Genomic DNA, 923,148 nt, shown 5'->3' with positions numbered 1-923,148 from the left:
CAAATGTCCCTAATACTGAGTGTAGTCAACTCTTTTATTAACAAGTCTCACTCAGAGGCTGTAATTTTAGTTTCTACACTTGTTAAATGTAACTTAATGGTTACCTTTGACTTTTGTACTCACTTAGCTTAAAACAAACCGCCAAAATATACAAGATAGTAGATGCTCCAGAAATACAAATAAAAACAGCCACCATTATACTTCTTGCAGAAGCCTCAGGTATTATTTAATTAATGGTTATTTAAATTCTGGGACTTTAAATGTCAAGTGTGAATATGTGTGTGTGTGTGTACAAATGCCTATTCATTTGATTATAGTATCTAGAATCAGTCTTTTCTAACTGCTCAGTCAAGTATGAATTAAAACCACAAAAAATAATGTAATGAATACTTACAATAGTGTCATTCCTTTCTATTATAATTCTCTTTCCTAAGACTAATCTAACTCACTGAAAGAAAAAACACAAAACATCCTTTTTCTGAAGAAAATGTAACCTCCTATAACTTCACTTTTACATTTGTATAGTGGCGATCTGGGTTAAATCATTCGCTACCCCCAAAAGTGAAACAATCAAACATGTAATTGATCTCAAATAAATTTCAATTTATTGGGATCTTCCTTCCTTCATATTCTAAACTGACGACAACAAAAAACTGTTCTAGGTACAAGCAGTCTTTTTGTAGTTAGGTTTTTTGTATTATCATTTTGTCTCCAGATGTCACTGAAAAATTATGACTCCATTTTTATTAAAAAGGTAACCAAATGGCATTGCTATTCTGCTCTAGTTAATTAGTAGTGTTATTCTAAACTGGAGACTTTGTTTGAATTAAGGAAAACAGAAATAGTTGAAATTGGCAGTGCCAAAGTTTTTTCAGTTGTAGCAAAAACAGAATTGCAACAAAATGCTCCCAAAAAGAAAAGGAGTGACCAAGCTGAGAGTCAATGAGCAAACCTGCAAACCATCTGTCATTTTCTCAGGAGGAATGCATCTGATGAGATCCTAAGACCTGGCTGAGAGGAGTGGCTTGCTGGTGAGGCAAGGTGATGATACAGGCTCTGTTTCTCTTCCTAGTCAAAGATGCTTCAGGATATCATGAGTCAACATGAAACATCTTATTTTGCCAGAGTTCAAAATGGTAGCAAGTTTAGAGGAAGTGCTACTTGAATAGAGAAAGGTGCACACCTGGCCCCAACCATTCTCAAGTTGTCTCTGGATTCCTGGAGACACACCTGCAATAATAGTTAAGAGACATTAGAGAGACAGCTGGACCACAGAAAAAAGGTGAGGGGAAGGAAATGCCAATATTTGTCACAAATTCAGAGATCATCTTTTAATAAAGCTGCTCAGAGAAGTGTACACCTCATAACTAAACTCCGTATCATTCCCACAAAACATTCTTCCTTTATACAATAGTGAATGACAAGTCAAAATTTGTATGTAACATGCGATACTGGAACCATGGAAGACAATTTATTGGTGTCAAACATGATAAAAAAATGTAAATATCTATTTTCTACTATACAGTGAGGGATGGTTGTTTTATAAGGGAGGTAGCTAACTCAAGTTCTGACCCAACCTTACACAATGGCATACCTACCACTTACCTTTGTCCTAGAACTCCTACCAACTTCAGATTCCATTAACACAGAGATCTAGCTAAACATAGAATTGTTTTTGAAGCACATGGGAACCCACCTGGAAAAGTCAACATACTATGAATGTTTGGAGTAGTCTAAAACAGATCAATGTGGTGTTCGATTTTATTTGAAGTTGCTGAAAATTACTTTTTATATTCCCTTGTAGGATGAAAAAAAATGCATTTTCAGATATGACAGAGAAAAACTTCTTTTGGGTGGGGGTATCACAAAACATTCAGCACTTCATAACCAAGAGTCAGGCACAGGAATTCTTGTGGGGTGGGGTACCAGGCACACCCCATCTATCCTTGTGGCACTACGATGCTAACATGAAGAACACACATCTAGTTCCTTACCTGATTTCCTATGATCTCTCATGACTATGACACAACCCTGACAGGCAGGTGAGAATTCTCCCCCAAAACACCTTGATGTGATACACCCTCCAGCGTACTGTAGCTATGAGGTAGGCATCCAATGAATTTATATAAAGCAATTGTTAAAACACTGTGTTTTCTATTGTACTACTTAAAACAGCTCCTTACAATAAGCCATTTTCCTAGCCTTCACAGACAAGGTGCAAAATAACATGCTCTGGAGGGCTGTGGCAGGACATTGACTCTGATTTCTCTCACTGGATGGCTGGCTGTTTGTATCTGCATTAACATGGTAAATAACAAGATGTATGTTAGAAAGTGAATGTTCTGCATATCTATGATGATAGAAGAAAAAATTCTCAATTTAATAACACAGTAGTAAATTCCCTCCAAAATCATTTAAGGTACAGCCTTTGATAAGTGCAGCCATCATTTACACTTAGGGTCTCACTACTTTTGGTGTTCAATCTGAAAAAAAAAAAAAAACCCACCAGAGGACAAGTAATTTTCAAGTTCCATGAGTACTTCTAAAATCAGAAAAGGCTGATACTGAAGATGTGTTATCATGATTCCACAAGGTGTCTGCATGAAGAAGTTCAATCTTTTGCAATTTGGGGAAGAGTCATCAAGGAACATGTATGAAGGATCCATGGACAAGCCAAAGGCGGTGGGATTGAGGGTAGGAGTTGGGGGTGAGTGAGGTGGGGGAGGATGGTGTGGGGAAAATGAAGACAACTATACTTGAACAACAATAAAAAAAAGAAAAAAAAAAAGAATCCTACTAAGGAGTAATGACTCTACCCATCATGGTGAGGCAGGACTTGCAAGGGGCCTGCAATGAAGACTAAAGAAGCATATCACTAACAAGATAAGCCAGATTCACGGTCAAGGGAGGGGTATAAAGTATAAGTGTGTATTTGAGATTTGTGATACTATGTTTAATTATATCTACCTTGAAGGAAAGTGGCATATTTTAAAAATGTATTCTATATTTTAAAAATCCAGTAGATGCTAGTTTAAATAAGACAACTTTAGAAAATTTTAAGACTGATTCTTACTTACATCAGGAGCATTGCTTTTAAAAATAAGTTAGCTATTGGTGTTAAAAACAAATATAAATCTCATTACAAGGAAATTTGGGGAAGTGAAAAGAAAATACTCAAAATTTTTTGACAAGTACAACTACTGTTAGTAATGTATTTGCTTACAATCCTTTCCCCTGTGTAATTTTACTTAGGGAAATTTTTAATGACATTTTAATAGTTTCCATTAAAAAAACCCTAAAATTAGTCAATAAAATTGGCATTCATGAGGGAACCAGTTCAGCCACTTTTTATAAACAACTTTCAACATCTTTTTAAGTCCATTTTCTCCAAAAACATGACTATGAACTTAAAAGTATTTTTAAATATGTTTTATTGACTATGTATGCTATTACACTTGTCCCATTTTCCCCCCTTCACTCCCCTCCACCCTGCACACCCTCTCCCACCCACATTCCTCCACTTTAGTTCATGTCCATGGGTCATCCACATAAGTTCTTTGGCTTCTACATTTCCCATACTATTCTTACCCTCCCCCTGTCTATTTTCTACCTACCATCTATGCTACATATTCTCTGTACCTTTCCCCCCTCTTTCCCCCTCCCACTCCCCTGTTGATAATCTCCATGTGATCTCCATTTCTGTGGTCTGTTCCTGTTCTAGTTGATTAGTTTGGTTTTGTTTTAGGTGTGGTTGTTAATAATTGTGAGTTTGCTGTTATTTTACTGTACATATTTTAATCTTTTTCTTAGATAAATCCCTTTAACATTTCATGTAATAAGGGCTTGGTGATGATGAACTCCTTTAACTTGACCTTATCTGGGGAGCACTTTATCTGCCCTTCTATTCTAAATGGAAGCTTTGCTAGCTAGAACAGTCTTGGATATAGGTCCTTGTCTTTCATGACTTGGAATACTTCTTTCCAGCCCCTTCTTGCCTGCAAGGTCTCTTTTGAGAATTCAGCTGACAGTCTGATGGGAATTCCTTTGTAGGTATCTGTCTCCTTTTCTCTTGTTGCTTCTAGGATTCTCTCCTTCATTTTTACCTTGGCTAATGTAATTATGGTGTGCCTTGACGTGTTCCTCCTTGGGTCCAACTTCTTTGGGACTCTCTGAGATTCCTGGACTTCCTGGAAGTCTATTTCCTTTGCCAGAATGGGGAAGTTCTCCTTCATTATTTGTTCAAATAACTTTTCCACTTGTTGCTCTTCCTCTTCCCCTTCTGGTACCATATAATTCGGAGGTTGGAACATTTCAAGATGTCCTGGAGGTTCCTAAGCCTCTCCTCATTTTTTTGAATTCTTGTTTCTTCATTCTTTTCTGATTGGATGTTTCTTTCTTCCTTTTGGTCCGCACCATTGATGTGAGTCCTAGTTTTCCTTCCCTTCACTATTGATTCCCTGTACATTTTCCTTTATTTCACTTAGTGTAGTCTTCATTTTTTCATCTAATTTGCAACCAAATTCAACCTATTCTGAGAGCATCCTGATTACCAGTGTTTTTGAACTGTGCATTTGATTGGTTGGCTATCTCTTCCTTGCTTAGTTGTATTTTTTTTTTCTGGAACTTTGATCTGTTCTTTCATTTGGCTGTTTTTTTTTTGTTTATTTGTTGTTGTTGTTGTTGTTGTTTTTTTTGACATGCCTGTTACGTAGTGAGGCTCAGAGCCTTAGGTGTTCACCAGGGCAGGGCAACCCAATCACTGGGTTGTGACGCTGTATGTGGGGGCAGGGGTCCGAGAGAGGACAATGGTGCTTGCTCCACTCTCTGCCAGATTTCAGTGACTTCCCCCACTTCCCACAATCAAATTGGGCCCTTCTGGTACTGATTCCTGGTTGGGTAGGTTTGTGTACCTTCTAGGACCCTGTGGGTCTCTCCAACAAGCTCTCCTGTGAGGCTGGGAGTTTCTCCAAGCACCTCAACCCTCACAGGTGTTTTCAATTGGTGTTTTGAGGCTCTATTTTCCTGAGCTGGGACCCTGGGTTATGGGGTCTGTCCCGCTACCCAGTTTCACCTGGTTTACCTGCGTACAAGTGTGGGACCACCTGGTCCACCAGCTGCGGCCTTGCACGCCCTAGTCCGCCAGCCACTGCTTTGCCGCAAGCTGCCTGACTCTGCCTGTCTTACCGGTATGGAAGAATGTCTTAACTCCTTGGTTGTCAGACTTTCATAGAGTTTGATTTTCTGTCAGTTCTGGTTATTTTTTGTTTTTAAATTGTTGTCCTTTTGGTTGTGCGAGGAGGCACAGTGTGTCTATCTATGCCTCCATCTTGGCTGGAAGTGCCACTTAAAAGTCTTTTTAAAAGAATAGTAAAAGAACTGAAATCATGAGAAAATAAGAAATAGGAAATCTACCTTTACCTAAACTTGAGGAAAAGACAGAATATTACTAGTCAAAATAGCCTATTTCTGATGTACCATTAAAACTGGTATTTTTCTTATTTTTTGCTTTTTATTGACTTGCCCCTAAAAGATCCTTCCACAAAAGATTTATCTTCACCCTTGTTATACTAAACATTGTTACAATATTTTTAAAAAATAGTTTATTCCTGAGATTAGTCTATATGCCTTATATTTAATTGTATATGTTACCTAACTTTTCAATCAATAAATGTCTAAAAATCTTTCCTCTCTTAATTCCTTTAAAAAAGAATGATTCCTACCCACTTCCCCCCTCATCCCTTTGCCCAGTTGTCACTGGTACATTTTTTGTTTGTTTTTATGAAAAGCTCTTTAAAACGCATATTTTAATGTTACCAAATTTTACTTATTGCTCTGTAATTTTACCTCTATGTTGCCAAAGAGAAAGAACACAAAATAGAAACATACATGTTTAGGATGAAGTCTGATATCCTGGATATACACGTCATAAAACGAAAACAAAAAAACTATTATAAATCAAGCCATTCTGGCCACTGGAAAAATTTATCAGTGTTATGATATTAACCATTGCTGACCTAACCTTTAAGTCAAGAAGTACTGACAACAAACTAAGTTCTTTTTTATCTGTCACCACTTTAAGATTAATGATTTCATTCAAACATGACTATTTCATTTCAGGACAGAAGAATGAGAATCATTGGAAATTTTAGTTCATTTACTATTAAGATGAATGATAGTGTAATAGGTGTAAATTCAAAGCTGGACTTCAGATTTACATTTCGGTGCATTTAACTGCTGGAAGTGCTGAGTACATTTCCATTTTTTCAAAAAGCCTATTGTTTGGTAGAACTAAATCATATGATCCAAAGAAGTTAGCCATTATCTATTAATTTTTAACACCATTATGCATTAAAGTTCACTTGATCTAATTTAGATACTTTTGAAAGGACGGGAATTAGATTTACTAAATCTGGATTGAACATTATATAAAGATTTGGAGGTCAGAATAAAAAAAAGTAGAATAATTTTCAATTCTAATTGGAGACTGCTATGTAGGGATGTTTTTGAATAAGGAACTTTATTATATACTTTTTGGTCTATGTTTATTAGGAATATTATTTTTATGATGAGTGATCACTGGTTACTTTGCTAATTACACTATTTGATCTTAATTCAGCAAGTGGTTTAAAAAGCCAGAAGAGTTCATTAAATCTGATTTTTAAATAAAAATATATGTGTGTGTATGTATATACACAGGGTCCAGCAGCAGTGACATCTGCTTAAGCATGGTTGGTGGGGTAATATGGGTGTAATCATTTATAGTTTTAATTTGAACATTTCACCTAAAATGTCAAATGGTGTGCTTGAGAGTGATATTGTTATGTTATAGGATTACACGCTTATGATTTTGTATTAAAAGTTTTTGTAATAAAAGAGGAACATTATTTGTGCAGTACCCTATATATTCAACAGTATTACAACAGCATTACACATGCACACACAGAAAGAAAACCATGTAATGTTAAGGGTTGTATTTCAAGATTTTTATTTAAAAAAAGATAAATCTAACAAAATAAACTCACAAAGTGGAGACAGACTCATGGATACAGTGAACAGCTCTCGGAGAAAGAGGGCGGGGCTTGGTGTGATGGGTGAAGGGATAATATAAAAAAGAAAGACTCCTGGACATAGACAGGAGTACGGTGAATGCAAGAGGGGAGGGATTCAGGGGAAGGTAGAAGAGGGAAAAGAAGGGTAAAGGAGGTATAAATGGTGATGGAAGGAGACTAGACTTGGGGTGGTAAACACAGATCCAATATATAGATGATATATTGTATACCTAAAACCTATAATTTTATTAATCAATGTCATCTCAATAAATTTGATTAAAATAAAAAAAAAGAAATAAAGGTATGTAAGAGTACTTCTAACCAAAACTATATACATATACTAAGAAAAAGACCTATGGAAGTGAGTTCAAATATTCAAAATATTGGAAAATATTTATATATCAAATATATAAAATATAACATAATACAAAAGTATAAACAAAGAAAAGACTCGTCTGTAATAAAAAGCTAATCATTTGAGTTTGTGATTGAGAGACATTATTAAGAAGTTTCTTTTTCAAATGTCTTAATAGAATATTTCTCCCTTAAGAATTCATATTCTCTCAAGAAACAAAGATGTCGCTTTGTGCTTTCATAAACTGGGAAACACGAGTACATATATTTTGAATATTCTCCAATGTTACTGTTTACTTAAGAGGGAAAACTCTTTTTTTAAACATCTAACAATCAATGGCGTAAAAATATCTTACATTTGTTTCCTCTGAAAAGGTCTCGTTTTAGTAGGATTTGTAGTACCTTGAAAGATGTATACCTGGAACCAAATAAGACAATACCACAACCTTTTCTAATTAATAGTCTAATAATCTCTAATTCTATATAAGAGCAAATAACTATCAAGGTATATTCTCCCATAATTTGCTTTAATATACAAGGTGAATTTTTCATAATTTACAAGAAATATTTAAGTATTACATTTTTCTAGTTTTGACATCAACAGGGACAGCCGAATTTCAACAATGCCATCACTGACTCAATCCACATGTTATAAAAACAATTATCATTCTCAATTCTGCAAACTCCATGTCAGAAGGAGGTATGCCTGGTGTGGAAGCTACGTGAAGAATGCCTGAGGGAAAGAGTGCCTCATGTCACTCAATGATGACCCTTTCCTAGTGATTAAGGAGCAACAGTGACAGGCTCTCATCAAGTTCATCACTTAACTAGAAAGGTGTGTGAAGTCATATGGACTGTACATTCCACCAATAATTTTCTCACATGGAGGTGTTCATTTAAGTCTCTATAAGAGCATAAACAAAAATGGCGAACATTTTCTGGTGTTTATATACACTACACTAGTATTAATGCATTTGTATTTATCTAGGAGTGAGTCCTAGTTCACTAAGGATGCAAAAGCATAGCCCACAGTCCATTCACTCTAAAATAAAATTGCCGAAATCACACTGATTGAGGGATTAAAACATCAGACCTTTGTAATACTCACTTTTTTCCTTTTTTTTATTTTAAAGATTTTTTATTTAGTTTAGACAGAGGGGAAGGGACAGAGAAAGAGAGGGAGAGAGGCAATCACGTGTGGTTGCCTCTTGCATGCCCCCTATTGGAGACCTAACCTGGCCCACAACCCAGGCATCTGCCCTGACTGGGAATTGAACTGGCAACCCTTTGGTTCACAGGCCGTGTAATATTCACATTTAAAAACTAAAAGAGCATCATTACTATAAATTTTAGAAATGCACAAAGCTAAAATTAATTTTTTCAAGAGCCTATAAAGATAATAAAACTAAGAATATTTAAGGTCAGTTTACCTTTCTGGACTGTAAGCTTTTCCTTTTTTATTGTGGTTAGCCCATCAGGCAAACCACCTGACACATAATAGATATTCAGGAAAAGATAAATTAAAAACATTGATTAATTCACACTTGATTTATACAAGAATTAGTAATTCGTTTTCCTGGTCATCTTGGAGTTAATAACAGAAAATGTATACACTTCAACTATTTTATTTTGCACACAGAACTAAGAATTAACAAGCTAAAGAACTCTAACTTTATAGAGACCCTTGCTAGGGAGTTTCCAGTTGACATTTTAAATAATTTATATTCCAAATATTTGTGGGGATTATGCATAATGAAAACTTAATTCCAACAGCTTAGAAATCTCCTTCCAGAACTTTTGGTCAAGATGGAGGTATAGGTAAACAGCTTGCCTCCTCACACAACCGCAGCAAAATTTACAACTAAATTACAAAACTACTATCACCTATAATTGTCAGAAAATCAAGCAGTATGGAAGTCTGACAACCAAGGAATTAAAGAAGTCATATTTACTTAGGTGGGTAGGAGGGGTGGAGATGCAGAATGTGCAGTCCCACACCCATGTCTGGTGGATACAAATCAGGAAAGATACCTCAAGAGCAAGGGATCCTAGCCCCACACCAGACTCCCCAGCCCAGGGTTCCAGTGCCAAGAAGATAAATCTCCATAACCTCTGGTTGTAAAAAACAAGTGGGGATTGGGGTGGCAGAAGAAACTGTGGGATTCTCAAGCGTCTCCTCTGAAAGGGCCTGCAATGGTCTTAGGACTTATACAACTCATTCCCTCTTGGCTCCAGCACCAGGGTGGTAGCTGGAAGGTCACCACTGACATAAAGGGAGCAACTGAAGTGTCTGGCATGAGAGCAAGTGCTGGGGGACAGTTTACTCCTGGTCAAAACTAGAGGCCAGGCAGTGGCATTGTCTCTTTTCTGAGACCCAACCCCCGCCCCCCCCCCCCTGCTCACACACACGCACACACACAGAGCAACAGACTGGCAACACCATATTTGAGACTCCATCAAAGTGGTTAACACAGGTTGCCCTACCCTGGTGATTACCTAAGGTTCTTATCCCATCCAACTTACCAGTGCACTTTTCTACAATAGGCCATGCTACTAAGACAGGGAGTCAAAGCAGCTCTACCTGATACATAGAAACAAACAGAGAGGCTGCCACAATGGGGAGACAAAGAAATATGGCCCAAATGAAAGAACAGAGCAAAACTCCAGAAAAAGAACTAAACAAAATGGAGATAAACAATGTATCAGAGGCAGAGTTCAAAACACTGGTTATTAGGACTCATTGGGTACTTCAACAGCATAACAAAGACCCAGGCAGAAATGAAGGTTACACTAAGTGACATAAACAAAAACTTATAGGGAACCAACAGTGCAGTGGTTGAAGCTGAGAATCAAATCAATGATTTGGAACATAAGGAAGAAAAAACATTGAATCAGAACAAGAAAAAAGAATCCAAAAAAATGAGGACAGGATAAGGAGCCTCAGGGACAACTTCAACTGTATCAACATTAGAATCATAAGGGTGCTGGAAGAAGAGAAAGAGCAAGAAATTGAAAACTTATTTGATAAAATAATGAAAGCAAACTTCCCTAGTTTAGTGAAGGAAACATACATACAAGTCCAAGAATCACAGAGTCCCAAACAAGTTGGATCTGAAGAGGACCACACCAAGACACATCATAATTAAAATGCTGAAGGTTGAAGATAAAGAGCGAATCTTAGAAGCAAGAAGAAAAAACCAAAGAGTTACTTACAAAGGAGTTCCCATTAGACTCGTCAGCTGATTTCTCAAAAGAAACTTCTCAGGCTAGAAAATACTGGCATTCGAAGTATTCAATGAAAAGCAAGGACCTACAACCTAGATTACTCTATTCAGCAAAGTTATCACTTAGAATCCAAGGACAGATGAAGTGCTTCCCAGAGAAGGTAAAGCTAAAGGAGTTCATCATCACCAAGCCATTGTTACATGAAATTTTAATTAAAGTGGTTTAAGAAAAAGATCAAAACAATGAACATTAAAATGGCAATAAATTCACAACTATCAAAGACTGAATCCAAATAACAAACTAACCAAACAAAACGGAAACAGAATCATAAATATGGAGATCATTTGGAGGCTTATCAGTTGGTAAGCCTCTTATCAGGGGTAAGGGGAAGAATGGGGGAAAAGATGCAGGAATTAAGAAGCACAAATTGATAGGTACAGAATAGACAGGGGGATGTTAAAGAACAGTATAGGAAATGCAGAAGCCAAAGAACTTACATGCATGACCTGTGGACATAAACTAATGGGGGGTACTGCATGCAGAGGAGCAACGGGGTAACAATTGGGACAACTGTAATAGCATAATCAATAAAATTTATTAAAAAAGGAAATCTTCCAGGCTTTCTTTATATTGTAATAAGGGCTCTTATAGGCTTTTAAATGAAAAACAAACAGATAAAACACAATTCCATTGACTATGATATAAATTCTGGGAGATTGCAGTGAAGAACTGCATTACTCAGCCTTGTCTTCAGCTACTGTAACTGAGACATCTATGACTAAAAACCCAGGATTCAAAGTCTATAAATTTTATTTTATTTAATAAAATTTCTACTTCCTCCATGTCAAAGATAGACTTGAGGCAATTATGTTTTCGAAAATAAAAGAAATTATATTGGAAATAAATGTTCTCATTGCAGATTTAGGTTCATTTACATTTATTGGTACTGCTAACAAGGCCACAGAGCATAGTTAATGTAATGTTTGCCAAGTTGTGCTTCTGCAGAAGTGCAAAACTGCAATACCTTCCCAAAGACGGAGTCTTCAATGACATTTAAGTGCTTAATACTTCATGTCATCATGGCTTGTAGAAGCTAGCAGTTAAGAAATGCAAATATAAAATATACTAATAGAAAGTAAATGAGTATTTCTTTGGAACACTTAGTTTTCAAAAACTGTTTCTTAGCAGTGCAAACCCCTAACTTTTTACTTAAATGATTCATTACAACTCTAAAGAGGAGGTAAGAACCAGAAAGGAAGTAATATTTACTAGTGCTATGTAAGGTGACAGACTAACTTAATTCTATCACAACAAAGATACCTGGTACTATTTCCATTTAACAGGTAAAGACACCAAATCTCAGGGACCCCCTCTATGGTCATAGTCTAATCTGTGCTTTCCTGTGTATCACACATGCACTCCAGAGGGGGTATGAGGAGATGAAAGTATATGCAAAAGGTTGAATGCATGCACCATATACCTCTGCTTTTGTTTGTTGTTTCAAAATGCTATATGAATATTTCTGTGCTAAATCCTATTAAATAAGAAGGGGTTAAAACCCAGATGCTTTATATTAATTTGCAATTATGTATAGAGTAAAGCAGTTTAAACTGTAAACAAACACACAAAAAAATGAAACAACGCTCAGAAAGGAACTTGCCTTGCAATTTAGTTAATAAGAAATTAGACAAGGATATTAAACTATGTCTGTCTGATGTCAAAGTCTATGTGTTTAAGTTTATATTACTTTACAGTGAAGTAAAGGGGTTATTCTTTGGAATAAGAATGTTCTTATTCATCACCTGGGGAATCTATGAGCATTTTAATGTTCCTTAGATAGGTCCTCTCATTACATTTTCTTTGGGGCTTTGACAGATTAAGTAGAGATTAAAAAGAATTTGTATGATGTCACATCTGAAGCTAAGTAGAAAGAATATTTCTTAGAGTATGTAAAAAATTACTGATTTAAAATTATAGAAAAAGTTGATTTTTAATCAGAGCTGATACACTAATATAGTAGTTTTCAGTTTAGATTATAAATACAGTAACAAAATACTCAGCATTTGTATCTTGTTACAAATACAAATATCTATATTTCTATCTGTTAAAAGATCTATTTGTAAGATAAAACTAAAGTGTGCTTCTTTAGGAGATTGATTGCTTGGAGATCATCACTTTAGTTACATAAAAGCTAAATGAAAGTTTTAATGTTTTTTTTCTGCATCACAATGTAATTTATTCTCACTAGCGAAGCAACTCCAGTTTCAAAAGCTGCTGTTATCCACACCCTTTCTTTTCGTTTTACTATAAATTGCTATTCAGAAAAAAACTGAATTGAAACATTACTACTCTGTAAATTCATACTGTGCATTAAGATTTTAGATAATCTGAAATCTATTATTTAGTTGCCATTTATAACCTTAATATTTAATAAAACTTATGCAAAATGTTTTATTTTATACTCACAGAATATTGATTACCTAAGTAGAAACAACCTTTATACATAAATTGCTCTAATAAAATAGATCAAGGGATCATATAGTGAAATTTTGCACATTCACTGCATTTAAAAAATCAGGAAAAGAATATTGTAAATTTTAGAAATGTTTATTTTAGAAACACATAAAACTAAAATGGGTATTTTAGTCCAAGAGACTACAGGGAAGAAATAGGGAGCTACATGTTTATAGGTGCACATTTGCATGAATATTCTCACCATGATTCTAAGACCTGGAACACCTAGAATAGAGAACATTACAAAAATATTTAAATTAACTTTTTTACATATATAATATAAATAGATAAATAATATCACTTTTGGGACACAAAATAATCATAAACATTAGAGAAAGCAGTGTATTCCAAGCAAAACTATATTTACTTTTGAGTCAAATTCTATACCGGAAAAAGACAGAAAAAACTATACTAAAGTTTTCAAGAAGTTGTTGAAGTGCTGTTGAAATTCAGCAAGGCTGCAAATTGTCACTAAATCAAATCAAATCAAATCAAATCAAATCAACATTTGGTAACGAGCTATGAAGTCCATATAAATGACAAAGCAAGCTGAACAGGTTTAGAAAATTGACTCATTTTTTGGCACCATCATGAAAACTCTGTGGCTGACCGACACATCATTTCCAATGTCACCAGTAAGGCCTCGGTGTGTACTCCAGGACACACTTTTAAGTTCTCAGGCAGTTCCTTAAGAATACTTGGGAGCTTCAGCAAAGTTTTTATATTTCTAGCATAAAGATCCAATAACCAGTCAGTATGAGCACTGGTGGTTTCCTTATAATTCTTACAAGCCATAAGCAGCTCATTTAGATGAGTTAACCCTTTGAAAGCTAAAAGGAACTCTGAAGATAAATCAAAAATTGAACAAAAATTTAGCAACATCCTACTAAGTAAAAATGAACTGAATTCAAGTTGCTGGTGGTAAAAATGTTTCTCTGCTTGTGCATGAAAGTTCTCCACTGTATCTTCTATTTTTGTGATAGCAAACAGTTCTTCCTTAATTTGAGATGATAAAACATAATCCAAGGGCAACTCCCCCTTAGAGTTCCTCTGCTGTAAAAGCACTGGGCCTGTGAAAAAGAGAATGCAAAATATTAAAACATTTTTATTTTGGCAGCTTCACAGCTGTTTTCTCTCTCCCTTTATTTAAAGCATCCAGAGATTGGTTTACAGTCATATTTTGTACTAACTCATGTTCATATAATTAACTGGCTATGTGTATTGATGGCCTAATAAAGGTACATTTAGAAAAACCAAAATTCTAGTCAACCACCTAAGAGAGTTGCCTAAGTAATATATAAATTATAATGAAAAAAATCTTTTATGAAATTTTATAAATTACCATCTTCAAATAAGAATTTCAATGCTCCCAGAAGAAACTAATCCATATTTTCATCTTAAATTCTGCGTAAGTCTTACAGGTATCTCATAATGTCACCAGAGGGAAAGTAGCGTCCCCTCCAATGGTGATAGGGGACTGCACAACCTCACACAGACACAGGACACATTTTTCATTTACCCTTGTTCACATTCAATTTTTAATAGAGGTAACTTGGCTTATAAAAAATATAATGTTAACTATGCTGTGTCAAACTCAGATTTCATTCATCTATCTTAGAGTAACCATCTACTTAGAAACTATCCTCTGTGTAGTAAAGGATGATGAAGGAGGAGCAAAAACAACAATAATTCATTATTTGGTCACATAGCAAAGTACAGAAATATCTCTATATCTGTCAGTCAAGTCCTATAATTATTTATGCACTTTGCCATAAAAATGTTATAAAGAATATAAAGGTTTTAGTACTGGCATACAATCAGAATGTCCTACCATATAACACAGAACATAATGTCACAGAGAGAGAATAGTTTAACATGCCAAAACTCTTAATGATGAATCTGACCAGACATAAGTAGTGGTCTAGATAAAAAAATGTATTTAATATATTAAAGATGAACCACGATAATATACGATTTATATGTAATTTGTGAAAAAGAGAATTCTAAATCAATACTAGGTTTCTTTTCATTATGTCAATATTAAAAAATAAAAGTACTACAAGTTACTCCTGCTAAAGATAATTACAACAAAATTATACACGCGAGATACTAAAACAAAGGTTTTGGAAACACAAATAAACTCTTAAAATTAGTGTTCTCAAGATTGAATGACTAGCAATGAAAAGTAATCTAGGTACTAAAATGATGGTATCAAACCATTTGAGAGGTCCAGACCAAGAATATGACTGAGGCAAAGAAAAGTCTTTTTGATTGCCAAAGGACTGATAAATGCAAGTACAACTAAATTTCCTCTTAGGATAAGGGATTCATCCTAACCAAAGACCCTAGAAGAATTCACATTGGTTGGTATGATGCTATTCTCTTCTGAAGAGTTGTACTTAATATAATAATGGCTGTTATATCACTGAGAACATTTGAAGTGAGGCCAAGTATTGGCTTGGGATGTCAGATACATGGTTATAGAAAAGTAAAACACTTAGGAGACAGAGCATTGTTCAGTAAACATACAATACTAAAGAATGGAGAACTAAAATACATATGGATTATGAAATGGTGTCAGTAAAACAGACACACTAAGGCCTTTAGGGGGCAGGAGAAGACTATAAATAACCAAACATCTTAAGCGATCATGCTATACAGTATTTCTGAGAAAGAGAAAGAGCGAGAGCGAGTGAGGGAAGGATAGTAAAAAGACATCTAAAGGAAATATGCTTTTTATTTTTATGCAGAATCAAATTACTAATTATGGGGGGAAATAATTTTAAATTTCAAGATAAAATTGGTCCAAAAAACAGGAAATTGTATAAACCTTCTGCATCATAAATGAGTCATCAGTATTCCTTTGTTTTTCTTTTAAAACAAAAATCAGTTCTGAATATTTTGATGGGAAATTTATATTATTAAGTTCATATATAAGAAGAATGCCACTGAAAAGGGGTGGGATCATGAAATCAGAGATAAAAAATCAGCAGAAAAAGCAGTAGGTAAATATTAAGCTCAAGTTGCCTCCATCACAAAACCTCTGCACAATAGTTATCACCATTTGAAAATCCTCCTACTTTAACTTAATTGACTGCAAAATGTGAATGAAGATACTCTAGGATACCTTTTAATAGCCTGAAAGAAATGATTCATAAAAAAGATTAATTGAGTTGGCAGTTATATATAGGAAATGAAACAAGAATGAAAAATGCAAGTAATCACAATTGAACATTTATACCCACTTATTAATAAGCTTTCAGAAACAGCTATTTCACAAAGACATTACACACTTTAAGTAAAAGTGTTAATTTAAAACCAACACACTCAATTCAAAATACATTCTCATAGACCGACCTAAAGAGGCTTAATAATACAATAAATAAATACATATTATAAAAAAGCTTTTAATTCCTTCCAAATAAAAGGTGCTTATATTCTGGGAGACTTTTTATCTTTACCTTTTCACTAATATAAAATAAAGGCATCTTTCCTTACAGATCTTAAATATATAAAACGCTATCTACTTCTGAAGGATACATCAAAAAAAAAAAAAAAAAACTGGATAATTTATCAAAACCGGTTTAGCATAAACGCACTCACCCCCATGCTGGAGTAGCAGCTTGCCAATTTCTACATGTCCATTTGACAGTGCATCATGCAAAGGAGTCACCCCGTCCACTTGAGTGAGCAGATCTACCTCTGGACAACGTTGCAAAATTTCCTGGACACACACTGTGTTGCCATAGTTACAGGCTTCATGCAAAGGCGTCCAGCCAGCATTGTCTAAATTAAAAATCAAGACAAGTTTTAAAACAGTAAAAGTAGGACTTTTGGTAGTAAAGTAATGATATTCTACTTCTCTTATCAATGTGATCTGCTAGGTGCTTCATATTCAAATAGAATGTTCTGATAAAAATGCGTAGGGTGCAATCATATTTATAATTTTAAGAAAACTAATTAAAATATATTAAAACAATTTTAAGACACTGATGTTGGAATCTGATCAAAATATGGACACCAGAAAATGTTTTTTGCAGTATTAGCTATAAATCAATTTATTATGAATTTCTTGATTTTGCTATTAGTAATATTTTAAAGATATGTTAAGAAAATATACTTAAGTGATTTTTATTAATGTTGACATTTAACCATTTAATATCACAAATATTAAGATATTGGATTAGACCACAAAGATTTAGAACTTACCTTTAACATTGATGTCTATTCCTGGCAAAGAGAGAAGAAGAATCAATTTCTCCACTTGGTTATTTATGCACGCTCTATGGAGGGCTGTTTCTCCTGCCATAAAATATTAATAGATTATTCCAGAGAAGACAAGATATCAACTAAAGAAAATAATCAAAGGGCATGAACTAGGAGATCTGGCCCCATGACAGAAAATTATTTATTGAGTTTTCCTTTTGACTGGTTTAAACATCTCTCACATTAAAAAAGAGGTGGGGGGGGAACCCCACCAATCCATAGAGCTTCTGTTCTATCAGCAATTCAGCAATGAAATTTTACTGCAAAAGATTTAACACAGGCATTGTCTCCCCCTAGTTCAAGGTTTAAAGCTTCAATCCTGCTATAAAACCCCAAATGATCAGAGAGCACCAAAAATACTGGGTTTTACAGCAATAAAAGTTTAGAGTGCAATTGCCCTCTTTTAAATTTATTCATGAACCTACATTAAATGTATGGCTCTTTTTAATACAGCATTTATAGCTTAATTCAAATGAATGTTTCTGGCTAAGCACGAGTGCCTCTACACACTCAAGTATAATTCAGAACTTCAAATCCATTAGATGGTTTGCTGCTTCTCAATAGGCTGTCTGGCTTGGCTACAGCAGCACATAGAAGAGGGAATGGGAGAATCTTTATATAAACACACACACACACACACACCCACACACACACACGGAAAAAATCCCAGTACCATTTAAACCTGAACAAGAGTGACAAATAGAATGGCAAAGTTTTTTTTTCTAGGGGAGATGCAATTAGTGCCTGCTGGCTAAAACTGTCTACATCTATCTCTGTTATAACCAAGATTAATAAGATGTAAGTGATAATTTGAAGGGGAATTAAAAAAACATAAAAGTTAGTGCTTAGAAAACAAATGAAATACTGAATCGAATTCTTTCTTGCTGTAAAATACTAGGCACATTTTTACAGTGTTCTATTTTACAGACTATCTCCATAAGTCCTACCAAAACATTTCTTCTACATGCACTGAAGAGCTTTTGAAGTTTTTCTCTATTTTCAATTCCCTTCCTTCCTCAGTTCCTTCTGCTGTTCAGCCTAAAGTCATTCATATTCATTTTACTTTCTAACACAATAAACAAAGAAAAAGGACATTGTTTTGAAAATTAATATCTGAATTCTCATTTAATACATTTTTCTCACACTTTGAGCCAAATTGACAGTTATTTTGAATTTGTAATATGCAATTATGAACTTATGGTGAGAGGGTATAAGAGCTTCACTGTTACTGTTTCTACTGGTGTCATAATGGTAACATTTGTGTTACAGAGAAAACACAGCACATAAGCAAGAGACTCAGAAATTTACTTGGGCCAAGTACAGAACCCCTTAAAAGGAACTTATATTTGTGAGTTAGGAGATGAATAAGTAAAAGGGGTGCTGGAGTGAATTATTACAACACTATTCTTGTTACTCCATCCTTTAGGTACTTAGGTTCCAGTATAGTTAGAACCAAAAGCCAAACACATTTCATAGTCTGGGCTCAATGCCTGGAAGAAAAGAGTCCATATGCTTAACACAGCTATGTAACATAGCCTAGTCCTCACTCTTTGTTCACAAAATGTCTAGGACTGAAAGAGATGAAGACTGAATTATACTTTTAAATCAAAAGATACTGACTGATCCTAAGCAGCAAAGGTTGAGGTAGAATAAAAAAGTAAGGCGGGCAAGTCTGGGAAAAGCCTTATGTGAGCTACACACTGCATTTAGTATCTGAGAGGCAGCAGCAGAATAGAAGGGAAGGGATACTGTATTATATGGGTATTAAAAATTACTTTCTTTATATAAATGACAGTTCAAAAAATAGTATGCTTTCCAGGAAGGTATTTCTGGGATGTACTCTAACAGTTATGTTCAGGTATTCATCAGAGCCAGTGTGTAAAACTTGCAAATACTGATTACAACTATGAAAAGTTTTTTAGGATAAATTAATTTTGACACTTGGAATACCTTTTAAATTAGTCTTGTGGAAATTCATCTTTCTAACTAAAGAGGGGCAATTCTCCTTGGAAAAGGACAATTCTCCTTCTGACTTCTTTTTCCATCTTTTTAATGATGAGGAACATTTAGCAAGGTTCAGTTCTCTGAAAAGAAAAGTAACAAATAATAAAAGCTTGTTTTTCACCAAGGAGCATAATGGCAGCATACATTAGCTCGTGAGTATTTTTAAAAATCTGGTCCTCTTTTAATTTAAACTCCTTTATTATTCAAACTTTACTGCTTTCTATTTATATTTATTTCAACTATACATAAATAAATTTTAATGCATTAACTAACTCTCATTTTATTAACTTTGTACCTCCAACTGTCCACTGAAAAGTTTATGAATATGGAATGTCATTGGAAAAAGAGACAAAGTAAAGGTTACTTGGCTGAGAGAATAAAGCAAAATGCTAAAATTAAAATGCAAGCTCCTACTCCCCATTCTTATTTTAATATTGGATTCTATTCTCTTCTTCCTAAAGACATTTCTGGTTTTTTGAGTTTTATATAATACACTTTTAGAGGATGTTTTTCATTTGGGGGAAGCTATTATAACCATACAAAGTATCTCACATGACCATGCATTCTGAAATCTACCTTTATTATATACAAGTAGTAATTTAAATCACAGGGCAAAAATTATGTGGAAAATGATGTGATGAATAGTTTTATTTCTTTCAGAAAGCACTTAATGTCAATAGGAAGAAAATATATGCCTTGAACTAAAGAAAGCAAAAATCTGGGTCGTGTGTATTCTATAGTTATAAAACTGAGTTTTCTGTTAATCAGTATAATCAGAAAATACCGCAAATAACCATAGAGTTCAAGAAATGTATCAGAAAAAAAGGGCCATACTCTAACACAGCATAGCTGGTATATAGGCATTACATACGGTAACTGTGGTAGCCCTTCAACTTGTTTCTGTTTAGCACCATTCAGCATTAGTAAGGCCCTCTGAGATTCAAGGCAAGGCCGATGTCCTATTTTCTTTTGTATCTGCATCTTTCCAGTCCCAAGAACACCAGTTTTCCCCAAAGCTGGCAAATAGGAATATACCTGTTGCAAAATAATATTACATTGGTTTCTCAACTACAAAGACCTGGAAAGCAGTAAAAATAAACTACTTAATTCATTTCACCATTAAATTTGGTTGTATTTTTTTGGTTTCAACACTATGGTTGTCATATATTCTCCTTTAAACATGCTAGAATATTAGGACAGCTACTAAGTCAATATGATATTGCTAGAATATTAAGATAGTCATTAAGTCAATATGATATATACAAGAAAAATGCCTTCCTAAAAAAATTATTTTACAAACTCAGTGGCGATCCTCATTTAGAAAAATTCTTCTGATTAGTTTTACGCCCAACTTATTATAATTTATTTGCATATTTAAAATATTTATAGCTAATATACAACTGGTATTTTGTCATTTCCATTTTAATAATGTCTTCCTTCAACAGAAAACAAATCTGGAATAAACAGTAAAGAGTTCAAAAGTTGTTAAAGACAAGGACTGTTGCAAAATAGTCCGATTAGCAACCGTATTTCTCATTTGTTAAAGAAAATGCTAGAGATACTACATATTAATGATAGTTTAAGACAGTCAAGATAAAACTGGAAAAATGTGGATCAAATGCAGCTTACATGTGTGTATACAGAATAAAAGGGAATATTGGACATCATTTGCAATGTTCATTTTTAAATACTATTAAATACTATGTAGAATTTTGGGGGACTCTAGGTCTTCCTTCTTTAATTCAATTTATTTGAGTGACATTGATTAAGACCCTATAGGCTTCAAGTATAGATTTCTCTTACACATGATCTGTATATTGCAATCTGTGAACACCACCCAGAGTCAAAACATCTTCCGTCACAAGATATTTGGCCCCTTTCACCCTTACTCCCCCATTTCCTTTCTTCTGGTAACCACCAGACTATTGCCAGTGTCTATGAGTTTTAGTTTTATATCTCACATATGGTTCTTAGTTTTTTCTGATTGACTTATTTCATTTAGCATAATATTCTCAAGGTCCTTCCATGTTATTGCAAATGGCAATAGGTCTTTCCAAAATAATCTTATGTGCTATGGCAAATCACTAAAAAACAAATAGTCTTGACTTATTTTCCTGTTATCAATCTTAATTACTCTCAAGTAATTAAACTTTCTATTCACTAATTACTTGATTTTTAAGGTAGAAAAATACATCCTCTTACATTGAAAGATTTATGACTAATATGATCTAATTACCAGAAACAACTAAGAATGTTTTACAATTAAATTTATGGACTCACTTCTTAGAAATTAAAAGAATTAGAACAGAGTGATGCTTACCATTTTCTGAAGAGAGAGTGGCTCAGAAGAAATACTGATCGAACTCTGTAAACACAACTTTTTAAAAATTGCCTCTGCAACAAACATTTGAAGCCAGGAGGATGAAAATGAACAAATGAAAATCTCTAATTCATGTGAAGAAAAGTCTGTGGAAAGCAAGAGAAGTAAATATAGTTATTGCTACACCGTATAAAATTTCTTTCTATAGACTGTATCTTCCATGGGTTTTATTCATGCAAATGATGATTCCTACACCAGTAAAATTCACCCACATAATTTTAAACCATGAAAAACAGATAATATTCCTATTCCTTGCCTTTGAAGAGAAATTGTTTTATGGCAATGTTCTCACATTTGAAACAATCATTACTTTTTATTATTTTAAATAAAAGCCATGAAATTATATATATACACGTGAACAGACTGATAATAAATGAGATATACATGGGATTTATCATTATATTTTCCAATTAATGTGAAAGATCTCTTCCCACAGTAGGGCTGCACTTTTTGAAAACTAGTACTTATTTTTCAAATGGGCACAAGTGTATTTAATTTGTAGTGATGAGTCTTGAGCTGATAGGAAGCAATAAAGTATTACCCCCCCCAACCATACCCATGAATCCCAACACCACAGAGAAAGAGAAAAGGTAAAGAGGGAAAACGTAACATAAGAGAACTTCTTTAGGTTCTAATGCATAAGGACTTTTTTAGAAGTTTGCACCCACTCAACTATAGCAAGTGGGGGGAAAAGTATAATATTAAATGACAAAACCAAAACTAAGAGTCTCAAATATCTTCTTTCCAAAATCCCCAAATTCTCCGATAACATGGAAATGTATAAGCAAACACATGAATCAAAAGTGATAATGGACTGGAGTGACTATTTCCCATGTAATCTATTTAATATTATGAGTTCTCTATTAATACTTCCTATATAAGAATGAATAATACAGTGGAAAAAATTCAAAACAAAACAATAGCATATAAAAGAGCTAAAATTAAGCCAAAACAAACAAGATAAAAATGCTGTAGTATTATATAAGGCAGATTAACTATAAACACTAGAAATATGAAGAATGGAGAAAAGGTCAATAAAATTAGCAAAATAAACATAATAAGTAAAAGACATTTTAAAAATTGGACAGAATGACTACATAGACTTGAGGTTCCAGTCAAGACGATGGAGTAGATAACACTGTGGTCATCTTTTTCCATGATCACATCAAAATGACAACAAATTATAGAACCACCACCCTTGACCACTTGCTAAGCAGCCCAAGCCCAGCACTAGTGGCAGCCAGCCCTTGGTTCCCAGGATAGCATCTCCCAAGTATATCCAAGTCTAACATAGGCAGCTAGCAACTCAAGATCACTTTGCAGCTCCTACCAGGTGGCCCCTGGTTAGGTTCAGGCAGTGACTGACTTTGGCTTGAACTGAAGCGCCTCCCAAGAGGCCCTAGAACTAACACAGCTGGTGGGTGACCTTAGACCACAATATAGCACCACCCAGTTAGATTCACAAACTTCACACACAAAGGGCTCTGTAGGCACCAGAGCTCTGCTGAAACAAATCCTGCTCTAGGACAAGCCCTCCAACAACAGTGAGTCCGCTAAGTCATGGCCAGTCCTCATGAAACAGACCCCAATGAGTTCCCCTGCCCACTGCCGAAAAAATACTGTGACTCCCAATGCCAGTCTTATGAAAAGGAAAGGAACTATTTCAAAGTTAAACAGATTTAGAAAAATGGTGGAATTCTGCTGTAAATCCCACCCCCTGTAGAAACAAACAAACGGAAAAAAAAAGACCCACCCATAAACATACAGTTCTGCCTCCCTTTGCCAAACCAGGTCAGTCACAAGTACTCTTTCAGGGAAAGAAAGAAGTCTGCAGCTCAGCTAGGCAGGTTCCTGTTTGGCTTCTCCCAGTCCACAGTCCTTGGCTAGGCTCCTGCTCTTAATCCAAAACTGCAGGGCGCCTCCCCATGGTTGGCCAGTGGGAGTCCTCCTGCATGGTGAACACTGCATTCTACACTCCCAAGATGCAGAGTTAAGCCCTAGCATAGCTGCCACGCTTGAGTTTAAATCCCAGCTGGTTCTTCCTCCATAACCCCATTTCCGCCTCCTCCCACAATGGGTTACATCTGCTTTTCTTGGCTGCCACTGTTAGTCTGGACAGATGTGGTCCCATGACCTAGGAACCTCCTCTAAGTCTCTCACAAGGGTGGTATAGTAACAGGGGACTACCTCCTACATGCATCCCAGGTAGGAGTCAGGTTCATCTCCTTGGCTCCTGGCTTGACCAGCACAGCTTATTAGCATTACTAAAACACTGGCCAGGATCTTTAGACATGCAAAGTAACTCTGAATGACCCTGCTCCCCTTCCTCTTCTCCCAAGCTAGGTTAGTGGGGGCACTTTCCCATTTTGGGGACCTCTACATTCCCTGTTAAACTCAAGAGAGTCAGCATGATGTGACTGATGTGGTAACAGTAATTATGGCTCAATTACAGCAGGAGGGCAAACACAACTCACAGAAGGGATACCTCCGAAGGACCCAGCTCATGTGACAGGTGACTGATGCTGGGACTCACAGGATACCTACTACATAAAGACACACTGCCAAAACTTGGAGGGGTAGAAGATCTACCTAATATTTAGACACAAACACAGGGAAGAAGTAAAAATGAGAAGATGGCCTTCTGAATGGGTGAAGATATTGATAATAATACATTTAATAAGGGGTTGATGTCCAAAATATACAAAGAACTCATGCAACCTAATACCAAAAACAAACAAACAAATAACCCTCTTCAAACAATCCAATCAAAAAATGGGCAGAGGACCCAAACAGACATTTTCCAAAGAGGATATATAGATGGTCAACAGACCTCTAAAAAGATGTTCAAGGTCACTAATCATGAGAGAAATGCTCATCAAAGCCACAACGAGATATTACCTCACACCTGTTGGAATGGCTATCATCAGTAAATCAATAACCAAATGTTGACAAGGACATGGAAAGTGGGGAACAAACCCTTGTGCACTGTTGGTGGGATCACGAATTGGTACAGTCACTATGGAAAACAGTATGAAGGTTCCTCAAAATATTAAAAATAGAACTACTATGTGATCCAGCAATTCTATTTCTAGATATTCACCTGAGAAAATCCAAAACACTATTCAAAAAGATGTATGTATCCTTATGTTCACTGTAGCATTATTTAAAATAGTGAATATATGGAAACAACCTAAGTGTCCACCGATAAGACAACTGGGTGAAGATGTGGTGCATACACACAATGGCATATTAGCCATAAAAAAGAAATCTTGCCATTTGAGATAACATAGATGGACCTAAAGGGTATTATGCTATGTGAAATAAGTCACACAGAGAAAAGACAAAAGCCACATGATTTCAATTATGTGTGAAATGAAAAACAAAATAAATGAATAAAAAACAGAAACAAACTCATAAATACAGAGAATTGATGGCTGCATGTGGGAGAAGTTTAATGGGGCTGGGCAAAAAAGATGCAGGGATTAAGAAGTACAAGTTAGCAGTCACGAAACAGTCACGGGATGTCAAGTTAGCATAGAGAATATAGCCAATAATATTGTAATAATATATATAGTGCCATGTGGGTACTAGATTTATCAGGGATCACTTCATGAGTTACATAAAAGTCTAACCACTATGCTATACACTTGAAACTAATATAACATTAAATATCAACTCTAATTAGAAAATAAATTTTTTAAAATAAAAGTAAACTAGTGTTTCCTAATAGAAACATGATACAATCTATATTATAATTAAAAATAATTAGACAATGATAAACATAATATCAATATAAAGTATAAAACTGGCCACCTCCCTCAAGGGCTGAGTTCCTTTGGGCTGTCAGAGACCCAATGAAAGTCCTGTCTGGCTCAAATGCCTTCTCAAAAGGCTCAGGCTCTCACATAGCTGCAGTCCTTAACTGTTTATTTTTCAGTCCCCTGTGTGTGTATGGCGGGGGTATAAAAGAATGAGGGATTAAAGGGGGAGAGTAGGGTCATTCCCAGAGAACACCTGGCAATTTTTGGTTGTCACAACTAAGGAAGTGCTATTGGCCTCCACTGGGCAAAGGCCAGGGATGTCACTAAACATCCTACAATTCACAGTTCATCAGGCCTTAAAACATAAGCAGGGCCCAGGCTAAGAGAGAAACTCTGCCTTGACTAGAGAGGCTTGAGGTTCTTGCCTTGAGACAGACTGCCATGTGGGCAAATGGCTCCAGCCACATGTCAGGTAGGTCTCACCTACTTCCATAGAGACAGGATTGCTGAATTCAAATAACCCTTTTCAAAATGGCTTCAACCATTTTTTGCAAGAAATGGAGATGTAAAAAAGTAGTTATTTACAACCTTTTATTATGATCGACTACTCACAACCTTCTAAGCTGTTAGTATTATCTGAAACTGTACAAGCAGTAAACTGAAGGATTATCTTTTGGACATTAAATCTCAAGTCATATACATTTAAAAAATCATATCTATTGTCATGGAGTTTATTATAATCAATTGATCTCTTAACTTATCAACTCTAAGCAGAGGCAAAAGCAAAGCATATATAGCTTGTACTATACAGTTCAAATGACATCATTCACCTTGGATCTTCCAAATGTAGTTATTCAGCTAGCAAGAACATTTGATGGGTTGAAAGAAATAGGAAATACAAACTATAATGGATCCAAATAGTACCAAGCAGCATCACATGCAAAGGGAATAATAAACAATAAACAAAAGAACACAAGAAACTTAGTTCCTGGACTGTAAGATCTTTAAAAGGATTATTTTTGTAGCCCTCAAAGCTTGTAACAGGTCACCAACCTGCACAAAATAAACAATGATAAATGAATGAACAAAAAATGACTGGCAGATAGCCATTCTAGGACTGTCTTTATTTTAATCCTCATGCCAGGATATGTTTTTATTGATTTTGGAGAAAGAGGAGAGAGACAGAGAGAGACATCGTTGGGGGACATCGTTAGGGGAGACAAACATCAGTCAGTTGCCTCGGATCCGCACGCTGACTGGGGATCAAACCTGCAGCCTCAGTGTGTGCCCCAACCAGGAATGGGACCTGGGATTTTTTGGTATACGGGATGACGCTCCAACTGATGGAGCCATGTGACCTGGGTCAGGAGGATCTTTTTAGGAAAGTTAATCAGATTGTGCCACTTCCTTGTTTTCTAACTCCTTAACATATCTTAGAAGTTCCTAAGCAAAGTCCACTTCCCCTTCTTTGGCTTTATTCTGGCCTCTCTTCTCTTTACTGCTTATTATCAGCCAGGTACCAGGTTTCCAACAAGACCAGCTCTTTCCTATCTCAGTTTTGGTAAATGTGTCTTCTGACTGCAACACACTTCTTCAACTCTGCCAAACTCCTACTTAGCCTTCAAGTTCTGCTTTCCATGACCACCCAATAAAAGTTAGTTCAACCATCTCTACACCTAGTTTTTCTCACTGGAGCACACAGCATTTTTAAATGACATATTTACAGTCTGCCTCTCCCACTGAAAGCTCTCCAAAAAAAAAGCAAGAACCACGTTTTGTTTCCCTCTTCCACTGCATCTGAAGTGTAAGGATCCATGATTGGTACAGGGACAATGAAAATATGTTAAATAAATGAAGGGAATAGAAACATTTTGATAGTAAAATCATAAAATTTAAATTCTGGGAAAAGTTTGAACCATGGAGAAAGATTAGAATACAGATTTTAAAAAGGTAAATAAAGGTTTGAGAAAACTATCAGCAAAAGATGATGATATAGCTTGACAAAGGCAAAGGAAGCTTTATTAAAGTTATCCAAAGGTGTGAAAAATGTTAGAGATTTAGATGATGTTTTATTCCCAATGAAATCAGGAGAAGAAATAAGTTCAAATTAGATATATGCAAACTATGTCCTGCTATTATTATGAATAAAGTTTTACTGGAACACAGCCACGCTCATTTATGCATTGTGTATCACTGCCTTCTTACTGTAACTGTAGAGCTGAGGAGCTGGAACAGAGATTACGGAGCCTGTAAAGCCAAAAATATTCACTACCCGGTGCTTTACAAAACAAAGTTTCCCAACCTTAGTTTAAGTCAATACATCAGGAACTTCATCTAAACATAAAAAAGAAAATTCAGATCACTTGATCTTAATGTATATAAAGGGATATAAAGAAACTCTGTTCAAAGTGTTTAGAAATAAAGAATGGCATCTATGTGAGAGTGATGGACATGAGATCTCATGAAAAGAATTTTACTTATCTACTAAACTATCTTCTGTCTTAATTTTCTATAAAACTACTAACAACTAACAACAACTTTACCAAACTAAAATTAATTTACTACATCTGAATCTGAGTAACATCATAATATGAATTTTTTTCTTTTAGACTAGAGAAAACCAAAACATCCAGTTTGCCATAAGTGAAACAGATGAACCAATAGCTTCAACTGGAAGTTTAGAGCAGCCAAATTATAACATCTTTACTAATGACTTAGGAAAAGCAAAAATAGTAACTGAGCTAAAGAATAGTGCAAAGAAACATTAAAAAAAAAAAAAAAAAAGAAAGAAAAAGAAAAGAGCCCTGTCTGGTGTGGCTCAGTGGATTGAGTGCAGGCCTGGAAACGGAAAGGTTGTGGTTGATCAGCCAGGGCACAGGCCTGGGATGAGGGCCAGGTTTCCAGTAGGGGGAGTGTGAGAGGCAAGCACACACTGATGTTTCTCCCTCTATTTCTCCCTCCCCCTCTCTCTAAAAATAAATAAATAAAATCTTTAAAATAAAAAGAGGGTATATTTTTAGAGAAAAAAAAGTGGTTATTTATCAAAGTATCAACACACCGACAAAAAGAACATTATTAGAACATTTTCTTTAGTTCTTGAGATAAATATATTACTCTACCAGCTCTATAATAAACACTTGAATTTTGCATGTGAGCAGTAGAAAAGCTATTGCTCTCTTACAGATAAAACTACTCACTTGCATTCTCTCTCTTGACAAAGGTTAAAAATTCAGACATAGCAACAACAAAAATTTAGGAAGATATTAATTTGAAGTACTTTGAAAAATATGTTGCTTTTTTAAAACTGCCTATCTGTAGCCTAATCTGAAGTCTAAAGAACCAACTGTGTGTGTTTGAGAAAGGTAAGGAATAGCTTAAACATACTTTCAAACATGGATATAGTTTAAATCCCATCTAGAGTTTTAAATATTAGTGATCAAACAGATTCTGGAAAGCAAAATAATCACTCGATTGACAGAACTTCTATGCTAATGTTAAACTCTAAGTTTAGACTAAGTCACTTACAGGCTCAAACTTGTGTTTAAACTTGTCACATGAAAACTAGGAATAACAGTGAATAATATTACCTTAAAGTAAAGGGAATTCAGAATATGAGTAAAGAAAGCACTAAGGCTGATGCACCCTGTTAATATTAGAACCCTGTTAACACAGGCTCATTATTTCATGCTTTTGGCTAAAACCAATAAAGGAAACCAATACATACAGGAAACAACACATAACGATGTTGATAGTCTCTAAAGTCACTGTTATTCCTGTTTTGAGTTGCCAAACTCAGAGGTTTTTGTTTGGAATGAAAACTGGGAATCCTTTTAAATGAATGTTTAGTTATCACGCTAGCAAATAATGACAGAATTCTGCTGTATCTAAAATGGGGGGGGGGGGGGGGGCAGAAAATGGAAAAAAGCACCTAGTAGGAAGGGTGGGGAAGAAATGATAAGAAAGGGTTCTGAGGAAGACTGAATCTGAGCTAAAAAATGTTAAAAACTCATACAACAAAGGGCAGATCCTCCACAAAAGAAACAAAATCACCCCTTAGCTCAATGAAAGAGGAAAAGGAAAAAACAGATAAAATGCTTTAGATAAAATTCTTTTGACCTCAGTAGCATAAGAATGAGACCTCTCACTTTGCAGAGGGCATCATCAAATAAATCGTGAACTGGATTCTTGTTCTAGATTTTCTTTTCAAAGTATTAAAGTGACTGGCAGCATATTCAAAAACTTTTTTTTATATATATATATATTTTTTATTTCAATCATTGTTCAAGTACAGTTTTCTCCCCCCTACTCCCGTTCCAGCCCCTCCACCCAACCCTCCCCCCTTCCCCCCATTACCCCCCACCCCTAGTTTTTGTCCATGTGTCCTCCAAATTTGTTCCTGTAATCCCTACCCATTCCCCCCTGAAATTCCCTCCTCTCTCCCCTCTGGCCACTGTCAGACTATCCCCTATTTCAGTGTCTTTGGTTATATTTTGCTAGTTTTTTGTTTTGTTTTGTTTTGTTGTTTAGATTCCTGTTAAAGGTGATATCATGTGGTATTCAAAAACTTTTTTTTACATATAAAACCAAGCCATGCTAAAACACATGTAACAAAACATAATATTTACTAGGCAGTCTAAAATATGTTTAAGTACATAAAAATCATCTTTTATATTTGAGAGCCACAAAAAGCTCACTAGGTTTACAATCTGTTCATATTAGGAATGGAAGGAATGAAAGGAAGGAAGGAATGAAGGAAGGAAAGGATTCATAGTTCCCCCAAACTGGCGTTGAAGTTTAGGAGTATATATAAGGTCTTATGAAAGCCTCCAGTCTCTAGGAGACTCAAAACTGGTAGAACCTTTCATAAGGTGAGAATGTGAAAATGACTTTTGTCATCATTGCTTAAATGATATTCTACCTCCCACTTATTTGAGAGGAGACTTTGAAGTAGATGATGGGAAAAAAGGGAAGAAATAAAAAAAATTGATATATAAATTATTTCTATTTGCTTCATCCATGCTCATCTGTTAGATTACTGGACTCAATAGAAAAAAAATACCAGCTACTTTTTATAAGAACAATTATATAGCAACAGGTATATAGGAAAAATGTTTTAGTTAAATAACCCAAGAAAATGTATGTTACTTTAAAACATGGTAAGCATTCTGATTCAATGTACTTCATTTTTTAATATTGTCAAGTATTCATTGAAGAAGAGATCTAGGAACTGTTCATATAGCACAGATAAAATTAGAGGACTACAATGCTTTTTCCTCAATTTTAATGATCAGAAGTACTGAAAACACTGAAAATAGTTCTTACCATGTGAGATTCAAAAATACTATATATAAACAAGCAATCTCTAACACATGTAAAAAGAGAATATACTGATTTGAAATTTGGTTAAATGTTTGCTTGCATATGATGGTTTAACTTTAATTTTTAGTTGTAGTATTAAGGGAAACATCAATATTATACACATAATTTACTTCCAAGTACTATTTCCTATAATCTAATACTATAACCTAATTTTAGTTTTCATAAAATCATCCAGATAATATTTTAAAAAAATTTTTATTGTTCAATTATAGTTGTCCCCACTTTTCCCCCATTGCTCTCCCCTGCCCTGCCCATCTCCTCTCCCATATTCAATCCTCCCTCCCCTGTAGTCTTTATCCAGGGGTCCTTTTTGTGTATCTTCCTTGACTTGACCCTTCCCCTTCTCCACTCCCCATTACCCACCTCCCCCCTTCCCTCTGATCACTATTAGTTTGTTTTATACTTCCATGTCTCTGGTTCTATTTTGCTTGCTTGTTTATTTTTGTTAAGTTTGACTTCTAGGTGAGTTGATAATATTTCTGAACAAATGATGTATGTGGTGGGTGGGGAAGAAGGCTCATGTAGTATTTGAAGAAAAATAATAAAAATTACATATATAGTATGAGCTTTGCTATGTAAAAAAAGCTTAGAAATACTAGAAAGAAATACAGTCATACCTCCATACTGGTCGGCTTCAGAACTTGTCAGACCCTGTACTTGTATTTTGACGAGTAAAAATGTTTCAGCACTCGGTGCTTGCTTGGGACTCATCAAACTTGCTAGAACTTGTATGAGTCATGACACCACCCCGCAAGAGAAAATGCTTCATGATGTGACATGTTCTGTACTTGTCAGTTTCGGCACTCATCATGAGTTCTGGAAGGTATTAACGACGAGGACTGAGGTACCAATGTATATTAAGAGCTTAACAATGGGCCCTGGCTTGTGTGGCTCAGTGGATTGAGCACTGGCCTGTGAACCAAGAGATCACTGGTTTGATTCCCAGTCAGGGCACATGCCTGGGTTGCAGGCTGAGAGGCATCCCATCGATGTTTCTCTCACATATTGATGCTTTTCTCCCTCTCTTTTTTTCTCCCTTCTATTCTCTCTAAAAATAAATAAGTAAAATCTTAAAAAGAAACCCAGCTTAACAGTGGTTATCTATGTGGGAAAAGTCATTATGGGTAATTTTTACCTTCCTTTTTATATTGTCTACATATGTGTACGTGTGTATATATAAATGGTTTAAGGGAAGCTTCATATGAACATATGTTAAAGATTACGGACTGCCTAAAGGAAACTCAAAATTAATTTTCACAATAGAAAACAGAAAAAAAAAGACACTTACCATCACATGAAAGGGAAACATAACTTCCGAAGTCATCGGACATGTGTTGCATCACATTTCTACCCATTTTAAGACCAAGGAAGATCCAATAATCTATTGCTGCTCCAAGAATTCCAGTCAATAAGTAAGCTAGTTCATGTTTGAAGACCTAACATTAAGATGAGAATCATATTAAAACATATGGATTCTACGTGTATTTATTTTGAATTACTTGTCGAGACAAAACTTAGCTACCATATTTTGCCATGGATAATGTGCTCTTTTGTATAATGCACACCCACGTTTTGGTGCACATTATACACGAGATTATTATACCTACAGCACGTAATCACTATACCCATGTAAAATGTGCATCCTTGTTTTCCCCTCAAAAATTTGGGTGTGAAAGTGTGCATTATACACAGCAAAATCTGGTACTTAAAAACAGACTACACTGATGATAAAAGGTATTCTTAAGAATCCTAGCAAACCAACTCCCTCTATTCTCTTCCTTTACTTCCTTCCCTATTCCTTCTTCCCCATCTATATCCATCTATATAGGACAAAACAGTTAATAAAACAAAATTTCCAGGATTTATGTATGGATAGCTTATAACAAACTTTTAAGGTTACTTAAGCCAATGGTGTCAAGTGTTTTAATCAGGCAATAAATTCATTAAAACAGTGAGGAAATAACTGACTTCAGTGGATTTCTATTAACAGGAATATATGACTATAAAATGACTATTTAAAAAAATAGATTAGCCACCCTTACTGTTTATATTTAAAATTAACCTTTATGTTTTTATAGAAATACTTGAAACACATGATAAATAAAAGCTTTGGCAAATGAAATTATTCTGTTATAAACTGATTCAAATTTTAATTATTAAATTATATCAAACACCATTACTTAATTTAGAGATGTACAGAGATACTAGTTTAAAAATGAATACTGTCTATATTATCACTTTTATAGTAAATATTATTTTGGGGGGTGTTTTAAAATATATTTTATTGATTGTGCTATTACAGTTGTCCCATTATCCCCCCTTCATTCCCCTCCACCCTGCACACCCTCTCCCACCCACATTCCCCCTTTAGTTCATGTCCATGTGTCATAAGTTCTTTAGCTTCTACATTTCCCATACTATTCTTGCCCTCCCCACATAGATTTTCTACCTATCATCTATGCTACTTATTCTCTGCACCTTTTCCCCTTCTCTCCTCCTCCCCCCACTCCCCTGTTGCTAACCCTCCATGTGATCTCCATTTCTGTGGTTATGTTCCTGTTCTAATTGTTTGCTTAGTTTGGTTTTGTTTTAGGTGTGGTTGCTAATAATTGTGAGTTTGCTGTTATTTTACTGTACATATTTTTAATCTTCTTTTTCTTAGATAAATCCCTTTAACATTTCATATAATAAGGGCTTGGCCATGATAACTCCTTTAACTTGACCTTCTCTGTGGAGCACTTTATCTGCCCTTCTATTCTAAATGAAAGCTTTGCTAGCTAGAACAATCTTGGATAGGTCCTTGCCTTTCATGACTTGGAATACTTCTTTCCAGCCTCTTCTTGCCTGTAAGGTCTCTTTTGAGAATTCAGCTGACAGTCTGATGGGAAGTCCTTTGTAGGTTACTGTCTCCTTATCTCTTGCTGCTTCTAGGATTCTTTCATTTTGACCTTGGCTAATGTAATTATGGTGTGCCTTGAGGTGTTCCTCCTTGGGTCCAACTTCTTTGGGACTCTCAAAGCTTCCTGGACTTCTCGGAGGTCCATTTCCTTTGCCAGAATGGGGAAATTCTCCTTTATTATTTGTTCAAATAAGTTTTTCACTTGTCGCCCTGGCTGGTGTAGCTCAGTGGATTGAGCGCGGGCTGCGAACCAAAGTGTCGCAGGTTCGATTCCCAGTCAGGGTACATGCCTGGGTTGCAGGCCGTGACCCCCAGCAACCACACATTGATGTTTCTCTTTCTCGCTATCTCCCTCCCTTCCCTCTCTAAAAATAAATAAATAAAATCTTTTAAAAACATTTTTTCACTTGTTGCTCTTCCTCTTCCCCTTCAGGTACCCCTATAATTTGGATGTTGGAACGTTTAAAGATGCCCTGGAGGTTCCTAAGCCTCTCGTTATTTTTAATTTTTATTTCTTCATTCTTTTCTGATCCCATGTTTTTTTCTTCCTTCTGGTCCACTCCATTGATGTGAGACCCAGCTTTCATTCCATTACTATTGGTTCCCTATGCATTTTTCTTCATTTCACTTATTGTAGCCTTCGTTTTTTTCATCTAATTTGCGACCAAAATCAACTAATTCTGTGAGCATCCTGATCATCAGTGCTTTGAACTGTGCATCTGATAGGCTGGCTATCTCTCAGTCACTTAAAATTACTGGCTGTGGGGCTTTCATTTGTTCTTCTGTTTGAGCCATCTTTTTATCTTTCTTTGGTCTGGTAGCACCAGTTATGTATGAGGGGCAGAGCCTTAGGTGTTCACCAGGGTGGAGCACCCAGTCTCTGGGTTGTGACGCTGTATGCAGGGATGGGGACCAAGAGGGAACAATGGCGTTTGCTCTGCTCTCCGTTGTATCTCAGTCCCTTCCGCCACTTCCCCCGAGCAAACTGGGCCCCTCTGGTGCCAGCCAATTCCCGTGTGGGTGGGCTTGTGCACCCCATGGGACTTTCCAATTCACTCTCCTATGAGGCTGGAATGGAAGTCTCTCCCTGTGCCTCAATCCCCAGAGGTGTTTTCAATCAGTGCCCCGAGGCTCTATTTCCCAGCACTGGGATCCTGGGTTGCACACAGTGCCTTGCTTCACAATCACCACTTTGCTGGGTCTGCCGGTTGCCACCCCTTGGCCAGAGTCTGCCAGCTGCTGCTTGCTCACCCAGGATCCACCCACTGTGGTCCTGCACGCTCCGGGTGCCCTATGCAACTGATCCCAATGCTCTCTGCTCTCTGTGCTGCGCACGACCTGTGCCCAGCTGCCCGACTCCACCCCTCCTACTGGTCTGGATGAAGGTGTCTATTTTAATTCCTTGGTTGTCCGACTTCCATACAGTTCAATTTTCTGTCAATTTTGGTTGTTATTCTGTTTCTAAATTGTTGTCGTCCCTATCTTGGTTGTGCGAGGAGGCACAGTGTATCTATCTATGCCTGCATCTTGGCTGGAAGTAAATATTATTAAATTCTTATAGCAAGACATACAAACCTTACTTATAGTAAGTGTGCTTTAACCTAGTGTTTGAAAATATCTTTCTAATATGTAAACTATAAAGATGAAGTATAAAAATAATATTTTTAAACACCTTGGATTTAGATAAAAACTCTTTTTTTCACAATGACATTAAACTTGTATCACTGAAATTCCTATTATTTTTGCTGATTTTGTTTAGGCATGAAAAAAATCACCAAATTATCAATAGTATAGAAGGCATGTGAAAGGGTTTCAATAAATGTTATGGTATCCAAATAGATTATAACTGCTATATTTCTGCCATCATACTATGCCTAATAGGGGATCAGTGACAAAAAAATCCCTAGCACTTTGAACCTTCAGTGACTGCTGGTTTTCCCCCCTGCCCTCAGCAGACAAGGTTCTTACAGGTATATACCTAAAGTATTTCATTAGGGAATCATTCATTATCATAAGGAACTACTAGTTAAATGATTTCAAAACTGAGATGCTATTTCTGGTTTGTTGTGCAAACAAGGGCAAATGCTCAAGCAGCACATTCATCAGGCATACCAAACAGTGTACTGAGGGAAAACTCAGAGTCAGAATCCTTAGCAGGTGTGCAAGTCCTCTGTTGCCCTATCACACTATAGGGCAAGTAAGCTGTACTCTAGCAGGGCTACACATTAGAATCTGGGAGAGAGACTCTGAAGAATGGGGCCAAGAGGTTTTTAAGCTTCATGAGTAGGGAAGCACTGTTCTTCATCTGATATGATCAAGGGCCACGATAAAGAACCTTGACTACAGCCTGATCCTGTCAGGTCAGGATACATGAGTGGAGCATCAGTACCACCACCTCTTTTGCCTCGGTTTGATTACAAGGCTGGACTTAAGTCATTAGAGTCAGAGTTGTGTGACTTGGGAAGCAAGCAGCAGGACAGGCCTTAGCAGGATGAAAAAGTACCAATGCCTCTCCTATACCCTAGTAGGGTCCAAGCCTTGCAGCTGACTAGGACTAACTCCTTAAGCACTGGGTCTTAGTCAGTCTTCAAAGAACTTTGCAGGAAGCCAAATTCATTTTTTGTAAAGCCAGTGTGCAGATGATCACTCTGGGCAAATTTTACTTCTCATGGTTCAAGTTATGAAGAGAAAATAAGACAGGATAGTGAAAATCTATGTGTAAACTAGTACACTGCTCATGTCAAGATTCACGCCACAGAATGCTCATTCCAATATAATGTGTATCTGAACACTGGCAATGACTTCTCAGGAAGAGAGAGGCTGGTAAGTTTTGATTTCTCAAAGCATTCTCCTAGCTCAAGTGAATAGTAGGTCAGAATCACTTCAGATCCCTGGTCGTAGGACTGTAAATAGGGAAAAGGAAGGTTAGCCTACAGAGTTAATAAGCCTCATCATATAAAACCACAATCCAGCACTCCCATCAATTAAAAGTAACTTAAAATCAACCAGTTGGAACTTTTCCTCTTTCCTTACACAAATACATGTACATATGTACCTGGTATCACAAAGAAATATCAATATTACTTTATATTCAATTTCCCTTGATATTATCATTATTAAACAGTTAGAAATAGACAGGTCTTGCAGTATTACCATGAAATGACTACAGCTCCTTTACTATTATTAACAAAGATCCTGCCAAAGTTATTCTTATCTGTGTGCTATTAGCTAAACATACATGAAACATAGCACATATTCACAGCAGAAAATTTTTATATAAAAGACCCTTTCAAATCAAGGTTCTTGGATCTTATTATATTATATTCTTAACTATGACACTATCAACATAGGGCCAAGACATTGTGCTATGGATTGTATTCACTGTGACTTTAACAGGGTACAAGCAAAACTATCATTTCTAGCACATGCTCTAGAAGTGGATTAGTGAGAAAAATGATAAATAAACCACCAAAGGAGAAAAGTATTTATGAAATACTGAAATGTTTGCTAAAACTTAAAGAACAGAACATGAATACCCTAAGAATTAACAAAGAAATAAATAACATGATTTGTACATTTGACATATATTTATTTATAACTCATTTCTAATATGCTAAAGTTTATTATCAGACATTCTGTCAATACAGTTCTCTATTATCTGCTAGTACAAGTAATCTCCAGTTTATAAACTTGACAATCTTCTGAAAATTGACTAGCATATAACAGAACAAACCAGTATCTTGGCCATCTGATTCCCAGGTAGGGCTTTCTAAAATATTCCACTGAAACAGATGATGAACTGCTCCTCTAGTACCTCTGTCACAAAGATGCGAACATAATGACCATATTGCATCTCTTCCTGCTTTAAAAACTTGCATTTGAATGAAATCAGAAAAAATATGCTGCAGTGGAGATTTGGGCTTTGCCTAACAGGCTGAGAACACCTTGTATATTTAAACTCTTTAGCCTCCATTTTCTTATCTTTAAATACAAACTAGGTTCTGTTTCTACCTAGAATTGTAGGGACTACCATGAAATAACACTTACGGACATCACAAAGAAAAGTAGGACTAACCACCAAGCTTAGAAAGATTTGTACCTCTTCAATAACCTTGACACAGCCCACCTCTGCTCTTTGCCAAGGAAAGCCCAAAGCTTTCTCAGATTAATGACAATGAAATTCACTGCCACGGTGTCACTTGGCAATACTTGCTGATTGACATTATGACAAAACAATATTAGCATAAACTGAGGACTTCTGTTTAGCTAATGACTTAAATTGAATGCTTCAACTCAGCAAATCAAGAAACAAATGCTTTACAGTACAGAAAATGATGTCTGTGAACATGCATGGAATTCTTGAAATTGAAAACTGCCAAAAAGATTTAATTAAGTACAAGAATGAATTCTAACAGATAACACAACAAAAACATACTTTATATGAGTTTAAGCAATTAAAATAAATAAAATATTAATTTGCAAAGTTTAAAACCAGTTCTCATGTTGCAACTGATCCTACAATTTATTGCAGAAAAATTCAATATATTTATGAAGCAATTTATAAATGTGAACAAAAATCTTCAAGGTAAGTATGTATAAATCTGGTACTATTTACATAATTATTTCCTGAGTAAATTCTTATCCATGTTAGTCCTTTGGTAATTTAGTAAAATTGTGAAAATGTTAGTTTTACTGTTCTTAGTGATAAATGAGCCATTTCGTTTATGCAATCAAATGGATAAAAAAGAAACATTAAAAATGAGGAAATGTTTCCTATTCTTAATGATTATTGTCTAAAAAATACATACAAAGGCAGATGGTAATAAATAAGAATGTTTTCAGTTTTAGTTTAGAAATATTATAGTCAACTGGCAATGAAGTTTAGATCTATTTCTGTTGACTATTTAAAAGTTTTATACATATTTGTATAATCATATTCTTTTTAAACCAGATACATGTACAAGAAAATGGCTACTCACCTAGTTATTGCTATGTAATAGGATTACTTGATCACAAAGTCTAGCTACACACCAAAAAACATCTTTTTAAAAAATGTCAATTAAAAAAACTTAGGGACCTCAAAAGAATTTTCTTTTAAGGACCCCTCTCCACCCCACCCCTGACAAATATAATTTTAAAAAACTAAGTACTTCTATTTTTGATAATGAAGGCCTAGGTAATTCAGATAAACCCTATTAAAAAGAAAACTAAAAATGAATAAAATATGTAAAATACCTTCTGGAAAGTTATGAGGAATTGCTAAGCCAAGATCTGGGAGAAGGTAAAGGCCAAGTGAAGCACTCAAAGTAGCTGACGTTGCCCTAAGACCATTTTCCTAACCCCAGAAAAAGAGCTGAAGTACAGAGGTATGGTTTTGGAGCCTAGGGAAAAAGGAGTATAAAAAGCATAGCCCAAGACCTAATAGCTCATACTCTTACACTCTGAAGGGTTTCACCCTCAGAGTAAGAGTGAATAAGAAGCAAAATACATGTATATGTAGCCTTGTACTTCATTTCAACCATCCAGTAATCCTCCAACCTAAATACTGGACTAGAGTAGTCCTCAACGGGACTACATCCAGGCACCTGGCAGAAACAAAGACAAATTTTCTGGGAAAGATACTCAGTGTCTTTGCCACAATTATTTCGACAGACAATTTTTCAAATGCAATTTACATCTCATAGCAAACAATAATTAGCTTGCAAGGGAATATGAAAGACATAAGATAGCAAACACCAGAAACAAATACAAACAGATCCACAAAGACTTCGAGTTTGTAATAATCAGACATGGATTATAAAATAATCATTACTGCCATGTTGAAAGACAAAAAAAAAAAACCTTGAAAATTTTGTAGGGAACTAGAAGCCATAAAAATATGTAATAGTAACTTTGAAGTAAGAAGGCCTAAAACTGGAAAAAATACAAAAATTCAAGTACAACTGTCATGTTTAACAACAAATTAGATACAGCTGAAAAGAGTGAATTAAAAATTGGATGAAAAGACACTTATAGACTGTTCCAAATACATACAAAAAATGAAAATATAAATTAGATTGGACTTCCAGTCAAGATGGAGGTGTAGATAACATGGCTTGCCTCCTCATACAAACACATCAAAATTACAACTAAACTATAGAACATCCATCACTCAGACTATCAGAAATAGAGTTGAATGGAAGTCCAACAATTACAGAATTAAAGAAACCATATCCATGCAGACTGGTAGGAGGGGTGGAGACAGGGAATGGGCTGGTCCCACTTCCATGTATGGTGGATAAAAATTCAGGCAGGATATCTTGGGAATGAGGAGTTTAAGCCACACACCAGGCCCCCCAGCCCAGGGTTCCAGTGCCAGGAGGCTAAGTCCCCATAACTTCTAACTGCAAAAACCAGAGGGGAATGAGTCAGTAGAAGAAACTTTTGGAGTCCCAAGAAGTTCTTCCTAAAGAATTCACACACAGTCTCACTTAGACGCACTCCCTCTGAGCCCCAGCATTGCGGTAGCAGCTTGAAAGGCACCAGTGGCACATGGGGAGGCATGAAGTGTCAGCAAGGGGCCAGCATTCCCACAGACAGAGGCAGGCATTGTTCTTTTTCTGAACCTTCCCCACGGGGAGCCACAGAGTCTGCAGATGGATTCCATATCTGAGATTAAGTATTAGTCAGATTGACCTACCCTGGAGATCCCCTGAGGCTCCTTTCCACCCAACTCACAGGCCCAGACAGCTGTTAATAGTGACTCTTCCATATGAATGGCTGGTCTTGGCTCACACTTCACAACTTCCCAAATCTTCTCAAACAAGCAACAGCTGACCCAGTGAGCTCCCAGCCCTCATACCTCTTGCAAGGTGATCCCAGGCCTGACACTAGCAGCAGTCAGCCTAGATTCACAGCTTAGTTTCCCCTAGGAATCTCCAAGTCCAGCACAAGTAGCAGATTGTACTCATGCAGAGTGGCCCCAGGCATAACAGAAGTGGAGACTGACCTTGGCCTGCACCATCCAGGGAACCCCAGGGTCTGTGCACCCAGTGGACAGTTAAAGACCACATCAGAACACCACCACTGTGCCTCTCTGTACAGCTGATCCTCCATAGAGGGCAGAGGTTAGTGGTCCATGGTCACAGTCAGTCCTTGAAGCTAACGGGCCTGGGTAAATCCCCCCATTAACCTGCTAACAATAATCAAGGCTCAACCAAGGCTCAACTACAAGAGGAGGTTGTACTCAGCCTACACTGAGGGTGCATACCTCAAGTACCCAGCATGGGTGATAAGGAGGCTGTGCAACTGGACCCTACAGGACACCTACTACATTAGGCCATGCTATCCAGACAGGGAGTCATAGCAGCTCTACCTAATACACAGAAACAAAAACAGGAGCCTGCCAAGATGAGGAAACAGAAAAACATGGCCCAAATGAAAGGAGAGATTAAAACTCCAGAAAATGAATTAAACAAAATGGAGATAAGCAATCTGTCAAATGCAGAGTTCAAAACAACAGTTATTAGGATGCTCAAGGAACTTAGTGAGGACCTCAACAGCATAAAATAGATCCAGTCAGAAACAAAGGATACACTGATTGAAATAAAAGACAATTTATAGGGAAACAACAGTAGAGTGGTGGATCCAAGAATCAAACTAATGATTTGGAACACAAGAAAGAAAAAAACACCAACCAACCAACCAATCAGAACAAGAAGAAGAAAAAAGAATCCAAAAAATCAAGGATAATGTAAGGAGCCTCAAGGACAACTTCAACTTTTCCAAAATTCACATCATAGGGGTACCAAAAGCAGAAAAGAAAGAGCAAGAAATCGGAAATCTATTTGAAAAAATAATGAGAAAGAACTTCCCTAGTTTGGTGTAGGAAATAGACATGCAAGTTCAGGAAGCACAGAGAGTCCCAAACAAGATGGATGTAAAAAGGCCAACTCCAAGATGCATCATACTTAAAATACCAAATGTTAAAGATAAAGAGAGAATCCTAAAAGCAGTTAGTTACCTATTGGAAAGTTCCCATAAGACTGTCAGCTGATTTCTCAAAATTGGTAAGAAATATTCAAAGTCATGAAAAACAGGGACCTACAGCCAAGGCTGCTCTACCCAGAAAAGCTATCAATTAGAATCAAAGAGTAGATATAGAGCTCCCCAGACAATAATAAAAAAAATAATGGAATTCATCATCACCAAACCATTATTATATGAAATGTTAAATGGACTTAAGGAAAAAAAATCAAAAGTATGAATAATAAAATGGCAAAATATACAAATCTATCAACAATTGAATCTAAAAAACAAACTAAGCAAACAAGAAGAACACAGACAGAATCATGGAGCCAGAGAGCGTTTTGATGGTTGCCAGATGGGAGGGGGGTTTGGGGGAATGGGTGAAGAGGTGAGGGGATTAAGTACAGATACGTAGTTACAGAATACCATGGGGATGTAAAGCAGAGTAGAGGAATGGAGTAGCCAGAGAACTTATATACATGACCCATGCATATGAACAATGGTGCTGGGATTTCCCAAAAGAGTGCAGGTGCTGGGTGGAGGGCGGCAAAATGGAAAAAATCAGGATAACTGTAATAGCATAATCAATAAAATATAATTAAAAATATATAAAGTATAAATGAGAGGGTAAAAGAGAATACAAAGAGGAGGTAAAATATAAGTTTAACTGAACTTAAAAAGTAGGAGAAAATGGATCAGAAGAATTATTAGAATAGAAACTATATATGAATTTCCTTTAATCTTAAGGTAGAATAGATTTTATGACATTTGACACCAGATGTATGCACCTTAGTTACTATACTAACTGTTCCTGAAAATATTACCTAGCTGGCAATTATAATTGTTTATCAGTCATGAATGATAGGATGGCATTACTATATATAAAAAAGAAGCTGTTACAAAAACAAAACAAATGAACAAATTCACAAAGTAGGTTCAGAAGAGTTACTTAGAACAATTATCAAGCCTGAGCTAATTAGGTGATACAGAACACTGTAAAACAGAGAAAATACATTTTGGCCCTAACCTGTTATGGGGTCAAAAAGAAAAGTTCAGTTATTTCAGAAAGCAGGTATCATATAGGGCTCATTCCTTAACCAAAATTCACTATTAGAAGTTAACAACAAAAGCATAGACAAATAAAATCCATTAACAGTAATAAAACTCACCTAGTTAGAAGTTGTAAAACACTCTTACAATATTTCTTGGATCAAAGGGGAACTTACTATTGAAAATAAAAAATACTTTTGAAAAAAAAACAAAACAAAACAATAAAAGCAGCCAAAAGTATCAAAACCTGTGAAATAGATCTGAGTGTATTCAAAAGTCAGTGTATATTAAGTGTATATGTTACCATAAAGACTAAAAAGAAAAAAGACCGAAACATTCATGTAGAAAAGACACTAAAATAATCTTAAAAATATAAGCAGAACTTAATGAAATTAACACAAAAAAGTAGATAATAAAGTCCCAAAGGCAGATCATTTTGAAAAGGAGAAAGGTAACTAGTATTTATTTATTTATATATTTTTTAAAGATTTTATTGAAAAGAGAGAAACATCAGGGTGTGGTTGCCTCTCCCATGCCCCGCAACTGGGGGCCTGGCTTGCAACCTAGACATGTGCCCTAGACTGGCAATCAAACTGGTGACCCTTTGTTTTGCAGGCTGGCACTCAATCCACCGAGCCACACTAACCAGGGCACATAACTAATATTTAAAATGAACTCAAATTGAGGCACAGTATGTTGCTGTGTACTTTATATATTTTACTGTATTTAACCTTCCCAACTACCCTAATACACTAAAGCTAATACACTAAAATCACTCCATGTTAAATTCCTAATGACAAGCAAAAATCTACCTATAAACAGGTAGTTCAGGAAATAACATCCAGAAAGGTAGTTTTAAAAATAAGTAGGAATTATTATTAGCATGCAAAACATTGTATAAAATCATAGGTTACATTATAGAAATGTACAAAAGTAAAAGTCTACAATGACAAGTAATATAGATTTCTTTTTGTTGTTTTTCTTTTTATTTTTTTTTTAGTTCTTTTACTGGAGTTTTGATCTGTTCCCTCATTTGGGCCATATTTCTTTGTCTCGGAACACCTATTACATTGTAAGGGGCACAGTCTTAGGTATTCTGTAAGGTGGGGCAACCCACATTGCTGCTTTGTGGTGCTGTCTGGGGAAGGGGCCACAGAAGAAACAATGCCACTTGCTTGGCTCTTGCCCCACTTTCCATCACTTCCCTGACTTTCCACAAGCTGATGGTACCCTTTCAGGTGCTGATACCCAGGTGGGTGGGTTTGTATACCTACTAGGACCCCGTGGGCCCCTCCATTGGACTCTCCTGTGAGATTGGGAGTTTCTCCCACTACTGCAACCCCCATAGATTTTTACAGCCAGAGGTTTTTGAGTGTTTAGTTTCCCCCAGGAACTCTGGGTTTTGCAGTCTGTCTCACTCCCCAGTGGTTCTTCCCAGCTTACCCACCTGCAAATGTGGAACTGCCTCATCAGCCAGCCCCCACCTCACCCAGTCTACCACCTTGCAGGTCATCCTCTCTGCCTCTCCTACCAGTCTCAGTGAATGTTTCTTTAACTCCTTGGCTGTAGGACTTCCACGTAGTTTGATTTCCTGACAGTTCTGGTTGTTTTTTGTTTTTAAATTGGTTCTAATCCTTCTTTTGGTTGTGCAAGGAAGCAAAGCATTATCTACCTATGCCTCCATCTTGGCCAGAACCGCATAACTACAGATTTCTCGTCATTAAAGATCAAATAACTATCTCTAGCTCCTACATCCAATGTGAGATAACAAACAAAGGAGTCTCCAAAAAACCTTTTATCTTAAAACGAGATAAATAAATAGAAAGGGATGATATATTTAGGTTTGTTATAATTTTTTTCAATTCAAAAAGTAAAACAAAAATGTGTAATTCAAAGGTATACTTTTTTCACATAAAATTATGTATCTGGAAATTAATTCTACTTACATCATTGGACTTATTTTTTTCCTTGTGAGAATATATAGTCCACTCCAAAAGCATATTTACTTGTTTGGTGAAAAGCCCTGAGTTCTCACTTCCTGACCAGAAGATTTCAAGGAGAATTGCCTTTCCCGTTATTTTCAGACTCTGAGAATCTGACCAGTCATACAACCTAATGAAAGTATGAACAATAGTATATCTTTATAGTCAATTTGATCACTACAGTTATTAGGCATAATATCTTGTCAGTAAACAAAAAAAAATATCAGCAATTTCTGATACAGAAAGGTCATAATACATAAAAATTATAATATGTAATTTTAAGAAAGGACAATATAAAAAATGGCCCGAGTTCAATATAACCACCAATAAACACACATAGTAATCTAACTTTGCTGAAAACATCATGGATATTGGGTTCAGTGTTAAAACCTAGTATAACTTTTTACTTAAGTAACTGAATTACTAAAGAATTAAAAAATACATAAATCATGAAAAATAAAAACACTCTCACCCATTGAAATATACAAGTTAGTGAAGGATAAATATGTGAACTAAGGATACACTAAAAAGAGTATATAAACCTCTACTGCCACTGAAGTACTGTGTCTAGAAAATATGTTTAAAAAATAAATCTAGACTAGAAAACTAGGTGATTTCTTAAAAAATATGAATAAAAGTGATTAGATGCAATTAAAACTTACTTTTGACTCAGATGTCGTACTTCACTTTCAACTAAATTAAAGAAAAATTTGAGCAATGTCAGGTGGAGTACCTTAGGGCCAATAGTATTTTCTGAAATTTGATGACAAAAACTTTCATTGAAGAGGCAAGACCTGAAATACAAGAACCCAACAAAAATGCAATCAATTTATTGAGTAATTTGTGGACAAAGTATTTTTTTTTACAGCATTACTGGAATTTTAATGAAATGTTTTTTAAAAATTTAAAGCAACTCCAATAAAATTTTATTCATATTTTCTTCCTTTACAATTTCAACCATGTCAACTATTTCATAATAATACAGATCTAATGTCTATATTTTTCAATGACTGTAATGTTTAACAATCACCTGGTACTCTCCCTTTGTACTCTTCATATCACTGATAAAGAAAAAAAAATGAACTTCATTAAATCCTTTTAATTTGGATGACCAGCTATACTCTCAACTTGTAACTCTCCATAACTATCCTCTTATTCAAGATAACTTCTTTCATTAGTTAGTAAAATAAGTAATTTTAGGGCTATTTTTTAAAGTTCCAAAAATCCAAAATATATTTTCAATCTTCATAGTAGTCCTGTAAAACAGAATGTTCTGAGATGATGGATATGGTCGCATTGTCTTGACGAAGCTGACAATCACCAGTTGCCCATAGCTGTGGCCTTCTAAATCATCCAAAGAGTTTTTGTGGAGGAATGTTCAATCTTAATGCAAACTTGATGCAGACTCGTTGTTCTACTTGCTCAGTCATTTTGAATGTGACAGCCACACAGTACACATGCTCACTCGGTGGCGTCTACGGCCCCCACTGACTAGTACAGTGAAGTCATTGTTGTCAGGTCACATCGATGTGGCACAAACCATTCTCATTATATCAATAGTGGTTGGACATTTTCTGGACAGACCTCATAGAGAGGGGCTAAATCGTGAAGGGTCTTACATGTTTTTCTTAGGAATTAAAACCCTCCCCTATAGATGATATGTGAGTTAATGTAGGACTTTTATCTGGGAAATGAGAAGATCACTTTGAAAAGAGCATACTGGGGTACTTTGGAAGATAAAGGGAAAACAGTGAAATCAAGATCAACAAAGCAGGTATTACAATAGTTTACATGAAAAGCAATGAGGGCTTTTAAAATAAAGGGAATGACAGGTTTGGAAATTAGGAAGATGTCCACTACATAAACCATATATCCTCAAATCCTATACCTATGCTGGGCTAGTACTATTGTGTTAGAATTGTGTTTATATCCCAGTCACCTTCAAAAGTGCAGGAACTGTTTTTTATATTATTTATCTTTTTATCCCTGAAATGTAGCACAGTGCCTGGCTCCCAGTAAGTATTCAATAAACATCTGTTGAAAGAATGAATAAATGCATGCTAGCTAGCAGTTTAGCTCACTTCAAATATATCACAACTCTATAATCTCAAATTGATAACCAAAGGTTAGGCAGACTTTGCCTGGCCAGTCAAGTATTCTTTCTGTCACCACTATGGAACCCCTAAAACTGGAACCCCTGGATAAAAAGAAAGGACTTCCCAACAAAGGAAGGCTATCAGAGACATAGTGTATCAGAAAAGAATGGGAAAAACAATTAGTTCTTTTTGGGAGAAAGGAGAATAGGAAGGATTTCTAGAGAGTAACATTTGTAAGACAAAGAAGAATCATCTAGATAACAGCATGTACAGAGGCACAAAGAGATGACATATTTAGAAAACAGTAAGTTCAGTTTCAAAATTCAAATTACTAGTTGAAAAAATACAACAAACACTGAAACTGATATCGTATACAATTAAAATTTTATACTTTTGATGACCACAGTTTGACGTTGATATGCATATTCGATAAATTATTTTCCCAATTAATTTTTAAAATATGCAAACATTTTGTTAAAAATAAAAACAAATAATTTAGCTTTCTTGTAAGTCCATTTCGTGCATTCAATAAATATTTATTTTTTAAATAAACTGATTGACAAACATGACCAATTCAGATGGGGACTTTTTTATAAGAGTTTTGTAATAAACACAACGCAAACATTCTATACTCATATACACATTAAATTTTCAAAGACAGGTATTGTACTTCTTTCATGAATAAAAAGGCATAACTACTACTAAGTTAAATTAAAGCCTCATCTGGGAAATTCCTTACCTGATAAGCACTTCTATTAGAGACCATGTTCCTTTCATACAGGTTGGACACTGAAACAATTCTAAGTAATATCTTGACATGGCTGGGGACTTCCACGGAGGATGCAAGTGAAGAAGCGCCGACAATATATGGAAGTATCGACCAGAATATGTATCTATGTTATCCTATTATTTAAAAAGAAACAAACAAATAAAAACACTACAGCCAAAAATATAGTTTCACCAGCTATTTCCGTATAAAACTCTAATAACCCTGGCCTAACTTTCTTGAGAAATATGTGTTTGAACAAAAGACCAGATGAAAGGATCACATTCAGCTAATTAAATACAACAGAGGGAGTCACACTCTAAATATGTATCTATACATTAAGTAATCCTAGCTTTTGGGACTAACTTATATGAAATGTTTGTTTTACTTTTACTGATTGTGGTGAGACTAAGAGTTCCCAAATGTGACCTAAAAGGAACTGAAGGTTAGAAATTTTCTTTTTCTTTTTTTTTAAAGATTTATTTATTTATTTATTTATTTTTAGAGAGGGAAGGGAGGGGGGGAGACAGAGAAAGAGAGAGAGAGAAAGAGAGAGAGAGAGAGAGAGAGAGAGGGAGGGAGAGAAACATCAATGTGCAGTTGCTGGGGGTTCTGGCCTGCAACCCAGGAATGTATCCTGGCTGGGAACCGAACCTGGGACACTTTGGTTCCCAGCCCGCGCTCAATCCACTGAGCTACGCCAGCCAGGTGAAGGTTAGAAATTTTCATGCAACATTCTTACTTATTACCAACGTTAGTCTGACATAGCTTACATCTGTTATTTCTTCAAACTGGCACTTAGATGATGAACATGATTAGAGAGTTACCTTTCACACTGTTCCTATTGGTTTTCATAGTTTAGAAAGCATGTTGTCTGTCTATACTATAAATAAAAATAATTATTATCAATGTACTAAAGGAGAGGTTTTACCAGATGGCATCCTAGATCACTGTAGTCAAATTTTGATGTTGGATACTTTACTGCCATGGGAAAAAAATCAGATAAATTTTATCCAAGACAAAATTACCCTGGAAATTCTGATAAAATAATAAGTTAAAAGCACTCAGTAATACCCAGTAAATAATTTAAAACCAGAAGAGAAATGGTAATATACGGGTATCACATTTCCTATTAAAATCAGGGAAGTAATGAAAAGAGAAAATAAGCTGTAACCATACAAGAAATGAAAAAAATGTTCACATTTAACATTCTTTGAAACACTGTTTTTACCTGTAGAATGTTCTCTAGAAGAGCATGAAGAAGGCATACAGGAGGGATATAATGTGCTTGCAAAGAGGAAAGTTCTTCAATCGCTTCTTTAAAAAACTGGCCTTCTATGAGACTTTCGATTAAATGTAATACACCTCTGGGAAATTCAGCATTTTTAACCTAAGAAAGGAAAGATTCTTATGACTAAAAGATAAGGGTCATAGAATTCTGGGATCAAATCCTGAATTATCAAGGAGCCGTAATCTCCTCATCTATATAAAGTGATGATAAATCCTGCCTTTACAACTTCACAGAATTGTTACATGGCTCAAAAAGAATTATTTATATAAATGTGTTTTACAACTATAAGGCACTGCAAAAAATATATTACTGTTTTATTTATTATTCTCTGTTGCCTTACAAAGTAAGGGGAAATACGATCTCTAAAAGAAAACCCTTAAAAGGCATTTGCAATGTCTGGCTGATAATGAAGAAATCTAAGTCAGAGCTGCAACTACACATAATTCACAAGTGTAAAATTATATTTTTATCTTTCTTTTAAACCTATAAGCAAACTATGTCTCTTAAGATACACTAAATACATGAGAATTCATCAAGCACCATCAATATTTTCTGAAACAACTTCTATGATAATCATAAAATCACTCTGAGGGTAGACATAAATATAATTCTAAGAGTTCTACCAAACAAATTCCCCTTGGTCAAAATATTTTTTAATAATAAAAGTACTTTGAACTAGTCAAAAACCAAAAATACTCTTTTTAAAAGACTACGTGAAATAAAAGTCATTTTAAAGAAATGAATAATTATATAAAGGAAATAGACATTTGTAAATATATTACAACTTTAGAAGTAGTAATTATAAAGCTATAAAATGTGAGAACAGGAGTATAAAACTCACTTGTGATGAGCACAGCTAAGTTTTTCATTCCTGTTATTAGCTTTTACTACCACATAAAATTTTTTCAAGCTTTGACAAAATAGTATTTTTAGTTTTCATTTCTAGTAAAAAAACTACAGTAAAACTTAACAGGAAGCTTTGTTGTGCAGACCACACATTCCTTTACATCACATAACTAAAAATAACAAAACACAAAGCTTCATTTTTGCCCCTGTCAACACCCTACTCCCTGCCCTTACCTCTACATTGTACACTGGTTGTTTATCCATTCTAATGCAGCTGTATCTGATAGCCTACAAAACAGCAATCAGATTAAAATTAAACATTTTTAGTAAAAAAAAAAAATACATTTCAGCTTACCAACTTTGGCCAAACTTATAAAACAGATTAAGGAAGATCCATTATGTTCATAATGGATCTAATACTCATGTATCCTCAGGCTAGGGATATCTATCATTTAAGGTAATGGTACTCTGATGAGTATGAACATTCTCTATTTTCTCCTTCTAAATTAAAATAAATTAAAAGGTAAAGTCATGTTTACTTTGAAGACCTGGAGAGGTCCAATGTCCTTAGTATTCTAATAATTAGAAATATAAATAGGAAGGACATTTTGTATAAGGGTCCATAGGCAAAAAAACCACCGTCATATTTTCTATATAATCAGTTATAAATCTTCCTCTATTGTTTAAAAATACCTGTAACTGTATTTGTTTAAAAATAGAAAAAATATCTATAACAAATACAGAGATACTATCCTGATTATATAAAAAGCTAAAAACTTTACCAAGTAATTTTTCTTGAACCCAATAAACAGCAGAGGCCTTAGTGCAATCAACTAGACTGAAGTAGAAGACAGACAGGAGCCCCTAATGATATGGAACATGAGAATTGATTTTTCTAAGACAGCATGATAGAAAGAGGAGGCCTCCATTAAAGAGGGTAAAAAAATTTCAGCTAAAACTTTTCACCACTAGCTAAAGGTCACATGAGTGGTGCAAGACAACAGAATCCCTGGGAATCTAAGACATCAGGGGAGGCTGCACTTCATGGCAGGATCTTCTCCAAGGATCTCACCAAGTGCTTATGCAAAAGAAAGGAGACAGGATGGGAGACTAAAGAAATCCTCCCTCTAGGTGAAGAAGGCCTGGGCTGGGTGAATGAACACTGGTTGCTGTGGGAAAGGCAGCAAACCTTGTTACACATAATTTATCTGTAATCATGGAGGTATAAAAGGCAGAGAATCATCATATTTACTATATGGCCAAATATGTTACTAGTGGTAACAAATTAATGAACTAAGAAAATTATTTTACAACATTTAAACATAATAATGAGCAATTTATTATTACTACTCTTATATTTTAGTTACAATAGGGAAGAACAGGAAACTATATAAAATTTTCAGTATGTCAAATTCTACCTGAGCTCTATATATGTGCTTCCTTAAGGCATTTTTTATTTCAACAATATCCACATCTGTCCTGATATCCTTGGTTTTTGAGTCTTTGGCATGATCAGTAAAAACAGAAATCTTCATTTCTTTCTGCATGGAAAGAAATGGAAAAAAGTACCTTAGGCAGTGTGCAATAGATAGTGTCAACACAAATGATTAGTATCACAATGAACAGTATAATACAAGACATATTTAGGCAGTGTTAACCAAAGCAAAGATAATACTATATAAACATTATATAATGAAATTAAAAAATTTTAGCCTTGGCTGGTGTGGTTCACTGGATTGAGCACTGGCCTGTGAACCAAAAGGTTGCCGGTTGCATTCCCAGTCAGGGCACATGCCTGGGTTGCAGGCCAGGTCCCTAGTAGGGGGCACGTGAGAGGCAACCACATATTGATGTTTCTCTCCCTCTCTTTCTCTCTCCCTTCCCCTCTAAAATAAATAAATAAAATCTTTAAAAAATAAAAATAAATTTTTAAAAACAAACATTTTGATTTGGAAAGTTTTACCTGATATTTACATATGTATTTTCTTAAGGTATTTTTCATTTTAGCCTGTCCCAAATCTTTCCTAGAGCCTCTTTTGTTTCTTGGTTGCCCTGTTCACATAAAACATGATCCATTATTTCTTTGCCCTCATCATTCTCTGAAGAGCCTCCTGAATATATATATTAACATGCTGTGGTTTAAATTGTAATGTAAAGTTATATGCTAGAAAATTAACCTAAGAATGATCCCATTTAAAAGACGAGCTATCTTACTAAATATGTCTGTATTACACTAGAAAAGAGAAAGGTAAAAACTAAGCATTGGATCAGAATGTGCCAACCAAACTACATACACGTTTTGTCTTAAGGTACTTTCCATTTTAAGAATTTTAGCCTCTTTTTTTTTGTTTGTTTGTTTCTTTCTGTTATGTTCAGGCAAAACAAAATGTAAATGAATATCCTGATTATTAACTCCAATTTCTTTGTGTATACATGTAAAAACACTTTCACTGTGAAACAAAGTTAATCCTAACATTAGTTATGCATATCACACAAGGTTAACTTGTTTTTGTTTTTTTTAATAAGATGTGTAGGCTATATTTAACACAGTGAGCAATCATAAAAATCAGACTATTTATGTCTACATTATACTAGGGAATAGCCAGAAAAAATAAAAGCTGTTTAGCTTAGCTTACAAAGTTTTACCTGATCTCGATATGTGTGCTCTCTTAAGGTACTTTTAATTTTGTCATGTTTGATGTCCTTCCTGGAATATCTTTGTTTTTCTTTTTTGTCTTTTTTCCTCAAAGCATAACTCCTTTGAATGTCTTCATCCTTTTTCATTTCCCTCTGCATGTATTTAGACTACAATTAAACAGATGTCAACACGAATGCTGTATGTTCTAAAATCCAAATAAACTTAAGACAAGTATAATACACTTAAAAAAATAATAGTTATATGCAATAGGAAATCTCATCCACTGTTGGAAGGGGTATCCCATAAGTAAAATATTTTGGAAAAGAGTTGGATATTATCTAGTACTGTTGAACACGCAAAGTCTTTATGGCCCAGCATAAGAATTCTACTCCTAGGAATATATGGTAAGCTAGAGAAACTCTTGAACATGCACTTAAAAAAATGTTCACACTATTGCCCTGGCCTGTGTGGCTCAGGTGGTTGGAGCATTGTCCTGAAAGCTGAAAGGTCACAGGTTCAATTGCCAGTCAGGGCACATGCCTAGGTTTAGGTTCAGTTGCAGGTCAAGATGTGTATGGGAGGCAACCGATTGATGTTTTTCTCTCACACTGATGTTTCCTTCTCTCTCTCTCTCTCCTTCCCTTCCCCATTCTCTAAAAATCAATATTCATGCCCTCAGGTGAGGATTAAGAATGAATAAATAAAATTTAAATAATGTTCACTGTTTATGGCAGAATTGCAAAAATCAACCCATTAATCAAAAACAGACCAACATAAAGAAATCCAAAACTTATCAGTAGTAAAATAGACAAAAGATAAAATTGTGAAAAGATGGAAAATTATATATACCAGAAAAAAAAAAGCAAGTCAAAGATTTACAAATACCATGAACTGAAAAAATTCATTAACAGGCAAAACTAAAGTGAATACATTGTTAGAGATATATATCATTAGGAATTACAGTGATGGCTGGTAAAACTATAATGAAAAACAAGAAAATAAAACCAATTCTAAGACAGAGCTCATCAATGGGTAAGAGGAAGAAAAGCAGATGCAGTGTGGAAATAATGCACATATGCAAGGAATACTGTATTTCTTAACCTAGTTGTTGGATTAACATAGTACTCATTTTTGTATTCTTTTAAAAACTATATACAAATGCTTTAGAAATACTTTTGTACATATAGTTAAAAACAATTTTCATGATTGATATATTTGGTACATTTAGGAAAGAACTATAAAATCAATATCATTTTTTATTTGGAAGATCTTACCTGATTTCTATCTGTGTGCCTTCCTAAAGCTTTTCTTGTTTTAATAAATTTCAAATCTTTACTGGACTCTCTGAATTTTTCTTTTTTGTGATGTTCAGTGAAAACAGAACTATTATTAAGATCTTCCTTATGATTTTGAATTTTTTCCTGCATGTTTACAAAAATATTTTAGTTAGACTATAGGTTAACCATAACCTTAACACAACCAAAGCAAGTCACAACAGAAAAACCCACTCAGGAAGGTAGCTTTTGTACAACATACAGGTGAGATTAAATGTACTAAGAGCGTTGTGAACTACATTACATCACAGTTTTACTATGAAGCAGAAAAATGAAGATTTTTATTTCACAAAGGCTTATATTATGTTTACATGTACATTTAATTAGGTGTTTTAATTTTATTAACTTAATCTTTCTAGGAATCTTTTTTTTCCTTCTATCATATGATTAGTCTAACAGAATATAGTTAATTTCATTACTTTACTTTTCCAAATGTTTGTAAAAATAATTGAGGCTGCAGATCGAATAGAATCTTGCCATTATTAGGCATATCAAATGAAACATCAAGAAAATCATTTTATAGTACTTAAGTATAATAACATTAAACAGAGTATGGTGTATCACAAACTATATTATTATATTAAGAAACTTATTTTATGTCCTGGCTGGTGTGGCTCAGTGGGTCAAGTGCCAGCCTACAAACTAAAAGGTTGCAGGTTCAGTTCAATTCCCAGTCTAGCGCACATGCCTGGGTTGCAGGACAAGTTCATAGAAGGGGGCATGCGAAAGGCAACCACACATTGATGTTTCTCTCCCTTTCTCCCTACCTTCCCCACTCTAAAAATTAATGAATAAATAATTTCTTTAAAAAAATAAATTTAAATTAAAGAAAACAAATTTCTATATGAATTATAAATGTATCCTCAAATCCTAAAAGGAGTTCAAGGTGTATATAAGCTATATTTTAATAAGTTCTATTTCTTTCATAAAATATCCTTTTGATTCTTTTTTTCATGTTCAATCAAAAATTTATTTTAATAACTTCATCATTCCTTTCTGAATTAAAAAAATTTATGTTGTGGTCTACAATTGCAAAAGACACATCAACTCAAATAGCCTCTTCTTAAGACCATGTACATGTAGTTAATAATAGAAAGTAGTGGTATTCTCATGCTGCCTGGTATGGCTAAGTGGACTGAGCACCAGCCTGTGAACCAAAGGGTCACCGGTTTAATTCCCAGTCAGGGCACATGCCTGAGTTGTGGGCCAGGTCCCCAGTTGGGGGCACGTGAGAGGCAACCACACATTGATGTTTCTCTCCCTCTTTCTTCCTCCCTTCCCCTCTCTCTAGAAACAAATAAACAAAATCTTAAAAAAAAAAAAAAAAGAAAGTAGTAGTCTTCTAAGTCACATAAATATCAATTATACTTTGGAAAATCCAGAAGAAATGTGAAAATATTTTAAGCTCTTAGAAAGTTTTATCTAAACTCTCCATATAAAATTTCTTAAAGTACTGTTCAGTTTATTAATTCCAAATTGATCCTAGAATTCTCTTTGTGAAATTTTTGATAAGATGCAATAAAACAGAATTTGTTTTTAATTCCTTCCTAGTCACATCTAAATACATTTTAGTTTAGACAAGTAATAATTACTGGACTAATGATGTGGTAAGTTAACTCAAACAGTCTGTTCTATAAAACAGTATGAAACTGAACTAATCATGCCTTTTTACGGTTGCTGCTATTTAAAAATTTTTACTTGACAGCCATGTATATGCTGTCTTAAAGTTCTTTGCTTCAAGTTCAAAGTCATTCTTGTTTTTTGTTTTGCATTTTAATCAAAATAGAATTCATTTGTGTCATTTAAAAACATGTGCTCTATATTCAGTAAAATACTTGAATTCAGACAATGAATTATGAATATACATTATGCTGATAAAAATCCTTTATGCAACACATTATATTAAGCATAGAGAAAATTTCTAAGTAATTATCATGTGTTGGGAATATACTCTGTATTAGGAACTATGTTTCCATATGCATACATACATTATTTCAAAAAGAATCTCAAAACAGAGACATAGGCAATATCCTAATATGCTCAAATCACAGCCTTTAAAACACAGTTGGGTTCAAATACCAGGTCTGTGGTTCCAAAATCCATGTTATTTCTACCATATATTGCCTCTCAAACAATTCTGTAAGAACCAGAAATGTACATTTTTTTTTTTAGTCAAGTTTTACCTGGGTTCTACACATGGTCTCTCTGAAGGCATCTTTCATCTCAAGAAAACCTGTATCTTTCCTGAAATCTTTGTTACTTTCTTGATTGCTATGTTTAGTCCAAACAGAACTGGTTTGGGAATCTTCATCATTTTGAATTTCCTTCTGTATGTATGTAAAAATGGTTTAGATAATTAAGTATAATTTTAACATAATTCTACTTTTATGGTATTCAACTTTATCTATAATTGCAAAATACTTTGGTAGCCAAACAAGTAAGTGAAAAAGCACTCTCCTAAATTAAAGATTATTAAACCTTAGTGAATTTTTTCAGGGGGAAAATCATTATAACAAAGGTTCTGAATAATAAAGTGATTTCCAAGTATCTCAATAAAAGCTAATGCTTTGTTGGTCTAGTAACAATAAATCCTTTTTAAAATAATTATTAACAAAATGACTTTAGCAGTCGCTGTCCAAGTTAAAGTTACAATCTAGATACATTTTCAGATTATAGATTACTTCTAACATTATTTTTCAGTTTTTTACTGATAAAGAGTTTTCATTTGCAAGTATTCCATACAGAGAGAAAAACAGGCTGAGTAATAGCTTCACCTAAAGAAATCCAAATTGGCTCATAAACCACCTACCAATAATTTAAAAAATGCTTGCATATATACATGTATAAATAATTCTAGAAGTTTAGTAGAATAACAGTCGGGAGCAAAGATGAGTTCATGACAGTTCCCAAATGCACTTATGAAAGGGTATTCAGAGAGTCACTACCTTTACACAAAGAGACTAGAAAAATCACTGTGCTCCTAGGGAACAGTTATGACATACCACATTTTTCGGACTATAAGATGCACTTCCCCCACGAAATTTGGGAGGAAAATGCGGATGCATCTTACAGTCCGAATGTAGCTTTACATTTACATTGGTGAAATATTATGTTATTTATGCTATTAAATACTTTACCACATTTTTTGCTTCAAAAATGTTTTTTTTCCTATTTTCCTCCTCTAAAACCTAGGTGTGTCTTATGGTCTGAAAAATATGGGTAAGCTAGAATGTGGTAAAGCCTGTGGTGCATCTTTGGTTCCTTTCCCTTGTACTAAGCTTCCTGTGTAGGTACCAGGCTCTTTACCAGGCTCCAATCCTGCAAACAGAAAACAATCCCTGAGAGTAGCTGACTGAATTAAGTGAAACTGAAAATTAAAACAAAAACAAAAACAAAAACGAAGATGTTTCGTCCTTCTTATTTCTAGCATCAAGGAAAGAATTACTCTGTACAAATAACAATTTCTGTTGTAGACAACTTGAAGTGGGATAAAATGAGTTTTTGGCTTTAAATTTCACATGGTTGACAAGAAAAGATAAATCCTCAGCCCCACCTCATCACGAAATGTCTTAAAATACAAGATAAATTAACCCCATATAGATTCCGGTTACACATAAAATGCAAAAGAACATACCATTATCATTAGCAATTAGGCAAAAACATGCTTTCTAATCTTGAATACATTTACTTATGCATCCATTTCAGATGCCATACATTGATCTGTGAATTAGGAAATACACCACAAGCACCCTATATAAATTAACTAACTCAAAATTATAACCTGATAAACTATTGCGTTTGGAAAACTTAAAGTGATCTGTTTTCTGGAGAGCCAAACAAATGATCAACATATCCATTTTTCCAAGCAACCAATAGTCTCTCCAAATGGCTGCTCTTATGAAATTTATAGGAATTATTTTATTTATCTATAAATATTCATTTCTTATTTCCTACTATAAATATTTCCTTTATTCCAACTACATACTTTTAGTACACTCTGTTAAGTGATGGTCTCCTATATGATGTAGGAAAGAAAGGCCATCTCTAGTCTATTTTATATAGCATAATGCCAAGTATATTCCAAACAGATGACCAAAAGCCTATCACTCAGTAGATCATTCTGTTACCTATGAATAGAGCAGAGCAACATGGCAATGACTGTTGGCCTGGCCTGATTCAGATCTTTGACTTGGTTACCTGTTCTGGACAAGGCAGAGATATAGTCTGACCTTCAGATCTTATTACTTGATTTGCTATGGCATTTGCCATACAACTTGAATGAATTCGTGAGACTGTACGGAGAGCCAGAGAAGTCAAATAAAAAAAAAAAAAACAAGATTCTTTTGAGTGCTCTGTATGATCCTTAACTCGTATTTATACCCTAATTCTTAAATGATGTATCATTATCCTCTGATTAACTACTAGTGTATGGTATTGTTTTTACAGAATTCATTGGATATTTTTAACTACTCAGAAAGAGACTAGGTGAATACCAAGGGAACCTAATAATGCCCAAAATGACAGAAAGAAAGGGATATTTGAGGAGGGAAGCCTTAAAATTTACTGAGGGCATGGCCTTAAATTTTTGATATGACATAGTCATGGGATCATGGGCAAATTACTTAACCTGTACCTCACATCACTAACTGCAAAGGGGGCCATAATGCATAGCCCACAAAATATCAGATTTAAAATAAGATTAAGCATTGAAAATACTTAGCATGGTAATTAGTAATTACTTAACAAATATTAGCCCAAAGTAATAGTTGTAACAATTCTCACAAAAATTAAAGTAAGGTAAGTATTATCTTCTATATACAAAAGAAACTCATTCACAGGATAAATAACTTTCATATGGTCATGAGTAAATTACAAATCTGGGTCACAAATTTGTGGATCTGTCTCAAAAACTGTATTTTTAATTATTCCTACAACATTTCCATGAAATTTTTCTGTGGTTAATTTCATTTTCTTCCTTAAGCAGGTAGTTAAATATTCCTAAGTATGCTCTCCTTTCTGCGATGCCTTCCTTGGGTTAAACAAATGAGACACATTAGTCATTTTTATTTCTCTGCACTCCTGAACCTTGAACACCATTTTACCAATGCACGATATACACTAACTGTAATTAATAGTTTCAATGTACTGTTTTCACCACTAAATGGTAAGTACCTTGAAGTCTGAGGTGTGGTATTATTCATTTTCCCTAGTACATTGCATATTGCCTGGTACAACAAAAGATTTCAATATATATCTATAAACCTGAACTAAACAGATTCCTGATTCTGTTACTCAGATTTCTAAAAGGTGTAATTATGTTAAACAAAAGTTTACTTGAACAATTTCCTAATTGTTACTTTTAACTCAGTCATTTTAATAGCAATTTTTAGAGGACAACTCAGAATCCATCTAATGAATAATGTAAATATATTCTATGCCAAAGTTGTAGAAGAAAAGTGAGACATCAAAATTAAGTATTTTCTCCTTGGAAGTGATCACAAAATGCCTTTATTTGGACTGAATGGTTATGAACTCCTAGCTGTCTTAAGCCAGAATTTATAAAACAATGTATCCTAAAAACAAATATAAATTGGAGATTATCCGACAGTTTTAGTTGATATATTATTGCTTCCCTCCACTATGTCAGCAGCTCAGCCTGAAGTTACTGCAAAAAAAGATTGTGGATAAAACATATTGTATTTTAATCATTTCTTTCCATGAAAAAAGGAAAACTCAGGTACTCTTACTAACCTGTGTATTTAAGAATGGCTTTCACTCTGTTGACTCTACCTTTAATTCTACCTTTAAGATAATTCTAAGTTAATTCTACCTTTAAACTGTTCAGATATGTAAATCAGGATGCTTTTGGCTGCAATAGAAAACCAACTCAAACTAACTTAAATATGGAAATATGCTACCTCACTGAATGGCAATGTGGTCTAACACTAAGGTTTCAGGGTTAGTTAATCCAGCAACTCAAGTATCTTAACAACAAGGGCCCAGATTATGTCTCTACACTTTTCTCTCTAAAGAGTTGGTTTCATCCTAAGGCTACTTCTCCTCATAGTCAAAGAATGGCTACTAGTAGTAATTTAGGTTGCATCCTTCCATCTTCACATTTAGCAGGAGCCAAGCTACCAGTGGCTTTCTTTTCAGAATGACGAATAGACTTCCAGGAAGTTTTCATATATCTCTTTTCATGTTGTGGAGATCAGACCTGGTTCACAAGCCCATTCCTGGATCAATCGCTTTCAAGGGCCATTCCTTGAACTAAGGTCAAATTTCCAATCTACAATGCTGCTATTCAGTAGGAAAAGGTAATTATAGAATAATATGCATATACCTTTGGAACACTCAAATATTTTTTATAATTTCCCTATTAACCGGACAAACAAAATGAGAGCTCATGTACCAGGCTTTATGCATGATTCAGATATAAGTATAGAAAAGACATCCTTGAGGACATGGTGGTGCTTTTGGTTTAGTAGGGACATAGACATTAACCAAGTAATCAGCCAATTAATTATAATTATGATGGGTGTACTATGGGTGTAAACACCATAATTATTTTGGTGTTTACCAAAATACCAAAATAATGGTATAAGAACACCACTATAGGTGAGCCTAACTTTATACAATTATAAGGAGGCTTCCTTGAAAAGACAACATTATCTCCAGAACCTGAATGATGAGCACAGGGAGTGAGAGAGTAGTGAGGGGAACATTGCCAAGCAGAGAATATAGCTATTGAGAAGACACTGAGGTAGAAAGTAGCTTAGCCTGTTAAGAAACTGGGAGAAGGGAGTTTTGTTATAGTAGAGTGAGCACAGAAAAAAGTGGAGCAGGATACACTTGAAAAGGTAGGAGAGACAGAAATCCTATGGGAATCTGTAAGCCATATTAGAGGTTTAGAACTTTAACTTAAGGCAATGGGAGACCACTGGAGGGGTTTAAATAGGAGAGTAACAGGATCAGAATTGTTTTAGAAAGAACACTTTGGCTCTTCCTTTTGAATAAAGTACCATGAACCAGAGAAAGAAAAGGGAAGAGTAATTAGGAAATTAGCAAGAGTGTTAAGATAGGGTAACAGGAAGACTAATTAGGACTCTAGTCCAGGAACACAGGGTAAAGAGGATAAACTCAGTATGATGGTAGTATAACATCAAACTAAAGCTTTTGCACAGCAAAAGAAACCATCAACAAAATTAAAAGACAACACACTGAATGGGAGAACATATTCATCAATAATACATATGATAAAGGGTTAAGATAAAAAATTTATAAAAACCTCACAAAACTGAACAGCAAAACAAACAAAAAACAAAACCTAAAACAACTCAATTAAAAAAATGAAGCTGAATTAACACTCCTCCAAACCTAAGAGAACATATAGATGTTCAATAGACATATGAATAGATGCTCAATGTCACTAATCATCAGAGAAATGCAAATTAAAACCACCATGTGCTATCACCTCACACCTGTCAGAATGACTACCATCAATAAATCAACAAACAAAAAGTACTGGCAAGGAGTAAGAGAAAAGGAAACCCTCCTTCCACTGCTGGGGATATGGGCTGATGCAGTCACTATGGAAAACAGTATGGAGCATCCTCAAAAAATTAAAAATGGAAATACTTATGACCCAGTAATTCCACTTCTGGGAATTTATCCAAAGAAACCCGAGACACTAATTAGAAAGATATACAGGGTAGGGCACATATAGGTTTATAGTCATAAGCACACAAAACAGAGTTTATTCTTGTATTATTTATTGTATTATTTTTCCATAAGAACTACTGTAAACCTACTTTTGCCCCACTCTGTATCCACCCTATGTTCACTGCAATGTTACTGACAATAGCCAAGATGTGGAAGCAGCCCAATTGCCCATAAGTAGATGAGTGGATAAAAATCTGTGGTACATTTACACAATAGGATACTAACAGGCCTTAAAAAAGAAGGAAAATCTTATCTTTTGTGACAGCATGGACAGACCTGGAGAGTACTATGCTAAGTGAAATAAGCCAGTCAGAGAGAGACAAATACTGTATGATTTCACTTACAGGTAGAATCTCATTAAAAAAATAAACCAACAAACAAAATAGAAACAGACTCATAGATATAGAGAACAGACTGGCAGTTGTCAGAAAGGAGTTTGGGGGGCTGGGTGAAAAAGGTAAAGGAATTAAGCAAAAAAATATATAAAGACAGAGACAACAGTATAGTTATTACCAGACAAAAAGGGGGGGGGGGCAGAGGTAAATGGGAGGAGATAGAAGAGGGTAAAGACGGGCTAAATGGTGATGGAAGGAGACTTGACTCTGGGTGGAGAGCATATAATACAATTTACAGATGATGTACTATAGAATTGTACACCTGAAATCTATGTAATTTTATTAACCAATGTCACCCCAATAAATTCAGTAAGTTTAAAAAATAAAAATGTTAAAAACTTTAAAAAATAAAAATAAAATAAAAGGAGAAAAGCAATTTGATAGAAGAGGCATTTGAAATAAAATCAATAGGACTTGGTAACTAACAATTAGGGAATAGGGCAAGGAAGGTTTCAAAGGTGATTCCCAGGTCTCTAACATGAATTATTACACAAAAGCTTATTGTTTCTTTTGAGATGAAAACACCAAAAAGGAGCCAGTTTTTTCTTGGAAGATCAAGGATCAGTTTCAGGTAACTTAGGTTTCTCTTCTACTTGAGTGACCCTTCTTTAAAATTCTTCTCTGCTTAATCCCAAAGGGGTTCTTCTAGGGTTGTTTCCATTCAAACTACTTAAGCAGTGGTATATGCACCAAGTGGGAAAAGGTAGGCAGGAGAACAAGAAAATATTTCTAAATCCTTAGAACTAGCTCCCTCTTTAAAAAACTGTATAAAATAAACCCCAAATTCCCATATGATAGACAGTCCATTGCTATTTTATTTATACTTACATTAAAATGCTTAAAATTATTTTGTGGTAAACATCATTAAAGCACTTGAAACTCAAAATAAGACAATTTTAAATTTAATAAGCTTCTTTTAGAATTATCAAAAGTATTGTTGAATACTTAAAATAACTGAGTGCAAATGTCCTAAAATGTCACATTAATTACTTTCAATCATTATATTTTCAAAATTGAGAACATTTTATTATACAAGGGGACACACACACAAAAAATGGAATTATCTTCTGGATGGTGGGTGCCTTGTAGACTGGCTTCCCTCACTAGGTGAGTGTTCCCCCACTAGGAACCCATCTGCAACCAGCTGGCATTGTTGTGAGAAGCTGCATTCAGCTTCAGTGAATTTTTTCTGAAGATTCTTTCAACATATTTGCCCATTTCATGATGGGTGATTTACAAGCACACCTGCTAGCACTGTACTAAGCATTCAGCAGTTTTTAACCAAAAAAACCCAGCATGACCCCTATGCCCCACCCTCCTCCTATTCACCTGATCTTGCCCCCAGTGACTGTTTTGCTTGTTTCCCCAGATGAAAAAGTCCTCCAAGGGAAACATCTTGCCATTGTGGAAGAGATAAACAAAAAACAGCAGAAGCACTAAAAGGAGTCAACATTGATGAGTTTAAAAACTATTTTGAGCAGTGGAAATAGTCTCTCTCAATAGGCGTATTGCATAAAATGGAGTGTACTTTGAAGGTGACTACTAAAGTTTAAACCTGTAAGAATAAATACACAATTTTTTATAAATAAATCCTGGCTTTTATAAATAAATCTGTGTCTCACATTACTACATGGGTAATTTATAAAATAAACTTTAAAAAATATGTTCATTTACTGCACTTACCTCTAAAAGAAAATCCCCTAGATACTGAATTGGATAAAATGGAGCCTTAAAGTTATCTTTTTCTTGCTCAGCCTTGATTCTTGCATTACTGGCAATCACATGAGTTATTCCACTTGGTGAACTTTTCGGTAAAATAACATTTGCTTTTCCAGCCTCTAAAACTCTAAATAAAAATGTAAACAGTAAGTATATTCAGTCAAATTATCTAAATCAATTATACTTCCTTGGAGTAGGAGTACAGTTTTCTGAAAGGGGTTAAATTCCTTTGGTATATTTAAGTGCCATGAAGAATAACTATTGCAGTAATTTCTTAAATTATAAATTTCCAGAGCAGATGCTTAAGAAATGAAGCTATTCATCTTATTTATCAATTGCTTGATATGGAATAGGCTTTTAAAAATCAAAATTAAATTTACTTACTCAGTAAAAATTACCTTAATAAGCCAAAGAAACAAAGAATTCTAAGGAAGCAGCTACCTCAGATGGCAATGCACTTCCAAGGAAATAATTCTGAACCACAAAAAAAAAAAAATGGAACTTGTTGCCAACCTTCTTCTAAATAGCTTTGGAAAAAGTTTAATTCTAATATACATTAGGAAATATACTTTACATTTAGAGTCAGAAGACATACACACAGACATACATATCCCTAAAGTTTCATGAAAAGTTCTGGTTCTGGCTAGGATTTAGAAAGCCACAAGAGAACACCGCTACCACCTAATAAGAAAAAGTCAAATAATCTATAAAAATCATAATTTTGCCTGAACCTGTCAGAGAACTGAAGAAATAAGCCAACCAAGAAACTGAATCTCCATAGAGATTCCAACATTCGAACTATTTCACTTTTGCCAAGGTGCAGGAGAGAAGTGGTTGTCATCAAAGCAGGTAAGAATCCAGAAAAATTTTTTAAATTTTAGGCCAAGTGTAGGTAGAAAGACAGTTTATTCTTAAGTAGGAGTCCTTGACACAATGAAAGCCCACTCTGAAATGCAACCTCTTTGCCACATGTAAAACCAGACGCACTTCCCTGGATCCTGCCCTGTCATATACAAGAGCCTTAAGCCATTTGGGTACAGGAAAAAAGTATTCTACCATCAGAACCGAGGAAAGGTGCACTGCTTCTGCTGAGACTGGAAGTAAACCCATCTGCCAATGTGAAGGGACAGGAAAACTGCAGCGCAGCCCAAGAGAAGATCCACTGTTTCTGGTTGAGGGATAGAACCAAAAGCTATCTTATCCCTGGAAGAGGGGCAGGAATGCCACTAAGACTGAGGATCCTGCACCAATACAATGCAGATATCTAACACTGGGTAGTGGATACAAATTCTTTTTATGCCCAAGACCCTATCCATAGATAGCAGGCAGAATATGGTTGCCTTGGGGGACTGAGACACAAACATTGAGAAAGTCCTAATCCCAGGAACCAAAAACACAAAGAATGATTAAGACTGGAGTTTAGCCAGCACAACTCAGATTACACGAGCCCTTAAACCCCACTACGGAAATGAGTAACAAGCAAGACAGGAAGAGGATGAAGAAAGAATCCTTTTATGAGTCCATTTAAGAGTCTTTTCAGTAGTATAGGGACAACAGAAAGCTAAGAGTGAAGAAAGAAAACTAATTAAAAACCCTCTAGCAACCCAGGTCCCACACTAAGCCCAAAGATATGGTAGTCCACTGCTGGAATAAATTGAAACGATGCATTGAAGGTGACTATACCATTAACAAAACCCAAACCAAGCTCAACTGACAAGGTTAAGTCAATCATCCCTACTTAACTGCCTTACAGAAGGGTCAGAATATGTTTTTGGATATAAATACAAGGCATGCACAAAAAGCAAGGGAAAAAAAAATCATTGTCAAGATATAAAGAAATAAACAGGACACAGAGATGATCCAGACATTGAAATCAGAAAGTGACTTTAAAATAACTGCGACTGAGATGTTAAAAGATATAGGAAAAAGTGAACAATCTACATGAAGAGATGGGGAACTCAGAAGAGAGCACAATGGAAATGGTAGAAATAAAAGACACCATATCAAAGAAAAATTTCTTTGACAGTGAACTGCACAGAACTGAGGAAAAAATCACTTAACTTGATGATAGGTCAATAGAAATTATACAATGAAAACACAAAATGAAAAACAAACAAACAGAGCAAAGCATGGAAAAACTGTGTAAGATAATTACACGGTCCGAAACATGGGGACAGCACTCCATAAGGAAAAGAACACAACAGAATGAATACTTAAATACAATGGTGGAAAATTTTCCATAATTAATATAGGACAAAAACACCTGCACATGTTCAAGAAGCTCAGAGAACCCCAGGCAAATAACATAAACACAAATTAACACACACACATCTGGACACATAATCAAACCACTAAAAAACAAGTCATCTTAACTTTTAAATTTTAATTTCTAATTGTTCATTACTAGAATATAAAAATGATTTTTATATATAGTTATCCTGTGATCTTGCTAAATTCACTAGTCAGTACAGGAACTTTTTTTGGTAATTTAGTATATGACCATGGCTTTCAGAATAAAAACAATTATTTAGGGTTTTTTTCTTTCCAACTCTATGCTCTTATTTAGTTTCTTTGCCTTATTGCACTGCCTAATACTTGTGGAAGTGGCTACAGTAAGCATGCATGTCTTGTTCCCAATTATGGGGGGGGGGAACCATGATATTAAGCTGGATTTTGTCACAGATGTCATTTTTCAGGCTGAAATTACAAAAATCCTTAATAAAATATTTGCAAATATAATCAGTAATTATTAAAAATGAATAATACACTATAATAGTTTATCTCAGGGATAAAAGTTTGGTTTAACACTTAAGAATTAGAAGAATATTTTACCATATTAACAGAATAAAGGAGAAAAGCCAATTATTTCAATAGATGTAGATAAAACTTTCAGAGCAATCCATTTATAATAGCATCCCAGAACAGTGAGTACCTAGGATTAAATTTAACATATGCACAAAATTTATACAATGAAAACTATAAAACATTAATGACAGGAACTTAAAAATAATTAAAATTAAAAAAAAATTAAGACGGCTTTGATGGATATACAATTTGATAGGACAACTCAATATTGTTAAGATCTCAATTCTCCTCAATCTGACTTCAATACAATTCCAATTAAAATTTCAGCTTGTGTCTTTGTAGAAATTGGCAAGCTGACTCTAAAATGTATATGGAAATATAAAGGATCAAGAATCACTAAAACAAATTTGAAAAAAACAAGACTGGAAGATTCATACCACCTGACTTCAAGGCTCACTATAAAGCTACAGTAATTGAACAGTGTATTGTTGGTATAAGTCAACACAAATATCAATGGAGCCAAATTAGAAGCCCAGAAACAGACTACACAAATATGGTAAACTGATTTTCAACAACAGTGCCAACTATAACTGCAGAGCAACCAGAACTCGCATTCATTGCTAGTGGGTTTGAACAGTACAACTATTTTGGAAAACAGTTTGGTATTTCATATAATGTTAAGCATACAACAGCCACTTGAGCCAGCAATTTCATTCCTGAAAGCTTATCTCCATGAAAACTTGCACTGAAATGTTCATAGCAACTTTAGTCACATTAGAAAAAACAAACAGCACAGGCCAGTGTGGCTCAACTGGTTGGAGCGTTGTCCTATAAGCCAAAAGGCTGTGTCTTTGATTCTTGGTCAGGGTACATGCTTGGGTTGCAGGTTCAGTTCCCAGTCAGGGTGTGTTTGAGAGGCAACTGATTGATGTTTCTCTCTCACATTCATGTTTTTCTCCCTCTCTCCCATCCCATCTCTCTAACATCAATGGACATGTCCTCAGGTGAGTATAAAAAAAAAGAACAAAAAAACAGAACCCCCCCCAGGAAAAATCCCATAAATGCCCATCAATGGTTGAATAAATAGACTATGATATATCCATAGAGTAGAATACTACTCAATACTGCTGCTTCATGATTTTCATATATCTCAAAATAAAGGGAGTATTATACAATATAATCACATTTATATGAACCTCTAAAGAAAAATAACAAATCTAATCTACAATGACAAAAAATATCAGTGGCTGTCAGGTATTGGTGGTGCAGAGCAAAAGTTACAAGATAATGTAAATGTTACAGATCTTGATCTTGATGGAAATTAATAAAGGTGTATAAATTTGTCCAAACTCATCAAAATGGACACTTAAAATGTGTGCATGTTACTGTCTATAAATTACACTTCAGCTAGTGACAAAAAAAGTCTTTGTATCCTTCCCTCCTCCCCCAAAGTCATGGCAATCTTAGAATTTACCCAATAAAAAAACTTTTAAAAATATGATATAAAGGATAAAAGAAATGAAATTATGATGTTAACAGTATGAGCCATGAACAGTAGACTATATAAACCCAGAGAAAAGATATTGTGATAAAGTAATATTTCCCTTGCAAAAATCTGCAAGTGCTGTAAAGCTGAGGGGCGGGGGTAGCCTTGGCTGGCCAAAAGGAAAAAGAATGGAAAGTAAAATAAAGAACACAAGACTAATTTATAACAATATTAGAAAATACATTTTGATTCATTAGACAGATACACTTAAGTGTGTAGAATGAATGGCTTAACTAAGAAATCAAAGAGTAAACCACCATGGCTCATTTGAACTAAATAGTTGCAAAGAAATACTAAAAGGTATTCAAGCAAATTAAAATTGTTTTTGCAGAACTGCTTTAGCTTTTATAAGGTCTGATCTTACCTTACAAGAGAATCACTTCGTTTATCAGCTCTAACAAGAAGGACAACTTTCCATCTGTGAAAGGCTCCTGGAGCACCAGTGCGTTTCAGTTCTTCACGCCATCTTTTGGGTGCAGATTGCATTTGAGGTGAATAATGGGAATCTTTTTCAATTTTATATCCCCATTCATAAGTTGTTTCATCAAGCCATCTGCCACTTTTGGCACTATGAATTATGTAGTCCTTAGTTAGTACCCACTTTCCTGAAAAGCAAATATACTGTCAATAATAATTCTAGTTCTGATAAGTGGTAAACAGTAAAGACCAAATGTCAAATAAAATTTAAACTTTCTCAAAACTTAAAACACAATAAATGAAAACATACACCATGTTCACGGACAAAAAGAATTAGCATCGTTAAAATATCCACACCACCCAAAGCATTCTATAGATTCAATGCAATCACTATCAAAATTCCAATGGCATTTTTCACAGAAATAGAACAAATAATTCTAAAATTTATATGGAACCACAAAAGATCCCAAATAGCCAAAGCAATCTTGAAAAAACAAAGTTGGAGGTATCACACTACTTGATACTGAACTATACTATAAGGTTACAGCAATCAAAACACCTGGCACTAGAATAAAAACAAACACATAGATCAATGGTACAGAAAAGAGAGACCAGAAGGAAATCTATGCTTATAGGGTCAATTAATCTATGATAAAGGAGGCAAGAATATACATTAGGGTAAAGAGAGTATCTTCAATAAATGGTGTTGGGAAAACTGGGTACATTGAACAAAATAAAATTAGGCCATTTTCTTACACCATATGCAAATATAAACTCAAAATGGATTAAAGGCTTAAATATTAAGACATGAAACCATAAAACACCAAGAAGAAAACATAGGCAATAAACTCTCTGACATTAGTCTTAGCAATATTTGTTTGGATACGTCTCCTAGGGCAAAAACAAACAAATGGGACTATATCAAACTAAAAAGGTTTTGTACAGCAAAGAAAACCATCAACAAAACAAAAAGGTAACCTACTAAATGGGAGAAGATATTTGCAAATGATATACCTAAGAAGAAGTTAATATTAAAAATATCTAAAGAATTCATACAGCTCAACACACAATGGAATAGTACTCAGCCATAAAATAGAATGAATCTTGTTGTTTGAAATAATATGAATGGACCTAGAGTGTATTTTGCTAAGTGAAACAAGATGGAGAAAGACAAATACCATATGCTTTCACTTAAGTATGCAACAACCTAAAAAAGAAAATAAACAAACTCATTGATAGAAAAAAACTGATGGTTGCCAAATCAGAGGGGGTTTGGAGGGATGGGCGAAAAAAGTGAGAGACTGAGATATACAAATTGGCAGTTATAAAAACAGCCAAGGGAATTTACAAGAAGGGGACCCAAAAACCCCAGTATTTATTTATTTAAAATTCTGTAATAATTCTTACATGTTTAAACTTCAGTCATCTTGAAAGTACTCTCCATTTGATGCAACATACCTATCAAGATACTTTTTTTCAACTGCTCAGAACAGATTTTGGACTTGTCAATTGTGGTGCCTTTTAGTGCTTCTGTTGATTGTTCCACTTTTTCCACATTTGCAAAATGTTTCCCTTTGAGGACTTTTTTCATTGGGGAAACAAAAAAAAGTTGCTAGGAAAGAGACTGGGTGAAGGGAGAGGGTGGGGCATGGGAGTTCATGATGTTTTTGGTCAAAACCTGATGAACATTCAGCCTGGTGTGGGCAGGTGTGCTCGTAAATTACCCATCATGAAATGGGCAAATGCACTGAAAGAATCTTCAAAAAACTTTCACTGAATCCAAATGCAGCTTCTTGCAGCAATGCCAGCTGGTACAGTGATACAGATGGGTTCCTAAACACTCACCTAGTGGGGGAAGCCAGTACTATAAGGGGCCTGTCCTCCAGAAAGCAATTCCATATTTTTGGGGCAGCCCTTCATAAAGTACAACAAGGAAATATAGTCAATAATATTGTAAAAACTATGTACGGTGACAGACAGGTACTAGATTTGTTGGGGTGATCACTTTATCAGGTATATAAAAGTCTAATCATTGCAGTTTACACCTGAAAATAATATAATATTGGTATATCAACTATAATTGAAAAAAGTTAACCTTATTCAACATGGGACTCTTAAACTACTTAACTATTACCTTTGAACTATGTTCTGTTTTCCTGAATTTTTTGATATTGAAACCTACAACATCACTGAACATTGTATTTAATCTTTCCCATGATAATTCTAATTCTAACTAAATAAAATATAAAGGCTTAGTAAAATAAAATGCAGTATTATTTAAATTATGATTACTTCTTAGTCCCTATTTTAGGTTAGATTTATATTCTCCCTCATGCTAAAAACTTTTCCAATAATGTTGATAGCATTGTTATACTTTGTAAAACAAACTGGTAAGGTAGAGAATTTTTCAGGGTATTTACAAACATTCTATAGTTTCTTTATCTGGGAATGAATGATCTTTTTAAACAAAAGGGAAAATGTATGCTTTCATTTGTGGACGTAATAATGAATCCACATATTTTTCTGGTAAGTTATTCTAAAAAATGGTAAATTCATCTGAGTTAAATACATTTTTATTTTTTTGCAACCTGCAGACTACTAAGACACAAGACCAATCACAGTAAACTATAAAATGAACATCAATGGTGTCAAAGAGAGAACAGAATTTAAAATCTTAGAAAAATGAAGTAGCATGATCATCATTCATAGCATGGATGGGAGGGTAGGCAGCAGAAGAGTAAACACATTAACTAATTCTAATGATAGATCAAAGAAAAGAAACTTGAATGACAACAGCTGAATATACAACAGCTTTTCTTTTTGCATTTTGTGCCAAATCTTTTTAAAAAATATTTTATTGATTATACTATTACACTTGTCCCATTTTTTTCCCTCTCCTTTACTGCCTTCCACCCTGCACCCCCTCTTCCACCAGCATTCCCCCACCTTAGGTCATGTCCATGGGTCATACATATAAGTTCTTTGGCTTCTCCATTTCCTATATTATTCTTAACCTCCCCCTGTCTATTTTGTACCAACTGTTTATGCTTCTCATTTCCTGGGCTTTTCCCTCCCTCCCCGCTGATAACCCTGCATGTGATATCCATTTCTGTGATTCTGTTCCTGTTCTAATTGTTTGCTTAGTTTTTGTTTAAAGTTCAATTGTTGATAGTTGTGAATTTGTTGTCATTTTATTGTTCATATTTTTGATCATCTTCTTTTTCTTAGACAAGTCCCTTTAACATTTCATATAATAAGGTCTTGGTGGTGATGTACTCCTTTAACTTGACCTTATCTGGGAAGCACTTTATCTGCCCTTCCATTCTAAATTAAAGTTTTGCTGGATAGAGTAATCTTGGATGTAGGTCCTTGCCTTTCATGACTTGGAATACTTCTTTCCAGCTCCTTCTCGCTAGCAAGATTTCTTCTGAGACATCACCTGGTAGCCTTAAGGGAACTCTTCTGTAGGTAACTGTCTCCTTTTCTCTTGCTGCTTTTAAGATTCTCTCCTTCTCTTTCATCTTGGATAATGTAATTATGATGTGCCTTGGTGTGTGTGCTTCCTTGGATCCAACTTCTTTGGGACTCTCAGAGCTTCCTGGACTTCCTGGAAGTCTATTTCCTTTGACAGACTGGGGAAGTTCTCCATTATTTTTTCAATTTCTTGCTCTTCCTCTTCTCCTTCTGGCACCCCCATGATCGGATATTGGGACAGTTAAAGTTGTCCCAGAGGTTCCTAAGCCTCCTTATTTTTTTTAATTCCTGTTTCTTCATTCTGTTCTAGTTGAATGTTGACTTCTTCCTTCTGCTCCAAATCGTTGAATCCGTTTCATCCCTGTCACTGTTGGTTCCCTGTACATTTCTCTTCATTTCCCTTTGCATAGCCTTCACTTTCTCCTCTATTTTGCGACCATACGCAATCATTTCTCTGAGCATCCTGATCACCAGTGTTCTGAATTGTACATCTGATAGGTTGGCTATCTCTTCATTGCTTAGTTCTATTTTTGGAGCTTTGATCTGTTCTTTCATTTTGGCCATAATTTTTTTTTTTTGTCTCTGCATGCCTGTTATGTAGCAAGGGGCGAAGCCTTAGGGATTCACCAGAGCAGGGCAACCCACATTTCTGTGTTGTGATACTATATGTGTAGAAGGGGTCCAAGAAGAAACAATGTCACTTGCTCAGCTCTCAGCTGGCTTTCACTCACTTCCCCCTTTACTTCCAAGCAAATTGGGCCCTTCTGATGCTGATTCCTGGGTGGTTGAGCAGCTATGTGTACGTTCTAGGACCCTGTGGGTCTCTTCAATGAACACTCCTGAGGCTGGGAGCTTCTCCCACCACCACAACCCCCACAGGTTTTTGTAGTCAGAGGTTTTGAGGCTTTATTTCCCTGCGCTGGAACTCTGGGTTGTGCAGTATGTCTCACTCCACAGTTGTTCCTCCTGGTTTTCCCCACACACAAATGTGGCACCACCTGCTCTGCTAGCTGCCACCTCGCCAAGTCTGCCAGCCTTTTCTGCCCAGTCCTCCGGCCACTGCCTTGCTGCATATCTTCTCTGATCCTCCTATTAGTCTGGATGACTGTTTCTTCTTTAACTCCTTGGTTGTTGGACTTCCATACAGTTCGATTTTCTGGCAATTCTGGTTATTTTTTTTGTTTTTAAATTGGTTGTTGACCTTCTTTTGGTTGTGGAAGGAGGCAATGTATATCTACCTATGCCTCCATCTTGCCTGGAAGTCAACCCAAATCTTTTCATTAAAATATTTTTTCTTACACAAAGTACTGACATGAAAATATTTGGTGAAAGAAATATTTATGCCTATTTAATGTATTTCTCATGTGTTACAAAGTTTGACTCAGAAAACAAAGAAAAAGAATATCAAAAATAGATATTTTCAGATAAATGTCAGAACATAAACATACCTCTTTCTAGGGGGCTATGGTGCTTTTTCTTTATCATAAAGATTTTTTTTTTTACATTTTATGATGGAGGGAAGGCAGTTAAACTTACCTGCTGCACAAGCTGCTAAAAATTTCTCACTCTTACATAGGCGTTCAGCTATAAGATGTGTACAATTTTTGTATTTCTGAAAGGACAAATCCACATGAAAAAATGTTAGAAAGGTAAAATTTCCTTCATGACACATTCTTCTTATTCCTAAAATATTAAGGGGACATCTTATCATTTTTAGGCAAGTATTTTAATTTTTCTATGTCAATATTTGGTAAGTAAAGTTTCTGTACTCACCTCACTCTTAATAAAAGTACAATCTAGTTTTAAAAGCAATTTGCCTAGAGCTTCCTTTTCTTCCATCTTAAATCCTGTCATCTGAATGACATGCTTTGGGGCACCATCTTCCATCTAACATACAAACACACAAAGAAAATAACATGTTAGAGATATTATTCACTGGGTTAAAATGATTATTTTTCTTATTTAGGAATGCTAAAAATAAAACTAAAACCATTAGATTAAATATATAATGAATTAAACCAAGTTTTAAAACCATTAGATTTAAATATATAATGAACTAAACCAAGCTATAAATACCAATATTAAAATTGCTTATGTAAATAGAAATTAGTTTTAAAAGTTGTCTTCTCAAAATGTGACCTTAAATAGAGTGAGATTTTTTCCCTAATTTGAACATGGAAAGTTTGAATTACTACATTACTTTCCACTAATATACACTGATGAATATAATTCTAATTATATTATACATCAGTTATATATCATATAAATATCAGCATAATATTAGCTTCATTTTAAAAGTACCATTTTTTCAGGGGTTTTTTGTAGGGAGACTAGATGAAAGAGGTAAAGGGATTAGCCAAAAACCATATATACATAACTCATATACATAACCATATATACATAACCCATATAAAACTGACAACAGTTTTATAGTTGTTGAAAGTCACTTTTATCGGAGGAATATGAGTGTTTTAACCATATATAATTTACCTGCTACATGCATTTTATTTATGTATTCAGAGTTTCATAAACTGTTTAGGAGGCTATTTCAAGTAATGTTGTTAAGGAAGAGAAGTTTGGGTAGGTTTAAAAACCTAAAATCTTGCCTAAATCTAAAACCTGGTAATAGAGAAACCAGTAATAATCAGAATATATAGAAAGCAAGAAGAAAATCACTGTAATGCTACTCAAGTTTTATTTAAAGGTAATCCTTTAAGTTTATTGTTTTGCCTCCTGAGATTAAATATATTTTCTACAGAATTGTAAGAAAAATAATCATAGTATGTTCCTCTTCTAGATAAAATAGCTATTTTACAATTTGAATGTTTATCATTAACAAGGTGACATTTTATCCCATTTTTTGGTTTGATGCAAAAATGATTGATTTAGACTTTCTAGAGTCAGTATATGATGCAAGGTTTTCATCTTAAATCTTATAGTCTTTATAATGAAATAAATATACCCATTTTGTATATTTAACAACATTTTGTGTCAAAGAGTCCATAATACAATAAAAACAGGACCACTTGTGCTTAACAGTAGAAATCAGCAAAGGCTTTGTAATTTTTTTACTTGGAAAAACAATTAAACATGAAACTGAAATTAAACAAGCAAAGAGGAAGGGGAAGAAATATAGTTTAAATAATAGGGCATCCTGGTTCAAACATTATGAATATTAAAAATGATTCATTCATATTCATTAAAATATGAATATTGAAAATAATCAGAATACACATTTATTCACAAGTTTATCTGAAAAATTGGGCCATCTGCTTAACTTTCACAGATTTTTGAATCCTAGTGATAGCATACAATAAGTAGCAAAGATTAAAGAGCAAATTCCAATAACCTAATAGCTTCCTATAATAAAATGATCCACTTGAAGCCACAGCATTTACAATACATTTAGCGATGCTTCTTAATATCACATTGTATGATGAATAGCTAGATCACAGATCTAATTCATACAGTTCCATAGGAAAATTGATATCTACATATATAAAAATAGATACATATAAATATATGGATAGATTTATATTTATAAAATTAGTGGTTTAATGGTTCTTTCTATGACCCTGCAGGATTAAGAAAACAATAAACAGTAGCCTAATATGTCAATGAACCCAAACAGAACACTACATACAACCCGTGTGATACCTATCAATGACCCAAGTCCTTAAAAGTAGGGTAAAGTTTTGTATAGGTCATATGTTCTGGAGTATGGAAGATTAAGAGATAACTTCTAGAAGTCTTCCAACACAAGGAAGTAAATATTCTGCAATGTAATTGTACCAGTGGCATTTCTAGGGAAATTATACATTTTTCTGGAACTTATAAGAGGTGGTCCTTCAAGCATTCACACAGAAGACTGTACCCTAACACAACAAAGGAGAGGGGAGTAAAAAAAAAAAGAGCATTTACTTAATAGTTAAATGTTATCTTTACTATGAAAAAATTAAGAATTATATACTAGATTTTTAATTACAAGGAAATGCTTTTGTAGTAATTTTTAAAAATACTGCAGTAATTAAAAAAATCTAGCCATTTACCTTAAACCATATAATACACACAACTAAGGAGATAATGATTGTGAACAGAGCTGGCATTTATGCAGAGCAAGCAACTGTCTCTGTGGTGTGGACTTTCCCAAAATATCTCCCACATGGGCCTATCCCTGATGCCTGAAATTCCATTGCAGTCGGTGCCAGTTAGAAATGCAAATAAACCTATAGCATTCATCATAATTAAGAACATTATGCATTTGCTTTTTGGGTCTTATGAATTCTTTATGACATATAGCTGTAATATGCTGAAAAGAAAACTCAGAGAAAAGTAGAGACAGGAATACAGATTATGAATACAAGAGGGAGAATTTCAAAGTGCAAGTTGTAATAGTTGCGTTAAAGAGGAAAATGCTACAAAAAAAAAGAGGGGCTAAAGAGATGGTTTAAAAGGGGCCTGTGGTAGGAAAATAAGGAGAAACTTTTCCTACTGTGCATTAACATTTTTTTTATGACCACTCATAGGGTATTATACAACTTTTGAGAATATAATGCATCTTATAAGTTGTATGCTATTAACTAAGATTACTAAGGGACTTATAAAAGTTTATAAATCCCTTAAACTTTGTAAAAGTTTATATAGTTTATATTTGCATTTAAGAACTAAAAATTTTCTTCAAAATAAGTTTTACTGATTTGTCTTTGTCTAAATTAACATATGCTTATTATAGAAAATTTGAAAAATACTACAAAGTATAATGATTAAAATCATCTCTAATTCCTTCACTCTATACCACTGTTAAGATATGGGGATGGGGAAAGGAGTTTGACTTGAAGGTTTTATGCATGTGTATGAATATATATATCACGAAATGTAAATATCATATAGTTCTCTTAGTTTTTATATAAAACTATATTTATATTATGATTATTTTTCCATGCCACTGAATATTCTTTATAGTTTTAAGGCTCTACAGTTTTAGGGCAAACCAGTGGTTTCTTAATGTGTTATTCAAGTGAACTATTTTAATTTTGAAACTACTTTTTAAAATTTTAAACCTAAGCAGAATATCTTTAATAACCTCTCCTGGAAAGAATACAGAATGCCTTGAATACAATCAATATTGCTGCTCTGAATTCAAGTTTGAAAGCTTTTCATGATTCACGTTACCTAAGGAATTTAACTGGGAAAATAAAAAAATGCTAAAACTAAAAAAAGTCAGTTAAAGTGCTGATCTCTGTTTTAACTAATACTGCAAAAGTAGGCATTAATCACAGTAGTCATACTGTGTGAGTAAAATACTATTTGGCTCTGAATGCTATAACATCAAGCGGAGTTTACGAATTCTGTACTCTCTGGGCCGAGGAGTCAAATTAGACTTTTGTCTTAATTTCATTCAGTTGGCCTTTGGATTTTTTTTTTTTAAAGAGATATAGAGTTTGTTTCCTGCCCCATCTTTCTAACATATGGAATGTGCCTGTGTGTGTACAAATATAAATTAATTATTTTATTGAGGTCTGCAGTGGAGAGATGTGGGGGATGTTCTTACTTCAATGACATTATTTGGAAAAGAAGCAGTCATGATCAGTCTCTTAGACAGTAAATTTGGCAGTACAGGAAGGAAGTGGAGAAGCAGTAGCCAAGTGACTATAGTCAGGAAGAAATGATAAGCTAAGAGGATTTATGGAGATATCCATTAAATTTAGTACAGAACAAGGAACAAGCTAGATTGGAGTTGCTAGCTTTAGTGATAAAGGGGCCTTTTACCCCTAAGGAGGTTTGCTCAGGGAAAAAAGAATGAATGGAGATTAAGTATTGGTTAGCCACAGCGATGACAGTCCCACCCTCTTCAGCGTCCTAGGAACTTTGTATTACTTAGTAGAAGCAAAAGGTCTAAAGCTGAACAGGTCGGATTTCAATTGAGGACCTCCTGCAGTCTATACACTTCATATATTTAGTTTATTTCCTTCTCAACAATTTAAGCGTTTACCCTTCATATACAAGTTAAGGATACTGGAGAATCTGAGAGATTAAGAAAGTAGCTCAAGGCTATACAACTAGTAAATGGTAAAACCAAGACTCAAAAATCTAAAATGGTGAAAAAGCTATATGCCCTTTCTGCAATACCATTCTGAATTAAGTATCAGAATCTTGTCTAATACTTTAACTACAATATAATTTTACAAAGCAATCTATTCTCAGCTAGTCTAAGAGAAAAACAAATTGCACAGAAAGGAATCTGCTATAAGGGTGGGGAGACATTTAGATCAGTAACATCACTGAAAATATTTAAACAATTATAAATTAATTTCAGAAAAATAACACTAATGTCTAAACTTTCAAAGCATTTCCAGCAACAATTGAAAGAGGGATCTTTTTTCCTTATAAAAAAGTAAGTTTTCATTACTTTCCTCTCAAAATGGATTTGGCATTAATCACTAGACTAATGCATATGGGCTTTTCAGCTTCATCAAAAAATATTTTTAAAAAACTTTTGTTTAGTAATAACAATTGCTACCTTTTAAAAAATTGTGTATTTTTATTTCAAATAATTTTGATATAAAGAAAGTAAAAATTATGTGAACCTAAAAGTTTTAGGAATATTTTACTTTTAAGCAGGATGATGTCCTTAAAGGGAAGAAACAGTACTTAGTGTATTTTGTAGCATATATTTCCTATTAGTATATTTAAGGAGAGTCAATCACAAGAGTAACATAATATTCCATTTTATATATTTTTGAGGGACAGGGTTCTTCACCATCTTTAGGTTTTATTATTCAGAGTCTATAGGGGATTGCTTTTATTTTACAAATTTCTAAATACTGAAGACTATCTTAGAATAACCAAGAAAATACTGTCTAATTAATAGGCATACTATTGTTTTTTTTAAAACCAATGTTTTTAGATATTAGAGGAAATTGTGGATACTTATTAAGAAATCTTAAGAGTTTCAATTTCAATTATGAAAAGTACTCACAACTGACCACAAGATTTATGCTTTTCACTCTAGGGAAGTAGGCAAATATTTAATCATATAATCTAAACTTTAAGTGGATAAGGCAAAAGATAAAGTGGATTTAGAAATCAGATATAATAGGGGCCTATTTGCATTACTGAAGGCTGTCTTCACAATTAAAATGTACACATTCAAGTATCTGAACATCCAAGTTCATTTAAATGGACTCTGAGTTAACTTAGACATGACAAATTAATTCCATTATAAAAATCCACCCCAAACTACCAATTTATGTACTGAACACCTTGCAATACAGGTTAGTCAAACTTTCCTAAAGTTGAGAACGTCTTGCACATCAACAGATACTTCTAGGAATTGAGGCATGACGTAATAAAAAGTTCACTAGGTACAGTGTGTCACACGTATACTGTAAACACTGTTAACTTTCCACCCCTAAAGTCTCAACGGCAATTTTTTTTTCCTTTTGTTGGTATAGAATAGTCATTTGTTTAAAGAGAGAAAAAGAGGGAGACAGTGAGCGACCACGCTTGGCGCTTCCAAAATCAACTCTAATTTCTGCGTCAAATTCTGATTTGGAGTAACGGAGTAAGTCCAACTTTTTGCCAGTATTTAATCAGAGGCTTTGGGAGTGAAAGAAATCTGAGAATTACCATTAAGTCTTGTTCCAAGCCTTCACGCAGCTAAAATATTATAATATCAAGGAAAACAGGCCTCCCCCCCCTTTTTAGGAGATCGTGTGTACGGATGTTTTGTTTAAAGGCCTACAGTAAGCTGCAGAAACATGCTACCATTTGAATACGTTTAAAAATTCTACTATGAAGAAAAGAATGACACCATTTTCCTCGTCACAGGGAGGTGGGCCTGGGGGATCCCAGCCACCTGCAGTGACGCGAAATTACGGAAAGCAGCCAAGAATCTGGGGCTCAGGGAGAAGCGTCCCGGCCGGTTCTATGGAAACGATAGATGCGTAGGCCTGGCTCCTGGCTTTCACAAGACAGAGCAGCCGAGCAGCGCAAACAGGAGGCGGGGAAGCCGCTCAACCCAGTCCTGCAGAGGGGGGTCGGTGGCCGTCCCCTCCGCAGCGCGGGCGGAGCGGGGCGGGGTCTGGGGCTGTAGCCCACCTACGCGAGGGAGCCTCCTCCTCCTGCGAAACAGAAGGAACGGCGGCTGCGAAAATCGGAAGAAGCAGCGCCGCAGCGGTTCACCCCAGCCCCTTCCCAGCCTCACAGCCGGAGTGGAAGAAACTTTGGGGGCACGCAGGAAACATCCCCACAGTCAGGGTACACTGTGTCTTCCGAGCTGAGGCCCTTTACCTTCCAGGACGGAGTGTCTTACTTCCTTCGGGTGGCGGTGGTGAAGAGGAAGACGACTGGCGCCGCAGCACTCGCTGCTTCGCTAATCCGGGCTCTGGGAAATAATTTCCCGCCGCGCGCTCTTGGCCCCGGAAGCTGTTGTTTTACTTCCGGGTGGTTGTCAGTGACGCTATCCAGCCGTCGTCAGGTGGTCACAGAGGGCGCCCCGCTAGATTCTGTCTTGCTGGCCAGCCTCCTGCTAGACCGGCGTAGGAGGTGGGATACGGTAAGTGATTTTTATGAGTTGCCTCCTGGGCCTGCTATTTCCGGTCAGGACAGTACAGCATTTTCCTTCGACCTAGAAGTGAGCGGGAGAGGGTTGAACCAGAGAGTCCCCATCCATCCCTGTGGCGCTTAACCGCCTGTGCTGCTAGAGAAGGCCCTGTCATCTCGGCTTACCATCTTTTGCACTCGCAGTATCTATCTACAAGTTGGAAATTGACCTCCCGTCCCCAAGTGTCCCTGCTAGGCAACGCCAAAGACACAGGTACCCCAACTCGGTTTAGTACCTAGTCTCTCTATCAATAATCAGCGTTCTTACTCTCCCGTTGGCAGGGTTTGTCATTCTCGATTTTCGAGAATTGCTTTGCAGTGCCTGTGAAGGAGGCAGTCGTGGACACCTTTTTACCATTTTGGAAGTTGGATGAGGAGGTTGTGCCTGATTTAGAATTGATTCAGCGTTTCCGCTGCAGTTTTGAATTGTGTGAGAATGGTCTTTATTTTCCTGGTTGCTGTCCCCTAATGAGAAAGAGAACAAGTCAAAAATTTCAAGCATGCACTTTAATTACATGTTTCATCTTTTGAAAACACCAGTGATCAGGAAGTATGTGCACCTTCTTGAAAGGAGTGCTGACTTACTGCCAAGGCTTCCTTGATGATGAAGGATTCATGAGAATTTTGGTTGGAGATCTGAGGTAGGCAGAATAGTTGTAAAGAGAAATTGCTTCCAGCAAAGGGATAATATGAGGCAAGGTGCTCATTCAGCCCAAGATTAAAAAACAAAAATTCCAAAAAAAACGCAATGTAGTAAACCTTGGAGACTTTCTTTGAGTAATGCCGTTTCTTCAGGTAAATACTTTTCACTCCTCACCACCTTATATTTAAATAATCTCTCTGTCTTTCAGAAAAGTCAGCTGATGGATTTTTTTTCAAAACATCCAGTTGTAAAATAAGTTCTAAGGATAACTACCATAAATAACAATGTAATAAGTATGTTCAATTCAAGGCCTCTGATGCATCAGCAAGTGCCTTTTCACTTTTTGAAAGTACTGCATCGTGTTTATCTTGCTGATTAATAACAACAAACTTTTTATAACCTCCTTTAATCCTAGTTTTGCCATTTTTATTGAATCTTGTGTTTTCCCTTTATTTCTCCAATTGAAAAGACTGTAATAATTTAAGGGAGGTTACGTGTTTCCATATAGCAACTAGTTTTTAAGTAGGCACTGATTTGTTTTAAACTCATGAAAACAAATGATTCTTGATTTGTGATACCTCCTTTCAAATTAATATAGCCAGCCACTAATACTAACCACAAAGAGCTACTGCCTGCCAGGCACTTTACATTCATTATGTTATTTAAACTTACTACAGTTCTACAAGAAAAATCATATTATCCCTATTTTGCAAATGTTTTATATTGAGACCTAAAGATGTGTGACTGATAATTAAACATGTTCCCACAAATTATGCAATTCAATGACAATTGAGATTTGAACCCAATTTACCTGACTCCACACTTTGGCTTCTTTACCATGTTCATAATAATCATAACAATCATTTTCACTCTCACATAAAATTGGATAGATGATATATCCCATTCTTGTGTTAAGGAAATAAAGAATTAGTTTCTTATGTTAATGTGTTAAGGATGAAGGGATGTATTAGGGATTTTAGGAATTACCATAAGGTATGACATACGAATAATTCAATTTCTTTTATGTGTTGATCCTTGGCCAGTTTTATTATCCTAACTCAAACAAATATAAGCAATCTAGAGACCATCAATATATTGGTGACCCTAAATCCAGCTATATCGGCTTTTTCTTTAGGCAACTTTGCACACACATTTATATACATTATACCCTTATGCATGGTGTGGAGGTATGGAGAAAGAGAAAGTGAGTGAATGAGCACAAATTCATAAAATTGAATTTTGTAATGTCCTGTAAAGAACTGTTACTATTTACTGGTTATTAGGAAAACTATTCTTCCCTATTCATATAATCTTCAAACAGATGGTAATTATCATACGTTTTAAGGGAATGTGCTTAGTTAAACCTGCCCATTCCAATATTCTACTTAATGTAGAGAAATAGAAATAGCCTAATTGTTAGAGAATTCACTAAAATATAGTTGAAATGATGAATACTGGAAATGACAGAACAATTAAAAAAAATCATACTGAAAGACACAATTATAAAACAATATACATAACTAGTTTCAAATTCTAATGTGCATTTTATTATATTGTATTAACTAACTATATGAAAGATATTTGCTTTGCGTATCCCACAGGTAGGTCTCAGCAATATTTTGTTTTCAGTCACATTTCAGTGCTTATGAAGGTTAAGGTTATATAAGTTTTTTACCCTGCCATGTAGCGCTCTGCCTAACATGTAGTAAGTAGGGTCTTAATAAACAACTGAATGAACAATTAAAAAATAGTCCACAGAGAAGTACTTATGTATGTGTTTTTTAAAAGGGACTTATCACATAGATAAATGCATACTTATTGCTACACACTTTGACTTTGAAATACTATGTCCACTTCACAGTTGTGCAGAAAAGGCAATGGTGGTATCTTATAAAGAAAACTGGACAGTGAGATAGGCTATAAGAGACTACCTAATATTTATTGTTGCTTACTTCTATGCAGTGTTACATTTAACCCTCACAGTGCTATAGGATTTTATTATCCTCCTTTTATAGATGAAAAAACTGAAGGAGGGATAAGATTTATAAATCATCATAGGTTACAAGCATGAAGTATCAGAGCTATGATTTGAACCTGTGCTGACTCCAAAGACCATCCAAAGACCAAACTCTTTTTTTTCAAGACTTTTTTTTGTTGTTGGATTAGTTGTCCCAGTTTTCCCCCATTGCTCTCCCCCACTCTACGCCCCCAGTCAATCCCCCCATGTTGTCCATGTCCTTGGGTCCTTTATACATGTTCCTTGACTAGACCTTTCTCTTTTTTTTCTGCTGTTATCCCCTTATTCCCTTCCCCTCTGGTCACTGTCATTTTGTTCCTTATTTCCATGCCTCTGGTTCTATTTTTCTCACTTGTTTGTTTTGTTCATTAGGTTCCACTTATAAGTGAGATCATATGGTATTTGTCTTTTGCTACCTGGCTTATTTCACTTAGATAATACTCTCCAGTTCCATCCATGCTGTCGTAAAGGGTAGGAGTTCCTTCTTTCTTTCTGCTGCTTAGTATTCCCTTGTGTAAATGTACCACAGTATTTTCAAAGACCATAATCTTAACCACTTCGCTATATGCCTCCAATTGGATTTCAATCCTGGCTTATCTGCTAACTAGGTATATTTATACACAGGGAATTTTATTTCTCTGAAGATCATATCTCTCATCTATAACATTCAGAGGTTGGATTAGATGGTCTATAAGGTCCCTTCCAGCTCTAAAATCCACTGACTTTAGTTGACTCTTAAGTGTTAACTCAATACAGCAGTTCTAGTGTGCTAGAAAACCATGACTGGAGTTTTACATTTATGTATTTGTTTCTTCAACATTGGTAGATGTACAATTATGTTTTTGTAATGGAAAGAACAAGATCAAAACATAAACAAAACAACTCAGCCATACTTTTGGCTAGCTTATGACCCCAGTAAGTCAGTGAACCTTGTGAGCTTATGTTTTCATATGTGAAATGGATCCATGAGAGTGCTGTGTGGGTTAAGTGCAATGATATATAGAAAGCCTCAACACACTGTCTGGCACACAGTTGCCATTAAATGAATATTAATTTTTCTTTCCCCTAATCTTATAAGGATAAGAGAAGATTGGTGGATATAAAAATGCTTTATAAATTACCTAAAGGTGACAAATCTTTTCACTTATAGTCTACTAGGAAAGATAAAGGTATGTACACAAATAGTTATTGTATTATGAGGGACAGTTTACATATAATCATTGAACACAGAACATGATGGGAAAACAGACAAGAAATTTGCTTCTAGGAGGACAGATAGGGAAAGACATCATGAAGAAGGTAATGCTGGATTTGGACCTTAAAGGATGGTAAGGATTTTGGTAGGGAGACAAGATGAAAAAGTGTTCCTTTGAAGGATGAAAAGGTGACAGAAAAGAAAATAGTGACTACTTTACTTCATATGTGTAGGCTAATAGTAAAGAGAAAAAAAGCTGAGTTTAGGGTAAGCTCTGGATAACAGTGTGATCATGCTGAAGATACTAGGCTTTTCACAATAAGCAATGATTTGTGTGAATTATCAGGGTGAGGTGGGGGATGGGGTTGCCATTTGATTTCTTTGTTGTGGAAATAACACTCATTCGTTACATAAATAAGAATGTATAAATAAATGAAAAATTGCCCATGATCCCACTCCAGCCTCAGCTCTTCACTTGCCTGCTGACCCCCACCCCTATGCGGGTCCCCTCCTTGCTGGGGAGCACCCTTCTCTTTTTGGTGAACTCTGCACAGGTTGGCCCAGGGGTGGGGGGGAACTCTGAGGGGACATCTATCTCCCTGTATCTGGGCCTCCTCCCTAAGGGGACATGGACTCACATTGGGACTGGTCCACAAGCACATAGCGAGGGTGGAGGCTTGGTGCTGGGACCCAGCTGTGATGGCACTAGGGTTCTGAGCCTCTCAAGTTCTGAGGTCTTCTTGCCCCTTCTTGTTGTCTCCTCTGTGGCTCCTGATCTTTCCTGATGTCTGTGACTCTAAGCAACCATTTGCTTCTCTCTGAGCCTCAGTTTTCCCTTCTAAAGTCACAGGGTGATCTGGGTAGAGGATCCTTAGGCTCTTCTCTCCCAGGAGTAATTCTAGGATCACCGTGGTGAGGTCAGACTTGGACGTGCCTCTCCTTCCTGTGCTCTGGCCCTCCTTTCTGCTCCATGACCTTCTGCGATGCCTTCTCTACAAATAGCAAAACGAAACAAAACAAAAAACCCCACAAACACCCCATCCCCTTTCTAGCATTCAAATACCATTGAGTTACTCCCAGGCTGTTCAACATCAGCCTCTGCCAGTCAGAATGCTGATCGCTGCTAGGCTATATCTTATTTTTTTCTGGGAAACAGGGTTTGTTCATTAGAAGTAGAGATTCTGCAGACTGCTGACTCACCTCATCAGTTAACTCTGGTTAAGGGAAGTTTTTGAGTCTGGAGGCCCAGGCAAAAATTATAATTATATTAAGAAGCCTGAGAATGAGGAAGAAGAATACTGCCTCCCAGCCTCGATTGTTGATAGGTTACTGGGGACAGATTTTTGAAACAATGCTCAAGCTATATCCCCATAAACTTGAGTTAAAATACAAGTAAACAAGGCGAAAGGCAGCTTAGGAAATATTCTAAATGGCTGCTATAGTATCTCTATATTTACATATACCCTCACAGGAATTGAGAACAAACATACAGCTGTTTAAATCCTTTGGGGACTTTTTGCTGAATTAAGTTCTCATGAAAATTATCAAATTGCCATTTTGATTAGTTAGGTAAAGGAGTATAATGTAAAAGAGCTGAATTCAGAGACCACCTGAGCATTAGCTCAAACTCACAAACTTCTATGATCTTAAGAAGTTACTTAAATTCCTTGAGCCCCAATTTGTCTATTTGTAAAATGGCAACATGAGCTGTATGGATTTATTAGGATTAAATGTGATAATATATATAAGCACATAGGCATCAGAAAAATTATATTAGAGATCAGTCTTGTATTTTTTGTTGTTATTTAGTGAAGTCTGATTGCTCTAAAATAACGTCTGTAGCTCCAATTATGAAGTCAAACAGAACTGAGTTCAAATCCCAGCTCTGTCACTAGTTGTGTGACACTGGGAAAGTTACTTTTCTATTCTTATTTTTAAAATGGGAATAGCAATAATATCTTCACAGGGCTTTTGTGGAGATTAAATGAAATAATGATGCATAAAGTTTAATATGGTGGCTGGACTTGTCAGCACTTTATATTGGCTCAGATTCTCAAAGAAGCAGATGCCAAGAGGGGTTTGGATATGCAAGGGGAAAGTGCCCATGAAAGATAAAGAGGGGAGCAAGAGTGGGGAGACAGCGCCTTTAGGGCAGGTCTAAGTATCTGAAGGACTAGAGAAAGGAAGGCAGGAGAGAAGGGTCAGTAGTATCTCAAACTGCTTCTTAAACCAGGCCCATGGGGAATCTTTGAGCCAAACTCTTCTGTTAGAGGCATCCATGTCACCCCAGTACTTGATATACTATTAGCTATTAGTAAAAATAATTAACAGTTGTCACAAGCTATAATTTACAAGTGTGTTTAAATTTCAACTCTTGAATTTCATTGCTTGTCCCCACTTCCCCTAAGAAAAGTATAATCCCTGCTGCCAGATGTCAACCTTATCATTTGAGGCACATGTTCTCAGGCTAACAACATCTTATATTTTATAATACAGTTTTGTTAGCCAGAGTACTATTAAAGGAATCAAAAGATCTCTTCCAAGTAACACTTGAAAAATGCAAACAGCTAAGCAACTGATTTTTTGATATTACATGGTTGAACACAAAACTGCTGTCTAAATTTCTAAATCCAGGTAGCCAATAAATATAGCAATCTTTTTAAAGATATTTTATTGATTATGCTATGACAGTTTTCCCAATTTTTTTCTCCCCTTTATACCCCCTCCACACTGCAATCCCCCACCCTCCAGCATTCCCCGCCCCTTTAGTTCATGTCCATGGGTTGTACATATAAGTTCTTTGGCTTCTCTGTTTCCTAAACTATTCTTAACCTCCCCTCATCTATTTTATGCCTTCCAATTATGCTTCTTATTCCCTGTACCTTTCCCCATTCTTCCCCTCCCTGTCCCTCTCCCCACTGATAACCCTCCATGTGATCTCCATGTCTGTGATTTTTTTCTTGTTCTACTTGTTTGCTTAGTTTTTGTTTTTGTTTTTTAGTTTCAATTGTTGATAGTTATGAGTCTGTTATTTTATTGTTCATATTTTTGATCTTCTATTATTAGACAAGTCCCTTTAACATTTCATGTAATAAGGGCTTGGTTATGATAAACTCCTTTAACTTGACCTTATCTGGGATGCACTTTATCTGCCCTTTCATTCTAAATGATAGCTTTGCTGGATAGAATAATTTTGAATGTAGGTTTTTGCCTTTCATGACTTTGAATATTTCTTTCCAGCCCCTTCTTGCCTGCAAGGTTTCTTTTGGGAAATCAGGTGATAGTCTTATGGGAACTCCTTTGTAGGTAACTCTCCTTTCTTCTTGCTGCTTTTAAGATTCTCTCCTTATCTTTAATTTGGGTAACTTAATTATGATGTGCCTTGGTGTGTTCCTCCTTGGGTCTAATTTCTCTGGGACTTTCTGGACTTCCTGGACATCTATTTCCTTTGCCAGACTGGGGAAGTTGTCCTTCATTATTTGTTCAAATGAGTTTCCAACTTTTTGTTCTTATTATTCTCCTTCTGGCACCCCTATGATTCGGCTGTTGGAGCACTTAAAGTTGTCCAAGAGGTTCCTAAGCCTCTCTTTGTTTTTTTGAATTCTTGTTTCTTCATTCTGTTCTGGTTGGATATTTATTTTTTCCTTTTGTTCCAAATCCTAGATTTGAGTCCTGGTTTCCTTCCCTTCACTGCTGGTTCCCTGAATACTTTGCTCTGTTTTTCTTTGTGTAGCCTTCATTTCTTCTTTTTTTTTGTGACTGAGCTTAGTCAGTTCTGTGAGCATCCTGATTACCGGTGTTTTGAACTCTGCATCAGATAAGTTGGCTATCTCCTCGCTACTTAGCTCTTTTTCTGGGGTTTTGATTTGTTTTTTTATTTGGGCCATATTTCTTTGTCTCCGCACACCTGTTCTATTGTGAGGGGCAGGGACTTAGGTATTCAGCCAGGCAAGGCAACCCTCTTTGCTGTATTCTGGCACTGTATATGGGGGAGGGGTCAGAGAGGGAACAATGCTGTGCCCTCCACTCTAGCCCCACTTTCCAGTGAACTGTCCTGTGAGAGTGGGATTTTCTCCAGCTGTTGCAACCCCCGCAGTGTTTTACAGCTAGAGGTTTTGAGTCTTTAGCTTCCTGTTCAGCCAGCCCCACCTTGTCTGAGCAGCCCACCACCTTGTCATGCTTCCTCTCCACTGGGCTGCCTATCTCTGGTCTTTGCCCCTCCTACCAGTGTGGATAAATGTTTCTTTAACTCCTTGTTTGTCAGAGTTCCATACAATTTGATTTTCTGGCACTTCTGGTTGTTTATAGTTTCTAAATTGGTTGTTACCCTTCTTTTGGTTATGCGAGGAAGCAAAATGTTTCTACCTATGCCTCCATTTTGGCCAGCACCAAATATAGCAATCTTAAATAGCTGAGTAATGTTAATATCTATAGCCTAAATTTGAATTTCCATTTTCTTTCTTAACAAAGATACCTCTTTGGTTAAAAAGATCTAGATATTATAGTTTTGTTTGTCTGGGTCCTTTCCTCCTTAATATTGTTTTTAATAAGCAGTTGTGGAGATCAGTCAGTTCAATGCTTTTCAAATGGCAGGTCACAACCCCATCAATTTGGTGACTATGAGCCTGCATTTTTGTTTCAGATATGTGTGGCTTCAGAATTTGGATATAAAATATTTATTATTGTGAATCACAGTTGAATTTTAAAGCAAAAGATTAAACTAACTTCCTTTATTTTACATTAGGAATTGAGGACTATAGAGGTGATTTAACTTGTCCAGATAACCTGAAACATGTGACTTGAACCAGAAGTTAGGTCTCAAGAATCTAAATTTAGAGCTTTCTTTTATATCATGCTTCCAGGAAAAGGCTTCCTGTTTTTAAGAAGAGGCTTCTTGTTTGCTTTACTTACAGTTACTGTTTTCCAGTTGGCTAATATGGTAGGTTTTTTTCCTGTCATTTTCATTATTTTTTGCTAAGATCTACTGAGAACTCTTCCCTGACTCTAACCATTAAGTGTGAGGAAGATGGTTTCTATCATTCAGCAGCTGTGCTGAATTTACAGTCCATTTTTTGGGGGTAGGAGGAACAGAGCTAATGCCACAGTTTAAGACTGGAGTTTACCTGATTTAAACTAAGGAGTGAAGGAAGTTCTTTGAGGCTCATTATACTGATAAGGTTTTAATTCTTACTAATACCAGTGAATATCATTTTGTGCTTCATTGTTGTGACATTCTTTACCCATTCTTTTTTACATTTTTAGGCTTCAGTTCACCAAATACTTTTCATTTTTAAAACACAAGATTTGTGTAAAATCACATAATTTATTCATTTATAATTTTAAAAAGTATATTATTCTTTCATTTTCTAGCATATATTCATACCTGCCCTTAAAGATGCCTATGAGCAATTTGACTGGGGAAAGAGTTTCAGAAAGGACTATTTACAAAAGGAGCTGTCTTCCTAGGCTCAGTTTTTGTGTTGCCTGCTACACCCTGGTATCACTGAGGCTGTCTGTGCTCATTGTTTTGACTAGGTTTATGTGGTAACTTAAACTCTTTCTGGGGTTTTCTCATTTACTTAACTCAGCAGTTCTCAAACATTCCGTTTCTGGAGTCCTTTACACTTAAAAATTATTGATGACCTCGAGGAATTTTTATGTATATAATTATACTTTTATTTATTATAAATTAAAATTGATTATTTTTAAAAGATGTAATTCAATAATAAAGCCATACATAGTAACATAAATATTTTTTTAAATAATTATATTTTTTTCCAAAACAAAAATTGTAATGGGAGAGTAGCATTATTTTATATTTTTGCAAACTCTTCAATGTCTGGGTCAATAGAAGAGAGCTGAATTCACATTTGTTTCTGCCTTCAGTCTGTTACAGTATGTTTAGGTTAAAGTTAACAAAACCCAACCTCATACAGACATGTAATTGGAAAAGAAAGAAGTATTTCAATGTCCTTTTCACCAGAACAGTAACAAGTGATAGTTTCTTAAAGTTTAATTACAGTGGGGAGTCTGAAATCATACCAATGAACTTTTTGTGCTCTGTTACTTTAAAATCCCTTGGTCTGTCTTGAACTTTGAATGAATCTTTACAAACTTATGATTTTGTCACATAATGCATAGGCCATATGGGAAAAAAAAGGACTCATTGAGGTATGCTGATCTTTTGAATCGTAATTCATTTCATTATACAATATCAAAAAAAAAGAATGTTAATATCACCAGCAGTCTCATTAGGAAAATCTTAAAATACTGGGAAACTGTCCATACGACAATATATGAATTTTCCGAAGTTTTTATTTTTGCTTTGAAAGCTCTAATGTTATCATTAACAACACTAATATTTTCCTTGAAATGACAGTCCAATTTGGTTGATTTTGAGAAAATCTGTGGTATACTTAAAAGGTTAATAGAATTAATTACTTTTACTGTCTGATTGTTAAATGAACCTGGCATTTTTTTTTTTCATTGCAACTGTGTGGCAGTGAAGAAATATGACCCCTTAAAATGCCTACATTCAACTCCCTGGCACCTGTGAATGTTATATGGAAAAGAAAATTAAAGTTGTTAATCGGTTTACTTTAAAATAGTTTATTTTGAATTACCCAAATGGATTCAGTGTAATCATAGTGGTTCTCAAAAATGGTAGAAGACAGAAGAGGAATTCAGAGTGATTCAATGTGAAAAGGACTCCACCCACAAAACTCCTGGAAAATGGGGGAAATGGGCCAGGATCCAAGGAATGAGAGAAGCTTCTAAAAGCTAGAAAATGCAAGAAAACTGGATTCTTCTCAGAGCCTCCAGAAAAGAATGCAGCCCTGCCAGTCATTGGTTTTAGCCTAGTGAGACCCAGTTCAGACTTATGGCCGGGAGAACTGTGAGATAATAAATTTGTGGTAACTTTTTACAACAGCAATAAAAAACTAATACGACTAATATAGTTTGGGGGACTGCACTTTGTGCTAGGGCATTATTGCTTTTGCACTATTAGTACAAATGTCAACCTAGTGAAATGGCATATAATGTCTTATTATGAAAATAATATTGACTTTGACAACCCCCTGAAAGAATATTGAGGCTCCACCAGGGAGTGTGTACCAGACATTGAGATCTCCAATGTAACTTCTTCTGTATATTTTCTCTGTGTCAACCTTATAGTTTGGGTTCTGGGATGCAAAAATAAAGAAGAAACAGTCCCTGTTTTAAGAAGATTATAATCTAGAGGTTGAAAGAGGTAAATAAATCAGTGATTGCAGGTACCATAGAATGATAAGTGCCCTAACTGATCATATCCTCGAGGGAAGGAAAGAAATCTAGTAACTGTCTTCATGTGCTTTCAGTTTAGTGGGCGAGATCACAAAACTAACTACAAAATGCAAAGTGCTATTAAGGAAATGTCTTCACTGACAGGGCAGGGGAGAGACATTTCCGTTTGGCAGTGTTTGGGACTTCATTTTCTCCACACCTTCCTCAACACTTGTTATTGTTTATCTTTTATCTTTAGCTATTCTGGTGAGCTGTGAAGTTGTACCTCATGTGCTCTCAATTTGCATTTATCTAAGTCAAGAAGATTGACACCTATGATTTCTTTTAAGAATTTTATATATTTTAGCATTTATATTTAGGTCCTTGATCAATTCCAAATTAATTTTTGAACATCTTTTGATGGAGTCTGACTTCATGTTGTTGCCTGTTGCTGCTATCCAGTTGTCAGCAACATTTCTTGAAAAGGCTAATATTTCCCTATTGAATTTTCTTGAAACCCTCATCGGAAATCAATTGGATATCATATGGGTTTTCTGGACTCTGAGTTCCATTGCAGTGATTACATGCCCACCCTTATGCCTATCTTGCCACACAGCCTTGATTACTGTAGTCCTGTAATAAGTTTTGTATACGGGAAATGTGAGTTCTCTAGCTTGGTTCTTTTTAAAGATGTCTTGTTACTATTCTGCGTTCCTTGCACTTCCATATGGATTTTAAGATCAATTTGTTAATTTTTGCAAAATAGGCAGTGGGATTTTGATAGGGATTGCATTTAATCTGTAGATGAATTTGGGAAGTATTGCCACTTTAACAATATTAAATATTTCAATACATAAGCATGGACTTTTCACTTACTTAGATCTAATTCAGTTTCTTTCAAAGATGTTTTGTAGTTTGCAATGAACAGGTCTTGCAGTGTTTTTGTTAAATTTTTCCTAAATATTTTATTCTATTTGGTGCTATTGTAAATGAAATTGTTTTCCTAATTTTATTTTCAAGTTGTCAATTGTTAGTGTATAGAAATATAATTGATTTTTGTTTACTAATCTTATATCCTACAAACTTTGTTGAATGTACTTATTAGCTCCAACAGTTTGAGTTTTTTGTTTGTTTTAGAATCCCTTAGGATTTTCTACATATAAGATCTTGTCATCTATAAGTAGATACTTTTACTTCTCCCTTTCCAGTCTTGATGCCTTCTACTTACTACTTTTGCCTAATTGTCCTGGCTAGAACGTCCAATAGAATGTTAAATAGAAATGCTGAAAGACATTCTTGTCCTGTTCCTGATCTTAAGAGAAAAGCTTTCAGTCTTTTACTATTAAGTATGAACTCAGCTGTGGGTTTTTTATAGATATCCTTTATCAGTGAAGAAGTTCCCTTCTATTCCTAGTTTGTTGAGTGCTTTTATCATTAATGGGTGTTAGAATTTAACACATTCTTCTCTGCATATACTTAGATTATTATGTAGTTTTTGTCCTTTATTATATTAATAAGATGTATTACATTGACTCACTTTCCTTTGTAGGTTCAACTTTACCATCATGGAATAAATTATGCTTAGTCATTGTGTATAATTCTTTTATTTATTTGCTAATATTTTGAGTATGTTGCCTCTATATTTCTAGAGACATTGGTCTGCAGTTTTCTTGTGGTGTCTTTGTCTTATTTTGGTATCAGGGTAATACTGGCCTCAGAGAATGAGTTGGGAAGTGTTCTCTCCTCTTTTGGAACAATCTGTGAAGCATTGGTGTTAATTCTTTTTTTTTTTTTTTTAAAGATTTTTTAAATTTATTTTTAGAGAGAGAAGGGAGGGAGATAGAGAGAGAAACATCAATGTGTGGTTGCTGGGGGTCATGGCCTGCAACCCAGGCATGTACCCTGACTGGGAATCGAACCTGAGACACTTTGGTTCGCAGCCAACGCTCAATCCATTGAGCTACACCAGCCAGGGCGCATTGGTGTTAATTCTTTAAGTTTTTGGTAGAATTCACCAGCCAGTGAAGCCATCTGGCCCTGGGCTTCTGTTTGTGGAAAAGTTTTCAATTATTAATTCAATCTGCTTACTTGTTAAAGGTCTGCTCATGTTTTTTTATTTTCCTGACTCTTGTCAGTACTTCATGTCTTTCTAGGAATTTGTTCATCTAGATCAGGGGTGTCAGACTCATTTTCACTGGGGGCCATCAGCCTCACAGTTAGTTGCCTTCAAGGGGCCAAATGTAAATTCAACTCCTTAACTGTTAAGGAGTAGTTACATTTATACAGTCCTAAAATTATTTCGGCCCTTTGAAGGCAACCACGAGGCTGATGTGGCCCGTAATGAAAGAGTTTGACACCCCTGATCTAGATTATATATATAATTTAATGATATACATTTGCTTTTAGTATCCCTTCATAGTTATTTCTGTAAGTCAGTAATAATGTACCTTCTTTCATTCCTAATTTTAATAAATTGAGCTAAGATTTGTCATTTGAACATGTTTTCAAAGTATCAGCTTTAGTTTCATTAATTTTTTTCTATTGGATTTCTATCCTTTTTATTTATTCCCAGTCTAACATTTATTGTTGTTTCCTTTCTTCTGCTTGCTTTGGGTTTTACTTGCCCTTCTTTTTTCTAGTTTCTTAAGGGTGAAGGTTAGCATATTGATATTAGATCTTTCTTTTTTAATATAGGCAGTTAACCTGCAGTTTTATGTTTTTGTGGTGTGTTTGGCTTTCTTATTGAGGTAATACTGTCACTGAATGAGTCAGGAAGCTTTCTTTCCTTTGTTTTCTCAAAGAGTCTGTGAAATGTTAGTATTATTTCATGGAATTCACCAGTGAAGCTCTTGTAACTTTTCCTTATGGGCAAATTTTTGAATTAGTATTTCAATTTCTTTACTTGTTTTAGGCCTATTCCATTTTCAAATTTCTTAAGTCAGTTTTAGTCATTTATGTCTTCTAAAGAAAATGTCTATAAAGTTATTCATCCTGTTGTCTTAGAATCCTTTGATTTCTCTATGGCCAGTAGTGGCATTTTTTCATTATTTTGGTAATTTGTATCTTGTTTTTCTTGATCAGTCTAGCTGAAGGTTTACTATTTTGTTGATCTTTCCAAAGAACCAGCTTTTGATTTTATTTTCTCTATTTTTTTCTATTTTATTTCAGCTATAATCTTGTGTTACCCCCTTCTTGCTTTGGATGTGGTTACTCTCCTTTTTCTAGTGATCGAATGTTATGTTATCTATTTGTAATCTTTCTTCTTTTCTGATATAGGTGGAATTATAGATTTCCTTTTAAACACTGCTTTTTATGGATCCCATAAAATGTGAGGTGTTGTATTTTCACTATCATTCAGTAAAAAATATTTTCTAATATCCCTTGTGATTTCCTTTTTGACATTGTTATTTAGAAGCATGCTTTTTAACTTCCAAATGTTGGAGGCTTTCCAGGATTTATTTTTGCTATTGATTTAGTTGGATCTTGCTTTTTTTATCTAGTCTGACAGTTTCTGCTTTTGGTTGAGATATTTAGACCATTCACATTTAATGTGCTTGCTGGTGTGGTGAGATTTACATTTCCCATTATGGTTCATTTTTATATAACTCCTAGCTTTTTTTATTCCCTTTTCTACCTTCACTGACTTCTTTTGTATTAAATAATTATTTTTAGTGTATGCACATTTAGATTTCTAGTGCAACTTTACCTTTGAAAAAGTTATCTTCTAAGTGTTTGGTCTGGAGAATACAGTCTACATTTTACTATACCACAGCCAACTAAATACAATCCAGTTAATACCAACTTACTTTGGACAAAATGTAGAAGCTTTGTTCTAATGTGGGTCTATTCCTTCCTGCCTTTTCTGCTATTGTCATATGTATCATACCTCTACATGTTATAAACTAAATAATATATTTTAATAGTTATAACTTTATACAATCTATGCCTTTTTAAAAAATCAATAAAATAATATATCACAGTCTTTCGTATTAACCCACAATTTCACCATCTGATGTTATTTTTCTTTTAGCTTGAAAAATTTCCTTTACTATTAAAGACTGCTCTGCAAGTAACAAATTCTCAATCTTTATTTTGTCTTCAGTTTTAAAAGGGATGGTTTTATTTTGCCTTCAATTTAAAGTATAGTTATTCTTGATACAGAATATATGCTGGACAATTTTTATCCAGCACTTTGAGCATTCTCATTCCACTGACTTCTGGCCTCCATTGTTTTGTCGGTGCTTACCTTTCTGTGAGGAGTCACTTTTCTCTTACTGCTTTTCATTTCTTTGTCTTTGTCCTTTAATGGTTTGATTGTGTTATGTCTGGATATTGATCTCTTCCTGTTTGTCCTACTTGGGGTCCTTTGAACTTCTTTGATGAGTAGATTATTTCTTTTCATCTAATTTGGTATGTTTTTGCCCCTTGTTTCTTCACATATATATTTTTCTACTTACTACTCTGTCTCCTTCTGGGATACTAATACATGGTTATGATTGTCCCAAATACCAGTGAGTTTTTGCTCATTTTTTAAAAAATTCTTTTTTCTCTCTGTTTTTTCCAGATTGAGTAGTTTATGTTAAGAAATAAAAGGAAAGTACGACAATGAATTAAAAAAAAAGGATTCTCAATATTTTTGAACAAAATGGAAATTTTGAAGTTACAAAGTCCAGTATATAAAAAGAAAATTCACTAGAGGAACTTGAGAGCAGATTCAAAATGACCTGTAGAAAGAATTGGTGAATTAAAGATAGTTAAATATGGTTATCTTTGGTTCTTTAAGTGTATTTATAATAGCTGCTTTAAAGACTTTGTTTAAATCCAACATCTAAGGACACTCAAAATGTTGCTATTGACTGTTTTTCTTTTCATATTTCATGCCTCATAATTTCTTGTTGAAAACTGGATATTTTTTAACATATATAGTAGCAGCTCTGGATTCTGATTTTGTAATCTCTGAATGATGTTGTGGATTTGTTTATTTGCTGATTTCTTTGTTTAGTAATTTGGCTAAACTTAATCAGTGGCATCAATCTCCTTTGTAATGTATGGCCACTGATGTATCTGGGTTTTTATTTTAATATTCTCATCTTGAAATTTACATTTGACTCTCTGGGACTTGGCCCTGTGTCCTTGTAACTTAAATGATAAGCCGATGCTTGGGCAGTGGTTGTGTCTAAACTCTTGACGTCAGTAAGTCATTTCTCATCTTCCCGTGGATCTCTCTGTCCCTGCTTTTGCTTTTCTCCTGGGTTCTTTCACATTTCCTCTGTGCATGTGATTATTCAGCCTCAGGAATGTGTGGCTAGTTTTGTTTCTTTTTAGTCTCCATCGCACATACTTAGCCTTAGCCAAGAATATTCTTGCCCCAATTTTGACAGTGATTTTGGACTAATAGAACTCTTTGGCTCTTCCTACTTGCCTACTTCTAAGGTTATCACTTGCACTGAGACACTCCTGAGTTAGACATCACCTACCACTCAAACGCAGATGACCACCCTTAGACCACAGTAGAGAAATTTCCAGTCCTTCGATCTTTCCCATCCTGGAAGGACCTCTACACAGTCTGAGCTGTGATTGATGGTAATAAGAGTAGCTCCAGGCCAGAATGCCACAGGGTCCTAGTGTTCTAACCTAAAGATGAACAGTTTTTCAAATGTAAATGTTTCTCAAATTGTTATATTTCTTTGGTCAATTTCTAGAACACCAAAATAGTTGTATTTGTCAATTTTGTCTAGCTCTATAATTTCTTTTTTGGAAGTGTATTTGCTGATCACAGTCAGCCATACCTGAAAAATCCTGTTTCTGGTCTTGTGTTATATATACACTTTTTCCCTTTATTCTCTCAGGAAGATGAAAAATTGACATGTTCTATTAACTGATTTATCTCTGTTTTCTTTGGGGTAAACTTTTGTTTTACATTGATCTCAAATGTGAATTTTTTTTTCAAATGCGCAGTGGTCCTTGGCTGTGCATTCTTGTTGGAAAAGAAAAAATTAAAAAGCTGCTTGGAAATTATATTTGGATGGTACTGATTTGACTTAGATGGGTTGCTTTAGAATGAATAGATGGGGGGCATTAGTTTACTGGAAGTCAACTAAAGGCCGGAATGAGGCCAACTTCTTTTTGAGGACACCCATATCTGCACTCTGTTCTCTACTTTCCTAGACAATTCATTTCCTCAAACACAACACTTCTTTCATTTACTTATTTGTTTTCTTATTCACAGTCAGATATTTGACTACAGATAAAAAGAAAGCAATTGCTTGCACAAAAAGAAAGGGGAAGGAGATTCGGTGTTTCTTGGACAAATCTTCAATTGATTGCATATTTTAGCCTCACTTCTTACTCCACACTTCTGCCAGGGGTATCTGGTTTATTCCCTTCATTGCAGTGCTCTGCGCAGACATTCTGTAATTTGGCTTTTCCTGCTAATTCTCCTGTGAATGTTTATACATCTGTCTTACCTTGTACAAATTTATAGGGAGAGCTTGCTCATTATCTTCACAGTTAATGGGTTTACATCCTCTCCCTCCACCCCAATATACACTTTTACGATCTTTTTAAGGGGATCTCTGGAGGGAGATGGAGAAATATATACACACTGATTGATCTTTCTAATGAAAAATTTTGTGCACATATTTTTTAAAGATTTTTAATTTATTTATTTTTAGAGAGAGGGAAAGGGAGGGAGAAAGAGAGGAAGAGGAATATCAATGTGTGGTTGCCTCTCACACACCACCTACTGGGGACCTGGCCCACAACCCAGACATGTGCCCTGACTGGGAATTGAACTGGTGACCTTTTGGTTTGCAGGCTGGCAGCACTCAATCCACTGAGCCACACCAGCCAGGGCTTGTGCACATATTTTTAAATAGTTGCGATATAGTGTGCACATGCTGTCTTGGGTTCTGTTCTCACTTCTCCATTTAAGCATGTTCTATATTGCCCTACTTCTTCATAATTATTGTTTGTAGTCAATTGTGAACACATTTTTAATGAAACAGTTTACTGTGTTTTTACTACTACTATAATGGTTATTATTTTAGTTAATGCCTCCTTTTTTTTCCTTTACCCTCTCCACCATCCTGCCATCATGTATATTTACCTTTCCTCAGGTAACCAGTGTTAATTAACATTGACAGTTTGTGAAATAGTAAGTGTTAATTTTTTCTTTTGGTCAAGCTGATTGAAGGAGAGCTCTCAGAAAGAACAATTCACCCTACAGCAGACTGACATTGTCATCAAGAAAATAACTTTAGGTATTTATGAGTTTTCCAAAAAAACCCATGTGATTTTAGCTGTGGAGTTAGGCTGTGTACTATACCTCTAAAGTGGCTTCCTCGCATTGGCATCTCCATGTTAGTTCTCAAGTGGGAGTGAACCGCATCCCTTATGATAATTCCTCTGTTTCCCCTTTTGTTCAGATTTATTTCTCAAGTGCTAAAGTTGTCCATGAGGGTTCTTATCTGTTTCTGATGAAATATAAATTGAAAAATCACCTTGGGGTAGTAGATGTTAGTAACATTAAAGCTCTTGTATGTCAAGCACCAAAAAAAAAAAAAAGCCAAGAATATGAGGACAATGAATAAATGTCAAAAGAAACACAGAATCTTCTTCACATCAGTTTTCTAGTCAACCTAGGCCTGCCTAACCAAAAGATCATTTTGGCTGATTGTAGATAACAAAATATTCTTTTCTATTAGAAAGTATATTTATTGTTTCATTATTTTTTCTTTTAGTAAGGCCAGATGAATAAGAAGTATAATTTTGGGAATGAGGTAAAATTCATTATTTGTACATGATATAAAACTACAGAAAAAACAATAGAGTTTAACAAATATCCTATATAAAAACATCAATAGACAAAATTATACAAATATATATATGAACAAAAATAAAAAAAGCTTTAGTAGAAAGATACTATTTAAACTAACATTCAAAATATGAAATGCCTAGGAAAACATCTAACATAACAAGCGATATACAAAACTCCCATGGGAAAATAAGGAAGCGTTGTTGTGTAGTCAGTAAGACCTCAATAAGTGGAAGGATATAAAATACGCATGACTTGGAAAAGTCAACATTTTATGGATTCCTAATTTAATTAATGAAATCTCAGTCAAATTTCTATTTATTTTGATGGGAAAGAGAAAATACTTGACAAAACATTCTAAAATTATGTGGAAAGACAAAGGGTCAATCGCTAAAAGTAACAGCAGTGTACTGTGGTGCAGGAAAGACAAAGAGACTGGTGGAAACTCACTAGTGAAAGTGTATCCTGTGGACCCGCCCACAGCATTGGTAACATTACTTGGGAGCTTGTTAGAAATACAGAATCTCAGGCCTCAACCCCAGATCAATTGAGTCAGAATCTGGTTTAACAAAATTCAGAAGAGTGGAGGAAAGATGGTTTTAATACACTGTTATAGGGCAACTGACTGCTTGTTCTATATTGTGCAACCCTCCCTTATTCTCTGTGATCTGCATTTCTTTAGAAACATTTGAAAAATCAATGAAAATAAAAGGAATGTTTTAAATATTCCCTTTCCCAGGAGCCTTTGTTACCCATGTATTTGTAACCTGTGGATCATCTTGTTAATAAGCTTTTCTGAGGTCCTCCAACTTAAGTGTGTCTTTATGTATCTTCAGCATCTCGTGGATTGAGGCCGTATGTCATAACCTAATGAGAGTATTGTCACTACCTATGTGGAGAACTAATGTTGTGACTGTGACCCCTCCATTGTGACAGTAATAAAGTTTTATCTAATTATTTTATAGGTACCTTTTGTATATTTTGGGAAAAAAACTGCTCTGCTGAAAATCATAAAGACAGGGCAGCTTTTACTGACAAATCAGAAGGAAGTAATTTTCCACCTACTTAGGATTAGAAGACCAGCTCATTCTTAGCATCTTCTGAAACAAATTAGGTAAGAAATGTTTTCCTTCATATTCTGAATAATTTGTACACTGCCAGCTTCATTTCCTTGAAGGTTTCTTTAATTCTATTCCTTTAGCCTCTAACAGAAGTACAGTTCACATTTTCCTTTAGGAAGTTAGCTTGCTAGCCAGCTGTCAGCCTCATGATGTACTTGATCTCCTATGTCAGGGGAAGCACAATTCAATTTTAAACTAAGTCTGTACAACAGTGCAGCAGGGCTGCCAGCATCTCTCTTTGTTTCTTTCTTTGACATTCTTCCTTTACCCCAACAGTATAGTTTTATTTTTAAATCCTTTGTGTGAGATGAAACCACCACTAACTATCTTTGCATGTCTTTAGTTAAAAATCAATGAATTGAATGAAATAACCTGTAACTATTTCTGCAACCCTTTCTCATTTCTAGAAAATAAAGTACCACTGCTTGTTTAACTTATGACTTGTCTAAACATGTTGAAAGCATTGACTATAAGGCATAACACTCAGACCCTGCAAGGGAACTGTGACAAGTTCAGTCGAAAGGGAAAGAGGAATAATTTATAAAAGGCACTGCAGATAATGATGCCAGCCAGTTATTTTAAAATGCATCCATCTCACCTTTTAATGAATTAGATTTATCAACAGCGAATGTTTTATGCACCACTTCTAATAAAAATGGCACTCTGGGAATAGAGTGCTTTGAGGTTGGTTTCTTCAAAGCTTTATGAGTATCTTCAATTCAAAGATACTTTTTTAAATAATAGATATTTACAACTATATTTAAATAATATTGAGGTTGTGACACAAACACCAAATGACAATATTCAGGAGTTTCAAAGCAGAAGCTGACATGCCATCACTATTTCACATGGTAACTGTTTTTTAAATTAGGAGTGTAACAGGCTGATTTGGGGATTGTGTGTCAGTTTAACTTTAAATTTTCTTGTTGTTTTGGTTGGTGTCACAACCTTAATGTCAGCTTTTCAAATAGGTTTCCACATTTCCTTTGGTTTGGGGTCATTAAAAAATGCATACGATAAATCTAAGAGGCATAAATAGGTCACACTGCAGAGGAATTCCTTGCTTCTCTGGTGTTGAAAGACAGCTAATATCTGCCTTGTACGTGGAAAAAGTTATCTGAGGCATTTAGTGAATTTCTGCTTCTCAGGAATTTGATTTAGGCTAATATAAACCCAAATAATAAGACATGATGTTGGTATAATTCAGTTCACACTCTATTATTCTTGCACCATTAATGCTAACCATTTGGTCTTGGTGGTTATCACCTCTGTAGATGTTAAGAATCACAATTCCTACAATTGCTTTTTTCCCCCCACTAAAATTACAAGTTAAACCTGATAATTATTTCACTCGAAGAATTCTTATGCAGTATAATTGAGTATAGGTAAATCATGCCTTGAAAAATTTCATATGGCAGACATTTTTATAAAACACTGTTGTGCAGATTTTTGAAAATAAAATCTTGCTTTCTAAAGTAAGTAGCACTTGTTACTTGTGTTATGAATTTTTCAGATACCACACCAGACATTAAAGGAGCAGCCAGGAGTGTTCTGGAGGGAAAGAAAGAAAGGGAAGAGAGGAGGGGGAGAATGATCTACTTACCCAAATTCCTCTCCTTTTCTGATTTTTATCTGCCATGATCTGCCAAAGCAAGTCTTCATTGCCTGTGCTGAATCTAGTTTTAATTTAGAGAAATGAACATTAGAATCTATCATATAGTTGTCTTTTTTCAGCACCTGCGTTAGAGAAATATAAGATCAAAAGAGAAGCAAATTGTTTATTGATCTTTTCCTGCTGACTCATAATAATACTGACGAATCCAAAACACTTCCATAGTGTTCATCTCCTCCTGGATTGAACCACCAGATTTTATCCTTCCTGTTTTTTGTGAACGACTGGGCAAAACATTGATAATCTTTCTTTCCTAGTGTACTTCATCTCCTATCGCTTATATATACACGTGTGTATGTATCTTTATTTTTCAAACAGTGTTGAATTTGAGAAATTTCTAACAGTTTTCATTTAGAACAGTGCTATGGAATTTTGTCTTCATTCCTGGTCCTAATTTTACATTTCCTACTCCCTGGTCCTCCCATATCTCATCATTATTAAATCATCACAATTCTAACAAGTAGTATTCGTTCTCAGTCCCAGTCCTCAACAATAAGAGGTAATCATGCTTTATTGTGTAGTGGTTTGAAAATGTATACAGTTGTGTATGAAGGTTTTAGCTAAGTTCTCCAAACTCATTTAAGCTGCACTAGTGCCTTTGTTTGAACAAATTTTTAAAATTATTGTCTACACTAATACTAGTTCAGATTTCTAGTTGATAAAAATAAGATTTTTAACCAGAAATTCAGAGAAAGCTTTCTAAAATCAGAGGAAAATATTCAAATAAATGAATTATAATTCAGTGTACATGTGCAATATAAAAATTTTTCTGACAGAGAAATTAAATATTCTCCCTAAACATTATAGGCCAACCCAACTTCTTGCAAATTCATTTAGAGCAGTTTCAGATTTTTGTATTTAGTAAAGCTGGGTAGTGATTCTAACTTATATATTTAATGTCCTTCAATGAACAGTCATATTCTAGTGACTGCCTGGAAAAGAATGATGAAATTTTATGTGTTGTTTCTGTTACATCAGTCAATTCTATAAATGGCTTTCTAACAGGGTACAATATATGCTTTTATTAGTTTTCTGTAATAGTAAGGCATAATGTGTATCGAGTACTTTTCTATATGCCAGCAACTGATCTAAGTACTGTCCATGGATTATTTCATGTAATCCTCATAACAACCCTTTAATGATCTCACTATTTTATAGATGCTATGGAGGCACATGAAGAGAATGTTACAAGACTAGTAAAATAATGAAGCTGGGACACAGACACAAGCAGTATAACCCCAGAGATCGCACTCTAAGCCCTCACTGCTCAAAGTATGGTCTCCAGGCCGGCAGTATCACTGTTACCTGGGAATTGTTTGAGATTTAGAATCTCAGGTTCCAACCTAGGCCTACTGAAGATTTACATTTTGTAACAAGATTTCTAGGTTGTTGGTAACTTAAAGTTTGGGAAACCTCTAAATCACGATGCTAGCCTGCCCTTATACAAAGAATTAAGTATCTTTTAAAACAAATTTCTGTTTTTATTTATAGTGTGTTACTAAAAATCCATCTTTATGCTCTTTTGGGTATTCCTATCATAGATAAAGTTCCTTATAATAAGATCTAGTAACTAAACATGAGTAGGGATTTAAAGTAGACCCCAGTTACTTTGAAATCAATTGTATAAAGAATAGGAAAAAAAAATCCCAGATTATAAACAGCAAGTCTTTCTGCATGGCAACTAACTACTTCAACAGCTGAGACTTTCTATCAATATAATCACAGTGAGGCACATTGCCTTTGAGTATGGACTTTAGAGACAGGCTGCCTGGATTTGAATCTCAGCTCCTACTTCTAGCTGTGGGAGCTCAGGAAAGTTATACAGCTTCCTCAGCTTCACCATCTGGGAAATAAAGTCTAAAATGGTGCATCACAGGATTGTTGTGAAGAAGAAATGAGTTAATCCAGGTAAAGGATTTAGAACAGGGCCTTATGTGGGTAAGTGCATAAATGTAAGCTTCTGTAGTTGTTAGCTATGGTTCCTATCTTGGAATAGAATAGGTTCACGTCTTGGCTATTACTTAGCAATAAACTGACAAATATATATCTTAGGAGAACTTATCACATAAAGGCATACTTTTGCTGTTAAAGTCCAAATTACAAACTTCAGTTTTTATATTTTCTGAAAACTATTACCCTGTGGTACTTCCTGCTTATGAGTTCTGCTAAATGTCACTTGATGGTGACATTTAAACTGTTAAGTCCAGTGAGATCAGTTCAAAATCAAAATAAAATGTGTTAGCGGTAAATTGAGTTTTTTAATTTATGTGCTTTTAAAGTGAATAAAGGTCATGATTGTAAGTCCAGTTGGCCAACCACTTGCATAAGCAATACAGAAAAATTAGATGAATAAAGATGTTTGTTTAAAGGATGAATGCTCCAGGAAACTTTTTTGTTTCCTTCAGGATGAAGATAATTCTGAAATTAATCATTCTAGTCTTTAGGAAAATAATGGTTTTGTATGCAAGTACTCACTCAACAACTTTTCAAGAATACCTCTAACATGTAAAGTAAGATTGCATGTGTCTGGAAAATACCATTTTGAAAGCTGATTTGTTAAAAGCACTAAGATAAAAATACTTGGTGAAAAGAATGTTCTCAGAAACTTTTAAATTGCCAATCCCAGGACCCACCTCCAGAGAGTTCCAATTCACTGGCCTAGAATGGGGTCCAGGTATTTGAATTTTTAAAAAATTTTTTAAAGATTTCATTTATTAATTTTTAGAGAGGGGAGGGAAGGAGAAAGAGAGAGAGAGAGACATCAATGTGTGGTTGCTGGGGGCCGTGGCCTGCAACCCAGGCATGTGCCCTGACTAGGAATCAAACCTACGATGCTTTGGTTTGCAGCCTGCGCTCAATCCACTGAGCTACGCCAGCCAGGGGTATTTGAATTTTTAACAAGTGGCTAAGGTAATTCCACTTCTTAGAGTACACTTTGAGAAACACTGCAGTAGAGGCAAAGACATAAATTGAAAGAAGCTTTTTTTGACTACCCACTCCTCTTTCCAACATTGTCCTCTTTTGATACTTGTTTTCCCCCTCTTCTGATCCTCTTTACTTGATCTTCTTTGGTCTTTCTCCTACTTCTTGTTTGTATTCCCCATTCTAATCCTTGATTTTCTTTTCTCTTTACCCTTTCTCAAAGAACATCTCTTCTGGATTTGTCAGTTGTATTTGTGTAGATAGTTCTAGAAAATGACCACAAAGTTCTCTTTGTAACCTAAAAATCTTAGCCACAATGTACATATTTAAATCAGTTTGAAAGTTGTGTGCAGCATTAAAAAAAAAAAAAAAGAAGAGTAGTGGAAAGAGAAGGACGAGAGTAGAATAAAACAAAAGTACTAAAGGTAAGTAATATTTCATGAAGCTTTTGTCTAAGATATGTGCATTCACATGTACACATTAGATTGCTGTGCACTTCTTTTAACCTGGGGCTCATAGTCCAAAAAAGTTGAAAGAGACTGTCTGACTCTTAGTGTTCTGAACTTCAGTGAGACATTATAAGCATTATGTTTTCTTATGCATTTTCCTTGCATGCCTCCTCCATCTCTGTTCTGGACATTTTCATTCATATAATCCACTCAGAATTGTCATGTCTAAAACTGAATTTGTAATGCCTTCTTATCACTATTTTCCTCCTAAGTTTTAAAAATCTATCCATAAAGTATCATTCTGTCATCCATATTCAGAATTTCAGAATTTCCTTTATAATAATTTATTCCTTGCTACATAAATTTCCCTATAGCCTCATCTCACTGCCCTTGCCTGTTCTTGGACTCCAGCCAGCAGAATAACCATAGTAGTTAGCCGCTCCCCAGCTAGCTTTTTGAAGGCTAGCATGGACATGCACTGGGTGGTATTTTTGACTGTCTTCAGCAAAACTGTATGAACATATGAGCCTTTGACCACAAGTATGCCCTGCTCTGTATGATGCTCATCTCTTTTACTTAGCTACTACTGTCACGATTGGTCTTTCCCTGCACTGATTTTTATTGTCTAGGAAGGACCACACCCTGGCTAGTGGACCACACCTTTTGCTAGTTTCTAGTGACATATCCACAAGTTTCTGCCTCCTAACATGACTTTATGATTTCCAGTTGCCCTGCTTGGCCTTTCTGATGAGGTGGGTCTAAAGTCCAAGCTTGTTGATGCCTGAGATGTGTTACACCTGCTTGGTTTTCCTTCAGCTATAATTTCCTGCCTCAGTGACTCCAAGGTACCTACTTATGCTCTGGAAATTCTTTACAAAAGCTGTCTTTCCTTTTCTCATGGCCTCATCCTCTTCCTATTCATGTCCTTCAATTGGATTAATTGACAGTCCTCCTAGTTGATATTCCCACTTCTATTTTTTCTCCCCACGCCAAACCATTGTATCACCCTGTTTGATGAATATTTATAAATACTTGTCATGTACTGCCTTAATTAAAAACACAGGACTCCCTGTTTTGTACAGGATAAAGCTCAAATGTATTTTTCCTGGAGGAAAAAAAGCAGGGTTTAGCTTACCTAGCTGGCCATAGCATACTTCTTTAATTTTACCTTTCACTGTTTTCATCCATAAATTGCCTGCTCCAGCTTCCCCAGACAGTTTCATTTATGCTCCAGTGATGTTCTCATCATTTAAATTACCAGGGACCCCTGCTGGTGGTAGTTCATGAATCTGGAGCAGCTCCCTGTGGCTAGGGTCTAGGAGTGGAATCCCAGTATGTACAAAGAAAATTCAAGATAGGGACCTAATTATACATTGGTAATACACAACTGAGTGAAAGCCCCGGCTGTGGAAGAGAGGTAAATAAGTAGTAGATAGACTCATTATTTAATTCTCAAGCTGTTGTATGTCTAAGGCTTCTTATGTCCTTCCTTCACTAGTTATTGGATCATTCCTAGGATTGGAGAACACTTGAACCTGTATACAGTGAGAGACTAAACGTCTCCACCTGTGGTTCCTGCGAGGCTTTGGGGACGATCACCTTTAGAATGCCTTCATCTTCCGATTTCTTGGCAGCTTGACATCCTGATCTCCATCTACCCATATGGAACTTCCCATTGCAGGATTCTAGGTCATTTGTTACTTGTACCACTCAGTTAATACTAAAATAGTTAATGTTTTATAATATTTTTATGTTTTTACATTTTTTGCTTCTTATGTGTCACAAATAAGACATGCCTATTATAGTAAGTTCACACAAAAATAGAAGACTATAAAGAGTAAAAATTCCCATTTCCCTTTCCCCTTTTAGTTCCATCACCCTTAGATTGTCACTGTTAATAGCTTTTGAGTATCCATTCTCATTTTTTGGGATGGTTTGTCTGTTTTAAAAAATTATTATGCTGTATTATAGTTCTACAACTTACTTTTTAAAATGAAATAATACAGTTTTCTGGAAATCTTTCTGGGTCATGCCATAGATCTAGATGATCATTTTTTATAGGCACATAAGTTCCACTTTATATATGTCATATTGTCATTTAAAATAGCACATCATAATGACATCCTTTTATATATACAACTTGCCCAGAATAGTTTCATTTTATGCCTTTTGTCCTGGTATTTCATCTAGTTTACCATTTGTGTCAGATTTTTCATTTTTGAATGAAGTATTATTTAAAAATTGCATGTAAATAAACTAGATTAGGTTTAAGTAGACCTACACTTTGTATCTCCACATTGTGACACGATTTCATATGTGAGATGTCAGTGTGGTGAACAGAATTCTCACTTTAACATATGGTTAAATTGGCAGTATCTCATTTTTCTTTTCCAGCTCCCTTCCAGAAGTAATACTATAAGCTAACACTTTTTTTTTTTAAGGGCATCATAAAAGGTACTTGCTGGTAAAATGATTGCACTCTGGCATGAGCAGTTAGGTACGGCTAACTTTTTCAGCTTTTGTGTGATGGTGATGGCAGAAATATTCGATGCTACCACCTCTGCTGGTCACTTGATGTGCCAGCCAGTTCTGCTGGACACATGCCCTGGCCATGGATTGTACAGTTTTTCAGCCTTTATTTAATCTTGCCATACAATGAGTACACTAAACGCTGTTGCTACAAGAGTTTTATCATGTATCATATAGTATAAATCTATAACTATTTATTTTATTATTAGGTAACTAACACTTTTTTATTTTGTAATAATCCTTTTGATGATAGTAATTGAAAAAAACACACAGCAGTGCACATTTAACAGTTAGTACTGAATTTCCTATGACTTGCTGAAAAGAATTCATATATAACTCACATTCGATGGGGGCTGTAATGACATCACTGATCTCATGAAAACAAGAAGACATCGGCCTGCTGAAGATCAACATCTACTACACAGCCTTCCTTAAAGACTGTCCCTGCAAATACTACATTTTAATACTTATCTGCAGAAGGTGTATTTGTGTACCCCTCTGTGAAACATGACTTTACATTTAGATTAAGTGATGGTTCTAAATTGATATCACTCAATCTCAGTTTCAAATTTTCATGTGCATGTATGAAAAGTAAACAACAGCTCTTAATATATTGGCTTCATTAAAAAAATTCTATCTACATTTAAATGATACCAGTTTTACATTAGTATCATTGACTATTTCTAATTTTAAAAATCAATTCCATTAACTCAAATTTTGTGTCTAATTCATGGTATCAAAACATTTAGATATTCATTCTGTAAAAGGTAAAACAGCAAACGTTCCATATTATTATAATTTGAAATACAAACTGCAACATGATAAAATTATTTGGTCTTGGTGATGTTAAAAATATGTTGTGGTGGAACATGGCATCATAAACATTTTTAAAATAAATGTAAAACCTATGGGAAAAACTGTGCTTGGAATATGTTGTGATGCACATTGTAATTCATAATAGCATCCAAAAATCTGCAGAATCTACCAAGCTAAGTAGAAGATGTAGTTGTCAAAAAGTACAAATGTGTTTATACATAGACAAGATAACCAACCTACAGATTTTGGTGATTGGACTGATATAAAGAAAACAAAAATAATTTAGCCATGGCAGTATACATTTTCTCTCTTTGGATTTGAGAAATGTTTGAGACTTTAAAAAATTAAAGTCTCCACTGGAAAATTTTGCTCTGAACTTAAGAAATTCATTAGGTAGCTTAGCACCTCAGGGAGGGTATATTGAACAAACAGTTGAAGGCATTAACAATTTAAAATTTACTGACCCTAAAATGTAACTTGGAAAAATATAAAAATAATACAATAATGTAAAAAATACATATTTCAGAGAAATAACTGACAGATAGAACTAAGAAATTGATTTAAAGTATATGAAAATTTATCAAGAATCATATTTCTATATTTTAATATTCAAATATGAATATTTTTACTTTTATGAGTACAGTTATAAAATTTTTTAAAAGAATGCTATTTTTGAAAAAAATTTTGAATATAATTATGTATAGGTCCACAAATATAATAAAACCACTCAATTGGTTAGTATATATACATTTCAAAAATTATATAATTTTAACTATTTTCAGTACCATTTTCACACAAAAAAATATCCCAGCTTGGATAAATTATATGGTCCTTTTATGTATATATACATCATTCTTTGTTCCTCAGTGCAATTAATTTCTCCCTATTCAGTTGCTTTTTATTTATACATAACTGTAATATTTGTAGTTCAAGTTTATTATTTCTCAAAAACTCATTTCTCCCTAGAGATTAACTCCTTCCTTTGATTTCTCTCTCTTTTAAGAGGATGACTTTACTCTTGGTCACTTAGACTTAAAAGCTTGCTACACCAATTCCTCTCTCTGTTTTACAAAGATCATTCTGGTGGTAGGACAGAGAATGAGTTAGAAGGAGATGATACAAAATATAAGGGAGACTCTTTAGGAAACTGCTGCACTAATCCAGATGATGGAGTTTTAACCTACTCTCAAGTAATAGGAGGAGATGAATGGTGTGAGAGATACAAGGCAAGACTGATCCTTTGGCTATGATAAGGTGAGATAATGTTGGAATGTGGGAGATGACTGTCACATTTCTGACTTGAGTATGTAGATTGATAGTGCTGCTCACTATCATGAGGACCTCAAGAAAAGAAAGAAGTTTCAGAGGGAAAATAGTACGATGGACTGGGAGCATGTTGAGTTTGAGGAGCCTGTGGGGCTCTGAGGGAGTTTTGCAGTGTGGAGTTGGATAGTTAGAACAGGAGCTTTCACACACAGCTTGTAGTGGTAGATAAGGATGTGGACGAAATTGTCCAGTCAGAAGACCAAGGGAAAGAAAAAGCAAAGGGGTAGTAAAGGAAACTGAGCTGCAGTGTTCAAGATGGAGCTGGGGGAGAAATCATGCTGGAATAGCCAATGGGTCGCCCTTGGAGAAGGAAGAACCTAACACGAGAATCAAGTGTGGCAGGGTGGAGCAAACACTGGACAGACACTTGGCGATTATGAGGTTCCAATAACTGTAGGGGGAACGCAGGCCTAGCGCAGACAGAAAATGCTCCCAGAAATACTTTACCATTTGAAACTTTTAGACTTAAGTTTAACAAATCAAACTTCCGAGATATAATAGTCCTTAATATGGTTTACACTATAACTTTTATGCTAATAGTCTACAAACATTTATTCTAATTCTGGCTTTTTGGAAGGTTTACATTGAGTGTATAAGGGCACATTAATTAGTATAGAGTGGACTTTTTAATACTTGTCAAGAACATCAGATTTATTATAATCAGATGCATAGAACTGTTCTAGAAATTTGACTTTGAAGTGAAATCAGTCTAAAACAATTTAAAAATCTTTTTAGATTTCATTCTTAGAACCTGTTTTTCCATGGTATCTTAGAGTAAAGTTTTAACTTTTACATTTTAGTTTTACTTAGCTGTTACTTTTAAAAATTACATCAAGGTGTATTGTATATATTTAGACATGTTTTAGTCATTAAAGCACCTAATGTAAGTAGTTTTTATTTCTGAGATCTATGTCTTCACATTATCTCTTATACATTCATTTTGATCCCTCAGCTTTGGTATACAATTTATCTTTTAGTATAGAAATGTTGGGTTCTTTCATCACAATTACAGTCATTGGTCTGATAATCCTGTGAGTCAATCTACACAAAACAAGAAGCTAATATCAAACTCCTGGCAGGTTTAGTTAAAATTAAAATTCATGCTCAACTGTAGAGATTGTCAAGTGTGGAAATAATATTTGTCCAGCTGGACAGCTTTCTTTTGTAGTTGCTAAATGAAAGTTGAGATTCTGTCTGCTCCTTGAAAGCTTCTGTGTCATGAAGGTAATTTGGACTGTTTGTGGTTTGACAGGGATTATTAAAATCAGATGAAGTGAAGGGAAGCAAGTGTGAGAAAGCAAAATTGACACTGACACTCTCTATTATTTGCAGCTTGAATCATGATGACTATGTTGATATGATAGATTCACTGCTGAGATATGTTAAGCAGCAAATAAAGTAAAAAGCAGGCATAGTGATAAATTTTTAGATTTAACATGAAGAACTCCAATACTTACTTTCACTGATTGCCTTTTAAATAGTATTTTTCAGGTCATTCCAAATTTGCTTTAACCAATAACAAATTATGTTATTGAATTATAGAATTAAAAAGTGTACTGCAAAGGCAAGATTAAAGAAATAGACCACATGATAAAAATAATACAATTTTAAAACTAAGTTTTAAAAGAATATAATTATTTATTTTTTCTTAAATAAACTAGAACGTGTTTTAAGGCATCACATTCAAAGTTTATTTGATAGCGTAAATGTTAAATCCTGATTTTTCATTACAAGTATATTTTATTACCATTCACAATTTCTAAAAAATAGTTTGTTGTTAGAAGGGACTTAACAGTTTAAGCCATAATTGTAGATGACCTTTTTCTGTTTAAAGATAATATACAAATTATGTTATCATAGTTATATGTTGCCTATAAATAGTATTATGAACACTGATAAAGTCAATGCCCTCCATGAGTGTGATTTTCAGCTAAAACCATCCTTAGTAGAGGGAGTTATAGCTAGGAAGCTATTTCAAGATGTCAGTTAAGGATAGTAATAGTAGAAAAATATAATTAAATATAAAGAATTATATGTAAAACAAAAACAAGGTAAAGAACCTAGAGTTGCCCTATGCATTATAGAAATCCAGTGAAATGATCTGATTTGGTTTGTAAAACAAGAAGTCTATTGCCAGTATGTACTGTGGACACCAACCTGGTATTCTGTAATTTAGTTCAGTTCAATTCTAACACTAACCATTTGGGCTTAGTGCAAACTCCACAAGTTAAGGGCTCAGTCCAATGAGACTGCCCCCACTTCAGACATGAGCCACAGGTAGGGTCTCCAAGGGATAATGATTTCTGCTTGGCTGACTACAAATTTTGGGGGGTTCCTATAACCCCCTCCCCTCTAGTTTATTCATTGGTATGATTTACACATCTCAGGAAAGCACTATACTTCTAATTATAGTTTTATTAAAACCATACACTCAAGAATGGCCAAATTAAAGAGATACATAGGACAAAGGAAGGGGGTGGGAAATGAGGGGCAAAATATATATTTTTATTATACCACAAGGTGTGAGTCCTGGAGGCCATATAAGAGGGGTTTTTTCTTTTTTTTTCTTTTTTCAGCAGGCAGGAAATAACATCAGTTTGGATATACTGGTAGCAGACAGAGGGAGAAGAATTTGAGAGTATTTGGTGACCATTAATAAGGGCACTGGAGAAAAAGGATTAAAGAATCTGGTGACTATTGAAGACAGGGGTCAGCAAATGTTTTCCATTAAGAGACAGATAGTATATATCTTAGGGTTTACGGACCATATATAGCCACTGTGTAATCTTTTCTTTTGTTTGTTTTTATTTTTACAACTCATTAGAAATATAAAAACCATTCTTAGCTTACAGGGCATGGAAAAAACACTGCACCATCATTTGCTGACACCTCATACTAAGATACTAGGGCAAGGGAGAGGGTGATTAGGTAGGTGGTGACCCCATAATATAGGAAGAAAAGCCAGATTTAGGAAAAGATTTTGAATTAAACTTTGAACATATTGAGTGCAAGGGACCTTTGAATCAGTGAAGTGAAATTGTCTAATAAGGGCTCGGAAATATGTGTGGGGTTTTGGAAGAAGAACTAAGTTTAGAGATACAGACTGAATTTTTATCATCAAGATAATAGGTGAAAAGCATGTGGAATACAGTGAATATCAAGAACGCCAGCATAAAATGAATAAGAAGAGAAGAGGAAAAAAGATTTATTCATTTTCCTTCCCAAGTCAGGCAAGGAGAAAGGAAATTTGGGAAGACTACAGAATGAGAATTAATAGGAAAAGTTGTTTCTAAGGTACAAGGAGGAGAAAAATCCAATTAAGAAAAATAAAACAAAATTTTTAAAATTAAAACTCTTCAGAGAAAAACACAAATCTACTCTGGTAAAATTATATGAGAAGAAGGCAGTGGCTTTGAATGACAAATGCTCAGGGAAAGTATTTAAAATGAGAAGCAGGTCTAGAAAGATCCCTGTGGTGAATATCAGTGTTTAACAACGGAGATGAGAGAGGAACCAATCAAGATATTCATTAGTTTAATAAAAACTACTTTGGTTAATTTAAGAAAAAAAAAGAAAGAAAAACTGGTTGTTGGCAATGCACTTTCTCTTGGAGGGTTGGAGTTAACTTGATCAGTTTACCACCAGTGACTTTCTTTCCCTTCCTTCATTCCAAATTTCAAAATTCATTTTGAAATTTGAAATAATATGAATCTGACACTTAAGCATGGGTCAAATGTTTAACCCTAGAACAATTAGTTATAACTAGGAAAGGTGGATGAGTCCTCTAGCATAGAAATGGACAGCATTGTATATCTGTATATTTCAGATTAAAAAGAAGAAGAAATTTTGTGAGCTTGCCAGCTACCAAAAGTGGGGACTCTTACCCAGAGCACATGAATAAATGTGTGAAAGACAAGAAGAGAACTGGGAACCCATAATACTTAGGAAGATTGGCAAGAAAGGAGACAACTTCAAGGAAGAAGTAGGTATCAGTTCCAAATAGTGCAGAGATTAAGTACGATAGGGACTGAAAAATATTTTGTCAGTTTCAGTGTAAGGATAGAAGCAGAATCCAGATTGCTCTGGGTTGAGAAATGAATGAGAGTTGAGAATATAAAATAAGGAACTATGGACTGTGATTTTAATGTGCTGGGCTATGAAAGGAAGAGGGGGGTGTCCAATGGTGGGTTTTGTTTGTTTCTAAAAAGCAAGAAACTTGAACTTGTTATAGTCAGCTGGAAGGGATATTGATACTATAGCACACGATAATTGATGGAGCAAAAGCTCCAGAAATCATAAAAGAGTATTTCTTCTTTTTTTTTTTTATAAAGGGAGATAACCTTTTTTTTTAAAGATTTTATTTATTTATTTATTTATTTAGAGAGGGAAGGGAGGGAGAAAGAGAGAGAGAAACACCAATGTGCGGTTGCTGGGGGTCATGGCCTGCAACCCAGGCATGTACCCTGACTGGGAATCGAACCTGCGACACTTTGGTTTGCAGCCTGCGCTCAATCCACTGAGCTACACCAGCCAGGGCATAAAAGAGTATTTCAAAGGAGACATTTATCCATCAAATTAATGTTAATAACATTATTAACATTTAAGAGAACAGTATCACATTAATATGGCTAGCTAATTAATATTAGTAACATTTCAGAAGAAATTCTTAAACCCTTGAACCATACTTAAAGAACCCTAAATCTTTTAGAAGTACCCATTTATATACAAAGTATATGCTAAATTCAAATTATTCTAATCTAGTTATTAAAACAAAGTTCCTTAAAATGTAATTGATATCTCACAAGCTATGTTTGTTGTTATTCCCACTTAATACATAGTACAACTGCCTTTTTAAAACTGCTCCATCTCTTAAACTTTCTATTAATGCAGATGTACTATTTTCTTAGTAAAATTACTAAGATTTTACTACACTTGAAACTTCATTAGTTAATCATTGCTTCCATGATTTGTGACATTATTTAGATCTAATGTCAAACTATATGATAATTTCATAACTTTAAAATCATGTGAAACGTTTGCATGCAAAGTTATAAAAAATCAAGAAATTAAAATTTGTTTTCACATATCATAGTTTAACTGTTACATTAAAGCAAGAGATGGCTAGGATTACATATTGAAAACAATAAATAGTTATCAAAATGAAATATTTTCTAGAAAGAAGTGCATTGAAAACTAAAGAAAGCACTGTCAGATTTGGTGAGTAACGCATATGACAATTAATTCTGTTTACTTGTCAAACTACAATAGCATATCCTGATGATCCTGTCAATTTCCACTTCATACATACACATATATACCGGTACATCACTAATATAGGAGCCACAATGAAATATTTTGTATTTTATTAAAGGGGATTTTAATAGCTGTAGTATGTTAATGTGAGCAGTTATGGGCTCTATATTAATAGTCTAGCCCATATAATTATAATAATAATAACTTCCACAATTATTTATGGAAAGGGTAGCAGTCTGGAGGGAAACCTGATATACAGGTGAGAGTTGAAAAATGAATAGAATAACAAGTTTTTATTTTCTAATACAAGATTTTAATGCATAACGTATTCTAAATGACTGTCAACAAATTGAGATCCCCATGAGTTGCTTCTCAGTCTTCTAGGGAAGCTAAAATATTAAATTTTTAACTTCTAGTTAGTAACTGATTAAAAGAAATGAATTACAACTCTGAAGTATCACAATGGAAGATCTATCCTTAAAAAAAATTGGAGGGGAGATTATATAGGTTTCACAGTGAAGAAAATTTATAATGGTTTTAAGGAATGCAGTCAAATATATAAGCCAGTAAACAAATCAACACATGTAAGAGGTAAAATAATTTTTTTAAACTACGAGTATATACAGAGAGACATTTTATATTTAGCATTGCGATTAAGGGCAGATGTTGAAGCGGCCTGAATCCCAGCTTTGCTACTTCCTATGTCAGTGATTTTGGGCAAATCATGAACCTCTCTATGCCTCAGTTTCCATACCCTTCATATGGAGATTATAATTTTGTCTTTGTGTGGGGGGATTGTTTTATTTTGTTGTTCTTTATTATTTATTTGACTTTAACTTTTTATTGAATTCATTGGGGTGACATTGGTTCATAAAACCATACCCGTTTCAAGTGTGCAACTAAGTAACACCTCATCTTCACACTGCATTGTGCACCCATCGTCCCAAGCAATGTCTCTTTCTGTCTCCTTTTTGTCCTGCTTTTTCCGTCTCCACCTACTTCCACCCCCTTTTCCTTTGGCTACCACCACACTGTTACACTGTTGTCTATGTATATGTGATATGCATGTGTGTGTGTATCTGTGTGTGACTATGTTTTGGGGGTTTAATCCCTTCACCTTCTTTCATCCAGTCCTCCATCCCCCCTCTCCTCTGATAGTTGTCAGTCTGTTCCGTGTATCCATGCTTCTGTTTTTGTTTTGTTCATTAGATTCCACATGTAAGTGAAATCATATGGTGTTTTGTCTCTTTCTTACTGGCTTATTCCACTTAGCATAATAATCTCTAGGTCCATTCATGTTGTTGCAAAAGGTAAAATTTCTTTTTTTCTTTTTTTTACTGCCAAGTACTATTCTATTGTGTGAATGCACTGCTTTTATATCCACTCATCTATTGATGGACATTTAGGCTGTTTCCATATCTTGGCAATTGTAAATAATGGTGCAATGGACATAGGGCTACATATATTCTTTTGATTTGGTACTTTGGGATTCTTTGGATATATTCCCAGAAGTGAGATTGTTGGGTCAAAAGGAAGTTCCATTTAAATTTTTTGAGGGAATTCTTTAATATTTTCCACAGTGGCTGCACTAATCTGCATTGCCACCAACAGTGCACAAGGGTTCCCTTTTCTTTCATCCTCACAAGCACTAGTTGTTGGTTGATTTATTGATGCTGGCCATTCTGAGAGGTATGAAGTGATATCTCATTGTGGTTTTAATTCGCATTTCTCTGATGATTAGTGATGTTGAGCATTTTTTCATATGCCTATTGGCCATCTATATGTCCTCTTTGGAGAAGTGTTTATTGAGGTTCTTCATTCATTTTTAATTGGATTTTTTGTCTTCTTGGTGTTGAGTTTTGTAAGTTCTTTATGTATTTTGCAAATTAACCCTTTTTAAGATATATCATTGGCCAGTATGTTCTCCTGTTCAGTGGGTTCCCTTTTCATTTTGTTGGTGGTTTCTTTCACTGTGCAAAAGCTTTTTAGTTTGCTATACTCTCATTGTTTATTTTTTCCTTTGTTTCCCTTGACCAAGTAGATGTATCGGTAAAAAATATTGTTACAAGAGATGTCTGAGATGTTTTCTTCTAGGATTTTTATGGTTTCATGATTTAACATTTAAGTCTTTTGTCTATTTTGAGCTTATTCCCTGTGTATGATGTAAGTTGGAGGTGTGGTTTCATTTTTTTGCAGGTCCCTGTCCAATTTTTCCAATACCATGTATTGAAGGGACTGTCTTTACTCCATTGTATGTTGCTGCCTCCTCTGTCAAATATCAATTGACCATAAAGGTGTGGGTTTATCTGTGGGTTCTCTGTTCTGTTCCATTGATCTAGCTGCCTGTTCTCATGCTTGTACCATGCTGTTTTCATTACAATGGCCTTATAGTATAGTTTGATATCAGGTATTCTTTCTCAAGATTGCTTGCGCTGTTTGGGGTCTTTTGGGTTCCATATAAATTTTTACAACATTTTTTCTAGATCTGTGAAATATGCCATTGATATTTTAATAAGAATTGTATTGACTCTATATATTGCTTTGGGTGGTATGGGCATTTTAATGATGTTAATTATTCCAATGCATCAGTATAGTATATGCTTCCAGTTATTTGTATCTTTCTTACCTTTAAATTATATCTCAATGAATGAGTTCACTAACTTATATAAAATTTTATAGATTTAGTAAAAATTAAATTTTGAATTATATAATGTTGGCAGGACTTTGTGAATGATACAGGAAGATTAATTTGTAGTTAGATATAAATGGAAAGTAAAAATGAACCAGGCCAGAAAAGGCTTGTTCAGTTTAAGAATGATGACATGATCAAAGTTAATTTTCACTTTGCTTTTAATCAGATCAGCAACTCAAGCCAAACCAACAATACAAAAAATAATACCAATAATATAAAAAATACATAAGGATATATGATGCTTGTGAAGATATGATTTTCCGATGTTGCCCTTTTCCTTCTGATGTTGTCCAAAGTCAGTTGGTCTCAGAAATCTTTTATTGAGGAAGAGTGTGCCAAGTCAGAGTAGCTCAGAAACATGGGCTAGTTGCTTCATAGAATATTTTAGGCAGCTGGGATTTTGGGGGTGGAACAGCAGTGCAAAGCAGCTATCTGTTGGGAACTGCCCTGCCTGGTTTCAGAAGCTGTAATCCCCCATGGCTAAGGCTGAGTAAAAAGACCTTGGGACCATAAGCCATTAAGGAGACAAAGCTTATCTTCCTTGTAGGGGTGCCACCTCTGCCTCCTTTCTCTTCACCCTGCTTGGCCCCGGGCGGATGACTGGTTAGCCAATGATGGGTAAGAGTCCTCAAAAGAGGGATGACCTAGACAGGCATGCTTGTGAAGGGGCTCTCAGGGAAGGACTTGGAGGGCTATAGAAAAAGGGGGTGATGGACCCTCACCCCTCGGCTTGGACATAGCCTGAGTCTTCTTTCTGTCTGAAAGAAGTCTCCTAATCTCTTGGCTGCCTTATGTCCCCTGCCTGACTTAAGCCTGAAACAATGCTGGAGGTGGGTACAGCCCTGTGTTGGAAAGGGTGGGTTCCCTAGGGCAATTAGGCCTAAGAAAGAATGCATAAAATCCTATGAAACCTACTTTGCTAATACTCTCAATTTAAATGATAAGGGTCTAAACATGAAATGAGTTTGTTCCCCAAAGTTTTATAGCCCTTTAACTGTCTGACCCTGACTCAGAATAAGTCCTCAGAGTTCTTTGAATGTTATCTGTTGTTTAATCATTTCTGCCTGACGGTGATTGATGAGCTTTACGTGTACACGCTGTATTCCTGTGCAAATTGAATCTAATAAAAGCTTGTCAAGGCAAAGGTCCAGGTGCTCTCCTCTTGAGAGAGTGGCCAAGGTGCTCCGAGGCTTTTCTCCTCTTGAGAGAGAAGCCACACTGTCCCTTTTCCTCCATAGGACTCGGTAGTCCATGTGAATTTGTCTCGTCTCATCCATAATGCCACAGACCCCAGGAGCCAGGATCCATGTCATCTGTTACTATAAAAGAATGTCTGGATTCTTCACATTTTTTTAAACATATTATTTCTTGCTAAGCTATAGGTATCACTTTAGCTTTCTACGTGATAGTCCTGGGGAAGGAAAAGGAGAAGAGTTAAAAAATGGATCTGAGAGTCCAAGATACAGGAAAAATGATGGTTTTGACAAATGAAATAGTCTACTGGAAGAGTTAATTTAGGGGGTTTAGGAATATGTACTTCTCTTATCATTTCTTACAGAATGCAACAAATTTTTAGCTAGAAGAAACCTTAGAGCCTATAAATCCATTCACTTCATTTTATAAATGGGGAATGTGAGTTCCATCCCTCTGAGTGACTTACCCAAATACACACAGACATGACAGAACCAGGATCAGGACTCAAACCCATTGATTCTTTGTTCAGTACTGTTTTGAATTAAATGTTTTACCATTCTGCAACATTTGGAACTTGTTGAGTTATAGGTAGAATGTGTAGTTAATTTTCAGTTAATCAGAACACTCCACTCCCTTACCATGTTCTTTACTAGTGTTTATTTTAGGTGAGACAATGCTATTGAATAGTAAGACCTCAGGTGAGTTAGAGCCGGTGGCAACATTAAGTCCACAGTCTGTGCACAGAAGGTATATGACTCCCTCACTGGGTTTTTTTGCAGAGGAAATATCACATGGTCCTATTGTTTCCCTTTATTAACTCAGTTGCAATGTGGATTTCTTCCCAATGGTTAGTTTTCCAATCTTCTTTCCAGTCTTTTCTAAGCATTTATTAGTTGGTTATAAGAAAAGTGGCACTCTGCGTTTTTCTTATTGAAGAACCAGAAAAAAGATAATATAAGGACTTTAACCATTACATATGTTTAAATTAGAAAAAAAGAGAAGACCATACAATAGAAAAGTATCATTTTAAAATACATTAAAGGACAAGTGAGATTTCAAAATTTTTTTTCAGGGGGAGCTTTCTTTTGGTCACAAAAAGTATGAAATTTTTTATTGCTTTATTATAATGTTTTCTGGCAGTGCTTATAATGTGTTCATATTTTATTATAGTCACTGTTCTTAGGAATTTATAACTCAATTGTTACAATTTGCCTATGGCTGAAACATGATCTACAGATGTTTGACTTAGATATATTTCTTCAAACATAACTCATATTTAAAGGCAATGATTAATATTTGATTGGACGTTTGTACATGTTTGAAATATTAAGCACTGTTTTTAATCATATACAAAAAGATAATCAGAGACATTATAGGAGAATGACCATTTAAAAACAATATTATAACAGCAATTTCAAAAATAAAGTTATTGTACTTTGAAGAGCTATAGCTCCCATTTTTGATTGATCATGGATTAGGATAATAGACCTCATTCGTTATGTCATATTATTGTTATCTCCCTGATGACAATTTAGTATTTGGAAATATAGAAACATAAAGAGGTTATAAAAGCTGTATCCTGGGACACAACTTCACCGCCTCTTCTCCCCCCACCCCCCAAATTTTATAGTTCCACCTTTCTTTTTTTAAAAAAAGATTTTATGTATTTATTTTTAGAGAGAAGGGAAGGGAGGGAGAAAAAAAGGGAGAGAAACATCAATGTGTGGTTGCCTCTCACATGGTGCCCCCACTGGGGTTCTGGACCACAGCCGAGGCATGTGCCCCAACTGGGAATCGAACCAGGGACTCTTTGGTTCACAGGCCCATGCTCAATCCACTGAGCTACACCAGCCAGGGCTGTTCTACCTTTCTGAAATAACCCTGGAGTATTTGCCAAATTATATTGGTCCCTCAATAATTTACTTTTCTGTTGTTGAGGTCATAGTTATGTTTTACAAAATAGCAGGTGATCTTTTTACTGGCTCCCTTTTTTATGTCTTTATTCTTTTTACTACCACTGCTCCTTGTGAGGAGAGACTGTCCAGTCTCTCTGTGCTCTTTCATGATGCCCAGCAACGGAAGAAATACTGTGGGCCCACAGAGTGCATGTAAGGAAATAGGAGATTGGTGTCTATACTCATGCCCACAGTCTTGCAGGGATCACTGCCAGTCTAAAGAGAAAACTTCCAAGTCCAAGATTCAGCATTGCTTACTACAGTCTACTCTCCATTATTTATCTCTTATTTCATCCTGTGCATCACTATTTACTTGGGTTAATTTTCTTATCCTATTGATAATATTTTACCCATCATATTTTTTTTCACACAGCATATTAAACTTTCTGCCTCTTTACCTAAAAGGTGACTCTTGTTTCTCTTATCATTCATCACCTTGGAACTGTATAAGTATGGAAGCATCATAGATTTATACCAGTCACATGAAAACCCTGACCTGCCATCATTCTGGTGCCCTTGGTATCAAATGACATTCCTTTAATGCATTCTCTGTGTTTATTGATTAACTTTTCCACAATGGTTAGATAGAGAAAAATAACACAACCCTGTAGATAGGGAATCCTTCAAAATCATGATTACCAGCCTTATCTGAGTACTCTACATGTTGCAGTTTACTATTGTTTTACTCCAGACCTGATTTCAGTGAAGAATGTAACACACACATTCAGTATCAAAATAATACGATTTTTTTTCTTTTAACAGCATTTGCAAGCACAGATAATATAAAATGTTGGTGAAATGGTAGTAGTCAAGAGATATTTAGGATTTGTGTAATTTTTTAATTGGATTTTGAAAAAAATGATAAACACCAATTAGCAAGAGAGAATTATTAAGGATTTAAGATGTTTCAAATAAAGAGAGATAGAAAATGTAAAGTAAAAAATCATAGCCCCCTGAGAGCAGGGGTAATTGTTTTTTAAAGTATTTTTACCAATTATATATGAAATGATAAGTACTTATTGCAAAAATAGGAAAATGTTAAGTATTAAAAAAGTCAGTAAAAATTAGCCATAGTCTAAATATCCAGGGACAACCATTCTAACATTTTGGTTAATATAATTTCTAGAAAATATGTTTTATATGCAGTAAGTGGTTAATTTCTCAAGATACGAGCATCCTCAAGTTTTAGAGCCAAATAGACAGGGGTGCAAACTGTGTCCCTGACACTGATTAGCTGTGTCACATGGACATGCTAGTTAATCTTTTTGGGCCCAAGTTTTCTCCTCTATAAATTAGGATATGAAGTATTTGTAGAGTTATTATGAGAATTAACGAAGGTGATGTATATAAAATACCTTGTACAGAGTAGATATACAACAAATCATATTGCTATTTTGCTATTATATTTAAGCTTAGTTCTATACATAATTTCTTAAGTTTGGAATGTGTTATATGAATTAATGAGGCTTTATAGTATTGAAAAATTGGTACAATTCTGAAACAGAGTATTGATACTGTAACTTGTAACTCCTTATAACAAAGGGGTTTGCTATGAACAAAATATTTACAAAGTTGGAGTTCTGTATAAGAACCCTCAGCCATCAAATCTTTTTATTACAAAAGTGAATTTTTTTTTGCAACAATTTTTGAATAATTCATCATCTGAGGAGTTAGACTACCCAACATTATTTAAATGTATGCAAATATAAAAACAATTTATTATTAGTAATGATGGCTATTGGATTTAGAAATGACTGTTCTGATAATAGCTGTAGATAGCTGAGCTGCTAGGAAGATATGAAGATATCAAACTTATTGATTATATAGAAATGTTGAGGTTTTGGTGTTCTAAAGAAGTATAACTTCCGATGGACATGAGATTTCCTACCATTTACCTTACGGTTTTTTTGTTTTGTTTTGTTTTAGCCTGATTTCAATTTAATATTTCTTATGGCAAATTATAGACAAATATTTGTTTTTAAGTGAGAAATTATAGCATCTACTGCAAAATGCTTTGAATGAGAAATATCCAAATGTGTTAGGATTTAGCTATTTTGTTTTATTTTATATTTTTAAGTATATTTTGTTGATTATGCTATTACAGTTCTCCCAATTCTTTCTCCCCTTTATTCCTCTCTGCCTGGCAACCCCTCCCACCTGCATTTCCACTCCCCTTTAGTTCTTGTCCATGGGTTGTACATATAAATTCTTTGGCTCCTCCATTTCCTATACTATTCTTAACCTCCCTCTATTTTGTACCTACTATTTGTGCTTCCTATTCCCTGTACCTTTTCCCCCATTCTCCCCTTTCCTACTGAATACCCTCCATGTGCTCTCCATTCTGTGATTCTGTTCCTGTTCTAGTTGTCTACTTAGTTTTTGTTTTTTAGGTTCAGTTGTTGATAGTTGTGAATTTTACTCACATTTTACTGTTTTACTGTTCATAGTTTTACTGTTCATCGTTTTAATTTTCTCCTTTTTCTTAGATAACTCCCTTTAACATTTCATATAATAAGGGCTTGGTGATGATGAACTCTTTTAACTTGACCTTATCTAGGAAGCTCTTTATCTGACCTCCCATTCTAAATGATAGCTTTGCTGAATAGAGTAATCTTAGATGTAGGTTCTTGCCTTTCATGACTTTGATACTTCTTTCCAGCCCCTTCTTACCTGTAAAGGGTCTTTTGAGAAATCAGCTGGTAGTCTTTTGGGAATTTCTAGGTAACTCCGTGCTTTTCTTTTGCTGCTTTTAAGATTCTCTCTCCGCTTTTCTCTTGCAGTTATGATGTGTCTTGGTGTGTTCCTCTTTGGGTCCAACTTGTTTGGCACTCTCTGAGCTTTCTGGACTTGCATGTCTATTTCCTTTGTCAGATTGGGGAAGGTCTCCTTCATTATTTGTTCAAATGACTTTTTAATTTCTTTCTCTTCCTCTTCTTCTTCTGGCACCCCTATGATTCAGATATTGGAATGTTTAAAGTTGTCCCAGAGGTTCCTAAGCCTCTCCCCATTTTTTTGAATTCTTGTTTCTTCATTTGTTCTGGTTGAATGTTGATTTCTTCCTTATGCTCCAAATTGTTGGTCTGAGTTTCGGTTTCCTTCCCGTTACTGTTGGTTCCATGTATATTTTTCTTTATCTTATTTTGCATAGTCTTCACTTCTTCCTTTATTTTGAGTTCATACTCAATTATTTCTATGAGCATCTTGATTACCAGTGTTTTGAGCTCTGCATCAGATAGGTGGTCTATCTATTCATTGTTTAGTTCTTTTTCTGGAGTTTTGATCTATTCTTTCATTTGGGCCATTTTTCTTTGTCTTGGAGCACCTGTCACATTGTCAGGGGCAGATAGGTATTCATCTTGGTGGGGCAACTCACATTGATGCATTGTGGCACTCTGTGTGGGAGGGGTCAAAGAGGGAGCAATGCCAGTTTCTTGGTTCTCAGTCTGCTTTTGGTCACTTCCCCTACTACCCACAAGCAAATTGGGCCCCTCTGCTGCTGATTCCTGGGTGGGTGATTTTGTTAATGTTGTAGGAAGGACCCTGTGGGTCCCTCCAGTGGACTCTCCTGTCTGAATGGGAGTTTCTCCCACCACTGCAACCCCCACAGATTTTTATAGCCAGAGGTTTTGAGGCTTTATTTCCCCTCACTGAAACCCTGGGTTGTATGGTCTATCTCATTTCCCAGTTGTTTTTCCTGATTTATCTGCACGTGAGTGTGGGACCTCCCAGTCCACCAGCTGCCACCTTGCCTGCCCGGTCCAGTCTGCTGGCTACCACTTTGCCACCCATCCTCTCAGCCCTGGCTTCCCATCTCTGCCCCTCCTACCAGTGAATGGGTGAATGTTTCTTTAACTTCTTTGTTGTCAGACTTCCATACGGTTTGATTTTCTGGCTGTTATGGTTGGTTTTTTTTGTTTTTAAATTTGTTGTTGTCCTTCTTTTGGTTGTGCAAGGAAGCAAAGGATATCTATTTACAACTCCATCTTGGCTGAAATATTGATTTAGCTATTTAAAAATATTATATCTATGCTGTGGGGGAGGCTGAAACTTCTACCCTCAAGGTTCTTTCTGCTGGTCTAATAATTAAATCCACATAGGACAGATTAACAAGAGAGAATAACCAAATGTAATATATATGCATGCATGGGAACCCCCATGTATTCATATGCACGGGAATACATGAGTGATTCGAAGTCAGAAAGGGAAAATGAGGTATATACGACATTCTGAGCTAAGGATCACCTTGGGGCTGCAGAGAGGAGGAAGGTGATTGCAGGATGATAGGAAGAACAGATCTTGAGTAATTAGTAGTTTGTCCTGTCATATAGGTAGCTCAAACCAGATTATCTCTATTATCTCTTATGGGCAAGGCCCTAATTCAAATTTTTCTAGCTAGTTGGGTGAAAATCAAGGGGTAGAAATTTGTCTTCAGATGGCAGGATCTTTGGTGTGTCAATGCAAGAAATGTCCAAATCTGTAAGAATTTGTATGAGTCTATTTGAGCTAAAGTGACAGCAATTGCCAGGAAGCAAAACCTCAACAGATTGAGAAAATGCTCTGGAAAATGGCTGTTTTGTACCTTATTTTATGCCTTATAATCAAAAGAGGATGCATAAGTGGGTTACATAATCTCCATTGGTGATTGGTTAGGTAGGCAGGAAAAAGCAAAGCAGGGAAACTTCTGGGATTGGATAAAAAAGAAAATGATAGCCACATACTTGTTTACACAGGTGGGTACAGGATAGTTAACAGTCATGATAATGACAGTAATGAGGGGATTTGTGGTCTCCCTCTGGTGTGGTGCCTGTGCTTTGATAGGTCCCAAAAAAGGAAATATTACATTCCAAAGGTGTGTTATCAGGAGATGCAAAAAGACAATAGACAGGCTCATTTAAGGTAAAGATTGGCTTTTGTCCTGGAAGATTCCAACCTGCCATAACTCGCTTTCAGTTAGAAAGGTTTTAACTCCAGACCATCCATCCTATGTGGTTACTTTAGGTCTCTGAGTTTGTAAGGCCTTCATGCAAGTCTCCCCTGAGCTGTCAGGTTTGATGGGTGGCCCCTTTCATCCAAAGTTGCCTTTAGCTCAGAATAGCCCATAAACCAATGAGGTACATCTTGGGGTGACTCTTTTAAACCACTATGGTTCTTGTTCTATATTTGGAACTAATTGAATTTACAAATGACAAATCTTGTGACACTGTAGACTTTTACATAAAAACATTTTAATTGTGTGTTTTTCTTTTAAAATAGTATCTTTGAAGTAAAGTAAAAGCTTTATCCTCAGACTAATTATTCATTTTAGATAGGACTTGGAAATCTTCAGCTTTGCTTTCTCCCACCTCCCTAATCTGTCACCACTGGATTCCATGTAACCCACTCATGTGTCTTCTATTTGATTGTAATGTACAAAATAAGGTACAAAACTGCCTTTTTTCCAGAGCGTTTTCTTAATCTGTTGAGGTTTTGCTTCTTGTCTATTGTTGTCACTTTACCTCAAATAAATTCACAAAAATTCCTACAGGTTTGGATGTTTCTTACGTTGACATTTCATTATAGTATAATAAATTAGCTGAAACTATTAATAATTAAATAATTAAAGATGATGAATTTCATTAGTATTATAGCCTCTACAAAACTTTTTAGACAGTTTTTCAAGTAGTATTGTGATTTATCCAAACTAAAACCACATTTACCTAACCTTCTTTTGTTAATATTTATGTCATATGTACCTGTTACCATTTAATGTTTAAATTTATCATTCATTTATACCATCAGTCATCAAAATATTTTATAAGCACTATTTTATGTCCAAAAATAACATATCCCTAGATAAAACAGTTCATATGTAACAGGGTACAGAGCATGGGTCCCTTGAAAGTAGAGGAAATCCTCAGTCCTGCAAAAGTCAGGAGGGGGGCAGGGAAACAGCTAAAAGTACAGTGTTTAAGGCACATGGCATAACAAAGGCAGATTAACAGCTCTGCCATCCTGAAGGGAAGAAGGCTGCTGCCTGGGGCAAAATTGTGTACTTGACTGTGAGAACAAGCTCCAATGGAGTGACCCCTCATATAGGGGGCAGAGGTGGGGGAGCTGATACAGAGCCTGCTTGAGCTATGGGTGTGGATATGCACCCAGTTGCCCGTGTATCGCTGGGAACTCTTGCCCTGACTTAAGATGGCAGCCAAAAGAGAGTCAAAGACACTGGGGAGCTGACAAAAATGGTGGACACTAAGGTGCCATAGGAAGAGCCAGATGTTCGGTCACAGAGGAAGGTCTGAGCCAAGCATTTAAATTATAGTGGGCCAAGTACGAGGAGGTCTGAAGGGAAGTCTGCCACAAGTTCAGGAGTCTGCCACAAAGGAGGTTGGGAAGTCTGCCTGGAGGTCTAGAGGCAAAGGCAACAGAGCTGGTGGAGCTGCAGGGACCTGCAGAGCACACAGACATATGGGAGATGCTTGGAGCTACACTGTGACCAGGAGACCAGGACTTAAGGAGAAGTCACTCTCTGGGTATGGAGTCTCTTGGTACGGGATTTCAGAACTTGATGCAAGTTCTCTCCCTCTGTGTTTTTGACATTTGGATGTTCTGGGCTTCTGGCCCTGCTCCGCACATGGCTGGGAGCACTCATGGGACCAGGAGATGTGGAGCCCATCAGGGACTGAGACCTAGCAGGGAATGGGGGCCCACTCTTGGAGGCAGGATCCCACACTTGGTTCATGTGCCTCCCTGGGCTCCACCCTCTGTAACAAGGTAGCACAGCACATGGTTTCCTGAACCGCTACATAGAGACTGAGAACAGTACACCACAGATACTGAAGGAGAGAGCTGTTGCAAGAGAATGGCGACCCTGAAAACCACAGGTGCACATTTGAGAGATGATGGAGATCCATTTGCGTGACCAGCGTAATGACAGATAAGGAAATGGGGAATTTCTGGGCCTTTCAAGGAGCAAGGAAAGTTCTGGGTCTCCTGGGAGAGAGGACTTTGAGCAGTAATGCTCTCAGCAACCCCCAAGGTTGGAACCCTGTTAATAAAAACCTATTTCCTTTCACACAAATCATTGAGTCATGTGACTCAAAGGTGCTGAGTGGCCAAGCCCCAGTTTGCATGGTTATGCACACTTTGTACCAACTCTGTCTTTCTTAGTCTATCCCATTGCCCTGATCTGCTTGTTCATATAGCACTATTCACCATGTGCCCTAATGTGCTAAACAGATAAAATATATCTGTTTATGTATTTTTAAAATCTACTTCCCCACTGGAATAAAAACTCCATAAAGGCAAGAGCTTTGAATTGTTGCAGCTATATCCCCAGCTTGTACAGCAGTGCTTCTTCCTACTTATCAACCATTTAATAAATGCATATGGAATGAATGGATGAATAATGCTTTGATAGTGGGAAAGTAGGTATCTTTAAGGAGTAGCATATTTAAATTTTATTTATCAATACATATGCCAGAGAGGAGAATTTCCTGCCGTTTCCATATATAAACAGGGACAGGAGATGAGACCTGAACAATTCTGAGGTTACAAATAATTTCTAGATCAGTTTGAAGGAAGGTGTTAAAGTCTCTCTCAACCACTTTTGTTCACAGTGGTCTGTGAGGTTTTGTGATTTCCTTTGTCGCTCTTGGTACAGTGAGAAGCACCATGATGTTTGTTAGTAGTCTCTGAGGGGTGCTGTTTTGTTCAGCATTCAAACTATTGAAAGGTGTGAAAATGAGGTCACACCTCATGAAATTTAAATAACAAAACACTTTACCCAGCTTAATAATATCCTAGTTCTTCTACTGCTGTATTTCATTTTACCTAAAGTGGGAATTATTGGTTTTGATTTACTGTCACAATTTGAGATAGGTTTTTTCTTTATTATGGTGTAACTAACATGTTTTTTTTATTCTCGTTCCTCAGAATGGATTGGGGAGATGAATATTCCCATAATTCTTTTGACCTACATTGTTTGTTAAATTCATTTCCTGGAGACTTGGAGTTTAAGCAAATCTTCAGTGACATTGATGAAAAGATAGAACAAAATGCTGCAAGGTAAATATTGCTAATTATTTAAAGCAAGTTGGTTTTATGTTCAACTTACATGAATTTTATCTACTGTTTCCTACTGTTAGATGACTTTCGGTTTTCATTCTCATTAACTTTGCTGAAAAAAATTGAGACCTTCCTCCCTAAATTTTAACGTGATTTTCCTTATCTGATTAGTACTTTAAATAAAACTAAAAAAAGGCACTGCCTTCGAATAGGTAAATTAAAGTTTATTGAATTGCTATTAATGATTTCTTAGATTTTGCCAATATTGTTGGCCTAGATTTTCATTAATATGCTTAGAATTAAGCATTCTTATCTGATGACTAATGCACAAAATTTTTAATTTGAAATTAATGTATTGAAATAAAATAATGGTATAATACCATGAATTGTTTGAGTTGCTGAAAACAGAACATTAAAAATTATTTGTATGTGTTGGGGGAAAGCCCTAAACGTCTAAATTCTGGATTGATTCCAAAGAACTGGCGCGTAGCCCACCTTTACTCAAATTCATAAGAGCTTTAATAAGAGAAACTTGCATACATGGGCAAAGCAGTTACTATTCTCAGTGGTAGCCGGGAAAAATCCTCCTCCTCTCAGGACTGGGTCCCTTTTTATAGGGGGCTAATAGTAAAACCATATAGTCATGTAGACCATCAGAAAGAACTATACATTCCTAAGATAACATTAGGCAGTTATCAAACTTTATATATTCATTAAACTCCTTCCTGGGAGCATGACATTGCTTTGGGTAGAATTCCTGTTTTCTGGGTAGTCAGCCAAGGCTGAAGCTACAGAGAGTTAAGATTCCAACATTTCCCAGATGCCTTTGCTGCTGGAGCCATATTGCATCTAAAGTGAGTTCTGCTATATGCAAAATTTGTCATTTTAAGCCTCCTTCTCATTTACTTAGGGGAATAGAGACTCCACAGTAAATTATGTTATATTAGCCTTCCTTACCTATTGCAGAAGTGTTAAACACTGAGGGAAGCTGGGACAGCTAAGTAGTTTCCCACTAATACATGTTCTTTGTCTTTATATGTATTTCTGAGCCCTGAAGTCCTCAGTTCAATTATTTAAATCCTTTTGGTCAAAAGTTCTAATAATTAACCTCATATGGGTTATAAATATGCAAGCCACAGTAAAAATTTCTATTGTACAATAACAGTATTTCCTTTTTTAAAATTTTAACATAGTGTTACATTGAATTGTCAAAGAACTGAACCAAGCAAGTGAAATGTTCTTATGATTCTCAAGTTTTATATGAGAATACAGTTAATTTTTATCATTATAATAATGAATATAGATAACAGATTCAAAAGATAGCACATTGTTGGGGAATTATAGTAAAGACAAAAAGTCCTCCCATCCCAGAAATCCTCTCCAGAAAGTGAGAAGAGAAAGAAAACACTTTTATTATTCAATAACCCACCATGGGCATTTTGCTAAGAGATTCCAAAGACAGAAAGGAATCTCACCCCTTCATGTAGTTGAGGAGCTACAACCCACTACATATATGTTTTCATGGTAACTAGTCCTCAAACATAGGATTTCACAGCACTTTTTTTCACACATAGTTTATGCTAATTTTATCATGGTTAAAAAACACCTGTGTTAGCTATTTGGCTTTATTATGAGGAGAAACAAACTTCACATATCTTTGTGGTAAGAAGTCATTTTGTAAATTAGAACAACACAGCCACTGAAGTAGCCTCCTAACTTCCACACAAACTGGGAGATAGGGGAGCTATCTCCTTTGGTGGTTTGTTTGCATTTGGAAAAGATGGCTCCCAGGTTCTTAAGAAAGACAGTTCTGGCTAGGAAAGTTGACAGAAGGCCTATCTAGTCTTCCAAGGGATTCATGTCAAAGAGATGGAAAAGTGCTTACGATTATAAATTTTAAAGCTAAATACTTTAAGAAAAAGGAAAAAAGGGAACCCCTTTTCCTTAAAACAGGAAGAATTAAGTCTCTTATTTGTAATTTGTATTTGCCCTTAATCTGCATTTATATTTTTATTAATTATTTTGTTGTAGTTTTTCATTGTCATTTAACCCCCTTATACTGCCCTCCTGCAATCACCACACTGTTGCCCATGTCCAAGAATCCTTTTTTTCCATCCCTCCACCCGCTCTGTCCCCCCACAGAGCTGTCAGCCTGCTCTCTTTGTATGAGTCTGTCTCTATTTTTTTGTTCATTAATTCAGTTTGGTTCATTAGATTCCACATGAGTGAACTTGTATGGCTGCTTCCATATCTTGGTGATTATAAATAACATTGCAGTGAACATAGGGGGGCTTATATTCTTTCCCATAAGTGTTTTGGTTTCTTCGGCTAAATTCTCAGAAGTGGAATCACTGGGTTAAGGCAGTTCCATTTTTAATTTTTTGAGGTATCTTCATACTGCTTTCCACAGTGGTTGCACCAATCTGCATTCCCACCAAAAGTGCAAAAGGGTTCTCCTTTCTTCACATCCTCGCCAACACTAGTTGCTTGTTAATTTATTTATGATAGCAGTTCTGACCACTGTGCAGTGATATTTCATTGTGGTTTTAATTTGTATTTTTCTGATGATTCGTAATGTTGAAGATCTTTTCATTTGTCTATTGGCCATCTGTATGTACTCTTTGGAGAAAGGTCTTTTCAGGTCCTTTGACCATTTTTAAGTGGATTGTTTCCTTTTTTTGGTGTTCAGTTTTATATGTATTTTATAAATTTTGGATATTAACCCTTATCAGATGTATCATTCAATATGTTCTCCCATTCAGTGGGTTGTCTTTTTATTTTGTTGATGGTTCCCCTTGCTATACAAAAAGTTTTTAATTTGATGTAGTCCCATTACTTTATTTTTCTTTTGTCTCCCTTGCCTAAAGAGATGTATTAAAAAAAAATTGCTACAAACAATGTCCGAGATTTTACTGTCTGTTTTCTTCTAGGATTTTTATGGTTTCAGGTCTAATGTTTAAGTCTTTAAACCATTTTTAATTTATTCTTGTGTGTGGCATAAGAAGGTGGTCTAGTTTCATTTTTCTGCACACATCTGTCCAATTTTCCCAGGACCATTTATTGAATAAACTATCTTTAGCTCATTGTATGTTCTTTATTCCTCTGTCAAATATTAATTAACTGTAGGGATAAATATTTTTCTGGGCTCTCTATTGTGTTCCATTGATCTGTGTGCCTGTTTTTATGGCAGTACCATGCAGTTTTGATTATTATGGCCTCATAGTATTGTTTGATATTAGATAGTATGATTCCTTCAAATTTGTTCTTTTTTCTCATGATCACTGTTGCTATTAGGGTCCTTTTGTGGTTCCATATACAGTTCTGTGAACTGGAACAAATTGGTGTCTTGTTAGGAATTTCATTGGTGTCTTGTTAGGAATTTCATTGAAGCTGTAGATTGCTTTGGATACTATGGACATTTTAATGATGTAATTCTTCCTATCCATGAACTCTGTATGTGCTTCCACTTATTTGTATCTTCTTCAGTTTATTTCTTCAGTGTCCTATAACTTTCTGAGAATAGGTCTTTTACACCCTTGGTTAATTTATTCCTAGGTATTTTATTCTTTTGGAATCAGTTGTGATTGGGATTGTTTTCTGAATTTCCATTTTTGTTAGTTCATTATTGGCATATGAAAATGCAACTGATTTCTGTATATTAATCTTGTATTCTGCTTCTTTGCTGAATTCATTTATCAGTTCTAGTGGTTTCTTGGTAGAACTTTAGGGTTCTCTATGTATAGTATCATGTCATCTGTAAATAAAGACAGTTTTACTTCTTTTGTTCCAATTTGGATGCCCTTTATTTCTCCTTCTTGTCCAATTGCTATGGTTAAGATTTCCAGTACTGTGTTGAGTGAGAGATTTGAAAGCAGACATCCCTAGCTTCTTCCTGATCTTAAGGGGAATGCTTGTAGTTTTTGTTGATTGACTATGATGCTGGCAGTGGGTTTGTGGTATATGGTTGTTATTATGTTTGGGTATGTTCCCCTCATTCACACTGTGCTTAAAGTTTTTATCATAAATGGGTGCTGGATATCAAATGCTTTTTCTACATCTATTGATATGATCATGTGTTTTTTTTTTTTGTCCTTCATTTTGTCGATATGGTGTTTCACATTTATTGATTTGTGAATGTTGTACCAACTTTTCATTCCTGGGATAAATCCCACTTGATCATGGCATTTGATCTTTCTGATGTATACTGTATTTGGAATGTTACTATTTTGTTGAGTATTTTAGCATCTATGTTCATCAGAGATATTGGTCCATACTTTTTTTTTTTTAGTGTCTATCTGGTTTTGGGATTAGAATAATGTTTGCCTCGTAAAATGAGCTTGGGAGTCTTCTCTCCTCTTGAATTTTTTGAAATAGTTTGAGATGAAGAGGTGTTTGTTCTTAGAATGTTTGACAAAATTTACATGGGAAGCCGTCTGGTCCAGGGCTTTTGTTTGTGGGAGTTTTTTGATTCCTCCCTCAATTTCACTAAGTATAGTCTGTCTATTTAAATTATCTAATTCTACCTGATTTAGTTTTGGAAGGTTGTATGTTTCTAGGAATTTATCCATTTTGAATAGGTTGTCCAGTTTGTTGGCATATAGTTGTCCATAATATTTTTTTAAAGATTTTATTTATTTATTTTTTAGAGAGGGAAGGGAGGGAGAAAGAGAGAGAGAGAGAAACATCAATGTGTGGTTGCTGGGGGTCATGGCCTGCAACCCAGGCATGTGCCCTGACTGGGAATCGAACCTGCGACACTGGTTCACAGCCCGCGCTCAATCCACTGAGCTACACCAGCCAGGGCTCATATTTTCTTACAATCCTTTGTGTTTCTTTGGTTGTCAGTTGTTATTTTTCCCCTTTCATTTCTGATTTTACTTATTTGAGTCCTCTCTTTTTTTCTGGCTGAGTCTGGTTAAAGGTTTGTCAATCTTGTTTATATTTTCAAAGGAGCAGCTGTTGTATTCATTGATCATTTGTATGTTTTTTTTAGACTCTGTTTTGTTTATTTCTGATCTGATATTTATTATTTCCTTCTACTCATTTTGGGCATTGTTTGTTTTTCTTTTCAAGTTCCTTTCAGTGTAAAGATAGATTGTTTATTTGAGCTTTTTCTTTTCTTGAGTTAGCTGTAATGCTATGAATCTCCCTCTTAGGATTGCTTTCCCCACAGATTTTGGGTTGTTGTGTTCTCATTTTCATTTGTTTCAAGATATCTTTTGATTTCTTCCTTGATTTTGTTGTTCACTCATTCATTGTTTAATAATGTTACTTAGCTTCATGTCTTTGTATATTTTTCAGTTTTCTTTTTATGACAGATTTCTAGTTTCATGGCATTGTGAGCAGAGAAGATGCTTGGTGTGATCTCAGTCTTCTTAAATATTTTGAGACTTGTTTGTATCCTAACATGTTGTCTATCCTATTAAATATTTCATGTGCACTTGAAAAGAATGTATAGTTTGCTGATGTGGGGGTGAAATGCTCTGCTAATATCATTTAAATCCATTTGATCTAGTGTATCATTTAGGACCACTATCTCCATGTTGATTTTCTGTCTGGAAGAGCTATCCATTGAAGTCAATGGGTTGTTAAAATCCCCAACTATGACTGTATTTGTATCAATCTCTCCCTTTATGTCCATCAAGATTTTTTTTACATATTTAAATGTTCCTATGCTGGATGGCCAAATGCTTACTAGGGTTATATCTTCTTGTTGGATTGTTCCCTTTATCATTATGTAGTGTCCTTCTCTGTCTATAATTATAGCCCTGCTTTGAAAGTCTATTTTGTCACATATAAGTATTGCTACCCCTGCTTTTTTCTCCTTTCCATTTGCATGAAATCTCTTTTTCCATCCCCTTTCTTTTAGTCTGTGTGTATCTTTTGTTTTGAGGTTGGTCTCTTGGAGACAATGTGTGTGTATGTGTGTGTGTGTGTGTGTGTGTGTGTATGTGTGTGTGTGCATGTGTATATATAGAGAGAGAGACAGAGTTTTATTCTCTTATCTATTCAGCTACCCCACATCTTTTTGATTAGAACATTTATGCCATTTACATTTAAAGTGATTATTGCTAGATATGTATTTATTGCCATTTTATTTTTAAACTATTTTCCTGTGTGTTTTTTTTTTCTTTTTCTTAAAACAAGCCTTTTAACATTTGTTGAAATCTTGGTTTGGTGTTAACAAACTCCTTTAGCTTTTTCTTATCTGGAAAGCTCTTTATTTCTTCTTCTATTTTAAATGATATCTTGGTTGTAGGTCTTTGCTTTTCATCACCTTGAATATTTCATGCCAGTCCCTTCTGGCCTGAAATGTTTTGTTGAGAAATCAGATGACAGTCTAATTAGAGCTCCTTTGTAGGTAGCCAACTGCTTTTCTCTTGCAGTTTTTAGGATTCTGTCCTTGTCTTTAAGCTTTGCCATTTTAATTATGATGTGTCTTGGTGCAGGTCTCTTTGGGTCTGTCTTGTTTGGGACTCTCTGCACTTCCTGGATGTGTATGTCTTTTTCATTTACCAGGTTAGCAAAGCTTTCAATCATTATTTCTACAAATAGGTATTGATCTCTGGCTCACTCCCTTTTCCTTCTTGTATTTCCATCATGCAGATGTTGTTACACTTCATGATGTCCCAAAGGTTTTTAAAACTCTCCTCGTTTTTTAAAATTCTTTTTCTTTTTGATGCTGTACTTGGGTGTGTTTTTTTGTTTGTTTGTTTTTGTTTTTTTATAATTTGTCTTCCAAATCACTGATCTGATCTTCTCCTTCATCTGACCTACTGTTTATTTCTTTCTATGTGTTATTCATTGCAGATATTGCATTCTTTATTTCTGACTGCTCCTCTTTATGGCTTCTATGTTCTTTTTCATGTTGTTGAGTATTCTTATATCATTACTCCAAACTTTATATCTAATAAATTGCTTACCTCCATTTTTTTACTTCTTCTGGAGAATTCTCTTGTTCTTTCATTTGGTGTGTGTTTCTTTGTCTTCCCATTTGGCTGCCTCTTTGTGTTTGTTTCTATGTACAATTTTAGGTAAATCTGCAAAGACTCTGGTGAAGATCTATGTCAGACGCTGCCTATGACTTGCCCTGGGCAATCTGTTTGGACTCTCAGTGATCCATAGCTTGTGGCTCCCTCTTCTGAGCCTGGTTGTGTGTAGACAGAACCATGGCTTTTATCAGCACCAGTTCCAGGGAAGGGTCAGCTAAGGTCTCAGAGCTCCTAAAAATCCACTGTAAACTGCAGGCTTTCTGTTAGGCTTTTTCTCTGAAATATCCTCCTACTGTTTTCTTCAGCAGCCAGGCTTAAGCTCCACAGATCAGGGTGAGAGAGATTCCTGCAGGCAGGGCTATTGCTTCCCCTCAGGATATTGCATGGAGGGGAGTGCTGTACCTGAGAAAGATGGCTTCTGCAGTGTTTGGAGTGACAGAGCTCACGGTTTCTGGTAGCTGACCCTTCAGGTCTCTACCATAGCCATCAACCCTAGTCTCTCCTCATGCACCTCTAGTACACTGTTCCCCCATCTGCTGTTGCTCAGGGTTAGTGGCTACAAACAAATTTTTTGTACATTGGCCCCTTAAGAGGCTTTCTGCCTCTCTAGATATCTTTCCCTATTAGACAGGAGCCCCACTGCTTTTCATAGCCACATGTTATTTAGGTCCTTTCTCAGTTCTGGTGCTCTAGGCTGGGGAGTCCAGCTTGGTGTTTAGACCCCATACTTTTCAGGGTAACCCTCTCTGCCCAGCGCCTGAAATATCCCTCTGGAACTTAAGCCACTGCCCCTGGGAGCCCAGCTAGCCCTCTCATACCTCTGCACTTCCTACCAGTCTCCATGTGGTACAGTAGTTTCTTCAGTAACTCCTTAGTTATAAGGCTTCTCTCCAGCTTATGTTCAGTTGGTTATTCAGGTTGGTTGTTCTATAATTTAGTTGCAATTCCTGTTTGGAACCTGGGAGGAGGTTAGTATAGCATCCACCTACTCTGCCGCCATCTCGGATCCTCCCAAATATACATGTACTTTTAATTAAAAAATGATACTCTGTATCATATTTTATTAATACAGATTTTAAATATAGCATATTTATGACTTAACCACACATATATATATATATATATATAGCTACTGTATATTATAATTCATTATATATAAAGTAGCTGTATTGAACTATAGTATAGTTATATAGTATGGAAATATATTATATTATATATTTATATATTATAAGACATAAGTTTCTAAGTCAAAGGAAATTGTAAATGAAATAGATGAACAGCCATTTATATAAATTCCAGAGATGGTTATATTAAAACAAATTTTAGTATTTTTTAAAAGGTAACCTTCTTCATTCATAATTGCATTTAGGTTCCAACAAAACAAAATAAGCTACTGGACATCATAGCTTTTGTTATAGATTGCTTCATTTTTATTTGCTGAACCATCTGTAGTTAATTTCCTGCCCTACCTGGTCAATAAGAAATCATATTTAGAAGTAAAACAGTGATTAAAATTCTGTATTTTGCATTCATAAATTGTTATGTAGGTCAAAACTCAGATGTTATTATTAAAAAGAAAATGTGACATGGAATATAAGGATATAATTTTTAAATTAAAAATATTTTATTGTCCATATATTATAAAACAAACCTTGAGCAGAACCACCTCAAGTGACCATTGATCTTTACAACAAATGAAATAAGGGAGTAGCTCTATGTACTGCATGCTGAATTTAGAATCAAGTCTATTTTTCATCAAATTCAATTATGTTTTTATTATACTCAGGAGAATAAACATAATAGTATAGGGTATATATATTTTTAAAAATAAAATACCGAATAGTTACCATAGTTCAGAAGAGTGTAAATCATTTATGCACTCATTTATTGCCCTCTAACAGAATAGCTTTTAGAAAATTGTATGTCATGACGAATCAGTTATGCCACACTTACACTGCAGTAGTTGAATTACCTTTGGCATTTTTGTAGTCAAACAGTTCTATTTGTCTCTCAGTGGTGCACATTGAATAAGTAATGAGCATCTGTATAATATGGGTTTTCCCAATACTTTTTAAAGAAAAAAACATTAGTAGTTCATTTTTAAATATGGTATTTTTCCATACCCTTAAATTTTTAAAGTTGTATTTCTAGCAGTCATCTTGAATTTTAAGTGAGAATTCTTTCCTTCCTTTTTAATATCATCAGGTTTTATGACCCACAAGGTCTTTTGCTTCCCCAAAGCAGTGATTCACCAGAATGGACCAGAGTGCCCAGGGGTCACTGAACCTTCACCTGCCCTTTAGGAAGCTGTCATTCCCTCAGATTATTTTTACTTTTACACCCTCACTTCCATTCAAGTCAGAGCTAGGTGTCTCCTAGGTCTGATGATGGAAATCAGTGAGAATGAATCATTTACTTTAAACACATCTCCACATTGGCAACAAGAGGGTAAATAATCTGCCAAAGAGGAATATATGAATGTTGTACCCATAGACTCAGTGAGTTCAGTAAGTGAAAACTGCACACAGCACTGAAAATGGACCTTATTAGTTTAACAATATGTTGGGATATAGTGTTCTCTTGGACTCACAATGTGAGATAAGATGATTTTTCTCCTGTTAACATTCAGTTGAGTAGATAGAATTCTATTATTATGAGTTTATTTTACCTTCTGTTTTGTAATTATAGACAATCTGTATGAACCTCACAGGACATCAGTTTTGCAGGTACCACAAAGATTACTCCTCTAATGTAAAGAAAAAAAACAAGAAGTGCTAGCATCAATATTTGTCTTAATCCAAGAGATCAGTTATGGGGGTGGGGTAGGGGGTGGCATCAACTTTTGTAATAGGATATTGTGTACATGGTTTTTATAAATTTAATCATGCTTATTCATAGAGCATACCTATTCTGTAGATTATACTTACTTCTCACGTAATGCTTCAGTTTTTTGAATTTATATCCACATTTTCTTTTGAGTTTCCACATGATGGCCTAAAGGTCTAGAAGAAGTAACCAAAACGAATCTTCAAATATGCTATTAACTTCAGATTTGTCATGGACAATGACAAATCTGCCAATGGGTACTCACATGCATTAATATATTTTATGGCCAAAGAAAATTATATAAGATGAAAATTAGTCATTTTAAAGACTATATTGTGTATTATGATTTACGGGAACATTTTGGTACTTATTTAGTGGTAACAAGAGGATGCAAATAAATATTTGCTTGTTTTTTAATTTCCTGTGTCTGTACTTCTCTTTTGTACTTCTCTATTCTTCTGTACTCCAACTGACAGGATCTCTACCTTTTCTCATACCCTACTGATCGAGACCAGGCCACATTGGAAAGATACCTGAAAGGTTTCCCATCTATGCTTGAACCCAGAGTAAGACCTTAACAGCTACTTTCCAGTTTCTTCTGTCTGGGTCCTTTTCAGTATTCACATCTTCCTCAAAATAAAAAATGCCTCCAAGGCACATGGCATCCTGGCCCTCAGCAGCTCAATAACCTAAATTTTCCCCAGCCCCATTCATATGTTCTGCTCTTTAAACTTCTCCAGTCTTCCCACTGAAGCTCCCAATCTGGAGTCTGGTGATACATAAAGGTAGAAATGGGGGTAAGTAAGAAAAAGACAGGCTACTCTCTGTTTCATGGTGGCCTTTTCCCCCACTATCTTCTCATCAATTTCTGTCACTAATGGAGCTAATAGTTGCTCCATTATTTGAAAGTCTGTGATATTTCTAGCACCCCATAGTTCTATGCTGTGTGTATTCAGTGCTTCCCTTAGACCTCTGAGTAACCTTACTCACCATCCTAAAATGTGGGATCAGTATGTAGCTCCATTAGATGATTGTTAATGGATTCTTTCAAGTAATACAGAAATTTTAAGTGCTTGACATTTTTTAATAGTATAACTTATTTTTAAAAGTGTTAGCTTCACTTACTTTTGGCCAAAAAGGTATAAAGCAATAGAAAATTGTCTCCCAGAGCACCAGGAGGCAAAATGATATTCTGAGAAATCAATTATAAGTAGACTCAAAACTTTGGACCTTTACTGGGGTTACTTTACTCCTCAGAATAATAATGCCTACCTCACAAAACATGTGGGTGAAATGAAATTTGTGTATTTCAAATGCTTATCATAGTGCCTAACATAATTAAGTTCAATAAATTTTAACTATTTTACCCATTTTCTACTAAATATGGTTTCTTATAGGTTAAATCCATTGTTAAATCACTTATGTAGTTTAGAAATATTTTACTAAATACATCTGAAAAAAACCACACAGCTCTGGTATAAATTCCTCATTGAGAATGATGATACCCTGTTTATAAAATACATTTACTCATTTCAAGAATGAGGTGGGTGTCTCTTTTAGTTACTGACCACAGCTGAAAAATGGATCAATTGGACAAATAGAAGGAAGCCAGCAAATCTACAGCTATAAATATCAACACCTACTCCCAGAAATAGGGAGACAGATCCAAAGCAGATTATAGCTACCCAAGAGAGATACCAAGAAGATTTATTTGCATCGAGGGAGCAAGATCAAGGTACCCAGAAGACCTTTTTAGAATTTCCAATCATATCTGGAGAGAAAAAAGAATTATTGTTTGAGGATACACCTAAAGATTGTTATTGTTAGTATCTTTCTATGTAAAATAAGAAAAGGCAAGTGTCTGCTTGTTTATAAACTGTTACGATAGCAAAAGTATGAATAATATTGTACTAAAAATCCAAACCTGATAAAGAGATTGAGCCAACAATAGTTAGGCCACTAAGAATCATAGTTGATAGGGCCTCTAGCCACTAGAGGGAAGTAAGCCCCCACTTCTGAGGTAACAACGTGGGGTGCCAGTGAAGACCTGGATCAGCTGTGAGGCCAAGACCAACAAGAGGGAATATGAAAAGGGGACTGGGCCCTGGTAACAAGATATGACTGCTCTGGCTGGCTTATCTTCCTGTTAGATGACTGATGCCTTGTTTAAACCCAACCCTGCCAGCATTCCCTGGAAAAGGGTCTTGTCAGAGATTCATCAGAGTCAATACCTTGTGTAAAAATCATCACTAGCACCACCACCATTGCTAATCACAGTCCTAATTTTAGAATGTCACAACTAAGAATATCTCCCTGTAGCACCTGGGATGGGAGCCAAGTGAGGGGGCTGGAAGCTGGTGCTATTACTTCCTTCATTTCTATTTTAAAGACTTTAACCTCTCCTTCCTGTATTCCCACTGCCTAAAACAGCCCTGGCACAAAGTCAGCTTGAAGACAGTCAGTAAATTTGTGTTGGGCACATTTGTTCGGCATGTATCATGTATCCTTTATCTTAAACTCATGAGAAGTTAGATGAGTAGATATGATAGAAGAAGCTGTCATCAAGTACTTTTTCATTAAGTATTTTTACATCATTAAAGTAATACATTCTCATGGAAACTTTCATTTAGTAGAGAAGCAGATACAAGGAAAAGTTCAGTATGAAGAGAGATGAGGAAAAATTTCCCTCCTCCTCTGACCCTACTAGTTTTGTTCTTCAGAGGTGGTCTATATTGATAAATTATTGTGAACTATCCAGAAATATGCTCTACATATATAAGCATGTACCCCAAAGTACATTTTCTTTTTTTACCCAAAAGGGAATTATATACAGCAGTAGGCAAATGTAGGTTTATAGATGTATGTGAAACACAGTTTATTCTCGTATTATTATTATTTATTAATTATTATATTATTTATTTGTATTACAACTGTAAATCTACTTTTGCCCACCTTGTATGTATATATCATAATCATACATTCTTAATATATTTTTAAAAATCTCTCCATATAATTCTACTTCGTTCTTTTAAATTTTACTTATACGTGTATCCAACAGTTTATTAAGCCAATTCCCTGTTGTAAGCATTTACCTGATATGCAGCCTTTCTTCCGTTACCACACACCCACATGCACAAGTGTGCTTCCTCAGGAGCACTGATCCACGTGATAGTCTCTTAGAGGTTACAGAGTTACTCTCGCTAAGTTGTTCTCCAGCAGGGCTGCCGGGTCTTTCCTAGCATTAGCAGTGTATGAGAATGCATGCTGTTTGTCCTGCCTCCTTACAGTGTGACCATAGGTTTTATTGAAACCCTCAGTTTGTCACTTCTAGTCAAATCTGTTATCTGGCTTAGTGGTTGAATTTCTCCAGGCAATGGAGATAGACTAAGAGCATTACCAAATCTCTTCTAATTCCCACTATTATTTTTTAAGTTTTTAAATATATTTTATTGATTATGCTATTAAAGTTGTCCCATTTTTTTCTCCCCTTTATTTCCCTCTGCCCTGTACCCCCCTCCCACTAGCATTTTCCCACCTTAGTTCATGTCCATGGGTCATACATATAAGTTCTTTGGCTTCTCCATTTCCCACATTATTCTTAACCTGCCCCTGTCTATTTTGTACCTACCATTTATGCTACTTATTCTCTGTACCTTTTCCCCCATTCTTCCCTCTTCTGCTCCTCACTGATAACCCTCCATGTGATCTCCATTTCTGTGGTTGTGTTCCTGTTCTAGTTGTTTGCTTAGTTGATTTTTGTTTTTGTTTTAGCTTTGGTTGTTGATAGTTGTGAGTTTGTTGTCATTTTGCTGTTCATACTTTTGATCTTCTTTTTCTTAGATAAGTTAAGTCCCTTTAACATTTCATATAGTAAGAACTTGGTGGTGATGAACTCCTTTAACTTGACCTTCTCTGAGAAGCACTTTATCTGCCCTTCCATTCTAAATGAAAACTTTGCTGAATAATCTTGAATGTAGGCCTTTGCCTTTCATGACTTGGAATACTTTTTTCCAGCCCCTTCTTGCCTGCAAGGTCTCTTTTGAGACATCAGCTGACAGTCTTATGGGAACGCCTTTGTAGGTAACTGTCTCCTTTTCTCTTGCTGCTTCTAGAATTCTCTCCTCATTAAACTTGGGTAATGTAATTATGATGTGCCTTGGTGTGTTCCTTCTTGGGTCCAACTTCTTTGGGACTCACAGAACTTCTTGGAATTCTTGGAAGTCTATATCCTTTGCCAGATTAGAGAAGTTCTCCTTCATTATTTGTTCAAATAACTTTTCCACTTGTTGCTCTTCCTCTTCCCCTTCTGGTACCCCTATAATTCGGATGTTGGAACGTTTAAAGAAGTCCTGGAGGTTCCTAAGCCTCTCCTCATTTTTTTGAATTCTTGTTTCTTCATTCTTTTCTATTTGTTTCTTTCTTCTTTCTGGTCCACTCCACTGATTTGAGTCCCAATTTTCTTCCCATCACTATTGGTTCCCTGTGCATTTTCCTTCATTTATTTCACTTAGTGTAGCCTTCATACTTTCATCTGCTTTGTGACCAAAATCAACCATTTCTGTGAGCATCCTGATCACCAGTGCTTTGAACTATGTATGTGATAGGTTTGCTATCTCTTTGTTGCTTAGTTGTATTTGCTCTGGTGTTTTGATCTGTTCTTCTGTTTGGACCTTTTTTTTTTGGTCTTGTTGCCCCTGTTATGAAGTCAGGGGCAGAGCCTTAGGTATTCACCTGGGCGGGGCAACCCAGTCACTGGGTTGTGACACTGTATGTGGGGGCAGGGTCCGAGAGGGAACAATGGCACTTGCTCCGCTCTCTGTCAGCTTTCAGTCCCTTCCGCCACTTCCCCCAAGCAAACTGGGCCTTTCTGGTGCCAATTTCCGTATGAGTGGGCTTGTGTACGTTTTAGGACCCCATGGGTCTCTCCAACGCACTCTCTCGTGAAACTGGGAGTGGCTCCCTGCACCCCACAAGTGTTTTCAATTGGTGATTTGAGGCTTTATTTCCCATCACTGGGAACCAGAGTTGCATGATCTGTCTGGCTCCTCAGCCTCACCTGGTCTATTTGCACATGAATGTGGGACCACCTGGTCAGCCAGCTGCCTTGCAAGCATTGTCTCGCTTCACGATTGCCAGCTCGCTGGGTCTGCCCGTAGCCATCTTGCACCCAGGGTGCCTTGCATGCCTGGTGACACTGTTTTTTGGGCCACAACCTGTCTCTGCCCGGCCATCTGACTCCACCCCGCCTACCAGTCTGGATGAATGTGTCTGCTTTAAGCCCTTGGTTGTTGGACTTCCATACAGTTCAATTTTCTGTCAGTTCCGGTTGTTATTTTGTTTCTAAATTGTTGTTGTCCTTATTTTGGTTATGGGAGGAGGCAGTCTGTCTACCTACACCTCCATTTTGGTCAGAAGTCCTGATTCCCATTATTATGTATATTCTCCCTCTTCCTTTTTTCTGTGTCTTTTCAGGAAAAGAATCAGGGAATTGGCATAGAGTTAACACTAGTGCATTCCCTGCTTTTCTCCTGATTTCAGTTTGTTTGGACTCAGGATGGCCCACATTCTAACTTCAGTAACTGTGCTAAGAGTACTAGACAAGCTTCCATAGACAAAAAAAGAAGGAACATTAACTTATTCTGCCTTGTCATGGGTATTAAACTGTCATGTCTTCATGTCTCCTTCGAACATTTCTGGAAAATTTTTTTCTAGAATGTTAACAAAGCCCTGTGTCACGTCTGTCTAGGTCTCATAACTAGTCTATGAAAAGTGCTTCCAAGCAGATATAAATTTAAGAGGGAGAAGGAGAGATCTAACTGTGTCTCGGGATATAGTGCCAGGCTGACTCTGGTCAGTCCCAGCTCATCGTGGTAGTGCCAGGACTACTCTGCCATTAACTGGAAATTTGGAAAGTATTTCCCAAGTTATTGACTGTGTTGAAAGCGCTTTAGATATTGCAGGTTGGCATAGGTACACACTGGGTCTGAGCTTTTTCAAAGCAATCTGGACTATTTAAGAGCCTCTAAGACTTTGTGGTGAGGATTGGTGGTATAAAGCAACAAACTACAGAGGGTCCTAACTCTGAAGTTTCTTTCATACTATGTTCCTCCTAGAATAACTGAAAAAAGGAGGGTTAACAATAGAATCTTGGGAGGATATTAATATAGTCCAGATGACAGATTAAGAATCTGAGCCCAGTCTTTCAGGATAAAAATGGAAGGGGAAGATACATTTGAGAAAGATTTAAAGACATTGTGTTAACAAGATTTGGTGTCGAGGAGGTTTTTTCCTTGAAAGTGTAGGTAAAACATTTGAAATGACCAAAGCCTCTCTGAAACTGAAAACAGTTCAGCATTAATGTTTAATTTCTTACTATACGTTTTAGCCATTGTAGGTGTTTTATGAATCCTTTCCTCAGCCTTTAAAAATATTGCTCAGAAATATCTTTGTCTCAGGACAATGAACTTTTATTTCATGGCTTACTTATAGTTTACATACTAGATCTTAAACATCAGCCCTCTTCACTATCAATTACCTGTTATTTCCATGGAATTTTAGTTATCTAGTTAGACAAGCAAGACTTAACTAAAACCCAGAAAACTTTATCTCACAACTGTTTCTTTGTGCTTTTAAACATATGATCGAATTGAAAAAGCCTTTTCCTTAGACTGAATGTATATTGTGGATAAGAAGTATAAACAAGATCATCAAAATGTAACAGTATTATAAAAGTATTCAAATGTTTACCTTTTCCATACTATAGAAATAGTATTTAATCTGTCATGACACTGCTATCCGATTTTAAAAATAAAAATTTTAACCTTGTATGAAAGCAGACATGAATGTTTTCCACAACCTTTGCATCAAAAAAGTTTCCATAATTTTTACCGGTGAAACATATTTTTTCCTTTTATCTATTTTGTGGCTGAATAATAAAGACTATCTGTTTTAAATCATAAATGAGCTTTTACAATAAGCTTAAATTTTAAGATTTTGTGTCATAATTATTATCTTTTTCTCAGTTCCTCTCCTTGTCCTCAACTGCACTAGCCCGCTATCATTAGGCTCTTGTGATAATGTTGTTTTTCAATTACGTCTGTTTAATTGAAGGACATCTCAATCCTTCAGAGGTACAGTAGTGCATATATGTGTACATACATATGAGAATAAGTGTAGTTGTAAGCATAAAGTAAATTCATATTTTTATTATCCAAATAAATATAGTTTTAAAGTGACAGAGCATTAAGATTAAATGATCAACACTGAATTCTCAGGGGTCAAGGGTCAGGGAATTCTAACTACAGTGATTCCATTAATTTTCTTTAAGTATTAAGACCCTTGCACATAATGTTCTTTTACAAGGAGAGGCCTTTTCTACACCTCCTACTTGCACATTTAGTGGCTTCCTCCTGTGCATTGCCTTCACATATTATACACATACCTTATCAAATCTTACTATATAGTCATTTATTTATTTCTCTCTCTCACTTGCTGGAATCCTTTAGGTTTGGGACCATGTCTTACTCATGTCTGCATTCCTAGATCACAGTGCCTAACACATACCTACCATTCAGTTAGTGATTATCAAACATGCCTTCTTTCAATGAGTAATTTTTATACTCAAGGAACCTAGGTATGAATGGGAAAATTACCACAGATATCCTTTTAAAAAGCATTTTGCATTTTAAAAATGTTCCATAAATTGATTTACATACAGCCTTTCAGTAATGCAATCCACTTGCGTACATCATTAACTTGGATAATTCTGAGTTATTTATAATTAAAGCACTTTGGGATTCAAATTTATTAAGAAATGTTGAGACATAGGAAAAGGCATATAGAGGACCATGATAAACAGTCATGCACCCACTATTCAGTTTAAGGACCAAAATGTTACCAGTTACCAGTACTGCTAAAAGTACACCTCTCACCAGCTTCATCCCACCTCTATTCCCACTCTGGATTTGGTGACGTTGCTCATTCCAGCACATTCCCTTACACTTTCACCACCTATACTTGTAATTCGGAACACTATATAGCATTGTATGCCATATTTTCAAACTCTTATATGGATAATATCACACTGTGGTTGGTATTCATTGCTAACTTTTTCCTCCTCAACATTATATTTGTTAGTTTCAACCGTGTTGATAACTATATTTTTACTTTTTCATTGCTCTGTTCTGCAGAATAGATTTAAGTAAGCATTCTCCTGGTGATAGCCATTTAAACTATTTTTGGTGGTTTTAATATTACAAATAAAGTTAAAAAGATGCTTTAAAAAGTCCTTATTAATAATCCAACAAATGGTATAAATTTGGAGGTTTAAACTATTTAGGGGAAAGATTCTACTTCTGATTTATGTCTTTACATTTTTTTGCCTAATGTTTGGGATCTAGCAATAAATGTGCTAATTGGATTTCTGTTTGCTGAATTACCTTGGGTATTTTTTTCATGACTGACTTTGCTTCTAAAGAAAATTTGAAGCAACTTACAGTTAAACAGAAAACACTTAAACCAAAATAAAGGCAAGTACCATGTTATTTCAGAAAAACAACTAAGATCTGCCTTATCTAAGTCTAAGGATACCTAGACCTCCTTCCACCAAAGATTACTATCCCTATATTATTACCATATAAAAGAGTTACCTTTTACAGGTTGGCAATTAATTTTTAATTTAATTTCGACCTAAATTAAGGAAGATAAATTGTCAGAATACATACCAAATTGGCATTCATTCTATTTTTTTCATTTTCATGTTTTTTTCCCCATGGGCACTAATTTTTATTTTTTTGATGAATAAAAATCATGTACATTTAAGGTATATAGCATGATACTTTCATATGTGTATACACTGTAAAATGATGACTGCAATCAAACCAGTTAACATAACCATCACCTCCCATAGGTATCTTTATGTGACTGTGTTGTGAGATTACTTATTTCTTCCCGTAGCAAATTTCAAATATACATTATTAAATGTAGTCACCTTATTGTAGACTTAATGTACAGAACTTTTCATCTTATTACTGAAAGTTTGTACCCTGTGACCAATATCTTCCCTTTTCCTCTAATCCCCAGCCTCTGGTAATCATCATTCTACTTTTATTACTACAAGTTTAACTTTTTATTTTTTTTAATCCCACCTGTGAGTGAGATCATGTGATATTTGTGTTTCTGTGTCTGGTTCATTTCACTTAGCACATTGTCTTCCAGATTCATTCATTTGTCACAAATAGGAGGATTTCCTTCTTTTTTAGGGCTGAATAATATTCCATTATATATTTTGCCACATTTTTAATTCTTTTGTTGGTTGATGGGCATGTAGGTTGTTTGCATATCTTGGCTACTGTGAACATTGCTGCAATGAACACAGGAGTGCAGATACTTCTTTAAGATACTGATTTTATTTCCTGTGAATGTATACCCAGAAGTAGAATTGCTGGATCATATGGTAGTTCTATTTTTAATATTTTGAGGAAACTCCACACCATCTTCTATAACAGCTCTACCAGTATGCAATACATCCCCACCAAAAGTGCACAAAGACTCATTTTCCTCCACATCTTTGCCAACACTTGTCTTTTGACCTTTTGATAATAGCCATCCTAACAGTTGTAAGGAGGTATCTCACTGTGGTTTTGATTTGCATTTCCCTGATGGTTAGTGATATTGAGCACCTTTTTATATACCTGTTGGCCATTTGTATGTCTTCTTTGGAAAAAATGTTTACTCAGTTCCTTTACCCATTTTTAAATTGATATTTTGTTTTGCTGTTGAGTTATATTAGTTCTTTTTATATATTTTAGATATTAATGAAGAGATTAACCATGTATCTGATAAAAGACATCCATTTTAAACTTTGAAAAATTTATTTTGAATAGTAATCAGGCAATAAATCTTTAGACTTCAAACCGTTACACTTTGAAAACAAGATGTATAGACAGTGGAGAATGGCAGGATGACAAGATATCTAGCCAACTAAAAACCAAATCACGTGCAGATAATGAGTTCTGACATTTTAAAATTTGTGACAAAATACTTTTAGAAGACAACTCACCTGTCTCGGTTTCTATCAGTGAGGGAGGTCCTCTGAAAAACAACTGCTCAATCCCTTTATCAGTGTTTGGGCAAATTGCTAAAATATCTAGCCTTCTCTAGGCTTTACTGTATTTATAAATTGTAGTTATTGGCCTCTACCCAGATTCAGATGTTAGAGATTAGCCCCAAAGCTGAGTCCTAATTGAAACCGACTTAGGCAGACTAACCACTGAGCCTTTCCAAGTCACCTTGCTGTAATCTGTTTACATTTCACCGAATGACACACAGGAGGGCGCTGTGATAAAGACCTTTGATAAAGGGCCCCTAAAGTCAAGGTGTATGTTTAGGGTGTCATGTTTCTCAGTCCGTAGAGGTGCTTTCGTAAGTTAAGAAAATATATTCCAATCTCATGTTAGACTTAGAACAGACATTCCAGAATAAGACTGTTTCATGAGGAAATTGAGTGGCCTGTGGCCAAAGGAGGTATTGGTTTTCTCTTAAATTCTTTGTTTTCATAAAAAGGCTCTCTGAATCTCAGAATGTATTTGTTGCAAGATAATTCAGTCTGAATTCACTTGCGCTCAGAAGTCTCCTGAAAAGCCTTCCTTAAAGTTTTATAGTATATGTTTTACAGATAACACATACCTGATGAATTTTGAAAAGTTTCATATGCCATCAATTTTAATAATCAGAGCTGGGTTTCCAAAGCCTACACTTTTGGTCACATGGATTCTATCATTATATTTAAAATATAATGATATTTTAAAAGCAGCAGGAAAATTTTAATAACACATCTTTCTTAATACTGTTAAGAGGCAAATGCATAGCTGTAAACTTTGGTTTTAAGAGGTTCAGCTTCAAATGAATTTTCCTTTTTATAAGCTTTCTCGCAGTTTAGATATGCTGCCATCAGGTGGTAGTAATATGTCATATCCATGGGGCTCCATCTTACCCCACAAAGATTTGTATCATGGATGGACAGACTTTTATATAAAAAGTAAAATAACATAGTATATCTGCTTCTTATCAGAGCTAAGGATACCTTGAAAGAACCTTTAGAAGCAGATACGTATTGGAATATTCAATTGGACATATTTTCTCATTTCCCCATTTATTTATTTATTGAATGAAGAATTTTGTGTTCTAAAAATTTTGAAAATATAGAAAAATAAAATTAAAAGCCCCAAATTTTATCATTCAAAGATAATTGCTATTAACCTTATGTTTTATTTCCTTCCAGTCTTCTTTTATATGCAATTTTAAGTATGTTTTTATTTTTTGGAGTAAAGTTCGATGGCAGGAAAAGGTACTTAGCTGTAGTAACAGTATTATAGTAACAGCATATCTGTTTTTCAACTTTTAAAATTATAAGCTCATTGTATCTGCTTTGTCACTTCTTAATATTCCATTTATTGAAGTTTTCCATTATTTTATATTGCCACTTGCCTATTTTTAGATAATGTACATTTCTGGTCTTCAGTCATCAGAAGTATCCTATCTCAGCCTTCCATCCACAGCCTGTCAAGAAGGCCATTATTTCATTGCATCTATACTTGATTTTTGTTTTAACACAAAATAATTTCTAATTTATCTCTGAGCAGCTATGTATCTTATATTTCCTCTGTTGCATTTGAAATGAAATTTCCAGAAAATTTTAACTTTCAATTTCAATTATGAATGAAAATATAGACTTTGTTATTATTGCCATATCGTATAAACATTTTATAATTTTGTAAATTGTATGCAACCAGGTACCCCATATAAACATTTCAGGGCCTGTGATATTATAAGACAGAGCGACTACCTACTTCCTACCAAAGTAACTTTTTCTTTTCTTTTTTTTATAGCTTAGAACATTGCATTAAAGAAATACAATCCGAAGTTAACAAACAATGTCCAGATGTGCGTCTGCAGACAACAACTGACTGTTTTGAATTGTTAAATAACTATAATTCATCTGAGTTACCTTCTATTCCACCTGGAGATCTGATAAACTTTCTCAAAACACTGGTAAAAAAAAAAAATCTTTGTTTTGTAGTGAAGTGGGGTGGGTGAACAAGAAATACGGTTCCTTCCGTTTCTATTTGTGGTTATTTATTTTAGTGTCCATGTTAGCCTGCCATATCTTGGGGTTTGGGTTTGTGTCTTGTTCTGTTTCTGTATCCCCAAGTGGACTCCACTGAGCTATTTGATTTTTTTTTATGATGTTTATCAATAAAATGAAATTTTATATAGAGATTAAACATAACTCCTGCGTGATTTGTGATTTAACGTTCATCACAAAGTATGTACCACAATTGTCTATCAGAAAAGTTTATATTTATTATATTTTGTGTTCTTCCACAACTAGTCATTTTCTCTCTGTGCTCATTATTAAGCATAATAAGATCACCATTGATTTTATCTGTTAAGTAGCCTTGTCTGTCATTCTCTTTATCCCTAACCTGCAGACATGTCCAGTTCTTTTAATCAAGGCAGCAATTTATATGAAACTATTGTTCATTTGTGGAAAATTATTACATTGGTTATTTCTTGATACTGACCACCCTCTATGTTAAGTAAATTTTTGGTTATTTCATCACTCCTATATCTACAAGGGTGCTTAACTTGCAAAACAGTTTCCCAAAGCGGCAGCACAAGTGTTACAAAGCACTATTTCTGTAGCTATGGTTTTGATTTAATTTAGGAAAAAAGGGGACACCATTTTTGTCTAAACATCAAACACTGGCTAAGGCAAATGTGGAAAATATCTTGAGGTTGTAGATGGCTTGGGATGACAGAATCAGTGAAAATAGTTTTTGGCTGTTATTGCAGATGTCTCTTTAATGTTTACAAAGTAATAAAAGGAAGAGAAAGGAAGACTATGTGCCCCGAAGCCTTATTCTTTTAAGAAAATCCTCTCACCCATTATCTCTTGAAGGTGGAGCTTTTAAAAATAAATATGGATATAGTTATTCTTTTAATTTCTATTAAGAGCCATGTGTATTGAATTTCATTAATATTGATGTAATAATGCTTTCTCATTTAATTAAAAGCAAAAGCTTTTAATTATCTTTTAATTTGTCACACATAAGTCATTTTCTATTCACTGCAGGGCAAAGGGCCGCCTTAGTTTTGCTCAAATTCATTAGACTGATAGGCTTGTTTGAGACCTAGGGATTTATTTTTACATAATTGATCATGTAATTTTGAGGAAACACCACATTATTAAAATAGATACAGTTTAAAATGACCTTATTATCAAGTTTTTACATGATAAAATTGTCAATCTCAACAGCATTTTTCATACAACTGTTTTTTATAGAAAATTTTGTTTATTAATTATCTAGCTGTTTAAATAAGAAACAGGTCCTCATTATGACAATTATCCTGAAGTTATTTTTAAAATTTAAGCAATCAGATTAAACACATTTTTTTAAATCTCTGTAATCTATTATACTTTGCTTGATCAAATATTTACAGTTATTGACTGATTTAAAGAAACCCTAGATTGTGGCACTAATATGACTCACTTGCTTTATACAATTGACTATAATACTGATTTCCTGGACTCTAGCTAAGGACATTTCTCTTCTGGAAATTTCAAAAGAGTAAGTACATGGCAAAGAGAGAGACGCTTCAGCAAGGCCATGTACTTTGCGGCTCTGTAGAGTGCAGTAAGATGAACGGGGACACGGAGAATGGAGCAGGGGGTCCATGGGTTCTACACTTGACTGTGACATTCGGAAAGGAACTTAGACGTGGACTTTAATGCTCTTCTCTGTAGATTGGGTTTTTACAGACCTATGTCACAGTGTTTTCAGGATAAATAAGCCAGAAACTGTATGGAAAAGTGCTTTTTCTACAATAAAATTCTGTATAGATATTGGGTATCATTTATCACAGATACAATATTAAACTAAACATTACAATGCTTAGAATGACCTAAAGCAAATTTCTGGAATATGTCTAGGAGTTGTCCCTCATTTGGAATCACACATAATACCTGTGGTATTCTTGTCAATAAAAATTTTCAACACTAGCCTTATTTTATGCCACTTGAACTTTGCTTCCATTTTCTTATAATTAGCTTGTTGCTACCTAGAGAATTTAAACTAATTTCAGTATTAACTGAAGTAGATATAATTAAGAAAGTGAGCATGTAAAGAGAATGTGTACAAAGTCCAAAAAGAAAGTAATATTTTGTCCTTTTGGTATTCATAATTACACCTCCCATTGGTTTTTGTCAGCATGGAAAGTATAAAGGAATACTTTCATATCATCTTTTGGGGAATGATTCTGAGAGTGTTGTTTCCCCATTTTGAGTTATTTCTTTGGAGAGAACTTAAATGTTCTCAGATTAATTTCAAAGCAAAATCTTTCTTAACATGGCTCTCAAAAAGGAATTTAAATGAAAGTCTTTAAATGTGTTAAGTTTTATTTCTCAGGATAGCAGCTATTAGTGACCTCTCGGAACATACTGTATTTTAAGGTCTCCATTTTGTATGTTCATTTGGGGTTTTCTAGCAATAAGTGCACTCATTCAGGCACGGAAATTATCTACCAGGAACTAATTAAGATATGATCTTGAATTTATCTTGTCTTAGGAATACATTTCAGAAGATGTTTTACTATAGGTTTTTATTTGGAATGTGTAAGCTGCAGTTTTTACAATGCCTGGGTCATACCAAGGTCTGGATAACAGCGAGGGCTAAAATCTGTATGTCTGGGAATTGAATTGAAAATATAGTTTATCATAAGCTAACATTCTAAAATACCTTAATTGATTACATTGTACGTGTAAAAGTAATCTTGAAGAGAATCAGAGTATTTTAATTTAAAATGAATTATGAAATTTTATGATTGTAGAAATAATATTTTGCTGTCACTCCTATAGTTAATCACATTTCTAACATTATAATTTACTTTTATTAGCAAGATTTGTTGAAGAATGAACAAAGTCAAGAAGAAATGATACTGAATTTACTCTGGGACCTCTCCTGCCAGCGCAGCATTTCATTTCCATCAACTCTGAGTGGAACCTCTTTCCACGTCCTCTCTAGCACTTCTCTTCATTCTGTTGAAGATCATTCTTCTATGGATGTGATATCTATATGGGATGATATAAGACTACAACTTCGACGCTTCTTAGTTAGCAAATTACAAAACCATAATGAAATCAACAGTTTGCAGCAAAAAATTTTGTTGAAAAATGAGTGCATACAACAACTCTTGTTTCTTTATCCAGAATCAGAAGTTATAATCAAGTATCAAAGCATACAGAATAAACCGTTGGCTAAACTTCTGCAAAACTGCTTTCCTTCTTACAGCAGAGAATCAAATTTAGACATAATGACTCATGGATACCAAAGTGCAATGCTTAAGTTATACTCAGTGATAAAAGAGGATTTTAATATACTGCATGAAATTTTAGCTCCATCCTCAACAGTGAAATTCATTAAAGAAACTTACTTGGATACTATTACAGAAGAAATGGCAAAATTTCTTGCAAATTTTTGTGAACTGCAGTTCAAAGAAAGTGCTGTTGGTGTGATTAAAACAAGCAAGCGCTCCAGCAGGCATAGAGGAGCAGTGCATGCTTTGGGTTAGTGATTTTTACAATTTCTGTTTGGTTTAACTTAAGCCTTTTGATAGCTTTAAATATCTAACATTTTTCTATTTGGTTAAACCTAATTGCAAACTTGAAAATAAAGAGGAAAATAAATGTTATGAAATTTTGCAGAACACATTTCTCATATGCATTCCTTTTTCTGTAAGTAGTAATAGAAGTGTTTTCTTTCCTGTTATTTAAATTACTAAAGATAGTGGAAATATAAGTCAAAAGTATTGCCAGGAAGACTTTTAAGTTTTTTGATTGCATAAATTATTTGGTGAAACTGTATATGTGTGTATATACACATGCATATACAATAAACACACACATATATTCAGTTGTATTTACATATATATAAAATGAAAAAGTATAATTTTTAACCCATTGTATCTTCCAAAGCTGAAGTATTATTATGTAAAAAGAATTGTTGAAAATTTGTTGAAATTTGCATTAAGTGAACTTGGAAGTTTAAAATTATAATATTTCAGTCAGTCAATTCCAGTAAAAAGCTATTATGAAATACTAATTATGAATTTCTATACTATAATTGGTTATAGAGGCATAGCATTTTAACTGTAGCTGTTTCAAAAGTTCCTCTAATGTAATTTCTATAAGAATATATACAAATAAAAGATAATTTGAAAATCCCTGATTTTATTCAAAGGATAAAAAAAGGAAAGAAACTATTGTGAAGTAATAAACTATTTCCTGTCATCATTTAAATTTTTCACCAGTGGAGAAAAATCAAGGTAAAAAAATAATTGTTTTGATAATTATGATGTCATGATTTTATGTAAAATTCAGGTATATTTCTAAATAGGTTCACAAACTGTATTTTTTCAATATTTGCAAATGATCTTTTGCTAAATGCTATCTTTTTTTAATATATTTTATTGATTAGGCTATTACAGTTGTCCCATTCCCCCCTTCACTCCCCTACACCCTGTACACCCTCTCCCACCCACTTCCCTCCACTTTAGTTCATGTCCATGTGTCATATTTATAAGTTCTTCAGCTTCTACATTTCTCGTACTATTCTTACCCTCCCCCTGTCTGTTTCCTACCTACAATCTATGCTAGTTATTCTCTGTACCTTTTCCCCCTGTCTCCGCCTCCCGCTCCCCTGTTGCTAACCCTCCATGTGATCTCCATTTCTGTGGTTGTGTTCCTGTTCTAGTTGTTTGCTTAGTTTCTTTTGGTTTTGCTTTAGGTGTGGTTGTTAATAATTGTGAGTTTGCTGTCCTTTTACTATACATGTTTTCTTTTAATAATCTTTTCTTAGATAAGTCCCTTTAACATTTCATATAATAAGGTCTTGGTGATGATGAACTCCTTTAACCTGACCTTCTCTGAGAAGTACTTTATCTGCCCTTCCATTCTAAATGAAAGCTTTGCTGGATAGAGTAATCTTGGATGTAGGTCCTTGCCTTTCATGACTTGGAATACTTCTTTCCAGCCCCTTCTTGCCTGTAAGGTCTCTTTTGAGAAATCAGCTGATAGTCTGATGGGAAGTCCTTTGTAGGTTACTGTCTCCATATCTCTTGCTGCTTCTAGGATTCTCTCCTTCATTTTTACCTTGGCTAATGTAATTATGATGTGCCTTGGTGTGTTTCTTCTTGGGTCCAACTTCTTTGGGATTCTCTGAGCTTCCTGAACTTCCTGGAAGTCTATTTTCTTTGCCAGTATGGGGATGTTCTCCTTTATTATTTGTTCAATATGTTTTCAATCTGTTGTTCTACCTCTTCCCCTTCTGGTACCCCTATAATTCAGATGTTGGGACATTTAAAGATGTCCTGGAGGTTCCTAAGCTTCTCCTCGTTTTTTTGAATTCTTATTTCTCCATTCTTTCCTGTTTGGTTGTTTCTTTCTTCCTTCTGGTCCACTCTATTACTTTGAGTCCCAGTTTCCTTCCCATCACTGTTGGTTCCCTGTGCATTTTTCTTCATTTCTTTTATGGTAACCTGCATTTTTTTCATCTAATTTGCAACCAAAATCAACCAATTCTGTGAGCGTCCTGATCACCAGTGTTTTGAACTATGCATCTGATAGATTGGCTATCTCTTGGTCACTCAAAAGGATGAGTTCTGGGGCACTGATTTGTACTTCTGTTTGAGCCATCTCTCTCTCTCTCTCTCTTTTTTTTTTTTTTTTTGGACTGGTTGCTCCAGTTACGGTGAGGGGCGGAGCCTTAGGTGTTCTCCAGGGCTGGGCACCCCAGTCGCTAGATTGTGATGTTGTATGTGAGGGCGGGGTCGAGAGGGAACAATGGCAGTAGCTCCATTCTCCCTGGGACCTCAGTCCCTTCCCTGGGATCCTGGGTTGTGCGCTCTGCCCTGCTCCACAATCGCCGCCTCACAGGGTCTGCCAGCTGCTGCTTGCACACTCAGGGTCCACCTGCTGCGATCTTGCATGTCCCAGATGCCTTAATGCACTCCCGGTTGCCTTATGCGCCCTGTTCTCCGTGCCGCGACCCCGAGCCAGGCAGCTTGTCTCTGCCCCTCCTGCCGGTATGGATAAATGGGTCTATTTCAACTTCTTGGCTGTCCAACTTCCATTCAGATAAATTCTCTCTCAGTTCTGGGTGTTATTCTGCCTCTAAATTGTTGTTGTTCCAATCTTGGTTGTGCGTGGAGGTACAGTGCGTCCACCTTTGCCTCCATCTTGCCGGAAGTCTAAATGCTATCTTTGAAATCATGATCACTTTATGAAAATTTACATAGCTCGCTATATTTTTGTTTACCTTCGTAAAATACAAGAATGCCTAATTATTCTGATATATGAATTTTCAAATAATTGAATGTTTTCTCTTAAAATTTTTATTTTCCTTCAGAAGCTGTATCTCATTACAGAATAGAGTTGCATCACCAAATTTTAGGTTATGGCAGAACACAATGTAGGTTAATTTAGGAACAGTACCATTTTGCTCAAAGCAAATAGAGTTTCATTTTAATTGTTAACACAAATTTTAAATGCATTCCATGGGTGTACTTATTTTCTAAAATGTTTATATCCTCCAAAAAATCTGCTTACTTATAAAGTGTTTGCAATGTAAAAGTTTTATATGTGCTAAATATAAGTTTATAAAAGAAGAAAAGATCAATATGGTTGAAAATATAAGTTGCTATGAAGTCATGAAGGCTGATACTGAGGTGTTTTCCCATTTGTGAGAGAAAACTATGTGTGTTGGTCAGTTTTAATACCAAAAATTGATACTTTTTTCACAAGTCCAGGTGCACTGATCTTTCTCAAGCTCCTTTATCTGAACTTCGGCATAAATCACTTGTTACATGAATGAGTTCCATATGTTGGGCACTGTGCTAAATACATCACACTTCTTATTACTCTAATTTCATAAACAAAGAAGGACACTTAGATTCACTTGCTGTAGATCTTATTATACAGAGGCAGGATTCATAGGGACGTCTCTATGTCTCTAAGACCCATGAGCTTAACCATTAATGCTATTGGACATTTTCTGAAAGTATATAATTAAATACTTGTCACTTGTAAAAGAAATTTTAAACAGTACTTTTTGCATGGGCTACCTGAATATCTATTCAGTTCAGCTCTTTGGGGCACCTACTATAAGCAAGTCATTTAGCAACTACCATGTTTAAGGTTCTGAGCTAGACACATTAAAGGGAAGAAAAGTAAATGAGTTATTGCTAATGCTGTATATATGGCTAAACCAGTTCCAAATTGATCAACATTGCTAATATTTGACCCAATGACCAAATTTTATTTTTTAAGGAAATACAGTTTAAGGTAAACAAAATTATAAAAATTATTCATATTGATCAATAAAAATTACAGTAATTTATATTCATATTTGAATAAAATCTGTACCAGATTGACTGGGTTTTATGTTATATCATCTCTAGTATACACGTTATATATCTTTATGCTCACTAAGTCTTTGATATTTTGTCTGAAACTATAGAAAGACATTCCTTAAGTTACATTAGCTAACATTTATTGGATCAGACATAGATATATGTTATCTCGTTTAACTCTTCATTATCTCTTCTAATCTACTCAACAAGGTGGGTACATTATTTACTATCTGTATTGTATAGTGAGGAAACTAAGGCCTAGAGATAAGAAGTAATTTACTCAGGGTTCCAAAGTGCAGCCAGGATTCAGACTCCCATCTGCCTTACTCCAGAGCTTAGAAGAACAGGGTGGAAGTAGCACATCCCATTAAAAACACCTCCCAGTGGGCAGACTCAGCTTTAGTGTAGTCTTTGTTTTACTTTTCTCTAAACTACCCTACACTCTTTTCATCTGAAGACTATATATTGCCATTTTGAAAGATTTTGCTTATAATTCCTCTTTTGTGATCTATTGATACACCTTAAACAGGCCTTGTATGTATGCTAGCCTTTTTGTTTCAAGTTTTATTGTGATATTAACATCTAACATTGTATTAGCTTGAGATGTACAGTGTATTGATTTGATATACATATATTGGGAAATGGTTACCACTGTAGCATTAGCCAATACCTCCATCACATTGTATAACTAGTGTTATTTTTCAGTGCTGCAAAGAACACTTAATATTTACTCTATTAACAACTTTTAACTATATAATATATTAGTGTTAACTGTAATCATAATCAAGTACATTTGATTTCTAGAACTTACTTATCTTCTAACTGGAAATTTATACCAACATTTCTTCTCTTTCCCCATTCCCCATCCCTCGGTAACCACCCTAAAACCCTCTGTTTCTCCAAGTTCAGTTTGTTTGTTTTTACTTCACATATATGCAATATCATACAGTATTTGTCTTTTTCTGACTTCACTTAGCATAATGCCTTCAAGTTCCATCCACGTTGTTACAGATGGCAGGATTTCCTTCTCATGTGTGTGCGCGTGCATTTACACATCTCTATTCATTCATCTGTAGATGGAAACTTAGGTTGTCTCTATATTTTGGTATGGCCTTTATGATGTTGAGGTATATTTCTTTATGTTCATTTTGTTAAGAGCTTTTTTCATAAAAGAATGTTGAAATTTGTCAAATACTTTGTATGCATCTATAGAGATGATCATATGATTTTTATCTTTCATTCTATTAATGTGTTGTATCATATTAATTTGCATATGTTGAACCATCCTTGCACAGGGATAAATCCTTCTTGATCATGGTGTATAATTATTTTAATGTGCTGTTGAATTCAGTTTACTCATATTTTATTGAGAATTTTTGCACCTGTGCTCATCAGGGAGGGATATTGGTCTTTAATTTTTTGTTTAGTGTCCTTATTTGGCTCTAGTATCAGGGTAATATGCTAGCTTCTTAAAATGAGTTTGGGAATGTTTCCTCTTCTTCAATTTTTTGAAACAATTTGTACACAAATCTTAATGAGCTAATGTCCTGTCTGTTTATGCATGTATCTACCATGTTCTCAATGAGCTAGACACTTTGAGCATACTGAATTTTTAATTGACTCTGATTTTTCTAGTACATAGAGAATTAATTAATTCTTCCCTGAATGATCTTTACATTATCTGTCTACACATAAGTATAAACACATACATGCTTATATTTATAGTTATAAAATATACATAAAGGAAATATGTGAGCATCAAAATTAACAACTACTAATTATTTTGTATAAGGCTTTACATGTGTATTCATTTAATCTTCTAAACAGCACTTAATGTTATTCATATTTTAAATATGAGAAAACAAGGCTCGTAAAGGTAACTATTTTCCGAGGCCACACAGCTAATGGTCCACAGAAAGAGGATTTCTCCTTTGGCAGTTGTTTGGTATATTTTCTGATGTGCTGCTAATCTCCATGGCAAAAACTGTGCAAGGCACTCTCAATAATTAGCAAAAAAACTTTTTTTACTTTTCTTTTTTGATTTTTTTACAGATTTTATTTATTTATTTTTAGAGAGGGAAGAGAGGGAGAAAGAGAGAGAGAAAAACATCAATGTGCGGTTGCTGGGGGTCATGGCCTGCAACCCAGGCATTTACCCTGACTGGGAATCGAACCTGCGACACTTTGGTTCGCAACCTGTGCTCAATCCACTGAGCTACGCCAGCCAGGGCTTCTTTTTTGATTTTTAACATTTCTGTGTTTTACCCCCATTCAGTGTTTTTGCTTTTCTTTTTTATTGGCACTGATTCATAACTGACCCTTTTTCTCCCCCAAAATTATGCTTTTATTTTGTTTTTTCTTTTTTTATTGTTGCTCAAGCACAGTTGTCTCCATTTTCACCCCACCACTCATAACTGACTCTTGATTTGCTCATGCTTATTAACTCAGAAACTGAGTTAACTAGGCTGACTAGATTCAGCTTTTATGCTATTTTATTTTACCAGCTTTCCTTTCTGATGGTAGTGTTCACCTGAGCATAGCGTGAGTTTCATCTGTAACCATGTAGCTGGGCGTTGATTCAGGGTCTTCTGTACATGTACTTAAAATATGGTGACAGTCTCTCTCACCATTTTCTTGTGGTGTACCAAACAATTTTATTTACATATAAGCTTATCCTCAGATTTAAATTACACAATTTGGCAATATATAGTAACCTTTTCCCCCCTTTACATTCATATGAATTTGAACATTTTATTTAGAGGGGGGGAACTGTGTGCTGTTTTAGTATTACAATACATTTAGAAGCATATAGCTTTTATATTTTATTATTTGAGGAAAATAATGAAATAGTGGTAATATAGATTTAGAGAATCTTTGTGATTTGGTGATCTATCCTAGAAAAAAACATTATTTTTACATATACTCTTTACAAAGTTTCAAGGAAGATTTAAAAGCCAAGATATTCTCAATAACTTTTTTTAATTCACATTCTTACAGTTTTTTAAATAAGTGTTCAGGAAAATTATCATTTTATTAAGGCTTATGCTCCATTTTTAAAAATTTAGTTTAGAAGGCTGTAAAGTCAAAACAACCAGCTTTCAAAAAGCTAGAAATTTGCACCCAGCACTTTGACTGTAACCTGACCGTCGTTATCTGGGAAGCCAGATTCATATTTACCTGTGCCCAGGTGTCATTTACAGTCCAGGAGAACAGTGCCATTCTTCTGTGTTTACACTTGCAATGGATAGTTGATCAAATTACTTTAACTTTTAAAATTATAGTTTCTTTAGATTTAAGAAAAGTTATTGTTACATTTCTCAGTGCTTTAAAAAAAGAGAGTTTTGTTTCTGTGTAGAAAATTTTGTTGAATAAATCTTATGTATTTTAATATGAAACGATGTGGATAGGATAAATTTCATGGTTCCCTGCACATTTTATTCTGACTTTCTTTGAGTTTATTGTTTGCTTGAAAGATAGAGACTTAAGAGAATGTGATACATGCCTTTGAATATTTGGAAAGTCTAACAGTCTGCAGTGGGTGAGAGGGTGAAACTGAGTGTCTCTGAAGCCCCTTTTCTTTCACAGCCCCTTGTATTTTGTTTAAAAGAAATAAAGGGTGGGAGGAAGCAAAGTCCATCTGGGGATGAAAAGATGTTTACGGGTAAAGAAAGCTCTCAAACCAAAGTAGAGGTAAAATTTTTTAAAATCACAAATAGGATTTTTTGTTTGTTACCGTAAAAAAGTCTGAAGTTTAAACAGACTCTTGGACTGGGGTTCATATCTATCAGTTCATTCAGCTGTAGTGCCTGTCTCATTCACAGTAGCTTTTCCAGAATTGCTGCCATGAAGCTCCATGAGCTTTCCTCATTAAACCTGGGCTCCTTCAGCATTTTGGTTTTTCTAAGACATCATGGAGTGGGTAAACAGATTGGAAAGCTTTTTCTATGTCTTCCAATGCTATTTAAAATCAGTTTATTGACCATTTCTTAGAAGTCATTTGTCTGTACCTCTCAGGTCATGATTTCCATCATCATCTTCTGGATTTGGTGGACCTGTTGATGCTGAGCATCAGAGGTGTTTGAATCTGATTTTTGCATTTTTTTTTAGTAAAACCAACACAGAACAGATGAATAAAATAACCATCAGTAGTCTTGACATCAACATGAGCTTCAATCATGGTGTGCCAGTTTTTGACCGTGGAACACATTTTTGTTATGGGTAACATCCATGCCATGGAAAATAGGTGGGCAGTTTTTGCCCTGAACATCCTCAGTAATAGTTTCAATTTTCTAAATGCAATTTCATCATTCTATAGATCCGCTAGGCACACTTCAGAAACACGACCCTTGAGAACATCAGATGCAATTTAGGTTCCTTGAGTTCTTATGACCGGTGTTTTTCCAGTATTTCTTATTTTGAATGTAGCTGGTGCTTTCACATCATACCAATCTTAGAAAATGGACCAATCACTTCTCCTTGGCTCCTTTTGTAAGGTGCTTATTCTTGTCAACCACCCTGGTGCTGCTCAGAGAGCCAAAAAGTACAGGTAGAATTCTTGGTTAGGGAGACACAGATCGCAATTGGAAAGCAGGCCAGGCAAAAGTCACCCTGTCTCTCTCTTACTCTTCAAGTAGCTATGACTCCCTGAGTGATAATCTCAAGGAAAGGTACAGATGTACACTAAGGCCACCATGTACAATACATACAAAATGAAGCGTTTGTATGACTATTGTTACAGAAGAGACCAAGACTGCTAGACAGACACCACCTCTCTTGACTCTTTTGTGCTCTTGAGACAGAAGTAAGGATCTCTTAGATCTGATGAAAATTATGCTTGTTACTAGTAGTAGAAGGTAGAATTTCAACTAATACAAAACAGTAAGTGGAGGAAAAAACTAATGAAACTAATATCTTAGTTCAGTTATCACTAATTATTTTTAAATGGTAATATAGTTTCAGGGCTTTTTGCTGTACCATTGTCGAAAATACGAATTGATTAGGGTTTCCCCCACCCTCACTGCTTTATGATAATTGCTCTTTTTAAGTGAAATACCAGTGCATTCTGTGTTGACATTTACTTTACTTGTAGAAAGTGCGAAGTACACTTGATTGAGAGTCAAGGGTGCTGGTCCTGAATTTCCTACCTCCTTGTTTTGTGTGGCCTTAGATAAGTCATTTAACCTCTTGGACTTTTTCTAATAAGATAAAAGGGTTATAGTAGGAACTTTAAATTTAAACTTTTACTGAGACCGTAAGTGACATTGAAGTCCTTCCACAACCAGATTTTATGCCTACAATTTGTCTTTGGAAACAGCCAGATTTACTTTTTCTACTGACATTACAGATGAATTAACTGGCTAAGCATGTGGCTTTGTGTGCCACAGTAGCAAGTAGAAAATTCTTTAGACTTTACCTGTGTGATTTTTCTTCCCCAAGTGAAACTTGAAAATAATATCAAAACTGCCCACCTCCTGTGGATGCATTTTTTAATGAGGGTAGGGGGTATGAGGAGGGAGGTAGATAATTAAACAAAAACAGGAAATTGAGTCCCTCCTTTCAGCTTATATCTGAAGCTATTCCTAGTAATTCCTTCGGGGATTTCCCCTTTGGTCCCATAACCAAGTGTTTTATTCTGTTGTATTTTTTAAAATATATTTCATTGATTATGCTATTACAGTTGTCCCATTCCCCCCCCTTTATTCCCCTACACCCTGCATACCCTCTCCCACTTGCATTCACCCCTTTAGTTCATGTCCATGGGTCATACATATAAGTTCTTTGGCTTCTCCATTTCCTATACTATTCTTAACCTCCCCCATCTATTTGCTACCTACCATTTATGCTACTTATTCTTTGTACATTTTCCCCCATTCTTCCCTCTCCTGCTCCTCACTGATAACCCTCCATGTGATTTCTAATTTTGTGAATGTGTTCCTGTTCTAGTTGTTTGCTTAGTTGATTTTTGTTTTCGTTTTTGTTTTTTTCGGTTTGGTTGTTGATAGTTGTGTTTGTTGTCATTTTGCTGTTTGCAATTTTGAGATTCTTTTTCTCAGATAAGTCCCTTTAACATTTCATATAATAAGGGCTTGGTGATGATGAACTCCTTTAACTTGACCTTCTCTGAGAAGCAGTTTATCTGCCCTTCCATTCTAAATGAAAGCTTTGCTGGATAGAGCAATCTTGGATGTAGGTCCTTGCCTTTCATGACTTGGAACACTTCTTTCCAGCCCCTTCTTGCCTGTAAGGTCTCTTTTGAGACATCAGCTGACAGTCTTATGGGAGCTCCTTTGTAGGTAACTGTCTCCTTTTCTCTTGCTGCTTCTAGGATTCTCTCCTCATTAAACTTGGGTAATGTAATTATGGTGTGCCTTGATGTGTTCCTTCTTGGGTCCAACTTCTTTGGGACTCTCTGAGCTTCCTGGACCTCCTGGAAGTCTATTTCCTTGCCAGTTTGGGGAAGTTCTCCTTCATTATTTGTTCAAATAAGTTTTCAATTTGTTTCTCTTCTTCTCCTCCTTCTGGTACCCCTAAGATTCGGATGTTGGAACGTTTAAAGATGTCCTGGAGGTTCCTAAGCCTCTCCTCATTTTTTTGAATTCTTGTTTCTTCATTCTTTTCTGGTTGGATGTTTCTTCTTTCTGGTCCACAGAATTTATTTGACCAGTTTCTTTCTCATCACTGTTGGTTCCCTGTGCATTTTCCTTTATTTCATTTAGCATAGCCTTCATTTTTTCTTTTGATTTTGCTACCATACTCAGCCATTTCTGTGAGCATCCTGATTACCAGTGCTTTGAACTGTGCATCTGATAGGTTGGCTACCTCTTCGTTGCTTAGTTGTATTTTTTTTTGGAGCTTTGATCTGTTCTTTCATTTGGGCCATTTTTATTTTTTTGTCTCAGTGTGCCTGTTTCGTAGTGAAGGGCAAAGCCTTAGGTGTTCACCAGGGTGGGGCAACCCATGTGGCTGCATTGTGATGCTGTATGTGGGGGAGGGGTCTGAGAGGGAACAATGCCAAATGCATACTCTCTGCTGGTTTTCAATCACTTCCCCTGCTTCCCACAAGCAAATTGGGCCCTTCTGGTGCTGATTTCCTGGTGGGTGGGTTTGTCTAGGTTCTAGGGCCCTGTGGGTCTCTCCAAGAAACTCTCCTGTGAGGCTGGGAGTTTCTTCCACTGCCGCAACCCCCACAGGTGTTTTCAATAGGAGGTTTGAGGCTTTATTTCCCTACATTGGAACCCTGGGTTGCAGGATCTGTCTAGCTCTCCAGCCTCACCTGGTTTGTCTGCACGTGAATGTGGGACTGCCCGCTCCACCATCCAGCGCCTCGCTGGTCCACCAGCTGCACCCTTGCCTGCCCTGGTCCACAGTCTGCCGCCTCGCTGGGTCCTCCAGCTGCCGCTTTGCCATGAGTCCTCTCTACACTGGCCGCCCGTCTCCTCCCCTCCTACACATCTGGATGAATGTTTCTTCTTTAACTCCTTGGTTGTTGGACTTCCATACAGTTCGATTTTCTGTCAGTTCTGGTTGTTTGTGTTTTTGAATTGTTGTCCTTCTTTTGGGTGTGCAAAGAGGCACAGTGTGTCTACCTATGCCTCCATCTTGGCCAGAAGTCCTCTCTTCTGTTTTATTTTTACTCTCAGTTGTAATTTTTTGCAGGAACATTTTTAATCAGATAATTGAAAATTAAGATCAGAGGCAAGAACTGGAAATGCCATTATTATTCTGTATTGTTAATTGAAAAGAAATCTATAGGCCTTTTCTGTGGCATGCAAGGCAGGGATTCAATAATAATTTGTGTTTTGGCCTGGGGAAGGACCAGCTCAATTCTGCAAGGCTGTAGGCAGTAAGCATGGACAATACTTTTTCATAAAACGCATCTCTGGATCCATACAAATCCCTGTGTAAGTACAAAAGGAAAGACTCAATTAGACCTATAAAGCATGGAAGATTGATATTCTCCTGAGTCTATGGATAAGAATTTCACAAGCTATATTATAATGAAACAGTCACATATGTTAAACATTTGAAAATAATTTTAGGGTGTTTTCCTTTTTTTAGTATGTAAAGAAAATCAAAAGTGATTTGGGTTTTGGCATAACTGAAGTTAAAGCCTTTCCTTCTTTCTGTGAGTTCTGTTATGTGGCATGTTCAGTGCCTCCTGGAGGCTTCTCTTTGAGTGTGCCAAGTCCATCATGCCCTTAGTAGAGAGAAGGGGGCTCATCTTCCCTTTCTTTGAGCCAGGAAGGCATTCGCCATTCAGTCTGATTCCTTTTTGTACTGCCCATCTTTCCATAGTAGAAATACACAAGAGGAGCCATTGGGATAAATGTAAAAATTAGAACTATTCATTTTTATTTCATCTTTTATATAGTAAGCAGGACAGGACACATTCTTCATGCCATTTAAGACTGTTTTTGTATGAAAAGTCATTCTCAGCCATTCTGATTTTTTTTTTAAGATTTTATTTATTTTTAGTCAGAGGGGAAGGGTGGGAGAAAGAGAGGGAGAGAAACATCAATATGTGGTTGCCTCTTGCGTGCCCCCTACTGGGGGCCTGGCCCGCAACCCAGGCATGTGCCCTACACTCAGAATCTCACCAGCAACCCTTTGGTTCACAGGCTGGCGCTCAATCTCCATAGCCACACCAGCCAGGACAGCCATTCTGATTCTTGAGTTTCAGTAAGGCACAAGTAGCTTAGGTTTTATTTTGTAGGAAATGTCTGAATGAAGTACATACTTTGCTAAATGTGCTACTTAAAACATGAATTAAACATTAATTTTTGTTAATATTGTCCTATTGATCATCTTCATTTTTCCTTATCTGTTTAGAAGTATGTTAAGTCATTTATATAATAGATAATGTTTTAGGTACATTTTATTCACCACGTAGCATGCTAAGCACTTTATGTACTAGTATACCACTTGATTCTTGCCTCCTCTTTGAAAAGTTGGATATTACCCCTATTTTATACATACAAAAACTGAGGTTGGACAAGTTAAGCAGCTTGCCCAGAGTCCCATGGCTAGGAAGTCTCTTGACTGGGATTCAGATCCTTTTCTGAATTATGACCAAGCTTACTACTGTGACTTTGTCTTTTGCAAACTAAATTTACTTGTAAGATAAAGAATCTTTCTTTCATTTGAAGAGTAATTCCCATTTTAGCCACAGATCCTGATTTTTGTGTTGGACTTTCTGAAATTGTACTATATATATTTTTTCTGCATATAAAATTAAACTTGAATTTTGGAAGGAACTGTAAAAGAGTACAAAGCTATATCACTGGATTTTCTGTTTGGGAATTATTTGGAAAGACAAAAATCCAAGTAATACATATCAGTACATAAGAAGGAAAATAATACATTAATATTTGAATTAATGTAAACAAGTAGGAGATCAAGACTCTTACTCTTAGAGATTCAAATAAGCTGCTTACATTTAAGCTTTTTTGTTAGAGCTAGGCTAAAAGTAACTAAATTATTAAAATAGTTGATGTAATTATGGCTAGATTTGAGATTCTTTTTATGATTAATAACACCATTATGTTTGCAAGATTCTTCCACATTTTTGGTTTTTGTATACGACTTATGTTTGCTGTGTAACCACTCAAATTAGTGCAGAATTCTAGTTCTCATTTTATGGCTGAAAAACCTAAGGCATTTTTGCTGCCTAACAAATCAAGTTTGAGACTGAACTAAGAAGTATCTTTCCACTGTACCTCAATGCCTCATAAGAAAATAAGCAGAATGTCTAATATTAGAATATTCTTTCCCTAAGGAATTGATGGTGCTTTTAAGTTCTTTCAACTAAAGGTTGTATAATATGAAAAATTACTTGATTAAAAACTATGATAAAAGTGACTGAACATGTATGTGTATTAGAGGGTGTATATTATGTGCTTGAGTATGTATATGGTATATATTATGCATGTGTGCACATATTTTTATTTACCTAAAACATGTTTTCTGCTGTGTGAACTCTTATTTCTCTGACCCAACTATTCACCATTAAATGTTATGAGGCCTCTGATTTTTTGTTCTAAAGACAGTAGAGAAAGACAGATGGAACATATATTTTGGAAGAGAGAAAGCCGATACAATGTAATTCGAATAATATGTTTGCTTCCATACAGCAACAATTAGCAAATAGTAAAGTGTACTCAATTATTGACTTCCTCCCTTCTTAGAACAGCTGTATTTTCTTCCTAGGGGTAGAAAGAATATTTCACTTGTTACATCCTCTAATTACGGCATTCAAATACTGAAGATGATAGATAAAAATGACTCAGTTTGGTTTCTCACGAGGGGGTCATAGGTCATTTTGAGATTTATATACCTTATTACCCAATAACATTTTTTAAAAGATTTTATTTACTTATTTTTAGAGAGGGGAAGGGAGGGAGAAAGAGAGAGAGAGAAACATCAATGTGTGCTTGCCTCTCATGTGGCTCCCATAGGGGACCCAGCCTGCAACCCAGGCATGTGCCCTGACTGGTAATCGAACCTACAATGCTTTGGTTCACAGCCCACACTCAATCCACTGAGCTACGCCAGCCAGAGCACCCAGTAACCCAATAACATTTTTAAAACTGAAAAGCTAAAAGAAGCAATTAAAATACTGAGATATTAAAGTCATATTTTTTATCTGGAGAAAGAAATCATCTAAATGATTACTTAATTTTGAGTAAAATTATTTTAAAATGAACGGATTTATTTTGCAACTATCCTATACTGAACAAAGAATATGAACAAGTAATATACATGAAGTTGCTGCAAGCAAGTTCATATTCTTTAGAAAGAGTTGCTAACTCACTATGGAAGCTTCTTAAAACTTTTCTGAATTCTGCTTTCCCTTGTGAAAATTGTTTCTCTAGATGTTGAATTTGTGAACATAAAAATAAGTGTAGTTCTTAGTTCTATTGTTTTTTATGAAAACATGTATAGGTTTTTATGTGTATATGTCATGGATCCCTAAATTCTTGTTCAATGTATGGTTATTTTCCAGTGATCTATTACGATGTTGAATATTGTTTAACTTTTTTTTCTCAGGTTCTCAGAAAATGTAATATTTGGCTTCTGGTTATTATACTATTACTCAATTATTAGTACCCCAACTTTTTTTTATAAGGGTTCAAGAAAAGGTTAAAAAGTGAACAATCATTGGTAAGATTCCTTTAAAGGTGGAATCTTTTTAACTGGAGACTGAGAATTTTAATGCTTGATCCCACACTGCAACATCCTTTATTAGGAAAATCAACTTTAAAATGTACATTATGTTAGAACATTTTCATTGTCATTATTTATATGTAGGTATGAAAATCTTCAACCATCAGTGTTACATCCATGAAGTCACACATGGTTTGATTCTGAGTCAGGGCACAAGCCTGGGTTGCAGGCCAGGTCCCCAGTTGGGGGCATGTGAAAGGCAACCAATTGATGTATCTGTCAAACATTGATGCTTTTCTCCTTCCTTTTTCCCTCCGTTCCCCTCTTTCCAAAACGTAAAAAAATAAAATATTTTTTAAAAATAAAAATAAATAAATAAATAAGCGAGCAATGAGGGGAAAATGCCCTCAGGGGGTGGGGGGGAAGGTATATTGCCTTCATAACTGATCAATGTCTGCTTTTGAAATCTCTCTTCAACATTGAGTAAGACACATAAAGCCCTTGCCTATTATTTAGACAAATGTAGCTTATTTTACCCTATTACTAGTTTAAGCATAACAGAACAGTAGTAAGTACTAAGTGAGCAGGTAAAAGCTAGTGAAAGACAAGCTTTTAATAAGGTTTTATAATTTCACTAAAATATAAAAGACTAAATAATTTGAATTTTTGTTATTTTTAGATTTCTGTATGTACTGAGCTCATTTTAGAATAAGTGGCATTATATGGTTTGTCCTCCAAGGTAGAAATTAAGTTTAAAATTCAGTATTAACGTTTCCATTAGCAAAAAAATAACAGTGCTAATTATAATAATTACTGGAGTAGACACCGAGGTTTGAGAAATAATCTGTCTTGAAAAGGAGAGAAATTACCTCCAGATTTTATGATGATGATTGTCAGAGAAAGTTATATTATAAAATTGTTTTATAGTGCCTTCTTGTATCTTTTTTCCAACTCATACTGAAATCCATTATAATCATCATTTTCATGTGTTTTTTTGAAGCACTGTAAAATTGTAATCCTTCAGCTATTTGAAGAGAGTGTACTTTTTTTTTTTGACTTTTTTTTTATTTCAATCATTGTTCAAGTACAGTTTTCTCCCCCCTACTCCCGTTCCAGCCCCTCCACCCAACCCTCCCCCCTTCCCCCCATTACCCCCCACCCCTGGTTTTTGTCCATGTGTCCTCCAAATTTGTTCCTGTAATCCCTACCCATTCCCCCCTGAAATTCCCTCTTCTCTCCCCTCTGGCCACTGTCAGACTATCCCCTATTTCAGTGTCTTTGGTTATATTTTGCTAGTTTTTTGTTTTGTTTTGTTGTTTAGATTCCTGTTAAAGGTGATATCATGTGGTATTTGTCTTTCACTGCCTGGCTTGTTTCACTTAGCATAATGCTTTCCAGCTCCATCCATGCTGTTGCAAAGGGTATGAGCTCCTTCTTTCTTTCTGCTGCATAGAATTCCATTGTGTAAATGTACCATAGTTTTTTGATCCATTCATTTACTGATGGGCATCTAGGTTGCTTCCAGCACCTAGCTATTGTAAATTGTGCTGCTGTGAACATCGGGGTGCAAAGGTTCTTTTGTATTGGTGTTTTAGTGTTCTTAGGATAGAGTCCCAGCAATGGAATTGCTGGGTCAAAAGGCAGATCCATTTTTAGTTTTCTGAGGAAGTTCCAAACTGCTTTCCATAATGGTTGTACCAGTCTGCAGTCCCACCAACAGTGCACTAGGGACCCCCTTTCTCCACATCCTGAAGAAGGTGTACTTTTAATGAACATTTTTTCTTGTCGTTTTTCTTAGTTGTGGTTACAAAAGCCATAAACTTCACAGTTATTGGGACATGAGTCTAGAAGTTGGTAGAGCCTAGACCCTGAAGAGAAGTAGGAAGGCACAGCAATCACAGCCCTTTTAAGATTTAATAGCTAAGATCTGATGTGAAATCAGTATGCAAAAATGAGAGTAATCTTTGCTCGACTTTATAGAAAAGAAATTACTGCATAGGTTTGGTTGAAGCTTGTGTTCAGCCAGTCCCTCCAAAGACCCATGTTGTCTCTACTGAGCTTGAGCAGTGATGACCTTAATATTTCATTATTTAGATTAAACAGGAACAAATTTATACAAGTTTTCTTTGTTCATCAGTGAGTGATAATCTTGTATTTTGCCTTATTTCTGTGACATACAGAGAACAACATATTAAGTACTTGTAAGGATTTGAGTTACAAAAAAAAACATTCTTGGCGTTTATGATTATATGTGAAAACAGAGTTACTAAAATACAAAATTTAATGAAGGTTCAAATGTAATGAATTTGTTTTTTGTTTTTTGTTAAATTTTGATAATGTGTCAAGGTTTCTGGGCCACCAAAAGGAAATCAGAAATCAGACAGATGTTTCAAAACATTAAATACCATGATAAGGTTTGCATCCTTGTGGTTTCTCTGCTATCCTGATAGTTCTTTAAGGTTCTGTCATTTTCAGTCAGCAGAGAGTACATGTGATCGGTATATCTGATAAACTTGTCAATGCCTCTTTAAAGCAGGATTCCCCAACCTATTCAGTTCAGACACCACTGCTTCATTTCAAGTATCATCTTGATAAGACAGAGCTATGTCACGGGCATCTGTGTATAGCCAGCTCAGTCTACAACTAATTTGTGCAGGAAAAAATTAAATCAGGAGGTAAATTATTTCATGATTGCTCATTCCCAACAGAGTTGGGCATCATTCTGAAGAAAATATCAAATAATTGGTTTCAGGCCGTGTCAGACACATGCAATTCCCTTCTCTAATGGCTGTGTGTGGTAGCAGCAGGCCTCAGGGGTCAGCAAAGAACTGGAAATAGCTTAGTGCCAGGCACTGCAATAGAAAGACGGAGCACACAGGAAATGAAGTGGCAATAAGTGCAATCCATAGGGGAAATGTGCTTCACTTGGAGTTTAATATATTGGTTCAGAATCTGGCAGGAAGCCATGCAACAATTGTTTACCTTTTTGTCAGCATCTGCATCTGTTCTGTTTTGTAAACAGCACTTAACTCTCAGTAAATGGTGGAATCAATAATAACTGTTAAGGGATTTTCTAACCCCCCTCCTTTTTTATATTCTATAACAAATGTACGCTACAAACAATGTTTGCCTTATATTAACAAGAAATAGACATTAACAGGGTCAAAGGGATTTGGTCGGGAACATTTTATAGTTTCTTAGGTTTCCAGTAATTATATCTGTGTGATCTGAATGTATTTTGTAACCTATCCAAATTAAACTGTTTTAAAAATGCTAGCAAGCAGTAATGAAGATGATTTTTTATAATTATCTTAAGTACTGTGTATACAAAACTGCTGGCACTGTTTGTAATAATTTAGTTATGTGCAATATTGTATATTACAGCTGCTATGCAGAAATATTAAGTTGCCTTTTTCAGTTTTAGGAAATTAGTGATTATATCCAGCAGTGCTAATTATTTCAAATATACAGTTATTTTAAAAAATTACACACCACGGTGAGACATAAAAAAGGGTCTATCTGTGACTAGTGCCTATAAAACTAAATACATCATTAGTAAATGCATAAGAAAGAATAACGCTACCTTTAAGTTCACTGTCTTTGGGGACCTGAGTAGATGAATACTGCCATAAACGCAGGATTGTTACAGTAGTTATGGCATCACTTAAAAGTGAGTATCACCAAGATCAGAGGAACACATTATTGCTAATGGGATTTATGTATGCATCTCCCCATGTACTACTTTGATAATTTACTCCTTAAAATTTCCCCATACACAATTACTAAGTTGCCTTGTTTTTACTTTATAAAACTGCTCTATATCTCATTTAACCCAAAGCTAACTTTTTCTTCTGTTTTTACTTATATAATAAGCATTAAATATTGAGCTTTTCCATTAATTTTTCTAAATGCTTAACTTTTTAAATCTTTCATTAGGATACCATAAGCCACAAATAAAATTTGGATCACTTAGTTAAAATTTGTATTTTTCTTTATTTTTTTCACCTTATACCTTTAAGTGTTTGGTATGGCTTTTTCAATTTTCTTGCCAATCATTTGCTGTTTCAGTTATCTAAATTATTTTGGCTCACATTTTTAATAGTTTGTCATATTTTTTATTGAATAGGTTTAATTAGAAATGAGAATTTGGAAATTTGGTTAATATTTTTCTTAACTCCTCTTAAGACTAATAAGTACTTTGGCTTCACTTTCTTGACTGTACATATTCACTTATTTGGCACTGTGTATGATAGTAATTAATTGATAGTGATACACATGTAAGCATTATATGTACATTGTAAATTCATGGTTATGATTTAGAATATCTAGATTTTGATGCTTTCATCATCAGCTGAATTATAACCCAGATTTCATAAATTTTTACTTCAAACCCATTATTTGAATGAGTGTAGCGTATGTTTAGGCTTAGACAGTCAAGCAGAGCTGCCTTTTGTAACTGTACCTTTGGTCCTAAGATCAAGATCTTATGACATTTACATGATTCAGTAAAAAGAAAACAATATTGAACATGCTTTAATCTATGAATATAAAAGAATATATTTTAATAGAAAGGTTTGTCTCCAAATTAGAGTCTTCTGTTGAAAACCACAGACAAAATTTAGAAGTCAGTTTTCAACTTTTATAATTATTTTCTTTACCAAGAATAATGGTTACATGTTACCAAATCTCTCTCTATAGTTTAAAAAATATAAAAGTTTGTGCTTTGCCTCTTCAAAATCTACTTTATAGAAATTAATATCTTTTGGCACCTCATGTTAAAAATTTTAAGTCATGCCCTAATCTTTTAATATGCAAATTTAAAACTGTTGATTGAAATTTTCATACCAAAGGTCAAAATGTTCAAAGTTTTATAGTTCCTAAAATAATCAAAGTGGCTATTCTACATTTATGATAGCATTTACTCTCTCTGGAAGAGCTTGAAAATTGTAATGGTTATCGTGTCCTGTTGGAAGATGTAAGGCACTTGTGGAGTGATGAGCATTGTCTGTGGATCATTAGCTAATTTTTAAAAATTGATTGTTAAAGGTGGTCCTTTGTTGTATTAGGTGAAGGCAACAATCATTATTCCCCAAGCAAAGGGAAAATTAAGTGCTAATTAGCAGGTTATGAAATGTACAATAGTAGTTAGGGCATAAGCAGCATTTTCCCACTGGTAGCAAACACTGTCTAGGGATAATAGTCAACAAATTGGTTGCTGATAACTAGTTGTATTTTTCAAACCCTGCAAACATACTAAAGGTCATGAGGTTACTCAATACCATAGCAAAGTTTTGTGTTGACATCTTAACTTGTAATAAAGTTTGAATTCTCTGCTAAATTATTTTAGAATTTATTCTATGTGTATTTATTATTAATTGGACCTTTCCCATTAAGAATTTGCAGTCTCCATTCAGTGATGTTTTATTTTCATGTTTTTTATTTACAATAGATTTTTAATACAAGATAGATGTGACCCTCTTTATACTAATTTTAAAATAATTTGCAATAATTTTCATAGTCATCAAATAAAATTGCGTAGTTGTCTATGTTTTCACAGTTTGAGGCATTTAATCTTCATTGCTGATGTGGCAGAGATGACATATTTCATGCTTAGTTATTATACCATAACTGAGATTTGATTTTCGCTTCTTCAAAATTGGCTTTTAAGATATTTTAAGTTGGTATCTCCATGAAATAAAGGGTTGAGTACTGAGATTACTTTTTAATATCACATGGATATAATTCTAAATGGTAATTTTGATTTTAATTAATATAAGATAATTTTAAGTCTCTGTTAATATAGCTTTGTGTTTTCTCAAGAAGAGAACAGAGTTGTACTTTTTTCTCAGTAGTTAGAATTTATAAAATCTGGTCTTCATCTTGAATCACTCACAAAAATAAAATTGTTCATCTAATATCACTTTGGCATCACTCCTGCAACTTTGTGATAAAAACAGAGAGACACAGCTGCTTCCACAGTGAGTCCCATCTAGCCTTCTAGCCTTCTAGCCTTCAAGTGGATTACAAGCATGCAAGTCTCCCTTGCACGCACTGGAAGTCTTGGCTCTCCAAACCACTGTAGATGGCTGCTTTCCAGTCATGCTCGTCTGGTATGAGAGACAGCAAATCCCACCCATGATTAAAGAGAGAGGCTTTACAGCTTTCTCTCCAGTATATTATTCATTGTCCCTCTACACTTTTGAGACAAGGACCACCCTTATAGCCTTATACGAAATTCCCATTTATTGCTCAAATTTACTTCTTCTCTGATACTACTTCTCCAAACACCTTGGAGAAATATGATCTTTTTAATAAATGCCTTATTTAAGAGATCTTTAGGGTGTGATAATATTCTCTCCATATCATTTGTTAAAGTTAGAGCAATTTGCAAACTGATCTAAATGAGGTTCTTTCTTCCCTTAGGCCCCTTTGAATTATAGGTACGTTTGTGATCATAATCCTTGGTACTCAGGCTGAAATCATAGGCTTCTCCCACAGCATTGCCTTGCAGAGCCCTGCCACTTTGGTCTAATGGTGAGGGAGTCTGGCTCCGAGATGTCTACCAGCCTGGAAGATGTGAAAAGTTGGAAAAATCAGAGTGGATGCTTCCTTATTACATACTTGCTTCTCAAGTGGCAAGACTTTCCTCCTGAACCCTTAGGAGAAATCAGAGAGGTTTTTGAATTGAGTTTCTCTAAAGATAACCAGGAAGGGAAAGAGAAATGCTTAAGGCATGAGTAGGCTCTTAGAAGCAGGAGTAAGACTATGAGATAGATAATGGAGTGTGAGTGCTGTGGAAAGAGCTGGAACAGAGATGAGATGTTCCTGCTAAGGACCTTAATGTGAAGACACATCCTGATTAGTAGGGCAGGGGAGTCTCACCAGAGGCCTTCCCAGTTAGGCAAGAAAACTAAGTTGTACGGTCACCAGAGAGGAGGTGGGGCCAGAGAGGAGGCGGCTCCACTTCCCAAATGAGCCCAAGAGCATTCCTAGAGCCCAGGCTGTTTGGTTTGTTTCAGAAATAATACAAATTTGTGAAAAACTGAAACTTTGTGGAAGCCTTGATTATGTTTCCTCACATTAACAAGGGGGAAGAATTGATAAAATTGAGATTGTTTATTCATGAAAATGTTGTGGAAACTCATTTACCGTGTAGGAAATTATGTGAAGAGGGTCAGATTTACATTGATAGTGGGAAGAAAGAAAAACTAGTATTGTAAAAACACATTCCAGTATTTTTACCTTTTGTACAGTCCTTTGTGCATAATTAAATATGTAAAGTTATGCTGAATTACAGATGTCATAAACATGAATCTGAAATTTTTTTCTAGGACACTTTTGTAGATTTTATGATACCAAATATTTAAGACTGGAATAAAAGATAAATAAAATGATCAACTGCTGGAAATACATTCTGTTAGGAATGATTTTATTACTTAAAAAATTATCAGAGCAATACATTTCATTATAAAATGTTAAAACATCAAATATATATTAAGGAGAAAGTAAAGTCCTTACATTTTCTCCCCTCCATTCCCAATTCCCAGGATCACCAGTCTTATTTACACTTTGTTGAATATTCTAGAATTTTATTATGCACATATAAGAATTAATATATAAATCTGATTTTAAAAAATGAGATCAAACTAGACATATTGTTCTGCAATGTGCTTTTTTTCATTAATATTTCATGACCTCCTCCCATGTCAGTGCAATCTGGTCTGACATTCTTTTCAGCAGCAACATGGTCTTCCGTAATATAGATGTAGCATAATTTATTTGCAGAATGCTAAATTTAAATTGATTTTATTAGATTTGTTGACTCACTAGATTTAGAAAAATCTTAATTTTTTTCCAAAAGCAATACGTGCCCACTGTTATATATAAATGTGTGTGTGTGTGTGTATACATTTTAAGTATATAAAGTAACAATTGTTAGGTCTCTTTCACCTCTCTACACTTAATTGTTTGCACCCTAAATTAATCCCTATTAATGATTTGGCTTGTACCCTTACACACTTATGCACGTGCATGTACTATATACCTACATTCTACAAATTCCTCTTCAATTTTTAAAGACTTAACATATCATGGACCTCTTTTGTATAAATTTTGCCAATATATACAAAATGGTCTACATTATTCTTTTTACAGGATATTATATGATTATATCATTTTTTAAAGATTTTATTTATTTTTAGAGAGAGGAGATGAAAGGGAAAGAAACATACATATGTGGTTGCTTCTCGTGTGCTCCTTACTAGGAACCTGGCCCACAGCCCAGGCATGTGCCCTGACGGAATGGAACTGGTGACCCTTTGGTTCGCAGGCCAGCATTCAATCCACTGAGCCACGCCAGCCAGGGCTGATTATATCATTATTTAAATATTTAACTAAGTAACTTCTGTTGATAGATATTAGGACTTTCACAGTTTCATTTTTTTGTATGCTCATGTTAGTATCTCTGGAAGTATTATTCCTAGAAGTGATATTCCTGAGTCAAAAAGTAAGCTAATTTAAATTTTGATATGTAAATCAAAACTGCCCTCTAAAACCATTATACTCACTGGGTTTTAAATATAGTATTCAGAAGCATGACTATCTGGATTGATGCATGTATTCATTTAGACATCAGTTTGTTATGAATTATTTTCTATGTTAAAATTTCCGTACTAGCCTGCCTCCTCCTGGATTATCCAGGTTATTGCTTTTTTGCCAGATATCCTCTCATGATGGCAAAAAAGGGGCAAAGGGATTGAGTGAAAAAGAGGAACTTAATGCTTATGTCTTGGAACTTTGGAGCCAGATGGACTTGGCTTTCCATTCCAGCCTTGCCACTGGGCAGCTGTGTGTCATTGGACAGGTTGCTTATCTTCTATGAGTGTCAGCTGTTTAATCTGTAAGATGGAACTGATGATAAAACCTGCCTCATGGTATCTAAGTATTAATATTGATATTATACATAAGTGTCTGGCACAAACTAAGCACTTTGTTATATTATTTAAAACATATGCATATATACATTCACATATATAATGTTAACCTGACAAGGCGAGACTTGCCATCAAACTTTAATGTGGTGTTCCTAAACACCACTATGTGACAAAGGGCTATGCATTTGTTATTTTTCAATCAATTTCTCATTGAATGTTTTGTTTTATCTTTAGTGCTCCATATAATATTCCCTGGAAGTGCTATAGTAACTTTTTTCTGGTTAAAATAAATAATAGTCATGAAATCAGACTAAATTAGAATAATAGATGTATCTGGGGATCTCTTTTGTTTTTCCTCGTGACTGACTGGCACTGTGTGTGACTGGCTTCGGAGCTGGCTCCAGCGCTGGTCCCACCCCACAGCTTCCTGCTTCTAGATCTAAACGCCTGCTCACTTGGTCCCTTAGATGTTCCACTTCAAACACAGCATGGATAAGCCAGAGCTTATTATTCCCCTGATCCCTGATCCTCGCTCCTCTTCCCCAGCTCAGGTTAATGCCACCAATGATTCCTCAAGCAGAAACTGTGACTCATTTTCCCTGTCTGACCCCCTTCCTTACCATCAAAATGATCATCAGGATTATTTTGCCACACCACCTAAATATTTCCAAGTCTATTTCCTTCTCTCTATTCTTGCCATGAAGGCCCAATTTAGGTCTTTACCACCTCTCATTGGGACCATTAAAATAGCTTTGTTTTACAATTGGATTCCTTATCCTTATTTTTATTTACCTCTAAAACATCTGCCAAGCATACACCACTCTCCTGTTTGAAGCTCTTCAGTGGGCCCTCATCACTGTCAGCATAAAACCCTAGCTACTTAGTATCAGAAGCCAAGCCTTCTTTCACCTAGTACCTGCCTTCTCCAGCCTCATCTCATGCCTCTCCCCAACTCATAGTTTTCAGCCTCTACTAACACAGAGCTGACAGGGTGTCAGTTCCGTATTAGTAGACCCTGTCAATTCAGTGTTGTACGGTCTCCTATCTCCTTACCCTCTTCTTCCCTTTTGCCTAATTTCCATTGATCCTTTATGCCAGCTCATGTGTCATTTCTTCCAGGAAGTTTTATCTGAGCTGGAGCCCCTAGCCCATGCTCCCACAGCATCTCCATATGCCTTGTTCAAAGCTCTTAGCATATTCTATTAAAATATCTAATTAGGGGTCTGCCTCCCCATATGCACTCTAAGCACCCAAGGGCAAGTGTTATTTATTTTCCTCAGCACCCAATCCACTGCCTTACACACAACAGGAGTTCAATGAATATTTCTTAACTGAATCATTTTCTTCATTTCCTTGAAATAGATCAGTGTCTGGAGATATAATGTAGTCACCAACTTACTAATTGAGCCCTTACTATTTAAAAATATTGTGCAAACATTAATGGGGGTTTTAAGAAGTAGAAGAACCTTACTTCCCATCTAGTCTGAGAAATAAAATATGAATATATGAAAGGCTGCTGGGAGTTAGGCCAACAGGCAGTTGCGGAGTTCTGAGAAAGTGATCCCAGGAGGTAGGGGGTCTCTTCTGAATTCTGTGCAGGATGATCAGGATGAAATGGAACTGTGTTGGTTGCAGATGGGCAGTATCTGGAGTAACAGAAAGCAGGAAGAAATGAGCAACAGTGTTGACTTTCTGGTGCTTTCCTATAATGCAAAGTAGAGCGTGTATACAGAATGGAGAGTTCATTTTGAAGGCATAACAGAAAAGAGTCCTGGACCATGTTTCTCAGGTCTTCTGGCTTCTCCCATCTCATCACTCGACCCTGAGTGTTGTGACAAGGTGTCTTATTGTGTAGCTCCGACCTACTCTCCACCACATACCCTCACCCCCAGCTCAACTCTGGAGCAACTAATTATATTTCTTTTATGAAAACCTTTTCTCCAAGCATTTTTTTCTGAAGTTTTGAAATCAATTTAGTGTCTTCAAGTGCCTTCAAATGAGTACTAAATAAGACTAACCCACCAAGCAAAGGAAAAAAAGTATATAATACTATATTAAATTATCAAGTGATTTATATAAGACTTTAAGTACATAAGGAATTCAGTGAAGGGAGATTTTTGCGTGAGGAAGAGCAAGCTAGAAATACATGATGAAGGATTTGAACTTGAGTTTGGTCTTGAAGGATGAGTAGGCCTTGTATAGGTAGAGGGAAAGAAAAAGAGTTTTCCTTACACTTCAGGCACACCAGTGGTGGAGGTTACTGTTGGAGACAGTGAGGAGAGCGGAGACCGGCACCTGGGGCCTATTCTATATGTTATTGATAAAGACATTAGCCAGGACTCTGTCTTTGTTCCTCTATTTCTCATCTCTGCCTTTTATGTCAAAGAACGGAGGGGCATTTATTTTTAAAAAATGTAATTCACAGAATGTGGAGCTAAACAATTAAACATCTGGAAGAACAGAAACCAGACGATATCTGGAGACCTGAGCAACTTGTACTTAGCTTTCAAGCTGTATTTCACCATCTGTTGTTTTGATTTCTCCCTCATGCGATGACTTCATTTTTAGGCCAGTTTCTCCACTCAGTAGAGTATATACCCATGGTAGCCTCCTGCTCACATCCTAACAGCTAACCTGTTAACCTCTGTTTAAAAAGTCTCAAGGGAGGCCTCTGATTGGCCAAGGGATCAGCTCGTTACTACAATAGAAGGATAGGAGTGCTGTGCAGACAAAAACTAAGATATCAAATAAATGGTCAACTGTGAATAATATCATATGTAGCATAAGGGCAGATTACAAAGAGTCTTGAAAACTAGTCTTTGATATTGAAATTACACATGATAGTTAAAGTTTTTGAGCAGAAAAGTAACTTGAGAGAAGTGTTTCAGGAATAGAACTTGTCCAGTGATGTGTAAGATCACCTGAACTGGGAAAATGATGGAAAGAAACCCCCTAGAAGACCAGTTTTCCCCAAGAATCCAAGTAAATTTTGATAAGAGTTTATATTGAAGAAAAGCCTTAAAAATTGAGAACAAGGCTATGGCTGGGTAGCTCGGTTGGAGCATCATCCCAAAATCAAGGTGGCAGGTTTGATTCCCAGTCAAGATGAATGCAAGAATCAAGCAATGAAAGCATAAATAAGTGGAGTAACAAATCTCTCTCTCTCCCTCTCTAAAATCAATCAATTAAAAAATTGAGAACAGGATAGCTAGGTGGGAGTACATAGAAATAATAGGCAATACAAGGTCTGTTCAGAAGGTATCCAGTCATGTAATATGAAAAATAGAGACATTTATTGAAGAAGATACAAGAAACATTGTTCATGGGACAATGATGCCTCTGTCCCCTTCAAAGTAGGCACCTTGGGACCTCACACAGCTTTCCCAATTGCCATCAGCTACCCCGTCACATTTTCTGAATCTCAGTGACAGTCTGAAACCTCTTCCCTTTCAAAGGTGATTTTAGTCTTGGGGAAAGCCAGAAGTCACAGGGCATGAGATTTGGGCTATAGTGGGGCTGAGTCACCTGGGTGTTTTGATGTTTCACAAAAAGGACCCTGTACAAGATGTGATTCATGAGAGAGCATGTTGTTGGGATGAAGCTGCCAATCACCAGTTGCCCATAGCTACAGGCTTCTGAATCATTCAAATAGTTTTTGCAGAGGAATATTCAAGCTTCATGCAAAATTTGATGCAGACTTGTTGCTCTACTTGCTCAGTTATTTTGAATGCAATGACCACACAGTACACATGCTCACTCAACGGTGTCTATAGCCCTCACTAACCGGTACAGTGAAATCATCATTGTTCACACATGCTCATTCTAGACCACTCTCCTTGGCTGCCAGATTACATCAATGTCTTGCAAACTGTTCACCTTATAGAAATAGTGGCTGGATTTTTTCCGGACAGACCTTGTAGAGAAATAGTTCTCAGAATGTGATTTCCAAATCAGCAGCCACAGCATCACCTAGAACATGTTACAAATCTATATTCTCCTCAGGCTGTACCCCAGACTCTGAATTAGAAACTTAGGGCGTTGTCTTGCAATCTGTATGTTAACCGCTCTCCAGGTAATTCTGATACCTGCTACAGTTTAATACCAGTATAGTGTATTTAAAAAGCTACCTCTGAGTTTTCTGGCCCTGAGTAATTTATTTAATCTCTTCATGCCTTAGAGCTAAATATGAATATAAGTGCTTTCCTCGCAGGGTTTAGAGGATTAGCGTAAATACATGAAAAGTATTTATAACAGCTTCTGACACATTGTAAGCAATATGTATTTTCTGTTATTATCATTGAGTTTGAAAGACAGAGAAAAATAAAAGATAATCCCTAATTCTACCTAAAGTGTCCGTATTAGTTCAATATGGATCACACAGATTCAAACTGTTAGTAGAAATTTTCTCCTGATCCCCAAACTTTGTTCTTCACTTAAAATCTGGTGTCATTGCTGTTTTTCTGAAAGACTAAGTTTACTTTGTCCTTCACTGATGAGTAACTTACTTTCTCTGAACCTCAGTTGCCTCATTATGGTTTCACTGAAGATTAGAAATACCGTACATAGTTTTTACCATATAGTGTGTACTTAGTAAATTGTAGCTATAATTGTTCTTATTTCCATTTCCTCTTTCATCCTCCCTCTTCTGCTTTTAACCATGGTTTCTCCCTTCATGTGTCAGTTAGTCTGTGACTTTCTTTGGTCTTCTCCCTGTTCTTCTAAAGGCAGAGCTAGCCTTTTCTCTGAAAAGATATATAGTTGATATTTTAAGCTTTGCAGGCGGAGAAATGCTATAGTCTCCCCCTTTACTACTCAACTCTGCTGTTATATTACAAAATAGTCATAGACAGCATGGAAACAAAGCAAGGTGGCTATGTTCCAATGAAACTTTATTTGTGGACCCTGAAACTTAAATTTCATATAGTTTTCACATCATGAAATATCCTTATTATTTTGATTTTTTCCCATTCCATTTACAAAGAGAAAAGCCAGCTTCGCTCACAGACCACACCAAGACAGGCCATGGACTAGACAGGTCCCACAAGCCATGAGTGCCAGCTTCACTGACTTTCTCTTTTTCTCCCTTTCTATCTATTCTTGTCTCACTTCCTTTTTTGCCACAACCCAGCCACCAACAACACTGGACCCAACATGCAATACAACTAAATTTTAAAGTATTGGTGTTTATCAAAGTTTTATGTTTTTATTGTAATGTAAAAATCAGGCCCTGGCCAGTATGGCTCAGTTGGTTGGAATGTCATTGTGTAACAGAAAGGTTGCTTGTTCGATTCCCGGTTAGAGTACGTGCCCAGGTTTCTTGAATTTTCATGTAGTTTCTATTTACTTTTTGTAATTAAAAAAAATGTGTCCTTGAAACATAGAGCCCAATATCAACCATTTGTATCAAAACATAATCACAATCAACTCCTGCTATTTTCTTCAATTACAGTTTTTATCCAAAGACTTTCCTAGCTATGAATGTTTCTTGTTTATTGAACCTAATATGTTGTTCTTGCCTGAACTGAAATAGTTAAAGAGGGATGACTATACTCTGCAGAGACAGGGATGGCCACAGGGAGCTGATGCTGAAGGGGGTGAGCTGTGGCCTTTGTTGGTTGCCCTACTCTGTTTTCAGATCTCACCCTGAGCTGAAAACATGTGTATGTCGCATGGTGCCTGGTGCATTGTAGGTACAAGGCAAATCTTGGTTGAATCAGTAAATGAAACTCACTTAAACATGCTATTTGTGGCTCATAGGCCTTTGGAGGCAGGACGGTGTAAAATGTAGTATCTGCCACCAACGTGCTCTGATGTCATATTTGAAGATTTCTGGAAATACGACTTTTATGACTAAATAACTATTTCTTAGGTGAGAAAGGCAGCTAAAGAGGTAAAATTAATTATGAAATTTACCCTGTGAAGTGCCATCAAACCTGAGAAATGGCTTTCTACTCTCTGTTAGAATAATGAGTTCATGAGTACAACTTTCTGGGCGGGTACAAAAGATTTCTATTATCACCATGGCTATCACTTTTCATTATTAATTTTGATATACATTGATAGGTATTACAATTTGCCTACCTGTTAAAAAAGTATAAAGAATATCTTATTCTTTATTTTTTAGTATAAAAAAGGGAAAATGTTCAATTTCCTTTGAAAGGTTTATGATTCAATTAGAAAATATATCAGGAAGCACACTCAGCAGGTGTCAACTTAAATCCATCTTTTTGATGATAGCGTTTTTTATTCCAGTACTAAATTTTTTAAATTAATTTTAACAAGTTATATTAAGAGCTGATAATGTAACCTCTCTCTGTCATAACATATTTCTTTCTTTAAGAATAAATTATTAATACTCAGATACAGCTTTAGACTTCAGTAAAAATGAGTGTCAGTTTAAGTTTTTTCTATTGGTTAATTTTTATTTTTTTATTTATAGGTTAATTTTTAGTCATGATATTAGAAATAACACATATGATAAAAGATATAATTAACTGCACTCTAGCAAAATTGAGACCAAGAAATGAATATTAGGGAGATATTTTGTTAATAATGTGCCATTAGCATACATTACTTAGAATTTAAAACCCATTTTATTACACTGTACATATCTTTTTTATTAAGACATTCCCTGAAAGGGTCAGCATATCTAAGTATTTATAACTGGGAATTAAATCAGTATAAAACAAAAGTCAGTAGAGAAAAATATTCAGAAATTAGTCCTGTGTACAATTCTCAATTTTGGCTGAATTCAAAGGTAAACTATTCTTTGATTATCATCTTCAACTAACAGTGACCACATCAGGAGTCAAATATCTCTCTCATGTTCTCAGTCAAACAAAACAAAATAAGAAAGGTAGAAAATAGGAGAAGGACCCTGAGTATTATACCCTTGGCAAATGAGCAAGAAGTCTGATTCCTTGTTCATGTAATACTGACAGCTTTTGCCAGAGAAGATGGAATGGAGCGTGGGAGAATTTTGTTATCATTTAACAATATGTGTAGGTAACATCCAGTTGAGCCAGTGTTGTTCTGGGAACTATAAAAGGGTAATAATAGAAGCTGTTTCTTTTCAGTTTTCTCATTGACCCAGAAGAATAGCTTCAAGGTGACTCTGCCACTACTCTTTTCAGCCAGTTAGGCTTCTCTTTGATGGTGAAACAAGGATATATTTGCTGTTTGGGCCCCTCCAAAGGGATTGGCAAACCTCCCTGTCTCGTAGGGGCTTTTGGTGGGTTGTCAGAATTTGTTCCAAACATGGTGGTTCTCTCTGCCCATATGTCTACCTGTCTTTAGATCACTATTGTTGATCTTGTCTTGGCCTAGAACAAGCAGAGAAAGGAGTTACAGAAGATGCAGATGTAACAAATACCAGCAATTCATTCTTTTCTAATAGAATGTTCTGGTTGTCATATACCACTATCAAAACAGTGGCCACTTGGTACTAATTGGGTGTTTGTCTAAGTTTCTGAAAGGGTGGAACATTAGTTATTCCTCATTATATCCCCTTACTTTAGGCAGGGACTATGTCATAGTTGGCAAGAGAGTTAGTTATCTGTTTAAAAGTTTTGAGACCTTTTTATTTTATCATAGGGGGAGAGTAATAAGGAGATTATAGAAGACAAGCTGGACAGGACCCATCCCTCTTCCACAAAGGGAAGTAGAAATGTCTAGCAGCTGTAGGTTTCCTTGGTGGGTGGGAGTGCTGTGGGGCCTACTTCTGATACAGTCAGGCAGACCGAGGGCAGAGGGCCTTCAGCAGGCGATCAATAGAACTCTCAGGACTCAAAGGATTGGTAACCTCCTAGAATTATGTGCCAATAATTCTAGCCTCCTAGAATTGTTTTTATGAACATAGATGCATAGACTGTATTAAATTCTTAAAAACAGGTGATGAGCACACAAAAACAAACCCAGTGCCTTGAAGGGTTGGCACAACCAAGAAGTGGTGGAAGGTCTTGGAGTGTGGCCACCGTTCAACTTTACACATGTTTCAGCTTAGATATGGAGTCTATAACAGAACAGTAACACTTAAAGTAGTTCATGTGAAAGAGTCTCCAATGTGATGTTTGTGGTTCTTTCCTCCCAAAATATTTCCTGTTCAAGTTGACACACAGTAATTGATGTTAACCTCATTAAAATCATTAGTATTTTCCTGAAGAAGCATGTTAATGACAGGAAGAAAGCCAAACAAAGTGGGTTAAAAGCAGTCAGTCTTGTCTCTAACACTCAGCAATATGTAACATTTTGAGATTATTCATTCATGTAGACACTATGATGCACAGTGGGAATGTCATAATGGGGAAAAAGATCTTTGCCTTCCAGGAGATTAAAGTATCTGGAGACCTCCCAAACTAACAATTAGAATGTGATGTAGTAAGAGCTAAAATGAAGTTATGTGTGGTTTAAAATAGAAGGAGCACAGAGAATAGGAAACTAAACTGGCCTGAGATCTGAGGGCAGGCTCCACAGAGGTGACATCCAAGTGCAGTGTGAATACCTAACATTTATACAGCACTTACTACCTCTCTGTTACTACTGTTGTATGTGAACTCAGGTGAGCATCATGCACTATTGAGGCATAGAGAAACTAAGTAGATGTTCAGAGTCACACAGCTAGTAGAGAACAGTGTCAGGATTTTAACCCAGGCCAGCTGGCTCATAATTCTATGTGTTAACTACTCTACTCCCTCTTGTGCATCAGGTGGTGGTTCCACAAAGAGCAGTATGCCACATAATAAAACGTGGGGAAAAAATAGGAGTGGGAGAAAGCCAGAGAGAGTCAGAGGAGTCCAACTTCCATCTTCAAAGAGTTAAATGTTTTCCGACTTCAAATTCAGATTCTTTAACTTTGATGAGGTTCAGTTTCCCGGTAGTTCCTTCTTCAATCTCTGACCACATAGAAGAGGGCTTCTGACACTTATCTGTGGTATATCTAAATTTGCACATCTTCAGCTTGTGCCAGGTTGCATTTTCTCTCAACTTCAAAGATGATCTCTTCGTCCTTTGAATCATTTATTCACTCACTCATTTATTTACTTGGTTTATTTTAAAGTTTTACCCTGGCTGTTTTGGGCACTACTTATGAAGCTTCCTCAAAAGAGAGAAGAAACAATAAATTCAGTTTTGAAAACTAAGATGCAAATATATATTGTCTTAGTTTGACCTTAGATGCTTTCCTAGTCATACAAATTTGAAAAATAAGTTACAAAAATAATGCTGGAGAAAGCGGGGGAAAAGAGCTTCAATTTCTTCCTGGTGTTTGTGACAAAAAAAACAATGCCTGCAGGTCCTTCATGATTTTCCAGCTACTAATTAGGCGCACATGACAAAGAAGGATCTTCATAGACTCAGGGGTATGGTGTTTGTATTCTGCTTCTTCCCCTGCTCTCCCGCTCGGTGGAAGCAGGTGCTCAAGGAGCACGGGGCTCCTTCAGGCCACAGCAACGTCGGCAGTGCGCTCCCAAGTCCCACCCGATTCGGGAAGTGGCCCGGGTACTGGCAGAAGTGCTGCTTATTACTTGTTCCTATGTGGTCCCTCTTGGCCTCTTATTGTAATAATGATTAAAAGTTTTCTTTACTGGAACAAATATATTCTATTTGGATTATGTCATGAATTTCATCTGGAATAATGAGACTTTCAGTACCTTTTGTGTGTCACCTCTTTTTCACATCACTTGTCTGGTGGCACCAAGAATACTTCCTCACTGAAATATATCCTTTTGCATTCAATCATAGGGTGGCTAGTGTTCGTTTTTCTTAGGAAAACAAAAATGTGTGCCTTTTATCCTATTATACTGATCCACCAGCCTCGGATTATCTGATTTCCTAGCTTCTCATTTTCTCCTGTATCTTAATGCTATTATTGACAAGAATTCTGTTGCTAATGGTTTTGAAAAATAATATGTGTGCTTTTAGCCACTACCTTTATTTTTATGGTTTGTCTGATTTAGCTGGACTTTGATAATTATTCCAAATGCTGCTTTGTTGTGGATCAAATGTGAGGAGTCCTAATGTCCTTCTAGATTTATTTTCAGTGACCTTGATTTTGCTATGTGAGAATGGAATTAATATTTTAACTCTTCATCACTAGGTGAGAAAAACCTCTAAGTGTATAGTCTGTAGTTTATATCATTTTTTTAAAGAGCTTTTATTTTCTGTGTAATATAGCCTATATTCTTTAATATCTTTCACTCTGTCCCCACATTTCTAGGCTTTATTTTATTTTATTTTTTTACTTTACAACAATACTTCTATGATTATCTATGCATATTTTCTTCATGGTGAAAAAATTTTTAAAGTATACTCAGAAGGAGGATCCTCTTAATTTTTCTGAGAAAATCCTTGATGTTAGTAGATGTGTTAGTAAATGTATTCTTTGGTCAAAAAGTTTGAGAAACATTGCTTTTTAAAATTTTACATTACTGTAGAGGTAAATAGACTTTAATATGCTAATTTGAATTGGAAATCACTTTTAGGGTTATTTAGTATGTAGTACTTTTCAAACCTATTTGACCATAAATGCTTTTCAAATGATAATCATTTTGAGAAGTGTCCTGTAACAGGACAGACCCTGAGTACAGCACAGAAATAAGTAATTTTCATCATAACCCTGTCATGAAGAAAAATTTAAGTTGTGTTTAAATACTTTAAATAATTGGAAAGCAGAGAATTTTATATTTTAGAAAAAAATTAATAAAATTATATAGAGGGAAAAATCCCCTTATCTAGTTATTATTTACATGGACTTATTCATTGTTAGTTGATGGTAAATTAAAGTCTTACTTTAAAACACAAATTTAATTTTTTTTATGTAGGACTTAGGAGAAATTTGTACTTCCTAAGAATCATAGAGCTTATCCTATATAAAGTAATAATCATTATTTTAGATATTTTATAGCAATGATTGGTGGCCAGCTAATCATAGTTGCCTGTGTGTAAACATGTATGTCCATAATTTCTTGAACAAAATAGTTTGACAGTGATAAAAGCAAAAATAAATAAACAAAAAACAACAAACAGATAAAGACGAGATTGGCTTAGAGGGGGAAGGAAAATTCCCAATTGATTATATCCAGATACTGTTTTCTGGAAAGGTGACTTGGAGGAGAGCAGCAAACAGTATCTTGAAAGAGAGATTAATTTAGTGAAGGTGATTTCTACTGAGGAAACTTTCCCCATTTGTTAACAGTGAAGAGTCCTAGAGAAATAGAAATGTTTAGGTAATTAGAAATTAGGTAACAGAGAAATAGAAATGTTTAAGTAATTAGAAATCATGAGCTAAGATGTGATGATTAGAACACTAGTCCTATGAGATACTATGGGGAAAATAAGACAGATAAATTTGTGAAACGCTATTTCATCCTTTGAGTTTAATTTGGCTTTAATTGAACCCTCACAAAATGAGTTTATCACAGAAGTATTTTCCCCATAAATTAAGAACCCTTACAGTACCTCTTGGGAGAACACTGAGCTAAAAGTAATCGGAAATAATGACTACTAATTAATGGACCTCTACCACCACCACTGTTTCTTTGGGACAAAAATAATGAGATTTAGGTCATATGTATTATTTGGTTCTCTTTCATTAAGTTAAAAAGATGCATTGAATTGAAATGAATTTATCTTTCAGTGTTGTTAAATTTATGAAATACAAGATCCTTCTAAATCCAGGTCATGTAGTTAAGACCTCTTCAAGTAGAATCTTCAGACTCTATATAAATTTTAAACAAGTAGCACTGTCAGAGCAGAGCATTTTTGACTCAAAGATTTTTTTTTCAAAGGAGAGGGGGAACTTTTTTGCTTAATTTATAAACATGTATAATACTTCTAATTTAGAATTGATTGACACAAAACCTTTTTTAAAATTATTTCATTGTTTAATTAGAGTTGTCTGCATTTACCCCCAACCACTCCCCCAACTGCCCCAGCCATCCCCACCACCCTCCCCTGCTTCCAGCCCCTCTTGGTTTTGTCCATGTTTCCTTTACAGTTGTTCCTGAAAAACCTTTCCTCCCTTCCCCCCATTATCCCCTTCCGTCTCCTCTCTGGTTACTGTCAGATTGTTCTTAATTTCAATGTCTCTAAAACCTTCTCAAGTATGTTTAATTTTCAGTCAAACTATCAAAGTATTAGGACAGATTCTTAGTCTTTGAAAATTTCCAGTTCTAAACATTCAGTCCTAAAAGCAACATCTTTAAGATTTAAAAGGCTAAACAAGCCCTTTTATATATGAGCAAAGCCTAAAAGAAATTAAACAGGCCAAGTAAGAATCGAGCAACGGCTAAATGAGTCATGATATACTTATTCTCTTTTCTCATGATTCTGGTGGCACAACCACAGGTGTGTGTACTGGCTGCCTGAGTTTGTGTTCTCTGGCTTGCCTGCGAAGGAATGGTGGACATGAGCAGGGCTGCTTAGAGACAGACTTCCTATGTAGGACGAACATCAATTTACAGATGAAATAGTTTTTGACAGGTTTCTCTCATATTATCTGCAAAGATACCATGACAGTTTTGGTCCTTGGTGAAAACTATGTCAAATGATTACAAGTTTGTTGCAAATATTTTAAAGGTCATGCATGAATTACCCATAAAATTGCCACATTACTGGAACCTTCCCTCTAAGTCCATGTGATGAAAGTAACCTACTTTTCCATGGAATCACCAGATCTTACATCATTTCTAGGTAGCACTCTTTAATTTTTTCCTCTCCAAAGGAACTTTATGCTCATTTTATAAGATTATACAAATTTTTTGATCTGTAACTAAGCCTCAAAACACTTCTTAAATGTGTGTTTTAACAAGTGGCAATAATAAAGAAAGAATTTTTTACATCTTTGAAAGCTTGGTCAAAGGTGACATTTGGTGATATCAGTCATTCTCCATAGTGTGGAAGATATTTTTCTATCATATTAAAATAGTGGTGTGACTTGATAAGTAGCATAATTATAAAAGGAAAATAATCAACCTTCTTTATCTTAAATTGTTTTGTTCTTATGAAAGCAATAGATATCACAATTATTTATACAGGTTATATTTTAAAACATGGTTTCACGAATTATATAGTCTAGATTCAACAACTAAGTTAATTTGCTTGTTTTTAGTGATATAGTAGCAACACTTCTAAGGTCTTGAAGACCTTTATCCTTTATGTAGTCTTTAAAAAAATTGTTTTAATTTCAGAGTTACAAAAATATTCAGATCCCTCAAATGTTAATATTTTACCACATTTCCACATTTTCATTCTTTCTCTTTAAACTATTTTTTTCCTTTAAATTGAGAACAACTTACAGGCATTTACCTTAATATACTTCAGTATGTATTTCTTAAACATAAGGCATTCTCTTTCATAACCACAGTATAGTTATCTAAATCAGAAAATTAACTCATGCAGTAATAGCATTCAATTATAGACTGTACTCAGATTTCATCAAATTACCCCAATAGAGTCCTGTATAATAAAATGAAATACTGATTGCATATTAATTTCAGTTGTCATGTTTCTTTAGACTTCTTTTGAATAGAACATTTGTCCAGCCAAAATCTAGTCTTCATGTTTCTGGACACAATACTTTTGGAGAATATAGATCAGCTATTTTGTAAAACGTACATCAATTTGGATTTCTCTTATATTTCCTTGTGACTAGATTAAAGTTGTGCCAGATTTTTTAAAAAATAGAATTGTATATAATTTCATGACAACAAATCACCTTTCTGTTTATAGCTCTGAGAATAAATATAACTATTTGTCATATTTGCATTAAAGAGAATACTGATCTCCAGCATCTCAGAGGAAAAGACTCTCCTAGGAAATTTTATGTATACTCGTATTTCTTCAAGAACAAACTTGGGTTATTTATTGAGGATCTTGTTAGTTTTGATGGTTTATGGAATCACATAGATCATTATAGTATTTACTGAACAAACAAATACAATGTATATTGATCTTTTCTTTTCATAGTTACTCCTGAATGCCCACAGAAAGAAAGAAACTTTCTCCTCTCCTTAAATGAACTTGAATTCTTATCACAGCTCATAAAATCCTTTTTGAAGCTGGAAAAAAATGTTCAAGAATTGTTTGAAGAAATGTTTTTGTCACTCAAGATACTCAGGAATAAATCAGGTAACATGCCCTTTTGTTTAAATTTGTTTAAATCTGTCATTCCTCTACTTTTACTTCCTGCCACTGAATCTATGCCATTACTTGAAAAAATATATATTATATAATTCTTTAAATAAATGTAAAGTCCGAGAGAAACATTAAGTAAAGAAAATTCTATTAACATAGAATTACATTTTTTCCTTTATGCATAGCAAATTCCATAATTCTACTTGGCAAAGGGTCATAAGTCAATTCCAAATAACTGTCTTTAACAAAAATCAGATCATTTTTTTTATTTCAAAGAAATGCAGCCTGGCCTATGAAAAAAATTAAGCAGACCTGATGATCTAGTAGCTCCTCTTCTGCTACTAGTAACTGGGTGGATGACCTTGAGCAAAATATTTAGTTTCCTTAGACCTCAGTTTTCTCAACTTCACAATGATGGTATAGATCTAAATTCATTTTCTCTTTGTTTTCTTTTGCAGTTAGATGCTTTAGATTCCAATATATTATGTAGGGCCATGGGAATTGAATGATGCACTGTATGTAAATTATTTAAAAGAATGTGCAGCATATCATAAACTGTAAGTGTGTTGTTCCAATAGTAATTAGAATGCAATTACTATTGGTAATTACATATAGTACATTATAGTACATATGGTAATTACATACAGTAATTACCAATAGTAATAGTAAATAGTAATAGTTACTTTAATTTTAGTCCTCACAAAATCCTTTTGAAGAAAGCTGTTCCATGTGTTTTGGGATAATGTTTCTAAAATTAAAGGTAGAATTCAAAGCCATAATAGTTAAGATATGTGCTCCATGTTCATATTTTTACTTATGTAGATTTTCATTTATATCAGAATGAATGTTACAAAATTATCTTTCACATGACCATATATCATTTTTAGGAGGAAAAATAGTGGTTGCATTTGTAAAACAAATTTATGCAAGCAAATGAATCTGCAAATTTCAAAAGCTAGTATCTTAGAAAGGAATTATATTTAGTTTAATATATTTACTTTTGTATTTTTATGTACTTTTCCTGGGTAAATAAAAAAGTTAGAGGGTTGGAATTTGTTTGTTTTATTCTAAGCATACCTTACTGGCCTTCTATGTTTCAGGTTAAGTTTACATAGTATTAAATTATAAAGTAAATACTGTAGATCACTTTTCCACATTTAGAGATAATTTGAATAAAAATGAAGGTGGATTATAGATTTCAGAAACACAATAAAACAATGGGAGAATAGTAAAATATAAGACATGAAATATGAAAGTTAAAAGACAATGAAAAGCAGATTTAATTAGGAGATAATGTGGGCTATAGAGGGTCTTCTAGATGGAATTCACTGGGTCAACAGAGATCTGAGTAAAGAAATATGCCATCCTATTTTCTGATTGACATGTTGCTGCCTGGAGCAGTTGGCACTGGCTAGGTACTCATCCATCACACCTAGCTAAGATTTGACGATCTTTTCTGAGGTGTGGATGAAGAAACTAAAGGAATTCCAATAAGTCTAGACCCTCACCCATTTGGACTCATCTTGTATCAGTCCTAGGCCAGGCCCTAAAGAAATGAGGTCAATTCTGAGAACTTTATTCCTCTTAAAAGCAATGCAAATTCATAATTATAATTGTGTTAGAGAGGTATTGTAAAAATATAAAACTGAGATAGCCAAGGATTGAAGCAAAGGTTTTACATGGTGATTTCAGAAAAAAAGAGAAGATAAACTGGAAATAACTTTATTAAAATAAATTAAGTAACATTGAGATTTGGCCAGTGCTGTATATTCCAGAACAATAGTTGCCCTGATTGAATAAAATTAACACAGCAAATATTTAATTGTGCCACAATATACTGTCTTATTCATCATATCATCAAATAAGCAGCATGGCAGATAAAAGCAACTTCAATATCAAATTAATAGTAGGGTACTATAGAAACATGTTTGTGGATTATCAACATAATATAAAAGGAATTTTGAAGGTATTGGAAATGTCTAAGTACTAGAACATCCTCTTGTGATACATATCTTCTTTATTGTTAAAACTTATATTTTTTGTACAAAGCCCGGATTGATTTAATCTGTCATAACTTTATAGCTCCCTGCAAAGAAAGATCTTGAAGGAAGTTGTCAAGAAAAATCTTAAATTTTTTATTCCATGTAAGTGAAGCCAATCAATTCTTATCAAAATCTTTGTTTCTTTAATCTAGAGGAAAATACCCCCTTGAAATGGATGATTAAAGAAACCAAATGTATCTTAAGTTATCCTTATAGTTAATCTTTTGCTTAAAAAATCTTGTGTGGGACAGAATGGGGGAAAAAAGATCAAGTCATTTGGTTTCCTCTGTATTTATTTTGATTGGAGCATATTTTGCTAATAAAGATCTTGGAAAGCGTTGACCACTATGTCTGTGTAACCAAAACAATGTGATGAAAAGTGAGGGTTTTTTTTTTTCATTATCCAGATGTTTTAAAAATATCCAGGTGGTTAATATCACATAGAGAAAATGTAAAGATGCTTAACCAAATAATTTATTTTTTACTTTAAAGTTTCCTACTGTATCTTCAAGTTAGTTAAATTGGCACTGTTCTTAGTAATTTCATATGATGCAAGAGATGCTATAGAGACACAAATAGTTTTTGAGAAAGAAATGGTATTTAATCATTATGTTTATTTGCTTTTGAGGGGGTCATAATATGGTGGTTTTCTATTTTGGTCATTTCAGAAAGTGATAATGTTATCACTGTTCAGAAAGTGATCATGTTAACACTGTTCAGAATGTTATTTGACTGTTATGGTGCCCTACTGTATTTCTTTTGGGTGATTATATCTTATGGAGTAGCTTCAGGTTTGATTTATGGGGCACTTCTAGTGCTCCTTCAGAATAAAGTTGTTCTTCGGGCAGTTCCTCAAATTTTCCAAAGGTGGCACCTGAGATTTATCTAAACCAGGAGGTTTCTTGGCCCTCATTTTTCTTTAGCCCCAGCAATGACAAAGAGCAATGGCTGCTTCAATTGGATGTAAGAAGATCACTTAGGGTTTGTCTCAGAAGAATCAAAGATTTCAGATCTTCTGAAAGATTGTTTGTACTCTTAGGGGGTCTTAAGAGGGGTCAAATGGCTTCTAAGAGTTCCTTAGCTAGATGGTTAAGGGATTGTATTAGGGAGGCGTATGTAGTTAAGGTAAAGAGGCTCCTAGGGTTTGTAAAGCTCATTACACTAGGACTTTAGCTGTTTCTTGGGCAGAGAGGTCGAAGGCTTCCACATTGGAAATTTGCAAGGTGGCCACCTGGGTTTCTCTTCATACTTTTTCATAGTATTATCTCTTGGATGTAGTCTCTTCTACAGATTCAGCTTCTGGTGGGAGGTTGCTTGTGAGCCAGAAAAGAACAGTGAAGAAAAGAAAGACTTGTAGTTCCCACTTAGAGCTACCAACAAGGCAAGTTGCTTTGTAGTGTGCACAACGGGAGCCTATGAAGACCAATTTGGGTGTGAAAGTGGATGTCACAGGGAAGTACTGCCAACCTCTACTCTCTATGAAAGAAAGTGACAGTGTGGGACTAACCAGACATGTAAAATGAACCACAGCAAACTCTGTAGGGGGAGGCTGTTTGGCAGCTAGCATTCCTGTGACTGTCTGCACTCTACTGTGGTCCTTGATCTGGGCATATTTTTAAAGAAACCAGTGTTGATTACATGCAAATAACCTATGTTTTAGAGCCTTGAGCCCAAAATGGGATACCTTCTCTAGACAATGCTTGTAGGTGTATAGATTTTCAATATATTTTTAAATAGGTGAAATAATTTGTTGAATGTTCACAAAGGTTATAAAGTTTGACAATATAGAATTTTGAAATTGAACATTTTGAATTCCAAACAAATATAAAATGCCACAATTTGTTAAGACCTCAAATATCAGATATCTTATTAGTTTAGATTCAGTGGTACTAATCCTGCCTTAAAATGATCCCTTTTGCTTCTCTAAGTAGAATTAAAGTTTTTAAAAAAATCTTCTAAAAGTTTTTTGGTGGGGAGACTGTATTATAAAGGTTATCAGAATTATTTGATAATTTATTTTCAATCTTACTATAGGATTGCTCACCAGCAAGGAAAGGCTTGGGAAGCTTATCTTTTTATTTACTAATCTTGAAAATAGGCAGATGGGTTATATAAATATCACAGCATGTTACTTTGAGAGAATAAGCATATTGTATTTGGGAGTGCAATGGTAAATATAAGATAATTAACTTTTTTCATAAATCTTAAATTATAACTATATAATGGTAGATAGTTATTTCTGGAAATAGATCTGCAAGCTTATACTTCAAACTAGTGTTATTTTTCCAGAGTAAATACCTCTTAAATTAGCTGGTTTTGTGAGCTGTCTATAGAAAAGTAAAGTGACATTAAGAATCCAGGTGTTGTTCCTTCATGTCATTAACTTGATATCTACTATTTTTTCTTCTTTAAGAAATATTTTTTGAGGCCCTGGGTGGTGTAGCTTAGTGGATTGAGCACAGGCCTGAGAACCAAAGCATTGCCGGTTTGATTCCCAGTCAGGGCACATGCCTGGGTTGCAGGCCGTATCCCCATATGGGGTGTGCTAGAGGCAACCATACATTGATATTTCATTCCCTCTTTCTCCCTCTCTTTCCTATCTCTTTAAAACTAAATAAATAAAATCTTTAAAATGAAAAGAAAGAAATGGTTTTTGAATAGTAGCTCCACATATAGTAAAACATTTAAATAGAACAAAAGAGTATGGTAACAATTATGTGTTTTTCTATTCCAATTCTCTAGTTTTGCTTTACAGAGGCAACTACTTCCATAAATATTCCTATGTTAAAATAACACAAAATTTTGGCATACTATGCAGAGTTTTTCATTGTGCAGAAACACCTCATTCTTTCTAACAGCTGAAAAGATTTCCATTGGTGCACTTAACGAGGTACTCTTTGATAGATACTTAGGATTCTTTCTTCCTAAACAATGATGTGACAAATTTTCTTGAACTGTGTCTTAATATGTGCACATGTATTTCAAAATGGTTAATTTCTAAAGTGAAATTGCCAAGTAAAAAGGTATGGTCATTGAGAAGATGAAAAGATTAGCCATAGACAGAAAAAATATTTGCAAAACACACATCAGATAAAAGACTTGCATCCAAAATATACAAAAAAACTGTTAAAATTCAACAAGAAAACAAAAAGCTCAATTAAAAATGAGCAAAAGATTTGAACAGACACCTCAGCAAAGAAGATATACAGATGGCAAATAAGCATATGAAAGGACGCTCAACATCATATGTCATCAGGGAAATGCAAATTAAAGCAAGGAGATAGCACTAACATTTGAAACACCAACAGCACCAGTTCTGGCAAGGATGTGAAGCAACAGGAACTTTCATTCATTGCTGATAGGAATGTAAAACAGTACAACCTCTTTGGAAGACAACTTGGCTGTATCTTACAAAGCTAAACAGTGTCTTATATGATCCACTTAAGTACACAAATGAGTTGAAAATTAATGTCCACACAAAAACCTGCAAATGAAAGTTTGTACCAGTTTATTCATAATTGCCTAGGGAATTATAATTCCCTAGGTAAATTTGATGAACTGTGGTACATCAATACAGTGAAATAGTATCCACTGATAAAAAATAAGATATCAAGATACAAGAAAACATGAAAGAATTTTAAGTGCACATCCCTAATTAAAAGAAGCCAATCTGAAAAGACTACATACTATGTGATTCCAGCTATATGACATTAATGACTTTCTCAGAAGAGAAAATATATAGAGAGTAAAAAGATCAGTGGTTTTCAGGGGATGGGAAAAACGAGAATAGAGGTGAATAGGTAGAGGACAGTGGATTTTTAAAGCAGTGAAATCATTCTCCGTGATACAATAAAAGTGGATGCATAATGTATTCATTTGAAAAATCCATTGTACTACACAAAGCAAAGAATGAACCCTAATGTAAACTATGGACTTTAGTTGATAGTAATCTATCAATATTGTTTTATCAGTTTTAACAAGTAGACCACACCAAGCAAGATGTTAACAATAAGGTAAACTGAGGGTGGAGGAGAGAGAAAATGTGGAAATTCTGTACTATCATCTGAATTTTTCTGTAAAGCTAAAAATGCTCTAAAACCTAAAATCTATTAAAATTTTAAAAGATATGGACATTTTAACAGATTTTAAGTCAATTTGTCATATCTATTTTGACTGCTAATGGTATTTTTGTCATGCAGAATTCTTTTGTGTGTTTCAGAAAAGTCTTTACACTGATCTTTTGAAAAAATATCCCATATTTTTAATGGCCTTATAGTTGCCTTTTTCTTTATTTAAAAATCTTTGGTTAATCTGGATTTTATTTCATTGTTAGAAGGGTTCCTTATTTATAGTACCATCTTCTTTAAAAGACTTAGTAAAATGCAAGCCGTAGAGCAAGCATCTTAGGTTAACTGGTATAACACTGATCTCAAACCTTCTCTGTGTTGTGATATCTGTTGAGAAATTAAGCAGGATCCCTAACCTGCAGCCCCCTGAGGTTCATGAATGCACTTTACAGGGGGTCTGGGAATCCTTAATAGCATGTGTGAGTGCATGTGTGTATTTACCATGGAGTCATATTGTGCATTTTGGATGGAGTGTTCTTTCACTTTAATACAGTTCTCAGAAGTGTTCACAAATCCAAAATGCTTAAGAAACACTAGAGTCAAGGAAAACTTTTCCTCAGAATAGATAAATTCTGATAAAATTTCTCCAAAAGATGTTATCACCTACCAAATATAATATTTATCTCTCTAAGGAATGTTTCATTGAGCTGCAGTACATAGGAATCATTCATGATTGAACTTGTTGAACTATATTTAAAGATTTAATTTAATTTATTTTTAGAGAGACAGGAAAGAAGGGAGAAAGAGAAGGAGAGAAACGTCAATGTGTGAGGGCCACATGAACATGTTGACTCTTGCACACCTCCGACTGGGGACCTGGCCTGTAACCCATGCATGTGCCCTGACCAGGAATTGAACCCGTGACCTGTTGGTTTGAAGGCCTATACTCAGTCCACTGAGCCAGGACATAGAACGATATCTAGAAAAAAACAAACAAAAAACTCATGCATTTTCCAGATGAATATATTGGCCAGAAGTCCTACTGAGAAGAATCAGTAAGATTTTGAAAAGTGTTTACTCAGGGTGTAAGGAGAAACTGATTGTTAAGATTCATGAAAATTTTAAAATATTACATAATAGTTGTAATTCATCATCATATATCAATTATAAGAAAAAATAAAATAAATGCAAACTTGTTCATATCAAATTAAACTGTAATCAATAAAACCTTAATGGAAAAGTGGAAGAATTTCTTTTTCACATATTAATTTATTATATTTTGTAGTTTATTTTTTTCCTATAGGAAAAAATTTCTTAATTCTAAAAACTAAAAGTTGAGAAAATATTTCCATTTTACAGAGTAAATATTATTTCTTATCTGTTCCAGTGTTTGTATTTTTCCAATGAATTATTGACATGCTTATGAAGAGTATAATTTTCCCTGATATGTTGATGTTTCTCCATGTACTTTTGTTCTTCCTTGTTTCAAGAAAGGAAGTATTAAAGTACTAAGAAAAACCACCAGTTTTTAAATGCTGTACTTTAGAATTTAACTTTTTACATGAACAAGGTAATTAATATTTACTTTGTATTCTTAACTTATTCTACATTATCAACATGAAAATAAATTAATAACAAAATGATCTGTATTTTATGGATTTTATATATATATATATATATATATATATATATACATCAAGTACAAATATAAGTAGCTCATAAATTTTACTAAGCTGAATGTATGGAAAAGTACTCAGTATATTCTGATACTGTCATCATTGTAATGGTGACATTGCCTTATGTCTTGTTGCCTGTATTCTCTGTATCTTCGTATGTATGTATGTGTGTATATAGTATAGGTAGAGCTTTTTTACATAATTTTAAGCTGAATCTAGTAAATACATCTAGTATGGTTTGTTTTTCTTAATGTATGTTTGCGCGTTTGTATTCTTTTCTGTTGCATAGGAATTTTGGACACACCCAGTCGAGAAGCCATAAGAGAGAAACCTAGAGCAGATGAAACCAGTATTTCCTCAGAGCACTTGCTAGCAGGGAAAGAGGTAAATAGTATAAAAGGGTGGTATTTCTTTATTCACATATAATAGCATCATCATATGTCTATGAATCCATTATAAATCAAAATGTCTGGCGTTTTCCCCTTCGACACTAAAAAAATAATTCTTGGTTGAAAATTGGCTTATACACTTTGACAAAAATTGAGTTTAGTGTATTCACTGCTCCCTTACACAGTCTGTTCCATGGACAGATTATGAGGAGGGAGCTGGAAATGAGGAGGTTTTTGTTCTCATCCTAAATCAGGGTCTACACTTGAGAACTTGGACTGTAGATAATTGTAGAAAAGGGAGAAAACAGAGGTTAAAAAGGAAAGGAAAGAGGGAGGAAGAGTTTGAACTGGCCTTAATTTAGTGTGTCCAGCATGTACATGTGTGTTCTCAGGTCCATTACACTCTTCCCCTGCTCTGCTCTATATTACAGAGAGTTACATGTTCCACGCTTCCTTGCTTTCTCGATACTGAGAAGGTCTGGTCAATGAAAGGCATTGGTGGAAGACCTGGAGGATAGATATAGGAGAAAAGCAGGTTTTTCTTCCTTTCTTGGTGTCTTAGGGAACATCTCTAGTAGTATCTATGACTCCTTCTTTTCCTCCATGGGCTATGCGCCCACCACACAGTCCTCCCCCCAGTTCCAGTTCCACCTGGCAGTCTTACCTTTAGCTTTGACTGGTGGCCCCAGAAACTGGACTCCCATATAGTCCCTTTCTTTTGTTCCTCCAGCCCTAAGAGTGGTGGTGGCTTCCTGCTGCATTAATATCTGCCTTGCTTCACAACTCATGTTTGGCTCTCAGAATGTCATCACCTTAGTAATTTACATTAATTTTCTCTTCCTCTTGAAATACTTAGAGTGGCTTCTGTTTTCTGAATGGAACTTGACTGACAGGTAAACACTGGAAAATGTACAAGAACATAGGGTTTTAACACTTTCAATTTAGAAAGCAACAATAATAATTAGGAAAATGCAAAGTTATACATTATGTTTTAACCAAAAATCAGAGCAGGTATTAAATGATTATCATGAGGTAATAGAATAAAGGGATTCAGTAGGTACCTACTCTGTGTACAGAACAGAAAGCCACATTATTTCCTTTTTTCTTCTTTAATCAACTAGTAAATGTTCTCTATTCTAACTGAAATATTTTTGCTGCCAAACATCAGATGAGAAGAGTAGAAGGAAGCAAATAATATTTTATGAAAGCAAACAGACTTCTAGGAGAAAATTTAAATAGTAGAGGTTTTTAGTTTTCTTTTTTAAGAGCAGCTATTAATGTGCTTAGTTTTCTAAATTTTGAAGAGAGAATTCAGATGGGCCAAGTTATTATAATCACATATAAATGATCATGGACCAAAGTAATCATCATTGCACACACACAAATTATCACTGCAGCTGTGGCAATTACTGGGAGTTCTCACCAGAATATCTTTTCCTGGGTGAATGACTGACTGACTGACTGAATGAATGAATGAATAATTTCAATGGACATGCCCTGGTAGGGAGAACAAAAACCAGAGTTTTATTGTTGTTTTTATTAATTTTCATGGGGGTGGTTTTCTTTTTACATTTCTGTCATAAATGTGTCCTAAGGAAATACTATTATAGCACAGTACTATAACCATGGTACTTCTAAAGTTTCACTTATAAGAAGGGAGATTATATGAGCTGAAGAGGTTCAAATATTGAGTAATTTTGTGTGCAAATAAGATGAGAGATGTGTTTTCAGACTCCATGATGTTAAAGGTTGAAATAAACTTTAGAAAGTTCAATCACAACTTGATTATAAGCATGATGAGAATGAGAGCCACTTTTTCTAATTACAGAATCATGGACTCTTAAAATTTTCACTGTAGAAGAAGAATCACCTTTATTTGTGTAGTATATACAAAAAACATTAAATTAATGATGAATGATATGTGTGTACAAGAAAATGAAGCTAATGATAATAATCTCAGTAATTTTAGACTGAAAGAGACCATAGAAATCATTAAATTCAGCTTTTATATTTCTAACAAAAAAGTTGAGACCTATAAAAATAAGTAATTTAGTTAGAGGTATTGAACCTAAGGTCTTCTGATGTTGGAATAGGGAAATTATTACTGTAAATAAGATTATATTAAAACAGAGAGCTTAATTCTAAGCATAGGTTCAGCCTACTAGTCATAATACTTTTGGTACTGTAAAGAACATTAGAGGACTTGGGGGAAGTAGACATTCATAAATACACTGCCATATGAGACAAAGACTGAAAGAGAATAAAGAGTACCCTCATCCACCCCAACCTTCCCCAATCCTCTCACCCAGAGTGATGCAGATCATTTTAGTTTTTCATTTTCTGAAACAAAAGTAGTGCCATGTACCAGTTTGTGAGTAGAGGAACAACATAAAATTCTAAAGAAATAAAAACGTAGAAAGGTTCAGTGGTGTATTTTCTCTGAGAAATTTATTTTTTATTGCTATTTTTTGGCTTGTCTGGATTTCTGAGAGTGAAAAAGAAAAGACTGAATACTAAATGCTGTCTTAGGTTGCAATACTTGTTAACAATAAACTATAAAGAAGACTATAAAAATCTAATTTAGACTTTATTAAATATATTGAATTTAAAGTTTGTTTTATGTGATAAATAGTAAGTGTAACTTTCAGCTCTCATAAAGATGGTTTTATGGAACTATATTTAAGAGATTAAATTTTGAAAAAAATTTTTATTAAATCCACTGATGAATTAAAATGAAATGTCAGTATATTACTGTGTGTAAAGAATACACATGTTTTTGTATATTGCTTTATACACTGGGTAATATTTTTCAGGTTGTAAGAATGACTTTTACAGTTTATCAAAGAATATCTATATTCAACATGCCAAAGGAAAGCAGTAATTTTATATCTAGAACAATAGAAGCACTTGTTGCTGAATTAAGATTACTATAATTTCATATAAATTTGTATTTCAGACTAGTTTACTAGATTTTGCCTGGAGAAGTGCATTTAAAGAAGTGTCTCTTCCCGTGGCATATTGTATAACAACGGCAATTGAAGATTTTTCCATAAAAGTTCTACAACAGGAACAGAATGAAAGGTCTTCAGCTGTGACCTATGCTATGAACCTTGTAAATGTCCAACGAGTTTGGCAAGATGGCTGTGTGGTTCCTGAGGAGGACCAGCCAAAGAAAATTGCAAAGGCAAGAATCAAATGAAATCCTTTCAGAACTGTAGACTGGTATAATGAAGTGGTTTTGTTTGTTTGTTTGTTTGTTTGTTTGTTGTCATCGTTGTTGTTGTTTTAACTATAGCTGCTGCAAAAGGAACCTGTAGAAAAATGGTGGAGGCTCTTGGCAAACACTTGGTACTGGACCCAATGCCAATTTTTTTCTCTGGTATCATGGGCCACTCCTAAGAAAAGGGGTTTAAACCTGTTACCACCTTGCTGCTTGTTTGGGTTATATCTTTGAATGACTTCAAGAGAAATTTAAGAGATTGAAGGAGTTACTGTCTTTTATTGGTTTGGGCAACTTTTAATAGCCCCTTAGATTAATAGGGGCTAATAATCTTTATTAGCCCCTAATGAACATTCCATTTCGTTAGCATCAGTCTTACATGTTTACAAGTGCTTTGAAAGTCACAGAACATAGTAAAATTACGAAGTCATTGTGCAAATAGATAAATACAGTATCTCAGTACTAAGTCCACAATGAGTTCAGCAACCCATTATTGAAATGCTTTTTAGTTCTTAAAAATGGCCTCACGTTCTGCTACTGACACCCCGACTCTCCAGAACATTCCCCAGGGAACACTGTGGACTAATCCAGAGTGGAAGCAAATTTTGCCTTCCCATTCACCACACTTCCTTTGCCACTGAAAAGAAGTAGATTCGTAATAACTAGTGAAAGGCTGGGCACATTACTTCTAAAACTTGTTTGTGCCTTGCCAATAAGAAGATGCCGCATGAGATTGTTTCTGATACTTCTAGATTTAGTAAAACTGATATAGCCTTATTTTTATGTGATGATTAATGAAAAAATTTTATGAAAATTAAAATAAATTCAAAAATGATATTTTGTTAGTATCAAGGATACATATTTTCTGACTTCTATTAACTACAGATAAAAGTATTGACATGTAAAGCTACTTCATGAGTTTTTCATAATGTCTGCATGGTAAGCATAAGGTTTGACGGTTATATATAGAGAGGCATCATTTTGGTATTTCCTTATTTGACACAAAATGTTTAACTTTCTACAATTGATTACTATAAAGTTGTGTGATTATATTTATGTTTAATGCCAAATTCGTTATTTAAGAATTTGGCTCCCCTGTACATAAATTACATGGTGCTGTCAGAGTACAAATAACTCAGTGCTACATTTATTTCTCCCTAGTTCTGTTCTGACATCATGGAAAAACTTGACACAATGCTTCCACTGGCTCTGGCATGCAGAGATGATTCTTTTCAGGAAATTAGAGCAAACTTTGTGGAGGCCTGTTGTAAAGTGGCAACAGCTGTTCTGGCGAGACTGCAAGAGAGAGGCAAGGAGTTTCCTTCCAGAGCACCCCTGAAAAACTTGCATACATTGCTCTCCACGGCGGTTTATGTCTTCCAGCATTTTATGCAATATGATAATTTGATGAAAGAAAATGCTAAGAAGTGAGTGTCATGTAAATTAAGTTGATGGCCATGTTTACAGTAACATGTAATCTTTGGATATCACAGGAGTGAAATTTTGATGATGATATTTGAGGAGAAAATAATAATTAACATGGTGAATTATTTTCACTTGTCTTAACTAGGAAATGTCAAAAAGGTGGAGCATGGGATACATTAAATCAGACACATAGATAGTGAGAAAGATATGTATTTTCTCTAAAGGCTCACTCAAAAGACCCATACATTTTCCATATTCTAATCAAGAACAACAATTTTCTGCACGTTCTTATGACGTGACCAATAAACCCTTTTTATTTTGTAAGGCACATTGTATCCACTACAGTGAAAAGGAAGAATCAACTTTTTGTTTTCCCATGTATACACAATTGTGAAATATGTACTTCTCTCTTTCTTTTCTGAGCCAACAGGATGTTAGCAGCTGACATAGAAAATAAATGCCTTTCAATCTATTCTATTGACTAAGCATATTTCAGAACATTGATTTAGTAATAAACTCTCCTTAATATTTGAGGAGGAAGCATCTGGCAGTCCTAAATCTCATGTATTAGTGGTCTAAAAAGATTATATGTTTTCTGTATAGACAATAAAAATGACTGCAGGTATTATCACATGGTCTTTCTGGCTATCCTTGAACTCACTCTCTAGAAGACAGCACGGCCCCTTGCAGAGGGAACATGTGGACTTGGCAGTCTGGTGTAAGCCCAAGAATCCATTCCGCATTACGTATTCAGCCTTTGCAGTTCCTTACTTGTGAGAGAAAGCATAATACAAATAGCTAAAGATAAAAGTAAAATAAATTTGATTTGATGTAGAATATCACTATGATAGTTCTTTAATTCTCATAAGTAGTCAGATGTTGTTATTCATGCTTGAATTTATAAACAAATGTGCCAGAAATCACTTTATTTCTGTAGAATATTTTATAACAGTTTATGAGATAATTGACATCTACAAAATTACAATTTCTAAAATAAAAAGAGTATGTTTTTAGGATGTGTGATAGCTTTATAAAAGTTGGTTCTGACAAATGCATGTGTTCTCTATAATAATGATAACCTAATGCCTAAATAATGCACTGATCTCTAATAATAGGCTTACAAAGAATACTTTTATTTTTGAATGATGTATTGACAATGCAGTTTGTCTCAAGTTGAAGTGCATATTTGTGGAACAGCAGATGTACATTTTCAAAAGACTTGCAAAACAAAGACCATCTTTTTTTTTTCTTTTTTCTTTTTGGAAAGTGAATGTGGATGCAGACTTCAGCATTAGGAGGAAATGAATGATTGATATCTAATAATCAAAACCATTTGTAGTACTGGAGATTGTTACCTCCTACTACACAGGCCTTAAATCTCTGTCTCTTTGATCATTCCCTCTGAACAGACCCATATTCCTGGTGCCTGTCCAAGGATATCAGGAATTCATCAACACTCTGCAGTTTCAGGTTACGGACTACTGCGTCAGAGTTTGTGCTACAAGCATTTTACAGGATGCTGAGAGCCACCACTGGGATGACTACAAAGCTTTTTATGAGGTGTGAAGTTAAGTTTACTATCCCTCCTTTTTACACAAATATGTTTGACTGCCTACCTGCTTTCTGGCTAATTAGAAACATGAGCTTGGCGTTACTAACACACGGAGGCTGTTAAGATAATATTTTTAAAATATTGAATTTGTACTTAGCAAAAACGCTGTTTTTAAAAAACCTGGAATAATTAGACATCAGAGCTCTACTGCTTAAAAATAAAAATAACTTAATTTGAGCTGCAGTGTTTCATTGCTGCATAATGAATCAGAATATAATGGGATACAATGAAATCTCGAAGAGATAACAATGCCAAAATGCTACAACCTTGTATTTTTCCAGAGGGGCCAGTTATAGATATCTTTGCATTTTTTTTCTTGTTATGCATTTCCATCTGTGTTTGATAAATATTTTTATTAAGCAGCTTTATTTTTTATACTTCTCCAAGTGTGTTCTTGTGAGTGTGCTGTAAGACCCATCCGATTATTTATAGCTTGCCTATTTTCATTTAGCCCATGTTTTGAAATCCCAAATTTCTACTGAATTATTTTTAATGATTCCCAGTGCAACCAAAACCTAGGATCAATTAAAATTATTCATCATCAAGCTTCATTGGTTTAGCTTCCCCTGCATCCCGTAAGCCACAGTATTTGAAATTTTTTGAAGTTGATTCCAGGGCAGGGTGAAACATTTATAATATCTTAATAAAAGATAAGATGATCAGGGTTTTTTAAAAATTCATCAGTCAAACCCAGCTTCGTTAGCTTTTTCCATTTACCCTTTCCTCTGGATTGAAGCTTATGATTTTTGTTTTCCTGATTGCTCTAATCACTATGAGAAAAAAAGAGTGGAGTTTTATTCAGTGGAGTCACTTTTGTCATCTCCCTGAAGATTCCTGTAGCTCTACTTACGCCTGAGTTATTATCATAATAAATGTTTTCACATCAGAGAAGAGCAACTAATAAGAAGCTCTTTTAAGGGACTTTCCACTTTTTCTAAGGCTATTTCATCTCTCTCTTAGAGGCCCTCCCCAGATACTTTTCCTTTTTGCAAGAACATCCGTACAGAGTTTTCCTAACCTGACATGCTTCAAGCTGCAGTGAGCAGAGTGAAAACGAAGGTACTGTGGTGCACCTGGTCACCTGAAATAAGAAAGTGTAGGCCTTCTTTCCTGGCAGCATGGCAACTTCCTTATTTGCCTTGAGGTGAACAGAGAGGTTGAAAATTAATCCATCACGTTTCAAACTATTTCAATATGTCAGTGTCCTAATGAGCAATCTTATATGATGTTTTCATTGAAAAATACCTATTATCTCACTACATGTCCAACAAAGAGGTATTATGTTTCCTCTCATGCAAATTAGGGGCTTACTAGTTTTACAGTATAAATAATAAGTGGATGCATTGCAAATCTGTTATTGAAGTTACAAAGTATTTAAAAAAAACAAATTGCCATGTAACATGCAGCTCTTAGATCTTATGACAATGCTTTAGCTTCAAAGACAGAAATAACAAGATAGTTACCCTGTGATTACATGGTACTGTGGCTTCCATATACTTACATGGTCAGTAGTTACAATTTAATTGCAGAGTTAGTGGTTGTTATTTATGCTCAGGAAAATAAAGTGATACTGCCTTTCTATTTACCATAAATAAGAACCTTCTAAAAATAACACAGATTTTAAACTGTTTTGACAACTGGAGTACCTGACGTGGTTTTTATCCCGTTTACTGCACCCCTTTCTCCTCCTCTTCCCATTATTCCAACTGATTTGTGAGACAGCACTAGTTTTTTTGGCAGGGCTGTTTTGAGAGGAGAGGAGATGAAATCTACTAGACCGAAGGTGAAGGGTAGGAGAGAGAACTCAGGGGAACCCATTGCCATGTGCAGAAGTGTAGTAAAGAAACAAAAAAATAATTTACAAGATATGAAGCAGTATTTGCTCGTTTTGTGATATCAAATGAGCCCTAGATACATTATTTCCATTTTCTAAACTGTCAGGTTGAGAAAGTCAAAAGAGTTGGGAATCTCTCTGATGAGGTGCTGGTCAATGGGTGTTCGGATTACATGTTTAAAATCAGGCATTTAGTATAGTTGACATCTGCTCAATTTTAGCAACTTGTGTTTTCCAACAGTCAAAGAATAAAGAATTGTCTGCTCAAAGATAATATTGAGTGGCTTATATAATAAAGCCCAGCTGTGTGTTTCCTGATATCTAATCTAACTAAAAGCTCACATCTGTTTACATTATAGTGGGCCTACAAAAATAACAGATGTTTATTAGCAGAATACTTTTGAAAGGACAACAAGTAGAGAAACAGGTCAGAAAAAAATAAATGGGTCACACTTAGCTTAATAAAAACCCTTGTGTACATTGAAGTTACATACATTTGGAAGAGAATTGTGAAAATAATGACCAGTTTGGAATGTAAGCTTGAAATTTATGTTTTAAAAAGTCTTAAAAATAAGTATTTTTCACTTTTAGGAGAAGAAATCCGTATGCCTAAAGTTATTTTATTTTCTTATTTATTGCTTAAAGGTTGCTATTAAGAATTTTTTTTAATATTTTGAAAAATATGAGAAATCCTGTTGGCCGTGTGTAAGCACTATCCATTGCCATGGAAAAAGTGAGTCTAAATCATTCATACTAGTCATGACATCAGCTGGGGTCAGTTTTGCTTTAATTAACATACTACAGTACATCAAAAGTATAGGAAAATTTATCTTTAAAATGCTTTTCTTATGGATGGAAAAATATTCCATGCAAATAGACATGAAAAAAAAAAAAGCTGGGGTAACAATACTTATATCAGACAAAATAGATTTCAAAACAAAGGCCATAACAAGAGACAAAAAAGGTCACAATAATACTTAAGGGAGTAGTCCAACGAGAGGATGTAACGCTTGTAAACATATATGCACCCAACATAGGAGCACCTAAATATATAAAGAAAATATTGGAAGACTTCAAGAAAGAGACAGCAATACAGTCATAGTAGGGGATTTTAATGCCCCACTGTCAATAATGGATATATCTTCCAAACAAAAAATGAACAAAAATATTGCAGCAGTGAACAACACTCTCAGGGGTATCCAACCTTTTGGTGTCTCTTGGTCACACTGGAAGAAGATAAGTTGTCTTGGGCCACATATTAAATACACAAACACTAAGGAAAACTGATGAGCAAAAATTCATAGCCATCCTGGGCTGTATGCGGCCTTTGGGCCATGGGTTGGACATCCCTGGAAGATCATGTGAATTTAATTGATATTTACAGAATATTTCACCCCAAAGAAGCAAAATACACTTTCTTTTCAAACACACATGGATCATTCTCAAAGATAGACCACATGGTAGGACACAAAACAAGCCTTAACAAATTCAAGAAAATTGAAATTACATCAAGCATCTTCTTAAATCACAATGGCTTGGAACTAGAAACCAACCTCAAGAAAAAAACTCAAAAGCATTCAAATACATGGAAGCTGAATAACATGTTATTAAATAATGAATATGTTAACAATGAGATCAAGGAATAAATCAAAAAGTATCTAGAAGCAAGTGAAAATGAACACACAATAACTCAAAACCTACAGGACATGGAGAAGACAGTCCTGAGAGAAGTTCATAGCAATACAGGGCTGTCTAAAGAAGATAGAAAAATCTCAAATAAACAGTGTAACCCACAAAAAATGAAACTTGAGGACCAACTTACACCATACACAAAAATAAATTCAAGGTGGTAAAAGATTTAAATATAAGTCGTTGACACCATTAAAGCCCTAGAGGAGAACATAGGCAGGAAAATCTCAGATATTTCATGCAGCAGTATTTTCACTGATACGTCCCCTAGAGCAGAGACATAAAGGAAAGAATAGACAAATGAGATCTTATCAAAATAAAAAGCTTCTGCATGGCTAAAGAAAATAGTATTAAAATAAAAAGAGAACCAACCATATGGGAAAACATATTTGCCAATGATACCTCAGACAAGGATCTCCAAAATATATATAGAACTCACACAACTCCGCTCTAAGAAGACAAACAACCCAATTAAAAAGTGGGCAAAGGATTTGAACAGACACTTGTCCAAGGAGGACATACAGAGAGTCCAGAGACACATGAGAAGATGCTCAGTATCCATAGCTTTCAGAGAGATGCAAATTAAAACCACAATGAGATACCACCGCAGACCAGTCAGAATGGCCATCATAAACAAAGCAACAAACAAGTGTTGGAGAGGTTGTGGGGCAAGGGAACCCTACTGCACTGTTGGTGGGATTGTAGACTGGTGCAGCCACTGTGGAAAACAGTATGGAATTTCCTCAGAAAACTAAAAATGAAACTGCCTTTTGACCTGGCAATTCCACTGCTAGGATTATATCCTAAGAACCCTGAAACACCAATCCAAGAGAACCTATGCACCCCAATGTTCATAGCAGCACAATTTACAATAGCTAAGTGCTGGAATCAACCTAGGTGCCCATCAGTAAATGAATGGATCAAAAAACTATGGTGCATTTACACAATGGAATTCTATGCAGCAGAAGGAAAGAAGGAGCTCCTACCCTTTGCAACAGCATGGATGGAGCTGGAAAGCATCGTGCTAAGCGACATAAGTCAGACAGTGAAAGACAAATACTATGTGATCTCACCTTTAACAGGAACCTAATCAACAAAACAAACAAACAAGCAAAATATAACCAAAGACATTGAAATAGAGAACAGGCTGACAGTGATGAGAGGACAGGGGAGGGAATTTCAGGGGGAAAAGGTAAAGGGTTTGCAGGAACAAGTATAAAGGACACATGGACAATAACAAGGGAGGCGGGGTGGAAACGGGAAGGAAGTGGGGGGTGGGCTGGGATAGGGGAAAAGGCAGAAAACTGTACTAGAACAACAATTAAAATAAAATTAAACAACAACAACAACGTAACCCTACGTTTAAAAGAACTAGAGGAACAACAACAAAGTGCAGAGGAAGCAGAAGGAAGGAAATAATCAAGATCAGAGCAGAAGTAAATGACATACAGACTAAAAAGCAATGCAAATGATCAGTGAATCCAGGAGCTGGTTGTTTGAAAAGATAAACAAAATGGACAAACTTTAACAGACTCATCAAGAAAAAAGAAGAGAGAGAGGACCCAAATAAATAAAATCAGAAATGAAAGAGGAGAACCAACAATTGTTAGCACAAAAATACAAAGGATTATAAGAAATTACTATGAACAACTATATGCCAAGAAATTGGACAACCTGGGTGAAATACATAAATTTCTAGAAACATATTATCTCCAAAACTGAATCGGGAAGAAGCACCAAACCTGAATAGACCTGTAACAACTAGTGAAATTGAAGAAGTAATCAAAACACTACCAGCACACAAAAGCCCTGGACCAGATGGCTTCATGGGTAAATTTTACCAAATATTCAAAGAAGAAATAACACCTATTCTTCTCAATCTATTCCAAAAAATTCAAGAAGAGGAAAGCCTCCCAAACTCCTTTTTTTTTTGAGGCCAGCATTAGTCTAATCCTGAAACCAGGTAAAGACACAACAAAGAAAGAAAATTACAGGCCAATATCTCTGATGAACATTCTCAACAAAATACTAGCAAACCAGATCCAGCAATAAAAAGATAATACACCATGATCAAATGGGATTTATTCCATGATTCAAGGATGGTGCTATACTTACAAATCGATAAATGTGATAGATCACAAAATGACAGATAAAAATCACATAATCATATTGGTAGCTATAGAAAAAGCATCTTATAAAGTCTAGCACCTATTTATGACAAAAGCACTCAGCAAAGTGGGAATAGAGGGAACACATGTCAACATAATAAATGACATATACGAAAAACCTACTGCCAACATCATAATCAATAGAGAAAAATTGAAAGTGTTTCTTTAAGATCAGGACCACAAAAAGGGTGTCTGCTTTCACCCCTTTTATTCCACATAGTACTGGAGGTCATAGCCACAGGAATCAGACAAGAAGAAGAAATAAAAGTCATACAAATTGGACAGGAGAAAGTAAATCTGTCATTATTTGCAGATGACATGATAGTTTACATAGAAGACCTGGGATGCTTCACCAAAAAAACTACTCAACCTAATAAGTGAATTCAGCAAAGTAGCGAGATACAAAGTCAATATTCAAAAATAAATGGTATTTTTGTACACCAACAATGAACTATCAGAAAGAGAAACTAAGAAAAAATCCCATTTACTATAGCAACAACAACAACAAAAACCACCTAGGAGTAAATTAACCAAGGAGATAAAAGACCTGTACTTGGGAAACTATAGAACACTGAAGAAGTAAAATGAGGAAGATACAAATAAGTGGAAGCACATACCCTATTCATGGATTAAGAGCTAATGTCATTAAAATGTTCGTATATCTAAAACAATCTATAAATTCAATGTAATTCTTATTAAATTGCCAATGGCACATTTCACAGATCAAGAACAAACATTTCAAAAATTTATATGGAACCAAAAAAGACCTCAAATAGTCTCAGCAATCTTGGGAAAGAAAAGCAAAGTTAGAGGGATCATGATATCTGATATCAAACTGTAGCACAAGGCCACTGTAATCAAAACAGTCTGGTAGTGGCATAAGAACAGACATATAGATCAATGGAACAGAATAGGGAGCCTAGAAATAAACCCATGTCTCTATGTTCAATTAATATTTGAAAAGGGGGGCATGAGCATACAATGGAGTAAAAATAGCCTCTTCAATAAATGGTGTTGGGAGAACTGGACCGGTACATGCAAAAAAGAAAAAAAAAAGAAAGAAACTAAACCACCAACTTACACTATAAACAAGAATAAACTCAAAGTTGCTAAAAGACTTAAATATAAATCTTGATACGATAAAAGTCCTAGTGGAAAACATAAGCAGTAAAGTATCAGATATCCCATGTAGCAATATATTTGCCGATATATCTCCTATGGCAAGGGAAATAAAGGAAAAAAATAAACAAATGGGATTATATCAAATTTAAAAGGTACTGCATGGCTAAAGAAACCATCATCAAAATGAAAAGGAAACTGACTATATAGGAGAACACATTTGCCAATGATACATTGAACAAGGGTTTAATCTCCAAAATATATAAAGAGCTCATATGATTCAACAACAGGAAGACAAACCAATTAAAAAATAGGTGAAGTACCTGAATAGACAATTCTCCAAGGAGGACATACAGATGGCCCATAAACATCTATAAATGCTCAATACCACTAGCCATCAGTAAGACGCAAATAAAAACCACAATGAGATATCACTTCACACCTGTCAGAATGGCTAACATTAATCAGTCTGTTAACAAACAACGAGTGCTTGCCAAGATGTAGAGAAAAGGGAGCCCTAGTGCACTGCTGGTGGGAATGAAAACTGGTACAGCCACTGTGGAAAACAGTATGGAATTTCCTCAAAAAATTAAAAATGGAACTGCCTTTTCACTCACCAATTCCATTGCTGAGAATATACCTTAAGAATCCCTAAACACCAATTCAAAAGAGTTCATGCACTCCTCTGTTCACAGCAACACTATTTACAATAGCCAAGCATTAGAAACAGCCCAAGTGCCCATCAATAAATGAGTGGATTTAAAAAACTGTGGTGTATGTACCTAATGGAATACTATACAGCAGAAAGAATGAAGGAATTCCTACATTTTTCGATAGCATGGATGGAACTGGAGACTGTTATGCTAAGTGAAATAAGCCAGTCAGTGAAAGACAAATACCATATTATCTCACTTACCAGAAGAATCCAATGAACAAAATAAACTAACAAGCAAAATAGAACCAAAGACATGGAAACATGGAACAGACTGATAGCTGCCAGAGTGGAGGGGGGAGGGAATGGTGGAAAGAAGAGGAAGGGACTAGCCAAAGAACATGTATGAATGACCCATGGACATGGGGAATGGTGCGGGGATTAATTTTGGAAGGGGGGTGGGCTAGGTGGATGAGGGCAAAGGGGAAAAATTGGAACAACTATTATAGAATAAATAAGAATACAAACATAAAAATAAATAAAAATAAAATACCCTTCTTACTCCAGGAAATTTTAAAAAGCATTCTTTATTGCAGAACATAACATAGAAAGCATAAGGAACTATAATGGTGTTCCTTTGGCATTAATTTTGTAATTTTTTCTTAAGTATTTTTGATACACATCTAGTCAGAAGCCAGTAGTCAAAATCCCCTCAAGTTTGAACTTGATTCTTTAACATTTGATACCCAAGTTTCCCACCAAGGGATAACAATTCTACTCAATTACAAACTCCATTTGAAAGCCAATAAATAATAACTGTAAATTATTATTATGCAGTAACAACAAAAGATTTTAGTAATTGAAGAAATTACTGGAAGAACAGTATGTAGGGAAAACACTAATAGGAGCATATGCATAAGTAAGTATTCACTTTTTGTGTAAAACAACAGATTTTTTATATAACATTTGTTTGAGATATATAAGTAATAGGTAAAACAAAAATTTTAAGTCAAGAGGATTACTTGGAGATAAAATCAGAAGTTTTACTAGTTTAACTTTTGATATGGTAAAATCATCAGGATAATGTTTGAAGAATGCAGTCTACTTCTATTTCAAATATAATCTTTTTATCTGGTTGGAAGAAAATGAGGTCAAGCTACTAGCATACCTCCCTAAGAGCAAGTTAACTAATTAATGCTTGTAAATCACTTGAGGCTACCTCTCATTTCTGCCTGTTCCCCTTGGCCTTGGCCACTGCTGGGTCTCCTTCTGTGGTCAGGGAAAATTTGGCACACAAGAGAGATGTACAAGGGGATGGAAGGGAATGAGACTCTGGCCCCTTGGAAGTATAGTGCTATAAAAATACTAAGAAATAATGGTAAGGTCTGCTTAGGCTTTTCAAAATCTTATAAAATCAAACTGTTATATTATCCATTTCTAGTAGTTATTAAAACACCATGGATAAAAGAGCCTGATGTAATAATCTTCAGTAGTTACCCGTCCCCTTGGTTTCATGCATGTTGATAAGTGTACAGTATGTATGGTAATTTTTGTTCCTGTTGTTTCATTATAGTGTGAAATCTGAAACATTTGTAATATTATCTCAGTCCTGCTAATACTTAATTTAAAAAATTAAATTTTAATCTTAGAAAAATCACCCAGTATCTTAAACTGGCATGACATGTGTAGCAACTGTAAAGCCCATTGTTTAAAAGTGCATTTTAAACCTCAGGCCAGGATATCCTAGGTGAAATGCTTGCAGTCTGGATTTGCATTAGTGTATCTGGTCTTGTGATTGAAATAAAACATATGTTCCTTTGTCAGTAAGGATGTTTTACATCTTGTCAAAAATCTTTCTTGGTCATCTAGTGTGTCAAACTCTCCAGCTATTTCCTTTCAGCCTGAACTAATTAGGTTCATAGGAAGCAAACTGACATTTTGGAAGATGTGATTCTATTGTTTAATGTGTGGTGGTTTTGCCAGGGGGAAAGATGCTCCTTCTCACTCCAGATGTGGCATTATTTCTTCTGGGCTCTTCATCATGATCTCTGGACCATTCTGCCCCCTAAGTTAGCCCAGAAGATTCTAGCAGAAGTTCTTGAGAAATCTTTGGGTCTACTGGCCTCCAGATATGCTCAGGCCCATCCCAGTTATAAGAGGACTCCACAGATAAGGTAACTGATGTGAAAACCATTGCCTTTCATGAAAATTTTTCACCATTTAATGTAAAGCAGAATGTAATTCTGAATCTCATGACATGATGCCTTGTATATGTAACATGTTTCTAACATCTGAAAGGAAATTGTATTCACTTTTCTGAGATATTTAAGTGAAATTGTGGAACTTGAATCAAATAATTTTGCTGTTTTTTTCTTCTTGAAATTGTGTATAGGACCCACTTTTTCTAAAAAATGATTGAAGACATATCTACAATATATATGTCCTTATTTTTAACCTTCATGTATGCACATATGAAGGTTAATAAATAAGATAAAGAGAAAATTAAGGTACTAAAATGCAGAAAAAATGCAGTGTTGTGATAGACCAGTCAATTTGACTGAGATTCTAAGCAACCAGGGGATTTTAGTTTCTTAGGGCTTTTTTTTTTTTAAGCCTTTAAGTAGTGTAGTTAATCTCCATTAAGGAAACTCTTTTGTCTAGTCATTTTTCTCCTTAATATATTCTAATTACTTCTTTCCCCTTTTACTTTATTTCTTTTTTTTTCATTATATATTACTAAAAGCCAGTTCAATGAAATGTGAAATCATGGAAAATAGGAGCCACAGTCACTGTATTAAATTAAAGACTAAATTATGGTCCAATTCCACAAGTTATCTAGGCAATGAATATTATAAAAATGTGCCTACATGACAACAACAGTCTGTATAAAGAGAAGACTTTGTTTTATAAACATTCTGACTAATGGAATTAAGACCTGTCTTTTAAATATAGGTATGTATAAATATATTTTAAGAGAAACCTATAGACCTCAGAAGCTTTTTTGTTTTCTTTTTTTTTTTTTGCAGTAGGAATCATTTCCTGATCATGTTCATGTTCTTGTAAAGCTGGCTGCACTTGAAGGGCATTTAGGTCCTGCTACAGTGTTTCATAAATATGGTGTTTTGCACGGGCTGTTTTGAATTACTGACCAAGCATTTTTTTTAAATTGAACTGTGAAGAATAGATGGAAAATTCCTTTTGAGAGCAAAGACTACCTCATTCTTTTTTCTTATGTAGTAAATCACTTTTGATTCTGAGGTGGCAAGTCATTATGAGATGTTTAGGAAATGAGATTAACTGTTAGCTCATGAAATAGGTAGCATATTTAATTAAATAACTGTATTATAGAGACTTTCATTTTTTATTTTCTGTGTGGTTACATAATAAAGCCAAGCAGAGCTAGAGGTATTTCTTCTAGTTTTTCTAAGTAAAATAAATATTTTTACTTCTATGTTTAATTCTAAACTACCATTCACATGGAAATCAGATTATTCACTTATATGTGTGTCTGATTATGCATTTGCATAGGTGTATATACACATAACTTGGATTTGTAATTGTTTAATCAGCAATGAAAGTAAGTAGATGCAAACTACAATTAACCTTCCTACAGGTGATTATTGATGCTGTTAGTATTCCAGTAGCCTCCAACTGTCAAGAAACCACAACTGTATATATGATTTATATATAATATGTGATATATTATTACTATATGTATAAATTTATTGTACATATAATAAAATTGAAGCAAAAATATCATTTTAAAAGATTCTTATAGTTATTTTCCTTCATATAGTTTCAAAATTTTCATTTTCTATTTCTTCAATACTGAATAAACAGAAAAGAAAAAGAGGAAATTAACTATGGTTTGTGAAATTTAATTGTGTACCAAAATAACCTTTAAACAGATCTTTGGGTCCCAATTATAGCTCAATAAAGATAGAAACAAGATTGAATTTCTGAATAAGATAAATAATTTAACATATTTAAAAAATTTTTTTAGTATTAGAAATTTCTGAAACTATAGGCTTCTATTGGGTGAGCCAAAAAGTTCGTTTAGTTGTTTTCTGTATGATGGATGGCTCTAGCAGTCCTTAGTTGTCTTTAACTTCCTTTGAAACAATTTTGTTAGATTGTATTGTGGCAGCTGTTATATCAGTATGCATTTAAAAAATACTTATCAAAATTGGTGAATTTTTGTATAGCTATTTTAATATTGAAGATTGAAGAAGATATGCAACATTTTTAGTGTATTATGCTTTATTATTTCAAGAAAGATAAAAATGCAACCGAAACACAAAAAAAGATTTATGAAGTGTATGGAGAAGGTGCTGTGACTGATTGAACATGTTAAAAGTGGTTTGCAAAGATTTTTGGTATTTTGACATTTTGGCCAAATAATTCTTTTTATTTTTTAAAGATTTTATTTATTTATTTTTAGAGAGGGAGAAAGAGCAGAAGAGAAACATCCATGTGTGGTTGCCTCTCACGCCTCCCCACCTGCCTCACTGGGGACCTGGCCTACAACCTAGGCATGTGTCCTGACTGGGAATCAAACCACCAACCTTTGTTTCACAAGCCAGCATTCAATCCACTGAGCCATACCAGCCAGGGCTAGCCAAATAATTCTTTGCTGTGGGTCTGTCTTATGCTTTGGAAGATGTTTAGCAGTACCCCTGGCCTCTTCCCACTAGAAGTCAATAGTGGGAGATAGGGACAGACTCAAAATATCCAAATCAATAAAGTTACTGGTGAAAATGAAAAATGTGTCTTTTATTTTATGGAAAAAAAAAACATATGGACCTTTTGGCCAACCCGATACATTAGTGCTTCTGATGTCATTTTTTCTTATCTCCCACTTGCTTGGAGAACATGTGACCCACCTGGGTGACTTTCTTTTGACAGTTTGTACTTGGATAAGCACAATTGTTCTATCAAATTTTTATTTACCATGTGAGTTATAGCAGATTTTCTTTTAATCTGGCTTTTCTTTTACTGGATGTATTTCAAGGAAAGTATCTTAAACTTCTTGAACAATATTCTAATAATTACATATATTTATATAAATATATTTATATAATAATTACATATATATATATTTAAAGCACTCCTGAACTACTTCACTGTTATAGACCTCACAATTCCTAAAAGTAATAGTATTATGAGTCACCTAACACCTGGAAACTCAAAACCTAATTTTGATTCATTCTGTCTTTCATCTCTGAAACCCTGGTATCTAACCAAATTACATATGTTTAATATAAGAAATAGAGATGATAGTGTATATACCAAGTAGAGAAGCAATTTTGTTAACATAATTTTTTTCTTTTTCTTTCTAATAGACTTGATATCACAACAATTTTAATATGCACTGAGAACATGTTATGGTCAGTTTGCACATCTGTACAGAAACTTTTGAATCCTCATGAATATATAGATGATAAAATTTTTAAAATCCATACCCATTGTAATAACCTGTTGACAACGTTAGTCATTTTGACTTCTCCATTAACTGAATTATATCAGTAAGTATTAAATATATTTTCTTTTTAGCTATTATCATTTATAACATAATGTGATTTAACAAAGTTATTTTCATACCCTTACTGAAGTGTGTATAGTAGTACATGGAAATTTTTGAGGTGCATTTCTGATACCATGAATTAGACCATTTCATAAAACAAATGCTAAGCAGTAGGGGTTTCTTTATGCTCAAACTAATTAGGTCCTAATAATGTATCTCTATTCATCAATTCTATTTAGTTAATAAGGCTGCAATACAAACAGTACCACTTTGGGCTTTACTATTTGAGTTATTTAAATGATCAAATTATATTAGTTGGTTGGTTATTTTAGTCATAGTTTGAAATTGTGAAAAATAAAATCATATGTAATGCTTTTTTGCTTTCTTAAAAATATTTTTTGTTTTCTAATTTTATGTAAAATGACTTGCTCTAATAAAAAACTAAAATTGAAAAACAGTTCTAAAATATGTCCAAATCTGGAAGAGACCTAATGGTTCCACACTGGCAATTAATCTACCATGGATTTGTGTTTTCAGTGTTTGGCTTTGGTGTCTGAGCTAGTAATGACAAGTAGAAATAGAACTAAGCAATTACATTTTTAAAATGGCAATGTAGCTTTCTTAATAAATAAGATTTAGGGAAATTAAAATTTCTGAACTTTTTTGGTTCATTTGTGGTTTATTTAATTCAAATTTGTAATATAAAAAAGGTTGGAGTAGACTTATAATAAAATAGTAATATAATTTTGTTTAAGCTCTCTTCCAAAATAGTCACTTTATCTTGAAAGACTAGATAATTGCATGCTCTTACTTCATGAATAGTAAAAATTAGACATACAGTATTTCTATTTCTTAAGATAAATGAGGTAAAGTATTCCTTTCTTAATACTCTGGTAAAGGCAATATATAAACCCTGATTTTCAGAAAATTTTGAGGTTGTTGGTTTAGAAATTCTTAGAGTAATTAACAACTTTGATTCCAGTTTCCCCATAATTTTCACCCACTATTTGACTTTCAACTAACCCATTGTTTACAGATTGTTCCTTCTGGCAACCCTGTGTTGAAAACTAATTTTAGAAATGGAGAATTCTTTCAGAAAGGGGGAGAAACAGTGAGGTAAATTGCTAGAAGTTTGGGATTAAGTACATAATCATTCACAATCATAAGCTTAAGGTCTGAAGCCCATAGTAAATCCTAGTAAACTAAACTGATTTACCATAGATGAAAAAATTGTTGTGCTCTTAGTTCAATGGGTCATTTCATCTAAGAGTAAGTCCCTGTGAAAATCAGGAACAAAGTTGACAAATTTCATGGATTGGTCATGGTGAGCAATATTGAATTTCATGGTTGGTCACAGATGAATAGAAAATTTTTAACCCCCAATGCATTTGTAAAACAAATAAATTATTATGAAAGATTGCATATTTTAATAGTAATAATGTATTATACATTCATTATTGTTAACTTATAGCCTTTTAATACATTTTTAAATATGCAAGCACTTAAGTCTCTGTCATTTGTACATTAGATATTGCAGTGTAACCTCATTTAACAAATTTAAATTGCTAATTTTAAACAGGATTATAGAATATTTTACATCATGTACTGCCTCTGGTTATTCTTAATATAGAACAGATAGCTATATTGCTTTGAAGCATGAATACAAATCTAGATATGCTTTAATTCTTTTAAAATTATTCTCACTTCAAAAAAATTTTTCACAAATTTTATACATTCATGTTGATTTTACTTTTATGATGGTTTTCTAAGAGTATACATCTAATCTTTGACATGTATTTTGCTTTGTATTGGCAAAGAAATCTACAGGTCAGTATGTTCTCACCAATTAGGAAAAAATGTACATGCATTGCAAGAACCCTATTGACTTATTTAGCTTCCTTTCATAGACAGGGTATGAAATTGTCATATTAGTGTTTTAGAAAACAACTGTATTTCTATTTCACAGCAAAAGAAAGAAACAGCTATGGATTGTATTGATTTTTTTTTAATAAACTATATGTGACATTTGTCACTCTATGTGATAAGCCTTTTAGGAGGTGACTTCCTTTACTCCAAGTAGTTCTGACAAATAAACTGAATGTATTTTCCTTTCTGAGCTTAGCACAGGACTGCTCAATCCCAGGGCTGGAATGCATGATTTTAAAAATCTTTTCAGGAAGCATAAAGTCTGTTTGCAAAAACATGTGTTTTTTTTAAGTCTCTTCTGAAGGTTTCTTTGAGAATGTTGTAAAAGGAGTACTTTAGGTTTGCTCTCTAGGGAAAGAGACCCACTGAAACATGAAATATTCACCATGTATTTTCCAAAGTGCTCATCACTTGTTCTGTCATAAAGGCATTACACTGCACGTTCAGAAGCATAGTCAGTGTGCATTCACACACACACCCACAGAGTGGTTCCATGTTACATTTTTCTTGTATAGAGTGTTAATTTTAGTTTGTGTGGAGCAAATTCAAAATTAATTCTTAGAATTTTCAGTAAAAGCAATTTAGTTTCAATTCAACAAATGTTGTTGCCTCCTTGCCCCCTATGATTAAGCACAAGGATATAGCAGTGAGTGAGAGGAAAGAAATATCTGTCCTTAATAATTTTTAAAAGTCTGATAAAATTTTTAATGATAAAACTAAAAATGTTTTAATGTATCATATAAAAACTCCTTAAAGTGGAAACTTTATGAAAGGTGACTATCCCCAATGTTTTAACTTTTAATAACATGAAAGAATATATGTACAACATGAGAGGCAAAGGCCGAAGTCATCAGAAATAGGTCAGAATGTAGGTCACTAAACCAAGAACAGCAGACCTATTTTGGGGTTCACTGGTGTCACTCACTTGGCTTTTGCATCACTAAATTCCAAGGTATTTATTGTTGTGTCTCTAGTTTCAAACTCATGCTAGGTCTTTTGAAGTTATGGTCTTCTTAGCTTGTTATATATTTTTAAAAACTATTTCACTGACCCCACAAAACAGAATATGTTGCTCTAAAACTTTGTTTTTTATATCTCCAGAATGTCTGGCAAACTTTGGAAAACAGGTAGTTCATCAAAATGATAAGCATAGAATATGCATAAGTAAAATGTTAAGCATTTGATCATATGTCGCAGCAATTTTACTTTAGGTTTACACCAAAAAGAAATGAAAACATGCGTCCACACAAAGATTTGTACACAAATGCTAATAGCAACATTTTTTGTAATAGCACAACATGGAGAGAACCCAAATGTCTGTCAGCTGATGAATGGGTCAACAAAACACGGCGTACCATTGCAGCAGAATAGTATCCAGCAATAATAAGAAGTGAAGTACTGATAGATGCCACAACAGGGGAGAACCTCAAAAATACGCACAGTGAAAAAAACAGACATAAGAGGACACAAAGTATATGATTCTATTTACTAGAAATGTCTGGAACAGGCAAATTCATAGAAACAGAAAGATGACTAGTGGTTGCCCAGGGGCTAAGAGAAAGGGAGAATAGTTAGTACCTGCTAATGGGTACAGGATTTCTTTTGAGGATAATGTTATAAATTTAGACAGAGGTGGAGACTACACAACTCTTAATATATTAGAATCCATTTAGTTGTACACTTGAAATGGGTCAATTTTGTGGTATGTGGATTATATCTCTCAATAAGCTATTAAAATGAATAAAGGCTGAATGGAAATAAAAATTTTAAATATTTTTTAAAAGTGTCTTGCAGAATACAAAATAATCCAGAGAGTAAAATTTCCTGTTTGGCATTTTGTGTTGATTAAATGACTACCTTTGTTCCCCTTCCCTCTAAACATTATTTTAAGAGGAAATTTCTATTAAAAACCAAAAAACCAACAAAGTTGAACATCTTTATGTGTGGTTTTAACAGGGTAAAAACACTGGTAAAAGGCTAAGAATTAACTTTTGAGAAGGCTTGTGTCCTGAATCTTTGACTAGCTGGTTTCTGCTCTATTCTCAGGGGTCAAGTCTTATTCTGCCTTTCTACCATATGTTCTATTCTCAACCTGCCCATTAGCTCTTTACCAGCTAAGATTGCTCTTCACAGATGGCCCCCCAAATTCACCCTCTTTTCCACTAAGCAGGTGCTGACAATACCTTTATTCATACTTATTTACTATGGTTGACCTTTACTCTGGCTGACTACAGGCCAAGCATTGTGCTAGTCATTTTCTAATTTTAAATTGTCATTTTCTAACCTCAAAGAGTTATTTTCATTGTGAGAAACACAAGCCAGGGTGGGGGGGGGGTTGGTGAGAGAAATGTGGGGAACTATATTTTACTCCAAGTATACCTTGATTTCTCTCACTTAATGAAATTTAGGCAACTACTTATAATCCCAGGGGTAACACTGGTTTATGAAAGCAAAGCAGTGACTTAATATTATGTCTAAAATGGTAAAGTAGATTGAGTTTGGCTCACGTGTCCTCGGTAATCTGAACTGTTCCAGGGCTCTCTCAATAGTTCATTTTCAAACTAATTCTACTCCTTGATGTTTTTATTTATTGAGCACCTCTGAATGGCTCGGGCAGAGTGGTAGGCACAGATGATGCAAGACATCCGACCTGACCCTTGGGCTTCCTTGTTTCCATCTTGGAGGTTTATTTTATTAGCATGATATATTGAGACACAGTTCTCCTGGGAGGGCAGCCAAAAGCAGGGTGGCACAAGAGCAGCATAAAACCTAGCCAGCTCTTTTGCTTATCACTTATTCTCACTTTTTATGTGCATTGGATTTATTTCATTCTAGCAATTGGCTACATAAGCTCAAGGAATCAATCAGATTTCTTAATGCAAAAAGGAAGGAAGTTAGCATCATTGTAGATCAGAGAACCAACAGACTGAGTCTGAGGTACAGTGCTCAAGTGGTGAGGTGGGATGAGCCCGGGGCAGTATTAATGATAGGAAATGGGCAAGGGTCAGTTAATGTTGGAAGAAGGGCAAAGGCAAAATCATTTTTCTCCCTTAACAAAGCCATCTTTACAGTATGCTAATTTGGGAATGTGAATAAATGTATTCTGTTTCAACCTATAGACAATCACTTATTTTTTAAAGGACTATTAAATTTGTGATATCAAAATTCTTTTGTCTGGTAGAAAATATAATTCTGTGGCTCATACAATTGTGTTTTACTCTCCACTATGAATTATTTAGAGCATCCTCTATTTTAGCTGCATACCAAAACATCATTAGAGGTTATCTAATAGCTAGCTCATCATTTCATTCCCCCACTGAGGCTTGTGGGCCAATTTTCACCCTGTTATACTCTCCAGAATAATGAAACTAATTTGGGATCTTGCTGTGGAATTAAATGCTCATACAGATCCCACCCCCTATGAGACCATAAACATCTGCCATAACATTTCGTATAGCCAAATAACCTTACTATTACCAGTACGACTGAGAAACCATTAGTGGAGTAAAAGAGGTTAGGTACTGGCAGAAATGTTCTGGGAAGTGTTATATTGCCAATGGTTTGTAGTCTAAGAAATTTTGGCACCAATAACCATTCCATTATTATTAGATCCTCCATTATTTTTTCTAATCTTGATGATAAAACTGTAACTAGGCAATCATTTAGACTTTTAAGAATTTCATGTCAGTTTTGAGATGGTCATAGACCTTAAGGAGTATTAACAACTGTCATCACACCGATAATACCTTATATATGCTGAGCCCTTATTATATATAAGGTACTTTGCTAAATCCTTTATATGCGAGTTATCTCAATCATCCCACTGAGCCTGTGAGGTTAATATTATTATTATTATCCCCATTTTATAAATGAGAAAACTGTAGCTAAATAAGTTGAAAAACAAATTACACATCTAATAAAAAGCACACTCAAAAAACAAACCCAGGCTGTCTGGCTCCATGGTTTCTGCATGTGCCTATGTACTGCCTCTAAACAACCTTTAGGACTACCTGAACATGACAGAGAGAGCATTCTGGGAAAAGTATATATTCTTAGAGAAATGAGGTGTCTCCCAGATAATTGGACACATGGGAGTGAAAGCAAAGGCCTGAAGAGGTAGGCAGACAAGTAAGCAGAGACTGTGAGGCCACAGTCTCCAGGCCTGCTCTCTTTTAAGCTCCCCCCATCTCTTGTCCCATTCCTTTCCCTCAGTCTGTCACTCCCTTTGAGACTACCTTTCTTTGCAGACCACTTGCTGCATCTCCTTTCGTGTTATTCCAGACCTCTCCTCTTCCTAGCCCCCTTGCTATTACATGTTCCTTCTCTGCATCCTTTCTTTCTTGGCCTCTCTACCTACATCCTGGAACACTGTTGGCAAAAATCACTGAGCTGTCCTTTTATACCTTTTGACAATCCCACCTTGTTCAATCTCTGAGTAGCTTCCTCTTCCATCCTTTACTTCGGCTGACCCCACTTCCATCCCCCCATCCCACTATTTGTTAGCAGATGGCCTTGTCCCTGTCCTTCTCTGAGAGAACCCGACCGTCATGAATGTACTTTAACTTCTCATTTCCATTCGTATGAATTATCTCAATCCCAATTCACCTCTATATGCTTTGATAGATGATCAATATATCTCTTACCATCCAAAGTGAATCTTTTCCTACTCTGACCACATTCACATCCTACTCACAATGTAGAATATTCCTTCTAGCTCCTGGTTCTTACCCCAAAGCCTCTCCTGTATTAAAATTTATTCCTTATTTACTGCTGTTTTTCCCTTCAAAACATAGTTTGTGCTCATTGTCTCCCTTTTTATGCCTATCATTTACTCAATACACTCATCATTTAGACTTTTAATATAATTGCATCACTGCAATTGCCCTCATCTTGCTAAACAAACAACCTGGGTCAGGTCATCCTTGCATACCCAATCCCTCACTCCAATTTTTGTTTCTCCATTTCCTCACTCTCTACTCTCGACACGATTAGCCATTTCTTTTCCTTTGGCTCCCCTAACATCACTGTCTCCTGGGTCTTTGACGACTTCCCTGATTACTCTTTCTTGGCTTCGTTTGAGTGGTGCTTTTTCTCATCTTGCCCTTTAAATATTAATGTATTCCGGAGTTCTTTTCTTGACCATCTTTTCACTTTACGCTTTTTTGGGGGGGGGTGAGTCACCTGTTCCCATAGTTTCAGTATTGTGCTAATGACTTCCACACAAATATATTCAACCCGGATGTCTCTTGTATATGCTAGATTTATAAATCCAAATTCCTATTGCATGCCTCTTTTTGGATGTGCTTCAACTCTCCACAACTCCCTCAAACATATCTAAAACTGAAGTAAAATACCTGCAACTCATCTTAGGCATCTCCTTTTCCCTTAATTCTTCTCCCTTCTGACTTCCCCTCATGCCATCTCCAACCACATGTCATTAGGATATGAACATTTTTCACTCTATTAATTTAATTTAATTTCATATTTGTTTCCTATTCACTATCTCCTTTGTTTCTTACTACAGGACCTTGTCCTCTTCTGCCTAGTCTACCACAATTTCACCTTCAGTATCTTCCTTCCTCCAGCCTGGGTCCAGTCTATTCTCCTGACTAGTGCTCAAGGGATTTTTCTAAAAGGTGAAATTGGTAATATCACTCCCCGGCTATAAGCTCTTCAGTGATCGCTCATTGCTGTACAAAGTCCAGACTCCCTAGAAAATATCTTCTGTTACCCTGACCTAGCTTCTGTTTACCTGTGAAGGTCACACAGTGGAATGCATGGAATGGATATAGCCTGATTTTGAAACCTGCTTAAGGAATTTTGTTCTATTCTGGAAATTAGTGAGGAAAAATGGCTTTCAAAGAGATGATAAATTAAGTCTAAAAATTGTCTAAGTATATTTAATTAGAAGGTGTTTTACTTGGCAAGACAAATAGGATGAGAGGTCAAATTTAGAAAATGCAAGGATACAAGAAGTAGGATGTGAAATGACAATAAGGGGTGGGTTTTCAAGTGGAATTCTGTCTACATATTATCTGAAAGATGCAATTGCTCCTCTTCTTTATATAAAGCGAAGTAGCACCACTCCAAACACTTCCAGTTCTGAAGTGGCCCAATTGTCATTCTTAACTCCATGTAGGCAAATACAGTCTCTTGTTATTATAAAATTTTTATTAACCAAGCTCTCTACTAAAGATTTTATGTGACAAATACTTTCTTTTTAACTCAAGATTTATTGCTGAATTTGGGCCAATCTGGAAAAATGTTACACTCACTTCTCCAGAGATAGTTGCAGACCAGATATTCTGGCCAAATTGATCTAATTTTAAAATCATAGTAATATATTTTGCAGTTAAATTCTTCTTTACAAACTCTCTGTGGGACTTTAGGAGAATACCAAATTATAATTAATTGTTTAGGTTTTATAAATCACTTTAAAGAGTTAAAAGAGGTACCTTTATGCTAAACATTTTTACATTAAGCAAATATGACAAAAGATTAATATTGGATCCAGGCTAAGGAAGGAGGGATAAGTGATACTCATTGTACTATGATTTATACATCTTTTTGATGAATTTTATAATGTGAGATGTTTTAACAAATTCAATGATAGTGATATTGTCAAAACCTTTCCAAGGGTATGGATTGTGATACAGAAGCCTCCAAATCACCTATTAAGTGGATGACATGGGTGCATTGTCCATTCTAACACAATACAAAAAAAACCATTATCTTTGAATACTAAGTAAAAATAAAGTGTTGATGGTCTTCATAGTTAATGTTCCCTAAATATTCTGAAATAATTCTTTTTATTTCCCTAGGACTTTTCAGCATGGCATAGATGATTCTGCTTCAGATTCCTTAAAGCCGTTTTTCAGGCAACCATTACATTGGTCTTCTTGCATATCACATTTCTACCCTTCTTTACTCAGGTGAGAACCTCTAAATGCTATATTATCTATAATTCTATAATTCTTTTTAAAGTTTAATAGAAACTTTTATCCATGGAGGTAAATGCATCTTACCAAAAGAACTTACAATGTTGTATAAGACACAGGTAAGTAAAAAGTATTGTTTATCTCTTTTTTTTTAGCTCAAGAATCCAAGATAGAGTCCTTATAATTATTCTACTAATTCATAGCTTTGCTGATATAGTGGGAAAATGGTAATTTGGGGAATTTAGTTCTATTTTAGAGAATTGCCTAGTCACTTAAAAAGTCATCCTTCTTGACCCATGACTGGGGATTTGGCAGTTCTCCAACTAATTATCAAAAAGACAGCAAACGTATTAATTCATGTAACTAACTCAGAACCTTAGTGAAAGTTGAATGAGGAGTAACTTTTAAAATTATGAATAAGGTAATTCACTTTTATTATCTAATTAACAGTTTTTAAATATAGGAAAAATCATTTAAAGTGTGAAATGTACTTCTAGAGTAATCTGATGACATTTTGTGGCATTATGTGGAAAGTCAGTTTGATTCTTTGCTAAATATATCATTAGGAAGTATCTTTTCTTGGTATCTGTGAATAACTATGTTATGTATAACTAAAGAAGATACTGTTAATCCACAACAATTCTTTTTTCCTTTTTATTGAATTTATTGGGGTGACACTAGTTAACAAAATTATACAGGTTTCAGGTGTACAATTCCACAACACATCATCTGTACACTGTATTTTGTGTTCACCACTCCAAGTTTCCGTCCATCACCATTTATCCTCCTGATACCCTCCTCTACCTCCCTCTACCTCCCCTCCCCTCTACAATCACCACACTGTTGTCAGTGTCCAAGAGTTTTCTTTTTTCTTTTTTGCTCAGTCCCTCTTCCCCCCTACAGCTACCAGCCTGCTTTCCATCTGAGAGTCTGTCACTATTTTGCTTGTTAGTTCAGTTTGTTCACTAGATTCCACATATGAGTGAAATCCTATGGTATTTGTCTTTCTCTGCCTGGCTCATTTCACTTAGCACAATGTTCTCTAGGTCCATCTATGCTGGGGGACTCACAAAGAGTCCCCATACACTCTCGATTCTCAATTCATCTTGGAAATACACTGTGATTTCACCATCTAAACTGACTGAATGTATTTCTCTCTTGTTCTTGAGGAGCAAGAGTCCTACACATTAATAGAAGGTTGAGAACCTCATACACAAAGTCTCTATATGATTTACCTGTTATTTTCCTATTATATAGGTAATGGAGACTCCAAGATCAAGGAGATATAGACCCTACCTGCAAAGACCCTAATGTACTGTTGTTACTCCACTTATATATGAAACTTTTCACATCTCTGATTAATTCCTTATGACTGATTTCTGGAGCTGGAATACCCTCAATACTCTGTCCCCTGGCATGTAAATATACACTTACATCATTGAGAATTAAATAGCTAACTTTTTAATACTCATTATTGGCAAAGTAACAAATTAAGCAACTAGATATTTTATAGTGTGAGTTAAGCAAGCAACTGGTCCTTTTGATGAGTTCCCAAACTTCTAAACACATTTGTTTTCCCTGTTATTTTCGGATAACTTTGATTCATCTGTATTATCTGCTTATCTTAACCTTAACCATTGGAGTTATATGGTCCTTTATGTATCACTCTGTAAGACTTCAACCTGCAGGCTTGCCCTGTTCAGCCCAACTAGAGGCCTGAGAAGTGAGCATAGAAATGGCTTGTCTATCTTTCAAATAGTTACATCTTGTAAGAAAGTTCTTCCTCTCCTCTATACTGAAGGCAAGCATAAATGTAGTAAGACTTTTCTTTCTTTTTGCTCTGTGTAGCAACCAATCTCCAGTATTATCCTAACAGAAAGATTAAAACATGGGGTGGCTAGTGAGCTCACAGAAGAAATGCAATTTGATATAAGCTTTCTGAAGGGTATTTTATGAGCTGTATCAAAAGCCTTAAAAATATTTGTGCCCCTTTATTCGGCAATTCCATTTCCAGAAATCAATCATAAAGAAGTAATCAGAACTGTTGAAAAGTTTTATATATAAGGATGTTCATGGAAGCATTATTTGTGAAAGGAAAAAATGGAAATAAATCTCCCACAATATGGAATTAGACAAATAAGCTATGGGTTAGCCATAGGGTTGACTAATGTGAAGCCATTAAAAAGGTTGATATAAGAAATATTTTAATCACAAATAATTATGATTTATAGTTTAGGGGGATCTACAGGTCCAGTTTTTACAGTGAACTGCATACTAGACATGCCAAGTGCTTCAGTTATGTTATCCCTCTCAGACCTCACACCAGTCTGTAAGGTAAGCACTTGAGTGCCCCTTTGTGGAGCATGAAGTTGTAAGAAGAGAACAAAGCTGGGAGGCAGACTCTACACCTAGGTTTGTTCCCTTTCAAAGTTCAAGCTCCTGACAAATACACATCCACTTTTCAAAGGGGAAGCAGCTCAAGGATGTTAACAGGTGTTTGTGAAAAACCTAAGATTGTTAGTTATCCATTATGTACAGTCCTTTTTATGTTTCAGCTTTGCAGGGTTTCTATTATACTAATGTATAGTGTTTACCTCCAAGGGAGGGATCTAGAATGCTGACTCCCCAAGCTTGCAGGATGAGAGAACTCCTATATCCCAGAGGGTGAACATTTTTTGAAATGTAGGATACAATTGAGAAGTATTGAGCCCTGCTACTATGCATATAGCATTAAAAATGTATGTATAAAAACAAACATTGAGAGAATATATACTAGAGACTGAATAGTTTTTATATTTGTATGGTAAGATTGTGAACAATTTTAATTTTTTATCTGGGTAGTTCTCCATATTTCCCAAATTTTTATAACAAAAAATTCATTTTAATAAGACAAAAGCTTTTTAAAAGTAAAAAAAAAAAAAAACAGTTTCATTGCTCTGTTCACATGGCTTAATGTATAGCCTCCATACAGATTATTTCTAGCTCCGAGCACTTGCCTTTACCCCAACATTGTTTGTCCAACTGTCCATATTTTTTAAATGACCCACTGTATCACTGGAAACCCAATATGATGTCCTTAACTAATTTTTCCTTCCACTCTTCCCCCATCTTCATGTATGTTGTCTTTTCTCTTAGGAGTGTCATCATTCTTCCATACTTTGATGGTGAAAACTTGAGTATGGTTTCCGTGTTGAGCTGCCTCTTTTCCTGTTCCTAGAATGTCATCCTGTTCGGCTGATTTTTCCTTCAACGTTCTCTTAGAACCATCTTTTCTCTTGAACCCATTGTAACAACTTCAGTCCATTGTACTCTTATTTGGCATTTTTAAGATACTGTCTTCATTCTATCAGTCTCCTGCTACTGTTTTACCCACATTGTCTTATCCTGGCTTATTTCCTGGAACATACAAGAGTTTTCTGTGCTCCAGCTGTTGCTCTCCTTGCTTGCCTTTGAGACACAGTTATTTCATTTCTTTAACTTTTATTTAATGGTTATTATTAGCTCCAGGCCTTTCATTTATGTAGTTTTTTTCACCTGGAATACTTTTGTCTATCCTTTGCCATTCTAAATTCTCCATGTAAGGTACAGCATGATTACATCCTACACTGAGTGCATAGTTTATGCCAATTGTTGTCTAGCAGGTCTATACAATCTGCTTAAAAAGACATGGCCCATGCAATTTATGATTCAACATGTTCAGAGCAGTGGTATGTCAGAGGAACCCAGGACAGTAATAAAAGTAATTTCCCATTAACTCAAGTTATTGATTTGCATTTGTCAGACATTGCAATGGGAATTCCTAGACCACCATCATATGACCTTAAAAATCTCCACTTTTCCATCTATTTCTCTCACATGTGTCAGCTGTTTCAATGTGTCTTTTATCCCTAAATTATTCCCCCAAATTTTATTTCTCACCTGGGCAACTAAAATTAACTGTTCAGGAAAATACGTGTGTCAGATGAAGACAAACTAAAAATATATTGGGCCTCTTTTTTTTTTTTTTTTTAACTGGAGGCTTAGAGGAGCAGTAACTGAATTATTTAATATTATGGAGGATCTTAGTAACTTATTTATCTATTTGCTTATTTATTTCTACCTGTTTATTGTTTCAGAAAGAATTTCAGTCAGCTTTTATTTTTTAAACTTATTCTATTGATTATGCTCTTACAGTTGTCCCATTCCCTGCCCCCGCTCCACCTTTATTCCCCTCTGCCCTGCACACTCTCTCCCACCTGCATTCACCCGCTTTAGTTCATGTTCATGGGTCATACATATAAGTTCTTTGGCTTCTACATTTCCTATACTAGTCTTAAGCCCCGCCCCCACCCCCGTCTATTTTGTACCTACCATTTATGCTACTTAGTCTCTGTACCTTTTCCCCCTCCCTCCCCCTCCCACTCCCCCGCTGATGACCCTCCATGTGATCTCCATTTCTGTGGTTCGGCTCCTGTTCTAGTTGCTTGCTTGGTTAATTTTTGTTTTTGTTTTAGGTTAGGTTGTTAATTACTGTGAGTTTGTTGCCATTTTACTGTTCATAGTTGTGATCTTTTTCTTAGGTAAGTCCCTTTAACATTTCATAAAATAAGGGCTTGGTGATGATGAACTCCTTTAACTTGACTTTATCTGAGAAGCACTTTATCTGTCCTTCCATTCTAAATGAACGCTTTGCTGGATAGAGCAATCTTGGATGTATGTCCTTGCCTTTCATGGCTTGGAATACTTCTTTCCAGCCCTTTCTTGTCTGCAAGGTCTCTTTTGCTGACAGTCTTATGGGAACTCCTTTGTAGGTAACTGTCTCCTTTTCTCTTGCTGCTTCTAAGATTCCTCCTTCTCTTTCATCTTGGGTAATGTAATTATGATGTGCCTTGGTGTGTTCCTCCTTGGGTCCAACTTCTTTGGGACTCTCTGAGATTCCTGGTCTTCCTGGAAGTCTATTTCCTTTGCCATATTGGGGAAGTTCTCTGTCATTGTTTTCAAATAACTTTTCAATTTCTTACTCTTTCTCTTCTCCTCCTGGCACCCCTATGATTTGGATGTTGAAATGTTTAAAGACATCCTGGAGTTTCCTAAGCCTCTCCTCATTTTTTTTTTAAATTCTTGTTTCTTCATTTCTGTTCTGGTTGAATGTTTATTTCTTCCATCTGGTCCAAACCATTGATTTGAGTCCTGGTTTCCTTCCCATCACTGTTGGTTTCCTGTACATGTTCCTTTATTTCACTTAGCATAGACTTCATTTTTTCCTCTAATTTGAGACCATAGTCAACCAATTCGGTGAGCATCCTGATTACCAGTGCTTTGAACTCTGCATCTGATAGGTTGGCTACCTCTTCATTGCTTAGTTGTATTTTTTCTGGAGCTTTGATCTGTTCTTTCATTTGGGCCATTCTTGTTTTTTTTGTCTCGGTGTGCCTGTTATGTAGTGAAGGGCAAAGCCTTAGGTGTTCACCAGGGTGGGGCAACCCATGTGGCTGCATTGTGATGCTGTATGTGGGGGAGGGGTCCAAGAGGGAACAGTGCTGCTTGCTCAGCTCTCTGCCAGTTTTTAGTCACTTCCCCTGCTACCCACAATCAAATCGAGTCCTTTTGGTACTGATTTCTGGATGGGTGGGTTTGTGTACATTCTAAGAACCTGTGGGTTTCTGCCACGAACTCTCCTGTGAGGCTGGGAATTTCTCCTGCTGCTGCTTCAGCCCCCACAAGTGTTTTCAATGGGAGGTTTGTGGCTTTATTTCCCCTTGCTGGAACCCTGGGTTGCAGGATCTGTCTTGCTCTTTGCCAGCCACTGCCTTGCCTGCCCTGGTCCTCTAACCATCACCTTGCCATGAGTCCTCTCCTCCCCAGCTGCCTGTCTCCACCCATTCTATGGGTCTGGATGAGTGTTTCTTCTTTAACTCCTTGGTTGTCAGACTTCCATACAGTTCAATTTTCTGTCATTTCTGGTTGTTTTTTGTTTTTAAATTTGTTGTTGTCCTTTTGGGTTTTCAAGGAGGCACAGTGTGTCTACCTATACCTCCATCTTGGCCAGAAGTCCCTCAGTCAGCTTTTAATAGTATTAAATATATTAAGATAATGAATTAAAAGTACACTACAAGGAAGAAACAGACAAGGAGGAAGATAAAAAGTTATGACTTAAAAAAAGAGTTACAAATGCAAAAACAGTTGTATGGGTCATACTTTTTTCTGTAGGATTACTAGAGAAAACTATAAAGAATAAAAATTGGGAAAAACAGAATTTTCATGTTCTCCTAGAATCCCTGTAACAGTGTAGAAGACTTTGCTCTCAGGAAAGCATATGTATTTTCAAAACAGTAAGTAAAATGTACTTGTATTCATTATTCCCAGCAATCGCATAGGCTAACGATGTGAGCTGATTTAAAAAGGGTAAAGAGTTTCCTATTAGATGAAACTAAGGCATGTGGAGAAAATATTAATCTCAAGGTTAGTCCTATGACACCATACTGTCCTTTCATGTAAATGTTCATGGCAGAATAATATCTTAGTCAACTGTACTGTGATTTGTTATAAAGCTTTTCATTATTTTCCAAACTTTCATCTTCTTGCATATTTTAAAATATTTCCAAATATTTTTCAGATCTTCCTTAGCTAGGTAGGTCATGGCTGCACACTGACCCCAATGAGCATGATCAGTGTGAGTGAGCTGCTCATCTTTTCTTACAGTGACAACATGATGTTCTCCTTCATGGCCAGTCCAGTCTAAGCTATAGATATTTATTTCTATTCTGCTTTTATTTCTATTACGCTTTTACTAAATGTAATCCTGTTTTAGATTTATATGCTTTTTGCCTTCCCTGAGTGTATTATGCTACTTTTGACTTCTTTATACTGTATGTTATGTGGGTCTTTTCTTTTTTTCCTTTGCCAAATTAAGGAAGTTTCCTTTTATTGTTTTTTCAAATAAGTTTTCAATTTCTTGCTGTTCCTCTTCTCCTTCTGACATCCCTATGATTCAGATATTGGCACATTCGGGATGTACCAGAGTCATCTTATTCTCTCCTTGTATTTTTGAATTTTTATTTCTTCATTCTGTACTGTTGACTGTTTATTTCTTCCTTATGCTCCAAATCATTCATTTGGACCCAAGCTTCCCTCTCTTTACTCTTGGTTCCCTGTGGATTTTTCTTTATTTTATTTAGTGTTGACTTCATTTCTTCCCTTATATGTTTGCCGTACTCAGTGAGATCTCTAAACATCCTTATCATCAGTGTTTTGAACTTGCATCTGATAGATTGGCTATCTCTGTTTCACTTAGTTGTTTTTCTGGAGTTTTGATCTGTTCTTTCATTTGGGTCATATTTGTTTGTCTCCTCAATTTGGCAGCCTCCCTGTGTTTATTTCCATGTATTAGGTAGAGCTGCTTTGATTCCCTGTCTGGGTGTACCTGTTATGTTATAAGGGGTGGAGCCTTAGGTATTCGTCAGGGTGGGGCCACATGCTTCGCCTATTTATGGTGCTATATGTGGGGAGGGGTTGGAGAAGGCACAATGCTGCTTGCTTGGCTCTCACCCCATTGCCATTTACTTCCCCCACTTCCCATATGCGACTGGTGTCCTTCCAGCTGATAGTGCTGAATCCCAGAGTGGGTGGGTTGTGTATGTTCTAGGTCTGTGCAGGCCCTTTAAACAGACTCTCCAGAGAGACCAGCAGTTTCTTCCACTGCCCTAACTCCCACTAGTTTTTACAGCAAGAAATTATGAAGCTCTGTTTCCTGGCACTGAAACTCTGAGTATGTGGTCTGGCCTGGGGCTCCCAGGTGTCCCTCCTGGTTTTTGTCTGCCACATGTGAATGTGGGACTTTCTGTTCTGCTAGCCACTGCCACTGCTGCCTCGCACTGCATTCTCTCCAACTCAGCTCCCCATTTCTACCCCTCCTATCTATCTGGATGAATATTTCTTATTTAAATCCTTCGTTGTGGGATTTCTATACAGTTCAATTTTCTGGCAGTTCTGGTTATTTTTAATTTTGAGCTTTGTTGTGATCTTTCTTATGGTTGTGTAAGGAGGAGAGGCATGTCTACCTATACCTCCATTTTGGCGGAAGTCTAAAATGTTTTCTTCCTCCTTCACCTGGCAATACCAACTTATCTTCCTATCTCAGCTCTAATGTGACTTTTTTGGGAATGCCTTTCATCAACCCCAAAGACTAGTTCACTTCTTATTACTATATTTTCTAATAGCATTTTTTGCTTTTCCTGCACAGAGTTCTCTTAGTTGTAACTTTAAGTATATTTGTATGATTATTTAAACTATATATTTATATATATATTCTCTTCTAAATTCCATAAAAATAGCCATTGGTTTTTGCTTACTATTGTGTCTCTATAGCCTACCACATATAAATTGGCCAACAAATATTAGTTGAGTGAACTAATGAGTGAAAAGAGGAAAAAATGTGTTCAAAGTAGTATTGTATTAGGTATTACCATATTCAGTGGGACTTTTAGCTCTTTTCAAACATTTGCTCTGAGTGGTGAAGTTCAGTCTTGGAAAGCATGGTCTTATTGAGGAGGTAGCTTCTAGGATCCTGAAGAGGGAACATCTGGGGAGAAGGGTGGAAAAAGAGCTTTGGCCTCCCAGCTACTGCTGACAGCTGCTCCACAGGAGTGAAGAAAACAGCTTCAAGAGCTTGTACTCTGATGAGGTGCCAAGCTTGGACATGGAGCCAACAGGCAGGGGGAAAGCTATGAGAGTTTTTTGACACAAACCTCTTAAGTGGCTGTTCCTGAATGTGGATGGACAAGCAGCTGGATTTAAAAAAAAAAATTCAGAATGAAGGTCACATGCCTATGGAGCAGTTATTAAAAGAAGTGAAAATATCAGTGAACTAGGTACTTGATGCACCCAGATATCTTAAGGTTTATATCTATTTATATTTTTCTTTTTCTACTATGGTTTAAAGGTATTATGTAAATAAGAATATAGCAATGGAATCAGCAGGGAGATAATAGAAGACAACTAAAGGTTTTCGCCTTAGACAGACATGGTTTGTAGGCGTATGTAGTTTTATGATCTTGGAAATCGAGTTAGCCTAAGTGAGCTTTAGTTCTCCAGTACTATATGAAATTGTTTATATTTTGGTGAGGAAGTTGAGACATAAATTCAATACAATCTTGTTGATTCTTAAAAACAGCATGCAGTATAACTGGCTATTTCTTTCATCTTGAAACACCTGATTTCCTTCACTTCTGAGATACTTTCATGGTGCAGTCATGATTAATAACTAAACTAATGTGCCTATATGGCACTTAGCACATAGGTTCTTACTAAACAATCAATCAATACTGTTGTGTTAGTTGCAGATTTCAGAAAATTACAGATTTTATCAACTATCTAAAGATGTTTTAAAAGACCCACTACAAGTGTAATAAAGTGTAAACAATATTGAACTGGTTTCTTATTTGGTCTCTGCACTTACCAGAGTTATGATGCTAAGGGAGAACTTTCTTGATCTCCCTGTAACAGGGTATTAATTACCTGGTAGACAGGGACCAATACTAGTTAAAAGCTCTAGAAATGTAACTTTTGCTCCTCAAAAGAGGTGGTTGAGTCATTTAGTAGTGTCCAGGGTCTCAGGTGCTAGATTAATACTTCAGACAGAGTTTAAAACAGCTGAAATGTAATATTATTTTAAAAGTTAAAATTAGATTTTCTGAAATGGGTTATGCTAACTTGTATAACATTAAAGTAAGGAGCTAAGCTCTGACTTGTAGGTACTAATATCTTTGGATGGTTTGGGGAAAATTGGGTCATCATAAGTTAAATGTCTACCCTCTAAGTTGTACACCAAGTAATGTAGATAAAACCAACTCTGAAAAAATGAGACATATTAAGAGTGTCAACCTACCTTATTGAACAAAGTTATTTACAATCAAGTCAAATCCTCTGTATATACACTCAGGTGAACCCTGTCTAATTTCTGTTTATTGGGTCATCTTTAATTATAAAGCTCAGAGAGACTTGGTTAAACCCATCATAGAGATTAAACTATATATAAAAATTTCCAGTGCTATAACCACATATAATATATACAATCTTGGTTAAAATGATGCAGAAAATATATTTTGTGTTCCCCCCACCTCAGCTTTTTTCTCAGGGGCTAAAATTATTTTCTTAAAGAAAGAAGACAAAATAGCTTTAAAGATTTGTCTTTACTTATTTTCCTAGAAAGATTTTGAAGAATCAGCTTTGGAAAGCCAAGAATGATATAGTTTAGTAATAGAGGGGGCTTCACCTCCACCCTCATTTTCCCACTTTAGGGCTTTTACTCTTAGTTTCTCTTTAGTCATGCCCTTGTCTTTGTTCTCTGAATCATGTACCTTATGGGCTCTGGTATTAATTTGGCCCAGTAATCCTTGACAGGAACCATCTGGTCAAAATCAGTCCCTAGGTACCTTGAATAATGTGTCTCCAATTTAGGAATAAGCCTTGAGACCACAAACTTGATTTTGGGTCAAAAACACGGTGTCCTCAATCAGAAGATGAAATAAAGCCAAACATCTTCAATGCTGGAAAATACAACTTACCCATCAAGTAACAACCAGGTTGAATGAATAGAAGCCTGGAGTAGTAGAATTAGCATGGGTTCTAAAGTTGGAGAGACATGGGTTCAAAATTCAGCAGCCACATTTATTAGTTAAATGAACTTGGACGAGTTTCTCAATAATCTTGAAATATGCATTAAGTGAGATAAATACTACTAGTTTCCATTCATGTCTTATCTTGGATATCCCCAAGAAGCATACCCTGAGACAAGGATTCAAGGATTAGAAAACAAGTAATTTATCTTCTAAGATGAGAAAACACTGGAGTGAGCAAGTGAGACAAAGGAAGAGAGCAAAGAAAGATTAGTGTAATCAAGCCAACTACCAATGAGTAACCAGAACTTAAACCTTCTGGGGAAACTCTTGGTGTTATCCCACCAAAGTAGCAAGGATGCTGAGATATTAATACAGCAATTTTTATAAATATTGATTGAGAGCTGCACTGGGGTGTTAACTCTCTGGTACTTCCTGAAAGGAAGAGGAATAAGAGCTCTTACATTCAGAAGTCAGGCCAATGTCAACTAAGTAGTAGTAATGGCAAGAGAATGTGGGGAAATTGACAGCATCTGCTTTGACCTCCTCCTTACACCATGGAAATTCACCCATACCCCTGTTAAGTTCTCTCAGCCCTATCATTGATTCTTCTAGGTGATGGCTGGCCAAAATTTCTTTCTGTCTTTTTTTTTAAATGTACTATGTCAGAGTTAGTGGGGTAAGCTAGGATTTCCCCTGCTGCAATTATTTCAGACTTTACAAGTGATGTTCATTATTATATTCCTCTACCTCTTATTTCAACTTTCCCTCACCATCTGCTGATTTGGCTCCTGTTGTTGCCAAATGGAGTCATGGACACTTTTGTCCCCAGAGGATTGAACCCCTGGCTATCATTCACCTATCAGAGTGTGGTTACTTCAGTCACCTATTTATGGTGATTACCAGTTATGAAAGCAAAAGGGACAATCCCTTGAATTGCAGACATACTCCTTCCTATCCACCTTATGATAGCTGCTAATAATATATAATTAGGGTTAATGTAGCTTCTCATGATAATTAGGGTTAATCACCTTTGCTAGTATAGTAACTCCTCTTTGCCCAATAGACTGCTGTCATGGAAAGCCTAAAATGACCAGATGGCAACTATAAATTTAGTTTAGTTGAATCCTTAATTGTCCCCTGGTAGAGGACCACCACAGAAGCCAGGATCTCTACTCCCATAATACATATTGGAGCTTACAAAGATAGAAAACACAAATTCCCTGACTGAATTATCAGGAACACTGGTGAAAGTGACCCCTTCTTCTTTCACCTATCGCCTCCCAGATCCATGTAGTTTATCTGTTGGGGACATGGTATCATATAGTGGCTGATGGTTCAGAGAAAATATCAAATCTTGAAGGACAGTACCCTAATACCACAGGAAGCCATCCCCAAGCTGTGCATTTCAGAATCCATTCCAATGTTCTACTAGTCTGTCATATATATAGTCTTTCTGGAAAAAGTCAAGTCATTGTTACTATAGCGAGAACAGTTTGTGAGACATTGATGTAACCTGGCAGCCAAGGACAGTGGACTGGAATGTGCATGTGTGAATGATGATGACTTCACTGTATTAGTCAGTGAGGGTGGTAGTCACTGTTGAGTGAGCATGTGTACTGTGTGGCCCTCACATTCAAAATGACTGAGAGCAACAAATCAGCATAAAATGTTGTGTTAAGCTTGAACATTCCTCCACAGAAACTATTTGAATGATTCAGAAGGCTGCAACTGTGGGCAACTACTGACTGGCAGCTTCATGACAACAATTCTCCTGCTCATGCATCATGTCTCATGGAGACATTTTTGGTGAAATATCAAGTCACTCAGGTGACTCAGCCCCACTACAGCCAAGATTTGGCATTCTGTGACTTCTGGCACCTTTCAAAGGGAAGAGATTTCAAGCCATTGATGAGATTCAGAAAAATATGACGGGGCAGCTGATGGTGATTGGGAGAGCTGTGTGAGGTCCCAAGGTGCCTACTTTGAAGGGGACTGAAGTGTCATTGTCCTATGTACAATGGTTCTTATATCTTGTATCTTCCTCAATAAATGTCTCTATTTTCCATATTACATGGCTGGATACCTTCTGGACAGACCTTGTATAGTATAGACAAAAACAATGACATGAAGAAGAATAGGGTAATTCAAATAAAAAAAGCATCTCACCCATCAGTTAATCAAACTTTTCAAATTTTTTAAGTGCCTCACCTTGAAATATAATCTTGGTCACAATTCTAGTTTGTTCCATGTCATTAAAAAAGGCACATAAAACTGAGTTATGCTTTGTACATTAAAAGGGTATCACTCACACCCCTTTATTACCTTGGATTTCAATTCTGGATTTTTTTAAATAGAGGTAGCTTGTCTGTTGAACCTCATATTGTATCTTTCTAGCTGCCTTCTTATACCAGATCATATATGATTAACAGTAGATACGAATACAACCCAGTGGCCCTTATAGTTACACCATTGGGTACTAATTGTGGTCATCCAATAATAAAATATTAAAGGACATTATAAGGACCCAAATCCACAATCTTAGTCTTACTAGTACCTCTCTAACCTCTGAGCAAACCAACCCTAAGCACATTATCAACCTAGACTATGCTTAAAATAAACATTGAATGTTCTGTAAAGAAATGGAACAGCCTAGACCAGGGTGTCTGAGTTGGTTGGCCATCATCCTGCAAAGTGAAGGATGGTCGGTGTGGGTTTGGTCCCCATTGGGGCACATGCAAGAGGCAACTCATCGATGCTTCTTATTCACATTGATGTTTCTCTCCCTCTCCCCCTCCCTTCTTGTCTCTCTAAAAATAAATAAGTGTAAAATTTTTAAAGAAATGGAAACATATCATAAATGCTTTACTTCAGTAATCTTCCTTCATTGTGATATTTTTCTCTACAGCAAAAAAGTATATCTATTATCTGTATTTTAGTATCTAGCCTACAAAAACGAACTGTTCTCAAAAAAAAGGAAACAGTACAGTGTCAGAGAGAGCAGCACGGCACTGCACTCTCTAACTTGCCTTTAACTCAGCAGTGAACTTTGAGCAAGTGAGTCATCTGACACCTCACCTGTAGCAAATTAGCTGATTTTAATTTGTCACAGGATGATAAGCAAAATCGTGGTACAATTTTTCATTCATTAAATTAAAGCACAATAATCAACTTAAAATGAGCTGTATAAAAGGAACAGTTAGCTATCTGTGGAAACCCAAGAATTTTTAATAGACAATAATAGTATATAAGGCATTCAATGATTTTTAAAAAAAAGATGTGTCACCTTTAACTAATGGGCCATTAGCCATTTGGATTAAAAAACTCCCTTTCCATCTTAAACCAATAATCTAAAATATTTTTTCACAATGCTGAACAATGTGAAATTACACAATTACTCAGTGAATTACTCGATTAAACCTCATTACTTTATGGATAGAAATTATGTGATATGTGGTCTGAAAAACTTATAGTAGGCTATATAGACTGCATACCTTCCAAACACTAACTGTTGAACTTGACAGACTGACATATATTACTTGATGTACAGTCGGTCCTACTGAATTAGCCAAGGCCAAGTGACTGACTTCTGAATCACATGCTGAGAAGCAGCTGGTGATTTGCACTCTCTCACCCCATCCCCCATTCCATCCCAATCTGTGGAGCTATATTCCTTTCTGTCACTTCATTTCTGGGTCCCCTCACCTCTGCTGTCAGTTCCAGTGCTCACCATCCATTACTATTGCTGATCTTTGCCACTCTCCATCTAGACACATCCGAATGCTATACTGCTATTCAACACTTCTTTTCTGTTTCTTGATTAGTTTTATCTCTTCTGTTTCCTGCTCTTCTCAGGTACCAGCCAAAAGAGATCTACTTCACAGGGATAGTCAGCCAATCAATCCTTCCTCTAATTAAAAAGAAAAAAATATCAAAGCATATCATGATGATCTTTGGCTTTTCTGAACTGTTTCATCACAGTCTGATGCTCAAAATTTCATTCATTGTTGCAAAGGATGCTAGAGTTTCTTTTATTCCCGAGTTTGGAGTTATTGCAGATACTTGGTCTAGACACTGGAGTTTTTACAAGTATAGTATTTTAGGGTTAAAAAAGGAACAGAAGACAGCAGCTGCATTCTTTAAACCTCAAAAGATTTACCAAAAAGAAAATCTCCAAGAATTTATATTAAAATCAAATCTTAAAACAAATTGATAGTACTCCAATGAAGATATACATATGAGACCTGTCCATAAAGTAACCAGCCATGCAATATGAAAAATAGAGACATTTATTGAAGAAGATATAAGAAACATTGTACATAGGACAATGATGCTTCAATCCCCTTCAAAGTAGGCATCTTGGAACCTCACACAGTTCTCCCAGGGTCTCTTTCACTGTTTAAAACACTCTGCAAAATCTGTTTTTAGAATTATCATTAGCCTGCCCCATCATATTTTCCTGAATCTCATCAATGGTCTGAAATCTCTTCCCTCTCAAAGGTGATTTTAGTTCTGGGAAAAGCCAGAAATCACAGGGCACCAAATCTGGGCTATAGAGGGGCTGAGTCACCTGGGTGATTTGATATTTAGTGAAAAAAATGCGTGAGACATGATGAACGTGCGGGTGTGTTGTTGTGTTGAAGTTGTCAATCATCATTTGCCCATAGCTGCAGACATTTTCGTTGTATTGCATCTCTCAACCAACAAAAAACATTGAGGTAGTACTTATCATTAATTTTTTATCCTAGAGAGGCATACTCATGATGGACACCTTCCCAGTCAGAAAACACAGTCAACATGGTCTTGACATTGCTGTGACTTTGCCGTGACTTTACCATGCCTTCTTTGAGGGTAGAGAACCAGGCAACTTCCTTTGGGATGACTGGGCCTTCATTTTGGCAGATTTTTTGCTCTACTAGCTCAGTCATTTCAAATGTGAAAGCCACACAATACACCTGCTCACTCAATAATGTCTACTGCCCCCACTGACTAGTACAGTGAAGTCATCATTGTTCAAGAATGCACATTCCAGTCCACTCTCCTTAGCTGCCAGTTACATTGATGTCACACAGACCTCTCTCGTTGTATTAACAATGACTGGACCTTTTCTGGACAGATGTCATAGAATCTCAGTGAATCCCACAGTCATGTGCTCTGAGCAGTAGGGCTGCTCATTTTGCAGTGGGAACTCAGGCTAGTGGGCACTAATAGAACTAAGATTTCTTTTAGCTTTCTATTTCAGTATAAATACATGTTTTTAAATTGCAGAAATTATAACTGAAGTGCTTGATAAATAATAATAATAATAATAAAGTAAACATACCTGAATATAGATTTTGCATGATGCTTCCATAAAAGTAATTTGTTATTCTCATAAACCAATAAATCTCATTATTATCAATAAATATCATTACTGTATCATTCCTTACCACCTGGATTTGAAAAATTATTTAGGCCAATTCAGGCCCCAGAAATGTAGTACTTATTGGAGTATAAGCCTAATATAATCTAGTCATAAATTCGTCCTGTCTCCCAACACAAGATTTATACATTCCAATAGACTTATACATTTTTGTTCTCTTCTTTGTATTATAGTGGAATTCAACATGTACACATTTGATACATATATAAATATATATGAAATTTCTCTTTCTGTCATTTTTTGTGAGGCTAATCTCACTTTCACAGCTCCGCCAGCTCCAGGGATGAGGGAACATATGCTTCTCCATATGCGCAGCACAGACTCCTCAGCGCATGCATCTCTTGGAGCTTGGTGATTGAGGAATCTTTGTAATATTTTAGTTTTCCTTGTAGTGAGTCATTGTACTGTACATTTCAAAATCTGTGATAAGTTGAAAGATCCCAGAATTGATGTACATCTCAACAAACAGCTTCCTATCTGGCAAATGCAAGGTTTTATTTATAACCAGGTATTCAAATACAGCGGTATGAAATTACACTCCAATTATTTTGTTTTATCATGTCTAAATGGCTGAGCAGAAACACTAACCCCCTCCAATCTATTTTCCACACTGCAGTCAGATCAAGAAACTCACCTACCTTAAACTTTTAAAAGGGCCCAAGTCTCCACTAATGAGGCCCCCTATGATCTAGTGCCAACCTCCTTCTTCCAACTGTCTCAGAGAACCCCCTCCTTTTCTATACTCCATCAAACTGGATCTTACAATTCATTAAATGTGTCCTTAAATCAACACTTGACTCAAGTAAAATCTGCAGGAAATGTTCAAAAGCTAAGTCAATTTTAATACACCACTTGCTACCAACTAGCTGCTTTTCCTTGCTGAACCACAGGCAAGCCCCCAAGAGTCAGCACTTGGGGCTTAGGGGAGGAATAGGGACAGCCATTGTGTGGATCTGCCTGATGTTTCAGTCTGAAGGGCTCTCTTAGTGAACTGTTCCCTTGCTTGCATATTTAAAACTACTTCAAGAGGCAGACCAATTTGGGAATACTCACAGTAATTCACAACTCCTGAACTGGTGGACGTGGTTCCTCAGGGCAGGAGTTTCCCTCCAGCCATGCTTGTCAGAATCTCACGTGGGAAGCCTGAGTTGGCCCAAAGTTCAGATGCAGGCTGAAGGAGTCTGTGTATCATAAGGTTGTGAAATGATCCAAATGCCAAGCCAAGCCAAGGAGTGGGTGTTTTGAAACTTCTTCATTTTATATCTTTGGATCATTTCACTTTTGCTTAAAACAGCCTTTTGGCAAAGCATCCTCTCTTTTTTTTGTTGTTTTAAAGAGTTTGCCTACCCATTTATGAGCCTATGATCCAATCAGCTAACATTTACAGAGCCCTTAAATGTGCTTAGTTCACTGGTAGGACATTTGGAGGTATAAAACAAATTCTTGTGTCCTCACAAGGCTTGAATCTGATAGAGAGATAAACTTTTAATTGGTGAAATGTTGAAGTGCTAAAATGTGTATACTTGTCCTAAGTGCTTTAATTCAGACTCACACCACTGTGCAGAGAAATGTTTGATGGAGACTTAACAGAGATTTTCACTGCAAATTGAAAGATGGATAGGGTTAAGATAAGTAAAGGATTATTGCAGGGGTGGCAGCCAAGTTGGACTTGAATGAGCACAAAGGCACAGAGGCAGGAAGATGACGCTAGGTCCATCCTTACGACCTATGCGCCAGGAAGCACTGCCTACCACAGTGGTTCTCAAAACTGAGCATACATCAGAACCTCCTGCAGAGGGCTTGTTCACACACACATTTCTGGGGCCCGTCTCCAGAATTCTGATGTGATGGGGCCTGCGGATTTGCATTTTTACCATTTCACAGGTGATGCTGATGCCACTGGTCCAACACCCAGTCTTTGAAAACCACTGGTCTAGACAATGTTGATAACTGGATGGTCCACCACTCTGTAAATTTTGTCTGGAAATGATTCTGCAAATTGTTTCTCTCAGCAATGTGCTTTGGTCTGCTTTTTTTTCCACGCTGAAGTTTATAGTCCTCTCATTCACATGTTTACATTGCTCAGTCACACCTTTTCTTCCCCACACTGCCATCCCCACCATTCTTACGGCTGCAGCCTGATTGAATTTGATCGTTTTTTGCCTTTTTGTTGTGGTCATAAGCTGATTTTAGGTGTTGTGACCTTTAGCCAATCTAAATGTTAAGATTTTAGAAGAAAAACATGAATTATGTTATCAGTTTTCAGTTTCTACTTTAGCCTCTTATCTCCTGCTGATTCATTAGTAAATGGAAGTGGTGATAAGGGGCCCTGACTTTGATTTTCTGTTCAACACTGATGATAATTTCCCAAATAGAAGTTTATTTGCCTTGGAAGTATTTTCTTTGATGAAATGATTACCCAAGTTGGTAGCAGCATGACTGTTAGAGTGGTTCTGATGATTGCATGTTGATTTAAGGCTTTACATATTAAATAATTAGATTATGGTTGACCCTTGACAGAAGCTTTGAATTCCTTTGGTTTTATCAGCAATCATAGTACATGACAAATTACAAAGTAACTAAACCCTATTGGAACTTCTTGCCATGAATAATGAAAGGAGTTAATAGCATGCAGTGGACACTCATATGGTTGGTGAATGAACAAATAAATGCATAAATGATTTGTATTCATTCCATGAAACTAAAACAGACATAGTTCTGTGAAATATAGGCATGGTTATTTTGTATCAGTTTTAAATTTGGCAGGCTACCAAATGTTAATTTGCTTTTAGCTAGTTGAGATTAAATGTAATTTCTTCCCTGAGCAACCCTAAAGTAAGCAAGCATGAAAGCATTTTCTGGGTAATCTTGGAGGAATTGACATTTAAGGGAGTTAGCATTACATCTGTACTTTAAGGCTATTAATTTCATAGATAAATTAACTTCATTACTCCATCTTTATCTTGCATTTTGAAAGGACTTCATCAGCTGGACAACTGACGACTGAGGGGTACTTGAAACTGCTGTTAGCCCAGCCAGGTTGTAACTGGAACCTGCTTCTGGAAACCCTGCTGCATCAGAATGGTTTTTTACTGAGAATCTTGCTGAAGAGCTCAAGTGAGTGTTGTAATTATGAGAATGTCCTCAAAAAACCCTGTCATTGTTTGAGTTGAATGAAATTTTTTTTCTAACTTGAATGTTGGCAGAGGGCTATAAACCAATTGCACTGTATTAACAGTCAGTGGGGTTAGCAGCAGGCAAAATACAGAATTGCTCTATAAGCCTATTGGAGAGATTTTTATTTCAGGGACTCTGAATAAGGGAAAGCAATATTTTGATGTAATACTGTCTGTCATAATTATCAATATCTGGGATTTGTAATGCCTAAAAAAGTTATAGAAACATAGTTATATGTCGAAAACAGAGTTTCAATTAGACCTAAGAGAGAGCCAAACAGAGAGAGAAAGATTGCATTAGAACTGCACTAGAAATTCAGTGGATCTTTAAGAGCACTTATATAACTTATAAACAAGCAAGTTGTGGCTTACAGCCATATCCATGGGGGAATGGAGACATAATCATGAGAAAATTATGAATGGAAATTGAGGAGTAACAGAAGACTATGTTTCTCTTAATTAGATTTTTCTCTGTAAGTGTTATTCTAGAAAATGGTTAGTGGTGTTAAGTTGATCTAATACATCCCACTGCTCTCCTGCAACACTTGTGAAGAATTTTCTAACGACTTTCACATACCCCCACACATTTCTCCTTCTATTCCGTACCACCCAGGAAGCCAGGTTGATTTCATCAATCACCAGTTTCAGTTTCCATTTCCCAAGTCAAAATTGTTTTTTATCTAGCTCCCCATCACCTACAGGACCAAACCCCTGCCCTTAAGCCATTCAGATGTGGTCATGCCCTAGTTTTCTAACCTTGTTTCCTATTATTCCCTTGCGTGCGCGCACGCGTGCTCGCTCTCTCTCTCTCTCTCTCTCTCTCTCTCTCTCTCTCTCTCTCTCTCTCTCTCTTCAGCCATTCTCCCCAAAGCCCCGGGCACATGCTCCCTGGAGGACCTGGCTCACCCATTTTCCTATTTGAAAGACCCATCACTAACAACTCGGTTTCCACCAGCCTGCAGGGACCAGCTAATGTTCCAGATCTTTGAAGTCTCCAGTTCACATTGATCTCTTTCTTGAACTTCACAGTATCTATTATCTTGGTTGCTTATTTGCTCTTAGCACATTCCACCTTATATTGTTATTATATCTGCATATGAATGAGGCAAATGTCACCAGGCCTTACCCAGCTTGTTGGTATTGAAATGAGATTTATAGCATTCTCCTGTCCAAACCACTGGTCATTTCAGGAAATGTTTGGTTTCTCATGTCTGTTCAGGACCAGTTCCCCATGTTTTCCTCTCCCATCCACCTTGATGTTTGCTTCCCAAGAGCCACTTAGGGAAGCCGCCTCGCTCCTGAGCCCCTGTGAGAATATTGCTTCTCCTCTGGAGAAGCAACTATGGTGCTCTCAAATCCAGAAAATTCATAGTGTCAAAGTTACCACTACTCCTCAAGTTTTACTGTGTTTCCTGCAGAAGTATGGAAATTACCGCTCTCCTAAATCCTGAACCTGACCTTATTCCTCTGGACCCCAAGCAGCACTGTTGGGCCTGACATTTGACAAAGGTCACTGGAGAGCAATTTCTTTAGCTTCAGGCTGTGACTCCACCTCCTAAAGGGAAAACAGGTGCTGGGAAACTGCTTCCTCAAGTAGCCAGCATTTATTTTTTGGCTTGTTTAGGTGTTAGGCTCTGTACTAAGTACTTTACATTCGTCATCTTCTTTGATTCTTATCGTAACCGTATAAACTATGTACTGTTGTTTAAAACAACAACAGGAGAGATTAAGATAATATTACTTGCTTAGAGACACGGGTAGGTGGTACACAAAAGGATGGATAGACCTGGATTTTGAACTGAAAGAGAGGGTTTTGTCCCCTGCCCTTTCTGGACAAATTCTTATACATATTAAATCCTGGAGTGAGTTTTAGGAGTATTTGGAAGAATTGTAATCTGTCCACTCTCATGTTGAATCAACCAGGACTCCCTGATGCCTGTGTATTATTAACTGGTCTTTCCAGCTAGGTAGTTAGGGCTGATCATAGATTTTTAATATTCTTCTTCAAACTATCACAGTGCTTTTCATAGGAAATGTCCAGTAATTGGCCAGTCAGTGATTAGTTAGGATATAAATGTGAAACAGGGTGGCTATGTGACATGGATAGTATCTGACACGGCTGGAGCATTTCTCTAATATCAGTATAATCAATGAAACTCATGGGCATAGTCCCAGAAGAAAAATTACCTCCTATGATACAATTATATAGAACAGCCTGGAAAAATCAAGTGAGATCAAACATTTTTACTATACTGATATAGCCATTATTACAGGAAGAAGGATTGTGGTTATGAATATTTAGCCATGTTTTCTTACAAATAAATCTCACATTTGCTTATTAAAAGTATTAGACCCACCTTCTGGTGTGTATGAGAGACTTCAGCTATCAAATGCACAGAGTTATATCGCCTTCCACTTGGTGGTCAGGGACACATAGGTGTATTTACCCGATCTGTTTAAATGCCCATCGTTTTCACAAGGTCTAGTAGGTGTTTGATCAGGGTTACATAACCATTCTGGCATTGTCTTATGTTGAGTTTATTAGCCAGTCAAAAAACTGTAAGGATGAAGTGACAGAATTCACTAATCAATTGATTGACTGAATTATTGAGCTCTAGTAAGTCTTGTCACTTTGAGTTAGAAACAATATACTGATGGAATCTTATTAACTAAACTAAGATAGAAATTCTTATGTAATAAAAATAATTTTGTAATATTTTGCAAAGACTTTCATTTCATTTATTTAAAAGTCTTAGTATTTCAGAACATCATTTGGTAATTTAGGAGTTTAATGATATTTTTAGGAAAGCAAATTTTAGAGTAATATATGCTGAATTAGGTATCTCAAGCAACCTAATTATCCACTTCTTTTATGGGAGACTTTTTGTTTATAAATAGTGTCTTTACAGTCTAATTGATAAAATTTAATTTTGTGTTAAATTGGCTCATGAATAAGAATAAAGAGATTTCAAGTAGATATTTTATTATACATATTTTAAAACAAGGTTCTTTTCATTCAATAAGCAGTTATTAAATTCTGTTAGGTACAGAAATTTTTTTGATAGACTACCATACAATATAAAGATTAAAGCATATGGGGTTTAATCTTATAGTCAGAGTGATGACTGAAGCTTTTGGTTTGGCTCTATGAAAGTGATTTATCAGAATTTCTATTTAGTCTAAAAGAATCAGCAGAACATATATAGAAAAACTATCTTGTAATATGACACACAGCTTCACTGAGGGTCAGAAAATAGCCAAATTAAATAAATGAATTATAAAATTTTAGTGTATAATATGTGCTCCTCTGGCTGCAGCTTCTAGGAAGTAAAATCATGTTTTTGCCGTGGATGATAATTCCACATGTGAAAGTGAGGGAACGCTGCTGCTAAAACTTGGTAAAAATAAACTGAGTTCCTGTGGTAGGCCGTTTATAACATCCTTCGGGTATAGATCAGTTAGTACGAGACAATTCATTTGGTAGTGTTTGTTGATGTTATTTTTAAATTAGGCCATCTTAAATTTGAAGAAAAATAATTCTCAACTACAAATGTTTATAGAAGAATTTAAAATTGTAAGACACTATTTTGGATTACTGACTTAAAAAAACCAAAGCAATTGTTTTGGTAGTTATCTCAGTGAGGCCACATGGTCTAAGCAGTTTCTCACATGTGGCATCAAAGGAACAAATATTTGGCAATTTCTCAATTGTTAGCAGGTGGCCTTTTCCTGCTGGTGACATTTGAATGAAGTGTGACTAACATTCTTTTCTTTGCCCATTGCCCCAAGAATGATTTCCAGTGAAACTTCTTGGCTTCTTGTAATTTGCTGTTGTAATATAATAACAACAAAGTAGCAAATACATAATGTTTAACATGTTCCAGACATTGTTTCTAAGTGCTTTGAATGTATTCACGCACTGAATCCTCATAACAACTCTGTGGAGTAGGTACAATGATTCCATTTCACAGGTTAGGAGACTGAGACACATAGAATTTAAATCCCTTATCTAAGTGGCAAAGCAGGATGTGAACCAGACCTCCGACTTCCAGAGACTCCTTTCACCCTCCACACCACACCATACCGCATCCAAGCAGAACCACTGAACGTTTACTAAATTGTAAGTTGCACAATTCATGGGATCTGTCAGGAACCTTACAATGGATAATTTTGATAGTACATTTTGTATTTTCAACCTTATAACAAGTGTCTAAAGATGACCAAGTAACCACTTAGCAGAAAATTCTAGCTAAAGGGCTGCTATCCCTACCAAGCAATGCTTCACTTAAAATGAATGAATCAATTCAAATTCTCTTCTTTTATAGTTAATATATTTCCTGATCTTTTAGGTCATGAGAAGCATATTAATGGTAGAAGCTTGGCATTCTTGACTTTCAAGTACAAACACCACCTGGGGAGTCAGTTAACATGGAAGATTCAGATTCAATAGGTGGGGCCTGAAAACCTGCATTTCTAGCAAGTTCCCGGGTTTGCTGCTCCCGCTGCCACTGCTCACTGCCCCACCTTTTGAGTAGCAAGGCCATTGATGGAAGTATCTGTTGCTATAAAAGGCAAAAGAATTGAGTATGTGACTTGCTTACTTAAGAACATTTCTAAACCATTTTATCAGGAAATTCACAGCAGCATGAATAAGTAAGAATGCATGATCTTATTCAACTACAGAGCTGAGTATGTTGCCCCCCTGACAAAAGCCTTTTGAGGCTGCCCTCTACTCATCCAGTTAGGACCCTAATCCCTGAGGAACGAGCAGTGTGCCCTTCTCCGGCTGTGGCTGACTTGTCCAGCATATTGTGTCCTGCTGTCCTCCAGCTTATCATGCTCCAACTCATGCATATTGTGGTCTCGTTTGTGCAGCCCAGATTTGTACATTTGTAACAGCAACGTCTCTGCCGAAATGTCTTGAGGAAAAAGGCAGCTGTTCCAACACCAATGACCTTTCAATTGTCCCATATATGTACCAAGTTCTTTCCATGGACAGAGCCGTTGAAATGTTAATTAGGGGGCCTAGAATCTTCCTCCCCTCCATTTCCTGGCAACTGCTAGTCATCTTTTAGCTTAAACACTACTTGCTCAAAAGTTATCTTTGATTGTTCCATAAGGTCCCATCATAATTCCTTCTGTTATACTTGTCACAATTTTAAGTGAAAGATTAATTCACACGATTGTGTATTTAATGTCTGTCTCAGCCTCTGCGAGCTCCAGGAGGCAGGGACAGCTCACCATGTATCCCCTGTGGTTGGCCTTGTTCTTGATGTTTCAGACTGGTGTCAAACACACAGGACGTGCTTAAAAAGTATCAGTTGAATGAATTAATGGAGGCTTCTTAAATTTCTATGACAGCAGTTCTGTTTCACTTATTAGCTTTAGGAGTTCTCTGACCTTCAGTCGCCTCATTTCTAAATGGGCTACTAATATTGACTTTATACATTCATTTTGAGGTTTTAAAAGTAAACACAAAGTGCGATTGGCACCTAGGAGGCACTTAATTTATATTAGATTCTTTCCTTCTTTTATAGTGGAAGCCAGGAAGATATTCCTGATGTATTTCTCTTCTGCCATCACTCTTCCTTGGCTCTCCATGCAGTGGTCTCTCCGTCGCTTCCCACAACTCTCCCCTCTGTCTAAGCATAAATTTTAGAGTCTCCAAGGAGGTGGACTTCCCCTTTTACACCCGTTTGCCTGACATGGGAGTCCTCATAAGGAAATGAAGACCCAAAGAAACCTGAGTTATACCTGAGTATTTTTTTTGCTAGGTTTAATGAGGAATGGACAATTGTGGAGAAATATGGTAGGTCAAGGAGAATGAGGTAAGGGTAGTAGATTGGGGAAAACATAGCAAAATTTGCTTTTTAGGATTCTTCTCAGTGTCCCTTTGACTTTAGAGGTGAGAGTGCTCCTTTTCTGCTGGTATAGGGAGAGTGCTCTCACTTAAGCGCCTTATGACCTATTTCAGGAAAGAAGGGAATTGAAGAAAGTCAGAGTAATTTTCCTACTTTTGCTATTTTTCAAACTCCTTTAGCTGAAAATATTAAATATGACAAGGTGCCATATTTGGAATAGCATGTCCTCAACCCATCAACTGTATTGTAGCAGAACTTTATTTATGATCACTGAAATTTGAATTCCCATGCGTTTTGCATGTCTCAGAATGTATTCTCTTTCTATTTTTTTCCAACCATTTAAAAACCATCCTCAGCTTGTGGACCATAAAACAAAAAACAAACAAACAAACAAACAAACAAAAACAGGTGGCAGGCTGATTTGTCTCCTGGGCTGTAGTTGCCAGCCCTCGTTCTGGCATGTTGTGCATCACCCGAGCTCCTGGGCAGCTCTGTCACCTCTCTGCAGTGTGCTCACTTGGAGAAGAGGCCTGCGTAGAACCCTAGCATGGCACGTTTAACTTCTCTCCCAAGGCCTGAGTAGACATTCTGCTAGACAGGCAGGCTTGGTATCTTCCTACAGGAGGAATTTCCCTCTGAAATAGCTTTAACTCAGTTCTCAAAACTTACCTCTTTCTCTTTAGAACTGCCAGCTGCAGAATTTGGACCAATTAGTCCATCTATGTGTAGTGGTCATCAGACATTGTCTGGAGTACAATTGTCTTTCTTGGCAAAAAGTGTTCAGAGAGATATGGCCCCCTTAAGAGTCAATACAGAGAAAAACGCTTACTATGTTAAGTAGAAGCCAGGTTATACCTTGCCTAAATAAGTTAGGTATATCTAAATTTGGAGAAGAAAAGACTAGAGGAAACAAGATAGCTATCTTTAAATATTTTGTCTTCATGTAAAAGAAATAATAGGCTGTCCAATTCAACAAGTGCGGATGCTGGGGAATAATTTAGAAGGCCTTGCATTTTGACTGTCAATCAGAAAACCTGAATTCTCATTCCTAATGATAACTAAGGAAGTCATTTACAACTCTGAGCTTCTTTTCTTTATCCATGGAAGAGGTTGACCTAGATTTTGGTAGTCCTTTCCAATAAAAGTGATTATACACACACACAGGGTCCAGCAGAGATAACACCTGCTTCAGTGTGGTTGGTAGGGTAATAACACGGGTGTAAGAATTTATGGTTCTAATTTGAACATTTCACCTAAAATGTCATATGGTGTGCCTGAGTGTGATGTTGTTATGTTATAGAATTACATGCTTATGATTTTGTAATAAAAGGTTTTATAATAAAAAGGGCTGTTATTTGTCCTGGGCCGTGTGTGTGTGTGTGTGTGTGTGTGTGTGTGGCTATATATAGTTTGTTTTTGTTTTTACTACAAAACAATTTGGTAACTTGAGCTGTCTAGCAGAGGGACTGGCTACCTTGAATGACAGTGTATACTCACCACTGAAAAATTTCAAAAAGAAGCTAGGCCACCACTTCACAGATGCTGGAGGACTTTTTATTTATTCACTCAACAAACATATATTCATTTATTGACCAAATACTTACTGACTTCCCTATCAGGTACCTGCCAATCATAAAATCTCATTATTTTTCTTAACCAGACAGTTAGAACTTGGAAGAAATGTAGGGGCTTAGGAGGTGAAGTTTTTAAAAACATGCTTTGGCTGTGCTTCATTATTCTTGCCAGTGCCTACTACTCATGCAAAATCCCTCTTTGCCCCACAAATAATTCATTTGAACTAAAATTAAATCCAACTTTGGTGACCTGATTAGCAATCACTTCTTTTCCAGTTGACAATCTTAAGCAGAACAAACCTTGCTTCCTTATCCTTAGAACTGCTCACCTAAGGGGCTTGCAGTTCATTTGAGTCCATTTGCAAACATTAGAGCTGCAATTCCTATATTTAATTTTATAGTAGCCTTGCTAGATGCAATACTAGAAAAGGGTTTCATGGTCAAAAGTATTGTAGAAACACTACATGTTGTATACTAAATTCCTTTCTTGGAGAGTCACAGGGCTCATGAATAATTAAAGCCTCTGATTAATCCTACAGAAAACAAAAGCATTTAACATTGTTGAAGCCAGCAGTTTCAGAATGTATATACTACTCATTAATATCCCTGAAATGTACTTTGAAAATCTTACCTCATAAAAAGTGTGTGGGGAAACCCTAGTAGATATAGGCAGATATAGCCAAAACTGTTTCAAAGAGGTCTGCCTATGTACATTTATAAATATGTAAATAATATAAAACAATTTTAAACATACATAATTCTGTGTGTGCATGTGCAGATGATCAGTTTTAAAGGAATTGGAATCAATTGCCCAGTTATAAGCTTTTATTGGAGTAGCTATTTTCTTGATGGTTGAGAGTGCTTTTCTACCTTATTGTGTCAGCCTCTTTATGACTCAGTTTCTTGATTTGTTAAAAAAATGGAGACCAAATTCACCTCATAGAGTTTTGTGATGATCAGGATAAATGGGCAAATGTATGTGAAACACTTCATTTGGTGCTTGCACCACTGTGGACACTCAGGAAAGACCTGTCTCCCATGTCTCTGTACTCACAGCCCTGAATCAAGATGTGGGTATTCAGAAGAGAGATCTGAGGTTCAGTGCTTATTTGGTTACTTAAGAAAAAAGCATAGAATAAGTCATTAGTGCTTTCCCCCAATTTGTATATAAGCATTTTAGAACATAAAGGAAGAAAATAATTCCCAGCATAAAACTTGGAAAAGAGGAGCTCTAAAAAATTATTTTTTGTCTTCATATGTTTAGGACCCATTACATGAGGTTTTTCTCTTTTTTTTTTGGAATTTCAAAATTAACCAAAATAAGAATAGTTTAAGGGGAAAAGTTAATAATTAAATAATATTTAATTGAAAACATAAATAAATGGCAGGTCTTTGTATCTATTGTTAGCCTTTCATAAACAAACTGCAAGATTTTCAAAACCAATTTTTAAGACAGGTTTCCATTTTATTTGTATTAATTTCCATAGTGAACTAGGCTGTGACTTTCAAACTCAGTGCTTCCCTAAGGCAATTTTCATGTGCTGCTCCACCCCCTTTTTCTTGGGTATTAATTTATTGGTCTAGTGTTTTATCTTTGGAGCACTTGTGTTACATGCATTCATACACTTTCTCTCTCATACCTCTGTCTAAAGTGAGGCTCTCTTTCTCCCCTTGGTTAGGGATGCTCTTTAGTGCCTGGTTAATTTGGGATCCCTAAACTCATGGCACACTCTTCCAAATATTGCTGCCAAATCCATTTCAGTGACTCAGCAGGAGCTTGTCATTAGCAACATTCTTGCAGAAAGTAAAAATTAAGCAGTCTTGGAAAGCAGAGTGCTAGTGTACCATGCATGTGTAAATCTTCGGGAGCAATAAACAGTTTCCTGGTGGGTTGGGTGTGAAGGTCCTCAGTTGACACCACCCTTCCTTTGAAGCACTAACAAGTTCATTCCACAAAAGGAGTTAAAAATAATGACTGCAGTGAAAAGGGCCCTTTGTGTTATTGAAAATACAATCTGTTTCCAAATCTTATATTTGTTTACATAATGTATAAACCACTTGATAGATAAAGGAGAAGGCAGATGGAATTCAAAATAGCAGCTTTATTTTTGGTAAAACCTAGGTCAGAGAATACAGCTTTAAATATGTGGCTTGTCAACACTGCCCTCCAGAATAATCCCATCTCTCCATCCCTCCAACTGCCCTAACTTCCCCCCGCCCCCTGCCTACCCACTAAACACCCAGCAGAGCTGAAAACTACAGGACTCTCTTACAGTGGCAGAGTCTGCCCTGGTAGCCTTCACAAAGGGGGAGAGCTGGCCAGAATTCAGCTCCTTGCAGTTAGGTGGGCCCCAAATGCAGAGCCACCCATGTCTAGCCTCCCCTAGAACCCTCACACAAGCTCACCACTGAGATGGGTCCTTCCTTCCTCTTCAGAATGAGGACTAAGGGAGACAGGAATGTGTTTCATACTAAAGGGAGGACAATAAGAGAGTCCAGGCCTGGGTTAGATGTTGATCCGATGGGAAAATACCTCTTGAGTAAATGAATTGATTGAGGGAGTTGAGGCTAAGTGGATGAGGACTGTTCGAACAATGGATACCTCAGGAAGATCTAGAACTCACTGAATTTTATTCCTTTCACTACTGACAATCCATAAAGACACCGGGGGATTTTTTTTACTTAAACAAATTTCTTGTCTAGAAGCCGAGGAAACGAAAAAGGAGAGGGCTAGAGCTTCATGTGGAGGAGAAGGGAAAGGACTGACTAAACAAGCAAGTTAAGGGCAGTCCCACATGCACATATGGTGTATAAAATTCAGGAGGGTTACCTTGGGAGCGAGCTATCCCAGGTCTAGGCCAGACCACACAGCCCAGGTTCTAGTGCCAGGAAGATAAATCCCCATAACTTCTGACTGTAAAAACCAGAGGGGTTGGAGCAGAGGGAGAAACTGCCGGATTTTCAGGAGACTCCACTTAAAGGTTCCATGAAGACTTAAAACATATGCAGACCCCCCCCCCCCCCACTCTGGGATTCAGCACCAGGAAACAGCTGGAAGGGTGCCAGTTGCACAGGGTGAGTGCCAGGCAAACCTCCAGAAGCCAGGCAGCAGCATTGTCTCCTTTCCAAGCTCCCCTCCAACACAGAGGCACAAAGTGGTGAAGCAAGATGCCCTGCCTTGGTGATTAACTAAGGCTCTGCCCCACATAATTTACAGGTGCCTTTTCTATAATAGGCCACACTACTAAGGTGCAGAGTCAAAACAGCTCTACTTAATACACAGAAACAACCACAGGGAGGCTGTCAAATTGAGGAGACAAAGAAATATGGCCAGAATGAAATAACAGAACAAAATCCCAGAAAAACAACTAAATGAAATGGAGATAGCCAAACTATCTCCAAATGGAGATAGCCAGAGTTCAAAACACTGGTGATCAGGATGCTCAAAGAACTCATTAAATATGGCAACAACATAAAAAAAGACCCAGGCAGAAATGAAGGTTACACTAAGTAAAATAAAGAAAAATCTATAGGGAACCAACAGTGGAGGGGCTAAAGCCAGGATTCAAATCAACGATTTGGAACAAAAGGAAGATATAGCCATTCAACCAGAACAGAATGAAGAAACAAGAATTCAAAAAAAATGAGGCTAATATAAGAGCCTCTGGGACAGCTCCAAAAATACCAACATCCAAATCATAGGGATACCAGAAGGAAAAGAGGGAGAATAAGAAATTGAAAACTTATTTGAAAAAATAATGAAAGAAAACTTCCCTAATTTGGTAAAAGAAATACACATACAAGTCTAGGAAGAACAGAGAGTCCCAAACAAGTTGGACCCAAAGAGGACCACACCAAGATACAGCATAATTAAAATGTCAAAGGTTAAAGATAAAGAGAGAATCTTAAAAGCAGTAAGAGAAAAGCAGAGTCACCTACAAAGGAGTTCCCATAAGACTGTCAGCCGAGTTCTCAAAAGAAACTTCACAGGCAAGAAGGGACTGCAAGAAGTATTCAAAGTGATGAAAAGCAAGGGCATACAGCCAAGATTATTCTATCCAACAAAGCTATCACTTAAAATGGAAGGGCAGATCAAGCCATTATTACATGACATGTTAAAGGGACTTATTTAAGAAAAAGAAGATCAAAACTATGAACAATTAAAATGGCAACAAATTCACAAATATCAACAACTGAATCTAAAGAAATGAACTAATCAAACAACCAGAACAGGAACAGAATCATAGATATGGAGATCATTTGGAGGGCTACCAGCTGGGAGGGGGTAGAGGAATAGTGGAGGAAAATGTGCGGGAATTAAGAAGCACAATTCGTAGGTACACATTGACAGGGGAATGTTAAGAACAGTATAGAGAATGGAGAAGGCATAGAACTTATATGCATGACCCATGGACATGAACTAAGGAGGGGATTGCTGGAGGGAATGGGGGTACCAGACAGAGGGGACAAAGAGGGAAAAATTGGGACAACTGTACTAGCATAATCAATAAAATATATTTTTTTAAAAAAGAAACAACCAATCAATGCAAAAGTAAGTGGAACAACAAGTTTATGTTTCTCTCTCTCTCCCTTCTCTAAAATCAATAATTTCTTAAAAGAAAAAAAAACAAGCAAGTTAAAATTATAAAGCTCTAGCTGAGTCTTCTTGAAAGGAATAGGGGACATCATGATGAAAGTGTATGTAAAAGCCTATCCCAATAGTGGAAGGAATTCAGAAGTTAAGGAGAGAAAATGTTCATGGGTGAAAACCTGACAAAGGTGTTGATTTTAACCAAGTTTTCTAGAAGGGCAGCTACTTCAGCCTATTTGGGTTTTTCAAATACCAAAAATCCTAGCAAAGTAAACAGGAACAGACTACTTTAGTTTATGACAAAGGAAAATGAGCAAAAATAAAAAATAATATCTCATTGAAGTGTCTTGACACATTTACACAATAACAATGCTGCTACTACTACTTATTACTATTTGTTGTTATTTTTATTATAACTGTTTCTCATATCCATCCCCCTTTCTTCATCTGCACTGTCGTTGCATAATTCCTGGGACCTTCGATTGTTCATACTCTGTTGATTGCCTGGCTTCATCTCCCATCCCCCTCACACCAGCCACACTTCAGTCATGCCAGCCTACCAGCAGCTACCTGTCTTCTCCCCATTAGACCAATTCTTCTGTCACCTGGAAAGCAGCTCCCCCACCTCAACCTTGTCATGCCAATACACTTCAACTCTTCCTAAAAGACTTGGCTGAGACATGATCTTCTCTGCATGCGCCCTCCCCCCATTTAAATCATCATCTTTCTTTCATGTTTCCATAGTGCCTAATGTTTAAGGCACTTAGACTTAAGGTGACCAAATAATTTGTCAGCCAAGCTGGGGCACTTTTAAGAATGAAAGAGGATGCTACTAATATTGATAACTGCACCAGAGCAACAGGCATAAGCCAGGAATGCCCCAGACAAACCAGAGTGTGTGGTAACCTTACTTATCCTTACATTGCTGTAATGATTGTTACATTTCTATCATCTCCTGCCCTCACAAACAAGCACATGTACACAGGCAGTGAGTCCTGGGAAGGTATGGGCCTCAGCATCTAGTGTAATGACTGCTGCCACATTCATCAATTAATTAATTGAATCATGGGAATACTGTTGGAGGGGAATGTTCTAGACTAGTAAAATGGCATAAACAAAAGGAAATGGGAAGGGATATTTGCAAGGAAAGCAAGGAAACTAGTCTGGGTGAAATGGATGTCTGGGTGAAATGGATGTCTAGAGACTGAAATATAATTTGGCAAAAGATTATGGAAATTGATTGTTAGGCAAGGAATTTCCAACAAAGTGGAGGGACGGGATATAGGGGAATGCCATGAATGATAACTGATAATTGTATGTAAGATGAATTGCGGGGAGGGAAAGGCAGGGAGAACTGCAGAGCCTAGATAAGAAAAATGAAATTATGAATGCCCAGACTATTACTCTTTGTCATTTAACCTTTTATACCTTATGAAAATGTCATGACTCTTGAGATAGCAAGTGACAGAAATTAACCTGGTTTAACCGAACAGGAAAATTTATCAGCTCAGTTAATATAAATATACAGACATTGCTAAATTCAGATTCTCAAACAGTGATATCTCATCAGTAGTGTTCTCTCCATCTCTTGTAGCTTCTTACTGTACAGGATTTGTTCTCAGTCAAGTTCTTCCCAGAATGGTCATCAGTGACTTCCAGCTTAGCAAGCCCAGTTCAATGAGACCACTTTACCAATAGTTTGGCAAAAACCCTGAGGGATATTCTCATTGGTCACCCACATATCCCTGAACTATTAATAGGGGTTATTGGGGGTGTCATGCACTGACTGGCCAATACTTGGTCATGTGCCCACCCCAGATGATGGAATCAGCTTCATCCAGCCAAATGAACAGAGTGTGTGTGGAGTGGGTGGGGGTGCAGAGGAGGGCTGAGAATGGAGGCAAGGAGAGCTTGCTTAAACTAACTTGTTTAAAAAGAGAGAGAGAATGGTTATTGGAAAACAAAAACAATAAATTTCCTCTACATAAAGTCTATGGTGCTATTTCTTAGTTTGCAGTTAGCATTGAGTTCTAGAGCATGAAAATCAAATCAGAGAAATAAAGTTATCAAGAAGAAACATAAAGTGATGAGCTTCTAAATGAGGAAGAAAAATCTGAACTCATTCCAAAATAATCTACATTATATTTATTTATGATATTTAAAATATGAGATAAGATATGAGAGTTATTATTTTCAATTCAATGAACATTTTTACATATTATGATACTGGACATATGCTAATTAACCAAACAAATTAGAAATTATTCCATTTTTTTCCATCAAACTTATAGATACAACAGTATAGGAACTTCTGATCACTAATCTTTGAAGAAATCCTAATGGAGCCAGAGGAAAGCTGAAAAGAGAAATTAAAATGGCTACATCTTTGTGGGAATTCCTACAATAGGTTTATGGAGAAACCAATTGATAAATCTCTTAATTCTGAAATGACAGGACCTATGGGTTTGAAAACACATGTAAATGTATTTGTAGAGCTGGTAGCATAATTCTGAGAACACTATAAATGTGAATTTTCCATGAAATTTATGTTCTAAATAAAGGGTTTAGTAGTGCTCAGAACATAAATCCCAAAGAGGGATACAAAGATTCAACTAGCTTTAAATAGATTTTAGATAACAAAGGGGTATATAAAGAATAATTGTATTTGGGATTAAGTTATACATACCTGTATTCATTTATGTATATTTGTATGTAATATGAATAAAATACTGCATCAAATGTAGTGAATATCACGTATTGGTAGGATTTGGTACAAATTTAGTTTCCTTAGTTGGATTTTTTATGATTTCTAGGATGAATGTATATTACTTTTAAATGAAAAAGAAATCAAAAAGTTTTCTTAAACAGTAAAACATTTTAACATAGAAGGAAACTAGCATTATTCTTTGAAGTGATGTCATTGTGGTCTTTCTCACAGTCTTTCTTCTACATATATCCATGTATAGCTCAGATAAAAGATTGGGTTAGACGGGCCATTGGTCTCAAAGAATGTGGCTTTTCTCTTATTATTAATCAAATACATTTTTACAGCATTATGCCAGGGTGAGTGATATGAATTTAATCACATTACTGATACCTATCTTACTAAATCATTTTTATTCTTTTTAAGAATGCACCTTTCAAGAACAAAGTTCTGATACAGAAAATAATATGAGCCAAGTATCTAGCTTGGTGGAAGCCATCTTTAAAGTACTATACTATTGCAGTTTTTCTCCACAAATATTTGGAAATGTTTTTGTGAGCTACATGGAAGAAGAACAATTATGGAACTTTTTATATAACATTCCAGGTATGAGAAATTTATAATTTTAAAAGAAGCATTTTAAAGATAACTAAATGTACCATTAAATGTGTTTTAAAAGTTTTATCAATATCAGTTTTGCAGAGTCTGTTATTTGTAAAAGTTTATCTTACATTTTCTTACTATAAAATCTCCTTTTGAAAGTCATTAGCCATTAGTTCCTGTCAAAATTTAGTATACTTGGGACAAATGAGGTGACAAGGAGGTTGAGGGGGAAAATTATGTAATTCAGCTTTTCTTTATTATTATTAGGAAATATACTCTCATAAAAAATTAACTTACTATTTGCCAGAGATTATGTTCGCTATTGAACATAAAGGCATTAGTAAGATGTAAAAAAATATTTTGTGATTCTTGGGTGCATTTATTCAATGAACTGATAGACAAAACTACTAGTCAATTTTCTTCAAATGCAAAAGGTATTTGTTATGGTGACCACGGTGCCTCTCTCTACAAGGCGTCATTCCCTTGGGGACTGTATGTTTCCCCCTGTGTATTGTTCTTGAGCAGATGTTAAAGACAGAGCAGGTTACCTATCTGAATGGGAAGTGCTCATGGGTTGCCCCACCTTCAGGGCGAGTTACAAAGATTCTCGCATTGTTTCCCTACCTTTAAATCTCCGTATTTAATATTTTGAGAAAACAAAGGATGAGAAGTTAGTGGTTTCCTGTTAGTCCATTAACCATTTACATCATTTACACTAGGCTTTCAGCCTATAAGCTATCTCCTACACTGTTTTGGAACTGCCATTTCCATAAAATATTTTCTAGGATCCATATTTTAAAACTCTAACTGGATCACAATCATGGTTTCACTCTTTTGGCTATCCTTTAGACTCGACTCAAATATCTTTTTATCTATTTTAAAGTCATATTACATCTTATTATCTCTGCAAAATAGCAATAGATAACTATGTAATGATTTCAAAAATCTAAATCTGTCACATAAAGATTCTGTAATGATTATCTCCTTTTAACGTGGTATCTCGCAGTTTTCATGCATTCTTTCATTGCTCCCCCTTTAACCAAAGGGGGGTAATTTTCTAGCTAATTATAATGAATTACTTCTGATGTGGACTTGACTGGACTGAAAGAAAAACAATTTTGAAAGCTCCTTTAGCCCCTACTGGTTTTAGTTGCTTCTGGTGAAATAAGAGCTGAATTCTCTCACAAGATTGTAAGGAATTGGTGACTCAAATGCTTCAACCATTATTTTATCCTTCAACTCTTAAGTTCTTGACCCTTTTGACACTCAGCACAAAACAGTCCTGAAAATTACTTAGAAAATATCAGTGGAGTTCAGGTGCCGGCATGAGAAAGCAAAACTACTATTCAATCCTAACTAGTCTTCTCTCTAGACTTTGAGTAAATCCTCCTCCATAAGGTCAGACAAGTCTCTTTAGACAGGTATTGCTCATAGTTTATATGAGTTGTTTTTACTCGTGTGTGTGTGTGTGTGTGTGTGTGTGTGTGGTTGCTCCAGAGTTTACAATATATATCTTTAACTCATCAGTTAACCTTTTAATAATATTATAGAACTTCACATATGAGAACTTTATAATGAAATATTTCTATTTATTCCCAGCTATCTTTTATGCTAGGGTTGCCAGGCATGGGGTTTAATGTTATAAACCCCACAATTCATTGTTTTATTTTTGTTTCAGTCAATTATATTTTAAAGAAATAGAAAATGAAAAGTAAGTCTTTTACATTTATCCATATATTTAGCATTTCTGGTACTCTTATTGGTGTAGATCTGCATTTCTAACAGGTATAATTCTCTTTCTATGTGAAACACTTCCTTTAATATTTCTTGTACTATGAATCATCTGCCATCACTTTATTTTAGCTTTTAATTGCATGAAATAAGTACTTAGCCTTTATATTTGAAATATTTTTATTAGATATAGAATTCTGTGTTCAGAGATATTTTTCTTTTCCTTTTTCATTTAGCACTTTAAAGATATTCTATTATCTTCTGGCTTATATTGTTCCTGATGATATATCAGTTAATAATAAGATGTCTTTTATATAATGTGTCTTATTTTTGTGGTTGATTTTTAATATTTGCACCTTTATCACTACTTTCCAACAATTTGATATCATTGTACTTTATTTTACTTTTCTTTGTATTAACTCTGCTTAGGGTTTGCTGAGCTGCTTGGTTCTGAGGATTTTTAGTTTTTGTTGTATTTGGAAACATTTCAGCCATTCTTTCTTGGGATAGTTTATCTTTTGTCCCCTCAACCACCACTGTTTTTCTGTGAGTCCCATTTCGAGAATACTAGACCTTTTGGTATTTTCCACATACCACTGAAGCTGTGTTCTTTTTGGATTTTTTTTGTTATTGTTGTTTGTTTTCTGTTTTTATAGACTTCTTTTTCTTTGTGTTTTGACTTGGATACTTCCTATTATATCAATTCAGTGGTCATTTCTTCTTCAGTTTCTAAATTGCTATTCAGATTATCTAGTGAATTTTTTTCTTCTTTTTTAAAAAAATATATTTTATTGATTGTGCTATTACAGTTGCCTCCCTTTTTTTCTTCCTTTATTCCCCTCTGCCCTGCATGCCTCACATCCTACCAGTATCTACCCACCCCCTTAGTTCGTGTCCATGGGCTGTGCATATCAGTTCTTTGGCTTCTCCATTTCCTATACTATTCTTAACCTCCCCCTGTCTATTTTGTACCTACAGTTTATGCTTCTTACTTGCTATACCTCTTTCCCCATTCTCTCCCCAACCGTTCACCGTGGAAAACCCTCCATGTGATTTCCATTTCTGTGATTCTGTTCCTATTCTAGTAGTTTGCTTAGTTTGTGTTTTTGTTTTTGTTTAGGTTCAGCCATTAATAGTTGTGAGTTTGTTGTCATTTTACTGTTCATATTTTTAATTATCTTCTTTTTCTTAGACAACTCCCTTTAACATTTCATGTAATAATGGCTTGGTGATGATGAACTCCTTTAACTTGGCCTTATCTGAGAAGTACTTTACCTGCCCTTCCATTCTAAATGATAGCTTTTCTGGATAGAGTAATCTTAGGTGTAGGTCTTTGCCCTTCGTGACTTTGAATACTGCTTTCCAGACCCTTCTTGCTTGGAAGGTTCCTTTTGAGAAATCAGCTGACAGTCTTATGGGAACTCCTATGTGGGTAACTGTCTCCTTTTCTCTTGCTGCTTCTAAGATTCTCTCCTTATCTTTCATCTTGGGCAATGTAATTATGATGTGTCTTTGTGTGTGCTTCCTTCGGTCCAACTTCTTTGGGATGCTCTGAGCTTCCTGGACTTCCTGGAAGACTATTTCCTTTGCCAGATTGGGGAAATTTCCTTTCATTGTTTTTTTCAAATAAGTTTTCAATTTCTTGCTCTTCTTCTTCTCCTTCTGGCACCCCTATGATTCAGATGTTGGGACATTTAAAGTTGTCCCAGAGGTTCCTAAGCCTCTCCTCACTTTTTTTGAATTCTTGTTTCTTCATTCTGTTCTGGTTGGATGTTTATTTCTTCTTTCTGCTCCAAATTGTTGATTTGAGTCCAGGTTTCCTTCACTTCATTGTTGGTTCCCTATATTTTTCTTTATTTCACTTTGCATAGCCTTCACTTTTTCCTATATTTTAGGACCATAGCCAACCCTTTCTGTAAGCATCCTGATTACCAGTGTTTTGAAGTCTGCATCTGATAGGTTGGCTATTTCTTCATTGCTCAGTTCTGTTTTTGGAGCTTTGATCTGTTCTTCCATTTGGGCCATTTTTTTTCTCTTGGCACCCCTGTTATGTTGTAAGGGGCAGAGCCTTATGAATTTGCCAAGGCAGGGCAACCACTTTCCTGCATTATGGCACTGTATGTGTGGGAGGGGTCAGAGAGAGAGCAATGCTTCTTGCCTCGGCTCTTGGCCGGCTTTCAGTCACTTCCTCCACTACCTACAAGCATATTGGGCCCTTCTGGTGCTGCTTCCCAGGTGGTGGTTTTGTGTACGTTCTATGACCCTGTGGGTCTCCAGTGAACTCTCTGGTGAAGCCAGGAGTTTCTCCTGCCACCACAGCCCCCACAGGTTTTTTTCAATCAGAGGTTTTGAGGCTTTATTTCCCCACGTTGGAGCCCTGGGTTGCACAGTCTGTCTCACTCTCCAGTTGTTCCTCCTGGTTTATCCACATGCAAATGTGGTATTGCCTGCTCTGCCAGCTGCTGCCTCCCCCACCCCAGTCCTCCAGCTACCGCCTTGCCACAAGTCCTCTCCATCCTGGCTGCCTGTCTCTACCCCTCCTACTGATCTGGATGAATATTTCTTCTTTAATTCCTTGGTTGTTGGACTTCCATACAGTTTGATTTTCTGGCAATTCTGGTTATTTTTTGTTTAATTGGTTGTTATCTTTCTTTTGGTTGTGCTAGGTGGCAAAGTGTATCTACCTATGCCTCCATTTCAGCCAGAAGTCTGACTTCACTTTTGTTGGTTTTAACTAAGCATTTTATATGATTTTATTTTTTGTCTTTTCTTGTCATATCAGTTATATTTCTTTTTTTACTCTTTAAAGTAGATGCCCTAGACTTTGCAGCATATATAGAGAGTGTGAAATTAATCCAAGTTCACTTTCTTTTTGAAATATGGTTTTTGTTTTTGGAGAGAGAAAAAGGAAGAGAGACAGAGAAAGAGAGAGAAAGAAACATTGACGTCAGAGAGAAACATCCATCGTTTGCCTCCCATATAACCCACAACCTAGGCATGGGCCCTGATGAGGAATTGGGATGATGCTCCAACCAACTGAGCCACACTGCCCAGGACCCAAGTTCACTTTCAAATACTAATACCTCACAATTGTGTATCTTATAATAACAAAATAATTCTAATTTCTCCCTTTTGTGCCATTGCTATTATTCATTTCACTTATAAATAAAAATATAGAAGTGTACTCATATATATGCATATATAATATATGCATGAGTTAATACATTGTTGGTATTATTATTTTGAACAAACTTACCTGTTAGATCAATTATGAATAAGAAAAAAGTTTTAATTTTACCTTCACTTATTTTTTCTTCAATGCTCTTTCTTTATGTAGGTCTGAGTTTTTGATTTATATTATTTTCTTTCTCTCTAAAAAATATCTTTGAACATTTCTTGCAAGGCAACTCACTGGTGTCAGATCTTCTCAATTTTTGTTTCTTTAACAAAATATTTATTTCTCTTTACTTTTGAAGGATAATTTTGCAGGATATAGAATTCTAGGTTGATTATTTTTCTTTCAACACTCTGAATTTTACTTTACTCTTTTCTTAATAGCATTGTTTCTGAGAAGTCAAATATAATTTTTCTCTGTGTTTCTCTAAATGTAAGGTGTGTTTTACCATATGGCTTCTTTCAGGACTTTTTCTTTATGTTTGATTTTCCAAGAGTTTGAAGATAATATGCCTAGTTATAATTTTTTAAAGTATTTATCCTCTTTGTGTTCTTTCTGGGTCTGTGGTTTGTCAATATTAATTTGGGAAAAATTCTTTTTCATTGTTGTTTTAAATATTTCTCCTGGTTTTATTTTCTCTCTCTTTTCTCTCCAAGTATTCCCATCATATGTATGTTACACTTTTTATAGTTGTCCCATAGTCCTTTCATAGTCTGTTCTGGTTTCTTTTTTCTAGTCTTTGTTCTCTTTGCTTTTCCGTTTTGGGGGTTTCTATTGAGATACCCTTAAGCTCAAATATTCTTCCATCAGCAATGTTCAGTTTACTAATAAGCTGTTTATTTTTGTTACATTGCTTTTGATGTATAGTGTTTGGGGGGTGGGATTTCTTAGGACTTTCATCTCTCTATTTACATTGCCCATTTGTTCTGTCATGCTATCTATTTTATCCATTTATACGTTTATCATATTAATCATAGCTGTTTTAAATTCCTGGTCTGATCATTCTACCATCTTTGCTATATCTGTTTCTAATGCTTGTTCTTTCTTTCAAATTTTTTGTTTTGCCTTTTAGTATGTCTTATAATTTCTTTCTTTTTTTTTAAAGCTAGACATGATATACTGGTAAAAGGAACTGCTCTAAATAGGTCTTTAGTAATATAGTGGAGAGGTGTTGGGGGGAGGGTAAGCTATTTATCGTCCTACGATTAGGTCTCAATTTTTTAGTGAGCCTGTGCCTCTGGATAGTATACTTCACAAATGTTTCCCAGTTTTTTCCTTCTGTCTGAAATAGGAAAGTATGGCTAGAATAGGCATTTCTCTTCACCTAGGCTCTGAAAACCTCACTGGGTTAGGCTCTGTTTTAATAGTTTCTCTTGAGGGTAGGCCTTCAGAAGAACAGAGTGCTCTAGCCTATTTCAAAGTGTTTTTTTTTTTCCTCCCCATGCTGGACGCACTAGGGGATTTTTCTCTGAAATTTAGTGGGGGAAATTAGTGGAACTCCTGGAGGTAAAATTCACAAAAGTGTAGAAGCTCCAACTGCCATGCCAGGTATTTCTGAAGTTTTAACCTACAACTTGTCTGCACTGAACCTCCAGCAATTCATCAATTACAGTTGAGATTTTCCCATCTTGGCACTGCTTCTCGTGGTAGCTTCTGCTCCACCCTTTGCTCCAGTGAGCCATGACTGCCTGTATTTGCCTGTCTGTTCTTTTTTCCTTGTCTTTACTTCTCTTACATTTTCAAGAAGAGTTGTTTTTTCCCATTTGTTCAGCTTTTTATTTGTTGTTAGGATACAATAGCGACTTCCAGGCTCTTTATATGCACATTTAGAAATGAGAAGTTCTTGTCACTGGTTCTCTTTTTTCTATTCCCTCTTCTCCAATTTCTCCTTTAAAAAAATCTGTATTTTATTTCTACCATTGTCATCTGTAGCTATTGCTTAATCCTCCCCATAGTATCTCATACTCAAGATGTTTTAGACCCTGAATCAAGAGAATATTATGCCGCCCAATATTACAACATTTGAAGAAAACTCTTAGGCAATAATAGCAAATATATGCATAATGCCTACTATGTGCCAGATATTATACACAAATTAATTTCTATAAATTTTAAGTAATTATTTGAGATAGAGCCATTATTTTATCCTATTTTTAGTATCTTGATTTTATTTTAAAAGAAATAAATACACTCTTTTAACAATAAGAAATAGAACTTCTGAATTTCTAGAATTTTTAGATACCTGAGATGATTTTAATGCATGACTCCAAAGAGTTGAACCAAAATGAATATTAATTATTAATACAAGAAGAAGGGTTCTTTATTCCTTTCAATGAATTAAAGACTTGAAACATCATTAAAAAGACAGCTTACCTAACTGATGATTGTGCCATGTTAAAAATTAGAAACTCTCACTATTTGATATTACCATGGTCCTCTTCACCATGGTCATTTTAACAATGGCTTGAGTAACTTGAGAAATGTCACGTTGAAATTTGAAGGAGAAAAAAAGCGTATACATACTTTTGTATCCTGATTTAAGTGGCGGCCCCAGGACATTGCAGTTACTTTTTAAAAAACTTGTATTGCATTTATCACACAATATCATAGTAAGTAATAGAAATAGAAAAAATAGGGCAGGCTGGAAGAAAGATGGAAGGGAAAAAGGCAGATCTAGAGAGAGAGAGGGCGGAAAGGCAGGCAGAAAAATTAAAAGAAGTAAAGGAAAAGGAAAATAATCATTAAACTGTAGAGTTTATCTTTTAACTTTTTCATATGTGCATGTAGATATGTATTTTTTAATAAAATTGCATGTCGTACTCTTTCAACCCAGTTTTATTTATTTATTTATTTATTTTTAAAGATTTTATTCATTCATTTTTAGAGAAGGAAGGGAGGGAGACAGAGAGAGAGAGAGAGAGAGAAACATCACTGTGCGGTTGCTGGGGGTCATGGCCTGCAACCCAGACATGTACCCTGACTGGGAATCGAACCTGCGACACTTTGGTTGGCAGCCCGAGCTCAATCCACTGAGCTATGCCAGCCAGGTACCCAGTTTTATTTTAATCCTAAACAATATATGACTTTATTGTATAGATGAATGTACCTTGGTTAATTAAACAAATTACCAATTATTAGACATTTAGATTATTTCCAATTTTTATGTCTTTTATATAACTATAATACATTTCTTAGGATAAAGTCTTAGAGAAGAATAAGTAGATAAACAGGTAAGTAAAATGTTAGGGCTTTTGATATTATTGCTAAATTGTCATCTGTGAAGGTCACATGATTTATATTTTTACCAGTAGAGTTCCAAACTACTAGCAAATATACTTTTTCAGGGTTAATTTCCATTCCCTTTATTATCAAGAAGAATTTTTTAAATGATTATGAACTGTTTATCAGTTATATGATTTCTAGTTTAAAGCCACTCTCCTTTCCTATAGCTTTACACTAGATCATTAAGAAAGTGTGTTCCCAACTGAAATTTTGTGTTCAACACAAAATTTTGCCAGATTCTGCTAACTGTAATGTGCTGTCTGATTTTGAAGTTTCAACATGCATGGAGTCCGAGCTAGAGGTCATCCGATGCTTGAGATTGGCACTGACCGACGCTGTCAAGGACATTGTAGAGCACATAATATCTGTGATGACCTCTGGGAGATACAGTGAGACAAGCCTAAACAAGCCTGGTGTTCCTGAACGTTTGCGCGAGAGCATTCCCAAAGAATGGAATTATATTCCCAAAGAAATGAAAAGGAAAGAATCAAGCAAAGGTATATCTGTTTTTCTGTAAGGAAGCGTCCCTGAAGAAGCAATTTTCTAGGATATGAGATCAAGTAAAATGCTAAAAATAATAAGACTTGCAAACAATATTAGTCTTATTTTTACCATGTATAGCTTTACCATTTCAGAGTCTTTGTTCATTTCCTGAACAACCAAACAGCAATTTGGAACGTAATTTGGAACCCATTATTTTCTTTACTGTGAGTCATATAATCAAGGAAACTAGAAATAAAAATGACTCAAATGGTCATTTTCTTTATTTAACTGCCGATTCTGAATTTTCTGTAACATACTGTGTTCATGTTAGTCTCCACAGATTATTCACATGATTTTGACTAATTTTCTTTAAATCTATTGAGTAATCTAAAATTCATATTCTCAAGAGGATTGCTGTTATATTCGGTTTAATTATTTTTTCCTTAAACTTTTCCTCCTAAATGACCAATTATAACTTTGTTTTCTCTTGTTAACACACCCATATCTGTGGCTTTTAGGTCAAAAATAGCACCCAATTTAGTAACCACATATTTTTCTGACAAAGTATTTTTCCTCTAATTGGTACGGTTCTGAATTTATTGCATTGTTCCTGCCCAAGGCAGTGCATACCAATACACTTGGTATCTACCAAGAGCCAGTGGTTACTTGCAATATTCACTTACTTTGTTAATCAAGTCTTCTTTGAATGTTTGTTTCTGCCTAGATGTTCCTACTTTCTGAGAAGTTCACAAGATTCCTTTGCATGTATATTATGTACCTCTCTGTATTCATAAACCTTCTTTAGGATTTTTAAAATCAAACTTTTCCTTTTCATAGTCATCCTTTTTTGACAATTATTTAAAACATTTATTAACAGGTGCTTGCCATTTATTGACTTTTTTGAAAAAAATCAAGTTGTAAACTTTTATTACAAATTTAAAATGAGCTTCTTAAAAAATCTCAACTTGATTAGACAGTAAACAATTTAAAAACCTTTAAATGTATATTGAGAAAAAAACAGACTTTAAAAAACACATTTGTTATTTCCAAAAAGAGGCAACTTTAGGTAAAAATTAACACCCCATGCTGCGTAGATAATGCAGGTAGTTCCAGTTATCTGGTCAGTGGGCAAACAGCAAGCACTTGAGGTCTTTAGCTCCAGTCTTTTGTTCATTTCCTGAACAACCAAACAGCAATATATCCATCAATTAAAAGCAATGTGTTTGTGTGTGTGTTTGTGTATATATGTACTAATTCTAAAGGAACTGTCAACAGTAAAATGCTCCAGCGCAACTCACTGAAGTCAATCAAAGGGACTAGCCTTTCTTGCATCCTTCTTCATAAAGATCCTAAATAGTGTGGCTTTTATCCAGCAGCCTGGTATTACAAACTCAAATCAATTACCTATCTGTGACCTTTCACAGTAATGTTTTAATTCTGTCCAATCCTTATTAAACTGCCTTTGAATCTAGTAAAGCCATTTAATTGAAGTTGGAAACTGTCAGCTTTTCATTACTTAAGTTCTTCCTTGTCTGAGTTGTTGCCATCACTCTTCATTCTAGCTTTTGGGTATTTCATAGATTTTGAGCAATTCAGGAGGCATGATCTATAGTTAACATGTCATGTCATAGAGGTAACACTATTCTGCTTGTGGCTTTCAAGTTTTCTATTCATGAACAATATTGCTTTATAAAAGCATTTTGGAATTCTTCTGTAACATTTCAGAGTCTCTAGTTCCAAAAAAAGAGCTTACTTTGTACATATTAGCACTACCAGGCAAAAAACCTGCAGATGAGCTGCCTGCCATCAACAAATGACAGACTTATGAGGCAGGTGCTGGTGCAAAACAAAAGAAGTTTATTCAGGTGCTGCACAACCTGGGAGAATGGTGGACTCCTCTCTCAAAGACCATCTCAATCCTCCTGATTGAGCCAGAGGTTCTTATAGGGATAGGGAGGGGAATGCTTTCCCCCACCCCATCCAATTATCTTTCCAGCTTTTGGCATGCTTGGGGCCCTATACATATTTCTAGCTCTTGGCGTGCTTGATTTAAGAACCTCACCCAGCCACCATTTTGACCAATGTGTAGGGCACTCTCCTGGTGCTCTGTTTCGTGGTAAGATTAGGTCTTGTGGTTTTCCTTAATAATCTTTGTAAAATTATCGCTAAGAGTTGAAATACAACACTTCCACAATAAACAGCCATGAAGGGGTGCCAACTCACATAATTATATAAAAGTAAGTGGTGGAGAAAAGCAACTTTATAAAGCATTTTGTGCATTTCTGGTGGATATGACAATAGGAGAATACCATTGTTTTTCATTTCTGTCCTCTTTTAGACTGATAGTGCTCAACCTTTATTTTTACTGCAGTGTAGAAGGAAAGATAATATTGCTTGGCCAGGTAGCTCAGTTGGTTAGAGCATCATCCAGATACGCCAAGGTTGTGGGTTTCATCCCTGGTCAGGACACATACAAGAATCAACCAGTGAATGCCTAACTAAGTGAACAACAAATCTCTCTCTCAAAAAATATTTTAAAAAATTTACGTGCCATGCCCTGGCTGGTGTGGCTCAGTGGATTGAGCACTGGACTGAAAACCAAAAGGCTGCCAGTTCAATTCCCAGTCAGAGCACATACCTGGGTTGCAGGCCAAGTCCTTGGTAGGAGGTGTACAAGAGGCAACCACACATTGATGTTTCTCTCCCTCTCTCCATCCCTTCTCCTCTCAATAAATACATAAAATCTTTAAAAAAAATTTACATGCCAGAAATTGTCACTTTTTCTTTCAATAGATATTTACTAAGTGAATTACTACCACCTCCCAGGCACTGGGGTTGAGGCCAGAGATAAACTATAAATAATATATCTCATCTTGGTACTTGAAGACTATTATAACTTTCCAAATGTATACAAACACCTTGAGGTATATACAAGAGAATTATGTGATGTGTGAAGAAAGAAGAAAGAAAGGAAATACATTCAACTTTACTAGACTCTCACACAGAGATCATCACTGGAATTCTCCATCGGTCTGTGTGTGAGCTAGCCCTGTGTTGGGAGCAGTATTGTTGGTGGGGGGATAGATAGGGCACCTCAGCCTTTCATTAGATTTTAGCACACAGTAATGAATCAAGGTTGTCATGTACATTTCAGAATCTACATTTAAGAAAATTAAGCTTCACAAAACACACTGGTGGCTTTAACTTATTCCTATAAACCAACAAATCAACTGTAGTTTAAAACTAACACTGAAATTCTGGGGAGTCACAGACTAGACATACTCCAATAACTCTGGGGATGCAAGGTAGAGCTGATGACAAAGTGAAAAAGCTCACATTTCTAACCCTAACATGAGCTTTTCTCAGCCTATTATAAAGAAAAACAACAATAATCTCATCAGATTTGGCCAAAGGAAGAATTAAAAAAAAGGAAATATGTGGGAAAAGTATTTGAAATATGGCTTCCCTTACATTATTATTAAATACAAGTCCTTCCTAAAGCAAGTACTGTACCTTGAACTATTTATTAGATAAAAATAGTTTGAAGTCATCTTGATTAGCAAAAGATTTCAAAACAAACATTTAAAACGTGAAGACAAAACTCTGTAATCATTTCCAGCAACATTTCAAGTCAAGTGTATTTAATCCAGTACTTAGAAAAATTTGTTGAAATAATGATTAATATTTAGAGAACTTTTTTGAAGATTATGACTTATTAAGAGACAAATAGTCAGTAGCTTAAGGGAATATTTGCTCTTCTTGACACAGTGAAAATGACAGAATGTGGAAAACACTGTGGCGACAAACTAAAATGCACATCTTTATTTCAGCAAATACTGTTGTCAGCAAATACTGTTACATAGAAAACACCAAAGCTTTAAAGAAATAAATGTTACAATAAATTATACAAAGTAAGAGGCTTACGGAATTGAGTTCAATGAAAGTTCAGATGCTTCTTATATCGATCAGCTTAGGTATTTGCTCCTTTATTTCAAAAAGCATGTTCTTTTGTTTCTTTGACAACAATTCAATGAAAGATATACTGGGAAATATATTTCATTAGCAGTAAGTTACTTTTCAAAGAAAAAGAATACTTTGTGGAAAATTGTTGGAGTAACTGCTGTCAGGGAAGCTGGATTCTGGAGAGGACTCAGAGGTAGCCCCGCAAGGAAAGCATGTTCTTGACGATGTTCGCATGCAGATTGTTGAGGAAGAGACTGGTGGCAAAAACATGTCAAGTGCCGTTGGGAGTCATGCAGGCAGTTCATTCTATAAAAACCAGAAATATCCATTTTATCAAAACCACTATCACCCATAAAAATATTACAATTGCATACCTAAGAGCTTAGAAATAGAATTCCCTAACATGACTAAATTATTCCAAATAAGAGTTTAAGTGATTTTTGAACATTTTGCTTAAAAATGCAAAAAATATTTTTCAGTTTGTGTGCAAGAACAACTAATGGACATCTTGAATGATGAATAGTTATGAGTAAATTTCAGCACCAGCCTTTTCTTATTTGGTGGCTGAGACTGGAAAGCAAGGGCCATGACTTTGCAAGCACAGTTACTGATACATGTGTTCCATGTGGGTCTGTGTGTTTTTGTAGTGGCTGTTCCCCCATGACCCCTATTGAAACCAAGTATGGAAACAAACCAAACATAGAACCCGACCTTTGAATCACCATTTCATAGAGTGTTGAGCACAGGTGTTAAAAATAATGAAGCATATTACATCATATTGTTCTCACTCAAATTATTGTTGACATTTTATACCATTAATAAACAAAAATTTTAATTAACATTAAGACATTCTTTTGTCTTTACCTCATCCATTGTTAACTTTCCTTTTGCTTATTTTATAATCTACAAAATGTATTACAGTCAGGACTACCTCACAGGAAGGAAGAAATGATAAATATATAAACATACATATCATTGAATTTCTTCTAAGTAATACAGGTGTGTTTTTTTTTCAAATCCATCAGCTCTGAACTTGGGATATCTCTTATGATATATTACATATATACAGCTTAGATAGGAGTCAGGTTATTTAAATAAAGACAGAAAAATAAGTATGTAGCATTCCTAAAAGATTCCTCCTGGTATGTTGTTAACATCATTATAGACTCAGAGTCTCTGAGATTAGTAGAATGGATTTATTAATTTGTCATCTACCTAATGGTTCTGATTAGAATTCACCTTAAGTTTTAATGAAGTGTTGGAGATTTGAGTACCTGGCATCTTCAAATTTCATAAAATATCACAAGTACAGGTGTGAAGAGAATTGGTAATCCTTACCTGATACCTACTTAGATTGTCAAATATTGTTCAGTGTCTGCAGTTAAACCCTCTCTAGGGTAAACAGAATATAGGAAATAATCTCTAACTCAAATATCTGACAGTAGAATGAAGAATATGAGATAGGGTCACATGAAGAAGCATAGAACATATAAAATAATTTAAGAATACAGAGAAGAGGGGTCACAAAGGAGTCTCTTATTTGCTTTATATTTTAACCCTCATCTAAACATTTTTATCTGAATTAAAAGAAAATACTTGTTGAGAAGCTATTTTTTGTACCAAGTACTTCTCTAGGTGCTTTCACATTTATTATTTTATTTAACAGAGCAGTTTTATGTGATCATTCAAATACATGTTGGATCCAGTTAACAAACTTAAAAAGACTGCTCTAGTTAATTTTTAAAATGTTTCTGAAGTTGTCATGAAATTCTGTGGAGTCACACACTAGACATAGGTTTTCCAAGAGCTTTGTACTTTTTTAGAGCAGTTGACTTCTTTAAATGTTGCAAATAACTTGAAACATCTTTCACATTGTTTTATTAGTTTCATTCAGTAAAAACAGTAAATGTGTTGCTGAAGAACTCAAAGTGGTGTTCTATTGACTTCTAACTTGTTTCCAAGGTTCAAGTTAATTTATACACATAGAGGATTAAAACACAGTGCCTGGCTTTGTGGGATACTCAAGAAGCAATGAGATTTTTTTCCCTGCTCTTGAGGAGCCTTTAGCCTATTGGTAAAGGCAACTCATGAGGACATAAGTAACAATAAGTAACAATATAACATAAACATAATAATATATGGTAATACAAAATATGGTACAACATGAGACATATGGACATTATTACCAAAATAGTCATGTAGACATGTTTAAATGAATTAATAGGAGGAGAAGACTTTGAAGCAAGAGTTGAGGGATGTGGGTGACCCATGAAAAGAGAGTGCATTCCATGTGAGAATGCTGAGATATTCAGAACCCTAAAGTGGGCCAAGCCAGTTTGTGAGAGAAACAATGAATTTGGTTTTAGTTATCCTGAGTTCATGATGACCAGGGAAGAGAAATGGAATACTCAACAGGGAGCTGAAGTTTTAGGATTGCTACCCCAGGGAAAGGCCAAGACTGAAGATTCTGGAGCCACCTGGAAAATTTTTCTCAGCCAGGAGAGATTTTGCCCTTGGAGACATTTGGCAGTACTTGGTTGTCACAACCAAGGAGGGTGCTGCTGGCTCTAGTGAGTAGAGGCCAGAGATCCTGCTGAAACATCCAGCAGTGCTCAGGGCAGCTCCTCACAATGAAGGATTATCCAGCCCAAGATGTCAATCATGCCAAAGCTGGGAAACCCTGATACAGAGAGGGAATATCAGTAGATCCTTCAGAGAAGTAACAGCGAACAAAGGAGAATGTAGAATCGTGGGTCAGTGAGCCATGGATTTCTTAGCAAATTCCCCTCTTTAAGAGTTGTTAGTAGGAAGTGAAACTAGCATAAGACACAGAGAAGCACAAGAGGAGACACAGAGAAGAGTAATAGAGGTAACCATGAAAGCTTGTTCACTCATTTATTCAAGTATTTATTGAATGACTATTATACATGAGGTACTAAGTGCTAAGGATAAAGCAATGGCTTCATGGAGCTTAAACTCTAGTAGAGGCTGACAGATAATGAACAAATGAGCTAATTATTAGGTGATACTAAGTGCTATAATAAAAACAACAAACTGGGGTCTAATGATAGGGAGGGAATTGGGCTGGGAAAGAAAGGGCATGAAAGGACTGCTTTAGCCGGATGGTGAAAGAAGGCTCTGTGAGGAGGTGATGTTTGGGCTAAGAACTGAAAGAAGAGGAGCCAGTCTTGGTCAGAGCTCAAATGATGCCGACATGAACTCCAAGGGAGCAAGAGAACGGCTTACAGAAGTAAGGACCACAAAGAGGTTGAACGGCATTTTCTTGCTTTTGTGAGTTGAGAACATCTGAGCCTTTTAAATCTGCCGTCTTAATATATAAAGATATATAAATAGTAATTCTGAATTTTCTAATCTTTATTTGTGGGAGAAAAAAATAAGTTTGACATTTGGGAATTTTAGGCAGTACTGCAGGGGTCCCCAGTCGAGTTCTGGCAGAATATGTCAAGCTCTTCTCAACAATTTTCTCCACAAAAGTTAGACATCACCACACAACACTCCAAACAACACAGTGATGCAACACAAATGCTAATATTAATCATACCTTTTCTTTCTTTTCCTCCCCAGGCGTCACAAGGCTTGCTGCTGAGGCAGTATCTATTGTAATCAGCAAGTTACCTACAGTGATTGCATGTTTGCCTCCCCCAATTAAATACTTCTTTTTTCTGTCTGAGAGAAAAATGTCAAAAAACTTTGTTGACTTGAAGAAAGCTAGCCTGCTTGTCTGGAACTTGATTGTAATTATATGTCGGATATTTGAGGATGGAAACACTGTGGAACTTTTAACAGGTGCCTCCCTTGACAGAATGAGGAAAGAGAAACTGGGTTTAATCTGTGCGTGTTTGGAGAGCATCATGGGAGAGCAGACAAGTAGCCCTAATCAAATGGCCCAAAAGGTCATTCAGAGCATCGAGCAGCAAAAACCCAACTGGATTAAATGCCAATTGCTGAAAGCAAGGAAATTGAGCACCGAATGGTAAAGCAATGTTTTTCTTTCACTAAATTTAATCAAATACATTCACAATAAAAAAAATCCCAATAAACAACAACAACCAAATATTGTCAGATAAGCGGCAATGGTCATTTTGGTAACTTCGTGGGAATTTCGATGAATATCAAAAAAGATAAACATTGCATTAAAAACTGGGTTGTTAGACGTTCCTTGTCTTATTAAAACTTGAAACCCATTGATACACGGGAACATTATACTTGTTTGGTCACCATCGAAAGGTTTCTGATGAAAAGGGTGGTGGTTAAACCCAGGAGAATCTGGTTTCACTCCTTTTCAGTGTGCAAACAGGTATCTAGTGGATAGCCTGGAGCTTTTTGTAAATGGATTGGGCATGGAGATTAAATTAAGAAGGAATTAATGGATATAAAAGGCTTTTTATTGCTTTCTGTGTACCTGATTGTCAAAAAGGTACACATTTTTCATCTGGTAATGTAAGAATCCCAGAGGGCAACTGGGGCATATCACACTTGAGCTATAAACACGCCCAGCTGTTTCTGTATGAAAATGTCAGCCTTCTCATAGGTTTGTCACCGACAGCTAAATGATTTGTGGTAGTGCAGAGATTTTTAAGGGTCCCTGATGAGTTTAAATATGTACATAGAGTCCTCCTTTGTTAAAATTAGTCTTTGGTATAAAATTGCATGATATCTGAAATTGCAGATAAAGGAATTATGGTTCATATGGTCTGCAGATCACTAAGCCAGTGCCTCCCTCCTTTTTTACATCACTCACACACACTGTCCCTTTTCTTTTAAAATATGCTCATGACTCCAGCAGATCCTATTATAACTTTCTTTTTGAAATGATTACAAGGTGTTAATTTTCCTGGTACACGGTGGCAATAAAGAGCGCAGGCTTTGGTATCAGAAGGACAAATATAAGTCCCTTGTAAGTGGGCCATTCTGTGCATGTAATAGAGACTCTCAAAGCCTCATTTTCTGGGTTGATTCCAACCTGGCAGAGTTATTCTGAGAAATTAAATAACATTCATAAAGTTCTTAGCATTAAACTTAAAACTAGTGAACATTTACTTATAAACTCTTAAAATACACTGAACTCACTGGTTAATATAATGAATACTCTTTAGTGGTTTATACTAATCTGTAAAACATTCCCCATTAATCCAAATGGGGAAATGTCAGTAATCATAATTTTCCTGGTCTTGTCATACTGATTTCTAGAAATTTACTTCTAGTTCATCCTGCGGGTAAAGATATCACTAGCGGTCGGGTAAAACCTTAGTAACATTGACAATGACCTTCCTAATCTTTACATTTGCATTCAATACCAATGTACAGTCTTTAATCCAGTGACTTAAAGATTAAGGCCAGATGTCATTATCCATGGCTTTCACTGTGAAAGGCAGAGAATGAAGATGAGTAAAAACAGTGGACCTGATTATACTTACAAAGTTAAGTTTGTGATCCTGCTGATTTAGGAGCCCTTCTAGCAATAAGATAAGTTTCAAGCATGTCTCAGTCAGACACCTGAGGCTACATATAGGAATCCATAAGTAAAATGGTTTCCTTAAAAGTGCAGTGTAAGTATCTTACAAACAGCACCAACACACATGGTATCTCCTATGTGGGGAGTTTAGCCAGCGTTTGGCTGATCAGCTATCTGTTGCAGCAGGCATCCAAAACAGTGAATTGCTGACTTTTACAAATGTCTTATACCCCTCAGAGATTCTCAGTATGTATTATGTGATTATGTAATTAGCACAATACTATGTCCTTCTCTATTTCTCAAATGACAGCAATATAAAAAATGCAGATTTTAAAGTTATCACATTTATTTGAAAAAGTTCAATTTGACTTATTAATTCACTTTAGGTAATTTCTTACAGGATTTGGATGTTATAGAAATGTTTCTTCTTGACTTTGATTTCTAAGTTATGTATCAGGTATACAAGTAAACTTCCACCTCTACATATTTCTCATAAATTGACAAGCATTTATATCATCGATACTATGAGGAAAATATATTTTAAACAGTGATACTGTATGTAGGGGGAAAGTTGCCTTAGCTTTACCATTTTTTTAAAGTCTGGGAATTAAACTAAATAGTTCTTCCGTTAAGATAGATGAAATCTTAATTTTCCGTGAAGATTATCTTGGAACTACACAATATCATTATTAGCTCGATTTCTTTCCCTTGCACCCGGATTTAACTTTGATTTTATGGAAATCGTGCAAATAGCTGCAGTGGAAAGTGGCAGCCGTAAGCATTGCTCATCTTGCATACTGCCTGAAAGCATTACTATTCATTAAAATAACCTTCACTTTGTAGTAACACTCAAGCTGTAAACAGTCAACTTAGATTCTGGAGAACACACAGCCCAAAAAGTAAAGAAATGTCTGTCTTGGCAAAGTAATTTGTCGAGTTGAAGATTATTGTTTTTCATCATGGTGACCCTGACTTGGCTGGCTGGGTGCATATACAGATTAAGATTAATGCAGTTATTCCTTGGCTAAGGTCTGCCTCTTTCAGGGCACATTCTCCCTAATGACATGATTGATATGCAGTCCCAAATCCAGAGAGGAACTCATTAATCATAGCATTGACTGAATCCAATCATTTGCTTCACCTGCACAGTGATGGACAGGAAAGGATACAATTCAGGGGCTGACACTGAGGCACTCCTTTGTCAGAGGACCTCAACTTTTTCAATGTCAGCTTCTACAAAATCTGATGAGAAATTTTGCTTGCAACCTGTATGCTGCTTCAAGATATTTACTCTAGCTAATGAAAATCTCAGAGTAGGATTTGCTTTATTTTTTAGTGAGGCTTATATGATCATAAAGTTTTTTTTAAAGAAGGATGTTTTGAAGCTACATGTGGAAGCAATATAAAAGTTAATGTCCAGCAGCTGGGTATCATTTGGTTCAGTCTTCAGGTCAGCGGCACTGACTCTTAGCAGAACTAATTTTATAATCATGGCAAAATCTCAGTAATGAACTGCAGTATATAGCTGATTACACCACAGTAAATTTCATTTAGTCTGGGAAAACCATGTGTTTTCTTAAGAATATTTAGATTGCAAAGCCTAACATGATCCAAATAGCATTTGCAATAAAAAAAATTAGTATGGAATATATATGATTTAAGTTGAATGTCATGATTTAATTTGCCCTTTTAGTTTGGGAACTTTTAAAAAAATATGCCATCCATTATTGCTATGTAAATAATGTTTAAAGTCAATAATAAATGTATGACTTCTTATGATAGAAGAAATATTTCCCTAACATAACTTGCACATTCCCAGGGTAGTGATAACAGACCCTTTTCCTGGAAGAATAATCAGGGTAGTGACTTGTACTAAGTATCTGTTACCGAGAAGAAAATGGGAGAGGGGGCATGTACTTTTAAAAGGCAACAAGTGTCAAAAGGCCAATTTAAAATACCCAGTGGTAAGCACACTACCAGGAAGCACCCAGCCTATATTTAGCATAATGGGTTCCCCCTTTTGACACTTTAATTAGTCCTTAATGTGTTCTAGGACAGGTGTATAAAGGAATCTACAAAAGACAGAATACCAAAGCTATTTCTGCATCAAAGATACTTTTTATCCTCAAAGAGAAAATACAAATTATTTCTTACATGTTCTTAAAAAGAAATGTTTTGTTTTCATCCCATGATTATGGCAATTTCAATAATTGCAGTAATGGGAAAATGTTTTATAGATTGGAGTATAAATGCAATAAAGAAATGTTTTAAAAGAAATGATTCCATTTTTTTAAATGCTTTCAGGTGCTTCATTCTAAGGCACTGTTTCAATGAGCAGCAGCAGTTTGGGAAGGCTTACCTCTTTGAGCAAAGTCTCTGTGGGTGTTTTGAATACGAGACTTGCATGGATTCTCCTCGCTCAATCTCTGATTATTTTCCGTCTTTACAATTCTTCATCACTGATACATCTATGCTTTCTTTGTATTTAGTGTGTTTATGACAATAGAGAAAAGCACAGCCTTAGAAGAAGGAGGTATTGCTCTGGAACTGACTGAGCAGAAAATAAACATGATGGTCCTGGATATCTGCCACAAACCAGGTGGCAGCGAGTACCTGAGGCAAATTTATCACATCATGCGGCTCAATGAGGTAGGGAAACGGCCTTTTTACCGAGCAATTAGGTGTGTACTGGCCTGAGGCAGCGTCTGCTGGCAGCTAAGGGTTAGTCAAGGAGGTGATAATACTTCTTAAAGTCAATACCAAACTCAATATTGTATTATTAATAGAATCTATTCAGACCTGGCTCTCCTGCATTTGTATAACAGAAGCTTCACCAAAACAGTGTAGGTTTTATTTGTATGGTTTAAACAATAACTCGAATCATAAACTCAGTTCAGTTCTGAATCGTATAGACTAGAGGTGTAGTTTGGGAATTGTGTGTTTGTGACTGTTAAGCTAATGTTAGAATTTGGTGTTTACGAAATGAAGAATTCTCTGGACAGATGTAGCTCTTCTCCTGTAGACAGCATACTTGAGTTGGTGAGGTTGGAGACTTCTTACATAATGAGAAAACATCAAAAGAATATTGAGCCATATTCAGGAGCAATTAGCTTAACCCCAGACAGTGCATTAATGCGCAGACACTGGCTAGGACCCGTGTCATGCTTGTCTACCTCTCAGCTAGGTTAAGCCTCTGCCCTTGCATGTTTCAGTCAGTTTTAGCAAATACGTGAAGAGCAGTATCACAGTTATTTACTTTAAACAATACAAGCTTGCTCACTTAACCAGGTTTTTAATTTGATCATATATATCTGAATTAGAATGCAACATGTAATGTGACTAGAATTATGCTTATATCTGCAAACACAGTGTAGTTTTTGGAATAGTAAAAATTGAATTATATGAATGATGTGAAGATACAGTGTCTATCTCAATGAAGTAGGCCTTAATACATTTCTAAGGAATGAATTAAATTGTCACAGCATTTTACAACTGAGTTATATAAGTGTTCTTCCCACTATTATCTATTGAAAGTTACTTCAAGTAAATCTTGTTTCCTGGCTTTCCAACAGCTAATCAAACAGTCAATAACCAGGTGATATAATAGTGTATTTCATGATCACTGGGGAAGGAATTAAGGAATTTGTAGCTATGAAAATGGTCCTGTCTCTAGGGCACTAGAGTATGGAATTCTTACAGAGTAAAACAGACTATTCGCTCTTGCTAATGGTGTCTCACACCTTGTTTTGGATTTCTATTTGAGGAACTTGGGAACTCTACCGGTCTTGGCTAACTGAAAGACCTCCATTTCGAAGTCATGTTCTTTATTGGCACATCCACCTGGCCACCCCAATTGGCCAAAATCACTGGTAATTACTGAGGAACAGATGTTGCGGTGGGATTCACTCAGAATCTTAGTAAAATGACATTACAGTAGATCTGAGGTCAGCAATGGCTGGTATAGATTGCCAAACTGATAGGCTAGTCAGTCCTCTTTTTGAAAGGCCCATATCACAAGAAAGATCAGTAATCAGCAGTAAGTGGAATCAACAAAAATTAAATTGGATATTCAGGAAACTCAAAGGCTATTTTCTCTTGAGTTCGTGGAACTCTCAGGTGGTTGTTCTGAACAGGTGTGCTTTGAGATCTCATGTATGTAAGATTCTTTACTGAGCCACCGCCACATTTTGCTCAATTAAGTTCAAAGTTATGATGTTTCTTTCATTACAACTTAATATTCTTACTTGTTTGGTATATTTGTTTGGCATTTGCTTGATATATCTGTTTGGTCTATACCTACTTGTTTGGCATTTGTTACGGCAATCTCTATCAGATGGGATGTCGAGCTCAGTACTAGTGCTCAGTGAGACTCTGTGCTGCAAGGTAAGATGCGTAATGTGAAGCTAGAACCAAAGAAAGTAATGAGAACGTTGCCTTGTGATTACTAAAACAATGCAAGCATTAAACCTATATAGCAACACAGGGGTGACTAAGTGATTAGTATAATACTTATGGCTGCTTTTGTACTGTGAGGTAGCCTTATGTTGTAGGCGAATTTGCACTGAATGGTCGTTCATTTGATGAGCAGCACTATGAGTCTTCAGCACTTTGAATTGTGCTGCTAAACATTAAAATATGTGAAACAAATATAGAAGCATCTTCAGGAACAGGCCCAGGTGAAGAGAACAATGTGTGTGTCATTGAGAGACAGCGAAGTTATGGGAGCAACTGAGTTTTAAAATGTTATGAGCATGGATGTTCTGGCCATAGGCACAGGTGAGGAAGGCCGTGGGTATATGCATCCGGTGGCCTTCCGTGAGTGTGGCAGTTCCAGTGATGAGGCTGGTGGAGCTTTTCAGTGAAGAGAAGTAGAGAAATGACCGGTGGATAAATAAGCTTTGATTTAACTTCACAGGAAAGGTGTTCAAGAATGAATGTTCAAAGAATATTTCTTCTAAAGGATATTCCCAGTTGGCAATAAATCTGGTTAAGGCAATGTCACAGAAAATCTGAGACTTTTAAGAAGTGGTAACAACAAGTGCCAATATAGCAGAGAGGTCAGAGGAATTAACAAAGGAGAAAACACCATTGTATTTACAACTGGCAATAGAGCACTTTTTTTTTGAATTGTGGAAACAAACAAAAAACCCCCAAAATATAGTCATGTAAGAGGAAATCAGTGAGAAAGATTATTAGCCAAAACAAAGCAGTTTTTCTAATGGAAAGGGGCATTTTATTTCTTTTTAACATTTTACTTTCAGAAATCATAATGGAGAAAAATTTGCTCCTGCTGAGAAATACAAATATGGGCATAAAATTATCTTCTGATGGCTTTATTGATATCTAATAATTTTAGTAAGAATCCATGTGTCTATCTTATAGCATAGAATTGATTTTTTAAAAGATGTGATCCACAATGAACAGGGTAAGGAATTACTATCATTGTTAACTTAAGTAGCATTTTTTTTTATTATGAGGACTTTAGGATCTGAAATTTGCATTTTGCAATGCAGTGGGCATTCTCCATTCACAGTGATATACAGAAATAGGAGAAAAGCACACTGGACTGAGACCAGAGATGTGGCTTCTGGCCCCCAACTCTACCACTCACCCCTGAGTGACCTCAGGCTTGCCCCCTGACCCTTCAGAGCCAACTATTGAATGTGGCATGAGCTAGAGTTTCTCAGACTTTCTCATGTGCCTCCCAGTCTCCTGGGAAGTGTTAACACTCAGATTCTGACTTGGTGGGGCCTGAGATTCTCCTTTTCTAACAAGCTCCCAGTTAAGGCTGATGAGGCTGATCTGTGCATCAGACTTAGAGTAATAAGGGTTTTGTAGAAAACTTCTAAAGTCCTTCTTAGTTCTAAAATTCTGAATCTAGTCTTCATCCTAATCTTGCAGAAAAAAAATTATATTGTGACATACTAAAAATCAGGACGTTTACTTATTGCATGACTTGCTTATTAATAGTAAACATTTAATAGTTTATTGGAAAATTTTAGTCATTTTTATTTGTTGTTTTGAAAAAAGAGATCTATAAAATAGATTAGGATTGTTCACCTTATTTATTTAGGGATGGAAAAATGAGAAGTAATTCAGTAGATTGCCTTTTTTAACTCAAGCTGGTACGGGCAGTTGGGAGACTAGAATTACATACTCTGATCTTCTTTTGTGCCTTGATAGTTTTCAGGCTACAGCATGGAAATAGAGTTTAGGCACTTGCATTATAATTAATTCTACATAGAATGAGGCTGTTTGTAGTGAAATTTCAGAGTACTTAGCACTCTGATAAGCATGGAGTAGGTAACAACTATGCTTAATAAATGAATAAACTGTCTTGTACTGTGAGTAATTATGCCCCTGAGTTAAGTTTTGGTAACCAGATATGTTAACATATAAACCAATGAATGACAAGACAATGCATATTAAAAAGATTTGGATGTATCAATCATACATTCCTGGTGTAAAAATTTGTTAAATGTTTTCTAATGTATCCTATATATTAGGTGAACCTGTTTTTTGATGGGTTTATTGCAAAGCTGATTGGTACTCAGCTATGTTTTCCCTGGAAATGTATTCTATCCTGAGGCAAGTAATTCAGTGTAATCTGGCAAATGTACTCAAAGAGTAGATTTGGGTATTGATCAGTTTATTTTTAAAGAGAATATATGCTTTCCACCAAAATGACTTGTAATTTTTTTCCCCTCAAGGAGTATTTAAAAGAACAGCTGTTTTCCATGAATGGTTCAGAGGAAAAGCCATTACCCATCCGACCTTTAAAAACAACCTTGAGGAGTGTGGAAGATCAGCCTTCTGCTTTTAACCCTTTCCATGTGTACAAGGCATTTAGTAAAAACATGCTAGACCAGGTATGTAATGGTAAATTTAATTTAAATGTGTGGTTTCTTTACACTAACAACAAAAAAAAAAGGTCTGTGTTTGAATATTTACTCATAAACCTTTTTAGTAGGAAGCAAAAGGCCTTGTATTTATTTGCATGGTCTGCACAAAATGACTTTGAAAAGTTATTTTACCTTTTTCCTATTTGTCGAACTGATTCATATGTTTGGTGTGTAAAATTCAGCTTTTGACCAGGTCAGTTCACCATGGGCAGAGGGAACGTCTGTCTGGCTGTGTGCACAGAAGGACCAAAAACCGAGGCATTTTGCAACAGTCTTTCCCTCCCTTGCTGCCTTCCACCCCCATCCCATAATACCCACACTCACAAACACCTTGGAATCTTTATCTATCAGGCAAATTATAAAATATTTTAAAAATAATTATAAACAGATCACTGAGCTCCTATTTTAGGTTACATGAAGTAAATTAGCTTTTTAAAAAAATATATGTATAACCCTAAACACATTCCTAAATTTAAAATGAATTGGCTAATGATCTTAAAGTCAGGATGTTTGAAATAAAGTCAATGTGATAAACACCACACATTTTTAAATGTCAGATTATGCCATTGTTTAAGCTGAATGTTTCAGTAGTTACATTAAAAACATCAATTTTATTATGCCAAACTATTTGAAATCTCAAGTCGTTTTTGCTTTAAAATTCATTCCTTTGGTAGCTTTTCTGAGAAGCTTCTTGACAGACTATTTGAACTAACAGGACAGAGGAGAAGGATTGCTTGACCTAGAGCTCTTACGAAAATAAGAATTAAAACAATGGCCTAATTCGGGATGCAGATAATATTTTTGCCATGCCTGTTCTAGCCGCAGTCCACACTCATCAATACCGTGCAGAATAAGACCTTCAAATGCTGACAACCCGGGGCAGAATTCTTCTGCTCTGTGACAGGACCGCAGTGCTCCATTAATCAGCAGGTGACAGAGCAGAGTTCTTGTTGGATTTTAAATATCAGCCTGTACTCTTATTATCAAAACTATTTAGTTTAAGGAGCATAAGCATCTATAATCCTTTAAAACCAAATATATCTTATAAGTTTGAGCGTATTGGCTGCTTTCCGGAGTTGTACATTAGATTGCTCCAAACCATAAAGAATCATTGTAGCTGTTCAATTATCCTCACTTCATTTAAATAAATGGCATGTTTTATTCAGCTCTGAAATATGACATTATCTTTCACAGTAATTTTTCTCCTTACTCTGTTGTGAAATTATCTATTAAATTAGAAAAAAAAAAGAATCACGTTATTTCCACTTAGAAGCCCTTATAATTCCCCCTTTAAAGCATTCTTAACCAAAAAGATAGCATTAATATCACACTCTAACTAAGCAGTGTTATAATTTGAGTTGTAGCACTTCCAAGTTTGTTTTCTTAGTCAAACTTCTGGGTGCTAAAAAAGACTATGATATGTAAAAAAGTTACCAATTATTTTGCTTCACTTTTGAAAGAGTCACCCTCTCAGAGAAACTTGTTGGGCAAATGCCATTAGCACTTGGAAGAATAACGACTCAAGAAATTGATTTATATTTTTATAAATAATGACTACATCCCCAAATGGATTTATAAATTAATTGCTGTCTTATTGGAATAAAAACCTTCTTCTGTGGACATGATTGATGTTATCTGTCTAAGTCCTTGTTCTGGACCCCCCTCCTTCTTAGTTAGTCTATCACAGCTGGAGCTCTAATTTACTGATCATATTAACTCTGATTAATAACTAACAATAGCATCTTCTCATTTATCAACAGTCAGCCATCACAAAATGGAACTGGAATTGGTCAAACTTGCTGCCAAATTATCTGGGACTGGATAAGATGACCTTCAGTGTACTGCTCAAAAACAGGTAGGACTGAGAGTGACAGATCTGGTTGGGGGAGAAATAAATATATATATATATATATATATATATATATATCCCTTTATATGTAGACTATGTGTGTGTGTGTATAGGTATAAAGATCTGAAATTATATAGCATATACTTTCTAATTGCTGTTTTTACATAAAGCATTTGCATAAGGCAGTATAATTTTTCTGAAATGAAATTATTTTATTTTAGTTTGAATTTTAAATATTTTGACTGTGTATATAATAGCTCAGTATTGTAAACAGCTAAAGTTATTGACTTGAATGCCATTATAATACTATGCCTTTGTTTACAACAGTAAATAGTAATTTAATGAATGCATACAAAATGTCAAGCCAAATCAACTAGTCTAATCAGGGGAAACATAGAAGTAAAACTGTCGTGATTCAATGTTTTGCTTTTCAGCTAGTTATTGTGGCTCTATCTCACGATAGCCTCAGTTGCACAGTACTTGACACACACAAACACACATACTCCAGGGCAACCTGATGAAAAATTCTATTTCAGCCTGGGAATCTAACCATGTAATTTATTTTGCACAAAAGTATGAACATTTTCTTTATATTCTGGATTAATTAATATGGTTTTAAAAATATGTTTAAAGTTTTCAGTGAAAAGTGTGCAAGGTATAAATTTTATATATCGCATTTCTCTATTAAGTATCACATTTTCACATAAAATATGTGTGCATGAGACACCTTTTATTACTCAAGTATAATCTGCTTATAGTTACATATGAAAAGTCTATATAATCTTCATGATGTAGAATGTATTTCTATGTTTATTGAAAAATATATTAAGTATCATTTTTTCTGAAAGACAGTAGTGACAATGATACAGAACAGTTGTCAAGTTATCCTTGAGAAATCTAGGTGCCCATAAGAAATATCTTAAAAGGGAAAGAGAAACTCCAGTATTTCTCAGAAGGATGCTTTGAGGAGGGGAAAAAAAAGGCAGCTTTATTGCCAATAACAACTGTGGCTTAAATGTGCAGCTACAATGGCATTTCTAATATTTCACCCCCAAATGAAGTTCACTCACTCACCATGTCCAAAGCTGAACAATCCAGAAGCTTCCATATCAAGGGCAGAGCCTTCTCCCAACAAGCTTACCAGCTGGCAGGCAGTAGTCCAGAATGCACCCTATTCATGCCTAGTGCCCCAGGGGTGCTCCTGTCCTGTACCAAAGCTGTGTAGAGAGGTGGGAGGTAGAACTGGTGGAAGAGAGGCCAGATCTTGTGTTGAACCTATGGTTACATGATATTTACACAATGTTAAATGTGTATCTGGAACCAAACTAGGAAAGGTAAGTCATTTGTTTCCTGCTACTTGCAAAGTTTGGGGTTTATAATATGTTAACTACATTATAAGGTATTTTACTAAGTTTTCTTCAGCTGTAAATTGCTGCTTCCGATCCACTAACTGGTACTCTAGGGGCAGCACATCCTTCAAAACTTACTGCGTTTGCTCTGCGTTTACAAATTCACTCAATATTATATTTTGAGTGAATTTGTGTTTTCACCAAAATTGCATACTGTTATTTTTAACAACTTTAGATACACTTCAATTAGGTTAATAGCTATTAAAGTCTGTTTCCCTAAAGTATGCAATGTTATGTGCAGGAGTGAGTGGAAGAAAAGAACTTGCACATATTTAGCCAGAAGTAACAGGTCAAAACAGTTCTCTGGGAAGAGGGTCATGAATTTTTAATAGAAACAGCTAGAATCTCATATTAATAAGAATCTTAGATTTTTGAAGAATGGTACACAAAGCATTCTACTCCAAACTACTATACACCACAAACTACAGTGAACATAACTGATCTATTTTAAAAGGATGGAAGACACCTGAGAGTTTTTATCTCCTTTAGCTCATTCCCATTTATTTTCAGAACATTATTTATGAGACTTGATCAATATTGAACTGGTAAGGAAATTGTTTTTGGTGTTTCTTCTAAAAGACTCTCTTGTTTTGCCTTATCTGAAAATGCTGATTTAAAAAAAAAATAGTGCATTGAATTTTTGACAACATAGTTATTTGAAAATGAAACTTCAGAACCTTAAACTTTTAGAATCAGTGTTACATGTGCCCTCTTACATCCTTTGCTCATTATCAGGCCTCATCTCAAAACATTACCCTTCATTTCAGGATGTTCTAAGTTCATTGCCTTCTTCCTGTTCTTTGGATTCTTCAAGCTCTTTCCCATTATGGTCTTTGTAATTGCATTTCCCTCAGCTCTTCATGTGGTTGGTGCTATCTTGTCCATTTAGGGTATGTGCTACCTCCTCGGATAGGCCTTTCCTTACCACCCATCTAAAGTTACCCTGCAAGTAACCCTAGCATTCTACTTTACTGTGCATTCTTTTTTAACTTTATTTTTATTGTTGACATTATTACAAATGTCCCCATTTTTCCTCCTTTTGCCCACCTCTACCCAGCCTTCACCCACCCTTCCCTCGGGCCATCACCACACTATTGTCTGTGTCTATGGGTTATGCATATATGTTCTTTGGCCAACCCCTTCACCTCCTTTCATCCAGTCTCCCTTCCCCTCGGACAGCTGTCAGTCTGTTCCGTGTGTCCATGCCTCTATTTCTATTTTTGTTCATCAGTTTATTTTGTTCATTATATTCCACATATAGGTGAGATCAGAAAAAGACAAATGCTGTGCTTTCTTAATTGAATTATCACTATTTGAGACCTTAGTTTCTGTGTTTTGTTGTCTCTTAATCCTAACCCTGAGGGTAGAATACAAACTCCATGAGAATAGCCCTGAGCCCACCTTATTCTATATCTTCCATACCTCTAACAACCCTTGGACATATAACAGGTTCTGAATAATATTTGTTAAATTAATTAACAGACAAATGAGGAATGCAGAGAAAAGTCAGCTCCTGACAGATGAGCACAAGGTAGGCTTTCTCTAAATGTGATGTTTGATCAATCGTAATGTATGTACGATATATACTCTGGAAAAATCTCAAGTAAAAAATTATCTGTATGCATATTCATTCTCTTCATTTTTCAAATTTGGACAAAAATCAAGTTAATTAAGCTGCAGATTTTAAAATACCAGTTAGTATTATTATGTAAAGTTTGGCTCAGATTAAAAGCACAAAACACTGGTCTTTATTTTTAATTAGTTGATCCATTTCAAGCCATAACCTCTTCAGCAACAAAGTCTGTTCTATGCTCCATGGTTCAGAAGTTCTTTGGCATTTGGGTGATAGGGTTAGTATTTGTTAAATGATACTAAAGACACAGATTGAGAATTTTAAGGTAGAGTTAGCTGCCAAAAGTATTCAGCCAAGACTTTGTAAATTTGTGATTTTAGTCAAGGCATTTGAGGAAATAATGCAGTTGCCAAGACCTCAGAAAAGAGAACCTGAGTATATATTAATTATATGTTTTTCAACTTAGAAAGTTAGCCATTCTGGAGAAAAAAGACTTCTCAGAGGTTCAGAAAATCAACATATATATCAGTTCTACACCTTTACCTTTAATGCTATATAAGATTGTGCATTGATCTTTTGAAACTATAAAGGTACTTTTCAGTTTCTTACTGTTAGTTTCTTACTTGCTTTCTCACCCACTTTAAAATAAATCCAGACTTGGCGAAAGAGATGGGGATTGCATTTGCAGGAGAGCATACCGAAAAACACTGTATATTCCTTCATTCGCGGCAAATCTCCAGATTGCCATTTTGATATTGTTTTCCTTGTCACTGGAACAAATTTACATTGCTTCTTTTTTCTTTACCTTATTTATTCCAGACTAATTCCCAAGAATTGTGGTGTTGAAAGTAATCTGTGAATACAGTAGAATGCTATGCTTTTTTAACCATCTAAATATACTGCATATGGGTTTGGCTTCAAGTTGAGCAAACAATTAAATATGATGGCAGCAACAGCAGAAGGGGTGGTGGTGGCAGATTCCTGGCTATCACTCTGGGCCCTTTCCAGGTGGACAATAACCATACATCTGAGAGGAAACAGAGGTTAGAAAACATGTTTTAAAAGAGTTGTTGATCTGTGGAGTTGATTGTTTTTAATAGTAATAATTATTGAAGTACCTTTGCACTCTATCAGATCATAGTGTGTACACCCTGTGGTGTGTGTAGGCAGTCAAAAACACTGTCTCTGGCCTGTAACTGCACACACTGCACTCTCCAATGCTGTTCTCAGGCAGTGCTGCCATTACGCAGTGTTTATAGTTGCTCACAGTAGTAAATTCCTGATGTAGCAGCAGGCTGCCTGGTTATGGAGAGGTAGGTTTAAGAGAATGGGGAAGCTGATTTTATAAATACACACCTCTGTGCTGTTACTTTTACCATGACATTCAAATACGGTTTTTTTTCGTGCTCTAGCTCCTTAGAAACACTTTTCTTCCCTCCTCCACCGAAAGGCCTCAAACTCAGTGACTCACTACTCACCTCCACCATCTTCTCAAACAGGAGCAGGCTTCCCTCCCATCCTTAAATCCTGAAGCGGTGTGTTTTTTTGCAGAGATTGTCTAATGTTTATTTCAGATGTATATATTTAACACTCTGATCCTCAGGATTTCCACAGGTTAGGGCTTTAGTACATGAACCAAACAAACCCATACATGTATATTTTTTTCTGACTGACAACTTGTGTATGTTGTCCTTTGTGGTGTGTAAAGTACTTTCACACAAATCTCCTTTGACCCTCACTTCTGCAGTGTAGTGAGAGACAGGTACCAATGAGGTTGCAAAACATTAAATGACATGCCAAGTCACAGATCTTAAATGACATCTGGAACTCAAATTGAAGTCTTCTGCCTGTAGCTGGTGCTTTATCTACTATACCATATTTCTGGTCAAATTTTCCCCCTGTTTTGTTGAGATATAATTGACCTGTACCATTGTATAAATTTAAGTTTTAAGTGTTGATTTGATACACTTATATATTACAAAATGATTACCATCATAGGGCTAACTAACACCTCCATCACATCAATAATTACCATTTGTTTTTTGAGAACATGTCAGATCTACTCTCTTAGCAACTTTCAAGTGCAGATGATCTTCCACCTACAATGAGCTGACTTAATGAGCTGATTTTTCAACTTTATTCTAGTGCAAAGTGGTATGCATTCAGTAAAAATCATACTTCAAATTTTGAATTTTGATCTTTACTTGGGCTGGAAATATGTGGGATGGTGCTCCCCTGTGATGCTGGACAGAGGCAGCGAGCTGCAGCTTCTCTCAGCCATGTGATCACAGCGGTAAACAGCCGACACTCTACAGTGTACTTATTGTGTTAGATGATTTTGCCCATCTGCAGGCTAATATTAGTAACATCTGAGCATGTTTAAGGTAGGCTAGACAAAGCTGTGATGTTCAATAGGTTAGGTGTATTAAAGGCATTTTCAACTTAGAGTGGACTTATCAGGATGTAACCCCATCAAAAGTGGAGTAATATCTGTATTTAATACAGTATTATTAACTATAATCACTATGCGGTACATTAGATCTTCATTATGGAACTGGAAATTTGTCCCCTTGTTCACTTTTTTTATTAGCTATATATTCACTGTAATAATACTGATAAAGAAGATAGTAAATGGAGATAGCACTTGCCATAGCTGGCATAATTTAAGTGAATTACATACACGTATTTAACTGTAAAGCATTACAATAACATTATAAGGGAAGTACCATATTATCCTCATTTTCCTGATAAGACACAGAGTTCCAAGAGATGGTGTTCAGATTCTGGCCCATATCCATGTTTTTAACCACTCGCCTCTGCCGCTTCTCTAGAGCTTTGCTTACTTTATTCACTAAAGAAATACTTGGGAGTATTTACTGTGTGAAATACACTTATTTAGAATGAAGTAACAATTTACTAGAGAATGTCATGTAATTAAAGGGGCCTTGAGTGCTACTCCATAAAATTTTTAATTCATTTTGAACTTTCACTTTGGTTGTCACAAGACCTATCTCATAAAGCCATCTAATACAGGGTGGGGAAAAAGTAGGTTTACAGTTGAGACTACATGAATAGAGTCTATTTTTTTATTATTATTTATTATATTGTTTTCCATACAAACAACTGTAAACCTATTTTTGCCCCACCCTGTGTAAATCTCCCAACTTTTCTTCCTAAACCTCAACTTGCTTTCTATCATCTCTAATCCTTTGCTTCTTATCTCTGGCCTTGGAAAAAAAGAGTTTTCTTCTAGCTGAAACTTGAGAGCTAAGTTGACTTTTTAGGTTGTGAAGGGCCTGAGGGCTAAGAAGTTTGGACTTTGACTACTAGTTTTGGGGGAATCACCAAAGCCTCTAAGTACAAAGTCGTGACAAGAACAGAGAGCTACTTTAGAACATTAATAACAGCTAGAGTAGAGGGACAGAATAACTAAAAAGAGGGAAGATCAGGTTAGAGATTACGGCTGGAGACTGAGAAAGAGAATCTATATCTGAGATATAAAAGATATTCCCCAGGAAGCTTGGTAGCTCAGCTAAACCCATTCCTAATTTGCATAAATGTTAGGTATGATTCTTTGTGAAGACAGTGTGACCCAGGTGTTCTTTCAGGGATGTCTAAACAGTGGCCTGTGGGCCACATGTGGCCCAGGATGGCTATGAATGTGGTCCAACACAGAATTATAAATTTACTTAAAACGTTTTTTTTGCTCACCAGTTTTTGTTAGTGTTTGCGTATTTAATGTGTGGCCCAAGACAGCTCTTCTTCCAGTGTGGCCCAGAGATGCCAAAAGTTTGGACACCCTGCTAGAGAAGTGCCATGCTCACCATTTCTTCAGAGTGCATGTATTGGTTCACATCCTCCAAGCAGGTGCTATGATAGGGTTAGAGTTACAAGAGGATTTGTGTTTTATTTTGGAGGCGGGGGGCAGGTGACTACAGGGAAATGCACAAAAAGAATAAAGAGCAGAAAGGAGGAGTCAGCAAAAAAACTCTTCAGACCAAGTTATAGGTATGTACCTGTGAAAGGAGAGGGGGAAGGAGAATTGGGTAGGAGGAATCTCAGATAGCAGGATAGTTCTCAGAAAGCTTTGACAAGGTTGATGGGGATTCCTTGAGCTACAGTCACACACTGGAGAGTCTCATGTCCTGCAGGACCCGGATGGCACTAGCACCTCCACCATGCTCAGACACTGGCTGAGATCAGCTTGGGAGAAGCATGGGTTGAGCACTACTGCAATGGTAAATGCAGAGGAATGACAACTAGGGCCATTGGTCATCATGCTAACTGTAGCAGATGTGAGTGGTACATTTCCACAGCTACCATAGTGGGATGCAGAGTGATTCTCTTAGATATAGAGAGATTTTATGTGTATGTGTTATGCAAGTTAGGGCAGGGATGTGATTTAAATAAAGGACTCCATTACTTTAGTGAGGTAGAAATCAGACAACCTAAAAAATATGTTAAATGCTATTGACAGAAGTGCAGAATTGGCAACATCTTGATGAAAGGAAGGTATAATAATTTTCTCAAAAGCAGCCATGGGAGAATTTTTTGCTTGTCAAGTTGAACCAAAATTCACTTTGTAATGAATTTTCTTCTACATAATTATGCATTCACATACTGGCACTTTGGGGTTCTTGCAATGGATCAAAAGCTATTAAAAACTTGCTCCTATAGAGTACATTTTTTTCTGATAACTATTCTTTAAGTCTTTCCCCTGTCAAATTCTGTGTAGATCCCAAAGCATTTGTGACGTTTTTCTACAAAAAGTTTTTGCATAGGTTCCGCCAGGAGTAGCTGTCATAGGCTCACTGATTCAGTTTGGCTGAAGATGAAAATTGACTACTTACAGGCTTATGGTCATCACTAAATATCACAGTTTGTTTATGTTGCTATATTAATATAAACAGAGGAAATTATCTCTTTGAAGATATTTTTACTATGACAAAATTATAAGTGAAATTAAAATGCCTATTAAACATAAATATAATAACAAATCTGAATAACTAATAATATTGTTCACTTTAAATATTAACGTTTATAACATTTTTGTTATTACATTACATTTCTGATGACTTGTATATGAAATTATTTGGACACCTGTAGCACCTTCATATACTATAAAGGTACCTTAAGGTAATAGGATAATATGAAAGGTAATGATAAGATTATGAAGTCTGGGGCAAATTTATTAAATTGAGATTTTTTTATATTTAGAATATTTGTATTAATATAATTTTGAAATTTATTTTGTAATAAACTATAAGCAGTGCATACACATGTATTATTTCAAGTGGTATTGGAAGATAAGATATAAAACACAAGAGTTCCCTTCTCTAGCTCCTAAGGCGCACAAATCCCACTCCAGGTATAACTATTTGAACCATTTCTGGTTTTATTTATTTTGGTTAAAAATATAAGCAATATACTATACTCCTAATTTTTAAAAAAGTATTAATATTATTTATTCCTTGCAATGAAAAATAGAGAATTTAACTTATACTAACTTCTCCTTTCCCTTCCCCTGATGATAACAAAATTTTAGTTTCAGTTTTTCTATTGGTCACCTTCACGTGACATAATATAATCCCTATTTTAAAATGAATTTGGGTTTTTTTAATGTTTTATTTTTTAAGTTTACATAAAGTCAGATTCACTCTTCTTGGTGTATAGTTCTAAGTTTTAACAAATTTATAATGTTGTTTAACAATCATCATGATCAAAATCAGTCCCAAAATATTCCCTTCTGCTGGCCCTTTGTACTCAGTTTAAATTTCTAAAGAAACTATATTTTCCTGTGTTTTATGCTGCCTATGAGAAATTTGATGCCAGACTGATTCTTTCCCATTATCATCTCCCTAGATGTTTAAAATAACTTTCCCCTCCTGGTCATTCTGAAATGAGATTACATCTGCGTATGAGTCTTTGGTTCCTCTTGGTACTGAGTAGGCCTCTGCAATATTGTGATTTTCTTCAGATCTGGGAATTTTTTTCCCTTCTAATATTGATTATTTTCTCTGCCCCACACCCAGTTACACTTATATAGTTTCTGAAATTTCTATGAAAGACAGATGTTCTGATTCACTGTTTCCTCATATACTGCAAAGGTCCCTTTGCCTCAGTCCTCCATTCTTACACTCTCTGTATCCTTCCTGCCTCTTTTTCCATAGTTAACTACTTCGACAGCTTTAAGGGACTACCCCAGGTATCAAAATCAAATGCCTTTAGGGGCTGGACCAATAAAAATGTGAAGGCAAGGTATAATACAATAGGGAAAAGTGACTGCATACCTAGATAAAAACATCAAATTCTGTTTTTAAAAATGCTATGTTAGCTAAATAATGCATGTCATCAGAATGGATTAGACTCGATGATATGAATGTCTAAAACTATGCCCCTGAGTCATCTGAGGCTCCAGTTCTAATTGTTTAATGAGACTCCAGATCACACACACTTGGATTTTGTACTGTAATAATATTTTAATGTAATAATTCTCAACTCCTACAGAAGCTCTAACATCATAATTATCTTCATCAAAAGGCTGCCTCCTCTTTAGAGTTGTGAGATTTCAATTTATGACATTAACATTTTTCTAGCCTCAGCCTAGAAACCTTGAATTACTTTGCAAAGTTTCCATTTTTGGTCATTTATATTCTGTTGGACACCAAATGTCCTCTCAACCTTCCTCACAGCCATTACTCTTTATTCCCCAATGCCCCACTCCAGTTCCCTCATCCACTGATGTCTAGATGTCTTGTTTATCATTAACTTTTAACCCACTTATCTCTTTTGGGTTAATGTGTTTTTATTTTTAAATGTTCCTTTGTTATTAAAACCTGTAGAAAATAACACTAGCATGTTAAAACACAAAAATAGCATGTTTATAAGTGAATCCCACGGTCCTGTTCCAGCTCTTCATTTCTCTTCATCCTCTTTGAATGCACACAACATGCACCTCCTTCGGCACAGTCACAGTGAGGAGGAGTCAACTCCTACCATTGTGAGCCCTACAGCTTTCACAAAACTTATGTTGTCATTCATTCATGCAAAGGCATAATTTTATTTTTAATGACAACATTATACCAAATCACTGAAGCACAATTTAGCTAGCCCTTCCTTTATTACTTCCAGATTTTTGCTTTGCTCTGTTTCCCTATCACACTCCATGAATGTGCAGATTACTTCCTGATGCTGATAGAATGAAGGTGGAACATAAAAGGGGCACAAGCAAACTGTTTTACAAATTGCTAGATAGTCAGAGGAATAAAAGCTAGAGTGAAATATAGAGATTTGTAAGTATCAGTTTTCCCTGCCACTCTTCTGCTTTAAAACTTCAATGTGGCTGCACATTGGTTATTGCAGTAGACCCAAACTCAGCCCTAGTTTCAAGGCCTTCTTCTTCCGACCCTCCCATTCACCAAATGTCTCCTTTTTTAGGGGACCCTTTGTCCACTCTGGAGTATTAGAACCTGTGATTCAAAATCACCCTCCACTGGTTTATCTAAGCCTCCTTTTTCTTTTGCCTGTAATAAGAGATCATAAGAGCACCCTTCTTTTTAAGTGGGCTAATCAAAAAGGGTGACACCCAACCAATATTTAGCACAAGGTCTGGAACACAGAGAATGGTTTATAAATAATAGGTATGTTTTTACCCATTAATTGCTTCTCATTTTCAGAGTAAACATGGGGCCAGGGACAAAATAGTAAGGCACAACCCAAGCATCCTGATAACCAAAAAATGGGGAACAATGGACCAAGGAGAAAGAACAGAAATGAGAAAGACATTTAGAGCACTTTTTATTAAAGTGCTGGCTGTGTGTGTGATACATGGGTTCAAGGCAGAACATGAACTCAGGAAGCTGATGTCTGGCTATTCATCAGCCCAAGGCAGGGAAGGAGTGGCCAGATTTATTCAATCAATAAATATAAAAAAGAAGTTGCTGTGCACCAGGTCCTGTGTTCAGCAGAGGATTATGAGTTACTTGGAAATCAGGATCTAGACATGAAGTCTGAGCAGATGACATCAGCATCTGTGATGAAACACTGTCATCCCCCACGTCTGCCTTTCTAAGACCAGGTCAGTTTCAGCATTCAAGCCCCTCACCAGTCCCATAGCTTTCAAACATCTCCCATTTTTTAAGTTCTCAGGGCACTTATAGACTGTTACACATGTTATTGTTCAGCCTGTGAATTCTTGGGATGTTCACTCATGTTTTTTTGGTTATCTTTCTCCCCAAACTCTCAGCACAAGGACAGTGGGCATCTCAGGCTCCTCTTGTTTGATACATGCCCTGCAGACCACAGTGGTGAAAGTGGAGGCCTGTACAGGTCATGCTTTTTTGTTCCCAGTCTAGATTTTCCATTTAATTTTTTTAGACCTTTCCGAGGTATGGAAATGATCACCAAGAGAAGGAGGCTTTGTTAATTCACTTATTAAAAATTTTGCTGAACTATTTTAAATTGCATGTACACTCAGTAGAATTTAAGCAATACGTGCGTTACGTAAAGTAAAAGTTAACTAATCTCTTGCTTTGCCTCACCATTTACCTTATAATTCCAGCCATCTGAAGCAACAAAGCTGTCCTTTGCTTTCATTCTCATTTAAACCTTAAAATATCCTTTTAGCATTAAGTCATTATTCTGAATAGAATTGTAAAAGAAAAACTTATCAGGATAAATATTATGATTTAGAAAAATAGCAGGTTAAAAATAGAATATTCTAGTTTCCTATAAAATAAATTTTTTAAATAAAATTTACAAAGAGATATAAGATTTAGCCATTGACCGGGAAGTTGGTAGATCTTATTGTCAAATAATTGATATTCCAGGTTAATGACTTAAAACTTATTAATAGCGACCTAGGCTACAAGAATTGATCTGTCTTTGGAAAGGAGTCAGGAGCCTGATGCAGATTTTGTTGTTTGCCTGTATCATTTTCCCACAAGGCTCTTTTCATCAGGATTATTTGTTCATTTGACACAGCCTAAAGCATGTCAGTAACATCTACTTACCCATTTTAGCCAATCTGGTCTGTAAAGGATGGCTTGGAAGTAGATAACGCGTGTAAAGGAAAATTCAGACCCTTCTTATTTTGTTATACAGAGAATACATTTGCTAGCAGATGAAAGTAAAGTATTACATAACCCATGAAACACAGTGCTGATTATAAGAATACTTCCACCCCATTATTCAGTCCAGCAAGACTTTGAGTAAATAGGAGGATCTGCGACTGTTCATTTCTCCACCCATCAAACATTCACTAGGCACAGCAGACAAAGAAATGAGCCAGGCATGGCCCCTGCTGTCAAGAATTTGGGATCTAGTAGAGGAGACAGACTAAAGAAATCAGCTGTTATGGAAATTCTAGAGGTTCATGCTAGTTACCATAGAAGTACAGTGGAAGGTCACAGAGGAGGGAGAGCTAACTCCTAACGCAGGGGCAGTCAGGAAACACCCACAAGATGGGGATGCTTCTGCTGAGTATTGACAGTTGAACATGAATCAGCCAGGCAGCCAAGGTGAGAGGTGGTCTAGACAGAGAAGTGGTTTGACATATTTAGTGACACAACATGAGAGAGATAGTATGTTGTATACAGGGTTTTTTTGTTGTTGTTAGAGTTATGGTCTCCTCACTGCATTTTTCACTTTTAAATCAGTTCTATTTGCAGCATATAGGTCCAGTTGTTGAATGTTAGGCTGCTTAGGACACAGTCAGATGCTGAACTGAGTGAGGGGTGGTGGTAGAGAAAGGGGACAACTGTCCTATGTCATAGGCCTGCAAGTGGAGAATATTAAGAGTTACAGGTTCTTCCCTTTGAATCCTCGGCCTCATCTGACCCTGAAGGTCTCAGGCATGTGTAAGCAATTGTAGGGCTGTGTAATCCATAGGTCAAATGGCCTGATAGTCTGTCACCAAAATTCTGTCTGCCTTATATGGCTCAGATGGGATGTACCTTTTTGAGGGCACTCTTGCTGCATGATTGATGGCACTTCAGACAAGATGTGCTAGTCTGATGCCAGCCTTGGTCAGGTATGAGAAGTGCACCTGATTTGTCTTGCTCTTCATCTCTCTGTGTACTTGCAGCTCATTCTGGAGCTGCACAGTCTGTTCTTCACTTTCTCTCTGGCTGTTGAGTTACCTGACAGTGTGGTGGGAATGCCCTGAGGTGGTAACAGTGCCTCCACATCAGCAGATTCATGTCTGTTGCTCTGAATTGGCTGGTCTGAGATGGCCTCAAACTAAATTTATAGATCCTGAGGGGTTTCTGGAGAAGATGGTGTATGACATCGTATCTTAAAGCCTTGTTCATTTTCCCATTTCACAAATAATCTGACAGGAGTTTTAGTACCGAATTTTTATTTCAGCAAAAGTATGTACATTTCAGCTATAGATGTTTGCTCCTAACAACTCTGAGAATGTGGATTATATGTGTGATTTTAATGCAGTCGTTGGAAATAATGTTGTTTTTCACAAAGTAAAAAGCATTCGTAATTTTGCTACAAGGAAGAATATTTGCGTCCTCTCACACATTTTATTTAATAATTTTACTTCTTTAAAAGCAAAACAACACACAATTTGAAAATGAAATTTCCCCAAAGTGTTCAGTTTGCTAATATGTTTTTCCTTTCCTTCATTATGCTATAGTGGAATGTTGCCATACTCAGAAGTGTGCAACTTCTCTCCCTGGAGGCAGCAGATGGTGTGACTAGGCTGCCTTTTGGTACACGGTTTGTCCTGAGAAACAGCACCTAGGGCTGGCAGAACTGGGGGCCCTGCCCTCAAGGAACGCTGACTTTATTCCTGCTTATACCATTATAACATTTATGTAAATTATTATTTTTAGATATTAAAAACCTACAAAACTGGAAGGGTTTTGGCATTTTAAAGCTTCTATTTTCTTAGTTTATATAAGGAAATATTTTATGTAAGAACCAATTATATTTGTAAGTGTTTTCTTCACTGAACACCTCATTGCTAGAGGACCAGGTGATCCCTTGGGCAGAACATGATTTTGTCGTTATTTCCACCCTAGACTCAGACCTGGCCTTCAGCTTTGAAAGTCTGGCAGTTTGATTTCATATAGGAATATTGACTCACACTAACCAAACTCAAAGGAGACATTTGCAAAACCAGAGTTTCATTTTACTAATTTACTGTGAAAAATACAACTTCAAGCAGATTGGTCATTCTCTTCTTTGAGGTGAATTGACATCGTAAGCTAGCCTATGGCAAAACAAGTTTGTTTGCTGAGCAGGAGTAGGCCCTCCCTCCATGGGACTGCATCGCCTTTAGGACCTGACCTACCTGTTGTGTTGTGAGTCATGGTGGCCTTGCTTCTGAACTGCACCAATTTTTCATTCTTTCTGCACATCTCTTGTCCTCTGCTGACTATCTTGTGTATCATCCATCTTTTTAAATAGAACAGTACAGGGGAGGAAAAACTTTCCCTCTACTCTCCTAGATTAGAAAGCTGGGTCTATGAAATATGGACAACAGGTAGCTTAACAGAAGAAAAGGCGTACTAATGTATTAATTTTAATATTATATGCATGAAGGCATTACAGGAAAAAAAATCAATACCTACCAACATAGTGAGATTTGAGAGTTTATATACCATCTTAATAAGGCAAAGGGGGGAGGGACATAGGCCTCATAGGGGAGACGAAATGATTTTTTGAAAGGATGAACAGCCCTTAGAAGAGCAGAGAGGAGGCATGATGGTTTATGACAGAGTTTGTCTGGGTGTGATGTGGACAACTAGTCTCCTCTCTTGTAATGACTCCGTCTTCCTTGGCTGATGAGATTCCCAGGGAGGGGATTTATGTAGCAGCTGAGTTGCTTTTGGAAGACCTGTCTTGAAGCAGATAGCAGGAGTTCAGAGAGGCCTCTCTCTGCATTTACTGTTCTTCAAGTGTCTTCAGCTCAAATTAATCAATATACCTAAAAGGCATATTTTGGGGTGGCATGTCCTGAATTCCTCCCACAGCTAATAGGCACGCTTAATTCACAAATAGAAAGTAGTTTTATCTTAGTGAAAACTGCAGGAGAGTAATGTTTTTCAGTAGTGCTGTGATCTCTTAGTGATGTCTGCCACAAACAGGAAAGGAAAATGATGATGCACAATTAAGTGATGCACATTTGCTCACCCTAGTTTAAATCTTACCCTAGTGTATAGAATCAAATACGTATTCTGATTAGCATTTGAGGACAGCATTTTGCAGTCTTGGAAGTTATTTAAGAACATGCTTTTAAAGCTGAAAGAAATCCTAATATTTTTACTCTGTAGCTTAGAAAACATTTGTCTTGAGGGACTTACTGAAGTGATAGAGCTAATAAATAACTAAGCAATGACTCACACCTTGGGTTTCTGACTTATAGAGGTCTAGCTTATTTTCTTATAAACCATAGTAAAGATCTAAGAATCCCAAAGACTGATGATTTTATTTTCCATCTTAATTTGAGAAATCTCTTTCCCCTGGTAGGATTAAGATTTTTATCCTTTTAGTCAGCAAAATAAACATGAAGATTAGATATCTGTAGATCAATCATACTTGCTCTTGGGTGCACATTAGAATTATTGGGGAAGAGTATAAAAAAATCTACCAATGTCCAAGCCTCTGGTTGACCAATTAAATAAGCATCTCTGGGCTGGAGCACAGTACTTGGTACTTTAAAAAAGTCTTCCATGTGATTTAACTGTGCATCCAGAATTGAAACAGTTGGTATCACAATTTGGAAATTTGCATGATCAAATACTGTGTGAGTGTTTACAAAGGCATTGTTATACAGAAAACAGACTGGCGATTGCCAGAGGGGAGGGGAGCTGGTGCCAGAATTTAAGGGATTGAGAAGTACAGTTTGGTAGTGACAAAACAGTCACAGGGATGTGAAGTACAGCATAGGGAGTATAGTCAGTGATATTTCGATAACTATGTGCGGTGCCAGTTGGGTGCTGGAAATATCAGTGGGACACTTTTTAAATTATGTGATTATCTAACCAGTATGACTGTACATCTGAAATTAATACAAAATCGTTTTGAAAATAAACTATAAAATAAAAAAGCCATTGCTGGCATTGATAAGTTGTTGAAGGAATCAGTATTTTTACCAGCCAAAATCAATGCTTTCAAATAAAAATCACAGAATTACACATTAAGAGTAGTAGACTATGAAATATTTTTATTCCCTCATTCTAAGTACAGGTATGAAATGAGAAATTGGAAAAATAGCAATGATGGTAATGATATGCACAATTATTTCAGATTATTCCCTGGTAAAATGAAGAAAAATATTTCTTTGTATGTCCTGGGTAGAACGTTTAGAAAAGGCATTCACTTTTAATTTAGTCTGTGTCAGGTTTCGGTGATTGCAAACACGGAAGGAGAGATCTGAGTAACTGCACCAGAAAATCACACCAGTATGCCCTTGCAATTCAGAGAACTGTTCACTGCTTATGTATGCAGTGATGCAAAAATTTTGTTAATATCGTGGATCAGAAAATGGTAACCAGAATGGAAACCTCTGGTTTTCTCTGCTCATTTATTGATAGTACTGGGAGTGTTGTGAATCTCTCTGCCACTTGCACATAGCTAAACCTTGTTCAATAAATATATATGTAGCTCCTGGAGGAAATGCTGGTCCAAAATCCAAAGTAAGGAATAGCAGGTATTTACCTCTAAAATGAATTTTAGTATTTAGTTAAGTATTGTTGATGTTTGACAATTCATCGTGCTTCAGAAATGGAGCAGTAGTAGGCAGCCCTGAAGGGGACAAGGTTTCTATCTTTTACATTTCCTTGGTTTCCCATTACTTTGCCCTAAACCAGACTTTTGCAGTAGGCCTCCAGGATCCATTCTTTGAGTTTCTCCCTCTCTTTGTCTCTCTCACTTTATCTCTTTCCCTCCCTCCCTTCTCTGTCCCCTTCTTTCTAGTTCACATTTTTAGAGGAGGTCCTCACCTTTGGGAGGACCTTTAAATGTTTTTGTTCTAAAAGGCTTTTCAGCTTCTAGAGTAGAACTGGGGAAACAGCAGCTGCAGTGCCGCCTTGCTCATGAGAAAAGGTTAGAAGTACAAGCGGACACATTTCCAGGGGACCGGCTACAGGTGGGGACCTGGAAACAAGGCTTAGAATTTTCCTGATTAAATTAACCATTTATAGACAATTAAAGCTAAATTGGTATCTTATCATGAACGAGAACCTTCCCAGTTTTGATGAAAATAGAACCTGGGTGTAGTGAAAGAGCTGGCATTGTAGAAGCTCTCATATAGCACAGAGAATTCTGAATTATCGCTCTAAAAGCTGACACTGAAATATGTCATTGAGGAAAGCTTTTTTTGTGTTGGTCTTGGAATTGGCAGGTTATGACAAAACTACATTCATGTTACTTGAATACATCTTTTGTCTTAGTTTTACATGCTTTTTTGACTTGTCTAGAAAATGACATATTGAGGTTTTCATTAGCTTTAACCAGGTGTGATTTTCTTATGGAAGATACCTCAGCAGGACTGCAGTTTAAAGCGAATAAACCAGTGAAGCTCAGAAAGGCCATAGCCCTCCTTCAGATGGTAGCAATGAGCTGAAAGACTCATTAATCAACCACAGAGTCACAGGTGTGATGGCTTGCCCACAAACTGCCAACAGACTGTGAAAGTCACATCCGACAGGCTAAATTGTCAAACTAGACCCATCCATAAACATTTTAACACAGCAAAACCCCAACTCTTTTGTCTTTAAGGCAAAATGAAATGTTAAATGTCCTCCAAACCTTCTATGAAATATTACTTACTTTATTTTATAAAATTCAAATTTCTTGAGAAAGAATCAATTTGGCATTCTTTCATAAAAGTTTATTAGTGTCTTTATATCTTGTTTTATTTTTCTTAATGCTTATTTACTCTTCTTGATTTTAAAAATTTATTCTCCTGTGCTACATGAAAGGATCGAGAATGAAATTTGCCAGTGTCAAAGGTTTATCAGTAGTGAAAATCTGCTCTGTTAGATGGAGAATTTTAGCAAGCTCTTACATAGGAATTTTATTTCCTTTTCCTTTTTTCTCTATTTTTCATTAAGGTAACATTGGTTAATAACATTATATAAGTTTCAGGTGTGAAGCATCACAATTTGATATACATTTTGGCATTCTCACCACCAAAAGTCTAGCTTCCATTGTCACTATCTCTCTGGCCCCCTTTACGCTTTTGAGCTCCCGCCACTCCCCTTCCCTGCTAACCCCCAGTCTGTTGTCTGTACCTATTCATTTGTTTTTTGTTTTATTGAGCATGTTCATTTTTCTTTGTTGTTTTATATTCCACATATGAGCGAAATCATATAGTTTTTGTCCTTTTTAAATCATATTTTATTTATTGATTATGCTGTTACAGTTGTCTCAATTCTCTCCCCTTTGCCCCCCTCCGCCAAACACCTGCCACTGCCTCAGGCAATCCTCACACCATTGTTCATGTCCTTGGTTTATTTCACTTAGCATAATACCTTCAGGGTCCATCCATGTGGTCAAAAATGGCAATATTTAATCCTTTTTAAATGTCTGAGTAGTATTCCATTGCATGCATATACATATTTATATATTCCATGTAATTATATATATATATATATATACAAACACATATATATAAATGAGTATATGTGACACCTGTAGCTATTCATTTATTGATGCACACTTAGGTTACTTCTGTATCTTGGCTATTGTAAATAATGCTGCAATGAGCATAGGGGTGTACGCATCTTTTTGAATTAGTGTTTTCATATTCTTCAGTTATGGTCAATGCCCAAAGTGGGACTACTGGATCATATGGCAGTCCTGTTCTACACTTTCTGAGGAAACTCCATCAACAGTATATGAGGGTTCCCTTTTCTCCACATTCTCCTTCAAATGTGTTAATTTCTAGGTTGTTTTTATAACCATTTTGACAGGTGTGATATCTCATTGTGGTTTTGATTTGCATTTTCTTTTTTTTTAAAGATTTTATTTATTTATTTTTAGAGAGGGGGAAGGGAGAGAGAAAAAGGGGAGAGAGACATCAATGTGTGGTTGCCTCTCAAGCACCCGCTACTTGGGACCTGGCCTGCAACCCAGGCATGTGCTCTGACTGGGAATCAAACTGGTGACCCTTTGGTTTGCAGGCTGGCGCTCAAGCCACTGAGCCACACCAGCCAGGGCTGATCTGCATTTTCTTGATAATTAATGATTTTGAACATCTTTTTATGTGCCTGTTGGTCATCTGTATGTCTTCCTTGGCAAGTAGTCTATTTAGATCCTTATTTATTTATTTATTTATTTATTTATTTATTTATTTATTATTCTCATTGAGGGTATGTTCACTGATTTGAGAGAGAAAAAGAGAGATCAATGTGAGAGAGAAACATCAATCACTTGCCTCTATACACTCCCTGACCCAGGAATCATACCCAAAACCTAGGTACATGCCCTGACTAGAATTCAACACACACAACACCCCCACTTTTTTTTTTTAAATGTATGGGATAATGCTTCAACTAACTGAACCACCTGGCCAGGGCTTCTCATTTTTTAAATCAAGTTATTTGGTTTTTCTTGTATGCATTCTTATATATTTTGGATATTAACATCCTATTGGAAATATCATGTACAGATATCTTCTGCCATGATATAAGAAGACCATGGTTGTCTTTTTATTTTGTTGGTGTTTCCTTTGCTGTTCATAAACTTTTTAGTCTGATGTGGTCCCACTCATTTATTTTTGTTTCTCTTTCCCTTGCAATTAGAGTCAAATCCACAAAAACATTCTTAAAATGAATGTCTAGTAGCTTAGTGTCCATGTTTTCTTCCAGATATTTTATGGTTCCAGGTCTTATACTTGTCTTTAATCCATTTTGACTTATTTGTGTGTGTGTGTGGTATAAGGTAGTGGTTTAATTTCATTCTTTTTCATGTGGCTGTCCAGTTTCCCCAGTATCATTTATCAGAGAGACTTTTCTTTCCTGATTATATGTTCTTATCTTCTTTGTTTTAAATTAGTTGTCTCTGCATATGTAGATTTTTGTCTGGGCTCTTAATTCTATTCCATTGGACTGTGTATCTGTTCTTTTGCCAATATCATACTATATTGATTATTACTTTGCAGTATAGTTTGAAATCAGGGAATGTGATGCCTTTGGCTTGCTTCTTTTTTCTCAGAATTGCTTTGGCTATTCATGGTCTTTTGTAGTTCCAAAAAAATTTGAGGATTTTTGTTCTATTTCTGTGAAAATGCTTTTGGGATTTTAATAGTCATTGCACTGAATCTGTAAATTCTTTTAGTTGATGTGGCCATTTTAACCATCTTAATTCTTCCAGTGCATGAACACAGACTATCTTTCCATTTCTTTGTGTCTTCTTCCATTTCTTTTAACAATGTCTTATAGGTTTCAGTATACAGATCTTTCACCTCCTTTGTTAAGTTTATAACTAGGTATTTTATTATTTTTTTGTAAGTGGTATTGTTTTCTTTATTTCTCTCTCTGATAGTATATAGAAACTCAACAGATTTTGTATACTGATGTGGTACCCTGCAACTTTACTATATTTGTGTATTTTTCTACTAGTTTTTGGTGGAGTCCTTAGGGTTTTCTATATGTAAAATCATGTTATCCACCCTGGCTGTTGTGGCTCAGTGGCTTGAGTGCTGGCCTGTGAACCAAAGGGTCACGGGTTCGATTTCCAGTCAGGGCACATGCCTGGGTTGCAGGCCAGGTCTCAAGTAGGGGGTGCTCGAGAGCCAACCACACATTGATCTTTCTCTCCCCCTTTCTCTCACCCTTCCCCTCTCTAAAAAATAAATAAATAAAATCTTTTAAAAAATCATGTCATCCACAAAGAGTGACAGTTTTATGTAAATGGATATTGAATCTTCTCAAATGCTACTTCCACATCTGTTGAAATGATAATATGCTTTTTACCCTTTATTTTGTTAATGTGGTGTATTATGTTGATTGATTTGTGGATGTTGAACCATCTTTGCATTCCTGGAACAAACCCCACTTAACCATGGTCTATAATCCTCTTAATGTGCTGTTGTATTTGGTTTGCTGATAATTTGGCTGAGAATTTTGTATCTATGTTCCTCATAGATAATGGCCTATAATTTTTGTGTGTGTGTTTTCTTGTCTAGTTTTAGCATTAGGGTAATGTTAGCTGTGTAAAATGAGTTAGGAAATGCCTCCTAATCTTGTGTTGCTTGGAAGAGTTTGGAAAGGACAGGTATTATATCTTCCTTGAATGACTGGTAGAATTCACCAATGAAGCTCTCTGGTCCCGGGCTTTGTTTCTTGGAAAGATTTTGTTGCTATTTCAGCTTCCTTACCAGTGATTGTTCTAGTCAGATTTTCTATTTCTTCAGGATTCAGTGTAGGAATGTTGTATGATTCTAAGAATTTGTTCAGTTCTTCTAAGTTTTCCAATTTGGTAACATATAGCCTTTCATACTGTTTCCTTATTACCCTTTTACACAAAAAATTTAAACAAAACTCTACATTTGATATCAAGAAATATGGAACCTCTTCACAAATTTCTAAACTATATTTATGAGCAGGAACATTTTTCTAGATATTTGCTGTGAAGTTACTATTTTCTTTTAATGATTAATGTGGTGCTCTCTATCTTATTATATCAGAGATGATCGTTTTCTGTTTGAAACTTAAACTTTTGCAAGCTGACTATCATTAACACACTTGCTCTAAAGAAACTTCTTTGAGGGGAAAAAACATCACACTAAAATTATCAGGAATCCATCACTATATTTATGCTGAAAAAGAATGAAAAATAATAGAAAGTAAATATGTAGACCTATATAGTCTATATTTTATTTTCTGTACTTAATCAATAGACCTCAAGTTTTTGCCAAAATTAGGCTATACAGTACACTGGTGAATAATCATACAATTTATCTTTTTCTTCAAGAAAAGCATTATTTATTTGCATATTTTATTAGTTCAAAGGTTTTTTCCTGTGTTCATGTTGACATTATTACAGATGCCCCCATTTCCCCCTTCTTTGCCCACCTCCATCCAGCTCCTATCCCTGCTCCCCTCTGGCCAGCACCACACTATTGCCTGTGTCTGTGGGCTGCACATGAACATTCTTTGGCTAATCCTTTCACCTTCTTTCACCCAGTCCCTGTGCCCCCTCCCCTCTGACAGCTGTCAGTCCACAAACTTTTGCTAAATTCTACTTTTTCCTACTACAACATGACTTCATTAAGGAGCTTAACTAATATTTATATTTCATATAAGTTAGGCCTGTATACCTCCATGTGCCTTTTAGAGTAGCTAAAAGTCAATAACATGTATTTATCATGAACCTTTTTACATGTGAGGGTAATTAATGTATTATATTTTATTGCAATAGTACTGCATTAGTGTTAGTAACTTAATCATTTGCACTTATTTTCTTCCACTGCATGAATTTAAAGTGATATAAGAAAAGTATACTCAGGAACCCTGTGTTGTGAAAATATGAAATACATATGAATGCTCATAATCAACTGATACTTTATGTTCGTATTAATTTCCGTATTTGGATGAAAATTTTTCTTTAATCACTTTGTATAAGTAACTCAGCTAAATTAACCATAGAAGTATAAGTAAGAATGTATCATAAATTAATTCAACATTTTATTTACAATATCAAGAAAAGCCTGGATACTATTTCTCAGTGCCAGAAATTAAGCACATACACATATTCCAAGGTGGAAAAGAGAATAGAGCATTTTAAGCACTAAAATAAGATTTTTGTGTCCACACATAAACATTATGAAATTATGGTATGTATTTAATCTTCTTTAGGATGGTAGTCCAATTTGGTAGCAGAATAAGACTTGTCCTTTTCTAGAGTATTTTAATCCTTCAACTGAAATTGTAGTATTTTTTTAGTTCTCTTCTTAGTGGATGCTCTGGATATTAAAATATGCACCTTTTTACAATTTACTTTAGATTGATGCCAAATTAATTTTGGTAGAATATAAAACTTTGCTTTCCTATATCATTCCATTCTCTTCTTCCTCCTTTGTGCTATTATTGCCATACCTATGAAATCTATGTATGTTTTCAACCTAACAATACAGCTTTAATTGTTGTTTTATGTGGTCTTATGTCTTTTAAAGAACTTGAGACAAGAGTAAAGAAAGATTAAGAATATTTATTTAATAAACCCAAGTCTCTATGGTCAATTAATATTTGGCAAAGGAAGTCACAACATAAAATGGAATAAAAATAACCTCTTCAACAAATGGTGTTGGGAGAAATGGACAGCTACGTGCAAAAATGAAACTAGAGCACCAACTTACACCTTATACAAAAATAAATTCAAGGTGGATAAAAGACTCAAATATAAACCGTGACACCATTAAAGTCCTAGAAGAGAACGTAGGCAGGAAAATCTCAGATATTTCACGCAGAAACTTTTTTACTGACTTGTCACCTAGAGCAAGGGACATAAAGGAAAGAATAAACAAATGGGACCTCAAAATAAAAAGCTTTTGCACAGCTAAAGAAAACAGTATTAAAATAAAAAGAGAACCAACTGTATGGGAAAATATATTTGCCAATGATACCTCAGACAAGGGTGTAATCTCCAAAATATACAAAGAACTTACACAACTCCACTCTAAGAAGACAAGTGACCCAATTAAAAAATGGGCAAAGGACTTGAACAGACACTTCTCCAAGGAGGACATACAGAAAATCCAAAGACACATGAAACGATGTTCAATATCACTAGCTATCAGAGAGATGCAGATTAAAACCACAATGAGATACTACTTCACACCAGTCAGAATGGCCATCATAAACACAGCAACAAACGAGTGTTGGAGAGGTTGTGGAAAAAAGGGGACCCTAGTGCACTGTTGGTGGGACTCCAGACTGATACAACCACTATGGAAAGCAGTATGGAACTTCCTCAGGAAACTAAAAATGAATCTGCCTTTTGACCCTGCAATTCCACTGCTGGGACTATATCCTAAGAACACTAAAACACCAATACAAAAGAACCTTTGTACCCTGATGTTCATAGCAGCATAATTTACAATAGCTAGGTGCTGGAAGCAACCTAGATGCCCATCAGTAAATGAATGGATCAAAAAACTATGGTACATTTACACAATGGAATTCTATGCAGCAGAAAGAAGGAAGGAGCTCCTACCCTTTGCAACAGCATGGATGGAGCTGGAAAGCATTATGCTAAGCGAAATCAGCCAGGCAGTGAAAGACAAATACCACATGATCTCACCATTAACAGGAACCTAAACAACAAAACAAAGAAATAAGCAAAATATAACCAAAGACACTGAAATAGAGGACAGACTGACAGTGACCAGAGGGGAGAGAAGAGGGAATTTCAGGGGAGAATGGGTAGGGTTTACAGGAACAAATTTAAAGGACACATGGACAAAAACTAGGGGGAGGGTGATAATGGGAAGGAAGTAGGGAGGGTTGGGTGGGTGGGCTGGAATGGGAGTGAAAGGGAGAAAACTGTACTTGAACAATGATTAAAATAAAAAAAAAAGAAATACAGAACAAACTGACAGTAACAGAGGGGAGGGGTAGAGAGATAATGTAGGAAAATAAGGGAAGGTCCATCAAGGAATTTGTATAAAGGACACATGGACAACGCTAAAGGGGATAGGGTCAAGGGTGGGAGGCTGGGATGGGTTGGGTGGAGAGTGTGGTGGGGTGAAAATGGAGACAACTATACTTGAACAACAGTAAAAATAAAAATTAAAAAATATTAAGTACAAAAAAAGAATATTTATTTAATATTTTGTAAGTATTTCCCACTACACATATTGGCTATTTTGGTGCTTTTTTTTTTTCCTCCTGTGAACTGTAGTTACTATCTGCTATCATTCCCTTTCAACCTCAAGGACTTCCTTTAGTGTTTCTTGTAAAGCAGGACAATTTGTAGTCTGGAAATGGCTTCCTTTTGCATTTGTTTTTGAAGGGTAGTTTTGCTGTATAAAGAATTATTGGTTGACAGTTTCCTTCTTTTAGCACCTTTAATTTGTCATTCCATTTCCTTCTGGCCTCTGTTGTCTCTAATAAAGGATTTTGGAAAAAAGTTGATGACTATGACAAGAAACTAATAAAAAGGAAGCATGAGTACTAAATCTGAGAAAACAAAGTGAATTAATAACAGGGGTGGGCGAAAGTAGGTTTAAAGTTGGGAGTACACAAACTCAGTTTATTCTTATATTATTATTTTTAATTATTTATTATTTTTCATATGACCAACCTACTTTTGCCCACCTCTTTAAATAGTATGACAGCAGATGTGGAAATTTAAAAACTGGAAATTATATTTACTTTCTAATATTGAGTAAATATGAATGTTTTGATATATTGGATACTTTCTAAAAAATTCAAATCACCAATACTTATCAAAAATACGTATAAACCTGAAAAGAACATTGTCTAAGAAATGGAAACTATTAAATGTTACCTTTCTTCACACAATTGGACTTAAACCTTCAAGAAATAATAATTTTTATGCTATTTGACCTTTTTTTAATAATAAAGAAATCTACCCAATTATTTTATCAGTCCTAACTTTAAAACGAAGCCTAATGAAGATAGGCCTCCAGAAAAACTGGCAACTCTCCATGATGACTACACATGAGAATATGTACTACTCTATGTATTTAGTGCTAAGTAAAATATGGTCATTCCCTGTTACCTGTGTATAGAGTGAGATTTTCAGTCTCAGGCTCTTCCTTGGGTTCTGTGTACTAACAAAGCCTTTGCTGTGTTACTTTGGGTGTGTTCTCTGCATACAAAGCTTGTCAGGGAGCCTGAGACTTCTACTGATTTCTATACAAAATTAGGGATTCCCTACTTACAGTCTCTTCTCCCAGGAATTTCTCCCCATACTTTCTGGTTTTCAGGGGCCTCTTTTCCTGGTCCTCTGGCCAGAAAAGTTGAGATCTCTCAGAGTTTAAGCCTTTCTTACTGTCATGCAGCTCTTCATTCCTGTCACTGCCCATGCGGTGAAGCAGCAAGGAATAAAGGAGATAATAGAAATTCACTCAATACTATTGTACAAGGTTTTTCTTTTCCTGGTCCTCTATCCAGAAGGATAGACTTTCCTAAGTGCTGACCCTGCAGCTGCCATTGCAATGCAGATGGGTGGTTAAAGCAAGCTGCAGAGCAGGACTGAGGGAGAAAATGCAGAAAAAAAAGAGTTGAATATAAGGTCTGTCCAGAAGCTATCCAGCCATAGAGAAAATGGAGAAATTTATTGAAGAAGATGCATGATATAAGAAACACTTTACATGGGACAGTGATGCCTCAGTCCCCTTCAAAGTAGGCACCTTGGGACCTCACACAATTCTCACAATTGCCTTGAGCTGCCCTGTCGTATTTTCCTGAATCTCATCAACCTTCTGAAATCTCTTCCCTTTCAAAGGTGATGTTTGTTTAGGAAAAGCTAGAAGTGGCAAGGCACCAAATCTGGTCTGTAGGGGGACTGAGTCACCTGGGTGATTTGATGTTTTGCCAAAATCTTTGCATAAGACATGATACATGAGCGAGCCCATTGTCCTGATAAAGCTGCCAATCACCAGTTGCCCATAGCTGCGGCCTTTTGAGTCATCTGAATAGTTTCCACACAGTAATGTTCAGGCTTAATTCAAAATTTGTTGCAGATTTGTTGCTCTACTCGCTCAGTCATTTTGAATGTGAGGACCACGCAGTACACATGCTCACTCAATAGCATCTACTGCCCCACTGACAAGTACAGTGAAGTCATCATTGTTCTCACATGCTCATTCCAGTCCACTTCTGCCAGGTTACATTGATGTCATGCAGTCCATTCTTGTTATATTAACAATGGCTGGACCTTTTCTGGACACACTTCATATGTTCAACTCCCTGGCTCACAGGGACTATTTTTCTCTCACCTCTGGCCAGAAGGATGGCCTTTTCTATGTTTTTGCTGATTACACCTGACACCGCATTGTTGATTCAACCTCAGTTTTATTATTGTGAGAGGTCAGCCACAGTGGACTTATTCCATTTTCCCCATACCTAGGACTTTACATTTTAAAATATACCACACTTTAAAACAATGTGGACAGTGTTCACAAAGCTTGTATGTGGGTGGAATTGCCAGGGCTTCACTTGATTAATTCCAGCTTTTGAAATAATTTGATCACAATGTGAGCATTTCTTCCATGCTATTTAAATTTCATTTACTCAACAAATATTTATCATATACTTAATGTACATCAGTAATATTCCAAAGCCTGAAATGTATAATAGAACTTACTGTATTTTATGCTATGTGATTTATAGCATAGGAAATCATTATTTAAGATTATACTCAAAACCATTTGTATTACCAGGACAAAACTCAACTTAGTTGTAAGGCAGGAGTGTCCGACCTGCAGCCCGCAGGCCACATGCAGCTCAGGATGGCTGAGAATGAGGCCCAACACAAAACGTAAATTTATGTAAAACATTATGAGATTTTTTTGTGATTACGTGTTGCAAAGTATTTAATTTATGGCCCAAGACAATCTTTTTCCAGTGTGGCACAGAAACACCAAAAATCACACTTACAATGTAAGGCATTATCTGCTTAGTTTTTTATTAAATTTGACTCACATTTCACTCAGTTCCTCAAAAGTCTTCGCTTTCTCTTATTTCCAGGCTTTTTCCCCTTATAATACCTCTTGTTTGGTGTCCTCTTATTCTGTACATACTTTCAGTGGCTCCTTCAGTGGCTCCTTTCAGTGGCTCCTTTCAGTGGCTCCTTCCCTGTTCCCATTCATTCTTCTGATCCTAGTTTTAGTGTCACTTCCTATGGGAAACATGAATTTATTCTAGGTTGATTAGCTATGAAATGCATCTCATATACCCACACCAAAGTGTAATTTGGGGCTTACTGGCCTGTCTGCCTAGCAGAGAGAGCTAAGGCCTGGTGGCAAGAAGAAGCACAGAACTTTTAAGGAACAGGGAAGAGCCCAAAGTGAACAGAATAAAGCATGCATGGTGGAGAGCAGTCCTCTGTGAGTCATAGAAAGAAACTGCCCAGGTTTTGAAGTGCTTTAATGTTGAGAATCTTAAATGAAGAACATTTTAGTGAGCATGGGTGGGAAGACCAACATGATCAAATTTATATTTTGCTAAGACTCACATTAAATATATGTTAGATACTTTTAAGTTTTAAAAAGTATCTTTTTAAGTGAATAAGTGAAGCCATAGATATAGCGTAAAAATCTAAGGTCCCAAATAGATGAATCATGAAAATGAAGGCAGCTTTCCCCTGCAAATTGTTTGCTGCTGTTAATTCTTTTAATGATCACTCTGAGTAACTACAACTTTTTATAACATTTTAAATCATATTTCTTAGTCTTATCTATCGACTCCCCACAATGAACAATGACAAAATTAATATCTGCAACTTCCTCCCACCTTTCCCCTCTAATCTCCATATTCTTCACCACCTAATTTTAATTAAATATGTTATTTGTCTTAGTTGTTTTACTATTTACAGTTATAACTTTAAATATCCTTATACTTAATTAAAGGTTATCTCTTGACCTACCATACAGAAGATAAATAAATTAATGTGCCCACCTTAAGCTTAATCTTTTGTCTCAGTTGTTGTCAAGAAAGTTTTACTTCTATTGTTTAAAAATTGTGATGGTTTTAACATGTACATTGTTTCTTAACCATAACTCTCATAGTTATTTTAATCTTAGTTTTATATTCAAATGGATTCAGTTTTCATGGTCATCTTTTTGCCATGGTTTTTCCATTCATCTCTCATCTGAAATTCAGTCTTTTGTAGTTTGTTTGAGATGGGATCATGATCATTGTCATTCTTGAATATTACATATTTAAATATTTCGTGTCTGTCACTTTTATTCCTGAATAACAGTTTGGGATGGGTATGTACAGATGGCACAAAAATAGGTTTTCTGTTTTGAGTACATACTTTCTTGTATTATTATTTATTCTTGTATTTATTCTTGTATTATTATTGATTAATTATTGTATTATGCTTGTATTTATTCTTGTATTATTATTGATTAATTTATTGTATTATTTTCCATACAATCAGCTATAAAACTATGTTTTCCACACCCTTTACCTATTGGATAATGCTTTATTTCTCAGGAGACTTCATAGCCGTAGCTCCACTCTTCCTGTACATAGCTGAGGAGCTATTTTTCCTCCTTCAACACCTTCATATTTTTACCAGAAAGGTGAAATAATTATTTCTTTGTCTTTGAAAATCATTCCTCTCACCAGTATGTCTTGTTGTTTATCATTCTGTCTGTCAGTTTTCCCAAGGAAATGTGTTCTTTCAGTTTGTATATTCAAGTCTTACTTTATTTCTGGTAAGTTTTCTTAAAGTATATCTTTGTATATTTTGCACATTGCATTAGTTTATTTTTTTTAGGGATGCCAATTATGCTTATGTTGAATCTCCTTCAATGCTTTCCATGTATGACATTTTTTATCTTCAGTTGTTTGCTTATTTCTATTTCTCACTTTTTAAAATACTTCTGTGTCCTTCTTTTTGCTTTCCCAGCATGGCCTCCAAAAAACACAAAGAAAACCTTTAATACATAATTAAATAATGTGACAAAATTTCCATGTCTTTGTATTGAAAGTTGATGGCAGGATTTATTTTGATATTCTTCTTGTGGCTTTTGGGAGGTTCATAGTAAAATTTTTCCATAGCATCTTACAAATCTATTTCTAAAAAACAAACTCAAGAAAACAATAAAATTTACTTTAGAATTATGACTTTACTTCTTTATATCTATGTGTATAGTCGTATGGAAAATATATTTTGGCAGTTCAATACATAATTCTGGTAGTTGAATTATACACTTGTTATTATCCTTATTAAAATAATTGCTTTAACATTTGAAAAGATTTAAGTCATATTATTGTAAAGGTATGTCTGTAGTCACTTTTCATAGCTTACATTTTAATATTTATTTTATTATACAAAGTGTATTTTACTCAGTATATCATATTATAGTTTTTACTTTATTTGTCAAAATATTTGTTGTAGTCTTAAATATTAGCAAATAATATAACAATAATGGATTATTATACGTTTTTCTTCTTATTCTTATTTTTTAAAATAATGACAATAACAGTTTTACATGCACTATATCCTCAATTAAACAAGATCCTTTTAAACAATATCAAGAAAATGTAATATTAATTTCTAAATAAAGATTGTTTATAGAACTTTATTCTATATGATTCTGTATTGTTAAAGTGGAGAGCATAGAATAATTTTTAAAAATATGTTCATTTCAAATTTCAATCTATAAACTCTATCAAAGCATCTTATTTCTACTCTAAAAGCATATGAACCTAATGGAAAACACCTGAGAAATTTTTATGCACATGAAATTGTTGACAATTGCATATAAATTCAAACTCATTTCTATAGGGATGGTTTTTATATGTTTTTTATAAATGAAAATAAATTGATTCAGTGATAAAACAAAAATATCTATGAATGAAATTCAGCAACGTATGCGTAAATATCATCTGAGTACTATGTCAGGAGACTTGTGCCCACCATCTCTTGTAGTTACAGACTGTACAGTATTAATCACTTGAAAAAATCAGAAATGAGTTAACATATTAAATATTGATTATAAAACAAAATCTGAAGAACCTGAGTTTTTATTCTAGGAAAATCTTTTGAAAGTATTAGTTTATAACCAAAATAATATAGATTTTCAATTTGAATTTGATCTTGTTGCCGTTGAGTGTGCTACTTCACCAAGACTCAGATGAAGTAAAAACACGACTGCAAAGCACATGTGATTTTCTCCCACCAAGAGAATTAGCAAAGTCATGATTTCTCAGTGCGGACAACAAATGTACCTGTAGAGACTGCGATGGAGAGATGGAAATGAGTTTTTACCCCTCTTTTCTCATATTAAAATGCCTGTAAAACAAGAACAAAAATCCAAAGCTAGTTTTTCTTCTGTACTAAGTAATATTCAAGTTCTGTGCTTTACTGGAAATATAAATAAAGGCAGAAACCTGCAGAATGAGTTTTAGCATGGCTAGATTAATCATTTCTAAAGGAACCAAAGATTGCATAGAAATGTGTAACCTGTGATTTAGCCATCTAGCAATTAACATTTAGCCACCCTGCTTATTAACATTTGCTGAATATCAACATATAGAAACATCGACATCTTAGATCATTTAATGCAGTCTTGCCAGAAATCTGTGGGTAGCATTTCTTAAGTGTGAGAACTATAGGTACCCTCAAACACAGTGTTCGGCTTCTGCATAGAGCACTTAGCATATTTCTTTTTTCTCTATAGTTTTAAATGTGTGGGAACATGTGATCAGGGTCCTTTTTATATTTAAAATGGGTCAGCTTCTGTCTAGAAAGTGTCTTATTGTCATGATGTCACCACATCTCAAGATTTGTGACCTTTTGCACCATATGGATTCATGGTAGTCCCCGTCCTAGCTTACAGGCCAGAGTGCTTTTGTGCCCCCGCTAGGGGGTATCAAAGGCTTTTGGTCTGGAATTTCAAGTACCAATAGATTTGGAAAAACAAAAAGTAATTTTTATATATCTTAAGAACCGCCAGATGTCGCAAAGGCATCACTGATGAAGCGGTTTTTATCCAAAATGTGGCACTTATATAAGGAATAGTAGTATTGTGTTTGAGAGTCGTAGAGGCCATAACAGGTCAGTGAAATGTCCTTCAAACATCTGATTTTTACATTCAAGAATGGGCCCAGATGAAAAGATAACCACATATCTGACATTGACGTTACTACCATTTAGACAACCGATTCAATTGCCTTAGTCAGTGAGATCAATCAGGCCTTTATTACTTTGAAAAACCACAGAAAGATATAGTTTTTCTTTTTCTTTAGAGATCATGGTTTGGAACTACATCCTACCACTATATTTTAACTATAAACATTGCATACTCTGTAGAAGCACGTATAAACTTTGGTACCTTTTCCTACCCCCTAAGTTTAAGACATTTTACGGTATGTACAAAATTTTAATAATGAAAGAAATGGTGCTGAGTTAAATTCTGCTGAGCCAAACTGTACACATAAATTGGCAGTTTAACAAGTAAAACTTGGAAGCAAGCATTTGATGATTGATTTTCTTTAGACAGAACAAGCATGATAGTGGGTAAAGTGATTTTCCTTATTTTGAGAAAATACAGTGTTTTTCAACATGTTTCTAGTATGAATGGAAGTCTTGTCAAAAAAAACCAGAGCAACACATGATATCTTTAAAAAGGTAAATTAACATAAGTGTATCACTTATTTTATGTATCAAATTTTATACTTGTCAGTTTTATTCAGAATTTTATAAACTTTATATCATAAAGATGGTATTATTACCTTTGTTATATCTTGAAAAAAGTCTGATATTAACTGCTTTGTAAGTCAATTATAAAATATATTCAGTTGAAGAAATAAAATGATGAAAATTAAGGCCAAAATATGTGTTCATGGGTAGATCTTAGGCAAGTCTCCAGTAATTTTAAGTACTTGAAATACATTATTCAACAGGTAACCTGCTATATATTTGTATATAGTAGGCTCTGCTTGAGAATACAAGAGCTGTCAAGATAAAAATAAGAAACATGCATCATTCAAATTTAATCATAATTCATCAAAAAATTCTTCTGTTGTATATACTACAGTGAGATGTGTGAACTTTCTTATAAACATAATCAATTACTAATGTTAATTGAGATTTGCTGTTAAAATTTTTTATATAGTTTTCTATTGCTTAAAAAATATATTCAGGCACACAGTAACACACATGCATACATGCTGAATGTTTGGTTTACATGTACTCTTACTGCGTGTATTGTATAGTCACATCCATGGGAAAATTTTAATGACAAATATAAATTTGTTTATATAGAGGGTTCTTTCCAAGTTTGTAAATGTACATTTATTTCCAATTGTGTTTTCTAGCTAAATTTGTAATTCTACTTAGCTGTGGATATATTATTCCCACTTGGAATGAAATGTATAACAACATAAGGAGGCCATTCTCATGCTGTTTTTCTGGATTTAATTAGTAAGCAACCTGTGAATCCATGGCTCCTATTACATTTGTGTATGTATATCATGAGTCCATGTTCTATATGAAAGATTATCTCTATTTTATTCTAAGACTTTATGTATATTTAACCTTTAATTTGACTAGCAGGTTGTATGATTTACATAAAAAATAGATCAGCTTTGAATTCACTGAATGTTATTGGTATAACATAATCAATCATCTCTAAATGTTAATGGTGTTAAAGAGCAATGAGAGCATATGTCTTATATTTGTAGTCCTGTGGATTTATGAAATTATTCAGGATGTCTAAGAGCATTAGATCATGGCATTGCTCTGTGATTACAGACTGAAAATTTTTGAATGGTGGGTTGCATTCTAATAAAGTTGATGAATCAAACAAATATAAGTACTTTTTTTAAAACCATGAATTACCTAGTAGGTGTCTTGATGACTAGAAGATTCTCATGAAGGAAGCTATGTGGAGACTCCTATACAGTACTTAAAATGCTGTGACTTTGTCTCATTCTCTTTTCACTATCTTTTAATAAAACATGACTTTTATTGGTGTTATCCTAATTACATCATGCACACAATTCCTCAATGAAATAAAGTCGATATGTGAATGACAGTAGTAAGGGGGAAAAATAGGATTTCAAATGGTAAAAAGCCTGTCCTGGTAACAAAGACTGAATCAATCCCTGTGTTGCATAGCAGCTTGATCATATCTTTAAAACTGATAGTAACAAAGAATATTTATCTGTTACCATACTATTGTAGGACTTATTTTTAAACTCAAATCTCAATTATCAGGAAAATTGTGTCCTCTTTATCTCAACAGAAGGGCACACTGCATCATAGCATATTTAGTTATTGGGACTATAACATTGTTACCTTGCTTGAAACACATGGTCTCTCTTGATATACAAGAAAAAACTGAATCCATTTCAATAAATTAATAGGGATGAGAATCCCAATCCATCCTTCTTTTCAGAGGTTCGCATACATTGTAATGAAATGCATTAAGAGTTTTCTTCACTTGAAATCCAAATGAGACCCATTTTGGCTCACACCTTGACAGTCTCCTTTATAAGCGTTGCCTGTCTCCTGTTCTTGTGTGGGCCTGGTAAAATGCTTCCTTTGTGAGATGCACAGAGACAATATAATGCCACGAAAGACGAAGGTGTCAAAACACAAAGTTAGAGGCAATCTAATCAATGCCTCCTGATTTAGCCTTTGAAGGCTTTCTTCATTAAAACTCTTTAATGACGAGGCTTATCTTGAGGTAGAGCTGTTACTTAATATTTTTCAGTGTCATTCTTTGGACAGTCATTTGTACCTTTTAAATGTGTATTCAGTATTCATTGTTTGGTAAATTGGATGTCTTGTTAGCATGGCGGTGGTATGAATGACCTGCATCAAAATGATCGAAGGTAATAGTGTATGAATTCTTAGTACATTTTTTATGCCCTAATCCTCATATTTTCCTCTGATAAAAAATATTAATTTATTTTCCTTTCAGAATCTCAGGTATAGGATGTCATTCAATGCTTTCTAAAAACAGGCATTTAGATCTTTTTCCATATCCAAGAATCTGAAATCTAAGAATAACTCAAAGCAATTAAAATTTCCACTTGAAAGGAGTTTATTACCATTGCCATCCTTTTACTAAATTTACTTCTCAAAATAATTCTCTTTTTATCTAGAGCTTTGGAATAAAGCAATGTGAATCTCAGTAAAGTGATGGAAAAATCCTAAGATGTCCCAGGCTCTCCTGAGTTGTTGTTTCCCAGTAAGGGTGTCAGAAATGCTGAGAGAGGGGAGAGGAGAGATGTGACACCCACCCAATTCCAGTTGAGGCTGTGAACTTAGGAATTATGTCTATATCACACATTCTCTAAAATGTTTTATTTTCTTAGGTGTGAATGAAAATATACAAAATATAAAATGTTTTGAATCTTCAATTCACTAGTCCTCTCCTCCGGTAATTTGTTCAAATTTGAAAAATGAAAAGCTTTAGATTTTCTTTTATATGTGGACCATATGGCATTATGGGATTTGAAAAATACAGAGAAAACACATTGAAGAAAAGCTTATTAATGACTTATGTGTGCATTTATATTTAGACCCATTTTATATACACACACTGTGTGTGGAAAGCCATATATATACAGCGATGAAAATGCTTTATTTTTGTTTGTTTATTTACGGAATGTGTAGTCCTTCCAGTAGACAGATTTAACAAACACATATGGTTTTGGACCAGAAAATGACGTCAGTCATTTAAAGAACATGAGAAATCAATTTAACTCCCTTTAACGTCCCCAACTTAAAAAAAAGTGTCCCTTCCACCCCAGTGTACAATTATCAGTAAAAATAAGTAATTGACAAAATGCAGAAAATATAAAAAGATAAAACCACAAAATGCATGCACACAGTATCTTGAAAATAGAAAAGAATTCAAGCAACTTTGACCTGGTTTTTCAATGACTGCTGCAGTGACTACAGCTGCTCCAGCCCAGTAATTATTTGTGATCGGTGTTTTTGAGTCCCATATGTATAGCAGCTCTAGGCCCAGCCACCTCATTTGCTGGCACGCAAACAGCTTCTTCCAGGTGCTGAAAATTAAATTTTAATGTATTATTTAAATATTAAGAGAATTACAGTTTCAGTAATTTTACTGCTACAGCTGCAGTGCAAAACATGCCTGTGAAATGCAGTGTTGGACAGTAACATATAGGAAGTTTACAGGATTTTAAAAATTAATAGCCCATGTAGTTAATAGGTGATTGCCCTTATAGATGGGTAACATTGATCAGTTGTTGGTAGTTTTTGACACCCTTTAAATTATTGCAAACTATTATTTTGGGGTATTTTTATGTGGTCTAGGTACAAAGAGAAACATATCAATGGCACACAATAGCACAGAAATTCAAAATTTTAAAAGGTAGATGATTAAGAAACCTATGCCTCTTATGGCTTCTTAAGAATATATAGTTTCCTGTTCTGAAAAGAGCTTTAAAGCCTGAAATAGTGTATCTGTTATTTCTACTTTTCAATCTCAAAGTTGTTAAAAATCAGGGGAAAAGTCAACAGGATCAGAGTCTTTAAGACCCTAGAAGCAGGACTCATCATTAGCGTGCCTCTTAAATTTTTTTGTGTGGCCTTTGGCCCATACAAATTATATAAAAACCAATCTGAAATAATATGTGTGTGTTGGTAAGATGTCTATAGTTTGTTTGGAATGTAGAGTATGAAATAAATTCAATAATAGATTTTTATACATTGTAAATCACCTGCAACTTAATTTTTATGATAAAAATCTTATTTTTCTAATTATTACACTCATTCTACTTTTCATGTAAAAACCTCTGTTTTGCTAACTAAAATATAGTTTGCTGGCAGAATCATAAAGCAAACAGCATATAATGTAACTCCATGGCAGTTAACATTCCCTGGAGCCAAATTACTTAGGTTCAGTGCTCAGCTCTGATGCCTTCTAGCGTGACTTTGAACAGCCAACTTTTCAATGCCTCAGTGTTTTCATCTGTATAATGGAGCTACTTTGGAAAGTTGTTACGAGGAGTAGATGAATTTATCGAATAAAAGACTTCAAATAGTACCTGGCTCAAAGTGAGAATTCTCTATCAGCTTTTTTATTAGTATTCATGTCACTAATTTTGAGTTCATGGTATAAACAAATAAACTGCAATGCTCACATTTATGATTCTTAAAGGGTTCCAGCATTTATTCGAAGTACTTCTCCTAGACAGCCAATAACTTGAAATTATTTAACCCATTAATATAAATAAACTCTTTACCCTTGGGATTTCTAATACTTTACCCAACCCTTGGAATTTCTGCTCTAGATCATTATAGTAGCCATTTATAGTTTCATTCATAACTACAGGGTAGTGTGAAAAACTGTGACACAAACTGTCAAATAGTAAATTATTTAACAAAGTCTCTGTAGGAAGAATTACATAATTACCTCTTAAACCTCAGAATACATTTTAAAAATACAAGAGTAAAGAATTTGTCAGTCTTTTCATTTTTCCTTCTCTTAGTGCACAATTCTAAAAAGTACTTACTTTTAAAGGTCTTAACTGCTTTTAAAAATTCCACCTGTTTTTGAAAATGACTGTAAGGAAAACAATCATGCAAGTCATATTCCAAAGGATGGATTAAAAGCCATGTAACATTTTTCCTCTGTAAAACATGATGTTTTTGTGTCAATATGAGTAACTACTATTTTTTTAGTAGTAAAACCAAAATCTTTTGTGTTTTACAATGAGCAATTGTAAAGCTTGTCAAAATGAACAATTAACACATATGTATTAAGTACCTACTAAGTCAGGACTATTTTAGGCTCATATTTGGGGCAGGACAGAGCAAGCTGGGCACAATCCTTACCTTCATAAGGATTACACTCGAATGATCAAGTGGACAATAAACTGATGAATATGTAAAATAATGTCAGGTAGTAATGAAGGCTATGAAATAAAGTAAACCATATATGGATATGCAGGATAGGTGACCCTTTAAGTAGACAGGTAGGGTAGCCAGAGAAGGAATCTATGAGAAAGTGTATTTGACCTAAGGGAGAAAGCTATGATTATTTCTGGAGAAGAGCACATCAGACAGAAGGAACAACATGCCATTCTGTTTAGAAACACAAACAAGATCCAAATGGTGTAAGAAGAGCAAGAAAACCATTATGACTAGAGCTAAATGAATGAGGGGAGAGAGAAAGGAGAGAAGGGCAAAGAGGCAACCAGAGGACAGATCACATAGGAATGCTTGGATTTGTGCATATAAGAAGTCATAGAGGGTATCTAGCTTGAAGGGATGTAATGTGACTTATAACTTTAAAACACTTGTGATTGCTATGAGAAGAACAGAATGTAAAGGTGAAAAGGATGTAAAAGAAAGAATGCTGCAACCGTAGACCTGAGTAGAATTAGACTGATGGTGGGGATAAGAAGTGGTTGGACTTTGGCATCTATTTGAAGATACTGAGTTGAACCATATCAAAAATAGAACTTGAAGGATTGCTGGCAGATTGAGTGTGAGGTGTAAGAAGAACAATTCAAGGAATTTGGGTATTGGCTCCAAGCAACTTGTGAATGTTGTGAATATGGGTGTGATTTATTGAGATGAGGAAACATGGGAGAGGATTGTGTTGGGGGAATCCAGAATTCTATTTTGTACTAGTCCATCCAAGATGCCCTTAAGGGATCCAGGAGGAGAAGGAGATGGACATAGTAACATGGAATGCAAAGGAGTTTGGAGTTGGAGTTGTTGTGGCCATAATCATACTTCAGACAGTACTGATGAGCATCGTCTCAATTGAGATCTGAGGCCCAGGGCACTCAGACACCCAAACGCTGGGAGGAGGAAGATTCAGTTGAGAAGAATGGTCAGTGGAGTAGGGGGAAAACTAGCAGAATGTGGTATTCCAAGAGCCAAGGGTGGCTCTCATAGAGGGAAGGGGTGATCAAGTGCCGCTGGCCATCTCCCTTGAGCCCTCACTTTTGTCACTTAGATCACACATGTTCACAGACAGCCCATGGCTTTGGGTATCCCTCCTTCTCCTCTTCAGTCATGGCATTTCACCTTGTTTCCTTTCCCTTCCTTCCTCAATACCGACTCAGATACTACCATCTATAGAAATGTATCTTCCTCATACCCGGATTCCTCATGATGCTTCCCATTTTGCTCTTGGGTCAATTTAGGACTAACTCCAGACCATCTTTGAGGGGACACAAGAAAGGAGTTACTGCCAAATGAGAAACATTCCTCTTAAGCCTCTCCTCTTGTTCCACCTACCACTGCAGCCACAGCGCCAGCTTTCCTGGTCCTGTCCTTACTCCTCAATCTCCTCCACATCCCACAAATCCCAGCCTGCTTAGTTCTTCCATTGAATGTTATCCTGGCTAGTATTTACTAACCCTTTATTATATGCCAGAAAATAGAATATCTGTCTTCATCCTTTATTCCTGATCCTGATCATCTGACTTGGGTGTTTCCTCTAAATTGGCACCTGCTCTCTGCACCCTCAGAGCTCAGTCCATTGCAGCACCCACTCTTTCCACCTCTGCAATTGTTGGTGGAAGAGCCTGGGGTCACCAGCTAGGGCAAATGTGTATTTTATACAGGAAATTCTCCATATTTGGTTATTAATCTCTGGGGTCAATTATGAGTCACATGGATTTTTTACTGAGGTTTTCTGGACCCACCACATCATATTAATGTTGTTTCTATGAGAAAATATATCCCAAGTTTTTAATAAGCAATTTACTTACTAATGAAGTTTCAGAATATAATTTATTTACATTTGAGGAATTGCTTTGTATATTTACAGCCATCTGGCCATATTTTGTATCTGTTCTATGTACATAGATATACTATACATGCTTAGATATAATCTATAGTAGATATAACTACTAATGATAAATCTAACATGATTCAGATAATCATTTTCTGAAATATGAAAACTAGAAATTTTATATTAAAATTATTTTAGATTGCTCTTAGTTTTATTTAATTATAATTTACTAAATCATAGAACATTTAATTTTTGCCTTTGACTAAGTGTCTAGTTTCTCTTTCTAAATTATGAGTTCAAAAGCATATTCCATTGCAGAAAAAATGGCATGTAGGAACTACACATTTTTAAGTTAAATACATTCTAAAATAAATACTTTCTATAATAAAATAATTTTTAAATTAATGCTTTACACTTTAAGTTATATATTATAAAACTAAATTAGTTATGATGTGTAAATTTGAAGAATTTAAGGGGAAACATAACTTACATGGCAAAATCAATATGCTTGATTCTGATTTTTAAAATATGGAGTCTATAGGGTTCGGGTACCATCTATCGATACATACATTTTAGAGCGCATTCCTATCTCCCCTCTCATTCTCACTGCACAATAACCCTAGGTGGAGGGCTGATATTATGATCCCTGCTCTTTAGAGGAAGACATAATGGCTCAGAAGGTCACTTAAGAGCTGGGTGCTAGCGAGAAATGTCTGACCTTGTCATTCTGACTCCAAAACTAGGTCTCTTCTCACTGTCTTACACTGTCTTACATTTTCTGAGGTAAATTGTCTTTAAGCTATATCCCTGGGGTTATGGAATGCAGCATAGGTTTCAGTAATGTGTTTAGCTTTCATCTTGACTTACTGGATACCCACGGAGCTGATTTAAGCCTTGAACACCAAAATCAATGAGCCACTTGGTGTTTGGAGTAGATCTGTGCAGGGCTGAGCAAAAGAAGAAACTGGCATCATTATGCTTTGTATTTTCAAAATATTTTACACACTTAAAGGCAGGGCTTTCCTTTTACAATCCAACATGACAATATGGTGCTCTGGTGAGGAGTATGCACTGTCACTTCTAGATTGTTAATCACATCAAGGAAGTTTCTCGCATACCATGGAGACTGGGAGAACATGGAAGATTGTGACTTCCAGGCCCTTAGAAGGTTGTGTCACTGTTGGGGAAGGAACCACCTGAATTACTTCCTCCCTGCTCCAGGGTTGTGGCTGTTGATGATTAAGAGGTGAAACAATTACTTCACATGTCTTACTATCTAATTTGGGTATAGGAAAAAAACAGAAAAATTTGCTCTCTCCTTTCCTTTCTCATACTACCTTTTTATCTTGGGCCAAAAGGCAGAGGATAAGTGAAATGTGATGCTTTCAAAATGGTTTTATGTAAAGAGGTCTGAAAAGATAGATGTATAACCAATTATTGATTTAAAGATGGCAGTTCTTGTAAGGGTGTTTAGTTCAAGGGATGAAAGGAAGCTTTTGAAATATTTTTGGCTTTTGTGTGACAAGGCTTAATTACCTTGAATTTAAAAAACAATAAAAGAAACTTTTTTAAAAAAGATTTTATTTATTTTTAGAGAGGGAAGGGAAGGAGAGAGAGAGGGAGAGAGAGAGAGAGAGAGAGAGAGAGAGACATCAATGTGTGGTTGCTGGGGGCTGTGGCCTGCAACCCAGGCATGTACCCTGACTGAAATTGAACCTGCGACACTTTGGTTCGCAGCCTGTGCTCAGTCCACTGAGCTATGCCAGCCAGGGCACAATAAAAGAAACTTTTAAAAATTATTATTACTCACTCTGAAAGAATGCAAAGACATACTTCCTGAACTTAGAAAAACAATAAAGCCTTATTGGGGAAGAACAGTGTACCCCCCCCCCCATCAGAGCGGACTGTTTCTATGTGACCCCCAGGACAGCTGGGTGAGGTAAGGTGCATGCCTGTACCTCCCAGGTATGTGCTCACGTTCCAGTAGAGCTGTAGGAGGCTGCAGCTATTCATGCGAACTCTGAAGTTGATTTACTTACTGTCTTCACTGTGAGTTTTGGGATGAAATTGAACAGAAGTATAGTGAAGGGGAGAAATATTCACTTCCCAATAGAAGCATAAATGTTTTCTCCTAGTTCCCTGAAGTTTTTCAGATAACTAGAAAGGTTTTTTTGGAGGGGAGGGGACATTTTAAAAAATATTATACTTCAACTTTTTTGAGGAAAAAAGTAATATTTCAGGTGGTTTACTAACATAACCTACAATAAAACTTATAATAGTCATATCCTATTTTGACCATATTAACATATTATTATACAGAAAGTAATAATAATTAAAAAGTAATAATTAGTAACTGCTAATATATGTTTGGCTTTTTTCTATCTTTTGCTTTAAATGCAGACTTTTTTATATATACAGGTGTAAAGCCATATTTACTATGGGAATACTTATGTATTATAGACACTCATTTCCTTTTGGGTTTAATTTAACTTCTGTTGGTTATTTTGTTTGCTGACATTCTAAAGATGGATTTCCTCTGACAAACCAAAAATGTACATGGATTTGCTTGATTTTATTATATTGACTGTTTTGACTCAAAATTAGAGAAAGTAGAATCATTGCCAGTCAGTTAATATCAAAACGCTGGATTCTTCATTTTTACCTACAATACAGCAACTAGCAGATACCAAAGAACTAAAAAATGCTAAAAATAACATGTGAGGAATCGAAATATTGAGTTTACTTTTTTAAAAGACAAATCCACTATTTTTTTTACAGATTTTATTTATTTATTTTTAGAGAGGGAAGGGAGGGAGAAAGAGAGAGAGAGAGAGAGAGAAACATCAATGTGCAGTTGCTGGGGACCATGGTCTGCAACCCAGGCATGCGCCCTGACTGGGAACTGAACCTGCGATGCTTTGGTTTGCAGCCTGCGCTCAACCACTGAGCTACGCCAGCCAGGGCAAAATATTGGGTTTACTTTTAATAATCCTCTTATAATGTGAGTCCTCATTAGGTCAGACCCTTGAAACTATCCAACAAGACCTTGACTTTCATTGTTCCCTGAGCCCCACATTGGGGGAAACAACAGTTAATGCAACTGGGATTGTAAAATCATGAACAAATTAAGGTTTGAAAATAATTATAATTTGTATCATGTGTTGAAGTAGTTATTTCTATTTTCACTTGTATTTAAAGTAAAATAGTAAGAATTTGAAAACTCTGACATTGTAAGGCGATAGTGATCTCTGAAACTTATGTTTACCATTCATTTCTTTTTTCCATGTTCAGTAATTAAAAATGGCTATGGGCATTTTTTTATCCACTGAGATTTACCAACTGCTGTAGCTTTCAACATTTATAGAAGGATTTCTACACCTGCTTTTTTTAATGAAATTACCAAATATTAGAGCAGCTTGAAATGTTTTCTTTAAAAAAAAACAATAAGTTTACCTCTAGGCCTCTGGTTTTCAGCAGATAGAAAGCGCTATCATTAGCCTACCATCCGTTTTAATTTGAAATCCTAAGAACAAAAGTCATTAATAAGTCCTTTGTCATGGATTTTAAAAAAGAAGACGCCTTTTTAGTATTTGTATGTCATCATGCCAGGCCTAGAAAATTAGGCTAATTTATTATTTAAAACACTGGTGGGATTCCTAATTGCATTCATCATTAGATATGACATGTTTAGAACTGAGAACCGTATCCAGTGAGAATTTTCCAGTTTGAATTTTGAAATAAAAATATTTTTCAAGAGATCCCTAGCTATTGCCTGTTACCATGGCAACAGTCCTATTTGTCTGAGAGCTCTGTCCGCTGCCAATGAGAGAGAGAGCAACGTCAACTAAACATACGAATACATCAAAGACAAATTCATATGCTCAATCTGATCAGCTCAATTAATGTAAGAACAGAAGCTGAAGGGGGTTAAAAGAGGGCACCCATTCAGGATAGATGAAGCCCCTTTTAGCAGAATATACACGCCGGCCTTTTGGGGGAGGAATTTAGCACACTGTCAAAAACATTATCAGAAAAAGAAAGTACTAGGCCTCCTACACCTAACAGATATGAAGCTGTCAGACAAAGAATAGCACTATTCATTAAATGACACTTATTTTCTCCCACTTTACAAGAATACAGCGAACAAAACAAGCAGGGGAGCAGCTGAGAAAGACACTTTTTTCTTTAGCTAGTGATGACAGACATGCAGCAATTATGGTGATAACTAAGGAATACTAAACAAGAAGCCAGCCTCCATTCTGTTTATCACCTTAAATTTTATGTTACTAAATTTGCATGCAACTCCTGTTTTTGTTTTATTATTTATGTCTAGGATAAATTAAATGCCTTTGTTTTTAGCATGGTGCCTTGAGTTTAGCGTAGCATACTTCTAAACTCTGTGAATTCTCTCACTCTATTTTCGTTAAATGGCCATATCAAGTCGAGATGCTTTCAAAGTAAAACATTCCCACAACACAACAAAATGGTTATTATCAATGAAAGGTGTATGTGAGGCTTGGGGGGCTGTGTTCATTTGTGTTAAGGGAATTATTTGTGCACATATTTTTAAAGAGATGAAGTTATATTAATTGCCGTCTATGCTTTTATACTACAGTATACATGGGGATATGTATTACGGTATATGTATGTTTACTACACGTTTTTTTTCTTCCAAAGAAGTTATAGTGGTAGGTATAGAAACTGGTCTGTAGGGTTTGTAACAGGTACAGGCAAGTAGGAGTTCCTGCGAGATTGCTGCCTTTTAAGAATCTTATGCTTAAACCATGATGATCTGATTTAAGGCCCATTATCAATAGTCTGCTACTTATATCTGCATGATTATGAATTGATTGATACTGACTTTGTAGCCATGTGCTCCATAATGCGCTGTCAGGAAATGCTGACAGAAGCAATGAAAGAACAATAAATGTGGGGCAGCCGTAATGTAAAGGTCCAGCCAGGCTGTATGAAAACTGATAGCAGGGATATTGGCTCCTATGTTACCGTATACACCAGTCCCGTTGAGAATTTAGCTGGTGAGTGAATTAAAATGGTCTCCTGATACCCAGAAGGGAGGGAAAAAAAGATCTTCATTTAAGGAACTTGCCGACTTTGCCAAAACATTGCTTTATAAAAACAGAGCCAAGATTAAAAAAAAAAATCTCTTACTCAAAAATCTAGGCATGTCTGACACATCTCAGAAACAATTTCTTAAAAATCAATATACACAAAAAAGCACTGTATCCACTTTTTATGATATTTAATCCATTTGTATATAATTACAAAAGAAGGCATTTTATTAGAATTCCTATTTGAAATGTAAGGCACTTTATCATATTTATAAGAATTCTTGATCTTAAACTTCATGCATGAATATAGCTTGCTTTTTGCCAATGCAGTTTTTAACAAATAATTAGGATAAGTCAATTTATTTAGCCATAAAATTTACTCTCATTGTCCTAGTCTTAAAATGTAACTTTGAATAAAGTTATAGTCATGCTTTTTCTTGCTTTCATATTATTTTATAGTTAACCTCTGCTTTCTTAAGCATCACTTAATAATTCTTAGTATTTAAAGATATAGTCAACATTTCAAGATGGACGTTTCAAATAAACTAGAATCCTAATACATTACAACAAATCATTTTTTCAAAAGTAAAATCACCAGTTACTATATCTTTAAAAATAAACATAGACGCTGATATGTGAGCTTAATTTTTCTTCCTTTGATTAGAGAATGTAATAAGTACTTACATATTTTCAATGCTGAGCCTTTTAAGGGTATGTGCATTGGGGTGAATTAAGGTCAAATCTGCATTAATAATTTTGGCTTGTTTCCTTCAAGAAGAAAAGTAAAAGGTATTCTTCTTTACAAATTTATCTAAAATGTTTTGGGGAGCCCTGGAGAATCTAATTTGACTTAAATGGGGGAATGCAAATAATTTGCATAGGTGAATTTAATTTTTGATTCAAACCTTTTTATGGTATTAACTTGCCACATTTAAAATGACATTTAAAAACAAATTTTTTGAATGACAAGAATGTATTCCAGCAAGATTTGAAAGACGCTATCTTCTGAGAGTACTCAAAGAATATTCTAAGCCGATCATTGACAAAACATGCCTATGACAGACTATGACTGTATACATTCAAGAGAGTGACTCTTTTATACCATATTATTGACATAATAGATTGAGTCATCATTACTGTCTGATATGCAAAGGCCTGGTTTAGAACTCTTCTGTGAATCCTCTTTAGCACGCAAAATATTGACACAATAGACGATAATGGCTCCTTTGGAACCATTAGGGTCCATCATGTCAGGGCCTGCTCAGACATCTCTTAGCAGGTAGCACACAGGCTCTTGACATGCTAGATCATAACAAGTCCAAAGGAATAATTACCATTCCTTAGATTACACCATACTTGGGAATTTCATAGTGTACTAAAATTAGGGCATATTATCACCAATGTGAATACTAAATAATTTATTAATTATATTCTATTATTAATACAGATTTGATACAGATAGGCACCCACCACATATATTATAATTTACATGAACAAACCAGATCACATGCAGTTATGTACACTTTTCCCTGTCTAGGAACTTAAGAAGTTCACACTGGTTGTTATGAATATTCATAAAAAGCAATTCATTCTCAGCCTTATACCTTTTATGCCAAGAGTCAGCCTTAAGCAAATTTTATCATCCCCAGCCTAGACCTTTGAAAGCAGATAGGCCTAATGGAGAGAGTGACAGAGCCTGAGTGACGCTGCCTCTGACAGGCGGGCGATCTGGTGGGCACCCACATAATTAGATCCTTTGTGTGGTCTGGTTAGCTAAGGCAGAACTTGATGTTTTACTAACAAAATCCTTTAAAAAGAAACCACCTTCCCCCAAAGTTTAGGTTTTTGCCAAGTAAAGAAATGAAAATAAAAATATGCAAGGAAAAATTCCCTGGTAGTTTTGGATGCTTTGTATTGTCTGCAGTGTAAAAGATGGAGTGAGTCATGTTGGGCTGGCTCACAAGGGACGCGTCATGCTTTTTCTTTTCATGTGAATAGTTTTTATTGTGTTGAGATTAGAGACAAATAGAAATTATATTGTACAATGTGGCAAGCCATTAGCTTTCATAAAAAGAAATTTTACCTACAGTGAAAAGCTTTTGATCTTGAAGACTTTCTAAAAAGCTTTTTAAGTTTGATTTTTGGTGGTGTTAGTTTGTTATTTGGTGTAAGTGCTGGCATCAGTGTGTAGAAATTATATCAGGTAGTTTCATTGTTTGCGTGGCTGTGTGTCGTATTTAAAGAATGTCCTTTTGGTATTTTCATTAAAATGTAAATTCAGCTTATTCTCTAAAGCTTTAATGAATATAAGTCCTAATCAGATCATATATAAGAAAAATAGTTTTCTTATTGTTATTAGCCACTGAGTCTTTTCCCATGGTTTTTGCTTTTTTCCAGTTCCAAGCAACATCATAAGCCTCAAAACAAACAAACAAACAAAGCAATTGCTTTGAACTTACAAACTCATTTTGACACAGAAAATTTATTTTTCCCTTTTCGTTAGCACTCTTAGAGAACTGGAGTAGACCAATGCACATGTTCTGTTCCTGAAAGAAATCCAACAGCATAAACCTATTGCACACTGGAGGTCACCCTTGCTATTTACAAATTTTCTACACTTTTATAAAACAAAAGTAGATACTGCGTGATTTCACTATGCATCACAGTTTTCATGATATTTTGATATAAATACATGGATGTTATGTGTCTTCCATCTATAGTTAGTCATATTAAGTGCAATTAAGGAACCCATTATAAAAATCTTATGGTTGTCTGATTTTTCTGATGAAATAAGCAAATGACAAGAAGCTTTTCAAAACAAAACTAGAAGGTTTCATTATATATGATATATAATGGATTTTGAAAATCTTTCCAAATTGTTATAACAGAATTCTAGAGTAGAGTTCATATGCATCTTTTATTCAATAATTTGCGAGATTTTTTAACCACATCATTTCTGGAGATAACTTTACCCTAGTTAATGCTTACTGCTTGTTGATAAGAAAAATTACTTCTGTAGTAATTTTATTTTTGCATAATTTGTTGTGTATGCTAAACAGGTGACCATGTTCTGCAGTTTCCCCACCGTGTTACTTTTACATTTTTATGTCCATTCAAAATAAAAATAATAACATTATATGACTATGAATAAAAATGCATTGCTTTAAAAATATACTTAGAAGCAAGAACATGTATAAAATATTTATTAAACTCAATAAGCTCTCTGGTTTTTGCAAATACCTCAATAACAAAAGATGAGGAAAATAAACATTTTGTCTGCATCTTGAAACCATTCAGAATAGGAACCTAAGGTAGATTGAGAAGTGTCTGATTCCATTCAGTGAGAATTTTCTGAAAATGTAAGGGCTCATCATCTGGGAGCTGTAACAAGCAAAGTTTAAAGTTTACGGAGGAAAAAGAAATACTTTTTATCAATTTTTTTCTTAAGATGGAATAGGAATACCTTGAATTTTTCCTGATGAATATTACTTCAGCGTACATAGCCAGTTCTCTTTCTCAGAGTTATTTTATAGCACTTTTTAATCTTTCATGAAAAGGATTCTTATATCCAGTTTCATAAATGTTTAACACAATATGTCAATTATCTGGCACAAGTGTCAGAGGTCAGAAGTAAGTTAAAATATGGGAAGATGTCTTTAACAGATTCATATGAGGAGGCAGGATCAAGGGAGCAGAGGGCGCACCATCACGTTCCCTACTCAAAGCCTAAAGACATCCAGGGATGTTTGTCCACTAACAGCAACTCGAGCCTTCTCTGCTGTTTATACCACGGGAGGCCTCACTCTCTTTGCCTCTTTTTACTCAGGGTTCATTGGAAGGAATTGATAAACCATACCTCAAGCTCAGATGGTTGATTTTTACAAAGAGAAACAACTGCATAGCATCTCCTTTTTTCAACTTTTTTTCTGAGACATTGCCAATGTGTATCCTATTTCTCAAATCCCCCTTTTTAATCTAGTCATCCCATCCATTGTTGAAGGTTCAAAGCTGAGTGTCTCCGTGAAGCCTTCCCCAGACACCCTTGCACTGTGACCATCTCTCTTTCACACAGACCCTAGAGCAGAGTGTCCCACTCATTTTGGGTTTGATACATGCATCTTTAGGTTTTTATTTAACTAGAAACTGTGTGTTTGTTTCATGCTACCAGTGAGTTTGTATGCCCAGTTGCAGCAAACACTATCTCTCTTATCCTATAATCCTCACTGCCCTGAGCAGAACACTGGACACTGAACAGCTGGAAGTAATCTCTTCTGCCTCTGACTCTCATAGCACTTCCTTTGCACCACTTCTGTGACCCTTATCACTTCATACTTTGTGTTACAGTTATTTAAGAATGTGTTTTACCTCCTCAGTTAAAATAGAAAGTCCTTGGGAGCAGAACTATGTTTTATGCATCTTTGTATCCCACAATATCATCTCCAAAGCAAACACATTTGGAACCATGTTTTCAATTAAAATTTTTAGCATCTTAACTAGAATTTATTGAATTCCTTTGTACAGAGCACTGTGTTAATTGCTGAGGATGATACAACATAAAGCATTATTGTTCATTCCCCAAAGGAGCCTAAGTACTGTGGTGAGAGACGAGTGAATGTGAAAAATACAAGAACATGACCAGAGCCGAGTGAATGGAAAGAGCCCTAAATGGGGGCTAAGAATGAAAGTGACCAGTTTCGAGCTTTCTGTTGGATATTTGGTGATATGGTGTATGTTGCCTTTCAATCCAATTTCAGTGGCACAGTCTATAGTAAAGACTTCTCTCTGTGGGGGACAGAGAGAAGCTTGAATGGAAAAGATTTTTCAAGCAGCCCCATTCCACCAAAAAAAAAAAAAAAAACAATGGCCAAAGGCCTCTTAAGCTTGAGTACCTGAATCTATCTCAGGCCAACCTGAAGGAAACATTTTGCACAAAGCCAGCTCTCACATACTTGTTGAAAGACTGAATGAAGACAGGCATCACTGTGATATTTACTGACTAAATAGATAAATAAGTAACCCCATCTTGAAACAATATCATCTCCACAAGCATTCTTTGCATTCATCAAGGACCTTTATGCTTCAAATATTATCATAATACATTTTATTTGCTTCTGGAAATTTACTAACTTCCCTTTACTTCAGTCCAGTACACTGAGTGGCTGCTTAATCTTTTATACTGATACTAGATTCAAAGTTACTTGACAGAAGAGGCTGCAGCTGATTGTTCTATCTCACACAACTGCCTAACTTCTCCTTTAAATTAGTTTTAAAACAGAAAAAATAATTTCAAGTGTGACATACGTAAAGCACAGTATTACATACCGAGGGGTCATAGAGTGACTGCCCCTCCAGTACCTGAGGTCAGAGTATCTTGCCCTTAGCAGATACACTTGATAAATGTTTGTTCTATTTAATTTTATTTTGCCGTGAGTAGCACCTGAATCTGTCTGTGTTGCAGTGAGGCTGAAAGATTTAGTGTAGAAAATCCCTTTTAAATTTCCATTCACTCTCCCGTGAAATGATTAAACTCCTGCTTATCCGCAGTGGAAAGACCCATGCTCTTTGATCCTGTAGCTGTTTTACTCTACCACCAGTGATTTGATTCTTAGTAGACTACTAAAGAAGTGATTCTGTAATACCAATCAATAAATATTTCCTGAAAGTGTGATTTCCAAAAAGTACTGATGGAAATAAAAAGATGGGGGGGAAAGGGAAAAGAGCAGGAGATTCTGCAGAAAAAAAAATCTTTAAAGTAATGAAAATACAATGTATTATGTATGGAGTCGCAAGTGACAGAAGATTCTATGAGGAACCTGTAGAATGAAGTCTCTCACTTTGGTAGGGGCAGGAGTGTAAACCAGAAAGAAATGGAACTTGAGCAGGAATTCGGAGGATGAAATCTTGTTTGGGGGGCAAAGATTTACAGGGATGGCTGTTAGCATAAAGCGAATGATGTGAGCAAAAACTCACGGGCTAAAGCGTTCATTACATTTGGGGAGACCAGGGGCAAACTCGGCGGGAGTACAAGGAAAGTAGGCTGGAAAGACAGGACCAGGTCACAGTGCAATGTAAGACCCATTCCTTTGGTTCTTTGGGCTTTGGGGCACAGTCACAGGATGAACAACATTTTTGAAATTTGAGTTTTAAAACCATGGCAGCTGAAGGAACACCATGTATCAGACCGATGAGGGCAGATTAGTAAAGGGACCAGAATCAGGAGCCAACATGAAAATGAGGAGAAGAGGCACTGTCAAGGCACAAGGAAGAAATAAGCCAGTTAAAAATTCAATGTTACACAGAGTACTTCCCTTACTTTTCTTCATTGTCTTAACCCATAGCCCCTTACACTTACCTCTTATTTCTGAAAAGGAGGGGGATTTCACTTAAAAGTTATTAGGGATAAATAAGAGAATGTAGACTAGAGGTTTTTGAGAAAATTGACCTGAAAAGATGTGAATCACAAATTGTCATATTAAATTCTTTACCAATATCTTGAGGGAATGGGTAGCAAGTGTTGGTATTAATCAGAATGACCTATAGAAATGGGTGCAGGTACACATACCCGAGACCAGTCCCTGAGGTGCCTAATCAGAATTCCACGGGCATTAGGCCTGGGCATCTCTACTGGTAATTATTTTTGTGAATGATTTGGATGCATACTGCTGTTTGAAAACTAGGACTACATGTTCTTTCTATCATACTTTCTTCACTCATCATTGTTGAAACAATTAACTACCTGAACAAATTATGGAAAGGAGTGATGGCTACAATATTTATACTTAAAGATTAATATCACTATTGATAATGACATCTTGATAATTTCCATTTAATATCTCTATATCTTCTCAAAATGATGCAGTAAAGATCACTGAGAAGGAAAGAATTTCTAGTATCTTTATTTTCAAGCTTAACTGCAGGCAGAGTGAGTGCAATGAATTTATTATTAAACCTACCTACCTGGTCAGGATTCTTAACATGCTGTGAAAGTAAAATATTTCACATTTATCAAAAGTTCTATGGAGACAATTCCCTCATGTGAAAAAAAATGGATGTTACCTTCATAACATTTTAATGTGGTTCTGGAATTTCCCAGACAGTCCATTGCACTAAATCATTTTGTTAATTCTTAAATAACGAGTGCATATGAAAACTAAACAAACTCTTTTCCAATGTATTTAGTATCTTCTGAATTCAAGATTTTGTACTTGTAATTGTGTACCTATTGGTCTGGATGACTCTGAAAGTTTATTTACAATAAAATGTAAATATATTCTTAATTTTGGGACTTACGATGTAGTCAATTTTCTAGGAAATAATCTCTCAATTGAATTTCATATTCCTCATTTTATCTCTAAATAAAACCAATCATGTGGTCATATATGTACTATACACATTATTCAACTCGTTACCACTATTTTGCTTTATTAACTACTTAAGCTTTCCAGGGTCATTGGAGAGGTAGGACATGGTTCATGGAAAGGTAGTAATGTATATAGTCTTCCAATAGGAATGAGGTGTCTAAAACAGCTTTTAAGTGTACTAAAATAATTTCCATTGTGACACGTTCTCTATCACTTGTTTAAATTAAAAGTGATCACAGAGTAAGACATCAGTTTTGCTTCTGGCACTGTCTGAATATCTTAGTATCTTTGGATCCTTCTATTGGTACTTGCATAATCACCTTTTAGATTCACAAATAAGTTACTGAATCTCTCTGTTGATCGTCATGAAAACAAATTTTAATTGAGTTTGGCATGTCAAAACACTTTCTTGGGTTTTATGTTTGATGTAGCATGCCACATTTCAATGAATAAAAAACTGCCTCCTTGCATATTTATTACACATTCCCAGTTAGTGAGATTTTGTTACACAAGCAGTTGCCTTATTATTTTTTACACCTGTACTTTGATATTACAGTGGTTCATTGTCAATCGACGTAATGTATCAGAAGTAGCACAGCTAATGAGCACACAGGTTGCCTTTAGTTCATTTTACATTGTGAAACCCTGCTGGGGAATAGGCTGTAAAAGTTGGGGGAAGGGTGCTGACATTTTATAAATGTCATATGTCAATCCTGCATAGTGGTGGCTGTGAAACACTGCATTCAATGGTATCATAGTCATATGATGGGCAGTTTTTACTAGCGGGCAATGAGTTTTTTTATTGTTATTATAGCCCTAAAGAAAGGTGGAGGGGTGGAGTGAGGGAGGAAGGAGAGTAGGAGGTTTCTGTTTAACAAGTTAACTGTAAGCTTTTTGGCCTGTGTGTATGAATCAGGAAAGATTGGTTATTTTATTAATGTACATGAGTAGAGATAAAATTTGGGTTATTTAAAGTAAAAAAGAGGACATCAAAACTTAAATTTTACTTTTCTATTATTACACAACATTTTGATGTTAGAACAACAGAAATTGTGATATTTTCTAGTTCCATAAATTTAAACTGAAATTTGTACTGAAGGAGTAGACAGTCAGGGCATGTTATTTTAAGCTTAGCCTTTATTTTAACATATGTTTTAAAACTTGTTGTAGAGATGTTAACAGGTAATTTAGTCCATTATTCCTCAGTGCATGAGGATTTGGATTTTGTAAATAAAGGAAATTGTATTACTAATTGCAGGATAACACATGCATTTTTATTTTTATTGCTTTTAAGATTTTATTGACCCTCCTTATTCTTATGATAACTATAGAATTATGAATATAGAATATGATAGCAAAGGGTGAATGGAATATTTTCAGTTCTGAAATGCCTTTGTTTTTAAGCTGGTTAATTTAATATTTAAATATAGTTATTTTAAAATTGGAAAATTCCTTTCCTTTGAGTCAGTGGGTGTGTGTGTGTGTGTGTGTGTGTGTGTGTGTGTGTGTGTGGTGTTGTCAGAGAGGTTCTCAAATGGCCCGTTTTGGTCATTATCTGACTGAACTGAAAGCAGAGAGCGTAAAGGGGAGTGTGGGGCTGTGGCCCGGAAGGCAAATAATGACAACACAGTTCAATGAGATGCAGAAAGTCTTCAGATCAACGAACATTTTGATTAGAAACGTCGTTGACCAGGTCAGCATCTTCCAGTGTTACCTCTTCACTGGTTGATGCGTCTCTCCCCTCATATTATTCCCTCTCTTCCCAGACTAATAGCAGGGAAGTAGTATACTACCCTGCACTCATATTATGCCTTACCAGTGCCAGGGACTAATCCGCTCATGGAACTGGGAGGTCGGCATCATATTTTCCCCTTTAGGAGCAGTGACTGGTTCTGGTTTCGTGTAACTCACAAACGGCAGAACCAGGAGTATATTATAACTTTTGTAATTTCTATCCTAGTATTCTTTCTATCCCATCAAGTATTTGCCCCATTCATATATCCAGGTTTCTTCCCTCACATAATAATTCATAACCTGAAGCAGAGGCGAGGTTCCGTAAGTATCTCCTAGGCCAAACAGGTGTGCATCATGTGGGCCATGTTTTCTGGGTGTGATCTAATTTCAACTGCAGTATTTAATGACTGTCATTCAAAGAATATGGTGAGAAATCAATTGCTTTCTAAAATCATGATAGTAGGATACAGCCTTTCTAATGAAGCTCTTCACAGCCAATCTCAGCCTGGTGACTAAAGTGTGTGGCACACCTTGGGGACTGCTGTCCTGTTTCATTTACCACGGACACATTAGGTATGGGTGGAGGGGAGCCTGGCCGTGGACAAATCACTACAGCTTTTCCCCTTCCTTCTGTTGTCCACTGAGTGCTTCTAATAACCATATTGCGGGGGTGAGACTAGTGGAAAGGACAATGGGAATGATTTGCTGTAGTTGTGCTAACTCTGCTAACTTGCCAAATTTGAACACTGTTACTTTATAGGAACTCAGTTCTCCTTTATACTGTAACAAATATATATTTCCAATTTTAAAAATGTCCCACTTCAAAATTTAAACTTAACCTTTTTTGAAATGTTTACTTAAAAGACCATTTTGGGGAAAATTGTAGAATCATATTTACTAATAAATGCTGGTATTATTGCTAGACACATTTCAGTTTATTTTTTAAGAAAGAGGTTTGTTTTTCACTGCAATTTAAAATCATTTTTAACATATGAACTGACTTTATTTGACTAAATATAATAATATATTTCTAAGTAAATATATATTATATATGTATATAATATATATACATATATTATATATATATATATATATTTTTTTTTTTTTGCTGATTTTGGGTTTAGGATTCCTAATCTGATATTTTAAATTTAGGATTATATGATATTTTGGAGATACAGCTGGGAAAATTTTTGAGATATGTTCTAACTTGAGAAGATTTAGAAAATTCTTAATCTTAAACCCAACAGGCTATTTCTGTTTGAACTAAATAGAAACTGCAAGGACTAGAGTTTTTGTCTGGTGAAAGTTAGGCCTCTGTGGCTACGTTGCTGTTGTTATCAACTTGTCTCCTTGGTAAATGTTTATGCATGCACTTGTGTGTTAGCTGGATGTAGTAGTTTTAACTTGTCTATCATTGAAATTCTTCATGTGAATGTCTTCTTTTCAGAAGTTAAATAATATTAGTTTTATTTTTAAATGTAGCTGTTACCTGACAGAGCTTGTTGCTTTTCCATCATCTGAAAATAATTATAAGTTTCATCTTCTTTAAAGGAAGGAGGCAACAATTCAAAAATATCTTTTTCTCATAAATGCTGAAAATAAGAACTTTTTTGGCAGTATTGTTATAAATAATCTGCCTAAATTATTAACTGTAAATATGTTGTTAGAGACTTGCCAAGAGTAGACAACCCATTAATTTTTTTTTATTTAAAACTATCCAGTTCTGTTGTTGGATAAGACAATTTATTCATACAATCATATAAAAATCATATTTAATAAAGAACAATCCAAGGCAAAGAGAAAAAAATGTCTTTATCCATAAGCAACCAGATGAGAAATGGATTTTTATTCAGTCAGATCCTTTTAGTCAATGAAACAGCATTTTCATGCATATTGCACTCAAGTGATAATTAATATAGTCTAATCCAGGACATGATGCCGGAATTGATGGACTGTCATCAGGGCCCCGTGTTAAAATCAAACCTTGACAGAGGTTTAACACCCTGGAACAGGTCATCATATGATAATACTCTTTGCCTCTCAGTATTTGTCTTCAACCAAGCAAAGTATTACAAGATGGGGTAAGAAAAAAAGGGAAATAATTACAAATGAAGAGTGACGCAGGATGTGAATAGAACATATGTTAGGCTAGGCAGAGGCATCAGTGAATTACATCGTTTCATGATGAAGCGGCACTGGGGCTGAACGGGCCTATTTTAAACCTTGATGTATTTTATCTCTACTGTATTTGGACTGTCATCTTTAGAGAAAGACTTGGTGTAATTGAGAGTCAACTCCAATCTGCATGACTCGTGCATGAAGTGGGGGCCAGATGAGCACTGCTATGGAGGCCCAGGAAGCTACTAATAAGATAAAATGAACAACCACCTTTATCCCTTACGGTTACAAAAGCATTTGGTGAAATGCAGTATTCAGAGTTATGGCGTACAAATGCCATTCATGTTACAAAGTTTGAGAACTGTTCTAATAATTAAGATCTACAAGGAAATGAGCTCATTTTACTGCTCGCTTTAAAAGAGATAGAATCAAAACCTGGTCTACGTTAGTCTTGTGGAAAGCTATTAGATGTAATCAGTACAATTTGGTCATAATGTGTTTTCATTATATTTGATTTCATTTGGCTATTTCTTTAAAATCTTTGCCATTTTTGCACATAGTAAGCTAAATACTCTAATGCCCACTCACATGCCCCCTTCTTTTCTGAAATTTATCTTCATAACTTCTGCCAGAAGAAATCACTCTGTTCTCTGATTACCTCACAACTGTGGTCCCCATTCCATGATGCTTTCTCTTTACCATGCACATGCAAGTCTCATCACATCAGCTAGACTGTGAGCTCCTCAAGAGTGCAAACCATAGGTTCACACTGCGCATCTACTGCAGTTCTAGGTATTCAGCAATGTTAGATGAGTAAATAGTTTTGGTCTGTGGGTATTCATATATTATAAATACACTATATCTGTTAGATTTGGGAATAAGTAAGAATTCTCACATTCATCCCTTTCCAACTAATCAATCAAGATTGCATTGTTTAGTTTGAAAAAATTGTTAAATATCTATCTGCTACTAAATTGGAGGCTGTGAAGCTAGGGATAAAATTAAGTATGAACAGTTGCCCCTACTATCTGTATAGGATTTACATTCTTTTTATTTCTATCCATAAATTATCTTCCATACTTATGGGAAATTCACAGGAAATAGCATTAGCCCAATCTTAGATTCCATATAGAGAGGTTCACAAGTGGAATAGGCTGTGCAAAATTGTTAATGATAAAGAAGGTCAGAAAAACTCTGTGACTCAGTAGTAGGTCTAGACAAGCCATATTTCCTGTGCATTTCCTGTCACCCACCGTTAATGCTCTAGGAAAAGCAAAAACTGACCCATAGAGAAGACAAGGAAGTTTCAGCTCTCTTCATGGAACAAATCCATCAAAGTAGGGAGTATTGATGTCTCTCTCTCTCGGCTCACCTGCCTTCCTCTATCCTCTTTCCTCCCTCCCCCTAGATTGGGCTACCTGCCAATTGTTTTCTTGCCCACCTATAAGAGAAAAGTATTGGAAGAATATTTAGCAAGATCCATAAAACATAATTGTAATTCTGTTTAGCCATGGCCTTTGATTCTCATTTTTTATAAAGGCAAATGCAAACATATCTTGCTGTTCTTTTCTGATTTTGGAAAGTTTTATATAAACTTTAATATGATTGATAAATTGTTACTGTTTCCTGCTATAGTGTAGTATATGTCTAGCAAGGTTACCCTTAAAAGATAATTGAAATATATCAGTTACCATCTCATTTTAAAAATGCCACAAACTCCAAATATTTAATTTGCTTAAAACTCTGATATTTGGTAAATGTAATTGAAAGAAATTAATGTATATAGTATCAGTAATTGACTGGGGACAATTGACTCAGATCAAATTGCAAATTAAAAATATGTAAAACTTAGGGGCTATCCTAGGAAATACCTTACATAAAAATGAATAGATTTTATCATTTTAATGTGATTTAAACCAATATTAGGTATATACACTTTACAAAAGTGTTAAATTTTAATCTTCAGGGAGAAAGACAGATTATATGTCCTTAGTGTATGGCATTTTTATCTTAGCACTTAAATTATTTTGATATATATTAAATATTATTATGACCTTTTAATATATAAATGCTTAGAATATTATTTTGGTAGTTATTGTATGTGACATAGTATGGTACCAATGTTGTCACTTAAATTTTTTATAATTCTGTTTTTCATATGGAAAGTATAACAAGAGGTCTCAGGGAAAGTATATATATAAGAATTTGCCCCCAATGGTCTATTTTAAAATAATTTTGTCTAGGTCAATTGCCTATAAAACACTAAAGTTCATTTTGTTTTAGGTATGTGATGTGCCTTTGTTTTCCAAATGAGAATCAGGTACAATATTTGTAACAGCTCTAGTTAAGGAACTCATAAATGCTGACGCCCTGTTCCTTATTCTAATACATTTCAAAAATAAATTCTCTCATTTTACTTAAGCTCCCCAAAGCCATTTAAACTTACATAATTATTATTAGGACCATATCTCCTCCACCTTTGGTGTTAAACTTTTAAACGTGAAAATAAAATTCACATTATTAGAAATTATTATATAGAAATTTCAAATTATGAGGGAAAGTAGAATTTCCCTTAACAATTTAATAGATATGAATTTGAGTAACATTATATATAAACCTGAAACAAGAAGGATTTAGGTGTACACATGTTAAATATAAGAATGAGTCCATAGTTATCCAGCCTGTGCCTAGTCCTTAGGAAATAGTATAATTTAGCTTGTATGGAATTTGATGAATTAAATAGGAAAGAAGGGGAACTGCTCTTAAAACTGAATGGAAACAAAAAAAAATAAAGTGTTTTGCTTTATAGGTGATTGTGCAATATGCTGAAGAGAAAGTGTTGAGTTTATACTGAACTGCTTATTGCATACAGTGCAGTATGGGGGTTACTTCACCCTGTTACAGGCCCTCAAAAACAATAAAAAAAGAAAGGTTGGGCCATACCGAATGTTTCTCTGTGGTGACACATTTTTTCTCTCTTCACAACTAACTACCCTGCCAGCTGATTCTCCAGCTGCTCACATACAAGATGAACATATTCAAAGGAATCTCACTGTTGATAATTTCTGGAAGGAGGCATATCAGTTCAAAAATTAAAATACTCAAAAGAATCTGATTTTTGGCATCTCTGTCGATTCAGAGCCCTCCTTACCTTGTTTCTAATGTACAAGTGACAGAAATCTACATAAATGAGATCAGAAAAACAAAGGGGAAAGGAAAAGAAGAATAAAGTAATCCAACAAATAACCTGGAACCTCAAAAACAAAATACAAAAATCCCCTATGGTAGTTCAAACGAGTTCTTTCAGTTCCCAAATGGAGAGTGCTTAAATTCCACACAAATAAGCATTGCCTTCAAAATTCTAGGCAGTCTTAATTGTGGCTTCCTCTGAGCTGACAGTAACTTGAAGAGATCAGCAATTTCCACCAGTCTTCTAAATTGTGCATTTTTATCATAACTGCACTATGGAAGAAAGAAGAAACTAATGACATCAGTAAATTGCATGAAGTTCCTATTTAAGTCAGTGGCATACTGAGCACATTTGACACCTGGAGGAGATCATTCTTAACACCCACATTCTATACAACACAAATTATTTTCAGCAACAATCATAAAGTGAAATGAGTAATAACAGTGATGATGATGATGATGATGATGTCTGAGGGTAACATATACGATGAACATCGAACATTTTTTTCAAAATTTCAAATGATTAAACTTTGCGCATATAGTCATGTCAATAAAAATTATAAATAATAAATATTTCAGCACCATAAAAGGAAAAATTAATCAATACATTAAAAGTACACTAATGCACTTTTGGAAAAAAGAAAAAATATTTACATTAAAAATTTTCCAACACAAATAAAAACTCCAAGTGGTCATGTAGATGCAGAGATTAAAGTAGTAAAACAAGTTCTGTTTTTTCATCTTTGTCTCTCTGTGCTGTCATTGATTATTTTAAATCTGCTGTTTAAACAAAGCAGTGGTACAGCACAGGAGTTGGAGACACCAACTGCACATGAAGCCAGAGTGAACAATTTGGAGTGGTGACTATCTTACTCTTGAACTTAGTGCTGCAATGACCGGGTGCAGCTGAGCTTCCATGTGTCTGAGCTGACCGTAGGATGCTAAGTTCTCTGAATTATTTCCATGTTGAGTAAAATGATTTAAAGGATAAGTAATGAAAGTGTGCGCATTTTTAGAGGTTCCCATTATTATTTTAAGTTTGGGGATAGTTTATACTTTAAATTTTATTTTTTCAATTACCATTTGCATTTAATATAATTTTGTTTTGTTTCATGTGTACAACATAGTGGTTAGACAATCATATACTTTACACAACGTGTTTCCCCCCAATATTTCCAGCACCCACTTGGCACCATGCATAGTTATAACAACGTTATTAACTGTCTTCCTGATGCTGTGCTTTCCATCCCTGTGTAACTTCCAATTTGTCCTTCGTATTTAGGGCCTGAACTAAATTTTAAATGAAAGTCAGTCTTCTTTTCTTCAGTACAATGGTCATTTATCTTATTCTTTTCCAAAAACTATTTACGTGATTATAGTTATCTAAGAAATAATGAAAACTCTTCTGTCTTCTGTAGCATTGTTTCTGGAAAGCAAATGCAAGCATCTAAAGGGAAAGTTATAGAAAATAACTCTGCTTATGGATACTCCTGTTCTCGGCCAATGACCTTTTCAAATGCCATTACTCCCAAAGGGTAAGAAAAAGATGGAGGGACAAGGACATAGACCTTAAGTTCCATCAGCAGCAACAGCAGTTCCCTAGAATCTGTCAGTCAAGAAAGGAATGCTGATCAACATTACACCCATATATTGGGCACAGTCATAAGAAATGTGATTTGCTGCCAAACACAGCTCATGTTTGGGGTCGGCCTTTAATTCAGAAGCCTTAACATAATTTTAAGAAGTTGCTGATAGAATTATAATTATTCCTATGTTTAAATAAGTTCCACAACTCTTAACAAGCACAAAACCTGTAGCAGCTTTTGCAGAATTGGCACATTGTTTGACTTGGCAAACAGGGTGTTTAAAGCTGTTTTTACAAAAGTTTCCATTATTTTTACAAAAGCTGCTGCAGAATTTAAGCTTTTTTCACATTTCAAACATATGTGTATTTGTTTATGGACAGATAAAAACAAAGAGAAAATAGGAAAGCATCCCAGGTTTTGAGCTAAATTTCTACCCAAATAGGACATATTAAGAAGACTTGCAACTGGAGCTTTACAGATTAATAAGTATCTATTCAGATTGCTAAATAGACACTTGATTTCTCTAATGGAAATTGTTCTTCCAGTGTCTATATTCTTTAGCCTTGATTCTTTTATTATAACCATCCTCTGAGTATACCTGAATCTCTATTTGAAATTGATGTTTTAATTTTTATTTTATAATTTTTCCTTAAGAATGACCCCAATTCTATTTTAAATACTTTTTTCCTATTATTAGGAAATTAGCATAATTCAGAGACAAGAGAAAGAAATCTGAGCTGACATTTCACGTTCTTGAGATGGTTGACAATTAAGGGCTTACAGAAATGTTGTAAACTCACCCACTATGGGCCCACTGCTTCATTTCCTGCTTCCACTACAGGCCTCCCAGTTTTCATCATTTTGATGAAATGTTGGCTGAGGAATGCTGGGTGAAAGCAGAGCTGGCCTAACCCAATGGCCTTTAGCCATTTTTTCCCAAAAGACAATCTTTACAAGAGAGCTGAATGAACAGGCATGGCCGTGTCCCTTTAAACCTTCTTCTTCGTGATCTTGGTTAAAACTGATGAAACTGAACTTGTGAGTCACTAGGATGGGTCTCAGGAGGCCCCATGTTGTCCAAGTGCCCCCAGGAACAACAGCACAGACATCTGACAGATCCCTGGAGTAGTGAGTGATCCAGAAACACAGTGAAACACTTTCTGCCATTTAGCCTCATGATGCAGCCTGGCACAACCAGTAAAATAACTTTTAAATTCATATTTAATTATTTAGTCATGACTACTAAATGTTTAAATTTAGCACACTTTTCTAAAAATTCAGTGAGTGGGAAAACTGATATTTCACAGTCTTTTATTAAAATGTTCAGAATGAAGCTGTCTTTAATATAATAATTTCCTTTGGTTTCTAAATATATTTTGGAGAGAAAAAAAGCCTTATGTTAGTTCATTATTTCTCAGGCACTTGAAATCTTAAAATGAGTAATATAGTCTTGGATGAATATATTGTAAAATTCATAAAAGTCCTGATTTCACAAATAAGTTGTTGAGCGTATATCTTAGCGCCTCAGAATAATTATACTTGTTTTCCAAACAGAAGGAAGATGCAGCAGCTGAATTAGTTGCCCATTTTTATTTATAAAATGATAATTAGTGAAGGTATACAATCTGGCACATTATGATTCAGGAAAGATTTTTTATTTTTTTGCTTTTAAGCATTTAGTGAAGTGCTAGTTGTCTTCTTTTTTATTGCTGTTCAAGAACATTTGTCTCCATTTTTACCCCACCACACCCCCTGCCCTACCCATTCCTGCCTCCCACCATCCAGCTCACCCCCTTTGGCTTTGTCCGTGTGTCCTTTATTCCTGTTCCTTGATGCCCCCACCCGCCCCGCCACCATTATCCCCTATTCCCCTATTATCCCCCTCCCCCCTCCTTTCTGGTCACTGTCAGTTTGTTCTTTATTTCAGTGTCTCTGGTTGTATTTTGCTTGCTTGTTTTGTTGATTAGGTTCCACTTATGGGTGAGATCATATGGTATCTCTCTTTTACTGCCTGGCTTTTTTCACAGCATAATGCTCTCCAGTTCCATCCATGCTGTTGTGAAGGGTAGGAGCTCCTTCTTTCTTTCTGCCACATAGTATTCCATTATGTAAATGTGACATACTTTTTAATCCACTCATTTACTGATGGGCACCTAGGTTGCTTTCAGCACTTGGCTATTGTAAATTGTTCTGCTATGAACATTTGTCTTTCATATTTCAAAATACATTGCAGACTTTTGTGTCTGTAAAAACTGTCACCTTTCTAGCTAAAAGTCATCTGAAGACTGATCTATGTATTTGTAGCTATAGGTGATATTGGTAGAAGTGATTTGATAATAGTTTCCATTTATTCAGGGACTGCTATGTGCCAGGAGCTGGTGACAGAGGGTTTATATACATTATCTCATTTCATCTTCATGACAGCCATTCAAAGTATAGGCATTATTATTCCCATTTAACATACGAGGAAACTGAGGCTCAGAGAAAATAAGTCATTTTCTAGAGCATACAAAGCTAGAAAAATTGGGGCCTGTGCTAACTCTTATTCTGGACACATGAACACCTGGAGCTCTAGGTGTGAAGTGAGCAGAAGGACATGTGAAACTGACCTACAGGCTGTAGGGGTGAGAGCTGTGGATGGCCTCAGATGAGAAGCAGGGCAGAGAGTTGAGGTGCAATTTCCCTGAATATAGACCATAGTCTCAGGCCACAGGCCTCCAGAAATGGAGCCAGGATTTCAATCAAGCACTGTCTAGGTAAAATCTTCTGTTATCTCTCTGATTGGTGAAGCATCCACTAGGTGGCTAGTACAATGGGATATAGAGGTGAGTAGGACCTGTCCCTGACCTCAGTGGGCCTACAATCCAAAGGGGGAGACTGACGCATAAACAAACATTACTCATTCATGGTACTTGATCACTGTATGTATATATCAAATGTCAAGCAGCAAAGATGTATAGAAGTTGGGGTGGCAATTAGTGAAGGCTTATTGAAGAATTTATCTGAACTAAATTTTTAATAACAAATAGTAGTTAATACACATGTCTGCAAGCACACACGTAGTCTTCATGAGCCTTCATATGCCACTTTGACTAAGTCTGCTAATCAGAAAGAAAGATAAGAAGCAGATGGATGAATGCTGTCAGCACTCAATATGTTGCTTGGTCTGACTTTGTAGCCATGTTGACACTACACTTGATCTACTCTTGTCCTAAACGACATGCTGACTTCTTGATTAGGGGTTTCTGTTTTGTTATCAGTGCATTAGGCAATGTGCCACTCAGGTAGCAGAATTTGATTATAGTTTTCATCTTTGCTTTCTGAATTGCTCTGGGTTTGCTCTCGTGTTGGCTGACATGTGACCTCTATAGTTTTTGACTTGAAAAGTTTCCTTCAGAACTTGCAGGAGGATGGACTAACCCCCACCTCAGCTCCAGCTACTGGTTTTCTTTACTCTTTCTGGTCGTGGCTGTCTGCACTGTGTTTAGGAGGGCTAAGCCTATGATTACAGGGCTGCTTTATCTGAGAGCTGTGTGGAGTGGATCAAAGTGATACCGTCAGCTCTGGCATGACTAGTCATCACCTAATGGACTCTCCAGTCTTCTTAACTTTCTCAGCTCAGTTATAGTTGGGCAAAAGCTAGAAGCTAAACCTGCTGATTAACTTTAGTTAAATCGTTTTGCAAGGTCAACATATAGATAATAGCTCTCTTCATCATTGACAACATGAAACCATATTATCTCCTCAGGAAAGTTCACTGGCCTCTCTCTTTGTAATAAGGTATTTAGGTATGCAAGACTCATGCTCCATATATGAGTAGTTTCATATTTTTCTTAATATCTCTGATAGAGACATTACCAGCTATATGTAAAAAAATGAAATTGGACTAGATTTCTTTAACTGGAATTTTAGGGAATTGAGGGTGAGTAAATATCTGAAGAACGTATAAAAAGCCCAAACATGTTTGGAAATAACTGCATTTTTGGTATTTATTTGTTTATTCAATTAATATTTGTTAAAAGACTACTGATATTTCATTAAGCACTTGGAATGTTTCAGTGAACCAATAGGCATTATTCTGTCTTAAATGTATTTATTATATTTTAAAAATATTTTCTCTTTGAGAAGTAACTATTTCTATATCCAGGCTGAGCTATAAGTTCACATAAATTGCAAGTACAGCTTTTGATTTTATTCTTTACCAATTTGACTACCTTGTATAATTCCTCTAATTTTCTTCTTCTCCTGTGTCCATTCATTTAATGAACATGTACTGGACCCCCACCGAGTGTGGGTCACCAGTGTACGCCAGGATAGAGGCCTGCCATAGGACTCTGATGGTCCAGTAAGAGAAACCGAAACTTGCACACAGACAGCCATATGGAAATTAATACATGATACATTCAGTGAAAGTCATGCAATGTTTCTATGGAATTAAGAAGGAAGCAGGGGAAGGAGAAGTGGGGGAGATGGGGAAATGAAACTGTTAATCAAGGGGTACTATACCAAGAAGGTAACATTTAAGGTGGACCATTTGAGGAGCTATTATTGACAAATAGCTTTGCAAGCAAAGGTTTAAAAAAAGGCAAGTTATATTTAAAGAATAACAAAAATCACAAAATTAACTGGTGCATATTAGTACTAGAAAGTTATATTAAATCCAGATTCTGGACAGAATTGAGTGACAAGCTATAAGTTTGTACATATTTAATAAACATTCAGTAGAAATGAAGGGAGGGAGGGCACTGATGAATTTTTGCTGTAGAAATGGCACTAATATGTTATGTCTAAAAGAGTTAAGCTGATAGGTTATTTGCAAGATGATTGGTCCCAGCCAAGTACTCTGTGGTAGTTAGAATGGAAGGGATTCTGTTTGGTGGCAGTTTTCTTACAAGGTGTATTAAGGTATAATTAAGTATCATTTGGGCCAGTTCAGAATGGAATGACAGAGGCATGGATGTTGGCAGAAATTTCAAGAATGCCAGCTTCTTCCTATAATTTCAGAACATAATTCTGCCGAGGTGACACCTTTACTAAAGACAAATTGGTTATTGGTTATAATTAAATATTGGGAAAATATTAAAAATTTGAGAACATAAAATGTCTGATAAGAGAAAAATATCAAATGGGAACATGGCTGATGATTCATGTCTCCTTAATTGATCATAGGGAATTCAGCCCAAATACATAATTTCTATATAAATTTTATGATACAAGTTTACTTGGGAGGATGGTTTTAAATGTCACTGTTTTCTGTTTATGTTCGATCCAGATGGATAACTGCATTGGCAGACTGTTCAATCAATAAAAGATCAATTATTTGTAGTCAGTATGTAATTGAATAACTGGATGGAATCCTTACTTAAAAATATATCAACACTGGATTCCATCAGTGTTTCCAATGCTTAGGAAAAACAGAAGGTTGTCCCTGCAGCACTGGTTTGGGTGTTCCGTTCTCCCATTTGTGTTTAATTGGTCACCGCTCTCTTCATATGAATGTTTAGAGCATCGAAAAGATGTGTTAAGCATTATGCTAAGTGAAATAAGCCAGGCAGTGAAAGACAAACACCATGTGATCTCACCTTTAACAGGAACCTAAACAACAAAACAAAGAAACAAGCAAAATATAACCAAAGACACTGAAATAGAGAACAGGCTGACAGTGTCCAGAGGGGAGAGGGGAGGGAATTTCAGGGGAATTTCAGGGGAAAAGGGGAAGGGTTTACAGGAACAAGTATAAAGGACACATGGACAAAAACTAGGGGGGGTGGAAATGGGAGGGAGGTGGGGAGGGCTGGGTGGGTGGGCTGGGATGGGAGTAAAAGATAGAAAATTGTACTTGAACAACAATTAAAATAAAATTTTTTAAAAAAAGATATGTTAAATTTAAAAAGTCATAAGCTATACATGAGGTTATTTCTTAGTTTGGATGTAATTGTTTCATAAAATACTAATTGGACTTGCTAGGAACTCATTAAGAAGACAGGTAAATAAATTATTAGGGACTGAAAAATGGAGTTAAAATGTTTAAGTTAAAAGACCTTCCAATTTGCTAATTGCTGCTGAAATTTTGCCGTGTCTACAATTGGTCTTATTTAAATAACAAGTTAAGTTTTTCTAAAAATATTTAAGCATTTGAGTATTTTTAATGGTTTTATTAGTGATAGAGCATGAACATGAATCTTAACCAAGGCATAACCTTCATAATTATCCTTTAAGAACCTACTTCATTCCTATAGTAAGTTAATTATGGATCATTTAACATGAGACAGAAAACAGTCTCTACACTGGATAGCAGAGAACTTTAAATTCCATTTTCAGCATTACCATTGATTAATTGTGACAATGAACAAGTCACTTAAGCTTTATATAACCTCAATTTCTCCATCTGTTAAAAGGAAATAATATCTGTCACAAGATATTTTCAGAGCACTTTGGAATCACTAGCATAAAGATATTCAATAAATCAAGAACAGTATTATTACTCATCCAAAATATAATAAAAGATTTTTTAATGTAGTAACCATCCAGCTCAGATTTAAAGATAAAGATTCTGAATTTAGAATTTCTTCCTACTCCCGCCTTTTAGGCTTAAATGTTTACATTATTTCCTTGAAGCTGCAATCCTGTGAGGGTAGTTATTGCATTTTTCTGCTTCCTTGAGAATTATTTTATGGTTTTCCTTAACTTCTATTTTAGCTACTTTCTTCTTCATTTTCATTTTACATACCCTCTTTCCACCCCCCAAATTTTTACACCTTGTGTCTCTTTTACTTTACACTTTTTATATTTTCATTTGAAAATATTCTTTATAATTTTCTTTTCCTTTAAATAAACCATTGTTTAACTGGTGTGGCTCAGTATATTTAGTGCCGACCTGTGAACTGAAGGGTCACTGGTTTGATTCCCAGTCAGGACACATGCCTGGGTTGTGGGCCAGGTCCCCAGTAGGGGGTGTGTGAGAGACAACCACACATTGATATTTCTCTCCCTCTCTTTCTCCCTCCCTTCCCCTCTATCTAAAAATAAATAAATAAAATCTTTAAAAAAGAAAACAAGAAAACTCAATTAAAAAGTAAATAATTGGACTTCCGGCCAAGATGGAGGCATAGGTGGATGCACCGTACCTCCACACACAACCAAGATTAGAACAACAACAATTGAGAGGCAGAATAACACCTAGAACTGACAGAGAATTTATCTGAATGGAAGTTGGACAGCCTAGAAGTTGAAGTAGACCCGTTTGTCCAGACTGGTAGGAAAGGCGGAGAGGAGCAGCCAGGTGCTGGTTCCGGCGCGCAGAAAACAGGGAGAACTGGGCACATAAAGCATCCAGGAGCACGTAAGGCATCTGGGGCATGCAAGATTGCAGAGGGTGGACCCTGAGTACGCAAGCAGCAGCTGGCAGACCCAGTGAGGTGGTGATTGTGGAGCAGGGCAGAGCACGCAACCCAGGATTCCACAGAAGAAACTGAGGTCGCAGGAGAATGGAGCTACCGCCGTTATTCCCTCCCACCCCCGCCCCAGCCCCCACCCCAGCCCCCACCCCCGCCCCCACATACAACGTCACAATCTAGTGAGTGGGGTGCCCAGCCCCAGTGAACACCTAAGGCTCTGCCCCTCACCGTAACAGGAGCGACCAGACCAAAAAAAAAAAAAAAAAGAAAGAAAAGAAAAGAAAAAAAGAGAGAGAGAGAGAGAGAGAGAGATGTGTCTCAAACAGAAGAACAGATCAATGCTCCAGGACTCATCCTTTTGAGCAACTAAGAGATAGCCAATATATCAGATGCACAGTTCAAAACACTGGTGATCAGGAAGCTCACAGAATTGATTGATTTGGGGCACAAATTAGATGAAAAAATGCAGGTTACCATAAAAGAGATGAAGGAAGATGCACGGAGTACCAATAGTGATGGGAAGGAAACGAGGACTCAGAACAATAGAGTGGACCAGAAGGAAGAAAAAAACAACCAAACAGGAAAGAATGAAGAAATAAGAATTTAAAAAAATGAGGAGAAGCTTAGGAACCTCCAGGACATCTTTAAACGTTCCAACATCCAAATTATAGGGGTACCAGAAGGGGAAGAGGAAAAGCAACAGATTGAGCACATATTTGAACAAATAATAAAGGAGAACTTCCCCATTCTGGCAAAGGAAATAGACTTCCAGGAAGTTCAGGAAGCTCAGAGAACCCCAAAGAAGTTGGACCCAAGAAGAAACACACCAAGGCACATCATAATTACATTAGCCAAGGTAAAAATGAAGGAGAGAATCCTAGAAGCAGCAAGAGATAAGAGGACAGTAACCTACAAAGGAGTTCCCATCAGACTGTCAGCAGATTTCTCAAAAGAGACCTTACAGGCAAGAAGGGGCTGGAAAGAAGTATTCCAAGTCATGAAAGACAAGGACCTACATCCTAGATTACTCTATCCAGCAAAGCTTTCATTTAGAATGGAAGGGCAGATAAAGTGCTTCTCAGATAAGGTCAAGTTAAAGGAGTTCATCTTCACCAAGCCCTTATTTTATGAAATGTTAAAGGGACTTATCTAAGAAAAGACGATAAAAAAATATGTATAGTAAAAGGACAACAAACTCACAATTATGAACAACCACACCTAAAGCAAAACCAAAAGATACTAAGCAAACAACTAGAACAGGAACAGAACCACAGAAATGGAGATCACATGGAGGATTAGCAACAGGGGAGTGGGAGGAGGAGAGAGGGGGAAAAGGTACAGGGAATAAGTAGCATAGATTGTAGGTTGAAAATAGATAGGGGGAGGGTAAGAATAGTATGGGAAATGTAGAAGCTAAAGAACTTATAAGTACGACACATGGACATGACTAAAGGGGGGGATGTGGGTGGGAGAGGGTGTACAGGGTGGAGGGGAGTGAAGGGGGAAATGGGACAACTGTAATAGCATAATCAATAAAATATATTTTAAAAAATAAATAATTGTTTAGCCTGAAATTGGCTTTTTATACATTTGAAAATTCCAGTCAAAGTATTTGCTTGTCATTGGTAAGTCCCACAAACATTTCTTACATTAAAGTGGCCAGTTGCATTTTATTAAGCAACCAGGTGAAAAGCAACTTGGTTTTGAGGATAAAACTGACAAAACAGAAACTGAGTTGAAATTATTTGAGAAAATCAAACCGTAACTGTGAATTTTAACATTTCCTACCAAGAGGGCTGGCCATATAAGATTTCCTAGTTGATCATTCCCCTCGCTGTGCTAAAATTGATCTGTGGTGCTACTTTACTCACTTATTAATTTACACAGATGCATGAGTCTATCTCTAAGTTCTGTATGCAGTTCCATTCATCAGCTGGTCTATTTTTGTGCCAATTCAGTATGATTTTTATTATCATGGCTGTATTGTGTAGCTTAATATCTGGCAGGTCAAGTCCTTCTTCTTTAAGATGTACTTACCTGTATGTGGCTATAGGCTTCCATGTAAATTTTAAAGTCAGTTTGAATTCCTCCAAAAAATCCAGCTGGAATTTTAATTGGGAGATCCAGTATCGTATTAAGTTGTATATGACACTGCCTTATATATTGCCTGGTAAAGTCAAGAAGGGCAAGATGACAGTTTAAAACCTTCTGTTTAAAAAAATTCTGTGATTGTAAATTAAGCAAAAGACAGTTTCTTCATTCCTTCAGTGGGCTAGTAACTGAAGGAACAGTCTAACTGAGGACATCCTCCACCAGGAGAGACAAGAATATTTGAGAAGCAGCTTGCTAACATTCTGAAGACAAACATGCTGAAATGACAGAAAGAAAAGGAAGACAGGATGGGTGGGGTCATTGGAGAAGACTTCTGGGCAGAATACTTATATCCAATGGGGAAGGTAGGGATAACATGGAACAAGGCAAGGGCAGGCAGTATGAAGAGAGTGAAATAGCAACATATGGAGACTACAGGGAGGTGTCCCTACAGCAGCTGCTGAGAGTCAGCTAGGAGAGGGGGACAGGGGGTACCCTCCTAAAACAGTGAGGGCTTAATTTTGCCTTTTCCACCTCAGGGGACAATTGCCAATGTTTGCAGACATTTTTGATTGTCACAACTAAAGATGAAAGGATTGCTACTGGGATGTAATTGGTAGAGGCCAAGAATACTGCTAAATATCTTATAATGCACAGAGAAGCCCTCACCACAAATAATTATCTGGCCCAAAATGTTGACAGTGCTGAGGCTGAGATTCTGACTTCATTGGTCCAGGATGGGGCCTTGCATTGGCTGTTTTATAAGCCTCCCAGGTTGATTCCAATGTGCAGCCTAAGTTGAGAACCACTATTCTGCATCCATGTAGTTAAGAAGGAGAGACAATTTGATTTAAGAAATTATTGAATACATTTGTGTACTCTTTATTCTCACCACCTTTTAGAAAAGTCATATTTCTGTACTTCAAATGACATAAAGTGCGAGGACATGCTTTTGGTTGATGTGTGTGCTTGCACACATGCATGTGTAAAATTATGTGACTTTCTATTGGAATTCAGGAAGATTATATGTAGTTAAGATTTCATATTCTCCCCTGCTGCCACCGAAAGACCTGCTCTATTAAAACTGCCACCTTGTAAATAAATCCCATAGATGCATACTTGAACTCTGTTTATTCATCTACTAAAGCAAACCAATATTTTTATCATTTATGGCTTTCTCTCTATATTGAGATTTCAGAATGATAGCATGAGCACAAGCTGAATTGTCAACACTTTTGTCAAATTATGCAACTATTTAGTATGAATTGGATAATATCTTCATGCTCAAAACACTGATATAACTAGTTTTCTCATGTTCTGGAGTTACGTTATTGATTTTGAAATGGGCTCCCTTTTCCAAACTCCAAATCTATGGAGCAGCTGGTGGTGGTTAGTGACCGTCTGCACCAGCAGTCTCATCTTTTTAGCACTGAAAATTAATTTTTCTCATCTTGGCACATGAAGAACTCAAGTGTGCCCTTACCTCATTACCTGACATGTTGCAGTGGCACCAGCAGCAGGGGCGGGGGGTTGGTGGACCAGCTATTTGGGCATGAGAAGTGGCAGCACTGAGATATCACACATAAAGGAATTATACCAGGAGAAGACCCTCACCCTTTACTGTGAAAGTGAGAGGCATATACTGACATGGATTCCAAACATCTGATAACAATGAATATAACATCAAGGACTCTGGTTGGAAATTTCCTTCCCCCCTCAAATGGCTCATCTATATATGCAAAAGACGAGCGTGTCATGCCAAATTCTCATGATAAATGAATATTGAATTGCTCCTTGTAAAAAATTTGCAGCTGAGTTCCCAGAGCTCAGTAATCTGATCATCCCAAAATATTTATCCTTCATGGATTTACGTGTAGTTAACAGAGCCTACAACAAAAAATGTTTCAGTTTTACCACAGGATAGGAAACCGTATTTCTGGTATAGTGGGGAGAGTTTGGGGCAGGGAGTGGAGAAACCTGGGGTTTGATTCTGAATCTACCAGGCATGTTGTCTAATGTTCTTAATCTTAGGATCACTAGGCATTAATCATCCCTCACCTGGAATCCAGTAAAAAAAAAATTCCCAACTGATCTTCAAAACTCTAGTGTTATTCTTTTTGAAACCACCTTCTGCTCTGATGCCAGCATGACATTCTATTATATAAGATTAATCCTGTCACTCCCCAGGCCACCAAATGTGTCTGTGCAGACTGTTTCTTATACAGATATTGTTTGATGCTTTCTGTTCCCTGGGTCTTCATTCATGTTTTCTTATCTGCCTGATATTTATTTGTCCATTTTTCCTAGATAATCCTGCTCCTGTTTTAAGGTACCTCTCAGGTTCCCCTCCTGCCACCCACAGAAGCACAGGAGCCTGGGGTGTGGGATGAGTCTCCAGGTTGTCCCTGACCTTGCTTCTGCCACCAGTGGGCACTGTGCCCTCCCAGGTCCTCCTGAGGAGCTACCTTGTGGGTGCCTCCCCTTCTTTGCATTTTTCCTGTTTCCTTATGATGTGAAGAAATGAAGTTGGTTGTTGATTCTTGCCAAGATGTTAACTTCTTGTATTAATTCTGCAATTCTTTGTGATTTATTTTTATCTAAGTTGACACATAAATCAAGGTGAACCTATGATTTCCTGAAATATTGGACTTCTCCCCAAATTAACAAAGCCAGGAAACTATGCAACTTCCTTGTTCTTGAGCATTTATGATAGGATTTCAAGTTTTTTATTTAAGGTAGTAATTAAAGATGTGTTCCCATACTTATATGTAAAGATATATGTATTTACAGGTTCTGTATCTAAAAAGAGCTAGTTAATAATCTACTGCCAATAGACTTTAAAATTTGTATAATATTCCAGTGAAAGTTCTTACTGGTTGTCTGTCACTTCACATACCATGTGAAATAGATACACAGATAAAGAGCATGTCTCTTTAACCACACTTGTAAAGGAAGTTGTGAGCACAAGTTTTGTATCTTAAAAAAAAAAGTGTCTCGGGAATCATCTCATCCAGCAAGTCAGCTAATTTTTGGTGCCTGTCCTCAGATCTCCTTTCACTTCCATTGTAATCATCACACTGAAGGACAATTATCCGTTACTGTGTTGGCCCTCCTACAAAGATGGTGATGGGTTCTTTGAAGACGGATAACTGATCCTATTTATCTTCTCTTGGAACATAGCATGATGACTCACAAGGACTGGGCATTCAGTAGGTAATACAAAGGAAGGAGGGAAGGAGAAAGAGAGGAAGGAAAGTTGAGGAGAGAAGAAGGAGGGAAGGGATGTGATGGAGAAAGGAGAGATCAAATAGGATAGGAAAAGTAAAAAGAAAAGGAGGGGGAGGAATGATGGACAATATAGTTGGTCTGTGGTGATTTCTAAGGTCTAACCCATTTTAAATGTTTGTGGCTGTATACCATTACAATATTGCATGTAAAGCCTACTTTTCCCATGCTGTTGTATATAATGTACCACATTCATTCTTACACTATCTCTTGGGTTTGAATGGACTGTCTAGGAGTGAGCCTGGTGGAAGGTCAAAGTCAAGATCAAAAAGTAAATGTTCAAGCTTCTCTAAATTTTGCTTTTTTTCACTAAACTCTGCTGATCTCATTTTGAGTTTTTATAGTTCATATTAGTCCCTTGGTATCTCCTCAGCAGCTTACTTAGATGTTATGCCATGTAATGGGTAGACAGTACTTATTTAAGAATATATGAGCAGAAAATTTGGTAAATTTTTAGAGCTTCTTGTTAATTAATACTTTATGTTCATTAACTACTTAAAATATAGGTGGTTTATTCAACCTGCCCTTTAAGTGGCTTAGGCTCATGTGTATAGTTCTGATAGGGCAGTGTTACATTTTATTTTGGTAAAAATAAAGGAATGATAGTGAAAAGGCTCATTTATATGATCATTTGGTTCCCATCTTAGAGATAAACTAAGGGTAAGAGGTAGGGAAATCTGTAACTTATGTAGTGACTTTCATAGTTTATTAGTTTACATAGGATATCTCAGTCTTTAACACTGAATGTTTTCAATAAGAATGCTAGATGTCTTTCCTCTTAGACTGAAATCTCTCTATTTCTGCTGATGGATGTCTTTATATCTTTCTAGTGAATCTTCAATTTACAAATAAGTTATTCGAGAATATTTTTTGCAAGTTGTTAAAAGTTCAGATGCCTTTTTAAAAAGAGGCAGCAAAATATTATTATAATAATGTTACAATAAATTAGAGGTTTTCAAACTACCCCACAAAACCCTACCTGATCCATATTTAATAATATCTAAATATGGTATAGTAGATAATACCCAGTACTCTAAGCCACATTATAAGAAATCGACATTTCTAATACTCTGAATGTCCAAATGAGCAGTCAGACTCCCTCCTGTTTAACCCTATCCATCACAGAGGTGATGAGCACCTTGCTTTCATTGCTGATTTTTCCTTGAATGAACAGACCTTGGACTTTCTCTGGGTTCAGCCTCTCCTTTAGCCTAGTGTTTGCCTCCTTTGGTTACATGTCCTGGGTTTTATGTGTCTTCTTTGTTGAGTGCTTTATATAATGCTGTGTCGGATCCTCAACAGGACTCCTTTCAGGTCTGGAATAGTCCCAAACACCAGAATAAAGGCCAAAAAATATACTCCCGTGCTGTTGGGATACCTAAGGAGTCCCAGTAACCTATACTTCTCTCCCCCACCTTGGTTGTGAACAATGAAATCTAAAATCGAGCATCAAAGGAAGCCAAGAATCTCACCTTTGCTCTAAAAAGTGATGGAGATGTGGTTTCTGAACCCACAGTTAGACAACTGCCTAGTCAGGCAGATCACAGAAAGAAGCAGTGTGGAGCTAGGCACAGTCTACTTCGTTATTTACAACTTTACCAATAGGTTAAGCAGCATCACCCTCAACTGAACAGAGTACAGAGACAGAGAGAGGCCAAGAGTTCATTTAGGAAAATAATTCTCATTTACTGGAAAGCAGGAGTAGGGAAAAGGCTGTTTTCTTCACATTTCTGAGTAGAGAACAACCATGACTAGTGTAAGGCCTTTTAACAATGGTTTCCTTCAATTCCTCTCTCTTCCCACGCTTCATGACAGTAGCAATCCACCTACCTGTATGCTCTTAATGTAGAAGAATTTTTCTCAGTCTGTATGAATTATCACCAGTCTTTCTCCCATTCCACTTAGCCCTTTCTTGTGTGTGTAAATAGGAGCTAAGTTCCCCTGTCTTTTGGTGTATGAACCTCCACAGGTGAGTAGATTTAGTAGAAGCCAGGGATCTCCTCCAGTGGTCTCCATACTTCTAATAGCTCACCCTCCGTGGGACACTGGGGTGAGGGGGACACTTTCTATCTTCATAGAGTCTTTGTCTGGGCCTGAGAATCAAATTGGCATGAAATAGATTAACAGGAGAAAGTCACACAAATTTTTACATGTCCATGGGAGGCTTACTGGGAAAATAAAGACCCAAAGAAGTGACTAGACCTAAGTGCTTATGTACTGGGTTGAACAAAGAGTAGTAATTGTGGGAAAGTAACTAAAATATGTGGGGAGACAATAGGTGAAACTGAGTCTGTACAGATTTCTCTTGGACTCTCCTTTCTGGTAATAAAAATGTTTCTTCCTGGTGTAGGGAGGACACCCTTCACCAGAGAGTTTTATCTCCTGCTTCCAAGAAGAAAAAGGGTAGTCAGAGTAACCTGGCACCAGCTATATTCAATTGTCTATAGCTCAAAATAATCCTTATGCCAAAGACATATTTTATGTAATATATTCTGCCACCCTCCACCCTCCGCTCCATAACACTGCAGTTCCAAACACAAATGTGATCCTGTGTTCCCTTGTCCTGAGCCCTCAGGGATTGTGCATCTTTTATAGGATCGAAATCCTGAGATCTGCACAGCACATGCACCATGAGCCAATCTCACCCCAGAGTACCTTTCTCTCTTCATCTCCTACCTTACTTTCTCTGCACTGTTTAACTTTGAATTCTTTTCCCAAACTAGAAAACAAACTACTTTCCCATACATTTTTTTATACGTGCTTTTCCATCTATTTATTTTTCCTACTATTTTTCTGCTCAGATGTCATTCATCCTTCAGGGTCATTTTGAAGGAGACAAGCACCCATCCCCCAGACTTTCTGCATTCCCCAAGGGCTCCCCTAATTACCTGAGCTTTCCCTTTAGTAGAAATTAGTCAGAGTTTATTTTAATTATTTTTACTTTTATCTCTCCCTTCTTCAGAGATGGGGACACATCTTATTCATCATCGCATCTCCAGGTCTAGCAAAACACCCGGCCCATAATGCTAAACACATTGATTTTAATAAGATTTATCTATTTTTTATCATCTAAAATAATGTTCACACTGATGTTTTCTAAAAATACTACGCAGACATTTCACCAAACTAGTCCTTGTCAAGCTGAGAACAGCCTCACTAATTACTGATATCTGGAGTTTTCTTTAACCTTCTAATCTGATGTATAAGTGGCAGAACAAAAATGTTCATCTAGGCTTGTCAAACCCCACACCTTTCCCGCTACACCTCTGGCTTCCCATGACAAATGGCCTTGCATAGCAGATATGATCTTTTCCATATTCTCTGTAGAAAGATCACCTTTACTCCATCAATCCCCTTTTCTCAGGAAAGAAATCTGTGTCCATTAAAAAAAAATACAACCTGGGCAGTTGGGAAGCCCACTAGGTAAATATTAAAGGAAACGGCTATGGAGCCAAATGTAACTTTAAAACAATAAATTACACAAGGCAGGATATTGAACAATACTTGCCATGCCCACATCCACTCACATTCTCTAATTTTCTTTCCCAGTTTATGTTCTTCCATTAGACTCTGAGTTAGACTTCTATACATTACTACACACTTAATAAAGATATTTCATTTTTCCTGGTGCGCTTCCAGAGACCTAGCATGCAGTGAAGGTTTTATAGTCCTGCGCGGTGCAGCAGATGTCATTCCATTTGCCTCAGTCCTGCTGACATTTGGAGATGTGGATTAATTGAGCTACAGAATGAAATTTAATTAAAATTAAATACAGACTTGGCCATTGTATCTATTCATTTCCTGCACTCCAGTGCGTGTATTTGCAGGCAGCGCCATAGTTAATTTGTTTAATCAGGATGCTCTGTGGGGGAAGCTGCACTTTGTTTTATGCTGAAAGACCGAAGGTGTGGTGGATGCCAGATTGGAATTCATTACACACAATGTGAGCTGTGCAAATGATGCTACTGATGAGCCCCGGAGGGCTACCTGAGCGAGCAAGGTGGCTCCATAGGAACCTGTAGAGAAACAACTTGTCGTAGACACAGTTTAGTGATGGCTTTTAAATTGACATTACATGACCACGGGAATCTCATCTATTACCCATTAACATGTTGCCAATAGTAGTTGTTCATTCAGACATTTATTCATCAATTCATTCAACCAAGATTTTTTGAGAGCCAGCAATGTGCTAGGCCCCGAGTTTAAGGTAGGCACCAATTATTTCTCCATATATTTTTAACACAAGATAATATTGCTATTTAAAGGTTATCCCAAAGCAAGAAAAACTATATTACTTTAGGTTATGATGAGACTGTATTAGGGCAGATAGGTCTAACCCACACTTTTCCTGAGGTCATTTGAAAGGCCACCTCCACCTGGAGGGCTTCCCTGAATGGTACAATAGTAAATGAACTCCACTCACACAACTCTCCAAGAGGCAGAGGAGCTCTCTGTGTTTTATCTATATATCTTCCTATCCCCCTTTGTAGATTAGCAGCTTCCTGTCAGCATCTCTTAAATCTAGACAAATGCTTAGGCTAGTGCATCGTCCATCTCTACAATGTGTTCAAAGACAGTTTCTTCAATATATTGTCAAGCATGTATATCCCTAGTTAGAGGGCATGCTGTTTTAGCAGCCCAGCATCACCTTCTTCTTTCTGAGGTGACAGTACCCTGGCTCAGCTTTGGGAAATCACTCCCCCCTCACCTGTGTGCCTCAGGTAAAGGAAAGTGTGCTGAAGGCTGAGCCAGTCAGTACATTTGATCTCCTTAGCCTCTGAAATTGGTTCAGCATTGAGCACATGATCCACATCAGCCTGATCAGGGCTAATAATACTGCATTCTAAGGCTCTGATTCCTTTTCTGTTAAAAGGATGCAACCCATGAATGAGTTCCCTTTTTCTGCAAGGGAGGAATTGTCTGAAGATGAAGCCAACCCAAAGGAAGCTAAGCTGGAATCAAGACAATGGTTCCCTGTTATTCTTCATAGTTCTATTGCTGCTTTGTTATCTTAGTTAATGAGGTTTTTTTAGTTGGTGAGAGTTGGGCTTTCTGGCTCTAGCATATAAAAGAACCATTCCTGACCAATCGCATTGCAACTGTCATAATGCTGACACTTCCTATTCTGTGAGATCCTTAAAGGGCAGGAAACTTGCCTCTTCATTTATGTATTAACTAGCCCAGTGCCTAGAATAATGTGTACTCAATAATTATTTTGTTGAAATGAACTGATAAATGTAAATTCAGGTGATTATGTGACAGTGTCAATAAATAATCTTTGACTTTGTAATAAAACTAATTAAATTGGCATATTGCTCACAAATCCTGTTACATACTTTTCCACTGACGTTCATATGACCAAAAGGGTCCTGAAGGGTCATCCAGCAGTTTCTAAGGGTGAGAGGGATAATTCCTTCATGTCATATTGATAATTAACCATGTATCCATTGTATACATGGCTGTGCAGGAGCCAGTCCCTAACTACTTCGTGGGGACACAGAGGTGTGAATAGCAGCAAACAGGGGCCATCAAGAACTCTCATGCAGGCTGCCCACCATGTAGCACAGGGTCTGATACCAAGTATCACAGGAAGCTACAAAAGTCTTATGACATGGGTGACAACATCTAAATATTTCTTAATTTTAACCCCTTAAAAGTGAAGACCTTAAGATATGGCCCAGGCGGGGTGTGACTTTTACAAAATTACATGACTGAAACTTGGACATTTTTTTTATTGTTCAATTACAGTTGTTCCCATTCCCCCACCCCCATTACTCTCCCTTGCCCTGCTCACATCTCACCTCCCACACTCAATGCTTCCCCGCCTCCGTTGTCTTTGCCCATGGGTCCTCTATACATGTTCCTTGATGACCCTTCACCTTCTCTCCCCCATTATCCTCCTCCTCCATCTCTGGTCACTGACAGTTTGTCCTTTATTTCCATGTCTCTGGTTCTGTTTTGCTCACTTGTTCGTTTTGTTGATTCCTTTTTTAAGTGGTATTCCATGCTTCATCCCATCCCTTCTTGTAATTCTGACATCTCTGAGTCTGCATTATCACATGACATCAACAAAACAGAAAAGCAAACAAAAACTCCAAAAGGGAACTTCACAAACCTATTCTGTTATATATGCCAATATTAACTAATCTTGTTCTTTATATTCCCTATATGAAACATGAAGCTTGTGAGCACTTGTGAATTCCAAAGTAAGCTCTTTCTCAGTTGAGCTATGTTGCTTCCAGCTGTGGCTCAATAAATGGGCACACCACGTTCTTCTGGCACATTTTTTCCTATTCTGCACCAACTACCCTATTTTATAGGCACAACGGGTTACTCATCCTTGGAGTCTTGGTAAAGTAAGTCTAACATGTTCTTCTTTTTGTGTATATCTTTTGTGAAATTTGATTCTGCTTTTCTCCTAACTCTCTTTGTTCTCCATGTCTTTTTCACCTTAACATCATCATCATCTAGCACATTAACCTTGAATGTGGTCAGGGCTTGGTAAATATTTGCTGGATGAACCAATAGATGAATAAGGATATGACAGCAGGGTTTTGACAATTTTACAATATTAATGAAGCTTTTTTGCTCATTTTAAATGGGATTTATTCAACAAGTATTTATTGAGTACTCACTATGTTTATGGCACTGTGCTATGGGGTAAGTGGTCTTCAGTAAGTTTACACTTAATATGGAAGCAGCAAGTTTGTTAAAGTATAACTAGAATGCCAGGCTGAAAGCAATTTATGGCGTAAGAGGCATAAATAAAGTGTGAATGGAACTCTCAGGGAAAAAAGGATGCCATTTATTCATCAGAGTGCTTCATTTTTCAAAATTGGGCTCCTGGTATCTATCTGTGCAGGTGTGGCTGAATAGATAAGCAGAGCATGACCAACAATCCTTTTCTCGTAGAATATATTATAAAGATTCTCCTTTGATATGGGGCTGCAGCTGCTATTTGCCTCTTAGTCTCTTTTGGCCCGATGCCTTTGCTCAGAAAGAGCCACCCTGTTTCTATTTGTGGCATAGCAGACCAGTCTGTCACTGCTGTGGGTTCTCGGCAGTCAACAACTTTGCCACATGTTTTTGACATTGTAATTCAGTGCTCCTTTGAAGTGTTGCTCTTGCCCCCTCCCCTTGTGGTTGCCCCACTTTACTTCACTGTGCAGCAGCTGCTTGAGTATTCCTCTGCCATCCGTTTCCCACACCACCCCGCCCAGAGGGGTTGTGTTGTGACAGCGCAGCTCCGATGCTAGTAGACTGGCCACTTTCCAGTATTGTGCACTGGCAACCCAGCCTCCCAGGAAGATACCCAGTAGTTGTATTCATAACTCCCATTTTCTAAAGCAATGTAAGGGAAGTCCAAAAGTAGGTCTCAAATATCTTGTCTGATCTTTAGAACCAGTGCAATATGAGGGAGGCATTTTCTTTGTGAATTTGGAATTTTTATTTGGAATTTTTTAAGAATAATTAGTCCTGCTTCCATTTAAAACAGTTTCATTTGACTTGTCTATGATGGAACACCTCATTGCTTTCTGAAACTGAGTAGGATTTAATCCTTATTCACTACACTAACAACCAAGTATTTGAGGCAGCCCACAAAAGTGAGCCCCTCATCGTGTAACTAGGCTTACAGAATCACAACCTTCCTTGTTTCCTTTGTATTCCTTCACTGTTCACTAACTCACCAGGTGTTTGTTATGCACCTTCAGCAGTGGTTCTCAAATGTTTGATCTCTGGACACTTTTCTGGCCTTAAAAATTACTGGAAACCCCAAAGAGCTTTTGTTTATGTGGATTATATTTACTAATACTTACTATATTAGGAATTACTGAGAAGTGTTTAAAATACTTGTTAGTTCTCTTGAAAATAACAAACCAATACATATTAACCTAACAGGTTTTATGAAACTGTATTTGAAAAAATGGTGATGAAAGTGGCATTGCTTTACATTTTTGCAGATTTCTTTAATGTCTGGCTTAACACAGATGGACTCTTATAACTGCTTCTGCATTGAATTTTGTTTTGATATATTGCTTTGCTTTGAAGTAAATGGAAAAAAATCTCACCTCACACAGATACATATGAATATTTTTTTAACCACTTCAGATAATTGTGGATATTCTTTTTAATACTATACCAAACCTCACCAAGTGGTGGCTTCTTAAAGTTTAGCTGCATTGTAAATCTGAAACTATATCTTGGACTTCAAATGGATATGTCACATTTAGTAACTTCATGCATTGCTCATTTGGGAAAAAATTGTTTGCTGAGTTATACAGATTTTTAAATGTTGACACTTTTCTCTATACAATATCAAAAATTATAATTGTTAATATCACCTCTGACCTCATCAGAAAATCATTAAATATTAGGGAGCTGTCAAGCTTATGGTGGCAGACACAATTTTCCAAAATTCTGATTTTGCTTAAATGTTTGAATTTTATCATTGGCAACAAATACTGTCGGTTGCTTTTCTTGAAATAGCTATCTCACTTTGTCCATTTTTGAGAAGATATCTACCAGATACCCATCCATTGTTCTTTCAAGTAAAAATGGTGTTCTGTGACAAAGGTGGCTAGTTGAGCCTGCAACTCTATCACACAAGTGCTCCTCAGAGCAACCATTGCTCTCCCGTCCACAGTGGGGGTGCTTTACATGCACTTCCCATTTCATAACACAGAATATTAAATTGATGTGTACTTGAGGGTCTTGATTTAATAAAATTGATTATTTTTACTCATTCCTCAAGGGCATCCCTAAGTCAGACTGGCTTTTTTTTTTTTTTTCAATACAAGTGCATAGCAATGAAGAATACAATGAGCACTAGTAGAGTTTTGTGCTCCTGCATTGGTTTGTGCAAAGTCACTTTACTTACCATTGCTTTTGTACCATTGATGCAAATTTCAACACAGTGAAAAGGCAAATAATATTTTAGTATTATTATGAAAATTATTTTGATATTTAGTGACTCATAAAAGGATCTTTGGGGCCCATTGGGGTCCACAAAGCTCACTTTGAAAACCTCTGGCCTACTGTCTGCATAGAGTTGTACCCAAGAAAAACACAAAAACTTTTATAACATAGTAGCTTGTCTTCAAAAAGTTTATAATTGAGTAAAGCCAAATGAAATTACCATTTTTATAGATGCAAAAGGTTTGAATATTGTCAATTTCATATGGTTCATACTTTAGAAAATATATACAAGTGTGTGTGTGCATAATAAACTATGTGATGAATCATGTCATAAATATGGTGTGGAACTAGGAGACTGCAAACTAGTACACAACCTTCTAAGTTGAAAGAGACATACTTAGAAACTTTATACAGGTAGGAGAGGTAGAACCCTTTTCAAGTAGGAGAAATAGGGAAGCAGAAGTTCAGGAATATTGTATTTTTCATTCTATAAGATGCACACCCTCCCCCCCAAATTTGGGAGGCATAATGGTTGTTAATGCTGCTGTTGAGTTCTGTTTACATTTACATGGGGGAAATATTATGTTATTTATGTTATTAAATATTTTACCACATTTTTGCTTCAAAAATTTTTCCCCTATTTTCCTCTTCTAAAATCTAGGTACATCTTATGGTCTGAAAAAAATGGTAGATATAAATGCAAATAAAGGATATTTACAACCCACATGAGACACAGAACACTGTTTCTGAGGCATGAAAAATAAGTAATATTGGGGAAGGAACAGACAATTTGAGTCCTTCAACTGCTATTCCCACAAAGTTAACTTTGATGGAGAAAAACAGAGCAATAGTAGGCATTGTTTATTCCACACACATTGATTCATTCATTCATTGCACACACATGTATGAAGTGATTAGCAGGTAGCAAAGACTGTGCAAGGCCCTGGAGGAGACAAAACTCATATTTTCACCATGAAACTCCTAATTTAGCAAGTGAACCAGCTTTGTGCTTGATCACATAGTAGTGACTGTCCTAAACAGCTGGTCACAACACATTGTTATACATGTCCTTGATTGTGTTATCAGAATGCTAGTGAGCAATCAACTAATTCAACTTGGGGGCAAAGAGAAAAAAACTGCATGTGAGAGATGACTTATGAGATAAAACAAAAAGAGTTATACGAGTTGGCCAGCTAGAAAAAGGGAAGACATATGCTGGACTAAGGAAATTGCATTAGCAAAGAAAGGCACAGACAGAGATATGGAAAAAACTGGCACTATTTAAAAATAGAGAATGTGGTTCATTATGAGAAAGTAGGAAACAAGGGAAGTGTGGTTGAAAGTGAGACTGGAATGTCAACTGGATTCAGGGAGCATAATCCCATAACCTACGCTCTGAAAAGGCTTTGGAGACTTACTATGAGGCTGTCAGCAGATCAGCAGATTGTCTAGAGAGGGAGGTACTACAGTCCTGGAAAACTAAAGACTAGAGACTTCTGAGAACTGGAATTCCTACAGTGTAGCAGGCATGAAAAGGGAACAATTTGGGAAAGCTTTGGAAGAAGAATTAGTAAAATACTTTAAGTAATTGTGGGAAAAGCAAAAAAAATAGTGCTTATAGCTTGACCCAGTCAGAGCAAGGTAATGGCATTAAGAAGATGAAACGTGTGGAGAAAAAGCTCTTGGGGAAGGAGAACAAGTTTGTTTGGGAATATATTGAGTTTCCTCTTGGAAACTCAGTAGAAAGCTCGGGACTAAAACATAAATGTGGGAGTTGTTAGTGTACAGGTGATTGTTGAAGAAATGGGAACAACATATGGAGTGGGAACGAGTGCCAAGCACAGGAATATATTCTGGCAGACGTGGGGGAAAAAATATATCTTAAGTAGGAAAGAATGAAGTTAAAAGTCAAGAAGTTCTCCAGATAAGAAGTGATGAGCACCTACAAATGGCAGCAGTGGAGATGGAATGAAAAGGACCAATATGACAGACCGTTGATAGAAGATATCTTTGAGGACTTGGGTACCGGGACGGAAGGGGGAAAAATGAGCCAGAGGCTATTGGTATTATGGCAGCTGGATGAGAAAGACAAGCAAGTCTTCCTATGCTATTTTCTCTGATTGGATATCTTACTTTTCATATTTCTTTTAAGATTTCTGAAGCACTAGTGGTCTAGAACTCAATAATACTTTCCTGAAAGTTGGACAGGTTCAGGCACCATGTAAAACTCTAGCAATAACGTCTCAAGGCATCTCAAGGTATTACACACAGAGCTACAGAGAATTACCTCTAGTGTGTTTCCCCATGTCCATTTCCAGAGAGCATAGCCACTCTAGATGAGATCTGAGATGGAGTCCTTACAGAGTCACAGAGAGGAGAAGGTTGAGTCTTCCTTTGGCCAGAAATGAAACACCTGTGTTGAGGAACTGCATCCCCCAGTCCCCTGATTCTCTTGTTTACATTCTTGCCCTCAACTTAGAAAGCCCTTCACCTCTATTTCACATTATTACTTCATTAAAGGCTAAGTTAAAACCTCACATTCACCAAGAAATCTACCCTTATCTATCTCTTCCCATTGTGTTCATTTACATATTCCATACCTTTTTTTTAACCCCTTGATCAATTTTAGATGTTTCTTTGCTATTGTTATATGGTTGTAAGTATTCTGAGCAATTGTGTGTTTTTACACCCCAAACATGCTACCCATTTTCAGCTCATTATTTATTTTCTCTTTTATTTCCAAAATCACTACTAAAGATCAGCCAAATTATAGCTACTTAGCAATCCTTAAATTAATAAGTAAATATGAATATAATCTCTTTTAATTCATTCTTCTTATACACATCCACTTATTCAAAGACCAGGCATTATGTTAATCCCTGAGATTTTAATTGTGAGCGAGAGAGGCATGGTGCCTGTCCTCATGGAGCTTGCAGTCTAGTGGAAGAAAAGATGAACTGTTACATGTTAAGTGTGTTAAGTGCTAAAAATAGAGATAGGGAGATCAGAGAAGCCTTCCTGGCTAAAGAGACTTTCAAGCCGAGTTCTGAAGCATGAAGGTGTAGCTAGGAAAAGGTGAAGAATGTAGAAGGAACTGCTCCAAGTGCCTTTGAGGAACTGAGATGTCCATTGTGACCAGACGCGGAGTTTGAGAAAAGCGGGTAATAAGAGAAAGGGTCACTATGAGGCTTAGTCCCAGTTTTAAGTGTCACATAAGCTTTGTTAAGGAACTTGAATGTTATCCCAATGGTAATTAGGAGACATTATTTTTTTTCAGGTGAGAATGGCATGGCAATGTTTGTAATGGTTATACATAGCTGTTTTTAATTATTGAAAAACTAGCATGTGTACCAGCCTAAAAGTGTTCCCCAATGGCAACTGCTGTGAACATCTCATATGCAGTGTTTCAAAGAATTTCTATTTATGCATACACACATATATATCTTTTTTTACACAAATAAGAGCACACTATACAAACTGTTCTGCACCTTTTTCTACTTGCCAGTGTAACATGGAGAATTTTTCAAATGACCTGGTGAAATTTATCTTATTCTTTTTAACTATAGCTTAATACTTCAGAATATGGATTTTATATAATACTTAGCCAAACACTACTGATGCTATAATAAGCTCCCTCAGTTATTTATCTTTGTGTAGATATATCAATGCTTCTGAACGACATGTTTCTAGGAGTAGTAATGTCTAATTAAAGGAAACTTATTTAAAATTTTTAATAAATAAAAATGTTTAAATTTTAATAGATATTCCAAATTTTCCTCCAAAGAGGTTTTGCTAGTTTATATGGCCATCAATAGTGTATGATAGGACTTATTTTCCTCACACACTCAAATTTTAATATTTTTCTCAATCTGATAAGTAAAAAATGATATCTAATTTTAATTTGCATTCCTTTACAGTGAGTGAGGTTAAGCATATTTTTGGATTCTTAAAACCTGTTTTGTTTTTATGCATATTTGCTGCTTATGTACTTTGCTCATATTTCTTTTAGATACACATTTATGAGAAGCTTTATTGATTAGGAACATTGTTTATTCTATACATTGCAACTATTTTTCTCAGTTAATGATTTATATTTTTATTTTATTTGGTTATCTTACTCAAGAGATTTTTTTTAATTTAGATACTCATATTGATCAATCTTCTCTTTTACTATTTTTTTATTTTATTGTTCAATTACAGTTGTCCCCATTCCCCCCCCATTATTCTCCTCCACCGTACACCCCCATTGTCTTTGTCCAGGTTCCTTGAGCACCCTTCCCCTTCTTTCCCCCATTATCCCCTCCCCTCTCTCCTGTGATTACTGTCAGTTTGTTCTTTATTTCCACGTCTCTGATTCTATTTTACTCGCTTGCTTGTTTTGTTAATTAGGTTCTACTTATAGGTGAGATCACATGGTATTTGTCTTTCACTGCCTGGCCCATTTCACTTAGCATAATGCTCTCCAGTTTCATTCATGCTGTCATGAAGGCTAAGAGTTACTTCTTTCCTTCTGCTGTGTAGTATTCCATTGTGTAAATGTGGCACAGTTTTTTGATCCACTCATTTATTGATGGATGCTTAGGTTGCTTCCAGCACTTGGCTGTTGTAAATTGCACCACTGTGGACATTGGGGTAAATATATGTTCTTTTGATTGGTATTTCAAGATTCTTAGGATATAATCACAGGAGTGAAATTGCTGGGTCAAAAGCCAGTAACATTTTTAGTTTTTTGAGGAAATTCCATACTGTTTTCCACAGTGGCTGCACCACTGTGCATTCCCAGAAGTGCACAAGGGTTCCCTTTTCTCCACAACCTCTCTAGCACTCGATGTTTGTTGATTTATTAATAATGGCCACTCTGACCGGTATAAAGTGGTGTCTCATTGTGGTTTTAATTTGCATCTCTCTGATGGCTAGTGATGCTGAGCATCCTTTCATAGCTCTCTGGGTCCTCTGTATATCCTCCTTGGGGAAGTGTCTGACTGTAATCAAAACAGTCTGATGCTGGCATAAGAACAGACACACAAACCAATGGAACAGAATAGAGAGCCCAGAAGTACACCCATGTCTGTGTGGTCAATTAATATTTGACAAAGGGGCAGGAGCATAAAATGGAGTAAAAATAGCTTCTTCAACAAATGGTTTTGGGAGACCCAGACAGCTACATGCAGAAAAATGAAACTTGACCACCAACTTACACCATACACAAAAATAAACTCAAGATGAATAGAAGACTTAAATACAAGTCATGACACCATAAAAGTCCTAGAGGGGAACATAGGCTGAAAATTTTTAGATATTCCACACAGCAATATTTTCACTGATATGTCCTCTAGAACAAGGGACATAAAGGAAAGAATAAACAAATGTGACTTCATCAAATTAAAAAGCTTCTGCATGGCTAAAGAAAATATCAGCAAAATGAAAAGGGAACCCATCCTATGGGAAAATATATTTGTCAATGATATCATGGACAAGGGTTTGATCTCCAAAATATATAAAGAACTCATATGACTTCACACTATGAAGACAAACAATCCAATTTAAAAATAGGCAAAGGGTCTTTTACCAATTTTGAAAAATGGTTTGGAAGGATCTTCCTTCTGTAACATAGAAAATAGATCAACCAGAGTGAGGTAAAACCAAACAGGAGGTTGTTAGGATCATTCTATAAAGAAATGATGATTTTCTGAACTAGGAAAGTGGTAGTGGGAATAGGTGAAAATGAACACGTTTGTGAAATAGGAGGTAAAAGCTTCTGAGCTTGGAGATTGGTTGGATATGGGAGAGGGAAGAAGTATGTTTCAGGAATGAGACAAAGGTTTCTAGCTTGGGCAACTGAGTAGATGGTTCACTACGATGAACACCCAGGGAAGAATATAGTATTCGGTTTCAGGGAGACTGTAGAAGCCAACTTCAGCTTGGGGCACTTGGAGGTTGAGGCTCCTGTGTAATGTCTGAAGTAGATACTCAGTGTATGGGTCTGGACTTCAGTATAAAGACAGATGTGAGTCATCAGCAAGTAGATGCTAACTGAAACTCTGAAAATGGATGAGACCACCCAGGATGCAGTGGGTGAAATATGACATAGTGCTGAAGTATAACTGCCTACTATAGACTGAGAAGAGGGAGAAGACCTGGAAGAGGGTGATGTTTTTGAAGTAAAGGAAAGAAAGTATATATTTTACACATTAACTTGGTGTTGGCAGAGCTGAGCCTATGTATAAACTACTAACTGGATCCCAGCAGGATAAAAGTGTACTCAAATTATTAAATAAATGCAGCAATAGGCAGCTACAAAAGCAAAACAGAATCATAGGAAAGCAATGTTAAATGTGAATATGAGCAGTAAATGTGGAAATTTATGAGAGAATGTTTTTTTAAAAATTATTCCCTTGGACTATTTTTTTTTTACCTGCCCTGTTTAAGCTGCCTAGAACTTTATTTTACAGGTGACCACTGTCGGTCCTTGCTTTCTTATCCTATCAACCTACCAATATTAATTTGTATATATGGTTAACTTATCCCAGTTCCACTGGGTTATTCTACTGCTTTTCACAGATAAATAATTATGTTAATCATCTCAGATAAGAACTTTGTTTAATAACTCTTAAGGATTACATCTGCATCCCTATGTATTCAGTCAATAATATTATGAAATTGTTGTATGTGATTTTAAAACTTAATTGTGCTCTTATCAAATGTTCTCAGTATTATTTTAAGAAGAGATAGAAAAAATGAATCATAATTTAAAAAATATATAACATTTTACTTAACTTGAAAATGGAAGCTTGGATTTTAATATTTTGATTTTAGAGTAAAAATGCCTACCTAATTCTTGCTGTTGGTTTCCTTTGCAAAATTGCCCATTGAAACTCCTTTTACATGGACGAGCGACAAATCATACCAGCTGAATGCTGCTGAGTTCTCTTACTGTAATTGAAATCACATTAAAGTCAGGTATAGTACCAGCGTGAACTACAAACACCTCTTCATTCAAGGAGAGAGATTACAGTAAGCGGCAGAGACCAAATTAACTCTGTCTTTCTTGTGCTGTAATGTATTTCTGTAAATAAGAAATATACTTACATTGAATATATTCTGACTTCAGAAACTTACAATTTGAAATTAGAGACCTCCAGAAGTATTTTGGAAAGACTTTTAAACCTGGACAACTCCCTGCTATTATAAAGACTGACGGTGCTTCTGAACCGTAACAAGGAGATTTTATATAAGACTGTTCTTACTGGAACCTGCTTTATATAAGAACATACTTAAAAAGCTAATTTCTTTTCTCCTTTTCGCACAGCTATCCACAAAGTGTGACTAATAATAGATTTAAATTTGCTAAGTGCATTCACTCCTTTGTGCCATCATAAAGAGAATCTATTACTGTAAAATTGAGGCTTAGTTCCAAATTGCGCCATTATGAAGTTTTCTTCCAGCAATGTTTTGTCTCTAATACACTTCCCTCATTGTAATTCTATTGCAAACCTGATGTCTAGCATCAAGTCTCACAATAATTATTTTAAATTGCTACTAGGAACAGTAGTCCTGGTGGGATATATTACTACCATTCTAACAAGATGAATTTCAATGCACTTGTAACCTTATTATAGTATATTATTAAAGAAAGAAAATCTTTGAGTTTTATACATATGGACATGCATGTAACACAAAAATAATTTTTATAAACTTCAAAATACTTTATATTGAACTAATTATAAGTCACAAGAACAAATTAGGATATCTAACTACATACCCCATTAATATTGTGCTGGGTGACTTGAAATGAATAAATGATTATAAATATAAGATAATAGTAATGCTACTGCTTAGAAAAATTATGCATGGTAATCATATATTTACATGATATATATTAATGATAATGTAAATTAGATTACCATAGAATAAAGGCACCAGAAAACTATTAAAAATGAAGCAGACACAAACTTTACTTTTAATTTAATCTTCTCCAAGGTTTTGGGGTCACTTAAATAAATGAACTACCCCAAAAATTGTGTTTAAACATAATTTATTGTGCAATAGAAACTTCAAAAAATTCAAACATATATGCTCAGCAGTATAAAACATTGAGTCATTAGTTGGCTAATACATCATAGATGGGAATACTGCTACACAGCAATGCAGAAAGCACCAGAAAACATTTAAAGTTACCCTGAAACTTTGGTGATTGTTTAATAGCAGTATTGCAAAATACACTGTGTGTTTCATGAGTGATTTTGCATCCTGACTGAGGGCATTCTAAGCTTCACCTTACTTATAAGTTGCATACAGGCTTACAAATGATTGAGACGATGATCAATTTAGATTCACTAAAAGTATGAATGTCGAATTTGAGGCATAAAATATTATTGTGAAGAAAGTAGAGCCATGCTTTTCTGTTATAGATAAAATAATAGTCTGAAGGCAAAAGTTAGTTCAATCTTACTAATTTAAATAAGTTGGCACACAAAATTGAGAAGAAAGTTCATGTGTCAAATCTGTATCTGTAGGAATTCTTTTTTTAAAATTGTTCACATACACTTAGCTACCTAACAAAATTTAAAGTTACTTCCTGGAGTCAACCAAATGGGAAAAGTAAGTCTACATACTTTACAAAAGGGGCAGTTGAATTACATTAACAATTTAGTTTTTTACCTTATATAATAATGGAATGAACTGTTGAGCAGCATGGAGCTGCCCGTTGAGTAGTGAGAGATTGCACCAAAATGCCGCATGGCCCCCTTTTCATCATTCAGTGCCCACTGATGTGCAATAATACAGCCATTCTGTAGTATTTTCAGCATAAAGAAAAATCTAGAAATATATGAGTAGGTTTGGGCATTACCTTGTAGAAACCTAAGGAAGTTCTCTTCTCACTATTAGGTCACTCCTCACACTACTGATACTGCCTTGAAGCTTAGTTTAAGCAATCACTTTTCAGTGCCCTAAACCTAAAGTCACCTACTGTTGATTAGGAAACATTCATGTATGTCAGTCCATGTGTTGTTCTCTTTGCTTTTCCTCCTTTATATGTGCGTGTGCATTGTCTTAAATGTATTGTAATGTTATTAGAATAAAACAAAATCCAAGGTGAAATGCTCATTGTTAACAATGTTTTTGGTCATAGATCTGTTCTTTAAGTGATCAAATGTAATATATTATTATATGGACAAATGCCTCCATAGAACTAAGTATAAGATTTCACCCCACATTTTCAGGTTGGGGGAAAAATCCAAGTTAATAGAAACATGATTAGAAACAGAAGGTGTCTTGGCTCTCAGTTTTGTTAATCAAAAAAAAAAAAACCCTCATAAACCTTTTACAATTTTCTACCAATACCATGCCCTTCCTCCTTTTGAATTAAAAGCTTTTTTTTTTTTTGAAGATCCAAATAGGACCAGTTATTCAGAAGAGCATATTAAATGAATGTTTCCTAAGAGCATGACTGAAAAAGTATGCCAACGCTGTGCTTATCAATGCCTTTTGAAATCAGTACTGATTTTTAAAGGCTGATATAGAAAGTTGTTATTTTTAATATCAAACACATGTTTCCTTCTATTCCTTTACATTTCTTGACAGTGGAATTTTGAATTAACTCTTTGAATGCTGTGTTGAATACTCACCAACAATTAACTTCGTGATTAGAAATGTATTCTCGCAGCCTTCAAGTAAAATTGATTTTAGGCAATTGAAATCTTCAGAAGGAAGGAACTATATGCAAACTAGCCAAAATGCAAAATCTTAAAGGACTAACAATATGCAGTCTTTCAGATTTCCTTAACTTGTGTGACCCTCAGAGTCACACGGATCACTACTTAGACTATGTATTCCCAGTGCCCTTCCCTGGTCATTCTGTTTGCATTGACCTGGGATAGAATGAAGACTTTTTTTTGCTTCAGTAAGATTAGATGGGCTGAGAAACATTTAATTTATCTCAAATCCAACTTTTTGTATTTAACGCAATTGGGAGGAAAGAAAAAAATAAAAGGTTTGGGCAAGATTAACTTGCTTTTGAGAACTCAGTGAGCTGATGGCACAAATCTAAACAGAACCCAGTTTTCTATCATTTCACCCCCTGTGTCTGTGTTTGTGTGTGTGATGGGGATGTTTTGGTTCAAAATAGGTTTCCTTTTTTAAAAAAACAGGTTAGTTAAACATAGTGTGTGTATGATGTGTTTGATTGACAATGAATAAAAATAGTTAATTTACATCTCTCAGAAGCACATAGCAAAGGGATCACAGACTTGTAAACGACCCCACGATCTCTAATCTAGCATATTCCTTCCTAGGAAGAACTACACCTCCTGCTCTTAGAAAGAGGATTTATTTTCATCTCAGGTATCTCATGGAAAGAGGTTTCTCTAACTGCCCCTGTTAATCTTTCCCAATGCTCAATCTAGAAACACTATAATTAGTGTAAATTTTTAGTTTTGATGTGTGTCCCTTTCCTTTCTTTTTCCTTGTTAGAAACAAAATACAGCATTTTTCACTAATTTAAATATCCCACTAATTCATAAGGAAATTATGTTGAACTAAATTTGTATAAATAGATCTTTAATTATTACAGAGATGAATATTAATTTCTTACAAACAAATACAAGCTACAGATCTAGAGTAGTGATTCATACCCTCTTTTTCTTTTGGAAACAGGAATTCCTTTGAAGTTCTAAGAAAAGCCTTCTGCTTAGAAACATGCAACCTATGCATATACTCCCCCAAATTTGCATATAATTTAAGGAGGTTCATGGACCCTGAGAGCCTCCTATGTCAATAAACACTAATCTGGTGGTAAGAGACCATCCCTGAAATACTGGTGCCCAGTACATTTTCTCATACATTTAAAGAGGCAAATTATCATCAAAGCTCAAATGACATAGAACACTAATTCATTAATATCTTAAAAATCAAAAGATGAAAATTGAACTGTATTGACCATACTGAAATTTGCACTTATACTTTCTAATGGTTTGTGCAGACTATTCATATATAAGAAAAAATAGAGTGATTATCCCTAACCACTACAAAAGTTAGTGATAAGATCAGCTCATAAATTTCAGAAGGTTTTTTTTTTTTGAGGTCCCAATACCCAGAGGTTCAATGGTGAGAGAGATGGACAGGTAGGGATGACTGCATCAAAATGACTAACTCGGATTGGCCCATGTCTGGGAAGCATGCATGTTATGCCTTGAGTTTGCTGCTGAGGCGGCCATTTCCTTTACGGATTGTATAGGTGTTAAAACCTATTTCCAAAATAGCTCCTTATTTTATAAAACAATCCCAATAGTTCTTGACTTGATCCTTTACTAAGAGAATCAAATCCAAGTCAATAACTCAGGGAGGAAAAATCTATACAGGTGTACTTTCACAAAATGGCCATATTTCTGAAATGTTCTAGGTAAATCCATTTTATCCAAAGATTCAAGCATGAGAAAAGTACAATGCAGAATCATCTTATGAATAATAATTTTAAAAAATAAAAATATGTTTACTTCTCCTCTCCCACCCTGCCATCAGTTGTTTGCCTCTACAATAATGAGCAACGACTTTTTTTTTTTTTTGAGCAATGACTTTTTTTCACACACCTCTTCCTCATGGGCAGGATGCCACTAGGTCACATGGTGAGGTCTCCACCTCCCATAACTGCGTCAAGCTGCCTCTTCCTACTCTGCTGTTCAAGCATTCTACTGTTTGCAAAGATTTTCCTTAAGTGTATTATCTCTGTAGATCCTCCTAATGCTTAGTATCCAGGATATGTGTTAGGTTTTCTTATAAAGCTTCTGCATATAATATATCAAACTAGAATTGCTATAATTAGAGAGGCTCAATACAAAAAATCCATTTTTGCCCAACATCAAGAAGCTTATCTCATCACCTATTTACCATTCCCATAGGGTATAAAGTCTTATATTCTCCTATTCCCCTTCAATCACATGTCATTGTAATGAATAAATATTTACTAATACCTATGAATATGAATTCAAAGAGATTTAAAACATGGTTTGGTCCCTGTGCTTACTGTCTAGTTGGAAAGGTAGGGCATGAATAGCATAGACTGTATGAGACATCATGCCCTCTGATTTATCTATTTATAAATCCAAATTTATACACATTTTTGTTGCTTAAAGGGAGATAATCTGTACCCCGTGAGTCACATGCCTTTTCACTAAGCTTGTGTCTTCTAGCATAATGAACAATAATGTGATAATATAGTGACATACAAGTGTGACTTCAGGCCAGAGGCAGAGCAGTCTCATGGGTACCTCGATGGAATGAGATATAGAAGACAGGGACTCTCGTCTGAGAAATGCCCCTGACATTTAATGTGACCTCAGACAAGTGACTGAACCTCTCAGTTTTGAGCTTTATGATCTGTAAAGTGAGCTTAATTAAACTTGCCAACATCATAGAGATGTTATGAAGTCTAGTTAATTAAAGCTCATTAAATGTTTTGGAGATATAAAGTGCTTGCTTTGCAGTCATAACCAAGAAGGGAAAAAAGGTTTTATATGAAAATACTAATTTTTGTAAGATATTTGCAAAAAGATAATACTGATGCCCTCTAGAGCCTAGTTGGAGGGATGAATGTGCACCAATCGATCAATACTCTCTTATTTGGCTATTTTGGTGACTAATAGCACTTAAGACAAGCTGGATAAGATGAGGTATTCATTTGTGACCACAGAACAAAGTAAATATAACTGGTCCCCCTGGAATTGAACCAATGACCTGGGTCTCATTAGCACTATCAGCTAACCTAGGTCTCATTAGCACTATCAGCTAACCAACTAAGCTAATTGGATACCACATTGATAATAATATATTTGAACATGGTTTGGTCCATTTTTTCCCAAAGCTTTTCCTAGATTTAATTTCAATAACCATAAAAAAATAGTGTGAGCAATTAGAGCCAAAGATAATAAGCTAGACATTATTAGATATCACTAACATCCAAGGGACTAACTCTTTCTGTCCCCGACAGGCCTGGAGTCATTGGTAGGTTCTTGAGCACTATAAGAAAGTGAAGTTTGAGAGTGACAAGGCTAATAAGCCCCAGCTCCTCCCGATGAGATTAGAAAGGGCTCTTGTGCATCTCTTGCTCACTAAGACTCTTATTGACAAGAATTAGAAATTGTTCTGGTCTCTATGTCCTTCAGTGGCTAATAAAGTAACAATGAAGATACATTGTGCTACAGAAAACAGTCCTAAGTACTAAACAAAAAAGCCTCAACCCTGAGCTCATAACTTCTCCTCTCGGGATTGATTATATCCTTCCGCTGAGATCACGAAGCAAGACTTAATGAGGAACTGAGTTTAGGTGGGACCATTTCTGTAATTCTTAGTTCTTTGAACTTTCAGGCAAGGTTAATATATGTGCTATTTCATGGAATAAAACAAAAAATATATGATTTTGAAATATTCCCTTTCTAAAAATACAAGAGTAATAGAATCCTGCAGTGCTAACAAAGTAGCATGTAAATCTTAGGTTGTATACTTCAGGTTCCAAGTGGAATAAATGGCCTATTTGGCCCAAACTAGGTAAACTTGAATTCTGCAAAGCTAAATGCTGGAAATTAGCTCCGTAATGTATTAACTCAAATAATAATGTTCCTGACGTAAAAAAAAAGATGGAAATTAAACATCTAGTTATAAATACTGTGTCTGCACAATGTGCTGTATGAACCGCATGTGTTAGAATTTCTTCTCAGTTCTTTTTTTAATCTTTTATTCATAGCATTGCAGGTGATGAAAAATTTATGCCTTGAGTCTGGCATTGAAATTAAATGCAAAATGAAAACAGAAGCAGTTTATACTGACAGCTTAAATATCTTTATCTAGCATACGGTTGCACTATAAAAATCACTGGGTGACTTTTTAAATCTCCCACATGTAAAAAAAAAAAAACCAAGAGTTGTGCAATAATGAATAAAGTTATATATCTAAGATATCAACAAAAAGTTGTATTTTATGACCACTTTATTAATTTCGTTTTGCTCTGTTTTGCCGTTTTTGTTTAATGGCATAGGCAGATGAACATAAGCTTTTAAAAATACTGCACAACTTCACTGTAGATATTAATTCCTCAGAGTGGCAGGAAACAATTGATTTTTGTAGTATATTTAGTGACTGTGATTTCTCTTGTAGGTTTATATTTTAAGCTGAATAGAAAACATTAATCTCTACTTAAGGTAATTATGCTGTAGTAAAGGTTAATTATTCAAGCGAATCAATTTGTTCATCACTGTATTAATATGAGTGATGCTTTGGAAGAATGGTGATAATTACAATAGAATCCATAGTTAGTAGGTATGTGAGTTTTCAAGTGTATTTCCTTCCTTAGGATAGTTGCAGGTAATTTGGGACACATTATTTTATTAGTCACAACTCTGTTCACAAAATGGGGACCCCTATTAAGTGGTTTCTATTTTTCTAGAGACATTAAGTCTTTTGTCCTAGGCATATGTGTGTATGCTATGCTGCATTCAGATGTTCTCTGTGGCTTTTGTTGATGAACTAATGTTGAATCTCAAATAGCTCATAATGTCAATTAATTGAAGAAAACAAACGCCTGTTAGTTTGTGAATAATTCATGCAAATTTAAAATACATTGTCTAGATATGTTATATATCTATATATTTACAAGAATTTACGAAATAAGTATAGCATTTAAATAAGTAAAGCATGAAATTTAGAACTGTTTACAGTCACAGAAAGCACCAATACTAAAAAGCCACTTAGATTTCCAAATTTAGAAGACTTCAGCCCACAGCTTAAAATATTTTACACTCAGCCTCTGATCTGTAGCTTTTGCCCAGATGTTTTATGTAAACATTCTGTGTATAATTATGCAGATAATTTTATACAATATTAATTGTGCTAAGAGCAGAGTGAAAGTTGTTTAATGTGGCAATTCATTTACATTTTAATGATTTTAATAGCATAAGATTACCAAATCAAATTAAAATATCTCTGACCATTATATTATATTGTGTGAAGAGTTCAAATAGTTGTACTGTTCTGTATTGTTCAGAATATATTTATCACATCCTGTTACTGACAACCAAAAGGAGTCTTGAAATACCCATATTGAAAGAATTAAAAACCATTTTCAATGTGTTTTAATCTAACATTAAATATACTTAAAGAGTGGGGCCCAAAAGCCTCGACGCAACAGATATCAAATTTTAAAGTATGTTTAATATCTGTTTTCAGCATGTAAATTGTCGAGCTGGCCTGCATCTTTGAATTGAAGTTGATAAGATATATCATTTTTTGTAGGCATCCTGTATAAAAAAAATGCATTTGATTTATTCCTCTTTAATGTAGGAAGAATAATTCAAGGTATTTATTCTGGGAAGCGAGTGTATGTACTAACTTTTACATGTAAAGATAACATCTAAAGCCACTCACCAAATCAACCAATTTCAGGTTAACATTTCTTTCTTTCTTATTTCTTTTATCATGTACAGATTTAATATCATCAGGAATAAATCTAAATTGTTTGCTCCTTTCCTCCTAATTCCTGAAGCAATGTAAAAGCCTGGAGAGGTTTGAAATGACAGGATTACAAGCAGTCTTTTGCATACATGGCCTTTAGGGATAAGCGGCTACCTTGCATCTAATAAACAAGAAAGTGAATTCGTTGAATAATGAATTAAGTGGCATAAGTTGTGATAACAAGGAGCAAATGTAACTTCAGACAAATGGTATTTGCTTTGTGTGGGGTTATCTGAGAGGGCTGATGCTCTGCCAAGGGAGACTGAAAAAAGGCTCATTATATTAAGATGTTCTTTTACAGAACACAGGCTAAAATGATCTTGCAGTACCCCCCACCCCCGCCCCCGATTGCTGAGCTCCTTTGTGAGCTTCCATCCAATCACCCACCTCCACCAGGGGGATAACTAGGATTCTTTTAGACTGTTGAGTGCTGTTTAAAATGAAAATTCCTAGTGAGTTTTAGATGGGTCACTCAACAATTAAATAAAGATGTCTAATTGGTTCATCCGTATTAGGGTCAGCAGCTGGCTACAGAATAAAAGGTTGCAGTGCCCCATTGCATAGTTCTAAACCAAATTAAATTATTAATCTACTCGTTGCTTCAATGTGGCTTCACGGGGATTCCTAACCTGCCATGCTGAATAAAATGGAACGACTGCTTTACATTTTCATTATGGAAAATTATATTTTAAATTGCAAATGCTCTCCTATTTAGCTTACATTGCATATCTCATTGGATATGTAGAAAGTCTTCAACAGTCACTGCTTATAAGTCGTTTTGTTAATTTCTTGTTGTAGCTAGAAACTATGAAATCACCAACAAAGGTGATCTGCATGCAGTGCCCACTCTCTAGCTAGAACCAACTGAGCCATGAAAGCAAAGTCCAGAGACTTAGAGGGACATTATCTTTGACCCTTAAATTCAAAAGATATAATTAAGTAAGTATGTTACAAGAGGCTTTAGACAATACAACCAAAGTTATTTTAATGATAACAGTTCCTGCAAGGGATCAAAGTCCTAGTTTTTGTCATCTTTTATAATTATTTTGATTTTTTTTTGTTACATAACTACTCTAAAGTGATTATTAGTTTTGTGGGGGGAAATGATAGCTGCATTCAGTTTTCTAATAAATGGTTAATATCTTAATAATTATTGACATATTCTATTATAATTGTTAATCTGGTCTGTTCATTGATCCATCAAAGCATATTTAGTGGACATCTACTATACCAAGCATATTTGAGGAGCCACATGAACAAGTGAAAGTGAATGAATTAAAGTTCACTTCTACTGTGGGGTTTACAGTGGGAAGAAACAAAACAATAAATGAGTAAATAAATAAATTAGTAAGAAGGTAGCAAAGCAAAGTATTGGAACAGAAGCAAGATATAGAGTGACCCCCCCAAAAGAGGCTTTTATAGACAGAATTGTCAAGGAAGGTCTCTCTAAGGAGGAAGCATTTTTGCTGAGACCTCAGACATGAGAAGAGAATTCCAAGCAGGGAGAATAGCAAGCACCAAAGCCCTGGTGTGGGGATGAGGCTGGCATACCTGAGAAATAGAAAGAAGCAAGGTTGGCTTCCTGGGCACGCACCCTGGGTGGCCACACAGGGTTCCAGGCTTAGAAGGACCCCAGGTTAAGGCTCTTCTGTTGCCATCTTGGAATTCTTATGTTCCTGTAAATTATGCAGCCAGCCCTGGAAAGAAATCTAATATAGTTAGAGGGGTGTGTGTGTGCACGCACCTGCACGTGTGTGTTTCAGAATGGGGCAGGTGTGCACAAATAACATAAGGTCAGTAAGCAATACTTCTGGGCATTAATATAGTTTATGAAGGATTAGTTGCACTTTACAATGCAGCCATTTTTGTCTGCTGTGTAGAAAGTGGAAACACTATTTTGTTCTATATTTAGCCAAATCTTCACATACGGATGATAAACTCCTCAAGGGTAATCTTGATCTCTTCTGTATATTGTGTACACTTCATAGCACTGTGTGATTAGCTATTCCACAAACACTAATTGCAGCTAAAAGGAATTTGCCTTCTCTTTTAACCCAATAGGGCTTTTCTGGAAAAAAAAATGAGGCATTTAGTGTTCATATTTGAATTCTTGCTTCCTTCCATAGTTAAATTGTAGTACCAAATCTGCACAACCATTCAACACTCAGGCTGAATCATATCAAATTGCCCATATTCAACCATATTTTGGATGTAGAAAATGGCAATTTCAATAGTTCATAGCAGACTGAAATTGCACGTTTATTTAAGGAAGTAAAATAGAAATCTGACAAGCATCTTTGTAACCCCTGCAGGATTTATTTAAAAGAGGAAGAAACAACTAGTTCAGGGCTGTCAGGTCTGCACCTGTGGGACTCCTCAGAGGTGAATCCACCCTGCAGCAAGCCTTTCTTTCAGTCAGCAAACCCTCTTCCCCCAATAGCAGAGTCTGTGGCTCGACGACACCCACTTTCTCCTCCACTTTGCATTATAGCGAGTGGTGAGTAGCCTGGAATTCCTGTGTGAGTAGCCTAAGTCCCTGCTGTAGTTCAGAGCTGCGACAGGTCACAGGGCTTTGGTCCACATGTTGTTATTTCCATATGACCTTTCCTCTGAGCAAACCTATTTGCATTTACTGATGGTTATGCTGATTTACCTATTGAGTACTAAGTACAATGGCATTATGGGATCATGTGACCTAATCTGGCCAGCAGGGGTTTATGTCCTATCAGGATGTCTCTGGTCAGCACTAAGAGGTGACTTTATAATTCATGCTGACGAATTCTCAAAATATCTTCTGCATGAGGTGCTTTTGTTGTTTGCTTCTTAACTTTTCTTTTGCTAATTGGTTCTAAATAATCATTGTCAAGTTGCTTCTTAATCTGGTATTCTTTTGCATTTTAGCAATACACAAAAATCCATTAGTTTATGATTCTTCCATTCACATGTTCCATTTCTGTATTTTATTACTTTCTTTGGATTCCCAAAGTCTCCTACACTTTGAATCACACTTTGAACCACACTTTGAACATTTTGAACCTAACAGCACCTTTTTGAGTCAGTAATGAGATTATGAAAACTTTCTTAGTAATCTAACAAAAATTAAAAACTTCTAAGAAGTTTTGTCTTACCTCAAAAATATTTCTTAAATATATTTATTATTTCCTGTCTTATTTTCCCAGTAACTGTCCTTGGCCTTCTGCTGACAGGTGACTACATATTATCTACTCAATCCCAGGCCCTTGAGGTAGAAGTTTGCATTTGGTTGTTTTCCTGTGTAGGAAAACAGGACCAAGCTACACAGGACCTCCAAATTTCTAAAATGAAAAAAATCCAACCATTTGAAGAATGTAATCTATATAGTTTCCCTCCTGAACTTTACCTTGGCACTAGAAATCTTCCTTGAATGAATGAATGAGTGAATGAATGAATGAATGAGTGAATGAATGCTCTCGAGGAACTTCTGTCTAGTGATGGAATCAGACACTGATAGCAAATTAAGATGTGCTCTGATAAAGGGAGGTACAGGCCTTTACAAATATTTAGAGCAGGGACTTGCAATCTGGTCGTGGTAAGTCAGGGAAGACTTCCTGACATTCAAGCTGAAATTAAATCTATTCGGAAAGTCTTCCCATCTCGCTTTCCCCCAGGTTCATGCAACCCTAAACCAGTGGCTGGTGTACTCCAAGATTGCTTTCCACATAGCACCATGCCCCTTCCTGTGTTCTACTCCTTTCAGTTTTCCATTCCCGAAGCACCGTTCTACTCTCTGGCTGCAAAAGGCTTGTTCAAACATTTCATGCTGCTTTATTACCAACTAAAAGTTGTGTGTTCTGTGATTAATTACATTGGGCACATAAATTTTGAGAAAAAGTTGTAAATAATGTGGTAAACTGCTTTGTTTGAAGACAACTTTTAGAGACAAAGCACACTTAATCCAAAGGAGTGACTCTCTAACGTTGGTATTTCAGCGGCTGGCTATGGCAGATGATGGAAGGTATTCTTTTGAATCATGTGCTATTCAGGAGCTTCCCCCATATTCCACTAAGTAGCAAACTGCACACCTTTGCCACCATTTTGTACCTCAAGAGCTGAACTTCTTATTTATTCAATGGGGAAAATAAAGATGAGGAAAATAAAGTAGTGAGGAAAACTAAAGAGGTTTAGGAACAAAGTGGAAATATAAACAAGGACCACATTCCTTCCACCCTCCTTTCCAATTGTTTTTCTGCTGCTTAGAATAAGCGGCATCTGTATTCTACAGAGAGCGCATGACACTGTGTGGAAGGGGCATGGACTCTCGTATCATGGAGTTTGGGGTTTGAATGTTGGTTGTGCTCCTGACCAACTGTATGGCCTTGCAAGTCACTCAACCTCTCTGCACCTCAGTTTTGCCCATATATAAAAACATTAATACCTCACTCACAGAACAGGTATGGGGATTATATGAGATACCTAACATCTGCTATACATATGTGTTACAGTAGAGTGATCATTATAATGGCAAAGTTCTACTAGAATAGTTTATGAACAAAGGGGACAATTACTGTAAAAATAAACAAAGTTATAAGTTCAGAACAGTTTTCATCTTTAAGAGAATTCCTGCAGAGTTTTATGTGCTTATTTAATACATGCATCCCACCTGCCCCAACCCTCCTGCTCAAACTCAATGCAGGTGGATTAAATTAGAGAGCCAGGGTGAAGGAGTAGAAGAGGAGGAGTAGAAGAAGAAACTTGGTTTGCTAATAGGAAGCCAGTCAGTGTTAATACTCTGTGACCAAAGATATCCTTTTAACCTCTCTCACAACATGTAGAAACCCTTGCCCCACTTCTAGGGACTGGACACTTTCTGCACAGGAAAGAAGGCTCTTGTCCACTTTGTCACTTAGGAAAAAATTTAGAGGTACATCTTCCTGCCAGAAGGAGAAAAGGTAGCTCACTTTTTCTGTGATTACTTCATGTTTTATTGTCCCATCAAACAATAAAAAGCTCCGGAAAATTGATCCCAGGATTTGTTTTTATACGTAAGGCAGAAACTCTCACTGTTGAACTGAAATATCACTAATATGACATTATTCACTGAGTTTCTGTTAAGTTTAGCTCTCCAAGCAGAAGACATTATGAATCTGTCATGCAGAGTTGAGGTGACATTTAAACCTTTCTAAAGGACTAGTTAACTTGGGAAGTTGCTGAATCAGAACTTTTTAACAGTCTTCTAATAAGAGTTTAAAGAGGAAAGAGTAAAATATCCCCTAACTCCATCTTCCAAAAATCAGCAGTAAGAATTGTGATTTTTTAAGACAACTTTTATACTCAAAGACAAATCCGTGAGGGTAGAAATTGTCTTCACCACTGTATGTCACAGAGTGTCATCTCAGTCAAATAAAGTTCTGAGTTTCCTCTGTCTCTGCATCCTCCCCACAGCGGTAGTTTAACCCCTGTGTCTAACTCAGACTCAGAAGGTTAAATTGTTTCTCTGGGAAGAGGAAAATATTTGCAGCTAGAAACAGACTTGTCAATGGGCAGCCTAGGTTGACCAATTTAGACGGTCCTCAAAAAAGAAAGCAAAAAATAGGTTTAAATTGGCTTTCCTTTTAAACCTAAGAATTCTATATTTTATTGTGACTTTTCTATTCAAAAACTGCTTAAAGCAAGCTTGAGTTTTAGACCACTCATTTCTCAACCACAGTCTGAATATACCCAACCAGAACAAGTGTTTGCCAAGGGACTTCTTAAAACTTTGAAGGTAATTTCAGTTGAGACTCATTTTGACATAATAACGGTGATTGCTCTAGAGGAAATTTTCATTAGATATCTTGCAAAACACTGCCTTGCTATCTTGATATATTTCTAGAATTCAAAAACTGGAAGGCAAGCCATGTGTATGGTAGTTCTACACCTCTGCCTTTTATTCTTAACCAAGAGACTTTTTAGTCTTTGGCCTTCGATTTCCTTAAATGTGAAGGGAAAAAGAGACCAATGTTTACTTTGAAAGATGATTTCCAATGCTATTCAGCTCTAAACAACTAGTATGTTTTGGCTTCTACAGGTTTCATGACAATGCACTGAGTTAAGTTCACAAACACTGAGATAAGTATGTATATTACTCTTAAAGAATTAATTATTTGATGAGGGATGTTAGGTGGCGCATAAGTACTCAATGTAAACATAAATCTATAGAAAGAGGTACCATAATTGTGTTAGTGTATATATGAAGTAAGGATAGACTGTTGGTATTACTAATATGGTTCCATACAGTCAACCTTAAAAGTAAAACAGCCAGTTATTTTACAGCAATAACAGCAAAATCGTTTTATTAGGGAATAGCAGGGAGTTGCAATTTGGAGCAAGCAAGCTACAGCAGAACCATAGGCAAATCCAAAGAGCAAGGGAGGGAGGCTTGCTTTTATTAGGTTTTAGGAGGAAATTGGGAAGGGTTATTTTGAACAAAAATTCATTGGAGAAGAATAAAGTTCTCATTGGCTGCAAGCAACTGTTCATGCATTGTTGCTGGGGCAAGGAGGGATCTTCCTCCTTTTTAAAAAAAAAGCAGATGAACTTCCCATGTGATTAATTAATGTCCTTTTTTCTTCCTGATGGTTATGCAGGCTGCAGTCCCACGTGAGATATTATGTGCGTGAGATATTATCTCTTCAGGGCTTTGTGATTCTGTTTTAAACAAGGTTTCATTTCCTTTATTTACTTTCACAATATTAATTGAAGAGTGAAGTATCTAAAGTTTATTCCCTATTATTTGTCAGGCAGTTTATGTTACTTATCTCTTAGAGTCCTCATATCTGTTCTGGTAGCTGGGTATTATTATTTTTATATTGAACAAAACTGAGGCTCAGAAAAGTGACTTGTCCAAGGTCACATAGTTAGTATGTGACAAAACTAAGATTCAAACCCCAAACTCCTTCCACCCAACGTAGTGCTGCCTCAATCAAGAAACACAGCCTGTAGAATAAAGATGTCACTAATTCTAAGACACAGCAAAAACACAGTTGGAAGGAATGGAGTTCTTCCTGGTGCATAAACATGCCTGGGAAATAAACAGCAAGGGCAGTTGGAGGACGACTGTCTTGGTCACTGTAACTGATCAGGAAGACTGCCCAGAGAACTCTATGGGTTAGTCTGAAAGGAAAGAGCCAGGAAGCAGAAAAGATAGTAAAATATCTCTGAAGAGGTAAACACACATAGCAAGTGCTGTAAGACAATTTGTAATTAATACTTAAATTGTGCAGGAAAATCTCTAAATGCTTCAGATATGTAAACAGTAGAATGATCTTTGGAGGCTAGGTTAGTCAAAAAGTCTGTGGAAGAGGCTAGTTTCTTAAACTTAGGGAAAAAACTCTCTTTGAATTCTTTGAGTTTAGGGACTTGAGATGACAGTAACTGAAGTGTTAGAGGATAAATGGTGCATTTTAAGGATGAAATGAGGGAGATCCTTTGGGGTGAATGGGGGGAGATGATTAGAAGCACTGCAAAAGCTGGGAAGAGGGCCTGACGTCCCACTCAATGTAGAAGATGGACTGCCCTCTCTGTTTGGGAAGTGATAGGATGGACAACATTGTTTGGAAGTTTTTAGTTGGGCTGGAAGATACATGATAGACTGGGATTGTGTGCAGTGTCATTCAGGAAACCCTTCTAGAAGGTTGTGAATTATGCGTTCATTTTGATGGTCCTTTTCTTTACCACCCAGAATTAGATCAAGGAGCATTTGGGAATACATCTCATGCAATGACAAGCTACATTTATAGAGGTCTTGCTGCGGGCCAGGCAATCTGCTAAGCATTTTACTTTCGGTTAATCTTAACTGTCTATGGGGTACAGAAATTTTTACCTTCTTTACTTTCTATTATTAGTAAATAAATAAATAATCAATCAATCAATCAATCAGCTGAGTTGGTACATGGCAATGGTCAGGATACAAAGACAGGTGCTATGGCTCCAGACTATTTAGCTCAGAATTTGATGCCTGGCCCACCAGCTGGGATAGTAGGTAAACCTAGTGTAAAGCCCCTTGGAAATACCAAACAATGGTTATTTTTCAACATATGAATGTTGCAACATTTATAGGCCCCTGCCTCATACACTAATATAGTAAATAAAAATTTGAATATTCACAGGCATTGTTCTGCCTATTTTATGTGCATTATCTAATTTTAAGGAGAAACTGAGGCTTTAGTTGGTTATATAACCTGCCCACAGCCACATAGCTAGTAAATGGCAGAGACAGGGTTTCCTTCGTGGTATGATGAGGGAAACAAAAAAAATGTTATAGAGAATGAAGTAAGATCTCACATGTGAGTGAGGGAATAAGAAAAAATGTACAAAGGGGTTGCATTTGAATTGTTATTTGACGGATTCATAGGACAGCAGAGGACCAGAGTTGGGGGGGGTGTTGGGAAGACCAGAGGCAGAGAGACTGCTTGTATTAGGTACTCCCACCTTGCTGAATGAATGAACTGGAACACGTAAGAATGAATTGGCTGGGGCTGCAAAAGCATGGTGACTGTTGTAAAAGAAGGGAGAATAACAGAAGAGGCACTGTGAGGCAGATTTACGGAGATTAGCAGTGGATTGGGATGTGGGTGAAAGGGAGCCAGTGAGAGAATGTTCAGACTTGGACAAGTTGGATGTAAAGTGACAGGCACATATTATGAAATGTTTCTCAAAGAATGGAAAGTGACATCTGGAATTTGGAAATAAGGTCATCATACACACCTGTCAATTAACTTAGTTGCTAGTGTTGCAAAGAATTAATTTTAGAAAAAACTTTACAACTTAAAAAACACTTTTAGACCTTTCCTAATTTTGTACACTGCTACCTTTCCAAATAAATGAGTTATTTGTGCTAAAAAAAGAAGGTTGAGAGAGACAAAGTAAAACAAATTGACTAGTGACAAAAATACCACTTCAAGAGAAGGTTGTGTTTGCACATTTTAAATAGCTGTCTTCCCTAGTCTTGGAATTATATAACAAGTGAATGAAATTTAGCAAAGAGGAGTTGTGACCAGGCCAATTAGAACATTTCCTTTTAATGCTGAAGTTCTGGGAAACTGATTTACATTGAGGAGAAATTTGAGGTAATGTTCTGGGAATGGGAGACCAAAATTTCCTATCTGTCAAAGTCTGTAGGAGAATTGTATAGGTTCTACCTAGAATTTAATTATTGGTGTGACCTCTTTGGAACTCCCCAAATAGAGGAAGGTTTTGATTTTGCTTTTTAAATGCTTAAAATTCTTCACATGAACTACTGGAAAAAGAAAAGATGATGATAATTGATTCAGAAGTAATCTGTTCATTCATCATCACATGGACAGAGCCATGTCCTAGCAGGGAACGCTCCTTAAATAACTCATCATCCAGTCTACATGAGAACTGTGTCCACAGTAGTTAGGACAAATGTCCAGGGAAATAAGAACAAGAGGGAACTTTTGGCAATGGTAAGCTATCAGTAGATACAGATCGGGGGCTTAGATCCTGTCATGAGTGAGGCTTCAGATGTTAGCGAGGGCCGTGTAAAACAGTCCGGTATGGAAGCATCTTAGATAAAATTCTTGTAATTTTTTGGCCAGGAACCTAAAAATTGCTTCAGTCTGTGGCTGTAATTTCTGTGCCAAATAAGAAAGCACTTTGCTGGCTCTTTCTTTTACAGAAGGACCAAATGAGATAGATCGGAAATATGTACTTTGAACAGCTAGGCAGAGTCTCAGGAAGTTTGCCAAACAAGATTTCCAAATAAAATGTTTGGGACAGAAAACAGGGATGGACTTTGCAGATGTTGGATGGGTTCCACCAGCCATCTGTGCAAAGAGTTACTTGGTATCACATCAGCTGAGAGCTATGAAGTGGCACAAAACTGTCAGTGATAACTTCACTGTTAAATGGGCCCCTTTATTTACCAGGCAGATCTCTCTTTACCAAGATAAAGTATCTGAATGTATCTGCATTTCCTGTGAGAAACAATAACGATGACTGAAATTATTTAAACATGAAGGAGTTTCATCCATCGAACTGTTACCTCAGTGCTGATGCATTAACAGTCAGCGGAGGCAGATTAATTTACTTACGGTGAGCTAAGTGCATTCTTGGCTCACAAAGGGGAATCATTTGCTCACTTAAGCCAGAGATCCCATTTTTGACGGCAAATGTCACTGCCTGGATTTCCCTTTAACAGTCTGGCAACCCCACACCCCTGTTATAGTATCCATTTATTTGTCTTATTTTCAGCCAGATTAATCCATTCTGTTTTGACAAGAAGACTGATGGGTAATTGATAACTGTGATAGACACAAACAGAAGAGTTGGATGCTGAATAATTCAGCACTTTTCAGTATCAATAAGAGAACAGGTTGAAGAATTTGTGTCTCTATTTACACTTAAACTAAACTAAGTCAGCCCAGACATTTATGCTGCCAGTCTATCAGAAAACCAAACAGTGTACATTCAGTTTCCACCCGACAAAATGTTTTATAAGCTTGTAACAATATGTGTGGAGCTGCCAGAATAATAAATAGGTGCGGCAGTCCATGCATGCTAATGTTATGTTGTAAGCAGTTTTGTTGACAAGTGCTAATACTTCTTTCATACTATCATCAAAAGCAGCTAATACAACAGCCATTATTTGCTGGCTTTCCAAGCAAGACATGATGGATTGTGACCTTAATATGGGTTAGCCGAGTTTTGAAAGTTAAACAACTTGCAATAAATCATAGAATTATTACAATGCAGTTTAATTGGTTAAGGACTGTTTATTTCCTAAACAGGGTGAAAAATTTCTGTTTCGGCACTTTTAATTTGCAAAGTGCATTTTCATTATGAATGGCAGTTTAATATTCTGCTCTTTTGTCATGCAAAATATGCAACACACAGGCAATCTATTAATTGGACAAAAATGCATTGCAAGCGTAAATTATCCTTTATATCATCACTTGTGAGCTTTTACATCTATTAAATGTGTTAAATGGAACATAGTTAAAGACTATACAACTTGCAGGCTACTTCTGAAACTTAAGTCATGCTGCAAGATGATTTTAATGACCTTTATTTTTTGCAAAATAAAGTAATTAAGTAATTGTAAATATAAAGGGCAATTAAGAGTTACTGCTTCTTTAAGGCACAGGTGCAAATGTTATATTGTCTCAGGAAACAAACAATAGCACTGGTACGTGTTGATATGTCTTGAGAAATGGAATCCACCTCAGTATTTACTTCTTCCTGTGCTACAGTATAATTTCTAGAGCAGAAATTTCCATTGGCAAATGTGCAGAAAAAGGTGAGTAAGACAGCAGCAAATTGATACTGCAGCATAGCTCAGCATAATGGAATAGTCGCCCCCATATGTTTTGGTTCAATAATGTGCCTTTGCATGGGGCTAGTTAGAGCACAAAAATAGTAATGAATTATTTTGTACCAGAAATGTTGCTATGACATGTGCTTGACTTTAAGAAGGGCAGATATCTCAATGTATTCCTGCAAGACTGCCTTAAAATGTATGCAACCTCTTCATTCACATACAACTCTGAGCACATTTCTCATATTTATTGACACCTGGGCAGACCTTTTACAAATGTAAAGCTTCCACTGGCTTCAAACATGTTCTACAGGTTGGCTCAGCTGAATCAGGACTACTTTTGTGGTGCCGCTCCAAGTCTCCTTCCAAGGTATCGATTGTCAGCAATATGAACTGAAAGTGAAAAGTGTACTTCAGATAGACATTCCATTCATTTTTCCTAGAGGAAAAAAATGTTAATGTGATAATGTGCATTCTGTTGTTATAAAGGACTAAAAAACAATTTTTCCATTTAAAATAGTCACAAAGCAATACATTTAAAAAACTGTCTAGAACTTAAGTGATGAGAAAAGTGGAGACCAAAATGTGTACAAATTGAAAAAAATTGTTTATCTTTATTCATGCTATACAGAAGCACAATAATGCTTCAGGATCTTAGAGATTTCATACTAATAAAAAAGAGAAATCGAGTTATAGAATTCTAATCTTGTACTAGTGTTAATCATTTCCCTTCTCATTTAAATGCCATGCTTACCTAAACTGTACAGTTTCTCTGTATCAGAAAAAAAGAGATAGGGGAGAGGGAGATGGGAGAGAGGGAGAGAGAAGAGAGAAGGGCAGGGGAGAGGACGGAAGAGAAGAGTTTCAGGGGAGACGATTGCTATAGTCTGTTGATTGCACTTTCTTGCTGTCACTCATGCCCTATAAGTAATAAGTAATTATTTTATTCAGTTATCATTAAGCATCACAAAACACTAAATTTCAATATTGATTTAATGTTGTAATTTTATTTACTGAATTTTATAAATAAGAAAATAGAAACATAACCAATATTAAGAGAATATAGGTAAATATAAACCAAACTCTTAATTTATGAAGCCAATAAGAAGTTGAATTGATTCTACTGTATCCTGGGGCACTTTTCAAAGTCATTAATTAATAGACTGAATCTGTATTCTGTGTGAGGATTAGAAGATTTCCTGAAAGCTCAGACACATAAAAGTGAAAGTATAATGACTATCAACTTAATAATTTTTGTCAATATGATTGTGTTCAGTTATTTTTTAAGTTTTTTGATTAAATTTCTTGGGGTAACATCAGTTCATAGAATTATATAGGTTTCGAGTGTACAATTCTATAATGCATCATCTATATATTGCATATTGTGTTGTGTGTGTATCATCCAAAGTCAAAATTCCTTCCATCCACATATATTTGACTGCCTTTACCCTTCACTGCCACCCCGGACCCCCTTTCCCTCTGGTAACCACCACACTGTTGATGTGTCTATGAGTTTTCATTTGTTTGTTTGTCTTGTTTGATCATTTTTGTTTTTAGTTTTATATGAATGAAACCACATGGCTCTTCACATATGAATGAAATCACATGGCTCTTGACTTTTACAGTTATCATTTTCAACTAACTTTTTACCATATTTTATTATTAGATTTTAAACATACAGAAAAGTTTAAATAACTTTACACCAAATGCCCAGATACCCATTACTTTGATTCTGTTATTTAACTATATTTGCCCTTTCACATACCTATCCATCTTTCTATCCATCCATCAACCCATATGCATTTCAAAGTCAGTTGCAGCCATCAGTATACTTCTCCCTGAACACTAGTGTGCATATCATTAACTAGAATATAATTTTATTTACTGTTTTTTTCTAAATCTGCATATAACATACACTAATCTTAAGTGTAGCATTTGATGATTTTCAACAAACTTTTATTCTGATGCACCCATATTGATGAACTCTCTTAGATGTCAACACAGAATTAGGTTCAGTGCATACAGAACACTCCAAGGCCTGGTCTTCAAACTGCTCACCATGGCTAGGATGAGCTCATCAGCAGGGCCACCTCCTACTTGGGACGTTCAGCTCTGGAGGTCTCTGGTTCCTTCTGTTTTGCAAGGATAGGCAGTTTATATAATTGGGCTCCACAACAGTTACTGTACTATCTGTTGTGTATCTGTTATGTGCAGAACATTTTGCTAAGTGTATGGAGAACACAGAGGAGTCTGAAGACACAGGCCAAGCTATGGAGTCTGTCAAAGGGCATTAGGTCAAATTGTATGCGACACAGCTGAAGTGGAATAGTTCAAGATTGCACCTACTTAAAAGCCAGTTCAGTGAGAGGGGAAATTTTGGGCAGTTCAGAGGAGATAAGAATGTCCAGGAGTGTTCTGGAGGGTTCCCTATCTTTCACATTATCCATCCATCAGCTACCAGAGTGACCATTTAAAAAATAAATCAGGTTCTGTCACTCTCCTGACATTAAAACCCCTCAATGACTTTGCAGCACAATTGGAAAAACTGCCAACTCCTATGAGACCCTGTGTGACATCGCTTCCCTCCCACCTAATTCTGTGTCTTCTCACTTCCCACATCCTCCTTGCTAGCCTCCTTTTCCTCAAACACACCCTACTTGCATCCCCACTACAGCCTTTTCTCTTGCCTCCCTCTTTCCCTGGAACACTCCTCCCCCAACCCTTCAAACAGCTGATCCTTTCTCATTATTCAGGTCTCAGACCAAATGCTTCCACGGGAAGGTCTTCTCTGCAGAAAGAAAAGCACCTACCACCCTGTCCCAAGTCAAAAAATATTCTGTGCAGGGATAGACTTGCTTGGATTTTTGCAGTCTCCTGGAAAATGAGTTTAGAATGTGCAGACAATTATTGGAGGAGCATCTGAATAAAATTAGTAATAAACTAAACCAGAAGAGTCAAAAATTAAAAAAACATATAGATAGGACTTGATGAACATAAATATGTGGATACAAAGGCAATAATCTCAGAAAACACCAAGATAGCCAATCGTGAAAACTAGAAAGAATAGAAACTCTAGCAAAAGTAACCAAAATTGGTATCAGATTCTTGCAATATTTATCGTGCAACATTTGTTTACTGGCACAAAAGAGAAATGAATGACACAGGAAATTTATTTTAGTACTGTAAATAAGCAGGAGAAGTTTATAAGCCTACCTAAAACTTTTTGCTACAATGAAAGTTGTTAACATAAATGAGATCAGGAGGGAAAAAAACCCTCAAACTATTTTTTCCCCATGAGTGATATATTAGTGACTAAATTAGCTATTGTTTGCAAGTCTGATGTAGTTATTTGACTATTTAAACCTGAATTTAGAAGTATATAAAAATAAGATTTACAATAAGAAAATGTTAATGAGTGAGGCAACAACTGGTAGTGAGTCAAAGCCATTTAAGATTATATATTCAAATGTCCTTAAGGTTTGCAACATATGGGACCTTCAGAATGTTCAATGTCATAGATGACATCTACACTAGGCAGTGTTTCTTTTAACTATTCTTATAATATAACTTTTTTCTTTTACTGTTTCCATCACATCAGAAATACATGTACAGTGTAAAAGCTCCTGCAAGACTTTTCAGTGTTGGTCAGTTTGCGAAAGTGCACCTATGCATTTGAAACCTCGAATACTTTTGTATGCTTTCACTTGGAGTGGCTTTTGTATGTATTACATAATTTTATCATCACATGAACCTGTGAAATAGACATTGCCCTTAAATCCGGATTTTAAAAAAACTGAGACTTGGGGATTTTATTTCTTCAAGTTCTAAGCACAGTTTACTAATCTGCAGCTCTTCCTTCTGTGTGAGGAGGACTGAGACAAAGCATTGGCACTACAGCACAGCACTGAAACCCTCGTGCCCTGCCCTCTTCACCACCCTTCCTATGCTGCCCCCCGCCCCCCGCCCCGTCCCTGTCCCTGACTTATTCACTGTTTCATCAGCCCGGTAACTATCCTGAAAAGTTGCATTGAATCTTGGGCAAGTACAGACTTTGAAAAAAAATAGGTCGTTCAAAAAATGTTTCCAGCATGTTCTCATCTTCACAAAAATCAGGGATCCTTGAGGTGTCAAGTTGACTAATGCACGAGCAGTTGAAGAAGCTCAACATCAAGATGTGAAAGACAAACGTAAATACCTGTCTTCTGTTTCCATAGGTGTGACCTACTCCCTTGAAAAGGCCATTTTAATCTTAAATTTCCATTACTGTTTATCACCCAAAAACATTGTTCAGTAATGCCTCTTGCCTACTCAAGAGCTCCCGTATTTCCCAAGGAACCATGTCAGTATGAGTTACAGTACATGCTACTTACATATAGTAGAAATAAGTTTAATCTGCTTAGGATATTAGATCTTTTCAAAGCTGTTCTTAATGCTATGAAAGAGAAAAATCATAACAAGTTAATTTGTGGATTCCCAATTTTTAAAAAATGTTTTATTTATTTATATTTTTAATATTTATTTATTCATTTATTTATTTTTAGAGGGAGGGGAAGGGAGGGAGAAAGAGAGGGAGAAAAACATCAATGGTGGTTGCTTCTCATGTGCCCTCAACTGAGGACCTGGCCCACAACCCAGGCATGTGCCCTGCCTGGGAATCAAACCAGCGACCCTTTGGTTCACAGACTGGCACTCAGTCCACTGAGCTTCACCAGCCAGAGCTATTTATTTATTTTTAAAGAGAGGAGAAGGGAGGGAGAAAGAGAGGGAGAGAAACATGGATGTGAGAGGGAAACATCAATCGGTTGCCTCTTGGACACACCCCAACCAGGGACCAAACCTGAAACCCAGGCATAGGCCCTGACTAGGAGTCAAACTAGACAGCCACCTACAATTTTATGGAATGATGCTCAACAAACTGAGCCACACTGGTCAGGGTGGATTCCCTATTTTTATGTTCCTTGATCTTGCCTCGACTATTGACTTAAGCAGAATTTTTTTCACTTATCAAAATCATGTCTGTGTCCAAAATCCCTCATTATCAAAATTCCATTATTTAGTATTAGAAATACACAATTGTGAAAGTTAAAATAACAGAATTATTTCATATAAATATAAAAATTTATATAAGTAAATTTATATAAATTAACTTTATTATAGAATTATCCTATGTAGGATTTTAGTCCTTAAAATCCTTACCAATTAGATGTTAATATATTTAAAAATATTCTTTCATACCTTGATTCCTAACTACTTTACACAGAAAGACAAATGAATTTATTAAGAAAGAGAAAAAAATCTTTTACCTCCTGTGAGTTATGTGAGGAACAAGAAATATATCTGTATGAAATATTTTCATTGCAACTATGGAATCTCTCACAATTTTTTTTTATTAAATTGCAATTCCATTACTCTTTATTCCCCAGGGATGGAAAGAATGCACTTTTTTTTTTTGGCAAAATAAATAAATACCCTGAATTGGTAAAAATATCAATTACAATAGTGTCTATCCTAAAAGTCACATTCATTTTGTTTGTTATTACAAGTTATTAAAAGGCTTCCAGGCATGGATATAAAACCTGAAAAACAATGGTCAGATCCTTCATATTAAATTAAAGTCTCTCCCTAAAAAAGTAAACCCAAGTAGTTTATCAGTCAGGGAATGCCATGCCATCCCAGAAGTCAATACAAATAAGACTTTATTAAAAACATAACTAAAATGAAGTTCCACCAGAACCCTCAATGGGAATCATTCTGCTTTAGATGCAAATATGGAGAGTAAGAATATATCAACTGACTTTAATTTCCTTAAAGTACAAAAGAAGAAAAGAAAAACACATTTCATGGCCAACAACAGGGATTACACTTCAGGAAGAAAATATGGCCTCGAAAAGGTATATGTGAAATATAACCACATTGTAATCAATTTAGACAACTCTCTGCTTTCAAAACAGACGATTCATACTCTCTAATATTTGTCCTCGTGCTAAGTGTCTTTGGCTATTTTTCTAATACTTAATGTACCTTCAGTCAATTCCTGTAATTTTATGTAGCCACCATTAGTTGGCGATCCAGGTCATTTTCTTCTTTAGTTATTTTTTTATTTCTTGTTATACCATTAAATGTTTTTTTTTTTTCATGATAGCTTTCTATTTTTTTCCCCTGAAGCAACTGGCATGTTCTCCTGTAAAAAATTCAAAAGATGTACTCAAATTTTGAGAAGCAGGCCGTGCTGTAGTTAAGATAATTTTGCAGATGCAGTTGCCAGCCTGTTAGCTGTAACTCTTTCCATTCCCAACCAGGTAAATAAGTATTATCATACATACCCCATCTGAAAGTTAATGTTCCATGTTATCATGTGAGTTGTCTACAAAATAGTTCATGGAATGGATGTCCCATGCATATGAATAATCTGCAACTGAATATTTACCTGGTCTGTAATATTTTACTTAAATAATGACATGAAAAAAATCTAATAGTTTTGAACATTATCTAGATAGGTAATGGTTAAAATATTAATATTTTTCATATGTAAACAAAAATACAACAAAAAACCAGCAACCATTTTCAGAAAGCTGTATAGCAAAGCAATTTTCTAGATAGTTAGATAAAAAATATCTATTATTACTCTCAGCATTTCTGCTTTCTTGTATACCCAGTGAACTACAGAAAGCAAAGTAATACAAATGGTTTTAAAAAATTGTTTGAGTCCTGGTTGGCATGCATCATTCCATAATCTGAAAAGTGGCAGGTTCCATTCCTGGTAAGGGCACACACCTAGGTTGTGGGTTTGGTTCCAGGTTGGGGCATACATGAGAGGCAACTGATGGATATTTCTCTCTCATGTTGAAATTTCTCTCCCTCTCTTTTCCCCTCCCTCCCCCTCTCCCTAAAATTCAATAAGCATGTCCTCAGGTGAGGATAAAAATAAAATAAAATTAATTAAAGTAAGATAACATAATAAAATAAATTATTGGATTAGCTCTTAAAAGAAACAGCTCCCCTAACAAGCAGTATGTAATTTTTTACACTGTCTCCCAAATATGAAAAACATGGGCACACTTCTGCAAACACAAAAAGGGACTTCTGCATTGACAACGGCTGACGTTGAAGGACACACCACTGCACCGCCTGCGTGAACTTCCTCTGGCATTTAGGTGAGAAGTGGGCCTACCTGGAACAATGTCATTCAGCACAGAGATGTACCGTGAGGCCTAGCGCTGCCTCATGCAGCACAGGTTCATGTTATGACTTAAGTATGTTGAAGAAAGCAAAGTACCTGTGAACCCAGACAACTCTCCAGGACAGCGTTCCCCATGCGGTGACAAAGCAACCAAGGCCACTTCCATTTTTGAACCTGCCATGTCAGAATCCGGCCTCTTTTGTTGCCATGGCCATGAAAAAGTCCACTGGAGGGTTCCTTCCCACTGACAGTCAGATGCTTTGACACCTGGCAAATCTGCCCCCAGTCCACAGCCAGCACTAGTCACATGGCCCCATTGTAATGCACAGGGACAGACGGACTATTTATCCAACATGACAGTCACTGTCACAGACTTTGTGAGGTCACATCATCAAGTTTTTTTTCCTTCTAGTTTTTGTCATGGCTATTCTAAAAATATGGATGCTTGAGAAAAACCTTTTTACAATTATTTTTTGTTATAAAAGTTGAGCTCTAGTCCAACAGGGTGCAAGGAACAAATAAACTAAGTAGAAAAATTTTGGTGAAGACAAACAAGGCAGTAACAACCAGTCCTGGCCAAAGGGAAAGCAGTTTGCTTCCCTCTAGCAATAATTACAGTATGTCCCAGGTTTATGATTTTCTTTTTTTGTTTTCTCAATCCTAGAAGTAGCTGCCATTTCTAAAGATCTTTTTTCTTATACCCACATTTATACATCTATAACTTTATTCTCCTTGTTTGAATTTAATAAAACTGTTTATTATCACATAATTGGTATGTTCAGCTTTCTTCACTTAGGAGATTATACAACTTCAGGGCTTTGAACACTAAAGGTAATCAATAAACATATGTAGAAAATTTGACTGTTTATATAGCACATGTATTTTTATTTTAAGGCTATTGACTAAGAGAAATGTAAGCAGAGGACAACCTCACCCTCTTAGAAACACAGTTGGGTCTCATACAATAATCAGAGTAGAACAAGATAGAGAGTGAGGTCAAAATGGCTAAAAGGGCAGAATTCAGACAAAGCATGATCCTAGCTTAGAGACAAGGAAGGTTCCCCAGGCCTCCCTAGGAGATAACAGGGAAAGGAGCTCCCTCTTGAAGGGATGGAGTGAGATTGGAACAGTTCCAGAAAAGGGATATTTAATCATCAGCAGGACCCAAATGAGAGTCCACAAAGAGGCATATATCTTCAAAATACATCTTTGGACACCCAGGGTCCCAAGCTAACATGTTTACTGTATTACCCTTGTCCATTGTTAGGTCTTATTGCTTTGTAACTCTTCTTTAAGAATATCATAAATTGCCCTGGCTGGTGTGGCTCAATGGATTGGAAGCCTGTGAACCAAAGGGTTGCTGGTTCGATTCCCAGTCAGGTCACATGACTGGGCTGCAGGCCAGGAAAGGCAACCACAGCTTGATGTTTCTCTCCCTTTCTTTCTTCCTCCCTTTTTTTTTCTATCTAGAAATAAAACAAATAGAATCTTTTAAAAAAAGAATAAATTACTCCTATATAGTTAACATAAATAATCTTTAGTAATTATAAACAATTGATAGCTATCTCTTCATGGTTCAGTTCCCCTTCTCTAGTCCACATAGATTGAAGTAGGGAGCCATGAGGCCTTTGCTGATAGAGAAAGATTTTAAGGCTATTTAAAGAAAATTTAAAAAGTATTTCCTTCTGACAAATTTGTATTCTGGTATTTTATTTGTATATTTTTTAATGTCATAACAAGAAATGGGTTGGATTTTGAAGACAGTCATTTTAAATAATTAACCATGAATCATTTTAATTAACAGAAAATAATTATAGGTTGGATATAAACTCTTATGAATGCAAAGGATAAAGACTATTGGAAAAATAATACCACCTGATAGATGTTGAAATGAATCCAAAAGAGGTCTTTTATTTGGATCAGTCTTCAACTAACGCATTTTAAATGCCTCCCATTAGAAAACATTCATATTTCTGCAAGACAAAAATTATTAGGAAGCATATGTTGTTGGTTAAAGAATATTTAGTATAACAATTAAAGAAGACATCTTACTGCTTCCTGAAAAGGAAAATAATTCACTCGTTCTTTTCATAACACTTTCTGGGTCAGAAGAAAATCTTAGACAGACTTGGAATATCTGTACAGGAGTGCTTAGAAAACTATTTGTGGAGTTTAACACATTCATTTCACTTGGAAAATGTTTACTGAAAGATTGACATGATAGAGTTAACATATGTGGCTTCTGTTTTCTAAGAAGAGCTTGTAGGGACAGAACATGTGGCAAACTGATGAGCAAACCACAGACGTATTCCACTGGTAGTTGGTTTCTGTGAAGACCACCAACAGAACGTCAGTGAGAATTCAGAACAAGACGCAGTCCCCAGGGATGCATTTTTTAGCTAAAGGGAGCCTGGTGTGAGCCTCAGGAGACCTGAGCCCCTGATATAGTGACACAGATAACTAGCTAGTCCCTGACTAACTCTCTGCCTTGAATAAATCACATATTGATGTTTTATTTGTTTATAATTAATGCCACCAGGATTGTAACATGGTAAAATGAAATGTGAAATTAACTTTTTAAGGTCAAAAGCAGCAGCAACAAACGATATAGTATTACCTCATCAAAATGTACTTTTAATATATTGATTTTTATTAATGCAAACATTGACACTATTAGAAATGAAGAGTATCTGGCATATGAGTGGTTAAATAAAGCATAACTTATTTTCATGTGAGCATCATAAAAAATAAATGATGCCTTATTGCACTGAGGTGTGTTTTTATGATCATTGAAAGCTAATTGTGCGAGAGTGTATCTTTGCACAGAAATATATAGTGGCATTCCGATCACTGGTCACAAATGGTCCCTTGGCACATTTCATTGTGATTTTGCAGGTTAGATTCCAAATTAGAAAAATAACTTGGTCACTACTTAAATTGTTGCTTTTTTTCTAGATTACTCTCTTGCCACCATCTAGAAAGTTGTTTTTCTTGGTAATAAGTGGGGTCAAGTTTTATGCATAGGACAAAATGCTGCTCCCACATTCTAAAAACCATCACAGCACCCCTCCGTCCTGTGCCATTTTACTGTCCTCTTCTCTCCCCTCTCACTTGAAGTATGGAATGAAACATTGTCTTTAGTGAATCACCACTAAAATATGTTGGCTGCCTGGGAGAGAAGAAGAAGGACTAAGAATCTCCTTAGATCTTCACCCATTGGGTGAAGTGAGATTACCTTATACAATTAGCTAAAACAGTTAGCTTTGTAGCATAGGACAATTGCTCTTCTTGGCCTTGGATTTGAGTATAATCTATCCAGTGGTTGTAATAGGTGACTATCAATGTTTCTTTCAACCCTAAAATGTTTTATTACAAGTAGTCCTGTGTAGTCCAGGGGTTGCTTAAGGGAAAAAAAGAAAGTAGAATAGTAAATGGAAATGAAAAGATGAGATCATCAAGGAGAATTACACACGGCAGTTTTGCCTGGAACAGATAGGCAAAGGCATGAGTGAGAAAAATGAACCCTGATACAATAGATAACAAGCCACATACCTCGTAACTTGCCAACTCTTACACCTATTCTTTTTGAGCAGGGGAAGTGGGTTTCACCAAAAGAAGGCAAGGTTCTCCAGGGAGAAGGGGAAAGAAATGAGAATGTACTTGTTCCTTCAATGATAGGAGGAACTTACCAAAGAATAAGACCGATGCCTCATTCCTAGGGACTACTTAGATTTTCCATGACAGTGAATGTGTTTGTGATATAGTCTTGTCTATAGGTCAGCCAGGCAACTGCTCAGCTAGCTGCCTGCTGAGCAGCCCGGTTCCAAGGAATAGACAAGAGTCACGTACAGTAACTATGCTATTCACTCAGCTTTTATTGAATGCAGGTTCACTCAAAGTAGAACATCAATATACATTAATATCCTACTCACACTCTAACAGTCTAAGAGAAATACAACACACACACACACAGAGCAATCAATGGGAAATAACAAAGCTGAGCCCCAGAGTCTCAGTCTGCAGGTGCAGGAGGCAGCACAGTGAGCAAGGGAGTCATCAGCATCTTGCAAGGAAGGATCTCCACATCCAAGTGGGCAGCAGGGCAGCTGAAGTCCTCAGTCCAGCAAGGCAGGGCCGCCAGTGACCAATGTCAAGGGTGGTCAGCATGACATGGAGCAGCACTCTGGTGTGTGGAGCTCAACTGTCTCAGCAGTGCTGCCTCAGTCATACCTTGAAAGTGGTGTGTTCCACCTTTCTGGGTCCTTCTGGTAAATGTCTTGGCACCCCTGATAGCAAGTAGGGAATTTCCCCAGGAGCCTATCTATGCGTGTTCCCACTCTACAGACATGGCTGTTCTGAGCAGATGTGCAGATAGATATCTTAGGTGTGTCTCCTTGCCAGATGTGTCTGTTCTGACTTAGATGGTTCTGCTCTTGAATCAAAGTCTCAAGGCTGACTGGCAGCCATCTTGGTTGACATGAGTGACTCCAGTTTGTTTTATATACTTCATGTGGAAGGATAAGCATTATCAGCATCCTCTCATAATGTGATTGAAGCCCAATACTTGATTCTCCTGGAAGAGAGAAAATGAATTGTAAGAATTCTAATAGCATAGCTTTATTTTTTTAATTATAAAAGGAATAAAAGAAATCAGTTGACAGCTAGTGAGGGGGTCTAGAGGATGGAGGGTTTGAGCAGAAAAGAGAAAGGACTTATGGACATGGACAACAGTGTGGTGATTGCTGGGGGAGGGTGATATAGGGGACTAAATGGTAATGGGAAAAAAATAATAAAGATTAAATTATTTAAAAATCAGATATGACTGGGCATGTAAAAATTCACACAGCTAGATCAATGGTTAGTAAAGAGGCTAAAATATAATTCATCTTAATGCATATTTGTTTCAAGGTAGAAGAGTCTGCTTTAATATTTAAAATATAGGTAAATATTATTAGTTTTCATTCCAATGTTAAAATAGGCCTAAAACTTTTAGTGAAGTTTATCCCTTTTACATTGGCTCACCATGTATAAAAATGTGTAAAAGAACCAGATCAAATTATTGATTATGAATTATTTTTAGGGGAATTTAAAAAATAGCTTTACTGAAATATAATTGATAATAAACTATAGTATTTAAAGTGTACAAGTTAATAAGTTTTCAACATGTCCACTATCTCCCAAAGTCCCCACGTGGCCCTTGATAGTGTCTCCCACCCACCCTTCCCCATTCCCAAGCAACTACAGATCAGCTTTTAGTCACCATAGATTAGTTTGCATTTTCCAGAGTTTTATATGAATGGAATCACACAATACATACTCTTTTTTTTTCATTTCTTTCACTCAGGATAATTATTTTCATGTTCATCCATGTTGCTGTAACAATATGTTTGTTTTTATTGCTTTGTTTATTTATTGTTTGCCCATTCATCTGTTGATGGACATTGGGGTTGTTTCCAGTTTTTGGTTATTACAAATAAAGCCACCATGAACAATCATGTGAAAATACAAATTCTTAATTAATAGAATCTGTTGGGATTTGCAGGATTTTGTTTAGGTAGTTGTCTCTTCTTATCAAAATTTACTATATTGAAATACTGTGAATATATTTTTGTAATCTTCTCATATAGCTCATAATGTCTTAAAAGAAAACACTTGTTTTCTTTATAATGCATGATCATAGCAAGGTAATATTTATAATCTATTTCTGATATATCATTATTAAAATTGTCTTTGCTTTAGGTTAATTGCATTCAACTAGAGAACTAAGTGTACTTAGTATGTGTAAAGCTTAGTGATAACCAGTGCAAAAGCAAAAAATGGATAGGAGATAAATACTATATAAACAATAAGAACCTGAAGTTGAATAAACAGAATTTCATAGAACCACCACAACAAAAATCTATGAAGTAAGGTCAGGAATAATATCCAGTTAGAAAATAAGGAATCAATTCATTGAGAACAGGGATTTACTGGAGACCTTGCAGCATGGGTATGATTTAGCAGGTGATGTTGGGAAGACACATGCAGTGGGAAGGAAGGAACATGAATTAGAGCCTAGAGGCCAGATACATGGGGTAAATTCTTGGACAAATCGCTCCAATGTTATTGTAGCCCAGGATCAACTCGGGATGTCAGCAATCTCCTGTTTCCTCAGACCTCTTCTGGAATGTTTGATTGTGCTATTTGGTTTTGTTCGGCAGCCATTCTTGGAATGCCCATGAAGTAACAAGCTCTGTGCCAAAGAAAGGGAATGAAAGATGAAAAGATACACACGTTCTCTGCCCTCAGATCACTTACAGTGTGGCAATTACTTTCAAGTGTTATGGTTTCTACAGATATGTGTGGAATGCAGTTGAATGGAGAAGAGCCCCTCACCCAGGCTGTCGAGTCAGGCAAGGCTTTCTGAAAGCAGGATGGCTGGAACTCACTTTAGGTGGATGAGTACGAGTTAGGTGTAAAACAGAAGCAAGGCACAGGGTAACAAAGCATGAAAAAAGGCAAATGGTGCGAAGAGCACTTGGGTTTGGGAAACTAGTGATATTTCAAGATTCCAGGGCATTCAGGTAGTTTCTGGAGTGTCATTACTTCTCCAATGCTTTTGGTTTTTTATATGTTTGTTTGCTTTTTGATGTGGCATTAATATAGGAAGATTGTTCTATGGTTTCCATTGTAGGCACACAGCCTTCACCTAGAGACCTTAGAGTTACTAATGGTGTTCCATTCCCAGAATGTATACATATTTATGTTAACTGTTATGTTGTTATTATACTCTGTGATGATTTTCTAACCAAACACTGCATATATTCAATGTCCTCCAAATTTCATTACCTTGATTCAATGAGTCCCATGAGTGTCCATTATTGAACGGTATACCCAAGAGTTATCAGAGAATCCAACAATGAGATATTTGTACAGTTCTCACCTTCTTGTTTTTTTAAAAAAAAAAGGTCTGGGGCTCTATAAGTGACTCGGATTACAATTCATACCAACCCTAAGAATCATGGGCTCCCGGTCCCATGCAGGTGTTTATGTTCTCAATGGTGACACTTTAAATCTCCATAATAGAATTTTGTCCCTTAAAAAAAAAAAGGAATACTGATATCTGAATATGTGAAAAGCAGAAGAGTTCTTTGTAGACCATAGTGCTGAGTTTTCTACCCTGGTCTAATCACTTTCTATCTTTGAAATGTTCTTTTGTTTTGTTTTGGTTTGGTTTTTGCTTTTTGAGAGAGAAACAGAGACAGAGACAGAGAAACATTGACTTGTTCCACTTATTTATCATGCATTGGTTGATTCTTGTATGTGCCCTGACTGGGAACTGTTATGAGGATGGTGCTGTAACCAACTGGTTTACCTGGCCAGAGCCTGAAATGTTTTAAGACAGTAAATTTAAGCCAAAACTGCCATTCTAAAATACAGGTTTATCTACAATATGGTACACATAACTAAATATTCTGTGGGTCACTTGTTCAGCCCCAGATGATCCTGAGTTTGTCAATAACATATGGGACAACAGGGTTTTATTCACTACTTGGTTTTGCTGTAACTGTGGATCACTGCGGAAGCTCCCTCTTTATGGCTCCTCATTTGTGGGGCTCTGCTCATCTCTAATGGAAGCTACCATGTGCAAACGCAGTGAAATCAGATGCCACTTAGAATGTACATTTGCTCATTCATAAGAGTGAAGTCCTTTATTTCTTCCAAGTTCTTAGATTATGCTATTTCAATTTTAAGGCAATAAGAAATGACATATAAGTCATTTGAAATTGTTCTGTACTCACCAAATAAAATGGAAAATTAAAAATGTGAATAACTTAAGTTTGGAACATATTTGAACTCTGACATATTTGAATAAGTCCCTCATATTCAACTCCTACATGCATGTACAGTAAAAGAAAGAAAAAATCCTTTGAAATGTTCATATTTTCCTGTGTCAACATCAACTTGTCATAATATTTTTATGGGACTCATTTCCAGTTGATGCAGAATTTTAAAGTGAAGATAATCACAATAATTAAAGAGTAAATCTGTAAATGAGGGCCTGATTTGAATTATTTAATTAATGGAGATTCATATAAATTTGGCAACTGAGGATTAAAATATAGATTTTAATCTGATTTGTTTCTGTACTTTTCGGTTCCCCTAAACTGTCACCGAAGAAAGGGCAATAATAAGAATTTGACATGTATAAAAAGAAATCAGCAAATTATTTACTGTTCTTTTTAGCTGTCTGCCTAATGCTCCTGCATAGGAAAGTTCTTAGAGAAAATCTCTGTGACCCTTTTCTATGAAGGAGAAGTGAGGAAATGAGGAAAAATGGCTCACCTCCCCCGGCAGCTCCAGCAGTGTTCATACCAATCTGCTCAGGACAGACTGAACCCTCTAGTGTGAATGGGAACCTAGTTGGCCTGGCCCAGGGTCCTCCACCAGCCAGTTCCTGCCTTTTATCTCCTATCATTGCAAATGAATTGCTTTATTCCTTCTGACCAGTGTTAAAAGCCAAGTAATAAGCCTAAATGGCAGCAACTAAACGTTATCTTCTACCCCAGCTAAATGGAACTGGCTCGCACCAACATTTCTCTCGGCATGTCTTTCACGAATGCTCCTTTTCTATCACCACTACTACTACTCCCCTTTTTATCCCAAGAGTCTCAGACTGAATTTTCAGTTTCAAACTAAATCCCTTCAATTTACTTCAGAGTGATCTTGCTTAAACATTGCTTTTGCTACATTCTTAACTTGCTCTCTGTTCCCTACAGTTGGAGAGAACCAATACAAGATAGGACTCCCAAAAAATCAGAAGTATCTTCTGGAGGGTGGGACTCTTATAGTACAGGCTTCCCCTGCTAGGTGAGTGTCCCAGGAACCTATCTGTATCTGTACCAGCTGGCATTGTTGTGAGAAGCTGTGTTCAACTTCAGTGAATCTTTTTTGAACACTCAAGGCATGTTTGCCCATTTCCTTATCTGTGATTTAGGACCGCACCTGCCCAAACCTCACCGAGTGTTCAGCAGTTTTTGACCAAAAACAGTATGACCCTATGCCTTACCCTCCCTATTCAACTGATCTCTTACAAGCTATGTTTTTTGTTTGTTTGTTTCCTTAGATGAAACAAGTCCTCAGAGGGAAATGTTTTGCCAATGTGGAACAAATGAAATAAAAAAATGGCAAAAGCAATAAAGGCATCAAAATCAATGAGGTCAAAAACTGTTTTGAGCAGTGGAAAAAAAATTTCAATAGGTATATTGCATCAAATAGAAAGTATTTTGAAAGTGTCTGAAGTTTAAACATGTACGAATAAATACACATTTTTTATAAATAAGTTATGGGTTTGGGGGGATCCTCTCCTATGTCTACTCAGGGTCAAATGAACCAGCTGATCTATCAATATAATTTCAAAGTGACAGAATAATGTTAAGGTGATATATTAGGGGTGCTGGATCAGTGTAAACAAAGCATGCTTGAGCAGACTCTTTCAGATGGGACAACAGACCTTTTCTTCCCTAAATACACCAAAATTACAATAGAGGAGCCCAGTGTGAGGTTGGGAAGAGGCACCGATATCATGAATGCCAGTCTGGAGATTGAATCTGAAGACCCAGGGGTCATTTCAATGGAAATATCTTGAGTTGCAAATACAGGTTTGGAGCTTAACAGGGAGGTCAGGAATGTGAGAGTCCTCGAGGATGCCTAGATGTTTATTTGACAGGATGTGATGAGAAAGTCAAAGAAGGTTTTGTAGAGTTAGGAGTAGGGGGCTAGAGCTAGGTGAAAGAGGAGCTAGAGGGACTGATAAGACAGGGAGGTGGACAACCAGGAGAGAAAGGAAGCAAGAAGCAAGAGAATTTCATGAAAGAACAAGCATTCATCAGTTCAAATGACAAAGATTAGATTAGGACTAAAAAAGTACATTGAGTTGGGCTAGGTAAACTAAGTAACCATGAGAAAAAGCATTCAACAGTGAGGCCCACCTTTTTCAAGAAGCTTAAGAAGCAAAAAGTCAAGATACCAAGTAATGGGAGATAAGGTAGAGAAGATAACCAATAAAGCAATAACTAGAATGATATATCAAATGTCTTTTAGGAAGCTTAATCAGGGAAAATGGAGGACATACAGAATACAAATAGACTATTTAAGCAAATGAGATTAGCAATAATAAAAATAGAAGGGATTTTAATTCCTAAATCTTTCTTTCCATCTTCATCTTATATTTAGCTCCAAACATATATCTACATTCTTTGTCCATATTTCAGCTTATCAGTTTTTTAAACTATTTGACTGTTCACAGCACCACACTCCATTTAAAGTCAAATCTTCTCTGTTCTGTGCTACCTTGGGAATTCCTTGCCTCCACTCCCAAATCAGTGGCGTTCCCTTGCCCTGCTCGCACCAGTCAGTCCTCTCTCCTGTATGAGATGCACCTGCTGGAGGAACATTTCTGTGTCATGAGCACTAGGCCCATTTTCTTACTTTTATTGGTTTCTGCCCTTGTTTCCTCTCGACTGCCATTCTAGCCCTCCTTTTCAATTTCCCTCACTGTCATCCCATTGTGGTTTGATTCCCTGCATATTTGTCAATTGTGGACTTCTACAACCAGAAAAGTTGTCTTTCTGAAAGCCTTCACTTCTAGTCTCTTGTTCTTTGAAATTGTTTTCCTATTTTATTTCATTAATGAATTACTCAATAGAAAGAGAAGCGAGTTAATGTTGCTGTAACGTTTTTATTTAGATTGCCCTCTCCTTGCTCAGATATTATATTTCATGCATATAATTCAAAATATTGTGGTGATTTTTCTTAGTCAAAATTCAAGCTAGGCCCTCACATAAACTTAGGCAAAAGAGTTTGACTAGAGATTATTTGAAGCATACATAAACTCAGTAACTTGTCACAGTTGCTTAAGGATTTACTATTATCTTTCCTTTGAATTGAAACATTTTAACTCCTAGACTTCTAAAACAATTTCCTAGGTCACTAGGAGCCATTAAAACATCAGCCAGTGTTATGTTTGCAAAGAATAATAAAAAGAACTGAGGTTTGATTAAGGCAAGAATAAGGATGGTCCAGGCCCAAGGAATCTCTCAGACAGCAAACCTGGGGGTCACTGGAGTGGAGGGCTCTGGGCAGCGAAGCTCAGCAGGATCACTGGGTATCTAATTAGTGGAAGAGGCTGGAGGAGAAGGAAAGTGATGCTAATCAGCAAAGGGTTTTGAAGTGAGACAAGGCTCAAATGAAAATGAACTTCTTACAGCATAGGCTTGCCTCAATGAGTAAAAGTCTATTTTGAAGAGTTTCCCTTTTTTCCCGCCTGAGGGATTAATTTCTATTTCTTTTCAGATATATCCCTGATTACTTAATAAGGGAGGGAAAAGTCTCGCCTTTATAAAGCCCCTCTTCTCCATGTGTCACGTTACTTGCAGGGAAAACCATAGGAGACATAGTTTACTCTTCCACTAATTTTGCATATATTCATTCATTCATTAAAAAGTAGTGAGAGTATGCTAGGCACTTTGACACTTTGCATAGAATGACAAGCAAGACAGACACAGTTCTCTTCCTTCTGGGATTTAGAGTATTGTGTGGAAACAAACAGAAAGTCAGCCACAGTCCCACATAGGTGCCATGGTCAGAGAAATGCAGGTGCCGCCAGAAACACAGAGGAAGGAGACTGAATCCAGATTAGGGGCAACAGCAAAGACTTCACAGCAAGAATGATATTTTCAGAATTAAAAGGATTGAAGTTGGCCAGGCAAAGCTGGAGGGAGGGACAGGAAAGTGAAGGCAGAGAAGCAAAGTAATATTTCAAACTGGAAAACAGCTCCCTTATCACTCAAGGTGAGAAAGAACACTGTACTTCCACATATATGAACAACGTTGTCTGGGATGGGAAAACAGAGTTGAAAGGTTAAGAAGGTAAAAAGTGAGTCTGGGCCCCCATTATAAAGCACTTATGTGTGTGGTGCAAAGAATTTATTTTATACTGAGGACTATAGGAAAATCACTTCTGAGATAGGGAAATGACTTAACCAGGTCTGCTTTGTAGCATTTTAGCTGAAAAGACGAGATGGGATTAGAGGGCATAGGAAAGACAGGAGACTGCAGGACCGATTTTCAAGTCACTATGGCAGTGATTCTAGCCTGAGATATTGGTGGCCTAAATTAAGTTAGCAGCAGAGGAGATTAATTCAAGAGATATTTGGTTGATAAAGTAGGAGTTGGTGGTTTATTAGACAAAAAGAAAAATTAAAGAAAATCATGATGCCAAAATGTCTCATTGGACCACAGGATAAATGGTGCTGCCATTCACTGAGACAGACAACACCAGAGAAAATGGCATTTGTTGGAAGAAACACTGAGATGCCTAGTAAAATTTCAGATTAAAAAAAATATGACACTCAGAGACAGAAGCCAGTGTTATAGATCCGGGGGGTCATCAGCATATAAATGGCAACTGAATCTGGGGGAATAGGCTGATCCAGGTCAGGAGTGCACAACTGTAGTTGAACATGAAATTGTGTATTATTTGTTTAATATCGGTCATCATGACTAATTTTAAGCTCAGTGAAAGTTATTACACTATGTCTGTTCACTAGCTCCAAGCATAGTCCCTTGCCTATAGTCGACAAGAATTTTTGAGTGAATGAAAAAATATCTGTGAAGTCCATAATCAATTACCAAGCAATGCACAAGTGTATGGAATTAACATTGATTATAACCAGTCAAACGTAGACTTGGTCCAATACCCTATTAGGAGCTACATTTTATGCCTCTTTTCTGAAATGCATGGGTCAAAATTTGGTTTTGACTAGTTTATTACATGAGAATTTAATACCATCTATACAGCATACTGAGAGTAGGCACTGGAGTCCAACAGGGTAACCCTCATAGGTCAAGGCAGTTAGAGTGCCTCAGTTTTCCTATGTATGTAATGGGGATAATAGTACCTAAATCAGAGAGCTATTGATAGAATTAGAAGATATAATATACATAGTATACTTTATATGGCAATGTGGGCCATAGAAGTAGCTAATGTTATTAATATTCATATTCATTTTATTATACAGTGATATCATTACCCAGTCTACCATTTATATTTAACATCAAATGTTACTATAACAATTATTAATGATTAATATTAATTAATAATATTACTAATCGTGCTTAAAAATTTGTTGAGGTGGGAGTTCTCTGCGATGTTTCTACCTATCTAGTGATAACTTTTGTCCCAGATTACCTTTTCAATGATGTTTGCATTTCAAAAATGTTTGCATAGCAATGAGCCTTGGAAGGTAGAGGTAGTGACTCCCTCTGGACGGAGAGCAGATTTACTGCTTTACCAGTACTGTAATAAAGATAATGGCTCCCTCAGAGGCAAAGTTAGGTAGGTTTGCTAGCAGCTCCCTTATAAGCCTGGGTTTCCAAAATGTGAGTTCTTAGCTGCAACACAAACCCACTGTGTCTGCAGCATCTACATAGGCCACTATGCACTGCCTCGTGGGACCTGAGGGGCAAGGGTAGCCAAGAGGAACACAAAGCTGATGTTTCTCATGGTGCATTGAGTGATTAAAGTCTTTGCCTCTTTCCTAAAGTCTTGCATCTTTTGTTAGCATTCGTGAAACTATGGTAAGGCCATCTTGGTAGTGTTTATGGAGGGTAAAATCTCAGACTCTTCACTTTTCTAAATAAAGTTATCTCTTCAGTGTAACTTTATATATTATAAAGCCTCAATGCACTTATTTTGTAAGGCACTACTTCTCAGTCTTAACACTGCATACTTTTAATAATTCTAATTATGAACAATATATAAACAAGAGTGCAAGAGGAAAGATCATTTATTTTCACTTTGAAGATTTCAATCTTTCTGCTTATTTGATTGGGAAAAGTTTGAGAAACATAAGAATACTTTGTGTTTAAAATTTTATTCTTTCAGCCACAAATCTATGGGGCACAGATGTGTGTAGTACAATCCTTGTCATCTAATAAATATTAAACATCGCAAGAACACATTCGAATTACACAAGAATATTTGTAGTATTAACAGCAATCATATGTGTTAATGCAGAGAAACAACCATGTATTTATTTATTTCTGTATCAGGTACTCTCTCTTGTCTAGGTTCACAGTGTTTATTCAGGCATGGGCACAACATTTCTAAAAAGACAGTAATTTTTACTTGGGTACATGTGTGCCTGTGCCTGTGTGTATGTGTGTGTGTGTGTGTACAAAAGACATGGTCACATCTCACAATATAGTTAAGGATTAACTTTGTAGGAAACTTGATGCTCTAGGAATTAAGATGAAGAAGCTCCATTTGGATCAATGTGAGCAGATGAGATTCAGTAGAGAACAGTGATTGTAAACAATAACAACAAAAGAGAAGCAAATAAGAGGTAGGTCTTACTTGAATATTCCTAGACAAAAATGAAATAGGAGAAGGAAAACATTCTGTGCTTTAACAGAGGAATCTGGAGACACAATACAGGGTGGGGAGAAATACGGCCTTGATCAAGCAAGACTTTGATGGCAAGGACCACTAACCACATGAAAGGAAGGATTAGCCATAATGATATGAGAGTTTAATCCAGAAGACAGAGAGGTAATTTCAGAGTGCAAGAACATTAGGTCTCCAAACACCAGAAGACAGTGGTAACTCATGCTAGCAAAAGAAGAAGCAACTACTAAGAATTTGGTAAACCAAAATGTCTGTGATACAGGGAAAAATTTGTATGCATTTGAATCACTGATAGCAAGGAAAGGCATTGTAGCGTTCTTAGTGAAACCACAGGTGACACTTTCTGTGACAATGGCGAAACCTGAGCTAAATTAAAAGAACATGAAACTACACTAATGGTTTTTCTAAATGGGACATTGTTTGAAAATTTAGTTGGGGCATCCATTTCCAGGCTAAAGATTGGACAATGAGATGGAAAAAACAATCCACAAAGAAGGCTGGAGAGATTGGAAGTTAGGAGCTAGGTTTTGATCTTTACTGACAGTATTTTTCCCTCTTCTATCTTTGGGTAGTGGTAAACAAGATACGGCAATAATAAAAATAGCTTAGTTTTGGAGACATGGCCAGAAGCTAAATCACTATCATATTTAAAATAATTAAAGTGACAGGCATTTTTTTACTTGTACACTACATCTTTGCTTATTATTTTCCTAAATAAAGCTTCTTGTCATTAAACTGCAGGCAAAGCTGTTAACAGAGAAATGCAAATCCACACCCTGGACCTAATTTTTTAATATAGTTTCCTCTTTGATCTACTGCATCTCTGGATTTAATTATGAGGTCTAACTTGATGCCCTGCCATTGTATCTTTTGCTTTTCTTGCTCTTTTTTTGTAGTTTGTAATAAAGAAGAATTTTCTGTTTCTTTTAAAGCAAGCTCATTTTTCGTTAGTTCATTGAAAGGTGTCACCTTCTACTTCGTGTTGCTCCTTGGGTCCTTTTATTCTTTGTCTCCTGAACTGACACAAGTACCATCTGTACATTCTGCAAATATGACCTGCAGAGTGGGTTTCCTAGGAATATAATTTTCAAAAGTGCCAGACATAAGAATGACTCAAAAGCCATTTGATGAGTTCTCTGTTACATCTCTTCATTTGCTTCCTGCCCAAAGAGATTTTTGATTTCTGCCTGGAACATTCTTATCAGCTTAAAGGTATGCAGCATCATTATATTATGAATATTTTTTTCTGTGGCAGCAAGTGCACTAACCTTGAATGAAGCACTTGCTAATCATGTTGCACTAAGCAAATAAAAGTCAGAAGCGACCTAATCTTGCTTGCTTAATATCAGTTTCTGCAGACTTCAAGTGTAATGTTCTAATCACTGGCGCAAAACAGCCAATTAATTTGCTTTCCCTATGTGTTTTTACTGGCCAAGATGCATGGGGGAGCAGTGCGTTAGATTATAATCATGCTCCACAAAGATGGGAAATGTTCCCTTTGAGCTTCCAATCATTAGGCCAGCTGAAGTGAAGACAAGCCCATTGACAAGTGAGAATGGCAATAATTTATTTTCTATTGATGGGTTGTGACAAATCATGTCGAAGCAGTGGCTGCATACTGTGGGGCTCTGCTAAGGAAGACTGTGATGGGCAAAGATGAAACCCTTCACAGCTCATTTAGTCCAAATGTAGCCACCTGGGTGGTGAATCGGTTCAACATACCAGCCCAGGCATTCCAGCACAAAATTAGATCGCTAACAGGCAGGCCATATAGGGGTTCCTACGAGGCATTAATCAACAGGGTTGAGCTGTCAAAATGCAGAGTCTGGAATTAAAAAACACCAAAAGGATAAAAATGTGGCAATGCTGTCAAAAAAATCAAGAATGTGATTCCTACTATAGGATTCTAACTACCATTAAAAAAGCTCAGGAGAACAATGCATTATAAAGGGGTAAAGAAAGGCATTAACCCTGTGGAAAATTTCCCTAAGATTTTTACAAATGTTAATTAGTAAAGCAGCATGAAGATTTATGTAAGCATGAACATATGCCCTTTCAGCTTATTACTGACAGATCAGGTTGCATATAAGTCCTTCTTACCTCTCTACAACATAGTTCATCTCTTATTTAAATTTTTTTTCTACCAGAACTCACTGATATGCAAAGCATTTGATGTCTCATGCTGCTTCTGAATATAGACACTTCAAACTCTGCAGAATTCTCAGGCTAGCACAGCTGATTTTCTGAATACTTTTTTTGGTAGAAGAGAGATTCCTTGCATCTGGAGGTGTGAACTCTTCCTCTGTGTGTGTGTGTGTGTGTGTGTGTGTGAGAGAGAGAGAGAGAGAGAGAGAGACAGAGACAGAGACAGAGAGAGACAGAGAGAGAGAGAAATATCAAATTTTATCAATATCTTTTGAGGAGCTCGTTATCTGTTTTCATATTAGGAAAAGTATTTAGTGCCATAAACAAATTCAAACAATCAGACTTTCTGAAACTAACCAAATTTTCACTGCTTAAAAAAAACTTGCAAAAGCTCTATTGCATAAAAACATGGGGTCTAAATCTTGAAGAATTGCTTACCAAGCTCCACATGGGCATCTCTCAAAGTGTAGTCTATTGACCACCCACATCAGGGTGCGATCTAGAGTGTTCATGGGGAATGCGCGTGCAGAGACCTACTGCAGACAAATCCTAGATGGGCCTGAGAACTGACATTTTAATGGGATGCCCAGGGTAATTCTGAATGTACAATGAAACTGGAAGAAACACTTCTTATATGAATAAGCTCTAATCCATTTTCAAGTACAATATAAACTCTTGCTTCTTTCCACTGCAAACACATCTCCCCCTTGGACAACCTGTACTTCCTTTGTTGATAAACTCTCTAATATTTTTACATTTCCATACCTTTGATCATGTTATGCCCTTCATATGCCCAAGCCCCATCTTTCCTGTCCTCTGAGAGTCAACTCAAATGCTTCCTGCTAATGTGAAACCTGCTCCATCACTCCTATCTGGACATGAATATTCTGGCCTCCCTGCTATCCTAGCCATTAGTTTGTACCTTTTATAGTGTTACCACCTCTGTCTTCTATTCCAGTTACCTGTACATGTGTTTCATCTCCCAGTTACTAGCTTGTTCACTCCTTGAGGTCATATCTTGTACATCTGCTTATACCTCATTCATTTGAACTCATGACCTCATGGCTTATGTATACTAGATGTCTCTCAGATTGAACTATTGAATAATAGGTGTTAATTCAAATCCAGGCTTTGTAACTTTAAGTCATTCACAGAGATAAGTGTTCTCTCTCACTGTGCACTCAGAATTCTCATTAGAATCTTTGAGTGGGTTCCCCACAGCAAAAATACCTGAGGGCTGTTATTTTGTTTGTTGGTTGATTTTATTTAACTGCCATTTGTCCATGAAATGTTATTCTCCTTTAGATTTTCTAAATTAGCTTTAATGATATTTTCTTTGAAAGAATATTTGTTAATATTTTGAGTACTTAGCTGAAACAGATATATAAAGTATATTAATTATGCTGGAAAATAAATTACATTATAGTATGCTACTATAAGCCATTTGTTTTGTATTTCAGATGTTCATTTTACAAAAATAGGAACTTATTGGCCTTAAATATTTATAGCTGTGTACATGGCCTTATACATGGCCTTAAATATTTATAGCTGTGTACAATAATTAACTAGCAGTTGGTGACTATAGTTGCTTATGCCTAATTTGATTTAAAACTAATATCATAGACCATAATATAGCAGAAAATATATGAGCTATGGTTGGGATTTCCATGAGCTAAGGAGTAAGTTCAGGCTGATTGTAAGCTGAAGACGTGTTTTTCTTTGAGCATCCCTATGTTCTCGAAAGTAGTGTGTCTAATAAATCCATGTTGTAATTGTTTTAAAACTGCCCTTTACTGTGATACTGCTGCATGTGTAGGCAGCACAGAAACAGGGAAAAAATGTTTGCAGGATACTTGAGAATATTATGCTTGAAAAAATGAAATAATTCAAGCCAGTTTGAGCCAAACCTGTTCTGGTCATAATAATAGTCCTTTATCTACCTCATTCTTTAATTACAGACACTCTAGATGAGGAGCAAGAGTGGAGGAGATCATTCTCGCTTTCCTTCATGGGCAAAGGTAACCAGGACAGACTAGAGCCAGGGTGAAGCTGCTGGGAAAAGTTCTAAAGGTCTGGGAAAGTACGCTGTTAAAAAGACGAGGATATGTAAGCTTTCTTCTCTCTGACACCTGGGGTTCTTTTCAGACTGATATGGAAGTGCTTTCTGGGACCACACATTTCATAAAGTTTCTATCACAGATTAGTAGTCATCTCAGTGGGTTTTTGCTTTAACTCAGTTGATAATTACAATAAAACAGAGAATGATATTACACTTTTATTTGTATTAGAGTTCTTGGCCATGGGCACCTAGGGAGCCCCTGGATATAACTAAAACTGAATTAGGAGAAAAGAACATTGCTGATTCAATTTCTGAATTGGAGAGTAAAACAAACATAATAATCATTGAAATAAAAACATGAAATCACCTCAAAATAAATAACTACCTTTAAAATGATACTACCTTTGAGATATGCCCTCCACTTCTCCAACCGAAAAAGAATAGCAATATGGTATTTTCTAAAGTAAAGCCAGTTTGATCCTCTGCTAATTCCTCCATTTCACTCCTTTAAAACTATTTTCACAAACATCACATGTCACATGGGGACACGAGGAGTGAAAGCTTAGTCCACAAATGGTTGACGAGACTCTACAGAGAGGCCTGAAGGGGTATGGTGGATAAGCACTGGCAAAGGGAAAGCAGTGAGAATCAGTCAGGCTCTTGGTCTGAGTTTCAGGAAGCCTTTGACGTGTGAGAAATACTGGGACATTGAACAAAAAGTTCTTAACATTGACTTCATGATATTCACGATACAAGAATTAGAAGAACTCAGAGAAGATAATAAAAGTAAAACTATTTCAGGCAGACTTCTTGGAAGAAGCCACAGAACACAAACAAAAGACTATCCTTCGGAAAGTTTTCTTTCTGCTGTATCAGCAAACAGAAATCACCCTATGCATGGAACCGGGGAAAAAAGGAATATTATAGCCCAAAGACATATGAAGAATATACATCTGAAGAATAGCACAGGAAAATTTCCTAGTCTTAATAAAATTACAGACAACATGACCTTTTGAAAATAATCAAAAGAGAGTTTAGAAAGTGATAAAATAAAATAATAGAAGATTAAAGTTGAGCTGGAAAACTCAGGAAAGAAATGAAGGAGAAACTAGAAATCATTATAGAAATGAAAGCCTCACTGAATGCAAAAAAAATAAAATCTTATTCCTGGAAACAAAGCCATGGAGGTCAGAATTGAGAAATAGAAATGAACCAAATTAGGAAAAAAGATAATGTAAAAATATTATATAGATGATAGATAAGGCAGAAAGACAAAGGAGAACAATAAAAAATTACTATTTTAAAGAAAATAGCAAAGCAAATGGAACAGAAAATTAATAATAGGAAAAATTTCCTTAAAAAAGATATAATCTATATGTTGCAAGGGCCCTTTATATTTGACACAACGTGAATACAAAATAATGAACACCAAAACATATGGTAGTACAATTTCTGTTTTTTAAGGATAAAGTTATATGGGCATACTAGCAAAAAAGTGAGTTATATAAAATGGGAAAATCAGGTGTGTCTTAAATTTCTTCAAAGCAGTACAATGTCAGAGAAAAGTGGGGCTGTGCTGTATGTTTTACAGGTCATGAAAATATGATCTAGGAATTTTATTCAAAGACAAGTTATTTTTCAAATATAAAGACAACATTCTCAAGCAGGTAAGAATTTAGGGATTACAGCACCCATGATGATTATTATTCGCAAGAGATGAATCAAAATAAAACACTATATAAAATATTTAAGATTAAACAATCATGAAAATCTTGTTATAAATGTTATAAATCTTGAGAGTACAGAAAGGATTATGTGCATGCAGCACACATAGGAGCCACTGAGGGGTGGAAGGAAAGGGAAGGGGTGCCAGAAAACATTGATGTGTTGGCATATCTTTACATTCAGCTGTTGGAGGTACTGACTTAAACTACTTTTAGTTCTTTCATGGTATTTTGTTCCTATACTTAAATAAATTTTTAAGGAATTCCAACAACTCAGTGCAAAAGGGTTTCTTGGAAGTCCAATAATTTTCTTTCATTTTTCCCTTTTATTTGTTATTTACTGTTGAAGTTAACAGTTGTAGAATTATTTAATTAAAAAAAATTTCCATCTCTTTGTCTTTGTACAGAGACTTATGCCTGGTAAGACATTCCCCAAATATTACAGTTATTTCTAGATGGTGAGAGGTTGAGTGACTATTACCTGCCCTCTGGAGATATGCGCATATATATAATTTTTTATGAAATTTTAAATATCCAGAAAAATAGATATGAACTAAATACTGAGAAAACTGGAGCATCTTCCTGACATTTCCTTTTGTATGTTCTTCCTTTTTATTTTTTCCTAAAAAGAAAAGAGGGGTGAAAACCAATCGGAGTAGCACAATGTTAATCTTTGTAGAAATACAAAGAAAGTGAAAGAGCCCTGGCTGGGGTGGCTCAGTGGACTGAGTGCCGGCCTGCAAACCGAAAGGCCACTGCACATGGATGTTTCTCTCCTTCTCTTTCCTCCTCCCTTCTCTCTAAAAATAAATAAGTAAAATCTTTAAAAAAAATAAAGGAAGCTAAAGAAAGTTGCTTTTCCATAAAAAACTTACAATTTAATTTGATGGTCTTTAGTTTTTTGCGTTATGATGCTACCTTTGTATAACAGAAAAAGATTTGCAAAAAATGAAATTGTGATATCTTTGGAAAGCTCTCTTATTATTCCCTGTCCAGCAAACTGGCAATATTTTTATTTGGGAATTAGTTAAGATATAAGGCAACATCTTGGGGAGCTACATTAATTTGGGCCTGAAAGGAAAAATGTCTATTTACGCTCTCTTACCTGAAGAATATATTTTAGTGTATGTCTCAAGTCATTATTTTGGTTTAAAGGAAATCCTTGACTGAACTGGTGATTACCAAGAAGTGCAGATTTCTCATATTTGCATAATTCACATTGTCCCAATAACATAAATGAATGATTTGATTCACATACTGTGGCCTAGATTTTGTAAAACAATTTGTTAATACTGTTAAATTCCTTTTAAGATGAATCTGTTAAGTTGTTCACAGATAAGCTAGTTATCCAAATGTTTTGTTTATAATTAGACAGTTTGATCTTTTTTTTCTGAATATACTGTCATGTTTGTGGGATTCTGATTGCGTAGTTCAAGGGGCCTCACTCTGTTTTTTATCATTTTCATGATAGAAGCTAAAATTATGAAGATTATGATAGTTCATGACTGTCAAAGCTCCCAGCTTGCCATGTTACTTCTTAAAATGTATTTTAAAAGACAGGATGATGGAAGGAATCAGCAGTTACCCAAATTTACTTGCGTAAAATGCATGGGAAAGAGATGAGGAACTGTGTTTAATATGATGGATAACTTAATATTTGCACAAATCAGATACAGAAGCATCTGCTAAATGGGCAGGCTTCCACTTCACTCGCAATTTAGTTTGATTTTTTTAGAGTAAATTTAAACATCTGATCACTCTCTCTATGTCTTTACTCAGGATATATCTTCAGTTTAATTGCAGAATTCAAAATGCTTTCTTAAAATCATGAATTTTTATCTATTAAAATGAATCATATGTGATATAATCACAAAGATGATCATTCACAGTGAAGACTATTACTACTTCTTAAGTGGATAATAACAAATTGCTCACTGTAGTTGCTTTTACAACTTTTAGTTTTGTATATTATTTTGTCCTCCAAGGTAAAATGACAGAGTGAGCATATTGCATAAAAACCAAGATCATCACTCTTCCACTGCCTATCATCTTGTTTATGCTTAACCAAGCATTTATTTATTAGTTCTTAATGGTAAGGGCTACAAGGTTACTACACCTGAGAGAAAATCTGTAAGACTGGCTTTTTAATTAATCACTAGGAGGGTTCAGGAAGGTCTCACTATTTCCGTAAACTGAAGCATTTATGCACCCCATTCCAAATGTTGATCATAAGACTATACTTTGAGGGATCATTTCTATAGTTCATTACCAAGTGTTGGTCGCAAAAAACGGCAGGTGTGCTTTCCTTCTCTAAGTTTCCCTACTCCCATTAGGAATAATGAACCCTTTACACATTTCTCTGTGTGTATGTGTAGATACCATGGCTAAAACTAGGACCCTGTCTGCCTGAGGACAGAGACAGTTCTAAGGAAACAGAACAGTAGAACCAGTATTTTAGAAATGATACTAAAATGCCACCCAACGTGCTCTGAATTCAGGATCACCACCTCAGGACAACAGACACTGAGACAAAGTAATCAAGACCAACGAACCCCAATAGTCAGGAGTTACCCTACCCAGCACCATCTGCAGCTAGTCAAGTCAGCTGGAGCATTGTTCCATTTGGTTCATTTTACTAAATCTACAAATGAAAACTGCAATATAATTCACAGCAGTACTTCAAGTAAATCATAACTTAATTGACAGTTATGTTTGTCCTGGGTCACTGGGTGCAATAGGGATAGATAAAATGACAAGTCTTGCCATAGTTGTAAGTCTATTTGGGAACCAACACTTTTCTCTCCAGTCCTTGGCATCTGCTTTGGCATTTCCTTGTGCAGAAGCCTCTGTGGACAGAAGCAAAAGGTGTTGCAGATTTAATAGCCTGTTTCTTCTGTCTCTAGCTAAGTCCCTGACATTGGCAGAGGTTACCACACTGCTGGCATAATTTATCTCTTAAACACAGTAAAGTTTATTTCCTAAGCCCAGCACATGTAAGTAGTACACACAGAGATGTGTCCTCCTTCTGCCTGTGTGCATGTGCCTCAAATGTGGCCCGGACGTCTAATCCTGCACACACTACCCTGCCATGTTTCTCTTCTTCCTCTCCTCTATGTCTCCCCACTTCTACAATCCTGACATTCACATTTTAGGTGCAAGAAATGCCACAAACAGTAAGTTGTCACTGTTCAGAATCTATGTAGGTGCTTAGCATACTCCTGGCAATGCTAAGAGCAAGGCTTTGGGCACAAGGCCCTACTGCATTTCATTAGAAAAAGGCATCCTCCTCCTCAGTGGCTGCAGCTTTCTGTCCGGTTCTATACAGTGATGGAACCTCTAAGTCACCTCTGAGCCTCAAGCACTTGCCCTCTCCACTTCAACCAAAACAACTCCATTTTTTTAAAAGATTTTATATATTTTTAGAGAGACAGGAAAGGAAGGAGAAAGAGAGAGAGAGAACCATCAATGTGTGGTTGCATTTCACATGTCCCCAACTGGAGACCTGGCCTGCAACCCAGGCATGTGCCCTGACCGGGAATTGAACTGGTGACCCTCCAGTTTGCAGGCCAGCACTCAATCTACTGAGCCATGCCAGCCAGGGCACAACTCCACTTTTTATGGTTTACATAGCATGCTTTCACAAAATAGTTTTTATGCAGATGTCCCTACAGTTTAATAAAAGAACTGTCTGTAAAATTCAAAGACCTTAATCACTTAAGGTCTTTTTGTATGTGTTCTACATTTCTGGGAAATTAGCAGCTCTGAAGAGCAATGGAAGTGTGATCTGTAGGTGGGGAATATAGGGAGAACAAATTAAGAAGAGGAGGTTCTGTACAAGGGAACACAGAGACAAGGAATTGGAGTAGGACATACTAATTATACTGGTGTGGGAACTTTTCCTTTATGGGTTGGTTTAGTTTGGTAAGTGGTAGAAGGAGAGGTGTAACTTTATCCAGTTTGCAGGCCAGTGGTCATGAGTTCGAGCGCTGGTTCAGTTTTGCGTGGACTGTTGCACCTGGCAGAGGAGACTGTGGCAACCTGAAAGCAACCCTCCAGCAAAGATGCAGGGGCTGGCCATCAAATATTTCAAATTGGATGAAATTATTTTTTTTAATCTTGGTAGTGTATTTCATGTTCTAGCTTGATAATATAAAGTCATCAATTCAAAATATATATTAGAATTTATTGGATTTTTAATAGAAATCACTGATGATGTATTTATGTATTCATTTGTTTATGCTTTATCTTGTTTGGAAGGGGATTTAAGGTAATAGTTATATATATGTTCCAGATTATAACCCAGATTATTTCATAGGGAAAAGAAATCAAACTCTGGAATTTAGAAAATTAGTTGAAAGAAACTGGATTTAGTCAACAAAGAGCAGAAAGATTATTGATCTGTGCTCAGACAGAGGTGGGTATAAATGTTATCTCTGCTATTTTGCCCTGTGAATTTGATTCATTTTATCTCTTGAAATTTTAGCATTTTTATCTCTAATCTAGAATATATAATGAGACCCCATTATATAATCAATCCCACTCCGGGAGGGCTCTGTCTCTATGAGCTGATCGCTTCCCCAAGTTCCCATCTCTAATACATTCACATCAGGGATTAGGTTTCGGCATATGAATTTTGGGGCAATGCAAAACCTTCAGTCTTTAGCACTCAGTGATAAAATGAAACCTTGCTAGATAAAAGAACAAGAGCAGAAACAAAGGTGTGAGGGAGTCGTGGTGAGGCAGAAGGCAGTAAGGCCAATTGGCCCCAGGTTATCTGCCTGTGGTCTGGCAGTGACCAAGGGACGATGGCAGGGCACTGGGTTGGCCACTGACCATTCACTTCATTTTAAAGTTCTAGGACTTGAGGTAACAAGATGTCTGATACTGTGTACCCCACATAGCTGGAGATGAGGTCATTCTGAAGAGGCCACAGATTTGGAGGTCATCTGTTCTTCCATTAAGTGTTTTGAATTCTTTATTGAGCAGATTGCTTGTCTCCACTTTGTTTAGTGGGATTTTTTTTTTCTTGAGTTTTGTCCTGTCTTTTCATGGACCATGTTTCTTTGTCTTCTCATTTTCACTATCTCCCTGTGTTTGTTTCTATGTATTAGGTAGATCTTGTAGGTCTCCCAGGCTTGGCAGAGTAAGCTTATATAGAAGGTGTTCTGTGGGGCCCACTGGTACAATCTCCCTGGTCACCTGAGCCCCAGGGGTGTCCCCTGTGTGGGTTGTCCATGCCCTCCTGTTGTAGTCAGGCTCTGATTGCTATTGGCCCATCACTGGGGTGGCAGGGGGGGGGGGTGGCCCTTGGGCTCACTGGCTGTGAGGGCCAGTCTAACACCAGTGGCTCAGCTGTTGCTCGGGGGCTGACTCCACAGAGCAGGAGTCACTGTCGCCGAGTCTGCCCTTTGGGTGTCATTTGTGGAGCTGATTGATTGGGTGGTACTCTGGCATTACCTACGGTCAGCAAGTGGGTATACTGGGTCTGGAGCCTCTTGGTAAGGGCTCTGTGTCAAGCCAAGATCAGTCTCTGCTTATTTTGGCCTTGGAACCACTTGGTAGGAACTGCAAAGTTATATGGAGTTTGTTTCTGCTTGTTCTGGGCTTGAAGGTGCTTGGGAGAGGCTATTCTGTACCCACGGCTGGCTGCCACTTGTCCTGGGCTTGTGGCCTTATAGTTGAAGCTATGTTCCAAGCCAGGACTGGCTGCCATTTATGCCAGGCTTCTCCAAACCTATAACTCATGGGAGTTAAAATGAAGTTGAGACTCATCTCCACTTGCACTTGGCTTGAGGCCACTTAGCAAGAGCTACAGGTCATGCCAGGCAGGGCCAGTTGCAGCTTGTTTGGCATTTATGAACCCTTGAGAGATTTTGGGAACACTGGCAGCATGAGCCAGGGAGGGCTGCTTGTGTGGAGAAGTTGCTTCAGGCAAGAGAGTTTGATGGGACAGGTTCTCAGGTAGTCACCAGGGTGGGGCAAAAGACGTTAGCCAGGTTAAGGGAGGGCACAGATTTGGCTCCCCCTGCACTGTACAAGCTAGATGAATGCAGCGCGCAACAAATGAACAATGGTGCATGCCAGTGCTCCCGTCCCCAAAGAGAGTTGTCTTTGTCCCTCTAGCCCTTGCCCTGAAGTAGGCCAATTTAGTTCCTCCCCATATGTTCCTGGGGCTTTATTAGCTGCTGCTCCTGTACTGGAACTTTGAGTGTGTAAGTCTGTGTGTAGGCCTTTTAAGAACAACATCTCAGTCTCATAGCTTTCATGTTTCTAGGATGCAATCCCTCTAGTTTTCACAACCAGATGTTCTGAGAGCTACTCTTCCACACTGGTACCCCAGGCTGGGGAGCCTGGTGTAAGGCTGTGACCCCTGGCTCCTCAGGAGGGACCACCACAGCTGAAATATCCCTCCCAATTCTTAACCACCACACTGTCAGTGTGTGACCTGCCCTTCTGCATCTCTGCCCCTCCTACCAGCCTCCAGAGGGCTGCTTCTTTATGACCTTAGTTATTGGATTCTGGTTCAGCTGGTTCAGGTAGTTCTCATTGGTGGTTGTTCTATAATTTAGTCATAATTTTGATGTGATCATGGGAGAAGGTGAGAATAATATACCTATACCACCATCTTGACCAAAAGTTCTGTATGTGCCACACTTTTATACAACTAGCAGGGCAGTAGGTTTGTTTATAGCAGTGTCAATATGAACACATGAGCAATGCTTTGTACCAGGACATTATTGATGACCATGAAGTCACGAGGTGATTTTTCAGCTCTGTTATAATTCTTTGGAGCACTGTTGTGTATGCATTCCATTGTTGACAGAAATGTCTGAAACGTTGTTATACGGTGCCTGACTCTGTATGAGCTCTTAGATGAGTGCCTGGCATATTTTAAATCTGACATAAGCATTTGCTATTGAATAAGTACAGAATACAAAGAATTGAAAGAGTAGTATGCATAATGGCTAAGCATGTAAATAGAGCCAGACTGTCTGGATTTGAACCCCATCTCTGCCATTTGCTAGTTGTGTGACTTTGGGCCAATTACTTAACCTTTCTGGGCCTCAGCCTTCAGGTATAAAATGTGGATATACTACTAACTATTCCATAATTGTAAAGATTGAAAGAGTCACTACATATCGTTATTAGTAAGTACTTAATAATTAATAGCCATTATTATTAGCTCTGTAGATTAGCCATGCAGCGTTCTGATCACTAGAGATCAAAGGTACCATCCCATTTTACACTTCACACAAACAAAGAGGGGACTCTTCTGGGTCCTGGCAGCCTCTTTCACATCCTTACCTCTTCACAGTCAGGAGCAGAATGAAAGGACCACCTTTCCCTCACCTTAGCCAGCTCAGATTTCTTCTCTAAGACCTACCCTTTTTTGGGATGAGTGTGTGTATTGGCCTCACCCTTCAGGTGTACCTTTCAGATCATTTGGTGGAGGAGCTTTCTCTTCGAGTAGAAACCATATATAACCACCTGAATTAGCATTCATATGGTTTAAGCATAGTAAAAATGAAGATCCTAAAGTCATGAGTAGAGGAGAGGAAGAAGGGAATTTTGTTATAGGAGTTTAAGGATCACAGTCCTGAAAGATCTCTTCTTTAAAAGAAGAGACATGCAGGTAAGCCCATTCCGCATCTAGAAGGTCTGGCAATAGGTTCTTATGACAAAGAGTTGGGGGCTTTTCAAATCAGGGATAGTGTACCCAAGGAGAAGGAAATCTTGTTACAGGTGAATCCTGAACTCAGCTCTATCTGCCCAGAACCACCATTTATTGTACTTATGTCTCCTGTATGTATGGTGGGTAGCTCCAGCCTAATTGAATCTGTCATCAGACAAACATTCTGCCACCAGAAAACACAAAGGTAGTTGAGAAAAATTCTTGTTGACTGAATAAAGAACTGCCTTTGTATCCCATCATTAGGATGCGTCGACTTCCAGATGTGCAATCAGCAAGTGTCCATATGAAGATACTTCAAATACTCATTTTCTCAAAATAAACAATCTATAAACATAAATAGTAATTTCTTCTTACCATAAAAGAAAATTAGATATCAGAAACAGAGGCTATAAATCATATGTGATATGTCTGGACTTTTTATGTACCATAATAACTAATCACTTGGCTATCAGGGCACTGGGGAAATTACAATAAATTATATTTTGTGGGGTATGCACCACATGAATGAAGCCAAGAATATTATAGAATGACCTTCACCTTGGGTGATGTCATAGAAAAAATGATGCTGCCCTAATAACTTCATAGGGTTAATTAGTTTCGGAGAACACACAAGAGGCAGCGATGTCCTAGAGCTTTTTTATTTTCTTTCCCATGGGAAGTTGAGCTAATAAAAATGAAAAATATTTCAAGTAGCTAAGTAAGAAAGAAGAGTTGCACAGAGTTAGAAGGAAATGCTTTAGTACTGTCCCCTTATAGGCCTAGTTCTCCTTTCTGTCAGCTGCAAATCTTATTCTTTTTTTGTGTGCATTTTTTCCCATCAATTTGGAAACCTTTCAAATGACCATTGTTTCCAAAGCCTGCGTTGACAATGGATTTTTAAAGAATTTTCTGATGAACATGAATTCATTTAATCAGAAAGGGACCTCTTCAGATAGGGAGACATTTATCTGTATAAAATTTGCAGCTTTGTTTAGTCTGGCCACTTGGATCCCCAGTGGGGGTGGAGGTAAAGTTTCCACAGTTACGTTGATTTCAGATGAATGGGTTTGCTGGTGTCAAAGGCAGGCTGCGGCCCTCCACTGGCATCTGGGGTACAGGAGGGCTAATTCTTCTGAATAGGAGCCATTGATGATTACATTCAGGAAATTTAATCATAGAGTATTAGGCTTAATTTACAAAAACTTACAATTAATTGGACCTTTTATACAACTTTTTTGTTTGATTTAAAGTACCATGTAGGTTAGTTGTAGAAACTTAATTTAAATATGGGTTTAATTGGAATTGTTTTATGATTTTAATGAGTCTTAAAAGTCTTTTGATGAGCAGCCTGTATAATTATGGTATTTAAAATGATTGAGTAAATGCATACTTTTATAATTTACCTTTCAGGAAACTGTATTTTTATGGAGGCTATTTTTTGCATGATGAATTGTTTCATTTTATGTTCAGTTTTTGTGGGAATGGTTGTTTAGTCCTGCCTCTAATCACCCAAATGTTTTCTCTTTAAAATGAAATTAAAATTTCACAGAATCAAAAGCATCAGGCAGTAGCCCAACACTATAGTTAAATGTAATCACAGACATATTTTTATTTTTACTTTAAAGGAGACTGAATTACTGCTAAAACCTTCAACCAGGGATTCAGTTTTCTTGTGTAATCAGACACAAACAAGTTACCTGAAGACAGCTCTTTTCCTATAGAAAAAAAAACCTGATTTTAGGCAAATGACTTGAACTCTTTAAAAAAATGAAATGCAATATTGAGTTATCAACTTTTTAATGTGATGTCAGAACAAATGAATACTTTTAATAAACATAAACATTCTTAAATTAGAAAAGAAAGGAGAGCATTAGATACTGTCCTTTGAGTAGGTCCTCTTCTTACCTATACTAAATCAGATAACTACTATTTGAAACGTTTCTGCTGATTAGGAAAAATAATGGTATATTAAGTAAGTAATACTAAGACACATGGTTTTATTTTCCATTTTTAATGATATTATGTTCTGTCCTTCACTTTATAGTTTAGGTCAAATTATTTACATGTGCTTGAAAATCAATCAATGCAGTTTACCATATCAAAGAGTATAGGACTAAAACCATATGGTCATTGCAATAGAGGTAGAAAAACATTTCACATAATCATTTTGTGATAAAAACTCTCAGCAAACTAGAAATAGAAGTGAACTTACTCAACTTGATTAACAGCCCCTATGAAAAACATACAGCGAACATCACACTCAAAAATGTCATTTATTTAACACTTACTAAAGGTCCTAGCCACTGCAATAAGACCAGCAGAGAAAATAAAAGGCATGGAAATGGGAAATGGAGAAGTAAAACTATCCTTATTTGCATGTTACATGATTATATAGGTAGAAAACCCTAAGGAATCCACAAAATAGCTATTAAATCTAATGAATAAATTTAGGAAAATTGCAGGATCCAAAGTCAAAATAAAAGCTAGCACTTCAATATATTAGTAACAAACAAGTGACAATAGAAATTGTTTAAAACTCCATTTAAAATAACAAAAATATTAAGGAATAAATTTAACAGAAGATACACAAGGCCTGAACACTTCAAAATATAAAACATTGCAAAGGATAAATAATGGAAAATAAAGAACTAAATAAATGAGAGCTACTATGTTCATGGACTGAGGACTCAGTATTTTTTATGACAATCTTTCCCAAATTGATCTATAAATTCCATGCAATCCCTATCTAAATCCAAGCATTATGCTTTGAGGAAACTGATGACATGGTTTAAAATTTATACTAAAAGGTAAAGGATAATTTTGAAAAAGGAGGACAAATTGAAGAATATTGCCTGATTTGAATACTTACTATAAGGGTACAGATCAACACATTGTAAAATTGGCATAAGAATAGGCATATATGAAAATAAATTACAATAGTCCAGAAATTATCCCACACTTTCATGGTCAATTTATGTTTGAGAAATATACCAAAGTATTTCAATGGAGGAAAAAATAGTCTTCAACATATGGTACTACATACAACTAGATACCTGTATGGGGGAAAATATTAGCTTTGATCTTTACCTCATACCTTCCACAAAGATTAACTCAACATGAATCTCAAGCTTAAGTAAGAGAACATAAACTACTAAACATAGGAGAGAAAATCTTTGTGACACTAGGTTTGGCAAAACTTTTTAAAATAGGACATAAGAAGCACAAACTATAAAAAGAAGAAATAAAGTTAAATGAACTCTCATCAGGATAAAAAAAAACTTTTTTCAAAAGACACAGAATACAAAAAGGCATGCCAAGTTGAATGAAATTTTTATAGAACATTTCTCACAAAAAGCTTGAATCAAGAATATATAATGAACTCTTACAACTTAATGAGGAAAAGACAATTCCATTTTTAAAGGAGAGTTAAGATTTAAAGAGCACTTCACAAAAGATGTTATACAAATGGGCAATAAAAATAGGTAAAGATATTCACCATCACTAGTTATTAAGGAAATGTAAATTACAACCAGAGTGAATTACCTGAATGGCTAAAATTAACAGGACTAATAATAATAAGTGTTGATATGGATGTGGAGTAACTGGAAATTCCATACATTGCTGGTAGGAATAAAAAATAGTACAGCCACTTTGGAAAACAGTCTGATAATACTTCACAAAGTTAAACATGCATTTGTCACAGAACCCAGCAATTTAACTCCTGTGTATTTTACCCAAGTGAAGTAAAAACACATGTCCACACAAAGATGTGGTTGCAAATGTTCATAACATTATTCAAAACAGCCAAAAAAGGATGCAACAGAAATATCCATCAACTCTTCAGTGTATAAATAAACTGCTATATCCCTACTATGAAATACTACTCAGCAATAAAAAGAACAGAGTATTAATAATTAAAAACATGAATAAATCTCAAAAATATAAGTGAATAAATTGAAAACAAAAAACTAGGTACCATATGATTCCAATAATACAAAATTCCAGAAAAAGAAAAACTGTGGCATGAAGTATATTAAATGACTGTCTAGAACCAGAATTGAGAAACATCATTGAGAGCAAAGAGTCACGAGAATTTAGGATGAGGAAACTCTTGCACCTTGTTGGTGGAGGTTAAATCGTTTTAATTCAATTGTACAAAATTAACAAATTTGTTCAACTGTTCACTTAAAATTTATGAATTTCACTGTATGCAAATAATATTTCAATAAAAGGCATTCCTTTAAAAAAATTACCCCTGGAGTTTCTCCTGAATTCAAATGGTATAATTTATCTGAGGTCTCTTATCTATCCTGTATTATTTCATCTTTGAAGATTTGATTTGTGCTAGTATTTTTAAAGGGCAATTTGATTATGTACTTTTGTGATTATTGGGGCAATGAAGGAGTATATTCTTATTTGTTTGCCTTTCTATGTACCTCTTTAAAATGTCTTTTCCCAGTGTCATGCACCTTGATTCTCAGTTTAATCAACCTGATATGCAACTACTGGTATTATTTACAGAAAGTCAATATTATACACACAAATCATCTACTCCCTACAAGTTAATATATTAACCAAGATGGCACTGTTCGAATATGGTTATGCAAATACAAATGTACTGCTTCTTTTTGGCTTTCATCCGCTCTCTCATGGAGTGTCTCTTATCTTCAACACTGTATTTTCTAAGCTAATACTAAATTACTTAAGAGAAACCTGAGCCTTTCAAGGTCTTTGGAACAATGCAGAGTCAGTTTATTGAAGGTAATCATCTTAAATGAATGACTGTGATCTAACAGATATTATCTAAATAATTATTGAGCCCTGGTTGGGGTGTGTCCAGTGAGTTGAATGCTGGCCTATGAACCAAAAAAGTTACTGGTTCAATCTCTAGTCAGGGCACATGCCTAGGTTGCAGGCCAGGTCCCCAGTAGGGTACACAAGAAGCACCAACTACACACCTGATGTTTCTTCCTCTCTGTCTCCTTCCCTTCCCCTCTTTTTAAACTAAGTAAATAAAATCTAAAACCAATAAATAAATATTGAATTATTAGCTTTTTTATATTTTGCTTCCTGTTTATTATATTAATTTTTAGTGCATTTCAGTGTTTGAGTGTATTTATTAGATTTTTCTTTTAAAAGAAAAAATCCTCCTGGCTATTCTATGCAAACAAATTACTAGCACATACTGAATTAGGGTATTTGCCATCTTAAATATCTAAATATATACATATGATTATTATGAAAGGACATGATATGTGCTTTCAAATATGTGAAAGGCTCTTACTACCACAAGAGAATGGGTCTTGGGTTTTGAAATTTTAAAATGTACGTTTTATGAATTTTGGTTATTTATACAATTAAGTTGATTGTATCTCCACAATCAAGATAGAGAAGAGTTTCCCCTCCTTCCAAAAATTTTGTTGCCTCTTTGCTCGCAATAACATTTTCCCCAATTCTGGCTATAGAGGCAGTCACGTAGTTGGTCTTGTTTAGCTGTTTCGGGGGGTTATTTTTACTGATTGGATATGAGTTAAAGAGATACCAGTATTTTATAAAGACTTTTCTAACAATTAGATGTGAACTTTCATCATTACAGAGGTCTAAATACTTGCAATTTAAAACCAATGCCTCAAAGTCTCTTCCTATTCTAGGGTTCTAAGACTCTTTCTCCTGCATTGCTTTGGAACGACATGTTTTAATTAAATTCCTGAAAAATCTTAAGTTAACTCTGAGTAACTCTTTATACTTTTGGTTTCAACACTTAGGTGAAAAGTCTTTATCAAATGTCTTACCATGGTGTACTGTCTTATTTTCCTGGTGTATGTTGTGCTAGATCTGTAGTCCTTTAATGACTGAGAATGTGGTGACCTGGAAGTCACCATCATTTCTCAACATGAATGTCACTGATAAAAATTATCAGTGTAGATTGTGAGGGAGTTTAGGTCCTGTAATTTGCTTTATTTTTTATTGTAGCTATTTTTAACATAATTAATTAATTAATTAATTATCATTGTTGGTCAAGTACAGTTTTCTGCCTTTTACTTCCATCCCAGCCCCCCACCCAGCCCTCCCCACCTCCCTCCCATTTCCACCCCCCAACCTTGTTTTTGTCCATATGTCCTTTGTACTTGTTCCTGAAAACCCTTTCCCTTTTCCCCCTGAAATTCCTCACCCTCTCCCCTCTGGTCCTGTCAGTTCCGTTCTCTATTTCAATGTCTTTGGTTACTTTTTCCCATTACATCTCCCCTATTACCTCTTCCACCTCCATACATCCCACTTCCCTCCACAGTCACTACTCCTGTTGTCCCTGTCCATGGGCTCTTTCTTTTTTTTTTTTCTTTCTTTCGTGGCCATCCTTCCACCCCCACACCCTCCCCTACCAGAGCTGTTTATCTGCTCTCTACCTACAGTCTTCCTCTATTTCGTTTAAAAAAAATCTCTCCCTGCTCTCGTGTTTCTGTTTTCATCTTTTTCTTCTTCCCCCCTAAGGGACTCCTCTTTCCACTGTCCAGTCCAAAATTCCATAAAGAGGTTTGCCAATCTAAATCTGAAATGGCAAAAAAAAAAATAACAAAAAACCAGTTCCTTTGGCTATTTGTCTCCAGAACTTTTAACACTTACCTGTTCTTCCCTCCTATTCAACTCTCGGCCCTTCCTATCTCCGGTCTTACCTTTATTACATGTCTGCATGGATTATTTGAACAGTCTTCTTGTTTCCAGTTTCTTCCTAATTCTGATCCACCTTGTATTTCACTATTAAACTAAGTTTGAACCAGTTCTAAGGATTCATCCCTCATCTCAAGAACTTGCAGTGATTTCCTATTGCATGACCCATCAAGTCCCAAAACTACTCCCCTAGGTTTTGAAATCCCTCCACAATGGCTCTACTACATGACTTCAGATGCATTTGTGGCTCTGTATTCACTGGCTCTTCTCTCTTCCCCCCAAACCACTGTTGCTACCCTCAGGTCTTTGATTAGCCTGGCATTGTTGCTCAATCATTTTTCTCTATCCAAACTTAAGGCATCCTTCAAGTACTTCTTCTTTGCAAAACCTTCTCTGGAAGCTCCTGGCCATACCAAGCCCAGTTGCTCTTTTTCAATTTCTAGTGAATGGAGAACACGTAATTCTCAATAACCCCTTCTATTTCACATTAGCTCTATTCCTGTGCTGGATTGTGAAGTCCCAAGACAGAGAACAGAAAAGAAACCCACTTAATAAAAAATAAAAACATAATAATAAAATTATGAATTATCCATTCTATACTTTATAAAGCCATCCTAACAACTAAGTAATCAATGTAGGACACTTTTTAAAAAATTAAAAATTACTCTACTTTATACACAAACAAAGAGACCAAAATCCCTTATCTGAAGAACTAAAATACAAAAACTCTTCACTGAAAATCTTCATATGTTTATAATCTTCATTTATTCCACTTAAAATGAATGCTTAGACATCAAATTACAACTAAAATTAGAGAACTACCATCACTCAGTAACCATCAGAATCAGTTGAATGGTCTCGACAACTACCAAATCATGGTATGAAAGAAATCAATCATCCAGATTGGTAGGAGAGGCAGAAATATAGGATGGGCTGGTCCTACTTCACAGATGGTTGGATAAAAATTCAGGAGAGAGATCTCAGCAAGCGAGGATCCCGCACCAGGCCCCCAGCCCAGGGTTCCTTGCAAGGAAGGTAAGTCCCTATCAATTCTGGCTAACAAGACCAGTGGGGAATGAGTTGGTGGAAGAAAGTGCTGGAGTCCAAGCAATTCCTCTAAAAGAACCACACAGTCTTATTCAGGCTCACTCCCTCAGAACTCCAGCACCAGGATAGCAATTTTAAGGCACCAGTGGCATACAGGGAGGAATGAGGTGTCTGGAATCAGACAGAGCTGGGAGATAGCTTTCTCCCAGACAGAGGCAGGACAGATGGAGGCCAGTGTCCCTTTTTGGAGCACTTTCCCCATAGAGCCACAAGCTGGCAGGCCAGTGCCATATCTGAGATTCTATCAACCTGGCTAACATTGTTTGTCCAACCCTGAGATCCCAGAGACTGTCCCACCCAACTTACAAGCCCACCCCAAGCTCCTTTCACATATAAATGGCTGATCTTGGCTCATACTTCACACTTCCTAATCCTCTCAAACAGTATCAGCCAGCCTCAGTGAGCCCTCTGCCCCTATACTCTTGCTAGTAGCCCTAGGTCTGGCAGTAGCAGGTAGCCAACCTAGATTCACAGCTTGGCTTCACCTGGAAATCTCAAAGCCAAGCACAAGTAGCAGCCATCTCAGATTGCTTTATAGCTCATGTGAATGGCCCCAGCAGAACACAGGTAGGGGCTGACCTTGGCCTGTACCACCCAGGAAACCCTAAGGGCTGTGCACCAAGTAGATTTCTACAGATTACATCAGGGCACTGCCCATCCTGCTCCTGCACAGCTGATCCTCCATGGAGGGCAGAAGTTGGTGGTATGGTGGTCACAGCCAGTCCTTGCAGCTGACTGGCCTGGGTAAATCCCTCCATTGACCTACCAACAGCAATCAAGGCTGAACTACAAGAGAAAGTGTACTCAGCCCACAAAAATATCACACCTCAAGCTCACAGCTTGGGTGAGAAGGGACACTGTGCCACTGAACCCTACAGGACAACCTACTCATTAAAATTGAAATGAAATGAAAACTGGAATAGCAATAATTATATCAGATAAATAGACTTTAAAACAAAAAAAAATCACAAAAGGGACAGAAGGATATTATGCAATTATAAAGCAGCCAATCCAAGAAGATACAGCAATTTGAAAATATCTACATACCCAACTAGGGAACACCTATGTGTATAAGCAATTATTTTTATTTATTTTTTATTTTATTTTAATCATTGTTCAATACAGTTTTTCTGCCTTTACTCCCATTCCAGCCCCCCACCCATCCCTCCTTACTTCCCTCCCATTACCACTCTCCCCCTAGTTTTTGTCATTGTCCTTCACATTTGTTCCAGTAAACCCTTCCCATTCTCCCCTGAAATTCCCACCCCTCCTCCCCTCTGGTCACTGTCAGCCTGTCCTTTATTTCAGTGTCTTTGGTTATATTTTACTTATTTCTTTGTTTTGTTGTTTAGCTCCCTGTTAAAAGTGAGATCATATGGTATTTGTCTTTCACTGCCTGGCTGATTTTGCTTAGCATAATGTTTTCCAGCTCCATCCAAGCTGTTGCAAAGGGTAGGAGCTCCTTCCTCTTTCTGCTGCATAGAATTCCATGTGTAATGTACCATAGTTTTTGATCCATTCATTTACTGATGGGCATCTAGGTTGCTTCCAGCACTTAGCTACTATAATGGTGCTGCTATGAACATCGGGGTACAAAGGTTCCTTTGTATTGGTGTTTTAGGGTTCTTAGGATATAGTCCCAGCAGTGGAATTGCAGGGTCAAAAGGCAGATCCATTTTCAGTTTTCTGAGAAAGTTCCATACTGCTTTCCATAGTGGTTGTACCAGTCTGCAGTCCCACCACAGTACACTAGGGTCCCCTTTTTCTCCACAATCTCTCCAACACTTGTTGTTTGTTGCTTGTTTATGATGGCCATTCTGACTGGTGTGAAGTGGTATCTCACTGTGGTTTTAATTGCATCTCTCTGATAGCTAGTAATATTGAACATTGTTTCATGTGTCTTTGGATTTTCTGTATGTCCTCCTTGGAGAAGTGTCTGTTCAAGTCATTTGCCCATTTTTTAATTGGGTTGCTTGTCTTCTCAGATTGGAGTCATGTAAGTTCTTTATATATTTTGGAGATTAAACCCTTGTCTGAGGTACCACTGGCAAATATGTTTTCCCATACAGTTGGTTCTCTTTTATTTTGATACTGTTTTCTTTAGCTGTGCAAAACTTTTTATTTTGATGAGGTCCCATTTGTTTTACTCTTTCCTTTATGTCCCTTGCTCTAGGGGAAATATCATAAAAAGTTTCTGCATGAAATATCTGAGATTTTCCTACCTATGTTCTCCTCTAGGACTTTAATGGTGTCACGGTTTATATTTAAGTCTTTATCCACCTTGAATTTATTTTTGTATAAAGGTGTTAAGTTGGTGCTCTAGTTTCATTTTTTGCACATGGCTGTCCAGTTCTCCCAACAACATTTGTTGAAAGATGCTATTTTTACTTCCATTTATGTTGCTGCATCCTTGTCAATATTAATTGACCCATAGAGACTTGGGTTTATTTCTGGGCTCTCTGTTCTGCTCCATTAGTCGATGGTGCCTGTTTTATGCCAGTACCAGGCTGTTTTGTTTACAGTGGCCTTGTAGTGTAGTTTAGTATCTGATATTGTGATCCTCCTACTTTACTCTTCTTTCTCAAAATTGCAGCAGCTATTCGGGGTCATTTATGTTCCATATAAATTTTTGAAGTGTTTGTTCTATGTCTGTGAAATAAGCCATTGGTACTTTAATAAGTATTGCATTGAATGTGTAAATTGCTTTAGGCAGTATGGACATTTTGATGATATTAATTCTTCCAATCCATGAACATGGTATATGTTTCCATTTGTTTGTATCTTCCTTGATTTCTTCCCTCAGTGTTATATAGTTTTCTGAATACAGGTATTTACCTTTTGGTTAGGTTTATTCCTAGGTATTTATTTTTCTTCTAGCTATTTCAAATGGGATTTTTTCTTGATTTCTGCTTCTGCTGTTTCATTGGTGGTGTACAGAAATGCCTTTGATTTCTGGATATTGACTTTGTGTCCCGCTGTTTTGCCAAATTCGTTTATCAGGTCAATCAGCTTTTTGCCCAAGTCTATAGGATTTTCTATGTACATTATCATGTCATCTGCAAACAGTGACAGTTTTGTTTCCTCCTTTCTGATTTGGATGCCTTTTATTCTTTTTCTTGTCTGATCACTGTGGCTAAAACTTACAGTATATACTGAATAGAAGTGGTGAAAGTGGACCAGCCTTGTCTTGTTCCTGATCTTAGTGGAAAAGATTTTAATTTTTGCCCATTGAGTATGATGTTGGCTGTAGGTCTCTCATATATGGCCTTTATTATGTGGAGGAATGCTCCCTCTATTCCCACTTTGCCAAATGTTTTTATGATAAATGGGTGCTGTACATTATCAAATGCATTTTCTGCATCTATTGATATGATCATGTGCTTTTGTCTTTGCTTTTATGTGATGTATCACATTTACTGATTTGCGAATATTGTACCATCCTTGCATCCCTGGGATGAATCCCACTTGGTCATTGTGTATGATCTTTTTAATGTATTTTAATGTATGATATTTTTAATGTTGGATGCAACTTGCCAGTATTTTGTTGAGGATTTTAGCATCAATGTTCATTAGCGATATTGGCCTGAAGTTTTCTTTCTTTGTTGTGTCTTTATCTGGTTTTAGAATTAGGATGATGTTAGCCTCATAAAAAGAGTTTGGGAGTCTTCCACCTTTTTGGATTTTTTGGAATAGTCTGTGAAGGATAGGGGTTAGCTCTTCCTTAAATGCTTTGTAGAATTCTCCCGTGAAACCATCTGGTCCAGGGCTTTTGTGTGTTGAGAGTTTTTTTTATTTCTGCTCCAATTTCTTTTGCTGTTATTGGTCTGTTCAGGCTTTCTGCTTCTTTTTCATTGAGTTTTGGAAGATTATATTTTTCTAGAAATTTGTCCATTTCGCCTAGGTTTTCAGATTTCTTTGCATACAGTTCTTCATAGTAATTTCTTAGAATCCTTTGTATTTCTGTGGTATCTGTTGTAATCTTTCCCCTTTCATTTCTGATTGTGTTTATTTGGGTCTTCTCTCTTTTTTTTTTTTGATGAGTCTGCTTAAAGGCTTGTCGATTTTGTTTATCTTTTCAAAGATCCAGCTCCTGGATTCATTGATCCTTAGAATTGTGCTTTTAGTCTCTATGTTATTTAATTCTGCTCTGATCTTGGTTATTTCCTTCCTTCTACTTGCTCTGGGCTGTCTTTGTTGTTGTTCCTCGAGTTCTTGTAGACATAGGGTTAGGTTGTTTGTTTGAAATATTTCTCTTTTTTAGGTATGCCTGTATCGCTATGAACTTCCCTCTCAGGACTTCCTTCACTATGTCCCATAAATTTTGGGTTGTTGTAAGTTCATTTTCATTTGTTTCCAGAAACCTTTTGATTTCTTCCCTAATATCATTCTTGACCCATTCATTGTTTAATAGCATGCTATTTAATCTCCATGATTTTGAGTGTTTTGGGTTTTTTACATAGGGGTTGGTTTCTAGTTTCAGTCCCTGGTGATCTGAGAAAATTCTTGGTATGATTTCAATTTTCTTGAAATTGTTGAGGCTTGTTTTGTGTCCTATCATGTGGTCTATCTTTGAAAATGTTCCGTGTACTTTTGAAAAGAATGTGTATTTAGCTTCTTTGGGATGGAGAGCTCTGTATATATCAGTAAAGTCCATTTCATCTAGGGTATTGTTCAATGCCACAATATCTTTGTTGATATTTTGTTTGGAAGATCTGTCCATTTTTGACGGTAGGGTGTTAAAATCTTCCACTATAATTGTGTTGCTGTCCATATCTTTCTTGAAGTCCTCTAAGATTTTCTTTATGTATTTGGGTGCTCCTATGTTGGGTGCATATATATTTACAACATTTATGTCTTCTTGGTGGATTCTTCCCTTGAGTATTATGAAGTGACCTTCTGGGTCTCTATGGCCCTTTTTTGGAAGTCTATTTTGTCTGATATGAGTATTGCTACCCTGGCTTTTCTTCCCTGTCTGTTTGCTTGAAAAATTTGTTTCCAGCCCTTCACTTTCAGCCTGTGCAGGTCTTTTATCCTGAGATGGGTCTCTTGTAGGCAGCATATGTGTGGGTCGTGTTTTCTTATCCATTCAGCTATTCTATGTCTTTTGATTGGAGCATTTAATCCATTTATGTTTAAGGCTATTATTGATAGGTACTTATTCATTGTCATTTATGTACGTGTGTTCCTCTCTCTCTGTCTGTCTCTCTCTCTGTCTTTTCCTTCCTTTCCTTAAAGCAGTAGTATCTCTTGCAGAACTGGTTTGGTGGAGGTGTATTTTTTTAGACTTCTTTTGTCTGGGAAGCTTCTTATTTGGCCTTCTATCTTGATTGAGAGCCTTTCTGGGTAAAGTAGCCTTGGTTGCAGACCTCTGGTTCTCATTACTTGGAATATTTCTTGCCATTCTCTTCTGGCTTGGAGTGTTTCCATTGAGAAGTCAGCTGTTAGCCTTATTGGGGCTCCCTTGTATGTTACTTTCTGTTTCTCCCTTGCTGCCTTTAATATTCTCTCTTTGTCTTGAAATTTTACCATTTTAATTATGATGTGTCTTGAGGTGGGCCTCTTTGGATTCCTCTTGATTGGGACTCTCTGTGTTTCCTGGATTTATGTGACTTTTTCTCTCATCAAATTAGGAAAGTTTTCCATTATTACTATTTCAGATAGGTTTTCGATCCCTTGCTCTTCTTCTTCTCCTTTTGCTATCCCTATTATATGGATATTATTACATTATATTGTCCTGCATTTCTCTTAATCCCTCTTCATTCTTTCTCAGCCTCTTTTCCTTTTCTTGCTCTTTCTGGGTGTTCTTTTCTACTTTGTCCTCTAGCTTGCTGATCTGATCTTCTGCTTCATCGATCCTGCTTTTCATTCCTTCTACTGTGTTCTTCAGTTCAGAAACTGTATTCTTCATTTCCTCTTGGCCCTTGTTGATAGTTTCTATTTACTTTTTCATGTTGAGATAGTTTGCAGTGAATTTGTTGTGGCTTCCCTGTAGTTTCTGGTAGCTCATTGTGAGTTCATTGAGCTTCCTGATAATCATTGTTTTGAACTCAATATCTGAAAGTTGAGTTGCCTCTATTTCATTTAGCATTCTTTCTGAGGCTTCCTCTTTTCTTTTCATTTGGGGATTTTTTCTTTGTCTTCTCATTGCTCCTGAGACTCTTCTTGTTAGCCTCTGTTTCTTAAATTGATCTGTTCTGGTTCTCTGTGTTTATGGTGTGAACTTCTGTGGTAGAATACCTGTGAGATTCAGTGGTGCAGTCTCCTTCATGTATCCTGGTGTTTACAACTTCCCCCTATTTGTTTTTGTGATCATTTGGAGGAAAAAGGCAAAAGTGGTTTAAGAGAGCAAGACAGTATTCTATGATATTTACAGTAGCAGCCAGTAGAGAAGAGATAGGATATCCTTTGGCTATGTATAGTGTTAACCATGATCTTCCACCCCACTAGCCACATTTTAGAAAGGATGGAAAGAAGATAAGACTCTTATTGGGGATGAAAAGATTGTTAGTTGGATCTAGAAAGCTGTGGGGCTGTGGGAGGTCAGATTCTGAGGTAGGGTGGGAATAAAGATTAGTAAATAGGAGTAGTGTGTAGAAGAATAAAGACAATCCCCACAATAATATAGTTCAGGAAATTGCGAAGTGGGCTGAGATCAGCGAGGGGTGTTGAGTAGTATTTACAATTGTATGAACTAGGTCTTATTTACAGTAATAGTAAAGCAACAATCTTGTGGCAGAATCTATGAGATCTAGATAACAAGAATAAGGAGTATAGAACCTTGAGAGGTGTACTAATGGAACACAAATGAAGGACAGTAAATTAGCAACACACTGTGAATGAGATAACAGGGGGAACCTATCAAAGGACAGTATAACCAGCCAAGCAAAGTAGATTATATAGAAAGAAAAGTAACACCAAAATACTATTAAAATAAAAAATGTCAGAATAATGAGAAAAAGATAATGCAAATTTGCAGTAACTTGCAGGCTCAAAAAAAAAAAGGAAAAAAAGCAGAAAGATTGGAATACAAGAGGGAAAAATTTGGAGTCGAAGGAATAGCACTAGGATGAAAGGAAGAGAAACACAAGGAATTGAGAGATATAAAAATAATAATAATTAAAAAAATAAAAAGTTACTTAAACAAGATAAAATCAAACAACAACAGTCAAAAAAACAAAAAAACAAAAAACAAAAACAAAACAAACAAACAAAAAACCCTCTTGTTGGTTTCTAACTGGCCAAACCAGGTTTTCTGGTCTTGCTGGCTTCAGCAGACTGAGGGGCGATTGGAATGCTTTTCACCCTTCCCAATCAGAACTCAGTCTGGGGCATACTGTCCCCAGGGATAGCTGTGCGCTCTCCCCAGAGCCAATGTGATGCTTTAGATTCATGGTGTAAGCTCCGGGGATCACAAGGGGTCATACCCTTCCCCCAATTTCACTGCCGTGGGCTCTATGTTCCTGTGAAACACTCGCATCTTTTCCAGGTTCATGGTGTAAGCTCCCTTCCCCCACTTCCCTGATGCAGGCTCCAGGAACCCGTGAAGCACCGTGTCTTTTCCAGGGTCACAGCTCAAGAGTTGGGAGTCCCAAAGGGGTGCATGCTCCCCCGAGTTCACCACCGCAGGCTCCAGAAACCCCAGAACACCTGTGCCCTTTCCTTGTTCAGGGCTGTGGGGTCTGGGTCTTCCACAGAACCACACTCTCACCAGGTTGGGGGAGTGGCGGGCAGGCACACAGCCAGGCAGCCCTTGGTCACAGGCTGGGGTACTTACTCTTCCCAGGGTTATGTGTGGGTGCTCACAGCCCCTATGTGATTGTCTCTCAGTCTCACTCCCCACTCCGTGCCTTCAAGCAACAAGGCCCCCGCCCCATACTGCTCAGTCCTTATTTGGATGGGGAGGGAGCTGTGACTCTGCTCTCCTGGGTGCCCTGAGGCAGACCTAGGAGCACCGGGCCTGGAGGATGCAACCTCCCTGGTCCCTGCACTGATCCCTGGGCCCTTACTATCCTGAAGCAGTCTTCTTATCATCTGGTTTTTCAATGTCTGCTATAATTTTTGATGTCCTGTTTTCATAAATGTTGTGATATCGTAGGTCCCTTGCTCTGCTCCTCTACAGATCTGCGAATTTCTTTCCCGTGCATAGAGGAAGGGGAATGCGCTCCCTCCTGCAACACCATTTTCCTACTATAAAGCAATTATTAATGGACATAAAAGGAGAAATCTACAGTAACACAATAACAGTAGAGGATTTTAATACTTCACTCACTTCAATCTGAAAACTGCAGAATATACATTTTTTCAAGTGCCATGGACACTTTCCATAGACCACATACTAGGCCACAGTGAAAGCCTCAATAAATTTTAAAAGGTTGAAATTATTGCAAGCATCTTTTCTGACCACAACAACATGAAACTAGAAATCAGTTGGAAGAAAACTAGAAAAAACACAAATATATGGAGACTAAACAACATGCTATTAAACAGCCAATGAACTCAAAAGGAACTCAAACAAGAAATCAAAAACTATCTTGGAATAATCAATAATGAAAACAAAACTTTTCAAAACTTATGGGATATGGTAAAAGCAACTCTAAGAGAGAAGTTCGTTGTTATGCAAGCTCATCCTAAGAACAAGAAAAATCCCAGATGAACAATCTAATGCTACACCTAAAGAAACTAGAAAAAGAACAAACAAAACCCAAAGTCAACCAAAGGAAGAAAATAAGTTCAGAAAGGAAATAAATGGAATAGATATTTAAAAAGCAATAGAAAAGATCAATGAGTTGTTTCTCTGAAAAGATAAATAGATAAACCTTTAGCCAAACTCATCAAGGAAAAAAGAGGCCAAATAAATAAAATCATAAATGAAAAATAAGTTATAACTGACACCACAGAAATATAAAAAAGCCCCAACATTAAAGAATAATATAAACAACTATATGCCAAGAAATTTGATAATATAAAAGAAATGAATACATTTTTAGAAGTATATAGCCTTCTAAGGCTGAGCCAGGAAAAATATATAATCTAAACAGACCAATATTTAGGAAAATATTGAAGCACTAATAAAAAAACTCCCAACAAATAAAAGTCTAGGTCCAGATGGCTTCACAGATTAATTTTACCAAATATTCAAAGAATTCTTAAACTATCACAAAAATTAAAAGTGAAAAAATTCTTTCAAATTTTTTGGTAAAACCAGCATTACCCTGATGCCAAGACTAGATAAAGACATTACAAAAATAGAAAATTACAGGCTCATATCCTTGATGAACATGTATGTAAAAATTCTTAACAAATTTTTAGGAAACGAGATTCTACAATACATTTAAAAGGATTATACACCATGACCAAGTGGGGTTCATCCAGGAATGCAAGAATGGCCCAACATCTGTAAATCAATTAATGTGATAATGAAATGAAAGCATAAAGGACAAAAATTATATCATTATCTCAGTAGATGCCAAAAAATCATTTGACAAAATTCAACATTCCTTTATAATAAAAACTCTCACAAACTAGGTATATAAGGAGCATACATCAACATAATAAAAACCATATATGGCAAACCCATAACAATATCATACTCAATCGTGAAATGCTGAAAGCCTTTCCTGTTAAGGTCAGGCCTAAGATAAGGATCGCCTCTATCAGCACTTCGATTCAACACAGTATTTGAGGTCATAGCCACAGAAATCAGACAAGAGGAAGAAATGAAAGGTATCCAAGTTGGAAGAAATAAATAAAACTCTCATTATTTGCAGATGACATAATACTCTTTGTAGAAAATCCCAAAAACGTCACCATAAAATGATTAGAAATAACAAATGACTCTAGTAAGGCTGCAGGATACAGAATCAGTATACAGAAATGTGTTGCATTTTGATAGACCAATAACAAGTGATATGATGAAATTAAGAAAACAATCCCAAGTATAATTGCTTCAAAAAGTATAAAACACCTAGGAATATATTTAAACAAGGCAGTTAAAGTCCTGTAATCTGAAAATTATAAGACTTTATAAAATAAGTAGAAAAGTAGATAAATGAAGGAATATATTTTGCTCATGAATTGGAAGGATTAATATTGTTAAAGTGTCCTTTTTACCTAAAGTAATATACAGACTCAATGGAATCCCTATTAAAATACCAAAGACATTCTTCTCAGAACAACTAATCCTAAAATTTACATAAAAATCACACACAAAAAATCCAAATAGACAAAGAAATCTTGATAAAGAACAACGTGGGAGGTGTCATGTACCCTGATATCAAACTATGGTACAAAGCTACAATAATCAAAACAGCATGGTACTGACATGAAAACATATAGATCAATGGAGTAAAAGAGAGAGCCTAAAAATAAATCCTTCTTTATGTGTCAGTTAATCTACAACAAAGGAGGCAAGGATATACAATAGGGTAAATACAGTCTCCTCAATAAGTGATTTTAGAAAAACTGAGCAGACACATACAAAAAAGAAAATCAAAATGGATTAAAGACTTATATGTTAGGCCTGAAACCATAAGATTCCTAGAATAAAACAGAGGCAGTAAACTCTGACATCTCTCCTAGAATTATCTTTTTGGATATATCTCCTTGAACAGGGAAACTAAAGAAAAAAAACAAACAAATGGGAAGTTTTTGCACAGTGAAGAAAACCTTCAACAAGACAAAAATACAACTTATTGAAAGGGAAATTATATTTGCCAATAATATATCCTATAAAGGCTTAATATCTAAAATATATGAAGAACTCTCACAATTTAACATCAAAAAATAATCCAATTAAAAAATGGGCAGAGGACCTGAACATGCTTTTCTCCAAAGAGGACATACAGATGGCCAACAAACATACAAAAAGATGTTCAACATCACTAATCATCAGGAAAATGCAAATTAAAACCACAATGAGATATCACCTGCCAGAATGGCTATCATCAATAAATCAATAAATAGTAAATGTTGACTAGGGTGCAGAGAAAATGGAACCCTTGTGCACTGTTGGTGGGATTATAAATTAGTGCAGCCACTATGAAAAACAGTATGGAAATTATTCAAAAACTTAAAGATAAAGCTACCATATGATCCAACAATTCTACTTCTGGGTATTTAACTGAAGAAAACAAAAATGCTGATTGAAAAAGATATAGCATTTATATGTTCATTGCAGCAGTAGTAGTAATAACCAAGGTATGGAAGCAACCTAAATGTCTATCAATAAATAAATGGATAAAGAAAATGTGGCATGAATATATCCACAATAGAATATTATTTGCCAATGAAAAATAATGAAATCTTGCCATTTGTTACAACGTGCATGGGCCTAGAGGGTATTATGATAAGTGGAATAACATAGACAAATACTATATAATCTCACTTACATGTGGAATCCTAAAAACACAAGATAGATGAACAAAACAAAGCAGCAACAGACCTACAGATACAAAGAACAAGCTGATGGCTGCCAAAGCAGAGGGGTAAGGAATGGGAATTGAAGGAAAAGAATTAGAGAGTTTATTGATTATGGAAAGGATATAGCTTGATCCGTCCTTTTAGACTAACAGCAGAAAGCAGATAAAACATTCTAATATAAGTAGTATGAGGTATATATTGATGTTAGTGCTTAATTTGTTTAAAGGCAGAAGAAAAAATAGAGAAACCATGAATGGGATGGCCAGTAGGTTTACAGAATGAGAATGCTTCTAAGAAAATGACAAAAGAACTACTTAAGTACTGGGGCTGTGTTTTACTTATTTTTATTTTTTAATGTGTTAAGTACTTTATTCTTAAAATATTTTATTGATTATGCTATTAGGGTTATCCCATTTTTTGCTCCCCTTTATTCCTCTCTGCCCTGCACTCCCCTCCCTCCACCATCCCCTACTTAGTTCATGTCCATGGGTCATATATATAAGTTCTTTGACTTCTCCATTTTCCATACTATTCTTAACCTTTTAGACATGCTTGCATGCCATCTGTTCAACTTGGTGTTTGACCCACAATAAATGCCAATAAATGTCCAATAAATAAATGACTACTAAATGAAGCTAAGAATGATAAATACACATAATAAACATATATTTCCAAAGCTTATTGTTTAAATTTGAAAAACAAAACTGCATCAAGTTTAGGATACTCACAGAATGTGTCATTACAGTTTTTTGTAGAACTATAAGTTCTTTAATTAACATATTCCAAGAGCACTAAGTTTTGAATAAGCCAACTCAAATTTAAATTCTAGCTTGCCCACTGGTCAGCTGTGTGGCCTAGTACAAATTATGTAAAGAACCCAGTTTCCTTAACTATAAAAATGGGGATAATAAAATTTACTCTGAATACAGTAAGTCCTCAATATTGTTGGTAGGTTCTGTGACTTTAAACAAAATGATATATAATAAAACCAACTTTACCACAGGCTAATATATATAAATAAGAGTGAAGTTCCTATGGCATTCTATCAATGTTAAAATGAAATATTATTTGAGGATCTGCTATAGTTGTTTTGGAATTAAATGAAGTAATATATATGTAGAAGGGATAACATAGAATCCAATTCATGATAATCCTACCTGTTCTTGGCTTTCTCCTTTCCTTCCTTCCACCCTTAATATTCATAAGAGCTTTCCAAAGGAGCAGCCTCAGAATGTACTTTTGGTGCAGTCTGAACCTGGGTCAGAAACAATGAAAACAAAAAAAAATTCTCTTTCTTGCTCTTCTGTATGCAGGTCCACAAAAATGCTTGGGGCAGAGCAGGAGGGAGTTGACAGGAAAGGCTGTGATGACTGAGAACCTGTTCTGCACCCTCCTAGAGAGACCACTGTGCTACTTGCCTATTAATCATTCATCCCCCCAATATTTGCTGAGCAGTATTACTAGGTATTTCACTAGATTCTGAAATTATTGTGATAATAGATTCATTCTGCCCTCAAAAAGGCAAAGGATAACATGGTAGGGGACACAAAAGTTTAAAAATATAATTGCAAATAATCTGTCAAGGTATGTAACATTAGAAGTAATATGACATAACTCAGTATTATCATAAAGGAAAAACTAGGATAATTTTCCTGGCAGAAGCTGAGGAGGAGACTAGAGACAGAGGTGGATTGAGAAAACTTGGCCAAAGAGGGGATATTTTAATTTTTATCCTGAGAGATCAGTAATTCACAGGGAATACTTAGCTATTCTCTGGCACGTGCAAGGGGTGAATGTGAGCCAGCAGAGTCTGCAGGGAGAGATGAAGTTCTTACTGACAGGGAGGATGGAAGAAGCATGGTGGAAGATGAGGCTGTGTGTATGAGCAAGAATAGAATCATAAAGGAATTCTATACAGTAATCAGGAGTTTAAACATACTTTCAGGAGTGATGAGACACTAATGAAAAGCCATTTGAAAGATGCAACTAGACTTCAGGTCACAGAGAGAAAGCAGTTCCCTACAGCTGGTGTCCAGAAAGCAGAAGGATGACAGAAGTCTAGTTAAATCGTAGCTGGAGACATAATTTGTCCCACACTCAGTATCATCTAAATCGAATGACAAGCTTTAAAATCTCTTAGGACTTTTTCATCTTTTGCTGTGGTTAAACTATAAAGTATGAAGCCGATGCATCAAAATTTCAATGAATGTTTTGCTCTTTGTTGGATCAAGTTTTACAATATGCTGCTTCCCATTCTCTTTACATTGACAGAGTTTTGTTCTCTCCTAGCTATCCAACTGGCTGTATGGGCCACAGCATGTCTTACAGCAGTAATACATTAGATTAACAAAGCAATTATTTAATTGACTCTAATTTCATTGGCATTCTTATTAGCTAAAGGAAAGGAGTTTAGTAATTATTTACATTTGTAAAGCCAATATTATGATTTAAATTATAGCCTTTGGATAAATTTGAAAAATGAAGACTGATAATCCTTAAAACAATATTTACAGAGGGTTCTTTGCTTATAAAGAATAAAGCGAATGGAAACAAGGGCACATTAAATCAGAAGGCCTTTTAAATATTCATTTTGCAATCAGCTTCATTGGTTTCCAGGCCACTGTCTAACTTCATAATTCTTATTGTGGAGAAGTAACAGATCTCTTGCTTTAATTTTCCTGTGAAATATAAACTATTACATCACATTCTTTTTTTCTGATTCTGGATTCTATTATATATAGGGATTTTAGATATAATGCTTACAATGCATATATTCTTCCTCAACAGATATTTTGGGTAGGTAGCTCTGATTTAAAATGTGCTCTATCTAACCACCCCTAATGAAACTCTTTGAACCACCTAGAACAATAACTGTAAAAACACTAAAACTGATTTTTAAAAAACCTCACAGCCTCAAAATCAATCAGGAAACCTGTTGTCGATGGTTTTCTGTGAATCACAGGATGATGGAAGTGATCCAGACAGACCTCTCCTATCTAAAAGATGAATTATCCAATGAACCAAATGGTGTTTGTGAATATGTGCTCCAGCTGAAGAGAAAGTGAAAATTACCCTGAAAAAAAAATGCCACAGAAACATGCTTAATATGGGAATTGGACAAAAATGTTAGAACACTGTGGTTTTCTCAGTTCCTTCTATAAGACACAGCCTCTGTGAACAAAGTGCAGAAAACCTTAGGTTACAACCTGTACGGCAAAAAAGAGAAAAAAATTAGATACAATAAGAGGCCAAATGAAAATGAAAATGGATAAAATTTGGGAAAAAAAAGATTTTAAATGACCCTACAGAAAATCAAAGTAATGTATAAAACTTAATTCCAAGTAAGAAGAAATGGATTTAAAGCATCCAGGCAGGGAAAAAGAAAACACCTAAAAAGGGATGAAAATTAGTCTGGCCTTCAACTTCTGTGAAGCCATTAGATGATGGCACATCTACAATATTTTTTGGTGCTATCTTTTTTATTTTGACTTATAGAAACAGCAAAAAAAGTACATAGATTCCCCATAACCCTTCACCCAGATTCCCTTTATATGTACCATCTTACATAACCAAAAATAAAATGAAGAAATTAACACTGGGACATTACTAACTAAAGTAGAGAACTTTTTTAGATTTCACCAGTTTTTCTACTAATGTCCTTTTGTTATTTGCATTTAGTTGTCCTGTCTCCTTATCTTCCGTCTGTGGTAGTTCCTAAATCTTTGTCCTTCATGACCTTGACATGATATTTTATATTATTTTATGGGTCGTGCCTCATGCTGGGTTGGCCTGATGATTGCTCATGATTAGATTAAAACTGTACATGAGGGAGAAGGAAACCTAGAGGCCATGGGCCCTTCTCCGTGTATCCATGTAAGAGATTAAACGAAGTGAGTGTGTCTTACTAGTGCTGATGCTTGGCCACTTGGTTAAGCTAGTGTTTGTTAGGATTCTCTACTGTTGTTGCTATTTTTCCTTTATAATTATTAAATATTTTGGAGGATTGCTTTGATCTTGTGCAAATGTCCTGTTTTTGCATTAACTTTCACCCACTAATTTTAGCATCCATTGCGTGGAAATTATTACCGTGGTGCTTTAAGGATTTGTTTACCTCATTCCTTCATGTTTACTAATTGGAACTGTTATTAAAGGAAAAATTGTCACTCCTTCCCTATTTATCAGTTAGTTATTTATTTGTGTTAGTATAATGTAATGTTATCGTTATATATTTTGTTGCTCATTCTGTTCTAACTTTGGTAACTGGCAACTCTTCCAGGCTCGCTCTTATGCCCTTTTTTTTTCTGCCCCCACTTTTTTTGGGCCTCCTTATTTTCTGATGTTCCAGACTTATATTGTGTTTTTCCTGCCCCAGCCCTAGAATCAGCAATTTCTGCAAAGTCCTGCTTTTTCTATTTAGAATGGAATTAGAAACCAAGATTTGGTGCTGGCTGTACTTATTGCAGCTGGAGTACTGTGCATCCCCTTTCAATAGACCAACCTAGAAAATACACGCATGGAGCTAGTTCTCATGCACAAGTATATTTCTGTATCATTTATGTGTGTGTTTTTTTTAAAAGCTCATACTGATATCTCCAATTTTAATCCAATACAACATAGCTCATTCTAGACTTTCTCCCTAATGTAACTTCTTTCTCTTGACAGTGAAAAAACTGACTCTCGTTTTCTAAATTTATTTAAGTCTACCCTAGTATATAAACAAAAATAAAATGTCTTTTAAAAGCATCTGAAATACCTTTAAAATCTAAAATCTAAAATAAAATTCTGAAAATGTAGTTTTAGATGTCCTAACCCATTTCTCCATGAGGAACACATTACCAACTACAGAATAGTGATAGTGAACAGTTGTTTTTTTGTCTTTAACCTTAAAGTATTCAGTCAAAACATAGCTTTCCAGAGTTTCTTAGCTCAGCTCCTTTCTCCCCCACTGCCTTCAGGGCAACTATGTAATTCATTTGAAGTATAGTTAGATTCCCTTGTCATGGTCTGCATTCCAAATCCCCCCTGCCATCTGCACTGATTCTGTTGTTGCTTTCCTACCATAAAATTCTCTCTCTGGTGTACAGTTCTATGTGTTTGGACAAATGCATAGAGTCACATGTCCACCAGTGTAGTTCCCTACAGAACAATTTCATCATCCCCCAAAACAAGAGTTACCCCTTTATCAATAATCTCTCCTTCCACTCCAACCACTGGTAGCCACTAATTTTTTAAAGAGGGGCACATAAAATAGAATCATATAACATATAGCAACTTGATTCTGTCTTCTTTTCCTTAGGAAAATGCATTTAAAATTTATACAAGTTTTGTGAACCAGCAGTTTGTGCCTTCTTATGGATGCATGCTCTTCCATAGTAAGAAATGGTTTAAGGACATCTGTGTGGTTTACAGTTTGGGGTTATTGTGACTAAAGCTGCCATAAACTTTTATTTACAGGGTTTTGTGTGAACATAAATTTCCATTTCTCTTAGGTTGATACCTAGGAGTGGGATGGCTGGGTTATATGGTAGGTGTATATTTAACTTTTAATGAGCTGCCAAAACACTTCCCAAAGTGGCTGTACAATTTTGCGTTCCTACCTGTCTATTGCATATTAAGGAGAAAACTTGTAACCTAAGAGTTATATGACCTCCTAGATGTTTATGTGTGATGGCAGCAGAATTCTCAGTTATTCAAAAATTTATAGATTATAGTACCAATGCCCTCCTTGAAAAAAAAATTACTTAAAGTCATATTCTAGACAACTGAGAGAGAAATAGTAATTAAGACTTTGAGGCCCTGGCTGGCATAGCTCAGTGGACTGAACGCAGGCTGCAAACCAAAGTGTTGCAGGTTTGATTCCCAGTCAGGGTACATGCCTGGGTTGCAGGCCATGGCCACCAGCAACCGCACATTGATGTTTCTCTCTCTCTCTCCCTCCCTTCCCTCTCTAAAAATAAATAAATTAATTAATTAATTAATTAATTTTTAAAAAGAATTTGAAAAAGAGTCCATTCCTAATAAATAAAATCTTAAGGAAAATAAATGAAGGAAAGATATTTCCTTATCATAAAAAATTATATCTAAGAAGGCAGGTCACATCATATAATATTAATTATAAAACCAGAACTCATATTAAAATCAAGGGGGGATGGAATTCCTCATCATCTTATTCAACATTATTGTAGAATTTCTAGCTAGTGCAGTAAGACACAAACCAGAAATAATGGACTAAGTGTTGGAGAGGAAAATGGAAAATGATCAGTAATTGCAGAGTATTCCTTAGAAAACTCAAAAGTGCCACATAAAATCCTCTAAAACAAAAATCAATAAGGCTATGAAACACACAAAAAAGTATCAATACCCTAATAAGAAAAAAGATATCATAGAAAAATTCTCTGAATAATAGCAATATATACATCACAAAATTCCTAGGAATTACCCTAACCAAAATATATAGGATCCATGTATAGAAAACTATAATAATTATTGAAGTATAAAGGACCTGACTAATGGCCCTAGCTGGTGTGGCTCAGTGGATTCAGTGCCATCCTGCAAACCAAAGGGCACTGGTTTGATTCCCAGTCAGGACACATGCCTGGGTTACAGGCCAGGTCCCCAATAGGGGGTGTGCAAGAGGCTACCACACATTGATGTTTCTTTCCCTCTCTTTCTCCCTCCTTTCCCCTCTCTCTAAAATAAATAAATAAAATGTTTTAAAAAAAGGACCTGACTATTGATTTTTACAATACTGCCACTCATTAATTCATTCAATTTGATTATTTCTCCAAAATTTCATTTTTGCCACAAATGTAGGTTCCACAAGGGGCAATAATTGGCATGTTCAGTTTGTTATCCTTCATGCTTATATATTGCCAAAACTGTTTATTTTGATCTATCAAAATTTTGTTCAATCTGTTCTATGGACTGTGTATCGCTTCTAAGACTCATTTATTAAGTGGTTTAGTAGTTTTTGAAAGGAGTCTAGACTAGTTGATTACTATTACCTCACACATAAAAATAACCATCCATTTGACTCCATCACAGCTCACAGTTTTAAGCATAGGTACCCCGTACCCTGCTTTCCTATCTTTCTTAACTTTCTCTCCCTAATATTAATGGATTCCACAACACAAGAATATTAAAGCTGAGGGGAGTTTTGGGGATTTTAGAAATGGCTCTTCTTTATAAAGAGTTTGGTTATACTTCATCAATTTAATTTTCAGATCCCAGAGGCAATTCCAGGTTAGTAGCAAATGAATGGGAATAAAATTCTAGTTATTAAAAATAGAAAAACCCAGAAAAGAAACCCACAGAATCTAGGAGCAGGTTAATGTGAAATACTTCACAGTTTGCAACCTGAGCCTTTTATCTGAAATCTTTTCTGCTTTCTATGTGATACAGAAATTAAGGTTAATGACACAGAGTATTTCATTTCTTGATAGTTCAGTTTCATTTCATAATTAGTTTGACATTTTCCCTTATTTTATTTGATCACTAATATTTTCTTATATTTTAAAAATAATGGGATGATGCAATAACATTGGCTAAAGTTGGCTGACTGGCTGAACCATAGCTAAGATAAAGCATTTTCTTGATTATACTTATCATTCTCCAATGTTTTATTATCTATGGGTGTGTATTTGTGTTTCTATGTATTTGCTGGTGTAGGGGGCTACTGTGTAGTAACTTTCCTGTTGTGCTTTTAAATAGGATTTCCTACGAACACTAATAATGGTAATGTCATAGTTATTTACTGAGAGAACTAATCTGGATTCTATGGAGATGTGTGGAAGTTTTGTGAAAATGAAATTACAGATGCAGCATATCTCAGCAGTAATGAATCTGTTTTGTATATACAGAGTTAGGTTAAGAAAAAGCAATTTTTCAAACTCAGTGTTTTTTTGATGGTCAAGTGTTTATGCATTGAGTCATTAATGTACAATATTCCTTGGGCAGAGTTCATTTTCTAGCTAATGTTAAAGAAGAGCTGGCCTGTGACAGGTTTTTCATATTTTTAAATGATAATTCTGATTTGTTAGGTAAGATCCTCTTGAGTACACACTACCACGTATAAATGAGAGAGCTGGCAAAGACTCTCTTTTTTGTAACTAAATTTACAAAAAAATTTACACATATTAAACACCAATACATATTATTGGTTCTACTGTATATTGCTGAACCAATGATAGATTTTAACAGTAAAGAGAATTTAATAAATTTGATGTGGAACTCAGAATTGTAATAGAGTCGCAGGAACTCATCACAAAGCTTTGTACGTCAATGAGAATAACCTGTGAAAGTTAAGTGCCTATAATTGAATTAGACTTGCTATTTTTTGCCAAATACATAGGTTTTTGTAAATAAGGATAGCTGGGCAAGATAGAAGTAACTATAATGACTTTGTTTACTAAATATCTCATTGTCAAATGTTTATTTTTAATTCTTCTGAGCCATTTCCATAAAAAGTAACATTCAACCTTTAATTTGTATAATTAAACATAGAAGGAAGTTATTTAACTTGGTCAAAAAATGGACTCCTTTTGGAAGTTAAATTAATGGCAGTCAGCTGGTACATTTGAAACTAAGCTTTATATTATTAGGGAGAAGAACTCAGAAGAGGAGTAAAAGTCAGTGCTATAAGACTGTAAAGTTAAGGAAGAAGGCTCTGTAGCCCTGGCTGGCATAGCTCAGTGGATTGAGTGCAGGCTGCGAACCAAAGTGTCGCAGGTTTGATTCCCAGTCAGGGTACATGCCTGGGTTGCAGGCTATAACCCCCAGCAACTGCACATTGATGTTTCTCTCTCTCTCTCTATCTGTCTCCCTTCCCTCTCTATAAATAAATAAATAAAATCTTAAAAAAAGAGAAGGCTCTCCAAAGTAGGGACGCCCTCTCTCAAAATATTAGCAGTTGTGCTGGGTTAGTCACCTGACAGTCATAGAAAGCGATAACACAGTACTTGATTTACTCTGGCTCCAAGAAGCTCTGGGAATGTCAGTCAGAATTTTCTGTATACCGCAATAGGTAAGGTGCACCCACTGCAAAAATGAAGCATTATTAAACACAATCACACGTTAAGCTGAAATGACAGATGTTAAAATGACTATGAACAGTACGGTTGAAGTGGGAAAGGGTCACACGCAATTGTCTGGGAGCAATGAGACAAGGATGTGTGGAGAAATAATCTATTCTCTAGAGAATGATAGGGTTTTTGGGTATGAGAGATAATGGATGAGATCATTGGAAAGACAGAGCAAAGGGCCAGTTTCTAATTAAATTGACAGTTTATATAGGGTTTTCTCAGGGAAAATACCAGTGGTCCAAGTTGGGCTCCATTTAGTGCATCAGCTCTGTAGTGAGAGGGCTAGAAACATGGCACAGCTTTCGGGAGCAAGACTTTTTTTCCCACTACCTGTCAAGACAAATATCATTCAGATGATGTGTCCATGCACCAAATGGTAATGAAATAGAGAGAGGATATCCAGGGTGAGAGCTGTGGGGGTTAGTCAGTGTATACATTCTGCTTAACAAGGAAGGTGTTTAAATTTGGGGTGGGGGTGGGGAAGCTGTAAGTATTAAAGGGTATTCATGCTGTTTTCCTATTATGACACCCATCAGACTAGAAGATATATCAAAAGAAATGGATTGATAGGGTTGGCGATTGGATGTAGTTAGAAGAAAGATGAGTAAATGAACAAAGGACAGAGGGTTTTTATCATTTTAAAAGGATTATAGTTTTTAGATGTTTGACCTCTTAAGGCAGGAAGAGGTTGATTGTGTGTGGGGGGGGGCAGTACTTACATATGAAATAGTATCACAAACATTTTTAGCTAGCACTCAAACAGGTTCCATATTACATACAAATGGGGAAAATGCAATTCGTAAATGACGAGGTATGAATTTTTTATACTTTAAGCCATGAGGCTGCCACATCAACAAATGTAATCCCTTGGCAAATATGTCTTATGTTTATATCTGTGAAATGTATACATTTGACACAGAACCCAAAGGGAACAAGTAAGCATTTTATATGTATACTTTGATTTGCAAACTCCATTCTGGGAAACATTTATTAAATTAGAAACAAGGAAGGAGTGCAAGCAAAATGAGCTTAGACTTGGTGTCACTTTCATGCATTTTGCCAAACTTGAACTCAACTTGGTCGAAATGTTTTTTTTAATGTATAGAAAACTACTCTTAAAAGTTAAAATGATAAATTATTAAACTTAAAATTCATTGATGGGAGCCCCACATTGTAGTGGTTAGTTCATGTGAAATATCATAAGCTGAAATAGCAAGAAGAGATCATGCCAAGAATCTTGGAAGGAGGGACCAACTCTGGACACATGATGCACTCCACATTTGATGTAGCTGTTGATGAGGGCACCAGAGCTTACTGAAGGGCCATAAGATAGAATACTTTCTTGAAATAAATTTGAGGCCCATTTGAGTGAAAGTTCTATGAGGGTAAAGATCTTGTTTATCATGTCTCTCAACCTCCTTGATGCCAGCATGAAGTTAGAGAAAGCAGCACTTCCTGCTAGTCTCCCAGGAGTGAAGAAAAGAAGTGAGGGGGCAACCCTTTCATTCCCCAGGAGCTGAGGCAAATGTCGGTTATTTTGAAAGGCTCTAATCTGCCACCACTGTGAAGCTGATGGCATTTCAACTCAAGTGGGTCTGAAACATACTCAGCTCAGATACAATTATGGCCTGGCACATGGGGTGCAAAGAGACCTTTTTTTTCTCTATCAAATAATTTTCTGATATATGCAGAGTGGATACAAAGTCTTATCAAACTGTGAGTTCCATGAGAGCAACTCATATTTCACTTATTGTTACAGAAGACGTAGAAACAGAGAGAGACACAGAGAGGCAAGGGTTGCAGTAGATGCGCTACACTGGTTAAGAGCATTTAACTGTAGAGCCAGCTGCTTGGGTTAGGACCCTGGCTCCACCAATGATCAGTGTGTGACCTTGGGTAACTCTTGGCCTGTAGCAGTAATGACAGTTCATGCATCTCATAAAGTTGCAATGAGGGCTAAATGAACTAATAGATACAAAGTACTTAGAACAGTGCCTGGCATGTGGAGACTGCTAAATTAAGTATTAGCTATTATTATATGCTCCAAGCCTTCACAGTGCCATAGTAAGCATTAAGTAAATACTTTGATTACTGAAAGAATGAAAGGAAAGAACTTTGGAACCTATATGAATATAAACATATAGGCAGTGACTTAATGAAGAGTAATGGCCCTATTAACCATGTAGAGCTCTGGACTCTAGAAGAGTTTTAATCTTTCTAAATTCTTAGTCAATTTCAAATAAAATATGAGCTAGACTATATTTTGAGTGCTTTTCTAAATACAATGTTGCTATTAGTAACAGAGGCTGCAAACAGGCTCTTTAGCCATTGGACCACGTGTTTCAAAACAGTGCTTTCATTCAGATCGGTATCCCAGGGAGTGGTTGGGCAATGGGTAAGCCTTGTGCCAATCTCTGTTGCCAAAACAAGATTGATGCCTATGTTGGCATCAGCTTTATGTTGGCTAGTCAAAATATACTCGATTTTTGGAAATTTTGAGATATAAATGCATAATCCTTTCCTTTTTGATGAAAAGAGAACTTTTCTCATTTGTACAGCAAGAGCTGTATTGCTTGACACCGCTTAAGTACCTTTTAACATAAAAAAGTTAATAAATGGAATAGATGCCAATTGTCTATAGAGCATAGTCCATGAACATTTCCAGGTGTACCAAATTTAACTAGAAAAAAAAGACTTTTTCTTTAGATTCATTAAATTATACATTACACTGAGAAAAATCAGCAATGTGGTTCTGGCAATATACAGTATTCCTGACACTTCTCTTAGCAAATGGCATTTCTTCTACATCAGCATTCAATGCTGGCCAAATAGCATGACCTTGGCCTTCTGTCTAAACTCTTATAATTTTAAAAATCCACTGGTGGGAATGAATTCTCTTTGGAGATATGGATGATTTACAAGTAACAGAAAAGTTCAGCTTCCATTACCACTGATGGCTATGCTTCCATTTATGTTTTCCCTGAGCCATAACTATTTAAAATGTTACTGTTAGCATTCTAGTTGTCCTATTTGTCGGTATATAACTCTCCACTTAAATCTATAGAACAAATCATATTAATTAAAATAAATTGGTTAGGACAGTTAAGTTGTATTGCAGATTGTCTCTGAAGGCTATAAATTCAAATTAAGGGTTTTGCTGCTTATTCCTGAGCTTGGAAATAGTCCTTTTACTGCATTAGTAGTAGCAAAAGAAATCTACTGCCTTACAAAAGAATATTAATTTAAATTCCTGCAGAAATAGCTGGACAAACTGCAAATATAGCTATTTATCATAATTATATACCAAACTCTTGGTTGACGCAAGCAACCAAACTGCAAATTTATTATGGCAAGTATTGATATTTAATAGTCTAGAGTATGGATTTTTCTTAGACGTACTGTATTTATTTCTATATATTTCAAATATACATTCCTCTGTATATTTATATCTATCCTATTATTTCTATATATTATATGTTAGGTATATATAATATTGGGTTACAGGAGTTCTAAACTGTGTACTACATTAACAGTGATATAATTTTTGTAAAATAAACCTTATTTTCTGAATATTAAAATGTTAAATTAGGCGACAAAATTGTGGGGACTTGGAATAACTTTGATCATTTTAAGATAATCCCACGTTATATAAGTTCCCAAGGCAAAGATGGGTCTGCTGTTTATAGTATTCTGTAAAAACTGAAGGTCCTTTACATTTCATGGAAATCTCCACGATAAAATTTTTAAAACTCTGCCTTTAAAAATGAAAATAAGCAGTACAAATCAATAACATTCCTGTTTTTGAACTCTTTTTGTAAGTAAATTTTCTTAATGCCTTCCTATTTCTACTGAATTCTCCCCAAAACTAGCATACATTAATTAGCTTTAGGGGATAGCTAAATTATGTTAGAAAGAAGTTTATAAAGCTCTCTTTGCTCTTATACCAGAGTGAGATGTTTATTATCTATTCATTCCCAAACCCCTACCTGAAAGCAGTGTAAAGACTTGTAACCCTCATGTAGGATCCATGTTATTTAACTATTGTAGAGATTCAATACAAAGTTTGGAGAAAAGCCAAACTTCTAAACTATTAAAAATTGCAGCCTACAAGGAAATTTTAAACTGTTATATTGTAGAGAAGATAAAGCTAAGCAATAAAAAAAAAACTGTCTAGGTTACATGAAAAAAATAATGTTGATTTCTCCATCTCCACTAAATGTATGCTAAAGGAGGTGGACTGGACTATCTACATTTCTTAAAACTTAGCTTTTTAAACATGAGGCAAAAGTGGTTGTATTATAGATTGTATCATCTAGAGAATATATCAGAAAGAAGGTGGGTTAGTAAGTATAGTATTGCAAAGACCTATTTCCAAAGGAAGAGGCTTAACTGTCAAATCCTGTGTGTTATGTGAATAAAAAATAGTGCCATTTATATTCAAGGTGATTACATTCAAAGCTGATATTCTGGTTTATAATAGATTTCCCATAACTATTCATGAATACCCATTAAGTTATTCTCAAGAGTAGGATAGCCTCATATATGTTTCCTCCCTAAAGTTTATCCTTTGGGACTAAGTGCTATTCAGCATCACCTCCCTACAGAAATATCTTTAAAGAAGAACATCAAATTCTATAGTTTCCAATTTTACCATAGAATTTAATAATGACTTTACTACTCAAAAAAATCAGGATTCTTTCTGTCATTAATGTTGCTACATTATCAATGAGTAAGAGCATGAATTACTCCCTAAAGCTACCTCAGGTTACATCATAAGGAAAGGCCCTGCATTACTGAATGTGGCAGAATGTATATGAACGGTGAGAATAACTGAAGTGAAAGTGGCAATCACATTTAGAAAACCTGGAACAAAAATGAAGTTTAAAGATAGTGAATTACAGTGTGGGAGACAGATGAGTTACAGATGGAGAGACAACAGCCAGATAGTGGGAGTAAATGTGAGGCTTCCCGAGGGAGAAGACAGGATGGTCTAGGACTGAACCTTGGGCAGGCCCACACTCACAGGACAACAGGCAGGTGAGAACACAGGCAGGCTTGTCCCCTCTCATTTGAACCTTCCTTTGGGGCCAGTCTGCACTGTTGTGCAGAGGAGGAGAGAAGGGCAACAAGGTTTGTTTGAAGAGAATAAAATCCAATATGACTTCATTTTTCACTCCTCAGCTACAAGCTAGTAGGACGATTTGAAATCATTTGTTTGACCAGACGGTCGATGTTGTTTAACAGTGCAGTTAACAAATAAATAATTGTAAAGCACTTTGTAAATATAAAGTACTACATAAATGTTTAATAATATCATTAAATCAGGATGCTTATTTCAAGTTGCATTTTTATATCCAAGTATTTTATTGGTGTTTCAGGGGGAATGCCAATAATATTATTAAAAGTTATTATAGAATATATGTGAAAGATATAACAAAAGAAAACAGAAAGAGCCTTGGCCATGCTAGGCTGAACAGAATGAACAAATACAAAATTAAAGAAAGGAGGGAATGACAACGTGAACACAGAAATGTGTAACTGAACACTGAGTGAAACTACCATAATAATTGGTAACTTCATTTTACCTACATATTTATCAGAAAGAAAACTGATCAGATAAAACGATGGGAAGGGCAACAGAGCAGGAGAAGAAACATCAAGTCAGGAGCTCTGGGGAAGCCAGTTGATTCAAGCAGAGTCTCATAAAATAATTAGCCAGGTTTCATGAATTCATAGCTTACTTGCTCTTTAAATAATGCATTAGATTAATACCATTAGCATCCTCTATCCTGCATATGAAAAAACTGAGGCACAGAGAGGTTATATAACTTGTTCAATAGGTCATAGTTAGTAAAAGGCAGTCAGTGTCTGCCAGGAAGGATCTGGGAAAGGTTTTCTGTCCCCGATAAAGAGGACGCATGCAGCTTGTGTGCCCCTTCTTCCATTCTCCTGCCTCAAAACTAGGGCATGATGCTGAAGTTGCAGCCACCCTCTTGCAACCACGAGGCAAAGGACAAGAGACATCAGGTCTATGTGCCTGCACCCCTGGATGCCTTGCTATGTGAGAAACGTAACCGCCTATTGATTCAATCAATCACAGTTGGGATTTCTGCTATTTGCAGAAATTTGAGGTGATTCAACTTTAACCAGCATGCAAAAAAAAAAAAAAACAACATGCTAAGTTATCACTCATTGAGTGTTTGCTGTGAACCATATACCATTTTATGTTTTATGTGTATACAGTTGTTTCATCCTGATGGCAAGTCTACGAAGCAGGCAATGTTATTATTCACATTTTATTGATAGGGAAACAGAGGTGCAATATCTGGCTTGGCCACAGCCACATAGTTTAAAAGGGATTCAAGAAGCACCTGGCTTCTCAACCTCTGCTCCTTAGCAAACAATATTCTAAGCAGCGAAATACTAAAACCATTTCAATTAAAATCACAAACTAGATAGGGATGCTTCAATACCCTTTTGGAGACTGTAGAACACATATTTAATTCCTCCATGGCAATGCTATTAACATTTTGGGAAGAGAACTCTTTATTGCTTGGCATTGTTGCATATTAAAGAGGCTTACCATCTCTGTGCCCAGCCCCAGAAGCACGCTCCAGACAGTGTTAACCAAAAACGCTCTCTGTACTTCCCCACAGGGACTCAGTGCCAACCGAGTGCAGAAGCGCCATTCCAGAAGAGCAGTCAGCAAACATTCTCTGTAAAAGTCCAAACAGTGAATATCCTGGGCTTTGTGGGGGATTCATACCCAGTGGGTCTCAGCCACAACTTCTAAACCCTGACATTATAGAATGAGATCAATCGTGGCAATACAATCGTGGCAATTCTGTGTTCCCATACAGAAGATCAGGCAGATGCCTCTGGCCTGGGGCTGAGTGTGTATGTAAATCCAGGAAGACCCACCAAGGCTGAGAGCATTCATACCAATCTGAGTAGTGCTGGTGAGCAAAGCTGTGACTGCTAGTTCTGTTAATGCACCTCAGCCAAGGTTTCAGAGTCTTCTGTTGTGTTTGGGGAAGAAAAGGGACCCCTGGTTGAAGACAGGCCAACCTCCCACATCTATCCACCTAGGAGCCCTACAGATGGACACATTCCAGAAGACAGCTAAGATAATGGTACAGATAAGTGGGGTCTCTTGGGATTTTGCTGCTCATCAGTGTCTAAGATGCATGTTCATTGTCACCAGTAGGAGTGGAGGTCAGGTTGTAATTCTTTTACCAGAGTAGGCAGGTGGGGAATTTAGTAATAGTGAAAAAGAGCAGGCTTCCAAAGTTGGGAAAAAACCAAAAATGTAATTACTTCATAAAGCTGATTTAAGCAGAACTAGAATGTGTTGGTTCTGACATTTTCTGGTTTCTGTAGGGACATGCTTCTACTACAGATTTTAAATATATAGAGGAAACTAAGGATAGAAATTTTAAACAGATTGCCAGTCAACTGTGTTTAACAAATTGATAGATTATTTTCTCTTCCCATAGTTTTTGATATAATTATTTTTGAACTGTGTTAACAAAGTCTAAGTGACAATGGAATTAGAGATAGAATTAGGAGTGGAATTAAGAACTTAAACGTAAAAAATAGCAATGCTTATGATAAACATGCATTTCAAATCGCTAATACTAATAATCAGTAAAAGTGAAGTATTAGGGTAAATGTAGTTTTAATACTTAGTTTTTCCTATCTTTGTCATAATTTCTTATTCTCTTATGAAATTTTTTTTCTTAATAAGCACAAAGCAAATGTAAGAATTTTGTGGTAGGTAAGTAGCTTTGTCTAATATCATTGCTAACAGCTCAATTATACTATGAAATGCCTATAATTGTAATGAAGCTTCAAAAATCCTTTTCTTAGATTCTATTGTGCATACAATTCATTTAAATTACATTAATTATAGAGATTTTTTAATGAAGCAGAGAACTTGTGTTTTCAATTTTCACACATAGAGACAATGATCAAAATATTTATGAGCATATTACATATTTTGTTGACATTCAGAAGATAATTCATTTACTCAGTACAATATTAGTACCTTTACATGGGAGAAAAGGCAAACCTAATTTGTCATGTTTGGGTTTCTTTAAACAGTATATGAATTTTAGCCTAGGCCAAGTAGCTCAGCTGGCCCAATGCCAGCTGAGCATCATCCTAATGTACCAAGGTGGTGGGTTCAGTCCCCAGCCAGGGCACATACAGGAATTGACCAGTGAATGCATAAAAAGGTGGAAAAATATATTGATAATTCTCTCTCTCCACACCCTCTCTCCTTTCCTCTTTCTCTAAAAATCAATTTTTTTAAAGTATGGAAATTTTAGAAAGTTTCTTTTTTAAACTATCTAGCCTAATTCATGCCATATTTTTTAGGAAATGTAATATTTAAACTATTTTAACAGTAATTAATGATACCCGTAAAATGATTTTAAAACCATGATTAGTGTTGCATTTACAAGCCTGGACTCCAGAGTCTGACTCCCTTGTTTCAACTCAGTGATACCTGGGCAAGTGACATTAACATTCTGTGCTTCAGTTTACTTCATGGGATAGGAATAATAACACTTTGTAGTAAGGATTTAAAGAGTGATATGTCAAGTGTTTAAAGCAATGCCCTCATACATAGTTAGTACTATATAAGTATCTTTCATTATGTATTTTCCTGCTTGGAAGGAGTTCAACTTAATATACTAATTCAGGATGCCCAAGTTCACCTATATAAAATGGGTAGGGACCATTCTTTAAGATCCCATGAAAGCAGTATTGGGTGACCTTGTGGGTTAAATTTTAAATCCCAAAATATTGATTTCAGGAGTACCCCCTCTTGTAACATGGCTTTGAACAGTGCAGTGGTGACAAATCTCTACCTTTCAAGTTGTTAAAACCAGTATGACCAGTTACTTAACTCTGACCATATGGGAACATATGGAAAAACTAACAGGACTAGAAATAGCAGTTCTTAGATTCAGCCAAGGTTGGTGCTAGGAGATGAGGAGAAACCCAGGCAGAGGATGAAGAAATGTAAATTAAATCCAGGTCTAGTCTCTCAGATAATCCCCCCTTTCTATCCGATCTTTCCTTTTTTCTTCTCTCTTACATATCCCAGCTCCCAGGGTTGGTCACAGCATGTTGAAACTAGCTCTTCAACAAGGAAACCTGTGTGAGAACAGGGATCCCACTAGGAGTTTTCTATGGAAATGCAGTGCCCATGCTTCCTTTTCACCACTCAAACCAAACCAGACGCCCCCAAACTTAATATGCGTTCCTCATGTATAACAGACAGTTTGTTACCCAGAAATTCTAACTATAATAAAATAGGGGGCTTCTGGAAGACATTCATTGAATAGCTGCTTGTTTATTGTTAGAAATACTATGATACTATGATTCTATATATAAGCAACCCTAAAGACTACACCAACAAACTATTAGAAACAATAAATACAATAAAGTTGCCAGATGCACAATCAATATACAAAAATCCATTGTATTCCTATACATTAATGATAAAATATTAGGAAAAAGTGAAGAAAATTCCATTTGCAACTGCAATGTAAAGAGTAAAATACCTAGGAATAAACTTAAAGGAAATGAAGGACCTATGTACGTTGAAACTACAAGACATTCTTAAAAGAAATTGAATACATAAGAAAATGTGAAGATATTCCATGCTCATAGACTGGAAGAATCAACATAGTTAAAATGGCCATATTACCTAAAACAATATACAGATTTAATGCAATTCCTATCAAAATTCCAATGGCACTTTTCAGAGAAATAGAACAAAAAATTCTCAAATTTGTATAGAACCAAAAATACCCCTAAGGGGGGAAAAAGGTATCACACACCCTGACTTCAAATTCTACTACAAAGCTACAGTAATGAAGACATTATGGTATTTTCAGAAAAACAGACACACAGACCAAACACAAAATTAAGAGCCCAGAAATTAAGAGCCCACATTTATGTGGCCAGCTCATTTTAGACAAAGGAGCCAAAAACATACAATGGGGAAAGCAAGGCCTCTTCAATAAATTCTGTAAGGAAAACTGAAAAGCCACATGCAAAAGAATGAATCTAGACTACCAAATATGAAAACAAAGATACTAAAGTATGGGACTTGGTCTCAGAAAGGAGTTTGTGAACTGGACCCCAAAGACAAGGGAAGCACAAGCAAAAATAAAAGAATGGGACTATATCCAACTAAAAAGCTTCTGCACAGTAAAAGAAACCATCAACAAAACAAAAAGGCAACCAACCAAATGGGAGAAGACATTTACAAATGATACCTCTGATAAGAGATATATTGATATCCAGACTATACAAAAAACTTCTATAACTCAACAACAACAAAAACAAAATATGCTATTAAAAATTGGCAGAGGACCTCAATGGACATACAAATAGCTATTAGATATATGAGAAGACTCTCAACTTCACTAGCTTTAAAAGAATTGCAAGTCAAAACCACAGTGAGATACCACCTCACACTTGTTAGAATGGCTCTTATCAAAAAGACAAGAAATAACAAGTGGATGTGGAGAAAAGGGAACCCTCATACACTGCTCATAGGAATGTAAAGTAGTACAGCCACTATGGAAAACAGTATGCAAGTTCCTCAAAAAATAAAGAATACAGCTACTGTATGACTCAGCAATCCCTCTTCTGGGTATCTATCTGAAAATTTTAAAAACATTTATTTGTAAAGATATATTTACCCCTATGTTCTCTGTAGCATTACTTATGGTAGCCAAAACATGGAAACAACTGAAGTGTCTTTCAGTGGATGACTGGATGAAGAAAATGTGGAATATCTGTACTACAGAAGACTACTCAGCCATAAAAAAGGGTGAAAAACTGCCATTTGTGACAACATGGATGGATCTTGAGAGTTTCACACTAAGTGAAATAAATCAGTTGAAAAAGGACAAGAACCATATGATTTCACTCATATGTGGGATATAAAACAGAAAGCAACAAATAAACAAACAAATAAACTCATAGACATAGAAAAGTGTATGAAATTTACCAGAGGGGAAGAAGGGGTGAAGGGAAGGATAAAGAGGGTGCAGGGAGTCAAATACATGGTGACAGGGGGAGACTGGTAAAGGGTGGGGAGCACGCAATGCAATCAATGTAAAGATGACATGTTATAGAATTGTGCACTTGAAAATTACATAATGTTATGAACCAACACCACTACAATAGTTTTTCATTGAAAAATGAGCCCTGGTTGGTGTTGTTCAGTCAACTAGCGCCAGCCTCTGAACTGAAAGGTTGCCAGTTCAATTCCTGGTTAGGGCACATGACTGGGTTGCAGGCCAGGTCCTTGGTTGGGAGCGTGTGAGAGGTAACCATTGTTTCTCTCTCTCTCTCTCTCTCTCTCTGTCCCCCTCCCTCCCTCCCTTCCCCTCTCTCTGAAAATAAATAAATAAATAAACTCTTTTAAAAAATTAAAAATGAAATCTTATCCCCTGGGGACCTTACAGTAGAGGTCTTTTAGTACGAATCAACATTGGTTTCTTTCCATGACAGCATATCATGATGGATGGCTTAGGTAGAACTACAATGAAAAGAGAAGAGAAATACATGCAGATAATTCCTTGTTGGGGTGCTAGGTTAAGTATGCCTGACTATTCCAGGGGAAGTCCCATATATGAGAGAAGAAGGAGGGGAAGGATACATTAACTGTATTTGGGTTATTGTGATAATACTTACTTTGCAAAATTATATGAGCATATACATACTTTGCTCCATGTTCTTAACATTATTTTGTCCTGTAGTTCCCAATCACACAGAATTAGAAAGCCCATCATTTCTGTATTTCTTTTTACTTTTAGCAAATTCTCTGTGGATCCTTAATAACAATCTGCAACTTTTCTAGATTTTATTTATATGCATGTATATCCTGGTAATCCATATACTTTGTTTTAAAACCTAGAACTGCAGAAACCTCATTTAAAATAATACTTTAAAACTTTACCCTGGAGTAGAGCTGGTTTGACTATTTTCATCTCCCATTCTCCTGGCCCACTGTGCAGAAGCAGTGCCAATGAATTGTGTTGCCCAAGAAGTAGTCAGTAAAAAAAACAAACAAGGAGAAACAGATGCCTCAATAAATCAGTGAATATACATGTTCAAGTCTTGAACAACTGAGTGTTGGCTGTAGTTTGGACGTTACAAAAATACTAAGATGTGATTTTTCTTTTAGGTGGGAAATGAGGAAGGATGAAAGACTAGAAGAGGAAGAAAAAGCAATGCTGGAATATTTAAAACAAATTTGCAACATCCAGAACTCTTCTGCCTCAGATAACACAGAAGAACAGTAATCTGCAGAAAACAGCAACAGCTTTATTTTAGGAAATAATCACATATAATGGAGCAGGATTTTTACTACAGTCAGGATGAACCTCAGTTGTGTTGTGAAGCATGAAACCAATGACTGAGTAATCTCTGAAGTGAAAAGAAATATAGCACATAAAAAATAAAGTGCTACATATATTTTATTTTAAAATTAATTTCAAATGTTTTTCTTCTCTCAATCTTTCTCCTTAGATGATATAACTGCTGCCATCTCGTGTTCCCTTGAATTATTTTTTTCTTTCAGCCTTGAAGTATCTATGACAACAGGCAAAATGTTTGGATATCTTTTCCCTAAGGATTTTTAAATACAGCATTTGGATGTTAAGTTGAATGGCATCACATGGCCCCCTGAGAGTCATCTGAAATTTTTTATCTAATTTTGTAGCTGTATCCCAAGTCCAGGTCTTACCAGCCTTCGTTCCCACAGCCTCTTCATGTCCAATTTATCTTAATCATCCCACAAAGAGCACTCCCCTGAACTATAGCTTTATTCATATCTCTGCATATAGTGGTTTTTTAAACATCAGTTCCAATCATATGCTTTCAGATACTATACCCAATGGCACCATGTTCAGGCAACTGTGAGCCATCCTCTTGGCTCAGGCCACACACTTGCCATTTTCCTCAACCAGAAACCATTTTTCTCACAAAATTATGTTCAAAACAGACTACAGCAATCTCTACTCCTCAGGTCATTATCTACAATTTCTGTTCTCTTATTTCCATTACCTTACACACACAAAGGAAATGGAACGTGTTCTAGCACCCTGTACACCAAGTAAAGCTATATATGCTGTAAACTTCCTAGCAGTGTCTGATATTAGATTATAAAAATTTAAAGGCCTTCCTGTATAATGCGAGGTCCCCTTTTATAAGAGTAGTCTCTCCAAATACCTACTACAAAGTCATTCATCTAGTCAGCAGTTAATAAACACAGTTGTTTGAATGTCATTGAAAAAAGACAATGAAGACTTTTAGGCTACTGAGCAATCTACTGGACACCTGGGAGAATATATCATGAACTGTTTTAGACCGTATGACATTGCATATCATGGTTTCTGATGTTCTCAGATTGTCCATGTTCCCATGTTCTATAATTTTGATAAAATATATGTAGACTTCATGATAATCAAAGGAAAGGAATTAAGCATTTTTCAAAGAGTACAACCTTGGAGTTTAAAGGGGGCCACCTTAGAAAATCTCTTGCATTATTTCTTTTCATAAAGACATGTAAATGACCATATAGCCAGCTGTCTGCCAGATAACACATTTTAATTTTGAAGAATCTGCTGTACTTTAGATGACTAGTACAGGATGGGGCAAAAGTAGGTTTACAGCTATTCATATGGATAATAATACAATAATAAATAATACAAGAATTAACTTTATTCTATGTACTTACAACTGTAAACCTACTTTTGCCACACCTTGTATGATCTCATGAACCAAGCATTTTATGATGTAGTTGAAATAATTTCTAAAAATTTGATGTAGGTTACTTAAAAATTTTTATGAAACTTTTATGAGAATTTGATTTTCCATCTAATCTTACCTATAAGCAGTTCTATAACAACAAAAGGCAACAGTTGACTATTCTCTCAGCTTAGTGATGGTCTGTGCATTAAATCTGCATAACTCTGTTCTACTAGGAGAGACACTAAAATAGAAAGTCAAAGTAAAGATAAATTGATCAATAACCTAAATGAAATAATCTTACAAAATTATAGGATTTCACATTTAGGTTCCTTTATCTTGCAACATACCTAAAGATCATCTTTTAACACTATTTTTTAATTAAATCTGTATTTTCTATAGTAATCCTGGAAGTGATTTAGTTCTTCTAGAAAAAAAATTTCTCTATGACTCCCTTTTCAAAGAACTATAGAGGAGAATGGGATAAGCTGGAAAGAGAAGTAGAAAAGAGAAAAGAGCTTGCAGTTGAATTCTCTTTTGTACTTGCCCAGGGTAATTATTATAGCCATAAATGTAATAAAATTTATACCTGGAAATGTTAAATGGTAAGTCACTGATTTATCAGATCACTTTGTATACTTAATGTTTCTTAAAGTATAAGAAGTGGTATTTCAAAATGTTTTCCTTTCTCAGAATTATTTTGCATTTGTATATATTAACAACAGGAATGAATACTTCATAACTTTCCATATGCTTACTACAAAAATATTATTATCTTCCTATAAAAATTATCTTCCTCACTGTTCTATTTAACTGTATTTTTGTAATTATAAAGGAGTATCTATTTTATTATTCATTTAGCAGTTACTATGTGGAAACAATATGAATTAATTTTTAATAAAAGAGATGGTAATGTATAGTTCAGATATTTTACATTTTTATCATTATAGAACTACCAAACTGTTATAGAACTACCAAACAAGAAAAAGGAACAACTTATCTCTTTTGTGTACCAATATGTGATTACTCAAAATGTCCTATTATTCCAGTTCATAAACTGTGAGTTCAAGAGAACTTCAGGTCACTTGTAATTAGAATATTTTCAACAAAAAAAATCTTTAAGATTTTTTATGCTTCTCATTATACTTGAAATATTTCATAACAAAAATATTAAAAAGCTTCATTCAGACTTAAAAAGAAGAAAACACTCATGTGCTATGACATGAATGAACTTTGAGGATACTGTGCTAAGTAAAATAAGACACACAAAAAGACAAATAGGTATGGTGCCACTTATATGAGGCATCTGATGTAGTCAAATTCATAGAAACAAAGTAAAATGGTGATTACTTGGGACTAGGATGAAAGGAAAAGAGTAGTTTAATGGGCTTAGCCTTTCATTTTTACAAGATGAAAAAGGTCTGAAGAGCTGGTCCACAACAACCTGAATATACATAACACTACTGAACTATACTACAGATGGTTAAGATTTTATGTTATGCTTTTACCACAACTAAAAAAGAAAAACTGCTGTGGGAGGAATCTTCACAAATAAACATTCCTAACATGACACCTGAAAGCTCTTAAATTTTAACAGAGAAATGTGAGACCAGTATATTCTACATAGGGATAAAAAACTACTACCTGCTTTGTTTTTCAGAAATGTTTTCAACAGCATTATTAGTAAAGCAGTGAACTCTTGTTTCTCCAGAATTTAAAGAATTCAAAACATTATAAAACCTTTTTCCTCTCAAAATAGTGTTATAATTATGTATATGAGTAACAATCTATATTAGTTACTTCTTGAGATCTCACAAGATAGTCATGAAGGTGTCAGCCAGGCTGTTGTCTCACCTAAGGATCAATTGGGGAAGGATCCCCTTGAAAGCTCACACAGTTATTGATAACATTCATTACTTAGCAGGCTATCAGACTAGGGCTTCAGCTTCCTGTCCTGTGAGTCTTCCCAAAATGGCCTCTTGCTTCCTCAAAGTCAAAGAGAGACACAGAGTCTCCTCGAAAGATCAATATCACAGTCATATGTAACATAATCAAATGCATTTAATTGTGAATGATTCATCGCTTTTACCAAACTCTAGTGGTTAAAAGCAAGTCACTCATCCCAACCATGCTCAGAGGGAAGGGGTCAATTACACACTAGTGTGAATTCCAAGAGGTAAAGTTGATGGGAGCCACCCTGGAGTTTATGCACCATAAGGTGGAATTTCGGCCCTGAAAAACCTTATATGGCGGGGAACCACTAGGGAAGTGGAAACAGAGCTAAGCCAAGAATAAGAAGAGTCATGAGTCAGTGTTTGTTGCTATTTATTAAGCAGCTATGATAAGCCAGGGTCTGTGCCAGACTCTCCATAAGTAGACAATTTAATCTTCAATAAACACTTATTTAGGTCTGTTTTGAGAGCCTTATTTGAAATAATGCATAGAAGAGTTGTACAGATGTGAAAAAACAGACCCAAATTATAAAGACAGACACAGAGAGAGATTCTGGTCCCAGATGGTGATATAGGAAGATCTACTTCCTCCCACAAACACACAAACCATACCTACAGATAGAACAGTTTCCTCTGGAAAAAGAAAAACTTAAAAACTGCCTGAGTGATCAGATGTCAGGCAAATGAGAAAACATACACACACACACACAATGAAGCAGGTAGGAGAAGCCTAAGACCCATCTTGCCAAAAACATTACCCATTGCAGTGTAACCCACAATGAGAAGGGAACTCAAGACCCAGAGATCCTCTCTGGGGAGCAAAGGTTTGAATTACACATTGGGCATCCCAGCTTTTAAGATCTGCACCTGAGAGATGAGATTCCAAAACATGTAGCTTTGAAGACCAACTGGGCTCCTGTATAAAAGACCCACTAGGCTATTTAGTGTTCTAAAAATAACCCTTAAAGGGCTCATGGCTCTGAACTCACTTGCCCCAGGGCCAAGTGCAGAAGCAGTCAATTTCACCCAAACATGTATGTGAAAGGCTTATTTGCTAATCTTAAAGCACTGACCTGAGGGTCAGGAAACTAACTTAATGAAAATTTGGGGCATGCTGAAATACCCTCAAAAAGGCTGGTGGATGCCATCTTTTTTTTTCTTTGAACAATTACTATGAACAATTACATGTGAATAAATTCAACAACCTATAAGAAATGGATGAATTTCTAGTCACATAGAAACTGCCATGACTGAGCCTTGAAGAAATAGAAAATCTGAACAGACTGATTACTAATAAAGATATGGAATTAGTAATCAAAAATTTCCTACAGACAAAAGTCCAGGACCATATGGGTTCACTGGTGAATTCTACCAAACATTTAAAGAATTAATATCAGCCCTCTCCATATCTTCCAAAGACAGAAGAGGAAAGGATGCTTCCAAAATTATTTTATGTGATCAGCATTACCTTAATACTAAAGCCAGACAAGGATGCCACAAGAAAAGAAAATTACAAGCCAATATCCCTTATGAACACTGATTTAAAAATCCTCAACAAAATCTTTTTAAACATATTTTATTGATTATGCTGTTACAGTTGTCCCATTTCCCCCCTTTATTCCCCTCCACCCTGCACACCCCCTCCCACCCATATCCTCCACTCCTTTAGTTCATGTCTATGGGTCATAGGTGTAAGTTCTTTGGCTTCTACATTTCCTGTACTATCCTTAACCTCCCCCTGTCTATTTTTCTACCTACCATCTATGCTACTTATTCCCTATACATTTCCCCCTTTCTCTTCCTCCCCCTCCCCCACTGATAACCCTCCATGTGATCTCCATTTCTGTGATTTTGTTCCTGTTCTTGTTTGCTTAGTTTGTTTTTATTTTTGTTTTTTGGTTCAGTTGTTGATAGTTGTAAGTTTGTTGTCATTTTACTGTTCATATTTTTTAATCTTCTATTTCTTAAATAAATGCCTTTAACATTTTATATAATAAAGGCTTGGTGATGATGAACTCCTTTAACTTGACCTTATCTGAGAAGCACTTTATCTACCCTCCCATTCTAAATGATAGCTTTGCAGGAGAGTGTAATCTTGGACATAGGTCCTTGCCTTTCATAACTTGGAATACTTCTTTTCAGCCCCTTCTTGCCTGTAAGATTTCTTTCGAGAAATTAGCTGATAGTCTTATGGGAACTCCTTTGTAGGTAACTGTCTCCTTTTCTTTTGCTGCTTTTAAGATTCTCTCCTTATCTTTCATCTTGGCTAATGTAATTATGGTGTGCCTTGGTGTGTGCTTCCTTGGGTCCAACTTCTTGGGTATTCTCTGAGCCTCCTGGACTTCCTGAAAGTCTATTTCCTTTGCCAGATTGGGAAAGTTCTCCTTCATTATTCGTTCAAATAAGTTTTCTATTTCTTGCTCTTCTTGAGTATGGAGTTTTCTATTTCTTGCTCTTCTTGCTTGAATATGTTGGAATATTCAAAGTTGTCTTAGAGGTTCCTAAGCCTCTCTTCATTTTTTTTTAAATTATTTTCTCTTCATTCTGTTCTGGTTGAATGCTTATGTCTTTCCTCTGCTCCAAACCATTGACCGAGTCCCTGTTTCCTTCCCATCACTGTTGATTCCTTGTACATTTTCCTGTATTTCATTTTGCATAGCCTTCATTTCTTCCTCTATTTTGTGACCATACCCAACCTTTTCTGTGAGCATCCTGATTACTAGTGTTTTGAACTGTGTAGCTGATAGGTTGGCTATCTCTTCCTCACTTAGTTGTATTTTTTCTGGAGCTTTGATCTGTTCTTTCATTGTTTTTTTTTTTGTCTTGGCAGGACTGTTATGTAGTAAGGGGAAGAGCCTTAGGTGTTCACCAGGGTGAGGCAAACCATGTCGCTGCCTGGTGGCACTGTATACTGGGGAGTGTTGTAAGAAGAAACAATGCTGCTTGCTCGGTTCTCTTCTGCTTTCAGTTACTTCCCCTGCTACCCACAAGCAAGTTGGGCACTTCTGGTGCTGACCCCCAGGCGAGTGGGTTTGTGTATGTTCTTGGACCCTGTGGGTTTCTCCTATGAGGCTGGGAGTTTCTCCTGCAGCTGCAAACCCCACAGTTTTTTTTCCAGTCAGATGTTTGAGGTTTTATTTCCCCACATTGGAATCCTCGGTTGCTCAGTCTGTCCCACTCCCCACTCATTCTTCCCAGTTTATCCACAGGCAAATATGGGACTGTCCATTCCACCATCCACTGCTTGCCCAGGCTGACAGTCAATGCCTTGACTGCCCCAGTCCTCCAGTTGTTCCCTTGCCAGGAGTCCTCTCTGCCCAGCTGCCCGCCTTCAACTGGCTGCCCATCTCCACCCCCCCACCAGTCTGGATGAATGTTTCTTATTTAACTCCTTGGTTGTTGGACTCTCATACAGTTCAATTTTCTGTCAGTTATGTTTTTCTTTTTTTAAATATGTTGTTGTCCTCCTTTTGGTTGTACAGGGAGGCACAGTATATCTACCTATACCTCCATTTTGGCCAGAAGTTCTCTTTTACATGAAAATCTTGAAGGATTTTTCACTAGACACAAGATTCTGTATTGATGGATTTTTTTCTTCTAGCACTTTAAAGATGATTCACTCTTTCCCAGCCTCCAGTTTCTGTTGTGGAAACAATGATACAAATGATTGTATCATTTGTATCATTGTGTTATTTTATTCTGTCTACTTTCAAGATTTTCTCTTTATTATTGGTTTTAAGCAGCTTGACTGTATTGTATATATTTATGATACTTTTACATTTATCTCTCTCCAAGTTCACTGACTATCTCTTCACAATTTCTATTCAGCTCGTCCAGTAGATTTTAAAATATTCAGATATTTCATTTCTTTAAAGTCCTATCTGGTGATTGCAACATTGAGGTAATTGGGGAATCAGTCTCCATTGTTTGCATTTTCTTTTGAGAATGAATAACTGTGTTGGGGGAGCCTTCAAGACCTCCTCTCCATTAAGAGATTAGCTAGGGAATCTCAAAGGACTAATTATGTAGTTGTCCAGTCACTGCTAAGATTTATTAAAGCAAGAGAGAGACAGAGAGAGAGGGAGAGAGAGAGAGGGAGAGAGAGAGAGAGAAGGCTCATTATAAAGATGTTGGAATGCAACTTAAAAGCCCATTGACCATATTCAACATCTAATATATCAAGTTTCAGTGAAGACTGGAAGGTAGAGTATGTTTCTGGAGATATTTGGAAATAATCAGGTTGCACACAACAGAGACATCAGTGTATGAGAGGATTAGAAAAAAGAAGGGTAAGAGTCAAGTTTGGGCTTACAGGAGTAATTGTAGAGAACCAGGAATAGAGAAGCTTAGGTGTGAGACATAAACTGGAAGGGAATGTGAATAGGAGAGGAAAGGTACCAAGAATGTATTGAAGAATTACACAGTCCTAATATTTCAATGAGGATGTACCATTACAACCCTGAGAATGTGATATTTATATAATTATTCAACCTAATGTACTAAACATGAAAGTTTCTCTATCTTATAGATATCTTGATGTAACTCATATTTTAAATATGTAGCACTTGGTGGGGGGTAGGTAACAAGAAGATAACCTAATTTTTCTCCAAGTAACTATAATCTGAAGCTGCTTTGTCAGATCTCTCTCTCCCCGTTTTATATGACAGACATGCATTTTGGCTTTTCTGGTTGCAGTAGGATATTTTAGAACATCTCATTTTTACTTATTTAAAAGTCCAATATAACCTAAATTACTTTATCCATTGCCCTTGTTCTTGCTGTGTTTTTCTTCCAATTATTCCTGCTTCCTTTGATTTTAATTGAATATTTTATGATTCTAATTTCTCTCCTCTTTTAGCATTTTAATTAGACTTTTAAAAAACATCTTAAGGTGTTTGTCCTAGAGTTTGCAAAGTATGTTTACAACTTATTTAAATCTACTTTCAAATGTCATGCCATTTCATAGGTAGTGAAATTACAGATTATTTCCAATTCTTCCCTCCTGTCTCTTATAACATTGCTGTCATTCATTTTACTTATTCATAAGCTATCATCCAGAAAACAATGTTGATATTATTTTAAACAGTGTTATCTGTTAGATCCATTGAGAATAAGGAAAATAAAATATTTTATTTTACCTCAATTTATTCCTCCTCTAAAACTCTTCCTAACTTTATTTAGATCCAAATTTCTAGCTTGCATGATTTCTATCTCTTTAGAAAACTTCTAACAATTCTTGAAAGGCAAGTCTACTGGTGACAATTTCTCCCAATTTTTATTTGTCTGAAAGTCTTTATTTCTTCTCTACTTTTGAAGGATAATTTTACTGTTACAGGCTGCTAGGCATTCCCCGCCCACCCCATCCCCCCGCAACACTTTAAATATTTCCTTCCACTCTCTTGTATTTGTCTCATGAAAAGTCCAACGTAATTCTTATTGTTTGTAGGCAAGGATGTTTTTTGTTTGTTTTACCTCTGGCTTCTTTCAAAATTTTATTTTCTTGACTTTCTGCTCTTTAAATATATATGCCCAGGCATAGGTTTGTTTTTGTTTTTTTTGTTTGCTTATTTGTTTTAGTATTTATTGTGTTTGAAATTCTGAGCTTTCTGTATCTGTGGGTTTGTGGGTCATTAATTTTGAAAAATTCTGAGTTGTTATTACTTCATATTGTTCCTCTGTGCCTTTCTCCTCCTGGTATTTCCATTAAGCATATGTGACACCTTTTGTCATTTTCCCATGGTTCTTGGATAGTCTATTTTGTCATCTTGATTCTTTTTTTCTAAGTTTCCCTTGACATAACCTCAAGTTATATTTTTTCCTTGGTTGTATTCAGTCACTTATCCTTTTCTTTTCTGCTAGAGTGTTTTTTTTTTTATTTCTAACATTTCCTTTTGATTCTTAGCATTTTCATCTCTTTCCAGTACTCTTCTGTTCCTGCATGTTTTCCACTTTAACTCCACTTTGAGGGCTAGAAGAGGCTGGTGTTGTGTATTTCCATTCCTCTAGGTTGCTAAATGCCCAGTTGGGTAGGCTCTGGTAAAGTACTTTCCCTTAAAGGCAGGCTTTGGTAAGGAAAACAGAGAGCTCTGGGCATATTTCATAAAGGTTCCTTTTCCTCTCCCACTGTCAGATTGTTTTCTCCTATGTTTTTGAAAGAACCTGGCAGGGCTCCTGGAGATAAAACTCACAAAAGTGTGGGTACCCCCTCCCACACACATGGTTGGGGCCACTTGGAGTTTGAAACTCTCAAGGTAGTCCACACAGAGCCTCCAACAATCCATTAATTACAGTTTTGAAGTGTTCCTACCCATACTGGCTTCCACTGCTGGCTTCTGTTCACAGTAAGCTGTGCTTCTCTTTATCCACCTGTCTGTACAGTTTGCGGGGGGAAGGGGGCAGGCTGCTTTGTGACAATTCTCTAACAAATCTAAGGAGAGTTGTTGACTTCGTTAACCTTTTTTCTTGTGAGGATGGGACTGACCAATTTTCAAGTTCTGAACTCTTTCCATGTTGGACTGGAAACCTTTAAGTCACTTTAAAATATCCTCTTTCCCAGCATTAACTTGACTGACTCACAAATATGGTTTGAAAGAAGAGGGTATGATCTATTTTGTCTTAGTTCCTTCACCTTTTACTTCTCTGTGTCCCACACTAGTTTTTCGTTGAGGTCCTTCAGGGTAGCTTAGGGGTGCAAAGAAAAGGCTTTTGTAAATTGAGGTTGTTATTCCTTCTGTAGCAAATGTCCAAATGCTGGTATTTTCTGTCCTTTTTGTACATTTTTGGAGATTCATCCAAATCCAGGAACTTCAACATTACCATTCCCTGATACATCAGATGAATGCTCCAGCCAGCATTGCAAAAATCCCATGTGACACATTTTTATGGTGGCCTAAACAACCTTGTTCTGCTGGTTGACATGCTTCCTTTCTTTCTTTCTACTGGAATTGTTCTCTCCTTTTTGAAAACAATTTCTACCCTAGTGTTATGGATTGAATTGTGCTCCCCCCACCCAAGATACATTGAAGTCCTAATCCCAGTACCTCAGAATGTAATCTTATTATGGAAATTAAAACATTAAAGAAGTAATCAAGTTAAAACTAGGTCATCAGGGTGGGCCACAAACCAGTATGCCTGGTATCTCTATAAAAAGGGGAAATTTGGACACAGAGACAGCACACAGAGAGAATGCCATCTGAAGATGAAAGCAGAAATTCAGGTGATGCATCTACAAGCCAAAGGGGATGAAAGATTGCCATCCAACCACCACGAGTTAGGAGAGAGACATGGAACAAGTTTTCCCTTAGAGCCCTCAGGAAAAACCAACCCTGCTTACACCTTGATTTTGGACTTCTAACCTCTAGAATTGAGAGACAATAAATTTGATGTTTTAGCCACCTTGCTTGTGATATAGCAGGTCCTTTGAATAACATCATTTTATTCAACATCATTTCATTATAACTGGTGAGAGGGAAAAAAAATGATTCCTGTCTGGGGCCACATTCCTATGTGGAGTTTACTCATCTTCCCCATGCCTTCACCGGTTTTCTCTGGGTACTCTGGCTTCCTCCCATGTTCCACAGATATATACAGTAGGTTAACTAGCATGTGTAACTTGCCCCAGTATGAGTGAGGGTGGATGTTAGGGTGTGTGAGTGAGCTCTGCAATGGAATGTCTCCTGCCTAGGGTTGGTTTCTGCCTTGTTCTCTGAGAGACCAGGATAAACTCTAGCTACCCATCACACTGAGCAAGTCTGAAAATAATTATTTCACTTGTTTGTATTAATCTCTCTTAAATGTATGTATTGCCTACTCATATTTATTACAATGTTGAATAGTGGAAGCATTTGGTTCTTTATTTGGAAGTTTGCTGATGTTTTTGCGACCAGAAGTATGCTATAGGAATTTATCTCTTATTTATATCAATTAGCCTATGTTAAAATGGGTTTTATTATTCCTTGCTTTGCTTGAAATAACAGTTTCCAAGATCTTATCAATGATGTCAGTTGAGGATTCACTCTACTTCCTATGGCAGCCCTAGAAAACTAATACATACAGTCATGTGCCAACATGTCTACTATGTGTTGGGAAAATTTGACAGTTCTTATCTTTCTATTCTATCATAGGCACCCTTAGTCAGTGTCTTGCCTTTAAATATTTCCATGTGAGTGAGCTGGCAATCACACCTTTGGGACTCCTGTTTCCCCAAATCCAAGGTTATTGGACAAGTTTTCCCTGCTCCTCATCCCTACCAAAATCTCTTGCCACCCTTTTCTTTGGTGGAGGCATGGGGTGGACAGGGGCTATATCATGCAGGATGTTATGGATTTTTGCAAACAGTATCCTATTCTATTTGTGTAGGGAAGCTCTTAAAGGTTTTTAAGAGGAAACTAACAAATTCTGATTTGCATTTTATTTTTTAAAATATTTTTATATACTTATTTTTGGAGAGAAGGGAGGGGAGGGAGAGAGGGAGAGAAACATCATTGTGTGGTTGCCTCTCATCTGGCCCCCACTAAGGACCTGGCCTGCAACCCAGGCATGTGCCCTGACTGGAAATCAAACCTGTGACTTTTTGCTTCAATCCACTGAGCTACACCAGCCAGGGCTCTGATTTGCTTTTAAAAGGATTGCTACAGCTGCCAGTAGACTAGACTGTAGCAAGGCAAGAATAAGTAGAACAAGTAATAGGAAGCTATAGCTTTTAGTGAGGACTACCTTTTGAATAGAGAGCCAACATATTTTTCTGAGAGGTTGAATATGAAATGTAAGAAAAAGAGAATTCAAAGGATGATCTGAACAATTATAAGGATCAATATGTCATTTACTGAAATGGAAAGACATGTAACAGAACAGGTTTTGGAGGTAGAAAATTTGGAGTTTTAAATGCATGTTAATACCCTAGTGGATATGCTGAATAGGAAGTAAGGTATAGAAATTAAAGAATTCAGGGCTGGATATGGGTATTTAAAGGCCATCAGCATAGTGATGCCATAAAAGAGACAGTGAGGGAACAGACGATATGTCCTGGGGAATGATGTTGGATAACCAAGGGAAGAAATCTGGGGCACACTAACATTTAGAAATCAGAAAGAATCCAGCAAAGAAGAATCAATAGAGCACTGTGATTTCACAAAAGCCAAATTAAAATAATATATTTCTAGAACAAGGATGTGCTTAACGGTGTCAAATGCTGCTGAATGGTCAAGCAAGATGAAGACTTAAGAGTTGCCCCTAGAATTTACCAGGATTGTTTAAATGCCCAGATATCTACACTCAAACTCCCCTTGCATTCTAACATTCTAACTAGCTAAGAGATCTCACATTCAATAGGGCACAAGAATTAAAGATCTAAAGTTTGCACATAACATCATGTATTCTATACTGTGGACTTTTTAGGACAATTTCATGGGTAATTTTTACTATCGGGGTTTTTTTGCCATAAAGGCTGAGTACAAATCCCTGATAACAATGTGACTGTAGCTTTCCACAGCTATTTTCAATCTATGTTGTTACATCCCATGTTACTGTACCACGCTTCACAGGTGTTACGTTTTTTAGCAAATTGAAGGGAAGATCCTCTACCAATAGAAAAATCAGAACTCGTTTTTTGGCCGAGGTATGCCTGTATTCAGCGGAAAGGAAAAAGGGCAGGCTCAGGGAATCTATTCTTAACTTCCTAAGCCTAATTGAGAGGGAGATTCTATCTTCCCTCTCAATCTAAGACTTTCTCATTTCCCGTCTTTTCTTGGGTTGAATGGACCGGTAAAGACAGATAAACTTCGGGGATGGAGTGGGCATTGAGCTGCACTGACACTCCGGGAATTGCTATTTAAATTCCGTTTGGAAAACCATACAGAGGGCGGCCCCAGGAAGGGGTGTGCTCGGACCGTAGGAGGAGCAAAGCCCGCAGGTAATTTACGCGACAGCTCGCACCTCCCCTGGGCCTCTAACCCAGCCTACCTAGCACCACAGGAACTTTGCCAAGGACCACGCCCCGCCTATTTCCGGATTGTCGCTGTCGCATGCGCGATGACGTTTCAGTCTTTGCGGACCCCGGAAGTGCAACTCGAACTTGTTCGGGGCGCGGATCCCGAGAGAGAAAGTCAAAACAACCGCACGAGGGAGTTCGTTCGGCGAGCTGGAAGGCCACGCCTCCTCCCGCCTTCCCCCACAGCCTTGTAGCTGGGGGCAGAGCTCAGGTAGGACCTCTGTTTGCGGGGTTGTGAGCTCCCGCTGCAGGCCCTGGCGGTGATCAGAGTAGGGGGCTGGCTGGGTCCGTCTCTGGTGGGCGTTGCTGGCTCCAGGGCCAGAGGCTCCCCGGAGCGACGCTGCGTTTCCTGCGGACACCTCTATTCTAGGTGCTGGACTCCGCAGATGGGCAGTTTCAACCTGCCGTTTCCACTTCCGTGGCGGGGCAGGACACGTGTGTTACTAAATGACTTTCCTTACACCTGGACGTTGGGGGTTCTGGGAGCCCTACAGACCCTAAAGTAATTGGTCCTCCTCTGCTTTCTCAGGAGGGGAGGTATTGCGGTTCTCTGGTTAAAGGTTTTTTTCCTACAAAAATTATCGTCAAAGCCAAAGCTTTATTAAATGTCGTTTATTGCAGACAGAAGGCTAAAGTGCAACTATAAAATGTTCTGAAAAGTTGCAAAGTGGAAGAACACTGGTGGGGCATTTAGATGGGATGGATCCTTAGTTGCATACTTTTGACTTAGATACAAAGTTAGGTATATTTTGGAAGCAGTCTTTCCTTCATCCAGAGATTTAACATATTCTTCTAGTGCTCCACAATATGTATCTGTTGGGCCAAGTAATCAGTTACTTAATTTTTGGCTGTGTATGTTGACAGCCAACTTTCTTGCATTTGTCCATTTTCCCAAGTCCTGTGAAAAGTTGTAAAGAGAAAATACTGTGGTTCTTAGACCACCAAGTTCCTTGTAACTTTTATAAAATATGTGCAATGTGATGTTTGTTATGCAATACATAGTATCTTTTTGTCTTAAAGCAGTATTAGAAGTAAGTTCTTTTTCCTTGTTCTTTATCCAGCATTGTGAGGGACAGATATACTGTATTCATTTAGTGTATTTAGAAAGTGAGTCAGAGACAGCTGTTTGAGGTGCTTAATTAAGGTCTTACTGTCACTGCTGATACCAGGCTTCTTTCTGACTTTTAAACTAGGTGTTCCTTCTATGTCACCAGTGAAGCCTAAACAGAGATTCTCCGGAGGGCTTTAAGGCAGTGGCTGCTATGAGGCTGGTAGATGGTACCAAGGCCACAAGGGAAATATGGGAAGCTGTGAATATCTTTCTATTAATTTAACAAATATTTATTGGCTACCTTCAATGTGCCAGGTAGTTTTCTAGGTGCTGGGAATACAATTGTGTCCAATAAAGTTCTTCTTGTGCTCCTGCAGTTTACAATGTAATGGATGAAGAAAGAAAACGGGTGTGTGTATGTGTGTGTGAATGATAAAAGCAATGAAGAAAAATAAAGCTTGCTATGGGGAGAGAGATGATGGAGGATGCTATTTTAGATAGGGTGCTCAAGCTCAGCCTCTGTGATAAGGGGACATTTTTTTTTTTTTTTTGAGTAGAGATCTGAATGAAATGAATGAGGGGGGACAGGTGTTTTAAGCTCTAAGGCAAGAGTATGTCTGGGAGTGGGTGTGAAGTAGTGGCTCCTGTGGTTTAGATTTGCATTTCTCTAATGTTCAGTGATGTTAAGCATCATTTCATATGCTTTGGGGGCATATGTATATCTTCTTTGGAGTACTATGCATTTGTTTTAAGATCTGATTTTAAAAGGAATTCTTGGAGATTTATTGGGGGTGAGTCTTTTAAGGGTTAAAGAAGGCAGCCACTGTGTATTCTGCTCCTTTTTTAATCCTAAAATACTATACTTGTAAAAACTTCAATCTCTAGACCAAGTATCTGCAGTAACTCCAGAACTTAGAAATAAAAGAAATGATAGCATCTTTTGTAACAATGAATGTAAATTTGAGCATCAGATTGTGATGCAAACAGTTCAGAAAAGCCAAAGATCATCATGACATGCTTTGATATTAATTTTTTTCTTTTTAATTGCAAGGAAAGGAGAGTATGTATTGGCTGACTGTGCCTGTGAAGTAGATCTCTTTTGTCTGGTACCTGAGAAGACCAGGAAACAGAAGGGATAAAACTAATCAAGAGCCTTGGCTGGTGTGGCTCAGTGGATTGAGTGCTAGCCTGTGAATCAAGAGGTTGCTGGTTTGATTCCCAGTCAGGGCACATGCCTGGGTTGCTGGCCAGGCAAGGTCCCAGTGAGGGGTGTGCAAGAGGCAACCACACATTGATGTTTCTCTCCCTCCCTCTCTTCCCCTCTGTCTAAAAATAAATAAATAAAATCTTTAAAAAAAAACTAATCAAGAAACAGAAAAAGAAGTGTTGAATAGCAGTATAGCATTTGGATGTGGCTACATGGAGAGTGGTAAAGATTAGCAATAGTAATGGATGGTGAGCACCACCAGAACTGACAACAGAGTTGCGGGGACCCAGAAACAAAATGACAGAAAGGAATATAGCTCCACAGATTGGGATGGAATGAGGGATGGGGTGAGAGAGTGCAAAACACCAGCTGCTTCTCAGCATGTGGTTCTGAAGTTAGTCACTTGGCTTTGGCTAATTCAGTAGGACCGACTGTACGTCAAGTAATGTATGTCAGTCCGTCAAGTTTAACATTTAGTGTTTGGAAGGTGTGCAGTCTCTATATAGCCTACTATAAGTTTTTCAGACCACATATCACATAATTTCTATCCATACAGTCATGAGATTTAATTAATTCAATGAGTAATTGGTAATTTAACATTGTTCAGCAATGTGAAAAATATTGTAGATTATTTAAGATGGAAAGGGATTTTTAAAAATTTATTCTTTATTATATTTTTTCCCATTACTATTTAGTCCCCTTGTACTCCCCTGCCCCACCACCCCCAGCAATCACCACACTGTTTATTTAATCCAGAATGGCTAATAGCACATTGTTTAAAGGTGACACATTATTTTTTTAAAATTATTGAATGTTTTGTATATTATCATAGTCTATTAAAAATTCTTGGGTTTCTCTTAACTATTTCAGTTGTAAATGTCATTTAAAGCAGTTAATTGTACTTTAATTTTTTTAAATTTTTAAATTATTTTATTTTTATTGTTGTTCAAGTACAGATGTCTCCACTCTCCCCCAACCATTCTCCCCTTTGCCACCAACCCCCATCTTCCACCCTTAATCCTGCCCACCTTCGGCTTTGTCCATGGGTCCTTTATACATGCTTCCTGATGTCACTTCCCCTTTGCCCCATTATCCCCTCCCATCTCCTCTTTGGTTACTGTCAGTTTGTTCTTTATTTCAATGTCTCCAGTTATATTTTGCTTGCTTGTTTTGTTGATTACAATCCACTTGTTGATGAGATCATATGGTATTTGTCTTTCACCACCTGTTTTCTTTTGTTTAGCATAATGTTCTCCATTTCATCCATGATATCATGAAGGGTAGGAGTTCCTTCTTTCTCCTGCATAGAATTCTATCCTGTAAATGTACCACAGTTCTTTGATCCACTCATTTACTAAGGGGTCCTTAGGCTGCTTCCAGCACTTTGCTATTGTAAATTGTGCTGCTATGAACATTGCAGTGCATAGGTTCTTTTGAATTGGTGTTTCAGGATTCTTAGGGTATAATCTCAGCAGTGAAATTGCCAGGTCAGAAGGCAGTTCCATTTTTAGGTTTTTTTTTGTTTTGTTTTGTTTTGTTTTTGAGGAAATTCCATACTGTTTTACACAGTGGCTGTACCAGTCTGCAATCCTACCAACAGTGTACGAGGGTTCCCTTTTCTCCACAACCTCTCAGTACTTGTTGTATGTTGATTTTTTTATGATGATCATTCTCACCAGTGTGAAGTGGTATTTCATTGTGGTTTTAATTTGCATCTCTCTGTGGCTAGTGATGCTGAACATCCTTTCATATGTCTCTGGACTCTCTGTATGTCCTCCTTGGAGAGTGTCTGTTCAGGTCCTTTGCCAATTTTTTAATTGGATTTTTTGTCTTCCTGGTGTGGAGTTGTGTGAGTCCTCTGTATATTTTGGAGATCAAACCCTTGTCCAAGGTATTGGCAAATATATTTTCCCAGATAGTTTATTCTCTTTTCATTTTGCTGGTGTTTCTTTAGCCATGCAGAAACTTTTTATTTTGATGAAGTCCCACTTGGTTATTCTTTTCTTTATGTCCCTTGCTCTAGGGGACATATCAGTGAAAATATTGCCTTGTGCAATGCCTGAGATTTTCCTGCCCATGACTTTTATGGTGTCATGACTTATATTTAAGTCTTTTATCCATCTTGAGTTTATTTTTTTGTATGCTACAAGTTGGTGGTTGAGTTTCATTGTTTTGCATGTGCCTGTCCAGATCTCCCAACACCATTTGTTGAAGATGCTATTTTTACTCCATTTTATGCTTCTGCCCCCTTTGTCAAATAGTAATTGACCATAGAGATGTGGGTTTATTTCTGGGCTCTCTATTCTGTTCCACTGACCTATGTGTCTGTTCTTATGCCACTACCAGACTGTCTTGATTACAGTGGCCTTGAAACATAGTTTGATACCAAGTATTGTGATCCCTCCAACTTTGTTCTGCTTTCTCAAAATTGCTGTGGTTATTCGGGATCGTTTATGGTTCCATGTAAATTTTTGAAGTGTTTGTTCTATATCTGTGACATATGTCATTGATATTTTAATAGGGATTTCACTGAATCTATAATTTGCTTTGGGTAGTATGGACATTTTGATGATACTCATTTTTCCAATCCATGAACATGGTATATGCTTCCATTTATTTGTGTCTTCCTTAATTTCTTTCTTTAGTGTTGTGTAGTTTTCTGAGTACAGGTCTTTTACCTCCTTGGTTAGGTTTATTCCTAAGTAGGTTATTGTGCTTTAATTTAATGAAGGAAAAATTGTACCACAATTTTGCTTATCACTCTTTAGCAAATTAAAATTGATTAATTTGCTACAGATGAGGTGTCAGATGATTCACTTATTCAAAATTTTACTGCTAAAAAGTTATAAAGACAAGTTAGAGACAGCAGTGTTGTGCTCCTTTCTTGGATACTGTATTGTTTTGTTTTATGAGAACAGTTCATTTTTTTAGTATAGATACTATAATATAGATAATTTTTGCTGTAGAGAAAAATATGACAGATCATTGAAGTAAAACAGTTATTATATGTGTCCATTTCTTTTCTTTTTAAATTATGTTTATTTTTAGGGAGAGGGGATGGAGGGACAAGGAGGGGAAGATGAACATCAATGTGAGAGGGAAACCTTGATGGGTTGCCTCTGCCACGCACTGGCCAGGGATCAGACCCGCAACCTAGGCATGTGCCTGACTGGAAATCAAATTGGTGACCCTTCAACTTGCTGGAAGACACCCAGCCACCTGAGCTACACTGGTCTGGGCTGTTATCATTTCTTTATAGCACATTGGGTGTTTATTTTAAGTATAGTCTAGATGTTGATAATGTACTTGAGGTTGATTTGCTCTGATGTTAGAAAGGTATTAGTAAGACTAAGATTGTGGATTGAGCTCTTGTAAGGTCCTTATTTGATAGCTTATTATTGAATGATCACAATTTATATCAATAGTAACTACTGAGGGCTATGGGTTGTGGGTAGTGTTCCTATCTGCTGCTAATCATAGTGCCAACATTTGTGATCTGAATAACTGGAAAGATACTATATTTAGTTCAACAGACACACTACCTCTGTTTAAAAAGCAATTTAGAATTAATATCCAAGGTAATGAAGGAGTGTGAGTCATACCTTTTTAATATACAAAGCATAGTTTAGTTTTATGTGCTTTTTTAGGACATGGAACAAACTAGAATTATTACCAAGATTATATTTCAAGGTGAGGCATTTAAAAAATTTGAGAAGTTTGATTAATTGATGAGTGAGATGCTCTTCTGATTTGGGCAATTCTTTGGGGCAATTCATCATTTTTATCTGTACCATATAAATGCTTCTGGTGCTAACTCCAGAAGTTTGGAAGTTAATTAAACATCTTGATCCATTTGGCTTAACACCCTCTAGTGTAGTTGGAATACTTATCTTAAATGGTCATATCCAGGAAGTGGGTAGGAAGGATCAGTCGAGAAAATTGAGGAAGTCCAGGTAGAAAAGAAAGGAGGTCTGTCACTAGGGATTAGATGAACAGGGATAGGACTCTGGTCCCAAAAGAGATGGGGAGAAGGGAGGATAAACAGGCAAAGGCCCAAGATGTAGTATATTTTTTGGACTATAAGACACACCTCCCACCCAATTTGGGAGGAATAATGGTTGTTAATGCTGCTGTTGAGTTCTGTTTACATTTACATTGGTGAAATATTATGTTATTTATGTTGAATATTTTACCACATTTTTTGCTTCAAGGTTTTTTTTCCTATTTTCCTCTAAAACCTAGATACGTCTTATGGTCCAATAATATGGTGAATTACTTGAAATATGAGGGAAGAAAAACAGGGCCCTAGGGTCGCAGTTATTAGAATCAGTAAAAGGTGGGTACCTAGTCATAAGGCATTTTGGACCCCACATTTGAGGATCTTACGTGCTGGTTAGCATGCCTGCTATAAAGGTAAGACTTCAGCAAAATATTTTGTATTACGATAAAATTATGTATAGGATGCTGTAAGAGAGGCCCAGTGCCTTGCCTGCGGTTATATAAAGGCTTCCTTGAGAAAATGATGCCTAAATTGAGAACTTAAGAATCAGTCAGTTAAATGTGAAATGGAAAAGCATTTTAGACAAAAGAAATAGTTATCAGCAGTCTGATGTTTGTAAAGACAAAAAGGAATTTGCAGTTACTAGAGCAGAAAGTTTGATTGTAGTTAAAAATGGAGTTGGAGGAAGAGATAGAAGCCAAGTTATTGGCGGGGGCATAAGATGTGAGGAGAGAAGGCTTGTGAAGTTTGTTCTGGAGCTCAGACTTGGCCTCCCTAGGCAATGGGAAATACTGAATGGTTTTTTTTTGTCTGCTGTGTAAAGAATTTAACCTAGTTCATAAAGAATTCTGGCCTTGTCCTTAGCTTCTGGGATGGTAATCTCTAGCATCTTTATTTGCCTGGGGGCTCTGGGCCACATTGTAGAATAATGTAATTTATTTAGGGTGGGGGCTGGCCATTCCCCTGTAGTCTTAGGATGGGGAATGTAGTCTTAGGACTGCCTACCCCAGAAATGATGTGGACCCTGCCTGGCAGGAGTCGTGTGTTTTGGCCGAGCGGGACAAATTCACATGGACTACAGAAGTCCTGTGGAGAAAAACGGATGGCATGGTCACTCTCTCAGAGAGAGAGAGGGCCCTGACCGCTGCCTAGACAGGCTTTTACTGCTTTTCTGGGTACATTACATTGAGGATGGTCCTCATTTACTGTGCTGCAGGTGATTGCCTTTTACGGATAACAAAGGAAAGAATGTCACTAATTACTTCAATGAGAAGGATGTTACAGATCAAGGGGAAAAGTGGTTGAACTGGTTACACTCCATACTTGGGAGGTTTAGCACAGATGTTAGGAAGTTACTTTAAAGATATGCAGTAAATATTTGCTGCCTCAATCCAGGGTGAGGGAGTTTTAGCAAAAGCAAGTCTTATAGCAGCCTAGGTACAATGCAGGCCTGATTCTTCTCCGGAGAACCTGTCTGTGGGCGTGGCTCCTGTGTGCGGGACCTCACTTCCCACCGGCTTTTCCGAGTGGGAGCTGGCCTACATTCCCACGCCACGAGGAATGGTTCCCTATACAGAAAGACTAACTATATGATTTAGGGTCAGGGCTTTGCGTCCGTGGTATCAGCTGACCTGGGAACTGAGATCGACCATGTAGCCAGTCATCCCCACCGGAGCCCTAACAAAACTCTGAACACCGTGTCTCCTGTTAGCTTTTGCTTGGCAACACTTCATGCATATTGGAAGATGCGGATACTGGCAGAGTAACATGTCTGTGAGTTAGTCCATTGGGAGAGGACATCAGGAGCTGCGTGTTTCATTCTTTCCTGAACTCTGTCCTATCTACTTCTCTTCTTCCATGTAAATCTGTATCCTTTCCCTGTAATAAACCATAACTGTGAATATAACAGTTTTTAGTGAGTTCTTTGGGACTTTAATAATAACAGTAATAATAATAATTTATTATCTACTAATAATTCTAGGGGGTTAGTGACTCTGAGGGGACCTTGGGAATTCTCAGCACTTGCAGTTGGTGTTTGAAGTGGGGCTAGTCTTTTGTATGGACTGTGCCCTCTAACTCGGTATTTGTCCAAAAACTTTCACATCTCCTTTCTCTGTTCCTTCCTTTCTCTGATTAGGAACAAAGATGGCCTTAGAACTTGAAAGCAGGACCAAATGAAGTGATGATGTTGAAGTAACCTGTCTTCTAAGATTAGAGAATATTTGGGAAAGTATTAAGAATATTATAACACAAACGTCCCTGAACATAATAAAATCCTCTAATACTTTCCTTCCTAACTGATATGGACTGAGTTGTGTCCCCCCCGCCCCCCTTCCCAGTTCATATGTTGAAGCCCTAATCCCCAAGAAAAAAATAATTATGCTTAAATGAAGTCATAGGGTAGAACCCTGATGTAATAATATGTGTTCTTATAAGAAGAGTTGTCAGAAATCTCCCTGGATTGTTCTCCCCACCCAGTGAATACATAGGATGAGGTGGCTGTCTATGAGCCAGAAAGAGACTTCTCACCGAAAACCAACCCTGCCAGGCCTTGCTCTGGGATTTATGGCCTCCAGAACTGTGAGAAAATAAATTTGTGATGTTTAAACCACTTCATCTCTGGTATCTTGTTGTGACAGCCTGAGCAGACTAATAAACCAGTTAATCAGTGATTGGATTGCTTGTGCTTTAATAGAGGAATGTTTAGAGTTTGATGAATTTAGTTTCCCATATACCCATTTTAAAGTGAATCATCAGAAATTGTTCAATAACTTGAAAGAAGAAATTGATGAGAAAGAAGACATTAATAAAGAATTTTAGATATATGCCATCTAAAGTGAGAAAAAAAGAAAGTGCATGAAAGTTAGAAGAAAGGAAGAAGGAAAATGTAATGAAAGATGATAGGAAAATAATGCATTGTATAATGCTTTAAAAAGATCCAATCTAATTTTTTCTCTACATTTTGAAAATAGTTCAATTGAGAAATTTTACCTTCTTACAAGATTTATTAGAGATTTCCTTTAAAGATTATTTTTCTAGAGCTGTCTTTGGATAAAGGGTGGGAAGTAGGTAACTGAAGTCTCACCTGAATAGCTTCTGTTTTATAATCTGCTGTTGGTTATTATGCTGAGGACAGCCACTTTTAGATATTGCATTTTTGTATGCCTTATGCAGAATGGTGGGTTTTTTATTACACGGAAATAAAAAACTCTTGGGGAATTAAAAAAAAGGGTCCTTTAAGACATTAAAAGATGAATGTAGCCTGGGTTTATTAAGAACTTAACCTGCTAGTTAGGTATTCCTAGGACTTTGAGAATGAATAGAGAGGTTCCAATTAGATATAAAATCAAAGCAGATTTTAATAGAACTCAAATAAAATTAATAGATAGGTGTCCATGTATATTTTGTGTGAGTTCCTGTTATTTCTTGGCAAGATGGAAGCATTTTTTTTTTTCAGTAAATAACAGTGAAAAATCTAGGAGGGAATATAGGACCTTTCAAGTTTAGAGAAACTAAGTATAATATATGAATTACAAGCAGTAAGTTTTTACTTGTGGATATAGAAATGGTATAACATTTTAGAAATTTACTAGTAAGATGTCAAAAAACTTGGAATAGAGAAAAATGAAACAAAAATAAGACTTGGAATTATGTGTTTGCAAGGAATGTAATTATAAGCATTGACATTAGAATTAGTCATAGATAGTAATGATATGTCAGGAACCATGTTATCCAAATGTAGATATGGCATAGGGAGATATATCATCAGTTGTAAATGATGAAGTTTCAGGCACATGGATATATACATAGATGGTAAATACCTGAGAGCAGAGGGAAATATTAATATAGTTTAAAATTTTATTATATTTAAAAATGCCAACCAGGTTGAAGAAGTGTCAGTTACCTGTGCCATTATAGGAGAGACAAGGTTTTACTATTCCAAAAATGGGAGTAATCATGTAGGCTTGGTTTCGTAAAGTACTTTTGACCTGATTCCACTTTCTGGGGAATTATTATTATTATTCTGGGATCACTGCAGTCTTATTTTTATTATTACTAGTATATTTGTTTTTGCCCTGGATGTTGCTGAACTTTATGGGAGAATACTAGATAATTATGCCCCCTATAATTCTGCATAAAGCATAGTTTGCAAATTGGAGGCCTCCAGGCGAAATGGACAATCTTTAATGTTGTAAAATTAGTTTCCAGCTAATTTATGTAAAAATCTAGGTTTTTGTTTCTTCCTGAAAAATATGAACTTCCAGCACACTGGACCTTCATTTCATGTTGCAGCAGTGAGGCAAATGGTAGTTCCCATGAAGTAAGGCATAGGTTTTCCAGTTTGTTGCGGTCTTCACACTCATCCAGGGTAAGCTTGACTTTAGAGGGCCTCACTGCTTGCATTTACTCTGTTAATTTTCTGGTCTCTGTGGACATTTGAATTTTTGATTCTTGCCTTACAGAAGCTGGAACATGGATACTGCTTATTTTTGCCTTTCTGTGGCTGTACTGCATCCTTTTACTTTTATTTTCCTAGTTACCTACAGTGATTGGGGGATGGCGTTCATTGTAGACTCACTCTACAAGTCTTCTGTGCCTGTGTTGTAAATTAGATTTTTTAAAATCTTGTGCTCCAGTGACCTCCCTTAAGCTGTCAAGGTAGTGGTAGGATCTTTTCTGTAGGTTTATTCTTGCCTGAGTTTTAAACAGGATGACTCCAGATTTGGTTGTAAGGATTCAGCAAAGTTGATTTCATTGGAGACCATTTTGTACCTCTTTGTTCTAGCATCAAAGCATTTTTAATCTATATCCTGATTTTGAAGGTCTTTTCTTACCATTTTCTAGGTGACTAATGTTATAATTTAGTTTATGCTAATGTATTTGATAGGTAATTGTGATTAGAACATTGTTTATAAATAATATTATTTTGAAAGTATGAGTGGTTATGATGGTGAAAATTTTATCTGCATTAGAATTACTATAAGTACTTTTAAGAAAGTAGACATTTCATTGTTATCATTAAAAACAAACTGTTTAAGGCCCTGCTTGGTTGGAGTGTTGTCCCAGTGCCCCAGGGTCTCGGTTCTACCTCTAGTCAGGCACATACAAGAATCAGCTGATGAATGCATGAATAACTGGAGCAACAGATCCACGTTTCTCTCCTCTCTCTCCTCTCCCCCCCCCCCCCCCCCCCCCTCCCCTCTCCCCTCTCCCCTCTCCCCTCCCCTCCCCTCTCCCCTCTCCCCTCCCCTCCCCTCTCCCCTCTCCCCTCCCCTCTCCCCTCTCCCCTCCCCTCTCCCCTCTCCCCTCCCCTCCCCTCCCCTCTCCCCTCTCTCCTCCCCTCCCCTCTCTCCTCTCCTCTCTCTGTGTCTCTTTGTTTCTCTCTCTCTTTACTCTTTCTCTAAAATCAATACATTGAAGGGTTTTCAGGAACAACTATAAAGGACACATGGACAAAACCAAAGGGTGGGTGGAAGCAGGGGAGGGGAGTGGGTTTGGCAGGGGTGGGGGGTAAATGCAGACAACTGTAATTGAACAACAATAAAATAATTTTAAAAATAAATAAAATATTTAAAAAATCAATACATTAAAATGTAAAGCAAGCTTAATTCTTATGAATATTTTTCTCAATAAAAATATATAATAATTTTTATTCAAACAAAGTGTTGGTGTCTTTAACTGTTCTAATTAAAAATAATGTCTCTTTCTCTCAATGAATAAAGAATTTCAGCAAGATCAGTTCTTATACTGAAAATACTGAGTTATGTAAGCTAATTTTCCACTCTTTTTTAAATTCAAAGACAGGAAAAGAAAACATTCTTGATTTGGTAAGTCCAAAGGAAGTGGACTTACATAAAAAGTAAATTATCGCTGAACTGGAAAATCAGTAAGCAGTTCAGTGATGATGAGAATGAATGAATCTGGGAGCTTAAATGATGCCCCCTAGTTCACTGCAGATTCAAATATATGTCTATTGTTGTGTAACAAATTATCCCAAAATTTAGCAGCTGAAAAATAAAGACATTTATTGTCTTACGCACCCTTTTAGGTGCAGGAATTTTGGAACGGCTTGGGTGGGTGGTTCTGGTTTAGGATCTCTCATGAGATTATGGTTATAGTGTCATCCAGGGCTGCAGACATCTGTAGTTCAGTTGGGTCTGGGGTATCCACTTTCAAGCTCACTCATGTGGCTGTTGGCAGGTAGCTTCACTTACTATATAGGTCTGTCCATACAGCCGTTCACAACATGATTTCCCTACAGTGGTGACCTGAGAGATAAAAGAGCACCCAAGATGGAAGCCACAGTCTTTTATAACATTAACTCAGGTGTGATACTCTCACTCCTTGTGTTTAGTACTGGTCGTACAGATCAACTTTGGTACAGAGTGGGAGGAGACTACATGAGAGTATGAGTAACAGGAGGTGGAAAGCTGCCTGCCACGGTCTACCCTTCAGCCCCCGGTAGTTTATGTCTTTCCCACATGCAGAATAAAGCTGCTTCTCAAGGCCCTCAAATGTCTCATTCTGTTACCATATCATCTCAAATTGTGGAATCTCATCTATAAGTCAGGTCCAGGTAGAGACAGGGTTCTTTCAGTACAGTTCCTTAAACATAGCTCCTTGAGGTCAGTTTTGTCCACTTACCTCTCCTCCCCCCAACATTCAAATATCCCACATGCTGTGGTGGACAGGCATAGGGTAACTGCTGTAGGTATTCTTGTTCCACAAGGGAAAAAACGGAGACACAAAAGTATCACTGGTTCACAGCAGTTCTGAGATCCAGTTGGGCAAATATTGGAAGTTTCTGAATTAGGCCTGAAGCCTGGGAATAGTCATGGTTCTTAGCCTTGCCTCCTGTATTCTTGGTTTAACTACTTTTTTTTCCATGAAAGATAGCAGGTATTTTCAGGCTACTGGTTTCTGCAGCCTGCATTCTGCCAGAGGTCTCTCTTCATTTAAAATACATTAAGTCTTTTAAATATGAAGTAAAAATATATATTAATATTTTATCAGTCTTGTGGAGGTTCTGTGAATTCTATCGAGATAGATTCTTGTAGGCAAAAGCCACACGTACACATTTCTTCCAAGATAAATCCTTGTACACTTTGGGCACCCCCTAAGAAGGCTAAGGGACAATGCCCTCAGGCTTCCTAAAACTTTAATTATTTGAGAGGATCAATAAAACACTCTCTATTCTCTTTAGAGGGCCTTTTGTCTAACTGACTAGTATTTTGAGGTACCACCTTTGGTATTTTTGAGGTTTTAGCAGATTTTTTCAGTCATACCCTCAGCTTCATTTTTGAACCATGTTTTCCTGGCAGTGCCCTGGAATTAATCTTTGCTCAAAATCCGTTTCTTATTTTTATCATCATTTGATTTCTGGAGAGAAATTTTTAATAGACTTTATTTTTAAATGAGTTCTAGGTTCAGAGTAAAATTGAGTGGACAGTTCAGAGATTCCCCGTATCTGTACTACTCCCACACTTGCACAGGCTCCTCAACTATCAACATCCTGCATCAGGGTGGCGCATTTGTTGCAGCCGATTAACATAGCATTGACATACCGTTATTGGCCAACGGCCATAGATTACATTAGGGCTTAGTCTTACCATAGCACATTCTGTGGGTTTGAGAAAATGTAGAGTGACATGTACCTACCATCACAGTATCATACAGAATAGTTTGACCTAAAATAGATTTACTGCCTGTCATCCTTCCTTCTCTCCTACCCACCCCTCAACTGCTGTTTTTTTTTTTTAATGGCTCAATGGTTTTGCCTTTTCTAAAATATTATGTAGTGAGAATCATATAGTATGTAGCCTTTTCAGATTGGCTCCTTTTGCTTAGTAGTATGCATTTGTTTCCTTCTTCTTTTTATGGCTTGAAAGCTCATTTCTTTCAGTGCCAAGTAGTATTCTATTGTGTGGAGGTATGTACCACTGCTGATGTATTCCTTCACCTACCGAAGGACATCTTGGTTATTTCTAGGCTTGGCATTAATGAATAAAGCTGCTATTAAAGATCTGTGTTCGTGTTTTTGCAAGTTTTCAGCTGATGGGGGCAAATACCAAGGAGAGTGATTCCTGGATTATAGGGTGGGAGTATATTTAATTTTGTAAGAAGTTATCAAATTGTCTTCCAATATGGCTGTACCATTTTGCAGCATTTGAAGTTGTCAGTGTTTAGGATTTTGGCCGATCTAAGAGGTGTGTAGTGGTGTCTTCTCAGTATTGTAATAATTTATAATCTTCTAGTGACATGTTGAGCATCTTTTCATTATCTTATTTGCCATTGGTATATCTTTGGCACAGTGTCTGTTCAAGTCTTTTGCCCATTTTTAAAATTGAGTTGTTTTTTTACTGTGCAGTTTTAAAGAATTTGTTGTATATTTTCAGTAGGATACCTTTATCAGATATGTCTTTTGCAAATAGTCTGTAGCTTGTATTTTCATTCTCTACCAGGGGTGTCCAACCTTTTGGTGTCTCTGGGCCACACTGGAAGAAAAAGAATTGTCTTGGCCACACATTAAATACACAAACACTAATTAAAACTGATGAGCAAAATAAAGGTTTTAAGTAAATTAACGATTTTGTGTTGGGCCACATCCATAGCCATTCTGGGCTGCATGAGGCCTGTGGGCTGCGGGTTGGACACCCCTGTTAGACAGTATCTTTTCTAAAGCAAGTCTTTTTTCCTTTTTTTTAGAGTCCTTTCACTATTTTTTCTCTTGCTTCTCACATTTCACTATAATTATCAAAGAGAACCAGGTGGCACACTCAACACTCTGGTTGGAAATCTCCTTAGCAAGACCAGCCACTTCATTAGGTACATTTTCTACTTTCTGTATAACTCTGTGGGACAGTATTATTAATGTGTCTTCCACTACATAACAAGAATCCCCCCTTCCTTGAGTTTCCAATAACATTTACTTTGCTTTCTTACAAGTTCTCACCCACAGCCTTATCAAAGGCCATGGGACTTCTATTAACAGGTTTTTCAGGGTGTTTTAGGCTTTCTCCAGCACTCTTCTCAGAGCCCCTTGCCTGGTTCCAAAGCCACTCTCATATTTTAGTTTCGTGAAATAACAACATTCCACTTCCAGGTACCAAAATGTGCATGTATTGATGCTCTGAAAGAAATGCTTATGTCCTACTTTTTAAGGTTTCTGTAAGACAAATCATATGGGTCACTGACTCAGCAAAATTTGAATTTGCAGCTTTGAAGGAAAGAGTGGGACTTTGGTAATTGGGATGGGTACATGTGGGCAGATTCTGATGGAGCTGGGGGCCTTGGATCACTCAATTCTGTTGCACCTCTTTTTGTCAGTAGAAGCAGTCTTCCTATTCCTTCCCAGTAAGTCTATATTTAAGATATAAATTTACTGTATTTTAGAAATGTATCTTTGATATAGTGTATTTTAATTGTAAGTTTTATTAAATTTGCCTTTGGCACAAATGTCTGAATTCTTTCCATATTTGTTGTTACTGGTTTATTTTTTAAATTCCTTTTCTTAATTTAGGTGTTCCCTATTCAGTTGAATACCTTGTGGGATTAATTTCTGTTCTCTAGTGAATTTATTTTAGTTTACACCTCTTCTCTTGTTTTTTTTTTTCTGAATGATTCTTATTCCAAATTGACATTTTTGTTGGCTAACTGACTAGGAGGATTCTTGAGTTTAAGAAGTCAACTCCAAAATATTGATTATGTCAGGAATCATTTTAAAATGGAAGGGATATATCTACTTTTTGTACTATTTTAGGACTTCACACAAGCCTAATGTATATTATGCAGTGTATAAGCACTATTAAAATAGAAGCTGGGATTGTGAGAACTCACCTCTATGCCCTTCTATTGTATAATTTTATGTTTTGAATCTTTAAACGTGCTTTAAATAATTCTCCTTTACTCAGTGATCTTTAAAATGTCAGCACTGGAAGTGTGCAGCTTACTTTGGGATTTGTGTGTGTGTGTGTGTGTGTGTGTGTGTGTGTGTGTGAGAAACCAGGTTTATATCAACAAATATAATGAGTGTTGTCATTAAAAACTAAACAAAACCCGTCAGCCACATTAAGAGCAATGCTACAAGTTTATAGAAGCTCTGCCAATTTATTTTTAGTAGGACTGCACGTAGTAACTTAGGGACTAAATAGTGCCTGAGGCCTTATAGCAAAAATCTGTGGCCTTCACCTGGTAACTCAGTTGGTTAGAGCGTTGTCCCAATACGCTAAGGTTGCAGGTTTGTTTCTGGTCAGGACACATACAAGAATCATTCAGTGAATGAATAGATAAGTGGAACAACAAATCAGTGTTTCTCTCTTTCTCTCCTTTTCTCTCTCCTTCTACCCCCTTCCTTCCTTTCTTTCTTCCCTCACACCCTCTCCCTTTCTTCCTTCCTCCCTTCCTTTCTCTCTAAATCAATTAAAAAATAAATTAATAAATCCTAAAAAATTTTTATGGATAATATTTCAAATGAACAAAATACAGGCTTATTTAAAATAAAACATGGGCCTTTAAATATACACTTAGACTAAGCATTGGCGCTAATTCTTTGTTAGTTCAGGCAGCTTTATAATTTTCTTACTGCTAATTTGTGTACCAATAAAGGATGGTTGAATCAACATCTGTTTTTCAGTGAAAGGAAGTTTAACACTCATGCAGAAAAAGCAGTATTTTCAGCATTTGTCATTTAAACAAATAGAAATGAGTTTAACAAAATGTTATGTTCAGACAAAGCACCAGATAAAATGTTTTACAGTTATTTTATTCTCATTCTAACAAGTCCTCTCTCCAGTGGCTGCTGCTACAGCATTTTCTTTTTTCACCTTATTTTGGGAAAACAAGAAAAGTTATTTTTTTTCTCTCAGAGTTAAAGCCCATTTTGTGTCATGTTGAAGGACTAGCAGATGATCTTCCTTGAGAAATATGCCTCTGTGACTAGATGAGCTCATCTTTTAGTAGCTGGGGGGTAGATAATTCTGAATTGAATTCTAAGTTCTCATCTTTCATTTTCAAGTTGCTCATAACTGCCCCTTATGCCAACATTTTAAAATTTTAGTCGCTTGTATATCATCAAAAGCAGATTTTACTTGTTATATTTACTAAGGCCAGTATATAAAGCAAAGAACAAAAACATAAATGACAGTTGACATTTTCAGAAGTATGTCATTGTATTTTAAAATATTTTATTACAAAGTTTTGGGATATTTTTTCACACAGGTTTAAAAAACATTTACAGTTTGTCTCTTTAAGTAGCTGATGAGGAAGCTTTTGAGGAAATTCATTTTTATTCAAAATAATGTTAATATTTCAAAACATGGAAGGAGTCAGTTGAGCTTTAATAATGCCATATTTTACTCCTATGTAATTGTTTTGAAATTTACTCAATACCAGTTCATCCTTCATTCTTACATCTTCTTCTTCTACTAGGGCTTATTGTCAGCAGGACCCAAAACTTCTGGCTAAATAGATGGAACTAGACATTCAGCTTTATGTTTAGAGGAAAATGCCCCAAAGAGCAAATTATAAAAGGTGGTGCTACTAAAATTATAGTATTCTTTTTCTTTTAATGTTTTTCTTTATTATTTATTTTAAAATATATTGGTGATAAAAAGATTATATGCAAACAGGATCTGTTTGTGATTATATGTACATTATATATCAGTTCAAAAGTGGCCATTCTATGCAATTATAAACCATAATGATAGAATGAACAACTAAATTCACCACTAATCCCAGACTCAAAACACTATCAATAACTTGCATTGACCTATGTGTTTCTTCTGGTCTCATGTCTTCCCACTTTCCAAAGGTAACTACTATTCTGAATTTTGTGTTTTTCTTAAGGTTTTTCTTAAAGCTTCATCATTTAAATGGTGATAGCAATAAATTGTTTTAGTTTAGTTTGTTTTTGAACTCTGTATAAATGGTATTATACTGTACGTAGTTTCCTGAGACTTGGTTGTTTACTCAATATTGTTTTTGGAAAGCCTGTCCATGTTTTTGAGTGCAAGTCTGGCTCCTTCATTTTCACTGCTATTACTGTTCATGTCTATTAATATACTACAGTGTGTCTGCCCTTCTATAGTTAGAGACCAGCCTTTTCCAGGTGTGAGCACCAGACTTGAAGATGGCCCTCAATGATCTTTGCTTCTTACTATTATGCCTTTGTGTAGATGCCTTCCTGTAGTGAACAGGGTTTAGCTTCTGTGCCAGTAGAGTTATTGAGGAAGTGATAGTGAGACTTTTGTGGCTTTCCCTTAGCTTTCTTGGCTCTATCTGGAGAAAGCCAGAAGCCATGTCACAGTGATACTCAAGCAGACCTGTGAATAAACCCATATGGCGAGGTATTGAGGCTTCTAGCAACAATATCACCAATAATTTATCTGTGTGAGTGAGGCATTCGTAGCCCCATTCAAGCCTTCTGTTGACTCCAAACCTTGCCAGTATCTCTTGATTACAACTTGATGAACCTGAGTCACGACCCCCCAGCTGAGCTGCTCTCAAATTTCTGATTCATAGAAATGGAGAGATTATAAATGTTTATTGTTTTGGCAACTGTATACTTGTTATCAGCTATAAGTAATTAATAAGCTGGCTTTTTAATGATGTGAACATTTTGTGAACATTTTCATACCTGTTTCCAGACGTGTATGTACAAGACCAGGTAATGGACCAAGGTGTAAGATGGGGTTGAAGACTATGAGAATGTTTAACTTGAAGATCTCATGCCGATTTTTCAAAGTTATTTTACTGATTTATATTTTGACAAGCAATGTCAGTCAGAATCTCTATTATATTCCATTCTCTTTAACTTTTGGTACTGTCCGACTCTAATTTTTTCTAGCTTGGTAAGTATAAAATATTTCATTACAGTAGTATATCCTGTCCCAACACCAAAACAGTAGCATTCTATATTTTCTCCTAAAAAGTGTAACATTTTGATTTTCACATTTATACCCTTAATCCATCTCACCACTGCCACCATGTAATGTCAGTATATGGAATGAGATAGGTATTTACTTTAATTTTTTTATTAAGCTGTTAAACAATTGTCCCAATTACTGAAAAGTCCATTTGCCCCCCTTGTCTTCTGTGTCCTGTGGATCTGTTACGTGGATCTGTTTTGGAGCTTCATTCTGTTGGTCAGTTTGCTTATTCCAATACTAATTACATAGTGTCTAGTTCTTTTTGATTCTAGAAAATCATTTTTCTTCATTTTTCTTGTCAGTTGTTTTAGGTGGTCATATCAGCTGCAAATAATGATAACTTTGTTTTCCTATTTTCAATTTTTATACTTTTTTTTCTGTATATTATACTGGATATAACCTCCAGAAAACTTGGACTAGAAATGGTAATAGTAAAGCGATAACGATGCACATTCTCTGCTGGTACCTGATTTTGAAGAAAATATTTTTAACATATTACCAAGAAGAGTAATTTTACTGTCATTTTTTTTATTTTTGTTGTTTGTTTTGAATCCCTGAATCATGTTAAGGATTTTCCTTTTTATTCCTAATTTGCTATGACGTATCTTCCAAAAATGAGTAGTGGATTATATCAAATATTTTTTGTGCAGATATTGACATCATTATGGCTTTCTTCCTTTATGGTTAGTTAATTTATAGATAATTCTAATATTTTATAATGTACTTTCTGACTTTAGTTATTCTCAACAGGTCAGCCTCTCTGGGGGCTTTAGTATAATGTTGCAAGTGAAGTCTAATGGTAAAATTCTTCACCCTTGTGGCCATAGGAAGGGATTCTACCACCTTGTGCTTATGTAGACAGTAGCAATGAGAGCTCTTTGGCATTGTGTGTTTAAGCATAGATCTATTAACATAAATGGCTTAATGTTTCACAAAGTATCCTTGTGCTGACACCTTTGGTGCCGCAGAGTTAATTTCCTGTAATTAATAGTTTGGCTAAGTGATGGTTGTCTTCTGTGGGGGAAAATATTTTGTGGGAGCCAGGAGAGTTCAAATCTTTGTTTTTGAAATAAGAGAATTTTGCTGCCTCAAATCCTTTGTTAATTTAGGCAAGGTATGAATTGTGTGTACTGTTTTCTGAATAAAATAAATAATCACTGTAACTAATATGGTAGCTTAAACAGGTTACTTGAAGTTTCAAATTCCTAATTCTCTCTTTTAAATATCAGATATGTGTACTATCACAGCAGTGTAGAGACTCCTCATATCTTGCTTAGTTCGTCTCCTGTTAGTCCCAGGTTGTGTGTATTGTTAAAATATGGTACAAACATGAAATTCTAGAAAACACTATCTCTTCGTAAATAACTGAGAAATTCTAGACCAAAAAGAAATTCATTCTGAAGGTACTAGAATAACATTCTTGGTTGTTGACATATTTAGGTAAAGTCAGGCTTCACAGAGATTGTTCCCTTAAAAAACAATAAGGAGTCACTGCTGGTAGACATCAGTTAAGAGTGGAACTTAAGTGTCTTATTTGCAATATAACTGTGATCTCCACAATGCATATCTTTGCCATTAAACTTTATTGCTGGTGTTACTAGTATAGTTTACTGGGCTTAAGAGTAAATTGCTTGATTATATGCTCAAGTTTTTCTTCATTCTTTTTCTGTAATAAATGGTATGTTTCTCACTTTGAAGTTAGTACAATGTGTGGGATCAGTTGAAATAATCAAATGATAATATTAATACAGCAGTTACTACAAATTTCAGTTCCTCTTAGAAGTTGGCTAAAAGTGGGGTGCTATTAGGTGATATGTGGCCAAGGAATTAACTAAAGCATGACCAAAATGAATCAGTGCTCACGACCAGATTGTCATTGGAAGCTGTGTGTAAGGCACAATGACAGGCCATGGAGGCAAACTACCACTGACAAAGAATCCCCAGTGCAAAGAATTAGAACAAGTTAGAAGTGAGCTCTTTATTTACAAAACTTTATATATAATGTTCACCTTGTATACCTAGGAAATAATGTGTTTGCCCCACATGTATAGGTAGAACAGGCCTAGGTAGTTGCCAACCTGGCTCTGGTGAGAGGGATGGTAGGGACATTTGAAGAGAGACGTCCTTTGAGTCTGCCTGAAGTGCCCTTATCACACCTGTTTCATGGAAAGAAAAGAGAAGAGTGAGTGAAACGGTCGGTCCTTTTCCCTTTCAACACTGGGCCTTGACCCACTTTAGCATATAGGTATGGAGAAGAAGAGATGGCTAGAGAGAGTCATTTAATACACAAAGGCACACTACAATGCAAACTTACCTCTTTGGGACTACTGGAATCATCACTTCAGATGGAACCATGCACCCATTAGTAGTCACTCCTCATTCCCTGCCCCCACCAACTTCCAAAAACATTCATCTGCTTTCTCTTTCTGTGAGTTGCCTATTCTGGACATTTTCTGTAAATAGAATTATATAATATATGATCTTTTGTAACTGGCTTCTTTCACTTGGCATAATGTTTTCAAGGTCATGTTGTAATATGTATCAATGCTTCATTACTTTTTAATTAAAAATGTGCTGTTGTGTGGATATAGTACATTTTGTTTATCCTATCATCGCTTGATAAACTTTAAAGCTGTTTCTGCTTTCTGGCAATTATGAGTATTTGTGTATAAGTTTTGGTATGGGATGTGTGTTTTCATTTCTCTGATGTGTATACCTAGAAGTGGAACTGCTGGCTCATGTGGTAAATCTATGTTTAATGTTTTGAGGAGATGACAAACTTTTCAAAACCGGCCGCACCAGTTTACATTCCTACTAACTATGTACAAGGACTCCATTTTCTGCACATTGTCACCAACACTTGTTATTGTCTTTCTTGTTTATAGGCATGCTATAAACATGGGGTATGAGGTGGTTGGTGTTTTATTGTCTTTGATTTGCATTTTCCTAGTGACTAGTGATATTGAACACATCTCTTTGCACATTTGTATATCTTCTTTGGAGAAATGTGTATTCTTTTTCCATTTTTAAAATTAGATTGTCTTTTTATTATTGACTTGTCAGAGTTCTTTATACATTTTATATACATCTTGTTTCAACATCAGAAGGCTTTTTTTTTAACATTTGGAAAAAAGGCATTTAGAAAAGTACATTGTCACAGCTTGGATTTTTCAGAAGCAGTTGCTGAGACAAATTTGGGGTGGAGGATGTTTATTATTAGAGATGGACATTTGTGACAAGAAGGACAACAGAATTGGTCAGAAGGGGAAGTAGAACTTACTGCAGGCCTGATAAAACCTCAGCCATCCTGGCAGAGAGCTCTGGAGCAAATCTGCCTGTCAGAGTTGTCCTGCCTCAGGCTGAAACGGCTGGGCCTTCCTGTTGCCACCTGCCTTAGTGAGTAAGCATCAACCTGCAAAAGGTGTGACCTAGAGTGAGACAATTCTGCATCTGTGGCGGACTAATGTGGTGAACAACTGCAGGCTGTTTGCTGACTGCACTCCCTGCAGCTGAGCAGCAGGTTCCCCTTGAAGGGGCATCTGGAGAGTTCACCTTAGTGTCTACCGCATGCATGTTGTATTTTAATATCTAGTTTAGACCTTGAATCCACAAAGCTTAGAAAAGTTGCTACTAAGCACATTTATGGGATAAGAAAATTGGATGCAGCCTTTGTGAATATGTTATTACTGCTATTTTATAGTATTGAATACTTTGAAATCTAAGAAGGTAGTTTCTACTTTTTCAATTTGGCCTGGAGTTATGTGCATTCATAATATTAATTGTGTTTTATTGTTTATGTTTACTATACAATTAGAGTGCCCTAAGCAGCTTATATGACACTTATATTTGACCCATAAAATAGAGGCTACTATGTGTTTGACATAGTATGTTTTTCTAAGATTTTGAACATATCTTTGTTTTGAGAATTATTCTTTCCTTGGCCTTCTCTCTGCTATTTCTGCCCCATGTTATGAGAACTTCCTAAAAGACTACTTAAATTAAATTATTTTTTCTTGAGGGGGGGTGGGTTAAAACTGAGAATTGTCTTAAGAATATTCTTAGTCTTTGTTTAGTTTTTTAGCATTATGTTCTAGCATTATCTTGCAGACATTCTAAAATCTTTGCATTTCATACTCCTTAACTTTTGACTCTTTTGTATGTAGCAAACCTACTGTCTAAGACAATTTTGGTTGATTTTATATATTTTTATGTGTGTGTGTGTGTATAAAAATTAACTACCTCCAACTTGCTCAAACTCCAACTTGTGATTCTTTCTGATCATATAAATTAGTGCACACGAGTGAAAACCTATAGAATAAAGAAACCAGAATTGTTTTTCTAGTTGAAGTTGAGTGGTTTGACTCTGCCAGCGTAGTAGAGTTGAAGGAGCTCAGAAGGAAGTGTCAGAAGGTCAGAGTTAGAATCTCAGCCACCCCCTTACCATCTGGGTTGCCTTAACCAGGTTACTTAGCTTCTCAAAGCCCTGGATGCCACGTCTCTAAAATGTAGCTATGTCAGTCCCTGGGTGCCATATCTCTAAAATGTAACTGTGCCTACCCCGCCCAGTTGTGGTGATGACCTAATAAGATAATGGACCTGAAAGGACTTGGCGACTTTGTGGCCAACGTGTGCATTCAGGAGATAGTTGGGACAGTGTTCTTCTTTGGATACAACTTTAATATAAATGAGGGTGGAACTCACAGCCTTGAACCTTTTCCAGACATGCAGTTTAACAAAAGTAGAAAGGAATATAAACAAATTATATGAAAAATTAATTTAAATTCCATTATGATTCTCTTTTATATAGTTTGGAAACCTGCCAGCAGATATTTATTGTGGAGTTTTATTATGTGTTCATAGAATTTCATCCAAAAGTTTCTCATTCCTGTAAATTGGACTGATTTGGATATCCTTAGAATTGGAGCACAGATTAATTGGAAATCAATTAGTTCTGACTTAAGTGTATTCCAGATATTTATACAGGCACTTATAGTTTGCAAAATGTTTTTATGTGCATTCTTTCATAAAATCTTTATAATTGCCCTATAAAAAGGATAAAAAGGAAGGTTTTTTTTTGTGGTTATTATTCCCATTACTTAGGTTAGAGAAGTGACTTTCTCAAAGTCACTCACGTACTAGATGGTAGAATTGAGATTTTAAAAATACCTGATTTTCTCATTTTGAACCTACAATGTCACATTGCTTGTGAAACTAAGGAATTATTTTACATGGGCTTGGTTTGGAACCAGGTATTCTTAGTCTGAGCCAATTTTTGATCCAAACATAGATTCCATTCTCCATAGAAGCCACTGTTTTCTATGCACCAAAAGCTCCCGTTATCCTGGGCTTTGTCTTCCAGGTCTGTTCCAACCTGATGCCCCTGTTCTCTAGCCTCTTCCCCTGTGTCTCTGTGTCTGTGTACACATACACAATCCAAAACATCTAGTTTTTACGCTGTTGCCTTGTAACTATAAACTGTAATAATATGTAAGCAATATACACAATACTCCTGGGTTTATTCTGAATTAACCTTTGCTGATGAGCAACTTCTGAATAACACGGATATTTTAGCTATAATTCGGGTAGGTCATTTGGTTTCTCACAAATCTTTGGTACCAATTCACATACTGTACTTTCAATTGCAAGTAGGCTATTATGAGCTGGATTTCCAGAATGTGACTTAGTGAGCATAGATTCTTTGGGACCAGACCAGCTCCGGGAGTTCTAGGAATTAACACAATTTTACTTGTCTTGTGATATATTTTGTATATTCATTATTGCTCTTAGAATTTGAAGTGGAAAGGCCTTCTGTTGCACAAATTATCTATATCTAGTTCTCATTTATACTTGCCTAAAAACAAACAGGCCTAAAACTAAGGCTTCTCTATGTCTTTCTGTAGTTTTTATAAGTGCTCAGGCCATATTTTGAGCAAACAGGGCAAAAAGAAATACTCTACTGCTTCATGTTTTGAAATGCTGACTAGATTAAGATTACACATGACAAGTTATTTACAGCTTTATTTATACATGCTGGATTCTCTGTTGGAATCATAGAAGAGAAGAAGATATGATAATTGCTTTGTATAGTTCACAGAATGAAATCGCAAACTGAGATGTTTTGAATCTAGTTTATACTGTAACCATTTCTAGGAAACCATATTTAAACAGCAGTGGTTATCATGAAGTATACAACATGTCAACTGTGTCTCAGTTCATATCAGTAAAAACCTTCCACCACTTTATTCCCTATAACCTAACCTTCATCAGATAATACTAAATAAACTATGTCGAGTGCACATATTAATATATATCAAAGGTATCAAGCAGCTTGCTGGCTGCATTTTCAGTGGTGTTTATCTGTGGTCATACAGATTATAACTCTGAATTTTTATTAGGAAGACTAAATTGAGAATTTGTAATGTTCCTGATTTAGTTTCACCAGCTGTGCCACTGTGGTGGAAAATAACTGGAGAGGGTAAAAATGTAACTGAATAAGAGAGCAACAAACAAATGGCTTTTGCTTTGTATTTACCTGCTTCACATCTGCTGCTGTAAGGTTTAGGGTTTCATATAGTAATTAGTAGTTTCTTAACTTCTATATCATCACTTCAGTGAATTGTAATGTCTATTTTTAGTTTTCTCCTATAAACTAAGAATATGATTGTTAATTGATATTTAATCTTGGGAATCTTGAAAATGATTCTTTTAAAATTGAATCTTTTCTTATTCCTCTATCTTTTACTCATTTATTTGTAAATTTGACAAGTATCTGTTGAGCTACACATGCGCCAGACATTGACCTAGGGACAGACATGATACCTGTCCTCATGGAGATCAAAGTCTGGAGGGAGGATGTGTTATTAAACATTGTAGAGTACATAGAGCTTTTTAAAAGCCTTATTGAGATATAATTGACATATAGCATTATGTAAGTTTAAGGTATACAATGTGCAGATTTGATATACTATATATTATAAAATGATTACCACAATAAGGTTGGTTAACACACCCCTCACCGTACATAGTTACCTTTGTGTGTGTGTGATGAGAATGTCTAAGATCTCTCTTAGCAGCTTTCAAGTACACAGTGTACTATTGCTAACTGTAGTTGCCGTGCTATGCATTAGGTCCCTAGAACTTTAAAATATGAATCTCGAAATGATTCTAGCACCAAAAATATTTTATAATTTCACTTTCATTTAAACAGTCACAATGAAATAATAGTATAAATTGTTATGTTTAGAAATCAGACATGTCGAGGATAATAGAAAATAACCGAACACTTTATATTTAGAAGAATTATACTGAATTGGCAAAGGGATTGAGTAAAAAATGCAAGAAGTCCCTTGTAGATAGTTATTTTAGCTGTAGAATTGCTAGCAAAGAGCACTGTGTAGAATCATTCATTATGAACAGTTTTATTTATTTTGTATAACAAGGAGTTGCTGGTAAAACGTGCACAAACTTGTAGTCAGTCAAAAGACTGATAAGAATAATTCTTGACGTATTGTAAGTAGATAGCCCTTACAAATATTGCTTGTATGTAGTAATGTTGCAGCTGTCAGTCAAAGTCTTATATATTTTATTTGTGGTTATTTGGCAGTTCGATTTGGCAGCTATAGAGGGAGCCCCTACTTGGACCATGGCCATGTCTGTTTGACTCACCACTCACCCTTGTGTTTTGCATATTGCCCACCCTGTAGTCTAGGATATGTTACCTAAAGAAATGTAGACACATTTCACTTATGTAGAATTTATACAGTTTTAAGTTAACTAATCACAGAAGAAAAGTACATCCATGTTAAGTAACAGTACTTTCCCAATCAAAAATAGTGTTATGTTGTAGTTGTTGCTATTAGGAAACCTCACACCACTGAGAAGCAATAATACTGCTAGTAATAGCAATATCAGCTGCATATACCTTCTATAATATTAGTTCTTAACCATTATTATATGAGCAATATTTTATAAAGGAGGAAACTGAAGATTTGGGGTACTAAGTCACTGTGTCCCTGGCTCAGAGCTATTATTAAGTGGTGAGGCTGGATACATTTACAACAATTAAAAAATACAAGCCAACAGATATTGAGATCATAATTATGCACCAGGCACTGTACTAAATGTTTTACATTTAACCTCAGTGACACTATGAGGGCTGCATGATTATCAGTTCTGTTTGATAAATGTGGAAAATGAGTTACCCAGAAGTTAAGCAATTTGTCAAAGGCATTTGGCTAGTTAGCGGTAGAGCTCGAATGCTCTTCCTCTCATACCACTCCACCTACATCCAGCATTGAGATAAGGGCAGCATTGAGTTATGTCTGTGGAACTTTCATAGTTTAAGAATGTTATTTTTGGTATTAGTTTTTAAAAATACAGTAATATCTGCTGTACTCTGCTGATTATGAAAATGCCTCAGTTTTAAAGATAATTATAAAATGTACCTCTGAATGGAAACATTTGCTTAGTGGGTAGCAAATCAATTGGGTTCCTCAGTCAGAGGAATATTCTAGTGTATTATTGTCCTGAACGTAGTTTTTATATAATTTTACTAACAGTTATGTATTGACTAAATTAGTTTAATTTTTTTCATTGTATAGGTTGCATTTTTTTTCTTTTAATTTAGGAATAGTGCTTTTTTTCTACTTTTACTGTGCATGAAAACCATAAGAAAGCTATTTGTAGTTTAAATACAGAGATAAACTTTGATAAATTATAATTTATGTTATTACTGATTACTGGATTGCCATTTATATAGCATAGTTTGCAGACATTAAATGTAACATAGTTTCATTTTTAATTAAATTTATTGGGGTGACATTGGTTAATAAGCTTATATAGTTTCAGGTGTGCATTTCTATGATACATGATCTGTATATTGCATTGTGTTCCCACCTCCCAAAGTCACATCCTCTTCCATCACCGTATATTTGGCCCCCTTTACCCTTTATTATTCTCCCACTCCCCTTTCCTCTGGTAACCACCATACTGTGGTCTGTGTCTATGATTTTCAGTTTTATATCCCACATAGGATTGAAATCATATGGTTCTTGGCTTTTTCTTTTTCTTTCTTTTTAATTTATTTTAGAGAGAGGGGAAGTAAGGGAGAGAAACATTGATATGCAAGAGAAACATCAGTCAGTTGCCATGCCCTCAACCAGGGATCTGGCCTGCAACCCTGTGCGCTGAGTAGGAATCAAACTGGAGACCTTTTGGTTTGCAGATGACCAGTGAGCCACACCAGTCATTGTGCTTAGATTTTTCTGACTGACTTATTTTGCCTAGCATAATATTTTCAAGGTACATTGTTGCAAATAGCAGTATTTCATCTTTCCTTATGGCTGAGTTATATTCCATTATGTATATGTACCACATCTTCTTTATCCAATCGTCTATCGAAGGTTACTGTGGTTGTTTCCATAATTTCATTGTCAAAAGGGCTAATTTTTTTCTTTAAAGTTATGTTTTGAATTACATTAGAGGTAATTTATAGCTACTTTTTATATTTATGTACTTTTTTCCTTCTGATGTCTGTATGTTCCAGGAGAAGAAATTCTGACCTTGTAAATGGCATATCTTACAATTTATTTTAAAAGAAATTTAAAGTTTTTGAAACTACTTGGGAATTTTTTTTTTATGAAATGGGTTTAATTTTTTTTTAAGGTTTTATTTACTTATTTTTTTAGAGAGGGAAGGGAGAGAGAGAGAGAGAGAGAGAAAGAGAGAGGGAGAGAGAGAGGGAGAGAGAGAGGGAGAGAGGGAGAGAAACATCAATGCGCAGTTGCTGGGGGTCATGGCCTGCAACCCAGGCATGTACCCTGACTGGGAATCGAACCTGCGACACTTTGGTTCGCAGCCCGCACTCAATCCACTGAGCTACACCAGCCAGGGCGGGAATGTTTTTTAATTAGATGATAAAGAACTAAACCTAAATACTGCCCTAGCTGGCATAGCTCAGTGGATTGAGCGCGGGCTGCAAACCAAAGTATCACAGGTTCGATTCCCAGTCAGGGCACATGGTTGGGTTGCAGGCCACAGCCCCCAGCAACCACACATTGATGTTTCTCTCTCTCTCTCTTTCTCCCTCCCTTTCCTCTCTAAAAAATAAATAAATAAAATCTTAAAAAAAAGAACTAAACCTAAATAGTAAGTTTTGCTGAATTCAATTTAGCAACATTGGGAACTGTATGTACTATAAGGTACTATGTTTGGTGACACGAAAGATACAAGGATGAGAAAACTTGATGCCTTTGTCCTGGGGCTTATATTCTGTTAGTTGACCCAGACAAATATATAAATAACTACAGTGCAAGGCAGGCTTCAATATGTATTATAGTATAGACATCAACAAAGTTCAGTGGGAAATCAGGATGGATAGATTAATCCCAAGTGGGAGGATCAAGAAAGTTCTCATGGAGTAAGTAGGATTGAGTAAAGCTTAATTTATTGCTTTCATTCATTCTAGACTGTCTTCTGAAGATTGATGTCTATTTCCTTGAGCTTTTTAATTTTGTACCCAATTTGGATAAACATGGCACAAATCCAGCAGGGAGGTCCAGATGAAAAAGAAAAGACCACAGCACTGAAAGGTACATACTTAATTTGTTTTTTTTAGGATACTTTCATTGTGCCTGACAACAGTATAGGAATATTTAGGTGACCTCCAGTTATTTCAGTTCTAAAATAAAAGTAGTACTTAATCTATTTGTAATTATTTATATCCCTCACAGTAACTATCTCAGTGTCTGAGCAACAGTCTATATTTAGTAAGTAAATCATATAATAATGTATTTTTACAGCTATAAGAATTCTTAATGCTTTTTTTAATTCAAGGCTATATAAATATATGGCAAGACACTGTAGATAGTGCCCTTATCATATTTTTGTTGATTGCAGTGTCATAATAGTTTAGGATAGTGATCTGCCTAACTGCATTTTATCTTTGTGGCATTGGCACTAGGGATATATTATGAGAGGCCCTTCATGTTAACACCTCAGAAGGAATCTGCCTTAGACATTCTTTGGGAATTTTGAGTTCTAGACATTAAAAACCTACAATCTAAAGTAATTTTACTCCTAAAAGAAATATTCATTACAGACCTGTAAGGTTTCTTTATTATCATATTCCAGTCTACCCATCTAGGGACTTGCCTAAGATCAGATTATCTAAGTAACTTGTGCAAGATCTCACAGTTACTTTCCTTTATGGTGGAAAAATTATCTTATGGGTTTTATAAAAGTCGAGATGCCAACTATGCCCGATGATAAAAGTCTCTTTTATTTGATTCATCATAGAGTCTATCTGGTCTTTAGCATGCTTTTAGGAGATACCCTGGCTGAATATGTACCAGACTGTCTTAGCTATGGCCACTTCTGTGAATTCCTAGCTGCTGCCCTACCCTGCTGTGCCAGGCTGGCTAATAACGATATCTCAAGAATCTCTCTTATTACCTTCTGTCTTTTTTCATAAAAGCCTAAAGCATACATGGATAAAGCAACCAGTTTCTTAGCTCAGTGTAGCTAGCCATGTCCCTGCTTTTAGAGCAAATAATCTATCAAAAAGGATGGTGTAACTAGTTCTCACCTACAAAAATGGAAAATGCCTAAGAGCATTGCTTTCTCCTCACAAATATGATGTCTGGGTCTAGGGAGGTAGCAGGAGGGATGATAAAGAATAGACAGATTCTGGTTATGGTTTGAAGGATGACTGGCTTTTTCTTTTCCTCTTTTCTTCCTCCCTTCTTTCAGATTTTATTTATTTATTTTAGAGAGAGGGGAAGAGAAGGAAAAAGAGAGGGAGAGAAACATCAATGTGCAAGAGAAACATCCACATGCCCCCAACTGGGGACCTGGTCCACAATCCAGGCATGTGCCCTGACTGGGAATCAAACTGGTGACTTTTTGGTTCTCAGGCTGGCACTCAATCCACTGAACCACACCAACCAGTGCTGATTGGCTTGTTTCACTTAGCATAATGTTCCCCAGGTCAATCCATGCTATCACAAAGGGTAAAAGTTTCTTCTTTTTTATGACTGAGTAGTATTCCATTGTGTAAATATACCCTGGTTGTTTTATCCACTCATATACTGATGGACACTTGGGCTGCTTCCAAATCTCGGTGCTTGTAAATAACACTGCAATGAATATAGGGGTGCTTATGTTCTTTCAAATTAGTGTTCAGGCATTCTTTGGGTAAATTCCCGGAAGTGAGATCACTGGATCATAAAGCAGTTCCATTTTTAATTTTTTGAGGTAATGCCATACTACTTTCGACCATCTGCATTCCCACCAACAGTGCAGATGTTAAAAAAACAACTAAGATAACTTTGAAGGTTCTTGGTGTAAGATAGGTGTCATTAATTGGATTCAGAAAACTGGATAAAGCAGGTTGCAGTGGTGGTTGTAGTGGAAAACAAGAGTTAGCTTTTAGATGTATTAAATATTAAACAGAGATGCCCGTTAAACATTAAGGTGGAGAGGTAGAGTGTGGAGTTTGGGAAATAATCATTTAAGGAATCATTAGCATAGAAATAATATTTAAAGTTATGGTCATAATTGAGATCACCAGGATGTCAATGTAGCCAGAAAAGAGAAGATATCTGCAGATTGAGCCTTGGGGCATCTCAACCTTAAGGTCAGGACGATAAGAAGGAACCAGCTACAGAGGCTGAAAATAAATTTCTACTAAGATAGGCTGAAAACTAGGAGCAAGAGAGATCCTGAACATCAAATGAGGAAAATGGGAATAATTAATCATGATCATGAGTCAGGTTAGATGAGAACTGAGAATTTACTTTTGGATTTGACAGTTTGTGAATTGATCTTCACAAAAAGCTGTTTCAGTGAATTGTTGAAAATGAAAGCATATTGGAGAACTTGAGTAGAGACCAGGAATAGAGGAATTGGAGACAGCGCTAGACAACCCTATGGAAGGTTTTAGTGAATGCTTGTGTGCTGCTGCGAAAGATCAGTACACTCAGAAAAATGGTTAACATAGGAGAGAGGACAAGGAATGTCTGTCATTTTCTATCTAAACAGACTCTCTTGGTTTACACCTCGATAGATTTTGAGCATCTTCAACTTTATGTGATAATGTGAAAATTTGGTCTCTCAAGTCGTTGTTCCAATCTATAATTCCACAAGCATATACAAGAGTTCAGATTGATTTTCTGGATTTTGGAAGTAGCATGGTGACATTAAAAGAGTATGGGTAGGATTCTAAAGATGGAACTATTTGGATTTAAACTCAAGTTTTTCTGCAAGTTGGTTAACTGAAACTTTTTCTTCATCACTGCAATATGAATAAGAAGGCTTAGTACACATGAGCTTGTGATGAAGAAGTATTAGAAATATTAGAAATATTAGAAGATAAAATGGCAAATGCATAGGAAAATAAAAATTTATACCTAAAACAGTCTGATTTACCATTTTTTTCTTTTATGAATTATGCCTTAAGTGTCCTGTCTTAAGAACGTTTGGCCTATGAAGATTTTCTCCTATGTTTTTTTAGCTTTAGACTTTGTATTTAAGATATTCATTCATTTTGAGTTAATTTTTACCTAAGGAGTGAGACTTAAGTCAATGTGTAATTATTTATTTTTTTGCTCATTGATATCCAATTGTGCCAGGACCATTTGTAAAAAAGATTCTTTCTACTGTTGAGTTACTGTCTGGCCTTTGTCGAAAATGAGTTGGGTGTATTTGGGTGGGCTTGTTTTGTGGCTCTCCTTTCTGTTCCATGGGTCTTTTTCTATTTCCTCTCTAGTACCACACTCTTGATTACTGTCCTATGTAGTAAGTTTTATAATTGGGTAGAATGATCCATTCCACTTTATTCTTTCCCAAAATTGTTTAGCTGTTCTAGATCCATTGCCTTCTTTTGTGAATTTTAGAGTTAAATGGTTTATATCTGTAAAAGATTTTTTTGTTTAGATTTGGATCAGAATTATGTTTAAACCTATAGATGAATATGGGGAGAATTGACATCTGCGCTGTATTGTCTTCCAATCCATTAACATGGTATGTCTCTCAATTTATTCAGATCTTTGTTTTTTTCATCAGCATTTTGTAATTTTTTCCATTGCTATTAGATTTATACTTAAATTTTAATTTTTTAAATTGTAAATTGTGTTGTGTTTTAATTTCAGTTGCCACATTTTTACTGATAGTTTATGGAAATACAGTCAAGTTTTGTGTGTTGATACTACATCCTATGACTTTGCTGTTGTTACTTATTAGTTCTAGGATTTGTTTTGGTAGATTCCTTGGGATTTTCTTGTATCATGTCATTTACAAGTTAGACTGTTTTGTTTCTTCCTTTCTAATCCATATGCCTTTTCTTTCTTTTTCTTTTTTCTTTTTTTGCTGACTGGGCCTTCTAGTACTATAATTAGTAAGAAGAGTCAGCGTGGACATTCTTTCTTTGTAGGTCAGTGGTAAAATAGTCATTTTTGACTCTGACTATGATGGGTGGCTGGGGAAAGAGGCTTACTGGTGTTCACAGAATGGGTCACCCTATCCACTTGATTATTAAAATATTTTATTGAACCTTTACTTGGGAAACAAATATCTTCACATTTGTTGACCATTCAGAGGGGTCTTTTCACATACCACTTCTCTATAATTCCTTGTCACCATTTTTCCAATTATGTTCATTCCAAGTCCCTTACCATCCAGCCAATCCATTGGCCACAGCCCGTGAATCAATATATAATCACATGTCTGGCCATATCTCTTTCCAGAAAACTTAACAGCCAGGTACACTGCTCTCAGTTCTGCTCAGTGGGAGGATTTCCATTTATAGCCATCATTCAGCGATGCCCCAGAAAAGGGCTCTAGTGCTTCACCTGTCTGTCCACTTTTGAGTGTGCTTGAATATATTGCAGAACTATCTATAAGCAGACCTGAGTTCTGATAGGAACTCAACTCATGATAGGAACTCCCCGTGTGGAGTTCATGCTGGTAGATAATAGGCAGTACGGTAGGAGTGGAGACCATTTGGGCTACTTCTTCATTTAACTTAGTTTTGACTTCAGGGCCTGCCCAGGCCTGATCCTGTATATACCACTTCTATATGATGATGGAGTGCTGTTAGTACACACCTAACTTTATGACTTGTTGGGTCAGCTAATACCAAGTTCATGATGGGCAGCTAACATTACACAATAACCTGGTAGCCCATGATTAAATGTTCATCTCTACAAAGGCCCAGAAGCAGACTGACAGCTGTTTCTTAAAAACAGAGTAGTTATCTGCAATGTATGGCAGGGCTTTGCTCCAACATCCTAAGGTCCTGTGTTTGATTCATCTTAAGGGGCCTGCCAAAGATTCCAAACAGCATCCCTCTCTGCCATTAGCACCACTGAATCTGGGAGATTATGTGGTTCAAATAACAAAGTACCATATACACCTGCAGAGCTTTCTTTTGTTCTAGGCACCACTCAAAAGTAGTAACATTCTGGATAAATGGGCCAGAGTAACACATCCAAATGAAGACTATGTTGCCTCCAGCATCCGAAGAAACCTCCCCACCTTCAGTCATTGTGCCTCTTTTTTGTTGGTAGGAAAAGCCCATTACAAGAACTTACCCTTTGCCTTAGCAAAGATAAATTGACATGGCCCACATCATTGGCCCCCCTAGAAATTACACTGGAGTAGAAAGCCCCTGAATTTTTGTGAGATTTATTTCTCACCCTCTGACACACAGGTGTCTTGCCAATAAGTCTAGATGGCTGTTGCTTCTTGCTTACTAGGCCCAATCAGTATAACGTATTAGATCAGAGTGATACCATATGGAAGGGAAAGGCGATCAAGATCAAGCAAACTAAATTGTGACTTAGGTGGGAGAGTCAATATATCCCTGAGGTAGGACAGCGAAAGTGTGTCTCTGGCCTTGCTAGCTGAAAGCAACCTGATTCTAGTGGGTTTTATTGACAGCGATGGAGAAAAAGGTATTTGCCAGATCAGTGCCTCCTTACCAGATACCAGGGGATGCATTAATTTGCTCAAGCAATGAAATTACATCTAGTATAGCAGCTACATTTGGAGTCACCACCGGGTTAAGCTTAATGATAATCCACTGTCATTCTCCAAGTTCCAGCATCTGTCTTCTGGACATTTCAGATAGGTGAATAGCGTGGGGATGTAGTAGGAATCGCCACCCTTGCATCCTTCAGGTCCTCGGTGACAGAAATCACTGCAATGCCAGGAATGCCATATTTCTTTTCGGTTACTATTTTCCTAGGTAAAGGCAGTTTGGGGGGCTTTCACTTGTTCTTTACTACAATAGCCTTCATTCCACAGGTCAGGGAACCAATGTGGGGATTCTAGCAAATAATGAACTGGGGAAATAACCACAGAATGGGTTCAGAAACCCACTGTGAGATGAATCTGAGCTAAAACTCCATTGAACACCTGTCTGCCATAAGCCCCTACTCTGACTGATGAACCATAATGACCTTTTGGGTTTCCTGGAATCAGTTTCATTTCAGAGCCAGTGTCTGCAAGTCTCTGAAAGGTCTGATTCCATTTTCCCCAATGCTGTTACCCTGGTAAAAGGCCGTAGGTCCCTTTGGGGAAGGATGGGAGAAAGCGTAACTGTAATATTTGGCAGTGTACCTGGGTCATTCCTTAAGGAGTTTTGGCCTCTCCTTCTCCCAAGATGCTCTGGATCTGTAAGCTTGCCTAAGTCTGGGAATGATTGTGACTGTTTTTGATTCAGTTTTGACATTTGTTCATTTAACATAGAGCTTTTCTGCTTATACATATCAAGTAAGAATTTAGTAGGCTTCCTGTCTTATTTCTAAGAACAACATGCTCAACTAGCCATTGCCACGGTCTGTGTTAATCAGACTTCTGATCGCTGCTTTGACTTTGCTACCCATTGTGGTAACCATGCCCACCTTGCCTTTGGTGGTCGAGTGTTCCCTCTTGTCTGCTACCACCCTAGGAACCACTTACCCCCATTGCATTTAGATTTGTTAATTCAGTGACTTTAGTTCCCACTGTAAGGTCTAGCATAAGAGAAGGGCCACCACAGAGCTGTTTAAGGATGTATGAGTTCTCCTCATAAATTTATTTCTCATAGTGGTGAAAGGTATGTCTTCTGGACCCTCCCAGGGTAGGTGAGTAGGTCTTCAATCCACCTAAGAGTGGACAAATCCACTCTTAACATTTGTATCTCCCTAAACCTTTGAATCACTTCCTCTGCATTAAACCAAAGCAAATTCACTCACTATGGGCCACCCTTTGGTCTCTGTTCCAGCCAACCAGAGCCCTTCCTAACTCCCCAAGTTACAACTTTAAATATAGTATCTGTACTTGGTGAGCCTTTATCAATAAATATGCCATGATTGTTCCTTCCACTATTATCCCATACCCTTAATATCCATTCTCCTACCTATTCCCTGGATTTCTGTTTGTATAAATTTTTATTCTATTCAGACCTTCAGTGGATCAGATGAGGGTCTTCTATGTGGGAGAAAGGCAATTTGCTTTACTCAGTCCACGGATTCAAATGCCAATCTCACTCAGAGACACCTTCACAGACATACTTAGAATAATGTTTAACCAAATACGTGGGGGCCCCATGACCCCATGAAGTTGACACATAAAATTAATCACCACACCATTCATCCTGGTTTGTTTCTACCTTTTGGCTATTGTGAATAATGCTTCTGTGAACATGGTTGTACAAATACCTGATGAGTCTCTGTTTTCAATTCTTTTATGTATCAAATGGTATTTTTATCCAGGCATTGCATATGCTTGGTTGAAGTTTAGAGTTCTGGTTTCTGAATCACTAATCACCAGAGGTATGAATTGGGGGAGGGGAGGGTGTGTCACATCTGATGCATGTTTAGGTTTTTATGGGTTTAGTTGTACTGTATTTTATAGGTACTAAAGGGATTTTTCAATGTAAATGTTACATTATTCTTGAGTTTTACCTAATTCAGTGCCCACTCTCTGTGTGTAAACTATGGTTATACAGTATTGCTTTCCTATTAAAAAGCAGAAAAATAATCTCTGACAATTTCTACATGTTTCCTTAATGCTAATGAAATTTTTTTTTAAAAAAAACCTATATCTGGTTCTCTAGTTGAAAGAGAAGTTTGAGGAATGCCTATTTATTTAGTTGTTCTTTTTATCATTTAAAGGAAAGGAACATTTTGAGCAAGATAAAACCATATTTCTGTATTTATAACTATTCTTTACAAGGTAATAAACAGAGGGGACAGAATATTTTAGGGTTGATATGGCACATAGAATAAATGTGGTAATTTTGAAAGAACACTGAGTTGGGTATTGGGAAACATTTATTTTTTTCTTTTTTAAAAATCTATTTTATTGATTATGTGATTACAGTTGTCCCATTACCCCCCTTCATTCCCCTCTACCCTGCACACCCTCTCTCACCCACATTCCCCCCCTTTAGTTCATGTCCATGTGTCATAAGTTCTTTAGCTTTTACATTTCCCACACCATTCCTGCCCTCCCCCTGTCTATTTTCTGCCTATTCCATGCTACTTATTCTCTATATCTTTTCCCCCTCTCTCCTCCTCCCACTTCCCTGTTGCTAACCCTCCATGTGATCTCCATTTCTGTGGTCCTGTTCCTGTTCTCTTTGCTTAGTTTGCTTTTGTTTTTTGTTTTAGGTGTGGCTGTTAATAATTGTGAGTTTGCTGTCATTTTACTATATGTATTTTTTATCTTTTTCTTATCTTCTTTTTCTTAGATAAGTCCCTTTAACATTTCATAAAAGAAGGGCTTGGTGATGATGAACTCCTTTAACTTGGCCTTATCTGAGAAGCACTTTATCTCCCCTTCCATTCTAAATGAAAGCTTTGCTGGATAGAGCAATCTTGGATGTGGGTCCTTGCCTTCCATGACTTGGAATACTTCTTTACAGCCCCTTCTTGCCTACAAGGTCTCTTTTGAGAAATCAGCTGACAATCTGATGGGAAGTCCTTTGTAGGTTACTGTCTCCCTATCTCTTGCTGCTTCTAGGATTCTCTCCTTCATTTTTACCTTGGCTAATGTAATTATGTGTGCCTTGGTGTGTTCCTCCTTGGGTCCAACTTCTTTGGGACTCTCTGAGCTTCCTGGATTTCCTAGAAGTCCATTTCCTTTGCCAGATTGGGGAAGTTCTCCTTTATGATTTGTTCAAATAAGTTTTCCACTTGTTGCTCTTCCTCGTCTCCTTCTGGTACCCCTATAATTCGGATGTTGGAATGTTTCAAGATGTTCTGGAGGTTCCTAAGCCTCTCCTCAGTTTTTTGAATTATTCATTCTTTCTTCATTCTTTTCTGATTGTATATTTTTTTCTTCCTTTTGTTCTGCTCCATTGATGTGAGACCCAGCTTTCTTCCCATCACTATTGGTTCTGTGTGCATTTTTCTTCATTTCACTTATTTTTTTCATTAGTCTTCATTTTTTTATCTAATTTGCGACCAAAGTCAACCAATTCTGTGAGCATTCTGATCATCAGTCTTTTGAACTGAGCATCTGATAAGTTGGCTATGTCTCGGTCGCTTAAAAGTATTGGTTTTGGGGCTTTCATTTGTTCTTCTGTTTGAGCCATTTTTTTTTTTTTTTTTTTGGACTTGTTGAGCCTGTTAGTATGAGGGTCGAAGCCTTAGGTGTTCACCAGGGTGGAGCAACCCAGTCACTGGGTTGTGATGCTGTATGTGGGGGCGGGGTCTGAGAGGGAACAATAACTCTTGCTCTGCTCTCCATCGGACTTCAGTCCGATCTGCCACTCCCCCCAAGCAAACTTGGCCCCTCTGGTACTAATTCCCATGTAGGTGGGCCTGTGTACCCCGTGGGTCTTTCCAACAACCTCTCCTGTGAGCCTGGGAGTCTCCCTGTGCCTCAACCCCCACAGGTGTTTTCAGTCAGTGCCCTGAGGCTCTATTTCCCGGCACTGGGACCCTGGGACTGCCAGCCGCATTGCGCGCAGTGTCTTGCTTCACAATCACTGCCTCACTGGGTCTGCCGGTTGCCACCCCTTGGCCAGGGTCTGCCAGCCACAGCTTGCACACCCAGGGTCCGCCTGCTGCGGTCTTGCGCACCCGGGACACCTTATGCCAGTCCCAACACTCTTTGTTCCATGACCCCTCTCCGGCTGCCCAACTCCGCCCCTCCTACTGGTCTGGATGAACATGTCTATTTTAATTCCTTGGTTGTCCGACTTCTATACAGTTCAGTTTTCTGTCAGTTCTGGTTGTTATTCTGTTTCTAAATTGTTGTTGTCCCTATCTTGGTTGTGTGAGGAGGCACAGAGTATCTATCTACGCCTCCATCTTGGCCAAAAGTCCCTGGGGAACATATTTATTTTACTAAGTTCACTTTACTTTTAAGGTATAAGTTTGGACAAGCCATTTTACTTCTTTGAGCTCATTTCCTTGTCTGAAAGACAGCAAAGATGATAATATGTGCTACTATTTTATAGGGTTGTGATGATTGAATGAGGTAAAGTAAGTGAAATCTTTAAACTGATATATGGATGTTAGGTGTCATTTTATGATCTGACCTGATAGAAAGAGAATATGGCCATTAGACATAATACATCTGCTTACATATTGTGTGTCTGATGACAAGATTTCTAAGTTTTGAACTGTAGAAGGTGACTGTAAAGTGAAGTAATCGGATTTTGCCAGAGGACCTCAACTCATTGGAAGGAGATAAATGAGAATCTTCTAGCTACTCCAAGCCAGTTTTTGCCACTAAAATATTTTACCCTTTGCGACAGCATGGATGGAACTGCAGAGCATTATGCTAAGTGAAATAAGGCAGATAAGGCAGGCGTGAATGACAAGTACCATATGATCTCACCTATAAGTGGAACCTAATCAACAAAACAAACAAGCAAGCAAAATAGAACCAGAGACATGGAAATAAAGAACAAACTGACAATAACCAGCAGGGAGGTGGGAGGGGGATAAGGGGAAAAAGGTCAAGTCAAGGAACATGTATATAAAGAACCCATGGACAAGGACAAGGCAGGGTTGAGGGGTAGAGCAGGGCAGGGGAGAGTAATAGGGGAAAGATGGGGACAACTGTAATTGAACAACAATAAAAAATTTTTTTTAAAGGTTAAATAGAAAAAAATCTGATTTTACTCTGTTTTGTGAAGATTTACATGGTGTTGAGAACTTTACTAATGAGTCAGGAAGTTGTCAGCATATACCTGCTTTGTAGCCCAGTATGCATATTATGTGACATTTCCCTCTTACTGGAAAGTTCACAAACATTTTTTTTGTGTTTGTATATTGAAGATATTTTTTGTGTGTGTAAATTGAGGTTTATTTGATATAGCAGTTTGAAGACTGCCAATGATTTTTTTTATAAGTTTTTTGTTGCCTTATCTTTGTCTCCAACAGAGAGAGACTAGAGAATTGAGAGACTAGACTAATTTTTTCTCTAGATATTTTGATGAGCCATACAGATGGATTGGTTATATCCCTGAGAGAAATAGAAATAGTGTTAATTCTGGGATACTTCTTTTGTAGAAAATGGGACTGGTGTGCCTTACTACATATCCAAGGAGCTTTTTCTCATCGGGAACTTGTGTTAAAAATGAAAAATCTCAAAACTTAAACTTTAAAAAAGATCATCTTTTGGAACTGAATTTGAAATTTATATTTTTATTTTTCTGAGTTTCTATACAACTGTATGAAGACTTAGAGTGAGCATTTTTGCCTCACAAATAATATAAGCCAAAATATATCATTAAATGATCACTGACAGACTGATCAGACTGATTCTAGGGCTGGGGAGAGAAAACATAAGGTAAGCTTGGAGCATCTTGTAGTAGCAGAAAGTAAGGAAATGCTCAATAAACAAAAAGATGAAAGCATGTCAAAGGGATATGAGAGCTAGCGGAGAGTCAGGTGAAAGAGTTGACAGTGGCCAACAGTGTCACAATTTGAGCAACAAAGTAAATGACATAGTAGTAGGTTGTAACCCAAAGTATACAATAATATCTGTGGGTCCATACTGATATAAATAAATGATTGACTAAATATGTAAGTGGAAGAGAGGCAAAGCTTCCATATAAAGGATTACAAGTAATATTTGTAAATGTGCTCTACTCTAGGAGGTGGAACATAACTCCTCCCCTCCGTTTTTGAGAGTGGGCTAGACTTAGTCACATACAAGAATAGATTGTGGAAAGGGAAAAACAATAACTTTATCATGAAAAAGTCGGGCAAACACTGTCTTAACCAACTCATGAAATTTTATATCCCAGTGATGTGATGAGAAGGGTAGTTCAGTCTGTGACATTCTTTTTATAAACTTATAACCCTAGCCTAATCCACCCCCCCCCATACACACAAAACAGACAAATTTAAATTGAGGGTCATTCTACTAAATACCTTATTAGTACCCCTCAAAACAGTTAAGATCATAGAAAAGAAGCAAAGACTAAAAACTGTCATAGAACTGGGGAGACATGACGACTATATACAATTTAGTACATGATGGAAAAACCGATGAATAATAATATCTGAGCTTAGTTAATAGCCATGTACCGACATTGATTTCTTCATTTTGACAAATGTACCATTGTAATGTAGGATGTTAATGATAGAAGAAACTGAGTAAAGGATATACATGTACTATTTGTACTATCTTTCAACTTTTCTATAAATCTAAAATTATTCCAAAAAAATCTTTATTAAAAAATTGTAGACAAATCTTTTGGTCACACAGAATCAAATGATGTGAAGAACAAAAACTGCTTTGTGTTAGCCAATTTATTCAGTTACCATTTTTTTAATATTGTAATTTTCCCCTAAAATGAAATAATAAGCTGTATTGCTACCAGTTAGATTTATAAATTTCCTTATCTATAAATAGTTTTATTTATATTTAAAATTTAGTGACATTTTAAAAGTCGTATTAGTATCTGAAACTTGTAAAACAATAAAAGGATGTTAATAAAGTCCAGTTAGTAATTGTATATTTTGAAGGGAAGAAGTTAATAACTTACTGTAGTGGCACATAGGATCTGACTTGTGATTATCTTGAGAATGATAATTTTGAAAGTGCTTATGTTATATTGATATTGTACTTCATTATAATATAGAACTCTGGGGACTTAACATATAAAAGTAATATAATAGAACAAAAGAATACTTAAAATAATTTAAAATGTAGTCCTTATTAAGTGTGAAAATGAATGTAAGTAAATTTCTTATCTTTTTTTTCAGATTTATTATCTAGGATAGATTTGGATGAACTAATGAAAAAAGATGAACCACCTCTTGATTTTCCTGATACCTTGGAAGGATTTGAATATGCTTTTAATGAAAGTAAGTGGTCTATGTTACATACAATACTTACTTAACAATGCTAATAGAATCATAGGACAGAAGTTATTTGCTACTTTTATGTGACAGAAAGAATGTTTTATGTATTTCTTTTGAGAAATAATGTCTAATCCTTTTATGGTGAAATTCTTCACTTAAGCAAAAGAACCAAATTATAATTTCCAATAAATTATAAAGTCACTTAAGCCAACAGACATGATTTGAGCTTCAGCTTAGGTATCTCAACCCTGAACGTTCAAGTCCCTGGTGTCCAATCAGAATTCCCAATTATATTACATAGACATGTGCTACTATTTCACATGTTATTTCAAATGAAGTGACTGGCAAAGATTATCTGTGGTGACATTTTAAGCATAATATTCAATTTTGTATGGTATTTTTCAGGAATCATCCTTATTTTAAAATTTATTAAGTTCTGAATCAAATAAATTTTGCAGTTGGGATTTAGAAGGATAGACTATAGATTGCAAGGATGTTTCTGGAACACAGAATTCTGATTCATTGGGTAAATAGCACACTATTACACTTTAAGGGTAACGTTATGGCACACTAGGCAGCGTTTCAGTTTGAGCTTTCTAGTTGTTGCTTTGCATCAACTTAATTGGAGATCTGTCATCACTGTGTTGGTGGGTAGCCTTTTACAATATCAGTTATACTAGAATATTAAATAAATTTAAATAGAAGATACTGGCAACTTTGATCTCTTCTGGTATTATTTTTCATGCTTTTTAAATAAAGGCTATCTAAAGCCAACATATATATGAGTAGTAATATTTTGTTTTCTTAAGTTTCTTATATTTTAATTAACAAAATCAAATGAGCACTGTAACATTGCCTCTGCCCCTTTGAAATGATTACTGTATAGATTTTTTTCCAGAACAGGACTGGAGAGTATGTTGATAGTGTGAGTAACTCATAGAACTGTGGTTGCTTTATGGACATAGGACATCAGTTTTCATTGAAGCCTGTCTTTTGCCTTCCTTGAACATTTCTTAAAGTGAGTAGAAAATACAGGAGCAATATACTTTTATCTCTCCCTTTCTTATCAGATACACTCAGATGCGCATGTGTGTATACACACATTTTGGCATGTATTTGTACACCCTTGCATGCATGTGCTCTCATACTTTTGTATACATCTACACCTTTGCACATGCATGTGCCCTTCGTGTACGCACTTCAAATGCACATGCACCCTTGCACACACTTACCATTTCTTCTTAAAATATCCTGGACATTGTGTTGTGTAAGTATAGACTAACAGAATGAAGCAAAGATGCTTGCATTCCAAGGGGAGAATGCCATTTTTAAGGATCTTATTTTTAGCATGATAGAGTTCACCTTTGAATTCAGCGTTAATGGTGAATACTTGTTCAAAGAGGTGAAGATTTGGAAGCAGTAAACTGGGTCCCAATATAAAGTTCCTAAAAGAGTAAGTCTAACTTAGTGTCTTTGGGGTTTCTTTTTCAGGTTTATAAGGACTAAAACTCTTATGAAAGCCTCAAAATGAAACTTTAATTACCTGATTGAAGAAGCTTCTAAATTTTTTTTCACATTTTTTTGTTGTTGTTCAAGTACAGTTGTCTCCATTTTCTCCCCACCACTCCCCCCAGCCCCAGTCATCCCCACTTTTTAAAAGTGTTTTAAAGAACTTACTTGGGTAAAAGTAAAATCAGGATACAAAAGTTCACTCTAATCAAAAGGAGAGAGATTCTTTTTACCTGAATCAGACTGATAACTTGCTCTTTCAAATCACTATGCCTATTTAAATACTCCTTTGGTTTTAAATGTCTATTTAGCCATTCTCCAATTGTAATTGTATAACTCCCAGCTCAAATGTCCTTGCTTTGGAAGATAAAGAAATTGAATGTTTTTCCCATTTGCTCTTACCCACACTCCTGCCATGGATACCAGCCCCCAGCATCCACAGTGCTACGGATGAGATACGAGACAAATTCACACAGACTACCGAGTCTTGAGGAAAAGGGTCGGCATGGCTTGTCTTTCAAGGGGAGAGCAAGCCTCAGTGGGCCTCAGCCACTCTCTCAAGAGGAGAGCGCCCAGACCCTTGTCTTGACAGGCTTTCATTGGATTCAATTTGCACAGGAATACAGACTATATACGTAAAGCTCCCAGTCATTGTCTGGCAGAAATGATTAAACAATAGATAACATTCAGAGAACTCTGAGGGCCTATTTTGAGTCAGGGTCAGATGGCTATAGGGTCGTAAAACTTTGAAAAACAAACTCACTTCCTGCTTGGACCCTTATCATTTAAATTGAGAGTATTAGGAAAGTAGGTTTCATAGGATTTTATGCATTCTTTCTTAGGCTTGATTGCTCTAGGGAACCCGCCCTTTCCAGCACAGGGTGGCACCCACCTCTAGCATTGTTTCAGGCTTAAGTCAGGCAGGGGAAGTAAGGCAGCCAAGAGATTAGGAGACTTCTTGCAGACAGAATGAGGACTCAGGTTATGCCAAAGCCGAGGGGTAAGGGTCCATCACTCCTTTTTCTGTAGCCCCCATATCCTTCCCTGGGGGCCCGCTGTGATTGTGCCTGTCTTAGGTCGTCCCTCCCTTGAGGAATCTTACCCATAACTGGCTAACCGATCAAGCATTGGGGGCCAGGCATGGTGAAGTAAAAGGAGCAGAAGCTGTGCCCCTGCCAGGGAGATAAGCTTTGTCTCTTAAGTGGCTTATGGTCGGAAGGTCTCTCACTCAGCCTTAGCCATGGAAGGGTTACAGCTCCTGAAACCAGGCAGGGCAGTTCTCAACACACTCCTACACCCTAGGGCAATATTATGAGGAAGCACACTTTTGTATCACCAAAAAAATGATTGGATTTATTCATAAACCTTTTGAGTTTGAATCTTGTCTTTCATGATACCTGATATTTATTAAATTCTCACAACAGGAAGTACACTGTATACTTTCAATTAGTTGTTTCATTTAGGTCAGTGACATGATCTGATAAAATGTATGTATTAATATACACTTGCCAGAATAATATGCATTTATATACACATTTAAAACTTTATAGCTGATTTTAGGGGACCCTAAGCTATAGTGTTCCAAATCAGACCTTTGACAGTTGCTGGAGAGATTTTTTCAAACCCTTGGAAAATGCCAGATTTGCAAATACCACTGTAACATAAGTGATTGAGATATGTCTTATGCATAAGAATGCTCACTTTCTTTGTCTTTTTACCCTCTTTTCACTTTTCACACTAATGCTAATAGTTGGCTATTTTGGTGAAGCCTACTTTTTCCTAAAGAATCAAAATCTCTATCACTTTATGAGAATTATGTCCAAAATGACTAGAGAATTAAAAAAAAGCCATCTCTTTGAGATGTAGATATAAGTGGGCCGTTAATTTTACTTACTAGCTAACTAAGTTCTCTTTCACACATTAGTCTCATAGAAAAACACTTCACGTTTCTATATACCTTACTGTATGCCATGTACCTTGAAGATTGCTCTAGTCAAAATCATAATTGTTAGATTTGCAGATGTTGTCAATTTACTATATTGATATCTTATGTGGGTATATCCCTTTTCTAGAAAGAATAACAGATTCATCGTTTAATTTATATCATCCAACATAAAAGAGTGATAATGATCCAGTGTAGTGTCTCATGTTAAGAGTACTAAAAAGATCTTTATGATAAAAGATTAGCCTTTATTTTATACATTAAAAATACCCACATTTTATATGTGGTAAAATTGATTTATAAAACTAGCGAAGTAGTAGTTTTACTTGGAGTAGTATATTTCCTGGGTTCAGTTTTAGCACCATAACTTTCAAGCCTTTTTTCTACTTCTGCATCCCCTCATTGGATAAAAATCACATATTAATTCCATTCATCTTGATCATATTCCTCTTCTGCTTCTAAACTTTTTCCTGTGTCTCACTGCTCTTGGACGAAATCCAAACCCAGTAATTTGGGCCTTCTACTATTTGATCACAACAGGTCCCCCAGTGTTAAATTTTATTTGGCTCAATACTTTTTTTGTTCCTGTTAAACTGGGTTGTTCCCTGTTGTTCCCTGTTACTTAAATTTGTTGTCCATTTTTCATTATTTTGTTTATATTGCTGGGGGGAAGGGAGAATTAAAGCAATTTACCTGTGGTCTATTTCTCCCCTAATGACCACAGGAATACTCCTAGGGTGAGAAAGAACAGGCAGCCTTGTCTTATCTCTTTTGTAAACGTGCTCCTAAGTTAATCTTTTAGTGAATATAGACTAATGTTTGCTATGAGGAGAGTCCTTATCTGTGGCAGTATTTAGCAGGACGACTTGTTTGGTACTGCTCATGATAAACAAACCTACAATCTGTGGATATGTGAGGCATGTTTCTCTGAAGAATACTGTATGGGCAGTGCCACTAGTGCTCTGGCACATAAAATGAAAGTATGTTGTAACCAAAATGCTCACCAATGTGTGGGGTAAGCTGCATGGATCAGTTACAGAGCTTACCTACTGTGGACCAGAAGAAACACCCAGGCTCTTTCAGACCTCTCCCTGTTTTGTCTGCCTCTTAATTGCTTATACCCCTGAAATTGTTAGTAAAGTTACTTATTATCAGTAAAAACTTTGGATTGAGTGATTCTGACTTAATAGTCCAAACCAGTATTGCCTCACTGCCTATCTCATTTCTACTTGAAATTCTACCCGTATTTCAAAGCCTAGTTGAGAAGTCTCACCAAAACCTTCTGAGCCTGTTCTGGCCTATAGGTGTCCTTCTAATGAATCCAAAGTCATTTTAGACTTTATTGTCTACATGAACTGCTTGTGGTAGTTTTTAGATTGTTGACTTATTTCATTCTTGTTTAACTTCTTGAAAAGTTGCTTAACTTTTTAATACTTAAACTTGTACTCTTCAGATAGCCTGTAAGTTTAAGAACTGGGACCTTATATATTGTAGGCCCTCAAATGCTGATAATTTGGATTAGAGCATGAAGATCAGAAAGCATAGCATTTGAGTACTTGGGCTGTTCTATTAGCATTTTTATGTATTTTCATCATATTGATAGTTGAAGAAAAAAATCTAATGAAAAATTGAAACAGTTCTGAGAAAGCTCTTTTAAATTTTTGTTAGATGTTGGTTTTACTTCCCATATTACTATATGTGTACTCTGAGTCTTAGCAATATTGTTTGTTTATCTTCTAGAGGGACAGTTAAGACACATAAAGACTGGGGAACCATTTGTTTTTAACTACCGAGAAGACTTGCACAGATGGAACCAGAAAAGATATGAAGCTCTAGGAGAGGTATGGTTATATATACAACTTCAGCCTTGTTTTTCTCAGTTTTAAAGAGTCTGAATAAAAGTTTTCAAGTTGAAGCAGTTTATGTACTTATTCTACAAAAAGTGATTTCAAAACGCTTAGCTTGTAGCAGGTTAACTTGTTAGCTTGCAAGCAGGGTAAAATGTGAGGCTTTCACAGTTTTGATATTGTTCTCCTGCATTTAAAATTTAATTATATTTAATGCCCTGAATACTTTCTTCTGCACATATAAGAAGTTTGCCCATTTTCACTTGAATTCAATAATTATATGCTGTGAACTTGTAGTATCTTTATTATAGAGTGTTTATGCTATATGACCTTAAAGAAGAGCTAGGTTTGTTTGTTTTATTTCTACATTTTATTCTTTTGCATAAGCCCTGTAGTCTTGTTCATTTGGACAAATTCTGTTCTTCAAATGTACACTGTCCTTCTTGGCATCTGCATCTTTTTCATTCTCAACCCCTGTCATCCAATATCATCTATAGCAAAATCTAGTTAGTGTGTTTTATTAGGTAATCTCATGTATAACTGATTCCTTTCTCTTTACCTAATTTTTGGACATAGGGAGAGTTACAGATTATTTTTGGTGAAACTTACTCCATGATAATCAAAATATTTTGAGTTTTCGCTTTAATGATTACATATGTATATAGAGAAAATATTCTGCATTATCTAGATTCTACCCCTTTTGCCTGCATTCACATTAGTGTTCATGACCTCATTGGCCCCAACCAATCAAACAAAATCAGAGGATTTAACTTGTAATGCAGTATTTTCAATTTAGATCATTAGACCCCTGAGCTTCATGTATCAATCTCTTTTATTCCCCAATATATTGATCAATAGTAAACATCACTTTCCAGCATGAAAGTGAGCACAACAAAGACCCAAGGGTTGGAGAAGACAGGCAGGTTGTTATAACATTTGTTACCTTTCATCTTCTTGTGTCTTATTTGAAATACTTGATTTCATTGCTAATTTCACTGTTGAAAGTTGGCAATTAATTGAATTTCATTTTGTACATCTATATAACTAGTACAAGTTCTAGTTATATACAAATAATGACATAATTTTCACTACATTGAATATGTTTAGAGATTATTATAGTAGGATTTAACATATATGTGGACCTGTCTTTTCACACGTATTCCTTAATATCTGTTTCTGACCTGTGCCTTCAGGTCTCAAGTTAGATTTAACCAACTTACTGTCCTTCATTTATACTGTATACTTTTCTTACACTGTTTTCTCTCTTTGAAATACCCCCCCTTCCTTGTTCATGATACCCCTCCCTCCACAAGCCTTCAGGTATTGGCTCAGATGTGTCCTCCTTTAAGAAGCCTTCCCTCATCTCTTCAGCTGTGGTCTTTCTCTCTTCTCAATTTCCTTTCTTCCTATTGTCTTTTTCTTCCAAAAAAATTAAAGATGGATGCCATTTAGTGCAATTACAAGTTAAATTAAAAATAAAAAGAAAATAGCCCTAGCTGGCATAGCTCAGTGGATTGAGTGCGGGCTGCGAACCAAAGTGTCGCAGGTTCGATTCCCAGTCAGGGTACATGCCTGGGTTGCAGGCCATGACCCCCAGCAACCGCACATTGATGTTTCTCTCTCTCTCTTTCTCCCTCCCTTCCCTCTCTAATAAAAAAATAAATAAATAAAATCTTTTTTAAAAAAGAAAATAATGTTAGTAAACTAAAGGCATGAATGAGTTTGTTTTATTTTTCTGAAGGTACTTCACTATGTATTATATTTGTATACACATCTTTAAGTAATTGGGAAAAGCTTTCTGTGTCTTCATGATATTTGAAAATAAACGATTGTGAGACAAATATATAAACTGTTTAGTATAAATTCTGGATCTATGCATTTTTAGGGAATTTCTTAATGTTAGGAATTTAAACATAAAGACATGTATTTAATTATTGGAATAAAAGAAAGTGATCTGTTAATGATAATTTTCCTATTTGTAAAGCTAAATAATTTTAATTGTTTTATTCTAGTTCCCATTTAAGTTCTAAAAGTTTGAGACTCTTAAAGCTTTGCTGATTAAAATTACTTGATAAAAAATAGACTCTATTTATGACCTATTTTGTTGGGAAAATTTTAACCTTTATAGTAAAAATGTAGACTATGTTACTGTAATTAAGAATATGTAAGTTCTTATATAACTGCTCACAGTTCTTAAAAACAAATAAATCTTTGTATTCAACTCCTACAAATAATGTAGTACTTTGTATTACCAATAAGATCTTTAGTTCCATTAAGCAATATCCTGTAGAAAGCATGTCACCATGTTGTCGACATAGAAGCACTGAAAACCTCCTTCTCCTCCTTGATGGATAGGGCAGAATTCAGTAGATAGTGCAAATTTGAGTTTATTGTCTGGCAAACTGCCTTAAGAAACAGCTTTTAATATACTTAAGATTAAAGTTTAAAGGAGACAGGTTTTTACTTTAGTCAGCAATCTAAGCCAAAACTCCTTCTGATTTTGTAGTGTTTTTTCTGCTAAATATCAGATTTTTCTTCAGCTGAGAACTGTTATACAGATTGGGTCAAAACTAGGCTTACTGTTGGTTGTATGGAAAATGATACAATGATCAATAATAATACAAAAATAAACTCTGTTTCACATACAACAGTAAGCCTACTTTTGCCCCACCCTGTATGTTTCACTACTGCTGTTTTAGTTTTATTTCTCATTTAAGATTATTATAGTAGTCATTCAGCAGAAATTGTTTTTAAGACTTGCTCCTGGAATGCTCTATCATTTGTATGTAAATTAAGCTTATTGTGTAAATAAAATAAACTGAGATGTCATTTTGTTTATAGAATACAGTGCCCTAACTACACAAAAGAATACTCTTTACATTCCCATAGTTACATTTTTATAGTGAAGCATACGTTCTTGCTTATATGTATATATTTTTTACTAGGTATTTACTATAGCTTGATAAAAAGTTTGTATAACTTCTCTAAATTTAGAAAAATAACTATCTGTTGAATGAGGTATGAGAGTTGTGTGAAAGGATAACTTCGAAAGTAGAAGTCTTCAGTGTATATATATTGGGGCTGCATACTAGAGAATGTTTCTGATAGACTCAGTCAGAAAGACTATAAAGGCTATCATGTTAAGTAATAAATAGGATGGTAAAAACTCAGCATGTAACTTGTAAAATTTTCTCAACTCTTTCATGTCAATACTGAATTACTATTAAATGGAGAATTTATAATCCAGCAGAAATTATAATGAAAGAGAGATTCAATTTTCTTGCCTAATTTGGGTCTTTGCATTTCCTTTGATATTTATCTTGCTTACCTCTTTAAGAAGTAATTAATTGTCAATGTGCTTAAGAAGAGAATAGCAGTGATTAGGTAGTAGTCTTGGCTCTTTCTTTATGGATAGAATTGCACTTACAAAAAAAGCTAAGGGCATATTTTTTCCCTGCACCTGAATTAGTAATATATCTTGTAAAATAGTGGAAAACTATTGAAAAATGTTACATTTTAAAAATGGAATTTATTAAAGAATATAGACCAGTGGTGTCTTAAAGGTTTTTACAGTGGCCATATTCAGGTATTTGAAATAGGAGCAACTTAAAGTAAGGAACAGTAATATAAATTATATTATTCAATATTTAAATATTTTAATATAATGTAATTTTCTATATATATTTAATGCCTTCATATAATGTGAGATTTACTGTCTTAAACTGTGATAGAAACAAAGGGCTGGCTATTAGGAAATCTCGGACCTAGTTGTGGTCAGTCACTATCTGTGTGACTTTAGAAAAATAATTATTTCTTAGCCTCCACTGTAAAATGTGGGTGAAATTTTCTGTACTATTGTGAGGAATAATAACATACATGCATGTGATATTTTATATTCTTTACTGTGCCTAGCAAATGTTAGGAGCATGGAATGAAAATGGAACCTATACTATTAAGATTTATAGTTTGCCTTTATTAGTAACATTATGAAGGTTTAATTTCTTGTGTTTTTTTCCTCTTTCATTTCTCTCCCTATCTAATTGTTATTACTGGCATAAAATTTATATTTCGCTGGTAGAGACAAAGAAATTACCATTGGTCCGGAGTTGGTTGCAATCTCCTTGACTTCCATCTCTTTCTAGTATTCATTCCTACAAGTGGTGTACTATATCCAGGATGGTATCAGTAATTAGACATCTTAGAATTGAAGAAACAGTCATTGAAATAATGAGAAAACCCAAGTGAGAACAATTGTAAGCCTGTTAGAAACAGACACACAGACCAATTGAACATAATACAAAGTCCAGAAGTACACTGAAAGTTAAATACACTTGGAAATATTGTTTATGTTATGGTTCAATCAGATCATTGGAACAAAAAGGACTTTAAGTAATGAATAGATAACAGTTCTACATGAGAAGATAAAATTTGACTTTATATCACAATGTACATCATAAAGAATTCCAAACAGGTCAGAGATTTAAATACAGAAAATTAAATAACACCTATCAACCCTACAGTAGCACTGATGGTAGTTTTGAAATACCAACCCAGTATCAGTGATTATGGTTTCGAGATACTGCTTCCCATTAAAGCAACCTGATTTCTTTGGAGAGACATTGGATTCCTGTCCAGGGCAAGAAACAAATGACGTGAGCCTGGAATATTATGTCATATCAGATAGCAAGGAAGCTGCCAAAGATGACTATCCCTTCTTTAAAAAAAAGGCAAAATAAAACCAACAAAGTACCACTCACCAATGGGCAAAAGGCAAGCACTTCCAGGTGTGGGAGGGGCTAGGGGAAAGGAATGCACATAGCCGTTAACATACGATAGGATGTTGAATCTCATCCATAATAAAAGACTATACTGAAATAACATTTCTCACCTGTCAGGTTGACAGACATCTATAAGCTTAATACATACTTACTATATAAAGCAGTAGAGAGAAAGGACCTCTATTATCAACATGTAAAATAGTATAATCTCTTTAAGAGAGGAAATTGCCAATTCTTACAAAATTACAGATGCATTTCCCTTTTGTGTGATAAAGGAGGGAAAAGAAATGTATATATTCGTTTGTTTACTTTTATGGAAAAACTAGAAAGATAAAATTAGTGTTTATCTTTGAGAATGTGGAGGAATGAGATGAAGGAATGGCATTGAGGAATTCTTAATGCTTTTTTGTATAGTTTTGATTTTTTCAACCATACACATATTTTAATACGTTAAGGGCAAAAAATACATAAATGAAAAGAAGTCGAAGCTAATGAGCCTAAGTATACATCATATATCTAGTTGGTAATATAACCAAATAGGAAAAAGGATTATTTCAGAATGCTTTTTGGATACAGTACTTTGTACTTCCTTTGCTGGATTTGTCTTAAGCATAAGAAGAATGGCTGACGAAATACTAAAATTAAATCAGTGTTTTTATTGTAATTAGCGATATTGATATAAAAATTTTGATACTGCCCTGGTTGATGTGGCTCAGTGGATTAAGCACCAGCCTTTGAACTAGAGGGTCACTGGTTCATTCCTAGTCAGGTCTCATGCCTGGGTTGCAGGCCAGGTCCCCAGTAGGAGGCATGTGAGAGGAACATCAACCTTAAATTGACGTTTTCCTCTCTCCCTCCTTTCCCCTCTGTCTAAAAATAAAATAAAATCTTTAAGAACCATTTTGATACTATTTTATAAATATGGTTAAGTATTAAAACATATAAGTAAATGTAATTATAAACTATGATTTTCAGGATTAGAGAAGGGAGATACAAATATAACATGAAAGCAGTTAGGAAAACCCCTAACTGAGTAAAACATAAATTTTGAAATATCACGGTAACTATGCAAACAAGGGGTCAGCCACTTGGTGCCCTTAATTTACATGACTCAACAATTGGTGCTGAAGGAAACAGGTTCCTGTTAACAGGGTTCTAACCTTGTGGGGACCAAGAGCACTCCTGTTCAGAGCCTTCTCCCCCATGAGACCCAGAGCTTCCCTTGCTCCCCAAAAGGCCACAAGCCAAAGCCATGCCTAGAAATTCCCATATCCTCATCTGTCCTTAAGCTGGACACGCAAACAGCTCTCCATTCTTTCTGGAATGTGCACTTGTGGGTTTCAGAGTCACCATCCTATCACAACAGCTCTCTCCTTCAGTACCTAGGGTGCGCCGTTCTCAGTCTCCATGCAGCAGTCCAGGAAACCATGTGCCACATATTGTCCCAGCCTGGGACCCCTCCTCCAGGAGTGGGCTCCCATCCTTTGTGGGGTCTAAGCCCCTGGTGGGTCCTGCATCTCCTGGTCCCACGAGTGCTCCTGGCCATGTGGGGAGCAGAGCCAGAAGCCCAGAATGTCCAAATGCAAAAAACATAGAGGGAGAGGGTTTGCAGCAAGCTTGAAAGTCCTGTACCAAGTGTGCCCATACCAAGAGAGTGACTTCTCCATATGTCCATCAAAGAAGCAACAGTCTGTAGCTCAGCATTCTTGGTCACATTTCAGCTCCAAGCACCTCTCATGTGTCTGTGTGTGGCCTGGCGGGTGCCCTGTAGCACAGCCAGCTATGTCACCCTCTTCTAGAGGCAGACTCTCAGGCAGGCAGACCTTGTGTCAGTCTCTTCTGCAGACCTCCCTGCAGACCTGTAGGCAGAGCTCCTCTGACCTCAAGGCAGTCCACTTTAATTTAAATGACCCACTCAGAACTTCCTTCTTGGTTTAATATCCGGCTCTTCTGAAGGTGCATTAGTGTCTGCCATTTTTTTGGCTGCCATCTTTAGCCAGGGCAAGAGTTCCCAGCCACATACAGGCATCCAGGGAGGGCATCTGCCTTTGGCTATGCCCAGGAGCCATGTCACTATACAGTTCCCCCCAAGCAGCAGCCTTCTTCCCTTCAGGAAGGCACCACTATTAATTTGTCTTTGTTATGTTATGTGTCTTAAATGCTGTACTTCCTGCTCTGTGGGCACCCCTGCTACTCCACATTCTGTCTGAAGGTAGGAATATGGGGGTATTCCCCTATTATTAGAGGATCCCATGTGTGCACCCCATTACATCACTGCAAACTCAATTATTTTTAAAAATACATATTGTAGTTCAACTCACTAGAAAGGCCAGGTGATTGATTCCTTAATAGCAATGAGTACACTTAGTGGTAAGATCTTGGTTCCTAAATGCCTAGTTGCCTAGTAAAAGGAGCCAGAGCTCCTTAGAGAAAAGGATGATTCCAGATCTGGAACTGGGGAAATAAAAGATGAACAAACAGTCTAATGGAAGTACATGATAAGGACAGAAGAACCAACTTGAAAAGGGCTTCCAAAATTGGGACAATTTGAGGATAAAACAGAACAAGGGTTCTAGTGATTATAAGGACAGCCTTGCTTGGGTGTATCATTAGGCACCTTATATTCTGCATGTGGGAAACAGAACTGGTCATCTTTCTGCTCCCCAGGAAACATGTTCCTATGTGTCACTAATATATCTATTTAGTCATCCAGACCAGCTACCTATGAGTTACACTTGGGTTTCTTCTCTCCCTCAATTTGTAGAGCTTGCCACTATTTCTAGTTTCCTACTAACTGTTTCTCTAATCCATTCATGTGGAGTCCACCCTAGTGTAGACTCCTTTTCTTTACTCATTCATTTATTCATTCATTTAATCATAAATTTAACCAGTATTTTGACTGTCCACTCTGTGCCAAGCAGTGTTCTCAGTACTGAGGAAATCACACAATCATCAAAACATCCCTGCCCTCACAGAGATCACATTCTTGTGGAGAAGGGGCAGAAAGATAATAAATAAGTAATATATATATAATTTGTTTTTCAAATTTATATTTCAATTACAGTTTATATTAAATATTATTTATATTAGTTTCAGATATACAGTATCACTATACTATGTAATCATATACTTTACAAAGTGGTCCTGCCCCCCAATATTTCAAGTACACACCTGGCATCATATATAGTCATTAATATGCTTTTTACTATATTCCCTATGCTGTATTTTACATCCCTGGGATTACTCCGTAAGTACCAATTTGTACTTTTTAATACCTTCACCTTTTTTACCCAGCCTCCCCAGTGGCCCTCCCTTCTGACAACCAAATATGTCTGTTCTCTGTATCTATGAGTTTTATTTTATTTGTTTATTTTGTTCCTTAGATTCCATATATAAGTGAAATCATGGTATTTGTTTTTCTCTGTATGACTTATTTTATTTATCATAATACCCTCCAGGTCCATCCATGCTGTTGCAAATGGCTGAGTAATATTCCATTGTGTATATATGTACCACAACTTTTTTATCCAGTCATCTATTGATGGGTACTTGGGTTGCTTCCATTGTCTTGGCTATTGTAAATAAGAGTGCATAAAAATATATATTACTTGGATGATGATAGTGCTTTGGGAAGAAATTAAAGCCATGGGTAGGATGAGTTCAACAATGGAAAGAGTATACATAGAGAAAAATTTCAAGAACTGGGTCCAGGAGCACTTCAGCATTAACCTATTGAGTAGATGAGAAATCAGCAGAGGAGATGAAAAAGAGCAGGCTGTTGAGGCAGGAGAAAAACCATGCCACCCTGATGTACTTAAAGCCATGTGAAGAATACATATCAAGGAGAAGGAATGCTGATTTCTGTAGATTCAGTCACATGGAAATCAGTGAAGGTACTCTGATTGGAGTATTCTGGATTAATCTTCCTGGCTAAGTAGAGTTCTTGCCACCATCATCGTGAAGACAAATGTTATTACAGAGTTAAGAACTTTATTATCTTCTATTTCTCAATGACCTTAGGAAAGGTCAGACTACTTCATATGGCTTGCAAGGCCAGAGCTGACCTGTGTAGCTTCATTTTCCTTTGTCATACTCTACACTCAAGTCTATATGAACTTCGTGAGTTATTTGAAATTTATTTTCTCACAGCCTTGATAAGACCTCTCCTCTTTGCCTGAAACACTCCTTGTCTTCTTCTATGTAACTGCTACTCATTCTCAGGAAGTAAGTGTCACTTCTTTAGTAAGACCTCTGGTCCAGCAGTAGGCTAGATTCTGAGATTCTAGTATTTACTGTCATAATTCTTGTCACACTTTTTTGAGTTTATTGTATTTTTTTCTCAAATACTTCTTTCTCTCTAAACCGTAAGCTAAATGAGGTCAGAGGCTCTGTTCACTTGGTTGACAACATTATTCCTGGCACCCAGAACAAAGCCTGGCACAGGAATGTCACTTAACATTTTTTGATTGAATATTAAATAAAATGACAATGTGATATTTTCATTTCAGTACTGTTATGGGATTTGAAGCATTTTTTCCTCTTCTGACTTCAGATTATGTACATTTTTATGTAAAATGGGAGGGTTTGACATTGCAACAGTAATCTACTTTTTTTTAACCTCACCCAAGAACATTTTTTTACTGCTTATAAATAGAGAAGATGCAAGAGAGGAACATCTATGAGAGAGAGAAACATCGACTAGCTGCCTCCCATAGGTTCTCCAACTTGGGATCATATATATCTGAACCTGGGATGTACACACCCAGACCAGGGATCAAACCCACAACCTAGGCATGGGCCCTGACTGGGAATGGAACCCCTAACCCTTGGGTTATGGGATGACACTCCAACCAACTGAGCTATACTGGCCAGGACAATATTCTACTTTTTAAGAGTCTGCATTGGATATACAAATTTAGCAGGGAAAAATATCCACAAAATCCAAAGAATATGAGATTGAAAGGTAAGGTATAATGCATTCCTTCATTTATATAGACTGGAGATGAGAAAACTCCAGAAAACTTGATCATAGTTTATAGATTCCGTCAAGGTAACACTATAAATGAAGGAAGGGAATTATTTTATTCTCTGAAGATTGTGGGAAAGCAGCAGTTGCCTAAAGCTAAGGAAAGAAAAGTTTAAGGTGAAAATTAAAAAAAAAAAAAAAAAGCTTTCTGCTTATACACTGAGAGAACTGACGGACAATGGAATAGCCGTAGAAGCACTCAGGGCAGTGAATTTTGAAGGTAGCATATTCAAGAAATAATTAGCTGTAGCCTTAGGGAAGTACTGCTTTCTCTTGTGATATTTTGAAGAACTGATTGTACTTCATTTTCTTTATATTCAGAACTTACCCTATGTTGCATGACTTTCAAAGTTTCCTGTGAAGATTTTAAATATGACTAAGTAGAAAAAGGAAAAGATAAAGGGCTTTCTTAGGAACGTTTAGTGTGCTATTTATATAAGGTCCTATATTCATACTTCTTAATCACATTGGGAACTTTGATCTAACAGTATGTTTATGAAGAATTTTTTAGTATCTTAGATCTAGTGTTATGGTAATATAATGCATACATTTTTATTTTAACATAGTTAAATCTTGTATTTAAAAATATTTAGGCTAGACCGTTCTTTGTAATGCTCTAAATTAGTATTTTGAACATGGTAAATTCTTTCTGTGAAGTAAGGTGGGCACTTAAGAAGGTCATTGCTTTTTTTTTCTTTTCAAGACATTTTTAGTGAATTAGTTCTTTAGTTTATTAAAGGATAATTTAGTGATTATAGTACTTACGATTCAATTTAAGATAGTGATTTTTAAGAGTTCTCCAAGAAAACTTTGCTGATCTGCCATTTTTAAAAAAATTTTATTTATTCACTTGAGAGAGAGAGAGAGTGAGAGAGGGAGAGAGGAACATCAATGTGCGGTTGCTGGGGGTTATGGCCTGCAACCCAAGCATGTACCCTGGCTGGGAATCGGACCTGTGACACTTTGGTTCGCAGCCTGCGCTCAATCCACTGAGCTAACGCCAGCCAGGGCTGATCTGCCATTTTAAAGTAATCTTTGGACCAGCCTTTGAAAAAAAAAAATCACACAGGAGGTTTAGCTAATAAAGGAAATAAAATGGAATAAAAATTTTAAATAAATAGTAGAAAAGAAGCCTGGAAAAGAATGAAAATGGAACAAGGGAGACTTGAGAGAAGTAGTCAGAATTAAATTTAACAATGTCAACAATTATTTTAAATGCAAATGGTCTAAAATGGCAGATGTTATTGGATAAAATAGAAAGACTTAGCTATATATAATTTATAAGAACCCTCTTTAAATATAAAGACACTGGGTGTAAAAATAAAAGCATGGAAAAATGATGTATCATGGTAGCTTTAACCAGATGGAAGCTGGAACAAGTATATTAACATGAGACAAATTAGATTCCAGAGTACGGAATATTACTATTGCTAAAGAGGTCATTTAATCATGATAAATGGATTAATTCATCAAGAGAACGTAATATAAATCCTAAAAGTGTACACACCTATTAACAGAGCAAAATACACAGAGCAAAAAAGTTATAGAACTGAAAAAAAGATATATTAAATTGTAGGTGGAGATTTCAGCACCCTCTCAATAATTCATAGATAAAAAATCAGAGGATATAGAAATTTGAAATAACATTATTATTGCCTAATGTTATTGAATAAATATTTTCAGAACACTTTATCCAAAAACATAGGAATATACCTAGTTTTCAAGTGCACTTAGAACATTTAAAAAATAGACCATATTCTTGGTCATAATGGAAGTCTCAACAAAATTAAAAGGATTCAAGTTGTAAAAGGTGTATCCTCTGAGCATGCGCAGTATGTTCTCTCTGATAGGGAGCGCTCTGAAATATCCCAATTTTACTGTTTAAAACTAAACATTACAGTTTGAATAACCCATGAGTCAAAGAAGATATTACAAGGTAAATTACAAAATATATTTAGTTTACTGAAAATGGAAATACTGCATACTGTTGGAGTACAACTAAAGCAATGCTTACAGGAGCACTTATAGCATTAAATGTTTATATAGAAAAGTACAAAGGTTTAAGATTGATGACCTCAGCTTCAACTTTTAAGAAACTACATAAAAAGAGCAAATTAAATCTGAAGTTAAAGAAAAAATAATAAAGATAAGAGCAGAAATGAAATAAATATAAAACAGAAAGGCCTTAAGGAAAAAAATCAATAAAACAAAAAGCTGGCTCTTTGATGGTATCAGAAGATTTGATAAACCTTTAGCCAGGAGACACACATGGACAATTTAATGTGTAAAATAGGGGTTATCACTACATATCGTACAGACATTTAACCAATAGTAAGGGAACATTATGAATAATTTTATATCAATAAATTCAGCAACTTAGAGAAATGCATAATGTCCTGGAAAAACAACTATAAATTCTCACTAAAGAAAAAAATGGATGGCCCGAACAGGTTATTTTAACTATTTTTATTAAATTATTCTAGTTTTATTTAACAATTTCTGTTAAGGAAATATTTCTTTAACAGAGATAGTTAAAAATTGTTTCTCAAAGAAAATTATAGACCTATGATGGTGTCAGTGGTGAATTCCACCAAACATTTGTAAAGGTCACACTGGAGAAATTATAGTTATGTTACTATAGATTTTAACCCTTTCTTTAACATGGCTCTGTTTTTTTCTTTTTTTTTTTAAGATTTTATTTATTTACTTTTAGAGAGGGAAGGGAGGGAGATAGAGAGAGAGAGAGAAACATCAATGTGTGGTTGCTGGGGGTCATGGCCTGCAACCCAGGCACGTACCCTGACTGGGAATCGAACCTGTGACACTTTGGTTCAAAGCCCACGCTCAATCCACTGAGCTATGCCAGCCAGGGCTGGCCCTGGTTTTAATATGAAAACAGATAATATATTAAAAATTGTTTATATAATTATGAAAACCAACATAAGCTGTGAAGTGTTTGCTCACTTGTGAGTCTCTTAAAATCTGCCTTTTTCACAATTGTTTTATTTAAGGTAGATCAAGAGAAATAATTTATGGAATAACTTTGAATTGATAATTTTATTATTCATCAGGGTTATTGAATATATAAAGATCAGCTGCTTTTAAAAGATTTTAGTAGATGGTCAGATCACTGTGAGATGTTTTTATTTGATGAGTTTTTATGATCTTAATATCCAGACTTCTGTGCTTATGCTGAGGAATTTTGAATAGCAAAATCACAGAAAGGAGTAATGGCAATGATTGTGTATTATTGATATATTGGCCCATTTATTGAAGGTGGGAGCTAGGTTTTGTTTTTTTTGGATGAATCAGTTTTTCACAATACCATGTTTTTGTGGGTAAATGCTTGATTCTGAGTAGTATCCTTTATTAATAGTCTTTTTTAAAAACAATATTGTACTTACTTTTAGAGAGGGGAAGGGAGATAGAAAGAGAGGAAGAGAAACATCAGTAAGGTAGAGAGGGAGAGAAACATCAGTGAATTGACTCTTGCACGCCCCCTAATGGGGACATGACCCACAACCCAGGTGTGTGCCCTGATCAGGAATTGAACCCACGACTCTTTGGTTCGCAGGCTGGCACTCATTCCACTAAACCACACAAGCTAGGGCCCTTTATTAATATTCTAAATAATTTGAAGATATAGACAAAGTTTTTGAGTGTGAACAGAACCATTTGGCATTATTTTCTAAAAGAATCATATTACTTAGGATTAAGGATTTCTAAAGACAAATTGATTTTGAGAGGTACAATGATCCTGACATTTCTTTCCAGAAAACAAATTAGTTTATTCTCAACATGCAAGTTTTCACAACCCTGTTAAAATGAGTTTATTCTCTGAACTTGTACAGAAACCTACATATTGCTAAAATGTTATCAAAAGACCTTTTAAAAAGTGCCAAGAAATGAATTATATATTTAGGTTTATACTTAATACAAGCAGCAGGAAGAGCACATTGTGAGCTAAATTGGTTAACTGAAGTTGGAATCAGTACTACCTTTATACATAGATTATGTACGAGAAGATAATTAAGAACTACGTTAAGATAATCTTGAGGACCAATGTGCTCCAAATATTTCTGTGTGGAGAATGGCACACAGATAATATTATATAGAACATATAGGCATATGGATTGACTTAACATTAATTGAAAATAATTTTTTTCATTATTAGCCACAAAGTAAAGGCAGAATACATAAGTAGCAAGATTTTTTTTCTGTGACATAAAATTTCAAAATCTCATCTGTTGAACAAGTTTAGAGTGTAATGCACCAAAGAATTCATATAGGCAATGGTTTGACAGTCAGTTAAAATCTTGTAACCCTTGCTATTCAAAGTGTGTCTACTCAAACCAACATCTGGCAGCTTATTAGAAATGTCCTCCCAGGCCTCACTCCAGACCTACTGAATAAGAGTCTACATTTAATACTATATCCAGGTTGATTATATGCAGTTAAGAAGATATGAGAAGCACAAACAACTTTGGGAGAGGTATGAGCTTTTTGTGGGGCAATGGCCTTATCTCTGAAAAGTTTTTAGAAATTTTAACCCTCTTATTTCCAGGTATTTCTCATACATTTCTAACACTTCAATTCATGTCTCAGACTTCTGAAGTTAGGTTGCTTTATAGCAGTTTGCAGTCTCACTGATGAATAAAAGATGCTTATTGTTTTTGTAGATTGTAGACACAAATTAAGTGAACATTTGCATGGTGTGAATGTACACTAATATTTAATTTCTTTGTGTATTTCACTTAGAAATACAAATGTTTTATAATAATTCACTTGTTTAATTACTTAGGACTTACATTTTAAGTTTCTCTGAAGTCTTCTGTGTGGTGTAACCATTGTTCCTCAAGAAAGAATAAATGCTATTGTTGAGGAAAGCCATGAACTTTCCTGTACATTCTTGCTGAGTTTCTCATATTGGAAGATTTACCCATCTACTGATTTGAGAGAGTTTCCTAGGAGAGTGGGCCTGGCTTGTTTGCAACAATGTTTGCTGCTTGCTCAAAAGGTGCTGGGCCCTTGGCGAAGTGCTCCTCTCCTCGGCAGTAATGCAACCCTGAAGATGCGGTGTCATCTGAACACTTTGTGTTGCCCCCCATGGGACTGTGGGGGTAAAGGAAACTGACACAAATATACTGATATTGCTTGCTGTGCCATGGGTAATAAAGGCCATTTTTTTCAGACCCGTGAGGCTTGTGCCTTTGCCAGCATCTTTGAAACAGTAGTATGCTTACTTCTTAGCCTGCAGACTCCTCGCAGTTTTGAGAGTTGGAACTTGTTCAGCTTGACTAACCTAAGATGTGGTTTAAGATTTTTCTATATTCTGTAGTACAGATGATGTTAAAGTTTTCATTGCAGCTATTGATTTTTTCTTTTACACTTTTTAATCTTTCCCAACTGACATATATCATTGGCTGTATCATTAAAAATAGGAGATGGATTAATGTTTCCTTGATGAATTGTGTGGCTTTTTGCAATATGTTGTAAATAAAGACAGTGGTGCCAATCTAAAATTCATCACTTGGTTTTGTTTTTTCTTTTCATTTCTTCCCCATGCCCCCCTTTTTTGGAAGAAGAAAGAGATTTGGGAATCATTTCAGTCTCTTTCTTAGGCAGTATGCATTTGTCAGATGGTATGTCAGAGATGCAACCAGTGGCCAGGAAATAGAACAATAACTGTTTCTATAACTGAATCAAATTTGTGACATTAGAGTCTTTAGAACTGAATTAATGCCATGCTTGCACTCTAAACCAAAAGATCCTTGATTTTAGTTGTAATTTTTAAATAATTCTCATTTTCTGTTGATGAAGAAAGAATAATGAAGTAGTTTTTATTGTTGTTCTGGAAGTTTAAAAACAAATTTCTTTTGTGTAAGCAATTTTGTTTTAATACTTTATTATTTTACTTTAATGTAGTTTTTCTAGTCACTTTTTAAAATGCATACACCTCTTTTAACTTAGGTTTATTTGTAGTAAAATAAAGACTATAAGTTTCACAACTAATTTCTACCCCAAGAAAACAGTATGATATACTGAATAAGATAGTTGAAAATGTAACTGCATTTCACTGTTTTAATTAGCTTTTTAATTTGTTATAGCTGTAGATTCATATGCTAATTGTAGAATGTAGATGTATTGTAGATGTATTGAAATAATACAGACAGATTTTGTGGGTCTTTATTCCATTTTCCTCAATGCCAAACATCTGGTAAAATGATAGCACAATAATGCAGCCAAATATTGATATTGATACAGTCAAGATACAGACAATTTTCCATTACCAAAAGGATCTCCTGTGTATTCCTTTTATAGCTAGACCCACTTTCTCCCTACCCTAGCCCCCTTCTTAAACTCATGGGAATCATTAGTTGGCTCTTCACTTCTGTAATTACATCATTTTAAAGTTCAATAAATGGGGTTATAGAATTAGTATGTAGCCTTTTTGATTATTTCTTTTCACTCAGCATAGTTTTTCTGAAGATTCATTCAGGTCGTTTCATTTGTCAATATTCTTTTTTTTTTAATTGCTGAGCATTATTCCATGATAGATGCACCATAGTTTGTTTAACCACACATTTATGGATATCTGGATTGTTTCTAGTTTGGGACTATTTTGAATAAAGCTGCTGTAAACATCTGTATACAGGTTTTGTGTCAGAATAATTGCTTATTACTCCGGGATAAATGCCCAGGGGTACAATACTGGCTTGTGTGGTAGTTACACGTTTATATTTTAGAAACTACCAAGCTGTTTTCTAGAGTGGCTGTATCATTTCACAATCCCACCAGCAATAAATGAGTGATCACTTTCTATGTGTCCTTACCAGCATTTGGTATCATCACTAGTTTTTATTTTAACCATTCTCATAGATGTGTAGTGATATTTCATTGTGGTTTTAATTGCATTTCCCTAATGGCTATTGATGTTGAACATCTTTTTGTGTACTTATTTGACATCTGTATCTCCTCTCAGGAAATGTCTCAATGTCTTTTGGCCATTTTCTGATTGGATTGTTTGGGCTTTATTACTCTAATATTTTGAGAGTTGTTTATACTGTATATTCTGGTTAATAGTTAATTTTCAGATGTGCTTTGCAAATAGAGTTGGTCAATACTCATTATATTATGGAATTTGTATTTGTAAATTTGACTACATGTTAAAATTAATTTGTAACCCCAAATCAATACTTGTGTTGATTTTAGTTGTTTTAAAACATTCACAGAATGGCAAAATGTTGTCACCTGACATGCCCATTTCAGCTGGGGTCCAACAAGGTGATGTTCTGTCTTCTTGTTTTAACTTTCATATTGTAAACAGGTGTTCATTTAATGGATTCTTTTATGCCACAGTTTTGTATATTTGTACTGTGATGTGCCTTACAGAGAAGATATCTTCATGAGACAAGCTTTGTTGAGGCATGAGTGATAATGCTGTCTTGGGCATGAGTTCAATTCTAATGAATCACTGTATATTCAAAAAGGTGACTTTGAAACAGAAACACATAAAACAAGTTTATATATTGATCAGTTGATGATAATGTGTTACTGGAGGCTTATAGGCATCTGTATTTCAGTTTATTCTAATTTGATGTTCATGGAGAATTGGTAGAACTTAACTACCATGAATAATGAGAATCAGTTGTACATTCTTTTCATCCTTTTAAACAAATCCTTCACATAACAAAAGTTTTTAATTTTGATGAAGTACAGCTTACCCTTTTTTTTTCCTTTATGGATCATGCTTTTGATGTCAAATCTAAGGACTCTGCCTACTCCTACATCCTGAATTTTTTCCTAGAAATTTTTATAGTTTAGTACTTCACATTTTGAAGTTTTGTATAAAGTATGAGACAGGCTAGGGTTCATTTATTTTTTTCCCTATGGATATTTAATTTCTCTGCTAACGTTTGTTTAAAAAGACTATTTTTCCTCCAATGATCTGCTTTTTCAAACTAATGTGGGCAATATGTGTGTCTGCTCTTGAATTTTCTGTTTTGTTTCATGATCTGTATGTTTATTGTTCAGCCAACACCACTTCATTGGATTGCTGTAGCTATATGATAGGTCTTTGAAGTTGAGTAGATTGATCCCTCCCCACTTATTTTTTTTCCAAATTGTTTTATCTACTATAGGTCCTTTACCTTTCATATATATATTTTAAAAATAATCTTGTCTATATCTAATATCTTGCTTGGATTTAATAGAAATTTCATTAACCTGCTTATCAATTTGTAGAGAACTGACATCTTTATTATGTTGAGTCCTATATGAACATAGTATTTCTTGCAATTTCTTATGTCTTTGATTTCTTTTATCAGTGTTCATACGTTTCAGGATACAAGTCTTGAACACATTTTGTAATTTTACACTGGATATTTCATGTGTTTGAGTGGTTAGAATGGTATAATAATTTTAACATTCATGTTTCATTGCTGTATATAGACATATGATTGATTTATTTTTATTTTAACCCTCACCCAAGGATGTGTTATTGATTTTAGAGGGGGGGGGGTAAAACATTGAAATGAGAGAGAAGCGTCATTTGGTTGCCTCCTGTACATGCCCTGACCAGGGACTGAACCTGCAACCTGGGTATGTGTCCTGATTTGGGAGAGAACCCACAACTCTTTGGTGTATGGGATGATGCTCCAACCAACTGAATCTCCTGGCCAGGTGTGAAATATGATTGATTTTTCTAAGCTTATGTTATACCCTGCCATTTTCTGCTGCGTTCTTATTTATTCTAGGATTTTATTTTTTCATGCTGGATTCTCAGGAATTTTCTCTGTAGACACACATTATCTTCAAATAGGGGACAGTTTTCCTTTCTTGCTACCTTTCTGATTCATCTACCTTTCATTTCCTTTTCATATTGCAGTGGCCAGAACATCCAGTACTATGTTGAATGAGATGTTGCAAGTATAAATCTTGCCTTGTTCCCAGGCTTACAGAGAAAACAATACATTAAATATAATGTTAGATGTAGAGTTTTTGTGGATGCTTTTATCAAGTTGACTAATATAATTGAACATGTAACTGCATTTCAGTTTCAAAAAGGAAGTATTTATTTTGCCTTGAACATGATCTATTTTGTGGTTTATTTGTCATGGTGCCAACAACTGGAATTTGTGTACAGTTATTAACATTAAGTAATTTAAGTGCCCTACAACATTATTTAAACTTTCCAAATATGGGGTAAAAATTTACCATTGTTGATACTAAAGATGCTATGAATAATGTTGTGTTATGTGTCCAGGGTTGCTCCCCCTATCACCCGTTAGATTGCTGCCTGGTTCCTTAGAACTCTCCCTTTGGCCTTGCTACTATAATTGGTTGTGCCTTATCTTTTCATGCACCCACTTTATGAACATGTACTTAGGATTAATGATTTGCTGGAGTATATCCTGGTGCTTACTTCTTTTACAGTATACCAGCAATTCCCTATAAATCAGTACTTTTACAAGTTATTTTCCTTCAGTGGATTTTATGATTTTAAAGAGTTGACATAGATTAAAAAAGGAACACTTTCTGGGCAGCACAAGGGCTTCTTTCTGTGAAATGTTTTGAATATTTTAGATATAAAGAACTCTTTTTTTTTAATAAAGTTAAATTAAAATGCATCGATCAATAGATTGCTAATGCATTAGACCACTAAACAGCCAATGCCTTCTGAATGGAATTCACTCAGTTCAGACATTTGATCTGCCCTTTCAACCCTTGATAGCGCTTCAAGGTTTGCCACTACGTGTGAGAATGCAAGATAAGCCTAAAACTTGGATTCTTTCTGAAGGTATAATGAGCTACCACCCCAGCCATTTGGCACATCACCCATGTTATTTTAGAAAAAAAAAAGCCTTTCAGTGGAATGGGATTATTTTTACTTTAGCAGTTTTCTATGTTATAAACTTTAATTGCAAGTTTAAATGAACAGAAGTAATTTGTGCCCATATGGCATTAAAGTATGTTAACTTTAGGGGAGGGAAATAATATGAATAATGCTTAGAGATGTTTTTCTGTGCCAGAAACAAAAGCATAGCATTCTTAAAATTGTATTTTGACTGAATTGTACCTGTCTAAGGAAAGAATAATATGTTTTACGCTATTCTTTTTCTTGGATCATGGACACTTTAAAAGTAGAATAAGATTTGTAGCCTAGTAATGACTTTACAAGCATCATAGTAGCTGGGCAATAACCTATTGTAAATTTCCTACATGTCTATTGATGTCATTAAACACAAGCATATTGTCTTTCAGAATTATTTAGTCATCTTCACTGTTTACTAACAGTTGGTGCATTAGTTCATGTTAAAGGGAATATCTCTTTAAACTATTCTTGGCATTTTCAAGGTTAGATGAATTATGAATTTGATTATTAAAATTAACCTTTTATGTTCATCTGGTATGTTGTTCTGAGCCAATGTCCTTTTGTACTAAATCTTTATGTTTCTGTGCTGTGGAAAAAATCTTTATTCAGGTAGATATTTAATGCAAAGTATATTTTGCATGAAATGTAGTTTGCAGTGTATGCAGTTTGTTTTTACATGCAAATATTTTACAAATATATTTTGTATGAGCCAGAAGAAGGATGGATGTGTTCTAAGTTTGTACATCTTTTTATTTCTTTCTTCCTTTCCTCAAATTGATTAGAATTTTAGAAATGATAAAATGAATTCTACTATTACCAATAAAGATAACTATATTAGACTTCCAAAATGTATGTTAATTGATATCCCCATCATCTCTCCATCTCAATACTCTCTAGGTTTTAAGAACATTTTGTTAATTAGTTAAAGGGAAACGATTCTAAAAAATCATGCTTGGCTATTATGTCATAGGCAGATGGGACTCCTCATTACACTCTTTATTTTATTCCTCTTCATGAATTTGTCAGCTTTCTGGGGTTTTTTTTTTCCTATTTTTAAAGAAGAGATGGCACAAATGTTCCTTGAACCTCTTTTTTCCTTTGGGGATGCACTTACGCATCCACACGTACCCATATTTGTGTGTGTGGTGTGGTGTGTGTGTGTGTACATGTACACATGTATCTCTGGGAATGTCTTTTTTGGGCATTTATGAACTGTTTGATCAGAAGAGAGGGATTCTGATTATTTTACAGTGAGATATGGAGTTTAGAAAGAGTTCTGGACTTTTAGGCAGAATTTGAGGTCAGTATAACACTATTCAAAGTTTTATGGAATACTTTAACTAAAAACTATTATAAGTCAGTGACTATAAGTTGGTTTTAAAGTATTTTCCAATGCAGAAAGTTGAGTTTGGCCGTTTTTACCAATGAAATAGTCTGAAATAGAGGTTAACTGATTGCATGAAGTTATGAAGTCTTGAATTAGAAAGTCATATATTTCAAGGGCATTTGAACTCCTTGTTCAGGAGTCACTTTTTCTAGGAGGGAGAGCAGATGTAACTTGAAGGAGTTGAAGACCAGTTTGTGAAAGTGTTCACAGGCATTAGGTTTTCCAAACCTAAGATTAAATGTGGGTTTTGATTGCTAATAAGTATGTAGACTGTATTATGTAAAAAGACTGTATATACTTTTTAGCTTTGTCTAGGGTCCTGTTGAGTACAGAATAAGTAGTTGAAGCTATGTTGGAGTTCTTAGAAGACATATTCTGCGTTCACCTGTGCTAATTTCTCATCTAGCTTCTAGATCAGTTGTCTTCATGTTATACTAATGTTAAATCAACCGAGGTATACCACCAGTGTATCAGATAAAATATTTGTTTGCTAAGTCCTAAACTGGGTGAGCTAGACATCTTTAGATCCTACAATAAGTCACTGAAACAAGTTATGTTTAGTAATGGTTGATTTGGTAGAAATATTGAAGAAAAATATAGTGTGAATATTTACAATTGGGAAGTAAAAACAGCTGGCAGATCTACCTGGTACACAGAAACTAGAAGTGAAAGGTTCAGTCAGGAAATATGTAGGATATGAAGTGGTAAAGAGGTATCCTACTTATTGTTTACTTTTTAGCATCTGTCTCCTGAGAGCAGATGCCTTTTTCTCTTCTGTATCCCCTGTGCCTGGATCAATGTTGGCACATAGCAGCTTCTCAATAAGTGTCTGTCGATTTAGCAAACTACCTGACAGAGAGCATGAATTAGGCTTCGTGTTGAGCAAAGCTATATTCACTGCTGTAGTCAGTGTAGAATGCTTTATGCAGAGGGTTAAGAATTATTTTTGTTCGCTTTCAAAACAGGGTTATTAAAGTTATCTTAGATCATAAATATTTCTTAGAAAATAAAAACAAATTTATGTATTTACAAAAGAACATTTTCAAAGCATCAGTTCTTCTATGGAAAATAGTGAAATGGGAAAATCTAATTTTAGGAAAGTAGTTTCTCTTTTAGGTTTATAAAATAAGTAACATTGGAAGTCAATGGTTTATAGAACAATTTAGTAGATCCCAGAACTCAAGATGATCTCTGTGTGAGATATTGTACAGAGGCGCCTTGTGCAAGAATTCTGACTTGGAGTTGTGAACCTGTGAGAGTTTATTTGAAACACCTCAGTGACACTGCATGATCCTACATCTTAGAACTAGTTGAATATTCTAGCTCTGTACATTCTCATACAAACTTTAGGTCTGTAAACAATGTACTGCCCATAAGTTTAAAAAGGCTGCTGCCCATTGTTTTAATGATTTCATAAGGTATCTGTTCCTATTTTAAAAACAATGTGGCTGGTGTGGCTCAGTGGATTGAGTGCTGGCCTATGAACCAAAGGGTCGCCGGTTCAATTCCCAGTCAGGGCACATGCCTGGGTTGCGGGCCAGGTCACCAGTGTGGGCACGCAAGAAGCAACCACACATTGATGTCTCTCTCCCCCTCTTTCTCCCTCCCTTCCTCTCTCTCTAAAAATAAATAAATAAAAATCTTTTAAAAACTTTAAAAACCCTGTGTGTGTCTGTGGAGAAACAATTAGTAATTAATTTTTGCTAAGGGCAGACCTTATTTAATACCTAAACACTGTATGTATGTATGCATGTTTGTGTATACACATTTAGGTATGTAGATAGATATAGGTACAGGATATATCTAATATATTATTAGATTAAAACTGTTACATGGTTTCTAATTAGATTTTCTGAATAGTTTCAAAGATGATGTAGGCTGACTGTCCTTAGAAAAGAGTTCCTGAAGTCAGTAGAGAGAGAGTTATTCTCCACATATTTGATACTTCTTCAAGCATTATGCATCTATTTAGGTAAAAGCATTTGGAAGAAAATGAAGGGACCATAGTTTCTGTGACTTTTTCTTCAAATCACTGCATATCCAACGTGGTACTTCTCCCAAAGTTTCTTCTAGTTCCAGCAAATCTTTTATGTTTGTAATGATATGGGACAGGGCTATGAAATTTTTATATCTATCATAAATTGTGTGTGTGTGTGTGTGTGTGTGTGTGTATATATATATATATATATATATATAAAATTGTGGTAAGAACCCTTAACATGCGCTCTACCCTCTTGAAAAACTTTAAGTGCATAATACAATGTTATTAACTATAAGCACTATTTGTACAGCAGACCTCTAGAACTAATTAGTCTTGTAAAACTGAAACTATACACTCATTGAATAGCAACTTCCCATTTTTCCCCTTCCCCAGTCCCTGGCAACTACCATTTACCATTTGTTTCTCTGAGTTTGACATTTTTCACTCAGATAATGTCCACTAGTTTAATTCATATGTTGCATATGGCTGAATTTCCTTCCTTTCTAAGGCTGAGTAATATTTATTGCATGATATGCCGTGTTTTCTTTATCAATTCATCCATCTATGGATTGGCATTTGGGCTGTTTTTCTATCTCCATCGTTGTGATAACGCTACAGTGAATATGGGAGTTCAGATACCTGAGAGGTCCTAATTTCCATTCTTTTCGATATATACCCAGAGTAGGACTGTTGGATTATGATTCTATTTTTAACTTTTTAAGGAACCTTTATACAGTTTTCCATAATGGCTGCACCATTTTACATGCCCTCCAACAGTTTACAAGGTTTCCAATTTCTCGATGATTGTGATTACCACTCAGAATATGTTCTTGGCATCTGCCTCAGATGGCCTGTGCTTATTTTGCTATATTCTTTACAAATAACTTATAAAGGTGATTATTTGTTTCAATAGTAAAATACCGTACACTTAAAAATGAATTTTCCGTTTTTGAAGCTTTTTTATGTGCATTATATATTGTTATATAGATATAGATTGTTCTATAGATATAAATACAGATTTGATTATTATGTGTGATCAGGCTCCTCTTAGAGTTGTTAACTGGGAATTTTTTAAGAAAACTGTTGTGCATTTTAAATTTAAGCTTTATTGTTTAAACTAGTCTCTGCAAAATTGTAAATAGTTTGAAAGTTCTTATTTAATTAATAGCTTTGTAATTTATAAATTTGAAGATACACTTCCACTACCATTTTATGTCAGTGCATTTATAGAATTGAGCAAAAAAGTATATAGTAGATGGGGTGAATATTTTATTTTAGGTCTGTAATGCAAAAGAACAACAAAAATGTGTGGGGGATTCTGTTATGAGTTAGTAAGACTGTGAGTTTAATTTGAATTCACTGAAGAGAGTGGCCTTCGTAGATTACAGTTAATGAGCAATTTTTCTTAAAGTATTCTGTCACTCTGGGATTGCATACAGTTAGAACTGACAGTTGGAAACGTGCTGAGATGGGGAAACCAAAAAACAGCTGCCTCTCTGGGCAAACGCTGCCAGCTGGTGAGGCTTGCCAAAGCAAAATATTTTATACAATAAAATAGCTTTCAGATATTTCTGAAGTTACATAGTACATATTTAAGGTAATTTTTTTTAGTTTGTTTGCTTTTGTCAAGCCAAAATACTAAGAGTTTTTTCAGTTAAAGAAGTTTCTATTTTAATGACAACTAATCTCTTTAGTTTGTATTCATTAAGCTAATATATATGCCTTAAGCAGGGGTGTCCAACCTGTGACCCAGGTAGGCTATGAATACCACCAAACACAAAATCGGAAATTTACCTTAAAACATCATGAGATTTTTTTTGTGATTATGTGTTTTAAATGTATTTAATGTGTGGCCTAAGATAACTTTTCTTTTTCCAGTGTGGCCCAGAGATGCCAAAGGTTGGGACACCTTCTAGAGTTTACTTTTTGAAGTTGTGTGGGGATCTTGGAAAGATGTTTTTGTTTCTCATATGAACTTTAGAAGTAGAACCATATTTTTTCTTTTAGGCCTTTTCTAGAATGCAATCTATGTTTTAAATGTCTTGAATTATATTAGAGGTGAATTGTTAGGGTCTCATACTCTGAGATAAGATTTATACCTCTGAATCTTAATTTAAATTTCATGATTGTCATTCCTTTGATATTATCAGATCTGACAAAGTTATCATTTAAGTTGTGAAAAATTATCTATATATGTTATCTGAGTAGAAAACTATTTTCTTTTTTGTCAGAATGGTATTTATTGAATTTCTGTAATGCCTATATTCTGTGGTTCTTTAGTGTTCATACAAGTGAAAACTTGTAAAATTAATGTTTGTACAAAAAGAAGTAGGTAGACAGTTAGTGTATTACAGACTTCAGTAGAAGTTTATCCTTTACTCATAAGAAAAATCTTAGCTAAAGTAATAATTATAACTGAATGTAGTATATAGTTGGTAGTAATACATTTAACCTCCTCTTTTGGCTTATTAACTATATATTTTTTGTTTTACTGTACTAGAAGTTGCTATGGGGTTTATGATACACATTTTTAACTTACCAGTTTATCTTCAAATAAAATTATACCACTTCACATATAACATGAGATCCTCTTAACATTGTACTTCTATTTCTCCCTAGTATGTATCTAGGTTTCCATCTGGAATCATTTTCTTTAGCATAAAGAACATTGTATAATATTTCTAGTACCAGTCTGCTGGCAATTAATTTTCTTGGCTCGTGTTGGTCTGGAGAGGTCTTTATTTTGTCTTCATTTTTGAAGGATATTTCAGTGTATGTAAAATTCAGGTATGGGGTATATATATTTCTTTTCTTCGATACTTTAAAGGTGTTTCCTCATTTCTTCTGGTTTATATTATTTTCTGCTGAGAAGTTGGTAGTATGTCTTATCTTTGATCCCCTCTACGCAACATGTTGTTTTCTCTGGCTGCCTTTGAGATTTTCTCTTTACCACTGGCCTTCAGCAATTTGATCATGAACATGCCTGGGTTGTTTTTTTGTTGTTGTTGTTGTTGTTTTTTTTTTACAGTTATTTTCTTTGCTGAGCTTCTTGGATAGGCAGATATATAGTCTTTCAAATCTGGAAAGTGATTGGCCATTATTGTTTCAAACATTTCCCTTTGCTTCTCCCTGACTTCCTATACTCCAGTCCAATGTGTGTTGAGCTGCTTCTCATTGTCTCACAGGTCGCTTGAGGAGCTTTTTATTTTTTCAGTGTTTTCTTTCTTACATTTTGTATACATTTTATTACTATATATTCACATTCCTGATTTATTCTTCTGCAATGTTTAATCTGATGTTAAACCTATCCACTGAGTATCTTATTTCAGTTACTGTGTTTTTCAGTTCAGAGTAGTTGTTTTTGGTTCTTTTTTCACCCATTCTCATATTTATGTATCCCTTTACATCCTTGAACCTTTTCATAATACCTGGTTTAATGCTCTTATCTCCTAATTTCATCATATCTTAACATTTCTAGGTCTGTTTTTACTGACAATTTCACCAGTTATGGATCACATTTCCTGTTTCTATGAATGTCTGTAATAATCTGTACTGGATAATGGGCACGATAAATATGTTGGTGAGTGTCTGGATATTGTTTGTCTTCTTTGAAAGACCATTGTATTTGTTTTAGCAGCAGTTAAGTTTATTGTGGAACAGATCATTTGTAGACCTGTTTTAAAGCTTTGCTAAAATAGATCTAGAGTAGCTGTTATTGTAGGAATAGTTCACCTCTCTTCTCAGGCATGGCCCTTCCTAGGTCACCGCTGAATACTCTTGAGTTTTTGGTGAAACCTTTTCGTTCTGTCTGGTTTGAACTCAAATGTCTCTGAACCCTGTATGAGCTCTCGGAATTGTTCATCTCTAAACTGTCAAGTGTTTTGTTTGTTTTTTCTCAGTAGTTTTCTTACTCTGGCCTCTTGAAAGTTTTATCCTATGCATAAATAACTTAGCCAAAGCTTAAAGAAACTTATATGTAGATTTCTTAGAGCTGTTTTTCTGCCTCACTCCCTACCTTTGGTATTATGTCTTGCAAACTCTAGTTGTCTCTGTCCCCCTGAGCACCATTCTCTGTCTTCTCAACTCAGCGAGGCCACTGGCTTCTGCCTGGGTTCCTCCAGTATGGCCACAGTCCAGAAATTTTTTTCAGGCAGAAAGCCAAGATGATTATGGGGCTCATCTCCTTTGTGTCCCTTTTCTTTGGGATCACAGATCTGTTATTCTTACCTATTTTCCCATTCTCCAAAAACAGTTAATATATTTTATACATTGTCTGTTGTGTTTATAGTGAAAAGGCAGGTCCAAATACTAGTGCAATTATGTGCTGCAAGAAGACATTTTGGTCACCATCAGACTCAGTACAACAATTGTCCTATAAAATTAAATGTAATGAAAAATTCCTATTGTCTAGTGACATAGCTGTCCATAAGGTCGTAGTGCAAGACATTGCTCATGTGTTTGTGTTGACACTGGTATAAACAAACCTACTTGCACTGCTGGTCATGTAAAAAAGTACAATACATACAATTATGTACAATACATAATACTTGAAAATGATGACGAATGACGATGTTACTGGTTTATGTATTTACCCTGCTATACTTTTTATCATTATGTTAGATTGCAGTCTTTCTACAAGACTTACTGAAGAGTTTACTATGACACGGTATGCTGTGTTATGCCTGTGGCAGCCTCATACATTTCATATTACTATCTTTCTTGATTGCATCATTTCTCTTGTGCTTGATTTAATCTCATGTTGTTTTGACGAGTAACATGCTGCACAGTCTTGTAGCCTAGGAGCAATGGGCTGTACCATATAGTCTAGGTGTGTAATAGGCTATACTATCTAGGTTTGTGTAAGTACAACTCTGTGATGTTCTCCCAATGATGAAATTGCCTAATGATGCATTTCTCAGAACATCCCCATTGTTAAGCTGCACATGACTGTAATTCCACTATGGATGTCTGGAAGCTAAAGTATAACAATTTTTTGGATGTTTTTGCTTGTGTTTGTTTGTTTTTGCTTATAATATAGTAGAACAGAAAAGAAGGAAACTACTCTTCCTCTCTCTCAAACAGTGGTTATAAAACAGAGTATTGCCTCACTTAATAAAATAGCTCATCTTTCTTAGCATAGTGGTTCCTAGTAGAATCCACAGTATTTTGTTCACAGAACTTGGCTTCTTTTCTAGCTCAAGAAAGACTTTCTTGTTAAATTGATAAAACTCTCCATGTGGAAAGGTAGAAGGAGAGTGGTGATTATAGAACCCTTTTTTCCCCTGCCATCTTGAGAGGGGTAGACGAAGGGAGAGAAACATCAATTTGTTGTTTCTTGCACATGCCTCAACCAGGGAGCGAGCTGCAAGCTAGGAATGTGCCCTGACTGAGAACTGAACCAGTGCACTTTCAGTTTGTGGGATGACACCCAAACCAATGGAATCATACTGGTCTGGGCATTCTTTACCTTGTTTTGAAAAAAGATAGAGAAGCAAAGTATTATTTCTAATACAGTTGCTGATATTTTCTCATTTTCATAAATTCAGATGGCATAGCAAATGCTACTCTGAGTTTCTCAGTGTACCTGGTATTTTTCCCAACTACAGTGGGTCTCATTCTTTATGTGAGTGATTTTTTTTCCCCTTAGGTAAATAATTTATAGGAAATTTATTATTTGCATGTACTATTTATAATTTATAGCTTGTTTCTTTTCCTGGCTTACTGATATCTATTATTAAACCTTGTATTTTCATGTATTGGTCAACCTTAGATGTGTGTATTATATGTTTCCTTGATTATGTTAATAAAAGTCTACATAAAATCACCCCCAACCTATTTATTTGCCATTGAGACAAATTTTATAAATATTTACTTTAACAGAGAGAGAAGAAAAAACGATTATGGAAAGTTAGAGGGATTCTTTACTTAAAAGCATGTCATAGTGATGTTGTTGTCATGAGTGCCCGAGTTCAGTAACCATGGTGTCTTCATTCTTCTTGGTTTTGAAACACAAATAGTGATATTATTTTATTATTATTTTAATCCTCACCTAAGGACATATTTATTAATTTGAGAGAGAGAGAGAAACTGAGAGATAGACAGACATTGATATGAAAGAAACATCAATCTGTTGCTTATCATATGCATATCAAACCAGAAACCTAGGTATCTGCCCTGACCAGAGTTTGAACCTGCAATCTTTTTTGGTGTATGGAGCAATTATCCAACCAGTCGAACCCCTGGCCAGGGCATGGATATTGATATTATTAAGAGAAACGGGAAATATTGGGCCCTAGTGTTTCATACCAAATCATCTGAATATACCCAGTATTAAAACTAAAATCATATGAATTTATATGGCCAGGAAATAAATCTAAAGCAGTGGTTTTTATGGTGGTACATCTCAGAAAAGACCCTGCTTTGACTGTTTTTTTCCTTTTGGGCCAGAACAATGCATGGGAGGACTCTGTAAACTCCAGGTGGTACTGTTAAACCAGATATTCTTAACCAAAGGGGGTAGGATTCAGGTGGGCTTCAAAGTCTGTGCACCTCAATGGGATAAAAATACATCTTATTTTTTCCTAACTGCTAACCTAAAGTTTTTTTTATTATAAATGTTGGTGTAAAAAATAATAGTATTAGCCTTTGACTTCGTCACAGGTAGAAACCACAGATGTTTTTTATATGATATAGTACTCTTGGGGATATCAAAATTCATTATAATAAGGACAATATATCCCGAATGTGGCTTTAAAAAAAATTGGACAAAGTAAGAATGCCCAGTTTAGGCAATGAAAGTTACCTTTTTTTTTTTTTTTTTTTTTTACTTAAGCATCCTCTTTTGTTTATGTGCTTGTCTATGGTATTAGGTTACGAATAACCCTTAATTTCAGTTTTGTATCCACTCTCCCTTAGCTTCTTTATTTTTGGACTTTGAACTAGGGAATGGAATTATCATGTAAGTTCAAAACGTATTCCAGACTCCCAGGCAGGCAATTTGCCTGGGTTTGAATTCGGACTGGTGACTTATTTGGCTGCATGACCATGGGCAGGTTATCTAACCTTTTGAATGCTTTGGTTTCTCCTTTACTTCAGAGGGTTGTTGTGAATATTAAAGGAGATTTATTAAAAGCCCTTATGTCAGATTGAGTGCTTTGCATATGTTTGCTATTGTTTGTGCCATTGTTATTGTTCATTTGAAAAAATTGACTGCCATTACATGAGTTAGGCCCTAGACCTTTAGCCCAAGACAAATATATATAGTTGCGTTTCTTCCAAAAACTTAAAGTTTAGTGTCACAGACAGGTATTGGAAAACACATTATTAAACAATCTAACTGTGTGGAAGGAGGAATACAAAATTCCTAGTATGTTCTGAGGATATGTTGGGATGCCAGGCAAGGCAATGTTAAAGCTAGATAAGTAAACAATGGGACAAGTATTCTAGGCAAAGCATCATTTGCAAAGGCTCTGGGGTGAAGAGATCCTTATGCATCTGAGAATTTAAAAGAAAGAATTTAAAAGAAAAGAATTATACAATTCAGAGAATGAGGAATGGTATGGTATGAAATTTGAGAAGTAGGCAGGGGCCAGATCTGGTGGGGCCTTGCTGGATTTAAAGACTGGGGCCTTATCTTTATAGTATTGCAAAGCTATTAGATTTGCAGTTTAGAGGAGTAATATGTTTACTAATGAGAGATATGATCTGAAGGAAAGTTTGCTGTTTTAGACATAGCAGAATTAGGCTTCACAAGCAATCAAAGAAGAGATAATACCTGTTGATAGGCTAGAATGTACTGAAATGGTCATAGTAGAGATTGGGAAATGTGGAGATCTTTCAATATTAGCTTGAGGGACTTTATTGATTGTAAGGGATGGAAGAAGGACAAAGAGTCATGATATTTAGGCTTGGAACTGGAGCAGTTAGGTGGACGATAGTGCCGTTTATGGAGTTGAATGAACACAGTGGGGGAGAAACAGGTTTGGACATGTGTAGATGGGTTTCAGTTGGAACATACTGAATTTGAGATGGCCTGTGAAATCACTACAAGGAGATATCTGTAATTAGTTGGACACATTTATAAGTCTTTGTCTCTGGTAAGTTATTTAAGAATCTGGTTATTGGGGAGAAAGGCTGGCTTAGAGTAAGGAGGACTCTTCTTTAGAGCTCGTAAAAGGAAAATGTGAGAGCAAGTGATCTGAAGCACATGTAAATGAAGGACAGCTGGGGATATAAGACTGGAACTCCAGGGAATGTTAATGAAAGTTGGAGGAGTGAATTTTATTTCAAAGATATGCTGAAAAAGCAATTACTTCAAAAGACTTTTTAAAAGTTTAGAATGTACCCATGAAGAATGAAGTATAAAAGATTTTAAGGGGAAAAATAGGGATGAGATGAAGATGATTTTAGTGAAATTTAAGATGTAGTTCTGACTTAAGAGAATATACACCCAGGGTAAATGTTCTTTAGTTCTAATTAGACAACTCATTGCCATTCATATCATAGTCTCTTTAATGTAAAGATGCTAGAGGAGCCCTTTTAGGCTTAGCCAAACTGACATTATTGAATAATATTAAACCTTAATTATTAAGAAACTTTATTTTTTATCTTTCCTTCTTTTTTCCCTGTGTTCCTCCTCCCTTCCTTCATCTTACCCTCCTTTTTTCCTACTCTCCCTCCCTCCATACCTTGCCAGGAGGGAGCTAGGATGAAATGTGGAGTTTCTATAAATGGGACATTAAAAGGGAAAGGTGTTTTTCCTTTTCAAATAATTAGGTAACTTGCAGGGTAGGTTTTTATTTTAAATGATTTCTAAGTTCCAAAGTAATAACTTTGTGTAAATTTAATTGGCATAGAATTTAATAAATAATGCTTAAGGTTAGGTATGTTCTTCTTAGTAAATATTTTTGTGAAGCCTTAAGTATTTTCAAAAAATTTACTAAACTGTGGTACATCCACAGAATGGAATACTATACTGGTGAAGAAGAATAAAGGTCTCTGTTACTGAGAGGATAGATCATCAGTATAGATTTGTGAACAACAAAGTAGCACAGTGTATTTAGTCTGCTCTAAGAAAGAGAAGATAAGAATAAATTGTGTAACACTGTGTAGGATGCTTTTATTTTTTAAAGAAAGTGAGGGAAATAATACATTTTTATTTGCTTATATTAGCACTAAGAAACACTGGAGGATACATAAGAACCTGAAAGATTACCAATAGAGGTCAGAGTGTGAGGCGTACAATGGAGGAGGGTAGGGGTGTGGTGTCTATTGTCTCAATGTCTTTTGTGCTATTTTTTTAACGTTTAAATGAAAATCTTGTGAATTTGTATACAATACAAAAATTAATTTTAAAAATATTTTAAAATATTGCTTATTTTTAATAAACAGAAAAGTCATATGTTTGTCATCACTACTGATTATTTTTCATCCATTCATTGTCCGTGTATGTTGCATGTCAGTGACGCTGCAACAAAGTAGGATGTGTGTGATTCTTATTTATAAAAGGACCACTTTGGTGGGCCAGCGAGAATGTGACGTAGCCACTATGGAATCCTAAATGTCATAAGAAAAGCATAGTCATTGGCAGGATCAGTGAAAACTTCAGGTAGGAGGTGGCATTTGAATTGATATTTGAGCAATTAGAGAAAAATGAGGGAAGTTAAGAGAATTTTAAGTGGGGATAAACATAGGCATAGACATGGAAAACTATAGAACTTGCTCAAGTCTTTGCTTTTGATTAGCAATAAGGGATGAAAATTATCCTTATGTAAAACTAGCCTTATAACATTTCAAGACATTAAAATGTTTTGATGAAAGTAAATTGTTGTTACCCTGTTTGTCATTTGCCTTATATCTACTGAAATACTTGTGGAAACACATGCAGTCTCAGTAGCACCTAAACTAGGAATATGTACAGTACAGGAAATTTATAAAAACCTTTTGTTTTGGTATAATGCACACAGAAAATTTGTGTGATTACAAGGACCATATATTTTACATTATATAATTTTTTTGAACTGTTTGAGGGTAAAGTTGGAAACCTTATGCTCTTTTACCCCTATTACATTGATGTATGTTTCCTAAGAACATTCTCTTTGTAATTACATTAGAGTTATCAGAATCAGGAAATTTTATATTGATCCAGTATTATGAATCTACAAGTCATGTTTAAATTTTGCTAATTGTCACATAAAGCACTTAATAGATGATATTCCTCATCCAGGATTAAATCCAGGCTTACACTTTGCATTTAGTTGTCATGTCTCTCTTCTTTTTTAATCTGGAACCATTCCTTAGCCTTTTTTCATCTTTCTTGATACTGGCATATTTTGAAGTATAGGACATTTGTAGAAGGACCCTCAATTTCAGTTTGTCATATCTGTTCTCATAAGCAGATTCAGCTCATGTGTTTTTGATCAAAGTACCTTAGATGTATGTGATCTTTGTCCTCATGCACGATATCAAGAGTACATGATTTCGGTTTGCTCCAGTATTGGTGATGTTTTCCAGGTTGTACCATAAAGTTACTGTTACTCTTTGTAATTAATCAGTAGTTGAGGGGAATATACTTGAGACTGTGTTCTTTATGAAACTTCCACTTGTTAATTTTAGCATCTATTGGCTTTCTAACTCCGTAAATTATTCTGTATGCATTAGTTGGCATTCTACCCTAAGAAAGAACATTCTTTCCCCTTTCTTTTTTACTTTATTTATATCATTATGGACTCATTGATTCTTATTGTATTCAATGTGTCATATAATCCATTGCTGTCATTATTTTGATGCCTAGATTATTTGAGGTTTGGCCAGACGGCTTCTCATTAAGCAGATTGTGTGTTCTTTTAACATTTATTCATCACTCTTTCAGTATTTTCTTTCTTCTTCTTTTTTTTTTCTTTTGTGCAGAATTTTTATTTTCAGACTCACCTTTCTGTGCTCCAGGACCTGATTCATTGTTTTCTCTTAGGATCCTTGGGTCTTCTTCCATCTTCAAAACCAGTGGCCAATCAGGGCCTTCTCATTTTGCATCTTTCTGGCATGCTGTTTTTCCATAATCTTCCACTTTTAAAGATTCATGTGATTAAATTAGATATACTCAGATAATCTCCCCTTCTTGAGTTCTTAACATTAACCATATCTACAGAGGCCCTTTTACCATGTAACATAACATTTTAACAGGTTCTGAGAGCTACAATGTGGACATCTTTGGGTAGTCATGTTTCTGCTTATCACAGACAGTAATACTCACTGGTGTCTGACTTTGCTAAATCAGTTTCCCTTTTCTGTTAGAATCTTCCAACCTTTTCCTCCTTGATTCAGTGAAAACAAAAGAGGTGTTAGGATTCAGAGTCACTATAGTACTATATTAGATATAATGGCTATAGAAAAATTATAGAGTAAACAGATTCTAGAAATACTGACAAAAGAAAATATGCTCAGAGTATTGCTTTTAAAAATAAGAAGTCCTTGTTTGTGAGTTTATATTAACTTGTTCTAATCCATAGTGTTAAAGCCCATAGTTATTCATAAAGGAACAGGAAGTAAACTATTACAAGTAATCAGTAGACTCTCTCAATTTAGTGTAAAAAACATTCCAAAATAGAGAGATTCTCATTCAGAACAATAAATAATAATAATTCATGTGAATTTTGCTAATGGAAAACATTGCATCTTAATATGTTATTTTCTTTTCCTACCTAGATCATCACGAAGTATGTATATGAGCTCCTGGAAAAGGACTGTAATTTGAAAAAAATCTCTATTCCAGTAAGTCCAACTTTAAAAATTGTTTATATTTCCAAATAAAATGATTTTCAGTTCAGAAGGAAACTTTTATTTTAGGTTAACTATGATAAGTTTAAATGTTAAGGTCTTCATGTTTTGATATTGATAAAGATGATATTAAATTCCTGTCAGTATGCCTAATCTCGTTGTACATAATTGTTCTTAAAAAACAATAATCTTCAGAACTTTTGTGCACAATGAGATAAGGTATACTACAAAATAGCTGGGGGGATGTGAAGTTCAGCATGGGGAATATAGTCAGTATATTGTAATGACGGTGTGTGTGCCAGGTGGGTACTAGAAATGACAGGCGGAACACTTTGTAAGGTGTATGATTGTGTGGCCACTAGGCTCTACGCCTGGAAACTAATAATTTTGAATGTAAGCTGTAATTGAAACAAATAAAAGTACATCTATAGGTAAATAAACACTAATACATAACCTATAAAAAAAATTATTTCTAGTCTTTTTGAAAATGATAATACAATTAAAAGGACTACCTTTCTCTCTCTCCCCTTTCCAATTTCATTGATATAGTTTATTTTTAGTTATTTATTTGAAGTAAGAAAACATCTTTCTTGTCTCATTAGATATTCACCTTCTCTTTGTTTCATGATTTTTAATTATATGTTTTATTTCTATGTTATTTCTTCTACACATTCTCAAAGTCATTCCTGATGCTTCCTGTTTGGTGATATAGCTCCTTCCTTTTTTGGCAGAATACTTCCCTTTTTGGGCAGAAATTTTGCACATTTTGCCATTGCAGAATCAAAAAGTTTGAAATTCATTCTCAAGAAAGCCTTTTTGTTTTTAATGTCAAACATGAAATATTAAGCTTTCAAATGAAGAGAGACTAATCTTATATGTGAAGTGGTAGTGGGACTAGATTAGAAGATCTTTGTTGTCCCTGACAACTCTCAGATTTTATGATATATATGAATCTGGAAGACTTACTAAAAAGTAATTCATTTAAAGTATAAAACTTTGCATATAGATAATTTTGTTTGCATTAAATTTTGCATAAGATTTAAAAATTTGGGGGTTGTTATTCTACTATGAGTTACAGGATTTGAGGATTTCTTTTTTTAATTTTTTTTTATTTTAATCATTGTTCAAGTACAGTTTTCTCCCCCCTACTCCCATTCCAGCCCACCCACCCAACCGTCCCCCCTTCCCCCCATTACCCCCTTTTTTAAATTTTTAAAAAGATTTTATTTATTTATTTTTAGAGAGGAGAAGGGAGAGAGAAAGAAAGGGAGAAAAACATCAATGTGTGGTTGCCTCTTACACACCCGCTACTAGGGACCTGGCCTGCAACCCAAGCATGTGCCCTAGACTGGAATCGAACTGGTGACTCTTTGGCTCACTCAATCCACTGAGCCACACCAGCCAGGGTGAGGATTTCTTTATCCTCACAAATTATCCCAAAGTTAATTTTTAAAAACAGAAATCTATTTTATGTTTAATTTTCTATGGATAACCTCAAATTTAGATCACATTGTTAATTTTTTATTCCTTTGTTCATTCATTCAACAAATATTTATGTAAGGGTGCCAGGCGCTGTTCCATGTGCTTGTGAAATACTAATGAGTAAAAAACATTTTTAACAACTAGGCCCACCGTTATTGATTTGGAAACTTTCATTCCTTTAGAAATATATGAAAACCAAAATTTCAGTGGTCTTTTTGGGAATGAATATACTAGTTCTTTTTGGATTCTAACTCTTTGGTTTAGTTTTGACCTTAGGTCAAGTGTGTTACTTTATTAAGACTATATATTGCATTTGGTATTCTGGAAAGTTAATGTAGGATTTTGTCATTTTATTCAGTCATTTCTGTTAATTTTATTTCTTTCAAAGTTTTTAAAGAACAATATTTAAAGAGCCCTAGGTTAATTCATTGTTAGTATACAATTAATATTGAGTCCTTTAACTCTATAATACTTGTAGTTTCATGAAACCTTGACACTCATGTCAGTCCCCTAGATATCCAGAACAAATCACAGGATAATTGCCCATATAGATCATGTTATATGAATGTTTCATTAATTTTCTTTATAGAAGGTCTGAGATTAGGTTTAGAAGGACTTTTCTCTTTGATCCAATTATTTCCCTCTCATTTAAATTTAGATTATAAAACTAATATGCAAAAACCCCCAATATACATAGAAAGAGCATTACATTATATGAGACCTATAAGTGTCAAGTCCATTTCTGGTTAGCAAAGATTTCCTGGTTTTATACATCAAAAAGCAACAAAAAATGTTTATTTTAGGAATTTAATTTCTTTAAATTATCATCATATATTTTATGTAGTTGTGAAATTTTTCTTCCATAATTTACAGTTCTTTTCATGAGTTGTCTTAAATCCCAAATAGATGCTAGCAGTGAGAGTGGGTTTTTGTTTTTCTGTTTTGAGGTTTTTTGGTATAGTTGTTCTTTTTATTACAGAAATACCACCAAATTTTTTTCGCCCTGATAATGAACTAAGTTTTTTTAGTTTTATAGTTGAACTATTTAATAAAGGAAAGAAAAACTTATTTTGTTTCTTTTTTAGATGAGAACAGTTTATTCAAGCCCATGATTTCATAGTAAAGATCATAATCATGTCTCACCACCCTCATATATATATCTAACTACAAAATATTCTCAATTGTGTTATGTCACACTTATATAGAATATTAAATTAACTTGGCTACAAATATTCTTCAGTTTATTCAGTCATGTTTTTTGTTTTGCTTTTTTCCTTTTTATTAAACTCATTGGGGGTATACTGGTTAACAAATTCTACAGGTTTCAGGTACACAATTCTATAACACATCATCTGTACACTGTATTGTGTGTTATCCACCCCAAGTCAAGTCTCTCTCCATCACCATTTATTCCCCTATAACCTTTTTCACTTCCCCCCATCCCCTTTCACCTGGCCTTCACCATGCTGTTGACGGTGTCCATGAAATTTTGCTCTCTTTTTGGTGCAGTCCCTCCACCAACACCCCCAACCAGCCACCCAGTCATTTTTAAATGAACATCACAATTAGTGGGGTTCATTAGCATCTCCAAATGAGTTGTTAACAGGTAAAATTTGTTTGGTGCAGTCTCACTAACCAGTTGGTCTTTGAAATTGATTTGTAGTAAGGGAGGTGGTATGTTGGAATGACCTTTATATGCATGTATTCTTTAATGAAAGCTCAGCTTAATGAATTACTATTGTTTGAAGATAAATGGACTTGGGACAGCCATTTCCAAACTTAAGTTAATGAAGAAAAAGTTATTTTATTCATATAATAATTTCACTGTTGAAAGTTAGCATTAACTTTTTACAAGTAAGTTATAGTTACCAACTGCAAAGTTCAGAATTCTGTGTTAAATTCATATGATATTAGCCAATAACCAGTTCAAGTACTGCCATTACTCCTTAATCATTAATACCATTACATTATTCAGTTTTATTATTTTTTCATTGAATTTTCTAATGTTCTCATATTTTTGAAGTCAACATTTTAGGATACTTAAATAAAACTTTATATACTTATTCATGGCTACCTTAATTTGTAGCCCCTTAAAATGTTTGAACATTATAATAAAAACATATTTTTATCTTTGGAAACTCACTACTTTTCCAGTTTTAAAGTGATTACTGTAGAATTTAAAGGACCAACACTTAATTGCTTTAAAAATTGACTGGGTTTTTTTGTTACAGGGGACTTTGGCAAATAGTAAAAAGAAATAGTGATCAAGCCCTTACTGGCAAGTCCAGAGCAACTGCTGTTTTCTCATTGAGATAAACAGATGTCCATTTCCTTAGCCATTCCAGGATCCTTTAAGGCCTCACTGATTTTAAGAGACATTTTTGTTTGTACATGTTTAGATGTACTGTTTGGTAAATGAATGCCTATAGTTTCTAGGCATTCCTAGAATCTAGGAATGAATCTATGGATTCATAGAAAAGAATCTATGGATTCTTTTTTTGCTGAATACTGACAACTTTGCTTTTTAATTTTTAAAGCCACTTTAATTGAATCATTCCTCTGTTTTCATATAATGTTCTTAGGTAAACAGGAATTACCTAGAGTTGGTTTTCTTCTTTCTTCCATCCTCTTTTCTTCCTCTGCAACTTCAGTCATACCTGTTGTCATTATTGTTGCTTGTTTACTCAGGGCATCTCATGCATTCAAAGCTAATGTGACTCTGTTACATTTCATATCTCTCTTCCATTGAGGGAATGAAGAACTATTGCATGACATAGCAGGTGAATTTACCCTCTCTATTTGAGGATGTGTATGTTACCAGCTTCTGTCTCTGGCCAGGCTGCATAAAGGCTTCCATTCCTGGGTACTTGCCACTGCTGACATGAAATGTGATTCAGTGTGTGCCATGCTGCATGTAATAATTGGGAGTTATCACTTCCTAAAAGTCTTTTGAGTCTCTCAAATCTAATCATATATTATCTAGTTTAAACTGAAATATTAAGTGACAATGACAGTGAATAAAAATATTTACTTTTTATCCCATAGGTAACTAGCACATAAAATAATGTTATCAGAGCACATAAATAATATTCTTTCATTAAATAATCATTATATAATCTTATGTTCATATTCTAAATGTAATTTTAAAGTTCATTTACATAGAACAATAGGTTTTTGAATTTTTAAATATTTCTCTGTCCCATCTTTGAAAAGTTGGTAGTATTTCTGAGTAATATATGATTTTCTAAAAGGTGTATCCTCCAATTGGTTTTCCTGTTCTGTATTTTAGGTACAGTATACTTCTATTTTTGAATTGTAGACTTAATAGCTGTTTGACTTTGGGCAAGTTATTTAAACTCTCTAGATTTCAATTTCTTCATTTACACATGAGAATAATCATAGCACCACCTCAATAATATTGTGATTGATACAATATTTTTAAAACATTTTACATAGTATCTGGACAATAGGAAGTACTCAAAATTAATGATTCTTAAAAATAATGATTCTTAATATACAGCAGTAATGTAGGGGCACATATATTTCTAATTTTCTTTTTTATATTTAAATTACTATCATGTCTCTTTTACTCATCCACTGTATATGTAATTGTTAATCTCTAATGAGTATTTTAATTTTACTTTAAACTTTTTTAACCCTATAATTCTTTAATAACCACTGTATAATTTATAGGAACCATTAATTGTGCTTTCATTTATGTTTATGCTTGATCAGAAAACATTTATTATTTAACTGTTTTTAATTACAGATAGATGCCACTGAAAGTGAACCAAAGAGTTTTATCTTTATGAGTGAAGATGCTTTGACAAACCCACAGAAACTTATGGTTTTAATTCACGGTAGTGGTGTTGTCAGAGCAGGTCAGTGGGCCCGAAGGCTCATCATAAATGAAGATCTGGACAGTGGCACACAGATACCATTTATTAAGAGAGCTATGGATGTAAGTGTGATTTCTTTTATATTTGGGGGGGCATTTTATAACTCTGTTTTGTGTTATAATTTATTTTAACATGTTTCTTCAAAAGTATATCCTAAATGTATTCTTACCTATTAGTTATCATTTATTGGTAATGAAAAATTGTTTTTCATTATGTTGCAGTTACAACCAAAAAGAAAATACATCTTAAGTATGTAAAATATTACATAATGTCTCTGAAATGAACACTTATTCTAATTTTTTGTTTACTATTACATGAAATATCACTTAAACTATCAACCACTTATCAATATTATTGAAATACTTCTGAAAAAAATATCATGACTGCTTTTGTAAATCTTTTCCTACCTAGTTAGAAACTAAAAAAAAATTGCTACTTTAATTTAACCTCTTATTCTTTAATGAAGAGTTGTTATAACTCGGTATTTTTTGTAATTTCTTTAAAAAAATCTCTTTAGAGGCACAAATAAAATGCTTTCAGCATGAGACATATATACTAAATAGTAAATTGTAATATTTATTGAATTACTTTCTTGAATTCAAACTTTTAGAAATTGGTGTTTTAAAATTGTGTTTAAGATTTTTATTTTCTGGCCTAGCATTCTACATGTAAATGTTAGGCTACTTTTGTTTTATTGTCTTATTCTTGGGGTCTTTTGAATAGCCAAATTTTGCAAAGTGTAGGTTTCTTTTATAAATAAGTATAGTTTTTCTTCTGGAAAAAAAGTAAAGTGGAATCTTCTATTAGAATGTAAAGTTTACTTTTGTAATTAAAATTGGGAAAGAATTCTTTGGTAACTCCAATGTACAATTCAATGTCAAAGGTAAGATGTTTCCTCCTGTGTTAAATCTGAAATGTTAATACAGTTAATCCTAGAACAATGGTTGGGGGAGGGTGGCAGTGGGGATTGGAGGAGCGTGGTTAAGAGTGCTGGCACTTTACCTTCATCCTGCACACAGTAAAAAATCCATATGTAACTCCTGACTTTCTCAAAACTTAAGGGTTAATAGTCTACTGTTGACCAGAACCTTACTTATAACATAAACAGTTGCTTAACACATATTTTATATATTATACATTTTACATACTGAATTCTTATAATAAAGTTAGCTATAGAAAAGAAAATGTTATTAAGAAATCATAAGGAAGAGAAAATACTTAACAGTATATTTTGAAGAAAACCCATATGTAAGTGAACATGCACTATTGAAAAGCATGTTGTTCAAGGGTCAACTGTATTTAAGGCCCAGCCAAACTCTTAAAGAGTATTTTTATTAATAGATTTTGAGGATCTTAAATGCTTTAGGTAGAATTTCTTAGGTTAATTATGGGTTTTTTTTTCAGTCTTCATGGGTATGCGAAGAACACAGTGGCATTATTTCTTGCAAACTTCAGTGGTGTGTTTTTAGTAGAATTTAAGTAACTAAAATAAATTGAGGTTTAAGTTGAAGTAACTCATAAAATATATTATTTCTTAATTTTATTAAATGTGTTGTGTTAACATTGGTTAATAGGGTCATAGGTTTCAGTGTACATTGCAGATCATGTATCTCTGTATTATTTAAACTGTTTCATACTCAGGGTATGAATAGTGAATGAACTTTCTGACACAGAAGTTTGTGGTTAGAAGAGATCCTGTCGATCTATTTTAGCATTATATGTGAAATATGACCATAATTCAGTGAATATTTGAAAGTATAATTAGTAAAAAAAAGTCAGATGTTCATATGCCTGAGGACTAGCTGAAATACTTTTTGTAATTATATTGTCCCTGCTACTATATCAACTAAGCCTTTCCCATTCTAGAATTTTTTTATTGTTATATAGATTTTTTGAGGTGAAAGAGTATATGGAAAGCTATAGCAAAAATCTTCAAGTTGATTCTGTGTTAATATCCCAAACAGGAGGAAGGAAGTTTGTCAGTAACATAGAATGGTTCTAATGCATAGAAATCTTGTTCTTATACATAGGAGTAGTGTTTTGGATGTAACAGCATTCATTGCCCTGTCATTTTTTTGTTTTTCTCAATCATAGCAACTCATCATTCTTTGGGAAAAATAAAAACAGCTGATTTCTAAATACTTTAGTATATAGTATAGTTAGTATGCTATATGCTTTGAAATTAAAACTTTTTTAGCTTATATCCTTCTTTTATTTTGTAGTAACTGCATGTGAACTTTATTGTGGTAATTTTATACATAGTGAATATTTAAATACGATGTCTTTTTAATCTAGATAAAGTTATTTTATTATTTTGGTTTTACCTTTCCTTGTGTTTCTCTGGTAGTTCTTAAAGAGTTGCTCTCTGTTTTGGGGATGGTGCAAGGGGACAGGTGGTGGAGACGAATGGTATTTAGGAGGCTGGCCGAGGATGAGTAATAGGGAGGAAGAAGTTGCCTCTTTCTTACTTTTAAATCAGAATAGCTCTGCTTGTTTTTATTTTTTGGACATTTTCAAAATGTATTTATAGAAAGGTTTCTATAATTTACAAAAGGCTGAGAGCCACTACTCTGTTTTTACGGTTTGTCAGTTTTCATATCACAGCTAAGGTGAATTCTTAGATTTTCAGGTTGGACAGTATCACTCTACTCAATGTTGTTAATACTTCAGTTATATTTCTTGCAGGTATTTTATTTATATTGATATAAGGCTTTTATTTTACCCAAGTAATAATTGATATTGTGCATGGCAAAGCTCTGAGATCTGCATCCCATTATCTGCTTTTAAATCTTATTTATTAAATTTTTTAAACTAAGTCAATTAGGGTGATGTTGTTAATAAAATTTTGCAGGTTTTTAACACTTCTATAATGTCTCATCTGTGTATGGCATTGTGTGTTTGCTACCCAAAGTCAAATCTCTTTCCATCACTGTATACTTGAACCCCTTTACCCTTTACTACCCCCCTTCTTTCTGGTAACCACCACACTGTTTTTTGTCTATGAATTTTGTTTATTTTTCCTGTTTTTTCATTTATTGCTTTCAGTTTTATGTACCATATATGAGTGAAATCATATTGTTACTGACTTTTCCATCTGACATCTTTTACTTATCATAATATTCTCAAGATCTATCCATGTTATCACAATCTTTCCTTATGGCTGAGCAGTATTCCACTATGTATATGGACCACATCCTCTTTATCCAGTCGTCTATCAAGAGACACTTCAGTTGCTTCTATGTCTTGGCCATCATTAATAATGCTGCAATGAACATAGGGGTACATATATATTATGAATAAATGTTTTCAAATTTTTCAGGTAGATGCTCAAGAAGGGGGTAGCTGGTATATTCTTAATTTTTAGTGTAAAATTAAAGGTCCTGAAATTGTATTCATATCATCGTGAGGACACCCTTTTTTAAAAAAACAGTAGCATTCTGCCTATAAGTGGACTGTTTTGTAATATATATTTAATTAACTCTGTGGCGCGTCTTTGGTTGACGGTGGGGGTGAGGATTGGAACCATCTCCACAATGCCCCCTGAGATTTCTTCCTTGGAGCTAGTGTCTCCATATATCACAATTTGAAAATCAAATCACAGATATTCCAATTCTTATATTTTAGATATTTCATAACTTGGTTATCAAAAATTATGAATATTTCATGTTGGAGAAGTAGCGCATATCAGATAAATTTCCACAATACTTCTGAGGTTGCCATAGTTAGTAATTTTAACAATCTTCATTGCATAATATATTACTTGGAATAGGAAATAGTATATCTATAGCCAAGTACTAATTATTCAGTGTCTGATTGTGCACTTTGAGAGTTGCTCATACTTGTTTCTTCTTTTATCTTTTCTCATATGCATCTTTTTGCAGAAAAGGAGTGAGGAAAGTAGGTGACACTTTAAATCATTTAATCATTAATTGCAGGGGCGGATCAAGGGGGAAAATTTTAAGGAGTCAATCACTCTCAAGGTTGTGCAGTACTTGTAGGACACTGAGTGTTAGTGCCTCCTTAAATTTTATACCCTAGCACCTCACTGATCTCTTCATGGCTCCTTTGACTGATGGAGATGTACTGCCAAAAAGTTTTATGGAGAGCAGTTTGGGAGTCACTGGTCTATAGGTTCAAATTTTACTATGTGTCAGAATCCCCTGGTGAAACAAATTATCCTGGACCAGTCCCAGATTTTCATTCAGAAGATCTGGTTGGGTCTGAGTATGTACATATCTCAGGTGATGTTTATGCTGCTAATCTGGGCACTGCGCTAGAACCACTGGTGTAAATTAATCCTCTTTGGAGTGGTAAGGGTTTATTTATAACTTTCAGGATATAGGTATAATTGATAAGTTACAAATTGTAAATTGATATTTAGTAAAACAGAGAGTAAGAAGTCCTAGAAAATGTTTTGTAATAAAATCAGTAGAATTAAAAGTTTATTCAGTCATTTGTTTTGTTTTCCTTTTTTATTGAATTTATTGGGGTGACACTGGTTAACAGAATTATACAGGTTTCAGGTGCACAGTTCCACAACTCATCATCTGCACACTATGGAGTGTGTTTATGAGAGTATGATGAATGAAAATAAATCTACACTGATACATGCAAAAAATGAAACTAGTCTACCTTCTTACACCACACACAAGAAAAACTAAAAATGAATTAAGACTTAAATGGAAGGCTCAAAATCATAAAATCTGAGAAGAAAACAGGCAGCAAAACCATGGAGATTTCTCATAGTAATATTTTTCTGATACACTTCCTTCGGCAAGGGAATCAAAATAAAAAATAAGCAGAACCTTTTTAGTTTGATAGTTCCATTTGACTGATACATCAAGAAACAGCACTATAAACTTGAATGTGAAATAGCAAATATAAGCAACACTAAAAGTATTGAGAGTGATTGTATCTAAGGAACAGAACTAATAGATGGCAAAGGATTAGAAAAGGATAATTCATTCTTTGGATATGTACCTTTTGCTTTTACTTGACTTTAAGATTATATACATGTATCCTCTGATGTTTTACAGTTTATTTTAATAAATTTTAAGTGCAGATTTGTTTATTTTTACATTTTAATTGAATTTATTGGGGAGACATTGGTTAATAAAATTATATAGATTTCAAGTATACGGTTCTGCAACACATCATCTGTTTATTGTATTGTGTGTTCACCAGCCTAAGTCAAGTGTCCTTCCACCACCATTAATTCCCTCTTTACCCTCTCCTATCTCCCCACCCCCCTTTCTCTCTGGTAACCATCACACTGTTTGTTGTCTGTGTCTGTGATTTTTTTGTTTTTGCTTAATCCCTTCACCTTTTTCACCAAGTCCCCACCCAACTGCCCTCCCTTCAGACAGCTATCAGTCTGTTCTCTATATCTGTGGATCTATTTCTACTTTGTTTATAATGAGACTCCACATATAATTGAAATCATACGGTATTTGTCTTTCTGTTGGGCTTATTTCAGTTAGCATACTTTCCAGATGCATCCATGCTGTCACAAAAAGTAAGATTTCTTTCTTTTTTATGGCCCAGTATTATTCCATTGTGTAAATGGACCACAGTTTTTTTATCCACTCATCCACTGATGAGTGTTTGGGTTGCTTCCAAATCTTAGTTATTGTAAATGACACTTCAGTGAACATAGGGATGCAAACAGGGTAAGGCAAAAGTAGAATTACAGTTGTTCATATAGAAAATAATACTATAATTGATAAACAATAATACAATGAACTCTTGTTTCACATACTCAAAGCTGTAAACCTACTTTTGCCCTACTCTGCATATTCTTCCAAATTAGTATTTTGGGTTTCTTTGGATATATTCCTAGAAGTGAAATTGATGGGTCATAAGGCAGTTCTCTTTTTAATTTTTCAAGGACTCTCCATATTGTTTTCCACAGTGGCTGCACCAGTCTACATTCCCACCAACAGTGCACTAGGGTTCCCTTTTCTCCACATCCTCACCAGGCTTTGTTGTTTGTTGATTGTTTATGATGGCCATTTTGACCAGTGTGTGGTGATATCGCCGTGGTTTTAATTTGCATCTCTCTGATGATTAGTGATGGTACGTATCTTTTCAAATGTATATTAGCCATCTTTATGTCCTCTTTGGAGAAGTGTCTATTCAGATCCTTGGCTTATGTTTTAATTGGATTTTTTTTTTTTGGTGTTGAGCTTTATAAGTTCTGTTATGGATAGACAAGAATCTCTTTACCATCCTCAGTTTTTAGATTAAATCAGCAAGCAAACTTTATAATATCACTGCTTCTTTAATATTGCTTATGGCTGAACCAAGTAGGCACTGTGCTTGTTTTCTTGCTGTTTGTTTTCATGGAATTTTTAATTTTGTAGGATTTAAAATATTTTTCTTTGAGTTTATTGTTAAGTCAGCTCTTTTAGCCTCTTAGTATTTTTTTAAAACTTTTTTAATTAAAAAAATTTTTTAAAGACTTTATTTTTTTTAGAGAGGGAAGGGAGGGAGATAGATAGAGACAAACATCAGTGTGCAGTTGCTGGGGGTCATGACATGCAACCCAGGCATGTACCCTGGCTGGGAATCGAACCTGCGACACTTTGGTTCACAGCCCACGCTCAATCCACTGAGCTACACCAGCCAGGGCTAGTATTTTTTTACATGGTTAAATTTATCAGATAATCTTCCAGTTTTAAGCTTTTTAGAGAATGCTCTTTTGGAATTCTGTGGACTTTTGTTCCATTCTTGACTGGTCATTTTCAAAACCTGCCTTCCTGTCTTTCTCATTATGGGACTCCCCTTAGATTCTTTCTTATCTGTTTCCTGGATCTAATGAACCTCACTTTTGGAGAAATGCCTTCATTTTGTTGGAGTCATCAAAGAGTGAATATAAGATAAAACTTTAAAACCATGTATTTCTGAACACTGCCTTTATTTTTTTCTTTAAATTTTCTTTTTATCCTCACCCAGGTCTGCCTTTCTCCCTTCCTCCCTTCCTCCCTTCCTCCCTTCCTCCCTTCCTTCCCTCTCTCTCTCTCTCTCTCTTTCTCTTTCTTTGACAGGGAGGAAGGTAGAGAGAGAACAACAAAAAAAAAACTATGTCAGCTGTGAGAGAGAAACATTGATTGATTGCTGCCTTGTACATGCCTTGACTAGAAATCAAATCAGAAACTTGGGTATGTGCCCCTACTGGGAATGGAACCGCAACCTTTTGGTTCACTGGATTATGTTCCAACCAACTGAGCCACACCCTCCAGGGCTGTTCACTTTTTAAAAAAAAATTAAACTAGGCATAGAATTCTAAGTCAAAAATAATTTTTGTCCTGAAATTTTAAGGCTTTGTTTCATTATATTCTAGCTTTCAGTGGTTCGATTGAAAATTTTTAATCTTTTTGTTCTCCTTTATGGAAGCTTCTTTTCCTTCTTCCTGGTGTTCAGGAAATTAATCATATTGTTTTTAAGAGATGTTCTATGCTTTAGTGTGGATTTATTTTTGTTTTTTTTTGATTCATTGTGGTAGGCATTTGATGAGTCCTTTCTATGTCATGATTCTTAATTCTTTTTTTTTTTTTACCCTTGCTCAAAAACTTTTTTTCATTGCTTTTAGAGAGAGAGAAAGGGAGAAATAGAAACATTGCTGTGAGAGGGAAACACTGTGTGGTTGCTTCCTTGTGTGCCTACATCTGGGATCACAGGTGCCTGGACGGGGAATGGAACCCTCAGTCCTTTGGTTACAAGGACGATGCTCCCACCAACTGAACCACATGGCCAGGGCTCATGATTCTGAATTCTGAGAAAAAAATTTTGTGGTGTTTCTTGGTCATTTAAATCTCCCTTTTTCTAGCATTTCTATCATGTGGTTTCAGAGTTCCAGATGGGGTCTCTAATTGTCTTATCTAATTGTTTACACTTTCTTTTCTTTTTTTTTAAATGAATGTTTTTATGTAACAAAAATTAAACAGAATTTTTTTTAAAAAACTAAACTTAAATACATTGGATAATAGTTATAGTCAACAATATGCTCTAAGAATGGGAATAAAAGCTAATTGGTTCCTTTTGGTACCACTAACACAGAAGACCTTAGTTGTAAACAAGTAGGATGATGCAATCTATGACATAATTAAAACTGGGTAAACCACAACAGGTGTGTTTCTCAAAGAGTTTGGCAAGCATTTGTCCATGTCTATTAAATCTACTGAGCAAATGGGTTGGCATGAATAGTTATATCCTTAATGTACACATCATTAAGAGGTCAGTATGTCTTCTCATTTACTGGTAACTTCTCCAATTCATCTAGAGTCTCCAGACCATCTATTACCTTTCCAAATACTGTGTATTTCATGTCCAAATGTGGCTGCTTGCCACAGGTAATAAACTGAGATCCATTGGTATTTGGGCCATTATTAGCCATAGATACAACACTTCTAACATTGTGCTTAAGATATTCACTGTGTTCATCCTCAAATTTCTTGCCCCAGATACTGTTACCTCCTCTCCCGTACCTGTGGGATCTCCTGTTTGAACCATGAAGCCCTTTATATTTCTATGAAATATACAGCCATTGTAGTAATTACTGGCACAAAGAGCCAGGAAATTTTCACAGGTTTTGGGTGTCCTCTCACAGAAGATTTCTATTTTAATATCACCTACATCTGTATGCAGTGTTACCAACATTTTTCTTCTTGATGGTTACTTTTACTTAATTTCTCCCAGTCTCATCTAGAGAAGCTCAAAAACGAATTTGCCCACTTCGGTAAGCAGAGCTGTTGCTAAAACTTTCAGAAAAGGTGAATTGCAGATGCCCCCACAGGTGTGTAGATTCGAAATTAGTTTCTTCAGCTACACTTTCTTTTCCATCTCTTTTGACTCTGGTTTCTGGGAGGTTACCTACTCTTTTTAATCCTTTGATAGAATTTTTAAAGTTCTATCACATTTGGGTATGGAGCTCTTTTTTTAGTTTGTAGACTTCTTCATAGTACCCCTGGCTGAGCTTTGCAGCTCTTTCTTCCCTTTTCATGGTCTGCATATGTTTCTTGAAAGAAGAAACCTCTGATCTCTTATGGAGCTGGCTGTACAGCATTTTTTAGTTTGGGGGTTTGTGGGGGTTTTTCCGGGGGGGCGGTAACTGCACCTTGTGTGAACTTAAAACTAGTACCTGTTTTTAGACTCAAGGCTACCCCTACATTTCAAGATAATTGGCACCCCAATTTCTGAGTTTTTCTGAAATTGTGTAGGTGACTTGGCTTGTTTCTAGTCATTATTTTCCTCCAGAGGCACTTAAGTCTGAATTTCCACCAGGCCAGTTCAGTCAGCTGACAGTCTTTGAAGAATTTATTGACATCTATATCCTCTGTTCTCTTCCCTCCCATTTATTTTGTCTGATAGTTAATACCACCCTTATTTTTTAAATTAATATTTTACTGTGATTTATGGAAAGAATAGTAGTTATCTAAAGTATAGCATTTTAATTACATGTTTTTTTTTTATCTGGTTGCTCCAATGGAACAAATAACACTAACCTTTACAAAGTGTTTTGTAAACCTCAAGAGACATTCTTATGTGGCAGTATCCATCGCACTAGAATATTTTAGGATTTTCTTTTAGATATAATTATGATTATAAGGAGACTAAATTAAAGAATATATAAAACTGTTGCTTATCTCTGATGTGAATTGCATACTTCAAAAGTTGATTTAGAGCTTTTTAGTTTTAAAATTACTTGTTTCCCTTTGATAAGCTGTAGCTTTACCTTCTCTCTTCTGGCTGTTCACATTTTGATTCCTCTTCTCTTAATTCATTTTGGGTTTTTCCCCCTTTTTTGACAGGCACATTTGTAAAGCTAACTGGTTACAGTATTAGGATTTTTTCCCTAAATGTATATGGAACCATTATACTGGTTATCTAAAATAGGGTTAATTTTTTTTTCAGTACTCAAGTAATAAAATTTTGGTAACACTTTCCTAACTATTGTCTTGAAGTCATAGTCTTCCAACCAAGTACTGCAAGCTCTTGCTGTTTCTACCTAAGTATTGATCGTTGTCTAAGTTAGTGAGTGGAAAATGTAATAGGATTCTATGGTTATTGATGGTTAGTAGATAATAACAAGAAGCACCATACCAATTTAGAGCATAGCTTTTATTTTTAACCATAGCAATGCCATCTAGTAGCTTGTGAGAAGTTATTTAGTATTTTATTTAGGCGCAAGCAGCATATAGTTGGCAGGAGATATGTTTAAAGTCTCAGAGACCATCAAAACCATTAAAATCCCTTGAAGCTTTTGATATACTTTTGTTCAATTGACTTATATTGCTTTGAGGCTTTTTTAATAGGCATGTTAAAGGGCTTGTGGATGTAAAGAAGGCTTATTTAAAACAAAATGAGATTTTTCTACATATAAGATTGGCATATAAATTGGTAAAAATTGTATGATATTACTAAGTTTAGTATTTGTGGAATGTAAATTGAAGCATCTTTTAGATGGCAGATTGTTATGTTTCCCAAAAGTAAATATGCATACCTTTGACCCTAATTCCATTTGAAGGAATTTATCCTAAAGTACTACACAAAGTATGTATGAGGATGCTCATCACAGTAGTTGGTAATACAACAAATACTTCTAACCACCTACTCATCCACCTGTAGGGAAACTATTGATTAAATTATTGAATATACATATTATGGAAGACTAGTTATTAAAAAGAGTGAGTTAATATGTGTAAGTATGTGTGTTTATTCATACGGAATGATATCTAGGAGTTATCAGATTAAAACACAAGAATGAAGTTATTTGTTAAAAATTATACGTGCTACACATACAACTTAACCTACATGCATATGTGGGTGTACATTGATGTTCTTGGAAGTTTATGTGAGAAAACCGTGAACTTTTTTCTTTCTTTTTTATTTTATTGTTTTCAATTACAGTTGTCTGCATTTTCTCCCCACCCCTCCCCTACGCCATCCAAACCCACTTCCCTTCCTTGCTTTCACCCTCCTCTTTGCATTTTTAATTTTTCTATTCCATTCTTTTTTTTTTTACTTTGAGCAGTTATTATACCTGTAATTTTAATTAAAACATTTTTAAGAAAACATTTTTGAGTGCTATAGGAATATTACAGTTATTCCATTCACCATCCCTAAAGAATTTAAGTGTTTTACTATAAAGCTGTAAACAACTTCTTTAAATAATTATTGCTTATTCCCATTAAAAACTAGCAGAATTTAGACCACTAAAATTTACATTTCAATTTTTAAAAAATAAATGCTAATTTTTTCCTTGTTTGAAATATGGGCTACTAAACTATAGGTTGAAACTAAGAGCACTAATTCCAAACTGTAAAAGTAAACTAAAAGAAACTAAATTAATCAAAGAAAATATAAGTTGTTACATTATAGATTTCATAAAATATTCAAGAATTCCAGGACAGGTTAAAAGCTTAGCACATTAAGGAACTGCAGGTATATGAGGCACACTACCACACTAGCCCCCATGCAGCAAAAGAAAACAATGAAATGACAGCTCCAGGGTTTGGAGAGAGGTTGTTAATGACAGCTTATTCCTTTATGATTTCAACTCTTGACAGAAGACAGGTCTGCTGGTTGCATCAATGGCAGATATATCATTACCTTCTGGCCCTGTCATGACTGAATTGGGGGCTAGGGGGGCTCAGTTCAGTTTTGAAAATCCAATTACCTTCTGGAGTTTTGATCACTGTTTCTGAGATACATGTGATTAAGCCATTCTGTGATAGCTTTTTGCATCTAGATTGTTCTGTAGTTAACTAATTATTAACTAATTAAACATATACTTTCTCTAGTGAAGTGGAGAGCTAGCTATAATAGCATAGAGCACCTTTATATCCTGACATCATCCCAAGGAAAATATTACCAGGCTTCTAATAGTTAATATTTATTCCTCCTCCTATTTTTATACCTAACTTCAAATAACTTTTAAAGTAGATGTAGGCCTTTTGACTAAGTGCAAGAGAAAAAACATTGGATTTTAAAACAATTAGGCACCATATTACATGAGAAAATACTGCTTATAAATATAATTTGGTTATAATTTATTCTTTGTATTTCTCAATTACATGCATATTTGAGTTCTTTTTATTATTATTACTATTTATTATTGTTATTTTTACTTTGTCTACCTAAAGAGTGACTCTGAAGACTTAGAGAAAGAGATGGTGTAGGTTTTGAAAGTATGTCAAAAGCCTTGGGGTTTGTGTATGATCAGAATTTCAATGGCAGTTGAGATGAATTTAAATGCATACAAGGCAAACATAAAAATCTCGCTTAATTTCTGTCGTGTTTTTCTCTTTTGAATCATTCTGTGTGTTTTTCAAATCTGCTTTACCCTTGAGTGTTGTGCTATTATAACCACGATCTGTATTTTTTCCCTTTTTATTTCATTTTAACTGCTGATCCCTTTTCTGTGGTTCTTCCTTTAATATCAGCTGAAACAGTTTGAATTGCTGAATCAAAGCTGTTTTGGGGGAGAGAGAGTGTGTAAGATTGTGCAGGGTGAGACTCTCTGGGTAGATGGTAACACCTCCTGCAGTTACAATCAATGCTGTGGACACTTTCAAAGATTGGAGAAGCCTTGACTTGCTTCAGGGTTAAATTTTTAAAATAACTTCCCTAGAGGAAAATGTCATCAATAAAATGGAATAATTAGTTGACAATCCTTGAGTAGCCTAGATTTAACAAGAAAAGATTAAAGATAGGTCAGCCTTGCATTTTTCACTGTAATTTTAATTTATTTTGGTTTTTAGCCTTTATAAACTTTTGTTTATCTTAAACAATAATTTTTAAAAAATTATTTACTTGCAGTATTTATCAGTTATCCCCTGAGTTACTTTAATTTGAAGAGAAATAAATGGAAAGAATGTCAGCCTTTACTGGTAGGAAATAGCATAAATTTTATTTGGAATCATTGAGACAGTAAATTAGGAACAGTAGGTTATTTGTTGAAGTGTATTTTGCACATTAGTTTAATGACCAAGCTTTAGATTAAATGTATTACATTTACATAATCACCAAAATAAGATTTTTTAAAAGAAAATAATGTTAAGTGAATTTAAGGGTAAATAATTATTAGTTTCCTGGGAAGTTATTCAGTAGCATTTCATGCTTGTGATGAATTTACTCACCTATTTATATGATATAAATAAAAGGTATATTTTTAGCTAATAAAATCTTTTAAAAATAAATAAAAGTTATATTTTAAAATATTAAGTTCTAGATAAATTACCTATTTCTGTATATTAGAAATTATAACTAATGCCTAATTATAAGTTGAAGATTTAATGTGAAAATGACACATCTATTACTTATTTTTATTTGCAACATAATGTTAAATTAAGATTGACTTTCAACAGAAATTCAGGGTCGTAACAGGTCAGTATTTTAATTCATTTTCCTAGACATAAAACATATTAATACTAAAAATTTGCAGGAAAGTGTTAAAAGATTTAGGTATAATACATTGGCATACTTTGTAAATTTAGTATCATGTTCTATTTTTAAAATTTTTTTAAATTTTATTATATTTTTTTCATTACCATTTATCTTCTTTATACCCTCCTCCAACCCTACCCACTCCCTACTCCTACCTGCAGTCACTGTACTATTGTTTGTGTCTGTGAGTTCTTTTTCTGTTTTGCTTGATCCCTCTACTCCCCACCACCCTGTTCCCCAAACTGTCAGCCTGTTTTCTATCTATGACTCTGTTTTGTGTGTTAGTTCAGTTTGTTCATTAGATTCCTAATATGAATGAAATCATGTGATAATTGTCATTCTCTCACTGGCTTATTTCACTTATAATATTCTCCATGTCCATCCATGCTGTTGGAAGGGTAAAATTTTCTTCTTTTTTTATGGCCAGGTAGTATTCCATTGTGTAAATAAATGTACCATAACTGTTTTATCCACTCATCTACTCATGGACACTTGGGCTGTTTCCAGATCTTGCCTGTTGTAAATAATGCTGCTATGAACATAGGGGTGCTTTTATTGTTTTGAATTGGTTGGTGTTTTGGGATTCATTCTTAGGATATATTACCAGCATGGGAATTGCTGGGTCAAAAGGCAGTTCCATTTTTAATTTTATATTTTACAATAAATAAACTTGTATTAGTTTACTTCAGTGTTAAACTTAGTATCTGTAAACTGTAAGTATGCATTCAGGTGTCAGCAATCTTAGGGACTATGTGTTGCTTCTGTTGATAATACTTATGGAAAAGGTGAAGGTGCCTTGTTTCTTAAACGGATGCAGTACATGATGACTATGCCTCATGAAACTTGAAGTAGTAGTAATAAAATGTAGTATTAATAAAAATAAAAAGGACAAGTTAAGTATTGTGTTAGTAAACAGCACACATAGTATGGTGTTAGGTATGCATCATGCAATTTTAAAAAAAACTCTGATATCATTTTAGGGACATTTACATTTGATTTTACTAAATCATAAGATTTAAGACAATTTAGTTTAGGAATACCCTATAGAAATCTATTAAATAGTTATAGCAAACTTTTTTATTTTACCTGGAGTTTAAATTGTAATGAACATACATATGGTAATTTAAATTCTGAATGGAAATATGTTATTTCATGATTTATTTTATATATCAAAACTGCAGAATGAAATATTCTCTTATCATCACTGGAGAAAATGAAATACATAAGGAGATCTTCTTTGGCCTTTATTTCTGTAGTAACACAGTGATAATGATAAATAATACAAGTGTATCTCTAAAGAGAATTTATTTTAAAAATCAGAGAAAAGACTAATGGAGCAACTCAACCTTGCTTTTCTTTTTGATAAAGAAGACCATTGCTTTTTAAATAATTTTTACAGTTTTTAAATTTTTAATGGTGTGATTGAAGCTTTTAAAAGAGTTTCAAGTTGTCTTTGTGCCTGGTTAAAATAATTCTATTAAATTGTTTTATTTATGGTTGTTTATAGAGATTGGAAACTCAGTTAAAATTAATGGACATCATTTAAAATATGGAGTTATATGTATAGCATTATGTATTTCTGTTATAGTGCAGCTTGAACATGGGATGGTAAATAACAACTCACTTTAATATAAGGGGAAGGGTTGTCAGGAACATGTATTAAGGACACATAGACAAACCAAGGGGGGTAGGATTGAGGGTGGGATGTGTGGATGGCTGTGGTGGGAGTGGTGTGGGGAAATGAGAGGACAACTGTACTTGAACAATAATAAAAAAGAAAGAAAAAAGAATCAGTTTATTTTTTATTATTAAAAATGGGTGTTTTGAAATATTTGCATTATATATACATATATATGTCTGTATATGTTAATATTCCAAATTACTAACCCAGTAGTTTTGATTAAAAAAAAAACATTATTTGAAAGACTTGTCAATTCTATTGGGAAATGAGTACTTGCTTATTCATATCATGGGCTGCATATTTGAATAAAATTATCTTTCTTACAATGAATTGATCTTGAAAATATTTAAGAGAACATTTATCCAGAGAAACACATGCCAAGAATCTTTTTGAACTTTCTTAAGGAAAGTTTAATGTACTTATTAGTTTGCATATTCTGATAGTAAGGAAATGTCTTTTCATTGAGTTTTTCCTACACATTTGCTTAATATTGTAATGGTTTGAAAATGTACTGCCCTTTTGAACAGTGTGTGGTGTTTGTGTTCAAAAATTTAAAAAAGTTAAATACTTCTATCAAAACAGACTTAAACTATTGGTAATTGTCATTTTTCCAGAAATTAACAAATTAGAACATCAAAGTCTGTATAGAGGTATGTGGTAGGATATTTGCTGCTTCGGGCATTTTCTCTTCATCCAGGATGCTGTTTTTTAGTTTCTCTCACTTTCTGCCTGTGGCACTGTATGGTGGAATTCAGACATGCTCTTTCCCTCCAAGGAGTCTCAGGGGTGGGGAATAACTGATACAAAATTAATAAATGGTGTTGCTTTTTCACTATCACCCATCCAAGGCAATTTGCAGTATTCACTTTAGAGGAAAAAAATTGCATTGTGTAGGAAGCATTTACAACAATACATTAACAAGTTTAAAGCCGTGAGCCAATTCTAAAAAGGAAATGTATTTTGAGATAGTCAATACTATAAACAATTAAGACTGCTGACCCAGTAGTTTCTTAAGCCTCCTGCTTTTATTATTTTGGTATAATAAATCACAAAATTTAATTTTTAAAGTGAAAACCTAGTATAGTACTTGTATTTTATGATGACTAAATTAAATCAATTAATCCATTTAGCCAGACAGGCAGTTTAGCTGTTCGAGTTTGTCAATTAGAAATTTTATTTTTAATCTACAGGTGAGTCATTTTGCTTAAGCATTTTGTTACAATATACTACAATTTTATTTCTATACTACAGTAGAAACAATTTTATAAGAGAGAATGGTGTTAACCTATTATATGTATTCTTCATGAAACTCAAATCTTTATAAACACCATAGGCTGTGGGATTTAAGATTGCTTTTGAAAAGGATATATATATATAAATATACATTAATATATTAGTAATATTAATATATTATATATTACATCATTGTGTATATAGTCTTAATTCCTTTTTCCTGTGTAATCCCCGAGCACTCTTTCATTAGCTCTAATATTCCTCCTTTATAAGGTCTTTATTTCCTTGCATTTAGATACATTTGAATTGTTTTATGATAATTTTAACATTAAGAATTGTTTCAAAGAAGCATTTAGAAGAAGCCCCATCATTGTCTCATATTGATTTTCTACAATTCAATTTGTTACTTTTTTTTAAGATTTTATTTATTTATTTTTAGAGAGGGAAGGGAGGGAGATAGAGAGAGAGAGAGAGACATCAATGTGCGGTTGCTGGGGGCTGTGGCCTGCAACTCAGGCATGTACCCTGACTGGGAATCAAACCTGCGACACTTTGGTTCGCACCCCATGCTCAATGCACTGAGCTACGCCAGCCAGGGCTCAGTTTGTTACTTTTTTCATGTACAGGAATTATATAGTTAAGCCTCCTAAAACCTGTAGTTTAGGAAGTATACTATTACTTTGTTTAGAATATATACACCACCCTGCATCTTGTAATAGCAATCTTACTTTGTCAAATTGTGTGGGTGTGCTTCTGTTTCCCACTAAACTATTGAGCTTATTGAGGGCAGGGACCATATGCCTGGCAGTATAGTTTAGTGGATAAAGACATAGGCTTTGGGGTTAAATATTCCTTGTTAGCAGCTTTAGCTTTCCTAAAACATTCTCCTTATAAGCATTTTTAGTCACTAGTTTTAGTGACTTAATAGTTGTGTGATATGGTCAATTATTTTGGACTGTTTAGTCTTACTTTTTAATTCATAAAATGATTATATAGTAATACAAACTCAGAGCATTATCCTGAAGATTAAATGACTAATGTTTGATAAGCACCTACCACTGTGCCTAAAGCTGATTTTTAATACATTGTATGGGTGGAGGGATAAATGAATTTTTATTAGCAAAAGAGAAATATAGGAAATGAAGGTGGGGAGGTACAGGGTAGAGGAGAATAAAGGGAAGAAAAAAATGAGACAAACTGTAACAGCATAATCAATGAAACATACTTAAAAAATAACGAAAGAGAGAAATATGATGGCTTATTGGCAGGCACCATTCTTTTCATTAAATCTATTAAAAGAAAATAGTATGTGATTTCAGTTCCTCTGTTCTTAAATAGGAACACGATGTGTACAAGTTTTTACTAATAATAGCTGTCATACAGGAGTACTTAATGAATGTTAACAGCAAGGAAGGTAGAGATGGTGATTATTTAGTGTTTTGATTTGGTTTTGGTTTATTTACTGCATTTTCCTCTACCAATCCTGCCACTGTGTATACTGTTTCTATAATAGAATGACTGGGTCTTTTCTGGGCGTGTAGATGGATTGGCAATGATTTTTCTGATCCATATTATCAACTATTCTAAGGGCCCAAAGGGCATGGGATTAAGTGGGTTTTAGCAGTGACTTTGAGGTGTAGATAGACTTCTAATATCACCCTCCAGGAATAACTGCACCTAGAAAGTAGAAATGTAAGCTTTCTGAAAATGACTTAACTCAAAGTTGTTAATGGCAAAAATTTTATTCTAACTTTGTTACTCTGTGAAATCCACCCTTTTATCCATCCATTGATCTTACAGTTCATCTATAGATCCATCAAGTATTTATTGAGGGCAAAGCTACCTTAAGTTCAGGGAGGTAATTAAGAAAACATAGTGCCTGCCCTCAAGACATTCTGGTTTAGTGAGGGAGACAGGGAAATTCAGTACAGTGTGATGTGTACCCAAATCCATAAGCATAAGGTCCCATATTAAAGGCATCTCTTAATGCTCTCTGTGTAAAAATGCTCTCCAAAAGAAGTGATGTTAACATAAAATCCTCAAGTATGAGGAGGCACTTGGAGGTGAGAGAGGTATTCTAGATAGAGGGATTAGTTAAATAAAGCTTTCCCATAGGGTTTGATATGAAAGGGAGAGTATAGACTGAGGCTGCAGAGATCAGGGTCTGAATGTGTCCTCTTGATATAATTGTAAATTGTCTTAAGGGTTATAGAAGAGTGTTGAATGGTTTCTCAACAGGGAAATGAAGTGGTCAAAATTGTGTTTTAGAAAGCTAATTCTGGCACAAGCCTGAAGAGTAGATCTGATGACCAGCAAGATACTATTAAAGTAATATATAGTGAGCAAAAATAATAGACTGAATTGAGAAATCAGTGGGCATGTATGTAACTAGAGAGATACAAGAGATACTGTGATGACTGATTTTATGTGGGGAGTGAAAGATTGAAAGAATCAAATATGACACTTGGGTTTCTGAGTTCTGAGTAAGGGAAATGGTGGTATCATTGAGTTGAGGGTTGCTGAAGAGGAGATCTTTTAACATTGAGGGAGTTGAGAATCTAATCTTAGACATGCTGTTTTCAAGTACGTATGCCACCATACTTTTTCCAAGCCATTTGTTTGACAGAATGCCTGTGACACCACTTTTTGACCTTCTGTAATATTTCTCTGTTGCAGTGATAGGTATGCTGGGTCATGCAGGTGCTTGGAAGAGTGAACTTAGTCATGAATCTAAGTCCCTTGTTATAAAATTACAGTTAAAAGAATAACTGTAACATTAACAGTATCTCAATACCAAACAGAGTAATTTGTACTGTGATTTAACTTGCTGTTACTTTTATATTTTCTTTCTCTGGCATATTTGTTGAAATGCTACTAAGTTAGGAGCTCATTGTCTTATAAAACCTGAGACTAAGACTGAAAAAACAATGTGTTTAGTTGGATGAAATTTCTTTACCACAATTTTATAATGATTTAGAAAGATATAAAATATATGTATTTTTAATGTGGTCACATTCAACATTTAAACTATTCTATAAGCCCTGGCTCAGTGGATTGAGTGCCAGCCTGTGAACCAAGGGGTTGCTGGTTTGATTTCCACTTGAGGCACATGCCTGGGTTGCTGACCTGGTCCCCAGTTGGAGGTGCACAAGAGCAACTACACGTTGATGTTTATCTCCCCCTCTTTCTCCTTCCCTTTCCATCTCTCTGAAAATAGGTAAATACAATCTTTAAAAATATATATTCTACAATATTGTTCATGCTCTTCTCTCCCAAAGCAATGACTGCTGTATTTAACTTTTGAAATTTGCATCATAGGGAGGATGTATTTTTTAATGAAAATAAGTTATTTCCTTATTTCTTTAACATAGGTGTTATTCTAAATGGTTTGAATCGGTCCTCTTAGTTCTTAAATTGATTATGTATTTCTGTTTTTATAAAAAAATTTTTTTCTGCCCTGGCTGGTGTAGCTCAATGGATTGAGCGCCAAACTGTGAAGCAAAGGATCTGTTTGATTCCCAGTCAAGGCACATTCCTGGGTTGGGGCCAGGTACCCAGTAGGGAACAAGTGAGAACAACCACACACTGATGTTTCTTTCCCTCTCTTTCTCTCTCCCTTCCCCTCTCTCTAAAAAAGAAGTAAATACAATCTTTTTTAAAAAGATACATGTTATTCACCTTAAAAATTTTTTTTTGTTCTGAAACAGGCATGCCCCACTTTAAGAAATCAAATTGTAGGAAAATTTTGATTTCTTAGAAATATTTAATCTGCTTTATATTGTCTCCTAATATTAAACTTTTCTAATTACAAAAACAAATATTTTACAAAAGATTTACTATAGAGATCTTGTCAATATTGAATTATTTGTATTAATTAATGTATCATTAAGAGATTATTTACTGCTTGGGGAATGGAAAGAGGAGATTGCTATACTGAAGTATCACTACTAATTGAAAATGCAGAATGAGTGAAGCACCTGGCACATAAACACATTTAGTAGTTTTTCTTTCAACATGTATGTCCTAATGCAAAAGTTTCAGGCAATATATAGTAGTGGGCTTATGGGAGGAGACTTTGAATGAGAAGAGCTGGCTTGGAGTAGGCAGTATTTACTAAGTCAAATAAAGGTTCTCTAGTTATATAGAAATGAGAAAGGCATAAACTAGATTTGGATGGTCAGTCCCTTGGATTGGGGAGTGAAGGAAGGTTGGGTAGAGCAGCTTGGTGAACTATAAAGTGGGAGTGAATAAGCGGGCTTCAGAATTAACCTGTTTGTAAGAAGGAATGCATATGTTCCTGCTGCTGTAAGAAATACCTTATTTGCTATTTCTCATTGCATTTGAATTTTTATTTTTAATACTCATCTGAGGATATGCAGAGAGCAGGGGGGTGAGGAGTTGACTTGAGAGAGAAATATCCATTGGTTGCCTCATGACAGGGGATCGAACTGGAACCTAGGTATGTGCCCTGACCAGGGATCAAATGCACAACCTTTTGGTGCAAAGGATGATGTTCCAACCAACTGAGCCACCTGGCCAGCGTGCCTTTCAATTTTTTAAAGTTATTTGAGAAGAGCAGGTCTTTGGCTCACTCTACCATCCCTTCTGATATACTCCTATTGCTTCTTCTAAAGTTATGTCTGGAAATAAATTGACTTAGGATCCTTCTTCTCTTACTAACTTGCTCTATACCTTAGAAGAAAGTTGTTTAACCCAGTTAGGCATCTTTTCTTCTTTTGTGAAATACAGAAGGCATACTTAGATGCCTTTGTTGCATTGATAGTTTTCAAATATGTAAAAGCCAGATTTTATATTTATAAGCCTTCAATTGAATAATGAGTATGGAAATCTTTCTTACATACTGTTATAAAAACAAAAAGAATTGTTGTAAAAAATTAGAGAAAACTTGACCTCAACCCCTTTATTTATTGAGTGAAATGTATTTATCAAATATGCTTTGATACTAGAAGCTTTGGTAGGAAAGTTACCAATTTGTTAGTATCAGTAAAGGAGTTTTCTTAGTTTAATTTCTTATTGTGAATGTAATATTAGCATTAGCAAAAGTAATTTAATATCTTACTGTATATGAATCTTTGAAAGGCATAGTTGATCATTTGTTGACAGTGTACATTAACGCAGATAAAATAAAAAAGTGCTTTTCTTTCCTGAGAATTCCATGCATTCAGATGCTAGTGGTATGGAGAAAACACAAATGGAAAAGTAGAACAATTTGTTGATAATTTTCATAAGGTAACATATTCATGAAATAATTCAAGATTTGCTGCCTTAAGTTACTTAGAGAATGATACATGAGTTTTGAAAATGAAATGAATTTATTTATATCCTAGCCTTTATAGAAATTTTCAACCTTGATTTTAGTTTCTGAGTCTTTGCTTATCCTGAAAATTATATCTAACTGTGTTCATACCATAGTATCTTATGCTTCAAGTCTTAAGTGGTAAAAGATAACACCAGGAACTAAAAACTGCTCAAAGTGAAATGATCAATTCAAGAACAACTTACATATGAAAAGAATTTAAAGAAATCCAAATAGGAAGAGACTAGAAGGACTTGTAATTATATGGACAATTACTAATTTACCTCTTACCACCAATATAAATTCAATGAAACTATTGAAAACAGAATTATGGTTAAGAAGGAGACTAAAAGAAAGAATATAATTATGGTCCAAAGTGTTCATGTTTCTTTTATAGCATGCAATATATATAGTGGTCATATTTTACCATTGGGCAGTTGTCATACTCAACTAGTATGCTTTTTGATTGCTGTCAGATAAGATTAATTTATTATTATTTATAATTCTGCTTTTACTATTGAGAAGTAACTATTAATAACTACATTTGTATGTTTTCTGAGAATAAAATGGATTTGTTGGTGATAGGACAAATTTTTTTCTTGAATTATTCTTATTGCTTACCTGAACTTGCAGCTCACCATACTTTAGATTTCAAGAAGAGGCAGAATAAAGATGATTTCATTAAAAATTTATAAAACTTTTAAAGTTTTTATTGGCTTTTATGATCTCTCATCTTGTATTATAGCAATCACAAACTTTTAATGGGGAAAATTTTCTCTTAAGAGGAAATTCTGCTTAGAAATATTAATGAAGAGATTTTAATTAAAAGGATTTAAAATGTTTGGACATTTTAAAAAAAACCAAACTGGGTTTTCAACTTGCCTTCATATTATTATAGCAATAGTTTTAATTTGCCTTTCAGTTTACCTGTTATTATTTCTAGACATACCTTTAGTATATCTGTTCAGACATGGCAGACATACTGAAATAGAGTCAGTCTATTTATTATTATTCAAGAGAAGTACTGATTTACTTAGGAATTATAAAAGGTATAATTTAGGTATTATTTAAATAGCATTATATTTCAAATGACAATATAATGGAATGGCAGTTGATTTTCTTATGTATATGGTTACTGATATTTTCCCATTTATTTTTTCTTTTTTGCCATGCTAACCTGAAGACCATAAGCTATTAGAAAAAAATTATATAACTTAAAATTTTTTTGAATAATTTTGAATTCCGATTCCATTATCTTTGGTCTTTTACATAAGAGCAAAATGCATTTGTCTTTTATGAGATGTAAAATATTGTAATCTTTGATTAATTGTTTAGGGAACTGATGTTTTCTACAGACTAAGTAGATTCCTTGGACATAATTAACAATAAAACATATATTTATATATATACATTAAGTTATTTATACAGTACAGTGATGTTCATCTCGAACAATTCAGTCAAACTTGCTTCTTTTTTTTCTCAGACAAGAATATGTATTTAACAGGGAATTGGTTAGATTTAAGCAGGGGTTCTGAGCTACAGAACTATTGGCATTTTGGGTCAGATAATTGTTATGGGGGCTGCCCTGTTCACTGTAAGATGTTTAGCAGTATCCCTAGTCTCTACCCTCTAGATGCTAACAGCACTCTGGCAATTAAATTAACCAGAATGTTTCCACATGGCGCAAAATGTTCACTTGGTAGAGGGGGGGGGGCAGAAGTTCTCCCAAATGTCACTGGGGGACAGAGGTGAGAACCATTGGGTTAAAGATGAATGCAGACTAACTCTTTCCTGCCCATATGTGTATAGTCTGAGATTTTGGCAACTAACTTTTTTCCTTAAAAGATTTACTTTATAATGCATGAATATTTATTTTGAATATAAAATAAGAAGAGGGAAGGGGCTTATTTTGAATACAAAATTAATATATTTTATAGCATGTAGGAACTATAAAAATTCAAATGACAAATATTCTAACCATTTAAAGATAATTACTGTCAGCATTTTAGCATGTATCCCTTCAGTTTTTACTTCAAGCATTTCTAAAATGGTATTATTTTATTATGTAGTTCCATTTTATCTCTTAAATAGCATGACTATCTTTCCATATAAGTATTGTATATATAATATTTAATGGGTGTATAACATACCATAACAGAGATAGGCATATGTATGGCATCTGTCTAGAAGGCATCTGGGCATGTAATATGCAAAATAGAGACATTTCTTGAAGAAGATACAAGATACAAGAAACATTGTATGTAGGACAGTGATGCCTCAGTCCCTTCAGAGTAGCCACCTTGGGACCCCCTGCAGTTTTCCCAATCACCATCAGCTACCCCATTGTATCCTGAATCTCATCAACAGTCTAAAATCCCTTTCATTTTATATGCAATTTTAGTTTTAAGAAAAGCCAGAAGTCACAGGGCACAAAATCTGGGCTGTTGGGGAGGCTGAGTCACCTGGGCAATATGATGTATCTCCAACACACTTTGAATGCAACGTGATGCATGAGCAGGCATATATTGTTGTGATGAAGCTACCAGTCACCAGTTGCCCATAGCTGTGGCCTTCTGAATCATCGAAATAGTTTCTGAATCAGTTTCCACAGAGGAATGCTCAAGCTTCACACAAAATTTGATGCGGATTTGTTGCTCTACTTGCTAAGTCATTTTGAATGCGATGGCCACATAGTACACATGCTCATCAATGGTGTGTACCACCCCACTGACTAATACAGTAAAGTTGTCATTGTTCATGCATGCATGTTGCAGTCTACTCTCCTTGGCTGCCAGATTACATTGATGTTGCACAAACCATTCTCATATATTAACAATGGTTGGACTTGTTCTGGACAGACCTCATATTCATATGCAATAATTTATTTCATCAATATCTTATTGTTAGGAAAAATAGATTAGTCCAAAATCACAGAGTCAAACATCACTCTCTTCAAAAACATCCTCTCAGCCCTGGCTGGCGTAGCTCAGTGTATTGAACGCGGGCTGGGATCCAGGCATTGCAGGTTCAATTCCCAGTCAGGGCACATGCTTAGGTTGCAGGCCATGACCCCCAGCAACCACACATTGCGTTCTCTCTCTCTCTCTCTCTGTCTCCCTCTCCCCCCCCCCGCCTCCCTTCCCTCTCTAAAAATAAATAAATAAAAATCTTTTTTAAAAAATCCTTTTACTTCAGATCACTTGCTATATAACTATTTTAATTATTTAACCTCATCTATACCAGGAATTTGTTGACTCTACCATTTTCACTCTTCTATAACCCACTCTCCTGTCTTTAAAAAAATTTTTAATTTCACTTAGATGGTGGGATTGAAATTGGATTACATTTCTCAGTGGTGTTAGAGAATAGCATTTGTGTTAATATTTTAGAAGGCAAAATACTGACTACACACAGAAAACATGGACCAGTTGGAATACTCACACAATCCTGGTAGAAGTGTAAATTAACTACTTAAAAACTGTTTGGAAATATCTATTAAAATTGAGTATACATGTACCTTGAGACCCAATAGTTCCATTTCCAAATAATGAAATATACAGCACTCATAATAAATTTCATACAGCCAGTTGAGTCTCACAGAATGCTTTTGTTCATTTTTGCTGAACTTGATAGTCCAAGACATCCTATGGTTATAATTGACATTGTCAATCGTGATGTGATGTGAATAATGGTTATTTTCATTGTGTTAACACTAAGACCAAAGTGAACAAACAGAAACATATGTCTAGCCTTTACTTGTATGTGAATACCTTGGATTATAGTTTTCAAATACTGGAAGAACATTTCCTTAATGTTATGTGCTGTTCATAGTGTGATAGCTATAAAGGTAAGAGACACTTTAAAGTTTAATCTATATAATTAACAACATATCACTTTATTTAAAGTCTACATTATCAACAAAACAATAAATGAAGTCCTGATTTATGCTATTTGCCAATTTCTATTGTGTAAATGCTAAATGTTCATATAAGAAACCATGGGTGATTTCAAGCTGCCAATTGTAAATTCTAAATGTGAACATGGATGAACCTCTCAAAATCACTATTGAATTAAGAGCCAATCACAAAAAGTACAGATTATATAATTTCAGTTATGTAAAATTCAGAAATCTATGGTGTTAGAAATAAAGGTAAAAGTTATGTTTAAGGGGTGGCTTCATGGCGGGGACTTCCTGGATACTGACAGGGTTCATTTAATACAATTTTAAATTATTTCTCTGTGGATACTAGGCATAAATTCATGAATTGCAAATATTGTCATCTTTTCTTCATGGAAAGTGTTGGTAAATTTGGCTTATCTTAAACAGATTTTACCAATTCAGTGCCTTCACTATAGTTTATTTTTTCTATTAGAACATGAAAGTCAAAGTCTCTGACCATTAAAAATGTAAAAAGAAATGAATTCAAATTTTACATTATCACTTGGAGTACTACAGCCATTCTAATGCTGGAAAAGTAGATATTAAACTGCAGTAATTCTCAAAGTTAGTATCAATAAACTTAGGTTGACAATGAAATAAATCACACATCACACACACACACACACACACAAACCCTGAGTGTTGGTTTCATGGGTGTGTTCACTTTGAGAAAATTTATCAACCTATACACATAGGATTTGTTCAGTTTTCTGTATGTATATAATACTTTAATTAAAAATTCTCTAGAAAAAATATTGACTGAATGTATCTGGAAACTTAGCAATTGGTACATTCGTGGGGTAACTTACATTGAAAGCCCACTTTAAGTTATCACAAAGAATTGGGCTTTTTTTTCCTTTTTTCTTCTGTATTCTTTTCTTTAGTTGAGATACTTGCCATTCTTTGAACTCAGGCTGTGTACCTATTACATAAGTTCCGCCCTTCCTTTTCCTGTGTCTAAAAGGTGCCTTTCTAATCTCTGCCTATTGGGATTTCTTTTTTTTTTCTTTCTATTGTTGTCCAATTTTCCCCCTGTTGCTCTCCCCTGCCCTGCCCAACCCTCAGTCAGTTCCCACCCTGTTGTCCATGTGCATGGGTCCTTTATACATGTTCCTTGACTAGACCCTTCTCCTTCTTTCCCCTGGTATCCCTCTTTCCCTCCCCTCCTAGTCACTGTCAGTTTGTTCTTCTCACATGCAAGCCATTCTCGAATTATTTGAGGTATAATTTTAGTAAGAGTAATTTTTACCTACTGGTGTATCTTTTACCATATAAGATTTGAAGATTAGTGTGAACACAGATATACTTTTCTGGCCTCAGGAATATTGGATGATTGAGGGTCATTATTCTGATTGCTGGACTGTCACCTCAAGTATAACCTTCAGTTTCATATCTCACTGATTTATTTCCATTGTCTTTATTTCATCCATTTAATACAAGCTCTCATAAAAATGTTTTGACATCATCTGAATATTATCAGACATATTTACAGTAATCTTTAATATAGTTTTGAATGCCATGAAAATATGGTAGATGGCCAGAAGAGTCAAATCCCCTTTCACTAAGAGAGTTGGTAAGATACATATGCTTTATTAGTATCATGGGGTCAACCATGATCTAATAAAAATTAGATCTCATAAGAGATTAATATGTTCTAGACCTCTGAATCTGAAGCTAGTTAAAAATCCCAAGATCATTTTGACCCCAGATGGTACTGAACTGAGTGTCATTTCCTGTCTGGTCATGTAACTGTCATAACCCTGCCGATTAGGGAAGGTCAAGCAGAGACTAGTATCTTTAACAGTGTAATGTGTACTTGTAATACTCACCAGATATGGACACTATCCAGCTGGTATGTTTATGCCTGGTTTAAGAGTGTATGTCAACCAGGGGAAGAGGGTAGTGGGGGTGGGTGGAGGTGGGCAAAGTGGGGGGAAATGGTGTACATCTGCAATAGTGTCAACGATAAATAATTTTAAAAAACAAAAGAAAAGAGTATATGCCAAGTGGCTTATAACTGCTGTCATTTTGAAGAGAATTAATTTGTATTTATTAGTGACAAACTCATTCCTTTTCTATCTAATTCTATCCTACAGTATTTCTGATCATTTGTAATTTAAGCACTTCATATATGGGAGGGTCCAATTTGTTTTAATTTTATTTTATCTGGTTTTATAACAGATTTAAGTTTTCACACTTATTTAGTTTCATTTTTCTGGGTTGTAAGAAACATCAAGTTATTATGTTGCTTTAAATTTTCTTCCTAAGTTCTTTTAACAATATTTTCTAATTCTTTTGGCATGAAGAAGCCAACAATTCTACTTTCCTAAAGCAACTTGTTTTCCTTTTATACTCCAGGCTTCTGGTGTTGGCACTCTTGTTTCTACTAATTTCTCTTGCATACAGAATTTTAGATTTTTACAGTATAAAGGTTATAGGCAAATAGCCAGCTGTCACATTCTTGAGGTCAGATACAACTACTATATATGAGATGCTCTGTTTTGGCTTCATACTACTTGCCAGATTGCTAAGCAGATGTTCTAGGCTATAATTCAGGAAACTGGGACCTCTTGAAACATTCCCTGAGAGTCGCTTTTGACATCTCTGAATCATTTATTTAAAGGTAATTAGTTCTAGTGAAAATGAAAATGCATTGATATGAAAAGAACAAAATTATTTTGTAGTGTTTGGGAGTTGTAGCATGATTGGAAACCTGATTCCGAATATGTATCTAATGGTAGAAAAGTATTAATTTTAACATAGGAATGCATTACAATTAAGTCCTTTTCCACTTTAAAAAAAAATAAGACTGTTACAAAAGAGTATTGCCAAAGAAAGTCTTCCTTTTGATAGAATTTAAGGACTACTAGTTGACTTTATTCTACACCGAAGAATTTATATGCTGCCTGTTTTTATTCAGAAAACATGCACGAGGAGGCTGTAGGCCTATTATTTTTCTCTAATAATTCCAACTACATGCCTTGATATTTTTCTCATATATCCCATCAATTTTTTGTTGCTATTGCAATTTTTTATAATTAATACAAAGCTCCCTTATCTATATTTGGAGCCTTTATAAAATATTATTGTGAATCTGTAGTGTTTTGTCCTCTGTGCCCATTAATAACATCTCAGTTGCACAAAAGATAAAAATTTAACTCATTATCTAAAAGGTGTAGAAACACATTTTTAAAAATCATTCATTATGTGGTCATTTAGATCTCTTTGACCATATTTAGATAATAAAGGAGCCATATAAGTTGTGTTCATATCAGTGTATTTCATTGTGCTTTAAAGAAAAGTGCTTTATACGTAAATAGTATGAGATCCAGTATCTTGTTATTGGAAAAATGCTTAGGCCACCATAATTTAAGGAAGGTGAGAATAAAGGGTAGGAAAAACATCTAAATCTCATTTATATTTTCCTATGGATGAATTTGTATTTAAAGTTAATGTGGATCCGTCACATGATTCAGGGTTTCGTAACAAACACTTCAATCAAACTAATGCAGTCTCAGTGTGAAAATCAAACTCGCAAATCAACTGTTTTTCCTCCTTAAACAATTCTTTCATTTGCCCATTCCATATTTTGGATAAATAGCAATACAATGAGATTGATGCAATTTCAGCAGTTCTTCCAGAATTTTAGAAAAATAATCAAGGGAATTAGTTTATAAACTAACCCTAACTCTAAGCCTAACTGGTTATATAATCTCAATTTTCATAACTTCTTGGTCCTGCTGGACTAAAAGTTGTATTTCAGTAGGAAAAAATTAAAGGGATTGGTAATGTTAGTTTAATACTGAAACCCAAGCAGAGCCACTACATCTACAGAAAATTTAGGGATTTTTGTAGATAAGCCCCTATTTGGATAATTGATAGTTGAATATAATAATCTGTCTCTCTCTTTCTCTCTCTCTCTTTTCTCTCCCTCTCTCTTTCTTGCATATATACACTCATGCAAATTAGAAAGTCATAATACTGAGGTATCAAATTACTGTGTTTTGTCAATTCTAAAGTATAAATTTTCTTTATATTTTAACACCCTTGAAATTGAGATGTGGCTGTCTGCTTTCCATCCAAATTTAGAACCAATGAGAGGAAAAGAGTCAGACAATAGAGATCAATGTATTATTATTATTATTATTATTATTTGTAACTGACAAATAATAGATTGGAGAATAGGTTAGGTCTGCTAGCCACATCAATTAGCAGGTACATCTCCCTATATTTGACAGACTTGCCTGCAGGCCTTGTTGTGTGGAGCTTATGGCACTGAGCAACAGAGAATTGATGTGTGTTTTTTATGGGCGGCTGGCTGCCTAGGTGGGACAAAGCTACTAAGTCACCAACAGCAGTTCACCAATCACAGGGAAGAATGGGAAAGGGGGAGGAACAAAGTGAGAATTATTAATCTACATGGAGACTAATGGGTGTGGGCTAAGCGTTCCCCCCAATAGAGTGAAGCTGAGCTCTATAATCCAGATATCATTCCAAATCCAAGTCCCCTGCAATCCTCTTCCAAGTTATCCTCATTCATTAGGGATGCTTTAAAAATACAGATTTTAAAATATGCCCTAGGAGCATATTCATTTTTTACTCTCTCCTTTTTGTCTCTAGATTTCTCTTTGCCTCATCTTTCTGTTTTCATAGACTTTTTTAGCAGACTTCAGGCTCCCTTGTGGGATTAGCATTTTCCTCTCAATGACCTACATTCCAGTTGATGCTCCTGCATTATTTTCTTCCTCTGTCTTTGCTTATGTTGTCCTGCTCAGGTCCCTTAAGATGAGTTTGTTTTTACCTTCACCCCTCTGTTATCTTCATACTTTGCCTTGTACATTTCTTAAGTTGTACAACCTCTCCCCTAGCCCAACACATGCCTACCTGGGCTAATAAAATTCACCTGCACCAAAAGCTTGTCAGTACTTAAAAACTTTTTTAGACCACATGTTGTTAATGCCCTGATTTGGTCCACACATTGTGCCTTAGGATGGGCTTCTTTCTTGAATTAGCATTGAAGAAACTTTTTTTGCATTTTATCACATCCACCACAGCCCATCTGGAATGAACTATCAATCTACAGCGTATTTTTGCGAAAGAGGGTTTTGCTACATGAATCACCTAGATAAATGCACAAGAATGAGAACAAAAGAAAACTTCAGTTTTCTTCAGAATGAAAGAAAATATGCCATATTTGCCAGTGTATAAGGCGTGCTAAAACTATACTTATGCATTGGGAACTGTCCGAGACAGGAAAAACATTGTCTGTTCATGGACTGTGCAGACATGTCTTGGCAAATGGAAGATTATCTTCAGTGTATTGCATTCTACATTTTTGTACTGTGATCTGAAATTTAGTAGCATAAGCTTATGAAGAAAACTGATGTCTCCACTCAGACAATGATGAAACTGATTCTGTATCAGAAAAGAGGAAAGTCGTGATTCTTGGGAAGTCAGAAAAGCTTGTCTTTGATAGTGAAAGGTAAGCCCTTTGGTAGTGAAACAGGACTAGGGCTTGTCTTCAAAATTTTCTTTGTCTTAATTTGGGGTTATTTTTCCACCAGTTGCATTGGAGAAGTTTTTCTTCTTGAGTAGTAAGAGCTAGGTTGAGCTTCTTTTCTAATACTTATTTCAAGAATGGTTATCCATTCACTTAATATATTAATTGAGCCTCTGATATGTATATGGGGCAGTGTTTTAGATAATGGGGATATTTTAATGAACAGCCCCAAATTCCAACTCTCATGGAGCACTCCATTCTGCTGGAGGAGTATCAAAAAAGTCAGAAGTGCTTTACTTGTGATATATTGTAGTTTAATAGTTAGAAAATTGGTACTTTAAGTAGTAATGCTCATATTTTAATATATCATGGCGTAACAGCCTCTGAGTGATAGACTTAGTGCATGACAGCTCGTGTAGGGAAGGTTGCAGAAACTGCCAGTCCTCTTAAAAGTTAGGCCTGGAATAGCATAGTGTCACTTTCATCACACTCTGTGGGTCAAAGCAGTCACAGGCCAGCTCAAATTAAGAAGAGCAGGCTTAAACCCCATGCCTCAGTGGGAGGAGTATCAAAGATTTTATAGCCATCCTTGACATGCCACACACACCACTACTAGCTATGTGACTTCGGACAGTCACTTTAGCTTCTGGCCCCTAGGAACTCTAAACTGATCTGTGTTACCATGTCGTGGGGAGTGTGGACAAATTTTGTAAGACTCATGTGCTGGTCATTGTCTACCCAATATAGTGATTTATTTTGACATGTTTTATTTACTAGAGATACTTTAAAGAAAGTATCTTGGATACTTTAAAGAAAGTTGAAAGTATTTCATTCTCCGGAGTATTCAAGGCAGTTTCTTACCATCACAATCTAGTACAGTACTGTGTATATATGACATATTAAGGAAGAAATGACAATTATGTCATGTGGGTATTCTTCTTAATATCAAATATTTTCTGTGATCTAATTATCTCGTAGTCATCATTCCTATAACTAATAGATACAAATAGAATAAGACATAATTTATAGTGGTCTAAAGTTTATCATTTCACAGGAGAAGTGCCTTATAAGCATTTTTTCTTTAAATGACTATACCTTTTGAAAACTTGGAAATTCTTTCCATTATTGCTAATGTAAGATTGATCACCTTCACCTAGTGATACTTAAACATTCAGGAAAAACATTTGTAGTCATTTTATGTTTAACAGCAGCCAAGGTCAACATTCATTTTATACTCTGTGAAAGCATGGAATAGACTGTGCATGTGTGAGCTAGAGTGGACTAGGAAAAAGCAGAGGTTACTTCAAATCTTGTATGATTTAATACTCGCACTATGTTGCCTTCCCAACCTAATTCTGACTTACATGTTTCTTTCCCCCAACTTCTTCTCAAGTTAAACCTTCTGGTAAAGCCACAAAACAGGAATTTAACATTTTAGCATATTGTGGATATACTCTCTCTTTCCTAGTTGTTTCTCCTATTTCTTGGTTTTCTTTCTCAGAATCTTCTACCATTCTGCAAACAATAGTTGAATATATATGCAGATAAACCAATTGCTGGTTTAAGAGATTCCTCAACTTTCTTGATGATACTAGAAGCTTTTTCAGTGGATTTCACTTTCTCTGCCATTCTCTCTAAGTGGTCCAAATAACCCATATACCAATATTCATTAAGATTTACTTTCATTTCTCTGGTTAACTATTCATTATACATTTCCTGAGGGAGTACAAGAAGGTAGTGGTATATAGTAGTTAAAAATTTGGGTATTAAATGTTAGATTTATCAGTAAATTTATCTGTAAAACGGGGCCACTCACTTTACTTTTGTTTCCTTCCTCCCTTCTTCATAACCCTGTGTTTGTTAATTCCCTTTAAGGGTTTCTTTTTAGTATTTTTTAATGTATGAAAACATGTTTAAAATGTTATTGCGTATTTACAAGTAGAATAATCAAAGTTTTGTGAAGACCTCATCTCACACTTGGGCCATCCAAATAGTCTATCTACTCTCTATCTACTCTCTGTGCCTTCACATAGTCATTTCTATTCCTGTAAGACTAAACTTCCTAAGAAAACACAAATTGCCCATGTTCATGGATTGGAAGAATTAAAATCATCAAAATGTTCATACTACCCAAAGCAATACAGGTTATTTATAGATTCAACACAATCCATATTAAAATGCCAATGACATATGTCATAGATACACAATAAACATTTCAAAAATTTATATGGAACCATAAACAGTTCCGAATAGCTATAGCAATTTTGAGAAAGAAGAACAAAGTTGGAGGGATTACCATACCTGACATCAAGCTATATTACAAAGCCACCGTAATTAAAACAGTCTGGTACTGGCATAAGAACAGACACATATATCAATGGAACAGAATAGAGAGCCCAGAAACAAACCCAAGTCTCTATGATCAATTACTATTTGACAAAGGGGGCAGAAGCATAAAATGGAATAAAAATAGCCTCTTCAACAAATGGTGTTGGGAGATCTGGACAGGCACATGTAAAAAAAAATGAAACTTGACCACCAATTTACACCATACTCAAAAATAAACTTAAGATGGATAAAAGACTTAAATATAAGTCACCATAAAAGTCCTAGAGGAGAACATAGGCAGGAGAATCTTGGGTATTCCACGCAGCAGTATTTTCACCAACAGGTTTCCTAGAGCAAGGGACATAAAGGAAAGAATAAGCAAGAATAAACAAATGAGATGCCATTAAAATAAAAAGCTTCTGCATGGCTAAAGAAAACATCAGCAAAATGAAAACAGAAAACATCAGCAAAATGAAACCCAACCCTATGGGAAAATATATTTGCCAATGATATCTTGGACAGGGGTTTGATCTCCAAAATATATAAAGAACTTACGTGACTCCACTCCATGAAGACAAACAATCCAATTAAAAAATGGGCAAAGGACCTGAACTGACACTTCTCTCAAGAGGACATGCAGAGGGCCCAGAGACATGAAAGGATGCTCAGCATCAGTAGTCATCAGAGAGATGCAAATTAAAACCACAATGAGATACCACTTCACACCTGTCAGAATGGTCATCATAAGCAAATCAACAAACAATAAATGCTGGTGAGGCTGTGGAGAAAAGGGAACCCTAGTATACTGTTGGCGGGAATGCAGACTGGTGCAGCCACTGTAGAAAACAGTACGGAATTTCCTCAGAAAACTTAAGGATGGAACTGCCTTTTGGCCCAGCAATTCCACTACTGGGGTTATACCCTACGAACACTGAAACACCAGTTCAAAAGAATCTCTGCACCCCAGTGTTCATAGCAGCATAATTTACAATAGCCAAGTGCTGGAAGCAACCTAAGTGCCCATCAATAAATGAGTGGATCAAAAAACTGTGGAACATTTACACAATGGAATACTGTGCAGCAGAAAGGAAGAAGGAGCTCCTACCCTTTGTGACAGCATGGATGGAACTGGAGAGCATTATGCTAAGTGAAGTAAACTAGGTGGTAAAAGACAAATACCATATGATCTCTCCTATAATTGGAACCTAATCAATAAAACAAACAAGCAAGCAAAATAGAACCAGAGACACTGAAATAAAGAACAAATTGACAGTCACCAAAGGGGAGGGGAGAAGAGGATAACGAGGAGAAGAAGTGAAAGGACAGCCATCAAGGAACATGTATAAAGGACACATGGACAAAGCTGAAGGGGAAAGGATTGAGGGTGGGACATGGGGATGGGTGGGGCTGGGGAAAGTGGTTACAGGAAAATGGAGACAACTGTACTTGGACAATAATTTAAAAAATACACAAAAAAAGAAAGCACAAATTGGATCATGTCCTTTTATTGTTCAAAACTTTCCACTTTTTTTTCCTTTTCCTCTCTTTCTTTCTCTCCCTTTTACCAACATTGGTATGTAAGCCTCTGTATATTTCTTTATGGATGCATATACCCATATAAACTTCTATACAATTCATGTTTTGCTTAAAGGATGCTTATATGTACATTCAGATACAGTAACTATGTTGTTTATTTTTCTTTAAAAAAAAGTTATTTAGAGTTTTTAAGGACCTAAAAAATAATAAAAAATGAAAAGTTTTTATTTAAAATTCCAAAAAACACCAAAGTAAAAAGAAAAATTATGTATAGGTCTTTGCAATTAAGAAAGACAAGAAATGAAAGCTTCTGCCCTCACTCCTTTTCTCATGCCAGAGGTAATCTTATTTAACCATTGGATATATATTTTTCCAACTTTTTAAGTTATATGTATATATGTATATATTCATCTGTATTGCATATATTTCTTATTCCACCAAACAAAATTAATGTTCTATATATATTTTCAGTTTTACTTACTCAACCTCCCTAAAGTTTACTTTTCTTCTCAGGAAAGGGGGTATACTAGTAGTACCAGCTCTCAGGTTCATTATGAAGGTTAAGGTAAGTAAAATAATCCATGTAAATCATTTAAGACACATCAGCATAGAGGCAGCACTTAAGCCCTGGATACCTAGCAATGAGCAAAACTGGGTAAACAAGGACCTTGCCCCTAGGGTAACCTTCCCTCCCCTAACATATCTTTGGTCATATACCTTAGATGCCCTGACCTTTCATACCACTGGTCATGTGGTTGGAACCCTCCCCTGAGTAGGGACACACAGTAGACTCCCTTGGAGGAGTAAGAAGGAGCTGAAAAGTGGCCTCATGTGACTGGCATGCGGGCTCTTGCACAACAACGTTAAGCATTAACCCACAGGGATAACATCTAGGTCTCAGTTGTGTTTCAGCTCCAGGCCCTAAAGAGTAGCAAAACCAGGCAAGTGACAACATGGTTGACATCAGGACCAGCTACATTAACAAAATGTAACTGTGCAAACTGGGACTTGGCCGCTTGGTGCCTTAAATCTACATACTCGACAATTAGTGTTGAAGGAAACAGGTTTTTATTAACAGGGTTACAACCTTGGGGTGAGGCTGAGAGTACTCCCTCTCAAAGACCTCTTCTCCCACCCAGAACTTCCCTTGCTCCCAAAAGGCTACAAGCCAAAACCATGCCCAGAAGTTCCCCATTTCCTTATCTGTTCTTAAGCCAGTCACACAAACAGGTCTCCATCTTCTCTGGAAGGTGCTCATGTGAGTTTCAGAGTCACCATCCTTTCGCAGCCCCTCTCTCCTTCAGGATCTGGGGTGCACTGTTCTCAGTCTTCATGTATTGGTTCAGGAAACCATATGCCATGTTACTGTCCCAGAGGCAAGAGACTGACTTCCCTCTACATCCTTCAGGAAAGCAGAAGTCTGCAACTCAGTATTCCCAGTCACAGTTCAGCTCCAACTACCTCTCACAAGTCTGGGTGGCCTCGCAGGTCCCCACACTTCTGTCTGCTCTGTCATCATCTTCTTCAGACAGACTTGCAGGCAGGCAGACTGACCATCAGACCTCCTGCTCCAATTTTAAATGTTGGCTCAGAACTTCCTGTGTGATCTAACATCTGACTCTTCCTGTGGTGCTCTAGTGTCCACCATTTTTGTCAGCTTTCCATTGTCTTTGACCCTCTTTTGGCTGCCATTTTTAATTAGGGCAAAAGAATAGAGATGTATTGGGGTGGCCAAAAAGTTTGTTTTTCTGTAAGATAGCTCTAGTAGCACTTAGTTGTCTTTAACTTCATTTGAAACAATTTTGTTAAATTGCATTGTTACAGCTGTCATATCAGCATGCATTAAAAAAACATCAAACTTGGTGAATTTTTGTGTAGCCATTTTAATACTGAAGGTGGAAGAAAATATGCAACATTTTCAGCATATTATGCTTTATTATTTCAAGAAAGGTTAAAAATGCAACTGAAATGCAAAAAATAAAATATATTTGTGCTATGTATGGAGAAGGTCCTATGATCAAATGTGTCAAAAGCCCTTTGCAAAGTTTTGTGCTGGAGATTTCTTGCTGGATGATGCTTCACGGTCAGGAAGACAAGCTGAAGTTGATAGCGATCAAATTGAGACATTAATTGAGAACAATCAACGTTATACCACATGGGAGATAGCAGACATACTCAAAATATCCAAATCAATAGTTATTGGTGAAAATGAAAAATGTCTTTTATTTTAGGGGAAAAAACATATGGACTTCCTGGGTAACCCAGTATTTATTTATTTCATCGTTTGTAATTCCAGCAATTTAGGGCATGTAAATTGAAGTGCTCTGGGCAGGATTCAAGGATCCAAGGGTTAACTATTTTAAAGCATCCCAATGTGCAGCCAAGGTTAAGAGAAATGGCTACACTGTTGTAGAGAATTGGGAAAGAATCCAGAAAAAGTGGGAAAGAAAAAAATGTTAGGTACTTAATGACTGCATCTTGGATACAATCAGGTAACCAAAAACAGTTTTAAATTTTGAAGGAATCTAATACCTAGTTTAACACCCTCATCTTATAGATACAAAGTCAAGTGTCTTACTTGGTGAATCACACCTGATCAGTGGACATCAACTTCAGTACTTTCCACACACAATTTCCCCTACTACTGTTCTTCCTTTTGTAATTCTGATTTTTTAAGGGGGGCTGGAAGCTTGATACAGAGGAGGACATAGGTGTTATCAGTGACAAAAATTAGAAAAGTAGTTAGTTGTTTGGCGTATACATTGGTAAGTTAGTTGTTGGTTGGTTTGGTTTGAGAAAAGCGATACCTGAAAAGGAGATTATCTGTAAACATTAAGCATAAGAAAGTAGTACTCAGGTGTGAAATTGGGACCAGATTGACTGAGAATTATCAACAATAGGAACTAATTAAAACCATAAATGTGGCCTGAGGAGAGAATATAGAAAGAAGGCATTAGGGGGTCTCAGGACTGAGTCTTTGGGAAAACAATCACATTTGGGTGCTCCTGGAGAGAAATGAAACAAGGAAAGATGGTAAAAGAATCACATATTTCTGTTGAAAAAAAGAGCAAGAATACTTTTTTTTTTTTTTTTTTTTACTGTGATAGTACATAGTACACAGCAATCACTCTTAGTTTGGTGAGTGTATAAGTTAAATGAGAAAAACACTATATGGGGGCTTTGGTTTCTGTGGTGTGTGTTTGTTTTGTTTTGTTTTGTTTTTGAGACCACAATCACTATGGAATACTAGAAAAAGTATTGGACTCACTGTGAAATGATGTGGCTTCTCCTTTCTTCTTAGCTTCTACTAGCCGTGTGAATTGTGATAAATAACTTGACCATTCTGAATCTATTTTCTCACTTGTAAATTGGGATAATGCCTCTTCACAGAGTTATTCAGATGATTGAATGAACGATACATGCCAAACTATAGGAATGTCCTACAACATTATTGGAGAAGTCAGTAGGAGTTATAATTTGGAGTTGAGCAACAACAAGGCCAAATGCTGGCTCTAGCTACAGTGCTCCAGGACAGTTACTTAATTTTTCTGAGGTGTATTAGGAGATGGAGATGATATGAATACCATTGTCATAATTTATTGTCATTAATAAAGATTAAAGGAGATAATCTGGGTGACTCACTGTAATACTATAGCTAACTTCAAACTTAAACAATTTATAGCCATTCAAAATAACAGTTCAAAAATATGGGTTTACCTCATTGTTTCTTTTTTAAAATAATATTTTTATTGTTGTTCAGTTACAGTTTGTCCCACCTTTTTCTCCATTGCTCTCCCCTGTCCCATCCCACCCACCTGCCACCTGCACAGTCAGTCCCCCCCACCATCGTCTATGCCCATAAGTGCTCTATTCATCTTCCTTGACTTGCCCCTTCCCCTTCTTCTCCCCCATTATCCCCCTTCCCCCTCCTTTCTGGTCACTGTCAGTTTGTTCTTATTTCCATGTCTCTGGTTTCTTTTGTTCATTTGGTTTGTTGATTAGGTTCCACTTATAGTTTCTTTAATGCTGAAGTTTGTCTCGTGACATGTCCTTAATATATGAAACATATTTGGTCATGACACAAAAAACTTTCAGCAAAGTGTTCTTCACAAACAAAACTTACTTTGGCTAGTCCTTCACATTCTGTTTTGTTAGCCTTTGTATCTGCTTTTTGAATAGTGGACATCTTCATCATTTTGTTGTAGACCATTTTCTGACCTCACATTCTCTCTCTAGGCAGTGTCTTCCACTTCATAACTTTAATTAGCATTGATATAGTTAAAGCTGACAAATGTTGAATCCCTACCTCAAAGCACTCTTCTGAACTCTAGATCCATCTATCCAAATGCCAACACGGGTCCTTGGATCTTCTGCTGGCTGCTTTGTATTAATGTGACCCAAAGGCGAACACACTGCTTCCTTTGCTTCCTCTCTTACAAACTTGTTCCCCTGTGTTCTCTGTCTTTGTAAATAGCACCAACATCTCCACCACAGCCCATGTCAAAAACCTAGGCTTCTCTATTCCCTTATTCCCCACATGTAATCAGTCACCAAATTCTGTCTCTTCTACTCTTAAATGTCTCTTGAATTAATGTCCTGTCCATTTCCTCTGTCACATTATCATCAAAGCCACCATCAGCTCTCACATGGACTACTACACTTGTCTTATGTGACTCCACATCCACTCTCATTCCTTTTCAGTCAAGCTCCACTTAACAGCCAGAATGATCTTTGAACACATATATTTGATCATGTCATTTCCCATCTTAAATTAGGAACATTTTCCCATCCTCCTCCTGCTACCCCCTAAGTTAACCCCTGCTGCATGTTCTTATGACGCATTTTTCCTTTGAAGCCATTTTTACAGCTATAATTACCTGTTTATTTCTCTCTTTGCTATGAGGACAAGTGCTATGCTTGTCTTATCAGTTATCCCTGGCCAGTAGCTCTATGTCTGGCCTCTAGTCTGCATTCAGTAAATACTTCAAATGAAAGAATGAATAGAATGAATATCCTGCATGCTTATTCCAAGAAAGGAAAGGAGACATTTGTAAGTTCTAATTCTCTGTTCCCATTCATGTGGCCAGTGGAATAGTCCAAATGTTTATGATTTTACTTTTCTTTTGCTCATATTCCCATTCTTTTGTTTTTAATACTTTTCTTTGTAAAATTTCACTTACACGTACTACTTGTCCTTGTTCTTACCTATATATATCTTGCAAGACCTTCGTCATGAATATTGTATAGCCAATAAAGGAATTCCTGGAATGAATGTTCCTTCAGGATCTGTTTAGAGTAGAGTTTTGAGTCCATACAAGACACATTGTATGGAATGTTTCTGCCAGCTTGCTGTTACTGAGGTCAGGAAAGTACAGCAGTTAGGGGGTTCTGGGTGTAAAGCTGGTAATTAGTATTAGCCATCTGCTCAGAGCCAGCAAAAGCCAAGACTGGAACTCTTGAGGCTGCAAACCAATGGAACAAAATATTACTCTTAATATTAACCTAAAGTGTTCCTACTTTTGCTTCACACTATACTTGAAATAGGTCATATTCTTTTTAAAGGATAAATAGTATCAGTTGAAAATAATATTTAAATTGCCTTTTTAAACTTATTAGAGCATAGATAATACAAATTATTAGTCACTGTTTTAATACATTGTAAACATACATTTTATACTTTCTTTAAATGTACATGTATACTTGATGGCAGCTTTGCTTTTTATTTGGCATAAAACTAAATGCTAAAATGCACTTAAATAGTATTTCTTAGTTTCTGTGTTAGTTACTGCCCTGATAAAATTCTCCTGTTTGATGGTTTGCTTCTGCCTGTGTTTTATGCTTATAAACATGGAACCAGTTTTCCTCACTATTCACAACAATAGAAGGAAAGTGTGTCCATTTAATAACATTTAATGCTTTTCACTTGCAGGAGTGAAATAAATTACTTTTGTATGTGGCACTACCTACAGTAAAGACTGGTGAATAGTTTATCTGCAAAGTAGGGGTTACACCTACACTTTAACTGTCTTGTGGTCTGTGAAGTACTCAGCCCTGTTCCCTGTACTTGAGAACGTAGCATATATTGAGGACATTGGTAAAGAGACCTGTGTATTGCAAACAAAAATCAAAAAGTCTTCCTATTATATCAGCTTTCTAATCTCCTGTCTGGGCTGCCTCTCATACATTGTAGGATGCTACCTAATATAGAATACGTGATCCTGCAGCCCAGTGTGAGGCATCTTTCCTCATTATTATGTGCATTCTCTTTTAAAGTCTACCCTTGGGAAACATAACGTGTACACAGTAATTGAGGGTTTAGGGATGGAGTAGAAATTATAAAGATACTTCACTTTTTAAGATCATATTCATTGCCTGTATTAGTGGTTCTCAGATGTTTAGATTTTAGAGGTTTATGTGAAAATTATCACATTATCATTGTTTTTCTTATTTCATTATGACCCTCATGTATCCATGAAAACTTCTTCAAAGCTTTGTGAACTTGTATTTGGAAGCCTGCAGACTTCACCTTTGTGATTACCTGGCTCAACCAAGAGTTTTATCATGAGTAGATTAATTATGATGAGGTAAAAGTTTTTGTTCAGTGTAGAGTAAAACCTTGGTTATCTGACACACTCAAGTATCTCAAATGCATGATACTCAGAATACCTATTTATGCCTGTAGTTAGGAAAATGCAACTTACCTTTGATATTCTTTACCAGGAATATTTTTAGGTCCACAAGATGGCAGTATTACCTTATAAAGGTAAACAAGGCAGTGAAGACCAGGATGACTTGGTTTTCCAGGGCAAATAAAGGCTGCTTTTGAATGCATCAGGAAAGCTCATGGTCGTTGATAAAGTATGAAAGACAGTGATAATTGAAGGGTAGAGAACATCTGAGGAAAAAGTTGCTAATTCAGTAAACAATTAAGTAAAAATAGTAATTATGTCATGTTATAGGGAATCTTTTTTCTACTTTCTACCCTTTTTCTACTCCCTTTTTTTCTACTTTGTACTATTATGAGAAAGAAGTAAACATCAAGAAAACAAATTTCATAAAATGTCCTTGACCTCTGCCATATTCAGTCTAGTCCCCCATACCATTCATATTAATGGCACAGAAATAATGGGCTAATTACTTAATGTTCAGCAATGATGACTCCAGTTATTGAGGCAGCATTAGATATCACACTCTCAGAGGAAGATAACACATTTTAGGAAGATTTTCACAAGTTTAGATTTCACAAAGCTGCAGTTAAATGGTTAACCTTGAGCAATTCAGAATACCCCTTGCTATGCTGTATCAATAAGTTTCTATATAGATCATTTTAGGTAGAGATTATAAAATTCATTTTTTTCATGATCTGAGGAATAAGTTGATTTAGTATTACAGAATAAAAGGAACTATGATTCATTGTTTCTCTTCATATTTCTGATACTATTGTATCTTTTATTCTAATTATAATTGTCTAATAATTTTAAGTACTTTATTCAATTTATCCAAATATATTTTCAAATCAATTAAGTAATTTCAACTTCAGTTAATGTTCACTCTATTTAAATAAAAACTCACAAAAGCAGTTTTTTTGGATGAAGTAACAGCTATTTTGGATGCTCTGTTTCAAAGTACAACTTAATCATAAGAAATATGGATTTCTACTGATGCTTTTAACATTGTTAAACCTTGAAAACATTTTTGTTGTATCATAGATTACTATGATTAAAGGTATATTCAGTATCTTATTGCCAGTTTATCTATTTATTTCCACAATGTTTTTTCTTAGATAGTTCTCATAGATAGTTCTATTAGCCATGGTTACAGAAATTTAAGCTGTATTATCCAGTAAAATCTTCAGATTCCCAAACTTGACCATTTGTTATACCTTTTACGACAGCTGGTAAGACACAGCATATTTATTAGACTTTAGTTTATCTACTCTGGCTTTCTTTCTTCACTCTCTTGAGTAGGAAGAGTAGTCTACATTAGTGGGATAGGCAGCCTTGTAGGGGAATCTTCTGTGGAGGAATATCTTGCTTAGAGAGAAGGGGATATTTTATGCAGACTGACCTTGAGAGTACGGTTTAGTATTTGTTCTATACTCAGAAACCAAGCTCTACCCTGGCTGGCGTAGCTCAGTGGATTGAGCACGGGCTGGGAACCAAAGTGTCCCAGGTTCGATTCCCAGCTAGGGTACATTCCTGGGTTGCAGGCCATAACCCCCAGCAACCGCATATTGATGTGTCTCTCTCTCTCTCTCTCTCTCTCTCTCTCTCTCTCTCTCTCTTTCTCTCCCCCTCCCTTCCCTCCCTAAAAATAAATAAATAAAATCTTTAAAAGAAAAAAGAAACCAAGCTCTTTGTAGTGTATCATTAATTAAACTAGTTTTGTTTAAAATGTGGTTAAAAGTATTCAATGTTATAATAGTATATTCACTATAGTTATTTTAAGGAATATTGCTCCTTTACTTTAGGCTTTAGCATAGTAGTTAATATTGAACTGGCAGCCATAAATTTTAGTTACTGTACAGGCTTAAAAGTAAATATTAAAAAACTGGTATGAATTAACCAAAAAGAAAGTTACTTGAAGGAAATAGTAAAGTTGTGTTGTCTGGAAATTTTGTGGTGCCTTCATGCTGTAGCTTTTATGAGTCTGATTGTTGAGAAAGACAGTTCTGACTGAAATTGGGACAAGGTTAGTGCTCAGATATTCCAGGCTCCTATTTATTTCTAAGGAAATAGGCAGTTGGACAGAAAAACTGACTTGAAATCAGTTTCATTTGGCTTATGCTTCATGCTATTCTCCTGTGCAGGTGCTATTACTATTGGCTCTGGTATCTGAGGAGGACAAAGTAATGAAGGAAAGTGACAAGGTCATAGAGGTAGAAAAAGAGAAGCTTACAAGAATAGAGAAGTAGGAGGTTATATTAGTCTTATTTGAACATGACCCCTTGCTCCCTGTCCTTGATGCTGATAGCTCTCTGAAGACAGTTCACAGCACTGGGAGACTAAGGGTAACATCGCTGACTTTTCTCCTGGCCAACTGTAAGTCCCATTGATTAGTGTAAACTCAGAAGGAGGATGTTTTGGTCCTTTGGAGTGTAGGTGCTCTACATATAGGACCTCTTTAGAAAGGTGAAGTGTGGGAAATCAGTGCAGTCTACCAATCTGCTCTTACCAGCCTTAGAATTAGGGTGAGGACTCCGCACCAGAAAAAAAGTGCAGGCAACAAGGAATATATGGGAAAATAATAAAGGTGAAAAGACATTATTGGGAAAAACAACCCAAATGTAAACTCCAGAGGGAGAAGAGAGTTACTTTGAAAGAACTTTGATAATATTCATAGTTATGACAGTTTTGATACATAATTCAACATTAAAATGTTTACTCAAACTCTTCTCTTAAAACTATCTTGCTTTACATGAAAAATTCATGCAGAAGATCTTAGAGGTATGGCAGATTACTTTTGGAAAATACAGTTACATTCTAAAATATTATGTTGTGTTCCTGGCTGGCGTAGCTCAGTGGATTGAGCGCGGGCTGGGAACCAAAGTGTCCCAGGTTCAATTCCCAGCCAGGGTACATGCTTGGGTTGCAGGCCATAACCCCCAGCAACCGCACATTGAAGTTTCTCTGTCTCTCTCTCTCTGTCTCCCTCCCTTCCCTCTCTAAAAATAAATAAATAAAATCTTTAAAAAAATAAAATATTATGTTGTATTTAAGAAATATGAAAAATCCCTTTTTTCTCTATATTCTTATGAGGCACTTGAAACCATATGAAGAAATTCTAATTTTTTAAAGAAAACATGGTGTTTGATCAATAAAACATTTAATTTTTCTTTGAAAACATTTTATTTAGGAATTTTAGTATTCTTGCTTTTCATGGGAATATGCCTTTTTCAAAACCAAAATAAAATTTCTATAATTTTTATGTTTCATTTCACCCTAATGGTTATAAATATGGTTTATTTGCAGTTACTATATTTGGTTTGCAGAACTTTATTAGGTAAGTAGACAAACAGAGACGAGCTCTATGGTGTAGATTTAGATCACAGTATAATACGAAGTCAGGGTAGGCAGATTGAATCAGGTAAAGGTTTAATATCTTTCAAAAAGTATAAATTTGTTTTCAAAACTCAGATTGCATTAATCATATAATGTGTAAGCACAATACCTTTTATTTTGTTTTGGAAACTGATTCTGAACATTTTGGGAACAAATAAATTAAGATAAAATATCAAAATTGATGAATTTACTGCAGAGTGTGAAGAGCTGGAGTAAATTAGAATTCTGCTCACTAAGTGCCTCAGAGCTTATTCCACCTGACTCATCAAATGAAAAATTCATCAATTAATCCTCTGACAATAACGATATATACACGAAAATCAATTTGGAATTGATTTTTTTAAAGTCTGATCATGAAAACCAAGCTCTGACTTATACATAATGTGAAATTTCTCTTCATTTAGACTTTATTATTGAGTATAACAGCTCAGTGTTCATGTAATTATTTGTTCTAAGTCAACTACAAAAGTGTGATTGTTTGAGAAAGAGTGTGTATGCTGTGGAGATGGTCTGAAGCACAATCTGAGTGAGCTAATAAAGTTGTCAAATGCATGTAAGAATACAGCTGATAGGAATCCCTAGATGGCAGCCAATAGAGAGGGGTACCGATCACTAAACCCTGATGGGAGACCACCCAGGACAGTTAACAGTGAGCTGAGTACTGAGGAAGATCAAAGAAAGGGAAGAGTTGCATACAATAACCCAGATCTCAGATACCGATTAAAAGGAACATTGCTGGGCTGGTGATTTCTATGAACTCTGTGTGTGTGTGTTGTGACTGAGTAAACAACATTAAACTGTAGAAAGGTGAAGCTTTTCCTTGTGCCTGCCTGCTTTGTCTCTACTTCATAGATATAAATGTTTCAGAATTCATTAGCATTCAAATGATCTTTTTGCTTCAATTCAGTAATTCTATGTAGTTCTTCAAGACTTCCAAAGAAGCCTTTGAAGCTCTTTTCTAGTTAAGTTTCTTTATTCCATGAGGTCTGTGCCACAATAACACACACACACACACATATCTATCTATCTATCTATCTATCTATATATCTCAAGAGAATAATCCAAGTCAAATAATAATGGAGGAGTTTTTTGGATTAAAGAAATCCTATAAAAATTTATTCAGCTATATTCCTACAAAGGAAAAGAGTTGAGGCTTGAATTGAAATTTACAGTATTCTGAGTCTTTTTACCTTCAAATTAGGTATTTCCAAACCTATTATTATTGCTGCTGGATTCTCCATTTCCATACTGCAAATTCTACATTGATTTTATCAAACTGCACTGAAAAGTTTTCTGTATTCCTACAGAGAACTTAATATTGCTCTAAATGCCGTAAGTCAGCACACTATAACAAAAACAAATGCACTCTCCCAATATACAGTAATGTTAACAAGAAGATGCAAAGGAAATGTTAAGCTAGACGACTCTGTCAGTATTACTTATTTCACATGTAGTAAATTTTGATGACTGTCTTCTGACTATGGATTCTTGTAGGAAATGAACATTAAACTGTTTTTATGTTTTATAGATGTTTTTAAAAAGCTGAATACATATGATTCTGAAGCTATTAGGATTTTTCCCCTGTCACAATAGCAGTAAGAAAATTGCAATAGAAATGTCTTCCTGAGTGTATAACATATGAAATAATGTCTTTTCCCTGTAGTTTAAAATATTAACTTGTACTTTAGGTCTCATTCTGTGCATATGCCTTGACAATTATGATTGCTTGATTAAAGAAAGAGCTTTTGTGCTATTTATATGTCACAATACCAAATACATTGTATCTGAGCAGTATTTATAATGTTCTATTTCTGATCAGTCAGATACGTCAAGTGAAAAATTAAGGTAGGATAATATGTATTGTTAAGATTTTTTATTAAAACATTTGTTACTTTTTTAATTTTGCTCTCTTTTAAAAGTCTTGAAAATGTTCATTTTTAACTAATACATCCAATAAAATACTCTTTACATATTAGTATAGAGCATTTTATTGGTTTAGAAATAATTTTTGAACACCTTTAGAGTCATATGTAAACATCATATATTACTGAGTTTTTTAAAAGCATTCATATATACTTTTTTCAGCACTTTGGTCTTTGCATATACACTTTTCAAGGCTCATGAAGAATTACATATTAATATAATGGCCACTCCTGGGAAATATACTTTAACACAGAATAGACAGTAAAGAATAACTTTTAAGTAAGAAGTATGTCTGTGCCAAGTTGTCTTTTGCTCTGTATATCTTCTATAAAGCTGTACTTTGCTTGTCATTCATTCTCATCAGAGATAAATATTTAATAAGTAAATGAAATCAATGATATATATCACTAGTTATAAAGTAAATGTAACTATTTGCTGGTGGTTATGTTGGCATTTTTACTACAAATATTTGAATATTTTAAAAGCATAGAAGTTAGAGTTTCTGATAATTCATATAGTTAATACATTCTCTTTATTTTTTCATGTTAGATTTGTATAGCTAAGAATTAGTCATTTGTTAATCATAGGTAATTATCTTCCTCTGAAAAAATTTTAAGTGCTTTTTTTAAGACTAAGAAAAGTTTCATGTTAATTATATACCGCTCAGTAGAAAAAAACATTGGTTTTGTTCTTAATTCTGTATTTTAATTTGGGTAGAGTGACCTTGTTATATTTTCAACTGCTTATTCCACAGAAAAGAATGAAAATATTAACTGGAAAAATAAACCGTAAGTGTCTTCAGTTAGGGTCATTTTAAACTTTTGTAATAGTAAATTTATGTATGTGTGCTCTACCTCCGATTGTTTTTATTTAACCAGTCTATTTTAACATATTAGATTAGATTATAACTAATTGATGGGCCAAGGGGGCAGAGGTGACTATAGGGAAATAAAGACAATTGTTTTGTGATTGAGCACAAGAAGTTGATCTTACTAAACATTATTTTAATAGTCTCTTAATAAAGTACTTTAGAGGCTTCAGGAATTTTTCATGGTTATTCATTTTTGTTTCTGTTAATTCTGGTTCATTTATAACAAAAATTAATTGATGAGTTAATAATACATCTTAATCCAATCTTATTTAATGCAGCTATTACTTAAAAGTTAGGTTTTTTATGTACTCTTCACTCTCATTATTTATATCTTTTAAAATGACAAAGTGGTATTCCCTACTGAAGTGGCATTAGGAGAAGGAAATATTCGTATACTAACATATTTTAAATATTTTCCATGGCAAATAATTTCCTGCAATATGTCACTAGGTAGTGATTTTTCACATTTCATTGTTACATGATTGAAGTGTTTGAAAATTTGGAGGTATACTTATTAATGTGCAATTTCTCTATCAGAGTCAGTCTTTAAACTCTTTCAAAAAACTTCTGTCCACTGTCAAAAAACGTTTCACGTTCTTAAATTTGAAATTTATCTTGTTTTGCTCATATTAGCAGCATTCTTAGAAGATAAGTTTTTTTACTCATTTTTTTCTTTAAATATTTTATTTTTTATTGTATTTTTCCATTACCATTTATCCGCCGCTGTACCTTCTTCACCTCCACCCATTCCTCTCCCATCGCAGTCACCACATTGCTGTGTGTGCCCATGAGTTCTTTTCCTTTTTACTTATTTTCTTACATTTAAAAAGAATACGAGTAAATTTTTTTTTAGAATGATAACCCTATAAAGTTTGAAGGTGATTCTTTTAAGTAAGCTTAACACCTTACATTCATTAGAAATCACCTACTTTTGCTTTAATAATCTCTCTACCTAAATTGGGAATTATTAGGTAATATGCTCTTGCCTTATTAATGTTTAATGGAAAATAACCTATTTAGAACTGCTTATAAAATTTACTTATGTAAGCTTTATTATTAAATTCTAACAGTATAAAATGTAGTAAGCTTAAGACATGATAGTACTAAGTAATACTTCAAAGCACTATACTCAAGGCAGTATATTTAATAAAATGGTTTAATTTAATTTACTTCAAGGGTCAGTAAAGTATAAAATACTTTTGAGTCATTGACTTTATTGTATCAAGTGCCATTTTTACCAAATATATTTAATTTTCATGAAATGAGGTTTATATCTGACACCTTAATTATACCAATATATTTTGTATGTATCATGTGAAATATAACTTGAAATCATTTACCAATATTTGTATTATTACTAAATATGTCTTATCTGGAAAATGGCTATAAAAATAAAATAATTGGACTAAGTTCTCTGTCTAGATAGTATCCTTAATATATTAATTAATTTTAGAAATCAGATGTTTATTGAATACTATAGAATTCTTCTATAATCCATATAAATTGTTTTAAAATTTGGTTTATGCAAATATAAAGAATGAATTTTAAGTCTTCTTTCAAATACTTGATGATGGTAAAACATAGCATTTTCAGAAATGACAGGATATACTCCACCAGTAAGATAAAGTAATACCTATTAATTGTTTTTGCCCTTTTCCAAAATTCTGGATTTTGCTATTTTTCAATAGTTCACCCTATTAAAGAAGAAATGTTTAAAATAAATATTTTAATTAGATAGTATGTAAATTATAAAATCATAAACAAATTACAGCACAAATTTAAAGATGGACCAAGAAACACATTTCTTCTCTAGCAATGCATTGAAGGAAATCTTCTGTCATTAAAAGAAAATGTAAACTGCATCTTTTTTCTCCAACATGATCAGATTTTAATGTTACTTGTAAAGTAAAAATGTGAAAAGGGAGTTTTTTCTTAAAACAATTGAACAGAATTTTGACTCTCACAGTGACTAGCAGATGCAAACTACAAATAATATTCTGGTTCAATAACAGTCTATTTCATCTAGGGAATATTAAATAATTCACTTACATAGTATTGAAATTGTGGGTGTTGAACCTCATCTTGTGAACCAAAAATCCCAATGTCATTGTCAGTTTATTAAAAGTCATAATCTCAGAAAAAAACAATAGAATATTTATAAAGTATTACACTACCAGTTGGAAGACTTAGAAAATTTTGTTTGAAGAAAAAACACTATCATCTGAAAATAAGAATCTTTGAGTATAATTGATTGAAATGATGTAATTTTTTCATTTATCTTAAAGGCTTTTTTTAAGTTTGTAGATATCTTGGATTTTTATCTCAGTACTTATAAAATGCTTGTTATGAGTTACAGAATCAAAATTAATCATTCACTGGAGAATCTCTTATTAGGAGTGCTTCTGCAGCAGGGGATTCTGACAGAGGACCTTTACTGCTCTGACTCTTTGGCTGACTCCCAGAATCACTGTCAGGGTCAAAGTTAAGCAGCAGATTCTGTGCCTTCACTGACACACTGTAGTGTTCCAAACCATACTCTGACTTCAGGGTTACACTTAGATGTGTGCGTATACATATGTGCACTCACATTTGCATAAATAAATAAATAATAGAGAGAGAGAGAGAGCGCAAAATCTTTTGTAATAAACATTAGTATTTACTAATAGTTGAAAAGGGCAGCCAGGAGAAAATATTTGGCATAAGTTAGAGTAATACATAGGGCTCTGGCAGGCATAGTTAGAGTAATTCATAGGGCTACTCTTCTTGTGTATTAAAGATCTATTTTTCCTGGAAAATACTAGTGTATGCACAGCTTCCTGGCTTACTAAAATGCTTTATTTCATCAGTTAGCAGTTTAGCCGAGTCTTACTGGATTAGCAGAAAGTAAGGTAGTAGATTATCTTTTCAGTTATTGCATGTTTAATGCAATTAAATCTTAATCCAGTGAACATGTGAGTAATTTTAATATTACCATATACTAAAAAGATTTTTATATAATTTTGATAATTTGACCTCTTGTTAGGATAGAAAACCAGTATTTTAGTGACACTTGACCTTTGTGCATAGTGCTTTTCCATATTTTCCTGTTCTTACTTGAGATAAAGAAGGTAGCACATGTCATTGTCCCCATTTTGCAGATGTAGAAATTGAGGCTTAGAGTGTTTTAAGGGATTTTCCCAAGATATCATAGCTAGTAAAAGCCCAAGGCAAAAGTAGAAATCAAATCTTCTGAATACAAACTCAGTTCATACCCTTTCAACCATCTCAGTTCATACCCATTCAACCATCTCATAGCCTCTTCTTTCTGTTGGTAATTTAAAAAAAAATTGGTGATTTAGTGGTTCAAAAATAATGAGTGGAGAAACAGACATGCAAATTTTTCATAGTGAGGCAAATGGAATATTCTCTTTGAGTTGTGCTTTTATAATCTTTGCTGGTTCTAGTAACAAACATAAATCAGTTTTTTTAAAAGAGAAAATAGAAAATGTAAAATAGAAAAGATTGACCTTGTCAGCTCATTCCTATGTTGGCTATGTTTTACTACCTTCTTTAAAAAAATACACACACACACACACACACACACACACACACACAATGAAACATAGTGTTTGTTATAAAATGCCTTTTTAATGCAAGTGACTCAAGTAGTATCGAGGAATACAGCATTTAGCAAAATATTAACATTTTAAACAATATGGTTTTCTTTAATTCTGACATATATCTGTAAAACATTTTTGATATATATTATATATATTTTTAGGGGTTCTGAAAAGACTTCCATTTTGCAAAGCATAACCTGTAATTCTGTTGAAATCTAGGAGAAAATAATTGAATTTGTTTTAAAATGTAATTTAATACCTGAGTTTGAGAAGGAACAGAAATAAACAGAGACAACTACTTAGTCAAGAGCCCAATATTATTATGATCTTGTATGCGTCTAATTACTCTAAATTTGATGCTCCAGCTAACTACAGTAGGCTTGTTTTTAAATGCCAGGCCAATACATATATACCCTGAAGAAATTTTATTTAAATGATATAGATACTGTTTTCTGAAAAAAATTCAGTGTATTCTTGCTGATTTTAACCTTATCACCTCCTACTCTTCTAAATTTCATTTACTAGAAACTGCCTTTGCAGGTGACGAATATCACAGATATTTGCCAATTTGCCTCTATAAACCACACTACTATGCTAGAATGACTAGAGAGTGAATAAACACATTCATAACAATGTGTTTATTTAACTGCTTAATAGTCTCTTTCATCAACTCCTAAGTAATTTTCATTGCCGTCTTCTGATTCCTACCTAAATTTTCCACATCTGTCATAAGCATGGAGCCTCTGGTATATTTAATGCTACAAAGTTGAAGAGCAAAGAGGCTTTCTACTGCATTCTCCATGTCTTCTCACTCCAAGATAATTACTTGATTTAAGCTGTTCAAGCAGTAATGGAATATCTTCAACATAGCATTTGGACAGAGACCATCAGTGGGGCATGATTTGGGTAAATATTTCAGGAAAAAATGCAGAGTTGTATGAAATTAAGTGTGGAGCAAGAATTGAGGCAATAAATACTGTTTTGTCCCCTTAAATTCTTTATTCTCTTACCTGCTATGTTTTAGGCTTATGCTTCCAGTCAAGACTTTTGACTACATTAAAAAATTTTGTCAGATATGTAGTAATTTACCCACATAAAGAAAATTTTCCTTTTGGCATTTAGAGGCCTTTGATCTTTAGTTTTTAGAATATGGTTAAAACAAAATTGTTATATTTTGCAACTTTAGTTCTCCCATTCTAAGTGGGATTGAGCACAAGATAAACTTAGAAAATAGAATAGACTTTTCTTGGCCAATTAAATATTTCTATAAATGTATGCAATACAGAATACATTTGTAAATATCTGTGCTATATATATAATCTGTGTATTTTTAAGACAAGAATAAAAGGTCTTTAGTTATATACAAGGAGATATGATTGTGTATATTAAGCAATAATAGAGACTGCTTATTATTAATAAGTCTCTACTTATTATTTAAGCAGTCTCTATTGTCAACACTTCATAAATTTTAGACCATTTCTTAATTCTAGTATGTTTTCCACATGGCTAGGAGGGAGCAACTCTAAAACATTCCACAGAACTTGAATACTACATTTCACAATAAAGGGCATCACACCCTTAACCTTTCACTAGAACTAAAGGAGAAGCTGCTCCCTAATCCAGTCACATCTCCTTAATAGATATCTGGCATAGTCAACTAATATTAATTAAATTTGTTCCCCATCCAGGCAATATTTTGGAGCATAGTTATTACTTATATAGTGCCTGATGTGCAAAGGCTTAGTCTGCACCATACAAGTTACCATTAGCCATTAGTCCTGACATGAACGAGTATGATGCTGAACAAGTGCTGTTTTCTTCAATCTACACAATAGTGCAGAAGTCTGCTCTCCCCTACATGATTTTTCTTTCCTTCCTTACAAATACTTTATTCTCTACCACAAGTTAGAATATTTTTTTAAAAATGTGTTTTAGCATATTATTATGTTTTAGCATATACCTCCCAAATTTCCAACCATCCAACCTAGAAACATTCAGCCAGCCAGAACAAAACAATGGCTATACAACTAAGTGTGAATTGTGCTTGACAAAGAAGTGGTTGTGTTCTTTATTACTTTTTTTTCACTTTATTAATGTGAAATCACTGAAATAACCATGTCAAATGTCTTATTTATGTATCAACTCATGCTAAGTCACTGCTTTTAAAAATCTGCTGCGTGGGTAGACTGTCTATACACTGATGTACAGAGTTTCAGTTTAATGGTTAATAGTCCATTTTTTCATTTGTACATTATACTCCTTTGAATCATTTATACTCTATAGCATAATAACTTCTCATTCTTTCCGTATAACTTTCAGCAGAAAACTAGTAACTAAAATGTTATTGCTACCATATTTACTGAAAATACATAGACAAGAAATTAGCTAATTTTAGCAGGTTCTGCTTTTCAGAAGTACATACTACTTGGTTTTCTGTATGTGTTTTTGTGCATATATGGCTTTAGTTCTTATAAATATTAAAGTATTTTTAATATTTTAAAATACTATAATATGTGATGATAATAAAAAGAGAATCTTGGATATAATTAGCAGTTTAAGTAGAAAAGTTTTCTTTAGTAATCATTTAACAATATTCCACCCACATTTGTACTTAGTAAAAATGCAGGAGAAACAAGTAAAATATCCCAATTCTTATTTTTTACAGATTTTATTTATTCATTTTTAGACAGAGGGGGAGGGAAGGAGCAAGGGAAAGAAACATCATGTATGATTGCCTCTTATGTGTCCCCTACTGGGGATCTGGCTCACAACCCAGGCACATGCCCTGGCTGGGAATGGAACTGGTGACCCTTTGGTTCACAGGCCAATGCTTAATCCACTGAGCCACTCCAGCTAGGGCAAAATAACCCAATTCTTTGTGGGCTAGTTCACAAAATAGGAAATTATTCAAATGTCCAGACACCTTTGCTGATGTATAAAGAACAAGGTAAGCATGTGAGAAGACTCGTCTATGGAAAAATTGCTGGGTAGTACTTTGACTGTATACCCAACCATATTATCATAATTTATAAGATGCTGTTTATCCCAACTGGAATTCTCAACATTTACTAAAACTAGAATTCACTCTCACTAAATGGCCCATAGAAATCATAGGGGAAGGTATACAACAAGCCCTTGCTGGGCCAGCACTCATGTGGGCACAGCTCTTTAACTGTCCTTTTGAAGGCCCCAAGTTTGAAGACTGAATACGGTGAAGTGATGTCCGTAAGACTAGATGGGTGGTGAGGCTGATGCCTCTAGCTGCATGCCAAGTAATGCCTCCTATTAATGGCTTGGCTGGACACCAGATTGAGGTATCTTTGTGGAAATGAATAAAAGGGTAACTAGTCATACATTTCAGGAGAATTTTATAAGCTGCATCTGAAAGAAAAATCATCATTTTACAAAATGGCGCATCTGATACTCTTAACTAATCAACTTCACCCCTGATGCTGCTCTCTTCACTCAAGTTGCTCTTCAACGGACTTGGCAACTATATTTAGATTTCAAACTCCCAGCCTTCTCTGCCTTTTATGGTCTATGTATGCTGTCAACAAACCTCTTGTACACAAATTCTGCTTTAATTTGACATGGAAAAGCATGTAACTATGGAAATGTTCTTCGTACCCTATCTCAAGCCATCGGTGCTTTATTTACCCTTACCGAGAACAAATAATCTACATACTTCTATTCACTTTTTTTTACTAATTCCTAGCCAAATAGCAAATATATGACTAAGATATTTCTTCACAAAGGCAATATTTTTAGTTGTACAAATGTTACTAATTTGACTTTATTTGGATTATAGAGTAGCCTTTTTATCATAGTAATTATGTGTATAATTTATAGGAATATTTTGATGATGATTTATTTAGGATAGTTTTATTTGTATAAATATAAATGTCCATAAACTAAAAAATTAGCATTTTACTAAGCTCTTAATATATGTTACTGTGATAATATGTGTAGCTCTTATATTAATATCTCCTCTGCTAACTACTACATTTGAATTTTATAAATAGCCATTCCTTCATTCCTATGAAATAATTCTAGATTAGCTGCTTTTACAGATGTTTCAGGTTAATACAAATTAAAAGTTAAAACACTGTCAACTAATCTTGTTAATTTTCCAAATATGTTGTTATTCCAAGTATCATTTAACTTTCAGGAACTGCCATCTTTCTTATATTCATCCCAGTCTTGTTACCATCAGAGGTCTTGCTCCCTGAAAACATTAAGCAAGCTCAACTCTTTCTCAGAAATGTACCTGAGGCCATAAGCTAACTGTGTTTCTGTGTGATCATGTTAGAATTACAGATAATGTGTTGTACTCATTTCCCAACTACCTCTGCAGGGTTGGTTTTTACACATTTAGCTTGAACATCTAACAAAGGTACTCAAAAGTTCTGAATCATGAACATTGCCTTTGAACTTCTGAAAGACTATTGCAATTCAAAACTTTTTATAAGCATCTTCCAAAGTTTTGAGGTACAATAAAATCTTTATAAGTAAAATTTATTAATATTCAATATTTCCTTATAGTTATAAATGACATCTTAACAACCAGAGAGAGAATGACTTTTAGTGGAATTTATTAGCCTTATTAAGTCATCTGGTTTTCAAGGGGTACCTTCTTGTCAGCCATGTGCTGATTTTACATTCTCAGGTTTCCCCAAAGAAGAGGGATATTTCACCTTATATTCTCTTCCACTTCTTGCAATCATCTGAGGTTTCCAAGATCTCACATTTTCTTCTTGATGGTATACTATTTTTTAAAGAAATATTGTTGCTAATTATTACAAACTCAGAACTTAAATAAAAGGGAATAATCACTGTGCTTTAAAATGTGGTTGCCGATTTCTCAGAGTTTAGCTAGCAGTCATTATACCTTTACCTCTCAATGAGTAGGCTCCCTTTCTTTTGCCTCAGGTTCAGTGAAGAACAGGGGAGGAACCAGAGCTATGAATACTGTAGGTTGAAGATAGAAGTTAACCCAGAGAAAATCTCAGAAATTTTGGAATATGGGAAAAGCCAAGTTAATTCTTAGACCATTTGGGTACTGATAAGTTTCAGGTCATATGACTAATTTTTCCATTGTCATTGTGATATTTCTTCCTAAAGTAAGACAAAGACCTCCAGAATTTGACAATTAAAGGCAACTGTTAATGACAGTTTAATTTTTTATACTACTTTTCAACTTCTCTTCTTGGCTTTTACTGGTTCTTTTTTAGTCTTATGGCTTATAAGCTTATATGAATATTGTTTGTATTCCATTTTAAAAATGCTTCGAGTTATTTCACTTGTAATTTTACCATGATTGTGATCTAAACTTCAAAACCATTAGGTACTATTTAATTTATATTACTGTAGGAGCCTATATTACACTTTAATCTTTTGGAGTTTACATTGTTGTTTATTTTTATTTGCACCACATGATTGTATTAGGTAATATCTGAGCAAAGTGCTTTGCTCAAATAAAAAAAAGACAATAGCTTTTTTTATAAAAAAATACTCTTTAAACAAGAAATTCTTACTATGTTACTTTTAAGCTTAATACTATGTTTGACACTTAGTAGCTACTTACAAACTACTTGAGTAATTGATTTATGGGTCCCAGGGAGAGATGTCTATATTGGTTTATATTTTAAAATCACTAAATATATATCATCAACTGTCTAGCATTCATTACAGTAATGACATTATGCTTTTGTCAATATGCCTGTTCTCACTTGAATGATTTCTTTCTATTAAAGCCAATTAGTATATTGAAACAGTATTTGTTGAATATAAAAAATGTGCTAATATTTATTTTTTTCTAAAATAGTTTTGTTCTTTTCTAAGTACTACATGAGACACCAGTGAGGACAAGTTAAGAATTAATACCCTTGTCATTAAGACTAAAATTATTAATACTGGCAAAATCTATGATATTTAACTGACCTTTTCATTAAACCTACTACTACTAATGTAATTAAACCATACTAATTACCCAGTGGACACATTTCAGTTCATGCAGTTACAGTTCAACTATAATAGAAACTATTGTCCTGATATCTCGAGTACCTTTATTACAGATTTCTTAAGTTGATCAGGGTCCTCTTCTGTCCCCCAACTCACATTTTCCACCTTTTGCCTCTCAAGCAAAGGAGCTTGTTCTACCTGTAACAGAAGCCACTTTCGGATTCAACCCAGGAAAACAAGGACTAAATGGCCAAATATTTTTGCAGAAGCCTAAATCTTTGCTGCTTTGTTCTGCCATGAATATAGAGGGGAACTGTATCACTGGGGCCAAAAGGAACTTTTACAGAGAAGTTTCTTATTTTAGGGATCTTCTTAGAAGCCCTGGTAAAAAACACGTGAAACACATCATGCACCTGAACTAGGTCTGTGCTGACATTTTAGCAATGTGGCAGTTTGTAGATAAATATTTATTGTTCTGTTATGAGTTTACATTTTTTGCTGATGGATGCCAAATGTTTCTAACTTTGCCTTATAAAGTATATCTGACCCCTAGGGGTGACACATGGTCATTACAGAGCTAATGCCAGAAGGGACATCAATCTATGTGTTACAGAAAAAATCATAATTCTCATATTTGTCACATGAGAATTCAAAAGCAGAAGATTATTATAATTAAAATCAAGAATCACCACAAGCTAAAAGTGAAAAACATTATATAGTATTATATATCATATTGGTTAGCAATGTGAGCTCTGGAGTCAAATGGGTTCTGATGCCAGTTCTGCCACTTACTTGTTGTGTTAACAGCTAAAAGCTAAGGATACCAACAATATCTCTCTCTCTACCTTGCAAGGCTTAGGAATGATTAAACGAGGTAATGCATATAAAGTGCTTAATGTATTTGTCATATAGCGAGCACTCAATAAATGTTAGCTATTCGTACTATTTATAATTTTTCATTCTTGAGCCATGTATTTTGACTTTCTAATAATTATACAGTGTCTTCAGCTTTTTTATGTGTGTGTGCAGGTGTAGTTGAAATTACCTGAAATTACAGTCCCTTAATGACCTAGAAGGAAATGACCAAATGATATCTTTCCGTAGCCTTTTGTTGACTTAGGGCTTATTAATTTACATATATGGACCAGTGGTCCTTTTCATTCTGAATATGAAAAAGGAGGTTTATCATTACTAAGAGCTGCCATTAGACAAAAATAAGGTAAGTCCCAAAAAAGGGAGAAGGAAAGGAAATAGAGATGACAGTTTTTGCTGAGAGTCGCTGTGGTTTTCTGCTTCATCAGCGCTTGGGTGAAACATGCCACTCGACTGCCTACCCCAGCCAGCCACCCACCCAGTTCTGGCCTTTCTGCCACTTCCTCACAGCACCCCAAGACCCCCACCACTGCTCCTCCACCACCACCGTGATGACCACATCGACCTCACAAGTACACCAGAACTACCACCAGGACTCAAGGCCACTGTTGATTGTCAGATCACCCGGAGCTCTACACTTCCTACATCTTCCTGGTCCATGTCTTTTTAGAAATTTTTAAAAGACTTATTTTTTTTTATTTTTACAGAGGGGAAAGGAGGAAAAGAGGGAGAGAACATCAATGTGTGGTTGCCTCTGGGTGCCCCCTACGGGGACCTGACCCACACCCAGGCATGTGCCCTTACTGGGAATCCAACCAGCAACCCTTTTGGTTTGCAGCCTTTACTCAATCCACTGAGCCACACCAACCAGGGCTACCTGTCCATGTCTTACTACTTTGACCGCAATGATGTGACTTTGAAGAACTTTGCCAAATATTTTCTTCACCACTCTCATGAGGAAAAGTAGCATAGTGAGAAACTGATGAAGCTGCAGAACTAATGAGGTATGGGAATCTTCCTTCAGGATATAAAGAAACCAGACTGTGACGACTGGGGAAATGGTTTGAATGCAATGGAGTGTGCATTACACTTGGAAAAAAGTGTGAATCGGTCACTACTGGACTTGCACAGACTGGCCACTGACAAAAATGACCCTCATTTATGTAACATCATTGTGACTCACTACCTGAATGAGCAGGTAGTGAGATCCATCAAAGAATTGGGTGACCGCATAACTAACTTGCACAGGTTGGGGACCCCTGAAACTGACATGAGTTTCCGTTTAACAAGCACACCCTGTGAAACAATGAAGAGAGCTCAGTCTTAGTCTGGCTTCCCATAGCCACTGGGGTGACTTCCCTGGTCACCAAAGCAGTATGTGCTTGTTGGAGTTACCTTTACCTTTGCTATCACTTGTACCAAACCATTCAGTTGCTTCTTTCATTTGTACCATTCCTTCAGATAACGTAATTTGGTACCAAAAAAAGAAAAGAAAGGGAATAGGGATAAGAATACATAAGACAAAAGAAAATATAGAAATAAAGGTGCATATGAGAATCAGGCAAGTACCTTAAATATATGTCATCTGTGCTATGGGTAATGACAACAGTGCTGCTGAAGGTCTAGCTCTGAGAAGATTTTAGTAAATAACCTCCTCAGATAGATGATAGATAGATAGATAGATAGATAGATAGATAGATAGGCAGGAAAGTCCATGAAGATCATAAAGATTCATAAAAATGATAAAGGAAGCAAGGAGTACCTTCAAGAATATACTCACACATTAAGTTATAATGTCTGCTTTTGGACGTTGGAATATTTGTGATGAGAATAAGAAAGTTAACCCAGGGGCGAAGGGCAAGGTGAGTGTTCCTCATTGGAAGACATGGATTCCATAGCATTATACCCAAATTGCTAACTGCTAGAATGGCCCTGGACTTGCACATTAACTTTAATACAGGAATATAGTACAGCAAAGGATTACGGAACAGAGGTGAGATTTTTTTCTCGCAATCTGAAGTTAAAAAGGATGGAGATTCTAAATATCTCTGATATCCACTGAACCTTCCTTAAGCCAAAAGTATGCCTTTTAAATTTTAGCTGTATTGTCTTTTTTTAACTCTATAATTAAGATTTTTGAATTCCCAGTGGTAGTAAGCAAATCTGAAATGTAGCAGAATGTGCAAGAAAGCAAGTGTCTCTGCCCCAAATATTTTTAGCACAAAGATCTGACAGTAACTCACCCTGGCTGGCATAGCTCAGTGGATTGAGCACGGGCTGCGAACCAAAGCATCGCAGGTTCGATTCCCAGTCAAGGCACATGCCTGAGTTGCAGGCCATGGCCCCCAGCAACCGCACATTGAAGTTTCTCTCTCTCTCTCTCTCTCTCTCTTTTTCCCTCCCTTCCCTCTCTGAAAATAAATAAATAATTAAAAATAAATAAATAAAGACTGGTATCTTACCTGTTTAAAAAAAAAAGATCTGACAGTAACTCAATAGAAGTACTCTATTACCTCTATTAGTGATCTCTTTGAATAAAATAGGAAGCTAATATTCCATTATAATATGTAATTACCCTTATGTTCTTCTACCCTAGTGTGCCACCCTTTGAATTTTCATCATTTTCAATTTAAAATTTTTAGAATAAAAATACTTTGGCAGATGACTTTTTGCTAATTTATTGGGAGCATCATTTATTTTTCTCTATAGGAGAAGAGGAGGAAGTAGGAAAAAGTACAATTGTATTTTCTTATATAGGTTTCCTAGAAATTATTTTGTTTTTAATTCTTTTTTCTCACATAAGCTCTACTCTGTGAATTGTATAATGTTGAGCTTCCACTTTCAAAAGACCAGAATCTTACCTATAAATGGCTTAATCAAACACCTTTTAATATGAACAAAGTAACTTTCATTAATAAGGTTTTTTGGGGGGTTTTTTTGTTTGTTTGCTTTTTGCATGTTGAGGAGAAGTAGCTTCTTTTGGGGAGGCTCTGGATCACAAAAAGCATAGAGAAGCAATTTGCTCTTAATAAACACAAGACCTTCTTGTATAACTGGTTTTGATCCAGAATGTTAGGGACAGTCCTGCTGGTTGGTATTTGGGAGGAAATCAAGTAATTTTACCTGAGTTATATGGACTGATTTTTCACAGTAAGTGATTCTACCATTTATGTGCCAACTTATACCCTGCTTTCTGTGTTATGGATTTGATATAAGATGGAAAAGACTTTAAGGTATCCATTTTTAGGAGACTGAAAATCTAATGCTCAAGCTACTTCTTGAAATTTTATTTAATTAGCATTCTGTATAATATGGTAGTTTATACTTCATGTGGAAGATGTTAAATTAGCTTTTTCATCCCTGACAATAGTGTTCAATTTAAGGGGGAAAAATGAGCATATGTCACAGTAGTTGCAGAAACCTGCTAAAGACATTACCTGTTGAGCTCACTTCTTGTTTTGCTTTGGGAACCAGGAACAGTTGAGATTTTACATTTGGAATAAATTTTAAAATTTAAACTCATTGAAATTCTAGTTAACATATTCTGTTTCCTTTTCTCTTAAAATGTGTTACCTTATTCTGAAATAATTACAATTGTTGTTAGACTGTTGGCACACCACTAACATGGAAGTATCTCTTCTGTTTCTATTTTGGGAGTTATTACAGTAGATTTTCTGTTTGAAGACAGGGTCATCTGCTTTAGGGTAACTGTAATCAGATCTTCTCCAGTCTCCTGAAGTAAAATTCTCAGGCATAGATCTCTTATTGAATAGTATTGGTGTTATGGCAAATTCTTTAAATATTTTAAATATTTTTTCTTTATAAAAAGTATTGAGAAAAATATTGATGAATCCTATTTGGTATTTGCTTATTATATTTCATGATGTTTTATGGGTTTATTTTCTACTTGGTATCAATTATATATTTAAAACTGTACTGTTATATTTTATTAAAATTATAAAAACTATTCTATTAAAATTAAGCATGAATTACACATTTTAATTTTTATTGTTATTATTTAGTTTTAACAGAATGGTTTAATCTTTTCACCAAATTTTTTGTGAACTAGTGTTTCTTTCATATTTTATAGGGAGAGAAATGTAATCTCTCCACATTTTAGAGATTTATCACCTTACTTTTGTTCAGTGATTCCTGTTACTAATTAGATATTTTAGTGAATGTATGTTCCTGATTGCATTTTATATAAAAGCACATTATGATATGACATATAAATTCAACTTTAAAAGTTATTAATTTCACTGTACGGATTTTGAGCTTAATGTCTATTTTTTATTAGAATATGCAAAGTATAAATTTTAGTGTAAACATCTAACTAAATTTTATAGAGCAGTATAGTAATTAATTCTAATTTAAAATTTGGACTGTTTAAAATACTTGTAAATACCTATTAGGTTAACTGAAGTATTTACGAAAATTGACAGATCCATTCACATTTCTCTAATGCAGAAAATGTTCAAGCTCTTTTCAAATTTGTACTGCTTTTCCTTATTTTACCCTTCTATTGCTATCCACTTGGAAGACTTAGAAAGCAGAAAACATCTCTTACATATACATGATCAAAAATGTACGCCTGATGGCCTGGAGGTTGAAATAATTATCTCTGGTGGCCGTGCAGATCTCAATGTCAAAGCTGGAAACCACAGGGCAGCTGAATTAAAGCATGAAAACTGGCATGAGCACAGACAACTGCTTGAGGCTCTTTATTACTGTTTGATACACCAGCCCTTTGTTGAGAATCTTGTTTTTTTGGTTCGAAAGCAACTGTGTGTGTCTAATCTTGCGTTTGCCTTTATCATCAATTCCATTCCTGTGATATTTACAAAACTAAGCAACATCACATGTATTTATCCCGATTTCTGAATTAGCGTTTCTGAAGCTTTCTGCTAATCTGCAGATAGGTGGCACCGTTCATACAGATTGAAAAAGCAGTGCTTTCCCTGTTCACACTATTCCATGCTGTAAATTAACCTGTCACTTTATTATTTGACAAGATCTTCATTTTTATTCATCAGGACTTGGGCCAGGATGGGTGCATTTATGGCCATTTGCTTTGCACGGCTCTCAGCTGAGTTTGTAGGTATTGTAAGTGAGATCCATTATCCCTGTTACAAGTGCACACAATGCAGATGCTGATCTGTGATGATGATGAGAAACCAAAGTCAGTAAAGACCACATAAGCCACCCTTGATGAAAAGATAAATGAATGCATAAATAACATTGTGCTCTGCTGTGTTTGCTGAGATCAAGGGTAGATTTTGAAGGTTTTGAGAGATCAGACGTACAGAACCTGGAGAAATTCATCCTCCTTCACTTTGCATTCAGCAAGCATTTCACTGTGTACAGAAAAGCTGAGAGACATTTTAATACATTACTGGAAGCTCAGAAATGTTTGGGTACTTCTCTTTTTTTAATATTAAAAAAACACAAAGAAATGGCAGAGGCATTTGCGTTTAATAAGAATTTAACATGGTACAAAGAAAGCCATGCTTGCTTTAGACAATTCCTAACTTAGTTCTTTACGTAAATACTCTCATGTCTATTGTGTCCTAATTATAAATGTAATTATAGAGATAAATTAGTAAATTATGTTTGTAACTGTATTCATAAAGATTAATGATGTTTAAACAGACATATGCATGATAACATAAGATATGTACTTCAACTTTGTGTAACAGATGTATTTTAAAATAGTCCATAGAAATAATTTAGCTAATTGAGTATATTTTTTTAAGTTGGCAGAACAGCAGCAAGAATATATACACTGTTGTGTGTTATCTATACATTCTCCTGAAATACATATTCTGAAAAAAGTTTAGCTGCATGGTACCTGTGAGAAGTAAGAACATTGGAGACCAGCTCTGATGATAATGTCCCTGAGCTTTACAGGGATAATTGTACTACACTGTGACTAGAGAGGATAGTTGATTGAAAACAGTGCTAACTCCATGGTACAGTTTTTGTGTTTTGTTGGTTTAGAAGATTTTCTTCCCCTCTTCTTGTGTAAAAAGATACTTTTATATAGTCTCCTTTGGCTAAATGTCATGTTGTTATTAAAGTATGTTATATGAAGAAAATAGGATCTGATCATGAATATGAATATGATATAATGTTATATTTTCTTTAATAAGTAATCATTACATACTTTGTTTTAGTCCTAATGCCTACCTAATTATTATAATCATTCACTGCATTGTTTTAAAGTGCATTTTGAACAATTGAATGATAGTTCTGTAGTGGCAAATAGCATGTGAAATTTATTCTACTTTTTTATTTTGTTCTATATGTGTGGTAGATAATAACATGGCATTCATTTAACCATTACTGGACACCCGGTGACTAGTCGTATTTTCTGTCAAAAGACTGTTTGCAGTTAATGTTAGCAAACCCCACCACGTCCCTGCCAGTGTAGCAGATTATCAGTAATTGTATGTGTGTATGCATTTTGGGGGAGGGTAAGGGGGCAACATTTTCTTCAGGTCTGACTAAGATATAGATTCCGGCTGGCTGTTTTTGTATTTCATCATAAAGCCTGTGAGGAGGCCGCTCCCCATTGAGTGGCTGTGAGCCCATGAAGTTGCTGGCGTGCTGTGCAGTGTTTTGATCTCGGCAGTGGCAGTTATGTTCCGATAATTTGGTAACCCCCAGGACACCTGCAAATCAGCCTGGATTTAAATTACAATTAGGTTTTATGGCATTTTTTAATCAGACAGAAGGTGGTGATAAAAAGAACCAGGTATTTTCATATTAAGAAACGGTAGTAAGTATTTCAATTTAATCGGACGGTTGCACCAATAATGGAATCCGATTGATCTGGCTGAGAATGATGCAGATTAAAACCATATTTTAAAAGGTGTAAAGTTTTTGAGACTTAAACAATGACTGGTTGTAGATCAGCCAAAGTTTTTGGACAGAGGAAGTTTGCTAAGTATCTACTAAGAACTATACAAGGCAGAATTTCTATCAGTTTCTCAAGAGACATTTGTGGAGCTCAGGCTATTCATAAAGTTTATATCAGTGAATTTAGAACAGTTGTAAATTGGCGAGCAATGAAAAGCTCCAGAGAGGTTTTGCAAGTGCCAAAAGGAATGAGGTAACAATCTTTCCAATAGGAAATCAGATCACTCAAATAAGTATGGTTGAATATCACATATTTTAAACAGACTGGTTGTTTGACACATTGGAGTTTTTCAGAGGGTCTATAGACCTTCTAATTGGCATGGTAGAACAGATATAGTAAAAATAAGTTGAAACCACTTTTAAGGAATCATAGTTTATGCTACGAAGATCTATAAAAGAAATTGTATTAAAGTGTTATTTGCAGTGAATAAAAGTGAAATTGTAGTTTTAACTTTGTGTGAAAAGTATTCTTTTTGTATTCTCTTTGGTATGCATCCTATGAACTCTGCATCTGATATAGGGCTTCTATTTAATAGTGCTTGCCAAGTCTTTATCACTATAGATCTAAAGCAGTTCGGAGCATGTTTGATTTGAAGCAGTTCCCTGTGTATAATTGCACTTGAGTCCTTTGCCTCTCTTTGGCTGAAAACCTAGCTTATTGCAGCTAAGAGAATCTCCACACAAAAATGCAGTTGTCCTTGTGCATAAAAGCAGATTCTGCACTTCACACCTTTTCAAATTAATATTTGTGATGGTCTATTCTCTGCCTCTGAGTTTCTGTTCTCTTGCTTTGTTCCTGTGTTTGATGTAATGTAAGCAAGGACAAAAGGAGAGCTGGGAGAGTGTGTGAAAATGGTAGTTAAGTGGGCTTAAGGGGTGCTTCAGCACTTTCTGAAAGGATTCATGAGTGAATAGGCCTTCAGAGTGCTTAGCTGTAGTGCTGTAAATAGACAGGTCCAGCACAAAGCTGCAGATGAAATGAGCACATGCATATCACCCCTTGTGACATCTGGCCAACCCTGGAATATAATTTCACTTCTTCAGCCTCAACCAAACATTTCCCGAATGCTCTGCGGTTAAAATCTTTTGTTTGGTTAATTGCATGAGTAGAATATACAAGTCTCTTGGAGGTCTGCTGTGGACGAATTGGACAATTGAAAGATTTAATGAGATACTGCCAGTTACTCATAATAAGGTTTCTTTTCTGCTTGGTAGTTTCTGAGGTTTGTGATAACATAAAACTCCTTAATGTTCCAACAAAAGGCAAAATGAGAATTGGAGTATATCTTTGTCCGGTGATATCCTTTTGCTCATTCCAATCAAGAGAAGTGTTGTTTTTCTGATGTTTTGTTGCTGTTATGGGTTTTATGTTATTGTCGAAGTAGGTTTTTTTTTTTTTAATTTTGGAGCCTAGAAGGTTATCTTTATGATTATGTGAATGAGAATTTGGAGTTCTCTGAAAACACCCCTGTACATGTTATTGAATAAAGTTTTTTTGCAAGGGACAGTGGGCTTTGTAAAGGAAAATTTGGGTGGGGGGCGGGTTATAGTGCCAAGTTTTTGAAATCCGCCAGGTAAGAGAATTCAAAATGACAGCCATGTATAGGTTACTTGTAGATTTTCTTAGAATGGGCTCATATAGGAATGAAGGCTAAACAAAGACAACAAGATATGTGAAGTTAAACAGTGGGCAAAAAAGACAATGTGCTTTCTTTTCATGGTAAATCTTATAAGTATTCAACCAAACTCTACTCCATAAAGTCGTCTGAAGAAAAACTCACTCTCTCCTATCCCAGTCTTAAAACAAAAGACAAGGTCCATTATTACTTCAACAGCAAGAGAAAAGGAAATGAGAAGGGGACAAGGGTTGCTACAGTTTGACATGGGGCAATTAATCTTCCAGTAAGCGTTGTCAGGCAGAAATGAACACAAATGGATCACTCACATTAACCAGAGGAGTGGTAGGTAGGGATTTTAACAAGCATTTACGAGAGTCCATTTTCTCACTAATGAAGAGGGGAATAAACGAACCAGTGTAAGCTAGCATTATGTACTTAAAGTTGTGTCCTTTTGGCTAAAGACGCCTCTTCACATTCTTGACATTTCTAGTAGAGCCTGTATTATCTAAGCCAGGGCTAGAAGGGTTGAAATTCTAAGGTTGGCTTAGAACTATGCATGGCTTACTTCAGAGCCCTGTGTCACTGTGTTCATTAGTTTAAAATCCCATTAACCCTTCCCTTTCACCTAACAATTGTCTTCAATATTATTTCACATCAGAACTCAGTTGGACATACTGCTTTTTTCCTACTTTAAACATATTTAAGAAGGAATTTTAAAATTAGAATTACCTAATCATGTGTGGTTTTTAAAGACCACATGTCAAGATTGTTTGTTCACTAGTTTTTGCCGCTAATAGATTATTAATGTAAAGAACATTATTAAGTGCACATTAAAGGAGTTCTGTTGCTGGCTGGCTGATACTAGATGAACACATTTCTATAATTGTATAGTGGTAAATAATGTATTTGATGGTTTAAATTGCTTAAGAGACAGAAAAACATGATCATTAGGAAACTAGTTTCTTGGCTAAATAGCACAGATTTGACAATTAGTGCATATGTTTTAAAGTAAAAACATTTGATGTCTAAAAGCAACTGATAGTTGGGGGAGATCTTTCACCTGCCCTTTGCTTCAGCACCATCATGATACTGTGAAGCACAGGCATGAGACAGTTTGAACTTTAAATATATGATACTACTTTGTATTACATGATTTCATTACTTCTTGTTATTCCCTAAGACACTTCTACACAAGGTTTGAAGTTGTAGTGTGACATTTATTTTTAAGACAGTTTATCTCACTATATGGGTTTGCAAGGTAAGACTTGTTGACTCATTCTATCACTTATTTGCTGCTACTATATTCTATTTGAAGGGAAATAAGTTGTGATTAAAGTTGGTAAATACTTGTATTTTGAAAACAAAGTCCTTTACCTCCATATTTTCAGGTACCTATGACATTTTCCTTGAATATGCAGATTATATTGCAAAAACTTTCAGCTGTTATGAATTTTTATATGTTTTATGTATACCAAAGGGTCACAGATGGTAGAAAGATTTGCTACCATGAGGTAGTGTAGCATTTTGGATTAAAAAATTAATCTGTCTCTAAATCTGTTTAAAGAGTTTTTGCCTTCTAATGAGCAGTATAAATTATTAATATTTCATGTTCTTGGGGGACATTCACAGCCATAATTTTATCCAACACAGCGTTTGACCCGGTGACATCATGTTTGCATATTTTTGCATTTTAATGAGTTAGTCATTTAAAAGGTTACAAAGAAACCATAACTCATAAGTAATTAAAATTATTTAGCAGAAGAAGTATGAGAAGATCTTCTGACACAGGTCACTGTGGGGAGGGAAATTCAATAGCTGTACTCAGTTGCACCTGTTAGGACATAGATGTGTATAGAAGCTTTTCCCTTAGATTATGAAATGATTTTACTTGTTAAAATGTCTGACTGTATACAGTGCAACTGTACGTGCGCGCACCACACACACACACACACCTAAGCAGTACATTTGCATTTTGATGGAGTAATACTACTCTTAACATAAACATAGCTTATCATTTAGAGTTAGTTGTCCTTGAAAGTCTAGCTAGAGTGGTTTTAGGAAAATTTACAGTAATACTTTTTTTCCTTTTTATATTCCTCTGTCTCTTGAAGAATAAAATAGACATTTTAGGATTAGTCCTTAATTCCAATTTGGAATTTTCTACTGAATGGAATGTTCTAAAATAAAAGGTGATTCATAGCAAAGCACTGTGCCTAGCGGAGTGCTTGGTAGATAGTAGCTGTTTATTAAATATTTATTGTATGAAGCAGTGTTTCATGAATTATTGACTCAGAGAATAGTGGGGTCATTCATTATGGACTTGAACCATAAGAAAAGAAAGCACTGATAATATCTTTAAAAAAACAGAATATTTGAACAATATTTGATTTGGGAAAAAAGAAAAGTGGCATATTTAAGATAAAGTGTTTAGATACCATTGTTTCTTAAGCAGGTTTTAAGAGTAACTTAAAATTTTAAGCATATATCATGTGGTATCTTGGTAACAGTGATAATATTTTGAAAAAACATGTTCCTACCAGCTATAGCTCAATAGCTATGATATTATACAATTTTATAATGGATTTTAATAAGAAGTTAAGAGAACATAGGAGTTTTATTTAGCACTCTTGAGCATGAAGGTATAACCAGAAGGTACAACAGTAAAACTTCATAAGATAAATTTGCCCATCCAAGTCCACTTGGGCCACTGTATAGAGCAGGTGTGTCTATAGGCTGCCCGGTATCCACTTAAGGAGTTTTGATCTGCTCTTGACTGGGCACAGTTTGTAGCTTGTTATTTGTTTTTAGTTTAATGTGTAAATGTGTGGGTGTATGTTTTATCTTCTGATAAGAATGAGAAGCAAAGAAGATAAAAGATTTCATAATGTTGCATTAAAGCTTATTTCCATCCTGCATAATGAATGGTAAATATTTTTTAATGCTGTTGTGGTTTACAGAATGCTTTAATATGATATTGATGATTAGAAAAGAAATTTGTGAAATTCAAACATAATGTTTTAAAACCTTGTAAAAGAAGCAGAGCAGGTGAAAATACGGGTAAAGTGCAAAGTGAATGTTCTAAATAAATAGCACTTGGATGACCTGGGATGTCAGAAACTGGAGACAAGGGTTGTGGTTGTCAATATATCCTTCATGTTTTACAGACTCCTGAGGGAACAAGGAAGATACAATTTCACCTTTTCTGTGCCAAAACATTTTAATTATATCTTCTTCCAACTACAGCAGTTCAGTAACCAAGGAGGCTGACATTGATGCATGTGTTGATAAAGCTGCAAACATTCAAATGAGATTAACAAAGATTTTGAGCAAGGGTGACAGCTCATTTTGCACAGTTTTCTGCATCTAATTCAGGCCAGCGTAATAATAGAATATTTTATAACTGTTTTGTTATTCAAAAGGACTTTATGATGCATTTATGTTTGTGTATATCCTTATATCTTACTCAAAAATTATCTATCTGTAGCTTAAAACTTTTGCAGCTGTGTTAATAACCCTGAAACAATATTAAAGAGAAAAAGCCCTCATAAGTTTTTTTGTGTTTTTTTTTTTGTAATCATACTTTCTCCTTGAACTCTTTGCCTTTACCTTAATTTATCTTGAGCACTCTAACTAGGGAAGGTGTAAAAATAGCAAACATATATTTCTAATATTGCTTAGTGTACACTAATAAAGTGGCCAAGAAAAGTTATATTCAACTTATTTAACTAATAAAATTGTAATTTCTTTATGTTCTTGAGCTCCTTTGAGCACATTTCAGTTTCTTTTCTCCTCTATTCTCTACTTGAAGGCAGCTGACAGTCTTCTTTCACTTTTCTTTTGTTTGTGAAATTTTCTTTTTCTTCTTTTTTTTATCCACTCACTTCTCCATCTGCTTTCACTTTTGTTTGCTTGGGCCGTCTCTCATCCCAACTTGATATGAGGAATGCAGTGTGACCCTGACCTCTATCAGCCCATGCATGACCTTCTGACTCTACCATATAACCTTTGACCTTCTCTTTGACAGCTTGATTAATTACCCTGTGTTATGATTTATGAGTAAGTGCTATGTAAACATATAGACAACAGGTGGTCCTCTGAAAACTTTTGTGCATGTTTTCTTTTCTTACTAACTTGATGAACTATTTAAAGTTGGAAACTAACTTATTGGGATAGTCCTGTGTTGGTCCATATAATGGTATTTTTATACTATGGAATATACATTAGACTCTAAGGAGCTACAGTTTGAAACATGGTTGTGACAAACAATTTACAAGATATTAGCAGGGTGCTGTTACCTAAATGCACCTTGAGAAGAAGCACAAAACGAAGTCAAGTGACATTTCAGGCGTTTCAGTCCAGGTCACGTCTTGAGAAAATTGCTGAAATAATGCAGGGGGCATTTTCAAGCACAGCTGCAGCTCCAACAACTATGTTTTACTTTAACGCTCACTAGTGTCTTCTGATTGGTGTCATGACCTCATCTCACGGTTGCACCTAGGATGTGCAACAGTGACTTATACGTACCATTCTTGTGAAAAAGATGAAATAAACACAACATATATCTTTCAGAAAAGATGAATGGACAGTGGTTTGTCTATTTTAACCACGGGTAGATATAGTTTATAGATAAGACACTTTGGGTTTCATTTCCCTTGAGGACGAGCACCTATCTTCTTTCAACCCAAGTAGATAGAATGCTGAACTTGAAAAATATGATTGATAAATTGTGTGTAAAATGATCTCTTGCAGAGCCTTGCCTAACCAAAACGGAGAGTTCTATAGCTCAAAAGGATTCTACTCTGGCTCCTGACCCCTTTGGTCACATGTGGCTTGCAGTAGTATTGAGGTTATATGCAGAGCTGAGTACTTTCAGCTGATTTTTTATTTAGCCAACCACAAGAGATTTGAAAAGAGGTAGAATTTTCTCCTGTTTTTAATTTTCTTTATAATTGGTAGTTATTAGATAAATTAACTTGGATAAATCTTCCGTTTTAGCAAGGTTTCTTGGCTTCAAATGCCATTCTATTTTTGGTCAGGCATTTAAAAATTATATCTAGTTGTAGAATCTTCTGATAGTATGTTTCTGTGCTGATTTCGTTTCTTTAGCAGGAGTTCCTCTTGGTTCTTTGTGTTTGGCATCACCTGTCTGTTTTAGACCTCTCTGACCTCAGCCACATTTGTCGATTGAGTGATAAATGAACTATTATTTATTAGTAAGTGCATCTATAGACTTGAAAGTAAAGAAGGCCTGACAAGACTGTGTATTCTGTTAAATCACAGCAACTACTTATGCTGAATAAAATGCTATGTCTAACTATAAAATTTTGAGGATTTCTGACTAAGATCCTATGGTTTATACCTTATAAACACCCATATGAAATGAAGCTACAGTTAGATCAGTTAGATAGAAAAATGCAATGAGATAAATTAAAGAGATAAAGCTTACTTTTACCACTATTTGTCCTCATTATTACTTTCTTGATCTTCTACTAGACTGTGTGATCAACCGTGAGTTAATTAACAACTTAATGTATGCTTTGTCTCTTAAAATGTTGGATATTGGGAATTGATTTGGGTAGATCATTATGAAAGATGCCAGAGGTTTTATTTATTACTTGTACAGTGTTAAAGATAATCAGTTTGATCATTCTATCATGTTAAAGATAAGTCTCCATGTATATTTTAAATGACCTAACATTTCATCTTATGAGAAATTTAGCATTCTTAAGGAATAATTAAATATAAAAGGAATACTTATATAAGATGTTTAAGGTTCTAAGCATTAGTAGTAGAGGCCTTTCTTGTTAGAATGCCAATGCACAGTTCTTTTATGATACTGTATTTGATACCAGATTTTATAGAGTAGTTTTATAAAAGTTTATGGGTACTTAGTTGAGGTCAAAGTAGGATCTTTTTTCACTTATTTCTGTTTATACTGATTGAGTTACTAGGATTACAAAGAATGGTATTTATTCTGACTTTTTAAAGGTGTAAATTAATATTCTTCTCCTAAAATGGTTAAATTTAACTTCTGGTATGTCGTCTGCTTTGCTTTACTTTGACTATTTGATTTGACTCCTTGGTTTCCATATCTTAATGTTGACATGGAGAAAATCTCATAGCTTTATTATATAAAGAAATTTGTTTGACAGTGTTTGTATATGATGGCAAAGGAGGAGAAGATGAAGTTTTACTGCATATCTGTGATTAGAGCACAGAAATAGTTAACTTTGTTTTGTTGCTTAGCTATTTCCTACTCATTGCAAAGTGGTTATGAATGGTCTTTGTGAATATTGCATTAATTAATTTATCAGGTAAATTTTAATTGAAAAATGTAAGATTTTTATGGGATGGTAATTGAATTTTCAACAAAGACATTTATTAAAATTAGCTCTCATTTCTGCAGAAAGTGTTCCTGAATATTTCTTGATTGTTATTTCCTTAATTAAATTGGCAGTATGAAATACCTAAGTGATAAAGTATTTTCTAAATAATTCAGGTGTTTAAAGAGAAACATTCATTGTTGAAATCTAAATAATAAAAATTCTTTAATTGATTTATACAGTGGTGATTTTAAAATAGAATCATTTTTCATCGGTTGGTGCCTCAGTGAAAAATTGACATTGTGTCTTTATAAAATTGGACAAATGAGTTCATGTAATTTTCAGTTACTAATCAATAACTTAGATAAATACTACTTCTTTGATGATTTATGTGTGTCTGTTTTTATACTTATTTAGATGGGACACATCAATGGCAGAGTCCATTTAAAATCAAATAGGCACAATAATTTTCTAGTACATGATTTCCAAAATTGAAGTATAAATTTCGGCCTAATAAACCTGATATTATCAAAATATTCTTCCTAGTGATTAAATTATAAATTAGGGTAGGAGTTGTAATTCTGGTGACTATAAATTTTGTCTGAAGAGTTTACCTTTATTTGGAATTTATTCTTTTTGCAAAGATGATGCTAATGTATTATCAGTCCATTGAAGCCCCACTTTGTTATCTTGTGTTTAAATTTTTAAAATGATCGTGAAAATGTAACATATCACTATTTTCCTCTCTAATTCACATGTAACTATGAGGGGGTGTGTGAATGTGTGTGCTGAAAGCTCAATTCTCTCAGAGAAGGCAGGGAGGAAACATGACAGGAGACCACTTACTCACGGTACAGAATCTAGTAAGGAGGCAATTTTCTTTTTGGCCTCCGGTGACCTTTTTTGACTACGTTCCTTACACCAGAGACATTGTACTGAATGCCTCCATTTCACCCTGTTTAGCAGAGTGCAACAGTGTTCTTTAACTTACTTTTTTGGTGGGAGGAGAAGTTATAGCTGAAATTTGAGAAGGGCGTGAAAAGTTGTAAGAGGCACAAGGAAGAGGGGTAGGAACTTCCTTCAAATGTGATTTTAATAACTAGTCAAGTGTGTCCAACTGTAGAAAATCACCAAGTGACAATCTGTCTACCTGACAGTGATTACAATGAATTACAAGACTTTTGAATAGCTATACAGATTAGAATAAAACAGGACCAAATAAAATATCTTTTGTTGGTAAAACTTTGACTTACCAGCTAAGAAACTTAAAAAAAAAGAAAACCTCACTTGTGCTTTGCTGTAGAACATTTAAATTTAAAATCTTGTAAAGTATTTGATAAGGATTTCATGAAAGAGGTATTTTTCTAAAAGTTTTATTCAAACATGTATTGAAGATTATGTGGTATTTTGTTAATCAGTTTGGTACCTATTATTATGTAGTTTTTATTTATGTAAGACGACTCTATCTTAATTAACAGCCCTGTCACTAAAAGCAATGATCTTCATCGATCTGCAGTGATCTTCAAAATCTCTGAACCATATCATACTTTTAGACAATGATATTATTGGGCCTTTGGGGAGGAGGAGTTGAAACAATCACAGTGAATTTTGTACATAGTTTGTGAAACCGGCTGTTTAAAAAACCCAGTGCATACAGCAGTGTAGCATATTTAAAAATAAGATAATTGAGTCTGTACTATTATTACTGCTATTGGGTTTTTTAAAATCATGTTATGATTACCTTGCCAAAAATAATTAAATTTTGAACAAAGAAGATTCTACAGTAACAGTTTTGGAAACATATATATATTTTTTAAGTAAGGATGATTTGTTAAAGCTTTATTTTTTTTGTAGTTCTGATATTTTTATCATAATATAGTATATGTTTTAAATATGACCTTATAAGAATGTACAAGGCAAAATTGGGACACCCTTAGAATAGAATTTAATAGAAAAGACAAGATACGTAATACTTTTAAAAGTTTGTGTTATTCATGTTTGTCAGTGGTAATTGTTTACCCATTTCTATTTCTCACAGGATATTCCATGAGTTATAAAAATGTAAATACCAAAGTTTTCTTAATTATAACTATAGAAATGTTTGCCTTGCTAGAATTAAATCAGACAGAAGAACTTTCAAAAGGGTTTAATAGCTCAGTAAGCTGCATTTTAAACTTTGGAACTTATTTACTGGTAATAATAGTTCTTTATAAAGAGAAAATTATATGGTAGTTAAAATATGAAAGCAATTTCAGGGTTAAAGAGTTGCTTTCATACATTGTGCTAAGACATTAATTCACTTTGTTTTATGATGTGTGTGTCCTTGTGAAAAAGCAGGGAGGTGAAAAAAATCCAGGGTGTACAGGTAGACACTATATGTATGTTTCTGATAATATACATATGAAATTCTGATGATATACATATGATAATGTACATATGTAAATGTTAGATTATATTTATTCTTTTTCATCATTCAAACAAATTCTAAAATGTTATTAAAGCACACATTTCAAAGGAGAGAAAAATTTGACAGAATTCTTTTTGTATTGTAAACTTACTTTCAAGGAGGTTATTTTCTCAAAGTATATATTATAAATATTAATGTGGCTTGAAAATGTACTTTTATAATTTCAATGATTTAGGGGTTCTGGAAGATCCGAAGTAATTTTTTAAGTGTAAACTTTATAATGTTTATGTTACAGTTATATCTTTTTGTTCTGCTAGGTAATCTATGCTTATTTACATATCCAATGCAGGCAAACAATTTTAAATGACTTTCTCTTGGAAAAATTAAAACTTTTTATGAAGGAATATTTTAATGAATATATAAATATATTAAATAACTTATGGAACTTTAAGAACTTTTTCTTAATTGAAGTGGTTCCTATGATTAAATTTTGCTGTCTTCTTTTCTTTCAAAACAGGAAGGATATGGAGTAATAGTTCTGAATCCCAATGAAAACTATATTGAAGTAGAGAAGCCAAAGATACATGTACAGCCATCTTCTGATTGTTCAGATGAACCAGCAGAAAAACGGGAAAGAAAAGATAAAGTTTCTAAAGAAACAAAAAAGCGGCGTGATTTCTATGAGAAGTATCGGAACCCTCAAAGAGAAAAAGAAATGATGCAGTTGTATATCAGAGTAAGTGATAAGATTATTACTTCTGTTCATTATTTTCTTTATATTTTATTTCATATACATTATTTTGTTTATTTTTTTGATGAAGCTGTTCATTCTTAACTTTTTAACCATTTATTTTCTGTGGGTACTACCTGAATGAAAATACTCTGTTTTTATTCAAAATTACAAATACATTATTCTTATGTCAGTGTCCCATTTTGTATGCCTTAAAAGCAATTAAAAATGCCTCATAGAAAACATGTCTTCCTCTTGAGTGGTGATAGTTTTAGTGCATTGTTTTCTTGTGAGCAATCATCCATCCACGGTGTCTCAGCTTAACTTCTAAAGGCAGATGGAAGTGAGGAAGAGTAATTCATATCTTAAATATTTAAGCTGGAATAGTTTAGGGATAGTGTAATGAGGGAACTCTGTCCTTTGCTCTTTTCTTACCCAGTGAACCTCTGCACTTTGTAATGCTAGCAGCATGAAGTCATTATAGCAGCGCTGCCCAAGGAGTTCTGATTCTGCGGGGGCACAACAGTTTTATTTGCACTTTGACACATTCTGCTTGATATATACTGTGTATTATATATATGAGACAGGCTCATGCAGTTTTCAAAGCTCTTATTATGGATACTGGAAATATAATTTAATAGTAAAGCATGTCAAATATGCTACAGGGTATGTAAAGTAGTAAATTGATATGTTCTTCAAAAGTGAGCAATTCAGAACATTTAAACATGGATAATTAACATTTTATAAATTATACTGTAAGATAGTAGTAAAGTTTGAGATTATTCGGTGTGAGCTATTTTTACATTTACTTTAAAAGTTCATTAATAAAATATTTTATACCATCTTTGAGGAGAAATACATGGCTTTCAAAGCTACTTTTTTAATATACTTCTAGTTCAAGGCATAATCACTATACTTTTGGGAATCGTGCTCCACATATTCAAGACATTTGATTATTATAGATCAATCTGCTGAGTAAGTTATGAGAGGTAAGTAGGAATAAAAGCCACATATCAATTTTCAAGACCCAAAAATATGTGTTCTTGACCAATAATACCCCAAACAATGAGTCAAGCAGAAGTTTGTCAGATTATAATTTGTAAATTTCTGAAAAGCACCTCATTATTTAATATATTATTTGAAAAACAAAAGCAGTTAGGCTTGGAATCAGTAAGTAGCTTGCTTGTTCTAATGTAGTTATGTTACTGCTTTTCTTTCCTATGACTCCATCAGGTCATTTTGTTACCGTCTTCTCTATTGGTAGTCTTCAGCTTTCTCTTATATGACTCAATCTGTCAACCACCATTTTAAGACAGTTTAAAAACAAAACAAAACTCTAATATCCAGATTTCAAATAAAAATTGTATAAAGTTTTTTTAAGTATATAAATCATTGGAAGTTACACGTGCCTATGTAAAATGCACACAAAGTGGTTTTGTGCATTTTTTTATTTCTTCTAAAACAGTTTCTTGTATTTGCCTATTATATGTACAGATTAAGCATCTATTTCTGACATCTGTCGTGTGGTAGGTTTTATCTCTCCTTTTCTCTTTTGTCTTTATCTTGCCACCATCACTTTGATTTTTTCTTTTGTTCTCTTATATGTGTGCATTTGCTTTATTCTATTTTTCACATCTGTTTTTTTTTTTTCTTACACTAAAGGAAAAAAATTTTTAGGTTTCTTCATTGTTAAGATCTGCTGTCTTTCCCTTTGTCATTTTCTTTAAATCTTTTATCTCTTTTACACTTGACCATTTTTACTTCTTTCCTTATCATGTCTTTTTGCCCGTTTCTTCCTTTCCCCATCAAAAGGGCTAAAATACAAAAATAGACTCATGTAGATAATACAACTTTAAACCCTGTAGTTTCAGTTATGAAATACTATTTTTTTTGATAAACACCTTTCTCTTAAAATCTTCTGGAATTGTTCAGAATAGCAGCTAAGCTGATAGTCTTCAAACATATTCCTGTATAGTAAGGGATGATCCTATAGTAGGAAAGAGAAGAATGCTTCATTTTGTGTACAGTGCTTTAATTCTTAGATAATTTTGATCTACTTGAGAAGTGAATTCTTCTTGCACTCTCCTTCCCTCTACATATCTCCAAATAACAAGGGGCTGTAATGTTCATACACAGAGCAATGGGTGTGATGGGGATAAATTAACTTTTGTTTATATACTTCTTAAACCTTTACATTTTGAAATTTATCAGTTAGTCTTTGGAACAACCATATGAGATAGGTGGATCAAATAATTTTATTCTTATTTTATAGTTAAGGAAACTGCTGCACAGATGGTCCATTTTTGTCTGGGATCACATAACTAATAAATAGTAGAACTAAGTCTTGAAAACAGACATTCTTGCTCTTTTTTCTTTTTTACCACATTGTTCTAATTGGTTGAAAACAAAGTATGTATCTGAAATATGAAAACTAAACCAATTATCATAAAATAATGATATAATAAACTATATCAATTATTATATAGATTTTAACCAGTTATCATTTAATAGACACTATTAAATGCCTGTTACAAAACAGAATAGATATTTATAATATATAAATAAATGATATATTATATTATACAGGGTCCAGTATTGAGTGCAGTTGGTAGGGTAAGTGAGTGTCTCACATGAGATGGACAGCAATTTGAACATTTCACCTAAAATGGTGTGCTTGGGTGTGATATTGTTATGTTAGAGAATTACATGCTTATGATTTTGTAATAAAAGATTTTTATGTAATAAAAAAGGGGTGCTATTTGTGCCAGACCTTGTATATTAAAATATATTTTTTCTCTTTTAAGAGGATCACTAATCTTGATCTAATTTTACAGATGAGTGGACTGTAGATTAAAACATACTAATTTTTCCAAGTTCACATAGCACTTAATGTAAGCTTCGTGAGCACAGACACTCAGTCTGTTTTGCTAACTGCCGCATCCCCAGGGCCTAGAACAGAGCCTTCATGATGAATATTTGTAGAGCAGAACCTTCACAATAAATTTTTATTTAATAATGTATTGGAGCCAGGATTAAAATTCCAAATCACTACTGCTTTTTAAAATATGTCCTTCATTATTAAAGTATACTACTTGATTTTCATTGCTGGTCCCCTACCCCAACCCAGTGGCTGAGAATACATTCCAAAAATGAATGATAAAAAGTATGTCAAGATGTATTTGATACCTTGACTGATCTATACATTTTCATCTGAATATATAAAAGTCAAATATTCTGTTTTTCTTTTTAGCTCTATCATCTTGGTGATAAAATTATGGATGAAAATGGAAATATTTTATGCTGACCCAATGCTGCTTTTTACATACTTGCTGATAATAATACATCCAGACTACTGTACTCGCTCTACCCTTTATATACTTTGTGCTTTATGTGATCTGTAACTTTGCTTCTGGTTCTTTCCCTTAATCCAAATTCTATCCATTTTATAGTACCCAGTGATATAACACATTTTCCTCTCACTACAATCAGTGACCTCTCCTTACTATGATTCTTAGAAGTTATTATGATTAGTTAATTTACATGGAATTTGTCATGTGCAATCTTGAAACATTGCTTGTGTTTTTATTTCATAATTACCAATTTATCTCTCCTATCTTTCCACATGATCTCTCCACAATACTCTAGATCTTTGAACATGCTTTATGGATTTTGGGATTGCATGTCAATCCTTACTAATCAGCAGATATGAGCCAGTTTTTACAATAATGCAGAGCATGCTGTGATGAAGTGAGGAACTGATGCTAAACCCACACACTTAGAATTCAATCCCCTGGAAATCCCAAAGCAAAAAGACTGGACTTTAGTCTAAAGATACATAGATAATGTGACCTGCAGCATAGGAATGAGGGTTATTTTGGTATCAAACTGGATCATAAGAAGTTAAGTACTCTGACTAAGGCAGAAGATCAATTAAGAGAACTTTATAGTTCTTTATATTTTATATAGGTGGAATATAAGCAAAAGTGATTTGAGAGCAGTCTATGAAGTACTGGGTTGGAAATGCTTTAATATCTGTACCCTAAGAGACTTAGTTGTGGGCTATGGTGTTAGAAAGTAAAGAAGAAGGATAATTAGACCCAGACCACTTTTTAAATATGGTAGAAGTGGAGGGGAGAAGGCAATTCTATGGCCACACAAGTAAAAATTTAAATGTGGAGGAGACATTTACAGAATAGGAATCTTGACAGAGCCTGGCATTACACATTGAAGATACTCAAATATTTAAGGATTGATTGCCTGTTGACATCCATCACAAAATCTTACTCCTTAACATGCAAGATATGTCTAGTTTTCTGACTGATTTTTTTCAGCATTTATGTGAATTTTTGCAATGTTCAGAAACAGACAATTTTGATAAACTGAAGCTTTCTTTAAAAAAATATTTTTGATGTTCTTACTTGGGTGATGCCCAAAATATTGGTGAAAGCTGATAAATACCCTGTCTTCTCTGTACCTCTTCTCTTCTGTGCTAATGCCACTGGAGTCATTTGTATCTAGTGTTTCAGTGAGCAAATTCAATTTATGTATGTTACAGTCAATGATTGTTTAATCTCTGGAACCATTTTCTTTTCCTAGTATATACAAGTATTTGAATTTTCTTTTTCTCTGGAATCTAGTAAGTAGTCAAAATCTCCTTTCAAATTTTCACAACTATTTAGTATGCACAAGGAGAAATAAAATAGAATCCATGTCTAAAACTTTAACATTAGCAAAGCATAATTTTACTTCTAAATGATTATAAATAGATATGACTAACTATTGGGTTATGTAGCACATTTCTAATGCATTAGGTGCAGAGCTTGAGAGATCAAAGTACCTACCGTTTCATGTGGCAACTTTCCTTAAATAGGAAATAATGCACTTTCTGGCATATATTATGGTTTATTAAGGGGATTGATTTGGTGTAGGCAATAAACATCATGTCAGACATGCCTGACAGGAAAACTTGCTTAATATGTTGTGTAATAAGATGGAATTTTTTGTTCTTGAAAACATCTGCCAACTGAATTCAAGAGTGAAGACAGAAAATGTCATCAATTCAGTGGTAATCCTATAAATTTAGGTTTTTTGAGCAACACATACCAAGATACACAAAATTTCCAGTGTTAATCACCACTGGTTATAGTACTTTGTAAAACGATGAAACAAAAACATTTTATTTTTATATAATGTGTTAATTAATTCATAATGAATTTTAATATTTCAACAGATAAAATTTTAACAAGCATCTTGCCAACAGATCATTTTTTAAAGCATCTGTTTTTTAATGTGTCGGGTTGAGAACTGAGTCAAATGGCTAAATATGTACATATATTCTTTTTAAAAACATATTTCCACCCCTTTAATTATAAATAACACTATTTTTCCCCTTAGACCACAAGGGGCTGCTGCTGTTCAAATTGGATTTTGCTTTCCTCAGAAACTGTATACCCCAATTAAACTACATCTTTTCTTTCTTCCACTTTTTATCCTTAGCTCAAAATCTTTTAAAATATAACTGGAGAGAAAAAAGAACGGGCTAGCTTAATAATAATATAACTTTGTAATCAACATAAGAATATATATATTATTTAAATATTTTCTATATTCCAAAGCCTTTGCATTTTTCCAGATGAACTTAATTAAAACCTTTAGTCATTGAAGGCAGATCATGATAACTGTTTTTATTTCCTGTTTTTAGTGTCTGAATAACTTTCAGAATCATACCCATTGTGAAGAGATAGTATAGAGGTGAGATTAAAAGTGCAGTCTTATAGACCTGAGATTGAATACCAGCTGTTCCACTTAATACAGTATAACTTCAAACAAGCTATAATCTTCTGTCAGTTATAAGCTGTGACTTTGGGTAAGTCACCACTCTTCTCTGAGTTTCAGTTTCTTCATCTGTAAAATAGTGATAATCAGAGCTACTAGGCTGTTGTAAGGAATCGATGAGGTAAATTACTATGTATGAGAACAACCAATGGAGTATCTACTTTTCATTATATCCCCCTCCTTTCTCTTCTCTCCATACTACATTTTTCTTGGGAAATATGGAGAGAATTACGACTGAATGAATTTTTTCCTAAATGGTTTATAATTGATGCTTCACAAACCTTTATGTCTTGGGATATGTTTACATGCTTAAACACTTATTTTAACTTTTTTATTTTTTCAATTACAGTTGACAGACAATATTTATGGGTAACAGATATACAACCCAGTGATTAGATATTGTATAACTTACTAAGTGATCATCCCAGTAAATATAGTATCCTTTTGATATCATACACAGTTATTACAGTATTATTGACTGTATTTCCTATGCTGTACTTTACATCCTCATGACAATTCTGTAACTATCAATTTGTAGCTCTTAATCATCCCTTCACATTTTTTTTACCCAGCGCCCCCTGCTCCCAACACTCCTTCCATCTGGCATTTGTCAAAATGTTTTCTGTATCAATGAGTCTGTTTCTGTTCTGCCTGTTTGTTCCTTTTGGTTTTTAGATTCACTTGTTGATAGATATGCACTTATTACTATTCTACTATTCATATATATTTATCTTGTTTTCCTTCTTCTTAAAGAAGACCCTTTAACATTTCATTTAATACTGGTTTGGTAGTGATGAACTCCTTTAGCTTTTGATGGTCTGGGAAGCTCTTTATCTGTCCTTCAAGTCTAAATGATAGCTTTTGTTGAATAGAATAATCTTGGTTATAAGTCCTTGCTTTTCATCACTTTGAATATTTCTTGCCCATCCCTTCTGGCCTTCAGAGTTTCTGTTGAGAAAACAGCTGACAGTCATATGAGAGCTCCCCATAGGTAATTAACTTCTTTTTACTTGCTGCTTTTAAGATTCTCTCTTTGTCTTTAACCTTTGGCAGTTTAATTATGATGTGTCTTGGGGTGGGCCTCTTTGGGTTCCTCTTGTTTAGGGCTCTCTGTGCTTCCTGGACTTATATATTTCCTGTACCAAGTTAGGGAATTTTTCTGTCATTATTTTTTCATGTAGGTTTTCAATTCCTTGCTATCTCTCTTGTTCCAACACCCACAAGATGCAAATGTTGGTACACTTGAAGTTGTCTCAGAGGCTACTTATATTAGCCTTATTTTTTTTTTTGGTTCTTTTTACTGTTCTTATTGGGTATTTTCTACTTCCTTTTCTTCCAAATCTCTGATGTGATCCTCTGTTTCATCAACTCTGTTGTTGATTCCCTGTAACATATTCTTTATTTCCATTTATGTATTCTTTATTTCTGACTGCTTTTTTATATTTTCTAGTTTTATTTTTGTGTTCCTATTTCTTTGTTGAAGTTCTCACTAAATTCATCTATTCTTTCCCTGAGTTCATCGAGCATCCTTATAGCCAGTGTTTTGAACTCTGCATCTGGTAGATTGCTTGTCTCCATTTGCATAGTTCTTTTTTGGGAGTTTTGTTCTGTCTTTCATTTGGGAAATACTTCTTTTTCTCCTCATGTAGGCAGCCTCCCTGTGTTTCTTTCTATGTATTAGGTAGAACTATTATGTTTCCCAGGCTTGGTAGAGTGACCTTATATAGTAGGGATACTGTAGGGTCTAGTAGCACAGCACCCGCCCTGGACACCCAAGCGCGGCACTCCAGGTGCTCCCCCTGCATGTGGGCTGTGCACATCCTTCCATTGTAGCTCAACCTTGATTGCTGTTGTACGTGCTTAAACATTATTAATATAACTATACAGTTTTTGTCAATAGGTATTACACCTGCTGATTTTTATGAAAAAGAATTAAAACAAAAAATTTAAATACTTCTTTTAAAATAAATTATATAGTGTCATAAATAACATTATATGAGAAATAACTACATTTTATAAGACAAAAAACATGTAGTGAGAAATATGGCATTTTAAAAATATCTGTTAATGTCTGCCTTAATAGAAGACAGCTGAATTCCTATATCTGTTTCTGTCTCTAGTGGTACATTGTCTTTATTGACATTTATGGAAAAAAATTGAATGTACACAGATAAGCAGTTGCAAATAGAAGGAGTATTTTGATAGCCTTTTCAGATAATTGTGTATATTTTCTTTGATGCTACACCAACACAGAACAAGAGATAGTTTCTTAAAGATCAGTTCTACATGAATCTAAAACACATCAATGAGCATTTCATACTTTCTTTAATAAAAATCTACTTGGCTTGTGTTATACTTGAAATGGATCTTTTACCTATGAATGATTTCATAATATCATGTGTGGTCATTTAGAGAATATTATTTTCACTGAGTTATTCAGACCTTCCAAGTTTTGGCATATTTTATTATGTGGTATCAAAACATCTTATCTATCAACATTACCACCAATCTCATCTGCAAACCTTTATAAGACTAGAAATTATCAAGCTTATCAGGGACAATACAAGTTTCTCAAATTTTAATGTTATAAGGAAGCTCAATTTTATCATTAGCAACAAATATTGTCAGTTGTTTTTCTTGAACTGTCAGGTTTACTTTGTTCATTTTTCAGGAAAATAGCTTCCAAATACCCAAATCTGAATAATGATAGTTTACAATCTTACAAGTAAAAACGGTGTTCCATTAGAAAAAAGTATCTACTTTAGTGCACAACTCAACTATTGCACAACTACTTTTTCTCCAGACAACCATCAAAGTATAGTTTGGTTTGCAGGTACTTTATGTGTACCTTCTAGTTTATCACTCAGAATATTAGACATATGCCCAGGGGCTGAAATTTAAGGAAAGTGATTTTTTTTACTGCCTCATTAACATTTTTAAAGCAAACTTGCTTTTTTTTTTTCCTGTGAGTGCTTGCCAGTGAAGAATACAATGACTACTAGTAGACTTTGGTACTGCTGTTGTGACCCATGCCAAGTCACAGGCAGTTTTATTCCCTATTGCTTTTTAACTGTTATTGTAAATGCCAACACAATAAAAAGATAGATAATGAATTAGTATGATTATGTGGACTACCTGAAAGGGTCTCAGGAACCCTCAGAGGTTGGCAGACCACATTTCTAGAACCACTAATCTACATCTCTTTTATAGAGTTGAATGTAAAAAGGAACAGAAGAAAAGAGTTTATCAGATCAGAATAAGAATGATTTTTTCAGTTGAAATGTTGGCCAACATGAAACTAGAAAATATGAGCAGCTATTTAAGTGAAATAGAGAAATTAGAACAAAGTAGGACTAGATTAAGGCATTTTGGAAATGTTATCACTTCTCATTTGTAGACTGCTTCACCTGTTCTCCACCCTACCCCCTTCATTGAAACTAAGGTGTCAGGCCACCAGGTCATTAGAATTCAAGGACTTAGAATTTGTTGTCTACTAGTCTTTCCCCAAAATAGAAGACCCTGTAGAATATTGTGTCCATTTTAGGGTTTCGGCATCTGCAACTTTTACTCCGTCCTTCTTTCCACTATCATGGGTGGCCTCTTGTTTCCTAGGAGAGGTCAGATAGTTATCCCTTCTGTCCAGGGATATTAACTACCATATTCTACGAGTTCTTTACTGGTGCTTTCTATTACTAGTACTGTCTGTCTCCCTGTTTTATGGTTACCTTACTTTGCATTAGACTGATTCTACAAGATCTGTCCAGAAGATATCCAGTACTGTAATAGGAAAAATAGAGACATTGATTAAGGAAGATAAAAGATACAAGAAAGATTGTACATAGGACAATGATGCCTCAGTCCCCTTCAGATAGGCACCTTGTTTTCCCAGTCACCATCAGCGGCCCCATGGTATTTTCCCAAATCTCAGCAACTTTCTGAAATCTCTGCCCTTTCCAAGGAAATTTTAGTTTTGGGAAAAGCCAGAAGTTGCAGGGCTCCAAATCTGGTCTGTAGGGTGGCTAAGTCACCTGGGTGACTTGATGTTTCACCAGAAAACTCTGCACTAGACATGATGCATGAGCAGATGCATTGTCCTGATGAAGCTGCCAGTCACCAGTTGCCTGTAACTACAGGCTTCTGAATCATCAGAATAGTTTCCCCAGAGGAATGTTCAAGCTTAATGCAAAATTTGATGGTGATCCATTGCTCTACTTGCTTAATAGTTTTGAATGGGACAGCCACACAGTATACATGCTCACTGAATGGCAACTACTGCCCCCACCAACTAGTACAGTGAAGTCATCATTGTTTACTCATGCACATGCCAGTTCACTCTCCTTGGCTGCCAGGTTACATCAATGTCATGCAAATGGTACAAACTCTTCTTTATATTAACAATGGCTGGACTTTTTCTGAACAGAGGTCATTGTATATTGGTTAAGAGCTGGGTGCTGGTGCCTGGCACATATGTACAGGGTTTTGCACATACTATTCACTCAGTGAATATTAGTTATAATTATTTTAATGTTCTTGATTTACAATCCAACTTGCATCTGTCCAGACTCTCCATTTTTGAAGTCATTGCTCTTCCTAATTCTCCAAACTAAGTTCCTCTTATTTCTTGTCTAAGATAACTTTTTACAGTAGCTCTCTAAAATACAGGTGGTTTACTGTGCTTCTGTTGAGCTTCAATTATGAATGTTGGTTCTTGCATTTTCACAACTTCCAACACCTTGAAAGTTGGGAAAAAGGGACACTTTAAAACCCTCTGCCTCCAACTTCCTCCCCACTACCTATGGCCCTTGTGCATCCATTTTTCAGTTAGAAATAGTTGTTTGTTCTTTGTATAATCCTCACAATTGTCTCATGTATTGCCCTGACTTCACAGATAGTAAAATGACCCTCTGACATGGAAGTAAATTACTCAATTGTACCTAACAACCATAGCTCAACCAAGGTTTGATCATAACCCTATGTGACTGCAAAGCTTTTTTTTCTTTCTTCACTATAGTATATTACCAATGGCAAACATTTTCTAGAAGTGGTCTCTGTGATTCTCTCTATGGAAAATATATATACATAAGTGAATGGATAAATTGATCTTTCTGGGATTTCAAGGCAAGTGCCATGATAAAAGAAAAGTAGCATTTTTCACAATGCAGCAAGTTCATTCAAAGACTATTGTTGGAAGGTTGCAATGAGTAGATACTGAGTGTAGAAACTGAGACCCACATTGTCTCCTCAGGAGTAAGGTGCCCTCACACATTATTTTGCCTCAGTCCCAAAATACCTATCAGAGATGTGTGAGTTGCTTGACTGAGAAGGAGATTGGAGTTATTGCAGGTGGGGATGAGGGACAGACCAAATCAACTTATATAACTGATTGAAAAGTATTGTTTACTGCAGGTGGTCTTTTTTTTTTATCACTACTATGATTTCAGTTTGTCTTTAGGAAAGTTTAGACCTGTTCTCAGCCATAAGCATGTTGCTCCCCCCGACCTTTTTGGTGTTTTGGCCAGTCCATTATTCACAGATGTATTCTATGGCTTTCTGTGTGCACTTCTCATGTGTTATGTATATGTAAAGCATGTTTATTTAGTGACTTGAGTATTTCCACTGTATATTCATCTCACATTAATTTGAATTGTATATCTGTGTTGGTAAACAATATGAAATTATATACTTAGACTTACTTGTTTGAAGCATGAAATTACTACTGAAAACATCCTATGTATCAAATTCAACTCATAATTATATAATACTAATTTTATTCTTAATGTTATTTTTATTAAATACTAGAAGAAAACTTTGATTTTTTTTCCTTGAAAAACAATAGTTTATAAATTGTAATTAGTGCACCATTTAGGGGACCCATGAAAGCAAATAAAATTAGCTTTGAATATTAATGTTAATATTCATCTACCAGAACTTTTCTTTAACTCCTGTTTGTCCTAAAAATGGTTCTTATACCTGAATTTGTTTTCCTAAATGCTTTAACATAGCTTACCAAATGTCTGATTTAGTATCCAAAATTTCTCTGTGAAATTTCAGAAATTTCTCTCTTCCAGGAGGTAATAAGGAGAAAGATAATAGACTTTTATTATTCATTATACTTTTATATTTAATAATTTTAAAATCTGATATTTCAAACAGTCACTATTTTTTCTTTAGAAATTTTTTAAAATTTCAGCCCACATTTTTAAAATACTCTGGGCCAAAGTTTCATGTTTCTACCAGAGCAGTGATCATACCAATAATTTCCAGAGCTATTTAATGGATTAATTTTTTTAACTTTGATGAAGTTTTTTTTAAAACAAGTGATGAAGTTTAACATTAGAATTAAGTGTTTACACTGCTAAATTAAGTAAATCTTCCAAAACTAAAATCTGCTTTAGTCATATTATTGAGAAGAGGAACTCAGGTTCTATTCAATGTTGCTATTTCAGATTTTGGCAGTGAGGCAAACTTTTTCCATTTAAAAGGAGTATATGCAACTTATGCAGCCCACATTTGTTTACTGTTTTATATAATGAGTACATATAGGAAGAATATTACTCATAGGAGATGAATTCTACTAGAATAAGATGCCAAAAGCTGGAACCAGGTAGATATTTTTTAGAGATATAACAAGTTAAGCTAGTTTATTTCTAGATGTAGATGAGGAAACTGAGATTAAAGGAAATTATATTATGTGCTCAGGACTGCACTATGATTAATGACAAAGCCAGTACCAGGAGCTAGGTTTTTCTACTTACCTTTCTGGTTATTGAGGTTTTCATATTAGAACCAGTATTTTTCCCTCCATTCATATTCACAAGTGGCTTCTCTGGCCTTTGTCTCAGGAGTGGATAGACTTGAGGCGGGGGCAGGATGAAGAGGGTTGGGGAAGAAGAGAGAGTGTGTGTTTGTGTGCTTCTGTGTCTGTGTGTGAGTGTGTGTGTGTAGATGTGTCTAGACAGGGAAAGGGATAAGTGGCCATTATGTAACTTTCATTTAAACCTTAAAGTTAGTTGGAACAGTATTCCTAACATCATCTATTTTCAGACCTAAGAGAAAGAATATAAATTTGAGAATCTAGGTGCATTTTATGTGAATCATGATGTTAACTATATATACTTCATTCACTCCTAATGTCCTTTGTTTCGATTTCACATGGGAGAGTGAAAAAATTCCCTCAGAATTCTTGTGCAGCCTGCGTATGCGAGTACAATAGTGCCTTCAGAGAAAGGCTATTATTTGTGTGTATATGGCTCAGTCTGTTGGAGATTATTCAGATTATCATCTTTTTATTGAAACTAAAACCTTTTGTCACATTTTAACATCTCTGAATTGGGGATACATCTTAAAAATTAATAGCATCTCATGGATTATTGCTTAATTTTTTTTTTTTTTACTTAATGGTACATAAAGCAATGGTACTTTTAGAATTGATGGTATGGTAGATGGATGAAATAGGGTATCAAATAGTACTGCTTCATTGCACTACCCTAAAGGGGCATAATTCTTATCTGGAACCCCCTGAGTTGTGTTATATATAGACTGTGTGGCCCTTTGAGTTAACCCTAGTAGAGATGATACGGAGGTCCATTTTTCTTCCTTACGTATTTTCCCACATTTGACCCCACAAATTCTGTAGTCTCCTTGCTTACTGTTTGGCAAGTAGTGACCCCTCAATAAATGTTTATGTATTTATTACACATTATTGCAGTCAGTTATGTTCTTTTATTTGCCAAAGCAGATTGAGAGCAGGTTTGAATTCCCTCCAGTACCAGATGTGATATTGAGAAGAAGGAGATCTGTAGATGGTAAACCTAGATGGTAAGTCTAGGCAGTAATAACTAAATGATTGTATTAAATAGAGATGTTAGACCCTAAGTGCCCTAATTATTTGCATAATGCCTTTTACTTAAAAAAAAAACAATTTGACTCTATCAAGATACCTAAAATAACTGTTAGTGTGGTCAAAGCACAATATGAATTATAGTTTGTGTTCTGTTAGTACACCTTCACTGATTTTCTACCAGGTCCCAAGTACTAGATATGAAAGATGGGAGGAGAATAAAACATATAGTTACTCAGTGCACATGAGATTAGTCAGGATAATAAATCAAGATATCAAATGTATCTTGAAACTGAAAAAAATGTATCCTGTTGAGTGGCACAGCTTTGAATGGATCTCTTCACATCTCAGTTCAATTGAGTGCTATTTACAAAATATTATGCTTGCCCTAGCCCTTTGTGAGATAGAGAGATAGAAAAGCCAAAATCCCTGTTCTCCAGGAGCTCACGCACATTCTCTTGGGGAGGCTAAAATGGTCATAAGCAACTCTAATATTAGGAAGATTGTGGTATTTTGAAGCAATTCACATGTGCATTGTAGCAGTACAGAAAGGGAAAACTTATTTTTCAGTGTACACTTGAAGAATTCTTTCACTTTATAATAATATGGCACTTAATAATAAAAATCAGATACTTAAATGGTTATAGACCACATTGAATTTTAAAGTTCGAGAACTACTTTATACATTTTCTTTACTAAATACAACTTATTATTACACTGAGAATCTCAGTATTTTTATTAAATTTATTGGGATAACATTGGTTAATAACGTTATATAACTTTCAGGTGTCAACCTTATAATATGATATGTGAATATGTTATTTTGTGCTCCCCACTCAAAGACTAGTCTCCTTCTATCACCTTGTATTTGACTCCCTTTTCCCACTTCATTCTCCCTCACCCCTGTTCTCTCTGGTAACCACCATTCTGTTGTCTGTATCTATAAGTCTGTTATTTTCTTTACATATTTGTTTTGTTTGTTAATTTGTAGCTTTTTGTTTTATATCCCACATATGAATGAAATTATGCCATACAGTTCTCATCCTTGCCCATCTGACTTCTTTTACGTAGCATTATATTCTCAGGATCTATTCATACTGTTGCAAATGGCAAGATTTCATCTTTTTCATGGCTGAGTAGTATTCCACTGCTCATATGTGTCACATCTTTATTCACTCATCTATTGAAGGACATTTCTCTTGTTTCCAGGTTTTGGCTATTGTAAATAATGCTGCAACAAACATAGGGTAGATAATATTTCTACAAATAAGCATATTCATATTTGTGTGGATAGATACCCAGAAGAGGATTTGCTGGGTCGTATGGTAACTCTATTCTTAATTTTTGAGGCATCTTCATACTGTTTTCCCTAGTGGCTGCACTGATTTACATTCCCACAAACACTTGTTACTTACCGTTTTATTGATAATAGCCATTCTAATAGGTGTGAGGTAGTATCTCATCATGGTTTTGATTTAATTTCCTTTGTAACTAGTGATATTGAGCATCTTTTCATATATCTGTTAGTGTTCTGTGTATCATCCTTGGAAAATTGTCTGTTCTGGTCCTTTGCCCATTTTTTAATCAGATTGTTTCATTTGTTTTTGTTATTGTGTTGTATGAGTTTCTTTATTTGCAAATGTCTTCTCTGTTTGCTTTTTCATTTTGTTGATGATTTCTTTTGCTATGCAAAACCTTTTTACTTCTTACTTTGCAGTCAAGGTCACAAAAACCCCTCTGAGACCAAGGTCCATAAGTTTTATACCTGCATTTTTTTCTATACATTTTATTGTCTTAGGTCTGATATTCAAGTTCTTACTTCATTTTGAGTTAATTTTTGTCTGTGGTCATGGATAGCACTCTAGACTTACTTTTTTGCATGTGGCTTTCTCAGGGCTTAAATAAAAGGTTGTCTGTGATAGAATTATCATTTTCTTTACACTGGAGTCTCTAGTTTATTTTATGCTTAAGGAAGAAAGTTCAAATTGTGGTACATTTCCCAGACTAAGTCAAGCTGCTTAAGACTTTCAGGGAAACTTATTGTTGACATGATTAGGATGAGAAAATACTGTTGCCGTCGATATTTCAATCATCAGACTGAACCATTGCCCCTGAAACGTGCTGTGACTTATGTCCTCATTAACACGGGATGTATGGACAATTGCTCCCACACTTGAAATGTTTGAATGGACTCCCATTGGTAAATGTGCTCTGGCATAAATAACACTGAGTATAATTCACTGTACTCAATGTACTTGTAAATTTTTAAATTAGAAAAGTGAAAAATTACAACATTTAATTTTAATATTAAGAATATCAGCAATGTTAGCCCTGTTAGCAATGTGGCTCAGTGGATTAAGAATATCAGCAATGTTATGGTTGCCTGTCTTTATTCAAATGTTCTAATATATATTAGTTCCAAATTTTCTATTACATATATGTGGAATATATGTGATCAAAAGTATGTCTTTCTAAATAAGAGAAAGTTTATAACTATATTATAAATCCAGTGGTTTGAGTAATTTGTTTTGTGTTACCTTATGTACATCAGTAGATTAAATGGACTCAAATGAGGCTTGATTTGACTGGAAATACGGGAACAGAGTCAGAAGAGGCTGACATCAACCATGTGACTAAACACAACATCAACAGTGAAGAGTGGCCTCTGAGCACATTGGTGCAACTTATATTTCATCGCCAAAAACAATCTATATCATTAAGGACACATGGATAAAAACTAGGGGCAGGTGGAAATGGGAGGGAGGAGGGGAGGGCTGGGTGGGTGGGTTGGGATGGGAGTAAAAGATAGAAAATTGTACTGCAACAACAATTTAAATAAAATTTAAAAAAAATCTATATCAAATTCAGTGAACTGTGCTTGAAGAATGTATGGTTCCTTTGTTAGCTTGCTAACCAAATAATGTTTTAGAGAAGGTAAAAAAATAAAAGTACCTCAGCCAATACATTCTTAAACATTTCATCAGGTATATATTAAACAACACTATGCTAGGCACTTGGAATATGAGAATCAGCAAAACAGGACCCTCACCATAAGAATGCAATAACAGAGAGAAACACTAGATTCCAGATAGTACTTAGGTGGGGGTCACAGATCATGGGGTGAGAGCGGGAGACCCAGGGAAAGTTTCCTGGAGAAAGTGATACCTGAAATATATCTTAAGTTATCAGACCTAAAAGAGGACAGTAGAAGTTCAGAAAAGGAAGTAGGGAGGAAAAGAAACAAGAAACTGTATGAGCAAAGGCACAGAAATGAAATTACTGATTTATAAAAAGTAATACCTAACGAATGTGATGATTTTCAAAACTGATACAGTGATACTTGTTTAGTTGCTTATTATACATCTTCAACCACAACTGGAGTTCAGTTGTTTATGTTGTTCATTTTTACATAAATATTACAAAATCCTTTTCTAATTGGGTTCACAGTATGTGAAGAAAATGGATATTGAACATAGTATCTGGAACATCTCATTCCTCATCCCAATGTTAGATGTACCTGGCCCTGTGCTCAGTTCTCTTTTTATAGTTTTATTAACATTTAACTATTTTAAGTGTTTATTACTAAATACACAACAAATATGTGAGGTTTAAAAAAATAAGAAGATGAACACTAGTACCTTTGCAACTTAAATAGAATTTTATCAGTATTTTAGAAAACCTACATGTGCCTCTGCCAGTCACATCCTTGCCTTTACACCCAGAAATATGAATTGTTTGTTAATGTCCCCTTGCTTTTCAGTGTAGTTTACTAAATATACATTTTTATAAATAGTATTTATTGTTTGGTTTTATCTCTCTTTTGCTTTTACCCTATTTATTTTGCTTTATTGGTACAACATCCATTTATATATTTGGCAATAATTCATTTTTACTTCTGTGTAGTTATTTATTTACTTACCCACTTTACTACTGATGCACATTGGTGCTGTTTTCAAGTTGTTATTACAGTCTAAGCTTCTAAAGAACATTCTTATGTGGTTCCTGGTGCTTATCTGTAGGAATGCCTCTATATTCTATACTGAGGAGGAGAATTACTGGGTTAAACCTTCACTGGTTAATAACAAATTATTCCTGAAAGTAGTTACTGCACGTGAATGAGCCATGTGTCCATTCCTCTTGCTTCACATCATTCACAGATCTCTGTGTTATCTTACTTCAAAATTTTTCCATCTGAAGACTATTATATGTTATCTCATTGTGGTTTTAATTTGTGCTTTTTAAATTACAAATGAGATTATGTATTTTTTCATTTTTAATTTGCCATGTTTCCTCATCTGTGACTGGCTAATTTGTGTTAATTTTGTTATTGTTTTCTTTGTTTTTTCTTATTGATTTACAGATGTTGCTGGCATATTACAAACTACATGTTATCCATATGTTCCACTCTGGTTTATCTTTTTAGTTCTTTTGAAATCTTTTGAGGACATTCTTAACTTTATTGTATTAAAATTTATCAGTTTTTATTCTGTATGGTTCACTCTTTTAATGCCTTGTTTAAAAAATTCTTACCTACTCTGAGATCACAAATATATTCTATATTTTCTTTCATGTGCTTTAGAACTTTTCCTTTTACATTTAAATTCCCATTCTATCTAGAACTGATTTTTGTATTTGGAAGGAAGTGTGAATCCAGTTTCATTTTCTCCATGTTGATAATTGACATGACCCTGTTTACACAAAAGACCATCCTTTCTTCAATATTTGTGTTTTATTCACTAGAAATGTTTTTATGCTTATTATATAGCTATATCTCCTTTAAATTTTTTCTAAATAGTTGTTCAGTTCTCCTAACACCATCTTTTAAAATGGGCTAAAGATAATTTATTCAATAAATGTTGTTGAAAATTGAACAGGTACATGTGGAAAAATGAAATTAGACAACCTTACACCACACACGAGTAAGTTCAAAATGGGTCAAAGACTTAAATGTTAGACCTAAAACCATAAAAATCCTAGAAGAAAACATAGGCAGCAAAATATCAGCCAGTGATCATAGCAGTTTTTAATCAGATATATCTCCCCAGGCAAGAGAAACAAAAGAAAAAATAAATAAATAAATGAGACTACATCAAACTAAAAAGTTTTTGCACAGCAAATAAAATCATCAACAAAATAAAAAGACAACCCACAGAATGGGAGAACATAGTTGCCAATACATCTGATAAGGGGTTAATATCCAAAATTTATAAAGAATGTACAAAACTCAACACCAAAAAAAAAACAATTAAAAAATGCTCAAAGGACCCGAACAGACACTTCTCCAAAAAGGACAAATAGATGGCCAATAGACATATATAAAGACACTCATCGTCATTAATTGTCAGAGAAATGCAAATTAAAATCACAATGTGATATCATCTCACACCTGTCAGAATGGCATTACCAGTAAATCAACAAACAACAAGTACTGGTAAGGATGTGGAGAAAGGGGAACCCTTTTGCACTATTGGTGGGAAAACAGATTGGTGCAGCCACTGTGGAAAGCAGTATGGAGATACCTCAAAAAATAAAGAAGGCATCTACCTTTTGACTCAGCTGTCCCACTTCTGGGACTATGTCTGAAGGTACCCAAAACACTAATTTGAAAGAATATATGCACCCCCGTGTTCATTGCAGTGTTATTTACAATCGCCAAGATATGGAAACAGCCCAAGTGTCTATCAGTAAATACGTAGATAAAACAACTATGGCATCGCCAAGATATGGAAACAGCCCAAGTGTCTATCAGTAAATGCATAGATAAAACAACTATGGCACAATTACACAATGGAATACTACTCAGCCATAAAAAAGAAGAAAAATTACCGTTTGCATATGGAGAACATATGCTAAGTGAAATAAGCCAATCAGAGAAAGACAAATGTCATATTATTTCACTCATATGTGGAATATAATGAATAAACTAAACTAACATGGAAAATGGGTACAGACTCATAGATGGAGACCAGATGAGAGCTAGTAGGGTGGGATGTTAGACGGAGTGGAGGGATTAAGCAAAAACGAAAAAGGACTCATGGACATGGATAACAGTGTGGTGATTCCTGGGAGGAGGGGGAGTAAAAGGGGACTAAATGGTGATGAAAAAAAACAATAAAGATTAGATTTAAAAAATTTATTCTTGTCTGGACTGTGTAGCTCAGTTGCTTAAAGTGTTGTCCTGATATGCCAAGGTTGTGGGTTCGATCCCAGCACATACAAGCATCAGCTAATGAATGCATGAATAAGTAGAACAACAAATCAATCTCTTTCTCCCCCACCATCCCTCCTTCCTTTTCTTTCTCCCTCTCTTTCTCTAAGATCAATAAATTAAAAAATTTTAAATATGTATTCTTTTTCTACTGATTTGAAGTGCTATCTTTAACATAGGTTACTCTTACATTTTTGCTTTTATTTTTGTGTATCATTCTGTATTTTCAAAGGTCTGTCCACACTTGCCAATACCACTCTAATGTAACATTTGAGATTTAGTGTGTGACAATGCCTCAGTGTAGTAATAGCCCTTGTTTTATTTTTCTAGTCTCTCCTTCCCTACACACCAATTTTTGTCTCTATCCCTATCTTTATTAACATGATGTTAGGTTGTGAAAATTATGATTTTTTACATTATGATGTATCTTTTCCTAGAATAATTATTTTACATTTGGAAGCAGGCAAATAATTATAACAATTATTTGGCCTCATAATATATCTATATAACATCAGCTCTCACTGCCAGTCTGTTTATGCTGTGATTTCCCAATGTACATGTGCTTATTTTTATTTCCTAGACAATTGAAATAGATGATGGATTTTAGAAGTAGTTTAGGTGTCGATTTAAAAATAGTGTTGGGATGACCAGTGGGTACAATATGCTAATTGATTAGGTAAGGGTTAAAAAAAGAAAGGAATATAAGAATTCTCTAGGACCTGTGTACTCCATTGGGTTGTAGTGAGAATCAAGAAGCAAGGTAGTTGAAATCACTTTAGAGATTTATTTAAAAATGGAATATAAAATGTGTTAGTGTTCATACCTTTATGAGAACTGAAATTTTAACCAGTAAAATTACTACAGTGACCAATGAGAAATAATGAACCTATTGGGCTGTTTTTTCCTCTGTAAAATGGATAAGTGGGAGGCCATAATTTCTAAACTTTTCTGATTCCATGAAATAATGAAATAATTATTATTTAAATAATCTCTTCTACCATTCTAAAAATAAGCTACTTTACTTAAGATTTTGCACTGGTTTCATTAAAGGCAAAGGAATACTAGCTTCTGTTTTTTCAGTCAGTATATTCTGTCTACAACACCCTGAAATGTGAAAACAGTTAACTGAGATCATCTGGCAAAACTAGTGACTTCTACTTTGTGTTTAGTGCTAATCTTTCAGTGCTACAGAATACACTCTTGATGGGAAAAATATCCTCATGTACTTAGAAACCCTAATATTTAACCACAAACACAATTAATATAAAATATGCTGATTTAATTTTTAAAATGTGTTATAAACATTGGAATTAAAATTATTTAAATGGGAACTTTCTTACCACTGTGTACTTGCTTTCACAACACTTACCTTGAGGGAGTATTTTTACTCAGTTAATTAGTAAGGTTAGTGTATAGTTCTGGGGGAAAAAATGTTCGTATTGACTCCAAATGACAAATATGCATAGTATTAATCTTGCCCATTGTGCTGTATAGCACATTTGCAAATAAACATCAGATATTCCAAAAATAGACAAAATTTTAATTTGTAGGTCATAGTCGTCACAAGGTTGATGGTAAGTTTCAGAAAAATATTAATAGAGGAAAAGCACATTAGTTACTTCAATATAGATTAAGAATGTAAAAAACTTAACTGCTCACAGTCGATTGCATGGAGCAGAAGACTCAATGATGTGACCTAAGCAGAAGGAGCAAGCTTCCCTGGCCCTAAGTGTCTACAGGCCCTCTGCTGCTCATAGCAGCTGGTCACAGGGAAGACCCCATCAGATGTCTGAGCAGGCCAGTTCCTCCCCATCTCACAGATGCCCACATACCTACTCACATCTTCCTGGATATCCTCAGGGCCTTGTCCAGCTGCACTGGAAGTTCTGGTTGTAAGTGCCCCTGCTCTTCAGATATAAATCAGATTTTAAAATAATTGTGACTTTTTCCTCAGTCATAATGTGAACTGGAAGAACTGATGGTCAGCTTCAGGCCGAAGGTCTATTTTTACAACTAGAAAGGGTTGGTTTTCCTTAGATTCACACATGCATATGTGTGTGTGCAGTACATATACATGAGTTAGTATTTTATAAAGTTATGGGGGTTTAAACAGAGTATGTGTGTATGTGTATGTATACATATATAAAAAGTTCTGTAAGGCTAACTTAAAATTATGGGATTTCAAGTCAGAGAAATTCTACTAGATGGATTATGTTGTTCAGTTGACTTAAACTCTCTAGGTATCAGTTGCCTTATCTGTAAAAAGATAATAATGGTAGCTACTACCCAGGGTATCATGGAGACTAAGTGAATTAGAACACATTAAGCATTTAGTACAATATGTAATCAGAGTAAGCACTTGGAAATTTGTTTGTTGCTGTGATCACTTTTTCCATGGGTTTAGGATTTCTTTAAAATGTCACACCTTTTCATTTTCTTTGTCCTTTTGCACTGACGTTTTCACCTAGTATTTTTTCATTTTCTATGAAGTTCTCAGGTTTTAAAATACTAAAAAATGTAGCAGATTTACAGCAACAGGAAACAAATATATAAAAATAGTTTACCTTTGGGACAAAAATTTGCATGTCAGTCACTGTTCAAAATACTATCTCACTATTACTGGATTTGTCTAAGTATTCCTCAGTTAAGAGAGTTTTATAGTGTCCTATTCTAATACAGATTTTTAGAAAATATTTGATTAGGAATTACTAGTAACTAATTTTATAAAGTTATGATGCTTTAAACAGCCTGTTTATCAAGCTGAAGACATATATTGTGTTTTTATAAAATATATGTTCTTACTGAAATGTACCTTTTAAAGTCATTTACTATTTCCCTATAGTATTTTATTTCTACATGTTTCCTTTGGACAAAATGATGATAATCCCATAATCTCATGTTTATGAACACAATAGAAAGTTTAATTTTTCATACATTCTGTATTTTTGTGTTAAGAATAATTTTGTTTTAAATTTAATTTCCAACTTACACATTCCTTTGTTTTATAGCCTCAGCTTCTCAAAGTATCTGTGGAAATGTTTTTAAAATTATTTGTTGGTGTCTTGTCCTAAGACCCCCAAGGTTTGGCCTGTGCTTTCTGAGTTAAGACATGCTCCCAATCTTCCAGTTAGGTCAACCACAAAAATTAAGATATGATAGAAGGTCAGTGGAAGAAATTCATATCAAAACAACTACTCACCGTGTCATTATGACAGCCTGCTGTTACAAATGGCTTCTGCTTTAATTTATGACAATTGCTAAAAGTAATTTAATCTGACAGAGGCAGGGTGTTGAAAGGCTCCTGGAGATGTCATAAAAGCGACCTTTCTGCCCATGTGCTGCCAAAAGCCATTTTTAACAAGTTGCTGAGGAAACAGTGCAACTTCTTTTGTACTTTGTTAATTAGTTATTGATTTGAAACAATGTACTTCCAAATACTCTGAAAGGAGTTAGAAGCCAGCAAGGTCACCGAGTGACAGTCTGGTCCTGATAATATTTATAGGATATGAGAATTCTTTGAAGCCTTTTGTTTTGTAATTCTAAAATTGAGATTGCCAGGTTTACTAAAATGACTACAGTTTTACTTTGTCATTTATCTTTTCAGTTTAAAATTTTATGTGTTAATAATCTGATATTTAGTCATACTTGATAACATGTTCCAATTTTCAGAATTTTCACTTGTGGATTTAGTCTCAAATAATTACATATTCTACAGAAAAAGTGTATGTGGTTTGATTAGTCATGCCAAAGAGAACAAGGAAATAATACTTTAGTTTCAAGAGTAAGCAAGCTAAATATTCTAGAATTTCTTTGTTGGACATACTAATTGATCTCTTTTTTTCAATTTGGATATTTAATTGTAGTTTCAATGATTTCATCATGTTGCTAATAGAAGAAAAATAAATATCCTACAATTCTTTTTAGAAAAGTCTTCAGATTGTTTTTAATTACATTTCTTAAAGCATTTAAGTGCAAATTAAAACTAATAGCCTTGGTACAGATCAACTTGCAAGGCACTGGGGCAGATACAGGAGTGGAGTGAGTTAGGTTAGCTCAGGGGTTAAAAGTAGGGATTTACAACTCCAACCTCCTGTGCTCTAATTCTGAATTGCACTAATTAGCTGTCTGAACTTGAACAAAGTACTGAACTTCTCTGTGCGCTATCCATGCAGTGAGAACCATAATTGTACCTACCTCATAGTGTGATTCTGAGGATTGCATGAGTGAATACATGTAAAGTGCTTTATCAGAAGCTGGTAAGTGGTAACCACCTGATAAATGTTAGTACTATTATTACTGTAAATATAGTCCCTGACTTTATTTTTATTGTAAGAATTTTATATTTTCATGTATGCAGTGTTTCCTCTTTTTTAAAAAAGATTTTATTTGTTTATTTTTAGAGAGAGGGGAAGGGTGGGAGAAAGGGAGAGAAACATTAATCAGTTGCCTCTTGCACGCCCCCAAATGGGGACCTGGCCTGCAACCCAGGAGGCATGTGCCCTGACCAGGAATCAAACCAGTGTCCCTTTGGTTCACTGATTGGTACTCAATCCTCTGAGCCATACCAGCCAGGGCTATAGTGTTTTCAAAAGATAACACATGATTCTTTTCTTGTTTTTTTCATATATTGTTTATAAGTAAATTGGGATTTGTTTGCTATACATGGGAAATATTAACAATAACATGGTAAAGTTCTCTGTGTTTGGATTTGTGATACAATAAAGACAATATTTGCTCTTGTTTTAAAATCAGAACTGTTAATAAAATATAGCAATTTATTTTACCAAAATGTATTAAATTTTCTGTTTGTTTACATGGTGAGAAATTTAGATTTGCAGTATGCAAAATGTTTTTCTTAGGATAGAACATTCTAAAATAGATTTTTAAATTAAATCTTTTGCACTAATTGGCATAAATTGGAAGGTCTTTTCTGTTATACTGTTTCAACAAATTTACTTCTGCACAAATAGACAAAACTTCATGAAAAAGCATATTGTGCTAAATCCTGTTTTTATTTTATTTTTGTTGTTTTATTTTTTTAGTTTTTTAAATATATTTTATTGATTATGCTATTACAGTTATCCCATTTCCCCCCTTCACTCCCCTCCACCCTGTACACCCTCTCCCACCCACATTCCCCCCATTTAGTTCATGTCCATGTGTCATACTTATCAGTTCTTTAGCTTCTACATTTCCCATACTATTCTTACCCTCCCCCTAACTATTTTCAACCTACATTCTATGCTACTTATTCTCTGTACCTTTTCCCCCCTCTCTCCTCCTCCCACCCCCCTGTTGCTAACTCTCCATGTGATCTCCATTTCTGTGGTTCTGTTCCTGTTCTAGTTGTTCGCCTAGTCTCTTTTGGGTTTGCTTTAGGTGTGGTTGTTCATAATTGTGAGTTTGCTGTCCTTTTACTATACATGTTTTTTTTTTATCTTCTTTTCTTAGATAAGTCCCTTTAACATTTCATAAAATAAGGGCTTGGTGAAGATGAACTCCTTTAACTTGACCTTATCTGAGAAGCACTTAATCTGCCCTTCCATTCTAAATGAAAGCTTTGCTGGATAGAGCAATCTGGGATATAGGTCCTTGTCTTTCATGACTTGGAATACTTCTTTCCAGCCCCTTCTTGCCTGTAAGGTCTCTTTTGAGAAATCAGCTGACAGTCTCATGGGGACTCCTTTGTAGGTTACTGTCCCCTTATCTCTTGCTGCTTCTAGGATTCTCTCCTTCATTTTTACCTTGGCTAATGTAATTATGATGTGCCTTAGTGTGTTTCTTCTTGGGTCCAACTTCTTTGGGGCTCTCTGAGCTTCCAGGATTTCTTGGAAGACTATTTCCTTTGCCAGAATGGGGAAGTTCTCCTTTATTATTTGTTCAAATACGTGCTCAATCTGTTGCTTTTTCCCTTCCCCTTCTGGTACCCCTATAATTCAGATGTTGGAACGTTTAAAGATGTCCTGGAGGCTCCTAAGCTTCTCCTCATTTTTTTGAATTCTTATTTCGTCATGCTTTCCTGTTTGGTTGTTTCTTTCTTCCTTCTGGTCCACTCTATTGTTTTGAGACCCAGTTTCCTTCCCTTCACTATTGGCTCTCCTTGCATCTTCCTTCATCTCTTTTATGGTAACCTGCATTTTTTTCATCTAATTTGTGCCCAAAATCAACCAATTCTGTGAGCTTTCTGATCACCAGTGTTTTGAATTGTGCATCTGATAGATTGGCTATTTCTTGGTCGCTCAAAAGTATGAGTCCTGGGGGACTGATCTGTTCTTCTGTTGGACACATGACTCTCTCCCTGTCTCTCCTTTTTTTTTTTTTTTTCCGGTCTGGTCGCTCTTGTTACAATGAGGGGCGAAGCCTTAGGTGTTCATCGAGGCTGGGCACCCCAGTCGCTAGATTGTGACGTTGTATGTGGGGGCGGGAGCGGGGACGGGGATGAGATGGAACAATAGTGGTATTTCTGTTCTCCTGGGATCTCAGTCCCTTCTCTGGTATCCTGGGTTGCCAGCTCTGCCCTGGTCCACAATCGCCACCTCACTGGGTCCGCCAGCTGCTGCTTGCATACTCAGGATCCACCCCTGTGATCTTGTGAGCCCCGGATGGCTTATGCACTGAGTTCACACCAAGGTCTCCCCGGCCTCTGCGAGCAGCTGACCTGCGCCCGCCCAGCTCCTCCTCTCTGCTCCTCCTACGAGCCTGGATGAACGGGTCTACTTCAACTTCTTGGCTGTCCGACTTCCATTCAGATAAATTCTCTGTCAGTTCTGGGTGTTATTCTGGCTCCAAATTGTTGTTCTAATCTTTGTTGTGCATGGAGGTACGGTGCATCCACCTATGCCTCCATCTTGCCGGAAGTCCTCAGCTTACAATTTCAAAATGTGTGACGCAAGTGTATTTCAGTGCCGGTTGGACTCTCAAATATCCCAATCTTGCCAGCCTCCAACGCTTGGTAGAGCTCTGCCATGAAGTCTTCCTGGATGGAATAGGGTGTGAAGGGAAAAGGGAAATGGATGCCACCAATCTCCTGGGTTTTATCAGCCATCATCCCCGGAGTTTGCCCTTTCTCACTTCATTTCTCCTCATCCTAAGCTTTGTTACCACGCCGCACCGCACTCACCCTATTTTCCAGAACAGCTTTGCTTCAGGGAAGGCTGATGAGGCAGCAGAGCGAACATAGGTGAATTCAGAATCGCCCGTTTTTATTTTAGTAAAAATTGTTTAACATGTCCATTAATGAGAACATGCATATCAAAGTACTTATATTTGTAACTATTAATTGACTAAATAAATTATTAAACATTTGAAGCAGCTATAATGCCTATAGTTTGCTGGATGTAAAGAAAAGGTTGCTCTCACACAGCATGATAGGAATATGAGAGAGCAGTCTAGTAACATAAAATTTAAAAATACATAAACCTTTCTTTCCAACAGCTCTATTTCCAGGAATCAGTCTTATTGAAGTAAAACCATTTCTGTAAGAGCAAATCTATAAGAGCAATAGTTTAAAAATATCAATTGAAAGCCAAAATTTAATATCTAGATTTAAAATCATAAGATGGAATAAACCTTTAATAAATGAATTCTAGAAGTGCTACCTTCTCTTCATTTTTGAAGCCTCAAATACTACTTAAATTCAAAATGTTCACAAATTAGAATATCCAAGTTTGTTAGAAGGAATTAGGTCTTGTTACAGTACATACAGATATTATTATAATATGTTTGAACTAATATAGTTGTACTAGTATATTTTAAGGTATTTTCAGAAGCTGGTTTATGACCAAATAAGTAATTATTTCAAGTATTTAAATAACTTAGTTACATCTTTGTAATATATCCTGACAGAAATTAAACATCTATTATGTGTTGTTTGCCGGGCTTCTTACTTTATATCAGTTCAGCCTCCCTATAGGAGGACAACCCCGATTTTCTTTGTTCGCAAAGATTTTACTCTATGGTATCAAAAACAGTATTAGAGTTCTCTCAGAGTAACTTCCCATTTACAAATGAGGAACGTTAGCATCCAAGATGGTAGTAAAGCACTCAGAGTCATGAAACTCATTAAGTGGCAGTGTCTGGATGAGAAGAGGCTTCTCATTTGTTGAGGGGGAGAGGGAGGGAGGGAGGGAGGGAGACGCAGGGAGAGGAAGAGAGAATGAGAATATGTTGTCTCTGGCAATTGTAAATAATCTTTCCATCTGGTTAACATGTGTCTTACAAAGCAGGGATATCAAATCAAAAGCATTTACATTTGATTTACTGATGTCTAACAGTAATTGTCCTGCCTACACAAAAGCCTAAGCTCCCCAAGGCCCCCAGGAAATAACATGCTTCCCTGAAGATTATCTCCCTTCCTCCTTCCCCTAAATTTCTATGAAATGTGCTATATAATGCCTTACTTTTGTAGATAGAGCACACTGGAAATAACTTAACCTTTACTTGATGACCCAGTGTCAACATTTGAGTTTTGCTAATGTTGTAAGTATAGCTTTAGATTCAGGTACAGATACCATGAGACATATTTAGCCTTTTCAATACCAATATATGTAACTGCTGGTGTATTCCTTTCTACCAGTATACACTTCCATTTCATCACTATTGAAAGTGTTTACCATTTGCAGAACTATTTTCCCTGCACTAAACAGTTGTTGGATGCTGTTTCCCTCCAAGAAGGAAGCAAAATCATGGGCATGGTGGTTCTCTTCCCATGAAATCAATAACAAGAGAAAGGGATTTGGGGCTCTTTTTTTTTTTAAGATTTTATTTTTATTTATTTTTTAGAGAGGGAAGGGAGGGAGATAGAAAGAGAGAGAGAGAAACATTAGTGTGCGGTTGCTGGGGGTTATGGCCTGCAACCCAGGAATGTACCCTGGCTGGGAATCAAACCTGGGACACTTTGGTTCCCAGCCCGCGCTCAATCCACTGAGCTATGCCAGCCAGGCCTTGGATTTGGGGCTCTTTGGCTGCAAGAGTTGTCAGCCATCAACACTCATAGGAGATGGGGGAATGGGTGCTTCAGTCTTGTGGGGACAGTAAAACTACAGTACAGTAAAACCACAACCATTATTGTATATATTCCTAAATAGTGAACAGAATGACATGTGTAACTTTCAGGAAAAAAAAAAACTGCTTTATTTCACACAGATGATCTTTTTTCACGTGAACCTGGCCCACAGTATAAACTATTGGTGTAAGCAACACTCTCTCTTGTCCCCTTTTCTTTTTTTTTTAAGATTTTATTTATTTATTTTTAGAGAGGAAGGGAGGGAGAAAGAGAGAGAGAGAGAGAGAGAGAGAGAGAGAGAAACATCAATGTGCACTTGCTGGGGGCTGTGGCCTGCAACCCAGGCATGTGCCCTGACCGGGAATCGAACCTGCGATGTTTTGGTCCACAGCCTGCGCTTAATCCACTGAGCTATGCCAGCCAGGGCTCGTCCCCTTTTCTTAAAGATGCTTAGCCCTTTGGTTTATTGCTACAGAGTGCAGCAAACCTTGGTGATGCTTACTTAGAAGAAAGGATATTAAATGTGTTTTAACAAGTCAGTATAAAGTAATTAAGATTATATGTGTGGAATCAGACTATGTAGGTTTGAATTCTGTTTCTGCCATATACTAGCAATTTTATGATTAAGTTTTTTAATCATTCTTCGCCTGTTCATCTGATTATGGGGATAATAATAGTACCAACTTCATAGGGTTGTTGTCAGGATTAAATGAGTTAATATGTGTAAATTATTTAGATCTGTGTCTACCTCAGTATGTACAACAGAAGCATTATTAAGATTGCATTCTAGATTGTACTGAGAGAAGAAAGCCTAAATTTTATTAAAGTGTTTATTTTGTTGGAAATGCTCAGGAGCATGGTTTTTGAATGTACAAATCTGACTAGCTCTATCTGCCTCCCATTCCAAGTTACACTCATTTTGTGGCAATTATCCAATAAGAAAGCATTTGGCATCATTTCTGTAAATAAAAGACCATAATTATTTGCTTATCCAGTTTTTTACTAACTTTTTGGTAGTTAATTGTTGTTTAAACTTTATATCCAAACAGAAAAAAAGACAAGGTTTTATGTTAGCCCAGTATCACAGCCATTTGTTAACAACACATATGATTAAAAGAATAGATAGTGTGGCATAAAGTTCAGATCCTAAAGCAGACATAATAGCTTGCAGTCTGGCAAGTTGTATGACCTTGCTCAAGTTAATTAACCTCTGTAAATTGACCATTTAGCATATCTGTGTCATAAAGTCATTTTAAAGATTAAATAAGAGAAAACATGTACCCAGTTCAAATGGTTAGTGTCCTAGACAAGATATTATGATAACTTAGGGTGAGATAGTAAGAGTGGAAGTTGAGAGAAGTTTATGGACTCCAGAAATATTTGAAAGGATAAGTTGGATAAATATAAGAGATAGAGGGAGATACCAAGGATGACTTCCAGTTTTTTGGCTTGAATAACTGAATGGGTAGAGGTATCATTTAATAAGATAAGAAAGACTGAAGGAAGAACAGATAATGGGGAGTTGGAAACCAGTGCAGAGTTTACTTTGGATGTGTTAAGCTTGAAATATCTGAAATTCAAATATGTTTGATTTGGTTCTAGATACTGATCTTCTGTCAGTTATACTTATTATGAGTGGTTCTGTTCATAACCATTTATAATTTACTAATACAGCCATATTGACGAGCAGCATAGCCTTGAATCTGTCATCAAGATTGATGGCTGTCAGTATTTTGACACCTGAAAGGTAGGAAAAAATTTTATAGTTTTAAGATATCTCCAGTTTATAGATTCATTTATCTCCTTTCATTATGTTTAAGTTGAATCTTATTGCCATTTTTAAGGTAAAAAATGTTTAATATTGGTAACTTCTTATGAATCAATGTACTATTTAGAGACCAAATAATGATTCCTTATTTTTGAAGCTGTTTTCATTATATGTATGCTTTACCATCAGTTTTTACACATTCATATGTACTCCTGGTTCTTTAATCATCATTAAATGCCAGTGCATACACTTTTTAAAAGACAGTACATTTAAAATATGCCAAAATTAAAATTTTAACAGAAATTATTTAACTGGGTTAAGATAAAATTATATCCCATGTGATATTATAAAATATATTTTAACTGTAACTGTCCTTATATATGGTTTTTTTGTACTGCCATAGATATTAATGTATATATTGTTCATGTACCAAGGAGTTTTAAATAATAGTAATCTAAAAGTTTAAAGCTAAATCGTAAATTTCCTTCTGTGTGCCTTTCTGGATTAGGGCCATATGTTATTTGCATTACATTCCTTCTAGAAGAAGAAATGTACATTTTCTTTCATCTTATACCTGTGGGTTGGTTAGGTGCAAGAGAGTAACTTACTTTTCTGTGTCCCCTTAAATCCATCTAACTTGGATATCTGCCTGTCATTTGGATTTTATTGAGCTATATTTTATCTAATGAAAAACCTTAGCTTTTTAAAAGAAACATCTTTTATTTATAAATTTTATCATGAAAAAGTAAAGATTTTATGTTAGTGTTTTTTCTCCAGTTGATATTTCCAGTGGTATACCAAGGGCAGCTGATGGGTGTGTGAGTGGGTGACTTATATACGTGACAGTTGTAATTAGTGACATAGGTATGTGGTAAAGACAAACATCGTGGATTTTATTATTCATAAAGACATTTTCAAAGCAGATTACTGGTGTAATCACAAAAAGGATTATGTGAAGTACATTCAATAAAATGATTTTGAAGTTTTTAAAATTTGGCATTTTAAAAATCTTTCAATTTATTACATTTTTATTTTACTTTTCCTAAAACCACATATAAGTTTAAAGTATGTATTATAGGAGCACACTTATTTTATAACTTTGTAGCAACAGGTGAGCCAAAGAAAAATCTGTCGGATTTGGCAATGGTTCAGAAAATATGTGAACCTGTCACTGTAAGCAGTCTCAAAGGGCGAAATGCTTTACAGGAGCTAATTAACCTTAGAAAATAATTACACAAATATGCAAATGTTGTTTAGATAATTCCATGTGTTATCAACTCAGGTAGTCCATCACAAATGCAGACCTTGCAATGCCTAGGTAGTAGAATCTGGCATAGTTGATAAGGCTTTGGTTCCTGCATCACTTCTATTTGGCATTTAACGATTAATGATGGCAGGAGTACATCAGAAAATCCAGCCTGTACTCTGAACATGGCTGAATTCCACAGTGTAAATATCCTATGCATTCTGCCACCAGCTACCTCTAATTAATGGTTTTACTTATTTTCTTTTTATGTACTTTGTGCATTCGCATATTTTAAAATCATCCAGCTTGAAGTTACTCAATACAAAATGTACTCTAATGTGAAATTCACAGAGAAACCTGTAGAATAGATTTAGTATGTTTGCATTTCTGTAATTGAGCCATATTAGAAAGTCTTTCCTATTGAAATCTGTTTAGTCTCAAAATACACTGCTGGTAATATACACCTGCCGGATTATACTTTATAAATATATAATGATTGTGAACACAGTGTGAGCTGTGGGTTGGAATGACACAAATTTACCTTGGAACAGTGTCACCTCATTTATAAAACTGTGATTTTAGTAATGTAGTATGTCAGAAATATATATTAAAAACCACTCCAGGTATATTAATTTCTGTGCTACCATTATTGTACTTAACTGTTGTAGGAAGCAATAAATATTTGGCAGAATGTGTTACATCTTAAAATAATGGGAATCTGGCTCTCTTGAACACTCTGAATAGTAAAAAGACATCATTTTGTGGAAGCCCTGGGAAATAGTCATGTTTTTATAGCTAAGGTTTATGTGTTTTATCACTTTTTAAAAAATAATATTTCGAATAAAACTACTTAATTGTATGTCACCAGTCCCTCAAAAAATGGAATTCACATAGCATCATTAATTTCCTTTTGATGACTCAGGATCACTGTTGTTCCTGTCAGTGACTGTGCTTTAAGAGCGGTGCTGCTCTTACGTGGCTCAGTAATGAGAATCTCAGACTATTGTGCTCTTCTCATTTTTTTTTGTGCAGTGGGCTCAAACCAGACATTAAAATGTGTTAGATGAAGATGTAAAGACACTGCTCAGATGGTGATTCTCCCTAAGAAGCCCATAGTAATCATTCAGTACTAGCATTTGATTTTTTTTGTACTTGTTTTATTATGAAAAGTGTGTACTTTGTAGAAATTTGGGGAAATTCAGAAAAATGTAAAGAGGCTAAAGATAGAAAATCATTCATAATCCCATAACCCGTAAGCAGCTTAGCTGTTTTTAATGCTTTTGGTTTCTTCTAGTTTTTCCAAGCCTTTGTACATAGTGAATTATACCACATATAAAATTAGATGAACTGTATGTCTTACTTTGTAAACTCATTGAATACCTACATAATATTTCCTTAGATAAACTGTAATTATTTTTGTATTACTGAACATATGAGCTTTATCCACATTTTTGCTTTTATAAGTGAGACAGTGGTGAACATCATTGAGTATCAGCCATTTGCAACATTCCAGATTATTAGAAGCTAGATTTCTAAATGGAGTTTAAATACTTGTCTTGGGTTTTGAAGGTACTTTTTATTTTGTCAACGCTATAATCACCAATATCCCTGACATTGTTAGTCATTCATGAAGTGATTATAGCATGCCTTGTATGGAGATCTGTTCAGAAAGTATCCAGCCATGTAATGTGAAAAATAGAGACATTTATTGAAGAAGATAACAACATACAAGTAACATTGTATATAAAGCAATGACGCCTAAGTCCCTTGGGCATCTTGGGACCTCTCATAGTTCTCCCAATCATCATCAGCCACCTCATTGAATTTCCCTGAATCACATTGATGGTCTGAAATCTAGTTCCTTTCAAAGGTGATTTTAGTTTTGGGAAAAGTCAGAAGTCTCAGAGCACCAAATCTGGCCTGTAGGGAGGCTGAGTCAACTGGATGTTTTGACATTTCTCCAAAACATTGCATGAGATATGATGCATGTGTGGGTACATTGTCATGATGAAACTGTCAATCACCATTTGTCCATAGTTGTAGCCTTCTGAATCATCCAGATAGTTTCCATGGAGGAGTGTTCAAGCTTAATGCAAAACTTGATGCAGATTTGTTTCTCTACTCACTCAGTAGTTTTGAATGGAACAGCTACAAAGTGTACATGCTCATTCAATGGCATCTACCAGCCTCACTGACTAGTACAGTGAAGTTGTCATTTTTCACTCATGTGCATTCCAGTCCACTCTCCTTGGCTGCCAAGTTACATCAGTGTTGTGCAAACCATTCTCATTATATTAACTGATTAGACTTTTTTATGAACAGACCTCATATTTATAGTTTGAATCCAAAAGAGTATCTACCTTCAAATTTGGTTTCAAAACCTTGCATTCTACAAGGAAGAAGAAGTGATGTGGAAAACTAATGAAATATTAGGATAGAGAAGAACCAATGAAATTGCCAGGATTCAATTTAACCTACCATGACTACATGACGAATAGTAGAGCAGACAGGTAAACTTGAGCTGACAATCTTTTGCAGTAGTTTTAAACATAGGCAGGATAATAATAATGTAAATACCTATATATACTTTCCATATATTTCTTTTTAATTATATTTTATCGATTATGCTATTTCAGTTGTCCTGATATTTCCCCCTTTGCCCCCCTGCACCCAGCACCCCCTGCTCCCTCAGGCAACCCCCTAAACATTGTTCATATCCATGGGTCATACATATAAGTTCTTTGGCTACTCCATTTCCTTTTACATCCCCATGGCTATTCTCTAACTACCTATTTATACTTCTTAATCCCCTCACCTCTTCACCCATTCTCTCCCTCCCCTCTCCCATCTTGCAACCATCTGGTAAATGACTTCTTTTGCGGCTTTTAAGAGCCTCTTTTTATCTTTGACCTTTGGCCTTTTAATTAAGGTGTGTCTTGGAGTGAGCCTCTTTGCATCCATCTTGTTTGGGACTCTCTGTGTTTCCTGGACTTGCATGTCTATTTCCTTCACCAAATCAGAGAAGTTTTCTTTCACTATTTTTTTCAGACAGACTTCCAATGTTTTCTTCCTCTTCTCTTCTTGGCATCCGTATGATACAAATGTTGGACCTCTTGAGGTTGTCCTAGAAGCTGCTTCTACTTGTCCTCGTTTCTTAGGATTCTTTTTCCTTCTTGTTGTTCTGATTGGTTGTTTTTTGCTTCCTTATGTTCCAAATCATTGATTTCATTCTTGGCTTCATCCACTCTACTGTTCTTTTCCTGTGAATTGTTCCTTGTTTTAATTAATGTATCCTTCGTTTTTGACTGGGTCTTTTTTATGCTGTTGAGGTCTTCACTAAGTTCCTTGATCATCCTTATAACCAGTGTTTTGAACTCTGCATCTGATAAATTGCTTATCTCTATTCCATTTAGCTCTTTTTCTGGGGATTTGATCTGTTCTTTCATTTGGGCCATGTTTCTTTGTCTCCTCATTTTGTCAGGCTCCCTGTGTTTGCTTATATGTGTTAGGTAGAGCAGCTTTGACTCTGTGTCTTGGTAGTGTGGTCTAATGTAATAGGTGTCCTGTAGGGTTCAGTGGCACAGCCCCCCCTATTACCCAAGCTGGGTACTCCAGGCACACCCTTTGTGTGAGCTGAGTACACCCTCCTCTTGTAGTCGAGATTTGGTTGTAGGTGGCAGATCAATGGGAAGGATTTACCCAGGCTAGTTAGCTACAAGGACTGGCTGTGGTCACTGACCACCAATCTCCTCAGTCCAGGGAAGATCAGCCATACAGGAGGAGGGTTGTGGTGCTCTGACGTGGTCTGTACTGTCCGCTGGGTATGTCAGCCCTGGTGTTTCCCAGGTGGTGCAGCCCCACCTGTGTTTTTCTGGGGGCTTCCTTCCTGAGCTGTAAAGCAATCTGAGATGGTTGCTACTTTTGCTGAGTTTAGAGATTCCCTGGGTAAGCCAAGCTATGAATGTAATCAATCAGGCTCATGCTAGGGCTCACTGAAGCTACCTGTTGCTTGTTTGATAGGATTTAGTAGCCATCACCAGCCATTCTTATGGAAAAACAGCTTGAGTGGGCCCATAATTGGGTGGGGCAGAGCCTCTGGGGATCTCCAGGGCTGGCTAAACAGTGTTAGCTAGGTTGATGGAGTCTAAGTTATGGCACCACCTTGCTGGCTCTTGTGGGAAAAGCTCAGCAGAGGGACAATGGCCTCTGCTCATCTTGATGCCAGACACTTCACTTTTTCCCTGTATACCACTGGTGCCTTTCAAGCTGCCACCCTAATGCTGGAGTTCAGAGGGAATGAGTCTGAGTAGGTCAGTCCATGTGTGGGTTCTTTAACAGGAACTGCTTGGGGGCTCTAGAAATTTCTTCCACCAACTCAATTCCCACTGGTTTTTGCAGCCAGAAGTTGTGGGGACTTATCTTCCTGGCACTGGAACCATGTGCTGGGGGGCCTGGTGTGGGTCTGGGACTCCTCACTCCCAAGATATCCCCCCTGAATTTTTATCCACATGGGTGTGGGACCAGCTTGTTCTGTGTCTGCGCCCCTCCTACCAGTCAGGATGGATGTGGTTTCTTTAATTCCGTAGTTGTCAGATTTCCATGCAATTCGATTTCATAGTTGTCAGAATTCTATACAGCTTGATTTCTGACATTCCTGAATGATGGTTTTTCTGTATTTCAGTTTAATTTTCATGTGGTTGTGCAAACAGGTGAGCCATGTCTGCCTACATCTTGACCGGAAGTCCCTATATAGTTCTTATAAGATGTTATGTGTCAAAATTGTTTGTCCATCTGCACTAGAACCTGACTTTTAGTTAACTTTCTAGCTCTATGTCCCTGGAAATCTCATGAGGTAGTGTCTTCAGTTGGGTTTCCCAGGTAACAGATTTTAAAGTTCCATGCAGGAAATTTGTCCGGGAGTTCTCTTGGAATCCACATATGTAAAGGAGTTTAAAAAAAAAAAAATGAATTTGGAAGGAGGGATAGAATGGCCAAACAGTCACAACAAAGACCTTATCTAAATCTGTGGTGATCTCTGCATCTGGAATGGCTCTTCAGAGTTGTCCTACCTTTAGCCTAGAGAAGGGCTTTTATACATCATCATCATCTCAAACAATCATTAAATGTAGTTGCCTCGGAAGTGGGATTATTAATTCAGGCCAGTGATTTTCATCTAGTGTCCTACAAAAATTTTAAAAATGTGCAATACCTATTTAACGGGAGTCACTAACCTCTTTTCTCTGAGATTGTCAAGTAAAAAAATGGCAATAGCCAGCACAACAATAATCCCCTGGTGTGAAATGAATAAAAATTATACCAATTTTTTTTTGTCAGACCCGCCAAAAATATATTTTTTGGTGTGCTGCAGAATTTTAGTAATTAGTTTACATTTGCCATGAGATGAAGAAGGCTGAAAATCACTGATTTAGGCAAGATAGCTTTCTTTGGGTGAAAACAATTCCAAGACAATACCTTAGTTAAAGCTATTAGCTGCCAATCTCAGAAAGTTAGTGCCATATAACTAAAAGGGCTTCTGGGAAGCATACCATAGTATTTACTCTAAGTGGGTAGTTGCTAGCCACCATTGCTAGAAAATTACTTCTGATTGGTAAACTGCATCTGGATTAGAAGGAGTATAAACTATAAATACCATAGAGTTTTTTAAATTTAATCTTTGCTGTATTTTTTTCTATTACCATGTAGTCCCTTTGTACCCCTCTCACCCCAGAAATTGCCACACTATTGTCCATGTGCATGAGTCCTTTTTCCTTTTTCCTCAGTCCCTCCACCCCCTCACCCCTGCCCCTGCACTAGCTGTCATCCTGCTCTCTATCTATGAGTCCATCTGCATTTTCTGTGTTAGTTCAGTTTGTTCATTAGATTCCACATATGAATGGAAACATATGGTATTTGTCTTTCTCTGACTGACTTGTTTCATTTAGCATAATGTTCTCCAAGTCCATCCATACTGTCACAAAGGGTAAAACTTTCCTTCTTTTTTACATCCAAATAGTATTCCATTGTGTAAATGTGCCAGAGTTGTTTTATTCACTACCTACTGATGGACACTTAAACTATTTCCATATATGTCCATTGTAAATAATGCTGCAGTGAGCATAAGGATGCTTATGTTCTTTCACATTACAGTGATCTCCCACCTATCTCTGGAGTTATGTTCCAGAGATGCCCGTGATAGGTGAAAATCCGCAAAGTAGTGGCATTATATTTATTATTTATATATATTTTAAGACTGTATAAACCCTTCCCACACTCCTATAAACCTTTCCTATTTTCTTATTAACCTTTCACACACTCTTATAAACACTTCATATGCTCTTAAACATGGTCTACAGTCTTAGACCTACGTAATTTTAACAACATATAAAATTCTATATGGGTAACTCACCAGTGAAGTATACAGTCGTCCCTTGCTGTTTCGTGGTTCACTGTATCAAGGCCTTGATACAGTGAAGCTGCAACAAGTGAACCACGATACAGCAAGGGACAACTGTCATGTTTTGGTTTCCTTCAGGTATATTCCTAGAAGTAGGATTGCTGGGAAGAATGAACATTAAAATGTCAATGCCACCCAAAGCAATCTGTAGATTCAATATAATTCCTATCAAGATTCCAATGACATATTTCACAGAACTAGAACAAATATTTCCAAAATTTATATGGAACCACAAAAGGCCCTACATGGCAATAGTGATCCTGAGAAAGAAAAACAATGCTGGAGGAATCACGCTACCTAATATCAAATTGTACTACAAGGCCATAGTAATCAAAACAGGATAGTCCTGGCATAAAAACAGACACATAGATCAATGGAACAGAGTAGAGAGCCCAGAAGTAAGTCCACACCTTTAATATTCAACAGAGGAAGCAAGCACATACAATGGGCTAAAGATAGTTTATTCAATAAATGGTGTTGGGAAAATTGGGCAGACAAATGCATAAAATGATATTAGACCACCTTCTTACACCACACACAACAATAAGTTCAAAATGGGTCAAAGACTTAAATGTTAGACTAAAACCCATAAAAATCCTAGAGTAAAACATAGGCGGCATAATCTTGGATGTTGCTTGTAGCAATATTTTATCGGATATATCTCCCCAGGCAAAGGAAACAAAAGAAAAAATAAGCAAGTGGGACTACATCAAACTAAAAAGGTTTTTGCACAGCAAAGAAAATCATCAACAAAATTAAAACACAGCCTACAGAATGGGAGAACATAGTTGTCAACACATCTGATAAGGGATTAATATCCAAAATTTATAAAGAACATACAAAAGTTAACACCCAAAAAACAAACAACCCATTAAAAAATGGGCAAAGGATCTGAATACACACTTCTCCAAAGAGGACATACAGACGGCCAATAGACATGAAAAGATACTCAACATCACTAATCATCAGAGAAATGCAAATTAAAACCACAGTGAGATACCACTTCACACCTGTCAGAATGGCCATCATCAGTAAATCAACAAACAACAAGTGCTGGTGAGGATGTGGAGAAAGGGGAACCGTTTCCCACTGTTGGGAGTACAGATTGGTGCAGCCATTGTGGAAAGCAATATGGAGATACCTCAAAAGTACCATGACTGTGATCTTTCCTGAGGGTAATAAGTCTTGTAATTGGGCAAGTTCCTTACAGGCAGGATCCCTGGAAGCCATGCCTACGAAGTTGTTGCAAGAGGTATTGGCTTCTGTGAGGTATGTAAGACTGTTAAGTCAGGATAACTCGTGCATCTGCCCAAGGTGATTTCTGATTCCCGCATTCCTGAGCTAGCACCCCATGGCCAAGGAGAATAACTCCTGGAAGGCTACATGGGCTGCTACATGAACTGCTGCAGGATTCGCACATAAAAGGAGTGCCTGCTGTTGCTGTCCTGATGGCAAACCATCATTTCCAAATTAGTCTTGTTTAGACTGTTTAATTGTGCTTATAGATGTTCCCCAAAGTGGATATTTTAGACATAGTTTGATTGGGCCTCACTTTTTTGAACATTTGGTTTTAAAACTTAACACTAAAGAATAATTTAATGGTCTTAGAGTCTAGCTGAAAATATTTACATAAGTACTTGGGGCACATGGATATTTGAGGTTTCCTTTTCCTACTGCTGACAGGCCACTAGTAAAGAGATATTGTCTCCCTAGAGTATGGAGGAAAAGACTCAACTATAATACTCATCTCTGAAAACAGTAGTCTTTATATATGAACAGTGGAAAGAACTGTTGCTTCTTAGCTCTCCGTTAGTCATAGATGGGTCATTTGGGCCTGGTTGACAGTTTTCCTCATATCCTGAGTCACAGAGTTTTGCTAATTCTTCAGTTGTAATGACTCAGTCCATCTCTTCCTTTCCATTCACTCTGCTGTTACCCTGAGTAGTATTTATAGTCTTTATCACTTTATTTATGTGGATTACTGAACATGCTACCCTGGGAAAGTGTTCTTGCCTTTAGGTTTTGTCTTGTCTGAGCTGCGTTACCCATGAGGCCCTAGACTGAATTCCATGATAGAGGTTGTTTTTTGTTTGTTTGTTTGTTTGTTTGTTTTTAATTTTATTTTAATCATTGTTCAACTACAGTTTTCTTCCATTTACTCCCATTCCAGCCCACCCACCCAGCCCTCCCTACATCCCTCCCATTACCCCCCACCCCTAGTTTTTGTCCATGTGTCCTTTAAATTTGTTCCTGTAAACCCTACCCATTCCTCCCTGAAATTCTCTCTTCTCTCCCCTCTGGTCACTGTCAGTCTGTCCCCTATTTCAGTGTCTTTGGTTATATTTTGCTTGTTTCTTTGTTTTGTTGTTTAGGTTCCTGTTAAAGGTGATATCATGTGGTATTTGTCTTTCACTGCCTGGCTTGTTTCACTTAGCATAATGCTTTCCAGCTCCATCCATGCTGTTGCAAAGGGTAGGAGCTCCTTCTTTCTTTCTGCTGCATAGAATTCCATTGTGTAAATGTACCATAGTTTTTTGATCCATTCATTTACTGATGGGCATCTAGGTTGCTTCCAGCACCTAGCTATTGTAAATTGTGCTGCTATGAACATCGGGGTGCAAAGGTTCTTTTGTATTGGTGTTTCAGTGTTCTTAGGATATAGTCCCAGCAGTGGAATTGCAGGGTCAAAAGGCAGATCCATTTTTAGTTTTCTGAGGAAGTTCCATACTGCTTTCCATAGTGGTTGTACCAGCCTGCAGTCCCACCAACAGTGCACTAGGGACCCCTTTTCTCCACAACCTCTCCAACACTTGTTGTTTGTTGCTGTGTTTATGATGGCCATTCTGACTGGTGTGAAGTGGTATCTCATTGTGGTTTTAATCTGCATCTCTCTGATAGCTAGCGATAGTGAACATCGTTTCATGTGTCTTTGGATTTTCTGTATGTCCTCCTTGGAGAAGTGTCTGTTCAAGTCCTTTGCCCATTTTTTAATTGGTTTACTTGTCTTCTTAGAGTGGAGTCGTGTAAGTTCTTTATATATTTTGGAGATTAAACCCTTGTCTGAGGTGTCATTGGCAAGTATGTTTTCCCATACAGTTGGTTCTCTTTTTATTTTGATACTGTTTTCTTTAGCTGTGCAAAAACTTTATTTTGATGAGGTCCCATTTGTTTATTCTTTCCTTTATGTCCCTTGCTCTAGGTGACAAGTCAGTAAAAACGTTTCTGCATGAAATACCTGATATTTTCCTACCTACGTTCTCTTCTAGGACCTTAATGGTGTCACGGTTTATGTTTAAGTCTTTTATCCACCTTGAATTTATTTTTGTATAAGGTGTAAGTTGGTGGTTGAGTTTCATTTTTTTTGCACATAGCTGTCCAGTTCTCCCAACACCATTTGTTGAAGAGGCTATTTTTACTCTATTTTATGTTGCTGCCTCCTTTGTCAAATATTAATTGACCGTAGAGACTTGGGTTTATTTCTGGGCTCTCTGTTCTGTTCCATCGGTCCATGTGCCTGTTTTTATGCCAGTACCAGGCTGTTTTGATTACACTGGCCTTGTAGTATAGTTTAGTGTCAGGTATTGTGATCCCTCCTACTTTACTCTTCTTTCTCAAAATTGCAGCAGCTATTCGGGGTCATTTATGGATATATATTTGTTGAAGTGTTTGTTTTATGTCTGTGAAATAAGCCATTGGTACTTTAATAGGTATTACATTGAATGTGTAAATTGCTTTTGGTAGTATGGACATTTTGATGATATTAATTCTTCCAATCCATGAACATGGTATATGTTTCCATTTGTTGTGTCTTCCTTGATTTCTCTCCTCAGTGTTATGTAGTTTTCTGAATACAGGTCTTTTACCTCTTTGGTTAGGTTTATTCCTAGGTATTTTATTTTTCTTTTTGCTATTTCAAATGGGATTTTTTTCTTGATTTCTGCTTCTCCTGTTTCATTGTTGGTGTACAGAAATGCCTTTGATTTCTGGATATTGACTTTGTATCCCACTGTTTTGCCAAATTCATTTATTAGGTCAAGCAGTTTTTTGGTGGAGTCTATAGGGTTTTCTGTGTACAGTATCATGTCATCTGCAAACAGTGACAGTTTTGATTCCTCCTTTCCGATTTGGATTCCTTTTATTTCTTTTTCTTGTCTGATTGCTGTGGCTAAAACTTCCAGTACTATATTGAATAGAAGTGGTGAAAGTGGAATCCTTGTCTTGTTCCTGATCTTAGTGGAAAAGATTTTAATTTTTGCCCATTGAGTATAATGTTGGCTGTAGGTTTCTCATATATGGCCTTTATTATGTTGAGGAATGCTCCCTCTATTCCCACTTTACTGAGTGTTTTTATCATGAATGGGTGCTGTACCTTATCAAATGCTTTTTCTGCATCTATGGATATGATCATGTGATTTTTGTCTTTGCTTTTATGTGATGTATTACATTTACTGATTTGCAAATATTGTACCATCCTTGCATCCCTGGGATGAATCCCACTTGGTCATGGTGTATGATCTTCTTAATGTACTGTTGGGTGCGGTTTGCCAGTATCTTGTTGAGGATTTTAGCGTCAATGTTCATCAGCGATATTGGCCTGAAGTTTTCTTTCTTTGTTGCGTCTTTATCTGGTTTTGGAATTAAGATGATGTTGGCCTCATAAAGAGTTTGGGAGTCTTCCACCTTTTTGGATTTTTTGGGATAGTCTGTGAAGGATAGGGGTTAGCTCTTCCTTAAATGCTTTGTAGAATTCTCCTGTGAAACCATCTGGTCCAGGGCTTTTGTGTGTTGAGAGTTTTTTTATTTCTGCTCCAATTTCTTTTGCTGTTATTGGTTTGTTCAGGCTTTCTGCTTCTTTTTTTATTGAATTTTGGAAGATTATATTTTTCTAGAAATTTGTCCATTTCATCTAGGTTTTCAAATTTCTTGGCATACACTTCTTTGTAGTAATTTCTTACAGTCCTTTGTATTTCTGTGGTATCTGTTGTAATCTCCCCTCTTTCATTTCTGATTGTGTTTATTTGGGTTTTCTCTCTTTTTTTCTTGATGAGTCTGCTTAAAGGCTTGTCGATTTTGTTTATCTTTTCAAAGAACCAGCTCTTGGATTCATTGATCTTTAGAATTGCGCTTTTAGTCTCTATGTCATTTAATTCTGCTCTGATCTTGGTTATTCCCTTCCTTCTGCTTGCTCTGGGCTGTCTTTGTTGTTGTTCCTCGAGTTCTTGTAGACGTAGGGTTAGGTTGTTTGTTTGAAATGTTTCTAACTTTTTTAGGTGGGCCTGTATTGCTATGAACTGCCCTCTCAGGACTGCCTTGGCTGTGTCCCATAAGTTTTGGGTTGTTGTGAGTTCATTTTCATTTGTTTCCAGAAACCTTTTGATTTCTGCCCTAATATCATTCTTGACTCATTCATTGTTTAATAGCATGCTATTTAATCTCCATGAATTTGAGTGTTTTGGGTTTTTTTCCTTGGGGTTGGTTTCTAGTTTCAGTCCCTTGTGATCCAAGAAAATGCTTGGTACGATTTCAATTTTTTTGAAATTGTTGAGGCTTGTTTTGTGTCCTATCATGTGGTCAATCTTTGAAAATGTTCCATGTACATTTGAAAAAATGTGTATTTAGCTTCTTTGGGATGGAGGGTTCTGTGTATATCAGTAAAGCCCATTTCATCAAGGGTATTGTTCAATGCCACAGTATCTTTGTTAATATTTTGTTTGGAAGATCTGTCCATTTTTGATAGTGGTGTGTTAAAATCCCCCACAATAATTGTGTTGCTGTCAATATCTTTCTTGAAGTCCTCTAAGATTTTCTTTATGTATTTTGGTGCTCCTATGTTGGGTGCATATATATTTACAATATTTATGTCTTCTTGGTGGATTCTTCCCTTGAGTATTATGAAATGACCTTCTGGGTCTCTTTTTATGGTCCTTTTTTGGAAGTCTATTTTTTCTGATATGAGTATTGCTACCCCGGCTTTTTTTTCCTGTCCATTTGCTTGGAAAATTTGTTTCCAGCCCTTCACTTTCAGCCTGTGCAGATCTTTTATCCTGAGGTGGGTCTCTTGTAGGCAGCATATGTGTGGGTCATGTTTTCTTACCCAATCAGCTATTCTATGTCTTTTGATTGGAGCATTTAATCCATTTACGTTTAAGGTTATTATTGATAGGGACTTATTCATTACCTTTTATGTATGTGTGTTACTCTCTCTTTTCCTTTCTTTCCTTAAAGCAGTCCCTTTAGCATCTCTTGCAGAGCTGGTTTAGTGGAGGTGTATTCTTTTAGGCTTCTTTTGTCTGAGAAGCTTCTTATTTGGCCTTCTATCTTGATTGAGAGCCTTGCTGGGTAAAGTAGTCGTGGTTGCAGGCCTCTGGTTCTCATTACTTGGATTATTTCTTGCCATTCTCTTCTGGCTTGGAGTGTTTCCATTGAGAAGTCAGCTGTTAGCCTTATTGGGGCTCCCTTGTATGTTACTTCCTGTTTCTTCCTCTCTACCTTTAAGATTCTCTCTTTTCTTGAAATTTTGCCAGTTTAATTATGATGTGTCTTGAGGTGGGTCTCTTTGGGTTCCTCTTGATTGAGACTCTCTGTGTTTCCTGGATTTGTGTGACTTTTTCTCTCATCAAATTAGGGAAGTTTTCCATCATTACTTTTTCAAATAGGTTTTCTATCCCTTGTTCTTCTTCTTCTCCTTCTGGTATCCCTATTATATGGATATTATTACGTTTCATATTGTCTTGCATTTCTCTTAATCCCTCTTCATTCTTTCTGAGCCTCTTTTCCTTTTGTTGCTCTTTCTGGGTGTTGTTTTCTACTTTGTCCTCTAGCTCGCTGATCCGATCTTCTGCTTCATTGATCCTGCTTTTTATTCCTTCTACTGTGTTCTTCAATTCAGAAATTGTATTCTTCATTTCCTCTTGGCCCTTGTTGAGAGTTTCTGTTTCCTTTTTTATGCTGATGTAGTTTTCAGTGAGTTCATTGTAGCTTCCCTGTAGTTTCTGGTAGCTCATTGTGAGCTCATTGAGCTTCCTGACAATCATTGCTTTGAACTCAATATCTGATAGTTGAATTGCCTCTATTTCATTTAGCATTCTTTCTGAGGCTTCCTCCTTTCCTTTCATTTGGGGATTGTTTCTTTGTCTTCCCATTTTTGTGAGACTCTTCTTGTTCACCTCAGCTTCTTATATTGATCTGTTCTGGCTCCCTGGGTTTATGTTGTGAACTTCTTTAGTAGAATAGCAGTGAGTTTCAGTGGTGCTGTTTCCTTGATCTCCCAAGCTCACTGGTCTTGGGCTGTCGTTTAAGTTGGCTTTGTGTTAGCCTTTGGGTTTTGATTGTTGTTGAGTCTTTCTTTGGTGGTTCCTTCCCACCAGCTGGTTAAATGAGGGTCACTCTGTCCATCACCTCCTGTGTTTTGTTGTGCTGGTGAGGGCAGGTTGTGTTGAAGCTAGTTCTTCTGTGTGTATAAGGTTTAAAGAAATCTTGTTCAGTTGTTTGTATTGGGTACTGTCTCTACTGTTTAGTTGTATTTCCAGATAGGTCCTGGATTGAGGTTTGTGTGGTTACTACTCCCTCCTTCACCTTCTTCTGTTGTTATCTGTTAGTGGTTCCTTTGTTGTTGGGTTTCCTCTTCCAGTGGGTATCCTGGTGTTCACCTCCTCCACCTATTTTTGTTGCAGCACTCCTCTTAGGGTCCGGTCTTTGGTCTTTCTGTTCTGCCACAATTCTTGGTCCCCTATTTTCAAAAATGCTGAAGTATGTTGGTTGCTTGCCTCTCTACTCCATAGATAAGTCAGGATTTTCTCCCCTGAGTAGAGGAAAGCCGAATCTGCTCCTTCCTACTCCGACGGCATCTTAGCCCTTCCATGATAGAGTTTTGTCCAGGGTTTGCAGACTGTTAGTATGTAATCCAGATTTTTCTGGAGCCTAAATCAGCTTCCAGGAAATAGTGAGAAGGAGGCTGGAGAGATAGGCTTACAGGGAAAGACTAGATGAAATGAGACTAGTTAGGAATCTATTGTAAGAGGAGCCAAACTGAGGTGGGAATGGAAAGGATGGGACAGGTAGGCTCTCAAGGAAGAATTGGTAACTCTAAGAAGAAATCAGGGAGAGTCTCACTGAGGTCAGATCACGTGGATTTATAATGAGCCCATTGGACTTGGTGTCGAGAGTCTGTCAAGAATAGAGAGAGGAATATTGCTCACATACTACTGCCCCCTCTGTCTCTATGTATCACCCTGTGAAATTGCAAACACATTAAAGACTAGGATCATGGCTTACTTCTTATTATCCTTACACCTCCACTTCCAACACAGTGCCTAATGAGGACAGTAATCTAACTCCTATATGTTTTTATTCTGGCTATACATAGAAGAGTATTTAGGACAATCACAGGTGTTTAAGATAGTTGGTTCTGCCAGCTATCAGCATGTAGAAACTCTTTCATCTGTCTTTCTATTTTGTTTTCTTCTTACTTTCTTTTGCTATTAGAAATGGTTTATTGTATTTTTTAATTTTTGCTTTTCAATTACAGTTTACTTTCAGTATTATTTTGTATTGGTTTCTGGTATACAGTATAGTAGTTAGACAATCATATACTTTCCAAACTGTTCCCCACCCTTCCAATATTTCCAGTACCCACCTGGTACCATACATAGTTATTGCAATAGTATTGACTATATTCCCCATATATTCCTTTCATTGTGAGACAAAGCTAGGGAAACCAGGTTTCTGGATTTTGTCTGGATTGTCCCAATTTAGACCTATTCTTTAAGTACAATTACAGATAATACTTTTCTTCACTCTCAAAAGTTTGTACAAGAAATTCTGTGGTCACTCTAGATATATGTACAGAAAAGTGCTAAATATGTATAAAGAATGCTCCCCAAAATGGATTTTATTTCTTAAAAAATTGCATTTTCTTACATATTTACACTTCGGTCACCTTTGAAGTGCTCTCCAATTGATACAATATACCTATGAAGACCTTTTTTTCTGCTGCTCAAAACAGTTTTTCATTTCGTGGATTTTGATGCCTTTTAGTGCTTTGCCATTTTTTTAACCTCTTCCACATCAACAAAATATTACCCTTTGAAGATATTTTTCATCTGGGGAAAACAAAGACATTTGCCACTGGCAAGATCAGGTGAATAGGGAGGGTGGGGTATGGGGGTCATACCATTTTTGGTTAAAAACTTCTGAACACTCAGTGTGATGTGGGCAGGTGCATGCATAAGTCACCCATCATGCAGTGGGCCAACATGTTGAAAGAACCTCCAAAAAAAATTCACTGAAAACAAATGTAGCCTCTTAGAACAATGCTAGCTGGTACACTGATACAGATCGGCTTCTAGAACACTCACCTAGTAGAGGAAGCTCTCCAGGAGATAATTCTGGGATTTGGTGGGGGGGGTCACCCCTCATGTTAGTCAGTTTAACTATAACTATATAAAGAACATACTGTGTAACTACCATCCTAGTCAAGAAATGAAACATTGTCAGTCACCAAAACCCCAATATCCCAATTACAACTTTTTCTTCCCTACAGTTAACTGCCCTGATTTTTATGATACCCAGTTTTCTACTTTGAAAACTAATGAAAACTAAATTATTAAAGTCAAAAACGCTGTAAAATGATTTCTTTCCACTCAGTGTTCTTGTATTTATTTTATACACTTTTGGCATGGGTAATTTCATATTTGTTACTAATAGTTATCTTTGAAAGTATATTTGTATTTCAGTATATGGCTACAAGGTTGTAAGTAATCCTCCTGAAGATAAATGTTTTCTTAGCATTATTTATTTATTACCCTGAGATTTAATTAACAAGACTCAGTTCTTGGCCTCCAAAATTTGATAATATAACAAGCAATTACAATAAAAATCATTCAGTGCGACAATGGGAGCATGCACAAGGTGTTGTAGGACGTTACCTAGCCTTGGGGATAATTGGAACAACATTTGATAGAAGGTGATGTCTCATTTGGGTTCAGAAGACAAGTAGGAATTGTATAGGTGAAGGTGGTAGGTGAAGTGAGGGCACAGCGCAAGGGTCACTTTTGAAATGGAGTCCAGAGACAAGAAAAGTATGGCATAGTTAGGTTACTGCAAGTTGTTCGCTGCAGTTGGAATGCAGAAAGTGTTCTCTGTTGTCTCTCATGGTGGAAAAAAGGTGTCTTTTGGGTTATTGTGTTTTAGGGGCACTGGTGAGAGATACAGTTCAAGGCAGAAGCCAGACCTAGAAAGGCCTTAATGTCAAACATACTGAGTTCAAACTTGATCCTGAGTGCAATGTAGAAACTTTGAAAGGCTCTAAGCAGAAGGTGAATAATGTGGCAACATGATCATATTTGCATTTTTGAACGGTTGTTCTCATTACAAAATCAGAAAGAGAGAGCATTTACATGGGCAACTCCAGAAGCAGGGAAAGTGAGCTGGAGACTTTTGCCATCATTGACATGTGAAATGATGGTGGCATGAGCTAAGCCAGAGGAAATGAGAGTGGCAAGAAGTGAATGGATTTAAGAGACGGCTAGGGACAGAATCAACAGCATTTTAATGATTGATTATATGTGGAGTTTAAGGGAGAAAGAAATAAAATATGATGCTCAGGTTTTAGCTGGAGGTGGGGAGCACAGACAGTGACACAGATTTGCAGAGGAAGTTTTTAGCACAGTGCTGCATTGGTTGATTTGGAAGTATCTGTGGGATATCCATAGGAAATGACCTTGGGCCTGGAACTCTGGAGAGAAATTTAAGGCAGAGATAGACATTAAGAAACAACAGCTTTCAGGGGCCAAGTAAACTATTCATATGGACCTTTATATGATAGTGTATAATTTCTGAGATGAAAAATACAAATAAATTGTGTTCGTTGTTTAATACCATGACATTCTTAGGGGATTAAACTTTTGGTGTTAAAGCTTCCAAGAAATATTTGCACAAAATATTTTCATTATGTGTTAGTTATTAGCAGTTTGTTTTCTGATCAATATTATTTAGGTCTTTGGATTTCCTTTCTTTTTCACATTATCCAGGTTTTACCACAATATGTGTCAGCTATAGAAATAAACACAACAGTTTACAGTTATTATAGAGCTTTTGGAATTAAAGCAACATGCATACATTTATTAAGGTTTAGCAATTTAGGAGAAATGTAAAAGGCCTTGGGTTTGTATGCTTAGATATCTCTTGGTTCTAGAAATAAAATTTGTATGGAAAGCCTTTTTTAAGTATATTTTCAGATAATATAAATAAAAATATTTGTTGCTCACTTCTGCTTATTTTCAGCTCCAGAGCTACTTGAAATTTTATAATTCAAATAATTTAGATTTATGTATAACAAATATTTTCAAATATACATAGAATTGTATCTGAATTTTTTAGTGTAACAGTTTTATCATAAGACCACTATAGTTTTCTGTTACGCAACTAATGTCCTTAGATATATTTTAATATCTCAGATATACCCAGAATGTAATTTGCCCTCAAAGATGTGCTTATTTTAAATATTTTGTTTCAGAAGATTGTAGTAGCAGTTAAGCTTAGCAATATTTTAATAATAGTATAATACTAATTTATTCTCTAATTTGAATAATGTAGTTTTTGTATTATTATAAGCTATAACCATCTTATTTTTTATGCTACACAAACAAGTACATAATTTAATTTTTGATCATTATGATGATAATTTGATACAGTATATAATATATACTTGTTTTATTTGTAGGAAAATGGTTCTCCTGAAGAACATGCAGTCTATGTGTGGGACCATTTCATAGCCCAGTCTGCAGCTGAGAATGTATTTTTTGTTGCTCATAGCTATGGAGGACTTGCTTTTGTTGAACTGGTAAGTGCACATTTAATTCTGTTTTCAATGTCCAAACTCCTTTTGGGTTTATCCCCCCCACTCCCTTTTGGTACCTAATGTTGGTATCATTACTTTAAATCCCTTTATAGTGGATGAAAATAATGTATTTTGAGTAAATAATTTTGTGACATTTAAAAGGGATATATTTACTTATTTAATTTGGCAGAGCTTATTAATACTAACCAGAAAGCTCTTTGCCTGTTCCTTATTTATTACTTTTAAATTTCTACATTATAGCCAAAATTTTTATACGTTTTATGATATTTATGTTTCCTGTTTTATGTATATACTATTGAAGCATATATTATCTGTAAAGTGTTAAGAACTCTCAAGAGACCCTTTGAATATTTGGGAATATTTTGATAATCTTTACCTGACTTCTCTCTACAAATTAGCGCCTGATCAGAATCTACATAATGAATACCCACAGAATCAGAAAGCTTCTTTAATCTGCTTCTGAGTGGTACTCATTGCTTCACCATAGAAATCTTTACATTTCAAAATAATCTCATTCTTGGAGTTAAGATTATATGTACATGATAGAAAAAATTATCAAGATTTCTGAATATTGTCTATATAATCTACAATAATACAAATACCATTGTGAATGTTTAAGGAGGTGTAATCAGCACTAAGAATACACTGATGAAGAACTTGTGCCTTCACACCCCTGACTCCTATGTCACAGGAGGGTACTTGTGCTCTAATAAAAAATGATTAATTTGATTAAAGTGTATTCATAATTTTAAAATCTAATAGCCTCAAGTGGGCATTAAAGCAGGCACATCTTTGGTTGTCTAATTTTTACATTTCAAAACTTTGCTAAGTATTTCTCCTTTTGTGGAAATTAAATATATTCCCATGGCCTTTTCAACCTCCCCACGCTTTATTGCTTACCCACTTAATTTATATGTAAAACTAGTGGTGACACCTGAGAATAATTTTGCTGACCTAAATTTACAAGTGTTTATAATCTCTTAAGATCAAGAAATAAGTTAGTCGTTTATTTCTTAAAATTATTTCCCTTTTTAGAAACAGTTTCCAAGTACTTTTAACTCTGCTGAATTTATTTTAATATATAATGGATATCTTAAGATATCTAACAAACTAGTGTAATGTACTTTTAAAAATGTAAATGTTTTCTTTTAAATTGTTCTTTTAACCCTACAGCTACTGTATACAAAGCTTTCATTTATGTAGTTTGTGTTTTCTTTGTACACTGTAATATTACTCAAAACATGAAGTTTCACTGACATTTAGAGTAATAGTTTAAAATATGTTTCAAAGACTAATCAAATTTAAGACTTCTGTAAAAAATAAAGTCTCATTTTTTTACAGTTTGTAAAAAATCTTTTGTACATCAAATTTGGAATTAAAGCAAATTTTAGACAATTTTTAAAATGAAGTTAAGATGCTGGAGTAACAGATGACCAGTGTGTCGGTCCTGTTTTGCCTGTCCTTCTTGTCACACACTGGTGGATATTTCTCCACTTTTGTTCCACTTTAATATAAAGCACACAGATGTTTCAGAACAAGACTTGACTTCTGACCTTGAGGCTATTAGGGTCAGGGTCCTCAGGGCCTGTGAAATTATCACAAGCTGAGCTAAAGTTTTTCTCCATCGCAGGAAGTAACCAGTAAGTAAGAAGTTAAAAAGGAGCTTTGTCAGAGAGACAAGATGGTCTCAGTAAGGGTCAGCTTCTGTAGTCTGCTGTCTCTGCAGGAGGTGCATGCATGGGAGGAGGAGTATAATGTAACCACTGGCACATCACGTATCTGTCAGGCAGCACCAGGCCTGAGAAGTCTATTTAATGCAATATACCTTGTTTGGGTTTTAAAATATTAATGGCAATTATCTCAACTTCATATATGTGCTACCTTTTGTGAAGTGACTTGGGTGGGGTTATGTGATGGGGCTGTACGGATGGTGGCAACTAAAGAAACTATGATCCCTGACCTAATAACATGGATTCCTCCAAATAAATATCATTGTACACGGATGAGTTTACATAAACTTTTGGCAAAGCATGATTACTATATATAAGACCATTGTGTTTCTACTGAATTGCAAAAGGGTTTTTAAAAGGTAGCATTGATAAAAAACAATGAGAAAAAATTAAAATATTTTTAAACCTTTTGCTTTTACCTAAAGTTGAATAATATTCCTACCTATTCTCCCCAATATTATTAGGAGATGAGTCATAATGTTTAAAATGTTGAAGAGTACTCATTCTCTCAGGATTTTTCAGCATAAGTATAATACCTGAAAATGTTTTACGTGGATTTAAAATTTTAATATTAACTTTATAAGAAAGTAAATTGTGAGCATCATAAATTATTGTTTATGTTTTTTGTCTCAGTAATACATTATACATATCACATATTTAATCCTCTGGATTTCAGTAAAGTTAAACACAAGTGTCATAAAATTCTACTCCTGATTAAAAACTCTCTACACTCCCTCCCACACACACATCTTACGGAACAGTCTTAATTTGTAACAACATCTTTGAATGTTTGGAGATTGTTTTTCTACCAATCTCATACAAGTTTACGTTCTTTCATTTTTTCGGTCATGAATTTTAAGAAAATGTATTTTAAATGTAAACTATGTGGATAGTACAGCTCCAATAATATATGCAATTACTTATAGTGATTATTGTTTGAAAAACAGGTACCATTCAGGACCTGTTTTAAAATGTATCCCGCCGTTTACTAAATTTAAATTGTTTATAATTATAGTTTAAAATTAAATGTGGTTTATAATTTATAGTTTAAAATTAAAATTAAATTAAAAATTAATAGGTATCTGAAAATAAATTACTTCTAAACTTAGAGCACAAAATAATTGCAGAGCTTTCATATTTTGCTAATTATTGTTTTTAAAAACTGAGAACATAATTTATGATTTTATTCTACCTTAAAGTATTAAATTTCCCCTAAAGAATACATTATACATAAGAGATTGATTTTTCAAAACCAATGTTGATTTTGTCATAGTAAATTTTGGAATCTGATCAGGTCTAATTTTTTTCAGACAGTGTACAGTTCACTATAATAATGGAAAAAGTGATACTAAAAATATGCCTTTCCCTACTTTTATTTTTGTTATGTGGTGACAGCTCAAGTTTCCAATTCTCTAAATTTTCTGTGATCCTAGTAAAAATAACTGTTGATATAACTCTGGTAGCAATTCCAGTATTCAGCCATTGGAGGCAAAAGGGAAGAACTACTTATTTTATGAATTGATAATCAGTTTTTAAAAGTAACATATCTGCCTGGTGGTATCTGTATTTAAAGTAGTGCCAGCATAAAGATAACACCAGTATGTAAAGTTACTGTTCCAAAGCCTTACATTTCTGTGTTAGAAATTGTTTTATACACTGATAAAATCAGTAGTCATAATCTGAATGCATTTACCAAATTCATTCAGAAAGACATCTACAAATAATGCAGCTTACTTTTTCCTTATATTAGTTGTTAAAGTCTGATCTCATTTGTTGGAAATTAACTGTCATTAAAAAACAACACAGTTTTAAGCTTTTCCATCATCTCTTTCACTAGCCACTTTGATGAAGTGATTCCATTGCTTCCATTGTTGGTCATTTCAGAGTGCTTCGCTCTTGTCTTCTAGGCGATAGTTTGACAAAATCAAGCAGCCTTAAAATTTTCTTTTCATTGGAAATGAGTTAGCTTTCCTTGTTAATGACCACCTCTCCTTACCTGCCCTGTTTGCAGTGCTCAGTAAATCAATTTGCATTCACATGCCTTTCCTTATTCAAAGTGTTGACATTTTTTACAAAACACATTAAATAATTATAGTAAATGTATTTTTAGTTTATTGAATTATCTCAGCTGATATAAAATTTGTATTTTTCTAATTGATTTAATTTTTTTATATTATTAGTGGTACATAAAGAACCACCATTAAAAACATCATTTAGAAATGTGTGAAAACTGTTCCTTTTGAAAGTATGTCTACCCACTTTTGATTTTGGTTTCTCCATGCTTGTCAGCACTTGATTGGCACCTCACTTGCATGTGAATTAAGGAATGAAGGGAACTCTGTTTTCCTGCCATTGTTCATGCTGGGCTCCCCAGCCTCCAGGCAGCCTAAGCTGACCTTCAGCAGCTGATAGAGGACTAGTTGTTGGACATAACTCTGTGAGCACACTCAAGCTCAGTCTACTCTGAGATGATCTTTTGAAATTCCCTAGAACAAGATTTGGGTTTACTCTGAAGAGAAAATGGAATGGGACAAGTATTAGTTTTTACCTTTCATGACATCAGCTAACTGTGACCTTAAAGAAGCATTATTTAAACTTGTCTACAAAGAACAAAATAAATTGGATGCTGGTAGGATATCTGCTTACTGAAAGCTATGGGAATATCTAAAAGGTGGGCCTTTGGGAATCTAGAATTGAGAAGGGGAGGATACGCCAAAGAAAAACTGAGCCATAATAAAATCAAAGTAATTCAGGCCAAAATGCTTCTTACAGACCTACTTTAAAATGTAGGTAATTCACTAAAAATAAGTTGCCATTTGCAATATAACTTGAATTTTGAGTTGGCTGCCTACATGATACAAATAACATGTTAATGTATGGGATGATTACAACTTGTATGGAATGCTATCTTAATTCTCTGGTTTTATATGAAAATAATTTAGTTTCTAACTGTTCTGTATGGTCCTTTAAGAGAAACCAGAAGTTATATTATTCTTGCTTCCTCTATTTAGTTTTATCGCTGCCTTGCATATAGTGTACATACCATCTTTTTATTGAGTGTTGGCAACACTCGTTTCAAGAGTTAGTTGCAGGAGCCCAAGTAAGATCCAGTGAAGGGTTTTACCAACATAGAAGTAGTGGGAGTGGTAAGGAAGGAGCACACTTTAGAGATGTTAAGGAGACAGATTCTCATTGGTTAGTAACAACAGGTCTGGAAAGCTTAATGAGGAAGAGGAGAGTGTAGTGTATCCCTCCCCCATACACACCTACAGAAGCATATCAAAGTGGATATGAAAGGAATCCAAGCAGGACAGATGAAGAGTAATGAACAGTGAATATGCAAATGTGTAGGTACTGGGTGGAATGGTTTCACATACTGGATATTTAATAATTGTGATTAATAGAATAAATTAGAAATCAAATCAGAGTATTTGGAGAAAGAGAGTTCCATATACAAATGTGATTTGTGTAGTGCCACAGGAGTTACCTAAATATTGAGGTTTGATTTTTTTAACTTTTATTTAAATATTTTTTAATATGTATTAACAGGTCCCACTTTAACAGAATGATTCCATTTGTTAGTGTTTATATTAACATCTCTCCTTTTGTTCCACATCTAACCAACCAACACCTTTTGTCAGGTTTTTCTTCTGAAATCTTTCCTTTCTGTAACTTTAAGACCTCCATGAATAATCTGATTATCTCTTTCCAATGGTATTTTTTCCAAAAAAACTTTCAGTCCAAGTCTAATTTTCTCACTGCCATTGTTCCATCTCACTACGCCTCTATCGCCTACCTCAAATCTAGTGTAGTATAAGAACAAGAAATTTAGGAGATGACCCGATTTGAATCCTAGTTCAGATACCTACAAATTACAAGTTGGGTCAGATTCCTTATAGTTGTCCTCCTCTGTAAGTACCCTTAGCAAAATTTGAGCATTAAATTAGAAAATTCTTATTTACTAGGAATTAAATCAATGTTACTTGAATGTGAGTCTAAATGCCCACAGGTTATGCTCATTCTCATTTTTGCTAATGCCATTTCTCCCTCCCAGGTGAATTTCCATACTACATTTTTTAGAAAATATTCCCAATTAACTCCCCCCTTTTTTTGTAGTGTTTATAAGTTTCACAATTTAAAACTTTAGTACATACTAACTCACTTTTCTTAAAAGTTATCATTTATCTCTAAATATTCTTACCCAAATCATCTGGAAACAACTCAAAAATAAAAAGTCTAATATTGCTCTTATTCTCCCCACCTCAGAGTGGGAACAGTATATATTACAGCAACACAGTCTTAATATCTATATAGTTAACTGACCAATATACAGAGTAAGCATTACAAATAGCTTTTAGTAATTAAATTGACTCATTCGTCCTACCCTCCATTTGAATTTGATGAATTTAGGAATTCTGCCTAATCAATTCTGTCATACTAAGACAATTTACACTTTTCATTTCTGGTGTTGGTCTCATATAGTCTCCTGTCTGCTGCTATCCCCCAGCTGTAAGGCTGACTGAGAAGATTGTTTCTCTATGACTTCTCAGTTAAAGAGGAAAATTACTAAACTAAGTTATAGTTGCATTCATAATGGTATATGGCAATGTGAGGAATAAGTCTAGGAAAGTTTCCACTTCATCTCCAATCATGAGATTAACATTATTTTTCATTTATAATGAGTTTATTTTTGCTTGTTTCCTCTTTTTTATTTACTTATTTTTACTGTTCAGTTACAGTTGTTCCCGTTTTTTTCCCCCATTGTTCTCCCCTGCACTGTGCAACCCCTGCTCCTAAAGACAATCCGCACCCCATTGTCCTTGACCACAGGTCCTTTGTACATGTTCCTTAACTTGACCCTTCCCCCTCTTTCCCCCATTATCCATTTCTTAACTTTTTAAAAATTTTTGAGATACATTTTATACATATTTATTGAGATATAATTGAGATTTATTGAGCTTCATTGAGATACAATCACAGACCATGCAATTTACCTTTTAAAGAGTACAATTCAATGGTTTTTAGTATATTTACAGAAGTGTGCAACTGTCACCACTATCTGGTTTTAGAACACTTTTATCACCTCAAAAGAGACTCTGTATTCAAATTCTTTGTCCATTTTTAAATTGTGTTAGTTTTACTGTTGAGTTTTAAGACTCAACAGTATTTATATGTTCTAGATATAAGTCCCTGATCAGATACATTGTTTGCAAATATTTTCTCCCATTCTGTGAGTTACCTTTTTACTTTCTTTACCATGTTTTTTGAAGTACAGAAGGTCTTTTTAAAAATTTTAATGAAGTCCAATTTATATAGTTTTTGTCACTTGAGTTAATTTTTGTACATTGTATGAAGTAGGGATCCAGCTTAATTCTTAAATGATTTGTCTCAGCACCATTTGTTGAAAAGACTGTTCTTTTCCACTTGTCTTAGTACCCCTGACTATATATATAAGGGCTTGCTCTGGACTCTCAATTCTATTTCAATGGTATACATGCTTGTCCTTATATAGTACCACACCAGCTTTTGGCTTTGCAGCAAGTTTTGAAACTGGGAAGTATGGATCCTCCAGTTTTGTTCTTTGTGAAGATTTTTGGCTGTTCTCAGTACATTTCCATATGAATTTTAGGATCAGTTTGTTAATTTCTACCAAAAAAAGGAGCTGAAATTTTGATTAGAATTAACTCTGTAGATCAATTTGGGGAGTATTGATATTTTTTTAAATTTTATTTTATTTTAATTGTTGCTCTGCCTTTTACCCCCATCCCAACCCTCCCCACCTCCCTCCCATTTCCACTCCCTCCTTGTTTTTGTCCATGTGTCCTTTATACTTGTTCCTGCAAACCCTTCCTCTTTTCCCCTGATATCTTAATAACATTAAGTCTTTTAATCCATGAACATGGGCTAAATTCTTTCCACTTATTTATATCTTTCAAAATTTTTTTTGTTTTCAGTGTGCAACTCTCACACTTATTTTGTTAAAGTTACTCCTATTTTGTTGTTTTTGATTCTATTCTAAATGAAATAGTTCTTTTAATTTTATTTTCAGATTGTTCATTGCTAGTATATAGAAATAAGATTAATTTTTGTATATTGGTCTTGTATTCTGCAAACTTGCTGAACTCATTTGTTAGTTCTAGTAAGTTTTTTAAGGAATTCTTTAGCATTTTCTGCATTCAAGATTATATAATCTGTGACTAAAGATAGTTTTCCTTGCCAGTCTAGATGCCTTCTGGGAGTAGAGGTTTCTAATTGCCCTCTCCAGTGCTGTGATGGATAGAAATGGAGTGGACATCATTTTGTTCCTGAGCTTAAGGGAAAAACATTAATTGTTCCACCATTATGTATGATAGTACTTTTGATTATTTCCATCCTCAAAAGATCATTCCCACTATGGACCTAATGTGCTCCTTAATATTTATATGCCTCAGTCACATCAAGATCAGGTTGTTCAGAAGGCTGAAATGGAGAAAAATTTCATTAATCTTTTACAATAATCTTTTCTGTAGAGTCGAGGTTTCTATAGAGTCAAGAATCCATAGTTTTCCATTAGAATTACCTTTGCAGGAGACTTTTTTAATACCCACATAGATGAGCTTCATCCAGGACTTACATATCTCTGAAACTGAGAGATTGGGTACTCTATAAGAAATAACTTCTCGCCCTGGCTGGTGTGGCTCAGTGGATTGAGTTGCCAGCCTGTGAACCAAAGGGTCACCTGTTCAATTCCCAGTCAGGGCACATGTCTGGGCTACAGGCCAGTTCTCCAGTAGAGGGTGTGTGAGAGGCAACCACACACCAAAGTTTCTCTCTCTCTCTTTCTCCTTCCCTTCCCCTCTCTAAAAATAAATAAATAAAACATAATAAAAAACATACAAAATACTTTTTTCCATTGGTTTTATCAAAGATCTTAATGAAAGATTTTAATTTTACTGCAGATGTGAGAGCATGATCAACTGTTGTAAGCCTTTTTTAAAGAAAGATTGCAAAAAACACATTTCAATTAATAATGAGGTTTGTTTTCTGTTTTTATAGCCTTATGATGATCACTCAATATAAGCATTCCCCCAAATAAAATATGCAACCCCAGTAACACTTCTGATTGGACACCACAATTGAAAAGAGCTCTTAGAGGACAAAAAATTTTGAAATCAAAACTTTTCAACTTCTATTTTAGAAGTTAGACCTCAATCTTTATTATGTAATTTACTCAACACGAGAGCCAGGTAGATTCAGACTCAAAGCATACTAGATCCATGTTAGGGTAAAGCTCAAGAAACAAGGATAGAAGCCATATCTGGGCAAGAGTCTTATAACTGAAGTTCAGGAAGAGCTAGTTTAGCTGGAGAGATTGGCTTTGGAGGGAGTAGAGGTAGATCATCCATAGATACTAAGTAGTATCTATGGACAATGGTCAGCTCCAGTTTGAAAAAATTTGCAATCCAGTTACAGGGGACAGAAAAGCATGGCATTGAGTGATAACTGAGCAAATAGAATGTAGTCATTGGTTTTAAGAGTACCTTCTCTCCCAGACCAAGCCCAGCTTACTGCCTTATAGGGAAGGAAGGGGGAAAAAAGAACAAGATTCAGTACTTGGGAAAGAATAAACAAAGCAACTTTAAGGCTTCAACCATTGTATGGAGAGTTAGAAAATGGAATCTGTCCAGAGAAAGAAAGGGATTATAGCAGTAGGGAAAAAAAAAATCAGGACTATGAAGTGATGATCAAGATAGAAGTACAATTCATGTGGTTTAGGTCAAAATGAAATAGAGTAGAATACTGTATTCTAAGTTCATTTCAATACCCCGGGTTTCTCCTTGATATACTGGTTATCAGGTTTCTGTAACAATAAAGGAGATGGGGTAGGAATAGCTATTATTTTTCCTGCTCTTGTGTCTCTGAGATGATCACACTATGGGTCTAAAACTTTCCTTGAGCCCAAAGAAACAAGATGATACTCTACTAAGCCACTGTGATACTAACTTTCAGGATCGGGAACTTTTAATCCCTACATGTATGTTAACTATTTTTCACCTCACATTGTTACAGGTTTTCCATACCTTTTCATTGAATGAATTTAGATCACAATAAAGCCACCTGGACAACATAAGTTTGATATGGTAGAAATTGTTTTGGAGTTAAGATTGAATATTATGCTTTCAAAACAAGAAATGGTTTAGAAAACTATTAAAGATATTCATTCATTTATTCAGTTGGACATCCCACTCTGTACAAGTACTGGGGAAACAGGTTAAACCCCTGGCCTCCAGACTGTTATACATAGAAAACATATTTAAACAAAGAGAATATTACACAATAGTAAGGCAGTTGTGACGTGGGATGTAGTCCAGAGGTCATGTTACCATCCCAATATAAAGATCCATGTGGTAAATTTGTCTAAGTTCAGTATTAGTGAGAATTGTTTCTGGTGATAAACTTATTATGGTCTTTTGTCAGAACATAACAACTATCATGCATTTTTACCTTTGTCTCCCATAAACCCAGAGCTGTGGTCAATTTTCAGTTTCATTAATTATTCCCAGCCTTGTCTCTTATTCCATGTCTTAATTCATTTTTCTTTTGCTCTAAGACATTCAGAAATTTTTTAATTGACAGAGAATAAGTAACTAAACCATTACTTTCTCTGGTTCCTACTATGCTTCCTAGCCCAACTGATCGAATAATAAGTATATACACAATAAATACTTTTCTTTTATTCTCACCTGAGCACATGCTTATTGATTATTTTAGAGATGGGATGGGGTGAGGAAGAGAAATATTGACATGAGAGAGAAACACTGATCAGTTGCCTCTCGTGCTTGTCCCAAATGGGAGACCAAACCTGCAACTGAGGCATGTGCTCTGACCAGGAATCAAACCCACAACCTTACAGTTTATGGTACAATGTTCCAACTGAGCCACACCAGCCTGGGCCACACTAAATATTTTTTTGATCCTAGATAACTTATGTAAATAAGTCATCATATAAAACCACAGGATAGAATAAAACAAGATGGAGGAGAGAATAAAGTGGATACCTAAGATGGAAAACAGGGATATGTAGAGTGAGTGTACTTGAGCGTATAGGAGATATAGTTCATAACCCTGAAACCTTGGATACTTGGAAGGGCCATTAATGTAAATTAATCAGTGAATGTAGAAAATCAGCTAAGAAAATATTGAAATTTCTTAATTAAAGGGAGTAGACAAACTTAACCCAAACCCCAAACTTAGTTATGTTTTCTGTGATTACACTCAATAAATTAAATATCATATCCTCTAGAAATTAGTTTGCCTATTTAATTATTTATTAGTGTATTCAGATTTCTTCTTAGTTTTCCTTAACCTTATTTGAATTTTTTCATAACAAAGTTTACTACAGAACATCAGAATACAATAAAAATTGCTATATAATATTTTGGTGACAAATGATTAAAAAGTATTCTAATTTCTAATATACCTAGTTAATGTCTCAGTAGTCATAAATCTTGATATCTAACATTTTATGTCCAAATTTCTGTACTATATTAGTCAGACATCTGGATTGGAAAAAATTTTGACATTTATCTTTCTAAAGGAGAGGCACTGGGTAGAAAAAGTACACTCAACTTTCTCCTACAGTAAAAATTCCCTATACTGGCTACTTTTCAGTTATAAGGCATCTAGCAGTGCTTCATAAATGTTGATTTTCTAATAGTTTTTAATAGTCTGTCTGCTAGTAACAAAGAAATATTGACTTTTTCTGGAAACTGTGCCCTTTAAATTGTACTAAAATGAAATCACTAACCTGTGAATTGCCTCTGTTGTATTACTGCTCAATTTACCTCAGAAAAAAATTTTTATTTGCAATAATACCATTAATAGTGTAATAATAGTTTCTTTTCTTTTATTCATTCTAATTTGTCAGTTTTAAAAATATACTTTATTGATTATGCTATTACAGTTGTCCCAATTTTTACCCTTTTCCCCCTTTCACCTGGTACACCCCTTCCCTCCAGTAATCCCCCACCCTTATTCATGTCCATGGGTTGTGCATATAATTTTTTTGGCTTTTCCACTTCCCATACTATTCTTAACATCCCTCTGTCTATTTTGTACATACCAATTTGTACTTCTTAATCCCTATATTTTTCCCCCTATTCTTCCCTTTCCCCCCTTCCAGCTGATAATTCTCCAAATGATCTCCATATCTATGACTTTGTTCCTGTTCTGGTTGTTTGCTTAGTTTGTTTTTTTACCTTCAATTGTTGATGGTTGTATTTGTTGTCCTTTAAAGGTTCATAGTTTTGATCTTCTTTTTAAAAATAAGTCCCTTTAACATTTCTTATAATAGTTGCTTGGTGATGATGAACTGATTTAGCTTTACTTTGTCTGGGAGGAACTTTATGGGCCCTTCCATTCTAAGTGATAGCTTTGCTGGATAGAGTACTCTAGGTTGTAAGTCCCTGCTTTTCATCACTTCAAATACTTTTTGCCAGTCCCTCCTTACCTGCAAAGTTTCTTTTGAGAAATCAGCTGATAGTCTTATGGGAACTCCTTTGTAGGTAACTGTCTGCTTTTCTCTTGCAGCTTTTATGATTTTCTCTTTGTCTTTAACCTGTGTCATTTTAGTTATAGTGTGTCTTGGTGTGTTCCTCTTTGGATCCAAATTGTTTGGGAGTCTCTGTGCTTTCTGGACTTGTATGTCTGTTTCCTTTGCCAAATTAGGGAAATTTTCTTTTATTGCTTTTTCAAATAAGTTTCAATTTCTTGCTCTTCCTCTTTTCCTTCTGGCACTCCTATGATTTGGATGTTGGTACATTTAAAGTTGTCACACAGGTTCCTAAGCCTATCCCCCTTTTTTAAATTATTTTTTCTTCCTGCTGTTCTGACTGAATGCTTTTTTCTTCCTTGTGTTCCAAATTGTTGGTTTGTTGCTCAGCTTCATCTTCTCCACTTTTGGTTCCCTACAGATTTTTTCTTTATTTAACTTAGTGTAACCTACATTTCTTCCCTTGTTGTTGCTGTACTCAGTGAGTTCTTAGAGCATCCTGATCACCAGTGTTTTGAACTCTGCATCTGATAGGTTCGTTATCTCTGTTTCGTTTACTACTTTTTCTGGAGTTTTGTTCTGTTCTTTCATTTGGGCCATATTTCTTTGTTTCCTCAATTTGGCAGCCTCCATGTGTGTTATTGTTGTTGTTGTTGTTTTCTACATATATGTGTGTGTGCGTATATATATGTTTTCTATATATATATATTTCTATATATTGTTGTTGTTGTTTTCTACAAAGCAGGTAGAGCTGCTATGACTCCCTGTATAAGGCACCTATAAATTGTGGGGCAGAGCCCTAGGTAATCACCAGGGTGGTGAAACCCACCTCACCCCTTTGTGGCTCTGTGTGGAGGGAGGGGTCAAAGGGGGGATAATGCTGCTGCCGAGCTTCTGGAGGTTTACCTGGCATTTGCCCCATTTCCAGTTGCTTCACCCAGTTCCCATATGCATCTGGCACCCTTCTAGCTGTTGCCCCTGTGGTGATTCCAAGAGTGGGTGGATTTGCGCTCTTTCTAAGTCCTGAGGGCCCATTAAGCAAACTCTCCTGAAAATCCCACAGTTTCTTCTGCTGCCTGAACCCTTCCTGGTTTTTACAGCCAGAAGTTACAGGGACTTATCTTCCCTGGACTGTGTTGTCTGGCTTGGGGTTGGGATCACTCACTCACTCCCAAGGTATCCTTCCCAATTTTTATCCACCACATGTGAATGTGGGAGCATCCATTCTGCAGCTGCTGCCACTGCCTGGCAGTGTTACACACCATCTTTGCACCTCTCCATCCATCTCCACAACTCCACCCCTCCTCTCTGTCTGGATGAAAGTGGCTTCTTTAAATCCTTGGTTGTTGGACTTCCATACAGCGCGATTTTCTGACAGTTGTGGTTGTTACTTGTTTTGAGAAAAGGTTGTAATTCTCTCTGTAGTTGCGTGAGAAGGGGAAGCATGTCTACCCATGCCTCCATCTTGACAGGGAGTCTAATAGTGTAATACTAGTTTCAAGCACTATTATAGGCCCAGCTTCAAATATTTAGCAAATTTTTTCAAATTTTTGTTTCATATTAGACATTTTTAGAGCATCTGCCTAAATATTAAAATGTAATAATATATTACATATCTTTAGCATATTATAAATCTTAACATTTAGTAACACTCATGTTTTCTGTAAGATCTTACAATACATTCTCAAGCAAAACTGATACCTTCACATCTGACTGCTGTGTTCAAGCCCTCTTTCAGTCTCTGAGAGTCCTTTCAGTGCTATTGTAATAGACCCCACGTAATCCGTCAGCCGGCCATGGGGACTGAGACTTGATTGGGTCAAGAACGATTCTAAGCAGTTCATAGCAGTGTCTTTGAAAATGAACATTTTTAAATAGAACTAGTATTTATGCATGTCTTGCAAATCAAAAAAGAGTGGCATTATCATAGTCATCTTCAATGTCACTAATGCTTAAGTGATACTTAGTGTGTACCAGGCACTGTTCTAAACATATACTTTATACAACATACTTTATCTGATTAAAATCCTCATAACAATTTTATTTTTTTTAATTTTTTAATTTATTAATTTTGAGAGGGGGGAAAGGAAGAGAGAGAGAGGGAGAGATACATCAATTTGTTGTTCCACTTACGTATTTATTGGTTGATTCTTGTTTGTGTCCTGACTGGGGATCCAAGCCACCACCTTGGCGTATCGGGATGATGCTCTAACCAACTGATCTCCCCAGCCAGGGCCTCTCATAACATGAAGTACTGTTGTTATGCCCATTTGACAGATGAGAAACACTCAAATATGCTTTTCCTTCCTTTAAAGTGTGACCTCTCAGTTTGTTATAGTGGGTTTTGGTTTCTCTCATCAAGTATCTGTGAGAATAAATGACGTAATATTTATTTGTATAGTGACTCTTATCCCAGGTTTGTCATGTATTTCATGATTTAATTCTGCTTTTTTCTGTTGAATTATATAATGGTGTAGTTTTTATTCTGTATCCTATTTATTGCTTATTTTATTCTACACCTTCTAAGCAGACTTTCAATTTTAATCAATTCTTAATTACCCAAACTTTAAAATAACAGGCAAGCCCAATATCATTTAAATTTGAATTTTGAATATGTCCTGCTACAGAGTTCTGGAAATTGTTTAAGTAAAAAAAATTGAAGACATTCTATGAAGAACTAGAAAGCAGATGAGTTTCCTTAGCCAAGGCCCTTGTTGGCTCTTCTTTATATCTCATTTCATGCTAGAAATAGACAGCTGTCTTCTAATACCAGCTAAATAGTATTGGCCTTTCAAGTCTCACTGTAACAGTTTCTGCTACCAGTGTTTGCTCCTTTGCATTATCCATTTCTGTAAGTCACACCTGGCAGTAACAGCTATATAGCAGAGCACCCACCAAATAACAGATAACTTATAACTACTCCATGATATACATACAATTATTACCCTCAGTTCCACATGAGGAAACTGGATCACCAAAATATTAAGTACTAAGATCACACAACCAGTAATGATGAAGCTAGAATTTAAACCTAAACTCTGACTCCAAAGCCCTTGCTCATAACCATTACACTATACTGCCATTCAGAAGAGACCCCTAATTTAGGACACCACTATATTTGGTCATTAAACATTGTTTTAGCAGGGCATTATACAGCTTATGTTTAATTCCATTAGGTAGGTATTATTAGATCTGTTTTACAGGTTAAGGACTCAGAAAGGTTGAGGAACTTGTCTAAGGCTACACAACAAAGGTCAGAACCATCACTGAAATCCAGTGAATTTAAAATAAAAAATCTAATGTAATGAACTTCTCCATGAAACACTCTTCTCTCTGATGTGTCCTTTTAAAAACTGCATGAAATAAATTTCTAATCAATTAGGATATTTTTAATTAATGAGAGAACTTTTCATTTCAAGAAATTCTACATTCTGTAAAGCACACAATTCTTTGGTAAACTGCATATCATACCTGACATACTTTTAAAATTGAAACTATGCTTTTAAACACAAAAAACTGCAGATTTATATAAGGAATGATAGAATTTCATTATTCAGTGCCTATCACAATGTCAACACATCAAATATTAGATGATAATAGTCTAAAATTTTCTTCATTTTTTCTTACATAATGGAGAAAATATAACAATTTCAGTATTGTAACAAAAAGTTAAACCATGGTTGCTTGGTCCTTTGTATTTTACTTATGATAAATTAAAGTTTACATTTCACTGTGTAAATTCTTATATTTGAAATTAAAATTGTAAAAAGGAAACATTTGAGTCCCTATAATTAACCTGCTACTACATGCCTTTCTGGTTTATTATAAGCACTTCATCTGATATACAATACTTGAAAAGCTATAAAAGAGTATTATATTGCTTTGATTTTAAATCTCTATGCTTTCTCCATGTAAATAGTAAAGTTTTTATAAAGCTTTAAGTCTAGGTAAAAATGACTGGCATGTTTAGTTATGCCTTAGGAAAAAAATCCTATTACAGTAAAGTAAAACTTAAAATCTTACCAGTATAGAATTCCCTAGAAATGTGGAAAATAAAAAGTAGGCTGTGTTTATTCTGCACAGTCTCAGTTTTTCCTCATTGCCTGAATAAACCAGTATATTAAGATATTTGTGTTCTTTTAACAATTAAATGAACAGTTTTAAATGTGAACTTTATAATAGATGTCTGATTTTCATATTTTATGAAGTGTTGAGGAAAGTTCATACATCAATAGCTAAAAGAAATTGTATATTTTGCTTTTAATATTAGAAATATTTGCTATATATTTGATAGAAAAATGCATCTGCACCTAAACTTTAAATTTAAAATTCCAGGGTAGAAGACAGTTAAGATAAATGTACTAGTAGGTATTTACAGAATTTTTATTTGCTTGGTGATATCTATATTATAATTTCTGGCATTATAATTCCTATTTAAAATATGATTTTGACTTATTTTAGGTTAGAAAAGGCTTTTCTAAAATGTGGAATTCCTTAGAAGAAACAGTAGGTTTAAAAACAAATAAAAAATGAAAAATTTAGGAAATAATTTTGCCTTCAAGTACTCCTCAAAGACCTGATAATTGGGCATTTTGTATGTAGCCTTATAAAGCGTCTGACCTGCCTTCAAGACCATTTGACAGGGACGGAGCTTTGCGTACTAACTTTGTGTATTCAGTAGCCCTTGAGCAGCTTATTATACATTCTAATCAGATTTTAGAGAGATTTTTGGAGATAGAGATACTAACTTTAAAAGTGCTCCTATACCAGCAGGTTAGCTACTGTAAAGCATAATCTTTGGTGACAGGGTGGATTTTTAGCCCAAGAACGATGACTATAATTTTATATCTTGAATTATTTCTCCTACATTTTTATTCCTTGTTCAAGAACTACCTGAGGTAGTATTTGCTGTTTTTAGATTTTTATTTCCTATTTATAAAATACAGATGTACTAAAAATTTAACCTCTTGCAATGTCAGCAAAATTCTGCTATGCCAGGAAATTTCAAGAAGTCAAAATTTTATTTGCACACTCTTAAAAGTAATGCTGAGTGTTTTTCCCATGTTTCTTCCTTTTTGCTGCACTCTAGATCTCAACAAGAGTTTTTAACTATCAATTAAAAATAGACTACTTTAAGAATTTGTGGAAAATATGAGGTATTCATCAGCAATATGAATTGCAGAACCCTCTGAAGCTGATATAGCTGTAAGGTTTTTTAGAGCCAATTGATCTATTGCGCATGTTCCCTCCCCAGGTTGCAGGACATGCTTCTATTTGCATAAGGCCCTGGGCAAGGTTCTTTCTCACATTGATTGGCCTGTCCAGGGCAGCCTGATGTGTTCTTGCATTGATCACATTGTCTTTTTTTTCTTGGAAGACAGTGTTACACTGAGTTCATCTCAAATGTGCTAGGGAGAAGGTAAAACTTTACTGCAGATGTCTCAATTTATTCAGATATTCCTTAGAGTATAAGCCCTTCTTGTAAGGCTCAGTATTTCTTTTTTTTTCCTTTCCTAATTTGGATGTTTCTGCAGCTTGAGTGCAGTGTAGAGTAGATTATATTTGAAAAAGCTATGTTAAAGGAAATTGCCACAGTACATGCCACTTATCTTGTGCTATTTTTGTTTTTAAAACAGTGTATCTTGCTTCCAGTTTAAAACCATGTTCTTTAAAGATGATCTCTTAAACCTAGACATAAACTGAAATTTACTGGTTTTGTGATAGGTTACCACTATCGTTACCAGCCTTTTAAATGCCTTAGTTTCCATGGGACAGGTACTGCTATATGTGTTTAGGCAAATAAGTTTTATTAGTTTTATTATAAAACCAAGGGTCCAGAATGACTTGCCTGTTACTCTTCATCATTAGTGATGTTAATGTGAATAGTATAAACTTGTCAACTATGGAAGTTACTAAGCAGGTACATATCAATTATGGATAAAATATACTTCATTATATCATAACTTCTGTGGCAGGGTGTTATTTGGTGACAGTGGAAACCTGAGTTTAAGGATTAAATCTTCAACCAAATCTGTGAGAAATTGAGCAATGAATGTTTTGCAGTTTAGCACTCTTTATTGGCTGGTCGTTAAATCAACATTTGTATTGTCTGCCAAAGAGCATATTTGCCTACACAGCTAATTATCAAGAAAATGCCCATTACCACCACCCTATTTTCATAGCCTTTAGTCAGGAACTAGTGAGACAAACTTAGGCTTCTGTCAAGATGCAGGACAGTATCCTCCTCCTGACCAGTCTGCTGTTCTAGTGAAGCCTATGTGAGTTTATAAGAAGGGTTGCTTTTGGCAAAGATTTAGAAATGTGCCATGGCTGAATTTGATTACTGTACTGTTGGTAATTAAACTCTGCCACGACAATTTCTTAATGTTTCCAGAAAGCACATTTAGTTAACACTTACATACAAATCAGCACATTTTCATATATGCTGCCTTATTTTTATTAAACAGGTCATTATTTCTGAATATTGTTAAAGTATAAAAATTCAATTTAACCAAAAAATGCATCATTATTTCACTCAGTGGTCTCACTGTGGCTTCACTCAGTATATCACTATAAGCCATAGGTGTGTTTTTTCTACTTTAATAATTTTGTTTTGTAAAACTTGATAGTAAAATATTAGAGGTCATATTTCTTTTGTCTATTTCTAAAATGCTAGAATTCATGGCTTAAAATTAAACCTGGAGTGAATTAAGTGTTTATTATACAAAGACTAATCACTTCAAATTGTTAAATAATGTCATTTGCTATTTTAAAAGGCGACCTCTGAAAGCTATAACATTAATGAGAAATATACATGAGTCATATGAAATTTATTTATCATGTAGAAGTGTCAGTAAGCAGAATTACTATTAATGTAAATAATGTATATTACAAAATATGGTCTTCCACTGGCACAATTATTTTTTGGTTGGTCAGAGTTTAACTAGACTGTCTAAAATTGCTAATCATATTTGTATATAAATCATAAAAACATGAAAAAAGTGTTCATAAAATAGTGATGTAATTATTTTTTAAGGTTGAAGATAGGTTTGATAGTTTGTGAAAATACCAATGAAAAAGGCATATAAAAGTATTAAAATGAAAAACCTCTTCGAGTACTTAAAAACAGCTCTTTAAAGCTGAATCCTATCTATGGAAAAATAGATACTACTTTGCAACTTTTGTTCCGTGCATCACAACTTGGTTCAAGTATAGCTCTCTGAAATGGAATTATATAGTGTTTGCACATTTTTCCAGCTGAAATGAAATGTACATCATCTTGCATAATTTACTTGTCTCTGGTGGTTATATTTGCATATCTGAATGAAGGAGTATATATCTTAAGTTCCTGCTAGGTGTAAAATAATCTCATGAGTGAAGGAAAGCTCTTTTACCTCAGAAGTCAGAAGAGCCTTTTATTTCACAGCAGCCCATGATCAAACAAGCTAAATCAGATGTTGAAAAATGCTTTTGCTTAGCTATGTGGAAGAACCATTGACTGCATACAACCAACAAGTGTATGTGTGACAGGAGATCTATTGAAAACCCCTCCCTTATAAGAGTGAGTGACAACCCCAAATACAAGTGGCCATGAGCAACTATGAATAGTATAAATACGCATTTGAGCTGGCCAGACTTTCTGCTATGTAATTTAGTCACAATTGCTGTATTTCTTCCCCCAAATTTACACTACATGGTCAGTTTCTTGTATGAACCTGAATTGAAGAAATATAGGTCAGTGTTTGATGGGCCAAAAAAAGAACTTGGCCTTTGTGTAATGATCAGGATGTAGTGTGATGGCTGCTGTTTTTATTACTGCTCAGGTAATACCCGGGACCAGAGTTCTCCAGACTTCCCCACACAGGGACGTGGAGGTCTGAGTCTGAATTATGTTCACGGCATTCAGACTCTTTATAAAGCATTACTGGGAACATGGGGGCTTTGCTGTAAGATGATAGGAAATATAAAGTAGATAAAATATCTGCTAAAAAGTTGTCCAGTGAAATCTATTACTCTTTCTCATATCTGATGAAAAGCAAGGAATTGCTAAAAAGTTTTCAAATATAGGAATAATAATTTTTAAATCATGGAAGAAAGGGTACAATGATTTCAGCCTCTTCTTATTTCCCTTTCACAGAGTGTCATATATTTATTTATTAGTGATTCCAAGAAATTACTGTGTTTCCAGTGTAAGCATACTATGAGTCTGAGACTTTCTAATAATGCCACAGTAACTTTGTAGTAAAAATCCTTCATCATTAATTATGTATTTAAAAATGCATCTCTTTATAAAATATCAAAAAATGTATTTTTTTGGCTTCCTGAAATAAAATTTGATATCTCATCATGAAGGATGTGCCTGTAAGTTTTCTAAAATTCTGTATGGGTAGTATTACATATTTCTGGTTGGTTAAAACTTACAATTTAATTGTAACTCACAATTTAATTGTATACTGTTTTAACTCACAGTATACATAAAAGTTAGACATTTTTCAAAATAAAATATTTAAAATATCAGTACAATGTGATGTACTTTGCTTTATGCAAAAGTGTTACTTTTCTGAGGAATAAAACATAAACAAAGATTATATAATTTTGAATAAAATAGAAGTTAACTACCTTCCTCTTACTCTTCCTCACTCCTGCCCCAAGATTATGTAAATGAACAACATATATTGGTTAATAAGCAAGTATTAACCATGGTTGGTAAATATGAACAGCTCCAAATGATATTTACTTGCTAGATACCCAAATGAATACACATATGTTAAGGAAATACCTTCCTTTGAAATTATTTTTTATACTTTTCTTCTGCCTCTAAACACTCCACAAGAATCTTCTCATTTGTAGTTGTTTAGAACACATGTGCAGAAGAAATTTTGTATTTGAACATTTTTATGTGGGCTCTATGAAATTAAAACTAAAAGCTCACATATTAAAATTTATCTTGGTGTTGGTATCTGTGTACATATATTTTCAAACTCTTTTTATCTGAGCTGTTCTGAAAAAGAAATCAAATTAAATCACAGGAATGTTAATGTGATGATAGAGTGCATGAACTACAAACCATTTCCATTTTTTTAACCATGTAGGAATAATAATAGCTTTTAATCATTATTTCTTTTCAGTTATGTATGAACCTAGCTTCACTGTCTTCATACTACTAACTCATTATCTTTTTTATACAACAGCATGGTCCTGCTTACCTTCTTCTTTCTCTACAACCAAAAAAAAAAAAAAAACCAAAAAACCCAAAAACAGAAAAAAACAAACCTGGCTCTGGACATTTATTCATATGTCCCCAGTGTCATATAGAGATGTTTAGGGTTAATTCTAAAAATTTCCTAATTTTTAATCTCAAAAAATGGCAGCGTTTCTAGTGATGTTCCATTATCTCCTAGTTTTTAGAATTTATGCCTTTCCCTTTTTTGGGGTCTTTTGGGAAGTAATATAGGTATGTTCTGGGTTGAAGTTGAAAATCTCATATTACTTTGTGACTACATTAATAACAAATAATCACCATATAGTCTATAGTTGAATTAAAGACGAAGCTGTAAGTATCCATAAAAACAAAAATTTGTAAGAGAGATAAAAGAACACAGAAACTTCCTATAAATAATGTTTTTGCTTATTGAAGACTAACGAGAAATTACTTAATTTTGATGCCAATTGCAGTAGCATGTTATACGAGGGGAAAAAAATCAGGCTTCTCCACTAATGATTACACACTCGAGTTCAGTTTTTTACTACTACTTAGCTAAGTAAGTACTTTTTTTTTACTAATAAAGGATAAAATTCCATTTCCTGTGGAAATTTTTATGAGAAATAGCTCATATTTTTGATGCAGTAGATAGACATTAATACAATTTACACAAACATAAATATGTCCATCTGTGTTTATATCCTTAATATTACCTAAATTATGTGATGAGTAAGAAGATTGTTGTTCTTTAATCACTAGCTATTTTAACTTTGCCCAAGTTAAACTAAAAAAAAAAATCCCTTGATAATAGGCATTTTAGAACTTTTTTCTATACTTAAGTAGTTGAAGTGTCAGCTACAGTTACTGTAGAGGACCTAAATACCTATCTATTCTTATCATATGGACATTGTTTTATAGCTAGTAAACTGTTGCATTTGCACCTTACTCATTGAAAAGATGGAGCAATTTAAATGCACATTGGAATCTTTTTGAAAAGCCTAATGATGTTTTTTGCTTTTTAAAATGCAAAACTGCAGTATATGTACTATTGGTTTATATGGAAAAGTAGTTAACAGTTTCCTATGTAAATGCATTTTTTAAATAGGCTTGAACTATCTTTTCTTGTACTTGTATGCAAATAAAATTCAGCATTAGTTTTCCTATTAATTGATTTTTCATTAGCAGTTTTTTTGAGACATATATACCTAGAACTCTTGGCTTTTTCCTCTTTCTTGATTTAGCATTTTTATTTGTATGGTATTTTTCCATGGGGCTGTTTTTCTCTTTTGCTTCCATTTACAGATAACATGACAGAAAGTAAATTCATAACTTAGTGACCTAGACAAAATTTTGTGGAATGAGGAGCTCACTTTATCTTTTCATCACATGTCACTCTATAGATGCCTCATTAGTCTTTTAAAAATAACTTAAGTTTTCTTATAGATTATGTCAGAAAAATTATTTCCCAACTTAAATTCCATAAAGTGTATGTAACATTTTTTAATATTTGAATTTTTTGTTGCATTTCTTCTTATAGACAGATGTGTATTTTATTTATTTGTAGATAAAATTTAGGATCCAGTGTTTGGAATACGCACAGTAAAAGTTAAAGTGTTTTCAATAGCAATGTTTAAGATAGACTAAATACGCTAACTTCCTATTACCAACAAAAGCAAAAAAGCATTTAAACATTCATTACAGGTTTAATTACAATTTTGGGTAGGTTTAAAACCTTCTGACTCCACTCTGGCCATTCCACGTCAGCCATTCAGGCCATACTGCCTGTGTTGTATATTCAGCAGTTCCTATTAACTGTCTTCACAGTGAGTGATTCTGCCAGGCTTGCTGACACCCGCTTCATGCATGGCCTGCTGTGCTGGGTGGAATATTTTTTCTGAGCTGCCTGGAACATTAAAGACATCTTGGCCATGTCATTCTGCATACAGTGCGTGCACGTGTGTGTGTGTGTGTGTGTGTTCGTGTGAGTGTGCATTCCTGAGCAAATCAATATTAAATAAATGATTAAATGGTATGACTTGACATACATGTGAAATTTTGAATTTAAATAATGATGGATTTATAATTTATCACATGCATATATTTTTAATAATTTTAGTTCAGTTAACATTAGCAAGTTCCCTTTAGCTTTTCTTGTCTGTGGTTATTGACACTAGGGGGCACTGCTTATCCTCAGTTGCATCTTTCTTCAGAAAATGAGTAAAAATACTAGGCTGATTTCTGTGTTCCTACTTTAATTAACAGTTGAATTTAGAGATCTCTAGGCTACTTAATTCTTTGTTATTTTGGTTTTACTTCTAATGCCTATATGTAGTGCTAACAAAGGGAGTGGAGTTATTGGTTTTCACCAACAAATACAGTATCCTGTGTCCCATACAGTAACTTTTTTTTTCCATTGGAAATGTCATTCTTGGCAAAACCAGAAGGGCGAGTTTGCCCAGTGATGAGGTTTAGATCCCTTGCCAGCTGTGCTTCTAGCCAGCAAGTGTGATGAACAGCTTTAGAAATCAAGTGAGAGAAAGCATTCAAAAGTTAGTGTGATGCATTTGGATAAAGGTCAAGAGAAAGATAAGCAAAAGGATAAGAATGAAGAGCACAAGTAGCAGTAATTTGTACCTTTTTGCTTCTAAATTTAAGTGATTTTATTTATTATTTTGAAGCATGGACTTAGCTCAGAAGTGACCTGCATTTCTTCTAAACTATTTTAAAGACCATATTTAATCTTCTATTTTAGTCACTTAAAAATGAAAAGAGAGAAATGAATATTTGATGGTAAAAATGGTAAAAATGAATATACCATTCACTACTATATTTATAGATTAGAGCTGTGGCTACTAGTTGTTATTGAATTAACACAATGAAACTTTTTCAATGGGCAGTTACAGTTTGATCTTCCTAAAAATATAAAGATTTTTTATTGCCTTTTTTTTTTAAAAAAATCTTAATGTCCATTCTAGACCTAAATACTCATGTTTCAAACTACAGGACTACCTGTTCATCTTTAAGGACATGAATGACTTTTTCTATTATTTTTTAAGTAAAACTCTCTCTCCAAGCCCTGGCTGGCGTAGCTCAGTGGATTGAGCACGGGCTGGGAACCAAAGTGTCCCAGGTTCGATTCCCAGCTAGGGTACATTCCTGGGTTGCAGGCCATAACCCCCAGCAACCGCACATTGATGTTTCTCTTGTCTCTCTCTCTCTCTCTCTTTCTGTCTCTCTCTCTCTCCCCCTTCCCTCCCTAAAAATAAATAAATTTATTAAAAAAAAAAAAAAAAACCTCTCTCTCCTCCTCTCTTTTCCTGCCCCTCCAAAGGTGGAAAGCAATCAATAGCCTATAGAATGTAGGAAAATATTTTTCCCTGTTCTAATTAATCAGATCCATGAGAGAACTCTTAAAATTTCACATTCTTCTCCTCTAGAGTTATAGCCATGTGTTATATATATTAAAACATGCAGTTAAATCATTCATTGCTTTTATTAGCTAAAGATATTGATTTTTAACATGAGTAATTAGGATAAAGTATTTTTACAGATTTTAAAGTTTCATGGCTTATGCTTTATGTCCTAACCAAAAAGGGACAAAAGGTATGCTAGCACAGTGAAGCTTGGGCGGAACTCTAGTAGGATATCTGAGCATCAGCACTTGGACAGTTTTCAGTAAAATTGGTAAAGGACCTCTGCCTCATGGCACCCCGAATTGGTTTCCACTGAATGGGTATTTTAATGAGAATGTTCAAAAATATTTTCAAAGAGATATGAATATGTACATTTTCCTAGGTTGACTCTTTTCTGTTCTAATGTTCCAAAGGGATTTGATAGTGTTTATTTAATAGCATACATTTAAATATATTAAGCATGACTAGTTTTAGGTAATTTGTTAGAAAAAAACTTTCAAGGTTAATACATAGTTCAGAGAGAAATAGTGTGTTATTTTTATCACAAGTATTTTTTTCTAATTTTTTCTACATAACATAAGAGCATTAGCTGACTTAGGTTCATCTCTGATCTTTAGTAAAACATCAGTCACTTACTCAGCATTGATACTACCTAGTTAGACCTTATCAGTTCATAAACAAAGCCCTGATTAATCAATATGGGGCAGCTTTTGTTATATTCAGCATTTTATAATTTGATTTTTTTTTCTGGTACTCACCATCTACAAACAATCAGATGCCAGCCCATTTATAATAGGTTTTTCCCTTCCTAGCAGGACATTGCTTTTGGCTATAAAAAGTTAATTTCAGATCTTGATATACTTGCATTAATTTTTGAGACATTGGCTGAGTATAGTACAGCAAAAAATAACATGAACATCACTCCATTGTGCTATAGCTAATCATTTATTACCTCAAGCCAGAGAGGCAGTGTTAACGTGAAGGCTGCAGTTTGCCTATGGAAAAGATGGAAACTGACAGAAAGTCTTAGAGACAGCTTCTGAAGGATTTTGAAAGAGGAACACAACAAGGAGAGGAGAAAACAATAGCAACACTGTCTGAAGGGTCATATTTTAATACTTCTAGTGCTCGACATCTTTGGAAACTTTTGTGATTAAAATAAATTATTATCTTGAGTAATAATTGATCTTCTCTCCAGACATCATTGCGTCAGAATGGGAGAGCTCACTGCAATGTTATCTTTTCAGAACCATAAGTGTTCTCTAAAAAACATATGACTGAGATGTTCATCAGCTGGGATGTTTGCTGTAATTCACCAATAAATTTGAATAATTTGACATAATTTCTGACAAAGATGAATGTTTTCACATTCATTTCCATAGTAAGGCAGTATCTACATAAAGAAACCAGTTTGACTGACTTTACCTGCCAAATTGATCAGGAAAAAAAAAAACAACAACAGGCGTTCTGTCCACGGAATTAAAGCAGCTAGTGTGCAAACCACTCTGGTGGCCTGTAAACCCCAAAATTGGCAAAATACTATGTCACTTTGGAGCCTAGGGTACTATAAGGAAACAAAGCACTAAGACTCATCATCCAGGAACTAATGACACCTGTGCTTTTAGGTACCATGGTAGAGAGTGAAGGAGAAGCATTATCGGTTGTGGACCTTGAAATCATAGCTGAGCTTATACCAATAGTTGGTTGAAACTAGAGGTGACATCTAAGGCATTTCACCTGTTTCCTCATCTGTGCAAAAACGAATTGGACTAGTTTCTAATGTCTCTGACAACTTTTCATTCTTCTATATTATAGGTAATGTTCATATTAATAAATATTTAAACTGGTTTTAGTAAACCATGATGCTACTTGAAATGTATTCTTTTAAGTAAAAGGCCATAGGGGAGACCATAGAATTGCATTGCATTCATGACTACTAGAATGTAAGTTTTAAGGCTTTAGGGGCCCATTTACTCCCACAAATAATAAAAAGTGGCATCAATATCAAATTAACTTCTAGAAGCATTTGATTCAAGTACTAGAAAATTCAGCATTGGGTTTATTGTCCTTTCTGTTTGAAGAGGAAAGAGACTAATAGATCATAGTATGTGCTGGTGGTTGTGGGGGAAGAAACAGACTGAGAGAAGCTTTGCTTTTCCTGACAACTTAGTGACATAAAGTAGTATGGTAGATTTCATCATGACACCCACAGCGAGAAGTGACAGGCTGGGTTCTTGTGAAAGTGGGTTAGGATCAGAACTATGGAAATTCAACATTTGTTCCTCATCCCTGTGCATTGTCTTCTTCGTGCTTTGTCTATGGTAGTATCTCCTCCCCCACCCCTCCACCCCCCACTTATTACACTCCTGATTATAACTTTCCCCACAGGTAGTCACTTTGTGTTTTTTTCACTCAGGATTTTTTTCGTATAACATCTCTTGAATGTCACTCACTCTCCTCCCTTCAGACACGCTGATGTTTTGTTGATATTTGACCTCCATTCTTTCGTACACATATGCTTAGAAGAACAATATAGAAGCTTATCTACCTCCTACCTCTTCAGTAAAGTTTCGCTGAAAGCATTTCTCTTGTTCTCCTGTTTCCACACCATGTCTCTCTATTTTATTTATAATCTTGTTAGATAAAACCTATGTGTAATTCTGTCTTGTGTATTGCCTTTTATATTATTAACACTCAAGAAAATTAACGTAAGAATTTCAGTCTGCAGTGCCGTCAATCTGTCACCTTTCATGCACTAGTTTAAAATTCCAAAAATGTAAATGAAGTAATTAACCCGATATGAAACAGTGACATATAATTGACTTTCTAAATTAGTGAACTACTGACTCCTTTTTATATCTTTGCCATTTTATAGGATTTCATATTGGCTAAATTGGCTACTTAACAAAAGGTGCGATGTAACAGAAATTCTGCTTCCTACCATAATAAATACCGTTGCTTATTAAACATCCTGTACTGTGCTGCCTACTTATATTTACTTTAGATTCTTGCTGTTTGAATTATTTTATACTCATGTAACGAAGGTGATATTTAATGACTGTAGAATATAAACTCTAAATCATTGGCTCAACTAGTGGAATATCCCCCAAAGAAGTGCTAATGAATAGACACATGAAGAAAAAAATGGAATTTTAAAAAATAGCCTAGAGAATAATTCTCTTTCACTCACACATAAACCCTTCCTTGGTGTAAATTTTTCAGTGCTATCTGGCATCAGAGCTGTCATCAGCTGATAGGTGTCAGGATTCTCCTCTTCCAGTTAGTGCTCTGAAGGGCTGCTCCAGTGTTTTCCAGCATGGTGGGTATTGATGGAGGTATTGGTGTGTAGTCACTGTTGTTTGTGGTTCACTGGTATTGAACTCAGAAGTGTTCTTTTACTACATGTGGTATATCTACATGTGAAATGAAGGTAGAACCAGAGACACTGAGGTGTAACTAGCTACTTTTATACCGATATCATCTTTTCTTTCACCTAAAATTTATATCATTTTGTGCAGTAAATACAATCCCCAAATGTCCTATCTCAGATTAACATATTTCAAACCATTTCCTCTCATAGTCTTTTGTTATCATTTTAGAAATTTGAGATGTGCTTTTATAAGAAAAATAACAACATATAATCAGAATCATATTAAAAAGTTCCATCTTAAAGGATTGTTCTATATTTGTAGGTCAGTAGAGTATGCACTTAAACAGCCCATGTAAGTTGAGTTGAATATAAATTTCTTCCAGCAACAGGATTCACTTGAATGTTTAAGCAGGTACAGAAGTTCCTGGTATTTAGCATACATTTCTGTGTTAGAAGAGCCATCTGCGTATCCTTGTTCAAATATTTTCAAACAATGTGGAAAGCCTGTGACAAATACTTATTACAATGATTTCACTTTCCCATTAAAAATGGATGTCAACCTCTCCCCAGAAACCTACAATTGATTCACACCTAATGCTTTAAGAATATTTAGATGCTCTTTCTTTACTATATCAATGGATCAGCGCCTATACTGGAATCTAAAAGTTAAGATAACCCCTCCAATATATGCAAATTAGATCTGTACCACACCATTTTTGTGTCAACCTGAGCCTCCATTCGAAGAAATATGATCAAATGAAGTTTACCCTGAATTTCTAGAGGCAAAACCTCAGAACTATCTGAGGACACAGAGTAACTGAGGTCTAGAAAAGAATCAAAATCTCAAATGTCTTCAGTGTCAAATTTTATATAACACAGTCTTTGTTTTCTTTAAACATAGTAGTTAAAGGCTGAGATTTGAAAAGCTCACCTAGCTACTTTCACAGTGAAACCTCTCTGTGCTCACCCTTCCTTTTCCTCTCCCAATACAACCAGGTTTCATTTTATTGTGGCAGGTACCAATAGTGACGATTGCATATTTTATTTGAAGTTTGGAGTTAGTTATGTTGTACCCCAGTGCATTCAAGTTTGAAATCACAAGTATACGTTGCTTCATCTGACATATATATTTTATTTGAAATTCAGATAATCAAATCATTTCCCAGTGGATTTATAGGATAATTTTTGAAACTTGTTACTGACTTATTTATGATTTTTAATAGTCAGTGCTTCTCCATCTTTTAACTTTATGTTTTTCTCTTTATGATCTTTAGTTGGATGAGAACACAAAATTTGATAGGATAGATAATATGGCATTGAATTGTGAGACCTAAAATCTGAGATAAATTTACTTGATCTCATAGATACTAGTGAGTTAAATCATAATGTAATCCTGAGTGCACAAACATGACAGAGTGCTAGGTAGATTGGAAGGATGACTTAGATTGGGATGGACAGTAGGCTAATGCTTAACATCAGTAATGGCCTCTAGTAGATATTGTGATACACTGCCAGTTGTTCCTTCAACAGAGGACCTGTTGCCCCAGCTCTTGCGGGTGCTTTAAACAGACATCTTTCAGTTGTGGGCCCCTTTAGGAATTGCTTTGGCTGCTGTGGATGCCCATATTCAAAGACAGAACAAGGTGACACATTAAAAGCCAAGCCATTTTGGGATGATGCTGAAGGGTCATTCTGTGTCCAGAGCTCCCCGGGGTAATGCAAGGGTGTAGCTGGACTTGCTTCTCATCTTGACATCTCTCTGCCCATTCCTGCTTTGTTCCCCATCTTTCCTAAGATGTTGATCTTAAGAACACTCCTTTGTAAATATCCTCCATCTCAGAGCCTGTTCCCTGATGAACTCAACCTACAATGTGGTCTATTTCTAAATATGCCAAACCAGACATCACTGTAACTTCCTAACCATCCCTTTCCTGATTGATTCCATTTCTGTCAATAGCTCCTCCATTCATTCCACAAATGATGTTTGAGCACCAATTATGTGCCAGTTTTTGAGCAGGGAATGGAGATGTGGAATTTACCTCACACATATGGTCCTGCCCTCTTGTAGCCTACAATTCAGTAGGAAAGAAAGACAGTGAGCAACATCCTTATATAATCATTACCAAAACAAAGTGCAGAATATTATATACACATAGTCATGATATAGCGACATAGGATTTGATTAGCAGTTTAAAGATCTACCTTAGTGGGTTGGGCATTGCCCTGCAAACCGAAAGGTCACCTGTTCATGGTCAGAGCTCATGTCTGGGTTGTGGACCAGGCCCCCTCTTAGGGGCATGCGAGAGGCAACCTATTGATGTTTCTCTTGTATATCTATATTTCCCTCTCTGTCTCCCTCTCTCTAAAAATAAATAACTACAATCCTTTTTAAAAATCTAGTTGTGGCACTTACTATGTGAATATAGGCAACTCATTTTCTCTAAGCATCAATTTCCTCATCTATAAAACAGGTGCATATTCCCTCAACTACCAATATACTTAAAAAGAAATCACTCTGTCTAAGTGATAATGTACATATAAATACTCAGAATGTTAAGGGTTTCTACAGAACTTACCTGAACCTGCCCTCCTGAAGAGCCAGAAATCATATGTTCCTCAACTCTATAGTAAAAATGTATTACCTAGAATACTTGATATATTAGAATATTGCTTTCTCTGCTTATGCCGGGTAATGGAATATACAGTCTCTAAAATATATTGAAAATAATACGGGTAATTGGAACCTGAATTTTTAATAAAGAAATTTGAGAAGAACCCTTTAAATTTTAAATACACTAAACATCTATGTGGAAATTCAATGTAAAGGTTTTTTCTAGCTTTAGTGAGTTATAATGGACAATCAGAAATTGTATATATTTAAGATATACTACTAAATGGCCTTGATAAATGTATACATTGTGAAATATTCACCACAGCCAATCCAATTAACATATCCACTGCCTCACACCTAGTGTAAATGCTTTTAAAAGAAATTTGTTAAATAATGTAATCTTTTATACTCTGGTTATCTACTGTATATCTTTGTGGAAGGAAATCTTTTGCTTTTATCTTTCTTTTTCCCCAGACCAGAAGAAAATGGTGTGCTTTAAAACTTAAGTGTATTAACACTCTCCCAACTGAATATATATGCTTGCCCCTGCCAAACCTAATGAAATCTTTTGCCACAAATTTTAAACCATTCAAGGAGTGACAAATTTGCTATCTATATATACACCAAAGTATTTTTAGTATCTATCAATTAATGAAGGCTCATAAGTGATTTTTAAACTGAGTATTGTGAACATGCTTACTACTTATTTGCATCAAAAATATTTCTTGCGATATGTTTATGAAACGTTCATGTTTTCTCATTTTTCTTTAAGACCACGTCACCATTTAAACATCTCCTTTGCTAAGCCTGCCTTAGTTTTTTGGACTGGCAAAGTCTAGTCCTTTCTTATACTTTAATAATATATCTACTTCATCTATATTTGTTATAATTTTCAAACCTATATTTTATAATACTTTACCTACTTATTATCTGTCTTTAGATATCAGTCTTTATTAATAAGTCTACTTATTACATGACTTTAATATTTTAATTAAACATTTTAATTATTTTAATTAAATAAGTCACTGTGATAAACTCTTACATTGTTTTCTTAATGTGTGGCCTCTTTTATTTTTTTTTTCTTACAGTTAACATGCTGTTTTCTTGATTGCTAGAGTAAATTTTTCAAACTGCTGCCTATTTTCTCGTATCATGTATTTTTGTAAAGCACTGGTCTTTTTTCCCAGCTCCCAGATTGTCAATCACTTAATATTTATTTATGTTTTTTTTTCTTTTAAACCTCCCTTACACATGCTTTTTTGTTGTTGAAGGAGTCTGCACGTGGCACCGTGGTCTAGGCAGGAAAGGAAAAGGAAGTTATTACTGCTCTCTTCTGGCTGCCTGAAATAATAAATCATAACTTGCCATTCGCTAACTGGTGGCTGGAGACTTATCTTCATAAATGCATGTGACCCAAGAAGTTTCAGTTTACATACCCTATCCCTTGGGGTTCTTGCCTGTGGAGAGCCCTTTCCTTCCTGAAATTAGACAAAGGTTGTAAGAATTGAAGCTAGGGCTTCAAAGCACAGGAAAAGAGAATGTTGTCTTATCCTGTTGCTGCAGTGGAGTTCCAGCTGGCCATGTTTACCTACCTAGGGTGTGAGGCTGCGTGTCCATCTGTGAGGGGCTCAGCACAGTACTAAGGCTTTCCCTTATGTTTGAACTTAGGAACTTCTGGAAATATTTCTTGTATGTTTTCCTACATGGTTATTTCCTAGTGATAACTATATAGGTTTTGGGTATGTGCTTAAATTGCTAAGCATTGCACATGCTGAAACATTATAAGGTGCATCTATTTGCTAGGGTAACATTTAACTTCTATGTTAATATTTATATGTACAGTAGCCATGTAATTTTTCATCCAAACCAGGTGTTACCATCCAAGAGCACTTTTAACAGTGCAAGAGGACACTTAATAATTATTGCAGGTCAATAGGCATAAACTAGAGCTTTCCTGAGCTAACTGGAATGTATTGTCACCCTCCATATACCTAATTATTTCCTTTAAAAACATTTAAACAAGCCAAAATGACTTTACATAATTGAGGAAGTAGGGCTGGGTGTAGCAGTTGTAGAGCACTTACTTCTTAACTGCTACCCTATCGACACAAATGTCGATGCCACTGAAGAGTGTATAGATGCCATATCTAAGAGGAAGGATACATTTTAGAAATCAGAAATGAATGTCAAGGTAATAATAATGGTAGTTGACAGTATTGATTGCTTACATGCTTTATCTCATTCATCCTCCAGCATCTCTGTAAGGTGACAACTATTGTTCCCATTTTTGTATTATAATGATTAAACAACACATGAGGTTTGTCTGGAAAAAAAAGTCCAACCATTGTTAATATAACAAGAATGGTTTGCACAACATCAGTGTAACATGGCAGCCAAGGAGAGTGGGCTGGAATGTGCATGTGTGAACAATGGTCACTTCACTGTACTAGTCAGTGGGGGCAGTAGACATCTTGAGTGAGCATGTGTACTGTGTGGCCTTCACATTCATAATGACTGAGTGAGCAGAATAACAAACCTACATCAAATTTCACATTAAGATTGAACATTCCTCAGCAGAAATTGATTAGATAATTCAGAAGGCCACAGCTATAGGCAGCTGGTGATTGGCAGCTTCATCACAACAATGCACCCACTCATGCATCATGTCTTGTACAGAGATTTTTTGGCAAAATATCTAATCACCCAGGGGACTCAGCCCCCCTACAGCCCAGATTTGGAGCCCTGCAACTTCTGGCTTTTCCCAAAACTAAAATCACCTTTGAAAGGGAAGGAATATCAGACCATCCATGAGATTTAGGAAAATATGAGGGGGCAGCTGATGGCGATTGGGAGAACTGTGTGAGGTCTCAAGGTGCCTACTTTGAAGGAGACTGAGGCATCATTGTCCTATGTACAGTGTTTTTTGTATCTTCTTCAATAAATGCCTCTATTTTTAATGGGTTGTGGCTGGATACTTTCTGTACAGACCACCTTGTATATGTCTGTATAGTGAGAGATATAATGACAGACATTTAATTCCAAAGCTATGCATACTTTAACTATAAAACTATACTGCCTTCCTCTAGACATTCTTCATATTTGTGATTATAAAAATATATTCAGCTACACTCTCTCTATGCTGAAGACAAAGCAGTAAAGGGACTCTGTTCCTGCCAGCCTGGCACTGCTAAGCCGTAGCTCCGCTGGTGGCAGGAATGTGGAGCTATCACAGTATGGCTTCAACTATCCTGCTTTAATTTCCAAGTGCATGGTGCTATTACTGGTCTAGCATTTTGATTACAGGGTTTTAAACAGACACAATAATCAGCTCTTCCTACTCAGCTAGATGGTTTTAGAATTATTGAACCACATACTCTAAGGGAAAAAACAGCCTTTCATAATTTTTCCTGTATGGATCTATACCTTTAAAAAATAATACTTGTCATTAAATGCATTCTAAGTTAAGCTTCTGTTGTCCACATTGAGAAAAGAGAATGTACTTGGCTTATACCTGTGAGGTAGTCTGCGTTGTGGTTTTTTTTGGAATCATCTGTTTTAACTATGTTCTGTGTGTCAGGTCCTCTGCTTTATATCTAGCTTATCTCACAATAACTCTGAGAGTTAGGTGTATTTATCATCTCCCTTTCACCTGTGACGAAATTGAGACAGAAAACTGAAATAATTTAATTAAGGAATCGTTACTAGATATGGCAGAGCATGGATTTGAACCCAGGGAATGTGACTCCAAAGTCCTTGAACCTTACTATTGCATTCCCTATGAAGACTACCTACTTAAAAGCCTCTACTTTCAAAAAAAATTGTGAATTCAGAACTGTGAGAGCTGAATGTCATACTTATCTGAATTTCCTGCTGGGCAGTTTAGTCTTCATATTTCATCTACCAAAGTGTGTATTTCAGTTGTAATCACTAGAGGTACTTCAAGAGCCTTGGATGACAGAACCAAGGTTTTAATGTTGCAGCAGAGATGATATTTGTTCTGTGAGTAGCATGCTATTGGGATTGACTTGTGCAAAAGAATCTTCAGGAAGACATTAACAGAAAAGACTGCCAAATCCTGTGTTGGCTGATTAGTCATCTTGGCCCAGGGCACATTTTTAACACAGTAGGACTCAGTCCACAGGGCAGAGGGCCATACACTGGGGGATGTACATGCAGAAATGGAAAGTGAAGGAAGAGGTTTGTGGTGAAATATCATAGTGTATCAAACCACATAAAGACTACATTCAAGTAGAATCATGGAGTGTAATTATAGTCTTCCTAACAAAAATGTGAAAAGATGCCAGCTTTTCATACTTTTCAAACCTTTGAAACAACTTAATCTGAAATCTTAACTCAAGGAGCTCTAGAGGGAGCTAATCTATTTATATACATATATATTTTTTTAAAAAGACATCTCAAACCTCAACCGTGCTGTTAACCAGAGTGATGATTCATTCATGCTCGTACAGTAGTAATGATCCTCAGATTTATAAACGTACACTAGTGTCAGATCCTAATCTAAAGGAAACATGCACTATTTGAGTTTCTTTCAGAATATTCTTTCCTGTAGTTGTGATTCACATGCTGTAACCTTCACAGTGCATATGTGTAACACATGTCAGAGTTCTTTGTAAAGGTATTGGCTTTTGCTGATGAAAGACTAAAACTTCCCTCAAAAACATGTTTAAAACATATTATATATGCAAATAAAAATACGGGCCTGCACGCACATATATACATGCCTACCTCCAGCCCACACTGGCCTCTTTCAGTGGGTCCCCTTGGACTTGGAAATGTAAGAGCTGTTTATCTGAGAGCCATGGCAGCTAGGCCACAAATATGGGAAAATGAAATTATCCATTTCTTCTCATAGGGTAGGTTGAAGACCACCCAGTTTAGGGTTCACTTCTTCAGGTAGGGAGTACTGACCCATACTGAAGATATTAAAACAAAAATGGAATGTCCTTTCTGTTTGAAATGTTGGCATAGATGTTAAATTCATCTTAAATATAATTAGTTGAAGGGATCATTTAGCAGTTATCTTATAGTTTATTCAAGATTATATGGAACCATTGAGATCCCATAGTTCCTACCAATTTTAGAGACTAAGACCCCTTTCAAAATCAATGAAAGTTAAGAGTCTTCTCCCAGATAAATACTTGTATCTTACATAAACAGAATTTTGCGAGGAGTTTCCAAGGTGTTCACATCTTCGGATCCTAATAAAACCACACCTCCACCTTAGACTGACATTTAGTGAGCCTTTGGTGATGAGACTTCCTCTCAGATTTCTGGGTTTTCCAGACTATTAAGGCCTTCTATTATAGACTATTATGGAAGTTGTTTCTCTGCCCATCTGATCCTTCACCCATTTCTTGCTTTGGGTATATTCCATCTAAGGTCTGTTTCTTAACCTTGATTCCTGTGTTCAGTCTACCCCCACTATTGCCAGTCTCTACACTTTTCATCAGTGCTCATTCCCAGTGCAGGCAGTAGGAGAGGGAAGGGGGGCCATGAACCAGGCTAACAAACGTAGGAGGCAGAGGCTCTGGACAGAAATGGCAGTTGCAGGTGGTCCCAGAACTACCAGACCAGGTTGCAGCAAAGCTGAAACAGAGGGAAATAGTCTGAAAAACTAAACTTTTAAGAGTTTTGCTGATTTACAGTTCTAATCCTTAACAGTCAAATATTTGAAATTCTTTGTTACTCTGTTTGTTTGTAAACAGCTCTTCATTGAGATCCTCTGTAAAAAACTCTGGCAGACCAGAGTTTTTTTTTCTCTGTTCGTCCATCTAACAACTAAATATTTTTCCAGGTTTGTAGAATTTTAATCCCCAGATTTTCTACTTTTGCTACTAAATCCTCGGCCTATTCAACACTTAATTTTATATCATTTCACAAATAGTCCTCAATATTTAGTGTCTTCAGACACCACTGCCCTAAATGAGTTGGCATATATACTAACAATAACCACAACAAAATCCAGGGTAGGTATTTTAAAATGCGGGCATATTCTCAGAATGCCAGAAAAACATGTTCTTATTTTGTAACTTTGGCAACAGTCGCTCTAGATCTCTAAAAGTGTTACTGTTTAGAAAGTGAGAGTAAGGACATAGGTTCTTCATGAGCCAGGTGGAGTCGCTGTTGTGGAATTTTGCTTTTTGTTATCTAATGTTGGTTTAAATTTTTATATTCTAGCGCCAGCATGATCCAGTGAAAACCTGTTTTTAAAATAAAATCTATTCTAGAAGAAAGTAGTCAACTATTTAATAATGAATGTGAAGAATTGGAGTATTGTTTTATGCTTTTAAAAATATTGATACTGCAAGGTGAATTTTTATACTAATGTTGTGATATTGATATCCAACATTGATTTTAAGATTTCCATATTATATTAACAGAAAACACAGGGAACAAAAATTTCAGGTGCAGAAGTGCTGCTGAGGCAGCGTTAACGTGAAATAGATTCCTATTAGGTAGTATTCAGCAAAAGGGGATGTGCATACTCAGAGTTTAAAGAAATTTAAAAGAGAGAGACACTTTAAATTCAGAATGCCAACAGGCATCATTCGGTATCAGAAACACAGCTTGCAATATTCTTTGTGTAAGTTTCCATCACCATTCTGAATTCTCCCTTTTTTTAAAATGTGGTAATATATTTTTGATATACAATTCATAGAAATCAGCAAGAGGGAGTAAAAACATTTGATGAAAGGAAATGGAGCATGCTGTGAAATTCAAAGCTACTGTAATTTTTAACTGTAATTTTTAATTACACTTTCTTATATTTCTTGTGTCAAATTAGGGTCACTACTTAATTATTAAAGCATTTTGTGTTCTTAATATAGAACTATTATTCTTCAGCTTCTTTATCTTGTAGACCACTGATGAATTCTTCAGTTTCTTCAATGACTCTTTTTCAAATTTTAGAATCATTTAATTTTCTTTTTTTTTAAGATTTTATTCATCCATTTTTAGGGAGGGAAGGGAGGAGAGAGAAATATCTATCTAATAAAGAAATATATTAGGAAGCAAATTTATATTGATAGACTTTGAAGAGAAAGATCTCTGTGGTCATTTAAAACACCAGGGAATTACAAGGCCATGGTGAAGAGCAGGCTAGTTAAATAGGAGTTGTCAAAGCCAGATATCTTTCTGTACTTATGCACCATCTATTGAAAATTAATGCAAGGTAGTCCTAAGTAGCCAAAAGTGAACTACAGGTACTAACTTCCCTAAAGCACTGAAATAGGAAGTGGTAGAAGAAACTTGTAAAGGAAACCCTCAGGGAATCCCCCTCTTTCCCCTTGTGATCCCTTTAATCCTTGAATTGTCAAACCACATCGAAAATAATAGAGCTGCATAGTTCTAAGACTTAAGTGGTATTATTTTTTTAAGAGAAAATATTAGGCCTTTTCACATCTCTGGACAAGAGCAGAACAGAGTAACTTTGAACAAGAGATGCATATTGCTTTTTTTATTTTTAATATATTATTATCTATGACTAAGCAGGCTGTACCCTGTAGAAAAAAATTATAGCCAATATTTTCTTTTCTTTTTTTGAAACAGATGATTCAACGAGAAGCAGATGTAAAAAATAAGGTAACTGCTGTGGCGTTGACAGACTCTGTTCACAATGTGTGGCATCAAGAAGCTGGCAAAACGATTCGAGAATGGATGAGAGAGGTGAGACTGGATTTTTTTCAGGGCTGAGATGAATGAGCGTGAGCCTTTATGTCTTGAGCCCCCACCAACTTATATCACCTCCCACCTTCAAACTTCCTTTCTGGAGGCAGAACATTTAGAGGGAATAAAAAAAAACTAGATATATATGAAATAATAAGAGGAAAACCCTTCTAAAGAAAAATACTTCTTTGAAAGTCCTCTTTCTTTTTTTGGCTTTCTGTAGATTACGTATGCATTACAATATATGTAGGAACTTTGGCTGAAGAAGGTCATGGTCTGTTAAGAGGTTATTATTCCCTGATATTTAATTTCTCAGTTATTTAGCATTGATTCTGCTTAATTACAAGAAATAAATTTTACACTGGGTCTAATTCTTCCTTTAAAGGCAGTACATATGTACCACTCTTAAATGGACTGGCTCACTACTGCCAGTAGGGGGAGAAGAGGTAAAAAGCTGAAATAGTGTTTTGCCACATGCGTGAGCTAGGAGAAACCCAGGGAGGGACTGGTCATGGTCCAGCCTCAGGTTAAGAAAGCTTCTTGTCACACTTTTTAAGGGCTAGTGAACCTGAAAACTAACAGGGACTTATTGAATGAACACATTCCTATTTTTTAAAAGAGTTTCAGCCCATTCTTTTATTCCTAGTACAGATAAACAGCTGAAGTTTTTATTTATATTTACCTTTCTGATACTATAAGCAATTGACATCACTGCATCATGCTATGCAATTGTTTAGTCAAATCACATACTTATATGAATAATCTGGTTGACCTTCTTGATTTTCTCCCATTTTAAAAAAGAAAACAAAAACAAACAAACAAAAAAACCAGAATAGCCAGGCATTTATTCAGCTGACCTCTCACATAGGCATGGTGGGTAATGTCTACCAGCCCTCATGGTACACTCTAAGGACTGAAAAGCTGACTTTTGAAGAGTTTTGAAAAATAGGACTGGGCTATATAATTCCATAGTAGTGTTATCATAGTACCACCGATCTGTTGATACTGTTGTTATTCTCCATTAGGAAAAGTTACTTTCATCATAAAAAGTCCAAAATAGTTTTACTTCATTCCTCATAATGTGTAAACATACCCCATTACTTTTCATTTTTTTCTTTTACAATGTATCTGCATCCTTAATTGTCTCTCTCAAGGGCTTAAACTTTTTCTAGAGAAATGTTATGTATTCATGTGGATACTTTTTTGTGATGTTTGTCTGTCCAAATGGATACATAGCAGATACCAGCATTATGTAGCAGTAAGGTTAATAAATGAGCTATTAGTAATGTTTCCCTCACACATAATCTCTATGGAATATAGGACCCGTCCCAAACTAAAACACCCCTCTTTATTATTTTATTAGTAGGGCATTCCTTTTTCTCATTCTAGGTGATGAATATAACACAATTTATTTAGGTTTACTTTTTAAAGTATTTCTTACTAAAGACTGGATCAGGCATCCCCTTAAAAAAATCAGAATATATTAGCGTATTTTTCATCTGACAGAAATAGACAGTAGTTAAAAGCATCTTTTTTTTAAGATTTTATTTATTTTTTTAGAGAGGGAAGGGAGGGAGAAAGAGAGGGAGAGAGAGACATCAATGTGCGGTTGCTGGGGGCCATGGCCTGCAACCCAGGCATGTACCCTGACTTGGAATGGAACCTGCGACACTTTGGTTCACAGCCTGCACTCATTCCACTGAGCTATGCCAGCCAGGGCTAAAAGCATCTTAATGTAACCAAAACTGCTATATATTTCTTTGCTAATAGCTTTTAATAGAAATTTTAAAATTTTTTAAAAAATTTATAAGTGATCCATCCCTTGAATAGTTCTTTCAGTTCCCTCCATTATGCCCTAGGCATGAGGCAGCAGGAGGAGTTTTGTATTATGACATACCAAATTCAAACCCCGGCCCACTTAGCTACCTACCTAGAGTGTTGGGCAAGTTACTCAATATCTTTGAGATTCAATTTCTCATCTATACCTATAGATGTAGTACCTATAATACCTATATTGCAAACGTGGTTGGGAAATAACATATGTAAAGAAATAGCACAGTTGTTGCCACTTTAAAGAAGTTTAAATCACAATTATTACTGTTGTTAGCTTTACACCCCCAATAATATGAAATAATGAACTATATTTTCCTTTTATTTTATGCATGATTTTTGTATTCAAAGTATCTTACAAAAAGCATGAACAAGGAAGTAGGAGAACTGAGTTTTGATAATGATCTGGCTAAGTCACTCACTAGGTAAATCAATATTAAGGATCAAGCATGTACCAGGTACTTTGCTAAGACTCATAGTCTTGGGAAAGCCACTTTATCTTTTTCTGGGCCTGTTTCATAATTGTGAATTAATGGTGACAATACCTATTTCACTTCTACTTCCTGAACTGTTTTGAAAATCAAAGATGATGACTAAGAAAAAAAAACCCTTACAAATGGCAAAAGAAATGAAATGTTTTATTATAGAAAACACTATAATATCCCAGAGATAAAAATTATTAGATCACAGTGATGGAGCTTTGGAATTATCCCTGCTCAAAGAGCTCTTCCCTAAAACAGAACAAAGAAGAAAATTATAGCCCTAGCCAGGTGGCTCAGTTGTTTGGACTTTTGTCCCGTACCCCAAAATGTTGTGGGCTTGATCTCCAGCCGGGGCATGTACAGGAGGCAACCAACCAATCAGTGTTTCTCTTGAATTGGTGGATGTCTCTCTCTCTCCCTCCCTCTCTCTCAAATCAATAAACATATCCTCAGGTGAGGATTATTTTTTAAAAAAGAAAATTGTAGAAGACTATGCCAGATATCCTTGTAAGAATTCATTAAATGTGTGACCCACCCCCTTGTAGAGAGTTTATGTGCTTTGGCATGATAGGAGTTCAGTGTTTTCCAACACTTAGGATGAAACGCCATCCCCTTTCCTTTCACTTTTTTCATCCTTTTCCATTCTGCAAGACTACTTGAAATCATGAAAACAGGCCTGGGTCAATAAATAGAAGGGACTGTTGTCTCAAGCATGGGTGTTAGAAGAAGGTGTGGTAGGGTGGCCTTTGCGTTCCTCAGCATCCACTTCCTCCTTACCTCCTGCATTAGCCTCATTTGGAATCAGCTCCAAAACTAGATATGTTGCAAATATCCCTCCCAAGAAAAACACCTCAGCTAAACTGGAGTGTTGTCCATAAAAATAGTAGTCTCAGATGAAGCTGCAGTGCTTTTTGGCTCCATTATTTCACCAAACACTGCTTCAAAGTTTTGGAGGTAGGACAGTAGTACAGTTCCCTCCTCATTCCTGTTATACTACAAATTAGTACAACTGTGGGTTTTTTTGTAAGCCAGTTTAAATTAATACAATAAAGTTATTGATGTTAAGTATTTATTTACAACAAAAATCTGATTTTTAGTCCTGTCAGTACAGAAGGAATGTTAAGTACTATATTTTTGTAGTACATGTATAATTATAAAATCTATTCCTAACCAAAAGACTAAGCGTAAATGCTAAGCCAGCCTCATAAGGAGAGGGGGAAAGTAACCTAAGGCAGATGCTTCTCTCCTTGGGCTCCAGGCCTATAAAGGCTGAGTAGGCAAGGATGAACCTGGAGGAGGTTATGATGAGGGAAATAAGCCAGACACAGAAAGGAAAATACTCCATGACCTCACATATATATGGAATCTAAAAAAGTCTAACACATAGGAGCAGAGAGTAGACTAGTGACTACTAGCAGCAAGGGAGGTGGGGAACACGGGGGATGTTGGGCAGAGTGCAGAGTTGCAGTTGTGCAGGTTAATTACCTAATCTGGAGACCCACTCGATGGTCCAGCGTGATGACTGTGCTTAACAACATTGGATTGAACACTAGAAGTTTGCTAAGAAATAGATCTCAGTTTTTCTCACCATATACACACACACAAATGGTGTCTACGTGAGAAGATACATTAATTAACTTGACTATAGTAACCATTTTGCTATATATGTGTGTATCACATCATCATGTTTTATACCTTAAGTGTATAGTTTTTATTTTATTTTATTTTTTATCCTTACATGAGGACATGCTTTAGAGAGAGGTGAAGGGAGGAGAGAAACATTGGTGTGAGAGAAAAACATCAGCTGGCCACCCCCACCCCCACCACATGTATCCAGATAGGAGACCTGCAACCCAGGCATGTGCTCCAACTGGGAACTGAACCTGAAATCCTTCAGTGCAGGACATTTCACACTGAGTCACACTGGCCAGGGCTGTATAGTTTTTATTAAAAAAAAGAAGAAAAGGCTAAGTGAGCAAATGTCATTTCCTGACATACCCCTAGCTTCTGAAAGTTTCCAGCCAAGCCAGATGTGTAGTTCTATATAACAGTCAGGAACCCTTGCCTGTCACCATTCAGCTCTGTGTGCCACTGCTGGAAACTCAGCCTGGTGCATTGTAGTTGTTCTAGTCTGAGGAGACAACACCCGCTGTATGAAGATCAGTGTCTAAGGCACAGGTGATTTACACCTCAGACAAATGAAATAAAATTGAATAAAAACCTAAACTCAACCAGGGCAGCAAGCATCTCCAAATATTACACCTCCAAATGCCTTGCATAGGAATACTTACTACCTACTTTCTCTTTAAACATAATATACTAAACTCTAACCTTTTATTAAAAAATTTTAATTCATTTCATATCTACACTAAAATATTGTCAACCTTTGGTTCAGATGTCAAAGAGAGTCACTCAACACTGTGGCCTAAAGGCACTTCTGTATTAAAAGTTCCCAAGCTTTTGGATTTCACAAAAAAGACAATTTATAACCACAGAAACCTGTGAGGTCATTATATTGGAGTAAAAGACCTTTAAATTGAAAACCTTTAACTTTAAGAAACACTCGCTTATAGTGACCATTTTTCTCTTTTTACCTCAGACCTAGAGAAACTCTGGTTATGTGACCCCTCCCACTCTGCTGCTGGTCGGGGGCTTCTGTCCCTGTTCCTGTGGGGATGAGGCTCAGGCAGGGCTCTGTCGGCACCTCTAGCCCAGCATGCCCTGTTCTGCTGGGGCATCCACCAGCAAGATCTCCCATGCTCAAAACATGCTCCAGCATGTTTTGAATTTAGGTAGGGCTTTCTTAGTGAGCTGCTGCTGTCGCCAGCATGTGGCTAGTGTTCATCTCAGTTGAAGAACTGGAGTGGGGGGGGCAAATTGGGGCACTGAGAAGAGGGATAGAATAAGTGTTCAAACAGTGAAAGACATTTGGTTTCTAAGCTTTAGAAACTTGTGTCAGAATAGAGAGTTACACTCGATAAGATGGAATTTCAGACAGTGTGAATTAATATATAATGGCTGTATGCCTTTCTCATAGTTCTTTCTTTATATAAACAAGTATGTTTACATCATTTTATTTTATTAAACTCTATGACATGGCCAACATATTTTTAGCTTGTTTTGTCATGTTTTCTATATATTTTTCGGGGGGTGGGTAGTAGGTGTAAAAATTTCACACATGCACATATACTCATCAGATTTATGGTACCAAACCATTACAATCCTACACGAGCACTTTGTCATTCCTGAGAACATTTGAATATACTTTAACTATAGAGTGTTTATTTTCTATCCTATTTTTATGAGAGATCAAAGCCTAAACATGTGCCTAGATAAAAACTGAAATTTCACAATTATATAATGTTAAGTTATATTTTGCTTTACATGTTTAAGTTAAAGGTGACCTGGGTAAAACCCATTTTGTTCAGCTTTTTAAAGTCAATGATAACGAGTTAGAAAATGATTAATCACCTGCACATTGTACTGTCCCATCACTTTTATTAATACTAGAAATATCCTATAAGACGTAGTTTTACATATGTGAAGTGTAGGTGAGCAGTATTAAGAGTGACATATCACCTGGGTAATAGCTGACTTTCATCAGATTTGGAGGTACTACTAGGATGAATAATAATTAAAATATATGCCTAACCACTGCCTGTCTGTCGGTAGTGCTAATTGCTGTCATTGAAAAGACTGAATTGTTTAAGAACGATAGAGAGAAAGAGAAAGTCATTCTTCATTGAAGCTATCTCCCTGTATCATTGGGAGCCTATTTTTAGTACCTATAGAAGTCACGATTTTTGAATTTATTAGGGACTGTGATGAATGATAAAACAAATCATCCATTTACATATCTTGACACTGCTTTGGAGAATACTTATTTCTTACAAGCGAGTGTCACATTGTATATAAAAGCTGGCTAATTGTGTGCTAATCTTCTGCATTATCTAGAACTCTCTGATGTGGTATTCTATCAATAGTAATATTAATTTTACTTATTTCAAATGTAATGAAATATCTTCTAAAAGCCTATTTCTTTTATAATTTCTGCTCTCTTATATTGTATAATTTTGCATTCAGCTGCTAATTAAGATTAGGAATGTAAGTTAAGAATACATATTCACTTTAAACCATGAAGCTTTTGTAATACATGAAAATACTAATACTTTATCCATTTTAAATGTAAAAAGAGAGAAAGCATTTAAGAACATTACTAGATGTTGTGTTTGTTTTCATGGGTTTTTTCCACACAGTTCAATAGTTTCATTGATCTACTGTTTCTTACAAAAATCTGCCATGCTTTGTGAACTTCACTTTCTAATCTCATACAGCCACCCTTCCTTTATGTTATTCCTGCTCTCCCTGGTCTCAGAACAGTAGGGTTGCCTTGACAAATCTATTCAAAAGCCATCCTCGGCCTTTATTGGTGGGGACTGGGGCCTTTGAAATTCTCTCCTCACTGCAACACAGCTGACATCTTCTTCCAGACAGAATGAATTAAGGAAACACAATAAGACACTTGATCTACCAGTCAAGGATCTTTCCACAGTGAGGACGGATTCCATGGTGCACAACCAGGGCAGCAAGCATCTAAAAATACACAATACATGGTTGTTTACCAGAATAGCAATCAGCGATTTTTCCAACATGATTGATAGGATGATTTCTTTTAAATAAAATCTGTCTGGAAATTCATTGTGTGTGTGTTTGTTGGAAATTTTTTAAAAACCATATATGAAGTTAATCACATTTTTTTAAGCCAGACTTCAAATGCAGACTTAAAATGTATGGAAGGGATATAGATTATTTTAATTTCATTTGTCTGACACGTAAATCATTATTATCTTAGAGGTTAATCTTTAATGTTGAAGGATTTGTATCCTCAGGCACACAGCTACAATTCACCAGACTGTGCTTCTTTTGAACTCTGTAATACATCCTTCATTGAAACAGGTTGAAGTAAAAATTAAAAAAATAATATAATTATATGGGCCAGATTTTGAGTGGTAAGTACAAAATTATTTCTTCTAGTATTGCAAAGACAAATAATTTATTTTTAAAAATACAGCTACTTTTTCACATGTTCAAAATAATAATTCATTTCCATCTGAAAATTAACAATGGGCAGCCTTTTCCGTTTCTTTTAATTATAATCTTAGCCTTCTCTTAGAAATATATTACATCAGGTTCACAGAAGGCCATGTGTCTTCTTAATACCAGCACATAGGATTTACTGAACTGTAGAAGATAAACTTTTTTCCACACTCATGTTGATCATGACTAATTACTGACTGTTTACATAAGAAAACTTTTTATAGTCTATGAAAAATAAATCAATTATACTTTTAGTGGTTGATTAGGTAGGATAAATTAATCACTAAAACCTGAAAAGTTGGTCTTGGTTTAAATTAAGTTTCAGCAGAAAATTGTCTCTGTCACATTGCAGAACTGTTGTAACTGGGTCTCTAGCTCAGAACCGCTAGACACGTCGGTGGAGTCCATGCTGCCTGACTGTCCCCGAGTCTCAGCAGGTATGTGTTTGATTCCATATAGGTTTTTTTTTTTTAGGTGAAAAAATATGCTAATGAAATGTAGAATTCTATTTTGCAAATTAAGCGTGATGTTCTGCCTTGAATCTTCAAATGAGTTGTTCGTAACATACGGCATGGGTCTGATCCACTACCAGAAATTTTTTAAGTGTCTGAAAATGTTTACCAACAAACTCGGTAAAGATGAGTAAGTGAAACAATCTGAGAGTAGTGTAGACCATTGCTGTTGAAACTTGGGAGACAAGACATCCATAAATTAAAACTTGATTGTAAGACAAGGACTGGGCCGCCATACAGGACCTCAGAGGATTTGTCTCTGATTGAGTACCAACTCAGTGATACAACGGACAGTCAAGGCTGTGAATTCAGAAAAAAGGGACTGCTGTGGTGATGTGAAGACTTTCAAAAAGTTTTTCATGCAGAAGATTTTGGCTGTACTTTGTGTGTCAGGATCTGGATTGCAGGAAGGCATGCAGGATGGCATTCTAGGCAAAAGAAACAGAGCAGTGTAAGGAGTAAGTACTAGAATGGATCTGAAGATGTTCACAGGAAACTAAGGCAAGACTGGCCTGCCTGTCAACAGGAAAGAGCGGGGCTGGGGGCGAGCACCTCAGGTGGACTTCAGACAGCGTAAGGACGGCTGGCATTGACTTCTAGCCTCCAGGTTTTGTACTTTTGTCTCTAATCTATAGATAAGAGGAAAGAGTGACATTTTTCATTGCTTTCTGGTTTTGCCTTCACCATTCCCAACCAATTTTGACGGTAAACACAAATTGAGCAATGATGTCTGCTTATGGATACAGAAGAGGGATGGGCTTGCTTTGGCCATAGATGCCAGAGAATAAGATTTTCGCCAACCAATCAATATATAATCTTGTTTTATGAAAGTTTCTGTTTAAAGATACCTTATTTAATATATTTGTTGCTTCAGTAACAATGAACTCACAATCAACAGCACTGTCATTCAAAAGGAAGCATATCTAACATATCTGTTTTCTCCATCACAGTCTTTTTGTGATTGGGCATACTAGACAACACTTCAGCCCCAGATATACTTGGAGAGCATTTCAAATGGTAAAACCACCAACAAAAGCACAAAAATATGAAAAATATAGCAAAAATAGTCTGTGAGAAGGACACTTGTTTATAGTATGAGATGTGAAACAAGAAGGCAAAGCATGGCATTATTTCCTTAGGAACATGCATGCTGAGCAACTCAAATGTTTCACCACTGCACATGTGCATGTCTGCAAAGGACCACAAAAGCACCATGAGTATTGGTTTGGGGGGTTACAAATACATCTTAGTATGTAGGTGAATTCACAAATACAGTAATCTACAAATAATGAAGACTGGCTACATATAGTAAAGGACTTACAACAAGGATTTGACTATAGCTTCTTAAGCAGTTGTTGTTAGAATGTTGACTTTGCATCAATGCTGGGGCTTGATTCTATAGACCAGACAATCATTAAAGGAAGGTATATGTAAAGTGGCAGAGAACAAGAATGAGCTAGAACCTATAGCATGAGCTGGAGCACATGAAGACGGAATTAATAAGCCCATGTCAGTTCTTGCAGCTTCTGTCTGCTAGTGTGCGTGTCTCATAGAAGCCAGTGCCCTTTGTCATGGAGCTAACCATGCACATACCTGGCCTAGGAGTCAGAGATGCTGAAACAGGAGAATCCAGGGGAGGGTGGAACAGACACAGTCCAGGCCACTGCCTCATGCCACCAGGTGAGCTAGCAGATAAACAGGAACTTGTGTGAGCTCAAAATGGCTGCTGTTTCACTTTAACCCCACATTTCCCACAGGAATCTCCCAGCATACCATCCTAACCAGAAACATACAGTTTGAAAAGAAATTCTGGGAAATGTAGTTCGACCTACTCCAACTGACATTACAGAGCCTTCACAGTCCACTCCTTATCAGTTTGGTGCTCTTACACCAGACTTAATCTCCAAATAAAGACATGAACAAGGTCATATTTTCACCTAACATGATACAACTATCCCATGTACAACCAACCTTTTCTCCAGAAAAGGATATAAAGCCATTTTATTGTCCTTGGCTGATGTTCATTCTTCTCACCTTTGGTATCCTGTAATTTAAATACCAAGAGATAAAGTTAATTGCTACTGACACATCTTACGTGACATAAGGGAATTAGAAGAAAACAAAAATATTTAGGATACGGATATTCTTATCAAAATAAGGCAGAAATGGCCCTATTGCCTTTCTCATTTTTGTAACCGGTCAAGAAGTTGCAGCTGGTATTTATAATTACCTTCATTCTGTATTTACTTTGCTCTCAGCAAGTACAGTACCTCAGCTACTCATGGTTGCTTGCCTGGTGGGATGACCCCATACCTTCATTCCCAAAGGACCCGACTGTTAGCAGTCCTGCCCGATTTGGATTAGAGTTTTCTATTGACCTTAATCACAAGGACTACTGGCACGTGTCCTAGATGATTCCCTGCATTGTAGAGACATACTCCTCTTTCCCCCTCATTTTGTAGTAGCAACTCAGTTTTCCCTTAGCAAACAGGATTAATGGCCCCAGCTAATATAATAACACTCTCCATTCCTTGTTAATTCAGTGGTGTAAGGAGCTCAGTATGGCAAGATGGCAGTCTCAGCTTCCAGGTGAATGGAATCATTGTGTCACCTGAAGGAAGCATTCCTTCATATGGAACTATTAATAAGACCTTTAGACAAATGCAGCCTAAAGTCATGGGAATGGGAAGCAGCAGTTTTGCTAGATTACTAAAGGTAATAAGAAAAGCCAGTCCCATTTCCATCCTCTTATTTCCCAGATCTGGGAGAAACAGGACAGCATATTAAATGTTGATTTACAGCAAATACTACATCCCAGAGGATGCTGTCTCAGCCCCACAAGTTGTTATCAGGCACTATAACTTGAGTCTTCAAAAATCCTTTCACCCTCCCATCAAGCCAGCTGCACTAGGATAATGGGAACAGGGCAAGACCAGTGAATGTTGGCAGACCTTAAGCTCTCTCTTGTTCTCTCACTTACTCTCTCTGATGGGGTACCCTGTTGTGAGCTGCTGCAGGGAGAGGTCCACATGGCATCAACATTAGATGGCGTCAAATGAGAAAAGAGTGAGGGTGGCACACCAGCATTTTCCACACCAACTTACCAAAACTGAACAAAGGGTTCTCAATCAGTCAATGGTTTCCCTCAAAGAATCCTTGTTAAAAAATGTTAACAAGGGGTATGACATGATAAAAATGGGCTTTTACTTTTAAAGAAGATTAATTTAGTAAAGGGGTAAATGAAAGGAGCAGGAAGCCAGAAACAATAGACTCAGCAGGCTGTGATGATAAAGCAAGTAGATGGGGTTGATGGCATGTACTGGGGAGGTGGCTACAGGAGCAGGGAGACTGGAGAGCTATAACAAATAGGACTCTATGTCCTTGATGATGAATAGGTTAGATGTGGAGGCTAAAAGAACAGGAGGAGGGGACTTCTGGCCAAGATGGAGGCGTAGGTAGACTTACTGTGCCTCCTCGCACAACCAAAACTAAGGACAACAAAAGTTTAGAAACAAAAAAAAAAAACAGAACAGAGAGAAATGAACTGAACGGAAGTCTGACAACCATTCATTCAGACCAGTAAGGAGGGATGGAGTCGGAGGCCTATGGAGAGGGGTCGAGGGGTCCCAGCAGGAAAAAGCGGTGGCTGGTAGTCGCAGGCTTGCAGGGCACAGACAGCAGTTGGTGGACTCCAGAAGCACAGTGGCAGCTGACAGACCTGGTGGCAGACCCTGGGCATGGGAGGCAATGAGCAGACCCAGTGAGGCACACAAGGCAGCTGGCTGTCCGTAGTCACACATTCGCGCAGACAAAATAAGCGAAAATGGGCAGCAGCACAGACCTCGCAACCCAGGGACCTAGCACCAGGAAACAAAGCTTAAAAACACCTGTGGGGGTTGAGGCCAGGAGAATCAGCCTCACAGGAGAGCTTCTTGGGGAGACCCACAGAGTCCTAGAAAGTACACAAGCCCACCGCCCGGGAGCCAGCACCAGAAGGGCCCAATCTGCTTGTGAGAAGTGGCAGAGAGGACTGAAGTCCTAGAGAGAGCGGAGCAGGCGTCATTGTTCCCTCTTGGACCCCCACCCCCCACATACAAGGTCACAACCCAGTGACTGAGGTGCCCCACCCTTGTGAACACCTAAGGCTCTGCCCCTCACATGTAACAGGCGCCACCAGACCAAAGGGGTGGGGAGAAGATGGCTGAAACAGAACTCAAAGCCCCTTGGCCAGTACTTTTAAGCAAATGAGAGATAGCCAACCAATCACATTCACAGTTCAAAGCACTGGTGATCAGGATGCTCACAGAATTGGTTGATTTTGGGCACAAATTAGATGGACAAATGAAGGCTACAATAAGTAAAATAAAGAAAAATGAACACAGAACCAATAGTGATGGAAAGAAAACTAGGTCTCACATCAATTGAGTGGACCAGAAGGAAGAAAAAAACATACAATCAGAAAAGAATGAAGAAACAAGAATTCAAAAAAATGAGGAGAGGCTTAGGAACCTCCAGGACATCTTGAAACGTTCCAACATCCAAATTATAGGGGTACCAGAAGGGGAAGAGGAAGAGCGACAAGTGGAAAAGTTATTTGAACAAATAGTAAAGGAGAACTTTCCCAATCTGGCAAGGGAAATAGACTTCCAGGAAGTCCAGGAAGCTCAGAGAGTCCTAAAGAGGTTGGATCCAAGAAGGAACATGCCAAGGCACATCATAATTACATTAGCCAAGGTAAAAATGAAGGAGAGAATCCTAGAAGCAGCAAGAGATAAGGGGACAGTAACCTACGAAGGAGTTCCCATCAGAATGTCAGCTGATTTCTCAAAAGAGACCTTACAGGCAAGAAGGGGCTGGAAAGAAGGATTCCAAGCCATGAAAGGCAAGGACCTACATCCCAGATTGCTCTATCCAGCTAAGCTTTCATTTAGAATGGAAGGGCAGATAAAGTGCTTCTCAGAGAAGGTCAAGTTAAAGGAGTTCATCATCACCAAGCCCTTATTTTATGAAATGTTAAAGGGACTTATCTAAGAAAAAGAAGATAAAAAGTATGAACAGTAAAAAAAGACATCAAACTCACAGTTAGTAACAACCACACCTAAAACAAAAACAAACTAAGCAAACAACTAGAACAGGAACAGAACCACAGAAATGGAGATCACATGGAGGGTTAGCAACAGGGGAGTGCGAGGAGGAGAAAGCCGGGAAAGGTATAGAGAATAAGTAGCATAGACAATAGGTAGAAAATAGACAGGGGAGGGCAAGAATAGTATGGGAAATGTAGAAGTTAAAGAACTTATGACACATGGACATGAACTGAAGGGGGGAATGTGGGTGGGAGGGGGTGGGCAGGGTAGAGGGGAGTGAAAGGGAAAATGGGACAATTGTAATAGCATAATCAATAAAATATATTAAATAATAAAAAATAAATAAAAGAAAAGGAGGAGACAATGGTAAGTTCCAATAAAAAGTAAGTAACTGAAATAATGCAAATATTATCACCAGAAGAATAGGGGGACAGGAAAGGCAAATCAATTATGGAGAAAAAACAATGAAATTGTTTTATGACCTACTTCATTGAAGTGATAGCCAGTTCTGGTGATGGCAGGAAATTCAAATGTAAATAACCGAAGGTTATTAAAGTACCTTTGAAATACCTGAATTTCTCTAATGATAATCCAGTTTTCTGTAATTTAAAATGTTAATGTTTTGAGGATTTCAACCTGTGTACTGACCATAAGTTAATAATGGATATCCAGACTAGACATTTAATTTAGTGAAGTCTTTCTTCCAGCTTTAAAAATTATAAAGTTGCTGTTTTGTAGTAATATGCTTTTTGCTTTTGACTAGAAGTTTCATGGTCATAGCAGTAAAATAACCTATAAAAATACATACTCATTTAATACTGTATTTCCCATTATTACTAAATAAAACAAAAATAGATCTGATGCTCGTAACTTTATGAATGTTATTTATCTATGAATATGTATTTTTACGACATACACAATAACATTTTAAAATGTACTTAAAATATCGCTGATAATTATTTTCAGTACAGCCATATATTTTTACTTTTTTTTTTAAAGCAAATGTAGTATCTGACAGTGCCACACTTGGGAGTGTGCAGTGTCGCACCTTACACTTAAAATGAAGTCAGACTTTTCAGTGATAACATGTAGTACAAGGTGGAATTCTGTGGGATCTTGAGGATGTGTCAGGTGCCTGGTTCTCCCATTTCTTCCTGTTGATAGTGTTTCCTTTGGTAACATCAGCCAGCCAAAACAGTTATTCAGAGAATTACATAATAATATCTGGTTTGTAGCATAGCCCATGTTGTGATTGTATGTTTGTTGTGAAATAGCAAGAGCAAATATCTGCCTTACTTATCTGTAGAAATGTTATGAAGATTTTTTTTTATGTCTGAAGGGTTATTTTGAGTTTCTCAGAAGGGAGGCACTATAAAAATATGCTACTATATATTTTCATTAGTTATTTTAGAATTAAAGACTATAATTTCTTTCAAGACTTTTATTGATAATTTAATCCAATAGAAGTGGAAAGTCATTGCTAAAAATATTCTCCCTTCCATTTATGTCTAATTTTATTTTTAAACAACAAATATTCATGTTGTCCTGTGTTTTCTGTGACATTGATAGGGTCACAAAATACTCAGAAACCAGAGTCATAGGAAGGTAGAAAATAGAGTGAAGAAATCAAAAGAAATACTAACAGTGAAAAGAAAAATATTTAGTAGGACAAAGAAATCTGGACACAGTAAAGCTAAAAGAGACATTAGGGTAGCAATAACGATGAAATTAGAAATGATCGTGTGTAGTATTCCATTCCCCCAAAATAGGTAATATACTTTTTGGCTGTGTATGAGGAGGCATTCCCCAGGGTGAATGAAGCGAAAGCAAAACATGAATGTTTGAAAACAGACAAGGTTGCAGAATATTGATATCTTCTGACTTCTTATAAGTCGTGACTCAGCTTGCTTTGGCTAGAGCATGACTGACAGGCTGCACTTTGCCGGGCTGGTTCTAAGGGCAGCTGCTAAGGCTCCTGTACTTTCAGTCCCCTCCCACTTTGCTCCTTACATACCTCTCTGGGTATGTACATTCAGTCTGCATACATTCACTCAGCGAGTATTTACTGTGGACCAGAAGCTGCTCCAGGGGCAAGGGACATAGCAGTGAGTTACAATACATAAAGGTCCCACACAGAGCTTACATTCTAATAGCAGAGACAGTCATTAAACAAGAGAAATAAGATAGTATATAGCATGGTAGTATATAGTAGATAGTGTATAGCATGGTAATTGGTAAGAGAAACATAAAGCAGGAAGAGAGAATATGAAGTATATGTTTGTGGAAGATTTGAATTTTTAGGGAGGTGACCAGGGAAAACCTCCGTGAGAAGATGACCTTTGTAGGACATGCTTTCTAGTCCTGATCTTCTGCCACCTCCCACAGATGAAAACAACATTTGCCTATCTGACTTGAGGGATCCCTCTCCTGTACTTCATGGTTTCTGTTCAGCTCTGAAATCAATGCTCTTATTCCCTTCCAGCAGTCTCTTTTTCTGGATCCTTGGAAAGCTGACCAACATGTCAGACCAACTTTACCAGTCCTCTAAGGTTTATGGTAACCATAAATCATAGTTACCAGGAAGTTGTTAAGGTTATTCTTATCCCCTTTTCTTTAAGCAACACATATGGAACAGTGTGACATCTGTACAGCACTTTTGGGTTCACAGCCTATGTCCAAGGGTGAATGGATGGAGCCCCTCGTGGCCGACCTGAAGGGCAAGGGAATCAACATTTTGATACACCTGTGATCACCAAGCACACAGGATGGAAAGCCCTGCCTCACAGCTTCAGTTTTTCACCCACCTTTACTTGAACCTAGATTCACTAAAACCATGTGGTGTATGTTTCTGGTGCCTACCATCATATTCCCTTGCAGAACTTGTGTTATTCTCATTTTTCCTCGCCCTTGTCATGGCCTTAGACAGGCTTTTCTGTATTATCTGAGCTTACCTAGAACACTCGGAGTACATCTGGGCACCTTAAAATTAGAACAATAACAGGATCCATGTTTAAAAAGAAAAAGGTGGTGAAGAGCCTTAGTAAGATCTCTTAAGAGTTAAAAGTTAAATGTGAAAACTTACTATATTTAGATGATTCTGCCTTGGTTCTGAATATCAGAGGGGGTGCTGCTGATGACATTTTCCTAAACTGTCAAGCCTCATTTCCCCACCAGAAAAGAAAGTGGAAAATTAATAATTTCTAGGTGAATTTGAATTGTGGAAAACCTGCTAATGTAACCCTAAATTAGTCCAGATTGACTGTTTACATTGACTAAACTTACTGAATATTTGGTAAATGTTCATTTCACTTTATTGCAGAAAATATGTCTTGAAAATGACACTAAGAAGTTATATCTCTTCTTTGTTAGTGAATAATCACTTCTAAAGATAGCAATGAAAAATCAGCAGTAATTGCTTCTAGAATGTGGTGTCATTTCAGAATGTGTAGACAAGTTGAGTTGTCTAATATGTTTTTAGAGCTCAAATTAATTAGGTAATTGAAAAATTTATACTTTGCCTTGTAAACAGACCTTAAAATTCAAGGTCTATTAGCATATATGATACTGTACTACTTTTTGACTACATGTACTGCAGACAAGAATTGCTGCATCCTGTTTTCATTCAAAAGCTATATATTGTAATCCTTGAAATGGTGCTTCCATTAACTAAATAGTACTTCTCAGGCAGTTTTGTTCTTTACTGGAGAATTGGCCTTGTAGCTGTTTATTTATCTGTTAGCTTCCCTATTCATTGTTCTATGCTACCTAATAATTATTAGTTGATTTAAGGAATAAGTATTCTAAAAGTTGACCACCATAAATTTTTGTGTTTTCAGTGAATCTTTCATTACAATTAATTGGAATCAGGAATTCTTGGGAAAAAACCCATTAAAGAATTATTTTAAATAACCTATTTAAATACAGGAGTTGGCAAAAGTAGGTTTATAGCTGTGCGTATGCAAAACAGAGTTCATTCTTGTATTATTATTTGTTGTATTATTTTCCACAGGAACACCTGTAAACTTACTTTTGCCCACCCCTGTACATGACATTTTGGTAGATCACCAATATTTGCCCTGATTATATATACTTAATCAGGTCCAATGTTATCCTGTGATTTTGACTCTCAGTTTTCCAGTAATCACAGTGAATAAAAGCAGTCTCACACCAGAAATTTTACTTTAAAAATTTAAAAATAGCCACTATGTTTTTTACAGCTTTCTGAACCGATTTGTGAAAATCCTCTTAAGAATTTGGCAGTAAAGGTGGCAATCTCCTTTTACTGAGCTAGCTCTTCCCTTTAAAGATAAAAAATTGTAAGACTAATTATTTTTGTAATGCTTTTGGATAAATAATGAAATAATATGAATTTGTATTTGTACTTGAAAAGTATGTTATGAGCTAATTTGGAAGAGGTGTTACTTTTACTGTCCCCATAGCAGTGCTGCGTGGATTTCATGCTGTGTCCTAACTGTTGGAAAGGTCAGTCAGAGGTCACTGGTACCTTCATCCTTTTTACCATAAGTACTGATCTTCTTTCCCATGACTCTCTGCACGTCGCTTGTCCTTTATTTCTCCTTCCCTGTTCAAGTTCTGTCTGAGTCACTGCTCTTCATGACTCTCTCTGTGTCTGTATCTCTCTCTCTCTCTCTCTCTCTCACACACACACACACACCCCTGGTTTAGTCTCTGTGTATGACTCATGGTTTTTGTCTTCTGTGTCTTCCTGACTTCAGTCTCCCCACTTAAGGATTCCTCATCCTATATTCTCTGGAATCATATCTCCCCCAGCACACAGTCTCTGCCTGCGCCTGCCTGACCTGTGTGGTTTGCCTGGGTCCGCTGACCTTTACATCTCTTTGACTGTGTGACAGCCACAGAGTCTCTGCTCTTGCCACACGTTCCCTGTCTGCTCCCACCTGCACTCTCCCTGCCAGCTCTGTCTGTCATTGACAGACATCAAGTCACCAGCAATAAATCTATCTGCTGGCAAAAATACCCCAAAACATACCTCTTCAGAGAAATTAATTGCATTGTTTCTAGAAATGATTCAGAACATCTAAAATAAATACTTTGGTACGAAGTGAAAATTAAAAATGAACATTGGGCACCATACATAGGCCAAATATATTCTATTTATACAATCCCAAGATGTTCCAAGTTGATAATCAGCACTTTAAAAGCAGGGGTGTATTTTAAAAAATTTTTTGTTTCATCATATTCTCAAAATACAGTTTTACTTTAAAGGAAAGTAGTTCTAATTAATGATAAATTTTAAGAGATAACTTGTTTAATCAGTGACTTCAGTTTTTAGTTATTAAAATTGACTGAACTGTTATATCATGTCCAGGTAGTCTTTGAGAGTTGGTGCTAGTATTTCTGCCCATATTGCCTATTAATATCCCCTTCAGCCATACATTTCTCTCCCCAAGTATTCAGTGTGTTACACCAATAAATGAAGAAACCATACACCAGCTGGTTTGAATAATCTCATGGCACAAACCTTGACAGAATTCAATTATATTACATGGTTTCATAATTTCTAAAATACTATAGAAGTTACTTGTTGAAAATTTGGACAAAGACACATGAACATCATTTTAAGCTTTGCGTAGCAATGATTTCTATAAATGAGACTTTTGCAAAAAACCTTAAATTAAATTTTTTAATAAACTTCAAAAATCAATATTGGCTTAGAGATTCTTTTATTTTTAGCTAGTATTTCAGATGTTTTTCTTTAAAAGGCAACATGGGTTTTTTGGATTTTTACTTTTATTTTCTTTTGTTAAATTGCATTTAAAGAAATTTAGAGTCTTCTTTCCACTTTTAATTTATGTGGAAAAGTAGCCATACCTTTCCTGCTTAGTTCCCCTAAGGGAATGTGATTAAATTTAAAATAAGACATTGTTAACTTTTAGGCCACAAATACAAGTGATCAAACATAAGCAATATGTGGGAAGCTATTTATGGAACTGGGTGATATGCAGCTTGACCTTTACAGTGAAAAGTATGGTCTTCCATAACCAACACAGCTGATATTTCTGTAGCATTTCCCTTATGAAGGAATAATCCCTCAGTATTGTCTGGTTTTGCTTTTCTTTAGAAACAATCTCAAGCATATAAAATCAACATAGGCAGTGAAGCCTAATTTTAGAAAATCAAATTTTAATTACTTTTACCAATTAATTAAATGAGTTCATTCCCCCTAAAATTAGAGCCTAATTCCATGCCTTACCCAAAACCTGAGTTATCCTTGGTTCTCTTGAGGAAAGAAACTAACTGTAAATATTTATTACTTAATTCCAGAAAGATTTATTGAGCACGTAATATATACTAGGCACTGGTCTAGAGGTATAAAGATTGCTAGACATGACTCTTACCACTTCAAGGAGCTCGTGGATTCCTAGAAAAAAGTTTTCTGTTTATTGCAAAGCTTATCTTTGTTCCTAATTAGAGGATGATCATTGAAATAGGTAGAGTGGTAAGGAAGGGTAAGGCCCTACAAACTTTCTCAGGACCCAAGAATAACTCTTAGTTCACTGACACACTCCTCTATTAAATGGTACCTCATTGTGCTCTAAGATTTAGTGCCTTTTCTGACAGTATCCACTTTCTTCCATATTGTTATGAAATCCTGACATTTTACTTTAAATATATGTTCCAAATGAATATGTTACTTTTCATTTGAAACTCTTTAAGGTAGTAAGTCAGCATTTATGAAGAAGAGCTTTAGATTTATCATGACTATGGGAAATTTGTATTCTACCAAATATGTGGAGAATTAATTCTATAAAATGGCCAGATGAACATCTATAATCATACTGTCTATAAAATGTAGATAACACTAGAACCATCTCATTGATTTATGGTCAGAATTAAGTGAAATAATCTCTGTAGGACTATTAAAATAGTACCTGCATAAAATTAGAACTCAAAATACAGGTGGTCCTAGCTTTGCATGGTTCCAATATACACACATTTCTGTCATCATAATAGTTTCTTAAATAACACCAACTCCCCACCCCCCCCAAAAAGTTCAAATTTCAGTTACGACAATATAAGTGAATGATTGCATTAACCATAAATTCCTATCTAAATAACAGATACTCATTATGATCAGTGGTCAGTTAGACCACTTCTTTGAAAATCTGTCACTGACTTATCACTGTATATCTGATGTTCAGTTCATACATAGGTAGCACTGTCTTCCGTTTTACAAAAATGCATAATCAAAAGAGAGGCTTGGCCAACAAAGATAAAAATGCAGGAAAGAAATTAAATACTGGAATTGAAATTGGAAAGTGTTTGTGACGAAAAAGATGAAGGTGCCCCTAAGGAAGTGACATTAGAGAAACAAAACTTTACATCAGGTGAACTCTTGAGATGTCTCATGACATTGGAAGTGCAAAGGACAAAGTGTTGGAAACTGATCCAGACTTAGGAGTATGCCAATTTGCCAAGGCATAGGAAAGATATACTTGAATCATATAATAAGTTATATGACAGTAAGGCAAGCACTGTTCAAACTACTCTGAATAAGCTTTCACAAAGAAATAAAGAATCTTAATTTGAACAGACTGACAGTGACCAGAGTGGGGGGTAACAGGGGAAAGAAAGAGGAGGGTCAGGTCACAGAACATGTATAAAGGACCCATGGGCAAGGACAACGAGGAAGGGGGGATTGAATGTGGGAGGTGGGAATAGGTAGGGCAGGGGAGAGGGATGGGGGAAAAATGGAGACAACAGTAAGTGAACAACAATAAAAAAAGAAATAAAGTATCTTAATTCTCAATGTTTCTAAGTTTTAAATTATAGTGTGCTATATACAGTTATTTTACTCTTTTTTAAATTTCTATTCATTTTTAGCTGACAGTAACAGGATTTTTAATATTCTGACAAAAAAGATTAAAGATCATGAAACAACTATAGCTTTTTCCATTGATTACTATTATTACTTTAGATGGTTTCAGCCTGTAGAGTCATTTTTATAGTCCCATGCTACCATGCAAAACAATTGCACTGTAGTTATTCTATCCAGTCAGTTGAGTATTATACATAGTTTTAAAGAAATTGTTTGTTACTTTTAAGTCCTGATTCTAATCATGTCGCATTATACAGTGACTCTCAGAGCCTCCCATAATATCTTCTACAGAAGTACAGTATTAAACTTCTCAATTTTTCTATTCTTTGGTGTCCTACCTTATTTCTTCATTCTCCAGAACCAACTTAAATTCAGTGCTCACTCTTTCCCTTTCTTCTCCCTGCTGTTGTCCTGTTCTTCCCTACTCTCCTTGGATGCCTGTCAGTCCTTTAACATGCCTTCCTTTCAATGATGCCTGCCCTAGAATGTATCCTTGTGAGAAATTTCTTTGAAGGTATTGGCTTCTTCCTTATTCCCATTTCTGTCACTTTAAAAGACACATGTCCTTCTTGAATTTAAATTATTACAAGAAATTCTATGTAAGCGTAATGTCAAATTCTAGCTGGAAGTTGACCAAGTTAACACTCTCCAGTGATACCACAATAGGCAACAAAATAAAAATTAAAAATTAATACTATACATTTTCACTATATGCCTTTTTGTATTTCTTGAACCATGTGAATTTATAGTCAAATATCCAGAAACAGTGAGTAAAATTTATATTAAATAAATAATAACTCAAATCTTGCTTTCAGTTTTCCATTCACAACTGGTTTGATATAATGGCTTCCTACAGTTCTGGGGTTTTCAGAAGATGAAAACTTCATTGGCCTGATAAAGAGCATGTTACTGGAGCCGCCGTGGATTCTAGACAAGTCAGTGTAGACTTAGGCACAAGTGTTGCTCAAGAGTGGCTGATCACCTACTTGGGTGTCTTTAAGACCTAGGAATCATTGTGATGTGACTTTGAAAGAGAAGTCAGTTTTATAAGCTGACTTGTTTCCTCATTTTCTAAAGCTATGCGCTTTGACAGGCTTAAAATGCTAAAAGGAGTTTTTTTAAATCTACATATTTAGATAAAGTTACTGTACTGGAACTTGTAATTTTAAGTCTGATACTGCCTTTTGAATTTTCCATGATCATTACTGCTTTTCATGTTACTGAATATGTGTTCATTTTTAACAAAAAAGATATTAGTGTCTGTTTTGCTTGCTTCAGTTCATGGTTTCTTAAAGAGATTCCTGGGAAATCTACAGAGGCCCAAAATCAATTAATTGGAATCTAGTTAACAAAAATTAATTCTTATAGCACTGAGTTATCTCCTGTAAACAGACATTCTAGTGTACTTCTCATTTACCTCTGAATCCACACTGTGTCCTTAATTACTGCTTTCATTGGGCATAAGCTTTCACTTCTGTTAAGTGTATTTTACTGTGTGGTATAATGGAAACTTTTTCATGTTAAACAGGTTGTATATCTCCTGCCCTATGGTGTAAGCAGAGTACAAATTTGAATGTAGAAGAGGTGAATGCACACTGACTAATCAGTGCCAAAAACATCCTTAAAGCTTTTCTTCTGTAACAAGTGCAAACTTAGCTTAAGAGTTTGTTTAAGTCCTGTTTGGAATAACAAGAACCTTTAAACTCTATTCATCTGTGACTATGACTATACCTGACTTATCACCTGACTTCAACTCAACCCCACTCAGCTCAACTGCTCTTCCTGCCTTATACAGATGGTTAAAATTCTTTAAGGCTTCTGGTGAAGACTGTAGGGGTTTTATACTTAACATTATTTCATAGCACCAGAAGTTCATAGTTCATGAATATCACAGACCTACAAAATAAAATGGAAGGATTTTCCTTTATATACTCTATATCTCTTTGTAGTCTGACAGTGTAGTTATGTCATATTTGGGTGGTGAGCTTTTATTTTAAAGCAGCAATCATATCACAGCAGAGTAATTTTATAAAATGACAAAAAGAATAACAACAAAAAGTATTTTGAAAAGTCCTTTGTGGTCTTAATCTGAAATTAAGACAATGAAGGAAATTCTCCATGGGCAGACATGACTACATTCTAGTTTTTCTCTATATTTTTTAAGAGGAAAAGCATCTCATATTACCGTCATTTCGTCCTTGTTCTTGTCCTCGGTGATCACCTGTGCAGAACAGTGCTGTCATTATTTATCTTGTGATTTATCCCATAGAGTATGAAATGATTCTATTTAGTGACTAAACTGATTTGATTAACTCTTTTTCTATGGTATTACAACTTTAATATTCTTATTGTATGTACGTTACCATCAGGTATCAGTTTTTCTTAGCTGCATAACATCTTCGATGTCTCACTTTGTCTTACACAGTTTTCTACTTAAAAATACATACAAATGATTGATAGTCTAATTATGTCACTGTGTTTTGAGGTAGTTTCAGTAAACTAAATTGTTGTAATATGTGGTGTTTATGCTCTCACTGAGAGGTAGTAAGTGCCTTTTCTTACTTTATACTCAGCTGCCACAGTTTTACGGAATTGCTGACTTGGCTTCTTAGACTTAGAGAGGGACTCCCAAGTGCCTGGTCTCTGGGTCTGGTCTCCTGCCTTTGCCTTTTGTTAAGATACACACCTGCCTTTTGAGTGACAGTGCCTCTATGCCCTGATGCCTGGTCAGTACTGAGATACTAGGACCTCTGCAGTGTGGGGAAAACTGTCATATTAGCATCCTCTACTCTGCCTTGCCCTCTCTGTCTTTTACGCCATTCTTAGATCTGGTCTGCTCCATTGAGTTAATCACATTTAAAAAGTTAGGCTCTTTTATTGTTGCTGTTGTATGTGTATTTTGTTTTGTTGTGTTTGGAGACTACTAGGGAAATGAAACTTCTCATATATTCTTACACAAAGCCCAGTTCTCTGTCTGGAGTGTGAGCAGCTCTGGGAGAGATGGATTTGGGAAAATGAGGAAGCAAGTGTTACCTTCTAAGCCAACGAGATAATTGATCAGCATGATGGAGTAAGTCAAAGCCAGATCTCCCTCACATCCAGGTGTTTTATGCACTTACTGTGCTAAGAGCATGGAGGATAGACTGTGCATTAGCACAGTTTTGGGCACATAAGTACAAAATAAATTATATATTTACTGTGCATTTGGGAAGTTCCATATCTCCTAGTTAGAGAGGACAGTAACATTTATTGTCAACCTGGAATATTTGGCCTCCACTATTTCCTGCTTCTTAACCATTAGTGGACCTTGGCAGTTGGTCTTGCCATCTCAGAATAAAGAATACTTAGGGAGAGCCTAATAATACATATCCTGATACTCTGTGTAATTCTGCTTACAGCTTCTCTTAATTCCAGGATCCTAATAATAGAAAACTGTTAACTTCTCTATGTGCAAGTGTAGTCATCCTACTCTCCTGACAGTTTCTTTACTCCCCATTTAGATTACAAATACACAGGGCCTAGGACCATGTGTGTCTTATCCTTACTTCATAATTCCCTATGGATAAGACAGGCTGGCTTCTTACATTGTAATCTAATCACTTACTTAGAGGCCTCTGTATTGTCGAAGGTGATGGATTGGCCTTTCAAGCGCCCCAGCCCATACATGCCGGTTGTCTTGCGCATCCCCATCACCTGCTTTCCTCTGAACTCTATTTCTGTTCCAACCAAATGTGCTCCTGCTTTTTTTCTCAGATCACCCCACTCCCACAGCCCATTAAATATACTTTTAAGGAGATGTCAAGACTTCCCTTAAGAATATGGGCTTTTGTTGGTGACAGCACATATGCGAGAGCCAGGAGATCAGCCCCTCGGCAGATGAGGTCTGACTGAGTACAGAGAAAACCTGCATAGAGAGCACCCAAGTCAGCTGTAAAACACTTCAAGCTGATATAATCTTACTATTTTAATTAGTAAGTGTTTTAGCTACTGTGTTTCAACTCAGTTAATATAATAAGCTTTCCTCAAATTCAGTTGAAATTTTCTTCAATTTACTAAGATTTTTAGTCACCTAATGAATCCTTTCTCTGTGGTTCTTTTTTGCAAATGGGCTGATTTCAGTATGTGGGCCTTAATTTATATAATTGCTCTCATATTTCTCTTTGTGAGCCATGTTTTATTTTGTTTATTCTGGTTGCTTTGTAAGTTTGAAAAAAATAGCATGTAGGTAGATCTGGAAAGAATAGACATCAGCAAAATTATTCTTAAGCAAAATTTTGTATATTGAAACTTATCTCAAAGCAAGATGGAAGTCTTTTCACTATTAATGCTACAGAGGTCCACTTATTTAACATTAAATAAATATTTATTGGCTTCCCACCTTATGCCAGGCCTAGTTTCAGGTGCCCAGGATCTGCTTTGCACCAGTGCACACTCTGGCTGTGGTTGCAGTGGAGGTGCAGACAGAAAACGAATTATCAGATACACCACCTGTAGACATAGCAGTTGATTTCCCAATTCTTTTTCCTGCTACCATTGCTTCAAAGCCATGTCTGCAATCACGGTACCTGGAATATTAAGTTGAATTTGGTCTCAGGGTGCTACACCTCCCCATCTAGTAAGAGGTGTTTAAGGGCCTTATTCTAGTACAGAATAGAAAGTTTGGAGAGAAAGGTTGGGAGGATCAAGTTTTCATGGTTAAACTGGAACTAAATACATTTTACTCTCAGAATTGTAGAGATGGGAACTCATTACTCATCCATCAGACATTTACTCAACAGTGTATCAGTCAGGGTTCTCTTATGTTCCAGGCTTTATAACACCCACCTGCATGCCCTTAAATGTCTTACACTCTAGTTGGAAAGATAAAGACATAAACTAAGTAATTACAGACAAATGTTATAATGAAAACATATATCAGGTACAAAGGGAGTACCACAAAAGCAGTAACTAACTCTGCCTGGGGGAAAGCTTTACCATAAAGTGACCTCTAAACTGCGACTTAAAGGTGACTGGAAATACATCATGCTTCATTTAGTCATGAAATGTTTACTGAGCATCTCCTGTGAGCGAAGCACATTTGTAGGCACTGTAGACACAGGATTGAACTCAGCAAAGTCCCTGCTCTCTTGGCAGCAGAGAAATAGGCAATAAATATATAGGCAAATAATTATATAGTAGGAAGTTTCATTGTATATGTAAGAATACATATATATAATGAAAATGCCAAAAAATAAAGTTTAATAAAGGGGACAGAGGGTGATAAGGGGTGCTGTTTTAGATAGTGTGTCTAATGTGATGACATTTGATCAGAAGCCTGAACGACATGAGAGAATGAGACCAAGAAGCTGGGGGAAGGCATTTCTGACAGAAGGGACAGCATGAATAAAGGCAGAGTAATCATAAAAAGCATGGTATCTTTAGTACAAAGTGAGATATTCTCACTAAGCATGCGATAAGGAGGGATGCAGGGAGTTGGGGGAGTGTGGTAGATGAGGCTGGGAAAGATTGGAGAGGAGGAGGGGCCAAATGGTGCAAAGCCATGTGTTTCCATACTCAGAGGTTTCCGTGTTCACGTTGTTGATTGGGGAAAGAAGGGTAGATGTTGAAAAACAATGTAAGAGGAAAGTGACGTGGCTACAATTTTGGTTGTTCAGGTTTGATCTGTAATTTTGACAAATTACTCTAACAGCAGTATGCATGATAAACTTGAAAAGAGATGCAGATGAAGCCAATTATGAGGTTATTATGACAGCACAGGTAAAAAATAACATGGCCTAAATTAATACAGTAAGATGAGGCTAGAGAGGAGATAGTCAAGTTCAGATGTTTTGGGAGACCCGTTGTGTAAGATCTGATGCCCTATGAAGCATGGGAAAGGTCAAAATCAGTTCCTGGGTTTAAGCTTGGGTAACTGAGTGGGTGATAACGCCATTAACCAGGTCAGGAAGCCCTGGAGGAGAGGCAGGTGTCTAATGCAGATGATGAATTTTATTTGGGACAGTGGGAAATACAGAACTGTAAGTTAAAAGTCATGGCTGAAATACAGATTTGGCTGCTACCAGCATTTAATGGAAATTTTAAAAGGAGGAGGAGCAAGAAGATTGTCAGGTACATTAAATGCTACCAGCATTTAATGGAAATTTTAAAAGGAAGAGGCAGCAAGAAGATTGCCAGAAGCTTAATAGCATGAAGATTTTTTAAAAGTTATCAAATTTGACAATTGGAAGGTCACCAATGACTGCAAGAAGACCATTTCAGTAGATGTGGGCGAGGCAGAGCCACGTCATTATTGAATTGGAGAGTGAAGATCTGAGAGGCTGTGATTGTCCAGCCAAGATCTTCAATTGGAGAGTGAAGATCTGAGAGGCTGTGATTGTCCAGCTCCTTCTCCCCTTTTCCAAAGCTCCTCCTTGGAAACTTTGAACCTGATGTCAGATCTTCTCTTCTCCCTACCTCCTTAGCTTTCTCCATCCATGGCCTAGGACTTGATGCCTGAAGTGGGGAAAAATATCCTAAGATCCTTGGGTCACTGCTGTGAGAGGGGCCAGGATTAGGGAGCCTGCTGTTGGTGAGGCAGGGATTGCAGGGAGCATCCTCAGTAGGGACCAGCAGGTCAGGCCAGTCCAGAGACCTGTCTCCAGAGGGGAAGAAAGATGAAACACATAAGTCTCAGCCCATAAGTCACATGGGCTGAAATTCTGGACCTGGAAGCTGGAGGAGGATAAGGAGCAAAGGACTTGAAGGACTGGTGGGGAAAACGTGGAATTAGTCAAGAAACTTGGCCCCATTTAGAGAATGGAATCTAGCAATGGGTAGGGGTGAAGGGTAGAATCTGACAGCAAATTGATGTTAACTAGAAATTCAGGCAGGGATGTTTAGGTTTTTTAGGGTCCAGGGAGTTCAGATGTTTAAAGGAGAGACCATTGGCAGTACTTGTGACCATAAAGATAACAGTGAGCAGACAGTTAATAAATTGTGTGATAACCCCAGAAATACCTGGGGTATAAACATGTAGCACACATTTTTGAAGCCAAAGGGGTTGTTCAAATTTTGTGGAGGAAAGGAATTAGTTGTAGGTGTTCTGGAAAGCTGTAAGTAAATAGCTAGGTTCCCTTCAGGGATAGGATGGAGGCAGTGACTAAGGGATCCCACACAGCTTGGAAGTGCAAAGCCCAAGATGGAGACTTGCTCCTTGGAGGGAGTTGGAAACAAAGATCAGGGTAGAGGACACACCCCTTAACCCTGAAGACCCAAGGAATTAACCAGTGAGTCTACCAGATTTACCCACCACCACATATACCCTTTGCCTGTTTCTCTTGTCTGCCCACCATCTCTGCCCTCTGGGGGTGAGGCTCCAGGGCAAGGCAGGTGCTGTTTTGTAGCCCTGTGCTCAAGCCATCAGTTCCTACTGGACTTCTGCTGGGGCCACAGTTTTACACCATGATGGGACACAATGCCCCAAACTAGTCCCCTCAGCCAATAAGTGGTGAGTGTGGGCCCAGAAGGCCAATGCCAATGTGCATTTGATGCTCCAATTTGGTTGAGCGCCCATGCGGCCCCTGGCAGCCTGATGGTCTGGCCAAGGATATAGATGGGATGGTGCCTTGCAAGTCCCTGGCCAGAGTTGGCGAGATGGGGGCCTGGTTCCAGAGCCCCTCAGAAGGCACCTTCCATGGACCCCACATCATCCTGCGGTGCTTCCCGAGGTTGGAGCTGCCCGAGGATCTCGGCCATAGAGAAAGAGATGGAGCAGCTGGCCAAGGAGCTGAGCCAGAGGAGGATGACCCTTGGGTACTTGCAGGTGAAAGTGGGGTTTGCTCTGGACGCTCTTTTTGGAAAGGTGCTTAGCCAGAAGACCATCTCCCTCTTCAAGGCCCAGCAGTTCAGCCTTGCCAACATGTGGAAGCTGCAGCCAATGCTGAAAATGTGACTGGAGCAACTGGACACCATGAGCCTTTTGGGCTTATGCAGAATGGACATGATCCTGCAGCAGGCCTGACAGTGGAGACAAGCAACCAGGGAGAAAGGCACCTTGGAAACAACCTATAGAAACTATTCCTGCTGTGGCCCAAGCTCACACCCCAGCAAATCAGTTGCATTGCTAGACAGCTCTGGCTACCCAAGAACTTGGTCCAAGTTTTGTTTCATAACCAAAGCAAGATGGGAAGTCTGCCAACTAATGATTTCTCCCCACCACAGCAGGTGGGGTGCCAGGCTTCCTTTCCCAGGGGGATCATTGTGCCTTCCCCTAGCATCGGGGCTTCCTTCCAGCACCCCCCAACTAGAGGGAACCTTACTTTATAACCTTGCATTCCTCATCCCCTTTCCTGAGGGAGGAACCCCTGTCTCTGCCCTAGATACCACTGAGGTTCTCCCGAGGCTTTCCAACTCAGGGGCCTGCCCCTCTGGGAGAGCTAAGCTGGGGAAACTGATCTCTGGGGTTCACATCAGCCTTTAGGTTTAAGGTCTCCATTCACTGTCTAAAGAAGTTAAGAATACACGTGTAGCAGATGAGATGAGGGTAATTGAAGAAAACTTAGGAAGTTGAAGTTTATTGCTGCTTGTGTTTTTCCTTTTGTTTTTACCTAACATTGGTTTTAAAGTACAATACATAGGTGGTTTTGGATATTTCATTTCTTGTTTTATTAATTTAAAAAAATCCTATTTCATAAAGAAAAAACATGGGTGATTTTGAGGGGCCCATGATTTGGAAGTTAATAGATCCCTACAGTTCTTGGTGAAAGCTAAAACACGACATTGCCGCTGCAGGAAGTGGTGACATCCCAAATGGAGCAAACGTGTCACTTTCTAGAGGACTGCACAAAGATGATGTCGCAAATTTGAGAAATAGTTCTGTTTTCTTTTTCTGTTTTTTAGCTTCTATGGAATTTGGCCATGTTGGTTTTATAATTGTAATAAATTTTTACTTTAAAAATAAAAAACAGCAAAATAGAACCAGAGACATGGAAATAAAGAACAAACTGACAGGGACCACAGGGGAGGAGGGAAGGGTGGTAATGGGGGAAAGAAGGGGAAGGGGCAAGTCAAGGAACACATATAAAAGACTCATGGACAAGGACAGTGGGGTGGGGGTTGACTGTGGGAGTCGGGGGCAGTTGAGGCAGGGGATAGCAACAACGGAGAGAAGTTGAGACAACTGTAGTTGAACAATTAAAAAGTTAACTGTTTCTTATTCCTTGTGGTTATTAATAAACCCAGGGTTTAATTTTTAGAAACATGATATTGAGTGAAAAACTCAAATCATGGAAGGCTTCCTATAAAATAAAACATTTTTATCAAAAACAAGCAGAACTTCATATAAACCCAAACACAAAGTCCAGGATCTTAGTTACCTTCAGGGGGAGATTTGAGGATGGAATAGGAGCACCTAGAGCCTACCCAGAACATGATTTCTTGTCCTCCCCTTCTTGAAAGTTGTGGGGGGTTTTCTAATTCACCTTTTCACGTAGACTGCCCCAGCGTTAAGTGAGGGTCTCAGTTCAACTCTCCACCTTACATAGTCCATCAGGTTTATCTCCTGTCCTGCCACAGCCATTGTATTGCAGATCCTTTGTTACTGCGATTGGCAAACTGAACAGCAGTGGCTCTGCTCCAGCTTACTTCTCTGCTTTTCAGCTCCTTCTGGTTTATTCCCTGGGAATTTCCATTACTTTCTCTTGAGCCCATAGGCTTTTCAGAGTATATTTGTGATTGTTGATCCAACATTGCCCAGTGGTTTTTATGATGGTACATCTTAAGTTGCTTTTCCAATCTCTTCTGTGAAATCAGTTTTTTCCAGGTTTCTGCTTCCCATGTTGGTCAGTTTTGGTCATCATATACTAAACAAATACCATTCATCCCTCTGTGTTTTCACATCTGGTGCCATATACCTGCATGTGATATTTATTGTTTTATAATCTATCACTATGTATTATATCTGAGATTGTGTGTTCTTTTTGCTTAGTAAACTTGCCAACGTTTTTCTTTCACTACTTTTCTTCCCTAATCAGTCTTGCAAAGAAGTCATTTCTCGGTGTTGTCAAAGAACAAGATTTTTGATTTTTATTCTATTTACTACTGTTTTTATGTCCTTAATTAACTTAGATTTTATTTTTATTAATGCCTTTTTTTTGGTTTCTTCTTATTTCTTTCAGTGTATACTTTTTTCTTGTTCTCAGTGTCTGAAGATAGAGCACCGGTGATACACATAGGTTAGTGAAAATGGAACTGAGCTTCAGTTGCTTGGCCTGAGAGTTAATAGGTGACTAATCCCTTACTTTTGGATTATCCCACTAAAAGTCACACAGCACCAAACCCATTCCTTCTATTGCTAGCCAACCTTTCTGGAAAGCCTTGGAAGGGAGATGTTCCTGTAGAGGGTGCCATAGTGCTTATTGCCAGGATGAATGACTGGGACTGGGCTTTGAGGAGGGCTCAGAGCCAGGCTGCTCCTTGCATTCCATAGCCCCTGAAGATTGGGAGAAATGGTAATGCCTCTCAGTCTCAGGAAGCCACACCCAGGGTCTGCCCTACGCACCTGCACAGCGGTACCGTTCACATACCTGCTGCACCTCTGCTTAGGTGGGCACTGTTTATGTGTCCTAATCAGCCTTCACATAATGTAAAATGAGATTTTCCATCACTGGTACTCGACCTGACTATGAAAGAGAAATGCCAGACCTTGGGGGAACCTTGGTATTTTAAACATTTCAGACTCTTCAGAGATTTAAGATTGATGGGTAGAAACCCTAAGAATAAGATCCCATACTTCTGGTCAAGATGCCAGCATAGGTGAATGCGGCTTGCCTCTTCACACAACCACAGCAAAATTACAGCTAAACTGCAGAACATATATCACTCAGAACTGTCAGAAAATTGAGCTGTATAGAAATCCAATAACTAAGGAATTAAAGAAACCACATTTATCCAGAGAAGTAGGAGAGATGTAGGGGCAGAGATGCAGAAATGCGGAACTGGCTGGTCCCAAGCACTTGTGTGGTGGTTATAAAATGAAGGGATATTTCAGGACTAAAGGACCCGAGCCCCACACCAGCCCACCCAGCACAGGGTTCCAGTGCCAGGAGGGTAAGTCCCCATAACTTCTGGCTGTAAAAACCAGTGGGGTTTGGGTTGGGGGAACAAACTACAGGATTCTCAGGCCTCTCCTTTTAAAGGGCCTTGCACCGCATACAGACTTACTCAGACTTACTCCTGCTGGGCTCCAGCACCAGGGCAGCACCTTGAAGGGCACCAGAGGCATATGGGGAAGAACTGAAGTTTCTGGCATCAGGGCAAGAGCTGGAGGACAGCTTATTCCCAGACAGAACTGCAAACAGTGACCTTTTGTACCTCTTCTGAGCCCTCCCCCACATAGAGCCACATTGGCCAGCACCACATCTGAATCTGCATCACCCTGGCTTACATGGTAAGCCCCACCCTGGGGATTACCTAAGGGTCTGCCCCATCCAATTTATGGGCCCACCCAAGCTGGTAACTGGCTTTTTCAATAAATAGCTGGGTTAGCTGCAAGCTTCAGGCCTTCCTAAATCTTCTCACAAGCAACAGCTGAGCCCAGCCCCCTTACCTCGTGCTGAGTGGCCCCAGGCCCAGCACTAGCAGCAGCCATCTACACATCACTTTATAGCTTACAGCCAAGAGGCCCTAGACAGAACACAGGTGCAGGCTGACCTTGCCTGCACCACCCAGGAAACCCCAGAGCCTATGCACCTAGTGGACAGTTACAGACCACATCGGAGCACCACCCGCAAGCCACAGTGGGAGGTAGTTGCTGGCTAGGGGTCGCAGCCAGTCCAACCACCTCCCCCACACAAAGGGCGCACCTCCAGTATACAGCTTGGGAGATAGGGCCGGCTGTGCCACTGAACCCTATAGGACACCTACTACATTAGGCCACACTAGCAAGACCCAGAGTCAAAGTAGCCCTACGTAACACATAGAAACATGCAGGGAGGCTGCCAAAATGTGGAGACAGAGGAATATGGCCCAAATGAAAGAACAGAGAAAAAAAAAACAGAAGAAGAACTAAACAAAATAAAGATAAGCTATCTACCAGATGCAGAGTTCAAAACATTGGTCATAAGAATGCTCAAGGAACTCAGTGGGTACATCAACAGCATAAAAAAAGATGAAGTCAGAAATGAAGGATATACTAATTGAAATAAAGAACAATTTACAAAAATCAGCAGTGGAGTAGATGAAGCTAAGAATCAATGATTTGGAACATAAGGAAGAAAAGGACATCCAATCAATAGAGCAAGAAGAAAAAAGAATCCAAAAAATCAAGGCTAGTGAAAGGAGTGTCTGCGACAACTTCAAACATTCCAACATTTGCATCATAGGGGTGCCAAAAGTAGAAGAGAAAGAGCAAGAAGTTGAAAACCTATTTGAAAAGAATAATGAAAGAAAACTTCCCTAATTTGGTGAAGAAAATAGACATACAAGTCCAGGAAACACAGAGTCACATACAACTTGGACCTAAAGAGAACCATACCAAGACACATAATTAAAATGCCAAAGGTTAAAAAGAGAGTATCTTAAAAGCAGGAAGAGAAAAGCAGAAAATTACCTACACAGGAGTTTCTATAAGACAGTCAGCTGATTTCTCAAAAGAAACTTTGCAGGCCAGAAGGAATTGGCAAGAAGTATTCAAAATGATGAAAAGCAGGGACCTGCAACCAAGATTACTCTATCTAGCAAAGCTATCACTTAGAATGGAAGGGCAGATAAAGTTCTTCCCAGACAAGGTAAAGCTAAAAAAGTTCATCATTACCATGTCCTTATTATATGAAATGCTAAAGGGACTTACTTAAGAAAAAGAAGAAGATCAAAACTATAAACATTAAAATGGCAATAAATATATAACTATCAATAATTAAATGTTTTTTAAAAACTAAGCAACAAGCAGAACAGAAACAACTATAGATACGAAGATCACTGGGATGGGGACCAGTAGGGGAGAGGTCTGGGGGAGTGGGGGAAAAGGTGAAGGGATTAACAAGTACAGATTGACAGGTACACAATAGGCAGGGGGATATAAGAGCAAGAATAGGAAAGGGAATTGCTGAAGAATGTATGTGGACCCATGGACATAAACAAAGGAAGCGGGATCACCAGAGGGACTGGGGGATGTTTGAGTGGAGTGGGGCAAATGGGGAAAAATTGGGACAACTGTAATAGCATAATCAATCAAAAGAAATCAATGATAACAATAATAGTAAGATCCCTCCACACTGAAAAGGAACCACCCTTAGAGTTGGGAGAAAACTGAGTTGTAGTGTCAAGGCATTAACAGTCTCAAATGTATAGACAAGCGGTAACATAAGAAATCAAGTAAGGTATATCATTTCACTAACAACAGTGCCACTGGTACCTTAGTGTCAACAATTTCAGTGCAGTTGTTAATAGAGGCAGATGTCAAACAGCATTCCAGCAAGTCTTCCTATCTGCCACATTGCCCCCCACCTCAGTTAAAGGCATAACTTCTAACCACTTGTTCAGTAAGCTATTCACAATCATTCTGACCATGTTTCTTTATCAGATGGTTCTTTTATCTTGTTTCCTTTATACATGCAGGTATTCTTAACCTAAAGACGTTGAATCCTTTCAGAGTATAAGCAGAAAAGTGTGTTTGTACAGCAGATGTTCATGTTCTTTAAAGATGGTGGTGATAGCCTTCATCACATTTTCAAAATGTACCATGACCCTTTGTAGATCTGCAATTTCAGAATTTATGAAACACCTTCCCCTTGATACAGAATCTACCTAATAGACCATTTCTAGTGTTCTAAATGTTCTGGGTATCTTCATCTCAATGTATTGCAAAGGCCCTGAATCACTTCTTACGGAAGCCTTTCAAATTCAAACTAAATACTATATTATGTGTTCATAAATGCCTTTCTTGTTCTTACACTTTTATCAGTTCTCTACACTTTAGATTCCTGTCATAAATAGCAATTTCTCCTTTTTCTAGAAGTTTTTCTACCTGTTGTCTAAGAAATCTTGAGGTGTTAGATATCCTCCCTTATTCCAAAACACTATCTTACTCATGAATTTTCATCTAACTTTTTCTTATCATCTCATTTTTTTTAAATTCTTTTTTAGGGTACAAAATTGTTTTACCCATGTACAGTATTTGTAAAATGAAAATGACAATGCCATTACAACAAAATCCTAGTGAAAGGTGGGAGTGTTACTTGACAAAGTGACTCTAAACTGAAAGAATAAAACCTAGGGAAATAAGGACAGGACACAGACAACAGTATGGTGATTGCCAGAGGGAAAGGAGGTAGAGGGAAGTAGAGGATGGTAAAGAGGGATAGTTGGTGGTGGAAAGAGACTTGACTTTGGGTAGTGACCGCACAATGCGGTACGCAGATAATGTGTTATAGCATTGTACACTTGAAACCTGTATGGTTTTATTAACTAGTGCCACCCCATTAATTTCACTAAAAAAAAAAGATCCTTCCTCTAAATAAGGTCACCTTCTTGTGTACTGGGGATTAGTTCCTCAACATAGGAATTTTTGTGGGGAAACAATTAAGCTCATAATACCAGCCTAATTAAAATTTAAACTAGATTCAATAAATATTAATTGAGTACAGTATATAGCAGTGGCTAAGTTGCAGTGGTGACCAAAAACAGGCTCCTCTTGACGCTCAAGGAGCTTAAAGTATGGGAAGCATCTACTTTAACAAATAAACATGTGATAACAACCTTCATAAATACTATGGGTGTCAGGTATTGGGGATCTTCATTTACATTTATTCGTACAAGTCCTCCTGTTCTAATATAAAAGTGCTGCCTTTGATAACATCAATTGTTAACAAATATTCTAAACCACAGGGACCTGGAGAGGAAGTATGGTCCTATAGCCAGGCATAGTTTGGGAGACAGGCATTTGTGAGTTCAAATCCTGGCTTAGTGACCTACTTTCTCTGTTACTCTGGATGAGTTACTTTTTTCAGCCTCAGTTTCTCATCAGTAAAATATCTCTAGCAGTCGACAGGAGGAGAAAGTTGTTAAAAAGATAAAATTAGGTAATATGGAAAAGAAACCCTCAGGACTTCCCTTTTATACAGTAGGCATCCAGTACTTTTTCTCTATTGTGTTTTCACTGTGCCTTATTTATACATCACAAATCACTCTTTGCATCTCTAGAAACTTTCACGTAGTAGGTACTCAACAATTGATAGCCAAAACTGTACAAAGGAAAGAACAGAAAAAGTAGTCCCAGCTGGTAGAAAACTTACTGTCTGATATTGGGAAATGACTTTTGGAATTATAGTAATTGGGAGACAATTATAGTCCTTTTCCTTAGCTGTCAAATGACAACTAGGTAAGGGAACATATAATGTAGGATTTAGATAAAGACTTTTGAAAACCCATACAGCATTATATAATTGAAAGCAATAATCTCTGAAGTTGTTTCTAGCTTATAGTAATTGTTTGAGCCTCCTTGAATAAGACTAAAATAGTACACCACAGATTGAATATGGGGGATATGAGGATACAGATTATGGGAAGGGAGGCATAGAGTAGGGTGACACAGGTCCTCATACTGTGATTCCCATTTAATGTTTCCTTCCTGATTTTCTGCCATGGTCTCCCTTGTCCCTCCCAAATGCAAACTTAATCCTGCCTTGATTCATACTATTTCTTCACTGAATGTCCACACACTTTAGCTTTTTGTGTCCAAAATCTACTATATTAGTTTACTAGGACTGCCATTACAAAGTACCACAGATTGGGTGGCTGAAAAAACAGAAATTTTGTCTCACAGTTCTGGAGATTTGCAGTTCAAGATCAAGGTATGATCAATTTTGGTTCATTCTGAGGACTATGAGGGAAGGATTTGTTCCAAGCCTTTCTCCTTGGTTTCTCTCTATTGTATCTGTTGGTTTTTAAGATTTTATTTATTTATTTTTAGAGAGAGGGGAGGGGAGGGAGCAAAAAAGGGAGAGAAACATCAATTGGTTGCCTTTCACATGCCCTCAACTGGGGACCCGGCCCACAACCCAGGCATGTGTCCTGACCTGGAATTGAACAGGCAGGGTTACATTCCCAGGTATACTGGGAAATTAGGACTTCAACATATACATTGAGGGGGGAGGGGACACAAATCAATCCATAAAACCTGCCACTCCTGATATAGAGAAAATATAGTTGTGTGTTGGCAATGACAGGGGGCAGGGGAAAGTGTTGGAAGGCAGAAAGACTTGTTTAGTTTTTTGTACAAAGGAGTCTTTATATGTAAAGGAGGCGGTATGATGGAAAAGAAAGGACATTGACCATACAGTCAGACAGCCCCAGATCTGCATCCTACCTCTAGGCCATTCACATAGATAATGTCACCATTCTAGGTTTCCCCCAGACCTCCAGGAAAATTTCAAAACAAATAACATTTCTTCCCTCCCAACCAATAATTTTATAGGCTGAAGAATTACAGTAGCATCCTGACCAGTGTAGCTCAGTTGGTTGAGCATTGTCCCACAAAGTGAAAGGTCACCAGTTCAATTCCCGGTCAGGGCACATGCCTGGGTTACTTGTTTGATCACAGTCAGGCTGTGTCCAAGAGAGGACCAATCAATGTTTCTCTCCCTCTCTTGTTCCTTCCCTTCCCTTCTCTCTAAAAACAAATAAATTCTGAAAAAAAATACAAGTAATATCTTAAAAAAAGAGTTCCAGTGGCTACTTATTTCTATTGTAGAAGTAGAACATTGAACTCTCAGTGAGATTGAGGGACCTTATCATAGAAAGAAAATTTTAGATATTTTGATAAAGATGTGATTTTTACTTTCCCCAGGAAGTATTGAGAAAGCCCTGTCACTTTCTGCCAAGCATTGTCAGCCACTAATTTCATCCAGCTAATGTAACAGGACAGTCAAGTAACTTGCCTTTAATTTACTGTGATTGGGTTATATTTATGAAAAGCAGACCTGAAACAATTAATAGCAAGTGTTTAGAGACTGATTATTTTCATATGTCATTTTAAGAATATTGTGAAAGTAGACACCAAGAACATTTTCTTAGTGTATGAAATGTAAATCATTTTTTCTGTAATAATAAGTCATCAAATGCATGCAAATGTTATAAATGATTACCTCATTCCAGACATACTTTTATGGCACCAGTCTTCTCACTAAATATGTATTACCTTTGAGATTTAAACTAAAGAGAAGAGGTGGGAACAGACTTACAATACAAAAATTTATTGTGTTGTTCTTTTCCATCCTGAAGAAGCAATCGCACTGACACCACAGGTGGAAAAGAATGTTTTGCTGCTTCTGTGTCACATCATTAAAATAGTTAATCTTACACCATAAATTTTTATTTTCTGGGCCAAGAAATTTTAAGTAAAATACTAACAAAAATGTTATGTTTTTAAATGAGAAGTGAAAGAATATTTATCCTTTTTATTTGAGTTTCCAGAAATGGCACACTCCATAAAAAATTGTATCGACTTTATTTTTAAACTGAGTTTTTGCATTAGTCAGTAAACAATTTATTTGGTGAACATTCTCTGTACACACCATGTGAACATTTAGGAAACAGAAGGTGCTTGAATTTGTGAGATTAAATATTTTCTCACAGTTGATCCAGTGATATTGCAGTTGAAATAAAACCACACATAAATGAAATACCACTTTCTACTAAAAAACAAGTATAGATTTTCTGTCATTGTTTTAATGAGGACAGTAATGATTTCATTTATTCAGTGGAACATCTTATAAGTCTTTAGCATGTTTACTTCCATATGCATTTATCAACTCACCCATAAAACTCCACCTGTCCTAATCACAAATATGCATATGGATTTAATTACATTATCTGATGACAGTATATTTTTATACTGCTAATATTCTTGGAAATATTAAATTTTGAAAGTATCAGTAGAGCAGTGGTTTGGTGTCTCACTTGTTCTTCAAAACGCGTATGTGTAGAGACTAATATTCATATTTTATATACATTATACAAAATTTGAGCAGTGTAGATCAAAGATAATGCTGGAGCATGGTGAGCAAAAGCATAGTGCCCAGCACAGCAGCTTTGACCATCTCCCAGGCATCCTTGCTGTGGCCTTAGACCACTCTGCCTCTCCCTTCAGGTTCCCCATTCTCACTTTCTAACAAGTAGTAGCATTACACCTCTATGCTTCCTCGGTGACTGAGGATCTACTAAGCACCTTTTAAGGACAAGACACTCAAGATCTTGAATTAAATAAAAAAACACATAGGTTAGAGGAAAGAAGTCGAGAAACCAGGGATCACCTCACTAAGGGGCCAGTGTTAGAGGAATGAACAGAAGAACAATATAAAGAAAGTAGCATATAACTCAGTGAAGAGTATCTGTAAACATTCTTAAAAGCAGGGACAATTTGAGCTAAGACTTAAAGGATAACTAGGAGTTGTTAAATTGAGGGTATGAGAAGAAAGAGGGAAGACCAAAAGTCAGAAATAGCAGGAAAATGAAAGGAGTTTGTTTTGAGTAAAAATAAAGATCAGTTACTGCAATTGAGACTTAAACGTAGTGATTAAGATACTGACAGCTGCTCTGGCTGGTGTGGCTCAGTGGAGTGAGCACGTGCCTGTGAACCGAAGGGTCGCTGGTTCAATCCTCAGTCTGAGCACATGCCTGAGTTGCCTGCCAGGTCCCCAGTAGGGGGTGCATGGAAAGCAGCCTCACATTGATGTTTTTCTCCTTCTCTTTCCTCCTCCCTTCCCTCTCTCTATAAATAAATAAAGCCTTTTAAAAATTAAAATAAAACAAAATACTGACAGCCATAGCAAAAAAGTTTCAGGGTTCTTAATACATGGACCTAATTACATGAGTCTTACTAAATGCTTTAGGAGAAATATTTTCTTACTGTTATATTTAAAGATTAATATATCAATCTTTAGGAGACATTTAAGGCACAAAATTATTCTTCATGTGGCTGGTTCTTTTAATAACTTAGGACAAGCAGCCTAAGTCTTAATACTAAGATCTAAGGTTCTGAAGGCCTTTCTTCCAGGAACTAAATTAATTTTGTACTGGCAGAAAGCTTCCTGATTGTTTGCCTTGGCACCACTAATCAGCAAATCTAATGATATTAATGGTTAGCAGATCCACCAGCCTATTCTTCTCAAGAGTCAATTGTCTCCACCAGGCTTTGATAAATAGTTGTTAATAAGGTCCTTTAAGTTTGTTACACTATCATAAGAAACACTGGGAAGGGTTTGGTAATTGAAAAAACCATCAGGCTCCGAAGACTTCTTATGCAGTAGCCTAGTTGACTTGTTTGCAAAAAACAATGTCTGATTAGAAACCCCTTTGACTGGCATGGAACACAGTCATACAGTCTCTGCCCACAGCTCAGGATGCAAGAGAGTGCCTAACAGGACACTGGAGATCAATAGATATCAGTATATTTCTATACTAAAAAAATGCATCTGTTTTATTCTCATGTGAAATAAAATGACTAAAATAGTCCTGTACAGAGTCATTCTAAGAACAACCACCACAACAACAAACCTCATTAGGATTGTTGAAGATTACTTAGCAAGGGATAATGAACAGTACAGTGCTTAAACCTTTATTCTTTATTAAGTTTAATGTTGCTTCCATCCATAAATATTGAAATGCTTTAACACATATGGTAATCCATACAAAACTTTATAAAATGAGTCCTTAGTATCAGTGTAGCATTTGAAGATGAAAATTTTTGCCCAAAGCATACAGACTCATCAGTGTCAGAAGCCATCGATAAATACATGAGTCTCGATAATATACGACATGCTTTGTCTTTACTGAGTGACCCTTTTTAGCATAAGTTACTTTAGCAGACAGATTTTGTTTTCAAGGCAAACCAGAAAGTCTATTAGGATCCAGCTTTAATAGATCTATTTCTTATTAATAAATATTACTTCTGAAAATCTCCAAGGTACATATAATGAAACAGTAGTGAGATGAATACTTTTGAGAAGTCTGCTTAAGTTTGCTTAAGGTAGCAGACTTAGGCAACTGCCTTTCCAAACCCTTAGCACCAGCAGAGAATAGCCAGAAGGTACATAGGCTAATAGCTTAAGGTTTCTAAGAGTTAGCTATTTGGGGATTTAATAAGGATATTTAGGAAGTGGAAGATAGGTAATGATTCTGAGAACACAGATATTTTTATTGGAGTTCTTTATAACTGTACTTGAGGTGGAATACAACTCATGCAAATCATAATGCCAGGTGACAGTTATTTTCCTGTCAGTTCTTAAAGTGGTTTACCTGATGTAGTTTATGAAAATTCATTCTGGAAAAGCATTTATTGTCCAATGACTTCTATTTTCTTACCCAAGAGAAATAGCTCTGTCTAGCTCTCAAACGTTTGTGAGTGGGTTGTATGTTCAGGGCACTATCTACAACAAGACCATGATCTTCAGCTAGCTTTCCCTGTTTCCCAGTTCATTTCTGCAGCGCTTTTTCCCAGTACGAGACTCATGGGTTCTCAGCAAATGCAGAGAACTACTTTTAATGGTGCCTAGAAGACTGTAATCACAAGAATAAATGTCTTCTTTCCTCCCACTACCCTCCTCTCTTTATTATTTTAAGTATTAGAATACTGAATTACTTTGGATTACCTACTCTTTTTAGTTATTTATATCACTTACATGGATAATCCAGAAACTTCTTGCCTTTAAACACATATTAATATTAAAAAATACTTCCACTATATGGCTATTTTACAGATTTAAATATGCATACATGGATATCAGTCTCACATTTTTTTAAAAGTTGAAAAAAGAGAATACAACCTACCCTTTCCAATTACTATATTGGTACAGCTGTACTATATTAGTACAGCTGTCTTCATTATAAGTTACATAAGTCCAATTCAAGCTACTAACAAAAGAAAGTAGTTTATTGATTCATGTAAATGGAAAAACTGCAGAGTAGATCTACTGGTACTGCTAGATACTGGAATTCAAACTCCGTCATCAAGACTCTCCCTCTATATCCTTCTTTACTCTTTTGCTTCCTGGCTGGCCACATTCTCTTTTTCGTGCAGACAGGACTTTCTTCACACTGATGGGCTGGGGATAAAGGAGGTGGATAGGTACAAGCAATTGCAGCATCTTCTGTTCAGAATTATCCCAGAGAAAAAGCTCTAGCACCTGAAGGAGAATCTTAGGGAAAACTCTGATTGGCCCTGCTTTGACACTATGATGATCCCTGAACTAATCCTTGAATCCAGAGGGAATGAATGGCCATGACTGCCCAGCCTGGGCCACCCATGTGTATGAGGGGGTTGGGGCGGGAGCATGACAGTGTAATTGATAGCCCCACAAGGACTGTGTGAGTTGAAGAGGAGTGCCTCCTCAAACAGGGGTTTTTGATATGTCCACTATGCCCATTCTTGCATCAATCTCCCTGGGTTCTTGGAAAACCTAGTGTAAGTGCCACAATTAAGTGTTTATGTTTTCCGATACAGAGAGAACAGGAAATGTGGGATAACTAAATACAAGGAGATCCTACATTTTAAACACTTGAACTGATCCATCAGCAAACTGTTATTCAAGTTTGTGATTCTGAAATACATCTAAATGTTCACACAGTGCCTTGGATCATTTTTGCTCTGTTTACTGATTACTGCAAGAACCCTGAGTGAGACCCACTATGTGGAGAGCCTACCTGCAGTACTATTCATTCCAGTCAGTACCTTCCAGCGGGGTGGTGCTCACTCATTTACTCACCTATATCCTGAGGTAGCTTAATAGCATCTGTACCATAGACCAGTTTTAACATTTGAACATACACAGACTTAGTCCACCAGTCCACTAGCCTTTACATTAATCCTACTTTATTGGTACAACCAAATTAATCTTTTCAAGAGAGAGATACTGTTATTTGGGGGTTATTTTTCCCCATACTTAATTTTTCTCTTGGCCATACTTTTACTTGGTACCTATTTTTCAACACCTAGTAGTAGATTGTAGCCCTAACCAGTGTGGCCCAGTTGGTTGGCCTTCGTCTTGCAAAGTAAAAGGTCACCACTTTGATTTCCGGTTCAGAGCACGTGCTTGGGTTACAGGTTCCATCCTGGGTCGATGTGTGTATGAGAAGCAACCAATCAACGTGTCTCTTTCACATCAATGTTCCTCTCTCTCTGTCTCCCTTCATCCCTTCTCTCCAAAAATAAATAAATAAAATCTTTTTTAAAATAGTAGATTGTAATAATCTGTTTTATAGGAATTCTTTGTGATTAGCAGTGTCCTATACTTAAGGCAAAAGTGTCCCTCAGCTCTCATAGATAAATATATTATGCTTTAAATCTAGGACCTATTTTGTCATTTATTAATTATTTATATATCTAATCAAAATAATATAGTTTCTTACAGTTTGTTTCTGTTCTTTTCCCTAGTTGTAGTTTTCTATTTCTTATTTTCCTAATTATTTTATTGTGTGTGGTCCTTTTGTTATCTGCCATAAATCTTTGGTGGGACAAAATGGATACATTAGTTAATCAATATATTAGTCAAGTACACTGAAACCACTAATGTATCAGCTGTTCTTCCTCCTCTTCTATCCTCAGAAAAGATAGAAAATATATGGTCAATATCTTGTCAGTGTTTTATATACAATAAAATTATTTGATATCACTAAGTAACTATATTTCAAAATTGGATTACTTTCACAGAAATAACTTATTCATTAAATATATTGATAGACAAGTCAATTTATTATAAAGTGTTATATTTCATTGATTATAGAATGCAATTTTAACTACCTGAATTTCTAATATACCTTGTAATCAGCATGATTAGAATGCATTATGTCATAGCTTAATTGGCAGTGTTTTTTCTTTTAAGTTATAGAGTTAATGAATCTGAAAATTAATGGCATTTTGGAATTGATGACACATAGCACTCTAATTATTTCTTTCCATTTTCCCAAAGAGTTTCATTTAAGTCAAAATTCTGTTGGTCAACATCTTTTAAGAACAAAAGGTTTGGTTTAAAGATTTCCTTTTATAAAATAGTTTCTTTTTGTAACATCAGTACTTACTTTCTATTGTGTTTAGTTTATATATCCAAAACTTCATTGCTGTATTTCTGAACTCAGAGCACACATTAACTAACAGCACCCTTCAGCTGCCGTTTTCACGCTTCCTTGGCATTGGTGTCACTTAGATATTGCTAATTTTTACAAGGTAGAAGTAATAATGTTTCATTCAAAGAAAAAACAATGTAATATTGAGAACCTGCAACTGTTTTATATAAGACTGTTTCTGTTAGTCTCAATAATTCAGTTATGCCTCTCTTGTTTTAAATCTCTTTGGTATGTTTCTGTTCTGATTTAGTGCCTGGGTTTAAAGATTAATGTTACAGAATAATTTACTGTAACTTCACAGATGGTATTTGAATCTTGGTAAATGGGTTTGGAATCTCTGCACAATTCCATATAATGTTAGGTCAACATCAATGTAAATGTTGAACTTATAACAGTTCTAAAGATCATGATAGAAATTTCATTATCCCTTTCTAAGAACTATAAATTTTGAGGGAATTTCATGGGCTAAGTATTTTTTACTTCACTAGCATGGTTAAGGTATAGCTAGCTCCTTATATTTGAAATCACCAGCTCCTATATCTTAAAAATAAACATAAAAAATAAATTACCTTGTTTTAAACTATTCTAAAGTTCTAGTCACTGTTCTTATTTTTTACAGCTTCCTATATGAAATGCTTTATAGAATCCACAAACACACATTGCTTTTAGTGTCTTTCCTTTGATGTCTATAAAAGACCCTTTCAAAACTGGAGGTAAGTGCTCCTAATGTGTACAACAGAATTTAGCCGAAGTTATTTGAAGCTATTAGAGATAACCTATCTCTACACGTCTTTTGAGGGAAAAACTGGTACCAACAATACCAGTTAAGCTGTAATTAGTGTAACTAACAACTAATATGAAAGTGCAGACTAGAGGCCATTCTTAAGAATTTAAAGGTATTAACAAGTTAAGGTTGTAGGGCAGCCTATCCCCTGGCTTAATCTGCTGCCCTAGCTGGTGAGATTTGTTGAAGTCATCAGTGCCCTCTAACCCAGAAGTGTTGCTCTCTCATAATTTATTGGTCACATGCCAAGTTCCTCTTTCCTGTACAGTGAGATGACTTTAGGAGTGGCAAATTCATTTTAAAGTTCTTGTTACAAATGCCTGCGGATTTTCAACCTTTTAGTATTGATAAAGGATTATAGATTAATTTGCTTTAATGTTCTTGTCCTACCATCCTTAGACTACATTGAAATTGTCATCTTGCTACATTATAGAATATGATTTGTTGAGGCCATTTAACATGTATTATAAGAGGAATGCTTAAAATCTAACTATTAAGTCAGATATTGTATAACCGATTCTAATACATACTGAATATTCCACTTTTTATGGGCTACTTCTTCAAATTTAATTGCCCACCAGTGGCTTTTGTTTATGTTTACAGTCAACTCTATTGCACTTAAAGGATAAGAATTTAATAGAGAATTAACACTGGTCTCCATGAGACGTAGTTAACCCCTCTCTTCCAGTATCTGCCTTTGGATTGTTTGTCATCTCATTACATGATACCAACACATACATGAGAGGAATGCTCCAGAACTTTAATCATTCTTTTCCTTTCCCCATTAAAGTTGTGCCTGTAAAAGTGTTTCTGCTACCTAAAAAAGCTACAGAGATTTTTTTTTCTTTTCAAGTAATAGGTAGCAAGACAGCACTATTAAGAAAGAGTCAAAAGGAAACTTTTTCCTTTTCAACTTTTTATGTTACTACCTTGGTCTTGGACTATCAGTTACTATCATATGTATTACAGAAATGTTTATAGATTATTCATTATCCATCAAGTAAGCTGGGCAGGTTCTAATAGCTAAACAGAGTTTTATGGTAGGAAATAAAAGAAAATGTAAAATTCAAGTTATCCTATGTCACTGGACACATAGACATCTAAATACTTAAGGAGTACAGACTTTAAAAATCATAGTTTTGATTTATATACCACAGAAATAATTAGGGTATAGTCTTCCTTTGAGTCCTCCATGCCAGTGTTTTTATACGCATATTACTGGTGGTTCATGGGTGAACCACTTTTGTTTTTGTAAATATTTGGTTATTTAATATATATTAGAAAAAGGTAAATAACACAGGAAACCCATTTAATAGATATTATTGCTTAAGACTAGGCAAATAGAAAAAATTAGTTGAGCCCCGGCTATTGTGGTTCAGTGGATTGAGTGCCAGCCTGCAAATGGAAAGGTCAGTGGTTCGATTCCCAGTTAGGTCACATGCCTGGGTTGCCAGCCAGGTCCCCAGTTGAAGGCGTGTGAGAGGCAACTGATTGATGGTTCCCTCACACATTGATGTTTCTCTCCCTCTCTTTTTCCCTGCCTTTCCCTCTCTCTAAAAGTAAATCTTTTAAAAAAAGAAACAAAAAAAGTTACCTGATATAAGGAAAATACTGGATAGTTTGTACATATGGCATAATGCATAAAGGTGTTACACAGAACAAAGTTAGAGAAACAATGCTGTGTCTAAACATGAAATTGCTATAAGTATTCTTCCAGCCGACAACTCCCAAGATGCTCTTATCCCTTTATTTCTACATGCCGTCTTTTGGTCATCATTGATTTAATTTATGTGTATGTATGTGTGTATTTGGCAACTTCATCTTTTGTTTCCGAAATAAGCCAGCTTCTCTGAGCTTCAGTCTTGTACTGGTTGATGTCTAAGGCTCCTTCCAGGCAGGGTTATCAGTCCACAGCTGATAAGTCTGTCAAGGTTGGGAGCCACATATATATAACTCGATCTAAGTAGTATTTAGAGCATAGTGACAGCCTCAAATCATCATTAATACCTTTTTCCTTATTGATTGATATTTTCTAATAACAAATTTAAGAATGTTTTTTAAAAAGCCATGTGCATGACATAGACTAACAATTTTAATTATTGCATCAATGATTTAAACTTTTTAAAACTAAGAAGCAGACCAGTGCTACTTAAAAGTTCACACAGACACCAGTCTTTTTCATGATAGGATTTTCTGAGCAGTGACACCAAGGACAGTATTGGAAAGTCTTATTTTTTTATTCCTCTTCCATACTATCTTATGATTAGCTATGAAAGTAAGACATCAAAGCTGAACTGACTTCAAAGCCTGTAACACTTACGGTTTTCAGCTATTACTGTAACCAGCCGCTTCACCCTAACAGCAATTTATCTTGCAGAGCTGCCTCGCTAGGTCCTACCCCTCTGCTTCCCACCTTCCCCTTTTCCAAACCTATCAAATTAAAAACTACCCTTTAAACCAACCTCAGAGTTAAACCAGTCCAGGCAGTTAGCGTATTTACTTAATTTCAAGATTTTACCACTAAAAAATAGACCCTATTTGTTTACTTACTTTTCCCCAAATTATGCCTTTTACCACAAGGTCTTAGGCTCTGTTCACATTAAACATATAATGATCTTAATTATGTTTATTTCAAAAGTATAATATACACATGTAGATAAGATTGTGTATACACCTACCACTTTAATTAGGCATCACAAAATGAAAAATTAGAAGGTGAATCTAATATTTGGCCCAGAATCAGTAAAGTTGAATGAAATATAAAACATGGATTTTTCCACATAATTGCTTGAAATGTAGTCCTTGGAAGCACGTGCTTTTTTTAGGTAAAGAAAGAAAGTTTTTATGCATATAGAATTTTTTAGCTACATGAAATGTAGCTAAATATATTCATGTACCTTAATGTATTAAAGTTGGATCTTATCCTGTCCTTATAACTAAGTAGGTACCTTATTACTAGCTACAAAAATACTATGCAAAGGCCAGTTTCTTGAGAACTGTAGAACTAGCATTGGCTAAAGATTTGTAATTTTTCTTTTAATGGCCCAGATAAAAAATTTAAGACTATTTTCTTTGAATTTGGTACAGCTGATGGGCAGTATTCAGTACCACAGGGAAAAGGGTGGGGAGGAGCAGCTCTTGAATGTAGTCAGTAGCATCCAAATCTTAAATTATGGCACCAAAGGAACTCACAGAAGACTTAGTGATTTAGCTGTTCTCAACCCTGAGCCATATATGATGTTCTGAAACTTTGTGACAGTCTCTGATTCTGGATTATGGAAATTAAATAGGCTCAGTGTAATGACATGTGTGGGAGTGGAGTGGGCTGCGTTGTAAACTACTGAGCTTTCTGTCTTTTGAAGCGTTCCAGTAAAGGTTCAGTGGCCACTTTTCAAGAATTTGAAAGAAGGAATTCTTACATTTGTTAGGGATTAGGGAACCTTTAATATCTATTTCAATTCCAGCATTTTGTGTTTCGAAAATCAAAGGATATGAGGAAGTACAGTTGAAGATTAAATGATGGCAATAGCATGTGGCTATTGAGTGCCATTCAGTAATTAAATGGATTTCATCAAGACTCGTATATCTTGGAGATATTTGAAAAGGAAAAGGCCTGATGGCCTGACTAGATAAGGGTAAACGACAAAATGATCCTCGTCTTCTCTAGATTGGGAGAGAAAGAAACCTACTGTGAAACTCTCAGGAAAGCATAAAGAAAATGAAAAATAAAGCTTTTTTAAAGAGTGGTAACCCAAATGGATTTTCTGAGTGCTAGAAATAGAAGCCAAAGGATTTTAAATCTACCTGTGTAGAGGAAGGGTATAAAACAGGTGGAAAAATGAGAAGTTAAAACCAGTTTATTGAAGATAGATAGTAGGTGGACATTTTGAAAAGTTGAGTTTGACTTAGGAAAGATAATTAAACAATTTCTGTGAGGAAATAATGTTATCACAACAGTTACTGGGCAAGATAACCTTTGCACACATCATTTAACAGATATTTAAGAAAGAAAGAATTAAGGAAGAAAAGACCCAGAAGTCACGCTCCTCGTATGTTGAAAAAGTGAAAGGAAATTTTAACAGTAGAAACAGAAAGAATATGTTGATTGAAAGTAGTAGAAACCTTTTATGTAGGAAATGTAGTAATTGATGGTTCTACCTAGTTCTGTTTTGAGGAGCATAATATTTGTAGGGGACTAAAAAGGCATAATGTGAGTACAGAATGATGAGAGTCACTAACCAGTATGCAAGCCAGTTATTGAACTCTCTGGATCTCTCATCATTTTAACTATTAGATAGTTAGATAGATGATTCCATAATCCTCTCTTCTAATTCCTTAATTGATAGTGAATCAAATATGCACTGCATGCACTAAGAATTCAGAGATTAAATGTTTCAGCTTGCAACACCTGGTTCATTCTGGCCTATAGGTAATAGCAATGGCAGAAAACTCAGGATAATTTTGTGAAGATTCCAACATTTTGAGGTGTATAAAAATTATAGGAAAACCTCCTATAAAGGTAAGAAGGGAGGATACTGGCGATGCTGGAGAAATGAAGTAGTGCTAGAGAAAGTGAAGGTTAGCCTCTCCATTTGAATTTAAAGAAATGATTCACATCTAAGGAAGACATCCAACAGAGGGATGACAGTGTTGCCTCAAGAACAGACTTATATGCACAACCCATGGACATGAACTAAGGGGGTGGAATGCTGGTGGGAGAAGGGTACAGGGTGGAGGGGAATAAAGGGGAAAAATGGGACAACTGTAATAGCATAATTAGTAAAGTGTACTTTAAAAATAAAAATAAAAAATGTAAAAAAAAGAGACCAGGCATTTGCATCAGAAGTGAATCTCTAGATTTGATTTATTGGCAATAAAGTGGTAGAGAAATCTCATTAATAGATGTTTTCCAGTGGCAAGGAAAGTACTACCAAGGAACCTTTAGAGACATGAGAAAAAGTTACAAATATAAAATCTATAGAGATATAATATGTGGAAAAATAATTTGAATTGCCATTTAAGCATAAACTCAGTAATGTGTTTAGGCAGTTTTTGTCAATAATAAACCAATCCTTGGAAACAAAATGGATAGACCCTTTTTTTGTGGTTGTTAAAATAATTAAGTATTTTCCAAAAATGTTAACTGTCTTATTTCCTGAGTGTAGAATATATACTTGGGACATACAACTATTGAGGTTTATATGTAACTATTAATTGAGATAGCAAACTTTAAAGAGTCTATTTTAATATACAAATAATTACTACTTGTATAACTTGGTATATTTTTTCCCAAGCTCTGGCATTCTGGATTTCCAGAATATTCATATAGAAACCTCTTGTCACTCTTCTGAGTCATGCTGTATTCTCTATTTTGAAACAAGAATATAAATTATACTGGCATGATCATTTATAACAGCATTAATATTATTCAACACTTAAAATAATTGCATAGTTATTTTCTAATTGGGAACCTTATGCCTATCCTCTTTTAAATGGATCCCAATAATATAAATGCAAATTGTCTTATAAATAATACAGTAATAGAAAGTTAGACATAAGTGTGTTTCTGAGGTTTTTTTGTAACAGTTTAAACCTTCAATACTGATCACTAACATGCTCTCTCCAGCTAAGTGCCATTGATCCATTTACTGCTGTTCATTAGAATAAAAAAAAATTACCAAAGCATTTTCTGTGTGTTTAAGTGAATTTCCCTGTATATGTGGATTGCTTAGCTTTCTTGTTTTTCTATATGTATGGCCCTTTTGAAGATTGCAAATGCCAATTCTCTTTTTACTTTAGGAAAAAAGGAGGCAACTGTGGCAACAATTCTGAGTCCTTTGGCTGAAGTCCAACTTCCTGGTTGTTTTGCCACACTTAGTTCCGCATCGCTGAGTTGAGAAGGCAGAAGTAGCACCGCTCTGTGATGACCTACTGGTCGTGACCACTCCTACCTCATTCTTAACATTTTCATCCTAATCTACTTCCACACATAATACACTTCTGCAGCAGTAAAAGAATATGTAAAAACCTAAAAGCAGTTAACCAGTGCAGTAGCTCAGGATCCACTGGGATTTTTTTTCTTAGTGTTAGAATTTAAAGCATTTGTTTAATAGATACCATCTCATCCTATGTTTCACATGTGAAAAGAGATGTTTGAAAAGATGTCTAAAACCTAAATTAAATACGTATATCAAAGTATTACCACAAATAGAACAGTGTATCTTTCTTTGGTCTAAAGAATATACTTCAGCCTTCATTAAGAAAAAAAATTATGCCTTGTGAATGGCTCAGTGTACTGTGCACATTGAATCACAACGTCAGAATCTTCTAAATAAATTGTTATTGTGGAATAAAGCACAACTTTAGCTCTGAATTTATATAATTCATTCCATTGTAGTTTTTTTCATTGAAGAATACATTTCTCTGCCATAAATTGTACTGAGTATGAACAGCAGAGTCATTTGAGGTTCATTGAAAATATAGGAGAACATCATGTTTCCTGTCCTTTTGTTAAACTTGGCATATTGATTTTTTTTTGCACAGCTTGCAGCACAGAAATGTGATATACAGCTATGGCAAGACAAGCTAACCACATGTGAATTTGTTAAGTACTGCTGGATTAGCAGAAATTGTCTGACTGTGCAAATAGCAAGCTTTGACTTCTTCAGGAACTCTTTATGACTTAATCAATTAAAATAACAAGTTTTGATTTTATTGCCCAGAATAAATCATTAGCAAAACTAATTTTCTCCTGATCACTCATTTGTGGGATGTTTACTTTCGTTTTGTTTCTGTATTTCAAGCAAAGTAATAATTATGTCAAGTTTGAACCAAACATTCAAAGTTAAATATAACAGGATAAAAAATGTAACAAATGTTACATATTATTTTAATAATGATTCATACATTTTATTAAGAAGGAGATTCTAGATTTTCATTTAAATTTGCCATTGCATTTCTTTTTAATATCTCCTTAGTGTTGAGTGCTTTTGTTCCTTTTAGACTCACAGGCAGCAAGATTTAGACTTGACTAATAAATACTTCGACTGCATTTAAAGAACCTTGTGGAAAGGGAGTCTCTGAAGTAGGGCCGGTTTGCTCCTCTCCTCACCTTATTAAACCTCTTCCTTGAATGTGTCCATTACGCAGTTCACCTTGCCTGACTTCAAAGATTAGAGCTGGAGAGAAGATGAGCTCTAACTCAGTAGAAGGGGTTAGCGTGATTTCTTAGGAATGCTAATGCCTATCTATCAGGTTTATAAAGTTCTCTGAGCTCTCCTGAAAGTAGATAAACCATTGGGTGGTATACTGCAGAACAAAACTGGCAGTCTACCTAAAGCTAGGAAATGTCTGAAAAGCCATTTACCTGTGGTTATGTTGTCACCTGACTTTTAAGAAAACATTAAAAAAATTTCAACCTCTCTAAATGTAGATTTCTTTTTCAACAAGCAGGTTTTCTTCAAAAAATTTTTTCAAAAATTTTTCTACTTGTTCTCATTACTCCTAAACAGGTGGACATCTTATGAGATTGCATGCCAAATTTATTAGAAACAAGCCTTTTAAAATTATCTGGTAAAAGCACAAAGCATGAGTTGTTCTAATAAAAAAGGGAGAGGAAAGGGTCAGAGCAAAGAAGAAAGTGCCACTGGTTTGTGTTAGGTGACACTGTGCCCTGCTTGTCTAATTTGATTACACAGAGCCCCTGAAGCCTCAGGCAAAGCTGATTTTAGTTATAATCAGCTTCTTAACCTTTTGAGAACTAACGTAAACACTACCTAGCAGTGGTTAATTATGTTGCTCTGCTACACACTACAAAGTGCAAAGGTAAGTGTAGAACTATAGTAACACATGTTGTGACAAAATTTAACAAGATGACTTAAGGGGATTGCAGTGGAATGCAGTTCTATATTTGTGATAAAATTTTAAATGAATCAGAGAGACGTCAGGGGTTTTTAGAAACATTTGTAGCTATAGTTTTGCTTAAGTGTTATCCATAAGTGCTGAACACTCACTATGTTTTCCTTTTTCCTTACATTTGTACTTTTCAGTGAAATCCTCTTTTGATTACTCATATATTTAAGAAATATAAGTGTATTCCTACACTTTATTCTTTCATTTTCAGAGTCAACAAAAGTGATTGCAATATTCATATAACTAGAGTAAAATCCTCTTGGTTCACTTTTATAGACAGTAAAAATTCATTAGGGGAAGAATGGAATTTCTTTATAGTTAAATGGAAAATTGTGATTACATAGGCAAGAATCTAACTTTTTGATTTAAAACAAGAGCCTTTTATAAAACAGGAATCTGATGTGTCATATGGGAAATTAATATGTTAAGATCATTTTACTGTCGGTAGTTGGTGTAACTCTGGTGTGGTGATGTGATTAATGGGGTAGAGAACCATAAAGGTTGACTAATGTGCTTATCAAGGCTATCTCTTCGAAGTCACATTTGCTGGGGAAACTCCTATAGGGATATGCTCCAGAGTAGGGGTTGCAGGTGACCAGGAGAATATATGGAGCTGTAAGCCATACCCTGTATTGGTAGGCTTCTGTGCCAGCAATTTTATCTGAAATTTTACACCCCCCCCCAAAAAAAAAAATTCTGAAGGGTAGAATCGTAATGCCGTGCATTGTGCATTGTAAACAGTGTGCGGAATTAACTTAGATGGAATGGGAGGGAAAGGTTCAGACTAAAGGTTAACTTTCTTTAAATCTAGGTCATTCCCTCATGAATAAATGAATATGTAATATTCATAGCACAAATATAACAAGCTTATATTTAATTTTGTAGTGTAGTTTATGTCGCAGTCATAGTGAGCTTAAAAAATAATGTGGAAAGAAGTGGATTGGAGAGGTGAAGATCACAAGGCCTGTCACAGATTCGAGGCCACTCGGGGGCATTCACTGGGCAGCACAGCCACTTGCTTTGGTCAGATTTGGCAACATGGTATAAATAAAGATGACCTCATTTTTAAATAATTTAAATTTGTTAACATAAATGTCACCTAATAGGAGTTCAGGTGGGCTTTGTAGCCACATATAAAACTGAGATAAATGAAACTAGATAGCAGATAACTGGACATTGTTGGCCCCCCTTGCAGAAAAGTTTTAACTGAATTGTATTCTCTGTTTCGTAATCAGCTTATTAAAAGTAACAATTATATTTAACTGCCTGTTACAGCTGTTATAGGTATATTAGACAAGATGCTTTTTATCTTATGACAAATTGTAAAAATCTAATACGTGTTGAGGATCCTGAAGTCCTCAGTGGGGTGGAGATGACTGCTCAGGGCAGGAGGCCGCAGGCCCTGCAGCTCCGCTGTCCCTGGTCCCCCCAGCTGCCCTGAGGACTGAAGGATCAGTGTTCTCTGCGCCCTTGTAACCCATTCGGGACCCACCATGGACCAGGGGATGGCTGGTTTAGAGGCAGAAACCCACTACATTTCATGAGGTCTTCTCATAGGAGGAGCCACTAGAGAAATCCTGTGGTTCCCAAGTTTTGTTCCCAAAGAGCATTACATGGCAGCCAAAGCCTCTTTCCTATTAAAGTTTTATCCAAGTTGTCTTGGATGGGGGCCCAGCATTAGCCTTTTTAAAAGATCCCTAAGTAACCCCCAGGGGTTCCCCAAGTTTGGGAACCACTGACACACCAGCTGTGTTTCCCTTCTAGTTTTAGCCATTTGGAAGCGTAGAGCTAAATTTACAACTCACTTGTAGCAACTAAACAGGATTCATCAGACCAATTTATTATTTCCTTTTATATTTGTGCTTTTGCCTTGCTGCCTTCAAATGTTTTTGAACTTTTGTATAATTTTATATTTTCTATTTCTAATATATTGCATTATTGAAGTAGAATTTACATACTGTAAGATAATTCTCCTGTAAGTGTACAATTCAGTAATGGTTTAGCAAATTTAGTACTGTACCACCATCATTATAAACTGATTTTGGAATATTTCTGTTGCCCCCCAAAATTTATTTATGCCCATTTTCAGTCAGTCTTGCACCAACCACAGTTCCAAACAACTAGTGATCTGCAGTCTTATAAAGTTTTAAAAATATCATATAAATGGATTTATATAATATATGGTCTTTGGTCTGGGTTTTTTTTTCTTACATTAATGTTTGGGGGACTTACTCATGTTGTAGCATGTATCAGTAGTGCATTCCTTTATATTGCTGAATAATATTCCATTGTATGGATGTATCTCATTTTCTTTATTCATTTACTAGTTGATGAACATTTGAATTACTTTCAATCTGCAGCTATTTGCATAATGTTGCTGTGAACATTCACATATGCATCAAGTCCAGACACATGTTTTCTTTTATCCTGAGTGTATACCTAGAAGTGGAATTCCTGGGTCATATGATTAGTTTAAATTTAGCTTTGTAAGGAACTGCAAAACTCTTTTCAAAGTGGCTATGCCTTTTTACATTCACACTAACAAAGTATGAGAGTTTCAGGTTCTCCACATTCTCACCAACACTTGGTGTAGTCAGTGTTTTTTATTATAGCCATTATAGTAGGTGTGTGGTGTTAACAAATTATGGATTAATTTGTATTTCTCTGGGGACTCTTTGGTAGTAATATGTTTTCATGTGTTTATTAGCCACACATATATATTCTGTGGTGAAATGTCTATATTTCTTTTCCCTATTTTTCTGATATTTAGCTCATAATCCTTATGAGTTTTTAAAAATATATTTATATATATTTATATATATTTTTATATATTTATATAAAATATATTTATGTATATTTATATTCTGGATATAAGTTTCTGGAATATTTATATATTTATATTCTGGATATAAGTTTCTTATCAGATATGTGATTTTACATATATTTTATTCCAACCTGTAGTTTGTCTTTGTATGTTTTGAACAGTGGCAGCTTTTATGAGTGCAAAATTTGATCAAATTCAGTTTGTCATTCTTTTCCTTTACAGGTCATGTTTTTGGTGTCACATCTAAGAAATCTTTTCCAAATCCAAAATAAAAAATATTATCTCCTATTATTTATTGTGGAAGTTTTATAGTTTACCTCACATTTAAGTATGATTTAGTTTTAGTTGACTTTTTGTGTTTGTGGTATGTGATAAAGATCTAAGTTTATTTTTGGACATGTAGACATCTAGTGGAAAAGTAGATGTTCACATGTCAAAACAAAAACCCAACTATACTTTCCCCCATTGAATTGTCTTGGACCCTTCTCAAAAATAAATAGGCCACCCTGATGTGTATGGCTCAGTTGGTTGGAGCTTCCTCCCTAGCCAAAAGGTTGCTGGTTCTATTCCTGGTCAGTGCACATACCTTGGTTGCAAGTCCCATCTCTGGTCTGGACGTGTATGGTCCCCAGTCCAGGCGCATACTGGAGGCAAACGATAGATGTTTCTTACGTGGGTATTTCTTTCTCCCTTCCAGTCTCTAGAAGCTATGAAGAAAATGTCCTCAGGTGAGGATAAAAAGTAAAATAAAATAAAAAATCCATTGACCATAATACAAGGGCTTATTAATAGACTTTGTATTTTTTTCATTGATTCACATATCTTTTTTTATACCAGTACCATGCTGTTTTGAATATTGTAGTTTTATACTAAATTTTCAAATTAGGTAGTATAACTTCTACTTTGTTCTTTATTTAGATCACCTTTAATTTTAGTTTTGTAGCACTTCTTTTGTTAAATATATTCTTAAGTGTTCTCTTTGATGCTATCATGAATGACATTCTTTTCTTAATTTCATTTTCAAATTGTTTATCACTGTTGTAAAGAATTAATATTGAGTTTTTGCATATTGATTTTATATTCTGTGAGCTTGCTAAAACACATTTATGAGTTCTAGAATTTTTGGTAAATCTTTAGAATTTTCTACATACAGGACCATGCAATCTATGAACTTCCTTTCCTGCTAATATGCATGCCATTGGTCCCTTTTCCTGCCTTACTCCACTGTCTGTGACCCATATAGTGTTGATTAGGAGTAATGACAGCAACTGCAGATTCTGAATTTTTCCCTTGAGAGTTGTTGTTGCTATTTCTTCTGTTTTTCATTTGTTTTTCTTTTGTTTTAAGAAACTCACCTGGGCTTACTCTATAGGTTGTCTTCCCTTTCAGGATGTGCATGCTGATACCGCTGTTCTTTCTTTTTTATTATTATTCCCATTTTTATTTTATTTTAGTCTGGCTTGCTAGAGATCACTCCTTTGCCTGCATAGTTTAATGGTCAGAGTTTATATGCAGTCATCCCAGGCCAGGGAGGCTCTGTGGATGGATCTGTGTATGAGTTGCAGTGTAGTCAAAGTTCATGCAGTTCTGTAGATTACCCCAAGTTTTTATTTTCTACTGAGCTTTCCTACTAGGACTTCTGTGCCAGTGCTCAGCTGACCAGTCAGGAATGATGTGCCAGGGGTTCATCTAGTCCCTCAGTGGCTCTCATATTTCCAAGATCTCCGTATTAAATTTATAGCTAGTCTGCTGGTCTGCCACTCATCCTAACTGAGGTCCTTACTGCAGGGTCTCAGGGCCATATAGACTTTTATGGTTAGTTTCTTACCAAGTTTGCCTTATTTGCTGATAACACCATTGGGCACAGGTATTTCTCCTTCTAGTCTAAATCAAGTCTGACCCCTCTATCAGTGAATCTGCAAGCTTTCACAGCTGTATCTACCCTGGAAAAATGCTGCCTGCCACAGACTGCCACCATACTAACCTGTACACTGGCAGTTTTTCACAGGGAAAAAAAGAAATCTCCCAGTGTGGTGTTTGCTTTTGGTTGATTTCTAGAGTGCTGACCTGGTTGTACTTGTACTGATTTTGTTGACTTTTTAGTTCTATTTGGGGAGAGGACTTGTCAACCTCTTCACTTGCCTTCTCTGGAAATCCTACCTGGGTTCCGTTTTATAAGTCATAAACTGATTTGGAACAAGATGACACATTAAATATATAAGTACAGAATAAAGTAAAATAGAAAATTAAGCAAAGGTTAAAAAAACTATAAAAATGGGAAAATACATTCCTTATGGAATAACAATAACTTTGAACTCCTATGACAGATTCTCCATTGCACTTAGGAATAGAGGTTGTCTTGGTCTTGCAATTGGTCATTTTACTCTGTCAGAAAATCAGAAATTCAAATCACCTTTGATTGCTTGTCATTGGGACATAAAAATGGGGGGCAGATCTGTATCTGACATTATATATATACACATACATATATACATATATTTATATAAATACTTATACATGTGTTTGCTCATGCACATGTGCGTGCGCACGCGCGCGTGTGTGTGTGTGTGTGTGTGTGTGTGTAACCAGTTGGTTCAAAATGCTACCCTGGGATCCTTTTTGTTTCACTTCATTTTGTTTTCTCCCAAAGGTCAGATTCCAAAACTTGTACAACTTTAAACTATAGGAATGCTTAGAAAATGTGTAGTGATAAAACTGCCAGATTGAAGGTTTCTAAAGTGCTACTGTCCAAAATCACTAGGCACACTTGAAACTAGTAATTCTTGTCAGAACATACACTCTCAGTGTGTGACTTTTATCTGCAGGTGGCAGAGCATATGTTTTAGCACCAAAAAGCTTAAGGTGGCAGAGGGAGAATATTTAATGTGTTGTAACCTATTTTTATTTTTAATTTTTTTCTTATAGCTTCTTACTTCTGGTCAAAAGCAGGCCCGCTAAAATATTTTCAGATCTTAAGAGCTATTTTTAATTTAAGGGAAAAATGGTTCCAAATATAGTTGTATCATCTGTTTTTATTAAACACATGAATCAAGGCTATTAGACCAACATTTCCCATAAAAGAGAAATACAGTGGTATCTTATGTAACTGAAATACAGGGAGTGGGTTCTTCTCTTCAAATAGATTTTCTGGTTAAATTATCATTAACCTTTTAAACATTTCAGTGACCTTTTTTTATCTTTTTATAGCAATCTTGTTTCCTACCATAGGAAATAGCTACTTAGGTATGGCTAGCAAACAGGTATAGTTTGCAAGTATCACTTAGTGTTTTCTGACTAGATGTATTTTTTAAGACTTTATTTACTTTTAGAGAGAGGGAAGGGAATGAGAAAGAAAAGGAAAGGAACATCAATGTGAGAGAGGAACATTCATCAGTCACTTCTCATACCTGCCCACCAGAGACTCAACCCACAACCCAGTCATGTGTCCTGACTGGGAATCGAACAGCGACCTTTTACTTTGAGGGACAACACCACCCAACTGAGCCACACTGGTGAGGGCCTGATCAATGTATTTCCTACTACATGATTTCAAGTAATCATTCTGTGTCTTATTCATAATTAAGGCCTTAGCTAAAGAACAGGAATTATAAATATAAACATCAACTTATTGGTAACATGTAAGAGTGCAAGCCTAGTGTCAGATTTTCCAGCTTTCTCAAATAAGCCAGAATCCCTATAATTACTTGAAATCACTCTAATTTTAGTCTTGTAACTTAAGTTCTCAAAACTACTATATGTCAAATGAAACTACTATCTTCCAGGTCAGGCCCTCAGGCAGCCAATTTGTAACCTCAGGGAAGAAAGACTAGCCAGACCCTATTCTAACAATAGCCTCTGCCTGATTTCTTTCATATATCCTATGCTCATAAAAGAGTATATAACATACTCCCCAAATAGTGGTCTTACTTGTTTTACCATAGAATTTTAAAGTAGTATGTTTTAAATAAAAGTGGAAAATGTACTGAACTAGCCATACAGAAACCTTGGTTCTAAGGCAAATATTATTTCTTTTTTTCTTTTTTAAATATATATTGTTGCTTATGCTATTACAGTTGTCCCAATTTTTCTACCTTTGTCCCCATCCACCCAGTACTCCCCATTCCCTCTGGCAGTACTCCCATTTGTTCGGGTCCATGGGTCACACATATAAGTTCTTTGGCAACTCCATTTCCTATACTGTTCTTAAGATTCCCCTGTCTATTCTGTACCTACCAATTTGTACTTCTTAATCCCTGCATATTTTCACGCTTTCTTCCCCTTCCCCCTCCCAACTGGTAACCATCCAAGGGATCTCTATATCTATGATTCTGTTTTTGTTCTACTACTTTGTTTAGTTTGTTTTTTTAGAATCAATTGTTGATGGTTGTGAATTTATTGTCCATTTTAATGTTCATAGTTTTGATCTTCTTCTTTTTCTTAAATAAATCCCTGTAACATTTCATATAATAAGGGCTTGGTGATGATAAGCTCCTTTATTTAGCTTTACCTTGCCTGGGAAGCACTGTATTTGCCCTTCCATTCTAAATGATAGCTTTGCAGGATAGAGTAATCTAGGTTATAGGCCCTTGTGTTTCATCATTTTGAATACTTTTTGCCAGTTCTTTGTAGCCTGCAAAGTCTCTTTTTGAGAAATCAGCTGACAGTCTTATGAGAACTCCTTTGTATGTAACTGTCTGCTTTTCTCTTGCTGCTTTTAAGATTTGCTCTTTATCTTTAAACTTAGGCATTTTAATTATGATATGTCTTGGTGTGATCCTCTTTGAGTCAACCTTGTTTGGGACTCTGTGCTTCCTGGACTTCCTGTGTGTCTATTTCCTTCAAGTTAAGGAAGTTTTATTTCATTATTTTTTCAAATAAGTTTTCAATTTCTTGCTCTTTCTCTTCTCCTTCTGGCACCCCTATGATGCAAATGTTGGTACGCTTGAAGTTGTCCCAGAGATTCCTTACCCTATTCCTGGTTTTTTGGATTCTTTTTGTTTCTTGCTGTTCTGATGGAATGTTTTTTTTTTCCTTATGTTCCAAATCATTGATTTGATTCTTGACTTCATCCACTCCATTGTTGATTCCCTGTAAATTTTTCTTTTTTTCATTTAGTGTAATCTTCATTTCTGCCTGGGTCTTTTTTGTGCTGTTCAAGTACCCAGTGAGTTCTTTGAGTATCCTAATAACCAGTGTTTTGAACTTTGCATCTAATAGATTGTTTATCTCCATTTTGGTTAGTTCTTTCTCTGGAGTTTTGCTCTGTTCTTTCATTTGGACCATATTCCTTTGTCTCCCCATTTTGGCAGGCTACCTGTGTTTTTATCTGTGTATTAGGTAGAGCTGCTTTGACTCCCTGTCTTGGTAGCATGGCCTGTTGTTGAAAAGCACACCTGTAAGTGGATGGGGTGGAGCATTAGGTTATGACCCGGGCAGGGCAACCCTTGTGAGCCAGGCTGATGAAATCTCAGATACAGTGTCACCACTCTTTGTGGGGGAAAGCTCAGAAAGGGGGCAATGCCTCTGTCCTCTGGAGTTTTGTCCAGGAGGGAGCTGTCCCCCAGCACTCACCCTGATGCCAGGCACTTCGGTTTCTCCCTGTATGCCACTGATGCCCTTCCAGCTGTGGCCCTGGTGCTAGAGCCCAGAGGGAGTGAGTCTGTGTAAGTGCTAAGTCTGTTGCAGACCCTGTAAGAGGACATACCTGAGAATCCTGCGGTTTCTTCCACCACCCCAACCCCCACTGGTTTTTGCAGCAAGAAGTTATGGGGACATAGCTTTCTGGCACTGGAACCCTGAGCTGGGTGGTCTGGTGTAAGGCTGGGATCCCTTGCTGCAGAGCTCTCTCTCCTCCTGATTTTTATCCACCACACATGGGTGTGGGGCCACCCATTCAGCATCTCCGTTCCTCCCCACATTTCTCCATATCTCTGCCCCTCTTTCCCATCTGGATGAATGTGGCTTATTTATTTCCTCAGTTGCCAGACTTCCATACAGCTCCATTGTCTGATGATTCCAGGTGATAGTTGTTTTGTAGTTTAGTTGTAAATTTTGCTGTGGTTGTGTGAGGAGGCAAGCTATTTCTACCTATGCCTCCATCTTGACCAGGAATCCCCCAATAATATTTCTTGCCCTTCCTATATCAACCAAGCACTGGTCTGAGCATATTTATGCATTAATTCATTTAATTCTGGTTTTGTTTTTTATTTAAAAGTTCTATAAAATTAGATCAGTCATTCAACTCCTGTGTTTCCTCAACTTGAAAAATTTCAGGACTGGAAATACATAGGATGACCTAGACAATCTGTAAGAACTCTTTAAGCATGAAAACTCTTTTATCTGGAAAATGTAAAATTAGATCCAGTAAAACAAAACTATTTGTCAACAAAACTATAGTGTTAATTTGAGTGGGTTTTAAGCACATTATCATCTATAACACAATAAAAGTAAATTTACATGATCTTTAATTCATTTAAATTCCTTTGATAAGTATATGCTATGAAGATTTAAGTTAGAATGAGAGAGAATTTTAGTATACACTAACCAGGGTTTTAAAAGTCCTGGACCCTATCCTAGAGGAGTTTATGATCTCATTGAGGCAAAGCAGCCAGCAACTGAAATGTAGATTGCAGCATAAAATAAATATCCAGATGAGGGTTACATGCAGCAAGACTTTTGCTACTCCAAGGCTATCAGAATGAATGTATGAATATGTGTGGTGTGTTCATGGAAGGTGAGTCTTAGGGAAGATCTTGATTGAAAAGTACAGAAATCCCTTCAGGATGAAAATAAGTCTCTAAGTCAGAAATAAGAATGCTGTCATACGCAAGAAATAGAAGACATGTTGCCTTCATCATGCTTATATTACTATGGGAAATTTTACAGAAAAGTCAAGATAATTGGTTTCGTGCACTTTCTAACATTTACTACTATTAAAGTGGATGACTATAATATATGCTACTGATGCTACTCTTGTGACTTTGACATAGAACATAAATACTTAAGTTGCAGTTGTTAAATTATTTTTCTGGGGATAACCTGCAAATGGTTCAAGAAAAAAATACATAAAAAATGAAGTAAATGTTGTAAAATGTTAACAATTATAGAACCTAAGGGAATGGTATATGGGCAACCATTACACTGTTGCAACTCATAGGTTTAAAACTTTTTTACAATAAAAAGTGGGGAAGGAATAAAAGAGTGAAGAAAAATTAAAGAAAAAGTTCTCCAAATAACTTAAAAGATCAAAGAATAAATCTAGAAAATACTCAGAATAGAGCCATAATGAAAATATAAAAATTTCTGGTATAGTTAGATAACTACAAAGAAAGGTATACCTTAAGTGCTTATATTAAAAAAGAAATACCAAAAATTAATGATTTTTATATTAAAAATTTAAGTATAAAATTAAAATATATTAAAAATCCAGTGCAATATAGTAGTGATTATGGAACAGTTAGTAAAGTAATAGGAGCTTTCTGAATATTTGGTGAACTTACTTGATATCAGATCTTAATAAGTGGATCTTGCTTTATATCCCATAGGCAGGATAAAACTGGCTGCTTTTGCAAATCAGGAAGGGCAAAAATAAAGCAGTAAATTTTTTTTGACAGTTTTAATGTCTATATTGTCATAAGAGCTTGTTTACTTGTCTAAAGCAGAGTTGCTCAGCTTCTAGTGAATTTGGGGCACAATAAATTTATCCATCATTTTTCCTTGTCTTTTTTTGCCAGAATTGTAAATATTCAATATATACCTGTGATAATATGCTTAACTCTCCAGATCATTGAATAATTTCTCACTTCGGTAAAGCAAGCCTAATCAAACATAGGAATTTTATGAGTTTTAAGAAGAGCACCTATAGTACTATCCAGTTTATAATTTCAGCAGTAATTTTTTTCACTAATATACTTCTTTTCCAAAATTACAATAAATAAAATGAAAAAGAATTCTGGCACCCTTTTTTTAATTGAAATAAAATTTACATAATGTAAAATTCATCGTTGTAAACATTCAAATTATACAATTCAGTGACTTCTAGTACATTCACAATGCTGTGCACATTAAGCAAGCATTGCCTGTTCACTCTTCTTCCCAGCCCAGACAACCACTGATCTGCTTTGTGTCTATAGATTTGCCCATTCTAGACATTTCTGTAATGATATCAGGCAATACATGGCTTCTTGTGTCTGGCATCTTACACTTAGAATGTTTTAAAGGTTCACCCATGTTGTGGCATGTGTCAGTTCTCCATTTCTTTTTATTGGCAAACAATATTGTATTCTATGAATACACCATGTTTTGTTTATCTGTTCATAAATTGATAGACATTTGGGTCATTTCCACTTTTTTACTATTTTGAACAATAGTACTATGAACATTCATGTACAAGTTTTTATTTGAACATCTGTTTTCAATTCTTTTGGCTATATACCTAGGAATGGAATTGCTACATCATATAGTAATTTTATGTTTAGCTTTTTAAGGAATCACCGAACTTTTTTTAGTTATAATTTTAATATAAGGCTTTAAGGCCAGTTTGTGGGAAAATGACCTTATAAATTAAGAACTTCCAAGAAAATTTAGCAAGTAACTTCAATTACAAAGTTATTTGAGTTCAAGTCTCTTTTTTTGACATCACTAAGAATGTCTCTACTAGTTTAACTGAGTTTTCATTGGAGGACTTTTATTCTGTGCTCTCTGACCAATAGTTGCTTGGTCAAAGAATATGAGGATGGACAAGGGGTTGTTTAACTAGAGCTTGAGCTTTTGAAATATACATTTTCCCCAATCTTTGTCTTCAGTTAAAGAGGACAGACACTTTACCCAACAATTTAGAAACATAATATTAGAAACTTTCAGACCATAATCTGATGCAACTTAAAATAGTTGTAAATTAGGGAGGCGTCTTCCAAGTGCTAAATGAATGACTGTTTTAAACTTTCTATTGTGTTCCTGAAAAACATCAACACATCTCCATTAGAATCCATGCCAAAATACTTCTCAGCAAGTACTAGCCCTCTGTATTTAAAATGTTTGTACTATTGAAATTTCTGAGATTTAGAATTTCTTGAGAAATTATAATATTGGACCTTTTAAAATACTAAATGGTATCTATCTGTGCTTTGAGGTTTGGGCCTATGGTAACTTTCCCGATAGAGCTGAAATATCTTGGAATTAAGCCAAATCTCCCATTTGCATGTGTTCAACTTATGTTGCATCCATCCAAGTCCTGGCATTTGAATGGTCGTTTTCCTTCATTGAAATACTGTCTAGCTTGAAGAAAAATAACACTTTCCATTTAAAATTTGCATCTCTCCACTCCTTCCCCTCTTCACCCATAAGCAGGTGTCCTCACACTATGTGCCTGCCGTTCTCCAAAGAGAACAGGCATCTTGGTGTTTTCCAACTCAGGAAGATTATCCTTAAATACCTTCAGATCTGCGGATCCATGGAAGAGCTTTGGGGGGTTCCCTAAACTCTTTGAAATTCTGTGTTGAGTTGAAGTTATGGAGAGAGGAATCAAAGCTTTTATCATGTTCTCAGAAAGTGAAGATCTCATGGTTCTAACAGTGGCCTGGAGAGCAAAGAGGGGACTCACTTCCTATGGTACCTTGACACTTGAGATGGTGTGTGATTAAGGCATGAGTGTAGATCAGTCAGGCTTTCAACTGCCGCATCACAGTAATGGCAGTGATAGGGATATGGCAAAGGATCAGTGATGCTGGGTTTGTGAGGTCACTGCAAGTCACACTACTGACTTGGGCAGAAATAAAAGAAAGAACAATTTTCTCCATTTTGAATACTGACCTTTCCCATCATCTCATTCTTAGGCTTTCTCTTTTGTAGAAATAAAAGGAGATCTTTAAGAAAACTTATCATTCTCTTTAATAATTTGTTATCTTCAATCATATGCATGTCCCCTAGCAAGTGTCCTTAAATAGCTTTCAGGGAGGGGTCCTTCACCTCCCTGAAAGGTATTTTGCAGGTAGCAGCAAGTACTGTGTAGTAAGATGCTGCTTTCAGAGGAGGACTACAGTACAGTGCCACTCAAAGTAGAAGGTAGCTTAGCTTACTGCTTCCAGACCTTAGATAGTTCTGGAAGACCTCATCCAAAGCTCATTAACTTTGCAACTCCAGAGCAACTGACAGACCTCAAGGGTTTCAGTGAATGATCAAATGGAGTTGCTGATAGGGAGCTATTTTCAAGGGTAGATGCTCATAATCCTGAAGATATTTTCAGGAATGGATTAGGGAATGTGGGAATGTTAGGGCACTCAGAGCACCAAACCACTTCCAGAGCCAGAAGTAAGGCAGGTGGAAGAGACGAATGCTATTATCCCTGCTCAAAATGTGGCTTTGTCTTCCACCCTTAGGCCTCTGATATCTGTACATATAGAGTGTCTTCTCCAGCCAGCAAAATATTTCTTTTGACTATTTTGGTCACATCATTCAGTTCTTTGAAACAGTTTTATTTTCCATCTGCCTTCTGCTGATTCCCCAAAACCACCTGTGGTCCCCCTTTAACATGTAAATACCTTTTTCGTTTTAGTTTTTATATCATAGTCTAAATAGATTCCAATTCTAGGAGCCTGGTCACTGGAATGAAAATCTAAAGAAATGGTACTAAGACACAGGAAGCAATGTTAGCTTTTCCCCCCATTAATGTATGAAGGGAAGAATGGAAGTAACCCTGTTTGAACCCTTGCTGTGTACCATTCATTTTATGTGCATCGCCTTGCTTACTCCTCATGGTTCATCCCAGTAGTGAGTGTTACAATCTTTTTTACAGATGAACAAACTGAGGTTCATGTGGTTTTTAAATGCAAGAGTTGTGATTCTAACCCAGATCTGGTAGTTCTGCCCCACACTGCTTCCCCTACACCCACAAGAGTGCAGCAGCTCCAGAGGGGAAAAAGTGAATGGTTTCCAAGTTGGTGGTGGTGGCAGCCTCGTGGAAGAGAGCCAGATTTGTTTTGGAACTGAATTGCATATTTACAAACATATTGTATATGGATATCAGGTGATCTGGAGGAAAGGTAACAATTCACGAGGGGGCTAAAGACCTTGCAAGCTATCCCTTGGTTCTTCCTCTGAAGAACTATATGGAAGTGATTAAGGTAGAAATGAAGTAAGCAGGTAATAAATGGGTAATTTTTAATTTCTACTTTTTGTTTAAACCACTGATGTTTTTGTTTATTCCAGTAAAATATCACAATTAAAAATGTAGAGAATTTATTACAATTTTAACATGGTGGAAGATAAAGAAAACATGATGGAGAAAAAATCCAGGGGAAGGATTTATAATTGAATAACGAAACTGTTTTAAAAAAAAAACATGAAAATATTCTTGAACTTTGGCAAAAATATATGCAATAAATATGGGTCCAAATCCCTTTAAAACATACATCTGGGAATCCCACTAAGTAAAAGGGGCATATTTAAAAAGAAATGTTAGAGCAACACTGAACTGAGTTAAGAGAATCAAATTCTTCCCCCATTCCATCTCCACTGTACCCAGCGCCATTACCAGTTCTGGCTTCCCCCTTCCTTCATTGATCCAAAAAAGACTTACTGAGCCCTTCTATATGTCAGATACTGTTCTAGAAGCTAGCTATTTGGCAGTGAAAAGGATAAACAAAATTTCTGTTGCACAGAGCTTACATTTTAGAAGAGAAAATAGGTAATAAATAGAGATACAATATTTCAGAGAGTGGTGTTAGGATTAAGAAAAAAAACAAACTAGTAGATACAGACAACAGCTATGGGGATTACCAGAAGGAAAAGGGGTGAGGTAGGTAGAAAAGGGTAGAGTGGGGACAAATTGTGCAGAAGGAGACTAGACTTGGGGTAGTAAGCACACAGTACGATATACAGATGATGTATTCTAGAATTGTACATTTGAAACCTATATAATTGATTAATGAATATAAACCAAATAAATTCAATAAAAATATCTTCTTAAAAAATGTAAGGAGACTAAACACTGAGAGAGTGCCTGGTAGGGGCTCAATGGTATATTTAGATAAGGTTGTCAGGAAAACTCTCTGAGAAGTTCCTTGGGTTGTCATTGGACCTTTTAGGGGCTCAGTTTCTTCATGTATAAAAATAAGAGCTCTGGCAGATGTGGCTCAGTGGATTGAGCTCAGGCCTGCAAACTGAAAGGTCACTGGTTCGATTCCCAGTCAGGGCACATGCCAAGTCTCCCAGCTGGGGGCAAGAGGCAACCAATTGATGTTTCTCTTACATATCCTTGTTTGTTTTCCTTCTTCTCTTTCTATAAATAAATAAGTAAAATATTATTTTTAATGAGAGCATTACTAAATGATTACTAAATGTCTTCAAAATTGTGTGCAAAATTGGGTCAAATAATATTTTGACATAGAAGTTATGGTCTTTGTTGTCCATTGATCTCAGAATGTAATAAAAATGTTCATTGATTCCCAAGGTTTAATTCCGTTTTACATTTGAGGAATTTAAACTGAGAGTTAAAGGCCTTTCCAAAGGTTGCATAGTAGTAAAACAAGGATTAGAGTTCTCAATTCCTGCCATTCTCAGTCTGAAATTTCCACCTCACTATGTGATAAAATACAAAGTGGAATTGAAATGTCAGAGTAGTTCACAATAGATTAGAGATGTGTAAGCTCTGATGGACTAAAATATTTACAAATAAGGGATTGAATAAATATATCCCACTGACACATTTATGACAGGCAAGCAGGCCATGTGATATACTTTAAACCAGTAAAATAGCAACCCCCACTCCCCCCAAAAATCTATAATTTTAATCAAAAGTTTGTTTCAGTCATTGAAATTCTGTTATTGCTGCTTACAAACATTAAAGTCAATCAAAACATCAGTAGCTTTGCAAGATCAATATTTTTAATATGTTCGCATTGCAGTACTGCAGATTTTTGGCTAATGGATCGCACCCATATTGATTTCCATGGGAAATGTTAGTCTGATACTGAAATAATTTTTTAAAAACACAGGGATTATTGGTTTAGAATTTTGAAGGAGATAGAAATATAAAAATTGGTTATTGACTAAATTGCTTGGGGTGAGTGAACCTTGGGCACTTGCAATAAACTTGGTAGCACTCAGTCATTACTGGATACTACCTCAGTCCCTTAAACCGAAAATCAATCAATAACCTATTATAACAATGCAAATTGTGGTGAAATAACATACCAGGCATGTAAGAATCGCTTTTATCAAAACAAATATGCATAAGCATATGTATGGGCGTATTGAAAACATCTACTGAAACACATGATTGATTTTGACTTTGAAATTCCTGCTGAAGATAGTTCAAGTAGCATTTTTAAAGAGATAAACTGCTACAAAATAACAGTAAAAAGAAGCATACAATTATTCTATGAACAATAATGAAAGTGCAAACACTACAGCATGTCAAATGACAGATTCTGTTATTTTGATTCAGAGCAAAATTGCATTGTTACTTTATTCTCAAAGCACTGCAGTAATGTATGCAAGCATTAGATTAGATACAAACACATTCCCCACAATATGAATCTAATGCACATTACAGTTCTCTTGTTTTTTAGTCTTTTTTTTTTTTAGGAGAGCCATATTTTCATCTAGAAAGTTTACTCTGTTTCTATTTGGTTACCATTATAAATTTATTAATTCTTTATCTCTCAGAGGCAAACTCATGTTTTAGAGAGAGAACATTTTTTACTGTCTCAATATAAATTCAGACCAGTATAATAGTGCTTAGATATAGCAGTTACATGTTTTGCTGTACATTTTTACTTACTTAATTGTAAAAACTGCTATATATTATGGAAACATTTGCTTTGAGAGGAACATGGGATAAAGTTAAAAGATAAAAGTAAAAATTAGTAATCGCAACTGTTGAATTTTGTTATCATCTCTGCAAGCCTGATCAATATTTTCCTTTGATAATAAGATGAGTTCTCTTTATAAATAGAAAATTGATCGCAATTCCTTTCATTGTGTAAGGTGGTAACACTCATATAGTAGCATTGTTGGTCTATTTCAGTTCAGTGTTGGTGATCGTTGATCACCATTTTTGCCAGTTTTCTTTCATTCTCTTCTAACTTATTTTTATCTTTTACCATTATAGCCAGCATGACCCCCAAATTCAGTTGATCAAGTCTTATTTCTTCCTATTCCATTTGAAATTTATACCTGCATGTGACCTTTCTCTAACATTCTCTGTCTCCCTCATCAGCAAGGCTATTAGGACATTTGTTTTGGTGGATCGAGCCTTCAGAATGGTTTAGGAGACATGGCCCTTCACCATTATCTAATGTTAGTATACACATGAAAGTAACCAAGTTATACAGTACAGATATTTACGTGTAAGCTGTGTAAATAATCACACAGTGTTTGCTAAATCATTTGTGGCTTTCTGCTGTGGGTATTATTACAGACAAGTATCCATGCTCTTACAAATGATCAGATTCTAATTCCCTAGCCTGCAAATTCTACATTTTCATATACAATGATTCTTCTGATTGTTTGTCTAAGAACTCCAGCCAGAATTTGTCACTTATCATTGTTAGCGAATGCTGTTTCTTGAACAGAGAATTTGTGCAATCCCCAGTTAGAATTTCCAGTTGTCTGACTAGTCAAGGAGCTGGGCATGATGCAAATGGGAAATCATCAGCTCTTAGGAACCCAGCAGAGCAAACACTAGCTCTGTAAGGCTCCACAGCCCACTGCCATGCCCACAGGTGCCTCTGCTCAGAACTCCTCCAGATTTGTCACCTCAGTCACTCATGCAGTTTCTACCCAGAATGGTTTCCACCTGACAATTCTCTGGTAACCTGGAAGGGGTCATGTAATTTGTGATCTGGCCCAGAACATCCCTGGTGTTTTTACGGACTTGAAGCAAAAGCCAAGCCTGCTTCTCTCTGTGAAGGTGGTATCTGGGAGCAGGGCCGAGCCTCTAGAGGACTGATTTTAAAATGTATTTATGGGCCTTGGACATTTGACAAAATCTGTTGCACTCAATATAAAGCACTCAAATTAAAAGAGGTTGTTCACCATTTGAGAATGTTAGAAGGTGGGAGAAGAGGATTCCAAAGAGCTGCTCCATATGCAGACTTGTGATATTAATGGGCTAGTGAAAACCAGTGTCAGAAGTTCATACCACAGTATGATTTGATTTTAATTTTTAAACACAACAGACTTTCTGAATTCTAGGTCATGCTGATAAAAACTCATTCTAGAGTCAAACTATTCAGGCAGTCCACAACAAGCCTTACCTATAAGCAGCTGGAAAATACCCAGAGGTCTTTATTTATTTTCAAACAGTTATGGAAGCTCAAAGAGTGTAAGACAGTGGTTAGGAGCACAGACTCTGGAATCACACTGCCTGGGTTCATATCCTTTCTCTGCCACTTTCTGTCTCTGCGAGTGTGGGCAAGTGGCCTGGCCTCTGTGTGCTTCTGTTCCTTCATTTATAACCTGACAATAATCATAAGGTTTACCTCATAGGGTGTTGTGAGGATAAAACATATGTGAAGCATTTATTACTTCATTTTAAGTATAATCTGTTCTGATGTCTATGCTATTGGGAGCAGAACTACAGCACTGCAGTCTTCCCTAGTTTTCACTCCAATATCCCATCTACTGTAACCTGGGAGAGGTACTTCTCTCTCCATCCCCATGGCCCCCTCCACCACCCCTACCGTAGTGTGTGTTACTGTATAGTACCTGTTTACTTCCACTAAAGTGTAAGCTTCATGAGGATGAAAACTCTCGTCTTTATTGCTTCAATGCCTAGCATATAGTTTGCACTCTACAGATAATTATTGGATCAATGTTAAATAGAATATAATAAAAGAAGTATCAGAACTATTAGAGTATTTATTTATAGATACTTGCTTTGACTAGTTATTGCTGGGGTTCCACAGAGACTGGCATGCAATGAATGATTTATGTCAACTTCTTTGCACTGGCCCCTGCCTAGGTGTTCTAGCTTTGTAACATCCACAGGGCTCACCGCCTCGTTTCCTTCAGCTCTTGGTTCACCTGTCCCCTTCTCAATGATTCCTATCCTAACTATCACATTTATAATTGCATCTCTGACTCTTCTCTCTTCTGTTTTTCTGTGGTGTTTATGACAGTGTAGCCCTCCATGTATTTGAGGGATTTGTTACGTTTGTGATTTGTTTTTGGCCTCCCCCACCCGCCACTGAAATGTAAGCTTTGTCAGTCTTGCTCAGATATATTCCCAGCATCTGGGACAGTGCCTGGCACAAAGTAGGCAGGCACTTTAAAAATGTCTGCTGAATTAATAAATTCATTGCTTTGGGGCTGCCAATTTGGAAATAAGTGAAAGCAAAATTATGATTCAAGGATAATCAACAAAATTAGAAACAAGAAACCTTGCGTTCCATCTTGAGATCAGTCAATATATGGTTTTTGACTGTGCTAAACATACAGACTTCACCTCCCTTAGCCTTCACATTGTAGAAATCATCTTTACCAAAATGCCCCTCAAAGGTCACTCAGTAATTTATTGCATGTTTTTTAAAATAATATGTATCTAAGATTGTGTCTTTAATATGGGATCCTAGTGTAGAGGCATTTTTTAAATGGTTTAACCCTGAAGCAAACTGCTTCTTTAAATATGTGAACATGAACTTTCCATAGAACATGAATGCAGAATCTCTGCAAGTTTTTAATTCAGAGTAATTAAAAATAGTATCAGTATCAAAATGTTCCATTCTACCAGCTTAGTAGGGGTTTTATTTCAATAAAAAGTTTATTATTTTACATGTTACAGGGTAAAATGCCACAGTCAGCCAGTACCAGCAGGGAAAATGTGGTGCGCTGAAGTGGTGCGAAACAACATGGGTTATAAATTAATGCCCTGGGTTAATTTTGTTAATTCTTTTTTCATTAAGATTAAACTTTTACTTGGGTGGTTAACCACTTGAATTCATTATAAAAGTATCACAAAAACAAATGGATCAAGTCAATTATATAGGAACTAGAAAGGAGTTGTATGCAAGGAAATGTATTTAAGAATACGAAGGCTCAGTGTCATACGTGAGGTGAGATTTTCATTCAGTTTGCTGTTTATAGGATTATTTAGCTATTTAAATAATGGTACATAAAATGATCTAAGTACCTTGGGTTAATAAGGAGGAAAGTTTTAAACAGAAGATTTAAAGGTAAGAAAGGACAGGAAGACTCAAAGAAAGGACAGCTGTGTGCCTGGCAGGCATTGTAGTATTTTTATTCGTATTTTCCCACCAAAATAATTTTTGTTTCATATTTTTCCACTTTCTCTCACCACTGTATTCTGCATATTAATCTACTACAAGTGGTACACTATAAATGTTTAGAATGAGTAACATGTTGAAATAATAATATCCCCATCCATGCAACAGTGTTTATTGAGCATTTGCTGGATGTGTAACACATTCAGCTCTTAGTAGAGACAAGATAAACAGTTATAAATGTAATAATTCAAGGATAAAAGAATAAGGATCCAACAAGACATTCAGTAATTGGGGAGGGGGAGGTTCATTACATTGAACCTTTAAAAATGGGTAAGATTTGAAGATTCATGAAACAGAGGACAGCTATTTTAGCTACAATTGTCAATATGAAGAAGAATTTGAAGGTGTGCAGTATGTTACATAAGCATTGATAATAACAAGAAGGACATTTGGTACATGCATCATGAGTGTGAATGGAGAATAAGGAATTTTAAGAGGACATTAAATGACAGGCTGAGGAAAGGATGGGTTTTTTTTAAACCCAGAAATCAAAGATTTTTGAGAGGTGAAAAAATTATCAAAGCTATAGTTCAGAAAGATTGACCTAGTAGCTATGAGTAAAATATATTGAGGAGAAAAGGCTAAAATAGGACACCTGAAGTTCAAAGGTAATTATTAAAGTCCTTGCAAAAGGTACTGAAGTCTAAATGCAGGTGATGAGAGTCCAAGTGAAGAGAGGGTATAGAAGCCAATGACCTAAAGTCAGAGAATCCATGTGACTTGGCCATGAGAGTCATCTTAAGTTTTTTCTTCAGATAGGTCACTTAGTTATTTAGTGAAATCACTTAATGAAGAGGACACAGGACAGGGCAGTTTTAGTGAAGATTCACAAAAGATTTCATGCAGGGAGAGGCCTACAGGTCAAAATATTGCAGTTCAACCAAAAATAATTTGAAGACACTGGGCATTAGAGAGGTTGATAGAGAAGAAGGCATAAAAATTGGGACTTAAAATTCAGCTCCTTGTATTCAAACTTTATATTTTTTAAGTTATTTCAGGATTTGAACACTCTTGTCATTTTCTAAGATTACTAAGCTTTTAGGATACTTTCCTCTGGAAGCAAATTATTGGTTTTGCAGAACAGTTATATCAGAGTATTGTAGGGAGGAGGTGACATAGACTGAGAGATGGTTAAATGGGAATGATCTCATTTTGGTAGAGAATGTTGGGTAAATACAAGATGAGTTCTTGACAAATCCTTCGCATGGGACACCACAGTGACTGCATTCCAACTATGTCCACTTAGTAGTAAGTGCTGCCATTTACAATCTGTGCCTTACTGCACAATATCATTCTGATATGTTCACACTTACTTTTAAAATTTATTTTTAGAGAGAGGGAGAAGGAGGGAGAAGAAAAAGAGGGAGAGAAACATCAATGTGAAAGAGAAACACTGATCAGTTGCCTCTCGTATGCGTCCCAACTGGGGATGGAACATGCACCCTCAGCGTGGGCTCTGACTGAGAATCAACCTGGCAACCTTTCATTTTGCAGGATGATGCTCCAACCAACTGAGCAGCACTGGTCAGGGTTGCACTTACTTTTCAACTCCATATTCCACTTAAAAAAAAAAAAACAATAAAGCAGGATTCTTATGGCAAGAAAAGACCAGTGTTCAGTAGGTATTGATATTAATGATATATTTATGTTATTGGTGGAGTTGATGGTTGTCATTTATTCCTTTCTTTTTGGGGAAGTTATCAGTGTTTCATTCTATCCCAATCTCAGATTCTAGATCTCTTTTCCTAGTTTCAATTTTAATAGTACTCAGATCCTTTATTAGTAGATCTAAATTTTTCATTCAGCTAGCATTAATTTAAGTACTATATGCTTGTCACAGGGCACACAAGGAAAATAAGCCAGCTTTTGCTCTTGGAGTACAAACAAACCAAAAGGGAAAGAAAAAAAAAAGCCTGGATTAGCTAAGATAAAGCTAAGCTGCTCTAACAAAAAGATCCCAGATATACAGAAGATATGGATGTTTATTTCTCTCTCATATAACGGTCCAAGGTGGGCATTCCAGATGAGCAGATGGCTCCACCCCACACAGCCAGGTTCAGGGACGAGGTCCCTTCCATCATTTCTCTCTGTCATCACATAGGCAGTATTGTCATCTGTATGATCACAGCTGGCTGCAGCTTCATTAGCAGTCTGGATCACAGGAAAGGAAAGATAATAACATGGAGATATCATACCCGCTTCTTTAAGGTGCTGGCCAGAAGTGGCACCAACCAATTGTACACTGGTAGCATTGGAAAGGACTTAGTCAAATGGCCATACCTAACTGCAGGGAATGCTGGGAAACATAATGTGTCAGGCATCAATGTGCTTGGTGACAATTGTTTTAGCAAAGGTTTTCATGAACAGTTAGCAGTCTCTGCAACAGCATGAAAATAAATCATTACAAAGCAATGTGATAAGTGTTTCACTAGAAAAATATGCAAAGTGCTATGAATGCACAGTTGGTAGTCACTAGCTTAGCTTAAGTGTTTAGGGAGGATTTTCACAGGAAGTAAAATTTGAACTGTTTCCAGAAGTAATGACTAAAGAAAAATAGGGCATTGTGCACAGAAAAATAAGATCATATACCCTGATACAAGATATAGAATAGTAAGACAGGTTCAGGGAATGGCAGAAATTTAGTATGGTTGGACACAAGAACCCATAAAATGGGGAGTTTTAGGAAATGAAGTCCATAAGATAGATGGGGTACTGCTAAGGAGTCTTGGACTTTACCTTCGAGGGATAGTGGGGAACCTGAGCCCAGCTGGGAGGTTCTTGCCTGGAATCCCTTATATGGTTATAATCAAATTCTGATTGGGGCTAGTCATCTGAGAGGTCATTGATCTGGACATCCAAAGTAGCTCATTCACATGGTTGCCAAAATTCATATGAACAACCTATTAGAAGTTTCTTAGAAACTTAGAACTTTCTAATTTTGGCGCTGGCATGATCAGATTGGTGGTAGTGTGAGGATAGATTGGAAGAGAGGAGAATAAACAAAAAGAGACCACTTGGGAGTATGTGACAAGGGGACGTGATGAGAATTAAATCAGTGGTTATCTTGGAGGTGACAGTAGAAGGAATAAATATCTAGGCAACAGAGACTACGACTTACTTGCTGCTTAGTTAGGAAGGTTGAGAAAGAGAGATGAGCACTTCCTTCTTTTGCACGTGGATGCTTGGTGATGCCATCAGCCAGTACAGGCCCAAGGAGAAAAAAACAAGTTTCTTAGGGCAAGATTTTTAAGATTTTTTTGGACATAAAGAATTTTGGGTACTTAACAGATACCCACATTTCTGACCCATTGTTGTTGGGCTTGAGAGAAAAAAAAAGAGCAGAGGGTAAACCTAAGGACTTGCTTGGATAAATATCTTTATTTTTTAATCATGTGAGCAGACATCTAGGAGAATGTTGTGTCTTAGCAATAAAGGGAACTGGTTTAGCCTATTCTGGTATGTGACACTAAGGCTTTGAATGGTTCATCACCCCCTTTGTAATGCCAGAGCAATGCATGTAGTGTCATGGGTTTTGACACAATACTCCTTCACTTATGTTCAGCCACTGCTTACCTGCCATGTGCCATGCTAGGTGCTAGGGTTCTTTACTAGGTATGAAGAACACAACTCTAAAGCAAACAAACAAATAAACAGTGTTACTGCTTCAAATAATTAAGGCCTGAAAATGTAAAAGCCATTTTTAATTGATGAGAGTAGAATTACATATAGGCAGTGTGGGTGTAGAAAATGGTTTTCCAGGTTCCAGACAAAGGCAAGAGAATACATTATACATTTTAGGACCAAAGAAAGTCCAGTGTTGCTGGAGAGTAGAGCATGGTGGCAGGGTAGTAAAAAGAAATGAGTCTGGAGAGAGAAGCAAGAGCCATATCATGGAGAGCCTTCTCAACCTTGTAAAACAACTTGAAAAGAAGGGTTCTAAGAAAGGAAATATATGATTAGATTTTGCATTTTTTCAGTGAACATTCTAGCCATGATAAGAGGGATGTATTTCAGGATGATGGGATGATGAGACTAAAGCAAGACTAGTTAGACTGAAATGACTGTGGTGAGGCAATGGAGATGGAGAAAATATTTTAGTGTGAAGAGTCATCAGTCCCTGAATTGATGGGTGATAGAATGAAAAGCATTAAGACTGGCACCCAGGTTCTTGGTTTAGACAGTTGTTTGGATATTCTATCATTAACAGAAAATAAACATGGGAAGAAAAGCATGTTTATGGGGGAATGATGAGTTCAGGTTTGACATGCTTAGTTTGCAGTGTCTACAAGACTTCCAAGTAGAAATAAAAAGTAAGCTATTAAATATATTGAGAGAAGCTCAAGAGATAGAGATTTACAAGTGAGAGGACTAGTGAAGTCAACCTTAGGAAGACATATTCAGTGAGAAGCACGGCATTTGCTGGCTATGCATCAAGGTCCCTAAGGAGCTGCAAAGAAGGAACCACCACAGAACTAAGCAGCAAATCAGAGCAAAGAAATCCCAATGGAAGAAGAATGCTCTGAGCCAGGGAGTTGGTCAGCAGTGTCAAATGCTATTAAAGGTCCAAAGGATACCAGAAAGTAAAAGTATTATTGATCATTTTAATCATTGCTAATCTATAAAAAGTCTCAATTAAATTTGTGTTTATTTGATAAGCAGATAGGCTGAACAAATTTTTATATAATTATTGCCCATTTATAGCTGACTTATAAATCACCAGGTCTTCTTTTAATTGAATCTTTTCATTTTCTTATTTATTTGTGGGTGTCCTTTATAAATGGTGGCTAACAATCCTGTTATATGTGGTATATTTTTGCCTAGTTTCCTTTTATCTTTTGCTTTGCATATGGAATGTTTTCTTCCATACAGAATATTTTAATTTTTATGGAACAAAAAATGTCAATCATATTTTCTGAGTTTCAGGTATATTTTTGTGATTCTCACTCCACAGTTATACATAGATTCTCTTTTTTTTAGTACCTTTATGATTTTTTTAAACATCTGGAGGGTTGTATAGGATTACATAGTACAATGGCTGAGCAGTGCTGAAGACCCAGTTATGGTTGATGATTTGTTTATAGGCACAATAATCTGTTAGCCACAGAGAAACCAGCCAACTGGGTTCACTGAACGTTGGGGTTTTCCAGTCAAGTGCACTTAATGGACAATGGAACGAAGCAGTTTAGGAAAACATATTGAAATGTTGGACCATAGACTCTAAGCAGTTAAGGAGGAAAGTAGGGGGAAAATGGCTAGCAATGAAAAGGAAAGTGAATGGACTAGAATTTCTATAAGATTTTTTTTTAAAGGTTGGAAAAGGGAGTTATTTAAGTAACATGGTTACAAAGATAGGAGGTTTAGGTCAAATTGGGAGAATGTCTAAATTTATTTCAGAAGAGTGCTGCAATCACCAGAGTTAAACGTTAGGAATGGGTAGTTGAAGCCCTGGCTGGTGTGGCTCAGTTGGTTGGAGCCTCCTCACATGCACTGAAAGGTCATGTGTTCCATTCCCCATCAGGGCACATGCCTCGGTTATGGACTCAGTCCCCAGTTGGGGTGCTGCAGGAGGCAGCTGATCAGTGTTTCTCTTATCGATGTCTCTCTCCCCATCTCTTTTGCTCTCTCTCCCCTCCTCCCGCCTCTCTCCCTAAAATCAATAAACAAATCTTCGGGCAAGGATTTAAAAGGATAGATAGTTGAAGTAGAGTAAAGCAGGAGACCACTGACACCGAAGATCAAGGAATGGAGAGGTTAGAATATTGGACAGATCATTCATGTGAATTTTGGAATCCCCAAGATTACGGCTGTACATGGATGAAGAAAAACATCCTTTGACCATCTCACTCCTCTCACCCACACCTTTGGCAACCTTCATTTATCCTCAGGAGACCCATCCCCAGTTGCTGAAAAATAAAAAGTCAAAGCTCATTAGAAAGCAGTATCAGCCCTGGCTGGTGTGGCTCAGTGGATTGAGTGCTGACCTGCAAACCAAAGGGTCACTGGTTTGATTCCAAGTCATGGCACATGCTTGGGTTGCAGTCCAGGTCCCCAGTAGGGGGCATGTGAGAAACAACCACACATCGATGCTTCTCTCCCTTTCTTTCTCCCTCCCTTCCCCTCTGTCTAAAAATAAAGAAAACCTTTTAAAAAAAGATACTAGTAGCAAACTCTAAATGAGAACCATTTACCCTCTTGCTTCTCATTTTGACTTATTTTGTATGTGAAAACAACTGATAATATATATAAAGCACTTGGTTCAGGGCCTAACACATATTAGTAGTCAATTTATTATAGCTATTATTATAATACTAAAGGGAAATTATTTGTGTTTTAAATTGGTGTTTGTTTAGTAGTCCTTTCAATTTTAAGGCTTGGAATTTCAGCAACCCTGGTCCTGCATAAAAATGAGCAGGCAGCTTCAGTGTGAGCTTGTTTCTGGAATCCCCAAGAAGTTTAGAAATACATCTGAGAAGCAGTTAAAGCCCTATATTCAACCCAGGAAAAAGAATGAAAAAAGAAATTAGAAAGCAGTTTTTAGATTTTGGATAGAAGCATGGATACTGGTTAGTTTTCTTTCCTCTGACCTTGACACATTTGGACTCCTGAGCCACTCCCTAAGAGGTCAGAAGTAAATCCTGGGTGAGGCCCAGGATCTGCACTTGTAAAAGTATCCCTGGTTAGTCTTCAGTGTGCATGATAAGTTTGAGAATCAGGGACTTCACATGTAGGGCCAGCAGTTTTTTTGTCTTGTAACATTTGTGAGAGACAGTGTTATAAAGAGGATTAAAGGGTTATGAACTAAAGTTTTTTAAATTGTGCTTTCAATCTGGAAAAATAACAGTAAAAACAAAATACTTGTACAAAGAATGTACACAGGTGAATGGAGAAGTTTAAATGGACTTATGTGAATCTTCTTTCCTTCTTCAGTTAAAATAATTATTCACTATTCATCTTGTCTTAATAAAGAAAAACTAAACTCTTTGCTGCTAAAGTTCCCATTCATTTTTATGATTAAAAAAGAAATGCCCTAACTGGTGTGGCTCAGTGGATTGAGCACCAGCCTGCGAACCAAAGGATCTCTGGTTTATTCCTAGTCAAGGTGCATGGCATGCCTGGGTTGTGGGGCAAGTCCCTGGGAGGGTATGCATGAGGGGCAACCACACATTAATGTTTCTCTCTCTCTCTTTCCCCCTCCCTTCACGTCTGTATAATAATAAATAAATAAAGTCTTTAAAAAGAAAAACGAATATAAACCTTAAATATAACAAGGCTATTTTATCTTCTCACAACACCTTTCTATAGTGAAGCTCAAAATGAATTACAAAATTTATCAGAAAATGTATTTAATATGGGAACATTTCTGATGAGAAATATCATGATTTTAATGTCCAAAATGGTCTAAGTTAGTGACAAAAATAAATATTTCAAAGTCATACAACCTGAGGCTGATTTTTGTTGTCTACTCATAATACAGCACAGAAATACAACTCTTCAGTTACTATTTACACAACTTTTACTGCAGTTTTAGGTTAGCAAATGTAGAAGTAATGGTTCTCTCTATGACACTTCAATGTATAGCAACGTTGCAAGAAATATAAATGCTGCAAACTGGATTTGTTAACATAATGTAGTTAAATATTATGAGAATTCTAACATTTACTAATTCTATAATCTACATTCACTTGTTTTCAAATTTTATCTCATGTTACTTAGTTACTAAATAAGGTTCCTCCCTCCCTCCCTTCCTTCCTTCCTTCCTTCCTTCCTTCCTTCCTTCCTTCCCTGTATTATAAATGGTACAAACCTCTATGCTGGGCACTATCAAAAGTTCAAAACAAAAATAAAAAGAATACCTATTTTTTAGAGCTAGAGAATGACTAGGACTTAATGACTAGATCCCCAAACAGCAGGTTCAAACAAGAATAATTCAGTCACACCAATTTTTAAAGTCATGTGTTTCTTTGATTATTCTTCAATTATAGCTGTCTCAATTTTACCCCTGTTGCTGTCCCCTGCCCCTCCCAACCCTCAGTAAGTCTGCACCCTGTTGTCCATATCCATTAGTCTCTTTTACATGTTCCTTGACTAGACCCTTCCCCTTCATTCCCCTATTTTCCCTTACCCCCTCCCTTCCGGTCACTGTTGTTTATTCATTTTTTCCATGTCTGGTTCTATTTTGTTTGTTTGTTTTACTCATTAGATTTTACTTATATGTTAGACTGTATGGTATTTGTCTTTTTCCACCTGGCTTATTTCACTCAGCATAATACTCTCCAGTTTCATCCATGCTGTCTCAAAGGGTAGGAGCTCCTTCTTTCTTTCTGCTGCATAGTATTCCACTGTGTAAATGTACCACAGTTTTTTGATACACTCATTTACTTTCCAGCACTTGGCTATTGTAAATTGTGTTGTTATGAACTAGGGGTGCAAAGGTGCTTTTGAATTGGTGTTTCAGGATTCTTAGGGTTCAATCCAGGCAGTGGAATCACTGGATCAAAAGGCAGTTCCATCTTTGGTTTTTCTGAGGAAATTCTATACTGTTTTCCACAGTGGGTGCACCAGTCCACATTCCCACCAAGTGCACCTGGATTCCCTTTTCTCCACATCCTCTCCAACACTTGTTCATTGATTTGTTTATGATGGCCATTCTCATCATTGTGAAGTGGTAATCATTGTGGTTTTAATTGGCACCTCTTTGATGGCTAGTGATGCTGAGCATCCTTTCATGTGTCTCGGGGCCCTCAGTATGTCCTCCTTGGAGAAATGTCTGTTGAGGTCCTTTCCCCCATTTTTTAATTTGATTGTTTGTCTTCTTGGTGTGGAGTCATGTGTGTTCTTTATATATTTTGGAGATCAAACCCTCGTCCATGGTATCATTGGTAAATATATTTTCCCATATTATTTGTTCCTTTTTCATTTTGCTGATGTTTCCTTTAGCCATGCAGAGGCTTTTTAATTTGTTGCAGTCTCATTTGTTTATTCTTTCCTTTATATCCCTTGCCCTAGGATATATCTATGAAGATTTTGCTGCATAGAATATCTGACATTCTCCTGCCTATGTTTTTTCCTCCAGGACTTTTATGGTGTCATGACTTACATTTATGTCTTTTATCCATCTGGAGTTTATTTTGGCATATGGTGTGAGTTGTTGGACTGATTTCTTTTTTTTTTTTTTTTTGGCATGTACCTGTCCAGCTCTCCCAGCACCATTTATTGAAGAGACTATTTTGACTCCATGTTATGCTCCTGCCCATTTGCCACATATTAACTGACCATAGAGACATGGGTTTATTTCTGGACTCTCTATTTTGTTCCACTGATCCATGTGTCTGTTCTTATGTCAGTACCAGACTGGTTTGATTACAGTTGCCTTGTAGTACAGTTTGATATCAGGTATTGTGATCCCTCCTACTTTGTTCTTCTTTCTCAAGATTGCTGAGGCTATTTGGCATCATTTGTGGTTCCATATAGTTTTTTAAAATATTTGTTCTATGTCTGTGAAATATGTCATTGGTATTTTGATAGGGATGGTGTTCAATCTATAGATTGTTTTGGGTAATATGGACATTTTGATGTTGTTAATTCTTCCAACCCATGAACACAGTATATGCTTTCATTTATTTGTGTCTTTCTTAATATCTTCAATATTGTGTAGTTTTCTGAGTACAAGTCTTTTACCTCCTTGGTTAAATTTATTCCTAGGTATTTTATTTTTCTTGGTCCATGTTTTTAACTGCTATTTCTCTGAATCTTGCTTACAAGTGTACTGAAGACAGTCAGCCTTATTTGTATATGCAGATCCAGTTGCACTTCGTTGATTCTCTTTCCTTCACTTAGCAACTATTTATTGAACATATGCCACATTCTTGGATCGGGGATGAGTGGGGAATGAGACAAATGAAGGTGATGATGTTGATGATAACAGTGGCTCCCTATGGGCAAGGGCTTATGTGGATTAATTGTTACCATAACTGTATGGGGCAGATTTTATTGCTGTTCCATTTTACAGGTGAGGAAATAGGTTTAGAGAGGTCACACAGCTATGAAAGAGTACAACCAGAATTCAGACGTTATAAATCTGAGTCCAAGGGCCAGATTTTTAACCAATAAATGGTTAAATATATTCTTTTTTCTCATGGAGCATATATTGCAGAAATTTATTTACAAACGTTTACTGAGTATCTGTTATGTGCTGGGTATAGTGTTGAAGAGACCAACAGTATTATTGCTGTCACAGCTCATGCCTTCCAAGTCCTCTAATAACAGTTAAAAATGGAAAGAGTGTACACATACTAATGTCAGTAAAAACACAATTAATTATAAAATTATCGAATATAACACAATGTTTAAAAAATTAATACTGCATATTCAGATATTCAGGAAGGGCAATGTTATTTTTATACTTTTTAAGAAGAGTTGACTTTCACCTGTGGTTAAAAATATGTATCTTACTTTTAAAAGAAACTTTTCTGCTTAATCAAAACCTGAATTCAAGAGCTGTTTCTCTCAGTTGCTAAAAGGGGGGAAAGTCATATCTAAAAACGAGAACATTTCATGAGGTAGAAAGTCACTAAGGCCTTGTGTCATTTGAGGTTAAATTTTATCTGAATTTTAGAATAATTTATAAATGCAATGGCAACTATTACTGTACAACATTCATTTTTTTCCAATGGGCAAGACCAAATCAATGATGAAGAAAATTCCCAAAGAAAGGTACACTGTAAAATTAAGAAACTACTAAGTAGTCTGCAATTTTAATGTATTGATTACAATAGATTACCTTTTAAAGTGTCCGTTACTGGATCACCCTCCTTATTTACAATTTCTTCATTGGGGTAGAAATCTCTTTTGAAACTGGAACTACTCCTGTATGTGTAAATAGCTGATTTTATTTCAAAGTGTTTAAGAAAACATTAAATAGTAGTATTCCAATACTTATTTAATATTTCAATAATATACATTTAGGATATATCAGCAAAGTTGGAAACTCTTGCCTGAGCAGTTACCATTTGACATTTGGAAAAATCGGTTAATAGTTCTGTAAATCACTATGTATTTAGTTTGCAGATGAATATATAGGTTCCTCATTAGGTTCTTCTCTTTCCTCTGGTTTTTATTTTGTCACTAATAGTCTCACCATTACCATCGTTTAAAATGATACCAGGTACAGGCATATCTCAAAGATAATTTAGGTTTGGTTGAACACCACAGCAAAAAGACAAGTATTGCAATAAAGTGAGTCATAATTTTTTGTTAGTGGAGGGTCTTGCCTTCAATTTGTAAAAATTGCAAGTGCAGTAAAGCAAAGTATGCCAACAAGAAAATGTGCTAAATTCTGACAGGGCTTGTGCCTGACCTCAGTGAGCTTACACAGTGCACTTAAAAGAGGCATAAAATACCAACATGAAGAGAAGATTGTAACAATTTTATAAAAAGTGGTTCAGGTAACGAACTCAGAGGTTGTATACTATATTTATTTATTGAGACAAGAGAGCCCAAACTGGACTTGATCAGAGAAGTCATTGGTAATTTTGTGGAGACTGGAAGGCATTCTAGGGAAAGAAAAGCAGGAGGATCTAAGACAGAAAGAGCTTGGTAAGTTCAGTAGCACTTTGACTGGAATTTGTTTAAGGATATTGTGGCAGGTAAAGGTAAAGAGGAATGAACAAGCAGCATCTAGAGGATCTGGAGAGTTTGAACTTTAATTTAGAAGCCACAGAGAGTCACTGAAAGTTTCTGAAAAGAGAAATATGATGAAAGCAACATTTTAGAAGGATTTACTAGCCAGTGTGTGTGTAGGATCCATTGGCAAAGACCTACATGGTCTTTGAGGGAATAATACAGGCACCTGGAGCAAGTTTTACTCAAAATGTGCTCCTTGGAAAACTAATTCTGAGGTATATAATAATAAAAGCTCGTTTTTAGGGATTTTTAAATTAATGACAAAAGGAAGCATTGCATATTAAATTTTCCTGTGAGAGTTACAGTGCACATTAACACAATAAACCTATAATTTCACAAACTTATTTGCACGTAAAAAGCTTTGTTGTTTGCATCTATTCATAAACATATCACTGTGCTCCACTGAAATTACTTAGGAAAATTAGAAATTTTGGTCTTCTTGATTACCTACTTACTTATTTTTTAGGTATATTTTATTGATTATGCTATTGTAGTTCTCCTAATTTTTTCCCTTTGTCCCCTTCCACTTGGTACCCCCTTTCTCTCCAGCAGTCCCCCTCTCTTAGTTCATGTCTGTGAGTGGCACATAGAAGTTCTTTGACTTCTCTATTCCTACACTATTCTTACCATTTCCCAGTCTGCGATGTACCTACAAATTATACTTCTTAATCCCTATACCTTTTCCCCCATTCTCCTCCTTTCCCCTCCCCACTGATAACTCTCAGGGGTGTGCTGCCCAGAATGGCTATGAATATGGCCCAGCACAAAACCGTAAATTTACTTAAAACCTTTTTCTTCCATAATCAATTTTCATTAGTGTTTGTGTATTTAATGTGTGGCGCAAGACAACTCTTCTTCCAGTGTGGTCCAGAGACACCAAAAGGTTGGACACACCTGCAATGTGTGATCTCCATTTCTGTAACTCATTTCCTGTTCTAGTTTGCTTAATTTGTTGTTTAGGTTAAGTTGTTGATAGTTGTGAGTTTTTTGTCATTTTACTGTTCATAGTTTTGATCTTATTCTTTTTCTTAAATAAGTCCCTTTAGAATTTCATATAATAATTGCTTGGTGATGATGAACTCCTTTAACTTTACCTTATCTAGGAAGCACTTTATCTGCCCTTCCATTCTAATTGATAGCTTTGGTGGATAGAGTAATTTTGGGTGTAGGTCATTGGTTTTCATCACTGAATACTTCTTTTTTAAAAAAAATTCATTTATTTTTAGAGAGACGGGAAGGGAAGGAGAAAGAGAGGGATAGAAACATCAATGTGTGGTTCCCTCTCACATGCCCCACACTGGGGACCTGGCCTGCAACCTAGGCATGTGCCCTAGACTGGGAATTGAACTAGCAACCCTCTGATTCGCAGGCCCATGCTTAATCCACTGGGCTATGCCAGCCAGGGCTTCATCACTGAATACTTCTTGCCTACAAAGTTTCTTTTGAGAAAACATCTGATAGTCTTAAGGGATCTCCTTTTTAGGTAACTATGTTTTTCTCTTGTTTGTTTTAAGATTTTCTCTTTATGTTCAACCTTTGGCATTTTAATTATGTTATGTCTTGGTGTGGTCCTCTTTGGGTCCAACTTGTTTGGGATTCTCTGTGCTTCCAGAACTTATATGTCTATTTCCTTCACCAATTAAGGAAGTTTTCTTTCCTTATTTTTTCAAGTAAGTTTTCAATTTCTTGCTCTTCCTCTTCTCCTTCGGGCATCCCTATGATTTGGATGTTGGCATGTTTAGCGAGGTCCCAGAGTCCTCTTATTCTCTCCTCATTTTTTTAAATTCTTGTTTCTTCTTTCTGTTCTGGTTTACTGTTTATTTCTGCTTTATGTTCCAGCTTGTTGATTTGAACTCTGGCTTTTTTCCCCTCACTGTTGGTTACCTGTGGGTTTTTCTTTATTTCACTTAGTGTAGTCTTCATTTCTTCCCTTATGCATTTGCCATACTCAGTGATATCTCTAAGCATCCTTATCACCAGTGTTTTGAACTCCACATTTGATAGATTGGCTATCTCCATTTCGCTTAGTTCTTTCTCTGGAGTTTGATATGTACTTTCATTTGGGCCCTATTTCCTTATCTCCTCAATTTGGCAGCCTCTATTTGTTTCCCTCTATTAGGTAGAGTTATTTTTGTTTGTTCCTTTTAATATATTTTATTAAATATGCCATTATGCCATTACAGTTGTCCCTTTTTTCCCCCTTTATTCCCCTCTGCCCTTTACCCACCCTCCCACCAGCATTCCCCCACCTTAGTTCATGCCCATGGGTTGTACATATAAGTTCTTTGCCTTCTCCATTCCCCATACTATTCTTAACCTCCCCCTGTCTATTTTGTACCTACCATTTATGCTTCTTATTCCCTGTACCCTGTCCCCCCCTCCTCCCCTCCCCGCTGATAACCCTCCATGTGATGTCCATTTCTGTAATTCTGTTCCTGTTCTAATTGTTTGCTTAGTTTGTTTTTGTTTTAGGTTCAGTTGTTGATAGTTGTGAGTTTGTTGTCGTTTACTGTTCATAGTTTTGATCTTATTCTTTTTCTTAGATAAGTTCCTTTAACATTTCATATAATAAGGGTTTGGTGATGATGAACTCCTTTAACTTTACCTTATCTGGGAAACACTTTATCTGCCCTTTTATTCTAAATGATAGCTTTGCTGGATAGAGTAATCTTGGGTAGAAGTCCTTGCCTTTCATGACTTCAAATACTTCTTTCCAGCCCCTTCTTGCTTGCAAAGTTTGTTTTGAGAAATCAGTTGATAGTCTTATGGGAACTCCTCTGTTAGTAACTGTCTCGTTTTCTCTTGTTGCTTTTAAGATTCTCTCCTTATCTTTGATCTTTAGTAATGTAATTATGATGTACCTTGGTGTGTGCTTCCATGGGTCCAACTTCTTTGGGACTCTCTGAGATTCCTGGACTTCCTGAAAGTCTATTTCCTTTGCCAGATTAGAAAAGTTCTCCTTCATTATGTTTTCAAATAAGTTGTCAATTTCTTACTCTTCCTCTTCTCCTCTGGCACCCCCCTATGATTCAAATGTTGGAACATTTAAAGTTGTCCTGGAAGTTCCTAAGCCTCTCCTCATTTTTTGAATTCTTGTTTCTTCACTCTGTTCTGGTTGAATGTTTATTTCTTCCTTCTCTAAATCATTGATTTGAGTCACAGTTTCCTTCCTTTCACTGTTGGTTCCCTGTACATTTTCCTTTATTTTACTTTGCATAGCCTTCACTTTGTCCTCTATTTTGTGACCATACTCAGCCATTTCTGTGAGCATCTTGATTACCAGTGTTTTGAACTCTGCATCTGATAGGTTGGCTATCTCTTCATCATTTAGTTGTATTTTTTCAGGGGCTTTGATCTGTCCTTTCATTTGGGCCATATTTCTTTGTCTCAGTGAGCCTGTTACATAGTAAGGGGCAGAGCCTTAGGTATTCTACAAGGTGGGGCAACCCACATGGCTGTGTTGTGGCTCTGTATGTGGGGGAGGGGCCCAAGAGGAATCAGTGCCACTTGCTTGGTCCTCAACTGGCCTTCAGTCACTTCCTCCACCACCCACAAGCAAATCAGGTCCTTCTTGTGCTGATTCCCAGGTGGGTGGGTGGGTTTGTGTACATTTTAGGACCCTGTAGGTTTCTCCAAAAAACTCTCCTATGAGACTTGGAGTTTCTCCTACTGCTGCAGCCCCCACAGGTTTTTTCAGACAGAGGTTTTGAAGCTTTATTTCCCACACTGAACCCTGGGTTGTATGGTCTGTCTCACTCCCCAATTGTCTCTCACGGTTTATCCACACACAAATGTAGGACCTCCTGCTCTGCTAGCTGCTGCCTCACCCACTCCAGTCCTCCACCCCCTGCCTTGCATGAGTCCTTTCCACCCTTGCTGCCTGTCTCTGCCCCTCCTTCTGGTGTGGATGAATGTTTCTTCTTTAACTCCTTGGTTGTTGGACTTCCATACAGTTCAATTTTCTGGCAGTTATGGTGGTTTTTTGTTTTTAAATTTGTTGTCCTTCTTTTGGTTGTGCAAGGAGGCAAAATATATCTACTTACGCCTCCATCTTGGCCAGAAGCCCAGAAACCCAGGTAGAGTTGTTTTGACTTCATCTGGCATGCCTGTTACATTGTAAGGGGTAGAGCCTTAGGTATTCACCAGGGCAAGGTAACCCACTTCGCTGCTTTGTGGCACTGCATGTAGGGGAGGAGTCAGAGAGGGAACAATGCCACTTGCTTGGCTTTCACCCCACTTCCAGTCAATTTGTCCACCTCCCATATATGATTGGCACCCCTCTAGCTGCTACCCTGGTGCTGAATCCCAGAGTGGGTGGGTTTACATACCTTCTCGTGCTGTGCAGGTCCTTTTAACAGACTCTCCTGAAAGACCTGCAGTTTCTTCTACCCCAACCCCCACTGGATTTTACAGACAGAAGTTATGAGGCTTTGTTTACCTGTTGCTGGAACCCTGGTCTGCGAGGGCCTGGGGCTGGGATGGTTCGCTATCCATGTGTTCCTCTCAGGTATTATCCACCACATGTGAATGTGGGACCAACTGTTTCTCTGGCCACCCATCCTCTCCACCCCTCATACCCATCTGGATGAATATTTTTTCTTTAAGTTCTTGGTTGTGAGACTTCCACACAATTGGATTTTCTGGCAGTTCTGGTTATGTTTTGTTTTGAGGTTAGTTGTGAACCTTCTTATGGTTGTGCAAAGAGACAAAGTGTGTCTATGCTTCCATCCTGGCCAGAAGTCCTCAATTACCTATTTATTAAAAAGTCCACCTAAGAAACGTTATGAGTAGAGGTGAGAAAATGAAATGTAAAGTTTTTTAGAAAGGGCTTTAGAGATCATTTACTCCAGACCCTATCTTTAATCCTGGTACAGTTCATTAGAAACTGAATGTCACCTTTGATTTGGACACCTTTCTAGTCAAATTATTACCTTTTATTCTATTTGTTTGCCAGTACTCTCCCCCTTGCTAAACTGTAAAATATCCAAGAATAAGATTAACCCATGTCTTACTATCTTTCTGATCTCTACACCTGGCTCATAGTAGGTGGTGGAAAAATATTTGTTGATTGAGACTGATGAGAAAAATAGAGGATTGGTGTCTTGCCTATGGTCACACAAATCATAGTAGGATACATTGAAAATAAATTAATTCCAAGAATTATGTATAAAATTTTAGCTATGGGAGGAACTTGGAGACAAAAGACCTGGTATATTCTAGATATAGCTCTAAAACTAGCTGAATGATTGTAGTCAAATCACTTAACCTTTCCAGACATCTATTTCCTCATCTATGTTTCAGCTCCAAAATACTGGGCCATCTCCATTTTTATTACAATAAATAATAATAAATTAACTGAATGTTATTTCTTTTACATTGAAAATATATTCTTTCAAGGGACCACGTTAAATACAGAGGACTTTTTAGTTATTTACTTTTTTGTATTTGTAATTATACAATATTCCTGAATTTCATGACTTTTTCTATTCTATCCTCTTCTTTCCAGCCTTATCAAAAATAATGGAATCTTTAAAAGTGTACCAGTGTATATGCTTATGTAATATTAGGACTGAAAATCTTAAATCTTAAAATGTGAAAGCTCCAGTTGTCAGAAGATCATAAAGTCTTTACTTTTAAGGACTGTTAAAAATCACCTTCTGTGAGATCTCAGCTTTGAGATTTTTCTGACATTTCAAGACTTAAATTTGAAAGTGTAGAAACTCTATAAATACAACATTACCAAAAGCCCAAAAAAGTCAAGAAATGCAAAAGGTTAGATTCATACTAACTCCTCTCCCACATTATGCTCTAAATTGAGTTATTCATCTTAAAGTTAAATACGTAATCAGGAGTACTTGATGTGAAATACAGTTTAAATTATGACATATTAAGCTTTCTCTTTGAATTTTGGAGAATCAAGTTGTGTATGTAAATCACACAATATCACATTTTTTGTGTGTGACCTTAAGGCTTTTTTATGTTTTCTTCACTTAGTCCCCTCATTTACAACTTTATCTTGCTGTGGACTAACCATATGGGAAATCCACTATTTTAAACTTAAGCTATTTTTATGGTGTTACTGCATAAGAAATGCCTTTAGAGAAGAAAATTATATTTTTTACCAAATTATAAAAATAAAAATTCAGTTTTATAGCGGTCATTTCTTGGTTTAATTCAAACTATATAATTTTTAATTCCTAAGTATCTCTAAAAAGCCTGCATTGCCAGTGCCAAGTGAAAATGGGAGATAATAAAGGAGAAATGCCATGAGACCTGGCCATTTTCAACATGTTGAAGATTTAAAATTGTGTGTAATTTACATGAGATATATAAATGAAAGGATAGACTTCAGTAGGATTTTTTTTTTGCTATAAAAATAGGGTATTTCTCTCCTGCAGCAGCATCTCACATCTCATACATATGTGCATATTTAGTTTTCTGTGTAGCATTCGGTCCCAAGAACACTAATTATAATTTTAAATTATCAATAAGATACAGGCTTAAAGTACAGTAGATGTTAGATTTCATATCTCTTGTAAGATTCCCTGCCTCAAAGCAACTAGTTTTTGCCTTTATTTTCATTTTTTAAACATCCTTGGGAACTTTATAACCACTTATATTTTACCTTTTAAAAGTTAAAAACACTCTTTGAATTTCTGGTGTGCAAATAAGTATATAGCTTTTATGTCCAAGAAAGATATTACTAATGATAATTTGTCTGTGCGTCATGGGTAAAGTGAAAAACCAACACACGGCCCAGAGTTCACACTGTATAGTCTGAAAGTGTTTCTTTGAAGCCCCTGTTGGAAGTACTTATAAAGTGGTTTGCCGTTGATTTGTTGGTATGCCTGCTACTGTTGTTTACCAAACAGCCTTGGTTACACTGCCTTTAGGTTTTTGCTTGTTTCTTGTCTTTGAAATGGTTCTTCCAGCCTCCTGTAGTACTGATGCCTCAGCCTCAGCAAAAGTTTGCCAAACAGTGGTTCTCTAGGAGTTGTGCTATGTTGTCCTCTGAAATCTCCATCCTGATCTTTATATTTTTCTTGTTGAAAGGCAAACTGTATTCTATAATTTTGTTGTCTTTCATATTTAATACAACACAGACAATCATGTTGTAACTTCTCAGGAACTAAAATGTAATTTCTATTTTAGCATGCTCAGCTTTGAGAACCATATACAAAAGTTAAGACTTCTCTATAAAATATCATTGTGTGGGATTTGGTGCCATATTAGAGCCATCTGTATCAGCCAGCTTCCCAAAGAATATCCTGCTCTTTTTGCATAATGGGATTATTTGTGGAAATGGCTCTCTTGGCCCAAGATGTGCTACCCTCTCAAATCATATTTGGGTCCTTTAAGCATTTTCAGTGTGCTTTGCATTCATTTTCACTCATTATCCCCTCAGTTGTTCCATCATTCCTGTCCGATACACATAGACATTCGGCTACACAGTGGGTAAGAAGTGGAGGTAGGACTGAGAGCCCCAGGACAGGGACCAGGGCCCAGTTTGGTCTCTCGTTGGCTAAATTCCATTTTGAACAGCTCATTGTTTTTCTTTGATGTGTGGGCTTTAATTGCTTATCTCTAAACATAAGGCTCAATTGGTGGGTCCTTGTGTGGGGAGAGCCATTTGCCCTCTCTGAGTTAAAAATCTGAACATCATTAACAGTTTATTTTCCATAGAGAACCATGCTGTAAGTGTGGTAGAGAAAATGTGATTTTTGACTGCCTCGTTTTGCCCAGGCTCATCCCTGATTTATGTCATGACCCCACAATAGCCTCTCATGCTGTCTGGCCACAAAGCTTATTTTGTAATTTGATCTTAGTGGGGATTCCAGCCGAGCTTCCCTGCTCTGGGCCGCAGAATGTGGCAGCATGCCTGCTCACTTGCCTGAGCTGCTGTGATCAGATTACGCCTTCTCAGCATTTCTTACACTGGCTGCCTGTGAAATTTAGAGAAGCTTGAAGTCAGCCCACTTGAGTTTTACAGCCCTTAACAGAGACAGAATAGAAACTATTAGAGAGCTCCTGGAACTTTTGTCTCATATGTGTCTACTGTTAAGGGAGTCAGAGAGTGGCTCCACACTGAATATCTGTGACTATCCGTAAAAAGTTTTAAGTGATCTTTTTTTCATCATGCAATTTCCAAAAACCATTTTCCAATTTTAATGTTATTTTTAGAGCTATCAGTTGGGTTTTAACTTTCAGCTTTTAGACATTTCCATAACTTAAGGATCTTCATAAAAGATAGGGAAATTCTGCATTTTCATTGTTTATTCTTAATAACAAATCATTATAGGACATCATAATTGGCAAAGGACACTTCTCTCTGTATTATTCTTTCAGCCAGATAATTATAATACAATGATACTTGTCAACATCTTTATGAGATAACATGACTGCATCCTGTTGAGGGTACAGAAGGAGCACACAGTGTCCAGCCTGGCACCGTGACATGACACTGAAAACTCAGGACCCATACTGCTTCCATTTCCTTCATCCAAAATATTAATTGAGCACCAAGAATGTGCAGGCCCTGTGTGAGGTACTGGTAAGCTAGATACACACAGTCCCTGCCTTTCCCAAGCTTACGACTTAGTCTTGGAAATAAAACCTCTCATACAGTAGATGTATTTAGAAGTTTTTAAAAATTATATCAGAATAATTCCAAATATTTTCAAAAGTGAACCAGGGAAACTGAGAGTTGGAAAGGACTATAGACTTTATTTTATAAAAGCTTCCTTCTTGATACAATGCAGAATCTCCTGTGTGGTATTTGTTCATAGGAATGAGCAAAATATGCAATTCATGTTTTATTGTTCAAAAATAAAGAAATCGTGATTATGGGTTAAGTTATAATCTAAACTCCAGCCAAAGCTCAATTAAAACAGTTTTGTTTTCTGACATTGTCATTCATACGTTCAGTGGACCAGCAGAAAAGCTTGGAAAATGAAGCATAAACAATGTGGTGCCAGTTTGCTTTAAAATCCCTAATGTATGTTTTGTAAACAAAGCTTATAAAACTTAGTACTCTACTAATTAAATAACAAGAACGATTTTATGAGTACATGAAAAGCCAGAATTTAAAATGCCTTCAGGGGAACAGGTGCCGTAATGACATCACTGTGTGTCACACAGCTTTTTTGCCCCTGATACTTAGATTTGGTCATAATGGAAAGAAATTGATTCCAAATGTGTTTTCTTGACCTCCTTCTCCATTCATGTTAGTGCCTAACCTTAAATGATGTTTCTACAATCTCGGTTGTATTTACAGTAATTATATGCATAATGTAGCATATTATTGTCCGGACTTCCTGTTTAATCAGTACAGAGCTTCTTACAAGTGCAGCTGAAAAGGGCAAACAAAATTAAAGCTTTATATACCAAAACAAGTTTGATTTGCTAAGCTCCCAGCATTCCAAAGTACACAAATTTGTTCCACTAAGTTTTCCGATGGCTTGCAGATGGGCAATGATTAATCAGAGAGCTAACTGTGAAGTAGTTTGCAATTAAACTGGAAAGCTCTGAAGCATGCTAATTGAATCAGAAAATTAGAGACACTGAACAGTAATTGGCTATTTCTCATGCAGCAGGTGCCAGGCCACTCATCTGTGGAACAAGGTATTTAAGGCACATTAGCACTAGTAAAAATACTTCTTGATATGGAACAGTTAGATTTTCTGCTCATTTTCACCATGGATGTCAAAACATACAGCTGTGCTATCTGGTACTTGCAATTCATGTTTGAAGAATTTAAGTTAGGTAAACATATGGGGGAGAAGTGCTAGGCAACCTCTAAATGCACAGGAAACATTTTTGAAGTAAAACCAGAAATGAAGGGCTGAGGTTTTGTTTCTTCAACTCAATCACTTTTGCTTTCTTATCATACAGATTTAGAAGTTGAATTTTCTGTTTAGTGTTTAAAGCAACAACAGTATAAATCTAGTACTGCTGTGAGCTTAGTAGATACATAAAGCCGATTCATATCATGTCTCAGCATGAGTTTATATCTTCTAATTAGTACCACCATTTTATAGAGTGAGCACATGCTATGAAAGTTTGTTTGCCGTGCCAACAGGGACCAGGACACGTAGTTTTTCTTTAGTGGAATGATCTGTCATAGGACCGTGAACAACTGTAACCTAACCAGTGGGTAACCAGGCAGGAATGGGATTTAATAAGTTCAATTGTGGAGATTTTTTTTAATAATAATCATTTTCATATCATCAAGGGTGGGGCATATGACTTCTGTTTTCCATTGTTTTAATTAGAGTTTGGTATCATTATTAGAAAGTGAAAAGTACAAATGAAAATAAAAGTATACTAAATTATACTGTGTTGAGAAGCAGAATATTATAGAATTCACATGCCAATCATATCACTTAGCAGATGACTACAGAAAATACTGAGTTTGAACCAAGACATAAATTATAAATTATAAATTGTGAACAGTGCATAGGGGATATGTTATAACTGTGTCTCATTTAAAATGAGGCAACGAGTTTTCTCTGCACAAATAATGTTCCTTCATTAAGTTTTAAAGTCTCTTATAATGTTTTATTAAGAACATTTGGCAACATGTTACAAAAGAAAGGTTTTAAGTGGAACACACAGGTTTTTTAAAGTAGAGCATACTACCAACATACACTTTATGTTTTCAAGCTGTAGTTGTTTTTTTGTTTTTGTTTTGTTTTAAGTTAAAGTAAAAGCTCCCCTTTGGTGGGCCTCCTTCCCCACCCCCAACAAGCCAGGTACATTTTGCATTCTTTAGTTTGAAAGCAGTTCTGAAACATTTACATGATCAATGTCTTTTGCTTGAGGGATAAAGTTTGCTCTTCCATGGACAAGTGAGAACATATTGATCATTTTATTCTATTTGCTATTTCTAAATTCAATATACCTCTTGAGTCGATAAGAGAGATCGAGAGCATATTCTTTTTTGTGTGTGCCTGGTTGTAGCTTGTTCTCAAGATCCAAGATACATTTTTGATTAATCACGAATGCTCTGAGGTCATGGAGAGCAAATGTGTTTGTGGAGTGTCAGCTGATGCTGTCAGATAAATGTCTTAAGCTTAGCCAGGGTTCATGCCCCAGCTTTAGGCTGTGCCACATGTCTCCCCTTGTTGAGAAAGATAACAGCTACACTGGAGGCGACTGAGCTGTTTGTTCACGGAAAGGGCTGACCTTGCCATATGGGGCTACAATCAGGTGAAAGAAGGAGTGTAGAGATTTTAATTGAAACTTTACAAATTTCAACTTTTCGTTTGATTCAGATGGTCTTGGTATACACTAATTTATATTCGAGGCCTCATATCTAGTCTGATTATAATTATGTTTCTTCAGTATTTCCAATTAGACTCCTTAAGATGAATAATTTCTTCAATATTGTTCTTAGTGTATTCTGAGAGTATTTTGGCACTATCACTCTGTTATTAAAATACTGCAAAAGCATGGAAATGTTTATTAGGGTAAAAGGAACAGATTTCTCTTTGAGTATATGTAATAGAAACTATTCTTGCTTTGTTGTTTTTTTCAAATCCACAAAATACAAACATGGTCTGGGCAAAGAGAGGTCACTTGTGTTAATGACCCTTGTCCATGTACCTCTTATCTTCAGAGGACTCATTTAATCACATTTACCCCCACTTACAGTAATTTGTCTTCTTTTACTAGACAGAGTCTATAAATAGGAAATAATGACAAAACTAAACTAACACCTGGCGAATGCTTTCTACTGGGGCTTTCTCTGTCTGCGACTGAGGGCAACTGGACCGATCATATGGTGACGCACAAATGAGCGGGCTGTCTATGGACTGGGTGTGGGCATTGCTGCAAAATGCCTTTTTAAAATGTGCTGTTCTTCCATTTTATCTCAGTTTGTTCTTCTCTCCAAAGAAGCTGGTCTACTTTTCTTTCCTTTCAATAAGTTCAAACTGCCAAGGGTAAATCACCAGTGCTAATTAGATAAAATAAGGCTTCTTAAAAAGAAAGAGAGAGAGAGAGGGAGGGGGAGAGAGAGAGAGAACACATCTGTCATGAACTCCCACCAGATCTCTTGGAAATGAAACATTTTAAATATTTTATGCTGAACACATAATGTCTTGAGGAAATGGTTTTATGTTCTGTAATCCTAAAACAAAACCATCAGTGTCAGAGAGCAGTGCTGCTTACAAACATTCTATTTTTACTTTTTTGATTGAAAATCCCCTCACACTTGAAATGTCAGTTCTACTGCCTCTATATAAAATCCAGAGTGTAAAGTAGGAAAACTTGATGAAACTAGAAAAAAATGAAAGCTATTTCTTTAATTTTCAAAATCTTTCCTTTATCAAGTGATACCAGAAAAGGGTTGCCTTACTGTTTCTAGAGATAACTGTGTTTCGTGTGTATTGGTATTAGTGAAGAGAATGAATGTTGGTTTGGCTTGGCTGGTTTCTGCAGTGGCTGAAAGGACAAACAGACCAAGTAGAAATGAGAGAGACTGAGGATAACTACTTTAGTCAAACACTAAGTTTCTGGTAATGTGACTAAAGAGTCAAGTCAGATGGTGATTTTCTATAGTTTTCTAAATTATTTAAAGATTAATAATAGCTAATGCCCAACCAATACTTGCAAATCATAGTATAAGTATAAACAAGGAGCTTTAAATTCTGTTTTCTTCAAATTTAAGCACAGTTTAGATCTGGACTAAATTTTGTAGTTATTTTTCAAAGTATTCCTTATCCATCATCCTTGTTTTTTCTTCTTTTCCTCATTATCTTAAGAATATCAGTGGAGCATACATTTCTGTGGCTACTTTTTCTGAAACTACTGGCCCAACATGATTAACCCTTTCATATATATTGTACGTAATCCTATCATTCTAAAAATATTGAATGTTGTCATGCGCAAGCCGCATCCAGGAAGAGACCTAGAACTGTTTGATTTTTCATTTGTATGTTTGCTGTTATTTAGAAAACCAGTAATGAATCATAACATAATAAAATATGACTTTAAGATTTGGAGGTAATTATCAACATAACTTAGACCCACCTGTGGAAGGAGAGGAACAGTAAAACAAACTGATGTTGAGCGAGACTTACTCAGCTCTTCCTTAAAGTTACTATGTCCTGAGCCAGTGTACTATTGCGCCTGTGTACTTAACTGTTCTTTCCGTTGAAATAAATGTTTTATTAAATCTATAACATTTCTATTTTTCTTCATACTATCTCCTACCTTTATTCTTTTCTAAGTTAGTTTTTTTCCTTCTCATTTAATGCTTAAGTTTAAACATTTATTTCACCTATCAGCCAGCCAGCCTAAAAATTTAAAGTCAGTACATTTAAATGGTATTTTTCCTGAGCTTTGAGTGTCTTATTCAGTATGAGCTTGTTGAAAAATTATGAAGTGACTTAAAAATTCTGGAAAGAAACAGCCCCTACATGTTCAAAATTTTTTTCTGTAAATAAAATTCTGCTTTACTTTTTTTATGGTTTATACTATTACAAATGTCTCCATTCCACCCCTTTTCCTCATCTCTACCCAGCTATCAGCTCCCCCTTCCCTCAGGCCATCACCACACTGTTGTTTGTGTCTATGGGTCATACATGTATGTTCTTTGGCTAATCCTTTCACCTTCTTTCATTCAATCCCATCTCCCCTCTGATAGCTGCCAGTTTGTTCCATGTATCCATGCCCCTGTTTCTATTTTATTCATCGGTTTATTTTCTTCATTATATTTCCCATATAGGTGAGATCATATCTGGAAACAGCCCAAGTACCCATCAGTAGATGAATGGATAAAAAAGCTATGGTACATTTACACAATGGAATTTTGCTTATTTTTAATAACATAAACTCTGGTATTTTCCATATCTGATTACAGTTATAAATCTACTTTTTATTAATTAAATATTGGAAATGGATTCAATTATACACAAAGTTGTTACGGAGATAAGTTCTCAGCTCTAATTATTTGCCATTTAGGACAAATTCTCAGGTAACATTGTAATTCTACTTTAGGTCACTTTATCATCCAAAATTACCTCTTTATATTTATTCTTTACTTCATATAATAAATAAATGCTGGGTTTTCCATTTCCATATTATGATTCTTTGTATTCTATACTTTTTTAGTTGATTGTAAAACTAATAATAAAATTATTGTTGACAATTATTACCCAGTAACAACTGATATAACAGTAATAATGACAGTCTTTATTTATTTTCATAAACTCATTTGGCTTCTTCAAGATTCTGGAGCATTTGAAATTGCCAGTGTCTGGTTGGATAAACTCTGAAAAATATCTTGTTTTAAGGATTTGTAATGTTTCCCATAACAATGAGGAAAACAGTTCATCATTTTCAAGTGTATAATCAGTGTCAGCATTTTGTTCATCACAATGAAAGTCCCGAAACAGTGGCCATTCGGGATGCTCCTGTGAAGAGCCAAAAGAAAATCACATTCCTTTTGTAAAGCACTTTTATAAAACCCCCAAGTATGAAAAATTTAGTGCGATTATTTTTATATAGTGTAATTGTAAATAAATATGGAACTTCTCAGCATTGTAAAGTGTACAATCACCATTGCATTTTTATAAACAAACAAGAGACTCGCTACAGTCCTTGAGAAAGTCTCTCTTTAACATTTTTTTCATATTTAGAAATGCACAAGACATTATGTTTATAATCTTCCATTACTCAGTATGCATAATTAAATACAACAAATAAAGAATGAAATTGTGCTTTGAATTTTTCCCATGTCAATATTCATTTCATGGGAATAAAAATATCTGTAATATGTTTTACCCCTAGACTTAGAGGCATTAAGGGCACTTGTAAAAAGAACTAATAGACGTAGTGTGTGGCCCTGAATTGTGCTAAGTATACTTCCTTTACCTTCAGAAAAGGCTACTGAATTTATTTCCACCTACAAGATCCACAGATTCATTCTACACACACTGAGGAAACAGAAAGGAGCAAAAAGTAGAGCAAGGAGAAGATAAAGTCTAGGGCCAGATTGCTCAAGGGCATTGGATCTGGAGTGGGAATTTCTATTTTGTCTACTAAGTACAGTGGGGCACCATTGGAGTTCTCAAGCTGGAGAGTGATAACATCTAATTTACAGAGAAACAGTGGATATTAGAATAGTAAGAATGTAAGTAGCTAACCACTTAGAAGCTATTGTGGGGTCCCAAGCAGAAGGTTATGATGACTTGACTGATGGTACTGGTATAGATAAAAAGTGTCTATATCTTATTCATTTATCCCGGGAAGGGAGAGGACAGAAAGGATGAAGGATGATCCCCAGACTTTTGGCTTGACCATCTAGGTAGTGTCATTTACTGAGATGAGGAAATACAATAGAAGAGGAATAGATTTGGAAAGGATAATTGCAAGTTAAATGTTGGCATTTAACCATGTTCTTTTTTATCTTAAATATTTATTTAAGGAAGTGTTCTAGAGATCAGAGAGAGATTTCAGGGTAAGAAAGAAAAACAGCAAATACTTGACTTTAAAATTTGTCTTTCAGCAGTACATGAGACTTTTAGTATGAACTACATGTTATTTGACGAGAACATAAGGATTTAACAGCAGTGTGTATGACCAGGATATAAAACTCACCATTTACTAACATGAGTTGTATAATATACACCCCAAATTTAGCCACTTCTGACCAATACAGATTTCATCCAACGCATGCAAATTAACTATTAGCTGTCGTGATGGGGAAAGTTTTTCAATAGCCCCAGCATAGCAACAAACACATAGCTTGAAATGCAAGTTCTCTTTTTCTTGAATTATCTATTAAAGAATTTTAATAACATTTTATTAAGAACCCACGGCTTAATGTTGCTTTACAAATTTAGGAACTCTGCTTTATCCTCCTTTTTTGTTCCAGTGGCTGAGTAACCCTTTACAAGACTAGGTTTTCTACAGTCAGCCCCATTCAAACTTGAAGAAAACAAAAGGAGCCTCTCATACCTCATCTTCTCAGTCAAGTATGAAAAAGAGATGTCCCCAGATATTAACTAGTCTTTCCCACTTCTGTGACAGTAGTTTTTCCTTGTTAAATCCTCATGAGAGTACATTTTTTATTGATTTTAGAAAGAGAGAGATAAACATCAATGTGAGAGAGCAACATCGTTCACGTGCTTCCTGTATGCACCCCCAATAGGTATTGAACCAGCAATCTAGGTATGTTCCCTGACCAGGGATTGAACCTGCAGCCTTTTTCTGCATGGGATGATGCTTTAACTAACTGAGGCGCCTGGCCAGGGCCATAACAGTAGTTTTTTATTTACTTAAATTTATTGGGGTAATATCAGTTGATAACATGTAAGTTTCAGGTATGCAATAGTTTTACCATTTTATTCGTTTTAAGAAAGGGACTTTATTTTTTATATATTTTTTATTTTTTTATTGTTGTTCAAATACAGTTGTCTCCATTTCCCTGCCACCACCACCCCCACCCCCACCCCAGCCATGTCCCCACATTTTAATGTTATGGTACAGTCATCTGAAACCATACCCTTCCATTTTTTAGTTTTATCGCCTTTAAAACAGGTAGCTTTCTTTATGTGTGGTATTTTGCTCATATGTTAACAACTTTAAGGAGTAAAGTTATTTGCTGTGGCAGATGAGTGTTCATTTTCATTTTTTATGTGATGGGAATACAACAGTAATAAGGAGAACAGAATTGGGACGGGACAGATTTGGTGCTTTACTTGCAAATGCAAATTAGGATGACTTTTAAAGTATAGTCCCTTCAACTTAATTTAGATATTTTAGAAAGTACCAGTGTTATCCAAAATAGTTATTCACACATTTGTGTATCACAAATTTCTGTGTTATTATCAGCTTGTTTTCGTGAACATCAAATTATAGGCCAATCCAGTTTCCCCCATGGCAGATCGACAGACCCGGTAGATTGAGTAGATGCGATGTCTGCATTATCTATTGACTCAAGTAAAGCTATCCATTGTCTCTTTCATGGTCTGATGATCAATAAGGACGGAACTGGATGAATGATAAGACAAGGAGAGATGACTTTGATAAAAAGCTGGTCTTACCAAATGTAATAAAGGAGAACAGAATAAATAGTGAAATGAAACTGGGGGATATCTCTAGGTTTACATGCTTATGTTGTCCCCTGTTCCTAAAACTAAAAAAAAAGAAAGAGGGAGGGAGGGAGGGAAAGGAAGGAAGGAAGGAAGGAAGGAAGGAAGGAAGGAAGGAAGGAAGGAAGGAAGGAAGGGAAAAAAGAGAAGAGAAGAAAAGAAAGCAGGCATCTGAAATACATTAAATGAATACAAATTTGCAATTTTTCTCTCTCTAGCTTTATTTGGTATTTTGGAAAGCTCCTGGTTTCTTCCTCCCCATGTGGCTTTTTAAAAGCTTCTGTTGCTTAACATCCTGTCCCCACTCTTTTATTATCCTTATGTATGTGGACAGGCCACGTGCTTTACTTTTACAGGTCATAGTCCTTTATGCCTTACAAACAACCTGCCATTATCTTAAGATGGCATTAAATCACTGTTCAAATTAGGGTAACTTTTTGTTTCTCAACCCAAAAAAAAGCATTAAGCCAACTTGTGATAAATATTAACAGAAAAAGAAATTTAGTAATTGAGATTATGCATCAAATATTTTGTAACATTAATTTATACAATCATAAGCATTCTGATTTACTCTTTCTTTGCTCCTTTTCCACCATCCAAACTTTATCTCTTTGAGGGAGTGACATTTGAAGCTTTATGTCAAATGGTCATGAAATTTACCTTTAAATATACAAGAGCTGTTTTATAAATTTACCTATAAATTGGTCAACAAACCAATGAATATTGTAGCTAAATTATGGCTTGACTTTTAAAAAATGCATTCTTAAGGGTCCTCATAGTAGGTATGTCTCATGAATATTCTTTTTTTTTTTTTACTTTTTTTTGCCAGCTTTTCCCTATTTCTCCCACCCTCCATCCCCTGCCAACCACTGGTGCTTTTTGTTTGGTTCATTGTTTGGATTTTTTTCTTCATATTTTACATATGAGTGACACCATGAAGTATATGCCTTTCTTTATATGCCTTATTTCACTTAGAATAATGCTTCCCAGGTTACTGGATTTTATGGTTGTTCTACTTTTAATATTTTGAGGAAACTCCATTCTGTTTTCCATAGTGGCTATACCAGTTTACATTCCCAAGAGCAGTGTATGAGGGTTCCTCTCCAACATTTGTTACTTTATATCTTTTTTATAATAGCCATCCCAATTGATGTGAGGTGATATTTCATTGTGGTTTTCACTTGCATTTTCCTATGATTATTGATGTTAAGAATTTTTCCATGTACCTGTTGACCAACTGTTTATCTTCTCTGGAAAAATGTTCATTTTCTCTGCCCATTTTTTAAGCAGATTAGTTTTTTGCTATTGAGTTGTGTGTGTTTTTTATATTTTTTGGATATTAACCCCTTAATAGATATTTTTTCATTCCATAGGTTGTCTTTTTATTTTATTGTTGGTTTCTTTCATGTGCAGAGGCTTTTTCAGTTTTGTGTAGTCCCACTTGTTTATTTTTGGTCTTTGTTTTAGCTAAATTAAAAAAAAAAAAGGAAGGAGGGAGAGAGGAAGGGAGGGGAGAGAAATCATCACCAAGACCAGTGTCAAGGAGTATACTGCCTCTTTTCTTCTAGGTGGTTCATAGTTTCAGGTCTAAAGGTCAAGTCTGATCTATTTTTGAGTTCATTTTTGTGTATGATATAAGATAGTGGTCCAGTTTCATTCCTTTGCATGTGGCTAGCCAGTTTTCCAAACACCATTTATTGAAGGGACTGTACTTTCTCTGTTGTATATCCTTGGCTCCTTTCTGGACTCTCTCCTCTGTTCCATTGATCTGTGTGTCTGTTTTTTCTTTTTATTTTTTTGTGCCAATACTACTGTTTTGATTACTATCATGTGGATTTGATTTGCATTTCCCTGATGATTAGTGATCTTGAACACCTCCTCTTGTAACAGTTGGCCATTTGTATATCTTCTTTGGAAAAATGTCATTTCAGGTCATTAATTAGATTGTTTGGATCTCTGTGTCTGTTATTATGCTACTATCATATTGTTTTAATTATTAAAGGTTTGTAATACAGTTTGAAATCAGGAAATATGATGCTTCCAGCTTTGTTCCATACAAATTTTAGAATTATTTGTTGCATTTCTGTAAAAAGTGCCGTTGGAATTTTGATAGGGATTGAATTGAATCTGTAAATTGCTCTGGGTAATATGAATATTTACCAATAGTAATTTTGCCAACCCATGAGCACAGAATATCTTCCCATTTATTTGCATCTTCCTTAATTTCTTTCATCAGTAACTTATAGTTTTCAGTGTATAGTTCTTTCACCTTCTTGGTTTAATTTATTACTCAAGTGCTTTACAATGCTGTTGTAAATGAGATTGTTTTCTTTTTTATTTATTTTTAAATATATTTTATTGATTATGCTATTACAGTTGTCCCATTTCCCCCTTTACTCTCCTCCACCCTATACACCCTCTCCCACCACATTCCCCCCTTTTAGTTCATGCCCATGTGTCATAAGTTCTTTAGCTTCTACATTTCCCATACTATTTTTGCCCTCCCCTGTCTATTTTCTACCTACCATCTATGCTACTTATTCTCTGTACCTTTTCCCCCCTCTCCTCTTCCTACTACCCTGTTGCTAACCCTCCATGTGATCTCCATTCCTGTTCCTGTTCTAGTTGATTGCTTAGTTTGTTTTTGTGTTTGTTTTAGGTGTGGTTGTTAATAATTGTGAGTTTGCTGTCATTTTACTATACATGTTTTTTATCTTCTTTTTCTTAGATAAGTCCCTTTAACATTTCATAAAATAAGGGCTTGGTGATGATAAACTCCTTTAACTTGACCGTATCTCAGAAGCACTTTATCTGCCTTTCCATTAAGATTGGCTGGATAGAACAATCTTGGATGTGGGTCCTTGCCTTTCATGACTTGGAATACTTCTTTCCAGCCCCTTCTTGCCTGCAGTGTCTCTTTTGAGAAATTAGCTGATAGTCTGATGGGAACTCCTTCGTAGGTGACTGTCCCCTTATCTCTTGCTGCTTCTAGGATTCTCTCCTTCATTTTCACCTTGGCTAATGTAATTATGATGTGCCTTGGTGTGTTTCTCCTTGGATCCAACCTCTTTGGGACTCTCTGAGCTTCCTGGGCTTCCTGGAAGTCTCTTTCCTTTTCCAGATTAGGGAAGTTCTCCTTTATTATTTGTTCAAATAAGTTTTCCACTTGTTGCTCTTCCTCTTCCCCTTCTGGTACCCCTATAATTCGGATGTTGGAATGTTTCAAGATGTCCTGGAGGTTCCTAAGCCTCTCCTCATTTTTCTGAATTCTTATTTCTCCATTCTTTTCTGTTTGGTTGTTTCTTTCTTCCTTCTGGTCCACTCCATTGATTTGAGTCCCAGTTTTCTTCCCATCACTATTGGTTCCCTGTGCATTTTCCTTCATTTCATTTATCATAGTCTTCATTTTTTCATCTAATTTGCAGCCAAATTCAACTAATTCTGTGAGCATCCTGATCACCAGTGCTTTGAACTGTGCATCTGATAGGTTGGCTATGTCTTGGTTGCTTAGTTGTATTTGCTCTGGAGGTTTGATCTGTTCTTCCGTTTGGGCCCTTTTTTTTTGGTCTTGTTGAGCCTGTTGTGTATGAGGGGCGGAGCCTTAGGTGTTCACCAGGGCAGGGCAACCCAGTCACTGGGTTGTGACACTGTATGGGGGTGGGGGGGAGGTCTGAAAGGGAACAATGGCACTTGCTCTGCTCTCTGTCAGATTTCAGTCCCTTCAGCTGCTTCCCCCAAGCTAACTCGACCTTTCTGAAGCTAATTCCCGTGTTGGTGGACTGGTGTACATTCTAGGACTCCGTGAGTCTCTCCAGTGAACTCTCCTGTGGGGCTGGGAGTCTCTCCCAGTGCCTCAACCCCCACAGGTGTTTTCAATCAGTGTTCCAAGGCTCTATTTCCGGGCGCTGGGACCCAAGGTTGCACAGTCTGTCTCACTGCCCAGTTTCACCTGGTTTATCTGCGTGCGAATGTGGGACTTCCCAGACAGCCAGCCACCTTGCAAGTAGTGCCTCACTTCACAATCTCTGCCTCGCTGTGTCTGCCAGCTGCCTGCACGCCCAGGGTCCGCCCGCTGCAGTCTTGTGCTCAGGGTGCCTTATGCACCCGGTGCCACCGCTTTTTGTGTCTCAGCACCTCTCCTCCCAGCTGCCGGACTCCTCCCCGCCTACCGGTTTGGATGAACGTGTCTATTTTAACTCCTTGATTGTCCAACTTCTATACAGTTCAATTTTCTGTCAGATCTGGTTGTTGTCTTGTTTCTAAATTGTCGCTGACCTTACTTTGGTTGTGCCAGAAGGCACAGTGTGTCTACCTACACCTCCATCTTGGGCAGAAGGTGAGATTGTTTTCTTAGTTTCTTTTTCTGAAATTGTTGTTAACATATACAAACACAACTGATTTTTGTATATTGACTTTGTAGCCTACAACTTTACTGAATTTGTTGATTAGTTGTAACAGTTGTATTGATGGCGTTTTTGGTTTTCTGTATGTACTATTGTATCATTGCAAATAGAGATAATTTTACTTCTTCCTTGCCAATTTGAATGCTGCTTTTTTTTTTTTTTTTTTTTTTTGCCTAATTGCTCTGTCTTGGACTTTCAGTACTCTGTTGTCTAAAAGTGATAGGAATGGACATCCCTGTCTTTTTGTTCCTGATCTTAGAGGAAAAGAGTTTAGCATTTCACCATTGAGTGTGATGTTAGCTATGGGTTTCTCATATGTGGTCTTTATTATGTTCAAGTATATCATTCTAGGAAAGGCAGAGAGAAACAATTATATCAAAAACCTGTTTGTTGTCAGAATGTTTGATGTATGCAATCCCTCACCAAAAATTGATGACTTAACTCTTTTTTCTTTTTTATTTCACTTTATCTTATTTTTATTTTTGTTCAATTACAGTTGTCTTCATTTCCCCCCCATTTTTCTCCCCTGCCCTACCCACTCCCCACCTTCCACATAAGTCAATATTTTTGGCTGTGTTTCAGAGTGTGGATTGTGATATGGAGTTTATAGATCTGTTTTTGGATTCTAAAGGAATACACGTTTTAAATTTCCTTTTATGAGCCACAAGTTATACCACATTTCTAATATTTACAACTCATGAATAAAATTTATTTCTAAGATTTTTTAGATTTTTTTTTAAGATTTTGGCCTATTATTTTGTGTTGAGAGTACGTGAACATAGCTAGCAGCATTTACTTATGTTCTTCTATGTCCAAGCAGCAGACCAAAATGAGCTTTAAGGGAAAGGTTCCTGAACAGTGAGTTTTGAACCAAATTTGAAGTTAGGGATATACATTGTTGAGTAGAAAGTTAGGCATTTCAGGGGGCAGATGCAATAAGACAAATGTATAGCTGTGAAAGTGGCAATAATGTAATAAAAATTAATTTTACTGATTTAGTTAGTACTTGTCATTCATTAGAAGATTACATCATCATCTTTGGAATGGCCTTTTAATGCAAATTTAATAATAAATCTCCATTCTTCTGTTAAATGAGTCAGGACAATTGTTGTTCATTACATAATTCTATAAGAAAGGCTATAGCAATATTTTGATAGTTTGATGAATATGTAAAGTTGACTTAGGCAGCAAGGGGCCTGGGTTGAAGAAAAATACACTGTATGCATTTTTTTTTCCTTTAAAAGTTTCATAGTATAAAATGTGTATCCAGTTTTTCATTTATTTCTCATTATCAACATGGGCAACATACCTTCCTAATGTCATTCCTATGAAATAACTGCATGTATTCTGAAAAAAGTCTAGATGCAAAGGATCCATGAGTCTGTGTCTATTTAAATTAAGGTTGAAATCTTTAAAGATACCCACCCAAGTATCTTGTGTAAATCTTCTATCAAGATTGTATCTTCGTTTCAGTTTGTATGACACTACCTGTTTTGAATAGGATAAAGACTCATTGTTACTGTCAGGCCTGTTTTCAAACTAAATATTCATCTAGTCCTCTGTGGCTTCCATTTTTATCAGGCATTCCAAACAGCTTCCCTTTGCTGATCTGCCATTTTCCTGCAAATGACTGTTTCACTTGTATGATTTCTAGTGAGACAAGCTTAGACCTGCCTGCCTTTCTCTGAGTAACAGAGAAAAGAAATGTCTCTGGTGCCTGTGCTGCAGAGAAAGTTGATTCATGTGTAAATTATCATTTGGCCTTTATTTGCTTGGCCTGTGGAGAGTACACATGCAGATAAAACACTCTGTGGGTCAAGGCTCTCAGTGCGCGCAGGTTTCTCCAGTGGCTGCACCAACAGCATTGAAATTGTCACAGATTATGAGACACACACTATGATGTCTTATCATTATTTATTTGCAGTTTTCTGTGTAAAATAAACTCTAACATAGAAGATGCTTCTATAGTAATAGGACACTATGTACCTATTCTGTTTGTTCTATCAGCTCACATTCTAAATAATAAAAATTGGTTTGTGTTTTCTGGAAGTTAGAACTGTTATCTTCTTGTTTCTGCCATCAAAGTTTCTGCATCCAGTCTACTTCCTCTTTCTTCTTCTGCATGTTTCATTCCTTCAAACTTGGGTGTTGTCCAGGTTTGTTGACAACCATAGATAATATCTTAGTGACATGTTCTGTTAATTAAGGTGGATATAAAATGCTATTTGGGGTTTGTATAACACCTTCTAGGTAAGATGCAGAATCTAGATAAGTTATATAAGCTGCAAAATTTGTTATCTACAACTCAAGTATTTCTCTTCAAAGTAAAAGTATTTAACATGTACTCATTTTTGTCTTCATTCTTAAAAGAAGTAAATGAAGGCTTAGTTTAAGTACATTACATCAGCTCTCTAAACATATAGCTAAATCTAAATGGGCAAGGTAAATTCTTGTGTATACACATGACACGAAGAAATGCATTAATAAATCCCAAAAATGATACAATGCCTTCAGTCCATTTTTATTGTTAAGGTCTTATGTGTCATAATGGTAGGACTGGTATATCTATTACTTCAGTTTTATTTATTTATATAATTTATATCATGTATTATATATATTTGTCACATTATTGTCCGTGTTATTTTTCAAACTATTATATATTAGAAACCAAGAGGATATGTTCTGCAACACCTACTTTACTAAACAATGTTTATCAGAACACTATTTTCATGATCCTTTCGGTAAGCTTTCCTCTTATAGTAACGGCATGCTTGGTTTTATTGTACTTCACTTTATTGTACTCTCAGGTATTGCATTTTTTACAGATGAGAGGTTTGTGGCAGTCCTGTTTCAAGCAAGTCTATAGGTGTCATTTTTTCTGACAGCATCTGTTCCCTTCATGTTTCTGTTTCACATTTTGGTAATGCTCACAATATTTCAAACTTTTTTATTATATGTGTTATTGTGATCTGTGACCAGTGATATTTGATGTTACTATTGTACTTGTTTTGGGACACCACGAACCTTGTCCATATAGAATGGCAAACTTAGCCCATAAATGTCGTGTATGTTCAGACTGCTCCAGTGACTCTCTCCCCCCCTGCAGGCCTCCCTATTCTGTGAGACACAACAACATTGAAATTAGGCTAATTTATAACCCTACAATGCTGTCTAAGTGTTATTGAAAGGAAGAATCACACACCTCTCACTTAAAATCAAAACTTAGAATGATAAAGCTTAGTGAGGAAGACATGTTGAAAGTTGAGACAAACTGAAAGCTAGGCCGCTTGTGTGAAACAGTTAGCCAAGTTGTGAAAGCAAAGGAAAAGTTCTTGAAGAAGATTAAAAGTGGTCCTCCAGTGAACGCACAAATGAGAAAGTGAAATAGCCTTATGGCTGAAATGGAGAAGTTTTAGTGGTCTGGATAGAAGATCAAGCCAGCCACAATGTTCCTTGATGCCAAAGTGTAATCCAGAACAAAGCCCAAACTCTTCAATTCTATGAGGCTGAGAGAGGTGAGGAAGCTGTGGAAAATATGAAACTAGCAGAGTTGGTACATGACGTTTAAGAAAAGAGTGGTCTTCTTAACATAAAAGTGTAAGGTGAAGCAACAAGTGTTGATGTGGAAGCTGCATCAAATTATCTAGAAGATCTAGCTAAGATAATTAATGATGGTGGCTACTCTGAACAACATCTGATTTTCAATGTAGACCAAATAGCCCTCTATTGGAAGAAGATGCTATCTAGGACTTTTATAGCTAGAGAAGAGAAGGCAACACCTGGCTTCAAAACTTCAAAAGGCAGGCCAACTGTCTTGTTAGGGACTAATACAGCTTGTGACTTTAAATTGAAGCCATTAACCTTGGCTGGTATGGCTCAGTGGACTGAGTGCTGACTTGCAGACCAAAAGGTTGCCAGTTTAATTCCCAGTCAAGGCACATACTTCAGTTGTGGACCAGGTCTCCAATTTGGGACGTGCAAGAGGCATCCGATTGATATTTCTCTTGTACATTGATGTTTTTCTCCCCCTCTTCCTCCCTCCTTTCCCCTTCTCTAAAAATAAATGTAAAAAATATTTAAGTCGAATTCATTGTGCATTTACTATTCCCGAAATCCTAGGACTCTTAAGAATTATGCTAAGTCTACTCTGCCTGTGCTCTATAAATAGGATAACAAGGCCTAGATGATAGCACATCTGTTTACAACATGATTTACTGAATAGTTAAGTCCAATGTTAAGACCTACAGGTAGAAAAAAAAGGGTTCTTTCAAAATATTACTGCTCATTGACACTACACCCAGTCACCCAAGAACTCTGATGGGGTTGTACAATTCAATTAATGTTGTGTTCATGCCCAATAATATAACATCCATTCTGCAGCCCATGGATGAAGGAGTAATTTTGACTTTTAAGTCTTACTATTAAGAAATACATACCATAAGGCTATAGCTGCCATATTGATACCTCTGATGGAGCTGGGCAAAGTAAAGTGAAAACCTTCTGGTAGAGAGTCACCATTCTAGAGGTCATTGAGAACATTCATGATTCATGGGAAAATGTCAAAAGACAAACATTAACAAGAGTTTGGAAGAAATCAGTTTTAACCCTCAGGGGTGACTTTGAAGTGTTTGAGACTTTAGTGGAAGAAGTAGCTGCAGAAGAGATGTTTAGCAAGAGAACTAGAAGTTAGAAGTAGAGCCTGAAAAAGTGACTGAATTGCTGCAATTTCATGATAAAACTTTTTTAAAAGATTGTATTTATTTTTAGAGAGAGGAAAAGGGAAGGAAAAAGAGAGGGAGAGAAACATTAATCAGCAGCCTCTCATATGCATCCCAACCAGGGACTGAACCTGCTAGGCATGTGTCCTGACCAGGAATCAAACAGGTATACTCCCCCTTTGCAGGATTAACACCCAACCAACTGAGCCACTCTGGTTAGGGCGTGATAAAACGTTAATGGATGAGAAGTTGCTTATAGATGAGCAAAGAAACTGGTTTCTTGATACGGAATCTCCCTGGCAAAGATGCTGTAATAATTGTTACATGATAACAAAGGATTTAGAATATTATATAAAGTTAGTTGATAAAGCAGAGGTAGGATCTGAGAAGATGGACTTCAGTTTTGAAAGAAGTTCTATGTAAATGCTGGTAAACAGCATCTCATGCTACGGAGATGTCATTCACGAAAGGAAGAGTCCATCAAGGCATCAAACTTCATTTTAGTCTTAATTTCAGAAATTGTCATACCCACCCCAGCCTTCAGCAACCACCGCCGTGATCAGTCAGCAACACAGAGGCAAGGCCCTCTGTCAGCCGAAAGATTGCAACACGAGGAGGCTCACATGAAAGTTACCATTTTTTATCAAAAAAGTATTCCTAATTAAGTTATGTACATTATTTTTTTCTGACTGAATGCTATTGCATAGTAAGTAGACTATAGTATAGTGTAAACATAACTTTTATATACACTGAGAAACCAAACATTCATGTGACTCACTTTCTTGCAATATTCACTTTATTGTGGTGGTCTAGAACCAAACCTACAATATCTCTGAGGTATGCTTGTAAAATTATATGAATTTTAAAGAATGCAATTAGTATTATAAAATATTTTCTTTATTCCTTTAAAAAGTTTTCTTTGCTGTTGAAGAAATTATATCAGGAAACATATCACTTCCACTTGGACAAAAAGGTATAATTTTTTATTGCAAATTTGATGTTCCGTTTAAACAAAAACTCACTATTTATTTTACGTGTACTTATTCATTGTCACCAAGGCCTGAATAGAAAGATGATCTCCCCTTCCTTTGCCTTTCACTCTTTCTCCACTTCCTTCACTGAAGCCCAGTTGAGATCTGGAATGAGGGTAGTCCCACTTCATTGCTGTAAATGCTCTTAGGCAAGGTTTTCCCTGCACAGCCCCTTCCACAGCCTCATTTACATGGAACAGAAGAGAGGTGAATAGACAGGGTCTGGCACAAGTAACACCCCTTTTTCACTCCAAAATCACAAGCATGTAATTCTGTAACATAATAATATCACACTCAAGCACACCACATGACATTTCAGGTGAAATGTTCAAATTAAATCTATAAATAATTACACCCATATTATTAACCTACCAACCACACTCAAGCAGGCCTTATACTTCTGTGGGATCCTGTGTATTCCACCTACTTATCTCCTTCCCCTGATCAGTTAAAGTCACTTTTCTCATTTTCTCCTAATTTTCGTCTCCTCCTAGGCTGAAGTAATTCACTGAATTTAGTCCAAATAGAAAAGGAAAAACCAAGAGGAAACTTCTAGCTTTCCTTCAGGGAACAGAAAATACTAGCTTATCCACCATAAGCTTAGCCCCAAATAGTAACTTTATAGAAAAGTTTATACTTTTAGCCTGTAAAACCAGTTTGGCACAAATAACCTGATTGTTCATCACTTGATTGAGTACACTTATTTGTAGTTTGTTTTTAACCAGGAGAGGGACTGGGGAAAGCACAATTGAGGAAAATAGAGGAGATTGGCTAACAGAGTAAGACAAAACAGTATGGATAAAACTCAAAAGATGAAGTTTTTAAAAGCAGACTTGCTTAATCCCATCTACCATCTATATACCCAGTGATGCACTGGAGAGGCTGCAAGGAGGGGAAGAGACAATAATTATATCAGGGATTATCTCAGTGTTTCTGGTACACATCCAGAACTGTGAAGAAGTAATGTAATTGTTTATACAGTTGTATAATTGATGTCTTCCTAAGGATACTTAGTTAAGTGTACATAATTATATTTCATGTGTATGTGTATGGTATATGGCATCCAAATGTAACACTTGAGTATAAGTATCAACAGTTGTGGCAATTTTCTGAAGAATATATAGTGTGCATCTGTGTTGAGATAGACGTGCTGTAATTATGACAATTAAAGACATTTAAAGGTAGCAAACATATTTGTTTTTATATGTTATAATTTACCCTGGTAGTTGAACTCAATATAGCATCTCCTTTTTAGTTTACTTTTATCCATGAAGGGATAATGTGTTTTAATTGAGCCCTTTTGTCTGTGAAGCATAGAGACCCACTCCTGTAACTGGGATTGAATTTGTAGTTTGTCTGCTAAAAAGGATTGTTAGAGAAAATACATGAGAACTGGACTCTCTACTGAAATTTTAATTTAAGTCATTCAGACTTTAAAATGTTGCTCTAATGTGAAATGAATTCATTTTGGGTTCTTGTGAGGGTATTCATCATCCTATGATTGTAAAGTCATCGACAATTAATATCGCTGTATGAAACAGCTACACTTGCTAGTTATCTCTCATGAAATGTGACTTTTCTCTAGAGGAATCTCTGTTTGTCTAATTCTTCTATTCTCTACATATTGACCAGCTTCTTCCTCTTCCTTACCGTTTCTGCCCACTGAGGAGTTTGGCAAATGTATGGCCTTTATGTCTCTCCAGTTCTGACTTTGCTTCAGCTGCAGTCCTCCACCAGTTTCTTGTTTTTTTCCATTCAGACTCTTGAGAAAATAATTTTTTTCATCCCTTTGCTTCCAACCATGGGTAACAGTCCTATAAACTGACTGTACTTAGATCTGTGTTCATCCCTGGCTCAGTCAGCTGTGGATGGAAGATGCAGGGTCATGAAATACGAAAGATGGCCCCTAGTGCTGGCTTAAAATAGGCCTATATAAGTAACGTAGTTTTGCCATAAGTGGTGGTTGGTGAGCAAGGATTGAGATTGACACCCTTGGTACATAACGTGCCTTAAACAAATCACTGTCCCTGATATTGAGCACCAAACTGTCAACATTACCCATTGTTTCAATGTCACTTCCTGAGTAAGTCCTAGACTAAATTCTATATATGTTCCTACCATATGCTTCCATAATACTCTATATTTCATCACCATCAAAAAAATCATCAATGTTATTATAATTACTTTTTTAGTGCCTTGCTTTCCTCATAAACTCTAAGGTCTGTGTAAACAGGGACCATATCTTACCTGTTCACCATTCTATCACCTGTACGTGGTCCAGTTCCTGGCATATAACAATATCCAAATGTCTGTTATTTGATTATTTAGTGCCTTAAACCCATATGAATCAAGTGTTTTAGATTATAAGTTTAGTAATCTTCCAAAAACCAACTTTCTTTCCTAAATGGGCCCATTTCTGACAGTGACATTATCAGCCACAGATGCTGACTCATCCCCCTCTCCACATCAAGCCAGTCCTGTTTTGTTGGTTCTTTCTTTCTATCTGTCATTTCTTCTCCATCACCTCTGGCACGGTCAGAGTCCACCTCAACCTAACCGTCCTCATGGTCTCTAGCCCTTGTCCTCTGTCATATCCTACACATCTTCTGAAAAAGCAGTTTTAAAAGATTTTTTTGACTCACTTATGTCTAAAGAATGAAATCCAAACTCTCAAGTTCTTAACTCTTTTGTTCCTGCTAAATCTCTAACTAGGTTTTCTACCACTGTCCTAAATGAATTCTTTCATTCTATCCAAGTAAGTCTAACTCTGGCCTCCAAATACATTATGAGCATTTCTATCCACTCCTTTGTTTGTTTGTCTTCTGCTTCTTCAGTACTTAATTATTCCTACTCTTCTTTCAAAACCCACCTCAAGCTCCACATTCTTCATAAAGCTGTCCCTACTGCCCAGTCCTCAGTAATCTCTTCCCATTCTAAAGTCAGAGGACTTCCTGTCTCTGCCATTCATCTGGCCTGTAACAAATGCTACCTTACAATATTGTTTATCTTTTCATATGTTTGGTATGATAGTGAAGACTGCCCAGGTTCAAATCTACCTGTGCAACTTATCATGGTAACTAAGCAAGTAGCTTAACCCCTATAAACTTCAGCTATGTCATGGCTAAAATGGGGACAATATGGTACCTCCACATTGTGAAAATTCAATGTAGTAATGCATCTAAAGCATAGTAAGTGTTTGACGTCTATAAAATTGTTTTCTATAAAATTATTTGCACATTATTAACTGGTTATTTTAAATACTTGTTATATGCCAGACACTATACTAGACAGAAACAGTAAAAATAGGTTACTATTTTTGCTAGCAAGGAAGTCACCCCTATCCTATCTCCCAGTTAGACTGGAACCTCTGGCAGTTTCATTTCTACAATCCACACGTATTTACTGAATCTCAGCTGTCTTTAAAAACCCTGTGCCAGGCACCAGGAATTATGAGGAGGCATAAAATAAGGTCCACGACCTTCGAGACCACTGTAAATAAAGCCCCTGATATTGTGCTTTATACACAGTAAGAGCTCAGTAAACATCTCTTGGCATCAATGAGCATGGCAGTGATGATAAAGACTCTAGAGCACCACGATTTCTAGCCTCTCTTTAGAGCTGTTAACTTTATTTGGCTTCTTTGTGTCTTCATTTTTCACTGAATGAATGCCAGAAAGTCTTTCTCAAATTTTTTTCTGTCTGATCAAGACTTAGAAAATGTCTGTTTCTTGGGTAGCTAAATATCCCCCCAACTCAGTTTCAGGCTTCAGTGAGAAGATGTTATGGTACTGCCAATGGAAACCACTTCACATTTAGGGAACATCATAATGTCTGAGTGGCTCAGATTCAAGTTTCAGTGTAGATCCTGGTTCCTGCACATTTGCTGTCAAAAAACCACTTTATAGGAGCCAAACTGTGGAATCTTTCCAAGTGTTAGGCACTATTAGAAGGTACAATTAAAGTGCTGCAGAGTTTCAAAAGATTATGAAATGCTGACTTTTTTTTTAACAAAACATGTTCTATGGTACTTCCATGAAATTTTAATCCATTCCTTGTTTTTGTCATGGTGGGCTAAAATCCATTGAGATCCCCATTTTTTGTAGCATTACAGGTTTTAAAGAAAACTCCAAGTTGGAACTTATTTGTAATAATTTTATATTATTTTATACAATAGTGGATGTATTAGACAGTTCTGCTTTACAAATGTAACTGCAAAATAAACTTCAAGAACACAAATTGGTTTTATTTATACTGTATACCTTATCTCCCCCCACCATACCTTGTTACTTGTATTTCCTTGGTCAGCCAGCAGGAAATAAAACATATATAATGATATAATAGTTAAAATAAATATATAAAATTTTATATCTTTGTAAACATTTTTATTTAAAAATGTTTAAATGTAAAGATAATTATGCATCAGCCTATTGTATGATAATTTTGTTAACATAATTTTTCTTAGAGAGGAAAGGAAAGAGGGAAAGAAGCATTGATGCATTCATGCTTATTTATGCACTCTTCAGTTGATTCTGGTATTTGTGCTGTGACTGGGGATCAAACTCACAACCTTGGTGTATTGGCACGACACTCTAACCAACTGAGCTACTCAGCCGGGGCCAATTTTATATCTCAATTTATAGAGATATAAAATTTATCTAACTTATCATCAAAGCAAAAAATGAAAGAAGTAGCTCATATCTTCCTTGCATATACACTCATCTGGAAAGATATTTACCTTGCAATAAATAGCAAAGAAATTGTCACATTATTTGCTTGTAAGCAACCAATTATTTGTGAAATATTTGTTTAGTATCTACTTTCCCCATTAGATTGTAAACTCCTTGAAATCAGTGACCACATCTGTCTTGCTAACCACCATATCTTAGCTCCTAGAAAAAAAAATATTGGTTGAAATTAAACTAAAATATAATCACTTTGACTTTTATCCAAGAAACACTGACTACCATAAGGACTATAACTTCCACAGAAGTATTATATAAAATGCCACTAGCATCCTTTATATTAATTTTTTAATTATTTTATATTTTCAGCCTTATTAAGGTATAATTGACAAAATTATAAGATATTTAGAGCATACATCATGATGATTTCATATACATATGCATAATGAAAGTATTCCTCCCATCTAATTCATTAACATCCTTCAACTTAAATATTTATCTTTTTTGTGAGAACATTTAAGTTCTACTCTCCTAGCAAATTTCCAATATACAATATAGTGTTATCAGATATAGTCACCATGTTATACATCAGATCCTCAGACCTCACTTATTTTATATCTGAAAGCTTATACCCTCTTTCCAACTCTCTCTATTTCCCCTGCACCCCAGGCCCCAGTAACCATTTCTCTACTTTGTGTTTCTATGAGGTTGACCTTTTTTATTTGTTTCATGTATAAGTGATACCATGTAGTATTTGTCTTTTCTATCTGGTTTATTTCACTTACCATAATGCCCTCTAGGTCCATCCATGTTGTCACAAATGATAGGATTTCCTTTTTTGTCGTAGCTGAAGTGGTTTTCCATTTTATTTTTATATATACACGCACGGGGTGTGGCAAAAGGAGGTTAGCAGTTCATATGGAAAATAACACAATAATTAATAAATAATATTACAAAAATAAACTTTCACATACTCACAACTGTAAACCTACTCTTGCCCATATATTTGCAGGCAAAAGTACATATTGTCTGTCCAGAAAAAGTCCAGCCACTGTTAATATAACAAGAATGGTTTGCATGACATCAATATAACCTGGCAGCCAAGGAGAGTGGACTGGAATGCACATACATGAACAATGACGACTTCACTGTACTAGTCAGTGGGGGTGGTAGATGCCCTTGAGTGAGCATGTGTACTATGTGGCCATCACATTCAAAATGAGTGAGCAAGTAGAGAAATGAATCTGCATCAAATTTTGCATTAGGCTTGAACATTCCTCTGCAGAAATTATTCGGATGATTCAGATGGTCACAGCTATGAGCAGCTCGTAATGGGCAGCTTCGTCAGGACAGTGCACCCACTCATGCATCATGTCTTATGCAGAGTGTTTTGGGGAAACATCAAATCACCCAGGTGACCAAGCCCCTACTACAGCCTAGATTTGGTACCCTGAAACTTCTAGCATTTCCCCAAAAGTAAAATCACCTTTGAGAGGGAAGAGATTTCAGACCGTTGATGAGATTTAGGACAATGCGATGGGGTAGCTGATGGTGACTGGGAGAACTGTGTGAGGTCCCAAGGTGCCTACTTTGAAGGGGACTGAGCTGTCATTGTCCCATGTACAATGTTTCTTGTATCTTGTATCTTCTTCACTAAATGTCTCTATTTCTCATAGTATGTGGCTGGACACTTTATGGACAGACCACTATGTATTTATTTATTTATACATATAACATTTATTAATTTATTAATGGACATTTAGTGTGTTTCATTTTTGGCTGTTATAAACAACACTTCAGTGATCGTGGGAGTACAGAATCTTTTTGATATCCTGTTTCCAGTTTCCTCTGGATATGTACCCAGAACTCAGATTGCTGGATCATTTGATAATTCTATTTTTAATTTCTTGAGGACCTCCTTTACTGTTTTCCACAGTGTCTGTGCCAATTTACATTCCCACCAAAAGTATATAAGGACTTCCATTTCTCCACATCATCAACAGCAATTCTTATCTCTTGTTTTTTGATAATAGCCATCCTAATGGGTGTGAGGTGAGATCTCATTGTGGTTTTGATTTGCATTTCCCTGATAATTAATGACCGTTTTGTGTACCTGTTAGCCATTTGTATGTCTTCTTTGGAAAAATGTCTATGTATTTCCTCTGCCCATTTTTTAATTGTATTGTCTTGTTTTATTTTCTTTTTTTGCTATTGAGGTATACAAGTTCTTTATATTTTTAGATATTAACCCCTTATTAGATACATGATTTGAAAATATTTTCTTGCATTACATAGGTTGCCTTTTTTTTTATTTTCATTCATTGATTTTTAGAGACAGAGAGAGAGGGAAAGAGAGAAATACCAACTTGTTGTTCCACTTATTTATGCATTCATTGGCTGCTTCTTGTATGTGACCTGATCTGAGATCAAACATGAAACTTTGGCTTACCTGGACAGTGCTCCAACCAACTGTGGTACCCAGCCAGGGCATGTTGCCTTTTAACTTTATTTTTTATTTCCTTTGCTATGCAGAAGATTTTTAGTTTGATATGGTCCCCCTTGTTTATTTTTGTCACCTTGATTTTTGGTGTCAAATACAAAAAAAAATTATTGGCAATACATGTTTTATTCTATAACTTTTATAGACTCAGGTCTAATATTCAAATCTTTAAATCATTTTGAGTTGACTTTTTCTGTATGGTCTAAGATAGAAGTCCACCTTCATTCTTTTTCTTGTGGCTGTTCAGTTCTCCCAAACCATTTATTGAAGAGATTATCCTTTCCCCATTGCATATTCTTGACTCTTTGTCAAAAATTAATTGATTACATACACATGGTTTTCGTTGTGGACACCATATTCCCTTCCATTGACCTGTGCATCTGTTATTATTCCAGTACCATACTGTTTTGATTACTGTCGGTTGGTAATACAGTTTGAAGTAAGAAAGTATGATGCCTCCTGCTTTGTCGTTCTTTCTCAAGAATACTTTGTCTAGTCAGTATCTTTTGTGGTTCCATACAAATCTGATGATTTTTTGTTCTATTTCTTATAAAACTGTCATTTGCATTTTGATGGGGATTGAATTAAATCTGTACATTGCTTTGGGTAATATGGATATCTTAACTATGTTGATTCTTCTAATCCATGAACACAAGAACTATTTTCATTTCATTTTGTCTTTTTCAATCTCTTTTAATAATGTTATGTGGTTCTTAGTATATAGGTCCTTCACATGCTTTGCTAAGTTTATTCCTAGGTTTATTTATTAAGTTTATTCTTTTTGTTGCAATTGCAAAAAGAATGTTTTTTCTGAAATTTTTTTGTGAATATATAGAATGCAGTGGATTTTTGTATATTCTTTTTACATGCTGCAGCTTTACTGTATTTGTGTATTGTTTCTAATGCTTTTTTGGTGGAGTCTTTAGGGATTTCTCTTTTTTTGTTTGTTTTGAGGTTTTTTATGTATTATTTTTAGAGAGAAGGGAGGGAAGGGAGAAAGAAAGGAAGAGAAACATTTATATATGAGAGATATATCAATTGGCTGCCCATTGCTCATGCCCAACTAGGGACCTGGCCTGCATCCCAGGCATGTGCCCTGACTGGGGGTCAAATCAATGACCCTTTGTTTCACAGGCCCACACCCAATCCACTGAGCCATAGCAGTCAGGGCAGGATTTCTATATAAAGAATTATGTCATCTGCAAAAAATGACACTTTTACTTCTTTACTCCCAATTTGTATGCCTTTTATTTCTTTCTCTTGTCTGATTGCTCTGGCTAGGACTTCCAGTACTATGTTGAAGAAGAATGGTAAGAGTGGACATCCTTGTCTTGTTCCTGATCTTAGAGGAAAAGCTTTCAGTTTTCACCATTGACTATGCTATTAGCTAAGGGTTTGTCATAGATGGCCTTTATTATATTGAGGTCCTTTCCTTCTATATCCATTTTATTGAGTGTTTTAATCATAAATGGATGTATCTTATCAAATGCATTTTGTGCATCTATTGATAAGATCATATTATTTTTATCCTTTGTTTTGTTAATGTGGTATATTATAGCGATCAATTTGCACGTGTTGAACCACCCATGTGCCTCTGGAATGAACCCCCCTTGATTGTGATGTATTATTTTTTAATGTACTATGGCATTTGATTTGCTGGTATCTTGTTTAGGATTTTTGTGTCTGTATTCATCAGAAATATAGGTCTGTAGTTTTCTTTTTTGTGTGTTTTCCATGCCAGGCTTTCGTATCAGAGTTATATTGGCCTGAAAAATGTGTTAGGAAGTATTGTGCCTTCTTTGATTTATTTGGAAGAATTTGAGAAGGATGGATATCAAATATTCTTTGAGTGTTTGGTAGAATTCACTACTGTATAGGCATGTACTTTTTGACAAAGGAGCCAAAAACATACAAGGTAGAAAAAGAAAGTTTCTTCAATAAATGGCTGGGAAAATTGGAAAGCCAATGCAAAAGAATGAAATTAGGCAACAGTTTTTCCCCACATACAAAAATTAATTGAAAATGGGTCAAAGACCTAAATATAAGATCTGAGACAATAGATTACACAGAAAAAATGTGTAGGTATTAAACTTAAGGACCTTGGTCTTAGAGATTTTATTAATTTGACCCAAAAGGCAAGGGAAGTAAAGACAAAAATAAATTAATGGGACTATATCAAACTAAAAAGTTTCATAAAATGAATGAGACTATATCTGCACAGCAAAAGAAACCACGAACAAAACAAAAAAGCAACCAACCAAACTAGAGAAGATATTTGCAAATAACAGCTCTGACAATGGGTTAATCCAAAACATAAAGAACCCGTACAGCTCAACACTAAGCAAACAAACAATCCAATTAAAAAATAGGTTTACCTGAACAGATACATCTCCCAAAAAGACATACAAATGACCAACAGATACATGAAAAGATGCTCAACTTCACTAGCTATTAGGGAAATGCAAATCAAACTACAGTGATACCACCTCACGATGGTTAGAATGACTCTTATCAACAAGACAGGTAATAACAAGTGTTGGAGAAGTTGTGAAGAAAAAGGAACCCTCTTTCATTGCTGGTGAGAATGTAAACTGATAAAGCCACAATGGAAAACAGTATGGAGGTTTCTCAAAAAATTAAGAATAGAGTTAACACATGACTCAGCAACCCCTCTTCTATGTACCTCTACCTGAAAAATGTGAATACATTTATTGGCAAAAATATATGCACACCTATGTTCATTGCAGCATTACTTATGGTGTCCAAGATAATGGGAATAGCTGGAGTGTCCTTCAATAAGTGATTGAATAAAGAAGATATGGTACCTATGTACAATGGAATACTACTCAGCTAGCTATAAGAAAAGATGAAATACTGTCATTTGTGACAATTTGCATGGACCTTAAGAATATCATGCTAACCAAAATAAGTCAGAAAGCTAAGAACCATATGATTTTACTCCTATATGGGGTATAAAACTGAAACCCACAGATTTGGTATGGTGGTTACCAAAGGGAAGTGGGGAGGGGTGGGTAGTAAAAGGTATAGGGGGACAAATATATGATGACAAAATATTATTTGACTTTGGGTGGTGGGCCCACAATGCAATATACAGATCACATATCATAGAAACATTCACTTGAAACCTAGATGATCTTATTAGTTACTGTCACCCCAATAAATTTGTTAAAAGAGGGAGAAAAAAGAAAAGTTTCCAGAATGCTTAGTTCCATTAAAATTATTTTCATTTCAAAAAAATTACCTTTTCCCCCATTTTATCAAAACCTTCTTTCTCTTTAGCTTCTACTGATAAGAAAATAAAATAGAAATTTAACAGACTTTGCCGCTATGAACTTACCACATGCCTAAGGTCAAGCCAGTTTAGGCAAACCCCATGTATTTTGGGTGAACTACCCCTGTGTCATTTTCAGTCCCCATGAAACTTCTACTTTTGTCTCTTAACCATTAGACAATGAATGAGCCTATGCATATACATGCTGAGGCTTTTAGGAAGCTAACTCACCCTAGAACACAATAGTTTTGAGTCAAAATAGTTTTGACAATTACACAATGTTAGACTCTTTGGATGAAAAAAAAGGATTAATTTTTTTAAGTGGCTTTACAAAAAAACACAAAACCACTTTTACAAAAATAAAAATAAAAAATCTATTTAAATATGAAACTATGTTAAAAATCAAAATAATGAATAGTATCTTATTTCTTTTTACTATACTTTCCAAAATAAATGTGAATAGAACACAAATCTTTAAAATTATTTCTATGGAATAAAAACAGCCCTTTTAGTGAGAGCCCTATTAACACAAAAGCCATGAAGTAGCATTGAATTCAGTTTTTAACCAAATACAGTTAAAATTATGTTTCTCATATTTCCAGAAGCTTTTAACAGTCATATTTTTATTATCATTTTACTCAAAAGATTGGGTTACTGAGAATAACAGGTTTATCAAAGGTTAGAAGCAAAATGTGCATTATCTTGTCATTTTTAGTATTTAGAACTCCTCACCTATATTTTTTGAAAAGCATTTAAAAATTTCTTGATTTTTTTCATAATATGTTTTTCCTCTGGAAAAAAATAACATTTGAAGTTAAAATCTCAAAGTGTCTGTATTTCATTTCCAATCCAATTCACGTTTACTGAGCTCCTGCTACTTCAGAAGATTTCACCAGTTGGTTGTTCAGTGAGCCCACAAGTGTTTGTTGTGTGCCCGCTATGTGCCAGGCACTGTCCTGGGCACCAAGAGGTGCACAACAGCAAGAGATGTAGCACAGTGCCTGCCATGAGGGAGCTCACATTGCAGTCAGAGCACATGGGCAATAACTGCAATATAATCTCTCCCCCCAAAAGCTAGCAAATAAAGAAGCAAACAAATTATTGCAGGTGCTAGTAAGTGTAAGTGTTACAACAAACATTTAACAGGATAATAGGTTGGAGAGTGGGCAGGGAGTGAAGGAGTGGTAATTTTCCTTTACTCACTTTTTTCACACTTTGAGGCTGGCCAATCCTTCTACTACTACTGCCTTTCGTTGAACTACTTGAACACATCATCCTGTCTTTGTCCTGCAGAGAAATATAACGTTGCTGACTGAGTTGTTTTCTCCAGAAATGATGACAATACATCACTCCAACCACATTTCATGTCTCTTTCCTGTGCATTGCTAACTGGTTGGAAATGGGAAACTTTCCATCTGATCCCCACACCACTTACATTCTATAATATTCCGTGAGGCATGGCAGAGTCACTCAGCATAGTGAGAAAAGTGAGGAAAATGGATGGATATACAGCAAAGCATTCTGTTTTTCTGTACTGGTAATTAAAAATGTAAAGCCATCCTATAAATTGGTTCAAGCCAGTTTCCAGTATATATATAAATACGTAGTCATTTATATGTGAATGATAACATTAACTTAAAAACAAGCTCTTAAAGGGGATAGATATAGAAAGTAATGAACACCAAAAAAAAAAAATTCCCATACATCAGAAACTGACAAATAATATTTACATTTGGCTGGACTTTAGAATATATAAAGTACTTTCACATAGATCATCTCATAGATTCCCCAATAACAAAAATGTGAAATAAGTCTTATTATTATTATTTCTATTTTATACAAAACAAAACTGAGGCTTAGTCATGTGATTTTCACAGAATCATAAAGCTAGAAAATGTTAGAACTAGACATCTCACCCAGGCATTATATCCGTAAGTCCAGTGTGTTTTCTACTACACTATAGCTACAAATAGATATTTTCAAGAGGAAGCAGATACAAAAAAGAAATAAGAGTGATGATAGGAATGTGAATCTGAAGATATGGATAACATGTCAGTGAGAAAGTAATCAGCAGTGTTTTTTAGCAGCAGAAGGCTGCCAGGATAAGAACAGAAAATGGATCTGAGATTCAGTCAGAAAACTAATCAATGATTTTAAGAATGAAAGTTTCTAAACAGCAAAGTGATGGTGATAAAAGTTTTTCAGTTATCAAGGAAGGATCTTATTTTCTTTTAAAGGAGGGTTCTTGTGCCAAACATCCATAGTATGTTTGAATAATAATATGAACAAATAAGCATTAAGAGTTGAATAGGTGGTCAAGATAAATAATCAATTTGGAGCCCTGGCTGGCATAGCTCAGTGGATTGAGCACAGGCTGCGAACCAAAGCATCGCAGGTTTGATCCCCAGTCAGGGCACATGCCTGGGTTGCAGGCCACAGCCCCCAGCAACCACACATTGATGTTTCTCTCTCTCTCTCTCTCTCTCTTTCTCCCTCCCTTCCCTCTCTAAAAATAAGTAAATAAAATCTTTTTATTTTTAAATATATTTTATTGATTATGCTATTACAGTTGTCCCATTTTCCCCCTTCACTCCCCTCCACCCTGTACACCCTCTCCCACCCATATCCCCCTCTTTAGTTCATGTCCATGTGTCATACTTATGAGTTCTTTAGCTTCTACATTTCCCATACTATTCTTACCCTCCCCCTATCTATTTTCAACCTACATTTTATGCTACTTATTCTCTGTACCTTTTCCCCCTCTCTCTTCCTCCTACTCCCCTGTTGCTAACCCTCCATGTGATCTCCATTTCTGTGGTTCTGTTCCTGTTCTAGTTGTTTGCTTAGTTTCTTTTGGTTTTGCTTTAGGTGTGGTTGTTAATAATTGTGAGTTTGCTGTCCTTTTACTATACATGTTTTTTCTTTATCTTCTTTTCTTAGATAAGTTCCTTTAACATTTAATAAAATAAGGGCTTGGTGGTGATGAACTCCTTTAACTTGACCTTATCTGAGAAGCACTTTTTCTGCCCATCCATTCTAAATGAGAGCTTTGCTGGATAGAGCAATCTGGGATGTAGGTCCTTGTCTTTCATGACTTGGAATACTTCTTTCCAGCCCCTTCTTGCCTGTAAGGTCTCTTTGGAGAAATCAGCTGACAGTCTGATGGGAACTCCTTCGTAGGTTACTGTCCCCTTATCTCTTGCTGCTTCTAGGATTCTCTCCTTCATTTTTACCTTGGCTTATGTAATGATGATGTGCCTTGGTGTGTTTCTACTTGGGTCCAACTTCTTTGGGGCTCTCTGTGCTTCCTGGATTTCTTTGAAGTCTATTCCCTTTGCCAGATTAGGGAAGTTCTCCTTTATTATTTGTTCAAATAAGTTTTCCACTTGTTGCTCTTCCTCTTCTCCTTCTGGTACCCCTATAATTCAGATGTTAGAACATTTAAAGATGTCCTGGAGGCTCCTAAGCTTCTCCTCATTTTTTTTTTTAATTCTTATTTCTTCATATTTTCCTGCTTGGTTGTTTTTTACTTCCTTCTGGTCCACTCTATTGTTTTGAGACCCAGTTTCCTTCCCATCACTATTGGCACTTCGTGCATCTTCCTGTATCTCTTTTGTGGTAGCCTGCATTTTTTCCATCTAATTTGCACCCAAAATTAACCAATTCTGTGAGCTTCCTGATCACCAGTGTTTTGAACTGTGCATCTGATAGTTTGGCTATTTCTTGGTCGCTCAAAAGGATGAGTCCTGGGGGACTGATCTGTTCTTCTGTTGGAGACGTATCTCTCTCCGTCTCTCCTTTTTTTTCCCCCCCTGTCTGGTCGCTGTCGTTAGGGTGAGGGGCAGAGCCTTAGGTGTTTACCTGGGCTGGGCACCCCAGTCACTAGATTGTGACGGTGTACGTGGGGACGGGGGCGGGAAGAAACAATGGCGGTAGTTCCATTCTCCTGGGATCACAGTCCCTTCTCTGGGATCCTGGGTTGCGAGCTCTGCCCTGGTCCACAATCACTGCTTCACTGGGTCCACCAGCCGCTACTTGCGTACTCAGGGTCTACCACTGCAATCTTGCACGCCCCAGATGGCTTGTGCGGCAAGTTCGCACCGAGTTCTCCCCCATCACCGCGAGCCGCTGTCGACCTGCGCCCCAAGTGGCTCCGCTCCTCCTACTGGTCTGGATAAACGGGTTTACTTCAACTTCTTGGCCGTCTGACTTCCATTCAGATAAATTCTCTGTCAGTTCTGGGTGTTATTCTGGTTCTAAATTGTTGTTCTAATCTTGGTTGTGCGTGGAGGCACAGTGTGTCCACCTATGCCTCCATTTTGCCAGAAGTCCAGTAAATAAAATCTTTTAAAAAAAAAAGCAGAAGCAGACAAAAAATTACATATAAAAAAATAATAAATTTGGGAAAACATGAGCATGCTAAAAGGAACAAGGACAATACAATAGAAATATAATGATATCAAAGAAGAGAAAAATACATTTGTGTGATGTCCTCACAACCAGGCATTTTAAGGTAGAAAGTACATTTCTGTGATCTGTTAAGAAAGGAAGTATAGATACAAGAAGGGAAGATATTTCAGGCTGAAGAGTTATAGAAACCATAACCAATGCCTCCACAGCATTCTCTATCACTATGTGGTATAATATTAGTGGCTGCGATTGAACGGAGAAAGGACCACAGGCTTCATCATAAAGGTCAAGTACTTTTTTAATCAACTCAGAAAATACTGCATTGTCTCCTTTTACTCTTAGAAAACAGGTACATTGCCTGTTTTTGTTACTTCGTTGTCATATAATTTGTTTAAATGTCATAGAGTTTAAATTATTATTATATGCTCATTAGTTCTGCTGCCTTGGGATGTAATGACTCATATTAGTAGTCTTCATAATAAAAAGGGTTGGTGAATTTTTACTGAACTGTCCTTTTGGGACTATAATTTTTAATATTCTCTGGAAGCTTTGCCAGTCCTTTAGTAATAAAGTGCACTTACACTGTCTATCATTGACAAGTTCATAAGGACCAGAACTGTCTGTTACCTGAAAATGTTGAACACTGTGTGGATGTGACAAGTTCCTTACTTGAGAGAGTCACCAAGGATACATGATTAGCATGTAACCATTTTAAAGTAAAAACGGTGATTTTTTTTAACCTTTTAGCTGTAATTTTAGACTAGCCTCTGCAATTTAGCAGATGAGTTCATCTTTTTTTCAGATAAAGGTACCAAACACCATCAAATTGTTCTACACATATAGATGTATTCTTATAATAAATTTTAAATTGTTGAGGACTATAAAAGGAATAAAAGACTGGTTTGGCTAATTAGCTCAGTTGCTAGTAATTTCAGGAGGGTTTCATTCATGGGTTGGTCAATGATTTTGTACAGAGATGAAAAAAAATATGTCCTAGGATAATAAGTTCTATTCAGTAATATAAATTAAATACAATATTTGCATATGAAGTATATTTTGAAGTATAGTTTTATTTTGATTTTTGTTTCAAATATAAATTGTGCATATAGTGAAATGATCAGCTTTTCAGTGTACAAATTGTTGCATTTTCACAAAGGTGTATTGCAACCACTACCCTGATAAAAATATAGAACATTTCCATCACCCTCAAAATTTTCTTCTTACTTCCAGTCAATTCTTCTTGCCTTCCCCACCTCACTCTTGCAACTTTTGTTCAAATTTCTGTCTCCATAGTTTTGGGTTTTTTGTTTGTTTCTTTTATCTTTTTTTTTGTCTGTTATTAAACTTCACATAAATGGCATATAGAGCTTGTACTCTTCTGTTTTTCTTCTTTCACCTAACATAATGTTTTCGAGATTTATCAAGCTGTTACATGTATCACTAGTTTATCCTTTTTAATTACGAAGTAATATTTATTTTATGAATATATCACAATTTGTTAACCCATTTTCCTGTTGATGGACATCTGGGTTGTATCCAATTATTTATTGACTATTATGAGTAAAGCTTTTACTTTCAAGATCTTTTATCTTTAGAGGTTAATGGTCTTATTATGATGTCCCTAGTTTTGTTTTCTTTGCATCTGTCCTATTCAATGTTTGCTGAGCATCTTTGGTTTATAATTCAGGTATTTTTGCTGCCATATTCTATTTTTCCTCTTCATTTGAGACTTTGATTACACATAAATTAGGTAGCTTATATTGTCTCACAAATCACAGGTCAGTCAGGTTTTGTTCATTTTTTTCCCCCTTTTTTCTCTCTGCTCTTTAGCTCAGATACTCTGGTTGATCAGTCTAAAGTTTACTGAAGTTTTCTTCTGCCTTCTCATTCTGCTCTTAAGTCTATGCAGAGCATTTTCCTTCTAAATATTATACTTTACAGTTTTAGTATCTCAACCTGGTTTTGTTTTGTTTTTTCTTAAGATTTCAATTTGTCGGTTAAAATATTCTATCTTTCACTCATTATAGCTATCACTTTAAGTCCTTGAACATATTTACTCATATAGTAGTTGCTTTAAAGTCTTTGTTTGCTAATTCCAACATCTGGGTCATCTTTGACTCTATTTCTGTTGTTTTCTCTCCATCCCCCTTCACTGTGGATTTCCTTGTGCCTTTACATGCCTGGTAAGTTTTTATTATATGTTGGACATTGTAGCAATGAGTCCCTAGGTTCTGTCATATTCTTCCAAGAAGTCTCAGTCTTCTGGTGGACATTGGACTTATTGGCAGATAACCTTAAATTTGTTCAGACTTAGTTTTACACCTTTATATGGTAACTTTTCCCTTAGTTTTAGAGTTAGCCCTTAGACCAAAAACATCATTTTTACTCCTAGAGAATGAACTTTCTGGGTGTCAGTGGAAAGCTCAAGGTGTTTGTTTATCTAGCCTCTCTAATTTGACCAGATGCAGACTCTACCTTGTCTCTCCTATTTAAGCAGCAGCTTAAAATCTCTGCTCAGCTTCTGCAGCTTCCCAGCTCTAGCCATCTACCAGCTCCTAAGAGTCTTCTCTATGCAAACATAGTTTAGAAATCATCTAAGAGACTGAGGGGAAATTACACAGGTTTGGAACTTTTTCTCTCTATGTTTAGCTCTTTTTTTCCCTTAGGAATTTCTCTTCATAGTTTCCATCAGTTTTGGCATCTCTAAACTCCATCTTTTGACACTTCAGACCATTAATAGCAGCCTCTTGCTTGAGTTCTAGCCATCCTGAACATGCAGAAAGGAAAATTCTCTCAGGTGAAGAGCCACCCAGTGAAGATCCATCCTTTGAAAGGTTTAGTATCCCCTGGTTACTGCCTATTTTGGTTTCTCTCCCTTACCATCAAATAGCTGTGTTATATTTTGTTGAGAGTTTATCATTGTTACCGGTGAAAGCATCCGCTGATTATCAGAGCAACAGCCTTCAATATGGTATTTTTTAAATGCATTATTGAAATATGGTTAACTTTTCTATACATTAAAGCAATGTATTTTTGTAAACAAAAACAAGCGTGTTTATGTACTTTTATGTATTTTATATATTTTCAGAATGCAAGATACAAAACAGTACCTTAAGACAGATATTTTTTTAAGTTGTTATTTTTGAATGGTAGGATTATTTGTTTTGCCATTTTTTCTCTTTATTTATCTGTTTTCTACTTTTTTCTACAATAAATGTAGCCTGAAAAACAAAGATATTTCTTTGCTCTCTTGAGCAGACAGTTTATTCATGATCACTCTTTATAATAAGATGTGCCTGTCCTTCTTTGATACATTTCATATAATGATTTCACCAGGTTAACTGCCTAAAATCCTGGTAGATATCTGTATGGTACACAATACTCTGCTTTTTTTTCTTGCCTTTACGAGTAGAGAAATTGGGACAAATTAAAGTTAAATGCCATATCCAAGATTTTAAGCATATTAAGTTCCTTGGTTCAGCTGTGTAAACTATTTCTAAGCCATCAACAACAACATTAATTCTACAGTTAATTCTACATTTTCTAATGGGTGTGGAAGAAAATTATCATGGTTAAAGACAAGCCTGAAAGATTTTAGAAAACTCCCTTTTACTCACTGATTTTAATCTCCTCTTTATCAAATCATTTACTAGGACCTCTAGCAAACAGAAAATTTGACTGATTTTAATTTTACTTCAAATAACCCTCCAAGGGCTAACAGCAAAGCGGCAGTGAGACACATGCTGAGATAGTCAGGTACTGATATTATCATTCCAAAGTTTCAAATTGAAACCAAATAAAATGAGCTTCTAGAAGATACCAAATAAAACTATCATGTAAACATCTATACAAATGGATGACTACAAAAAGAAATAATAATTAAATCTTAATAGTTTTCAGTACATGATTCTGGAGTGGATTCTCTAGAGAGTAAAAATGTAAGTATAACTGGCAAAACTGGCACACAAATGTAGAGTAAAAAGTACCTCTCAATGTAAAACCTTCTGAATGTGATAACTACAGTGTGGTTGCATAAGAGAATTTCCTTGTTTTTAGGAAATACATACGAAAGAACATATTTACAACTTTTTCCCAAATAGTTCAGAATAAAATAATATGTTCGTATATACATGTTTATGTATATACATGAAGTTGAAAGAGTGGAAGATAGAACAAATGTTTTTAAGAAGTGACAAACCTGGGGAAAAGAAACTCAGGAGTTAACTGTATTATTCTTGTAACTTTTTGGTAACTTTTTTTTTCTTTAGTAAATTTTATTTTTTAATTTAATACTTTTGGGTTCCTTTTTAAGAACATATTTAAGTCACTTTTTTCCATAAAACTTGAGCCATTATATTCTGAAATAAAGTGTGAAGTATTATCATTTATAATATAAGTATGCTTTGTCTTGTATATGTAAAATAGAAGTTTAAAATTCAAGAAAAAAATCATTACCAAAATTCCAAAAACTGTTTTCTAGTAATTATTATAGATATTACATTTTAGTGTCTTAGGGTAGCATGATCCCAGATTTTTAACATTTTCTCTGTTTCATCTTTAAAGATAAGAAACAAGATTTTTACACTTCACTATACTTCACTGAGGCCCATGCTGCCCCTTACCCTTTGGCTGACCTTTCATGTCAGAAAGAGATGTGAGTTATATAAAAGTGAAAATGTTACTTTCCGTGTTGAAATCTACAGCAAGCTTATTGTGCTGTATTGAAGAAAATTGTTCTTTTTAAAAATACTGATTTCTGTGGAATGGTTACACAGAAACCTCCTGTTTAGGAAATGACCTATTGATTGGCTATCTCAAGTTAGGAGCATTGACCTTGAGGCCCTTTTCTCCATTGGTTTGCATTCATGGCTTATGAAAGATTGCTATCTGTAGTCAGCTAAAAGCAAATGCTCATCTTCTGTACTCAAGATACATTGAAGGTGATGTTTTAGCAAAAAAAAAGAATAATACAGATAGAAAAAACAATACACAGATATCTTAGCACTGTTGTACTAACCTATGCCATTAATAGTAACATTCTGTATTGCATTAAGTTTTTCCATATCATATCACTGTGGACTGAGTCATCAGTTCTTTTTGGTGACATGGCTAACTATACTAACACTATACATGTTTAGTGTCCACCTTTAAAAACATAATCAGGAAAACTGAATCTGCCCTGGCTGGTGTGGCTCAGTGGATAGAGTGCTGACCTGAGAACTGATAGGTCGCTGGTTCAATTCCCAGTCTGGGCACATGCCTGGTCCCCAGTTGGGGGCGTGCAAGAGGCAACCAATCCATGTATCTCTCACACATTGATGTTTCTGTCCCTCTCTTTCTCCCTTCCTTTCCCTCTCTAAAATTAAATAGATAAAATCTTTTTTAAAAAAAAAACAGAATCTTACAACAGATTTTCACCTGGCTTTAAAAGATGAAATTAATAAATGAATGGAGAAGAAAGGAATACCTACAGAAATTAAATAGAACAAATGCAGTAAATGTTTGTGTACTTTTTTGGCTTTTGTATACTATTGGCCTATCAGTGAGAAAAATTCCAGTTGAAACTGTTCTTTTGTTGGGCCATCCATATGTTTCAATCCTGTTCCTCTTTGGTCAACAGAAAGTAATTGTGAACTTTCCTTAACCCTTTAAAGGATTCAGTCTATAGTTGTTTTTATATATATATTTATATATATATATAAAATATACATATTTATCCTTATTAAGTGAAGTGAATCATTTGCTATTTAAACCCAACTTTGATATAATTAAGCTAACCAGCTCAGGAAAAGAATATGAAAATGAAAAAATTCTTAACTGCAACAAAGTATCTTCTAAAAGTCCACATCGGTACACTGAAGATAGCTATCATTTTTCCACTTACTGTACCAACACAAGTTGATGGAGTATATGTCATTACTTTAAGAAAGAAATAAGCAGCCAGCTGCTTTAAACTGAAACCATCAACAGGCTTATATTCTCATAGCCCTCTACTGTAAAGTTTCAGAGGCTGGCAGTTGGACTCAGCTACTTCAACAAATATTTATCAGGAGTCTCTGTGGTTGGGCACTACCCTAGCACAGTAGGAATAAAGGGTGAACAAAACAAAGTCCCTGCAGTCATGGATCCTATATTCTTATTTACTAACACCGCAGTTAGAAAATTTCATAACTTCACCAGACCTGTTTCCTCATCGGCAAAGTAAAGATAATACTACCTACTTTGTAAAATTATTCTCAGGTTTTAATGAATTAGTGTATTGAGGTGCTTAGTGCCATGCCAGGAACAAAGTAAATACTCAAATAATTTTAATTTTTATTTCTTAGTAGTGATAATAATTACTAGGACTATATATTACAGTCATATTACAACTTTAAATCTACTTGCTTAAAATGGAATTTTACAAATTCTCTACATTCTATGGGCTATTTATTGATAATGATTTGTGGCTGGAATATCATACCTAGGCTGAAAGTTTTACAGGCATGCCATCCAAGTTGAGACTTCTGTGATCTATTTATCCACGTATTGGAGTAAAGTCAACACTATTATTTTTAAAATCTTGGCCCTTCCTCCTCCCAGGCACTCCCTCAACACCCCCACACACACCTTTTTGTAGAGAATGGCCATCTATTTGGGCACATATCCTGTTAGCCTTCATAATTTGAGTGGATATTAAAGCATATTGATGACCCCAAAATCGCAAAAATAATCTGCCACCCAAGTTCTTGCCTGAGAATATAACTTCAGACTTTCTGTTGCTCAGTTCTTATTGGGCAAAAATAAAAATAATGTAATTACCTTAAAAAATATAATTGTCTAAAGGAGATACAGTCCATCCATTCCTTTAGATGTGCTTAATTTTATCTCTTGAGTAAGCCAAACTACCACAGACTATTAGGTCACCTGAAAGATATTATCTTTATGTCCTCTGAGTTACTTCTCCCAAGTTGCTCTTTAGTGTTGTATCATAAGTTTGCAGCTGTTCTCCACAGCTGCTTTGCTTTTAACACCTAGATGCAGTGACTTATAGTCAATTGTATTACCCTCTCTGTATTGGTCAATAGAAAGCTCAGCCAAATTATCAGCCATCATCTGGCAGTTGTACAGGTCTTTGTATTATTAATCTTCGTGTGTTACTCTTACCTTATCCCTGCCTTTATCCTATTTTTCTATTCCTTTTACTCTTTACTCTTTTTTCCTTTATTTTTTAAAATATTTATTTATTTTTAGAGAGAGGGGAAGCGGGGGAGAGAGGGAGAGAAACCTCAATGTGTGGTTGCCTCCCAAGTGCCCCCCATTGGGGACCTGGCCTGCAACCCAGGCATGTTGCCTTGACTGAGAATTGAACTAGCAACCCTTTGGTTTGCAGACTGGCACTCAATCCACTGAGCTACACCAGCCAGGATTCCATTTTCTTTTAGTCTACTATAATATATATGGAAGTCATTTCAAATGCTTGTTTTATTCTTCTTTATTCTATTATAGTTGTCCCAGTTTTACCCCCTTTGCCCTCCTCCTTCCAGTGCCACCACATCTCTCCCAAACCCACAGTCAATTCTCACCCTGTTGTCCATGTCCGTGGGTCATCATACATGTTCTTTGACTACTCCCTTCCACTTCTTCCCACCATTCCCCCACATTTCCTCTGGCAGCCATCAATCCGGTCCTTATATGCATGTCTCTAGTTCTGTTTTGCTCATTAGTTTATTTTGTTCATTGGATTTCTCTTATAAATGAGATCATATGGTATTTGTCTTTCACCACCTGGCTTATTTCACTTAGCATAATATTTTTAATATATTTTATTGATTATGCTATTACAGTTGTCCCATTTCCCCTTTACTCCCCTCCCCCCAGCACACCCCCTCCCACCCACATTCCCCCCCTTTAGTTCATGTCCATGTGTCATAAGTTCTTTAACTTCTACATTTCCCATACTACTCTTACCCTCCCCCTGTCTATTTTCTACCTACCATCTATGCTACTTATTCTCTGTACCTTTTCCCCCTGTCTCCTCCTCCCACTCCCCTGTTGCTAACCCTCCATGTGATCTCCATTCCTGTTCCTGTTCTAGTTGATTGCTTAGTTTGTTTTTGTGTTTGTTTTAGGTGTGGTTGTTAATAATTGTGAGTTTGCTGTCCTTTTACTATACATGTTTTTTATCTTCTTTTTCTTAGATAAGTCCCTTTAACATTTCATAAAATAAGGGCTTGGTGATGATGAACTCTTTTAACTTGACCTTATCTGAGAAGCACTTTTTCTGCCCGTCCATTCTAAATGAGAGATTGGCTGGATAGAGCAATCTTGGATGTAGGTCCTTGCCTTTCATGACTTGGAATACTTCTTTCCAGCCCCTTCTTGCCTGCAATATCTCTTTTAAGAAATCAGCTGACAGTCTGATGGGAACTCCTTTGTAGGTTACTGTCCCCTTATCTCTTGCTGCTTCTAGGATTCTCTCCTTCATTTTCACCTTGGCTTATGTAATGATGATGTGCCTTGGTGTGTTTCTACTTGGGTCCAACTTCTTTGGGGCTCTCTGTGCTTCCTGGATTTCTTTGAAGTCTATTCCCTTTGCCAGATTAGGGAAGTTCTCCTTTATTATTTGTTCAAATAAGTTTTCCACTTGTTGCTCTTCCTCTTCTCCTTCTGGTACCCCTATAATTCGGATGTTGGAATGTTTCAAGATATCTTGGAGGTTCCTAAGCCTCTCCTCATTTTTTTGAATACTTATATCTCCATTCTTTTCTGTTTGGTTGTTTCTTTCTTCCTTCTGGTCCACTCCATTGATTTGAGACCCAGTTTTTGTTCCATCACTATTGGTTCCCTGTGCATTTTTCTTCATTTCACTTAGTGTATCCTTCATTTTTTCATCTAATTTGCGACCAAAATCAACTAATTCTGTGAGCATCCTGATCACCAGTGCTTTGAACTGTGCATCTGATAGGTTGGCTGTCTCTTGGCTTTGATTTATTCTTCTGTTTGAGCCAATTTTTGGGAAGGTCTGACTGCACCTGTTATGTATGAGGGGTGGAGCCTTAGGTGTTCACCAGGGTGGGGCAACCCAGTCACTGGGTTGTGACACTGTATGTGGGGATGGGGTCTGAGATTAAACAATGGCATTTGCTCCACTCTCTGTCAGATTTCAGTCCCTTCTGCTGCTTCCCACAAGCAAATTGGGACCTTCTGGTGCTGGTTCCTGGGTGGGTGGGCTTGTGTACATTCTAGGACCCTGTGGGTCTCTCCAACAAAATCTCCTGTGGGGCTGTATCTCCCAGCACCTCAACCCCCACATGTGTTTTCTTTTTTTTTTTTTTTTTTTTTTTTTTTTTTTTTAAAGATTTTATTTATTTATTTTTTTAGGGAGGGTGAGAGAGAGAGAGAGAGAGAGAGAGAGAGAGAGAGAGAGAGAGAGAGAGAGAGAAACATCAATGTGCGGTTGCTGGGGGTTATGGCCTGCAACCCAGGAATGTACCCTGGCTGGGAATCGAACCTGGGACACTTTGGTTCCCAGCCCGCGCTCAATCCACTGAGCTACGCCAGCCAGGGCTCACATGTGTTTTCAATCAGTGCTTTTAGGCTTTATTTCCCAGCACTGGGGCCCTGGGCTGCACAGCCTGTCTCACCACCCATTTTCACCTAGTTTATCTGTGCCCAAAGGTGTGACTGCGGACAGCCAGCTGCCTTGCACCCCTCAGTGGGTCTGCTCATTGCTTCCCTGTGCCCAGAGTTTGCCACTGGGGTCTGCTAGCCACCACTTTTTCCTGCCGTGACCCCTCTCTGCCAGCAGCTGATTCTACCCCTCTTACCAGTCTGGATGAATTATTGTCAGGACTTCCATACAGTTCAATTTTCTGTCTGTTCTGGTTATTTTTTGTTGTCCTTAATTTTGGTTGTGCTAGGAGGCAAAGTGTGTCCACCTATGCCTCCATCTTGGCCGGAAGTCTCTCACTTAGCCTAATATTATCCAGTTCCATCCATGCTGTGCCAAAGGGTAGGAATTCCTTCTTCTTTGTTTGTGCTGCACAGTATTCCATCATATAAGTGTACCACAGTTTTTTTTAATCCATTCATCTACTGATGAGCATTTGGGCTGTTTCCAGCACTTGGCTGTTGTATATAGCACTGCTGTGAACACAGGAGCATGTAAGTTCTTTCGAAATGATGTTTTGGGATTCTTAGTGTTTATTCCCAGCAGTGGAATCACTGTCAACTGCTTCTTTCAATAAAGGATTTGAATAAATAATGATTATGCAAACAAGCAAAAGTAACACTAATACTATATTTTTACTATGATATTAAAATATTTGGTATTAAATAGTTGTAGAAGTGTAAGGTTTTAGACTCCCTTTTTCACAATTTGTAAATTTTTTTCTAGCAAATGGGTATTCTAATAAATTTAGTTTTTTCTAACGTCACAGCTTCTTTTAGGAAAGTTTTCCATTGTCCATGTTTCTACTGATGGATATAAATTTTTGGATCAAAAGCATGGAAATCTGACCAACTGAAGAGAGATTAATCCTCCACCTTAGCTAACCTTATAAGTTGCTTCTCAGGCCTTTCCCATCAGTATGATTTTTTTTGTTTATTTATTTATTTTTAGAGAGAGGGAAGGGAGCGAGAAAGAGTGGGTGAGAAACATCAATGTGAGAAAGAAACATCAATTGGTTGCCTACTGTGGGTGCCCCAACCAAGGACCAGTCCCATACCCAGGCATGTGCCCTAACTGGGAATCAAACCAGCAACCTCTTGTTTTACAGGCTGATGCCCAACTGAGCCACACTGGTCAGTGGAGTATGATTTTAAATTTTTTAAATTTTCTCTATGAAATAAAGTAATAGATACCGTCCACCTAGAGTGATAACCAAATGATATATTTGAGATTCTTTGGGAAATAATTCCCATCCATTGCTATGTTAACAATATCCAAGTAATTCTGATCCTGATTTTAAAACACCTGGGGTAGGGAGACTTCCAGTTAAGATAGCGCCATAGGCAGACATGACTTGCCTTCACACAACCACATCAAAATTACAACATATGGAACAAACGTCATTCGGAACCAGCAGAAATCAAGTTGAATGGAAGTCTGACAACTGCAGAATCAAAGAAGCCACATCCATTCAGACTGGTAGGAGGGGCACAGATGCAGAACAGGCTGGTCCCTCACACATGTGTAGTGGATAAAAATTTGGGAGGGATATCTCAGGTGTGAGGAGTCCCAGACCCACACCAGGACCCCCAGCCCAGGGCTCCAGCACCAGGAAGATAAGTCCCCACAAATTATAGCTGCAAAAACAAGCAGGAATGAAGTCAGTGAAAGGAACTTCTGGAGTCCCAGTTTCTCTCAGGAAACCCACACATGGACTCACCTACTCAGATTCACTCTGTCTGATCTCCAAACCAGGGTAGCAGCTTAAAAGGCGCCAGTGGCATACGAGGAGAGACTGAAGTGTCTGGCATCAGGGTGAGCAGAGGCCATTCTCCCTTTGCTGAGCCCTACCACCACAGAGCCGGCAAGTTAGAGTGATATCCAAGACTTTGTCAACCTGGCTAACACTCTTTGACCTGCCTTGGAGATTCCCAGAGACTCCATCCCACCTTACTTACTGGCCCACCCAAGCGCTTTTTCCATATGAAGGACTAGTCATGGCTCATGGTTCACAACTTTCTAAACCCTATCAAGCAACAGCGGGCCTCAGTGAGGCCCAGGCCCAGCACTAGCAGCAGCCAGCCTAGATTTCATAGCTTGGCTTCTGGTAATCGACAAGCCCAGCACAGTAGCAGCTATCTCAGATTGCTTTATAGCTGAGGCAAGGTGACACCTGAAAAAACACAGGTGGGGGGCTCACCTTGGCCTGTACCACCTGAGACACCCCAGGGCCAGCCTATCCAATGGACAGCTACAGACCACATTAGAGCACCACCACCCTGTTTCTGCATAGCTGACCCTCCTTGGAGAATGGAGGTTCATGGTAAGTGGTCACAGCCAATCCTTGCAGCTGACTGAACTGGGTAAATCCCTCCCATTGATCTGCAAACAGCAGTCAAGGCTCAACTACAAGAGGAGGGTATACTTCAAGTCCCCAGCTTGGGTGATAGGGGAGGCTGTGCCACTGGACCCTACAGGACATCTACTACATTAGGTCATGCTATGAAGACACGGACTCAAAGCAGCTCTACCTAATACATAGAAACAAACATAAGGAGGCTGCCGGAACAAGGAGACAAAGAAAAATGGCCCAAATGAAAGAACAGATCAAAACTCTAGAAAAAGAGCTAAAAAATGGAGATAAGCAATCTATCAGATTCAGAATTCAAAACACTGGTTAGGATTCTCCAGGAACTTAGTGAGGACCTCAACAGCATAAAAAGACCCAGTCAGAAACAAAGGATACACTAATTGAAATAAAGAACAATTTACAGGGAAACAGAAGTAGAATGGATGAAGCCAAGAATCATATCAATGATTTGGAACATAAGGAAGAAAAAAAACAACCAATCAGAACAACAAGAAGAAAAACGAATCCAAAAAGTGATAGTATAAGCAGCCTCTGAGAAAATTTCAAGAGGTCCAACTTTCACATTGTAGGGGTGCCAGAACAGGAAGAGAAAGAGCAAGGGATTGGAAATCTATTTGAAAAAATAATGAAATAAAAAAATAATGAAATCTTTGTCACCTCCCTAATTTGGTGAAGGAAATAGACATGCAAGTCCAGGAAGCACAGAGTTGCAATTATGATGGATGCAAAAAGCTCACTCCAAGAAACATCATTATTAAAATGACAAAGTTTAAAGATAAAGAGAGAATCTTAAAAGCAGCAAGAGGAAAATGTTAGTTAGCTACAGGGGAGTTCCCATAAGGCTATCAGCTGCTTTCTCAAAAAAGAAACTGTGTGGGCTGGAAGGAATTGGCAAGAAATATTCAAAGTCATGAAAAGCAGGGACCTCCACCCAGCAAAGCTATCATTTAGATTTGAAGACCAAATAAAGAGCTTCCCAGACAAGAAAAGAACTAAAGAAGTTCATCATGACCAAACCATTATTGTATGAAATATTAAAGGGACTTATTTAAGAAAAAGAAGATCAAAACTATGAACAATAAAATGGCAAAAATACAATTCTGTCAACAATTGAATCTAAAAAACAAACTAAGCAAACAAGAACAGAGACAGAATCCTGGATACAGAGAGCATTTTGATGGTTGCCAGATGGGAGGGAGGTATAAAGGGATGGGTGAAGAGGTAAGATGATTAAGTACAACTAGGTAGTTACAGAATAGACATGGGGATATAAAGTACAGTGTAGGAAATGGAGTAGCCAAAGAACTTATACTCATGACACCTGGACATGAACAATGGTGGAGGGATTGTCTGAGGAAATAGAGGGTTCTGGGTGGAAAAGGGGCAAAAGGGGAAAAATCAGGACAACTATAATAGCATAATCAATAAAATATAATTTGAAATATATAGATCCTATTTGGAAAGAAATTTTAAAAAAACACTTGGGGGAGAAAAGGATCTTTTTGGCCCCATAATTAAATTTAAAATGTTACTTCTAGTCAGTATACAAAACAAAAAAGTGTGAATATGTACTTGCCAAATTTTGTAACACATGTTAAATATACTTTACATTCATTACAATATCTCAAACTCCAGGATTGTAAATATTTTACAAATCCAGAAATAAATTTAATTCCAGAGGAGAAAATTTCATTCCTTGACAATAATGGAAGATTTCATCCTGTGGGTCTTCTGGATGATTCAGAAAAACCCTTATGGAAAGCTTGGTTAGAGATTTGAAATGTCTTTTGGGAGTGAAGTTCAGTAAGGATGCAGTAAGGATAATTGATTATAAATTTTTTTTATAATTCTTTAGCCATACCTGGTTCTGCCCGGTTTTTATCATGAACCAGTCCTTAGTGGAAGTTATTGTTAATTTAAGTGCTCATGAGCTTTCTTTGTCCTGATACTCTTGAAATATTATCTGGTATTAAAGAACAAACTGAGGCGTGCTCTGCTCCTCCTGTTTGACAGACAGCCTCATCTTCCTGCGCGGAGCCAGCCTCAATCCTGAGACACGATGGTGAAGATCTGAGTGAACGGGTTTGGACATATTGGGCACCTGGTCACCAGGGCTGCCTTTTACTCTAGCAAAGTGGATGTTGTCTCCACCAATGACCCTTTCATTAACTTCAACTACATGATCTCCGTGTTCCAGTATGACTCTACTCATGGCAAGTTCAAAAGCACAGTCCAGGCTGAGAACAGGAAACTTGTCTTCAATGGAAAGCTCATCACCATCTTCCAGGAGTGAGATCCCACCAACATTAAACAGGGTGATGCTGGTGCTGAATATGTTGTGGAGTCCACTGGTGTCTTCACCACCATGGAAGCTGGAGCTCACTTGAAGGGTGGAGCCAGGAGGGTCATCACCTCTGTCCCTTCTGCGGATGCCCCCATGTTTGTGATGGGTGTGAACCATGATAAGTATGACAACTCCATGAAGACTGTCAGCAATGCCTCCTGTACCACCAACTGCTTAGCACCCCTGGCCAAGGTCATCCGAAGGACTCATCACCACAGTCCATGCCATCACTGCCACCCAGAATACCATGGATAGGCCCTCTGGCAAGCTGTGTCATGATGACCAAGGGGCTGCCCAGAACACCATCCCTGCCTCCGCTGGTGCTGCCAAGGTTGTGGGCAAGGTCATCCCTGAGCTGAATGGGAATCTCATTGGCATAGCCTTCCATGTCTCTACCCCCAGTGTGTCAGTTGTGGATCTGACCTGCCACCTGGAGAAAGCTGCCAAATATGATGACATCAAGAAAGTAGTGAAGCAGGCATCAGAGGGCCCCCTCAAGGGCATCCTGGACTATACCAAAGACCAGGTTGTCTCCTGAAACTTTAACAGTGACACCCACTTATCCACCTTTGATACCAGGGCTGGTGTTGCCCTCAATGACCACTTTGTCAAGCTCATTTCCCCGTATGACAATGAATTTGGCTACAGCAACAGGGTGGTAGACCTTGTGGTTCACATGGCCTCAAAGGAGTAAGAACCCCCTGGACCACCAGCCCCAGCAACAAGAAGAGAGACCCTCAGCTGCTGGGGAGTCCTTGCCCCGTCAATCCCCTAGCACACCAAGACTCTCCCAACCTCCAATTTCCATCCTAGACCCCCTGAAGAAGGAAGGAGCTTAGGGAGCCCTGCCTTGTTGTGCACCATCAATAAAGTTCACTGGACCCTCCCCCCCCAGCCCCCCGAAAAAGAACAAACTGACAGTTACAAGGGAGGAGTGAGAGAGGGCTAATAGGGGAAGTGCCATCAAGGAACATCAGGTGACAAGGAGCCTTTTTGACCAGTAGTCAGCAACTAAATGATAGTACCTGACAGAGGTAGGTCTTTTTTAAGTATATCATCCAAAAAATCACCAGAGTAGAAAATGTAATTTTATGTTAGTTTTATATTATTCATAATAATTTATTTTATGTGATATTTCACTCATTTCATTAATTAATAATATGAATACATTTGAGGCTATTTTGTTTATAGTTTAAATTTTTTAACTTATGCCTGAAAGAAATAAAAGTTACCAAAATTAGAAAAAACAAAACTGAAATTGTACATATATGATATAATTTTTTATATAGAAAATTCAAAACCTATAGATAAAAGTTTTAGGATGAGAAGGGTAATTTAGCAGTGTTACTAAATACAAAATCATTATACAAAAATCAGCTGTATTTCTACATACCAACAACAAGCAGTTAAAGATCTATTTATAGTAGCACCAACAAATATGTAACACTAAAGAAATAAAGCTAAGAGGCATATCATGTTCATAGATTTCATCACTCAACACAGTAAAATGTCAGTTCTCCCCAAATTGATACACAGGTTTAACATAATTCCTTTCAAAATCCCAGTAAGAAATTTTTGTACATATAAACTTCTGAAGTACCTAAAACCACCCTCACTTCTGATAAAAACTGCATGTGAGTGTCACTAAGACCACCTTTAGGCTTGACCATTTGCCAGAAGTACTCACAGAACTCATCGAAAGCTATTATATCACAGTGACAATGTAGTATAGCAAAAGGTACAGATTCAAATTAGCCAAGGAAGAGGCATGTAGGGCAGATCCAAGAAAATTCCAAGAATGAGTTTCCAGTTGTCCTCTTACAGTCAAGTCAGGGACATTTCCATCCCCTCCCAGCAACAGTGTGTGAGAATACACAGAGTATTGTCTCCCATCCAAGTACTAACCAGGCCCTACTCTGCTTAGCTTCTGAGATCACACGAGATCGGGCATGTTCAGGGTGGTATGGCCATAGACAGAATACACAGAGTACTGTAAACCAGGGAGGCTAACCCAAACCTTTGTGTCCAGAGTTTTCATTGGGTCTTGGTTACATTGACATGGTTGACCACCTGCATGACTAACTTTAGTCTCCAGATCCTCCAGAGCCCAAGCTGATACCTTTTGGAGCAAGGTCAGTAGATATATAAACAAGATTATTCTTAAATTTATATGGAAAGGCAAAGGAAGTAGAATACCTTAAACAATTTTGAAGAAGATTAAAGTGGGAGGGATCAGTCTACCCTGTGTCGACACATTACTGGCAGATGTACAAAGAAACTAGGTCACCTACACATTACTAGAAGGAATGTAAAATGGTTCAATGACTCAGGAAACAGTGTGGCAGTTTCTTGAAAAACTAAGCATGCAGCTAATATACAGCCCAGTAGTTGCACTGTTGGGTATTTACCCCAGAAAAATGAAAATTATTTCACACAAAAATTTGTACATGAATGTTTATAGCAGTTTTATTTATAATAGAAAAAAAAACTAAAAACAACCCAACTGCCCTTCAACAGTTAAACAAACTGTGGTATATCCATACTATGGAATACTACTCAGCAATAAAAAAGGGACAAACTCCTGATACTCACAACCTGGATAAAAATCCAGAGAAACTAAGTTTACAAAAGTCAGTTCTAAGACATTCTTGAATGACAAAATTACAGGAACAGAGAATATATTAGTGGTTGCCAAGGATTAAGGAGGGGTCTGGAAGGGAAGTAGACGTGGTTATAAAAGGACAACCTGAGTGATCTTTATGGTGATGGAAATGTTCTGTAGCATTGTCACCATCCTGGATGTCATACTTCACTGAAGTTTTTACAAGGTGTTACTGTTAGGAAAATAAAAGGGACACAGGATCAATCTGGGTTATTTCTTACAACTGCATATAATCTACAATTATATCAAAATAAAAATGTGATTATGAATTAATGTATCTAAAAATGATAAAACTTCATTCAGAGACATCAAAGATTATCTAAATAAATGGCAAGATAGAGCACTTATCTGTTTGCTCGGTCCGGTATGGCTCAGTTAGTTGGAGCATCATCTCATTAAACCAAAAAGGTCAAGGGTTAGATTCCCCATCAGGGCACATGTCTAGGCTGCACCTTCCGTCCCCAGTTGAAGTGCATAGGAGAGACAACCAGTTAATGTTTCTCTCTCACATTGATGTTTCTCTCCCTCTTTCTCTCTCCCTTTCTCCTGCTGTTTCTAAAATTAATAAGTGTGTGGTCAGGTAAGTATAATTTATAGATATATAAATAATATATATGAATATATTATATTACATATATATATAATCATGTTCAGCAATTGGAAGACCCAATATTGTAAATATACCAATTCTCCCAAAATTGGCCTATGAGCTTTAGTACAATTCCAAATCATTAAGTGACTGGAATAATCTATAATGGCTACTTGACAACCTCCTCCTTTCTCTTTTTGGCTACAAAGCAAAGAGCTGTGATTTTGAAAGTCTGACAAAGCAATACAAAATGATGCTGTGGACACAAAAGCTCATGTAGTGATTCATCCATGTATTTAGAATAACAATAGCACTTTGCTTTGTCAATTCACAAGTTTTTACCCTCATGACCTTCTGTATGCCTCCATTTCCTTAATTTCAAAATGGGAATCACCATTAAAATACAGAGTCTGGCAGAAGAAAGGCCTGCTTGAGTGTGGTTGGTAGGGTAATAATATGAGTGTAATAATTTATAGTTTTAATTTAAACATTTCACCTAAAATGTCATATGATATGCTTGAGTATGATGTTATGTTACAGAATTACATGCTTATGATTTTGTAATAAAAAAAGAGGTGTTATTTGTGCCAGACCCTGTAGTTTAAAAACCATAGAAAATTTCTAAAGTTCTATGTTTTGTTATATTTTTAATAACATTTAATAAGCATCAGTTTTCTGGTGAACTCTGTTCCAGACAGTTGTTTATACAACAAACATCTATTAAGCCTCAAATGTAATTTATGAAATAAAAGTTTTGAGGCATTGCCTCCAAAGGATCTGGAGACAAAACAAGGTATTTGTCACATATGAAATGACTAGCTAAACAAAGCAAGTATATGATAATCTAGTACACACCATATATAACATACTGAAACATGAAGAAAGGGAGTAGTTGGTATGATGTAAAGGCAGTTTATTAGAGGAAGTAAATATTGAAGTGGATCTTAAAGCAATTAGACATTTATCTTCTGAAAATTATTTTCATTTTCAGTGCTTAACCAATTTGTAAATATTGACTATATTTGCCTGCAGTAACTTGGCCTATCACAGCCTCTCTGAACTTTAGATTTTACCAATGAAACAAAGTTTTATCTAGGGTCTTATTTTATGTTTAATATGTTTTTATCTACATCTAAATTTGGACCACGCCAACTCCATTTTGGGATTAAAATGCAAGCTCTTGAACAGTTAGAGATTCTCTAACTGTTCTCAGGGCTGACCATTTCCTAAACCTCTTGATTCTAGTAAGTTGTATTTACATTTTTAAATAGATGTAGCTGACACTTTGAGTATTTATCTGTGCTTATCAACTAGTTGCTAATGGACTGTGGAACCCTTGGTCAGTTTGTTGGAGGCTCAAGAAAAACACTCTACTTCCTTCAGCGTTTAATTACAGTGTCCAACTTGTCATTACATTCCAGTTTTGAAGGAATTTATTTCTAACACTAAAAGCTAATATACACTTCAACATAAGGTATAATTTATCAGTCTATGTTGAAGATGAGTAAAGTTTGATTCCTGCCTTCAATATCTTTACGATGGTAATCTCTTCTCTTGGCTGGACTTCAGAATCACCAGACTCACAGATGCCCAGTTCCTGAGACGTTTGAAAGGTTTAATTAAGCAATGTCAGTTGAGCTGGCCCTGGCAAAATAGGGGGTACTTATAAAAGAAGAGTGGAAGGATAACCCCAGGGGAAAAAATAAGACTGGAACTAAAGAATGGATTAGGGAATTTCTAGTTAATTTTACAGAGTAAAAGAGCCATTGGATATCTTTGAGGAGAGAAAGAGAGAAGACACAAATAACACTTTAGAACTTTTCATCTGATACCAGGGTACAAGGTAGAGGAGGAAGAGACTGAAGGCACTGAAATTAGTTAAAAGGGTATTTCTGGATTCTAGATAGGTCATTAAATCTAGTGATTACAGTGTTGGGGGTTGGAAAAGAAGAGATTAGGAAAACTGCTGAGGTGTAATTGTCAAGGTTTGGTAACTGAATAATCAGGAGGCAGCTAACACTGGAGGAGAAAACGCAAAGATGACTGAAACGCTCTGAGCCAGAGTAAAGAGAACGTTGTGTCCATTCACAGAAATGAAAAGCTCAATGGAAAAGCCTGCCTGAAGAGTAAGCCCACTGGTTAGTTACCTCTGGACTGCATGCAGAAATGCAATGCTGCAGCAGTGTATTGTTCCCTATCCAGTACCTTCCCACCATACACAACAGTCCTTTGAAAGGCCAAGGAACCAGAGGTATCAGCATATATAACAAGAGCAGAATTGTTTAGGAAAATACTATTTCTAGTTCAGCTCCACTTTTTGTATTCACTACATTGAAGTATTATTTGATTCTCAACTCTTACTGAATATCACTATTACTGTATCATTCATTAATTTACGTGAGCTGCCAGCAAGTGGATTTTATATTCTGAAATGTGTAGGAGAAGACTGAGCCCCAGGGAATGCTGTAGAGATGGGAGGGGTTAGTAAATGCAATCAGGAAGGGTTAAATCCATCATCCTAACTCCCCACAATCCATTGACCACATGCCAAACAGTGTACTTTCTAAAATGCTTGAAACTCTGCAAACAGCCCTTCCATTGCACTTGGAATAAAATGTAAAATTTTCACTATGGCCTGTGAGACTTCACATGGCTTGGAGGCTGTTCACCTCTTAGAGCCATCTTCTACCACCTTCCCTCTCCACTACTGTGCTCGTCACTCCCACTTTTCCATTCCTGGGCTGTGGAAGCTCTCGCCTCCTCAGAGCCCCTGCTCTTGTTCCCTGGTTTCTGCCTGCAGCACTCAGCGCTGGGGCTTCATCTGGCTCTTTGCCATTCAGGTTTCAGGTCACAGGTCTCCTCCATCCAGTCCAAACTGAGCACCTGCAGACCACCTCTCCTCCTCCTCATCTCTTCACATCCCGCTGTTGTGTTTTATTCACAGTGTTTCTGACACTCTGCCTGTCACCCCTACTAACCTGTATGCTACGGAGCAGAGCCATTATATTGCTCACCACTGCATCTGCAACCCCAAGAAATAGTGCCCAGCATACAATAAGTATATATATGAATGTATAAATTAACCAATCACAGCACCTCTGGAAAAGCTATCTTCCCACAAATAGAGTAGAATCCACAATTGAGAGAGGAGGACAACAGAAGATTTGGAATGAAGTAGTTAATGTTTTACTTTGTTTAGAAACACGGAAAGTGTTTTGCAATTTATCCCCCCCCCCCCCCGCATGCACACACACACAAACACACTAGCAGCCATAAGCCATAGGATACCTAACCAGGAACAGAAAGCCCTTTCTGACTGTTTTATTTTAGAATGAGGCCCAGTTCAATTCTTTGCTGATTGTGTTGGGAATAATTGTATCAGAAACCTGTGCTTATGGGAATAACCACTGTTTGGTTCTTTGCATTTCCTTGGTTAGTGCTCTGTGCACTTACAATCCCTTGTTACAGTTACTTTTGAAAATGACAAAGGGAAACTGAGAAAAGAAAGCTTTTGCCCACACCTGGGCTCAAATGTTGAAGGGAAACAGTATCATCCATGGAGGCCAGGCCTTGTGGCAACAGTAAGAATTCCATGTGAGACAAGAATTAAAACCAAAGAAAGCACTTACACACCATCTGTCTGGGTTTGATAGGCCATTGAAACATAAAAATGTATCTGTCTTTTATGAGCTAGGAGATGGTTATTAGAAAGGTCTGACTGATTCAGTGTCGGAGATCCACAGCTACTGCAGACTGTCTACTGTGCCACAGAATAAGTTTCCTCTGTACACCTGAAACTAATACAATGTATGTCAGTTATACTTTATTGAATCATTTTTAAAAGAGAATTAGTGTAGCCCTGGCTGGTGTAACTCAGTGGATTGAGTGCAGGCTGCAAACCAAAGGGTTGCCTGTTCGATTCCCATTCAGGGTGCATACCTGGGTTACGGGCCAGGTCCCCAGTGGGAGAAGCAACCACACACTGATATTTCTCTCTCCTTCTCTCTCTCTCTCTCTCTCTCTCTCTCTCTCTCTCTCTCTCTCTCTCTCTCTCTCTCTCTCTCTGTCTCTCTGTCTCTCTGTCTCTCTCTCTCTCTCTGTCTCTCTCTCTGTCTCTCCCTCCCTCCCTCCCATTCATTCCCTCTCTAAAAATAAATAAATAAAATCTTAAAAAAAAAAAGAATTACTTTGCCTCCCAGAGTTGTCTCCCTGGACCTTAAGCTAACCAGTGCCCTGTAGCTCTCTGCCCCACAACTCTCTTCCCTAGATGAGAGACAGAGAAGAAAAGCAGAAGGAAAGGACAGGCTGCCACAGAAGCTGCAATGACCCAAAAGTTTCTACCACTCATTTTATGTCTTCATTTCAGCCTATTCCTTATCTCTGGTCAAGCTTGATGACATGCCTTTAGGGTCTCAACACAACCTCAACTTTAAAGGGCTTGCAACAGTGTTAGGAATGGAAAGGGACTTGCCTGTATCTTACACAGGAGATTTAACAGGGTAATGGCCACATGTTTACTGACCTACTCTTGGCATTTCCCTTACGCAGTCTCAATGAACACCCTACCCCACTCCATTTATTACCAGTCACACAGTGTTGCTGAGTCCCACCCACAATTGTGCCTTCTAACTTGGAGAGTCTCCATTAGGCACTCTCCATGGTTTATATATTGGTAAATTTGGATTTTTTTTAATGATGTTCTCCTTGGAGGCTACAGAATTCATTTTAAAATGAATTTTAGTAGTTATATCTTTATAGAAGGCACATTATTTTTTCAGTGCTCTGGTATTCTCTAATTCTTTATAACTTCTAAAAATAACTGCTGGTGAGCTCATAAATTCATTACTGATCCCACTGGGACTCAATAATGCATATTATAGACCTCCTGATTTTTATATATTAGATTTTCTCAAGAGTTCCCTTACCTGTTATTATCAACATAGCTATATTGACAAGGTCTTCATTACTTCCTAATTGCCCATATTTCTTTTTCTTGTTAAAGATCAATTTTAAAATCCAGCCTTGTCACTTTGAAAATATCATAGACATATTATCCTGTTAATATTAATGTTTCATGTCTTTATAGGTTTTTTTTTCTCTTACCTTTTATCATAGGAAACTTACTAAATGTATTCCTTTCCTTTTGTTTTAAAAACTAACACCTTTGTTGTGAGGGGATGGAGGGTTGTTCAGTGAGAGTGTAGGGGCACATGCTAGTTTTTCCCCCTGAAAAAAAGATATTAAAATAATACTTTAGCCCAGGCTATTGTGGCTGAGAGGACTGGGCACCAGCCTGTGAACCGAAAGGTTGCTGGTTCTATCAGGGCACATGCCTGGGTTGCAGGCCAGGTCACCAGATGGGAGCGTGTGGGAGGCAGAGTAATTGATGTGTCTCTCGCACATTGATGTTTTTCTCCCTTTCTTTCTCCCTCCCTTCCCCTCTCTCTAAAAGTAAATAAGTAAAATGATACTTCATATTTAAAGGTAACTTTGTGAGCAGTCATATAGGGTCTAAACCAGACCCTGAAATGTAAATTATGCATAGATTGTAGAAATTATTCCATGACCTTTTGGTGTGGGACCACGAAAATATAAGGTGACTGGCAATAATTAGAATAGTAAATGGCTGACCAAGAAATTCTTCTAAATTATCTCTTTGGGGAGAACCTACTTAGACTATCCATCATATTATACTTGTAAGCCTAATCTCTTAACAAATTGTGTGTGTGTGTGTGTGTGTGTAATATCACTTAAAAATTATCATTTGTTTTCCCAGAGAATTCTTCAGTTTGTTAAAAGATTAATTGAAGAAGTAAATAACCTACTTCTTCCTAAAAAATATTCTACTTACAGAAATTCATTTACATATGACTTTCTAAGACATCTACTACATAAAATGAGGTACAGCTTCAGATAGTTGCCAAAGTAAACATATCAGGATTTTGGCTGCTAACTCAGTAGCATATTTTGGCATGGTTTTTGCCCTCTCCAGGAAAAAAAAATTTATAAGTACTCAAACCAAATGAAGGAGAGTGTGGACAAAGCAGACTTGGAAGAAATACTTGGATTGCTGATCACAGGAAGAAGGGGAATAGACAAGAGAGGAGATACAGCAATGTTTTCTTCTCTCTTATCCTACTCTTTGAGAATTCCACTCTCAGTGCTATTTCCAACCATTTTTGTTTAATTTCTAAATGCTGTTACATAAATGTAAGCTCCCTCTTTCTCAGTTCCATTATAAGACACTTTTTCTTAAATATATAGTCTTTTGGGAAAAGAAATGAAATGTTTTAGCAATTTGATCTTTCTTATATGATTCATAGTCTCATCCCTTACACTAAAGTTTCTAATTCTTTTGACCGTTTGTGCTATCTTTATTGCTTTGAAAATTGCTACATTTTATTTTTTAAAAACAAGTGATAGATAAAGGATAAATATTCAGTATAGTATTTTAATTGAAAGGACCCCTGTACCCTACTTTTTGACTATTTCACAATGAATAACATCATTAATAAATTGTATTTTTGGAAGAAATATTAAGAGAAATAAAAACCATTTTATTGTCTGTATAAGCATAAAAGATAGAATAGGATTCAGATTATAGGGGAAATTAAGCTCTAATGTAATAAAAAAGAATTAACTTCATTTTTATTTAAGCTGACCCTTGATCATCTATATAGCTCCTATGACAACAAATATTACACATTGCTTTTACTACCCTGAAATAAAATCTAAAGATAACATAACCCATCTACTAATACAGTTGCTAATTAATTATAATGATCAGTTAACATATAAAAAGAATAGAAGAAAAGCAACTCATAATAAAACTAATATGCATATCAACATTTGAAGTGTTCAGGAAATCAACATGAGAAGGCATAATATAGTAGTGAGGTACTTGGTCCTGTGCATAGAATCACCATGAATTCAACAGCTACAAAGGCAGGTGTGTTTATTGGCAACTCAAGTGCAGCGGACAATGAGGCCATCTGTGATGAGGTTTTATCATGTGGTAAAACCACTTTGGGTATTATTCTGAACAACATAAAGTACAAAATCCCTTCAGTTTACATTATAGTTGGGTTACTGGAAAATCCATGCCAAAAATACTTCAAGATTATTTGTTAGACAGATCTAAATTCTAAACTCATTTAATTATGTACATAGGGTTTGTTTGGTTTATTTTTCAGGTATGCATAACTGGTGGAACTTTTAATATCTGTGTCTGGTACAGAACAATTCATAGTGCTGTACTGCTGTGCAAACTCCAGGATGTCCACCATCCCAGGCCTCCTCCTCCCAGTAAATGCTAATAACTCCTTCCAATCATCTTGACCATCAAAAACATCCCTGCAAATTTCCAAAATGCCCTAGAGGCCACTACCATACCCATTAAGAACCACTGATTGAAACTGAGCAAAGACACATTTTTGTAACGAGGAACTAAGATCCTGTACATTTTATTTTAATACTGATTTGATTTTATGGATTAGGAAACTGAATGTGCCCCAGAGGTAACTTATCCATTAAGAACAAGGCTTTCAATCCAAAAGGATACAAAAATCATTCCCTGAGAACATGGCAGGTATTTAATATGCAAAACCCTACATTGTGGTAAGCTCTCTATGTTAGTAAAATGGTGGTTTGAAAAGTGGAAAGAAGTTAATCCCTAAAAAGAAGAACTTCAGATCAGGGCAGAGTTGTGGTAGAGGAAAGACCAGGCACTGTCAAACCATGTCTGTCTCCTTCAAATAGCATGGCTAATGCCAAATGGAATAGTTTCCATGTCACCTACACATCATTGCAGCTTATTGATAAGTGGCTGCTTTTTTGATTGGCCTAAACTTTTCCTTTTTATGTCATTTTATGAATATAATGCCCTAGTGTTTCTGTCCTGGTAATTTTCCCAAAGTGTTGTATGTTTTTAATACTAGAAAGCTTCTCTTGAAAGTTTTCAGTCTCTAAGCATTGTTGTGGGTAGGTATTCATATTAACTTGTAAATATTTTAATTGAGCTTTGGTCCTAGATTTTTTTAAATGGTCTCCAAACATGTCCTTGAAATGTGTATATTCAGCCCCAGATGGGCATGCAATTACTTACCTTCCAAGAGCTATTTTAAATTTATTAAAAATCTGCTTCAAGATATATAAAATAGCCATTTTTCTATAAAATATTCACGTTAACACTCCTTAGTTTAAGGAGAATTTTCCCTCCTCCATCCTATTCTCTGTAATTGTTTCTAACACACCTTGCTTATAACCTTTATTCCTAGCAATTTTCCTTCTTCTGACAGAGCACACATTCTCATTATTTATACTCTTAAATTACAAGGGTAAATGTTGAGAGCCAGTGCAGATACTTAGTTATCTCAGGGACTTTGGTATTTTCAGCCAAGGGCTAATCAAGCAGAGAGTAATCATAAGCTAAAACTAAAACACCTTTGTAGTGATTTTATCACGAGGGAAATTTGTTCATCCTTCAAAAAGATTGTCACCAGGAGAGAGAAGAAAAAATAAAGGAGTTAAAAATGCTTCAGACCGTTGACTCCTTGGGTCCCTTTAGATTCGTAGATTGAATTGGTTTTCAAGGGGTGGGAGGAATTATGAGAAGAGTACCCTGAGAAAGTTCACAAATTGATCATAGTCTTGGTAACACTACTAAGTGTTAAGTGTGATCACTGTGGAGGAAATGCCAAATGAGCCTGGAAGCATGGGAAATGAGAAGGAAAAGAGACAATTAACACCTTTTTTTTCATACTGTGTTTGGGGATTGCCAGGTAGTATGCATCTGAGAATAGTCTTTCAAAAAGAATACAATTGATTTTAAAATATTTTATCATTATAGTCCTAGCTGGTGTATGTAGCTCAGTGGACTGAGCAGGGGCCTGTGAACCAAGGGGCCGCTGGTTCGATTCCCAGTCAGGGCACATGCCTGGGTTGTGGGCCAGGTCCCCAGTGAGGGGGCAGCCACACATTGATGTTTCATTCCCTCTCATTCTCCTTCCCTTCCCCTCTCTCTAAAAGTAAATAAATAAAATCTTTTAAAAATGTATTGAAAAAATACTTTAGCATTGTAAATGCAATTAGTAGTTATTGTTGAAATGAAACTAGAGTTGCAAGCACCACAGAAATACAGACAGGCATTTCATAAACCTACTCAGAAACTGGGCTCCCTTCTAGATATACCCACAAAATATTATTTAAAGTTTATGTCTGAACATGTGTAGAACTGCTCACTTGGGTTTGGAGAATATAAATGCCTCCAAGTTCAAAATTATAATAATAAATATCTGGATGTTATATATTTTTTAAAAAACTAGACATTTATACACCTATTGATGCAGACAGGCATATGTGTAATTTCTTTTCTCAGGAATTATATTAAGACTTGTCAAAATCCAGTCATTCACTTTAGGATTTGCCAGGATAAACTTAACACTCATCTCTCTCTCTCCCATTGAGTAGCATTGAATTTTGCCTAAAATGAGTAAGCAAATAGAGAAATGACCTCGTTTTTAAGTCTGAATGTAGTAGTGTTGGCAGGTGTTTCTCAAGGATATGACTTCAATATTGGGTGTTAGTTTCAGATGCTGGTTTGCAAAGCCATTCTGCAGAGGAGAAGATAGAGCATCCTTGTGAGGGCACCTATAAAGAGAGGGGTTCTCTGGTAGGGTCAGCTCCCACAGCTAAGTCACATGCACAGACTGTAGCTTTCTGCTCTCTCTGGTCGACTGCAGCCATAGCATCCTTATTGTTGTAACTCTGAAATTGTGATACTGTCACAAAACTGTTGCTAGGCAACAAATGTGGTTACCAGGTCTCAGCGAATAGCTGAAGGGGAAAGCAAAGTGTTGCACCATTGTAGAGTAACCATAGCAATGACCTACTATTACAGACTAAAGAATTATCATTAACAATGTTAAAGTATCAGACAGAGGCCCTGAATCTGGAGACTTCCAAGCAGTATCTTTCTGCATAATTGAGTGATCTAGGAAGAGATTTCAACTGTCTTAAAGTTCCTCATTATTTCTATGGGAGAGTATTAGTAATTATCTTCATATTTTAATTTAAAAATTGTTTAGTTATGAATCTGGTAAAGTGATATAAACTATCTCAAGGAATCAAAAGCAGAGTAATGCGTTCATCTGTTATGTATGCATAAATGTTATTTTTTGCCAGTTAAAATCAAGGCGAATCGGATTTGGAAGATACTGTACATTAGTATTAAATTGAAACCACAGAGTGAAGCTATGGTAAGATAAAATAACAACCAAGTTATTATTTGTTATTTATAACAAACTAGTAAATTTGTTATTATAACGAGTAAGTTAACAACTAAGCCTGCATTTTGTAAGTTTAATTTCTCCTGACAAAATAGGGAGTCTAGACGCTTTTAATAGTCACTGCTTTGAAACATTTTTTTCTTAGCTTTTCAAAAACTGCCCCCTAAAACCTGTTTTGGGGGGGTTGTTTGTTTTTATTTTTTAAGTAGCCTGCTTGGACATTTTCGTATCTGGTCTTTATTAAGCATCCTGTACAATTTGGTCTCAGTGGCCTTGCTGAGGCAATTCTGACAGCACGCTATCTGGAGAGGCAAGAAAAATCCGATTTGTTTTCTTTCTCCTGGAAAGCAGAGAAACGCTGATGCCTGGAGTGGGTGCAGAAGCCGGATTCCGCGCACGGGGGAGACCAATCCCACGGGGGAGACCAATCCTCGCGCTCTCGGAGCCTGGGGAAGTGGGTGGTTTCCAGGCGGGGATGGGAGTGGCCCTTCCTGCCGCGAGCCTCGATTGGCCCGGAGGGTCTGAGGCCTCAGGGGGCTTCAGGCTGCTCACGGGCGACCTGCGGGGAAGTCCCTGCCGTGTCCTGCCGCTGGGGACCCGATGGGGCTGAGGCGGGAGGCGGCAGAGGGCTCCAGATCGTTGCCCGGAGGTTGCCGACTCGCATTTGGCGGACGTGAGCTCTCCTCCGAGCCCCGGGGCCAAACTTAACGGCAGGTAAAGGTGTGGTTTGGGGGGGGGGGGGGGGGCGCGCCAAGGGGGGTTCGGGGGCGGGGCTCGAGCTCCCGAGGCGGAATGCGGAAGGCCAGCGCCTGGACTCGGCCTGGCGGTAGGCACCCCACCTTTGGCGCTCCGGAGCGAGGTCCTCGTAACCTAATCTGTGTTTTTTTGCAGGCACCGACCGTCACGAGCTCACTTCCTGGAAGAGCTTCCAGTCTATTTTCAAGTTCTTTGCAGAAGCCTCTGAAGCCAAGACTAATTCCCTCAAGCCGGCTCTGACGCGGCGCTCACACCGCCTCAAGCACGAGGAGCTGTAAGAGGAGAGCGAGGGAGACGGGGAGGGGCGCCGGGACCCACGCTCGAGCATGCTTCCACCCTGCTCCTAACGGCTTGTGTCAGCGAGCAGACTCCCGGCCCCTCATTAGATTGTTTTCTTCCTAGAGCACAGGGTCGTGATATATACATCTAAATAGCGTTTTGCATTATTTCTAGATGAGTGCAACTGTCAAAGCAATATGGGTTCACTGGTTGTGCTTCCTGCGGGCCGCGCTGGGCTTCGGGCAGCCCGTCAGCCCTCAGATTAAGGCTGACAGCGCCCTGCCCAGCGCGGCCTGCGCGCCTCTAATTGCCCTCTTGGAGACGCGCGGGCGCTGCAGGGTGAGTGGCGTCTGCGCGGTCCTACTGCCCGCCGCTGCGCAGCCGCTCGCCCCTACCCCCGGCCGCAGCCCCCCTTAATCACGTCCATTTTCCCCCTCTCTCCTCTCCAAACTGAAGCAAACTTTTAGTGTAGACTTCAAACTTCCCCTTTCAGTAGCTCACTGAGAGCGTCTTATGCCTCTCTTATCTTTTTTAAGGAAGTCCCACACACACACCCAGAAAAGCCAAATTTAAATTCAGAACATGAATGCTGTGATGTACTATGTAGTTTTGGGAGTGCAAATTGTTCTCTCCCTAACGATCTATTTTCATTTCGAGACCAGAAGGAAAACTTTACATAAAAAAGCTATGATGTATCGATGCACATTACTGCTAAAAATCCTTACTAGTTGAATGTGACATTTTATTACACAAGTTTCTAATTTCACAAGATATTATTTAAAACAAAACATAATGATGAACAAATCTTTTAAGTATATGTGTGAAAGCCCCCTTTTCAGTGGAATTTCTAATTTTATTATTAGCATTGACTTTACTTTTTAAATATATAATGTATATTAAGTGGCATTGTAATTTAGGTAGCATACTTAAGTTTTGCTTTTTAAAGCCTAATGTGGAGAAAGTTTGTTTTTGTTGTTAACCCTAACTAGAAAGATCTATTCTGATCATTCATGGAGTTAGATCCTTTCAAGGAGAGGATTTTTTATCGTCATCAGGAAAATGAACCTGTATACTCTTGAGCCTTTTCCTTCTGAAAGGCTAAGTGGGGCTAAAATAATTCTTTTATTTTTCTGCTGCAGCAGAAAGGGAAAGACCTGATGTGAAAGATTTCTCTTCAATCCAATAACAATTGTTCGTAGTCTACTTCCTCTGTAGGGTTTTGCCCTACTGTTTCAACTATTAAGTATTTTAATCTAGCTAAGATCTGGCCAACACTGTGAAATATTAGAGGTAAAATAAGTTAAGATTTTGCTGACTTTTACATTCAAATATTAAGTCTTAACACTATCATTTTTAATTCCTTGAACAATTTAATTACCCACTGAATATTCTGTTTCTAATAATTAAGGATCTGAATTTAATATTCAACCTATTTTTTTCAAGTATATGCAACAATATGCCTGCCTTATTTGAAGATGTGATAAAATGTACCCAAAATGACTTAGAGCTGTTGACTCCTCAGAAAAAAATTACAAAATAAACACCTCATGGGTAAAATGTTTTTATATTATGAACAGATTTCAGCAAGTTTTAACACTGATAATATCTTTGTTTGTATACAAGTACATTAATTAGTTCTTAGAGTTTTAATAATAGCAAACTCAAGTGATCTTTTTTCAATGGTTATAATGCATATCTTTCTATGTTATTGTAGCAGAAACAACATAGGAGGAAAACTCAAAACATCATATTGTTCAGTTTCTGGATAATTTAAAATGTGTAACTCCAACAATGTCAAGCCCCTTGTTTTGCAATCTTTTCTATTTCAGAAGTAATGGTGAACTACATAAGCTAATGGTAACTTCCACTGAGAGGATTTGAGAATTGATGTAGATTGAATATATTTTTTCAAAGTGATATAAATTGTGTGGTGTTTTCAGTACATGAAAATGTTCACAGGAAACTAATTTTGTTGCTTTTTAAAAAAAATCAGTACTTGTGCAATGCTAAATTTGTGATGCTTCTGCAGCTGAATTAGAGCAAAGGAAATATGCTCAGCTTATAAATCAAATCATTCCTATTCCTTCTCTTAGATTTTCTCACCTCTCTTAAAAAAAAAAAAAAAAAAAAAAAAAAAAAACCTTTACTTTTAACTAGATAAATCACTGTTAAATTGTTAAATTGCCTTTAATACTTTAAAACCACTGGGTGGTTAGGCCTTATTTAACTATCTGTAGGGCTATTTGCAAACTTAAGTTGTGTAAATGTAATTTCTACTTGTGGATCTGAGCTGTAGCCACCCCGAGAGAACTAGGCAAACTATCCCAGACCTCCAGCTGGTAACTGATAAGAGTCCTTGTAATGCAGGACTTTTTTTTAACCTGTTGATTATGGGTCTGTTGATGTAAATGTAATACTGTTCTTCACCTCAATTTTCCTGGAGTAACAGTGATCAGTTGGTGGAAGCCCGCCTGCTTGGAAGAGACAAGTATTCCTATTTTTGCTCTGATCTTCTCCCTAATTTAGTTTCTTTAGACAAGTTTTTAGAAAAGTAGAGGTCTAAAGTTAGGATATGGGTTTTCTTTTTAATTATATGCTCAAGCAAGTGGAATGGAGAGCAAAGAATTGTTGCTAAATCTAAGATTCAAAATCATCCTGTTAAAACTTAAAAGCCAGGCATTGGCTTTGGAGCATTCTAAAGGTACCTAACCATGCAGCCATTAAAAGTTTCTATGGATATTTGAGGGTGGGGTGGGGGGAGGGCAAGAGAATCTACTTGTAATAATTGTTCTCAAGTTTCTGCCTTGTGCTTCAACCTGGATAACATTATTGTTTATACCAAAAAATGTAAAAATAAAGCACAGGAGTTTCCTATATATTATATATTTCTGTTTATCATTTTAAAATAAAAATTTTCCCAACAAGCAATGGTGTGTGATTCTTATTCAGAAGTTTATTTACTCATGTATAGATGTTAATAAAAGCAGGAACTTAAAAAGAATGATAGGATATCATTCATCAATATTGTAAACCTTTAGCTGTTTATTATTAGTATTATTGTTGCTGTAAAGCAATACCCTAACTTTAGCTGAGTCACTGCTTTGCGTGAACCTTTCACAAAGCTACCATTTTTAATATATTTGTTTTTAACATATAAAATATCTCCTTAGCTACAAGAAAATTTGAATCTATTGTTAAACTATCATTTTATAAAATATGCTATAGTATATAGTAAACAACTGTGTTTTCCAAATGGAGTATGCTGAGTTAAATTATTCCCAAACCCCTATATAAGTCCTTGATGTATTATGAAGTCTAATCTGAAAATATCTTGTTTACAATTATTTTACAACTTTTCCTTCTTTAAAACTTTTAACTCCTCCAAGAGTGTGACAAAATATGTTAACTATATTATCAGTTCTACTAAGTTAGATTTTTTATTATGTTTCTCTGGATTATCTGGAGTTTCAATCCAAATACATGTGTCTCTTGTCATAATCATAGTTTGCAACTGTAAACTAACAGGTTCATTTTGGTGTCTGTAACCCTGATTCATTAAGAAAGATTACTGTTACAGAAAGTCTAAAAATTTCTCCAAAACTTTCCCTGTGCCTCTATAGAGAAAAAAAAAAGGTCTTTAAATAAATGTGAGACATTCTCATCTTTGAAATACGGGTGGCCACAAAAAGGGAGGGGACAATAGTGGTGGTTATTTTATGATTACTTATTAGGGGCTGTAATAATATAAAATAAAAGACTCCAGGAGGTACTCCCTTTCAAAAATTGAATACTTTCCTTCCTTCCTTCCTTGTATAGAGTGACCGAGTGGGAGTCTCTTGAATTGTTGGTCTTCCTTTTATCTAATATTCTATTAATCTCCAAAAAGATCAGTTTGAGTCTGGGAAAGGGTTTTTAATCAACACTTCACAGAGCTTAAAGCTACCCTACCTAAAGCGTCAGCTTTGTTAGACGGTTTTAGATTTAAAGCATTGCAACTGTCATGCACTGTACTAAGAGTAAAGAATGTACACCAAGTGGAAGATGTTGAAAAGAGAGAAATAGCACAAAGTCGATCAACGGAGATTCAAGAATAGAAGTAGCCATCAAAGCATTCCAGCGTTTATCTCCAAATCTATGTAGGGTTAAAAAAAAAGCAACAATGATAGTTTTAAACCTTGCACTTAGGAGGGATGAATGTTGATTTAATTGATTCATTTGGATCCATGTTTTTAAAGTTTCACACCACTGATCTTTCATGTAGTGATGTCTTTAGCAGTCAGTGGTCTGACATGAGCCTCTTCAGATTTCATCAGTGGGACTCTCCATGACATCTGAAATTATGCACCGGCCTTTGCGATGGTAACTGGAATCGGGAGACCTCGATGCCAAAGAGCATGGTTAGATTGAAGAACTCTTGTTAATTCTTAGCACAAAGGTTTTAGAGGAGTGGTAATTGTAAATGAACCATAAAGGTTAAAGTCACCAAATATTATATAGTGGGCTTTAATTGCTAGGTAGGAGAAAATTGTTCTCAAAGTTTGACCATTAAGTGGATATCATGCAGTGAGCAGTATTTTCCCTTTGAATGTAAAAAGCTTGAAAGTGGAAATTTGACTTAACCCATGAGGCCTTCCAAGCCACTTTCCCCATTCCTTTGCCTTCCGATTTGTCAAAAAACCTTTCACTATATTTTTATATTGTTGGAGTTGAGTTCTATTTGAAACAGACATGAAACATTTCTGGGAAGAAATCTAGAGAGGTCCTGCATCTTTCCAGATCATTCAGCTTTTTCTCCCTTGGCTGTTACATCTGGTAATATGGGAGACTGTCATAGGTAAAATAATGTTGAACTGTACTTTGTAGCCAGCCTGCAGTACCAATACAAAGAATCTGAAATGAAAAGACAACCAACACCCTAAGAATATGTCTCTTTTTAAAGTTTACAATTTGAATAATGAACTTGGATGGAAACTTGGCAGGAAAACAAACCATGGCACCATCACATCACCAACCATTTTCACTTTTCTGTCCAATTTCAGAGTGCATGTGTTTGTGAGTATTTCACTAGATCAGTGACAGCTCTTTATTTGCATAATTATATGCTCTGGTCTGAAGAGAAAACTAACCCCCAAATTTCATGGGTCACCAAACTGCAACAATCAATGTTTTATCACGTATGCTAAGCAAAATCTAAGAAGCTATATGAAGTTTCTTGGGGAGTTTTTACTCCTCAGAAAATTAGAGAGTTTTCCTCTCCTGAATAGATTCAAAATCTTTCCAAGTTCTTTGTAACTGAATTCTGTTTGAAGGCAAAACTAGAGATTAACATGTAGATCTGGATCTTAGACTCACTAGCATTACTTCAAAGTGTCTGAAGAGGGCCAGCATTTTTAGAATACTAAACTTTTTAAGTACTGTCTGTCCTTCATGATATGAGGAAGAAAATTATTGGTCAAATTATGATGAGCCAAAATTAAGTCTGAATTAACTACCCTTAAATATGAAGTTCATTTCTTTCTTTGAATTAACTCGGGTTTTTTTTTTTTAAAGACCAAATAGATCTGTATATGTGTGTGCGCGCGCACACACACATATACATATTCACCCATGAGGTACATATGTCCATTTCGCCAGAAATAGACAACATATACAGTATATGCATGTCTTTTCAGTGCCCATAACATAGTAGGTACTCAACGCTGGTCACCAGGGTTGTTTGTAAGTGTATTTTAAGTAAATTTTTCATGTTCAAATTCTGCAAGGCATTGAAATAAATATTTTTAATGCCTCAAGTTCATTTGTATCAGTAAATTCTCTTTGTATCTAATGTGTATTTGTGTGTAAAGTGGCTTTATTTCATTCAAAGAAATTGATTTAAACTGTTGGTGTCTAGTTTGTAGGTAATCTTCCAGACTTGGAATACAATGGAGCATCAAGACACAGGCAGAGAGTGACTGTTTGTTATGAAGTTATTAAAATCCTGGAAAGTATGACTCTACTTAGGCTGTTGAGGAATATGCTAGGTGCATGATTTAATTCTACTACACATGGACTTAGGTATGAGTTTCATTTCAAAGCATATAGTAAAATGCCTTTTATTTTAAATTGTCTGTTTGTAATAGTATATTAACAGTTTATCAGACATTATGCTGTCATCAAAAAAATGTTAGGAAAAAACTTTGAGGAGAAAAGTTGAACAATTGCATAGTTTTGAAATACTTTATTCTCTATCTTGAAGAAGGGTAAGATACTTTAGATCAGGTATCAAATTTCCTAAAATATTTAAGTGAAAAAGAAATCAATTCTCTCAAGTTTTTAATTTAAGTTGAATCACAAATGAAAGACTTTTTTTCCTCTCTTAGTCTAAAAGCTTAAACATCTGCTTCTCAGGAACACGATCCACTGTCACCACATCTCACCTTACTGAAATGTTCACCTAGTTACACTCCCTCTTGGGCTACCCCCATCATCTGCTTCCCCAGAAATTGCTGTTTGGACTGAAGATCTTGGATTCTTCTTGGTGAAAATTTCTCAAAATTGAATCTGTAAAAACAAATAAGTACAAGGTTAGCATTTTTATCAAACAAAATGAGTGGTAAGCAAATGAATTAATGCTAGTACTGTCTGAGCAATAAAGACAAACAGTGAAACCCTTCTAGATTACTGTTTAAAAGTTTATAGATTGAGGACCGATGTGCCCCTGAGTTAGATGAATTTGCCTTTTATTTTTTAAGGTATAAACTCTTAAAAGGAAAGTAATAGACAATATGTATACCTAATTACTTTTCTGTATTTGACCTTTGTGAGAACCTGGCTGGGAGTTTCAAATAAAGCTCTCAGTTTTCTACTGTACCTGGGACACAGACAAATCTGTTACTTCCCACCAAATTCCACACATGAAGGGATTGACCCTATATCTGAAAGACCTGGGCTTTTTCTCTTTTCTTTGTTTTTAATTATAAGTAAATGTTTTCCCCAATAAATGGTTATACCTTCCCTGGGTACTTAGATAATTAGGGTTTATCAACTCAAGAAACAGTAATGGTTTGCTATGGTGGTTTTGGGTTTTGTTGGTGTGTGGGGTGTGTGTGTGTGTTTTGTTAAATTTCTTCTTTGCCTTTGCTTTGCCTCAGTAAATTAATTAATATTATCCCCTGGAATAACCAACTCTATAAATAACCCTAGCACAGAGTGTCACAATTTGGCTTTCATACTGTTTTGAAAGAAATTTATTAAAATTGCATTGATCTCACAAATATTGATCTAGTGCTTGATATCAAATATCATATGAGGCACTGTCAGTTGCTGCTGATCATTGTGTCAGCTGTTTGAATTCTTGTCCTTTTCCTTCTTCATTGTCACATAGATACAAGTTACCGAGGCTAAAATTTTCATGATTAACACAATTAAGATTTTTTTTCTGTTTTTCACATTTCAGGTTTAACCAAACATAGCACCTACCTGAAATTTTGTCACATGATAATATATGTGTATATATACACACACTTTTGTAAAAGCATGTGTTTTACATGTGTGTGTGTAAAAATATTTTTAAAGTGATTCATCTACTAGGTGGGGTATGTTTCTATTTAGTTCTTTATCCAAATTTTGAAATAATTTCTGTCTGTATCCTGCTTTGTTTCTGGTCACCTGTCTTTTAAGAAATCAAAATACTTTTTATAGATTGCAGTTGTTAGAGTACCATTTTAGAACTTACAATGAAGCCTTAGCCATTTCAAATTTACACACACACAACAGGTAAATCGCTCCTTTAATTCTTGCTGTAAAAAAATACAGTTGCAGCATTTGACCAGCATGGAGTTTGGAGAGTTAGTTAAATAAAATTGAATCTACATAGTTTTAATGCTTTCTCAATAAACTCATGCTAAGTTGTGCTATGCTTTTATATCCTATCAGATATGGAAATAGCTAAGTGCCTTTGGATATGGTTAAGGGCTCACATTACCTCTTTCTTTCTGCCTTCCTCTTTACTTTTACATCAAGAATTAGTGGTTCCGTTGCTTTGAAAAAAACGGAACACTTTAAGGAAGAAACCGTCCTATAAATGACCAGTTAATGCTGTTGTCTGCCTAAGCAGTACAGGCTGAGAAATAGAGTAGAACCCTCCAAGAGTACAGCTTAAACCGTACATCCACATGCGTATTTTCCACATTCGCGGGGAGAAAAAAAAAAACTCTCAACCGCAGGAGTTGGTTTCTCTTACCCCCCTCTACACCTGAGCTCTGGTTACAATGAAATGAAGCCGCGGTCTTCCCAGCACCATGGACAGCGCTCAGCGCGCCCCCTTCCCTCTCCCCTCCTCCAGAACCCCGAAGTCTGGCCGTCCGCCTGACTGCTCTCTCCCACCAGCGCCTCACCATAGGGAACTAGCTCTTGAAATCTTAGGATCTGGACCCAAAGCGACAATGGGTTTTTAATGTGTGCACTTTGTGGGTGGTGTCATGCTCACTGCAAGCCCGGGGTTAACAGTGCCCCAGAGTTGACATGCCATTTGCCTGCTCCCCGAATTTGCATCTACTTTTATGATGAAAGCAGCGCCACTCTCCGTCATTTTTGTGGAAGAAGTCTTACCGCCACAACTTTCTTTGGCCAACTTTTCACACCACTCCGTAGCTGGAGAAATCTCTACTGGCTCCAGTTTAAGAGGTCTGTATTATGAGCACGTTCTCCTTGGGCTGATGATCTCAGCCACAGGAGACCTGTGTTCCAGGAGATGGACGTCCAGACCCACCCGACCCTTGGTCCCCCTGCGTTGCTCGGGGCCAGAGCTGTCGGAAGGGGCTGTGCGCCCAGGTACCGGTTAATTACTTACTCGAGGGAGGGAGCTGTGCAGCGGGAGCCGGCGGGCTGCCGCTAAAAAGCCTGGCAGCAACTTATCTGACAGCACTAAAGAGGGGGCCGTCTGGCTCGGTACCCACCACCACCTCTTCTCCTACTTGCAGACGTCCACTCTAGCCTCCAAATTTCGACGCGTCTCCCTGTGCAGTTTTCTTTTTAACCGTTGAGCTAAGCAAAGTACAGTAAAGGAAGATCACTGCCGTGTGGCATCTTTTTCACTTCATGGTCTCCCTGGAAACACTTGAGTCCCCATTCCTAAGACAAGATTAGTTTTTAAAGCTTTCAAATTACACCTTACTTTATTGAAACTGGCCTTATTTTCGGGCTTTGAATGAAATCTGTCCCTCTCACAGGAACCCTATTCTAGTCATCTACTATCTGCAACTGACTTTGAAGACAAAAATATTACGTTTAGAGCAGGTGAGATGGCCAGAAACACATTTTCACTCAATATCAATTATACAAAAATAGTTTCAAACCAACTTAATCCAAACTTTACAAGAAAGCCCCGGGAAAATGAAAAAAGAGAGAGAACCCTAGTATCATAAATTAAGGGGTTTCTTTCCTATAAAATAGCCATAATAAACTGATTTCAAAATTGCTTTTGTATAGTAATATGGGCTGTAACAATTTCAGGATAAAGCTATTCTTGATTTGGCATAATATTACAATGAAATGTTTTTGTGTTTCCTTAGTTTAGCAATTTAGCTTCAAAATACTGTATTATATGTCTTAAAACATGTTATACAACTATTTTACTAAATACTTCACAGGTTAACAATTTAATCTTTCTCATGCAGTGTTGCTTACACAAAGTTTTTGCCCCCTTTTTACTGTGCAAAGTCATTGCTGACTTTTTCCCCAAAGATAATTTTTCCTCATAATTTGGTCATTCTTATGGTCACAACAGTTTTTTTAGCCCAAACAGTAAGCCAAGCCCGTGCTGCTAGAGAAACTCCGCTGTGGCGGGAGCTGTTTAAACTAGCAGCACGACCCTCCTACAAAAAACTGGGGAGAACTCACATCGAGGCAGTTTGGCAAAGGGGACCTGTTGAATAATAGTGACTTGGAAATTCATATATTCTTGACTGGGGTTCATCTCCCAGGATCCAAATCCACAACTGAAATATCTACCTAATGTTTGCATGTCTTTTGCTGGTAAAATTTTCGGGAACTTGGTCCATAAACTGAACTTCCATCTTTGGATAAATGATGTATTTCATTCTCACCTCCCGGAGGTTCAGGAGCAAAAAAAAAAAAAAAAAAAAGGTGGGGGGGAATCAGGTGCGGGGGGGGGGGGGGGGGAAGAGGTGGAGTTTTCTTTGTGCAGGAGAATGGTGACTATACAGGATGCAATAGGCAGAACTTACTGAACTTCTGGGTGCCTAACATGTGTTCCCTCAGTCTGAGTTTGGGGGAATCTCTTATTTGAGGATTTTCCTTATAACCTGGGGGATGGAGTAGCTAAGATCTCTATTTAAATAACCAAGAATTTCTTACTAAAAAGAAAATGTATTCTTGACATAGTTCCAGAATGACTTTTCTGGGCTATTCTAAATAAATCAGAACCTCCCAGACCTTGGTGAGCATTTCAGGGCCACCTTGCCAGAGAAAAATATGCAGAAAAGAAGTAACAGAAGTTTATTTTTTAAAAATCAAAACATTGAGTGATACTGATTAGGTCCCCTATCCCCCAAAGAAGCATCTCCAACAATGTTTGCTCACTGCCTGCCTGTGTTCAGTGAAACTTTAAACCATTTTACAGCATCAACAGCAATCCGCCCCCCCCCCCCCCCGCAGCTTTTATCAAGCTTTTTCTTTCATTCCAACTTTAGTTTTCTAGAAGATTGCAGCGGTTCTATCCATTTCCCCCTTTGAAGTCTTTTAAAATAAGTTTCCTTGTCTCTTTCTTGGTTGTCAATGACAAATATACACTGCCTATTTAGTTTTTAAAAAGTGTGTATTTTGTATGTTATAAAAGAACAGACTTATTATTTAGTTTCTTGGAAATCAATAATCTCTTAAACACTGACCAAGACCCCTTGGGAAAGAGCAATATGTAAACAATAACTACCAAATTTCAACATGACAATATTGGTTAAAATATGCAGGATGGTACAGGGAGGTAAGAGAAGGAAGGACTCCAGACTGTGCAATTATGTAGAAAGGAACCAAAGGTGCCTGATGCCTTGCTCCATCCTCTGCACCTTACCCAGGGGGCTAGCTATGTTGCAGATTCAGGAGTTAATTCTAAACTTTGTAATAAGACATCTTAGTAGCCAGATTTTTCTTCAAATAATTGAGTTGTTGGGAAATGGCTGGACGACCACAGGGAGGTTGCAAAGGACAGTTACCCCATTAAAAAAAAACCAAACCTATGATTTCAGTCTTTCCCCAATATAATTAGAGGCTTTGGGAACACTATTTTATCTCATGCTGTAAAAAAAAAAAAAAAAATCCTATTTCTCTAGCAAACCAAACTTTAAATGAACTTTAAAATAAATTCAACCATTTAATTTCTGCTTTTTAAAGTTAGTACGTATGTGAGGAAATAGACAAAGCATTTGAACAACTGAGTTACACATTAGTTATCTACAGTTTAACAGTAGAGGGAAGAACACGTGTAGTTTTTACCTTAGCCACTTTTTAAAACTCTGTGTTCCCAGAAAGTAATACCTACTTGGATTACATTTGTAGGAGCTTCTAAACTAGGCTCTCAAGAAGGCAATAAAATACGTGAAATCTCTTGAGTTAAGGGTTGGGAGGGATTTATAAGCCATTGAGGATCCGCTGATCCACTGGAAGCACAACTCACTCAAATTTGAATTTTCATGATCAACTTTCAACCCTGAGAAAATGAGAGCCATTTGCTTAACTTAATCTGGAACATATGTTTGCACCAGTAGCAGGTTTTTTGGTGTGTGGCTGAGGCTGATCAAGTTGTAAATTTTCCGCTTTAGGTTTTCAGCGCCTGCTAGTTTCAGCCTAACACCTAGAGAGAGACTTTGTGGGGTTCCTCACCAAAGCAGTCAAGTTTTGACAAAAGGTTTCCAAGCCACTCAGCTCTGAGTGTTATTGATTTTCCCAAAGGTGGAACATATCTATACAAATTGGTTCTCTAAATCCTAAAAGCAAGTAACAAGTTAAACTCTCTTTTGTTAAAGTGTTTGTAAAATGTCTGTATAGAGGTTTTCCTTTTTTTTTTCTTTCATTTGCCTTCCCCACCTGCAACCTTTTAAGGGACATACAGTGGTAGGACAGTGGTGGGTGCTGTGAAAATGACATCTTCATTGGATAAAACAATACACAGGTCCTTTTGGTTCATCTTAATTTTTTTCAGCAGAAACTTAGAACTATTGATTTTCTGCCTCATTGTGCTTCAACACAAAGAAGCGCAAAAAAAAAGCCTTTTGAATATCTGAGAAGAATCACCTAATGATTAAAGTAAATATACATCAGAATCCTCAAATCATTCTTCATGTGAAACAAGCTTTGTGGTGGCTTGTATTACTAATATTAAAACACATCTCTTTGTGGATATAAATTTTAGTATTTGGGCTTTAAACAAATTATAATAATCTTAAAATCAATTAATTCTATACCATAATAATAAATGAAAGTAATAAGTTCCCTACAATCAGCTTAATTCATCCTGAAATAGGAATAGGCGGTGGTAGTGGGAGCCGGAGGTGGACTCCAGTGGTCAACCTCAAGGATTGTAAATAACCATCTGGACCTGCTGATTTATCTTCTTCCTGAAAACCTCAATCAGATTACTGGAGGAAAAGTTACTAAAGTACTTCAAATGTATCAGAATGAGTGATTGAGCCATAAATGTGCCTGAAATTCAGGTGCAGTTTCACTGAATTTTACTATACAGATTTACTATTCACTAAATTTTATTATACAGATCAAGGTGGGCAGCTCCCACTTGGATTCTACCTTCATCAAAAAGTGAACAAGGATGACAAACACAAGGGCAATAATAATATTACCAGCACTGTGCTAATCAAATTCTCACAACTAGTTGAGAATAACTGTGCTAAAAAGCAGCTTTAATTCTGAAATGGTAGGTCCTGAGACACCGAGCGCCATCTAGCAAGCAAAGTTAGAATCAAAGTGCGTAGAGTCAAGCACAGAACACAGGAGACCAGGGAATTAGGAGGCAAAGGGGGACTGCAAGCTGCACCTGCTGCGACTTAACCACCAGCCCAGTCTCACCTGAGCCCAGCACTACCTGCAGGTTTCTGCTTCTCACCCCACCAGCCAGCTCATAAAAACTTAACTACTGAGGTGAGACAGACCCTTTCTGCCTCAAGCTAAGGCTAGAGGACAGCTCCTCACAGGGCTGCTTATTGTCTTTAATTAGAACAAGCGGCCTTTCTGTTCCCAGCACCCCCAACCCCCAAACCAGTCCAGTGTCTAATTCTGCACCTTTCTCTCCAGATGGGGACAAAGGGCAGTGCCTGAAAGGCTCACCTTGGGCTGACATGACTCCCAGGGCTTCAGCGCAGAGGAAAGCACATCGCTGGGAAGACCTAGCAGGGTTTGAGAAGTCATTCTGAGTTTACAAGGCTGCCCAATCATCTCCTGACAGGCAATTTGAGCTATCTCTGAGTGGCATAAGACCCAGAGTTACTTAACAAGCCATGGATGGCCATGGAAACTGAATGCTGCCTTCTAAATATGAATAGTATAACTTTATTCTTCTCCAGGCAACCAGATCTTTGATATTTCCTTTGGCTGATGAAAATCAAAGGTAGCTAGTATGCTGCCAAATATTCCTGTTAGTTTGTTACTTTGGGGGGGAGGGTTAAAACAGCCCTTTTTATTTTTTAAGTTTGAATGATGTTAACTAATTACATGAATATTCTAAGGAACTGGGTTAACAAGGCAATGCTTCTGGGATTGTGATATGAAGAAAGTAAAGAATAATCTCCTGCTTTCTGTTTAGGCAAAACCCCCACGTTCTTCTTTTAAACCACTCAATCTAAATTCAAAAAACTAAGAGGGTCCTTCTCAATAATATGTGTGCTTTCTACATAACTTCTGTTTATTCTTTTTGGAATTTCATTTTAGGATTGGGGTGGGAGGAATTCAGTGTACATGCATACTAGCTTTAAACTACTTGTAATTTCCTGATATTGGCTATTGCTTTTGTAATAACTCATTGATTCACATTGTTCTTAGACTACAGAGCTAGAGCTTGGGTTTTCTATTGTTCTGTCCCCTGCCCCCACCCACGCATACAGTTGCTCCAAGTGAAGTATTTTGTTTTAAAAAAAAAAAAAACAGCCAAACAAACAAACCTTTGAAAATGAATATTAAAACATTACAGTTGAATTTTAAATGCTATTATAATCTCAGCTTTGCTTCTCAATTAAAACAGGCATAGCAAATATGAAATAACAGATCCCTTTATTTTACTACTACGCTATTTGCTGTGCAAAACAACCACATTGAGAAAGCTCAAAGTACTTATTAAAATATCTCCACAGATTATAGTATTTACAGAAAAAAATCCTACAAAAATCACAACCCACCTAACAAACTTAAACCAATAAAGAGAGATGTCAGACTTTAGTCAACAATTTACAAAACATCTAAAACATTTCTATGAAATCTCCTTGTCTCCTTATGCCTGAAAATATATGTAAAGATCTGAGGATGGAAAGCAGATACAATTTATGCTGCCTCTTCTTTCCCCTTCCTCTCTGAAGTTCAGAGAACTTCCCAGGCCAGTCTTGCCTCGGATAACAATAAAAATTTAACTTTTTGTGTGTATCTTGTTAAATAGCACATTTCTCCCATCAAGTTCTCTTAAACATGGAACCTTCTCCTAGACAGGGTACCCAGCTGTTTAATTTAACATTGATTTATTGCTTTTAAAAGTAAATTTACACACATGCCAGCAGCGCTTCGTTTTGTTTCCCCAGACTCTGAGATTTATTTTCTACTTAGCGCTTGTCTGACAAAACAATGTCCTTTAACTTTATTACACGTCGATGAGGAAATCTGTCTTATTTTTGTTTGGATTTATTGCTGTGTTGCTTGTGGGGACTTTTGTGATCCAGAAAGGCTTAGGTCCGGAAATAAATAGAAAATTAAACAGAGTTGATCACAAAATAGTCAAAACCTAGAATATCGCCCAGCATGTACTGACCAGCTGGGTGCAGAGTGGGGCCGAGGATGAAGTCCCTTGGTGAGTACAGTTACCGAGGAAGAAAAAAAAAGTACTTTAAAGGTAAGGTAGCACTTGAAAGTAAAGTAGCCAAATCTGGGTTCTGTAAGATCTCCAAGTTCTTGGTTAAACTGCATTTGGAATTATAGAGCAGGGAGGCAATCTGCATGCCTCCCCACCCCGTGGCTGCCTTACCTCCGCGCAGAACTCCCAATTATCACATGTTCGCGATGACTGAGCCCAAGGGAATTAAGATGGACTTTGAAGCAGCTTTTACGGTACACTTCATCTACATTTGAGTTTTCTTTAGTTCTCATTAAAAGGGCCACTTTCTTCTTTTCATTAATATACTGTCTTTGTGTCCTTCATTTCACACTCTTTTAAAAAGTTCTCTCATCAGATCAAGTGCAAAAAGGAGGGGATGACATAATAACCATCATAATCACAGTAACGACAACAAACAACTGGTACTGTGGGTTTAAATCTCTTTTAAAGAAAGGGTTTCTCCTTGGTAAGGCATGGTCCTCCAACAATTAAAGAAAAAAAGCTAGGGTTGAGAATGGAGATAATAAAAGTGTTTCTAAGGTTAAATTACAAATACAGGCAGGCTTGTAAAAATCTGTGTGTGTGATGAGCTTTCCTCTACCAATCTGATTTCTCACAGAGGCATCTAATAATCACCTTAGAGGTGTTCAAACAAGGACCCTGTTTCTTTTCTAGTAAGAAATAAAGATGTGACCGGTTTTGTTACTCAGGTAAGGGAGAACTTTGTGAGATATTCCCTTTGTTTGCCTCACAAATATACCATCGTGATTACTCTGCTGCCTTAAGCACTCTGGTGAGTCCATAAAATCTTGTTAAAATGTTTCAATAATTTTTATCAACCCAAAAAGATTTTTTTAAGTTAATAGGTCATTCTTTAACCTGAAACACATCAAGGCACGTTTGCACAGGCACTTTCTTAAAAAAAAAAAAAAAAAAAAAGGAAAGAAAGGATCTGTCTTAAAAGGGGGGAGGAGGAGTAACTCTTCGAAACCTTGAAAATTCTCCTATTCATATTAGAATCTTTTTCACCCTCTCCTGTTTGCCCTTTGAAAAGGAGTCCTGTCACTCAGAAAGGAGCTGTTTCTTCCACCACCTCCCATCCACCCACCAGCCGGCCCCCCTCAGCCTAGCAGCCTGGCCCCGGCCCACCCCGAGGCCCTCCCCGCACACACAGTTTCTTCCAAGTGCTTTTCAAGTAAGAGCCGGAGAGATGAGAGGTGCGGCTTCTCCGAAGCGCAGCCAGACAAGTCCTCCTCCCGGCAGGGCAGAACGCAGCCGGTGCAGCGGCCCGAGGCCGGCTGTGCCTTTTCTGTCAAGAAGCCACGCGACACCCTGGCTGGAGGCCTCTCCCGGCCGCTGGCCCGCGACGCGACGCTGGAGCCCGTCACGTGTGCGCGCCCACGGAGCCCTTTGTTAAGCCCCTCAGTCCCCACGCGCGGTCGCAGTGGCTGGGGCGGTGCGGCGGAAGGGATGCTCCCCACATGGTTGCTGGGCTGCCCAGCTTGGCCTCCGCTCCCCAGGATGGTCCGAACACCTTAGACAGACGCCCCAAGCACTTAACAAATCAAGATTCCCATCACTTTGGGGGAAACGGATCGGGGCCACCCCCCTTGTTTCAACCAAAGGCACAAAGCCGGGTGAGGGGCCCAGGGAGGGCGCGCCTCCGCACAGGGGTGTAACCACTGCGCTGACTTCCCTCCTCCTTGCCATTCCGCCTCACCGGTTTCTTGTCTTTTTTTTTTTTTTCTTCCCTTACCCTCTGCCACGCTCAGAGGCTCAGTGGGTGGGAGTATGGGAGTGTGTGTGTGTGAATGTATTTGTGTGCGTGTGCAGCTAGGTGGAAATTTCATAAGAATATGTTCTACACTTATAAACTTGCCAGAAAAGGGGGGGGGCATGCTCTCCAGTAAATGCACTGGTGGGAGAGTTTAAGCGACTTATTTGGGAGGAAATAGGGGGTCAGATTTGGTCTAAGTGGAACATCTGCAAAACATTCAAGCAGCTTATTCAACAAAGAATCTAGCCATTTATTGTAGAAATAATAAAAAGCCACTAATGATTATGGTTCCCACCCCTTCCCCCAAAAGGCCAAATCCTAATGAAATAATTCAAAGGTAGGCCTCATTTCCTAATAGTGGAATTAAACAACAACAAAAAAGAGCCCAACTCAACTTTCCAGCTCTGTCTTCTTAAGGGCCTGGGAACCTTGCTGAGAAATTAGGTAAATAAAAGGCAAGTTGGAATTTCTGTTGAGCTCAGGCTGCAGTGCCCCGACTTGCACACAGTTCTGCCTTGATATGCAATTAAATTACAGTAAATTCCTCTTTAAATAATAAAATTTGGAAGACTCTTCAGGAATCGAAGATGTCTGGGGTTAAGTAGCTTTTAAACCGTCAGTTTTTAAATGGCTTGTGCAATGAATAGCTACCTTTAAATCCTAAAACCATTATAAATATGCTATACATCTGGGTGCCAGTTTATCTCTCCATATTTCTTTTTAAAATGAGGAAAGCATTCATAAAAAGCTACTTGGCACACTTTATTTTAGGAAAGCAGATGTTAATTTTTTCACGTATCATTTTATGACCAAGTACATGTGTAACATTGGAAAGCATCCAGAACGCCTCTATTATTTGCTAAATGACTGTTAGTTGAGGCATATTATTCTCAGCCTAACCACGGTTTAAGTTATATCAATAAAGTAAACATCTGTGATATTTTTTAAACTAGGGGAAAGGGGTATAAAGAGTTACTATAAACGAGGGGGGAAAAGAGTTTGGGTAGGAAGAGCACACCTGTGTCGCAGCAAATAGGATATTTATATTGTTCTGTGCAAAACAAAGTCCCTCATTCGGGCACTCGGGAATATTTACATGTCTGGAGATAAAGTTGAAAGCCTTTCCTGGCGTGCCAAATGGGATTCTCCCTGTGGCCTTCTGCGTGGCAAGATAACAGGTACTGAGCGCTCCTGGCGGCGGCCTTCGCCCGCCGCACCCCCCTCCCTGGCCAGCCAGCCGCAGGCCCAGTCTGGGGTGAGCCAGTCGCTGGGGCTCTAGGAATTCCCACGCACCGCGAAAGAAAATTTCAGCGGGGTTCCCAGCCTAGAAATATGCTCAGGAAGCGTCCTCATTTGCCCTGCGTCGCTCGAGGACGCTGGCGCCCAGGATAAGCCAGTGGCGTGATAATTAATGGAATACAATATTTATGGTCCGATGTATTGACTCTGAGGCAAGCGCGCCGTGTAGACAGTCCGTAGGGGTCTGACAAACAGGGGGTGAGTGAACAAACATAATGACCGGACTACTTATGTCTATCCGGCTTACTTACTTAAACCCGAGGTAGGTAACATCATGATAAATATTAATATCCACCTAGACAGCCACTCCGTCCTCCTAAGCTCTCCCTTCCTGAGCGCTGCCCTTTACAAAAAGGCCAGAGAGGAGGTTTTTAACATAAAATGCTGCAAATATGAAAAATAGGTCACCAATAAAATTGGTCTCAGCATGGAGCGTAATTGCAACAAAGTGCCGCTGAGTAAAATCGAGGAGTGAGCTGGCTGAGGCGGCACAGTCGCGAACCATCTGGTGTGTATTAAAAGTGGTGCTGTAAATATTGCTGAGAGCTAATGCATTATCGGCTTCTATAAGTGCACAGGGCCTGTAAGCTTTCCATATGTTAGAATATGTAGATCGGGTGAGGGTAGAGGAAGGTGTCCTATCAATCATCAGCTTCTAAAGCACTGTTTTGCCCAGACTTTGTGGAATTTTGGCCCCAAAGTGTAGGATATTCATTCTATTTCTCTGCTCCGGACCCCTCCCTTCTCCCTCTTCTCCATGCTAGCTCTTTCTCTTTTTCTGTAGCCCTTTCTCCCAGTTCCTTCCTTCCATCCCCTCCTCCTCTCTCTCTTCTCTCCAAGGGGATAGGACAGGCATTGCTGACGTCACTTCACATCAGTAAAAGAGAGTAACTGTTTCAGAGAGAGGGAGAAAAAAATCATCTGTTTTTCATCAGTGCTAAAGTTTTGCCTTTTTAATAGAAATGAGCTGCCCTGCCTGAGCACTTCTTCTGATTTGAAGCTTTTGGGGGGTGGTCTGAAGAGATTAGAAGGTGTTCTTCATCCTGTGAGTGCAATCATCCTATAAAGTGGGTCTAATGCCAGAATCAGCTCAAATAGATAAGACTTATTAAAATAAGAGGCAAAACTGATGTGTTCTAGAGGAGATTTCACATCCACACCTACTAGGCAACTTTTGCCAAGGAGAGTGGAAGCTTCTGGCTCCATGACACTTCTGCTTTGAGTCCTGGAACTTCTTCCCTTCTCTCCAGTTTCTCTCCTTCAATTCCAACCCCCACATACCAAAACCACAACACACAAAATAGCTAATAATTTTCCTGCTGCCACATTACTTTTCCAGGGAAAACAGGGTCCTCCTTTTTCTGATGATACCCCACATTTAAGAGTTAACTATAATTACCCCCTCATCTCCTCTGAGTCCCCCCTCCCCATATTTTTCAGCTACAAGTTTTTACTCAAATCTGGTGCCAGGATATTTCCTACATTACACTGTCCACAGAGTTCATTTTCTCACTCACAATGTTGTCCTCGTCTCTTTCATTCTTCCTATTCCATGTCATCCTCTCTTCCCCTTCCTTTCCTTCCCACGTCTTTCTCTGTGCACACACAGTTCAAACCTCCAGCACTTCCAGTGTGGATAAACCTGCTGGTTATGACAACCCAAGTTCAATCAGCAAATAAATAAAACTCTTACTTTTTTTTTTTGGCTGCCGGCTGCATTCCCCCTCTGGCCGTTGCCTCCTTTAATTATAGGAGCTATATTTCTTCCCTGGGAGACATTCGAGGGGATTTTTAGTTGGAAACTCGTTTTCTGCTGAGTTATTTTGGAGCCAGGACCAGTGAGTGAGTGGCTGGTACCCAGAGGCTTTGAGTGAAGTGCAGATTGAGACATATCGAGTTCCCTCTAAAAGGATCATTTCATGTGGGAGGTTGGACACAAAGTTTGCACTCGTGACTGGCATTCCAGTGAGAGACATGCATATTTTAAAACAACAAAGCAAGCTAGAAAGAGGGCGTAGAGGAGGGGGGAAAACTTGGAAAGAAGTTACTAAGTGACAAACATCTGTCAACATGGGATAATTTGTACACTCTGGTGTAAAACTATCTGCCTCCTTAGACGGAGTTCAAGGCATAGATCTAGGAGAGCAAAGTGGATACATATTTGTCCCTGTGCCATATAGTTAAAAGACACTTATACCCCAAAATAGGTGTAAGGTGATTAAAACTTCATAAATGAGTATAATTTAAAAATGTTTCTTAAAATAGTGGAAGCCTCTAAATTTGCTTCTGATAGTGAATACCAAATTAGCTCCTGTTTAATTTTGAATAATGTACTTTATTTAAACAAGGGAGAGTGATAAAGTAATGAGCAGGACATTTATTATAGAAAATAAGATGAACTTGATCATAACCAAAAAAAGCAGAAGAAAGAAGAGAGACAAAAAGCTCAAACAATCTCTAGTTGCTATGTTCTAGAAGTCTTTAACTAAAAGAACTAGCTTTACATGTGTATGTGAGCCAAACATATAAACATCCACCTCTCTGCAATGTCAACAAGAAGAAATGGCAAAATATTTTTAGAGGATATTTTCTCTCTCATTAAGTTTGGAGTTTCAACAGCATGTTACACTTTGAGAGAGAAAAGCAAAAAAAAAAAAAAAAAAAAAAAAGCTCCTTTAAGGGGAAAGTTTTTAAGAGCAGAGTATTAGATCAGGCAAGATCCTGGAACATCTTTTTTTTTTTTTTTTTTTTTTTTTTTTTTAAATAGCCTGAATTTCCAACAACCGCATGGAAGTTCACGCTCTAGCTTCCACCAAGAAATCTTTTTCTCCTCCAGATCTGAAGACAAAAGGAGAGGAGGCCTGGTGGTGAGCGGGATATCTCTGTTAGTTGTCAGCGCAGGTCCATGGGTTAGGAATGCTAATGAGCCTCTTGGCCAGCTGAAGACTTGGTTCTCTCTGGCATACCCCGATGCTCACACACACACTCGGGCTCCTGCATGCCGACTGACAAGCACGCAGACAGAGCCCTGTGCTCGACCCTGTCTCTTTCCTTTTTCCTCTGAGCCCAGAGATCGATCGCTGACCCCACCATTGGGCCAACGCTTTATTTATCTGGCCGCGCAATGATATTATCAGCCTTAAACGTTATATACAGCAAATGTCTTCGTAAATCAACACAATAGGATAGCCTGCAGAGACCAGCCTGTACTGCCTTAAAGAAATCTCTCTCTCTCTCTCTCTCTCTCTCTCTCTCTCTCTCTCTCTCCCCCTCCTCCCTCCCTCTCCCTCCCTTACAAACACCCCTTCTCCTTTCCATCTTTACAACTGAGGATGTTTTAGATGCTGGGCTTGGGGATTTGATCCCTTGTTTTCAGCTTCGTTGGAGGAGGCCTCAGCCAACTAGGAGATGGATAGACACCATTATCCACCCATCACTATGATCTCCATCAGAGGTTCCCTTACCAGCCAGATTCAACTGCCTACGCCATTCACATGATCCGGATTTCTCAAAATTGGGGTAGAAGAGAAGGCGAGGGGTGGAGAATCGAGTGTGCAACCTTGCACCGTGTTAATTGTTTTCTTTCCTCTCAATTACATTCATAAACCTCTTTTTTTCCATTGCATGTTATTTCTTTGTGCTTTAAAATTGAAACCACGTGCAGCCTTCTCCCCTCAGCACACACAATAAACGCTCTACCCCCTCCCCCAACCCATCACAAAACTATTTACATCTTGGTTACTCACTCGCGCTCTGGACCCGGAGAGAAGAAATTGGCCCCATGGGACTAGGTGAGGCTTTGTGAAAGCATCTCTCAAATCCATATCTCAGGCCCTCATCTCGGAGAGAGGCTCCTGGGCCCCCCTCCAGGCCTCCTTCCCATCCCCTCCTCGCACAGGTGGTTGAGGCTTACTCTGGGAGAGCTAGCAGGGAGGACATCCAGAGAGAAAGGCAGCTGTGTCCGGCCAGGCCCACAGGCTGCCCGGCCCCCCACACCGCCCTGCCGGCTGGCAGGGGTCAATGGTGGAGGCTGCAGCGCGAGAGTCTCTGCTGCACCCTGGCCCATGCACTCTGGGCGCAGCAGAAACCGCGCTGGGAGTGGTCGCTCCCCAGGGAGCGGTCCAGACCTAGGTCCTCCCAGGCAAACAGTCCCACCAAAAACAAACAAACAAACAAACAAACAAACAAACAAACAAACTCCAAGGGGGGAAGGGGGAGCTGGAAAATGGATTCGCTGACAGGGAGAGATAATAAATGAGAGGCGCTTTCAGATAGATATCTCAGACGTGAAATTGCGCCCAGCTGGTTGTGTAAGCAAACAAATAGTTTCATGTTAGGAACTCTCAACTTGTGGCTTGATGAATAGAACACGACAGAGGTAAATGGGTCTTTAACTCATTTAGGAGTACAACTCTTTGGCCTTCCAAGTTAAAGGCCCAGTGACGCCACGGATCCTGAGCAGGCCCTCTAACAAGAGTTTCATTAGTTGCCACTTGCGTTTCCCTGTGTACCCACCCCACGCTCCTTCATGGTTTCTCATTTGCAGAGACATTCAGGCGATTCGTTCTGAGGGATCCGGAAGCTTACGGAAGGTGATGCTGCCACTGTAAGAGATACAAGGACTGTCTTGTATCTCCTGTCTGAGAGGAGGAGAGAAAGGAAAACGAATTTTTTAAAAGATAAACTTTTTGCCTGCTCCCAGCAGAAAAGCTCAGGTGGATCCCCAGTGTTCCTGAGCGCAAAGCTGGGCAGTGGGGCCTCGAGGAGCCGCCCGACCGAGACCCTTTACGGCTGCTGGAGACAGGTTGCCCGAACCAATGCAAGGGGCTGAGTCCGGGACGCCCAAGGCTGTCCTCGTTGCCCGGCCCTCCCCCCACGCCTCACCCCCCCCCCCCTCCCCGGGACCCGTCTCCGCCGCTTGGCTTCTCCCAGGCACGGTGGCGGGGCGGGGTGTGCATCCTGGGCAAAGGCCGTGTTTGAACTCCCTTGCGCCAGTTCTTGCCGGGGGGCAGCGGATGAGGCGCAAGCTCGCTCCCTTGAGATTCTCGGAAGAGAGCACGTCCTGAGGTAGCCTTTTTGATGTTTTAAGTAAAGCTGTGGCCAACGTAGTTTAAATCTACTTCAGAGTTCTGGTGGCCCAGCAAGAGTTTGGGTTGGAAAAGGGGACGTTTGACTTTCCCATGTGGTGGGTAATTTTGACAGGGAAGTCACCTTGTGTGGGCTGCTCTCCGACTGTTTGGAGGCGTTTCCGCGGGGCCTGGAGACCCGCGGGTTCCCTCCTCGCTCCGGTAACCCAGCCCTCCTGCCCCGACACCCCGGGATTGAGAGGACCCTGCATGCGGCGGGCTGCGCACCTCGGGGGGACTGTCTGGCCACTTGCCTCCGGCCTCACGGCCTCACACCCGGGTCCCACGGCTCCCCCTGGCGCTTGGCTCCGAGACTGGTTCACTGCTCAGGGCCACCCCCACCCCCATCCCCGGGGCTGCCACCCAGGCAGAGATGTGTCACCTTCTGCCTAGGGGCTGCAGGGTCTGAGGAGTCCCCGAGCCCTGAGCAGGAGCTGCCCCTTCGCACTGTGAGGAGGAGCGGGGCCGCGGCCCATTCGCGAGGCCTCCAGGCAGCCTGTAGGTCACAGGAAGCCAAAAGGACTATTCCTGGTTGTCCAAAGGCCCATTCCGTGCCCAAGGTGCCGTGATCTCAGCTTCTAAACCTTCCCTTACTGTGAGCATATTCATGGGGCCCGACTGTGCGCTCCGAGAGAAAGCCTCGGTGCCGGCAGCCCGTACTGCCGGGCAGGGACGCCCACACGGCTTCTGAGTCCCTGAGAGGCTCTGTCTTTCTGAATGAGACACGCAGAGACCTCTGGAGAGGATTGTCTCTCTGGGCACAATGCAGGTGAGGACCGCGCCCAGCCAGCATGGAGACAGCAGAGGAGAAACCCAATGCCAGCGGTCCGCAGGAGCAGAGCACCTCTGTCTCCTCCAGTTCCTCAGCCCCAGGGCCTCCGGTTCCGGTTCCCAGACTGAGTCTGTGGGGGACTCTGTGAGGTCACAAGCCCGGCTGCTCCTCTTCCTACACTGGTCCGCCCTGGGCTTGGACCCAGGTTTAGGAAGGTGGAGGGAATTCCCTAGGCAGTGGGCAACGGGCAACGCTCTGTCCTGTCTGGCAGAGCCAGGTTGGTACTGTCACCTCTGGACCCTGGAGCAAGTGCCTTGTCCATTCCAGGACTTGGTTTCAGGGCCCGTCCCCACACTGGGCTCCTGTGCTTGGGTCTCCACATTGAAGTTAATTGAAAAATATGTTTCAGACCTACAAAAATGTTTATCTATTTTCATCAGAGGGATCACACTGTAATGAATATATTTACGTCTCATTTTGAGAAATGTAGGAAAGATCCTGAGAGTTTGGTGGCAGCCCCCCTCCCCCTCTGTGCCCCGGCTGCAGCCACTCCACTCCAATCCTCATGCTCTGCCAGCCACTGGACAGCATAGGAGGACTTCGTGGGAGGCAGTCTGTGGTTAAATATGAGTTCTCCCCAAGACCCAACTGCCTTGGGTGTCCATCCTGCAGGGCAGTCAACTGTAGGCACAAAGACATTGCTCCTGGGTGTGGTGCAAAGGGTGAGGAACATTTCAGAATGTGACCCGTCAGAGACAGGAGGCCCTGGAGACCGAGGCGCTCCACACTCCACATACCCTACCAGTCCAGCCACTCTCAGGATCAGGCCAGTCTCCAGACAGCCTGGTTAGGGATCATGGACCTGCAGGGGTTTCTCCACAGCATGGTATTGCTTGAACTGTGCTGTACTCAAAATATCAAAACTTCAGGCTGGTTGGAGTGGAGAAGCTTGTTAATGCGTTTTTAAAGGAGTGGGGTGGGGACCTGGAAACTTCTAGATAGCAAATTGGAAGCAAAACTTTGCCAGTGACTTCTGAAAGTAAAGCTTTTGCCTCAGACGGGTTTGTTTGGGGCTGGGGGAGGGGCTGAAGGTGAGAGGTGTTATTTTAAAAGATCTGGCTTTATTAATATGGTAAGAAAAAGCTCCCTTGGCAGTATGTGTTCTCACAGTGCTGACTGTGATCCCATAAAACATTCATGCTCTGAAAGCTGTTACAGAGAGCAGCACACCGCCTCCCCATCCAGCCAGCATACCCAAGGAGAGGCCTGGTGGGCGGTTTCTACTCTCAAGGGGCCACTAGGGCCCAAACAACCCTTCTGAAAAGAGCCTGCTCCAGCCTAGCTCTCCCACTCCCAGATCTTAGGTCCATATCCCTAAGGGCCACAGTGGAGTGGGGAGAGCCCTATCATCAACCCAACAGACCTGGAGGATCCCCAACCTCCCAGAGAAACCCTCTCACAGGGTATGGAGAAAAGGGCAAACCATAGTGGTCTCTTTAGCAGACCATAGAGGGAGCAAAGCCAGAGCTCCCAGCATGGCCCTAACTCTCTCCCAGAGCTGGGGAAGCAGGCAGACCCTCCAGTCATGACATGAAGTACAGAAGTGTCTGAGTGGCCCTCTCCCTCCCTTGCCCCCTACTTCTAGTGCTTCGCACCTCTACAGCCAGGCAAGTTCCCATCTGCAGTCACCAAAGCAAGCTGTTTCCTGAAATTGGCTCCGCCTGCCCCTATGACCAGGCCAGCCAGAGTCAGTCGGATGCCCAGCCTGAGGCCCACCTGCTTGCAGGG

The 923,148-nt window shown here is 36.0% G+C and overlaps 4 protein-coding genes, 1 long non-coding RNA gene and 2 pseudogenes across 13 annotated transcripts; 5 read left to right on the top strand and 2 right to left on the bottom strand.

Moving 5' to 3' along the window:
* Nucleotides 1–13,214: 13,214 nt before the first annotated feature.
* On the bottom strand, nt 13,215–80,308 carry SLF1 (SMC5-SMC6 complex localization factor 1). 3 transcript variants are annotated; one of them, XM_028516773.2, is made up of 21 exons: nt 80,212–80,307; nt 73,693–73,806; nt 73,456–73,531; nt 68,393–68,633; nt 63,642–63,804; nt 56,025–56,168; nt 53,782–53,928; nt 52,516–52,659; nt 51,288–51,410; nt 50,104–50,157; nt 48,964–49,122; nt 47,706–47,869; nt 45,533–45,664; nt 44,835–45,000; nt 32,221–32,368; nt 21,733–21,878; nt 20,284–20,447; nt 19,359–19,492; nt 17,352–17,444; nt 16,746–16,928; nt 13,215–14,212 (listed from the first exon to the last, which is right to left on the bottom strand). In XM_028516773.2, the coding sequence occupies exons 2-21, from the start codon at nt 73,804–73,806 to the stop codon at nt 13,731–13,733; spliced, it is 3,177 nt and encodes a 1,058-aa protein (XP_028372574.1). In that variant the 5' UTR covers nt 80,212–80,307; the 3' UTR covers nt 13,215–13,730. The 3 variants fall into 3 exon arrangements, with proteins under 3 accessions (XP_028372574.1, XP_035876436.1, XP_035876435.1); XM_036020543.1 differs by lacking the exon at nt 53,782–53,928 and having other exon boundaries at nt 80,212–80,308; XM_036020542.1 differs by lacking the exon at nt 56,025–56,168 and having other exon boundaries at nt 80,212–80,308.
* On the top strand, nt 41,515–53,560 carry LOC118499488. The gene is made up of 3 exons (XR_004901985.1): nt 41,515–41,824; nt 51,444–51,446; nt 53,547–53,560. It is a non-coding gene; the product is annotated as an uncharacterized LOC118499488 (long non-coding RNA).
* Nucleotides 80,297–477,589, top strand: KIAA0825 (KIAA0825 ortholog). Of its 3 annotated transcripts, XM_036020539.1 has the most exons (21): nt 80,297–80,476; nt 100,423–100,571; nt 129,301–129,432; nt 151,139–151,301; nt 154,206–154,875; nt 192,776–192,937; nt 201,018–201,112; nt 204,074–204,301; nt 205,499–205,764; nt 207,172–207,322; nt 216,820–217,010; nt 220,179–220,361; nt 229,108–229,218; nt 248,219–248,358; nt 263,574–263,753; nt 272,211–272,435; nt 279,970–280,378; nt 284,350–284,509; nt 288,571–288,729; nt 290,523–290,617; nt 475,254–477,589. In XM_036020539.1, the coding sequence occupies exons 3-21, from the start codon at nt 129,302–129,304 to the stop codon at nt 475,369–475,371; spliced, it is 3,837 nt and encodes a 1,278-aa protein (XP_035876432.1). In that variant the 5' UTR covers nt 80,297–80,476; nt 100,423–100,571; nt 129,301; the 3' UTR covers nt 475,372–477,589. The 3 variants fall into 3 exon arrangements, with proteins under 3 accessions (XP_035876432.1, XP_035876434.1, XP_035876433.1); XM_036020541.1 differs by lacking the exon at nt 100,423–100,571; XM_036020540.1 differs by lacking the exons at nt 80,297–80,476; nt 100,423–100,571 and adding an exon at nt 113,888–114,274.
* An 11,210-nt stretch (nt 477,590–488,799) lies between these two features.
* Nucleotides 488,800–899,415, top strand: FAM172A (family with sequence similarity 172 member A). 5 transcript variants are annotated; one of them, XM_028531422.2, is made up of 11 exons: nt 488,811–488,969; nt 518,408–518,531; nt 531,156–531,257; nt 536,446–536,546; nt 571,302–571,367; nt 576,625–576,816; nt 652,808–653,026; nt 703,098–703,217; nt 741,662–741,778; nt 749,540–749,624; nt 897,158–899,411. In XM_028531422.2, the coding sequence occupies exons 2-11, from the start codon at nt 518,426–518,428 to the stop codon at nt 897,298–897,300; spliced, it is 1,251 nt and encodes a 416-aa protein (XP_028387223.1). In that variant the 5' UTR covers nt 488,811–488,969; nt 518,408–518,425; the 3' UTR covers nt 897,301–899,411. The 5 variants fall into 5 exon arrangements, with proteins under 5 accessions (XP_028387230.1, XP_028387223.1, XP_035876428.1 ...); XM_036020535.1 differs by lacking the exon at nt 897,158–899,411 and adding an exon at nt 793,069–793,103 and having other exon boundaries at nt 488,838–488,969; XM_036020534.1 differs by lacking the exon at nt 897,158–899,411 and adding an exon at nt 792,325–792,508 and having other exon boundaries at nt 488,838–488,969.
* On the bottom strand, nt 584,696–585,571 carry LOC114512486 (annotated as a pseudogene).
* POU5F2 (POU domain class 5, transcription factor 2) lies at nt 768,993–771,635 on the top strand. Its single transcript, XM_036020538.1, is given in 4 exon segments — nt 768,993–770,371; nt 770,373–770,667; nt 770,670–770,863; nt 770,865–771,635. Coding segments are annotated over 4 exon segments (858 nt in total). The 5' UTR covers nt 768,993–770,243; the 3' UTR covers nt 771,106–771,635.
* LOC114512476 lies at nt 882,430–883,491 on the top strand (annotated as a pseudogene).
* Nucleotides 899,416–923,148: the final 23,733 nt, after the last annotated feature.

Source organism: Phyllostomus discolor, chromosome 3 (genome assembly GCF_004126475.2).
Source record: "Phyllostomus discolor isolate MPI-MPIP mPhyDis1 chromosome 3, mPhyDis1.pri.v3, whole genome shotgun sequence".
Classification (NCBI taxonomy): domain Eukaryota; kingdom Metazoa; phylum Chordata; class Mammalia; order Chiroptera; family Phyllostomidae; genus Phyllostomus; species Phyllostomus discolor.
The sequence above is the reverse complement of the archived record's forward strand: the minus strand, read 5'-3'. Positions and strand labels throughout refer to the sequence as shown.

Excerpts from the sequence above, each read along its gene's own strand:
- KIAA0825 (XM_036020541.1), top strand. The coding sequence starts at position 129,302 with ATGGATTGGGGAGATGAATATTCCCATAATTCTTTTGACCTACATTGT. Across the intron at positions 229,219-248,218 it reads TTCTACCCTTCTTTACTCAG|GACTTCATCAGCTGGACAAC; the intron begins GTGAGAACCTCT and ends GCATTTTGAAAG. Across the intron at positions 272,436-279,969 it reads AAGGAAAGAATCAAGCAAAG|GCGTCACAAGGCTTGCTGCT; the intron begins GTATATCTGTTT and ends TTTCCTCCCCAG.
- SLF1 (XM_028516773.2), bottom strand. The coding sequence starts at position 73,806 with ATGGAAGATGGTGCCCCAAAGCATGTCATTCAGATGACAGGATTTAAG. Across the intron at positions 19,493-20,283 it reads GAAGGGCTACCACAGTTACC|AGAACTGAACCTTGCTAAAT; the intron begins GTATGTAATGCC and ends TTTTCTTTTCAG. Across the intron at positions 14,213-16,745 it reads GCTGCTACTCCAGCATGGGG|GCCCAGTGCTTTTACAGCAG; the intron begins GTGAGTGCGTTT and ends TCTTTTTCACAG.
- FAM172A (XM_028531422.2), top strand. The coding sequence starts at position 518,426 with ATGTCTATTTCCTTGAGCTTTTTAATTTTGTACCCAATTTGGATAAAC. Across the intron at positions 531,258-536,445 it reads TGAATATGCTTTTAATGAAA|AGGGACAGTTAAGACACATA; the intron begins GTAAGTGGTCTA and ends TTTATCTTCTAG. Across the intron at positions 741,779-749,539 it reads TTCGAGAATGGATGAGAGAG|AACTGTTGTAACTGGGTCTC; the intron begins GTGAGACTGGAT and ends GTCACATTGCAG.